At 40.9% G+C, this 1,095,826-nt stretch overlaps 7 protein-coding genes, 2 long non-coding RNA genes, 1 other non-coding gene and 5 pseudogenes across 38 annotated transcripts; 6 read left to right on the plus strand and 9 right to left on the minus strand.

The window, feature by feature from the left end:
• Nucleotides 1–963: 963 nt before the first annotated feature.
• MYLK3 (myosin light chain kinase 3) lies at nucleotides 964–61,772 on the minus strand. 6 transcript variants are annotated; one of them, XM_003315084.6, is made up of 13 exons: nucleotides 46,221–46,848; nucleotides 38,559–38,649; nucleotides 36,209–36,641; nucleotides 30,699–31,159; nucleotides 29,084–29,189; nucleotides 28,088–28,181; nucleotides 27,518–27,627; nucleotides 25,730–25,871; nucleotides 18,697–18,767; nucleotides 10,227–10,355; nucleotides 8,218–8,370; nucleotides 7,120–7,252; nucleotides 964–5,342 (listed from the first exon to the last, which is right to left on the minus strand). In XM_003315084.6, the coding sequence occupies exons 1-13, from the start codon at nucleotides 46,695–46,697 to the stop codon at nucleotides 5,283–5,285; spliced, it is 2,460 nt and encodes an 819-aa protein (XP_003315132.4). In that variant the 5' UTR covers nucleotides 46,698–46,848; the 3' UTR covers nucleotides 964–5,282. The 6 variants fall into 6 exon arrangements, with proteins under 6 accessions (XP_003315132.4, XP_016785272.1, XP_009429006.1 ...); XM_009430731.4 differs by lacking the exon at nucleotides 46,221–46,848 and adding an exon at nucleotides 61,562–61,715 and having other exon boundaries at nucleotides 3,869–5,342; XM_009430733.4 differs by lacking the exon at nucleotides 46,221–46,848 and adding an exon at nucleotides 55,940–56,088 and having other exon boundaries at nucleotides 3,869–5,342.
• Nucleotides 61,773–84,871: 23,099 nt separating this feature from the next.
• LOC100610594 (nuclear factor erythroid 2-related factor 3-like) lies at nucleotides 84,872–90,053 on the plus strand (annotated as a pseudogene).
• Nucleotides 90,054–100,469: 10,416 nt separating this feature from the next.
• C16H16orf87 (chromosome 16 C16orf87 homolog) lies at nucleotides 100,470–129,924 on the minus strand. 3 transcript variants are annotated; one of them, XM_016929787.4, is made up of 4 exons: nucleotides 129,485–129,924; nucleotides 122,812–122,908; nucleotides 108,043–108,225; nucleotides 100,470–101,497 (listed from the first exon to the last, which is right to left on the minus strand). In XM_016929787.4, the coding sequence occupies exons 1-4, from the start codon at nucleotides 129,548–129,550 to the stop codon at nucleotides 101,379–101,381; spliced, it is 465 nt and encodes a 154-aa protein (XP_016785276.1). In that variant the 5' UTR covers nucleotides 129,551–129,924; the 3' UTR covers nucleotides 100,470–101,378. The 3 variants fall into 3 exon arrangements, with proteins under 3 accessions (XP_016785276.1, XP_054524333.1, XP_024205591.1); XM_054668358.2 differs by lacking the exon at nucleotides 108,043–108,225 and adding an exon at nucleotides 102,753–102,863 and having other exon boundaries at nucleotides 129,485–129,879; XM_024349823.3 differs by lacking the exon at nucleotides 108,043–108,225 and having other exon boundaries at nucleotides 129,485–129,879.
• Nucleotides 129,925–140,724: 10,800 nt separating this feature from the next.
• LOC100610769 (creatine kinase B-type-like) lies at nucleotides 140,725–142,864 on the minus strand (annotated as a pseudogene).
• A 39,665-nt stretch (nucleotides 142,865–182,529) lies between these two features.
• Nucleotides 182,530–229,867, plus strand: GPT2 (glutamic--pyruvic transaminase 2). 3 transcript variants are annotated; one of them, XM_054668359.2, is made up of 12 exons: nucleotides 182,530–182,849; nucleotides 183,209–183,473; nucleotides 196,146–196,235; nucleotides 199,266–199,374; nucleotides 205,438–205,571; nucleotides 208,264–208,507; nucleotides 215,191–215,270; nucleotides 217,185–217,321; nucleotides 220,814–220,988; nucleotides 222,960–223,115; nucleotides 225,489–225,601; nucleotides 227,472–229,867. In XM_054668359.2, the coding sequence occupies exons 2-12, from the start codon at nucleotides 183,231–183,233 to the stop codon at nucleotides 227,560–227,562; spliced, it is 1,572 nt and encodes a 523-aa protein (XP_054524334.1). In that variant the 5' UTR covers nucleotides 182,530–182,849; nucleotides 183,209–183,230; the 3' UTR covers nucleotides 227,563–229,867. The 3 variants fall into 3 exon arrangements, with proteins under 3 accessions (XP_054524334.1, XP_003952890.2, XP_054524335.1); XM_003952841.5 differs by having other exon boundaries at nucleotides 182,843–182,982; XM_054668360.2 differs by lacking the exons at nucleotides 182,530–182,849; nucleotides 183,209–183,473 and adding an exon at nucleotides 194,875–195,578.
• Nucleotides 229,868–256,307: 26,440 nt separating this feature from the next.
• Nucleotides 256,308–274,054, minus strand: DNAJA2 (DnaJ heat shock protein family (Hsp40) member A2). Its single transcript, XM_528644.8, has 9 exons — nucleotides 273,399–274,054; nucleotides 271,797–271,856; nucleotides 271,253–271,476; nucleotides 267,985–268,065; nucleotides 267,414–267,547; nucleotides 264,500–264,696; nucleotides 259,153–259,297; nucleotides 258,892–259,019; nucleotides 256,308–257,144 (listed from the first exon to the last, which is right to left on the minus strand). Exons 1-9 carry the CDS (start codon nucleotides 273,474–273,476, stop codon nucleotides 256,953–256,955), a joined length of 1,239 nt encoding a protein of 412 aa, XP_528644.3. The 5' UTR covers nucleotides 273,477–274,054; the 3' UTR covers nucleotides 256,308–256,952.
• Nucleotides 274,055–379,141: 105,087 nt separating this feature from the next.
• NETO2 (neuropilin and tolloid like 2) lies at nucleotides 379,142–438,021 on the minus strand. 5 transcript variants are annotated; one of them, XM_016929793.3, is made up of 9 exons: nucleotides 437,655–438,021; nucleotides 426,070–426,126; nucleotides 423,318–423,458; nucleotides 422,415–422,663; nucleotides 416,969–416,992; nucleotides 416,737–416,864; nucleotides 403,607–403,835; nucleotides 383,738–383,851; nucleotides 379,142–381,306 (listed from the first exon to the last, which is right to left on the minus strand). In XM_016929793.3, the coding sequence occupies exons 1-9, from the start codon at nucleotides 437,686–437,688 to the stop codon at nucleotides 380,723–380,725; spliced, it is 1,560 nt and encodes a 519-aa protein (XP_016785282.1). In that variant the 5' UTR covers nucleotides 437,689–438,021; the 3' UTR covers nucleotides 379,142–380,722. The 5 variants fall into 5 exon arrangements, with proteins under 5 accessions (XP_016785282.1, XP_016785281.1, XP_063653179.1 ...); XM_016929792.3 differs by having other exon boundaries at nucleotides 416,948–416,992; XM_063797109.1 differs by lacking the exon at nucleotides 437,655–438,021 and adding an exon at nucleotides 428,158–428,179 and having other exon boundaries at nucleotides 416,948–416,992.
• LOC112205969 (small nucleolar RNA U13) lies at nucleotides 415,009–415,111 on the minus strand. The gene has a single exon (XR_002940101.1). It is a non-coding gene; the product is annotated as a small nucleolar RNA U13 (small nucleolar RNA).
• Nucleotides 438,022–438,133: 112 nt separating the features above from the next.
• On the plus strand, nucleotides 438,134–482,588 carry LOC134808753 (uncharacterized). The gene is made up of 5 exons (XR_010152344.1): nucleotides 438,134–438,560; nucleotides 453,002–453,051; nucleotides 457,003–457,044; nucleotides 476,156–476,253; nucleotides 482,531–482,588. It is a non-coding gene; the product is annotated as an uncharacterized LOC134808753 (long non-coding RNA).
• Nucleotides 450,824–706,205, minus strand: ITFG1 (integrin alpha FG-GAP repeat containing 1). Of its 2 annotated transcripts, XM_520622.6 has the most exons (18): nucleotides 705,797–706,205; nucleotides 704,059–704,131; nucleotides 698,956–699,101; nucleotides 697,679–697,736; nucleotides 696,342–696,416; nucleotides 673,809–673,903; nucleotides 643,643–643,707; nucleotides 633,551–633,632; nucleotides 606,176–606,270; nucleotides 603,718–603,890; nucleotides 553,270–553,420; nucleotides 551,349–551,457; nucleotides 530,687–530,730; nucleotides 512,299–512,377; nucleotides 458,000–458,124; nucleotides 457,204–457,286; nucleotides 454,332–454,449; nucleotides 450,824–451,226 (listed from the first exon to the last, which is right to left on the minus strand). In XM_520622.6, exons 1-18 carry the CDS (start codon nucleotides 706,002–706,004, stop codon nucleotides 451,167–451,169), a joined length of 1,839 nt encoding a protein of 612 aa, XP_520622.2. In that variant the 5' UTR covers nucleotides 706,005–706,205; the 3' UTR covers nucleotides 450,824–451,166. The 2 variants fall into 2 exon arrangements, with proteins under 2 accessions (XP_520622.2, XP_054525317.1); XM_054669342.2 differs by lacking the exons at nucleotides 450,824–451,226; nucleotides 454,332–454,449; nucleotides 457,204–457,286; nucleotides 458,000–458,124 and adding an exon at nucleotides 471,747–471,988 and having other exon boundaries at nucleotides 705,797–706,080.
• On the plus strand, nucleotides 555,592–556,237 carry LOC129137370 (proteasome subunit beta type-5-like; annotated as a pseudogene).
• PHKB (phosphorylase kinase regulatory subunit beta) lies at nucleotides 706,088–946,966 on the plus strand. 15 transcript variants are annotated; one of them, XM_063797099.1, is made up of 32 exons: nucleotides 706,088–706,386; nucleotides 708,843–708,937; nucleotides 742,236–742,325; nucleotides 744,598–744,736; nucleotides 747,844–747,943; nucleotides 756,498–756,605; nucleotides 760,357–760,437; nucleotides 792,149–792,264; nucleotides 824,962–825,025; nucleotides 833,564–833,659; nucleotides 834,800–834,997; nucleotides 839,352–839,409; nucleotides 839,989–840,066; nucleotides 842,205–842,363; nucleotides 857,073–857,167; nucleotides 887,708–887,763; nucleotides 889,641–889,734; nucleotides 895,037–895,120; nucleotides 895,604–895,708; nucleotides 897,050–897,132; nucleotides 897,337–897,427; nucleotides 907,025–907,086; nucleotides 907,176–907,338; nucleotides 908,238–908,319; nucleotides 910,187–910,244; nucleotides 912,454–912,544; nucleotides 915,727–915,929; nucleotides 935,543–935,677; nucleotides 939,886–940,015; nucleotides 942,891–942,998; nucleotides 944,965–945,105; nucleotides 945,742–946,966. In XM_063797099.1, exons 2-32 carry the CDS (start codon nucleotides 708,883–708,885, stop codon nucleotides 945,877–945,879), a joined length of 3,261 nt encoding a protein of 1,086 aa, XP_063653169.1. In that variant the 5' UTR covers nucleotides 706,088–706,386; nucleotides 708,843–708,882; the 3' UTR covers nucleotides 945,880–946,966. The 15 variants fall into 15 exon arrangements, with proteins under 15 accessions (XP_063653169.1, XP_009429015.2, XP_063653170.1 ...); XM_063797100.1 differs by having other exon boundaries at nucleotides 706,251–706,386; nucleotides 708,826–708,937; XM_063797104.1 differs by having other exon boundaries at nucleotides 706,268–706,386; nucleotides 744,598–744,744.
• Nucleotides 809,794–819,196, minus strand: LOC104002609 (eukaryotic translation initiation factor 4B-like; annotated as a pseudogene).
• Nucleotides 844,415–853,280, minus strand: LOC104002610 (NADH dehydrogenase [ubiquinone] 1 alpha subcomplex subunit 5-like; annotated as a pseudogene).
• Nucleotides 946,967–980,708: 33,742 nt separating the features above from the next.
• LOC129137462 (uncharacterized) lies at nucleotides 980,709–1,095,101 on the plus strand. The gene is made up of 3 exons (XR_008540037.1): nucleotides 980,709–980,829; nucleotides 1,070,510–1,070,623; nucleotides 1,094,925–1,095,101. It is a non-coding gene; the product is annotated as an uncharacterized LOC129137462 (long non-coding RNA).
• Nucleotides 1,095,102–1,095,826: the final 725 nt, after the last annotated feature.

The raw sequence follows: 1,095,826 nt of genomic DNA on the forward strand, positions 1-1,095,826 counted from the left end.
AGATGTTGCCATACTTGCTTAACTATACCTTCCTTTTTCTCTGAAGTCATCTAACCACATTGCCAATATCACACCTCACAAAATTAATAGTAACTATCATCAAATGTGAAATTCATAATCTAAATATCTCAAAAATATCTTTTTATTGCTTGCTCAAATCAGGGTCAACACAAGGTTCACACTTGACATTGAGTTGTGAATTTTTAATTATAAATCTAACACATGCAGGCCAGGCGCAGTGGCTCACACCTGTAATCCCAGCACTTTGGGAGGCCGAGGTGGGCAGATCACGAGGTCAAGAGATCGAGACCATCCTGGCCAGCATGGTGAAAGCCCATCTCTACTAAAAACACAAAAATTAGCTGGGCGTGGTGGCGCATGCCTGTAGTCCCAGCTACTTGGGAGGCTGAGGCAGGAGAAATCGCTTGAACTCGGGAGGTGGATGTTGCAGTAAGCCGAGATTGCGCCACTGCACTCCAGCCTGGCAACAGAGTGAGACTCCATCTTGGAAAGAAAAAAAAAAAAAAGGAATACATGCTCATTGTAAAAAAAAAAAAAAAAGATTCAAAAGGTTCAGAAAGATAAATGAAAAGTGGAATTCCCCCTCTCCCAATCACCCACTTTTCACACTCCACTGTTAAGTTTCTTGCATATCCTATGGTTTTTTAATGCACATATAAGCATATGTCTCTTCACAAATGGGATGATACCATATATACATTCTATAATTTGTTTTAAGAAAAAATGGCTTTCAGTATATCTAGATCTATCTATAACAGCTGTGAGGTATTCCACTACATGGATGTGGCAAAATTCATTTAACTAAAACCAAACTAATAGGCATGTGTTGGTTGTTTTTACTGGGCCATAAGCAACAGTGCTGTAGTAAACATCATTTTGAATAAATCTCTATACAATTGTTCAAGTACGGAGGGATAAATTTCTAGAAATAAAATTTCTGGATGAAAGAAAGCATGGGAATGACTTTTATTTGGATACATATCCATCAAAACTGGGAGAATGCCATTTTCCCCACAACCTCACCAATTCTTCACCAATCTGACAGGTGGAAAAAGTGTGCCCCAACATCCTTTTAGAGTTTCTCTGCCCAGCAGTTTCCAGTGACTGTACATGCAAATGGAAAAGTCCCATTAGAAATAGTTGACCCAACACAGTTGCAATCAAATATTTGAGCTAAGTACACACCAGCAAATTACTAAAAATATCCAGAAAAACTCAAGCTTCATAAAACCTCAAATTTCAAAAAAAGGATGCTAAAATCCACATAGGTCACTTGTGTTGGCCTGGCCTAAACAGACCCCTCAAAGGAACTTTGGAGGGAAATTGTTTCTCTAGGTAAGGAATAACAGCATAAAGGGAAAAAAATTAAAATTGTTAGATACAGGATTCTCTCTAGATCTGCCCTGTCCAATATAGATGCCACTAACCACGTGTGGCTATTAAACACTTAAAATGTGGCTAGTGCAACTGCAGAACTGAATTTCTAATTTTATTTAATTTTAATACATGTAAAAGTGGATACTTCAGTTATTGGAAAACTGTGAGTTATGTTTCAAATAACTTGAGTATGTAAATACATTTTCCACAGTAAGTTTTAAGAAATCTAAATACAGATTAAGTACATCTGATGAAAACCTAGCATCTGAATTGACAGGTTTTTTTTTGTTTGTTTGTTTGTTTGTTTTTTGTCAGGGGTGGGGACAAAGTTTTGCTCTGCCACCCAGGCTGGAGTGCAGTGGTGTGATCTCAGCTCACTGCAACCCCTGCCTCCTGTTTAAGTGATTCTTGTGCCTTAGCCTCCCAAGTAACTGGGATTACAGGTATGCGCCACCACGCCCAGCTAATTTTTGTATTTTTAGAGATGGGGTTTTACCATGTTGGCCAACAATCTGCCCACCTTGGCCTCCCAAAGTGCTGGGATTACAGATGTGAGCCACCATGCCTAGCCTTGACATGTGTTTTTAAGTGTAAAATATACCAGATTTTTGAGACTTAGTATGAGAAAAAGAATATAAAATATCTCTTTTTTTTTTGAGACAGAGTTTTGCTCTTGTTGCCCAGGCTGGAGTTCAATGGTGTGATCTTGGCTCACTGCAACCTCCACCCCCTGGGTTCAAGTGATTCTCTGGCCTCAGCCTCCCTAGTAGCTGGTAAAGTATCTCAATTTTATGTTGATTACATATTGAAATATTTTTGATACACTGTTATATAAATTATTAAAATTGACTTTCAATGGGTTTTGTTAGAGAAGCTACTAGAAATGTTTTAATTATGTGTATAGCCTGTACTATATTTTTGTTGGGCAGTGCTGCTCTAGATATGGTAATTAACTGTCTTTTTCTGGGGAGATGTTTCATAGCATTCTCCAGAATCCTAAGTCGAAAACAGGGTATGAACCACAATAGAACTATAAAATATACTCTCTAGCTCCTTCTGGAGGCTGCCCTCAAAAAACCTTTTAAAGAAAGATAACTGACATTTAAAAAATAAGACATTTTACCAAATCACTATCACTGTCTCATCAAAGGACAACTTCCAGCAGCTGTGTCTTCTGATGTTCATTCTTCAGCTGACCAACTTGGAGCAGGCCTAGACTTGCTGGTATTGAAACTGTTAGTTCCCAACAAGGGTTAGCCTTCCAGAGGAAACTTAACAACTTGAGAACTGCAGCAGCAGGATAACCTCTCCACCTGCCTACCTCTCTGTCAAAAAGCAAGAGCCTCTGTTATGGGACAAAAATCCTGAAAGGTAGTGAAACTGTTGCATGTCTAATTAAAATCTAAAATTCACAACATTGACTAAAGCTGCTCACCTGAGGCCAAGCACAGTGGCTCACGCCTATATTCCCAGCTCTTTGGGAGGCCAAGACAGGTGGATCATCTGAGGTCAGGAGTTCGAGACCAGCCTGGCCAACATGGCAAAACCCCATCTCTACCAAAAATACAAAAATTAGCTGGGCGTGGCAGCACACGCCTGTAATCCCAGCTACCTGGGAGGCTGAGGCACAAGATCACTTGAACCCGGGAGGCAGAGGTTGCAGTGAGCCAAGAACACACCAGTGCACTCCAGCCTGGGTGACAGAGGAAGACTCTCTCAAAAAAAATAAAAAACTAAAGCTGCTCACCTGAGAAAAAAAATGGGAATAGCACAAAAATCATGTAGAAGTAAGGAAATTTTAAAGATTGTATATTTTTTCATAATAAAGTACTCCTTTAACCATTTTACAAGTTGGTAAAGTATCTAAATATACATGTATACAAGTTCGTAAATGTGTTAGTTGAAGCTGGGTGTGGTGGCTCACACCTATAATCCCAGCACTTTGGGAGGCTGGGGCAGGTGGATCGCTTGAGCTCAAGACCAGGTTGGGCAACATGGCAAAACCCTATCTCCACTAAAAATACAAAAATTAGCTGGGTGTAGTAGCGGGCACCTATAGTCCCAGCTACTCATGATCGCCTGAGCCCAGGAGGCGGAGGCTACAGTGAGCCAAGATCACACCACTGCACTGCAGCCTGGGCAACAGAGTGAGACCCTGTCTCAAAAAAAAAAAAAGTGTTAGTTGCTTGCCATGTTGAGAACAGTATGATTTCAGTGAAGGGATGACAGGGCTACTCTAATGCATGTAGAAAAGTGTTTAAATGTACAGTGGACCCTTGAACAATGTGAGGGTTAGGAGTGCCTACCTCCTTGCAGTAGAAAATCTGAGTATAACTTTTGTCTCCCCAATAGCCTAATGTTGACTGGAAGCCCTATCAATAATATAAACAGTCAATTAACACCCATACACACATATGTGTTCGTGTGTGTGTGTGTGTGTTTGTGTGTGTGTATATATACATATACTGTATTCTTTTTTTTTTTTTTTTTTTGAGACGGAGTCTTGCTCTGTTGCCTAGGCTGGAGTGCAGTGGTGCAATCTTGGCTCACTGCAAACTCCACCTCCCAGGTTCAAGCAGTTCTCCTGCCTCAGCCTCCAGAGTAGCTGACATTACAGGCATCCGCCACCACGCCCCACTAATTTTTGTATTTTTAGTAGAGATGGGGTTTCACTGTGTTGGCCAGGCTGGTCTTGAACTCCCGACCTCAAGTGATCTGCCTGCCTCAGCCTCCCAAAGTGCTGGGATTATGGGCATGAGCCACCACACCCAGCTTATATACTGTATTCTTACAATAAAGTAAGCTAGAGAAAAGTTACTAAAATCATAAGGAGGAAAACATATGTTTACTATTCATTAAGTGAAAGTGGATCATCGTAAAGGTGTTCATCTTCATCATCTTCCTGTTGAGTAGGCTGCAGAGTGGGATGAAGAGGAGAGCATGGTGTTGCTGTCTCAGGGGTGACAAAGGTGAAAGAAAATCCACGTTTAAGTTGACTGCAATTCAAACCCTGTTCAAGGGTCAACTGTACATGTATATAGAAAGTGTATGTGTAGAGTGACAACATTGAGAGTGCTACAGCCTGAGGCAGCAGAAGAGCAGCTTTCCTTTATATCTCAGGATGTATCATTTCTGTGTTTCTCAGAAAGCTGAACCTCATTACATTCTTATCTCTTTCATAAATTGCCTATCAGCTTCCAGACTTACAAGACCAGAAATTTATAACTAAGACAGAGGGGTTAAGACAGGCAGAATTAGGAGAGAGGTGGAGGTGTGTGGAGATTTAAAAAGCACAGTCAAAATGATCACTTCTCTGATTTGGCTATGAGAGTTGACATATTTTGACATTTCAAGTGATGCTGATTCTCAAAAGGGAGCATAAGTTAAAGCAAGTTTGAAGATCACTGTCCTAAATCCACATGGCTTAACACAAGAATGGGGTAGTACAATAAAATGTCAGCTCACACCTGAGCAAATCAAAATTCTAGGAATTCTTTGTACTGGAGGAGATAATACTGAATAACATGGCCCCTGCAAAGTAGTCTACTGAGTTCCTTAATCAGTGTGAGTTTAGAATTTAAATTCGACAGATGCAAAGTACCTACCTAAAGCATCCCTACACTTACCACCAAAAGTAGGTATATTTGAAAGGTACTCAGAGCATTTCACACGTAGTGATCTTACAAGGCAGAAAAAAACGTTCTTAGGAAGCTTCTTTACAGCCACTTTTCATCCACAAGGAAGGCAGCAGCCATAACCATTTTTACAAAATAAGTGGAATCAATAATACCAAAAAGCCAAATTATTTAAATGTTTGAGTCATCTCTTCACTTCACCACTGGCCTCAGTAATTTCTGGACCCATTGGAGCAGCAGAGTTGAAGATTAGGGAGAAGTTGGAAATTTCCTTAACCTGTTGGCAGCAGTCACCACATAGAAATGTTTCTTGAGGCAAGGAGAGAATAAAAGAAAAGAAAAAGCATGTATTTTAGACCAGTTGCCTTATGAAGAAACAATAAAAGGATTTAAGTGAGTCCAGCCACTGGGGTTGGTTTAAATCTGATACCTAAAGGGAAACAAGTTTCTAAAATAATTATAGAATAGTCACATGACTTTCAGGGGCATGTTGGGAGTAAATATGAAGTGGGAAGATACATCATCCTTCCCTCTTTTTTTTCTTTTTTTGGGGAGGGGGTAGGGGGGGTCAGGATGGGGTCTGGCTCTGTTGTCCAGGCTGGAGTGCAGTGGCGTGATCTTGGCTCACTGCAACCTCTACCTCCTGGGCTCAAGCAATCCTCCCACCTCAGCCTCCCAAGTAGCTGGGACTACAGGCAACCACCACCACGACCGGCTAACTTTTGTCTTGCTTGTAAAGATACAGTCTCACTAGGTTACCCAGGTTTATCCTGCCCTTTTCACATGAAAAATGGAGCACCCTAGAACAGTGTCTTATTTTTATTTTTCATCAGCCTACATCATGCTTTGATAGAACAGTGTTTTTCAAATTGTGATTCACAACCGAGCAATGGGTCATGAAATCAAATTGGTGGGTTGTGAACAGCATTTAAAAAATAAAACCAAGTGGCACAGAATAGAAAATATCAGAATACATCATATTCTGTTAGAGAAAATGTTGTGATTTTTTTTTTAAACAGAGATGGGAGTCTCCCTCTGTCACCCAGGCTGGAGTACACTGGCGTGATCACGGCTCACTGCAGCCTCAAACTCCTGAACTCAAGTGATCCTCCCCATTCAGCCTCCCAAATAGCTGGAACTATAGGTGCAGGCCACCACGCCTGAGTCAAATTTTTGTTGTGTGTTTCCCGGTAAGTGTGTACATGTATAGGTATTCTTGTGTACTGGCTCCATACATAAAGGGTTTTGTTTGTGCTTTTGGATCACCAGTGAGGATCTAAGTCCATATTAAATTGTTGGAAGCCACTTCCCTGGATCACAATTGCTTTTAAGATAGGTTTTACGTCCATGGGACTAAAGAATTCTGTTGTAAACAAAATTACAAAGTTTTAAAAGTTTAACAGGCCTTTCTTATCTCCCATTTCTGAAATGTGGAAGAATCAGGCCTCAAGCTCTAAGCAGTTAGTTCAGGAGCTTCACGATGATTGCCACTGAGAACATATGCTTAAGCTTCATTCTGTCACTTCAAGTGTCCATATAAGCACAAACCAAATGTAAGTTTTATGCCAGTTATTTTTGCTCTGTGACATTTTTAAATCAAGCTAGCAGCTTTTGACATGAGAGAGATTTTTCCCCCTAAATAATCTTTCTGTTTAGAATCAAAATGTAAGTAAAACCTTGGCTACAGGCTGGGTGCAGTGGCTCATGCCTGTAATGCCAGCAATTTGGGAGGCTGAGGCAGGAGGAGTGCTTGAAGCCAGGAGTTCAAGACCATCCTAGGCAACTTAACAAGACCCTGTCTGTGCAAAAAATAGGAAAGTTAGCAAGGCATGGTGGTACATGCCTGTAGTCCCAACTACTTAGGAGGCTGAGGTGGGAGTATTGCTTGAACCCAGGAATTTAAGGTTACAGTGAACCATGATCATGCCACTATACTCCAGCCTGGGCAACAGAGCAAGACCCTGTCTATAAAAACAAACCCAAAAAGAAGAAAAAAAAAAAAAGAAAAGGAAACTTAGCTGCAGTTTTTTTCCAAGGACAGATTAGGATGACAAATTCCACCTTTACTAAGAGAAAAACCAAATACCTTCCATTTTCTTTGAGCTATGTATTTCTGCAGCAGTAGTTGGGATTTGAGACGAGTTTTGGATCTTGAAGCTTTGGCAGGCAAATTATTCAGCCACTCGTGTTTCAGGCACTGTGTGGCACTCATTCTGCAGCTGTGAAATCAAAGAGCAGTTAAGACTTTTAGTTGGAGTTGCCTTTTCTCATCCAAAAATCTGTTCACTTGAGTAGGAAGCCTGAGTCAGTGGAACAGATTAATCATTTAGGCAGATTCATGCCGTGTACCAAAAAGGGAACTCCTTGTGTCTAAAATTCCCTTCCTTCAAAGTGCCAGAAGGTTGTCAGCAAAATGTTCTCTGACCTCTATAGGGGGAACATATTCCAGTGATTCTGGGAGGAACCACTTCCCAGAGGGGGCTGAGAAGTTGAAGCAGGGCAGTAGGAAGGCTAGCTATGACTGGAATTGCTCTTAAAGAAGCAAAAGAACAGGAAATTTGAAGGAAGCTCATTTCTCCTTCCAGAGTATAAAGCCAACTTGTTCATCTGACTTAGAATTTTTTTTCCTCTCACATAAATTTTCACAGTCAGAAAGAAACAAAATTGTAAAAGTCAGGGAAATACAAGCTGTCTTAGAGCCCAGACTCCTGGGCCTTAGCCTTGGGTGGTTAATACCTTTGGTTATGTCCAGTTATTACCTTATTCTGAATATCAAAAAACTCAAATGGCTTGACCCATGACTTTGATATAGATGCTGAAGCCTAAATAGATCTTCTTCACCAAGAAACAAGGTATTCAGATCTTTATTCTGGAAATAACATCTGCATATCTCAGTTCTTTTCTTCAACCTTAGCCTATGACAACTGATAACTTGCAGATAGGACCAATCTACATATGCTTCTTTCTAAAACTATATTTTATGCCCCTACTTGTTTGTTGTTTCATTGATTTCCTTTGTCCCTTTCTCTGTTCCCTTTATTTTTCCAAAGAAGTAGCAAACTAAGAAATCTTGAATGGAATTTGTCCACAGGAAGAAGGACCTTCACGGTCAGCAGCCCTGCCCAGCTCCCAGACCTGGGGTCCCCATCAGAAGGGCCCATGAGTGACAAGCAATGAAAGGTACCTCTTCTCTTTGACCAGCAACCGGGAAACGAAGTCCTTGGCCTCCTCCGAGAGCCCTTCAAAGGTGTCAGCATCAAAATCCCAGCTACAGTTTACAATGAAATTCATGGTCTCTGCATCTGTTTCCCCTAGAAATGGGGACAAGCCACTGAGTCTATAGAAGAGAGAAAGGACCATCAGTAGGCGGAGGCCACATTTGCCAACATGCATTGGCAGAATAGAGAAGCTTACAGAGTTCAAGTGGACCTAGCCAGAACCAAGAGGGTTCAAAATAAAAGCACCTCCACTACTTCTCCACAGGATGGAGTCCAGTGTGTTCATTAAAGGGAGGAAGCGGAAGGATTTAAAATTTGGAGGCAAGAAGAATTTTTGGAATAAGTCCCCTCTTGTGCTCACCTCTTTCCACCTCATTCCTGAAGTAAAGAGTAAAATTAGGGCCCAACTTGGTATACCCAGTTATCAAGTACACATTGATTTAATTTTAGAAATAGCAATAGCCTTCCATGTCCTTGAGACAGCCAGGCTTATTTAGATGCTACCCAGGCCCCAAGCCAAAGGAAAATGGGCTTTATTAGGTTCCCGCCTGAGGGAGGGTAGAGAATCAGGACACCCTGACAGCCAGCCTCAGGGATCTGAACTTCCCCAGCCTGGCGCAGCTCCCATATCTGAGTGCAGGGACAGTGCGCAGCAGTTACACAATAATCAGGAGACCAGAAGTAAAACATGACTTTACCTCTGAGGAAGCAGCCACGGGAAGTCCACAGCCAGACAGAGAAGAAAACAGGGAGCACAGGGGTTCAATGATGCCACAAAGGGTATCCTGCCCTGCCCCCCACCCCCTTACCCCTTCGGTGCACTCCAGCCTCATTTGGGTTTTTATTTTGTTTTGTCTTTAAACAGTGCCTCATTCTGTCACCCAGGCTGGAGTGCTATGGTGCAATCATAGCTCACCGCAGCCTCAAACTCCTGGGCTCAGGCAATCCTCCCGCCACAGCTTCCCAAAGTGCTGGGATTATAGGCATGATCCAGCTCCATTTGTACCAAAGCACCTGCATGTCTTTGCTGGAGGGCTTTCTCTCCAGCTGAAGCTTGCTTTACCCACCCAGAAGTATCAGGAAATCAATTCCACCCCATCTCCATTAGTCCACAAGGAATAACTGGTAAGAATTAGTGTATAAATACCCCCTAGATGAAATAACTCTCAGGGGGTATTCCATGATGCATTCTGGAGTTCCCCAGTAGAATGAAACTCCAGTTGCCCACAATCGGGCCTTACTCTCGATGAATACCTTCGTTATTTCCAGTTATTACTTTTATGTCTCAGTACCAAAAAATTCAATGGCTCAAGCGATAATTTTTTTTTTTTTTTTTGAGACATGGTCTTGCTCTGTCACTCAGGCTGGAATGCAATGGCATGATCATGGCTCACTGCAGCCTCAACTTCCCAGGCTCAAGCAATCCTCCCACCTCAGTCTCCCTAGTAACTGGGACGATAGGCACGCACCACAATGCCCAACTAATTTTTTTTGGTTTTGGTAGAGACAGGGTCTCCCTATGTTGCCCAGGTTGGTCTTGAACTCTTTGGCTCAAGCAATCCTCCCACCTTGGCCTCCCAAAGTGCTGCGATTACAGGCATGAGCCACCATGCCCAGCTCCACCCATAACTTTGATACAGCTGCTGAAGCCCAAGTAGGCCTTCCTCACCGAGAAACAGGCCTTTAGACCTTTGTTCCAGGGAATAATATCGGCACATCTCAATTTTTTCAATATTAACCTACTAAAATTATAACTTGGAAATACGACTGCCTTGTAAATATGGTAACTGGCTTGATAACATACCCTTCCCTGGCTCCTTTCCTTCCCTATCTCACTACCCTATTCCTCTATTGGGGTTTCCTGGGGTTACCTCCCAAATAGACTACTTGTGCTCAAAATTTTCCTTCTAAGATTACCCAAAGGAAGACAAATGACCCCCGTCCCCACTTCAGAGCCAGGGTGCTAAGCACTCACAGCATGTAGGTGATGACTCCCACACTCCACATGTCTGTGGGGAATGAGACAAACTCATAATTGACGACTTCTGGGGCCAGGAACTCAGGAGTGCCGAAGTTCACCTTCAGCTTCTCTCGAGGCTTGTACCTGGGGAGAAGGGGAGGGTACAAAGAAGCATGGGGTGAGGCCTGGGAGATGTGGTGCTGGGGCTCATTTCTGGTGGGATGCAGACATTCCCCACTTCCCATCAGCCATATGGCCTGGACCCCACACCCACATTACACCTGTGAATTACTGGGGAATAATCAGATCCCAGGCCCCAAACTTCTGGCTTTTCTAAGTCAGCGATAGAATCAGAAAACCACAGTCTTCCTCCTCCAGGCATTTGCTTCTTTCAGTAGTCAAATTTATGAAACAGAAATTAGGAAGGGGTTAGGGGCAGGCAGAAAATGGGAAGTTATTATTTAATGGGTATAGAATTTCAGTTTTGCAAGATGAAAAAGTTCTGGAGATTGGTTGCACAACAACGTGAATGTACTAATTGTATATATTTATGGTATATATGATGCCTTTTTTTTTTCTTTTTTTGAGACAGGGTCTCACTCTGTCACCCAAGCTGGAGTGCAGTGATAAGATCTCGGCTCACTGCAACCTCTGCCTCCCAGGCTCAAGCAATTCTCTCACCTCAGCCTCCTGAGTATCTGGGGCTACAGGCACACGCCACTACATCTGACTAATTTTTTGTATTTTTTGTAGAGATGAGGTTTCACCATGTTGCCCAGGCTGGCCTCAAACTCCTGAGCTCAAACAATCTGCCTGTCTTAGCCTCGCAAAGTGCTGGATTACATGCATGAGCCACTACACCCAGCCGGTATATATGATGCTTTGATACATGTGTACATTGTAGGATGGCTAAGTCAAGCTAATTAACGTAAGTATTACCTCACATACTTATTTTTTGTGGTGAGAACACTTAAAATCTATTCTCTTGGCAATTCTGAAGTATACAATACATTAACTATAATCACCATGTTGTACAATGGCTCTCTTGAATTTATTCCTCCTTTCTAAGTGAAATATTGTATCCTTTGGCCGACGTCTCCCCAGTGCCACATGCCCTGTCTTCGGTAACCACCATCCAACTCTCTGCCTGTAAGAGTTTGTCTTTTTTAGATTCCACACCTAAGTGAGATCACGTGGTACTTGTCTTTCTGAGCCTGGCTTATTTCACCTAACATAATGCCCTACAGGGTCATCCATGTTGCTGCAAATGACAGGATTCCCTTATCTTTTGAAGCTGAACAGTATTCATCTGCATATATACACCCCAGATTTTTTATCCACTGATGGACACTAGGTGGTAACTTTTATGTTATGTATTTTTTTAACCACAATTCCAAAAATAAAAAATTAGAAAAAGTTCTGGACATGAAGTTTAAGGCTAGGAAGAGAGTCAACGGTTGAGTGGGAAAGGGGGGCAAACAGTGTGTTTTAGAATCACTCTTGAAGAAAAAGAGTCTCTAGCTAAAATTTCATGGGCACTTTATTTGCCAGATACTATGCTAAAAGTTTTATACATGTATAGCATCTCTTTCCCTCCTCCCAATAGCCCTATGAAATAGGTAGGATTATTGTCCCCATTTTATAGATGAGGCAAATGAGAATAACAATAATAAAATAAATAAAATGAACATTCTGCCAATATGCCCTGCTTCCTTTAAATCAGCTTTCAGAGAGCAGTCTCCTCTCCTCCAAATTTGCTGAGAGCCAGGCAGACAAAGACTCAGCGCCAACACAGCTGAGCCCATCCAGTGAAAGAGCAGCAAGGTGACGGGGGTTGAAGGACTGGGCCTAGGGGGGCAAGCGCTCCTCTGGCACCTGTCCCTCCCCTGCCCAGCAGCTGACCCAGGACTCAAGGATCAGGAGCCGAACTCCAACTAAGGGAACAGCCTTCCCCTCAAGGAGAAGCCCCCAAAGCCACTCTCCCCAGTTGCATTACTGTTCCCAGTGCCTCTTCGTGCCCCACAGCCACACCTCGTGTCATGTGACTTTGTAGTTCCCTCCACAAGAGGTGTAATATATCACCCCCACTGACAGTGGGCCCATGCCAACCTAGGCCATCAGAGCTTGTCCTCTTTCTCCTTCACCATCACCCTGAGAATGAGGGCACACGGAGCAGACCCACCCTCACTGACCTGCACCCTGGATTCAAGCCCAACTGTGCCCAGTCTAGATCAGCGACTCCCAGTCAGGGGTATGTGGGTAAATGCTTCACAATCATCTATTTGTTTTTGTTGTTGTTTTAAAGCCCTGATTTGTAGCATTTGCAATTTCTGTGGTGTAGATACCAATTTCACCATGGTCAATGTCAAGGTATTATCATGACGTCACTGAACGAAGGTGGGAAGAGCTGCACAGTGGCACCCCCCTCAAGTATTTCCACCATAGAGACACGATGGGCAGAAGCAACCTCAAGCACAGAGCACAGCAGCATAGTTAGGAAGCAATGGAGTCTGAATATTTAGTATCTTCTATTTTAATATAATTTCTTTATTTGTAAACTTACAGAATTTAATTCTTACTAATGGCTGTGTTTAACAACTGGATTACAAAACTCCTTATCATGAGCTAATACAGTAAGTACTAGTTAAAGTTGCATCCAGCATACCACTCCCCCAGCTAAATCACAAATGTGTGGATGGGAATAAATTACTGTCATGTTAAGCCTCTGGTTTTGGGGTGGTTTGTTACACAGCAGTATTGCAGCAATAGCTAACTGAGACATTCACCCCAAAGCTGTCAAAATATCCATCAAAACGCTCTCTTCATATTCTTAGCACAAGTCTGTCTATGGCCATAAGGTCAAATAGGAGACCGTATCCTCACAGGGCTCGGGGAAGGCATCCTCTTACTCTGCCAAAGGATCTGATGAAATGGGATCTTTTGTGCTCTGACTCTAGTCTGAGCACTGGACTGGGAGTCAGGGGACTCCCAAAATGTTTAAGATAATTTCCATTGTGTCTCCAGCCTTAACCCTGGACATGTCACTATTTAGATGCACTGATGGCTCTCACTGCCTGGCCTGGGATAACCCTGGTCCCTCTTGCTGGAGATCCTGATATCGGAGAATTGTACAAATATGTGCCTCCACTGCACCAGGAGCCATGTCCCTGCTGAAAACCAACTTTATTTTCTATAGTTTGTACTGGGGGGAAATTAGCATTCCCTTTGTCTTTACAAACATTTAGTTATTCTGCAGCATGGAATATGCTTCCTTAACCTGCAAAACCCCCACAGATCCTCTTGGAAAGACACCGTGCCCAGGAAGCAGGCCAGTTTGGCAAAAAACAATTTGCTAAATAAAACTGCTGAATGACCTGTGTGCCAGATGATGGAGGTTGTTTGTGACGTTTTCAGTCCACCTCACAGCCAGAACCCGTGTCTCTGCCAGCCCGGCCCCACGGAGTGCGGTTTCCTGCATTATCATGGGTTTTGGGTGCCTGCCCGTCACCAGAGCCCAGCTGTTTTCCATGAGTGGCCTGCTCTTACATGTGGCACCATGTTTATTTTCTGGAACTTGCCCTCTGCTTCTGGTCCCGCCAGCAAATTCTTGCCCTTGACCAGGTTAAGGAATTTGTCTGACACTTTTGAATGGATTGGGCACTGTAGTGTTATGGGATAGATAGATGGATAGATAGATAGACAGATAGATGTTATGAGAGATATATATAGCCCGCATATATATATATATGTATATGTATATATATATATAGCCCACATATATATGTATGTGTATATATATATAGCCCGCATATATATGTATGTATGTGTATATATATGTGTGTGTATATATGTGTGTGTGTGTATGTGTATATATATATGTGTGTGTGTGTGTGTGTGTGTATATATATGTTTATTCCTGGCTTCTAACTTGCATAGTCCTTGTTATAATGTTGGGACACTTTAGGCCTCAGGAGAGAATCTCTCTCTCTGTCCTTCTCCAGTCCTTCTTTCACCTGCCCAAGGCAGGACTCTAATCTGACTGTGGATCAAAAGACTCTCATTCTAGAGAGGGTCCTGCCCCTTACCCTAAAGGAAGGAATGCAACACAGAGAGGCTAAGAAAAAGACAGGCCTTGCTGGGTTTAGATCATGAGCTTTTTGTCCAATCACCTTTCTATGCCATTGTCAATCATGCCTATGTATTGATGCCTCCATAAAACCCCAAGAGGACAGGGTTGGAGAGCTTCCCGATGGCTGAACATGGGGAGATTCCTGGAGAGAGGGGGCACCCAGGGAAGGCATGGAAGCTCCATGCCCCTTCCCCCATACCTTGCCCGGTGCCCCTCTTCACCTGTATTCTTTGTAATATAAACAAGTAAATGTAAGTAAGTATTTCCTTGAGTTATTTGAGCCATTCCAGCAAATTAAGCAAACCCAAAGAGGGGGTCTTGGGAACCCCAATATGAAGACATTCCATCAGAAGCTCCAGAGGCCTGCACTTGTGACCAGTGTCTGGGGGAAGAGGGGGTATCCTTGAGGACTGAGCCCTCAACCTGTGGGATCTGACGCTATCTCCCAGTAGGGGATGTCGGAACTGAACTGCAGGACACCCAGCTGGCATCCACTGCTCACTGGTAGGGAACCCAGCTGCCCGCTTTTGATCACAGAAGTCTTCGGTGTTGTTTGCTGTGGTGTGAGAGCAGAGGAATTACAATTTGAGAGTTTTTCCCCAAACAGCCACTCAGCATGGAGGCTTTTGGCTTGACTAATTTTTGGTAAATTGACCTATAGCCCTTTTCACATCCCCACCAGGTAAGACTCTGTGGCCTATAGGATAATGTTCAGACGTGTGAGCCTCGCATTCAGGATTCCCCATTAGTGCCCTCATCTTCCACTGTATGTTCCCCCAACCGGCCCGCACATACACAGCATGCACCCTGTTCTCAGCCCATAACTCACAGGGCCCCCCCCACCTCCCCTCCAGGCAGTGCTGCACTAGAGCCGGCTCTCAGGTGCACGGGAGTCCTGAGTGCCTCTCCTTCCAACTCCACCTTCAGTGATATCATCTTGGTAGTGTGTAATTAGCAAACCCTGGCAAAGATTACAAATCAAACCCATCCCCTCTCACTCCCCACTCCCCCAGGCTGGTGCTGAAGCATTTGCCAGCATAGCAGCATTGCCTGCAGACAGCAAATCCTGTGCATCAGTCTCTGCCAACTGCTCAGAAAAGCCTTCCCAGATTTCAGGGGTGTCCAATGATTGCTTCTTTCTTGGTGTTCACAATGTGTCCCTGCAAATGCTCATTTGGCAGTGGGCCATCAGGTATTTGAGAGTGTACTGCATACACCAGCGTGTGCATTCTCAGTGAAGACAATATTGCCCCATGGGGGACAAACATAGGTTCTTGGGGGACAAAACAACCTTAGCTATTGCAATGGTTTGTGGCTCTCCAAAGGGCCACAGAACATAAACAGATACACAGTACTTAATACCACTGATAGTGGTATTAAATTTCATGGCATAGGGGGACTAGGCGATTGGGGAAATAAAGTCAAAAAGGGCTCACTACAGGGCAGGCAGCGATAATGAAATAGGTTGAGAAACACTGCCCTAGTGTATACAACGTGCAAGCATGTGAGAGGCATCTGAATTTTATAGCACATTACCAGGGAAAATACTAAGCAATTTGCTAACATGATAGATTGAATGTGATTTTTTTTCTGTTCATGAACTACAATACACTGTGTGATAGAGACCCTGAAAGTCTCGTGGGATGATGTGAAATTCCTCCTGCGGTTACACTAGCAGCACATGGGGCACTGAAAATGCATCATCACACTGCAAATGGGTAATGTTTACACTTCAACCAGTGGAGGAGTGACCAGGAAGACCAGCACTGAGGGTGTAGGTGCTGCTTGGGAGGCAGGTGCTGGAAGGCAGAGCTGAGCTCAGGCGCGCGGCTCTGCATCCAAGGGCGATGCTGTGTTTCCTTCCACTCGTGGATGTGATAGAGGGTACCGCGTGGCCATGAAATAACAAAACTACTTCTGCATGGAAAACAGCCATCAGGGCCAGGCGTGGTGGCTCACGCCTGTAATCCCAGCACTTTGGGAGGCTGAGGCGGGCAGATCACTTGAAGTCAGGAGTTCAAGACCAGCCTGGCCAACATGGTGAAACCCTGTCTCTACTAAAAATATAAAAATTAGCCAGGTGTGGTGGCGGACACCTGCAGTTCCAGCTACTCAGGAGGCTGAGGCAGGAAAATTGTTTGAACCCAGGAGGCAGAGGTTGCAGTGAGCCTGACAGAGCAAGACTCTGTCTGAAAAAAAAAGAGGAAGAAGAAAACAGCCAGCCATTAGGAGAGAGAAGGAGCTTCCAGAAGAGTTGAAAATTCAGCTGCAGCTCAAAGACCTACCTAGAAGATATGTGATTCGGCCTGCCGTGGTGGCTCATACCTATAATCCCAGCACTTTGGGAGGCCAGGCAGGCAGATCACGACGTCAAGAGATCAAGACCATCCTGGCCAACATGGTGAAACCCCGTCTCTACTAAAAATACAAAAATTAGCTGGGCGTGGTGGCAGCCACCTGTAATCCCAGCTACTTGGGAAGCGGAGGCAGGAGAATTGCTTGAATCCAGGAGACGGAGGTTGCAGTGAGCCGAGATCGTGCCACTGCACTCCAGCCTGGGTGACAGCATGAGACTCGGTCTCAAAAAAAAAAAAAAAGAAGATATGTGATTCCCAGAGAAATGTCATTCTCGGAGGAAACAGAATCCTGGAGGAATCCTAGAAGCTGGGCATACAACTACTGCCATGTTTACGAACTGAGGATGCCTGAAGGTTTAGGGGAAGCCTTCCCAAATGCCAAGGGTCTGCTACTACCACTGCCAAGAACCCACACCACTGGGCATGCATGCCGTGGGCAGGAGCTCTCCAGGCGCACAGTATTCAGCACACATGTGACTGGACTTCACAGCACCTATCTGTGAAGAGAGTAGGGTGATGGTGAAGGGGGCCACTGAGTGGGGTGCTGGGCTGCTCAGTTCTGTGGGTTCCGCAGGCCTCCTGGGGCTAGGACATGCTAGGCTATGCGATGCATCTGTCACCACCCCTGCCCTCCAGGAAATGACCAGTTTAAATACAAAAAGTGAGTATGTGACAGTGTTGGGTGGCGCCATGGGTAGTGTGGCACCCCTGGGCTACACAGCAACATTAGCCACACTGCACTAGGCTTCAGGCATTTTAAGAGACTATGAGATTTTTAACATCATATACAATGGGCCTAATGTGGTGGCTCACGCCTGTAATCCCAGTACTTTGGGAGTCTGAGGCAGGAGGATCACTTGAGGTCAGGAGTTTGAGACCAGTCTGACCCACTTAGTGAAACCCCATTTCTACCAAAAATATAAAAATTAGCCACGTGTGGTGGCAGGTGCCTGTAATCCCAGCTACTTGGGAGGCTAAGGCAGGTGAATTGCTAGAATCCGGGAGGCAGAGTTTGTAGTGAACAGAGATTGCACCACTGCACTCCAGTCTGGGCAACAGAGCAAGACTCCATCTCAAAATAATAATAATAAATAATATACAATGTTTATTTATTATTTATTTTTAGACAGGGTCTAGCTCTACTGCCCAGACTGGAGTGTAATGGTGTGATTTTGGCTCACTGCAGGCTCAAGTGATCCTCCCACCTCAGCCTCCCAAGTAGCTGAGACACCACCATGCTGGGCTAATTTTTGTATTTTTTGTAGAGATGAGGTCTTGCTATGTTGCCCAGGCTGGTCTCGAACTCCTGGGGTCAAGAGATCCTCCCTCCTTGGCCTTCCAAAAGTGTTGGGATTATAAGCATTAGCCACTGTGCTGGGCCTACAATGTTTACTTTATGCCCTGAAACTTGAGAACCTAACCTCCTGGATAGGATGGGTCCACACTGTCTGTGTATTTTCTCATTTAACCCTCATAACCACCCCATGCCAGCAGGTAATGTATTATATCACCATTTCACCAAGATGTAAACCAGTCCTGAGTGGTTACAGAAACACCTACCCATGGCGCCACCCAACACTGTCACATACTTTTTGTATTTAACCTGGTCATTTCCTGGAGGGCAGGGATGGTGACAGATGCATCACATAGCCCAGCACCTCCTGGCCCCAGGATGCCTGGGGAACCCATAGAACTAAGCAGCCCAGCACCTCGCTCAGCAGCCCCCTTCACCATTACTCTCCTCTCTTCTGACAGGTGGAGTGAAGTTCAGTTAATTCCATAGCCTTTTAGGAAGAAGCAGAGCCCACAGCACAAAGCCAGCCCATGCAAGAGCAACAAGGCCTGTCTGCAAGTCAAAGGCCACCAGCTTCTGCACACAAGAGCTTTCTTGCATCAGTTCCAAAACTCAAGCATTAGCTGGGTCAGGAGTAACCATACCCAGAGAGCCACAAAGAGTCCCAAGGAATTTTGTTAAGGTATCTAAATAAAACCCCCTTACCTTCTGGCCAGCCCAAAGTCAATGATCTTAATTTGATGTCCTGTCTGATTGACGCACAATATGTTCTCCGGCTGGGAAAGAAAGAAGTCTGCTTAGCCCAAGCAATAGCTGAGGAGGTCTGCAGCTGCCACACTTGTCTATAGGCCTCTGTTTTCCAGCCTTCAAGGGACATGAATGGCTCAGGGCAGCCCTGCAAGGGCTGGATAGATAATGGAAATACATGAAGGGGCTGGTGAGACAATAAGGATTGGTGTGGAGTGTGGGGAACTCGAGGCTCCCAGCCTGTGTAAAGGGACAGCACTACCCAGTACCAGACACTGGTCACCATGTAGGAGTGCAGACACAACGCCAGAGTTTTTCAGTCCTCAAGAGAAGCCGGGAATTCAGGGGTTTTTTGTTTGGTCAGTTTTGTTTTTAATTTAAAAAACAGAGATGGGGTCTCGCCATGTTGCCCAGGCCTGTCTCGAATTCCTGGGCTCAAGAGATCCTCCAGCCTCAGCCTCCCAAAATGCTGGGCTTACAGGCGTGAGCCACCATGTCCAGCTAGGAATTCAGGTTTTTATGTGAAAATTCCATGCTTTTAAATGTTAACAACTAAACGAAATCTAAACTCACGTCTCAGAACCCAACAGAATACCTCTGTGATATATAATTGGCCCATGAGCTGCTTGTATGGGGCTGGGTTCCCAACCCTGGCTGTACATTGGAATCATCAGGGGAGCTTTTAAAATCCCAATGTTATACTGGAATGCTAAGAGAATTTTAAAAAAAAGAAAAAGAAAAAGTCCCAGTGCCGAGGCCTCAATCCTGACCAATTACATCAGAACCTCTGGGGTGAGACCAAAGCATCACTGGTTGGTTAAGGAGAGCAGAGCTGCTGAATGTCCACCTGCCATTCTGCAGTGACAGCTGTGGCCCATGGCATGAGGGTGGCAGCCTTGGCACGCCTCTCCTCTTAGGGCATTTGGATCAGCTCTGAGGCCCTGAGGGAGTCTGGAAGGATTCTCGCTGCTCATGCATGACAAATTTGGGGGTATGTGTGTTGGGGGCTTGGGGAGAGAAGCTGAGTGAAGATGTAGGGCTTATCATAGACAGGACTTGCAGACCCAGGGTCCAGTGCCTGAGGCCCAGGGGCTCATTACCTGGTTCTGTAGCCCGAGATGAGTCCCTCCCCATTCCTGAAGACTCAATGTCTCCATATGTAAAACGGGAGTAATAACCTCTTCCTGTCTGTCCCCCCAGAGGGTGTGAGGATAAAATGACATAACATGCATGAAACACTTTACAGCTTCCAAAGCAAATGTCAGCTACTGTTTCTCCCAACAGAAGTTTTCATTGTTATTTATGTTACAATGGGGTCGTACAATTCCTCAGATAGGTGTGAGACAATGGTGTTTAAAAATCTCTGTCTTCTATATAAGATCTAGAATAACACTGTCCAATAAAAATATAATGTGAGCCACATATATAGTAATTTAAAGTTTTCTAGAATGTACATTTAAAAAGGTCAAAAGAGAGGTGGGGGGGTCAGCCCCCCGCCCGGCCAGCCGCCCCGTCCGGGAGGGAGGTGGGGGGGTCAGCCCCCTGCCCGGCCAGCCGCCCCGTCCGGGAGGTGAGGGGCGCCTCTGCCCGGCCGCCCCTACTGGGAAGTGAGGAGCCCCTCTGCCTGGCCAGCCGCCCGGTCCGGGAAGGAGGTGGGGGGGTCAGCCCCCCGCCCGGCCAGCCGCCCCGTCCGGGAGGGAGGTGGGGGGGTCAGCCCCCCGCCCGGCCAGCCTCCCCGTCCAGGAGGGAGGTGGGGGGGTCAGCCCCCCGCCCGGCCAGCCGCCCCGTCCGGGAGGTGAGGGGCGCCTCTGGCCGGCCGCCCCTACTGGGAAGTGAGGAGCCCCTCTGCCCAGCCACCACCCCGTCTGGGAGGTGTACCCAACAGCTCATTGAGAACGGGCCATGATGACAATGGCGGTTTTGTGGAATAGAAAGGGGGGAAAGGCGGGGAAAGGATTGAGAAATCGGATGGTTGCCATGTCTGTGTAGAAAGAGGTAGACACGGGAGACTTTTCATTTTGTTCTGTACTAAGAGAAATTCTTCTGCCTTGTGATCCTGTTGATCGGTGACCCTACCCCCAACCCTGTGCTCTCTGAAACATGTGCTGTGTCCACTCAGGGTTAAATGGATTAAGGGTGGTGCAAGATGTGCTTTGTTAAACAGATGCTTGAAGGCAGCATGCTCGTTAAGAGTCATCACCACTCCCTAATCTCAAGTACCCAGGGACACAAACACTGCGGAAGGCCGCAGGGTCCTCTGAACCAGAGACCTTTGTTCACTTGTTTATCTGCTGACCCTCCCTCCACTATTGTCCTATGACCCTGCCAAATCCCCCTCTGTGAGAAACACCCAAGAATGATCAATAAAAAAAAAAATAATAAAAAAATAAAAAATAAAAAGGTCAAAAGAAACAGGTGAACTTAAATTTTATAACATTATAAGTAATACAAATAATACTGATTTTTACCATAAAACTCACCTTTTTTGGGGTGGGGGTGGGGACAGCGTTTCACTCTTGTTGCCCAGGCTGGAGGGCAGTGACACGATCTCGGCTCACTGCAACCTCCGCCTCCCAGGTTCAAGTGATTCTCCTGCCTCAGCCTCCCGAGTAGCTGGGATTACAGGTGTGGGCCACCACACCCAGAAAATTTGTTTGTATTTTTAGTTGAGACGGGGTTTCACCATGTTGGCCAGGCTGGTCTCAAACTCCCGACCTCAGGTGATCCGCCTGCCTCAGCTTCCCAAAGTACTGGGATCACAGGCATGAGCCCCTCACCATTTTAAAGTGTGTGATTCAATTATTTTTAGTATATTCACAGAGTTGTGTAATGATATCACTATCTAATTTTGGAACATTTTCATCACCTCAAAAAAAAAAAAAAAAACATACCCATCATCAGTTCCTGTCCATTCTTTCCTCACTTCCCACCCCATGGCAATCATTAATGTATTCTCTTTCTCTGTGGATTTGCCTATTCTGGACATTTCATATAAATGGAATCATAAAACCTATGGCCTTTCATGTCTGATTTCTTTCACTTACCAGAATGTTTTCAAGGTTTATCCGTGTTGTGTAGCAGGTATCAGCACTTCATTCTTTTTCATGGCTAAATAATATTCCATTGTATGGATTAGACCATATTTTGTTTATCCGTTAACTAATAAAATTAATGAATATCTGGGTTGTTTACACTTTTGGCTATTATAAGTAATGCTGCTAAAAACATTTGTGTGCAAGTTTTTGTGTCAACTTATGTTTTAATTCTCTTAGGGGTATAGCTAGGAGTAAAATTGCTGGGTTATATGGTAATTCTATGTTTAGCATTTTTAGGAACTGCCAAACTTTTTAAAAAGCGAATGCACATTTTACAACCCCACCAGCAATGTATGAGGGTTCCAATTTTCCCATATCCTAGCTAATGCTTTTTTTTTTTTTTTTTTTTTTTGAGATGGGGTTTCGCTCTTGTCACCCAGGCTGGAGTGCAGTGCCCTGATTCCACTCACCGCAACCTCCACCTCCCAGGTTCAAGTGATTCTCCTGCCTCAGCCTCCCGAGTAGCTGGGATTACAGGCATGTGCCACGACACCCAGATAATTCTGTATTTTTAGTAGATATGAGGCTTCTCCATGTTGGTCAGGCTGGTCTCAAACTCCAGAGCTCAGGTGATCCACCTGCCTCGGCCTCCCAAAGTGCTGGGATTACAGGCGTGAGCCACCGTGCCCAGACTTTAACACTTTTTATTGTCTGTCATTTTTACTTTTTATTGTAGTCAGTCTAGTGGATATGAAATAGTATCTCATTCTGATTTTGATTTACAATTCCCTAGTGACTAATGATGCTGAGAATCACTTCATGTGCTTAGTGGCAATTGTATGTTTTCATTGGATAAATATCTATTCAAATCCTTTGACCATTTTTTAATTGGGTTATTTCTTTCTATTGTTGAGTTATAAGAGTTTGTTATATGTTGTAGATACAAATCCTTTATCTGATATATGATTTGGAAATATTTTCTCCCATTCTGTGAGCTATTATTTTACTTTTCTCATGGTATCCTTTGAAGTATGAGATTTTTTTCATTTTGATGAAGTCTAATTTATCTTTTTTTAATTATACTTTTAGTGTCATATCTAAGAAACCATTGCCTAATCCAAGGTCATAAGGATTTATTACTATGTTTTCTTCTAACAATTTTATAGTTTTAGCTCTTACATTTACGTCTACAATCCATTTTGAATTAATTTTTGTATATGGTATGAGGTAAGGGTCCAACTTCGTTCTTTTACATGTAGCTCCCTAGCATGGGGTCCCAGCACAATTGTTGAAAAGACTATAATTTTCTACTGAATTGTCATAGCACCATTGTCACAAATCAATTGACCATAAATGTAATGGTTTATGTCTAGACTCTCAAGTGTATTAATTTGATGCACATATCTAACCTTACATTAGTAATATGTTGTTTTGGTTTCTGTAGCATTGTAGAAAGTTTCAAAATTGGGAAAAGTTAGTCCTCCAAATTCGTTCTTTTTCAAGATTGTTTTTGTTTCTAGGTCCCTTGAATTCCCATCTGAATTTTAGGATTTCATTAATATCTGGAAAGAAGCCAGCTATGACTTTGATAAGAATTATGTTGAATCTATAGATCAATGGGGGAGTATTGTCACCTTAACAATATTAAATTTTCCAATCCATGACCATGGCATGCCTTTCCATTTATTTAGGTCTTTGAATTATCTTAACATTTTGTTGCAGTTTTCAGAGAATGTCTTGCACTTATTTTGTTAATTTTTTTCTAAGTATATTTCTAAGTGTATTTTTTCTTTTGATATTGTCACAAATGAAATTATTTTCTTGATTTTATTTACAGATTGTTCAGTCCCAGTATTTAGAAATACAATTGATTTTTGTATATTTGTCTTGTATACTGCAACCTTGATGAATTTATTAATCCTAATAGTCTCCTCTCTTTAAGATTTTTAATATACAAGAGCATGTCATTTGCAAATAGAGACAGTTTTACTTCCTTCCCAATCTGAATGCCTTTTATTTTCTTGCCTAATTGCCCTAGTGATAGCCTCCAGTAAAATGTTTAATACAAGTTGCAAGAACAGATATCCTTGTCTTATTCCTGATTTTAAGGAGAAAACATTCAGTCTCCTACTACAAACTATAGTGTCAGCTGTGGGTTTTTCACAAATGGCCTTTATCAGGTTGAGGAAGTTCTGTTCCTCATTTGTTTATTATTTTCATCATGAAAAGTTTTTGGATTTTGTCAATTATTTTTTCTCATCTATTAAAATGATTACATGATTTCATCCTTTATTCTATTAATATGGCACATTACGTTGGTTGATTTTCATATGTTAAACCAACCTTGCATTCTTGGGATAAATTCCACTTTGTCATGAATATAATCCTTTTTATATGTTTTTTTCAGTTTGCTAATACTTTATTGAGAATTTTTGCATCTATATCCATAAGGGATTTTGGTCTGTAGCCCTCTTTCCTTGTGATGTCTTTGATTTTGGTATCAGGATAAGATTAGCCTCATAAAATGAGAAGCAAGTGTTCCCTCCTCTTCTATTTTTGGAAGAATTTGTAAAGGTGTTAATTCTTCTTCAAACATTTGGTTTTTATTGCATTTGCTTTTGGGTTCTTGCTCATGAAATCCTTGCCTAAGCCAATGTCTAGAAGGATTTTTTCCAATGTTATCTTCTACAATTTTTAGTTTCAGGCCTTAGATTTAAGTCCTTGATCCATCTTGAGTTGATTTTTGTATAAGGTGAGAGATGAGGATCCAGTTTCATTCTCTTACATGTGGCTTGCCAATTATCCCAGCACCATTTGTTGAATAGGGTGTCATTTCTTCACTTGTTTTTGTTTGCTTTGTCAGTCAGTTGGCTGTAAGTATTAGGGTTTATTTCTGGGTTCTCGATTATGTTCCATTGGTCTATGTGCCTATTTTTATGCCAGTACCATATACCACTCAGCGCCTATTTTTATGCCAGTACCATATACTACTCAGCCATAAAAAGGAATGAATTAATGGCATTTGCAGCCATCTGGGCTAGATGTGGTGGCTCATGCCTGTAATCCCAGCACTTTGGGAGGCTGAGGCAGGATTGTTTGAGTCCAGGAGTTCAAGACCAGCCTGGGCAACATGGTGAATCCTTGTCTCTATACAAAATACAAAAATTAGCCAAGTGTGGTGGCACGTGCCTGTAGTCCTAGCTACTTGGGAGACTGAGGATCACTTAAGCCTGGGAGGTCCAGGCTGCAGTGAGATATGATGGCACCACTGCACTCCAGCCTGGGCAACAGAGAGAGGCCCTGTCTCCAAAAAAGAAAGAGAGGAGAGAGGAGAGAAGAGAGAGAGAGAGAGAAAAGAGAGAGAGAAAGAAAAAGAAAGTGAGAGAAAGAAAGAAAGAAGAAACAGAAAGAAAGAAAGAAAGAAAGAAAGAAAGAAAGAAAGAAAGAAAGAAAGAAAAGAAAGAGAGAGAGAAAGAAAGAAAAGAAAGAGAGAGAGGGGGAGGGAGGGAGGGAAGAATGCATCGTAGGATCTCCTTTTGTGTGTCTGTGAGTCATGCCAGCTTGCTCACAGAGAAGTCCCTTCAGCACGGAGGCCTGGCGGGAGGAACTTTCACTGTGTATTTTACACACTACTCTGTTGTCTATAGTTGTTACCAAAAGCCTATGTTCCCTTTTGAACTTTTAAAAAAAGTAATCTTAAAGATATTTTTAAAGAAGAAAAGCTCATTGTTTCACTTAATCTTCAAATAATACTTAAAGAGGTACCATTATCCAGATGGAAGAACTACAGCCCCAAGAGGCAGCAAGAGTGGCCTGTCCCAGACTCCAGAACTACAAAATGACAGAGAGCCAGGAATGGAAGCTGGGACTGTCTGTGGATAGAGCTCTCAATGGTGAGAGCACACCAGGGGCTAGGACACCAGGGGCCCCTACCGCATGCCCAGGGCAGAACCCACCTTGAGGTCCAGGTGCAGGATGTAGTGCTGGTGCAGGTAATGCACACCCTCACAGATCTGCCTGGTGAACAGGACCACATCCAGCTCAGTCAGGTGGTACTTCTCATCTGTGATCCGGTCGAAGAGCTCACCCCCGTCCACGCTGCCAGAGCAAAGGGAGAGGCAGGCACCAGCCTAAGCAAGGCTCTTCAGGGCTTGTCCACTGTCATTATAGGGCCAAAAGAGGCCAGCCCGGGTAGGCCCACCATCACACCCCATGGGTCACAGGGCTGCTGCCACTGCCCTTGGGTTTTTTGTGTGTTTTGTTTTTAGACAGAGTCTCACCCTGTCGCCCAGGCTGGAGTGCAGTGGCGCGATCTCTGCTCACTGCAACCTCCGTCTCCTGGGTTCAAGTGATTCTCCTGCCTCAGCTTTCCAAGTAGCTGGGATTATAGGTGCTCACCACCACACCCGGCTAATTTTTGTATTTTTAATAGAGACAGGGTTTCACCATGTCGGTCAGCCTTGTCTCGAACTCCTGACCTCATGTGATCCACCCACCTCGGCCTCCCAAAGTGCTGAGATTATAGGCGTGAGCCACCCCGCCGGGCCTGCCATTGGGGTTTTATTGGGACCTTTGCTCCAGTCCGCTCCCAGCAAAGATTAGGCGTGGTAAAAAGGAAGTGACAGGTCAAAGGGAAGAGGGGATGGCCATCAGTGTTGATGATCCAGGCACACTCTGGATGATTCTGACCAGGGCTGTGAACTCATTCACCTATGGAGGCCAACTCAGACCTTTGTGGCATAAGCCTAAATGGGCCAATAAGGCCATACATGAAGCAAACATGTTCTGAAGACACATAGTCTTTCGCTTATCTTTTCTTTTTCCACTTTCAATAAGGACATGACATGACAAATGTTTTACTCTCTTCAGCTCTGCCCATAAGGAAAACAGCAACACAAGCACAAATACGAACGGCCTCTGAGCCCTTGGCCCCAGCACTGGGGCGGTTGGGAGTGGTGGGGATTGTGGCAAAGGAAGCCTGGTCACCCTGTATACAAACAGCAACCCCTGGGAGCTCCCACACATCACTTCCACTTGGAAAGGCAGGCCCGGCATTTACTACATCTTTTACGTTTTCAAGAAAAGCCAGATATCTAGGTTTTAATGTGAAGCTTCCTAATTTCCAATGGTTAACAACAAATCCCACATTGCCAAAAATAGGCAGAGTGTGGTGGCTCACACCTGTAATCCCAGCACTTTGGGAAGCTGAGGCAGAAGTATCACTTGAGTTCAGGATTTCAAGACCAGCCTGGGCGACATAGCAAGACCTCATCTCTACAAAAAATTTAAAAATTAGCTGGGCATTGTGGCACACGCCTGTGGTCACAGCTTCATGGGAGGCTACAGTGGGAGGATCACTGGAGTCTGGGAGTTCAAGGCTGCAGTGAGCTGTGATCACACCACTGCACTCCAGCCTGGGTGACAGAGTAAGACCTTGTCTCTAAAAAAAGTTTCAATTTAATTTAATTTTCAAAAAATCACTGAAAGTAGTATAGGTCAATTGACATACATACACCGGCAGGTCAAATCAGGCTCACTGGCCACTGGTTTGTGACAAAGTTGCTTTGTCCTCCACATTCCGTATTGGAGGTCAAATAGCCAAGCCAGAGAAGACAGGATGACACGACCCTGGACGTGCCAGGAAGGGGAAAGGAGAGAGAGGGCTTTGCCTCGAATGAAGGCTCTAAGCCCCAGCACTGAGCCCTGGCTTGAGCCGAGGCGGCCGCCCCGCCTCTGATGCTCACTACTCCATGACGAGGGTGCAGCTGTGCTTGCTCTCGAAGGCGTCATAGAGCTGGATCAGGTTCACGTGGCTGAGCTGGTTCATGATGTTGATCTCGTTCTTCACGTCCTCCTTGGGGGAACCAGAGGACAGAGGGATTTCCAAGCGAATGAGTCAGGAAGAGGAGCCAGCTGACCTCCCAAGACAGACACATAACTCCTCATTCTTCCTTAGTTTCCTATTCTCACACCAGGTCTCCCTGACTCAACACCCAAACCAGATTCTACAACACAAAGGGCCTGAGTGTGACCCACTCATCTCACAGACAGGAAACCTAAGGCCCAACAAGGACAGGACCTTCTTGCCCCAGGCCCCACAGGCAGCCCTACAGAGCTGTGCCTGGACACCTGCGCATGGAGGGTGGGTCTGGACCCAGGGCTGTGAAGGGGACTGCCTGACTGGAGGGTGGGAATTCTGGAAAAGAGCAGGAATAAGTAGCATTTCCAGCTCAGCATGGGAGCCTGGGGGCCCTGAGGGAAGGAAAGGAATCCTGAGGGTGGCCACAGGGACCTGGCCCAGGCAGACGCCTCACCCGGTCCTTGGCGCTCTTCACTTTGATGATCTTGGCAGCCAGTGGGAGGCCTGTGGACTTCTCTGTGCACCTGTGGACCTGGCCAAACCGGCCCCTGCAGAGACATAGCCACACGGCAGGCTGAGAGCCCAGAGGCTCATCCCACACCCATCCCTGGACTTCTGGGTCCGACTCATCCACACACAGGCCATGTGGACCATCCTACATCCCAGAGTGCAGCCTGTCATCACCCCAAAACCCTGCTGGCTATCCCGAAACCTGCAAAGCAACTCTTCACCCCACACCACCCAGGCCATTCCACATCCCAGGGAACATCCCCTCATCCCTCACCACTGAGGCCATCCTGCACCCGAAGGAACATCTCCTTCACCCCACACCACCCAGGCCATCCTGCACCCCAGGGAACATCCCGTCACCCCACACCACTCAGGCCATCCTGCACCCCAGGGAACATCCCCTCACCCCACACCACCCAGGCCATCCTGCACCCCAGGGAACATCTCCTCACCCCACACCACTGAGGCCATCCTGCACCTGAAGGAACATCCCCCTCACCGCACACCACCTGGGCCATCCTGCACCCCAGGGAACATCCCCTCACCCCACACCACCTGGGCCATCTTGCATCCCAGGGAACATCCCCTCACCCCACACCACCTGGGCTATCCACCCTAAAGAAGCTTCTCCTCACCCCACCTCATGTCGGCTTTCCGGCCACCTCCAGGCTGTGCCTCCCATACCCACAGGGTGCCCGCCCTCCTGAGCCTCCCCTCCCAGATGCCACGTGGGCTCTCGTGTCCTCTCAAGCTATTCTCTTTCCCCTACTCTGTGGGCCACCATGCACCCCATGCTGTACAGGATGTCCCACCCCAGCCTTGGCTCCATCAGCTCGAGAGAGAGTCATCCTGCAGCACCCACCCCAGTTCTCCAGGTGGTCCCGACCCTGCCCCGTGACTCCTGCTCTAAGCCCCCCCACCAAGGCAGATGCCCACCTACCCTCCCAAGACTTCGTGCTGGCACACCTCGTAACCCGCAGAGATGGAGGTCTCCTTGACGCTCACTACCCGGTGTTCAAAAGGAGCTGGTGGGGCCGGACTGTCATCTGCTCAGGAGGCAATAAGGACCTGTGAGCCTCCTCTGTGCAGCCCACACCTCTCGGTCACCTGTGCCAGACCCACTTAGCTTCTCTTGGTCCACCAGGCCCTACGTACAGCCCTGGTATTTGAAACCTTTTCTCCAAACCATCTCAGTAGAGCCATCCATTCGGCAGAGAAGGGAGCCCGTGACAGACAGCACTCAAACCCAGGTCTCCCGGCACCCAGGACAGTGCCCTTGGCAAGGCCGAGAAGTTCTATCCAGTCTGTTCATGACGTCTAGAAGGTGATCCTAGTGGATCTGTGTGGCCCACAGGAAACAGAGGGCCCATGTGGACAAGGTGATGGGGCAGTTAGTGACACCACTATTTTTAAAGGGACTGTAAAGTCAGGGCTGTGGAAACTCGTGAGGGTGTTATGAGAGGGAGGCAGCTGGGGAAATAAACATCCACCCTCTCTCCTCTCACCCTCCATCTCCTGCCAGCTGAGCCCAACCAGAAGCTCAGCATGACAGCCCGTGATGGAGCCAGAGGGGCAGGCCCCGGGGCACAGGATTGGGGAGGGGGTGGACAGGGGATCTGTCGGCAAGGGAAATAGAGGACGGCCAGCACTTGGAAAGGTTTGCTTGTTTGTTTGTTTTTTAATGGTTTAGGGTTGTTTTATTTTAATCTTGTCCTTCAGAGGTGATATGAATACCTAGAAATGTTAAAGGAAATAGACTAAATGAATAAAACAGAATCTAGAACACACAGCAAGTGCAGTGGTATGAACCGGTTGTGCACCAAGGGCTGGAAGGAAGTTGGCTCGGGCTAGCGTTTGTTCAGTGCTCGCCATGGGAGCACTTTGCCTGCTCTCCAACTACCGGGAACACCGACAGTGGTCCATGGACAATTCTCAGACCAAGGAGGGTGTGACCCTAGGGCTGGAGGGGTTGAGGGCTTTTAGATCATAAGAACACACCCTGGGTCACTAGCCCGGGTGGGTGGGAATGGCTGACAGTGGTCACAGACACCAATTCATGTCTTCGCTTTTTAACAGAGCTTTCTCTCTCTCAATCCAAAATGAGACTCATGGTGGCAAGCTCAGGTGGGCAGGTGGCGGTAAGAAATCTCCCCAGTGGCCAGGCACAGCGGCTTATGCCTGCAATCCCAAAGCTCTGGGAGGCCAAGGCTGGAGGATCACTTGAACCTGGGTCAAGCCTGCAGGGGACTATGATCATGCCACTGGACTCCAGCCTGGGCAACAGAGCAAGACCCTGTCTCCAAAAAAGGAAATGTACCCAGGTGGGCCACACGTGTCCCCTCTCCCTTACCCCTGCAGCCAGCCCAAGTTCAGGCCCCACATCTCTGCGCCTTGGTCTCCAGCCCCAGGATGTACCTGGAGATGTTCCCGACTCTTGGACGCCCCCAGACTCATATGATCTACCCCTGGAAGCTACAGGAAGACTCCCCAGGAGTAGGGGCTCCAAACTCCCTCCCCTTAGGGCTCGTGTCTAGCCAGGCAACAGCCCCACTTACCCAGAACCACGCTGCCAGCCTCGGCGCCTGGGGGCGTCCTCCTTACTGCTTCGGCTCTCACCGGAGCCCTGGCTGCACAGTCCTGCTCAGGCTCAGGGTTTCCCGCCCCTGGGCTTTTGCCCTGCTGCAGGCCCAGGGCCCCAACCTCATGGTCATTGTCGTCGCTCCTGGCCAAGCTTGGTCTCGTGCCAGGCTCGGCCCCAGCCCTTTGCTCCTCCTCTGCCTTCACTCCCCCGGGGCTGCTGCTCTCCTGCAGCGGGGAGAGCTCTCTGGCTCCTTCAGGGGTCTGTTCTCCGGGCTCAGTCCCAGGGGCTTGGAGGCAGCGCCCGGTCCCAGGTGGGCCCTGCTTGCCTGGCTGGGCAGCTGCTGGAGCCTCTGTGGTGAGGGTGGGTCCAAGGCTGCCCCTGCCTGTCATCAGCATCTCCCCAGGAGTATCCATCTCTTGTATGTGGATGGAGATCCTGGGGTGGAGAGAAACATGGTGCTGAGGTTAGAGGCAAGGACTCTGGAGTCAGAACAGACGTGGGTTCCAATGCCCACTGCTGCCATCATTGACAATGGCCCTGGGGCCCTGCTAGACAGGACACCAGGGCAGGAGCTGACTTCAGTGACAGTTGGTGCCATCAGCTCCCAGGATCCCACCAGATGAGGGTCCTGGGAAGCTTGAGAATGGACAGGGGTGAGGACCATACACCCCTGAGAACCTGCTTCTGTCCCAGGAGAACTGAGGCTTGTAGGCGGGAGGCCCGGGTCCCTCTACCTTCCCCTGGGCCCAGTTTCCCTTTCACTTAAATGAAGATAAGGAGAAACCAACTCAAACGTCACACTGGAAGCCCCAGATCAGAAGTATTTGTTTAAAATCAGTCAATTCCAGCTGGGCACAGTGGCTCACACCTGTAATCCCAGTGCTTTGGGAGGCCAAGGTGGGAGGATCCCTTGAGGCCAGGAGTTTGAGACCAGCCTGGGCAACATAGCAAGACCCCACCTCTACAAAAAATAATTTTAAAAAACTTAGCCAGGAGTGGTGGTCCCAGATACTCAGGAGGCTGAGGCAAGAGGACTGCTTAAACCCAGGAGATGGAGGCTACAGTGAGCTATGATCATACCACCGCACTCCAGCCTGGGCGACAGAGTGAGAGACCCTGTCTCAAAAACTAAAATAAAATAAAATCAGGCAATTCTCATAAAAGACTAGACTTTCTGTTCATCTTGAACAAACAGAAGAGCTGGCTGTGCTGGGCCCACGTGCCCACATGGTTGAGGAACAGCTCTCCACCTCAGCACAGGCCCTGCGCACCCTGGCAATGCCCCAGCTCACTTCACTCATTTTCACTGTCCAGACTCTGCAATACTAGGGTTTGTGAGCCCAGATGGAAGTGGGAAAGGCCCTCTGAGCCCCGACCTCTACAAGGAAGGACCCTGATCCTGGCAGTCAAGTCACCCGGGAATCCAAACCCTCCCTCTCCGAGTCTCCCCACCTCTGGCTGCCTCTTGGTGGGGCTTCTTTTTGCTGGGCCACAATCCCACAGCACGGGGTCTATGTGTGTTAGGGGGTGAGGGTGACAGTGTCTGGCGGGGACTGAGTCTCAGCAGGGAGGCAGGTGGCCTCGATTCTGGGCTTAGCTCTGCCAGCAGGTTGCTGGACAGCTTTGGATAAGTCTGGCCTCAGTTCTCTCTTTTGTCTTCAGGAACGGTGATACCTTACAGATGCACCAAGAGTCAACCAAGAGAGGAAGGCACAAATGCAGGGGTTCAAAAGGGCTAAAATGGCACAACTGCTGTGGAAAACTGGAGGCTCTTCAGAAATTAAAAGTAGGATTACCGCATGTTTCAGCAACTCCACTTCTGGGTATATATCCCAGAGAATCCAAAGCAGGGTCTCCAAGAGACATCTGTACACTCATAACTGTAGCAGCATTACTCACAAAAGCCAAAAGGTGGAAGCAACCCAAATGCCCAGTGATGGATAATACATAGACAGAAGGTGGTGTCTACGCATTATATAGCACAGAATACTATTCAGCCTTAAAGAGGAGGGACGTTCTGACACACACTACAGCATCGATGGACCCTGAGGACACTGTGCTCAGTGAAATGAGCCAGGCACAAAAAGACAAATCCTGTGGCCAGGTGCAGTGGCTCACATCTGTAATCCCAGCGCTTTGGGAGGCCAAGGAGAATGGATCACCTGAGATCAGGAGTTTGACACCAGACTGGCCAACATGGAGAAAGTCCATCTCTACTAAAAATACAAAAATTAGCTGAGTGTGGTGGCACGTGCTTGTAGTCCCAGCTACTTGGGAGGCTGAGGCAGGAGAATAGCTAATCGCTTGAACCCAGGAGGTGGAGTTTGCAGTGAGTTGAGATCATGCCACTGCACTCCAGCCTGGATGACACAGTGAGACTCCATCACACACACACACACAAAAAGACAAATCCTGTATGATTCCACTGATATTAGGACCCTCAAATACTCAGATTCATGGAGACAGAAAGTACAATGGTGGCTGTCAAGGGCTGAGGGGCAGGAGGTGTTATTTAGTGGATGATGAATCTCAGTTTTGCTAGATGGAAACGTCCTGGAGATCTGTCTCACAACAACGTGAATATACTTAACACTACTGAGTGTACACTTTTAAAAGGTTAAGATGGGGCTGGGCACTGTGGCTCACACTTGTAATCCCAGCACTTTGGGAGGCTGAGGCAGGAGGATCACTTGAGGCCAGGAGTTCGAGACCAGCCTGAGCAACATAGTGGGACCTGTCTCTACAAAAACATAAAAAATTAACCAGGCATGGTGGCACATGCTTGTAATCCCAGCTACACTGCAGGCTGAGGCAGGAGGCTCACTTGAGCCCGAGAAGTGGAGGCTGAAGTGAGCCGAGATGGCACCACTGCACTCCAGCCTCGGTGACAGAGTGAGACCCTGTCTCAAAAAAAAAAAAAAAGGAGGGGGGCGCTAAGATGTTAAATTTTACATTATGTGGTTTTTACCCCTATTTATTTATTTATTTATTTATTTGCGACAAAGTCTCGGTCTTGTCCCCTAGGCTGGAGTGCAATGGCACAATCTTGGCTCACCGCAACCTCCGCCTCCCAGGTTCAAGCGATTCTCCTGCCTCAGTCTCCTGAGTAGCTGGGATTACAGGCACCCGCCACCATGCCCAGCTAATTTTTGTATTTTTAGTAGAGACAGGGTTTCACCATTTTGGCCAGGCTGGTCTTGAACTCTTGACCTCAGCTGATCCGCCCGCCTCGGCCTCCCAAAGTGCTGGGATTACAAGCATGAGCCACTGTGCCTGGACAGTTTTTATCCCAATTTTTTAAAAGAAAACAGTGACGCCTTTCTCCAGCAGCTGAAGGCCCCGTCCCCGTGTCTGAGCTGCTGGACCTCTCTGACACACCTGTCCCTAGGTGCGTGTGACTCACTGGGTGGGAGGTAGAAATCCTTCCAACACTGTGCCTTGGGACTGGGCATGGTTCGGTAATGACAGGTAGGAAGGGAAGTGTGGCATCCATGGCAAGGCACTCCAAATCTAACTCAGGCCTCCTGCCAGACCAAGGGACACAGGAAACTGCTGCCAGTCAATGGTCAGCTGAGAAGGCCAGCAGTCATGACTTCCCTTTGGGTCTTCACTTCCAGGGGCATGAAGTGAAGCCCCTAAAGGCACTTACAAGCAGCTCCTGCCACCTTCAGTACCCAAAGCTGTCTACCCGCCATGTGGCAGACTCACGGCAGGCAGTGCTGACCAGGTCCAGCTCAATGCCTCAGTAGTCATGGCCTCAGGATCCTCTGGGTTTGTTTGTTGTTGTTGTTGTTTGTTTCAAATAGGGTCTCACTTTGTCTCCCAGGCCGGAGTGCAATGGTGTGATCATAACTCACTACAGCCTCAACCTCCTGGGCTCAAGTGATCCTCCCACCTCAGCCTCCCCAGTAGCATGCATGGATTACAGGTGCACGCCACCATGCCCACGGTAGCCCAGCTAATTTTTGTAGAGATAGGGTCTTGCTTTGTTGCCCAGGCTGGCCTCAAGCTCCTAGGCTCAAGCGATCCTCCCGCCTCGGCCTCTCACAGTGCTGGGATCAAGGCATGAGCCACAGTGCCCGGCAGGATCCTCTGCACAGGCAGCCATGGCCCGTCAGAGCTGATACTTGACTTCCAACCTATTTTCCTCAAAATACACCCATGTCTGAGGTGAGGAAGGGCAGGTAGTGATCTCCTCTCTTCCTGAGGCCGCTGCAGGTCTGCTGGGCCTGAATTCAGCCAAGGGTTGAACCTGAGATAGAGAACTTTTCTTCTCTGTCAGAATCTTTTGAGGCCCCTAACAACTTCATAGACAGTTCACCCCCAGCCCCAGATTCCACATTTAGTGTCCTGGTTCCTATCCCGGGATGCCTGCCAGGAACCCCTTCCTCCAGCCTGCGAGGCCTCCTGGGAGGCTCCCATTTCCTCCTAGAACCAAGTCTGACAAATGATCTGGGCTTCTCTGCCTGTCACCACAGCAAACACAGACACCAGATCCACTCCCTGAGCCAGGCCTGGGTTCTCCATGACAGGTCAGGGCCACCCTAGGCAGGCGCAGAAGATGCTAGGAAACACCAGGTCCCTCCGAGAGAAGCCCGGGGCCACAGCGCCCTTCAGCAGGGCTGCCCTGGGGACCGGGACGTGCTGGGGAGGGCATGAGAGTCTGCAGGTTCTTTACTCTGCTACAGACGTCTGCCTGCCGAGAGCAGGTCCTCAGGCTGCGTTCTAGGGGCAGGGCAGCTGCCACGACTCCACCTCCAGGACTTCTGCGTGAGCCTGCTGAAAGCTCCCGGGGCTGACTCAGCCTGCACCCCTCTCACATTCCTGAGGGCCCTGTCCTTCTCTCCCCACCATATTATTTAGAACTTAATTAAATGCCGACTTGAGGAAGCAGGATGGTGCAGTGATTGGGGCACAGGTTCCGGAATCCGGTAACCCGGATTCAGATCCCAACTCTATGAATTCCTAGCTGTGGGGCCCTGGGCACTGGGAGCCTAAGTATTCTCATCAATGAAATGGGGATAACAACCACATTCACCTTCTGTGGATGGCTTGAGAATAAAAGGTGAACCCGGTGAAATGCCCAGCCAATGGCCAGCCCAGGGGCAGGTGCTCCGTGAGCCCCATCTTTTAGCTACTGTTAGTACTGATCTAAGAGCTAGTGATTCTCAACCCTGTTCCCCATTAGGACCACCTGGGGAGCATGTAAAAAAGAAAAATCTAATTCCTGAGACTCACTCCAGACCAATTCAATCAACATCTCCAGGCATCTTTATTTTCCAAACTCCTCCCAGTTATTTCTAGTGGGCAGCCGGTGAGCAGTGGTACTCTAAGCTCCCAGAGGCAGGGCCCAGGCCTCCTCCCCATTCCCCTCGCAAGAACAGCCCAGGAACATGTATGCAGTGGATGCTGCCCACGGCCAAGCTCCAGCAAGGGGCCACAGTCCATCCCCTCCCTCGCCCAGCCTGGAAGAGCTCCCCTTACCTTGGAGGTGTTTCTCCACCACTGTGGGCTGCCCTGGCCTGGGCTGGCAGCCCTGGAGGCCCTGGGCACTGGGGGCCAGGCCCTGGAGTCAGCCTCGTGCCTTCCTCTAAGGGCTCAGGGTCAGGCCTGCTGGACGATGCTCCTTGTCCTGCACCTGGTGCAACCTCCAGGCTCGGGGAGACCACATTGACCCTGCCGGGTGCTGGAGCCAATTCCAGGCCAGTCCTGAGGTTCTCGCTGGGTGTCTCAGGAGCCTTGGCTTCCACCTTTGTGGGCAGGGGCAGGTGGCCAGGGAATGCCTGGGCTGGGCCAGGAACACCATCTCCCTGGCCCGGTGAGACCACTGCCTGGGCGGGGTCAGCTCCCAGCCCTGACGCTCTGATGGGGGGCAGCCTCTCCACTGTCCCCTCCAGCACGTCCGCCTTCTGGCTCTCTACAGGAAAACAGGCAGGACAAAAATGCACTCCCATGTGGAGGAGTCTGCCACAAAGATACTGCAAGGAATCTGCACAAGGCCATTCAGTGCTCAGGTTTATAATAGCCAAAGACTGGAAGCAACCCAAATGAAAGGGGCTGGTTGACTAAACCATGATGCATCCAACAAGGAGTGCGGCACACTTGTTGTGAAAAAGGAGAAATTAATATCTCTATGGAAGCCTGGGCAACACAATGAAAGCTTGCCTCTACTAAAAATAAAAAATTTTTAATGAGTTGGGCATGGTCACATGTGCCTGCAATCCCAGCTACTTGGGAGGCTGAGGCAGGATGATTGAGCACAGTAGATAGAGGCTGCAGTGAGCCATATTCACGCCACTTGCACTCCAGCCTGGGCAACAGAGTGAGACCCCGTCTCAAAAAAACAATCTCTAAGCACAGCTATGGAGTGATCTCTGGATATACTGTAAGTGAAAGAAAGCAAGGTGGAGAATGGTGTGTCTGGCATCCTGTTTCTCTAAGAAGGGAGCATGTGTGAGTGTGCATGTGTGCACATGTGCACATAACCACTGATCATGTTTTCTAGTTAGACTGGACCTCAAGGGAAAGAAAAGACAAAAGTTTTTTAAATGGTTACTTACATATCAGGGGAGGAAGCAGGGTGCAGAGAACAAAGGTAGAAGATAGACTTCTCTTTTATTTATTTTTTATTTTTGAGACAGAGTCTTGCTCTTGTCACCCAGGCTGGAGTACAGTGGCGTGATCTCGGCTCACTGCAACCTCCACCTCCCTGGTTCAAGCGATTCTCCTGCCTCAGCCTCCTGAGTAGCTGGGATTACAGGCACATGCCATCATGCCCAGTTAATTTTTGTATTTTTAGTAGAGACAGTATTTCACCATGTTGGCCAGGCTGGTCTCGAACTCCTAACCTCAGCTGATCCGCCCACCTCAGCCTCCCAAAGTGCTGGGATTACAGGTGTGAGCCACCGTGCCCGGCCTCTTATTTTGAAGTAAAAAAAAATTTCATAGTGATGGAGTCTCACTATGTTGCCCAGGCTGGTCTCAAAACTCCTGGGCTCAAATGATACTCCTGCCTTGGCCTCCCAAATTGCTGGGATTACAGGAATGGACCATTGCACCTGGCCTCTAGACTTCTCTTAATACACATTGTTTTGTCTATTTGACTTTGGAACCACGTAAATATCATGCAAAATTATACAAGAAAATTAAAGGTTAAGAAAGTAATCCATAAACATTTAAAGCATTTGAGTAACAAGTTGGTGGCATAGCCTGCACAGAAAGGTACTACAGTTGGCCCTTGAGCAACACAGGTTTGAACTGCACGGGTTCACTTAGATGTAGATTTTCTTCCTCCTCTGCCACCAAGACAACAAGACCAACCCCTCACCTTCCTCGTCCTCCTCAGCCTACTCAATGTGAAAATGACAAGAATGAAGACCCACTTCCACTGAATGAATAGGGAATATATTTTATCTTCCTTGTGATCACCGTAATAACATTTTCTTTTCTTTAGCTTACTCTAAGAATACCATATTTAACAAGCATGTGTTAATTGCTTATTTATGTTATCAGCAAGACTTCCAGTCAACAGTAGGCTATTAGTAGTTAAATTTTGGAAGATTCAAAAATTATACTTGAATTTTCAACTGTGCAGGAAGTCAGTTCCCCAACCCCGAGTTGTTCAAGGGTCAACTGTATTCCAGGTGGTTTTGAAATGCAGCAATTGACTATGTGTCTCTGGTGGGATATATATGACAAAAAACCCTGCAAAAACAAGAAAAAAAGAAGCTTTGACAGTTGCCCAGGAATCATACTGTGGGCCGTGTTGTTGGGGCCTTTATTCTGAAGCTGTTGTGTCTGCAATGTTAGATAAAGCAAATGGGGTCCCACTCACCTTCCCCAGGCTCCCTGGCATCAGACTGCACCCCACTGGTGCTCAGCACATGCTTTGGTTTTCCTCCCTCTTCTTCCACTCGCTCTTTATTCTAAAATAACAACCATAAAAAATGTCATCATTATCATCAACATTGCCATTCAGGCCACAGACATTTGTTTAGCACCTCCCCCTTGTTTAAGATAAGGGCATTTAGGTTACTTCACACAGTCTCACAGTAACATTGGAGAGTAGATACTGCAATTATCACTTCAGAGAGAAGGACACTGAGGCCTTCCCAACGTCATAAAATTTAAAAGAGGAGGCGCCCAGCTTCACACCCAGAACCACCTCCTTTTCCAGGGCTTCACCATATTCCCCATAAGGGATGAACCCAGCCCCCGATACAGGGTTCAAAATAGGCTGGACCCCAAAGGACTTAGACTACAGATGCAAAATAATCATTTAAAAATATATACACAAATATATATATATACATACATATATATATATATATATATATATATATTTTTTTTTTTTTTTTTTGAGACAAGGTCTTGCTCTGTCATCCAGGCTGCAGTGCAGTGGCACAATCTCGGCTCACTGCAACCGCTGCCTCCCAGGTTCAAACGACCCTCCCAGTTCAGCCTCCCGAGTAGCTGGGACTACAGGCATGGGCCACCATGCCCGGCTAATTTTTGTATTTTTAGTAGAGACAGGGTTTCACCATGTTGGCCAGGCTGGTCTCAAGCTCCTGGACTCAAGCTACTCTCCCTCCTCAGCCTCCCAAAGTGCTGGGATTACAGATGTGAGCTACCACGCCCGGCCAGAGATGGAAAATAATCTTAATATGCCAACCCAGATCAACTGGTCATGGCTACTACAGCATTGGTTTCGGTTGAATTCTGAAGTCAAATCCATGCTTAGGGGGAAACAGTGCCAAGGTCAATTAGTAATGTGTGCCTGGGAGCTGGGTTGGGGGATCCCATGGTCACCTCTTTACAGTGTAGCAGTGTAGCCAGGGGCATGGACTCTGGAGCCAGCCATCCTGGGTTTGAACCCCACCTTCACCACTTGGCCAAGATCCTTAAATTCTCTGCATCTCACTTTCCTCATCTGTAAAATGGGGATAATCATGTTATCAGCCTTGTAGAGTCAGTGGGAGGATTTGGGAGTAATGTGCAAATGTCCTAGAAGTGTGCCCAGCACATAGTGGGTGCTCAATAGCTCTGCTGATTTTGTCCTGCCAGGAACCAAGAGCTATCAGTGTTAAATGAGCCCAGTGTAAGGAACTGGCCCAGAGAAGCTCTCAGAAGCTTTTCCTTAAATCCAAAGGGTCCACACCAGACCAGTGCCTGGCCTGCCCATGCTTTCACCCATAAAACAGCCCAGAGCCCTCAGTATGCTTAGCTAGTCCACACTCAAGCAAATATTTCCAGATGGTCTGACCTCTTGCTGGGTCCTCATGCAAGAGCATGGTGCTTCTGGGGTTTGGACCCTTCCGTGAAGTCCCTAAGATGAATCCTGGCACATGTTGCAGCAGCAGTGCCAGCCACAGCCCAGAGCCTTGCTGGGCCCCCAGGCATAAGGCACTCACCAGTCTCCGGGCTTCTGTGGCCAAGGCAAGAGAGGCCGCTGTATCAGTGAGTGCCTTATGCCTGGGGGCACAGCCAGGGCCTTCCCCTGCCTTGCCACAGAAGCCCTTAATTAGAAGCCCAGAGGCCAAAAACAGCTCAGGACATATTTTGTTGGGCTTGCAATTTTTTTTTTTTTTTTTGAGACAGAGTCTCGCTCTGTTGTCCAGCCTGGAGTGCAGTGGTTGGATCCCAGCTCACTGCAGCCTCGACCTTCCAGGATTAAGTGATCCTCTCACCTCAGCCTCACGAGTAGCTGGGACTACAGGCACGTGCCACCACCTCCAGCTAATTGTTGGTTGATGTTGTTTTATAGAGACAAGGTACTCACTTTGTTACCCAGGTTTAAATTTTTCAATTTATTCCCAACTTTTAAAATCTATGAGATTTTTACAGTCAGGATCCATTTTGGGGTGACAGAATTGTTTCCCATTTTTATTGTGGTGATGGTGATATGGATGGAAACATTTGTGGAGCTATATATTTGAAATGTGCATAGTTTGTGTGTATGTGCAGTTTATTATATGTAAATTATACCATCATAATTATTATGTAATTACTATACCTTAATAAACTCACTAGAAAAAAAAAAATCTAAGTTCCCAGCTTTTCTTAAAAAATCTGAGGATGGCGGGGCGTGGTAGCTCACGCCTGTAATCCCAGCACTTTGGGAGGCCGAGGAGGGTGTATCACATGAGGTCAGGAGTTCAAGACCAGCCTGGCCAACAGGGTGAAACCCCGTCTCTACAAAAATACAAAAATTAGCCAGGCATGGTGACAGGCACCTGTAATCCCAGCAAACACACACACACACACACACACACACACACACACAGAAAAAAACCTGAAGATCTGGCAACTCTAGGCCAAGATGGCAAAACTCGGCTAGGGCAGTCCCCTCTAAGCAGGGCACCACAGCTGTCCCAAATGTCTCCCCAACCCTAAGGTGGTGGTTCCACTGTTTGTCTACATCATGCCCACTCCTCTCAATTACTACCTGCTCATTATTTTGCGATTCCAGGACACCAAGCTTTGACCTCTGAACAGTAAGGACATAGCACATGGAGAACACACAGCCCAGCACCGGTGTGGGGGAGGCACTTCATCAAAACTGCTCACTGCCGCTGTCACCATGATCACCAGCGTCATCAATGTGGCCCAGATCCCCTGCTCGGCAGACAGCTCCCCATTATCCTTCTGCAGGCTCTGTCCTGCTGCCCCCGGAGCTGGGGGAACTGGAGGCATGAAACAGACCTCCTCCTCTTTTACCCACTGGCAGAAAGGGACTTGGACAGACTGTCCTTTGGCAGACCTTGTTGGGCTCAAACTGTCCTCTCCTTCCCTTATCTTTAGGGTAGGCAGGCGCATGCGTACGCACCCCCCACCCCCAGCTGGGTGCTGTCTTCAGGGCTCAGCCTTCTAGTCCCTGCCGTTTCTGTGCTTCCTCACACACCATTCTAGAAGACTGGTGCCTCTGAACACATATGCCTGGGGCTGTTTTCCAAGAGACCGCACCTGGCTTCCAGGGATCATCGAATTCACTGCTGGAACCAAATGAAGTGCCGCTGGGGACTTCTGAAGATCTCAGGAGGACCTTCACAAAGTCCTGGCACAATTTTCAAATTTAACCGCCAGTTGCTAGGATTTAATTCTATTCCACAGATGGTTGCCATGCCCCACTCTCCCAGGAAACACAGTCCCCAAGAAGCCTCCATAATGCACGGCGTTCAGCACTGACGATGTGTTTAGCAGCTGTGGCTGTGTCTCAGTTCACCGCTCATTCTCTGAGCCCTTCCTGCAAGACCTGCCCTGGCCTCAGAACACGGAGGGAAGCAGAGGCTTCCTGTCATGGGCCAATCAGCAGCCGACAGCCTGATGGGGAGACTGGACCAAACCTAAAGACATTCCTAACATGTTTATTAAACGCCAGGGCCAGAGGAGAGATCTAGCAAGTTCCAGTGGGGCAGGACAGACGGGAAATGGCACAAGAACTCAGAAAAGAGGAAGCTCTGTGACTTCCCTTACCCAGAAATGCCTTCATGCAACACGTATAACAGCTAATTTCATTAATACATGAAGTGCTCTTACAAATCAATAAGAAAAAGGCAAAAAAAACAAAATAGGAAAGAGGGGGAAAAGATATGAGCAGGCAGTTCACAGAAAATACAAAAGGTTTCAAACCTGTGAGTGATGTTCAGTCCTCTAGTAAAATAAATATAAATCAAAACTGTGAGACATAAACCAAAACTAGCTTTGGATATATTTGAAATTTTCCATAATAAAAACCTAAAATTTTTTCATAAGTTCAAAAGGTTAGCTTTAAGAGACATATAAATAATTGTCTTATCTGGGTCTGATACAAATAAACTGTAAATTTTATTTTATTTTATTTTATTTTTGTGAGATGGAGTCTCGCTGTCACCCAGGCTGGAGTGCAGTGGTGCAATCTTGGCTCACTGCAACCTCCGCCTCCTGGGTTCAAGTGATTCTTCTGCCTCAGCCTCCCGGGTAACTAGGACTACAAGCGCACGCCACCATGCCCGGCTAATTTTTGTATTTTTAGTAGAGACGGGGGTTTCACCATATTGGCCAGACTAGTCTCGAACTCCTGACCTCGTGATCTGCCCACCTTGGCCTCCCAAAATGCTGGAATTACAGGCATGAGCCACCACACCCAGCTTTTTTTTTTTTTTTTTTTTTTTTTTTTTTTTTAAGATGGAGTTTTTGCTCTTATTGCCCAGGCTGCAGTATGGTGGTGCAATCTTGGCTCACTGCAACTTCCAACCTCCTGGGTTCAAGCAATTCTCCTGCCTCAGCCTCCCGAGTAGCTGGCATTACAGGTATGCGCCACCATGCCCAGCTAATTTTTGTATTTCTATTAAAGACAGGGTTTCAGCATGTTGGCCAGGCTGGTCTCGAACTCCTGACCTCAGGTGATCCCCCCACCTCAGCCTCCCAAAGTGCTGGGATTACAGGCTTGAGCCACCTTACCCAGCCTAAAATATTTTTAAAGTATAAGATAATCAGGGAAATTTGAACACCGAACTTCAGTAATACTAAAAAGTTATCATTTGGCCCAGTGCAGTGGCTCGTGCCTATAATCCCAACACTTCGGGAGGCTGAGGCAGGAGGATTGCTTGAGCCCAGGAGTTCAAGACCAGCCTGGGCAATGTAGTAAGACCCTGTCTCTAAATAAAAATAAATAAACAAAGTTATTCACTTTTTTAGGTGTGATGATAGTATCAAGATTATGTTTTTTAAAAGAGCCCTTATCTTTTTGCTATAAATGCTAAAACATTTTTGAAAGAAATGATCCAACATCTCAGATTTCCTTAAAATAATCTGAAGGGGGAAGTGGGTGGGGAAAAGAGAAAAAAAAAAACATGCACAATAATTTCCCATTTTCATTCACCAGAAAGGCAAAGAATCAAAAGCATTCCCACACCTTGATGGTAGGAGACTGATTTGGAGTAACTTCTTTGAAGGCTGACTTGCCTTTATCTGTATAAATTTACCATTTGGCTTGGTATTTCCACTGCCAGGAGTGTATCATGCAGATAAACTCACACTTGTGTTCAGTGACATACATCTATGGATATTCACTGCATCTTTATTTATAGTTGCTAAAAATAAGAAACAATAGAAACAAACGAGGATCTGGGCTGGTTAACAACTGAAGACACAGCCCCCAAAGGGAGTACCCGGATATATTCATAACGATATGAACATCAATCAATGCCCAAAATATATTAAGTAAAAAATTAGAAATCGGGGCCAGGACAATGTGAATAACATTTGAATTAAAATAAAACAATTCTGCCAGGAGCGGTAACTCACACCTGTAATCCCAGCACTTTGGGAGGCCAAAGCAGGCAGATCACTTGAGGTCAGGAGCTCAAGACCAGCCTGGCCAACATGGTGAAACCCCATCTCTACTAAAAATACAAAAAAATTAGCCGGGCATGGTGGTGGGCGTCTGTAATCCCAGCTACTCAGGAGGCTGAGACAGGAGAATCGCTTGAACCCAGGAGGTGGAGATTGCAGTCAGTCGAGATCGCGCCATTGAACTCCAGGGGTGACAGAGTGAAGCTCCGTCTCAAAAACAAACAAAAACAACAAAGCAGTTCTGGTGCTACAGATTGTGGGAAAAACAAAACAAAACAAAAGGGTGCTGTGGATACCAAGGTGCTTGTAGACACAGCCTCTATCTGGAAGGATTCAAAGGAACTCAGAATCCACGCTTGCCTAGGGGGCCAGGGTATTGGTGTTCTGGGGCCTGGGGGATGGAATAGGAAGGAAATGTATGCTCTTTACTCTACATGATTTTTTTTACCATGTGCATATTAATTTTGTTAAAGCTATTGATTAGATCTATTTTATTATTTACAGTCGTGACTCTGTATGTGCCAGGGATTGGTTCCCGGGCCCCCTCCACAGCAAAATCTATGGCTGCTCAAGTCCCTGATATAAAATGTCATGGTATTTGCATGTAACCTACACACACCCTCCCATACACTTTAAATCACCTCTAGATTACTTATAATACCTAATAAAATGTAGATGCTATATGAGTAGTTGTTATACTATTGTATAACAACTGTATTATTATTTAGAGAATAATGACAAGAAAGAAAAACCTGTACATGCTCAGTACGGACACACCATCATAGGACTAAGTACATTTTGATCCGAGATTTGATTGAATCTGCAGATGTAGAACCCACAAATATGGAGGGCTGACTATAATTAAATTAAATTTCTTTATTTTTTTTTAAGAGACAGGGCCTCACTCTGTGGCCCAGGCTGGAGTGCACTGGCACAAACATAGCTCACCAAAGCCTCCATTTCCAGGACTCAAACAATTCTCCCACCTTAGCCTCCCGAGTAGCTGGGACTACAGGTTTGTGCCACAATGCCTGGTAAATTTATTTATTTTTTGTAGAGACGGGGTCTTCCTATGTTGCCTAGGCTGGTCTCAAACTCTTGGCCTCAAGCAATCCTCCCACCTCGGCCTCCCAAAGCACTAGGATTACAGGCATCAGCCACTGCACCCAGCATAATTTTAATTTTTAAAGCCGGGCTTTGTTAGGGTCACACTGCCCTGCAGGCCAAGCCCTCAGAAAAGGCACGGTGCAGACAGCGGGGGCTAGGGAGAGGGGCAGCTCTGAAGGAGCTGCAGGGCAGGGAGGGGAAGGGGCAGCAGGGGAGCTCTGACCTGGTGCGGGGAGGGGAGGCATGCTCCTGTCCTCGGCAGGCAGCCGACACAGAGTCAAGCACGGACCCCTCTGACCCCAGCTCATCTCTTGCCAGAGGCTGGTGAGTCACTGCAGGGGTCTGAAATGGTGGCTCCAGGTTGTCTGAGTGTTGCTAAGTGGCTGACCCCTAGCTGTCCCCAAACAGGGTGTTCCCTCTACAGACCTCACCCCCCATATCCTTCTCTCAGCAGCCAAGCTTCCATTAGCCTGCAGGATTGATTATGCAACTCTTAGGAACAGCCGCTCCCAGGAATGCCACCCTCCACCCCCAGGCTCCGGCTCCTGCCTGCTGTCCCCCTGGGTCACTGTCAACACTCGTCTCCCCACAGGCAGCTGCACTCTCCACCCCCTCTGGAGCTAAGCTCAAGGTTGGGGACAGGAGGTGGCGGGTGGGTTTCTGAGCAGGGCTCCATCAGGACAGACTGGCCACTCCTGCCTGTCCCACCCCATGTGTGAAGGAGCAGAAGGGGAGTCACGGGGGTGTCAGAGAAGTGTGGTGGTCCTCCCTCCCAAACCGCCAGCGTGTCCCCCACAGCTAGGTTCCCTGGAGCTGCCAAGACCCTGCAGTCCTGGCCAGAGCCCCGCTTCTTCCCTTCCCTGGGGAGAATGGCAGGCAGTGTCCGGACTGGAAATCCACCTATGACCTGTAAGTTTCCAGCTCTCCTTTTCCCCATCAACAGGTCACACAGGAAGGGGACACCATGCCTCCAGCTCTCCAAACACTGGCTGCCTGGACAGTCTCCCACCAGGGCCGGGGCCTCCCATCCAGCCAGGGCAGGGAAGCAGGAACCAACCTCCTCAGGGCTGTCACCTGGGCTGCCTCTCCTCCAGGGCACACGCCCCTGCATGAGGAAATCCGCCACCTTTGATTTCTGGAACGTGGCCCCCACCAAAGCGATGGCCCTGTCCACCGCAGCCACCATCCTGAAGAGGGCCTCCAGCCTGGCACCGTGCTGGGCCACATCCTGCTGCATGGCCCTCACCAGCTCCAGGACCTCGGGCCACCCAGCCTGGGTGTCAATGTGGGGAACCCCGTCAGCCCCGCCCGGGCCCGGTGCCCGGGAGGCCTCCAGCCTGTGCAGGCCCCGCTCCAGGTGGCCCATGTCTCGGCACATGCTCTGCAACTTCTCTGTGACATCTTCTTGGAAGTGCAGGAGCTGGTCCACCTTCTCGTTCAGCATGTTCAGCTTTTTGTCCATGGTTGTTAAGCAGGCCTTGCCCAACCCTGGCAGCCCCCTATGCCCCAGACTCTCCTTGGAGGTTCCTGACATGCTGGTGCAGGCTTGACAAGGGCAAGAGCGGGGAATGAGGAGAGGCACAGACCCCTGGTTCTCACTCAGGCGGTGGTGTCTGCAAGGTCATTGTCCTCCGTAGCTGACAGACTCCTGGCAGCACCAACCTCCACGATGGCCTGGGCTGTGTGAGGAGCGCAGAGGCCCAGGTTCTTCCTGTGCCTTTGCTTTGCTTATCTCCCACCCTACACGGGCCTGTGAGTGACAGGCCGAGGTCAGCCCAGGCCCTTCTCCTTGGGGCCCCTTTGACATCACGGCAGCATTTAACATTCCTCTCTGAGAGGCTGCTGATGGGCAAATATGTTAAGAATCTGCCCAGAGCCAGCAGGGTTCATGCAACTAATGGTTTGGAGGAAAGGAAAGGGTCCTTTGGAGAACAGCACCTGCCAGCTGGGCTCCAGGAGGGATCCCAGGGCGGAGGAAGGTCCTTAGAGGCCCAGAGCCCTGAGGCCACACACATCAGAGTCACAATAAAAAGCAAGACCAAGACAGAAAGGAATGTGAGACCACTCAGCAAAGTTGTGACTTCTGCCATGATGAAAATTTTGATGCTTCTGCAAATTTAAAACAAACTTCAGGTGCCCCTACTACACCAGCGTTCAGAACATGTGTTTAGACTGTCTGTGGGGTGGCCGGCAGGTCCCTCCCCACCGGAGCCCTCAGTGACTAGTCCCTTGTACCTAAAAATAGAACTGAGGGCAATGGCCCTGGCCACCTGCCAAGCGCTGTCCCGAGGGCCATGTTCTTCACAGGGCCCTCAGGGGGACACTCACCAGAGACACCTGCTCCCCCAATAACAACTATGCAGGTATCAGACATGCAATTTCCATACTGAAACAGACTAGCAGGGACCCAGAGCACAACAGGCCTGTGTTTCCTGTGGTTTACAAACATTTTTGCCTTATAAGCCCTTGGTTCAAATAAAACGTTTTACAGAAGTATCAGTCAATAAAGCAGACACAAGCAGAGATGCTAAGGTTACCCCCGAGGTGGGGCACAGGGAGCCCCTTAAAGTCCCAAGGACGCCACGGAGCAGTCTGACCTACGCCATTTCCATCCAGCTCCCCGTGGGCAGAGGGCAAAGCCCAGAGAGGGGCATTTGCCCAAGGTGGCCCAGGCAGGCACACGGCCTCCTGAGGATGGTCCAGCCATGGGCAGGGCTGCCCCCAAGGGAGGGGGCTTTAGTGTCCCCCTCAAGCTTCCCCCTTCTGAATAAAAGCAACTATGATAAAATCTGACCTGGACATTTGGAATCTAAAAGCACTATTAGGGCCGGATGCAGTGGCTCACATCTGTAATCCCAGCACTTTGGCAGGCGGATTGCTTGTGTCCAGGTGTTCGAAACCAGCCTGGGCAACATGGCGAGACCTGGTCTCTACAAAAAATAAGCCAGGCGTGGTGGCACGCACCTGTGGACCTAGCTACTCAGGAGGCTAAGGCGGGAGGATTGCTTGAGGCTGCAGCGAGCTCTGATCCTGCCACTACACTCCAGCCTGGCCAACAGAACGAGACCCTGTCTTCAAAATAAATAAATACACGAAAGCACCATTAGAGGTTTTGCTATGTTAAACCATTAACCTATCAATGCAGTGAGCTTGCTATGCAAATGCAGCTTGACCACAACCTTCTCTACCTACCCTTCTATCCCGATAGTTGCCCCTGGGCAGCCCACAGAGAAATCCAAACCCATTCCTGAGAGCACAGCCCTGGGTGTCATTGGTGGAATGACCCAGAACATGCTAGAAAGAGCAGGGTCTGTTATATTCACCGCCACTGAAAACAAACACACAAATAAACAAAGTCTCCCTGGAAAAGGAAATTTGAGGGGTAACCCTGTGTTCCAGTCCCTCTGGGGATTCACCGTGCACCTCAGGAGGACCTCATCTACCACAGAAGACTCCCCCACCCGACCAGGGCAGGGGGCTCTCCCGACACTTCACACTTAGCACTTCCCTGCAGATCGGGGCTCCCTGGGCCAACCTTTGGGAAATGACTACTTAGAGAAGTCTCAGAAGTCTAACACACCCAGCCCCTGTGCCTCTCCCCAGCTGGTGCCCATAATTTTTGTGGAATAAAATTCCCACCAGACAAGAGAGGCAGACCCTGGTCTCTGGAGGAGAGACTTTATTATTGCCACTGCTGTGGAGATCTCTGGAGAACCAGCATCCAGGCAAGTCCTGGGTTAATAAAGCCGGAAAGGGCCGGGTGCAGTGGCTCACGCCTATAATCCCAGCACTTTGGGAGGCCAAAGCAAATGGATCACGAGGTCAAGAGATTGAGACCATCCTGGCCAACATGGTGAAACACCGTCTCTACTGAAAATACAAAAATTTGCTGGGCATGGTGGCGTGCACCTATAATCCCAGCTACTTGGGAGGCTGAGGCAGGAGAATTGCTTGAACTGGTAAGGCAGAGGTTGCAGTGAGCCGAGATTGCGCCACTGCCCTCCAGCCTGGCGACAGAGCAAGACTGTGTCTCAAAAATAAATATATAGGCCGGTTGTGGTGGCTTATGCCTGTAATCCCAGCACTTTGGGAGGCTGAGGCAGATGGATCACCTGAGGTCAGGATTTCGAGACCAGCCTGGCTAACATGGTGAAACCCCATCTCTACTAAAAAAACACAAAAAATTAGCCGGGTATGGTAGTGCATGCCTGTAATCCCAGCTACTTGGGAGGCTGAGGCAGGAGAATCTCTTGAACCCGGGAGACGGAGGTTGCAGTGAGCTGAGATCACGCCATTGCACTCCAGCCTGGGCAACAAGAGTGAAACTCTGTCTCAAAAATAATAAAAATAATAATAAATAAAACAAATAAATAAATAAAGCCAGAAAGATAACTTCAAAGTCTAAATGAATCCAGAGGAAAACACCAAATACCCCAGCCATGTATCTATATCAAACATGAATTATCTGAGGCCGGGCGTGGTGGCTCATACCTGTAATCCCAGCACTTTGGGAGGCCAAGGCAGGCGAATCACTTGAGGCCAGGAGTTTGAGACCAGCCTGGTCAACATGATGAAACCCCATCTCTACTAAAAATACAAAAATTAGCAGGACATGATGGTGAGCACCTGTGATCCCAGTTACTCAGGAGGCTGAGGAGAAACGCTTGAACCTGGGAGACAGAGGTTGCAGTGAACTGAGATGGTGCCACTGCACTCCAGCCTGGGTGACAGAGCAAGGCTCTGTCTCAAAAAAGAAAAAAAAAAAGAATTAAATTACAAAAGGATTTGTCATGTCTTCATTAAGCAACAAGTTTACAAGGTAGCTCATTTGCTAAGAAGGTGGCTGCGGCTGGAAGCTCCCTGAGGGCAGACCAAGCCTCTTGGGCTTGGCCTGGATTCCCGGAGGCACCAGCCGCCTGGCACATGGCAGGTGTTCAACATGGAGGACTGAGCTAAGGAGGAGGCAGCAGGCGGCTGAGCAGACCGTCCTGAGACTTCTGTGGAAGGAGGAGGCCTCAAAGTGAGCACAGGGCAGGAAACCCTGACAATCCGGGAAGGGAGCTCCAGGGAGCTCCGGGGCCCTCTGGGAGAAAGCCTAGAACATATTGCAGGCAGTTCCTGGGGCCTCTGTGGTGGAAAGGAGTAGCCAGAAGGACCAGCTTTAACCTCTTTCATTCTCACTTTAGGAGAAATGAGTTTGGAGCACATGGATTTCCTGCGGGGATGCTTCTCTCTAACTCTCCCTGATGCACAGGACACAGCAGGGGCTTGGCCAGTTTTTGGGTGATGGTGCTTGCCCAGAGGATGGGGAGGCATTGACCCCCCAAGCCAAGAGAAAGAAGACCAGAGAAGAGGTAGCTGAACTGGATTGACAGAGCAGCAAGTACAATAACCCCTTGTCTTTCCTGGGTAAGGACAGGGCAGCAGATCCTCTCGCGGAAAAAGACAGGCTGACCTCTATTCACCCTAAGGTGGGGCCAGCACGCACTAAGCCCCAAGACCCTTCCCTGGCCTTCTGGTGACCTAACAGTCTCGGGGATCATGGGGTGAGAGAGATTTCAACACCCTCATTTTATTTTACTTTGTTTTTTTCTAAGATAGGGTCTCGATCTGTTGCCCAGGCTGGAGTGCAATGGCACAACCACAGCTCACTGCAACTGGAACTCCTAGGCTCAAGCGATCCTCCAGCCTCAGCCTCCTGCATAACTGGGATTACAGGTGCATGCCCCCACACCCAGCTAATTTTTAATTTTTTTAAATGTCGTCACCCAGGTATTAAGCCTAGTACCCACTAGTTAATCTATACAACAAGCCCCCATGACACAAGTTTACTTATGTAACAAACTTGCACATGTATCACTGAACTTAAAATAAAAGTTAAAAAAAAAACTTTCTTGTAGAGATGGGGTCTTTCAATAACTTTCCAGGCTTTATTAACCCAGGACAGTGGTGGCTCACACCTGTAACCCCACACTTTGGGAGGCTGAGGCAGGAGGATTGCTTGAGCCCAGGAGTTCAAGACCAGCCTGGGCAACATAGCAAGACCCTGTCTCTACAAAAGAACATATATGTATATATTAGCCAAGCATGGTGGCATGTGCCTGTCATCCCAGTTATCAGGAGGCTGAGGCAGAAGGATCTCTTGAGCCTGGGAGGTTGAGGCAGCAGTGAGCAGCAATGGAGACACTGTACTCCAACCTGGACAACAGAAAAAGACCCTGCCTCAAAAAATAAAATAAAATAAAATGATATCAAGGCTCTGACTCAAGTTGAAAGACTGACCTCTCATATTTCTCTCCTTCCCCTCCAGAGACTTCATGGTAAAGGAAGAAAATAAATACCCACCCGCAACGATGAACAGAATGGAAGGGGCCATTGGTGAATGAGTGTTATCAATGAATTTCTGGGAGATAGAAAACTGGTGGAGGAGAGGTAACTGGAGAAACAAGAAAAACTGCAGCCTCACTGGCCACAAAGGCGAATACAGATACAGGCGAATACAAAAGCTGGCATGGAGCCAGCTTTCCCTGTAGGACCCCAGAGAGGCTTCGGACCCCGATACCCCCGGTGGGGTAAATGGGGAGCAGGAATGCAAGACTGAAAAGTCCATCCCTCCTCCTGCCCCACACCTCAGCACAGAAGGGCCTGACCAGGCCCACCCTCCCTAGAGATCAGAACCTGCTTCTGGAGAAATGTAATGGTCCACACCACAATAGTTCCAGGGGCTGGCTTTTGGGGTTCCTCAGGAGCGTCCCACCTGATCATCCTCAACAAAACCACGCAGTTAACAAGCCTCAACCACCCACCCAGCTGTTAGTACCTTCTTCAGAAATATGCACAGACAAAAAGGATCACTGGATGTTCAAAGAAAGCCTTCAAGATGAAAAGAGAAGACTAAAGCAAATAAACAGAAACATGATCATAGAAGAAACAGAGAAAATGAGAAACAGAAAGTTTCAAAAAGGCTGTCATTTTGCGGGGTGAGGTGGCTCACGCCTGTAAACCTAGCACTTTGGGAGGCAAGGGTGGGGGGCTCAATTGAGCACAAGAATTCGAGACCAGCCTGGGCAATATAGGGAGACCCTGTCTCTACAAAAAAAAAAAATTTATTTAGCTGGGTGTGGTGGCATGCACCTGTACTCCCAGATATTTGGGAAGCTGAGGTGGCAGGATTGTTTAAGCCCAAGAGGCAGAGGTTGCAGCGAACTGTGTTCGTGCCACTGCACTCCAACCAGGGTGACAGGACGAGACCCTGTCTCAAAAAACAAACAGACAAAGCTGTCATTTGTGGCCACAGAAAAGCGTGAAAGGCGATTCCATTCTTTAAAAAAGGAGAGGATGCTATGGAAAAAGACAACTGTAGAATAAAAGAGAGGTCTTGGAATTTAAAAATATGAATAGTAAAATTTAAAAATTCAATATAGGGATTCGAAGATGAAGCTAAGATAATATCCCAGAAAATAAAACTAAAAGATAAAGACATGTGCAGGAGAGAAAGCTGTTTGACAATGAGTCCAGCTAGCCTTATATCTAATTAACTGGAGTTTCAGAAAGAGAAATGAAAGAAGGAAAGAATTTATAAAAGAAATACTACAGTCATTATGCAATTTTAGAACACAGGGATAAAGAGAAGATTTTAAAACTCCCTGAAATTTAAAAGAAAAAAAAAACACATACTTGTGAGAATTTGTCCCCTTCAAAATTCATGTCAAAATTTAATCCCAGTGTGGCAGTATTGAGAGGTAAGGCCTTTAAGAAGCAACTGGATCACGAGGTCCCTGACCTTATGGGTTAATGGATGAATAGGTTATCATGGGAGTGGGCCTGGTGATTTCATAAGAGGAGGAACAGAGACCTGAGGGAGCACACTCAGCCCCTTCGCCATGGGATACCCTGGGCCACCTCTGGACTCTACAGAGAGGGCCCACTAGCAAGAAGGTCCTCACCAGATGCAGCCCCTCAACCTTGGACTTCTCAGCCTCCATAACTAAAGAAACACATTTCTTTTCTTTATAAATTATCCAGTTTCAGTCATTTCTGAAAATAGACTACTACACATACCAAAGAACTAGAATCAGAATGACATGAATCTTCTCATCCTAAAAACAACTTGATGCTGGAAGACAGGCTGGCTGTCAAAGTCTAGATAGGAAAGCACTTCCCCTTAGAATTTTGAAGACATTACACCACCATCAGAGAACAAAATGAAGGGTTTTGTGATTTGCAAAAATGCAAACAATTCGTGCTTTTTTTTTTTTTTTTTGAGACATGGTCTCACTCTGTCACCCAGGCTGGAGTGCTGTGGCGTGATCTCGGCTCACTGCTGCCTCAACCTCCTGGACTCAAGCAGTCTTCCACCTCAGCCTCCCAAGTAGCCAGGACTATGGGCGTGTGCCACCACGCTTGGCTAATTTTTGTGGGGTTTTTTTTAGAGATGGGGTTTTGCCATGTTGCCCAGGCTGCTTTTGAACTCCTGGGCTCAAACAATCCACCTGCCTCAGCCTACCAAAGTGCTGGGATTATAGGCTTGAGCCACCGCACCTGACCCACGCACGCTTTCTAAGGAAGCTGCTTTGACGATATACTCCAGCAAAATGAGGGGGTAAACAGCCTGGCCAACATGGTGAAACCCCGTCTCTACTAAAAATACAAAAAAATTAACTGGGCATGGTGGTGGGTGCCTGTAATCCCAGCTACTCAGGAGGCTGAGGCAGGAGAATTGCTTGAACTTGGGAGGTGGAGGTTGGAGTGAGCCGAGATCGCGCCATTGCACTCCAGCCTGGGTGACAAGAGTGAAACTCTGTCTCAAAAAAAAAAAAGAGCTCCAAGAAACAATAGCTTCAACCTAGGCCCAAAGTTGAAGCAAGAAAATCAAGAGTGTTCAACAGGAACCCTCCCAGGGGAAAAAGAGTATACAATAGAATGCAATTAAACACATGCAGCAAAATGTGGAGAACATGGGACCTGGAGTCAGACTGCCTGGATTTAACTTCTGCCTCTGCCAGTTATTAGCCAGAGCCATGGGCCAGTGTTCACTTAACCTCTCTGAGTCTATACTTCCTTGTTTGTAACAGGAGAATAATAATAACACATACCCTCATGGAGTGGTCGGGAGGTGCCATGAGAATGCCTGAGAGGCACCCAGCAAGTGCTCAAACATTAGCCATCAGCATGATGATGGCAGATATGGCAAAAGGGGAACAAAAGGAATTAGAGACGCCAGGACAACTAGAGTTCTTTTTTCTTTTTTCTTTCTTTCTTTCTTTTTTTTTTTTTTTTTGAGATGGAGTCTTGCTCTGTTGCCCAGGCTGGAGTGCAGTGGCGCGATCTTGGCTCACTGCAACCTCCGCCTCCCGGGTTCAAGCAATTCTCCTGCCTCAGCCTCCTGAGAGTAGCTGGGACTACAGGTACATGCCGCCACACCCGGCTAATTTTTTGTATTTCAGTAGAGATGGGCTTTCACCGTGTTGCCGAGGCTGGTCTCGAACTCCTGAGCTCAGGCAATCCACCCGCCTTGGTCTCCCAAAGTGCTAGGATTACAAGTGTGAGCCACCTCGCCCAGCCCAGAGTTCTTACAAGAAAGAATGAGATTAAAATACAATCATTGATTTTGCATTGAAGAATATTTACAGTCATAGTAAAGTAAACCCTTTATTAAGTAAAAGCAGTGACATCTGTCTTGTGAGGGTGAGGGAGGGAAAGTGGGGAGTGTGAGAGAGCTAAGTCCTCATTTATCTTACCGGCAACTCCATATATCATGCACAAAACAAAGAATGAAGAAATATGGAGGCAAATATCAAAAGAAACAAAGAAACAGCTTCAACGTGTTTGCTTCTGGGGACCAGGACAGGAGACGGGTTATCCAGAACCTAAGGACAGCCTCTTAGGGGAGAAACACACAGTGCCCTTTGTTGATTTGTATATTTATTTATAACAGTCGTGTTGCAGCGTGTAGCAGTGAAAGGTCTTGTTCTAACAAAATCATATATGATGACGATTTTCCGAGGGAAGGAAGCCACATGTTGAGAGGAAAGTTTTCTAATTCACACAAAATGCCATAGGGGCTCACGGTGCACCTGGCACTTAGCCTCTGTGAACACGGGTTTCCTCATCTGCACTGGGGGCCCATTAACTGCAATAACCACAGGGCTGTTGGACATTAACGTAAGCAAAATGTCTAGCACAGCACCTGGCACGTGGTAAGTCCACGAAAATGGCAGCGATTGGAACGGCCATCCTTAAGACCAGCCACACCTTCTCCCTGTCTGACCGCAGACGGTCAGCCCAGCAAAGCAGCAATGTGGTTGCTCGGTCACTTCATTGTGGGGTGAGGGGCAGGAGGAGGAAGGGGGACAGCTTCCCAGTCCTAAGCCAGCGGACCTCCTCCCAGCCCAGGCCACCTCCCCGCCCGCACCACACCATTGCTGGAATGCACTGAGGAAGTACACACATCCCCTCCATGGCACCAAGCTCACTTAAGAAAGGAAAGCAGAGATGAAGAAGAACTCCAGAAAGCCACGCAGAGTTTAATGAGGACAACTTCAGGGGTAGCTGCCATCCACATTGTCTGTCCACCACACGATGCATTTGTTGCAGAAGGCCCAAGCTGACCATCCCCAAACTGTCCCCCTAAACCAAAGCTTTCTGCTGACTTTCTTGGCGCAAGAGAACCCAGGACCGGGGAACAACTGTCACCAGGTCTCCTTTAGTCCCGTGCCCTACCAATTGTTCCTCAGGCTCTTACTTCAAAGCACACTTGCCCGGAGCTGCCCTTACCGCAAATATCTGGGTGTAACCCGACGCCCGCTGCTGGCCTCTGGTGCTGGGACCGCGCAGTGCTGGAGTGGGGCACAGAGTCCTCATCCATCAGCCACTGTGACTGTGCCAACTCCGTGTTTACTCTGCCTAGAGATGGATGCTGCCCAACCGCCCGGAGCGCTGGGAATGAGGTGGGCTGGCTGGCCAGGATGATTTCTCTGGAAGAACTCAGGCAGGAGCGATAAGCCTGGCATTTCCGCTTATCTCTGACCCTGTCCAGGCCCCAGCGGCATCCAGAGGCTTCACTTGGTTATCTGCCTTGCTGGGCTCTATCTGCCTCCCCGGGGGCCTACTTCCTGCATCACTTAGCAAAGTGTCCAGCTGTGAAACAAACACCGTGTGGTCCAAGGAGGGAGGAATGAAGGGAGGGAGTCCTCGGGCAGAACTGACCTGAGTTCAAAACCCCGCATCTGGGTGCAGGGGCCCTGGGGATGTGCAGGGACTCCTTGCCTTCAGGGAGCCCTGAGGACAGAGGAGAGGCCGGGTCTGCAGCAGAGAGGTGGCGGCCCTGCAGGTCTTCAGTGGGGCTGCTTGTACCCTGGCCGGGCCTGGTCAGTCACTTCTGTGCTGGGAGGGTCCTGCTATTGGCCCTCCAAATAAAACTACTCAGGAGGCAGCAAAGAGGCACAGAGTCCCCAAAGCCTGGGGCTGCAGTGCAGGAGAAGACAAGGAGACAAGGACACATGGCTCTGTCAGGGACGTGCCAGGGAGGGCTCCCTGGCCAGATCTTCCCAAAGCACCTGGGAGAGACCAAGCTATACACACACACACTGCCATACACACACACACACTGCCTCTCTCTCTCCACACACACACACTCTCTCTCTCTCTCTCTCTCTCTCTCTCTCTCTCTCTCTCTCTCTCTCTCTCTCAACTTTGGGACCACAAATTAACTACCTTGGCTGACGGGAAGGAGAGACAGGGCTGCCGGCTTCTGTACGCACTCACAGCCCCTGCGCTGAGCGCTTTGGCTGCCTCTCCTTATTTGAGACACACTGCAGCCCTGTGGGGTGGGTCATTGTTTGTCATCCCCATTTCACAGAGGAGGAGCAACCTGGGGAACTTTAACAGCTGCCCAGGGCCAGTCCCCCAGAAAGGCATGGGGACAGCGTTCCAACACCATGCTCATCACTCACACCCTCTGCCACTTTCACAGACAGGAGGGATCTCAGACACGAGAAGGGTCATTTCCCTTATTTTGTAGATGGAGATTCTGAGGCCCAGAGATGGGAAGGGGCTTTCTGAAGGTCACACAGCACGTAAGTAGCAAAGACAGGGCCAGATGGTAAAACCATTGCCCTTGGAATGACCTGGAATGACCTGGAACTCCCTGGCTCTGTGGGTTGAGAGGTGTGTGCGGGGTGCGGGGTGAGACTGGCCTACGCCCCCAGGCTCGGCTCTGACGGTTGTCTGAGAAGATGGGGAGAGGGCCGAGGGGCAGGGACTCCGAGATATTCAATATTGGTTGCTTATTCTTTCATAGTAAAATGTCTATGACCTGTCTCATCCTGGCCATACAGAAAGATGATAAAGCAACAGCCACAGCCCTGCCAGGATGAATCAAGGAGCTGAGCTTGGGAGTAAAACCAAAGTGCAAGTCTGACTTTACAGAAGTGGAGAGGGAAATGGCAGCCTCAGGGAAACCTGGCCTGGTGAGGGGGTGTCCCCACTGGCTCTCCGGTGCCACTGGGTTTGCTCCCAGGATCTTACTGCCTTCTGTGTGCAGTCCTGCACCCCTGGGCGAAGACTTCTCATTTACTCTCTTCCTTCTCCACATGCGAGTCAAACTGTTCCCTGCCTAAGCAAAGTCAAATGGAATCAGCCTGAAAATGCTAGAGAATAACAAAAAAGCACCCCCTGAAGCTAAATCCAGACCAATGGCCATTCATCCATCCATCCATTCATTCACTGAGCAACAACAAACACTTATTAGGAAATAATAACACTAGTGTTGATTGAGCCAGGCACTGTGCTACATCCTTACATCAATTACTGTACTTGCCCCTCACAACAATTCTAGGAGGAAAAAACTGTTATCCCCATTTCACAGACAAGTAAACTGAGGCACAGGGTGATGAAGGCATGTTCCAAAGTCAGACTCGAGTTTGCCTACAACTGAGGGTGGTATCACTGCAGCTTTCTTTTCTTTCCTATTTTTTCTCCCCTTTTCTCCACTTTTTTTTTTTTTAATTTTTTTTATTTTTGCTCTGTCAACCAGGCTGGAGTGAAGAGGCGCGATCTCTGCTCACTGCAACCTCTGCCTCCCGGGCTCAAGCAGTTCTCCTGCCTCAGCCTCCCTAGTAGCTGGGATGACAGGCAGGCGGGCACCACCACACCTGGCTAATTTTTTGTATTTTTAGTAGAGATGGGGTTTCATCATCTTGGCCAGGCTGGTCTCGAATCCCTGACCTCAGGTGATCCACCCTCCTTGGCATCCCAAAGTGCGGGATTACAGGCGTTAGCCACCACCTCCAGCCCCTTTTCCACATGCTCTAATCTCACTGAAACTTTCTGCTTTCTGTCTAGAACCCAACTTTTTCTATGAGGGGCTACATCTTCCAGCTGCCAATTCAGAAGACTCAATTATGCTTAAGTTGGAACCAGGACAACCCGCCTCATGCAGGGTTCCATCTGCAAAGTCCTTGAGCACCAGTGCTCGTGATCTCTGCTCATCCAAGGGGGAGGGACCACTGCCCCATTTCACTCGTGGAGAGACTGAGGTCACAGGGAGAGTCCGCACGAAGCTGGGCCTCAGACCTGGCTCTGCTGCTCTGGGGCCTGTGTTCACTGTGGACGAGAGGGTTTCTGGACGTCCCTTCGACTCCTACAAACACACACGCAGCTTTGGGACCCCACCTCACCTCCCCGGCTGACAAGAATCAGAGAAGGGACTGCAGGGTCTTGAAGTTAACTCACTTCTCTCAGCCCGACCGTGGGCAGGCCCTGTGCTCAGCACCTTAGCTGCACTGTCTTATTTAATCCCCTTCACTGTGCCCATTCTTGTGGGCTCCGAGCTCTGCTTGTGCCATAGGAAACCCCAAAAGTCTGGACAGGAGTGAGGTTAACACATAGGAACAACAGAGAAAGTGGGACAGTCGCTAACTGCAAGGTGCAGGGGACATGAGTGAGATGGGATGACTATGTAACTCACCAGTGTTCCCAGCCCCACCCCACATCCCATCAAAAGAACTTTCTCTTCACCTGTGAACTCTCTCCCCTCAGTCTACCCCTACCCTCTGAGCTGAGCCCAGTCCCAAGATGTCTTGGTATCAAATCTGAAGAACTGGTAGCAGAGGCGGGACCTGAGGGTCCATAGGAGAGGACTTGGTTGATCTGGGTAGCAAAGTCCCAACACTGGGGCAGGAAAAAGGTGACACAGACACCGAGCAGGGTCTGAGGTCTGGGGAGGGACAGACCCTCAGGCAGCCGCAGGATGTGAGAGAGAATGGGTAAGGGCAGAGGAGGGTTTGGAAAAATGTCTGCTCCAAGATATAAATGGTTGTTGGGGATCAAAAGTTGGAATGACACAGTGGCCAGGGCAGGCTTCTGGGGCCCCACATCTGCAGAAACTCAGCCACATGGTGCCAGCGAACTCAGCATGTAAGAGGGAGGCAAAAAAATTAGGGAGGACTTCTTGGAGGAAATGGGACTTGAGCTTAGCCTTGAATGATGGGCAAGACTTGGAAGGCTAAGAAAAGACGGTTCTAGTGAGGTCACAGAGGGAGCAAAGCTCAGGTGGAGCCTGGCAGGTGGGGGTGAGGATGCAAGGACCACCCTCCAGCCACACGACATCAATGGAGGCCCAGCAGGTGGGACCCTTAAGACAGTGGACCAGGAAAATTAGGCCGAGACATACAGACCTGAAGCAGCAAGACAGAGGGACAGTGATGCTATGGAACATTTTGGGGTGGGCAGTAACATGATAAAGTTAGTATTTAGGAATGAATGGAAGTGATTACCTGGGGTGGGGGGATTGGTGCAGAGAGGATACAAAGTGAATTCTGGGATGCTGGAGGTAAGTGTTTTATGTCTTGGGTGGTGTCACAAGAGTGTATGTGTATGTTCAAATTCCATAGGCTGAGCAGGGCACAGTGGCTCATGCCTGTAATCCCAGCACTTTGGGAGGCTGAGGCGGGTGGATCACCTGAGGTCAGGAGTTCGAGACCAGCCTGGCCAACATGGCAAAACCCGGTCTCTACTAAAAAATACAAAAAATAGCCAGGTGTGGTAGCACACACCTGTAATCCCAGCTACTCAGGAGGCTGAGGCAGGAGAATCACTTGAACCTGGGGGGTGGGGGTTGCAGTGAGCTGAGATTGCACCACTGCACTCCAGCCTGGGCAACAGAGCGAGACTCCATTTCAAAACAAAACAAAACAAAAAACAAATTCCACAGGCTGTAATGTGTGTGTATTGCACTGCATGTAAGTCATGCCTTAATCAGTTCTGCTAGCATGAAAAAAAAAAAAAAGGAAGGAGGATAGAGGGGAGTGGTAGGGACCAGCATCCACATAGAAGCTCAAATCAGCAAGTGTTTACCGCTTCTGGGAAGCATGTTGTTGCCAAAACACAGGGGCGCTAAGTGGAGCAACATCTCAAGGAACGAGTCTTTGAAAGTTCTTCCAAGGCCTCTCATTCTGCCACCCCGCAGGCGGGCAACAGAAGCAGGACCCCTCCCTGCTGCAGGCAAAAAGGCAAAAATCTCTAAGGATATGCAATGCTCTTCCAGGTTTACTAGGTAAAGACTTCACCTCAAGCGTATACATAGAATCCCATTTTTGTTGAAAATATACATGTATGTATGCCAGTATGGTTCATTCCGCCTATGAGAATTACAGATAATCTCTATTTTCTATATTTCATTTATATTTTTCTAATAAAAAATTAAGTGTGTAGTTTATTACTCAACAATTTTTTTCTATAATAGTCATCATTCACCTAGAGCCAGAGGAATTATTCTAGACAGATGATACGCCTAAGAGACAGGTTTAACTAACCAAGAACACGGAGCAATAGACTCCCGCAGGACCCCAGCTGACGGAAAACATTTACAAACGTTATTGGGAGGTCTGAGGTCAATTGCTTAGGCTTAAATGAACAGAAACATGTCTATTTAGCAGCCGCAGGAAGACTCCTCAGAAATCACACATGTCACGGGGAAAGAACAATTATCCTCCTGTGTGCTTTGTTTTTAAATAGATTCCCCACCCACCTTGGGAAGAAATGTTCCAGACTCCATGTACAACTCATAAACCACACAGTAGAATTGGGAAGTTTTGTAAAGCAAAGTTGGCAAATATTTGGGAACAATCACTACAGCATTCTCAGATGATCTGAGCACCGGTATGACTCATCACAGCGACAGGTGGAAAACAATTCTGAAGTCTGAGTTACACATGCAATTCTCCCAGACCTGTACAAAACCAAAGCAAACCCATGCACTTGCAACCAAGAGCTGCTCATTTTTCTTGTCGTTTTTGATCAGACTCCAAAAGTGTTTTCTGGTGGGTCTACAAGTCCCTAATACACTGCTGAAAACACGCCCCCCCACACACACAGTAGGTTTATCACTGCACTTACATACCACTTTCCATCCATGGGTCCCAAGGGATCTGTCCAAAATCTTGTTTTCATAAGTCTCCAGTGAGATGTGTAAATATTGTTACCTCCATCTTATACACAAATAAACTTAAACCTGGAGGCAGTTAAGTGGCTTGTCAACAGTTATAACCCAAGACAAGATCTGTGCAAGCTGCCCTCTGGTCTCCCTTCCTCTGCTGGTCGGCCCTCTGAGCGTTCTCGTTGGCTCCAGTTTAAATCATGTCCGTAGACCATTGTTTCCCTGGCAATGGAGGTGGTATTCTATTTCCTGCCCTGAATCTGGCCCGGGGCCCTGACTGCACCGCATTTAGCCACAAGTGCATCAGCCGTGCGTGAGTGGGGACAGCTTGGCTCCCTGGAAACCTAAGTGGCGTGTGTCAGCTGGCCCAGGCCTGCTCAGAGCCGCTCCAGGCCATGCTGCTAATTCCTCCATCATTTGCCCAGAACAACCCACAATGAAGGCGATGACTTCTCTTGGAGCTGGGCGAACAAATGGGAACATCTCAAAGGCAAACTTATTGGCTCTGCTGCAGTCTGGCCCTTGGGGAGAAATAGCTCTCAGGCATCTGGGACCCGGGTGCCTAGATCAAAACAGCCCTCCCTCTGCTCATTTCCGTGGATGAAATGAGCATCCACGCTTTGCTGTAGCAAAGCGTGCAGGTCACTTGTTACATTCCTGATGGGCAACTGAATTTGCACTTATAATTCCCAGCTGCCATGTTTACTTTTATGTTTATTAATTAAGTGTCCTGGAATGACCACTCAGAATTAGATCCAGAAAATAAGAAGTTACTGGGGCATCCACCAGGTAACAAAAATTACTACCTGAAAAGTGTTTCTCTGATGGCTACAGTCACACTAGAAATTGGAAGGGGAGGCTGGGCTGGTCGCTCACACCTGTAATCCCAGCCTTCTGAAAGGCCAAGGTGAAAATAGTGCTTAAGGCCAGGAGTTTGAAACCAGCCTGGGTAACATAGTGGCCCCTATCTCTACATAGAGACCCCTGTCTCTACAAAAAATAAAGATAAAAAACATTAGCCAGGCATGGTGGCAGGCACCCATAGTCCCACCTACTTGAGAGGTCATGATGGGAGAATCACTTGAGGCCAGGAGTTGGATTCCAAGCTAGGGCAACATGGCAAGATCCTGTCTCTAAAAAAAAAAAAAAAGTACAATAATTAGCCAGGTGTGGTGGTGGGTGCCTGTAGTCCCAGCTACTTGGAAGGGTGAGGCAGGAGGATCATTTGAGCCCAGGAGTTGAGGCTGCAGTGCTCTATGATCATGCCACTGCACTCCAGCCTGGGTAATAGCATGAGACCCTGTCTCAAACAAAAAAAAAAAAAAAAGGAAATTGGAGGTGAAGATTTTTGGGTGAATTTCCTGCCAGTTGGTCAGTAAATACCATGTATTGTCACTTTTAACTAATTTCAACTTCTTTGCCTCTAAAGTGCCCTGTGGACCTTACTGGATAACCAAGCACATCACATGAACTAAAGTTGGGTTTGCTGAGTGGCCCATGTGCTCCCCAAAAACCCATGTGTGCTCCTATCAGAGCCAATTAGTGATCACAATACCTCATCTCGGTTGAGCATATATTCATGCCAGGCCTCCTGCCAAGCATTTTAAATTCCTTAGTTTTAAAAAATACTAGGCTGGATGTGGTGGCTCATGCCTGTAATCCCAGCACTTTGGGAGGCCGCAGTGGGCGGATCACTTAAAGTCAGGAGTTCGAGACCAGCCTGGCCAACATGGCAAAACCCTGTCTCTACTAAAAATACAAAAATTGGCCGGGCGTGGTGGCGCATGCCTGTAATCCTAGCTAGTCAGGAGGCTGAGGCAGGAGAATCGCTTGAACCCAGGAGGTAGAGGAAGCAGTGAACCAAGATTGTGCCATTGTACTCCAGCCTGGGTGACAGAGAGAGACCCTGAAAAAAAAAAAAAAAAACTAGGTATGTATCATTAATATCCTTGTTTTACAGATAAGGAAACTGAGGCCTAGAGAGACCACACAGTCACTGTATTAGTTTCCTATGCCTGCTCTAATTACCACAAACTTAGTGGCTCAAAAGAAATTTATTCCTTCATAGTTCAGGAACTATGCTGACTAATGCGTGCTCTAGAGGCCTCGGAGGAGAGCCCATTCCTTGTATCTTCCAGTTGCTGGCAGCCACTGGCTTTCGTGGTTTGTGGCTGCATCGTTCCGGTCTCTGCCTCCAGGACCACACATCCTCCTCTGTGTATGTCACACCTCCCTGTGCCTCCCTTTCATATTAATACACGTGATTGCATCGAGGCCCCTCTGGCTAATCCAGGACAGTCTCCCAATCTCAAGATCCTGAACTTAATCACATCTGCAAGGTCCTTTTTTTGATTTGTAAAGTGACATTCACAGGTTCCAGGGATTAACATAGGAACATCTTTTTTGGGGGGGGCATTATCTAGTCTACCACAGTCACCCATCCTGTTACTATCAGGTGGTGGCTGCAGGTCTCCCTTCTCTTGTGCTCAAGAGGGCTCATTAAGCCAGATGGGGTGGCTCATGCCTGTAATCCCAGCACTCTGGGAGGCTGAGGCAGGAGGATCGTTTGAGGCCAGGAGTTCAGAGCCAGTCTGGGCACCACAGGGAGACCCTGTCTCTACACAAAATTTTAAAATTAGCTGGGTATAGTGGTGCATGCCCGGAGTCCTAGTTACTCTGGAGGCTGAAGCAGGAGGATCACTTGGGCCCACGAGTTTGAGGATGCAATGAGCTATGATTGCACCACTGCACTCCAACCTGGGCAACAGAGTGAGACTCTGTTGAAAGAACGAAAGAACCAAAGAATGAAAGGAAGGAAGGAGAGAGAGAGAGAGAGGGAGGGAGGGAGGGAGGGAGGGAGGGAGAGAGAGAAAGAAAGAAAGAGAAAGAAAAAAAGAAAGAAGAAAAAAGAAAGAAAGAAGGAAGGAAAGAAAGAAAGAAGAAAGAAAGGAAGGAAGGAAGAAAGGAAGAAAGAGAGAGAGAGAGAGAGAGTTGGTTAGTGGTGAACGTGTAGCACAGAGGCTAAAAGCCCAGGCTTTGGCACCAGGCAGACTGGGTCTGAAGCCCAGCTCTCTCAGGAATCTGAAGCACTGTGTGACTTAAGCAAGTGACCCAACTGCTCTGGGCCTCAGTTTCCCCATCAAGGCCTACTGCATGGGAATATTTTGAGGATTAAGTGAGAAAATGAATGTGAAACTCATACAACAGTGCCTGCACATAGTCAGGTGCCCCCTTAGTGGTAGCTGCTCTTGTTAAGAGCAGGATATAAGCTGGAGTTCTGACCCAGCCTTGCAAAGGGACACCTGGTGAGTACCAAGTTTCTGCAGATTAAAAAAATGTGAAAATGGGAAGTAAAGTCATTCTGCCACACAGCCAGTGAAATTCAATGCTAATCTCAGCATAGCAGAACTCTGAAAATCTTTTGGTGTGGAATGGTAGAAAAGACCTGCCAGAACTGGCCATGTAAAGGATTTGTGCTCTTTCAAAAGTGAAGACCTCGGCCAGGCGCAGTGGCTCATGCCTGTAATACCAAGCACTTTGGAAGGCTGAGGCAGGAGGATTACTTCAGCCCAGGATTTCAAGACCAGTCTGGGAGACATGGTGAGACCCCATTGCTACAAAAAATAAAAAAAAAGTTAGGCAGGCATGGTGGCATGTCCCGTGCCTATGGTCCCAACTACTCAGGAGGCTGAGGTGACAGGATCACTTGAGCCCAGGAGGTCGAGGCTGCAATGACTTGTGATCACACCACTACACTCCAGCCTGGGCAACAGAGCAAGACCCTGCCTCAAAAAAAATAAATAAATAAAAAGAGAGAGGAGACTTCTCCCTTTCTCCAGGGAAGATGTGGATCTAGATCCTGAAAATGTGTGGTTTTGTCTATAGATGTTCTCTTCGGTTTGTTTTTTTGTTTTTGTTTTTGTTGTTTTCTGTTGTTGGTGGTGGTGGTTTTTTTGAGACAGGGTCTCACTCTGTTACCCAGGCTGGAGTGCAGTGGCACAACCACAGCTTACTGCAGCCTCAACTGCCCAAGCTCAAGGAATCCTCCCACCTTAGCCTCCTGGGTAGCTAGAACTACAGGTGTGTGCCACCATGCCCAGCTAATATTTTTATTTTTAAAATTTTTGTAGAGATGGGATCTCGCTTTGTTACCAGGGCTGGACTCAAACTCCTGGGCTCAAGGAATCCTCCCACCTCAGCCTCCCAAAATGCTGGCATTACAGGAATGAGCCATTGTGCCAGGCCCATGTTCTCATTGCTTTAAATGGGATTTGACTGGAAATTTACATTGTGATAGTCCCTTTGAGGTTAAACTGATTCCAGTTTCAAGACCTATAACAAAAAGAACAACTGATAAATCAAGAACTTAGAGTGTGGAGAATAAGAAACATAGGCATAAAATAGTAGGAAACAAACAGTAGGGGAGAAACAAGGACATTTTAAACTTGGGCACTTGTTATAAATATATTTGACAGAAGAAATGCAAACTGGCTTGTCTCCCTAACTCGGAGCAAAATAAATTCGATTTGATTCTGCTTCATTCACGAACTGGGATAGAATAACACGCTTTATTAAAGAAGTTTTAGTATTTTATTTGGCTGATGTTGAAACTGCACTTCTAAGTTTTACCATATTTATGTATGATCTGCTCGACTTGTTGTATTTCATCCAATTAGGTTTTTCCATTCAACACACCAGGCTTCTTTACAGATATGACCAGGATTTCTTAATTTCAGTGAGAAACATGCTAAGAGTCAATGAAACAAGAAAGCAACAGATTCTGCCTTTTTAGAAAAACTGTAAACTACTTAAATGTCAACCAGTAGGGGAAAGAATGATAGCTCTACATGTACCGACATGGAAAGCCACCCAAGGCATATGACCGAGTTAAAAAAAAATCACAAAATAACACATACAATTTAATCCTGTCTAAATTGAGAAGAGACTGATAATCAGACAGATGAACATGGATACGTAAATCCATTAATAATGGCTGGCAAAGATATACACCCAATTATTAACAGCAGCCACTTCCTGGGAAAAGAGCAGAACTGGGGTGGGGAAATAAAGGGAAAAGCCATCTTGTATCTGCATTTTTACAAGAAACATGTGTTTTTTAGTTTTTTTTTTTCTTCCCTTCTTTTTTTTTAGGACAGTGTCTCACTCTGTTGCCAGACTGGAGTGCAGTGGCGCGATCTCACCTCACTGCAACCTCCACCTCCCAGGTTCAAGCGATTCTCCTGCCTCAGCCTCCCAAATAGCTGGGACCACAGGTGCGCGCCACCATGCCCAGTAAATTTTTGTATTTTTAGTAGAGATGGGGTTTCACCATGCTGCAGGATGGTCTCGATCTCTTGACCTCGTGATCCCCCTGCCTCAGCCTCCCAAAGTGGGATTACAGGCGTGAGCCACTGTGCTCGGCCTAAGAAGCATGTTTTTGTATATTACATATATATCTTTTAAAGCAATACATTATTTACTTCAATGGAAATAATATGTTAATTTACAGTTCTTTTACTAGAGATACTACCCATGGGATAACAAATACTAAACGTGCATGTGGGATTTTTTTTTCATTTTTCATTAATAAACCAGACAGGATGTCTCTGCCTTGACTCTTCAGATTGATGGACAAGAAGTCCAATAAGGAATAAACTCATACCCTGAGGACAGGGTAAGTGGGTACCACACAGGGATGAGAGTCCCTACACCCTGGAAGCTGAGGTCAGTTGGGAGAGGGTTAACAGACAAACAGCAGGCGGCAGGGAAGTGCTGCCAGGAGGCCTGTGAGCCGGGAAAGCTCTAGGGTGGATCAACTGTACCCACCTGCTTCTCTCTCTCCTCCCCCACCTTCCCCGATCCCCAGGCCCTCAGTCCAAGCAGCTGGCATCTACCCTCAGGCAAAAGTAAACAAACAAGTCCTTGACAGCTCTTTAAAGCAATTAAGCATTGATCGGGCGGTGGCTCACGCCTGTAATCCCAGCACTTTGGGAGGCCGAGACGGGCGGATCACGAGGTCAAGAGGTGGAGACCATCCTGGCTAACATGGTGAAACCATGTTACTCTACTAAAAATACAAAAAAAAATTACCTGGGCGTGGTGTCGGGCGCCTGTAGTCCCAGCTACTTGGGAGGCTGAGGCAGGAGAATGGTGTGAACCTGGAGGTGGAGCTTGCAGTGAGCCGAGATCTCGCCACTGCACTCCAGCCTGGGCGACAGAGCAAGACTCGGTCTCAAAAAAAAAAAAAAAAAAAGAGAAAGAAAAAGAAAAAAGAAATTAAGCAATCCATATTGGAGAATCAAAGGCTTTTATTCATCACCTTGGTACACTAAAGTCCTCATTCTGGGCAATCAAGTGACCTCATCCTCCTCGACCCCACACCCAGAGCACCCAGTCAGAATTCTCACTGGGGAGAAGCCACCGAGTCACATAGACCTTCTTTTTAAGATATGACCAGACAACCAAAGATCACCAAGACATTCCCAGAACCAGCAGCCTGAAAAAGAAAGAGCAAGATATATAGGTGAAAAATGAACTCTGGTGGAAAGATCATCAGGGAATAGAAGAAAACTTGGCTCAAAGAGGTTTTTTGTTTTTTGTTTGTTTGTTTCGAGACAAGGTCTCGCTCTCTCACCCAGACTGGAGTGCAGTGGTGCAGTCATAGCTCACTGCAGCTGCAATCTCCCGGGCTCAAGCCAGCTTTGCAAAGTGCTAGGACTACAGACATGAGCCACTGTGCCCAGCCAACTAGAAGAGGTTTAAGAAAAAGTTTATAAAACCAGAACAGGTTGATCTGAAAAAAGAATAATCAGAAAACAAGAGAAAGCAATTAGATAGATTAAAAATATGATAGCTGGCCAGGCACAGTGACTCACACCTGTAATCCTAGCACTTTGGGAGGCCTAGGCAGGTGGATCACCTGAGGTCAGGAATTCGATACCAGCCTGACCAATATGGTGAAACCCCGTTTCTACAAAAAAAAAAAAAAAAAAAAAATTAGCTGGGCGTGGTGGCGGGCACCTGTAATCCCAGCTACCTGGGAGGCTGAGATAGGAGAATTTCTTGAACCAAGGAGGCAGAGGTTGCAGTGAGCCAAGATCACACCTCTGCACTCTGGCCTGGGCGACAGAGCGAGACTCCATCTTAGAAAAAAAAAAATGATAGCTGAAATAAAATGTTCAAGGAATCATAAAAGAGGAAATTTCCCAGAACCTAGGGGAAAAAATAAACTGTGAAAGAACAGATGAGAAACAAAAGGACAATTCAAAACTCCACAATTCACTAATGGAGTCCCAGGAAAAGAGAATAAAGACTGGGGTGAACTGCAGTCTGCCATTCACTGCAATCAAAGACTGCGCTCCAGCCATTTCCCCACCTTTGCATCTTTCACTCCCAGGGCATCTGATGGGAATCTGTTTGGCGGCCACTGTGGGAGCTTAGCTCCTGGATTTACTATCCCACAAAGACTGCGGGATGGTATTTTGAGGAAGGGGCATTGACAGAGGGTGGTCAAAAAAATGAGAAATGTGCACGACTTTTTTAACGTGGCCTGCTCGCACCAAGGAAGCCAGGGCCATAGCCTGTGTGTGGACGCTTGCTGTCTAGGGATAACTCATTTGAGTCATTAAAAGAAATGCTAAAATCAGAGCAGAGTGAGCAGAGCCCTTCAGCTCATCACTGACGACTTGTCTCCAGGGTGACATCAGTTCACCCTCTTTGGGTGTGGTTGTTCAATTGCTTACAATCGCACACAAGTCCCCAGCTCATGTTTCTCCATGTTTGGACAAGAACATCACAACTTTTGCAATCCCTTGGTCTACAGCATAGAGCAGGCATTGTCTTGCATGAGTGCCTGGCTAAACCCAGTCTACATTGATGGTAGATTTCTATCAATTTGAAACAACTGGATTTTCCATCCTAGGAAGTTAAAAATTGGTCTGGTAAGACACAGATTCTAGAGACAGTCTTTAGGTTTCAGCCTAGAGAGGCCATCAACGCCCATAAATCAGAAAGGACAGGGTGAAAAAAAAAACACAAATGAGGATGTACAAGACAAAAGGCTCAGATAACAAAGAAAGTATCTTTGTCAACAATGGGGGTTGTGGGGTAAGAGTAGGGCTGTGATGTAGATAGAAGTAGATTAACTAAGCAGGGATGGTGGATTACTCTGCCTGTAATCCCAGAACTTTGGGAGGCTGAGGTGGGTGGATTGCTTGAGCTCAGGAGTTCAAGACCAGCTTGGGCAACATGGCAAAACCCCCACCTTTACAAAAAATACAAAAATTAGCTGGGCATGGTGGCATGTGCCTGTGGTCCCAGCTACTTAGGGGGCTGAGGCGAGAGGATCGCTTGAGCCCCAGAGCCCAAGACTGCAGTGAGCCATGGTTGCACCACTGCACTCCAGCCTGGACAACAGAGCAAGACCCTGTCTCAAAAAAAAGAAGTAGCAGATTAACTGGAGACCTGGAGACTTTCAAACCTCAAATGAAGGAGCAGAATCCATTAAAGACAGGTTTAGGGAAGTCATTAAGGTTAGAGGCAGAAAGATGAGAACATGGTAAGAATTCTTAGGAAAGGAGACTTTTGAAATAATATTTTGTTCAGGAAGAAGTGGTGACACCAATGAAGAGAGAACACAGTAACTGAAATAAAAGCCAATCAAAATATGAACAAGGGCAGGCGTAGTGGCTCATGCCTGTAATCCCAGCACTTTGGGAGGCTCAGGCGGGTGGATTGCTTGAGTCCAGGAGTTCAAGATCAGCCTGGACAACACAGCGAGACCCCTGTCTCTACAAAAATACAAAAAGTAGCCGGGTGTGGTGGTGCACCTGTAGTCCTAGCTATTTAGGAGGCTGATGTGGGAGGACTGCTTAAGCTCAGGAGTTTGAGACTGCAGTAAGCCATGATCACACCACTGCAGTCAGCCTGGGCAACAGACTGAGACCCTATCTCAAAATCCAAAACAAAATATAAACAAAATACTTGAATCCACCATTTGAATCTGGGCCAGGTGCAGTGGCTCATGCCTGTGATCTCAGCATTTTGGGAAGCCAATGTGGGAGGATCGCTTGAGCTCAGGAGTCTGAGGCTGCAGCGGGCTGTGATCATACCACTGCACTTCAGCCTGGGTGACAGAGTGAGACCCTGTCTTAAAAAAATAAAAATAAAAATAGACCCCAAAATCCCCCAAAATTTGAATCTGAAAAGAAAACCTACAACATATGTAGCGAGAACACCTGCATCAACCAGAAAGGTTACAATGAGCACTTGGCCTTCTGCGCTTGGAAGTAACATTACCAACACAGCTTAAGGACAAAAAGGTCTTTATATCCACTGAAATCCTCTATTTTCTAAATAATACCTATGTTGCTTTCCTAGTCAGTTGCAATAATGCTAAGCTATTTGAAATGTGTTTTCCTGTTTCTCCTCCACCCAACAAGCTGTCAGTACTTCCGCTCCAAAAAAGGAGTCACACTGACCTAGGTTTGTATCCAGGCTCTGTCACGTATGAAGTATGTGACCTGGAGCAACTTTCTTAGCTCTTTGAGCTTTGTTTTCCTGATTTGTAGTGATCGAACACAATCATACATGGAAAGTATTTGGTACTGTGTCCATAGCAATGACTACTCCAGAAATGGTCACTCTTTTCTACTGTTTTTACTATTGTTTCTTGTAACCACACTCAAATGTTGGCACACCATAAAAGAATTCATAACTGCTCACATGTGTTCAAGTGATTTTTTTTTTTTTTTTGAGACAGAGTCTGGCTCTGTCGCCCAGGCTGGAGTGCAGTGGCACAATCTTGGCTCACTGCAACTTCTGCCTCCCAAGTTCAGTGCCTCAGCCTCAGCCTCCCCAGTAGCTGGGATTACAGGCGCATGCTATCATGCCTGGCTAGTTTTTTTTATTTTCAGTAGAGACAGGGTTTTGCCATGTTGGCCAGGCTGGTCTTGAACTCCTGACCTCAAGTGATCTGCCTGCCTTGGCCTCCCAAAGTACTGAGATTACAGGTGTGAGCCACCACGCCCAGCTTCAAATGATTCTTTTAACTTGTAACAAACATGAGTTCTACTTTTTTTTAGGTGTTTTATATTCTTACAATCTCAAAATCCCACTTAAAACTTTGGACCCCGGGTTTCCTGATGAAGAGCAGGGGTGATATTTATCCGTATCCCTAACGGCAAGGGCATGTGTCTCCCAACCGAAATGGGGCACCTGGCAAGCTTCTGGCAGAGCCATTGCTGTTGCTGGTGACGTGAAATGACAGCAACCAGAGGCCAATAAGTGAGCGGTTTGTTTTGTTGTATTCTTATTTTACTAAAGAGATAAAATTTTCCAAGCAAAAGAAAAGTGAAGCTTAACAGGTCTATCACGGGAGCCTTGGGAGTCTCATTCCCAGATCACATCCCTGGTCAGCCACTGGTTTGTTTTTTTTTTTGAGATGGAGCCTCGCTCTGTCTCCCAGGCTGGAGTGCAGTGGCATGATCTCTGCTCACTGCAAGCTCCGCCTCCCGGGTTCACGCAATCTCCCACCTCAGCCTCCCGAGTAGCTGGGACTACAGGTGCCCACTACCATGCCTGGCTAATTTTGTTTTTGTATTTTTAGTAGAGATGGAGTTTCACCGTGTTAGCCAGGATGGTCTTGGCCAGGATGGTCTTGATCTCCTGACCTCATGATCTGCCCACCTCGGCCTCCCAAAGTGCTGGGATTACAGGCGTGAGCCACCGCGCCCAGCCTTTTTTTTTTTTTTTTTTTTTTTTTTTTTTTATAGAGACAGTCTTGCTCTGTCGCTCAAGCTGGAGGGTGCACTCTCGGCTCACTGCAATCTCTGCCTCCTGGGTTCAAGAAATTCTCCTGCCTCAGCCTCCCACATATCTGGGATTACAGGCGTGTGCCACTACCACCTGGCTAATTTTTGTATTTCTAGTAAAGACAGGGTTTTACCATGTTGGCCAGGCTGGTCAGTTGAATTCCTGACTTCAAGTGATCCACTCGTCTCGGCCTCCCAAAGTTCTGGGATTACAGGTGTGGGCCTCCACTCCCGCCTCCTGGTCAGCCACTCTATAGCTGCATAGAAACAGAAAGGGCAGACTCTGGAAACAGCTCGGATACATGGGAAGCAACTTGAAATCACCATCTGCTTCATCTATTGCAAAGAAAAATCTGTCACATATGGGCAATTATCATGGAAACTGAAGCAATTTTCTATGGAGTACTTTCTAGATATGTTAGATATGAAACATCAGAAAGAATACCAAAACTCCAAAGATCACTTGGAGAGCAGATAGATTTGGGCATTAAGACATAACCCCTCCCAGGCCAAGTGTGGTGGCTCACACCTGTAATCCCAGCACTTTGGGCGTTCAAGGCAGGTGGATCACTTGAGGTCAGGAGTTTGAGACCAGACTGGCCAACATGGTGAAACCCCGTCTCTAATGAAAATACAAAAAACTAAATGGGCATGGTGGTGTGCACCTGTAGTCCCAGCTAATTGAGAGGCTGAGGCAGAAGAATCACTGGAATCTGGCAGGCGGAGGTTGCAGTGAGCCAAGATCGTACCATTGCACTCCAGCCTGAGTGACAGAGCAAGACCCTGTCTCAAAAAAAAAACAAAAAACAAAAAAACCACAATCCCCACTGAAACAACCCCATTCAACGGTTGTTCTCAAAAATGGTCAAGTGATTTAAATAGACATTTCTATAAAAAGGACACAGAAATAGCCAATAAGCACATGACAAGCTTCTCAGTATCACTAGTCATTAGGGAAATGTAAGTTAAAACCACAATGAAATACCACTTTACACCCATTAGAATGGCTATTACTTACAAAAATAGAAAATAACAAGTATTGGTAAGGAGGTGGAGAAACTGGGACACTGTGCATCGCTGATGGGAATGCAAAAATGATGCAACCACTATGGAAAACAGTTTGGTGATTTCTCAAAAAGTGAAACATAGGATTACCACATGATCCAGCAGTTCCACTCCTAGGTACATAACCGAAAGAATGGAAAACTGGAACTCAATCAAATACTGGTACACCTATGGTCACAGCAGTATTATTCACAGTAGCTCAGAGGTGGAAACAACCCAAATGTTCAACAGATGAATGGGTAAGCAAAATGTGGAATATATACACGACGGAAAATTATTCAGCCTTATTATTACTCATTCAGAAGGAATGAAATTCTGATACCTGATACAACATGGATGAAGCTTGAAACCATTATGCTAAGTGAAATAAGCCAGATACTGAAAGGCAAATGTTGTTATGATCCCACTTATATGAGGTACCTAGAATAGGCAAATTCATAGAGACGAACAGTAGAATAGAGGTTGCCAGGGGCTGGGGAAGGAGGGAATGAGGAGTTACTGTGTAAGGGGTACAGAGTTTTAGTACGGGATGATGAAAAAGTTCTAGAATTAGATAGTAGTAACTGATACACAGCATTGTGAATGCTCTTAATGTCACTGAAATGGACAGTTAAAAATGATTAAAGCCAGATACGGTGCTTCATGCTTTTAATCGCAGCACTTTGGGAGGCCGAGGCGGGCAGATGGCTTGAGCCCAGGAGTTTGAGACCAGCCTGGACAATATGGAAAAGCCCTGTCTGTACAAAAAACACAAAAATTAGCCAGGTGGGGTGGCAAGTGCCTGTTGTCCCAGCTACTTGGGAGGTTGAGGAAGGAGAATTGCCTGAGCCCAGGAAGTTGAGGCTGCAGTGAGCTGTGATCGTGCCACTGCACTCCAGCCTGGGTGACGAAGCAAAATCAGCTCCTGTAATGTGCCCACCACCAAGCCCAGCTAATTTTTTGTATTTTTAGTAGAGACAGCGTTTCCCCATGTTGGCCAAGTCTCCAGCTCCTGACCTCAAGTGATCCGCCCACCTTGGCCTCCCAAAGTGCTGGGATTACAGGCGGCATGAGCCACCATGCCTGGCCAGAAGTGACTTTTTTAATTGACAAAAAAGAAAGAGGCCAGGTGCTGTGGCTCACGCCTGTAATCCCTGTCTTGGAAAAAAAAAAAAGGAAAAGAAAAAATGGTAAATGTTGTTATATAGATTTTACCACAACTAAAAAAAATGTAACTCCACCTCAACCCACATTCTAAAGTTCTTGGGCCATATATAATGCATAAAAATGTTTGATAAGTACATCTGGGAAACAGCTCAGCCTAGGAATGTGATACCATAATAGATAATAAATAATAAAAGGATCTGAAGTAGATTTCTCTTACTGGTAAGGTCAGAAGTGACTTTTTTTTTTTTTTTTTGGAGACAGAGTCTCATTCTGTCACCCAGGCTGGAATGCAGTGGCCTGATCTCGGCTCACAGCAACTTCCACCTCCTGGGTTCAAGCGATTCTCATGCCTCAGCCTCCTGAGTAGCTGGGATTACAGGCGCCCACCACCACACCCAGCTAATTTTTTGTGTTTTTAGTAGAGACAGGGTTTCCCTGTGTTGGCCAAGTCTCCAGCTCCTGACCTCAAGTGATCCGCCCACCTCGGCCTCCCAAAGTGCTGGGATTACAGGCGGCGTGAGCCACCGTGCCTGGCCAGAAGTGCCTTTTTTAATTGACAAGAAAGAGGCCAGGTGCAGTGGCTCACGCCTGTAATCCCAACACTTTGGGAGGCTGAGGTGGGTGGATCGCTTGAGGCCAGGAGTTTGAGACCAGCCTGGCCAACATGGTGAAACCCCATCTCTACTAAAAATACAAAAATTAGCCGGGTATGTTTGCGCACACCTGTAATCCCAGCTACTCAGGAGACTGAGGCACGAGAATCACTTGAATCCGGGAGGTGGAGATTGCAGTGAGCCGAGATCGGGCCACTGCACTCCAGCCTGGGTGATGAAGCAAGACTGTCAACAAAAAAAAAAAAAAAAGAAAAAAAAGAAAGAGAAGAAGGAAAGGGAAAAGGAAGGAAAGGAAAGGAAAGGCAAAGCAAAGCCAGAGCTTTTTGAGAGCTATGTTGTTAATAAATACACAGTGAATGAAGATTAGTACGGAGATCAAAGTGAAGGCATGGGCTTTACCATGCAGCAGGAAAATTAGTTAGAATCTCAAGAGTTTTTTTATTAACAGCAACTCGTTAAAATCAATATGTAGCCTACTTGCACATTTTAAAACCTTACAGTAAATATAAATATGAGCTAAATAATAAAGGTGGGGTACTCCTACATTCAGCCAAGATAAAGCAGGACTAGATTTACCCTCCTAAGGTAACAACCAAGGATCTGGACAGGATATAGGAAAGATCACTGCTCAAGACACTGGACATGGGTGATGCGGACAGTGAGGCATGAGAAGTGACGAGAAAATGAGGTGAACCCTCTGATGGCCCCAGCATCCAGATAACTAGAGAAAAAGTAGATGTTAAGCAGAGACATGGAACACATTTTTATTTTTAAATTTTTTATTTATTTTTATTTTTTTGAGATACAGTCTCACTCTCTCACCCAGTCTGGAGTGTGGTGGTGCAATCTCGGCTCACTGCAACCTCCACCTCCCAGGTTCAAGCAATTTTCCTGCCTCAGTCTCCCGAGTGGCTGGGACTACAGGCCTGCACCGCTAAAGGTAGTGGCTGCTGTAATCACGCAGGCTGCAGCAGGGGCTACACACGCCATGGAGCCTGAGGGAGCCCCGCCCCTGCTAAGTTGGAGCCAGGAGCTCCCCGGGTGCAACTGCAGCCAGCCAAACCCCAGCTGCAGACCCAGACGTCCTGCCCTACGGAGCAGGCCAGGAGCCCTGCCCTCCCAAACTACAGCTGTGGATCCGAGCCTACCTGTGCTCTTGTGGGGGCGGGGTGTGGGGGGAGTGCAGGAACAGGCAAGATCTACCCTCCCAGGTGCAGCGGACCTGTGGCTGCAGACCTGGGCCTCCCACTCTACAGAGCAGGCAGGAGCTGGGGGACAAGCGTGAGCCTTCCGAGTTGGTGGGATGGGAGCTCCAGGGTGCAGCTGCGGCTGCCCTCCCAGGTGCAGGACCGGACATCTCTGCAGCCTGCACCCTCCAAGACCCCAGGAAGGACCCTCCACCCATCTCTGCAGGCTCAGAGGTGTCCGCTCCCACTGCCTGGCCTCTCTTGGCTCCTGGCGCCTGCTCTCATCTCAGAGTGGGGTTGGGGCCCAGCCCCAGGGCCATGAATGGCAGCAGGAGACAGACAGAGTCCTGGGCAGAAGCAGGTCCCCAGGAAGTCCCCATCTTCAGACCAGGGAGGGCCAGAAGGCTGGGGACTGGGCTGCCAGTCCAATGGACTGGAGTGGGGACTTTTGCTGCCTTTTCCTGCTGGCCTATGGCGGCCCATGACACCCATGGACCAATGGGCACACACTTCCTCCCCTCTGAGGTCCATAAAGGCCCTGGGCTCAGCCAGAGCAGGGCAGCAGACAGCCAGAGGATGAAGGGGGCAGAGAGACAACAGGATGACCAGCTGCAGAGAGGAGTACCCTGTCTGCTGAGAGCTGGAGAGGATGGGACAACCACCTGCAGAGAGGAGCTACCCTCTCTGCTGAGAGCTTTAGTGACTACCTGACCGCACAGAAGAGGCACCCTTTCCAGGGCCTCCTCTCCACTGAGAACTGCAGATATCTGGGACAACCAGTTGCACAGAGGAGCTACCCTCTCCAGGGCCTCCTCTCTGCTGAGAACTGAACACTTGGTGGATGACCTGCCTATAGAGAGGAGCTACCCCCTGCAGGTCTCCTCTGAGCTATTGTAACACTTAATAAAGCTCATTTGCATTTGCTGAGTTGTTGTAATACTTAATAAAGCTCATCTTCATGTTCACCCTTCACTTTGCTGAACGCTGGACAAGAACTCAGACAATTGGTCACCCTTCACTTGTCTGCTCTTCCTGGACACAGGACAAGAACTCAGGCAAAGGTGCCATGGCCTGCAGAGGTTTCTGGGAAGAAAACTGACATCCCAAAGATCCCGGCCATGCTTTAGTAGATGTTGACCAGGCTGTTCTCAAACTCCTGCCCTCAGGTGATCTGCCTACCTCTGCCTCCCAAAGTGCTAGATTACAGGTGTGAGCCGCCCACTGGGCCTGCCTGGAAAACATTTGTTGAAGTCCGAAGTTGAAATTCTAGAGATGAAACCTAAAACATTTTAGATGAAAAATACACTGGATGGGACTAAAGGCAGGTTAAACACTACAAAGGACAAAGATTAGTGAAGATTAAGACACAGTCATAACAATAGAACTATCCAAAAAAAAGAGGAAAAAAAGAGCAGTAAGCTGTAGGACTTTAAGTGGCCTAATATATGTGTAATTGGAATGTCCAAAGGAGAGGGGAGAAAATAATGGCCACGTCATTTCCAAATTTGATGAAAACTATAAACTCAGCCAGGTGCGTTGGCTCACATCTGTAATCCTAGCACTCTGGGAGGCTGAGGCTGGAGGATCACTTGAGCCCAGGAGTTCAAGACAAGCCTGAGCAACATAGTGAAACCTCATCTCTACAAAAAATTTAAAAAATTAGCTAGGCCTGGTGGCATGAACTTGTAGTCCCAGCTACTTGGGAGCCTGAAGCAGGAGAATCGCTTGAGCCCAGGAGGCAGCATGCAGTGAGCCAAGATCGCACCACTGCACTCCAGTCTGGACAACAGAGCCAGACCCTACAAAAACAAAGAAAATAAAATGAAAGAAGAAAGAAAGGAGAGAGAGACAGAGAGAGAGAGAGCCAACTATAAATCCACAGATAAAAAGAAGAAGCTCAATGAACCTCAAGCACAAGAAACATCACTCTGTCATCAGGCCTCAGTTAAATGTCATATTCCCAGAGAGACCTTCCCTTACCAGAAAACCCTAAGAATCATTATATCATTAACTTGTCTTTAAAGTGGTTTCCTTTTTTATTGCGTATCCTTACCCCCACCCTAAAGTAAGCTCCACAAGGACAGGGACCTTGTCTGCATCCTCACCACCGAGTTCCCAGGGCCTAGCAGAACACCTGACATTTAGCAGGTGCTCAATACGTACTTCATGAATGAAGAGTAAATGACCTCTTCCATTCGTAAGCTTTAGGAATCAATTCCTATTTCAAAATCCCTCTCAAATGATCAAAAACCATTCTTTTTGCAGTCCCAACCTTTCCTTCTGCTCCCAGACTAATATAATGTTATCATTCAACAATATTGGCCAGCTGCAGTGGCTCAAGCCTGTAATCCCAGCACTTTGGGAGGCCAAGATGGGTGGATCATCTGAGGTCAAGGGGTTTGAGACTACCCTGACCAACATGGTGAAAACCTGTCTCTACTAAAAATACAAAAATTAACCGGGTGTGGAGGTGCACACCTATAGTCCCAGCTACTCTGGAGGCTGAGGCAGAAGAATCACTTGAACCCAGGAGGCAAAGGTTGCAGTGAGCTGAGATTGTGCTACTGCACTCCAGCCTGGGCAACAGAGTGACTGTCCGTCTCAAAAAAAAAAAACCACAAAAACAAAACCCCAAAAAAGGCCAATATGGTGTTTATTAGCACTAATTCTATCTATCATCTATCTATCTATCTGAGTCAGGGCCACTTTTTAAAAATTTGACATAATTGTACATATTTAAGAGATACATAGTGATATTCTGATAATACAGTGTAGAGTGATCAAATCAGGGTAACTGGCATATCCATCATTTCAACCAGTTATCGTTTCTTCGTGTTGGGGACATTCAATATCCTCTTTCTAACTATTTGAAACTATATATTAGCCTGGGCAATATTATGAGACTCTGTCTCTACAAACTACTTTTTAAAAATTTAGCCAGTCATGGTGGCACCCACCTGTAGTCCCAGCTACTCGGGAGGCTAAGGTGGGAGGATTGCCTGAGCCCAAGAGTTTTAGGCTGCAGTGAGCCAGGATCGCTCCACTGCACTCCAGCCTGGCCAATACAGTAAGACCCTGTCTCAAAAAAAAAAAAAAAAAGAAAGAAACTATGTATTATTAACTATAGTCATCCTACGGTGCTATGGAACACTAGAATTTATTCCTTCTCTCTAGCAGCAATTTGTAGCACTAATTCTTTTTGACTAATAGTAAAGTCACTCCATTTCCTGAGGAATGACCTATTAAAAAACTATCCTTCCTCTCCAGACTGACTCCAGGTAAGGTTCCAGCAACCCCACTGCCTGGCGTGCCATCCAGCTCTACCAATTGTGTATTCCTAGCACTCCAATAGACCATCATTTTCATCGATACAGCAGTTTACTAAACAACTGCTCTGGTAAACACTTTATGCTTTATATACATTGTCTAATCTATGAGGAGTTTACAGAGGAGCAAACTGAGATCTAGGAAGGTGAAGTGACATACCGAGTCACATCATTAGTAAGTGGCAAAGCCAGAATATAAATCCAAGTCGGTCTGTTTGACTCCAAAATGTTGTTCTTTATGCCACACTAAGATGAAATTTAAAGTGTTATGAAATTGTAGCTAAGAATCAAACAGCATACATCTCTCTAGGAGGGTCATAAACTTTTAATCATCTTTTCTGTCTGATAAAATGAAAAAAACCAAATTCTTAATATGTATGTTTGACAACTCAGTCACAGAGCCTCTGCTATTGCCTGAAATAAGAATCAACAACAAATCATTGCCTCAGCCAAAATATTTTCTCTTAAAGCTAGAAACATTTTAAAATCTGAAGTCTTGGAACACAAAAATTATTTTACAGAAATTCATGTATCAAAGACATGTAATTGAATCAAGAAAAATAAAGTCTCTATATTCTAGGGATTGGCTGAAGCAAAACATATTTCATTGACTTTAAGATGCGCTTTTTAAAATGTTGTTGTTGTTGTTGTTGTTGTTGTTGTTTTGGAGATGGAGTCTTGTTCTGTCACCTAGGCTGGAGTGCAGTGGTGTGATCTCGGCTCACTGCAAGCTCCATCTCCCGGGTTCATGCCATTCTCCTGCCTCAGCCTCCCAAGTAGCTGGGACTACAGGCGACCGCCACGACCCCTGGCTAATTTTTTGTATTTTTAGTAGAGACGGGGTTTCACCGTGTTAGCCAGGATGGTCTCAATCTCCTGACCTCGTGATCCGCCTGCCTTGGCCTCCCAAAGTGCTAGGATTACAGGCGTGAGCCACCACGGCTGACCCTTTTTTTATTTTTTATCTTAGGTAAAGACAGGGTTTCACCATGTTGCCCAGGCTGGTCTTGAACTCCTGAGCTCAGGAGATCCACCCACCTCAGGCTCCTAAAGGGCTGGGATTACAGGCGTGAACCACCATGTCTGGCCAAGATGCACTTTCTTCCCCCACTTTTTAACATCTCTGAAATTCACGTGCATCATACAATCAATAGTATCTGACACCATCAGCCAGGTAGCAGTTGTGGTATGGTTATCATTGTCTGCACATGAGTGAACTTGGCCACAGCTGCTCATCATCATTAATTCTATGTCTAAATAAGTCTAAAATAAATTTTTTTTTTTTTTTTTTTTTTTTTTTAGAGACAGAGTCTTTCTCTGTCACCCAGGCTGGAGTGCAGTGGTGTGATCACAGCTCACTGCAATGTCAAACTTGTGGGCTGAATCCTCCTGCCTCAGTTTCTTAAGTAGCTGGGTCTATAGGTGTGCATCTTGCCTGGTTAATTTTTTTTTTTTTTTTTTTTTTTTTTTTGTAGAGAGGCTGTCTCCCTATGTGGCCCAGGCTGGTTTCAAACTTCTTGTCACAAGCAATCCTCCTACCTTGGCCTCCCAAGGTGCTGGGATTACAGGCATGAGCCATGATGCCCAGCCTAAAATAATTTTTAAGTACAAAATTAAAATGTTAAAGGTTAATTGGCTTCCTTATATGTGTTACATGACACAAAAGTGTATTTGACAGCTGACGGTGTCTTAGATCGAATGAGGTTCAATATTTTGTTCAGAAAGACTTTTTTTTTTTTTTTTTGAGACAGAGTCTCGCTGTGTCGCTCAGGCTGGAGTGCAGTGGCATGATCTCGGCTCACTGCAACCTCTGCCTCCTGGGTTCAAGCAATTCTCCTGCCTCAGCCTCCTGGGTAACTAGGATTACAGGCGCCCACCACCACGCCCAGCTAATTTTTTTGTATTTTTAGTAGAGACGGAGTTTCACTGTGTTGGCCAGGCTGGTCTCAAACTCCTGACCTCATGATCCACCCACCTAGGCCTCCCAAAGTGCTGGGATTACAAGCGTGAGTCACCGTGCCCAGCCGCAATAAATTTCTTAATGGTTATCTCCTACTGGTCCTCTTTCCTTGGTTGAACCCTGACTGACAATGCTTTACCCTCAACAGATAAAAGCAAAAAGGAAACCCTATAGTAAGATTAGGGCATAAAACATTACAATATTTCAAATGGCCATTTTGGGGGGCATCCTGGAGGTTTTTGCACTCCAGAAAATGCTCCACAGTAAGATTCAGATGAGTGAAGGTTTCAACTTTATTTTGCCAGGTTGGGGAAGGACTGGAGAGAAAGGGGTGGTAGAAAAGAACTTATATGATGCCATAGTAAATAATAAAATAGAAGTTGAGGTTCTGGAATTGAGTTCCTTAAAATTACCAGTTGGAGATAAATATAATAGAGAATAGAAAACCAATAGAGAGAATCAATGAAACCATAAATTGGTTCTTTGAAATGATCAACAAAATTAACAAACATTTAGCTAGACTAAGGAAAAAGAAGAGGCAAATGACTAAAGTCAGAAGTGAAAGTGAGGACATTACTACTGACCATACAGAAACACAAAGGATTATAAGAAAAGACTATGCACAATTGTATGCCAACAAATTAAATAACCTAGATGAAACAGACAAATTCCTAGAAACACACAAACTACCTAAATGACTCAAGAAGAAATAGAGAATCTAAACAGACACATAACGAGAGATTGACTCAGTAATCAAAAACCTTTCAACAAAGGAAAGTCCAGAACCAGATGGTTTCACTGATGAATTCCATAAAACATTTAAAGAATTTTTCTTTTTTTTTTGAGACAGAGTCTCGCTCTGTTGCCCACGCTGGAGTACAGTGGCATGATCTTGGCTCACTGCAACCTCTGCCTCCTGGGTTCAAGCAATTTTCCTGCCCCAGCCTCCCAAGTAGTTGGGATTACAAGTGAGCACCACCATGCCTGACTAATTTTTGTATTTTTAGTAGAGATGGGGTTTTGCCATGTTGGCCAGGCTGGTCTCAAACTCCTGACCTCAGGTGATCCCCCTCCCTCAGCTTCCCAAAGTGCTGGGAATAGAGGCGTGAGCCACTGCACCCAGCCTAAGGAATTTTAATATCAAATACTTCTACAAAACAGAATAGGAGGCAACACATGCTAACTCATTCTATGAGGCCAGCATTACCCTGATATAGACAGACAAAGACATCAAAAGAAAAGAAAATTAAGCTGGGCACAGTGGCTCACGCCTATAATCCCAGCACTCTGGGAGGCCAAGGCAGTAGGATCACTTGAGCTCAGGAGTTTGAGACCAGCCTGGGAAACATAGTGAAACCTCATCTCTACAAAAAAATTTTTTAAAATCCGCTGGGTGTGGTGGTGTGTGCCTGTAATCCCAGCTACTCAGGAAGCCTGAGGCCAGAGAATTGCTTGAGCCCAGGAAATTGAGGCTGCAGTGAGCTGTGATCATGCCACTGCATGCCAATCTGGGTGAGAGAGCAAGACCTTGTCTCAAAAAAAAAAAAGAAAAAGAAAAGAAAAAGAAAATTACAATAAACATTAGCAAGATGGCAGAAAAGGAGAATGCTGACTTCATCTCCTCTCACAGACACACCAAATAAACATCTACGCACAAATTAAATCCCTCTGAGAGAATGCCAAAAACTAGTTGAAAGACTCTAACACACTGAGCAACTGAGAAAATATTCACATCAAAACAGGTAGTAAAAGCTGAGACACCTTTGTGCACAAACCCCACCACAGGGACAGCACTTTACAAACAGGAAGCATCCCCCAACTCCCAGCTTCTCCCTCAGGAATGAAGTGTTTGTTTGTGAGCTCATCTAACTTGTAGAGTTAAAGGGCACTTCCAGTGGCTGTAGCCCACCCAGGATCAGTCCAGAGAGAATAAGCTAAGAGGCCCAGCTCCAAGTATCTCTCTGAAAGAGGTCTGTCTGCATACTTTTCCAGCTACTGCCTGAGGGTCGGGCTTCTGGCTAGCCTGTATCTGGGAGCAAACAGAGCAGATAAACAATAAACCTCTGAAAGGCTCTAGGGAAGAATGGGCACTTCCTGTACCTTCTCCACCAGCTGAACTAAGTGATAAATCCAGGTCTGCAGATTTCCTGGAAAAAGTATATGTATGCATCAAGTGCCCCAATTTTAACAGTTCCCATATGAGGAACTGATTCCTAAATCACCTAGCTCTGGGAGTTGACAGGGCTCTGTATTCTGGAGTCTCCCCAGAACACAGAAGACAAAAAAAGCTGGTTGCTAAATGGGTGCACATCCAGTGGATTCCTTTGAAACTCGGAATGTGCAGACTGCATAAAAGTGCAGGCATTTGCCCCAGATCCTCTTCCAGGCTTAGGACAGAGTAAGTGGGAGATAAACTCTAGCTCCCAGCTTCTCCCTGAGGTAGAAGGAATTGGAACATAAATCTAGCACTCCGACTTTTCAAGCTGCATCTCAAGGGACTGGCTTCTATCTCACATATCTTGGGGTGCTGACAGAACTTGGCACACCCTAGTATCCAAAGGGCCATGAAGAACAAAGCAATTTGGACAAGCAAAAAGATATGAGAGGCATCTAGAATTAGAATATCTGGTAGGGCTGGTTGGTGAGGTCCATCTCCCAGATGAGGCCAGTGTGACAAGACTAGAAGAGGTGGCTGTCTTACCTACTGTGCAAAAACCAACATAGAAAGTCAAGAAAAGTGAAGAAACAGGGAAATATGTTACAAATAGAACAAGATAAATCTCCAGAAACAGAACCTAGGGAAATAAAGATATGTGATTTACCTGATAGGGAATGTGAAATAGGTCATAAAGACGTTCACCAAGATTAAGAGAGCAATTCTTGAACTGAAAATTTCAACAGAGATAGGAAATATTTAAAATTATCAAGCAGAAATCGCAGAGCTGAAGAATAACTGAACTGAAAAATTCAATAGCATTCAACAGCAGACTAGATCAAGAAGACAGGATCAGTGAACTAGAAAAGAGGTCAATCACAATCACGCAATCTGAGAAGTAAAAATAGAATAAAAGAGTAAAGATAACTTAAAAGACTTATTGGAAAGCATTCAGGAGAACAATTTATACATTACTGGAGTACTAGGAGGAGAGAGAGAGAAAGAGATGGCTGAAAACTTCCCAAGACTGGGGAAGAAAAGAGAAATCTGGATCCAGGAAGCCCAAAGGATGCCAAAGAAGAAGAATCCAAAGAGATCTACACAGAGACATATTATAATCAAACTAACAAAAGGTAAAGACAAAGAATTTTGAAGCAGCAAGAGAAAGGCAGCTTGGTACATACAAGGAAATCCACATTAGACTAACCGTTTTCAGCAGAAACCTTGCAGGACAGAAGGGAGTGGAACAGTACATTCAAAGTACTCAAGGAAGAAAACTGCCAACCAAAAATATTATGCCCATCAAAACTATCCTTAAAAAACAAGGGGCTGGGCCAGGTGGGGTGGCTCATGCCTGTAATCCCAGCACTTTGGGAGGCTGAGGCAGGCGGGTCACCTGAGGTCAGGAGTTCGAGACCAGCCTAGCCAACATGGTGAAACCCCATCTCTATTAAAAATACAAAAATTAGCTGAGCGTGGTGGCAGGTGCCTGTAATCCCAGCTACTTGGGAGGCTGAGGCAGGAGAATCACTTGAACTCGGGAGGCAGAGGTTGCAGTGACCCGAGATCACACCATTACACTCCAGCAAGAGTGAGACTCCAAAAAAAAAAAAAAAGAGGGGCTATAAAGACTTACTCAGACAAACAAAAACTGAGGGAGTTTATCACCACTAGACCTGTCTGACAAGAAATAAGAAATGATATGGGGAGTCCTTCAAGCTGAAAGAATGCTGAACAACAACAGGAAAGCAAAACAAAGCATAAAACTCATTGGTAGATGTAAATATACAGGCAAAAAATCTTTTATTATTCCAACCGTGGTGAGTAAATAGACTGCAATCTTACTATGAAAGTTTAGGCCAGGCACGGTGGCTCACACCTATAATCCCAGCACTTTGGGAGGCTGAGGTGAGTGGATCACTTGAGGTCAGGAGTTCGAGACCAGCCTGGCCGACATGGCAAAACCCCATCTCTACTAAAAAGAATACAAAAATTAGCTGAGTGTGGTAGTGCACACCTGTAATCCCCCAGCTACTTGGGAAGCTGAGGCAGGAGAATCACTTGAATGTAGGAGGTGGAGGTTGCAGTGAGCCAAGATCAGGCCACTAGCCTGGGTGACAGAGCAAGACCCTGTCTCTTAAAAAGCAAAAAAAAAAAAAAAAAAAAAAAAAAAAAAAGTTTGAAGTATTAGGCCAGGCTCGGTGGCTCACACCTGTAATCCCAGCACTTTGGGAAGCTGAGGCGGGCGGATCACCTTAAGTCAACACAGCAAAACCCCGTCTTTACTAAAATTACAAAAAAAATTAGCCACGCATGGTGGCGGGCACTTCTAGTCCCAGCTACTTGGGAGGCTGAGGCAGGAGAATCTCCTGAACCGGGAGGCGGAGGTTGCAGTAAGCCAAAATTGCGACATTGCACTCCAGCCTGGGCAACAAGTAAAACTCTATCCCAGAAAAAAAAAAAAAAAAAAGGTTAAAGTATTAAAAACAACTAATACTAAAATATGTTAATGGATACATAATATAAATAGTAGACAATTGTGACATCAATAGCATAATGTGGGAAGAGAAGAGAGAAAAGCATTCTTGCATGCAAGGGAAGTTATCAGCTTAAAGTAGACTGTGAGAACTATATTCTGTGTAAGCCCCATGATAACCACAAAGAAAAAGGGAATCAAAACCTAGCAATGCAAAAAAAAAAAAAAAAAAGAAACAAAATGACAGCAAGAAAAAAAAAAGGAAATAAAATAACCACAAGACAAATAAAACAACAAAATGGCAAGAATAAATCCTTCCTTATCAAAAATTACTTTAAATTTGAATGGAATAAATGCATTAAAATCATGCTGAAGAGGTATCTGCACTCCCATGTTTATTGCAACATTATTTGCAATAGCTAGATATGAATTCAACCTAAATATTCATCAACAGATGAATGGATAAAGAAAATATGGTATATACAACAATAGAATATTATTCAGCCTTTAAAAAGAAGAAAATCCTCTCATTTGTGATACTGTGGGTGAACCTGGAGGACATCATGCTAAGTAAAATAAGGCAGGCACAGAAAGACAAATGCCACATGATCTTACTTATATGTGGAATCTAAAAAATGTCAAACTCATAGTACTAGAGTAGAAAGGTGGTTACCAGAGGCTGGGGGTTAGAAGAAGGAGAGAACAAGGAATCAGAGTGTCAAATAAATGATCTAAGAGTACAAAGTTTCCATTAGGATGAAAAATATATAAGATCTAACACACAGTAGGGTAACTATAGTCAATGATAATGCATTATGTATTTCAAAATAGCTAAGAATAAATTTTAAAGGTCTTACAACAAAAAAATGAGGTGATAGGTATGTTAATTAGCTTAATTATTCTACATTATATAATACATCAAACCATTACATTGTGCCCCATTCATGTATACAATTATAATTTGTCAAATAAAAATATTTTTTAAAACAAAAAAATGTAAATGGAATAAACACAAAAGAAAGATGTAGAGTACCTGAACAGATTTAAAATTTATATGTTGTCTACGAGAACCTCATCTAGACTCAAGGACACACAAAGGCTGAAAGTGAAGGGAAGAAAAAAGATATTGCATGCAAATGTTAACCCAAAAAAGGCAGAAGTGGCTATAACTCATATCCAACAAGGCAGACTTTAAGTCAAAAACTGTCACTAGACACAAAGAAGGTCATTTAACAAAAAATGGGTCAACAAGATATAACAATTAGAAATATATATACACCAAACTTAAAAGCACCTAACAAAGCAAATATTGACAGATCTAAAAGTACAAATTGACAGCAATAGTAGTAGGAGACTTCAACACTCCACTTTCAGTAACAGACAGAACGTCCAGACAGAATATCGGTAAGGAGTGAACTTGAACACTATAACAAATGGACTTAACAGACATAAATAGAACTTTTCACTCAACAGAATACACATTCTGCTTTTCTTCCTCCCCCTCCCCCTCCCCTCCTCCTCCCCCTCCCCCTCCTCCCCCCCCTCCCCCTCCCCCTCCTCCCCCTCCTCCCCCTCCTCCTTCCCCTCCCCCTCCTCCTTCTCTTCCTCCTCATTCTTATTCTTATTCTTCTTTTTTAAGATACAGGATTTCAATCTGCCACCCAGGCTAGACTGCAGTGGTGTGATCAGAGCTCAGTGTAATCTTGAACTGGCCTCAAGCGATCCTGTCCCTTCCGCCTCACAGTGCTGGGACTACAGGTGTGAGCCACCAAGCCTGGCCTACACATTCTTAAGCACACACAAAACATTCTCCCAGATATATTGATCACATTAGGCCACAACAGAAGTCTTAACAAATTTAAGGTCAAAATCATATCAAGTATGTTTTCCAACTACATGGAGTGAAATTAGAAATCCGTAACAGCACACACACAAAAAAGGAACATTCACAAATAGTGAAAACTAAATAACATACTCCTAAACAGCCACTGGACTAAAAAGGAAATAAGAAAATGGACCTCACCCTCTGCCTGCCACCGCCCACCCAGCTCCGCCCACCCCGCCAGCTCCGCCCACCCCGCCAGCTCCGCCCACCCCGCCAGCTCCGCCCACCCCGCCAGCTCCGCCCACCCCGCCAGCTCCGCCCACCCCGCTACTCTCCGCCTCCGCGCTCAGCCCCTTCCCCGCCTCGGGAGGGTGAGCGGGCCAGGTGCACACCAAGGGCCAGCCGCTCCGGGAGGTGCGCGCGCTCGGGGGTCCCCTGCATCCCCCGCAGCCAAGTGGATTCGTGGCTGGTGCACAGCGTGGCAGCTGGGGATGCAGACGTGGCTCACGGGCTGCTCGGCGCCACCGCCACGTTGGCCAGAGGAGTCGGCGCCAGCCAGGCTGCGCAGTGGGGGCGGCGGGGATCCCCAAGCAGCTCGGAGTAGCCCCTGGGCCGGCGGGGAAGAACGAGGAAAATGAGGCACTAAGAAAAGAGCATGAAGCTGGGGCTCCCAGTTCCCAGCACGAGGAAAATGTGTCAACCCAGAAGAACTCATTACAAAGCAGAACAATGAAGATGAAAACAAACAGCAGATAAAACTGACTGGGAGGCAGAAAAGACCACTGAACCTAGAAATGAGACATCTGAATGGGACAGATACTTCTTTCTCTCTGGAAGATTGTTGTTTTCATCATAGCCTGAAAATTCACTGGAGGGATCTCATCGGGAGATATTCCTCCTCTTCCAGGCAGTATCAATGATGGCATGAATTTCTTCAGCATATTATAATGGAGAGTTTACCCAGGCTGTAAGTCACGATGTCAATATTCATGAGGCCATGTTGCTGTGTCCCAACAATACATTTCGAGGAGATCCAGTAGGAAGCACTTCACAGGCACAAGAACCATTTCTACAGTTACATTCTCATACCACCAATCCTGGGCAAACCCTTCCTAGAACTAATTTGAGAGGATCTCTTCCACATGTTGACAATCAGATGACGAATCTAAAAAGCCAAGACCTACTATATGACCTTCCCGTAAATGTATTTGATAAACTTAATGTCATTAGCCACAGACAATGACTTTGGATGTTTCTCGGCTTTCTGAAGAACCAGATTCTGATTCTGGCCTTTCTTTAGACTCGTCACAATAGCACCTCTATCACCAGGTCTAATTCTTCTCACTCTGTGAAGCTGCTATAGGGTTTTAGTATAGTCTCGTTCCCATCATGACTTAGAAGGTGCTGTAGGAGGCTGCTACCCAGAACCCAGTATGTTTTATCACATGGATCATAGTAGTGATTATGGTTTCCATGGGGATCTTGCATTTCAAGACATATTTTATAACCACACTTATCACTTACAGCCAAATGCACCAGAATCTACTTCGGAATCTTTTTCAGGCCTGGAAAGTCACAGAAAATAAGGAGTAGGTACCTCAGTGACTGATAGAAACTTGAGCTGTGATGAATGGCATGCTAAAGCTTTGCATATCCCTTTTTCTGTAGATGAAATTGTCCACATGCCTGTTTTTTGTTTTTTTGAGACCGAGTCTTGCTCTCTTGCCCAGGCTGGAGTGCAGTGGTGTGATGTCATCTCACTGCAACCTTTACCTCCTGGGTTCAAGCAATTCTTCTGCCTCAGCCTCCCAAGTAGCTGAGAGTCCAGGCACCCGCCACCACCCCTGGCTAATTTTTGTATTTTTAGTAGAGACGGGTTTTCACCATGTTGGCCAGGCTGGTCTCGAACTCCTCACCTCAGGTGATCTGCTCAGCTCGGCCTCCCAAAGTGCTGGGATTATAGGCATGAGCCACTGTGCCCAGCCCACCTGTTGATTTTTTCAGTAGCACATTAAATAGGTACTATCTGACAGACCTACAAGTCTTGCTCATCTGTGATATCAGATGAAGAGGGAAAAGTAAAGTTGCTGCTCAGAACTGTTACAAATGCAAATTAGACATAATTTTGAATCTAGAGGATGATGTATGTAAATTGCAAGCAAAGAAGGAAACTCTTGAGAGTGAGCCCAATGTAATAAAGCTATTAACATAATGAAACAGAAACTGCATGACATTTGTGATGTTTTTAGATTAATAAGAGATGACCAAGGTAGGCCAGTCAACCCAAACCAGTATGCTCTTCAATATAGCTGTGATGGAAGAAGAGCAAACACTCAGGTAAGAAAGAAGCTGTAGCAGGAAAGAAAATAAAATTAAAAAAAGAGCAAACACTGGGGATCTAATTATTTTAAGATATATTTCAGTTTTTTATGATTTAAAATGCAAAATAGCCTTATTTTCATTTAGTTTGTTAGCATTGAAGTAGTGGGCTTTTCAAACACTATTTTAGTTTAATCTTTATATTTAGCTTATAAATTTTTCTATATGGAAATAAATTTTATATGCGAATTTTTAAAAAAGAAAATTTAAAAATATCTCAAGCTGGGAATGGTGGTACACACCTGTAGTCTCAGCCGCTTGGAAGGCTGAGATGGGAGGATTGTTAGTTTGAGCTCCGCCTGGGTAAAATAACAAGACCCTGTGTGTATATATACATACATATACATACATACATACATACACAGAAATGAAGACAAAAATACTACATATCAAAACTTACGGGATGTAGCAAAAGCACTACTAAAAGGGAATTTTATAGTGATAAATGCCTACATTATAAAAGAAGAAAGATCCCAAATAACCTAAGTTTACCCCTCAAGGTACTGGAAAAAGAACAAACTAAACCCAAAGTTAACAGAAGGAAGGAAATAATAAAGATCAGGACAGAAATAAATCAAAGAGAGAATAGAAAAACTGCAGAAAATCAACAAAATCAAGTTGGTTTTTCAAAAAATATAAAAGTTGAGAAACCTTTAGCTACACTAAGAAAAAAAAGAAGACGGCCGGGCGCAGTGGCTCACGCCTGTAATCCCAGCACTTTGGGAGGCCAAGGCGGGTGGATCACGAGGTCAGGAGATCGAGACCATCCTGGCTAACATGGTGAAACGCTGTCTCCACTAAAAATACAAAAAAAAATTCTCCGGGCGTGGTGGTGGGCGCCTGTAGTCCCAGCTACTCCGGAGGCTGAGGCAGGAGAATGGCGTGAGCCTGGGAGGCGGAGCTTGCAGTGAGCCGAGATCGCGCCACTGCACTCCAGCCTGAGCGACAGAGCAAGACTCCGTCTCAAAAAAAAAAAAAAAAAGAAAAAGAAAAAAAGACTCAAAACCAGAAATGAAAGCGGAGACATTACAACTGATGTCACAGAAATAAAAAGGACCATAAGGGACTATTATTAACAATTATATGCCAACAAATTGGATAACCTAGAGAAAATGGGTATTTCTAGAAACATAGAACCTACAAAGATTGAATCAAGACTAGAAAACCTGAACATACCAATCACAAATAAAAATATTAAAGTTGTAATAAAATACTTTTCATCAAAGAAAAGCCCAGGACCAGATGGCTTCATGGTTGAATTCTACCAAATATTCAAAGAATTAATACTGACCAGGTGCAGTGACTCATGCCTGTAATCCTAGCACTTTGGGAGGCTGAGGCAGGCAGATCACCTGAGGTCAGCAGTTTAAGACCAGCCTGCCCAACATGGTGAAACTCCATCTCTTCTAAAAATACAGAAATTAGCCAGGCTTGGTGGCAGACGCCTGTAATTACAGCTACTCAGGAGGCCAAGGCAGGAGAATCACTTGAACCCAAGAGGCGGAGGGTGCATGAGCCAAGATCACACCATTGCATTCCAGCCTGGGCAACAAGAGCAAAACTCTGCCTCAAAAAAAAAAAAAAAAAAAAGAATTTATACCAATCCTTCTTAAACTCTGCCAAAAAGTACAAGTTCTGAACTCATTTTCTGAGGGCAGCATCACCCTAATACTAAAGTCAGACATCGCAATGACATAACATCCTTTTATGATAAAAGAACTCTCAACAAAATAAATATAGAAGACAAACTCCTCAATGTAATAAAGGCAATTTATGAATAGCCTACATTCTCAGCTAATATTATTAATAGGGAAAAAACGGAAAGCTTTTCCTTTAAGATCTGTGTAAGGCAAGGATGCCCACTCAATACTTCCACTGAACATAGCACTAAAGATACTAGCAAGAGCAATCAGGCAAGAAAAATAAATAAAAGGCATCATATCAGAAAGAAAGAAGTACAATTATCCATTTGTAGATGACATGATCCTCAATATAAATAACCTAACAACTTCACAGAAAAATTATTAGAATAAATGAATTAATAAGTTGTAAGATACAAAATCAACATACAAATATCAGTTGCATTTCTTTACACCAATAACAATCTATCCAAAAAAAAAAATCAAGAAAAAAATCACATTTACAATACCATCAAAAGAATAAAATATTTAGACTTTTTTTTTTTTGAGATGGAGTTTCGCTCTGTTGCCCAGGCTGGAGTGCAGTGGCGCGATCTCGGCTCACTGCAACCTCCACCTGCCAGGTTCAAGCAATTCTCTGCCTCAGCCTCCCGAGTAGCTAGGATTACAGGCACCCGCCACCATACCCGGATAATTTTTGTATTTTTAGTAGAGATGGGGTTTCACCATCTTGGCCAGGCTGGTCTTGAATTCCTGACCTCGTGATCCACCTGCCTCGAACTCCCATAGTGCTGGGATTATAGGCGTGAGCCACCGCGCCCAGCCCAGAAATAATTTTAACTAATAAAGATCTGTACCCTGAAAACTATCAAACATTGATGAAAGAAACCAAAGACACAAAAAAAGGAAAGATATCCCATGTTCATAGATTTGAAGAATACTATTTAAACTACCCATACTATCCAAAATGATACAGATTCAACACAACCCCTATCAAAATTCCAATGACATTCTTCACAGAAAAAAAAAAACTCTTAAAAAAACACAAAAGACCCCAAATAGCAAAAACAATCTTGAGAAAGGAAAACAAAGTTGGAGGCATCACAATTCATGATTTCAAACTATATTACAAAGCTAATCAAAACAGTATGGTACTAGCATAAAAACAGACACATACACCAATGGAAAAGAACAGCAAGTCCAGAAACAAACCCAATCATATATGTTCAACTAATTTTCAACAAGGCCACCAAGAAGACACAATGGAAAAAGGATAGTATCATCAACAAATGGTGTTGGGAAAACAGGCTATCCATATGCAAAAGAACTAGACTGGACCCTTACCTTACACCATATACAAAAAATCAACTCAAAATGGATTAAAAAACCTAAACCTAAGACCAGAAATCATAAAATTACTAGAATAAAACAGGTAACAAGCTAGAAAAACTCCTTGATATTGGCCTTGGCTATGATTTTTGAATATTACACCAAAAGCACAGGCAACAAAAGCAGAAACAAACAAGTGAGACTACATCAAACTAAAAAGCTTCTACACAGCAAAGGAAACAATCAAGAGTGAAGAGATAATCTGTTGAATGGGAGGAAATATTTGCAAAACATACATCTAAGGGGTTAATATCCAAAATACATAAGTAATTCAAACAACTCAATAGCAAGAAAATAACCCAATTTAAAAATGGGCAAGGGATGTGAATAGACATTTCTTAAAAAGAAGACATACAAATGGTGTACACATATATGAAAAAGTGCTCAGCATCACTAATCATCAGGGAAATGTAAATCAAAACCATAATATCAGCTCACACCTGTCAGAATGGCTATTATTAAAAAGACAAAAAATAACAAGTGTTGGTCAGGATGTGGAGAAACAGAAAATCCTGTACACTGTTGGTGGAAATGTAAACTGGTACAGTCATTATGGAAAATGGTATGGAGGTTCATCAAAAAACTAAAAATAGAACTACCTTATGATCCAGCAATCCCATTTTTGGGTATATATCCAAGGAAATGATGTCAGTACGTTGTACGTTGAAGAGATATCTGCACTCCCATTTTCATTGTAGCATTATTCACAATAGTCAAGATATAAAATCAATGTAAGTGTTCAACAGATGAATGGATAAAGAAAATGTAGCATAGGCCGGGCGCAGTGGCTCACGCCTGTAATCCCAGCACTTTGGAAGGCCGAGGTGGGCGGATCACAAAGTCAGGAGATCAAGACCATACTGGCTAACACGGTGAAACCCCGTCTCAATTAAAAAATACAAAAAAATTAGCCGGGCATGGTGGCGGACGCCTGTAGTCCCAGCTACTCGGGAGGCTGAGGCAGGAGAATGGTGTGAACCCGGGAGGCAAACCTTGCAGTGAGCCGAGATCATACCACTGCATTCTAGCCTGGGCAACAGAGCGAGACTCCATCTCAAAAAAAAAAAAAAAAAGAAAATGTAGTACATACACACAGTAGAATACTCTTCAGCCATTAAAAAGGAAATCCTGCCATTTATGACAATATGGATGAACCTGGTGAATATTAAGTGAAATAAGCCAGGCACAAAAAAACAAGTATTGTATAACCTCACTTACATGTGGAATCTAAAAAAGTCAAACTCATAGAAACAGACAGTAGAATGGTGGTTACCAGTGGTGAGGGAGGGGAGCTAGGGAGATGCTGGTCAAATGAAACAAACTTTCAGTTAGGAGGCAAAAGTTCAAGAGATCAATTATACAGCATAACGACTATAGTTAATAACATATTGTATACTTGAAAATTGCCAAGAGAATTGTTCCAGCCACAAAAAAAATGGTAAGTATACATGATAATGCATATGTTCATTATCTTTACTTTAGACATCCTACAATGTGAACATACATATTGAAACATCATGCTGCATACAATATATGATTTTGTTAACTGAAATAATTTATTAAAATAAAATAAATGAACAGAGGTTCTGAGATCTGTGAGATAATACCAAAGAGTCTAACACTTGCATCACTGGAGCCTAAGAGGGAGGAGAAAGTAGAGCAGAAAATATCTGAATGGTTTAAAACTTTACATAATCTGATGAAAGGCATAAACTTACACATTTAAGCTCAACAAATCCCAAAGAGAATAAATTCAAACACCCGGGCACATCATAATCAAACCAATAAAAACCAAAGACAAAGATTCCTGAAAATACTCAGAGAAAAATAACATGTTTCATACAGGGGAAATATTTCTTTAATGGCTGCACATTTCTCATCAGAAACCATGGAGGCTGAAAGAACTGTCAACACAGTATTTTATATCCAGCAAAAATATCTTTCATGAATTAAGGCAAAATAAAGACATTCTCAGATGAAGAAAAAATAAGAGAATTAAATGTCAACAGACCTGCACTAAAAGAAATTTTCCATATGAAAAGGACTGATACCGATGTAAACTTGGAACATCAAGAATTAAGGAAGATTAATACAAATGATAAATATTGTGGTAAATGTGATAGACTGTTTTCCTCTTGGGTTCTTAAAAATATCTATGATAGTTGTAAGGAAAAAATACATTATCTGATGAGTCTTATTTTTTATTTTTATTTTTTGAGACACAGTGTCTAGCTCTGTCACCCAGGCTGGAGTGGAGTGGAGTGATCTTGGCTCACTGCAACCTCTGCCTCCTGGGCTCAAGTAATCCTCCCACTTCAGCCTCCTGAGTAGCTGGGACTACAGGAACATGCTAACACGCCTAGCTAATTTTGTGTATTTTTTGTAGAGTTGGGGTTTCACCACATTGTCCAGGCTGGTCTCGAACCCCTGGACTTAAGCAATCTGCTCGCCTCGGCCTCCCAGTCCTGGGATTACAGGTGAGCCACTGTGCCCAGCCAAGTCTTATGATTTATAAGAAAATTATAACATAAAGGGGAGAGGGTAAAGGAATGTAAACAGTGGTAAGATTTTTCTACATTCCACTTGAACTGGTAAAATACTGACTTGTAAGTGAACTGTAAAAAGTGAAGTATGTTTATAGTAATCCCTAGAGCAAATACTGCAAAACTATTCAAAGAACTATAATTTTAAAAAACAATAAATTACAATCAGTAACAGAAAGATAACTGAAAAAAACTCTAAATATTTGAAAATTATAGTAATACCAAGAAAAAGCAGAATATTCTAAATTGAACACAAAATTACAACACAATAAAATTTGTGAGATAAAGCAAATGGGAAATTTATAGCATTAAATGCTTTTGTTAGAAAAGCACAAAAAGCCTTCTGATCAGTGTTGAATTAAATAAATAAATAAATAAATAAGTAAATTTTAAAATCAATGATCTGAGCTTCCGCCACAATAAGCTAGAAAAGGGAGCAAATAAGCCCAAAGCAAAGAAAGGAGAAAATACTAAAGATCAGAAATTAATGAAACTTAAAACAGAAAAACAGCAAAATATCAATAAACCAGAGCAGGTTCTTACAAAAGAGAAATGCAGCCGGGCGCGGTGGCTCATGCCTGTAAAGGCGGGTGGATCACCGGAGCTCAGGAGTTCGAGACCAGCTTGGCCAACATGGTGAAACTCCATCTCTACTAAAAATACAAAAAGAAGCTGGGCGTAGTGGCGTGCGCCTGTAATTCCAGCTACTCAGGAGGCTAAGGCAAGAGAATCGCTTGAACTCGGGAGGCAGAGGTTGCAAGGTTGCATTGAGCCAAGATCGCACCACTGCCCTCCAGCCTGGGCAACAGAGCGAGACTGTAATCCCAACACTTTGGGAGGCTGAGTCAGGAGTTGAAGACCAGCCTGGCCAACATGGTAAAAACCTATCTCTACTAAAAATTCAAAAATTAGCCGGGCATGGTGATGCACACCTGTATACCCAGGTACTTGGGAGGCTGGTGAGGGAAGCTTGAACCCAAGAGGCAGAGGGTGCAGTGAGCCAAGATCGCACCATTGCACTCCAGCCTGGGTGACAGAGTGAGACTCCGTGTCAAAAAAAAAAGAAAAGAAAAGCTATCAGTATGTTTCACCATATGAACATTCTAAAGGGGAGAAAAAAGGTCCTATCAATTATGCAGAAAAAGCATCTGACAAAATTCAACATCTGTTCCTGACAAAAAACTTCCAACAAGCAGAAATAAAAGAGTCTACCCTCAATCTACTAAAGGGTATTTTTTCAAGCCCACAACAACAACAAAGTTATTTAATGCTTAATGACTGAATGTTTCCCCCCTACAACTGGATCAAGGCAAAAAGTCCCAACCAGTGCAATAAGGCAAAGAAAAAAATAAAGGAATTATCAATAAAAGAACAAAACAGATTCCTTAATAATGTAAAAGGCAAATACTTGACTGGGGTAAAAAGAATTATTCTATTCCAGACTCTGTTATATGTCTCATACTTTTAATCCTGGAGAGTCTGCTTTGTATGTTAGGATACTTATTAGTATAGTTGTAATCTTTGAGCAGTAAGTACTACTAATATTCAAACTATAATAAATGGGTTAAGGCAGCACAAAAGAATAATTTAAAAAAATAGTTCCCTAGAAAATAGATCCTGAGAATAAAAATATATAAACATATATACATGTACTTCCAAATGTAAAAATGAAGCTTGTCATGTAGTAAAAGAAAAAACCCAGCTGCACAGAAAAAACTTTAATTAACTTAAATACGAGATTTGTTAACAACAATATGCCTTAAAGGCTAGAAAGACAGAAAATACTAGGGAAAAAATGCTTTTAACTAGCAAGAATATAAGGCATCAAACCAAACTAGAAGGTAAAGTGGAAATAATTAAGAATGAGTTTCAAAGAATGACGGACAAAATGTTTTAGAGAAGAACACAATTTGGCAGAATGACTACCTGTATCTAGAGCATATTTTGAAAGTGGAATCAAACAAATTCAATACTTTTTTCAGACAGGGTGTTTCTTGCTCTGCCTCCCAGGCTGGAGTGCAGTGGCAAGATCATCACTCACTGCAGCCTCGAACTCCTGGGCTCAAGTGATCCTTTAGCCTCAGCTGCCTAGTAGCTGGAAGCACTACACTCAGCTAATTTTACTTTTTGTAGAGACGCGGTCTCATCATGTTGCCCAGGCTGGTCTCAAACTCCTGGCTTCAAACAACTCTCCTGCCTTGGCCTCCCAAAGTGTTGGGATTACAGGTGTAAGCCACCATGCCCGGCCAATTAATACTTTATATAAAAGTAAGTAAAGAGCTTAATTTTTCTAAATTTAAGACAAACATGCAGATTGAAAGGCAAGCCAAAATTAAATATTGCCAAGTCATTTTAATGATCAGAATTAGAGAATCAAGTGCAATTACTAGAGTTAAAGAAGTCAAATACTTTTCAATTTGAAATCTTATCTGAGGGAGAACACTATCTGATTACTTTTAGGAAGCAACTCAGAGGTCATACTGACCTTTTTTTTTTTTTCTTAAGTATTTCTGAAATTTAAAGAAATAAGAATGGACTGGCTAAATTTTCAGGTCATTTGCAATTTTAAATTTTCTCATCATAAACTGCTTCAAGCTGTTTGATCACTTCCACTGATTACTACACAAGAAATAATTTGCAGAATTTCCCTTACTTTTGTATCATTTACATTTAAATACAGCCAAAAAATACCCATGAAAATCTAAGAAATGTTCATTTCTAAAACTAACAAACAAAATCAAACTACAAGTATTAAAGTGCCCACAAAAACATTTTGGAATACCATGGAGTTGAGGCAGGGAGTAACAACTCTCAAACTACTTTTATTTAATCTTACTCATATTTAAGAATAAGTTATCTTCAACAGACCTAATCTAATTGTGGAATCATTTCAAGGTATTTTGAATAATCATATCATTTATAGATATCAGAGCAGAACAAATTTTGGATTAAGAACTATAATTATACTCTTAGGACATCTGCTGATGACAGAGGTTTCTCTGACACCAGTGACAAAGTAATATTTTCTGGGACCATTAAAACATGCCTAGACAAATTAAATTTTTTAGCTTTATAACAAGAAAGCTCATAGAGTACAATTTTTTGAAAAATTGGTTAAATAGGTTATGTCACAGAGGAAACCTAATTTGCCTCTCTGCCACGGAAATTTTTAAATAAGCCAATAATTTAACATTATGAGATCTGAACTAATTACTTTTCTATACGGCAAGCTCCAGCCCAGCCACCAGTACCTCCTTTACCATATCCAATGAATATTTTAACATGACTTTCCTGTAATGGTCTTCAGCTTTAAATGGATAGACTCTGACATCGATAATTCCTTAAAGACGTGCTTATTCCACAAGCTGTTCTTGCTTTTTCTGAGGACATATATATGTATACAAGCATTTTTAGATATTAATCATTTTTAAGCTTTTTTGCTTAAAATCAAAAGTTTCCTTACAGTATGTTTCAAAGATAAAATCACGTTACATTATTGGGGAAACTACTAGTTAAGACTCTAAAACGCACACAAGGCTGGGTGCAGTGGCTCATGCCTGTAATCCCAGCACTTTGGGAGGCCAAGGCGGGCAGATCACCTAAGGCCAGGAATTTGAGACCAGCCTGGCCAACATGCTGAGACCCCATCTGTACTAAAAAATACAAAAAAAAAAAAAAACCAGCCAGGCGTGGTGGCACACGCCTCTAGTCACAGCTACTCGGGAGGCTGAGGCATGAGAATCACTTGAACCCAGGAGGCAGAGGTTGCAGTGAGCTGAGATAGTGCCACTGCACTCCAGCCTGGGCGACCGAGCAAGACTCTGTCTCCTAAATAAATAAATAAAATGCATACAAAATAGTTGCAGTAGTACCTGCAGATAGATACAGGGATTAAAGGAAAAGGAATCCTTAGGAAAATTCTTTATCCTATCTAGAGTACCTCTTAAGCTCCCTCTGCTGGTTACCATTTAAATAAAGTAGGAAAAAATGTTGACCTTTTTTCTTTGAGGAGGTGATGGGAGATGCAGGATGAAGTCTGAAGTTGTTAATGTTACGGCTAAAATTGAAAGGGAGATTCTCTTAAAAGGGGGCTAAATCTAACTGATGACTGTCTTCTGTAAGATGGCTTTAAAAGGATTTCTAAACAGATTGGGGGAAGAGCGACTGAAAATAAGGGGAGTGATTACCAAGTTTGAATATGTTAATCATTAAACTGATATGCCAAAATGCAAAAGCATTTAATATAAATCAACTATAAATGATTATGACTTAACACTAGAAAAATTAAGAATTTAAATATATTTCACAAACTTCACCAGAACAAAAAACTTTTATCACACTATTTAATCTACTTAGTTTCAATATTAAGGTTTATTTTTTCTTCCAGATTGAAAGTAACAATTTAAATAATTATCAGGATATAGAAACAAATATCCATTCAGATAAAACATTACTGCTTAAAAGTGGCTAAGAAATATTTTGCATGTAATAAATATATTTCATGTTTAGGTTAACAGGCACCATCTTGAGAGCAGAAGTTTTTTTTTTTTTTAACTAATAAATAAATTACATTCAAGAAAACAAGGTGTTTATATCTGAGTATATCATTAAATGTTTTTCTTCATATAGCACCCAAACTTCAAACTGTCTAGAAAGTATCTCCTAAAATATAACTCATACCTTAAGTAATAAAAATAAAGGCTAAGAAAAAAAATCAATTTAAGACAAAATTTACAGTTTATATTCTTAATTCCCCATTCAATAAAATATCGATTGCCAATTTAATAAAAGTAAATGAACTGTATATATGCAATCTGTTAGCACTGAAAATCTGAAATATATATTTTTAAAAATCACTCTTTCTGACAGTATTTAAAATATTGCATCTCTGGTGGCAAACCTGAAAACAATCAAGCATCTTATTACCCTAGTTTTCATACCTACCCCATACCCCATCACTTTTTATCCTTTAACATCCATCCAGCATTTTTGTTGGTTTTTTGTTGTTGTTGGCAAATACACTTACTTATATCCCAAACACAAAACACTGACAATACTCCTTGGTAAACAAGGAAATCCCAGAACAGTCCAAGCCTACACAGCTTTGCTCCCAAAGTGTGGCACAGGCTAAACGACAGGCGAGAAAGAAACAATCGATGGCCCTTATTGATGCAGTCAGAATGCTCCTGAGAGTCCATAACTGTTTAAGAATTTGCTGATGTTATCCTGACAGAAGTTTCAGCAGATTTTGCAAACAAGTATCAGAGAATAAGTCTTTGATTGATAATTTTTCTATTTATTTCTGCCAAGGCGACTGAAAACACGAAAGCCTTTTCATCAGACAGGTTAGCATAGATGTCAATTTCCTTTTCCTGTTTCTCTGTTAAAAGAAAAAGGGAAAGTTTAATATAAAGGCAGTAGATGCAGTAAATTTAAATTTTTTAAAGCTTTCAAGTATTTCTTTAAATGACAGTATTATATATAATACTACAATATACATTAAATGTTACTATGCTACTGAACTAAAAAGTTTTTAAAATTATACAAAGGAGTTACTGAAATGAAGACAATATTTATTTCTATACACAGGCACTCTAACAGCTACATCATTTCTCTAAGAATCTCATACATTTCTATCTCCTCACTGTCTCAATCAAAATGAATTTTCTCTGCTAGACGAAATTCACTCTGAGAGATGGTCCCCTTCTGAACATCAATGGTGACTTTATGAATACATTAACATATTCATCTTCATCTTCTTATACAGGAAATGACATTTATTTTTATTTTTCCCCTCTCGATTACAAATGTAATCCAAGTTCACAGAAAATTTGAAAAAGAAAATAAAAATCACTCATAATCTCATGAGTCAGCAAAAATCACAATTAACATCTTGGTGTATATTCTTCCAAGTTACTTTTTCAGGATCCCCTGATTCTATTTTTGTTTATTTTGTTTTGACAGTCTAATCAAAGTTAAATGCATATAATTTACAATCAAATCATTTTTATAAAACTTGTTTAAAAAAAACAGAAGTCCTTTGCCCCATGCACATTTCCCACTCTCCAAATGCAACTACTTTTTTTGTGACTACTTTTTTTTTTCAGTCGTTCCTTTTTGCTTTTACAAAAACAAATCTCTAAGTAACATTTGTACAAGATGCTACTTCAGGGTTTTAGGCATTACTGATTCACTTTCCACCATGGAAAATAAGGGTTACACTGTTTTGCATCTCTTGCCCCAATAAACACTCTGCCCATCCCTCATCTTCTCACTATAATTAAATCACAACTTTAGTAACATCAGTTTTCAGTGATTACATTATTATGCCTATGGTAAGTGATTTTTCACTTTTCCTTTACATTGTTTTCCCTGAAGTGATTCTCTTTTTACTTGCTTAGTTTTCCTTTCTAACTCAACCCAAAGTCTTTCCTAGTTGTATAAATTGTTTTTCAGGATGTTTACATGTATCAGGTATTTTATCATTTTTATCTTCTTGAAGAAATCGCTCCAAGTCTTCCAACCTGCTCCAGTATGAAATGGTTGCTCTCTAGGCCTACTGCAAAATTATCATCTTGTGCTCTTTCATCAGCATCATGCTGGAGACTCTCATCTCTAGAGTTGGGTGGACCCACCTTTGTCTTGAATCCAAAGGTCCTTTCTTGGTTTATTTCTTCATTTTGGTAGCAGGTAACTTGTAGGGGCTTCCTGAGAAAGGCAGTATTGGTAGCAAATTTTTTGAGACCCTGAATGTCAGAAAATATCTTTAGTCTACCTTCACATTAATTCATAGTTTGATTGAGTATAGACTTGTAGGTTTCCGCTTAGAACTGTGAAGGCAGTAAACTGTCTTCTGACTACTGGTGCCATTGTTGAGAAAACCAATACCTTTTTTATAGTTATTTTTAAAATCAATGATAAATTTACATACAGTGAAATACACAGATCTTTTATGTGTTCAACTGGAGTTCTGACAAACATATACAAACATGTAACCCATGTCACAATCAACATATAACAAATTTCCTCCAGAAATTCCTCATGCTTCTTTCCAGCCAATCCCTCTCTACACCTACAAGCAACCACTGTTCTGATTTCTATTACCACAGAATCATTCTGTCTGTTCCTAAACTTCATATAAATGGCATCATATATAGTATGTACTCTTTTGTGCCTAGCTTATTTTGCTCAACATGTTTTTGAAATTCATTGATGCTAGTCATATATCAGTAGTTTGTTCTTTGCTGGGCAATATTTCATTGTATTAGTTCCAATATCATTTTGCTTTTCTTTTTTCTGAAAACCTGAAAAATTTTATTTAACCAAAGATATGAGATATGATGACAAACTCTGGTATAATTTCTCTTTTTAACCATCCATTAGACTGGGAATTTGTAGGCCCTTTTAACAAAGAAACTCAATGTCCTTCAGGTTGGAAAAATTTTCTTGAATAAATAATTGTCATTGTTAAAGTCGTTAATGACTTCCTTCTCCTCCATCTTCCATGTTCCTTATCTGAAACTTTAATTATTTACAGATGTCAGACCTCATACTGGTCCTCTAAATTTCTTAAGGTTTCCATTCTGTTTTTTCCATCTCTTTTCAATTGTTATACTTTCTGGAACCTTTCTTCAATTTTATCTTTAAGCCTTTTATTAAAGTTGTTCATTTCTGTGTATCATCTATGTTTTGGGGTTTTTTGGAATATTTTAAAGTTCATTTTCCAACTGGCTTTTTGACCTCTGCAATTTCCTTTTAAATATCATCTTGTTCATTTTACAATTACAATTGCTTCTTTTGCTAAAGATATTAATAGTAGTTTATAGTTTTTCTTTTCCCTGCAAAATCTTGCTTTTTTCCAAGTTATTTTTTCTCTCCTGTTGATTTGGTCTTAGCCTTTCATACTATAATAGATACTTTCTTCCAGATATCTGGGTAATTCTTGGCAATATGCTCATATTTAGGAGAGTGACCAAAGAAGCTGATTAGAAACATACACATACGTGGAGCTTGACTGTAGTCATCAGATTAGGATGATCCAATTAGGCCACTTCTCTGTGAATCTCTAATGAGAGTATCTTTATTTGGGGCCTTTTCTCTTGGGTCCTTCGGATTCTCTAGAGAAGATATGTTCAAACTTTTTTACTTTTTTTACCTGGACGCTAATAAGCCAAACTCAAGAACTCAGCATTTACTATGTCCAATTTTCACCTAGGCTTCCTGATCTTAACATGGTATCCTGGCCGTCAACAGACACCTGGTGTTCCTGAGACCAAAGACTGTATTATTTACCTTTTTCAAAGGATAAACTTGGGGGATAAGAGGGTAAACAGTCCTGGTGGGCTACTCATAAAAAGACTTGCAAACAATCCTCTCATTTTTAGCCTCAATTTCACTTCTATTTCCAGACATAACTGATACACAAATTCCTGACTTTTAGGTAACTGTGTAATAAAAATCAGTTTCTTTCTTAGATTTCCCCAAAGGAGTTTAGAGCTAGATGTGTTTCTTCAATCCACAATCTTCAGCTTGAAGTCTACATTCATTCTTTTTTTTTTTTTTGAGACGGAGTCTCGCTCTGTCTCCAGGCTGGAGCGCAGTGACGCGATCTCAGCTCACTGCAACCACCGCCTCCTGGGCTCAACTGATTCTCCTGCCTCAGCCTCCCAAGTAGCTGGGACTAGAGGCGCTCATCACCACGCCCGGCTAATTTTTTTTTGTATTTTTAGTAGAGACGGGGTTTCACCATGTTGGCCAGGATGGTCTTGATCTCTTGACCTCGTGATCCACCAGCCTCGGCCTCCCACAGTGCTGGGATTACAGGCGTGAGCCACCACCCCTGACCCATTCATTCTTAAGTTCATTAATATGATGTTCAGAACTGCCTAACATATTTTAATCAGTCAAAATGTCACTTCTATATTATAATATCCAGAATACCCTTATATATAAAACGAAGACTTACATTAGACTAACCAAAAATTGTTAATGATTTGTTTTTATGACTTTATAAAGATATATTATTATGATGATGTCTAACAAGCTTTCCTTTTCCATTCTTCCTTCTTATTCTGTTTCAAAATAGAAAAGTCATTTTTTCCCCCTTTGGATCTCTCATCTGACTAGATAGAAAAGTCCATTTTTAAGTTAGGTTTTTTAGACACATTGTCAGGTTTTCCTTAATTCATGGTTAAAATAAAGTTAAAGCTTGCTTCAAAATTTTCAAATGCTCTAAGAGCGAGGAATCAATAAAAACCAACTAAATAGCTATTTAGCACTAAGAAGCATATCCAAGAAATCTATCCTAAAACACAGACATTTCAAAAGTTCATGTTAGATTGGTATAAAAGTAAAACCGCAATTACTTCTGCACCAACCTAATAGTTCTTGTCCACATTATATTTAAGAGTACAATGGTTTACAACAAAGATTGGCAAACTAGGCCGAGTGCAGTGGCTCATGCATGCCTGCAATCCCAGCACTTTGGAAGGCCAAGCTGAAAGGATCCCTTGAGCCCAGGAGTTTGAGACCAGCCTGAGCAACATAGTGAGACCTCATTTATACTAAAAGTAAAAAAAGCAGCCTGGTGTGGTGGCATGCACCTCTAGTCCCAGCTACTAGGAAGGCTGAGGCAGGAGGATCGCTTGAGCCCAGGAGTTTGAGGCTGAAGTAAGCCATGATCACTCCACTGCACTCCAGCCTGGGTAACAGAGTGAGACGCTATCTCAGAAGGAAAAAAAAAAAAAAGCAAGGAAAGAAAAAGAAAGAAAGAGATTGGCAAACTATAGTACAAGTACCAAATGTGGCCCACCACCTGCTTTATAAAGTATTACTGGAACACAGGCATGCCCATTCATTTATGCATGATTTATGGCTGCTTTCCAGCTACAATGGCAGAGCTGAGTAGTTGTGACAGAGATAGTATGGCCCACAAAGCCTAAAACATTTACTATCTGGCTCTTTACAGAAAAAGTGTAATGACTTCATGGTCTACATAAGATTCCAGTTTGTGCTACAAAAATTAATTTAAGTAATTTCCTACAATTTGTATCAAAAACAAAAAATTAAAAGCATATCTTACTCTAGAAATAGCTTTCTTAAAATTTTTCTGTAATAAACAGAAAATGCCTAAAAAATATTTACAGCTAAACAAATGCTTCTTTTTTCACGTAATCATGAAATAAAAGCTGAAATCCTGCATATATACAGTTCTACCACAAGTATATAGACTTCATTTCCCCAGCTAAAGATGGTCATTATCTGCTTTCTCATCTTCTCTCACCCACCACCAGAAGCACTCTCTTCTTTCAGCTGCATTCCCTCTACTTCAACTGAAAAGAATGTTGTTTTCTGAGCCAGGCAGTATTTCTCTCTTTTCCTTTTTCTCTGCTGACTTTTCTTTACCTAGTTTCCCTTCTAAAATAGGAGTCCTCGGCATAGGTTTTCTGCACCCTATTGTTAAAGAAACATACAAATTTAACAAATAACTCAAACCCTCTGGAAGAGCATAATAGAAAGAGAAAAGCAGTAAAATTACCCAAGGAATATGGAGTACCTTAGTACAGCCTTCCTAGAATACAGTCAAAACCGATATAAACCTTACTCCTTTAGCCATACAATACTAAGACACCTTTAACTTTGATAAAAGCTAGGAATGGCTATACTGGTGAAGCTGTTTTCTAGCAATAGTAACTTTATTCAAATAAAAGCACATAAAGCAGAGAGAAATAGCAAACTGGTAGAATGGTCTTATTGTCTAAAATAAGTGAAATTTACATTTATACAAAAAGCACTTGAGTATCTAAGACAGAACGTCTGAAAAGCAAAGCATAACTCACAAATAGTGTAAGAAATTAAAAATGCATTTCAGTGAAGATGAAATCATTTTGACAGAGGTTTTTAAAGAACAATAAAGAGCAACTATCCCTTTTTTAAATTAACTACCAGCTTGAAAGTCTCAATTTTAAAAAGGTATTTGTGGACATAGAGAGGTTCATTATACTATTTTCTCTACTCTTGCATATGTTGAAATTTTCTGTAAGTTTTTAAAAAGATGCATAAATCAAAGAAAAACAGAAACTGAAGTTTTAATGTCTAAAAACAAGTTATTGGTAGATATTCGTCAGAAGAAAGAAGACCTGTAAGGAGAAAAAGAAATATACTCTGGACCAAGAAGAATTCATCTATGCAAAAGCTGCCTCAGAGTAGGAAGCACACAAATCTCCCAATGAGCAATTAAAAACTCCACCAACAACACTTTCAATAGTAAAATTTTAAAACTCACAGTAAAATAGTTTGAAGTAGTCTTAACAGAACTCAGACATGTCTTTAAAAGACAAAAAAAAAAAAAAAAAAAAAAAAGAGGTCCCAACACTTTGGGAGGCCAAGGAGGGCAGATTGCTTGAGCCCAGAAGTTCAAGACTAGCCTGGGCAACATGGTGAAACCCCCCTCTACAAAAAATTAGCTAGGCATGATGGTGCACACCTGTAGTCCCAGCTACTCAGGAGGCTCAGGGGAGAATCACCGGAGCCCTGGAGGTTAAGGCTGCAGTGAGCCATGACCGCGCCACTGCACTCCAGCCTGGGTGACAGAACAACACGCTGTCTCAAAAAAAAAAAAAAAAGTACAATCATTTTAACAGGCTTCTTCAGGATGTCATATACAAATTATCTTTGAACTCTATTATCATCAGTTTATAGCAAGGTAAATTTTACCTGACTAAGCCTTTAGGTTTCCAATAAGAATTAAATTCCTGTGATTAAAAAAATAATAAGCATCTACCACAGAGGAAATGCTTTCAAACTAAAATATGAGTTGTGATTTTAAGTCCAGGAGCTCAATGCCTCCACTTTCTTCACTACTACCTAATTAAGATCCCAGATCAATTTAATACTTGAAAAAAAAACTGCTTGATTTGTTCATACCTCTTTCTTCCTCATGTTTTTTGGCAGATGCACTTTTAGGTCTTCCTCTTCCTCGTCTGATATGATCTGAATGGCTGTTACTTCGAGACCTCTTTCTGTTTTCTAAATCTTTATTTACTGTAGAATTTATCTTCTCTCTCCTAACTCTCTCTGTTCGCCTCCTCTTGGCCTCATGCTTGTTTTCTGTATGGATGAATAAAAGTGATATATTTTAGGGCTTAGCAAGAACTGTTTGCCCAAGTTCTCATTGTCTTCCTTTTTCTTTCTAAATAGCACTAGAGTATGCTTCCTGGCATATTTCACAGAACTACAACCATAACATATATGTCTCCCCCACACCCTCATAAGAAAAAAAGAAATTCAATAGAATTCAGATCACAATAACACATGAAGTAGGAGGAATCTTGGAAGAGAAAACAAGTTTCTTCATTTGGCAGCTTAAATTTCAGCCTCTACAAGTTCACACAATTCCATAGCAACCTTTCTGCCTTTTTCTTCCTGTTTCCAAGCTAAAAATAGTGAAATATTAAGAAAGGAAAAAAATTGCATGCCCTTTTGCCCTCTACCTGAATTAAAGATTAAAATATGTGAAATATGCAAAAGCAAAACTGATCTTAGAGATAACGTATTAAGGTTACAATAAAAATCAAACAGAAAGCATCCATAACAAATATAAAAACCCTGGGCAAGTGAGTAATTTTCACTTTAGCCACAGATAAGGTAATTTCTGATATAAGAGCATGTTGTTCCATAAATGGAATAGCAATAGGGAAACTTTACTAAATATGGTGATTTAATTAGTGCAAGAAGCCACCCCTCCCACTCTAAACAAATCAAAATGTTGGATAAGACAAACAATAAACTTAAAGAAAAAAACAAAACAAAAACAAAAAAGATGATACCTTGCTTTAACACATACCTGCACTCAAAAGCAAGAAAGAGAATTCCCCAAATGCCAAAAATCACAGTGGTAAAGGGGCAAAACAAACAGAAAAGTTCATATCCAAAGAACTAAAGGGAACAATGTGAAAGACTATAAAATAAGTATGCTTAATAGACTGCTGTAAAAAAATTAAAAGTAAAATAGTAATATTATCCCCAAACACCATATCCTTGGAGAATTAATCTGAAGTTTCAAATTAGACATATACCAGATAATACAAGAACATTTAATTATCCCAGATTGCAAGAAAGTTATCAAAGACAAGCAGGGTGTTGTTAAGACTTGGGCTAACATGAAGAGGCTCCCACTATTACAGGACAATTTGAGCATCAATAAAAATAGTAACTGTAACAGATTGAAATATATCAAGCATATGAGTACATTAACATTAAAAACAAAAACTACTTGGCCACCATACAAAGATACTAAAGAACCAACTCATTACTTTGAAAACTTAAATATAGGGCAAGAACAAAGCATTTCTTCTGCTTTTTCTATTTAAACTGTGCTACTCATGGGGTAGGGTAACCAAAGGGCAAATGAAGAGGTTTCTCATATTAAAGCTAATAAATGAAGAAGGAATGACAGAATCAGAGTATCAACATTTTTCAACCTGCAATGAACTAAAGGTTCTAAGCACTAAACATCAGCAGGTACTAACATCACTAAAAGAGAGAAGCAGGCCAGGCGCGGTGGCTCACACCCGTAATCCTAGCACTTTGGGTAGCCAAGGCGGGTGGATCACCTGAGGTCAGGAGTTCGAGACTAGCCTGACCAACATGGCAAAACCCCGTCTCTACTAAAAATACAAAATTAGCTGGGTGTGGTGGCACGTGTCTGTAATCCCAGCTACTTGGGAGGCTGAGACAGGAGAATCGTTAGAACCTAGGAGGCAGAGGTTGCGGTGAGCTGAGATAGCACCATTGTATTCCAGCATGAGCAACAAAAATGAACTCCATCTCAAAAAAAAAAAAAAAGAGAGAGAGAAGCAGACTTTAAGCACCTCTGGATAGAGGTACACATCACTACCTATTAAGTAGTCTTGTAAAAAAAAAAAAATTCCAATCTCTCCAGCCCTTAGATCTAACTTACAACTAACAGGAAAAAGAGGTTATTCAAGGAATATGTTAAGTGACACCATGGGGATACAAACAGCACATACAAATGGACAGGTGATGCCATTTCTTCAACATCTAACTTGCAAGGAGAAAAAGAGAAAATAATAGATAATAAGAGGGTTAAAAAAGATATAATCTAGCCAGGCTCAGTAGCTCATGCCTGTAATCCAAAAGCACTTTAGGCATTTGGGAGGCCGAGGCAAGAGTATTGCTTGAGGCCAGGAGTTTGAGACCAGCCTGGGCCACATAGCAAGACCCTGTCTCAGCCTGGGTGACAAAGCGACACCCTGTTCTTAAACAAATGACGGGGTGTGGTGGCTCATGCCTGTAATCCCAGCACCTTGGGAGGCCAAAGGGGGCGGATCACCTGAGTTCAGGAGTTCGAGACCAGCCTAGCCAACATGATGAAACCCCATCTCTACTAAAAATATACAAATTAGCCAGGCATGGTGGTGTGCGCCTGTAGTCCCAGCTACTCAGGAGGCCAAGACATGAGAATTGCTTGAACCCAGGAGGAAGAGGCTGCAGTGAGCTGAGATCGTGCCACGCACTCCAGCCTGGGTGACAGAGCGAGACTCTGTCTCAATAAATAAATAAATAAATAAGATAGCACCCATATGCAATTTGTGGACCTTATTTAAAATCTGTTTTTAAAATTCTAAGACAATTTTTGAGAAAAGTGAAAATGTGAACACAAGTTGGATATTTATTAATAAGGAATTATTAGTTTTTTATGTTATAATGGCATTGTGCTTACATTTTTTAATGTTCATCTTTTGGAAACATAATGAAATATTTATAACTGAAATTATATGGGATTTGCTTCAAAATGATGCAAGGGAAGAGGTAGACAGGATTGTGGATGGGGCAGGGTTGGTCATTTTCTACTTTTGCATATGCTTAGAATTTCTCAAAAAAATAAAGGTTAAAAGAACTAGTGATAGATGAAGCTTTAAATAGTATGCCTATTAAAGTCTAACACTGAATTTGGGTTTGTTCCCCCAGCTACCCAGTCATCTCTGCAAACTTCTTCACAGCCAAACTTCTCAAAAGAGGTACCTGTACTTTCTGCCTTCAGTTTCTCATCTCCCATTCACTCATCAAATCTATTTCAGTATAGTTCCTATCCCACTGAAACTGACTGTCAAAAACAACAAAAACCTGTTACCAAATCTTAATAGACACCTCACTTACCATCTTACACCATCTCTCAAAAATTCAACAAAGATGACTACTACTTTCCTTGAAATTATTATGCTTCTCAGGCTCCCCCAGTATCTTCACCTCATCAGTCACTCCTCCTAATCGCCTTTGCTGTGTGCCCTTCCCCTAGGTGCTTTCCCAATCTAACGTCAAGGCCCCAGGATTCTGTCCAGAGCCCTCTTCTCTTACTTAGACTTTGCCTAGATCATCTCGTAAACCCACAGCATTAAACACTATTGTTATGATGGCTCCAAAGTTTTCACCTTCTGCTCTGATTTCTTCCCTAAACTCTAGACTGCCTACCTGACAACTTCACCTGAATGTCTCAAAGGCATTTCAAATTGTATCAAAAAATAACTCTTGATTCTCCCTCTCCCAAATCTGTTACTCCTACTACTTTCATCATATTAGTAAATAGCATCACCTGGTTGTACTAGTCAAATAACTTGTAGTCGTTTGTGACTCATCTTGCTTCCTGTACCATCGCAAAGGTCCACAGATACTCCTTGCAAAATATACCCATAATCTCTTCATTTCTCTCCACCTCCACAGGCAACATCCCAGTCAAACCTATTCTCTACGTACCAGCCAATATTATCTTTAAAAAAAAAAACAAAAATCAAACTGCATAGCTTCCCTTCTAAAGCCTTTCATAAGCTTTTTTCCATATTTAAACTAAAAATTCCTTACCAAAGACAAGTCCCCAACAGATCTGGCATTTGCCTCTTCCTCCAGTCTCATGATGCTCAAGCTCACCACTTTGTTCACTACACTCCAGACGTGCCTTTCTTTTAATAAAACGAGCTCCTTCCTCCGCTGAGTCTATGTGTACGCTAATCCTTCTGCCTAGAGCTCTCTTCCCAAGGCTCTTCATAAGATAAGCCTTTTTTTCTCTTCAGATATCCATATACAGGTCACTTGCTCTGATTCTCCCAGCCCAAGTTACTTCCTGTAATCTACTACAGCTATAATCTGTTATTTATTTACTTATATGCTCAATGCGTCTCCTCCATCAAAATATAGGCTTTATGAAAGTTGGGAACCCTTGGCCTACCTTATTTGCAGAACCCAGAACATTACTTACACAGACTGTTGAATAAATAAAATCGGATAGGACACACATTTACCTCACCACCTTCTCAAAATCCCATTGAATGAGAAGAAACATGGGAAGAAGGGAAGGAGAAAAAGGAAAATATATCTGTGGTGCTGGAAACAAGAAAAAGGTACTATTAATGACCCAAAATTACAGAATTTCAGCAAACTGGCAACCTGATGGTTCTGATAAGAGACAAGAATAAAATAAACTACAATCCAAATATAGGAGTAAGTGATAGCTGCTATAGAACGGAGAGCTGTTCCTCCCAAAGGAGGATTCTCAAGGATAATCCCAGGGCAGGACAAAAAGTACAGTAAGGGAGAGCAGGCCACCAAGGTGATCATCAAAATAACTAGAGACTATTGCAGTACAGTTGGGCCTATGTATACAGAGCAACTGACATAAGGAAGCTCTCAGGAACAGAGCAATGTGCAAGAGAACTTCAAACCTCCATAATATAGGAAAAAGCCAGCTCCTCACAGGAATGAAATACTGTAAGAGATTTCACATTCCACCCCAGAATGAAGCCTGCCTTATTTTGGCAATAAGGGAATTCACCAGTGTACTGCCTGCTCACCTCCTGCCACTAAACTCCCAATTATACACTGAAGAGACCTTTTGTCAAAACAGACGTTTAAAACAGTGTAGGATATTCATTAAACTTACCTACACTGATAAACCAAGTCCTTCATTTGTATCACACCAACAGTCAATTAAACATTACTAGCTATAAGAAGAAAATAATAGTCAAGAGAAGAGCCAAAATAAAACAGGAAGAACAAAGATAGTTCAACAAACAAGCAAACAAAAAATTAAAACATTCTAATGCATACCTTGAGAGATCTGAAAGGAGATTATCATTAAGAATAAGATTATTTTTGCAGAAACAGAAAAACCCATCCTAAAATTCACATGGAATCCCAAGGATTTCCAAGTAGCCAAAACAATCTTGAAAAAATTCAAAGTTAGAGGTCCCACACTTCTTGATTTCAAAACTTACTACAAAGCTATAATAATCAAAACAGTATGGTACCGACGACATAAAGACAAATATACAGACCAAAGGAATAAAAATAAACCTCAGACATAAACACACACATACAGTCAAAGGATTTTCAATAAAAGTCTGAGACAATTCAAGGTAAAGTACAGTATCTTCCACAAGTTGTAACAGGAAAACTGGGTATCTACACAATGTAGCATAATTCACACTAGCCAAAAAATGAAGTTAGACCCTTATCTTACTCCATACACAAAAATTAACTCAAAATGGATCAAATATCTAAATATAACCACTAAAACCATAAAACTGTTTAAAAAATCATGGAAAAGCTTCATGACATTGGATTTTAGCAATAATTTCTTGGATATGATACCAAAAGCAAAAGCAATGAAAGAAAAAAAAAAAAACAGACAAAATGGACTTCATCAAAATTAAACTTCTGTGTATCAAAGGACACTATCAACAGAATGAAAAGGCAATACATGGAATGGGAGAAAATATATGCAAATTATTATAAGAGATTAATATTCAGAATAATATAAAGAATTTACAAGTCAACAACAACAACAAAAAAATCCCCAATTCAAGAATGGGCAAAAGACTTGAATAGGTATTTCTCCAAAGAAGATATATAAATGGCCACTAAGCACATGCAAAGATGTTCAATATCACATCAATAAGAAAATGCAAATCAAAACCACAGCAAGATACCACTTCATACTCTTCAGATTATTATAAAAAGCAAAGCAAAACAAAACCAAAAAATAAAGTGTTGGTGAGGATGTAGAGAAACCAGAACATTTGTACACTGCTGGTAGAAATGTAAAATGGAGCTGCTACGGAAAACAGTAAATTCAGTCCTCAAAAAATTAAAATAGAATCAACATACGATCCAGCAATTCCTCTGGGCATATACCCAAAAGAAATGAAAGCAGAGATCAGGACAGATATTTGTATACCATGCAGCATTATTCACAATAGCAAAAAGGTTAAAGCAACCCAAGTGTCCACTGATGAATACATAAACAAAATATGGCATATACATACAATGGAATATTATTTAACCTTAAAAAGGAAATTGTCATGCATGTTACAACATGAATGAAACCTTGAGGACACTGTGTTAAGTAAAATAAGCCAGACATAAAAGTACAAATATTGTATGATTCCATTTATATGAGATGGCTAGAGCAGTGAAATTCACAGACAGAGAAAGCAGAATGGTGGTTGCCTGGGGTATGGGGGAGAAGGAAGTGGCTGTCATTGTTTAATGGGTACACGGTTTCAGTTTGGAAAAACAAGTTCTGGAATTGGATGGTAGTGATGGTTAAGAATACAATATGAATGCACTTAATGCCACTAAACTATACACTTATAAATGGTTAAAATAGAATATTTTGTTATATTTTCCCACAATAAAAGTATTTTCAAAATTCTATGAAAAAGAATAAATTAGAAAACAAGATACCCTGCTAAAGCGTAGGTGCTAATAAGCTAAATTTGACACGCTTGATGACAAAATTATAGATGTAGAAAGGAAAATCAACAAAATTTCCTGGAATAAAGCAAAAAGACAAAAAGAGAATGTGACAGAAAGTAAAGAAAAATAAAGGAAAGATCCAAGAAACCTAATAGATATCCCTATGACAGAACTGCTAATTATCTACCCATTATTCTTTCTCCCCATCTTCTTTAAGAACAGAATCTTGTTCTGTTAAAGAGGACAATATGCCTAAAATAGGTATACATTCTCAAGACTCTCCCTGCAGGTGAGGTGGCATCTAGCTCTAGCCAATGACAGGTAAGTGAAACTGGGTAAGGTTTCCAGAAAGATTTTTTTTCAAGGGAAGAAGCATAGCTGGCATGTCCCTTTGTCTCTCTGCTCTTCCCTCTTCTTCCTTCTTGAAATGTGTATAGGATGCTTAGATGTGCAATAAGAACTACCTCAGAACCATGAGGATAAGCCACGTCTTCTTAAGGTGGAAGAAAGAGAAGAGACTAAGTCTTTGATGACATCACTGAGCCAATATCCTTGTACTGCCTATCTTTATCCTTCTTCCAATACAGGGTCAGTTTCCAAGACAGTGTACAAGGCAATCCTAACATGATCCTATAGGCATGTCAGAATGAAAAGAAAAGGAAATGGAGGGAAAAGCAATAATGGATAGAAACCGCCTTGAGTTGAAGACCTGAGCTTTCAGATGGAAAGGACCCACTGAATGCCAAGGAAGAATGAGAACAAAATTAAAGTGTGAATGCAAAACAAAGGCACTCTCCACAATAGAAGATAGGAAATGTACATTATGTCTTTTCTGGAAAAGTTTTTCCAGAAATAAAACAATTTCTGGGAAATTTATTCCAAAAGTAAAAACATATGGGTAAAAAAGAACAAAGACATAGTATGTAAGAAAGAGTGGTACCAGGTGCAGTGGTTCACCCCTGTAATTCCAGCACTTTGGGAGGCCGAGGCGGGCAGCTCCACCTGAGGTCAGAAGTTCAAGACCAGCCTTACCAACATAGAGAAACCCTGTCTCTACTAAAAATAAAAAAATTAGCTGGGCATGGTGGCACACACCTGTAATCCCAACTACTAGGGAGGCTGAGGCAGAAGAATCATTTGAACCCGGGAGGTGGAGGTTGCAGTAAGCCGATATCAGGCCACTGCACTCCAGCCTGGGTGATGGAGCAAGACTCTGCCTCAAAAAAATAAAGAAAGAAAGAAAGAGTGGGATTATCCTGGGAGTACAATGGAAAGAAATCCTAGTACAATAGCTGTACGGCAGAACTAAAAACAATCAGTCTTAATTAGAAGTCAAAGAACTCTATGAAAAGTGTTTTAAAGATGAATATAGATATCATAGACTATATGATTAAGAACCTAAAAGTACAGGCTCAGAGGTAAAGGTATGCATTTTTTTCATCAAAAAGCAAAAAAAAAAAAAAAAAAAAAAAAACCACAAAAATCAACTATATAAAAGCCATGTTCCATACAGGAATGTACAGCACTTTTATGCAATTAGCATGTAAGGGAAGATGCTTCCTTTTCTTTTTTTCTAATTTTTGTATTTTTAGTAGAGATGGGTTTTTACCATGTTGGCCAGGTTGGTCTTGAACTCCTGACCTCAAGTGATCCATCTGCCTCAGCCTCTCAAAGTGCTGGGATTATAGGCATGAGTCACCGCCCCTGGCCAGCAAGTAAAGAACAATACTTTCTGAATAACAGAACCAAACCTCCACAGTCAAGTAATTCAGAGTTGAGGACCACTTATACTACTGAATTGATACTCAATCACTTTGGATTTATAAAAGGTACAGGTGATAATCATTTCTCCATTTTTTTCCCTTAACTAAAAGTGAACTTGTCACTTATGAACTTCTTTGCTTATCAGCCTTAGCCTATTAACTTATATTAAAGAATAATTTGAAAACTAAGTTGAGGGTTTTTTTCCCTTTTTTCTTTCTCCCAGTAAAAAAAATGAGGAGGTTATTTATTTGACTATGCTTACTCTAAACCTTTTACTCACTGAAAATTTCATAGTTAAAATACTAATAAGCAATTATAATTTCCTACTGTCTCAACTATTTTTTCTTTCCTTTACAGGAAATTCTAAATCTTAAATTTTATTAAATTTTAAATTCTAAATTTTATGAACTAGTGTCCATTTAGAAATTTACTTTTTCTTCTATAGTTTTTATAATTAAAATTTTCTTCTTTTTAAATTTGAGATAGAGTCTCACTCTGTCACTCAGGCTGGAGTGCAGTGGTGAGATCACCGCTCACTGCAACCTCTGCTTCCCAGGCTCAAGCAATCCTCCCACCTCAGCCTCCCAAGTAGCTGAGACAACAGGCACACACCACTGAGGCAGAAAAATAGGGTCTGGAGGCAGGGAACTAAGGCAATCTCACACTTCAGCTATAACAGGAAATACCCTCTTCATAGGGCATAGGCCAAGTAAATGACTTCGTAACTTTACTTCATCCTCTCCATAGGGCATAGGCCAAGTAAATGACTTTGTAACCTTACTTCATCCTCTCCTTTTACATAGGCTGTGCCCCAAATACAGGGTATTTAAACTCACAAAAACTCTGTAACTAACAGGGCCTTTGAGCCCCTATGCTCCAAGCCCACTCCCACGCTGTACTTTCATTTTCAATAAATCCCTTCATTCCTTCCTTGCTTTGTGTGTTTCGTCCAATTCTTTGTTCAAGACACCAAGAACCTGGACACCCTCCACAGTTAACATCACCATGCCTGGCTAATTTTTTGTATTTTTCTTTTTTACAGACAGCGTTTCGCCATGTTGCCCAGCCTGGTCTCGAACTCTTGAGCTCAAAGTGAACTGCTCGCCTTGGCCTCCCAAAGCACTGGGATTACAGGTGTGAGACCTTGTGCGCAGCCACAGAATCTGCCTCACTGGTTCAAGTGATTCTCCTGCCTCAGCCTCCCGAGTATTTGAGATTACAAGTGCACACCACCACGCCCAACTAATTTTTGTATTTTTAGCAGAGACGGGGTTTCACCATGTTGGCCAGGCTGGTCTCAAACTCCTGACCTCAGATGATCCGCCCGCCTCGTCCTCCTAAATTGCTGGGATTACAGGCGTGAGCCACCGTGCCGGCTGAGCATTTCTTAATACAGTGTTACTGCTAACACGCATCTCTTTCTCTCACCAAAATTAATTTTAAACTTTAAAAAACTCAATTCCACCGGGCGCAGTGGCTCATGCCTGTAATCCTAGCACTTTGGGAGGCCGAGGCGGGCAGATTACCTGAGGTCGGGAGTTTGAGACCAGCCTGACCAACATGGAGAAACCCCACCTCTACTAAAAATACAAAATTAGCCGGGTGTGGTGACACATTCTTGTAATCCTAGCTACTTGGGAGGCTGAGACAGGAGAATGGGTTGAATCCAGGAGGCAGAGGTTGCAGAGGTTGTGGTGAGCCAATATTGTGCCATTGCACTCCAGCCTGGGAAACAAGAGCGAGACTCCATCTCAAAAAAAAAAAATTTCATTAATTCCTGTAATAGATTTTATATATACATATTTTCAGCTACACTAAGTTCTATATAGTTTTACTCTACCACCTCCCTATTTCTCTGCATGTTATGAAGGTATAAATAATTGATTAGCATACATGAAAAACATGAGTTTTAAACAATTCATATCTAGCTAAATCTATTCAGCCTAACAGATTCTTTTCCTCCTGCACATCACAAACTGTGTACAATAATTAAATAAGAGCTTTCAACCTGGTGAAATTTTAAAAATATCTTTTACAGCTTTATTTTTAAAATCAATGAGCTTTAATTATAGTTTTTTTAAAAAGATGTTTACTTATGCAAACAAGTCTTCCTTGACTCTGTACTTGTTATATAGTTACCTATCTATCCATTTATGTATTTACTTATTAATACTACATGTAGAAATCATTTTGTGGGGTTTTAAAAACAAACAAGCTCATATCCAAGTATTGTTTTGCAGTTTTTCCTTAAATTAACAATGTTTTAGAGATCTTTCCATTTCAGTACATAAAATCTGTATCATTCTTTCAAACTAGCACATACTATTAACTAAAAGATAATTTAGCTACTTAATTTAACCATTCCCCTACTGATTACATCTGGCTTACTAACAACCTTCTGCTATTATAAAGTGTTGCCTTGAAAACCCTAGTAAATGCTTCATTGTGTATATAAACAATTAGGCTCTCTAGGCTACCTACCTACTGATTAAGAGCTCTGCATTCTAGGTTATGTGTATTTAAACCTTTTAACAACTACTGGTAAGACTGGTCTCCAAAATGGCTGTACCAACTAATGCTCCCACCAACAGTATGAGACTATCCATTTTGCCATACTCTTGAAAGTACTTAGAAATTCTTTACATTTATGTGAACTGTGGGCAAAAAGAATGGCATTTTGTTTCAACCACATTTCCCTGATAATTAGTGAAGTTGGTTATCTTTCAGATATATAGTGTATATTTTCATTTCTCCTATTAATTCTCCACTACTTTCCTTAAAACTGAAATGTTCTATATCTCACTGACGACATTAAGCACTTGATAAATTGTAGTGACCTTAAACTCTTCTCAATTCCCTACATACCATGGGATTATCCAAGGCAAATCTTACTTCTAAGAAATTTAATTGTAAAAACGAGAATTACTGAGTACCTAAAACTTACCATGCTTTGCAAATGTTAGACATTTTCATATGTACTTCAATCCTCTAACATTGGTACTATAAATCTATCTTATAAACAAACAACAGTTGCTCATGGAGGTTAACTAGGCTGCTTAGAAAGGGACAGAATCTGAATCTGAAGCCAGGTTTTCTGACCCCCACGTCTGTACTCTACCAAACTGTTTTTGAGGCTTTGAATACTCTTAATCCTCTCCCTAAAATCTTTTCCTCCTGTGGTTTCTATGGCACAGCCTATCCTTGATGTTTCTCCTTCCTTTCTGGTTTGGTTTTGTTGCTGGTTCTTCCTCCTCCTGCAGGGATTTCTGGGCTTCAATGTTTCATCTTCACTTCAAAGTCAAAAGACCACTCTTACTAAACAAGGAAATCTCAGGAAACTCCAAATACAAAATAATAATGAATTGCTTCTTAAAACTCATCGCCAAGACTTACATAACATTGTGCTGTTGGTTTTTCTCCTACAGCTGACATTTCTTCTTAGTAGATCTGACCTGTCTGTAAAATTGGTGTCTGTCACAGTTTAGTCCCTGAATGCCTTCCTCTTCCTAACTTACAAACTCTGCACCGCGAGCTCATCCATTTTCCATGATGACAAGTACCATCTAGTCACTGATGGCTCAAAAGTTTTACCTGCAGCTGAGGCTGCAGACTATATGTCCAACTGAAAAAAAAAAATCTACATGGATGATGTTTCTATACCCAAAATTAAATTCTTCATCTTTCCCCCACAGCTTGTTTTCCCTCTTATATTCTCTTTTAACTAGCAATCCAAGTCAGAGATCTGGGAATCTTCTAAATTCTTCCCTCTGGTTTAACTGGTTAAACTTAACAACTCATTAACACTTGTATCATCTGTTCCTTCTTTTTTTCATTTTGTTTTAGACAAGGTCTCACTCTGTCACCCAGGCTAGAATACAGTGGTACAATCACAGCTCACTGCAGCCTCAACTTCCCAGGCTGATGCGATCCTCCTGCCTCGGCCTCCCAAAATGCTGGAATTATGGGCATAAGCCATCATGCCTGGCCCTGTTCCTTCTTTTATCTTTGTTGACTTTCTTAACTCATTTCTCATCTGAATCACTGGTACATAAAAGGAGCTCAAAAATACTTGAATTAAAAAAATAAGCACTTTGTCTCCCTAAGAACAAGGACCATGTCTTATTCATTTTTAGAAACTCAGCACTGAGCTGACACGCCACCCCAAAATAGCTACCGAGTGAATCATCATCTCAGGGTTCCTTTATCTAAACCAAACTCTCAGAGAGTAAGATCCAGAAATGCATTTTTAACAAGTTCTCTGGATGAATCCTATACAGCCAACCCAGCAACCGCCTTTAAGAACCAGTGAATTATGTTCATTCTCATGATGAGAAGAGAACTGAAACAGTGACAGAAATGGAACTAAACAAGTTTCCTGCCACTTCTATATAGACCTAAGATAAATAAACCTCTCAGACATAAATAAAAATTATTATTGAATCATCTGCTACTATAATCAGTCTTTGTCTAACTCAGTATTCTTAGTTAGCCTACTGCAATAATCCACTTCCATATTTGTACCCCTACAAACTATTCTCTACACAGCAGCTAGAATGATCTTTCTAAAACTCAAATCAGAGGATGCCATCTTCTCCTCACTTCATCCCACCCCATCTCAGGGACAGTTTCTCCTCACAGTTTACAAACAAAATCCAAACTTCTTACTCTGGTTTACAAAGCCCTATATAATCTAGCCTCTGCCTAGCCCTGTGAACTCATCTTCCACTCTTCTAATCATACTGTCTACACTGCAATCGCAATGGTCTTTTTTGTTCCTAAAATATAAAAAATTTTTTCCAACCTTAGAACTTTTGCACTTGCTATTTCCATCTGTCAAGAATGTTCTTCTCCCTGATCTTATCATGGCTAGCCCCTTCTATCCACTGAGACTCCATTTAAATGTCACCTCCTCATAGGGGCCTTCTCTAACCACCCAATCAAAAGTAGCCTTCCAGTCACTTCATAGGACTATAAAGCATTTATCACAAGGTTACATTTTCTCTGTATATTTGTTCACTGTCTATCTCCCACCCACAAGAATATAAGCTCCATGACACCAGTAAATCTGCCTTAACAGTAGAATTCAGTGCTTTGTGCCCAAGGCTTGGAATAGTGTCTAGCATATAGCAGGTGCTCAGTATATATTTGTAATGAACCTACTCTTATTTCGAGGTCACCACCGTATGAAGGTCTGCTTTTAGCCAAGAATAAGTAACAAAATTGTATCTTTTAATATTAATAAATATGTCTATTGAATAAATCCAATTTGTCTACGTTAATGGAAAAGCAACAAGTTCAAACAAAATCATTATTTGGATATCCTCAGTCAGGAAACTGTAAAACATAGCCAACATGTCTAAAAACATTTTCATACCAAAACCAAGCTATATTTTTCAACGGTCACTAGTTTAAAAAAAAAAAAAAAAAACTTAAAAGTTGCTGCAAATTTTACCACCATTATGAGAGAAAAAATTCAAATGTCCATCAACAGGAGAATGGATAAACAAATCTCCATACAAAGACTCCTACTAAGCAATAAAAAGGAATGAACTCTTATTGGTACATACAACATGGCTGAATCCTAAATAATTACACTCAGTGAAAGAAGCCAGGCAAAAAAGAGTACATACTATATGATTCCATAAATACGAACAGTAACAGAAAGCAGATCTGTGGTTACCTGGGGTGGAGGTAGCAGGAAGGAGGGATTACAACGGGAACTAGGACACTTTTGAAATTGATGAATGTTCATAATATTGATTGTGGTGATTGATTGGTATATACATATGTCAAAACTTATCAAACTGTGCACTTCAAATACATCCAATTTACTCAATGCCAATTATTACTAAAGCTATTTTTTAAAAAAGTTTTTATATCAGATCAGGTCACTCCCTTGCTAAAACCTTTCAATGGTTCTCCACCTTCAAAAATAAAAAATTTGTTACAAGCGTTATCAGCACTGTAAGGGACTTAACATTTAAATGGAATGCACATGAAACCAACATCGTAAACTAATTCCAATAGTTAATAAAAGCCAAAAACACTTGAATAGATTTAAACTTTTAACTTCAACAAAAAATGTAAATAGTAACTTCACAAAAATTAACTTTACATTTCTACATCAAAAAGCTAAAAATGTATTAAACTCACAGTTACCTGTAGAAGGTGGTGATTTCTCTGAGTGTTTTGCATTTAAAAGTTTTCTGCTAATAAATATGTAACCACAAGGACATGATTTACATGCAACAGGAACCTGTAGGAAAAAAAGAAAAATATATATTATTACTATTTTTCTATTGTTAAATTTCTCAGTGTCTATGTGGTCTCCTCAAATGAATGATAAATTACTTGAAGGAGGAATCATGTATTTATTTAAACCTCAACTCCTTACAACAAATTATCTGAGATGAGTATCATATCACATAGATATTCACATTCTTTTTTTTTTTTTTTTGAGACGGAGTCTCACTCTGTCACCCAGGCTGGAGTGCAGTGGCATGATCTAGGCTCACTGCAACCTCCACCTCCTGAGTTCAAGTGATTCTTCTGCCTCAGCCTCCCAAGTAGCTGGGACTACAGGCACACGCTACCATGCCCAGCTAATTTTTGTATTTTTAGTAGAGATGGGGTTTTACTATATTGGCCAGGTTGGTCTTGAACTCCTCACCTCGTGATCCGCCCACCTCAGCCTCTCAAAGTGCTAGGATAACAGAAGTGAGCCACCACCCTGGGCCTGATACTCATATTCTTCTACTGCTTAACAAAACCATGAAGACTATACCATACCAATACCATAAAAAATAAATGTGTATTAAATATGCACTGATGTGAGTGACCAATAGAAAACTGTAATAGGGTCAGAGCAAGGGGAAGTATGTGGAAAAAAAGGTAGCATTTCCTAAAATGTTAGTTTGACAGCTTTTTACGGTATAGAACAAATTTGAAAAGGGTGAGTGGGTAGGAAGTCATTAAAGTAATCCTGGTAAAAGATTATGAAGGACCAAGTGGAATAGTGAGAACGGAAATGGAAAAAGGTAGATCTGCCAGAGTTTCCAAGGCAAGAAAAACAGACAAAGGCCCAAACTGATGACTGGTGATAAAGTGGGAAGAAGTGAAAATAACTCAGGATTCTAACATGAGAGAAGAAGATATCAACTACCACTGACAAAGAATAAAGAATAGTTTACAGCAACCAGATTTTTCTTAAATTGTTGTGGGTAGATAGTAGGTGTACATGTTTATGGGGTACACTAATATAGACATGCAATGCGTAACAATCACATCATGGAAAATTGGGTATTCAACCCCTCAAGCATTCTTCCTTTTTGTTACAAACAATCTATACTCTTTTAGTTATTTTTAAATGTACAATTAAATTATTGTTTACTATAGGACTGGGCGCAGTGGCTCACACCTGTAATCCCAGCACTTTGGGAGGCCGAAGCAGGTGGATCACTTGAGGTCAGGAGTTTGAGACCAGCCTGACCAACATGGTGAAACCCCATCCCTACTAAAAAAAATACAAAATTAGCCAGGCGTCATGGCACATGCCTGTAATCCCAGCTACTTGGGTGGCTGAGGCAGGAGAATCGCTTGAACCTGGAAGGCAGAGGTTGCAGTGAGCCAAGAGCGCACTATTGCACTCTAGCCTGGGCAACATGAGCAAGACTCTGTCTCAAAAAAAAAAAAAAAAAAAAAAAAAAAATTATTATTGACTATAGTCCCCCTGTTGTGCTATCAAATATTAGGTCTTATTCTTTCTAACAATAACCAGTTTGAGGGGCAAAAGTATGCTGACATAAAAAAAGAGAATGTAGGAGAAAGTAGGAATTTAGATCCAGAATCTTATATCTTAGTTCCAGGAATGACTCCGGACAAGATATTTAAGATCTTCAAGCTTCTGTTTCCAAATCTGCAAAATATGTAAATTTCCTTTCTCTACTCCAAACTTATAACTGTTTTTTAAGCCAAGTGCTACTGAAAATCATTGAAAAAACTTTTTAGTTTTCCCCATAATCATTTCACCCATATCAAAGTTAATGATCCTTGGAATCAAGACATGTTCACCAAAAGTCTGAAACTAATCTCAACGAAAAAGTATTTACAGAATAATTACAGTAAGAAAACTGCAATTCCCTTTGTAAGATAAATTCCCCCATTTGGCAGTTGTTCTGCTATGTAAAAACTGAGTTAAAATTATGAAGCTTTTTATCTATGTATGTACAGAATGCCTCATGTTATAGAATCTAAACACTTGATCTAATTGAGCTAAATTGAAATTTTGGCAGAATAATTCCTTTTCTTTGTATAAAAACATTGAACAAAGGATCTCCAATTTGTATTTAAGAAAAATAACAAAGAAATCAATAAAAATAATCAAACTCCAGATTTGTCTAACAGCTTGCTTTGTTAAGAATGTAATGAGATCCCTTCAAATCACGACAAAAAAATGCTACATTTTTTAAATAGTGTAAAATCTGTCTAAAATAGATGTCTGACATTTTTTCAAATTTCGTATCTTCATAGAAACCAAGCTCAAAGGAACTGACTCATTTCCTTTACACCTAAACATATTATTAAGGGCATCCACAGTAATGTAAATTGTTTTAAATTAATGCTATCCAAAATACGCAAATGCATGTTCTTACTCAACAGCTCCTTTCCTAATCAGCAAGCATTTTCTTCCAGCTACTGAAACTCAATAAATTTGAATTTGGGTTTCAGTCTTATACAAAAGAACTTCATATCAATCCATCTCCAGAATTAACAGTGTTGCAGTTAGATGAGAAGTATACATTTGGCTTTGGGACCCAGAATGCACAAACACTGACTAACTGAATTGACAGGTTGATTTTCATCCACAAATGAAAGTGTTTTATGCTCAATAAACCCTCATGTGCCTGAGTTAATTCATTCTATAGTTTGAGTTAATTCATTCTATAGTCTGAGTTAATTCATTCTATAGTCCTATTTAAAATAAAAAGTTCCTTCCCCACAACCTCTGCCCTGGAGAACAAAAAACAAAAAACACACCACCACCACCATCACCACCCTAGATCCTGTAAAAAGAATTATCAAATAGGTTGGACAACTTCAGTAATATTAACCTCATTTCATTAATTATAGTATAATTTAGATTTTAAACAAACACACTAAAGTTTCTTTAAATTTCAGTTGATAATACTAAACCTAACAGTAATGAAATTCTAATATTACACTTTCAGGATTTAAAAAAAAATAAAATATTCAAAGTATTGTTTACTGATAGTTTACTGGGCATTAATTCACTTTTTTAAAAAAAGATTTAGGTTGTTTGTATGTTTTATAAGTAAAACGGATTTTTTATTTATTTATTTATCTTTTTTTTTTGAGACGAAGTCTCACTCGTCCGCCAGGCTGGAGTGCAATGGCGCGATCTTGGCTCACTGCAACCTCTGCCTCCCAGATTCAAGTGATTCTCCTTCCTTAGCCTCCTGTGTAGCTGGGATTACAGGTGCCTGTCACCACGCCCGGATAATTTTTGTATTTTTAGTAGAGATGGGGTTTCACCATGTTGGCCAGGCTGGTCTCGAACTCCTGACCTCAGGTGATCCACCCACCTCGGCCTTCCAAAGTGCTGGGATTACAAGGTGTGAGCCACCATGCCCAGCCTGGATTTTTTAAATCTGAAAAAAAAAAAAAAATTCTGGTCCTATAGTGTTTCACTGATTTTTTTACTTTTTTTTTTTTTGAGACGGAGTCTCTGTCGCCCAGGCTGGAGTACAGTGGTGCGATCTCGGCTCACTGCAACCTCTGCCTCCCGGGTTCAATCAATTCTCCTGCCTCAGCCTCCCGAGTAGCTGGAACTACAGGTGCATGCCACCACACCCAGCTAATTTTTTAGTAGAGACAGGGTTTCACCGTGTTAGCCAGGATGGTCTGGAACTTCTGACCTCGTGATCCACCTGCCTCGGCCTCCCAAAGTACTGGGATTACAGGTGTGAGCCACTGCACACAGCCATTTAACTGATTTTTTAAAAGCTCCAAAATAATTACATTACAGAAAACTCATTTATATTCTTTACTACTGAAAGAACCAAAGGAACTTATACCAGACATATTTTATATACATCACATAAAATGTCCTTTAAATTTAAAAAAAGCTGCTCTATTTTTTTTAAAAATGAAGGCAAAAACAGAAGCATACACAAAAGATACCAGAAAACTGACAAGAATCTTGAGCACTGATGCACACAAAATGGCTCAGTAATTTTGAGTGATTGATGGATATGAAACCCCTTGAAAATGAAAAGCACTGTGGTTTAAGATGTTTTAGAATGATATGTTCAATAGAAGCCTGCAAAGGAGATGTTACAAAGCAGTTGAAAATCTAGCTTTTTCTTCTTTGCTGATCTCTGTACCCATTTTTCAAACTTACACACACACATAAGTAAATCTAATCAACTGGGAAATCTCAAATTTAAAGATTTTACATTTATGTTTATAAACTATACCTAAATTCGAATTTAATTTTTTTTAGGCAACTTAGAATCATAGCAGTATTCTAATGTTTAGAAAATGGCTTTCTGGATTATAATCATATTCTGGCTTATAACTAAAAGAAGCTAGTACTTTTAAATAATGAGAAAGCTAAAATTAATCCATTATTTTTTCACATCAGGTTCATATCACCAGAAGTTTTAATTAGTCCTTATGTATGTTATATTCACTTAAGTATTTGGAATAAAGGACAAAACAAACCAACTCATTAAATTATGTACTAGTTTGCTATGGGTGGAATTATGCACCCCTCGACATCCAGATTCATATATTGAAGCCTTAACCGCAATGTGATGGTATTTGGAGATGGGCCATTTGAGAGAGAATTAGGTTTAAATTAAGTCATGAGCGTGGTGCCCTCATGATGTGATTAGGGACCTTTTAAGAAAAGGGAGAGAGCTTGACCCTCTTTCTGCCATGTGAGGACACCAAGAAGACAGCCATCTGCAAGCCAAGAAGAGAGCCCTCACCAGAACATAATCATGCTTTTGTTATGGCAGCCAAAGCTGGGTAAGCTGATTTTATATGAAAGAATAAATATGGGGGAGGGGGTGTATAACAAAATGAATGTGATCTTTCCAAATAAAACGCTGATCTTGTTTTGTTGAACAGTTTTTCAGAAACTCCTATAAGTTTATTATCCTTTGCTCTTTTATATAAAAATAGCCATAAAAAGTGGCTATTTTTCCCAAAAGGTTGCTTTATGCCAATTAGAACAAAGTCAGGATTTGCAAATACTTGTGCCTTACAGAAATTGGAATGCATAACGCATACCATGTAAACCTTACACTTCTACACAATTAACTGCAATAATTGGAAATGATTTAAACACTGAAATAATCTCCCGCAAAGAGTCATATTGCAAAGTCCAGTTTTGTCAAAATTTAACAAATTTAGTTCAGTAGTAAGAATGAAAGTAACTCTTTGGAAAACATGACTAAACTGTTTTTATACTGCATACTGGTATAGCTCCTACACTGTATTTCTTGCACAACCTTTTTCTGATAAGCATTTTTACTACAGCCCATAAAGGATACTTAATAAAACATGTAACATGTTTTCTGTTAAAAGATTTGAAAAACCTACAAGAATTCTCCTTGAAAAATGCACTAAAATCAGCTTATTAAAAAGTCTCCAGCCATTTCAAATTACTCTTGATTAAAAAAAAAAAAAAAAGGCGGTGGGGGGAGGGGAGGAGAGAAAGGTAGTCATTTTTTAAAAATCCACTCAGTGGAAAAGGAAAAAACACACCCAGATCTACATGTTGGTAACAAACGAGGGCCTTACGAATGGTTTCAACTGAAGTAGTTTTAACTCATTAGATGTTAAGGCTTAAAGGAATGTCTATTATTCCAGTAAAGAATTGAGACACGCTTCAACACAGCGATCACTGAAATGAGATGTTTTAAATTACAACTATTACACCATGAACTCAATGTAGAAAGGAATCGTTTCAAATTCAAGAAACGAGATAGAGAGATAGAGACAGAGAGACAGAGAGAGAGAGAGAGAGAGAGAGAGAGAGACATTCAGACAGACAGGTATACAGATCTGGAAGCAGACAGGCCAAATTTGTTAACAGTGGATACTGCGAGGGGTGGGGAAGTAAGGAGCGCCCAAAAAGGAGGAAGGGCTTAAACAGGGGCTTTATTCAATCATGACCCATTAACAACGATGTAAAGGCAGGATTCGCGATTGCACAGCAAAAATATAATAAATACATGAGGAAGGGGAAAAAATCTCCAAATTCGCCGAAACTCAAAATCATTACACGCGGCCCCCTTTGTCCCACTCAGGCGCCCGCCCCGGTCGCGGAGGGGCCGTTTTGGGGAAGCCCCGCACCCGTCGGAACCGGGAACAAAGCCGCCCCGGCCGCAGGAGGGGCTCTCGGAGCCAGGGCCTGGCCTCGGAGGCGGGCGTGCGGCGCACTCTCGCCGGGGCTGCGGCCCGCAGGCTCCCACCGCTGTCACCGCCGCCGGCGAGGAGAGTCTGGGGCTCCAGACAGCCGCCCGGTGAGCCCACCAAAGGCGCGCTCCTCCAGTGGCCGGGACACATCAAGAAGGGGCTTGGCCGTCTGGCCGCCGCCAGGTGGACGCTGGCGGGCCACGGCCCCGGGCTTTTCCCGGGAAACCCCTCGGTGCAGCCCGACCGGCCCCGGACCCCCGCCGCCGCCGGCGGGCCCCAGGATCTGCCCACCGCTCGGCCTCCGGGAGCCCGGCGAGGCCCCCTCCACAGACAACGGCCGCCAAGCCACTGCCGCCCGCCCGCGCGCCCGGCCCCCGGCACCCACCTGTTGGTCGCACTCGGGGCATGATTTGGTGGCCATCTTCACTTTCTTGGCTCGAGTTGCAGACATGCTCCTCTCCCTTAGCGGCGGCAGCAGCGACGGCTCGAGCTCCTCCCCTCACACTTCGGCAGCCCGGCCTCCGCCCGCCCAGTCCCCGCGGGCCTCAAACAAGCCTCTGGCGGGTGCGCGCGCGCGCGTGCGCGAGCTCGCGCGGGACCTGCGCGCCAAGGGGGCGGGGCGGAGCGTCGGCCGGCGGCTCCTGGGGACCGCGACACGCGCTCCCACGGCGGCTCGCGACCCACAGCCCGCCCGCGAGCTCGCCCAGAGTATCACGAGACGAGGGGAGACCTTCCCCCGCCTCCGCCAGACCGCCCCGGCGCGGCAGTGGCCACGCCTCCTCTCGGCCTGGCCGACTGCGAGGGGGCAAGGCCTGGGCGGGACTCGGCAGTAACGGGCGTCGAGTTCGACCAACGAATGCATAGGTAGGGCGGGCCGTAGTGCTGGGCACGCCCCATCCCCACAGAGACCGTGGGAGCGAAGGCTGGGGAATGAATGGTGAAGGGCGTAGCGTGGATCCTGGCATTTAATAAACTTAAGTAGATGTTACCAAGGCTAATCATTGAGAAATTATGATAGACATTTTATGAGACCACTGGACCCAGCAGCGGAGTGAAAATTCATTTATTTATTCAATATATAATTGCCTAAGTCCCACTGTCAGGAAAATTTGAATAAAATGCAGTGTCAGCCTTCAAGGAGCAGCCTTGCTGTGTAAACCAGTGCTACTCACTATCAAGATGAGGGATCAGATGTTTTTCTTTTTCCAATCTGTCCGTGACTGATACTTACTAAATTAACATTAAAATTAAATTATTCGAGGCTGGGCGCAATGGCTCACGCCTGTAATCTCAGCACTTTGGGAAGCCGAGGAGGGCGGATCTCTTGAGCCCAGGTGTTCCAGACCACCCTGGGCAACATAGCGAGACCCCCATCTCTACAAAAAGTAAAAGATTTTTAAAAATTAGCTGAGCGTGGTGGCCCATGCCTGGAGTCCTAGCTAGTAGAGAGGCTGAGGTGGGAGGATCGCTTGAGCCTATGAGATTGAGGCTTCAATGAGCCGAGATTGTGGCCACTGCACTCCAGCCTGGGCGACAGAGCGAGACTCCGTCTCAAAAAAAAGAAAAAGAAAGAAAAAGTGAAATTTAAAAACAACTATGCAAAACGTAAGCTTACTTTTAAATATTTAATTTGACAGACCCAAAGTTATACTTAATAAACAATCAGAACAAACATAACAGAAAGAAAATTTACAAACTGTACACTTGGCTCAGAGAAAATTTACCAATATGCATTTATTACAGAGACTGGCTATTCCACTGATAACTTTTTATTCTACAATTGTTAACTAAAGGAAAGTTATGAGTTACAATTTTACATAGTAAATGCCTGTAAGCACACTTTGTATAAATAACAGGTATATAAATGTTTAAAGCTTTTAATATGAAACCCACGAGATTGCTTCCTGTTTGGTCCATTTACAGGCATACCTTGGAGGGACTGGGGGTTCAGTTCCAGGCCATTGCAAAAAAGAGAGCCACACTCAATTTTTTGTTGTTGTTTCCCAGTGTATATAATAAACATGTTTCCACTATACTGTAATATATTAAAAGTACAATAGCATTATGTCTAAAAAACAGTGTACACACGTTGATGTTAAAATTGGGCTAAAATTCCTGGGCAAAATGGTGAAACCCGTCTCCACAAAAAATTTAAAAATAGCCATGTGGTGACAGCGTATGCCTGTAGTCCCAGCTACTCAAGAGGTTGAGTTGGAGGATCCACTGAGCCCAGGAGGTCAAGGCTGCAGTGAACCATGATTGCGCCATTGCACTTCAGCCTGGGTGACAGAGAAAATCCCTGTCTCAAAAAAAAAAAAAAAAAGGAGTTAATCTTCTCAAACCCTGCCACTGCTTTATCAACTAATATTTATGTAATATTCTAAATCCTTTGTTGCCATTCCACTATGTTCACAGAATCTTCCCCAGGAGATTCCATCTCAAAAAACCACTTTCTTTGCTCCTTCGTAAGAAGTAACTCCTCATCTGTTCAAGTTTTATCATGAGATTGCAACATTAATCCCAGCACTTTGGGAGGCTGAGACAGGAGGATTGCTTGAGCTCAAGAGTTCGAGACCAACCTGGGCAACATAGTGAAACCTCATCTTCACAAAAAAATACAAATCTTAGCTGGGCATGATGTGCACCTGTAGTCCCAGCTACTTGGGAGGCTGAGGTGGGAGGAATGCTTGAGCCCAGGAGGTCGAGGCTGTAGTGAACCACAATCGTGCCACTGCACTCCAGCCTGGACAACAGAGTGAGACCCTGCTGTGTGTCCCGCATTTGCAATTACATCCTCCACTGAAGTCTTGAACCCCTCAAAGTCATCCATGAGGATTGTAATCAACTCCTCCCAAGCTCCTGTTAATGTTTATATTTTGACTTGCTTCCATGAGTCATGAATGTTCTTAGTACTATCTAAAATGGTAAATCATTTCCAGAAGGTTTTCAATTGACTTTGCCCAGATCCATCAGAGGAATTGCTATCTATGGCAGCAATAGCCTTACAAAATGTATTTCTGAAATAATAAGACTTGAAAGTCGAAATTACTCCTTAATCCATAGGTTACAGAATGGATTAGCAGGCATGAAAATAACATTAATTTCTTAAACCTCCATCAGAGCCCTTAGGTAACCAGGTGCATTGTCAATGAGTAATAATATTTTGAAAAGAATCTTTTTTTCCAAGCAGTAGGTCTCAACAGGGGGCTTGAAATATTTAGTAGACCATGACAGATTTGCTGTCATCCAGACTTTGTTATTCCATTTATAGAGTATAGGGAGAGTAGGTTTAATATGTTCCTTAAGGGCCCTAGGATTTGGGGAATGGTATATGAGCACTGACTTCAACTTAAAGTCATCAGCTGCACTTGCCCCTAACAAGACAGTGAGCCTCTCCATTGAAGGTTTGAAGCCAGGCCTTGATTGCCTTCTTCTCTCTAGCTATGAAAGTCTTAGGTAGCATATTCTTCCAGTAAAAGGCTGTTTTGCCTACAATGAAAATTTGTTCTTCAATGTAGCCACCTTTACTAATAAAATTAGCTAGATCTTTTGGATAACTTGCTGCAGCTTCTACATCAGCACTTGCTTCCCACCTTGTACTTTTACATTATGGAAATGGCTTCTTTCTTTTTTTTCTTTTTCTTTTTTTTCTTTATGACGGAGTCTCGCTCTTTCACCCAGGCTGGAGTGAAGTGGCATGATCTTCGCTCACTGCAACCTCCACCCACCTCCCGGACGAGTTCAAGCAATTCTCCTGCCTCAGCCTCCCCAGTAGCTGGGATTACAGGCACCCACCACCATGCCTGGCTAATTTTTGTGTTTTTAGTAGAGATGGGGTTTCACCATATTGGCCAGGCTGGTCTCAAACTCCTGACCTCAGGTGATCTGCCCTCCTTGGCCTCCCAAAGTGCTAGGATTACAGGTGTGAGCCACTGAACCTGGCCGAGTTGCCTTCTTTCTTTAAACCTCAAGAACCAACCTCTGCTAGCTTCAAACTTTTCTTCTGTAGTCTTCTGTAGAATTGAAGAGAGTTAAGGACTTGATCTGGATTAGGCTTTGACTTAAGGGATTGTTGTGGCTATTATGATCTTTTATCCAGACTACTAAAACTTTCTTCATATCAGTAGTACTGCTGTTTTTCATTCTCATCATTTGCATGTTCACTGGAGTGGCACATTTAATTTCCTTCAAGCCTTTTTCTTTGCATTCATAACTTGGTTAACTATTTAGCCCATAGTGTAATAGTTAAAATTTAAACTATCTTCAGTGGAAAAATGGATTTCAGATCTCTGATTTTTCTATGCAGGAATTTTCTTTTCAGGGAAAATAAACTTCCAACTGTTCTATCACATTTGTAAAATGTTTAATTATACCATTCACAGAGGTGCAATGTCAGGTTCATTGCCTTCTTAATAATTACTGTGAAAACATGGAACATATTATAATAATATGTAAAATCTCTGTTCTTTCAAGTTTCTAACTTAAATTTGCATCCCTCAATCATAATTACCAGGGAAAAATATGCTGCTTTCCTTACTTGCACTAAAATTTTAAGATCCAAAAATCCTGCACAGAATACTAGCAAACCATCTTCAGCACAGTTTAAAGGGATTATACATCATGATCAAGGAGGATTTATTTCTGTAATTCAGGAATGATTAAACATACAAAAATCGATCAATGTAATATACCACATTAATAGAATGAAAGGGAAAACGACATGACCTTTTTGAGACAGGGTCTCACTCTGTCACCCAAGCTGGAGTGCAGTGGCTCGATCTCGGTTCACTGCAACTTCTGCCTCTCGGGCTCAAGTGATCCTCCTTCCTCAGACTCCCAAGTAGCTGGGATTACAGCTGTGCACTACCACGACCAGCTAATGACATGACTATTTTAATTGATGCAGAAAAAGCATTTGACAAAATTCAACACCCTTTCATAATAAAAACACTCAATAGCAGAAAACAAGTGTTGATATGGATATGGATATGGAGAAAATGCAACCCTTGTGAGAATGTAAAATGGTGCAGTTGTTGTGGAAATGCAGCCTGGAGGTTCCTTAAAAAAGTAAACATAGAATTACTATTTGAGGCCTGGTGTGGTGGCTCATGCCTGTAATCCCAACACTTTGGGAGGCAGAGGCAGGCAGATCACTTGAGTTCAGGAGTTCAAGAAGCCTGGCCAACATGGTGAAACCCCGTCTCTACTAAAAATACAAAAATTAGCCAGGCATGGTGGCATATGCCTGTAATCCCAGCTACTTGGGAGGCTGAGGCATGAGAATCACTTTAACCAGGAGGCAGAGGTTGCAGTGAGCCAAGATCGTGCCACTGCACTCCAGCTTGGGTGACACAGCAAGACTCCATCTCAAAAAAAAAAAAAAAAAAAAAAAGAATTACCATTTGATCTAGCAATTCCACTTCTAGGCATATACACAAAAGAATTGAAAGCCAATACTCAAGCAAATATTCGTATGCCAATGTTTGCAGCAGCATTATTCACAATAGCCAAAAGGTAGAAACAACCCAAATGCCCATTCACAGATGAATGAATAAACAAAATATGTTACGTACAGTCATGCACCATATAACATCATTCCAGACTACACATTCGACAGTGGTCCCATGAGATTATAATACCATATTTTTACTGTGTTTAGATACACAAATACCATTGTGTTACAATCACCTACAATATTTAATATAGTAACATGCTATGCAGGTTTGTAGCCTAGGAGCAATAGGCTACACCACATAGCCTAGGTGTATAGTAGACCATACCATTCAGGCTTGTGTAAGTACACTCTACGATGCTCACACAATGATGAACTCACCTAATGACACCTTTCTCAGAACATTTCCCCATCGTTAAGTGACTCATGACTGTGCATACAACAAAATATTATTTAGCCATAAAAAGAAAGGAAATTCTGACACCACAACATGGATGAACCTCAAAGACAGGATGCTAAGTGAAATAATTCAGACACAAAATACCAAATATTGTATGATTCTACTTAGATGAGAGACCTAGCGTCATGAAATTCATAGAAACTGAAAGTAGAACAGTGGTTGTCAGGGCCTAGAGGAAGGAGGGAAGGGGGCATTATTGTTTAATGGGTATGGAGTTTCAGTAGGGGATGATGAAAATGTTCTGGCAATGGATGCTGGTGATGATTGCACAACAATGCCAACGTACTTAATGACACTAAACTATACATTTTTAAATGGCTAAAATGGTAAATTTTATGTTATGTATATTTTATCACAATCAAAAAGAAAAAATATTCAATCAACTAGGAATACAAGGAAACTTCCTCAACATGTTAAAGGCCATATATGAAAGACCCACAGCCAACATCATATTCAATAGTGAAAGGCTGAAAGCTTTTCCCTTAAGATCAGGAACAAGACAAGGTTGCCTGGTTTCACTTCTATTCCACATAGTATTAGAAGTTCTAGCCAGAGGAAATTAGGCAAGAAAAAGAAATCAGAGGCATCCAAATTAGAAAAGAAGTAAGCCGGGTGCAGTGGCTCACGCCTATAATCCTAACACTTTGGGAGGCCAAGGTGGGCAGATCACCTGAGGTCGGGAGTTCAAGAACAGCCTAGCCAACATGGTGAAACTCCGTCTCTACTAAAAATACGAAAATTAGCCAGGTGTGGTGGCACATGCCTGTAATCCCAGCTACTCAGGAGGCTGAGGCAGGATAATCACTTGAACCTGGGAAACAGAGGTTGCAGTGAGCCGAGATCACACCATTGCACTCTAGCCTGGGTGACAGAGCAATGCTCAGTCTCAGGAAAAAAAAAAAAAGTAAAATATTAGGATCATTAAAATACTGAAGATATTAGAAAAATTAGCACATCTGATTGACCAATCCTTGTCTTTAAAAGTTGGCACTTGGCCAGGCACGGTGGCTCACACCTGTAATCCCAGCCCTTTAGGAGGCTGAGGCAGGCGGATCATGAGGTCAAGAGATCAAGACCAGCCTGGCCAACATGGTGAAACCCTGTCTCTACTAAAAATACAAAAATTAGCTGGAAATGGTGGCACGTGCCTGTAGTCCCATCTACTTGGGAGACTGAGGCAGGAGAATCGCTTAAACCTGGGAGACGGAGGTTGCAGTGAGCCAAGATCACGCCCCTGCACCCCAGCCTGGCGACAGAGCGAGACTCCGTCTAAAAAAAAAAAAAAAAAGTTGGCACTAAGCTGGGTACATGCTCATAATTCCAGCTACTCAGGAGGCTGAGGCAGGAGGATCGCTTGAGCCCAGGAGTTTCCGACCAGCCTGCACAATGCAGCGAGACCCCATTTCAGAAAAAAAAAAAAAAAAAAAAAAAGTTGATATCTCAAAATTGTACTAGAAGTTCTGGCCAGGGCAGTTAGACAAGAAAATGAAATAAGGCATCTAGATTGAAAAGGAAGAAGCAAAACTATCTCTATTTGCAGATGACATTGTCTTATATGTAGAAAATCCTAAGAAGTCAACCTATTATTAGAATGAATAAATGAGTTCAGCAAAGTTGTAGGACACAATATATAAATATCAAATCTATTTCTATACACTTGGACTCAACAATATGATAATGAAATTAATTCCATTTATAATATCATCCAAAAGAATAAAATACTTAGGAGTAAAACAAAAACGTGTAAAACTTATACTCTGAAAACTACAAGACACTGTTGAAAGGAATTAAAGGTCTAAATACATGAAAAGATATCCTGGCTGGGTGTGGTGGCTCACGCCTGTAATCCCAGCACTTTGGGAGGCTAAGGTGGGCAGACTGCTTGAGCCCAGAAGGTTGAGACCAGCCTGGGCAACATAGCGAGACTCTGTCTCTAGTTTTGTTTTGTTTTGTTTTTTAATGTATTAAAAAAATAAGATATCCCATGTTCCTGGATTGGAGGTCTTAATATTAAAATGGCAATATTCCCCAAATTGATCTGCTGATGAACACAATCCCTATAAAAATCCAGCTGGTTTCTCTGCAGAAATTGACAAAACGATCCTAAAATTCATATAGAAATTACAGGGACTCTGAATTTTTTCCCCAAACAAGCTTGAAAAAGAATAATGAAACAATCTTGAAAAAGAAGAGCAAACCTGGAAGACTCACACTTCCAGATTTTAAACCTACAAACCTACATAACAAGCCAGTGCAATACTAGCAGAAGGATAGACATACAGATCAGTGGAATAGAGTTGAGTGTCCAGAAACAAACCGCATGCATGGAGGAAGGCAGCCTCTGATCTCTTGGCCAGACTGACTTCACTCACATACCCAATATCTTGGCAGACTGGAATCAACTGGGCTCCTCTCCCTCTCCACATAGACTTAGAGCCTTGCCGTATGGTCTCTCCTTTTACACAGTCAAACCTCTTATGTGGCAGTTTAGGGCTCTAATAACAAGTATTCCAGAGACCAAGGTGGAAGCTGCAAGGCTTTTATGGGCTCAGAAGTCATGGAGAATCGGCCAGGTGTGGTGGCTCACACCTGTAATCCCAGCACTTTGGGAGGCCGGGAGGCTGAGACCAGCCTGGCCAACATGGCAAAACCCCGTCTTTACTAAAAATACAAAAAATTAGCCAGGCATGGTGGTGCGTGCCTGTAATCCCAGCTACTTGGGAGGCTGAGGCAGGAGAATTGCTTGAACTCAGGAGGTGGAGGTTGCAGTGAGCCAAGATCACAACACTGCACTTCAGCCTGGGCAACAAGAGCAAAACTCCATCTCAAAAAAAAAAAAAAGAGTCATGGAGAATTGCTCCCACTGAGTTCTATTAGTAACACAGGGTTAGGCCATATTCACTGGCCTGGTGGAAGAGAGCTACACAAAGACATGCAGTTGATTATTGTTATTTGCAGTAGTTATGTTCTAGAAAGTCACTGTGAACACCGAATTAGCAAATTCTGACCATTGCTCCCAGGGAATATGCAGGATTCGTTTCCTGCAAGCCTCTGGTCACATTTTTCTCAAGAGATTAATCCAGAACCTTAGTCTATGTGTACTTCTGTTTAAAAACACGTTAGTTAATATATATTGTTCATTCATTAACATTGAACTCATGGCCAGCAGCACAACAATTTGTGCCTGAAGCTTCTCCAACACATGTATTTTTTCTGTAAAGCACATCAGACTTCTCGCACTTTGGAACACGAGGCAGCACTTCAGCATTGTGCTTGGAGGGGTTTTTTGTTTGTTTTTTTGTTTTTTTTTGAAATGGAGTCTTGCTCTTGTTCCCCAGGCTGGAGTGCAACGGTGCCATCTCTGCTCACTGCAACCTCCGCCTCTGGGGTTATCGCGATTCCTTGGAGGCCATTTTAAACAGCAAAATCACGAACAACACCCCGCCACCCAAAGTGTCACTAAATAGACCACAAAATGGGACGTTTGTTTACAGTATGAGAGCCAAAACAAGAAGCAAAGCGTCGACTTTGACCACTGCTGGGAATGGGAGTGTCAGTCAACTCAATTTTTTTACCACTCTGAACATGTCCACGAATGACTGCAAAAGCACTTCAAGTATTGATTTTGGGATTACAAATAAATTTTAGTGAGTAGGCTAATTTGCAAATACAGCATCCATGAATAACGATTCATAAATAATAAAGATATCAGGACTTGCTACAAGCTACTATGGCATGCAATAACAATTGTTTATGATCACCTTCCATATTATCACCTAACAAAAAGAATAATCTCAAATTTAATGCATTCACTTTTACATAATTCACAATTTTTACTATATGCCTAACTGCACTGTTTATTTCAGCTGACTTTTTTTTCATAGCATGACTTTCTTAAGGAAAGAATCATTGTTTTCACTCACATTTTGATCTTTGCTCCTTAAACTGGTTACCTACTCCAGGGTATTTTTTTGTTGCAGCTCTGCCATCCAACGTACTTCTCCACAGTTCTAAAGCTCCACACCACATTTGTTGACAATATCAGAGCTAGTTGTGTTTGTGACCAAAGAAGCAGGAAAACAATTTTTTTCTTTGTATCACCTTCATGTTCAAAATGCACACCTTAGCAATATCTCAGCATGTATTATGTTGCAATGAAAAATACTTTGCTAGCTTCCTTTTTTCTATTATTATTATTTTTTTTTTTTTTTTTTTTTTTTTTTTTGAGATGAAATCTTGCTCTGTCACCCAGGCTGGAGTGCAGCGGCACAATCTCGGCTCACTACAACCTCTGCCTCCTGGGTTCAAGCGATTCTCTTGCCTCAGCCTCCGGAGTAGCTGGGACTACAGGCGTGCACCACCAGGCCCGGCTAATTTTTTTGATTTTTTAGTAGAGATGGGATTTCACCATGTTGGCCAGGCTGGTTTCGAACTCCTGACTTTAAGTGATCCACCCGCCTCGGCCTCCCAAAGTTCTAGGATTACAGGCTTGAGCCACCACGACCAGCCCTTGTTCTATTATTCTTGCCATAGATTCACACAATATTGTGTGACCGGAGGATCACTTGAACCCAGGAGGTTGAGGCCGCAGTGAGCTGTGATTGTGCCACTGCACTCCAGCCTGGGTGACAGAGCGAGAGCCTGTCCCCCTCTCCCAGCCCCACTCCCCACCAAAAAAAGAGAGACTGAGGTTGCAATTACTTTCATGACCAAGTCTCAAAAGTCACAAACCATCATATGTGCTATATTCTATTTATTAGAAGTAACTCAAGTCTGGCCCACATTCCAAGTAAATATCTTTGTCATCTTATGGTTTTATTTATTTATTTTATTTTATTTTTTATTTTGAGATGAAGTTTCACTCTTATTGCCCAGGCTAGAGTGCAGTGGTGCAATCTCGGCTCACTGTAACCTCCTTCTCCGGGTTCAAGTGATTCTCCTGTCTCAACCTCCTGAGTAGCTGGGATTATAGGTGCCTGCCACCACGCCTGGCTAATTGTTGTATTTTTAGTAGAGACGGGGTTTCACCATGTTGGCCAGGCTGGTCTCGAACTTCTGACCTCAGGTGATCCACCCGCCTCGGCCTCCCAAAGTGTTGGGATTACAGGTGTGAGCCACCTCGCCCAGCCTATCTTATGGTTTTAGTGCACCCTTATAAGAAGCCAAAAAGCAGTAATGTTTATGTGGGAAGTATTGAATGTCTGCTTCTGCTGGCTTTAACAGTAGCTTTATAGAGATATAATTCACATACCACTTAAAGTGTGCAATTCAGTTTTTAGTATATTCACAGATGTTATGTAACTATCACCACAATTTAATTCCCAGATATTGTCATCCCTGCAAAATGAAACCTTATACCCAATAGCAGCCACTTCCCATTCTCTGTTCTCAGCCCCTGACAACCACTAATCTATTAATACTTTCTGTCTCTTTGGATCTGCCTATTTTGGTCATTTCCTATAAATGGAATTCTACAGTATATTCCTTTTGTGTTTGGTTTCTTTCATTTAGCATAATGTTTTCAAGGTTTACTATGTTATAGCATCTATCAGTACTTGATTCCTTTTTATGGCTGAATAATATTCCATTGTATGGATATACCACATTTTATTATCCATTCATCAGTTGATGTACATTTGGATTGTTTCTACGTTTTTTTTTTTTTTTTTAGGCCAAAATTCTAGTTTATTTCAGCGTCAGCAATATCTTACCATTAAAAAAAAAATGCTAGCAAGGTGATGGAAGTCTCTACAGCGAGGCTAAGGGCTCGCCAGGTGGCCAACATCAGGGGTGCATGGCAGGCACTGGCCGGGCGATAAGTTAGGAAGCAGCAAGGGCTGGTGGTGGGTGCGGGCTGGGCAAGCATTAGGCCATAGGTGGCCTGGCCCTGGTGATGCCACTGCTCCATCTCAATGAGCAGCTTTATGATGCCCACCCGCATCTGCACCAGCACCACCTCTGAGAAGCCCCGGAGGTCAGCGTTGGAGACGTCAAAGACCCCACCCACCGCGGCCACGTCCACACCGTCTGTCCCTCACTTCTGAAGTCACAGCCTCTTTTTTTTTTTCCTTTTCTTGAGACGGAGTCTCTCTCTGTCGCCAGGCTGGAGTGCAGTGGCACTATCTCGGCTCACTGCAACCTCCGCCTCCTGGGTTCAAGCTATTCTTCTGCCTCAGCCTCTGGTGTAGCTGGGAGTACAGGCGCGTGCCACCACGCCCAGCTAATTTTTGTGTTTTTAGTAGAGATGGAGTTTCACCATGTTGGCCAGGATCGTCTTGATCTCTTAACCTCGTGATCTGCCCGCCTCGGCCTCCCAAAGTTTTGAGATTACAGGCGTGAGCCACCACGCCTGACCGTTTTTTGTTTTTTGTTTTTGAGACGGAGTTACGCTCTTATCGCCCAGGATGGAGTACAATGGCGCGATCTCCGGTCACCACAACCTCCACCTCCCAGGTTCAAGCCATTCTTCTGCCTCAGCCTCCCGAGTAGCTGGGATTACAGGCATGCGCCACCATGCCCAGCTAATTTTTTGTATCTTTAGTAGAGATAGGGGTTTCTCCACGTTGGTCAGGTTGGTCTCGAACTCCCGACCTCAGGTGATCCACCTGCCTCGGCCTCCCAAAGTGCTGGGATTACAGGCGTGAGCCACCGCGCCCAGCCACAGCCTCTTTTTTTTTTTTTTTTTTTTTTTTTGAGACTGAATCTCGCACTATCGCCCAGGCTGGAGTGTAGTGGCGTGATCTTGGCTCACTGCAACCTCTGCCTCCCAGGTTCAAGCGATTCTCGTGTCTCACCCTCCCAAGTAGCTGGGATTACAGGCATCCACCACCACGCCCGGCTAATTTTTGTATTTTTAGTACAGACGGTGGTTTCACCATGTTGGCCAGGCTGGTCTCGAACTCCTTGACCTCAAGTGATCCGCCCGCCTTGGCCTCCCAAAGTGCTGGGATTACAGGCATGAGCCACCGCGCCCAGCCTGAAGCCACAGCCTCTTAAGCACCTCCGAGAACTCGTGCTTGCCCAGGTGGGGCAGCCTGATGTGCACACTTGCCCCCGCAGCCCTGTGCCCAGGTTGGGAGGGCAGGTGAGGATGGAGCCCAGGTGAGGATTCCACATGAACTCGTCGTTCCTAGACTTGAAGAGTTTCAAACCGGGAGAGGCCGAGGCAGAAGCAGTAAATGCCTCCTTCGTTTGCCCCCCTGTTGCACGGAGATGGCCCGCAGGTGGTCCTCGTCGCCGCCCCACACCAGGAAGGTCTATACTGTCCTTGTGCCAGATGCCGCGGGCGTTGGGCCATGCCCGAGGCCAGGAGCAGGGGCGGTACAGGCTCGTGGAAGAGGAAGTGGCTGTCGAGGAGCTGCTGTTGCTGTTCCGCGTCGGTCCTGCTCCTGCGCGCGTCGTCCGGGCCCGCCAGGTCGCCGACCAGTCTCTAGGGCGTCCACCGCGGGACCCACGGGAGGCAGAAATCGAGGCCGTGCGCACCGCGAGCTCAACACAGTTGGGGGCCAGGTGGCCGCCGCCCGGCAGGTTGTCGGGGTTGAGCTGGGTCTTGTGCTCATCGCTGGGCTTGTAGTGCGGTGCCGGTCCTCAAGGATGGGGCCGAAGAGATCCTTGAACACGTCGTAGGACTCCTCGTCGGCCGCCACGCGGCCCACGGCCCTGAGTACGGATGGCCCGGGCTGTCCACGCGGGTCTGGATGGCGCCTCCAGCGCGAAGCCACCCCTGGCGCGCAGCTCCGCGTTCAGCTGGGGCAGCGCCTCGGCCACTGGGTCTTGGTGGCCGCTCAGGTCGGGAAACTCGTCCTGCGCCGGGAAGCGAGCTTCAGCGCCCCGCGGCTGTCGGAGAAGGGCATGTGCGGGCGCTCGGTGGGTCCGCAGCTCTGAGCGTGGCCACTTTTTAACCGTTATAAATAATTCTGCTATCAACATTCATATGTACACTTTTCTTATGAGCATATTCTTAGTATTGAAATTGTGGGATCATATGGTAACACTATGTTTTGTTGTTTTTTTTTTTTCCCAGACTGGAGTGCAGTGGCCCTATCTCGGCTCACTGCAACCTACCCCTCCCGGGTTCAAGCGATTCTCCTGCCTCAGCCTCTCGAGTAGCTGGGATTACAGGAGCCCGCCACAACACCCGGCTAATGTTTGTGTTATTTTGGCAGAGACGAAGTTTTACCATGTTTGTCAGGCTAGTCACTGACCTCAAGTGATCCACCCGCCTCGGCCTAACAAAGTGCTGGGATTACAGGCGTGAGCCACCCAGGTTCTATGTTTAAATTTGTAAAGAACTGCCTGTTTTCCAAAGGAGCTGCCCTATGTTTCTGTTTTCTCTTTAGCAATCTTTGTTTTAAAATATTATTTTGGTTTTGAATTTATTTCTTTGGGTTTTTTTTTTTTTTTTCTTTTTGAGACGGAGTCTGGCTCTGTCACCCAGACTGGAGTGCAGTGGCGCAATCCCGGCTCACTGCAAGCTCCGCCTCCCAGGTTCAAGCCATTCTCCTGCCTCAGCCTCCCGAGTAGCTGGGACTACAGGCACCCGCCACCACGCCCGGCTAATTTCTGTATTTTTAGTAGAGACAGGGTTTCGCCATGTTAGCCAGGCTGGTCTCGAACTCCTGACCTTAGGTGATCCACCCGCCTTGGCCTCCCAAAGTGCTGGGATTACAGACATGAGCCACTGCGCCCGGCCCTGAGCTCTTGGCTGTACCTTTTGGCTTTCTTGAAAAAACAAAAATGTGGCCAGGCACGGTGGCTCATGCCTGTAATCCCAGCACTTTGGGAGACCGAGGTGGGCAGATTGAGCTCAGGAGCTCAAGACCAGCCTGAGCAACGTGAGGAAATCCCGTCTCAACAAAAATTAGCCAGGCATGATGGCACACACCTGTAGTCCCAGCTACTCAGGAGGCTGAAGTGGGAGAATCGCCTGAGTCAGGGAGGTCGAGGCTACAGTGAGCTGTGACTGTGCCACGGCACTCCAGCCTTGATGACAGAGTGAGACCCTGTCTTAATCAAAACAACACAACAACAAAATACTGAAAAAAAACCAAAAATGATAAAGTTTGTTTTGCCACACTTGGGTGAAAAATAAATGAAACAAATTTTAATTCCTTAATTTAGCTAATGAGATTAAACCATATACACATATTTTAAAGGCCTAATTTAAAAAATTAAATGATTATTAGGAGCATCTTAATTCGGTGGTTCTGGCCCAGAGTCTCTCAGAAGGGAGTTGTAATCGCGCTGTTGGCCAGGGCTGAGCATCTGAAGGCTTGACAGGAACTAGGGGATGTGCTTCCAAGATGGCGCCAGCCCCTGGCTATTGGCAAGTGGCCTCATCCCTTGCCTCATGGACCTATCTATAGGGATGCCATAATGTCCTTGTGACATGTCAGCTGACTTCCCTGCCAACTGAAGTGATTCAAGAGAGAGGCCCACTTTGGGAGGCCCAGGAAGGTGGATCGTTTCAGCCCAGGAGTTGAAGACCACCCTGGGCAACACAGTGAAACCCTTTCTCTGCAAAAAAAAAAAAAAAAAAGAAAGAAAAGACAAGACAAGAAAAATTAGCTGGGCATGGTAGGGCATGCCTGTAGCCCCAGCTACTTGCGAGGCTGAGACAGGAGGATCACTTGAACCTGGGAGGTTGAGGCTGCAGTGAGATGTGATCGTGCCACTCACTCCAGCCTGGGTGACAGAGCAAGAGCCTGTTCCAATCCGCAGGCCCCCCCAACCAAACAACAACAACAAAAAGGCTGAGAGTAAGGTTGCAACTACTTTCATAACCAAGTCTCAAAAGTCACAAACCATCATGTCTGCTATATTCTATTTATTAGAAGTGAGTCAACAAGTTCGGTCCACATTGAAGGAAAGGAGAAAATTAAACTCCACTTTTTTTTTTTTTTTTTTTTTTTTGAGACGGAGTCCTGCTCTTTCGCCCAGGCTGGAGTGCAATGGCACGGTCTCAGCTCACTGCAACCTCTGCCTCACAGGTTCAAGTGATTCTCCTGTCTCAACCTCCTGAGTAACTGGGATTGCAGGTGCCTGCCACCACACCTGGATAATTATTGTATTTTTAGTAGAGACGGGTTTCACCATGTTGGCCAGGCTGGTCTCGAACTCTTGACCTCAGGTGATCCACACACCACCACCCCCCCGCCCCCGCCCCACGGCCTCTGGGATTACAGGCGTGAGCCGCCATGCCAGGCTTTTTTTTTTTTTTTTGAGACGGGATCTCACTCTGTTGCCATGGCTGGAGTGCAGTGACATGATCTCAGCTCACTGCAGCCTTAATCTCCCAGGCTCAAGTGATCCTCCCACCTCAGCCCCCGCACCAACCCCATCCCTCCAGCTGAGACCACAGGCCCGAGACACCATGCCCAGCTGATTTTTGTTTTTTGTTTGGTTGGTTGGGTTTTGGTAGAGATGTGCTCTCGCCATGTTGCCCAGGCTGGTCTCGAACTCAAGCTCAAGCAATCCACATGCCTAAGCCAGTGCTGGGATTACAGGCGCGTGGTTTAAACTACACTTCTTAAAGGGAGACACGTCAAAGAATTTGTGGACATCTTTTAAAACCACTACACTGGCTGAGGTCAGGTGGCCTCAGTTACTTAGAGCGTGGGCTTCCCCATAGGACTGCTTAAGTATCCTTTTAACATAGCAACTGTTCTTCTACAGGGCACATTTTCCATCAGAGAACGGGAGGGAATCCACAACATCTTTTATAACTGAACTTCAAAACTCACACTCTGTCATTTTTGCAATATCCTATTAGTTACACAGGTCACCCCAGTCAGTGTGGGAGGAGACTAAATAAGGGCATGTATCCCAGGAAGTAGGGATTGTCTTGGATGCCGGCTTTCATAGGTACTCAAATGAAACAATAATTCCATCAGTGCATGCTGGGGAGAGGTCCACAGAGGAAGTGACAGAGAGATGGGCCTTTGGGGTCCCACTGACCTGGAGAAAAATGAGAAGGATCTGTGTAGGTCATCTGTCCTTGACCTGAAGACAGAAAGAAAGAACCAGGATGGGTGCCAAAAGAGTCCACTTTTCACTGGTTTTTGATCCTGTTTCTAACTTTGCTCAAGATCTTTCATGCTTGCTATTAAAGTGACTGCAGGTGCTTCTAATCTCACACTATGCAATTAGACCTAGCAGGAGGTTCTTTAATAATAAGTACTTGATGAATGAACCAAAATGGCTATTCAAAGCCACTCTTTGTTCTCTCTTGTAATTAGGACCTGAGCTTCCCCCGGAGATTGGGAGAAATAGGATGTAGCCTCCACCTCTACACCTGTCACTGTTAACATTCAGGACACAAAGCCCCTGTCAATGAGCCTTTTAAGGCTTTTACATTTTTAGTGGGAGGAGAGGAACAGTAGGAGCCTTAGCAATCTTAAAAATATAAACATAACCACTTATCTTACAAAATAGATCCTAGGCCGGGTGTGGTGGCTCACACCTGTAATCCCAGCACTTTGGGAGGCCGAGGCAGGTGGATCACCTGAGGTCAGGAGTTTGAGACCAGCCTGGCCAACATGGTGAAACCCCGTCTCTACTAAAAATACAAAAATTAGCCAGGCATGGTGGTGCATGCCTGTAATCCCAGCTACTCAGGAGGCTGAGGCAGGAGAATCACTTGAACCTGGGAGGCGGAGGTTGCAGTGAGCCGAGATTGCGCCACTGCATGCCAGCCTGGGCGACAGAGCAAGACTCCATCTCAAAAAAAAAAAGAAAAAGAAAATAGATCCTGAGTTATAAATTATATAAATTAGAGGGGTTTGTGTTCTTTCTTGTTTGTTTTTTCACCAGAAGCTTTGGGAATCATCACAATGCTACAAATGTGGTCATCGCTTGTTTATTCTTTTAATTTTTTTCTACAAATTTTATATATTTGCACAAAGGAATCATCTTTAAATAACAACAGTAACAAAAATGAATACAAATAATTGTCCAGCTGGCAGCAGTGGGCTCACATCTGTAATCCTAACAGTTTGTGAGGCCAAGGCAGGAGAATTGCTTGAGCCCAGGAATTTGAGACCAGCCTGGGAAACATAATGAGACTTTGTCTCTACAAAATATAATAAAATTAGTCGGGCATGCACATCGAGGCTGCAGTGAGCTATGATCATGCCACTGCACTCCATTCTGGGCAACAGAGCAAGACTTCATCTCGAAAAAAAATAAAATAAAATAAATAAATAAATAAATAAAACAAAACCCTCAAAACTGTCCAGATGAAGAGAAAGAGTATGAGAAGCCTCATTTTTGGCTAGAAAGAGTGCTTTTCTTCTCCTCCTACAGAGCTAATAACACACTGGGTGGGCACATTCATTGTTGAAAAGCCACAGGCTCAAAGCAGCTCAGGAAGCACCCTCCTTTGTAGCTGGGTAACTCTAGACAGCCCAAGCCAGCCACCACCCTCGCTGAGCACTGAACTCAGCCTGCTGCCTGCCCTAGGCACAGAGGAGTCTCCAGGAGTCCCACACCTTGCTTTGCCTCCTTTGCTTTTCCCTTTCATGCTATTTACTATTTATTGGGCATCTACTTTGCAGCTTGTCCTTTATATTACTTGTCGTTCTTTCTCTCAAACCCTGCAAAGTGGAATCATGAGCCCCATCTTACAGTTAAGGAACATGAAACTCAGAGAGTATATAAATCAGGAATCAGAAATTTTGTGAAATAAAAACTCAACTCAAAATGGCTTAAGCAAAAAGAGTATTTCCTGGCTCACATAACCAAAAGAGCCAAGAATCTGATGGGCTTCAGGCACAGCTGGATCTATGCACTCATGTGAGCCATCAGGGCCCCATTTCTTTCTCTGCCCCTTGTTTCTGTACCCCTTGCAGGTAGGGTCTTCCTTATTGGTGTTGGAGGGATGGCTGGAATAGCCAAATACACTACATTTCATTAAGTGTGGCAGCCATGAAAATGCTCCACTTGGATTTCTTTTCAAAAATAACTTGCAGGCTGGTATGGTGACTCACACCTTTCATCCCAGCACTTTGGGAGGCTGAGGAGGAAGAATCACTTTGTTACTGGAAGGGGGTCCTGATCAAGACCCCAATAGAAGGTTCTTGGATCTCACGCAAGAAAGAATTCAGAGCAAGTCTATAAGGTAAAAGCAAGTTTATTAGGAAAGTAAAGGAATAAAAGAATGGCTACTCCATAGGCAAAGCAGCCCCGAGGGCTGCTGGTTGCCCATTTTTATGGTTATTTATTGATTATATACTAAGCAAGGTGTGGATTATTCATGCCTCCCCCTTTTAGACCATATAGGGTGGCTTCCTGAGTTTGCCATGGCATTTGTAAACTGTCATGGCACTGGTGGGAGTGTAGCAGTGAAGATGACCAGAGGTCACTCTGGTGGCTATCTCAGTTTTAGTGGGTTTTAGCTGGCTTCTTTACTGCAACCTGTTTTATCAGCAAGGTCTTTATGACCTGTATCTTGTGCTGACCTCCTATTCCATCCTGTGACTTAGAATGCCTTACCATCTGGGAATGCAGCCCAGTAGGTTTCAGCCTTATTTTACTGAGCCCCTATTCAAGATGGAGTTGCTCCAGTTCAAACGCCTCTGACAACTTGATGCCAGGAGTTTGAGAAGAGCCTGAACAACGTAGCAAGATGCCATCCCTGTAAAAAAAAATAATAATAATAATGAGCAGGCATGATGTTGCACACCTATAATCCCACCTACTTGGGAGGCTGAGGCAGGAGGATCACTTGAGCCTGGGAGTTTGAGGCTGCAGTGAGCTGTTTGTGCCACTGCACCTGAGCCTATGCAACAGAGAAAGACCCTGTCTCAAAAAACAAAACAAAACAAAAAACACAAACACTTGCCATTCAGCTGCAAGAAGCGTAGTTAGTTACCAGCCTCCAGCTGTACCACCTTTAGGATTCATGCCTGGCTCAGTAAGCCACCAGCCAATGACCAGACATAGCAAAGTGTACCAGGGCCTGGTCATTTTTGCCTAATGCATGACTCTTGTAATAGGTAATCTTTGCTCCAGAGCTCGGCAGATAATGTAAGATCTGATTGTGTTCTGAGCCTCTCCCTGCCCGACCCTACTTCCTCCTCCTTTATCCTTCACAGCTCTTGCCCTTTCCCCCAAACACACCTCTGATACTTCAAACTCCATCTCTGCATCTTCCTCCCAGACACACTACACCTTACTGGTCCCCCATCCCCACTCACAGCAGCTTTCCTGGCTTTACCCATATTCCTTGGGATCTCTGTGTGCTTTTCAGTTGCTCTGTAGAGTATAGCAGGCTAGTCAACCTTGTGGGCTGGTCAGAGGCATCTGCAACAGTTGTGACAGCTGCGGAAAAAAATGGATGCAAATTCTACAGCCTCAGAAGAAATGAGTGAAATTTTCCATGCTTGGTTTATTAGAGCTATTTCTGAAGTAAGACTTTTAGGACTTATAAAACCTACCAAATAGAAGACTGACCATTTGGCAAGGCTAATATGGGGCGGCTGCTAGAAAGCAAATGAGTGAAGCCAGAATATCATGTTGAGTTTAAGAGAAAAAGGAGGCCCGTCATATTTACATACCACTTACAGGAGCCAGTTTTGGTGAGAAGAGAAATGTGTAATCCCTTGTGATGTTTAACCAGAAAGTATGTTGCTAACCCCAAACAGGTGTCTATCAAAACACCTGCGGAGTACTTTAGAATTCAACAAATAACATACTTACATTATAATTAAAACCTCTCACACATTATTGCTGTACTTCTCACAAAGTCATTACTAAATTATGAGTAAAAAAAAATTTTTTTTTTGAGATGGAGTCTCGCTCTGTCACCCAGGCCAGAGTGCAGTGGCATGATCGCAACTCACTGCAACCTCTGCCTCCCAGGTTCAAGTGATTCTCCTGCCTCAGCTTCCCCAGTAGCTGGGATTACAGGTGCCCGCCACCACACCCTGCTAATTTGTGTATTTTTAGTAGAGTTGGGGTTTCACCATGTTGGGCAGGCTGGTCTCGAACTCCTAGCCTCAACTGATCCGCCCATCTCAGCCTCCCAAAGTGCTGGGGTTACAGGCATGAGCCACCACGCCCAGCCTATAAGTAAATCATTCTTGAAGATACTTGGTTCAACCCAACATGCAAAAAGTCAAAGTGCCTGGGATGACTCCCCCACTTCTCCTCCTGCCCTCCCATTTGATCAATGACTGATAGGTCAGGAGTTCGATGCCAAGCTCTTGGCCTGCAGTCAGACCTCCTGAAACAACTTCCCCTTCAGAGTTGCCCTGCAGGTCAAGCTGGAGCTACCTCCACAGGTATGCCTGCGGTCACACCTGCTGCCTTCCTCTCCTCTGCCCTGCTCCCCGCTACTCCATTTTCCCTCTCCCCTGGGAGGACTCCTTAACGAGTCAGTCTCACCTGAATCCACATCTTAGGGAGTACTTCTCCAAACCCAACCAAGAACCAGCCCCTGGGGTTGGTGCCTGTGCAGGAGCTCTGGCCTACAGAGCCATCCTGCTGAGCTCCTGCCCTCTTCCTGTCCCATCAGTTCTGGAGGGTGGAAGCAGCTTCCTCCAGTCACTGACTCTGGCCTGCTTCCCTGGACTTTGATTGTTTCCTTTGGTCCCTTCTCACACCTTTGTTAGTAGCTTATCATTAAACTCTCCCCAGGCATCCCTTTGTAGTGTACTACTGAAACCGCCTTTGCAAAATTTATAACTGAGGAAATTATGACAGTGAAAGAGATCAGACTTAATCCGCTCTATCTTGCTTCTAACCTTTAAGCTCTCCTTTTTTTTTTTTTTTTTTTGAGATGGAGTCTCACTCTGTTGCCCAGGCTAGAGTGCAGTGGCACAATCTCAGCTCACTGCAACCTCTGCCTCCCAGGTTCAAGCAATTCTCCTGCCTCAGCCTCCCGAGTAGCTGGGATCACAGGTGCCCACCACCATGCCCGGTTAATTTTTGTATTTTTAGTAGAGACTGGGTTTCACCATGTTGCCCAGGCTGGTCTCGAACTCCTGACCTCAGGTGATCTGCCCATCTTGGCCTCCCAAAGTGCTAGGATTACAGGCGTGAGCCACCTCGCCCGGCCTAAGCCGTTCTTACTCATTCCTGGGTGTAGGCCGAACTAACCTTGGGAAGGAATTCAGTTTCATGGTTTGACTCTGAAACAAAATTGATAATAGCCCTTTCCTGAAAAGACCCCTTTTTGCCTGGGGCCCAGTCTGCCTTTGCCAGACTAACAAATTAGCTACAATATTAGAAATTGTGGTTTAGGGGTCATGCAGACTCTGGCTCCAAAGAGTCTGAACCTCTCCAAATTGCTCCTGGGGATAACATCACTATGTAAAACCTAAGATCAGTGCTTGAGATATTTTGCAGACCCTGCACTTGATGGATCAGCTGACACCACCAAGACCCGTCATCTGGCTCAACCAGTTCTGCCATCCCACCCAGGAACAGAAGACAGAAAGAAAACCTCACTTCGACCCCCTGCGATTCTATCTCCAACCTGAACCATCAGCACTCCCCACTTCCCAAGCCCCTATCTCCCAAATTATCTTCAAAAACTTCGATCCCTGAATGCTGTGATTTGAGTAATCATAAAACTTCAGTCCCCTGCACAGCCGGTTCTGCATGAATTACTCTTTCTCCATTGCAATTCCCCTGTCTAGGCAGGTCTAGGCAATGGGAAAGGTGAACCCACTGGGCAGTTACACTACCTGCCTATTTTCTGCCAGAAACCTGAATCATAAATAGGACCATTACAGGATTTATTTTTAAAATATCCATCTATCCATCTTTAAAAAAAATCCATCTTTTTTTTTTTAAAGAGACAGGTCTCACTCTGTGGCCCAGGCTGGAGTATGCAGTGGTGCTATCATAGCCCACTGCAGCCTCAAACTCCAGGGTTCAAGCAACTCAGCCTCACGAGTAGCTGGGACCACAGGGATGCACCACCATCTTTTGTAGAGACGAGCTTGCTATATTGCCCAGGCTGGCCTCGAACTCCTGGACTCAAGTGATCTCCGGGCCTCAGCCCCCAAGGTGCTGGGATTACAGACATGAGCCACCATGCCTGCCCTTAAATGTCTGTCTGTCTATCTATCTATCTAACCAATCTATCATAACACTCTAGAGATTTGGAATGAAACAGAAATTAATGTTGTGCAATGATTGCCCATTTTTGTCATCTAGTCAATTTGGCTCTGGGACTATATGTATAATAATCTGATTTAGAGATAATACTGAAAGTCTGATTTGAAGGTTCTTCCTGAATATGAAGGTAGAGGTACTGGCCTACCCATTTCCCCCCAAATTGGCCCTCAGAAAGGCCTTTCAGCTGGAAACAGCCAGTAAACAATTTGCAAAAGCCGGCATCCGGCGCTAGATGGCAGCTGTGACCCACTGGTATTGTTGCTCACTGAAGCCCATTAACAATTCCAGCTTGCCTGGCCCAGCAGGTTCACCATTTGCAGTCCAGCAAAAGCCAGCTCTCCTGCTGGCTCTCCACTCTCAAATCAGGGTTAGTCCACATTCCTCCAATGCAGAGGTAGTTCGTGATTTTCCAGCACTTTGGGTACCTGGAACTCCCTGCCCTGTCAGGGCCTGGGAAGGTTCCTATTGGTATCTCTCTCCAACCACCCTCCCTCAGTGCACCCGTTGCTAGACACTCAAACAAATGGAAACCCAAGGGTCAGGGTCTCTGAGGAGAAGACCAGAATACAGACACTTAGGGGGAACTCTCCTGGTGCAGGAAAGATTGCTGTGTTTGGGCTCTCCCTGGCTGGATGACCTCCATAATCGCTTTAGCTGGCCTCCCTTACCCTCTTTGGACTTAGCAAATGAGTGCCATTGGTCTTGCAAGTACCTGAAGCCCTGTGCAAACTAGCCTAAGCCATATAAAAAGATGGGATAGTTATTTAGTTAATAGCTTTTTTTTTTTTGAGACATCCAGGCTAGAGTGCAGTGGTACTATCACGGCTCACTGCAGCCTCAACTTCCTAGGCTCAAGTAATCCTCCCACCTCAGCCTCCTGAGTAGCTGGGACTACAGGTGCTCACCATGTTTTTGTTTTGTTTTGTTTTGTTTTGTTTTGTTTTTGTTTTTGTTTTTTGTTTTTTATTTTTGGTAGAGATGAGGTCTTCCTATGTTGCCTAGGCTGGAAACTCCTGGGCTCAAGCAATCCTCTGACCTCAGCCTCACAGAGTGCTGGGATTACAGGCATGAACTACTTCACCCAGCCTAGTTAATAGCTTTAAAAGCCATAGGTGTGTTAATTTAGACACAACTGTAGCCACACAAGTTTCAGGTATGGCTGGATCCAGGTGCTCAAAAAAAAATCAGAAATCAATTTGTCTCCATCTATCTCTACCCTTCTCTTTCAAGCACAATATCCAAAGTGCTGAAAGAAATGCAGGTCTTTCTTCCTAGTTATGCCAAGAATCCCAGACTTGACTTAAATTCAAACTCATTCCTAAATTAATCACATGGGAGGAGCCCTGGTAGATGACATACTCAATTTGGCTAGGTCAAGTGCCCATTATTAGAAAGAGGGGTAGGTCAGGATGAGAATGAGGGAGGCTTGGATCCTCCAAAAATCAGGGTCCTGCCACCTGGAGAAGACACAAGACAAACCAATTCATCGATGCCCACGATGACCAGAGAGCGAGTTTCCATCCCCCTCCCACTCACTTTCATCAGTTTACTCATTCGGTACACTTCAGGATGTCCTGAAAGCACTTCCAGCCCTCCTTCTCCCTTCTTCCCAGATAAAAGTCCTGCTTATCCAATCTCTGGGCGCTCCTATCAGACAGTCTCCTAACATTCTGTTTTTTTCCTTCAAAACATTCTGTTTTTTCCCTTTATCAGTTCAAGATAATATTGTGATATGTGTGATTATTAACCTAGTGTGTAACTTTCCGCTAGACCATAAACTTCAAAGGGACAAGGTCTTGGTGTCCCCAGACCCTCATACAGTAACTGGCACATAGAGGGTATTCAGGAAATGTACATTTGTTCATTCATTCGATAATTGTCTATTAGAAACTGAGGAAAATAAGTTCAATCTGACATAGTCCCTTTCTGGCCTCTACCTTAGTGATGGAGGCAGACTAGTAAATCAATGATCACTGTCCAGTTGCAATGCTTTCTCCAAGAATGGTGAACTCAAGGGAGCCTGGGGAAGGAATATCAAAATCAGAGGGCTCCAACAGCGTTTCCCAGCAGAGTCATGACATTGGCCTAACTTTAGAAAAACGAGAAGGCATTAGAGAGATGAAGGAGAGGAAGAAGATTCCCTCTGAAGCGTATTCGAAAACATGGAAATGTAACATAGCCTGATGTATTCTGGTGGGACTTGATGACCTTAGTCTCATTGTATTAACTCTCTAGAACAGGAAGTAACTATCTAGGAACTAGGTCCTTTAGATAAGCCAATGCCTTTTTTAAAACAGTAGAAAATAAAGGGGCAGACTGGGCGTGGTGGCTCACACCTGTAATCCCAGCACTTTGGGAGGCTGAGGTGTGAGCATTCCTTGAGGCCAGGAGATTGAGACCAGCCTGGGCAACACAGCAAGACCCCATCTCTTTAAATTGTTTTTTAATTAGCTGGACATGTTGGCATGTGCCTGTAGTCCCAGCTACTTCAAAGGCTGAAGCAGGAGGACTACTTGAGCCTAAGAGTTTGAGGCTGCAGTGAGCTATGATCACACGGCTGCACTTCAGCCTGGTGACAGAGTGAGGCCCTGCCTAAAGAAACAACAGTAACAACAACAGAAAGGAGATTTATCAAAAGTAGTTTTTTTTCTTCTTTTCTTTTCTTTTTTTTTTTTTTAAGATAGAGTCTCACTCTGTCACCCAGGCTGGGGCACAATGGCACGATCTTGGCTCACTGCAACCTCCACCTCCCAGGTTCAAGTGATTCTCCTGCCTCAGCTTCCTGAGTAGCTGGGACTACAGGCGCACGACACCACACCTGGCTAATTTTTGTATTTTTAGTAGAGACAGGGTTTCACTATGTTGGCCAGGCTGGTCTCGAACTCCTGACCTTGTGATCTGCCCACCTCGGCCTCCCAAAGTGCTGGGATTACAGACGTGAGCCACTGCGCCCGGCCAAAAGTAGAATGTTTCTGGAAAAAGACTGGATACATAGCTGGGCGCGGTGGCTCACGCCTGTAATCCCAGCACTTTGGGAGGCTGAAGCGGGTAGATAACCTGAAGTCGGGAGTTCGAGACCAGCCTGACCAATATGGTGAAACCCCGTCTCTATTAAAAATACAAAAATTAGCCGTGCATGGTGGCCGGCGCCTGTAGTCCCAGCTACTCTCAGGAGGCTGAGGCAGGAGAATTGCTTGAACCTGGGAGGCGGAGGTTGCAGTGAGCCGAGATCGCGCCACTGCGCTCCAGCCTGGGAGACAGAGCGAGACTCTGTCTCAAAAAAAAAAAAAAAAAAAGACTGGATACAAAGAATATGGAGACAGTCTCTGATGATATCAGTGCCTGGTAGTAGGACCTTAGTAAACATGCAAATGCCTGGATAAAAGTAATTGGCATCGATATGGTTTGCTTTAAGCAGAGAACAAGCCAGCCAGGGATCTAGCCCATTAAGAATTCAAGCAGACTCCTAAAGGCACACAAAAGAAATAAAGGGTAAAAGAAATCACTTTAAAACAGGAAGATTTATATAACCCTGTCTGTGTAGAAGAAAAATGTTCCCAGTTTCGCATGCCATTCGCTGCCAGGATCTGAGATTGTTACTAAGAAAGAGATGGGAGGAGAGTGTTGAGGGAAATAAGATGCCAGGCCAGGACACAGGCACAGAGAATTTGACATTTGGGGTTTGAAAAGACCTGGAACAGAAAAGCCTCTTTTGCTTTTAAGGCTTCTCTTAATTGCCACATTTGAGGCCTGGGATTTATGAAGAAAGCACTTTTCAAAAGGACAATTTACACTTCATTATAGAGAAAGTTCAAGTGCAGTCCCCAATTTCCCCTCTAGTTGCAATCCTGAGCCATTTGTGGAGCAGCTGTGTCAAGTGGGGAGGAGAGCTATAAATGGTTTATAAATCAGTGCACGACATCACAGATGGAAGCAGTTGCTGCTGCACCGGCTGGCAGCGAAATTGTGAATCAGTCTAAAGTTCTAGAACAATGTTTGTGAATCAAACCTCACAGTGAAATGCCCTTAATGGTATTCCACAGCTATGCCCTCACCCCCAGACCAGCCTCAAGGCAAACCACAACAGCCATGCCCTCGCCCCCAGACCAGCCTCAAAGCAAACTACACCCCAGTGTGTGTGGGGGCCAAGGAGACTTACTTCACCCTTGGAAGGTTCACTGAAAAATCAGCTCACAAAAGGTAGGTTAATTGGAGAAGAAGCATGACATGTATACACAGGAGACTTCCAAATGAAGACCCAAAGATGCAGGGGAAGTTGTCCATTTTTGCGCTTAGATTCGACAAAGTCTGGACAGCCATGTAGAAATAGGATTGGGCAAAAAGGGTCTGCGCTAACGCTCGCTAATAGACAGAGTGGGGAAACCCAGCAAGATCTGTCGGTCTGGATTCTTCTTGGCCTCCCCAAGCAGCATTCCTTCCCTCTAGGTATGGGGCAGGATCCTCTTTCCAATAGGGATCTTATGACCTACAGTCAAACAGGGTAGGCCAGTTTTTTCACAGAATATTTTTAGGTTTTATGGCTGGCTTGGGGGAAAAAGGGTTTTGGTGTCTATGATCTGCCTTGAGGAAGAGGGATTCTAGTTTCTATAACTAGTTCCTGGGGAGAATGGGCCTAAAAGACAGGAGGGCAGAAGGTCAGTGAAAACCTTTAGCCTCTGAGGCTGCTTCTGCAGCCTTCATCTTGGGGTATCATTTTCTGAGCTCCAACACTTGCAAAGGGGTGAGATCTGGAAGTTGCTCATTGCAGACTAAGATGGGTAAACTGATGAAAGGAGTCATTTCAAGCCACAGCATCACTGTCCTAGACCAAAGGAACACTGCCCTTTGTTGAAAACTTGCTGCATTAGGAATTTCCCCTATTCTCTCCTAAGGATCATGAAATCTCAATAATGGCAAAGATATCTAGATCTTGTTGCATGCCAGTCAGAGTTCTAAGTATTTTATACATATTAAATCAATTTTATGTCAATAATTTTATGAAGGTGAGGCCATTATCTCCCATTGTACAGGTGAGGAAACTGAGGCACAGAGATTGGTAACTTACCCAAGGTCACATACCCTAAATGGTAAAGCCATTGTTAGAACCAAGGTGGTTTGGCACCACAGTACACACCCTCAACCACTGTGACATGCTGCCTCTTGGCACCGCAGTACACACTTTCAACCACTGTGACATGCTGCCTCTTTTTGTTATTGTCGTTAATTCAATTTTTTAAAAAATTGAGGCGGGGGCTAGAAGCGGTGGCTTATGCCTGTAATCCCAGCACTTCGGGAGGCCAAGGTGGGCATATCACTTGAGGTCAGGAGTTCAAGACCAGCCTGGCCAACATGGCAAAACCCCATCTCTACTAAAAAATACAAAAATTAGCTGGGTGCGGTGGTGGGTGCCTGTAATCCCAGCTACTCAGGAGGCTGAGGCAGGAGAATCGCTTGAACTGGGAGATGGAGGTTGCAGTGAGCTGAGATCGTTCCACTGCACTCCAGCCTGGGCGAAAGAACAACACTCTCCCTTAAAAAAAAAATGAGATGGGGTCTTGCTACATTGCCTAGGCTGGTCTCAACTCCTGGGCTCAAGAAATCCTCCCACTTCTACCTTCCAAAGTGCTGGGATTACAGGTGTGAACCACCATGCCTGGCCCTGTGTGTGTGTGTGAGACAGAGTCTCACTGTCGCCCAGGCTGGAGTACAGTGGTGCAATCTCGGCTCACTGAAACCTCTCCCTCCTGGGTTCAAGTAATTCTTGTGCCTCAGCCTCCCGAGTAGCTGGGATTACAGGTTCCTGCCACCACGCCCAGCTAATTTTTGTATTTTTAGTACAGACGGGGTTTCACCATGTTGGCCAGGCTGGTCTTGAACTCCTGACCTCAGATGATCCACAAGCCTTGGCCTCCCAAAGTGCTGGGATTATAGGTGTGAGTCACTGTGCCCTGCCCTTTTTTTTTTTTTTTTTTTTTTTTTCAAATTGAGGCTGCTGCCTTTCAGAGGGGGTGCCATCTGAGCTATGCTGAGCTATCCCTTGTCACATCCCCCCTCCCTTCCTCTTCATTCAAGGAATTCTGATGAGGCTGCCTTCTTCATTGGTAACCAGCAGTGGACGCTTTGACTAGGTATGAGCCAGTCGGACATCAGCCTTGCCCTGACCTCAGTGATCTGGGCGGGACCCAGGCTGGGGCTGTGATGCAGTGAGAGCCAGTGAGTCACGATGAGACTTTTCCTGAGGCCTCTGAAGTTCTCTGTTCTCTGCTGATTTTGGATGGCAGGGAGTTCAGCAAGGATCTACTGGAGCCCTTTCACTACATGAGGGGAAGCTGCCTGAGGGGAAGTTGACAAAAACAGAGAAAATAGCAAAAAGGGGACCTGGGCTGCAGACCAGGAGCCACAGCAGTGACTGGGGCATCACCAAGAGCACATAGTGTTGGACTCATGTCACATAATATAAATGGGCCCTGAGACTGGGAAGGGCAATATTGCCATCACCTCATTTGAATCCTGAATCCAGCCACTCCTGAAGTGTCAAATACCTCCACACTCCATGAGCCAATGTATATGTTTTTAAAAGGCAATATGAGTGGGGTTTTCTGCCACTTGAATAATAATGCATCCTAATCAAAACAATCTCAATGAGCCTAGCAAAAACCGAGCCAGAAAGCCCATTAGTTACCAATGCTGGGACGGAACAGTAAGTCTGTCAGTCAAAAATGAAACTGTGAATCAAGGTCCTCACCATGCTAAACAACAGAGAAAGAGCCAGGAACATGTTCCTAAAATCCTCAACCATTCTCAAGCTTTACATTTTTGTACAAATGGAGAATGGCAACAGCACGGATAATCCCTCACAACTGCATTAAAGGATTCACTTTCATGATTGCATTTCACTCTGGTTAATGTTAAAATGACTTTGTCCCATCCTCAGCAGACTCCGGTGCATGGTCCTCAGCCCTGCTGAGATGGCATTTAAGTCAGCCAGGCATCCAAAGGGAACCCAGAGACAAGGGGACTTGAGCCTCATCTATGTGTTCATCTCTTATGAAGGAAGGTCATATAATTGAAAGTTATCTTTAAAAAGTTGAAGTCAGGGGCTGGGCATGGTGGCTCACGCTTGTAAATCCCAGCACTTTTGCGAGCCCGAGATGGGAAGATCACTTGAGCTCCGGAGTTCAAGACCAGAGGCTTGGCAAAATAATGAGACCCCATCTCTACAAAAATGAAAAATAAAAAAATTATCCAGGTGTGGTGGCGTGTGCCTGTAATCCCAGCTACTCAGGAGGCTGAGGCAGGAGGATCACTTGAACCCAGAGGTCAAGGCTGCAGTGAGTTGTGATCACACCACTGCACTCTAGCCTGGACAACACAATGAGACCCTGTCTCAAAATTAAAAATAAAAATAGGCCAGGCATGCTGGCTCACACCTGTAATCCCAGCACTTTGGGAGGCCAAGACAGGCGGATCATCCGAGGTCAGCAGTTCAAGACCAGCCTGACCAACATTGAGAAACCCCGTCTCTACTAAAAACAAAAAAAATTAGCCAGGCATGATGACATATGCCTATAATCCCAGCTACTCAAGAGGCTGAGGTAGGGGAATCACTTGAACCCAGGAGGCAGAGGTTGCGGTGAGCCAAGATCACACCATTGCACTCCAGCCTGGGCAACAAGAGCTAAACTCCATCTCAAAAATAAATAAATAAATAAATAAATAATAAAAATAAAAATAAAAAGTTTGAGTTAAAGAACAAGTCATATAATTACACTATCTTAGATGAATGTTTTTATACTTTTTTTTAAAGTAGTGGAACCCTCAAATAAAACCTGATATGAAACACTGTAATAAACATGCGTTATGTTTTGCCTTCTTTGGGTGTAGAATCTAACATAAGGTAGCTTGCTTCTTGGGAACCACATCCTATTCACATCTGAGTGTGGTTCCAGCACATGGTCCTGGCCTGGCCATGGGGGCAAATATAATAATTTGCTTCCTGAGCTCTCATGGTTCTTTTTCCCTTCATAATTCTGGAAAGACACAGCAGTGGTATAGTTTTTTGATCTCCTAGAATCCACCTTGCAGGAAAAAAAAGAAAAAAAAGGCAGAGCAACTAGATGGTAAAACCAAAAACCTATGAAGAGCATTTTCAACAAAGCCAGATTATAAGGTATCCCCATGAACTGTAAAAGGTAAGAGCATGACGACAACAATTCCCAACACTATAAGATCTATATGATATTTGCATTTATATAGAAGAATGCAGAGGGAAGAGATAGGGCACCTGAGGGGCCAGCAAACAGGTCTTCGCAGGAGGGCAGAGTGAGCCAAACTGAGAAAAGCAGCTAAAGTGGGAGGTGTTCTGCATGCTTCAATATGGGTGAGTACAAGGAGTCTCTGATAAGACTGGAGGGGTTGGAGCAATTGAGGCAACATCAACTTTTTTTTTTTTTTTTTTTTTTGAGACGGAGTCTTACTCTGTCACCCAGGCTGGAGTGCAGTGGCGCAGTCTCGGCTCACTGCAAGCTCCGCCTCCCTGGTTCACCATTCTCCTGCCTCAGCCTCCCGAGTAGCTGGGACTACAGGTGCCCACCAACATGCCCAGCTAATTTTTTTAATTATTATTATTTTTAGTAGAGATGGGGTTTCACCGTGTTAGCCAGGATGGTCTCAATCTCCTGACCTTGTGATCCGCCCTCCTCGGCCTCCCAAAGTACTGGGATTACAGGCATGAGCCACCGCGCCCGGCCGCAACATCAACTTTTAAAGCAATTGTCTTAGTCCTTTTGTGTCGTTATGAAGAAAGACCTGAGGCTGAGTAATTTATTAAGAAAAGAGGTTTATTTGGCTCACAGCTCTGCAGACTGTATAAGAAGCATGACGCCAGCATCTGCTTCTGGTGAGGCCTTAGGAAGCTTCCACTCATGGCTGAAGGGGAAGGGCAGCCAGCATGGGCAGAGATCACATGATGAGAGAGAGAAGCAAGAAGAGAGAGGAGGAGGCACCAGGCTCTTTATAACAACCTACTTTCTTGGGAACGAGTAGAGTAAGAACTTACTCATTACCACAAAGAGGTCACCAAGACATTCATGAGGGATCCACCCCCATAACCCAAACATCTCCTGTTAGGCCTTGCTGCCAACGCTGGGGATCAGATATCATTTTTTTTTTTTTTGAGACGGAGTCTCAGTCTTTTGCCCAGGCAGGAGTACACGGCACAATCTCGGCTCAAGTGATTCTCCTCCCTCGGCTTACTGAGCCACCACGCCCAGCTAACTTTTGTATTTTTAGTAGAGACAGGGTTTCACCATGTTGGCCAGGCTGGTCTCAAACTCCTGGCCTCAAGTGGCCTCCTAAAGTGTTAAGATTACAGGCGTGAGCCACTGCCCGGCTGGGGATCAAATTTCAACATGAAGTTTGGAGGTTTAAATATTCAAGCTACAGCACTAATCAACCAAGCTCCCTTCCACAAAACAGATAAACAGTATAAACTAGTATTTTGAAACTAGCTAAAAGACATTTTGAAAGATACAAAGAACAACATACATACGTAAATCAGAACTAGAAAAATATAGCAATTAGGTGATAAAACTCAGGGAAAAAATAGTAATAAATAAAAAATTTATTTCAGAAATGAAACTAAACCAGAAGGAAAACAAACGTAAATAAATAAGCTGGGCATAGTGGCTCACACCTGTAATCCCAGCACTTTGGGAGGCTGAGGCAGGAAGATTGCTTGAGCTCAGGAGTTTGAGCAACATAGTGAAACCCCATCTCTACCAAACATTAAAAAAAATTAGCCCGGTATGATGGTGTGTGCCAGTAATCCCAGCTATTCCGGTGGCTTAAGTGGGAGGATCACTTAAGCACAGACTTCAGTGAGCTGTGATTGTGCCACTGTACTACAGACACAGTGAGGCCCTGTCTCAACAACAACAAGAAAAAAGTAGATAAATGCTACAAATATTGCCTGATAAGAAATAGACGGTGAAAAAAATTAAAATTGAAAATAAGGAAAAAAGAAAACAAAAAGCATGTGCAAAAAAGTGACAAATATTGAAGCCATGCAAATAAGATCTCTGAAAATAATTAAAAATCTAAGCTATTGGAACTCTAAATTATTTTGAGCCTTAGAGGAATGTTACCTGACAGGCAACTGTAACTTAGGCAGCTGTAACCCTTTGCTTCTGATTATAGATTAGTCTTCTTACTTACCTACATTGTTTTGTAAAATGTTTCAAATGACTAAAGGGCATCAGGAAAGACTCTTCACTGTTGATCTTCATTATAGATTGACTTCCCTCTTACCTTTCTCACACAGACTTTTTGGCCATCACATTGTCATAAAATGGAATGCTAAATACCTTAAATTGGAAAGGAGGGCCAGGAGGTGGCTCACACCTGTAATTTCAGCACCTTGGGAAGCCTAGGTGAGAGGATTTTTTGAGGCCAGGAGTTTGAGACCAGCCTGCTCAACAGTGAGATCCTATTTCTTCTTATTATTTTTTTAAAAATTAACCAGACATGGCGGCAAGCACCTGTAGTCCCAGCTACTCAGGAAGCTCAGGTGGGAGGATCCCTTGAACCTGGGAGGTCAAGGCTGCAATGAGTCATGTTTGCACCATTGTACTCCACCCTGGACGACAGAGGAATATCCTGTCTCAAAAATAAATAACTATGTAGGAAAGGAAATGAAAACCAGTTGTAAAGAAAAGAAACCAAGCCATATAGAAAAGGAAAGAAGCTGTAACTAAATGGTTGTTAACTCATGAACCAGCCTCATATAGAAAATGATCCTACTTCTTTGTTTTCTGCCTACTTAAGCAAGAACTTAACTCTCAACTTCAGAACACTGACCCCATTTCCCTACACGCTGTGTCTCCCAGATAGTCATTCCCAACATTTTGCTTTAATAAACTCTTTAAAACTGGATTCTGGGCGGGGCGCGGTGGCTCACGCCTGTAATCCCAGCACTTTGGGAGGCCGAAGCAGGCAGATCACGAGGTCAGGAGATGGAGACCATCCTGGCTAACATGGTGAAACCCCATCTCTACTAAAAATACAAAAAAATTAGCCGGGCGTGGTGGTGGGCGCCTGTAGTTCCTGCTACTCGGGAGGCTAAGGCAGGAGAATGGCGTGATCCTGGGAGGCGGAGTTTGCAGTGAGCTGAGATCGTGCCACTGCACTCCGGCCTGGGTGATAGAGTGAGACCCGTCTCAAAAAAAAAAAAAAACAAAAAAAAACTGGATTCTGATCCTTTTGATTATTTCAGATTGGCAGTTCCAACATATTATAAATAGAAGTAACTGCAAAAGAAAACCAGATTAAAGGAACAATGTGGCAAATACTAAAAACTATAATTGGTTTTGTTTGTTTGTTTGTTTTTTGAGACACAGTCTCACTGTATTGCCCAGGCTGGAGTGCAGTGGTGTGATCTTGGCTCACTGCAACCTCCGCCTCCCAGGTTCAAGCGATTTTCCTGCCTCAGCCTCCCAAGTAGCTGAGATTACAGGTGTGTCCCACCACACCCAGCTAATTTTTATATTTTTAGTAGAGACAGGGTTTCACTATGTTGGCCAGGCTGGTCTTGAACTCCTGATTTAAGTGATCCCCCAGCCTCAGCCTCCCAAAGTGCCAAGATTACAGGCATGAGCCACCATACCCAGCTCAAAACCTATAATTCAAGACAATTTTCTTAAAGATTACATATTGGCTGGGCATGGTGGCTCATGCCTGTAATCCCAGCACTTTGGGAAGCCAAGGCAGGTGGATCACTTGAGCTCAGGAGTTGGAGACCAGCCTGGGCAACATGGTGAAAACCCATCTCTACAAAAAATACAAAAAGTAGGTGGGCGTTGGGGCACACACCTGTAGTCCCAGCTACTCAGGAGGCTGAGGCAGGAGGATTGCTTGAGCCTGGGAGGTCGAGGCTGCAGTGAGCTCATTGCACCATTGCCTCCAGCCTAGGTGACAGAGTAAGACCCTGTCTCCAAAGAAAGGAAAGTGTGAGCCAAGATTTTGTATCTGAGTATAAGGGACACAAACACTAACAACCTGTCAACGTGCAAAAACTCAGGCATCTTGCTTATAATCATGGTCACTTTGAGGGAGGGATGGTTATGATTGGGATGTGGTATGTGGATAGTTTCAGAGGTAGCTGGCAGTTCTATCTCTAGTCCTGAGTTGTAGCTGTAAGGGTGTTCATTTTTAATAATTCACCATATGTATGTTTGGTGTTTTTTAAATATCTGTGTTATGTTTTATAATAAAAAGTTTAAAAAATAATGATGAAATAAAATATATAATAATTACATTAGGGAAACTTGAATATGGACTGGGGTAGTATTATGAAACTATTGTTAAATGTGTACATATAATATAATGGTATTGTAGTTATGGAGTAGAATGTTCTTATTTTTGGAGATACATATTGAAGAATTTACTATAATCTACTTTAAAGGCTGGGCATGGTGACACATGCCTATAATCCCAACTACTCAGGATGCTGAGGCTAGAGGATGGCTGGAGCTCAGAAGGTTGAGGCTGCAGTGACCCCTGATTGCATCACTGCACTCCAGTCTGGGCAACAGAGCGAGACTCTGCCTCAAACAAACAAACCAAGAAACAAGCTTGGAGTGTTACCAGCAAGATGGTGGACTAGAAAGCTTTGGTCCTTGTTTCCACTATGGAAACATTAAATGAACAACTAGAAACTGGCTAAAATAACTTAATAGGGACTGTGGAAATCAATAAAAAGACCAGCAACTGAGTGAATGCACATCTAAGAAAAAGCCACATTAAAAATGGAAGGAGCCTGGCATGATGGCTCAGGTCTGTAATCCCAGCACTTTGGGAAGCCGAGGTGGGCGGCTGACTTGAGCCTATGAGTTTGAGACCAGCCTGGCCAATATAGTGAAACTCCATCTCTACCAAAAATACAAAAACTAGCCAGGCATGGTGGCACATGCCTGTAGTCCCAGTTACTCAGGAGGCTGAGGCAGGAGAATGCTCAAGCCTGGGAGGTAAGAGGTTGCAGTGAGCTGAGATCACACCACTGCGCTCCAGCCTGGGCAACACAGCTAGACTCTGTCTCAAAAAAAAAAAAAAAAAAAAGGAAGGAAGTTTCATGTTTTGTTTACTGTATTAGTTTGTTTACACATTGCTAATAGAGACATACCCAAGACTAGGTAATTTATAAAGAAAGGAGGTTTAATAGACTCATAGTTCAGCATGGCTGGGGAAGCCTCAGGAAATTTACAATCATGGCAGAAGGGGAAACAAACACATCCTTCTTCACATAGCAGCAGCAAGGAGAAGTGTAGAGCAAAGGGGGCAGAAAGCCCCCTGTAACACCATCAGATCTTGGCCGGGCACAGTGGCTCACACCTGTAATCCCAGCACTTTGGGAGGCCAAGGTGGGTGAATCATGAGGTCAGGAGCTCAAGACCAGCCTGGCCAACATGGTGAAACCCCATCTCTCCTAAAAATACAAAAAATTAGCTGGGCGTAGTGGCGGGCACCTGTAATCCCAGCTACTCAGGAGGCTGAGGCAGGAGAATCACTTGAACCCGGGAGGTGGAGGTTGCAGTGAGCCAAGATTGCGCCACTGCACTCCAGTCCAGGCAACAGGGTGAGACTCCATCTCAAAATAAATAGACAAGTAAATAAATAAATAAATAAATCCATTAGATCTTGTGATAACTCACTCACTATCATGAGAACAGCATGGAGGTAACCACCCCCATGATTCAATTACCTCCCACTGAGTTCCTCCTACGACACATGGGGATTATGGGAACTACAGTTCAAGATGAGATGTGGGTGGGGACAAAGTCAATCCATATCATTCTGCCCCTGGCCCCTCCCAAATTTCATGTCCTCACTTTCAAAATGCAATCATGCCTTCCCAACAGTCCCCCAAAGTCTTGACCCATTCCAGCATTAACTCAAAAGTCCAAGTCCAAAGCCTCATCTGAGACAAGGCAAGTCCTTTCTGCCTATGAGCCTGTAAAACCAAAAGCAAGTTAGTTACTTCCTAGATACAATGGAGGTAGAGGCATTGGGTAAATACACCCATTCCAAATGGGAGAAATTAGCCAAAACAAAGGGACTACAGGCCCCATGCAAGTCCAAAATCCAACAGGGCAGTCACTAAACCTTAAAGTTCCAAAAGATCTCCTTTAGCTCCATGTCTCACATCCAGGTTATGCTGATGCAAGGGGTGAGTTCCTACCACCTTGGGCAGCTCCACTTTTTTGGCTTTGCAGGGCACAGCCCCCTCCCGGCTGCTTTCATGGGCTGGTGTTGAGTGTCTGCAGCTTTTCCAGGTGCATGGTGCAAGCTGTCGGTGGATCTACCATTCTGGGGTCTGGAGGATGGTGGCCCTATTCTCACAGCTCCACTAGGCAGTGCCCCAGTGGAGACTCTGTGTGGGGGCTCCAACCCCACATTTCCCTTCCACAGTGCTCTAGCCGAGGGTCTCCATGAGGGCTCTGCCCCTGCAGCAAAATTCTGCCTGGACATTCAGGTGTTTCCATACATTCTCTGAAATCTAGGCAGAGGTTCCCAAACCTCAATTCTTGACTTCTGTACACCCACAGACTCAACACCATGCAGAAGCTGCCAAGGCTTTGGCTTGCACCCTCTGAAGCCATGGCCCAAGCTGTACCTTAACCCCTTTTAGCCATAGCTAGAGTGACTGGGATGCGGGGCACCGAGTCTTGAGGCTGCACGCAGCAGGGGGGCTCTGGACCCAGCCTAGGAAACCATTTTTTTCTCCTAGGCCTCCTTCCAGGCCTGTGATGGAAGGAGCTGCCATGAAGGTCTCCGACATGCCCTGGAGACATTTTCCCCATTGTCTTGCTCATTAACATTTGGCTCCTTGTTACTTATGCAAATTTCTGCAGCAGGCTTGAATTTCTCCTCAGAAAATGGGTTTTTCTTTTCTACTGCATCCTCAGGCTGGAAAATTTTCAAACTTTTATGCTCTGCTTCCTCTTGAACACTTTGCTGCTTAGAAATTTCTTCCACCAGATACACTAAATCATCTCTCTCAAGTTCAAAGTTCCACAGATCTCTAGGGCAGAGGCAAAATGCTGCCGGTCTCTTTGCATAGTAACAGTGACCTTTGCTCCAGTTCCCAACAAATTCCTCATCTCCATCTGATCACACCTCAGCCTGGACTTCATGGTCCATATCACTATCAGCATGTTGATCAAAGCCACTCAACAAGTCTCTAGGAAGTTCCAAACTTTCCTACATCTTCCTGTCTTCTGAGCCTTCCAAGTCTCTATGAAGTTCCAAACTTTCCCACATTTTTCTGTCTTCTTCTGAGCCCTCCAAACTGTTCCAACTTCTGCCTGTTACCCAGTTACAAAGTCGCTTCCACATTTTTGGGTATCTTTACAGCAGCGCCCCACTCTCTGTGGTACCAATTTATTGTATTAGTCTGCTCTCATGCTGCTAATAAAGACATACCTAAGACTGAGTAATTTATAAAGAAAAGAGGTTTAGAGGCTAGGTGCAGTGGCTTCATGCCTGTAATCCCAACACTTTGGGAGGCTGAGGCGGGTGTATCATGAGGTCAGGAGTTCAAGACCAACCTGACCAACATGGCAAAACCTTGTCTCTACTAAAAATACAAAATTAGCCAGGCGTAGTGGTGGACACCTGTAATCCCAGCTACTCAGGAGACTGAGGCAGGACAATCGCTTGAACCCAGGAGGTGGAGGTTGCAGTGAGCGGAGATCATGCCATTGCACTCCACCCTGGGCAACAAGAGCAAGACTCCATCGGCAAGGCAAGGCGTTTAGGTCAGGCACGGTGGCTCACGACTGTAATCTTAGCACTTTGGGAGGCTGAGGCAGGCAGATCACAAGGTCAGGAGATCGAGATCACACTGGCCAACATGGTGAAACCCCCGTCTCTACTAAAAATACAAAAAAAATTAGCTGGGTGTGGTGGTACATGGCTGTAGTCCCAGCTACTCAGGAGGCTGAGGCAGGAGAATTGCTTGAACCCGGGAGGCAGGAGAATTGCTTGAACCTGGGAGGCAGAAGTTGCAGTGAGCCTAGATCGCCCCATTGCACTCCAGCATGGCGATGGAGCAAGACTCTGTCTCAAAAAAAAAAAAAAAAAAAAAAAAAGAGGTTTAATTGACTCACTGTTCAGCATGTCTGGAGAAGCCCCTCAGGAAACATACAAGCATGGTGGAAGGGGAAGCAAACACGTCCTTCTTCACATGGTGGCAGCAAGGAGAACTACAGAGCAGAGCAGGGGAAAAGCCCCTTATAAAACCATCAAATCTCGTGAGAACTCACTTACTATCATTAGAACGGCATGGAGATAACCACCCCCATGATTCAATTACCTCCCACTGGGTCCCTCCCATAACATGTGGGGATTATGGGAGCTACAGTTCAAGATAAGATTTGGGTGGGGACACAGCCAAACCATATCACTTGCCCTACCTGTGTTTATGCCACCGAACTCCAGCTTGGGTGACAGAGTGAGACCCTGTCTCAAAAAAAAAAAAAACCAAGAGCAACAACAACAAACCCTCAAACAATGGAATTGGCTGGAGCATTTCTTCATCTCTGAGAGGCTCTGACCATAATAGGGTTCTGGATACTCTAGACTAGTACAAGATTGTCAGGTCTTTGTAAAATTTGTATTTTTCTCATATTTTTTGGTATACTCTGTTTCCCCAAACTGTTCAAAAGCTGAGATCCTCTGCTCTCTGTGTCCCGAGGCAACAAGAAAGGAGAGCTCTGCATTGGTGGCCAAACTGTCTAACCAAGTATCTAATCCAGCAAGCTGAGTACCTGAGTCTAAGGCAAAAAAGAAAAGCTAAGGCTGGGTGTGGTGGCTCACGCCTGTAATCCCAACACTTTGGGAGGGTGAGGCAGACAGATCACGTGAGGTCAGGAGTTTGCAACCAGCCTAGTCAACATGATGAAGCCTCATCTCTACTAAAACTACAAAAAATTAGCTGGGCATGGTGGCACGTACCTGTAGTCCCAGCTACTCGGGAAGCTGAGGTGGGAGAATGGCGTGAACCAGGGAGGCAGAGCTTGCAGTGAGCCGAGATCATGCCACTGCATTCCAGCCTGGGTGACACAGGGAGACTCCATCAAAAAAGAAAGAAAGAACGAAAGGAAGGAAGGAAGGAGAGAGAGAGAGAAGGAAGGAAGGAAGGAAGGAAGAAAGGAAGGAAGGAAGGAAGGAAGAAAGAAAGAAAGAAAGAAAGAAAGAAAGAAAGAAAGAAAGAAAGAAAGAAAGAAAAAGAAAGAAAAGCTGGGAGCTGGAACCAGAGCCTTGCAGCTAGATGAACACATCCAGCTCATCCCCAGCTTATGAGCTGGCACTTTTCTTTGCACTTGTAGGGAAGGAGCCTGTGGCCAGCAGCCCCTGGCCTCATCTGTCTGGGGCTTGCTTGCATCACTGCCGTATCATCTATCACAAACAGTCCTCAAAAGCCTATCCTTGGCTGGGCGTGGTGGCTCATGCCTGTAACCCCAGCACTTTGGGAGGGTGAGGCAGGCCAATTACCTAAGGTCGGGAGATCAAGACCAGTCTGACCAACATGGAGAAACCCCGTCTCTACTAAAAATACAAAATTAGCCAGGTGTGGTGGCTCATGCCTGTAATCCCAGTTACTCAGGAGGCTGAGGCAGGAGAATTGCTTGGACCAGGGAGGTAGAGGTTGCAGTGAGCCGAGAAAACACCATTGCACTCCAGCCTGGGCAACAAGAGCGAAACTCTGTCTCAAAAAAAAAAAAAGCCTATCCTCCTCTCCTGTCCTGGAATCTGGCTCTATGTTGGCCCCTTTCAGCCACGCTGGGACGCAGGGCACCAAGTCCCTAGGCCGCACACAGCACGGGGACCCTGGGCCTGGTCCACCAAACCATTTTCTCCTAGCCCTCCGGGCCTGTGATGGGAGGGGCTTCCATGAAGGCCTCCGACATGCCCTGGAGACATGTTACGCATTGTCTTGGGGGTTAACGTTTGGCTCCTAGTTACTTATGCAAATTTCTGCAGCCGGCTTGAATTTCTCCTTGGAAAATGGGTTTTTCTTTTCTATTACATGGTCACTGCAAATTTTCCAAACTTGAATGCTCTGCTTCCACTATAAAACTGAATGCCTTTAACAGAACCCATCTCACTTCTTGAATGCTTTGCTGCTTAGAAAATTCTTCTGCCAGATACCCTAAATCATCTCTCTTTGGAGTTCAAAGTTCCACAAATCTCTAGGGCAGGGGCAAAATGCCGCCAGTCTCTTTGCTAAAACATAAGGAGAGTCACCTTTGCTCCAGTTCCCAACAAGTTCCTCATCTCCATCTGAGACCACCTCAGCCTGGACCTTATTGTCCATATTGCTATCAGGCTTTTGGTCAAAGCCATTCAACAAGTTTCTAGGAAGCTCCAAACTTTCCCACATTTTCCTTTCTTCTTCTGAGCCCTCCAAACTGTTCCAACCTCTGCCTGTTACCCAGTTGCGAAGTTGCTTTCACATTTTCGGGTATCTTTTCAGCAACGCCCCACTCTACTGGTACCAATTTACTGTATTAGTCCATTTTCATGCTGCTGATAAAGACATACCTGAGACTGGGAAGAAAAGTAAGTTTTTTTTTTTTTTTGAGACGGAGTGTTTCTCTGTCGCCAGACTGGAGTGCAGTGGCGCGATCTTGGCTCACTGCCACCTCCGCCTCTCAGGTTCAACCGATTCTCCTGCCTCAGCCTCCTGAGTAGCTAGGACTACAGGCGCATGCCACGATGCCCAGCTAATTTTTGTATTTTTAGTAGAGACAGGGTTTCACCATGTTGGCCAGGATGGTCTACATCTTTTGACCTCAGGTGATCCGCCCACCTCAGCCTCCCAAAGTGCTGGGATTACAGGCGTGAGGCACTGCGCTCAGCCAGAAAAAGAAGTTTAATTGGACTTATAGTTCCACATGGCTGGGGAGGCCTCAGAATCATGGTGGGAGGCGAAAGGCACTTCTTACATGGTGGTAGCAAGAGAAAATGAGAAAGATGCAAAAGCTGAAACCCCTGATAAAACCATCAGACCTTGTGAGACTTATTCACTACCACGAGAACAGTGTGGGGAAGCCACTCCTATGATTGAAATTATCTCCTGCCAGGTCCCTCCCACAACACATGGGAATTATGAGAGTACAATTCAAGATAAGATTTGGGTGGGGAAACAGAGCCAAACCACATCACATTTCTAAACATAGAAAAGGCAAAGTAAAAATATGGTACTATAATCTTATGAGATCACCATTGTATACATGCTCTGTCATTGAAACATTGTTATATGGCACACAATTGTATGTAAGGTGCTGAAAGAGAAAACCTGTCACTGATAATTCTACATCCAGCAAAACTGTTCTTCAAAAACAAAGAAGAGACTGGGCACAGTAACTCACACGTGTAATCCCAGCATTTTGGGAGACTGAGGCAGGTGGATTACTTGAGCCCAGGAGTTCAAGACCAGCTTGGACAACATGGTGAGACACCGTCTCTAAATAATAATAATAATAATTGGCCGGATACAGTGGCTCACGCCTGTAATCCCAGCACTTTGGGAGGCCAAGGTGGGCAGATCACCTACGAGACCAGCCTGGACAACATGATGAAACCCTGTCTCTGCTGAAAATACAAAAAATTAGCCAGGCGTGGTAGCAGATGCCTGTAATCCCAGCTGATCGGGAGGCTGAAGCAGGAGAATCGCTTGAATTTGGGAGAGCCGAGATCGCACCACTGGGTGACAGAGTGAGACTTTGTCTCAAAAATAAATAAATAAATAAATAATAATAATATTAAAAATGAAAAACAAAGGAGAAAATAGACATTTCTAAATAAACAAAAGCTGAGGAAATTTGTTATCACTAGACTCACCCTACAAGAAATGCTAAAGGGAATCCTTCAAGTTGAAATGCGATGACACCAGACAGTAACTCAAAGCCACATGAAAATATAAATTTCCATAGCAAAGGTAAATAGACAAATATGAAAACCAGTATTACTGTAATTTCTGTTTGTAACTATACTTAGGGGATGCTGAATACATCAATGTAGTGGGAGGGTGGCATGCTCAAGAGAGGGCATGGAAGCTCTGTGCCCCTCCCAGCCTCCCACGCCTTGTTCTTTGGCTGTTCTTGTTTTATTCTTTAAAACAAAACTGTAATAATGATTATAGCACTTTCCTGAGTTGTGTGAGTAATTCTAGTGAATTACTGAATACAGGGGGTAAGTCATGGGAACTCCCGAATTTTTAACCAGCTGGGCAGAAGTGTGGGTGCCCTGGGGACCCCACTTGTGGCTGGTGTCTGAAGTGGGGGCAGTCTTGTGAGACTGAGCACTGAACCCATGGAGTCCTAAGTTCAAGTCTTAGCTTTGCCACCCTAGCTATGTGATTTTTTTTTTTTTTTTTTTTTTTTTTTTTTGCTCTGTTGCCCAGGCTGAAGTACAGTGGCATGATCACAGCTCACTGCAGCTCCGGCCTCCCAGGCTCAAGGGTATCCTCCCACCTCAGGCCCCTAAGAAGCTGGGACCACAAGTGTATGCCACCATGTCCGGCTAATTTTTTTATGTTTTGGTAGAGATGAGGTCTTGCTATGTTGCCCATGCTGGTCTCGAACTCCTGGGCTCAAGCCTCCCAAAGTGCTGGGATTACAGACATGAGCCACTGTGCCCAGTCTAGCTATGTAATCTTGATAAGTAGCCCAACCTCTCTGAGCATCAGTTTTCCTATCTGTATCATGGCGATAACGGTGGTATGTCATAGGGTTCTTCTAAGGCATCTATGAGATGATGCAGTAAAGCACTTGGGGCAGTATCCAGCACATTAAAAATATCCAATAAGGCTGGGTGTGGTGGCTCAATGCCTGTATATAATCCCAGCACTTTGGGAGGCCGAGGAGGGTGGACCACTTGAGGTCAGGAGTTTGAGACCAGCCTGGCCAACATGGCGAGACTCCATCTCTGCTAAAAATACCAAAATTAGCCAGGCATGGTGTCGGGGCACCTGTAATCCCAGCTACTTGGGAGGCTGAGACACAAGAATCGCTTCAGGCCGGGCGCGGTGGCTCACGCCTGTAATCCCAGCACTTTGGGAGGCTGAGACGGGCGGATCACGAGGTCAGGAGATGGAGACCATCCTGGCTAACAAGGTGAAACCCCATCTCTACTAAAAATACAAAAAAATTAGACAGGCGTCGTGGCAGGCGCCTGTAGTCCTAGCTACTCGGGAGGCTGAGGCAGGAGAATGGCGTGAACCCGGGAGGCGGAGCCTTCAGTGAGCCCAGATTGCGCCACTGCACTCCAGCCTGGGAGACAGAGCCAGACTCCATCTCAAACACAAACAAACAAAAAAAAGAATCGCTTCAACTGGGGGGGTGGAGGCTGCAGTGAACCAAGATCATGCCATTGCACTCCAGCCTGGGCAACAGAGCACGACTGTCTCAAAAAAAAAAAAAAAAAAAGTCCAAAATCCAGGTGCAGTGGCTCAATGCCTGTATGTAATCCCAGCACTTTGGGAGGCCAAGGCAGGAGGATGGCTTAAAGCTCAGGAGTTTGAGACCAGTCTGGGCAACATGGCAAAACCCCATTTCTATTAAGAAAATGTATTTTAAAAGTCTAATAAATATTACCTATAAATGTTATATAATATTATTAATAAAGCTGGGGGTGGGATGGAAAGAGAGCATAAGGAGGAATAGCTAATGGATGCTGGGCTTAACACCTAGGTGATGGGTTGATCTGTGCAGCAAAAAACCATGGCACATGTTTACCTATATAACAAACCTGCACGTCCTGCACATGTACCCCAGAACTTAAAATAAAAGTTGAAGGAAAAAAAAAAAAAAAGAAAGCTTTGTGCCAGGTCTACCTGGTGCTAAACCCAAATCATAGATAATACTCTAGGTAAATAGTTCTGCCCGTTTCTTCTGAAGAATGAATAAGAACTAGAATTCACACTTTAGGAGACTGAGGCGGGAGTATCACTTGAGCCTAGGAGTTTGAGACCAACCTGGGCAACATGGCAAGACCCTGTCTCTAAAAATTAAACATAAAAAATCAGCCAGGTATGGTGGCAAACTCCTATAGTGCCAGCTACTCAGGAGGCTGAGATAGGAGAATTGCTTGGGCCCAGGAGTTCGAGGCTGCAGGGAGCCAGGATCATGTCACTGCTCCAGCCTGGGCAACAGAGCAAGACCCTGCCTCTAAAAAAAACAAAAAATAGAGGTCGGGTGCAGTGGTTCACGCCTGTAATCCCAGCACTTTGGGCAGCCGAGGCGGGTGGATCACGAGGTCAGGAATTCAAGACCAGCCTGGCCAACATGGTGAAACCCCGTCTCTATTGAAAGAACACAAAAATTAGCTGGGCATGATGGTGGGCACCTGTAATCCCAACTACTCAGGAGGCTGAGGCAGGAGAATCACCTGACTCCAGGAGGCAGAGGTTGCAATGAGCCGAGATCGCACCATCGCATTCCAACCTGAGCGACACAGTGAGACTGTGTCTCAAAAATAACAAAAACAAAAACAAAAAGAATAAATGAGAACTACAAAGCATAGGGCTTATGGTATTGTATGATTATTTTTTTCTTCTGTTTCTAGGTCCCAAAATTATTTTGTGAGCTTCTCTAGTTGAAAAATTCTGTGGCTTTATGAAAATATCTAGGAAAACTAGATAAGTAAACCTTTTGGAAATACTGATTTGAGCCATTGCTTAATATTTTGTCTGTGTTTTAGCACATTCAACAGCTGAAATCACTGAGTTTGCAGATAAGGATTCTATTAGTCCCTTGGGGTGTTTCTGAAATTGTTTCCATATGTCTTCCATGGCGCAAATAAGAGTCCTCAGATCCCTAAAGATCAGGAAGCAAGAAATCAAGGAATATGGAACAACAAACACCCTCTGAATGAAAGGTTTTATTTGCTCATGAAGCTTATACAATTGTTCATTCGCTACAGCTCTTTCAGCCTCTCCTCATTCTCCGAAACCACCTGGATTTGGTTGAGTGCACTGCCAAGACCGAAACGTGCCTGCCAGTGCTTTGAAATGTTATCAATGCAGTACTGAATTGTAAACACCACTTTTGTAAAATGTCTTTACTCAGTTTTAACCTCTGTAAGTTACATAAGAATGTGTCCCTTGTTTGTGTATAGCTTAGCTTAGTATCATAAGTTTATCTTTAATCCACTTTGAACGTCATGGTGAGAGCGTTGGGATACATGTGTCCCGGCTATTAGCTCACCTAAACTAATATTTGCTTGTTAGAGGCAATGATTTGCTTCAAGGAGACTCAGAGCAAGTAGGATCTCAACGAAATTTCCCTGACCATCCCCTAAAAACTTGAGCCTGACTTAAATTAAAAAAAAAAAAAAAAGAAGGCCGGGCACAGTGGCTCACACCTGTAATCCCAGCACTTTGGGAGGCAAAGGCGGGCGGATCCCTTGAGTCCAGGAGTTCAAGACCAGCCTGGGCAACATGGCAAAAACTTGTCTCTATGTAAAAACAAACAAACAAACAAACAAAAATGAGGCCTTCATTTAGAAAGAAAAACATGGGCCAGGTGTGGTGGCTCATGCCTGTCATCCCAGCACTTTGGGAGGCTGAGGCGGGCAGATCATGAGGTCAGGAGATCAAGACCATCCTGGCTAACACGATGAAACCCCATCTCTACTAAAAATACAAAAAATTAGCTGGGCGTGTTGGCGGCACCTGTAGTCCCAGCTACTTGGGAGGCTAAGGCAGGAGAATGGCGTGAACCGGGGAGGCGGAGCTTGCAGTAAGCCAAGATCGGGCCACTGCACTCCAGCCTGGGCGACAGAGCGAGACTCCGTCTCAAAAAAAAGAAAAACACGAAGGGCAAGGATTAAAGCTGACTAAAATGTAGGAGTTGGAGGGAGATTCCAAGCAAATACCCAAATACCTTCTAACACCCCCAGAAACTGCTCAGTCGCCATCTCTGAAATAAGGCCACAAACACTCTAAGATTTACACTCTTTCTCTTTTTAAATTATCTTCCATCACACAGGAAATCCTTATTCATATTATAATATGGTAAGATGTACATAAAATTTTCTATTTTAACTATTTGGGGGTGTACAGTTCAGTGACATTATATACATCCACATTATGCAACCATAACCACTGTTCATCTCCAGAACGTTTTCATGTTGCAAACTGAAACTATGTACTCATTAAACAGTAACTCCCAGCAGGGTGCAGTGGCTCATGCCTGTGATACCAGCACTTTGGGAGGCTGAGGCAGGCGGATCACAAGGTCAGGAGATGGAGACCATCCTGACTAACATGGTGAAACCCCGTCTCCACTAAAAATACAAAAAATTACCCAGGCATGGTGGCATGCACCTGTAGTCCCATTTACTTCGGACGGAGGAGAATCACTTGAACCCAGGAGGCGGAGGTTGCAGTGAGCCCAGATTGTGCCACTGCACTCCAGCCTGGGCGACAGAGCGAGACTCTGTCTCAAAAAAAAACAAAAAAACAAAAAAAAACCACAAGAAACAGTAATTCCCCATTCCCCCTCCCCCCAGCCCTTGGTAACCTCTATTTTAATTTATTATTTATTTACTTTATTTTTGGTAGAGATAGGTTCTTACTATTTTGCCCAGGCTGATATCAAACTCCTGGGCTCAAGGGATCTGTCTGCTGTGGCCTCCCTAAGTGCTGGGATTACAGGTGTGAGTCACCACACCTGGCTGGTAACCTATATTTAAATTTCTGTCTCTATGTATTTGCCTATTCTGGGTACCTCAAATAAGTGGAATCATACATACTTATCCTTTTATATCTGGTGTATTTCACTTTACATAATGTCTTTAAGTTTCATCTGTGTTGTGGCATGTGTCACAATTTCCTTCCTTTTTAAGGCTGATTAATATTTCTTTTTTTTTTTTTTTTTTTTGAGACAGAGTCTCGCTGTGTCGCCCAGGCTGGAGTGCAGTGGCACAATCTCGGCTCACTGCAACCTCCACCTCCCGAGTTCAAGCAATTCTCCTGCCTCAGCCTCCCGAGTAGCTGGGATTACAGGCATGTGCTACCATGCCTGGCTAATTTTTGTATTTTTAGTAGAGACGAGGTTTCACCATGTTGGCCAGGCTGGTCTTGAACTTCTGACCTCGTGATCCGCCTGCCTCGGCCTCCCAAAGTACTGGTATTACAGGTGTGAGCCACCACATCAGGCCTGACTAATATTTCTTGTGTATATATACCACATTTTGTTCACCCATTCATCTGTCAATGGACATTTGGGTTGTTTCCACCTTTTAGCAGTTGCCATAATGCCATAATGAGCATTAGTTTATAATTATCTGTTCAAGTCTCAGCTTTCAATTCTTTCGTGATATACCCAGAAATGGAATTGCTAGATCATATGACCATTCTAGGTTTCTTTTTTAAAATTTATTTATTATTTTAAAAATTTCTTAAAACGTTGAAAGTACATTAAACAAAAAGAAAAATTAGTTACCAATAATCCCACCACTCAAAGATAACCACCATTAACAACAGTCAGGCATGGTGTCATGCAGCTGTAGACCCAGCTACTTGGGAGGCTGAGGAGGGTTAATGGCTTGAGTCCAGGAGTTTGAGGATCTAGTAAGATGATCATGCCACTGCACTTTAGCCTGGATGACAGAGGGAGACCCCATCTCAAAACACACACACAAACACACACACACAACAATAGAGTGTTGATGCTTTCAGACTTCCTAATCTACCCAAACATCCATAAGAAAAATAAAAATTTAAAATATCATCTCTAATTTTCTCAGCAACACTTTGAGGCAGGTACTGTGGTCACTCTCACTGGCAGGTGAGGAAACAGAGGCTCAATGAATAGAGGCAGGGGCTGTGACTCGAGGAGTCAGTTGAGTTGGAAGGGGAGGCTGTAACATCTTCAAGCTTCTCAGAAGAGCAAGTGACTAGAAGTTGGGCAGAAGTGTAGGCAGTGCTGCAGAAGAAGCAAAGGCTACAAGGTGAGGATAGAACTGGCTCCAGGTCATACCGGAGATTATTAACAAATTTGGAATCAGAATTCAGACCTCCCTGATCTGGATTTTTCCCAAAGAAACACACCCTGCACCTGGTCCTGCAACTGGATTTCTCAAACTTTAGTGCATATCAGAATCCTAATTACAGGAAAATTCCTGGGCCAACCCACCCCTGGAATTTCAGAATCAGCAAGTCTGGGGCAAGACTCTGGAATCCACATTTTAAGCAAATACTCAGGTGATCCTTGGACACTTTAGAATCACTACCCTGGACCATAAGCCAAGGCATTTGATTAATTACACACTAATTTTTTTTTTTTTTTTTTTGGAGACAAGTTCTTGCTCTGTTACTCAGGCTAAAGTGCAGTGGCACAATCATGCCCACTGCAGCCTAGAACTTCTGGATAGAAGCGATTCCCCTGCCTCAGCCTCCTGTATAGCTAGGACTATAGGTGCACACCACCACGCCCAGCTCATTTTTTAATTTGTAGAGATGGGTCTCGTTATGTTGCCCAGGCTGATCTCCAACTCCTGGCTTCAGTGATCCTCCTGCCTGGGCATCCCAAAGCACTGGGATTACAGGTGTGAGCCACCACAACTGGCTGAGAGCACTAACTTCCATCAGGCTCCCTCGAGAGCAAGAGACTAAGAGTTACCTTTGAAAGAGTTCCCAAGCCTCCAGACCAGGCATGATCTGGCATTCTGGGAGATTAACTGTCCCTCCTTGCAGCCCCACAGTGCCCACCTGATCTTCTCCAAAGATTCTCTCACTTTCTGTTCTGCTCTGTGGTTATTTATGAACAGCCCTCACTGCCTCCAAGGACGGGGTAGCCTGCATTCTTGGCAGCTGCCCTTAGCATACTTACCAACGCCACTCAGCTCCTGCTGGACTGCAGATATCTGGAGAGCATGGACCGTACAGAATCTACTTCAACATCCATTCAACATTTTACTGAAGACCTGTGTGTCAGGTAATACGCTGGGTGTTGGGGATACAGAAGAACCTAGCCACTTCCCATCCCCCACACCCTGGTCCAGGCCAACGTTGGACCTTGTTGGAGCCACAATTAATCCTCCTGCAACCTCCCTTGCACACCTCCAATCCATCCTCCATGCAACAGAATTTAAAATAGAAATCTGATCATGTCACTCCCCTGCTTTAAGCCTTCCAGAGGCTTCCATTTTTTCTTAGGATGAAGACCAAAATTCTTACATTCAGGACCTGGCCTGCCTGTCTTGACACAGCTCACCTCACTGATTCCCATTTTGCTTAATTGTTTGCCCTGCAGTCACTATGGCCTTCTTAGAGTTCCTCAGGGTCTTCAGTGGTCCCAGACCGGGAAGCTGTCCATCTCACCACTGACACTGAGATGGGGTGTAAGGAGCAAGATGGGTATTAGGGATCAACTCTTGCAAGAGGAAGTGGGAGAAAGTAGGAATGGGCAGGGAATGAAAAACAGGCCTGACAAAGCCTCAGGTAACCTGCTGGGGAAGCCCTGGAACTATGGAAACGGCTGGATTCTTATATGCTGAGTACCTGCCTCTTCACTTAGGGTGCCACAGCAATCCCAGGCTAGGCGCATCTCCACACTGGCCAGGAGTAATGTCTCTTATCAACCTTCCAGGGCTGGGGTGGGAGCAGCTCATGGGCCACCTCATTTGGGAAATCTTTGCGCAGACCTCTGAACTCTCAGAAAACTCCATCCTTTTTATCCCGAGGGGTTATCACAGTTTGTAATCACGTGTGATGACCTCCACCTTCCCTAAGAAACTGTATGTTCTACACAGGTAGGAACAGTCAGCTTGACTCTTTGTAGTCCCAGAACTCAGCCTCATGCCTGGCACAGGGTAAGTGCCCAAGAAGAATTTGTTAAATTATGGAATAAAGACGGGTATTATGTCTTGCAAACATATGACTCTCCAGCTATGTGGGTTGATAGGAGCTTGCTGTGTATTTGAAGCTCTCATTTAGCTTATAGGGAGGGCTTTAATGATCATTTCAATCAGGTTTTAGCTTTAATATTTAGGAGCCAGATCCTATCCATCACCACCTGGTCTAGAGGGCAAAATAAAAGCAAATCACTAGGCCGGGTGAGGTGACTCACCCCTGTAATCCCAGCATTTGGGGAGGCTAAGGTGGGTGGATCACTTGAGGTCAGGAGTTCGAGACCAGCCTGGCCAATATTGGGAAACCTTCTCTCTACTAAAAATACGCCCCCCTCTACCCTCAAAAAAAATTAGCTAGGCATGGTGATGCATGCCTGTAGTCTCAGCTACTCAGGAGACGGAGGCAGAAGAATCGCTTGAACCCAGGAGGCAGAGGTTGCAATGAGATGAGATCATGCCACTGCATTCCAGCCTTGGTGACAGAAACAAGACTCTGTCTCAAAAAATAAAAATAAAAATAAAATAAAAAAATCAGATGAGAACAACAAAACAAAATGAACACACACACACGCAAGCTTTTGGACTGGGTTAGCTGTGTACAAAAATAAAAAATAAAAGCAAAGTTCATGCTATTGCCACCATCGTCATCACAACCACCACCCAGAAATTTTTCAAAGGCTCTGTGCATTGTAACAGCAAGCTTGAATTTCCAAACCCAGCGAGCTACACATGACTGGTCCCTGCATGCATGGGCTGTAGCACTGGGTTAGAAATCACAATTCCTGCTCTCCTTTTAGCTGTACCACCTGAACAAGTCACCTAACCTCTCTGAGCCTCATCTATAAAGTGGGAATAATACTGCCTGTGCTTTTGGGTAAGAAAGTGCTTTGCAAATTGTACAGTGGTTCACAAGAAATCAATGAAGCTTTTTTCCTCATGCAATCTCAGAGAGACGGGTTGGCAGAGGGCATATTAGGCACTCGACTTGTTTTTCACAGTGATGACGTGGGAGCACACATAAGAAGGCTGTATGCTTGTTGTTCTCAGTTGTGGAAATAGATTTGTGATCACCTCTCTAAGCCCCTCCTCCCCTGTCCCTACTGATCAGAGACAGAGATAACAGAAGAGCATAGTACACTGACACGTGGGTGGACAGCAAGGGACTGCATGGACATCACATGCAAGTCAAGGTCAAGCGTGTTTTGGAGGTGGAGGGTTATGTTTGTGTCTCAACTGGGCAGTTGATAACGACGACACTGAAGGAGGAGCTAAGCTCACTGGGGAAGACTTTTACCTGGAGACTGAATACCTGGCCATCAAGACCTAGTGTAGACAAAGGTGCGGGGGTGGAACCAGTACATGAGAGCCCAAATAACTTTCCAGCGCCTTTGGTGGACCAAGCCAGTTTGCAGACATAGGAATACTCAAAGATATCTTCGGTTTCTGTTGTTCTCCCCACCTCCTTTCCTCTTTTATTGGCAACCAATGTATTTAATCACAGTATGAGGTAGGTGTTACCCTGACTTTACGCATGGGGAAACTAGGCTTTACGAAGACGAGGTAGTACAAACACAGTTAAGCAGTGCACGGCTGTATGCAACTGTGGATATTCCGACTCAGGTCTACCTTCTCCCCTACACTGCTGCCCCAACTTTCATAAACCTAATGTGAGTGTGTGTGTGTTGGGATGTGGGAGCTCTGGGCTGTTTTTCTGGTTGAAAACACCCAGACTCACAGAATTTCCAAGGGGAAGGACCTTAGAGGGTATTTAACTCATTTTGCACATGGAGAATCTGGGACCTAGACGGGATTTTGTAGATTCTGTATTTGTATTTTTGATTTTGTAGATTTTGGTGTCTCCATTAGACCCCGAGTCTTCCAGAACTCCCTTTGCGCCACCCTACGCCACCTCCTAGTCTTGCCCTGCTCTTGCTCTGGGCAAGCCAGGGAGCCTTTCGCCAGCAGACACCGTTACCAAACATAATAGCCCCCTTGTGCTGGGCATTCATTCTTCAACAAATATTTACTGAGTGGCTCCTCTGTGGCGGGAACTGTTAGAGGTGCTGCGAATGCCATGAACAAGAAAGACACTGCCCCTGCCCCTCTGGAGCTCGCACGGTTAGTCGGGGGAGGTAAACCATAAGCCAGTAAAAAGTAACCGAAGATAATTTCAGATGGTAGGCAGAAAATAAAACGGAAGTGATGGAGGTCGGGGGTCAGATGGAGTGGTCGGGAAAACCTGACCGCTTGGCAGATGGTCCTTGAAGTCTCACAACAACCCTCAGAGGCCGTGGGCAGATCCCCGTTTTGCTGAGAAGGAAGCTGGCGTTCGGGAGTCAGGGCGGCGTGGCCAAGTCCCAGACTCCTCACCCGCCTTCCTGCCAGCTCTGGTGGGCAGCCGCAGGCACCGTGTGCCCTTGGATGATGAAACTCGGGGCGATGACTGCACCATCCAGCAGCCTGCGTCCTCGCAGGTGCGGGCAGTGAGGGCGGTAGGGGGGCGGACGCGCCACTGGGGACAGGCTGCCAACAGCTCTAGCTTCGCAGACGCGACAGAGAGCACGGCCCCTGCCCCGCCCCTCCAGGCTCTCCAGCCCCTCAACTGGGACGAAGAGCCCGCCCAGCCCCGGCCACGTTCGGACGAACGCTCCCGCCTACTGTCCGGTCCCGGTCCGGCCCGGCGCGGGGCGCTGTGGGACTTGTAGTTCGCGTCGCTCTCCGCAGCCGCTCCGGAGCAGCCAGGGGAACTACAGGGCCCAGGAGGCAGCGCACAGGCCCGGGGCGGCCCCGACGGTGGTGGGTGTGCGAGCGCAGGGGCTGGGCGGCGCGGGCGCCGGGCGCGGGGATGCGGCTGTGGGCGCCGGGGCCGGGTAGCTGCTCCAGGCGCGCGAGCTAACCGAGTGCGGCGAGGGCCTACCAGGGGCGACAGGCACGTTGCATGCATGCCTTGGGCGCAGCCTTTGCGAAAGCCGGTTGGGTGTGCGTTGGTGCTTCAGCGGCGCCGTGGAGGGTCCGGGTCGCCGGGGGATGGGCACCAGCGCCGAAGCCAGGCTGGCACCGCTCGCTGAAAGAGCCCTTGGCTGGGCTTGTGTGGGGGAGTGCTGCACGCCTGGGCAGTGCGCGACGTGTTTGTTCTTTTTCTCTTTTTGTGCCAGGGTTTCCCTCCGCAAGCGCGCGATGCAGCGGGCGGCGGCGCTGGTCCGGCGGGGCTGTGGTCCCCGGACCCCCAGCTCCTGGGGCCGCAGCCAGAGCAGCGCGGCCGCCGAGGCCTCGGCGGTGCTCAAGGTGCGGCCCGAGCGCAGCCGGCGCGAGCGCATCCTCACGCTGGAGTCCATGAACCCGCAGGTGAAGGCGGTGGAGTACGCCGTGCGGGGACCCATCGTGCTCAAGGCCGGCGAGATCGAGCTCGAGCTGCAGCGGGTGAGCGCGCGCTGGGCCCCGGGGAGGCTGGGGCCGCTGAGCAAGGGAAAAACCGCAGCAGCCCCAGCTGGGGTCCTTCCCACGACGTCCACCCCCATGGCCAGCTCCTCAGTCAGCCAAGCCTGGCTAAAACGAGAGAATGCCCCCTCCCGCCCGTTCACTTACTGGTGCCCAGCACCCGGCACTCAGTGAGGCCTTGCAATACGGTTCACTTGTTGAATTGAATTCGTCAATTGTTGAGCGGGCCGTGCTGCCAGGCACCGCACGTTGTGTGTCTGCCCTACCCTCGTGGAACCAAGGTCCAGTGGAGGGAGGAACATAAGCGAATGAAGAAAGAAGCAATAGAGTCTCAGTGATAAGTTCTTGGAAAAAAGTAAAACGGAAGAGGGTTGGGATGGGGGCGGTGGGAGGGAAACCATTTTAGGTAGGAGGGGAGACCGGGTGGGGGGGGGCTCTGCGGAAAGCTGGGTCTGTTCCCCAGTCTCTTTCTCCGTGTCTTTGGCCTTTAGGGTCTTTGCCAATCCTGATTCCCGGAAGAGAGTCGGCAGAATTCCTTCCTTTAGGCCCCTCTGGAGCCTTGGCCGACCAGCCACTTCTGTGGTCTGGGGACAGTCACCGAGGTGGGGAACCAGAGAGTTGGGCCTGTCGGGCTTTGGTAAGGGGGCCCTGGAACTTTCTTCATCTTGGTGGTCGGCCGGCTGGCTAGGATCTTGGCTTGAGTTTATAGCTTCATGTAAGGTGAGCCCACAGCCAGGAAGGATTTCTGCCTCCCCACAACCAGGATGTCTGGGGTGGGTGATAGAGGGGTCCCTAGGACCTAGGAGAGAGTTATAGCCTGGGTGGAATTCAGGAGGCAGAGCCAGGAGGGGTTATCTTAAAAAGTAAATACTCCTAAGATTTGTAAGAAGCTAATAATCACCTAGTTGCTTGCTAGAGAGAGTCTGACTGAGAATAGAAGTGGGAAGGAGGGTTCCTTGATCTTGCCCTCACCCGGGTCACTAGTGTCCCATGAATGCATGGCAGTAAGCTTCAGGGGGATCATGACACTTGGTCCCATTCCAGTGGGGACTTGGGGGTTTTAATGAGCTCCTGGGCCTCCTGAGACCTTGTTGAGACACTCAGTTCTGCTGACTCAAAACAGTGAGCTGGACAAGTCAGAGTCCAGTCTCCTGCGGACTCCTTGCAGGGCTAAGTTTAAAGCTGGCCGGGAGGAGGCTGGCTTTGTTTCTGTGCCTCCCTGGCCCAGAGGTGGGCCGGGCAGAGAACACGGGCTGTTGCTGTCTGGCAGGCTGGAGCTGGCCCTCCTTGACGCAACAGCCTCCCTGCTAAAACACAGCTGGGATTAACGCGTTCCTGGTTTATCACGTTACAGCTGATTTCTCTGGTTCCTGAGCTGGCAGGGGTTCCAGGAATTACCTCTGCCTTTTGCTAAATAGCAACTCCTGTGCTGGCTCCATGAGGCTTGAGGATGATGAGGACAGAAGGGCACTGTCTTTGCCTTGAGGAATCTGACTGCCACGTTGTTCTCTGAGCCTGAGTCCCCTTCCCCCGATTCTTTAAGAATGTGTTGGGATTTTTTAGCAGGCAGAATACGTGAGAGCATTCCAAGTGGGAGCAGTGCTGTGAGCAACCGCAGGAAGTTGGGGAGTTCTGGGCATTTGGGGAAGGGGGCTGGTGCTGTAGTGGAACACTAACAGAGGGATGTGGGAGGTGAATGAGACAGAAAAGGTGGACTGGAGTCTTGTGTGCTGGGATTAGGACGTCATGGTGCGTTTTGGCTGGAGGTGGGAACCAGGAAGGGTTTCCAGCAGGGGTATGTATTGATGATTGCAGGTGGGCAAATTTCTTGGTCACTGGGCCAGGGACATCTCTGATTTCTGAGACAGAAGCTCCACACCCCCATATCCTACTCCTGAGTTAGTTGAGTTTTTTTGGCCACCTACATTCTGTGGTAGTTTCATTCAAGCGCATCCCTTCTCATTCTCTTCTCACTGTGAGTCTCAGTTCCCCGGCTGTGGGTGCTGGCCAGACCAGCTTAGATAGCCTCATTGAAACCCTTCCTTCTTGGGAGACAGCCTTGCTTCCCCTTGCCAGCTTAAACAGTGCCCTTCTTGCGAGAGCCACATTTCCCCAGTCCTTTCTTTTTATTTCTGGCTTGCCTTCTCCTTGTGCAGCTTTGGTTTTTCTGCTTCTGTTTTGAACTGTCGTGATCAAAACTGGTTGGTTAGAGGCCGGCCATGGTGGCTCATGCCTGTAATCTCAGCGCTTTGGGAAGCCAAAGTGGGTGGATCACCTGAGGCAGGAGTTCGAGACCAGCCTGGCCAACATGGGGAAACCCTGTCTCTACTAAAAGCACAAAAATTAGCCGGGCATGGTGGTACACGCTTGTAACCCCAGCTACTCGGCAGGCTGAGGCAGGAGAATCGCTTGAACCCGGAAGGTGGAGGTGGCAGTGAGCCGAGATGCACTCCAGCCTCGGCAACAGAGCTCAGAGCGAGACTCTGTCTCAAAAAACAAACAAAAACTGATTGGTTAGAGATGGGATGGGCTAGGATTTGTAGGGAGTAGGGTGACTTGGGGTGAATCCTGGGCCTCAGGTTCCCTAGAGTATAAACAGATGTGGCCTGGCTGGGCCTGGCTGGGCCAGGGTTCCCCCTGCCCTCAGTTTTATACCTCCTTGTCCATTCAAAACTGTCCTTGGGGACTCAGGGTGACTCGTGACTCTTGGTGGTACCAAGGCCTTCATGCTGTCTATGGAATTCTTTCACCAGGTGTTCTGCAAACAATGTGGGCCGTTTGGCTGGACATGTGGCTCTGGTGTTTGACTTTGGGTGGCTGGCCAAGCTGAGTCCCTATCCTTTTTGCTTCTCTGGTAGTGGAGCCTGAAGGAGGCGGGGAGGTCGGCTAAGGGCTGTGAAAGGGGCCATTCTCCTGCAGCCCCAGCTCTGTGCTCTTAGAGGGGCCCTGCTTCTCCCTGACAGCAGCTCCAAAGGGGAGAACCTATCTTAGCTTTTCAGATCCTGGTGTTCACTGTGAGCAGCACTTAAAAATAAGCTGCAATTAAAAGGAGTTTTGAAAAGATCTGACAGTTCTTCCTCAACCTACTTTTTCCCTTGCTTTATTGGGGGATGGGGGTTGGGGATTGGTACAAGTGGAGACAGGAATGGCTTTGCTTCTAGTTGTAAGGCAACAGTCAGGGCAGACATTCAGAACTGAGGGGAAGACTGACAATTACTGGTTACATCAGTGTGTGTTGCATCCAAACAAAGGTAAAAGCAGAGGGTGCTAAGGCACGTGGCTATAGTTAGCTAAGAACTAAGATTGGAAACCCTGTGTGTGCCAAGCACATGTGGTGAATCTCAGTCGTTGTTTTCTGTGGCATTTAGATGCTACTTTATTTATTTATTGAGACTGCGTCTAATTCTGTCACCCAGGCTGGAGTGCAGTGATGCGATCTCATCTCACTGCAACCTCCGCCTCCCGGGTTGAAGCGATCCTCCTTCCTCAGCCTCCCAAGTAGCTGGGATTACAGGTGCCCGCCGCCACACCCAGCTAAATTTTTTGTATTTTTAGTAGAGATTGGGTTTCACTGTGTTGGCCAGGCTGGTCTTGAACTCCTGACTTTGTGATCTGTCTGCCTCAGCCTCCCAAAGTGCTGGGATTACAAGCGTGAGCCACCGCGCCCGGCCAGATGCTACTTTATTTTTTTAAAGACAGGGTCTCGCTCTATTGCCTAGGCTGGAATGCAGTGGCACAATCATGACTCACTGCAGCCTTGAACTCCTGGGCTCAAGCCATCCTCCTACCTCAGTCTCCTGAGCAGCTTGGACTACAGGTGTGCACCACCATGCCCGGCTAATTTTTAAATTTTTTATAGAGACTAGGTCTTCTTATGTTGCCCAGGGTGGTCTCAGACTTCTGGCTTCAAGTAATCCTCCCACCTTGGCCTCCCAAAGTGCTGGGTGGGTAGGTATGAGCCACCACACCCAGCTACTTTTTCCTTTGTAATTATTATTAAATAATAATACTAATTGTTAATTATAGCTGTTCAGCCAAACAGCCCATACTGTTTGCAGAGCACCTGGCGAAAGGATTCCATAGCTCTGTCACCCAGGCAGGAGTGCAGTGGCGCAATCTCAGCTCACTGCAGCCTCAACTTCCTGGGCTCAAGCGATCCTTACACCTCAGCCTCTTGAGTAGCTGGGACCACAAGGCGTATGCCACCACATCTGGCTAATTTTTGCATTTTTTTTTGTAGAGACAGGGTTTGCCATGTTGCCCAGGCTGTTAATTTTTTTTTTTTTTTTTTTAAGAGACAGAGCCTTGTTCTTTCTCCTAGGCTGGAGTGCAGTGGTGCAGTTATAGCTCACTGTGGCCTCAAATTCCTGGGCTCAAGTGATCCTCCTGCCTCAGCCTCTTCAGAAGCTAGGACCACAGGTGTGTGCCACCATGCTGGCTAATTTCCTTTTTTGTAGAGATGGGATCTCGCTTATGTTGTCCAGGCTGGTCTCAGACTGCTAGCCTCGGGTGATCCTCCCACCTCAGCCTCCCAAAGCGCCAGGATTACCTGTGTGAGCCATTGTGCTTGGCCTAGATGCTACTTTAAAATTTGTAGTGCAGGCTTCCAATAGGATGAACCCTCCGCCTACCCAGCCTGCCCAAGTCAGTCACCACACATATGCTGGGCTCTGCCTTTGTGTGCTATGGGCCTTAGACAAGTCATTCAGCCTTGGTTTACTCTTCTGCAAAATGTGACCAGTTTATTTCTCTGAAAGACTAGTTTGAGATGTTAATGATAATGCTTTGAACAGCTGTGAAGCTAATTAGACCTGCCAAGTCTTCCTTCTCAAGCTAATGAGAGTGGTCTGGGGATAAGAAGTGCTGAAGGTCGCTTGTCTTTCCCACTTCCTGAGGCTCTGGGTCTGGGAAGTGTTCTGTGGGGCTTGCTCTTTCCTCCTGGACCTCTGCCTTGCTGTCTTGAGCAACTCGCACTATCCTGTCTGGAGTTTATTCAGCTTTCACCCCTGCTTCTGCCTTGGAATCTGGGCTTCTATAGTTGACCACCCCACGGATGCCCAGAGTTCAGGGGCCTACACCCTGTCTTCCCTGCCTCAGTGATCTGGCAGCTCAGCCCTGGAGGCTCTTGCCTGCACTCTCAGTCACAGATGTGTGTAGCTGCAGCTCTGGTTTCTTCTGGTTTCACTTGTCTTTCTGTTTTGGGACCAGATCTTGTGCTGAGCCTCAGCTATGAAATGGACCTGTTTTCTGGGACTGTGGGGTCTAGTTGGTGTTTGTCTTTGGGGCCTCTTGCTGGAGCTTTCTGCCCGCCCTAGCCCCAGTCAGTGCCCTTTTTGGGATCAGGAGCCCGGGAGCATTTTCACATTGTGCTCCTAGGCCTGGGACCTGCGGGTCCTCTCTCCCACACCCTGCCATTCTCCTTCCCTGCACCCCCTTCTTATTCTTCACCAGCCTGGGCTCAGGAGGGCAGCGGTCTCATCTGTGCTACTCATGGCTGTCACTGGGGCATGGGTGACCAGTATTTGTTGAATTGGAGGAAAGTTCTCTGCCATCCTTTCTGCCCACAGGCCATGTGAAGTGACCAGAGCCATCCCTTGCATAAGGAAACAGCCTTGTGCCTGTTTTTTTCTCCCCATTTTTATTGAGGGGGAGACAAATATAATTGACAAAGAAAAATTGTATATATTCAAGGGACACAGTGTGGTGGTTTAACATTTATATACATTCTATATGTAATATGACATGGAAATGATTATCACAGTCAATTATTAATACTCCATCCTTTACCACAGTCACCATCTGTGAATGTGCGCCTGAGACACTTAAGTCCTGTTCTCAGCAAATTTCAAGTAAAAAATACAGGTTTTTTGTTTTGGCTTTTTTTGTTGTTGTTTGTTTTGTTTTTTGAGATGGAGTTTCGCTCTTGTTGCCCAGGCTGGAGTGCAATGGTGTGATCTCGGCTCACCCCAACCTCTGCTTCCCGGGTTCAAGCAATTCTCCTGCCTCAGCCTCCTGAGTAGCTGGGATTACAGGCATGCGCCACCACACCCAGCTAATTTTGTATTTTTAGTAGAGATGGGGTTTCTCCATGTTGGTCAGGCGGGTCTCGACCTCCCAACCTCAGGTGATCCACCCGCCGTGGCCTCCTAAAGTGCTGGGATTACAGGCATGAGCCACTGTGCATGGCCGAAAAATACAGTATTATTAATTATAGTCACCATGCTGTACATTAGATCCCCATAACTTATTCGTATTTTTTAAAATTACTATTTTTTTGAGACGGAGTCTTGCTCTGTTGCCCAGGCTAGAGTGCAATGGTGCAATCTTGGCTCACTGCAACCTCCGTCTCCCGGGTTCAGGTGATTCTCTTGCCTCAGCTTCCTGAGTAGCTGGGATTACAGGCACCTGCCACCACACCAGGCTAATTTTTTTTTTTGAGATGGAGTTTCGCTCTTGTTGCCCAGGCTGGAGTGTAGTGGCGCAATCTCAGCTCACTGCAATCTCCGCCTCCTGACTTCAAGGGATTACTCTGCCTCAGCCTCCCGAGTAGCTGGGATGACAGGCACACACCACCATGCCTGGCTAATATCTCCTGACCTTGTGATCTGCCTGTCTCGGCCTCCCAAAGTGCTGGGATTACAGGCGTGAGCCACCGCGCCCGGGCAGTAGATGTATTATTTATGAGGTACATGAGATATTTTGGTACAGGCATGTAGTGTGTAATAATCACATCAGGGTAAATGAGGTATCCATCCCCTCCAGCATTTGTCCTTGTCTTACAAACAATCCAATTATATATACTCTTTTAGCTTTTTTTTTTTCAATGTACAATTATTATTGACTATAGTCACCCTGTTGTGGTGTCAAATACTAGATAATTCCTTCTACTTTTTGGTACCCATTAACCATCCCCACTTCTCCCCACCCACCCCTACTGCCCTTCCCAGACTCTGGGAACCATCCTTCTATGCTCCATCTTCACGAGTTCAGTTTTTAAAATTTTTTAGCTCCCACAAATAAGTTACAACTTGCAAAATGTGTCATCTTACAACTGAAAGTTTGTACCCTTTGACCAACATTGCCGCATACGCACTCCCCCAACCCCGCTGCTGGCAGCTATCACCTCTGCTTTTATTAGTTCAACTTTTTTAGACTAGTTTAACTTTTTTAGATTCCACATATGAGTGAGATCATACAGTGTTTGTCTTTCTGTGTCTGGCTTTTTTCACTTCACATAGTGTCCTCCAGGTTCATCCATATTTTTGCAAATGGCTGGATTTTCTTATTTTTTAAATGGCTGAATAATAGTCCATTGTGTATATGTACCATATCTTTATCCATTCATCTACTGATGGACACTTAGGTTGGTTCCATATCTTGGCTCTTAGGAATAGTGCTGCAGTGAACAAGGGAGTGCGGACATCTCTTCAAGACAATGATTTCATTTCCTTCAGATCTCTACCTAGCAGTGGGACTGCTGGATCCTAGGGTAGTTCTATTTTTAATTTTTCAAGGAACCTCCATACTGTTTTCCATAATGGCTATACCAATTTACATTCCCACCAGTGGTGTGCAGGGTTCCCTTTCCCCACACCCTCACCAACACTGATCTTTGAACTTTTTATAATAACCATGCTAACAAGTATGAGATGATATCTCATTGTGGCTTTGAATTGTGTTTGATTAGATGTTTTGCATCTTTTTCATGTATCTGTTGACGATTTGTGTGTCTTTTGTGGAAAGACTCTTCACATCCTTTGTTCATTTTTACATCAGGTTTAATCAGTTTTTTTTCTTGAGTTGTATGAATTCCTTATTTGCATATATTTGATATTTGGATATAAGGATCCCATTATCAGATATTTTGTTTACAAATACAGTTGTCTCTCAGTATCCAAGGAGGCCTTCCCTCGGATACCTAAATCCAAGGATGCTCATATAAATGGCGTAGTATTTGCATATGACCTATGCACATCCTCCCGTATAATTAAATCATCTTTACAGCCTCTATAGATTACATATAATACGTAGTACATATTGTGTAAATAATGGTTCAACTCTATTGTTTAGGGAACAATGACAAGAAAAGTCTGTATGTTTGTGTTTAGTACAGGTGCAGGGTTTTTCCTGAATTTTTTTTTTTTTTTTTTTTTGAGACGGAGTCTTGCTCTGTCACCCAGGCTGGAGTACAGTGGCGCAATCTCGGCTCACTGCAGGCCCCGCCTTCCAGGTTCACACCATTCTCCTACCTCAGCCTCCCAAATAGCTGGGACTACAGGCGCGTGCCACCACGCCTGGCAAATTTTTTTGTATTTTTAGTAGAGACGGGGTTTCACCGTGTTAGCCAGGATGGTCTCGATCTGCTTACCTCGTGATCTACCCGCCTCAGCCTCCCAAAGTGCTGGGAATACAGGCTTGAATCACCGTGCCCGGCCCTTTCCTGAATATTTTTGATCCACGTTTGGTTGAGTCCGCAGATGCTGGAGCCACGGATGCGGAGGCTGACGGTGTTCCCTTCCGTGGGCCGCCTTTTTGTTGATTGTTTCCTTTGCTGTGCCTTGTTAGAATATCCATCCGCCTCTGACCCTCATGCTGGTGTGAGGCCTGTGGGTTGGGGAGGACAGTTATTCTCCCTGCTAACACCCTATGAAATATGCCGTCCCTAGAGCTGGGGGGTTGGTGCCCTCCCCTGATCCCTGCTTGAGCCAAAGCGGCGGGAGGGGAGCCCTCCCTGGGAAGGACCTTCCGTGCATCTGTGCCGCACAGGGGAGGTGGCTCTGGGAGGGATATGTGCAGGTGGATTCGAAGGTAGCTCTAGAATGCCGTGAGAGGAATCAGGATGCTGCGGCTCCTTAGTCCCTCTGAGCTGGCAGGGCCCTGAGGGCAGGGCAGGGGCGAGGTTCCCATGGGTGCTGTGCCTGTGGGCTCTGGACCAGTCACTCTGGGAGTCTACCCCAGGGCTCTTGGTATTTCCCGTCCCATGTAGACCTTGAGTTCCCGGATGCAGGAGTGTGCTCAGAACAGTTTCTTCTGCATGGTGGCCCTTGGCTGGGTGGGCTGGTTTCTTCACCCATTCAGGGTAGCCAGTGTCCTGACCCCCAGCTCATCCATCATAGCAAAGTGTCCGGGATCTGCAGGCACCAAGACCCAAGAATGGAGGTGCTGTGTTCCCAGGCTTCGTGGCAGCGGCCCTGCATTGGTCGAGCAGTGCGGGGGAGGGCACGGGAAAGGAACATTCAGGGCTCTGTTCCAGGCGTTATTCTCTCCCTGTGTTGGGCTGGCCCAGGGCCCACAGCTATGTGTTGGTTCCTGGGCCTCACAACTGTGACAGATTTACTCCCTGTGAAGAATGGGCTGTATCCACACCCCAGAAATCACCCAGGTTCAGCGAGCTAGGCCGGGGGTCTGCAACAATTCAGTCAGGCTGAGCAAGGACCCCATGCCAGGAGCCCAGGCCAGTGCCAAGCAGTGGATCGGGCCCGTCCCTTTGCACACAGAGGCTTGGGTAACTGCCCACACCCTCAACCTTTTGGGATCCTGGCTGTGGGATGAGCGTGGGGGCTGCACACCCCTGCAGCCAGAGCCTCTCCAGAGTGCCTGTACCCCCATGCAGTGGGCAGTGCTGCCCTGGCTCTCCAGACACAGTGGCTGCGTCTGGATGCCACTGGGAATCTTTTTTTTTTTTTTTTTGAGACAGAGTCTCGCTCTGTCGCCCAGGCTGGAGTGCAGTGGCGCAATCTCGGCTCACTGCAAGCCCCGCCTCCCAGCTTCATGCCATTCTCCTGCCTCAGCCTCCCGAGTAGCTGGGACTACAGGCGCCCGCCCCCACGCCTGGCTAATTTTTTGTATTTTTAGTAGAGACGGGGTTTCACTGTGTTAGCCAGGATGGTCTCGATCTGCTGACCTCGTGATCCGCTCGCCTCAGCCTCCCAAAGTGCTGGGATTACAGGCATGAGCCACCGCACCTGGCCGCCACTGAGAATCCTTATCCATGTTGGCCAGACACTGAAGAACTCAGCAGATGGGCCACAAGGGGCTTAGAGGACCCCCTTCCCCGAGAAACATAGCTTGTAGGACTTACGCCCTGTTTATGATGGTCCAGAGCCACTTCCGGGGCATCTTCTTCAGTCCCCCATGCCTCCTCGCTTAGGGCTTAGGGGTGGCACACTAGGGCCAGAAAAACATGTTTAGCTGCTGCTTTTGTCTCTCAAGCCCGCTGGTTTGTTGTTGTTGTTTTTAGGAGACAGGGTCAGGCCAGGCGAGGTGGCTCACACTTGTAATCACAGCACTTTGGGAGGCTGAGGTGGGCCGATCATTTGTGCTCAGGAGTTCAAGACCAGCTTGGGAAACATGATGAAATCCAATCTCCATTAAAAATACAAAAATTAGCCGGGTGTGGTGACGCTTATCTGTAGTCCCAGCCACTTGGGAGGCTGAGGCATGAGAAATGCTTGAACCCGGGAGGTGGAGGTTGCAGTGAACCGAGATCACACCATTGCACTCCAGCCTGGGTGACAGAGGGAAACCCTGTCTCAAAAAAAAAAACAACAAAAAAAAGGGTCTCACTCTGATGCCCAGGCTGGAGAGTAGTGACATAATCATAGCTCACTGCAACCTTGAACTCCTGGGCTCAAGTGTGATACTCCCACTTCAGCCTCCCCAGTAGCTGGGGCTATAGGCATGTGCCACCATGCCTGACTAATTTTAATTTTTTGTAGAGACAAGGTCTTGGGCAACTTGAAAGTGTTGCCCAGGCTGTTGTTGAACTCCTGGCCTCAAGGGATCCTCCTGCCTTGGCCTCCCAAAGTGCTGGAATTACAGGTGTGAGCCACCACGTCCAGCCACTGGTTTTTACTTAAGGTGTACATTACTGATTTTGAAAAGGCCATGTCTTCTAAAGTTGCTTTTATTCACACATTGCATGAAAAGGAGAAAAGACAAGTGTCACAAGCACAGAGTTATATCTGTAAAATTTGTATTTGGGGTACCTTTGGGGAAGGGGCAGCTGGAGACAGGACAAAGGCCAGGCCCTCCCACCCGGGCTGTGGCCACCACCTTGCTGAGCCCGTTTTTCCTCCCACTGTGACCCTGGTGACCTTGTTCCTGGGCCGGCTTTTGTAAGATGATATTTGTGCTCTGCTAAGGGCTTTCACACTGTTTGTTTCAGGTAATCCTTTCAGCTGCCCCGGGAAGTCCTTGAACCTGTTGTTGACTGCATTTCTCCCAGTGGCTGATTGGGTTTATCAGGGAAATGTGCAGGATTCCCACGTTTCCAGGTCCCTGTAATTCTCTATGTCAAGCTCTGCTTTCGCCTTTGCAGCAGCCATGGTGTCCTTCTGTCACCTCCCCAGTGATGTCACAAGGGTCTTGGACTTCTCTCTGTGATCTCTCTTCTGTGCTACACACATTGCTCAGGCAGTGGCCTCGATTTGCTCTTCAGTCAGTCTTTTTAATCCCTGATGCTTTTTTTTTTTTAATGTGAAAATCAGCCCAGATTTTTCATTCTGCAAAGAATGGGTTGCAAGAAAATGACCCTGAGGATTCCCTGCTGATCCATGTCTTCCGATGGGGAGGGTGTCCTCAGTGTCCCTAGCTAGTCATTTAGACCATTGCGGTAGAGCTGCGCCTGGGGCAGGATGCAGAGGAGTCTGGGACCCTGTGTGCCTGACATTTGGCATGTTCTGCTGCTGACCCCTGCCTCCCTCCCACACATCTGGCCCGGAGCTGCCTTTTAGACTTCCCTGTGTGGTGGCAGTCAGGCAGCGGAGCAGCAGCTATTCGGGATGCTTGGGCAGCCAGAAAAGCTCTTCCAGCCCTTCTGGAAAGTGGGAGGCAGAGGAGGAGCATAGTGGTTAAGAAGAGTGACCTTGGAATCCGTCTTCCTGTACTTATATTCATTCCCAGCACTTACATTAATCAGTTATGTGGCTGGGCACAGTGGTTCACCCCTGTAACCCCAACACTTTGGGAGGCCAAGGCGGAGGATCGCCTGAGCCCAGAAGGTCGGGGATGCAGTGAACCATGATCACACCACTGCACTTCAGCCTGAGTGACAGAGTGAGAACCTGTCTCTACAAAATAGTAACAGTAAGTAATAAAATTATGTTGGTCGGGCGCAATGGCTCACGCCTGTAATCCTAGCACTTTGGGAGGCTGGGGTGGGTGGATCACATGAGTTGGAGACCAGCCTGGCCAACACGTTGAAATCCTGTCTCTACTAAATACAAAAATTAGCCGGGCGTGGTGGTGCACGTCTGTAATCCCAGCTACTCGGGAGGCTGAGGCACGAGAATTGCTTGAACCCAGGAGGTAGAGGTTGCAGTGAGCTGAGATGGCACTACTGTACTCCATCTTGGGCAAGAGAGCAAGCCTCTGTCTCAAAAAAATAAAATTATGTGACCTTGAGGAAGTTTCTACCCTTTAAGAGCCTTGATTTCCTCATCTGTCAAATGGGATTAATACTAGTTCTTCCTCATGGGGTGGCTGTGAAGGTTAAATGAGACCAGGCATGTCAAAGGCCTGGCACCAAGTCAGATACTTGGTAAGGCGCAAAATAGGGCTGTTTATTAATATCCTGCGGGAACCTTGCCTGGCCTCTGGAATCCAGGGTTTAAGAGTTTCTAAGTAACCACCTGTTGCTTTCTCTCTGCCCAGGGTATCAAAAAGCCATTCACAGAGGTCATCCGAGCCAACATCGGGGACGCCCAGGCTATGGGGCAGCAGCCAATCACCTTCCTCCGGCAGGTGAGCCGCCCCCAGGAGCAGAGGCTGCAGGAGGGCAGGGCCCTGGGCTGGGCGGGCCGTCATAGGGGCAGTCCTCTGCCCCCTCGATGTCCAGGCCCTCCCAGCCTGATACCCTCTGGCTGTCTCCCTTAGCCTCCTTCCTGCCTTTCTGAGGTTGTTGAAAATTCCCAGACCTGTTTTGGGGTTGCTCTGGTGTAGGAGCCTCCCAGGGAGACTCTTCCACATGGCGGGGTCCTGGGAGCTGAGTTAGGAACTTGGTGGGCAAAGGCAGTGGTGGGGTAGGCGGCAGCCCAGGGGACAGGGAAAGGCTGGCTGGGCTGGGAGGAGGCGTCGGGGGGCAGCAGGAGGTGTCATGGTGGGGGCAGGATGTGGCTTCCCACTTGAGACCCTCCTGGGTGTGAGTGTGGGCTCTGCTGCGTACCAGTTGGGTGGCTTTGGGCAGGTGGAAGTTGGCAGAGCGCCGCCTCGGGAGATTGCCGGGCCTTGGTGAGGCGATGAGTGCAGAGGCCTCCTGGGGCCCAGCACAGGAGCTCCAGATTGGGGACGGCCACTGTGAGCCGCTGCACCCCGGGCTGCCTCTGCACCCAGCTCCCTCCTCAGGCTCCAGGAGAAGGCGGCTTCCATGTTTCAGTCTGAGCACTAACCTCGAGAGTGCTGCCTGGGCCAGGATTGTGGGATTATGGGATTGGTGGGCTGGAGGCGGTGGGGTGGGAGATGCCCCAGGGCAGAACAGAGGCGGGAGACCCAGTGTGTGACAGCTTTTTCTAGAAGGACTGAGGCCTGTTTTGTTTTATTTAGGTTTCGTTTTTGTTTTTGTTTTGTCGCCCAGGTTTGTTTTTGTTTTGTTGCCCAGGTTGCAGTACAATGGTATGCTCTCGGCTCACAGCAACCTCCACCTCCTGGGTTCAAGCAACTTTCCTGCCTCAGCCTCCTGAGTAGCTGGGATTACAGGCATGCACCACCACGCCTGGCTAATTTTTGTATTTTTGGTAGAGATGGGGTTTCTCCATGTTGGCCAGGCTGGTTTCAAACTCCTAACTTCAAATGATCCGCCTGCCTCGGCCTCCCAAAGTGCTGCGATTACAGGCGTGAGCCACCATACCTGGCCTGTTTTATTTATATTTTTATATATATGTATATATATATATATATACACATATATATATATATACACACACACGTATATATATACACACATATATATACACATATATATACACACACATATATATGTATATATATACACATATACACACACATATATATGTATATATACACACATATATATGTATATATATACACATATATATACACATATATATACACATATATATATACACACACATATATATATACACACATATATATATATATATATATTTTTTTTTTTTTTTTTTAGAGACAGAGTCTTGCTCTGTTGCCCAGGCTGGAGTGCGATTGTCATGATCACTGCTCTCTGTAACCTCAAACTCCTGGGCTGAAGCAATCCTCCTGCCTCAGCCTGCTGAGTATCTGGGACTACAGGTGTATGCCACCACACCCAGCTAATTTTTAAAATTTTTGGTAGAGACAGGGTCTTGCTGTGTTGCCCAGGCTGGTCTCGAATTCCTGGACCCAAGTAATCCTTTCCTGCCTCAACCTCCTGAGCCACACTGGGATTGAGGCCCATTTTGGATCAAAATGCAGTGCTGTGTGTGGTTAAGGTTCATGGGCTAGGGCCATCAGGGAGGTTGAGCCCCGAGAACACCAGTTCCCTGTTCCCTGCCTTGTTCTCTGGGGCAGAGGGCTGGGGAGGGGCTGGGAGGGCTCAGCCCACAGCCCCTGAGGGAGTTGTCACAAGGCAGTGAGGGAGAGGAGCTGAGGCTGGCCCTGGTCTGAGGGGCGCTCACTGGGCCTCCCTCCCACGGCCACTGCTGCTGACCCTTGGAGCAGGCCAGCAGCCCTGGATGTTAGAGTCCCCATGCTGGGCCCAGGAAGGGGAAATGAATCAGACCACACAGAGTGGCTCTGCCAGGGAAATGAGGTGGGAGGAGGCCAGAGGGCCCTGACTTCCCTGGAGTGTGAGCTTTGAAGGGGAGGGCCAAGTGAGAGTGGCCTCTCAGGAGAGGTCCCCTCATGGGCCTGGGTTTAAGTTGCGGCAGGCTTCGGAACAGGCCTTACTCAGCCTTATTTGCTGGAGACGTGTTCCCAGGTCCAGCCCTGCCACTGTGCATGGCAGGCCCAGCCTCTCCAGCCTGGTGCCAGCTGCCTCCAGCCTTCACACATCTCCTCTGACCTGCGCAGGTGCCCCTGGGAGGCGGGCAGGCCAGCTCAGTGCCCATTGTGCAGATGAAGAGAAGCTGGGCTCCATGAAGCCAGGCGCTTGCTGAAGTCACCCCACTGGTGTCAGAGCCACAAGTCCTGACCCCCTCAGTGCACCTGGCTTGGCTCCTCAGTGCCAGCCTCAACTTGCCGGGCGAGCTGGGGTTACCAGCACTTTTGTACACATTTGCTTGCTTAATCCTCTTAATTTGTGGGGTTGGGGTGATGTTCTCTGTTACAGAGAAGAGAAAGCTGGTCCAGTTTTCATCTAGGGAGGAAAGGGGGTGATGAGGAATGCAGGGGGAGGGGGCCTAGGGCGTTGAGGGAGCTCAGGCTGGGAGTAGGGGGTTCTGCAGCCATGCTCCACCCAGCTGGGCATCGCCTGCCCCCTGCTCTGCAAACCCCTGATTGTGCCTTGGGTGTGTGAGCCCACTGTCCCTAGCGGAAGAGCTTGGGCCAGGGGCAAAGTAGCAGCCTCATTCTGATCGTTGGCTCCTCTTCCAGCAGCCCAGGTCATAGTGCATCCCAACTCTCAACTTCTCCCCTTCTGCTGCAGAGAGCCCAGCGTCTTCCCCTCCCACTCCCAAGCTCCCACAGGCTGAGTCCTCGCAGAGAGGCTTGCGTCAGCCCCATCCCTGGGAGCTGTCATCCTCCCAGTGGCCTCTGTGCTCCTCCTGGAGCTCTAGGAGTGGGGGTGCTGGGAGCTCAGCCTGTGTCTTGTTCCCCCAGGTGATGGCACTATGCACCTACCCAAACCTGCTGGACAGCCCCAGCTTCCCAGAAGATGCTAAGAAACGTGCCCGGCGGATCCTGCAGGCTTGTGGCGGGAACAGCCTGGGTGAGGCCCCAATTTGCCAGGCCCCTAGGCGTGAAATGAATGAGTGTTCCCAGGCGGCCCCAGCCTCAAGCGGAGGGTCCTGCATGCGAATGGGTGTGTGAACGTGTGTGGGTGGCTGACAGCACACAGAGTAAACAAAAAATAGCGTCCTCTTCCCACTCACACCTTGCTGGCCTCGTTTATTAAGCAGGCGGTGCCGGTGCCACCTTTAGGTGCAAGTGCCTGCATCATGCCGGGTGTGGGTGCTCCTCCTGGGAGCCAGCCTCATTGGACAGCAGCTGAGCCTGCCTTCGTCACAGCAGGTTTCACCCAGCAGCTGGAGGCCAGGTAGAAACGCAGTGCTCAGTTTTGTTCAGCATTCTTGCCTCTCTGTGGCCTCCAGCTCTGAACATGTCTCTGCACTGTCTTGGAGATGGCAGCCAATTGCTGGGGAAGGGAAGCACCTTGGGACCCCTCCGGCCCCTTTCTCTGGCTTTCTTCAGTCTGATGGTGCCAGTACCCCCTGGTACTTCATGGTGTTCCCCTCAAGCCGGCCCTCACTCATCCTTTCAGGGACCCATGCCCCAATGTCTGCATCCTGACGTGGCACCAGGCTCCACAGAGTGGACCTGGAACTTGGCCCCTGTAGATGTGAAGATGATTCTCTCCCTCCCCTGCGGTGATGGAGTTCCAGCCTCTGGGCCTCCAGCTTTTTGTTCTGTCATTTTCTTTCCTCTGTTTATTTCTGCTGGTTCCTTCATGCAGCACCCACGCTGGGAATCCGGCTTCCTTCGCCCTGAGGAAAACTGCTGTTGTTCTTAGAGTCTTCCTAGGATATGAGCCCTGATGTTCCCGAAAGTGGAGCTGAGGGTGGGGACAGATTCCGGTGGCTTGCTCAGCAGGGGAGTGGCCCCCCTTGTTGTCTCCATCTCCCGCCACCCCTGCCAACTTTTTCTGCTCCGTCCCTTATTGACGGCCCTGTGCTTACCCTCCTGGCTGTGGCCCCCCTGCCCTCCCTCTGAGTCTGGACACTGTCTCTCTCAGGAGGGGGCCAGCTGCCCCTTGCTTTCCCACCTGCCAGCCTGGATGGGGTGTGGGCTGGGGCCTTGTGTGCCAAGACCTAAACCACAGGCTGGCAGAAAGCAGCCCTGCAGCCCAGAGGCCCGGCTTCCGGGCTCCTTTCCCCCCTGCACCCTCTGCCTGGCCCCAAGAGCAAAGGTGTTTCCCAAAGACCCCATGGCCATGGGCCTAAAACTCCTGGAAGCCCCCAACTGAGAGGCAGGGGGAGGGGAATGTGCCTTTTGTGTGTCTGATGCGAGTGTCTGGGGACCAGGTACGGATTTTTGTTCCACGTGCTAAGCCTCATCAACAGGTTTTTGCAACTTCGTGTGAGCCAGAGCTGGGGTAGTGGGGCTGAGAGACTGTGTCCCTGTGAGTTCCCTCGTGGGGTATTACAGCAAAAGACCAGTTGGCCCTCATGGTTTTTGGGACCCACCCTGAGCCCTGTTCCAGGACCTCATAAACACAGGTGAGGTAGGAGTCCTTGGAGTCTCTCTCATCCTTCAGCCAGGAAGTACTTTGTACCCACCTCCTGGGCTTGCAAGGAAGGTTCATGTGTGCTAAAGCCCCTTGTTAGCTGTAGACAAGCCCTGCCCATTCCAGGGGGCAGGACAGTGTGGTCCTTCGCGTGACAGGGACATAGTGGTGTCGCTCTCTGTCACCTACGCTCTGGGCAGCCTGAGCACTTTTCTGCCCACAGGAGTAAAAAGAAATGGAGCATGTCACTATGCTCCATGGCCACCCTGACCCACAGGGAGATTATTAAATATGTATACAAAGTCTTGAAGTTCATCCAGAGATTTTATTTATTTATTTTTTTGAAACAGAGTGTCACTCTGTTGCCCAGGCTGGAAGTGCGGTGGCACGATCTTGGTTCACTGCAACCTCTGCCTCCCGGGTTCAAGCGATTCTTCTGCCTCAGCCTCCTGAGTAGCTGGTACTACAGGCACGCGCCACCACGCCTGGGTAATTTTTGTATTTTTAGTAGAGATGAGATTTCACCATATTGGCCAGGCTGGTCTTGAACTCCTAACCTCGTGATCTGCCCACCTTAGCCTCCCAAAGTGCTGGGATTACAGGCGTGAGCCACCGCGCCTGGCCACTCAGGATGTGTTTTTATCATACCCTTTAAAATTATTTCTTGGGCCGGGCGTGGTGGCTCACACCTGTAATCCCAGTACTTTGGGAGGCCAAGGCAGGTTGATCACCTGAGGTCAGGAGTTAGAGATCAGCCTGGCCAACTTGGTGAAACCCTGTCTCTACTAAAAATACAAAAATTAGCCAGGCATTATGGCGGGTGCCTGTAATCCCAGCTACTTGGGAGACTGAGACAGGAGAATTGCTTGAACCCAGGAGGTGGAGGTTGCAGTGAGCTGAGATCATGCCATTGCACTCCAGCCTGGGTGATGAGAGTGAAACTCTGTCCCCTCCAAAAGAAAAAAAAAAATTTTATTTCTTAGCAGGGCTTCATGTTTTTCTTTTTTCTTTTTTTCTTTTTTTCCTTTTTAAGAGATAGAGTCTTGCCCTGTCACCCAGGCTGGAGTGCAGTGGTGCAATCATAGCTCACTGTAACCTTGACCTCCTGGGCTCAAGCAATCTTCCTGTATCAGCCTCCCAAGTAGCTGGGACTACAGGCACACACCACCACACTCAGCCAACTTTTACATTTTTTGTAGACATAGGGTCTCACTGTTGTCCAGGCTACTCTTGAACTCCTGGGCTCAAGCAATCATCCTGCCTCAGCCTCCAGAGTAGTTGGGATTACAGGCATAAGCCACCACACCCAGCAACTTCATTTATGTTCTGTTTGACGAGCAATTTGGTTCTCAGGTTTGTCCTGGATCTCAATGGGGTTGAGGTAAAACCTAGCACCTGCCTGGGGTGGGGCAGGAGCTGTGTGCCCTTGTCTAGCCCCTCCCTGAGTACGTACCAGGCTGTGTTCTAGACACCAAAGACACTGGTGAGCAAGGTGGGTGGAGCTTCTGTGCTCACAAAGCTATCAGATTTGGGAGAAACAAACATGAAAAAGAATATATACGAATGTGTAATCACTAGTTCTCATGAGATCTTGGAGAGAGCTGCAGGATTATAACGAGGGGCTCTAATGGAGAGGAAGAGCTTAAGGGGAAACGTGGCATTCACGCTCATGGGGAGGATGAGTAAGAACCTGCAAATGCATGCCGGACCAGCGAACAGTGTGTGCAAAGGCCCTAAAGTTGGGACCTCCATGTGACTGAATGAAGGGGCCCTAGGGCAGTGGTGTTCGATGAGGTGGGAGTTTGGCAGTGGGTCCTCAGCAGGGTGTAGTGGAGCGCAGCCCGCAGTGGGCAAGGTGCTCTGAGAGAAATGCACAGAAGAAACGGGTAACAGCCCCTGCCCTGGAGGAACCAAGAGTCAAGAGTCAGCGTGGGGAGGGCAGGGCTGCTTCTGTACAAAATAACTGGAGGGGCCAGCACAGTGGCTTACACCTGTAATCCTAGCACTTTGGGAGGCTGAGGTGGGAGAATTGCTTGAGCCCAGGAGTTCAAGGCTGCAGTGAGCTATGATCGTGCCGCTGCACACCAGCCTGAGCAACAAAGTGAGACCCTGTCTCTTAAATAAACTAATAAATAATAAAGTAACTGGAGAAATTATAGGCTGAGAGATTGGCTGGAGGTGGAGCAGAATCTTTAGGGCAGGCCTCCTGGAGACAGACTAGAAATGAGCCTAGAAGGATCAGTGTGGTTTGGAGCATAACATGAGATCTGAAGAAAAAGAAACCCAGGAGCCTCCTTGGAAGGGTAGAAAGTCTGTGACCCGCAGAAGTAACATTCAGAGAAGCAGAGGGCTTGCTAATGGGCGAAGGCCTGGGTGTTCAGGGAAGTGGATGCTCTTAGAGGCAGGAAGAATGGGAGGCCTTGAGGAGGAGAAGGTGGGGCATTGAAAAGGGGTGAAGGGAAGCAAGGAGTCCTAGAAGGTCTCTCTTACAGAAGCTCAGAAATAGCAACTAAATCACCTATTGGGGGAGGGCTCTAACACCAGCATCTGCACCTACCCTTTTTTAAACTTACAAAATACTCCAAATGTATTAGAATACTCAAAATAACATGACAGAAGCCCATGCCCACCACCCAGAGTGACACAAGTTAACATTTGCCAGTTGGCACCTTAGAGCATTGGTTTGGCTGTTCCTTTTACAGCTGTGCAGAGCCCAGTGCTGTGCAGAGAGGCTGAGGCAGAGCTAGGGGATTCCAGTTCAGGGCTTTTTTTTTTTTTTTTTTAAAGACCGTCTCAATCTGTCGCCCAGGCTGGAGTACAGTGGCGCAATCTTGGCTCACTGCAACCTCCACCTCCCGGGTTCAAGTGATTCTCCTTTCTCAGTCTCCTGAGTAGCTGGGATTATAGGCACCTGCCACCATACCTGGCTGATTTTTTTTAGAGATGGGGTTTCACCATGTTGGCCAGGCTGGTCTCGAACTCCTGACCTCACGTGATCTGCCTGCCTCAACCTCCCAAAGTGCTGGGAGTAGAGGCGTGAACCACTGCGCCCGACCCCAGTTCAGAGCATTTGACTGTGTTCCTCCTCGATGCCAGGCCTGGACTGATGCATGCTGAGGCCCCAGAGGAGAATCTGCTACTTCCAGTCGCCATCCTGCCTCCTGGGGGTGGTTTTTGCAGTAACCACAGAAGGAATAGTCTGGTTTTCTTTAAATGCGGTGTAAAATTCAAAAGATCTAAAAGAATATACAATGAAACATCTGCCTTCCACATCTGACCCCCAGCCCCCATGCACTTCCACAGGGAATTCACCTCAGCAGTTTGAGTCTTCTTCCAGAGAGATCTTGCACCTGTACAAATACATCTTTCCATTTTATTTTCAAAAACCTAAATAGCGGCCTGACATTTAAAAAAATCTTTTTTATGGAGGTAAAAATGTTAACGTACAGCTGGAATACCTTTCACACATGCACACATCGATGTCTCCCCACCAGGCTCTGGATACGGAGCTGCCAACCCCCTGTACACTCTCTCGTGGGTCTTTCTAGTCAATACCCCCACCCCAGAGCAGTTAACCACTGCTCAGCTTCCAGGACCATTCGTTAGTTTTACCTGTTTTTGAACTTAGTATAAATGGCTTTCAACCCTAAATGGCAGCGGGAGGGTATGTTCACATGGGACTGGAGGCTGGAGGACACCTTGCAGTCCCAGGGATCTGTGGTTGATGCTGGTCAGAGCCCTGGGTGCCTGGGGCTGGCCAGTGGTGCTAATGTGGGGTTTTTGTTTTTATTTTTATTTATTTTTTTGAGATAGGGTTTCACTCCAGGCTGGAGTGCAGTGGTGTCATCATAGCTCACCGCAGCCTCTACCTCCTGAGCTCAAGCGATCCTCCCAGCGCAGCCTCCAAGTAGCTGGGACTATAGGCGCATGCCACCACACCTGGCTGATTTTGTATTTTTTGTAGAGCTGAGGTTTCACCACATTGACCAGGCTTGTCTCAAACTCCTGGGCTCAAGTCATCCTCCTGCCTGGCCTCCCAAAATGCTGGGATTACTGTGCCCAGCCCAGGGGGTGCTATTTTGGAGCCTAAGTGTTGGCCCACTCTCTCAAGTCCTATGGAACCATGTGTAGGCAACCATGGTAAAGGCATGGGAATCCCAGCTCTAGTGACTGACATTGTCACAGATCACATATAAATCCGAGGAGGGTGGGTGGAACAGTTGTGGACACCATTTGACTGAGTAGAAGCCAGGGCCTAGAATAATGTGTAACGCATAGTAGGTACTCAGTCAGTACTGGGTGAGTGAGTGGATGAGTGGATGGATGTGTGGGTGGATGAGTAGATGGGTGGATGGATAGAGGGGTGGGTGGATGAAGCCAAGACAGGTGGTTAAGCAGTTTGCCGCAGTTCCAAAGCAATGGGAGTTGGGCCCCACCCGAGACCCTCACCCCAAACAGGCATCCCTCTAATTATATGGATGTTAATTATATTGACCCTGTGGAGCCAGACATCCTGCCTCTGTTACTGTCTTGCCTGCTGTCTTACAGGGTCCTACAGTGCTAGCCAGGGTGTCAACTGCATCCGTGAAGACGTGGCTGCCTACATCACCAGGAGGGATGGCGGTGTGCCTGCGGACCCCGACAACATCTACCTGACCACGGGAGCTAGTGACGGCATTTCTGTACGTGTGAGGGTGGCTCGTTGTTATCCGGTGTTTACCCACATGAAGAGCAGCCTTGCCTGTTAGGGCCCAGCATTGGAATTGGCTAGCAGGGAGTCAGGCTAGCAGGGAGGGTGGCAGCACGGGTGGCCACCCTCTGGTCCCCCTGCCCTGGCAGCCTGCAGTCTTTGCCTCTTTTAGTCTTCATGAGCCTGGATGCTACTGCAGCCTCGATTTCTGTCCGGAGTGCACGCCAGCAGGTCCAGCTGCAGAGAAGCCGGGGGACACCCGAGGGTAGCCACTGGCCTTTCTGTGGTTCTGCACGTACTGGTGTTCCTCCTGTGCCAGGTGCTGGGGAGACAATGGGAAACCAAACACATCATTTGGCCTCTGCCTACACAGGCAGAGCAGACCAGCTGATATCACAAAAATAAATGCACATCACAAGCTTTTAGTTTCTCTTCTGCAGTAGAGAAGGGCAGGGTGTTATGGGAAGGAGCAGTGGGAACTCCGACCTGGTGGAGCGGGGGCAGGAAGTCTCCAAGGAAGGCCGAGTAGACACCGACCTGAGGGACACACAGGAGTGAACTGGGAGAGGGGGTGTGCTCTGAGCTGAAGGTCACTGTGTGCAGAGGCCTAGAGCTGGCAGGAGTCTGAGTGCTGGGAACTGGAGATGCTGGGGGATGAGTGCACAGCAAGGGTCGGAGTTACCAGGCGTGGGCTGGCAAGGCAGCTGGCACCAGTACAGGGCCTTAGAGGCCATGCTGAGGATTTGGGTCATTGCGCTAAGAACAACAGGGAGCCACTGAAGGGTTTGAAGGAGAAGGAGGTGGAGCAGTTAGATTTCTGTTCCTAAGTTTTAATTTTGGCTGGGAGGGGCACAGGAGGCAAAAGGAGGTGTCTCGGGCTGGGGTCAGCTACTGATGGGGTCGGGGAGGGCTGGGGCCAGTGGTTACTTGCAGTCTGGAGTGCAGTGGAGTTACTTGCAGTGGAGTCTACAGTCCTGGGCTTGGGGGACTGGTGGAGCCTGCAGTCCTGGGCTTGGGGGACCGGTGGAGGTTTCAGTCCTGGGCTTGGGGGACTGGTAGAGCCTGCAGTCCTGGGTTTGGGGGACCGGTAGAGGTTTCAGTCCTGGGTTTGGGAGACCGGTGGAGCCTGCAGTCCTGGGCTTGGGAGACCGGTGGAGCCTGCAGTCCTGTGTTTGGGGGACTGGTGGAGCCTGCAGTCCTGGGCTTGGGGAAGTGGTGGACTACAGTCCTGGAGGGGGACTGGTGGAGCCTGCAGTCCCAGTGGGGGACTGGTGGAGCCTGCAGTCCTGTGTTTGGGGGACTGGTGGAGCCTGCAGTCCTGTGTTTGGGGGACTGATGGAGCCTGCAGTCCTGGGCTTGGGGGACTGGTGGAGTCTGCAGTCCTGGGGTGGGGGACTGGTTGCCTGCCTGTCCCTTTCTGCACACGCCTCCCAGGGCCTGGAATGGTGCTGGGTGCTGTCAACTCATCTATTCTCAGGGAGCCATGTGCTGTCTGAACCCTTCCTTTAATGGGGCTTTGTTTCCTGACCTGTAAGGCTCTTGTTTGTTGAGTGCTTTTTTCCTTTCCCAAAGCTTTTCTTACACATTAAGCTCTTATTGGAGCCCATGGGAAATGGAGGCCCGGAGACATTAAGTGGTCTACCTGCCTAGAGTCAGTTCTTGTGACATTTGGGACTCTAACATTGGAGCTCCAGCTACCAATCACATCATCTTCCATTGCCTTCTGCTGTCAAGGCCTCTCTTGAATCCCAGAAATGCCCAGTGTGGGAAGAGGTCCTGGAGGAGGGAAGGGGGCGTGTCCACAAGATTCAGCGGAAAGAATCAAGTCATTGTACTTTAAAATCTCGTGGCATTTTTGTAGCAAGGAACTGAGTCTGAAAAAGGACCTATGCCCGTGTTTAAGGTGGAGACTCTCCCTGCAGAGGGTTTTGTCTAATTAATTCAATGAATTACTGGCACATCCACCAATACCCCAAAGGAATCCCATGGCCTGGTTTCTCAGAAATCTTCAACAAGCATCCTGCTCAGCTTGGAAAACAGGTCAAAGCGCCACCTGGTGGCAGTAGATGGGTATTTTATCCCATTTTAAGAGTCCCCTGTTGGGGTGGGTGTGGGGTGGGGTCTTTCCAACCTTGGGCACTAATACTGATAACACACATTCCTGGGCCCCACCCCTGACATAGGGAATCAGGATTACAGGAGCAGGGTCAGAATAATTCTGAGACAGGGCTAGTGTGGGAACTATTTTAGAAGTATTAAAAATACAAGTATTGAGTCTTTTTAAAATATATATATTTTTAAAAGAAAAATAATATTTTTAAATTTTTAAGTAGGGAGGTGGAGGTCTCACTGTGTTGCCCAGGCTGGTCTCGAACTCTTGGCCTCAAGCGATTTGGCTGCCTCAGTCTCCCAAAGTGCTAGGATTTTAGGCGTGAGCCACCGTGCCCAGCCTAAGTACTGAGTCATTAACTACACGTTCTGCACCGTGCTGAGAACTTTAGAATGTTGTATTTTGCTTACTCCTCGCAGCTGCCCTCATTTTACAGATGAGGAAACTGAGACTCGGGGAAGTAAAGCGACTTGCACAGAGTTGGACTGGAGGCATGCAGTGGGGCCACGGGTGAAAGGCTGGGTCAGGGATGGGAAGTAGTGCTGGCTTTCTAGATGTGAATTCTCTGTTGCAGACGATCCTGAAGATCCTCGTCTCCGGGGGTGGCAAGTCACGGACAGGTGTGATGATCCCCATCCCACAATATCCCCTCTATTCAGCTGTTATCTCTGAGCTCGACGCCATCCAGGTGAATTACTACCTGGACGAGGAGAACTGCTGGGCGCTGAATGTGAATGAGCTCCGGCGGGCGGTGCAGGAGGCCAAAGACCACTGTGACCCTAAGGTGCTCTGCATAATCAACCCTGGGAACCCCACAGGTCTGCACTTTACTTCCTCGCCAGTTTCGTAGAGGGTGGGGGTGGCTGATAGACTGGCTGTCTAGAAACCAGAGTTAAATAATTGGAGGGTCTCTCTGCCCCTAGTTTCCCTTCCAGATTTGCTAACCTAAAGCCATAAAATTTGCCACAGGCCACCTCAAGAGGTGAGTAGGCCAGGTGCGGTGGCCCATGCCTGTAATCCCAGCACTTTGGGAGGCCGAGGCAGATGGATCACTTGAGGTCAGAAATTGGAGACCAGCCTGGCCAACATGGCGAAACCCTGTCTCTACTAAAAACACAAAAATTAGCAGGGCATGGTGGTGTGCGCCTGTAGTCCCAGCTGCTCAGGAGGCTGAAGCATGAGATTTGCTTGAACTCCAGAGGCAGAGGTTGCAGTGAGCTGAGATCACGCCACTGCACTCCAGCCTGGGTGACAGAGCGAGACTCTGTCTCAAAAAAAAAAAACAAAAAAACTTAGGTGTGGTGGTACATGCGGTCCCAGCTACTAGGGAAGCTGAGGTGGAAGGATCGCTTGAACCCAGGAGGCAGAGGTTGCAGTGAGCCAAGATTATGCCACTGCACTCCAGCCTGGGCAATAGAATGAGACCTTGTCTAAAAAGTGAGTAAATGCAGACATTTTCTTGGGCAGTTTGAATAATAATTATTATTTTATAGAGATTGGGTCTTACTCTGTGGCTCCAGGCCTGGCTGAAGTGCAAGTGGTATGATCATAACTCACTGCAGCCTTGAACTCCTGGAGATCTTCCTGTCTCAGCCTCCTGAGTAGCTCAGACTACAGGCAGCACCACCACGCCCAGCTAATATTTTAATTTTTTATTTTTGTAGAGACAAGGTCTTGCTGTGTGTCCCAGGCTGGTCTTAACTCCTGGCCTCAAGTGATCCTCCCAAAGCACTGGGATTATAGGCATGAGCCACTGCACCCAGCCAGGGTTGTATTGTTATTTTTAAGACTGGTTTTTTGGGTGTTTTTTTCCCCTGTTCTTCATTTGCAAAGACTTGCCTCCTTGAGATTATTTACTCACAAACTTACCATTAATCATAGGCCTCATTTTACCGTCACTCTTCCTTATTTTTCTGAACCGGATTTGAGAATGCTGGTGTGTGTGTTGGTTTTTCTTTGATACAGCATTGCTGTGTACCTTTAAGGCCTGAGAGGAAAATGTCATATTCAAAACAAAAGCAACTAAACCAAAAAAACCACTAATTTCCAGAAGTTGAAAAGCACCCCCAATTTTGCATATTTTTCTTTAAAAAAAAGTCTGCAGTCCTGCCTGTTTTGATCTTTCTGGGCCGCTGCCTTCATATGCCCCCAGTGCTATTTGGACACAGGGAACAAGGGCTCCTCTCTCCTCCTTTGTTGAGATAAATTGGGTCAGGGCCAAAATGCATTGGAGTTGGTTGTGGAATCTGTTTCTCGGGAACATCAAATGATGCTTCAGTCAGCTGAAAACACCCCTTGAATTCCTGAGTGCAGAAAATGGGTGCAGCTGGCGATACCACTGGCTTGTTTACCCCAGCTCCTGGGAGTGTGGGGGATAAAGATTCAGTAGGAAAATAACATAGAGCTGGCTTCTCAATCCTGGTTGTACATTAGAATCACAAAGGGAACTTTGAAAAATGTCAAAATTGAGGCCACACCCTAGGATCTGTGAGATATCGGTAGCCTGTGCTGCCGAGGCTGAGACCCACTGCCTCAGAAGCATGGTGCCCAAGCTGCGGGGCCCCACTTCAGACACTTGGATGTAATTGGGCCGGGGTATGGTTTGAGAGTTTGCATCTCTAACAAATTCCCAGGTGATACTGATGCCGGGCCCAGGACCACACTTGGGGTAGCAAGTTCTGCAACATCTTGGGAAAGACACTGTACCTAGTCCACATCACAGAGTCAACACATTCTTGGCCAGGTGTTTACATAAATCTTTTCACCTGAGTGAGAAGAAGTCATTGTACCAGAGAAGTCTCCTGCTCTGAGTAAAGAGGTCATTTTCTATTAATCTGATATATTGACATAAGTAATTTTTATAAAGAATAACTTTATGAGTGGGCAGGACCTGGCCTTGCTCCCGGGGTCTTCACTGTGTGAGAGTCAGTCAGCTGTGAGAAGAGGGTCTCTGGAAAATAGAAACCCACCTGTGATGACCATATGTCTTGTCTGGACCACACACTGTGACCAGGGTGGCTTAAAGGTGTCAGAGTGGACTGGGTTCTTAAACCAGGACCCTTTTGGTTTCAAGACAGAAACCCAACTTGAGACTGAAGGGATTGGAGGGTGGAACTGTGGAGTGCAGGGTTGAAGCAGTGCGCCTGAGTCAGAGTCCGTGTCACAGGAGCCTCGGTACCCTCCTCAGCTGTACCTTCCTCTGGGTTGCAGTCCTCAGGAAGAATCCATCCTTGGAGTGGCTTCAGCACTTTCAGCCATTGCCATCAGCTGAGCTACCTTACAGCAGAGCCTCTTCCAGAGTTTCACCATTCCCAAATTGGGTCACCTGCCCATTCCTGAACCAGTCAAATCCCTGGGACTCTGATTGGCAGCTCTGTGTCCCAGGCCTCCCGCTGGAGTTCCCCATAGGACAGTGGTATTAGGCCATTCTTGCATTGCTATAAAGAAATACCTGAGACTGGGTAATTTTTAAGAAAAGAGGCTTGATTGGCTCACAGTTCTGCAGACTGTACAGGAAGCATGGTGGTATCAGCTTCTGGGGATGCCTCAGGAAGCTTCCAGTCAAAGCGGAAGGTGAAGGGGGAGCACGCACATCGCATGGCAAGAGCAGGAACAAGAGAGAGAATCAGGGCGGGGCAGGGGATGCCGCAGACTTTCAGGGTCTGCCCCCTTGACCCAAACACCTCCCACTAGACCCACCTCCAACATGGGGATTACATTTCAACGTGAGATTTGGGTGGGGACAAACATCCAAACTACGTGAACAGTTGTGATCTGTCACTCAAAGGAGGATGCTCAGTCACCAGCTACAGATGTTCCCATCAGCTTTTGGGGAATTAATTTGGCCCAGCCTCGAAAGGTACTTGGGAGACCCCTCTCCAGCCTTTGGGGCCTGTATCAAAGCCATGTCTCATGTCTCCCCCAGCTGTGCCCTGGCTTCTCTAATGCCATTTATGACATTCCCTTCTCCTGCACCACTGTTCATGCACTTATCTGTTCACTGGCTCAGCGGGCATGCTCTGAGGCGCTGGAGAGAAGTAAGTTCTGCCCTTATCCTCACGCTGTGTGTAACAGCAGTATTATTTGCACACACTGGGTCTCATTTCCTTTACTGGGCTGAAGTCTTTTTAAGGCTCTGGTTCTTGCTTAGTCACTTGTGTTTCCTTTAGCATTTAGTGAACACAGCTTTTCTGGTGCTCAAATCCTGGTTTGCATTCCAACAGGATAAAGTTTGTGGCATCACAAGCATGGAAGGGCAAGACCAGGAGGAATTACAGGCAGGTTTTGCTGTCCTCAGAAACCAGCCCTTCTCTGTCTGTGAGAATAGTGGCTGGTTTCTTGTAGAAACTGGGGCCTGCCACCCTCCTGGCATCCCAGAACCCTGAGCTTTTTAAATAGGAAGGCTAGTTGGTGCTTTCTTGGCAGAAGAAAAGTTGGTCCGTTAGTAAAGGAATTGGTTCATTGCTTAGCTAGTTCAAGATAGAAATTCTAATGGAATCATGCCACAGTCTTACAAGGTACGTGTGTATGTTTTTTCCAGGCATATTTTTTATATTTTTCCATAGACCAGAATATAGGTATTATTAACAAAAAGGTAAGATACTCTATATACTGTTTTGCATATATATATGTATGTATATATATATATGTACACACACATACAATAATAGGCTGGGTACAGAGGCTCATGCCTGTAATCCCAGCACTTTGGGAAGCTGAGGTTGGTGGATGGCCTGAGCCCAGGAGTTTGAGGCTGCAGTGAGCTAGGATCATGTAACTGCACTCCAGCAAGAGTGACAGAGCAAGACACTGTAAAGAATATACATACATGCATGTATAGACACATATGTACACACACTTAGATATATATGTAATATACACAGGCATATAGTAAACAAACATAGCCCTTGTTAAGAAGTTAGCAAGCCTGATTATAGTGGTGGTTTTCCAGAGGATATTGTGAGCACATCAGATATTCCCGGTGCCACACTCAAAGCAGGTCTCAGGAAATACCGAGGGAAGGTCCCATTTCTACCTCGTTGCGTTTACTCCTTCCCTCACCTGTACCCATGGCATTTCGTGTGAACGGATGGATCACTATCTTGCTGTTTGCACTCATTTCTCTAAAATGGGGGCTGGGTGCGGTGGCTCACGCCTGTAATCTCAGCACTTTGGGAGGCCGAGGCGGGTGGATCACTTGGGGTCAGGAGTTCAAGACCAGCCTGGGTACATGGTAAAACCTCTTCTCTACAAAAAAATTAAAAAGTTAGCTGGGCATGGTGGCTTACGCCTGTAGTCCCAGCTATTCGGGAGGCTGAGGCAAGAGAATCACTTGAACCCAGGAGGCAGAGGTTGCAGTGAGCTGAGATTGTGCCACTGCACTCCAGCCTGGGTGACAGAGTGAGACTCCATCTCAAAAATTAAAGAGAAATAATAAAATGTGTTGTAAGTGTTCTCTGTTAGCGTTAAGTCCTGCAGCGTGCTCATCTTTAGTGATGCATGGTAGCAGCTGACAGGAGACACCAAAGCTGGTGCCCAGGCCCATTCACTTAGCATTTATTCTGCAGTTATTTTTTGAGCATCTGTTGAGTGCTGTCTTCCAGGGCAGACGATGAGCGGGGAGAGGCCTTGTCCCTGCCTTGTGGAGCTCATGGGTGCCTCTCTGGGGAGAAAGGAGCTAACTCTTCACCCGGTGGCCACAGCCAATGCGAGTCTCTTCACCATCTGCTGCTGGTGTGCAGTAATGGGGGGAGGGCACAAGCTGATAGATTTAACTCCTGCAGTTGTATTTTCCTGCTCTTTGTTTTATTTTTGAGACAGGGTCTTGCTCTGTCACCCTGGCTGGAGTGCAGTGGCACAGTCATAGCTCACTGCAGCCTCAAACTCCTGAGCTCAAGTGATCCTCCAGCCTCAGCCTCCCAAGTAGCTGGGACTACAGCCATAAGCCACCACACCTGGATAATTTTTATTGTAGAGTTGAGGTGTTGCTGTGTTGCCCATGCTGGTCTGGAACTCCTGGGCTCAAGCGGTCCTCCCACCCTGGCCTCCCGAAGCCGCTGGGATTACAGGCGTGAGCCATTGTAGCAGGCCTTTTCTCCCTGCTCCTTATGATGCTTCCATGCCTTTCTGTTCTGCAGCACAGACATACCACACACACACCACATACACACACACCACAGAGACGCACACCACACATAGACACATACTACAAACACTGCACACAGACACCCACACTGCACATGTGTGCACACACACACACCACCACACCTACACAAATACCACATAGACACACACCCCACCACACCTACACACACACACCAAATACACACACACCCCACCACACCTGCACACACATTACACACCATACACAGACACCCCAACACACCTACACACACACCACAGACACACTCTTACACCCCACCACACCTACACACGCAACATATACAGACACACACCCCACCACACCTACACACACACCAAATACAGACACACATACCCCACCACACCTGCACACATTACACACCACACACAGACACACCTCAACACACCTATACACACACCACACACACACTCATACCCCCACCACACCCACACACACACTACAGACTCACACACACCTCACCACACCGATACCCACACACACCACATACACACACCCCACACACAGACTCATATACCCCACCACACCTACACACACACCCCCATCACACCTACACACACACATACACAGACACACACACCCCACACCACACTACAACTACACACACACACCACACAGACACACACACACACCACACCTACACACACACACACACCCCACCATGCCAACACACCACACACAGACACATGCACATGTGAGTGTATGCGTGCACACACCCCACCACACCTACAAATACCACACCACACCTACACACAAAGCCTTCATAAAAATAAGAGCCGGGCCGGGCGTGGTGGCTCACACCTGTAATTCCAGCACTTTGGGAGGCCGAGGCGGGCGGATCACCTGAGGTTGGGAGTTCAAGACCAGCCTGATCAACATGGAGAAACCCCGTCTCTACTAAAAATACAAAATTGACCAGGCATGGTGGCGCATGCCTGTAATCCCAGCTACTCGGGAGGCTGAGGCAGGAGAATGGCATGAACTCGGGAGGCGGAGCTTGCAGTGAGCCGAGATTGTGCCACTGCACTCCAGCCTGGGTGACAGAGCGAGACTCCGTCTCAAAAAAATTAAAAAAAAAAAATAAGAGAGCCAGGTGAGAACCCCTTCTCCCTCGCATAACTGGCTGAGGAGAGTCAGACACACAGGCTGCTCTTCTGGGCGTCCCTGGAGGCCGACTACACCATCATGCATGGCAGCTGGGGAGGGGGGCCTCTGGGGGGAGGGTGTTCTATGGGTCTCAAGGGAACACAGGGCACTGAGTGATTCTGGATGGGCTTCTGACCTGGGGACAATTTAAACAGCATTACAACCGACATTTTGGTTTTCTTGGGGATTTTATAGGCCAGGTACAAAGCAGAAAGTGCATAGAAGATGTGATCCACTTTGCCTGGGAAGAGAAGCTCTTTCTCCTGGCTGATGAGGTAAGAATGTCCCCACTCGGAGGGAGTGGGCACTAGCTTTCTCTTCTGGAGGGAGGGACCCAGCCCCCATTGTTCTGCAGCCAGAGAGAACTGTCTTGGTGTTGGAGGAATGATTCTGGCCTAGGGTGAGGATATTTAGTGTTACAACTTGTGGGACTGTGACTTAATTTACCCCTTTATTGGTTTGTACTCTTGGTTGTAAATTTCAGAAATTCAGCCCAAATCACTTAAGCTCCAAAAGAAAAAGGAAAAAGAAAAAAATGCCAGTGGGGTCACAGGTACGCAGCTGGATCCAGGGGCTTGGACCTTATCTTTCAGGTCCTCTTTCCCTTTTCTACCCCTCTGTGTTGGCCTCATACACAAGCCTGTTATCTTCTCAGCCTAGAGATTCCCAGCCTAGAAAGAGGGCTTTTTGCCCTGGTGGTTGCAGCAAGTCTCAGAATTGAGCTTCATTGGTTCAGCCTGAGTCACACGCCCATTGCTGAACCAATCACTGTGATGTAGGGGTTCCAGTATGCAGATTGGCCAGGCCCAGAGCATAGGGTGGGCCCTCTGCTTTCTTCTCCCAAACCTCCAGATAGAGAACCAAGGAGGGTTATTCCTTGAGGGCCAATTGAGGGGGCTCCTACCCAACAAAGGAGGGTGGGTTCCCAGTGGCAGAAATGACTGACGCCCACTCCTCATAAAGCTGCAGTTCTGTGCCTCCCAGCGCTTCTGTATCTACTGTCTCATTTAATTCGCTTACATCTCAGGAAGGGATCTTAACCCGGTACCTGTTGCTTCTTGAACTCCAGTTCTGGAACCAAGGTCTGCTCATTCTTTTTCTGTTTTGTAAGAAAGAAACTGAGGTTCCAGCAAATCCTCTTTTTATTTCCTCTTCATTTCTGCATGGTTTCCGGCGAGCTGCAGCTTCTAGCCCGCTGCCTTCATTTCTTTGCTCCTTGTCACCCCCCCACACATGCTACACACATAAATGCAGACACACACACACGCATACACACACAGACATACACACATACATATGTACATACAGACACACACAGACACACGTACATAGACACACACACATACATACACACACAGCTTACCCATCAAATTGTTGCCTTAATAGTAGATGGGCCTGATATCTTCATTTCTAAAGGAGAGAAAGGGCAGCAGAGAGACCCATGGTTTTCCTCACAACCTGGTATACAGAACTTCCTTCTGGGTCTGGGAAGAGGAGGACGAGGAGGACAGGGCCTGGCTTGGCAATGGAGCCAGCTTGACCCTCCGACTGATCCCCAGGGCCCCAGAAAGGCTCAGTTTCTCTGATCTCCAAAATAGATGGGGAATTAACCTCAAAGGCCAGGGTGGGTGTCTGCCAGCTGTGAGTGCTGGACTCTGAGGACTGGAAAGAACCAAACGGGTATAAGTGCTGCTCTGGCAGGGAAAAGTGGGTGGAAGAACACAATGATTCCACTCGGGTGGGAGGTTAAGTGTTGCAAAGGAAACCCAACAGGGTTAGCTCTTCAAATAGGAGGTCAGAGGAAAGGGGCACTAATGCCGTCGTCACCAGTGTTGGTAAAGCAAGGAAGCACCGTGCTTTAGGAGGAGAGTCTGCTTGGGAGGATGGGGGTCTCGGCACCATCACTGGTCAGATGGGGTGGAAGGGAAGTCTGGGGATTGGGTGGGGACGAGTGTGAGAGAAATCAAGTGAGCTCCTGAGCTGTCTCAGCATCCAGCCTGAGGCCTTGCCTCCTTGCTTATTCCAGAAAGTTCCTTCAGGCACACTTGGCTCATCCCTGGAATGGCACAGGAGGCTGGGCCGGCTGGGCCTCATGGCCCACAGCACCTGTGCCTTCCCTTGCCTTGGCCACACTGGGCAGCAGCCTCTTTGAGGGCCCTTTGGTGACCGTCCCTGCCGTGCCCCCGCAGGTGTACCAGGACAACGTGTACTCTCCAGATTGCAGATTCCACTCCTTCAAGAAGGTGCTGTACGAGATGGGGCCCGAGTACTCCAGCAACGTGGAGCTCGCCTCCTTCCACTCCACCTCCAAGGGCTACATGGGCGAGTACGTGGGCCTCCCTTCCCTCTGCCACTGCTGGGCCTGCCAGATCCTCACGCTGCCGGCTCCTCTGCCCTGCCCCGTGGTCCACCCACTTGGATGGAGAGAAGGCTGCCCTTATCTGTCGCTTCTGCTGCATCTCCCCAGTGGGAGAGCCGTGGTGTGAGAACAGCCCTGGTACAGGGGCTCAAATAAGGGCGTGCTCAGAGAAGCCTGACAACGGACAAATGGAGTGGAAACAGGACTACATGGCAGCTTGCGACACCTGGTGTTTTCTCTGTCACTGTTGTTCTGAGGTTGACTGATGTCTGAGAGGTCAGGGAGGGCAGATAGAGCAGACAAACAGATGCTGTTAGGCTGACTGGCTGTGCTCTGGGTGCAGGGCTGCCTTAGGCACTGTGTGACCTCAGAGGCTAAAGGGTCAGCTGTAATCCTGTGTCCGTTCATTCAGCTAATGTTTACTGAGCACTTACGATGAGTCCGGCACTGATCTCAGCACCGCGGATGCCGCAGCGAACACCCTCCTGCCGGCACAAAGTGTGGGTTCTAGTGAGGGGGGAGAGCTGCAGGCAAATGAGTAAATCGTGCGTCCCACGGAGAACAGTCATTAGGAGAGAGGTAGGGGTGGGGTCGAAGGCTGAAGTGGTGCAGCCTCACTGAGGAGTTGGCTTCTGAGTTAAACCCCGAAGGAGTGTGGTGGGGAACTGTGCAGATATCTGGGGGAAGAGCATTGCAGGCAGCGGGAGCAGCCTGGGCAAAGACCCGGTGGTAGCAGCACACCTGCTGTGCTGGCGGAACACACCTGCCATGTTGGCGGAACAGCCAGGAGCTGGAAAGGAGAGGGTACGGGGGCAGTGGCAGGAGTGGAGACCTGAGAATTATAGGAGGCCAGGTCACCTGGTCCACTTTGCTGATTGTATTTTTCACTTGTGTTCAGCATGAGATAGGAGCTGTTGGAGGGGGTGTGGCCTTGCTTAGCTGGTGTGTTGCTCCTTCTGGCTGCTGTGTGATGGGGGATGGGGACAGAGGCCAGGAGGCTGTTACAGTCTCACAGGTGAGAGATCGTGCACCAGACAGAGATGGGGAGAGGATCCTGGATGTATTTGAAGGTGGAGTTGATAGGAATTGTGGGTGGAAAAGACAGGTGTGGGAGAGAAGAGTCAAAGATGAATCCTGGCCAGGTGCAGTGGCTCACGCCTGTGATCCAAGAACTTTGGGAGGCCGAGGTGGGAGGATCACTCGAGGCCAGGAGTTTGAGATCAGCCTGGATAATATAGCAAGACCCCTTCTCTACAAAAAAATGTTTTAAAACTCAGCCAGGTTTGGTGGTGCACGCTTCCAGCTACTCAGGAGGCTGAGATGGGAGGATCGCTTAAGCCCAGGAGTTCCAGGCTGCGGTGAGCTGATGACGCCACTGCATGATGAATCCTTAGTTGTTTGTTCAAACAACAGGAAGGATGGTGTTGCAGTCAACAGATGAGGAAGGCTGAGGGTGAAGCAGGTTTAAGGGGAAAGAGCAGGAGTTTGGTTTTGGACCTGTTAAACTGAAACATGCCAGCTTGGCGTCCAGGTGGAGAGAGATGTGTAAGTCTCCAGGCAGGCTGACCTCTGGTGGGTGGTTTAAGTTTGGGAGATGTCCGGGTGTGAATTGTAAGATTGTTGGAGCTCTAAGCCTGGACACATCTCATACTTACATGGAGTGAGGCCTGGGCCTGGGCCCCCACTGCTGGGAGGTTAGGGGAAAGAGGAGGAAGCCACAGAGACTGAGGAGAGACCAGTGGGTTTGCAGCAAAGGGCATGTGTTCCCAACGTGGTGGGGTCCTATTCTGTGCCAGGTGTCGGCATGGGGAGGGCTCTTGGTTGTTAGGCTGGAACAGTGTAAGCGTGAAGCTCAAAGGAATACTTCCGCCAGGTCAAGGGAGCAGTCCCCTTGGGATGGCTGCCAAACTGTTCTTGGGCTTCTTTGATCTGGGCGCAGGCTAACAGGCTGGTCTTTCTGGTCTACCCTGTAGCAGTTCTGGCTCCTTGCTTGACTTCCTTTTGCTCTGTAGCTCCTCCTTTCCTAAACAAATCTGTTCTCGGTGAACTCAGTTTTCAAACTCAAGCATGTTTACCACACACTTATCCATTGCCCCATCTCAGTTATTGATTACACTACCAGTCAGTGCCCTGATGTTGGGATCCTGAGTCGTGCCCGGTGTTCTCAGATCTGGATGAATTAGGGTCTGACTGCTTTACTCATTTTGATTCTCTGCTCATCAGCAAAGGATTAAGCAGAAAGTTCTTTCTTTCCATTTTTGTTACCGGACACTTTTCTGAGATGTTAGAATTTATCTTCCCACCTTGAAACGTCCAGTCCAGGGATCAGATGGGAATCTTTGTCAGTTCCGTTCAGCAGTGTGATCCCAAAAGCATGGTTTTTTTGACTTTTGTTTTGTTTTTTTGAGATGTAATCTCGCTCTGGAGCCCAGGCTGGAGTGCAGTGGCGCGATCTTAGTTCACTGCAACCTCTGCCTCCCGGTCTTGGTTCAAGCAGTTCTCCTGCCTCAGCCTCCCAAGTAGCTAGGATTACAGGCATGCACCACCATGCCAAGCTAATTTTTGTGTTTTTAGTAGAGACGGGTTTCACCATGTTGGCCAGGCTAGTCTTGAACTCCTGACCTCAAGTGATCCGTCCACCTCGGCCTCCCAAAGTGCTGTGATTACAGGACTGAGCCACTTCACCCGGCTCCCCCAAAAGCATGTTACTAAGCATCTCATTGTGTCAGGTGCTCTGAGGCTGGGGGTGGGGGATGCATGGAGGAAGGTGACCAGGTTCCTGCCTCCAGGCACCTGCGTTCCTGTGGTCGTTAGTGTGAACGTTTGCAGCCACACACCAGAGAAGGAGATGTATGTTGCTGATTTGGTCTGGAAAGATTTTTTTAAAAAACTCATCATGTGTCCTCAGCTTATTTTCATATGATTTGATTTATAATTTGGCTATAAATTACAGAACTTGGCACGGTGACTCACGCCTGTAATCCCAGCACTTTGGGAAGCTGAGGTGGGAGGATCGCTTGAGGCCAGGAGTTCAAGACCAGACTGGGCAACATAGCAAAACCCTATCTCTACATACATAAAAAGTAAAAAAATTAGCCAGGTGTGGTGGCACACACCTAAAGGTCCACCTACACACAGGTGTGGCACACACCTACAGTCCCAGCTATTTGTGAGGCCGAGGTGGGACTATTGCTTGAGCCTAGGTGGTTGAGGCTGCAGTGAGCTATGATCATGCCACTGCACTCCAGCCTGGGTGACAGAAAAAGATCCTGTCTCTTAGAAAAAAATAGGAATTTGTACACAATCATCACTGTTGTTCACCTTCCATTGGCAAGAACTCAGCCACACCTGGCCATTTGGTGTTGGGTGTGGGAATGCTTTCGATTCTGGCTGTCCAAATGGCACTTTGTTGAGGTCTTTCTATAACTGGTGGTCCTCTCCCTCTCTTTGGCCCTCCAGGTGTGGTTACAGAGGAGGCTACATGGAGGTGATCAACCTGCACCCTGAGATCAAGGGCCAGCTGGTGAAGCTGCTGTCGGTGCGCCTGTGCCCCCCAGTGTCTGGGCAGGCCGCCATGGACATTGTCGTGAACCCCCCGGTGGCAGGAGAGGAGTCCTTTGAGCAATTCAGCCGAGTGAGTCCACTGTGATGCGTCTGCACCCCTGTGGCCGGGGTCACGAGAGTTCCTGCTGGGCCAGTGGCCAGCCTGTCTCCAGATGGCCAGACAGCAGCCTCCTGAGGGTGTGGCCTGCAGGTGCACTCATGGCTCTTCAGAGCCTGAACCACCCCTATGAGTTGAAGTCTGGAAGTGCAGCTGGGCATTGTTTGGAAGTAGGAGGACTGTGAGTGTGTGTGGGCAGGTGAACCCTTCCTCTTCCTCATGGCGAGTGTCGAAGAGGGAAGGGAGCTGTGTCCCGATAACACACTGGGGGGACTCATGAAACTGAAAAGAAGACGAGGAGGTGGAAGGGCGCAGCATCGATCCCAGGCCCCCACCTGCCTCTGCCAACCTGTGTCCTCACAGCTTGACAGGGTCCTCCAGCTCTGACAGCTTTGACCAGTTCAAACAAAGGAATTTATGGGTCAAGTAACCTAGAAGTCAGCTCCCAACTGGTCCAGGCTCACTTCTTTTTTTAAAAATTGTGGTAAAATACACATAAAGTCGACCTTTTTAACCTTTATAAAGTGCTCGGTTTTCTGGCATTCAGGACATTCACACTGTTGTGCGGCCATCACTGCCATCCATCTCCAGAGCCGTTCCATGATCCCACACTGAGCTCTACCTGTTACCCACTAACACCCTACCCTGCCCTCCCCTTAGCCCCAGCAGCCACCCTTCTACCCCCTTCTCTCTGCACTCACCTCCTCGAGGTTCCTTATATAAATGGAGTTATGTTGGCCGGGCGTAGTGGCTCATGCCTGTAATCCCAGCACTTTGGGAGGTTGTGGCAGGCGGATCACCTGAGGTCAGGAGTTTGAGACCAGCCCGGCCAACATGGTCAAACCTCATCTCTACTAAAAACACAAAAATCAGCCGGGATGATACATGCCTGTTATCCCAACTACTCGGGAGGCTGAGGCAGGAGAATCACTTGAACCCGGGAGGCGGAGGTTGCAGTGGGCTGAGATTGCGCCATGGCACTCCAGCCTTGGTGACAGAGCAAGACTCCATTTAAAAACAAAAAAAGCAGAGTCATGTCTTACTTGTCTTTTTGTGACTGGCTTATTTTCCTTATCATGATGTCCTCCAGGTCCATCTGTGTTGTGGCCCGTGTTGTGATTCCAGGCTGAACCATGCTCCCCACGTGGACAGGCCACATAGTGCTTATGCCTCCATCTTCAGCCCACACCTTCCACGCCACTTGGCCGGCGGCACCTGTGGAAGCCCTGGACGGTGACTGTGCTCCAGCCGTGGACATACGCCCAGCTCAGGCCCAGTCACTGACCTTGACTTGCTCTGCCTGGGTCCTGTGCTGCATGCACACCACACAGACAGAGGGTGGGGCGCGCTGGTCCCCCCAGATGCACTGGTGGGGCCCATCTGCAGAAGAATGGGCATGTGTCCTAGAAGCATGTTCTGAGGAATTCCGTCCAGAGCCAAGTCCATACAGACTGACAGGCAACAACTGGTTTTTCTCATTTTCTGGAAAGACATCCTGGTACGAGAATAGAACTCATGACACAGGCTGCTGGGCTCTACCCTTTGGCCTAGAACTCCCTGGTGTCTGTGTGCCCCACACCCCAGGGCACGTGGCAGCCTCCCAGGGTGAGCGCTGTGGAAGAATTTGTGCCGGGAGATGTGTTCCACCCACCTCCCTGTTTTGCTGTGCTCAGGCTCACACAAGCTCTTCTTTGGTCAGTCTGTCTGATACCCCAGTGTCGAAGGAACAGACCACCCCACCCACTCCGTCTGTATGGTGTGCATGGGGCATGTGACCCAGGCAGAGCAAATCCGAGTCAACGCCTGGGTCAGAGGGGACATGTGTTCAAAGCTGGAGCAAAGTCATCATCTGGGATTTCCGCAAGTGCTGCAGGAAAGATCAGTGGCTGGAGTGAATCTTTATCCAGAGATACTGACTGCTGTGCTGTTTCCATCTCTCATCAGGAGAAGGAGTCAGTCCTGGGTAATCTGGCCAGAAAAGCAAAGCTGACGGAAGACCTGTTTAACCAAGTCCCAGGAATTCACTGCAACCCCTTGCAGGGGGCCATGTACGCCTTCCCTCGGATCTTCATTCCTGCCAAAGCTGTGGAGGCTGCTCAGGTCTCGGGCATGGGCTGGGCTGGCTCTCTCTTACCAGGTTCACCTGAGATGTTGGGTTGGGGGCCCCTGCTTATCTTGGGGAGCAGAAGTGCTGGCCCTGGAGGCTCGGAACTGTATGCACCTCTCAGCCAGAGGGTGTTGACCGTGTAAAGATGACAGGTTCTTGGAGGCCCAGCCGTGTGCTGTGTTGATGGGCAAACATGAGGTGGGCCCCAGGGGAAAGGAGCTGATCTGGACTCTGTGAATGCTGCTGCTCCCAAGGGCGGTGCCCGGGTGAGATGCCTGCAGGGGAAGCAGCAGGAGCTACCACCTCCACCCAGCCACTGCATTCTGGAGCAGCGCTTCCCAAACTTCAGTGTGTGCACCGATCACCTAGGGCCTTTTTTTTTCTCCTTTTTGTGGAGAACGGGTCTCGCTAGATTGCCCAGGCAGGTCTCAAACTCCTGGGCTCAAGCCATCCTCCTGCCTCTGCCTCCCTAAGAGCTGGGATTACAGGCTTGAGCCACTGTGCCTGGCTTGTTTGTTTTGTTTTAATTACATTTTTATAGAGAGAGATGGGGTCTTTGTTTCCCGGGCTGGTTGCAAACTCCTGGGCCTCAAGGGAACCTCCCATTTCAGCCTCCCAAAGTGCTGGAATTGCAGGCGTGAGCCACTGCCTGGCTTGTTTTTTTGTTTTTTTTTTTTTTTTCTGAGACGGAGTCTTGCTCTGTCGCCCAGGCTGGAGTGCAGTGGTGCGATCGTGGCTCACTGCAAGCTCGGCCTCCCGGGTTCGCTCCATTCTCCTGCCTCAGCCTCCCAAGTAGCTGGGACTACAGGCGCCTGCCATAACACCCGGATAATTTTTTGTATTTTTAGTAGAGACGGGGTTTCACCGTGTTAGCCAGGATGGTGTCGATCTCCTGACCTCGTGATCTGCCCACCTCGGCCTCCTGAGTACCTTGTTAAACACCCAAGTCTAGGCCCCATCCTAGACCTACAGAATCAGAATTCCTAGTGTTAGGCTGGGTGCAGTGGCTCACACCTGTGGTCTCAGCACTTTGGGAGGCTGAAGTGGGAGGATCATTTGAGCCCAGGAGTTCGAGACCAGCCTAGGCAACATAGTGAAACCCTCTCTACAAAAAATTTAAAACTTAGCTGGGTGGTGCATGCCTGTGGTCCCAGCTCCTTGGGATGCTGAGGTGGGAGGATCGCCTGAGCCTGGGAGGTTGCGGCTACAGTGAACTGTGATCATGCTGCTGCACTCCAGCCTGGGCGAGAGCAAGATCTCTTCTCTTAAATAAATTAAAAAAAAAAAAGAATCCCTGGGCCAGGTGTGGTGGCTCATGCCTGTAATCACCTTTGGGAGCCCAAGGTAGGTGGATCACCTGAGATCAGGAGTTTAAGACCAGCTTGGCCAACACGGTGAAACCCCCATCTCTAAAAATATAAAAAAAAATTAGCTGGGCATGGTGGCCCGCAGTGTAATCCCAGCTACTCTGGAGGCTGAGGCAGGGAGAATCGCTTAAACCCGGGAGCTGGAGGTTGTACTGAGCCGAGATCACGCCATTGCACTCCATCCTGGGTGACAGAGACTGTCTCAAAAAAAAAAAAAAAAAAAAAATCCCTGGTGTAGTCCGAGCGTGGTGGCTCATGCCTGTAATCCCAGCATTTTGGGAAGCTGAGGCAGGCAGATCCCTTGAGGTCAGGAGTTCGAGACCAGCCTGGCCAACATGGTGAAACCCCATCTCTACTAAAAATACAAAAATTAGCCAGGTGTGGTGGCACGTGCCTGTAATTCCAGTTACTCAGGAGGCTGAGGCAGGAGAATGCTTGAACCCAGGAGGCGGAAGTAGTGGTGAGCCGAGATCATACCACTGCACTCCAGCCTGGGTGACAGAGGGAGACTCTGTTGCAAAAAAAAAAAAAAAAAAGAATCCCTGATGATAGAACCTGAGAATCTGTAGTTAAGAGGCTCCCCAGGTGGTCATGCAAACCAGTGTGTGGGAAGCAGTGTTGAGAGTGCCTCAGAGAAGCTCGTTCCATGAAAATTGTGTGCAGACCCCAGGGCCCCATTTTCAGAGGATTATGCAGCTTGACCTGCAGGAAGCCACTGCTGATGCCTGTTGAGTGGCTGCCTGGGGATGGGCACTGCCCGATGACGGGCAGGAGCACCACTATCTACACCTGGCTGTCCTGCAGTAGTTTTCAGGTGTCTGTGCCCGGCACCAGCCACCTGCAGTATCCCAGCGTCTGGCCCTGGTCCTCTAGGAGCGGAAGGGGAGAAGGGCACTGCCGTGGGAGAGAGACCTGCCATTTAGATTACATTTGGCTTTGAGGGTTGAATGGTGTGTTTGCAAAGCCAGGAATGATCATGAGCTCTGTCTGCTCCCATAGGCCCATCAAATGGCTCCAGACATGTTCTACTGCATGAAGCTCCTGGAGGAGACTGGCATCTGTGTCGTGCCCGGCAGTGGTTTTGGGCAGAGGGAAGGCACTTACCACTTCAGGTATGACTTCCTCTCCGCACTAGGGGCTGGTCCGGGTCTTGTCCAGGGAAATGTGGACTTCTTGACATGGAGCAGAGGACTACTTCGAAGAGAGAGGTGCGGAGACCCTGTCCTCCCTCGAGTCACCCCTACTCTGTCCTGCTGCAGAGCCAAGCTCAGACCCTGCCCAGGGATTAAGAAAATCTGGGTGGTTGTCTGCTCAGGGTTATATTCCCTGAAGGGTCTTCCTTGACTATTCTGTCTCTCCCCTCCGCCATCTGTCCCATCGCTGTCTGAAATGTTCCTAGTAGGGTGTTTTCTTATTTCGCTGTCCGTTTTCAACTCTGCGATGGCAGCACACAGCTGCCAGTGCCTGGAGTGGTGCTGGCATGTGCTTAGTAGCTCCTGGCAGCACCCTGGGCCATGGCGCTGCCTGTGATCCCGGAGCCTGCCGAGGAACTGCAGTGGAATTTGCTCCACTCACGCCCAGGGCATACCCCGTTCTGGCCCTGCATGGATGGGAATGCCGGTGCCCAGAGCTGAGCTGGCTGGAGCAGAGGTTTTCCACTGAGGCCAGTTCTCTTCAGGACAACATCTTCCCCGCACATGTTGTTGCTCTCAGAAGTCTCCTGCGGCAGATGCTAAAAAAAAGAAATGGCATGAGCTGTTAGCACCCGGAGCCAAGTCTTGACTTAGGCAAGGTCGTGGGTCGTGTCCCTTGATGGACAAACCTTGTCCGGTTGGCCTTCCCACCCCTGGTCAGGCTCATCTCAGTGGTTGATGGCTTGATGAGAAAGTGATTTAAGCAAGAGGGCTGCCGGGAAGGCCAGGGAGCATTTTGGTGCACCAGAGGGAGGTGTTAGTTACTGTGGCAACTTGGAAATTCCTTTGGAGCAGAGTTGTGACTGGAGGGTGTCTCACTGTCAGACTGACTAGAGATAAAAAAGGCCCCTCAGGTAGGAGTGAAATCTCTCTCTGAAACTCTAGGAAAGCCCGAGTCATACTCTAGAGAAAGTTCTGATCAGTGGTCAAAATGTTCCAGAGGGCTGAGTGCAGTGGCTCACACGCTTTGGGAGGCCAAATACAGGATGGCTTGAGTCCAGGAGTTTAAGACCAGCCTGGGCAACATAGCAAGACCCTGTCTCTACAAAAAATTGTTTAAAAACTAGCCAGGGATGTTGGCGCATGCCCGTAATCCTAGCTACTCGGGAGGCTGAGATGGGAGGATCGCCTGAGCCCAAGAGTTTGAGGCTGCAGTGAGCTATGATCACTGTACTGCATTCAAGCTGGGGCGGCAGAGTGAGACCCTGTCTCCAAAAAAAAAAAAATGTGGCCAGGTGCAGTGGCTCATGCCTGTAATCCCAGCACTTTGGTAGGCCAAGGTGAGCAGATCATGAGGTCAGGAGTTCGAGACCAGCCTGGTCAACATGGTGAATCCCCGTCTCTTCTAAAAATACAAAAATTAGCTGGGCGTGGTGGCAGGCATCTGTAATCCCAGCTACTCGGGAGGCTGAGGCAGGACAATTGTTTGAACCTGGGAGGTGGAGGTTGCAGTGATCGCGCAATTGCACTCCAGCCTGGGCAACAAGAGCAAAATTCCATCTCAAAAAAAAAAAAGTGATGCAGGCCTTCTGCAGTAATGGGTGGATATGTCTTAGCCTAAATGCTGCTCCAGTTTATTGCTTTTGTTCACGTGTATTACTTGGGTGAAAAAACCAACATGTGAATGAAGGGGAAAGTGGACCAAGTGCTGGGCGCTGTCCGGGCTGGAGCTGTCGAAGCAGACCAGGCAGACCTCCCTCTTCCATTCCTAGAAGCAGTTTAGCCGCTGGATTCGTTCCTCTCCCATCTTGCAGAGCAGCCAGGCTGACACTGTTATCTCTCCTGCCAGGATGACTATCCTCCCTCCAGTGGAGAAGCTGAAAACGGTGCTGCAGAAGGTGAAAGACTTCCACATCAACTTCCTGGAGAAGTACGCGTGAGGACGCCTGAGCCCCAGCGGGAGACTTGTCCTCGGCTCTTCCTCCCAATGCCCGCCAGGCTGAACTCGCCTCCCCCGTGACTCTGCCTCGGGCCTCGCAGAGGCCGCTGGTCACTTCGTCATCATTTTGCCCCCGGAGACGTCTTTCTTTGTGCCTTGATGTTGAGAGCGCCTCTCTTTTGAGCAAACAAGCATTCTATATGCAACCAGAGTAGAGGGGACCTGCTCAGCAGGTGTGACCAGGGTTCTCTGAATCTGTTATTGTTTTTGCTTCTGGAAAGTTCGTTTGGGGTTTACAACAACTAGGATGTGTTGGGTGAGATGTTTCAGATCTGGAGAAATGAGCAGGTGTCGGGAAATGTGTGACTTAACCGTGGTGAGGGCTGGAAATCCAAACTCACCACCATGATCTGTGAAATAAAGCCCTTAGCGGTGTGAAGCATCCGGTCCTTTGAACAGAAGGGCCTGGAAGGCCCCTGGGGCTGAGAAAGGGTCCGTCCGGTGGCCTGGAGGCAGGCGCGGGGAGCGCGCAGTAGCGCGTGGACTGGGCAGGATGTTGCACTAGCTTGGGGTAGATGCTGGGGGCTGCGGCCACGGTCAGAGGGCCCCACGGTGAGGCGTGGGTGCGAGCCAGGCTGCAGGAGGAACTGGGCCTCCGCTTCCCAGCAACGCAGCCAGGCCTGAGAATTCTGTGCGCCCGGCGGGCTTTGGGAATGAGGGGTTCCCTTGAACATGCGTAGGCTGGAACCCCGTCTGAGAGGTCTCCCTGAATTTCAGTGACACATGGTGCAGCCCAGCAGTGTCCCACTTCCGTGGAGAGTGCTGCTGGAATGGTGTGGACCCCATCCCGCGGGTGACCGGTGCCTGTTCTCCCCGGGGCCTGACCGAGCCTGTGAGCACACCGCCCCCTGCTGGCGACATCGGGGAAACGAGGGCTGAAAATATCCTCCCCACAAGGGCAATCCCCGGGACCTGCCGAGCAGCCAAGGCCCTGTCCTTTCTTGAATGGTGGCGAGCTGAATCTGGTCGGTTTCCTAGCTTTTAGGTGGTAAAAGTGCCTGGCAGCTTGGCTGCTGTGGAGGAGTCAGTGAGTCGTGGTTGGAGGTTCATTGCCGTGCTTTCAGGCAGAGTGTTTTGCCTTCATGTTAGCTTCCGGCTCCCCTCCCAGGCTGCAGACTCTGACCTGTGGCATCAGGCTTCTCCCAGGACAGGAGGGTGCCATCCCGCAGCATGCGGCTTCTCTGCCATTAGCAGCCCTGGGCGGGCCGACCACACTCGAGGCTGCGGTGCTACGGGCTTAGCCCTCGCCTCCCTCACTGGGAGCTTCCCCATCCTCCCTGCCTTCCCCAGTGGGAAGTTAGGGAAGCTCAGGAGCCTGGGACCCCGCATGTCCCAAAATGGGATTGGAGAAGCTGGAGAGAAAGCAGAAGAGGCCGAGGAGTGAGGCAGCAGCCTCTATGCTGTGATTTCCACACCGGGTCCGTGCAGAGGAAACAGAAACTCCCAACTGTCCTTACCCACCGACATCACAGCCCCTATGAAGAAAGTAGCCACAATCTCAAATAACAAAAGGGAATGTTCTAAAACTTTTCCTTCCTTAAAAAATGGAGAAAATTGCACTTGTGCTTGCTGTGTGGTATATAAACCAGGATTAGTCCCAGAGTCGTGAGGTTTCTGGTGAAAAGGTTAAATCGTAGAAGCTAGTATATTTTTTATATTTTTGTAACAATTGCTTTTTTCATGGGGGAGGTGGGGTTAGTATTTATAGTCCTAACAAGTCCAGTAATTTTTAATAAATCTTCAGATTATAAACAGCCCCTAAAAACTTTACAACGTTTACACAGTTTTTTAAAAAGAGACTGTATACACTTGATTTGCTTTCAAAATAAATAAGGTCAGCTAGTCTAGGAGGTTAACGTCGGGTAGGAATGCTGATCATGATAGGTTTGGTTTTCTACAGATTCTGTTCCGGTGCCTTTCCTGTCCAGGCACCACCTGAGAAAGTTGTCATTTGAGGTCGCACTTGGAAGTTACATCTATGAAGTTTCTGTCATTCGTCCAGATCTGTGTGTGTAGCATGTGCTGAGGAAGCACGTGCTGGGCTGTGCCTCAGACAGTGCATCACCGGGCACCCAGAGGCTTGCCTGGCTATTCCTGTTCTGGTGTGTGTGGAGTGTTGGGGAGGAACAGATGCAGATCAACCTGTGGCTGTTTTCCCATCTAGGTTCTCACAGGTATCTCCTGACAGAGGTACTTAACAATGGCTCTGCTGGAAATTTCTATAAATAAAATGTCCAAAATGGTGACTGCGTTTAACTTTCATTGTAGTTTGAATGTAAACATTGAGGACATTACTAACTTTACACCTTCACTCTTTGTAATTTATGTTCCCAGCACAATAATGGGCATTTCCCCCAAACATGACAGAACTCCAGGCACAGCTTCTCAGCTTCCATGTTCTTTTTTTTTTTTTTTTTTGGAGACCGAGTCTTACTCTGTCACCCAGGGCTCAGGCTGGAGTGCAGTGGCACGATCCCGGCTCACTGCAACCTCTCCCTCCCAGGTTCAGGCGATTCTCCTGCCTCAGCCTCCCAAGTAGCTGGGATTACAGGCGCGTGCCACCACACCCAGCTAATTTTATATATTTAGTAGAGACGTGGTTTCACCATGTTAGCCAGGCTGATCTCGAACTCTCAACCTCCGGTGATCCGCCTGCTTCAGCCTCCCAAAGTGCTGGGATTACAGGCGTGAGCCACATCGCCCGGCCTCCATGTCATCTTAGGGCTTGATCCTAAGACCCCTGCGCTGCTTTTTTGTTCACTTATGGTGGAGAAACTTCATGGATTCTTTGAAATAGAATGTGATTAAAATGAACACAGACTGTGGTTCCCTGGTGGAAGAGAAATAAGAACAAACAGCCTCTTCCCCGGGGCTGGGGAGGGTGGGCGAGGGAGCACTGGAGGCCCGTGGGCAAAGGGGGAATTGTCTATAAGAGGGAGTTCGTTCATTTCCCATATCGACGTTTGATTTTGATGTGTGATTTTGGAATTCAGGACTTTTTCTCAAAACTCAAATTTCTGTGTCTTCACTAAAGAAAATTTGGTGGCCAGGCGCAGTGGCTCATGCCTATAATCCCAGCACTTTAGGAGACCAAAGTGGGAGGATTGCTGGAGCCCAGGAGTTCGAGACTAGCCTGGGCAACCAAAAAAGATGCTATCTCTATAAAAATTCAAAAAACTAGCTGAGCATGGTGGTGTGCACCTGTGGCCCCGTCTGCATAGGAGGCTGAGGCAGAAGGATCACGGGCCCAGTAGTTCGAGACCAGCCTGGGCAACATAGACCCTGTCTCTACAAAAAAAAATTGAAAAAATGAGCCAGGTGTCGGGGCACACACCTATAGTCCCAGCTACTTGAGAGACTGAGGTGGGAGGATCACTTGAGCCCAGGAGGTTGAGGCTATAGTGAGCCTTGATCATGCCACTGCATGCTAGCCTGAGTGACACAGCGAGACCCAGTCTCTTCTTTATTTTTTTTGAGATGGAGTCTTGTTGCCCAGGCTGGAGTGCAGTGGTGTGTTATCGGCTCACCGCAACCTCTGCCTCCTGGGTTCAAGTGATTCTCCTGCCTCAGCCTCCCAAGTAGCTGGGATTACAGGCATGCTCCACCATGCCCAGCTAGTTTTGTATTTTTAGTAGAGACAGGGTTTCTCCATGTTGGTCAGGCTGGTCTCAAACTCCTGACCTCAGGCGATCCGCCCACCTCGGCCTCCCACAGTGTTGGGATTACAGACGTGAGCCACCGTGCCTGGCCGACTCAGTCTCTTAAAATTTGGAAAATATAGAAAGAAAAAATTACTTCAGTTGGAAGTGATAGAAATCCACTCAGAGTAGCGTCAGCAGAAAGAGGAAGTATGGCCTCGCGCACCTGGGAGGGAAGCCTGCTTCGGTTTTCAAGTTCACTCTGTTAAATGCAGTCTGTCTCGTCCAACTCCACTTGAAAAAATCCCAAGGGAGGATCCTGATTGGCTGCCTGGGCCCATGTGCCTTTCTCTGAGCCCGCCTCTGACCCATGAGAATAAGGAGCTTGGGTGGCCCTGTTCACACAGCAGGAGGAGGTGGAGCCCATTGGGGCCATAACATTGAAGAGGAGACGCTGCTCCCCATAGGAAAGGGAGTTGGATGTGGTGCTGCCCCAGCAAAACCTATGTACCACAGGGCCTTTTCAGAGGGATAGAGGAGGGAGGGGTGAGTTCAGGGTGGGTTGAGGGGCTGAGCGTGCTGGCTCACACCTGTAATCCCAGCACTTTGGGAGGCGGAGGCAGGAGGTTTGTTTGAGGCTGGGAGTTCAAAACCATCCTGGGCAACAGTGAGAACCCACCTCTACAAAAACTATTTTTAAAAATTACCCAGGCATGGTTACACATGTCCATGGTCCCAGCTACTCAGGAGGCCAAGGCCAGAGGATCGCTTGATGCCCAGGAGTTCAAGGCTGCAGGGAATCGTGACAGCACCACTGCACGTCAACCTGAGCCACAGAGCAGGACCCAGTCTCTTAAAAAAAAGTGGGGTGTTGGCGGAGGTGGAATTGAGCCAAGATTATGTCACTGCACTCCAACCTGGGTGACTGAGCCAAACCTTGTCTCAAAAAAAAAAAAAAAAAAAAGTGGGTGATGCGTAGAAGGGAGGGGATGATGCTGTTTTCCACTGGTGGGCACCTGACCACTTCTCAGTGCTGTCTGCTGATATCCTGTCACTCTGCCCCCCAAGTGGGGAGAACTCCAAGAAGAAGGAAGATGAACCTTACTGCCAGCCATCCATCAGCTCTCTTCCTTAGGAAGCACAGGTCAGCTGGAGAGTCAGAGAGAGATTTTATTTTCCACTTTAAAAAAAGACATACTGACCTTTTGGCTCTCTCCAATTTCATCTGCCTTTGCTCTGAATGCAAATATTGGGGGCATCCCTCAAAGTCCTTTTGAAGATACTAAATTTTAAAACTTTTTTTTTTTTTTGAGATGGAGTCTCACTCTGTTTCCCAGGCTGGAGTGCAGTGGCGCGATCTCAGCTCACTGCAAGCTCCGCCTCCCGGGTTCACGCTATTCTCAGCCTCCCCAGTAGCTGGGACTACAGGCGCCCGCCACCACGCCGGCTAATTATTTGGTATTTTTAGTAGAGACAGGGTTTCACCGTGTTAGCCAGGATGGTCTCGATCTCCTGACCTTGTGAACCGCCCGCCTCGGACTCCCAAAGTGCTGGGATTACAGGCATGAGCCACCACGCCCAGCCAAAACTTTAAAAATGGATTCATACGCAGCTTAATAAAAACATCGACTATCTCTCTTTTAAAAACTCAGGAGTTTGAGACCAGCCTGGCTAACATAGTGAAAACCCGGCTCTACTAAAAATACAAAAAATCAGCTGGGCGTGGTGGCAGGCACCTGTAATCCCAGCTACTCGGGAGGCTGAGGCAGGAGAATCACTTGAACCTGGGACGCAGAGGTTGTAGTGAGCCGAGATTGCACCATTGCACTCCAGCCTGGGCGACAAGAACAAAATTTCGTCTCAACAGCAACAAAAATAAAACCCAATCCACTTATGCCTGTAATCCCAGAACTTCAGGATGCTGAGGCTGGTGGATTGCTTGAGCCCAGAGTTCAAGACCAGTCTGGGCAATATGGCAAAACCCTGTCTCTACAAAAACACAAAAATTAGGTGTGGTGGCACATGTCTGTAGTCCCAGCTACTCTGAGACTCAGGTGGGAGTATCACTTGAGCCCGGGAGGTTGAGGCTGCAGTGAGTCGAGATCATGCTACTGCTTTTAAGAGAGACCCTATCTCTTAAAAGCAAAAACAAAAAGCAACCCAGAATCCCAGTAATGTTTAGAACAAAGTCAGACCATAAAACTGTATATTACATAAAAGTGTGAAATTCTCAAAAAATATTTTATCAAAGTAAACATGTTTATATGGAAAAACCAGAAAATAAGGAAAATGTGAAACCCACTGTGATCCTCTAACCAGAGTTAATCAAGTCTAACATTCTGGGAATATTTCTTTACTGTTCTTTTCCTGAGAATATTTTTATGTGGTTGACGGGGGTGCATAGTTCTGGGTCCTGTTTCCCCTTGAATGTTACAACATGTTAATAAAAATGCCTGATGAAAAACAAAAATTAGCTGGGTGTGGTGGCAGCCACCTGTAATCCCAGCTAGTTGGGAGGCTGAGGGAGAAGAATTGCTTTAACCCGGGAGGCAGAGGCTGCAATGAGCCGAGATCACGCCATTGCACTCCAGCCTGGGTGACAGAACAAAACTCCATCAAAAAAAAAAAAAAAAAAAAAGCCTGGTGGGCAGTTTCTATGGCTGCCTCAGCCATTCCATGGATGACTGTCATTCATGGCACCTCCAGCATTTAGGTTGTGTACAGTTCTTGGTTTCTAAAATAATACCGGCCGGGTGCGGTGGCTCATGTGCGTAATCCCAGCACTTTGGAAGGCTGAGGTGGGCGGATCACGAGGTCAGGAGATCGAGACCATCCTGACTAACACAGTGAAACCCCGTCTCTACTATTAACACAAAAAATCAGCCGGCTGTGGTGGCACGCGCCTGTAGTCCCAGCTACTCGGGACGCTGAGGCAGGAGAGTTGCTTGAACCCGGGAGGCAGAGGTTGCAGTGAGCCGAGATTGCACCATTGCACTCCAGCCTGGGTAACAGAGTGAGACTCCGTCTCAAAAAATAATAATAAAATAAAATAATGCCGTATAAGGAACATACTTACATAAAGAGGGTACTTCTCTCTCCCACCCTTGTATTTAGGATCATTGCAGGCCATTCTTAGCAGTTCCATTGTTAGTGGTGGAAGGTGCCAGCACGCCCAGCTAATTTTTGTATTTTTAGTAGAGACGGGGTCTTACTATGTTGGCCAGGATGGTCTCGATCTTTTGACCTCGTGATCCGTCTGCCTTGGCCTCCCAAAGTGCTGGGATTATAGACGTGAGCCACTGTGCCCCGCCCGCCACTTAATGCGGTGCATCTTAATGCATGTGCCCGGGAAGTTGCCTCTCCCTGGTGCCTGCATTCAATTAACACTTTAGGGCAACAGGTGTGGATCATCAGGAAATGGCCTCTCCCTGGCATGGGCTCCCAGTTTATCCCTTTTAGAGAGGCAATGTTATCACTCGACATTCCTAATGGGTGGGAGAGAGCCCTCCGCTGCGCCACTCAGCCCTAACTACCTGTAACACCATGAACTCTTCCAGGCCAGTGTTCCCTACCAGGGCATGACACCTCTTCTTCAATGTGGTCTGGGAGGCAGAACACCAAAGGGACTGTCCCGAGAGCAGCGTCCAGGGTAGGTGGACCATGGCATGCACCTTGGCTCTACCCCTTACCAGCTGTAGGATTACTCAGTGTTAACACTGTAAAACGGGGCTAATACCCACTCATTGGGTAATAGAATAAGTGTGAGTGGCTGGGCACGTGGCTCATGCCTGTAATCCCAGCACTTTAGGAAGCTAAGGCGGGAAGACTGTTTGAGTCCAGGAGTTTGAGACCAACCTGGGCAACATAGGGAGACCCTGTCTCTCCAAAAAATACAAAAATTATCCAGGCATGGTGGCACAGCCTATAGTCCCAGCTACTTGGGAGGCTGAGGTGGGAGGATCCTTTAAGCCGGGGAAGCAGAGGTTGCAGTGAGACAAGATGGTGCCACTGCATGCACTCCAGTCTGGGGGACAGAGCAAGACTCTGTCTCAACATAAAGAAACACAAATAGAATAAATATGAGAATTAAATGGGAGAAAAAAATGCGTGTGTGTGTGTGTGTGTGTGTGTGTGTGTGTAACTTAGCATAGTTCCTAGCAAGCAAATATGTTTGTTGAGCACTTTAGCTGATTATCTTTGGTTTAGAGCAGTGCTGATATAAGTGTTCAATATATGTTCGAATTGAAGGAAAAAATATGCCCTTAGTATGCCAAATACATTGTGAAAATGACATTTAGAGGCAGCTAGGGCCATTTCCCAACATTTCCAACACATGAACGTATTCTGCTAGCCAGAGTGTCAGAGGCATTTGAAGCAGAGTGACTCTATCTTGAATAGGGACTGGGTAGAAGAAGGCTGAGACCTACTGGGCTGAGTTCCCAGGAGGTGAGGCATTCTAAGTCACAGGATGAGATAGGAGGTCAGCACAAGGTACAGGACACAAAGACCCCGCTGATAAAACAGGATGCAATAAAGAAGTGGCTAAGGGCCAAGTGCGGTGACTTACACCTGTAATCCTAGCAGTTTGGGAGGCCAAGGCGGGCAGATCACTTGAGATCAGGAGTTCAAAACCAGCCTGGGCAACATGGTGAAACCCCATCTCTACTAAAAATACAAAAAAAAAAAAAAAAAAATTAGCCGGGTGTGGTGGCGGGCACCTGTAATCCCAGCTACTCAGGAGGCTGAGGCAGGAAAATCGCTTGAACCCAGGAGGCGGAGGATGCAATGAGCAGAGATCATGCCACTTCACTCTAGTCTGGGTGATAGAGCAAGACTCTGTCTGAAAAAAAAAGAAAAAAATGGCTAAAACCAACATGGCCATGAAAATGACTTCTGGTGGTCCTTGCTGCTCATTATATGCTAATTATAATGTATTAACATGCTAACACTCCCACCAGTGCCGTGACAGTTACAAATGCCATGGCAACATCAAGAAGTGACCCTATACAGTCTAAAATGGGGAACAACCCTCAGTTCTGGGAATTGTCACCCCTTTCCCAGAAAACTCTTGAATAATCCACCCTTTGTCTAGCATGTAATCAAGAAATATTCATAAAAATAGCCAACCAGCAGCCCTGGGGCTGCTCTGACTATGGAGTAGCCATTCTCTTATTTTTTACTTTCCTAATAAACTTGCTTTCACATTACTCTGTGGATTCACCTTTAATTCTTTCTTGCAGGAGATTCAAGAACCCTCTCTTGAGGCCTGGATCGGGAGGGACCCCTTTCCGGTAAGACAAGTACACAGGTTAGTTATTTTTTTTATTTAGTTATTTAGTTATTTTTTATTTTTTTTGGAGACAGGATCTTGCTGTGTCCCCCAGGCTGCAATCATAGCTCACTGCAGCCTTGACTTCCTGGGCTTAAGTAACTAACCCACCTCAGCCTTCCGAGTATCTGGGTCTACAGGCTCATGTCACCACGCTTGGCTAATTTTTAAATTTTCTGTAGAGACAGGGTGTCACCATGTTGCCCAGGCTAGTCTTGAACTCCTGGGCTCAAGCAATCCTCCTGCCTGTGTCTTCCAAAGTGCTAGGATTCAAGCATGAGCCATCTTGCCCGGTCTGCCTTTTTTTTTTTTTTTGGTCACAGTTCCTGAAATGAAAAGTGCATTGGATCCAGTTACACTATAATAGCAAAAATCGTGTTCTTAAATTGAACCTACTGGCCATACGCAGTGGCTCATGCCTGTAATCTCAATGCTTTGGGTGACTGAGGTGGGAGGATCACTCGAGGCCAGGAGTTTGAGACAAGACTGGGCAACATAGTGAGACCAAGTCTCTACAAAAATAAAATAATTAGCCGGGCATGGTGGTGCATACTTGTAGTCCTAGCTACCAGAGACTACTTCCTGAGGCAGGAAGATGGTTTGAGCCCAAGAGTTGAAGGCTGCAGTAAGCTATGATCACACCACTGTACTCTAGCCTGGGTAACAGAGCAAGACCACATCTTTAAACCAAATGAAAAAAGAAACCCAAAAATAAATTAATTGGGCCTACCTAATGAAGACTGGTGCCATGGACATTTGTTTTTGGTGCAGATCTATATTGACATGTTGGCTCCAGTTAGGAACTAGGACCATTTGGACTCCTTGGCATTTACACAAGGTAAAGTCCTCCCCCAAAAGACCTTTATGGGGCTTTGTCCTTTTATGGTTAAGTTAAGCTGCTGTTTGCCATTTCTAAACTAAAGCTTTAAAGCAAAATGCCCCCAGTCTTTCGGGCCAGCATCATGATATACATTGGGTGTCAAAACCCCACTCATTCGAGGAAATATGGTATATAAGTGTGAGCGGCTGGGCACGTGAACCACTGCACCTGGCTGCCTGGAGTTTAATTTAATGGCCTTATCTTTGTTACCTACCAGGGCATCTGAATGAGTGTTGGCATATTTATAGATATGCTAAAGCCCCATGTTATTCATTCATCAAACACTGGCTTAGCAGCTGTGCACCAGGCACAGGGTTAAGTGATGGGGACATAGCAGTGACTAAGACCTGGTCCCATGATTTATAAGGTTGATAATACCCCATGCTGGTAAGAGAGGGGAAGCCAACACTGATACACTGTTAGTAGTAGTGTGACTTTATACAACTTTTTTTTTTTTTTTTTTTTTTGAGACAGTTTCACTCTTGTTGGCCAGGCTGGAGTGTGATGGCGCAGTCTCGGCTCACTGCAACCTCCACCTCCCAGGTACTGCAGCCTCCACCTCCCAGGTTCAAGCGGTTCTCCTGCCTCATCCTCCCAAGTAACTGGGATTACAGGTGCCCACCACCACACCTGGCTAATTTACGGGGTTTCATCATGTTGGCAAGGCTGGTCACGAACTCCTGACCTCAGGTGATCCACACACCTTGGCCTCCCAAAGTGCTGGGATTACAGATGTGAGCCACCATGCCCGGCCAAATTTATACAACTTTTTGAGAGAGCATTTTGGTATCGTCAGCATTCAATATACATATGCCTGTTCTAGGCCAGGTGCGGTGGCTCATTGCTGTAATTCCAGCACTTTGGGAGGCCAAGGTGAGTTGATCACCTGAGGTCAGAAGTTTGAGACCAGTCTGGACAACATGGCGAAAGTCTGTCTCTACTAAAAGTATGAAAATTAGCCAGGCCTGGTGGTGGGTGCTTGTAATCTCAGCTACTTGGGAGGCTGAGGCGTGAGAATCACTTGAACCTAGGGGCGGAGGTTGCAGTGAGCTGAGATCATGCCACTGCACTCCAGCCTGGGTGACACAGCAAGACTCCGTCTCAAAAACAAAAACAAACAAACAAACAAAAAACCATATGCCTGTTCTAAAACTATAGTAATCATCAGCCAGGCTTGGTGGGTCATGCCTGTAACCCCAGCACTTTGGAACGCCAAGGCTGGTGAATCCTTTGAGCCCAGGAGTCTGAGACCAGCCTGGGCAACATAGCGAAACCCCCGTCTCTACAAAAGACAGAAAAATTAGCCAGGTGTGGTAGCATGCGCCTGTAGCCCCAGCTACTTGGGAGACTGAGGTGAGAGGATCACTTTAGTCTGGGAGGCAGAGGCTGCAATGAGCTGAGATCGTGCTACAGCACTCCAGCCTGGGTGACAGAGTGAGACCCTGTCTCAAAAATAAAATAAATAAAACCATAGTAATCAAGACAGTCTGGTACTGCTGAAAGGGCAGACAAATAATGGAACAGAATAGAGTCCAGAAATAGACTCCCATGCATTTATCACTTTGGCATAAAATAGACCACATACATGTGTTGCATGCAATCACACACACGCATATATCTTTCACACACTATATTGACGAGTATGCCAAAGTAAACACAATGGAGAAGGAAAGTCTCTTCAATAAATGGTGCTAAAACACTTGGATGCTAAAGCATCCATATGGGGAAAAAATAAGCCTCAATGCCTACCTCTATATATGCTATATTTTAGATGGATTGCAGACCTAAAATTTAAGAGCTAAAATTGTAAAGCTTCTAGAAGAAAACCTAAGAGAATATCTTTGCAACTTTGAGATCCACAAATATTTCTTTCTTTTTTTTTTGAGACAGAATCACTCTGTCGCCCAGGCTGGAGTGCAGTGGCACCATCTCAGCTCACTGCAACTTCTGCTGCCTGGGTTCAAGTGATTCTTCTGTTTCAGCCTCCCAAGTAGCTGGGATTACAGGTGTGAGCCACCATGTCTGGTTAATTTTTATATTTTTAGTAGAGATGGGGTTTCACCATGTTGGCCAGGCTGGTCTTGAACTCCTGACCTCGAGAGACCCACCTGCCTTGGCCTCCCAAAGTGCTGGGATTATAGGCGTGAGCCACCATGCCCAGCCAGAGACATGCAAATATTTTTTAGGATAAAAAGGCACAAATTTGCTGGGCTCGGTGACTCACGCCTGTCATACTAGCACTTTGGGAGGCCAAGGCGGGTGGATCGCGAGGTCAGGAGTTTGAGACCAGCCTGGCCGATATGATGAAACCCTGTTTCTACCAAAAATGCAAAAATTAGCCAGGCGTGGTAGCGTGCACCTGTAATCTCAGCTGAGGAAGGAGAATTGCTTGAACCTGGGAGGTGGAGGTTGCAGTGTGCTGAGATTGTGCCACTGCACTCCAGCCTGGGTGACAGAGTGAGACTCTGTCTCAAAAAAAAAAAAAGGCACAAATCATAAATGAAAACATCAATAAATTGGACTTAACCAAAACGACAAACAGAGAGAGGCTCTCTGAACAAAAAGATACTGGTCTGGGAATAGAGCATTGCCATAGGAATACACAGGCCACAGTAAACTATGTACATATGCAGGAAGGTAAAGAAAGTCAAAAGCTTTTAAAGGAAAAAATGTGGAGGATTACTTGTTTTGAAACAATTATCCCTGGCTACAAATATCAATAACAAGGGTGATGCCAGTCTGAGGTTGGACAGGCAGCTGCTAGGTAGACATCCTTGCAGAAGTATTTTTTGTGTAAAACGTGATGGCTTTTGTGCAAGGTTGTGGTTTTTGCTGTCTTCTGTGATAGTTTTTGTTATCAGGCATACCAACATAAAACCCTCTCTTTGTGACTTTCCCTAGCTCCATTTGTCAGGGTTTTTCTTTTTTACTTAAAAATATTTTTTAAATTTTTTTCAGAAACAAGGGTCTTGCTATCCTGCCCAGGCTGCTCTTGAATTACTAGCCTCAAATAATCCTCTACCTCAGCCTCCTGAGTAGCTGGAGTAATAGGCAGGAGCCACCATGCCCTGTTTCTCAGGGATTTTTTTTTTTCCCAAACATTAGTGACTCCATTTTGATTCTGACAGCATTCACAAGTTTATCAAAATTAAGAATTTCTGGCCAGGCACAGTGGCTTACGCCTGTAATCCCAGCACTTTGGGAGGTCAAGGAGGGCAGATCACTTGAGATCAGCAGTTCAAGAGACTAGCCTAGCCAATGTGGTGAAACCCCATCTCTACTAAAAATATAAAAATTAGCTGGGTGTGGTGGCAGATGCCTGTAATCCCAGCCACTCGGGAGGCTGAGGCAGGAGAATCACTTGAGCCTGGGAGGCGGAGGTTGCAGTGAGGCGAGATCAGGCCATCGCACTCCAGCCTGGGTGACGAGAGCGAAACTCCATCTTAAAAAAAAAAAAGGAATTTCTGATCTTTAAAAGACACCAAGAAAATGAAAAGACAAGCCACGGACTGGGAGAAAACATATTTAGAACATCAATTTGATAAAGAACTTGTATACAGAATACATAAAGAACTTCAACAACTCTGTAACAATAAGAAAAACAACTGTAGAGCCAGGCGCAGTGTTGCAAACCTGTAATCCCAGCACTTTCAGAGGCCAAGGCAGGAGGATTGCTTGAACCCAGGAGTTCAAGACCAGCCTGAGCAATATAGCAAGACCTCATCTCTAGAGAAAACTTTAAAGATTAACCAGGTGTGGTGGTGATCTTGCCAAATGGGTTCCAATGCAGACCCCGAGAGAGGGTTCTTAGATCTCATGCAAGAAAGAATTCAGGGCAAGTCCACAGAGTAAAGTGAAAGCAAGGTTATTAGAGAAGTAAGGAAACAAATGAATGGCTACTCCACAGGTAATGCAGCCCAGAGAGCTGCAGGTTGGCTATTTTTATGGTTATTTCTTGATTTTTTTTTTTTTTTTGAGTCAGTGTCTCGCTCCGTCTCCTAGGCTCTAGGGCAGTGGTGCAATATCAGCTCACTGGTAGCCTCCACCTCTCAGGTTAAAATGATTCTTGTGCCTCAGCCTCCTGAGTAGCTGGGATTACAGGTGCACACCACCATGCCAGGCTAATTTTTGTATTTTTAGTAAAGACGGGGTTCCACCATGTTGCCCAGTCTGGTCTTGAACTTCTGTCCTGAAGTGATCCACCTGCCTTGACCTCCCAAACTGCTGGGATTACAGGCATGAGCCACTGCGCCTGGCCTATTTCTTGATTACATGCTAGACAAGGGGTCGATTATTCATGAGTTTTCCAGGAAAGGAGTGGGGATTTCCCAGAGCTGGGGGTTCCTCCCCTTTTTATAGGGTAACTTCCTGTTAGTTACCATATAGGGTAACTTCCTGTTGTTGCTATGGCTTTTATAAACTGTCACGGCACTGGTGGAAGCGCCTCTTACATGCTAATGTATTATAATTAGGGTATAATGAGCAGTGAGGATGACCAGAGGCCACTTCTGTCACCATCTTGGTTTTGGTGGGTTTTGGCCGGCTTCTTCCCCGCATGCTGTCTTATCAGTAGAGCCCTTATGACCTATGTCTTGTGATACCAGTCTTGCCGACCTCCTGTCTCGTCCTGCAACTAAGAATGCCTAACCTCTTGGGAATGCAGCCAGCAAGTCTCAGCCTCCTGTTACCCAGCCCCCATTCAAGATGGAGTCGCTCTAGTTTGAACTCCCCTGACAGTGTTGTGCACCTACAGTCCCAGCTACTCGGGAGGCTGAGGCGGGAGAATCACTTGAGTCCAAGAGTTCGAGGCTGCAGTGAGCTGTGATCGTGCCACTAAACTCCAGCCTGGGCAACAGAGTGAAACCTTATCACTTAGAAAAACAAAACAAAACAGTTTAAAAAAAATAGGGGAAAGGTTTGAACAGACACTTTATAAGAGAAGATGTACACAAGGCCAGTAAGACCGTGGAAATATCTGAGCTTCAAGTCAGGGACATGTAAAAAAATTAAATAGAAGCATGGAAAGATGCTCAACATCAGCAGTCCTGAAAAGGAATGCAAATTCAGAGCACTAGGGACCAGCCAAAATGACCAAAATGAGAAAGCTTGACAATGTTTTTTTGTCCACAAGAATGTGGAGCAATTGAAATACTGGTGGTGGGAATGAAAAAATGATAAATTGGCCAGGTGCGGTGGCCCACACCTGTAATCCCAGCACTTTAGGAGGCCGAGACAGGTGGATCTCTTGAGGTCAGGAGCTTGAGACAAGCCTGGCCAACATGGTGAAACCCCATCTCTACAAAAAAATACAAAAATTAGCTGGGCATGGTGGCACATGCCTGTAGTCCCAGCTACTTGGGAGGCTGAGGCAGGAGAATCACTTGAACCCAGGAGGCAGAGTGCAGTGAGCCAAGATTGTGCCACTGCACTCCAGCCTGGGCGACAGAGTGAAATCCTGTCTCAAAAAAAAAAAAAAAAAGGAGGAGGAGGAAGAGGAGGAGGAAGAAGAGGAAGAAGAAGAGGAAGAGGAGGAGGAGGAGGAAAAAGAGGAGGAAGAGGAGGAGGAGGAAGAAGAAGGAGGAGGAGGAGAGAGAGAAGAAGGAAGGAAGGAGGGAGGGAGCGAGGGAAGGAAGGAAGGAAGGTTGTTAAATGGCTGGGCACGGTGGCTCACACCTGTAATCCCAGCACTTTGGGAGGCCAAGGTGGGTGGATCACTTGAGGTCAGGAGTTCAAGACCAACTTGACCAACATGGTGAAACCCTGTCTCTACTAAAAAAATACAAAATTAGCCAGACATGGTGGTGCACACCTGTAATCCCAGCTACTTGGGAGGCTGAGGCAGGAGAATCGCTTGAACCCAGGAGGCAGAGGTTGCAGTGAGCCAAGATCATGCCATTGCGCTCCAGCCTGGGCAACGAGAGCGAAACTCCATCTCAAATGGCTAAAAAGTTGCAACCCTTTATTTGTGTTTAGATCATTGCTAGATTAATCAGATTTGGTATTTAATTGCTTAATGTAACCTGTGTTACCAAGTATGTACATCAGGCCAGGCACGGTGGCTCACCCCTGTAATCCCAGCACTTTGGAAGGCTGAGGTAGGCGGATCACTTGAGGTCAGGAGTTCATGACCAGCCTGGCCAACATGGTGAAACGCCGTCTGTACTAAACATAGGAAAATTAGCCTGGTGTGGTGGCATGTGCCTGTACTCCCAGCTACTCGGGAGGCTGAGACAGGAGAATCACTTGAAGTGGGGAGGGGGAGGTTGCTGTGAGCCGAGGTTGTGCCACTGTACTCCAGCCTGGGCGACAGAGTGAGACCCTGTCTCAAAAAAAAAAAAAAAAAAAGAAAGAAAAGTACATCAAAGAATTTTAATGTCTTAATTGTTGCTTTTATTTTATTTATTTATATATTTATTTATTTGAGACAGGCTCTTGCTCTGTCACCCAGGTTGCAGTACAGTTGCACAATCTCAACTCACTGCAGCCTTGAACTCCCAGGCTCAAGGGATCTTCCCACCTCAGCCTCCTTAATAACTGTAACTACAGGTGCACGCTACCAGGTCGGGCTAATTTTTGTATAGTTGTTTTTAAATAATATATGTTATGTTTATTGTAAAAAATTAGGAAATGCAGATAAGAAAAAGAAAGGAGAATCACTCATGAAAATGTGAAATAATCCAAGTAGTGCGGAATACGAAGGGTTTATTGTTTATTTTGTTGTATTATAATGACATCAGAAACACATAGGAAATGTCCTTCAAAAAGATGCATGTTGACGTTATGTAGGAATAAAAATCAGTGAGGTGTAGCATTTATTTTAAAATACTTTCAAGCCAGGGCAGTGGCTCACTCCTGTAATCCCAGTGCTTTGGGAGGCCAACACAGGAGGATTGCTTGGACACAGGAGGATTGCTTGGACACAGGAGGATTGCTTGAACCCAGGAGTTTGAGACCATCCTGGGCAACATGGCGAAACCCCATCTCTACAAAAAAAATACAAAAATTAGCCAGTGCGGTGGCCCACACCTGTAATGTCAACTACGTGGGAGACTGAGGTGGGAGAATCCCTTGAGCCCAGGAGTTTGAGGCTGCAGTGAGCCAAGATTGTGCCACTGTACTGTAGCCTGGGCGACAGGTGAGACCTTGTCTCTAAATAAATAACATACTTCAGGAGAGAGGGATCAGTTTGCAAAAAATAATAATAATAATAATAATAAGTAAAACAAGAGTGGCAAAATAAAAAATAATTAATGAATCAGTTGGGGCAATGGCCGTATAGAGGTTCATTATATTATTCTCTCTACTTTTGTGTATAATTTTTTTTTTTTATGTTTGAGACTGAGTCTCACTCTGTAACCTGAGCTGGAGTACAGTGGCATGATCTCAGCTCACTGCAACCTCCACCTCCCGGTTCAAGCGATTCTCCTGCCTCAGCCTCTTGAGTAGCTGGGACCACAGGCACACTCCACCACACCCAGCTAATTTTTCTATTTTTAGTAGAGACAGGGTTTCACCATGTTGGCCAGGCTGGTCTCAAACTCCTGACTTCAAGTGATCTGCCTGCCTCAGCCTCCCAGGATGCTGGGATTGCAGGCGTGAGCCACCGTGCCCGGCCTGTGTATAATTTTATAATAAGTTTTTATAATAAAAATGTTTTTAAACACCCATAATCCTCGAACCCAGAGAAAATCATTACTTTCGACTTTGTGCGTATTCCATCAGAACAGTTATGAACGCATTTTTTTTTTTTTGAGACGGCATCTCGCTCTGTCGCCCAGGCTGGAGTGCAGTGGTGCGATCTCTGCTCACTGCAAGCTCCGCCTCCTGGGTTCACGCCATTCTCCTGCCTCAGCCTCCAGAGTAGCCGGGACTACAGGTGTGCACCACAACACCCAGCTAAGATTTTTTATTTTTTATAGAGACAGGATCTTGCCATGTTGCCCAGGCTGGTCTCAAACTCCTGGCCTCAAGTGATCCTCTTGCCTCAGCCTCACAAAGTGCTGGGATTACAGTCATGAGCCACCATTCTAGGCCACTGGTCTTTTCTTTCCACTAGAAAAGTTTGAATTAATAGGCTGGGTGTGATGGCTCATGCCTGTAATCCCAGCACTTTGGGAGGCCAAGGCAGATGGATTATGAGGTCAGAAGTTCAAGACTAGCCTGGCCAACATGGCAAAACCCCATCTTTACTAAAAATACAAAAATTACCTGGGCGTGGTGGCAGGCACCTGTAATTCCAGCTACTCAGGAGTCTGAGGCAGGATAATCACTTGAACCTGGGAGGTGGATGTTGCAGTGAGCCGAGATCGTGCCATTGCTCTCCAGCTTGGACGACAAGAGCAAGACTCTGTCTCAAAAAAAAAAAAAAAAGAAAAGTTTGAATTTTGAATTATTTTCTTTTAGCTGTCTTGAAATATATCTCCCGGGTTCAAGTGATTCTCCTGCCTCAGCCTCCTGAGTAGCTGGGATTACAGGCATGTGCCACCATGCCTGGCTAAATTTTTGTATCTTTAGTAGAGACAGGGTTTCACCGTGTTGGCCAGGCTGGTCTTGAACTCTTGACCTCAAGTGATCCCCCTGCCTCGGCCTCCCAAAGTGCTGGGATTACAGGCGTGAGCCACCGCGCCCGGCCCTCCTTGTGGTTTTGATTTGCATTTCCTTGATGACTAGTAATTAGCATTTTTTCATACAACTGTAGGCCATTTGTAGGTTTCTTTTGAGAAATGTCTATTCAGATCTTTCGCCCTTTTTAATAATTTTTTTTTGCAATTGAGTTATTTGTGTTCCTTATACACTCTGGTTATTAATTCTTTGTCAGATGGACAGTCTGCAATATTTTCTTCCATTCTGAGTTGTCTGTTCACTTACATCTTTATCCATTCAGGCACTCTATGCCTTTTTGTGTTTTTTTTCCACACAGGGTCTCAACATTGCTTTTTAATAACTACACATTATGCATTGAATGGACATAACAAAATTTAACGGGAGATGTTCAGGTTATTTCCAACTTCTCACCATTATTGACAATATTTCAATAACCATTCTTGTGTTCAATCTTGTTGCACAGCCATACTTCCCCATGATAAAAGTCTAAAAAGGAAACTTCTGGATGAAAAACTGTTTAAGCACCAGGGGGAGCTGGTCACCTATGTGATCCCCACCTGCAGTGCTGTGGGGTTTAAAAAAATTTTTTTTTGAGACAGGGTTCTCACTCTGCCCAGGCTGGAGTGCACTGGCACGATCTCTGCTCACTGCAACCTCTACCTCCTGGGTTCAAGCGAACCTCCCGCCTCAGCCTCTCAAGTAGCTGAAACTATAGGTGTGTGCCACCACATCTGGCTAATTTTTGTGTTTTTAATAGAGACAGAGTTTCACCATGTTGGCCAGGCTGATCTGGAACTCCTGGCCTCAAGTGATCTGCCTGCCTCAGCCTCCCAAAGTGCTGAGATTATAGGCATGAGCCACTGCGCCTAGCTTGTTTTGTTTTTAAGCAAACCCTAGTCCTCCACCTTAGCAGTTTCCGCTTCCTAAGATGAAAGTGCAAAATGTCTGGGGCACACAGCTCGTAAACAGTACCTGGCATCTAGGAATGTTCAACAGAGGCTTTCGTCTTTGAAACCCTACCCCTCCTTGCTGTATTCTTTAATGTGGACAATAGATGTTTCTCCAATGCATAAATTGCTGTGTCCTTCAAGTCCCAAGCCCCTTTTACATGGAAAGGCTGGCACTGCCACTGTCAGATCATTTAGAAGAGAATAGGCCCACCTCAGCCTCATGGTTGGGCATGTGACCCAGGCCCTGCTGTTCAATGCACGATGTGCACCTTAACCACAGTGATTGGTGCAAGGATGGCACAAAACCCACACCAGACCAATAAGACCCTACCCAGGACCTTTGCTGAAGTGTAGAGAAAAGAGTTGCTACTTCTTCAGGGTTTGTTGACTTGGTTGTAAAGCATCGTGTTGAAGCACATGAGCTTTGGAGTTTGGACTTGAATTGGAATCCCCTCTTGATCACTTCCTGGCCATGTGACCTTTCTGAAATTCCTCAATATCTCAGATATTTGGTGTTTGTTTTGAGACGGAGTCTCACTCTGTCTTGCCCAGGCTGGAGTACAGTGGCACGATCTCAATGCAGCCTCTGCCTCCCTGGCTCATCCTCCCAAGTAGCTGGGACTACAGACAGGCATGTGCCACCACACCCGGCTAATTTTCTATTTTTAGTAGAGATGGGGTTTCACCATGTTGGCCAGGCTGGTCTCAAACTCCTCACCTCAAGTGATCCACCCACCTCAGCCTCCCAAAGTGCTGGGATTACAGGCGTGAGCCACCGCCCGGCCAATATATCAGGTATTTGGCTTCCTCATCTATAAACTGGGGCAGTAATAATTTCTACCTTACAGGGTTGTTGTGGGTTTTGTGTGACATAACACGTGTAAAACACTAAGTGCTGAGCCTGCTACAGACAAATTATTCCATGATGCTGGTTGGCTGTTGCGACACAGCCCACACCCCGAGATGTGGAGGCAGCCAGTATCCATCTCTTGCTCTACCTGTTAGTCAATAGTGCTACTGCTCCCTCACCAGACACACACACTTGTCATTTTCCGCTGTCAGTACATAAATGAGGCACCACCGGATGGTGACCATAACCTGGCATTTTCTGGGAAACTCCCTATTTCAAGTATTTGATTGCATTAGCAGAAAACAAGTTGCAGCTTCTGGGGAAAGGAACATAATTCCTGCCTATGTATGATGCCATTTCTCTGGGCGGGTGTTTTTTTAAGCCAGGCCAGTAGAAAGAGTGATTTCTGCTCAGCCAACCTTGTATCAGGTAGGACTCAACTGGTTGCCAAGTGACAGAAAACCCTACTCAAACAGAAGAGGAAATTTATTAGTGGATAAATTACAGGTTAGTTCTGATTCACAAGGATTGAGAGTCAGTGAGGTTGTGGTCCCTGAGAGCAGAAGTGTTAAACCTTTCCTTATAAAGAGCCAGGTAGTAAATATTTTAGGCTTTGCAGAATATATGGTCTTTGTTGCAGCCGCTTGACCCTGCCATCGTAGTATGCAAGCATCATAGTAAATATGTAAAAGAATGAGCATGGCTGTATTCCAATACAATTTATTTACAGAAGCAGGGGGTAGGCTGCATTTGGCACCTGGACTGTGGTTTGCTGACCCCTGACTTTAGAGGAAAATCAGAATGCAATTACCCAAAGAAAGGGAATTGAATACAGCTGGCAAAAATACAAAAATAATGCCCATGTTAAGCTCCAAATTCTCCTGGCATAGTCTTTTCTGTCCTCTTAAAGCAAACAAAGGGAAATGAGGTGACCAGCCTGGTCTGGGGATCCAGTTTATTTGGGTGGAACAAAGTTCTTTCTCTCTGTGGATCTATTTAGTATATCAGGGGTTTAAGCCCAGGACCTTAAAGATAAGTATGGTACATGCTGGGGAGCTCATGTGCTGAGGTTTTACTTCTTCTGTGCCCACTCTAATTTCTTAGGCCAACCTCTGGATTTTTTTTTTTTTTTTTGAGATGGAATCTCTCTCTTATCACCCAGGCTGGAGTATGATGGTTCGATCTCGGCTCACTGCAACCCCTGCCTCCCGAGTTCAAGTGATTTTCTTGCCTCAGCCTCCTGAGTAGCTGGGATTACAGGTGTGCGCCACCATGCCCAGCTAATTTTTTATATTTTTAGTAGAGAAGGGGTTTCACCATGTTGGCCAGGCTGGTCTCGATCTCCTGTCCTTGTGATCCGACCACCTCGGCCTCCCAAAGTGCTGGGATTACAGGCGTGAGCCACCACGCCCGGCCCTAACTCTGGATTTATGATTGTCCATGAATCAAGATCCTTGGACTTTCAATGATACAACATAATGCATTACGGATTCCTCACCTTCCAGATGTGCCTCGCTGCTGTTATGATGGGCGTGCTTTTATTCACTGGATTCACAAGATGTCTTAGATGTAAGTATGTACTGATCAGTGTTAGCAGAATGTTAATGAGCCACTATATACTCATGCTTTAGAATGTCTTGGTCAGATAAAAACTTTGCCAATATAGCATTGGCAAAGGAATTCTAAAGATTTTATGCTGATCAAATATTAAATAGTTTGAGGGATCTTGTGTTGGGCAAATGTAGTCAGTGGTCCTCTGTGAGTCAATATAAGGAAGATAAGGAAACTCTGTGGAGAGTCTTTGAGATCTAAGCCACCCTAAAGGTGAGGAGTCAGAGGGTTTCATTTTATCTTTTTTTTTTTTTTGAGATGGAGTCTCACTCTGTTGCCCAGGCTGGAGTACAGTGGCGTGATCGCAGCTCACTGCAACCTCTGACTCCCTGGTTCAATGATTCTCCTGCCTCAGCCTCCCAAGTAGCTGGGATTACAGGCACATGACACCATGCCTGGCTAATTTTTTTTTTTTTTTTTAGTTGAGACGGGGTTTCACCATGTTGGCCCGGATGGTCTTGATCTCCTGACCTCGTGATCCACATGCCTCCCAAAGTGCTGGGATTACAGGCATCAGCCACCACGCCCAGCCGCCGCCTTCTTTTTTTTTTTTTTTGAGACAAAGTCCACTCTGTTGCCCAAGCTGGAGTGCAGTCGTGTGATCTTGGCTCACTGTAACCTCCACCTCCCGGGTTCAAGCAATTCTCCTGCCTCAGCCTCCCGAGTAGCTGGGATTACAGGCACGTGCCACCATGTCCAGCTAATTTTGTATTTTTAGTAGAGACAGGGTTTCATTATGTTGGCCAGGCTGGTTTTGAACTCCTGATCTTGTGATCCACCCGCTTTGGCCTCCCAAAGTGCTAGGATTCCAGGCGTGAGCCACCACGCCCGGCCGAGTCAGAGGGTTTCTAAAGGAGGCTGGGTGTGGTGGCTCATGCCTGGAATCCCAGCACTTTGGGAGGCTGAGGTAGGAGGATTGCTTGAGTCCAGAAGTTGAGACCAGCTTGGGTGACATACTGAAACCCCATCTTTATAAAAAAATACAAAAATTAGCCAGGTGTGGTGGTGTGCACCTGTGGTCCCAGCTACTTAGGAGGCTGAGGTGGTAGGATTGCTTAAGCCTGGGAAGCGGAGGCTGCAGTGAACCGAGATCAAGCCTCTGCACTCCACAGCAGAGGCTGCAGTGAGCCCAGGAGGTCGAGCCTCTGCATTTGGCCTGGGCAACAGAGCAAGAGTGGTAGTTCAAGCCTGTAATCCCAACATTTTGGGAGGCCAAGGCGGGCAGATCCCCTGAGGTCAGGAGTTTGAGACCAGCCTGGCAACATGGTGAAACCTCGTCTCTACTAAAAATACAAAAATTAGCTGGGCATGGTGGCGGGTGCCTGTAATCCCAGCTACTTGGGAGGCTGAGGCTGGAGAATCACTTGAACACAGGAGGCAGAGGTTGCAGTGACCGGAGATCGCGCCATTGCACTCCAGCTTGGGTTACAAGAGCAGAACTCCATCTCAATCAATCAATCATTAATAAAAATTTTTTAAAATGTTGAATCTCCTTTCTTTGATAGCCAGTAATGAAGCATTCAAAGCCTAAACTTCTGTAGTGAAGCCATTGTCATGAACATCTCTAAACTGTCAGGATACACATGGAAGATCCAACACTGTCTCTCTGTTATTCCTGGGAGGATGATTCTGGGTATCCAGCTACTGACTGATGTCCAGGATCATGCTAGACCTCTCTAGCTCAGAGGTCTCTGGTCCTAAGGTCAGATCTTAGGACCTAGAAGCTAGCGACTTTCAGCCATAAGACATGTCCCTGAGCCAATGAGGTGAGAAAAGAATTGGATGGAGTTTCACCATGTTGTTCTGTCATGCCACTGCTACCCACGTTAACAGGCTTGTTTGGAAAGCCTGGGAATCAGGAGGGCTTGGGGCTAGGGACAGGCTATACCTTCAGAGGGAACAGCTCAACTCTCCCAATGAGCTCTCTGGAATCGAGCTTTAGATGCCTGGGCAAGGCCAGAACATTGTAGATGAGTCCAGCTGGAATCAGTTGCCAACAGGGGAACCCAGCTTCCCAATGACATCAGGATTAGCACATAAAGCTTGGTACTGGGCTGTCTTCGGGTGGATGTTTCCCTACAAGAATACCTGTATTTTTTCAGGAGGTGTCTATACAGGCATTCTCCTTCACTGAATCTTGCGTTCTCTAAAATTAAGTAGATCCCCTTTTAAACATAGATCCCCATTTTATAGGCTTGATTTTGCTGTGAGTCACATCATAGCTTTCAGGACTTAAAATTGTGCCTAAATAGGTAAAAACATTAGCCGGGCATGGCGGCACGTACCTGTGGTCCCAGTGACACAGGAGGCTGAGGCAGGGGGATCACTGGAGCCCAGGAGGTCGAGGCTGCAGTAAGCTTTGTTTGTGTCACTGCACTCCAGTCCGGTGAGCATGAGACCCTGTCTCCATTAAAAGAAAAAAAAAAAAGTAAAAATGTAAGTAATCATTACTTGTTTGCCAAGCAAAATATTCCTGCATGAGGTCCTTGTGGTGAAGAAGTTAAGAAATCAGTGCCCAACCGTGTTGCACTATATTCTTGTAAAATATATTTTGGTTCTGTCCCCTAATCCTCATGTGCTAACAGGGATGTATTGTTTTTTCTAGAGCTCCTTTGCAGGGATTTAGATCATTATTTCAGATCTTCCAGATCTTAGATTTGGTTTAAGAGGTCAAGAAGCACTTCCTTCATTCATAAATATTTATTTAGGTTCTACTATATGCCAGCGTTCTATGCACTAGAAGCTTAACTTACTTTGTAATCTGGTTTGAAGCATTGTGTACAAATGCATAACGACATATGTATGAAGCTGTTATCCACAGCATTGTTTGTAATAACTGGAAACAATTCGAACATCTATCAATAGGTAGGAAATGGTTCATTCAAACAACAGAACTTTAAAATCATTAAAAATAGATATTTATGTATTAGTATGCAAATATGCCAAAGGAATAATAAGACCAAAAGTTGTAAAAATAAGTTATTTTATCCCATTTTTGCATACACACACGTGAGAAATTGGTAAAAGTGATTGCATCTGGGAACAGGTTGGAAAATTTAGTTCTATATGTATTAAAAAAAAAAAAAAAGACCAAGGCCGGGCATGGTGGCTCACACCTGTAATCCAGCACTTTGGGAGGCCAAGGCGGGAAGATCACTTGAGGTCAGGAATTAAAGACCAGCCTGGCCAACATAGTGAAAACCCGTCTCTACAAAAACACAAAAATCTAGCCAGCCGTGGTGGCGCATGCCTGTAATCCCAGCGACTCAGGAGGCTGAGGCAGGAGAATCGCTTGGACCCAGAAGGCAGAGGTTGCAGTGAGCCAAGATTGCACCACTGCACTCCAGCCTGGGCGACAGAGGGAGACTCCGTCTCAAGAAAAAAACAAAATGAAACAAAACAAAAACAAAAACAAAAAACCAACTTTGTGTTGATAGTCTCATGAGCACATGATTTGGATTGGGGGGAGATTAATTTTTTAAAGTCGATAGTTCTATGTTTTTTTAACGATCATGTATTGCTTTCCTAACAGAAAAAAATAATTTGTATACTATTTGTAGATTATGAAAGGGGATACCTATTCACACATAGAATGGTAAGCTTCATCACTGAAGATTCTCAACCCACCGCTGGTATAAGCTTTCTCAGGTTCTTTTCTTCCTATAGCTGGGAAGTCAGGTTTTCTTTCTTTTTTTGGGACAAAGTCTCGCTCTGTTGCCCAGGCTGGAGTTCAGGGGTGCAATCTCGGCTCACTGCAACCTCTGCCTCCTGGGTTCAAGCTTCTCCTGCCTCAGCCTCCCAAGTAGCTGGGACCACAGGCTTGTGCCACCATGCCCGGCTAATTTTTTTGTATATTTAGTAGAGATGGGGTTTCACCGTGTTAGCCAGGATGGTCTCGATCTCCTGTTCTCATGATCCGCCTGCCTGGTCCTCCCAAAGTGCTGGGATTACAGGCGTGAGCCACTGCGCCCAGCAGAAGTTAAGTTTTCTAACGTGTTTAGCTTGACTCACAGTGGCACTGGCTAATGGTTCACTTTGACCAGAGATTTAACTGAACTTTTGGAAATTAAAAATAACCAACCATACTTAAAATGTTCCCTAGAAGTCTGTGCCAGGTGATGTTGGCTTCCTAATTTTACCAAATCTTTTGCAACTGAAGATTAATTACAAGACTTTTGATGGCCAAGCACAGTGACTCATACCTGTAATCCCAGCATTTTGAGAGGCCAAGGCGGACGGATAACCTGAGGTCAGTAGATCGAGACCATGCTAGCTAACATGGTGAAACCCCGTCTCTCCTAAAAAATACAAAAATTAGCCAGGCGTAGTGGCACACGCCTGTAGTCCCAGCGACTTGGGAGGCTGAGGCAGGAGAATTGCTTGAACCCGGGAGGTGGAGGTTGCAGTGAGCTGAGATTGCGCCACTGCACTTCAGCCTGGGCAACAGAGCAAGACTCCGTCTCAAAAAAAAAAAAAAATTATGAGATGGGATCTCTGTTTCCCAGGCTGGTCTTGAACTCTTGGGCTCAAGCTGTCCTTCTGCCTGGGCCTCCCAAAGTACTAGGATTACAGGCACGAGCCACCATGCCCAGCCGCAATTATTATTTTAGAAAAAGGTTTTACAAATGTAGTGTATCCTAAGTGTACAGTGCTTACAATCTCTACAGTAATGGCCTAGGCCTTCACATCCACTCACTGACTCACCCGAATCAGGACTTCCAGTCCTGCCAACTGTATTCATGGTAAGAGCCCTATCCAAGTGTACCATTTTTTTTTTTTTTTCTTTTGAGACAGAGTCTCACTCTGTTGCCCAGGCTGGAGTGCAGTGGCGTGATCTCGGCTCACTGCAACCTCTGCCTCCAGGGTTCAAGTGATTCTCTGGCCTCAGCCTCCGAGTAGCTGGGATTACAGGCACATGCCACCACACCCGGCAAATTTTTGTATTTTTAGTAGAGCTAGGGCTTTGCCATGTTGGCCAGGCTGGTCTTGAACTCCTGACCTCAGGTGATCCACCCACCTCGGCTTCCCAAAATGTTGGGATTATAGGCGTGAGCCACCATGCCAGGCCCTTTTCTCATATAAGGTACTTATACTGTACCAAATGGTAAACAGAAAACTGTTTACTTACCATTGTGTTACAACTGCCTACGTTAACAAGCTGTACAGGTTTGTAGTCTAGGAACAATACACTACACCATATAGGTGTATAGTCGGCTACACCACCTAGGTTTGTGCAAGTACACTCTGCATGATGAAACCGCCTAACCATGCACTTCTCAGAATAGGTCCCTGCCGTTACTGTGCTGATCCATGCTGCCGACAAGGATAAACCCTGAAAACATTACGCTAAATGAATGCATCACTAAAGGCCACATATTTTGATCTCATTTATACAACATGTCCAAAATAGGCAAATATTTAGAAGCAGAATTAGCCATTAGTGATACACCAGGAGTTGAGGAGAGAATGGAACAGAAAGTGACTTAATGGATACAGGGTTTCTTCTTTGATGAAAATGTTCTGAAATTAGTGGAGATGGCTGAATATACTGAAATCAACTGAATTGTGGCAAATTTTTTAAAGTGGTAAATTTTATGGTATGTAAATCATATCTTGAATAAAGCTGTTACAAAAAATTATCTGTACTGGTGACACTGTATGGTTGGTTCTCTAGACAGGTGCTCTACAAACTAGAGCAAGGAGACCAAGTGAAATAACACACCTTAACAGAAACTCTCTTCCAATAGTTTTCTTGCCTACAGTCAAAACACCTGGGTAGAAATGAAAGACAGACTACACTGAACAACTGTTTTATAAACCTTTATTGGAAAGGCTACAAACTTTATATTGCCACCACATTTCTTATGTTTAAAGTGGTTGTGGGGAAGTAACCTTGGATACAAAACTACTATGCTGTTGAATCTTACCCAGGCTTGTTGTAAAATATTTTTTGTACAATGGAGGTAGAGTGGATAGGTCAATAATTTAAACCTCACAGGACTTGATTAGTGTCAGCACACCTTTTTTCAGGTTCTAGCAGACCTAGAAATAAACTACAAATACTAGATTTAGGCTCAGGGATGGCATTTAATACATTTAAAATTTTTAGTTTTCAGTTTTCCCCATTTGTTCCTTTATAAATGTAAAATTGTGCATCTGATGTCTCTTCCCTCAAATAAGTGTGTTCTAAAAATACCTACTGAGAGTGAAATGGTAAAAACCAGATGATGGAAAGAGAAACACAACATCCTTTTCATCAATTTTACCTGATTTTTCTCAAACCAGCCTTTTTTTTTTTTGCTTATTTTTAGTTTGAAATATAAATAACTACAACAATGCCTATTTCAGTTGCCTTCATTCTTAAATTCTGAATAAGCATCTTACTTTTCTATAAAACATTATAGAAACTCAAAATAATAATCAATGGCTTCTCCAATTCCAAATATTCAACTTAATGGAGACAGCATCTTTTACTTTTACATTTAATGAAAACAGAGGATTTGAACACGTTCTATGCAGACAAGGTTTTACTATAGATTTGCTGTTACCTTATTTTTTTAAGGGGGTGGTGGTAGGGAGATACAGAAGTCAGGCTAGCCCAGTGCTTGGGAGTTACAGCACTCAAGACACCCTGGCCTCTACAGAGCATCACTGAAGCCACTGAAGACTGTCTCTACCAGCCTTTTGTCTTCCAAGACTATAAGATGGCACAGGCCTGAGATATAAGCTTCAGGCCAATGGGTTTTTATGGGCTGTTTAAGAACCAGTACTAAGGATACATTCTTTTATGTTTTTTCTTCTAAAAATGTGACACAAAAGAATAATTTACACCAACCGCTTTTTATTATCGAGTTTCAGAAACCTTTCACAAGATGGTAAAAAAAAAAAAAGAAAAAGAAAAAAGAAAAAAAAACAAAACCAAAAACAAAAAAACTTTACAACCACAGCTAATGTAATTTTTTCCATTGTTCCCAGTCAGCTCCAAACCCATTGTGTGCAAAGCCCATTTTTTTCCATGCATCTAAATGATAGATACAGGCTATGAAATTCTTTATTCTATTTGTAGCAGCTTATGCAGGTGCAGCCAAACACAAAGCTTCAGGACAAATTGTACAAACTTTACAATGTGGGATTTAAATTTAAAATATGAAACATAAAAATCTACACAAAACTGATAAAAATCAAGCACAGATACCAGGATTGAAACTTATAATAATCCATGTGTGAAAGGGAGTCTTTTCCTTTCAAGTGCTTTATTCTGCTATGGAACAGTCGAAATGAAGATGTAAAGCTTTGTGGTTAGTTTAAATTATACACTCTGTAGATACTATACCAATTTTAAAAGTTATACATAGACCAACAGATGTCCCTCAGTTCATCTGGATTGATAAGACACTCCAGCTGGATTGCTGAGAACAAATCAGGCAAATGTGGAAAGAAAATCCACCTGTGCAATTTGTTTGCAGAGTTTACTGATGGGCACACTGCACTCCAGGTCCATGATGGCTGCTGCTTTCTTCATCAGAGCTATCATTATAGGCTTCACGCCTCTGACCACCTCCTGAGCCTCGAGTGCTATCAAATTCCTGAAGCTCTACCTCCTCTGTTTCTCCAATTATGTTAGGAACTTCCGGTCTAGATGGCAGAAGATCTTCTAGTTCCTTTATTAAAACAAACAAAAACCAGGTTGGTTGTAATATTTTCATCAACTTTCCTTTTGATACATAGAATCCAGTGTCTGTTTAAGAGTTTAAAAAGGGGCTGGGTGTGGTGGTTCATGCTTATAATCCCACCCAGCACTTTGGAAGGCTGAGGCGGGCGGATAATGAAGTCAGGAGATGAGACCAGCCTGGACAACATGGTGAAGCCTTGTCTCTACTAAAAATACAAAAAATTAGCCAGGCATGGTGGTGGGTCGGAAGGCTGAGGCAGGAGAATCGCTTGAACCCGGGAGGTGGAAGTTGCAGTAAGCTGAGATTGTGCCACTGCACTCCAGCCTGGGTGACAGACCAAGACTCCATCTCAAAAAAAAAAAGTTAAAAAAAGGAATGTGGACTGGACTTTGAACTCTAAGTAAAAGATCATAAACTCATCACTCACAGGCCAAATTCAGCAGACATCTTTTGTGCAACCCATCTATTGCTTTAAGAACCAAAAAAAAACGTCATTATCTGCCAATACTTAAACATTAGAAAGTTTCTACAGGAGACACACCTTCCTGCATCTGGCATGGACACCAGCTGACGAGAAAGGGGTAGTGGTCCTGCCCTCTGCAGATGAGGAATCTGTTCTCTCCAGGGAGTGCTACTCCTCGCCACCACCCACACCAGGTCTACTTTACTCCTCTACAATTCCCTGCTTGGCCCCATCAACATTTACACCAGCAATACCCCATTTCCTAACAACTAGGAAAGCCTACCAATCACACAAATATACTTTAAAATTGACAGTAACATGACTATTAAGAAACTTGAAGTCGGCTGGGTGCAGTGGCTCACGACTGCAATCCCAGAACTTCGGGAGGCAGGAGGATTGCTTGAGACCAGTCTGGACAACATAGCAAGACTCCATCTCTATAAAAAGTTTTAAAAAGCATTAGCCGGGTGTGGTGGTGCACACCCGTAGCAAGCCATGATCATGTCACTGCACGCCAGCCTGGGCAACAGAGCGAGACTCTCTTAAAAAGAAAGAAACTTGGCTGGGTGCAGTGGCTCATGCCTGTAATCCCAGCACTTTGGGAGGCCGAGGCAGGTGGATCACGAGGTCAGGAGATCGAGACCATCAATCTAACATGGCTAACATGGTGAAACCCTGTCTCTAACTAAAAATACAAAAACAAAATTAGCAGGGCGTGGTGGCGGGTGCCTGTAGTCCCAGCTACTTGGGAGGTTGAGGCAGGAGTATGGCATGAACCCAGGAGGTGGAGCTTGCAGTGAGCTGAGATCGTGCCACTGCACTCAAGCCTGGGTGACAGAGTAAGACTCCGTCTCAAAATAAAACAAAAAAAACCCACAAACAAACAAACAACAACAACAAACTTACCAGGCATCGTGGCTCATGCCTGTAATCCCAGCTACTTGGGTGGCTAAGGCATGAGAATCACTTGAACCTGGGAGGCGGGGGGTACAAAGCCGAGACTGCACCACTGCACTCCAGCTTGGGTGACACAGTGAGACTGTGTCTCAAAAAAATTTTTTTTAATTAGCCAGGCATGGCAACACACACCTGTAGTCCCAGCTCCTTGGGGGCTGAGGTGAGAGGATCGCTTGAGCCCAGGAGGTCAAGGCTGCAGTGAGCCACGATCACACCACTGCACCCCAGCCTGGGTGACAGAGACCCTGTCTAAAAAACCAAAAACCAAACTCCAAACTTGGAAGTCAACTGTTGTTTAATTTAAAGAACACTTACAGAAAGCTTGTCTGGGTTGATCCAGTTGTTTTCAGGAAACTGCACATCAAACTTTATGTAAAGATCACCTTTTTCAAAGGGATTACGATACTGCGGCATCCCTTCACCTCGAACTACACGAACACATCCTATTATTTAAAAGGAAATGATTAATAATTTTACCCAAAAGAGGTGTTCAATTTTTTTAGAGTTATGCAGTATAAAAAAATTACAAATTGTAAAAATACTTGAAAACCAGAATCAGACAAAATCAAGATTTACCTGGTTCAATTACTTTGCCAGGGGGGTATTTCACCACAATCTGACGTCCATCAAGGTGCTTAAATGTGAACTGAAATCCACATAGAGCTTCAACAAGTCCTATTTTATATGTCATGTGCAAATCATTCCCATCTCTCTGAAATACCTATAAATAAAGCACAAAATAAATACATTTTCTTAAAAATTATGGAGGTACACCCTGCAGCATTATGTTCCTTGACTTAATTTCAAAACCTTATTTCTACCACTCACTGCAAATCCAAAGTGCCACTGTCCCTAGTGCCCTAAACCGCATTAGGAAAGCTAGCTATTCCCAAGTAGTATGTGAGAAACTTCCATACTCACATGGTGTATTGGAACTGGTAAACAATGGCATATATAAGAGCAACAGAACTGAGGCCCTCAAAACAGTGCCAGGTATATTCTGCAATTATTGCCCACTTTCAGACTCTGCCTCTGGTGAAAAAGGTACAGAATGCCCAGAGGGCTCCTATAGAACAGGCTCATCCTGGAGTGCTCCCCAAACATGATCGTAACAGGGAAGGGGGGAGAGTCCAAGATCAACATAAAACCCAACATCAACCAGTAACACCCAGCCAGCAAAGTCAAGTGGCTCAATTCCGTGCTTCACACACATACCAACAAGTCTCACATCTCACTAAAATGCAAAACTGGCTCATTCAATATTACACTATAAGCCTATGGACTAGGTAATGCAAAAGGTATTGAGAATAAGCACAAAGAATGTTTCTGAGCCTTCAATGTGTTGGAAAAATACATCCAACTTCACACGCCCAACCTGCAATTTTTGCTTAGATTTTACAATGGTCACTCTTCTTGTAAAGAACAATCCTGGCCGGTTCACTTATAGAAAATCTGGTAGACAGGTTCTTTTCCTATGTTACTCTCCTAAATTTACCCATTAAACAAAGTTAAACCATTACCTTAACCAATGATTCTCTAAGTGTGGTTCTGAACCAGCAGCTTCAGGAAACTTGTTAGGAACACATATTCTTGGGCCCCACTTCCATTCCTGCCAGAAACAAGGCAGGCAAGATCCAGCATCTGTAGTCCTAACAAGCCTCCAGGCAATTCTTGTGTGTGTGCTAAAGTTTGAGATCCAAGAAGGTATGTTATCTATGCACATATATTCAAGTGTTCCTCACAACGGGACCAATAGTTTCTTTAATGCAGGATTTTTCAACGCATTAAAAATGCTAAGTAGGCCAGGTGCAGTGGCTCACACCTGTAATCCCAGCACTTTGGGAGGCCAAGGCAGGCGGATCACAAGGTCAGGAGTTCAAGACCAGCCTGGCCAATATGGTGAAACCCCATCTCTACTAAAAATACAAAAATTAGCCAGGTGTGGTGGCACGCGCCTGTAGTCCCAGCTACTTAGGAGGCTGCGGCAGGAGAATCACTTGAACCTGGGAGGCGGAGGCTGCAGTGAACCAAGATCACGCCACTGCACTCCAGCCTGGGCGACACAGCGAGACTCCATCTCAATAAGAAAAAAATAAAAAAATTTAAAAAAGCTGAATATGGGGTCAGAGCTTTGGGAGGCCAGTTCAAAACAGCAACATAGGGAGACAAAAAATTAAAACATAAAATAGGCTAGTTGAGGCAGGACGATCCCTTGAGCCCAGGATTTGGAGCCTGCAGGGGCAGTCCCTCCTCATTAATGATCCAGCCACTGCACTCCAGCCTGGGTGACAGAAAGACATCCTGTCTCTTAAACATAATAATAATAAATTTAAAATAAATGCTAAGTATACTGTAAAATGCCAGTGTTCTAAGAACCATCTTACCAAATATCCTTTGTTAAAGTCATACTATTTTAGGATGCATGCAGTGGCTCATGCCTATAATCCCAGCACTTTGGGAGGCTGAGGCAGGTGGATCACCTGAGATCCTGGTCAACATGGCGAAATTCTGTCTCTACTAAAAATACAAAAACTAGCTGGGTGTGGTGGCATGAGCCTGTAGTCCCAGCTACTTGGGAGGCTGAGGCAGGAGAATCACTTGAACCCGGGAGGTGGAGGCTGCAGTGAACAGAGATCGCGCCACTGCACTCCAGCCTGGGTGACAGAGTGAGACTCCATTTCAAAAAAAATAAAAATAAAAAGTGGGGCAGGGCACGGTGGCTCACACCTACAATCCTAGCACTTGGGAGGCCGAGGTAGCCAGATCACTTGAGGTCAGGAGTTTGAGACCAGCCTGGGCAACATGGTGAAACCCCATCTCTACTAAAAATACAATTGCGCCACTGCACTCCAGTCTGGGCGACAGGGCAAGACTGTCTCAAAAAAAAAAAAAAAAAAAAAGAAAAGGGAACAGGAAGAGATACACATCATGTTCTTGTACAGGAGAGTTCAACTGTAAGTGATTTCAATAAAAAATGATTATGATTATCAGGATGGTTGTTGCAGCGGAGGGGGGAAGCTAAACAATTTGATGTTAAAAGTTTAAACAGAACAAACAAGCAAGAATGCCAGAGAGTTTCTGAAAAACAAGATTAATGAGGAGGGACCACCAAGTACTAGACCAGAAAACACTTAAAAGTCATAATTTCTGAATAACAAAAGTACAGGTTATAGAGGCGTGACTAACATCACCAGGTTCTGTGGTTTGATGCTGTACAAGTGCACTATGGTAACCAGACCACTGAGACACACAAACAGGCACACTGACAAGTGACATGGCAAGATGATGACTATAGATGATACAGCACTCCCAAGAAGGAATGAGACAAACTTCCATTCTAACCTTTACCATCTTCTATTTTCTACTTTAGACAACTAGCTACATCTGCCTTCTGTTGAAAATTCCATGCCAATTCCACTGCTGCCAACAATTTTCAGAGATGAGTTACTTCCCAACACCTCCCCACAGGCCCCAAAAAAGAAGCTTATTCATAATCTCATTTGACTCTTTAATATCCAAAAAGTCCAGGGAAGCCAAAGCTAGTAAACGGGGCCCAGACCTTAAGTCCTTTGCCTCCAAATCCAATGATCTACTTTTAAAAACCCAATTTAATTATGCAGCAACATTAAAAACTAAACTTAGGGATAAAAAAGGTTTTACCATCAGTTTGACATGCCTCGAACCAAAAAAAAGTCATCCTTCCTCTGCAAATAAGCATTCCTTCTTCACTTCCTATCATGCTGCTGCACTGCCAGACATCATTTGACAATGAACCCCAAACGACTCCAAGGATTCTATCAATGAAAATGCCCAGGCACTGTCTGTACCATTTTACAACACAGTCTAACCTCCAAGCAGAATTTCCAATTATTTAGCTGTCTTGCTAGCTTTCTCCCTCATATTCCTGGTATGGTGGTGTGCACAGCAGCAAGACTGAATGAACAAGGAAGTAGCTAAAATGTTAACAAATAGCAAATCTTGTAAATATTTCATCCTACAAGACCCAAAGGCAGAATTCTAAAAACTACTCTTACTTTTTGACAACCGAGGAGACGTTTGCTATTTGTAGGGTTGGCAATTTCCACAAAAAGCCAAAATACATAATTTGTAGCTTTGCTGAGACATGAAAGCTGACTAACATGCCCTGATTGTCCAGGAGATCAAGTCTGACCTTGTGAGGGATTATAACCAAATTCCTAAAACCTGCATCTCAATATGGCTTTGTTGTTCTCTATTGGATTCTTAAAGTGATTTTTAAAATTTACTCTATTTGAAGAAATGACCACCACAGAAGGACGATCTCCTTCTTTATCAAATATAACCTTTAAATTATAAATGGATAATCAGCTTGCCCACCTTTTTAGAATTAAAAAGAATAACCTTTCACTGAACATAATACAAATTTACCATTTCTCCGTGTTCATTGGGCTTATGCATAGGAGAAAATTTTAGGGCAAACTAAAAAGGTGGTTAACCTGTGATGTAATGATTTTCAGAGGAACACATGAGTAAATGTGATCAAGTACAAAGCTAGAGTCCTATCAAGTGCTTCTAACATTCAAGAATTTAGGTGATTACTGGAGAGGTTTTTCATGAATAGTTCCAGATATATTCTTTGAGTAGGGTCTACAGTATACAATATGGACATTAAAAATATACAAGTGCAATGTTAAAATCAAAATAACATACACCAGGCTGGGCACTGTGGCTCACACCTGTAATCCCAGCACTTCGGGAGGTCGAGACAAGAGGATCGCTTGAGCTCAGAAGTTCAAGACCAGCCTGGGCAATATGGCAAGACCCTGTCTCTACTAAAAATACAAAAAAAAAAAAAAACCCCAAAAACCAAAAAACAAACAAAAAAATAGATGGGCATGATGGTGCACCAGTTGTCCCAGCTACTTGGGAGGCTGAGATGGGAGGATTGCTTGGGCCCAGGGGCAAAGGTTGCAGTGATCCCAGATCACACCACTGTACTCCAGCCAGGGCGACAGAGCAAGACCATCTCAAAAACAAAAACCCCCCAAAACATACACTAGTGACCACATTCTTCAGAAGCTTCTAAAAAAAATTTTTTTTTTAAAAAAAATCCCAGAACCCTTTCAAGGATAGCTCACTTGGGTACCCAATAAGTAAAAACCAAATCAACAGAGCAGCAGAGTTTCACAGTGAAAATACAGGCTGCCTTAGACCAACTGGTCCAACGCCCAGTGCCCTTATTTTCATAAACAAAGAAACTGAGACAGTAAGATTACCTATGGTTAAAGTGTTAGTCAATGACCAGGCCAGAGGAGAATCGCTTGAACCTGGGAGGTGGAGGCTACAGTGAGCCAAGATCGTGCCACTGCATTCCAGCCTGGGTAACAGAGCAACACTCTGTCACACACACACACAAAAGGCCAAGGCCAGGCGCAGTGGCTCCCGCTTTCAATCCCAGCACTTTGGGAGGCTGAGGCAGGCAGATCACCTGAGGTCGGGAGCTTGAGACCAGCCTGACCAACATGGAGAAAGCCTGTCTCTACTAAAAATAAAAATTAGCCAGGAGTGAAGAAGCATGCCTGTAGTCCCAACTACTCGGGAGGCTGAGGCAGGAGAATCACTTGAACCCGGGAGGCAGAGGTTGTAGTGAGCCGAGATCGCGCCATTGCACTCCAGCCTGGGCAACAAGAGTGAAACTCCAACTGAGGGCGGTGGGGGAAAAAACCAAGCCAGGACTAAAACTGACTCTTACAGTGCTTCTAACTGCACCTGCCTTGTTAGTCTTTCTTACACAAGCCCATCTTAGGAACTCGCCATGATGCCCTTAACTTCACCAGTGTTCAGTGTTGCTCCAGGGACTCTAAACAGATCTAACCTATTTCTCACAAGCAAGAAGTACTTCTGAATAAAACAAAATACAAAAAACTAAAAAAAGGAAAATCACCTCATGTTCTTTCTCCTGTAGCAAAAGAACAATGTCTCCGGGTTCCACTCCTGGGGCCTGGTCTGCTTCCCCAGTGAATGTAATTCTCTGTCCATGTTTCATGCCTTTGTCTACGTGGACTTCAAGAATCTTGACTTCTTTAATCACCTTCTTCCCTTCACATTTTTTACAGCGGTCTTTTTCATTAATTACCTCTCCTGGAAAGAGAAGTCATTGAAACTTTCAGCAAGAGTACTATACTGTACTCTTAATACCCTTACTCTTTAAATATGCTTTCTGAACTTCTTTTAATCGCTACCTAAATTTTTATTCAAAGCAGCATTCTAAGGCTAAGCACAGTGGCTCAAGCCTGCAATCCCAGCATTTTGCGAGGTCAGGGTGGTAGGATCACTTGAGCTCAGGATCTGAGACCAGCCTAGCAACACAGTGAGACCCTTGCCTCTACTACAAATAAAAAAAGTTAGCCGACGTGGTAGTGCACACCTGTAATCCTGGCTACTGGGGAGGCTGAGGAGGGAGGACTGCTGGAGTTCGAGGCTGCAGTTAGTTATAATCATGCCACTGCACCCCAGTCTGGGTGACAGTGTGAGGCCATGTCTCAAAACAAAACAAAAAAAAAGCACTATTCTGAATAACAAAAACTTACATCTTACTACTGCAGACTGCCTGAAGGACTCAGCTTCCCACTATTTCAGCATGTAATGTATCCATACCATGTTTAGGGCAACACAGCTTTTCTCTTATAATTATGGTATTAAAAAGCAAAACCGTGATTATACACATTATAGTGTGAAAAAACTGCGTCACTTTCTAATGGCTAATTACCAGCACATTTGAAGGCTTAGAAAGATGTGTATAACTGATTATTTAGGGACTGTTTCTGTAACAGTACTTTTGCAAAGTATGTTCTGCAAAACACGTTCTTCAAAATGGTAATGGTGGCCGGGCATGGTGGCTCACACCTGTAATCCCAGCCCTTTGGGAGGCGAAGGCGGGAGGATCACCTGAGGTCAGGAGTTTGAGACCAGCCTGGCCAACATGGCAAAACCCCGTCTCCACTGAAAATACAAAAATCAGCCGGGCGTGGTGGCAGGCGCCTGTAATCCCAGCTACTCAAGAGGCTGAGGCAGCAGAATCACTTGAACCAGGGAGGCAGAGGATTCGGTGAGCTGAGATCACACAACTGCACTCTAGCCTGGGCAACAGAGCAAGACTCCATCTCACAAAAAAAAAAAAAAAAAAAAGAAAAAAAGAAAAAAGAAAAATGTAATGGTACATGAGAAAGATTTCAGTTAACTTTGGTTTCTTGATAGTGGGAGTTAGCCATTATAATAAAATAAAAGCAGGCCAAGAGTGGTGGCTAACACCTGTAATCCCAGCACTTTGGGAGGCTGGGGCAGGAGAATTACTTGAACCCAGGAGTTCGAGACCAGCCTGGGCAACGTGGCAAAACCCCATCTCTACAAGAAATACAAAAATTAGCTGGGCGTGGTGGCAAGCACCTGTGGTCTCAGCTAATTGTGGGGCGAGGGGCTGAGGTGGAAGGATTGCTTCAGCGTGGGCGGTGGAGGCTGCGGTGAGCCAAGAGTGTGCCACTGCACTCCAGCCCAGGCGACAGCAAGACCCTATCTCCAAAAATAATAATAATTTTAAAAAATAAAGTAAAATGCCAAGACTCTCCAGGAAGGAAATATCATATGTAACTTCTCATAATTATCTCATCACTTCCAATAGCAATTTGGAAAAGGATGCTATTGAACTATACTGTCAAATATGGTAGCCACTATCAACCTGTAGCTACTTGTTTATGTTTAAATTAATTCAAATTTAAAACAGTTCCCCAGTCACACTAGCCACATGCGAAATATGCAGTAGTCACAGGTGATTAATGGCTACTGTACTGGACACTGCAGATACAGAACATTTCCATCATCACAGAAAAAAATTCTATTGGATAGCACTGCTCTAGAATGGCAGGGGTGGGAGGAGCTATGTGTTTTTATAATTAAAATTTTAATCAGAACACAGCCATATCCATGTGTCTGTGGCCATAAAAGCACTAAAAGGTCAGAGATGAGTAGTTGTGACAAAAACTATTTGGCCCACAAAGACTAAATTATTTACTTCTGTAAGGACAGCTTCAATCTCAAGATCAATTCTGAAAAGCTAACTAAAGGTTACAGTGAAATCTTCCACTTATCAGAATAACTAAACAATTACTTGTTTAGTTATTTATTATTTGATTATTTGTCCCTTTGTAGTTTAAAAGGTTCTATGTGATAAAGGAGATAGTCCTCCTATGGTGGTCATTCCTACAGAGAGAGTAAATAAAAGGTTATATTTGATAAAGAAGGAAATAGCAAAGGGACAAATAATCACCTTGCTCCTCTTTTCGGAATTAAAAAGAGTCACCTTTCACTAACACAATACAAATCTACTGTTTCTCTATGTTCACTGGGCTTAGGCATAATGGAGTAATTACTTTCACACTTTTTCTTTATTTTTTGCAACAGGGTCTTGTTCTGTCACCCTGGCTGGAGTGCACTGGTATGATCACGGCTCACTGCTCCCTCGAACTCCTGGGCTCAAGCAATCCTCCCGCCTCAGCCTCCCACGCAGCTGGGACCACAGACATGCCCTGAGCCCCTCATTACATATTTTTCCACACTTTTTTTCCCTATAGTAATGAGGTCTCCCTATATTGCCCAAGCTGGCCTCAAACTCCTGGGCTCGAGCAATCCACCTCTGTCTCCCAAAGTGCTGGAATGATAGGAATGAGCTAACGCATCCGGCCTCCTTTTTCTTTAATAAGATGTATACAAATACCCTTTGAAATAAAAAATTGTAAACCTCTCCAATATCTGCATTCTCAATCCATTCCAACATAAAAGCAGAGAAGTACTGGCACACATACCTTCTCCATTACAATCAGAGCACACAGACTGCATCTGTTGTACCATCCCTGGAGCCAGCTGTCTGATCATGATGCGCACACCGCGACCTCGACAAGCACTACACTTTTGGACAGCTCCAGACTTTCCGCCTTGGCTAAAGCAAGCACAAGTTATGCATTAGGTTTTTGTCCACAAACCACTCCAATAAGCTATGACACACAGAAATTGTGCTTTTACCTTCATCTTCAACCCCAATAACTTGTATTTAAATTGACTTCCAGAAGTATCAGAAAACGTTCTGCTAAGATTTATTTATTTATTTATTGAGATGGAGTCTCGCTCTGTCACCCAGGCTGGAGTGCAGTGGCGCAATCTTGGTTCACTGCAACCTTCACCTCTCGGGTTCAAGCGATTCTCCTACCTCAGGTGATCCACCCGCCTCGGCCTCCCAAAGTGCTGGGATTTCAGGTGTGAGCCACTGCACCCAGCCATAAGTTTTAACTTATAACAATTTTTACGTGGTATAGACATTCAGTGTGATACTTAAAAGAACAGACAAAATGTACCCAATAAACCAGAGGACACACTTACCCACTGCATGCACTACAGAGCACATTCTTGCTAAGTTGTAGTTTGGTTGTCTTGCCATTATACAGATCTTCTAAAGATACTCTGGAAAGAAAAGAATCGGCTTCAATCAAATTTTGCCACATTTTCTCAAATACAAGATATAAGTAACAGCTGATACAACAAATTCGTTATCAACTTTTAAAACAGAATTCAAAAACACCTCATCATCTCACATTAAATCAATTAAACTGAGGCTTATTTTATGGCTCAAATTAACAGAAATATTTTATGACTACAGACAGTATATATATGATACCCAAAGCCAGAGCCTATAGCATCAGGCCAACAATTTGCTGTGGTGGAATTTCTGATGAAGCTGATGACTTTGCAAACTCAAATATCACAACCTTCTGTTCTGAGGCATAAGCCCTCCACCTAACTCCTAATAAAAACCCTTCAGAAGAGGTACAATTATTATTCCCATTTTATGTGATAAAACTGAGGCACATAACAGTCAAGTAACTTGCCCAAGATCACATAGGTGTCTGGCTCCAGAGTCCCTGTTTCCTCCATGGACAATTTAGAAAGGCTACAAAGTTATATTTCGGCTTAAGGGAGTCACTTAGATGGCATATGTCTTAAAAAAAATAAAAGTGGCCCTACCTATAGTATGACAGAAAGGAGGGATAGAATAGTTTTTCATGCCAGGTGCAGTGGCTCATGCCTATAATCCCAGCACTTTGGGAGACTGAGGAGGGAGGATTGCTTGAGCCCAGAGTTCAAGACCAGCCTGAGCAACTTAGAGAGACCTCATCTTTACCAAAAAATAAAAAATAATTAGCCAGGTGTAGTGGCCATGTCTGAAGTCCCAGCTACCCAGGAGGCTGAGGCAGGGGAATTGCTTAAGCCCTGGAGATTGAGGCTGCAGTGAGCTGAGATAGTACCACTGCACTCCAGCCTGGGGGACAGAGTGAGACAAGTACTTATGTGTGGAGTTTTCTACTTGTGGCATCATGATGGTGCTCAAAAAGTTTCATATTTTGGAGCATTTCAGATTTCAGATTAGGAATGGTCATCCCGTAATGATCTGCTTTAAAATCCTGGGAGTTAGAGGAACAAAAAAATAGTTTAAAGTATTTTACAAAGCACCTATACTATTTTGTGATATTCAAACTTTCTTAAAATTGTTATTCTCAGAAACTTAAAACTGTTGTAGGCAGGATAAGAATACCACACGTATGGACAGAACATTACCAACAACACTGTCAAATAATGACCTATCAACAGCTGAGCTTTAGATCAAAACGCTTGTTGCATCTTGTATACTCTGCATAACAAATCATTTAAAGAAAATCGGCTTTCTTCCCCTACATATTAAATTACAATTGGTATGCACAACCAGTATCCTAAGCCAGAAAAAAATACACATCTCAACAAAGAAGGCCAAGGAAGGAAAAATGCAGGTAATGGTTTGGCAAGGCTGGCACTCTCCACTAGTGGGGCCTAAACTGGCACAATCCCTCTGCAAGGCAATTTAGTTGTATGTATCAGCCTCAAAACACTCATGCCTGCCTGGGAATCTCTGCCAAGGAGAAACAAAGCTCTACATAAAGATACTCATAGCAGCAGTATCTATTACAGAGAAAAAACCTGGGAATACCCTATATAAAAGGTAAATAAATCATAGAATGCAGTATTATAAACATAGTATTTGTAATAACAGGAAAACCTGAAATGTTAAAACAGCAGAAAACTTTCACTATATAGCATAACTTTTTTTTAAACATGAAGAACTATAAAGTACAGACAGCACTCTTTTGACCCTATTTTCTTTTTAGACCATTTCTAAATTAAAGAAAAATATAAACGAATTAACCTGCACTGCACAAATATTACCATTGGAATGGTATCCAAATGTTAATTTCTGAGGGTAAATTCTTTTAAAAAACAAATTTAAGGATTCAATGAGACTCAAGTTAACAGATAACATGACTTCCTCTAATTTATTCAAGTGTATAAACTAGGATATTATGAAATATTTTAAATAAGTACCTGAACTTCGGCCACTGACATTTGCTAATAAAATCATTTATTAGTCCATGAAAAAAAGAATGGGAAAAAAGACCTCCCAGATTTTGCAAAGTGAAACAGCTATTTTCATACTGGAGAGGGCTTGTGGATTCACAGTCTAAGACCAAGGTCAGGCACCATTCATGTGTTGGCAGGTTAAGGTCAGGCTGGAAGCCAGCAAGCTCCATGGAAACCAACTTGAGGATCAAGTAATGAGTGACTCTAACATGTACACAAAGTAGGCAGACAGTCACTCATTTTTAGTTTTTAAATAAAAGGTAACTTGGAAGATTCATATACTTCAAAGAAAATAGGCTGGGCGCAGTGGCTTATGCCTGTAATCCCAGCACTTTGGGAGGATGAGGCAGGAAGATCACTTGAGTTCAAGACCAGCTTGGCCAACATGGCGAAACCCTGTCTCTACTAAAAAATACAAAAATTAGCCGGGCATGGTGGCGGGTGCCTGTAATCCCAGCTACTTGGGAGGCTGAGGCAGGAGAATGTCTTGAACCTGAGAGGAGGCGGATGCAGTGAGCCTAGATGGTGCCACTGCACTCCAACCCGGGCGACAGAGTGAGACTCCATTTCAAAAATAAATAAATAAATAAATAAAAAGGTCGGGCACAGTGGCTCACGCCTATAATCCCAGCACTTTGGGAGGCCGAGGCAGGCAGATCACCTGAGGTTGGGAGTTCGAGACCAGCATGACCAACATGGAGAAACCCCATCTCTTCTAAAAATACAAAATTAGCCGGGCGTGGTGGCATATGCCTGTAATCCCAGCTACTCGGGAGGCTGAGGCAGGAGAATCGCTTGAACCCAGGAGGCAGAGGTTGTAGTGAGCTGAGATTGTGCCACTGCACTCCAACCTGGACAACAAGAGTGAAACTCGGTCTCAAAAAAAAAAAAAAAAAGAGAGAGAGAGAGAGAAAATGATCTTCACAGTTGAAATTTTAAGTCCTATAATAACAAGCTGCCTCAGAACCATATAAAATCACCTTCCTCTCATTACAAATATCGACTGTCCTTTTAAGAGCTACAGCGAAATAGAAACGTTCAGATAATCAAATTCAATTTAGTCACCAAAAGAAGACAAGGCAAATGGAAGTTTTTCTAATGAAGGACAGAACATTCTATGAGTTTTTTTTCATCTACTGAGTCATTATCCCACTTGACAAAAAGTACTTAATTTTTTAAAACAACAAAACAAGATATTCACTTGAGTGGATGCATCATGTCCTCTCCTCTTCTTCTGCCATTTCGACTTCTACTCTGATTGCCCATGAAGCCGAACAATCCCCCACCAAAAATGTGAGAGAAAATATCATCCATGCCACCACCTCCGCCGCTGCCTTCCCGAAGACCTTGCTCTCCGTATCTGTCATATAACTCACGCTTCTCAGGATTTGATAGTACTTCATATGCAAAACTTATTTCTTTAAACTATAAAGAAAAGGTAAAAATAAAAATAATTGCATTTTCAAGTAGAAGAGTGGGGAGAAGCTACAGGAATCCAGAATCCATTTAATTCTAAAAAAAAAAAAGGGACAAGTTACCTTTGACTTGATTCTGGTTCTATTTACCACCCACCACTCCTCAGAATGGTAGTACTCTTATTCTAAAACTAAAATACTCTTGACATTATGAAAATGTGGCTGTGTGGGCATAGCTGGATTTTTTTCCTGCAACATTCCTTTTTTTCAAGGAGGGCAATTTAAGTTAAAGCTAAAACCCCCGGAATAAAAAAGGTGCAAATAACTTACTTTGTCTCCTGCATTTGGATTCTTATCAGGATGATATTCCTTGGCTAACTTTCTGTATGCCTTTGAAAATGGATAAAAACAAAAAAGGTTATAACTAAACACCAGTTTAAAGTTTTGTAATAACTTAATATCCACTTTTCTGAGAAGTAATGTTCTAGAGTTATAACCTTTCAAAAATATTTTCTATTCGTAGGGATTCTTTGGCACTTTCTCGCGATACTGTTTACTAATGTAATATAACCAAATAGACAGCAGCTATACTTTAAAACAGGTTACAGTGACGTGAAAACCAGATAAAACAATGAAGCAATGCCACAGGGAAAAACAAAACGTTCAAACATTATCCATATTTCCCCTATTGTCAAGTGTCTTTGATGGCCAAGTAACCAGACCAAGACGACCCTAATAAATTCGAGATAAATGACTGTTAAGCTTTGCGGACTGCAAAACATTACTATAAATCAAGCTAAAGTCACAATTCCTGCTCCCGATGGCTCATGCCTTCCTTCTAACTGTAACATCATGAAAAAGTAAAGGTGATCCTAGTTAGCGTCTTTTGGTGTTTTATTTGCACGTGGTGGTTAACTGGGGTCGTGGTGGCAACTTCGGTGGTAGAGAAGTTGCACACACTCTCAACGAGGTGTTTGGGTCCTAAAGCACTTAAATCTTCATTCACGGAGGCTCGTGAATTATATAATACAGACTAGCATTTCCGGTAAGGTAACAGGAAGTCCACTGTACTCTTCTCACTGCCTAAGGAGCATTCTCATTTTTCTCGGCTTACAATTCTGGATGCTCTTAGCCTGGTGAGGATGCTGTGGGGCTTAAATGCCTCGTGTGCTTTGAAATCCTGAGATGAAAGATATCGCAGCATTGCAAACAGCAATAATAAGGCCTTCTATTTATGTTTACTGTACACTCAGGCGTTTGGCTGGGACCACGGCTTATTCCTAAGCAGGTACAGGACATTAGCATTACCTGCCCAAAGAACAATGCATCCAAACACAGACCCAGCTACCTCCGGGTCAATGGGCGAGGGAGGAAGAGAGGGAGGAGCTCCCGCAGCCGGCGGCCGCGGAACCCAGGAAACAACCCCATCCGCCCGAGGCGCTCTGTGGGGGCGGCCTCGACCTCCCCGCAGTTCCTCCCCGCGGAGCACCAGACCCAGGGCCGACGGCCGCGGGGCGGACAGCTTCTCTCCCGGGGCCGGGATGCGCTGAGCACCTCGGTCCAACCTGTTTTTCCACGGTGGTGACCTCGACGCGGAGGACCGGGCGAGCTGCTGCCTCCCGGGGGATACCAGCCCCCGGAGCTCGCCCAAGGAGGGAGGAAAGAAGGGCTCCCATCGTGTTTGCGCAGGAGTGAGTTTTATTTGCTGCATCTGCGGGCGGGCGGGGCCGGCGGCCCCAAGGTCAGCCGAGGCCGGAGTGCGCGGCTCGCGGCGAGGCCGGTCCCGCCGCCGCCGCCGCCGACTCCCAGCCCGGGCCAGTCACGGCCGGCGCCGGCTCGCGGGCAGCCCAGTAGCGCGGCCTGGCTGAAGAAGACATCCCTGGCCGCGCAGGCCCCGCGCCCCTCACACCCGCCCGGCCCGCTCCCGGATACCTTCTTCAGCTCGTTCTCGCTGGCGCCGGGCGGGACGCCCAGGATGTCGTACAGCTTCGTGTCAGCCACGTTAGCCATGGCGGCCGGCCGGGCAGTGCTCGGGGAGAAGGTGGCGAAGCAGACAGAGCGGAGTCGGGCCCACAAGCGGCGGCGGCGGCGGCACAGGCCGAGGGAGACAGCGAGGGGGAAGCGGGGGCGGGGCTGAACTTTGACCCAGCGCACGGTGCGCCGTGACGTCGCTGTGCGGAGCCCGCCCCCGAGCGCCCGAGGCGCGGCCACTGGGGTCGAAGAATTGAAGAGTGGGCCGGGTGCTCTGTTTTCCTCCAGGTCCGGGCGGCTGGGCAGGGCCAACGTAGGAAATGAACTCTGCACGGCGCACCCCAGGAATTCAGCTTCCTCTCAAAAGCCATGGTTGCGAGGTCGCGTGTTTAACCTCGCACTGGCTGCTGAGGGAATTAACAGGCCTGCGCAGCAGCGTCGTTAGCTTCGAAAGAAAATGGGCCCCGGCTCCCGCAGGAGGCCCGCCTGGCGCGCAGAGGTCGTTATTAGAATCCGGGACGTCGGTGGACCCTCTGGGTCTGGCTCCCTCGGTGCTTACGATGTAAAAAACTGGGGGGCGTGTGTGGGTGTATGTTGTGTTTTATATTATGAGAATTCTGAAACATTCAGCAAAAGCAGTATATTACTCCCCATAGTGCAGTTAGCTACATTTTACCTGTTTCATTCGCTCCACCATACATTTCTAGTGTTTTAAGGGAAACCGTTTCATTCATAAATACCCTAAGTGTATATATTTAATATCTAAGAGACAACTTTTAAAGGCATAACGATGTAATCTCATCTAATGAAATTAACAATTCCTTAATCTAATTCCCAGTCCATATTTAGGTTTTTCAGATGATCTCATGTCCTTTTACAATTGGTTTGTGGCATCCGGGTCCAAACCAAGGTCCACATGTTGCATCTGGACCACGTGTCTCTTACTTGATAGCTTTAAAATTAGCTAACACCAGAGGTTTAGATGGTGTAAGGCAAGTCTGGCCACCAGGTGACTTGATTTACATTCCTTTTAGTTTCGCTCAGAAAGTATGCTGTGCATCTACCAAGTGCTATGATGTACAGAGGCCTGGTCCGGGGAGAGGAGTGTTACAAAAGTGCCTGCCTTCAACCCATTTACGGTTTATGGAGACAGAAAAGTAAAGTTTTCTGATCCCTTGGAACCTGAACTGATAGCAAAGACTTCAGCATAAGCATCTCACTCAGGATAATGTTTCTTCCTTGGCGTTCCCTTTGACCTACTTGTGGAGGGCCTGAATGCCATGACAAGGACTCTGAAATTTAGCTTGAAAACCCTAAGAGTAATCAGTGATAAGTCATTAATAGTCCTTAAGCCCTTTTCCTCAAATCCCATCTGAAATCCTGCTCCCTCTGTGAAGTCTTACTTTACTGGACACTGGTGAACACTGCTATCTCATTCGAGTTCCCACCACCCTTCATTTGTACCTTTTGTGGTAGAAAAAATGTGGTAGGATCTCGAACTCTTTTTTTTTTTTCTTGAAACAGCGTCTCCTTCTGTCGCTCAGGCTGGAGTGCAGTGGCGCCATCTCAGCTCACTGCAACCTCCACCTGGCTTCAAGTGATTCTCCCACCTCAGCCTCTCGAGTAGCTGGGATTACAGGCGCCCACCACCATGCCCGGCTAATTTTTGTATTTTTAGTAGAGGTGGAGCTTCACCATGTTGACCAGGCTGGTCTCGAACTCCTGATCTCAAATCATCCACCCACCTTGGCCTCCCAAAGTGCTGGGATTGCAGGCCTGAGCCACTGCCACTGCCAACCGCCATTGCCGTGTAAATGCTGACGTCATCCTCATGCACGGCTGTAAAATCCAATTCTCTACTTTTCACATTTTGAGATGTTCATAAGAGACGGTGTAAAGTTATGGCGAGGTTAGACTGTGTGGGTTGGTAGTCTGACTCTGCCATTTAGGAACAATGTGACCTTCAGCAAGTTACTTAACTTTTCTGAGGTTGTTTCCTCAGGTGTAAGATGGAGCTTGTTATTTTTTATATCATTGGTTTAAAAGAGTTATACATTTCTATTACTTAGGGCTGGGCGCAGTGGCCTGTAATCCCAGAACTTTGGGAGGCTGAGGCGGGAGTCCTAATCACTTGAGGTCAGGAGTTCGAGACCAGCCTGGTCAACATGGCAAGACCCCGTCTCTATTAAAAACACAAAAATTAGCTGGGGGTGGTTGCGCACGCCTGTAGTCCCAGCTACTCGGGAGGCTGAGGTGGGAGAATCCCTTGAGCCCAGGAGGTGGGGGTTGCAGTGAGCCAAGATCACACCACTGCACTCCAGCCTGGGTGACAGAGTGAGACCCTGTCTCAAAATAATAATAAATAATTAAAATTTAAAAAATTACTTAGAAGCTAAAAGAAATTAAGTATTAACTATTGTTTTTGGCCCATATGCTTACGTTGTCTTTACTCATTTAAATTTCTGGCTTTTCTACTGGGATTCCCTGACTTCCTCCATTACCTATGGGGAATGCCCCTCCGTCCCTTTTCATGACCTCATCTTCCCAGATCTCCTTGCTTGTCAGTTATCATTTTCTCTCGTCTCATTTCTCTGTTAGTTCCTGCTCCACCTAAGAATATGAACTGAAAATCTGTCTTTATTGCAACCTTCATATTAATTTATCTTATTTCTTTCATATTGTTTTATCTTATTTTCCTTCTGCCCATGAACAGTTTAAAAGGGCTGGAGTTTCCTATTTGTTTCAGTTTTACTCAGTTTTTTTTTTGCAAGAGGAAAAAATTCTCTCTTGATGCCATTTTAGCTTCTGATATTGTAATGAAGAGTAGCTGGGTAAATTCCCTCTTTTGTTCTTGTTATTTTATTTTATTTTTTTACCTGACTAGACCAGTAACCACAGTAACTATTTTTGAATTTCATTTTCATTTCTTTGCAATATTTTCTCCATTTCTGAGTATTAATTGTAGTCAGCATAATTTGCTAATTTTATAGCTCGAGTTATTTCAGAAGAACTTTGTGTGCTTAAACTGACACAGGGTCTCCTCCCAAGGATCATAGACTGAGATAAACCTGTGTCAGTGTGAGCACTGTAATGTTCCAGCCACTAACTGTTTTGAGGTAGCATATTTATTTTGGCTTCATGTTTAGCCAATGCTATCAAGGGAAAAGGACCTTTATCTCATTTCATGTCTCAGGCACTGTAAAATGCTGAGTCACAGTACACCTGAGCGCTGCAGTGATCTAAAGTTTGAGGCGGCAGTGATTTCAGATTTCTGCCAGGCTTATATTGGTGTTCAATTCCTTTGCTTTGATTTAGTATGCTTGTGTAACTGTGAGGGGTTGGGGTGGAGAGGAGGTGGATATGGACTGGGACGGGGGGTATAGGAACTGTAGTATTTTTGAAGACCATTGATACTGTTCACAAGTAATTGGGAACTGTGTAATCCATTACTTAGACAACTCCAGATATATCATTCAGGCAGTTCAGAAAGTAGTTTTGCTTTCTGCTTTAACTAGGTTTGAATGTATAGAGTAAGTGATGCAGGTTAAAATATTTTGGGGGGATACAGAAGAAGGTACTGATGGTTCTTGTTATGAGGGTGTCAGGACCACATAATTTGATGATAGTTGGTACTCTGGAAAGAACAAATTGTGGGACTTGGATCACTGAATAATCTCTGAATTTCTTTCAGTGCTTAAAGTAGATTATTCAGTGATGGGGCAGCACAGTTCTATGTGGTAGGTATTTCTAGCCCCACTGCTGGCCTTTCAAACCCAGTCGTGTCAAACCCTGCCTTATTAATTAGCATTTTCCAAAGGTTCAGTTTGCTTATATAATTGCAGTGGTATAGTAAGCAGAGAAATTGACCCAATAAATTTAGCCATCTAACAATTAGTGTGGGAAAAATAGTGGAGAAGATATGTCTATTGTGATAATATGAGATATGAATATGAATATATATGTTCTCCACATATATGTGTATTATATACACACACCTCATTACCACTGTAATATATATATATAATATATACATAATATACATAAAGGCCAGGCGCGGTGGCTTATGTGTGTAATCCCAGCACTTTGGGAGGCCGAGGTGGGTGGATCACAAGGTCAGGAGATCGAGACCATCCTGGCTAACACGGTGAAACCCCGTCTCTACTAGAAATACAAAAAATTAGCCGGGCGTGGTGGTGGGCACCTGTAGTCCCAGCTACTTGGGAGGCTGGGGCAGGAGAATGGTGTGAACCTGGGAGGCCGAGCTTGCAGTGAGCGGAGATCGCACCACTGCACTCCAGCTTGGGCAACAGAGCGAGACTCCATCTCAAAAAAAAAAAAATTCAATTAGCCTGGACAACATAGCAAGACCCGTCTCTACAAAATTTTTTAAAAATTAGCTGGGGCTGGGGAGTGGTGGCTCATACCTGTAATCCCAGCACTTCAAGAGGCCGAGGTGGTAGGATAATTTGAGACCAGCCTGGGCAACATAGCGAGTTGTTTTTTTTTTTTTGAGACGGAATCTCACTCTGTCACCCAGGCTGGAGTGCAGTGGCACGATCTTGGCTCACTGCAATCTCTGCCTCCCAGGTTCAAGTGATTCTCCTGCCTCAGCCTCCTGAGTAGCTGGAACTACAGGTATTTGCCACCATGCTGGGCAAATTTTTTGTATTTCTAGTAGAGATGGGGTTTCACCATGTTGGCCAGGCTGGTCTTGAACTCCTGACCTCAAGTGATCTGCCCGCCTCGGCCTCCCAAAGTGCTGAGATTACAGGTGTGAGCCACTATGCCCGGCCCACAAGATCTTATCTCTAAAAAAAAGAAGAAAGAAAAAATTAGCTGGGTGTTGTGCACCTGTCATCCTAGCTATTTGAGAGGCTCCGGTGGGAGAATCGCTTGAGCCCGAGAGTTGAAAGTTACAGTGAAGTATGATTGTGCCACTGCCCTCCATCCTGGGTGACAGAGTGAGACCCTATCTTTAAAAATATATTTTTTTAATTATGAGAAGAGAAGGAGTTCTCTGACCTATCTTGTCTGATTGTAGGTCATGAGACTTCCATTTCTGAAGGGGTCCTGTTCCATATCCTCTAAGAAGGGAGTGCTGCACAGAGAGGCCATGAGGAATCTAAGCAGACAGGCCTTGCTGGGTTTCCCCACTCAGTCTGTTAATATTAGATCATACCTTTTTGTCCAGTCACATTTTTACATGGTTGTCAATTATGCCTGTCCAGTAAAGTCTCCATAAAAGGCCAAAGAAGACAGAGTTGGAGTTCTTGGATAGCTGAACATGTGGAGGTTCCTGGAGGGTGGGGCACCTGGGCATAAAAGCTCTGAGCCCCTTCCCTCATACCTTGCTCTGTGCATCCCTCCATCTGTAGCCCTTGTAACATTCCTTATAATAAACTGGTAAATGTGTTTCCCAGAGTCCTGTGAGCCACTGTAGCAAAATTAATCAAACCCGAGGAAGCGTTCATGGGAACCCTAATTTCTATTCAGCTGGTCAGAGTATCAGAATTGAGGGGACTGAGCCCTCGACCTATGGGATCTGATGCTACCAAGTAGATAGTGTCAGAATTGAGTTGGAGGTCACCTACCTGGCGTCTACTGTATAATTGATTGCTTGCTTGTTGGTGGGGAGAAATCCCCACATATTTGGTCACAGAAGTCTTCTGTGTCAATTGTTGAGTGCGAGAATCTGAATCTGAGTTTTTTTCACTTATCTATAGATTCATTCATTCAACAAATATGTGTTGTGGACCCTCCTATGTGGCAGGCATTGTTTGGTAGGATAGGGGACAGCCATAAATGAAACAAAATCGCTGCCTTTACAGAACGTACATCTAGTGGGGAAGGCAGGCAGTAAACAAGTAAATACATAGCGTATCAGATGGTATTATGTGCTGTAGAGAAAACGAGAGTATTGGGGTTGGGAACAATTTTTATTTAAGGTGTTTGAGGAAGGTGACATTTGAACAGTGATCTAGAGGAAGCAGGGCCTTGAGGATATGTGAGAAAACAATTGCCGAGGCAGTGGGCCTGCAAAGGCCCTAAGGCAGAGCATGCCTGGTTTGTTAGAGGAAGGAGGCCAGTATGACTGGGTAGCAGCAAGGTAGGGAGATCTTGGAAAGAGCTCACATCAGAGAGGTTGTCGGGGACTCAATCAGGTCCACTATAAAGACTTTGATGTTTACTCTGAGTGAGCTGGGAAGCTGTTAAAGGATTTTGGTTTTTTTTTGTTTTTTTTGTTTTTTTTTTGAGATAGAGTCTTGCTATGTCACCCAGATTGAAGTGCAATGGCGCCATCTCCACTCATTGCACCCTCCACTTCCTGGGCTCAAGTGATTCTCCAACCTCAGCCTCCTGAGTAGCTGGGACTATAGGCATGTACCACCAATGCCTGGCTAATTTTTATATTTTTTGTAGAGACAGGGTTTTGCCATGTTGCCCAGGCTGGTCTCGAAACTCCTAAGCTCAAAGTGATCCGCCTGCTTCAGCCCCACAAAATGCTGGGATTACGTGTGTTAGCCACCACTCCTGGCTATGCTATTAAAGGATTTTGATTAGAGGAGAGACATAAGTGCATTTTAAACACATCATTCTGTTAGCTGTGTTGAGAACCTATTGTAATAAAACCTAGGTGAGAGGTGACTTGGGCCAAGATAGAAGATGTTGAGTTGGTGAGGAATCGGCTTCTGGATATATTTTCACCTTTGAACTGATAGAATTAGATGTTGGGCAGAAATGAGGGCAGGGTGAAAATAAAAGTTCATGTTAATTTATTAACATTCAAGGAAATATTTTTTAAATTAAATTTATTTTTGAGACAAGGTCTCACTGTATCACTCAGGCTGGAGTACAGTGGCAAGATCAAAGCTCACTGCAGCCTCAAACTCCTTAGCTCAAGCAGTCCTCCCACCTCAACCTCCTGAGTTGTGTGCCAACACACATTTGGCTAATATTTTTGTTTTTTGTAGAGACAGGGTCTTGCTGTGTTGCCCAGGCTGGTCTCAAACTCGTACAGTTTTTTTGTTGTTTTTTTTTTATGAGACAGAGTTTCGCTCTTGTCGCCCAGGCTGGAGTGGAATGGTGTGGTCTTGGCTCACTGCAACCTCCACCTCCCGGGCTCAAGCGATTCTCCTGCCTCAGCCTCCCAAGTAGTGGGGATTACAGGCACCTGCCACCATGCCTGGCTGATTTTTGTAATTTTTTAGTAGAGATGGGGTTTCACCATGTTGGCCAGGCTGGTCTTGAACTCCTGACCTCAGGTGATTCACCCACTTCGGCCTCCCATAGTGCTGGGATACAGGTGTGAGCCACTGTGCCCGGTCCAATGTTTTAATATATGTATAATATACATTGTGGAATGATTATACCAAACTGCCATATCCATCACCTTACATACTTATTTTTTTTTGTAGTGAGAACATTTAAAATCTGTTCTTTTAGCAATTTTAAAATATACAATACATTATTGTTGACTACGGTTACCATGGTGTGCAACAGATCTTAAAACATTATCTTCCTGTCAAACTGAAAGTGTACACTTTGGTCAACATCTCCTCATTCCTCCTCTCCTCACAGCCTCTGATAACCACAACTATACTTCCATAAGATTTTTAGATCCCATATGTAAGCAAGATCATGTGGTATTTGTCTTTCTGTGCCTGGCTTATTTCACTTAGCATAATGTTCTCCAGGTTCAATTCTTTTGTTACAAATGACCGAATTTCCCTCTTTTTTGTCCGGGTGTGGTGGCTCACGCCTGTAATCCCAGCACTTTGGGAGGCCAAGGAGGTCGATCACCTGAGGTCAGGAGTTCAAGACCAGCCTGGCCAACACAGTGAAACCCCATCTCTATTAAAAATAAAAAAATTAGGCCAGGTGTAGTGGCTCAGGCTTCTAATCCCAGCACTTTGGGAGGCCGAGGCATGTGGATCACCTGAAGTCAGGAGTTTGTGTCCAGCCTGGCCAACACGGTGAAACCTTGTCTCTACTAAAAATACAAAAATTAGCTGGGCATGGTGGCACACTTCTGTAATCCCAGCTACTCGGGAGGCTGAGGCAGGAGAATCGCTTGAACCTGGCAGAGGTTGCAGTGAGCCGAGATTGCGCCACTGCACTCCAGTCTAGGTGACAGAGCAAGACTCCATCTCAGGAAAAACAAAACAAAACAAAAACATTATCCGGTTATGGTGGCACGTGCCTGTAAACCCAGCTACTTGGTAGGCTGAGGCAGGAGAATCGCTTGACCCTGGGAGGCAGAGGTTGCAGTGAGCTGTGATTGCATCACTGCGCTCCAGCCTGGGCAACAGAGCAAGACTCCATCTCAAAAACAAGGCAGAATTTCCCTCTTATTAATAACTGAATAGTATTCCATTGTGTGTGTGTGTGTGTGTGTGTGTGTGTGTGTATGTGTGTATCACATTTTCTTTTCCATTCATCCATTGATGGACACTTAGGTTGGTTCCATGTCTTGGCTATTCTGAATAATGCTTCAGTGAACATAGGAGTGCAGACATCTCATTGACATACTGATTTCAGTTCTTTTGGATATACACCCAGAAGTGGGATTGCTGGGTCTTATGGTAGTTCTGTTTTTAGTTTTTTGAGGAACATCCATGCTGTTCTCCATAGTGGCTGTACTAATTTACATTCCTACCAACAGTGTGCAAGGGTTTGCTTTTGTCCACATCCTTGCCAACACTTGTTATTGGATAAATATTAAGCAGTTTGATTTTTTTTTTCCATTGCCCTGGCTGGAGTACAATGGTGCAATCATAGCTCACCGCAGCCTCAAACTCCTGGGCTCAAGCAGTCCTCCTACCTCAGCCTCCCAAAGTGTTGGGATTACAGCCACTGCACCCAGCCAAGCAGCTGGGCTTGTAAGAATAGAGTTGAAAGGGGCAGGTGTTCAAACTGGAGATGTAAATTTGGGAATCCCCTCAACATATTGCCAGTGTATAAAGAAGTAAGACCTAGGACAGTTCACTGACTGCTCATCAGAACCCCTAGGGGAGCTTTTAAAAATGCTATTTTCTGGGTCTCTCCTCCCAGAAATCGTGACCGAATTGATCTGAGGTAAGGTGAGGGCATTGTATTTTCTTAAGTAGTCTAAGGTTATCCTATATTTGAACATTTTTGAAAAAAAATTTTGCACCTGAAGAACACATGATTTTGTTCTGACATACAGTCTTTAAAATATTTATTTTTTTTTTGAGACGGAGTTTCGCTCTTGTTGCTCAGGCTGGAGTGCAATGGCTCGATCTCGGCTCACTGCAACCTCTGCCTCCCGGGTTCAAGCAGTTCTCCTGCCTTAGTCTCCCGAGTAGCTGGGATTACAGGCATGTGCCACCACGCCCTACTAATTTTGTGTTTTTAGTAGAGACGGGGTTTCTCCATGTTGGTCATGCTGGTCTCAAACTCCTGACCTCAGGTGATCCACCCGCCTCGGCCTCCCAAAGTGCTGGGATTACAGGTGTGAGCCACCGTGCCCTGCCTAAAATATTTGTTTTAAAGTCAGAATAGGCTGGGCATGGTGACTCATGCCTGTAATCCTAGCACTTTGGGAGGCTGAGGCAGGCAGATCACTTGAGGCCAGGAGTTCAAGACCAATGTAGTCAACATGGAGAAACCCTGTCTCTACTAAAAATACAAAAATTAGCTGGGCATGGTGGTGTGCACCTGTAATCCCAGCTACTCAGGAGACTGAGGTATAAGAATCACTTGAACCTGAGAGGTGAAGGTTACATTGAGCCGAGATCGTGCCACTGTACTCCAGCCTGGGTGACAGAGCGAGACCCTGTCTCAAAAAAAAAAAAAAAAAAAAGTCAGAATAAACTTGCTTAATAAAATTTCCATGCCTTAAGCATTAGAACAATCATCTAAATCTGCAGTGACATTTTAAGTGCCAAATCTTTCTCCTAGCTATAACACTAAGAGGTCTCAATATCGCTTAATCAGAAAAAAAGGAAAGATATCATAGCTAAGAAAGAGAAAAAAATGAATGGAATACAGAAAGCTCCTTCACTTCTGAATTAGTCATGAAGGTAGTCACAATCTGGAGTTCAGTTTTTTTGTATCAGGCACTTTTTCCTTAGTGAATTTTATTGGGTTAAAACAAATCACAGTATCAAAGAGACACAAAATAAAATGTGGGTAAATCAACCATCAAGGAAACAATTAGGAAGCTCAATTGCAGGGGTCCAGATGAAGACAAGAGAGACAGATGAAGATAGACAGCTTAGACTAGGATAGCAAACGTGAAAATGAGGAGGAATAGATGGATTTGGACTATATTTTGGAAGTCTACTAAAGCCTGGAGATGAAATACCTGATCCTTATTGCTGTTTCCAGATATTTCACCCTCTCACATTCCTAAAAACCTATAGCTTTTACTCTCAGGTCACTAGAATATACCACCTACTATCTCTTGTTGCATTGTCAATTTATCAGCTCCCCCAAAGTCACTCCTGCTTTCTCAAAAATGCTGGTTTCTGGCTCTCTGTCTGTCCAACTCCATTCCTGTCTTAATTCTTGGCTTTTTCAGTGTATACGTAAATGGTCCTTCCAACACCCTCACCTCTCTGTTCCTTCAACTCATATCCAGTGATCTTGTCCTATACTCCTCAGCTATTCACTTCCATGATCATATAACTTTGTCATTGTGAAACCCTCCTTAATCTCATTCTCTGACCTCTACCTCTTATCTTTCCACTCCCTCTAATACTGTGACTCCAGCAATCCTTCAACTACATCAGGATTGGATTTAGCGAAGTGGAGGCCATTGGTGAGAATGAGAGCAAGTACTTTTGAGAGTGTGAAGGGAAGAGATGATAATGTTTGACAGTGGGATTTTAGTGAGAATGTGGTACTATGAATAGATATGGGTCTTGATCCTATAGGACTTGCTGATGGATTTGATGTGGGTGTTGGAAAGGAGAAAAATCAAGATGACTTCCAGATTTTTCACTTGAGGCACCAAGCCAGTGGTAGAGTCATTTATAGAGTTGAAAAAGATTGGAGGAGGAGCAGATTTGGTGGTTGTGTGAATCAAGAATTCTATTTTGGGGCCAGGTGTAGTGGTTGGTGCCTGTAATACCAACACTTTGGGAGGCTGAGGTGGGAGGATCACTTGAGACCAGGAGTTTGAGACCAGCCTGGCCAACATAGGGAGACCCCATATCAACAAAAAATAAAAAATTAGTGGGTGTAGTGGTACACGCCTATAGTCCCAGCTACTGGGGAGGCTGAGGTGGGAGGATTGCTTGAGCCCAGGAGGTTGAGGCTGCAGTGAGCCATGATGGCACCACTGCACTCCAGCCTGGGTAACAGCAAGACCCTGTCTCAAAAAAAAAAAAAAAAATCTATGTTGGCAGAGTTAAATTTGAAATTTAGATATCTAAGTAGAGATGTAGATTAAGGAATTGGACCTAATCACTTGGAGCTCAGGGAAGAGGTCAGGGCTGGAAGATAGGTTTTGCAGCACTTACTCTAGGGTGGCATTCAAGGTCTGGGGACTGGTTGAAATCACCCTGATTCTCTGAAGGGTGAATTAGGGTTACAATTTGAGAAGGCTGTAGGTTTCCACTTGAACAGAGAAATTAAGGCTATCAGGATTTTGATAGACAGTGAATTCCAGAGAGCGTGGAGCAAGATTTTCAGGCTTGTGATAATTTTGGACCCAGTCTATAAGGACTATAACTTGTGCTAGTACCAGCCAATATTGCTTTGAAACAGTTTCAAATCTAGTGTGATCTGGCTGCACAAACCCCAAGGATGACTTATTATAAAACTTTAATTATATTAAAATATATCAGATATTTTTCCAGTTCTAATCTAGTCTTGTCCCAGTGTTTTCTCTCTAAATTTCTGGATCTGAAGGATTTATCAGTTAAATGGAAAAGGAAAGCAAACAAAATACCTTGATTTAATCTACATTAGAAAAATGCCATTAAATGACTTTCAAGATCAACTTATTTTTCATAGTTTTATCTCACCTTGAATATTTCCTAGACCTATGAGCATATGAATCGAGACATCTTGCTTTCGAAGGAAATTAAGATTTTTAAAATTATTTAATTCATTTATGTGATTCAAAAGTCTAAACTATATAAAAATTATACAAAGAGAAATCTTGATCCCACCTCTGTCTTCTCCACCCCTGTTGACCTCACCCTAACCCTTATAGTTCTTGCATAGTTCTTACTTATCCTTCCATTGTTTCTTTTTTTGGGGAATGGGGCGGGGATGGAGTCTCGCTCTGTTGCCTAGGCTGGAGTGCAGTGGCACGATCTCAGCTCACTGTAACCTTCGCCTCCCGGGTTCAAGCGATTTTCCTGCCTTGGACTCCTGAGTAGCTGGGATTACAGGTGCCTGCTACCACGACCAGCTAATTTTTGTATTTTTAGTAGAGACGGGGTTTCACCATGTTGGCCAGGCTAGTTTCGAACTCCCGACCTCAGGTGATCTGCCTGCCTCGGCCTCCCAAAGTGCTGGGATTACCAGTGTGAGCCACAGTGCTCAGCCTTAACATTTATATTCTTATCCCTAATACAAAAGTAGCATATATACTGTTCTGTTCTGGATTTGTTCACTTAATGAATCTTGAAAATCTTTTCGTATCAGTACATATAAATTTTCCTCATTCTTTTTTTTTTGTTGTTATTCACTTTAAAAAAAATAGCAACATGCGTTGTGAAGATGTACCATGGTTTATTTAATCCGTTCTTTATTGCTAGGCACTTAGCTTGCTATCTGGTAATTAAGATATGTATCTATGCCAGAGATGAAAATCCCTTAGAAGTTAGTCTTTATCTCCCAGCTTTTAGAAACCAGGATCTAATGCATTGGGGCCTTCTACAAAGCTGAATCAAATTCTGAATTTATTTTTAATAATTTAATTTTTAAAGAAAGTTGCTTTAATAAAACAATTTTGAATTTTACTTAGAAAAGAAGGAATTAATTTCAAATTATTGCAGAACTAAAGAGCTCCCAGTGGACTATCTAGTCAGCAGCCATCAGCATCAGTACTTGCCATTTGAGCTCGAAGTCATTAGCTTTCTTCTATGATTCAGGGAAAGATACCTTGAAATCGTAAGAACAGTAGCATTGAATTACAGTTTCTAGGTCAAAGTAATGGAGACATTACTTTAGCTGTGGTTAGCTGTGAACTTGGCTGGCAGATTTTCCCTACTAAAGAAACAAGCTACTCAGGTCCAACTGGAAAAATACACAGAAATCCAGACTGTTGACCTTGGCAATGGAAGCCCTATTTTCTTCTGAAAGAAAGCACAGTAAAATTGTCCTTAGACAGATCTCAGCTGGGCATGGTGACCCACACCTGTAATCCCAGCACTTTGGGATGCTGAAGTGTGCAGATCACTTGAGTCCAGGAGTTCAAGACCAGCCTGGGCAACACAGTGAAACCCTGTCTCTTCAAAAAATACAAAAAATTAGCCAGGCATGATGGTGCACGCCTGTAGTCCCAGCTATTCGGGAGGCTGAGGTGGGAGGATCACATGAGCCCGGGAGGTCAAGGCTGCAGTGAGATGTAATCATGCCACTGCACTCCAGCCTAGTTGACAAAGTGAGACCCTGTCTAAAAAGAAAAAAAAAAGAAAGATCTCCATGAGGGATGAAGCACGGTGAAATGATTGTAGTGTAAATCTGTCTCTCCTTGGGAAAAAGATCGCATTCTGAAATTTTCTTTCAGCAAACTAAAGCTAAGCCATTTACGTACTCTTTTCCTGCCAGATTAGTGGACTGACTAAGAGGAATGAATAGCGCTCCTTATCTAGAAAACCATTATTTAATGGTGGCCTTAAGTGAAGCGGCATGCCTCAACTTCTGCAAGAATTCCTTATGAGTTTTTGTATCTCTCTTCTCAGCAGGACTAATGAAGTTCTAAATATTAGTTGTGACTACTCTTTTAAATGCCACTCTGGGGAAGGCCACATGTTGTGGCTCTTCTTCTTTGCTGAGCGAGTCAACAACTCACATTTATTATACAATAATAAATTCCCTTTTTGCCAGGCACTGCAGAATAGGCATGGTCTCTTTCCTCCAAGCCCCACGCACAGTGAAGGTAGCTTTCAACACTGCCAATGTTTTACAGCAATTGGATTCCAGATTTGGATAGACGTTATGAAGTGAGTGTGGTTTACCACTAATAAGATTTCATTGCTCTTTAGAGATGTGTGATAAACAATACTATAATTGTTAGGTTTTAAGACGGTCTGTAAGGGTATATAGATTTGTGCAGAATTTAGGTTTTTTTTTTTTTTTTTTTTTTAAGAGACAGTCTTGGCCGGGCGCAGTGGCTCACGCCTGTAATCCCAGCACTTTGGGAGGCCGAGGCGGGTGGATCATGAGGTCAGGAGATCGAGACCATCCTGGCTAACACAGTGAAACCCTGTCTCTACTAAAAATACAAAAATTAGCCGGGCGTGGTGGCGGGCGCCTGTAGTCCCAGCTACTCAGGAGGCTGAGGCAGGAGAATGGCTTGAACCTGGGAGGTGGAGCTTGCAGTGAGCTGAGATCGCGCCACTGCACTCCAGCCTGGGCGACAGAGCGAGACTCTGTCTCAAAAAAAAAAAAAAAAAAAGGCAGTCTTAGCTCCATCACCCAGGCTGGCATGCAGTGGCACAGTCATAACTCACTGCAACCTCGAACACCTGGACTCAAGTGATCCTCCTGCCTCAGCCCCCCGAGTAGCTAGGACTACAGGCATGTACCACCATGCCTGGCTAAAGAACTTAGGTTTTTATGTCCTGTTGTGCAGTAAATTTTTTGAGTGTGAAAATGGTTTAAAGATTCATTCTCACTTTTCTGTAAGTTTCATGGAAGTGCAAACTATGTCTCTCTTATTTCCTCTCCTTTAAAAAGTGCTTTGTACATAATAAGCAGTCAGTAAATATCTATGGATTGAATAAATGAATTCCTTGTATAAAGTATTTTTTTATTCATCCATTTGTTCATTCCACAAATTTATTTATTTATTTATTTTTAGACAGAGTCTCACTCTGTCGCCCAAGCTGGAGTGCAGTGGCACGATCTCGGCTCATTGCTACCTCCGTCTCCTGGGTTCAAGTGATTCTCCTGCCTCAGTCTCCCGAATAGCTGGGATTACAGGCACCTGCCACCATGCCCGGCTAATTTCTTGTATTTTAGTAGAGACGGGGTTTCATCATGTTGCCCGGGGTGGTCTTGAACTCCTGAGCTCAGGCAGTCCGCCCGCCTCGGCTTCCCAGAGTGCTGGGATTACAAGTGTGAGCCACCTCGCCCGGCCTAGGAAATTTATTAAGTTAAATATTTATATAGTTTTAGGCACTTGGTGGAAACATCAGTGAAACACATCTATATTTGATCTCTGCCCTCATGGAGTTTACCAGTAAACAATAAGTATATAATAAGTGAGATAGTGATCAATGCTAAGGGGAAAAATATCAGGAAAGAAGAATAGGAAATGTTGGGGGAGGGATATACAAGTTTATGCATGCTATTGAAATTTTAGATATGGTGGCCAGAGATCTCTCTAAGATGGTGACGTTTGAATAAAGTCCTGGAGGAAGTGAAGGAGGGAGCTTTAAAATATGTGGGGAAAGAGCATGCCAGTCTGAGTGGAAGGAACAACAGGTGAACAGACACTGAGGCAGAAGCAGCCTTCTTGTAAGTAGAGCAGGAGGCGAGGACAGAAAGGTAAGTTAAGGCAGGTCATGTAGAGCTTTCTTTTTATTTTACTTGAGACAGAGTCTCACTCTGTTACTCTGGCTGGAGTTCAGTGGCATGATCTGGGCTCCCTGCAACCTCCACCTCCATGGCTTAAGTGATTCTCCTGCCTCAGCCTCCCCAGTAGCTAGGACTCCAGGTGCGTGCCACCACACCCAACTAATTTTTTGTATTTTTAGTGGAAATGAGTTTTTGTTATGTTGGCCAGGCTGGTCTTGAACTCCTGACCTCAAGTGATCTGCCCACCTCGGCCTCCCAAAGTGCTAGGAAGTGTGAGCCATCGCGCCCGGACATGTAGAGCTTTCTGTGCATTGTACAGACTTTGTCTTTTACCCAGGGTGAGATGGGAAGACATTGGAGGATTTTGAGCAGTGAAGTAATGTGATGGGATAGACATTTTCAAAGGATTCTCTGACTGCTGCATTGAGAATAGATGGAAGAGCAGTAAGTGCAGAAGTTAGGAAGCTGCTACAATCATCCAGGCAAGAGATGTCCAGGGTGGTAGTGGTACAACATATTTAGCAGTGGCTGGATTCTGAATGTATTCTGAATGCAACACAGAACATAACAGCTTATAGATCTGTTGTGAAAGAAAGACAGGAGTTGAAGGGTGAGGACCAGTGTGGGCAAATGCAGGTACGGTTGATTTTGAGTTGTATCTGCAAACATACTCAGTGTGTTGTATTGAAACACTGTTCGTATATGTAAAGCAAAAATGTAAGACTCCCTGGGAAAAGGTAGTGCAAAGTAGCATGCCCTGTTCAATGTCTTGACTTTTGTACTTGTGCAGCTTAGCACTTCCCACACTGGAATATGTGCAACTTCAGGCTCCTTATGAGTAGGGTTGTGGCTTTAGTCTTTATTTCTCTATTTCCTAGCAAAGTACCTGACACAGAGTAGACACTGAATATATGTTTGCTGAATAAGTGAAGTTTTCTGAATATATTATGTTCCCAAGCATTTTCCATATATCAGTTTATTTAAAAATCCTTGTCTGCAAAACAGAAAGGTTTTTAATGTTTAAACACACACACACACACACACACACACTGCAAGTGATAATAGGGTTCTGCTCAGAAACGTATGCTTCTGTGCTTTTTATTTATTTTTTCTTTTATGCTTTTAAAATACATATTATAATTCAATAATGATTTCTATTTATTTATCTATTTGAGACAGTCTCTCTCTGTCACCCAGGCTGGAGTGTGGTGGCGCAGTCTCGGCTCACTGCAACCTCTGCCTCCTAGGTTCAACAATTCTCCTGTCTCAGCCTCCTGAGTAGCTGGGATTACAGGCGCACACCACGCCCGGTTAATTCTGTATTTTTGGTAAAGATGGGGTTTCACCATGTTGGCCAGGCTAGTTTTGAACTCCTGGCCTTAGGTAATCTGCCCACCTCGGCCTCCCAAAGTGCTGGGATTACAGGCGTGAGACACCGCACCTGGCCTGTATTTTCATTTTAAAAAATGTGGTCTTTTATTTGAAAGTCTTCAAGCATATATGTCAAAATAGAATGCACATTTGATCACTTAAGTTATAGTAAAAAGGTCATAATGGATCTTTCTATGCTTAGTATAGATTATACTGTAATGTACTGTATACAGTAGATAGTGTGTACTGGTAATTATACTGTAATCTACTGTATATGGTAATCTATACTGTATACGGTAATGCTGGAAGCTTACAGTTCAGATTTAATCATTGCTTTCTAATACCTGTGTTATAACAGGTTCTTTTGATCTATGATTATGGAGTCATAATTTTTTTAAGCCTCATCAGAAATAATGCAGATTTATTTTGAACTACCATCCCTTTCCCAAAGCTCTTGACTTTAGATTTCTTCCCATTTCAAAACGCAAAATCTCTGGAGAACTTGCATCGAAATATATAAAAACCTCTAATTAACAAATAAGAACACAAATAACCCAATTAAAAATGGGTAAGAAATTTGAACAGATCCTTAACCAGAGAGAGTATACGGATGTCCAAATAAGTGCATAAAAAGATGCTTACATCCTTTGTCATTAGAGAGATACAAGACTGGGCTTGATGGCTCATGCCTCATATCCAGTGTTTCAGGATCTTTGGGGTGTCAGTTTAGGGTGTTGATTTTGGCTTTGATGGTCAGGTTTCCAGAAAGAATGAGGTACACAGACAAGTGAAGAGTGAACAAGATGAACTTTATTAAGTATTATAACAGCTCAGAGGAGATCCGCAGTGTATACAGCTCCTCTCTGTAGGTAGATCATCTGTGGAGTGTTCAGTTCTCAGCAGGGAGGAGGCCCTGGAGAGGGTAGCTCCTCTCTGCAAGTGGTTGTCTCAATGCAGTTCTCAGCAGAGAGAGGACCCTGGAAAGAGTGGCTCCTCTCTGCTGGCAGGTCGTCTCTGCAGCTCTCAGCAGAGAAAGTAGCTCCTCTCTGCAGCAGGCCCTAGAGAGAGTGGCTACTCTCTGACAGCAGGTCTGCTCTACAGCTCTCAGCAGATAGGGTACTCCTCTCCTTTCTCTTCCTCTGCTGGCCCTTCTCTGCCCTGCTCTTGGCTGAGCCCAGGGCTTTTATGGACCTCAGAGGGTAGGAAGTGCATGCTGATTGGTCCATGGTTGGCCATGGGCGGGCCCAGAAGAGGCACGCAGAGTCCCCACTCTGGTCAGCTGGACTGGCAGCCCGGCCCCCAACCTTCAGGCCCTCCCTAGTCTGAAGATGGGGCCTTACCTGGGATCCACCCCCTTCCACCCAGGCCTGCCACTGCTATTCAGGGCTCCAACCCAACCCAACTCCCTGATCAGAGCAGGTGCCGAAAAGGAAAGGGACCAGGTAGTGGAAGCAGACAGCCCAAACCTGCAGAGAAGCGGATAGGGGGCCTTCCCAGCCCGAGGGTGCAGGCTGCAGAGACTCCCCGGTCCTGCAGCTGGGAGGGTGGCCGCAGCTACACCCTGGGAGCTCCCGCCCACCAACGTGGAAGTGGGGGGGATTCCTGCTTTTCCCCGGCTCCTGCCTGCTCTGTGGAGTGGGAGGCACAGGTCTGCAGCCAAGGGTCAGGCATTGCAGCTGCACAGAGGAGGGTAGACCCTGCATGTTCCTGGCCCCCCTCCGAGAGCACAGGGAGGCTCGGATCCACAGCCATAGTTTGGGTGGCTGTAGCCCCACCCAGGAGTGTGGGATTCCTGCCTGCTCAGTAGAGCAGGAGGCCTGGGTCTGCAGCCTCCATATGGGTGCCTGCAGCCGCACCCAGGGAGCTCCCACTACACCTTAGAAGGGGTGGGGCTCCCACACACTCCATGGAGTGTGCAGCCCCAGCTATGCCTTCCTGCTGCAGCCAGCGTGATGGCAGCAGCTACTGCCATCACTAGCACTTTGGGAGGCCAAAGCAAGTGAATCACTTGAGCCCAAGAGTTGGAGACCAGCCTGGGCAAAATGGCGAAACCCTGTCTGTACAAAGAAAAAAAAAAAAAAAGCCAAGTGTGGTGGTGTACCCCTGTAATCCCAGCTACTTGAGAGACTGAGGTGGGAGGATCACCTGAGGCTGAAGTCAAGGCTGCAATATGCCTTGATTACACCACTGCACTCCAGCCTGGGCAGCAGAGTGATATCCTGTCTCAAAAAAAAAAAAAAAAAAAAAGAAGAAAGAAAAAAATAGAAAAATACAAGTTAAAACCACAATGAGATACCAGTATACACCAAAACCAAAACCGTCTCCCAAGAAATCCCCCAAAACAAAAAAGGTAAAAGAATGACAACACCTTGGCCAGGCATGGTGGCTCACGCCTGTAATCCTAGCACTTTGAGAGGCTGAGGCAGGAGGATTGCTTGAGTCCAGGAGTTTGAGACCAGGCTGAGCAACACAGCGAGACCCTGTCTCTACTAAAAATACAAAAATTAGCCAGGCCTGGTGGATGTACCTGTAGTCCCAGCTGCTCGGGAAGCTGAGGTGGGAGGATCACTTGAGCCTAGGAGGTTGAGGCTGCAGTGAGCTGTGGTCATGCCACTGCACTCCGGCCTGGGTGACAGAGTAAGACCCAGTCTCAAAAATGAAATGAAATAAAATAAAAAGAGTGACAACACCAAGTGCTGGCAAGGATATGGTCCAACTAGAACTCTCATACATTGCTGGTGAAAGTGCAAAATGGTACAAACCCTTTGGATAATGGCTTCCTCTTCATTTAAATCCTCTTCATTTAAATAGGGCGGGCACAGAGTAAATGACTTTGTAACTTCATCTTCTTCATTTACATAGTAACCAATGGAAACCTGTAGAGGGTATTTAAACCTCAGAAAACTCTGTAACTGGGCCCTTGAGCCGCTTGCTCGGGCCGCTCCCACCCTGTGGAGTGTGCTTTTATTTTCAATAAGTCTCTGCTTTTGTTGCTTTATTATTTCCTTGCTTTGTTTATATGTTTTGTCCAATTCTTTCTTCAAAACGCCAAGAACCTGGACACCCTCAACTGGTAACACAGGTGCTTATAGAAATTGATATCTTATGGCTGGGTGCTGTGGCTCACACCTGGAATCCCAAAGCACTTCGGGAGGTCAAGGCAAGAGGATTGCTCAAGGTTAGGAGTTTGAGACTAGCTTGGGCAACATAGTGAGACTCCGATCTCTTTAAAAAAAGGTTATTGTTTAAACAGCAAATTTAAGTGTTTCTAACGTAACTGCTCGAAACTGGAAATAATCCACATGTCCTTTAACAGATGAATGAATAAGCAAACTGTGGCACAACCATAAAATAGAATACTGCTCAACAATAAAAACAACCTGCTGACACACACAGCGTGAGTGAATCGGAAATGCATTATGAAAGTAAAAACGTGCTGTTTTTCTTTACTGAAAGCCAGTCTCAAAGGGTTAAATACTGCATAATTCCATTTATATGTTATTCTGGAAAGGCAACAGTATAGGGATGAAGGGCGGATCAGTGTTTGGCAGTGGTTAGGTGGCGGGGAGGGTTTGGCTACAAAGGGGCAGCCTGAGGGAATTTGGGGGGTGATGGACCTTTCCACATCTCGATTGCTATTGTGCTGACATGAATCTGTGCCTGCTTTGGAATGTATAGAACTGTATACCAAAGGAGTCAATTATAGTACCTGTCAATTTTTTTTTTTTTTGAGACAGAGTCTCACTCTGTCACCCAGGCTGGAGTGCAATGGTGCGATCTCGGCTCACTGCAACCTCTGCCTCTGGGTTCAAGTGATTCTCCTGCCTCAGCCTCCTGAGTAGCTGGGATTACAGGCACCTGCTACCATGCCCAGCTAATTTTTGTAATTTTTTAGTAGAGACGGGGTTTCACCATGTTGGTCTTGAACTCCTGGTCTGGTCTTGAACTCCTGACCTCAGGTATCTTCCTGCCTTGGCCTCCCAAAGTGCTGGGATTACAGACATGAGCCACCGCACCTGGCCTATATGTCTTTTTTTAAAAAACCAGCAATTGGTGTGTGACATAATTAATAAGGAACAAATATTTGGTCTCTGCCCACCTTTCCTGGCACACTGCTCCTAAAACCCTTGGAATCTCTAAAGTGAGAAGGGCCTTTGTATGCTAATGAGATGACTGGTGGCCTGAAGTTCCTGGAGAGCCTCAACATTGGGGCTGGTGTTCAGGGAACCAACCATGTGATTAGGGTGTGGGAACTTTCAGCATCCCCATCTCTGTAGAGGGGAGGGGGATGAAAGTTGACCACCAATGGCCAGTGATTTAATCAATCATGCCTATGCAATGAAGCCTCCATAAATATCCCAAAGGACTTTAACAGATGAATGGTTAAACTGACTATAGCACAACCATACTATAGAATACTGCTCAACAATAAAACAACAACAACTACTGACACAGCATGAGTGAATCCAAAATGCATTATGAAAGTAAAAACATACTGTTTTTATGTATGGACAGAAGCCAGTCTCAAAGGGTAAAACAGGGTTTAGAGAGTTCCTTGTCAGTGAACACATCCAAGTTCTGGGAAGGTGGTGCATAGCAACTCCACTGGGACAGAAGCTCCTGCACCCCGGACCCTTCTGGACCTCGTCCCCTGTACCTCTTCAGCTGGCTGGTCCTCTGTGTCCTTTGTCATATCCTTTATAATAAACCAGTAAACATTACATACGTGTGTCAACTGGGGTTACTGGCTCCCACCTGTAATCCCAGCACTTTGGGAGGCATAGGTGGGTGCATCACTTGAGGCCAGGAGTTGGAGACCAGTCTGGGCAACAAAGTGAGATGCCATGTCTACAAAAAAATTAGCTGGGTATGGTAACAGGCACCTGTAGTCCCAGCTACTCGGGAGGCTGAGTTGGGAAGATCGCTTGAGCCCAGGAGGCTGCAGTGAGCTATGATCATGTCATCATAGCAAATGATAAAACTCGAGGAGGGGTTGTTGGGAATCTCTGATTTGTAGCCAAATTGGACAGAAGTATGGGTAACTGGGAACTGATGTTGTAAGTGAGGGAAGTCTTGTGGGACTGAGCCCTTACCCCATGGGATCTGCTAAGTGCAGGTAGTTGGGGTCATAATTGTATCCTCGGTCACCTGTGTCCAGAGAGTTGGGCAACTGGTTGGGATGGGAAAACCAGCACACAACTGGTATTGGAATTGAAATTCTGGAAGTGTTGAGAATGGTAGTAGAATAGAGAGGAAACACGAGTTTGTTTTTTCTTTTAGATGTATAGGAAATTGGCCTTAAAACATGTGGCAATTTCAAAAAGGCAGAACAGACCCCTACCCTAAATTTGTTTTGGATATCATGACTAATGACATCACGCGCACACACACACACACACACTCACACCCCAAGAGGGTATGAACATTTTATTGCTCACATAGTAAGTGTTTCTGGAGAGAGCAGGGCAGGCTTCCCAAGATGGTCTGCAAATGACCTGAGAGACCAGAGGCAGGAGGGGGGGCTTGGGGTTTTTCTAATGGTTATGGAGTGAGGCCAGGGTGTCTCCCTGTGGTGTTTGAACCAAGGGAGGGAGGACCTGCTTTCTTAGCTTGCTCAGATGTGGGATAGGAGGGGAAAACCTTAAAAGATAGCAGCAGCCAAACACAGAAAGTGAAGTCAGACTCTTTCTTACAAAATAAAACAAGCAACATAAAAATATCACAAATCTGCATGACCCTGGCTTCAATTCAGGACCTATGTGGAAGAAAGGAATGCATTTCCAGACTAGGAAATTAGAGTAGACATTAGAAGACTGTTTTGATTCAAAGGATTGTAAACGATGAACATTATTCATACTTTTTGCTTTTTAACAAATAATACACAAATATTGTAAATTATAGTATTGTTGTAAATAATTCAAATAGTACAAAATTTTTAGAGCTCTGGCTGGGTGCAGTGGCTCACACCTGTAATCCCAGCACTTTGGGAGGCTGAGGGAGGAGGATCACTTGAGTCCGGGAGTTCGAGACCAGCCTGGGCAACATGGTGAGATCTCGTCTCTATAAGAAATACAAAAAATTAGCTAGTTGTGGTGGTGCATGCCTGTAGTCCCAGCTACTTGGGAGGGGAGAATCACCTGAGTCTGGGAAGTCAAGGATGTGGTGAGCCGAGATTGCACAACTATACTCCAACCTCAATGACAGAACGAGACCTTGTCTCAAATAAATAAATAATCCTAAAAGTGGAAGTTCCCTTTTCCCCACTCCCTGGCCTCTGCCTCCAGCTTCTTATCATATTGTGACTAATTCCTGAGATAACTACTTTCAGCAGTTTGGTGTGTATCCTTCTGATCTTTCTCCATGTACACAAGAATGCTTGTGCACACAAATATAATTTAGTCTGTTAAAGGCATTATATTCTTTATATTATATCTATATTGTCTTAGTCTGTTTGGGTTGCTTTAACAAGATACTTTAGACTGGGTAATTTATTTTTTATTTTTATTTTTTTTGAGACGGAGTCTTGCTCTGCCACCCAGGCTGGAGTGCAGTGGCCTGATCTCGGCTCACTGCAACCCCACCTCCCGGGTTCAAGAGATTCTCCTGCCTCAGCCTCCCAAGTAGCTGGGACTACAGGTGTGCACTACCATGCCTGGCTAATTTTGTGTGTGTGTGTTTTTAGTAGAGATGGGGTTTCGCCACGTTGGCCAGGGTGGTCTTGAACTCCTGACCTCAGATGATCCACCTGCCTCGGCCTCCCAAAAAGCTGAGATTGCAGGCATGAGCCACCATGCCCAGTCATAGACTGGATAATTTATAAACAATAGAAATGTAATCTCAGCTCTAGAGGCTGGGAAGTCCAAGGTCAAGGTGCTGGCATATTTGGTGTCTAGTGAGGGCTAGTTTCTCCTAGATGGTGGCTTTTATGTGTTCTCACATAATGGAAGCAACAAACAGTTCTCAAACCTCTTTTATAAAAGGGCACGAATCCCATTAATGAGAGCAGAGCCTTTATGACCTCATCACCTCCCAAAGGCCCCACCTCCTAATACTATTGCATTGGTGATTAGGTTTCAACATATGAGTTTGGGTGGGACACAGACATTCAGGCGATTGCGTGTGTTTTGCCATATGCACCTCCACTATTAAAGTATTTTGAAAGGCTTTTAAAAGTTCACTAGCTGGGTTTGATGCATGTTGTTTGCATGAAACATCCTCTGGATTCCATAAGCTCCAGAATGTGACCCACATGAGTCTGGTGATTCTGGATGTTGGTTGCAAGTCTGAAGTTGAATTATTGTGGCAATATAGCCAACTCAGATACACTAAAGAGATTATTTAAAAATAGGCTTAGCATGTAATCCTAGCACTTTGGGAGGCTGAGGCAGGCAGGTCACTTGAGGTCAGCAGTTCAAAACCAGCCTGGCCAACATAGTGAAAATCGGTCTCTACTAAAATCTTAGCCGGCTGTAGTGGCAGGTGCCTGTAATCCCAGCTACTCGGGAGGCTGAGGCACAAGAATCACTTGAACCCAGGAGATGGAGGTTGCAGTGAGCCAAGATCATGCTACTGCACTCCAGCCTTGGGGGGCAGAGCAAGATTCTGTTTCAAAAACAAAAAATTTGGTTTAGCAATGTTTGTCAAAATGAAAGTCGGTCTATAAGAATGTGTCAGTTCAAGTGTGGTGGCTCATGCCTGTAATCCTATGTACTTGAGAGGCTGAGGTGGGAGGACTGCTTGAGCCCAGGAAACTGAAGTGAGCTATGATCATTGTACTGCACTCCAGCCTGGACGACAGAGCAAGACTCTGTCTCAAAAAAAAAAAAAAAAAAAAAATATATATATATATATATATATATATACACACACACACATATATAAACTATGGCCTGGGTACAGTGGCTCATGCCTGTAATCCTAGCATTTTGGTAGGCCGAGCTTGAGCTCAGGAGTTCAAGGCCAGCCTGACAACATAGTGAGACCTCATCTTTACTAAAAATCAGAAAAATTAGCAGGTGTGGTGGCACACACCCGTAGTCCCAGCTACTTGGGAGGCTGAAGAAGGAGGATCATTTGAGCCCAGGAGGTCTAGCCTGGATGACAGAGTCAGATCTTGTCTGAACCAACAACAAAAAACTGTATATAAAATTATAAAAGTAGGCCAGGCGCAGTGACTCACACCTGTAATCCCAGCACTTTAGGAGGCCAAGGCAGGGGGAGCACTTGAGGACAGGAGTTCAAGACCAGACTGGTCAACATGGCGAAACCCCATCTCTACTAAAAATACAAATATTAGCTGCTGGGCATGGTGGTGTGAGCCTATAGACCCAGCTACGCAGGAAGCTGAGGCCGGAGAATGGCTTGAATCCGGGAAGCAGAGGTTGCAATGAGCCGAGATCATACCACTGCACTCCAGACTGGGTGACAGAGTAAGACTCTGTCTCAGAAAAATAAAAAATAAATGCTTTGTTTTTTTTCTTTAAAAAAGTTTGCCCTGTCTTATGGTGCTGAAAACATAATGTTTTTAAGCAAGCACACCAGAACATAGACCCTGGATGAGTGCTGGCTTCCAGACTGGTCATCTGGCTGGTGTGGGAATGTGGGGGGTGGGGGAATGTGCATTTGTTTCAGTGGTGCTGATGCTGTTTTTACTTAAAAAGGTATTTGTGTACTGTTTCAAAATGTCCTCAAGAGGCAGTTATCCATGAAAATCAGACTTTAGACTCAGGTTTTTAAAAAAATCCAAAATAGTATTGATTGGCTCAATTATATTTATTTCAGATTGTAAACATAACCAAAATTCTCCATCCCTTCCTATCTTCATCCCTCTTTGCAATGTGACTTTGCAATTCCTCCCACCAAAATGTGGGTTCTGTTTTTTTATCCCTTGAATCTGGGCTGGTCTTCTGTGTTGCTTTGGCCAATAAGATATGGCAGAGTGATGTTCCAGTTCCATGTGTAGCCCTTAAGAAGCCCTTGCATGCTTCTACTTTCGTTTTCTTTCTTTTCTTTTTTTAATTTTGAGATGGAGTCTCACTTTGTTGCCCAGGCTGGAGTACAGTGGCATGATCTTGGCTCACTGCAACCTTCGCCTCCCAGGTTTAAGCAATTCTCCTGCCTCAGCCTCCCCAGTAGCTAGGATTCGAGGCACGTGCCAGCATGCCCAACTAATTTTTGTATTTTTAGTAAAGACGGTTTCACCATATTGGCCAGGCTGGTCTCGAACTCCTCACCTCAGGTGATCTGTACCCCTCGGCCTCCCAAAGTGCTGGGATTAAAGGCGTGAGCCACTGCACCCAGCCTACTTTCTTATTTGGAACCTGCTGAGCTGCCATATGAACAGGTCCAGGCTAACCTACTAAATAATAAGAGACATATGGCCTTGTCACCCATGTCATCTCAATCAAAAGTTGAGTCAATTGTTAGGCATGTCAATCAGACCTGCCCTCAGACTAACTGCTATGATTATTAGCTGCAGATTTATGGGCGACCCTGAACAAGACCAGAAGGACCACTCAGCTCAGCCCAGCCTGAATTGCCAGTCCACAGAATCATGCACTAGCTATGGCTGTTGTTTGGGGTAGCCACAATATATAACTGGTATACCACTGTATACCCCAGTCTTGTCCTGGAATACATTTTGTTTTCTTCAAAAAAATTAACTCTTGGCTGAGCATGGTGGCTCATGCCTGTAATCTCAGCACTTTGGGAGGCCAAGTTAGTGGGATCTCTTGAACCTAGGAGTTCAAGACCAGCTTGGGCAACATAGCAAGACCCCATCTTGAAAGAAAGAAGGAAAGAAGAAAGAAGAGAAAGAAAGAAAGAAAGAAGGAGAGAGAGAGAGAGGGAGGGAGGGAGGGAGGGAGGAAGAACCCTTTCAATTAACTCTCTCATCCAAGGATAAAGATTTATCAGCTGGAGGCTGGGTGCAATGGCTCACACCTGTAATCCCAGCACTTTGGGAGGCCAAGGTGGGCGGATCACGAGGTCAGGAGATCGAGATCATCCTGGCTAACACGGTGAAACCCCATCCCTACTTAAAAAAAACACACAAAAAATTAGCCGGGCGTGGTGGCGGGCACCTGTAGTCCTAGCTACTCGGGAGGCTGAGGCAGAAGAATGGCGTGAACCCGGGATGCGGAGCTTGCAGTGAGCTGAGATTGTGCCACTGCATTCCAGCCTGGGAGACAGAACAAGACTGCATCTCAAAAACAAAAAAACATTTATCAGCTGGATGAGATGGCTAATGCCTGTCATCTCAGCACCTTGGGAGGCCAAGTTGGGAAAATGGCTTGTGTCCAGGAGTTCAAGACTAGCCTAGGCAACACAGTGAGAACCCATCTCTACCAAAAAAAAAAAAAAAAAAAAAAATTAGCCAGGCCTGGGCACGGTGGCTCATGCCTGTAATCCCAGCACTTTGGGAGGCCAAGGAAGGTAGATCACTTGAGTCTAGGAGTTTGAGACCAGCCTGGACAATATGGGGAAACCTTGTCTCTACAAAAAACTACAAAAAAAAAAAAAAATTAGCCAGATGTGGTGGCACGTACCTGTAGTCCCAGATCCTTGGGAGGCTGAGGTGGGAGGATCACTTGAGCCCCAGGAGGTCAAGGCTTCAGTGAGCTGAGATTGCACCACTGCACTCCAGCCTGGGCAACAGAATGTGACTCTGTCTCAAAAAAAAAAAACAACAAAACATCGGGTGGGCACGGTGGCACACGCCTGCAATCCCAGCACTTTGGGAGGCTAAGGCAGGCGGATCACTTGAGGTCAGGAGTTCAAGACCAGCCTGGCCCACAAGGTGAAACTCCGTCTTTACTAAAAACACAAAACTTAGTCAGGCTTGGTTGTGCCTGCCTGTAGTCCCAGCTACTTGGGAGGCTGAGGCATGAGAAGCGCTTGACCTGGGAGGTGGAGGTTGCAGTGAGCCGAGATTGCATCACTGCACTCCAGCCTGGGCAACAGAGTAAGACTCTGCCTCAAAAAAAAAAAAGTAGTCCTAGCTACTTGGGAGGCTAAGGCAGGAAAATCACTTGAGCCTAGAAGGTTGAGGCTGCAGTGAACCATGATTGTGCCACTGTACTTCAGCCTGGGTGACAGAGAGAGACCCTGTCTCAAAAAAAGAGAGACTTGGCCGGGTAGGGTGGCTCAAGCCTGTAACCCAGGACTTTGGGAGGCCGAGGTAGGTGGGATCATCTGAGGTCAGGAGTTCAAGACCAGCTTGGCCAACATGGTGAAAACCTATCTCTATAAAAATACAAAAATTAGCCAGGCGTGGTGGTGGGCGCCTGTAACCTCAGCTACTGGGGAGGCTAAGGTGGGAGAATCACTTGAACCTGGGAGACAGAGGTTGTAGTAAGCTGAAATCGCACCATTGCACTCTATCCTTGGCAACAGAATGAGACTCCGTCTCAAAAAAAAAAAAGACTTATCACCACTAAAGATATTTAAAATAAAATTTAAATAAAGTGATAGGCTCTCAAGAATCTAAAATTGGCACTTTCAGATTGTTTTATAAAAGAACGTTGTTAGCATTAAGTGATTGTCCTAAAATGATTGCTGTGGTTAAGTAAGAGAGGAAGATAATTAGTAATTGGTATGTTTAAGTTCTTGTTTGTTGATGTGCATTTGTGTTGCATTGCTTTGTAGGCACACCTTGTGCTTCCATAGAATTGTCGGCCTCTGCAACAGGAAAGAGCAGCTCTGGGGAAGTCGCTGGTGCTGACAACCTTTGCTCACACCCCTACTGGGTCCCCCTCTGCATCCTCCAACACCCTCATCCTGCTTCCTTTACACAGAGTTCATTCTCAAGGACTCTTTTGGCCTGATAGTGAGGCCTCCTGCAAGGAGAAGGAAAGTCAGTGTCTGAATCCGTTTGGGCGGCTATAACAAACACCACAGACCAGGTAATGTATAAAGAACAGAAGTTTATTTCTTACAGTTCTGGAGGCTGGGAAGTCCAAGGCACTGGCATGTGGTGTCTGTTGAAGGCCTTCTTGCTGCATCCTCCCTCATGTGGTAAAAGAGATTGGAAGGCAAAGAAAACGGCACAGATGCTATGTTCTTACATAGTTTCAGGGCAGAAGAGAGTGAACACCTGCTCTCACCCTTTTATAGGAACCCTAATCCATCCCTGAGGGCTTCATCCTCATGACTTAGTCACCTCCTGAGGCCCCACCTCTCAATACCATCACATTGGCCAGTAAGTCTCAACACAGGAATTCTGGTGGACAAAAGTAATTGGCAAAAATCACAATTACTTTTGTACCAAACTAATATCTATCTATATTTAGCTATATATACATATACACACACGTATTTTTAAAGTTATTGTTTTATTATTTATTTTATTTTATTTTTTGAGACAGGGTCTCACTCTGTTGCCCCGGCTGGAGTGCAGTGATACAATCATGGCTCACTGCAGCCTCAAACTCCTGGGCTCAAGTGATCATCCCACCTCAGCTCCCAAAGTAGCTGGGACTACAGGCAGAAAGTTATTGTTTTATATAAGCCATACTGATTCATTATAGAAAAATTGGAAAGTACAGATAGGTTTTTTTTTTTTTTTTTTTGAGACAAAATCTCGCTCTTGTCCCCAGGCTGGAGTGCAATGGCATGATCTTGGCTCACTGCAACCTCTGTCTCCCAGGTTCGAGCGATTTTCCTGCCTCAACCTCCCGAGTAGCTGGGATTACAGTCACCTGCCACCACCATGCCCGGCTAATTTTTGTATTTTTAGTAGAGACAGGGTTTCACCATGTTGGCCAGGCTGGTCTCAAACTCGTGACCTCAGGTGATCTGCCCACCTCGGCCTCCCAAAGTGCTGTGATTACAGGCGTGAGCCACCACACCCGGCCCAGATAGGTTTTTTAAAAACAAAAATAAATTACGTTGTCATAGTCTTGCACTTGTACTTTATAACCTGAATTTTTACTTTATATATAATGAATTTTTTTGGTATTAATGTAATTCTATTTTGAATAATTAATACATTTACGTTCTTCAGAATGTAAAATATTTGTAAAGGTACACAGTGAGACATCACTTTCTCACTCTAGCTCCCTGCTCCACCCCACTTCCAATACACTGCATTCCTTCTGAGTTTCTTTATGGATATACCAGAAAATATAAACATACGTATTCTGATTTTTTTCTTTTTTTGCATGAAAGGTAAACACCACGTCTTGTTCTGCACTTAACAATATATTTTGAAGTGCTCCTTGTATCAGAACATAATGTGTTTCTTCTTCTTCTTCTTCTTTTTTTTTTTTTTTTTGAGACAGGTTCTCGCTCTGTTACCCAGGCTGGAGTGCAGATCACAACTCACTGCAACCTCCACCTCCCGGGCTCAAGTGATCCTCCCACCTCAGCCACCTGAGTAGCTGGAAACACAGGCATGCGCCACCTTTTTTTTTTTTTTTTTGTATTTTTGTATTTTTGTAGAGACAGGGTCTTGCCAAGTTGCCCAGGCTGATCTCAAAATCCTGGGCTCATGTGATCCGCCTGCCTCAGCTTCCCAAAGTGCTGGGATTACAGGCGTGAGCCACTGTGTCTGGCCAACACCTATTTTTTTTAAGTTAAAACATACCCCTAGGAAACCCCATCTCTACTAAAAATACCAAAATTAGCTGGGCATACTGGTATGTGCCTGTAGTCCCAGCTACTTGGGAGGCTGAGGCAGGAGAATTGCTTGAACCTGGGAGGCGGAGGTTGCAGTGAGCAGAGATCATGCCATGGAACTCCCGTCTGGGTGACAGAGTGAGACCCTGTCTCATAAATAAATAAATAAATAAATAAAATTAAATAAAAAACATAACCTGTCAGGCGCGGTGGCTCACGCCTGTAATCCTAGTACTTTGGGAGGCCATGACAGGCAGATCACTTGAGGTCAGGAGTTCAAAACCAGCCTGGCCAACATAGTGAAACCCCATCTCTACTAAAAATACAAAAAATTAGCGGGATGTAGTGGTGCATGCCTGTAATCCCAGCTACTTAGGAAGCTGAGGCAGGAGAATCGCTTGATCCCAGGAGGTAGAGGTTGCAGTGAGCCAAGATCCAGCCACCGCACTCCAGCCTGGGCAACAGAGTGAGACTCTGTCTCAAAAAAACAAAAAACAAAAAACATATCCCAGCACTTAGAGACATGGCTAGAAATGTATCCTGAGAAAATAACCATGTATGTGCACAAATATTTAAGTAAAATCATGTATACAGCAGCACTAATTATACTAGCAAAATAGACACAGATGCAACAGGGATGTGTTAAATAAGTAATGGGGTATCCATACAATGAAACATACCCACTATTTTTTAAAAATGAGGAAACAGGTGAGGCACGGTGGCTCACACCTCTAATCCCAGAATTTTGGGAGGCTGAGCAGGCAGGTCGCTTGAGCCCAGGAGTTCGAGACCAGCCTGGACAACATAGTGAGACCCTGTCTCTACAAAAAGTAAGAAAAAATTAGACAGACATGGTGGCACGTGTTTGTAGTCCCAGCTACTCATGAGGTTGAGGCAGGAAGATCTCTTGAGCCCAGGGGTTTGAGGCTGCAGTGAGCTGTGATCAAGCCACTGTACTCTAGCTTGGGTGACAGAGCGAGACCCTCTCTTAAAAAAAAAAAAGTTTATCAAGTCTATTAGCTATTTTTAAATTGCTTATCCATGTCTTTTGCCCACTTTTCTATTTGGTTGTTTATGTTTTCATACAGATTTATGAGTGTTTATATATAATTAAATATATTAATGCTTTGTCTTATATATCCAATTCTTTTCTCAGTTTATTGCTGGCCTTTTAGTTTTTTTTTTCATGTTCAGAAATTTTTTGCAGTCACATCTTTTTATCTGTCCCTTTAATGGTTTTTGACTTTGGTGTCTTGCTTACACAATTGTGAATTTCAGGGATGCTGGTAGAGTGAACCTGAGATCCCATGGTGCATTACAAGCCAATGAAAGTTGATTTAATTGGCCAAAGTAGAGAAGCTAGGCTGGGTGCAGTGACTCGCACCTGTAATCCCAGCACTTTGGGAGGCCGAAGTAGGAGAATTGCTTGAGCCCAGGGGTTCCAGACCAGCCTGGGCAACAGAGTGAGAACCCCTCTCACAAAAAAAAAAAAAAAAAAAAAAAGGTAGAGAAGCTGTCAAGACATGAGTTTTGCTTTCATTTGTGCTACCTTGGTGTACGTTTTAATTTGGAGGACTCTTAGGAAAATCCCAGCACTTTGGGAAGCTGAGGTGGGCAGATCACTTGAGGTCAAGAGTTCAAGACCAGCATGGCCAACATGGTGAAACCCTGTATCTACTAAAAATACAAAAAAATTAGCCAGGCATGGTGGCACACACCTGTAATATTCCCAGCTACTGGGGAGGCTGAGGCAGGAGAATCGCTTGAACCCAGGAGGCAGAGGTTGCAGTGAGCCGAGATTGCACCACTGTACTCCAGCCTGGTGACAGAGCGAGACCCTGTCTCAAAAATAAAAATAAAAATAAAATAAAAATAAAATATAAAAAATAAAATAATAAAAATAAAAATAAAAGAATGTCTGGAAATGTAAAGTGATAAGGCAGTCAGGGCAGGGAACTCCTGTCTGACTTAACACAAAGGCATTTCCTTGAAGCATTTTTTAATGTTTCTGGTTCAGTTTCACTTTCTTGTAATTAATTGATAAATATCTACTGTGTGTTTGATGGATAAAACAGAGTAAAGGAAAAAAAGCAGGGAGGCAACAGGGACAGTTCTAAGGGATCAAGTGATAACAAACTGATGCAGAGAAGAACCCAGTTGTATGCTGAGGGAGTGAATTCAGCAGGATTTTCTGGACCTACAACTGGTGCTCAACTGTGAAATCAGTCAGTGACATCTCTGTGTAGAAAGGTGTGTGTGGATTTCTCCAAGTTCAGCTGGGCATGTCTAGTCCCTTTTAAGGGCTCACCTGATTAGATTAGGCCCACCCAGGATAATTTCAAGCATGCGGTGAGGCCATAAAACCTATTCATGTTGTTTTGCAACTGTTGATCCTGGAACTAATAACTCTGCACCTCTGCATTTCTTAGCTATCCTCTTCTCCTTCTCCGTTTTTTTGTTTTTGTTTTGTTTTTGTTTTTGTTTTTGAGACAGAGCCTTGCTCTGTCACCTAGGCTGGAGTGCAGTGGCATGATCTCGGCTCACCGCAGCCTCCACTTCCTGGGTTCAAGCAATTCTCCTGCCTCAGCCTCCCGAGTAGCTGGGACTACAGGCACCCACCACCACACCTGGCTAATTTTTGTATGTTTTGTAGAGACAGAGTTTCATCATGTTGGCCAGGCTGGTCTTGAACTCCTAACCTCAAGTGATCCGCCAACCTTGGCCTCTTGAAGTGCTGGGATTACAGGAGTGAGCCACGGTGCCTGTCCCCCTTTTCTTTCCTGCTTCCTCCACTTCACAGGCGTTACTACCCACTAAGACCTTCAACTAACATATGGCTTTCTATGCCCATCCCCTAGTGACTTTCTAAAAAAAAAGTATGCATATTTCAGGATATCCCTTTTAAAATTTTTTTATTTAATATTTATTTATTTTTATTTTATTTATTTATTTATTTATTTTTGAGATGGAGTTTTGCTCTTGTCACCCAGGCTGGAGTGCAATGGCATGATCGCGGCTCACTGCAACTTCCGCCTCCCGGGTTCAAGTGATTCTGCTGCCTCAGCCTCCCAAGCAGCTGGGATTACAGGCGCCCACCACCATGCCTGGCCAATTTTTGTATTTTTAGTAGAGACGGAGTTTCACCATGTTGGTCAGGCTGGTTTCGAACTCATGTGATCCGTCTGTCTTGGCCTCCCAAAGTGCTGGGATTACAGGTGTGAGCCACCACACCTGGCCTATTTTTATTTTTTTGAGACTGAGTCTCACTCTGTCACTCAGACTGGAGTGCAGTGGCGCAATCTTTGCTCACTGCAATATTCACCTCCCCAGTTCAAGCAATTCTCCTGCCTCAGCCTACCGAGTAGCTGGGATTACAGGCACCCACCACCACGCCCAGCTAATTTTTGGTCAGGCTGTCTCAAACTCTTGATCTCAGGTGATCCACCCACCTTGGCTCCCGAAGTGCTGGGATTACAGGCATGAGCCACCGTGCCTGGCCATCAGCTAATTCTTATAGGTCTGAGGTTTGGGCACAGTGTAGCTGGGGTGTTTGCTCAGGGTCTCACCTTGCCATCAAGGTGTCAGCCAGCAGCCTTCATCTGGAGGCTCCACTAGGGGAAGATCCACTCCTGGTTTCCCTCAGGTTGTCAGAACTAATATCCTTGCAACTGTAGGACTAAGGCCCCAGTGGTTTTGATAGCTGTTGACTAGGGACCACTCCCAGCTCCTAGAGATCATTCTGTTATATTTGCAATGTGGCCTCTTCTCACACTTTAAATCTCTGACTTCCAAAAGGACTCAGGCCTTTTAAGGGCTCAACTGATTAGGTCAGATCCACCTAAGATAGTTTTTTAAAATTAACTCAAAGTCAACTGATCAGGGACCTTAATCATATCTGCAAAATCCCTCTTTCTGTATAAAGAAACATAATCATTATTGTGATATCTCATTATATTTGTAAGCCCACTCACACTTAGGCTGTGTACAACAGTGGGTGGGAATTTGGGGGCCATCTTACCATCTGCCTTCTGCAACATAGCATGGCACAGTGGAGTGGCTAATAGCAAGGGCCCTGGGGGAGGCTGCAGGAGTTCAGGGCTGAGCATGATTTACGAGCCATGTGACCTAACCTCTTCATGTCTTGGTTCCTCCATTTGTGAAATGAGGGAGTGATAGGTACCTACCTTGTAGAATTACTAAGTCGATGCAGGTAAATCCCTTGAAAAAATTTCTGATGCTTAATAAGTGTTGACTCTTATTAATACAGTTTACCTAAGCATTTGTAAGAGTTATATATTCTGAGATGTTATTACTTTATCAAAGACTTAACAGCAAGAAGTACAAACATAGTAGAATAAAGCTGGACACATTGGCTCACACCTGTAATCCCAGCATTCTGAGAGGCCAAGGCAAGAGGATAGCTTGAGCCCAGGAGTTCAAGACCAGCCTGGGCAATACAGTGAGACCTCACCTCTTTTATTTTTTTATTTTTTTATTTTATTTTATTTTTATTTTTTTACTTTTATTTTTTATTATTATTATACTTTAAGTTTTAGGGTACATGTGCACAATGTGCAGGTTAGTGACATGTGTATACATGTGCCATGCTGGTGTGCTGCACCCATTAACTTGTCATTTAGCATTAGGTATATCTCCTAAAGCTATCTCTCCCCCTCCCCCCACCCCACAACAGTCCCCAGAGTGTGATGTTCCCCTTCCTGTGTCCATGTGTTCTCATTGTTCAATTCCCACCTATGAGTGAGAATATGCAGTGTTTGGTTTTTTGTTCTTGCAATAGTTTACTGAGAATGATGATTTCCAATTTCATCCATGTCCCTACAAAGGACATGAACTCATCATTTTTTATGGCTGCATAGTATTCCATGGTGTATATGTGCCACCTTTTCTTAATCCAGTCTATCATTGTTGGACATTTGGGTTGGTTCCAAGTCTTTGCTATTGTGAATAGTGCCACAATAAACATATGTGTGCATGTGTCTTTATAGCAGCATGATTTATAGTCCTTTGGGTATATACCCAGTAATGGGATGGCTGGGTCAAATGGTATTTCTAGTTCTAGATCCCTGAGGAATCGCCACACTGACTTCCACAATGGTTGAACTAGTTTACAGTCCCACCAACAATGTAAAAGTGTTCCTATTTCTCCACATCCTCTCCAGCACCTGTTGTTTCCTGACTTTTTAATGATTGCCATTCTAACTGGTGTGAGATGGTATCTCATAATGGTTTTGATTTGCATTTCTCTGATAGTCAGTGATGGTGAGCATTTATTCATGTGTTTTTTGGCTGCATAAATGTCTTCTTTTGAGAAGTGTCTGTTCATGTCCTTCGCACACTTTTTGATGGGGTTTTTTTTTTCTTGTAAATTTGTTTGAGTTCATTGTAGATTCTGGATATTAGCCCTTTGTCAGATGAGTAGGTTGCAAAAATTTTCTCCCATTTTGTAGGTTGCCTGTTCACACTGATGGTAGTTTCTTTTGCTGTGCAGAAGCTCTTTAGTTACAAAAATTAATTCAAGATGGATTAAAGACTTAAATGTTAGACCTAAAACCATAAAAACCCTAGAAGACCTCATCGCTTTAAAACAAATTATTATTTAAGAAAATAGCAGAATGACATGTAACAACTCTGAGAAGCCATGGAAGAAATGCTAATTAGAGGAAATATCAAATAGTCTGTGAGACTCAAGTGGAACACCAAAATGACATAGAGTGAGAACATTGAAGGAGAAGAATGACTAGAAAAGGAGAGAGTAAAATGTTCTAGGACTAATCAGATGCAAATAATCCACCCACCATTGCTGACCTAGAAACAAGATACATACATCCCAAATTGTCTGTATAAATATGTTCTTCTTGTTCAAAAAAGAAATCTTTCTATATATTTGTTTCAATGATCATCTTAGTCTATTTTCTATTTTAGAATACCCAAAACTGGGAAATCTAGGAAGAAAAGGAATGTTTTTCTTATAGTTATGGAGGCTGAGAAGTCCAAGGCCAAGGGGCTGCATCTGGTGAGGGCCTTCTTGCTAGTGAGGACTCTCTGCAGAGTCCCAAGGTGGCGCAGGGCATCACAGGGTGCGGGATTGAGTGTGCTTGCTCAGTTCTGTCTTCCTCTTCTTATAACGACACCAGTTCCCATGATAACCCATTCATCCATTAATCCAGTAATGGGTTAATCCACTCACACAGGCAGGGCCCTCATGACCCAATCACCTCTTAAAGGCCCCCCCTCTCAGTACTGCCAAATTATTGGAGATTATATTTCAACATGAGTTTTGGAGGGAACAGATATTCAAACCATAGCAATGACTGGGAGAGTTTTCTTATTTCTTATTTATTTATTTACTGTTATTGTTGAGACAGGGTCTCACTCTATTGCCCAGGCTGGAGTGCAGTGGCACAATCATGGTTCATGGCAACCTCTATATTCCAGGCTCACATGATCCTCCCACCTCAGCCTCCTGAGCAGCTGGGACTACAGGCAAATGCCACCATGCTGGTCTAACTCTTTTGTGTTTTTTGTAGACATGGGGTTTCCCTATGTTTCCCAGGCTGGTCTCAAACTCCTGGGCTAAAGTGATCCTCCTGCCTTGGCCTCCCAAAGTGCTGGGGTTACAGATGTGAGCCATCATGCCCAGCTGGGACATAGGTTTGAGAAAACTTAATCTTCCAAAGCCTACATTTAGCCATTGACAATATACACTGTCCTCTTGGGAATTCGATTCTTGCTCTCCCTGTGGGTGCTTTTTATTTTGTTTACAATAAAATATATCAGAGATCAGCAAACTACAGTCTGTGGGCCAAATCCAGCTTTCTGCCTGTTTTTGTAAATAAAGTTTTATTGGAACACGGCCGTGCCTATTCATTTAGTATTGTCTGTGGTTGCTTACACAGCACAACAGCAGAGTTGAGTAGTTGTGACAGAGCCTAAAGGCTTGCAAAGCCTAAAATATTTACTAGCTGGCCCTTTACAGAAAACAAATTACCAGACCCTGAAATATATTAATAAGTAAAATGCACCCTCATATTAGCAACTATAAAGATCTGCCAGAACAGAGCGTATAAGCCACATGATACAGAATTCAGCCCGTCTGTTAGAATTGTGGCCAAGGGAAGGCAGGCGAGAGGCAGCTTTGCAGCCCAGCCATAAAGGGCGAAAAACACAGAGTAAAAAATGAATCCAATTCTTCCTATTGCTAATACGGAAAGCTGGAAGTGCTGGTTGAGACGTCTCGTTTTCAAATCAGACTTCCTTCTCAAAAGATCGAAGACTTTAGTTAGGGCTCTTTGGATGGTAAGGGATGGTAAGATCCCCTTGAGCCTACTCGTGTAAAGGTTTTGTTGGACCGCGGCTCACGGCGGTAAGCGGTGTGGAGAAGAAGCGTGGCCCTCTGGCTACCTCCCTTTCTCCAGGCCCCAGGACATCCTCCCTGGTTGGCACCCGCGGCCCCAGGCCTGGGTCCCGCCCGCGCGTCCCGCAGACCCCTGCTCTCTGCGCCCGGATCCTTCCAGGGTCTGTCTATGCTTAGGGCAGCCCACGTGCAGCGACGCCGCCTCCAGAGCGCACCCCCTGGGCGGGAGCCAGGAGAATAAGGAGAAAACCTGAACAGGGCCTCTGTGGCTAAAGGAGGCCAGAAGGCCCCAGAGAAACCCACGCCAGAGGAGGGTCCCCCAAGCGCTGAGGCCCACGCGCCGCCGCTGGCCCAGGAACTGGCCGAGTGCATGGAGCAGATGGTGCAGAAGCGCATCCTGAAACAGGGAGAGCAGGCTATTGCGGCATCCGAACCCTGGCAGCGAAGGAACTTCCTGCCCCGGAAGAGACAGGGTCTCCCAGGCTGGAGTGCAGTGGTGCCATCCGGGCTCACTGCAGCCTTCACCTCCCGGGTTCAAGCGATTCTCCCACCTAGCCCCCTGAGTAGCTGGGATTACGGGGGTCTGCCACCACGCCGGGCTAATTTTTGTGTTTTTAATAGAGATGGGGTTTCACCATGTGAAACCCAGGCTGGTCTTGAACTCCAGGGCTCAAGCGATCTGCCCACCTTGGCCTCCTAGAGTGCTGGGCTTACAGGTGTGAACCACCGACCCCAGCCATGTTCAATTTCTTTTTGTTTTTCCCTTATCCTGGAACGATCCCCCTCCCTCGGGGTGGCCTAGGGGCTTGTCTTGAGCACAGAGCCTTTCCAGGACTTCCCTTGGCAGAGAACCATGGAGTTGGCCTGTCCCTGGCCAGACCCAGGGTCTGGGATTGTTGGGCAGGTGTGAGACTGTCAGAAGGGCACAAGACCCCATTTATTTGCTAATGAAATGTCCCTGCTGCCAGAAGGAAGAGAGGTATATTTAGAAAAAATACAATAAATTGAAGTGAGTATTCAGTGTGTTGCAGAAAGAATATTGTACTCCATCTTCAGGATTAGATTAAGTAGCTGTTGGTAACAAGGATTAGTGGGGAAGCTATATAATCAAACACTGCTTTTCACTTTTGAAAGGATGCCCTGTCAAATGGTTTAGTGCTTTATGCCATTATGTCACATTGACATAATAAATCTCTATTTTTGATAAAAATGGGATAGGATTTACAAGGTTTGAACTCTGGGATCCAAAACTAGAAAACACCATACTGTGGTTGGAAACTTTGTGTCCTCCCCAAATTCACAGGTTGAATCTCTAACCCCCAAGATGATGTTGGGAGATGGGCCCTCTTGAGAGGTGATCAGTACTCTCATACAATTGGCCTGAGGGAGCTCATTCAAACACAGCAAAAAGTCATCATCAATGAATCAGAAACAGGCCCTTGCCAAACACCAGATCTGCTCATGCCTTATCTTGGACTACCCAGCCTCCAGAAATATGAACAATACATTTCTGTCATTTAGAAGACATCAGTTGATGGTATTTTGTTGTAGCAGCCAAAATGGACTAAGACACATCACCAGGAATCTGGAACCAAAACTGTAGGAGCTGCGTGCCCGCAGTTCTGGCATCCTCCTTTATCCTACTATTTGCTCATTTGCTTCCTCAGCCTACTTTCCTGATAGTTTTGACCTACAGATGACCTTGGCTTTTTCTTTGGCTAATTGCTGATGTTGCTTTTAAAATTAAAGTAATACATGCATAAGTAGAAAATGATTTCTTCCCCACTCTGATCCCTAGTCCCCTCCACCAGGAAGCAATTTCTGTTAATAATTGTCTCTTAGACATCATCGCAGGTATTTTCTATGCATATATATCCCCATTCTGTATACAAATAAGGGCATGCAACATACATCTTTCCATTTTCACCAAATTTTGATTAAAACTGTACCCCAAAACAGACGGGTTTATTATTTTACCTTCTTTGGCCAATGCAGAGTTCATATTAGAAAAAATCCAATAAAACCGTTTATATTTTTTCTGTAGTCTTATTCATTCTTTAGATTTTCTTTTTCTTTTTCCAAATCAGATGATCCCTTGGAAGGCATATTAAAGGGTTTAAAATTTAGATCATAAAATAAACCACTCATTTCCTATAAGTAATACAATACCATGCATTATTCAGACACATTGACCATGGTGTGTGTGGCAGGGAATGTTTTATGACTTAAAATTCACAGTGCTGTCATTCTTGCCCAAAACGAGACCAATTTCTACTTTGTGGTGGATATACAGCTGAGGTGTTCAAGAAATATAGCATTTTCTATTGTTCTGTAGCCTATTTATTTATTTATTTTTTGAGACGGAGTCTTGCTCTGTTGCCCAGGCTGGAGTGCAGTGGCGCAATCTCGGCTCACTGCAGCCTCCGCCTCCTGGGTTGCAGCAGTTCTGCAGCCTCCGCCTCTCAGGTCGCTAGGATTATAGGGACGGACCACCACACCCAGCTAAGTTTTGTATTTTTTTAGTAGAGACAAGGTTTCATCATGTTTGCGAAGTTGGTCTCAAACTCCTGACCTCAGGTGATTGGCCAGCCTCTGCCTCCCAAAGTGCTAGGATTACAGGTGTGAGCCACCACACCTGGCCTATAACCCAATTTAACTTCTACCCAGGACCCCCAGTTGACTAAGGTTGTGGAAATGTGGCATTCTTCCCTGCCCTGGGGTATTGTCTAAGCCCCAGGGCTTCTGTAATACCAGGAAGTTGGGGTTTGTCCTCTATGTTGCCTACCAGGTGTCCACACAGCCATCCATCCACGTCTGCCTGGTCAGGTCCGGTGGACTGGTCCATGCTGTCGTGAATAGGGTCAGGGCTATTCTTCTGTGGCCTCCATTGCTGTGCACAGGCTTAGGAAGTAACTGTCACCCTCTGTGACCACATCCCCCTAGACGCCTATGTGTTCCTTTCCTTTCTGGGGTTTTGCAACTTTCCCACACAGGGGAACACAGGCCTCCTATGCTCTCAGATCCTTTGCTTGCAACGTGTTTTCTTCCACACTGTCTATGGAAAAGCACTGGTTCCCATTATCCACATTCATCACTTTCCCTCTCTTCTCTTTTCTTGCCCCACCGAGTCTGCCAGCCCCTCAATCAAGGCCTCTTTTGCTTTTGTGTGGGATAAATGCAGGCAGGGGGTAGGGAAGGGCAAAGGTGAACCTTCTTCTACTACAGCGTTATTATTCTCTTCGCATTTCTTTTGGTCTTAGTTCTTTTGGTCTTAGTTCTGCCCGGCTGGTCTTCTCCTTCACCTGTATCTGGTCCCATAGCAATCAGCCCTTCCTGTGACATCATGTAAAGAATAATCTAGGCTGGGTGTAGTGGCTCACAGCTGTTATCCCAGCACTTTGGGAGGCTGAGGCAGGTGGATCACCTGAGGTCAGGAGTTGGAGACCAGCCTGGCCAACATGGTGAAATCCCATCTCTACTAAAAATACAAAAAAATTTGCTGGGTGTGGTGGCACGACCCGTAGTTCCAGCTACTCAGGAGGCTGAGGCACAAGAATCACTTGAAACCGGGAGGCAGAGGTTGCAGTGAGCCGAGATCACGCCACTGCACTCCAGCCTGGGAAACAGAGTGAGACTCCATTTTCAAAAACAAACAAACAAAACAAAACAAAAACAGTAAAGAATAATCTAGTAGAAATGCGCTACCTGGTGTGCATTTAATTTTCCTGAGGGCTCTATGTCCTAAAGTTTGATCTTCTTTCTGTCCCATGTCATAAGGTTAGAACACGCAGGGTTTTGGCAAGCCTGAAGCAGAGGGCATAGATTCTGTTCTTTGTCTGTCCTGAGAAGAGAAGCCCTAAGGAGGGCAGCTCAGATGGCCCAGGCGGGAGGCGGAGCCACGAGGTCCAGAAGGTGGCCTGGATCAAGCCTTTAGTCTCAGGAGATAGAGTAGTTTCAGGTGGGGCATGGGAGGTGCCTGTGTCTCGCAGGCTCACACTGGTCCTCTCTCCCTGCTAGACAACTGGCCTTTGTGATTTCCTGCCTCTGACCCCACTTTCCAGATACTTCTCTACCAACTCCCACTGACCATAGACAGATGGATATAAAAGATCATGAGTCCAAGACATAGTGTGTATGGCTCTTGATTTAGGGCTGTAAGATGTGGGGGATAGGGGATAATTTAGAAATACTTAAAACAAAAACAATTTTATTATAATAAATACGGACTAAAGTGGGATATACATTATATTAGGCTGAAAAAAATCAGGTCCTTTTTTTGCTGTCTAGTGTTATTACAGATGAAGTTTTTAGGAAAGAAGTGAAAACGTACAGTTTTGCTTAAGGCACAGACGTTAGAAAGTCAGTGTCCAACATAGCCTGAACAGTTGGGATGTGGACGACTACGACACGCTCAGGTGCCACCTGTGGTCAGAATGCAGGAGTGCGCTCTCAGTTGTGTTCGTGCCGCTCTGCCTGGAGCAGGCTCTGTCATTTTCGCAGCAAAGTTTCACATCTCTCTAGCTGTGCTGTCACTATGGTGAAGGAGGCAGTAAAGGTACTCATCTGTTTCCCTCTTTCAACACCATTGATCATGCTTCATCATCTGAGAACTGATGTTTTCTAGCCACCATTACACCTCAAATTTAGGAAAACACCAAGCATGTAATTTAAAGCTGCTAAGAGGCCGGGTGGGCGGATCACTTGAGGCCAGGAGTTTGAGACCAGCCTGATCGACATGGCCAGACCCCGTCTCTACTTAAAATACAAAAATTAGCTGGGCGTCTTGGCACACGCCTGTAGTCCCAGCTACTCAGGAGGCTGAGACAGGAGAATTGCTTGAGCATGGGAGGCGGAGGTTGCAGTGAGCCGAGATTGCATCACTGCACTCCAGGCTGGGTGACAGAGCAAGATTGTTAAAAAAAAAAAAAAAGTTGCTAAGACTTCATAAGACTGGGACCACAGGGACTGGTTGGAAAGTGACTTTGTTTCTTGCCCTGAGTAGTGTTGTATCAAGAACCCCAAATTTTGGCTGACAGCTTCGAGAGTATCATCATTTTAAAAGTAGAACACTTACAGTAAGATGGTGTTGGGCCAGGCATGGTGGCTCACACCTGTAATCCCAGCAGTTTGGGAGGCCGAGGGAGGTGGATTGCTTGAGGCCAGGAGTTCCAGAGCAGCCTGGGCAACATCGTGAGACTCCCATCTCTACAAAAAAATTTTAAAAATTATTATTTCATTGTAGAAATGTGTAAAGTAATGGCTTTAAGCTTGTTTTATATAAGGTTTGTACAAGGTTCATTTTGCTTCACGTCATTAGTGATTTTCTTTTTCTCTTTATGACATTTTGAAGGAAATCATTTAGACCAAGAAGGTATTTGATATTCTAGATCAGGACTGGGAAATTCGATGCACTGCAGAGAGGCACATGTGGGGCAAGCTGGATGTTGTACAATTTGGATGGAAGAGGACTGTGGTGTTCTGGAGAGCCCATAAGTCAGCTCGATGAGGAACGCTCTTTTCAGGTCCAGCTAGTTGTAGCCATATGGAAATGTGAGCCCCAGGTTGCCAGAACTGCTGTTTCAAGAGAATATAGAAATCCAGATTTTCATGTAAAATTGTTTGATTGTTTTTTTAAGTTATATGGGACTTACTAAAATAAACCTGTGTGCCCAATTTGGCCTGTGGGTTGCCAGGTTGTGACTTTTATTTTAGACTTTCTGGTTTATACTTCTTTTGTTATAAAAGTGAAAGCATGAGACCCCATAGGTAAGTTTTGGCAGCTTATATCAAATAAATACAGACAGTAGAGAGATTATTTTTAATCCAGTGAGAAATTAAAACTCCTTCCAAATGGTGGCACTGTTGGTATCTTTCTTCAGAGAATAAGCATAGAGCAAAAATTTGCGCTAAAAGAAATTTGCACATGGAGAAAATGACTTTTAGAAAAGGACATGAATGACAAGAGCTGCGGAAGGAGCCTTGGAAAATCAGAATGCATTCCAGGCACTAAATGCAGAGGAAATGCCTCCAAGGGTATTGGTGGGATATGATATTTTTTCTTTTTATTCTTTTTTTTTTTTTTTTGAGATAGAGTCTCACTCTGTTGCCCAGGCTGGAGGGCAGTGGTGCGATCTTGGCTCACTGCAAGCTCCACCTCCCAGGTTCACGCCATTCTCTTACCTCAGCCTCCTGAGTAGCTGGGACTACAGGCACCCGCTACCACACCCTGCTAATTTTTTGTATTTTTAGTAGAGATGGGGTTTCACCGTGTTAGCCAGGATGGTCTCGATCTCCTGACCTTGTGATCTGCCCGCCTTGGCCTCCCAAAGTGCTGGGATTATAGGCATGCGCCACTGCACTCGGCCAGGATATTTTTTCTTTATAATTTACACTTAATTTAAAACAAGCCTTGGCAAATTAGCAAATGTTCTATTGATTTATTATTAGTCATTTGTTTGTTTGTTTTTGAGACAAAATCTTGCTCTGTAGCCCAGGCTGGAGTGCAGTGGCACAATCTCAGCTCACTGTAACCTCTGCCTCCCAGGTTCTAGCGATTCTCCTGCCTCAGTCTCCGAGTAGCTGGGATTACAAGCATGCACCACCACACCTGGCTAATTTTGTATTTTCAGTAGAGATGGGGTTTCACCATGTTGGTCAGGCTAGTCTTGAACTCCTGACCTCAAGCAATCCATCCTCCTCAGCCTCCCAAAGTGCTGGGATTACAAGTGTGAGCCACCACGCCCGGCCTTTATTATTAGTCTTTTTTTTTTTTTTTTTTTTTTGAGATGGGAGTCTTGTTCTGTTGCCCAGGCTAGAGTGCAGTGGCACGATCTTGGCTTACTGCAACCTCTGCCTCCTGGGTTCAAGCAATTCTCCTGCCTCAGCCTCCCGAGTAGCCGGGATTACAGGCACCTGCCACTGCGCCTGGCTAATTTTTGTATTTTTAGTAGAGATGTGGTTTCTCTATGTTGGCCAGGCTGGTCTTGAACTCCTGACCTCGTGATCCATCGCCTTGGCTTCCCAAAGTGCTGGGATTATTATTAGTCTTTTTTAGCATACCTTAAACTTGCAGTTGCTTCACAATCATTTTTGTTGTGCTTCAAGAAATGATAAAAATAAGGGATTCTAGATTCCACGTTCTGCTTTTTAAAAATAAAATAATGAATAAAGCGCCAAAGCCTAGAAGACAATGGGATTGTAAATAACAAACATTAGGACCATGTGACCTTGAACCATTTGAGAGGAATAACATGGCTCTTCTCATTAAAATTACAAAATAAGCTGGATGCAGTCGCTCACGCCTGTAATCCTGGCTCTTTGGGAGGCCAAGGCAGGAGAATCACTTGAGACCAGGAGTTTGAGATCAGCCTGGGCAACATAGCAAGACCTTCTCTTTACAAAAATTAACAATAATAAAATTTAGAAGGCTGGACATGATGGCTCATGCCTGTAATCCCACACTTTGGGAGGCCAAGGCGGGTGGATCACTTGAGCCCAGGAATTCAAGACCAGCCTGGGCAAAATGGTTAAACCCCATCTCTATTTATTTATTTGAGATGCAGTTTTGCTGTTGTCACCCAGGCTGGAGTGCAATGGCATGATCTCGGCTTGCTGCAACCTCCGCCTCCCGGGTTCAAGTGATTCTCCTGCCTCAGCCTCCCGAGTAGCATGGAGTACAGGCGCCTGTCACCACGCTTGGCTAATTTCTGTATTTTTAGTAGAGACAGGATTTTACCATGTTGGCCAGGCTGGTCCTGAACTCCTGACTTCAGGAGATCCACTCGCCTTGGCCTCCCAAAGTGCTGGGATTACAGGCGTGAACCACCCTGCCCGGCTCTCTATTTATGTTAAAAAAAAAAAAAAAAAAAAAAAAACTCTTGTTTTACAATTTTTTTTTTTGAGACAGCATCTTGCTCTGTCTCCCAGGCTAGAATGCAATGGTGCCGTCTCAGCTCACTGCAACCTGTGCCTCCTGGGTTCAGGAGATTCTCCTGCCTCAGCCTCCTGAGTAGCTGGTACTACAGGTGCGTGCCACCACACCCAGCTAATTTTTGTACTTTTTGGGTACAGACGGGGTTTCACTATGTTGGCCAGGCTGGTCTTGAACTCCTGACCTTGTGATCCGCCCACCTCAGCCTCCCAAAGTGCTGGGATTACAGGCGTGAGCCACCATGTCCGGCCAATTTTTTTTTTTTTTGAGACAAGGTCTCAGTTTGTTGTCCAGGCTAGAGTACAGTGGTGTGATCATGGCTCACTGCAACCTCCACCTCCTGGTTCAAGCGATTCTCATGCCTCAGCCTCCGCCTCCTAAGTAGCTGGGATTACAGGCGCCCACCACCACACCCGACTAATTTTTGTATTTTTGTAGAGATGGGGTTTCACCATGTTGGCCAGGCTGGTCTTGAACTCCTGACCTCAAGTGATCTACCTGCCTTGTCCTCCCAAAGTGCTGGGATTACAGGTATGAGTTACTGTACCTGGCCTATTTTAAAATTATTTTTTTAAAAAAGAAGGAAAATACTAGGTGTGGCCCATATAGGGTGAGATGGAGGTTAAGCTCCACTTCCTGGCGGCGAGCATCAACATGCATTCTTCTTCGAGGAAGATTTGTCTCTTCTATTTATTAATCTTTTCCGTCATAAATAAATTATGATCTTCTGGGACGCAGTGTATTGACGCAAGTGTATTTATGTTATATTTTAGGTTATAGTCCAGTACTATTATTATTTTGTTGCTCAGATTATTCCAGCTTCGGCTGTTGGAGTTCTTTCCGGTTGGCCCTGGGGTCCCTGTGACCTGCCCACATGCCCCCATCTTTTTTGTTTTTTAAGCTCTTTTAAACTTTCTGGCATTGCAAGATGCTCCAGGCTTATCTTGTATTTGCCTTGCTCTACTTCTAGCATCAACCATTTCTCCAAGGAGCCCTGGTTCCTTTCATTGGAGAACACTGTTTAGCAAACAAGACTTGATATTGGCTGTGGTCATCGCTACTGAGGCCCGCTCAGTGGGCAGAGCTGGGAAAAATGTACATGCATATCAACCCATGCATGCACACAAATCTATGATTATTTCTGTATCTAGGTGTTTGTGTCTATATTAAGCTAAAAATGAGCTCAGACTCATGTTAACCATCCTGTCTACTGTGTTCCTGTACAACAAGGACGTGAGCTTCCTATTATCCAACATGGTCAAGGAAAGCAGTGTCCTGGTTCATCAACTCTTCTAGACAAATGAGTTACCAGATGTGACTTTTGTGTATGATCAATTTGCCAATAATTAAACTATAACATTAAAATAATTTCTTTTATTTATTTATTTTTTTGAGACAGAGTCTCACTCTGTCGCCCAGGCTAGAGTGTGGTGGCTCGATCTTGGCCCACTGCAACCTCCGCCTCCCAGATTCAAGGGATTCTCCTGCCTCAGCCTCCCAAGTAGCTGAGATTACAGGTGCACGCCACCATGCCCGGCCAATTTTTGTATTTTTAGTAGAGATGAGGTTTCACCATGTTGGCCAGGCCGGTCTCAAACTCCTGACCTCAGGTGATCCGTCAGCCTTGGCCTCCCAAAGTGCTGGGACTACAGGCGTGAACCGCCACACCTGGCCTAAAATGATTTCTATGAAAATAGCAAACCTTTATATAGCACCTATTATGTGCCCAGAATTTATATTTATTCACTCATATAATCTTTGCAATCTTTCAAGTAGGTAATGTTATTATTCCAGTTTTACAGCTGAGGAAACTGAGATACAGCGTGGTTAATGTGCCTGGTATAGTTATGCAGCAAGTGGCAGAGCAGCCTGATGTCGGAGTCCACTCACTCCGCCTCCTTGGCAAGCTTCGTCTTTCTTTGAGGATTCAGGAGACACCTCAGAGTCATGATTCTGCGTATCAATTCTAAGTATTCTGCAGATGCATGACCAAGGTTATGGTTTATTGAACATCAAGTAACCAAGAGTTTTACTTTCTTTTTTGTTATATGGAGTTGTCATATTTTCCACAACTGGCACCTATTAATTTTATATTAAGAAAAAATGTAAACATTATACACACATTTAGAATAACAGGAGCTGTCTACTCCTCCCCACCTAGAGGTTCTCCCTCTATTTCCAATGCTGGAAGATCAGGGTTTAATTTTATGAAGGTAGGGCAGGGCATGGGAGGTTCACTCGTGTAACTCCAGCACTTTGGGAGGTTGAGACAGGAGGATTGCATGAGCCCAGCAGTTCAGGACCAGCCCGAACAACATAGGGAGATCCTATCTCTACAAAAAAATGTGAAAAATTAGCTGGGTATGGTAGCAGGCGCCTGTGGTCCCAGCTACTTGGGATGCTGAGGCAGGAGGATTGTTGGAGCCGGGAGGTCAAGGCTGCACTGAGCTGTGATCGTACCACTGCACTCCTGGGCAACAGAGTGAGACCCTGTCTCAAAAAAAAAAAAAATTGTGCTAAGGTAAAAAGTAAGTTTTTCTTATACTTGATAATATTTTCTTCTTTCGTGTGTGTGTGTGTGTGTGTGTGAGAAAAAGAACCTTGTATATATCTCATTTCCCTTTGGCTGTCAGGAAGCTCCATGTAACAATTACACGGTTTTTTTTTTTGGACAGAGTCTTGCTCTGTTGCCCAGGCTGGAGTGCAGTGGTGCAATCTCAGCTCACTGCAACCTCCACTTCCCAGGTTCAAGCAATTCTCCTGCCTCAGCCTCCTGAGTAGCTGGGATTACAGGCGTGTGCCACCACACTCAGCCAATTTTTGTATGTTTAGTAGAGATGGGGTTTCACCATGTTGGCCAGGCTGATCTCGAACTCCTGACCTCTTGATCCACCCACCTTGGCCTCCCAAAGTGCTGAGATTACAGGTGTGAGCCACTGTGCCCAGCCAATTACACAGGTTTTTATGGCCTACTCTAAATTTTTTTTGGTCTTAATTTATACTACTTAAAAAAAATAATGACTCTATGGGTTTCAGAAGATGATACAATGAACTAATGTGGATCCCCCTCTTCCTGCCAATAATAAATTTAAAAATAGATTTTTTAGGCCAGGCATGGTGGCTCACGCCTGTAATCCCAGCACTTTGGGTGGCTGAGGTAGGCGGATCACTTGAGGTCAGAAATTAAGACTAGCCTGGCTAATATGGTGAAACCCTGTCTCTACTGAAAATACAAAAATTAGCCAGGTGTGGTGGCATGCACCTGTAATCCCAGCTACTTGGGAGGCTGAGGCAGAGGTTGCAGTGAGCCGAGATTGGGCTACTTGGGAGACAAAGCACTCTAGCTTGGGAGACAAAGCAAGACCCTGTCTTAAAAAAAATCATATATATTTAAAAGTTCAAATCCATGGCCAAGCCATAAAGAAGAGAATTTCGCAGGTACCAGCCATGAAGGGCAGCTTGCACCAGAGTGGTACCCATGCGAGCTGGTGCCATGATGGCTTAGGGAGATAGTGGCCTAGATATCGGCCCAAATGGCTTATTAGCCATGGTGGGATAGGAGACCCAGCCTCCAGCGTGCAAATGGTGGGGAGCTGTAACTGGCCTCTGCTAAAATCTGAGGCCTGGAATGGCGGGACCACTGTGTCCAGGGGACTGAAAAACATTGCCTTCCTACCCAAGCATAGGAGTTAATTTTGCCATGGCTCTGGGTGAGAAAAGAAAAAAAGCTTCCTTGAGACTCTGAACCCCCAAACCTGTACCACACAAGGATGTGGAATCCAAATGGACTCCTCCTGCTTGCTGTGGCCATAAGGAGCCAATAAATGAACATGAAAACGAATCATAGTGTGGTGAAATACTGGGGTCCTGAGCAGAAGCAAATCTAGAGCTGCTCTATGGGGCCATTTCCACATGCCAGAGCTCACGGGACACATGCTTGTGCACACACATGCACACACACACGCGCATGCACATGCATGCATGCACCCGCGCACACGTGCATACACACACGCGCACACACACGCACACATGCACACACACGTGCTTGCGAACACACACGCACACACATACACACACACATGCATATACACACTCACACATGAGAAAGATGCACTCGTATGAGAAATGGACCCACCATCAGAGGGGATCAGCAGACACAGCATCAAAAGGACGAGTGCCCTTGAGAATTTGAGATAATTGAACACTGTGAAGAATGACCCTATGGAAAAAGAATAGTCAGGTTTGCTGCAACACAGGAATCTCCGATTGAAGAAGCTCTCTGAATGCTGAGTAGAAGGCATAAAACTTGGTGCACCCTTGAGGTGTTTGTTTTGTCAATTCAGATTTTAATAAATTGAGTGTTCAAGTGGGGCCCACAGTACACAAATGGTGCTATCTGGAAGGCTTTGAGAACACCTTCGACCAGCCTTGACAAAACAGGTCACTGCTCTCCACAGGCCTGGATGAGGACTCAGGCCGCTGAAACTCCTTCTATCTTGGAGCATTCCCCACAGTCCCTGTTCCCAAGGGCTTGGTGGTCCACTGCACGTGTTCTCCTCCTGGTCTACACAGGACGCTGGATTGAAAGGTGGTGGGTTCACATGGGAGGAAGGAATGAAGGAGCTGAAAATGAGTACTCGGTGGAGTGACATATCCAAGCTCACACGACAGCTTCCTGCAAGGAGCTGTGGCTGACAATAGGTGGATCATCCTAATGAGGCGGGAGAGAGGCGCTCCCAGTCACCACTGCCACCAACAGGCTTCACGGACCGGTCCACCGGGTTAACAAAAGGAAACACTGAAACTGAGAATCAGAAAGTCGAGGGTGTGTGCCGGAGAACTCTTCTGCCAGAAACACTTTCCTCAAGAGGAGATGACTTTTGCAAGCAGACAGAACACCACACCACACAGGCCACACAGCATGTAGTGAAGGGCTGTGCAGCAATTAGCTGGTTGACTCAATACTTGGAGACAGTATGACCTGCCACTTGTTCTCCTGTTCATCCTACAACACACGGCTGCAAAGTCTCCTCCTGTGAAACCTTTCTGCCTGTCCCTGCCTCCAACTCAGTTGTGCCTCTTCCTCAGTGTGTGACTGGTTTATATCCATATAGTATCTGTATGGACTAAAAGGCCACAGTGGCTAAATGCTCTGACAGTGACCCTGAGCATCTTTGGCCCCTGGGGCCAGCAGAGGCCTGGGCCTGGAGTAGGGGCTCAGTAAAAGGTGTGGAGATGAGCAAGGCATCAATTCCACATCCCACATGTTACTCAACCAGGGACAGATGAGCAAGGATTAAGTCAATTGCACTAACCAAACTTGATACACGCATCATCTTGATGCCATTCAGGCAAACCACAATTCAGTGGAAAAGGGTCGAACAGCCTGCCTGCCTTCCCTCCCTCCCTCCCTCCCTCCCTCCCTTCCTTCCTTCCTTCTTTCCTTCCTTCCTTCCCTCCCTCCCTCCCTTCCTTTCCTTTCTTTTCTCTCTTTCTTTCTCTCTCTCTTCTCTCTCTGTTGACCAGCCTGGAGTGCAGTGGTGCCATCTGGGCTCAAGGCAACCTCTGCCTCCCATGTTCAAGCAATTTCTCCTGACTCAGCCTCCCGAGTAGCTGGGATTACAGGCACCTGCCACCACCCCTGGCTAATTTTTGTATTTTTAGTAGAGACGGGGTTTCACCATGTTGGCCAGGCGGGTCTTGAACTCCTGATCTCAAGTGATCTGCCCCCCTTGGCCTCCCAAAGTCCTGGGATTACAGGCATGAGCCACCGTGGCCAGCCTCTTTCTTTAAAAAAAAAAAAATTTTTTTTTTGAGATGGCATCTCGCTTTGTTGCCCAGGCTGGAGGACAGTGGCACAATCTTGGCTCACTGCAACCTCTACCTCCTGGGTTCAAGTGATTCTCCTGCCTCGGCCTCCCAAGTAGCTGGGACTACAAGCACGCCACCACACACAGCTAATTTTTTTTTTTTTTTTTTGGTATTTTTAGTAGAGATGGGGTTTCATCATGTTTACCAGGCTGGTCTCGAACTCCTGACCTCAAGTGATCCACCTGCCTTGGCCTCCCAAAGTGCTGGGATTACAGGCGTGAGCCACTGCACCCAGCCAGCCTTTTTCTTTTTTTAAGTTAAGGTCTTGCTCTCGTCACCCAGGCTGGAGTGCCGTGGTACGATCATAGCTCGCTGCAGCCTGGAACTCCTGGGCTCAAGGGATCCTCCCACCTCAGCCATGCCTGGCTGTTTTCAAATTTTTGTAGAGGAAGTGTTGCTAGGTTGCCCGGGGTGGTCTTGAACTCCTGGTCTCAAGCGATTCTCCCAGCTCAGCCTCCTAAAGTGCTGGGACTATAGGAATGAGCTATCATGCCCAACCCAGACAGGTTTCTTAACATGGTGTAGATGAGTTAATTCATGGAAAGTTCTACTCTTTATTCAATTGTTTTGGCATCATTTATACTGCTGATATTTTATCTGCCTTTTCCAGATTTAAAAATAAATTCTGGCCAGGCATAGTGGCTCACATCTGTAATCCCAGCACTTTGGGAGGCCAAGGAGGGTGGATTACCTGAGGTCAGGAGTTCGAGACCAGCCTGGCCAACAGGGTGAAACCCCATCTCTACTAAAAATACAAAAATTACCCAAGCGTGGTGGCGGGTGCCAGTAATTCCAGCTACTTGGGAGGCTGAGGCATGAGAATCGCTTGAATCCAGGAGGCAGAGATTGCAATGAGCCGAGATCATGCCATTGCATGCCAGCCTGGGTGACAGAGTGTGACTCTGCCTAAAAAAAAAAAAAAAAAAACCTGCAAGTCTTAAAAAAAATATCTTTTCTGGCCAACTGCAGGAAAGAGCCTCAACAGGAGAGCCAGCCATTTATTTTTAAATGTTTAAGTATGGCTATATAACTATATATATATTTTTTATAGAGTATTTAAACATTTACTTTTGCCACTAAGTTATTGCTCCTTAAGGCTTTCTGTGAGTGATAGTTGAACACAATAGGGTTATAGTGCTTTAATAGAAAGAAATACAGTCTTTATGAAATAAGCTACTGTTTAGATAGACTCTTTGGCTTAGTAAAAGTGGTTCTTATCTAAAGCTCAGTTTCTGAATCGGGAAAGGCATTTGTTAGAAGCGTCATCTAGCACACTTCAGTGCTGGAAACAGAAGCTGGGCAAGAAGTCCATAAAAAATCCATTTATAAACTAAATGAGTCTTCTTTTCATAAGTAGCAACTTGTCTCCTGAATTGGTTGAGACTCAGTTCTGACTGTAGAGATAGTTCTGCTCTAGAAAGCTCTGACATGATTCCAGTCTATTAGTGCCTTGGAGGGCACCGAACTGTACCTTTAATGCAGCTCTTGGTCTAATCTTCCTGCCAGAAAGGAACCTGCAGAACTCCAGGAACCAAAATTGCTGCTGTAAAATTGGAGGTTGACTAGGAAAATGCCTTTTCCTATCAAGTCACGTGTGCTGGGGTAAGAAACGTATTAAATGTCTTTCTGTGCAGGGTGAGATGATAGGGGCTCAATTTCTGCCTCTAGAAGGTTATAGTGTGAGAAGCGCACAGGGCTGAAGGGGTCTGCAGTGTTCGTAGTCATGGAATAAGTGCTCTTTTAGAATAGAGAGATTTCGTCAGTAAATAAAGGACGTTATATATTGAGGTGCCAAAAGGCTTGATTTGAAATAACATCAGGCATAATTTATGAGTTAGACACTGACTTGTTAGCCTATTGTATAAAGCCAGTGGTTAAACTGGGCCAAGGCCACAAACAGCCTCATAGGGCCATTTTGTTTGGATTTAGGGAAACAATGGCTTCCTATAAATGGTTCTTAAATGTAGCTGATCTTCAGAGTTGCCCAGGAAACTTTTAAAACACAAATTCTCAGGCCCATTCCCAGATGTACTGAATGAGGAGTGGGAGGATGAGGTCCAGGAACCCTGAGTTTGGGATTCAGGTCACTAGATGGGACCTTGGAGAAAGAATTTAGGCCAGGCAGATCTGGTTTTCAATCTTGCCTGTGTGACCTTGAGCAACTGTCTTGACTGTTCTGAGCTTCAGAACCTTTAAGAAGAGTAACTTTGGAGTGAGTTGATGAGACAGCACATGTCAAGTGTCTCAAAGGGTTGGCACCAAGGATGCTTTGCTCCAGCAAATGATGCCACTGACGCCACCGCCCTTTGGGATTTCTGTGGACATGATGCCCAAGTAAACCATAATCAGATTGCCACATAGCAGGTCAGGCCACTGGCTGAATCTCAGAGAGGAAGTGTTTGACATCCTGGTTCTTTCTGATAACCTCCAATTGAACCTAATTAAATGTGTGTCCACCCACTCAAAAGCCAACAGCAGGCCAGGCATGGTGGCTCAGGCCTGTAATCCCAGCACTTGGGGGGCCGAGGCAGGCAGATCACTTCAGGTCAGCAGTTCAAGACCAGCCTGGCCAGCATGGTGAAACCCTGTCTCTACTAAAAATATAAAAACTAGCTGGGTGAGGTGGTGGGCGCCTGTAATCCCAGCTACTCAGGAGGCTGAGGCAGGAGAATCGCTTGAACCAAGGAGGCAGAGGTTGCAGTGAGCCGAGATCGTGTCACTGCACTCTAGCCTCGGTGACAGAGCAAGACTTTGTCTCAAAAAAAAAAAAAAAAAAAAGGCCAACAGCAGGTGGATGGAACCAGTTGAGCAGCCTGGTGTAGGCCTTGGGGCTTCCAATTCACTTGAGGGACATCTCTTGCCCTGGGTGCCCTAAACATGCGATAATCATGCTTTGTGCTTGTAAGCCTCAATATCTCCAAGGCTCACTGGCTTCTCACTATAATTGGGTGAGGGGATTGCCTGTAGGCGATGTCCCCCAGACAGCTCCTGGCTGGCCTGGATCTTCTTCAGCGATCAGAAACTAAGGGAAATCAGGGGCATTTGGAGGCACAGGTTAAAATGGCTGAGCTTCCTGGATTGACAATTATACTGGACGCTTGGAAGGAACAGCATTATTCCCTCCATAATAGCTTTTATTTATTTAGTGTTTGCTTTGTGCCAGGCACTTTTTTTTTTTTTTTTTTGAGACAGAGTCACCTTGCTCTGTCACCTAGGCTGGAGTGCAGTGGTGCAATCTCAGCTCACTGCAACCTTCACCTCCCGGGCTCAGGTGATCCTCCCACCTCAGCCTGCTGAGTAGCTGGGACCAAGGCATGTGCCACCAGGCCCAGCTGATTTCTGTATGTTTTTGTAGAGACGGGGTTTCACTATGTGACCCAGGCTGATCTCAAACTCCTGGGCTCAAGCAATCCTCCCATCTCAGCCTCCCGAGTAGCTGGGACTACAGGCGTGTGCCACCAGGCCCAGCTAATTTTTGTATTTTTAGTAGAGATGGGGTTTCACCATGTTGGCCAGGATGGTCTCGATCTCTTGACCTCATGATCTGCCCGCCTTGGCCTCCCAAAGTGCTGGGATTACAGGTGTGAGCCACAGCGCCCAGCCCCATTTTTAATTTAACTTTTTATTTATTTATTTTTAATTTTCTTTTGAGACAGAGTCTCACTCTGTCACCCAGGCTGGAGTGCAGTCGTGCTATCTCGGCTCCCTGCCACCTCTGCCTCCCGGGTTCAAGGGATTCTCCTGCCTCAGCCTCCCAAGTAGCTGGGATTACAGGTGCGCACCACCATGCCCAGCGATTTTCTTGTACTTTTAGTAGAGATAGGGTTTCACCATGTTGGCTAGGCTGGTGTCGAACTCCTAAACTCAAGTGATCCACCTGCCTTGGCCTTCCAAAGTGCTAGGATTACAAGCATGAGCCACTGCACCCAGCCTAGTTTAAGTTTTTAAATGGAATTTTAAAAATATACACACAGGGAAATTCAGTGAAAGGAATGAAACATACACTTCAGACGGATGAGGGAGCCATCAGTCACTGGCCAAAGGCTGTTCCTGGAGAGTTCTAACTTCCTGGCATCTCCAGTCTGCCTTGCCTAGGAAGAATGTCTTTCCCTGTCTTCCTTGTACAGATCCTGGTGGTTAGGCGTGTGCCAATGCCATGGACAAGGTCAGTCCTGTGGCATGTGGGTCAGGCACCAGCAGCATCTGCTATAGAGGCTGAGGGCGAGGGAAGTGTCTCAAAACAGACACAGGTAGGTGATTGTAGGTTTCTGGGTTTTGCACTGTAAGGTTGGGGAATCCTTCCTTGAGACAGAGAGCACCGGAGGGGTAACCGGGAGGGGCAGGTGGGGGAAGCGCCTGAGTTTGGTTTGAACGTGTTGAGTTGGGCTCGTCCACGTGGAGATGTCAAGATGGCAGATGGAGTTTTGGGTCTCAGGCTCAGGGAAAAGGTCAGCAGTTCGAGACCAACCTGGCCAACATAGCAAAACCCTGTCTCTACTAAAAATACAAAAATTAGCTGGGCATGGTGTCGTGCACCTGTAGTCCCAGCTACCTGGGAGGCTGAGGCAGGAGAATCACTTGAACCAGGGAGTCAAAGGTTGCAGTGAGCCAAGATCATGCCACCATACTCCAGCCTGGGCAATAGAGTGAGACTACATTAAAAAAAAAGAAGAAGAAGAAGAAAAAGAAAAAGAAAAAAAGAAACCCTCTGACTCCTCACCTTTAGGGTGGCTTAGATCTCAAAGACTGTCCACAGAGTTTCCTTATCTTCCTTATATTGACTCACAGAGGACCACTGACTACATTTGCTCAACACAAGATCCCTCAAACTATTTAATATTTGGTCAGCATAAAATCTTTAGAATTCCTTTGCCAATGCTATATTGGCAAAGTTTTTATCTGACCAAGACATTCTAAAGCATGAGTATATAATGGCTCATTAACATTCTGCTAACACTGATCAGTACCTACTTACATCTAAGACATCTTGTGAATCCAGTGAATAAAAGCACGCCCATCATAACAGCAGCGAGGCACATCTGGAAGATGAGGAATCCGTAATGCATTATCTTGTATCATTGAAAGTCCAAGGATCTTGATCCATGGACAATCATAAATCCAGAGGCTGGGCCTGGCACGGTGGCTCACGCCTGTAATCTCAGCACTTTGGGAGGCCGAGGCAGGCAGATCACCTGAGGTCGGGAGTTTGAGACCAGCCTGACCAACATGGAGAAACCCTGTCTCTACTAAAAATACAAAAATTAGCCAGGCGTGGTGGCGCATGCCTGTAATCCCAGCTACTCAAGAGGCCGAGGCAGGAGAATGGCTTGAACCTGGGAGGCAGAGGTTGCAGTGAGCCGAGATCACGCCATTGCACTCCAGCCTGGGCAACAAGGGCGAAATTCTGTCTCAAAAATAAATAAACAAACAAACAAACAAAGCAGAAAGAGGCTACCAGCAGCCTGACAGGTGAGGTGGACACTTCGCCCCTTCAGGCCTCTGGGTTTGAACCATCAGGTAGAAGGGAGGCTGGAGCCATCCATTCCCCAGGCTTCTCCTATAAATGAACTCTGGTTCAGCGCTGCCCCCAGTCCTGTCCTGGCCTTGGTAGGAGCAGAGAACAGATGGTCTAAAACCCATCACGGTCAGGCTGACCTCCCACCGCCTCCCTCCACACACATGGCCCCCAGCTGGGGTAGAGGCAGAAGGAGTGGGAGAGAGAGGTTCCAAAATATGTGTACAAACATTGAAATTGTTTTTCCATCCTTATCTCCAGTTTCTGTTTCATGGGTCTTTCTGTGGAAATAAAACTCTAAGTTTACTGGTGGTGATTAAAACAATGAATTTCCTCCTCCAATGGAGACAAGTGCAATGGCTGGAGTTTTAGTGTCTAATTACCAGGAGCAGTTAAAGTAGCTTAGTAAGTGGGTGTCCAGATGACTTAGGTGTTCTTGCATATTTGAATATCTATTTAAAGAAAGGGTGCCCAGCCTCCATTAACATCCAGAGATGCTCCTAGAAGCCACCCTATTTCCCATCATTAAGGTCAATCTGAGTTTCCAAAGAGCAGGATAAATGAATTGGACCTGCCAGGCCCAGGAAGCCCTGGGCTCCTCAGCCTAGCAACAGCTCCCAGTGTTGTTCTTTTTCAGTAAAATGAAGGTCAAAGGAATCATGTGGCCTCTGGCTTTGAGAGAAAGAAATCTTCCCAGGGGACTCCTAAGACAGTGAAGGGAACTATGAGCCCACCACAGGGGAAGCAGGACAGACTCAGGCTGTGAGTCAATCTTGCACTTTCTTTTTCTTCTTTTCTTTTCTTTCTTTCTTTTTTTTTTTTTTTTTTTTTTTTAGACAAAGTCTTGCTCTGTCGCCCAGGCTGGAGTGCAGTGGCATGATCTCAGCTCACTGCAGCCTTGACTTCCTGGGTTCAAGCGATCCTCCTCCCTTAGCCTCTTGAGTAGCTGGGACTATAGGTACTCACCACCAGGCCCCGGTAAGTTTTTTGTATTTTTTGTAGAGATGGGGTTTTGCCATGTTGTCCAGGCTGGTCTCGAACTCCTGAGCTTAAGCTATCTGCCCGCCTCAACCTCCCAAAGTGCTGGGATTTCGGGCATAAGCTAACATGCCTGGCCTCTTGCACTTCATGGTTGTACTTCAGATCTTATTGGGCAGAATCTTTCCACTTTCTTTTCTTTCTCTCTCTCTCGTTCTTTTTCTTCTCCTTCTCCTTCTTCTTCTTCTTTTCTTTTTTGAAACAGTCTCTTGCTTTGCTGCCCAGGCTGCAGTACAGTGGTGTGATCATGGCTCCCTGTGGCCTCCAATGCCTAGGCTCAAGCAGTCCTCCTCTCTTCTGCCTCCCGAGTAGCTGGGACTACAGCCACATGCCACCAGGCCCGGCTTTTTAAAAGTTTTGTAGAGATGGGGTCTTGCTCTGTTGCCCAGGCTGGTCTTGAATTCCTGGCCTCAAGGAATCCTCCCACCTCAGCCTCCCAAAATGTTGAGATTACAGACATGAACCATGGCACACAGTCTTTCTACTTTCTTTTGTGCTTAAAAAGAATGCACACATATCAATTATCTCCTAAGCTTTGGTGTGGGCAGGTTGAAGTAATCTGAAAAAAAAATGGATTGTGTATCGATATTACTCTAAAGCATTTATATGGAAAGTGGAAAAAATGCAGATGAATATGTTCTCTTTGTCATTGTGGAAAATAACACACCTGGCTTGCTAAAAGCTTTTTTCTTTTATTACAGGCATGAGCCACTGCACCCAGCCTTTTAAAAAACTTTTTGGCCAGGTTGTTTTATAGGCTCATGCCTATAATCCCTGTTCTTTAGGAGGCTGATGCAGGTAGATCCTTTGAGCCCAGAAGTTCGAGACCAGCCTGTGCAACATAGTGAAACCCCGTCTCTACAAAAATATACAAAAATTAGTCGAGCATGGTGGCATGCACCTGTGATCCCAGCTACTGAGGAGGCTGAAGTGGGAGGAGCTCTTGAACCCGGGAGGTCGAAGCTGCAGCGTGCTGAGATCACGCCACTGCACTCCAGCCTGGGCAACAGAGCAAGACTCTATCTTGAAAACAAAAACAAAAACAACTTTCAAATCCAGCTCTTTTGGCATGGCAAGGCACAGACTGAGAGATTATTATTTATTATAATTTCATGGCTGTTTTGCTCAGGGGTGATTTTCAATTTGAACATCAAATTTGGCATGAACACCAACCAAAAGCAGCCAATACTATCTATGGTGTTTGGGTGCGCTGGCTGATGGCAGCCCCAGGACTTTCAGCGGGAATTTCCTTTTGTGCTAATGCCTTGCCGTCAACAGCAGGTGAAACGATGCTGGTGAAGAAGCCAAGTGTCAGGTGTGCCTGGCATGTCCTGAGAATCTGATTCCTGGGGGTGGTGCCTCCCTGGCTGCCAGGGCCCAGGGCAGGCCTGCTGCTGTTCTCTCACTCCTGGTGCAGGAGAACGCAGATGCCGAGAAGTTGGAATCTGAAGATGGATCATCCATAATATAAAAAATGACACTCCAAATCGGTTTCAAATAAAAGGATATTTCGTGATGGTGCTGGCACTGATTGTTTCACGTGGCTTCATGCTTCAAATGTTTTTCGGTCAAATTAAGAGGCCTAGTAGCCATCAAACTCTTGTCCAGTGCAATGACCAGAAGTCATTATAAATGAGTTCGAATATTGCTAGGGACATAGATGCACAGCAGTGGTCACAGGGAAGTGAGACCAAGAGATTGTTTCACCGAGGAAATGCCATTATCACATCACTCTCAGAGCCCGCGTCTTTGCTCAAGGAAGGGAAAGAAATCCCCCCAGGATGTCTTATAATTGTTACAGGTGCCACCAAATGTGGGAAATAACTAGAATGCAGGAATTCCAGGAGAAAAATTAGTGGAGATACCTATTGCAGTAAGCACTGTTTAAGCAATAATAATAAAGGTAAGGGCTCACATTTATGCAGCATTTACTATGAGCCAGCCATTGTTTCAGATACATCTATTAACCACCTTATAAGGTATGCTCAGTTATTATTCCCACTTTAGTGATGAGGAAACCGAAGCATGGAGAGGTGCAGCACAAGCAGGCTCCACCTGGGTCACAGCTTTTTCTCTCGAATCAATTCATTTCACACCAAGTATTGATGCCCTCTAGGTGTCATGGGGGAAAGTGTCCCAATTTCTGTGCTTAAGGGTGGGGTTGGGTGATTAATTTGGAGGAAATCTTCCACATGCCCGGTGTGTCCTGCAGATACAATTGTTGGAGAGGCTGGAGAAACCAATATTTTAGCAGAAGCTTGAGGAACAGGCAGTTTTCCTTGTTTTCACCATCCCTAGATGACGTGGCTGTGAGTTCCATGTAAAAACGTGAAGTTTGCATTACTGTTCTCTTCTCCCTGGCCTAAATTGGATTTAGACTCAGCCCTCCTGCCCTGTCCCAGTCTCTCTGAGGACTTCTACCTATTCCCTCATTCCCCTAGCCCCATTTTGCTCAGATGGGTTTTTTATGGCCATGACTCCACCCAGCTAGAGTTGTCAGATTTAGCAAATAAAAATAGAGGTCTGCCAGCGGTGGCTCATCCCTGTAATCCCAGCACTGTGGGAGGCCGAGGTGGGAGGATCACCCGAGCCCAGGAGTTTGAAGCCAGCCTGGGCAACATAACAAGACCTTGTTTCTACAAGAAATAAAAATATTAGCCAGTTTCGTGGTGGTGCATGCCTGTAGTCCCAGCTACTCAGGAGGCTGAGGTGGGAGGATCGTTTGAGCTCAGGACTTTGAGTCTGCAGTGAGCCAAGATAGTGCCACTGCACCACAGCCTGGTGACAGAGTGAGACCCTGTATGAAAAAAAAAAAGGAGGCTGTCAGTTAAAGTTAAATTCAAATTTCAGATAAACAATGGAAAAATTTTAGTGTAAGTATGTACCATGCAGTATTTGAGACATACTTCATTACTATTTAGAAATATATACATATGTAAAATTAAATTTCTATAGAGATGAGGTCTCACCATGTTGCCCAGGCTGGTCCTGAGACTCCTGGGCTCAAGCAATCCTCCCGCCTTGGCCTCCAAAGTGCTGGGACCACAGGTGTGCACCACCGCGCCCGGCCGGGACATACTTACACTAAAAAAAGTACTTGCTGTCTATCTGAAATTCAGATTTGGGTGGGTCGCCCTGTATTTCTCGAGGCAACCCCTCAGCAGCCCTCAGGGGGGACTCCCTCCGCACTCCAGGCCCTCGGGTGGCGCCTTCGCTGGTTTATCTGCGGTTCACTTGCACCTTCTTCAGAAGTGGCCGACAGCCCACAGTGAAGGCGGCCCCGTGCCAGACTCTTCTCTGGGGATGAGGCTCCGGGGATGCGCCTCTGGCGGGATCTCCCCTGGAAGAATCTGAGTCCAGTGGGGAGAGGAACACGTCCCGCAGCTGCCCCGTTCCACGGTGGGAGGCGCCACGCGGCCGGGAACACAGGCAGGCGGAAGGCTCCGGAGGCGGCGGCTGGGAGGACCCCGCGGGAGGGCACCGTGGAGGCCGCGAGGACCGCGCCGGGGGGCTGCGCCCAGGCAAGCTGTGTCCCTCCGAGGCGAAGATAGGAAGCTGCCCCGCGGCGCGCGGTCCCCAGGCAGGGTGCTCGCGGGCGGAGTCAACACAGCCTGGCCTCTGCACCGGCTCAGGCCGCCAGAGGGCGCGCGGGTTCGGGAAATGGCTTCCCCGCCGCAGGAGGACGGCCGAGCTCCCCGCGGGGCGGGAGGAGGAGGGAAAACCGAGGACAAGCCCCCGCCTTGGCGTCGAGGGTCTCCACCAAAGCCCCACGCGAGAACGGGCCGCGTGTTTCTGGTGAGAGGGGTCTCGATAGTGCCATCCACCGCGAGGCCCGACTCCCAGCGGCGTCCAGGAAGCAAGGGAGGGAGGGCGGGAGCGGGGACGCGGCCGTTCCCACCCGGCTCCTCTCACGAGACCCGTGACAAATCGCTGGTCGGAGAGAGAGTGCACGGCCCCGAGGAAGGGAGGCACTCCGAGCCCTGTCCTTCCAGACATTCAGACTATTAACTGATGGTTGGTCTAGAGGGGACAGGACGGCAGAGAGACAGAGAAAGCTGGCGAAGGACGCGCAGGATTTCAGATGTAATGCGTGACTCAGAGAGATTGCATAACTTCTTCCAGGCCTCAGTTTCGACGTCTGTCAAATGGGAGTACATTTTCCCTCAGCGGGAGGATCGTTTTGAGTCCAGGGGTTTGAGGCTGCTGTGAGCCCAGATCGTGCTACTGCACGACAGCTTGAGGACAGAGTGAGACTGTCCCCCCCGCCAAAAAAGAGGATGTCAAAGTGAAATTCAAATTTCAAATAGACAATGAATTTTTAAATTTATTTTATTTTATTTTTGAAACGGAGTCTTGCTCTGCCCCCCAGGCTGGAGTGCAGTGGCGCAGTCTTGGCTCACTGCAAACTCCACCTCCCGGGTTCAAGTCCTGCCTCAGCCTCCCGAGTAGCTGGGATTACAGGCGTGCACCACCACATCCAGTTAATTTTTGTATTTTTAGTAGAGACAGGGTTTCGCCATGTTGGCCAGGCTGGTCTTGAACTCCTGATATCAAGTGATCCATCTGCCTCAGCCTCCCAAAGTGCAGGGATTACAGGCGTGAGCCACTGTGCCCGGCCAAAAAAACTTTTGGTGTAAGTATGTACCATGAAGTATTTGGGACATACTTCATTACTATTTAAAAATATATACATATACAAAATTAAATTTATATAGGGACGAGGTCTCACTATGTTGCCCAGGCTGGTCCTGAACTCCTGGGCTAAAGCCATCCTCCCGCTTCAGCCTCCAAAGTGCTGGAACTACAGGCGAGTGTACCTCAGTGGTCCAATGAGAAAATCCACTCATCATGTGACTGTGTTTGTAAACTGTGAGGTGTGCAAAATGAGGAGCTGTTGCCCTCTCTTTCCTCCCCTTTCACCACTCTCTTTCCTCCCCTTAAAAAACAGGGGAGGTGGCTCACTCCTGTAATCCCAGCACTTCGGGAGGCCAAGATGGAGGGATTACTTGAGCTCAGGAGTTTGAGAACAGCCTGGGCAACATAGTGAGCACCCCCCTTCTCCACTAAAAATCAAAACAATTACCTGGGTGTGGTGGTGCCTGCTCATGGTCCCAACTACTCTTGAGGCTGAGGAGGGAGGATCGCATGACGCAGATCCAGAAGGCAGAGGTTGCACTAAGCCGAGATGGCTCCACTTCACTCCAGCCTGGGCAACAGAGTGAGACCCTGTCTCAAACAAAACAAAACAAAACAAAAAACCAGGGGAGAGAATATGTGTTGAATAAAAGAAAGGAAGGAAGGAAGAAGGGTGGGAGGAGAAAAGACAAGAGGAACACAGTCAGGGTGGGCTCTGCCTTTCCTCCTTCTCCTCTTCCCTTGTTAAACGTTCCAGAGACACCGGGCCTTTGATTTCCTTATTTTTCAGATGAGAAGATTCATTCATTATTCGGCAAGTATTACCGAGTCCCCAGTGTCTGCCCTCCCAAGAGGATAGAATCTAGCAGGGCCATAGTCCTGTCCACATAACATTCCCTCATGTGTCTACACTGCTTCAGATTTTGCAAAGCATTTTTACAGCCATTTTCTAATTTGTCCTCCAGGAAACCTTGGCCAGGTGCAGAGACAGGATTAATTGAATTTTCCTCCATTTTACAGACAGGAAGCAAGGTTCAGAGACACCAAGCGCTGCCCAAGGTGGCTTAGTAGCATGGGGGTCAATATGGCTTCTTTCCCAACAAATGCTTCACATGTAGTGAGTTGAAAAACATAGCAGGAGGAAGTGACCTTGTTTGTTGAATAAAAGAGCAAACGGTTAAAACTGGAAACAAGCTCCGTGTTCATCAGCAGGGTGAAAAGGCGGTGGCCCATGGAAGGCTATGCAGCTATGCTTGTGGCTGGCTCATTTTGGAGGTAACAGTCACAGTTTCCATCATTTAGGGCCCTCTCTGAGCTGGATGCTCTGCCAAGCCTCCCATACAGATTATTACTTCACCTTCACAATAGCACCCAAGGTAGGTACTCAGGCAGGAGGGTGACCTCCTCAAGATCACATGGCTGTGGAGCGTGGAGGTGGGCTCTGAGCCCAGGTCTCTCTGCCTCCAGAGCCTGCCCAGCATTGCAGGTGTTTGCAAATGTTGTGGAAAGGCCAAAACGTCTTAGGCTGACTTGGTTCTCCTCTCAGAGCAAACCTTCATATTGATGAGGCCGCTCTCTACGCACTGGCTTGGAAAAGGCCCATGAAGGCTTGTTGAGTGAGTGAGAAAAAGAAGTATCTGTGTGTGATTAAAAAAACCACAATTTCATATGGGCTCATATTTTTGTCTATGTCCAAGAATAACTCTAAGAGGATGCTAACCTATTTTCAGTGGTCACTTTTCTGTGGAGAGTGGAACTGAAGTCGGGGTGGGTTCAGGGAGAATTTCTGATGTAATTCTATGAACTTGGTTATTGTCTGAATTTCTTGTAACAAGTATGGTGCTTTAAACATCTTGGAGGCTGGGCACAGTGGCTCATGCCTGTAATCCCAGCACTTTGGGAGGCTGAGGCAGAAGGATCACTTGAGTCCAGAAGTTTGAGACCAGCCTGGGCAACACAGTTAGACCCCCGTCTCTACAATAAATTTAAAAAAATATTAGCCCGGCATGGTGGTGTGCACCTATAGTCCTAGATGTTCAAGAGGCTGAGGTGGGAGGTTGGCTTAAGCCCAATAGTTCAAGGCTGCAGTGAGCTATGATTGCACCACTGCACTCCAGCCTGGGTGACAGAGCAAGACCCTGTCTCTAAAAATAAAGTAAAGTAAAATAAAATAAAACAATGAAAACCTTGGAAGCGCATTATTTGTAATAGTGAAAATTTATAAACCACCTAAATGTTTCCCACCAAACCCGTGAATCCTTCCCAGCCCCTCCAGCCTCAGGCTGCCCTCTCAGCTCAACCTGGGGTGGGATTGAGGATTAAGGCACATCCAAGAATGGGAGTTGGGGTAGGTTTGAGTCCAAGGAAAGGGGGCTGGGCATGGGGGCTCACACCTGTAATCCCAGCACTTTGAGAGGCTGAGGCGGGCAGATCACTTGAGGACAGGAGTTCGAGACCAGCTTGGCCAACATGATGAAACCCCATGTCTACTAAAAATACAAAAATTAAGCCTGGGTGCGGTGGCACACGCCTGTAATCCCAGCACTTTGGGAGGCCGAGGTGAGTGGATCACTTGAGGTCAGGAGTTTGAGACTAGCCTGGCCAACATAGTGAAACCCCATCTCTATCAAAAAATACAAAAATTAGCTGGTGTGGTATATACCTGTAGTCCTAGCTACTCTGGAGGCTGAGGCATAAGAATTGCTTGAACTCGGGTGGGCGAGGTTGCAGTGAGCTGAGACTGTGCCACTGCACTCTAGCTTGGGCGACTGAGCAAGACTCTGTCTCAAAAAAAAAAAAAAAAGAAAAGTGGCTGTGCGGCTGTGGCAGGACCGCTCCCTCCCTCAGTGGTTGCTGGACTGAAGATGGAGGTCTGTGTGAGTGTGTGGTCACACTCATACAGACATGTATCCCTCCACCCCGCCCACACACTCTCGTCAGTCTTCTGCTCCACAATCCATGGAGACCCTGCCATGTGCACGGAGGTCTCACCTCCTCCTGGAAGCCTGCTCAAGGCTGAGGGGAGCAGATGTGGTCCTGCCTCCGTCGCTATCCCGAGGACCCTCACAGCTAAGCCTTCTCCCTGACTCGCTCCTACCCCTGACCCTGCTGGCAGGGATGAGCTGGGAGAGGGGACACAGGCTGGTTTGGTGTCCTGGAAGATCAAGGCTCCATGCAGCTAGCAGTGGTCCCAAGTTCTCTCTCATTTTCTTTCTCAAGGGGAAGAAAGTCTTCCCCGGCCCTGTGGCCTCCACAGGCCTCCTCTTCTCTGGAGTAGCTCAGGAAGCGTGAGCTCTGTCTACATGGGATCCCAGTTTTGTGGTGAGTATGTTGATATGTGTGGATATGTGACATATGTGGCTATGTCTATAGAGAAACCTTTGGGCTGGGCGCAGTGGCTCACGCCTGTAATCCCAGCACTTTGGCAGGCCGACGTGGGCGGATCACGAGGTCAGGAGATCGAGACCATCCTGACCAACACGATGAAACCCTGTCTCTACTAAAAATACAAAAAATTAGCCGGGCGTGGTGGTGGGTGCCTGTAGTCCCAGCTACTCAGGAAGCTGAGGCAGGAGAATGGCATGAACCTAGGAGGTGGAGCCTGCAGTGAGCCGAGATCGCGCCACAGCATTCCAGCCCTGGCAACAGCGAGACTCTGTCTCAAAAAAAAAAAAAAAAAAAAAAAAGAGAAACCTTTGGGGAGATGCTGACCAAAATGTTCACTGTGGTTATTTCTGGGTGGGGGGATTGTGGGTGATCCTCGCTTTCTTCTTTTCTCATATGCGTGGTGTGCATGTGTTTAGTTTGTTTTCTAAAGTTTGCATACAGCCCCAGAGATAAAATCATCAAGAGAGGAAGAGAGAGAGAGAGAGATCTGCAAAAAGCCAGCAGGAAAGGCAAAGCAATGAAGAGAGAATAAAGCGAGAAAGAGAAGGTCCAGAAGAGGCAGAGGATACCTAAGGGGGAGGCAGAGGGCAGAGGGGACAATGGCTATTTCCTGGAGGCCTGGGTGTGGCCCTGGATGGGAGCAGCTGGTGCCCTCAGAACCCACAGTCTTGTTTTTTTTGTTTTTTTTTGAGACAGAGTCTCGCTCTGTTGCCCAGGCTGGAGTGCAGTGGCGCGATCTCTATTCACTGCAACCTCCACCTGCTGGGTTCAAGCAATTCTTCTGCCTCAGCCTCCCAAGTAGCTGGGATTACAGGCATGTGCCACCACACCCAGCTAATTTTTGTATTTTTAGTAGAGATGGGGTTTCACCATGCTGGCGAAGCTGGTCTTGAACTTCTGACCTCAGGTGATCTGCCCTTGGCCTCCTAAAGTGCTGGGATTACAGGCATGAGCCACCGCGCCCTGCCAAAGCCCATAGTCTTTCCAGGGCCCACAGGCCTGGTGGCGACTGGCCCCATAGCTGCTCATGGGCTGCCTCCAGATGGCACAACAGTCTCCCTTCCCTCTGGCTCTGTGGGCAGCCGCGGCATCTCTGCTGGTGATGGAGGCAGCAGATGTTAGATGTGGCCGCAGCCCAAAGTCCAGGCTGGGGCAGCTGTTAGGAGACAATCCTCCATGGGCCTCACATGTCTGCACATCTCGTGAGCAGAGGGTGCCTTGGTTCTAGGTGATCTTTCTAGGATGTTTGTACAACAAACAACCTTAGAGGTGAGTGTTAGTGTTTCCTCCTGGAGCGAAAAGCAGATGTGCCCACTGCCCATTATAAAGTATTCTGCTCCCCGGCTGGGCACGGCGGCTCAGGCCTGTAATCCCAGCACTTTGGGAGGCCAAGGCAGATAGATTGCTCCAGGAGTTGAGACCAGCCTGGGCAACATGGTAAAACCCTGTCTCTACTAAAAATACTAAAATTAGCTGGGTGTGGTGGTACATGCCTGTAATCCCAGCTACTCAGGAGGCTGAGGCACGAGAATCACTTGAACCTGGGAGGCAGAGGTTGCAGTGAGCCCAGATGGCGCCACTGCACTTCAGCCCGCGTGACAGAGCGAGACACTCTCAAAAATAAATAAATAAATAAATAAAAATAAAATATTCCACACAACCCCTAAGGAGCCCTAAGCTCAGGGCTCCTTTTCAGGAGGTTTTCACTGCACACAACTTTATATGGTACATTAGACTCTTCTCAGAAACAGGGAGGCAGTGTAGCCTGGCAATTAATAGTACAGACTCTGAGAGGGAGCCTGCATAAGCTCAAATCTCAGCTCTACCACTGCTGGGCATGTGGCCTGGAACAAGCCACTTAACATCGCTTCCCTGCAGAAGGTGATCTGAAAGTAAACACTCGAAAGAAAGGGTAAAGCCGGGCCGGGCACGGTGGCTCACACCTATAATCCCAGCACTTTGGGAGGCTGAGGCCAGGAAGGATTGAGGCCAGGAGTTCGAGACTAGTCTGGACAACATAGTGAAACCCTGTTTCTACAAAAAAAAAAATACAAAAATTAGCCAGGCATGCTGATGTGCACTTGTAATCTCAGCTACTCGGGAGGCTGAGATGGGAGGATCAGTTGATCCTAGGAGGCCGAGGCTGCAGTGAGTCATGATTGCACCACTGCACTTCAGGCTGGGCAACAGAACAAGACCCTGTCTCAAAAATAAATAAATAAAACATGAAAGAAAGAAAAGATGGGATGAAAACCATTTGGCACTTGTTCTATTAAAGATTAACACAGCCAGGCTTAGTGGCTCACATCTGTAATCCTAGCACTTTGGGAGGCCAACACAGAAGGATTGCTTTAGCTCAGGAGTTTGAGACCAGCCTGGGCAACGTAGTGAGACCTCATCTCTACAAAAAAATAAAAATAAAAATAAAAAATTAGCCAGGCATGTTAGCACATGCCTGTGGTTCCAGCTACTTAGGAGGCTAAGAGGAGAGGATCACTGACACCCATGATTTCAAGGCCCATGATTTCAAGGCTGCGGTGAGCCTGGGTGACAGAGCAAGATTCTGTCTCAAAAAAAAAAAAAAAAAAAAAAAAAGAATACATGACTACCCTACGAACCAAAAATTGTACTCCTAGGCAGATACCCAACAGAAACGCAGCCCTATGTGTGCCAAAGAAACATAGACTAGAATGTCCAAGGCAGTGCTAGTCACGATAGCCAGACTGGAAACTACCCAAATGCTCAACAGTAGATGAAAAACAATTATTTCCACAGGAGAGACGTTGATGAAACAATGAGAATGATTATCTAAACTACATACAACCACGTGATTGAATCCTGCAGATGTCTTGTGGGGTGGGAGAAGCTGAGCGCAAAGCATCTATGGTAGGACTCCATTCACAGATACAGAAGCAGGCATGCATGTCGGCCATTAGAGGTCAGCTTTGGAGACAGTGAGTGACTGGAAGGGAAGTTTCTGGGAGCTGAGTGTGCTCTGTGTCTTGAACTGGGTGTGAATGTTAATGATGTACTTTTCTGTATGTAAATTATTTTCCAACAAAAATTTAAAAAGTGGAAGGCGATGGTTGGAATGGATTTAATTCAAGATAATGGGAGTGGGTTCTTTGGAGCCTGAAAGGATTGTTTCAGAAAATTCCACAGGCTCCTGTTCTCTTACAAGGCCAACAGTGCTGGAGCAGAGAGCATTTAGATGCCTTCCAGGAAGTGCTGTCCGTAATGGGACTAAGAGGAACGGGTTTAATAACCTTCCTATGCTGGCCGTACTTTGTGGTTTTCAAAGCACTTATCTGATCTGCATTTACTGAGTGTGAAAAAATTGTTATTTTAGTGGTTGGTACTTCTAAAGAAGGGTGCCCATTTAGGAAGTAAATTTCCCTTTCCTCTCCCCTCCCCTCCCCTCCCCTCCTCTCCTCTCCTCTCCTTCTTCTCTTATTTCTCTCTCTCTCTCTCCCCCACCTCTTTTATCTCTCTCTCTCTCTCTTTCTCCCTACCTCTTTCTTTCTCTCTCTCTCTTTCTTTTTTTTCCCTCAGGGCTTCACTCTGTCACCCACTCTGTCTGCTGGAGTGCAGTGGCATGATCACAGCTCACTGCAGCCTTGACCTCCCCAGGTTCTGGTGATCCTCCTACCTCAGCCTCCCTAGTAGCTGTGACTGCAGGTGCATGCCAACATGCCTAGGTAAGTTTTGTACTTTTTGTAGAGAAGGTGTTTCACCATGTTGCTCAGGCTGGTCTTGAACTCCTAGGCTCAAATGATTCACCTGCCTTGGCATCCCAAAGTGCTGGGATTACAGGCATGAACCACTGTGGTTGGCCTGGATCATCTAGTTGCTCAACAGAAATGCAAAAAAAAATTTGAGTGAGGCTGGATGTAATCTCCAAGGATTCGCAGAAATCTTGGGGCACAGGGATATCAGATTTCCATTGACAAGGGATCTGAGGTCCCTGCCAGTTTCATTTAAATTTCAAGAATAGGCCGGGAGCGGTGGCTCACGCATGTAATCCCAGGACTTTGGGAGGCCAAGGCAGGTGGATCGCGGATCACTTGAGGTCAGGTGTTAGAGACCAGCCTGGCCAGCATGGTGAAACCCCGTCTCTAATAAAAATACAAAAATTAGCGGGGCATGGTGGCACATGCCTGTGATCCCAGCTAGTCGGGAGGTTGAGGCATGAGTCTCACTTGAACCTGGGAGGCAGAGGTTGCAGTGAGCTGAGAGCACGCCACTGCACTCTAGCCTGGGTGACAGAGTGAGACTCTGTCTCAAAAAAAATTTTTTTTTTCAAAGAACAGCATGACTGCAGCAGGCTTACACCTGGGTATGGGGAGATGGGGAGGAAGGCTTTGTGATCCCGATTACACAGGATAAATCAATCCCAGAGAGGTTAAGAAACGTGTCAGAGATTACATAGTGAGTGTGGCCCTGTGGGATTTGAACCACTGGGCATAGAACACCTGGAGAGGATTTGGGCCCTGAAAGTCCTGCTCCTGCCGCCAGGTTTCCAGGCTGGCCTGACTCCTGCCCTCCTCCAGGCTGGGAAAGTCCACACAGCCCACTTTTTCATCTGTGAGCTGGTGGAGCCTTCTGATGAATCACCTTCTCTGGCCTTGATAAGTCAGGGCAGGTTTCTGAGCTTGTCCTTGAAGCACCCATCTCACAGATGTGATGAGGCCTGCCCTGTGTCCAGCCTCAGCCTGGTCCTGGACATGCGGAGCCAGCCCCTCTCCTAGAGGAGCTCACAGTCCGGAGTGGAAGCAGGGGGCAGCTGTCTTCAGAAGGGGATGTGCACAGGCTGCCTGTTGCACAGTGCTGATCCTGGGCTTGCCCAGTGACCACCGCCCTCAAGGAGCTGGGGCTGGAGTAGTAGAGGATGGGGGAGGAAGAAAATGTCCCTAATTTGCAATGACAGGCTTCTAATCTATAAATAGCTTTCGGAAATAGAGCAGAGAGAGAGAAAGAGAAGTCATTTGCAGGCTTACATTCAATTCAACAGCAGCCTTTTTCTTCCTTCTGAGACAAGCTATTTGAGTCTATTCAAACTGAAAAAAACAAAAACCACTTTGAATGACCAAATAATCTATTCAGCCATCTTGATGCCTCTCCCAGCTGGGAATTCACATTTTAGGCAGCCTTTGTCCCAGGGGTGGGTGAAGGCAGGTGGGTTCTGAGTGTGGAGGTGGAACAGTGAATACCCAGGCCCCTTTCCACCCCTCTCTCCAAGAAGTGTACCTGCAAACTCCTCAGCACCAGCCGCCATCATGGGAGAAATTCATTAGCAGATCTGGTTTTGCATAATTTAGTAGCTAGCATTCACAAATTAAGTCTGCTGGCTCCCCTCGTGGTAATGGCCTTTAGAGAGATGTGAGAAAACACAGGCTTGTAATCCCAGCAGTTTTCTGGAGATGATAATTAATAACAACAATAAGCTGCTAGTAAGACACATCAGTTTTTCCTTCCACTCATGTCTTCTTGCTTGTTCCTCGCCACTGCAGAAGAGGAAAGCAGATCTGATGTCCTCCATCTGATAGGCAAGGGAACTGAGATCTGGGGAGGTGTTCCCAGCTGGGGAGGAGGCTGTTCTGGAATCCGCCTTTTCAGCCGGCCTGGGGAGGGTCCTGGTGCCCTCTGAGCTCAGGGCCATGGCCCACTCAGGAGGCCACTGGGAGACCATGGGAGAAGCAGGGCTCGGGAGCACTAAGCCTCTACCCACAGTCTGCATAGCAGGAACCTCAGTCCTTGCTGGAGTCCTTGGCAGAGCAAGTCCTTTGATTAGCAACACCATCAACAGCTGCAATAATCCAAAGCTAATCTTTGTCAAGTCCTTTCAGCCACCAAACACTCTTTCTGCATGCACCATCTCGTCAATAACTCACAGTTGCCCATGAAGAAGGTATCTATCACCTTTTTGCTTTGTTTTGTTTTGTTTTGAGACAGTGTCTTGCTCTGTCACCCAGGCTGGAGCGCAGTGCTGCAATCAAGGCTCACTGCAGCCTCAAACTCCTGGGTTCAAGTGATTCTTGCACCGCAACCTCCTGAGTAGCTGGGACTACAAGCGGCACCACATGCCCAGCTAATTATTTTTTGTATTTTTGTGGAGATGGAATCTCACTATGTTGCCAGGCTTGTCTCAAACTCTTGGCCTCAAGCAATCCTCCTTCCTCTGCTCCCCAGAGCACTGGGATTATAGTCGTGAGCCACTGAGCTGGCCAAATATCACTTCAATTCACTGGTGAGGAAATGAAGGCTCAGAGAGGCTCCAACAGACCCCAGTTGGAGTGGCTTCCTGGTCCCCAGAGCGTCTCCTTCTCTGGGATTGATCTGGATGCAGGTAAGCCTGGCGGGTCTGCTTCTGACATATGGCCTTGTCCCCTTGCCAAAGCTGATTGGGCCAGGAATGGGCTACTGGTCTCTGTTTGGCCAACCACAGCCTCTGTCTGGGACGCGTTAGGCTGGTGCTAAGGCAAGGGAGGCAATATCCCTCTGGCGATGGCTGGAGCCATGGCAGCCCTGCTCTTCCCCTGCACAGGAGGCCAGGCAGCAGCAGGAAGGCAGCTTCAGAGATGGGGAGCGCAGGGACAGGCAGCTGTGGTGTTTGAGTCCTTTATTCCAGTTGTCCCTGAGGCACCCCAGTGGTGACCAGCCCCAGTATCCTCTGAATAAGCCCCCTTTACTTGAGTTGGTTGGATTCAGGTTTCTGTCTCTTGAAACCATGAGTTGTAACCTAGGACCTTGGCTGGGGTCCCTGGGAAGCATGACGTGGCAGGGACTGGAGTCTTGTCCCCTCTCCACCAAGGCTTCCAGGGCCTCCCGGGACTCTCCTCCTTGTGGGTCTCTGCAGGGATTGCGGCAGCCAGGGAAGGCCCCTGGTTCTCAATGCCCGCTGCAGAGGAGCCCCAGTGAAGGGCAAATAGTACTGAGACTACACCCTCTCTGAACCCCCAAATCACAGCACCAGTGTGGCACAGGGCTTATTCATGTCACCCCTGTGTTCTGGGCAGGACTGCCCGAGCCAGCCATGTGGGGCCTTGATTTTTTGAGGGAGAGGAGTCCATGGCCACCTTGTGGTTGGTGGGGTTCGAGAGGCAAAGGTGTCCATGAAGTGGCCCCTGGCCTTTGCCCTGGGCAGGACTTGGAATCCCTGGAGGCTCTCACTCCAGGAATCAGGGTGGAGACATCCCCTGCCTTCTCCCCACTCACCCCAAGGGCCTCCCTAAGTGATCAGGAATCCAAAGTGTGCTTTCCATGATTTGTGTCTCCTCTCCATCCCCCAAATCCCTTGCAGAAAGGTAACAGGCTCCCACTGCGCCAAAGAATCCCCCAGCCCAGTGCATGGGCAGCTGCGCATGCACGGCTGTGGTTGGAGACCACGGCTCTGCCCACTGCTGGCCTTAGGACCTTTAGGCGCGTTCTTCAACCTCTGCATGTTTGAGGCTTCTAAATCCATCACAAAAAAAGACCACAGTAATAGCGAGTAACTGCCTTATGGAATGATTGTTAGGACTCAAAGACATATTACAAGTCAATTGCAGCGCTCAGTGAGCTCAGTAAATGCTGGTTAGAGGCAGCAGGCCAACAGAGGGAAAGGGATTCGCCCAAGGTCCCACTGTAAGTCAGGACTCAGCTGGGACCAGAAGCCAGACCTCCTGGCCACTGGTTGATCTCCTCTAAAGACCCAGAAAGCACCGCACTCTCTCCCCCGCGCCCACCCCAGCACCCACTCGAGCTGCCAAAGACTCGCAGAGGCATGTGGGATGCCCAGAACCAGGGCTTTATGTTTGGCAGCTGCCTTAGGAAGGGAATGCACTGGGGAAGGGGCAATGGGTTTCTGTGGATTGGAATTTATAAAGTGACAGTTGGTTCTGGTGATTCAGGCAGTGATTTGTGATTTATTGACACATCAGAAAAAGCTGTCAACCCACCCCAGTCAGCTCCTTCTCTGGAAGGCACCACCAGCTGGGAGCCCCCACCCTCACTCCACCCCTAAACCAGCCCTTTGGAAGTGGGATGTGGGTGGCAGCCTCCCTCCCTCCCCCAGCAGGTGGGGGGATTGACCTTGCTGCCCACAGATGACCAAGGGACAGGGTGGATGTTATTTGCTGAGGGGTGTGCGCCGTGAACTCTTTCCTTCCCTATGAACATTTCAGTGAGGTTGACGTTACTTGCTTAAGGGTGTACGTGCAAGCTCATTTCCGTGAGTGGGGCAGTGGGGGCACTTGGGCAGGTCTGTGTGTCGAGTCCTGGGCTGTTCGGGAGAACAAGGAGCTGGCTTCTAGGATGCGGGGCTGAAGATGTAGGATGGAGAGGCCCCAGCTGCCATCTGGAGGATGTGGCTGATGGGAAGGGAAACCTCTCCTTTTCCTCTTCTGCCTCCAAGACCTCTTCAATTTTTGTTCAAATCAAGACCATTGGTTATCTTTACAATAATGGTTTTAAAAATCAATAAAGAAAATGTATCAGCAACTGAGAAGAAGTCTTGAAGGCAAAATAACTGGATGAAGGAGGAGCAGATGACAAAGGGGGAAAGAGTCCTAGAGGACGGCCAGGTCCCAGGAGAAGGCCAGGAGCGGGCTCTGACATGTGGAGAGCTTAGGCCGCAACTACGAGGACAGCCTGGGAGTTGTGCCTTCTGTCCACAGGCCAAGGTCTCTGTGGTTCACAAAGTCTTACATGTGGCTGAACCACATACACACCTGCAAGGAGGGTGGAACAAATATCACCATACTCCTAGGTCACAGGCGAGAAAACCAAGGCTTGAAGATGCCATGACTTTCCCAAACTCGCACAGGCGAGTCACGGCAGGGCCTTGATGGACCCCCAGTAGCCCATCTGGCAACTTCGGGGAAACCCAGCCCTGCAGGTGCACAGCTGGCAGGTGAACCCTGCGAGACAGACGTGGGGCACAAGGCACACAACTGCACCCAACAGCCCTGGCTTAGACTTGAACCGAGGTCTCTGAACTTCAAAGGCCCAGCTCCTTCTGCCCTGCTAGAGCAGTCCCATGAACGATGAAGGAGGATGAGGAAGGGCCCGGAACTCCATGATGGGCAGGCCCCTGGAGCATGCACTGCACTATTTGATTTTCTCCTGTCTGGTCCTGGGCCGGGCTTTTCTCTGGGTGGAGGTCATCGAGGCACATGCTGAGAACTGCCATGGGTAGGAGTGGCCCGCACTGTGTGCCTCTCCTCGACATGTGACCAGCTGATGCCCAGAGCTTGGTAGAGACTTCACACTGTTTCTAAAACAAACAACAAATCATCTTCTACAAAATGTCTATCTCCTGGTGTCATGAAGCCACGGACGACACCAGAAAAGGGTGGCCTGTGGAATGTGGCCTTCAGTTGGACACTGCCCTGGGAAATTTGTCCCCGACTCTATCCTTTTTTTTTTTTTTGAGATGGAGTCTCACTCTGTTGTCCGGGCTGGAGTGCAGTGGCGTGATCTCGGCTCACTGCAACCTCTGCCTCCTGGGTTCATGCCATTCTCCTGCCTCAGCCTCCTGAGTAGCTGGGACTACACGCACCTGCCACCACACCGGGCTAATTTTTTGTATTTTTAGTAGAGACGGGGTTTCACCACAGTAGCCAGGATGGTCTCGATCTCCTGACCTCGTGATCTGCCTGCCTTGGCCTCCCAAAGTGCTGGGATTATATGTGTGAGCCACCACTCCCCACCTTCTATCCCATTCTAAGTGGTAAGTACTACAGCTGGAAAGGGGTAAGGCCAGGACCCTCCCCAGTGAGGACAGGGACTCTTTCCCCACTGTATGAAGCTTACTGCATCTGTCCCTGCTGCTGGACTCCAGCTCAAATGGTTAGCAAGAGGCCGGGCATGGTGGCTTACACCTGTAATCCCAACATTTTGGGAGGCTGAGGTGGGAGAATCGCTTGAACCCAGGAGTCCAAGACCAGTCTGGGCAATGTAGCAAGAACCCATCTCCACAAAAAATTAAAATGTTGGCCAGGCGTGGTGGCTCACGCCTGTAACCTCAATACTTTGGGAGGCCTAGGCCGGCAGATCACAAGGTCAGGAGATTGAGACCATCCTGGCTAATGTGGTGAAACCCCTGTCTCTATTAAAAATACAAAAAATTAGCCGGGCGTGGTGTGGGTGCCTTTAGTTCCAGCTACTTGGGAGGCTGAGGCAGTAGAATGGCATGAACCTGGGAAGTGGAGCTTACAGTGAGCGGAGATCGCACCACTGCACTCCAGCCTGGGCAACAGAGTGAGACTCTGTCTCAAAAAAAAAAAAAAATGTTAGCCAGTTGTGGGACAGCACATGCCTGTCATCCCAGCTACTCTGGAGGGTGAGGTGGGAAGATCGCTTGAGCCCAGGAGTTGGAGGCTATGGTGAGCTGTGATTGTGCCATTGCACTCTGGGCGACATAGCAAGACACTGTCTCTAGAAAAAACAAAACAAAACAAAACAAAACAGCCAGCAAGAACTTTGTGAGCAGCCCCAGGTCCTGGCCTTGAGCCAGTCCTAGCAGGGAGAGAGGAAAAGGCTGAAGAGATGGCACACATGGTGGAAAAGGCTCAGCTTTAGGGGCCAGACAGGAGGCTTCAACTTGCAGTAACACTTCTGTTTGCCTGTGTGTCTGTCTGTCCACTTATCCATCCAATACCCAGCACCCGCTTTATGTAGAAGTTTCTGGTGGAAAGTACTCGCAGACACTGAGGGGAGAGGCTGAATCCAGATAGCAGTTTTTCCCCTGGTGGGTTCACCACAGTCCCTGGTCCAACCCTCAGCCCCAGGCTCACAGTCTCTACCTGGTCAGCATCTCAGACTCAGGAAGGCCAATGCACACCTCCAGAACCCTCAGAGACAGAGGCAGAATATCTACTCACCGAGAGATCACCCGTGAAAATGAATACTGCCAGGTAGACCAGAGATCTGTATGGCCTGACCAGCCCTCTTTCCTTGCTGGCCAATGACATGGCAGGCCTGGGTTCATGGTGGGCACACGTGACAGAGGTCGGTTAGGGATTCCAGTGACTTGTGCCCTGGGAAGTGGTGGTCTTCTCCCAGTGTGGTCCTGCCTTCCTCCGGAACCCATTAGGTCAAGCATTTCTTCTTTTAATGAACTGAGACAGGGCCACTTGCTCTGCTGGACACTGTTCTGGTCTGTCTCTGGCACTGGTTCCCCTCTCCTCTGCTTGCAGAGCTGGCCACCCCCTTCTCACAGACACATGCTGCCTTTATTTTTATTTATTTATTTTTTTGAGACAGAGTCTCGCTGCATCGCCCAGGCTGGAGTGCAGTGGCCACGATCTTGGCTCACTGCAACCTCCACCTCCTGGGTTCAAGCAATTTTCCTGCTTCAGCCTCCCGAGTAGCTTGGATCCCACCACGCACCACTAACTTTTTGGTATTTTTAGCAGTGACAGGGTTTCACCATGTTGGCCAGGCTGGTCTCAAACTCTTGACCTCAGGTGATCCACCTGCCTTGGCTTCCCAAAGTACTGGGATTACAGGCACGAGCCACCGTACCTGGCTGGAACACATGCCGTCTTTAGACACGTTTTTGGTGCTCATAATAGGTCATGGTTGGCCTTGCTGTTTCTCTAGTGTGACAGCGCATGGTTCTGCTTTGCCCTGAGCTGATTTTATAGTTTAACTCTCGGAAAGAGACCTTTCTCTCTGTTTTCTTTTTCTTTTCTTTAATTTTCTTGAGGCGGGGTTTTGCTCTGTCGCCCAGGCTAAAGTGCAATGGCATGATCATAGCCACATGGCCTTGACCTCTTGGGCTCAAGGAATCATCCCGCCTCAGCTTCCCAGGTAGCTGGGACTACAGGAATGAGCCTCCATGCCTAGCTAATTTATATATATATTTTTGTAGGCACGGGGTTTTACCATGTTGCCCAGGCTGGTCTCAAACTTCTGGGCTCAAGCAATCCTCCTGCCTTGGCCTCCCAAAACCTTAAGATTACAGGTGTGAGCCACTATGCCCATCCCTCCCTGTTTTCTAGTCTTCGAGGGCACCTTAATTCACTTAAAAACACACTCTCTTGGCACAAGGAACACGGAGGTGAACAGTACACGTCTCTCCTGGCCTTCCTTACCGGTTGGGAGGGAAGGAAAGCCATGCCCTCGCTCATCCGGGCTTCCTTTCTGTGCACTGCAGGCAGATCATTTGCTTGCAAGGATGCAGGCTACCAAGGAAGCCATGGCCAGGCCTGGTGGGGAGCAGACGCCAGTAATGCTGCTGGGACCACCGCTGTGGTATTCTGGGGTGCGAGGGCTTTGGCTCTCCTTCCCTTTGGGTGTCTTTCATTCTTGGGCTGTCCCTTCTGGGGAAAGGGAGTCCTAAGATTACTGATATTGTTAAGGGATCTTTGAGGAGGATGTTGATATTCTTCCTGGAAACTTCTGTGGCTCATGGGCCTTCACCTGAGTTCTAAATGAGGTACTCAGACAAGTGAAGGATGAAGAAGACAAAGAGAAGCTTTATTTAGTGTTAAAACAGCTCAGGAGATCCGCAGTGGGTAGCTCATCTCTGTAGGCAGGTTGCCCATCCAGTTCAGCTCTCATCAGAGAGGAGGCCCTGGAAAGGGTAGCTCCTCTCCAGGAGGCAGGTTGTTCCCACGTCTCTGCAGGTCTGTGAAGCTCTGAGCAGAAAGGATAGCCTCTCTCTCTAGCTGGTCTTCCTGTCCTCTCTCTGTCCTTCACCTTCTCTGCCCTGCTCTGGCCATCCTCTCTCTTGCTCTGGCTGAGCCCAGGGCTTTTATGTCGCTCAGAGGGGAGGAAGTGCATGCCCACAGGTCCATGGGTGGCCATGGGTGGGCCTGGAAGAGGCACCATGAGTCTGCATTCAGGTCCGCAGGACTGGCAGCCCAGCCCCCAGCCTTCAGGCCCTCTCTGGCCTGAAGGTGGGGCCTTACTGGGGTCCCCCGCTTCCACCCAGGAATCTGTCTGCCTCCTGCTGCCATTCATGACCCCTGGGGCTCGGCCCTAAGCCCTGCTCCAGTATCGGAGTGGGCGCCAGGACAGGAGAGAAGCCAGGCAGCAGGAGCAGGGACAGGAGGCTGGGCGGTCTTCCACAGCCGCCTTGAGGATGCAGGCTGCAGAGATGCACTGGGCCTGCGCCTGGGAGGGTGGCCGCAGCTGCATCCAGGAGCTCCTGTCCCACCAACCTGGAAGGGGCAGGACTCCCGCTTGTCCCCGGCTCCGGCCTGCTCTGTGAAGCGGGAGGCCCAGGTCTGCAGCCACAGTTTGGGGGACTGCAGCTGCACCCGCAAGGGCAGATCCTGCCTGCTCCCAGGCCCCCTTCAAGAGCACAGCGAGTCTTGGATCCACAGCCGCAGTTTGGGTGGCTGTAACCCTGCCCAGGAGGGCGGGGCTTTTGCCTGCTTCATAGAGCAGGAGGTCTGGGTCTGCAGCCACGGTTTGGGCAGCTGCAGCGGCACCCAGGGAGCTACTGCCCCAGCTCAGAAGGGGTGGGGCTCCCACCGGCTCCATGGAGTGTGCAGCCCACCGCTCCGCCTTCCTGCTGCCATCAGTATCTCCAGGTAAGGCAGGCTGCACTGGCTTTTGTGCCCTTCGTCCATCCTATCCTCAGCCTAGAGGTCTTAAGGGCTGAAAATGGAGTCAATAATTTGCCTTTTAGTGGAATTTTTGGCTAAGTTCCTAATGGTGCACTTCCAGCGAAGTGGGCATGCTTAAGTCTTTGTTAGAGCTTCCAAAATTCAGTACAGTAGAAGTTTCTCTCTCACTGGGGGACCTAGGGCAAGTAATTGAGCCCCATCTGAGCCTCAGTTCCTTTGTCTGTACAATGGGGATGGAAAATGCCAGAACCTATCCTACAGGGTCATTGTACGGGGCTTAGAACAGGCGCTGGCGTTGGCAGCCAGGAGCGGTGGCTCACGCCTGTAATTCCAGCACTTTGGGAGGCAGAGGCGGGCGGATCACAAGGTCAGGAGATCGGGACCATCCTGGCCAACATGGTGAAAGCCCGTCTCTACTAAAATACAAAAAATTAGCCAGGCGTGGTGGCACGCGTCTGTAATCCCAGCTATTCAGGAGGCTGAGGCAGGGGAATTGCTTGAAGCCGGGAGGCGGAGGTTGTAGTGAGCCGAGATCACGCCACTCCACTCCAGCCTGGCAACAGAGCAAGACTCCGTCTCAAAAAAAAAAAAAAAAAAAAAAACAGGGGTTGGGGCTTGGGGGCAATTGCCCCCTAAATGTCAGCTCTTCTTATTACTTGGCCTGTCCTGGAAGCTGACTTTTTAAGGAGCAGCTTTCTCTGCCTCTTTTCTTTTTATTGGTTTTTATTTTCACTCATTCTAGTTGGAGGAGTAACTGTCTTTCTTTCATTCTTCTCCCTCCTTAGCCTCTGCCACACTCCTTGGGAGCCCAGCTCACTTTCTTCAGGAAAGGAAGCATCTGCAGTGGGGTTTGGAAATCTCATTGCTTGGGGGCCACTGGGGGTGCTTTGGCAGTGATGCCCCAGCCCAGAGAAGACCTCGCTTTCTTCTTTGAATTAACTGAAATCTCTGCCTCCCATGAGTTCTTGTCAGGAAAATTGCTCTCAATCACTTACAGCTATTTCCCTTTCCAAGGATCTAATTTTCCTAATTCCCAGAATGCTGCCCTAATTGTATTGTAGTTTCTGAGAAGGTGACGATGGTAGGGGCTGGGTGTATATGTGTGTATCTGTGTGTGTCTGTGTGTGTATCTGTTTGTGTCTGTATGTGTGAGGGTGTGTCTGTGTGTGTGTCTGTGTGTGTATCTGTGTGTGTCTTTGTGTCTGTGTGTAAGGGTGTGTTGTGTGTGTTTGTGTGAGAGGGTGTGTGTGTCTATGTGTCTGTGTGTGTCTCTGTGTGAGGGTGTGTGTCTGTGTGAGAGGGGGTGTGTGTGTCTGTGTGTATCCATGTGTGTGTGTCTGTGTGTGTCTCTATGTGTGAGGGTGTGTGTGTGTCTGAGAGGGTGTGTGTGTGTCTGTTTGTGTCTGTTTTGTGTATCTGTGTGTGTGTGTCTGTGTGTCTCTGTGTGAGGGTGTGTGTGTGTCTGAGAGGGTGTGTGTGTGTGTCTGTGTCTGTGTGTGTATCCGTGTGTGTGTGTCTGTGTGTGTCTCTGTGTGAGAGTGTCTGTGTGTGTCTCTATGTGTGTCTGTGTGTGTATCTGTGTGTGTCTGTGTCTCTGTGTGTGTCTGTGTGCATGTGTGTGTCTGTGTGTATTTGCCAAATGGGGTTCCCAGCACAGGGAATGGGGATCTCTTGGTGACTTCCTTTTAAAGCCTGCATTTTCCTGGACACTGAAGGTGTCCCAAAGACCCTGGCCTCCTTCCCAAGTCTCATCCACTGACCTGAGACAGTGGCTGGGAAACAGTCCTGGGGGTGAGGATGAGGCCACCAGATTTGACCAGGAATGAGTCGGAAACGTTTTGGACTTGAAGAAGGCCAGCTGGAGGTCTTGTTTTCAGCAGCCCTGCAGAGGGCAGGAAGGTTGGCAGAGGAGATGGCGTGAGCTCATGCCCAGTAGGACTACTGTGGCCCAGTAGGTCCCACAGAGCAATGTCCTCTCCTGTCTCCTGGCGTTTACTCAGGCCTCGTATGGCCAACTATTGTGGCCTCATCTGAAGCAATGTCTGTGTGCAGGGAAAATTCCAATTCTCTTCCACAGCTCAAACAGAACTTCTGGCACCAAATATGTGGGTTTTTCCACACTAAGAAATTCTCCAATTCTCTGCAGATACCAACTGGGCATCCAGTAACTCAACCCAATTCCCACAGGTGGAGGGCTGCTGCATTATTCCATAAGACCATTTCCCATGTCAGACACCAACTGCAGGTGGTGGGTCCCCAGGTTACCCACGCTTCTGTCCCACTTGGCTATAGATAAGAGGTTCCCAAAACCCCCTCCTTAGATTCAATCATTTGTCAGAATGGTTCACAGAACTCAGAGAAGCATGATTACTAGCTTATTATAAAGGATATTACAATTGGCTGGGCATGGTGGCTCACGCCTGTAATCCCAGCGCTTTGGGAGGCTGAGGCGGGTGGATTGCTTGAGTCCAAGAGTTGGAGACCAGCCTGGGCAACATGGCGAAACCCCGTCTCTACAAAAAATACAAAAATTAGCCAGACGTGTTGGCATGCGCCTGTAGTCTCAGCTACTTGGGAGGCTTAGGTGGGAGGATCATCTGAGCCTGGGGAGGCTGAGGCTGCAGTGAGCCGTGATCATGCCACTGCACTGCAGCCTGGGTGAAAGAATGAGACCTTGTCTCAAGAAAAAAAAAAAAAGATATTACAACAGATACAGATGAACATCCAGATGAAGAGGCACATAGGGTGAGGTCTGGAAAGGTCCTGCGCTCGGGAATGTCTGTCCCCGTGGAGCTGGGGGGTGCCGTCCTCCCAGCATGTGGATGTGTTCACCGCCCGGGAAGCTCTCCAAACCCTGCAGCTCAGGGGTTTTCATGGAGGCTTCATCATGTAGGCATGATTGATTTTTAACTCACTCTCCAGCCTCTCCCCTACTCAGAGGATGAGGGTGAGGTTCAAGGTTCCAAGCCTCTAATCATGGCTCTGGTGATCAGCCCCATCCTGGCACCAATCCAGAGTCATCTTGTTAGAACAAAAGATGTTCCTACCAACCAGGAAGTTCCAAGAGATTAGAAGTTCTGTGTCAGGAACCAGAGTCAAAGACAAATACAGTTGTCCTTCTGTGTTCATGGGGAATTGGTTCCAGATGATCCCCCTCCACTATAACCAAAATCTATGGATGCTAAATTCCCTGATATAAAATGATGTAGAATTTGCATATAACCTATGTACATTCTCCCATATACTTTAAACAATCTTTAGATCAGTTACACCTAATATAAGCAAATAGTTGTTATACTGTGTTGTTTAGGGAATAATAACAAAGATCTACACAGTGTTCAGTACAGATGCAACCATCCTTTTTTTGTTGTTTGTTTGTTTTTGAGGCAGGGTCTTGCTCTGTCACCCAGGCTGGAGTGCCGTGGTATGATCTCAGCTCAGTACAGCCTTGACCTCCTGGGCTCAATGGATCCTCCCACCTCATCCTCCCAAGTAGCTGGGACTACAGGCATGTGCCAACACGCCTAGCCAATTTCTTTAGTTCTTATAGAGATGAGGTCTCCCTTTGTTGCCCAGGCTGGTCTCAAACTCCTGGGCTTAAGGAATCCTCCCACCTTGGCCTCCCAAAGTGCTGGCATTACAGGTGTGGGCCACCACACCCACACCTAGCCCATTTTGTATTCTGAATATTTTCAATCAGACATTGGTTGAATCCATGGATGCGGGACCCATGGATATGGAGGGCTAACTTTATAAGACCAAAAGATATATCTAGCATCCCTACCACTCAGGAAATTACACGGGTTTTAGGAGTTCTGGCTAGGTGCTGGAGACAAAACCCAAAATATATACTTCTTATTATATCACAATTATCACAGTCTGTGAAATCATGTATTTGATGAACTCGCTGTATTTTTTTTTTGAGACGGAGTTTTGCTCTTGTCGCCCAGGATGGAGTGCAATGGTGTGATCTTGGCTCACTGCAACCTCTGACTCCCTGTTTCAAGCAATCCTCCTGCCTCAGCCTCCCGAGTAGCTGGGATTACACCAGCTAATTACGCCAGCTATTACGCCAGGCACACGCAACCACGCTCAGCTAATTTCTGTATTTTAGTAAAGACAGGGTTTCACCATGTTGGCCAGGATGGTCTCGATCTCCTGACCTCGTGGTCTGCCTGCCTCGGCCTCCCAATTTTATATTAAATATATAACTATTGAAACAAAGTAATTCATGTTGCATTTCACCTAAAACCTCCCATCCCCCTAGTGGCAGCTGCCATTCTTTGGAAACTTGGCTTGAGCTTTGGGAGAGGGATGAGGGCGGAGTGCACATACGAAGTCCTTTTTGCCAGACTGGGAGCTGGGCAAGGACAGACTGTGCCCAGTCCTGTGCCTGGCACACAGAAGGTGCTTATGGCGACACAGTGTGGATAGAGGAAAAAGCAGTCTCACATTCAGATCCGGGTTCAAAAACTGGCTGTGCTCTACTGTCTGTGCAATTTAAGGGAAGCTAACCTTGGTTTTCCAATATATACAATGGGGATACCACCTGTCTTACAGTGGTGTTGGGAGGCTAAGTGGGATGGTATATCCAGGACTTAGCACGGAGTGAACTCTTAATAGATGCCAATTTCCTCTCTTTCTCTCTCCTGGTATTTTATTAACCAATTGGTGCTAAGCTGTTAGTGAGGTAATACGGCCATCTCCTTTCACAAAGGAATCTACATTTGGCCTCAAGGATCAATCTGAAGTCCTGGGATGGCAGGGATCAGCACTATGGTGGAGAGGCACTTAGGCTTGGAAGGTGGCCCCTATTGGGACCACAGTCTCGGTTTTCACAATGGCTGATCATGGCTGCTTCTGGCCAAAGAGGCAGGAGTTGCAACGGGGACCGCCTGCTTGTGAGCTCGCAACCTCAATTCTTCCAGGGGCAGGGTGGGTACTACAATCTGGCAGCAATAAAACTGATCACAGGACTGAACTGAGACAGTTAGGGAGCAGTGGTGCTTGTGGCAAACTGGAGAGTGCCTAACACATTCAAGCCCGTCTGAAAGCAACACCACCATTACACTGGCTGAATGAGGAAGTCTGACCAGGCCAGGTGCCTCTAGTTGGAAACCCTAGAAGGGCTATTCCAGGCAGGAGTAATATTCACAATATTTACCCCCCAGAAGGCCTGGTTAAGAGACGCCAGTAACTCCCCATTTCAAGCCTCTCCACCACCTAAAACTCTGGGTAGAAGCAGGAACAAACTTTTCCCTGGGCCCCGAGGCCTGAAGCTGCCATGTTCTGCAGCCATTTAACACCCAGTCCATAAACAGTCGCCGCCTGCTGTACCCTCCCTGGGCTACTCTCTGGGCCTCCTTCCCTGAGGTCCAGCAGCTGGGAAGTGACAGCTTCCAGGCTGTGTGGGATCCTTGGCACATGTGAGCTGCTCCCTCTACCCCTGGGAAGCCACATCCAACCCAAGCTGGCCTGGGCTGACCTCAAATCCTGGCCACCCTGCCAGAGGCGGCTTCCAGTCCTCGTTCCTGGAGCTCAATCAAGGGGTCTGAATCCTTTTACTTCCGCCTCTCGAGCTCATGCCCGTTCCTGAGGGGAGGTTGGGCTTAGCAGGTGTGGCAGTAGCAGGCTGGGTGCGACCTTCTCTGAGAGTTGGCCTCCTACACCCGGGGTCACTGGTAGGACTGAAGGAGATGCGGATCTGCTTGGCACAATTAAAGTCCCGAACGTCAGGAAGGGAATCGTGTGGCTTGTAAAGCCACACGATCCACCGAGCTCTAATCATGCCACGAGGATGATCTGGCCCCTGCCCTGACCTCCTGGTGGGAAGCGTCCCTTACCCCTGATGTGCTCTGGTTTGGAAAGTGCTTCCACGTCTACACTCTATGGGATCCTGTTCACTGCCTCCAATGTAGGCAGGGCAAGAAACGTTCTATTTGTGTTGTAGGGACAAGCGGTCAAGGGGCTTACTTAAGGTCACATAGAAAGGTGAGGACAGAGTTAGGATGAGAACGCAAATCTCCTGGCTCCCTGGCTTTCCTCACTGCCTCACACCCCTCATCCCACCTAAGCCTCCATCTCACCTCTCACACCCCCCTGCTGGGGAATGCGGCGATAGGAATAGGCGCACTCCTCCCTATGAAACTGGTAAATGGTGGAGCTAGGAGAGGGAGCAGTGAGCATTTGAAACCCAGTAAAAGACTCGTATTTCAAGGCTCACAGAGCACTTCGTGTGTGATTCTCAAAGTACACCACCTGTGATGCAGCCCAGCCAAAAATGTGTAACTTGAATTCATCAAGTAGGGGATCCAACTAAATGACACCACATGGAAGCAACCAGAACATGGGGTGCCCTGCAAGACAAGCGGCCCAGCCTCTCCATGTTTCATCTCATAAAAGGAACACCGTGCTGGACTAAAAGACAGAGAAGGAAGGTAGCCACCAGGTGCAGTCCGTGGTACTGGATTGGACAGTGGTGTGGATGAAGTGGCTGTAATCAGGAAAGTCTGACTGTCATCTAGGTATTACATGGCAGGAACGTGTATTAAAATGGAAGGGAGACTGTGGACTGAACAAAGTGAGTTAGGAAGCTCCATGTTATCAGACAAATCCAAAAGGAGGATGTTCTGCAAAACAACTGCCTGGGCCATTCAAACATGTTAATCTCATAAAGGATAAAAAGGCAGGGGAAATTGCCATAGACAGAGTGTTGCTGTACCCCAAATTAATATGTTGAAACCTAATCCCCACTGTAGGGTATTTGGAGGTGGGGACTTTGGTAGGTAATTAGGTCACAAGAGTGATGTCTTTATGAATGGGATTAGTGTCTGTATTAGTCTGTTTCCACACTGCTCTGAAGATAATACCTGAGACTGGGTAATTTATAAAGAAAAGAGGTTTGACTTACAGTTCCACATGGCTGGAGAGGCCTCAGGAAACTTACAATCATGGGGGAAAGCGAAGGGGAAGCAGGGCATGTCTTACATGGCAGCAGAGGAGAGAGAGCAAGCAATGGGGAAGTGCCACACTTTAAAACCATCGGCCCTCATGAGAACTCACCTGCACAGCATGGAGGAAACCGCCCTCATAATCCAATCACCTCCAACCAGGTCTCTCCCTTGACACATGGGATTACAATTTGAGATGAGATTTGGGTGGGGACACAGAGCCAAACCATATCAGTGCCCTTAAACAAGAGGCCCCAGAGAGATCCTCCACCCCTTACACCATGTGAAGACATAGTGAAAAGACAGCCATCTATGAACCAGGAAGAGGGCCTCACCAGGTACTGAATCTGCTGGTGCCTTGATCTTGGACTTCCTAGCCTCTAGAACTGGGAGACATACAGTTCTGTTGTTTATGAGCCACTCAGTTTATGGTATTTTTGTTATAGCAATCCAAATGGACTAAGACAGAAATGTTATAATTTAAAGGAGACTGAAGAGACGTGATGACTTAATGTAACATGTGACCCTCGATCGGATCCAGAAGATATGGAGGTGTGCCACCCAGATACCCCTGCAACGGGCTGCCTCCTGCCGAGAATGTGGCCAGCAGACGGCCCCTGCTATTTGCTCTTCGGGATCTGCTTTGGCTGGAGAGCTGCCTTGCCCAAGGTCAGCCCCATGCATACTGATTCAGGAGGGGCCATCAAGGCCCTTCTGGCTCCATATAAGACAATGTGATGGGCAATTCTCACTCCAGAGCTTCCCCATCGGGTGGACTGAGGCTGTGTCAGGCCCATGTGGCAGTTCTTCCTCTGCTCAGTCCTGCTTCCTTTCCCAGGCACAGATGCCTTATGAGGCGGAGCTTGCAGTGAGCTGAGATGGCGCCACTGCACTCCAGCCTGGGCAACAAAGCCAGACTCCGTCTCAAAAACAAACAAACAAACAAACAAACATTTTGTACCCCCAATCCATCTTGGTGTGAACTCCTGAATAACCCAACCTTTAGTGCCAACTGTAAGGGACAGGATTAGGAGGTAAGGATTAGGCAATTAAGGGACATTGAATATCAACTGTGTATTAGTTAATAATATTGTATCACTGTGAAATATGTTTTTTTTTTTGTTTGTTTTTTGTTTTGAGACTGAGTCTCGCTCTGTCACCTAGGCTGGAGTGCAGTGGTGTGATCATAGCTCACTGTTGCCTCAACCTCCTGGGCTCAAGGGATTCTCCTGCCTCAGCCTCCCAATTAGCTGGGACTGCAGGTGTGCACCACCACGCCCAGCTAATTAAAAAACTTTTTCATAGAGATGAAGTCTCATTATGTTGCCGAATTTGGTCTCAAACTCCTGGGATCAAGCAATCATCCTGCCTTGGCTTCCTGAAGTGCTGGGATTACAGGTGTGGGCCACATGCCCAGCCTAAATTTCTTGAATGTGATAATTGTGTGTGGTGTAGGTGGACATCCTTGTTCTCAGGAGATACATGCTGAGGTATTTACGGGGAAGGGTCATGATATATGCAACTTAGTCTCAAATGGTTAATCTCTCTCTCTATATATATGTATTACTCTATATGGGTCTCCCTATGTCTGGACATAGATATAGAGAAATCTATATAGACATTGGGGAGACAGACAAGACGAACGTGGCAAAATGGCACCAATTCATGAATGGGAGCCATTTTTTCAATTTATTGTAGGTTTGACGTTTTCCCAATGAAAGTTGAAAGGAAAAAAATCAATATGTATGGTGTGGCCTCATTTTAGTAAAAACAATACACATATATATTAATACACAGAAAAATCTGGAAGGATGTAGACGAGCTATAGTGGTAGTCTCTGAGTGGTTGGAAATGTGTTATTTTTATTTGGGGATCATCAGTATTTTCCTGTTTTCTAAAATTCACATATATTGCTTTGGTAGTGAAAGATTATTAAAATAATTAATAAAGGCCTATGGTGCAGGAAAAGGTGGCCTCCTTTTGATCCAGGAGGGCAGTCTCCTGGAGCAGGGGCCGACGTCTCTGCTTCTCCCAACGAGTGAGGTGAAAATCCCAATAAAGTCACTTTCTCCATTGGCTGTTCCAGCCTCAGACCAAATTGGCACTGGCTTGATGGGTAAATCCACAGTAGGGAACAGCTGAGGTTGGCCTCCTGGTGGAAGGTGCTGGGTTAGTCCAAGGCTCAGGGCGCCCAGAGCTTGTCTATGGCCACAGTCACATGCAATTTTCAATTTCCAGTTCTGCTGGTGTGGGGAAAGTGTATGGGTATTGCTTTGAGTTATAACTATAGTTGAATTTTTTGTTTTTCCTTTTTGAGACAGAGTCTTGCTCTGTTGCCCAGGCTGGAGTGCAGTGGCGTGATCTCGGCTCACTGCCACCTCCGCCTCCTGGGTTCAAGCAATTCTCTTGCCTCAGTCTCCTGAGTGGCTGGGATTACAGGCGTGTGCCACCATGCCTGGCTAATTTTTGTATTTTTAGTAGGGATGAGGTTTCACCATGCTGGCTAGGCTAGTCTTGAACTCCTGACCTCAAGCAATCCACCCACCTTGGCCTCCCAAATTGCTGGGATTACAGGTGTGAGCCACTATGACCAGCCTATAGTTGAAATTTTTTTAACCCTTTTTTAATGCCTCTAGAAGGAAGATTTTTTAAAAATCTTTTTTTTTTAAAATAGTTATGGTTTATGTTGCTTAGGCTGGCTTTGACCTCCTGGCTTAAGTGATCCTCCTGCCTCAGCCTCCCGAGTAGCTGGGATACAGGCATGCACCCCCCACGCCTGGCTTTTTCCATTCCTCTTGTGTGTTATTAGCCATAATCGGTTCTGATCTTTTTGTAAACTTGAAAAAAATCATTTCCCTCTTATCACATGTATTTCAGTCTGAGAAAGCTTTCTCTGCAATCCTTGGTTTACAGGGGATATTACATTCAAATACCGGTAGTGTGAACTCCAGAACTGTGGGAAACTTCAGCACTTTCTCAGTCCCCCACCCATGGCTGAGGCCCACCCTGAGGGCTCTGGTGAGCCTGGGGGTGGCACCACCCTTAAGGGAAGGGCTTAGGGAGGCCCAGAGCTGGGTCTGGGAGGGGCTCTTCCAGGGAGCCCAGAGAATCAGAACTGTCATTAAGAGCAGCAAAGGCTGGAGGAGGAGAGGGAGAAAGGAGGAGGAGTGAGACTGGTGGCAAGGAGGGGTAAAAGCCAGCCAGGGGAGGGGACAGAGGTGGGAAACTCGCTACGCTGAGCTCATGTGCCAGGCCCCCCCACCAGTGCCGCCCCCCTCGTCTCTGCTTCTCACCCCTTTCTTTGACCCCACGCTGCTTGTTATGCCTGCCTCAGTTAGAACTCTTGTTTTTGTGGCCCATCCCTGGGAACCATCATCAATCAATCAGCAAATATTTGCTGCCCCTTTCTTAATTGCTTGGTGTTTAGAAGAAAGCTTTTTTGACAACTCAGCATGATAAGCACAGCGTGTAATTATTGGCTTCCCGGGAGCAGCTCTTGTTTCACACAGAGCATCTTTTTAGCTCCCTTTCATCTCTTTTGCTGGCCTAGGACATTCTGATGACAAACCTGGATGTGTCAGCATCATGTTTAAGGTGAACTTGGAGAGCATGGGGTCTTTCAGGCCTGTGTTGGCTGGGTCCCTGGGCACTGGGTCGGGTCTGGGTGGGAGAGTGCTTGCCCAGAGCAGCAGCAGGCCACACAATCCAAAGCGCGAGACACTCACCCGGATGTCTCCAGGTCCTGCACATACAACACAGCCCACTTTGAACTCATCATTTGTTCTTCAAACTATCTGGCGTTCACAGAGCCCTTCCCTGAGCACTAGACTGGTTTAGGGTCTTGCCACGTGCTCTTGCAGGCCCTTCTAATTCCTATCACTCATCAGATTTTTATTTTATTTTATTTATTATTATTTATTTACTTATTTTTAGAGATGGAGTCTCACTCTGTTGCCCAGGTTGGAGTGCAGTGCTGCAATCATGGCTCACAGAAACCTCAAACTCCTGGGCTTAAGTGATCCTTCTACCTCAGCTTCCCGAGTAGCTGGGACTACAGGCATGCACCACTGCGCCCCGCTAAATTTTTAAATTTTTAGCAGAGATAGAGGTCTCCCTGTGTTGCCTAGGCTGGTCTCAAACACCTGGGCTCAAGCAATTTTCCCACCTCAGCCTCCCAAAGTGCTGGGATTACAGGCATGAGCCACCGCACCTGGTCTCTTAGTATTCTAATTGCTTAACAACCTTCTCTAAGGGCACCTAAGTTCACATGAACAGGGACCAGGTCTACCTTGTTCAACACGGACCCTTTATACTTGGCAGTTGGTAATGCCCCGGCAATATTTGTGGAATGAATAACAGAATAAAAGTTCAAGCCACAGTTGAAGAAGGAAGCCAGAAATCTGTTCAGAAGGGAAGCAGCCTCACGTACAGGCCCATGGCCAGAGAGAAAATGAGGGACAGCGAGCCACGGTCAGGTGCAGGCTGGGAGGTGACATCAGGCAACCATGGTTTGGGCCATAAACTATGGGCAGGGGAGAGCGCTGGGATGTGGTCACACAGAGAACAAACCTCATGGTGAGCTGGGCAGCCTAGAGACACACTCCCACCGATCACCAGCCAGGTGTGGCTGAGTCCAAGAGACTGAGGCTGTAGTGAGCTATAATCATGCCATGGCACTCCAGCCTGGATGACAGAGTGAGATCCACCTTTAAAAAATAAAAATAAGAAATAGAAATAAAACCCCAAAAAAGTGAGTTGTGTTAGGTTGTTATTTTTATTATTTTCAAGTCAATGAGTCTTGACTAACACAAAGGCTTTGTTCTAAAGGAGGGAAGGTGATTGTAGTTTTGTCCATTCTGTCTTGAATGAGAAGGAACATTATCCCCAAGGGCATACTGACCAAGATCAAGGGAGCCCCAATATTGTATGGCTCGGGCTCATTGATTTCTTTTCAGGGCTCTCTGCAGCTGCATTCCCACTGCTGACATGAGCTGTGGCATTTTTTCCATCAAGTGGAATCTGAGTCTCTCAAGTCTTTGGAGTTATTTGAAGAAACTGAGGTCCTTTCATCTCTTCTGGTTTCCTTGGAGCTTGTTCTATTCCCTTTCATCTCCAACTCATTAAGATGGAAAGGTGTAATGGCGTCAGATCCAGGAGTCTGGATGTGCATGAAAGTACACAGGCGATTCTGAGCAACCTCAATAGTCATCTATGTTCTACTTCCTTTAGCATCACAGGCTGCTTCTCTTTAAAAAAAAAAAAAAATACCTGGGTGAGTGGGACACCAGGTATGTGCTAGAGGTGCAGGAAAGGGGCTGGTTACATTTAGTCAGAGGCACAATGGGTTCCTTCTTCCTTTCTTTCAGCAAAACCTTCATTTTAGCCCACAGTTCCCAATTTGTTGTGCACCTGAGGAATGCCCCCTGCAATCTGAGTCTTACGGTTGTTAGGAAGTCTGCTCACCTCCTCCTCAGCTGGTCCCTCTCCTCCTTCAGAAAAGCGCTGGAAGCGCTGCAGGGCCTCCCTGCTTGATTCCTTCCTGGTCAGTCAATCCAGCATTTGTTGTTTCTCATGTGCTCTTTTATTTCTTTGAGTTCCCAGTGGACGATACATTAGTTGGGGGCAAGAACAGTGTATCCCTAGATTTCCTTTAGGAACATCACAGAAGGCCAGGCAGTGATTCAGGGTTTTAATCCCAGCTACTCGGGAGGCTGAGGTGGCGGGATCTCTGAAGCCCAGGAGTTGGAGGTTGCGGCGAGCTATGACCGCAACACTGCACTCCAGCCTGGGCGACAGAGTGGGACCCTGTCTCTTAAAAAAAAAAAGTATAGAAAAATAGGGAATGAGGGGCTCAGGGCAGTTTAATGGATGCTGGGGCATGTCAAGAGTTTTATCATCAATGTAAGGAAACTGAACTGGAAGAAACTTACGCTGCAGTATGTACTTCTAGGTTACAAAGACTGAGAGCTGTGACCCACTTTGGGTTTTCTCTTCATACAATGCATAAGAAGAAATAAAAGATGATGTTTCTCTAGTCTCTACTTAGTTTATCTTTGCTCTAATTTTTATTATTTATAATATTATTTGATAATATTTATATTTCCTTCCTTCTGCTAACTTTGGGGTTAGCTTGTTCTTCTCTTCCCAGTTTGTTTAGGTGTGAAGGTGAAGTTAGGTAGCTGGTTCAAGATCTTTTTTTTTTTTTTTTTTTTAAATCTTCTTAATTTTTGGAGAGGGTCTCGCTTTGTTGTCCAGGCTGGAGTACGGTGGTGTGATCTTGGCCCACGGCAACCTCTGCCTTCTGGGTTCAAGCAATTCATGTGCCTCAGCCTCCTGAGTAGCTGGGATTACAGGCATGCACCACCACGCCTGGCTAATTTTTCTATTTTTAGTAGAGACAGGGTTTCACCATGTTGGCCAGACTGGTCTTGAACTCCTGGTCTCAAGTGATCCAACTGCCTTGGCCTCCCAAAGTGGTGGGATTACAGGTGTGAGACACTGCACCCGGCCTAGAGAGCTTTATTTTAAAAATGTGTTTACTACTATAAACCTCCCTCTGAGCACTGCTTTTACTACTTCACATAAGTTTTGGGATGTTGTGTTTTCATTTTCAGTTTCTGTTTCAAGATACCTTCCAATGTCCCTTGTGATTTCTTCTTTGACCCACTGGTTAAGAGTGTTAATTTCCACATATCTGTGCATTTTCAGGTTTTCCTTCTGCTATTGATTTCTAGTTTCATTCCATTGTGGTTTAGAAAAGATATTTTGTATGATTTTAAACTTCTTAAATTTGTGAATACCTGTTCTGGGTCCTAATGTGTGTTCCAGCCTGGAGCACATCCTGTGTGCCCTTGAGAGGAACGCGTATCCTGCTGTTGGTGGTGACAAAGACTCCTTAACTAAACGTCAGATTCCTCCGGCCTTCTAGGCCTCAACCTTGGAGTCTGTCTTGTTCAGGCCTCCGTCACCCAGCTGTAGCAGAAATCTTCATAAGTCAATGTGGAGGACCCCCATCCCCAACCTCAGTATCTAATCACCCTCGATATTGGCTCAAATTCTTCTCCCACCCCTCACCCCCAGGTAATGCCTGCCCACTCTAACCTGCCTTTGGGGAGAATCCTGTTACATCTGATGAACCAGAATCCCTCTGCACCCCTCGCATACTCTCCTGTAATTTTCCACCTGCTGCCCCCACCCTGCTCCTGGCCACCGTCCCTACTTGTTCATGCTGTATTCGGAAGTGAGCCCAGTTCCACACTGAGGGCTCTTTCCCCAACAGCAACAGTTCCTGAATAAAATCTGTCTTTACTGCTTTAACTACTGTCAGGCGTGGTTTTTTTAAAATTGGGAAGAGGATGGTTTTGAATATTCACATAAATGTGCCAGTGCCCACACAGGCTCTTTTTGGGCTTATCTCTTAGCATTTGCAGATAAAAATTGTGCTACGTAACTTCACCACAAACTAGTCAACCCATCACATCTGAACAAAAAGTCAATGGCGACGTGCAGCCAATGGTCTTGGGGGTCTGTCTAGAGCTCCAGGGGGTTGGCAGGAGTTGTGGGCCCCAGGAGGATGTGAGATCAAACTGAAGCTCTTGATGGTATCTCTCTCACACTGTTGAAATGACCTTCTGGAAGAACAAGAGGCCCCTTGATTGCTTCTTGATTTGACAAAAATAAACCATATAAAAAAGATTTCAGGACAAATAATTTAAACAGACATCCCTCAAAGAAGACATACAAATGCAACAGGCATATGAAAAACTGCCCCAAATAACGAATCATCAGATAAATGCAAATTAAAAGCACAATGAGCTATAACTTCACACCTGTTAGAACGGCCATTAAAGGAAAACCCTGCACACTGCAGGTGGGCATGTAAATTAGTACAGCAATTATGGAAAACAGCACGGAGGTTTCTCCAAAAATTAAAAAAGTGGATCTACTATATGATCCAGCAGTCCCACTCTGGGTATTTTCCAGAGGAAATGAAATCAATATGTTGAAGAGGTATCTGCATTCCCATGTTTACTGCATAGCACTATTCACAATTGCCAAGATACAGAATTTACCTACGTGACCATCCATGGAAGGAAGGATAAAGAAAATGTGGTGTGTGCGTGTATATATGCATACCCACATGGGATAATAGTATCCCATTACATATAATAGGATACTACCGAGCATTTAAAAAGAAGGAAATCGGGCTGGGTGCAGTGGCTCACACCTGTAATCCCAGCACTAGGGGAGGCTGAGGTGGGCGGATCATGAGGTCAAGAGATTGAGACCATCTTGGCCAACATGGTGAAAACCCATCTCTACTGAAAATACAAAAATTAGCTGGGCGTGGTGGCATGTGCCTGTAGTCCCAGCTACTCAGGAGGCTGAGGCAGGAGAATCGCTTGAACCTGGGAGGCAGAGGTTGCAGTGGGCCGAGATCGCACCACTACACTCCAGCCTGGTGACAGAGCGAGACTCTGTCTCAAAAAAAAAAAAAAAAAAAGGAAATTTGCCGGGCACCCCAGTGGCTCATGCCGGTAATCCCAGCACTTTGAGAGGCTGGGGTGGGCAAGTCACCTGAGGTCAGGAGTTCGAGACTAGCCTGGGCAACATGATGAAACTTAGTCTCTACAAAAACTGCAAAAAATAGCTGGGCATGGTGGCATGTGCCTGTAATCCCAGCTACTTGGGAGGCTACGGTGGGAGGATCACTTGAGCCCAGGAGATCAAGGCTGTAGTGAGCTGTGATGGTGCCACTGCACTCCAGCCTGGGAAACACAGCAAGATCCTGTCTCAAAAAACAAACAAACAAACAAACAAAATGGTTAAATTCGTTAAAGAGAAAAAAAAAAGAGAAAGAAAAACGCAGGAAAAGAAACCATAGAAAAAGAGCAGGCAAATTTTTAAAAGAACTAGGCCAGGTGCAGTGGCTCACACCTGTAATCCTAATTTGGGAGGCCAAGGTGGGTGGATTGTTTGAGCTCAGGAGTTCGAGACCAGCCTGGGCAACATGGCAAAACTCCATCTCTTAAAAAAAAAAATTAAAGGGACTAAATAGGATTTCTGGAAATAAACAATATAATCATTCACATTGAGTACTCATTAAGTACTCATTGGGCAGTTACACAGAAGATGAGACGTGGCTAAGAGAAAATGTGTATCACAATGAAAATATGAAGACATGGAAATACTGAAAGTTAAGAAACATGAAAGAATTTTCCAGAATGATACTTATCTGTAGACTGAAGAAGCATATGGAATCACAAGAAAAATATAAAAATAAATACACATGTAGACATATTGTAGTGAAGTGGCTAAACAATATTGTGGAATCAGTTAAGTGGGAAAAGACAGATTAAAGATATGGGAACTTAGGTTTATAAAAGAAGTCATGATCATGATCATGAAATAAGCACTGTGGGAAAGGAACAGTCAATGCAGTCTTTCATACCCAGATAAAGTATCATACAAGAAGGAGGAAACAGGGATTTTCCGAAAAGCAAAAACTGAACAGATCACGCAGCAGTGTCAATAAATAATTTTTAAAGGAAGGCAGAAGGAAAGTGATCCCAGATGTAAGGTCGGAATGCAATAAAGTATGGAGAGAAAATGAGCAGATAAACATAGAGAAAAATCGAAGTATTTACCATAAAAACAAAAACATTGGGGTGGGATAATGGACTCAGCTCTGTCTGCTTAATGCCATTGTGCAGAGAAGTACCCTAATGCATAAGCTTTTTAATGCTGTAAAATATAATAGCTGAAATTAAATGCCACTTTTTTCAGAGGTGAATTAACGGACAGTCTGGTGAAATTCACAAACTTTTTGATGTATAAAACTTGATAAATGGAATGGGTCCATCAATAGGCAAAAGTGTAGCAATGTATCTAGATGAATAGTATGTAATTTCTGCACAGGTCTCTGTTTAGTAAATACATCACTGTATACCAATCAGGAATCTTGCCCCAATAAAGGAACATAAAGATTAAAAAAATTGGCCATTTTGGGGAAATATAAAAAACAAGTAACTAAAATACTAAATGAAAATAACATAAGATGGAAGAGGGGTGAATACGGCTCAGGCGTTGTATGGTTCTTGTTTTGTTCAGAAAGAGGGTAGAAATAGCAATTGTAGATTTGATATATGCATGAGAAACTCTGAAGATCAGCCACAAGTGTTAGAGAAACAGCAGTTAACTTCTAACTAATACCCGCAGGGGAACGATCACCACCATGGTCAGGATCTCTGGGGGAAAGTAAAGCCAGGAGAGGACCGCAGTGGGGTGTAATTGTGTTTACAGACATAACTTCTTTAGCAGGGTCCAGGTATGTTGGTACTCATTGTTCTCCAAACCCTTTCATAAGTTTGAAATATTTCTTTAAAGTAGAATTCAACAGTTTTTAGCGTAATTTTGTTTTCTATAGCAGTGGTTCTCAACTGGGCTTGACTTTGCCCCTCTCCTTCCCTGTATCACCTTCTCAGAGGAGACACTGGCCATGTCTGGGGACAGTTTTGCTCATCACTGCTGGGGGTGGTCTGCTGCCCCTTGCAGTGCACAGGCTGGCCCTCCCACCACGAGGAGTTACCCAGTCCAAAACATCAGCAGTGCTGAGCTTGAGAAACCCTATCCTTTAGGATCAGAATATGTGTTTTTTCAAAAGTTAGATTTTCTCCTCTGCTATTTAAAAATAAATGGTAAAGCAGAAATAACACATGGTGACTTTGTAGCACTTTTCATGTACATAATCACTTTCAGAAAGTAAAAATGCTTGATAAAGTCATCAGGAAAATCCCCAACTTCATAAATGGGCAGCATAATATTTTAAAGTGTTTAAAATTAATCTTTGGTTGATTGCTAAAGTGGCATGAACATAGCCACAACTATGGTGGGATGCTCTTGATTGGAGTTTCTTTATAAGATGAAGTTTCCAAGAAACAGTTAATTGCTTTCAGTTTCTCCATCTTCAAGAAAGGGACAAAAAGGTAACTGATGAAGCTGTTTCTGTTTTCTTGCTAGTGGAACATTAGTATTCGACAGTAGTACTGTACTAAATTCTGGGGCTGCTACTGAAATGTCATTAAATCCCAACTTTACACATCTGGCATGCTGCCTAAATGCAGCTCAGTGTGTTAAAGTGTAGATTACAGTCCAACAAATCAATGCTCTCGAATTGTGGGTTTATGTAAACCTGCAATTAAAAACAGTGTGCAATCACTTTCTTTGCCTACCTGATGAGGGGAAGAGAAGCAAGCTGTTTTTTTTCAGGGCAAAGAGGTGAGAATGCCAGCTTAAAATAGAAGCATTCCCTGGCACATGCTTTAAGACATGGCTTTGGATAAAGGCAGTTTCTGGCTGGGCATAGTGGCTCGCGCCTGTAATCCCAGCACTTTGGGAGGCTGAGGCGGGTAGTTCACCTGAGGTCAGGAGTTTGAGACCAGCCTGGGCAACATGGCAAAACCCTGTCTCTACTAAAAATGCAAAAATTAGCCGGGTGTTGTGGCACACGCCTGTAATCCCAGCTACTTGGAAGGCTGAAGCACAAGAATAGCTTGAACCCGGAAGGTGGAAGTTATAGTGAGCTGAGATTGCACCATTGCACTCCAGCCTGGGTGACAAAAGGAGACTCCATTAAAAAAAAAAAATCTGTGAGTTATTTGTGGGTAATGGGGAAAAGTCAAGAAATGAGGCAGTGGCCAGGCACGATGGCTCACTCCTGTGATCCCAGCACTTTGGGAGGCTGAGGCGGGTGGATTGCCTGAGGTCAGGAGTTCGAGACCAGCCTGGCCAACATGGCAAAACCCCGTCTCTAATAAAAATGAGCCGTGTGTAGTGGCGGGCACCTAAATATTCCAGCTACTTAGAGGCTGAGGCAGGAGAATTGCTTGAACCAGGAGGCGGAGTTTGCAGTGAACGAGATCATGTCACTGCACTCCAGGCTGGGTGATAGAGACTCTGCCTCAAAAAAAAAAAAAAAAAAAAAAAATGGAGGCAGTAACAGCAGGACAGGAACAGTGTATGGCATGTGGGGAGTGCTTATTTTTAAATGATGGAGAGAACACCCACAGGGCTCCTGCGGAAAGGCAGGCCCTTCTCCCACCCCTGCAGAAGAGCAGCTCAGTGAGGTCCTTCCAGAAGCAGAGACTGCCAGGTAGCAATTAAAAATGGCAGGATGGGGAACAACAGAGGCTCATTTGGTGCCTCTCTTGCAGAGTTTGGAGTACAAGGAGGTGCTTCCAAAGTAACAGGCACCATACTATTTCTAGTGGCAAAGAGCTGACAGATTCATATTAGAAAAGGACTTAGGCTAGGCCGGGCGTGGTGGCTCACGCCTGTAATCCCAGCACTTTGGGAGGCCGAGGCGGGCGGATCACGAGGTCAGGAGATTGAGACCATCCTGGCTAACACGGTGAAACCCCGTCTCTACTAAAAAAATACAAAAAAAATATAGCCGGGCGTGGTGGCAGGCACCTGTAGTCCCAGCTACTCGGGAGGCTGAGGCAGGAGAATGGCGTGAACCCGGGAGGCGGAGCTTGCAGTGAGCCGAGATCACACCACTGCACTCCAGCCTGGGCGACAGAGAGAATTCTCCTTCTCAAAAACAAAAAACAAAAAACAAAAAACAGAAAAGGACTTAGGCCATAAGTATACCCACAGGGCAAAACAATGTCAGCAATAGCAGCGTCCTTCAAATTCAAAGGAAAAATTTATGCACTGATACAGTTAAGGACATAATTTTATCTTTTATAGCAGGTAGCTGTGGCTGTCAGTCAGCTATCAAAAACAATTCAGAAAGAAAAACTTTCCTGACTTGGTCTTTTAATCATTTTGGCCAAAGCAAAGCAAAAAAGAGCATTCTCTTCCAGGAAATCTTATTTATGTATATATTTTTTATCATAATAGAAAAATCTCTGTATAGAACTGCTTTGGCTACACTTCTCATCTTGAGGGTAGAATGTGTTCTGGACACAAAAGGCTTTTCTTTCTCAGTGATACACCTGCCTTTTTGTTGTGTTTTTTTGTAAATCAGTTGTCCCAAGAATCTTCTCAATGATAGAGTTGCAAATTAGCCATGCCTTCTAGGAAACCCAATGTTAATATTACATAATTGGAAATATGAAAGAATATAGAATCAGAATAAAAATTTTATCCTTTATTCGTTTTTAGATAATTTCATCTTACTCAAAGGAGATTTGGTGACTTAAAAGGGACAGTATTCAAGAGTTAAATTGTAATCTGATTTACATTTCAAATACAGAATCATCAAATTTCAATATCTTTAGCTGTCCTTGAGAGAGATAATGTATTTGGTTAAGTGTTTTTATTTAAGGTAAGACTAAGATAGCTGACAGGTGCTCATGCGGGAGGAAGACCAGTTAGCCTTATTTCAGTTCTTCAGATGCTGGCAGACTCATTAAGATGCTGAAATTTGTATTATGCCTTTTTCTTTTTCTAGCTTTGTATTAGTTATCTGTAACTGCATAAAAATTATCCCCACGTTTAGCACTTAAACAAACATCTTGGTTTGTCTCTCACAAGGCTGCAATCAAGGTGTTGGCTGCAGTCATCTCAGGAGTTCCACTGGGGTGGATCCCCTTCCAAACTCATGTCTTGTTGGCAGGATTCAGTTGGAGGCCGTTGGAATGAGGGCCTCAGTTCCATGTTAGCTGTCGGCTGGAAAGTTCTGCTTCTTGTCACATGGGCCTTTCCAAAGAACACCTCACCTTCTGAGCAGGAAAGCATGAAAGTTAAGAGTGGGCGAGGAGACAGAAGCCAGAGCCTTTCTGCCACCAAACCTCAGGTGTGCTCTCTCCCTTCCCCCATGTTCTACTCCTTAGAAGCAGGTTACTAAGTGCAGCTCACACCCAAGGACAGGAGGTTATACAAGAGTGCACACCAGCGGGCAGGCTTCACTGGGAACCGTCTCAGAAGCTGCCTACCACTAGCTTTATTGTTTCAGATGAAAAGCTAATGACTGAGGAAGTGACTGCCTGCACACATGGATTTGAAGGGCGCAGGGCTACACATCAGCACCAGCTGCACATTTCCTATCTGTTCCTTGTGCTCATTCTCAGAGTGGAATTTTCTTATGAGGTGTACACACAACAGTGATAAAATAACTCAAGGGTACAGAAAGAATTCCCCTACTATTCACATAATGTTTTGGTTTGAAATTTGTGAATACTTCTTTACACCACCACTTAATAGGACCAATATTATCAATGGAAAAATAAAGCAAGATTTGGAAAGCATGGCTGAATACCTAGATTTCTGATGAAAATTCCTTTAGCAATCAACAACTACTCAAAATGTTTCAACATGCTTGTAATCCCAGCTCTCTGGGAGGCCAAGGCAGGATTGCTTGAGCCCAGGAGTTCGAGACCAGCCTGGGTAACATAGTGAGACTCCATTTCTTAAAAAAAAAAAAAAAAAAAAAAAAAAATTCAGCTGGGCCAGGAGCAGTGGCTCACTCCTGTAATCCCAACATTTTGGGAGGCCTAGGCGGGCAGACTGCTTGAGCTCAGGAGTTCCAGACCAGCCTGGCAACATGGCCAAACCCTGTCTCTACAAAAATAATTTTAAAAAATTAGCCAGGTGTGGTGGTGCGTGCCTGTAGTCTCAGCTACTAGGCAGGCTAAAGCGGGAAGATCTCCTGAGCCCAAGAGGTCGAGGCTGCAGTGAGCTGAGATTGTGCCACTGCACTCCAACCTGGGTTACAAAGCAAGACTCTGCCTCAAAAGAAAAAAAGTTTCAATAAAATGTGTACTGGCTCAGAGGCCTAAATGGCATCAGATATTGTGGAGTATGACAAAGGTTGGAGGGTAAGAGAACTTTTAAATAACACTTGTTTCTTGATCCTAAATAACACAAAGTAAAATTGCTCTGTAACAATTTACAGAGACAGACCAGTGGTAAACCTTCTTTCTTCTTCCTTTGTGCCCTGATCTGTGCCTGATGCTTGTGAAACTCAGAGGAGTTTCTGCCTTCTTTTGCTCCCCACTCCGTGTTCACCTGTCTTGAGGTATACTCATCCATGTTTCTAAGCTGTGTTATGGCTGGTGCTCTGTGCACCCCGAAAGGACAGCTTGGCTCTCCAGCCCACTCTGTGACAGTCCTCACTGCCTCTTCAGTGACCGGATGCAGCAGACTGGAACATGCAGGCAACCTGGGACAAAACGCATTTTTTTCTTTAGTTCATCTTCACTTGAAGATTAATGAATTTGAAAACATAAAATGGTTCTAAGTGTAATAAAATAAAGTTGCCCTTATCATAACTAGGATTATTGTATTTTGGAAGCTAGTGGATAGGAAATGCCAACTTTGCCCTGGAAGGAAATACAGATTCTGTTGGTATAAGTGATCTAAATTCTTTGCCACTCCTAGACTTTAGAAATTGAGGCAAGCAAGGAAATCAGAACAAGTTTTTAATTCTAGTTCAAGAGTCAAAATTCTTTTCTATAAAATGCCAAATCTAGGATTAAGCATATTCTCATATGGCCTGGAAGTTCATCTCTAATAAAAATCTACTGCTTTTAAAAAGCTTACACTAGACAGTGCATACTAAACATGCACCCTAGTCATTAGCTTTTTAGGTTTTGGTAGTCATTAAACCAATTGCAAAAATACATTTTTAAAAAGTTAAAGTAAAGCAAATTCAGAGTTTTGAATTATTAGCAGAGGTATATAAAACATAAGTGATTTTGCAGAAAACTAAAATATCCAAGATAATCTTGTTATTTACAGTAACTCAAACTCCAATCATTCTCCAAAACTCAAGAGATATGGCACACAAATATTTAATTTCTAGAATACACGTCTCCTTTAGATTTAAAAAAGATCAAAAAAGCAAGAACACAGGAGCTCTTCCTGCCTAGTATCGAGACTGTATACTGTTAACAAACATTGCTTAGTAAGAATTCACGGTGCCAAGGAATCATGGCAGCAAAACTGTACAACACAATGTTACATACATTTAAAGAAAAGGGGAAATATAATGCATCGAAGAAATTACAGAATAAATTACATTTCAATTCAGAATGATTGACAAGCTTACATGGGCTGCTAAACAGAAGTGCTTGACTTTTAAAACGTACAGCTGGGCTGGGCGCCTTGGCTCACTCCTGTAATCCCAGCACTTTGGGAGGCCGAGGCGGGCGGATCACGAGGTCAGGAGATCGAGACCATCCTGGCTAACATGGTGAAACCCCATCTCTACTAAAAATACAAAAAATTAGCCGGGCATGGTGGCGGGCGCCTGTAGTCCCAGCTACTCGAGAGGCTGAGACAGGAGAATGGCATGAACCTGGGAGGCGGAGCTTGCAGTGAGCCGAGATCACGCCACTGCACTCCAGCCTGGGTGACAGAGCGAGACTCTGTCTCAAAAAACAAAAAAACAGAAAAACAAAAACAAAAACAGAAGGCCGGGCGCGGTGGCTCACGCCTGTAATCCCAGCACTTTGGGAGGCCGAGGCGGGTGGATCACGAGGTCAGGAGATTGAGACCATCCTGGCTAACACGGTGAAACCCCATCTCTACTAAAAATACAAAAAATTAGCCGGGCGTGGTGTCGGGCGCCTGTAGTCCCAGCTACTTGGGAGGCTGATGCGGGAGAATGGCGTGAACCCGGGAGGCGGAGCTTGCAGTGAGCCGAGATCGCGCCACTGCACTCCAGCCTGGGCGACAGAGCGAGATTCCGTCTCAAAAAAGAAAAAAAACCAAAGAGTACTGGGGTTCTTGAGACACGGGTGCTGAGTTCACTTCTGTGGGCTTCAGTCTTCTCATTAATACACTTGGGCCAGATAGGTCTTTCTTGGATCTTTAAAACCACCAAAAACTCAATAATCCTTCTGGGTCTAATCAGTGTGATTCAAGGCATATTATTTTTAATACTTGCAATAAAGTGACATGAACAATATATAGCAGACCCCATTTTGCAATAAGAGTATAATCTCCTTTGAGAATTATTCCTGAAATCACAACCAGGCTTCTCCCGTCCCCTCTCATCAGTGAACACACTCCTCAAACAGGGAAGCATTCTTCTCATCAGACATTGGCAGAACCATACAAATGTTCAAAGGCAGACTTTCAGGAGGTTCTTTTAAAGTCTAGCAATTCTATGAAACATGACAAAGACACTGACATAAGCGCTGTCGGGTTAAAGGAGTCTTTGAAATCTCTTTTGTGATGTGAAATGTGAACATTCTTTGCCTTTTGTTAAATGTTTAGATTGAAATTCTCCCCACACACAAAAGGAATATCACACCTTATTCCTACATGCTTTAGATGTTGGGATTAGTAGGTTTCCTGCAATAGATCTGTGGGCATTTGGGGGATGATACGGTGAACTGCAGATGGAAGATAATGGTGACAGTATTATACAGGTGTACTTAATGCTGTTTCTGAATTGAAGATATTTACCCCCTCCAGATTTGCATTTTGTGTTCAACACTGGGACACTGTGTGGGGTACCCTGCCTGACAGTTAATACTGTGTAATGAATTCCACAAGATTGCTAAATTTCATGTCTTCTGTTATTAAATTTTATGGCTTTCATTTTAGTAAGCAATTTGTAAAGTTTTCTCACTGATCTCAAAGATTAAAGGCTGTATATACAGCAATTAGCATTATTCTGGCAATAATGCCTAAGATTTATTAGTTCCATTCTCACCTCTTCCAAAAGCATAGAGAAGTTTAATAAATAAATGAGATCTAATGCCCATCTATGATTCAATGAAGGTGTATAACATGTGACAGGCTAAGGCTGGCTTAGCTATTGATCATCTGGTTCTTTAGTTCTATCCCTGAAAATACAGACTGACCCCAAACCAATGTTCCTAGATAACATTAAGTTGTGCCTTCACTGGGTTAAGAAGCACCATTATAACCTCTGTCTGCATTTTGCATCTTTTTTACATTCTGAAGAAATGTTCCTATATACAGACCCTCATGCTGTAGTTCAAGAGGAAATTAGCCTCTGCACATAAGTTTTTCTACTGTGAAAAGCAAAAACTGTTTTAGCAGCCAGAAAATTCAGAACCAAACTTACTGTCTAAACGTTACTTGCTACATTGACTCGTATAAAACTGTGTACTTCTGTTCTATTTTACTGTTATGTCTTCTTTAAAGGCTCTGTATTTTGTAGGCCTCTTCAAGACCTTACAAATAGAAATCAAATTTCAAAAACAAAAATGTAGTTACAAGTGACTATATAGTTTAGCATACTGTATTATGTTATTATAATCTAAAGATTAAATATAGGTTTAACAGCTATTTTAAAAAATGAATAATTTTACATAGAAAATATGCTAACTTCCCTTTTATCATCATAAGATCATAGTTGTTGTTATATTAAGTATTTATTATGCTGTTCAAATGTTAGCTGGCGTAAGTTACCTACTAAAATGCTTATTCAGCATAACTACTGAAAAAACTTAGCTGTCTCTGGTATTAGTTCATTGAATATTATATGCATCAAGTCTTTTCATGTTTCCACGTTATATTTTTAAAACAAGAAACTATGCTGACTTAAAAAAATTTAAATCATGAATACATTATGTATAGGTTTTCCTGTCTCCTAAATATTATCTACTTTTTTAAAAAACAAAAATTTTGATACAAGAAAGCACTCTGAGGCAGTATATGTGTATTAAATTTAAGGTCACAATTTTCACTAATCTGAGAAAACACATATATGTAATATTTAAAAGTTAATGAAATCCAGTGAAACTTCAACTTATTTCATTGAGAATTTACTAACAAAATATAGAAAACAAGAATTTACCTCTTTTAAATGGCATGTCTGTATTACTTACAATTTGATAAATGAGTTCCTTTCCATACATACCTTAAGATCCACAACCTTGGTGGCATAAATAACATGATTAAAGGGTCAGGTACAATGTATATTTTAATATGGGATTTGTGTAGTGATTTAGAGCATAAATATCACACAGTGAAAAATTTATCACAAACTAAATACAGTAACAAAAGGAAAGAAAGAGCTTATGTCCACATTTCCAAGGTCTTTACAATAAGTTATAGCGTCCAGGTCCAACACGGCATATTTGCATACAAAGCCACTGATGTGAACACTGAATCTGTCCTGTAGGTCTTTCATCTTGATTTAATAAAGTTTGTACAGTATCAAATAATATCAAAAGTCTAAAAAACACAATGAGCTTTTATGTTTATAAATTATTGTTTTTATACCATAAAAAAAGTCAAAAGTGCAGTTTAAAAAAAAGTGGAAGTTGTTATTCTTGATAAGAGCTAGAAAAATGTCATGTCCCAGTTAAGAAGCAATCTCAAGGCTCATCCAATTTCTAAGGAATTTTAACTGGCATCTAACCTTGGTTACCATATGCGGTAAGCAAAACCAATAGAACGGGAGCTATGTAACAATCTAGTGAAGAGAAACATTGCAAATAAATGTAATTATAGGCCTCTCCCAAAGTGAATGAAATGACTCTTTACTGGAATGAATGGGCTGTCACTGAATGTGACTATACTTGGTAAACTTCAAAGGCTTGCTAGAAATTTTTATCTTTTTCAAATTTTTAGTCATAGCTGGCAATGGTACATATATCCCAGGATTATGAAATTTTCTAGTATAACTGAGAAAAATATAATTGAAAGGTAATAAATCATATCATCTATTATTTCTCACAGAAAATAAGGAATAAGGGCCCAGTAATTAAAAGGCAGAAGTACAGAGATTAGCCAAGAAGAAACAGATGGATGAAATACAACTGGGTCTTAATTGGCACAGTAACTAGCTGTATTTTGACACACTCAAGAACAAATGCCTATATTGAAGTATGTGGTACATTAACCACTTGTACTTATGTAAGAAAATGAAATGGTAAAACTATAGGCTTATAAAACAAATTAAATTTAGAGAAGGGAAAAATAAAAGGAATGTAAAGAAAAATCTTAAAGTTTATTGTGGCATCAAAATATTGACAGAGCTGTATCAGTCAAGAGCATTCTTCTTGTTGCTAAAACGAATAGGCAGCCTGAGCCTGGCTCTATCCAACCACCTCTTCTAATGCTCTTTAACTGGCGGTGCTTCCTATAAATGACACCAAGCAATAGAGATGATTATTGTTTCCACTGAATAGAGTAAGTTCCTTGATTGGTTTAACATATATAGACTGCCTGAGAGAATAAAAACATCACCATACAATAGGTTAACGGTAAATCATGGTCTTCATAGTTGTGATGGGAGAAAAGGGTTGGCTGCTGGAAACAGTATGGTGCCCTGGAGGCTGCGTACGTACACACCCTAAGAATTCACATCACCGTTAGCAGAAGATTAGAAGTCAATGGATATGGATGCTTGTGCAGAAGAATCTTCTCGCCCCCTGACATAAATTTCACAGGGAATCTCCTCCATTACTCGGTCTTCCAGGGCCTGCTCAGGGCACTCATGTCCCTGTTTGAAAGTGTAACTACTTTTCTTGAAGGTGCTATTAAATGTTTTCATTGGCTGTGGTTGTGCAAAGTCATTTCGGAAAGGAAGTTCCATGGAACTGAGGTTGGTCCTGCTTTGTTTGACGCTGGAGGCCTGCGACCCACAGTGGTGGTCGTGGATGCAGCGGGAGGCGGTGGAGGAGCGCCGCATCTTCTGGTAGTTGTCCAATTCTTCCGACAAGTCTGCCAGGTCTGCAGAAATCTCTTTGTCCCTTAGTGAAAACAGTTCATAATGAGGAGGATCAAACACTTCTTGGAACCCGGTTTTATTAAAAGCGGTTTTGCAAGCCATGACCTTTTTTCGAGGCTGTTTCACTTGTACTAAAATAGAAATAATGAGAAGGACCAAGACAATCCCTGAAGTAATGCCAATAATTGTTCCATGAGTCTTAGTGATTTGTTCAAATACTCCTGCTTTTTTCTTTTCTGCAGAAAGAAAATGAGAAACGTTAAGTTTTCAAAATACATTAATATGAATCCTGGTACAAATTAGTAAGGTATTTTTAGGTAAAAGAGAATACTTGGGCCAAATATACTACAGACAATGCAATTTACAATTAGGTTTTTAAACAAATAAAACAACCCTATTATAATTTCTGGTTAAAGTTACCAATCGCAGTACTGATAGATAGATTACAGAAGATAAAGTTCTTGGTCCATTTCTTCAGAAGACACATAAATGCATACATTCTGCAAATCAAATCAAATATACAAATATAGACTATGCCAAATAAATACTCTTGTTCTATCAAGTTTAGCTTTCTGCTTTATGGTAGATTTGACCAACTGCTGTGTTCAGGTATACCCACATCTACTGATGACCCCAGGGAGAGCAAACTAACATCATCAGACTAACCCATCCAGTATATTATCATGACCTACTGTTTTTGAATGATTAACTGAAAACACTTCATGTCGAGTATTTACGACAGCCATATCAGATTAGATCACCTTTCCACAGTAAGATATTTATTGAACTCTTACAGCAGGGGTCCTCAACCCCTGGGCCACAGACAGGAACTGGGTATCACTGCAGGAGGTGAGCTGCGAGTGAGCGAGTGAAGCTGCATCTGTATCTGCTGCCCCTCCCCATCACTCGCATTACCCGCAGCACTGCCTCCTGTCAGATCAGCAGTGGCATTAGATTCTCACAGGAGCAGGAGCCCTATTATGGATAATAATAATGGATTATTATTAGTGTGCTTACTTCTGTTAGGAAATAAACTCCTGGCTTGGAGGCAGAAGTCCAATAGAGTAGTATTAAGTATTTCAGTGTAAAGAAACAAACAAAACATATGAAAGTCAAGAAGTGAGGCAGCTTATTATTTTCCCATTCAATATGACAGAAGCCCAAGTGCATGTGAGGGATATAGGCTGTGAGCTCCTTAGGAGAATCTAATGCCTGATGATCTGTCACTGTCTCTCATCACCCCCAGATGGGACTGTCTAGTTGAAGGAAAACAAGCTCAGGGCTCCCACTGATTCTGCATTATGGTGAGTTGTATGATTATTTTATTATATATTACAATGTAATAATAATAAAGTGCCCAATAAATGTAACGCGCTTAAATCATCCTGAAACCAACCCCCCTGCCCCACCCCTGTTCTGTGAAAAAATTGTCTTCCACGAAACCAGTCCTTGGTGCCAAAAAGGTTGGGGACTGCTGTCTTAGAGGATAAAAAGGAAGATCACCTTTAGTTCTTACACAGTGATCTGACAACCAGCTTGCAGACATTCAACCATTACCACAAGCTGCATTTATCTTTCAGTGAGTACACACTGGGAATACAGCATAGGAAATGTTATGAAATAAAAAAAGGAGTTCATAGAATGTTTCTGCTTTTATGTTTTAAGACAGAATCTGCAAGTTGACTTTTATTAAATAGTGTTTCCACATACTTCAGGCTAACCTCTAAATTATTTTGACAACTAAATAAGGTATGTTTACAATACAAATGACAAACTTCAACAACAGTAACAAAATAAGGACAAGGCATACCACGATATACTTTTTTTTTTTTTTTGGATGAGACGGAGTTTTCACTTTTGTTGCCCAAGCTGGAGTGCAATGGCGCGATCTTAGCTCACTGCAACCTCTGCCTGCCGAGTTCAAGCAATTCTCCTGCCTCAGCCTCCCGAGTATCTGAGATTACAGGCGTGTGCCACCACGCCTAGCTAATTTTTTTGTGTTTTTGGTAGAAATGGGGTTTCACCATGTTAGCCAGGTTGGTCTCGAACTCCTGACCTCAGGTGATCCGCCTGCCTCAGCCTCCCAAAGTGCTGGGATTACAGGCGTAAGCCACCGCGCCTGGCCACAATACACTTTAGAACAACTTAACAGTTTGTAGACAAAAAATGCTTTTGTTTAGAGTATGCTTTTCACCACATCCCAGGTCTATGATCCATTTAAAAGAACATTTACATGTTTCCATTTTTGTCAAAGCAGCTATGCTAGGCTGGGCGCGGTGGCTCACGCCTGTAATCCCAGCACTTTGGGAGGCCGAGGTGGGCAGATCATGAGGTCAGGAGATCAAGACCATCCTGGCTAACACAGTGAAACCCCGTCTCTACTAAAAATACCAAAAAATTAGCCGGGCGTGGTGGCAGGCACCTGTAGTCCCAGCTACTTGGGAGGCTAAGGCAGGAGAATGGTGTGAACCCGGGAGGCGGAGCTTGCAGCGAGCCGAGATTGTGCCACTGCACTCCAGCCTGGGCGACAGAGCAGGACTCCGTCTCAAACAAACAAACAAAAAGCAGCTATGCTGAGCACTGTTGTAGAAAATAACATTTTAAGTTCTTAATGAAGGGCAATAGCCACTCTTTTCTCAAAAAGGTTGGCCTTTACATCAAACTCACCTTTACAATGATTTTCATCCCAAGGGTATGCACAATTTTGGACACCATTACAGACTAAAGAATTATTGATGCACATGTTGCTATGGCAAAAGAAAGTGCTGCTTGTGCAGGGAGCTGCAGGAAGAGAAAACAGTGTTGCAAAGAGCAGGCATACCACCTGATTTTATTTCATACATAACAAATCTGACTTTATAAGAGTACTTTCTTACCGCAAAGGCCTTTCCTTGAATAAACTCTGTACTATTCAAACAATAAGACAAACGTCAATATTCTCTGATGCTGGCTCATTCAAACTTTTTCTTATGCTAGGCCCCAAAAGGTCACTTTTAATGTAATGATAATGAATGTATTTTCAATGGTTCTTATGGAACCAGTATACAGTCTGGTAGATTTTTTTTCCCAAAACTTTGAAAGACAATGTTGGCAAGGATGTGGAGACACTGGAACCCTTCTGTACTGAGGGTGAGAATGTAAAATGGTGCAGTCATTGTGGAAAATTATCTGGAGGCTCCTCAAAAAGTTAAAGATAGAATTACCTTATGATCCAGCAATTTTACTTTTGGCTACCTACTCCAAAGAACTGAAACCAGGAACTCAGTTACTTGCATAACAATGTTCACAGCAGCATTATGCACAACAGCCAGAAAGTGGGAACAAACAAAATGCCCATTGATGGGTGGATGGATAAACAATGTAGCATCCACAAGACAATGGAATGTGATTTGGTCATAAAAAGAAATGAAATTATGATACATACAACATGGACAAAGCCACATATTTCACTTAGCATAATTATTTATAATTAAAATTTTTTTTTTTGAGATGGAGTCTCACTCTGTCACCAGGCTGGAGTGCAGTGGCATGATCTTGGCTCACTGCAACCTCCACCTCCTGGGTTCAAGTGATTCTCCTGCGTCAGCCTCCCAAGTAGCTGGGACTACAGGCACGAGCCGTGCCTGGCTAATTTTTGTATTTTTAGCAGAGACGGGTTTTCACTACGTTGGCCAGGCTGGTCTTGAACTCCTGACCTCGTGATCCACCTGCTTTGGCCTCCCAAAGTGCTGGGATTACAGGTGTGAGCCACCGTGCCCAGCCCTATAATTACATATTAATTATTGTATGAGAAATATTGTATGATTCAACTTATTGAGGTGCCTAGAAGAGGCAAACTCATAGATACAGAAAGTAGAATAGAGATTACCAGGGTCCAAAAAGAGGAAGGAATGGGGAGGTGATGTTTAATGGGTACAGAGTTTCAGTTTGGGAAGACAAAAACTTTCTGAATATGGATAGTGGTAATGGTTGCACAATAATGTGAATGTACTTAATGCTACTGAACTGTATACTTAAAATGGCTAAAATAATAAATTTTGTTATGTATATTTTACCCATAATAAAAAAAATCCACTCTTCTGGATTCAAAAAAATTGTTTTAAGGACACTAAAGGTATATGGAATATATACCATGTAATCTCCTACTTGTATAAGTTGTTCTTTCAGCTTGGAATGGCTCCTTCTTTCTCTTTGTGGCGGCCACCTACTCATCTTTCAGTATCATCTCAAATGTTACCGTCTGTGAAAATCCCCTTGCTTCTCTGGGGTAGCCAGTCGCTCCTGTGTGTTCCTATCATACTCCACATACTCCTCTATTTGGCACCTACCCTTGTGTATGTAAACCTTTGTTAGAATGGATTATTATTAGTCAGTGTGCTTACTTCTGTTAGGAAATAAACTCCTGGCTTGGAGGCAGAAGTCCAATAGAGTAGTATTAAGTATTTCAGTGTAAAGAAACAAACAAAACATATGAAAGTCAAGAAGCGAGGCAGCTTATTATTTTCCCATTCAGTACGACAGAAGCCCAAAAACCTTAGCAATTTTTTTTTCTTTTTTTTTGGAGATGGAGTCTCGCTCTGTTGCCCAGGCTGGAATGCAGTGGCATGATCGCAGCTCACTGCAACCTCTGCCTCCCAGGTTCAAGCAAATTCTCCTGCCTCAGCCTCCCCGAGTAGCTGGGACTACAGGCACGTGTCACCATGCCCAGCTAATTTGTGTATTTTTAGTGGAGACGGGGTTTAACCATGTTGGCCAGGCTGGTCTTGAACTCCTGACCTTAAGTGATCTGCCTGCCTCAGCCTCCCAAAGTGTTGGGATTACAGGGGTGAGCCACTGTGCCTGGTCCAAAAACCTTAACAATTTTGACTTCTAAAATTATAATTGGACAAAATGTATTTCCTGCCTAAAAGATTCTGTACTTTTGATTTTCAGAAAATATTTGCTGCACCAAGGAGGGAGAATCGAATATTGCTCTATGTTATACTGACATATCTCAAATATTTTTTATACTGTTTTCAGAAGGTTTTTCAAGATAGAGTATCTAAAATTTTACTTGACTAATGAGATTTTTTTCTAAATATTATCTTTCTCTTAATAAATATATAATAAACATAATTTTAAAAACAGCCACGAGCATTATTTTTCTCCCCTCCAAAGAGAAGACTCTTCAGTGTGCAGTCATAGGAAGTTGGGAATATCTGACCACATTCTCCAATTGCAGTACATTATCAGTAATAAAACTGACATTTTTTCATTCATCTGCCTTACCCACTTTGTCTATTTCTCAATGGGCTGTGAACATGGGCTGTAAAAACAGGCATTTATTAGGTACCTAGATAACTCCAAAACATAATCTGACAAATGTAGGTCCACGGTGAATATCCAAAATTGCTTTGCTATTAAGAGTGTGACCACAATCTCTCTTTAAGCAGAATGCCCTAAACGGTAGTATTCACCCAAGTTTCAGTACAACAGGTTAAAAATCTATAGTCATTATGAACTAGGGTTCATTTATCCCTTCCCCCTCCTCACTGTAAGCCAACCTGCAGTTGAGTTTAGACTTCTTTCTCTATATACAGTTCAACAGTCTTCACACTAAACTGTTAAGCTTGTTCACCTGCGGAGTACTCAGCCGCTGCAGTTCAAGTATGAGAACCCCTTGGTGGCTGACATGACTGAAGAGTCCACAATAGCTACGAACTGTGAAGGAACTTGGGAAATAGCACCATGCAGCAGAAAGCAGAAAAAACAATGGGCTAGTAATCAATAAAAATGGTTTCTATTATCAGTTAATCCACATTTTAAGGTATTTAACCTCCTTGGGCCTCGGCTTCCTCTTTTAAAATGAAGGGGATGGAATACAGTGTATCTCAGACTTCTGGTTCCAAAATTTGATGAGACTATGCAATCAGTGGTCTCAATCATGATACTTCTGTTTTAGATTTAAGTTCAAATGATGTATGTATCTAATAAGTAATTTATCCAGAGACTGTTAACCTGTCAAAATGGTATCACTAAAACCACTGAAATAATTACTTCATGGTTCTTAGATAACATTGATGGTTCCAAGGCTCATCGGAAAGACAACAGGTATCAGTTACACAAACATGCCATCATATTGAGGGCTGGGGAGTGTATGGTGGTATTTTATTCACTTTACAAAATTAGCTACAAAATTAGCTAGTGCACCTACTTGGGTTTGTCATAGATATCATAAAACTGTATCATACAAATGGGGGCACCGAAAAATATTAAAAAACGGCCAAGAGAAACATATAGCATTTTTGATTTCCTCATTTCTACAAACTGGAGTTTCTTTTTTTATTTATATATCACACTGTAATTCTATTACATACAATATAATTGTATATTATGTTCTAATTCTACTACCTATTTTATCTAGTTCACAAAAAGGGGATGCAGGAAAGATAAGCCATTTTCAAGACAGGCTGAATGAGGTAATAAACAGCACTGTGGGTCCTTGGCATTCGGATTTCATGAATAAAACTACCATTGGTTTTTAAGGTTTATCTACAGAACATCATGTGACCCCCCCCTTTGATGGCTCTTTATAACTTCAAAGGTGGCCTTAAAGACAGGTTTACCACTCCGTGTTCATCACTGATTGAGCAGTGAGAGGAAAATGTCTTCAGTTTTTATTATAAATTCTTTACAACTGCTCTCCATATTATTTAAAGTGATTAGAAAACAGCACGGATATTGTCAGCTTTTGTTTCATAGAAATGTGAGTTATATTAATAATTACACCTACATTAACCTTTATGGCTTTTCACTGGTTAAGCATGGCCGGTGGAAATGACAATCAAGCATCAGTTATTGATATGGGATTTTAATGGTATGCTTCAATTCAAATAATAAAATGATTGAACTACAAGTCTTTATATAAAAAAAGACAGCAAAAATAGTGCCAGTTATGAACTCCACTTATAGCCTGAGAACTCTCTACCTATTGCCGTTCCTCACTGCTGGGTCATGGTATGGAAAGGAAGGGGAGGGCTGGGATTTTGTGTCCCCCCCAATTTCAATGAGATGTGGCAATGATGCTGAAGGATGGCTGTCCTTCAGCAAAGCCTGCAGGGGGCCTGCAGGCAGTATGTCACCGAAAATCACATTACGGGTTTATTCTAACAAAAATATCTGCTGCTGCTTTCACAGTTCTAGTCCTAGAAATTATTTTCCTAAAACTGTTTCTTTCTTAAAGAGTGAGGTATATATTAGTATTCAGTGCCTGGGAAGAAGCCAAATATATCCTGATTGCTATTCTGTATCATTCATTTTAGCAAAATTATTCTATTTCAGTTATATCTGCAATCTACAATGGGTAGGCATGAACTGAATCTCTCATGCAGAATTAGCCCATTTATATAAATCTCTTCTGAAATACTAATTGTTTCCATGGGTGAAATTGTAACAATTACAAATCACAGCTTAGAGGAGAACAAAAGAAATAGTTCAATAATTTGAATTAATGATAAGCATGAAAAAATTTACTAATTGGAGCTCTGAAATTTGCTTTCCAAATGGAGGTTTTTCAAGCTGGCTCTTGTTTTTAAAAAACTCTGTTAAATCCCTTATTTTAATCACACACACTTTTTCTGAAGGGGCTGCTTTCTTCTTTTTCTTGGGTAATAAAGCTAAATTTGGGATATGAAGTTAAATCTATTGCAGCCTTACAATTTAAACTTATTCTTACATTTGGTGATTAGATATCACTTGAGGGAGGCTTTTCACCTGTTTAATTATCAGATTTGTATGAACAAGAAAAAATTAGTGTATACAGAGAAAATACCTTAACTAAAACACATTAGAGAAGAATTTCTCATCATGGATATAGACCAGTGCTGCCCAAAATAAATATGTGAGTAAAAAATGTGAGCAAGTAGCCACATTAAAAAGTAAAAAAGAAATTGGTGGAATTAATTTGACTTATATAGTTTATTTAACCCAACATATCTGTGCAGAAAGAGTTAACATTATAGCAGGCCTGAGGGTGCTACCTTTGAAAGGTTCTGCTTGCAAGACTGGCCCTTGGGTGCCATCCATTCCCTAACAGATAAGGGTACTTCATTGTACCTAGACTTTGCATAAAAGATGTCACTTATGCCAAATACTTGCTTTCCTGCTGAGAGTCTGAAATTTTGATATATGCAAAGCAGAGGGTGCCTATGTGACCAGACTCTGATAAGAACCTTGGGTGCTGAGTCTCTAATGGGCTTCTCTGGGCAGAAACACTGCATATGTGCTACTGCATTTTTATTTTATTTTTTTGGAGACAGAGTCTCACTCTGTTGCCCAGGCTGGAATGCAGTGGCATGATTCACAGCTCACTGCAGCCTCAACCTCCCTGGGCTCAAGTGATCCTCCTGTCTCAGCCTCCAGAGTAGCTGGAACCACAGGTTTGCACCACCATGCCCAACTCATTTAAAACTTTTTTTTTTTTTTTTTTTGTAGAGATGTTGTCCTATTATGTTGCCCAGGCTGGTCTCAGGCAATCTTCCCACCTTGGCCTCCCAAAAAGCTGGGATTACAGGCGTGAGCCACTGTGTCCAGCCCATGCCCATTTGCTGTTGTTGAAGAAACAGGCATACTCAGAATGTCCCTCATGGAAAGGACGCGGTATGTGGACCTGCGCAAGGATCGGTCCAGACCCTGGCAGCCTCTCCCTGGCGGCTCCCTTTTGTTGTCCTCCATCCCAGCTGTGAGTGCAGTACAAATAAATGCTGGGTTCTAGAGTCCTTCCAGCAAGGCACCTAACATGGGGATGCTGTTGGAAGCCCTGAAACAATTTCCAAAACATTCTCATTTTAACATATAGCATAAAATACTGTTAGTGGGATACTTTACATTCTTTATTTCATACCAAGCCTCTGACATCTGGGAGGCGTTTTTATAATGATAGCACACGTCGGTTTAGACGGGCCATGTTATAAGTGCTCAGAGGCTGCAGGTGGCTGGCGGACACTGGACTGGACAGCACAGGTGCACAGAAACCGAGGGAAAAATAAGAAGGCTAAAAGCCTTGTTAGCTACGTCTTTGTATAAAGCACTGATTAGTAGTTATTTGACACAGTGAAACAGCCTCTGTGTAGTTTTTTAAGTTTGAAAAGTTCTCAAACTACACACTCTTACACAACTTTTAAAGCTGTGATTTCAAAAAAGAAATCCACGGGAAATTATAAGATACCTTGAGACAAATGAAACCCAAAACATGCCAAAACTTATGGGGAGTAGTAAAAGCAGTAGTAAAAGGGAAATTTACACCTGTAAATGCCTACACTAAAAAAGAAGAAACAACTTAGATCAATAGCTTAACTTTATAACTTAAGGAACTAGAGAAAGAAGACAAACTAAATTCAAAGCTAGCAGAAGTAACAAAATAATAAAGATTTGAGTGACAATAAATAAAATAGAAAACAGAAAAAGAGCAAAAACCCAAAACTTGATTCTTTGGACAGATCAACAAGACGGACAAACCTTTGGCTAGAATTATTAAGAACAAAAAGACTCAAATTATTAAAATCAGAAATGCAACTGGAGACATTACTACAGATCTTACGTATATAAAAAGAATCATAAGTGAATACTAAGAACAACTGTATGCCAACAAACTGACAACCTAGAGGAAATGGACGAATTCCTAGAAACACACAATCAAAACTGCATAATGAAGCCAAAGAAAATCTGAATAGGCCTAAAACTAGCAAGGAGATTAAAAAAAGAATCCAGAACTTCTCAACAAAGAAAGGCTCTGGATCACATGGCTTCACTGGTGAATTCTACTAAACATGTAAAGAATTAACACCAATCAGTTGATTCCTGGGCAAGATGGCGGAATAAGACCAGTTCCAGTCTGCAGCTCCCCATGAGATCAAGGCAGAAGGCAGGTGATTTCTGCATTTCTAACTGAGGTACCCAGCTCATTTCACTGGGACTGGTTAGACAGTGGGTACAGTCCACGGAGGACGAGTAGGAGCAGGGTGGAGGGTCACCTGACTTGGGAAGCTCAAGGGGTCGGGGAACTCCCTCCCCTAGCCAAGGGAAGCCATGAGGGAACGGTGCATTCTGGCCCAGATACTAAACTTTTCCTATGGTCTTCACAACCCGCAGACCAGGAGATTCCCTCGGGTGCCTACACCACCAGGGACCTGGGTTTCAAGCATAAAACTGGCGGCCATTTGGGCAGACACCGAGCTACCTGCAGAAGTTTTTTTTCATACCCTAGTGGTGCCTGGAACGCCAGCGAGACAGAACTGTTCATTCCCCTGGAAAGGGGGCTGAAGCCAGGGAGCCAAGTGGTCTAGTTCAGCAGATCCCATCCCCACGGGGCCCTTCAGATGAAGATGCACTGGCTAGAAATTCTCACTGCCAGCACAGCTGTCTGAAGTTGACCTGGGACGCTCGAGCTTGGTAGGGGGAGGGGCATCTGCCATGACTGAGGCTTGAGTAGGTGGTTTTCCCCTCACAGTGTAAACAAAGCCACAGGGAAGTCTGAACTGGGCAGAGCCCACCGCAGCTCAGCAAAGCTGCTGTAGCCAGACTGCCTCTCTAGATTCCTCCTCTCTGGGCAGGGCATCCCTGAAAGAAAGGCAGCAGTCCCAGTCAGGGGCTTATAGATAAAACTCCCATCTCCGTGGGACAGAGCACCTGGGGGAAGGGGCCGCTGTGGGTGCAGCTTCACCTGCCTGCCGGCTCTGAAGAGAGCAGCAGACCTCCCAGCACAGCACTCGAGCTCTGCTAAGGGACATACTGCCTCCTCAAGTGGGTCCCTGATCCCCATGCCTCCTGACTGGGAGATACCTCACAGAAGGGGTCGACAGACACCTCACACAGGAGAGCTCCAGCTGGCATCTGGTGGGTGCCCTTCTGGGACGAAGCTTCCAGAGAAAGGAAAAGGTAGCAATCTTTGCTATTCTGCAGCCTCCACTGGTGATACACAGGCAAACAGGGTCTGGAGTGGACCTCCAGCAAACTCCAGCAGATCTGCCGCAGAGGGGCCTGACTGTTAGAAGGAAAACTAACAAACAGAAAGGAATAGCATCAACATTAATAAAATGGGTGTCCACACATAAACCACATCCAAAGGTCACCAACATCAAAGACCAAAGGTAGATAAATCCATGAAGATAAGGAAAAAACACTGCAAAAAGGCTGAAAATTCCAAAAACCAGAACTCCTCTTCTCCTCCAAAGGATCACAACCCCTTGCCAGCAAGGGAACAAAACTGGATGGAGAATGAGTTTGATGAATTGACAGAAGTAGGCTTCAGAATGTGGGTAATAACAAACTTCTCCGAGCTAAAGGAGCATGTTCTAACCCAGTGCAAGGAAGCTAAGAACCTTGAAAAAAGGTTAGAGGAATTGCTAACTAGAACGACCAGTTTAGAGAAGAACATAAATGACCTGATGGAGCTGAAAAACACAGCATGAGAACTTCGTGAAGCATATATAAGTATCAACAGCTGAATGGATCAAGCGGAAGAAAGGATATCAGAGATTGAAGATCAGTTTAATGAAATAAAGCGGGAAGACAAAATTAGAGAAAAAAGAATTAAAAGGAACGAACAAAGTCTCTAAGAAATATGGGACTACGTGAAAAGACCAAACCTACGTTTGACTGGTGTACCTGAAATTGACAGGGAGAATGGAACCAAGTTGGAAAACACTCTTCAGGATATTATCCAAGAGAACTTCCCCAACCTAGCAAGACAGGCCAACATTCAAATTCAGGAAATACAGAGAACACCACAAAGATACTCCTTGAGAAGAGCAACCCCAAGACACATAATCGTCAGATTCACCAAGGTTGAAATGAAGGAAAAAATGTTAAGGGCAGCCAGAGAGAAAGGTCGGGTTACCCACAAAGGGAAGCCCATCAGACTAACAGCGGATCTCTCTGCAGAAACCCTACAAGCCACAAGAGAGTGGGGGCCAATATTCAACATTCTTTTTTTTGTGTATGTGACGGAGTCTCGCTCTGTCACAATCTAGGCTCACTGCAACCTCTGCCTCCTGGGTTCAATGGGTTCAAGCAATTCTCTCAGCCTCACGAGTAGCTGGGATTACAGGCGCCCGCCACCACACCTGGGTAATTTTTGTATTTTTAGTAGAGATGGGATTTCAACATCTTGGCCAGGCTGGTCTTGAACTCCTGACCTCGTGATCCACCTGCCTCGGCCTCCCAAAGTGCTGGGATTACAGGCGTGTGAGCCACTGCGCCCAGCCTCAACATTCTTAAAAGAATTTTCAACCCAGAATTTCATATCCAGCCAAACTAAGCTTCGTAAGTGAAGGAGAAATAAAATCCTTTACAGACAAGCAAATGCTAAGAGACTCTGTCACCACCAGGCCTGCCTTACAAGAGCTCCTGAAGGAAGCACTAAATATGGAAAGGAAAAACTGGTACCAGCCACTGCAAAAACATACCAAATTTTAAAGACCATTGACACTATGAAGAAACTGCAACAACTAATGGGCAAAATAACCAGCTACCATCATAATGACAGGATCAAATTCACACATAACAATATTAACCTTAGATGTAAATGGGCTAAATGCCCCCAATTAAAAGACGCAGACTGGCAAATTGGATAGAGTCAAGACCCATCAGTGTGCTGTATTTAGGAGATCCATCTCATGTGCAAAGACATACATAGGCTCAAAATAAACAGATGGAGGAATATTTACCAAGCAAATGGCAAGAAAAAAAAAAGCAGAGGTTGCAATCCTAGTCTCTGATAAAACAGACTTTAAACTAACAATGATCAAAAAAGACAAAGAAGGGCATTACATAATGGTAAAGGGATCAACGCAACAAGAGCTAACTATCCTAAATATATATATGCACCCAATACAGGAGCACCCAGATTCATAAAGCAAGTTCTTAGAGACCTACAAAGAGACTTAGACTCCCACACAATAATAGTGAAAGACTTTAACAACTCATTGTCAATATTAGACAGATAACGAGACAGAAAATTAACAAGGATATTCAGGACTTGAACTCAGCTCTGTACCAAGCAGACCTAATAGACATCTACAGAACTCTTCAACCCAAATCAACAGAATGTACATTCTTCTCAGTACCACATAACACTTATTCTAAAATTGACCACATAATTGGAAGTAAAACACTCCTCAGCAAATGCAAAAGAACAGAAATCATAACAGTCTCTCAGACAACAGTGCAATCAAATTAGAACTCAGGATTAAGAAACTCACTCAAAACCACACGACTACATGGAAACTGAACAACCTGCTCCTGAATGACTATGGGGTAAATAACGAAATTAAGGCAGAAATAAATAAGTTCTTTGAAACCAATGAGAACAGATACAACATACCCGAATCTCTGGGACACAGCTAAAGCAGTGTTTAGAGGGAAATTTACAGCACTAAATGCCCACAGGAGAAGGTGGGAAAGATCTAAAATCGACACCCTAACATCACAATTAAAAGAACTAGAGAAGCAAGAGCAAACAAATTCAAAAGTTAGCAGAAGACAAAATAACTAAGATCAGAGCAGAACTGAAGGAGACAGAGACACAAAAAAAACAAAAGCAATGAGTCCAGGAGCTGGTTTTTTGAAAAGATTAACAAAATAGATAGACCGCTAGTCAGACTAATAAAGAAGAAAAGAGAGAAGAATCAAATAGACACAATAAAAAACGATAAAGGAGATATCATCACTGATCCCACAGAAATAGAAATTACCATCAGAGAATACTATAAACACCTCTACGCAAATAAACTAGAAAATATAGAAGAAATGGATAAATTCCTGGACACATACACCCTCCCAAGACTAAACCAGGAAGAAGTTGAATCCCTGAGTAGACCGATAACAAGTTCTGAAATTGAGGCAGTAATTAATAGCCTACCAACCAAAAAAAGCCCAGGACCAGATGGATTCACACCCGAATTCTACCAGAGGTACAAAGTGGAGCTGGTACCATTCGTTCTGAAAGTATTCCAAACAACAGAAAAGAAGGACTTCTCCATAACTCACTTTATGAGGCCAGCATCATCCTGGTAACAAAACCTGGCAGAGACACAACAAAAAAGAAAATTTCAGGCCAATATCCCTGCTGAACATCGATGTGAAAATCCTCAATAAAATACTGGCAAACTAAATCCAGCAGCACATCAAAAAGCATATTTACCACAATCAAGTCAGCTTCATCCCTCGGATGCAAGGCTGGTTCAACATAAGCAAATCACATAAACAGACCCAATGAGAAAAACCACATTATTATCTCAATAGATGCAGAAAAGGCCTTCTATAAAATTCAACACCCCTTCATGCTAAAAACTCTCAATAAACCAGGTATTGATGGAACATATCTCCAAATAATTAGAGGGATTTATGACAAACCCACAGCCAATATCATACTGAATGGGCAAAAGCTGGAAGCATTCCCTTTGAAAACTGGCACAAGACAAGGATGCCCTCTCTTACCACTCCTATTCAACATAGTATTGGAGGTTCTGGCCAGGGCAATTAGGCAAGATAAAGAAATAAAGCGTATTCAAACAGGAAGACCGGAAGTTAAATTGTCTCTGTTTGCAGATGACATGATTGTATATTTAGAAAACCCCATCGTTTCAGCCCAAAATCTCCTTAAAGCTGATAAGCAACTTCAGCAAAGTCTCAGGATACAAAATCAATGTGCAAAAATCACAAGCATTCCTATACACCAATAATAGACAGAGAGCCAAATCATGAGTGAACTCCCATTCACAATTGCTACAAAGAGAATAAAATACCTAGGAATACTACTTACAAGGGATGTGAAGGACCACTTCAAGGAGAACTACAAACCACTGCTCAAGGAAATAAGAGAGGACACAAACAAATGTAAAAACATTCCATGCTCATGGATAGGAAGAATCAATATCGTGAAAATGGCCATACTGCCCAAAGTAATTTATAGATTCAATGCTATCCCCATCAAGCTACCATTTGATTTTCTTCACAGAATTAGAAAAAACTAGTTTAAATTTCGTAGGAACCAAAAAGGAGCCTGTATAGCCAAGACAATCCTAAGCAAAAAGAACAAAGCTGGAGGCATCATGCTTCCTTACTTCAAACTATACTACAAGGCCACAGTAACCAAAACAGCAAGGTACTGGTATCAAAACAGATACATGGACCAATGGAACAGAACAGAGGCCTCAGAAACAACGTCACATATCTACAACCATCTGATCTTTGAGAAATCTGACGAAAACAAGCAATGGGGAAAGGATTTCCTATTTAATAAATGGTATTGGGAAATCTGGCTAGCCATATGCAGAAAACTGAAACTGGACCCCTTCCAGAAACTGGACCTTATATAAAAAGTAACTCAAGATGGACTAAAGCCTTAAACATAAGACCTAAAACCATAAAAACCCTAGAAGAAAACCTAGGCAATACCATTCAGGAGATAGGCATGGGCAAAGACTTCATGACTAAAACACCAAAAGCAATGGCAACAAAAGCCAAAATTGACAAATGGATCTAACTAAACTAAAGAGCTTCTGCACAGCAAAAGAAACTATTATCACAGTGAACAGGCAACCTACAGAATCGGAGAAAATTTTTGCAATCTATCCATCTGACAAAGGGCTAATATCCAGAATCTATAAGGAACTTAAACAAATTTACAAGAAAAAAAAAAAACCAACCCCATCAAAAAGTGGGTGAAGGATATGAACATACACTTCTCAAAAGAAGACATTTATGCAGCCAAGAAAGACATGAAAAAAAGCTCATCATCATGGTCATTAGAGAAATGCAAATCAAAACCACAATGAGCTACCATCTCACACCAGTTAGAATGGCTATCACTAAAAAGTCAGAAAACAACAGATGCTGGAGAGGATGTGGATAAACAGGAGCTCTTTTATACTGTTGGTGGGAGTGTAAATTAGTTCAACCATCGTAGAAGAGTATGGAGACTCCTCAAGGATCTAGAACCAGAAATACCATTTGACCCAGCAAGCTCATTACTGGATATATATCCAGAGGGATTACAAATCATGCTGCTATAAAGGCACATGCACACACGTTTATTGCAGCACTATTCATAATAGCAAAGACTTGGAACCAACCCAGATGCTCATCAATGATAGACTGGATAAAGAAAATGTGGCACATATAAACCATGGAATACTATGCAGCCATAAAAAAGGATGAGTTCATGTCCTTTGCACGGACATGGATGAAGCTGGAAATCATCATTCTCAGCAAACTAACATAGGAAAAGAAAACCAAACACTGCATGTTCTCACTCATAAGTGGGAGCTGAAATATAAGAACACGTGGGCACAGGGAGGGGAAGGAACGTCACACACCGGGGCCTGTTGGGGGATGGGGGCCTAGGGTAGTGATAATATTAGGAGAAATGTGGATGATGGGTTGATGGATGCAGCAAACCAGCATGGCAGGTGTATACCTATGTAACAAACCTGCATGTTCTGCACATGTATCCCAGAACTTCAAGTATTGTAATAATAAAAAAAAATTAACACTAATCCTCAAACTCTTTGAAAAAGTTGAAGAACAAACACTAGTTACTCATTCTATGAGGCCAGAACTAGTTACTCATTCTATGAGGCCAGAATTACTCTGATACCAAAGCTAGAAAAAGATACACAAAAAAACCTAAAGACCAATATCCCTTATGAATATTAATATAAAAATCCTCAAGAAAATTACTACTTCAGAATTCAGCAACATATAAAATGATTATACACCAAGAACAAGTGGGAATTATTCCCCGAATGCATGAGTGGTTCAATATACAAAAGTCCACCAATTTAATACATCACATTTACAGTAAGGGAAAAAAACTACATGATGAACTCAATGAATTTTTTAAAAAGCATTTGACAAAATTCAACAGGCTTTCATGATAAGAACATTCAATTAACTATGAATAGAAAAAAAATTTCCTTCACATGACAAAGGCCATATATGAAAAACCCAAAGCTAACATCATAATCAGTAGTGAAGGACAGAGCTCCACTAAGATCAAGAATAAGACAGATACCCAATTTCACTTCTATTGAATACATACTGGAAGTTCTGGTTAGAGCAATTAGGCAAGAAAAGGAAATAAAAGGTATCCAAATTGGAAAGGAAGATATAAGATTTTCTCTGTTCACAGACAACACAATCTTATATGCAGAAAACCCTAAAGATCACACCCACCCCCCCACCCACACCCCCGTTAGAGCTAATAAACTAAGTCAACAAAGTTGCAGGATGCAAAACCCGCATACACAAATCCGTTGCATTTCTAAACACTGCCAATTAACAATTAGAAAAAGGAAATTAAGAAAATAATTCCAGTATAATAGCATTAAAAAGAATAAAATATTAGGAATAAATTTAACTAAGGGGGCAAAACATTTGTATGCTGAAAACTACAAAACATTGCTGAATGAATTACAGATGAAAAATCAATGGGAATATACATCCTGTGTTCATGAATGGGAAGACTTCATACAGTTAAGATGACAATATTACTCAAAGTGACCCACAGATTTAAAATGATCCCTATCAAAATCCCAACAGTGTTTCTGCAGAAATAGAAAAAGTCATCCTAAAGTTCATGAAATCTCAATGAACCATGAATAGCCAATCCAGTTTTGAAAAACAAGAAAAAAGTTGGAGGACTCATACTTCCTGATTTCAAAACTTACTACAAATCTACAGTTATCAAAACAGTTGCTACTGGCATAACAACAGACATATAGACCAATGGAATTGAGAGGCCAGAAATAAATCTTCACATAATTTTTTTTTTTTTTGACAGAGTCTAGCTCTGTTGCCCAGGCTGGAGTGCAGTGGCACGATCTCGGCTTGCTGTGACCTCTGCCTCCCAGGTTCAAGTGACTGTCCTGCCTCAGCCTCCTGAGAAGCTAGGATTATAGGCGTGTGCCACCACGCCTGGCTAAATTTTGTATTTTTAGTAGAGATGGGGTTTTGTCATGTTGGCCAGGCTGGTCTCAAACTCCTGACCTCAGGTGTTCCACCCACCTTGGCCTCCCAAAGTGCTCGGATAACAGGCATGAGCCACTGTGCCTGGTCTTTTTTTTTCTTTTCTTTTTTCACTTTTTTAAAGAAAAATAGAGATGGGGTTTTGCTATGTTGACCAGGCTGGTCTTGAACTCCTGCCCAGGCTGGTCTCAAACTCCTGGACTCAAGCAATCCTCCTGCCTCAGCCTCCTGTATAGCTGGGACTACAGGTGTATGCCACTGTGCCCAGATCTAATTGATTTTTGACAGGGGTGCCAAGACCATTCAATGGGAAAGGACAGTGTTTTCAAAAAATGATCCTGGGAAAGCTGGATATCCACATGAAAAAGAATGAAGTTGGAGCCTTAACTTACACTATATACAAAAATTAACTCCAAATACATCAAAGACTTAAATGTATTACAAGAGCTAAAACTATAAAACTCTCAGAAGAAAACATATGAGAAAAGCTTCATGACATTGGTTTTGACAATGATTTCTTGGATATCACACCAAAAACAACAACAAAAAAAACCACATTAATTTGGGCTTCATCAAAATTAAAAACTTTTGTACCCAAAAGGACACTATATCAAGGGAGTGAAAAGACAACAAACAGAATGCAAAAAAGTCTGCTAATCACATACACAATAAGGGATTAATATCCAGAATACACAGAGAACATCTACAACTTAAAAAAAAATTCAAAAGCGGGCAAAGGATGTGAAGAGACCTTTCTGCAAAGAAGATGTACGAATAGCCAAGAAGCCCATGGAAGAATGCTCAACATTACTAATCATTAGGCAAATCAAAACCACAATGAGATGTTACTTTACACATATTAGGATGGCTATTATCCAAAAATATGAAACATAACAGGTATTGGTGAACATGTGGAGAAACTGGAAACCTCTGTGCACTGCTGGTCGGTGTGTAAAATGGTGCAGCCACTGTGGAAAAGTTTGCTGGTTCCTCAAAAACTTAAACACAGATTTCCCATATGATCCAGCAATTCTACACAGCAGCAGTACTCATCATAGCTCAAAGGTAGAAACAATCAAACATCCATCAACAGATAAATGAATGTATAAAGAAAATGTGGCATTTACTTATGGAATATTATTTAGCCTTAAAAAAGAATAAAATTCTGATACATATGACCACATGGATGAACCATGGAAAGATTTCATGGATGAACCTTGAAATCATTATGCTAAGTGAAATAAGCCAGACATAAAAGGACAAATATTATATGATTCTACTATGAGTTACCCAGAATATGGAAATTCACAGAGACAGAAAGAAGAATAGAGGTTACCAGGGTAGGGAGAGAGAAAAATGGGAAGGAACTGTTTCATGGGTATAGAGTTTCAGCTTGGGATGATAAAAATGCTCTAAAGACAGTGGTGATGGTTGCACAACAATGTGCATGTAGTTAATGCCACTGATTTGTACATTTAAAAGTGACTGAGGGTAAATTTTATGCCATGTATATTTTGCCACAGTTGAAAAAAAAAGCTACAACCCTTCCGGAAGGGTTTTTGGCAATATCTAACGAAATTACACAACTTTTTAAACCAAACAATCCCACTTCTAGGAATTTATCCTGAAGATATGTCTCTAACAATACAAAAAGACATACGCATAACATTATTCACTGTAGCTTGTTTATAACTGCAAATATTGGGAATAACCTATATGCCCACCATAAGCAGAAGATAAAATAAAGTTGGTGTATACAATGCTGTACTATGCAGCTATAAAAAAAATGTGCTCTATGAATTGATATGGAATGGTTTCCAGGATATAATTTTTTTTTTTTTTTTGAGACAGGGTCTCACTCTGTCACACAGGCTGGAGAGTGCAGTGGCCTGATCTCAGATCACTGCAACCTCCACCTCCCAGTTTCAAGCAATTTTCATGCCTCACCCTGCCCAGTAGATGGAATTATAGGCGCGTGCTACCATGCCCCACTAATTTTTGTATCTTTAGTAGAGATGGGGTTTTGCCACATTGCCCAGGCTGGTCTCAAACTCCTGACCTCAAGTGATCCGCCGACCTTGGCCTCCCAAAGTGCTGGGATTACAGGTGTGAGCCACTGCACCTAACCAGGATATACTTTTAAGTTAAAAACATAAAGCGTAAAAGAATAATGCTCTCCTTCACATAAGAAAAAATGGCACATAGAAAATACAGATGTATCTGCTCATTTGTGCAAAAAGAAATCCAGATAGAGGGAAGAAATGGAAGGCAGAGAATGAAGGAGGCAAGGACACCTCCAAGTGTCCCTCTTGGGATGTGGGCTCTCTAGGAACAACAATTATGTTTCCAGAACCCCCACATAAAAACAATGTACAGACACCATGATGTTGGGGGCGGGGGGGCACAAAATGAAATATAAACCACTAGCCTGAGTAACTGGAAAACAGTATCTTGACAGTAAAGTTAAACATAAAAAGAACTGTATGTAAGGTATTTTGTTAGGAAATTTCTCAAAGGGATATGGATTAGCAATTGTGAAGTTACTTTTTGTGTATATTAGGATTAAACAAATTAATCCATTTCAGATAATTAGTCAGGTTTCTCGCTGTTTAAGATGAAGAAAGGGCTCCTTGGAAATGCGGCTGGTCCAGCGTTGGGTCAGGGAAAACACTAGTTGAGCCTGGTTCATCCAGCATTGCCGTAAAGTAAGAAAATAATTTAAAAATTATTAATTCGGTATGTTGAGAGGACAGAGGAGGCAAACTGAAGGAGCTTCCAATGGCTGAAGCTCGGGCTTTGAGCAACAAAATAGTGTTAGTATCATAGAAAACAATAATTTTTTTTTGAGACAGTCTCACTCTGGTCACCCAGGCTGGAGTACAGTGGTGTGATCTTAGCTCACTGCAGCCTTGACCTCCTGGGCTCAGGTGGTTTTCCCACCTCAGCCTCCTGAGTAGCTGGGACTATAGGCACCTGCCACCATGCCCAGCTAATTTTTGTATTTTTAGTAGAGACGGGGGTTTCCCCATGTTGCCCAGGCTGGTCTCGAACTCCTGACCTCAAGTGATCTGCCGCCTCGGCCTCCCAAAGTGCTGGGATTACAGGCATGAGCCACGATGCCCGGTCATAATAATAATATTATTAATATTATAACAATAGAATAAAATAGCCATGAGCCCATACTGATGTAATTATTAATAACTGAATAAGTGAGGAAAAAGGGATAGTTTTTCTCACAGCAGAATGTTAATTAATGTATACAGAAAGTATGATGGAAATGGAAAATCATGATTAGGTAAACTCTACAGTACTAACTGTTACAGGCAGAAGCCAACAATGGATGCTAAAATTAGTGGGTAAGAAGATATTGGCATAGTCTCAAAGAGACTTATTAATTAGAAAGGAAAAAAATAGCAACTTTTTAGTGAAGAAAACTGGCAGACAGCACCTTAATGAAGTGATCAAAGTTAACATCACCAGCAATAAGACAAAATGGTACCATGTACCCCTGCTTCACTGACATGATGTAGTTAGAAGGGCACAACATAGTTTCTGTGGTATTCCTGACAGAAATACACAGCCTCAATGGAATCCCTAAGAAACACTAGACAAACCCAAACTGATGGACATTCTACTAAACTGGCTAGCTAGTACTCTTGACAATGTGTCAAGGAAAGATGCAGACAGAGTAACTGTCACAGATGGAGAAGGCTAAGGATACTTGACAACTAAAAGCAATGTGGGAAACTGGATCATAAAAGGACCTTCATGGCAAAACTAGAGATACCGGACCGGTCTATAGCTTAGTTAATAATACCGTATCTGTGTTAATTTTCAGTTTTACTCTGGCTTTGAGAGATGTTGGCATTAGGAGAATCTGCGTGAACGGCACATAGGGAATCTATCATTTTTACAATGTTCTGTAAGTTTAAAGTTATTTAAAAAGAAAAAGATCTATGGCATATCTAAATCTTTGATGACCATAGTTTCGTGGATTCATAACTATTCACCAAGCTAAATTAATACTACTAATAAGTTAGAAAATCTTGAGAGAAAGTATAAGTCTTCCCTGTCTGCAATCTCTACCATTTGTTTACACTTTTATAATTAGTGTTCCAATTGATATGTTAACATGGTTTTTTCACCCATACCAGTCCATTCCAAGAGAACAGGGACCAAGATATAGTTGCTTCTACCTTGTGACTTGCACATTTTCGTCAAAAGTAAATGCTGCCTGGTATAGTGCCGTGTGCCTGCAGTCTCAGCTACTTGGGAGGGTGAAGCAGAGGATCGCTTGAGCCCAGGAGTTTAAGGCCAGCCTGGGCAACAAATCAACACCCCACCTCTAAAAATTAAATAAAATTTAAAATATTTTAAATTTAAATAATATTCTTGCATTAAAAAGAGCTGTAGTAAAACAAAAAAAAATACATCCTAAAATAAATATTTTAAAAAAGTAAATGCTGAGTGTACTGTGAATGAGTGAAAAATATGTAAAAGATCTCAATACTATAGGAATTATTTACTTACGCTCCACAAAGGAAGTAAAGAGCATTCGAAACCTGCTAAGCCGACTACCTTCATCTGCCCACATTCGAATCACTCCAATTCCTGTTTTAAGCATTACATCATTGGCCACAGTGCTGCAAAACTTGGCCTTCAGGTTTTCAATAGAACTGCTTCCATCATAGACTGCAACGAAGTTTCTCTTGCATTCATTTGAGTGCTCCATTTGATAATCTAGGAACCTCAAATAAATCTGTAATATTAACACAAAAACACTGCTTTTAAAAAGATATATTAATTTGAATTTTTCTATTTCTATTTTCCACAGACAACATGGGATACCGAATGACAGCTGACAGAAAACCATAATAGATAAATGGCTGATGCCTAAATAGTGAGAGGAACTAAGATTAATGATCTGTTTCTTTGGTTGTCTTTATAATGGAACCAAGCATTAAGGAACTTACTTTGTGTTTTGTCTATAAAGAGTAGAAACTTTTTGTTCACAAGGCATAACTATCTAACATTTTTCTCATTATAAAAGCAATCTCATGGTACTGGACAGGGGAGAAAATAAAATAATCACTCATATTTCTATTATTCCAACAATGCATGTGATTAATTGGTGAGTTTCTTTTCACTTTTTCTGCACATTAAAAAAACCTGTGTTTAATTGTAAGATATACACATCCTACTTTAGCTGTAACATATAAAAATGTTTTTATCTATACTCTTAGCCATACCTATTCCCGGATGTCCTATTATTTATTTACACAATATCCTACTGTTCTACATGGTTGCTTTATTTCACCTCTTAACAATACCTGCATTTTCAGACAGGCAGACGTCAACTGTACTATCAATGGAAGCTCTATTAGCATCCCCCATTCAAATTTTATAGCTAAATGGTTCTAAGTTATTTCCTAAACACTCTTGATCCATTCTTGTTTGGCGATTTCTCTTACATTGTGAATTTAGATTTTAAGCATTAATCTCCAGAAGAGCCTAATGAAGTAGGTATCATGTTTTTTTGTGGGCAGAGATGAATCTGTTATTCGGTGGCAAGGATTAAACCCAGGTTGGTCTGACTCTAAATGTGCATCCTTTTCATTCCATGAAGCGCTTTACATACTCACACAGTGTTCCCTGTTTGGGCTCTAGTTTCTCATATGTGACTCTATCATTAAAATAAAATTTGAGTGAGTGAATAAAGATTACCTTTGAATTGCCATTCAAGACATCTAATGAGTATTCACTTCCTAGCTATTATTTCTGAGGGAGCAGTATGCCACACCTACCCTTTAATTCAAAGAGACTAATAAAAATGTCATGTCATATATTTCCCCCCCACCCCACCAAATACCTTGATGGCATAAAACTAAGAGAGAACAACTTACAAAATATAGCTTAAAGAATTATATTTTGACTAAATAATTTTGGTTTATTTGAAATGACTGGTTCACCACTTCCGTGAGAATGGTGGAAAATCGGTAATGAAATAGGATTTCCAGTTCAAAACTTTACAAAGTCTTCATGCATGTATTTTAACAAAGAAGCAATATATTTTCTTAAATATATCAACAGTTCTCATTAGTTTTTCATCACTTATATAACCCAAGCCCTCCGCTCACACTCTGGTAGCGAGCTCTAATGCTGTAATGACTTCCCTCTTCCACTGGACTGTGATGTCTTCCAATGGAAGGTCACTGGCTCAGTTTCATCCAGTATAATTCTTGCTCATGGCAGACAATGAGAAAGTGACTAGGCTTATAAAACTATGACTTGGTAGAAGTATCAGTAGAATAATCAAGCTGTCTGAAGTATTTATATTTACTCTCTGCTTTTCTTTTAATCCAAATAAATATGGTATTATATAAGGCTATAGTAAATGCTCTTCAAAGACATATTTTTAAAAAAAATCAAGAGTTAAAGATAAATAACAAGATCATAGCACTTTTCTACTGTAAATACAGCTAAATATTGAATTGTTTAGTTCAACAAATTTTTGGGAAATATTCATAACGTGAATCTGACAAATTGCAATGTTGGGAGAAGGGCATAAACTACTTTTCTTTTACTCCAGATTGCATGAGAAGGGATCTTTTACTTACATCTTTCATCAAGTAAGTGATCTCTTACCCTATCCCTATATCCTACCCAGGGAGGCAGGGCAAGTTACCTGGATGGTGGGAGTTTGGTTTCTTTTTCCCTCCCCTCATAGGAAGTGGGACTGGGTAGGCCGGTCTGCTCTGCAGATGCGAACTTTCCCTGGAGTGGAATGGGCTGTTCTAGACTTAGGTGAGACGTAGAACTGGTGGGCAAGGAGTTGCCAACACTAATTAGATCATCTCTCTGCGTTGCTCTATCCTAGCCTTCACTGTGGTAAAGAGGCTTTTCCAACTCCCTACACACTGACACTTTTATTTCTCAATTGGTTCAGCACTCCACCAGGGAAAAGGGATGCTATTTATTGGAGCCCCTGAAGACCCCAACAGAAATGAAATCCCCAGAAAGCTACTATCATGAAAAGGCCACTGATAAAAGTGGACTAAAACACTATTTGTATACTCTTAAACATCGATGCCTTCTTTTGTATATTTATTTTTAAAATATATTTTTAATTTTAGAAATAGAGACAGGGTCTTGCCATGTTGTCTAGGCTGGTCTTGAACTGCCAGGCTCAAGTGATCCTTCCGCCTCGGCCTCCCAAAGTGCTGGGACTGCAGGCATGGGCCACCGTGATTGGCTTCTTTTTTATATTTATAAATGGATATTTTTCTTAAACATCACCCATGAACTAGTTTCTCACATTTAGTATTCAAGGGTAATGGTGACTTTTAACATTTAATTTAGATTTCTTAAATAAAACCATCTATTTACACTTTTTTGTTTGTTTTCTTTTTAGACAGAATCTCACTCTGTCTCCTAGGTTGGAGTTCAGTCGCGTGATCGCGGCTCTCACTGCAGCCTCCACCCCCAATTCAAGAGATTCTTGTGCCTCAGCCTCCTGAGTAGTTGGGACTACCGGTGTGCACCACCACACCTGGCTAATTTTTTGTATTTTCAGTAGAGACGGGGTTTCACTATGTTGCCCAGGCTGGTCTCGAACTCTTGACCTCAAGTGATCCGCCTGCCTCAGACTCCCAAAGTGCTGGGTTTACAAGCGTGAGCCACTGCGCCTGGCCTATTTACACATTTAAACATTTAAATTTTAAAATTTGATCCAATTCCCATGTCAACTGTATAATTTTTTTAAGTTTAACTGATTTACTTTTATTAAAAGCAATACAACATTCATCTATAGTCAATATTCCAGGTAATGCTCCTAAAAATTTGTGAATATGGAATTATCTTTTCATGGAATATTTCAATGAAGAATGAGATCTAATAAATATTGTTTAATTTCACTTATTTAAAGCACACTTAATATTTTCATACTTACATATCTATAAAAATATGTTGTATTGTTCCACATATTTTAAAACCTCATACCAATTATAGAAATAAATCACTGTGTATCCATTCTCCTATTGGGCATTTAGCTTGCTTCTACTTTTATAATTAGCTAATACTGCTGTAAACATTGTTGTCTTCTCATTATGCACAGGTATGACAATTTCATTTGGGTATACATCTAGAAGTATACTTGTGTAGTAGCATGTGACCATTTTCAGCTTTACCAGAGCACATCCGAAATAGCTCTCCAAAGTGGTTGTACCAATTTATATACATTTTTCTCTTTACAGTTGAATTCTAACGAGACAATTTATACTTCCAAAGCAAATTCTTTGAGTCTGCTTGCTCTACTCAATCCACTACTCAGTCCTTGCTGACACTTCAAGAACAGTTCCACAACCCACTCAACTTCTCTTGTGCTGTCACTGTGCAGTCAAAATCCATCTCCAGTCTTCATCCCTGGTAAGCAATGATCTGTTCTTTGTCCTAGAGTTCACTTTTTCCAGAATTTCATATAAATGAAATCACACAGCATGTATCCTTTGAGTCTAGCTCATTTTATTTAGCATGATGCATTTGGGGTTACTGCATGTAGCTGTAGTTTATCCCTTTTTATTGTTGAATAGATGTTACTATATGGATGTACCACAGTTTATTCTTTCTTTCTTTTTTTTTTGAGATGGAGTTTTTGCTCGTCGCCCAGGCTGGAGTGCAGTAGTGCAATCTTGGCTCACTGCAACCTCCACCTCAAGGGTTCAAGCAATTCTCCTGCCTCAGCCGCCCAAGTAGCTGGGATTACAGGCACCTGCCACCAAGCCCGGCTAATTTTTTGTATTTTTAGTAGAGACGGGGTTTCACCATGTTGGTCAAGCTACTCTTGAACTCCTGACCTCAAGTGATCCCCCCGCCTCAGCCTCCCAAAGTGCTGGGATTATAGGCGTGAACCATCGCACCTGGCCTATTCTTTTAAAAGCTAAAGAACACTTGAAACATTTCTAGTTTTTGGTTATTACAGATAAAGTTGTTATGAACATTTACTTATAGGTTTTTTTCCATAAACATAAGCTTTCATTTCTCCCGGGTACCCATCCAGAAGAGACGGCTGAGTCACACAGTTACTTTATGGGAAACCACCAACCTGTTTCCCAGAGCGGCTCTATCATTTTGCACTCCTACCAGGACTGTATCAGAGTTTCAGCTGCTCTACATAGTTCCCAGCACTTAGTGATTTTTCTAAATTACAGTTATTCTAATGGAGAATAGTGCCATCTCATTGTGGTTTTAATTTGCATTTTTGTAATGATTAAATCTTCTGTGGTGAAGTATCTGTTGAAATCTGTTTTATAATTGGGTTTTGTTCTTATTGTTGAGTTTTGAGTTCTGGATGAAAGAAATCTTTTCATAGGTGATTTTTTTTCTCCCAGTCAGTGGCTTTTTTTTTTTTCCCACTCAACAGTGTCTTTCACAGAGAAAAGCTTTTTCATTAGTCCAATTTATAAATTTCTTTTTCTTTTGAGACGGAGTCTCGCTCTGTTGCCCAGGCTGGAGTGCAGTGGCATGATCTCGGCTCACTGCAAGCTCCGCCTCCCAGGTTCATGCCAGTCTCCTGCCTCAGCCTCCTGAGTAGCTGGGACTACAGGCCCCCGCCACCATGCCCAACTAATTTTTTGTATTTTTAGTAGAGATGGGGTTTTACTGTGTTAGCCAGGATGGCCTCGATTTCCCGACCTCGAGATCTGCCCGCCTCAGCCTCCCAAAGTGCTGGGATTACAGATGTGAGCCACCGCGCCCAGCCTGAATTTTTCTTTTATGGATACTCTTTCGGTGTTGCATCTAAGAACTCTTTGTCTAACCCAGTAAGATTTTCATATATTCTCCTCTAAATGTTTTATAATTTTACATCTATGTCCATGATTTATTTTGAGTTAATTTTTAAATACAGTGTTGGATGTAGGTGAGGCAACACCTACACCCAACAGGTAAGGGTTCATTTTTTTTTTCTTTGAATATGGAGGTTCAATTGTTCCAGCACCATCTGTTAGACTATCCTTTCTCCACTCAATTTCCTTTGAATGTCAAAAAAATCAACGAATCATATTTGCAGAAATCTAATCTCTGGACTATCTTGTTCCATTGATCTGTGTGTCTGTCCTTTGTCAGTACCACAGTCTTGGTTACTGAAGCTTCACATTAAGTCTTGAAATCAGGTCATGAGTCTTCCATGTTTGTTCTTTTTCAGAATAATTTTGGCTTCTGTAATCCCTTGCTTTTCCATTACGTTCTAGAATCAGTTTGTCAATCTTTACAAAAAATATAGCTGTGATTTTGATTGAAATTGTATTCATCTGTGTAGATCATTTTCATAAGAACTGACATTTTAGCACTACTGGGCCTATCAATACATTGACACAGTATATCTATTTACTTAGGTCATCTCTGAATATTTTCATTATGGTCTTTTAAGTTTTCAGTTAACAGATACTACACATTTTTTTTTGGTGGAGTAATATTTTAAATGGTACTGTTTTCTTAATTTTGAACTATAGTTTTCATTGCTAGTATATAAAAATTCAACTGATTTTTTTTTTTCTTGAGACAGGGTCCAGTTTGTTGTCCAGGCTGGAGTGCAGTGGTGTTTTCTTGAGACAGGGTCCAGTTTGTTGTCCAGGCTGGAGTGCAGTGGTGTGCTCTTGGCTCACTGCAGCCTCCGCCTCCTTGGCTTAAGTGATCCTCCTGCCTCAGCCTCCCGGGTAGCTGGGACTACAGGTGCAGCCACCATGCCCGGCTAATTTTTATGTATATATATATATTTTTTGTAGGGGCTGGGTTTCGTCAGGTTGCCCAGGCTGGTCTTGAACTCCAGACCACCTGCCTTGGTCTCCCAAAATGTTGGGATTACAGGCGGGAGCCACAGTGCCTGACCTGCAATTGAGTTTTGTATACTGGTCTTCCATCCTGCAACCTTGTTAACCTGATATATTTGTTCCAGGAGCTTTTCAGATGCTATGGAAATTTTTATATAGACAACGATATCTTCAAAAAGATTGATTCTTCTTTTTTCAATCTGTATGCTTTTTTGTACTGGCTACAACTTCTAGTATAACATTGAATAGGACTTAGCTTGCTACAGATTTTGAAGGGGAAATAATTCAGGTTTTCACCACTAAGTATGGTGTCAGGTGTAGGGTTTTCTGTTGTTGTTGTTTTTTTTTTTTTCTAAGAGACAGGCTCTTACTATGATGTCCAGGCTGGCCTTGAACTCCTGAGCTCAAGTGATTCTCAATCCTCTTGTTTCAGCCTCCTTAACAGCTGGAACTATGGATGCATGCCATTGTGCCTGGTTTAGCTGGTAGGTTTTTGTAGATACCTTTCTTCAGGTTATGGAAGTCTCATCTGTTCCTATGTTTCTGAGATTTTTATCATGAATGGGTGATGAATTTTAACAAATGGAGACAATCATAGTTTTCTTTAGTCTTTATGGTGAATTACATTGATTTTTCAAATGCTGAACCAGACTTGCATTCCTGAGATAAACCACGCTTTACTATTATGTATTTTTTTATATTGCTGAATTAGATTTGCTAATATTTTATTGAAATTTTTGCATCTATTTTCTTGATGAATACTGATCAATAGTCTCCTTATAATGTCTCTTTGTCCGTTGCTATCAGGGTAATGCTTATCTTACAAAGTAAGTTTAGAAATGTTCCCTGCTCTTTCATTTCCTGGATGATACTAAAGAATTGGCATTATACCTTCCTTGAATGTTTGGTACAATTTGCCAGCGAACCCATCTAGGCCTAGAGTTTTCTTTGTTAGAAGGTGTTTACAAATTCATTTTTTGAATAAGCACAGGATGATTTGGGTTGTGTATGTCTACTGGGACATGTTTGGGCAGCTGTGTAGCTTTTAAGAGATTTACCCATTTCATCGAAGTCATCTGATTTTCTGGCACAGAGCTGTTCCCTGTATTTTCTTACTCCTTTTAATATTGGTAGGGTCTGTAGTGATAGAATTCTCTCTTTCATTCCTGATACTGGTAAAATGGTTGAAATTTACCCAGATATTTACCATTCGTTTCCCTTTATTCATGAAGTTTCATGATTTTTTCTAGTATCATTTATTTTATCTAAATAACTTCCTTTATAGCAAGTGCATAGGTGATAAATTCTCTTAGTTTTATCATTCTTGAAAGAAGTCTTGCATCACAGTTCCCCTTACTGCCTATCCCAGCTTGTGAAGATTCTGATCCACTACCTTTGGCTTCCATCATTTCTAAAGAGAAAAAATAGTCATTCAAATCACTGCTCCCTTATACAAGATGCATCATTTTTCTCTGGTAGACCTCAAGATCTCAATCTTTGATTTCAAGTAATTTGATTTTGATGTGTGCAGGTATTGCTTTTTGTTTTTGTTTATCCTATTTGGTGTTCACTGAGCTCCTTAAATCTGCAGATATATGTCCTTCAAGTTTGGGACTTTTTAGCAATTTTTTCTTCAAATATTTATTCTGTGCCAATCTCTTCTCCCGCTAGGACTTAAATAACACAAATGTTAGGCCCTTTGAAACTGTCCCATAGACAGTTTTCAATTACTTTGTTTTCAATCTTTTCCCCTCTGTACTTCTGATTGGATAATTTCTACTGATTCAAGTTCAGTGACTCTATTTTCTCCATTTTCCTATTGAGCTCATACAGTGATTATTTGTTAAAAATTCAGATTTTTCTTTTAGTTCTAAATTTTTCACTTAAAAAATTAGTTTATTTCTCTGCTGAGTCCTATTTTCCTACTCTTTGAGAGTGTTTACTGCTATCTCATGAAGCATGGTTCTATCACTGCTTTAGAATTTTTGATAATTCTGGCTGGGCATGGTGGCTAACACCTGTAATCCTAGCACTTTGGAAGGTTGAGGCAGGAGGATCACTTGAGCTCAGGAGTTTGAGACCAGCCTAGGCAACATTGTGAGATCCCATTTCTATTAAAAACATTTTTTTAAATTAAAAAAAGATTTTTGGATAGTTCTTAATATTTGGGTTAGGGTTGGGATCTATTGGTTGCCTTTCATTAAAAATTAACCAGATTTTCCTAGTTCTCTGTACGTGATTTTTCATTGTATCTTGGACATTTTAAATATTATGCTGTGTGACTTGGATCCTGTTAAAAAATCCCTGGAGGATGTCGTTTTTTGTTATTTGTTTTGGTTCTGCAGACAATCAACTAAGTTGCGTTCGCACTGCAAATTCTGTCTCTCTTTGTTTGGGTGGTGGTCCCAATGTTCAAAGACTTTGCTGTGCTGGGTAGGCTTGCCCAGTGTGTGACACACTCAGGGACTTAGAGGTGGTTTATACTGTAACATGGTTCCCAACACTGCTGCCACGTTTCCCTGGATCTGTTCCACACACAGGCACCTCAGAAAGAAAGCCTGCATTAGTGCTTCCCTGCTCTAGTTCTCTCCTCTCCAAGACTTCTTCATATTCTCCAGATGACAACATGGTCTCCTCTATCTAGTTCCTCTGGCCAGAAAGACAAGTTTTCCTTAGAATTTTAGTCTCCCAACCTGTTGTGAGTTCTGATTAACAGAGAAAAAAGCTGGGATTCCCTCCATACTCTCCAAACATCACCATTTATATATACCCTTTACAAACCTACTGACAAATCATTATTTATAATATTCTCTTATGATAGTCTAAAACATTTATTAAAATTTCAAATATGCAAAAACAGACAAAAATATCTGTGTACCCAGCTCCCAACTTCAACAATTATAACCTAGCCAATCTTATTTTATTTGTCTCTCCTAACTTCTACCTCTTACATACTAGAGACAAATCTCAGACATTAAATCATTGCATCTGTAAACATTTCTGTATCACTAAAGCCACTTAAAAAATAACCTTTATCCTATTATCAAATCAAACAAATAAATAACTTAATATTAAATACCAGTGTTCAAACTTCTGTCATCAGTTCCCTCCATTTATAGTTTGTTTGAATCAGTAAGTTCACTTGACTTTTATATCTCTTTTAATCTATAGGTTCTTGTTTTTTCTTTTTCCCCCATTGTCATTTATTTATTAAAGAAACAGTTTCTTTCCTTTTTTGTTCGGCAGATGTACTTTCTACTTGGTTTGTTTCATAATAGTTTTAAATCCTTGCTGTAGTTGATTTATAACTTTTCCATTTCTAATATTATTTATGTCTTTTTTTCTTTTTCTTTTTTTTTTTTGAGATGGAGTCTTGCACTGTTGCCCAGGCTGGAGTGCAGTGGTGCGATCTCAGCTCACTGCAAGCTCCGCCTCCTGGGTTCACGCCATTCTCCTGCCTCAGCCTCCTGAGTAGCTGGGACTACAGGCGCCCACCACCACGCCCGGCTAATTTTTTGTACTTTTAGTAGAGACGGGGTTTCACCGTGTTAGCCAGGATGGTCTCGATCTCCTGACCTCGTGATCTGCCTGCCTCGGCCTCCCAAAGTGCTGGGATTACAGGCGTGAACCACCGCACCCGGCCTATTTATGTCTTTTTTTTTCTAGATCAATCTTGGCATAAGTCTGCCTGTTGTTACCTTTTACAAAGAGCCGACGTCAGGCCTCACTGATTTATTCTTTTTGTATCTTCGTTTTTTTTTTAAATTTGTTTTATGATTGCCCTTTCTTTGGATTTGTTTTTCTTTTAACTTCTTGAGTCTTAACTTATTAAATTTCAGTCTTTTTTCTCAAAGTACTGTTTTAGCTGTACCGCAGTTTTTTTAATGTAGTATTTTCATTAATGCATTTTAAATGTATTCAAATTTCCATACTGATTTCTTCTGTGACTTACAAATTACTAAGTAGTATATTATTATATTTCCAAACATATGGAGTTTTAAAGTAATCTTTGGTTGCTGATTTCTGGTTTAATTGCATTTCTGTCACATGATGCTCTGCATATATGTTCAGACTTCCTTTGTTAGCTGAGCACGTGTATCTGTTTTGATGAATGTTTTATGAATGCTGGTAGAGAATGCCTATTCTCTGGATGTTGGGAGCAAGATACTGTGTCCATTAAGCACATACTGTGTAATTTAAATCTTTTGAGCCGTATTAACTTTTTGTATGCTTGAACTGTTAATTACTAAGAAGTAAAAAAAAATTACCAATATGTTACGGATCTGTCAATTTTCCTTGACAATCAACAACCTGTTTTGTGCATTTTAAGGCTATATTAATACCTGAGATTTATCTAGTGAGATAGAGACATTCTTGATTTGTTTTAATACTTACATCAGCTCTTTTTTGACATTTGTCTGTTATTTCTTTCCTAGTTTTGTATTTTCAAATTTTCCTGTAATTATCCCGTAAACAAGATATATTTGGATTTTAACTGTAGCATTTAATTCATTTATTACTTTGCAGAGAAACATCTTAATTTTGCCCTCATTCTTTTATTTTTTACTTTTATGGGTATATAATAGATGTATGTATTTATAGGGTACATGAGCTATCATGATATAGGTATACAGTGCATAATAATTACATTAGGATAAATGGGGGATCCATCATCTCAAGCATTTATCATGTGTTACAAATAACCCAATTATGCTTATTTTAAACTGTACAATAAATTGTTGACTGTAGTCACTGTGTTGTGCTATCAAATACCAGATATTAATTCTATCTAATTATACTTTTGTACCCATTAATCATCCCCACATCCCCGCCACTGCCTTCATTCTTAAATGACAATGAACACTCTTTAACACTATGAAGACATTATTCTATTGTCTTCAGGCTTCTATTTTGCTATTGATAATTCTGGTGTCAATCTTAATAGCATCCTTTTGTAGACTATTTTCTCTATTGTTTAATAACTTTTCTCCTTGTCTGTGGGGTACAATGTCAGTGTCACTTAAATTTTTTTTTCCTGCTTGGGAGTCACCCTGTGTCATGCTTTTCATCAGTTCTTGAATTTTTTTTTCTTTTTTTTCCTTTTCACGTCAGATAGGCAATGTGCCAACATGGTAACAAGGCTGGAGGGAGGCGCACGTCACATGTGTGCGTGAACATCCGGGCATCAGACTTACACACTACAGACTATCAGTTATGGAAAATCCCAATAAACTGCCACCTCTTCCAGCGATACACTCTGGGTAATTTCCTCAGACACATCTTTTAATAGCCATACTTTTAACTTATAGACCTCCTATTTGGTTATTTTAAAAATGGACGTGGTCATTTTTCTTTCTCATCTCTGTTTCCTTCTTGTAGGATACGTGAAACACTCAAGTTCTTGGGGATCTAAGGAACTCCTTCCTGTTTGTTATGTCGGTGAACTCGTACCCATGGTGGGCTGTGAGCATAGGGGTTTTAGAATCTGCAGGCTGTGAGCTGACCTGCAGCAGTGTTTTATCCATGCCAACCCTGCAGCTTTCTTGGTGACTTTTAGATTTATTTTTGCCAGGTGACTCAAAGGTTTAATGCACCCAGGACCATTCTGTCAGTCTTTGGACTTCATGACTCCTGGGTTGAGCAGGGAATGTAAATTTATTTCTCAAACCCTAATAAAGGCAGGGTTTCTAAGTATAAAGCTAGGGGGGACCCCAGCCTCACCTCCAACCCCACCCTGAGACTAAACCCAGAAAAACAAGCTTCTTTGTCATCAGCATGTGGTAGTGAAACATTTTTTCTAATCTATGCTTCCATGTGAGTTGCCTCCCTTTGAGGGCTCCAGCTTCATGTGAGTCTCACAAAGGCCATGTGAACCCCAGGACTCTTCTTTTCTCAGTATGGGAATTAAAAGGAAGCTCCCAGTATGTCTACCCCAGTGCAGTAACAGGTTATAAAAGTCAGCCAGGGGCATCTGTAACATCAATTTCAGTTTATTAATTTATAGTTCTCTCTCTTCATTTCTCATCCGTAAGCATTACCCTCTTTTTCTCCTTCCTGGAGCTTACACATATGCTTTTAAAAGAATTATTTGTCATATTTTACCCAATGTTTCCACGTGTCTTCTAGCAGATGGGTTTTCAGGTTACCTTATCTATCATATTACCCAATCTTTAAATCTGATTTTCATGATTCTTGAGAGGTATGTTTTCCCACCCTCACTCTCTCCTCTTTTCCCTCTTTTTACATAATACGCATTAAATATAATTTTAACTCTGTTGATATTCCTAGAAGTATACATTAAATGCAAAAGTATCCAATCTCAATCTGTCAGAGTTATTTAAAAACATCCTTCCCTGCAGTTCTTTCCAATAAAAGCACCCCATGAGTAGCAGAGGATGGCAGGGTAAGAACAGACTCGACACATTTGGGTTTTCGCTTTTAGATTGCTACGACCAACTCTGTAACTTTTGAGAACACATTTTCACCTCTTGTAGCCTATTTTCTTCCTCATAAAGATGTTAATGAATCTATAATCATACTGATCAATATGCACACTCTGGGAACTGACAGGTCTTAAGAATCTTAATCTTTTATAATTGAGAATCTTAATATATATGTAATATTCCTGAAGAATTTCAGGAATTTCAGTTTAACTATAATAATGCTGGGATCTTAGTAGATGCCAATAAAGTAAGTGAAATAAAATACATTTTAAAAAGTTGCAGTATCAGTTTATGTAGTCAATAAATATTTACACAAACCAAAATTACACATTTTGCAAATCATGCCTTATCATGATGTTCTTCTCTGAAGTGACTCAATACATAATAATACCTTAGCTTTTGGAGTGGCTTTAATGGTCCAGATGCAATCAACGGCTTGGCCTGGTTTTGTTTTCTCCTCTTGTTCTACCTGACTAGAGCGCACTATTCCATCAGCTCCCGAGAGCTCGAACTGACAATCTGGAAGGAATACATGAAAGGTGTTCAAAGGAACATAAGACTGATCAAAAATGCCAAGAGGAACAAGTGGTAATATACTAAACCTGGAATGGGATTTAAAATACCTCCTAGGTAAGTAAAGTCTGGATCTGTAACAGAAAAAAGAAGAAAGTCATTGGTACTGAGACAGTTACTTTAACCCTCGATGTCTTACATTACATCTAACGTTCCATTTCATAGCAAGGTAAGAGAAGCTTTCATTGGTGAAAACTACATATCATTGGTCATTTAGGAGCTCACTTACAGGATTGACATTTATTTAATCACGTTTATATTTTTGATTCCATAGTGAATAATTTATTTATGCTACTTGCAAACTCACATCAACTGTCAGAGCTGAACAGGTAAACAGAACATTACATATACAATATACCAGAATATTATTTGGCCTTAAAAAGGAATGAAGTTCCTTTCTGCTGAATCATATTACAATTTGTCTTCTAAACTTCGGCTTAAATGGATGGTGGTAATAGTTGCATAATACTGTGAATGTACTTAACGCCACTGAATTACATACTTAAAAATGGTTAAAGAGAGCTGGGCATGGTGGCTCATGCCTGTAGTGCCAGCTACTTGGGAAGCTGACCTGGGAGGATCTTTTGAGCCCAGGAGGTTGAGGCTGCAGAGAGCAGAGATAGCACTATTGCCCTTCAGCCTAGGTGACAAAATGAGTCTTAAAAAAAAAAAAAAGGTTAAAGGGTAAATTTTGTTATGTATATTTTTTACCACAATAAAAATGAAGTTTTAGAAATTATAAACACAGGTATCTTTAAAAAATTATTTTAAAGTTCAGATAGAACCTGTGTATATACCTAAGAGCCAGAATAAAAAAAATTGCTGGGTTGTCTAAAATGTCTCAGATTTCTGGAAAATCTATTTCTTTATTTTTGTTTATTTTTGAGATGGAGTTTCACACTGTTGCCCAGGCAGGAGTACAGTGGCACAATCTCGGCTCACTGCAACCTCTGCTTCCCGGGTTCAAGCAATTCTCCTGCCTCAGCCTCCCGAGTAGCTGGGATTACAGGTGTCTGCCACCACGCTCAGCTAATTTTTTATATTTTTAGTAGAGGCAGGATTTCACTATGTTGGTCAGGCTGGTCTCAAACTCCCAACCTTGTGATCTGCCTGCCTCGGCCTTCCAAAGTGCTGGAATTACAGGCATAGGCCACTGCACCCGGACTGGAAAATCTATTTCAATACGCAATTTAATTGTGTACAACTAGAGACTCAATTCCTGTTAAAACTGTTTTTAATTCCAGATACTTTAGGAAGTTATCAAATTACATATTTTAAAAAGTGGAAAAAAATTATTAGCTTATGTAGAATATATCTCAGCAACTTTTCTTTTTAACTTTATAAACAAAACTCATCCTTGCTGAAAGAGGACAATAGACACTTCTGCTCTTTTGCAGAGAAATGTCAAAGAGAAATTTAAATCTTAAACGGCATGGCGGAGGGGAATCACAGGAACTGTCTGGCAGATTAATCAGAACTATTTTATATGTATTCCAGAAATCTAGGATATTGTCATTATTGCATTAAAATGTCCATAATTATCTCAGTTACATCCAGGAACTAACAACCCATTAAGAGCCTCTCCCTCAGTAGAGAATTTCATTAAAAAAATATGAACTTCTCACCATTGTTAATAGGTTTCTTCCAGATTTACCACCTCCTAGACAAAATTTATTTTATTAACATGACTTGAAATAACATCAGACAGACATATTTAGCTAATTATGCATTGCCTATTTATTTTGACATGTGTTGGTTTTCTCTTTTAGTGATAAAATTGTGGACTCCTCATCCACATTTTTTTAAATAAGGCTTTTCTCCAATGTGACCTCATCCACATTATAAAGGCAACATGATAAGAGTAGGAAGTATTGCCTAGTGAAATGCAATCTAGTCCTGGATTTGCCATCCTATGAACCAAGAAAATCACTTAACCTGACTCAGTTTCCTCATCTGTAAAATAAAATATTACATAATCCTCCTGACATTAGTCATTAGCACAAAATTAAATGTCTATCAAAACTGTGAAGCACTATAAAATGCAAATGAAAGGTGATAAACTCTAGAAATCCTAAGCATTTTATTATACTTTGTCTATATTTTAACTACAGGCCATTTAAAGTTGCTCTCATGATCTATAACATGAATAGAGGAAAAAGAGCTACTTGACTCCAAAGTAAGTATCTTTACATATGAAGTTGGCTGACTTTGTCTTTAAATATTTAAAAACATTATTCAAATAAGAGTATTCTTTGGATGTCTTTTTCTGTCAAGTAGTCTAAACTTATGTGCAGCCACCATCTATTCTAACAGTGTCTTCATGACACTAATGTTTCAATTACTTCAGTTAGTTGATTTAGTTAATAAAAATAAAATACCTGACCAATTTAATCCAATCAGTCATTTTGATATAAACTATTGGTTCTCAAACTCCTGTGGACTATTTTACAAGGCAGGATATCCTGTGTATCTTTCTTTTCCCTGCCACTGTGAAAAAACAGCTTACTAGCTACTAGTTTTTTTTTTTTTTTTTTTTTGACAGATTCTTGCTCTGTTGCCCAGGCTGGAGTACAGTGGTGTAATATTGGCTCTCTGCAACCTCCACCTCCCAGGTTCAAACGATTCTCCTGCCTCAGCCTCCTGAGTGGGTGGGATTACAGACGTGCACCACCACGCCCAGCTAACTGTCGTATTTTTAGTAGAGACGGGGTTTTGCCATGTTGGCCAGGCTGATCTCAAACTCCTGACCTCATGTGATCCACCCACCTCAGCCTCCCAAAGTGCTGGGATTACAGGTGTAAGCCACCACATCTGGCTGCTACTACTTTTTAATTGTGGTAAATTATACATAACATAAAATTCATAATGTTGATCTTTTTTAAGACAGGGTGTTGCTCTGTCATCCAGGCTGCAGTGCAGTGGTGTGATCATAGCTCACTATAACTTCGAACTTCTGGGCTCATGCAATCCTCCAGCCTCAGCCTCCCGAGTAGCTGGAATGACACGTGTGCACCACACGCCTGGCTCCACCATTTTTAAGTTTACAATTCAGTGGCATTAAGCACATTTACAATGTTGTACAACCATCACCATTTTTTTATTTTCAGAATTTTTAATCATCCCAAGCTGAAAGTCTACACCCATTAAACATTAACTCCCCTTCCCCCTTCCCCCACATACCCTGATAACCATTCCACTTTCTGTTTCTATGAATGTTACTACTTTAAATACCTTATATATATGGAGTCATATTTGTGCTTTTGCGTCTGGCTCATCTCACTTAGCATAATGTTTCAAGGTTCATCCATGTTGTGGCATGTATTAGAATTTACTCAAATGAATTAACTCACGTCCACACAAAAACCTGCACATGAATAGCAGCTTTACTCATAATTGCTACAATGTGGAAGCAATCAAGATGTCCTTCAGTAGAATGGATACACAAACCATGGTACATCTAGACAATGAAGTATTATTTGGTGTAAAAAATGAGCTATCAAGCCACAAAAAGACATGGAGGAAACTTATATGCATATTGCTAACTGGAAAAGGCTCCATACTGTATAATTCCAGTTACATGACATTCTGGAAATAGCAAGACTAGGGAGATACTGAAGAGATCAGCGATTGCCAGTGGTTTGGGGAAAGGGAGGGACCAACAGGCAGAGCACGGGGGACTGTTAGGGCAGTGGGACTGTTCTGTATGGTTCTGTAAGGGCGGATACATGTCATCATGCATTTGTCAAAACCCACAGAGCACACCCTACTGCGAGTGAACCCTAATGTCAACTACAGGCTTTGGGTGATAATGATGCATGGATGTTGGCTCATCATTAGTAACAAATGCACCACTCTTGTGCAAGATGCTGATGGAAAGGGAGGCAGGAGGCTATGGTAACTCTACTTCCTGTGTAATTTTGCTGTGAACCTAAAACTGTTCTAAAAAATAAAGTCTATTAGACAATTTTTACTTTTTGGAAATATCCTTTTGGCATTGTGCAAATAAATACTTGGTTGGCTATGGAGAATATAGAAAAAAATGTTTAAAAAGAGCAGATAAAATACTGAAGCAAAGCTTAAAATTTCCTACATAAGTACTAACAGGCAAACATCTGTTTTTCAGGCAAAAAAAACAGATAATAAAGTTATATGTGTACCACAATCCCAATCTTGTATAACAAACAAAAGAAACAGATATAGAAAAACACTGGAAGGGATATACACCAAATTGTTGACACTGATTTTATATACAGGGTGGAAGGATTATGGATATTTTCTTTTCATTTCAATGTTTTAATTTTTTCCAATTAAATTTCTTGCATGAAAAATAAAAGCAAAAAGATCATGCAGTTGTTTTACTGTTATTTTTTCATCTTGTTAGTGTGTAAGCTTGGTGAAGACAGGAACAATAACTTGCACATCTCTGTTTGTGCATTAGGGATATGTACACGCCATACTGGACAGGGCTTTACAGTTCTCAGAGTGTTCTCACCTACTGTGGGGCAGGTAACACGGGTGGAGCAGGCTGATGGTACAGTAGCCCCCCAGTATACACATATTGGAATCCCCATAACCTGTGAGTAGTAGGGTGCACTTATATATGTATCTATATATACACACACACACAGTTTTTTAAAAGAGTAAATATTACAAGACAAAAGATGCCATTAGGTTAAGGATCTTGAAAAGAGTAGAAAGAGCTGTGAAGAGGGAGGCTGAGACTGAGGTGATGCAGCCACAGTCCAGCAATGCTGGGGCACGCACTGGAGGCTGGAAGGAGCAAAGACCGGATTCTCCCCCAGGTTCCTAGAGGGAGTGAGGCCCTGCTCAATTTTGGACTTCTGGTCTCCCCAACGGCGAGAAAATCAGTTTCTGCTGTTTGAAGTGGCCAAATTTGAGGTAATTAGTTATGGCAGCATCAATAAACTAACACAGCAGGCATTCCCATTTTACTAATGGCCAATCTCAAACATAATTCTGTGCTTAATCGTCTTACAGCTATTAGGAGGCAGAGAAAGAATTCAAACCCAGATCTTTGACATCCGAGTGCAGAGCAGTATTCTTTCTATTGCTCAATATATTCTAGAGTATTCATTCAGTTGAGTGGTTAATTCTAACAGCTAAATGAGAAAAATCATACAAAACAATTTTTGTGGGAATTCTGAAAACAAGACAATTTGTTGAATTATTTTTAATATTATTTATTTTTAAATGTATTTTAAATGTTAGCCTGAGCATGTGCTATAAGACAGAAAAAAATCTAAGAAAATGTGGCACTATCTCTGATATGCTTCAAAATTCAAGTGATACGTTTCTACGTCCAATTTCTATTAACTTCTTATTTGTTCATGGACTAATTTCCCTTTGACTTTGCTAATTTGTTTAAAATCTTGATTCGATTAACTTGACCAAATTAATCTCTTTTCTAACCTTAAGATTCTAAAATCAGAGTTAGAGTGAGATGCCCAACCACTTAAAAGATAACTTATTCTTTACCTGGAATAAATGAATATTTTGCTCGAAATCCCAGTCCTTCAAGCTCTTCATCAGAACTAAACTTAATCCACATGAATCTCCCTGTTGATCTAATTAATGGAGGGCTTTTCACGCCACAGTAACGATCTATAAGAGGAGAGAAACCAAATGGCCCATCTCGAACTTCCAAGTGATCAAACCGACACTCAAATGATGGTTCTATATAATAATGTTCATCAAAGGTCAACTCTATTCTTTGACGTGGAGCAGCTAGAAAATAAGAGTAAGCAAATCAGGACAACACAAACAAGAAAGAATATAAATGTACTGACACAAATGAGAAAAGCAGAATAACTGTTCTGCTAACTGCTTCATAGACAAAGGTCTTAGTGAGAATTGCTATACAAGTCATGATAAATGTTGTATCTTACATTAAAAATAATGCTACTCTGTAGAACTGTAGTAATCTTTTCCATTGGCATATGCTATCTACTAAATTAAATATTTTTGAGTGATTCAAACTGAAGAGTCAAGAAGCTAATACTTAGTTCAAGATACAACGTACCACAATACACAGAAAAATAAACAGAAGAAATGAAAAGAACTCACTTATGTGGACATAAATTTGAATTAAGCCTTATAAGGGATGCCAGTAAGTTTAAGTTTCTTATCAGAGAAAGAAATTTTTCATACATACTAATGTACCTAGTTGAATTATACTTTGGGAGATTCAAACATCCCCTAACATTTCTGATAGTATCTTGTTAATGTATTCAATATGCAGAAATACTTATCATTACTATAGTTTAATTCAAATACATGTTTAAATTTCATTCAAACTGGTTTACATAGGTCATTTTTACCAACATATTTAGTTTTACAATAAAGTAAAAATTCATCCAATAAAAGAAATCGTTCAAATACCTTCCAAAATGTAGATACACTCCTTGTTTGGTGGATATGAGTCAGGATAATTTGGCGAAGCAAAATGACCTCCATTGCTGGTTCGAACCCAAATGCCACACTGGGTTGCAGGAATATGCTTGATTCCAATATTTTGTCCATCTTAGGGAAAAACGGCATTTAAAACACTCATTACAGCAAAAGAGAATCATTCTTCTCTTTCCCCCACCACTTTCCAAACGATTGCTCACTCTATGCTACACATATAAAATTTTCTAAGAACCACTGTCAAATTTAGCACAATAAATTGAGTACAGAAGTGAAAGAGAGGGAGGGAAAACTTGCTGGGAGAGGACAAGTTTGCCGTGTAAGAGAACAGGGAAATAAAGGGCTTATAGGCACTTAACAAAGGGCAAAACCATATGGGGGAATCTGCTAAGTCAGTAAGATGCAATACAATTCAGTTCTAACCTAAAAATAAAGGCATCCCAGGAGTTGATCTCTGATATGGGGCCCTCAAACTTAGTTTAACACAACAGTAAAAGATGATTCAAAGGTTACAGAGGGATTTTAGTTGAAGATTGTAGACTAAACACATGCACGTAGCTGAGCTCCTTCCTCAAACTCCACTTAAACAACAATAAAAGGATTTTTAAAAGGGTATAAACTCTTAAACAGAGAGGGGTAGATATAGCAGTAACAACTGGCAGTACCAGGAAGTGGGGTGGGGGGTGGTGAGTGAAATTGGGCTTTTTAAAAACACAAGGCTAGTTAAAAGTCTGTTTAGAATGAGTTGGATTTTCAGTACCCTTTCCTCCTCCACAAATCTAGCAGCTCTACAACCACCTCAGAATACTAAAGGTGATTTCTTTGGAGAAGGTAAAACAACAGGGTTACTGGACTAGGGGACACCAGGCACAGTTGAGAACGAAAACAGGGAGATGAGTGAATGTTAGCACATGTCCCAGCCTTCGTTTCCTGCTTAACTCCCACAAAGGCCTCCTGGTCAGATATTGAGACTTTAAGCAGGAAAAGAAAAGATTCTTCTCTGGGAATCGAAACAGCCCCTAGGAAAGGCTTGATGCAGATGCAGGAGTTCCCCAATGTCAGATCTATCAACAGTGAGAGCCAGTAACTGATCCTTGCCCACATCTGCAGACAGTTAACGATCAGTTTTTAGTGCCCCTCTTAAAATATGAGCCCTCAAGGATCACCAGACATTGGAGGAAAATCTCTAATATAAATAAACAAATAAATAATAATAATAAAAAAAAACTGGAGAAAAGCAACTCTGAGGAGATAAAGACTATGCAAGAAAAATATTTAAAAACCACCACCACCACCACAAAACAATCATTTAATATCCTGAGAAAGAAAAGCAAGTAAATCCATAAGACAAAAACAAAGATACTGTACAAACAATATTATATTCAGAAAACAGAACCAAAAAAGCTTCCAAAAACAGAAGAGATGAAAAAAATCAGCAGAACATTTAGAGCAGAGTTCAGCAAACTATGACTCTGGGCCAAACATGACCTGGAGCCTGCTGTAAATAAAGTTTTACTGGAATATACCCATCCCCATCATTTGTGTGCTTTTGTTCCAGGACAGAATAGTTGAGGAATTCAAAGAGTTGCTTCAGAGACTGTAGGACCTACAGCGCCTTAAACACTTACGATCTGACCCTTTACAGAAAAAGTGTTCTAACTCCCGGTTTAGAGGTAAAGTTGAGGAAGTCTCAGAGAATGTGGAGCAAAAAGATGGAAAACAGAAGAGCCAGAAACGAAAACCAAGAGGGCCATAACCAAGTAAAATAATAGAATTCCTGAAAAGGCAAAAGAGAGAAAATGGAGGAAAGGGAATTTTAAAAATTAAAACAGAAAAAAAAAAGAAGATTTCCTAAAGACAAAATTCAGCTGAATGAGTGACTTAATGTAAATCCTGAATACTGAGTTAACCAGAATTATGACAGAACTGTGTTGAGAAGGGTGCTACAAATGCAAGGTACGAGAACACTCAAATATGGATGGGGTGGACGGTAGGTGCGTGAAAGAGCTAAATTCTCATCTTCCACGGTGAAAAATCATTATCTAATTTATAAAACTGAAATAACCAAGAAGTAGCAATACAGCATGTTATTTAGAGAAAGGAAGGGAAATACCAAAAGAATCAGCTAAGAGTGATTATTTCCATGGAGCAGGAAGTTACGTAGGGCAAGATGGGGAACTCATTTTTCCTAATTAACTTTTTAGGAATGCTTTGATTTTTATCATGTGTATGTATTACTTAGATGAAAATAAAAAAACAAACAACGTTACCGTGGAAATGTACTAAATTCAGACATAAAAATCTGGTTAAAAAAATCACACTAGTTAATCATCAAACATAAATCAAGACAAAAGAACAGAACCAAAGGACTTTGAATAAGATATTAATTGAAGTGTTTCATTTGTTTAAATTAGAAAAAGGGACTTTTATTTTTGCTTAGTGATAAAATATAAATCTCCTTTAATTTTTGGACATAATCCACAGTATGCTAGGAGCTACTAGTGATGTCAATTTTAAAAATTTATCAGGGCAAGACTTTATGCTGACAATTTAGTTAACTGCAGCTAAACCCAGTTAAATTGAGGCTGATGGGTTAACAGAAAGCCTTAGGTCACTGGAACACCCCAAAGGGATTATGAAAATAGTACCCAAAAGTTGCAATCCTTTCAAATAAGCCAGTCCATTGTCTTAAACATGCAGTAAGTCACCAATGTAAGTACTTTACCTTGGGTTTTTTGGGCCACGGCAATCCCTTCCACTACCAGTACTGTTATTAACAACACTAGAGAAATAACAGAGAAGAAAAGTTATGAAATTGAATCTATACTACATTTTACTAAGTCAATAAAGAAAATTGGATGACAAAAAAAGATGGAACTAAAATCACTATTTATTACTCAAAATTCACTCTCAAGATCTTTAAGCATTAAATGTTATGTTCTGATTTGCTACCTAACCCTTAAGATAACCCAAGAAAAGACAAGTGGTTTTGTACTCATTTATAAGCATTTAATAATACATGGCATTGAAAGCATTTTTCAACTTAATAGGTTTTTTTGTTTAAAAAAAAAAACACTTGTTTTTTGCAACAGACCTTGCTCATCCTAACTATTCCTCTATTTACTGTAGTCCATCTCAAAGTTTACATGCAGTATAGCTGGCTCTGCAATGTGCTATGGCAGTGAAAGTTCAATTAGATTATATCTGCTTTCTGAGAACATTCATAATCAAGACAGAAGTAAGGGGGCAGCAGTCTCCTAGAAATCAATTCAAACTGTCTTATCATTGTGCAGTACTATGCTGTGCTCTGTGCTACAAAGGCTAGCCATATTTAACACTGAAGCTTTTTTCCATGTTGAACATTTCTGAGACCCAATCAACAACATATTGAATTGTTTTGTGTATGTGGTTAGAAGATTTAAAGAAACATTTTCATGGATGCTGCACTCTCCCTTTCAAAGGAAACCACACTGCCAGCCTGTCCCGAACTACTGCGTGAACTGGACTTATTCATTCAGTGAATAGGCACTTACAGAGTATCCACTGAAGAGCCGGCACCAAGGTTGCACAGGTGTGGAGAGAGAAATTGAGCAAAATGGTTAAGAGTGTGGACTTAAGGAGTTTCATGAATCTAGGCTAGGGTTCAAGTTTTGCCTTCTACCAGCTGTGAGGCCTTTTAAGCTCAGTTTACTTATTTGTAAAATGGAGATGACGTATAAATAGGTCAACCTCATTGGTGGTTGTGAAGATTAAATGAGATAATGTGTATAGTACTTTTATGTGCCAGGCATTCTGCTAAATAAATGATGGATATTAGGACAAACCAGCATCCACAAGGAATCAATGTATTGTTGAATCTACAATACAAGGTGAAACAGAGTTTAACAGGAGATATGCAGAAGGCATAATGGAAGCAGAAGGTCCATTCTGCTGGGGGTTAAGGCAAATAGAATGAGGAAAACTCCCAAAAAAGAAGGCATACTCTGGTTGGACCTTACAGTCCTTGAGCCCAGGAAAAGGAGAAAGAAACAGCTTAAATAAGAACATGGAGGGCAGGGCGCTGGTGGCTCATGCCTGCAAATCCCAACACCTTGGGAGGCCGAGGCGAGAGGATTGCTTGAGCCCAGGAGTTCCAGAGGCCCTGCCTCTACGGAAAAAAAAAAAAAAAAAAATTAGCCAGGGATGGTGGCATGTGCCTATAGTCCTAGCCACTTGGGAGGCTGAGGCAGGAGGATCACTAGTGCCCAGGAGTTAAGAGGCTGCAGTGAGCCATGATTGTGCCACTGCACTACTGCCTGGGCGAAAGAGTGAGACCATGCCTCAATAACATAAAATAACATAACATAAAATAACATAACATAAAATGACATAAAATGACATAAAATAAAATAAAATAAAATAAAATAAAAACATGGAGGCATGAGCTCTAACCTACAGCAGGTTTTAGGGAACTCTGAGTAATACAGTGTGGTTGGCAAGTGGAAGGCTACAGCGGTACAGTAGGTTAGAGAAAAGTTGGGTGAGATCTGATTGTAACAAGTTTTGAATGGCATGCTAAAAAGTGTGGACTTCTAACTATAATGAGAAGCCCTTGTAGGTTTTTAAACAAGTGTATGACATTATCACTTCTGTGTTTTAGACCAATAATCCTAATGGTTGTGTGGGGTCTATACTTTTAATGAGAAGAGAGAAGATTAGGAAGGAAAGGTGATCATGTTTGCATTACCATCTTTGAAGCAGAGTGGCGGCAGTGGAAAGGGAAAGGAGGAGAAACTAATGACATGGTTCAGGTGTAGAGTCAAGTGCAACTTACAGGACATGAGGGGTGAGGGAGGTGGAGGCACTGGAGTCTGCTAGTGCAAGTGGTTGGTAGACAGTTACCACTGTTCACTCAATAGCACGTACTGGGTGTCTACTACCAAAGTCACCAACGTAGAAATGGTTAAGAGGTAGCTCTTGTTATTCAGTTCGTATCTTAAAATCTAATTCTTTGACCTCTTCATCCTTGGTTTCTTGCATCCTTGCTGACCTCTGTGTCTCCTCTGTCTTTTCTCAATAACGTTAATTTCCCCCTTCCCTTTCTTTGGTTGATGGTAGTGTTGAAGATCTCACGTTATGCTGAGATCTTGAACTCTTCACATCTTTACACTGGATCTGATTAGAAGAATGGAGTTTTGAAACATTTTTTTAAAACAGAAGATTTATGATCAAAAAGAAAAGTCAGGTAATAGTAGGTATTTGATAATTCAGCAAATTTGTGTCAATTTATCTCATTAGAAGACACTATCTCCCCAGGCATATCATTCAGATCATATGCCACTGGTCAATATTTCATGCTCAGTATACCGTTCCTCCTTAATCACAGGTGTAACTATTTACCAGTTTGACATTTAAAAATCCATCTATAAGCAAATAACCACACAAAGCCAGCAGACAGGGCATGTAAGAGGCCAATAAACTGAAGGCAAGACAGCAACGGCAACTATGGCAAAGGGATGAACTGTGCCAGCACAATTACGGTATACAATGACCAATAAAAATGTGCCTGTATAAAATAACTGCTTTATGAAATTTGCACAGAATACACAAGTAAGGTAGAACAATCATACTGAAAATAAAGTTGCAAGGCCAAATAGCCTATTATATTCTTTTCAACTTTATTTAGAGGGCTGCACAGTTTTCTTTTTTTCTCAAGTAATTACTAGCTATTCACAACTCAATCGACCAAATGAGCTGTGCCACTAAATATAAAAACGACGTATAAAGAATAGGGCGAATCTGCACAGCAATTAGGGATAGAAAGATTTACTGATACAGTTTTTGGTAATACAGTTGTGACTATTAATCCATTCTAAATTCTGTATCATTATAAACACAGTTTCCTGAGTTGTATAACAAGGTCTTTGTACACTGCTTGAGTTATAATCAGGCTGAGATATTAAAACAAATTCCATTAATGCTAAACCCTGCAATTATTTAGCACATGAAGCAGTTCTGTGGTTCTTTGTTCTGTCTTTATTCCCAATCTAGGTGCCACTGTTTCCTCTTACCAAAAGGATCAATTATATCTCAAATACAGGAAGACCTTACACTTTGAATTCAATGATAATGTATATAGGAAGGCGCTAATTCTATAAGGCAGAAATCTACACAAAAATAATTCTAAACTCTTTAACCATGCAATTTGATTGTACAGAGAACTGCTTGTGATTTGATGCTTGAGAAAGGTAATGTCCACCATTTATGATGTTACTCCTGGTTCTAGAGTTGAATTTAGTCTTATAATAACCTGTGTACAGATCTGACCTAAAATGAAGTCACTCAGATGATAAAAGACAGGTGCTATTCAGGCTGTTAAACAATCCTCAAAGCCACTCCCTTTATTCCTCCTCTTTTTACCCTGAATCACTGTCATTTTAGCTCTAAGCAGACAATTCTGTTCCTAGGCCTTCCAGTTTTAAGGCCTACTTTCCACTGCAAAAAAAAAAAAAAAAAAAAGTCAAATTTATTCTTTTCACTATTACTTAATAGTGGCAATTCTAGTGAATGCAATAAATACTGGAAAGAAGACAAAATTATTATTTATAGATTTCAATGTTATTGAAAACCTAAAAACCTCAAGAGAATTATTTGAAAAATTATTACACCTATTAAGGGAAGAAAGTAAAACTAAAATAAATAAACAATAAATATACTGAATAAAACAGAGCAGTAACATGTTTCTGAGTAGTAAAATAATGCTGCAAAGATAATGAGTCTTTCCAACAGGCCATACATTTAATATTTTAATCAAACTCTTAGTGGGTCCTGTTTTTGGACTTAACAAAATGTTTCTGATGCTCATCTTGAAGACTTTGTTATACTGGCCAAAGAAAATTTAGAAATCACATAGAACAAATAAAAACAATATATGATATATTTATTGTAAAGCTACAGTAATTAAAAAATGTAGCAATGACATAGGAAGAAACAGATGATCTGTTAAATACATGCAGGAACCCACTGTCTAACAGGTAGTGAGTCACTTCCTGGTGGCAATGAACCAAACAGACAAGGTCCTTATTCTCCAGCACCTACCTTATAGACAACAAAATGGAAAAAAATTAAAAGCTCAGAAATAGATATATATATCCAAGAATTAATTTTTATTTATTGACTGATTGAGACAGAGTCTCACTCTGTCGCCTATGCTGGAGTGCAGTGGCGTGATTTTGGCTCACTTAACCTCTGCTTCTGGGTTCAAGCAATTCTCGTACCTCAGTTTCCTGAGTAGCTGGGACTACAGGCATGCGCCACCACGGCCAGCTCATTTTTTCTATTTTAGTAGAGACGGGGTTTCACTGTGTTGGCCAGGCTGGTCTCAAACTCCTGGCCTCAAGTGATCTGCCCGCCTCAGCCTCCCAAAGTGCTGAGATTACAGGCATGAGTCACCACACCCAGCCCCAAGAATTTATTATGATATACATGGTATTTGAAACCCTTGGTGAAAGGATGGATTTAATAAATGGTTCTGGGATAACATATTAATTCTTTGAAATAAAAATAGATCTCACCTTCAAGCTAAAAACAAAAAATGAATACTAGATTGGGAAAAAGAAGGTGAATTATGTATATATTTTGAGGTGAAGAGCACCTTCATTTACTAACGACAGACACATAAATAAAAACTAATAATAAATGGGGGAAAAAAGATTAGATCATCATAAAAATGTGCCAAAACCCAAAAATTCAGCCTTACAAACATACAAACATACATACATATATACATGTACAGATTCTAGTGTTGGTCAGGCTATAGGAAACTGACATACTCATATAATGCCATTGGATTACAAACTGGCACAACTTTTTGGAGGTTAATCTGGTAGAATATATTAAGGCTCAAAAATGTGCAAATCCCACCAGCATTTCTACTTCCAGGTGTGGGAACTGAATCACTGTGACCGTGGTCCTCAAACTTTAATGTGCATCATAATCACCTTGGGTTTATTAACTCACAGATGGGAGTACTTTCAGAGACTCTGATCCACTGGGTCTGAGGCAGGGCTTGAGAATCTGCCTTTTAACAAATTCTCTAGGGATGCAGAAGCTGCTGGAGCTGGGACCACACTGTGAGAACCACTGCAACAGGAGCATGGCAGATTACTGAAAGCAACAGCGAGAGGTGGCCTTTTCCCTCCTTTGGTGGTGGCAGGAGACATGTTTGGACCAATATGGATTGGGCAGGGCAGGGGTGGGCGAAAAGGAGTTGAGTCGATTTTGGAAACGGTGAACTTGAGGTGAAGGCTCTACTATCTATTCTTATAAGGGCTCCAACAAATACTTCTTGTTTCTGAACATCTGCACTTGCCAGGGACCTTGGACCTCTTTGCTTCCATGAAAGTACATTTTCTAAAACCTGCTTTCTCCAGGAACCCTTTCCAGATTAATTTTACTTGACTGCATTCAGACTTTTCACTTCTGATCATTCAACAGCTCTCCATCTGTTTTTTAATTTTTTTGTTCTTATACTGATTTTGCACACTTCTATGTTAGCATTAGGTTTGGCATGAGTAACAGAAATACCTAAACTAACAGTTTAAAACAAGATAGAAATACATTGCTCTGTCATGCGAACAAGCTGGACATAGGGAGTCAAGCGTCAGAGTGAAGGCTCTATAAATACCAGGACCTGGGTTCCTTCTGTCTCATTACCCAGCTGTGAGAGGCTCATTTCCAAGGTCACCCTATGGTCCAGTATGAGGCTGGAGTGCCAGCTATTCTATCTTCATTATAGCTCCCATGTCTGCATTCTAGTTATCAAGAATGATGACTTGATAAAGGGCATTCTCTCTTTCTTTAAAAACACTTGCCCAGGGCCAGGCGCGGTGACTCACGCCTGTAATCCCAGCACTTTGCGAGGCTGAGGTGGGCGGATCATGAGGTCAGGAGTTCAAGACCAGCCTGAACAATATGGTGAAACCCCGTCTCTAATAAAAATACAAAAATTAGCCGGGCATGGTGGCACGCGCCTGTAGTCCCAGCTACTGGGGAGGCTGAGGCAGGAGAATCGCTTGAACCTGGGAGGCAGAGGTTGTGGTGCGCCAAGATCGTGCCACTGCACTCCAGCCTGGATGACAGAGCAAGACTCCATCTCAAACAAAACAAAACAAAAACGCTTGCCCATAATCTACAATGATTTCAAAATAAAAGTTTAAACAACAAAAACAACAATTCCCCTAAGTTGCACACATCATTTTCTACTTATATCTAACTGGCTAGACTTAGTCACATGGTCACCTAAACCAACAGGAAACTGGTAAATAGTCTTCATTTTGGGGAACTGTGTGCTCAGTTAAATTCAGAGAATTACTGACAAATAGTTAAATGGACATTTCTAGACAAATGGAAGTTTCTGCCACAGTCCCTATAGTGTATTATGTACACAGCAGCCAGTGACCTTTTCAAAATACAAATCAGATCACATCACAGCCTTGCTTAAAATCTTCCAGTAGAGTCCCATTATAGTTAGAACAAATCTGTGCCCCTTACTCTGACTTCGGAGGTACTATGTGACCTGGAGCCTGCGTGTCTCTCTGGCCTTCCGAGTGCTCTCTACTAGAACACAGGCCGCCTTCCCATCACTCAAAACACATCAAGCTAATTCTTGCCTCAGGAACCAGCTGTGCCTTCGGCCTAGAATCTCTTTGGCTGATTCCTTCCTGTTGTTCAGGTCTTGTGAGGCTTTCCCAATTTCTAAATAAGTGCTACATTTTCTCCTTCATTTTGCTTTATTTCATTATTATATTACCTGGTATTTTGAGGCTTGTTGGTTGTCTGTCTCTTCTTACTAGAAAGAAGGGCCTTGTCTGTCTGATTCACTGATGCATCTCCACAACCTAAAAGACTGTCTGGCCTCAACAGTATTCAATACAGACATGATGAACACATGGGGGTGACTGAGCGCGACTCCAGTGCATCTTCTTTGTAATGGCAAACACATAGCACAGTAACTGACAGGCACACATCTTGGATGAACAAACAGTAGCCACACATGTGACCTCGCTTTTTTAAATGCGAGCACAAATCAGGGGATGGGAAAAGAACTGAGATTCCCCCCCACCCTCCTGAGATACCCTGCCACCACTGTTATTTTCCTCAAGCTGGCTCAATTTACCTTTGTTAGTAATTAAGTGTGTCTCTTTCTACGTCTTCCTGTGTTAAGCAACTCAGTGGTAAACATAAAGCTTTTAAAATCCAACACAGAGAACCACCTACCTGGTCTCTCTGCTCATTACCATTTCCTATAATGACAGCAGAACAGAGTTCAATTAGAGTCCACATACTATTTGACATGGCAGTCACTTGTTTTTGATAAACTATGTTCCAAAGAACAAAAAAAGTACCCAAATTTAATCAAACTCAATCATACTTTACTAGTTAAGAACAAAGATGGATGGTGAACTTTGGGATCACTCCAGCCTACATATGCTAATGACATGCCAATCACTTTAGTAAGAAAGAGTAACTCTATAGCACAAGTGCTTTCTCTTTCCTGCAGAATGTGACAAACTCCTCCTTAGTCGAGCTGATCTGAGATGGCGCTTTTGTAAGCTCTATTTTAATTACACATCAGTCCTCCTGACTGTACAGTGACTACCATCACCTTCTAATATGATCAGGTCATATTTGAAAGACTACTTGGTATCTTCTAGTGCTGTAATTTCCAATGTTACTCCAGGCATATTTAAACCAACATTTCTTAATGTCATTTTGATTAGAAAGGATTGAACTTTCAGATTAGTATACCCTGTAATTTTGGAAGCAATATAACAAACCCGTTGAAGTGTCAGTTCTTGGAGCCATCCTGGTGTTTGAGGTGACTGAGAGGGCAAGGCCTCCCACCAATCACAGCAACTCTGTTCTGTTGTCCTTTTTTCTTTTTTTTTCAAGTGCTTCCTCACAAAAGTTCCTCTGAAGTTTGGAAACCATTGGATTAGACCACCTCTTAAGATGCTCCTTTCCAACTCAAAGATCATAATAATTTCAATCTCCAGTGCCTCAGGGAGACGTATTTCTAAGTATAAATAATTATTCTACAGGAGCGTAAGTTGAAAAATGATAGGAGATTGTGCTGGATGGGTGGTACCCCAAGAGAAGGAGGTAGTCTATTGTTTTAAAATTTCAGATATGAACTTTATTTCTAGTCTATCATTTTTCTATCTTTTCTAAAAAGGACTGAAAATGGCTTTGATTTCAACTTGTTTTGTCATGCAGGGTTTTTCCTAAATAGTGATTTTAATTTCAAAATGAAAGATAAACCAGATTGCAGTTGAGGATTTACTACAACAAAACCATTATTTAATAAGACTTTTCAATTGACAGTGTTAAAACAGTTTTTCCCAACCCCTGAAAGGAAAAGCCAAAAAGTTGATTTTTAATAAGGCTTTAGTATTAAAGGACAAGTTTTTCAGTACCACACTTATTTCTGTATAACTAGTTTATAGTCCTGGGTGAAATGTAAGAATGAAAAACGAGTTAATACTTGCACCGTCTCAGACAAGATTTTTAAATACAGTGCCAAGGAATATTTTTGCTGTTACATTACAAATTTAACCAGTTTCTACAGCTTGAAATATTGCTGAGTTGGACAGATTCTCCTGAAGCAAGTGTGCAGAATAAGAACAAAAAATGGATTTATAATCCTCATGTAATATTTTCATGAGACTATAATGCTTAGTTAACCTTGACAGAAGATTAACTCAAATTCTGTGAGGCCTAGAGTGATCACAGTTAAAAGTGAATTTTTTAGTTTCAACAACATAAGAAAGGTTTAAAAGCCTAGTAAGGTTATTCTTTTGTCTTAATGGCTGAAAGTAAAACAAGAATAATCAGTGGCATCTTAAAGAACTAAAATTACTTTCTACTTAAAATCTCACATACTCATTATGGCTGATTTATTTTAGTAGAAACTGACCATAATATTTCAAACAAGGCTTCTGTGGGTAATATCCACAATTATGTAAACGTTAAATAGCTGCTTCAGATAAGAACCTCTTTGATGTTAAAGCAATTAACTTTATAGGAAAAAAGGAAAACTTCTTCATGCCTTGGGGCACACAATGAGTAGTTTGTAATGGGAAAGGCCAGTACCTTTTTAAAGGCAACTTTTTAAAATTAAAATATTGATTTTTAAATAAATTATACATGCATTTGGTAAAAAAAAAAAAAAAACAAAAAAATACAAAATCAAGTGATACAAATGGGTGTGCAGTGAAACCAGTCTTCCCTTCATTCCTGTCTTTCAATCCCCTAGATTTCCGTATTAGAATCAACTACTGTTAACAATTTCTTGAATCTTTGCAGACCAGTTCTTGGCATTTACAAGTTGATACCACAGAAGACTTTAAAAATAACTTGCTTTCTCTCTAGGAAGCCGCCACCAATAGCAGCAACAACAATAATAATTCAGCTTGAGCTTTAAAAATACTCCAGCATGTAAAAATAGTGTAGGCTAACACCGAAAAAAGAAAAGCCAGACACTATATTGTTTTCACCGTAGCTCTGCCATCACCAGAATCGTTTCCTGAAAGGTGCAAAACTCAACGCTTCACCACGATAGCCAGAGAGGGCAGTGTGCACCCACGGGAAAGGCAAAGGCAGAAACGCTGCAAATCCCTTCACCATTGGAGGAGGCTCTACCAGCCCCTACCCTATCCAGCTCGATTTTATCAAGTTCTGCAGGTAAAGCGGCGTGACAGATCTACGCGATTTCATCCGGGGGTGCTCTCGGATGCACGGTCAGTAGCATGCTGACAACCTTACCGTAGTGAGGGCGCAATCCGACAACGGCAGAAAATTCAGATAAGCAACACGATCAGAAATCCTAGTGTGCATACGGTTTATCACGAAAGAGTAAAAACATTCCTTTCCCAGGAATGACTGTAAAAATTAGGAGTTAGAGATATGAAAGCCACAGGATGAATTTCAGAGTTGTTTTCAATTGTAATAAAGGAATCACTATGGATTTACGGTTTGTGAAATATTCATCAGCTAGAAAGTCCTAGGTTACCTTAGTACAAGCTGTAGATACGTTTACAGTGGGGTAGTTAAACGTTTCGAATTACTGAAATCTCAATTCCGAATTTAGGAATATGTGGAGAGTAGACAATGTGTCCAATTAAAATAAGCAAAATTACACTGAACTTTCTAATAAAACAAATTTGAAAAAAGTGCTGTTAGGGAGCAGGAAAAAAGTCACTCTACAAATATTAAGATACAGTGCTGAGTTATACCTGACACCGTTAATAATGCCTCAGCCGTACCCTCGAAATTTTTTAAAAAAGAACATGTTACGACATTACAAACATGTCAGCTTTCAATTTAAATCAGCAGGGGGGAAAAGGGAAGTCCTTTACTGAGTGGTGGTGCTGTTTTCCCTTTGGAAATTGAAAAGACGATTTATTCAGCCCGAGTTTCAGGAGCAACTTTGTATCCCAATCCTAATTATCTATGTATATAAATTTTCATCTAAATTACCACCTCCTGGGAAATGCAAAGCGGGTGGAGTATGTTTTAGAGCTCTGTGCTCTGGGCAAGCCAACTGTTTTAATTCCCAGTACAACAAATTAGTAAGAACCGAACACCAGCGGCGGGGAATTCTGAGACCTCTGGCGGAGCGCGAGGAGCGCCGCGTCCCGGGAAGCACCCGAGCAGCAGCGCTCCCCGGGGGCCGGGACAAGCCGGGTCCGCGGCGCCCGCGCGCCGCCCCCGGAGCCCGCAGTGGTGCCGCAGCCTCCGTGGCCGCAGCAGGTGGGACCCGGCTGGCCCGGCAGGCCCCGTTCCCCGCCGCGAGGTGCAGGCGCCGCGGGGCTATTCGAAAACCGCTGCACGACGTCACGGCCGCGGTTTTTATTGTTCTCGTGGAATTACTTTTTGCCATCACATCTGGAGAAAGAGCGGCCTCCGCTCCACGACAGGAATCTCACAACTTTGCAAAGGGATGCGCGGAATTCTACGGAAGCGGCGCGAGGGCGCAGCCCGGAGGGCCCTGCTGGGCCCAGGGGCCTCCTGGCCGCCTTCCCGACCCGATCCCTCTTCCACACGCGCCCCGCGAACGTCGGCCGGACTCGCAGGGGTCAGAGGCGGCGCGCCCGGAGAGCCGGGCAGGGCGCGCGCCCCGCGGTCCGCTCCAAGTAGCCGCGAGCCCCGCCAGACAAAGAGGCGCGTCGGGTCCCGGGCGCGGGTAAGGGACGCAGAGGCGCGGGCAGGGCGGCGCGCCAGCCTCGGCCCGCAGGGGGCGCCGTCCGCGGCCCCAGCGCCGGTCCTTACCTTTGAGGACCGAGCAGAGCCGCTCCAGGGCCATGTTCCCGAGCTGCCCGGCGCTTCGCGAGGGGCTGAGGTAGCGGCGGCGGTGGCTCGGCGCTCACGGCTCGGCGCGGCGGCGACGGCCCCACTCCGTCCCCATCGCCGGCCAGCAGCTGCCTCCCCGCTCCCCTGAGGAGAGCTCAGGTCCTGCGGCCCGCCATGCCCGAGCCCCCCAGTGGGCTCCCGCGCGGCCCGAGCACCCCGACGGGCGCCGCCTCCTGCTCCGCGGCGCCCCGTCCCATCGACCGCCCGAGGGCCGAGGAGTGCGGACGCGCGGCGCGGGACCGGCGGGCAGCTCCGCCCGCGGCCCCGGCGCGGGATCCACTGAAGTGGCGGGCGCGGGGCGCCCAGGCTCATTTAAGCAGGGAGCGCGAGCGCCGCGTGCCGGCTGCGCCGCCTGTGCGCATGTGCCCGCCCCGCCCCGCGCCTCGCGCGCCCGCCGCGGCCTCGCGCCGTGGGACGGCGTCGCTCCCCGCCGGCTGCCGTTAGGGCTGGGAGCCGGCTGGGCGCGGGGGCCGTGAGGGCGCCTCTCGCCGTGGCTGCGCGGCGGCCTCGTCCGAGAGGCCGGCGCCGGGGCAGTGAATGGCCCGTGCCCAGCCGCCGCGCAGGGCGCCCGGGGCAGCTGGCCGAGCCCTCGATGCCTCCCGTCTGACGGAGGCGCCCGGGAAGCGCCGCCCACCTCGGCCCCGCACCCTCGCTGGCCTGCCGGGTCTCCGCCAGCCCTAGCAGACAGAGAGGGGCGCCGGTCCCTGGTCCCCCAGACCTCCATTCAAGGTCAAAACTTTGCCCAGCTCAGCCTTGCTCGACCCTGGGCAGGGAAGCGCGGACATCGGCAGAGGGAGCCCGAGGCTCTCCGTGCCCCTCGCGCCGGTGAGTTCCCGACCCGCGGCGCTGCCGGCGTTTCCCTAGCGCCCGCCAGGTTGACAGGCACTTTAGTACCAACTCCTCAGACTCCCCCTCATGAAGTAGGTTTTAGGGGATTGGAAAGTCGAGGCCAGAGAGGTGAAGCCCTTCGTCCAGAGCCGCGTAGCGAATGAGCGGCAGGGCTGTGCACCTCCCCCGGGGCTGCCCTCCTAGCAGCTAACCACTACGCTGGGCAGCTTCGCCAGCTGATGGGAGTCTCCAGGTCTGCCAACAACTGCATGGCTGTTGGTGGCATTCATGATCCTGCTTTATTTTCTCCATAGCGGTTATCACACTGATATGACCTTCCTCATTTATTTATTTGTTCATCCTTTATATCTCCCTCACCCTCACACCATTAAAATATCAGCTGCTTGCAGGCAGGCCGACTGCATTCATTTTTTTCACTCCACACATACGTATTGGGTGTTAATTATGTGCAGAAGACAATGATTGGTGCTGGAGATAACAACCGTGATCAAGGCCTTACCATAATAGAATATTTATGCCTGTCTCTGCGTGTAGTAGGAACTCTGTAAACGTTTGTCTAACCAATTGTAGCTAAAGACAATGTCAGGCAACTGAAAAATTTTTCAGGTGTTAAGCTCTTCTCTCTCACTTTGTATTCCTTCAAGAAAGGTACAAAAGCATAAATAATTCATGAGATTTACAAAGGAAAAACATACTTAACACCAATTAATATCGAGGTGTTTCACCCTTTGCCATGTGCTGTGAATGGGGGCATAAAAGATGGGTAAGTTTGGGTTCCTAAAGGTAACCACCTACTACAGTTAAGATCGCACACGAGAACCAATTAGGAAATAAAACATTTAAGAACTTTTTCCCACGGATATAAAAAGGTGGCTCACGCATGTAATCCCAGAACTTTGGGAGGCTGAGGCAGGCGGGTCACCCGAGGTCAGAGGTTTGAGACCAGCCTGGCCGACATGGTGAAACCCCATCTCTACTAAAAATACAAAAATTAGCTGGGCGTGGTGGCACGCGCCTGTAGTCCCAGCTACTAGGGAGGCTGAGGCAGGAGAATCGCTTGAACTGCACTCCAGCTTGGGCAACAGCGAGACTCCATCTCAAATAATAATGATGTAGCATATTAGTAGAATAGGAGAGTAAGAAGACAATATTAAGTATAGGTTACAGACAACAGTGAACCAAAAAAATTTGAGAGGAAGGGGCTCTCAAATTAAGAACATAATAGTTTCTTAATGTGAGGTTGTTGACTGAAGGAAAAATCTGCGTGTGATGTCATCAGAGAAGACTTCCTGAAGGAGGTGACACACAAACCATGGAAATGCTTGGGGTGGCGAGAGGAGAGGAGGCAGAAGAAGAGCTCAGCAGGCAGGGAGCAGGATGAGCCTGGAACGTGGGGCAAGTGTTGTGTTTGGTATTAAAGAAGAGGTTGGACATGGTGGGCTTTGATTATGGAGATAGGTGCTCAAATGCTAGTTAGGTAAATGATTACTTTTAATAGTGCAGTAATGGAGTTCTGGGAAGATTCATCTGGCAGTTGAGGTTGTAATAAAAGGGGAGAGATTAGAGCAACCACAAGAATTCCAAAAGTAGATCTGTAATACTTCTACGTTTACTTTAGAAGCTCTTACTTGTATTATTTTGATTAAACCTAAAAAGTCTTTTTTCCTCTAGAATGTTGGCTTGGGAGTAGATTCCAATTGGGAATGTTCATTTTGTGGCTCCCTTTTAAGACACCTATCTTTTTTAGATGTGCTGGTGGAATCGTCTGCAGTCGATTTTTCGAGGAATGTAGGAAAGCACAGATCGTAGCTGAGACTACTGTGTGGCCATATGTTAGCCAAATCAAAAGGGGAGCGTTTTCATATCTCTCACTTGGGCGTTCTGTATTTGAATTATTATTTTCCTGGAAGATCACCCAGTAGCACCCAGTCTGTTCCCAGATTACCTGGCAGTTTCCAGGTGACTGAGGGCTCGGCTTTCCTTCCATCCTGCCAGTCTCCCAGGCATCCATTCAGGCTCTCCAACTCCTCACAATCATTCCTATAGTTTGAACTGGGTTTTCTCTGACCAAGTCCCATGTAGTACTTGAATGGTATTGCATGGCATTTACTTGTTACTAGAATGAACCTTGTTTTTTGTTTTTTTTTTTTTTGAGACGGAGCCTCACTGTGTCACCCAGGCTGGAGTGCAATGGCTCACTGCAACCTCCGCCTCCCAGGTTCAAGCGATTCTCCTGCCTCAGCCTCCCGAGTAGCTGGGATTACAGGCGCCTGCCACTATGCCCGGCTAATTTTTTTTTTTTTGTATTTTTAGTAGAAACGGGGTTTCACCATGTTGGTCAGGTTGATCTCGAACTCCCGACCTCAGGTAATCTGCCTGCCTCGGCCTCCCAAAGTGCTGGGATTACAGGTGTGAGCCACCACGCCCGGCTGAATGAACCATTTTTTAAAAGGAAGCATTTTATTGTCAATGTTTATACACTTAACAGATTTTTGTTGTGTCTCTGTTTTGCTATTATTTGGGAGTGTTAACATTTTATTACATGACAGCCGAGGAAAGCAGGTTGTTGCATTTGGAGATTGTTACTTACTGTCTGTGTCCCCTCCTAGTTCATATGTTGAAGCTCTAATGTACAGTGTGGCTGTATTTGAAGAGGAGGGCCTTGAGGGAAGTAATTAAGGTTAAATGAGGCCGTATGGGTGGGTCCCTGATCTGAAAGAAATAGTGTCCTGATGGGAAGAGATATCAGAGAGCCTGCTGTCTCTTCATGCACAGGCACCAGGAAAGGCCATGTGAGGACACAGGAAGAAGGCAGTCATCTGCAAGCCAGGAAGAGCATCCTCATCAGAAACTGAATTGGCTCCTGCCTTGATCTGAGACTTTAGCCTCCAGAACTGTGAGGAAGTATGTCTGTTGTTTCAGCTACCCAGTCTATGGTATTTTGTTGTGGCAGGCTGAACCAGCTAATACAGAGATTATAACTAAGGAAGGTAGAGGAATTTAAAAAGAACCAAACTTTTATGTGCAGAAACTCTATTTGTAGTAAAATATAATATGGATCTTTACAGGGTGCAAATATGGCTACAGCAATGGTGACATTTAGTGAAAAACAATCAGGTGGGTTCTCTGTATATGAAGATTTCAGTGTTTATTACACAACTGTAGGTTTTTTTTTAGGGAAGGAAAAGAGGAAAATTGTAATTTTTAAAAAGTGCATTCTGTTAGTCTGCTCAGGCTGCCATGGCAGAATTACAGTGTAGCTATAGACTGGGTGGCTTATAGTGTAGAAATGTATTTTCTCACAGTTCTGGAGGCTGGTTTCTGCTGAGGCCTCTCTCCTGGTTTGCGGACCGTTACCTTCTCACTGTGTCTTCAGCGGCCTTTTACTCTTTCTGTGCGCACCCCTGGTCTCTTCCTCTTCTAATAAGGACACCAGTCCTATTGGATTAGGGTCCAACCCTTCTGACCTCATTTAACCTTAACTATTTCCTTAAAGGCCCTGTCTCCAAAAAGTTATATAGAGGGATAGGGCTTCGACATGTGAATTTGCGGGAAACACAATTCAGCCCATAAAATGCGAGAGCCACAATCATTCCTGTGTTATTGATATTGAAGAAGAGCTGTCAGGGGGTCAAAGAATTCTTTCAGTAACACTGTCCCCTAAACTTCTAAATTTCTGGTTAGCATAATTTTAAACACAGAACGCTTTTAAGAAATATTGCTTCCTATTAATATAAAATATTTCATCTTTACCAGGAAAATTTCAAATTGTCAAGAAAATTTCTGGTCATTAGTTACTTTCCTTTGATTGTGAAAAACTAAGAAATGCCCTAATTTTAGTCATGTGCTGCATAATGACCTTTTGGTGGATGATGGACCACATACACAACTGTATAAGCTTATAATACCATATTTTTACTGTGCCTTTTCTATGTTTAGATATCATTAGATATAGAAATACTTACCATTGTGTGTAGGAAGTAATTGCCTACACTATTCAGTACAGTCACTTGCTGTACAGGTTTGCAGCATAGGAATAATACGATAAACTGTAGAGCCTAGGTGTGTAATAGGCTACACCATCTAGGTTTGTGTAAGGACACTCTATGAAGTTTGCACAATGATGCATTTCTTAGAATGTATGTCTGTCGTTAAGTGACATATGACTGTATATTTCTTAGAATAAAGTTACTAACATATGTGGTATCTTTTTTTTTCTTTAAAACCAAAATCCCATGTTGAAAAGAGATATGTTTGCTTAAACCTATTTACTTTCTAACCTGGTGTTCTTTCATTAAAATCAACACCCCCTCCTCCAAAAAAAAACCTATTTACTAAAAGCTGAAACAAATGCTAGTTTATTGGTGCAGTATGAAACCATAAGTGTAAATTCTTGATGCAGTTATTTGGTAATGTTTGTTAAATAATAAAAATTTTTTATAAATTCAACTTAAGGGCTTAATGGACTGTGACTGTGCTGGCTTATATTCTTACACTATTTAAAACAAACATGACTGGAATGCATCTATTCAACTATATGTCAGTGTTATTTAATTCTTATATTTGTGAGAAAGGTATATCTAAATTACTGTACTATTAAATCTCAAACTATTTTGTGCTATAAAATATGTAATCTAAGACTTGTAATGAAACTTCTGTTTCTAGATATATGATCTACAAAGGGATCTTTGGGAAAGTTTTAGAAGATTTTTTTTTAATTGTGAAATATAATCCATATTTAGAAAAGCACCTTAAACAAATATGTATGTACAGTTTAATAAAGTGAAGGGCCATGAAAATACTACCCAAATCAAGAAATGAAACATCACTTACATACTAAAGTCCTCCATATGCCTTTGCCTGGTCATAATCTTCTCCCAATTCCCTAGAGCTTATCACTATTCTGACTTTTGTTATTTCCTACCTTTTCTTTGTAGTTTTTTAAATAAATATATCCTTAAACAATATAGTTTAATTTTTCTTGTTTTTGAACTTTATATGTATGAGTGCATCATGATGTGTGTATGCTTTTGTGTTTTGCTTTTTGGCTTAACTTTGTGAGATTAATCCATGTGGTGTGTGCAAGTGTAGTTCATGAAATGTCATGGCTGTATAGTATTTCATTGTATAAAAATCCATGTAGATGGATATTTAGGCAGTTTCTAGAATTTGGCCATTATGAACATAGTTGCTATGAATATTTTTATGCCTATAGCCTGGTGCACGTGTGAGAATTTCTTAAGAGTAGAAGTGATATGTAGATTTAGAGTATGCATATCTTCTACTCTAAATAAAACCAACCACTGCTTTTACTTTTTTTTTTTTAAACTTTGTCCCACTAAGAGTGTATCAGACTTTTGTTGCACCACATCCATACCAACATTTGGTTATTGTCAGTAGTTAATACTTTCTGTCAATCATTTTGCTCAATTTTTTATTGAGCTGTCTTTTTCTTTCTAAATAATTTTGTAGGATTTCTAGATTTTGAATACAGTCATTTTTATTTGTTGAAAATATCTTCTTTCATTTGGTGACTTATCTCTTCACACTTTCGAACTTCTTATAGTTCTTGTGGACAGAGTTACTAATTTTAATATACTTCAATATATCAGAAATTTCCTTTATAGTGTTTTTTTAATGACTTGAATAGGAAACCCACCCTTACTCTAGTATCATGAAGTTATTAAATTAAGTACTAGAAGCTTATAAATTTGCATTCATATTTCACCTTCAATCCACCTGGAATTGATTTTTCTGTGTGATGGGAGTGCAGTTATCTTTTAGTTAAAGAATTGTCTCAGCTTATTGTTAAAAGGCCGTTCATATTCCTCTGCTCTGTGGTGTTACCTCCTTCCTGAATCAGACTTCCATGTGTATGAGTCTTTCTCTGCACTCTCTAATATGTTCCATTGGTCTGTCTATCTCTTCACCAATACCGCACTCTGTTAATCACCCTAACTTTTTTTTTTTTGAGACAGAGTTTCGCTCTTGTTGTCCAGGCTGGAGTGCAATGGCATGATTGGGTCACTGCAACCTCTGCCTCTTGGGTTCAAGCAATTCTTCTGCCTCAAGCCTCCCGAGTAGGTGGGATTACAGGCTTGCGCCATGACGCCTGGCTGATTTTTGTACTGTTAGTGGAGACAGGGTTTCACCATGTTGGCCAGGCTGGTCTCGAACTCAGATGATCCACCCGCCTCGGCCTCCCAAAGTGCTGGGATTACAGGCGTGAGCCACCATGCCTGGCCTCATCACCCTAACTTTATTATTTTGTTACCTGGTAGAGCAGGTCCTTATTCTTTTTCAAGATTGTCTTGGCTGTTCTTGGTCTTTTATATTTCCGTGTACATTTTAGAAACCTCTCAGCAAGCTCAGCAACACAACACCCCGTTGGGATGAGTGGAGTTGGGAGGGCTTTGACATCTTTACAATTTTGAGTCTTCCTGTCCATTAACATGGTACAGATGTGCATTTATTGAAAATTTCCTTAGCGTTTCTCAGAAAAGTTTTATAATTTACCAGACAGAGATGTATGCTGCATCTTGTGTTATACTAATTCCCAGGTACTTGACTTTTTCGATGCTGTTATAAATGTTACCTGTTTTTAAATCCCATTTTCTAATTGTTCATGCTAGCGTATAAAAATGCGATTGATTTTAGAAAATGCCAAACTGTTCTCTAGAGTGGCTTTCCTATTTTGCATCCCCACCAGCAATATATGAAAATTCTAGTTTTTCCTCATCCACATTAGCACTTTGAATTGTCAGTATTCTTTGTTTTATCCACGAAAGCACTTTTTATTCATGATAGATGTGTATTGGTATCTCTTCATAGTTTTAGTATTCATTTCCCTAATGGCTTATCCGGTTGAACATCTTTTCATATGCTTGTTTGCTACCCATATATCCTCTTTAGTGAAGTATCCTGAAATTATTGCCCACTCAAATTGTTTTTTATTTTTACTGGTGAAAATATGTCTATTTAGAATTAGCCAGCTGGACTCAGTTTAGATGATTCCAATTTTGTTGGCAACATCCAAAGCATCATAAGCAGGAGCCAGTCAAACACACGCCTTCTCTCCATTGGGCCTGATTGATCAGGCCACATCAGTGTTGCAGAGCTTCCCCACATCCTGTTTGCTCTGGTGCTTGTTGGCTTTGCCATCCACGGTGACCTCAAGTGTGTTGTTATCTTCTGTCTTCTTCATGGCACACTCAATGCTCAGGGAATCAGGCAGAGTGATCAAGCTTGTTTCTCCTGGGGGCAATCTTCTGAGGATATCTGGGTTGTCTCTAGAGCTGTAGTGTTTTGGGGTGCTGGAAGGTGGGTGAAGTGCAGATAACTCCTTTTTGTGTGTGGCTGTGGATGCTTTCCAGCACTGCCTTCTTGGCCTTCAAAGCTTTTGCTTTGGTTTCAGCTTTGGGAGAGGCAGGAGCTTCCTTAAGTGTCATCTTGTCTGAGTTTTTGTATTGTTGAGTTTTGAGAGTTCTTTATAGATTCAGGATACAAGTCTGTTGTTGGATATGTGATTTGAAAATATTTTCTTGGCCGGGCATGGTGGCTTATGCCTATAATCCCAGCACTTTAGGAGGCTGAAGCGGGTGGATCACTTGAGGTCAGCAGTTCAAGACCAACCTGACCAACATGGTGAAACCCCATCTCTACTAAAAACACAAAAATTAGCCAGGCATGGTGTCACACACCTGTAGTCCCAGCTACTTGGGAGGCTGAGGCAGGACAATTGCTTGAACCTGGGAGGCGGAGGCTGCAGTGAGCCGAGATCACACCACTGCACTCCAGCCTGGGTGACAGAGCAAGACTCCATCTCAAAAAAAATTTTTTTTCTTTGCATATATAGCTTGTCCATTCTCTTGGAAGTGTCTTTGTCAAAGCAAACATTTTTGATTCAGATGAAGTCACATTTATCAGTTTTTAAAAAGAATCATAACTTTGGTGTCATTTCTAAGAACTCTGCTTACCCCTAGCCTATGAAGACATTCTATGTGTTCTTTTAAAGTTTTATAGTTTTACATTTTATATTTAAATTTATGACCCACTTTGAGTTAATTTTTGTGTAAGGTGTGAGGTTTAGATCAAGGTTCTTTTTTTCTCCTTTGCCCTTTGTATTTATGGCAAATACAGATGATCAATTGTTCTGACACTATTTGTTGAAAAGACTGTCTTCCACTTAGTAACTTTTACGTCTTTGTCAAACATCAAATGTCTATATTTGTGTGAGTTTATTCCTGGACTCAATTTTATTCCATTGGTCTATGTGTCTCTCTTTGCCAATACCACACTATCTTTATTACTCAAGCTTTATAGTAAGTTTTAAAGTCACATAGTTTGATTTCTTCAACTTTGTCTTCTTTTTCAACATTGTTTTAAACTAGTCTAGTTTATTTTCTCTTTCATATAAGTTGCACAAAATCCTGTCCATGTCCACAAAAAGATACTGCTGGGATTTTGATAGGGATGGTGTGAAATGTACAGATCACTTTGGGGAGTACTGGCATCTCCTAATCCATGAACACACTGTCTTTCCATTGAAGTCTTCCTTGGTTTCTTTCATCACCTTTCTTCTTTGTTAATATGTGCATTTAATGTTATAAATACCACCCCCAGCACTGCCTCCTACAAATTTTGTTACATTGTATTTTTCATTTGGCTCAAAATATTTTAAAATTTCCTTTGAGACTTCCTCTTTGACCCTATGGTTATTTAAAATATCTGGGTATTTTCCATGGATCTCCCTAGTTCAATTCTATTATAGTCTGATAATCTACTTTGTATGATTTCTATTCTTTTAGATTTGGTAGGACTTGTTTTATGGCCCAGAATATGGTCTATCTTGGTAAGTGTTCCATGTGCTCTGAAAAAGACTATTTTGCTGCTGTTGGTTAGAGTGTTATATAAATATCCACTAGGTTAGACTGACTGAGTGCTTTTCAGGTCAGCTCTAAGCTTTCTGATTTCCTGCCTACTTTTTCCTTCAGTTACTGTAGAAAAGTGTTGATGTCTCCCACTTAAATCGTGAGTTTGTCTGTTTCTCCTTACAGGTCTGGCGGTTTTTACTTTTTAGTTTATGAACACTTAGGATTTTTATGTTAAGAAGAGGGGCCTGATCTTGGGTGAGTCTGCTCTCCAGATGAGGCTGGCAGATGAACAGTGATGACACTCCCAGAAATTAGGATAAGTCCTTTATTCTTGATGCTGGATCTGGACACTACACCACAGCATCCACCAGAAGGAATATTTAGGGTTTTGTTTCTTTTTGAGTATGTTTTGGTGATATTTTCCTAGGAATTGGTCCATTTTGTATAAACTTTCAGATACATTGGTGTTGGGAACAGGCCCTCCAAAATCTGATCATCTACTGGCCCCCAAACTGGCCATAAACAATATCTCTGCAGCACTGTGACGTGTTCATGATGGCCATAACGCCCACACTGGAAGGTTGCGGGTTTACCAGAATGTGGGCAAGAAACAACTGGCCCACTCAGGGCGGAAAACCGCTTAAAGGCGTTCTTAAACCACAAACAATAGCATGAGCTATCTGTGCCTTAAGGACATGTTCCTGCTGCAGATAACTAGCCAAACCATCCCTTTGATTCCCATAAGGGATACTTTTAGTTAATCCCGTTTCCCATAAGGGATACTTTTAGTTAATCCAATATCTATAGAAACAATGCTAATGACTGGCTTGCTGTTAATAAATACGTGGGTAAATCTCTGTTGGGGCTCTCAGCTCTGAAGGCTGTGAGACCCGATTTCCCACTTCACACCTCTGTATTTCTGTGTGTCTTTAATTCCTCTAGTGCCGCTGGGTTAGGATCTCCCCGACTGAGCTGGTCTCGGCACGTTGGTATAAAGTTATTCTCAAAGTCTTCCTAGTTTTAATAAATAGATTATCTGTAGTTATACCCTTTTCATTTTTGATACTGGTTATTTGTACCAGTTTTCCTTTTCTTGTTAGAGGCCTTTGGGGCAGCCTGTGCCCTATAACTGATGAATGTGGGAATGTAAAGGCCCAGCCTTCATATTCTAACTTGGGACAGGTTAGGAGATAGGAAAGGTCATCCTATCTCAGAACTCGATGTAGGGTTGTATGAGGCATTTCACTGAGAATGCATCACAGTTCAATTTTTCTGCCTAATTTTGTTTCCTTCCTTTCCCTTGTATGGTTGTGGATCAAAAGCACTCCCTAATCTACTGTCTATTTAATTAGCCTTTTAAAATAACTGGTCAGGTGCAGGTAATCACAAGGGCTGGTTTTAATTCACCTTTATCCTGAGGAGTAAGCCCTTAAGTATCCTAGATCAATCCCAGGTATACCATTGAGGTCTGCTGGACATGATTTAAGTTTTTGTTTCTTTTTATGAGGTATTCTAGCTACTTGCAAGGATGGGGAAATGTAAAGGGCTAGTTCAAATAAATGGTGTATTAACATATTTACAGTATCTTCAAAATGATTATGAATTCTTAATTACTCTTCCTAGCTCCCCAAAGATGGATAACACTAACATATAGTCAGTGGGAAAGAAATCTCAGAAAATAACTGTTAGTTTGTCACTGTCATGGGAAATGGGAAGGAAGAAAAACAGCACTTATCAAGCATCTTCTGTGTACAAACTGCCATTTCAGACTCAGAGCAGTCCTTGAAGGTAGGTATCACTCATTACCTTTGTTTTACAGATGAAGAAACCAAAGTTCAAAGAAGTGACTGATTCAGAGTCATGAAATCGGGGAGTTGGGCCCTGAATCCAGACTGGTCTGACTTCAAAGCCTTGCTCTCTTTCCACTGCAATATTCAAAATCAAAACAAAGGTTTTTGTTAGTGATTCTCAATGTTGTGATACATTTTTTACCTGCTGTCCCTTAATAAATGATATTAAAGTTGCATTTGGAAATACAGAAGCAGTATTAATGTCACTGATTGTAGTTTTAATTGTCATTAACATTTTATTTGTCTTGTAAACTCTGATTCACATGAGTTTGAAGACTCAGGCTATATCAATAATGATCCCAATTATCTTTGAGAAAGTGTCACGTAGTGCCTGGGACAGTGCTGTGGGCTGATAACTAGTGAATTTAACTGAGTATTACAGTCAGGAGAATCCTATCTTGCCCCTGACCCACAGAGAGGCAGTGGCAAGTCACCTTACCCTGGTCTCCCAGTCCAGATAAATGCTTTCATAAGCTCTAAGGTCTCTTCATGCTCTAAAATAATTATTTAAAAACTCACTGAAATACTTTGTTTCAATAAGGAATATTTATTAAGAAGACATGTTAACATGCTTAGATACAAAGTAAAAACACATGCCAATCTCAGTGAACTATAAAGAAAAAAATAAGAACAAAATTGTTTTCAGAGAAATTTTTGTGTTTTATAGGCATCACATGTCCATTTGCATACTAGAAAATTATTAGCATTGATAAACTTTTTTTTCTCAGTCTTAAAGTCTTTTTAAAGTAACTTTTTGGAAATGTGAAGTTCACAATACAAAATTTGCATTGAAGTCTGAATGTAAATTATAGACTTCTCCAAGCGTTTGAGAATAGAAATGTGATTGAAGATTTGCATTCCCAGATGCTGCCTACAGCAGTTTCCTTTCAAGAAATCAAATGTTCTTCATTATCACATGATAAGGATAAGTTTTTGGAGGAAAATTTTTAGGGCACATTAATTCTTGGAGAGTACTATAATTTTTAGTTAATATGAGCAAGTAAATCTTTATGTCAATCACCAAAAATTTAGCTTTTCCAAAGAATATTTCTTCATGCCTGAAAATAAAATTCTATCAAGTCTATATATTTCTATAATTAGATGTATAAGTCTAATAAGATCATCTAAAATATTAATAATGACAACTACCACATATTGACCACTTACTCTGTGCTAGGCACCAAGCTAAGCACTTCACATACATCAGCCCATTTAATGTTTACAGTAACTCAAGTATTAGCCCCACTGAATAAACAAGAAAACTGAGGCTTACAGAGGTTAAACAAGAGCCAAGTTCAAACAATGACTTTGTAAGTGGTTGAATTAGGAGTTTAAGGCAAGTCTGTCTTACTGTGCTACCAAGTCAGAGTACCCGATCACTATATTGTATGCCATCAGTGAGACCCCTGACCTGCTGTGATGAAGCTGAATGCATAATGACTCCGTGATATATTCACAAAAGTATAATTTGCATCATTAGAATAAGAAGCAAGACCAAGTCAAGTGGACACAAAAATTCCTGCTCATTTAATTATTTTTATTTACACAACTTTTTCCATCATCATGATGCTAATAAGATTATAAATACACAAACACTGGAGTACATGCAACACATTCCACAAAGGAACAAAAATGTACAGCACTACAGAATAGAGAACCCAAATTTTTATATACAAAGTGCTTTAAAAAAAAAGACCTTGTGACATATTCAAACCATATTTATTTGAATACTTTCCAATAATTACCATGGGATACATCATTTATAAATAGTATTTAATCTCCCCTATTTTTTCAAGCCAGAATTTGTGTTTCAACTAATCAAGTGAACAGCCATTCCATTATGTAATATTAAAGGCAAGTCACATAGCATCAAAATGAAACCGGTGGGCTTCTTGTCGTTTTTCTCTATCATCTGCTTTCTGAAAAAGAATTTTAGACTCGTTTATAAATGGTAGAAAGAGGTTATGAAAAGACTCATTTCTGAAATACACAGTGATTCATTTTTAAAAGTCTCCAGCAATTAGCAGATAATAGATATGATTTCCTAATTCAATAGTCCTAGTATTTTTGTAGTTTATAGTAGCTGTTTTATAATTAATGATCTAATTGAATAAAAACAATAAATACTTGAATACTTAAGGCACATTAAATACTTAGGGTCCTTAAATACTTAGCTTCTTATCATTTATTATCTACTTGAAAATATATTAAGTATTAGATTCTATAAGGATGAATCAATGATTGCATTTTTCTGTCATTTTTAACACTGATGTTAATAAACAAATCTAATGGCTGGGTGTGGTGGTGGCTCATGCCTGTAATCCCAGCATTTTGGGAGGCCAAGGAGGGCAGATAACTTGAGGTGAGGAATTCGAGACCAGCCTGGCCAACATGGTGAAACCCCGTCTCTACCAAAAAAATACAAAAATTAGCTGGGTGTGGTGGTGGGCACCTGTAATCACAGCTTCTTGGGAGGCTAAGGCAGGAGAATCGCTTGAACCCAGGAGCGGAAGTTGCGGTGAGTCAAGATTGCACCACTGCACTCCAGCCTGGGTGACAGAGTACTAATGTACTAATTATTTTTTCATTAACTTGTCAATTTAGCAGATATTCATTGGCCCTTTGCTTCCAATACTCCCAATATCAATACTGTGTTTGCTATTTTAGTATTAAAAAAACCTCAGTTTTGTATCTTGTTCTCCAAAAAGACAAATGCAAAACATATTGTATAACTGTAGTTCAAGATAAAAAGTGAAAAATGTTACCAACTCTAAGAGACTACTTCTAGATCCGGGTGAGGAAAGGGAAAGCTTTGAAAAGACAGGGAAAGCATTTGAAAGCATGGAAATGGGGAGAGTGGTATTCACTCCAAGCTGGGGTTACAACATGATCAATCATGAGAAAGCTGGAAGGAGCACGGATATGCGAAAGCAACTGGTAAAAAATAAGACTATGGAGTCACATGGAAGTCATATGCAGGCCAGGCCAAGGATTTTATACATAAAAGGCAATGGATATTCACTAGAGCTTTTTCAGCAGGGGAGTGACATGATGAAGGCTAAACAGAATGAATCACTGGCAGCAGTGTGCTAAATGGAATGGAAAGGGGAGAGAATGGAAAGGGGAGAGAACGGAAAGAAAGAGACCAAGTAGGATGTAAGAAGGGGCAGTGCAGTAGGAATGTAGAAGTGGAGTCAGCTGTAGAACTTCTTACAGAGGCAGAGTCCATAGGCAAGTGATGAAATCTTGTAGGTTAAGTAAGAGAGATGAAGCTTTAGAATGCTGGTTTTGAGGTGCTGTAAGTCATCTAGGTTGAGCTATCATGGTGACAGTTGGAAATGGGGAAGGACCTTTAGAGATGAGAGCTGGGGATATCTGAAGCCATGATTTTAGATGAAATTGGCAGGGAAAGTGTTGAAAGAAGAGGGCCAGGGGCAGACACTGGGGAAAGCCTGCATTGAGAAAATGGTAGAAGGAGCCAGCCTGCTTAAGTAAAAAAGTGGTTAAAGAGGTTCTACCTCTTTTGAGATACCACAGTGCCACAGGAGATACAGTATATACATGGTCAAATATATACTTGTACTTAAAACTTTCATTTTTGGCCACTGCATAATTATTGTTATAAGCACACAATGTTTATGCTGTAATCAGATCTACTGAGGAATTAATGAAATTCATTTCCTTTGCTTCACAGGTCAAGAACTGTGGAATCTTTCAGATGATATTCTGATACTTCTGGACAAAGTATGTATGGTTGTCCTTGATCTTACTCTTAAGTTGCAATCTTAAGGTTAATTGAATATGTAACTTCATGTTACTGTTTTTGATATGTAAAGGAGTGATTTTTTAAAAGTGACAAGCCTATGAGCATTTATAGAACAACTAATATGTTCTCTTTTTCATATGTTAAAAGAACAAACACGGTAATTCTAGCAAAAAATGATTATGATGGCATGTCAATCCAGAGTGTAGGTGCAAAAAAAGAAAAACACCTTTCTTTGGGGCCACAAAGCAGCCCTTTTTTGAGGGCATTGATTGGAACCCATATATAAATAGAAACTAGCTTTTTCACATATATCTAAACTGCTAATTTACAGTGATAGCCTCTTTTTTCTTCACATAAACATTGCATAAAAATCTTTTACATATTTGGGAGTTTTGTTTTCAATTATTATTTAGAGTATTATACTAAAAAACAGAAATCAGTTTAATGCAAAGAATACTTGAGAGATGAAAAAGATGTTTATGGCTTTTTTCTTTTTTGAGACAGGGTCTCACTCCTTTTGCCCAGGCTGGAGTGAAGTGGTACAATCGCAGCTCACTGTACCCTCAACTTTCTGGGCTCAGGTGATTCTCCCACCTCAGCCTCCTGAGTAGCTGAGATTACAGGCTTGCATCATGGTGCCTGGATAATTTTTGTGTATTCTGTAGAGACGGGGTTTCATCATGTTGCCCAGGATGGTCTCAAACTCCTGAGCTCCAGCAATCTGTCCACCTTGGCCTCCCAAAGTGCTGGGATTACAGGCATGAGCCACCATGCCTGGCTGTTTATTGCTTCAGTTGTTACCTTCCACCTAAACCTCAAGAAAATAATTTAACCTCTTTTCACTCTAATTCTTTTCGAAGAGATAGCTGATAATCCTAGCCAAAGAATGTCCATGGCTTTATCAGTACATACTGAACACACGTTCGTTTTTTAAAATCATTATTATTTTTCAGGTCATTATGAAATTGTTTCTAAATGCCTTTTGATTTCCGGATGATCACTTTATTACTACCGTACTGCATCAAACTTTTAAAGTAGACATCTCTTGTGATTTGTATGAATTGATAGGAGACATTAGTAACTTCCAGGGATAAAAGAAATTATCATCAATAAAATGATGCTTTGAACAGAACTTGAAAAATGATGAAATTCTAGTCATATGAAAAAAGTTTAAAATAAATATAGTGTTTTTAAAGAGTAATGTATGTATTACTAGAATAAATTAACCAAAGTTAATGCTTCCTTTAAATGAACAAACCTTTTCCTGCCAATGTAAAATGCCAATTATTGCCAAGATGAAAACACAGACACCGATGAGAGCTATAGCAGTAAGCAGAACAATATTACTTGGTGTAAGATACAGTTTGGCACTCCAACTGTAGATAAAAACAGAACAAATTAAAATTACAAATTTTATTTAAAAATAACAAAGTTATATTGAGACCCCAAAGCAAAATAGCTTATTAATTAATTAAACAGTCAATGTATTCATTAAACCATTCATTCATCAGTCCATTCATTATAAATAAAACAAAAACAATTAAAAATCAGATAGTGCTGAGAATATTGATGATTCTGCAGTTTATATTTTACCTAGACAACTGAAATAGAATTTTTGATGAGATATTTCAATATTTTTCATTTTCCAAGTTTGATCCTCTGAGAATTATTTTTAGGTAAACATATCCAAGGGTACTTTGGATAATCATAGACATCTTTTTTACATCTTGATTTACCTGCTTAATTTGAAAACCTGAACTCTAAAGCAAGGTAGTCACATGATCCTAGAAGCCTTCTGTATCATCTTATTTTTGACCTGTGTCACATATATAATGTGACCAACTAAAACATAAATGTTGATGGCTTGTGCAAAACTTCTATAATTTTTATATCATGTTGGAGTGTTTACATTACAATGACTTTTAGGTTCAGATCACTTACAAAATCATCTTTAGTCCCTCACTGTTAATGGCAATATACAGACTAGAGGTCTTTAGTAAACAGAACTAGTTCTTTCCTTCTAAAACAGTCCATGTAATATAGCATTTGCACACCCTGAAAGCCTAAAACTAAGGACTGTATCACCAAGTCTGCAGGTTGTTATATACACATAACTTTTTGTTCTTCCTAGAAATAGGTAATGGCTATATTTTTATTTTAAAAGTTTAATAAAGGTAAGACTGTTCTGGTAAATAGCAAGTAGCTATTGATTTATTCTGGGATAATTAAAATTTATTGATCCATAAGTTAGCTTCTAGTCAATAACCTCAAAATACACCTCAAAAACTAAAATCAATTTGGTTTTTATTATGTACATAAATTTGAAAAGAACATTTCTTTGGAAAGAGTAAGAGAAACATGAAAAATGTTGAGATTATGGAAAAGCTACGGTATAATTTTCTGGAAATTCAGAAGAGTAAGTAAACCTTAAGAAAACAAATACCGTTAATTAGTTGAAAGCTACTCTTAGTGTTATACTCATACTTAAGAAAACAGTTCTTTTATGAGATGTTTTTGGTAGTTCTACTTTTAAAATAGATTTTTAACAAATCAGGAATGTAAGTGTTTTGGTAAAAAAAAAAAAAAAAGACAAAAGTTAATCCTCAGTTTTTTCCTCAGAGGCAGTCACTCTTACCAGTTTCCTGCATATCCTTTCAGAGATATTTTATACATGTATGAACATGTATGTATAGATGGCTTCTTTTTAAATCACAATGGCTGCTTATTATACATACTCTTCTACATTTTGCTGTTGCTTCTTTTGTTTGTTGTTGTTGTTATTGTTTTTTGCTTACCACTCCATCTTAAGAGACTGTTCTATGTCCGTGGCAGTGAAAAAAAGTCATGCTACTGAGCTGTATAGAAGTACCGTACTTTATATAGTTTCCTACTCATGGTCCAGATTTTCTAGTTTTACTGTAAATTTTATCTATAGAAAACTAACACAAACATACAATACAGGCTCATTAAAAAAAATCTGAACCAGGACTATAACTGTTTCAATGATGTCATCTTATTCCAAGCATAAGGCTGTGATAAAGTTTATTTTCTTAAGCAGTTTGGTTCTGAAGCCCATTAATTTACCATAAAATGCATCTGCTGGTATGCTGGTAAACTGGTTCTGAGGTAGAGAGGGGTTCAGGAAGCCTTGTTTATGGTACTTGCCAATTTTCATGGAGTAGATTCTCCTACCATAACTGATTTCAGTGTGACTTCACTGAATAGAGATGCAGAGTCAGCTCATGAGGTGGCATAAGCTGGTTTTGGCAATCAATACATTTGATCGAGATGTTTAATAAAGAATGATGAAGCTGGTATTTTCAGAGGGAATGTAACAAGCAGGGGACCCCACTGGTTACATATTCACAGATAAATTCACCATTTCTCTTTGGTTATTTTCTCATATTGATATTTGTCTAGCATATTTTTCCCTATGAAATTTAAATGTTAGTGAATACTTTTATCACCTAATTTAAAAGGAATAGAATCAATCTAGGAATTTAAATAAAAATGAATAAAATTTAAGGATTTAAAGTTAAATGCTGTATTATGAAATGAATGTATTCTGTTAATAAGGATAAAAATACCTACCATTCGCTTACCACATGCTTGGCACTGTGTTAAGTATATTTCACCCTCAGATGCAGAAAGTGAGTCTTGGAGAGGACAAAGGACTGGCTCCTACTCTTGCAGTCAGCCAGCAATGGAGCTGAATTGTTTTAGCCTACATCTATTTAACTCCAAAATTTTGTGCCCAACCACTGTGGGATATATACTACTTCTCAAATAATTTATTTAAAAGATTAGTGCTTTATACAAAGATTTAGTATCCTGAAAGTTTGAATTTATAACTAGTAAACTGAAGAGCAGTTTATTTAAGCAGAATATGTATAAATCCCTAATTAGTTAACCTACTGTTTTTCTAATAGGATTGAATTTGTTCTTCATGAAAAATGTCTGGGACCTTTTATGTAAGTATGTTTAGTCATTTAAAGTTTGCCGTAAGCAAATTAAGGGATGGGCACTCATGGGAACACAGCAGGAATATGAGAGAGTTTAAAAGACATCACTGTATCTATAATTCAGAGTTAGCAGTGTCTTTACCAAATCGGTTCAAGCAAGTACATTACCTTCGAGGGACATTGTGAGGGTATGGAATGACAATTAGCTGGGAATTTGGAATGATTGCAGTCCACTCTTGTTTTCGTATAGACTGGAAGAAGAATTTAAGAACATTTAACATTCAGCACATTTAAAAAACACAATTATTATTCTAAATAAATAATGAAAAATCTAGCTACTTTGAGAAATTCAAATTCTAGGTATGGATTAAGCTATGTTTACCAATATTAAGCCAAAAATAAGGCTTTTGTGCCATCTGTTGGAAAATTTTCTCATATTTTTGGGAAAGATTATATTTGTGTTTTATGAATTCATTCATTCAACAAATATTTATTAGACACTTATGTAGCAGGCACTGTTCAAAGGACTATGTACAAATGCTGCTTGGAGCTAAAATTCAAATTGAGACTGACAATAAACAAAGCAAGTAAAATAATATGATTTTACATATTATATAAATAATACACATATGTATAATAATATTATTTATGTTGCTAAAATATTTATGTACACGTTAGGTGGTGAAAAATGTTAGGATGAAAATGAAAAAGCAGGATAGAGGGATAGGTGACGTTTATGGGAGAGGAGAGGGAAAAACTACACGGTATCTTAAAATCATGATGTGCTCTAAGTAAGATAAGCTTAGGTCACTACCAATAAGTTTTTCTTTATTCTTTAAAGGGAATAAAAATATTTGGTTTATTTGAATTCAAATTCAATTAGGTTCAAATTATTTAATTTAAATACTTAAATAGTGAATATTAAAACATAGATTAATTGTAAACAAAATGAATTTTTACTCACTTTTTCTCCAGATGGACGGGGAATACCAACATAGAGATGGTCAAGAAAATTTGCGCTCCGACCTAAACCAAGCACGTTGTATGGTAGTTGGAGAGCTAAATGTGCGGATTGGCTGAGTTGGCCAGCTAGAGTTATTCAATTAAAAAAAAATTAAAAACATCTCTGGAAACATTGCTCCCATCAAATATTAAAATGATAAAATGTTAAAAATTTAGGTACTGGAATGTATCATGTTTCAAACTGTGAAATGAAACATACAGGTCATTAATATTCATGTTCACTTTTTTCTTTTTTTGAGACATGGTCTCACTCTGCCACCTAGGCTGCAGTGCAGTAGCACTGCACTGAGCCTTGACCTCTCAGGCCCAAGCTATCCTCCTTCCGAGCCTCCCAAGTAGCTGAGACCACAGGCATGTGCCACCAGGCTCGGCTAATTTTTAAGTATTTGTGGAGACGGGGTCTTACTATGTTGCCTGGCCTTGAACTTCTGGGCTCAAGTGATCCCCCTGCCTCGGGCTCTCAAAATGCTGGGATTACAGGCGTGACCCACCATGCTCAGCCAATGATTCACTTTTTAAAGAAAACAGCGTTACTGAGATATAATTCACATAGCATACACATCACCCGTTTAAAGTGTACAGTTAAGTGGTTTTGAGTATATTCAAAGAATTGTTCAGCCATCACCACAATCTAATCTTAGAACATTTTTATCACTTGAGAAAGAAACTCCATACACATTAGAAGCCATGTCTGTTTCCAACCTGCACACTTCCAGCTATATGTAATCACTAATCTGCTTTCTGACTCAATAGATTTGCCTATTCTGAAGATTTCATATAAATGCAATCATACAATGTGGTCTTTTGTGACTGGCTTCTTTCACTTAGCACGTTTTCAAGGTTCATCTATATGGTAGCATGTTTCCATACTTTATTACTGTTACTTGCTAAATAATACTCCACTCTGTTATATATACATTTTGTTTCATTAATTAATTTCATTAATTGATGGACATTTCAGTCATTTCCATTTTTGCTTACTATGAAAATACTGCTGTGAACATTCATATACAGGTTTATTTTTGTATTCACTCTTGTTTTCCTTTCTTTTGATTATGTAGCTAAGTGTTTAACATCATTAGGAACTATCGAACTGTTGCCAAAGTACCTGACCATTTTATGTTCCCACCAGCAATGGATAATGGTTCAAATTTTTCCACATCCTCAATAACACTTTTTGTTGTGTCTTTTTTATTATAGCCATGCTCATGGTTGTGAAGTGGTATCTCATTGTGGTTTTTACTTGCATTTCCCAAATGACTAATAGTTATTAGCCATGAAAATGGTCAATAAACACGTGAAAGAAGCTCAACTACACAGACACACACACACACACACACACACACACACACACACACCAATTAAGTAAAGGATCTGGCCCTGTAGGCACATTTTCTGTTGTCTTTTTATTTTTTTAAAGAAATGTGTATTAGCCTACTTTCCTGTTTCTTTGTATGTCTTATAATTTTTGTTGAAAACTGGACTTTTAAGATAATATTGATAACTCTGGTATCGCTTAACCCCACCCAAGGGTTTGTTGTTTTTGTTACTGTTTATTTGTTTAGTGATTTTTTTTTTTTCATGTAGTGAATTCTGTGGATTCTGTATTCCCTGCAGCGGTTGCCCCAGGGTCTTTTTAATTTTTATTTTTAAAGTTTTTATTCTACATCTGGCTTCCTACTTGGCATACCTGGGTCAGTATTACTTAGTGGTCAGCCAGTGATTTGTTGTAAGATTTCCCTAAATCTCTTGCCTGTACATCTCCCACCCTTTGTCAAAGTGATTTGTGTGTGAAGGCATGCCTTCAAAGTTCAGAAAAGGACAGCCTTAGTTTTCATTTCCTGCTTACGCAGAGCTTCATGGTGAAGCAGAAGGGAGCTGAGTATTTGAATGAGGTGTTTTCCTTTCTAGGAATTTGCAAAGTCTTCTAGATCCCCAAAAATATGTTGTAGCTTTTTAAAGCCGCGTATGTTTTCCAGTTTTCTAAGAATTCCTCTTATATTTTGACCAGGATCTTGTTTCCTCCACCTTTAATCACATGCTTAGGTAGCTGAGATGTTGCCAGCAGATTACTGTTGTTTTTGGTAATGCCCTAGTCAAATGAAATAGCCAAGATGCTGAGAATGAAGATTTTCCAGGGAGCTGCTAGTTCAGACAAAATGTTGATAGTAATAGGGATGGAGATTTTCATGCAGCTCCAAGGAGGTCAGTCATATCCATTGGCTGTGAAGCCGCTGGCTTTCCATGGCTACTGCACTACTCAGTTGAGAAGGCGGGCAGGATGGGAATTGCTCCAAGATAAAAATGCCATAGATTCGGTGTCTTATCAAGGATCAGTAGTTTTCCTTAGAATAGACAATACTCACTCCATTCTGTGGCTTTGGTTAATTTCCAGAGTTCTGAAATGGTGGATATTATATGGCTGGCCAGTATTTTTGTTGTTGTTCTTTTTGGGGGCTCTGGGAGAGCAAGTTCATGTGGTCCTCACACTGCCATTCCAATAGTCAATCTTTCCCTATTGTAATTCACTTTTATACAATATATGTATTTTCTAGGTATTTTTCTACATGCTTAAACTTAACATTTAAATGACAAAGTTAATTAATATATAAATATTTTAATATTCAAGGGGACTCTGCTAAACATCACTAATGTTATCCAAAAATATGCAATCACTGGAAAGTATATTTACCTGATTATTTATATAGTTCTTAAGTTGGAAACAGTAAGGTATAATGAAAAGGAACATGAATTTAAGGATAGGCATTAACAATGTGTATGAAACTGGAAAACAGTATAGTGAACAGCATGGGCTGCAGAATTAGTCCACCTTGTGGAATTGAGCTGATTGAAAGATAATGTTTAAAAGTAGAGTATCTCACATAGTAAATAATAATGTTAGCTATCTTTATTAAGATAAAATTTATTCTTACAGAGTTGAATTAAAAATTAAACACAGGCCATTTATGCCTGTAATCCCAGCACTCTGGGAGGCCAAGGCAGGTGGATTGCTTGAGCTCAGGACTTTTCAGACCAGCTTGGGCAATGTGGTGAAGCCCCACCTCTACAAAAAATACAAAAATTAGCCAGGCATGGTGGCATGTGCCTGTAGTCCCAGTTACCTGGGAGTTGACCTGGGAGAATCACCTGAGCCCAGGGAGGTTGAGGCTGTAGTGAGCTGTGATTGTACCACTGCACTCCAGCCTGGGAGATAGAGTGAGACCCTGTCTCAAAAACAAACAAACAAACAAACCCAAAATTAAACACAAGCTGATTTCATGACACTACTAGCAAAGACTGACTTAACAGAAGTAAACCAAAAATAAAACTCTAACTGATGGACCCTCCCCTCAGGCATTCAAAAGTTAACCTGAAAAAGTAGTTCAGGCCATGACCGGAAGTGAGGGTCAGATATGCCTCATTATACGCTCCTTTCTTTTGGAATTCAGGCACAGCTGACCAGCATTAACATCAATACAAAGCCCTTAAGACTGATAGAACAGACTCTTTAAGTCTGAGAAGAAGCATTTATAATCTACTGTCACTGAAGCCTGCTACCTGGAGACTTCATCTTCATGATAAAACCTTGGTCTCCACAACCCCTTATGTTTAAAGACTTATTTTGTCTACATGACATCAAACTAGGCTTCTGTTTTCCTGTTTATACTATTAAAATTGCCTATGCAATAAGCAAGCTTAAAAGTATAAGGAGAATAATCTAAGTAAAATTATCCAACAACTTAAAATGAAGAGATAATCATTATTACATTTTAGCATACTTTTAGTCACATACTTTTTTTATCCAAGGCAAGTGCGTGCATAAATAAACACATTTTAGCATAGTTTAGTATTATTTTCACTCAGTATTATTTATGAGTATTTAGTCATCATGAAAATTCTTGAAAAATAAATAAGCAGAGAGAAAAATGATGGAAACACCAAAATCCCATTAAGAGAAAGCCAAAGGAAACAGCGTAAAAGACATGTATTATTATGTATACTTCTAAAATTATTTTTTCTAAAGTGATATCTACAGACATTACAAAAATATAATTTTCCTGCCTATATAATATCTTATGTAAAAATTAATTCCATATTGTTGGAGGTAAAGGAATTTTCCTAATCCTTCACTATTAAAAAAAGAATGCTTTAGTGAACATCTCTGCAAATCAATATTTGTTTGCACCCAGATTAGTTTCTTTCATTCCTAGATACAGAATACTGGATCAAAGAGTAGTAAGTTTAGAACTTATTCTTGAATATAGAAACCTTGTTTCCTAAGGAGAGGGTTGCATCACTTTACATTTCCATTAGCTTTCAATGAAAGCATCCATTTCAGTCCATTCTTATTTTCTAATTGAGCTGAAATTCACATAGCATACAATTAACTACTTTAGAGTGTAGAATCAAATGGCCTTTAGTGTATTTGCAATGTTGTGCAACTATCAATTCTCTCTTGTTTGCAAACTTTTTCATCACCCTATAACAACACCCTGTACTCCCCCAGTAACCTCTAATCTGCTTTCATTCTCTATGGATTTGTCTACTCTAGATACCTCATATAGAAGGTACCATACATGTGACCAACTGTGTCTGGCTTCTTTCACTTAGCATAATGTTTTCAAGGGTCATATAAGTTATAGTAAGTATCAGTACTGTCAGGCCTCTGAGCCCAAGCCAAGCCACTGCATCCCCTGTAACTTGCAAATATACGCCCAGATGGCCTGAAGTAACTGAAGAACCACAAAAGTAGTGAATATGCCCTGCCCCGCCTTAACTGATGACATTCCACCACAAAAGAAGTGTAAATGGCCGGTCCTTGCCTTAACTGGTGATATTCCACCACAAAAGAAGTAAAAATGGCCGGTCCTTGCCTTAAGTGATGACATTACCTTGTGAAAGTCCTTTTCCTGGCTCAAAAAGCTCCCCCACTGAGCACCTTGCGACCCCTACTCCTGCCCGCCAGAGAACAAACCCCCTTTGACTGTAATTTTCCTTTACCTACCCAAATCTTATAAAACGGCCCCACCCTTATCTCCCTTTGCTGATTCTCTTTTCAGACTCAGCCTGCCTGCACCCAGGTGATTAAAAGCTTTATTGCTCACACAAAGCCTGTTTGGTGGTCTCTTTACACGGACGCGCACGAAAAGTACTTCATCTCTTTTTATGGAAAAATAATATTCCATTTTATGTATACACTTTGATTTGTGTATCAACATCCAGCTGTTGATGGCCATTTGGGTTGTTTCTACCTTTTGGCTATTATGAACTATTTGGCTATTATTGCTGCTATGAACATGGATGTACAAATACCTCTTTGAGACCCTGCTTTCAGTTCTTTTGAGTATATATTAGAAATTCTGGATCATATGGTGATTCTAGGTTTAATTTTTTGAGGAACTGCCATATTGTTTTTCACAGCAGCTGCACCATTTTACATTCCCACCAGCAATGTATGAGGGTTCCTATTTTTCACAGCCTTGCTGACATGTCATTTTCAGTCTTTTTAATTAAAACCATCTTAGTGGTTCTGAAGTGGTAACTCAGTCTGGTTTTGATTTGCATTTCCTTCATGACCAATTATGTAGGACATCTTTTTCTGTGCTTATTGGCTACTTTGGAATTCTTTGGAGAAATGTCTAGTCCTTTGTCAATTTTATAATTGGGCTGTTTTTTTGTTGTTGAATTGTAAACATTCTTTTTATAGTCTGGATACTAGAACTTTATCAGAGATAAGATTTGCAAATATTTTCTCCCTTTTCAGTTTGTTGAAAAGAAAAAAGACTTTTCTTTTGAGACAGGCTCTTGCTCTGTCACCCAGGCTGGAGTGCAGCGGCACAATCATGGCTCATTGCAGCCTCGATCTCCTGGGCTCCAGTGATCCCAGCTCTGCTTCCCAAGTAGCTTGGGAGCACAGGCCCACTGCCTCTGGCGAATTAAAAGTTTTTTTTTTTTTTTCTTTCCTAGAGACAAGGTCTCACTATATTGCCCATGCTGGTCTCAAATTCCTGGGCTCAAGCAAGCCTTATGCTGTGGCCTCCCAAAGTTCTGGGATTACAGGCATGAGCCACTGCACCTGGCTGAAAACGTTTTTTAATGCAAAAAAGCTTTACATTTTTGCAGAATCTAATCTATTTTTAAATTTTGTTACTAGTGCTTTTGGTGTCAAATCTAACAATCCATTGTCAAATCTGAGGAAATGCAGATCTACTTCTATGTTTGCTTCTAAGAATTTTGCAATCTTATCCCTTACATTGAGGTCCTTGATCCATGAGTTAATTATTATATATTAGTTAATTATTTTATATGGAGTCCCACTTCATTTTTTTTTGCATGTCATTATACAAATGTTCTAGTATGATTTGTTGAAGGTACTCTTCTTTCTCCATTGAATGGTCTTGGTACTCCTGTCAAAAATTAATTTGCCATAGATGTTTGGATTTATTTATGGTCTCTCAATTCTATTCCATTGGTTTATATGTCTATCTTTATGCCAGCACTATGCTTGTTGATTACTGTAGCTTTGTAGTAACTTTTGAATTTGGGAAGTGTAAGTCCTCTCAGCTTTGCTTTTGTTTTTCAATATTGTTTTGGCTTTTTGAGGCCCCTTACAGTTCCGTATCAATTTGAAGGTTGGCTTTTTATTTCTGCAAACAGACCACTTGAATCTGTAGATTGTTTTGGGGAATATTGCTATCTTAAAGTTTTCCAATCCATGAATATGGGATGTCTTTCCATTTATTAGATTTTCTTTAATTTCTCTCAGCAATGTTTTTTAGTTTTCAGTGCATAAATCTTTCAATTTTTTGGTTAAATATATTCCTAGGTGTTTTACTCTTCTAAATGTTGCAAACTGAACTTTTTTTTTTTCTTTTTTAAAAATTTCTTTGCTGGTATATGGAAACAACTGATTTTTGGGTGTTGATCTTGTTCCCTATAACTTTGCTGAATTTGTTAATTAGCTGCAGTATTTTTTTCTGTGAGTTATATGATATTTTCTGTATACAGAATCATGTCACCTGCAAATAGAAATCATTTTGCATCTTCCTAATTTAGAAGATTTTTATTTCTTTTTCTGGCCGAATTGCTAAGTGTAGGAATTCCAGTAAAAAGGTGAATAGCAGGAGTGAAAGTGGGCATCCTCATCTTCTTCCTGATCTTAGAAGAAATGCTTTCAGCTTTTCATCATACAGGATGATATTAGCTGTGATTTTTCTTATAAATGCCCTTTGTGATGTTAAGGAAGTTCCCTTCTATTCCTAGTTTGCTGAGTGTTTTAATTATAAAAGGATGTTGAGTTTTGTCAAATTTTTTTTAGTATCTATTGAAATGACCATGTATTATTTTTCCCTTAGTTCTATTAATGCCATGTATTACATTGATTGACTGTCTTAAGTTAAACAATCCTTGCATTCCTGGGACAAGTCCCATTTGGTCATAATGTATAAATACTTTTAATGTGCTGCTGGATTTGCTTGGTAGTATTTTGTTGAAGATTTTTGTATCAATATTCATATGGGATACTGGTCTGTAGCTTTCTTGTAGTATCTTCGTCTGAGTTTGGTATAAGAGTAATGCTGGTCTCACAGAATGTGTTAGGGAGTATTTGCTTTTCTAGTTTTTTTAAGAGTTTCAGTAAAAGTGATGAAATTCTCCTTTCATGAAATTGTTGGTAGAATTTCATCAGTGCAGCCATCTGGTCCCTGAGTTTTCTTTTTCAGGAGGTTTTCAATTACTGATTCAATCTCTTTACTTGTTACAGGTAGGTTGACATTGTCTATTTCCTCTTGGGTCAGTTTTGTATTGTGTGTGTTTCTAGGGAACACTTTTTTTTTTTTTTTTGAGACAAGAGTCTTGCTCTGTTGTCCAGGCTGGAGTGCAATGGTGTGATCTTGGCTCACTGCAACCTTTACCTCCTGTGTTCAAGTGATTCTCCTGTCTCAGTCTCCCAAGTAGCTGGGATTACAGGCATGCATCACCACACCCAGCTAATTTTTGTATTTTTAGTAGAGACAGGGTTTCACCATGTTGGCCAGGCTGATCTCAAACTCCTGACCTTAGGTGATCTGCGCCTGCCTCAGCCTCCCAAAGTGCTGGGATTACAGGCACATCTTTGATTCATCTAGATTATCTTTTTTTTTTTTTTTTTTTTTTGAGATGGAGACTCACTCTGTCACCCAGGCTGGAATGCAGTGGTATGAGGTTAGCTCACTGCAACCTCTGCCTCCTGGGTTCAAGTGGTTCTCCTCCTCAGCCTCCCAAGTAGCTGGGATTATAGGCATACACCACCACACCCAGCTAATTTTTGTATTTTTAGTAGACGTGGTGCTTCGTCATGTTGGCCAGGCTAGTCTCAAACTCCTGACCTCAGGTGATCTGCCTACCTCAGCCTCCCAAAGTGCTGGGATTACAAGCATGAGCCACTGTGCCTTTTTTTTTTTTTTTGAGACAGGGTCTTGCTCTACCACACAGGCTGGAGTGCAGTGGCACAATCATGGCTCACTGCAGCCTTGAACTCCTGGGCTTAAGCCTCCTGAGTAGCTAGGACTACGGGTGCATGCCACCACACATGGCTAATTTTTAAATTTTTTTGTAGAGACAAGGACTCACTGTGTTGCCTAGGCTGATCTCAAACTCCTGGCCTCAAGCATTCTTCACGCTTTGGCCTCTCAAAGTGTTGGGATTACAGGTGTGAGCCACTGTGCCTGGCCTAGATTGTCTAATTTGTTGATATGCAGTTGTTTATAGTATTATCAATCCTTTTAATTTCTATAAGGTCAGCAGCAAAGTCCCATTGTTCATTTCTGATTTTAGTTATTTGCCTTTTCCCTTTTTTTTAAACACTCAGTCTAGCTAATAGATTGTCAATTTTGTTGATCTTTTCAAAGAACCAACTTTTGATTTCTATGATGATTATTTTTCTCTATTTCATTTATCTCTGCTGAAATCTTTATTATTTCCATCCTCCTGCTGGCTTTGAGTTTAGTTTGGTCTTCAAGTTCCTTATGGTATAAAATTAGGTTGCTGATTTGAGATCTTTGTTTTTTTTAACATTGCATTTACAGCCATAAAGTCCCTCTGAGAACTGCTTTTGCTTCATCCAATATGTTTGGTTTTGTTTGTGTTTTGTTTTTAGTTATCTCAAGATATTGTTTAGTTTTGTGATATATGTCTTATCTTCCTTAAGTTAACCATTCATGCAAAGTAGTGGCTGGATTACCTAAATACTCAGAGAGTATATAAAACATATGAATAGTTTTGTATCTGCTTGCTAATGAATGTTTATTTCATTAATGTCTTTATTTGCACAGAATTTGGTTAGAGATTTTCTTTTATGTTTACTGGCAGTAAGGAAAGTAGTTACCAATGTTTGGTAACTACATTCTTTGATGGCTACAGTTATTGCCAAAAGAACCTAAGACTTATATATAACTTACTTGACTTAGGTTAGTCCCCAACACTCCCAAATGTATAATTCCAGCATAGACTGCCAATCTCTGAACTCTAGGCTCTCATATCAAACTAAATGCTAAACATCAATATTTTCATGTCTAACACATATTACCAAGTTAATATATTCAAAACATAATCCCCAGGCCTGGGTGTGGTGGCTCACACCTGTAATCCCAGCATTTTGGGAGGCTGAGGCGGGTGGATCACCTGAGGTCAGGAGTTTGAGACCAGCCTGGCCAACACGGCAAAACCCTGTCTCTACTAAAAGGTACAAAAAAAATTAGCCAGGCGTGGTGGCGCATGCCTGTAGTCCCAACTACTCGGGAGGCTGTGGCAGGAAAATCGCTTGAACCTGGGAGGCGCAGGTTGCAGTGAGCCATGATCGTGCCACTGCACTCTAGCCTGGCCAACAGAGTGAGACACCATTTCAAAACAAAACAACAACCAAAAAACCCCCCATAATCCCTGATTTTATTCCCCCTACCTGCTCCCCATCTCAGTTATGGCCATTCCAACTTTCCACTTAGTCATGCCAGTAACCCTATAGTTATAGTTACAGGCCTCTCTTTTTCTTATACCCTATATTCAATCTGCCAAGAGATTGAATAAATATCCACAATTTAAAATACATACAAACTCTAGACACTGATTTCTATTTCCACTGCTATCACCTTGGTCCAAGCCACCACCAACTTTTGCCTGAATTATTCTTATTATTTACCCCAAATAGGTATGTTCCTAAACTGAAGTATTTTAATAGCTTCTAGTTGGTCTCATTGCTTTAACTGTTGTTCCTTCTAGTCTGCAGTTTCACTCAGATTACAGTCTTGTCCTATGTCCTACTTAGTGTACACTCTCCACCTCCCATTTAACTGTGTCTTCATTTTCTACTCTGTAACCTCCCTCTTTCATTCTGCTGCAACTTACTGGCCTCTTCACTGTTCCTTGGAAATTCTAGGAGTGCTTATATATTAGGGCCTTTGCACTGGCTTTCTTCTTTGCCTGGAATAGCCTTCCAAACATAACTACATGTCTAACTCCCTTACCTCCTTCAAATCCTTGTTCAAATGATATGTTCTCAGAGAGGCTTGCTCTGATAATCCTACATACAATCAAAGACCCTCTTGCCCAGCAATCCCAATCCCTTTTACTCTGCTTTATTCCCTCTTCCTCCCACCCACAGTACATAACACTGCCTAACACTAGACAGTATTAAATAACTTACTTAGTATGCCTATTGTCTGTCTTCCCCCACTAGAATGCAGTCTCTATGAGGGCTGAGATTTGAGTCTGTTTTATTCACTTCTGTATTCTAAGACCCTAGAACAGGCCTAGCATATATTAGCCACTCAATATATTTTTGTTAAATTAATAAATAATTGAAAGAAAATTTAATCCTCCAAATGTGTCAGACCTAACACTTGTAACATATTTCAGTTGAAATATGGTATTAGACAACAAAAAATACTATATCAATTTATACCACATAAATGTTAGCACATCACGATTGTCTACCCAAAGGTAAGGTATCTGTGATATGTTTTTAATATTTTATAATAAATACATTAAAGGCATTTGTGATATCAGACACTCCAACCACCAGATTCAAATGCCTGTGTGCTTTTGTCCAGGCTTGCATTATAGTCTGATTTTCCAATATACTTCAAGTACATGTTATTTATGTAATTTTTAAAAAATAACAGTTTTCGCTGGGCGCAGTGGCTCACGCCTATAATCCCAGCACTTTGGGAGGCTGAGGTGGGTGGATCACTTGAGGTCAGGAGTTCGAGACCAGCCTGACCAACATGGTGAAACGCCACCTCTACTAAAAATACAAAATTAGCTGGGCATGGTGGCACGTGCCTGTAGTCCCAGCTACTTGGGAGGCTGAGGCAGGAGAATCACTTGAACCAGGGAGGTGGAGGTTGTAGTGAGCTGAGATTGTGCCACTGCATTCCAGCCTGGACAACAAGAGCAAAACTGTCTCAAAAAACAAAACAAAACAAAAAACAAAAACAAAAAAAGTTTTCAAGGTTGCTTTGTTCTTATTCTCCATGAGAATACTACACTGACATGCAACTTTGATTAATGTCATTCAGGTTATGTTGTAATTTAGGATCCTGAATTAATTAACAATGCAGTATAGGAGATAAATTACATTGTAATAATTCCCATGCATTCTATTTTTAGGCAAGATATTGAAGCCAACTTTGCTGTCTACAAATACTAGATATGAAGTATTAGATTCTAGCGCTAGAATACTCTAGCTCTGACATCTATTTGTCAAAAATAGAACTTAAATAATACATACACGCTGATATAACAGGTAGGAAGAGGAAGACCCACTAGCTGAAGAAAAAAGTCACTGAAAACTTACCTTTCTTGGTATATGAACATGAGTGTGTGTGCGTGTATGTGTTTTTCTCTGAGTCAACATAACACTGAATTCTATTTCTCTGAAAGGTTTTTATGTTTTTTTTAGATAGAGTCTTGCTCTGTCTTGCCCAGGCTGGAGTGCAGTGGTACGATCTCGGCTCACTGCAGCCTCCACCTCCCAGGTTCAAGCAATTCTCCTGCCTCAGCCTCCTGAGTAGCAGGGATTAGAGGCGTACACCACCATGTCTGGCTAATTTTGTATTTTTAGTAGAGACAGGGTTTCACCATGTTGGCCAGGCTGGTCTCGAATTCCTGACCTCAGGTGATCCACCCGCCTCTGCCTCCCAAAGTGCTGGGATTACAGGTATAAGCCACTGCGCCCGGCCTCTCTGAAAGGTTTTAAACCACAAGGAATTTTCATCTAACGGTAATACCTACAACTCTACTGGCACTGCCCTGAGTCAAGGAAAAATGGTATCTCGATGAAAAGAAGATATAAGATAAAAGGACACATTCAGATAATCAATATTTTGTGTAACTCGAAGAGAAAATTGTTCCAAGAAGTTGTTAATCTCAAACTGATAGTAACAATATCTGAAACAGTCTGTCATCTTATCTGATAATCATGGTATCTGAAACAATACTATATTGACATTAATTAAAATGGAGACAAAGAACACCAAAAGAGAATAAAGGATAAAAATTAGAATATTTTCTGTAAGAAATAATAAAAGATTTGACAGGTTTTGAATGATTATAATGTGCCAAAATCTGTGGCAAGTACTTCTTGTGTACTATTTCAACTATTCTTAACAATAATTGTATGAGGGTAGATAATATTATTATCTCTATCATGAGGAAATTTAAGAAAATTTAAAACTTTAATTTTAATTAATTATATTAATACATAAATTATTTCATAATTTAAATTTAAATTATTTTAATTTTAATTAAATAAACAAGAAAAGTGAAGCTAAGACTTTGAAAGAAAAATATATTCACAGATAACTTTAATATTATTTCATTACACAGAGCTGGGATTTAATTTCAGCAGCCTAATTCCAAATCCCATGCCCTTTAGCCTTTATCATCATCCAAGATTTTGTCTTCAGAAGAAAAGGAAGTGCAGTATTTGTCTTACTGCTCTATGAAAAGGACTTCTAATGACAAGGAGCAACCTCTCCAATGCCAGTTGCTCCTATTACTCCTTGCCTCTCTATCCTATTTGTGGGGTCTTATGATACATGTTCTGGGAATCGGGAACATTGTATACCCAGTCAAAGGTTCCAGCTACCATGGCATGTGTTGACTTTTGTGGCAATTTTTTGTGATGCAGTCTTGCTATGTGGCTCAGGTAGGAGTGCAGTGGTTAGTCACAGATGTGATTGTAGATCACCACAGCCTAGAACTCAAGGGATTCTTCTGCCTCAGCCTCCTGAGTAGCTGGAAGTACAGGTGTGTGCCACTGTGCCCGGCTAATGTTTACAAGTCCAGGGTGTGCTTCATTGGTGTGTCTAAGCTCACTGAGCACACCTTGAGCTTTGGGAGGTTCCTATTGTAGACCTAAAGTTGGGCTGTTGATGCAGTTCTCTGGGGAATGAGCCTGGTTACTCTTGTTGATCTTTAATGAGGGACGCCAATTTGCTCAGGAAGAGTTTAATCCAGTTATATCCCTGCAGGGTAAGAATATGAAAGACACTGTGGCTATGGACTAGCCTGTGACCTACACTACTAAGCTGAAGTTCTCTGGCTCATTCCAGATAGTTCAAAGGGTTACACTTGGCAGAGTAAAAATTTCAGGACTGTTCTCATTACTCACAGGGGAATTCTAAGAGAAACACCATGTTTTTGTTCCACCTGGTGTGACTGTTAAATTATATTTTTAAATAAGAAAATATGAGTAAGAGAATCAGATAAAAGACAATTTTTTTTTGTGAGGAAGATATGTAATTTGGAGAATGGCAAGCTGGATAATAACAGTAATGGCAGAAGTTAAGAAGAGTGAAGCGAAGACTCTGAAAGAAAAATATATTCACAGATAGCTTTAATATTAAACATATGTCACTACATAGGGACTCTAACCTACAAATGAGTTGGCCAGTGGCATTTCCTCTTACTAACTAGCATGTACATTTTAATGGCCTGTTTCTAATTTTCTAGCTGCCTAAGAGAATCATACATTTGTTATATTGTCACATCTGCCTTGAGTCTTTCAACTATAAGTGACAGCTATTTCCTAATCAATGTGTTCTTTGCCCATTAGGTGACTGATATGTTATTCTTCTTTCTGGTAGCAGGATGGGATGGAGAAAGTGACTGTGTTCCAAGTATTGATATGTTTGTTTTCTCATCCCAAAATTATCAGAGTAATCAGTATTCTATTAAAGTCAATGGTTCAAGCCTTTTTTGATAAGTGATAAAATTAACAATTAAAAAATACAATACCACTTGCTTTCCTTTGCTGCTAGTCTAATTGCATTGCTAATAGGGTTTCTCATACATCTTCTTTTTTTTTTTTTTTTTTTTTTTTAAACAGAGATGGGGTCTTGCTCTGTTACCCAGGCTGGAGTGCCTATGATCACACTATAGCTTACTGCAGCCTTGAACTCCTAGGCTCAAGTGATCCTCTGGCCTCATCCTCCAGAGTAGCTGGGAGTATAGGCACATGACATCATATCTGGCTAATTTATTTTTATTTTTTAAAATTTTTAAGGGAAGGGGTCTCACTGTCTTGCCCAAGCTGGTTTCGAGCTCTGGGCTACAAGTGATCCTCCCACCTCAGCCTCCTGAGTAGCTGGGATTACAGGTGTGAGCCACATCACCAGGCTGATATATCTATTAAAATCTTCCCGGCTATACAATTATCATACTCCCTTGTTTCTAAATGCCAACTTGGGGTAATAATTTGTGTTATTTAATGTGATGAGACTCATTATAAAGTGTATAGTATTTGATATAAAGTATATCAAATCAGATGGTCTAGCCAGAAAAAAGGCTAGCAATTAAATTGGAGTTTATGGTCTACTCTGATAATGTGATTATTTCCTTGATATGTTTAAATATGTACAAAAAAGGTGTTCCATGTATCAAACAACTGACATGTAAACTTTTAGAAAAGAATATGTATGTTAGATGCCGCATATACATATTATAATTCTATAAGACATCAATTAAAAAATATAAGGTGATTTTAATGACTTCTCATTTAAATATTTGTTTTGATCTGAGAACCCAATGCCCTGAATATTCTGGATAACAGAAGATCATGGTTGTTATACTAATTTCCAGTAAAATCCCAGGGACCACCTTTTAAATAAAAATTATCAACTAGGCTAGAATATTGGCCAAAGAAAGCAAGTGATGAAATGTATTACTGCAGTGATGATTTTTAACATTTAAATTAATTGCTGAAGTATTTAGCTAGCTATTTGGATAACTAATTCCTATATATAGAGTACAGTAATTGCTAAGGGACTATTTATTGTTAACAGGATAAACTTAATTGTACAATATCATATTATAATTTGACACTCAGAATTCAGAAGTGAAAACAAAAAAGGACAAAATAGATTTTGAATGTAAAAAGATGCCAAAAGATATTATGACTGAGAATAAAGATATTAACATTTAATTTTAAAATTTGGAGATGTTTTAGGCTATAGTCACTTGACACTTAAGACACTTGTTAAATTATACAGCTTATCCTCTTATTTTTCTGTTTTAAAATTCACTGACTTTAATTAAATGGATGGTTACCCACATAGAAAAAAGAACATAACAGCTGGGCCCTGCCTGATGGTAAAATCTTCTCCTGGCCTGTTCAACTAAGGCGCACCATTTTACTTGGACTTTGGGAAAATCTAGTTTCCAATGTGAGTGGATTTTGTGACAAAATTACAAATCCAAGACCTGTGTTATTTTAGTGTCACTGTATAAATGCTCCTGGTTTTTAAACAGTCCTACTTAGTGCTCAGCATAAAGACAAGAAATAATACCACACATCTACAACTATCTGATCTTTGACAAACCTGACAAAAACAAGAAATGGGGAAAGGATTCCCTATTTAATAAATGGTGCTGGGAAAACTGCCTAGACATATGTAGAAAGCTGAAACTGCATCCCTTCCTTACACCTTATACAAAAATTAATTCAAGATGGATTAAAGACTTAAATGTTAGACCTAAAACCATAAAAACCCTAGAAGAAAACCTAGGCAATACCATTCAGGACATAGCTATGGGCAAGGACTTCATGTCTAAAACACCAAAAGCAATGGCAACAAAAGCCAAAATTGACAAATGGGATCTAATTAAACCAAAGAGCTTCTGCACAGCAAAGGAAACTACCATCAGAGTGAACGGGCAACCTACAGAATGGGAGAAAATTTTTACAATCTACCCATCTGACAAAGGGCTAATATCCAGAATCTACAAAGAACTTAAACAAATTTACAAGAAAAAATCAAACAACCCCATCAAAAAGTGGGCAAAGGATATGAACAGACACTTCTCAAAAGAAGACATTTATACAGCCAACAGACACATGAAAAAATGCTCATCATCACTGGCCATCAGAGAAATGCAAATCAAAACCACAATGAGATACCATCTCACACCAGTTAGAATGACGATCATTAAAAAGTCAGGAAACAACAGGTGCTGGAGAGGATGTGGAGAAATAGGAACACTTTTACACTGTTGGTGGGACTGTAAACTAGTTCAACCACTGTGGAAGAGAGTGTGGCAATTCCTCAAGGATCTAGAACTAGAAATACCATTTGACCCAGCCATCCCATTACTGCGTATATACCCAAAGGATTATAAATCATGCTGCTATAAAGACACATGCGCACATATGTTTATTGCGGCATTATTCACAATAGCAAAGACTTGGAACCAACCCAAATGTCCATCAATGATAGACTGGATTAAGAAAATGTGGCACATATACACCATGGAATACTATGCAGCACACCAACATGGCACATGTATACATATGTAACAAACCTGCATGCTGTGCACTTGTACCCTAGAACTTAAAGTATATAAAAAAATTGATCAAGAGGGATTTTATTGTGAGGGGATTGAAATGTTCTAAAGCTGATTTACAGTAATGGTTGTACTGAGTAAAGTCACTAAAAGTCATTGAATTGTACACTTAAGATGAATAATTTTTTGATATGTAAAATATACCTGAATAAAGTTGTTTTTATTAAAAAATAAAGAAATAAGCTGTCTTCACTGAAAGCCATAATCCATGAGAGAAGTGGTTAATACCTTTTAAAAGTATGTGGTGGTACTAGGATCTCTAGAATGTGGCTCCAGAAAGAAAGATCTTAAATTACCCTAAGTGAATAGTATATGGGGAATTTGTGAGGCTCCATGCTCAAATGCTGAGTTCTTAGATTTTTGGAAGTTAGGATCATCACTGTTTATAGAAAACTTCTTAAAACGACGGTTGTCCTCTTTTCCTGAAAGTTGAGTTATGATTGTGAATAAAGGAATCCACTGACTGACTGTTACTCCTTTGGCATATTTTGAATTACATCTGAACTCAGTTTATAGATAGCTGATAGGATGAAGTGATGAAATATGTGGTAGACAGAAAGAAGTTTCATTAAAAGAGGTGCTTAGATACTTCCAGTCTAGGTAATTATTCATTTTCACGCTCTATTCCCGGGGAATACAGCATAGTGGCTGGCACACAGTAGGCACTCAGTAGATGTCTGCTATAATAAACTGAAAGTTTGGGAGTAAATAAATTTGTGCAGTTGTTTTAGTTTTCCTTGAAGTCTTATGATATGCCATGTCAATGATTACTATGGAAGACATCTATTTGGGCTTTGAATAACAACATGATATCAGCTTACCTAATGGGGCTTGAACAAACGTGTAGGGAACACAGTAGACTTGAAAATATGGTATTATGGGAAACACATGGGATTTGAATGCCAAAAGTATGTACTTTAACACTGATTTATTTGATCTTTAGTAATCCCTTGACCCCCTTGAGCCTTAGTTTGTGTATTCATTCACCTAAACATTTAGTGAATGTACACTGTATGCCTTTTACACAGATGAAAGAGAGACAAACCTTGACCTGGAGATGCTTAAAGGTACAAAAACGAAAATATAATGGAATGTTTCCTCATTTGTAGAATTAGAATAACTATAGCAAACAGTATCATCTACTGCATGGATTTGGTGAGGAAATTACCACATAATTAATAGTACTTAACTTCTAACGTTTTATAAAACTGCTTTGTAGGTGGGAGGAGCCAAGATGGCCGAATAGGAACAGCTCCGGTCTACAGCTCCCAGCGTGAGCCACGCAGAAGACGGGTGATTTCTGCATTTCCATCTGAGGTACCGGGTTCATCTCACTAGGGAGTGCCAGACAGTGGGCGCAGGTCAGTGGGTGCGCGCACCGTGCGTGAGCTGAAGCAGGGTGAGGCATTGCCTCACTTGGGAAGCGCAAGGGGTCAGGGAGTTCCGTTTCCTAGTCAAAGAAAGGGGTGACAGACGGCACCTGGAAAATCAGGTCACTCCCACCCGAATACTGCGCTTTTCCGACGGGCTTAAAAAACGGCGCACGAGATTATATCCCGCACCTGGCCCACACCTGGCTCGGAGGGTCCTACGCCCACGGAGTCTCGCTGATTGCCAGCACAGGAGTCTGAGATCAAACTGCAAGGCGGCAGCGAGGCTGGGGGAGGGGCGCCTGCCATTGCCCAGGCTTGCTTAGGTAAACAAAGCAGCCGGGAAGCTCGAACTGGGTGGAGCCCACCACAGCTCAAGGAGGCCTGCCTGCCTCTGTAGGCTCCACCTCTGGGGGCAGGGCACAGACAAACAAAAAGACAGCAGTAACCTCTGCAGACTTAAATGTCCCTGTCTGACAGCTTTGAAGAGAGCAGTGGTTCTCCCAGCACGCAGCTGGAGATCTGAGAACGGGCAGACTGCCTCCTCAAGTGGGTCCCTGACCCCTGACCAATGACCCCCGGGCAGCCTAACTGGGAGGCACCCCCCAGCAGGGGCAGACTGACACCTCGCACGGCCGGGTACTCCAACAGACCTGCAGCTGAGGGTCCTGTCTGTTAGAAGGAAAACTAACAAACAGAAAGGACATCCACACCAAAAACCCATCTGTACATCACCATCATCAAAGACCAAAAGTAGATAAAATCACAAAGATGGGGAAAAAACAGAGCAGAAAAACTGGAAACTCTAAAAAGCAGAGCACCTCTCCTCCTCCAAAGGAACGCAGTTCCTCACCAGCAACGGAACAAAGCTGGACGGAGAATGACTTTGACGAGCTGAGAGAAGAAGACTTCAGACGATCAAATTACTCTGAGCTACGGGAAGACATTCAAACCAAAGGCAAAGAAGTTGAAAACTTTGAAAAAAATTTAGAAGAATGTATAACTAGAATAACCAATACAGAGAAGTGCTTAAAGGAGCTGATGGAGCTGAAAACCAAGGCTCCAGAACTACGTGAAGAATGCAGAAGCCTCAGGAGCCGATGCGATCAACTGGAAGAAAGGGTATCAGCGATGAAAGATGAAATGAAGCCAGAAGGGAAGTTTAGAGAAAAAAGAATAAAGAGAAATGAGCAAAGCCTCCAAGAAATATGGGACTATGTGAAAAGACCAAATCTACGTCTGATTGGTGTACCTGAAAGTGACGGGGAGAATGGAACCAAGATGGAAAACATTCTGCAGGATATTATCCAGGAGAACTTCCCCAATCTAGCAAGGCAGGCCAACGTTCAGATTCAGGAAATACAGAGAACGCCACAAAGATACTCCTCGAGAAGAGCAACTCCAAGACACATAATGGTCAGATTCACCAAAGTTGAAATGAAGGAAAAAATGTTAAGGGCAGCCAGAGAGAAAGGTCGGGTTACCCACAAAGGGAAGCCCATCAGACTAACAGCAGATCTCTCGGCAGAAACGCTACAAGCCAGAAGAGAGTGGGGGCCAATATTCAACATTTTTAAAGAAAAGAAATTTCAACCCAGAATTTCATATCCAGCCAAACTAAGCTTCATAAGTGAAGGAGAAATAAAATACTTTACAGACACGCAAATGCTGAGAGATTTTGTCACCACCAGGCCTGCCCTAAAAGAGCTCCTGAAGGAAGCGCTAAACATGGAAAGGAACAACCGGTACCAGCCGCTGCAAAATCATGCCAAAATGTAAAGACCATCGAGACTAGGAAAAAACTGCATCAACTAATGAGCAAAATAACCAGCTAACATCATAATGACAGGACCAAATTCACACATAACAATATTAGCTTTAAATGTAATGGACTAAATGCTCCAGTTAAAAGACACAGACTGGCAAACTGGATAAAGAGTCAAGACCCATCAGTGTGCTGTATTCAGAAAACCCATCTCATGTGCAGAGACACACATAGGCTCAAAATAAAAGGATGGAGGAAGATCTACCAACCAAATGGAAAACAAAAAAAGGCAGGGGTTGCAATCCTAGTCTCTGATAAAACAGACTTTAAACCAACAAAGATCAAAAGAGACAAAGAAGGCCATTACATAATGGTAAAGGGATCAATTCAACAAGAAGAGCTAACTATCCTAAATATATATGCACCCAATACAGGAGCACCCAGATTCATAAAGTAAGTCCTGAGTGACCTACAAAGAGACTTAGACTCCCACACATTAATAATGGGAGACTTTAACACCCCACTGTCAACATTAGACAGATCAACGAGACAGAAAGTCAACAAGGATACCCAGGAATTGAACTCAGCTCTGCACCAAGCAGACCTAATAGACAGCTCCAGAACTCTCCACCCCAAATCAACAGAATATACATTTTTTTCAGCACCACACCACACCTATTCCAAAATTGACTACATACTTGGAAGTAAAGCTCTCCTCAGCAAATGTAAAAGAACAGAAATTATAACAAACTATCTCTCAGACACAGTGCAATCAAACTAGAACTCAGGATTAAGAATCTCACTCAAAACCACTCAACTACATGGAAACTGAACAACCTGCTCCTGAATGACTACTGGGTACATAACGAAATGAAGGCAGAAATAAAGATGTTCTTTGAAACCAATGAGAACAAAGACACAACATACCAGAATCTCTGGGACACATTCAAAGCAGTGTGTAGAGGGAAATTTATAGCACTAAATGCCCACGAGAGAGCAGGAAAGATCCAAAATTGACACCCTAACATCACAATTAAAAGAACTAGAAAAGCAAGAGCAAACACATTCAAAAGCTAGCAGAAGGCAAGAAATAACTAAAATCAGAGCAGAACTGAAGGAAATAGAGACACAAAAAACCCTTCAAAAAATTAATGAATTCAGAAGCTGGTTTTTTGAAAAGATCAACAAAACTGATAGACCGCTAGCAAGACTAATAAAGAAAAAAAGAGAGAAGAATCAAATAGACGCAATAAAAAATGATAAAGGGGATATCACCACCGATCCCACAGAAATATAAACTACCGTCAGAGAATACTACAAACATCTCTATGCAAATAAACTAGAAAATCTAGAAGAAATGGATAAATTCCTCGACACATACGCTCTCCCAAGACTAACCCAGGAAGAAGTTGAATCTCTGAATAGACCAATAACAGGAGCTGAAATTGTGGCAATAATCAATAGCTTACCAACCAAAAAGAGTCCAGGACCAGATGGATTCACAGCCGAATTCTACCACAGGTACAAGGAGGAACTGGTACCATTCCTTCTGAAAGTATTCCAATCAATAGAAAAAGAGGGAATCCTCCCTAACTCATTTTATGAGGCCAGCATCATCCTGACACCAAAGCCGGGCAGAGACACAACCAAAAAAGAGAATTTTAGACCAATATCCTTGATGAACATTGATGCAAAAATCCTCAATAAAATACTGGCAAAACGAATCCAGCAGCACATCAAAAAGCTTATCCACCATGATCAAGTGGGCTTCATCCCTGGGATGCAAGGCTGGTTCAATATACACAAATCAATAAATGTAATCCAGCATATAAACAGAACCAAAGACAAAAACCACAGGATTATCTCAATAGATGCAGAAAAGGCCTTTGACAAAATTCAACAGCCCTTCACGCTAAAAACTCTCAACAAATTAGGTATTGATGGGACATATTTCAAAATAATAAGAGCTATCTATGACAAACCCACAGCCAATATCATACTGAATGGACAAAAACTGGAAGCATTCCCTTTGAAAACTGGCACAAGACAGGGATGCCCTCTCTCACCACTCCTATTCAACATAGTGTTGGAAGTTCTGGCCAGGGCAATTAGGCAGGAGAAGGAAATAAAGGGTATTCAATTAGGAAAAGAGGAAGTCAAATTGTCCCTGTTTGCAGATGACATGATTGGATATCTAGAAAACCCCATTGTCTCAGCCCAAAATCTCCTTAAGCTGATAAGCAACTTCAGCAAAGTCTCAGGATACAAAATCAATGTACAAAAATCACAAGCATTCTCATACACCAACAACAGACAAACAGAGAGCCAAATCATGAGTGAACTCCCATTCACAATTGCTTCAAAGAGAATAAAATACCTAGGAATCCAACTTACAAGGGATGTGAAGGACCTCTTCAAGGACAACTACAAACCACTGCTCAAGGAAATAAAAGAGGATACAAACAAATGGAAGAACATTCCATGCTCATAGGTAGGAAGAATCAATATTGTGAAAATGGCCATGCTGCCCAAGGTAATTTACAGATTCAATGCCATCCCCATAAAGCTACCAATGACTTTCTTCACAGAATTGGAAAAAACTACTTTAAAGTTCATATGGAACCAAAAAAGAGCCCGCATTGCCAAAGCAATCCTAAGCCAAAAGAACAAAGCTGGAGGCATCATGCTACCTGACTTCAAACTATACTACAAGGCTACAGTAACCAAAACAGCATGGTACTGGTACCAAAACAGAGATATAGATCAATGGAACAGAACAGAGCCCTCAGAAATAACGCCGCATATCTACAACTATCTCATCTTTGACAAACCTGAGAAAAACAAGCAATGGGGAAAGGATTCCCTATTTAATAAATGGTGCTGGGATAACTGGCTAGCCATATTTAGAAAGCTGAAACTGGATCCCTTCCTTATACCTTATAAAAAAATCAGTTCAAGATGGATTAAAGACTTAAACATTAGACCTAAAACCATAAAAACCCTAGAAGAAAACCTAGGCATTACCATTCAGGACATAGGCATGGGCAAGGACTTCATGTCTAAAACACCAAAAGCAATGGCAACAAAAGCCAAAATTGACAAATGGGATCTAATTAAACCAAAGAGCTTCTGCACAGCAAAAGAAACTACCATCAGAGTGAACAGGCAACCTACAAAATGGGAGAAAATTTTCGCAACTTACTCATCTGACAAAGGGCTAATATCCGGAATCTACAATGAACTCAAACAAATTTACAAGAAAAAAACAAACAACCCCATCAAAAAGTGGGCGAAGGACATGAACAGACACTTCTCAAAAGAAGACATTTATGCAGCCAAAAAACATGAAAAAATGCTCACCATCACTGGCTATCAGAGAAATGCAAATCAAAACCACAATGAGATACCATCTCACACCAGTTAGAATGGCAATCATTAAAAAGTCAGGAAACAACAGGTGCTGGAGAGGATGTGGAGAAATAGGAACACTTTTACACTGTTGGTGGGACTGTAAACTAGTTCAACCATTGTGGAAGTCAGTGTGGCGATTCCTCAGGGATCTAGAACTAGAAATGCCATTTGACCCAGCCATCCCATTACTGGGTATATACCCAAAGGACTATAAATCATGCTGTTATAAAGACACATGCACACGTATGTTTATTGCGGCATTATTCACAATAGCAAAGACTTGGAACCAACCCAAATGTCCAACAATGATAGACTGGATTAAGAAAATGTGGCACATATACACCATGGAATACTATGCAGTCATAAAAAATGATGAGTTCATGTCCTTTGTAGGGACATGGATGAAATTGGAAATCATCATTCTCAGTAAACTATCGCAAGAACAAAAAACCAAACACCGCATATTCTCACTCATAGGTGGGAAATGAACAATGAGAACACACGGACACAGGAAGGGGAACATCATACTCTGGGGACTGTTGTCAGGTGGGGGGAGGGGGGAGGGGGGAGGGATAGCATTGCGAGATATACCTAATGCTAGATGACGAGTTAGTGGGTGCAGCGCATCAGCATGTCACATGTATACATATGTAACTAACCTGCACATTGTGCACATGTACCCTAAAAGTTAAAGTATAATAATAAAAAAAAAATACAAAAAAAGTGCTTTGTAAACTACAAAGCAGTGCAGTGGCGCTATCTTGGCTCACTGCACCCTGTACTTCCTGGGTTTAAGCGATGCTCCTGCCTTAGCCTCCCAAGTAGCTGGGATTACAAGTGTGTGCCACCATGCCCAGCTAATTTTTGTATTTTTAGTAGAGGCAGGGTTTTGCCATGTTGGCCAAGCTGGTCTTGAACTCCCGATCTCAGTGATCCACCTGCCTCAGCCTTCTAAAGTGCTGGGATTACAGGCTTTAGCCACCATACCCAGCCCCATCAACAGTTTTTAATGAAGGTTCTTCTAATTTCTTTTTTGGAATAAATGAAGAAATTGGAACCCTGGTTCAAGCTCTTGTCAGCCTACTTCCCAGTTATACATTCAGAATGTGAGTAGTTTTTATGTCTCTTCTTTTGTGTTAAATTGGTATATAATTCACATACCACAAAACCCAGCAGTTTACAGTGTACAATTCAGTGGTTTTTAGTATACTGACAAGGCTGTGCAACTGACACCAATTCCAGAATATTTTCATTACCACAAAAACAAACCCCACACCCAAGAGCACTTAGTTCCCATTTCTTCCTCCCTCCAGCCCCTGGTAACCACCACTGTCCTTTCTACCTCTATGAAATTGCCTATTCTGGACCTTTTATATAAATGAAGTTGGACAATATGTGGCCTTTTGTGTCTGGCTGTATTCGCTTAGAATAGTTTAGCATGGTTCATCATATTGTTGCACGTTTCATGTTTTTGTGACTGAATAATATTCCACTGTATGAATATACCATATCTGTGGCTTACCCATTCATCAGTTCATGGGCATTTCGTCTGTTTCCACTTTTTGGGGGATTATGAATAATGCTGCTATGGACATTCATGTACAAGTTTTATGTGGACATGTTTTCTGTTCTCTTGGGAATATACCTAGGAGTGGAATTTTGACTCATATGCTAACTCTGTGTTTAATTTTTTGAAGAACTGAGTAGTTTGATTTTGTTAACTGCTTTTCTAACCTTAATTCACAAAAGCCTCTAATGAAGGAATGGTAAAAAGCCATTGCAAATGCATGTGAAAAATAATGCAAAGGGATACAATAAAGGAAATCCACACAGCTCCCATAAAACCAAACTGCATTAGGTGTTATTGCTTGTGGAGTTCCAATTTAATGGTAGGTGTTCCTTTTGAGTTGCATTAGGGTGGTAAACTTTTCTGAGGTTATGTGCAATTATGTTTTAGCTGTCATCCTCTGGATTAAAAAAAAAAATCCCTCAGGTTCCAAAGTGAACAATGTTGTAAAAATGAGCTAAATGGGAAAGCTTGACTTATGACTTAGTGCACTTAATTTTCCTTGTTGGAGATCTGTACCTCTCTGAGAGGGAAAACAATGGTCATTTCACTTATAAGGGGCCTTTTTTTAGTAGGAAGAAAAAAAAAAGACAAGGGAGCAAAACTGTTTAGTTCTGGTACATGGATAAAAGATGCTTACCTACTTTAAAACAAAAGGTGAGAAGAGTTTTTTTAGTCCCAAATTGCAAGATAGGTTATTTTTACTGAAACATGTGATTTTAAAAGAAATGTTTATTAGACTAGGTAGCTATTATTACATACATGTTACTCAACTTGGAGAGACCTAGAGGCAATTACTAGCTATCAATAGACATAAAACACAAAAACACCTTTTAATTTTTCCTTTAGCAAAGTCAGTTCTTTCATGTGTACCTTCTTCCTAGAGGACATTATTAAAGTTGTGACTGTCAGTATGCATATTCTTTTAAACTCTTAAATTGTCACCTTCTGCTTCTCTATGTTTCTATCCCTTTCCTATCCACTCATGCCTGAGCTGCCCGAACATATGTCTTTATCCGTGTCAATACTTCCATCTTTGTAAATTTGCTTATATTTGGCTCATGAAGCAAAGCAGAATACTACATTCTTTCTTGCAATTATTGTTGTGTAACAAATTAACCTAAAATTTACTGGCTTAGAACTAGAATCATTTTATTTCTCATGATTCAGTGGGTTGACTGGGCAGTTTCTGCTGGTTTTGACTAAGTTATTCATGCAGCTACACTCAGCTGGTGTTACCTGGGGTTGGGGTTTGGTGGGATGACTGCACTGGCCTGCCTCTTCATGGTCTTTCATCCTGAAGGAGACTAGCCTGGCTTTTTTCACATGCTATCTCAGGGCCACACTCCAAGAGGGCAAGTCCCACAGTATAAGGGCTATCAGGGTTCTGCTTGGGTCATGTTCGCTGATGTCTCCTTGGCCAAAGTCAGTGTGGGTTGGGGCTAATAATGGTATGAATACTGGGGAGGCATGAATTATTGGGGGCCATTAGTGTAGCATTTTATACCTGAATGTTCATTAAGGTAAACTGTATTTTTCTTTTTTCTCCTCACTTTTCAGTTTGGGGAGTTTCAGTTGACATATCTTCAAGGTGACTAATTCTTTCCTCGGCCACGTCTAAGCCCATGAAAGGCATTCTTCATTCCTATTTACAGCAAGCCACTTGTCCAACCCACTGCCCGCAGGCCACATGTGGCCCAGGGTGGCTTTGAATGTAGCCCAACACAAATTCATAAACTTTCTTAAAACATCATGAGATTTTTTTTTTTTTAAATTTTTAGTTCATCAGCTATCATTAGTGTTAGTGTATTTTATGTGTGGCCCAAGACAATTCTTCTTCTTCCAGTTTGGCCCAGGGAAGCCAAAAGATTGGACATGCCTGTATTACAGTGTTTTTTATTTCTAGCATTTTTTCCATCAGAGCTCTTAGCATATTAATCACAGGCTCACTGCAACCTCCAACTCCTGGGTTCAAATGGTTCTCCTGCCTCAGCCTCCCAAGTAGCTGGGATTACAGGCACATACCACCATACCCAGCTAATTTTTTTGCGTTTTTAGTAGAGACAAGGTTTCACCATGTTGGCCAGGATGGTCTCAAACTTCTTACCTCAGGTGAGGCCAGAGGTCACTTTGGCCTCCCCAAGTGCTGGGATTACAGGCGTGAGCCACCACGCCTGCCCTTTATTTATTTATTTAACACAGGGTCTTGGTCTGTCATCCAGGCTGAACTGCAGTGATGCAATCTTGGCTCACTACAGCCTCGATATCCTGGGCTTTAGGCCCACCTCAGCCTCCTGTGTAGCTGAGAATACAGGCAAGTGCCATCATGTCTGGCTAATTTTTGTTATTTCTCGAGCCCAGTCTCGAACCCCTGGGCTCAAGCAATCCGCCTGCCTTGGCATCCCAAAGTGCTGGATTACAGGTGTGAGCCACCACACCTAGCCCACAGTTATTTTAAATTCCCTGTCTCTATAATTTGACAGTCTTTGCCATAACTGAGTCTAGTTCTTCTACTTGCTTTATCCACTCAGAGTGTGTGGCTTTTGTTTGTTTTGCCTTTTAGTGTGGCTTGTAATTTGTTGTTGAAAGCTGTACATGATGTATTGCATAAAAGGAACAAGGTAAGTAGGCATTTAGTGTGAGGTTATCTAGCTATGAGTTAGGCTGCCTTTGCTGGTAGTTGCAGCTGTGGATGTCAGAGACGAAAACATCATCTAATGCTTATTTTTGTTTCCTCTGTAGTATTTGGGTTTCCCTAGAGACTCCTTATTATTTATTGTTATTGACTTCTTCATCCTCTCATTATGAAACACTAGAGATTCCTTCTGAAATAGGGCCTGAGCTTTGCTCAACTATAATCCCTATTATTATATAGCAGACTGATTAATGTGATGGCAAGGCGTCAGGGGAGGGTAAGTGTTTAATGGTCCTTTAACTGTTAGTCTTGTCCCCCCAACCACCCACCTGCCCCTTAGGTGAGATAGGCTAAAGGGGGCTGGAGTTGGGTATTTCACTTCTCTCATGTCAGTTTGACTCTGGTAAAACCCAACTTGGTTAGGTGTTGGTAAAATAGTTTCCCTTGAGGACAGGCCTTTGTTAAGGAGAGCAGTAACTCTGGAAGTTTGTTTGTTTGTTTTTTAAAATGTTTACTCTCTTCCCTCTACACACACAGAAACATAAGGGCATTTTCCCCTCAGCTTTTGACCCTGAGAACTTGATAGGTACTCTAAGGCTGGGCCTCCAGGAGTTCTTAATGTTTTAAACGAGTCTCATTCTCAGTCTCTAGCAATTAGTCAATCACCCTTGAAGTGTTCCTACCAGTTGCTGGCTCTAGCTGCGGCTTCTACTCAGTAATCTGTGATTCTCTGTATTTGTCTGTTCTAGTTTTGGGGGCAGTGGTCTGTCCCGTGTCTTCATTCTTTGATGGATCTAAGAAGAGCTGTTGATTTTCAGTTTGTTCTTTTTTTTTTGGTGAGGATAAGAGTACAACTTCCAACCTCTTTACATGTTGGATGGGAAACCACAAGATCTCAAAACTATAGTGGTTAAAATATTTTGTAAAATTTTATTTTAATTTTATTTAAAAAAAATTTTTTTTCAGATCTAGGCCTGCAGAGGTTAAAAGATTTTTCACTCATTATTCATTCTTTTGTTCTTTCTTATCTATCCTTTACATTTAAGTATATTTCAAAAAATGGGCAACCAGGCCTATTTTATTTTATTAAATAATTTTCGTTTCTTCTGTTTCAACAAAACCTACATTCAAAAGGCCTATTTTAGATTTTTTATTGACATCTTTAAAATGTAAAATATAGCACTTTGGGAGGCCAAGGCTATATTTTGAGCCCAAGAGTTCAAGGCCAGCCTGGGCAACATGGTGAAACCTCACCTCTACAAAAAATAAAAAATAAGCTGGGTGTGTTGGTGCACACCTGTAGTCCCAGCTACTAGGGAGGCTGCAGTGGGAGGATCTCTTGAGCCCAGGAGGTTGAGGCTGCAGTCAGTTATAATCACAGCACTGCACTCTAGCCTTGGTGACAGAGTGAGACCTTGTCTCAAATAAATAAATACAAATAAAGTAAAATCTTGAAATAAAGGAGGATTAATCTTTTCAATTACTACTTTTGGTGAATATACATAATTAAGTTAAATGTATTATTATTATGGTTAGTAAACTGTTCACTAAACTGTAATGGAAAATACATGTTTTGTGTAAAGAACAATTAAAAAATAAAATTCCAGGCTATTTACCAAGTTATTCAGAAATTCTAGAGCAACTAAGTGAAACCAATGGGAATATCTGTCTAGAATATGAGTTTTTCCTCAATGAAGTTAAGAAATAAAGAGAAAACATTTAAAGATATTATAGTTTTTGTGTCTACTATAGCGTTAAAAAACCAGAACAAGATTTTTCTTTTTTGATTGTTAAATTATTTTTGTGTGTATTCTCCTAATAAAGTTACATTTCCCATTATGTTGACTTTGCTAATGCTACATCTGCATTTCTTCTTACTCACTTTTTCTGGTCCATGCATACCAATCCTTCAAATGAAGACTTCCTTGACAAAGTGTTACCTGATCAATTCAGTCAATAATGGTCTTTCTTTGAACTCTATTGCACTTATTGCTTTGTAATGACTATTTATGAGGGTATTTTCAAATGTATATGTCTGGCTCCTAATATATAAAGTTCTTGATAATGGTAACCTCATCTAAGTATATTTTCATATTCACAGCACCTGGCAAAGTATCATGCACAGTTATCCAGCAAACAAGGTCAAGGGTATCAGATTTCTAGGACGTCTTGTAGAATATGGAATCCTAGTTCTTTCATAAGACTCCATTCTGGACACCTAAGTTTATAGAAGAAAGGGCTAATGAATAGTGAAGTCAGTCACTTATAAACACCCTTCTGAGAAATCTTTCATTAGCAGCTCATCTTGTTCTCTAGTTTTTTTTTCTTATTTCTCGCTGCAAATAAATTATAGACTCTTTAGGACAATGAATATATTTCACACTTCTCCTCAATGTGCCTGGGATTACAGCTTGTATTTGGTAGATGTTCAAAAATACTTTTTCTACTTTATATATATATATATTTAAAACTTAATTTTAAGTTCCGGGATACACGTGCAGAATGTGCAGGTTTGTTACATAGGTATACATGTGCCATGGTGGTTTGCTGCACCTATCAACCCATCATCTAGGTTTCAACCCCACATACATTAGGTATTTGTTCTAATGCTCTCCCTCCCCTTGCCCCCGACTCCCCTCAATAAATTTTTGAATAATAATAAAAAAATCTTCAGAGTAACCCACTGTGGAGTTTGCTGTATATGTGCACCATCCCCCACACCTCCACAGCTAACACACACTTTACAAATGATTCTGATGCTCTTGAACTTTTCAATTGTCCATTCTCTGTGACTCTCAACAATTTCTATTTATTCTCTTGCTTTCATCTTTTTTTCACTTGCTCCTACTTATTTTATAGATTTGTCCTTATAAGTTTCTTTTTATTTTATTTTTCCTACCCCTTACCCTTATTTAACCTCATCTCTTCTTTAGTTCTTTGTAAATGTGTGGTTGTGTTTGTATGTTGAGGGCGGGGTGGTGGTGCTACAAAATCACTCAATTTTGAAGACATAGGTTATTAAAGTTTTATAGCCCATTATTGTTTCACTGGAAGAGTCATCACACAAAACTGGTAGAAAGGAGACCCTTGATTGTCATTTCCAGGAAAGAACCAGTTGAAGTAAATAACAGTACTCCCAATTTTCTCTTCCCATCTCTATGGCATTCCTGTCTCTCATGTCATTTATCCATATGCCACAATCACCTAGTACACTGCTACTATTATTACTTTAAACAAAGTTTTTTTTAGCTCAATTAAGAATAAGAAAAATAAAAGACCTTATTTTACATCCAGGTATTCCTTCTCTAATGTTCTTCCTTCCTTATGTAGATACAAGTTTCTGACTTATCATATTCCTTCTCCTTGAATAACTTATTTTAACATTTCTTGATCAATGTCCTCATTTCTTAATCAATTTCCTCAGTTTTTGTTTGTCTGATAGCCTTTATTTCTCCCTCACTTTCTTTTTGTTGCTGTTGTTGTTGTTGTTTTTATTTCTTCTAAAAAACAAAACAAAATGGGATACATGTGCAGAATGTGCAGGTTTGTTACATAGGTATACATGTGCCATGGTGGTCTGCTGGACCTATTGACCTGTCTTCTAAGTTCCCTCCCCTCACCCCGCACCCCCCAACAGGCCCTAGTGTATGCTGTTCCCCTCTCTGTGTCCATGTGTTCTCAATGTTCAACTCCCACTTATGAGTGTATTTCTCCCTCACTTTAAAAAGATAATTTTGCTGGATACAGAATTGTAGGTTGGTGTTTTTTTCTTTTGGCATTACGACACTTTAAATATTTCACTGCATTTTCTTTTTACTTGCATGCTTTCTGAGAAGAAGGTAGCTGTAATTCTAATCTTGTTCTGCTATAGGTATTTTTTCCTCTGGCTTATTTCAAGATTTTTCTTTGTCTTTGCTCTTCTGCAGTCTGACAATGATATGCATAAGTGTAGTTTTTTTTTTTTTTTTTTTTTTTTGGTATTTATCCTGCATGGTGTGGTCTAAGCATCCCGAACCTGTGGTTTGGTGTGTCATTACTTTTAGAAGATTCTTGGCTATTAATTACTTCACCTATTTCTTTTGCTCTGTTCTCTCTTCTCCTTCTGATACTCTAATTTTCCTTATCGTCTGCTCTTGCAGTTTGTTTACTTACAATGCTCCACTATTATATTGAGCCCTGGGGTGTGGTGGTAAAGTGCTGAGGTGGGGGGAAGCATTCTAAAATTTTATGATTTTAGAATAATCAGTCTTGAAAACCAAAAATAAAATCCCAAGCCCCGCAACCAACTGAACTGAGCCCTCCTGGGCCACAGGAAACCTGAAAACTGAATTCCCATTCAAGATTGGAAGGGAGGTTGCCCACGCTTTGCTGTACTCCCTCCCTTTTGGAGTTTAGGCACAACTGATCAGCATTAACATTAAAATAGGGATCCTGGCCAGGTGCCATGGCTCACGCCTGTAATACCAGCACTTTGGGAGGCTGAGGCAGGTGGATCACTTGAGGTCAGGAGTTCAAGAGCAGCCTGGCTAACTGGTGAAACCCCATCTCTACTAAAAAAACAAAAATTAATCCCAGCTACTCGGGAAGCTGAGGTAGGAGAATCGCTTTAACCGAGGAGGCAGAGGTTGCAGTGAGCCAAGATTGTGCCACTGTACTCCAGCCTAGGTGACAGAGCGAGACCCCGTCTCAAAAAAACAAAACAAAACAAAACAACAACAACAAAATTTAGAGATCCTAAGGCTGACAAAATACTCTCTGGCAAAAAGTTACCAGATTCCAGCCTGACTCTGGTATAGCATCACATGACAGATAGCAGGCCCTGAAGGAAATAAAAGTACTTTACTCCAAAATATTGATATATTTCTTTAACATATTTTGAAATGGCCATGCAAAGCTGTCTTTTGTGGAGGAAATGTTACATTTGCAGACAATCTCCATTTATGCAGCTAGGCTTTTCTCAGATCTAGGAGAGATTAAGAGTCTGACATATTTTAAGGTCTGAAAACAGTTAGTTACCTTCTAGTTTCGGAAACCTGCTACCTAGAGGTATATCCACATAACAAGAACCTTGGCCTCCACAATCCCCCTTCTCTTAACTCAAGCCTTTCTTTCTACTAAGTTTTTAGCTTAACTCTTTCAACCAACTGCCAATCACAAAGTCTTTGAATCCACCTGTGACCTGTAAGCCCCTACCCTTCGAGATGTCTTGCCTTTCCAGGCCAAATCAATGTATATCTTACATGTATTGCTTTATGTATTTACCTATAACTTCTGTCTCCCTAAAATGTATAAAATCTAACTGTAACCTGACCGCCTTGCCACACTTGCTCAGGACATCCTGAGAATGTTCCCCGGGCCATGGTCACTCAAATTGGCTCACAATAAACCTCTTTAAATAGTTGACAGAGTTTGGCTTTTTCATCAACAGTCTTTTGGTAGCTCTACAACCCTGGTCTGAGTTGCACAACACCCACTTGGGTGAGACAGGAAGGCTGAGGGCTTGGAGCCAGGCAAGTGCCTTGGCCTGAGTAAAGTCTGTTCCCTAGAGATGGAGAGAGCCTTGGCCACATTTCAAAATGGTTACTGTTTCTCACCCCTGCCAGAAATGTGAGGGGATCTTTTTTGTTTCTTCATCATGAGAACTACATGACAAAATAATTTTCTCTGACTTTATGTTTGCCCCACTGATTTTGTATTTCAAATTAGGGAATGCTGAGATATGATAAGCTCTGTAGTATAATTACTTTTTATAGGGCTCAGATTACATTGTGGTAGGTAGTGGAATCAGACTGTTATTACGGATTGAAGTTTAAGAAAACAAAATATTGGTTCTGTTGCAATCAAATCTTATAAAGAAAACAGCAAAATTATTCGGCCATCAACCACAAAACTGTCTAATCTTTTCTATATGTTTACTTGAAACAATTATAGGGTGAGTAACTTGAGCTCAAATATTAGTTCCCAGCTTTGCCAGTGTATTAGAATGCCACATCAAATTATCATCATGCACTGTATAACGACATTTCAGTCAACAATGGACCACATAAAAGATGGTGGTCCCATAAAATTATAATGGAACTGAAAAATTCCTATGGCCTAGTGCCATCTTAGCTGTCATGATGTCATAGTGTAAGGCATTACTCATATGTTTGTGGTGATGCAGGGGTAAACAAAACTACTGTGTTGCCAGGTGTATACAAGTATAACACATACAATTATGTACAGTACATAATAGTTGATAGTGATAAATGATATTACTGATTTATGTATTTAGTATACTGTACTTTTAATCATTCTTTTAGGGTGTACTCCATCTACTTTTAAAAACAAAAAGTTCACTGTAAAACAGCCTCAGGCAGGCCGTTCAGTAGGTATTCCAGAAGAAGGTATTGTCATCATAGGAGATGGACAGCTCCAAGGGTGTTATTGCCCCTGAAGACCTTCTAGTGGAACAAGATGTGGAGGTGGAAGACAGTGATGTTGGTGATCCTGACTCAGTGCAGGCCTAAGCTAATGTGGGTGTTTGTGTCTTCGTTTTTAACTAAAGGTTTAAAAAGTAAAAATTAAAAATTAAAAAAAATTTTTGTACAACTGAACAATGTCTTTGTGTTTTAAGCTAAGTTATTACAAAAGGGTCAAAAAACTAAAAAAATTAAAAGTTAACAAGGTAAAGAAGTTACAGTAAGCTAAGGCTAATTTATTATTGAAGAAAAATATTTTTTAAAACAAATTTATTGTAGGCTGGACACAATGGCTCACACCTGTAATCTCAGCACTTTGGGAGGCTGAGACAGGTGGATCACTTGAGGCCAGGAGTTCAAGACCAGTCTAGGCAACATGGTGAAACCCTATCTCTATTAAAAATACAAAAATTACCCAGGCATCATGGCCCATAATCCCAGTTACTTGGAAGCTGAGGCAGGAGAATTGCTTGAACCTGGGAGGCAGAGGTTGCAGTGAGCCGAGATCACGCCACTGCACTCCAGCCTGGGCAACAAAGCGAGACTCCAAAAAAACCCAAACCAAACCAAACCAAACCAAAACAAAACAAAAAAACCAAATTTAGTGTAGGTTAAGCATGCAGTGTGTATAAAATATACAATAGTGCACAGTAATGTCCTAGGACTTCATATTCACTCAAGACTCACCCCAGAGTTAACTTCTAGTTGTACAAGCTACATTCATGGTAAGTGTGGTAACATTTAAAAATCTTTTATACCCTATTTTCACTGTACCTTTTCTATGTTTAGGTATCTTTACATACACAAATACTTACCACTGTGTTACAACTGCCTACAGGATTCAGTACAGTAACATGCTGTACAGGTTTGTAGCCTAGGTGTAATAATAGGCTATAGCAGCAGTCCCCAACCTGTTTGGCACCAGGAACTGGTTTTGTGGAAGACAATTTTTCCATGGACCCCATGGACCGGGGGTGGGGGATGGTTTTGGGTTGATTCAAGCACATTATATTTATTTTGCATTTTATTTCTATTGTTATTACACTGTAATATATAATGAAATAATTATACAACTCACCATAATGTAGAATTGTGGGAGCCCTGAGCTTGTTTTCCTACAACTAGGTGGTCCCATCTGGGGGAGACAGTGACAGATCATCAGGCATTAGATTCTCATAAGGAGTGCACAACCTAGATCCCTGGCAGTGCTGCGCAGTTCACAATAGGGTTTGCACTCCTATCAGAATCTTATGCCGCCACTGATCTGACAGGAGGTGGAGCTCAGGCCATAATGTGAGTGATGGGGTGCGGCTGTAAATACAGATGAAGCTTTGCTTGTTTGCCTGCTGTTTACCTCCTGCTGTGTGGCCCCTTTCCTACCAGGCCAGGCACCCATACGGTCCAGGGGGTTGGGGACCCCTGGGCTATACCGTCTAGTCTAGGTGTGAAGTAGGCTATACCATCTAGGTTTGTGTAAGTACAATCTATGATGTTTGCAAATGAAATAGCTTAACAATGCATTTTGCAAAACTTACTCTCCCTATTAAGCTATGCATGACTATACTTGATAGTTTCACAAAATTTACCACACAAAAAATTAAAATGGCATTTCAAATTCAGAGGGGCCACTGCTAATTATTCATTTGTACATTTCTACATAGTAGGGATTAAAAATTAGAAATAATTTGATAGCTCTCTTTACCCCAGGAAAATGATATACCTTGAACAGATATTAACAAAAGTGATGATGACAATGATTAGTAACAACAACAGAAGTTTATTTCCTACATTATGTTTTTAGATATCATTACACTTGACGAAAACTTTCAATTATGGGGATATGGAGAAGCTGAATTACTTATAGGTCGTTTAGGTCAGTGGCTCCTAAATACCTATTAAGCTTTAAACCAGAGAAAAAAGAGAAAATATAATATGTATACTTCAAACTTTGTGTATAATTATAGTTGTAAAACATCCTTATCTAAGATTTCTCAGGCTCCTTGGACTCCTGAAGGAGCCCCTGGGACGTTATTAGAAATGAAAATTCTGTGGCCCCATAGCAGACCTACTCAGCTGAAACTTTGGTGGTGGGGCCCGGAAAGGTGTGTTTTAATTAACTCTCTAGGTGATTTGATGTATGCTGATGTCTGAGAATCATTATTCTAATCGAAGCTAAAAATGTACTAAACAAACGATATATGCATCAGAGGGAAAGCTGTAATACATCACCAATTTACTAAATTCCTGGCTCATTTTCCCAATAATATGTTTTAAAAGTCCTACTGGATAATAACAATGGACATCAGGATTTTTAAAAACAACAGAGTTTGATAACCACTGCCAATAAGGAGAATATTTGTTCTCTACAGATTTAATCACAGCTGTACTATATACCTGATAGTGGGACCCAAACACTTATTTTCAGAATAATTATATCATCTTTTCTAAAATTAATGAAACTTCATGAGAAGAAAGAATCTGAATTTATATTTAGGAGAATTTTTTTTTTTTTTTGAGATGGAGTCTCGCTCTGTTGCCCAGGCTGGAGTGCAGTGGTGAGATCTCGGCTCACTGCAAGCTCCACCTCCCGGGCTCACGCATTTCTCCTGCCTCAGCCTCCCAAGTAGCTGGGACTACAGGTGCCCGCCAACATGCCCGGCTAATTTTTTGTATTTTTATTACAGACAGGTTTCACCGTGTTAGCCAGGATGGTCTAGATCTCGTGACCTCGTGATCCTCCTGCCTCAGCCTCCCAAAGTGCTGGGATTACAGGTGTGAGCCACCGTGCCCGGCTAGAAGAAAATTTTTATTTTGCCCTTATTTAGAACTAAAAATATCTTACTGAATTTATATTTGTATCAAATCCTTATTCTCAGTTTCTTGATTTTAAGACAACATGAATAAGGAGCTAACCAGTGTGATGGGATGAATTGAGGACCCATGAATTCCTACTTCAATCAAGTTCTCAGCAAAAAAAGAAATTTATTTCACATGGGCACTCTATATATGTTATCTTACAATTAATCATGTTATAATCTTTTCTGACAGTGGTCTAAAGTTTTATATAAATCTTAGCAGTAATCTCACTAGCCCTTTAGCAAAAGGGCTGACCTTGTATTGTTTATCTTTGTATCCTCATCAAGGGGTCTGGCACAATACCATATATAAATAGATTTTCCTATTAAATTTATCATCTTGACTGTGTATCTGACATTTAGTATGTTTAAACCTTTTCCATGTAAGCAGAACTACTTTTAAAAGGTTTTCAGTAATACACAGTACTAACAGTTTTACCATACAAAGGAGACATAACAGTGTTACTTATAGTCCCAGATCAGAACATGCAGGGCTAACTCACAGGCTGAACGCTAAGAAGTAAATAGTACTCCCTGTCACATGTTTATATGAGGCTATTGTTATTCTTTTATGTTGAACTAGATAATAGTAGACATTCATTCTTTAATAAATACTTTATAATTTCTTTTAGTGATATCCGAATAAAAGTTGAGATGAGATGGCTATTTATCATTAAGGGGTAAATTATCTCTTTCACCTAGCAAGGTACCATTTAATACACTCAAGTAGTTTAGGAAAGGAGAAACTAGTGGTCTGAAGAATTTAACGTCGAAAGAAAATTATGCCACAACCTTGATAAACTCAGGATTGGTTTTCAGATTAGAAAACTAAATATTAGAAACAAAGATGGCATAGACAAAACATTAAAACCCCTTCTCATAATTTTTTAAATGTCTGCTGTTCCTTCACTGATACACACTAATCAGTATTCTTTAATGTTGTCCTAGCGTTAATTCTTTCCATATTCTACCTTGTGAATGTGTAATTATTTGAAAGGCTGCTGTGCAGGTGTAACTTAAAAAAAAAAAAAGAAACATAATGAGAAAACACTTAGATAACAGGTATTGCTTCAAGCAGAAATCTGAAAACATCTGGGGGTGCTCAACAACAACAAAACAGAAAAAAATGGGCCTAGGTCTTGAATAGGTATTTTTCCAAACAGACATACAAATAAATGGCCAATAAGCAAATACAATACGTGCAATATTGGGAAAATGCAAATCAAAACTACAATGGGATCCCACCTCACACCCAACAGAATGGCTGCCAAAAAGTAAAAATAACTAAATGTTGGCAAGAATGTAGAAAACTGCATCCTGTGTACTGTTGGTGGAATATAAAATGGTGTGTAGACCCACCATGGAAAATGGTATAGTGGTTCCTTCAAAAATTACACAGAAGTATCATATGATGCAGCAAGTCTGCTTTTGGGTATATACCCAAAAGAACTGAAAGCAGGGTGTCCAAGTGATATTTGTACACCCATGTTTATAGCAGGATTACAAGAGCCAAAAGGAGGAAGAAACCCAAGTGTCCATGAACTGGGGGAGTGAATAGAAAAAATGTGGAATATACCTAAAATGAAATATTATTCAGCCTTAAAGCAAGAAAATTCTGAAACATGCTACACTGATGCACCTCAAGGACTTTATGCTAAGTGAAATAAACCAGTCACAAAAAGACAAATACCGTGTGACTCCAATTACATTTGGTACCTAGAGCAGCAGTCCTCAAACTTTTTGGCACCAGGAACTGGTTTTGTGGAAGACAATTTTTCCACGGACCAGGGGATGGCTGGGATGGTTTTGGGATGATTCAAACACATTACATTTATTATGCACTTTATTTCTATTATTATTACATTGTAACATGTAATGAATTATACAACTCACCATAATGTAGAATCAGTGGGAGCCCTGAGCTTGTCTTCCTGCAACTAGACAGTCCCATCTAGGGGTGATGGGAGACAGTGACAGATCATCAGGCATAGATTCTCATAAGGAGCATGCAGCCCAGATCCCTTACACGAACAGTTCACAATAGGGTTCATGGTCCCGTGAAAATCTAATGCAGCGGCTGATCTGACAGGAGGCAGAGCTCAGGCTATAATGTGATTGATGGGGAGCAGCTGTAAATACAGATGAAGCTTTGCTTGCTCACCTGCTGCTCACCTCCTGCTATGTGGCCCGGTTCCTAACAGGCCATGGATTGGTACTGGTCTGTGGCCTGGGGGATGGGGACCCCTGACCTAGAGTACTCAGATTCACAGAGACTGAAGGTAGAATGGTACATGCCATGGACTGGAGCAGGAGGGAAATGGGGAGTTAGTGTTTAATGGGTACAGAGTTTCAAGTCTGCAAGGTGAAGTGCTCTGGAGAGTAATGATGGTGATGGTTGCACACAATGTGAATACACTTAGTACTACTGAACTGTATACTTAAAAATGGTTAAGATGATATATTTTATGTTTATATGTATTTCACCACAATTTAAAACAAAAATGAAAAGTCCCCACCCCTGCCAAATATGGTGGTGATGCTAAGTAAAACTGTCCATGGTCCCATATAAAAATGTAATTTTGTCCAATACATATATTATTAGTATTTTTATCCCCAGTAAAATCTTTCCATGGCATCTGACAGCCCACTTGTTATAGCTAAATCTTGTCAACCACACCTATACCAACCCTGCCGAAGATTCACCCTTGGTAACAAGCTTCCATAACAAAAATTTCAAAACAACTACTTTATGATTTCAAAGTTTGAATTTCTGTGAGTCATTCCTTCCCTCAGTGACTCCAACAGGTACCTTAAAACTAGCTGACTTTATAAGCTTAGAGTATTTCTAAGATACACATCATATTCCCTTTTCTTCCTAAACTGCTTCTAAAGATAATAAATTCAGCATTTTAGCTAATAGAAATGCTTTCGTATTTTGTTAGCTTTTGGTTTTTAAAACGTTTGTTTTTATTTCTATTACAGCTCTTTTAACTATTTCTTGTCTGACTGTTATGCTAAGGAGGTATGCATACACACATCATTTGTACCAGGTGGTATTAAAAGTAAAATAAGGTTTAATGAACCACTGACAGGCAGAGCAGTAGCTGAATGCCTGGGTCCCTTTCCCCCTACCATCCTGTATTATTAAGGTGCATGCATCAACTGCAGCAGGATGCACCATGGAAAATACTCAAGTGCCCCAGTCTTTGTGGCATTTTAAATTTTATATGGACATTGGAAGAAGACTGGGAATATCTAGAAGACATGAGAGCTTCCTGGCTGAGAAAACTGTCTTTGTTAGAAAGGAGGAGAGTCAGGAACTAAGCTTCAATTATTAGGCTGTTGTATTCTCTAAACTCATGTGCTGAGCCAGCACTTTGCTAAACTATCAAAAGACAGGTCCCAGGACCATCAGATGTACCTCTCCTGCCTCTCCAAATCTTTTCCTAATTCGTCTGTCTGTTTACAATGCCACATGATGCCTGGCAAATAATACTACTATTTACATAGGAAGGTGGGAAGGATTTCCAAATATCCGTAGAAGTTTGGAATCATAGCTGAATATTCATAAGTTTATAAAGTTTTATGATATTTGTGAGTTTTATAGTCTATATCAGGATTTCTCAAGTCAGCACTGTTGACATTTTGGGATGGATAATTTTTTGTTGAGGGAGCTGTTCTATCTGTTATAGTTTGCTTAGCAACCTCCTGGCCTCTATCCACTAGATGCCAGTAGCACCCTCCCAGTTGTGACAATCAAAAATGCCTGCAGACATTGTCAAATGTCTCCCATGAGTCAAAATCACCCCTGATTGAGAACCACTGGTCCAAAGACAATTCGTACAAATTTTCAGACTCAGATTCTTACTGCACTCAATGCAAGTCAGTGTATTTCTGAATCGGGATGAGAAAAAGTAAATTAGGGGGTAAAAACTCCTCATTTCCTGCATAATCAGCCTGGGAGAGGAGAAAAGGATTATTTTTATTGATCAAGGTTTTCTACGCTATGTGATTATTCTAATAAAGTTATGAGCTTCTAGCCTTCTGAAGAAATTTTCTGTGAAAGTTCTCTAACTACAGGAAGTAACCAGGCTTTCAGGATTGGAGCAACCAGTGAGAACTCCATACTTCAACAGACTTCATCCTAGGAACACACACAGAGATTGAACATCCACTCCTATCGTATCATCAACCAGTGTGCAATTCAGTTTAATTAATCAGAATCATAGTTGTTTGTTAATTTCCCCAGCTGGAATTAAATTATCTATTATCTATCTATCTATCTATCTATCTATCTATCTATCTATCTATCTATCTATCTATCTGAGTCTAACTTTGTTGCCCAGGCTGGAGCGCAGTGGCATGATCTTGGCTCACTGCAACCTCTGCCTCCTGGGTTCATGCTACTCTCCTGCCTCAGCCCCCTGAGTAGCTGCGACTACAGGCGCCTGCCACCACGCCTGGCTAATTTTTATATTTTTAGTGGAGACGGGGTTTCACCATGTTGGTCTGGCTAGTCTCAAACTCCTGACCTCAAGTGATCCACCCACCTCGGCTTCCCAAAGTGCTGGGAACACAGGCGTGATCCACCACGCCTGGCCAGGCATTAAATATTTGATAATAATAGTTAATATTTACTATCTAAGCTATAATACCAACTTGATCTCTCCAGTTGGATCCAAAGAACACATGATTACCTCCCCCATCCCCATCTAAACTGCTCCTCACCAGTCATCTTTCTCAGTAAGAGACAGCTACCCTGCTACCTATGGCTCAAGCCCTCATATCCTGTGATTTATTCTTATTGAGATATAATTCACATGCCATAAAACGTACCTTTAATGTATACAATTCAGCAGTTTGTTAGTATGTTCTCAGAGTTGGGCAAACCTGACCACTATCGAATTCCAGAACATTCTCATCGACCTCAATATGAAACTCCATACCTATCAGCAGTCATCCCATTACTCTCACCTACCAGCCTCTGGGAACCAGAATCTACTTTCTGTCTCTATGGATCTGCTTATTCTAGGCACTTCCTATAAATGGAGTAATACCACAAAAATGGCCTTTTGTTTGTGGCTTCTTTCATTTAGCAGGTATTCAAGGTTCTTCCTCAGATTTCACTCTTGATTTCCCTTTCTTCACCCATTCCATAGTAGTCCATGAAGAAGTGCAGTTGATGCCATCTCCCTAACACATCCCTAGCCTGCCCATTTCTCTCCATCACTGCTACCATGTTAGTGTGAGCTGCTGGCATCTTGTGCCTGAATGCTTCCTATACTTCACCTGACTGACATCCCAACAGCCACAACTCAACTAAGTTTTCTACCCAAGAGAGGCCCTCCCTGATCAACCAACTTAAAGTAGCACTCAAACCACTCTCCATTACATGGACCTCTTTTTGCTTTTATTCGTTCACTCAATTATTCAACAAATATTTATTCAGTATTATGATAGTATTTCTCTAGGTGCTGGGAATACAGAAGTGAACAAGACAAAGATCCTTGCTCTCTTATTGTTTTTTTTTTTTTGAGACGGAGTCTCACTCTATCGCCCAGGCTGGAGTGCAGTGGCGCCATCTCGGCTCACTGCAAGCTCTGCCTCCCAGGTTCATGCCATTCTCCCGCCTCAGCCTCCCGAGTAGCTGGGACTACAGGCGCCTGCCACCACGCCCATTTAATTTTTTTGTATTTTTAGTAGAGATGGAGTTTCACTGTGTTAGCCAGGATGGTCTCAATCTCCTGACCTCGTGATCCGCCCATCTCGGCCTCCCAAAGTGCTGGGATTACAGGCGTGAGCCACCGTGCCCGGCCTGCTCTCTTATATTCTAATGGAGGTACCACACAATAAAATAATTAGAAGGTGGCAAGTGCTTTGGCACAAGATGAAGTACAGAAGGGGAATAGTGAGGAGTGGGGAGTGTTGTGGTTTTCAAAAAAGTGATTAGGGAAGTGCTCAGTGAGTTGACAGCTGAACAAAGACATGAAGCAGGTAAGCCATGAGGATATCCAAAGACAGGTGTCCCAGGGAGAGGGGATGAGCTTGGTGAATGCAGGGCAGCAAAGGGGCCCGTATAACAGATGCAGAGTTAAGAAGGCGGGAGAGTAGAAGTAGATGCCGTCAGAGAGAGAACAGAGATCCAGAACTTGCAGGGCCCTGGGGGCCACAGGACGTTAACTCACTACCTGGTATTTTCCCATTTTCTCTCTCCCCACCCTCCCGCCCCTTCCACAGAATGTAACTGCCTTGAGAGCAACAACATTATCTGGTTTGTTCAACAATATATACTTACTCAGCCAAGAACTGTACCAGACAGAGAGAAATCATTCAATAAATGCTTACTAGATGAATTTATTGAATAATTACTATGTACCAGGCATTGTATAAGCCCTTAGTATGCATTATCTCATAATTATTGTCACCATTTTACAGTAAGAAAACTGTAGTTTGGGGAGGTTAAATAATTTGCCCAAGGTAACACAGCAGGAGACTGGAAAAGCCAAGACTCGAAATCAGGAGTGCTGACTCCAGAAACTTTATTCCACTACCTTTAAAATAATTTATAAATATGAGGTCATATTATCATTTATTATAAAAGATGGCTAAGACTAGAGAACCTGGAGCCAGGCTGCCTGGGTTCAAATCCAGGCTCTGCCTCATACTAGCTGTGTGACTCTGGGGAAGTCCTTAACTTCTGTATGAATCAGATTCTTCAGCTCTAAAGTGAGGATGACAATAATGAACTACATTATTGGCCTTTGTGAGACTTAAAAAAACTAATCCATGTATAAGAACTTTAAGGTGTTTGGCACACTAAAAGTACTCATTAAGTGTAAGCTATTATTTATTCCCAGAGTCTTTAAGCCTTATATATCTTTCCAGCTATGAGACTAGTATGAGGCACTGTATCTTCTACAACCTGGAGCTGTACTTCTAGAACAAACGAAAGGACCTGACATCAGGTGGTTAACATTGATGGGCACCAGTCCTTTACTTTAATTGTATCACTTTTATCTTAGAAGTCAAATATTAATATTTTCTGTTGGCAACCATAAGAAGTTTTGGTGGTAATCAATAAAACTTCTAGTGTGACTCCATGTTTCTCCTGTTTGAAAAATACTGGAGAACGTAATTTCAGAAAAAGCTGATCATCTTATCCGGAATCACTTCTCATCCTACATAAATGGGATACCGTTAGAGATAACCAACTTCTCTGTTTGTTATTAGGTTTCTAAAATCAGGGTTATCACATTTGTAAAAGTAAAACCTTTTGACTGAGGAAGTCAGATGGTCAACCCATCTTCCTTCCATGAGTACAATGCAGGGAGGGGAGAGGAGGGAAGTGAGGGTATCTGGGAATTGAGAGACAAGAGAGATTTAAAAAATATCCTTCCTCACAATTATTCAAATACTTTAAATGTTTATCATTGTCATCCAATTTAGAATAAGAAGGGGGAAAACATAAGGAAGATTGAAAAAATTGAGAATTAAAAATTGAGCCATGAGAAAAGTATTAAAAATCAAGATAGCCAAAGTTCAGTGAAATCTAACGAAGTGGTTCCCACCTACTTTATTACTAAAACTCTTTTACATATTTCTTTTATAGATTTGAAATTGGAATATATTTTGTCTACCAAACTATATTTACTAAAATGTTTCCTATTTTAATTCGTCACTGTAACTGTAAAATAAATCATATCCCACGTATTCATTTAATATTATCTATCTGATCAGAACTACTGATCATTATATAACCAATATTACCATAGTATTGATATAATTCCAATAAAAGCAAAGAAGCATAACATACTGTTACTCTATGGAACCTTATACAAATATACAATGGTATTTTCGGCTGCAAATAGTTACAGATACTATTTTTACCACCACAGATCTTACAGTGATTTTTAAACTAAACTTTTTATTTTGAGATAATTTTAGATTTCCATGCAGATATAGAAATAATGCAAAGATCCCATGTACCCTTTATTCAGTTTTCACCCCTGGTAACATCTTACAAAATGAGAGCATATTATCAAAGCCAGTAAAATACTGATTCTGAGACAGTGAAGTCCTGAACATTTCCATCACCACAAGGATCCCTCATACTGTCTTTTCATAGCCACAACCATTTCCCCGTCACCCACACCTACTCCTAAATCCCTGTCTAACTCTAATTTGTTCCTCATTTCTATAACTTTTTTTCACTTTAGAAATGTTATACAAATAGAATCATATAGTATATAAACTTCTGGGATAGGCTTTTTCTCAATGTAATCCTCTGGAGATTCATCTGGGTTGTTCTGTGAAAAATAGTTTGTTCCTTTTCATTGCTGAGTAGTGTTTCATGGCATGGATGTACCAAAGATTTTAATAAGCCACAGAAGGATGCCTGGGTTGCTTCTAGTTTAGGGCTATTATGAATACAGCTGGTATAAACACTCACGTGTAGATTTTTGAGTGAACATTTAACTTTTCATCTCTCTGGGATAAATGCCTGGGACTGCAATTGCTGGGTCATACAGTAGTTGCATGTCTAGTTTTTTAAGAACTACCAACATTTTCCAGAGTGACTAAAACATTTCACATTCACACAAGCAATATATAAGTGATCTACTGTCTCTGCATCCTCATTAGCATTTGATGTTGTCACTTTATATTTTTAGCCATTCCGATAGGTGTGTAGTATATCCCATTGTGGTTTTAATGTGCATTTCCCTAATTAAATACTGTTAACGTCTTTTCATGTGCTAATTGCTACCTATGTATCTTCTTCAGTGAAATGTCTCTTCATGTCTCTTGTCCATGTTTTAATTTGACAGTGTGAAGAGTTCTTTATATATTATAGATATTGAACCTTTGTCAGATATGTGATTTGCAAATATTTTTCTTTCAGGCTGTAGATTGTCTTTTCATCCTCTTATCAGGGTCTTTCACAGAGCAAAACTATTTAAGTTTTGATGAAGTCTTGTAAATATTTCCTTTAATGGATCTTGCTTTTGGTGTAAAGTCTAAGGACTCTTTGCCAAGCCTTAAATCCAGAAAATATCCTCATGATTCTTGTTAGAAGATCTATAGTTTCATATATTACATTTATGTCCATGATCCACTTTGAATTCCTTTTTGTAACTTTGTGAAAAACCTATCTTTCCTTTATTGCTTTTTGCACCTTTGTCAAAAATGAGGTAGGCATGTTTGTATGGGCTTATTTCTGGGTTCTGTCTTCCATTTCATAATCAATGTGTCTGTACTTCTGCCAATACCATACAGTCTTGATTACTGCAGCTATAAAATAAGTCTTGAAATTACATAGACGAATTCCACTTATTTTATTCTTCTTTTTCCAATTGTTTCAGTTCTATTAGGTTGGTGCAAAAGTAATTGTGGTTTTGCCATTAAAAAATGACAAAAAGCACAATTACTTTGGCAGTAACTTAATAGCTCCTTGGCCTTTCCATATATATTTTCTAATGAAATTGTCTATATCTACAAAATATCCTTCCGGGGACGTGGAAAGGAATTGTGTTAAACCTGCAAGGCAATTTATGGAAAACTGATATCTCTCTCTGTTAAATCTCCCAATCTATGAACCTTGCGTATCTCTTCATTTATTTAGACCACTGATTTCTCTCACTGGCATTGCGTAGTTTTCAACATATAAGTCCTCTATATGTTTTGTTAAATTTATACTTAAGTATTTCACATTTTTTGAGTGATTGTGAATAGAAATGTATTTTTAATTTTGGTGTCTATGTATCCGTTGATAATGTACAGACATACAACTGATTTTTGCGTTGTTGTATCCTGCAACCTTGCTGAATGTACTTCTTGGTTGCAGCAGTTTTTGCTGAGTGTGTGTTTTTTATTCCTGGAGGTCATCTATGTATACAATTATGTCATCTGGAAATAGTGATGGTTTTACTTCTTTCCTTTCAACTTGGTTGCCTTTTGTTTCCTTTTCTTGCCTTATTCCAGTGAATTTACAATTAGAGTGTTTAGAGGCGATATCCTTGCTTAGTTCCTAATCTTCGACGCAGACCATTCAGTCTTTTATCATTAAGCATAAATTCAGCTGAAGGTTTCTTGTAAACATTCTTTATCAAATTCAGGAAGTTATTCTCTATCCCTATTTTTATGACAGTTTTTATCATGAATAGTTTAAACTTCAGTGCTTTTTCGGCATCAGTTAATATGACCATGTGGTTTGTTTTCTTCTTTACTCTGTCAATGTGGTGTACTACACTAATAGATTTTTTAATCTTGAACTGGCATTGTGTCCCTGGCATAACCCCCACTTGATCATGGTGTATAATTCTTTCTATATAATGCTGTATGTGTTCTACTCACTAATTTTTTTTCTTTCTTTTTTTTTTGGTAGAGAAGGGGTCTTACTGTGTATCCCAGGCTGGTCTCAAATTCCTAGGCTCAAGTGATTCTCCCACATCGGCCTCCCAAAGTGCTGGGATTGCAGGCATGAGCTACCATGTTTGTCCCACTAATATGTTTTTCATGATTTTTGTATTTATACTCATGAGGACTCTGTCTACAGGGATTTTGTACTGTCTTTGTCTGGTTTTGGTATCAGGGTAAACCTACAAACCAGAAAATTTTCCTTTTTTTTCTAAAGGAGATTGTACAGAATTTGAAGTTAACTCTATTTTATTTTTTTGAGATGGGGTCTTGCTGTGTCACCCAGGTTAGAGTGCAGTGGTGCAATTGTGGCTCACTGTAACCTTGACCTCCAGGGCTCAAGTGATCCTCCCACTTCAGCCTCCTGAATTGCTGGGACTATGGGCACATGCCACTACATCTGGCTTATTTAAAAAATTTTTTTTGTAGACACAGGATCTCACTATATTGCCTGGGTTGGTCTCAAACTCCTGAACTCAAGTGATCCTCTCGCCTTGGCCTCCCAAAGTGCTGGGATTACAGGCATGAGCCATCCATCGCACTCTACCAGTTAACTGTATTTTAAATGTGTGGTATAATTCTTACCACTTGGGTCTACCTATTTCTTTTTTGCAAGTTTTAAAATTATGAACCCAATTTCCTTAGTAATTTTAAGATTATTCAAATGATATATTTTATATTGGATAATTTGTGATAGTTTGTGTTTTTCAAGCAGTTTGTCCATTTCTTCTAAGATGTCCAATGCATGTGCATATTATTCCCTTATTATCCTTTTGATATCTTCAGGGTCCACAGTGAGTTATCTGATTCATTCCTGACACTGGCAATTTATGTCTCCTCTCTCTTTTTTTTTGGTCAGTTCTGGTACAGATTTGTCAATTTTGTTTATTTCCTGTTTAACTGATTTTATCTTTTGTTTTTCTGTTTTGAATTTCAATAACTTCTGCTCTTATTTATTTCCTTCCTCTTGTTTACTTTAGGTTTGCTTTTCTATTCATAGGTTGTTGAGGTGGGTGCTTACGTTATTAATTTGAGACTTACTCTTCTATTATACACATGCATTGTTATAATTTTCCTCTCAGCACTGCTTTGGCTGTGTCCCCAAGTTTTTGATATGTTGTATTTTTCTTTTCATTCAGCTCAATATATTTTAAAAATTTCCCTTGAAAATTTCTCTTTGACCTCTGGATTATTTAGAAATAAGATGTTTAAGTTTCAAGTGTTTAGAGATTTTACAACAGGAATTTCTGTTGTTGATTTCTATTTTAAGTTCATTGTGGTTGGAGAATACTCTCTATGGTTTCACTTGTTTAGATTTTTTGAGGTTTTTAAATTAAAATTTTTTAATTGCCCAGAACTCAGTCTATTTTAGTATATGTTCCATGGGCATTTGAAAAGAATGTATTGCTGTTGTTGGGCAGATTATTCTATAAATGTCTACTAGATCCTGTTGGTTGATGATATTGCTGAGTTCTGTATCCTTGCTGATTTTCCAACTGTTTGCCAAATCTTGAGAGAGAGATATTGAGGTCTCCAACTATAAATGTAGATTTGTCTATTCGCCTTTCAGTTCAATTTTGGCTTCATACATTTTGCAGCTCTGTTTTTTGATGCAATTAGAATTGCTATGTCACGGGAGGGGAGGGGGCTGAAGGTTGAGCTGATTACTAATGGCCAGTAATTTAATCAATAATGCCTCCACAATGACGCCTCTATAAATCCCAAAAGGATAGGATTTGGAGAGCTTCTGGGTTACTGAATACATCCATGGGCTGGGAGTGTGGTGCACCCCAAGTTCCACAAGACTTGTGCTCAGGACCCTTCTGAACCTTACCTTATGTATTTCTTCATGTGGCTGTTGATCTGTATCCTTCATAATATCTTTATAATAAGCCAGTACATGTAAGTAAGTGTTTCCCTGAGTTCTGTGAGCCATTCCAGCAAATGACTGAACTTGATGAAGGAGTGAGTCATGGGAAATGCCAATTTATAGACTCTCCATCAGAAATACTGGATGCCTGGACTTGTGATTGGCATCCAAAGTGGGGAAAATCTTGTGAGACTGAGCCCTTAACTGTGGGATATGAGTCTGCCTCCAGCAAGTGTCAGAATTGAATTAAATTATGAGATACCTAGCTTGTGTTGGAGAACAGGTTGATGTGGGGTAAAACCCTACATATCTGGTCACAGATATGTAGACTGGTCACAGACACACATGTGTGTCGTAGAAGACATATTTTTTCCCCTACATCACAGCATGTGATTGCTTAACATCGCTTCTTGCATACACTAAGGGTACACAGAAGGCAAAGGTTACTTATGTTTTTCTCAGGTATATTAACAAATAGTAACCACAGAGGAAAAAGGAAAATGATTTTGCTCTGGATTTAAACAGTATGGCCAAATAAGTCGTTTATGGGGTAGAAAAGCAATTCTTGGTCTAATAATGTTATTATTCATAAATGACCAACAACTCACTAGTCTACAAAATTTTGCCAATGTACTCCATTCTATTAAGTTCTTATCAAATATTGTTTAGGCAATTTGGATGCCCACTGCAGATCCCTGGCTAATTTACAAGAGTAGTAAACAAAATCCTAGATTCAAAACCAGAGGAGTTTAAGCTCCTAAAAAGTTCATAATAAATGTACTTTATTTTTATTTTTTAAATCTGTTACAGGAACTATTATTTAGAAAATTAATGACTCCTCTGTAATGTAACTCTCTAATAATGTTTGGCCATTCAGGCTTTGCTAGGAAATGGACTAAGACTGCAGAGTAATGGGTAAGAATGATAATCTATCTGTAAGCAATAGGATAATTGGGCCAGGCCTTTACTGAATAATATTAACTTATGTTGTTGTTGTTATTTCTCTCTGGCAGTGGTTTTCAAACTTTTCTGGACACAACCCACAATAAAAACTACATCCTATGTTATTACCCAGTGTGAAAACACACACACACACACACACACACACACACGCACGAACTAAATAAAAATTTCATGAAACAATACTTTACCATCTGGGATGTACTCTGATCAATAGATTGTTTTCTACTGTTCTCTTTTACTCTATTAAGTAAAATACTCTAAAAGCTACTACATTAATTTTATGACCCGACAATGGGTAGTGAGTGACTCTCAGCTGCTCTAGGAGAAAACCAAGACTGTAGTTTCCGAAATACGTAAATGTAGTCATCCTCTTCCTACAGTGGAACATTCTCTGCTGATGGGGTAGGATGGGATGGAAGGTACGGTTTAGCCCAGTAATGTTTCTTTGGAGTTCAACATGCTTAACATTTAAACTGGGAATTCTCATCCTTTAAAATTTGGGGCAGGGTTTCATGATGGCACTCCCTCAGTCAATTAAATTAAGTGTTACTTCCTTGCTTAGAATACATTTTATGCATGAAATACAGCATATGTTTGAAATATTTTAAAAGCTTTTTCTTAAATTAAAAAGCAATATATATTTAGTAAATAAAAATGCAAAGAAATATATAAAATCCAAAAACCAAGAGATAATCATAGTAACACACATTAGTTTGTTTATATATTTGTCCTACACACAGACACACTTAAAAATCACACACATACAATTTGCATTCCCATGACCAAGAGATAATTGTGGTAACATTTTATGCGTCATTTTGTTTAGATATTTTTCCTACACACAGACACACTTAAAATAACGCACATACAATTTGGATTTTACATGCAGATATGTCTTCCTCCAACTATTATAAACATCAAAAGTTATCTGAAAATATTTTGCAGTCTGGAGAATATTATAAAATGGGATAATTTATTATATCTCTATTTATAGACATTTAGATTTTTTTCAAGTTTGTGAGGGCTTTTTATTTTTGTTTTCAGTGTTCTGCCATGAAAATGTATGCATTCATTTGATTTATGCACTCAACTGCATTTATTTTTACCTTAGATATTTTTTCATTTCCTTTTATGCCTACAAATTCCCTCCCAATTTCTACTCCAATCTAGAAACAGGTAAATATTAGATATAATAAGAATAAATCTAATGTTCCATTACTGTTTTGGGGTAGATTTTTAAAAATCATGCTAAGTAAATATTGTTCCATTCACTTAAAAAAATAGTAATGGGTAGTGAATATTACTGAATGGAGTTCAATACTAGGTGCCAATGTCTAGTTTGCAGTATAAGTTTGGTGAAAATTTTGTTGACTGAATCAAGAATCCCATTTTTTTTTTTTCTGAGACGGAGTTTTGTTCTTGTCACCCAGCTGGAGTGCAATGCCCTCAGCTCGCTGCAACTGCTACCTCCAGGTTCAATGAGTCTCCTGCCCCAGCCTCCCGCAGTAGCTGGGACTACAGGCATGTGCCACCACACCTGGCTAATTTCTTTTTTTTGCATTTTCAGTAGAGACAGCGTTTCACCATTTTGGCCAGGCTGGTCTCAAACTCCTGACCTCAGGTGATCCGCCCACCTTGGCCTCCGAAAGTGCTGGGATTACAGGCATGGGCCACTGCACCCAGCGCATCTTTTTTAAACAATGAAAAAGAACTGAAAACTAGTCAACAATTATAGAAATGTACAAAGTGGAAAGTGAATCTCTTGAAATTGTGTTCCTCAAGATAAATGTTAATTTTTTATTAACTTTTTTTCTATGAAGTGAGAATTATTTTATTATTTTATTATTTATTTATTTATTTATTTTAAGACAGTCTTACTCCTTCACCAAGGTTGGAGTGCAGTGGTGTGATCTCGGCTCACTGCAACATCTACCTCCCAGGTCCAAGTGATTCTCATGCCTCAGCCTCCTGAGTAGCTGGAATTACAGGCCACCGCCACCACGTGCAGCTTTTGTATTTTTAGTGGAAATGGGGCTGTGTCATGTTGGCCAGGCTGGTCTTGAACTCCTGACCTCAAGTGAACCACCCGCCTTGGTCTCCCAAAGTGGTGGGATTACAGGCATGAGCACCTGGCCTGAATTATTCATTTAACTGCATAAAAATATATGCAAATAGATGTTTACTGTTGTATTGTTGTATTATAGTAAAACAAAAAATAGAGGATTGGCTAGAGTAGCTATTGTATCTTTATACAAAATAGCCCCCAAAGAAATCAGGATTGTCTGTATGAACAGATATGGAGAGATGTACACAATGTATCATTATATGAAAAAAAGAGAAAAAGAAAGTATTTTAAAAACTGATGTATTGCTATAACAATTAAGAGATTTTCCCATTTTAAGCCATCAGTGCATTCCTTAGATAATCATCTACTTGATTACGTTAAGTAAGCAATTCTTTAAAAATACAGACAAATTTAAGTTGTTAGGTTTTAGATAGGATTTTCATTGATATCCCACCAGTGAACTTAGTTTTTGGTTTTGAGTATGCTGGCTCTGCCCGAGTTATACTAGGTTCATGAAATGCAATAAGTAACTTCATCTTGTCATCCTGTATTCTGGAACATCTTACCTAGCACTGAAATCATCTGCATCTTCAAAGTCTAAAAGAATTAACTGATAAAACCAGCTGGTCCCAGAGCCTTTTTTGTAAAGGTTTAATATGTACATGAATTAAAAACACAAAGAAGTAATTTGTTCAAATTATCTATATCCTTATTTATCTTGAACTGCTGTGACTGACAGTGGTATATTAAAGTATAATTGTGGCCAGGTGCAGTGTCTCACGCCTGCAATCCCAGCACTTTGGGAGGCCGAGGCAGACTGATCATGAGGTCAGGAGACGGAGATTATCCTGGCTAACACAGGTGAAACCCCATCTCTACTAAAAATATAAAAAATTAGCCAGGTGTAGTGGCGGGCGCCTGTGGTCCCAGCTGCTCGGGAGGCTGAGGCAGGAGAATGGCAGGAACCCGGGAGGCGGAGCTTGCAGTGAGCCGAGATCGCGCAACTGCAGTCCAGCCTGGGCAACACAGTGAGACTCCGTCTCAAATAAATAAATAAATAAAGTATAATTGTGTTTGTCAATTTCTCCTTGAATTTAAAAAAAAATTTTGTTATATGGAATGTTTCTGTGCTGAAGCAAGCAGTACAACTGAGACTCTTAAATGTGTGCAATTAGCTAAAAAAGTAAACTCACTCTGGGGTATATTTGATTTAGTAAGGCCATTACATAACATGGCAATGTCCATATAATGAGTTCTTCCTTTTTCTTTTTTGGCCAAAAAAATAGAGGAGTGACAGCAACTCTGCTTATACTTCTTCATGGTTAAAACTCTAGGCATCTTAAAAGAAGCATATTCAGATTCCTTTTCTTCTTTAGATAACTGGAATTATCACAGTTGTATTTACTGTAATTTGGATCTAACCTCAGTCAGTCAGCCATCTGTTAAAAGCAGAGATCCTTTGCTCAATCTTATTTCTTTTATTGTCTTAATTGCATTTTCCTTTATTATTTATTTAAATGTATAACCAGATTTTTTCTTTATAATAATATATCAAAAAACCCTCTCTATGTATTACAGCTTCTATTCTACATAATAAAAAAAAACTAGGAGTAGTTTATATTATACTATTAATTGGATTCTTAATTTATACATCTTCTAAGATGAACTTAATTAACTAATTTGCACTTCACTTTCTGACCAAGATAACACAAGTAATTTCACCCAATCTCTCTGCTACTTCAACTAAAAAATAAGGATAATGAGTTGGCTCCATCATAATAGGGATATATGAAGAATTGAAAGTGAACATTTTTTGTCGTAAGAACCTTTTATAATCTACCAATGTAAGTCTATGGAAAGACTAAGCATAATAAAAGTGAAGATGTTATTAAGGAGTGTGAAAACATAATTTTTTCCACCAGTTTACCTTGCTAATATATTGACTGAAGAAGCTTTTATACATTATGGACAATGTATCTGGTCTTACCTGATCCATTTTTCAGATACCCATTTGCATCTACAGTTGTATACATGATATAAGGTCCAGGTTGATTCACTCCAAAGGGCTGCAATAGAAAAAAAAAATAGTTAAGGCTTGGAAAATAAGTGAATTATTGGAAGTTTCAGGCAAATCTCTTTCAAAGCAAAAAATTCTTACACGGATAACAGTTACCTAGAGACCCCTCCCATTAACAGCACATCAAAAGAAAACCTGTTGTTTCCTAGGATCTTAGTGTTAAAAAATAATAAACAAACAAAAAGAAAACCTGATTAGTAGAAAATTCTTAAGACTTTAAATGATTTAATAGTTGCATTTATTTAGTTCGTTATTTTAACTGGGTATTTCTAAGACCAAATATTCTGTTGAATATAGCATTGCTTTTTCCCTTCAGGGAGGGATTGGACATGGTTTACATTTTCCCACTAAAATATCAACATAAATAAAATCCATCCACAATAATTACGATAGAATAAAAAATACTGATGATTAGTTCCACCACATTTAAACTCCTGCACATTTAGAGAATACATTATTTTTCATTTAAGAAAATTCTGATGGATTGACAGTGCCTCAGTTACAATGGTGAGGTCTATCTCTAACTTGTTTCCTATTTCTGGAACATTCCTCAAACCTTGAATAAAATGATATACTCCTTCTCTTTAGAAACCAAGGCTAATTAAATAGAACATAAAGAAACCGAAGATTGCAATGGACATCCTAAGATGACAAAATGTTTAAGAAATGCTTTACATTCTTTTGAATATTTTTCTCAGCCTCAAAATTCTACTGATCTTCCCAGAAAAGTATAGAAAAGTTAATAATGACATTTAGATAGGCTACTGATGCTTTAAAAATGATTTTTCTCCAGGATGATAAGAAGTAATATGATTTCATCAACATCACAATTGCCTGACTGATATTTTAAGATTTTTAGAAGTCCATATGCTTCCAACGGCTATGAGAAAATAGGTTGCTATAAGGATGGAATTACTCATAAGACATTACTAATTGATTAAATGATTCATGAAGAAATCACATAAATATGCAAAATAAACAAGAAACATTTTTATGTGGAAAGATGAATATTACGCTTTGTACTACACACTACTTTCATGAGAGAATTAGCAAAATGTTGTCTCTACATTCTTATCTTGCAGATGGGCAAGGAAAAGCATTGTTTTCTTTCCTATCTGTATTCAGTTAAAAAAAATCAGGTCAGCATGTGTCTGATATGAGTTGTAAAGCTGAAGCTCACCTATCATCACGGGCCAGTCATTTTGATATTTGAAGACAAGGTCTAGAAATCCTGATCCAGTTTCTCTACACAGTGGTTCTCAAAGAGTGTTACAAGAAACCCCTGGGGGTCCCAAAATACCTTCAGAAGGTCACATTAGGTAAAAACTATTTTCATAATAATACTAAGACATCATTTGCGTTTTACACTGAGTTAACATTTGTACTAATAGAGCAAAAACAAAGATGTGGGTAATTAGCAGTGGCACCAAACAACAGATATTCCGACTTGGGTATTTAGCTAACGTTTTCTTGAAAATGGACAAAGTGAGTCTGCCACTTTCAGAAAAACAAATGACAGTATTTGTCGCTAAGGATAAAATTTGAGCTTCTAAGTGAATATTTTAATTTTGAAAAACTTGCATCTGCCACTGTGAGCCTGATATCTTCCCAATACTTAAGAAACTGTTCTGAGGCAATCAGTGGTAATATTAACAAATGTTTTTTAAAAATATCATACAATAAAATGTGTTAACATGAGGAAGATCTGCATAACTCAGTAAACCAAAATTTCCAAAATGACCAATGCATGATAGTACAAAACCATTCACGGGTAAAAGATCCATCTAAAGTGCAAGGTAGACCAATATATTTTAGTGTAACAGAGTAGTGTAGAATCACTTCTGGAATGGTAAGGACCTCAAAAAAATCTGCTCCTCAATAAAAGCAATGAGAATACTGGCAGAAAGTTGTTGAAATCAACTTTTTCAGAACTTTGCAAGAATCCAAGGAGCACTCATTTAAGAAAAATAGCTGAATTTTGGTAAGAATAATTACCTCTGTTGTGTTTTAAATTGCTCTATTTCCATGTCTCTCTCCCCAGCTCTGAAGTAGCCTTGAAAACCAACAGCTTTGCAAGTAGGGTAGCTATGAAAATGAAGAGCCTACCAGGTACTGGAGGGGGCAGAACAGGTTTAGAGCTCCCCAAAGATCCATTCCCAGAGAAATGTCACTATATGACCTTTCTGGAAGCTCCCTGAAAAGCTCTCTTCTCAGGGTTTGTCTTTTTTTAATGGACTGAGAGCTTGCTCTGTGTGAACAAGCTCCACCACTGTAAAGTTTCTTGAAAATACGTCCCATCAATACCTAATTTATTGAGAGTTTTTAGCATGAAGGGTTGTTGAATTTTGTCCAAGGCCTTTTCTGCATCTATTGAGATAATCATGTGGTTTTTGTCTTTGGTTCTGTTTATATGCTGGATTACATTTATTGATTTGCGTATATTGAACCAGCCTTGCATCCCAGGGATGAAGCCCACTTGATCATGGTGGATAAGCTTTTTGATGTGCTGCTGGATTCGGTATGCCAGTATTTTATTGAGGATTTTTGCATCAATGTTCATCAAGGATATTGGTCTAAAATTCTCTTTTTTGGTTGTGTCTCTGCCCGGCTTTGGTATCAGGATGATGCTGGCCTCATAAAATGAGTTAGGGAGGATTCCCTCTTTTTCTATTGACTGGAATACTTTCAGAAGGAATGGTACCAGTTCCTCCCTGTACCTCTGGTAGAATTCGGCTGTGAATCCATCAGGTCCTGGACTCTTTTTGTTTGGTAAGCTATTGATTATTGCCACAACTTCAGCTCCTGTTATTGGTCTATTCAGAGATTCAAGTTCTTCCTGGTTTAGTCTTGGGAGAGCGAATGTGTCGAGGAATTTATCCATTTCTTCTAGATTTTCTAGTTTATTTGCGTAGAGGTGTTTGTAGTAATCTCTGATGGTAGTTTGTATTTCTGTGGGATCGGTAGTTATATCCCCTTTATCATTTTTTATTGCATCTATTTGATTCTTCTCTCTTTTTTTCTTTATTAGTCTTGCTAGCGGTCTATCAATTTTGTTGATCCTTTCAAAAAAACCAGCTCCTGGATTCACTAATTTTTTGAAGGGTTTTTTGTGTCTCTATTTCCTTCAGTTCTACTCTGATCTTAGTTATTTCTTGCCTTCTGCTAGCTTTTGAATGTGTTTGCTCTTGCTTCTCTAGTTCTTTTAATTGTGATGTTAGGGTGTCAATTTTGGATCTTTCCTGCTTTCTCTTGTGGGCATTTAGTGCTATAAATTTCCCTCTACACACTGCTTTGAATGTGTCCCAGAGATTCTGGTATGTTGTGTCTTTGTTCTCGTTGGTTTCAAAGAACATCTTTATTTCTGCCTTCATTTCGTTATGTACCCAGTAGTCATTCAGGAGCAGGTTGTTCAGTTTCCATGCAGTTGAGCGGTTTTGAGTGAGTTTCTTAATCCTGAGTTCTAGTTTGATTGCACTGTGGTCTGAGAGATAAGTTTGTTATAATTTCTGTTCCTTTACATTTGCTGAAGAGAGCTTTACTTCCAAGTATGTAGTCAATTTTGGAATAGGTGTGGTGTGGTGCTGAGAAAAATGTATATTCTGTTGATTTGGGGTGGAGAGTTCTGTAGATGTCTATTTAGGAAATAACGCCGTATATCTACAACTATCTGATCTTTGACAAACCTGAGAAAAACAAGCAATGGGGAAAGGATTCCCTATTTAATAAATGGTGCTGGGAAAACTGGCTAGCCATATGTAGAAAGCTGAAACTGGATCCCTTCCTTACACCTTATACAAAAATCAATTCAAGATGGATTAAAGACTTAAACGTTAGACCTAAAACCATAAAAAGCCTAGAAGAAAACCTACGCATTACCATTCAGGACATAGGCATGGGCAAGGACTTCATGTCTAAAACACCAAAAGCAAGAAAAGCCAAAATTGACAAATGGGATCTCATTAAACTAAAGAGCTTCTGCACAGCAAAAGAAACTACCATCAGAGTGAACAGGCAACCCACAAAATGGGAGTAAATCTTCGCAACCTACTCATCTGACAAAGGGCTAATATCCAGAATCTACAATGAACTCAAATTTACAAGAAAAAAACAAACAACCCCATGAACAGACACTTCTCAAAAGAAGACATTTATGCAGCCAGAAAACACATGAAAAAATGCTCACCATCACTGGCTATCAGAGAAATGCAAATCAAAACCACAATGAGATATCATCTCACACCAGTTAGAATGGCAATCATTAAAAAGTCAGGAAACAATAGGTGCTGGAGAGGATGTGGAGAAATAGGAACACTTTTACACTGTTGGTGGGACTGTAAACTAGTTCAACCATTGTGGAAGTCAGTGTGGCGATTCCTCAAGGATCTATAACTAGAAATACCATTTGATCCAGCCATCCCATTACTGGGTATATACCCAAAGGACTATAAATCATGCTGCTGTAAAGACACGTGCACACGTATGTTTATTGCAGCACTATTCGCAATAGCAAAGACTTGGAACCAACCCAAATGTCCAACGATGATAGACTGGATCAAGAAAATGTGGCACATATACACCATGGAATATATGCAGTCATAAAAAATGATGAGTTCATGTCCTTTGTAGGGACATGGATGAAATTGGAAATCATCATTCTCAGTAAACTATCGCAAGAACAAAAAACCAAACACCGCATATTCTCACTCATAGGTGGGAATTGAACAATGAGAACACATGGACACAGGAAGGGGAACATCACACTCTGGGGACTGTTGTGGGGTGGGGGGAGGGGAGGGATAGCATTGGGAGATATACCTAATGCTGGATGACGAGTTAGTGGGTGCAGCACACCTGCATGGCACATGTATACATATGTAACAAACCTGCACATTGTGCACATGTACCCTAAAACTTAAAGTATAATAATAAATAAATAAATAAATAAAAGAAAATAATCATCAGCAATTGTTTAACATTGCAGCTGCCTGAGGCAGTGATTATCAGCTGGGGTTAATGAGAGGTTGACCAAATCTTAAAAGGAAAAATGGAAATGAGATATTCACAGGGGACTCTGAAAAGCTCTCACTTATTTCTGGGAATCTAGAAGTCCATGAACATATGCAGCACTATGTTCATGCCCCAGAAAGACTGGAGAAGGGCCTAACCTCTCTTTTAAGGAAATCTCTGGCCATCACAGCTGGCCATTAAGCTGAGTGGCAACACACAACAAAAAATGAAGACTTGACAGTATTAGTCTGGGAAAGTTACTGAACAAACAGCAATAAGAGCAAAAATCACAAACCCAGGCAATGGGAGAAATCTGGGAAGATTTCTGGAGTCGACATATAGTTAAAAATGTCCAGTTTTCAATAAAAAAAATTATGACATGCAAAGAAACAGTACGGCTCATACATCGGGGAAAAAAAAAACAGTCAAAACTGAAATTCTACAATACAATAACTGAAATGAAAAATTAACTAGCAAAGCTCAATAGGAGATTTAACCTGGCAAGGAAATAATCAGCAAAATTGAAGATATGTCAATTCATATTATCTAGTGTGAAGGATAGAAAAAAGGGAATAAAAAAAAAAAATGAACAGAGCCTCTGAGACATATGGAGCACCATTAAGAATACCAACAATAATGGGAGTCCCAGAAGAGAGGAAAGAGGTAGAAATATGTGAAGCAATAATGGCTAAAACTATCTAAATTTAATGCAACATTAACCTGTACACCCAAAAAGCTCAATGAACGCCAAGTAGGGTAAACTCAAAGAGATCCACACCAAGATACATCACAGTCAAACCCTGCCTATCATATCATAGTTAACATTTTGAAAGCCAAAGATTGAATGTTGAAAGCAGCAAGAGACAAGCAATTCATCACGGACAAGGTATCCTCAGAAAGATTAACAGCTCAATTCTCATCAGAAACCCAGGAGGCTAGAAGGCAATAGGATGATAAATTCAAAGTGTTAAAAGAAAAAGACTGTCAGCCAAGAAGTCTAAAATCCAGCAAAAATATCCTTCAAAAATGGGGGGAAATTAACATATTGCCAGATAAAACCAGAAGGAACTTGTTATTAGCACACCTGACTTGTAGGAAATATTAAAGGGAATTCTGGCTGATCTGAAAGGACACTAGACAGTAATTTGAATCCACACAAATAAATAAAAAGTACTGTTAAAGGTAACTCTAAGTATTCTGCGAAGACGAAGTTGGAAAAAAAAAAAAGGAACTGTAGGTAAATATGGTATAAATATATTTTTGTTTGTAGCTCTTTTCTCTTACCTGATATAAAAGACTATTGTTTGAAACAATAATTATAAAACCATCTTGTTGGTCTCATAATGCTTGAAGATGTAATTTGTATTGACAATAATAGTACAAATTGAGGAGGAGTAAATAAACTGAGATACGTTAGAGCAAAGTTTTTACAAGCTACTAAAATTAAGCTGGATTAATATGAACTAGATTGTTTCTAAGTTACGATGTTAATTGTAATCCTGAGAGCAACTACTAACAAAATAACTTTTTTTTGTGTGTGTGAGACCCGAGTCTGGAGTGCAGCGGCACAATCTGGGCTCACTGCAACCTCCGCCTCCGGGGTTCAAGCAAGTCTTCTGCCTCAGCCTCCCGAGTAGCTGGGACTACAGGCATGCGCCACCACATCCGGTTAATTTTTGTATTTTTATATTAAGTTTTAGGGTACATGGGCACAACGTGCAGGTTTGTTACATATGTATACATGTGCCATGTTGGTGTGCTGCACCCATTAACTTGTCATTTAGCATTAGTTATATCACCTAATGCTATCCCTCCCCCCTCCCCCCACCCCACAACAGTCCCCGGTGTGTGATGTTCCTGTTCCTGTGTCCAAGTGCTCTCATTGTTCAATTCCCACCTACGAGTGAGAACATGTGGTGTTTGGTTTTTTGTCCTTGCGACAGTTCGCTGAGAATGATGGTTTCTATTAAAACACTCCCTTTTATATTACATAGTTATGTGAGGCTGAATTTTTTTCATCTATTTCAACCAAGGCAACATACCACAAAAATCTGAATGTAAAAGGAGATAAGGGAATATGCTATCTTCTATTACACTAAGCATTAAAGAGATTTGTAATAACATAAAGCAATGCCTCTCTTTCCCTAATATTTTAATATGAAAAATATAGTTTTAAAAAAAATAAAATTGGTTATGTTAATATAATGGGTTATCTTTTAAAAACAATATCATTTAAAATTATTTCAGTTTTAATTTCAAACAAAGTAATGTCAGTAGATATATCTAACTTAAAGAAAAGTTTGGGGTCCATAGACCAAGAAGTTTGAGAATTGCTCTTCTACACCATCTGTATAATGAACAATTCAATTCCCAATTTCCTTTCTCAACTGAAATGATACAACTGATACCTGGGCCTATAGGTCTTTTGGTTTCTTATCCCATACGTCATAGCATTAAACTTCATTTTTTTCTTCTAAAATACTGCCACTTACCTCCATATGAATGTTTACTACAAAATATACTAAAAATAGTTATGCTCACAGAAAATGCCAAGAGATCTGGAAAAATTTTTACTTTGTGTTTCTTCTATACAATAAAGGTACAAGGAGTATTGCTGTATCTTTCATACCTTTTACATACTTGGGTTATATTAGGGTGTCCTTTTAAATGTCACATCTGATGCTTGTTCGAAAGAATTCAGGGAAGTTAAATTTAGACATATTAGTGATGGTTCAATTTTTCATACTATCAGTAAAAAAAGACTATCATTGGCATCCTTTTTCTCATTCTAGGATGTGTCACACTGATGTAATGCAGTTTAGGTGTTGTATCATATAGATTCTTTCTAACTAACCTGATCTCTTGTGTGCCTATTGTCTTATAAAATTGGGGTTGGAATACCTCTGTTTTCTTTAGAGACTTTTTTAGTAAGCCAAATGGTGGTTTCTATGTTAGTGTCAATTATTTGATTACCTAGGGTTTGTTTCAAGGTCTTGGGCTCCTATAGTGGAGCGCAAATAATACTTCAAATCATTGGCTCTGGATGATGAAATAAAAATGGAAAAACATATAAAAGATACTGTATTAGGTATAATCAATAGCTATTATATGATATAAATTCATGATTCTAAAATATTAGAAAAATAGCTGACTTATAGAGTGGACTTAACTTTTCTCAAGGGTAATTTTTAAAAATCCTGTTTATTTTTTAAGTGAACTCTCACTGGCATTTGTCTTTATCTTCATTAACGTTAGCTGTAATGCCCAATTTAGTTTAATATTGAAATTTTTATATTGTTTCTTGCTCTTTAAGACATTAAATAAAACATTATTTCCTTTAATTTTGGTTATTTTCCAATGAAAACTGCAAGATATTTTCCCTCTGACTAAGGTAAGTAAAGGACTGTAAAAAGGCATATTAAATGCAGAAAATATCCATATCATCGTTTTTCTATCTTTGGTACAGGAAGCATGATATCACCACTGTCAGGTGTGATAAAAGAAAGGCAAACAGAATTAAGGAGTGAGTAATATTTTAAGGAATGTCAAATAAATCAGTTATAATCAATACATAGTGATTGAAGTAATGCCTGCTATATTTTAAAGCATGGTAAAACAGTACCTAGTAAGATCATTCACTTCACCAAAATAAAGATAAGAAGGTTTTTTTTTGTTTGTTTGTTTTTTAGACAAGGTCTCACCCTGTTGCCCAGGCTGGAGCCCAGTGGCGCGATCACAGCTCACTACGGCCTTGACTTGTACTCAGGCGATCCTCCCACCTCAGCCTCCTGAGTACCTGGGATTACAGGTGTGTGCCACCACATGCAGCTAATGTAAAACATTTTTATTCTGTAGAGACAGGATCTCACTATGTTGCCCAGGCTAGTCAGACAAGTCTCGAACTCCTGGGCTCAGGCAGTCTTCTGCCTCAGCCTCCCAAAGTGCTGGGATTACAGGTGTAAGCCATGGCGTCTGACCCAAAGATAAATGTACTTGTCCTGTACTTTGTCAGAATGTTCCTAAATAGAATAGGTAAAAGCCTGAGACTCCTTCTGATTGAAAAGATTAAAAAGTTAAAGTCACCTTGTTCTGTTGCATATATTAAAAATTAATTGTTGTAACAATGGAAACAATTGTGTTTCATTAGGAGGTATTTCTGCGAGCATAAATAGGGAATGTTTTTCCTTTGCATCAGAGCTTTTCCAGAATGCATTTCTCTTGTAAATAGCTCGTAATTTATTTTTCAAGTTTTCATACTTAACAGTGAATATGCTATTGGGGTGAGAGATGCTATGGTAAACTTATCAATGACGGCCCATTAAAAAGCAAACCAAATTCTAGAGAAAGCTCATTAATTCATACCTCAAGTATTTGTCATGTAACTATGTGTCAGGCACTGTGCTGGGGAGTAAAGACTGAATAATCAATAAGACACAATCCTGAAGGGACTTAACACAGATACTCACCCACTTTAAACTATAATAAGTGACAGTAGTAGGACTAGGCATAGGGTGCTAAGAAACAACAGAAGGTGCATCCAACTCTATGTCAAATGGAAGCCAGGGAATGCTTTCTCGGAGGAAATATTGTCTGAGTGCCAACCTGAAGGTCACACAGAGCAAACTAGGAGAAGGTGAAGAAGAGAAGGCTTTGTTACAGAGGCAGGTGCAGGAACAGGAGGTGACAGAGGTGACAGAAGATAGTGGTTCAGAGATCTGATTATAGAGTTGTGGGAGGGCCTGAGGAAAAACTGCAAGAGATAAGGCTGAAGGGGTAAACCAGGGCTCTATCTCAGGAAGCTAGATTTAGATCATCTCTCAAGGGTAAAGGGTAGCCACTGAAGGTCTGTGTTTTAGAAAGATCACTGTTGTAGTATGTTTTTGAAGGATAGCTTAGATAACTGCAGCAGTCAGGCAAAAAAAAAAAAAAAAAAAAAAAAGTCCTGAAATAAAGTAACAGGACAGAGAGAAGGGACAGTTGTGGGGAAAGAATGATAATCTAGTAGATTTGGGAGACAAAGGAAAGGAAAAAGTGAGCCAGAGAACATGGGAAGAGGACTGGGTTTTGGGGGGTGGGGAACATTACATTTCAGGGTCCTTCCTTGTAAGGGACTTAGATACAAAGGTCTGATGTTCAGGAAAGTGGTTGAGATCACTTAAAGAGTTTAGAGTAGTCGCCGCTCATGTGCGGTTTCATGTCCTGTGGTTTCAGTTACTCATTGTACAATACCATAATGTATTTTGAGAGATAAATATTCACATAACTTTTATTACAGTATGTTGTTATAACTGTTCTATTTTATTATCCGTTATTGTTGTTGTTAATCTCTTACTGTGCCTAATTTCTGAACTAAGCTTTATCATAGGTACGTACGTGTAGGAAAAACAAGGTGCATAGGGTTCAGTACTATCCGAGGTTGCAGGCATCCACTGGGGATCTTGGAATGCGTTTTTGTGGATAAGGGGGGACTATTGTATATATAGTGAGAAGAGAACCTAGGATGGAACCTGAAAATCACCAACATTTAAAAGATAGGCAGAAGAGAAGTTCATAAAGAAACCCGGAAGAATGGACAGAGAGGTAGGAGGAGAGCTGGGAAGAAAGAGCAGGAAGGCAGCCGAGAAAAGGGAGTGTTTCGGTAAGTGTTGGCAGTATCACATGCAGCTGCAGCGGCGTAAGCTCAAAGGCTAGACGATAACAGTGGGTTAAGGATACTGAGGTGAGGAATTTGAGAGATCCATATGCAGGCAACTCAAGGAGTTTGGCTGAGAAAAGAAAAGAGAGATGGGTAGTAGCTGCAGGGGATGTGGGTTTCAGAAGGTACATATGTATACATGTACAGATAAGAGACTTAGGCATCCTTAACTGCTGAAGGAAAGACACCAGCAGACTAGTGGAGGCCAGATACATAGGCCAAATAAACAGCGGAACAAGGCCCATAAGGTTCCTGGAGAGGAGGCAGGTGTGACCCACAGCACAGCTGGCACGCTGATTTTCAGTCAAGAGGAAAAGCAATGAGAATGGCTGTGGAGGAAGGGATTATGTTTAGTGCTGCAGAGGTCAACTGACAAATTGTTATTATTATTATTATTATTTTTGAGACGGAGTCTCGCTCTGTCGCCCAGGCTGGAGTGCAGTGGCACGATCTCGGCTCACTGTAAGCTCCGTCTCCCGGGTTCACGCCATTCTCCTGCCTCAGCCTCCCGAGTAGCTGGGACTACAGGCGCCCGACACCATGTCCGGCTAATTTTTTGTATTTTTAGTAGAGATGGGGTTTCACCGTGTTAGCCAGGATGGTCTTGATCTCCTGACCTCGTGATCTGCCCGCCTCAGCCTCCCAAAGTGTTGGGATTACAGGCGTGAGCCACCGCACCCAGCCCAGCTGACAAATTATTAAGCACCAGCCCCTCTGTTAGGTTCCAGGACATACTGTCAAGAAAAAAAGATACTGTTTTCTGCCTCCATGGAGCTCTTTGAAAGGAATGTGCACAGAGTCTTTTTGTATATGGGGAAGTCAAAGACTACTTTTAAACCGTCTGTTCTCCAAGGGGAAAAGTACTTATCTGCCTGCTTCTAGATTCATAATCCACGAAGTGGAAAAAGTCACTAGACTTTGGTGAAAAGAATTACCAAGTCACAGAGAAAAACGCCATTATCTCCACTGACATAGTGAAAGGTCAGAATATGCCTTATACTGAGAATAAAAGATTTCAAAAATTAGTTGGATATTTGAAGGAAAAAAAATCAGAAAACAGGAATATAAATACTCTTTTGATTCACAGATATTTATGGTAGCACTCACTAATAATACTGATATTTACCATATCCATATTTCATAAATTTGTGATGTTTAAAAAGATTTACACACTAAGAAAAAGTCAAGAAGTCTAGTATACCTCTAGTCGTACCTGAAACACAAATGGAACACCAACATTTCTCAAAATATTTGGAACTTACTATCCCTACCAATATAGGGATGTTATAGAGGCAGGGGTATAAACAATAACATTGACAAATAATAGCAGCTAAACTTTTTGAGTGTTTATTGTGTATTAGGGCCTACTATGGCCTACCTACATTAATTCCTCCAATTTTAACAATAACCTTAAGGTAATGTGATAGGCAGAATAATGGTACTCCAAAGATGTCCATGTCCTACTTTCCAGAGCCTGCTGAATATACTGCCAAAAAGGACTTGGCAGATGTCATTAAAGATCTCAAGATGAGTAGAGTATCTTGCAATATCCAGGTGGGGCTAACGTAATCACAAAGCTCCCCATAGGAGAAAGAGGAAGGCAGTATGCATTAGTGCCAGTGATTTGAAGATGCAACACTACTGGCTTTGGGTATGGAGGAAAGGGCCATGAGCCAAGGAAGATATGCAGCCTCAAGAAGCTGGAAAAGGTAAGGGGATGGATTCTCCCCAAAGCCTCCAAAAAGGAAGGTAGGCTTGCTGACAACTTGATTTTAGTTCAGTGAAACACAGTTCAGGCTTCCAACCTCTAGAACTGTAAGAGAATAAATCTGTGTTGTGTTAAGCCACTAAGTTTATGTTAATTTGTCACAGCAGTGATAGGAAACTTACACAGGTTAGTTTTACAGACATGGAGAATGAGGCTTAACAGAAGTGAAATAACTTCTCCAAAATTACTGTAGATAGTTGAAGAGATTTGCATTTTATGGATTATTTTCTTTTTTGAAGTAGGAGGGAAGGTTAACTACTGAGAACTGGAAACTGGGAAAGTAGAAAGGGTATTAAATAGTTCTTATGAAGAAAGAGAACTTCTGGTATAGTAAGTAAAATGTGTATTTACAACACACTGAAGTATTTAGAGATGATGGATTAGCCTTAAAATACTCTAGGGGGAGGATGGGTAGTAGGTGGTGGTATGGGTGAAATAAAATTGGGCATATAATGATATTTTTGAAGTTGGGTATGGGCACAAGAATTTTATGTTATTTGTTCTTTTTTTTTTTCTTTTTTCTTTTTTGACAGTCTCATTCTGTTGCCTAGGCTGCAGTGCAGTGGCGTGATCATGGCTCACTGCAGCCTCTACCTCCCCAGGCTCAGGTGATTCTCCACCTCAGCCTCCCGGGTAGCTCGGGTACAGGTGCACACCACCACACCCAGGTAATTTTTGTATTTTTTGTAGAGATGGGGTTTCAGCACGTTGCCCAGGCTGGTCTCAAACTCCTGGGCTCAAGAGATCCTCCTGCCTCGACCTCCCAAAGTGCTGGGATTACAAGCATAAACCACTGTGCCCATCCAAGGAGTTTTATTATACTGATTTATACTTTCATAGATGTTTGCAAATTTTTAAAAAGTTAAAAAAATCAAGATAAAGAGCAATAAATGACACACAAGATACACTGATAAAAGCCATGAAGTAAAATGGACAAAAACAAACTTCAAATAAAGCAAAACCAATAAAAATGCAAGGAGAGCTTCCAGTTTCTGGTCTGACATGTAAAGTTCCTTAATGTTGTCACTCTAGTTCTCATAATAAGAAAAAAGCAAAGAAACAGAAAATCAACAACTTTTCTTAGATCTTTCAGAGAACTAAGGTCACAGGACAAACTGCTACTTTGCAAACTGGAGAGACAGACAGGTGGAAACAGAGTCACAGCTTACAAGAAGCAGAAGCCCAAGAGCAGAAGATCAAAGATGGAGCCAATACAGGTAGGAAGACTTAACTGAAAAACTGCTGGAGGCTCAGTGTAGACTAGCTTCAGTGTTCAAAACTCCAAGGGTTCAGGGCAGGGGGGAACCCTCACACTTACACTTTTGTTGAGTTTTACCTCCAGGAATTCCACCAGATTCTCACTGTGAAGACTGGAGAAAAATACCTTTATGTTTCCAGCAGTAGCATGAGAAGGTAACCATTCTGAAATATGCCCAGAGCTCTCTGTTCTCCCTAACAGCCTGCCTTCAAAGAAAACTTTTACTACAGCTTAACTGACTTGGGTTTAACAAAAGCCTAACTGACCTGGGGAAAGGGAAATACTCAACTTCAGCTCCCTCTCATCCTCCTATCTCACCTAAGAAGACAGGGAAGCTGAGAAGCACTTGTGAAGGTCACAGCCCAGGGACAGAGGTTCACTAAAAGAGTGAGACCTAATGACAAGATGACAGAACACTTTTCCTATCCCAGTACTTCATCAACTGGGCTCCTGTATAACAGGGAATTACAGCCCAAAGCACTGTAATCATTATCTTTCATTTAAGAAGGAGTCTGTAGGGAAACCGACACACCAGAGGAGACAAAAACAAGGACACTAGAGGAAATAATTGCCTCCAACACAACAGCTACTGTGAACAGTATATACAGCCTAATTCCCAGTCAGATCAACCTTAAAACTTCCACAGTAAAGGTCTACCTTAGTTCCCTTTGCTTAATACATCATATCCAGCTTTCAATAAAAAATTACAGGGCATGCAGAAAGGCAAAAGACAAAACAAAACAAAACGTCCGAACAGACAAAGGAAGTATCAAAACAAGACTTATATATAGCAGGCATTTTGGAATGATCAGACCAGGAATTTAAAATAATTATGATTAACATGCTAAGGGTGCTAATGGAAAAAAGCAGACAACATACAAGAAGAGATGGTTAATGTAAGCAGAGAGATAGAAACTAAGAATCAAAACGAAATAGAAATAAAAAAACTGTAATAAATGAAGAATGCCTTGATGGACTCATTGGTAGATTGGACATGACCTAAGAAAGAATCAGTTAAGCTTGAAGATGCCAAAGGTGTAAATACACGTAGTAGGAATACAAGAAGAAGAAAGAGAGAAAGGCAAAAGAATAAATATTTGAAGTAATAATGATTGAGCAATTTCCAAAATTCATGACAGACCTCAAGCCACAGAACCAGGAAGCTCAGAGAACACCAAGCAGGATAAATATTGAAAAAATCTATACCCAAGCATATCATATTCGAACTGCAAAAAATCAAAAACAAAGAGAAAATCTTGAAACAAGCCAGAAAAAAGAAATGGAAGAAAATATGACTTGGATTCCATATAAAACTGTGATATAATTAAAAAAAGCTCATTTGAGGTTGAAACCATGAATTAGGGTGATATGGTTTGGCTGTGTCCCCACCCAAATCTCACCTTGAATTGTAATCCCCATAATCCCCACATGTCATGGGAGGGACCTGGTGGAAGGTAACTGAATCACAGGAGCGGTTTCCCCCATGGTGTTCTAGTGACAGTGAATTCTCAGGAGATCTGATGGTTTTATAAGCATCTGGCATTTCCCCTGCTGGCACTCATTCTCCTGCTGCCCTGTGAAGAGGTGCCTTCCACCATGATTGTAAGTTTCCTGAATCCTCCCCAGCCATGCAGAACTGTGAGCCTATTAAACCTCTTTTCTTTATAAATTACCCAGTCATGGGTATTTCTTCATAGCAGCATGAGAACGGACTAATACAGAGGGGGCAGTGCCAATATGCAGAGCTACAGGTTTTTCTTCAGAAATGCCCAGTATACTAGGCATAGGAGGGAATAAGAGATAGCTGGACTAACCCAGGGTTGAAATTTTCCCAGGCAGGTACACTGGAAAGTCAGTGATTTATAGGAGTTAAAGGTACTGGCAGAAGTAATGTTGGTGTGTGGTAACTAAATAAGGAGGTGGGCAAAGACAATACTGGGCTGATACAGGTCAAGAGACTAATGGTTTTAAAGTGGAACAGGTATAATTAGAGTAACAGAGTGGGAGGGCTGGAAAACAGGCTGTGGTCAGAGTTGGATAAATGAAATTGGGGTTTCAGAAGTGAAACCATTCTGGTAGATAAGGTCCGGGTTATGGCCATGGGAGTGAATAGCTAAAACTGAATATGAATAAAACACTCTGAAGTTTTCAAAATGGAGATGAAGGAATATGGGTGGGATCGGTTCATGAGCTCAGTAATTTTTTCCTCTTTCTATACACCTGATAGTCTGCCTATCAGGTGTGACAGAACACATAACCAGCAGAAGAGCTATTCAACTCATGAATTAACTCAAGTGGTAAAGAATACTATATGGGATGTATATTTTCTCTCTCAGTTTCACACTGGGTCACATCCAATATAACACTTTTTACTATGATCTGATGTCAAAGGAATATGAAGAAGAACTACTTTTTCAAGAAGTAAATAATTTCGCAAGTGGGCATACATTTGACATTTGTGATACTGGGTAAGTACACTGTGCATTTGTTTACATGCTGATAAAATTGTGATCTATGATATCAGTAAAATATCAGAGAGAAGGAAAATGATATGTGTGAAGGGCAGCTTAACAGGATCTTAATTTCAAAGAAAGTCATGAATGAATGGGAGGCAGATACATTATCTGCAGAAAAGCCCAAAGGTGCTGGGCGGTAACGGTAATCATTATAAAGGCAGCTCTGCATGTTGGACTTTACTTATGTGACTTTCCAAATGATTCTGTTCACTGTAAGATAGAAGTGGCTTAATATTTTAAGATAAGGAGACAGGAAGCCTTATGGATCTTAGAAGTGTCACCTGCCTGGCCAGGTGTGGTGGCTCATGCCTGTAATCCCAGCACTTTGGGAGGCTGAGGCAGGTGGATCACGAGGTCAGGAGATCGAGACCATCCTGGCTAACACGGTAAAACCCCGTCTCTACCAAAAATACAAAAAATTAGCCGGGCATGGTGGCAGGCACCTGTAGTCCCAGCTACTCGGGGGCTGAGGCAGGAGAATGGCGTGAACCCCGGAGGCGGAGCTTACAGTGAGCCGAGATCGCGCCACTGCACTCCAGCCTGGGGGACAGAGTGAGACTCCGTCTCAAAAAAAAAAAAAAAAAAAAGTGTCACCTGCCTTGGCTATGCAGCCCTTACTATCAAACTTTCACCTAGAACTTGTAAGTAAAATCAGTGGTTTCAAATATAACTTTTTAAAGTTATTACATGGCCACCATGTAATAATCAAAGAGCCACAGAATGGAGATATGGTTAGTTAGAGGGAGAAATGTAGGTCTGAATGTTTCACAAAGTGGGTAGATAATACCTGAATAACCAAGTTAATCTTTAGGCTGATGAATCCCATCCACAGTTTTACAGTGATATAAAAGTATATGGGTTGGACCAAACATTCACATGCATGCTGCAGTGACTGTGGTGACGCCTCATCCAGATCTTCTCTTCAGGACCTACACACTTATTCCCTGAGCTGGCCTGTGTTGGCTGCTAACAGCTCACAGCAGGGTTCCTACCTGGAGATTGTTCTTAGCCAAAGAGAGCTGCCTCATATAAACGTTAACACTTTCCTGGCGGCCTGTCTGGATGTGATGTGTGATTGATGTAAGAGTTCAAAAGCCGCGCCCCTCTGGCTCAGTTCGGGCCACATTTGAAGGATCATCCTAGCTCCAGAGCTCCCCATGCATCTTCTCCTTCTGCCACTGCTGCTTTCTTCACTACTTCAGAGGTGTTGCCCCCAGTTTGAGTCTAGATTATATCCCTGTGTCAGGGTCTGTTTCTACACTTCTTAAATATGGGAAGTTTCCCAACTATACATAAAATATTGTCAATGTAATGTTTAATGACACTGTTAAGAAAATGAGACAATAATGAGAACACCTAGTTTGTATTGCAGTTCCACTATTTAACAGCTCCATGACTTTGGATAATTTAACTTCTCTGAGTCTCAGTTTCCTTATCTTTAAATAGGGGCTAATTTCTTATGAAACAAGGATTACTACAAAGACCCCAAACAGTTCCCTGTACACACACACAAACACATGCATGCTTTCAAATACAATATTCTTATTACAGTTTACATGAATTGGTCTGTCAAAAACTAATTATTTTCACATTTGTTATTTCACTGAAACATTCTATTAGACAGCAAGTCAATATTAAGACTACACACAAAAAAGTCACTAATTGCCTACTATATGCTTGTCTCTGTGACCTATACCAGGTACACAAGATGACATGGTTCTTGACTTCAGGGGGTTACAGTCTCGTGTGGATAGGCATCTAATCTAAACAAGTGTAATGAAATATTATAAATGCCAAAATGTCTTAAAATAATTGGAGGGGTGGTCATTCTGCTAAGGATATCAGAAAAGGCTTCATAAAGACGACCGTTCAGGTAAGACATTTTTTTAGGAAAGGTACTTTACTTTCAGCACAGTTTTCTTGAGTAATGAAGGATTCTTTAATCACTGCCAGATAATAATGATATTTGATAATCTATAACAACTATTTTGTGTGTGTCTACTTATACATAGAATTTTCATAGACATATTTATAACAGATTTAAATTTACTTACTGTTATCTTACGAGGACAGTCATTAGAACACAGACCACTAAGAACTGTGGAAAAATAAACAACAGGCAATTATTACTATTATAAGTTTATATTTAAAGTGAGCTCTAATTTTCTCCCTAAGATCCATTAATATAACCTATTGATTCATAATCACAAGCAGAAACCAATTCAATTTCTTTAGATCTGAGCAAATTAAAGTTCTGTCGTTCACTTTATACCAATATTTCAAAAGCCTTTATTAAACTGTCAAGATGCTACTATTTTGTGAACTATATAGGTGAGATAAATTATGATTATATCATACCATACCTAAAATAGAACCTGTTGGTTCTATTTTCCAATTAGTTAGCTAAATTCCAAGGATGACTTAGATTCTGACAGAGGGGTGCCAAATGAGAACCAACTAAAATGTATACTAAGAAAAACATCTACATTCAGTACTTTATATCTCAAACTAGACTTTTTTCATTCATGTAATTCTGGGTCAAAGATTTTGGGTACCCTTGATAGCTAATATAGAGAGCATAACTATAAAATAATTGATGAGTCTACAACAAATATACAAAATAACTTAATGATACATTTATTGTATAACCAGCAAAAAGAGGTTAAAATATCTGAACAATCTTTATCTAAATAATATGAGTTCTGAAATAAAACCATATTTCTACCACTTTTGGTGAAGTGATACCTTTGATAAGAAAGCAGACATTATATGCTATCATTTTAAAATGCTATATGTTATAAGATAAAGAAAGAGAGCTGATAGTTCTCAGTAGGCACAAATTATTTTCTTAGTTATGAATATTTGTCTGTAGATTAAAATATATCCAGAAGAAAATGGTTTCTTTTGTTTGTTTATATTACATGACTATGGAATGACAATCATTCTAATATAAATGTCTGACTTAGGCAGGGTGTAATGATTTGAATGTTGCTATCCCCCCAAATTCATATCTTGGAACCTAATAACCAACGTGACAGTGTTAAGAGGTGGGGCCTTTGTGAAGACAGTAAGTCACGATGGCTCCATCCTCATGAATGGGATTAATGCCTTGACAAAAGAGGCTCCAGTAATTTCTTTTGACCCCTTCTGCCATGTGAGGACGTGGCAACAAGGTGCCATTTTTGAAGTAGAGGTGAGACCTTACCAGACACTGAATTTGCCAGTGCCTTGACCTTGGACTTCCCAGCCTCAAGAACTGCGAGCAATAAATTTCTGTTGTTTATAAATTACCCTAAGGTGTTTTTTTTCTTTTCTTTTTGAGACAGTCTCTTGCTCTGTCGCCAGGCTGGAGTGCAGTGGCACGATCTTGGCTCACTGCAACCTCCACCTCCTGGGTTCAAGCGATTCTCCTGCCTCAGCCTCCCTAGTAGCTGGGACTACAGGTGCACGCCACCACGCCCAGCTAATTTTTGTATTTTTAGTAGAGACGGGGTTTCACCATGCTGGCCAGGAAGGTCTGAATCTCTTGACCTTGTGATCCGCCTGCCTCGGCCTCCCAAAGTGCTGGGATTACAGGTGTGAGCCACTGGGTCTGGCCAGATATTTTTTTTATATTAATAGCAGCCTAAATGTACTAAGATACAGAGTATGTAAGGTAAAAGGCACCAAGAAATAAACATGATATATTTCATCACAAAAGAGAATACCTGTTCATTTACTATAGAATATTTACATTAAATACAACTTGAGGAAACAGTGAAATAAATATTTTACACTTGCAAGCAGTTTTCAATGTTTAAATTTCCTACCCCAGCAGAGTGCCTGGTTCTCACTCTTTTATTATGAAAACCCTAACTTCTCACTCTCCTTTTGTCTTCTTCCCTAAAGTTTAGGTAGATATTGGTACTTCTTTTCCAACTGTTCCAAAATGATTTGCATAAGCCTTCATTTACACCATTATCTTGCTGACCCACAGTTACTGATGCACACATATGTCTTTGCACGCAGATGTTACCTCTGCATCATTCTGTCCTTATTTTCTCAGGGTCTCACCCAACATATTTGCTCAATAAATACTTGTTAAAGGAGGAAAAAAGATGGCTTATTCAGGCTAGGCACAGTGGCTCATGCCTGTAATCCCAGCACTTTGGGAAGCTGAGGTGGGTGGATCGCTTGAGCTCAGGAGTTTGAGACCAGCCTGGACAACATGGAGAAACCCTGTCTACCAGAAAAAAAAAAAAAAATTAGCCAGATGTGGTGACACACGTCTGTGGTCTCAGCTACTCAGGAGGCTGAGGGAGAAGGATCACTTGAGCCGGGAAGCAGAGGCTGCAGTGATCTGAGATCACGCTACTGCACTCCAGCCTTGGTGACAGACGGAGATCCTGTCTCAAAAAAAAAAAAAAAAAAAAAAAAAAAAAAAAAAAAAAGATGGATTATTCAATAAGTGGTGCTGGATAATTGGTTACTTGGAAAAAAATAAAGTTAGAGTTTACCTCCCTACGTAAAATGTATATTTGACAAAGACATAATAATAAAAGAACTCTTAAACTTGAACAATAAAAAGACAACCCAGATGACAAATAGGAAAAGGATCTGAATAGGTATTTCTCCAAAGAAGATATACAGATGGCCACTGAGCTCATGAAAAGATGCGCAACATCATTAACCATCAGAAAAATATACAGAGGAATCATTATGAGATGCATGCCCATGTTCGTGGCAGCGTTAGTCACAACAGCCAAGAGGCGGAAGCAAGCCAAATGTCCACTGACAGACGAATGAATAAAATATGGTAAATACATAAAATGGAATATTATTCAGCCTTAAAAAGGAAGGAAATCTTGTCACATATTACAATATGGATGAACCCTGAAGACATTATGTTAGGATAAATAAGCAGTCATTTATTGTATAATTTCATTTAATGAGTTATCTAAAGTAGTCAAATTCACAGAGACAAAGTAGAATGGTGCTTAGTGGGGAGTAGGGGAAAGGGAAAAAAGGGAACTGTTTAATGGGTATAGAGTTTCAGCTTTGCAAGAAGAAAAAGTTCTGGAGATGTGTTTCACAACAATGCAAATATACATAACTCCACTGAACTATACCTTAAAAATGGTTAAGATGGCAAATTTTATGTGACACGTTTTTACCACAATTTAAAACATGGTTAAGATGGTAAAAAAAAAAAAAACTCACAATGAGTTAACATTTTATACACACTAAGATGGTTATAATAAAACAGTCCAAGAATAACAAATGTTGTTGAAGATGTGAAGAAATTGGAACTCTCATACATCTCTGATGGAAATGTGGAATGGTGCAGCTGCTTTGGAAAACAATCTGGCAATTCCTTAAAAGGCTGAACATAAAGTTCTCCTTTGACCCAGTAATTCATTTCCAGCTATATTCCAAGAAAAACAAAAAAACATATATCCAAACAGAAACGTGTACATCAGTGTTCATAGCAGTATTATTCATAATACCCAAAAGGTGGAAACCATCCAAATGTCCATCAAATGATGACTGGATAAACAAAATCTGGAATATACATGCAACAGAATATTATTTGGCAATGAAAAGGAATAAAGTACTGACGCATATTACAACATGGATGAATCTTGAAAACATTATGCTAAGTGTAAGAAGCCAGTCACACATAACCATATATTATATGACCCCATTTATATGAAATGTCCAGAATAGGCAAATCGATGGATACATAAAGTAGATGAGTGGTTGCCTGGAGCTGGGGGATGATGGGGGACTAAGAGTGACAGACAAGGCCGGGCGCGGTGGCTCATGCCTGTAATCCCAGCACTTTGGGAGGCCAAGGCAGGCGGATCACGAGGTCAGGAGATCGAGACCATCCTGGCTAACACAGTGAAACCCCGTCTCTACTAAAAATATAAAAATTAGCTGGGCGTGGAGGCGGGTGCCTGTAGTCCCAGCTACTTGGGAGGCTGAGGCAGGAGAATGGCGTGAACCTGGGAGGCGGAGCTTGCAGTGAGCTGAGATCGTGCCACTGCTCTCCAGCCTGGGTGACAGAGCAAGACTCCGTCTCAAAAAAAAAAAAAAAAAAAAAAAAAGAAAAGAAAAGAGTGACAGACAATAGGTACAGGGTTTCTTTCTGTGGTGATGACTATATTCTCAAATGATTGCAGTGATGGTTGCACCACGCTGAGAATATGCTAAAGCCATTAAATTGTATACTTCAAATGGGTCATGATATGGTATGTGAATTATATCTCAATAAAGCTATTACAAAATAAGAAAGATACCATAAAATTTTAAAAGACTAGTGACAAAGGGGGTGAACTTTTTGTAATATAACAGTATAAAGAGATACTATTGCTAATATAAAAAGAACTTCTAGATATCAGTTAGAAAATAATCCAACAGAAAACAAAGGATTTCAAGAAGCAATATCTGGAAGAGAAAATGCAAATAATCAAAAAAAAAAAAACACTGAGAAAGACACTCAACTGCACCAGTTAGGAAAAAACCAGTTTTATTCCCAAGAGATAGGTGAAAAAGAAAAGCATGATAAAATTGTCTGTAAGGAAAATAATAAATATATTATCACAAAGGGCTCTTTAACACATACTACAGTACATTTGATAAATCAATTAGAAAATAAGAAAGGACAAGGACTATAGATAGAAATAAAGATACAAATGCCTCTTAAATATATGAAAAAAATGCTGAACTTCATTCATTATAAGAACAATATGAAATAAAAATAGGACATATTTTTCACCTAACTGGCAAAGATCAAAAAGTTTAATAACCCCTTGGGTTGGTGAAGGTGTTAGGAAAAGAGCATTTTCATATATATACTGTAGGTCGAAGTAGAAAATTATACAATTTCTGTGAAGGGACATCTGTTAAAAAATACAATATAAAGTTCAAAACAAGGAAGAATTAATCTGTGGTATTGGAAATTACAATAGCAATTACTTTAGGTGAACTGGGTTAGTAACCAATAAGGGGGCTGGAGGGCACATTTTGGATGTTGGTAGCATGTTTCTTGATCTGGGTGTAATTGCATGGGTATGTTTACTGTGTTAAAATTTATAGAGCTGTGCACTTACGTATACTTTTCTATATGTTATATTTCAATAAAATGTTTATTTAAAAATATATATGTATTCTTTAACAATTCCATTTTTAATAATTTATCCTACAGGATATTCATTACAGCATTCATTCATTCATAATAAGAGATTGAAAACCACATGATATATGTGAATAAGGAACTCATTAAATTATGTTGTAACCATACTATATGATACTATTCAGTAGTTAAAGAAGTTTAAATTGCTTCTTTAACTACTGAATGTATTCTAGATTATACATATATATACGTATATGCATAAAATATCTTAGATACAAAGAGGTTGTCTCTGGGAAGAGAATTGTATCACTGGGAGATGAGTAAAAGGGAGAGCTACTTTTATCATATACTCTTGTAGTTTTTAATAGACCATCTGCATTACTTATTTTAAAAACAAATTCACTAGTGAAATAAAAATTAAGAACTCTCAGATGAGTATGTTGTAAACTAGATAGTGTCATATGCTGGTGAAAATATAAATCCCTACAACTTTCAGGGAAGATAATTTGTTATTATTGATTAACATTAAAAACACAGTCTCTTCAACTCATGTCTATGAAATACTGGAAACCAGATAAATATCCACTGAGAGATAAAAAGTGAAATAAATTGTGGAACATATATAACATTATGGAATGATATGGCGGTATCAGAAGAATGAGGGAGGCCTGTAAGTGCTGACTTGAAAGGGGGCTTATACTTTGTTAAGGTAAAAAAACCAAGATGCATGCAAATATGTTTCATAAAGTTCCATTTAAAAGTATGTGTTGGGCTAGGCATAGTGGCTCACTCCTGTAATCCAGCACTATGGGAGGCCAAGGTGGGTGGATTAGGAATTCGAGACCAGCCTGGCCAACATGGTGAAACTCCGTTTGTACTAAAAATACAAAAATCAGCCGGGAGTGGTGGCAGGTGCCTGTAATCCTAGCTACTCGGGAGGCTGGGGCAGGAGAATCGCTTGAACCTGGGAGGCGGAAGTTGCAGTGAGCTGAGATTGCACCACTGGACTCCAGCCTGGGCGATAAAGGGAGACTCGGTCTCTAAATAAATAAATGTGTTGGATGAATCTCAGACATAGTGTTGAGCAAAAGAAGCCAGGTGCCAAGAGCACATCCTGTATGATTTCATTTACATCATGTTCAAAAACAGGGCCTTATGCATCTCTTCCATCTGGATGTTTGCCTGTATCCTTAGTAATACCTTTTATAATAAGCAGGTAAACGTAAGTAAAGTGTTTCCTTGAGTTCTGTGAGCTGCTCTAGCAAATCAAACCCGAGGAGGGGGTCATGGGAACCCTGATTCATGGCCAGTTAGTCAGAAGTACAGGTCCTGACCTGGGACTTGTGATTGGCATCTGCAATGTGGGGCAATCTTGAGGGGCTGAGCCCTCAACCTATGGGATCTGACAGATTATCTCTAGGTAGATAGTGTCAGAATTGATTGATTGGTTGGTGTACGGAAGGGGAAGGCAGAATCCCTACATATTTTGGTGACCAGAGATAAAATATTCTGTGTTGTAGTGACTGTGTGAGAGTAGACGAAACAAAGTTTGGTTTTGTCCTGTCTCTTATGTTATGCATAATTGCATGGTATTCCATCTTGTGTGTGTGTGTGTGTGTATTTACCCCTCTGTATGTTATGGACTGAATGAGTACCCCCTCCCTCAAAGTCATATGTTGAAGCCCTAACCCCCAATGTGGCTGTTCTTGGAGACAGGGCCTCTAAGGAAGCAATTAAGGTTAAATGAGGTCACAGGGAGAGGATCAGTGTCTCCTAATAAGTGAGCTTGCTGTTTCTCTCTACATGCACATGAAAAGAACATGTGAGAGCACACTGAGATGGCAGCCACCTAGAAACCAGGAGATGAGGCTGCTCAGAGTGCATCTACCTTCCCAGCACTTTGATCTTTAACTTCCTAGCTTCTAAAACTGTGAGAAATAAATTTCTGTTAAGACACTCAGCCTGCGGTATTTTGTTATGGAAGCCTGAGCAGACTAATACACATACATACTTCCTTTTAAAAAACATTTTTAGGCCGGGTGCGGTGGCTCATGCCTGTAATCCCAGCACTTTGGGAGGCTGAGGCGGGTGGATCACCTAAGGTCAGGAGTTCAAGACCAGCCTCGCCAACATGGTGAAACCCCGTCTCTACTAAAAATACAAAAAAATTAACCAGGCATGGTGGTGTGTGCCTGTAATACCAGCTACCAGGGAGGCTGACACAGGAGAATCTCTTGAACCCAGGAGGTGGAGGTTGCAGTGAGCTGAGATCATGCCATTGCATTCCAGCATGGGCAACAAGAGCAAAACTCCGTCTCAAAAAAAAAAAAAAAATTACGGAGATGAAATCATACTACATACTATTGTGTAATTCCCCCACACTTATTACTTCAACCCATAATTGCATGGTATTCCATTTACGTGTGTGTGTATTTACCCCTTCTTTTTATTAGGATGTTTAGGTTCTTCCCCTCCTCATACCCCAATTTTTTTTCCTCCTAAAAACACCATTGGCAAGATCAGCTTTATGGACCTGGTACATTTATACATAGATCTTTGGCACATCTCTGACAATTTCCTTGGAATAAATGTATACAACAGAATTTCTGGGTTCAATCTGAAAGCTTTTGATATACACAATGAAACTATTCTCCAGAAAAGACTATCAAACATCTAAAAAGACCATTTATTTATCTTCTGGCAAGTGCCAAGCTGTGAACACATGAATTTTCTTTTACAAATGGTCTTCCTTAATCTTCATATCAAGACTGTGAAGTAATTCTAATTGTCCCCTGCCTCCTCCTTTTTTTTTTTTTAAATGAAGAGGAAACTGAAGAACTGAAGATTCGGACCATACTCACGGTCACAAGGTGAATGGAACTCTTTTGCAAGACTATGTGGCCACTGCTTTCAACAAGCAACAAGAAACTAACTCATTTAAGGAACACATTGTCCTACTATGATAGGAGATGAGAAATCGATGAACTATTGGGTTATTTTCTGTATAAGATAAAATGTCTGTGTCTTGGTTAGCATAGTCTAGAGTATTTACTAATATATCACATAATCACATTAGTATTAATCACATAATACAATTCAAAAATCATGTAATAGTTTCTTCCATTTTGTGTACAATAAGCTAAAAACTTGGTTCTTGCATCTGTTTTTGTTTTTTCACAAGACCTCCTGTCAAATTTGAAGTTTCACATTATAACATTAGGATCACATGATAAGACTTAAATGTAACCTTACCTTTGCCACATCTTTTCTCCACTAAGAAATTTTATACAATAAAGTCAAACTAGGTATTAAACATGAAAAAATATGATACATATTTGCCACAGATATGTGTTATAAAAAGGGGTGTCTACATAATACAAATAGAGTATGCATTTCCTTGGTTTTTGCAACCACAGATTCAAGGAGAAACAATACTAACCCTTGATTAATTATCATGCTGGTTCATAATATTGTTTAATTAGGAATTCTGAACTCTCTACATAATATTTTAAAGGTTAATCTGTGTCCACTCAGAAATTATTTTACCTACAGAACTTGACCGTTTCCCAGTGACATCTATACGGCTATGCAGCAGGTGAGGCTGACTCAGACTGCGTGGCTTCTGGGCTCTACTAGCTATGTATGTTTGACGTAAGGTAGGAAAATATGTCTTTAGCTACATTCAGTAATGATACTGCTTTTGTTAAGGAGTGCTACAGAAGGATGAAATTTTACTTTTAGCTTTGGTTTTACCACTCAAATTCTCTGTGACCCACCCTTTAGTTTTCTTTTTTGAGACAGTCTCACTCTGTTGCCCACGCTGAAATGCAGTGGCACCATCTTGGCACACTGCAACCTCTACCTCCTGTGATTTTCGTGCCTCAGCCTCCCAAGTAGCTGGGATTACAGGCGCCTGCCACCACACCTGTATTTTTAGTAGTGATGGGGTTTCACCATGTTGACCAGGCTGGTCTCGAACTTGGGGCCTCAAGCGATTCGCCTGCCTTGACCTCCCAAACTGCTGGGATTCCAGGTGTGAGCCACCACGCATGGCCTAGTTTTCTTATAAGAAATAAAGAGGACACCCACTCTCATACTATCTTCTTCCCCTCTTGAGTTAATGAAATTTGAAAATGTCTGAAAAACATTAGGTTTCTTGAAATTTACAGACCATATAAAGAAAATTTTTATTCTCATTTTTTCCCCTCTTATTGCTCAATATATTAAAGGGACAGACTCATCAGGAATATGGTTTCAATCACAGTTTATTACAATTAGATGTAAATTCTTCATAAAAGGCAGAACTGATTTAAATACTGCTGGAAAACACAACAGAGTGTAAGTTTTATATGTATGTTAGTAGTTCATCTTCTGTTATTAATAATCTGCTACTACAGAAACTAAGTCTTTAGGTCATGAGTGTTGATAAGGGTAAACCTCAAGGCAAATATCTGACACCAATGCTGGCTCAAAGCTGTAAGTGACACTCCTTTCAAGCTTCCTATTCATTTGGCACAGAAGATCTCAAGTAGGGCCACGTCTTGCTGTGTTAGCTAATGAAAGATGTGATCATGGGCAAATCACTTCACCTCTCTCTCTTTTATGGTTTTACAAAAACATTTAAAGTAAGAGAGTTGGATGAAATAATTTATAAGGTTTATAAAAACCTCTAAACTGGAGTTTTTATAAACCTTATAAATTATTTCATAATTATTTGATTCCAAACCGGGATCTATATTGTTATCTGGTAGTTTCAGGTGCTTAATACTCACCCTAGCTCAGAGGGAAGTAGCCTGGGTTTAAAGGGCTCTTTGTGTAAGTTTGCTCACATGTGACAAAATTATCTAGAGAACAGAGCCTTGAATAGTCTGGGTCTGAATGAACGAGGCTGGATCATGGATGATGCATCCTCTCAATGTCAGAAATGCAGAGCAGAACCAGAAATGGAACTTGCTATTATGTAAGCTAATTTTCTGCATTCTCTTTTTCCTTACAGCATATGTAACATTACATACATACTCACGTATTTTCATCTAAAACTTAAATATAGGATACTATTATAGGAAGCAATTGTGTAAAGCAGAAGGCACATGATAAACAATAAATGTTAGCTATTACTGTTTTGTTTATAAAACAAACTATAGATTCTATCATTCTGGATTTCAGGATTTAGAGGTATCAGCTTTCATTGCTGCAGCTTCTTTCAGTGTGCCTGAAACTTCAGAGACCAGCAGAAGCAGGCAGAGAATGCTCAGTGCTCATGGTGGTTATATCTACTAAGTGGCAAAGAGCACAGCTTTTCTAAAATACTTTTCCTGACTTTCCAAATGTTTTACAATAGGCTCTCTTATTTTTGTAATCAGAAAACAAAACTAAATAAATACTAAACCAAAACCTTACCAATAAAAAAAAGAAATAATGTGTTAAAGTTCTCTGGCATAATCAAAAAAGTAAAAGGATAGACTGATGGTGATTCTACTAATGTCACCCTGAAATTATAATTTAAAAACTCCACAATGTCAAGCTTATGAACAAGTAAAAATTATTTAGTCTATTAAATGAGTGCAAATATGTAATTTCCCCAGTGATATCAGAATAAAAATTTCATCACCTGTGCTTCAGTTAGGTTAAAAACAAACACTATTAAATGTGCCAAGGCTGAATTTACTATGATTACAGCACAAGCCCATTTTTTAAAAGTGAGACAGTTATATTACTGATATAAAAATATAGGTTTATGGGTGAAGTGCAACTTATTTTTTTAAGTAAGTATAATAAATGGGAAGGTATGCTAAAATACATAAAGGGCCCATTATGGAAAAGGGAAATTTAACAGGACAGACACCTGTATGCAATTCTAGCCTTCTACTATTTGTGTTCTTTGCCCCTGTGAGCTTCTTGAAGGCAAGAACTGTTTTTGTTTGATTTTTAAGTGTCTCTCTGTATTGCTTAGTTCAAGTGTAACTCTCTCTGTGTTGCTTAGTTCAAGTGTAACTGAATGTTTTTTCACTAGCTAATTTTGGCTAACTCTAGAAGTTTAAGAATTTTTAATAATTTCATAAGCTTTTGTAATTACATATTATTTGTAATCATACTATGGGCTGGGCACAGTGGCTTATGCCTGTAATCCCACCACTTTGGGAGGCCAAAGTGGGTGGATCACTTGAAGTCAGGAGTTTGAGACCAGCCTAGCCAACACAGTGAAACCCCATCTCTACTAAAAATACAAAAATTAGCTGAGTGTGGTGGTGTATTCCTGTAATCCCAGCTACTTGGGAGGCTGAGGCAGGAGAATTGGTTGAACACAGGAGGCAGAGGTTGTAGTGAGCCAAGATCATGCCACTGCACTCTAGCCTGGGTGACAAAGCGAGACTGTGTCTCAAAAAAGAAAAAGAAATTACAAAAATTCTACACAGGATTATTATAACATTGTGTAATATCCTTTTAAATGAGCTGTTCCAAAAAGTAATTTCTAATACTCCTAGGGACTTTTAAAACCAAATTTGTTTTTAAAGATTAAAAAAATATGAAAACAGCCTATTCACAAATAAAAAGCAGTAATTAAAACACTTGATGAGCTATGTGAAATACTGGTTATTAGGAGATTTAATTTGTAGTTTAAAACGTGGACAATGGGATGTGCAATTTGTAAGTTTCTTTTAACATGATAATGCTTAGGATTTTATCATTTCATGTTAAACCATACTGTATGTTACAGTCCATGTATTCTTAAAGATATTTAAAGTATAAAAATTTGGCTTCTAGCATTGTGATTCAGTTTATATTAGCTATTTCACACAAATGTCAAAACCAAAACCCAAATATGGCAATAATCGTGCATAAATACTGTAACACTAAGCCAACGTGCAGGTTGGGAGAAGGATGAGTTAAATAGCCAAAGCTGTAAAGGTCAATACTGTATAATGGTTTTAGTTGTGTTTAAAGTAAAAAATTCCTGCCTGGATTCTGAGTGACTATTCATATTCCTTCTCTGAAAATGTCTTTAAGCTTTGTTTCTTTAAGACATACGAACACAAAAACATTATCACCTCTTTAAAAATTACTCAAGCTTTGAGCACATGTGTAAAATCAAGTACCTGCTTCCAGACACTCTTGTCATTTAGACGACATTATTTTAGATATTCTATGGAAGATTTTTTGGTCTGTTATTGATTACCTAGCTTTCATTAATTATTTTATTAAATTGTAAAATCATATGCTCTTTGTAAAAAAAATACAGAAACATATATTTTTGAAGCAATTTTAATCTTGTTCTTTATGTGTACAAACATATTAAGTATCAAATATGGTAGTTATATAATATATAACTATATAAATATATATACATATATTTCATACACATATAAATTTGTTAAAATTTTTGCTAAAGTCAGGAGCAGTTTGATCTTTAAGAACATATCAAATAAAAAAATGGTAAGTATGTGACATGATGGATATGTTAATTTGTCTGATTTAATAATTTCACAAGGTATACATATACTAAAAGATGATATTGTACCCCTTAAATTAAAAAATGTTAAACAAGGAATTAAAAAACAGAAAACATATTGGTTCCAGGTCAGTATGTTTGAAATAACTTCTAGGAGACAATTTCAAAAACAAAACATATTATTTACCTTCCTTAATTCCCTAAATGTCACTGCAATATTCAAAAATAATAAATGACAGATATCTTGAGAAATTCTTAAAGGATACTGAATAGGTGAGTAAGATTGAGAAAGAGCTAATTAGTGTTGAGCAGGTCAGAGAGCTACTGGGGCAATGGGGGTGGACCCCCCAGCAGCTCATTGGGAAACCTTTCAGCTCAGAGCTGCGGCAGCTGAGAGGGGAAACATGCCAGGGCTGAGGAAAGAAGGGGAACGGAGGGTCTCTGGAAAACAGGCTCGAGGCTTGTGACAGGAAAAGCTGCATTTGTTACTTGGTAGTTCTTGGTAGCTAAGTAAAGTAGGGGATTTGCTGGTGCTTCTAGTCAGTGCCCTATATAACTGCACAGTGTTGCCCAAAACACAAACTTTTTAGCATAGAGGATGAAACAACACAAAAAAGCTCAGCAAAGCAGTGAGTTCCTCCCTGTAACATCCTCTCATTACTTCCCACTGGAATGCACAAATGTGTTCAGACTCAGAGAGTCTGTCGACGCCCTCGGTTGAGGCCACAGGAGTAAGTCAGGGCTCTTGTGTCTCTTGCTAGTGACTTTCACAGAGAAGGCAGTTGGAGTTCAACTCTAAGGCATCACTTCAGCTCTCCTGTCTGAGAGCCCTCAAGCCACCACTTTGCTCAAATATAGCTTCTACCCCTGGTGGGCTCCCAGCTTGTGAGCCCCAAAGGGGAAAGGAAAAAGGAAGCATTGGCAATTGTCTGATGGGCAGAAGTATACAGTGACCCACCCCGCCCGCACTACCCACCAACACTGATTCTTTTAAGAAATGTAAGCAGAGAAAACTCCTCATGCACAAGAAGCAAAGCAACAGCTTAAGAGAAGGAAGACTAACAGGAATAATCATATAAATGGCCCCCACCTAAACAGAACATGCACAAAGGAACAGGAGGGAATTTCAAAGATGAGCATATTACAGTAGCCCCCACTTATCCAAAGGGACATGTTCCAAGAGCACCAGTGGGTGCCTGAAACTGTGCAGAGCACTGAATCCTAAATATGCTGTTTTTTCCTATATGTACATACCTATGATAAAGTTTAATTTACAAATTAGGCATAGTAAGAGACTAACAACAATAAACTAATAATAAAATAGAACAATTGTAACAATAAACTGTAATAAAAGTTATGTGAATGTAGTTTTTCACTCTGAAAATATTTTCTTATACTGTACTCACATCTTTTCAGAATACAGTTGACTATGGGTAACTAAAACCACAGAAAGTGAAACTGTGGATAAGTGGGGACTACGCTATATGCAAGAAGAAAATAGAGCAATGTTTATAAAATTCTGTAATAGCGAACTTACTGTTAACAGTAAGAGCAAGAGAAAGATATTTTAAGACATACCAGTACTCAGAAAATATATTAACCTAAGTACAATTTTTCTGAAAATAACTTGAGAAAATACTTCACCAAAAGAAATAGGGGAAAGTGTGGTATATAAGAAAAAAGGTGGCAATAAGGCTGGCAAAATTTGTTTAATTACTGATAATATGGTTGTGAATTATTAAGAAAGGATTTATAAAATGGAAGGCACAAAAAGTAAAACAAAATTAATCATCCAGAAATTAAACTTCCATACTATTTCAACAAAACCCAGACGCAGGCAAGGGGAATAAAAGCTTTCCCATTAAGTATCTGCTTTTGGAGAAAAAAGAAAAAAGAAAGCTTTCCCAAAGGAAAGGTCTCATCTTGTTTGGTAAACAAAGGTGAAGATACTGTTACAATTTTAAAAGTCCTAGGGGAAACAGGGTTCATCCAGGTTTGTTAGAAATGAGTTAAGTTCTAGACTAGAATTAAGATTCAGAACCTCCAAGTGTATCTGACAGGAATAACAATAAAAGATGAGAGCTAGTAACTAGTCTTGATTCAGGGGAGAGGAGACCCCACAATTCTGTAATACGCAAGGTCCCCGTCTTCATGTAAGTGCTGTGGATCTGCTGTGCTGTGCATAAGAAGCAGAAGGGAAGTTTACATTGCCATGGCCACATATAAAAGCTTAAGTATCCCCAATTTCCTTAACTGAAAAACAGTGGCATTTAGTATAGGCTGGTTTGAGATTAGAGTAACAGAATAATTTAAGAGCAAAATCAGCTGTGGACATTGCCGATGGCTGTGAAGGGTAATTACGTGCTAGTAACTGACTTAAGGCAAACAACCGATAATCAAAGGAAAGAGTGGAAGGGCATCTTAAAACAACTAGAAGGTTATTTTTCTTCCAAATGATTGCTTTAAATTGGGATCTCATTTCCTGTGACCTTTCTGTAAATTACATTATTAATATTTATGTTAATATCTTTAATGCAAAGTTATCCTGTTTTCTAAAACTAAAACCTCCTGCACCAAATTGGCTATCTATGGGTCTCAGCTTGGAGATGTGTGGAGAATCCTCTCCTCAGGATAATGTTACTGAGACTGCAGGGTGACTTGTCCTGATTTAGGGTGGTAAGTTGAAGGCCAGGGATTCTTAAACTCCAGATTAGAGATTCTCAAGACTCTCTTCAGTTTTCTGTTTTAACTTTTTACTACAGAACATTTCAAACAAAAGTATAAACATATATAAAACTGAAAAGAATAGCAGAATGAACCTCACACACATTTCTCACAATTTCAAAAACTGTCAACAACACATGGCCAACCTTGTTTCATGTATACCTAGCTTCCACATCCCTGGATTACTTTAAAGAAGGGCTCAGACATGTCATTTCACTGTCAGGTAGTTTGCTGTCTCACTATTTAATGATGTAAAGGCTACATTTTCCTAAGCAGGACCATGATGTGTTCTGAGTATTCTGTTATTATGATTATAAGTTAGGGCAGTGGTCCCCAACCTTTCTGGCACCACAGATGGGTTTTGCAGAAGAAGGACAATTTTTTCACAGATGGGGGTTAGATGGATGATGGTTTCAGGATTGTTCCACCTCAGATCATCAGGCATTAGTTAGATTCTCATAAGGAGCACACGACCTAGATCCCTCACATGTGCAGTTCACAATAGGCGTCGTGCTCCTACGAGAATCTAATGCTACTGCTGCTCTGACAGGAGACAGAGCTCAGGTGGTAATGCCAGTGATGGGGTGTGGCTGTAAATACAGGGGAAGCTTTGCTCGCCCTCTGGCCGTTCACCTCCTGTTGTGCGGCCTGGTTCCTAATAGGTCTCAGACTAGTACTGGTCTGCAGCCTGGGGTTTGGGACCCCTGCGTTAGGGTGTGCTTTAACAATAAAAACTAGAGTAATTTTATTGGAACAATTTTTAAAAAATTCAACAGATACCTATAAAGGGCCTACTATACACCAGACATGAGTATCAATGGACAGAACTAACTAAATATGCACATTTTGACTTGAGTTTTCTAACAACTAAACTGACTCATAAAAGAAGTCTGTGTTGCATTATGAGGAGGTGAGGTCTCCTTTAGTACAAAGCATTCAAGCAGAAGCTAAGATGTTGCATTAGGTTAGACTTGGGCAAGATGCCTTTTGAGATTTTCCCCATCTCTAAGATCTTGTTTTTGTAATTTAAAAAAATGTAAATGAATAAATGCCAAGGAAGAACTTGGGACCCTAAATTATATGCATACATTTTCCCACGTGGATAATTTCTAAATGATCAATACAAAAAAAAGTCAGACCTTCTTTTGCCTCACCCTGAGAACTGCCTACTCTCTTCAGCATATTATTATTATTATTATTATTACAACTGGGAATTGGAATATCTTATCAATGTTACAAAAACCCTATGCTCTGATTCCCATCCGTTCTACCTGGCTGGGGACCTCTGTGCGAGGGAAGAACTTGCAGACTTGAGCATGGAAAGCAGTGGAGTCGCAGGCCCTCATGCTAGTCAGCAAAACTCACAAGTATAGACAGTTCAATCACATTCTATTTTAAGAGTATAAAACAGAACTTTTAGTATAAAAGTAGTTTCAAGGCTTGAATAAAAGAACTTGCTGAGCACAGGGAGAACTTGATTTGTTTTAACAATATACAGATTAATATCTCTTGCACTTGAAATTTTCCTTAGTACTTAATGCGTAACATCTGTCCTAGAAAGAATTAAACTTTAATCTGTCCAGGTATGCACAGGCACATACCACATTCAGATGAACTAAGTAATAAATCTGTTTTTTTTTTAAGCTTCAGACTTGAGAAAATAGTTCCTTTAAAGTACACTGGCTCCAGCCTGGCCAACATGGCAAAAACTCGTCTCTACTAAAAATACAAAAAATTAGCGAGGCATGGCAGCACATGTCTGTAATCCCAGCTACTTGGGAAGCTGAGGCATGAGAATCGCTTCAACCTGGGAGGCGGAGGGTGCAGTCAGCCAAGATCGCGCCACTGCACTCCAGTCTGGGCAACAGAGCGAGACTCTGTCTCAAAAAAGTTTATTGAAGTACACTGGCAAAATTCAAATGAAAGAAGGAAAAATCCCACAGTTATCTCATTAAACAGAAAGAAAACAATATTTTGAAAGAGAATTATTAATTTAAATTTAACGTATATTTTTGAAGCAAATCACACTTATGCTAGGTTGGAGCAAAATGGTTAGTTTTACAGGAGCCCATTAAAATAATGAGAGGAAAAACTCACTGTCACTCATCGTGTGTTACTCTTTCTGTGCATTTTTGGTGTAAGCCTGAGAAATTATGTAAATTAGAGTTTCTAGTCACACAGAATCTGCAAAAGATGGGTAGACTTGAGAAGTTAAACCAGGAAAGGCATTTCAATCTTTTCAAGAAATGAACGACTGACTTAGTTGTGTCCCTAATATCAGCAAACAGGTCAAGGTGGAAATCTGACTTTGAATTGGAGTTTCACCTATTTTGGTAGAATGCTTCTTAGAGACACAGATAAGTCAGAGGCATCAAGTGTTGCTTAAGTACTAGAGAAGAAGGGAACACTGTTAATCAAGATAGCCAATCCATGCCTCAAAAGATAGCTGGACATTTATTTGACATAAATTTATTGAATGTCTCCTATGTACCAGGCCCTGTGTTAGGCACCCAGCAATCAAAGACAAATAAGACAGAGGCTGCTCTTAAGTTGCTTAGATCATTAAAGCATACTAGGAGTAAGAGAGATGTTAATGTGAATGACACAAATAAATAAGCCTAGATTTCAGAGTGCTTGCCAAGCATTCTGAAATGGATGGAGGAAGGAGAGATTAAATGTGATATTAAAATAAATGAAGACTAAAAATACGCTGCTTTTCACCAAGAAGGATGATGCTCGTGAGCAAAGGTAAAATAACTGATTTTATTTTATTTTTTTATTTTTTTTTTCAGACAGAGCCTTGCTCTATAGCCCAGGCTGGAGTGCAGTGATGCCACCTTGACTTACTGCAACCTCCGCCTCCCAGGCTCCAGCCTCAGCCTCCTGAGTAGCTAGGACTACAGTCACACGTCACCACACCCAACTAAATTTCATATTTTTTATAGAGACAGGGATTTCACCATGTTGGCTGGTCTGGTCTTCAACTCCTGACTTCAAGTGCTCCGCCTGCCTCAGCCTCCCGAAGTGCTGGGAGGACTGATTTTTTTTTTGAGATGTTTTCATCCTAGAAATTGTGTGACTTCTGTTTGGTTCCCCTGGGAACTCAAATCTGCAGCAGTCAAATGACTGTCCTGGATTTAGTAGTTTATCCCTAAGGAATCAAATCCCAAACTCTTACTCCAATACTCATTGTTTCAATTAACTGAACTTGGTTATTCTTATTACATACACAATTAGGTTAGCAAAAGTTTTAAGAATTTCTTGCCTTCTTATCTAGAGGTGTCCAGTTGAAGGACAGAGATAAGGAATGTACTTCAACTCCAAAATTAACATCATACCAAATAAAGAGTATATTTAAATTTTTTTAGCTTTAAAATAGCCAAATAATACTTTCTTGAAAATGGCAAAAGCGAGGACATGGATAATAAAAAGTATAGAAATGATTAGACTCATGTATCAGTATTTTGTGGCTGCAGTAATAATGAAGATGGGTGAAACTCTTAGCTCAAATAAGACTGAATTTGCTGTTTAGAAAGGAAGGATGCATGTTATATCAGTTTCACCTCTCAAAATAAATCTCAACACTAATACGTTCTGTTGCTTTTCTGAGTTCAGCTATTTATGCTTGTTTCAAAACTGTAATAAATATTTCTACAAAGTACATGTGCCTTTTTTTGTCACACAAATCAATATGGGTCTCTTGGTGTTGGCTATCACAATAGTAATGCAAAAACAGTCACCTCTAACACCAGTTCAGGATAGAACTCTCAGCAAAGTAGGAATAGGGAGAACCTCTTTAATATGATACAAAGCATCTACCAAAAAACTCTATAGCTAATATAACACTTAATGGTGACAGCCAAAATGTTTTCCCCTTAACACTGGAAACAAGACAAGTATGTCCACTCTCACCACTTATTCAATATAGTAAATGAAAATTCTAGCCAGCACAAGAAAAATAAAAGACATAGGGATTAGAAAGAAAATTATCTCTCTTTGCAGAAGACAAAGTTGTCTACGTAGAAAATCCCAAGGAATCTTCAAAAAACCCTCCTAGAACCAGTTAGTGAGTCAAGCAAGGTCACTGTATACAAGATCAACATACAAAAATAAATTTCATTTCCATACACTAAAATATGTGGAAGCAAAACTTAAAAAACACAATATCCTCTACAGCCATCTTAAAGAAAATAAAATACTTAGGCATGCACTTAACAAAACATGTACAGGGTCTTTATGACAAACATGGGGGTCAGGTGGAGGATACTACTAGCATGGGTGGGAACTGGTTACAATGAAAAAATAAGTAACACAATGAGGAAAACAGAAGTCATGTTTCTCACTGCTGGAAGAGATATCTACAAAAACAGACGAAATTAGAAGGAACCCTGAAGTGCTCCATTTGGATGAAAAATGAAATTATTGCAACGAATTCATGGTTTTGTAGTTAGCTTATACAAATGTAAATAGATGTAAAAATAGTTACAAATGTGTACACTTGTATGTACATATGTGAATCCATACCTGTATTCTCCTAGCTGTGTCCATTGAGAGAACCTGGAAGAAATGACAACCCAGTAGCAACGAGCACACTGGGCAACCATTTCAGAATGTGGTTTTGAAATACTGTCCTCTACTAAAAGAGAGAAATGTCTGATTCCTTGGAGAAATGTCTGATTCCAGGCTTGGGACAATGGGGGTACAAGATGAACAGTAGAATGTCAATTGATGGAAATAGAGAATCACTATTTGACAAATGTAGAAGGTTGATTCAGGGAGTTGTCAATATACTCTAACGGTGCTAGGCAAAAGTTTCATAAAGAAAAGCCTATTAATGTAATATCAGAATATTGCCCCCCAAAACACTAATGAATTACAAAGGGGAAAACAGTGAGTTTAGGGCAGAGAAACTTGGTGATCATCAAGGTGACCAGGTGAAAAAGGTTAACGTCATGGTGGTAGGACAGGTCAACATCATGTGCTTCTTGATATGATGCACTGAGAAATGCACAGCATCAATTCTGCAACTCCTTGCAGTGGAATTTCTGCAAATAATTCATGACCTAAGTTGGGTAATGAGGAAACTGCTATCTCACAGAATGCAAAGCCTGGATTCTTTAAAACTGAAAAGGACATGAAAAATAAGAAAAGACTGAGGAACTGGTCCAGATTGAAGAAGTCTGAAAAGATGGGACAATTAAATGCAATAGATATTTCCGGACAGAATCCTGGGCCAGAAAGAAAAAAGAATATTGTTGGGACAGCTGGTGAAATCTGAATGGGGTCTATGTATATAGACAGGATGGTGCTGTACTGGTTGATCTGATCTAGAGGGGTGTACATCGGAGCACGTCCTTGCTCTTTGGAATATGTGGAGAGAGGGGAAGAGAAAGAGAACAAAATTAAATGTTAGTACTTTACTCACCAATAACTTTAACAAAATAAGCATCTGCTTCAAAGTTATTTTTTAGTGTATGGATGGCAAAATCATTCTTTGTATATCCTTTACTTAGCACTACAATGTCCAAGATTCCCTGGAAACAAACAAACAAAAACGGTAAGAACAAACTATTAGACCAACTAAAAAAAAAAAGACCATTAAAATGCATGGCATATTGTTTATAAAGTAAATGTAGCCTTATTTATTCATCCTCATGTTTAAAATAAAATCGCTATTAAAAATAGGTAGTATATACACACAAGTTTCAATAGTAAAATATAAATAAAATAAAAAACATCTGTAATTTTAGTCTCTGGAGATAATGATTAGCATTTTGGTATGTTTCTTTCCAGTCAAATTTGCATGAAGTTTCAAAGGCCCATGATGTGGACCTTCCAGACCCTTTCCAACCATCAGGGGGAGTACCTTTTCATCTGCCCTTGCCACCACAGCATTTTATCATTTGCTTTCAAAAAGGAGGGAGCTTTGCTAATTTTGTCGAAGGAAATAAATGTATGCTTATTTAAATTGATATTCCTCTGATTCTTTTCATGAAGTTGATCATTTATCATATTTTTAAATATGTCAGCAACTTGGCTTTTTGTAGTAAACTATGTTCTACTTTTGCAGAGTATTTTTGATGATATCAGTTTGTATAAGCCCTTTTATATTATGAATATTAACTATTTGACTCACAGAAAATTTATTTCCCAGTTTTAAAACAATTTTAAATTTCATTCATATTTTTGATGTACAGAAATTAAAAATGGATTTGTAGTCAATTCTCTTGCTTTGTCCCCTTGTGATATTTCTGTCAATTACTTTTATGGTTGGAATCTGCTAATGAAAAGTGAAATAACACAAGATTTGATTGCAGGAGAAACGGGAAAACAAGGACCTGAATAATTCATATAATTGAGAATAAGTCTCTTATAAAAAACAAAATAAAATAAAAAATGCGGTAAATGGGGACATAAATGTCCTATTGGGCACTTAACTTTTAAAAATAAATTATCTTACAAGGATATACTGTGATACATTAATTCTGGAATTTAACATTGCTTTTTTCAGAATTTATTATTTTTCAGAGTGGTAAACTGGCATTTCACCTTAGAAAGGGGAAAACTGGAACCTTAAAGCCTTTCACAAGGTCACTTGGCAATCAGTCAGAGTCACAAGAATCTGTGGAAATAGACGCTATTCTGCGTCACAAAGATAAAAGTGAGCACTACACTCATTCTTCTGTGATCTTGTGCAGATTCAAGGGTCTGTTATTTGTTGGCTGTAAATTTTTTTTTTTTTTTTTTTTTTTTTTTTTGAGACGGAGTCTTGCTCTGTCGCCCAGGCTGGAGTGCAGTGGCGCAATCTCGGCTCACTGCAAGCTCCGCCTCCCGGGTTCACGCCATTCTCCTGCCTCAGCCTCCCCAGCAGCTGGGACTACAGGCACACGCTGCCACGCCCGGCTAATTTTTGTATTTTTAGTAGAGACGGGGTTTCTCTGTGTTAGCCAGGATGGTATTGATCTCCTGACCTCATGATCCGCCTGCCTCGGCCTCCCAAAGTGCTGGGGTTACAGGTGTGAGCCACCGCGCCTGGCCTGTTGGCTGTAATTTTGTCTACTGTTGAACATTCAGGTCTGCCAGTCTTAGAGCATGATGCTTTAGTGGTTTAATCCAAATATGCCCAAAATGAAGTAAGAGAGTTTTAATATTTGACTGTACTGATCAGCCAATGTTGTCAATAGATTTGTTTCATCTGTCATTTAACATTAAAAGGGGCTTTCCTTAATTAACTCATTTACTTTTTGTTGTGTTGTCCACATTTTCCGGTCAAATGGAATGAAGCTAAAGTGTGACAAGGAGAATGGCAATTAAACTTCAAACACACAGCCCAGCTCTGAACTCACATCTTCGTAAATGTCAAAGAAGGTGGCAACCATGGCATCCTTAATTTGATTTAGGTCTGTCAGCTCCCAGTAGACTTTAAACATTCGACGCGCCTCTTCACAGCTTGCGTTATTACAAGGGACGTTCTCCAGTAAAAAGGCCTGCTGGTTGCTGTGCGCCAAAGGAAAGGCATTTGGTTAATATAAACATCAACACTGTGGCATCGGCTCTGTAGTATTTCCTAGATTAAAAGGAGACGGTAAACAGTACACAGTGAAATTACACGAAAAAATCTCCACATTTTTTGTTTATAGTACTGTCATTAAAAAATTGTTGGCTATCCCTTTTCAACCTTTGGCAAAAATCCTCTGATTTTGTAGGCTAGTTGGTTGCTGGCTTCTTTCCTTTTCTATGGAGTTTCCAAGTCCATCCCTTCTTCCTCATTTACTACTCTATAGTCATTGACCCTCAGTTCCTGCACACTGTCATTATCTGTTTAGATGTGTATTACTTTTCAATGAATATCTACATTTTAACTAGAATGTCTCATAAACTCAAAGCAATGAATCTATTACAACAGAATTTCAGCTGCTCTCATAGGTGGTAGGGCAGATATTGCCAAGCATCTCTCAGATAACAGAAGCATCATATGTTGCATAGCCATGAAGTCTTCCCTCTTGAATCCTACTCTAGAGGCAAGGTATTTATGAGCTTAGATTCTGGAGCTAGATTACCTAGATTCAAATCCTGGCTCTGTTATTTAGCAGCTCTGTGGCCTTGAGTGAGTTATTTAACCTCTAAGACTCAGATCCTCATTTGTAAGCTGTATAATAAGAGTACTTAGAGCATAGGTTGTTAACATGAAATCAAACACTGCAAGGAAAGCTACTTAGAACAACTCCTGGCATCCAGTTAGTACTCAATGAAAGTGTTTATATTATCTTCATTTTTACTATAGAATGCAATACAATGCCATGTAAAAATATTTTCTTTAGATATAGAAGTAACTTTGTAAAGTGTTATTTTATGTAATAGCTCCTAGGCATTTTCCCAAAATATGTATATTCTTTCACTTTTCTCTATGCATATAGAAAATAATAGATGATACGGCCTAAATTTTATTATTGTTTAATTTTTCTCTAATAATAATTACTTTTCATTTTTTCTTGAGACAGTCTCACTCTGTCACCCAGCTGGAGTGCAGTGGTGCAATCTCGCCTCACTGCAACCTCTCTGCCTCCTGGGCTCAAGTGACCCTGCCACCTTAGCCTCCGGAGTAGCTGGACTACAGGTGTGTGCCATCACGCCCAGTTAATTGTTGTATTTCTCGTAGAGACAGGGTTTTGCCATGTCGCCTAGGCTACTCTCAAACTCCTGAGCTCAAGTGATCTTCCTGCCTTGGCTTTCCAAAGTGCTGGGATAATAGGTGTGAGACACCATGTCTGCCCTCTAATAATTACTTTAAATCAATCAGTAAATAGAGATTTCTTTTGTTCATATAAAAATATTACTGTGGCTCTGGGTGAGTTTGATTATAAGAAAGCAAAATTTCTAAGCGTTTAACACAGAATAGAAACCAATGTACCAAATATTCAATTTGCATGATGTCTAGTAAATATATGATTGGCTTCAAACTATTTTTCCAGATGAAAAATTCCAAAACAAATAGTTTACCAGAACAATTCTTTAACAAATGAAAAAAATCTTTCGGACCATAACATTTACTTGGAAAACTCTCAGGTGACTTTGTTCACGACCTATTATAGAACAGTATTTGTCCACTAGAAAGAATAAATGATTTCTTCTTTGTCTCCTGTCTAACAATGAATTTTAAAATTCTAATTTATAAAAATTTTTCCTGGTAACTTACCCATCCTACCCTTTTAGCTAAAGAGTTTTTCTAGATATTTCACAGAGATGTAGCACACTCTGTTATTAGAAGATTGTATTAAAACATGAGAACATGTGATAAAAGCGGACTTTCTACAATATTCTATAATCTATGCATCATATGGTCAACATTTGAGTGAGCATGCATCCTTATTTTCCTTTGCAAAACTACTGCACATATTTCATTATTATAAGTCTGGTCACAATTTCAAATATACAACAACCTACAACAAAAACCCTTTTGCAGTCATGCAATTTAAAATGTTATTCCTTCTGTTGCCCACACTAGACATGGAACTGGTCAGCTAGTTGGAGAGGCTGCTGTGAACCAGTGCAGGTTTTCTGGACTCACAGTTTATGCAGATCTGCTGGATCTGGGTCCAGGGAGTCCCACTGATGGGCTGAGGCTGGCCATGCCCAGCTGGGGAGTCTCAGAGGAGCGGGGAATCAAAATGCTTCATGGAATCACCACCCTGGTCTTCAAGTTCTGGCATGGAGTCACAGTTGCAGCAGACTATAGGGCTGCAGTGGGTGCTTACATTGCCTCCAGATGGTAAAGAAGGTGACAGAGATCAACCCCTACCCGAAGCCATCATGGCTAGGGGCACAGGGAACTGTAGCTTCTGAGAATGGCTGTTGGCTCGGCAAAGTCAAATGTATGAGCTTTGAAATAAGGAATGCATCCCTGTAACAGCTGCCTCCAAGCTGCTTGCCAACATATTGTATCAGTACAAAGGCATGGGGCTGTCCATGGGCAACATGATCTGTGGCTGGGATAGGAGAGGCCCTGGCCTCTGCTACATGGACACTGAAGGGAATCAGATCTCAGGGGCCACCTTCTCTGTAGGTTCTGGCTCTGTGTATGCTTATGGGGTTATGAATCAGGGCTATTCCTGTAACCTGGAAATGGAGCAGGCCTATGATCTGGCCCATGAGGTAAGCTACCAAGCCATCTACCAAGCCACCTGCATAGTTGCCTACTCAGGAGGTGCTGCTAACCTCTACCACATGCAGGAGGATGGCTGGATCCAAGTCTCCAGTGACAATGCAGTTGATCTTCATGACAAGTATGATGGATCTACCCAGGAGGGAGGGTGATGTAGCTGTTTGCATTTCTTGGGTGACTGTCATTGGTAATATGGATACAGTGCTTCATCTTATCTCTAGTGGAGGGGTCTTCAACTGTATCAATACTTTTTTTTAAAGCTCTGGAACACTGACCTCTATGTGTTACCAGTACTTAATGAGCTGCTGCGGAGGTGGCTATTTTACTTTCTTGGATGTTAAGGTACTCTACTCACTACTTTACCTGAATGAATGAATGAATAAATAAATAAATACATACATAAATAAATGAATAAATAAAATGTCATTCTTAATTTTTGATATCAGTTGGTAAAGATTATAAGTGTCTTAGAGCTCCCTAGCTACTTTGGTCCTGTATTGTGAAACATGAGATTCGTAACAGTTCAGTTCTTTAAAATTCTACAGAGCTCTACAAGTAGAACCCAGCATCTTGCCTTTAAAAATAAAATTTGATTTAAGCCAAAGGAGGAAGAACCTTTACCCATTTGGTTTAGAAACCATTGGGGACAAAGAGTCTTGCTTCTTTTTAGTCAATTTCTCTATGTGTTCTTGGCAATTATAACTAATATATCTTAAAAAATTTTTTTATTAAAAATGATTACAAAAGCGATCATAACATTCAATAGAGAGATTTAAAAAGTCAAAATCCTTCCTTTCCAGGAATAATCAATGTTAATAATTTGGTATGCATCTTTCTAAGCTTTCTTCTAGGCACATATAAATATGTAAATACATATATCCTTAAAAAAAACCTAATTGGGTTCTGATACATATATTTTTCTATAATATTTTTCTTTCCACTACATTATATAGCATACACAAAGGGGAATGGGATATAGTCTGATTGAAGACTTTTGATCCCTATATTGAAAACATCCCCCATGAGAAGGTGTACCAATTTAAGTCTCCCATTAGTAGCCTATCAAATTGCCTGTTTCTACACAGTCTCATGTTTTTCCAATGGTTATTCCATTATATGGCCAAGCCATCATTCATTTTAACACTATGCTATTGATGGTCAGGTTATTGCCAACTGCTCTCTATTACACACACACACACACACACACACACACACACACACACACACACACACACAGAGTAGAGAGAAAATTTTTCTTTGGGAACTTGTACGAGAAATTCCAGATGACAGTCATCTGGTCAAAGGATATGGATATTTTAAATGTCAACAGTTAAAGCTAAATGGTCTCTGAAAAGCTATACCAATTTTTATTTCCAACAATGTATGAGTGTCTTTTCATATCTTGCCGGTATTAGTAACATTGCTTCTTACTCTTAACAGTTGAAGAGCTTAAAAATAACTTCATTCTTCTGATGATGACAGCAGCTGAGTATTACATTTATGTTTATAAGCCATTCACATTTTTCTGAAGAACTGCCAATTAAAATTATGTTCTCATTGATTTTTAGATCTTTTATTGTTAGAGACTTTAGCCACTTATCTGTTAGTCTCATATCCTTGTTTGTAAGATGGAAGTCATAATAGCACATTACCTTCAAACAGCTGTTCTAAGGATTGAATGAGAAAATACATCGTAAAGTGTTCAGTATAGTGCCTGGTATAGCACAGTACACATTTAATAACTGCTATTATTATTATTATGATGTACTGCTGTTATTATTACCTGATATGTTGTAAATACTTCCCAGCCTTTTATTTTTTTTTAAAAATTTTGTTTACGGTACCCTTCACTAAAAGGTTTTTAATATTTATGTAGTCATTTATGTCTATATTTTTCTTTATAGCAGTATAAGAAATGTTAAAGGAAGTCTATCAGGCAGATGGAAAATGACACCAGATGACACTCTAGATCTACACAAAACAAAGAACACTGAAAATGGCAAACATGTAGGCAAACAGAAAAGTCTTTTTCTTATTATTTAAATTTATTTAAGGAGAATCAACTGTCTAAACAAACAAAAACCAACATAGTATGGTGTTAATAAGGTAGTAGATGTAAAATGTGTGATAAAAATAACACTAAAACCAGAAGAGGAGAAATATAAATATACTATCATAAAGGTTCTGAAACTATACGTGAAGTGCTATAATACTGTTTGAAGATAGACTAGGATAAGTTAAAGATGTATAAACGCTACAGTATTCACTAAAATAAGATTTCTAATGAATAAATCAACAAAAAGATAAAATAGAATCATAAAAATACTCACTTAATTTAAATGAAAACCTTTAGAAAGAGGACAAAAACAAGAAAGTAGATTTTAACAATATCAATACTGACATGAAATATAAAGGGTCTAAACACACAAACTACAAGCCATACGTTGTGAGATTGGATTAAAAAATGAAGACTCAACTATATATTGCCTCCAATATAAAGATACAAATAGGTAAGATGTAAAAGCAATGATAAAAGATAGATCACCCCAAGGAAGGCAAAAAGACAACCCACAAAATGGGAGAACATGTTTGCAAATTATATCTGAAAAAGACTTGCATATGGAATATACAAGAAACTCTCACAATTTAATAACAAAAGACAACCTAATTTAAAAAATGAACTAAGTAGCTGAACAGACATTTTTTCAAGGAAAATATATACGAAAATATATACGAACAGCCAATATGCACATGAAAAGATGTTCAACAAAATTAGCCATCAGAGAACTCCAAATCAAAACCACAATGAGACAACACTTCACATCCAGTACAACAGGTAAAATTTTTCTGTTTGTTTTTGTTTTTTTGTGATGGAGTCTTGCTCTGTTGCCCAGCCTGGAGTACAGTGGCACAATCTCGGCTCACTGCAACCTCTGCCTCCCGGGTTCATGTCATTCTCCTACCTCAGCCTCTGGAGTAGCTGGAATTACAGACGCCTGCCATCATGCCCGGCTAATTTTTGTACTTTTAGTAGAGATGGAGTTTCACCATGTTGGCCAGGCTGGTCTTGAACTCCTGACTTCAAGTGATCTGCCCACCTGGGCCTCCCAAAGAACTGGAATTACAGGCGTGAGCCACTGCACCCAGCCAGACAGCTATAATTTTTAGAAAAAGATAGATAATAACTAGTGTTCAAGAAAATGTGGAGTAATTGGAAGCTCATACACTGTTGGGAGACATGTAAAATGGTACAGCAGCTTTGAAAAACAGTCTAGCAGTTACTCAAAAGATTAAACATAGAGTTAAAATTTGACCCAGGATTTTATTCCTAGATATATTCCAAGGAAAATGAAAACATGGCTACACAAAAACTTATATGGAAAAATGTTCATAGTAGTAGTATTTAAAGGGATCAAAAGGTTGAAACTGTCCAAATATCTATCAATTGATGAATGGATAAACAAAATGTGGTATATCTATATAACAAAATTCTATTTGGCCAAAAAAGGAATCTATTATACAAAGACATGGCTGAACCTTAAAAACATGCTAAGTGAAAGAAGCCAGTCACAAAGGACAACATATATTCCACTTATATGGAATGTTCAGAATAGGAAAATCTATAGCGATGGAAAGTAGACTAGTAATTAGCTGGGGCTGAGGGAATTGGAGGAAAGGGGGAATGACTGCTTAAGGGGTAAGAGTTTCATTCGGGGTTAATGAAAATGTTCTAAACTTGAAGGTGATGGTTATATAACTCTATGCATATTCTAAAAACCATTGAACTGTATACTTTAAATGGGTGAATTGTATGGCAAGTGATTATATCTCAACAAAACTATTTACATAGGTTAAAAACAGATATAGCAAGTTAAGGCAAATAAAAAGAAAGCTGGAGTGACAATATGAATAAGAGAGAAGGTAGACTTCAGAACAAAGAATATCACCAGAACAAAGAGAGTCATTTCATATAAAAGAGTCAGTTCTAGAGAACATAAGAATCCTAAATGTTTATAGGCCTAATAACATAACTTCAAATAACATGAAACAAAAACTGGAAGAACTGTGGAAGAAACAGACAAGTTCACAACTATAGTCACGGATTCCAATATGTCTCTTTTAATAATTGATAAACTAAAAGACATAAAATCAACGAGGATAAAGAAGACTCAAACAATAATAACCAATTTCACCTGATTGACGTTTATTGACCACAACCCAGCAACACCAGAATATACAATCTTTTGACGTAACATGAAATATTTATCAAGATAGAGCATATTCTGGATTCTGAAACAAGTCTCAATAAATATAAAACAATTTAAGTCATACAAAATATTTTCTCTGATCATAACAGAATTAAATGGGAAAGCAATAACAGTTATTTCAAAAATTTCCGAATTTTTTTAAAACTGAAAATAAAACACTACTAAATAAACCATGAGTACAAAGAAAAATTCGAAAGTACTTTGAGCTGCATAAAAATGAAGCCATCAAGATTTGTTGTATGTCACTATAGTAGTATTTAAAGGACTATTTATATCATTAAACACCTATAGTAGAAAAGAAGAAAAGTCTCAAACAAATGACCTCAGTTACTTTCTTAAAAGCCAAAAATAGAAGAGTAAATAAAATGTAAATTAAGGAGAAAAAAGTAAATAATAGTAGAGAAAATCAGTGACATAGAAAACAGGAAAAAAATAGAGAAAAATCAATGAAAACAAAAGCTGGTTTCTTGCAAAAAACAATAAAATTGATAAGCCTTCACTCAGAATGGCCATTAAAAAAATAAAAAGGAGAAAAGGTAAAAAGTACCAATATCAGAAATGACAGAGTTAACATCACTACAAATTTTAGGGATTTTAAAAGGATGATAAGGGAATGTTATAAAAAACTTTGTGCCAATACAATTGATAAGTTAGATGAAATGGACGAATTCCCTGGAAGTCACAAAACACCAAAGCTTACTCAAGAAGAGATAAATTGAAATTGCAGTGTAACAGTCTCCAAAAAAGAAAACTCCAGACCGAAATGGCTTCACTGATGAATTCTACTAAATATTGAGAGAAGAAATAATACACGTACTACACAAACTCTTTAGAAAATAGATGAGAAAGACATACTTCCCAACTCATCCTGTGAAACCAGTGTTAAACACCCAAATGAAAGACATCATAAGAAAACTACAGACCAATATTCTTCATGAGGATAGATGCAGTGTTTTAAAACAAAATTCTAGCCAATCAAATTCAATAATACAGTCAGATCTTGATTTGCACAGTTCAGTGTTCATTGAAACGTGTGCATTTTTTGAACCATGTCTCTGCTCTGTGATTACCAGCCAATCACACAGAGAGGACATATTTCTGATAAGAGCATGTTTCAGTGAACACAGCATCTTGCAAAGTGAACACTGTAGGAATATTATAAATACTAAAATCATGACCAAGTTGAATTTATTGCAGGAATGCAAAGTTCCTTTAATATTCAAAAACAAATTAGTGTAATTCATTAGTTTAACAAACAAAAAAAGGAAAATAATACAGTCATCTAATAAAAGGCAGAAAAAGGATCTGACAAAATCCAAAACCCATTTCTGATCTAAACTCTCAGCAAACTAGGAATAGAAAAAAAAATTCTCAACACTGTAAAGGGCATCCACAGAAGACCTACAGTGAACATCATACTAATGGTGGAAGACTGAATGCTGTCCTCCTAAGGTCCCTGTTCTTACAAGGCAAGAATGCGTGCTCTCACCACTTCCACTCAGCAATGAATATACAGGTTCTAGCCATTGTAAAACGAAAGAAAAACAAAAGACATCCGGATTGGAAAGAAAGAGGTAAAACTGTCTTTATTTGCAAGTTATATGGCCATGTACTTAGAAAAATCATATGAGATCTCCGAAAAAATTACTAGAACTAGTAAGTTTGGCTAGGTGGCAGATATAAATACAATAGTCAAGAACAATGGAAACTGAAATTTAAAATACTGGCTGGGTGCAGTGGGTCACACCTACATGTAATCCTAGCACTTTGAGGAGGCCAAGACAGGAGGATTGCTTGAGCCCAGGAGTCTGAGACCAGCCTGGGCAACATAGAAAGACCCTGTCTCTATTAAAAAAAAAAAAAAACTTGAAAAAAAAAAGTACCAGGCATAATAGCATCAAAAATATAAACTACTTAGGTATAAATCTGACAAAAGATGCATAAGACCTGTACATTGAAAACTAGAAACACTGTTAAAAAATTAAACATCTAAAATAAAAAAGCTATATATGCACTACATTCATAGTCAGAGGATGCAATATTGTTAAGATGTCATTTATCCCCAAATTGACCTATAGTTTCATTGTAATCCCAATAAAATTCTCAGCAGACTTTTTATTTGTATTTCTTTTGCAGAAACTGACAAACTGACCCTAAAATTTATAGGAAATACAAAGAAACTAGAACAGCCAAAATAACTCTGGAAAAGAAGGAGGGCATATACTATCTGAATTGACTACTCATTTTAAACAATAGTAATCAAGTGTGGTACTGCCACAAAGATGGACAATAGAGCATGGGAACAGAAAAGAGAATGAAGAAATATACCCAAACATATATTGTCAACTGATTTTCATCATGGATCAAAGGCAATTGAGTGGAAAAAGAAAGTATTTTCAATAAATGGTGTTGGAACAATTTACAAAAAAGGAACTCGGATATAATGGATCACAGACCTAAATTGTAAAATCCAGACCTCTTCAATTTCTAGGGCAAAACATTGTGTTAGGTAATGATTTCTTAGTTACGACACTAAAACCATATCTATAAAAAAAATTGAAATATGGTACTTTCCCAAAACTAGATACTTCTCCCCTTTGAAAGACATTGTTCAGAAAATGAAAAGATAAGCTAGAGATCTGCAAGAAAATATTTGCAAATGACATATCCAATAACAAAGGACTTGTACCCAGAATATATAAAAATCTTTCAATATTCAATAATAATAAAACAAATATCCTAATTTATTAAATAAACTAAAATTAAAACTACAAGAACATCTACTACAAACAGAACAGATAAAATTAAAAAGACCAACCATACCAATTTTGGAGAAAATGTGGAGAAACTGGCATGTCTGCCATTTTCTTAAAAAGTTAAACATGCATGTTTCAAAAGACATAGCTACTCCATTCCTTGGTATTTACAAAGGAAAGCATATGTTCAGACAATAACTTGCATATGAATGTTCACAGCTGACTATTTGTAGCAGTCAGACCTGATATAGATCTAATTGCTCATCAACATGTAAATGGATATAAGCAAATTGTGATGCATCCATACAATGGAATATTCCTCAGGAATAATAAGCAAAGAGCTAAAGATACATGTAAAACCATGGATAAATCTCAATATTATTATGCAGCGTAAGAAAACCCAGACATAAAGGAACAGATATTGTGTGATTCCATTAATATAAAATATTAGAAAATGCAATCTAATCTACAGTGACAGAAAGCAGATCAGTGGTTTCCTGTGGGATGGGGAAAGTGCTGATTACACAGGGTTAAGAGGAAACTTTTGTGAGTGATGGATATGTTCATTATCTTGATTGTGGTGATATTTTTATAGATGCATTTGTATACCAAAACATATCGACTTACAACCTTTAAAGATAAGTAATTTACTCTGCCAATTAAACCCCAATTAAGCTATTAAAAATATATGAAACTCTCATGATAAAAGCACAAATAACAATAACAAAAATAAACTTGACATCATCAAGTTTGTGCTTCAAATACTATCAAGAAAGTAAGATGACAACCCACAGAAAGGGAGAAAATTTTTGAAATCTCATATTTAATAGGGGACTTGTATCTAGAATGTATTAAAGAAATTTTACAACTCAATAGCAAAAAGACAAATAACCCAATTATTAAAAAAGCAAAGAATCTGAATAGTTTTCCAAGGAAGAGATACAAATGGCCAACAAGTACGTGAAGAAAGCTCAACATCATTAGCCATTAGACAACTGCAAATCAAAACCACAATTAAATAACACTTCACACCCACCAGGATGGCTAAAATAAAAAAGACAGGTAACAGAGGTTGGTGAGGATATAGAAAAACGAGAGCACTTGTATAATGTAGACGGGAATATAAAATGGCAAACCTGCTTTGAAATACAGTCTGGTGGTTCCTCAGTTAAAAACAGAGTTCTGGCCGGGGCAGTGGCTCACGCCTGTGATCCCAGCACTTTGGGAGGCCGAGGCGGGTGGATCACGAGGTCAGGAGATCGAGACCATCTGGCTAACATGGTGAAACCCCGTCTCTACTAAAAATACAAAACAATTAGCTGGGCGTGGTGGTGGGTGCCTGTAGTCCCAGCTACTCGGGAGGCTGAGGCAGGAGAATGGTGTGAACCCAGGAGGCAGAGCTTGCAGTGAACTGAGATCACACCACTGCACTCCAGCCTGGGCGACAGAGCGAGATTCCATCTCAAAAACAAACAAACAACAAAAACCAGAGTTCCACCTCTAAAGAACACTCTACTCCTAGGTATATCTCAAGAGAAATGAAAACATGTCTACATAAAAACTTGCATATGAATGTTCACAGCAGTATTCATAATAGCCAAAAAGTGCAAAAAACCCATGTGTCCATCAACTGAAGGATGAATAATGAAACGTAGTATAACCATATAATGGTCTGTTGACAACAGAAAGAAAGGAATACTGCTACACACTACGACATAGAAAAATCTTGAAAACATTATACCAAGTCAAATAAACCAGTCATAAAGTAACACATATTGTATAACTGCATATACAAGATGTTCAGAACAGGTCCAATTATAGAGACAGAAAGCTATAGAGACAGAAAGATTAGTGGTTTCTTAGGTCTGGTGGCAGTGGACGAAGTCATAGGGGAATTGGAGAGTAACAGCTAAGGTGAATGGGGCTTCTTTTTAGGGTAATAAAATGTCCTAAAATTGCTTGTGATGATGGATGCACAACAATATGAATACATTTTTTTTTTAATTGAAGTCCAGCTCTGTTGCCCAGGCTGGAGTACAGTGGTGTGATCTCGGTTCACTGCAATCTCTGCCTCCCAGGTAGAAGTGATTCTCCTGCCTCAGCCTCCTGAGTAGCTGGGATTACAGGCACGCGCCACCACGCCCAGCTAATTTTTGCATTTTTAGTAGAGATGGGGTTTCACCATGTTGGCCAGGCTGGTCTCGAACTCCTGACCTCAAGTGATCTGCCTGCCTCGGCCTCCCAAAGTGCTGGGATTACAGGTGTGAGCCATTGCGCCCAGCCTGAATACACTTTTAAAAGCCACTAAATTGTATAGAGTAAATGGGTGAATTGTATGGTGTGTGAATTACATCTCAACAAAGTGGTTAATACAAAAGTTAACTGCAGAACATTTCAACCTATTTTAAAAACCCATGGTAAATGTTTAAGTGACATAATATGTAAAATGTACATATTAAATGTTGCTTCTCTGAATATGCCAATATTTGTATATCTAGTATGCAATTTTTTTGAGGCTGGTTTTAATTTATCTTCAAAGGCTATAAAATTGGTGGTGTTACTCAATACACTACCACTTGATGAGGTTTGGGTTATTCTAGGTTGTTAATGTGCTGTAAGCAACTGTCTTACTTCTCATTAAGAGAGGTAGCTTATGGACCATTTAACTTAAAAGTCTGATTTTTCTCCTTGGCTGCCCTTAGAGCTCATGTCCATTTTAGTCATTTCTATATTCAGTGAGTTCTCCTCTTCCAGATTGTCTTTAACTCTCTTCCTTAATTCCCCAATTACATTATCAGCCTAGACTCAAATGGAAAGAGCTTCAATGTGGGGATACGTCTGTCTTACTGTATAAACCTTAGGAAAGCCAGTTCTACATGGAGAAGAAAAACAAATTAAGAAGAAACACAAATAAGTCCATTAGGAATCCTCTAAAAATTAAACATTAAAAAAATGATGCTCTGAAACCCATGCTGCCTACTATCGGTAAGTGCAGAATGCTTAGCTAAGCTGATATAAAACTTTCACTTTGAAATACTAAATATTATTGAAGTGTTTTGCAACATATGCTACTGACAACAAGAAATAGTCAAAGGCAATTAACTGATATTCACAATAAAGTTAACTTTATCTCTGGGCAAATGCAATCCATTTATCCCCAGTCAGTGTCTAGGATATGTGACTCAGTGGGGGAGACAGCACATGTTACCTGAATGAAAAAAGGAAGCGAACATCTTTTGTAGAGGGAGGCCAACTGAAAGGGAAACCTAATGGAATATAACACTGTGACTGCTGAAAAGTTTCTGTCAAATAGGTGAGTAGAAAATATTTTGTCATGTTTTAATTTATGTATATTCAACAGAATCTATTAGTTTGTTTGTTTATTTATTTATTTATTTAGAGATGGAGTCTCACTCTGTTGCCCAGGCTGGAGTGCAGTGGTGTGATCTTGGCTCACTGCAAACTCCTCTTCCAGGGTTTCTACGAAATATTCATTAGCTCATAAAAGGTAAGAAATCCATGTACTTTAATAACTATGAGACACAAGAATTAATCGGCTGGGCGTGGTGGCTCACGCCTGTAATTCCAGCACTTTGGGAGACCGAGGTAGGTGGACTGCTTGAGGTCAGGAGTTCAACACTAGCTTGACCAACATGGTGAAAACCCATCTCTACTAAAAATACAAAAATTAGCTGGGTGTGGTGGTGGGTGCCTGTAATCCCGACTACTCGGGAGGCTGAGGCAGGAGAATCGCTTGAACCTGGGAGGTGGAGGTTGTGGTCAGCCAAGATTACGCCATTGCACTCCAGCCTGGGGGACAGAGGGACTCCATCTCATAAAAAGAAAAAAAAAAAAAAAAAAAAAAGAACTAACCAAATGTAAGATTCAATCTTATCATCTTGAGAAGTTTGACAACATGCTGAGTTAACAGAATTGCCCACCTTAAGAAGGGGCATTTATCCTATCAATGAAAGTGTATTAAAGTAAGATTAAACCAGGAATGTATATAAAATCAGCTACTAAATCCTTTGCTAAGCAGAGAACAGAACATTTAGACAATTAACTAAAACTTGGGCTGAAAGAAAGAACAGATGTACCACAATTAGCCCTTCTAGTAAAAAAACTGAAAACTTTTTTCATTTTCAGGTTACTGTTGGCCTTGGGTGACCCCAAGTGACCCAATTGAAGATTTAAGCTTCACATGCTATGAGATGAAATTCTCTCTTCTTATTATAATGGTAGCTTTAAAACTGCCAAACAATAGAATACCTATGATAATGAAAATTTGTAGAAAATACCACTAATAAACTCTCACTTCTATATAAGGATACTCTGCTAACAAGCTGTTGAAGACGTAGAGAGATGAACTACAGTGGGAAAGGCCATGAGTCCAATAGATGTTTTGTGGAACAAAATCTGAGTAAGTCTGCTTAAATACCCTAGCCATAATGAAAAAGCCTTTCAGAAAGTCCATGATTGCTCCTTCACTCTTTAGAATTCTATTTCAAACTCTGTAGTATGTAAAGAATTGAAATATAATTCAAACTCTGTTCACTATGGGAAGAAGGGGAGGGAAGGAATTTCTAAGACTTATGAACAATAGAATTTTGAAAGTGTGGCTAACACAACCAGGGATTTTATCTGGTGAATTTTACATATCACATGTCTGTTATTTTTAATAGTTTCCTCTGCTTGGGTTCATGTTCATAAATCTTTTGCTAAATTTCCACATGTACCTGACATGTACGAATCTGTTATTCTACTCTGTTTAGCTGACATTGAATGTCTACTTCCTGAAAGGACCTGGAATAATATATTTTCTTTGGATTTGAGAATCCCAGTCCTCTCCTTTGTTATTATATTTCTTCAACTGCTGTTTTTGGATTATACAGGGCACTGTTTGTGAAATGTCACTTATGGGGCTAAATAATAATGCTATCAAGTAAATACACAATAATAGGTATTTATAAAATATAGCTATATAAAATACAGTACCTTTTATATGAGAGAGTTGCATCACACAAGCATAGCTTCTCAAGCTAGTAAGATAAAAATCACGTACATGCTGGAGTTAATCCACACAGATTTAATGTTCTGAATCCAACTGCATGCTTGGCATGCTGTAGGAGATCAATATATAATCTGTTTTTCACCAACTGTAGAGGTGTAGTAAAAAGGCTAGAGAATTGTGTTTTCATATGTAATCTTCTCCATTTTATCTTACAATATATATTACTGTATATGTATAGGGAAGATGACACAAATCCATATATGTATATTTTAACTTGTGAGTGATTTAATGGATTTTAAAGAGTAATTTTGCCATTTTTAGACTGACTTTAAAACCTAATTTGTGATTCTGCCACATATCAAAATGCAAACAGTGATCATCTCTGGGTGATTTTTAAGCTTTTAAAATTTGTACTTCCTAAATTGCGATAATCTGTGATTAGAAGAATAAATAAAATAAAAAATACTGTACTATATTTACATTCTATTAAGTCATACATGGTTCTGTTACATATTACAGAATAAACTCTTCTGAATAAAAAGAATGTATGGTCATGAACAAGTCAATGATACCAAATAACACCATGACTACTCAACACTGTAATGAAGGTCCTGGCCAATGCAATAAGACCAAAAAAGAAAGAAGAGATACAATACTTACATAGCAAGAGATCATTTTTATTTTCAAATGAAATAATTATCTATATAGGAAATCCAAGAGAATATGCCAATTATTAGAATAAGAGAATAAAGTCAGATTGATGAATATAAGATCCACATACCAAAATCAATAGCCTCCTTAAATTTCAATAATAGTCATTAGAAAAGTAATAGGAAAAAAAATCTCATTCAATAACAATGAAATCTCTAAGTTTTAAAAAATAATCTAGCAAAAGCTGTGTAGGAGTTTTATGAAGATAATGGCAAAACATTACCAGGGGAAATGTAAAGACAATGTGAATAAATGTTATGGAATGGAAGATTCAACATCACAAATAGTTTCTCAAAAATTAATCTTTAAATAAAATGTAATCAACTCAATCAAGAAGTCAACAGAATTTTTTTTGGTCAAGTAAGAAAAATTAATTCTAAATTCATGTGAAGGGACAAAGGGACAAGAATAGTCAAGACAATTCTGAAGACAAAATTACATGGGAAGGTATTTCCCTATCAGATATCAAACATTATTTTAGAGCTAGAATGATTAATACTATGTGGAATCAGTGCACAGACTGATAATTAAGGTAAGGCACCAAAATAGAAGGCACAGAAATAGGACCACACACACAGAGAAACTGGATACACACAAACGTGGCATTACAAGTCAGTGGGGAAAAACACACTACTCATTAAGCATGGGGACAACTGGTTATCCAAGAGAAATGAATTAAACTAGGTTCTTTTGATGCAATACACAAAAATAAAGTTTAGGTACATTAAAAGCCTACATATGAAAAGTAAAATTCTAAAACTTTTTTGATAAAATACAGGAAAATATCTTTATGACTACAAGATAGATCATTATTACCTAAATAAGATCGAGAAAAGCTGAGATTGCAAACAAAATAACCTGTATTCATTCTGTGCACATCTGTAACATTAAGCTAGCTATAATTATCCCTATTCTCTCCCATTTTGTTTTGTCACATGAGAAGAGCCTACTGAATACCACTGAGTTATCATTACTATTGTGGCAGCTTATACACAATTACATGTAAAAATGTACTAGATTATAATTTTAACTGAGCTATATAGCTCATCAAAAACATTATATTATCTTAAAATCAGTTTGCTTGTTTTATTGGAAATATAATCCATGCATTTTAATTTCCCAAATTGTAAAAATTAAATACAATTGTCCCTAGGTATACACATGAGATTGGTTCCAGGACCAGCCCCCAGTACCCATACCCAAATCCACACATACTGAAGTCCATAGTCAGCCCTTTGGGGTCCGATGCCATAGGAAATATGTACAAGGGTTTGCATCCCACGAATACTATATTTTCCATCTGCGTTTGGTAGTGGATGTGGAATCCACAGGTAAGGAGAGCTGACTGTATTTATTGAAAAAACTCCACATAAGTGCATCAGCAGAGTTCAAACTGGTACTTTTCAGTGGTCAACTGTATAAGAATATATTTACAATATGGCAGTGAACACAGTACCTTGAAACTTCAAAAGAAAATTAGATATGACCATTTCAACATGCAATATAGTAGGAACTATTCACGTTTGGCTACTAAGGAATTGAAATGTGGCTATTCTGAATTCAGATGTGCTTTAGTGTAAACTACAGAGTGGATTTTGAAGAAGTAGTATGTACACACAAAAAATACATACTACAACAACACAACTGTGTTTTGAAGAATATGCTACTAAATTTCTCATTCTGTAAGGAGATGGCTGTGTGTGATATGCTAGAACATACACTTATTTCAGCTATTATATTTGGGAGAGACAAGCTTATGTCCCAGTTCAAGCTCAGAATTGCCCATAATCAGAACAAATATCTTGGGCAAACAGATAACCTTTAAAGTATATCACAAAATTATATATAAAATATAAGGCAGAATAAATTTGTTTCAGCATTAAACCAATTATTTATTCACATATCTACCTGTGTTCCCTCATACTCCTATTGTCTAAAGGGGAGATTAAGTTTATATCTGTTCATTGGTCTTGAGGTCTGCTTCCAGTCTTTATTTAAAGCAGTCTTACTTAACGGAGATTACAAATGGAGATTTTGTGTATAGAAGTGTCAGTGTTTAACATGTTTTCATGTAAATAGAACAGACATAAAGAATAGTGGTGGGGTCGAAGAGAACACAAGTCACAGGGGTCTCAGTTGTATCGGAATAATCTGAACAAATATGACCAAAAGTGAAGATTTCTCAGAGTGGTGGTGATTTGAAAGGTGATTGGAAGAGGACATTTACAAATGGAGTTTCTTTCCAGGCACTGGGACTAGGGCTGAGTCAGTCTGGGGCAGGAACAGAAGGGGCGGCTGCTGCTACCTCGCTCCACATTTCAGATGGGAGAGCATTATGCACAAGTGTCCATGGTCCAGGCAGTATGCAAGAGAGATGAGAAAGCATGCGAGGCAGGCCGACTTGTTTCTGCTCTTTCTATTCCTGCCTGGACCAGCAATTTCACTGCTATTCTGTGACAGATCTGTCACATACAGGCTTAGATAAAAAATATTTCTGTATAGAAGAAAAAGTTGTGAAAGTGATATTTTTGAACTTCTAATGCTGTTACTCTAGGGAAAAGCCAGTAGTGGCAATGGGGAGGAAGGGAGAGACTTACCATATGTGAAGGGAAAATAACTCAGCAACTGGAGTGGAAATGATTATTATCAGCTAATAGGAATTATGTCAACCTAAATATTACTCACTGACAGCACAGCTATGTACAATTTATGATAAGGGAATAACTTAAGCAATGGTGAATACTTACGAAAGACTTGAAATTCTTACATTTCTTCTGCATTCAAAGTTTAACCTTCATAAAAAATTAGGAACCAAGTTACATTCTGAATCTTCCTATTTTTTTTTATTTTTGAGTTTAGAGTTTTTTATATATTGTGAATACAAATCCTTTGTGAATGAGATTTGCAATTATTATTTCTCCTAGTCTGTGGCTTGTTTTTTCATCCTCTTTGCAATGTCTTTTGTGAAGTAAATGTCTGAATTTTGATAAAGGTCAACTTATCAGCCTTTTTCTTTTGTTGACTGTGTTTCTGGTGTCATGGCTAAGAGCTCTTCAACTAACTCAATCTAGGTCACAAAGACTTTCTATGTCTTCTAAAGGTTTCATCGTTTTATGTTTTACATTTAAGCTTGTAATCTATTTTGAGTTAGTTTTTGTGTAAGATATGATGTTTAGTCAAGGTTTTTTTTTCCCTGCTAGGGATGCCCAGTTTTTCCAATACCATCTGTTACAAAGACTATCTTTTCTCCATTGAACCATGACTACACTTCTCTTAAACACCAGTTAGCTGTACCAGTAAGCTGTACTTGTTTGGCAGTCTAAGTTATTCCACTGATCTATGTGTCTACTGCATTGCCAATACCACACTGTCTTGATTATTGTAGCTATATAGTAAAATCCTTAACTTAGGGAGTGTGATTTCTCCAATTTTATCTTCTTTTTCAAAACTGATTTAGCTATTTTGGTTCCTTTGTCTTTTCATATAAATTATAGAATCAATTTGTCTGTATCCACAAAAAAACTCTACTGCGATTTTGATAGGAATGACGATAACTCTATATATTGAGAGAAATGATATTTTTGGATGTTGAGTCTTCCAGTGCCTGAATATGGTATGTCTCACCAATGGTCTTCTTTGATTTCTTTCATCAGCATTTTGGAGTTAATGACATATAGATACTTAATATGTTTCATTTATACTTAAGTATTTTGTTTCTTAATGCTGCTTTAAATTGGATTGTATTGATTTCTATTTCTAGTTGTTCATTGCTAATATATAGAAATGAGTGATTCTTGTGTATTGATCTTGTATCCTGCCACTATCTTAAATTCACTTAATAGTTACATGAGTTTTTTTTCCCTAATTCTTTCAAATTTTCTACACCAACAATCATGTCACCTCAATAGGGGAAGTCTGACTTTTACAATTTGTGTGTCTTTTATTTCATATTCTTGCTTTACTGCACTGGGTAAGACTTCCAGTACTAGGTTCAATGCGAGTAGAGAGAGAACACAAACTTGCCTTATTCTCACTATTAGAGAAAAGCATTACTTTTACTTTCACCATTAATTATAAGGTTGGCTGTAGATTTTTAATAATTCTTTATCAAGTTGATGAAGTTCCCTTGTATTCCCATATTTCTGAGAGGTTTTATCATGAATGCATTGAATTTTGTTAAATGATTTTTCTACATGAATTGATAGCTTTTTCCTTTATTTAAAATAGTAAATGGAGAAATAAAATGATTTTTAAATATTAAATAACTGTACATCCCTGGAATAAAGCCCACTTGGTTGTGGTGTATTATTTTTGATATATTGCTGGGATTCTTTGGTATAATGGGAAATATATATTTGGTCTTGGTCCCCAGTTCCTGGCATGGAGCTCCTAAATGGAATTTCCTGAGCAACAGGAGCATCTTTTGTTACTCAAAACAGGCCCTTCCAATTATCTGAGTTTATGCTAATGAGATGAGCTATCTCATCTATCTTGAGTTTATGCTAAGGCCCTTAGATAGCTTCAGGATGAGGCCTTTCACCAGAAACAACAATCTTTGATCAGAGGGTTGGAGCTTTCAGTCTCACCCCCTAATCGTCCCAGAAAAGAGAGGAGGAGCAGCTTGAGTCCAATGACCAGTGGCCAATGACTTAATCAATCATGCCTACGTAATGAAGCCTCCCTAAAAACCTCTAAACGACAGGATTTGGTGAATACATCCAGTTGTGAGGGTGGGACACTCTAACTCCATGGGGACAAAAAAGGCCATGCTTGTGACCCTTGTGACCTTACCCTAATGTACCTCTTCATTTCGCTGTTCACTTGCTTCTTTTAGAATAAACTACAATAGAATGTATAGCATTTTCCAGAGTTTGGTGAGTCTTACTAGAACATTATTGAACATGGGGAGGAATGAGGACTCCTGAATTTGTAGCCAAGTTGGAGAGAAATTTGGGTATCCTGGGGACTGGAGCTTGAGATCGGGATATGAAGTCAAGGCAGTCTTGTGGAACAGAATCCTTAACAAATGTAGAATTGCACACTTACTCTGGGAATTTGGTGTCAGCGGCTTGGATCACTGGGCACACAAGTGGTACTGGAGAATCAGAGATTCAATGTGCTAATTTATTGTTGGGTAATTTTTCATCTCTGTTCATGAAGTATTAGTCTGTAGTTTTCTTTTTTTGTACTGTTTTTGCCTGGTTTGGCATTAAGGTTAACATCAGCCTCCTAAATTTAGTTGAATTGAGAAGTGTCCCTTAGTCTTCTGTTTTCTGGAAGAGCTTATGTAGAATTGGAATTAAAGGTTTGGTAGAATTTGTTAGTGAAATTATCTGGGCCTGGAGATTTCTTTTTCAGAAGGGTTGTGGGAAAAGTTTTAATCTCTTTAATAGTTATACAATGGTTCCTATGATCTATTTCACTTTGAATGAATTTTGATAGTGTGTGGTTTTCAAGGAATTGTTAAATTAAGTCAAAGTTGTCAATTTATGCATGGAGGGTTGTTCATTGCAACAACACTAACCTTTAAGCATCTGAACATCTGTAGTAAAATCTTCTGTTTCATTTTTGTTATTGTTTAAAAACTAACAATCTTTTTTATGTCAGTCTTGTTAGAGGTTTAACGATTTTGTTGATATTTTTCAAAAACCAGCTTTTGATTTGCCTTTGTTATTTTTCTGTTTTTACTATTTATTTATTTTTATAGATTTAAGGGCTACAAGTGCTATTACATGGACATATTATGTAGTGATGAAGTCTGGGCTTTTAGCATACAGTAGTATATACTGTACCCATTAAGTAATTTCTCATCCCTCACATCCCCTCAGCTTCATGGGTACAATATATACTATTTGTATACATAGTTAATAGTTATACAATGTAATAATTTCTCATCCCTCACATCCCCTCAGCCTCATGGGTACAATATATCCTATTGTACCCATGTACAGTACAGTAGTATATATTGTACCCATGAGGCCGAGCGGGTATGAGGGATGAGAAATTATTACATTGGTACAATATATACTACTGTACCCATGAGTTGTACCCATTAAGTAATTTCTCATCCCTTACACCCCCTCAGCCTTGCGAGTCTTCACTATTACTCCATCCTCTATATCCATGTGTACATATTATTTAGCTTGTATTCACAAGTGAGAACATGCAGTATTTGACTTTGTTTCTGAGTTATTTCACTTAAGACAGTTCCAGCCATGTTGCTGCAAAAGACACGATTTCATTCTTTTTTATAGATGAGTCGTATTCCATGGTGTATATGTATACGATATATATATTTTTTTATCCAATCATCTGTTGATGGGGAACTTAGGTTGATTCCATAGCTTTGCTACTGTGAATAGTGCTGCAAAAAACATATGAGTACAGGTATCCTTTTGGTATAATTTCTTTGCCTTTGGTTAAGTACCCAGTAGTAGGATTGCTATGTCAAATGGTAATTCTATTTTTAGCTCTTTGAGGAATCTCCATACTGTTTTCCACAGAGGTTGTATTAATTTTCATTCCCAATGACAGCAAATAAGTGGCCCCTTTTCTCCACATCCTCGCCAACATGTTGTTTTTTGACTTCTTAACAGCTGTTCTGACTGGTGAAAGATGGTATATTTCATTGCGGTTTTAATTCTTATTTCTCTGATGACTAGTAATGTTGAATATTTTTTCATGCTTGTCAGTCACTTGTATGTCTTTGTCTGAAAAATGTTTGTTCATGTCCTTTGCCCAGTTTTTAACAGGGTTGCTTTTTTTTCTTGCTGAGTTGAATTCCTTGTAGATTCTGGATATTAACCCTTTGTCAGATGTTCAGTTTGCAAATATTTTCTCCCATTCTGTAGGCTGTCTGCTTACTCTGTTCATTATTTATTTTGCTATGTAGAGAAGCCTTTTAGTTTAATTGAGTTCCACGTATCTATTTTTGTTTTTATTGTGTTTGCTTTTGAGGACTTATTCATAAAGTCTCCCTAGGCCAGTGTCTAGAAGAGTTTTTCCTAGGTTTTCGTCCAGGATTTTTATAGTTTCAGGTCTTACATTTAAGATTTTAATCCACCTTGAGTTAATTTTTGTATATGGTGAGAGACAGGGGTCCAGTTTAATTTTTCTGCATATGGCTAGCCAATTTTCCCAGCATCATTCTTTGAAGAGACTGTCCTCTCCCCATTGTGTATTTTTGTCAACTTTGTTGAATATTAGTTGGTTGAAGGTATGTGGGTTTGTTTCTGGGTTCTCCATTCTGTTCCATTGATCTGTGTGTCTATTTTTATAGCAATACCATGCCAGCTCCTTATAATAAATCCTGTCTCTGTCCATTCTATTGGTTTTGTTTCTCTGCAGAACCCTGACTAAAACCAATATGCTACACTGTGAAATTTGAAGATAGAGGATGGGGCCATGAGCCAAGGAATGCTGGTATTCTTAAGAAGCTGGAAAAGGCAGGGAAACAAGTTCTCCCCTAAGCCTTCAGAAGAACAAGTGGTGCTAACACTTCGACTTTAGCCCAGTGAAACTTATTTCAGACTTCTGACTTCACAATATAATAAATCTGTGTTTTCCTAAAAGACACTATATTTGTGGCAATTTGTTACTATGGCAATAGGAAACTAATACACAAACCAGGTTCACTCTTGGTACCTTTCTACAATATTGTGTCAGTCAACATTTGAAGCTCACGAATGGATAAATAAAATGTGGTATATCCATGCTGTGGAAAATTACTTGGCAATAAAAAGACATGCAGAACTGATATATCTGATATTAAGGGTAAATCTTGAAAACACTATGCTAAGTGAAAGAAGCCAATTATGAAGGATCATGAATTATAATGATTCAATTTTAGTCAAATGACTACAATAGGCAAATCTGTAGAGACAGAAAATGGATTTGTGGCTGTCTATGGCTTGGGAGGTGATGGCTTAGAAGTGTGAGGTTTTCTTTTTGGGGTAACAGAAATGTTTTAAAACTGACTGTGGCAATGGTTGCACACCTCTGTGGATATACCAAAAGCCATTAGATTGTACACTTTCAACATGTGAATTTTATGGTATGTGTATTTACTTCCACAAAGGTGTTAAACAATTATACATTTATAAAAACATTAATGAAGCAGAATAAAAGTACACAAAAATTCTAGGAAAAAAAGAGCACCAATAAGATATAACATATTTCTCTAGTCAAGAATATATGCAACTTATTTAAATAGATATTGTGTTCATTATATAGTAGCCTTACAAAACGCGTTCCTCACACTCACAAGTGTTTTAATGTTCATAGATGAAACTCAGTTTAATTTATCCTGTTTTGCAGTTATAATACACAGTGTAGCCATCATCTAAACAGTGATAGATGTTTTAATACATCTATAAACACAATAAATACAATCCAAACAGCTATTTCATTACATTCTTTAGCTACCTGTCAGATTAATGCATAATGGGGCAAGTCAACTATGCTCACCTTCCCCACAACCACCCCCATTAAAATTGTTTTCTGTGCTCCTTAGAGAGTCAAGAGAAGAATGAATGTGCTATTTTTGAAATGTATCTTTAAGAAAATTCATGTGCTTGGAATAATTCATGGAAGAATAACTGTTTCTGAATCTTCAAAAAACAAATAGTCCTCAAATAAGTATTCTTAAGTTTGTAGGTGAAAACCCAAAGCTTGTATAATTTTCTTGAATCACACATATATTTAATTAGAATTTATGGTGTAATATTTATTCTGAAGGAATGAAAACATTTGAAAAATTGAAGCTATCATGTTATAGAAACTTACATAGAACAACATCAGAATTACTCTACACATGTCAAGTATTATTGTTATTATTGTGGTGTTATACATATTAGTTTTCTTCCACCGTTCCTGGCTCAAAACTCCCATAGCCCTCCTTACAGTCTTTTGTTGTAATGTTGGGTGTGTTAGGCCTCAGAGGCAGGCCTCTGACCTTCTCCTGCTCTCCGTTCACGCTAATGTTCCTTTCTGATCCTGGGTCTTAAGACACTCCCATGAGAGAGTCCCACCCTATACCCTGGGGGAAGAATGCTGATGCAATGAAGCTTCCATAAAAACCCAAAAGGAAAGGGTTCAGTAAACATCCGAGCTGAACAAGTGGAGATTGCTGGAGGGGGTTGTGCCCAGGGGGGGCTTAGAAGCTCTGAGCCCCTGCCCCGTACCTCACCCTATGCCTCTCTTCATCTATATCTTTTATAATAAACCTGTCAATATAAGTAAGTGTTTCTCTGAGTTCTGTGAGCCACTCCAGCAAATTAACTCATACCAAAGGAGGGGGTCATGGGAACCCCAACCTGACGCTGGTTGGACAGAAATTTCAGAGGCCTGGGCTTGCAACTAGTGTGTATGTGGCAGTGGTCTTGGGGATTGAGCCCTTAACCTGTTGGATCTGACACTATCTCCGGGAGTGTTGGAACTGAATTAGAGGACACCCAGCTGGTGTCTGCTGCTTTGTGTGTGGGGACAAAAACCCCACACAGAGTCACCCAAGTCTTCTATGTTAGTAACCATTGTGGTGTGAGAGTAGAGGAAAAACATAGGCAGAGAGAGTTTTTCCTACACAATTATATTACATAAGAGCTGTAGAAAAGAGTAGCAGTCAATTCAAGAATTTTGTAAACACGCGTTATAATAATATTGCTTATAATTCTTTCATGTACCCTCTGCCTCTGATCATCTGTGCCTTGGCAAGTGTTGCTCTCCCTGAAACTCACCCCCACACTTACCCACTGCTAAATTATTTGTAATTCCTTTGACACTCAGTGTAAGTACCACTTTCTCCCAAAAGCCTTTCCTGACACTCCTCCACATGGCAGACTACAGAGGGAAGGGGCTCAGTATAGGGAGATGGAAGTAACATCACTGCTTGGGGCAAGTTGGGTTCCCTGGGAAGGAGATCTGAGATGGAAACAGGACAGCAGTAAATTTATTACATTGAACTCTACATAGGTAGAGGGAGAATTTAGACTGTGATGCAGTCTTAACAAAGGCCTCAATCTATCCCACAGGAAGCTCTGAAGTTGGGATGGCCATTCCAAATTGTCCTCCATTATGGGTGCAGAGGCTGGGACTTTAACTGCCCCGTCAATTATATGATATGATAAAGGAGGCATATCACTAGAAAAAGTGGCCTTCTTTGTTAAAGATAATTGCCAGAGGCTGGGCGCGGTGGCTCACACCTGTAATCCCAACACTTTGGGAGGCCGAGGTGGGTGGATCACCTGAGGTCAGGAGTTCTAGACCAGCCTGGCCAACATGGTGAAACCCCATCTCTACTAAAAATACAAAAATTAGCTGGGCATGGTGGCGGGTGCCTGTAATCACACCTACTTGGGAGGCTGAGGCAGGAGAATCACTTGAACCCAGGAGGCAGAGGTTGTGTTGAGCCAAGATCATACCATTGCACTCCAGCCTGGGCGACAAGAGTGAAACCCTGCCTCAAAAAAAAAAAAAGATAATTGCCAGAGAGTGTTAATAGCAAATGGCTGTCAGATGGCAGCCTTCTCAGCAGCCCAGGAAATAGGTCCTTAAGTCCTAAAGAGAGATCTGGGTAGCACCACATTGCTTATATACTATGTGCTAGGTACTGAGCTTTGATACATTATACAGTTTAATTCCTCCACTCTTATGAGGTATGGATTACTATCCCTATTGTATTCATGAGAGAGGCAAGGCTGAGAGAGGTTAAAAAACTCACTGAACATCTCACATTTAATATGTGGTAAACTTACAAAATCTATATTCTTTCACTTAATCACAACTTCCTCTCAGGTAGTTCACATTCAAGGAACGTTAAGATAATAAATTTGTTCAAAAGTTTGGCTTTTTGAGGCAAGCAAGACCTACATCAATTGCTAGCTGCATTTGTAAGATAAAGCTGAAGATCAGACGTATCAGAGCTAATGCAAGGACACTTGGTTAAGAAATGATGCTGCAACTAGACCCGAAGACCATTCTAACTCTGTACACCATACAGAGAAATGCTGTCCAGAATAACGTTGTGTTAACAGAAATGTTCTCTATTTAAATATATATATATATATTTACATATAATTTTTTCTTAAATTAAAGGTGGGGATCTTGCTCTATTGCCCGGACTGGTCTTGAACTCTTGGCTTTAAGTGATTCTCACGTCCTGGCCTCCCAAAGGGGGATTACAAGCGTGAGCCACCAAGCCCAGCTGCTGCAAGACCAACTGCTCTATTTTTTTTTTTCTTTCTTTCTGAGGCAGGGGCTTGCTCTGTCACCCAGGCAGGAGTGCAGTGGCACAAACACAGCTCACTGCAGTCTTGACCTCCTGGGCTCAAGCGATCCTCCTGCCTTAACCTCCTGAGTAGCTGGGACCACAGGCACCTGCCACTATGTCTGGCTATTATAAAAAATTTTTTGTAGAGACAGGGCCTCACTATGTTATCCAGGCTGGTCTTGAACTCCTGGGCTCAAGCAATTCCCTCACCTCAGCCTCCCAAAGTGCTGTGACTACAGGTGTGTGCCACCATACCAGGGTTGTCTGTTTTTGATTCTGGCCATCCTAGTGAGTGTGAAGTGGTATCTAATTGTGGTTTTGTTTTGAATTTCACGAATGACTAATGATGTTAAGCAAATTTTTATGTGCCTTTTTATCCTATGCATATCTTCTATGGAAAAATGTCTATTCACAGTTTAAGGTGAAAAGTGAGCATTAACCTCTTCTGTTAGAAAGCATGGCAAGAATAAATATCTCAATTTACTCAATTATCTTCTGCCTTATACAGTGTTATCCACACATAAGAACTTCAACTGCTGACATTACTTTCTCCAGGAAGTCTTCCTAGCTGCATCCTGTAGACTAGAAGAAATGGTCCTGCTGTACATTTTTATTTTTATTTTTTTGAGAAAGAGTCTATTAACCAACCCTTGGCGTTCACCTATTCCACAATAACCTCTATCTTAAGTAACAACTATTCTACTCTCTACTTCTGAGATAAACTATTTTAGCTTCCACATGAATGAGAATGTGGTTATTCACCTTTCTATACTTGGATTATTTCACTTAATATAAAGTCCTCCAAGCTCATCATGCTGTTATGAATGACATTTCCACTCTTAATGGCGAAATATTTTCCATTGTGTTTATATACCACATTGCAAAAATCAATTCATCTCTTGATGAATAGTTAGGTTCATTTAATATCTTGGTTATTGTGAACAGAGCTGCAATAAACATGGGGGTACAGGTATCCTTTTGATTTCCTTTCCTTGGGATACTCAGTGGCAGGACTGCTGGAACGTATGGCAGGTATGATAGTTCTATTTTTTATATTTTTTGAGCAACCTCCACACTGTTTTCCGTAATGGCTGTACTAATTTACTTTCCCACCATTAATGTATAAGAGTTTCCCATTCTCTGCATCCTCAACAGCATTTACTTTTGGTTTTGTTTTCTTTTTTTTTTTTGAGACAAAGTCTCGCTCTGTCGCTTAGACCAAAGGCCAAGGTAGGAAGATCACTTGAGCTCAGGAGTTCGAGACTAGCCTGGTTAACATGGTGAAACCCCGTCTCCACCAGAAACACAAAAACTAGCCAGCGTGGTGGTGCACACCTGTAGTCCCAGCTACTTGGGGCTGAGGCACGAGAATCACTTGAACCCAAGAAGTGGAGGTTGCAGCGAGTCGAGATCGCACCACTGCACTCCAGCCTGGGTAACAGAGCGAGACTCTTAAAAAAGGTGAAGTAAAATGGGTATCCTTGTCTCCTTCCAAATCTTACAGGAAAAGCTTTCAACTTTTCCTCGTGTAGTATAATGTTGGCTGTAGGTTTGTCATATATATCCTTTACTATGTTGAGGTATATTCCTTCTGTACCTAAATTATTGAGAGTTTTCACGATGAAGGATGCTGAATTTTATCACATCCTCTTTCGATATTTATTGAGATGACCAAAGAGTTTTTGTCTTTCATTTTGTTAATGTGGTGTATCACATTTATTGAATTGTATAGTTTAGCCATCCTTATATTCTTGGGATAAATTCACTTTGAACATGGTAAATGCTCTTTCTAATGTGCTGCTGAATTCAGTTTGTGAGTATTTAGCTCAGGACTTCTGCATCTCAACTAACCTGACATATTAAACTGTACTATTCTTTTTCTGTTGCACCCTTGTCTTGTTTTGGTATCAGGGTAATGGTGACCTTGTATAATGAGTATGCAAGAATTTCCACCTCCTAAATTTTCTGAAATACCTTAAGAATTGATATTAGTTCTTTCTTTAATGTTTTATAGAATTCAGTACTGAAGCTACTGGGTCCTGGGGCTTTTCTTTAATGGGAGACATTTTATTCAGGATTAAATCTCATTACTTCTAATCGGTCTGTTCAGGTATTCTGTTTCTTCTTGGTTCAATCTTGGTGGATTGTATGTGTACATGAATTCATCCATTTACACTAGATTTTCTAATTTGTTGGCATATAGTTGTTTGTAATAGTCTCTAATGGTCCTTGTATTTCTGTGATATCAATTTTAATGTCTCCCTTTCCTTTTTGATTTTATTTATTGGGGCCTTTCCTCTTTTTTTTTATCTAGATGAGTCTAGCTATTGGTAAATTTATGTTAATCTTTTCAAAAATCAACTTTTGCTTCATTCATCCTGTTGTTTTGTAGTCTCAATTTGTAAAATTTCTGCTCTGATCTTTATTGTTTCATTCCTCCAACTAACTTGGGGTATGGTTTCTTCATGATTTTCTATTTTTGACATGCATTGTTAGGTGGTTTATTTAAAATCTTTCTAGTTTTTTGATGTTGGTGTTTATATTGGCTTTTGCTGTATCCCACAGGTTTCGGTATGCTGTTTTCCTATCTTCACTTGCTTCAAAACCCATTTAAGATACCTTCTTCATCTCTTCATTGACCCATTGGTCATTCAGAAGCATACTGTTTAATTTCCATATATTTGCACAATTTCAAAAGTTTCTTCGGTTACAGATTTCTAGTTTTGTTGCATTGTGGTCAGAAAAGATATTTAATATAATTTTAATTTAAAAAAATTTGTTGAGACTTGTTTTGTGGTCTGCCATGTGGTCTTACCCTGGAGAGTGCTGATGGAAAGAATGTGTCTTCTCTAGCTGTTGGATAAAATGTTCTGTAAATGTCTGTTAGGTCCATGTGGTCTAACGGACAATCTGAAAGCAATGTTTTTGTTGGTTTTATGTCCAGATGATCTATCTAATGCTGAGAGTGGTTACTGACGTCTCCATCTATTATTGTATTGAAGTCTACCTTTCCCTTTAGATCTAAGAATATTTGCTTTATATATCGGAGTGCTCTGGCATTGAGTGTATTTACATTTAGAATTATTATATCCTGTCGCTGGATCAGTTCCTCAATCATTATATAATAATTACTTTGTTTTTAGAGTTTTTAAAAAGTCTGTTTTTTATAAATAAATGTAGCGATATTAGCTCAATTGGCTTTTGTTTGTGTGGAACATCTTGTACCGTCTCTTCACTTGCAGTCTATATGTGTATTTACAGGTAAAGTGAGTATCCTGTAGTAGGTATAGATGGGCCATATTTGTTTTTAAATCCATTCAGTCAGTCTGTATCTTTTAAGTGGGAAATTTAATGCAGGTACATTCAAGGTTATTACTGATAGGTGAAGACTTACTCCTGTCACTTTGCTGAATGTTTTCTGTTTTTTCTCTATATACTTTGTTTCTTTATTCCAATCTTGTTTATGAATGTGGTTTCACAGTTTTTTGCAGCAACAAGGTTTAATTCTTGTCTCTGTTTTCTTTTAATATCTGTTCTATTATCTTTCTCATGTTTTCATGATGGTGAATATTGTCCTGTGGCTGCTAGATCTCGGACTACCTTGACTATTTCTTGTAAGGCTGATCTAGCAGTAATAAATTCTCTCAGATTTTTTTCTGGGAAAGACATTATTTCTCTCTCTCTCTGCTGAACTACAGCTTTGGTGGTTATAGGATTCTTTGGTTTTTACAGTTACAGTATTCTCGGTCGTATCATGTAAAACAATTATTTTTTCTTTCGGCACTTTGAATACATCATCCCACTCATTCATAGCCTGTAAGGTTTCTGCAAGAAATCTGTTATTCTAATTGGAATTCCTTTGTATGTGACTTGACTGTTTTGCTGTTCTTTTTTGCTTTTTCTCCTCATTCTCTTGCTGTTTTTAAATTTTTTTTCTGTCTCTGACATTTGACCATTTAATTGCAATATGCCTTGGGGAGGACCATTTGCAGTTGATTCTCTTTGGAGACCTTTGAGATTCCTGAATTGAAACGTCCATCTCTCTCCACCGACATGGAAAGTGTTCATCTACTATTTCATTAACCATATTTTCTATGTAATTTTCCTTCTCTTCACCTTCTGGAATTCCCATAAGATTACTATTTGTGTGCCTATTGATGTAACTTAAGTTTTGTAGGATTTCTCTCACTCTTTTGCATTCTTATTTCTTTTTATCTCTGACTGGGTAATTTGAAATGACAGATCTACATATTTAAAGGTTCTTTCTTAAGTTTGATGAAGTCTGCTACTGCAGCTATTTTATTTTTATTTCATTCATTGAGTAATTAAGCTGCAGGATTCCTGTGTGGTTTTTATTTTTTATTATGATTTATACCCCTTTGTGAATTTCTTATCTAAGTCTCGTATTGTTTTTATGAGACTGTTGAATTGTCTACATGTATTTTCTTTTGTCACACTGAGTTTCCGTAATATCATTATTTTGAATTCCTTTTCTGGTAACTGTTGATTTCTTTTACATTGGGATACATTATTAGAGATATGATATGGCATTCATGATGTCATTTTTCCTTGCTTTTTTTTTTTTGAGACAGAGTTTCACTCTTTCATCTAGACTGGAGTGCAGTGGTACGATCTCGGCTCACTGCAACCTCCACCTTCTGGTTTCAAGAGATTCTCCTGCCTCAGCCTCCCAAGTTGCTGGGATTACAGGCGCCCGCCACCACACCCAGCTAAGTTTTGTATTTTTAGTAGAGATTGGGTTTCACCATGTTGACCAGGCTGGTCTAGAACTCCTGACCTCGTGATCCACCTGCCTTAGCTTTCCAAAGTGCTGGGATTAGAGGCGTGAGCCACCGTGCCCAGCCTTTCTCCTTGCTTTCTAATGTGTTTTTCTGTGTCCCTATATTGATGTCTCTGTATTCGATGAAATAATCAGTGATTCCAAATTTCCTAGTGTGCCTGTTCTAGAAAAAGACTTTAGAGTTTCATTTTATTGTGCCAGTTGGGAATAGTGTGGTGATTTTGCTTATGGATGAGTGTAGTAATATAGGCTCTGTGCAGACTTTTCTCCCTTTTATTTACTCATGAATACTCAAGGCTACAAGTGCAGTTTTTTTTACATGGGTATGTTGCACAGTGGTAAAGTCTGGGACATTAGTGTAATGATCACTTGAATAGTGTACACTGAACCCATTAAGTAACTTCTTATCCCTCAACCCCCCTCACCCTCCTTCCCTTCCAAGTCTTTAGTGACTATTATTTTACAATCTATGTCCATTCTGCACATTAGAAACTTGACTTTGTTTCTGAATTGTTTAAATTAAGATAATGGCCTCCAATTCCATCCTTGTTGGTGAAAAAGACATGACTTCATTCTTTTTTATGGTTGAGTAGTATTCCATGCTCTCTCTCTCTATATATGATATATATATCATATATACAAATACACATATACATACATGTGTATGTGTATATATATACATATATATCATATACAAGCATGATATATTATATATCATATACAAGCATGATATATATTATATATCATATACAAATGATATATATTATATATCATAAATATGATATATAAATGTGATATATATCATATTTGCTGTATGCAGTCATCTGTTTATGAACTTAGGTTGATTACATATCTTTGCTAGTATGAATACTGCTGCAATAAATATACAAGTGCCGGTATCGTTTTGGTATAATGATTTATTTTCTATTGAGTAGATATCCAGTAGTGGGATTGCTGCATCGAATGGTAGTTCTATTTTTAGTTCTTTGTGAAGTCTCCAAACTGATTTCTATACAGGTGTACTAATAAACATTCATACCAACAGCATATAAGAGTTCCCTTAATTCTGTATCCTTGCCAAAATCTATTATTATAGAGTTTTTGGTAACAGCCATTCTGACTGGTGTAGGATGATACCTCACTGTGGTTTAGATTTGCGTATCTCTGAGGGTTAGTAATGTACATTTTTTTATGTGCTTCTTGGCCATCTATATGTCTTCTTCTGAAAAATGTCTACTTGAGTACTTTGCCCACTTTTAAATGGGGTTACTTGTATTTTTTTTTTTGGTTGTTGTTGGATTGAGTTATTTATAAATTCTGAATATAAGTCCTTAATCATTAATCAGATCTGTAGTTTAAAAATATTTTCTCCCATTTTGCCAGCTGGTCTGTTCACCCTGTTGATTATTTCTTTTGCTGTGCAGAAGCTTTTTAGTTCAATTAAATCCCATATGTCTATTTTTGTCATTGTTGATTATGCTTTTGAGGCCTTAGTCATGAATTAGCTGCCTGGTGGCCAGAAGAGTTTTCTCTCCAGGATTTCTTCCAGTATTTTTATTATTTCAGATCTTATATTTCAGTTCTTGATCCATGTTGAGGTAATTTTTATATATGGTGAGATATAGGGGTCTAGTTTTCATTATTCTGTATATGGCTGTCCCATTTTCCCAGCAGCATTTACTGAAAAGATTGTCCTTAGTGACTGTTGTTTTTGTCTTAACAAAGATCAGTTAACTGCAGACTTTTGGCTTTATTTCTGGTTTCCACATTCTGTTTCATTGATCTATGTGTCTATTTTACTTAATACCAGTACTATGTTTTGGTTACTATAGCCTTGTATTATAATTTGAGATAAGATAATATGATGACTCCAGGTTTGTTTTTGCTCAGGAGTGCTTTGGTCATTTGGGCTCTTCTTTTGTTCTATATAAATTTTAGGATGTTTTTTCTAATTCTGTGAAAACTGACATTGGCATTTTCATAGGAATTGCACTGAATCTGTATATTGCTTTGGGTGTTATGGTCATTTTAATGACATTGATTCTCCTGCTCCAGGACCACAGGATGTTTTTCCATCTTTTTGTGCCATCTACAATTTCTTTCATCAAAGTTTTGTAGTTTTCCTTGTAGAGATCTTTCAACTTATTAGTGAAATAATTCCTAAGTATTTTATTTTGTCTTTTGTAGTCAGTGTAAATGAAACTGCCTTCTTGATTTGTTTTTTAGCTTGATTTGTATTGGTGTATAGAAATGCAACAGAGTTTTGTATGTTGATTTTGCATCTTGTAACTATACTAGATTTGTTTATCAAAACTAAGAGTTTTCTGGGGAGGTCTTGACGATTTTTCTAGGTATTAGACCATATCTGTAGTGAATACAGATAGTTTGACTTTCTCTTTTCCAATTTGCATGGTTTTCATATCTTTCTATTGTCTGATTTCTCTGGTTAGGACTTCCAGTATTATTTAGAATAGGAGTGGTGAAAGTGGGTATACATGTCTTGTTCCAGTTCTTCGGGGAAGAGCTTTCAATGTTTCCACATTCAGTATGATGGTGATTGTGGGTTTGTTGTATATGGATTTTATTATTTTGTGGCATGCTCACTATGCCTAGGTTTTGATGATTTTTATCATGAAGAGATGAATTTCATCAAATGCTTTTTCTGCATTTACTGAGATGATCATACAGTTTTTAACACTGTTTATGTAGTGAATCACATTTATTAATTTGCATATGTTGAACCATCTTTGCATCTCTGGAATAAATCTTGCTGGGCTGTTGGATTCGATTTGCTAGTATTATGTTGAGGATTTTTGCATGTATGTTCACCAGATTTTCTCTTTTTGTTGTGTACTTGTCTAACTTTGGTATCAGGGTGATAACAGTTTCATATAATGAGTTAGGGAAGATTCCCTTCTCCTTGATTTTTTGGAACAGTTTCAGTAGAACTGGTACCAGTACTTCTTTGTACATTTGGGAGAATTTGATTGTCAATCCACACGGTCATGCAGCTCTTTTGTTGTTTTGGGGAGATGTTTTTATACTGATTTAATCTCACCACTCATTATTGATCTGTTCAACATTTATATTTCTTCCTATCTTGAGAGGTTACGTTTCCAGGAATTTATCCATTTCCCCTAGGTTTTCTAGTTTGTGAGCATAGAGTTGTTCATAGTATTCTCTGATGATCTTTCATATTTATGTTCTATCAGTTGTAATGTCTTCTTTTTCATTTCTGATTGTATTTATCTGAATCTTCTGTTTCTTGGTTATTAGAGGGAGTGGTTTATCAATTTTGTTTACATTTTCAACAACCAACTTTTTGTTGTCTTGATTCTTTGTATTTCTTTGGTCTCAATTTTATTTAGTTCTGCTTTAATTTTTATTATTTCTTTTCTTCTGCTAGCTTTGGGTTTGGTTCGTTCATGTGTTTCTAGTTCCTTCAGGTTTGATGTTAGTTTGTTAATTACCTTTGTTTTTGGAGGCAGGGCCTCACTCTGTTGCCCAGGCTGAAGTACAAGTGGCACAATCGTGACTTATTGCAGCCTAGACCTTCTGAGCTCAAGCGATCTTCCCACCTTAGCCTCCTAGGTAGCTGAGTCTACAGGCATGCATCACCATGTCCCGGCTAAGTTTTTTCTGTTTTTTATTTTATTTTATTTTATTTTTAAATTGTTTGTAGAGGTAGGTCTCACGATGTTGGCCAGGCTGGTCCTGAACTCCTGGGCTCAAGGGATCCTTCTGCCTCAGCTGCCCAAAGGTGCTGAGACTACAGAGATGAACCACCAAGTACAGCCTTTTTTTTTTTTTTTTAATGTAGGCATTTAACACTCTAAACTTCCCTCTTAGCACTGCTTTTGCTATATCCTAGAGGTTTTAACATATTGTTTCCACTTTCATTCTGTTCAAAAAAAGTTTAATTTCCTTTTTAATTTCATCGTTGATTCAAAGACTGTTCAGGAGTGTGTTGTCAATTCTGTCTATTTATACAGTTTCTTGTTTTGTTTTTTTGAGATGCAGTCTGGCTCTGTCGCCCAGGCTGGAGTGCAGTGGCACAATCTCGGCTCACTGAAACTTCCGCCTCCCGGATTCAAGCGATTCTCCTGCCTCAGCCTCCTGAGTAGCTGGGATTACAGGTACACGCCATCACGCCCAGTTAATTTTTGTATTTTTAGTAGAGATGGGGTTTCACCATGTTGGTCAGGCTGGTCTCAAACTCCTGACCTCAGGTGATCCAGTGGCCTCGGTCTCCCAAAGTGCTAGGATTATAGGCTTGGGCCACCACGCCTGGCTATTTATATAGTTTTGAGAATTTCCGTTGGTATTGATTTCTAGTTTTATTCTGCTGTGATCTGAAAAGATACTTGACATGAATTTGATTTTGAAAAATTTTTTGAGACTTGCTTTGTGGTAACATATGGTCTATTTTGGAGAATGTTCCATGTTCCGATGAGAAGAATTATATGGTTAGAATGTTCTACATGTGTCTATTAAATCCATTTGGTCTAGAGTCCAATTTAAGTCTAGTGTTTGTGGTTTTTCTGTCTCAATGTTCTTTCTGTCAGTTGCTGTGAGTGTCCTGTTGAAGTTCCCCACTATTATTGTATTATTGTCTATCTTTGTCTTTAGGTGTAGTAATATTTGTTTTATGAATCTGGGTGCTCTGGTGCTGAGTGTATATATATTAGGATTGTTATATTCTCTTGTTGACTTGATTCCTTTCTCATTATAAAATGACATTCTTTCTTTTTTACTGTTTTTGATTTAAAGTATGTTCTATCTGATATGAATATAGTTACTCCTGCTTGCTTTTGGTTTCCATTCATGTGAGGAAAATCTTTTTCCAACTCCTTTACCCACAGTCTGTAAGTGTCTTTACCAGCTGAGAGGATTTCTTATAAGCAGCATGTAGATGGCTGATTTTTAAAAACCCATTCCATCAATTTATATCTTTTAAGTGGAATATTTATGTCATTTACATTCAAGGTTAATATTTTATACTTTCCCGCACTTTTATGGTGGTAAGTACTAACCCTTTGTTTCCATGTTTAGAATTCCTTTGAGTATTCCTTGTAGGTCCAGTCTATTTGTGACCACTTCCCTTGATGTTTGCTTTTGTGGCAAAGACTTTATTTCTACTTCATTTATCAAGCTTATTCTACCAGGATATAAAATTCCTGATTGACAGTTTGCTTTTTTTTTTTTTTTTCTCTTTAAGAACTCAGAAAAAAGGCTCTCAATCCATTCTGGCTTGTTAAGTCTCACACTGAGAAGTCCACTGCTACTATGATAAGGTTTCTCCTATAGGCAACTAGACATCAGATTTTTTCCTACATGTTGACTTTATACAGTTTGATAACTATATTTCTTGGTGAACTATGTCTTGCAATGCACTTTTCTGGTATTTGCTGGGCCTCTTATATTTGAATGTGTAAATCTTTTGCAAGACTAGGGAAATTTTAACGTAGTATTTCCTTAAATAGGTTTTCCAGTCTTGTTACTTTTTCTTCTCTTTTGGAAATACCAAGGATTCATAAGTGTAATCATTACTATGTAGTACATATTGAAGTCTTTGTTCATTTTTTTCTTTTTTTCTGACTCTATTAATTTAAAAGATTTGTTTCAAGCAGTGAGATTCTCTCCTTTGCTTGCTCTAGTCTCTTGTTGAAGCTTTCAACTGTCTTGTTTAATTCCTTCAATAATTTTTTATTTTCTAGCAGTTCTGGCTTTTTTAGAAATAATGATATCCATCTCATTGGTACACTTGTCATTCATATTCAAAATTAATTTGTTGATTCATCAGTACTGGTTTTCAGATTTGTCTTTTTATTTCCATGAGATTCTTTACAATCAATAATTTAAATTGGTATTTTGATTATTTCTTTTTGGTTAGGATCTATTACCAGAGAATTACTGTTTCTTTGGGGATGCCATAACCCTTTGCTATTAAATACTTCAGCATTATTACACTGATTTCTTTGCAAATGAGAAAACAGTTGCTTCTTCTTGCTTTTGAATTTACTTTCTTTGGGGGGAAATTTTTTTTTTCTCTTCAGGATGTGACTATGATGTTATGTAGGGCTGTTTCTCTTTGCTTCTGGGTATGTTCAGTAGCAAAGACTCTGTACAATATAAGTTATAAATAGCTTTAATGTGGTGGCTTTATAAAATGGCAGTTGTAGTAGCGGTGTACTGGGTGGATGAAGAAGCCACTTCAGAATACTGAGAAGCCAGGGTGGCATGGGTGATGGTGGATGCAGAGGTCACATGAAGCCTGTCTCCTTCCTGAGTGCTGTGCATCTTTTTCAGCAGATTTGCCTTGTGTTTTGGAGGCTGACCTGGTCAGTAGGTGGTACATGCCAGTTAGAGCAGGCTGCCATGATAGCAGTAGGGTTTATATGTGATCTTTGTTAACACCTGTAGAAGCGCTTTCAGTGTTCCAGGTGGTGGGTTGGGCCCTGGAGTGCTCAAGGGCTTGAGTCACCTTCTCTCTAGGATGGGGTGGTAAAGCTGAGTAAAGCCGGATTGGGGAACCCTGCACTCAGGCCCCCCATGGCAGATGTACACACCAGCCCTGAGAGGGGTGGTGGGGGAGTCCTCAGGCCCCTGGTGAAATCTGCTGAGGTCTCCGCTTGGGGAGTGAAGGGCGGTACCAGCACCATGGCTTTGACAGGCAGGAATGAGATCTGCTACCTTTACTCGCCTTTGTCTGACATTCAGAATATTCGGTTAGGTTAGACAATGCTGTTTCCTTTTAGGCTGCAATGCTGTTTACTTCCAGGATGAAACTATCAGACTTTGTAGTGGCTGTGCATGTTGATATCCTGGCCAGTAGGCAGTGCGTGCAGGTGAGAGCCAGCTGCAGTGGTGGTATTACAGTTAAGGCTTGACCTTTGTTAACTTGGTGATGTACTTGGGTTTCCCAGGCAATGGGTTGGGCCACAGAATTCTCAGCGGTCTCAGTCCTGTACTTTGCTTCCAAGGTGGGAAATAGAGGGGAAAGCTGGTGGTGTTGGGTAGAGGAGAAAGCAGGGTGGGGCTGAGATGGGCAGGTCTATACCTGGTCCTCCTAATGGCCAGTACAAGTGCCAGCCCTGATGGGGGTTGGAGGACAGTTCTCAGGCCACTGGAGCAATAGTTAGAAGTGGAGCAACTCTTTCTGTTCCAACTAACCAGCATGGGGTAAGTGGGGTGGCTCGGGTTCCATAGCCTAGCAGGTGGTAGTGAGACCTGCCTTGCTGTCATGCTCTCAACCTAGCGGGATACCATCCTATGGCCTGCCACTGGCATCGAGCTGAGGCAGCCAGCCAAATCACAAGCAGTTTGTCTTTGGACTGCAATATAACCCCAGGCCATAAAACTGTGGCTCCCAGGTGAAACCCCTCCCAGCCCAATTCCAGGATGGGGAGGTCCCCGGATCCCATAACCTTGGCTGGAGCCAATGCCACACTTGCTTATCAGTTCTGGCCTCGTTCCTGGGACTGTGCATAGTCTGCTAAAAGGTAGGAGAAAGAGTGGTGTCTTACGGTTGCCACTTATGTTTCAGAAAGGGCATGGGATGTTCTTTCCCTGGAGTAGTTCCTTCTCATAGTCTCCTGGCTACTCCCTAAGTTAGATTCAGGAGTTGAGAGGGACATAGTACTCTCCTATGGTCTGGATTGTATGATTCCCCAGTGGGAAAGTGGACTGCAGAAAGAGTTTCATTCACCTTTTCCTGTAATGGGGAATCACTCCCAGTTCCTGGCCCACCCTGGTCAAATAGGCTTCCTGTTTTCCTTCTGCTTCCTATTTTTTTCTTGTTGCTTTTCTGTTGACTTCCTCATGTTCCTTCTTGGAAAATCTATTCTAACTGTAATAGTCTACATGCTATTTTGCTCTCTGAAGTATGAGGTGTGCTTGAAATGCTTCTAGTCAGCCATCCCTACCACTTGGTCACAATGGTGTGTTGGAGACCTCTGACATGAATGGCTGAAGGCTGAAGGAAGGTCCAGTTCTTCACACCCCTGAGGGCAGCAGGTAAGGGAAGAAGGATAAGGTCCCTGGGCAAAGAAAGACCTGGAGGAACTGGAGACTATTCCACCGTTCCTAGAGTGACAGTTCTGAATTCCAGTGACTGTTACTTGGTGGTAAAATGATGTGTTTGGATAGCCATGGAGGCAAAAACTCACAGCTGAAGGGCTGCTGTCTATGCATCTCCAAGATTTTAACAATAAATTTGGCTTTAATGATTCTTACAATATACATTAAAATAGAAGGCAGATGGCTTAAAGAATTTAATATAAACAAGACATCTTGAAACACTTGATGGAATTCTGAATACAGAATGTTAGTGCTGGTAGCGAGTACCGAATTTCAGTTATTTATTTTCAGATTCTAGCATAATGCTCCTTTGTAAGTATAGACAAATTATTGAATAAATACATAGCACAGTAAAAAAGATTATGCAATGAACTGGATCTACTTCTAATTGAGTGATCCACTCAATTCTACTACTAAGTGAGTGATCTTAGATAAATCACTTAAGTTCTCTGTGCCCTAATTAATTCATAAATAAGTAGACTATATGATTTTATATTTCCTTTCAGCCCTAAAAGCCCAGGAGTATAATTTTTAAAAAGTATTGCAACACAGAAATCTATGTGCCTTAATAAAAGTAAATAACATTCATGACTAGAGAGATTTCCTAAAAGACAAATGAGAATAAAACACACAGATCAGTGAACAAAACAAGCACCATTAGGCAATCCTCCTTCCCATAGGAACAAAGAGTTCAAGATGATTCTTGGTGCAGATTTTCACTGAGAGACAATGGAGTAAAAACTAGAGAAAATGTAAATTAATGTATTATAATATAAAAAGGTCAAACCTGCAAGTGCCTTACTGAGTCTGTGTTGATTTACAGTAAACATGAATTCTATTTCAAACTGGCAGTATTTCCAATTTTTCTCTTTCTTTTCTTCTTCTTCTTCTTTTTTTTTTTTTTTTGAGATGGCACTGTCGCCCAGGCTGGAGTGCAATGGCATGATTCAGCTCACTGCAACCTCCGTCTTCCAGGTTCCAGCAATTCTCCTGCCTCAGCCTCCCGAGTAGGTGGGACTACAGGCGCCCGCCACTATGCCGGCTAATTGTTGCATTTTTAGTAGAGACAAGGGTTCACTATGTTGGCCAGGCTGGTCTTGAACTCCTGACCTCAAGTGATCCGTCCACCTCAGCCTCCCAAAGTACTGGGATTACAGGCGTGAGCCATCGTGCCCAGCTATTTCCAATTTTTTCTAGCTAAATATTTCATGACTGACAAATGACAATAATATAGGGAATGCCTGATTTGACAGAGAATCAATTATAAAACGATTTCATCTATATCTGGTGCTTATTTCCAACAACCTATTCAAAAGTCCTACTTAAAATTTTGTTTAACAGGACTCATTTTATTGGTTGATCAAAATCAACCAGGTTTTTTATTGTTAGACTATAGCACTGGACAAACTCAAGACTTGGCCCACTAACTCACTTCATTAGGTATTTTCTCATGGATGCCAGATACTGAAGAGGCAGCCAACCATATAGATGTGACCTTGTCTAGTTTCCCCAATGAGTCTTCAAAAAAAAAAAAATCTTTATGTTTCTGAGGTTTCTGATTATAAAAGCAAGGCTATGGTGTGGTAAATTTGAAAAGAAGCACAAGAAAAAATAAGTACCTGCTACTAAAACAGAGAGGGAATTGTTCTGGTTCTTTAAGACTCCTGCTCTCGAGGAACTTGTATTTGCTTTTTTTCTATTAACGGAAGGGTTACCAGTCACTTTTAATAGTCAAAATTTGTATTCATATTTAAAAGACTAGAGAAATTTGTCTTTTAAAATAAGTCATAAGCACTGCTCCCAAACACTTCAGTTAAAAGAAGTCCTGCTGAGGAAAAGACCTCTTCTTTAGGTATGACATTTTTGGTATTTTTTTTTAGCAATGTTAATGACTAATACATAGTATATTTAAATGATTATACTATTGAGAGGTGACAGCGTGCTGGCAGTCCTCACAGCCCTCGCTCGCTCTCAGTGCCTCCTCTGCCTGGGCTCCCACTTTGGCGGTACTTGAGGAGCCCTTCAGCCCTATGTCCAAGATCTTAATGCTGCAATCACTAGACATAGACAATTTAAACGTTGTAAAAACTTACTTTGTGGGATTAAAAAGCTGTTACCAAGAAATTAAAGATAAATAAAGCCTAATTTAATGGAACACCCCATACTTTCCTCTCTCATTTACACTCTTATTTTGACAACTTCTCCGTAATGCACCAGAAGTATATGCTTCATTTCACAGATGCAGAAATTATGGCACTAAGCCAGGCCTTTAAAGCAAATCTTTTTATATCAAGTCTAATTCTCATGCCACTGTGCCACATCGCCTTGTTACCTGACTTACATTTGCTATGTTTGCACATTGGTACGAAGAAAACACTTAGATCAGTCTGAACTAAGCTTCTTCTCTACAAAAACAGAGACGAGGTCTTGATATTTAGATTTAGTGACAAATATGTGAAGAAAAATAGACGATAGGCTGGGCGCGGTAGCTCACGCCTGTAATCCCAGCACTTTGGGAGGCTGAGGCGGGTGGATCACGAGGTCAGGAGATGAAGACCATCCTGGCTAACAAGGTGAAACCCCGTCTCTACTAAAAATACAAAAAAATTAGCCAGGCATGGTGGCGGGCGCCTGTAGTCCCAGGTACTCTGGAGGCTGAGGCAGGAGAATGGCGTGAACCCAGGGGGCGGAGCTTGCAGTGAGCCGAGATCGCACAACTGCACTCCAGCCTGGATGACAGAGCGAGACTCCGTCTCAAAAAAAAAAAAAGACAATAATGCTGATTTATATTTTCCTTTTACATTCTTTCCGTATAGTATATATTCTTTATTTCTGTCTTTGCTTATGAAGAAAGTGAGAAAAGGTGATGGGCTTATGTAAAGAGATGTATCTTGCTACCAAAGACTTATTATGAGCTTTAAAAACTCACATACACAACATTGAAAACAGTTACCCAATATAGCACTTAATCTATCAGCCTTAGGGGGAAAAGGTTGCAAAGTGAGGATCCGGAAAGATTTGGACATTTTAAGTTACTTCCGGAAATCTACAGAAATACACTTCCTGCTGAAACCTTTTAATCCTCCCTTTTAGTGTTAGCCATTTTCTTTTTCCTTTTATTTCCTTAGAGACAAGGTCTGACTCTGTCACCCAGGCTGGAATGCAGTGGTGTAATTATAGCTCACTGCAGCCTTCAATTCCTAGGCTCAGGTGATCCTCCTACTCAGGCCTCCTGAGTCCCTAGGAACACAGGTGCCTGCCACCATGCCTGGCTAATTTATTTCATTTTATTTTTTGTAGAGATGGGGTCCCACTATGTTGCCCAGGCTGGTGTTGAACTTCTGGGCTCAAGCGATCCTCTCACCTTGGCCTCTGAAAGTGCTAGGATTACAGACTTGAGCCACCACACCTGGCCTGTTAATAATTTTCCGTTGCAAGTTTTCAACTGATTCTACCCTTACTTAAATTAGTCTGATCGGACTAAGTCACTGGGATTTGGAAAAAAAAAAAAATTCTTAGGTTGATACATTTTAACTTACATGTTTTAAATGTTCTGAAACATAAATAAACAACCCTTTGGGATTTATAGTTGTAGAAAAAGAATAGAAATGAAATAGCCATCAGTTCTTTCCGTATCAATAATCTGTGTAGTCTACAGTCAGTAGGAGGTTACCTAGCTGTCACAGATCTCTTGGAATTAAAGTCATCGCTCATGTTGTGCCAGTCTAGCTTAATTACAGGTTTCTTAGTTAAGCTTAAGAGGGAAAGGGAAAGGAATGGTATTTCAATCTTCACAAGGAATTTTCAGGGTAGGTATAACCACCTTCATTTTATAAATTTACAGATACATAGACAGGTCAAGTAAGTGACAAAAGGAAACAGAAGTATAAGTGGCAGCACTGGCATTTCAACTGAGATCCAAAGTACATGATCTTTATTTAATTCTCTTATCCAAAGGTGCATTTAACAATAAACTTTCGGTTAACTGTATGTGAGAGATGACGTAGTGCATGTGTTTCACAATGCACGCTGACCTGAATTCCTTTGAGCATAAATGTTGTCTGTACATTTGTTTCTCCATTTGTGTTTTATTTCTCCTTTTATTAATATATGTGACTGAAAGTATATATATAACAAGACAGGCCTGAATCTAAGTCTTGTCCTATTCACAGACTATTAGGAGAGGGATTTTCCATCTTGTCATCCTGGTGATTCCACACATGATAACCACTAGTCTGATTCATACAGATGGTTAAGATTTACCAAAAAAAAGTGCAAAATCTTCCATGTCACTCTTCTTTTGAAGAGGACTGCTACTATTCCTTAGGAGTCATAAAACTTTGTGGCCACTATTCTTGTAAAAAAGCTGATTGATATTAAATAAAATGGATTTAAGTATATTATCTCAGAATGGCATTCTCCTTTCCCAGCACTGCCTTATGAAATACAAAAGTTAACTGTATATGTTGATGATTCAACAGCTAAAAAGCTTACTTTACTTTATCACAGTATAATTTTATGTAAAAACAAACTTAGAAGTGTACTCAGTGCACTTCATGGACATATGGAAAATGATGAAATTTACCTTGGTACCACTAGTGTATAAGTAATGAAATTTACCAACATAATTTGTCTGGAAAGACAAGTATATACACTCATATATCATTTACTACTCTCTCTCTGTAATTAATGATGTGCTGTCTTATACATATAAACTGCTTGGAAAATGATACTTATGACCCACTGTTAGTAATATTTTCTGGGTTGCTTTCACAGTGGTGACTAGTACTTTGTAGTGAGTAAATTTCATTTCTGTCTTGTTCACTTCTATAATCAGGGTAGTTATTGAGCTGAACAAAGACATTTTTCAAGAACACAGCACAAAAGATACAAGTTAAAAAATGTGAGGGTATGGGCAGAGAGACAAGGAGGGCCGACCTACAACTTCCCTCATGTGTTCTAATATGAGCTTTAGAAACAAATTAACCAAGAAAAAAAACCTAAGAGAATGAAACAGAAGACAAAAATAACAAATAGAAATTTACAGGAGTCACAATTCAACTCCACATGGTAACATTTCAAACTACTATGGATAAAGTACAAATCCAGTATCTTAGAAAGAACATAAGAGGTTACCTGCAATGAACAACCAGATTATCACCAGATTTGACTAGCAAAAGTGAATATCAGAATTTAATGGTGAAGTGTTTTTAAGGATATGAAGTAAAATAATTTTGAATCTAGAATTCTATACTCAGCCAAGTTAGCAATTCAGGCTGGGGGAAAATAAAGAAAATTTCAGACATGTAAAGTTTCAGAAAGAGGCTGCAGACCCTCCCAGATAGAATTACTTGATAATGTGTCCAGAAAAATGGAAACTGAAGAAAGAACAAAAGATATAATATCCAATGGTGATCAGAGAAATCAGTAAACCCTGTAGCTAAGTGTAAATAACTGTAGCAACAAAACGTGAAAATCATTCCATCAATTGATAATACCACTGAACGAGAAGTAATCGGGGTGGGGAGAGAGAGAACTAGAAGTGTCCTAAAATACTTGCCTTACATATTAACTCCAGTAGTTCATTAAAGGTAAAATTTAAGTATAGGTATTAATATTTAATAACGACAATGACAAAAATAAACATTTTAATATGTTAACCACCTTAGGAACTATAAAAGGAAGAAAATGTTGAATAATCCAACAAAAGGCAGAAAAGAAAATAAAAATAAAGATTTAAATAACATAATTAACTGGAATGATATTTCAGATAACCATTGACTGAGCTATTAAACCACCAGAAACATTTCAACAAGTTTCTAAAAGTATTGCACAAGCCACATTTATATTTGCAATGCCATATTAAAAGCATAAAAAATGAAGAGATAGACTAAAATCCAAAAAACCACCATAAAAACAACTTTGGGCCCAAACATATTTATGTGAACCCTTTAAGATACCTTTCTAAATAATTCTGTCTATATGCAAGATTTTAAATAAAAAAGAACAATGAAACCACTTATCAAAATATATGACCTGAAGTCAAGCTCACAATATTTAGTCTTAAAAGCACTTAATAGAAAACAAGAGTAAACTTCTATTAGTTTAGTATTCAATGAAATAATGTAAAAAAATAAAAAAAAAAAACTTGAAGAAAGCAAAACAGGAAAAAATGTAAAAATAAACATAAAATATTCATAGAAGAAATTCATCTTACTGAAAATAAAGGTGATTCTTTGAACCTCTACAATACTAACAAAAACACAGACATGACTGAAATAATAAAATGGAGAAAGAGGCCGGGCGCGGTGGCTCACGCCTGTAATCCCAGCATTTTGGGAGGCCTAGGCGGTTGGATCACAAGGTCAGGAGATCGAGACCATCCTGGCTAACATGGTGAAATCCCATCTCTACTAAAAATACAAAAAATTAGCCGGGCGTGGTGGCAGGCGCCTCTAGTCCCAGCTACTCGGGAGGCTGAGGCAGGAGAATGGCGTGAACCCGGGAGGCGGAGCTTGCAGTATGTGGAGATCGCGCCACTGCACTCCAGACTGGGTGACAGAGCAAGACTCCGTCTCAAAAACAAAACAAAACAAAGAAAAAAAAACGGAGAAAGAAGCCTTTATCAAGTCTGATGAAAGAAATTAAAAAGGCAAATAATACTAAAAACATGAAGGAGTCGTATCTAAAGACTTAGAGAAAATTTAAAAATCATAAAGGAATGCAACTTTATACCTATAAATTTAGTGTGTAAGGGTATCTATTAAAACTTTAATTAAAAATTGATTGCTGATAAATAATGTGTAATATATCTTTTAATATATCTCCATTGGAATTAATGGTAGAATTAACTCTCACTGTCTACAGAGGTTTCTTCCCTCAGAACTAATTAGTGGAGTTTTTTTTCCATTTTATTATGGGACTAAGAATTTTAGTATGGGATTCATTATAGCAGATGAATATGCAATATTATTGAAAGAAAATTTTTTGATCTTTACAAATTCCAACTAATCAAGTTGGAGTTGGTTGAGTGAAGGCAAGCGAACATAGCAATATGAGGTCTTCTTCAATAATGACACAGAATGAGTTTACATCCAGGACAATATTTCTTTCTTCTTTTAACATTTATAATTTCAACTTTTAGATAATTTCAACATTTTAGATTCACAGGGTATATGTGCAAATTTATTACATGGGTATACTGCATGGTACTGAGTTTTGGGGTGTGACTGATCCCATCACCCAGGTACTGAGCACAGTACCCCATTGTTAGTTTTTCAACTGTTGATCTCCTTCCTCTCTTCCCTCTCTAGTAGTTCCCAGTGTCTACTGTTGGAATTTTTATGTCCATGATGAGTATGCACTGTTTAGCTCCCACTTATTAGTGAGAACATGCAGTGTTTGATTTTCTGTGCCTGTGTTAATTCGCCTAGGAAAATGGCCTCTAGCTGCATCCATGTTGCTGTAAAGTACATGATTTTGTTATTTTTCATGGCTGCATGGTATTCCACAATGTATTTATACCATATTTTAAAAAATCCAATCCACTATTGATGGGCACCTACATTGATTCCACGTCTCTGCTATTGTGAATAGTGCCGCAATGAACATACATGTGCATGTGTCTTTTCGGTAAAACAGTTTATTTTCCTTTGGGTATATACCCAGTAATGGGATTGCTGGGTCGAATGGCAGTTCTAAGTTATTGGAAAAATCTCCAAACTGCTTTCCACAGTGGCTCGACTAATCTAGATTCCCACTAACAGTGTATAAGTGTTCCCTTTTCTCTGCAGCCTCACCGGCATCTCTACTTCATAGAGAACGTGAAAAAGAACAGTGGCTAGAAATGTTTCCACAGATGTAGGCCTTTGTACTATCAGCCTCCATGCCTTTTGAAAAAGTAGAACATCTGCAACATAATGTAACCTTTCATTGATGAGTCAGGGTCAATAATGTGAAGCTAAATTATTGTATAAAGCTGAGGATGCTGATGAAAATGCAGATTATAACTGAATTAGGATGCATGATATTGGATAAGCTGTCTGATTTATCTCAGACTATTTTCATATTTATAAAGTAAAGATAATAACCAACCCATGAAAAACCATGGTAAAGTAATACAAACTAAAATTACTTTATAAACAAAAGCCATTTTCTTCCCAGCATTAACTAACAGGCAATATATTACATTTGGCCATTTACAGATTTACTTGCCATTTAATAGGCTTGGGATGTTCTCATGGCTGATACTCCGACTTCTGAGTGTGCTTCTTTGCTGCCAAAAACTTTTTTTATTTTTAGCTACTTCTAGGCTTGGAACTCCGATAAGAGCCCAGTGGAAGCTCAGGTTTTGCTATCCAGTTTCATTCGTGACTTGCAATATATTAGTAACAATAAAACTCTTCTTAAATATGTCAACATTTTGGCTGTATCATACAAAGGTGATAGGAATAGTCAGAATGAAGACTAGGAGTCACATTCTTAAACACAGTCACTAGATTAAATTCTCAAAAGAAGGAAGAAATATTCACTCTATGTGCTCGACATAATGATACATTATTAACATAACTTCTTTTTTTTTTTTTTTTTTTTTTTTTTGAGATGGCGTCTTGCTCTGTCGCCCAGGCTGGAGTGCAATGGTGTGATCTTGGCTCACTGCAACCTCTGCCTCCTGGGTTCAAGCGATTCTCCTGCTTCAGCCTCCCAAGTAGCTGGGACTACAGGCGCCTGCCACCACGCCCAGCTAATTTTTATATTTTTAATAGAGATGGGGTTTCACCATGTTGGCCAGGATGGCCTCCTCGATCTCTTGACCTCGTGATCCACATGCCTCGGCCTCCCAAAGTGCTGGGATTACAGGCGTGAGCCACCACGCCCGGCCTATTAACATAACTTCTATAGTACCAGTGTTAATCAAACATTTACTTATTACTAGGAAATCACAATCTGTTTTTGAATTTTAGAAAATGATCTAACAAGGTCTAGAACATTAATTTTCATATGATTTGTCAAATTTTCCTACAGAAATGTAACAGCAACTCTAAATAATATTTATATTTAATTTAAAGTTAGGGCTACTTCTCATCTGTGATGGAATGAACACTAAGATGAACTGAAATCTATCCTTCAATTCTCATCCATCTTAAAAGAACAGAAAAGAAATAACTGAGTTTTACACAACTGCTTTTATAATGGTATTAAGACTTTCATAAAAAAGTACAACTGCCTTTATTTTTCCTGCAGAGCTAAAATGTTCACTGCTGAGTTAGCAGTTGATACCATCTGTATTGCTGAATGGCAAAGGAATTGTTAACAAAAACACTGTTGATAAAGAACGTTTATAGTAAAATATAAATTATTTAGATATTCTAAGGATGAGTAATCACAGGATTAAATGAATTTAAAATGTAATTTCTTATTCTTCTGAATAGAGCCAATGTCTAAAATAAAGTAATTTTACAGTTCTTTGTTTTTATGTGCCACTATGCTTTTAAAAGGAACAACACTCACGTTCCATTCAGAAGTTTGTTTTGGCTATATCAGATCTGTTTCACACACATAGGTTACAAGTAAACTCTGCATAACAGAGCACCCTGATCATGTCCTTGGAAAACTCTACAAACACGATGCAGAGACATTATAATTTCAAACCAACGTGCTTAGGAAAGTTAACGTACAGACTCTCCATACTTTTCTATAAATAGTTTAGGGACACTCACTAATGATAAATATTTCTCTAAATATCAGATTTCAGGACAACACTGTTTGGAGTTAAAAGCAGTAACAGGTCTGACTTCTTCTGGAGAAGTTGTTTTGTATCATGAGCCTGGTTCTGAATATGGAGCTGAATCATTAGTAATTCCAGCGTCAACAAATAAATTAATGCTCAGAAAAATAATGTAAAAGGAAAGAAAGAATAAGGGCTAAGGAATATAATTAATTGTGAGATGAATAAAACGATAAGGTATTAAAATTTAGGAATACTCATATTTATGGCATCTGTCAGGATTCAAGCTAATTATGAGTTTAACTATATTGGTTTATCTACTGATACTTCTATTTCAAAAATTAAAGTAATTGCAGCATTAAAAGTCACTGCTAATGCAATAAATGTACTCACAGTTGACATATACAAAAAGTATCAATAGTCATGGTGGAATTTCCAATGTCATTACAAAACAAGCAACAATAATGTAACAACATTTACTAAATGTAAAATGAGTATGCCAAGAGTATCTTTCTAAGTGGTTCATTTACTTTTACCTTATTTAATCTTTACTATAACTCCATGACAGAGGTACAATTATTACACTTATTTCACACATGAAGAGTCTGGGTAATATGACCAAAGTCACACAGATGGTAAGTGGTTGGACTGAGATCAAAGCCTAGAGTCAGTTCTTAACCACCAGTGTCTTCGGTCTCAAAATATAATTGGGTCATTTGCCTATAACAACTTTTGAACTTTTAAAGATTAAGTTTTATTGAGTGAAATATAACTGTTTACTTTAGACTAAATGTTCATTTTTGTTTTACAGATAATGAATCTGTGAAAAAAAAAACAACTAAGCAGTTGTGAGAAGTGCAGGGATCAAATTTAAAAACAGGAACTGAGCTCATCATGTTCCTTATTTAAGAGATTATAACATATTTAGGTACTATTCAGTTGCAAAGTACCATGGTTTGCAAATATTTCTCACATAGTTTACAAATATTTCTCACTTGATTTAATTTCCTTACCTTCCAGATGTGTTCTTTAGTATGACCAGAGCGTCTGGATAGCCATCCATATTGTAGTCTCCAATATGAAGGGTAATTGGAATTGGTATTTCAGTTGGTTGCTGTTCATCCACAAATGGCACAAAGCCCCAGAGTGTGCCCTTATTGCTGAAATCTTGTAGGACTGGAACCCACTATGGATTAAGAGAAAAAGATCAGACTTTATAGTTATTTTATAAAAAAATTTATAATTTGCAAAACAAACGATCCATTAAGTTTTCAAGATAAGCATTATTTTACTTAACTTCTTTATCTCTACAATATGGTAGGGTATCATAATTTACTCTGATGAATAGGTGACACTCTGGGGAAAAAAAAAGTACTTTCCCTTATAATTTATCCTAGTTATTTTTGTCTGAACTGGCACAGAAAGCCTTAGAAAGTTTTTCACAATACCACATGAATCTTAGGATTGAACTGATATTAATACACATCTAGTCAGATTACATAATTTAAAACTGTGTCACACAGAAACACTCAAATGAACGTTTAAAAAAAACTAGAGCAAGCTGTAATATCATCTAATACTGATGTGCTTTCGGGAGGACCAACTTAGGAGGAAAGTTAGAACATCACAGAGACCCCGTTGTTCATTCTACTGCTGTGCCTCTTACACATGCAGATGACTTCAGTCATTGCCTTCCAGCCGAGCAGCTCCTGAGTCTTTCCAAACAACACCAGGCCTGACAGGCTTCATCAGTAACTGACAGGCACTTCTCAGCCAAGAAGACTGAGCTCTGTCACTAAAACGGCCGGAAGCTACATTTTTAGTAAATTCCTTTATTTCTATATTAATGGCCATGAAGAGAACAGAAAGCTCATTTGAAAATGAGCTTTGGAAATCCCTTTCTCTTCAGATTAACATAAATCTTCACTTTTTAATAACTAGAAATCTGAAGAGAGGAAATCATGCCATTAAAGTTATAGTTGTGCTGCCACATAACCTGAAGATGTCCGAGCAGAAGCAGGCACAGCTGACTTGAGATGGCAGGAGGCCAAACATGCCTAGAGATTCCCTTCCTTTCCTTCTAAGCAGGTGACTCATTTATATGGCTGCAAGTCAAATTATATTAAAGACGGTTTCTTGAAAAGGGGTTAATAAACAGGGTATCTCCAACAATTTATGTATTTTCCAAAGAAAGTATAATTTACCAGGGAAAAAGGAAACTTGGTAAAGACATATTTACAGAAAATGAGTTTTTTAAAAAAATTGGTATGCATCTTTAATAATTTTTCAATCCTTAAGCAAAACAGTATTATTTTATATATCATTAAAATGTTTCAATGGTTTCACTTGGTTTTTAAAAAATTGTTGGGTTTTATTTCAGCAGATAAGAATTTCACAAAATGCCACGTTATCACAAATTTCTGACGAGGCTGACAGGTTATTAATGAGGATAAACCACATTGAATAAAGTACTCCTGTTAAGGTAAATGTATTAAGGCCTAAAAAGTAAAAAGATTTTTCAGTATCAATATGACACTGGTAATAGTCACCAAAGAACTATGACATTTATCTTCCCAGACAGAGATGACTGTATAATTTGAAAATATTCTTACAGTAGTCTGTCGATAGGCAATAATTACTAGGATTACTAATAATTATGAACCAATGATAGTTACTTGACCTAAAGTTTTAAGTGATTCAAAACCTTAAAAAAAGTTCAAGATAAAACTTACAGGTATAACAGTTAAATGTTTTCATTTATTTTATTTTTAAGGCTAGTAAAGTGAAGCTTTGGGGGTTGAGAAGCAACAAGGAAATCTGTAACTGGCTGTGTTCAGTTAACACCACTGTACTCAGACTGGCCAGTTAAATGCTTTTAGAATGCTGACTGTGTGAAGATTTGCTTTCACATAAAATATGATGCTCCTTTTCCATAAGGGCTATAAAAGTCAATACGTTATTCTATCATTTATTACCCTCCAAAAGAAACATTAATTCTAATATGATTGTTATAACCTACCATTCCCATATTAATCCTCCACTGTGACTGTCAGATTCTAAATTGCTTACCTACAAGCTACAGGTAAAAGTCAGCATGAGATAATAAAATAGGTTTAAATAACACAAATAAAAACAAGATCAGTTTCGAAAATAGATACAACGTTCTTCTAAGTAACCTTTTATTGTAGTGTGTTTTGCCATATTCCTGGCATATAAAAAGCTAAAAGATCATTTAATTATAGTATCCAGAATGGGTTTTCTTCACTATAAATAATTATAACAATGCTTTTCCCTCAACAAATTAAAAAATAATATATTTAAATGCATTTCATTAAGTTAAAATGAGGAAGTCGGTAACTTAATTTTGGGGTTCCCTCTGTTCTGATTCTACAGGTATCTTTTCTAACCTTAGAAGATTTTTTTCCAAGCACATAAAAAAAAATGTTTACATTAAAAAACAACTTGATATACCTGCTTCGTCCCAGATCTCACTAAGTAGATGGTACTCTTTTGGCAATTTTTATCTTCACAGCCTGGCAGTAAATGATCCATGTGTCCATCTCCATCTGCCAAAAGAAACTTCAAGAGTCCATTAATAGTCACAAAATAAAGTGTTCTTGTATGGTATATTAAATTTACTATTTGTTCAAAGTCTACATCAATCTGGATAAAACAGAAGAATTTGACACATGGCTTCAAAATGAATATGATTTTATTTAAAAAATTACTCTGGCCCTTGCAACTGATTATCTGGACTGTCTTCTTCTAAATTGCACACTTCTGTGTGGTTAAGTATTTCTATAGGAGGGAGGGGGGCAAGGGCTGAAAAACTACTGGGTCCTATGCTATCTGGGTGATGGGATCAGTCATACCCCAACCCATGTAACAAACCTACACATGGACTCCTTGAATTTAAAATAAAAGTTGAAATTATAAAAAGGAAAATGTATAGTGTTGGTAAGAGACCCCATTTCAGCCTGTAATGTTAAAACCATCAATTTTTTAAAATGTAGCTTTGACTTATTTACATAATTATCACTGCTGCCATAGAAGAGAAAAATAAGCATATCAACAGTAGTCCATTATTATACCGAGTATTTTAAACGTGAGACTCTTAACTTTATACATACGTAAGAGACTTTATTCTGGATGAACTTCGATCCAAGAGTTATAAAGCTCTCAACACTCTGGCTTCTTAAAAGTACCAATAAATTTTTATCAATGAAAAAGCAAATGAAAGGAATATAGATATCCTTTCCAAGTGACTGTTTTTTACAAAGCACAGTATTCTGCTAAGGCCTACAGAGGTGAGGTTATGGAGGAAGTTAGTAAGTTACTGACATTACTGAGGTGTCAGCTCTCTAGTGCTCTCTCCCATCTAATGTCCCTGCTACCTGATGGGGTTTACAGATTTTGATGTCGCAGAGTTAAGTCTCTTTATGTAGACATTCACAATGCACAGTCACTTAGTTTTTTAATTTGGGGATTGATTTTGTATTGCTTTAATCACTGATTTATTGCTGTTGTTTATTGTATTATTTAACTCGTGCCTGAGGTAGTATATACACTTGGAAGAAAATAAAAGGATTATTAATACAGAAATATGCTTCATTGTATATTTAGTGAAGCATACTTACGTATTGAGAGCTATGTAGTTGTCAAAAGCCTATCAAGTCTCCAATAATGTATTCAAAAGGAAAAAAAAAGAATTTTAGGCTGAGTGGAATTAAAATCTAGCCAATGGAAACTGACTTCAGCATGGAAAATTAAAAATGCACAACAAAGTAAAAACTGAATTTCTTTTATTTAATTTCATGATTTGATTACTTAGGATCCTCATGATTAATAACATTATGATAAACCCTGCCTTAGAGGAGTGCAACATTAAATACAATAGTTGAATTAATAATAAAATATGTAGAGAACATCTGTAATTTGGCAACATATAGATTTGGACTACTGAGAATTAAATAGATTGAGAGACAAAGATGCAATTCTAGGCAGGAATACTTGAAAAGGAGGTTTTCCAAGGAGATAAACATATATCACAGCTTAAAAAAAAAAAAGTTTGAGAGCTAGCCAAGTAAGAAAGAACTAATACAAAAATGTGATTTACAAACTGGCTCAAGTGATAACATAGACTTCATTAAAACCAAATCATTCTACTGTAAATTAATGGGAGAACAATTTGAAGAGCATTACCACGGCTTTTCCCTTCATTTTTACCCCAATGACAAAATGCTCATATTAGAATCTTATTCATACTTTACTTCTCCCCTAGTTTCTCTTTCTTCCAAGTAGTTTCATATATCTCATGACTCTTTTCACAATGAATTGGCTGGTATTTTTTCAAGTGCTCTAACAACTACCTAGTAAACATATATCTAACTCGTGGAAACAGCATAATCATGCATTTTAGTATAAATTATCAGTAATATTTTATAGATATGGTCACAGAAAACTAAACTCAATCACAAAATGTGTTTCTTGTGCTATTCTAAATGCTATATATATATATACACATACATATATATAATTTATTATTTTTTTTGAGGCAGAGTCTTGCTCTGCCGCTCAGGCTGGAGTGCAGTGGCACGATCTCAGCTCATTGCAACCTCCTGCTCCTGGGTTCAAGCAATTCTCATGCCTCAGCCTACTGAGTAGCTGGGATTACGGGCATCTGCCACCATGCCAGGCTAATTTTTGTATATTCAGTAGAGTCCGAGTTTCGCCATGTTGGCCAGGCTGGTCTCGAACTCCTGGCCTCAAGAGATCTGCCTGCCTTGGCCTCCTAAAGTGCTGGGATTACAGGCATGAGCCACTGCCTCTGGCCTTATTTTTAAAAAATATTTAGGTGAAATGACAGAAATGCTTTTTGAGAGTACAATTTCAAGAGTATAATTTCAAAGGAAATTTGCTCTTTTAAAGGAGAGAAGCTTTTAAATTTACATTATTTCAGTTTTTTGTACTTTTTTAAAAGCTTTTTTATTTGGTAGTAATTTATACTTAAAGTTGCAATAAGACAAATAGTACAAGAAACATCTGTTAAGCCTTTAACCACATTTGCCTATTGTTAACATTTTACCCCTTTTACAAAATTATTTGTGTTCTTTCCCTCTTTGAAATAAATTTTTTTCTGAACCATGTATATAAGTAGATACATTAAGGTCCTTTGTCCCTAAATGTATCACTGTGCATTCCCTAGGAGTAGGGATATTCTCTTACATAACTACAATACAGTTAACAATTCACAGTTTACACACAAACAATGCATTTATCCAATGTGCTATCTATATTTCAATTTTGTCCACTGACCTCTTGTTCCGTACAGCATTTTTGTCCCTGCAGCACAGGATACAGTGTAGGACTAGAAATTGCATAAAGCTGTTACTTAATAGCCTCCTTTCATTTGGAATGTTTCCACAGTCTTTCTTTGCCTTTAATTTGCATATCTTTTAAATCTCACACTACGGGAATATTTTATGTTTTAATATATTATTATGCCTGGGGAAGAAAGTACTTTTAACATGGGAAAAATCAGAGGCAGAAGGCTAGGAGCTAGAATTACTTTAAGCAAATTCTCAGAGAAATAATGTCTCTTTGTGAGTAGATTACAAAGAAGGGCATGCTGATGGAGATGCTAGCCTGTGAACTTGGCACAGTACTTAAAGAAGAACCAGGAATTTATAACTTTGGATTGTCTTTTCTTTGGGACTTCAGTAAATACGTATCTCAGGTTTTCTTGAAGGCCAAAATTCTTTCTCAAAAACTCAAGAGAAACTGCAACAGATGGAATAGCATTTTGATTTACTTATATTTACAAAAACCAGTGTAAAAATCAGCCTTTTACAGGACTGATCATCCTAAACTAACAAACACATGCTAACTTCCCTTTGATGGTAACTTTAGCCAAATTACAAATGAAATTCTTCTCTAAAACATATAAATACTTTATTGAAATAGAATTAAGGGTTTAAAACTGATTTAGAGAAACTAAAACTGATTTAGAGAAAATTTTTAATTTTAAAAGCAAAACTAAAGTGTTATTGTTCTTGTCATAAAAATGGATTACAATGAATTTTTATATATAATTTTTGTTTTTAATTAAGCAGAGAACAATAAAAGATACACATAAAAAAGTTCACATATATCACTTATTCTCTTAAACATTCTTAATATTTTCATTCTAATGAAGTTAACTGACCTGTGGAATTGTTTAAGCAAATTAGAACTCATTGTTCTGGCCCCAGATTACCTTTCCAACTTTGTTAACCACAATTTCTCTAAAGCAGTGGTTCTGCAGCCTCTGAATCCGTTGGGAAGTTGTTGGACATGAGAATTCTTAGGCTCCTGCCCAGATCTAACAAATCACAATCTCAGGAGGTGGGGCCCAGCACCTTGTATGTTCGTAAGTTCTCCAGCTGACTGGATGGGGACACTTGCTCTCAGGAATCTACACTGGTCCCCCATTGATGCCAGGGGGTGCAATGGGCATCCTACTTCTAATGTCTTGATCATGTTTCTTCATTTAGAATAAACTTCTTTTCTTGCTAATCAAATTATATTACCCCTTTAGGACTCTCTGTATCCCTTCCTTTTGAACACTGCTCCAGCCTCTTGGGACTCCAGGACATCTTCTACATAATCTCATGTCTTTTAGACATGTCAGCTCACTACGGTAATAAAACACATACCACTACATAAAGAAACTGTTTTCTGCGAATGTCTTTACACTTGGTAACAGTATGTGGAGATTTTAACGTAATGGAAAGAAGATAAAATTAGGAACAGTTAGATTTGCATTTTTAACCTAGCTTAGCTGCTAATAATGAGTAATCAGGCACGCAATCTTAAGAAACCAAAAAAAAAAGTCATTTTACTCCATTCCCTGCTCCCCTCCAGTGGCAACCACCATAGCAGTTTCTTGTCTAACCTTCCAAGACAATCTATGCAAATACATATACTACATATAATTTTGCACAAATAGTAGTGTACTCCACACATTTTCTGGCATCCTAAATTTCTGACTTAATAATCTTTGAGATGGTTTCATAATGGTAAATCTGTATTTGTGTCATATAGATAATATAGTATTACATTGTATGAAGGTATCTCAGTAACTGATTCTCTATTGATATGCAAATGCTGGGTTGTTTCCAATCTTTTGATAATCCAAACAATCCAACAATGAATAATTTTGTATAATCTCACCTTTGTGAGATTATATCTGTAGTATAAATTCCTAAAATGAAAATTATGGTTTCAATTGTTACATTAAATTAAAATTTATATTTTACGCTCCATAGAAGAATAGTTCTCAAACTTTTAAATACTCTGAAAAACTGAAGACCCCAAAGAGCTTTGTTTATGTGACTTATATCTATGCTTATTTACTGTATTAAAAATTAAGACAGAAATAGTTCAATATTTTTATTAAGTTAAAATAACCATAAATATATTACATGTAAACACAAATAACAATTTCATGAAAAATAACTTTTACAAAACAAAAAGTTTTTGAAAAAAGAGTAGAATTGCCTGGCTTTAAAATAAAATTATATTTTAACACTGATTTTATATGCAATCTGTTGTAATATGTTGTTTTGGTTGACAAATACGAAAAAATGCAGTTGGTAGAAGTATTAAAATAGCCTTTTCAGACAACCCTGGGTATTATCGCATCTATCGTCAAACTCAACAAGTAATTTTTTTTAACGGTTATTTGCAATGAGGAATCTAAAGCCATATCAATGAATTTTCCCTACTCTGTTAATTAAAACCATTGGTCTATCTTGCACTTTGAATGAATGCTTCATATCCATCTATGCATTCATGTAAAATGCATGACTTTGTGAAATCACACATTGATCATTTGAAAAATATTGGTTATGTGGACCTTCTAAATGTTGATACACTTCATTATGCCATATCAAAAATTCACATTTGTTGCTATCACTACAATCTCATCACAAAAGTCTTTAGATGTTGGGAAGCTGTCAGCTCATTGCAGATAGAAGTTTTCCAAAATTCAAATTTTTGCTTGAAAGCTCAAATTTTATCACTGGTACCGAATCCTGTCAGTTGTTTTCTTGATGTGACAAGCTCACTTCGTTTATTTTAGAGAAAATGTCCATCAACTATCGAAGCTGGAATAACAGTAGTTTGTCTGTCAAGTTGTTCTTTCAAGTAAGAAATGGTATTTTAAGAAGTAGCTAGTTTAGCTTGCAACTTAATCTCACCACTGCTTTTCGTCAACACAACCAACATACTTGGTATGCAGATGTGTTTTACACATATTTTCCAACACAGACTATTATAAAGCTGTATACTCAAGGGTTGAGACTTACTAAAATTATTGTTTTTTTGCAGATTCATCGAAAGAATTACTAAGTGAAACTGACCACGTTTCTTGTTCCCTTCCTCCCCCTCCTTCATTTTAAAATTGTGAATATATGGTGATGAAGACCACAATGAATACTAGTGAAGTTTGGTGCTACTACTTTGATTTGTGCTACACTGAAAGCAGCTTTATCCACCATTGCTTTGCTTTGTCCTTGTAAATGTCAACATGTGAAAAAGTCAAATAATATCTTAGTATTAGTGTAAAAATAATTTTCACCTTGTGTAATCCTTGAAAGAGATTCAGGGAGCCACCCCTCCAGAGGCCCAAATATACATACATATCTTTTTTGAGACAGAGTCTCACTCTGTCACCCAGGCTGGAGTGCAGTGGCGCCATCTCCGCTCACTGCAACTTTCGCCTCCTGCGTTCAAGCCATTCTCCTGCCTTAGCTTCCCAAGTACCCAGGATTATGGGCGTGTGCCACCACGCCCGGCAGAGGCCTATATTTTGGATCACACATTCAGAATCACTACAACAGAGGTTACACCAATACCTCAATTATCAAATGTTTTAACTTTTTGCCAGTCTGATAAGTGAAAATGATATCTCACTGTGGTTTTAATTTTTGTTTTCTACTGAATAATGTTGTTGGTCTTTTACCTGCCAGTTTGTAGCAGCCCTTTCAAAATTAAGAAAATTATTCTTTTATCTGTGATTTACTAATATTTTGCTTTATGGCTTCCATGTTTTGCTTATATTTTATAAAGGCATTTCCAGTACACACATATAACTCTGTTTCCCCCACCCACACCCTGTTTTGTTCTAGTACTTTGGAGCATTAGTTTTACTTTTAAGTCTTAGATTAACCTGAAATTTATTTTGATATACAATTGGGAGTTGTACTGCACTTTTTACAGATGGATATCTGGTTAGCTGTTCCACACCAATTACTGAATGATATATACTTTTCAGAAAAGAAACTAAATCTCTTTCGCTTTGTCTTTTATCTGTAAAATGATTAAAAGGAACATAACTTAGCTACCATATGTGATCACTGTAAGGATTAAATGTGGAAGAAAGAATTTGGAAAAAAACCCTTAAAGCAGTAAACAAACATAAAGGAGTCCATTATCCCTATCTAGCCCTATCACTGTGGTATTCTGTGTATTTAATACAGTGGTATGCTCTGCCTGGGACATAGGCAAAAGACTAAAAAAAGGCATTAACTCCTGGAAGGACAGAAGTACTTTTTCTTCAGGGTTCTCACTTCAAAAACCCACTGCAAAGTTGTCAGTGGAAATACTAAAACACTTGGTCATGAAAAATGAAACTAACAATTTAGAATTTGACAAATGTTGCTCCATAGATGGCGAAAAAAAATTGTAAATGGAATGGCTAAATATTTCTATCTACAATCTGGAACTCTGAGTTCAAAAACAAAAATAAATCAGTGATTTCTGATTACAGAGTAGAACATGGCATGACAGCTAACACAGGGAATAAGTCAAAATGCCTCCTTCCACCATCTGGAAAATCTACTCATGGATGACTGTAGCATAGATGAGCTATAAATACCACAAATCACATGACTAATTAATGGTAGAAGGTTTTAAATAGAATTCAAGGCTTTTAATATGTGAGACCCAGGGCTGAAAGATTTCTATGCAGAATCTCTGAAACTGCACTTCTTGCTAAAATGGACTCAATATAGACAGAAATAATGGCTTTCTCATTATACTTGGCAAGAGATAAGGGATATATGACAGATAATGTATTTACATATAAAATGACATTTTCTTTTGTGATTCATGATTAATATAAAGCTGGAAATACAGGCTGAAATTTTTAAAAATCCATTTCCTTTTTACTTTTGAAAACAGTGAAGCATATAACTTTATATTTTTCAGAACACATCATTAACATAAGAGAAATTATTCTCAGAAAAGTATAGAGTGGGGCATGGTGGTACATGTTAGTTCCAGCTACTTGAGAGGCCAAAGCAGGAGGACTACTTGACCCCAGGAGTTGGAGGCTGCAGAGTACTATGACTGTGCCTGTAGATGGGCACTGCACTCCAGCCTGGACAACACAGCAAGACTCTATCTTTTACAAACACACACAATGCTACATTTTTGATATCACAGGAAACAACAATTATTATATAAACCAGGCTAGATACTTTAAGAGAATAAAATTAAGAATTTTAAAATAATTGAATAGTATAAAAATATATGGCATGCATGAACATATTTACAATTCTTTATTTTTAAAATGCTCATAAACCAAATTATGACAATGTGAAACAAGTGCTAATACAAATGGAAAAAAAGAAAAAAAAGAAGATCGTATCATCTACATTACAATGTGGAAGGGATAAACAATTTCTTCAAAATATTAATTTTTAAATGGCATAAAAGAAAGAACTATGAATATGTACATGGGTTTACTTATTCTGCTTCAGATGTTAAATAGCATACAGGTTGATTTTAAAGTTCCGCACATATACAGAATTAATGTACCTACGTTATTGAAGAGAAGTCTACAAAGTACTAGTGCCTTAGTGGAACTTTAAAAATAAGAAATATATACTATTAAAGAATCTGAACATGATCAGAAAAGAAAAGCTATACTTCTTTAAGATGCTGCCAGTCACTGTCAGACATAGTAACGCTGGAAAGTGTGACATGGTACCAAGGACACAGAAAGTTAACTAAATTAGCTTTAATATAAGTTTTTGTAAAAAAAATTATTAATTTTTAATTGACAAAAACTTTATAAATTTATGATCTACAACGTGATGTTTTGAAATATGAATACAGGCCAAGCATGGTGGCTCAAACCTGTAATCCCAGCACTTTGGGACACCAAGGCAGGTGGATCACCTGAGGTCAGGAGTTCGAGACCAGCCTGGCCAACATGGCAAAACCCCATCTCTACTAAAAATACAAAAAGTTAGCAAGGCATGGTGGCAGGAACCTGTAATCCCAGCTATTTGGGAGGCTGAGGCAGGAGAATTGCTTGAACCCAGGAGACGGAGGTTGCAGTGAGCTGAGATCATGCCACTGCACTCCAGCCTGGGCGATACAGTGAGACTCTGTCTCACACACACACACACAAAAGAAATACGAATACACTGTGGAAGAGCTAAATCTAGCTAATTAGCACATGCATTTACTTACATATATAACATTTTTTGTGTGTGTTCAGAGCACTTAAAATCTACTCTCTTATCAATTTCAAAGTATATATTGTTATTAACTATAGTCGTCACATTGTATTTAATATAAACTTAAGCTTTGTGAATACTTGGCCATCAGAAAGGACATTCAGGATGATTATTTTTCTCTTGCCAAGGTCTGAGATAAACCATTCTATTTATTGTTCTGATTGATATAAATATTTTTATTCGTTATTTAAATTCCCAAATAATTGCCAGGCTTCAATAATATCTCATGGATACTTATCTAATGATGCTTTTCTGTTTTGCTGAGTATACCAATTCTTTCACTACTGTTATGATTTGAATATTTGTCCCCTCCAAAACTCATGTTGAAATTTAATGCCTAATGAGGCACTATTGAGAGGTGTGGCCTTCAAGAAGTGACTGGGTCAGGAGGGTTCTCCCCACATGAATGGATTAACTCATTCATGAGTTAATTAGTTGATATGTTAATGAATTCATGGGTGATCATGGCAAAGAACATGGGTTATCATGGGAGAAGAACCATAGGATTTTATATTTGGGAAGAAGATGATAATCAAAGTGCCATAAGAAAAGGAAGAGAGGCCTGAGCTACCACATTAGCAGGCTCAGCCCCCTAGTAATTTGATTCTCTGTGCTGCCTTGGGATTCTGCAGAGTCTCCACCAGCAGGACTCTGGTATTATCAGATGTGGCTATTATCAGATGTGGCTGCTTGACTTTGGACTTCTCAGATTACATAACTGTAAGAAATAAATTTCTTTTCTTTATAAATGACCCAGTTTCAGAAATTCTTTTATAAGTAACAATGGAATAAGACAACTACTATACCTTGATGAATTTTTTTTCCTAACTCAGAATTTGATAAAGCAAAGTCATGACCTATTCTTTTTCCTGTTCTGAGATTCCCCTCTTCTCTCCAATATGTGAATCAAGGTAAAAGCCGACTATCTCAGTGAGTTGGGGTAGTAATGGGGTGGACTGAGATTGGGTCTCAGTATACCCAATTCCAGCCCAGTCACCATGATGATGGTGGAAATGTTTCCTAAACATTCTACATGGCAACAGCCTTGTTTATTTTACTTTCTGAAGTCTGGAAGAGAACAGGGAGAGGAAGACGGGACTAGATTATTCTCAAAATTCTTATGATTAAACGCTAAAACTCTTTGGCTATTGTTTTATATGAAGTATTAAATGTGCTATGAAATTATAATCATTTTAGCTTTTCTTACCAAAAATAAATATGTGCATATTTAACTATGCACAGATACAGTATAATTTTTCTATAATGTTCGTTCATATGTCATATAAAATGAAGAGAAATATTTCTATCAGTAGTACTTCAAAATTTTGGGATATATCTTTAAAAATCTATACGCCAGAAGAGAGTGGGGGCCAATATTCAACATTCTTAAAGAAAAGAATTTTCAACCCAGAATTTCATATCCAGCCAAACTAAGCTTCATAAGTGAAGGAGAAATAAAATACTTTACAGACAAGCAAATGCTGAGAGATTTTGTCACCACCAGGCCTGCCCTAAAACACCTCCTGAAGGAAGCACTAAACATGGAACGGAACAACTGGTACCAGCTACTGCAAAAACATGCCAAATTGTAAAGACCATCAAGGCTAGGAAGAAACTGCATCAACTAACGAGCAAAATAGCCAGCTAACATCATAATGACAGGATCAAATTCACACATAACAATATTAACCTTAAATGTAAACGGGTTAAATGCTCCAATTAAAAGGCACGGACTGGCAAATTGGATAAAGAGTCAAGACCCATCAGTGTGCTGTATTCAGGAAACTCATCTCATGTGCAGAGACACACATAGGCTCAAAATAAAGGGATGGAGGAAGATCTACCAAGAAAATGGAAAACAAAAAGGCAGGGGTTGCAATCAAGTCTCGGATAAAACAGACTTTAAACCAACAAAGATCAAAAGAGACAAAGAAGGCCACTACATAATGGTAAAGGGATCAATTCAACAAGAAGAGCTAACTATCCTAAATATATATGCACCCAATACAGGAGCACCCAGATTCATAAAACAAGTCCTTAGTGACCTACAAAGAGACTTAGACTCCTACACAATAATAATGGGAGACTTTAACACTCCACTGTCAACATTAGACAGATCAATGAGACAGAAAGTTAACAAGGATACCCAGGAATTGAACTCAGCTCTGCACCAAGCGGACCTAATAGACATCTACAGAACTCTCTACCCCAAATCAACAGAATATACATCCTTTTCAGCACCACACCACACCTATTCCAAAACTGACCACATAGTTGGAAGTAAAGCACTCCTCAGCAAATGTAGAACAACAGAAATTATAACAAACTGTCTCTCAGACCACATTGCAATCAAACTAGAACTCAGGATTGAGAAACTCACTCAAAACCGCTCAACTAGATGGAAACTGAACAACCTGCTCCTGAGTGACCACTGGGTACATAACGAAATGAAGGCAGAAATAAAGATGTTCTTTGAAACCAATGAGAACAAAGACACAACATACCAGAATCTCTGGGACACATTCAAAGCAGTGTGTAGAGGGAAATTTATAGTACTAAATGCCCACATGAGAAAGCAGGAAAGATCTAAAATTGACACCCTAACATCACAATTAAAAGAACTAGAGAAGCAAAGCAAACACATTCAAAAGCTAGCAGAAGGCAAGAAATAACTAAGATCAGACCAGAACTGAAGGAAATAGAGACACAAAAAACCCTTCAAAAAATCAATGAATCCAGGAGCTGGTTTTTTGAAAAGATCAACAAAATTGATAGACTGCTAGCAAGACTAATAAAGAAGAAAAGAGAGAAGAATCAAATAGATGCAATAAAAAATGATAAAGAGGATATCACCACCGATCCCACAGAAATACAAACTACCATCAGAGAATACTATAAACACCTCTACGCAAATAAACTAGAAAATTTAGAAGAAATGGATAAATTCCTCGACACATACATCCTCCCAAGACTAAACCAGGAAGAAGTTGATTCTCTGAATAGACCAATAACAGGCTCTGAAATTGAGGCAATAATAAATAGCTTACCAACCAAAAAAGGTCCAGGACCAGATGGATTCACAGCCAAATTCTACCTGAGGTACAAGGAGGAGCTGGTACCACTCCTTCTGAAACTACTCCAATCAACACAAAAAGAGGGAATCCTCCCTAACTCATTTTATGAGGCCAGCATCATCCTGACACCAAAGCCGGGCAGAGACACAACCAAAAAAGAGAATTTTAGACCAATATCCTTGATGAACATTGATGCACAAATTCTCAATAAAATACTGGCAAACCGAATCCAGCAACACATAAAAGCCTTATCCACCATGATCAAGTGGGCTTCATCCCTGGGATGGAAGGCTGGTTCAACATACGAAAATCAATACACTTAATCCAGCATATAAACAGAACCAAAGACAAAAACCACATGATTATCTCAATAGATGCAGAAAAGGCCCTTGACAAAATTCAACAACACTTCATGCTAAAAACTCTCAATAAATTAGGTATTGATGGGACATATCTCAAAATAATAAGAGCTATCTATGACAAACCCACAGCCAATATCATACTGAATGGGCAAAAACTGGAAGCATTCCCTTGGAAAACTGGCACAAGACAGGGATGCCCTCTCTCACCACTAATATTCAACATAGTGTTGGAAGTTCTGGCCAGGACAATTAGGCAGGAGAAGGAAATAAAGGGCATTCAATTAGGAAAAGAGGAAGTCAAATTGTCCCTGTTTGCAGATGACATGATTGTATATCTAGAAAACCCCATCGTCTCAGCCTAAAATCTCCTTAAGCTTATAAGCAACTTCAGCAACGTCTCAGGATACAAAATCAATGTACAAAAATCACAAGCATTCTTATACACCAAAAACAGACAAACGGAGAGCCAAATCATGAGTGAACTCCCATTCACAATGGCTTCAAAGCAAATAAAATACCTAGGAATCCAACTTACAAGGGATGTGAAGGACCTCTTCAAGGACAACTACAAACCACTGCTCAAGGAAATAAAAGAGGATACAAACAAATGGAAGAACATTCCATGCTCACGGGTAGGAAGAATCAATATCGTGAAAATGGCCATAGTGCCCAAGGTAATTTATAGATTCAATGCCATCCCCATCAAGCTACCAATGACTTTCTTCAGAGAATTGGAAAAAACTACTTTAAAGTGCATATGGAACCAAAAAAGAGCCCGCACTGCCAAGTCAATCCTAAGCCAAAAGAAGAAAGGTGGAGGCATCATGCTACCTGACTTCAAACTATACTATAAGGCTACAGTAACCAAAACAGCCATGTACTGGTACCAAACAGAGATAGAGACCAATGGAACAGAACAGACCCCTCAGAAATAATACCACACATCTACAACTATCTGATATTTGATAAACCTAACAAAAAAGAAATGGGGAAAGGATTACGTATTTAACAAATAATGCTGGGAAAACTGGCTAGCCATATGTAGAAAGCTGAAACTGGATCCCTTCCTTACACCTTATACAAAAATTAATTCAAGATGGACTAAAGACTTAAATGTTAGACCTAAAACCATAAAAACCCTAGAAAAAACCTAGACAATACCATTCAGGACATAGGCATGGGCAAGGATTTCATGTCCCAAATACCAAAAGCAATGGCAACAAAAGCCAAAATTGACAAATGGGATCTAATTAAACTAAGGAGCTTCTGCACAGCAAAAGAAACCACCATCAGAGTGAACAGGCAACCTACAGAACGGGAGAAAATTTTTGCAATCTACTCATCTGACAAAGGGGTAATATCCAGAATCTACAATGAACTCAAACAAATTTACAAGAAAAAAACAAACAACCCCATCAAAAAGTGGGCAAAGGATATGAACAGACACTTCTCAAAAGAAGACATTTATGCAGCCAACAGACACATGAAAAAATGCTCATCATCACTGGCCATCAGAGAAATGCAAATCAAAACCACATTGAGATACCATCTATACCAGTTAGAATGGCGATCATTAAAAAGTCAGGAAACAACAGGTGCTGGAGAGGATGTGGAGAAAGAGGAACACTTTTATACTGTTGGTGGGACTGTAAACTAGTTCAGCCATTGTGGGAGTCAGTGTGGCGATTCCTCAGGGATCTAGAACTAGAAATACCATTTGACCCAGCCGTCCCATTACTGGGTATATACCCAAAGGAATATAAATCATGCTGCTATAAAGACACATGCACACGTATGTTTATTGCGACACTATTCACAATAGCAAAGACTTGGAACCAACCCAAATGTCCAACAATGACAGACTGGATTACAAAAATGTGGCACATATACACCATGGAATACTATGCAGCCATAAAAAATGATGAGTTCATCTCCTTTGTGGCGACATGGATGAAGCTGGAAACCATGATTCTCAGCAAACTATCGCAAGGACAAAAAACCAAACACCGCATGTTCTCACTCATAGGTGGGAATTGAACAATGAGAACAGTTGGACACAGGAAGGGGAATATCACACACCGGGGCCTGTTGTGGGGTAGGGTGAGGGGGGAGGGATAGCATTAGTAGATATACCTAATGCTAAATGACGAGTTAATGGGTGCAGCACACCAAGATGGCACATGTAGACATATGTAACAAACCTGCACATTGTGCACATGTACCCTAGAACTTAAAGTATAATCAAAAAAAATATTGAAAAAAAGAATCACCACGATCAAGTGGGATTCATCCCAGAGGCATAAAAATGGTTCAATACACACAAATCAATAAATGAGACTGACAATAATAGATGAAGAAAAAACATTTGACAGAATTCAGTATCCCTTTGTGATAAAAACCTCTCAACAAATTAGGTATAGCAGGTATGTACCTCAACACAATAAAAACCATATATGACAAACCTACAGCTAACATCAATTGAAAAGGAAAAAGTTGCAAGAAAGCTGTTCCCCTAAGATATGGAAGAAGACAAGGATGCCCAGTTTCACCACTCCTATTAAAAAAAATTGGAAATCTTAGCCAGAGCAATTATGTGAAAGATATTAAAAGATATTCAAATTGGAAAGGAGGCAGTCAAACTGTTCTTGTTTGCAGATGACATTATCTTATATAACCCTAGACTCTATCAAAAAAAAAACCTTTTAGAATTAATAAATGAATTCAGTAAAGGTGCAGGATACAAATCAACATGCAAAAAGCAGCAGCATTTCTATACATAATAATAAACTATCTGAAAAAGAAATCAAGAAAAAAATCCCACTTACAATAGTTACAAAAAAAATAAGATACTGAGATTAAACCTAAGGAGATGAAAGATCTTTATAACAAAACTAGAAAATTGATGAAAGAAATTGAATCAGATACAAATAATGAAAAGATACCCTGTGTTCATGAATCGCAAGAATTCATAAATATAACCAAAGGAATATGGTTAAAATGACCACACTACCCAAAGCAATCTACAGATTCACTGCAATCCCTATCAAAATACCAATGACATTCTTGACAATAGTAGGGAAAAAAATCCTGAAGTTTGTGTGGAACCACAACAGACTTTGAATAGCCAAAGCAATCTTAAGCAAAAAGAACAAAGCTGGGGGGCACCATAATACCTCACTTTAAAACATACTACAAAGCTATGGTAATCAATACAGCATGATACTGTCATAAAAACAGAAACATAGACCAATAGAACAGAATATGAATACAGATATAAATCCATGCGTCTACAGCCAGCTGATCTTTGACAAAGGTACCAAGAACACACACTGGGGAAAGGACAGTCTCTTCAATAAATGGTGTTGGGAAAACTGGATTTCTACATGCAGAAGAATGAAAGTCAACCCCCATTTCTCATCATATTAAAAAAATCAATTCAAAATAGGTTAAAGCCTTAAAGGTAACACTCAGAACTCTGAAACTACTAAAAAAAATACATGGGGAAATACTTCATGACATTGGTCTCGTCAAGGATTTTTTTAGATAAGACCTCAAAAGCACAGGCAACAAAAGCAAAAGTAGGCAAATGAGATTACAGCTAACTAAAAAGCTTCTGCACATCAAAGGAAACAAGTAAGAGTGATGAGACAGCCTAAAAAATGGAAAAAGATATTTGCAATCTATACATCTGACAGTGTTAATATAAGAATTAATAAGGAACCCAAAGAATTCAAAACCAAAAAAAATTCTGATTAAAAATGGGCAAAAGACCTGAATGGACATTTCTCAAAAGACAACACAGAAATGGCCAATAAGTATATGAAAAAATGCTCAACATCATGAATCATCAGAAAATGCAAATCAAAATCACAACGAGATCTCACCTCACTCTAGTTAGAGTGGCTATTATGAAAAACGGTAGCAAGTGTTGGTGAAGAAGTGGAGAACAGGGAACTCTGACATATTGTTGGTGGGAATGTAAATTAGTACAGCCATTATGTAAAACAGTATGGAGTTTCCTAAAAAAATATTACGAATAGAACTATCATATGATTCAGCAATCCTACTACTGGGTATATAGCTAAAGGAAATGAAATCAGTATTTCAAGAGATATCTATATCCCTACGTTTATTATAGCACTATTCACAATAGCCAAGATAAGGAAACAACCCGAGTCCATCAAATGTATGAATGGATAAAAAAAAGTGGTATCTATATACAATGATATATCGTTCAGACACGAAAAGGAATGTAGTCCTGTCATTTACAACAACATGGATGAACCTGGAGGTCATTATGTCAAGTGAAATAAGCCAGACCCAGAAAATAAATACCATATGAATTCACTCATATGTGGAATCTAAAATAAGTAGATCTCATAGAAGTAGAGAGAATAGTGATTATCAGAGGCTGGGGAGAGGATATGGAGAGAGCTTGGTCAAAGGGCACAAAGTTACAGTTAAGACTGGCAGAATACTTTCTGGTGTTCTACTGCACAGTAGGGTGACTATAGGTAACTGTGATGTATTGTGTATTTCATAATAGCTAAAAGAGATTATTTTTAATGTTCTCACCACAAAGAAACGATGCTTGAGGTGATAGATTTGCTAATTACTGATTTGAACATTACACAATGTATACATGTATTGAAACATCACATTGTATCCCACAAATATGTATAATTATTACATGTTAACTAAAAATTTACAAAAACCTACAAAAAATTTATATTCTGAAAGCTTGTTTTATTCCAACAGAAATCAATTTTTAATAAATTTTATATCAAAATCACTATTGCTTGGGTTTATTTTTTCTGGAATCCATAAACATTATATTCTAGAATTATAGATATACATAATCATATTTTTGAGATGGATGACTTGGGAGAGTGGTCAAAGAGTATAAAAATTCTAAAAATAATATGTGAAAACCACAGGGAGCAGATGGAGAAGATTCACTATCAAAACACATGGTTCTAAAAGCAAACAGCATATACTAGTAGGTCACTGTTGGTGACCATTATTGAAGATGATAACATATTTTAAAATTTAAACTAATGCAGATGAAGAAGGAGTGTATAGTGTTTAAGGTAAGGATACAGCTTGTGAGACAGAGCCAAAGATCATGTCCCAGCTCTGCCACTCCCTCCCTAGCTATGTGCCCTTGGTCAAGTTTCTTAACTTCTGTGAACCCCTATTACCACATTCTATAATGTGGCTAAATAATATTGTTCACCTCAGAAAGGTTTGGAAAGATTACTTGAGATAAATGTAAAATATTTTCTATAAAATAGTTTCTGCCAAAAATAACTATTTTTGAGCATTATGAAAAAGAAGCAAAGAGACATTTGCAATATACAAAACTTGTAAATCCTTTCAATGTCACTGATTAACAAAAACTTGAAAGCTTTCTCTTGATTAAATTCAACATATATTAGTTACAGAGGGTGATGTGATGATAGGCAGGGGCAAGTTAAATACAGAGAATGTCCACTTGTCTGTGTGTAACAAGGACTAAAAGGGAACTAACTGTCTTGCTACTAGGGAACTGAACAGGAAAATAGGATTGCTTTGTGAGAGAGTCGGAGGGAATGGATTGCTGTGAATAAGTGATAAGTAGTAAAGGGCACTTTCATCCATTCAGTCACTATCCATCCATCACCCACCATTCATTCAACCCATCAATTCATTATTCAGCTCTTCATTGGGTTAAGGTTAAGCACAGAAAAGCTGTGTATATGCCTACATCCAAGAAGCACAACTATGACTTATCAATGAATGGGGCATTTACACAGAGTGAAAATGTGGAGTTACGGAGGGGAAAATATGGGGTTGAAATGGAAGTCAGACGTGTTTGAAAACAGGGCAGGATATTTTCTGCCTAGGAGTGGCATTAGGCTCTTCATAATGAGCTTCTATGCCACTCTGACTCATGGCAGGGAATTCCTCTCAGGTGTAATGTGCCATAGAGAAATAAATCTCACCATCTTTTGGTCCTTCCTAGCTATATGTATCTGTAAGGTCTAACAATAGCCAAGTTATCTGCAATAATCACTTTCATAGTACTGTTGCAATTAAAAAAAAAAAGAAAGAGCTATGCATAGTTAACAGAACAGTTTCATGGGGTGCTCCATTTATCATAGATCAATTATATTAACTAGCGTAGGCTTAGAGTGACAAATATTCCAATTAATTTGTGGGTTATATTAGAAAGTATTAAACATACCATCTATTAAATTACAAAATAGCAATATAATAATGTAAAATACAACATTATCCCGTAGCATTTTTAAGTATGCTAAATTTAATATTGAAAAGGCTGAGTATACATTCATAATACCATTCATCATTAAAAAAATTAAATGCGGCTGGGCGCAGTGGCTCACGCCTGTAATCCCACCACTTTGGGAGGAGGCTGAGGTGGGCGGATCGTGAGGTCAGGAGATCAAGACCAACCTGGCTAACATGGTGAAACCCCGTCTCTACTAAAAATACAAAACAATTAGCTGGGCGTGGTGGCGGGCACCTGTAGTCCCAGCGACCCGGGAGGCTGAGGCAGAAGAATGGCGTGAACCTGGGAGGCGGAGCTTTCAGTGAGCTGAGATCATGCCACCGCACTCCAGCTTAGGTGACAGAGCAAGACTTTGTCTCAAAAAAAAAAAATAAATAAATAATAAATAAATTAAATGCAATGCACAGTACAGTCTTGAGAATACAATATGTCAGAGGTATATTTAGGAAAAAAACACTCTTACCTAGAAAGGCATGAATTTACTATATGCAAACCTGTACAAAATGGCTCCAGGGATATAGAGTCCTAGTTTTTCCTCATATTTGTATACCTTAAAAGAAACTAATATAGCCTAGTCTGCTTTAGATGTTGAATATGCATAAAGTCAAGACTATGAAGCAGCCATTTTATAATTTTTATATAAATTATGATTTCCAATCAAAAAGCATTCAAAATATTTATCAGAATCACATCTGGCATCCATGACTCACCAAGATAGATGCCTCAGAGAAGTCTTTGCTACAAGGTAGAAACTCAGGAACTAATCACTTTTGCTGTGGTAACTATTGCACTGCAATCATCACAGACATGGAATGAAAAGGAAATACTAATGACCTGGGTTTATTATTTGTTTGAAAGAGTATTGCAAATATTAGAAGAGTACTCTAAGAACACCTCACCACTTTGGGTGCTTTGTGGCAATGAGTGCACATAAAATATTTGTTTTACCAAAAATTTCTAACAGCATTGTCCTTTTTTGATGGGATAGGAGCGGAGTAGGCTGAGGGAGACAAAGGTCCCGCAGGTTAGAGGGAGAACTGTTTTAACTGATTATGATGACTTCGAATACATGGAAACAGAATTGGCACTATAAAAAAACAAAAGGATATTAAGAAGCTGTACAAATACAGTTGTCTATTTAAATGCTAAATAACAGTAAATACTGTAGATAATGTATGTTGTTATCTACTGGTCAGAATTCATGAATTAGAAAATGTAAATAGGAAGACTAAGAATTAACAATTTATAAGGATCCAGGATGTCTCCTACTGAAATCAGCACCCATGCATTTTAGATTCAGAACAATTTTTAATCACTTAACTTTAATCAAAATAAGCAAAAGTAATGATATGTTTATCTTTATCATATGAATGAATCTCAGAAGTTCTGGTTTAGGATTATAGTTGAAGGTCTTAATATTTCCTAAACTTAATTCTTAAAAACCATTTATAATATTTTAAAATTTTCAATGTTAATACTGAATAGTTAATATCCAATTGAATAGAGTATTTTTCATTTAATTAAATAATTCATTTAATATTATTCATTAGTATTTATAATGTGACTGGCACTGCTATAGGCTTGAGAGATATAATGGTGGACAAAATACACCAATGGAGTTCTGGTGAGGGCAAATGAGTAGAATGAATACCATGTCAGCAATAGTCTGCAATGGAGAAAAATAAAGCAGGAAAGCAGGGCAGAAGTGCTGGGGGTGGGGTTTACAGTTTTGAATAGAGTGGTCAGGGAAGGCCTCCAGGAGAGGGTGATGTGGCAAAACCAGAAGGTGGTATGGGGGTGAGTCATGAGGAATATCATGCAGAGGGATAAGCAAGGGCAAAGGCCTCAGGAGGGACAATCTGCAGAACACCAAGGAGGCAATGTGACTGGAGCACAGGTGCATTTATAATGTTAGAAACAAAGGCAGGATGCTTTGCACATGCGCTCCTTCATTTATCCATTATCTGTCTTCTAAATGGCAGTTAAACAAGGACATGTGAATATCCAACTCTGTGTCTCTCCAGAGCTTTTATCTCCCATTTGTATTTCATTTTGTCTTCTAACAGACATCTCAAACTTAACATGTCCCAAACAGAACTATCAATTAACAGAACTCCAGAGCTCCTCTTCCTACTCCTTTCCTACCTCATCAAATGGCGCTGAGTTGTTCAAACCAAAAATCTAGAAATCAGTCTTCTTTTTCTCTTCCCCTCAACATCTAATCCATCAGCATTTCTTGTCAACTTTGTCTCCAATATGTCCTAAATAAGACTACTTCTATCCATTTCCTGGTGGTTTCCCTGGTCCAAGTCCCCATAGCTTTTCCCTCTTAACTAGTCTCCTTGAAGTTTCCAGTTACATTTAGAATAAAATCCAAACTCCTTGTTACCTTTGTCCACAAAGCACTACAAGACCTGGCCAAGTGCCAGCCTTCTTTTTGTTCCTTGAACATCAAGCTTACTTTTGCCTTAGAATCTTCACTTATGTGTTCCGTCTGCATGGAGCATTTTCCCCAAAAACCTTCTACAACTTCACTCAAGTCTCAGATCAGATGTAACCTCCAACGAGCTACTTAAAATAGCCCTTCTCATTTCCTATTAGAGCCCTTTGTTTAATTCCCTCAGAGCTCTTACAACTTTCTAATAATTCCTTATTAATTTAATTGTTTTTGTCTTTCTTCCCTCAATAGAATTTAAACTTCATGAGAATAGGGTTTTTGTATGCTTGACGCTTGGCTATATGCCAAGCATATAATACACAGCCAGTCCAAATAGTAGGAACTCTAAAACTATTTTTTGAATTCATTAACCAATGCCTTGTACACAATAAAAATATTTCATTATAAAACAGAAAGGCAACTAAATGGAAGGAAAACGAATTGCTCCACAATTTTAAAGAATAAACAGACTGAACTATTTGACTAAATCCTATGTATGTACCATACAATTCGAAGAATATCAAAGTATTATAATGCAGCACTTAAATCTAATTTGCCCATATTATACATATTAATGTACTCTATATTTGTATTTACTGGATAATTTCTGACTGGCAATGACAGTGATATGGTACAGTAGTACATTTGAGAGAGAATATCTGCAACTTCAAACATTTCTCTGTTTTATTGATTTTTTGACTAGTGTTCAATGTCCCTTTTTAATGAAAAGGGCTACTTAACAAAACAGCAGCCAATTTTCAACTATAAGATACAAATAAACAAACAAGAGTGCCATTAATGTAAGACTGTGGACCAAAAGCCAATCTTAAATGATTTACATAATAAGACCAAGTCAGAAAGCATAGCACCCAGAACTTTCTGCTTTCTAGCTTCTTTTATAATATAATCATCACCTGTTTATTTGAAGGCATTTGATTTTTAAAATTCTTTTGTGAGAGAGAATATGAACATTCAATTACCAATTAGCATTCAGACTAAATATAAAATTTACATTTCCACACACGGCGCATCTGATTTACTTTCCAGATCAAACATGAACAAGAAACAATTTTAATTTGTCAGATGGTTACTGAATACACCTAGCCATAAAACAATGGAAGCATAATTGCTATAAATGCTTTGAAATCAGCTCCACGATGGTTAATTTAGAATTAACATCTGAATCTTTACCAAATATTATAAGGCTTCACAAAACAACTTTAATGTGGGGTGTCCCTGCCTTTCTCCTTTACTTTACTAAATGTCATTGATTACTGTGCTAGGTACTGGGTGTACTCATTGAATCATATTTGGGGTTAACCATCAATGACACTATCTTTAAGTTGTTCAAGATTTTCTAGTATGTTCATAACTTTCACGAATGACAGTTTTCCATTTTCATTAGTTCCTTTATTTTTTATAGGATTATTTAGATCTGACTGAAAATTCCAAGGCCCAATTCATCATGCCCAGTATTCTCCCTTTACTTGAAGAAGAAAGTGTGATCTCCTTCTGAAGATGTGATACACAGCAGTTAGCATGAGATCTGTATAATTTATAAATAAATTTATATGACATTTACAATAATTCAATCTATAAAAAATGCTAACATTCTGTATAAGGTTTCTGTTTTCCCTTCAGTTTTATAGCTTTTATTGATTTCCACTACACCTAGTATTACATACAAAATTGATACCCATTTTCTCTAATTTCTATTGACTTTTTGTCCTATATAATTTAATAAGAGATAACACCTTATAGGAATTCTAGAATTTGATATTCAGAGCCTACGTAGAAAGAGACTCAAGATTAAAATACAGTTTAAAAGGAAGATATAGTAGGGCAAGACAGAAAACATGTCTTCTAGAAGATACACCTTCCTTGATTATTTCTTAGCTATGAGAGACATTTATGGGTTGCAGATGTTCCAAATATGAGACCAGGGCCCAGAACCTCATCTGACACTTACCAGTAGCAGCAAGTATTTATTGGGTAATTTCTATGACTCAGGGACTGCTCTAAGAATTCTGCAAATGATAACTTTTGGGCCACTAATAGCCTGCTAAAATGAAAATCTAAAGGTCTTTTCTTGGTCTTCTTTTGCGTTATATTTTAGTATCTGCCGATAGTTTCTGACCACCTTTTAGCACCCATTTTTCTCCCTCCTTAGCCCTCTGTCAATCTCCATTTTACACCTTCTTGTTTGGAGGGCTCAACTCAGTCCTGACCTCTTCCCTCTTAAAGGGCTCTCACACCTGCCTTGGCTTTTTCCCTCATCTTAGGTCTGCTAAATGTGATGGCTTTGTTGTCTTTACAGCACGATTAATGTGATAACATTAAAGCATCTCAGTACCCAATCCAGCTCCCTCTCCTGATTTACCTATCTTTGTGAATAGTATCGCCCTTTTTTAGGTAATTCAGAGTCAATTTTTTACTTTTTACTCTCTCTAGTGTCAAACTAATCAGCAAATTTACTGATTCCCTCCACATACTGATGTAGTCCAGCTCCGGCTCTCACCACCTCATGCCCTGACCTGTCTCCTGAGTGGTTTCCACCTTTAGAAAATACTGCATTTTAAGACTGTTTAAATCTGCCTCTCTTTTAACATCAAAATCTCAGGCACTTCAGAGGTTCTAATAATCTTCCTCTGAACTCCTACTGCATGCTCAAGAAGCATTACATTATGCATATCCCACCAGACCAGAAGATTTTGTTCAACTTTACTTTCTGAAGTTAATAAAAAAGGTATTAACAAAGAGATGTTCAAAATTGTTCTACTATTTCCCATCACTTCTACAGAATAAAATCAACATTTGTTCATCTGTTATTCATTTGGTAATCCAATGGATTCCCAGGCCATTTATTATGCTTCTATATTTTTACAGAAACTGTCGATTCAACCCAAAGTGGTTTATTCACTAGTCACTAACCAAACCATTTTTATGTCTCCACATATTTTTAGCCAAAGTCCAGTACAAAATCTCACCACTTCCATGAGGCTTTTGTACCCTTTCTCAGCTTAGGATAATCTATGTTTCCACAAGACTTATTAGCACTTTTTCCATGGCATTAATTTCATAATCAACAATGAAATGCAGTTTGGTTTCTCTTATATTGTGGCAGTTACTTGTTGCTTTACTCTTGTATTTTTTTTTAACATATTCATATTCTGTCCTCCCAACTGGACTATAAATTTCTTTCTTTCTTTTTTATTTATTTATTTATTTTTTGAGAGGGGGTCTCACTCTGTCCACCCAGGTTGGAGTGCAGTGGCACGATCACTGTTCACTGCAACGTCTGCCTCTCAGGCTCAAGTGATCCTCCCACATCAGTCTCCTGAGTAGCCTGGACCACAGGCTTGTGCCACCACGTCCAGCTAATTTTTTTGTATTTTTGGTAGAGATGGGGTTTCATCATGTTGCCCAGGCTGGTGTCAAACTCCTGAGCTCAAGTGATCCTCCCGCCTCAGCCTCCCAAAGTGTTGGCATTACAGGTGTGAACTATTGCACCAGGCCTGTAAAATTCCTAAAGACAAGGATGTTACCTTTAAAATCAGTTTTCTTACATAGTATTCAGCACAATATTTAAAGCATAATAGAAGTTTAATTTTTTTCAGAGGTCTAACTTTTACATTTTATTTGGTGTTAAAGACCCTGTGAAACTACACAACCTCTTCTTTCATTCTTTAAAAAAAATTTTTTTAGAGATGAGGTCTCACTTGTGTTGCCTAGGCTAGAGTGCAGTGGCTTGACCACAGCTCACTGCAGCCTTGACCCCCTGTGCTCAAGCAATTCTCCTGCCTCAGCCCCGAGAAGCTGAGACTACAGGTACAAACCACCACACCCAGCCATACATGACCTTTTCTAAATGAGTCGTTCATGCCACTCAGAAAATAGTATCAATTTTACATGAACTCAAAAGTTCTATGATAAAAATAACACTTTTTTTACTGGGCAGTAAGTATATACTTTGGTTTATTTCTTGCCATTGTTGACTACTACTTCTCTATAATTTACTTTTTTGCTATTAAATTAACATATTATTCTAGCCACATAACAAAATTTGGAAAATAGGGAATAAGATAATCTATTTTCCTACTTTAACAAAACCATTATTACCCTTTGGCTCTGTTCCTTTCTAGTCGTCTCTTTTTTTTTTAGACAAGTGAGCTGGGAGCCATTTAAACACTTCTCTTTGGTACAGACTTCTTGTCACTTACATCACTTATTTAAGCATGTGCACTCTTTATCAACTGAATGGTAAATTTCTTGAATCATGCTGACTTCCTGGCTGTCAGTCACTTCCCTTGTTTTGGTTCAAAGGAAGTAGGTGGAAAGGAAGATGGAGGGCTGGATGCAATTCACAAACATATTCAAATGTACACTTTTCACAGGAAAAATGCATATTTTTGATATGTTAATATTCATATTTTTGGACCCAGCAGTCTTTTTTGCCAATATTCAACTAAAAATACATGAACTTTTAAAAAGCCAATGTGTGATATTTATTAAAAGTGTACTATTAAAAAAGTTTACTGATGAACTACCCAAAGCTATTAAAAACACGGAGCAATAGATATGTTTCTTAATTTGACTGTGTCTTATAATCTGCACATCTTAAAAACACTAACATGCAAACGTTTATGTTTAGCAAAATTGTAAAAAATCCTCAAAGTAAAGCTACTAATAATTCTGTTAAAAGTAAGGCATTTTATGATATAAAACACACAATCATAAAAGATATAACTTTAATTTGGAGTTTTTAACCAGGGCTTAAGGGGGTCAGAGAGATCTCTGTACTCCCTGAAAATTATATAGTACATATACACTTTTTTCCTAAAGAGAGACTTGCAGATAGAGCTGTTATTAATCTAGCTAATCAAATTAGCCAGCAAATTCCAAAAAATAACGTCATGTGTTCTATCACTTGACTATTGGCATTAAAAACCGTAAAGGCAACAGAAATTTACTTAAAATTAACGTAATATTCAATATAACTAAAATACAGGACAACATAGAGATTCATGTTAAAATTTCCATGATATGACATTATCAAACCTCCTGGTTTAGCTGTGTTGGGATACATCCATATGACACTGAACAGTGACTTGATTTAGTTAGCTGCATACAGAGCAGCAGAGGCAACAAGAACAAAAAACATGTAAGTCCAATGAATAGACTCAAACTACAATTTGAGATGAGGTTCCACTATGTTGCCCAGGATGGACTTGAACTCCTGAGCTCAAACAGTCCTACCAAGTAGCTCGGGCTATAGGCGAGAGCCACTGTACCCAGCTCAAACTCTAACTTCTTGTGCTCTTGCTATAAGCCTGTCACTGTGCTTCATTTACATTGTGCTATTTATAATAGCCTTTAGAGGTGGATATTACTGTCATTCCCATTTTATATATGAAGAAGCTGAGGTATCTGAACATGGTGATGTCTCATCTACATTTTGAGGAAAGCCTACGGTGGTTTATTGGCATAATGAAGGATCAGTGGGATGGGAACAAGCACTGAACAGCTTTTAGGTGGGGCAGACCACTTTCCCATCTCATACAATTACTCTGACAAATGATAAAAAGAGCCACATATGCTTTGGAAGTTCCTGACCAATGTGAACTTGATTGTGCAGAATCTTACGGAAAGCAGAAATTCATATGTCCTCTTTTGGGTAATTCATAATAGACATTACTCTGCTTTAAAATTAAGTTGTAAATAAAAATGGCTTTTAGTATTGGTTTTAAGAGGTCAGATTAACTCCTTCACTTCTATTTGTTCCATATGTTGTATATATGTGAAGAATTTACGGTAATTAATACCTGGTATTCTCTAGAAAAAGTCTCAGATTTTCTTGTTTTGCATATTACTTCTGCAAACAGTATCAAACTATTTTTTAAACACATCATAAATTTCTCCTTATTTCATTAAGGAATTGACATGTCACGTACGATACTATTATGGAATAGGCATCTTTTGAAGCTATAATAGCTCTGAAGACCCTGGAGTTATTTCCTGCTATGGGGAATTAATATAAATAGAACAGAAAGAAGGAGAGAATTGGAAAGGCAAAAGCCTTTTTTTTTTTTTTTTTTTTTTTACCAAATCTTACCAAAGTCTGCAAATGCTGACTGTCCAACCACCATCATATTTTGAGGTTTTTCCAATATAGTACTGACAGAGAAGTTTCCATCCTGTTAAATGAAGAAAACTTTGAATTAGACCATCTTAATCCACTCATTTGTTAAGTGTAAAACAAAGCATTCTAACTGAACTGGGGAAATAAATAACTTCAGTATTTTGTTGTATTGCACAAAAATTATTCCAATCTCCTGTTTCACTTTTATTTTGAAGCTAAGGAAACTCCTGCGAGTTGAGGAAGAAAATATGAATCTGGCATGCTTTCCTTGCTGTCAATTCTAGTATCTTTTACCAAATCATCACCATAATTTCAGAGAGTAATAATTTCAAGTACTGTGGAAGGCTTTGGAAATATAAAGAATTATAAAACTAGTTCCTATCCTCAAAGAGCTTACAGTCCAGTTGGGAGATAGAATATAAGTCAGAAAAATAGGATTTCTGACGGTAACACATAATTAGTATAAGTACAAAGACATGTTTTGCAGATTTTAAGGGAAGAAGATTCTGTTGGGAACAATTAAGAAAAGATATTGAAATGAGAGGAGAATTTAATTGATCCTTAAAGGGCCAATCCATCAACTCAAGTTTACATATCAATGAGAAGAGAAGCAAAGGATTGCAACAGCAGCCATGTGCTGACTGAGAAGCAGAGGTGCCTAAGCTAAATAGAAAAGGAGAGCTTATCAGCGATCCTTTGTTTCACTCACTCTTTCCAAACAAAAACAGCACACATCTGATTACCAAAAATAATATGCATTTCTTTAAATCATTGCCTTTCCCTTCTTAATTTTAGATTATTACACAAGAAAAAGAAATCAAAACAATGAATTTGAAATTCTGAGCTCTCAGGTTTGTACAGAGTTCTTCTTATCACTGACCTCTCTATTTTCTGTTTGAGATACTGACTCTGATTCCTACATACTGTATACAGGGTATCTGTATACTTTAAAATGAGTTTTTCCTTCTTTGCTCCTCTAAGGATACTGTAGATCTGTCTGAGTGAAAAAACGAGCACTGGTTTTCTCCCTTATGCTCTCTCACAAGAATCAACAGACATAAGAGTTCTGTGACTAAATGTGGGGGACTTCTCCCCACCATAAACAAGCAATCATTTCTGCAGTGGATACGACCTGGCTGTCCTCTAATTCCACAGGTTGAGGGCTCAGTCCCTCAAATTACCCTAGACACCAGTCCAAAGTTTGGACCTCCAGTATTTCTGCCTGACCAGCTTCAAGTTGGGACTCACACCACCCCCTCTTTGGATTCACAGCTGGAGTGGCTCGCAGAACTCTGGGAAACATATTTACTGAGTTATTATAGAGGATATTACAAAGGATACAGATGAAGAGATGAGTAGGGCGAGGTACGGAAGGGTCACAGAGCTTCCATGCCCTCTCTGGGCACTCCAACCTCCAGGAACTTCCACCTGTTCAGCTATCAGGAAGCTCTCAGAACCTAGTTCTTTTAGGTTTTTATGATGGTTTCATTATGTAGGCATGACTGGTTAAACCGCTGGCCATTGGTGATTATTTTAACCTTCAGACTCTCCCCCATTCCTGGAGGTTGTGGGGAAGGGCTAAAAGTCCCAATCCTCTAATCATGTCTTGGTCATTCTGGTGACCAGTCACATTCTGAAGTTATTTTGGGGTTGCCATCCACCAATCAACTCATTAGAATACAAACAGACATCCCTTTGGAGATTCTAGGTCTTTCAGAAGTTCTATGTTAGGAAATGGGGACTAACGCCAAATTTGTATTTCATATTATCACAATCTGCAAGTTGGTTTCTTAAGAAATCACTGCTGATCTTTACAGAGAAATGCTATAACAAAAGCACAAAACCCAAATGCTTGAGGACCATGAGTAAGGAAATAAGATTTTTCATGTGACAAGCAATGTTCCAACCACTTTAACACTCCATTGTCCCTGTGCAGAAACATGTTTCCCCTCCCATTATTAAAGCATCTGATGTATTTTTCAATGATTTTCTATAGACATCTTATTTAGTAAGGGTATTAAGCCTTAGGCTTTCCCTCCAGTCTTACCTAGAACCTGAAACTGCACTAGAGATGTGTCATAGTTGCCAAATCCCTAGCTGAAGTGTCAAGTGCTTTTTCATTTTAGAAAGATCACACCATTGGCCCGGCACAGTGGCTCATGCCTGTAATCCCAGCACTTTGGGAGGTCGAGGCGGGCAGATCAGGTCAGGAGATGAAGACCATCCTGGCTAACACGGTGAAACCCCGTCTCTACTAAAAATACAAAAAATTAGCCGGGCATGTTGGCGGGTGCCTGTAGTCCCAGATACTCAGGAGGCTGAGGCAGAAGAATGGTGTGAACTCAGGAGGCGGAGCTTGCAGTAAGCCGAGATTGCACCACTGCACTCCAGCCTGGGTGACAGAGCGAGACTCCGTCTCAAAAAAAAAAAAAAAAAAAAAAAAAAAAATCACAGCATTGGCCGGGCATGGTGGCTCACACTTGCAATCCCAGCACTTTGGAAGGCCGAGGCACGCAGATCACTTGAGGTTAGGAGATCAAGACCAGCCTGGCCAACATGATGAAACCCCATCTCTACTAAAAATACAAAAAAAATTAGCTGGGTATAGTAGTGCACACCTGTAATCCCAGCTACTAGGGAGGCTGAGGCAGGAGAATCACGTGAACCTGGGAGGTGGAGCAAGCAAGTCAGCCAAGACTGAGTCACTGTACTCCAGCCTGGGTGACAGAGCAAGACTCCATCTCAAAAAAAAAAAAAAAAAAAAAGATCACAGCATTCAGCAGTGTGTAGAGTGGATAGAATGTTTCATGAATGAATGGAAAAATCTCTCTTAAAATATATCAGCCTTCTATGAGATAAAGCTGAATATCAACTCAATATACTAACTGAAGTGAACAAATTACCCCACTGAAGGTCTATGAATTTTGGTAAATATATCTAGAAATACATAGATATAACCTCATGATTTATCTCTATCAAGAAATATTGAAGTAACAGCCTTCCATGTCTTCTAAGATGCCACTTTCACACTGAGCATCAATAGAAGAGCGATGCCCACTTCCAATTGCTGGAGGAAAAGAATACATTCTGGCCATAGTGAGAGTAAGCAGAACACATTAGACATGTGACAGAGTTGGGGGAAAAGACAACACTTTATTAGACAACTTTTCCATTATTATCATCACTTGTTCTTTACTTTGCTTAGCAGTATAAACATATATAACTTCATTTCCATTCAGATTACTTACATATTTAATATGTAATGAAATGATTTAATAAACTGCATCATCAATATATTTTATCTCAATAGATAATACATTTTAAAGTGCAGCATAACTACGCTCATTTTCAAAGATGAAGCTGCTCGGTAGCTATTAATGAGGCAGGAGAAACATGATCAATACTGTTTTTCATTTTGAACATATTCTGGGAGAACAGTCTGGTGCAAAGAACACTAGAATTGGAGTAAGGTGAGGTGGGTTCCAGTCCTTTTTCATTAAAAAGTTATGTCACTTTGGGACAGCCACTCATCGTTCTAGGCTTCAGTTCCTCAGTTGTTAGAAGGGATTAAACATACTGTCTACTTGCAGGGTTCTGGAGAGGTCAAATGGAATGAAAGACAACAGTGTTCTGCAAAATGCAATGTATCAGGCACCTATATGGTACTGTCATAATGGCAGTCCTGTGCTTATGATCTGCAAGTACTTTTTTCACAGGATGCCATTTGGTACTCATTTACTCCATGGTCTGACTCTCTCTTTTACTTTTGGATTGGAATCTCCACCTATTTGTATATTTATGTTCTTTAGTATGAGAGTAATTTTGTTATGAAACAAACAATACTACTTTTTTTTATACTGTACTATTTTTTAAAAACTGATAAATAATAATTATACATACTCATGGGGCACACAGTGATGTTGTGATACTTGTATAGTGATTGGATCAGAGTTTTTAGCATATCGATCATCTCAAACATTTATCATTTCTTACTATTCAGAATATTCAATATCCTCCTTTTTTTTTTTTTTTTTTGAGATGGAGTCTTGCTGTGTTGCGCAGGCTGGAGGGCAGTGGCGCGATCTTGGCTCACTGCAACTCCGCTTCCTGGGTTCATGCCATTCTCCTGCTTCAGCCTCTCGAGTAGCTGGGACTACACACACCTGCCACCACTCCCGGCTAACTTCTTTTGTGTTTTTAGTATGGATGGGGTTTCACCGTGTTAACCAGGATGGTCTTAATCTCCTGACCTCGTGATCCACCCGCCTTGGCCTTCCAAAGTGTTGGGATTACAGGCATTAGCTACTGTGCCTGGCCTCAATATCCTCCTTCTAATAGCGGCAGGAGGCAGACAAATTCCTAGGCAAATAGGGATGGGTCCCCAGTGAAACCTGACCTTCAAACCAAAGAAAAACTAAAGCCTGAAACCAAGCAGCCAGTTCCGGGTAAAGTCCCCAACCAGAGTGAGAACTTCCTTGATGCCTCTTAGACAATAAAATGGTGCTTTTCCCAGGCCGCCATGGACCAATCCACATGCACTATCCCCATTCTGAGCCCATAAAAACCCCAGACCCAGCCACACATGGGGATTCCCTGCTTTTGGGCAGGGGCTTCCCACTTCAGGTCCCCTGTCCACTGAGAGCTATTCTGTTGCTAAATAAAACTCTTCTCCACCTTGCTCAATCTCTGGTTGTCCACTGTAACACCCCCTTTAGGGCTCTGCAGTTGCTGGTGTCTCCAAGTTTTTAGATGCCACTATGCTCCCATTGTCCAAACGCTGGCGCCTAAGTCAGAAGCTGCTTGTAGTATGCCTGGTTGAGCCTCAGCCTTGCATGGAGTTGGCGCCTGGGGCAGCTGCCCTGCACTTACTTGCTTATACACCCCTCATCACGCAGTGCCTGGCTTGCCCACAGTGGGTGTGAGATTAGGACTGGTAGTGCGAGCCAAACACAGCCTGCTGGGTCGAGATGGCAGAGCCAGCCCAGTGGTTGTAAGTGAAACTTGAGCAGAGGCCCCACCAGCGGTGGAGGTCTCTAGCTGGCGAAGTGGCACTGTAAGAATCCTGTGTCAATTCCAGGTATTTGAAACTATATATTATTGTTAATCGCAGTCATCCTGTCAACTGCAGTGCTATGAAACACTAGAAATTATTCCTAGTTAGCTGCAATTTTGGATCCTTTGACTGCAGCATTTCTTACTGTGATGTTCTTACCGATCTGCACTGTTTCCCTGCAATCCAAAATTCAACGAACTCACTAGGGGCTTCTGTTGCAGTCATCTCTTTACCTTTTCTTTTCTGAGTTGGTTTCTGGAATTACTGTGTACTAATTTCAACGACTTAAGGGTAGAAGGTTTAGAAACAGATTTCCTAGCTCAACTCTCAGCTCCACTGTTTGCTAGCCATGAGGCAGGAATAAGTTAGTCCTTCTTTAAGCATTCCTTGACTTATTAAAAAATGTATTTTTACAAGGATTTTGTGAGGATTAAGGAGATAATCCATATAAAATGCTCAGTATAGTGGCTAGCACACAGCATGCATTTAATGTTAGTAATAGTAGTAGTAACACTAGTAGTAATGCTGTTACTACTGCTACCACAACTACCAAAACCACTGAAGCAGTTAACCCACACCTGTTGACAAGAAGACTTTCTGCCATTTTCTACTTGAATTCCAACCAAATGTGTCATGTGGTAGCAAGTAGCCTTTCATGGATGACTACCAATGCTTTGGCTTTCATGTTTAATATTTAATGTTAAAACTGCCATATTTATAAAGGTAAAAACTGACCATGAAGCAGTATGTAATAACGACTGCATGCCCCTATCTTTATTTATGTAAAGCAGTGGTTCTCAACTGAGGCAATTTTAGTCCCCTGAGAACATCTGGCAATGTCTGCAGACATTTTTGATTGTCACAACTGGGAGGTGGTTACTATGAACTAGTGAGAAGAGGTCAGGGACACTGCTAAACATTGACAATGAACAAGACAGTTCTTCACAGAAAGAATTATCTGGCTCAAAATGGTGACGTGCCAAGGCTGAAAAATTCTGACATAAAGGGTGTCCAAGGATCTGGTTTTGCCACTCTTTTTTTTTTTTTTTTTTTTCCTGAGATGGAGTCTCGCTCTTTCACCCAGGCTGGAGTACAGTGGTGCGATCTTGGCTCACTGCAAGCTCCACCTCCCGGGTTCACGCCATTCTCCTACCTCAGCCCCTCAGTAGCTGGGACTACAGGCGCTCGCCACCGCACCCAGCTAATTTTTTGTATTTTTAGTAGAGAGGGGTTTCACCGTGTTAGCCAGGATGGTCTCTGGTTTTGCCATTCTTCACTCTTCCTCCACGACACTTACCTACTTTCTTCCTTGAGTTCTGTTCCTACACTTCTAACCACTTCCTTGACATGTCTCTGTTTTTTGCTTTTTAAAAAAAATTTTTAATATAGAGATGAGGTCTTGCGCTGTCGCTCAGGCTGGAGTGCAGTGGTGCAATCATAGCTCACTGCAGCCTCAAACTCTTGGGCTCAAGCAATCCTCCTGCCTCAGCCTCCTGAGTAGTTGGGGGACATATCTCTATTCTAAAATAATTTTTTTCCTGTCCAAAATTAGTTACTTCTTTTGTCTTTTCTATTTCTCTTTTTTTTATTTTTTGAGATGGAGTCTTGCTCTGTTTCCCAGGCTGGAGCGCAGTGGCATGATCTCACTGCAACCTCTGCCTCCCGGGTTCAAGCGATTCTTCTGCCTCAGCCTCCCAAGTAGCTTGGACTATAGGCATGTGCCACCACACCTAGCTAATTTTTGTATTTTTAGTAGAGATGGGGTTTCACCAGCTGGCCAGCCTGGTCTTAAACTCCCAAACTCCAATGATCTGCCTGCCTCAGCCTCCCAAAGTACTGGGATTACAGGTGTGAGCTACTGTGCCTGGCCTCTATTTCTCTTATTGCTCACCAGAAGAAAACACAAGTAAGCACTGTGTTAATGGTCATCCCATATTCTCATATCTAACCCTTTTTGTCTATTTCCAACATTTCCTTCTTTAATCATTCATCTCTTTCCCAGGTTATTATAAATTCCTCCTAAATTTACTATAAACTTTAATCTCCCTACGTCCAGATGTTGCATGCTAACCTATCTGATACACAGTGGCCAATTTAATTGCAATAATGAAGGCTCTGTTCATCTCACTCTCAGTCCTAAAACAATAGCTTCTCAGCAGATTTTTAAGAGATCATATTACTTAGTTTAGAGATCAAAGCTCTTGCTGATCTTGTATAAACCAATTTTTCTAGTCTTACATTTCAATATCTCTTTTATGTTCTGGCCTAAATCAGCCACTTTATACCATCTGGATGTGTCTTGTGTCTCCTGTGCAATTCCTTGCCTGCCTTTTCCTCTTTCTTTCTCACTTCCAAATCACTAACATCCTTTAATTCATACTAGCCATGGTGAATACTACATCTTTTTTTTTCTTTTTTTTTCCTTTTGAGATGGAGTTTTGCTCTTGTCGCCCAGGCTGGAGTGCAGTGGTGCAATCTCGGCTCACTGCAACCTCCACCTCCCGGGATCAAGTGATTCTCTTGCCTCAGCCTCCTAATAGCTGGGACTACAGGTGCGCACCACTATACCAAGCTAATTTTGTATTTTTAGTAGAGACGGGGTTTCACCATGTTGGCAAGGCTGGTCTTGAACTCCTGACCTCAGATGATCTGGCCGCCTCAGCCTCCCAAAGTGATGGGATTACAGGTGTGAGCCACCACACCTGGCCTAAATACCACATCTTTCTTGAGGCCTTCACTGATAATTCTGGAATCAGATAGAAGCAACTGCTCTTTGAATTCCTGTAGCATAATGTATATCTCATCATACCAGCCAGGGTCATCCACACTCACATCCCAGCTCCTAGCCTACAAGCCCTATTCACTTCCGTATCTGCCAGAGCACTACCATGGGGCTGTACATGCAACTGATACGTAAGAAGATTTGTTGAGCTTTCATTCTTCTACTGGCTAATGTGGTTTTATAGGTTTTGAGGTTTTTTTGGCAAATTAGTATGTGACTGCAAAGTCTCTGTCCAATCTCTAATTGAAAATGATCATTCATTTTATGAAAACCAAACTTTATCTATCCTAGTTAATTCTGAATCTACTAATGATTAACAATTGTTACTGTGGAAACTGAGAAAGATTATCTCCTTGACCAAACTTTGGTTAGGCTCCTCCGAGAACTCTGCTTAACTTATCCCAACCACTACCCTGCCCAACTAATTTCCCTTCCACTGACCCCCATCCTGCTCATTGGTTATAACATCCTGATTTTCCTTGTATTTGGAGGTGAGTCCAATCTCTTCCCCCTACTGCAAAACCCCACTGTAGGAGCACTCTTGAAGAAAATCTGCCTTACCATCTTTAACAAGAGTTTAAAAATACTTTTTTCTTTAAAAGTTACTTACTGATCCAGCCCTTTATAAGAAGAAAAACCCTTAGTCCCCATTTTCTAACAGTGAATTTATTAGTTTTCTTTAAAGAAAATAATAACAAAAGACCCAGTCAAAATCTATTTTATTCATCAAGAATCTTCTCCTATTGAGTTGCTTCATTCCATTAAGTTTAAATCAGCCTAGACTGAAAGAACCTCAGATACTTAAGGGTGCTTCATTATGTTCTATAGATATTCTACTTATTTATAATGAGGCTTCCCCCGACCCTCAGATACAAGTTAATCAAATACACCTCTCATTTTCTAATACTAGAAGATTCACTTGTGGTAGCAATGAAAGGCCACCTGCAAACAAACTTCCCCCAGCAGTGGGGACTTAATGTATGGCAGTCATAAAAATATAGCAACCATATTTCTATTATCAGAAAAACAAATATAACTGCATTTTTTAAAAAAGTAGTACATTAAATAAGTCTTTTTTGATTTAGATGTCTTACTTCCCCTTGCCCCATTTAAAAAAACAAAACAAAAAAAAGAATCAAATTGCTGAGCTTAGAAGTAGTCAGAAGCTCTGATTTCATCTAAACAAAGCAACCCCAAAGCAACCCCCCATCGTAGTTTCCTTCCATGAAGAGATCTGAGTCATGACCAGCATCACTTACCATATTATGAGGGATGGCTGATAATGAGTCTGAGTCTCCTTCCATAAGTTTGTGCTTTACATTTCAAAAATCTGCTTATTTTTTATCAGCATTTTAATAAAATTTATAAAAGGTTATGGGTTTAATTTGGATTGAATAAAATACAATCAGGAGTTGCAGATGGGAAATCAACAGACCTAAAATTAAAATTCGATAAATGCCTACTGCGTGTCAGGCATATTACACAAACTGTTTCATTTGATCTTCATAAAGATCCTGTGAAGCAGAGGCTCTTACGCCCATTTTCTGTGTGTGGAAAGTGGGGTTCGATACTTGGCCAATACTTCACGAATGTCACTGTGATGGCCAGTTTGGTCTGGTCTCAGATCCTGTCTTCTACTAGCCTGAAATTTAACTTTAAAATTTCAGGTTGTTTATTCTTCATTAATTAATCCATCATATAACTCATATCAAGCTAAAAGTAAAACAAAATCATGACATCGGTTTGGGAATCTTCTACTTACAATTAAAAAAAAAAAACCCTATTGGGAAAGATTTCTTAATCCTAGTCAACCTGGCAGTAAGTTTGGTGTTTGTTGTCTTATTTCTTTATATAAGCCTAAAGGCAAAGGGGGAAAATTGGTCTTTTTAAAATAGTTTTTTTCATAAACCATCATGCTGACAAATTAAATGACAGTAACTCTCTCAACAGCTGACAGCATAGCAGGGGTCCTGTTAACATGCACATTAGGGCAGCCTGATTGGTTTAATTGGCAGTCATGCCTAAAAACCTGCAGAGTAACTGATGCTGAATGAATCACTTCCTTCAGAAATATTCAGTAGTTTGAATGCAGCAATGCAACCAAAGGCTCTTAAAGTTTTCTATTTATTGTTGAAATCAACCAAGTGATTATTTTCATTTTATTTTCTAAAATTGTGTGCTTTTACTGAAAGCCATCATTTTAAAATGCTTCAAGGAAAAGATTTCTTACCAAATTTTCCCATATTTCAAACTGGAAGGTACTAGTGGTGGCATTCAATGTCGTCAGGAATAAATCTAGAAGGAAAAATAATAAAAACGTAAAGTTTTGTAGTCTTACTGATGTGTACATTTAAAAACAGAAAAAAATGCAATACATTAAAAGAATTAATACAATTCTACTTAAACATATTTTAAATTATATTTTAACAAGTTTCATCCCATTAAAAAAAAAGCAGATGACCCTGCATTAAAGAAAATGTATTTAACGAGGATATTTGGTATTAGTCCTTCAAGAATATTCCTTATGTCCAAGAATAGTTATGTGTCGCACTTTTTTAAAATCATGTGCCTTTTAATCTTTTTTATTCCAAAGTGTACTATATTTTTTAAAACAGATATTCTGATCGCAATCACATTTGCTTTCTCACCCTGAAAGCAAGCAACACTTACCTATATATCATAGTTTTCAGCATTATTTTAAATAACAGTATTTCACCACCCAAAAGTTTTTGCACTCATGTTAAATGAATAAATTATGTTTCAAATTTTCAGTAATAGAATTGTCTTCATAAATTCCAGCTAACGAATGGTTGTTTTATTGAAAAGTACAATAATTTTAATAAAATTTCTTTGAAAAAAATAGGTTCACAGTCAAATGAAACATCCTATTATTGTAAAGGCCTATTACTGCAAACAAATTTATTCTAGTAGCAGCATTTATTATGTTTGTATCATGGCAATTTTACTTAGTGAATATATAAGGTATTAAAACGATGAGGTGGCTTATAGGAATATTAAAATAACATTACTGTTTTATGCTTTAAAAAACAAATTACTGGCAGGGCGCTGCGGCTCACGCATATAATCGCAGCACTTTGGGAAGCCGAGGTGGGAGATCAAGACCATCCTGGCCAACATGGTGAAACCCCATCGCTACTAAAAATACAAAAATTAGCTGGGTGTGATGGTGCGCACCTGTAGTCCCAGCTACTTGGGAGGCTGAGGCAGAAGAATCACTTGAACCCAGGAGGCGGAGGTTGCAGTGAGCCGAGATTTGATCTCCAGCCTGGCGACAGAGGGAGACTCTGTCTCACCAAAAAAAAAAAAAAAAAAAAAAAAAAAGATTCAGAGTGATGTGAAGGCCATATCTACTGAAAAAAAGAGTTTTTTTTTTCCTTCCTACATTAGATATGCTCAGAAAACTATCATTCACATTTTAATGTGTTTTCTGTAAGGGTGTCATATGAATTTGATGAAGCTAATTTATCTAATAATTGTAATAATAAAGATTTTCATGGAATCACCCAAAAGCTAAGGAATTTATTTTTATAATTAGTTGAACTCAAAACTCCTCATTCCAAGTGGAACCATTCTTTTGTCCATGTATCAAATAGCTCCGTATTTATTTCCACAACAAGGAAAATGCTTTGCCTGTGGATATGCAAATGTAGTCCTCTATGAACGTCATTTGTTTACTGTTACTCATGCACTCCCAATGACGTGTTACTTCCGAAGTCATTTGATCCCATTCCTTTTCTTCCAAGATGAAGGGCAAATCCCTCAGCTGTTATGTGAAGGCTACCTTACCTACCTTTCCAGCCTCAATTCTGTGTTACTCCCTCACAAGAAGATTGTGTTCAGGCAGAGCAAAGTAGTCGCCAGATTTTATCATGTTTTTTGACCTCTGTTTGCCTCTGTACATGTCATTCCTTGTCTCTGTAGTACCTTTCCACCTCACAGCCACCTGGTGAATGGATTCTTCAAAATTGGCTGAAATTTCCTCTTCCTTCTAGAGTTCCTTCCTCTCCCTAGACATAGCTTTCCCTCTGCTGTTATTCTCCTTTGCTACCTCCGTCACGGCAGTGATTACAACCTACCATGGTATTCTGGCTTCACATCTGCCTGTCCAAAGCTCCCTGAGGGCAGGAATCATGCCTAACGGATTTTTCTATCCCTGCTGTTTCTATGAGCTAGGAAATATAACATATTCAAATGATTGTTGGATAATTATGGACAACATGCTATATGTATATTGTAGTTCTTGCAAATTTGCTTGGATGTCTAAAAATAATTGCTCTATTATGTCTTTAAATGGAAAGTCTTGGGGAAAGAAGGGTCTACGTTAAAGTGTTTCATTAAAAATAATCACAGTGACTACTGTACTAAGTATGTTTAAAAGGTGTTACATTTTTATAGCATCTGAAAATGGGAATAATCAGCATAAGAAAGTGATTAGGGATTACCAGCCAAAGAGAATTCTAAGAATCACTAAGGGAGGCATGAGTGCAAGTTCTGACCTGTTTGAAAGAACTAAAACCGAGAAAAGGGGCAAGAATGCTACTACATTACAGGTGAATTTGTTCAAACTGAAAATATCCAACTTTTGAAACTCTTAACCCATTTGAAAATATAATAAATGTGGAGACATGTTTTCAACAAGAAATCAAAGGTCTGGTGTCTTCATAAGGCAGTTAGCGTCATGGGATTAGAAGAATGACTCTGTGACCACATATGGTTAAGATATGGTTAAGGGGGATAGTTAGAGGGAGTGGTGTAACTACAAGCAATTTATCGCCATTCCTTGAAAACCAATTCAAAAATTTTTTCCCACTGGTGTTCTATTAGTCAGAATCTATATTTGCATAGAAGGTGAAAATTATGCCCTCTTCTTTCATGCATATTTAAATAATTTAGGAACTATAACACACAATGCTGATTCTATTTCCATGGCTTCGCTAGCTATTTATTAAAACTTTGAAAAGTAGTAAAGCTAGTTGAGGGACTGGAAGTATCTTGTAAAATAGATTTTTAAAAAAAATATCATTTTACTATTCAATTATGTAAAGGGGCATAGAAAAAATAAATGATTCATTACAAGGAGAAACAAAAATAGAGAAAATTAATTATTAGTAATTAAATATAAAGAATCATGCCTCAGACTTTGAATGAAATGGGAATGAAGAAACTCCTAAAGAAAATTTTTAATCAATGAAGCAATAAAGTTCTCACCCTCTCACATGGCTAAGAGTAATTCACAAAATAAAATTAAGGAAATGTACTCCAGAAACTGTCATGGATGTGACATGCCACCCAGATGCCCTTTTGGGAATTAAGGATTTATTCTCTCAGCTTCTAGAAATATTGCTGGCAGACAATCCTAAGTGGTTAGCCCTCTTTGGAACAACTTCGGCTGAAAAGGAGCTACCTTGCAGAAGGTTGCATCCCTTTCTGGACTAGTCTGCATCCAATCAATGGTCAATTTGGAGGTATAAAGGCTGGACCCACTCACCACAACTCAGGACAACTCTACAGGGCCATTCCACATTCAGAGCTCCCCAGGGGTCCCCTTGAGGCTTTTACTGACGCTGAATTGCAGCCCAACTCTGTTTCTGTCTCATGCCGTCCACTGGTTTTGACTCTAAAATGAAACTTCATGCCCGTGAATCTCAGTCTCAAAGTCTGCTTCCCAGGAAACCCAACCAACAATAGTTGATACCAAAAGTGATCTGAGAAAACAGACACTAAGATGAGATTCTGGACTGGGCACGGTGGCTCACACCAGTAATGCCTGCACTTTGAGAGGCCGAGGCGGGCAGATCACCTGAGGTAAGGAGTTTAAGACCAGCTTGGCCAACATGGTGAAACTCCGTCTCTACTAAAAAGACAAAAATTAGCCAGGCGTGGTGGTGTGCATCTGTAATCCCAGCTACTCAGCAGGCTGATGCAGAATTGCTTGAACCTGGGAGGTGGAGGTTGCAGTGAGCCAAGATGGCGCCACTGTACTCCAGCTTGGGTGACAAGGGTGAGATTCCATCTCAAAAAAAAAAAAAGAGATGAGATTCTGTAGTTGGATCACCTTTCATGGGGCAGGCAATATGGGTTCCTTCACTGGGGATAAGGCAGAGGCAGCCCCCAAATAAAACACCTTTTCCCCCACTTATCTTTTACTGCTGCTGTCTTGCAATAGTATTCTGGTGGGAGGAAATACACTAGTGGGGGTGTGATATTTTGTGTTTTCTTTTTTGAGAAATATGAGGCAAACACTAATGCTAAGGATAGGTAATTAGACAGCTATTGCTAAGCTCAATTGAGGCAGTACAAGACAGATACAAAGGCTGAACATGATTGATCAGAAATTAAAAGCTAAATGTGAAAGGAAGAGGGTCTCTTGGGTAGCCAAAAAAAAAAAAAAAAAAAAAAAAAAAAAAAAAAGAGGTTATCACATCCCACACCAAAAGGGCAAGGAGGACTTTGACCAGTAAGAGCAGAAGAAGAGAACCCAAGAAGGTTAAATTCTCAACCATAGCAGCTCTGCTATGCTAAGGTTAGAGCCCTAGGTTGGAAACAAAATACATGATTCATGGAAAGGGAACATCTAGGTTGATGAAGCAGAAACTTTGAGTCCTCAGATTCACGCAAAACTTCATAGTCTGTAGAAGTAGCCCACTCTTTGCTGTTAACAGCTAGTCTTCTTTCCTGTTTGATGATGACGACGGAGAAGTTCCTGCCCTCATTATGTGATTCACACACACCCCCATTCCTATGCTCTGCCCACCTTATCGCCTGGACACTACACCAAAAAGTAAGGTTAAATTACAGTGTAAACTTAGCCAGGAATGTGATGGACGGGTAGGAGAAAGGGACTGCACTCTGAATTAAGTCAAGGACCTAGTGGACACGTACTGGCAGGAGCCAGAAGAGTGTGCATGAGACTAAGTTCTGCATGTATTTGATCAAGGCAGGGTGGGAGTTGGAAGAACAGGGTTGGTATAGGGAGAGTGGGGTGAGTTGTGGCTTGGAATAAAGATTTGGTGGCTTAGCGACTACACTGGACCCCTTTCACCCTGGAAGTGGCAGCAATTCATTTACAGGAACCATATATATTTTGGATATGGTTTTGTCTTTCCTGTTTTAAAAACTAAGTTTAAAAATGCTAATAGAAACAACATAATGATAGCTGATATCACTGGTATTCACTTGAACAAATACTCCATAACAAAAGATCACATCATGATTTCATGAAAAATTCAGGATTTAAACTCCAAACTCAATTAAGTTCTTTTTCATTAGATTCATTTAACAAGTAAAATAGTGAAAATATTCAATGCACATGCAGTTTCTTCCTCAGAAACTACAGAGACATAGACAAGTGTGTACAAAAACATTAAATGGTTTATGCTTCAATTATCTCCATTCATAGCTTGAAAGGAGTAAGCTACTGCATTTTAATCTTTGTCAACTGCAGCTTAGCCTTCCTTTCAAATGAAGAGCTCTCTGGTTAAAGTTGGCATTAAAAGGAAGCCTCAGGAGTTTTAGAAACTTAAATTGGAAGTCTAAATGAACTAAATCATATTAGAAAAACTCAAAACAAAGCTTAATGATTAATCATGAGCATGTAATATCCTTTTGATACACTATGGTATAAAAGAAGATGTTGAAAATTGTGATTTCAGGCACTATATCCTTCAGTGTGATGTCTCAAGTTTTAAGAAAAATATTCCGATGGAAATTAAAAAAAAAACTATTCATAATATTATTTTGAGTTCCTGCATGAAGAAATTCTCCTTGGATAGTAATAGTTACTATTCACAAAGGAGTAATATTATGGGTTATTTTAGAAAAACATAGTTAATAAAACATTCGTAGTATTTTCTGTAAGCTGAAATGTCTGGAGACATTTCCACAAAGAATGGCTCAAAGCAGTATCATAACTTATACTGTTTCTATGCTCAAGCTAGGAGGCTATGCCAAGCTCATGTTTATATTTGTTCTATAGTAGTATCCAGTTTCTCTTAGGCCCAGTTATATTAGTGGAAGGGCAGCATAACAATGTAGAATAAAAATATCTTTAAAATAAAACACCTTTTCCTCCACTTATTCATTAAAAAGTATACTGAAGGCCATATGACTGCTGAAATCACTAAGACAAACCAGGTCATGCCAGCTCTCACTCTTTGCAGCAGCAGTTTAATTGCATTCTGTAGCTCAGAGGTCATCAATTGAAATGCTATAAGGCATAAGGCCCTTAACTTAAATAAGTTAAGAAGGCCTGGTACAAACAAGATGATCAAATAGTAAAAAGGCAAGGGCATACAAACTGAATAAGCATCTCAGGATAAGACAGACAGTAGTAAGTGCGGGAACTGGATGAAGCAAAAGAGATCATCACTGACCAGAGGGACAGAATTAATTAGCTCCAGACAATTGTTGTTGTTACAGAAATATGATTTTTAATATGAAAAATCATACTTTTGAAATACTGAAACTTAATTCAAAATATTTGAAACACAGCATGGGTCAAAAAAACTCAAATCAAAACATGTCTCCAGGCTGATTTTGCTCATGAGTATTGGTTTGAAACCACCTCTGATAGAGATGATTGCATTAGTTATATTTTTGTTTCCAGAAGATCAAACCTATTTCCTATATCAAATAATTCTGCCAGATCATATTTTATAAAGATGCACTACTTTAGTAAGATGATATGAGAAACGTGCTTGAATTGTTCCCCATTCACAAGTCTACATTTCCAAGAATCATTTTAAAATTTCAACTTTTAAGTTCATTATCTTCTATCTAGACTTTCTTTCTATTTCCTGAAACATGGGGTCCAAAATGAAGATTCACCATACTTAGCAGACAGCTCTGATGATCTCTAATTCAAGAAGGTACACAACAAGATACAGAGAGACGCAGACACCACACTCTGGAATCCAGGCACACAAGGCTGAAATCACTAATGGTAACAACGAACACATTCCTACCCTGTCTTCCGTCGTCAGTGAAATCATGATCAGAAGTCGGGGGGTGGGGGTGGGTGGCTTTATTTATTTCAGATTGTATATAAACTAAAAATTTTAGGCAAAACCAATAAATTCCAAGTAACAGGCTGCTGGCAGCAAATAATGATAGGAACCTGTTAACTGCACTGAAATGGAATGTCTAAGGGGATTATAATTTTCCCTTGATGAGGGTTATTAACAAATGAGGAGTAAAAATTTTCCAATTACTACACTTTTATCATAGGAATTTATTTTTCATAACTTGTATGTTGAATTGTTAGGAGAAATGTAATCAAGACAATTGTGGTAAGTTAATGGTCCCCAAAGACTTAGCAATATTTTGAATTCTGGTGTTAAATATATGTATCAAGTGAAGTCACATATTTCCTCTACCCCTGTGAGGTCAGGACCTTAAGCAATTTCAGGGAGATTTTGTAGATTTAATATTTTCAATATCAGAATGTTTATATGGGTTAACAGACATTAATACAAACTTCAAACATAAGACTCTCCCCTTTCTCAAAAAGTCCTCTATGTTCCAGAAGGTAAAGAAGTCAACAGAGATAATACTTAATGATGGAAATAACTGGAGAACAGGACCCTGGCATCAATAATTGCTAAGATTTTCTGACTTCCCATCAACTTTCATTTATGTAAATTAACTTAAATGAAGGTTTTAAAATATAAATTTTAGAATTATATTTGCCCTGACGCGTTTTCTTAGGGCAATGAAATCAGTCTGCAATAATTTGGTTTATGCACTAAGGTTACTTAACTTTCATTCATCACTTTCATTCCAAAATCCTGATGCTTTCTTATCTTGTCCACCTGTGCCTCATTATAGATTTACAAAGATGTTACACTTTCTAGTTGCTCAATAGCTGCCTACACAAGCGCTACTATCCAAAAATGGTTTTTTTAGCAGCTGAAACATGGCATGTTGGATTTCTGAGTATTTATTTCCTCCAAATGAAAAGACTGGGCCGGGCGTGGTGGCACACGCCTGTAATCCCAACACTTTGGGAGGCCAAGGTGGTTGGATCACCTGAGGTCAGGAGTTCGAGACCAGCTGACCAACATGGTGAAATCCCATCTCTACTAAATACAAAAAATTAGCTGGGCATGGTGGCGCATGTCTGTAATCCCAGCTACTCAGGAGGCTGAGGCAGGAGAATTGCTTGAATCCAGGAGGCGGAGGTTGCAGTGAGCCAAGATCGTGCCATTGCACTCCAACCTGGGCAACGAGAGCAAAACTCCATCTCAAAAGAAAAGAAAAGACTGTATGTCAGTTTATACTGATGTTAAAGGACTTCCAAAAATTACATTTTTTAATGCATTTCTCTGTCTCCTGAGAGAAACATTTTTGACAGAACTCTAAATTTTCACGACATGATGGACTCGTAGTCATGGGGTATGTGTTAGAAAAAAACTCTTAATTTTATTCACAAAAATTGTGGCCAGACATTTAAAATCAAATTCAACTTCAAAGTGATTTATTTCTTAAGTGGCACAATTCAATCAAGGTGATAATGCTCCAAGAGTTATGAGAAGTTGCTGGTCTCTCTAATAACTGCTACCTCAGACTGAACTGCAAAACATGATACAGGTGGTCAGCTAAGGTTAGCAGTTTATTTCTCTTGTAAATCCAAGGGAAGGATGGTTAAAAATACAAAATTAGTTATTTAAAATGATTTAAACTCATTGTAACTGAAAATCAAACCTCTAACAGTAGGCACTTACGCTCCATCTAGTCTGGAAACCTGATTTGTGTACTGTCTTCTTTTTTTAACTATTCTTAGTTCACTTTCTACACACCAGAGAGGCATTTTCTGCTAGAATAACCCTGGTCTTAATGAAATAACCTGTCTCTAAGGTTTCCACACATTATTTCTGGAACATACTGGAAGGGAATATTTTTCCTGAATCTAGAGCACTGTAGTGATAAAATGCCTGAAGTAATACAGTCTGATAACTTGGAAAAAGTAAAGCAAAATGTTACCTTTCTGGACTTCACTTACTTGCCTATAAAATGATGTGAAAGAATGATCATCAAATTTTTTTTCCACGTCATATCCACGAACTGATTCAAACATCTTTTAAATATCTCTGACTGCGTGGCACTCAACTAGGTATTGGAGAGATAAACACAAATGATGGCAGGGCATGATGGCTCACGCCTGTAATCCCAGCACTTTGGGAGGTCAAGGTGGGGAGATCACCTGAGGTCAGGAGTTCGAGACCAGCCTGGCCAACGTGGTGAGGTTACTGTCTCTACTACTTCTCTCTACTCCTTCCTTGAGGAGGCAGATGTGGAAATTGACAAATACTATGTGGTAATGGCTCTGCTAGAATTATGAATACATATTATTGGAACAGAGCTGGCAGAGGTACTCTCTTGTTGGACGAATTTGAGGAGGGCTTCACTGAGGAAGTGACATTTGCACTGGTCAGAAACTGTGCAATTCGTTTTAAGAAGTTATTATATTCACATTAGTGAAATGCTAACATTACCAACACGTGACATTGTGTTTATAAAAGTTTGTATGTTTGAAATAAGTTAAAATCAAATAATCAGATTATTAAGAAACTTCAGGTTAAAGTAATTTATTAAAATAATGAGGCATACTCATGGCCTCTAACAAAATTAGTTGAAAAAAATTAAACAAAGTTTATTAATGTAAAATACACACTAAATACACTTAACAATTATAAAAATTGCTCTTATATGCATTCCAGTTGTACACAATCTGAAGTTGGTAATTCTGAGAAGTAAATAATTTCCCCAGCATATGGCATTTGATTAAAGTAGTCCCTAAACTTAATATGTGAAACTATAAAAAATTTCTCTTGAAGCAGAAACAAGTATAATAGTGATTAAACATGAAAATGAAATGTATATTAAAAATATTAAGGCTTCCTTTCAAAAGCTACATGAAATAATTTTAAAAACAATGTTAACTCTGAAAGCCTATCTTCAATCATTCTAATGCAGCAAAGAGTAAACCTTACAGTGACTAAGAACTTCTAATGAACCTTCTTTTTCCTCAGTTTTCTCTGCCTGTTGTAATAGCAGAATGCTAGTTATAGGTCATGCTGAGTGCTCACTTCAATGAGAAGACTTCAACCTTTCTTTTTTAATGTCAAAGGGCCTTACAAGAGAACCAAAACTTTGAGCTTTTAAAACTGAAGACTTAAAACACTGCACTAAAAACAAGGAAAGGCTGTTAAGCTAGACAGGACAGTTCTAATGCTGTTTTGTAAATTGATCATATTTAACTTACAGACTAATCTATAACATGGCAGAATATTCCTTTGGAGCATACATGATAAAACCTTCATCCTAAAAAAAGCCACAGCCAAAACAGTGAGCAAAATTCAAGGCCACTGACTTAAACAAAAAAACATCTGTTATCCGGCATTAGGACTGATGAGTTTTAGGTCAGCAAATGCCTACCAATTGTAAAAATTCCCTTCTGGAATGACAGTGTGAGCCCTACAGACCTGCTCTCCAGTAAAACAAGCATAACTGGGGGAAATTATTAAAAAAAAATTTACAGTCTCTGGAAATTGTTCTGAGAGCATATAACAAATGAAGAAACATTTATTCAAGAAAATATACTGAAATCAGACAAGAAGAGCAAGAGCCTGTGACTTTTGAACCACTACCTGCCCTCTCTCTCCTCCTCCTAGCTCAGTGTGAAGGAAACTCTGCTTCAGGAAGCTGCAGCCAAAAACACAGGGCTCCCCCTCCACCCAGCTCCTAGTCAAGGACTGTGGTAACTTCTTGCGGGGCAGGCCACCATTTCTCATCTCCTCCTGCTATATGCTGTAGAGGCTAAATTCCAAGAGTGTGAGGTCAAGAGGCTGGGGACACCCCTTCTTCAATCCAGCCCCTACTCACAAAGGTGGAGGATCTATCTCTCGTGCAGCACACTAAGAATGGCAGGGGCCTAGCGACTCACACACCACCCCTTTTGTAGGCCTTTGGTTCAATGCCGGAAAGGGAAGCAAAGATCAGAAGCTACCCCTCCAATGCAGTGTTCTGATCCTAAAGCAGGGATGCCTCTCAGGGGGAAAGTGTGTCACTGTCCTCACTCTCACCTCTGGAGCCATGCTCAGGGATTCTGCCCAGGAGAAGCGTCAGGCTGTAACAGGCAGCTACAAAGCTGTTCCCTAATATTTAAAACAGAGTGTGGGGAAGTTCAAGCCTAAGGGTATATTCAAAACAAATGGAGGTTTGATGGAAAGCAATAGAGAGAAGGCAGTCAGCCTCATGAAAGAATCCAACTAAATCACAGACCAGGGCTTAACAGAGAGCACTAGGGAATGAAGAACTACAAATAACCTTCCTGAAGTCTGGACAAACCTACAACACCAACCTACAGAACAAACCTGCAAAGGAATCCAAACTTAATTATATCAGACCATGGAGCAATTTATGACCCAAGGTATTGTCAAAAATAGAGCAATCAGCTGGCAATTACTGAAGTCTAACAGCTGAGTGTGATCCAGAAAGAGACAAAGAGAGCCCTGCTAAAACCACTGTCATATCAGGATGACAAGGTACGTCTCCAAAGCTGTAGCCTCTGAGGAGCAACATCAAAGGCTTCATACTACAGGGAAAATAATCTTTATTGAAATAGTCTAGCCAGTCACTAAACAAATAAGCAAGCAAACAACAATAACAAGCTTTGGGGAGTGGAGGGCAGTATCCAAAGTTGCTACAGTATATTATTGTGGAAAAGAATCTGGCTCCATTTTTTAATATTTGTCTGTTGACAGCTTTTAAATCTTACCCCTCCCTTTTCCTCTTGTGCCCTATATCTGGGCAAGCTGGTAAAAAAGCCAGCCTCCTTTGGTGCTGGTGGGAGGTTCATGCCCCTCAAGCCCTACTCATGCATAGGAACCTCACCCAGGCCCCACCTCCAAACAGCACACAAATAACCTTCCAAGGCAGTCTCCTGTCCTTGATCTCTCAAACCATTTTCAGACCAGTTTGGAAGGCCTGCCTTGCGGTTCCTACAAAGCCTCTTTATGTGATTAATAAACCTTCTCATACCTTCTTGGCTTTTGAGCCAAATTTCGGAGGGAAGACTGTGCATACTTTTTCTGTGGAATGACCATAACAATTACCTAAATGTCCAATAAAAAATTATGAGACCCATAAAGAAACAGGAAAGTATAATCCATATACAAGAAAACAGAAAACCAAAAACCTGGCAACAGACAGTGCTGTGAGAGGGACCAGATGTAAATTTCACAGACAAAAACTTTAAAGCAGCCACTACAAATATGTTTAAAAAAACTAAAGGAAATTATGCTTAAAGAAGTGAAGTGTGCCTTATCAAATATAAAATACCCATAGACAGAAAAATGATAAAAAACCAAATGGAAATTATGGAACTGAAAGTAAATATACTGAAATAAAAAATTCACTTGAGGGGCTCAACGTTAGCTTTGAACTGCCAGAAGAATTAGCAAACTTCATGACAGATTAAGCAGCCTGAAAAACAGAGAGAAAAAAAGGATAAGGAAAAAATGAAAAGAATCTCAAAGAAATGTGGGGCACAATTAAGTACACCAAGATATACGTAATGGAAGTTCTCCAGTAGAAGTGAGAGAGAGAGAAGACAAAGAAAAATTTGAAGAAATAATGGCTAAAACCTTCCCAAATTTGATGAAAAACATTAATATTCACACCTAAGAAGCTCAATAAATGTGATGCAGAATAAATGCAAAGAGATCGAGGCACAGATAGATAAATCATAGCAAAAATGCTGAAAACCAAAGAAAAAGAAAATTTTTGAAAGAAGCAAGGGAAAAACTATTCATTACATAGAAGAGAATCCCAATAAGTTTAATGGGTGACTTGTCATCAGAAACAATGAAGGCCAGAAGGCAGTGGGATGACATACTCCAAATGATGGAAGAAAAAAGCTCCTGTCAACCAAAAGTCCTACATTCAGGAAAACTAATTTTAAAATTTAAGAGGAAATAAAGACATTTCTAGATAATGAAAAACTGAGATAATTCACTGCTAGCAGACTCACCTTGAAGAAGGAATTAATGAAATCAACTATAACCTAATATTAGTAGTAACAGAAATTTTAAAATCCTCTTAAAGTTGCTGCAAAGTGTGACCCCGTCTTACACTCAAGTTAAAAGAGAATATTAACAGCCTGTCCTCTCTCTGTGGACAGTGTACCTTATCTGTACTCTCCAACTCCATATTCCTCAAAGTTTATTACAGGCCCAGGAAGTTCCTGCACGGCTGCAGGGTCACAAGACTGGTAAGTTTAGGTTGCAAGACATGTTTCCCTCAAGATATAAGGAATGTTGTAATGCTGCCTTTGTTCCTTGCTTCTGTAACTCGCTAACCGCCTCATGTTAGCTCCCACCTTAAGATGTTTAAAAGTAGGAAAAGCCCTTTTTCAGGGCTCAGACTTTCTGGACATATGTCTGGCTGAGCCGGTGATCACCTTAATTTAATAAACTCTCCTGAACCTTTTTCGGTCTGACTGTCCCGCAACAACCTTATAAAAAATACTAAAGTTGCTCAGGATGAAAGCAAATGACCCCTGATAGTAATTCAAATCCATAGGAAAAAACGGTGCAATTAGTAAAGGAATTATGTAGTTATAAAGGACAGTTTAAATGTATATTCCTTCTCCTTTCTTAACTGATTTAAAAATGCAACTGTAATAAAACAATATGTATATAATTGTATCACTAGGCCCATAATATATAGAAATGTAATATATTTGCCAGCAACACCAAGAAGGTGAGTGGGAGCAAAACTGCAATGGACCAAGAAAATGACACCAGATGGTAACTTGAATTCCCAGGAATAAAGAAGAGAACCAGAAACAGTAACTAAGAAGGTTAATATAACAAACATTGTAAATAATATCTGCTCTACTGTCTTCTCTAAGCTTAAGAGACATAAAATTAAATAAAGTAATAATTATAACAAAGTATGATGGGTTTGTAACATATATAGATGTAATATGTATTACAATAAGGGGGAAAGAGAATAGAGCTATAAACAAGTGACATTTCCATGTCTCACTGCAATTAAGTTAGTACATATCTGAAGTAGATTCTGATGAGTTAAGATATATGTAGTAAGCCCTATAGCAACCACTAATCAAAATAAAAAGTTTAAAAAGTTACTAAAGGAATTAAGATGTTACAATAGAAAATATTCACTGAAAGCAAAAGAAAGCAGTAATGTAGGAACAGAGGACCAAAGGACTGAGGCATAGTAAACAGAAGGCAGATGTAAACTCAACTGTTGCAATAAGAACATTAATAACTTGTCAGTGGATTAAACAAGTTCACCAAAAGACAGAGCTTGTCAGACTGGACAAAAAATGCCTATCGAATGCAAAGATTTTAGTTTGGGTACAAAGCTTAAAATAAGCCATTTTCAGGTCCATGAACTTCCACGTGGAAAGAAAAGCAGCATGAGATGTGTATGGAGAAGCATTCTTTTTCAATCTGTTAAGACTGGAGCTCATTCATTCAGTTCACCAGATGGACAGTTATACACACTTAGATAAAGGTGGTAATCACTGAGGATCAGGACTGAATCTGACATAGGCATGGCATGGGCTGACATCACCAGTCATTGTGACAGAGAATTCCTAAGGAAGCATCATTAGCTGAAAGTTTGTTGTGAGGTTTTTAAGTCTTTGCTCTTTATTTGGTAATGAGTTCTGTATGTGAAATCAAGGGGAAAAAACAGATGAATGCTGCAAATAACCTTACATAAACTGACATAACTTCGGAATGAAATAAAACCAGATATAATAATTCTTGATTTTTATTATTTATTTATTTATTGAGATAAGAGTCTTGCTCTGTCGCCCAGGCTGGAGTGCAGTGGCGTGATCTCGGTTCACTGCAACCTCCATCTCCCAGGTTCAAGCGATTCTCTTGCCTCAGCCTCCCAAGTAGCTGGGATTACAGGGCACCCGCCACCACGCCCGGCTAATTTTTTTATTTTTAGTAGAGATGGGGTTTCACCATGTTGGCCAGGCTGGTCTCAAACTCCTCACCTCAGGTGATCCGCCCACCTCGGCCTCTCAAAGTGCTGGGATTACAGGAGTGAGTGACCGTGCCCGGCCAATAATGCTTATTAACAGAAATATTTTGCCTGAACTGTACAACATATTACTTTAAAAATCCAATACTGAAATAGGCTCATTTGCTCTCTTAACAAATATTTAATGAATATAACTGCATATAATACATTATACTTCAAAGAAAAATCTAGTTTGAGTGATTAGACAACTATTTCAAATACTTGTAATTCAATTTTACATAATTTTTATATGAAGTTGAAGTGAAAAATATCATTTAGGAAGAGACAAATAAAGTCCATGGCAATGCCGAGCCTGTAGAGAATCTTAGCAGCTGGGGGGCATTAAGAAAGTTTCATCAGGCTTTGAAGCACAGGGACTATCTGGACACATACAGGTGCACGGAGAACCCACAAGCAGAGGCACAAAGGTGGGAAAGGGACATGGCAGAGAACTTCAGATCAGGTTACTCAGGGAAATGTGTTGACTTAGTTATAATTTAATATTATGCCCTCAACTACTATACAAGGCACTTATACACAGTGTACATTTGAGCAAAGTTTCTGAATGTTTTATAATCCTACAGTTGAAGAGAGTCTATATAAAGACACCTATATTTTCACAGAATTGAAGTTCCAAGTAAACGTATCTCTGTAGATGAATGTGGGTACCTTCCTCTAGGAGACATTCAAACAACTTTCCTTTTTTGTCTTAGCTACCAATTTACTCAGAGTAAAATTTAATGCACAAATTTTTAATGTTGCTTAAATGTTTAGGTCGTATTTAATGCCCCAGGCCTAACAACTCTTGGGATCTTTCAGATCATCTCTGAGACGTTTTAAATTTTTTGTCCATATTTTGCAGCATATATAGTGTTTAAAGTTCTTTCAAATTCTTTCAGAAACAGTAATAAAAACACTAAGTATAATTCTGTTATACTTACGTGACCTATGTGAAAGGCTTCTGAAGATCCTTTTTGAAAGTCAGGATAAATATTAGAAATATATATGTGCATGCATCTTGTTAGATTACTGAAGGATTTGGTTATTAAATTATTTTCTGCCCACTCTGACACTCTCATATGGGAATCAGAATTCAGTTATATTACCTCTGATGCATTAATATCCTAGGAATTATTTCATTATTGGGACATATATGCATAGACATATACACCTATCCCTTCGTCCATTTTTCAAGGAATATTTATTGGGTGCTTAATATATGCCAAGTACTGTTCTAACTGGAAATACAAGAGTATTTCTTGGCGGAAACTTTTGCTCCTTTATTTTTATATATAAGTAAGTAAAATAGGTCACACTAAAGAGAAAAATAAAGATAAGAAGTGTCCATGTGGGAGGGGTGTTTGGAATTTAATGAAAGCAAACTTACAAAGTGATATTGAGTAAAGATCTGAAGGAGGCTGGGTGCAGTGGCTAATGCCTGTAATCCCAGTGCTTTGGGAAGCTGAGGAGGGAGGATCGTTCGAGCCCAGGAGTTTGAGATCAGCACCAGGCAACATAAACAGACTCTGTCTCTACAAAAAACCCCCAAAATGACAAACGCCCACAAAAACCACCAAACAAATAGATGTGAAGGAGATGAGGAAGTGAGCCCTGTGGATATCTGGGGGAAGAGCGTCCTGCTGGACCTCAGCCGTGTAAAGGCTGGAGGTGACAGTGTGTCTCAAGAACACAGGCCATGGAGGTCTGTGTGGCTGGGACAGGGAAATAGAACAGGAGAGGAGGAGATCAGATCTGAAATGTGAGGCATCAGGCTGTGCAGAACCCTGTGATCTATTGTAAGGACTTGAGTTTTACACATTATGGTATAGACTGCAAAGAACACAGGTTTGGGAATCAGAGTCAGCTGTGCCAGTCATTAGCTATGTGACTTATGGGCCTTTGTTTTCTCTACTTCTTAATTAATTTATCAATAAAGTGGGTATAATATCACCATTTATAGTAAGTTGATTTCACGCATGAATCGGAAAAGGGTGAAATGAAATAATGTATGGAGACTGTCTAACACAGTGCTCTGTTGTAAGGGGCTTAATAAATCTTAGCTTCTTCGAGGTGCTCTCATGTACAGTAAGGAACAATATCTGACACTGGTCTCACAAAATTTACAGAGCCCTCTGGGACAAAATATTTAACAACCTAAATGTAAGTAATAGAAAAATCACCCAGCCACAGGTTTTTGATCAGAAAAGTACTGACTAGCTCACAGGTGTCTTAATCCAAGGCCACCCCTCCACAACTGGCAGGTAACTAAAGAAGAGGCCAAGCATGAGAAGCTATGTCCAAAGATGGATAATAACTATTTGTTGGACCAGAATTCTAAATGGAGAAAGACAGATAAATTTGACCAGCTAGTAGAGGGAGGAGAAACAAATATTAAGAGATGCAGAGCTAGAAAAGAGGTAGCACTGCCATTTTAGGGCAACTAGAACTTAGATGCTTAGGAAGAGATAGGGAAGGTGACATGGTCCCCAGAGTTTCCTGGCCCTCTAACAAGAGCCAACAATACCCCTTAAGGTGTCTGCTCCTCTTCTGACTACACTGTACTCGAGGGTGCCTGAGCCTGTATTCCTTTAGCATAATTAGATAACTAGCAGTGTGATGCTATGAGGCAGTGCACCATACACTATCCAAGGGGCTATACTGGTATTGAACTCCTAGGTGTTAAGGAGAAGGTCCTTGGTAGATTGGAAAGATCCTTCAAGAATGAGCAGTGGCAGCCGAGTGTGGTGACTCATGCCTGTAATCCCAGCACTTTGGGAGGCCGAGGTGGGAGAATCACTTGAGGCCAGGAGTTTGAAACCAGACTGGCCAACTTGGCAAAACATCGTCTCTACTAAAAATATAAAAATTAGCTGGGCGTGGTGGCAAGGGCTTGTAGTTCCAGCTACTAGGGGGGCTGAGGCATGAGAATCACTTGAACTCAGGAGGCAGAGGTTGCAGTGAGCCATGATCGCCCCATTGCACTCCAGCCTGGGCAACAGAGCAAAACTCTGTCTAAAAAAAAAAAAGAAATTTTTTTTTGGTTTTTCTACAGTAACAAAGTTAAGTCACTAAATACAAGACCATGTAATTATAATAGACTTCATCAAACATTTGGCTGTTACATGTTTTGGAGATTAAGGGGTTGCCTATAGGTAAACATAACACACTAACATATCAGTGTCATTTAAAACGTATGTTTTAAGTCTCTTTATGTGAATTAAAATTTGGTCAACAGAATAGGTTACGACTCATCCTAAAGGATAACTCAACTTTTTAAAATACTTGGATCTGTATGCTGGAATTAGCATTAATTTCAGGATAATGCTAGAAATGCTTGTGAGCAATGGGAAAGATATACTCCAGAGCAGCAGGATTTAAGAACTTATTTAGTACAGATTCTACATGTTTTTGTAAAAGAACCCATTGCATCATATTTTTAATGTTCACAAAAGATTCACTGTGGCCCAAGAGGACAGAAGAATTTAAACCTAGATTTATCAAAGCCATCTGGAAGATATAGTCTGTGCTGCTTTTAAGAAAAAGTGTGTGTGTGTACATTTAGCATACTGATCAGAATTACTAAATCGATGAGAAAATATTATATACTTTTAAGTCAGCTGAGCAATTCTAAGGTGTCAAAAAGTACCCTCAACCTTAGCTCACTTTGCCTTCCTGGTAGATTTGTTTGAGAATCGCTCATGACTCATCGACATACACTATTTTCACTTTTTAAAGCTTTTTCAGAAACAAAATTCTATTTATCTTTAGGTAAAGGCCACAAAAACACAAACACACACTGTCTTTGAGAATTCTGACAAAAGTACTGTGTCATGTGGACTATGTTTTCCTAGAGCAGAAAGGCCAAGTTTTCATTACTCGCCAGAAGCACTATAATTAAGGTGCTTCCAAAAATCTAAATGGAAAAAAAAAAGACACATCTCTCTATAAATCTCTCAATTTGTAACAGGTCATCCTACATAATTTCAGCTCATTTTATCCCATATTTTATTAACTTGTATTTCTAAAAATGTATACCAAAAACATTCTCAAGTAATAAGCACCTGATTCCTACGAAAGATATCTGAGATCCTGAGTGCTAAGGGTGAAATGAGATCTCCAGTAATTAAAAACTAAAGTTTCATGTTACTCCATGACTTCAGCTAGTTTTCAAAAGACCATTTATGAAAAAAATTAGTTCTGTTGGTATTGGGAGATAGACAGGAGTGGTGCAGCTAAATAATACTTTTTAGATATTTTTTGTTTTTCATGCCAATATACAATATGAAGAGTCCATTATGATTATGGACAATTTCTACTAAGAGAAATGTGAACATCTTGGACAAAACATTTTTACATGGTTTATTGAAGTTGCATGCTAATTTTATTTCCTTCTTAACCACATCAGTGGTCTAGAACATTTAGTATTAATAGACTTTAGTTCACAGTAAACTAACTATATTGGATAGAAACAGACTTAGTTCATCTTCAACCTAACTAGATAAGAATTCAAACAATTTAAAGCTATTTACCACATATTCATTATATTGTATATTAAAATTATGATGACATTTTGCTCCACAATATATACAGCTCATTAAAGAGTCTAATTAGATAAAAATAAAAATAGAAAATGAAAATATCAATGAGACACCATGATCATTTATGTTCATTGGCATAATATATGCTGCTTAGGGATGCCATAAATTGTCATTCTGATTAAAAGATCTGGCAGGTCACACTGTTTAATCATGTTTCATGCCCAGGCAAAAAGCTTGATTCAAAAATCTGTATTACAGTCTAAACCCATGAAAAAAGTAACTAGTAAAAGTTAAAATGTCAGAACAAATCTGTCAATTATGATTGAAAGCAATCCCCTTAGGTGACTAAGGATCACTGTTGGGGATAAATTAATAGATGGGAAACACTGTATAATAAAAGCAAAACAGTAATTCTATTTTGTTATTTAAAAAATGTGCCCTCACTTTATAGTAAGAGCTGAGTATTTACCGGCACCATATACTGTTTTTAAATGGAGTTTCTCTTCTAGAGTTCTCTTAATAATGAAAATATACAATTTCAAAATGTCAAAAAAGTGAAGTTTCAAACACTTTCATGCATTTATGCAGAAAATACAATGTTATTGCCTCATGTCTATCATCAGCAGTATGCAATCCTAGATATCAAATTAAGAACACATCTATATTCAGAAAGCAGGTGTGAAGAAATATCAAACCATGTAACACAATCTGCTGCTAAATGTCATATCAGTCTCTTGGTAAAAGCCTGCCTAATGTTTTAGATATCTGAAGACCCAATTTACATCTAATCTGTTATCCAAAGGATATTCCTTTACTTTAGTCTACGTGATAGTAGCAGAAAACACTCACCTATCCCTTTCCATTTTCTTAAGTATAATGTGGTGGGTGGTCAGGAGAAGGAGAGATAAGTCTACATTTGCCTCTGAAGAAAAGTTAATCGGCTGCAACTCAGAGCAAATACATTGTTAAATGCCAAAATGGAGCAGGTACAGCTGTTAGCTGTTGGTAAAATGTATGCATTGCTTGCTTCTCCAATGGGAGCAAAAGGGAGGGAGGAAGTAGAGGGGGAAGGGAGGAGAAGAGCAGAAGAAAGGAGCAAGACAGAACACCGGCCATACATGAAGATGAGAAAGGGAACTTCAAATTCAAACTGTGATAGAAATGAAGAAATGAAGAAAAAGTTCAGGAACTATGAGAAAGAACACAATGAGGACTTGAATTTAGAATGTGAGACTGAGATCAAGGACAGTCTCCTAACCTAATAATTATTGTGTGTGTGTGTGTGTGTGTGTGTGTGTGTGTGTGTGTGTGTGTGAAAGAGAGAAAGAGAAAGAAGGAAGGTGGCTGGGTTTACCTAGAATTAGGGTGTCTGAATGTGAGAGAATGAGAGAAGCCAAGCATATTTGCAAGAGAGGGTTAGTAATAATTTACCATGGATAGGAGGGAAATGGAGGCTGGATGAGGGATGAGGGGATATAAAGTAGCAGGATCAGTGGACTGCAGGCCCCAGTGAGATCCAAAAAGCGTTGCAGGGAGGGCACTTAAGCATGTAACCTAGAGGGATAAGGGGTGGTAGTAGGAGAGTGGCTATGTGACTGGTGGTTTTGGAGATGGTATATTTTCTGGTACCTACAAGGTGCAGGGAACGAACTGAGCTGGCTGAGGTGGGGAGGTCCTGGTGCTGGGCTGACTCATCTCTGCAGACACTGAAATCACCTAAAATGATGACAAGAGTTAGATAACTGTCCAGAAGATGTTATGTCTCCAGTGAACTAGAAACTGATAGATGCTAGTAATAAAAAAAGGAAGATGACGTTTGGTGTAACTGGGTGGCAGAAACCTCATAGGAGGAGATTTGCAGATATTTCGGGGAGAAATAATTTGAAAGTGGTACTGGGGATTAAAGTTGCTGATCTCTAAACACCAAAATATGAGGCATGTGGCATATTCCATTAGAGGCAGCTATGGGAGATGCTTCCACAACCGTGAAAGGAACTCTGTGAAAAGAAGCAAGAATGCAGATGAGAGCTGATGGTGGAGCTGGTGTTCCAGAAGACAGAGTGGAAGTGCTGGGGAGGGAGCACAGGGGTCAGGGATGGGTAAGTTAGGAGACAGAGCTCAAGGGAATGGTCACTCTTACTGGGCATGGGAAACAGAGTGGCTAACAAGATAAGTAAGCAAAGAGAAAACAGTAAGAAGTCTTAGAGGAAATAGCATTTGAGATAAAGCTTGAAAGAAAGACAAGTATGATGTAGACAGGTTGACAGCTTACTAGGTAGAACAATGATTCTCAACCAGGGACTATTTTGCCTTTTAGGAGACACTGGACAATGTCTAAAGACATTTTTGGTTGCTACAGGTATTCAGATGGTAGAAGCCAGGTATGGTGCTAAACTAAACATCCTACAATGCATATGGCAGCTCCCCACAACAAACAAGGATCCTGCTCAAAGTGTCAACAGTGCCACGATTAAGAAACCCTGAGGTAGAGGAAGCAGCAAAGGCAAGGCAATGAGGAAAACTAGAGGAAACTGGGAAAAGGAGAGTTTGGCTTAAGCACAGGATGCCAGCAGGGGACCAGGAGAGAAAGCTAGAAAGGAAGAGAGGATCACACTGTAGGCAGCCAAGGGAACTAGCCTCTACCTTAGAGGATGAAGAGAAGCCACTGAAGGTCTTTGAGCAAATCAATGTTACAATATCACTGAGTTGGGAGGCTTTATATACACTTGGAGCCTTATCAGTAATTTATCTTTTCAGTTTACAAGCACTCTCAAGTATGTCTTTAATCATTCTTTAATGCTTTATTAATGGCTCATCTCCTTATTAGAGCAGTCAAGCCCTGGATGAGACGCATCATGTCCCACATTTGACCACACACACAGTAGGCTAGCTTGAAATTCAGACTTTAAGCTGCATGGCTTTTAACAGCCTGTCACACATCTCCTTCAACTACTAACAACAGAGAAAATATGAAAAACTTTAATTTCCTCTGTCTTCATCCCCAGTGTCTATTTACAGGCGCTGATGAAGAAAAGAAGTGGCAGGAAGCATGAGCCAGAAAAACAAAAAAAAAAGGCCTGAATCAAGAAGTATCTGGATTCCTCCTGAAAAAGTGAGCATAAACCATACTGCTAGATTTTGGAAATATTCACTAAAGCTAAAACATGGCTCGCTATTCTTCAATTATTTTAACCCTCCTCTTCAAGAAGGAAATCATTACTAACAACTTAAGCTTCTGGATTTGTACCAGTTTTTAGCTGCTCTGTAAGTTTGTTTGGATCACTTCAGTCAGCATTACTTTCAGTGATGATGGTAATTTATAAAAAGCAAGGCAATCTGTTTCTAAAAAGAAAATATTAAACTTGATTTAAGTTTCCTTTCCTGTTCTTCTCTCTAAAAATAAATTAGACACCAAACAAGGTCAGCAAGGCAATAATGTCCCAAAATGAATCAGATCTTTTCTGTCAGGTAAAGAATTTAATCTGCTGGCAGGTTTTCTGTTCAGAATGATATCACAATACCAAAAAGTCACTTATTCCTTCTCTAGTGTACCAAATGAAGCCCTAGTGACGTTAAAGAGCTAATACTATTTCAATGGCACTTTGTTTATACTTTGGGAAGGCTTATTCACCAGACAATATTTCAGGGAACATTTATTAGAGAGAGAAGCCCAATTCTTCAAACCACATGCATGGATCAAGCTAGATAAATCCTACAATGGGAAGAATCTTCTATTATCAGGAAGGAGACAAGAGTACATCCCTCCCTTTGCCCTTAATCAGCTCTGAGAAGTGCTTCCCTCTCTTTACAGACCAAAAAGAGGGCTAGAGGCACACAGAGAGATTGCAGAGTATAAGAAATGTTACCAAAGTGTAAATAAATTAACTGGTATCATCTACTAATAGATAATAAATTCAGCAAAAATGAGATAAAGGCAAATGGAGGGATTCTACTAAGCGAATTTTTACTGAGAGCTACATTTTATTTTCCTTCTTTAAAAAAGAACACTTTAGGAGACACACCTTTGTAGACAGTGGTTTCCATCACAGAAAGTTAAGAAAGTGGCCGGGCGCAGTGGCTTACGCCTGTAATCCCAGCACTTTGGGAGGCCAAGGCGGGCGGATCATAAGGTCAGGAGATCGAGACCATCCTGGCTAACACGGTGAAACCCCATCTCTACTAAAAACACAAACAATTAGCCGGGCGTGTTGGCGGGCATCTGTAGTCCCAGCTACTCAGGAGGCTGAGGCAGGAGAATGGCGTGAACCCGGAAGGCGGAGCTTGCAGTGAGCTGAGATCACGCTGCTGCACTCCAGCCTGGGCGCGACAGAGCGAGACTCCGTCTCAAAAAAAAAAAAAAAAGTTCAGAAAGCTCACATTCTTTCCCATCTGTTATTGGCTACAATAAATTCTCCCTTCCATTTCGTGCAGAATACACTTATAAAGCATATTTTTAATTTAATGTAGTCTGATGGTCCCCTACAATGAGTGAAGATTTTGTCTCATAAGATAATTGTATTTTTATCCAACTGGGAAGTCAGTTACCTTTTTCTAATATTTTCAGGGGTTGAAGGCCATATATAATAACATGCCTCATATCTTAGGCAATCTCTGTCAGTGGGGTCATTTATTTCTCTACATATGAACGCTTTTATTGTAAAAAATAATACAGTGATAACTGGAAGGCTTCTGCATTCTATTTGCTTATAGATCAGAATGGAAGGAAATCACAGCTAACCTTTATGATACACTGATTATGCTCCAGATACTGTACTGGATACTTTGCATGTGTTCTCTCATTCGATTCCTCACCTTGCAAGGCAGGAACTACTAACAGTCCCATTTCTACAGAAGAGGCTAAATTTGCCCAGCTAGTCAGTGGTAGAATCAGGATTGGCACCCAGATCCACCTGACCCCAGAGCCTGCATTCTTAACCATGAGGCTCCACTGTCTTTCTTTGCAATTGGCTTGCTTGTACTTTCCTTCCTTCACTCATTCAAATATGTACTACTAGAGACCAGGTGCAGTGGCTCAGGCCTGTAATTCCAGTGCTTTGGGAGGCCAAGGTGGGGGAACTGCTTGAGTTCAGGAGTTTGAGGCTATAGTGAGCTATGAACATACCACTGTACTCCAGCCTGGGTGACAGACACACACACACACACACACACCACTAGACACCAGCATTGTGTCAGGACTTGGAGCAAAACCAGTTAATAGGGAAGACAGAGTCACTTTACACACACACACACACACACACACACACACACACACACACACCACTAGACACCAGCATTGTGTCAGGAGTTGGAGCAAAACCAGTTAACAGGGAAGACAGAGTCACCTTCCCCAAGAGCTGACATTCTACTAGGGGACAAAGACAAGTAAATAACCAAGTACACAGAATAGTGGTCATTGTATTCTGGGGGCTTCCCAGAAAAAAGAGGTGTCAGTTGAGACCTGAAGGGTATGTAAAAGTCAGTTCAGCGAAAGGAGGTAGGGGAAGCAAAAAGGTAGGGGAAGCGAAGAGGCAGGGGAAGCAAAGAAGTAGGGGAAGACCTGGGGCAGAGGAAACAGCATGTAAGCTCCATGTGGCAGGAGCACAAAGGAAGAGATGGGGGTTCAAGAGTTACGGCTAGAGCACTTGGCGGGGACCAGACCAGAAAAGGCCTTGTGCACCATGACAAAAAGCATGCGATTCTTTCTGTTGGTTATAAGGTGCCACACAGAGATTTTAAGAAAGGGTGTGATAAGATCTCATATTTAATTTAGATGTTAGGATGTTGGCCATCTGGAGATTTAACAGGAAGGGAAGACACAACCAAAAAAAGAGAATTTTAGACCAATATCCTTGATGAACATTGATGCAAAGATCCTCAATAAAATACTGGCAAAACGAATCCAGCAGCACATCAAAAAGCTTATCCACCATGATCAAGTGGCCTGCCTTGCTAGATTGGGGAAGTTCTCCTGGATAATATCCTGCAGGGTGTTTTCCAACTTGGTTCCATTCTCCCCATTACTTTCAAGAACACCAGTTAGACATAGATTTGATCTTTTCACATAGTCCCATATTTCTTGGAGGCTTTGCTCGTTTCTTTTTACTCTTTTTTCTCTAACCTTGTCTTCTCACTTTATTTCATTAATTTGATCTTCAATCACTGATACTCTTTGTTCCACTTGATCGAATCAGCTATTGAAGCTTGTGCATGCGTCACAAAGTTCTCATGCCATGGTTTTGCAGCTCCATCAAGTCATTTAAGGTCTTTTTTACACTGTTTATTCTAGTTAGCCATTCGCCTAACCTTTTTTCAAGGGTTTTAGCTTCCTTGCGATGGGTTAGAACATGCTCCTTTAGCTTGGAGAAGTTTGCTATTAACGACCTTCTGAAGCCTACTTCTGTCAACTCATCAAACTCATTCTTCGTCCAATTTTGTTCTCTTGCTGGTGAGGAGCTGCAATCCTTTGGAGAAGAGGTGCTCTGGTTTTTTGAATTTTCAGCTTTTCTGCTCTGGTTTCTTCCCATCTTTGTGGTTTTATCTACCTTTGGTCTTTGATGTTGGTAACCTACAGATTGGGTTTTGGTGTGGATGTCCTTTTTGTTCATGTTGATGCTATTCCTTTCTGTTTGTTAGTTTTCCTTCTAACAGTCAGGCCCCTCAGCTGCAGGTCTGTTGGAGTTTGCTGGAGGTCCACTCCAGACCGTTTGCCTGGGTATCAACAGCGAAGGCTGCAGAACAGCAAATATTGCTGCCTGATCCTTCCTCTGGAAGCTTTGTCCTAGAGGGGCACCTGCCTGTTTGAGGTGTCTGTCGGCTCCTGCTGGGAGGCGTCTCCTAGTCAGGCTACACCGGGGTCAGGGACCCACTTGACGAGGCAGTGTGTCCGTTCTCGGAGTTCGAACGCCACACTGAGAGAACCACTGCTCTCTTCAGAGCTGTCAGACAGGGATGTTTAAGTCGCAGAAGCTGTCTGCCGCCTTTTGTTCTGCTATGCCCTGCCCCCAGTGGTGGAATCTAGTGGCAGTAGTCCTTGCTGAGCTGCAGTGAGCTCCTCCCAGTTCGAGCTTCCAGGCCGCTTTGTTTACACTGTAAGCTACTCAAGCCACAGCAATGGTGGATGCTCTTCTCCCTGTCAAGCTGCAGCATCGCAGGTTGATCTCAGACTGCTGCGCTAGCAGTGAGCAACACTCCGTGGGTGTGAAACCCACAGAGCCAGGCACGGGAAGGTATCTTCTGGTCTGCTGGTTGCTAAGACCGTGGGAAAAGCACAGTATTTGGTCAGGAGTGTACTGTTTCTCCAGGTACAGTCTGTCACGGCTTCCCTTTGGCTAGGAAAGGAAATCCCCTGACCCCCTGCAGTTCCTGGGTAAGGCGACACCCCACCCTGCTTCAGCTTGCCCTCCTTGGGCTGCACCCACTGTCCAACCAGTCCCAATGCAATGAACCAGGTACCTCAGTTGGAAATGCACAAATCACCCGTCTTCTGCGTTGATCTCACTGGGAGCTGCAGACCAGAGGTGTTCCTATTTGGCCATCTTGGAAGCAACTCTCCTTTTTGTTTTTTTTTTCCAGACAAGGTCTGCACTCTTGTTACCCAGGCTGAAGTGCAGTGGCATGATCTCAGCTCACTACAACCTCTGCCTCCCAGGATCATGTGATTCTCCTACCTCAGCTTCTTTAGTAGCTGGGATCACAGGCGTGTGCCACCACGCCTGGCTGATTTTTATTTTTGATAGCGACAAGGTTTCACCATGTTGCGTAGATTGGTCTCAAACTCCTAAGCTCAAGTAATCCGCTTGCCTCAATCTCCCAAAATGATGGGATTACAGGAGTGAGTCACTGCACCTGGCCTATTCCTTTCATTTTATGAATCGTTTTCTGGTTGTTTTGCATACGTATCCTTTGTCCTTTCTTCATCTCTTATTGTTTATCAATGAGATATGGTGGTTTTCTGTACTGGTAACATTTACTGGTAACATTTGAGTCCTTTCTCTTTTTTATTTGTGTGTCTGAGCTACCAGTGAGTTTTATACTTTGTGTGATCTCATGATGGTAGATACTGTCTTTATGCTTCCAAATGCAGGACTCGCTTAAGAATTTCATGTAGGGCCATTCCAGTGGTAATGAATTCCCTCAGCTTTTGCATGTCTAGGAAAGACTTATTTCTTCTTCATTCACTTTGCTTGTGCAGATGGGTAGCAGCAGCCCTGGTGGCGGCTTACTTAAATGCAAAGTCAGTATTGTTTAAGGAAGTCTCATACTATTGAACTAAAAGTACATTTCTAAAGCTTCATTAAGATAGATTTTTCCTAAAAAGGAATTGTAAGAAACAAAAGTTTGGATGTGTGTGTATAACAAAAATAAGATTAAAAAAATGAACCTATAAGTATAGAATGTTCTCATCTCGAAAAGCAAGTTTCTAAGACAACTTCCATTGCAATGTAGTCAACAACTTATTATTGAGGTTTTCATGTGATTTGGCATACCAGATAAACCACACTAAAAATAATATGTTTTCTTTTCTTAAATTCTCCCCTCTCCTCCCCACCAAAACATACCAAGCATATTGAAGTACCTAGAATCTTAGATTCATAAAAAATTTACTAGATAAAAGGTTAAATTTGTGGTTTTAAGTCAGTAAAATCCACAGTGTATTTGGGCACTAAATATTTTTAACTTTGAAAATCGTACATCAATAATGAAAATGTTGTAGCAAAAGTCATAAGCAATCCAGAATTAAGAGGTTTAAATTATGCAATATTATTTTCTACCTGTTTCTCAATGAAAATTAGGTTTTGCATTATGGAATACTTTTAAAGAAAATAAGTTTTATTACATCTCACAGCCACTAGGCCTGCTTTACTCATTTGCAATTAGTATATTATATAAAAATGTAACTGTAAAATCAGACTGTTAAGTGTTTGAATGCTCATAAAAACAGGTGGGAAGTGGGGGCGGGGGTGGGGAAATCAAGTATTTATCTTGCCTGTCTCAACTGTACTGCAAGTGACTAAAGAACTGAGGATGGCAGTTCTTTTTTACAGAAAATTTAGCTAATTATACCTGCAGTAGAGTGACAGATTTAGTGTGTCACAATTTTGCAACTTCTGTTGAAATAATGGGGCTGACAATAATCATTCATACCTACTAACCATTAGAGAATACTGTAATAGATGATCTATGCTGAGGAAAACTGAACCTACTGATCAATTTTAATATCACAGAAGAGAGAGAACTTAAACTGCATCACCTAATGAACTGAAACATACAGCAACACCTAGGAAATATTCTTGATATTCCCACTCCCACCACCCACAAAAGAATTCTGATTCTGTGGCTGGGCGCAGTGGTTCATGTCTGTAATCCCAGCCCTTTGGGAGTCCGAGGTGGGTGAATTGCCTGAGCTCTGGAGTTCGAGACCAGCCTGGCCAACATGGTGAAACCCTGTCTCTACTAAAATACAAAAAAATTAGCTGGGCATGGCAGCATGCGCTTGTAGTCCCAGCTACTTGGGAGGCGGAGGTTGCAGTGGGCAGAGATCGCACCACTGCACTACAGCCTGGGTGACAGAGCGAGACTCTGTCTCCAAAAAAAAGAATTCTGATTCTAGGAACATAGTAACATGTAACATGTTAACTTCATTGGGATACAATCTGAAAAATCCACACAACTGTACAGCACAGATGTGTACAGCACAGATGGTTTCTCTACTTCGGCATGAACCTTGTTTAACTTCCTGATTCGATAAAAACATGTTGGAGAAAATCTGGGCATTTTGAATAATGAGTAGATATTCAATGACATTAAGAAATTGTTGTTGATTGGGTGTGGTGGCTCATGCTGGTAATCCCACCATTTTGGGAAGCCAAGGTGGGTGGATTGCTTGAGCCAAGGAGTTCAAGACCAGTCTAGGCAACATGGGGAAACTCTGTCTCTACAAAAAATACAAAAAGTAGCCAGGCATAATGGCACATGCTTGTAGTCCTAGATGCTCTCGAGGCTGAGGTGGGAGGATAGCTTGAGCCTGGGAGGCAGAGGTTGCAGTGAGCTGTGATCGCATGTACCACTGTGCTCCAGCCTGCGGAACAGAGTGAGACCCTCTCAAAAAAGAAATTATTGTGTAATTTTTTTAGATTTCAAAATGATCTGGCAGTTTTAAATAAAAAAGTCCTTGCAATCTGAGATACAGATGGAAATATTTAAAAATGAAATTATATGTTTGGGATTTACTTTAAAATTATCTTGGATAGGAGGAACTTGTAGGTGCATTTACAGGGGAAACAGGATTGGGCCATATAATTGTTGAAGCTAGGTGACGGTTAAATGTGCATATATTATAATATTCTGTCCAATTTTATGTTTAAAATTTTCCATGATAACAAGTTTTAAAAGCCTGTGAAATTATTCTTATACATAAGCTAAAGATTTTTCTTATTGTTAAATTTGTAGCACATATTATTTTAAAAATTTTTAATAAAAAAGGTAAAAAAAACAGCAGGCAACATGTGCTGAAATTATCATGAATTCATAAAAACTAGAGAATTCAAATTCTGAGGCAGTTATTAACGAACAACAAAAACAACAATAGCTAAAGACTTATTTATTACAGTCAGTACTTTTTCCATGTTTCCAAATCACTGACTTTCTAACATCCTTTAAACATTAATTTCAACATTTACTTCATTAGTAATTAAATACAAAGTGTACAGTAAATAAAATCCCATACTTCTTTGGTAACTCAAAACAATTCCAGATTTATGTGCAACTCACCTGCTGTAAAATCTTCAGTCAGATCAATAAATGCATGAGAATGTGGAATTCGCATTTTACTTGTAGTGGTCAATGCTGGATGCCATGATAAATTCCTAAAAAATAAAATAAAAATACTTTTCTTAAGGTAAACATCAAATGAGCATTATTTTAAAATAAAAATCTCTGCATGCAAAACACTTAAATTTATTTATTTTTATTGATATATTCAACATACAATTCATTCTCTTAAAGTGCAGTGAGTGGTTTTTAGTATGTTCACAGTGTACAATCGTCACTACTATATAACTCCAAAGCATTTTCATCACACCAAAAAAGAAATTGTGTACTCTATTTCCCCTTATTGGCAACCACAAATCTGCATTCTGTCTCTATTCAGGACATTTCACATAAATGAAATCATACAATATGTGGTCTTCTGTGTTTGGCTTCATTCAGTTAGAACAATGTTTTCAAGTTCATCCATGTTGAAACATGTATCAGTGCCTCAGTTCTTTCTATAGCGGAATAATATTCCATTGTATGGGTTTACATTTTGCTTATCCATTCATCTGAAGATTTGGCTTGTTTCCACTTTTTGGCTGCTACAAACATTCATGTACAAGTTTTTATGTGGACATATGTCTTTAATTCTTTTTGGTATATACCTAGGAGTGGAATTGTTGGGTCATAGAGGAATATATGTTTAACTTTTTGAGGAATTGTTGAACTGTTTTCCACTTCACCATCTTACATTTGTACCCAGCAATGTAGGAGAATTCCAGTATCTCCAAATCCTGTCTTATTCTTGTCCATTTATTTTATTACAGCTATCCTAGAGGGTGTGATACAGTATTTCACGGTGGTTTGATTTGTATTTTCCTGATAGCTAATGATGCTGAACATGTTTGCTGTGGTTACTGGCCATCCGTATACATTCTCTGGAGAAATGTCTACTCAAATTATTTTTCCATTCTTAAATTGTGTTATGTATGTTACGTATTGCTTTACTGCTATCCATCCATCGATCCATCCATTCATCCATCTATCCATTTATTTTTAGATACAGGGGTCTTGCCTTTTTGCCCAGGCTAGTCTTGAACTCCTGGCTTAAAGGGATCTTCCTTCCTTGGCCTCTCAAAGGGCTGGGATTATAAGACCATTACCCTCAGTCCCTGTTGGTGCATTTTAAGAGTTCTTTACATAATCTGGGCATTAGGCCTTTATCTAGTATATGACTTGTCTCCTAGGCTGTGGGTTGTCTTTTTACTTTTCTTTCTTTCTTTTTTTTTTTTTGAGACAGAGTCGTGCTCTGTCACCCAGGTTGTAGTGCAGTGGTGCGATTTCCGCTCACTGCAACTTCCGCCTCCACGGTTCAAGCGATTCTCCTGCCTTAGCCACCCAAGTAGCTAGGATTATAGGCATGTACCACCATGTTTGGGTAATTTTTTGTATTTTTTTTTTGTAGTGGAGACAGGGTTTCACCATGTTGGCCAGACTGGTCTCGAACTCTGGAGCTCAGGCAGTTCACCCGCCTCGGCCTCCCAAAGTGTTGGGATTACAGGCGTGAGCCACTATGCCCGGACATCTTTTCACTTTCTTGATAGTACAAGTTTTTAATCTTGATTAAGTCCAATATATCAATTTTTCATTTCTTGCTTGTTCTTTTGGTACCATATCAAAGAATCCATTTCCTAATGCAAGGCCATGAAAATTTGCCTGTTTTCTTCTAAGAGTTTTATAGTTTTAGCAGTCATATTTATTATCTTTAATCTTTTTTAAATGAATCAGAAAATAAATGATTAATGTCACATAAGGTTTTCTAATATTGTGGAAAATAATAATGATTCTCTTTTACAAATATTAATTCTAAAGTTTTGGACCATGCAGAAGAATAAATTGAAGTCCCTACTTCACACTACATACAAAATTTAACTCAGAATGGATGAAAGAACTAAAAGTATCTCTGGAAAACAGTTTGGCAGTTCTTCAAAAAGTTAAACACAGAATTACCATATGATCCTGCATTTCTACGCTTAGCTATATATCCAAGATAATTAAAAATAAGTAAACAAACAAATACTTGAAAAATGAATGCTCCTAGTAGTGCTATTCACAATAGCCCACAAATGGAAATAACACGAATTCCCATCAGTGGATAAATGGATAAACAAAATGTCATATATCTATACAATGGACTATTATTAAGCCATAAAAATGACTAAATTACTAATACAATACAGACTAGTACAAAATGGATGATCCTTAAAAACATACTATGTGAAAAAAGGCAGAAACAAAAGGTTACGTACTGGAGAATTCCATTTATGTGAAATATTCATAATAGTTAAATCTATAAAGACAGAAAGCAGATTTGTGGTTGTCAGGTGCTGAGAGACAAAAGGGAGTGATTGCTTAATGCAGGGTTCCCTAACCCTTGGGCTGTGGACCACTACAGGTCCATGGCTTTTTAGGAACTGGGCCACACAGCAGGAGGTGAGCGGCAGGCAAGTGAGCATCACCTCATGAGCTCCGTCGCCTGTCAGATCAGCGGTGGCACTGGATTCTCAAAGGACTGCAAACCCTATTGTGAAATGCACATTCAAGGGATCTAGGTTGTGTGCTCCTTATGAGAATCTAATGCCTGATGATCTGAGGTGGAACAATTTTATCCTGAAACCACCCCCACCACCTGGCCTCTGACCCTGTCCATGGAATAACTGACTTCCATGACACCGGTCCCTGTTGCCAAAAAGGTTGGGGACTGCTGGCTTAGTGGGTACAGGGTTCCCTTTGCAGTTATAAAATGGTGTGGGATCCAGATAGAGCTGATGGTTGTGCAAAATTGTAAATGTACTAAATGATACTAAATTGTACACTTTATCAATTATACACCTAGGGATTCTATGATAAATTTAAAGTTTTATGTTATGTGAATTTTATCTTACTAAGGAAAGCCCATAGCACAAAGTTTCCATTTATTTCTCATTCAGTTTCCATTAATATTAACATCTTATATAACCACAGTATAAATATCAAAACCAGAAGGTAACACTGGTAGTACTTCTATCAACTATAGAAGAAAGAGCAAGTTTAAATAAAGTCATTCCCCTATAATTTCTCACTAGGTGAGAATACCCCCATTTACCAAGGCTCTACTCAAATCAGCTTTCTCCAAAAGATCTCTCTTCTCTGTTTTCCTGCCACACTTTTCCTTCCTAACAGCATTTTGGTTTGCATTAAAGTTACTTTAGGAACTTTCTCTTTGATGCTGTAAAGCTTCCCCAGAAACCTTGACTCATCAATATCTGTAGCCACAATGCCTAATCAGGACCTGGCTCCCATGAAATGTCAGTGAATGCCGGCTAGACTGAACCTCAGTCTCAAGCAGCATTTCCTATTCTTCTCTACTGCAGTTAGAAGTCACTACCGTTTTCATAGTAATATGTTCCAGTCCAATATGAAACCACAGATATGTCATCTCCATAGAGCAATTTAAGTCCAACTTAATTGTCAGCGCAGTATTCAACTGACTGGATAGCAAATTTAAAAGGTTTATAATTGTGAATTTGGTATTGATGTCTTTGGAAATCAGCAAGACACAATGGACTAATTTGTTCTTGGCAGGTGGAATCTGGGAAAAAGAATAAGCATTCATCAGGAGAAAATTTTCTCTACACAAAATGTGTTCTACCAACAGCAACCTCTTTCCAATAGCCTTCTACACATATTTTAGCACAAGCAGGGCCTAAACACACTTTAACCTAAATAAGACAGTAAAATCAAAACCAAGCAGTATTCATACAGACTAATTTCATTATTTTAACCTGAACTCTATAATATAACGTCATGGTAATAAGAAAATATTAAAATGAATTGAGAAATTGCATTTAGCATATGTTGTAAGGTAATTCACGCCAAGCAACTGATTTGATTATTCTTTCACCATATACAAGGTTAGAAATCTTTAAAATAGTTTCACTTATATTCAATTTAATAATGACTGATTAACTTATTTTTAAGATAGACCATTTATTCATCAGTTCAATAATTTCTAAGCATTAAAGTATTTTAAATTACTAACAAAATAATCACACTCAGGTTAAAGATTCTCTGACAAGTTTAACCCAAAGTAATTTCAGAAAACTTTCCTAATGTTGCCATCAAATTCATGTTATAGGCCAAGAATGATTAAAAACACAGACTTTTATAGAGTAAAGCTCAATGAGGTTGATCATGTGGCTCTGTCTCTAACCTGAGCAGTTACTGATCTCATTCCCTACAAATTTTTTAGTAGGCTAACTCTGAAATAAATTATGGCTAGAATTTTGGAAAAACTCAACTACCTTGTGACATTTTTTCCTAGGAGCTATTAAACCAAATGTTTATTTCAAAGGAAGACTCTAGAAAAGTGATAAATCAGAAGTCATAAAGGGACAGACCATCAGCCAAATTGAGCATAAAGATGTGTTTTATTGGGCCCATATACTCCTTTAAGAATCTTGAATTCATTGCTATAACTTAAAAAGAAAATCTGATTTCATATAAAAGTCTGGATTTCCAGCTTCTCTGGAAATATCAGAAATATCAGAAGGTCTGGCAACCAACCGGCTTTGTTCAGACAGAGCTAGCGTCTAAAGACAACCCAAGTGTTAATTTTCCCAAATTGCTTCACTCACTCTGGTTTCCTTCCTGGCTCCTAACAAATATGAATTTGCCACTCCTAACAATATATTAATTGCAATCTTGCCATTTTGAACATTTAAAATCAACACTTAAGTTCTTCACAGTATTTTAAGTTTTATACTTATTGCCTATGTTTTGCTATTTTACAGTTACACCTCTTAAAAGGCAGCAACTGATCCTTAAGAGTTTATTTTATACAGTGTCTATTTACTGTTCTGATGTTTACCAAAGGTGTACAGAAAATGAAAGAACAGTTGTTTCTTTTTGTGGTGCATTTTAAGATGAATAAAAACTGAATATATATATATATATATATATATACACACACACACACATACACACACGTATAGTTGTCAATAAGAACTAAAGTGAATAAATAAAAACTGAATATATATATATATATAGTTGTCAATAAGAACTAAAGTGTTAATAGGTTTATAGTTGAAAGTAATATTCATTAATCCTTCTACCGTTGAAGTTGCTCTTTGGAACTGGCTAGCCATATTCAGAAAATGGAAAGTAGACCCCTTCCTTACACCACATACAAAAATTAACTCAAGATGGATTAAAGACTTAAAATATAAAACCTAAACTATAAAAATCCTAGAAGAAAATCTAGGCAATACCACCCAGGACACAGGCATAGGCAAATATTTCATGATGAAAATGCCAACAGCATTACAAGAAAAGTAAAAATTGACAAAAGGGATCTAATTAAACTAAAGAGTTTCTGCACAGCGAAAGAAACTATCATCAGGGTGAACTGACAGCCTACAGAATGGGATAAAATGTTTGCAATCTATCCATCTGACAAAGTTCTAATATCCAGAGTCTATAGAACTTAAACAAATTTACAAGAAAAAAAAACCATTCAAAAGTGGGCAAAGAATGTGAACAGATACTTCTCAAAAGAAGACATTCCTGTGGCCAAAAAACACGAAAAAAAGCTCAACATCACTGATCATTAGAGAAATGCAAATCAAAACCACAATGAGATACCATCTCATGCCTGTCAGAACGGTGATTAATAAAAAGTCAAAAAACAACAGATTCTGGCAAGGTTGTGGAGAAAAAGGAACACTTTTACACTGTTGGTGGGAGTGTAAGTTAGTTCAATCATTGTAGAAGACAGTGTGGTGATTCCTCAAAGACCGAGAGGCAGAAATACCATTTGATCTACCAATCCCATTACTGGGTATACACACAAAGGAATATAAATCATTCTATTATACAGATCCATGCACATATATGTTCCTTGTAGCACTATGCACGATAGCAACGACACGGAATCAACCTAAACCCTTGTCAATGATAGACAGGATAAAGAAAATGTGGTACATGTATACACCATGGAATATGATGCAGCCATAAAAAGAATGAGATCATGTCCTTTGCAGGGACATGAATGTAGTTGGAAGCTATTATCCTCAGCAAACTGACACAGGAACAGAAAACCAAACACTACATGTTCTCACTTATAAGTCGGAGCTGAATGATGAGAACACATGGACACATAGGGTGCGGGGAACAGGACAAACTGGGGCCTTTGAGAGGCAGGGGCTTGGAGGGAGAGCATCAGGGAAGAATAGGTAAGGGATGCCGAGCTTAATACCTAGGTGATGAGATGATCCATGCAACAAACCACTATGGTACACATTTACCTGTGTAACAAACATGCACATCCTGCACATGTATCCCTGAACTTAAAAGCTAAAGAAAAAAAGTTGCTCTTTGTACAAATTATAGTTTTTCAGCAATAAAAAGCAGATACCATATTTTTCAAGCAACTGAACTCACATAAAGTATAATATTTTCATATATGTGCCCAACTCCATTTGAAGGCTAAGGTCACAAATAAAAACTGCTCTGATTACAAAAAAAGAGAAACAGAGGAAAAAGTGGGTCATTCTAAGCCACACTGAGTGTATTCATTGACATTTCTTGACCTCTGTAGAAAATTCCAATTACTAGCTTTTCCCACACAAGAAACAAAATTATATCAAAGTTTTCTAATTTGTGGGCATCATCACCCTTAATCTCAAAGGATGAATTTGTCAAAGAATGAATTTAAATGTAATTAATGTCAGCTGTAGCTTTTGGTTGCCTGTGGTAACTGTTCTTCATATGACTGCTAATCCACCCACTTTTGAATGATCAGCTTATATTGAATTATCATTATTTAAGATATCCAGGTAAAAGCAGTTACTAGGAGATGGTTCTGGCATGAAGAAGAATCTACTTCTCCAGGCTGCCTAGTTCTTTAGTCCTGTGGTCTTCAAACATCTTTGCCCAGATATGCTTCGAAAGAATTTTGAATGCTGAAAAACTATATACCAGCTAACACATTAAATAGTTTCTAAGAAAACAATCTAAACGTTTTCATCAGCACAAATAGCTGCAAAATAGGTAATATTTGAATCTATTATAATTATTAAAATTTTAAAATAAAATGATTACTTTAAAAATGCATCCAGTGGAATATAAATATAATTGAATTGTCATCCATCCCCCATCATCCACAAAAGAATTCCAAAACAAAACAAAAAAAACACATAAAGGTCTACTTGAATATTCAGAAATTGTACATCTTTCCTTTTTATCCTTGAACTTGTACTTCCATTCCATTTTTCTCAGAAAACTTTATCATGATGTAAAATGATTTTATATGTGGAGTCTTTTTAGTGATGGTTCTGGGATAATTCTCCAAAGAAAAAATACATCTATGAACTATCATATAAAATAAAGTTTGTATACATATGTAACAAACCTGCACATTGTGCACATGTACCCTAAAACTTAAAGTATAATAATAATAAAATTAAAAAAAAATCAGCTAAAAAAAATAAAGTTTGCATTTAATTGGTTTTGCTCATGGATCTCAGCGTTTAAAAAAACTCCCTTTGAAGTTGAATCATTTAAACTGTCAGCACACAATTGATGAAAATACATTTTATTAGTTTGATAATTAAGCCAAAGGTAAAATTTTATTGGAAACGCATTTTTAAGAGTGAACAAAGCTTTAAAATATATTAGTTTATTTATCCTTAAAATAATATGCGTTCTTCCTAGAATGAGACAGTATCCAGGCATACAGTCTACTCTTACTTTTCATTTTCATAGATGTAAATGCTAAGAAATCTTGCTCATGTGAAAAGGCAGATTAGAATGAAAAAAGGTTTATTACAGCAAGGATTCTCAGTTTTTTGAACCCCTCTGTAGTCAAATACAAAAAATCACAGTTACTTATCAACAAAAATAACTTTCAGTGCTCTATCCATTAGGTCTTCTTCCTTTAAGCTGTTCAAAGTAAGCAGCTGGAAAGCCCTTGAGTTGTAAAAGGATGCATAATCAATTCATTAGACCCATTTGCTTCTCAATTTTTGAGAAGTAAACCAAAGGCATTACAAACGTTTATCAAATAACTATAAGCACCACTAAAAAAATAACTATTAGCTATACCAATTACTCTTCATTTAGAGGCACCTCATTTAATCAAGTAAAAGTAGGCTAATAAAGGGTTTGAGAAATCTTTTTATTGTATCTTTGCCAATAATATACAGTTTAATAAAATATTTCTACATTTTTGTATGCCTTAATATATTTTGATCAAAATATTCCTGGAAATGTAATATTAAGAAACTATTCTTAGTTTTTTAGGTGTGATGAACATGTTGTGATTATGTATTTTTGAAAACAAATCTTTAGGTGGGTACAGTGGCTGGCACCTGTAATTCCAGCTACTCAGGAGGCTGAGGTGGGAGGATTACTTGAGCCTAGGGGTTCAAGACCAGCCAGAGCAATACAGTGAGATCCTATCTCCAACAACAATTTTAAAAAATTAGTCAGGCATGGTGGCATGCATCCATAGTCCCGGCTACTCAGGAGGCTGAGGCAGGAGGACTGCTTGCGGCCAGGAGCTCAAAGCTGCAGTGAGCTATGATTGTACCACTGCACTTCGGCCTGGGTGACAGAGTGAGACTCTATCTCCTGAAAAAAAAAAAAAAAGCCTTATCTCTTAAGGATATATGTTGAAATATTTATAGATTCAAAATGTCCAAGGTGTAAAAAAAGGAAAATGGAAGAAAAGTTGTGGATGAAAAAATAACTGGGTACGAGCTGGTAACTGCTGAAGCTGGGTGACAGGTACATTCTATTAGAAGCATATTCACTGTCTCATTCAGCTACCTTTCTATATGTTTGAAATGTTCCATAATAAAATGTAAGGAGTTGGGGGTGGAGCCAAGATGGCCCAATAGGAACAGCTCCAGCCTACAGCTCCCACTGTGAGTGACGTAGAAGACAGGTGATTTCTGCATTTCCAACTGAGGTACCGGGTACATCTCACTGGGGAGTGCCGGACAGTGGGTGCAGCGCACCGTGTGTGAGCCAAAGCAGGGTGAGGCATTGCCTCACCCGGGAAGCGCAAGGGGTCAGGGAATTCCCTTTCTTAGTCAAAGAAAGGAGTGACAGATGGCACCTGGAAAAACGGGTCACTCCCACCCTAATACTGTGCTTTTCCAATGGGCTTAACAAACCGCACACCAGGAGATTACATCCTGCACCTGGCTCGGAGGGTCCTATGCCCACGAAGCCTCACTCACTGCTAGCACAGCAGTCTGAGATCAAACGGTAAGGCCACAGCGAGGCTGGGGTAGGGGCGCCCGCCATTGCTCAGGCTTGAGTAGGTAAACAAAGCGGCCTGGAAGCTCAAACTGGGTGGAGGCCACCACAGCTCAAGGAGGCCTGCCTGCCTGCCTCTGTAGGCTCCACCGCTGGCGGCAGGGCACAGACTAACAAAAGACAGCAATAACCTCTGCAGACTTAAATATCTCTGTCTGACAGCTTTGAAGAGAGTAGTGGTTCTCCAGGCATGCAGCTTGAGATCTGAGAACAGGCAGACTGCCTCCTCAAGTGGGTCCCTGACTCCTGAGTAGCCTAACTGGGAGGCACCCCCCAGTAGGGGCGGACTGACACCTCACACGGCTGGGTACTCCTCTGAGACAAAACTTCAGAGGAATGATCAGGCAGCAGCATTTGCGGCTCACCAATATTCGCTGTTCTGCAGCCATTGCTGCTGATACCCAGGCAAACAGGGTCTGGGGTGGACGTCTAGTAAACTCCAACAGACCTGAAGTGAGGGTCCTGACTGTTAGAAGGGAAACTAACAAACAGAAAGGACATCCACACAAAAAACCCATCTGTACGTCACCATCATCAAAGACCAAAGGTAGAAAAACCACAAAGATGTGGGAAAAACAGAACAGAAAAACTAGAAACTCTAAAAATCAAAGCACCTCTCCTCCTCCAAAGGAATGCAGCTCCTCATCAGCAACGGAACAAAGCTGGATGGAGAATGACTTTGACGAGTTGAGAGAGGAAGGCTTCAGAAGATCAAACTACTCCAAGCTAAAGGAGGAAGTTTGAACCAATGGCAAAGAAGCTCAAAACTTTGAAAAAAAATTAGACGAATGGATAACTAGAATAACCAATGCAGAGAAGCCCTTAAAGGACCTGACGGAGCTGAAAACCACGGCACGAGAACTACATGACGAATGCACAAGCCTCAGTAACCGATGCGATGAACTGGAAGAAAGGGTATGAGCGACGGAAGACGAAATGAATGAAATGAAGCGTGAATAGAAGTTTAGAGAAAAAAGAATAAAAAGAAACGAGCAAAGCCTCCAAGAAATATGGGACTATGTGAAAAGATCAAATCTATGTCTAACTGGTGTTCTTGAAAGTAATGGGGAGAATGGAACCAAGTTGGAAAACACCCTGCAGGATATTATCCAGGAGAACTTCCCCAATCTAGCAAGGCAGGCCAACACTGAAATTCAGGAAATACAGAGAACACCACAAAGATACTCCTCGAGAAGAGCAACTCCAAGACACATAATTGTCAGATTCACCAAAGTTGAAATGAAAGAAAAAATGTTAAGGGCAGCCAGAGAGAAAGGTCGGGTTACCCTCAAAGGGAAGGCCATCAGACTAACAGCTGATCTCTCGGCAGAAACTCTACAAGCCAGAAAAGAGTGGGGGCCAATATTCAACATTCTTAAAGAAAAGAATTTTCAACCCAGAATTTCAAATCCAGCCAAACTAAGCTTCATAAGTGAAGGAGAAATAAAATACTTTATAGACAAGCAAATGCTGAGAGATTTTGTCACCACCAGGCCTGCCCTAAAAGACCTCCTGAAGGAAGCGCTAAACATGGAAAGGAACAACCGGTATCAGCCACTGCAAAAACAAGCCAAATTGTAAAGACCATGAAGGCTAGGAAGAAACTGCATCAACTAATGAGCAAAATAACCAGCTAACATCATAATGACAGGATCAAATTCACACATAACAATACTAACCTTAAATGTAAATGGGCTCAATGCTCCAATTAAAAGGCACAGACTGGCAAATTGGATAAAGATTCAAGACCCATCAGTGTGCTGTATTCAGGAAACTCATCTTACGTGCAGAGACACACATAGGCTCAAAATAAAGGGATGGAGGAAGATCTACCAAGAAAATGGAAAACAAAAAAAGGCAAGGGTTGCAATCCCAGTCTCTGATAAAACAGACTTTAAACCAACAAAGATCAAAAGAGACAAAGAAGGCCATTACATAATGGTAAAGGGATGAATTCAACAAGAAGAGCTAACTATCCTAAATATATATGCACCCAATACAGGAGCACCCAGATTCATAAAGCAAGTCCTTAGAGACCTACAAAGAGACTTAGACTCCCACACAATAATAATGGGAGACTTTAACACCCCACTGTCAACATTAGACAGATCAACGAAACAGAAAGTAAACAAGGATATCCAGGAACTGAACTCAGCTCTGCACCAAGCGGACCTAATAGACATCTACAGAACTCTCCACCCCAAATCAAGAGAATATACATTCTTTTCAGGACCACACCACACGTATTCCAAAATTGACCACATACGTGGAAGTAAAGCACTCCTCAGCAAATGTAAAAGAACAGACATTATAACAAACTGTCTCTCAGACCACATTGCAATCAAACTAGAACTCAGGATTAAGAAACTCACTCAAAACCACTCAACTACATAGAAACTGAACAACCTGCTCCTGAATGACTACTGGGTACATAACGAAATGAAAGGAGAAATAAAGATGTTCTTTGAAACCAACAAGAACAAAGACACAACATACCAGAATCTCTGGGACACATTCAAAGCAGTGTGTAGAGGGAAATTTATAGCACTAAATGCCCACAAGAGAAAGCAGGAAAGATCCAAAATTGACACCCTAACATCACAATTAAAAGAACTAGAGAAGCAAGAGCAAACACATTCAAAAGCTAGCAGACGGCAAGAAATAACTAAGATCAGAGCAGAACTGAAGGAAACAGAGACACAAAAAACCCTTCAAAAAATCAATGAATCCAGGAGCTGGTTTTTCGAAAAGATCAACAAAACTGATAGACCGCTAGCAAGACTAATAAAGAAGAAAAGAGAGAAGAATCAAATAGATGCAATAAAAAATGACAAAGGGGATATCACCACCGATCCCACAGAAATACAAACTACCATCAGAGAATACTATAAACACCTCTACGCAAATAAACTAGAAAATCTAGAAGAAATAGATAAATTCCTCGACACATATACTCTCCCAAGACTAAACCAGGAAGAAGTTGAATCTCTGAATAGACCAATAACAGGCTCTGAAATTGAGGCAATAATTAACAGCTTACTAACCAAAAAAAGTCCAGGACCAGATGGATTCACAGACAAATTCTACCTGAGGTACAAGGAGGAGCTGGTACCATTCCTTCTGAAACTATTCCAATCAATAGAAAAAGAGGGAATCCTCCCTAACTCATTTTATGAGGCCAGCATCAACCTGATACCAAAGCCTGGCAGAGACACAACCAAAAAAGAGAATTTTAGACCAATATCCTTGATGAACATTGATGCACAAATCCTCAATAAAATACTGGCAAACCGAGTCCAACAACACATCAAAAAGCTTATCCACCATGATCAAGTGGGCTTCATCCCTGGGATGCAAGGCTGGTTCAACATACGAAAATCAATGCACGTAATCCAGCATGTAGACAGAACCAAAGACAAAAACCACATGGTTATCTCAATAGATGTAGAAAAGGCCTTGGACAAAATTCAACAACCCTTCATGCTAAAAACTCTCAATAAATTAGGTATTGATGGGACATATCTCAAAATAATAAGAGCTATCTATGACAAACCCACAGCCAATATCATACTGAATGGACAAAAACTGGAAGCATTCCCTTTGAAAACTGGCACAAGACAGGGATGCCCTCTCACCACTCCTATTCAACATAGTGTTGGAAGTTCTGGCCAGGGCAATTAGGCAGGAGAAGGAAATAAAGGGCATTCAATTAGGAAAACAGGAAGTCAAATTGTCCCTGTTTGCAGATGACATGATTGTATATCAGAAAACCCCATCGTCTCAGCACAAAATCTCCTTAAGCTGATAAGCAACTTCAGCAAAGTCTCAGGATACAAAATCAATGTGCAAAAATCACAAGCATTCTTACATACCAAAAACAGACAAATGGAGAGCCAAATCATGAGTGAACTCCCATTCACAATGGTTTCAAAGAGAATAAAATACCTAGGAATCCAACTTACAAGGGATGTGAAGGACCTCTTCAAGGAGAACTACGAACCACTGCTCAATGAAATAAAAGAGGATACAAACAAATGGAAGAACATTCCATGCGCATGGGTAGGAACAATCAATATCGTGAAAATGGCCATACTGTCCAATGTAATTTATAGATTCAATGCCATCCCCATCAAACTACCAATGACTTTTTTCAGAGAACTGGAAAAAACTACTTTAAAGTTCATACGGAACCAAAAAAGAGCCCGCATTGCCAAGTCATACGGAACCAAAAAAGAGCCCGCATTGCCAAGTCATACAGAACCAAAAAAGAGCCCGCATTGCCAAGTCAATCCTACGCCAAAAGAACAAAGCTGGAGGCATCATGCTACCTGACTTCAAACTATACTACAAGGCTACAGTAACCAAAACAGCATGGTACTGGTACCAACACAGAGATATAGACCAATGGAACAGAACAGAGCCCTCAGAAATAATGTCGCATATCTACAACTATCTGATCTTTGACAAACCTGAGAAAAACAAGCAATGGGGAAAGGATTCCCCATTTAATAAATGGTGCTGGGAAAACTGGCTAGCCATATGTAGAAAGCTAAAACTGGATCCCTTCCTTACACCTTATACAAAAATTAATTCAAGATGGATTAAAGACTTACATGTTAGCCCTAAAACCATAAAAACCCTAGAAGAAAACCTAAGCATTACCATTCAGGACATAGGCATGGGTAAGGACTGCATATCTAAAACACCAAAAGCAATGGCAACAAAAGACAAAATTGACAAATGGGATCTAATTAAACTAAAGAGCTTCTGCACAGCAAAAGAAACCACCATCAGAGTGAACAGGCAACCTACAGAATGGGAGAAAATTTTTGCAACCTACTCATGTGACAAAGGGCTAATATCCAGAATCTACAATGAACTCAAACAAATTTACAAGAAAAAAACAAACAACCCCATCAAAAAGTGGGCAAAGGACATGAACAGACACTTCTCAAAAGAAGACATTTATGCAGCCAAAAAACACATGAAAAAATGCTCATCATCACTGGCCATCAGAGAAATGCAAATCAAAACCACAATGAGATACCATTTCACACCAGTTAGAATGGTGATCATTAAAAAGTCAGGAAACAACAGGTGCTGGAGAGGATGTGGAGAAGAGGAACACTTTTACACTGTTGGTGGGACTGTAAACTAGTTCAACCATTGTGGAAGTCAGTGTGGCGATTCCTCAGGGATCTAGAACTAGAAATAACATTTGACCCAGCCATCCCATTACTGGGTATATACCCAAAGGATTATAAATCATGCTGCTATAAAGATACATGCACACGTATGTTTATTGCGACACTATTCACAATAGCAAAGACTTGGAAACAACCCAAATGGCCAAAAATGATAGACTGGACTAAGAAAATGTGGCACATATACACCATGGAATACTATGCAGCCATAAAAAAGGATGAGTTCATGTCCTTTGTGGGGACATGGATGAAGCTGGAAACCATCATTCTCAGCAAACTATCGCAAGGACAAAAAACCAAACACCACACGTTCTCACTCATAAGTGAGAATTGAACAAAGAGAACACATGGACACAGGAAGGGGAACATCACATACCGGGGACAGCTGTGGGGTGGCGGGACGGGGGAGCAATAGCATTAGGAGATATACCTAATCTAAATGACGAGTTAATGGGTACAGCACACCAACATGGCACATGTATACATATGTAACAAACCTGCAGGTTGTGCACATGTACCCTAAAACTTAAAGTATAATAATAATAAAATAAATAAAATAAAATGTAAGGAAAAAACAAAAAGAAATTTAGAACTGCTGATCTAGTTCATTCAATTTACAGAAAATGTCTGCCATATAACCTAATTCGCAAAGCCAGTCCTTACTATAAAAGCTGTTTCCAAATGAAAGTCATTTTCTGTGAGAAAGAGTGTGACCTTGTTTTTTATTTTCAATTCAAATAAATGTGCTAATATGTGTTTCAAGGAATATTATAAAAACTGCTGAGAAATGACTCAATGTATATTGTAGGACACATTGTTAAAAGCAATCAAGAGTACAATAATGTAAATCAGATAAAACTGATTTATCTACTTTTATAAAATAGGTTATAAAAATAAGATTGTAAAGCAACATGCTATTTCTCATTAATTAACTTACAGCAATGCAATATAATGCAGCTAAAATAATTTATGTTACAAGAAATATGATAAAAGATGTAATAGTTCTTCAGTAAATTTATGTGCATAGTCAACTCTGGGGTCTGGCTTTTGGAGTACTTAGTGTATTAAAAAAAGAATAACACTATGTCTTTCTCATTTTCTTAAACATGACAAACTTTTCCTATGAATTTAATAAAAGAAAAAGGTATATACTGTAAAAAATTATTTGGCTCAGAAGCCAACATGTAAATTTATTTATTAGGCGATAGTATTATTACATTAACAGGATACAGAAAATAGTAAAAATAAAATTTCATAAGATAAAATAAGATGCTTCACTTTAAATGGAATTTTCTTGATATGATTTTATAAAATATGCTACATTATAGAAAAAGATACCAAATATACAACAAATTATGCAAAAGCTTTATCTACGAATTTGATGGTCCTAGAGAATATTCCAGTCACATCTGCAACAATCATTTTACCTTCCAAAATCACTTTGGCATGAAAGTTACCTTCTTTCCAATTAATGATCTGTCCTGGGATACAGTGCTAAGAACAGTTATAAGATCTGCTTTTTGGAATGTGGTTTTTCTTACAGATGCTCTCTTTTCTTTGATCTCCCAAGGGTCTCTCTCAACAATAATGGATTTTTTGACAATACTCATGTAATGAAATGGCAAAGTCATTAAAACAAAAACTGTCATGCTACCACAACCCCACTCCAGTGCATCCGAATTCAGAATACATCAACATGGACCATGATGTCTGCTTTTGTATGCAAGCTTCATGTTAAGAGAAATGTACATTAAAAAAAAAAAAAGAAAAGAAAAACTGGAAGTTCTATTAGTTTGAGATATCTTAGTTAATTATAAGAGATTCCTCAGGCCAGGCGCGGTGGCTCTTCCTGCAATCCCAGCACTTTGGGAGAGCGAGACTCCGTCTCGGGGGAAAAAAAAAAAAAAAATTCCCCCACGTTTGATATCTATGGGTTTTCACACCCCAGCACATCACCATTAGTAAGATTTAGGAAATGTAAGGAAGACAGCATTTTCATGTGAAGGAGAAAGTTATAGTGAAAACAGGTATACTCTCAGGCACATCAATTTTAGCTAAGAACACCTATGAAGCCTGAGATTCTAGAAGTTGACATGCTTAAAATGATCTGTATTTCCATATTCCTTTGCAAGTCTTTACTTATGATAAAGTAAACAAACACAGGCTAGTACATTGTGTTTTCAAAGATGGTCACATTATTTCCCATCTCACATGCTCTTTTGCATTCAATTTTGCCGTGCCTGTTATCAGGAGGTAGAGTCTATAATCTACTAACTCCACTTAATCTTAGCTAGTCCCATGACCTATTTTGACCAAGAGAATATAAAAGAAATGACACTTGTTTAACTTCCAGGATTGGGTCTTAAGAGACATGCAGTTTCTGCGTACGTTTCATGGAATGCTTTTGAAAAGCACCCATTATGCTACAATGAAGTCCAAGCTAGCCATGGAGAGAGAGGGGGAGGCCATATGAAGTAGCACCACCAAAGGCCCCCTGTGACTATAATAATGATAGTACAAGAACGAAGGCAAAAGCACAGCCTTTAGAACTTGGAAGATCCAGATTCAATTCCCAGATTTAGCATTTATTTACGTATTTGTGAGCCTGTGGTAGTCACTTAATCTTTGAATTAGACTCTTCAGTCACTGTTAGCCACACAAGCTATCTGTTGTAAGAAAGAAAAAAAAAGAGGTAACTGATGTTAAGTGCCAACCCCAGACTTACTTGATAAACATTTAATGAAACAACAACAAGCTTGTTTGAGATACTCTTTGTTCTCTTATTTCCCTATCCAACTCTGAGCCTCCAAAGGGACAGATAAGCTGTACAATTCCATGGTGTGCCTCCCCAGCAAGATACACAAAAGACTGGGAAAAGCATCACTAGAGAACAAAGTCACTCTGGTAAATTCCTCATGAATCACTCACTCTGGGCTTCAATGAGAACTCAAAGGTGCGGTTCTGGATAAATCTTAAGGACCTCTCAGCAATAATGTCTCAGGTACATAAGAGAAAATACGAAGATTTCTTACATAAGAGAAAATATGAAGATTTCTTTCAGTCATGTTTTATTATACTTTGTCCCAATGTTTCTACCTTCCTAGGGGGTGCAACAGTAAGACTACACCTAAGAGACAGCACTGACTACTAAGACAGGCAAATACAGTGGAAGAACAGGCAGTCTGAAAAGAAGCACGCGTCCCACAGTTGAACTCACACCTCCAGTCAGGACTACTGAGAAACTCACTCAGGAGCTGGAACTCAGAGGTTAGGCCTCCAGACTGATGAAAATCAAGTATTTGCAAGGCATTTTCAACAGTGTATACACTTTGAAAAAATGCAACTAGAATCTAATGAAAGAGGACTTAATCTATATTTTCAGAAATTATGATTCCGATTCATTTCACCCTAAATTGAAATGGTAATAGATACTAATCTTACTCAAAGCCTGCTATATACATGGATTTTTCAACTATACTAGTTTTTTTCTTTTTTTTTTTTTTTTGAGATAGCGTCTCACTCTGTTGCCCAGGCTACAGTGCAGTGGTGCAATCACGGCTCACTGCAGCCTGGACCTTCCTGGATCAACAATCTTCTCACCTTAGCCTCCCAAGCAGCTGGGACCAGAGGAGTGCACCATCATGCTCGATTAATTTTTTCTTTTTCTTTGTATGTAGAGATGGGGTCTCCCTGTGTTACCCAGGCTGGTCTTGAACTCCTGGGCTCAGGTGATCCTCTTGCCTCATCCTCCCAAAGTGTTGGGATTACTGGCATGAGTCACTGCCCCTAGCCTATACTAGTTTTAATACATACACAGGTATTAATAGTAATGAAATAAAGCAAAATGGTTTCTCCCCAAACAAGGAAACAAAGTTTTAATATATTCCAATAAAAGGAAATTGTTACTATCAATTTTTTTTGCACAGAAACTGTAACACTATACTTTTCTCAAAAGAAGATGATCTTTCTGAATTACAAATATACATCTAAAAATTATTAAGATTTAACTAAAAGGTGAGTAAATTTTGATAACATCTTAAAACCATTTACTTAGAAACAAACAATTTCACTTAAATATAATACTACCAATCAGAACATAAAATAAAGCAGTATAAGTCACCAAGAAATCTGAGGTAATTAACTTTTAAATTTTTATTTATTTATTTATTCTGAGACAGAGTTTCACTCTGCTGTCGCCCAGGCTGAAGTGCAGTGGTGTGATCTTGGCTCACTGCAACCTCTGCCTCCCAGGTTCAAGCAAAAATCTGAGGTAATTTAATTGACCCCTCCATCACATCTGGTGGGACTATAGGAAATAAAATTATAGACCCTTAAGAAATGAACATGCCACTTGAAATAACCACCATATAAGTCATGTGCTAAAAGTTTTTCACTATTTCTGCAGTTTAACTTTGAAAAGAAAAAGGTTAGGGTGAGAAACACTGGGAAAAGAAATTAATGTATCTCTAATAGCACAGCTCCTTTAGGAAAAGAGAAAAGTTAAAAAACTGATGTAACGTTTCCATGGAAATACTGATTAGAAAAAAATACCTGATCTCTCAGATTTTACTAGATTACTTTTAACAATAGTATTAAAAATATGAATGTTGTATGGGATGAGAGGGAGGGTGCTGCCAGGGGAATCTGAAGAAAATATAAATGATCTCAAAGTTATCTTTTTTTGTTATGGGTATTAACGCTGATTACAAAGTCAAAAGCTGCCTTGAGTATTATTTGGTTTTATTTTGTGTTATAAACCTCATCATAATTTTCATATTCTTACTAAACAATAGATTTAAGTGATACAATATCACACTTCATTAAAACAAATATTTATAATATTTTCTGTAATGTATCAGCAAACAAACAAAATCAACAGTAAAACTGAAGGGTGATTTAATAAATCAGTCATTGGTTATAATGTGAGAAAATATGAAAGGCTAAATGGAAAAATGGAGATTTATTTCTTCTGGATTGATAGTAGCTGACTACATTTAAATAGAGAATACAGTTTTTTTGATAATGGAGGGGCAAAATCTACCCACACAACAGTTAAAAATGATTGCTTTCAGTGCTACTTATACTATATTCAATATTTTCATGCGATCACTTGTGATGTAAACAGTGTACGGCAAAGTATATATCTGTCACATACCTACATTAATATCTCCAAGTATACAACTTGGGCCTGACCCAGAACGTATTTGAACTCAGTACGTGAGTCAGAAAATTTTAACAGACCAACATTATATTTGGTTTTGACTAAAATTACAGGTACAAGTGTTTTCACTTCAACATTAAAAACAATATTCTGAATGAGTATGCAACATCAGTTTCCAATGTCCTCTTATAGAAAATGCTCATTAACAATAACGTCACATCACTGCAGAAGCTGCTGTGACACTTAATAGCTAGGTGTTATTTCTAAGTGATATGGCACATTATTACATTATTTCAAGTCATTATAAGTGAAGTTGAAGCTCAAACTGAAGTCTCACCTTTGACCATTTAACACACTTCAATTATCTCCTGAACCTCATTAGATGCAGTGAGTGCCCTTCCTGTCCCTGTTAGATAACCCCACTGTACCAATTATAAGGAATTCTTCTGCTTATCACCACTGCTGTTTAGACTGATCATCTGTACCTTTAGTCCAGCCAAACTGGTTGTGCTCTCTCAGATTTGCATGTCTGCACTAAGCCAGGTTATAGCAAGGGCTTTCTGCTATAATTCTACAGAAGCATTTCACACTGAATTTAAAGATCATTGCATGCTTCCCAAACCAAAGCGCTGGTCAAATTCAATTAAAGATAATCTTGGGTTTGGCATATCCATAAAGCATAATATTTAAGTTGTAAAAGGTAGATTTCTTGATAAATAAGATTAGGCTGCCAATCAAGGTCACGTGAATAGCCCAAAATGTCAATGCTGATGACTTTTTCACTTATGCACCTATGTACATATCTTATCTGTTGTTTATAAAACTGACATTGCTTAAACGTATTTTTCACATTTTAGTAACATATTAATGTTTGCTGCCACAGAGGCATATTCAGCTTTCTGTTGTCTGAACCATGATATTGTTAGACTACAGTCATTCTAAACAATGCAAATTTCTGTCAGCTTATATATCTTCAAACTGGCATCAGGACAAATCTTAGATGCAAACTTATCACTTAGATATGGTTAGCTACTATTGTTTAATTTGTAACTGAGGTTCAAATGACAGATATCCTAAAATACCAGAGTATTATTACTCTAGTATATTGGACCAGAATATAACATATAAAAAATAAAGTTGGACATGTCTTCAGGCATAATGTTTTAAAATCTGAACTTGTTCATGAAGCAGAGAAAAAAATCTAATATAGAATTAAGAACAAATAAAGAAGCTATGGCACTATTCCATAATATTCTAAATAGTTTTCTCGCAGATTAAGTAAAAAATCTGTACAGGTAATAGAAGTTTTATTAAAACTTTGTGAATTATCAACAATAGCTTTTTCACTTTCAATTTCTAAAGGTCAAACTACATCAGATTAAAGATATTCCAATTATTTCCCTGACTAAAGTGAAGTTACCACAAAATAAAACAGGCCAGAAGTCACCATCACATCCTCAATCACATGTCTGCCTTTGAAGAGAGGAAAAGAAAGGACAGGGTTTTCTGAGCAGTCCCCATTTGCTGTGGAAGGAGCGGAGTGGTGGTGGGGAGTGGACTGTGTTTTCCCTGCACCCCACCTGCACTCAATTCCACTTGGATACGGCCACAAAAGCAAATCAGGATCTCCTTCCAATTTGTCTCTAAAGCAAGACTCTCTTCAAGATATTTTTCAAAGTTTGGAGAAAAAAACAGGTTTCTCATTCAGGATTCACAATAATTATTTCAAAGTTCACTATTACTAGCATCAAAGTGCCCATATTCTTTATTAAAAACCTACAGAAAAAGTAATAGGGGATCTCCCATCCAAGCACTAACCAGGTCTGACCTTGGTTAGCTTCCGAGATCAGAAGAGATGGGGCGCGTTCAGGGTGGTATGGCCGTAGACCAGAAAAAGTAATAGGAAATGTTAAAGTGTCTCTTCAGAATACCTTAAAAATTTTCACAATTTACTCCTCTGCATACCTACAAATCACATTTCAAAAGTGAATCATAAAAACAAACTATTTCTATAAAACACAAAGAGAAAAGTCACTAGAGTTCCAAGTAGCTGGGAAAGACAGATTGATAAGGGTGGTCCTTTGTGCTTTCAGAAAGACAAAAAAGTAAATAAATGTGTTCTGTACTCTTGAACTAAACTTTACCTTATCAGATACAGAAAAAAAATTAACTGGGTTGAAGGTATCTTATGAAAAGTATCTTGCTATCAGGAATTCTTGTGCTATGAGACCAGTTCTATTTAAATCCAGAGTAATTACAATGAATATCTTGGAATTCCAAGATTCCAGGCACTTTTCCCTAAGAATTGCATACTTAGATAGTAAGAGAGGCCTAGCACACATACTGGTGAAGGATAATGTATTCACTGACAAGTTTCCAGAGCTTAGAGGAGTGCTTATATTACTAGACCGTTATTGACTGCTCACTGAACAAATGACAGAAAGAAACAAATCTTACCAATTAAAGTCTAGCAGCTAACATGACTAAGGTACTAAGGTAGGGAGGATCCACTCAAGACTGCAGGTATCCTCCCTATTTACGTGAAATCTATCCATTTCAAAAACATTTAATGAAACAATATTTAAATGGGGACCTGTAAAGTTTCAATCTCTAATTTTTCAAAGAGATAAAAGGAGTAAGCTGGCCCTTGGAAAGCAGGTGCAGGCCAAATCCAAACTATTTGAGAAAGCTTATATATATTAACCAAATGCCCACTTAAAAATCTTTAAAAACAAGGATTTCCAATGAGCTATTTTTTCTCCAATGGTTAAAGTAGCAGCAATATATACGATTAATTACATGGTTATAATCATATTTACTCACCCTCCTAATAGTATCTGTGGCTGGTTGGATTCATTTGTGATACCAAAAATATCAGGAATTAGATCACCATTGAAACTGAAAAAAAATTAAAACAATAAGCAGCTATTTCTTTAAATTCTAACTTCTAATTTAGCTTTAAAAGAAACGGTAACTTTTGGGAAGTGTGGTAGACATTACAATGCTCGCCAGTATCTGGTGATAAGTAGTAAGTCAAATGTCAGCACAAGTGACATGTGTCACTTTTAGGCCAAAGTGTATAATTTCTGTTACCAGCCCCACCAGCTCTCTCCAGGCTTGCCATGGCAATGAGAAGGCATTGTGATTCAGATGGACTAGCTACAAAGACAGTGGGCTCTCTGATGGCCTGACTCTAAGCAACAGCACAGAGCAGAGCCTCTGGTTGACCCACACCGGACATATAGTAAGAGCAAGAAATAAATTCGTTTTGTGAGATTTTGGGTATGTCTGTAATCTTTGCATTATCTAGACTACCCTTGAATGATACGGATATGGCACTAATTCCTAGAAACTTACTTCAGAATCCTAAGCCAACTTGTTTACTTAGATGGGCTTAGGAGAAATAACCTAGAAAAATAATCCTAGTTGGTATAAAACTTCATACTGCCCATTGAATATTTTAACAACAATGAAAAAATACACAACTATGAAAGAAATCAAGCAGGGCACCGTTAAGAAGATTAATCCATGGATTTACAGTTCAGACTTCTAATGGCCACTGACACACTGCTGTATGGGTATGATTTTAATAACTGTAAGAAAGACAGTACTGGAAACAAGAATGTGGCCAAACTTTGCTCTAGTCCCGGGAATGATCTCGACCTCTACTAAAATACGCTGTCAGAAATTTGCAAATCCAAATTTACATCAATTATTTAAATCAATTATGCTGGTACATGAGTCTACAGTGAGAATATAAATGATAACACAAAGCAGGAGTTATATTATAAAAAGAACAAAAATTTCTCCTTAATATAGGAATCTTTCTAAATTTCTAGAGGAAACTGTATCCTAAATATCAAATATAACAGTTTTACTCAAAAACAGGTATCTTAATTCTTTCAGTAATGACAGCATAGATCCATAACGGACACATTTGAAGCGACTGAAACAAAAACACAAATCTCTTCTACTTTCCAAAATAATAAATTTCATTTTTCTTTGTCCTATCTGATGGCAAATAAATACAATATAATCAAAGGTACAGGCCTCTGAGTGAATTTAGTATTTTTATTACTAAGCAAAGTAGTTTCCTATGTGAAGATTTTATTTTATGTTTAAGTTTAAAATCGTTTCAAAGGAAGCAAGCCCATACTTACTCCATAATTAGTGGCTCATCTTGAAAAGTCCTATTGAGTATGGTCATATTGTTAGTATCTGCAAAAAAGATATATATTATGAATTAGCAGGCATTTTATATTACTTTTGATATCTACACTTAGGAAAAAATATTCTTCTACTCTTTTCTAGATTTATCTCTGATTTATTCCAACTATTATCATTAATGAGATACTATAAATCTAGTTCAAATGAACATCAAGCTTACAAAGACAAAATATTGGGAGAATACATTCTACAGTGAAGACTAGCATTACAATAACCTCCTTTTGAGGTATGCATCTAAATATTTGCTAGCTGAGTCTTTGTCTTTACACAATTTAGTGCTAGAGAGGTTGACAATTAACAAGGTTTTGGTGTAAAGAAGGCCACATATGCAAAACTTCCTGGTTCTAAAATGTACATGCTTATATACAAGCTTTGTGCATGGTACTCCCTCTGTAAATATTTATTGACTTAATGAATATAATGTATTGCGATTACTGTTTACATTCCCAAATGGTGCAGAAAACATGACTGAAATTTGGCTCCATGAACAAAGTTGCCTATTTAGGTATAACTAATTGGCTTTTCAGATAAGGCTTGATGATTTGTGACTAGGTATGGTAGACTGGCTCTCGAACCATACTTCAACTTTTTTGTGCTTTCCTGTGCTAAGGAGACTAGAAACCAAAAATAGCATTTTCCAGATATTGTTGCATCTGAGATGCTGAATAAAAGTTAAGCCTTGCCAATCAGATACACTGTGAGTCTTAAAGGCATGAATGAGGTAAAGGCTGTTTCTCTGCTATTTCTATCTGTGTCTGCTCACTGAATTTGGGAGTATCAAGAGACCAGGTGCAGCATTCATTTTGCTAGTGAGAATCACTGCAGGCACAGCATCATTCTGGCAGCAGTTGTGTAACTAGCCACTTCTGATAGGGGAAAGAGGCAGTAGCTTTTCTGATGATATTGGGATTGCTCCTGAAAGCTCAACCTAGAGTTTATTCTTTAGCCATCTCAATGATTCTGTGAGCCACTAAAACCCTTTAATAAATCTCTGTCCTCTTTAAGCTAGTAAGAATGAAGTTTGTCAGTAGAAGTGATCCCTGCCCAGTTCAGGGTTGAAAAAGAAAAATCAGGAAATAAACTTTGAAAAAAGGTTTTACAATTATTGACACCCAAGAACAGTATTTTTGAACTGATTTCAGAACAATATTTTGTTACATTTACCTTCATATTCAATGATAAATATTGAAAAATTTTAAAACAAATTCACCTAATGTTTGATTTTGTCCCCAGAAGATAACAGCTCCTAATTCACTCTTGGCATAATTTTTGGGAAGATATGTCAGAAGGACATCCATTTGAGAATCTCCATCATAATCCCCAGGGACTACACTTGTTATCAATGCACTGTGATTCCTAAAAGAAACAAGCATTTACAAATATCAGACATGTTGTAATGGAAAAGGACAATTCTGTATTTCTACCACACAAAAATATTTTCAATGAAAAACTTAAAACTTAACAGAACTGACTGATTGCCTTCTCTTTCCTATCTTTTCATCCGTCACGTATTTAGACCTCTTTGGTCTAAAAAAGAGTTCAGAATGAATGCAGAATAGTCTCAAGAAACAAGACAAATCTGAAATATGTCGAGAGAAAACGTGTTTATTATGTTCAAGCAATGGCTAGTATAGCCCTTCTATATAGTTCCTTTGTCAAGGACACCAAGACATTCGGATGGTGTTTCTAACAAATGGAGGCTCATAATTGCTAAAGCAGTAAGCATTATCACTGGGATTTTTCAATTAAAAGATATTACTTATAAAATATTTAGTTTGGATTTTAACATAAATTCAAAATTTACAGTAAAAATTTAAAAATCATTTTATTTCTGAAAGCTAGTAAATTAAGAATGGAATTTTTTTTAACCAAACGTGGCAATCAATATAGCATCCAAACATATATATCTAACTTTATATGTATATTGTTATTTTTTCCTTTTCATAGGTATTGATATATTTTTATTAACAAAATAATTCTAAAATTATTTATATGAATCTTGAAAGCTTAACGTCCTGCAGTCTTATTGTCTGAGCGACCCAAGCAAAAATTAGGCCTTAAATTCATTTTATATTTAATTCTACTCAGATCAAATAGCAAGACAGCAAATTTCCAATTAGACAGTAGTTAATTACTTTCTTAATGCATCAGTGGTAGTTCTTTCTCCCTCTCACTCAGCAAGGTAAGAACCAAGTGGTGTATTTCTGGAAAGTCTCAGGAATTGAGGATTTAAATTACAGTAATGGGTAAGGTTTTGGCCTTAAGCTAGATACAGGAGTTAACCAAAAGTCTACAAAAGGAACAATTTAACCCTTGCCCACAGCTCTACCCTATTTCTAGAATGTTAGTCTGTCAAGAACATACATGCAGGGCAAAAGATAGTAGACTAGTCCCACTAGGCAATGCATTTCCAATTATTTCTTTTGCACCTTACTTGAAAAGGTGAGTAGACACCTGCCTTCTGAAGAAAATTTTGACTATTAAAGAGAGCTAAAACAAATAGCAATAAGGAATCTGAAGAAAACAGAACTAATGCAACAAAAGAAAACTTCAAAATTACACTTGAGAAAAGAGAAAAAAGTCTGTCTATAAAAAAAAACAAACAAACCAACAACAGTATGCTAAAAGACAACATCAGTAAGAAAACAAAAGAAAAACCTCGGAAATTAAAAATGTGACACCTGGCTGGGCGCGGTGGTTCACGCCTGTAATCCCAGCACTTTGGGAGGTGGAGGTGGAGGTGGAGGTGGGTGGATCACTTGAGGTCAGGAATTTGAGACCAGGCTGGCCAACATTGTAAAACCCTGTCACTATTAAAAATACAAAAAGTAGCCAGGCGTGGTGGCGTGCATCTCTAATCCCAGCTACTTGGGAGGTTGAGGCAGGAGAATTGCTTGAACCCAAGAGGTGGAGATTGCAGTGAGCTGAGATTGGACCATTGCACTCTATCTAGCCTGGGCAACAGAGCAAGACTCCATCCCCCACCAAAAAAAAAAAAAAGGACTTAGAATTTAAAAGAGAAAGTTGAGAAAACCTCCTGCAAAGGAAAATAAAACAAAACTAAATGATAAAAATAAGAAACAGATAAGATAAAGGAATAAAGGATGAACCCAGGCAGACTAATAATCAACTGATAGAAATTCCTAAAAGAGACAACCAAAAAAATTTTTCAAAGAAATATTTAATAATGTAAGAGTATTTCAAAAAGCCCCCAAGGATAGAGGCCTCTAGCTTGAAAGGGCCCACATAATGCCTAGCATAATAAGTAAAGAATAATCATTCCTGTAATTGCAGCACTTTGGGAGGCGAAGGTGGGAGGACAGATTGAGCCCAGGATTATGTGCCTACAGTGAGCTATGATTGTGTGACTGCACTCCTTTTTCACCTGGGTGACAGAGAAAGACCCTGTCTTTATCAAAAAACAAATCTATACCAAGGCACATCATCATGAAATCAGAACAAAATAGAAAAAGAAGAGACTCCAATAGCTTCCAAAATTAAAACAATTTACATTTAAAAGATTAGGAGAAAGAAGAGGGTTGAATTTTAAAACTGCAACCCATGAAGCTAGAACACAATAAGCTAACCAAACTTTTAAGAGTGGGTAGATGCCAGGCGCGGTGGCTCATGCCCGCAATCCTAGCACTTTGGGAGGCCAAGGCAGGTGGATTGCCTGAGCTCAGGAGTTTTGACACCAGCCCGGGCAACACGGTGAAACCCTGTCTCTACTAAGATACTAAAAAATTCGCTGGTGTTGTGCATCTGTAGTCCCAGCTACTCAGGAGGCTGAGGCAGGAGAATTGCTAGAACCAGGGAGGTGGAAGTTCCAGTGAGCTGAGCTTGTGCCACTGCACTCCAGCCTGGGAAACAGAGTGAGACTGTCTCTAAAAAAAAAAAAAAAAAAAAAAAAAAAAGGTGGGTAGAAAAACTTTTTGGATGTGACAGGACTTATCAGGCATCCTTTCTCAGGAATTTCTGGAAAGACACACCCCCGTGAAGTAAATGAGGAAATTTCTTTTTTTACATGGGGAAATTCCCCACATAGTAAGTCTACAAAAGGCCTAGAGAATGAATCCAGACTGGATAGGAATGTAGAGGATCCAATGGGAAAAACAAAAATGCATGATAGGTATATGGCAGATATGATGGAATATCTGCAAAGAAATTAAGGGTATGTACATAGAAAACTATGCAATCTATTTTTTAAAAAGCAATCATTTATTCCAGTAGGGCAAGCTGCACAAAAAATGAAGTACTGTCCCAGCACTTTGGGAGGCCGAGGCAGGTGGATCACCTGAGGTCGGGAGCTCGAGACCAGCCTGGCCAACATGGTGAAATCCCATCTCTACTAAAAATACAAAAAATTAGCTAGGCATGGTGGCAGGCACCTGTAATCCCAGCTACTTGGGAGACTGAGGTGGGAGAATAGCTTGAACCCGGGAGGCAAAGGTTGCAGTGAGCTGAGATGATGCCAAGGCACTCCAGCCTGGGCAACAGAGTGAGACTCTGTCTCAAGAAAAAAAAAAGAAAAAAGAAAAAGAAAAGAAATACTGTACATTACTTGGTTCTGAAGTACATAGACACCACATGGTTAAAAGGTAAACAATGATTACTAATTTAACAAAAAATTATGATTTAATTACACTGGGACAATGTAGATAAATTATGTTAGTTAAAAAACAAGAAATGAATATTTAAAAATGATAATTCAAGAAATTAGTGTAAAATTTTATTTTAAAATATGGTAATAAACACTAGAAGAGTCAGCTACAGGTTTTAAAAGTGGTTGCATCTGAGAGAGAAACAGGGGTGTGGGGGAGAATAAGGGTGAAGAATAGTTATTTTTACTTTGAAAAATATTTTAAATTATAACACAAACAAGAGTTTCTAAATTTTGAAAGTACATTGCATTAATAAAAAAATTAATTGGGATATTTGTTTTAACTTATCAGAACACATGCCATTTACATCCTTTAAATTTCCTTGATTTCTAATAAAAAAAAATCACCTCTATGCAGTTAGTTCACTTCTCATATACACTCAACTTCAGTTTCTTCCCCACTCCAAGCATGCTGACATTCACTACCCAAAAACACTTCTCAAGGGAAATAAGTTCCTGTTTATCCATTTATAACTTTCCCCTCAAAGTTCTAGTTCAAGGCCATTTTTTTTTTTAACATGAGTTTGAGTTTACTCAAAATACTGTAGAGTCTGAGAACTAATCAGCCCACACAGGGACTTTTTAAATACAGTTTCCTAAGTAGTCTTTAATCTTCTACAAACCAATTCATTCTGCATATAGTTTACAAGTAAATCAATTTAAAATACTGTTTTCATCATCTCTCCTTTGCACAAGGACCTGATGATTCCCCTCTTCTAATGGGACTGCATTCAAACTCTTTTTTATATCTGAAGGCTCCCATTCTGCCCTTCTTATCTCATGTTCTTAGTCCTTAACTCCCCGAAGTGTACCTTCCACTTTTGTCAGGCAGATCTTTCTACCTCCTCTTCATAACATGCTGTTCTTACTTTTATCTCTTATAAATGCTCTGTCCCCAAAATTGAACTTCCAAGTTGAACGTCTTCACCTAACTTTTTATTTATACTAAGGTCAAGCTCAAGTTCCATGACTCTGGAAACTGCCCCTTTGGCCTGCACTGACCCATCTCTTCTTGCTTGAATTCAGACAGCCACGAATGCTTGCTTCAAATGTAGTTTGTAGTTTCAAATGAATGTAGTTTCAAAACTGTGTTGGGTCACTATCATGGAGGTAGAGGTGTGGGAGTGGTCATTGTTTCATGCAATGCCAACCACAGAAAAGAAAAATAACTATTACTTGAACATTTTAAAAATTCAGATAAACTTGAATTCCTTCCAAGTCAACCTTAAAAACTCACCATCAGTCAATTAAACAAAAAAATTAGAACACTGACTTTTTCCCCACTGCAAAATAGGCCCCTCTTCCACAAAACACAACACATGGCTAATACAATGAGACTACTGTGAGTGACTGCTCCCTCAAGATGAGGCACAGAATGAGACACATTCAAGAAGGGATATGAGATTGCAAGGAAATAAAGGGTGTTTATATAGAAACAAACCTGGATCCACTCAAATTTATTTCTTTAAAGTCATTTTTAAACTTTGGTATTTTCACTATTTTTCCAAAAAATCACTTGCTACTCATACCTCACAAATAGTGGTTTTGCATCCCAACACTAAGGCTGACTTTAAAGACAACCAATCAGCTACTGCATATCCATTATTACATTAATGACTAAAGTTTTATCAAAATAATCATATTTGTACTTACTTGAAAGATACCTTTACTTTGGGTTTAAAATAGGGTGCATTCTGGTCTGCCAAAAAGACGATTACGTCATTTCCTAAAGAAAACAAATATATGATATTAGAAAAATGTTTGTTGATAAGATATCTAATCAGTGGTTACAAGAAGGTTTCTGGGCACTGTTCTCAACAAGAAAACTTTTATTCTACTCCAGTTTATCTGCCCTCTCAAGCATAGTCCCACTAGTCCAATGGAGATGCCTAACATTATATCACAAGTTCAATGTTCAAAGTAGCAGAGAAATAGAAAGGATGAAAATGGGAAAAAGCAGCTGATCAAGAGAAACTGAAGCCAGTGGATTCTGCAAGGAGTCAGATTGGTTGACTTAAAAGAACCATATAAAGAAGATGCCTTATAACTATACTACATGTCCAGACTTGTCTTCCCCGAATCTAGCAATGCTGTCCCTTGTAAGGCTGTTTGGTTCATTACACAGATGCATCACACCAAGGATGCAGGGACACCCATTGTAGATATCTGACAAGGACATAATTAAGCATGTGAGCAGAAAATGCTGAATCCTCCAAGACCCTCCTCCTATGGGGCCATCCTCCAGAGGCTGACACATTCTTGGAGCTCAATTAGCACTCATTGAGACAGACTTTTGGAATTGTTTAATCAAACACAGGCCATCGTTAAAGTCAAGGCTACTCTCTGTATCCAGTTTGGACACAGCAGCAACAGGTTTGGCAGTACACTGCAAAATCAGGAGTCAAAAAGATTGGGAAAATATTCAGGGTCTGTAAGAGGCTCCTGCATCCCGGCAAGGGCTCCAAGAAGTCTGGTTCAGGATCCTGTCAGGCAAGCTCTGAGCAGCTCTTCCTTCCTTCCTTCACAGCATTGATCTTTAAGCAGCACCTGCTTCTGTAGGTACTCAAGAACGCTAAGACCCCCTAATGCCCACTGTCAGCATCAAGATTTACAAAAAAGTTAGTTTAACGATTGTCAAAGCAAAGAATTTCCAAGAACAAGTTAGCAAAGAAAGTAGACATTTGGAACACTAAGGTGAGGACCAAGATGAGGAAGGAGTACACGAAAGAACAGGCAGCTCAAGAGAGAAATTTCTGTAGTTTGAGACTGCTTTCCCAAGGAGGCATTAGGTTTATCAGTGGTCCCTGAAAAATGCTTGTGTGAGCTGTTTAGTGTTTAGGCCCTTGGAAGGGTACATTCGCTTCATAGAAAGCTGTGGCCTTGACAAAGAGAGGGGTGGGCGAATTAGGTAGGTGGGGAGGCAAGAAGAAGCCCCCTATGAGAAGAGATTGTCAAGTTGCACCTCTCCATGTTCATCAACGGGGAAGGAAGACTGAAGCAAAATAGAAAGGAATGAGTGGGCCTTGGGAGCGAACGTTGAGGCAAGCTACAAAGATTCCTAGGAATCAGGAAGCACTTTGGAAGACAGGTGATTCCATGGGGAGGAGGGGGTAAGGTGACTGGGTGAAGGCCGCAGACTTCTTAGGAACAAAACTGAGGTGCCGTCAGGGCTTTTGAGGGTAGGTCAAACTGTAGGGTAGCTGGGTCAGAACCTGGGGTTGGAAAGGGTGGTGCAAAAGGACAAGCTGTTAAGAATGCTAAAGGGAAGGCCACAGGGCTGGGAGAGAAGGACCAGGAAATGCAGAAGGACCGGCCATTCGGCAATGGGTTTGGGGAACACCGGGAGAGGCACACGGACAGCGAACAGAGGGAGGGCCCGGCAAGCACTGACTTTCCCGCAGCACGAAGAGATCCGTCTGCTTGTCGGAGTTGAGGTCCCCGAAAGCCGCAAGGGTGCCCCAGGCCTCGGCCCCAAAGAGCTCGGCCGTGACGTTGTGCAGCGCCCGCGCTGGGACCGGCCCGACTCCCAGTAGTGCAAGCCCTGCGAGGAGCGGCGAGAAGAGGGCCCAGGAGCTCGGCAGCCGGCCCGCCGCCGCCATGGCAGCCCCTCAGCCCCCGCCCGCCGGCCCAACGCCGCGCTTGACGACAGCCGCAAAGCACCGCGTTACCGGCCGAGAGAGTGGCGCGCAGCCCCGGGACGCGTAAGAGCCGCTGCCGGCTCCTTTTTCTCTCTCCCACTAGGGCTGCCCTTCCGACGCTAAAAAAGCAGTGGAGCTAGGGTGAAAGCCGCCCTCACGCTCACTTCCGGCAGGCGCGCCTCCCGACAGTGTCGTGCGGGGGGGCGTGGCCCGGCATTGCTGACAGGCGGCCCCGTGGGCGGTGGCCAAGGCGGCGGCCGGAGCGCGATGGCGGGGGCGGCGGGACTCACGGCAGAAGTGAGCTGGAAGGTCTTGGAGCGAAGAGCTCGGACCAAGCGCTCAGGTTTGGCTGGCTGGGGCGCCGCCCCCCACCCGAGTACCTTGGGTGGGCTTCCCCTCAAGCGCCTTGGCGGGAGGCAGGTGGGGGCCCTGGGAATGAACCTGTGCCCCGAGTTCCTCTTTAGAAAGCAGGTGGCGGCCCTGGCCTTGTTTCTAATATCTTCCTCCACCTCTAAAAATTAGGTGGCAGAGCCAGCTCCACTCTGTGTGTGCCCCCAACTGTATTCCGCTTGTGAGCCCCACTCGGAAAGTAGGCAGCGGTCCGGACTTCCCTTAGAGTCTTCTAACTTAAAAATCGGGCGGCGGCACATTCCTGGGAAAGGGAATGTGTCCTCCCTGTGAATGTTCTCTGCGAAAGTCAGATAGCTTAATCAGACCAAGTCAGATGTAACTACGATCTGGCTGCAGAAAGCCGGCGTCTGGGCTCCTTGCCTTACGTCTTATATCCCTTTTACATTCCCCACAGGTTCTAAGCAGTAGACCTGTCATCTGTCTAGCAGAAACTGAAGGAGACTAGGCCTCAGATCTTGAAGAGTATAGTTAGGGCTCAGAAAGAAAAGGGCTCCTTAAGTGGCCCCAGGTTGTGTGGTTTCCAAACCCGAAAGTATAGAGGTCAGAAGGTGCCTTGCAGGCAGTTTTAACAGTTCCAAGTGTCCCGAACTGACTTGTTCAAATTGCAACGTCATGACTTGTGGCGTTATTAAAACTTCCCGTATTCCTGGTTGGCTGGATATAATCTTGAACAAAAGGCATGCACTTAAACAGGAAAGGCGAAAGGCGGAATGCAGGTTTTCAGCTAAGGAGCTTCCCTTTTAAAGAATTGACGAACTATGTCATTATTGGGGGGCGGGTGTGAAAGGTGTTAGCTAGGAAAATTAACTTTGCACTTGCATTGATATTAAGAAATTATTTTCGGACGGGCGCGGTGGCTCACGCCTGTAATCCCAGCACTTTGGGAGGCCGAGGCGGGCGGATCACCTGAGGTCAGGAGTTCGAGACCAGCCTGGCCAACCTGGTAAAACCTCATCTCTACTAAAAATACAAAAATTACCTGGGCGTGGTGGCGGGCGCCTGTAACCCCAGCTACTCGGGAGTCTGAGGCAGGAGAATTGCTTGAACCTGGGAGGCGGAGGCTGCAGTGAGTGGAGGTCGCACCACTGCAATCCAGCGTGGGCGACAGAGTGAGACTCCGTCTCAAAAAAAAAAAAAAGAAATTATTTTCTCACCTAATATGTTCTCCTTACGTTTTGGGCTTTTCCTATTTATGAAGTTCTTAGTTGTCTGTTGTGCACACTGACTTCTTTTTTTTTTTTTGGAGAAAGTAAATCTAATTTCTGAAAATCTAATTTCAGAAATCATACACCCAACACTCTGTTTTTTTATACCTTACAAAAAGTTCAGCTTTATATACTTAGGGTTATAGTAAAATTACCATCTATGAAGTATGAGATAATTTTTTCAAAAAGTAGTCCTTAGTACTACTAAGAATCAATAAAGTGACTTGGAATAGTCACGTATTTGTTTCACACTTTTTCTTAAATTGTTTTTGTGTGATATAGAAATACTGAGTTGGCTACTAATGATGTGGCTATCTGGATATAAAAAGTGTTATTGGATTGGTTATGTCTGAACAAAGAGAGTAACTGGAGTTTTCTTACAGGGACCTGAGTACTGCCCCCAACATATATTTTTGCAACATTTCTCTTTAACTTTCATAAGCTCATAGAGTTGATTTTCTTCGTCAGTCTTTGTTTCCTCTGAAATGCATGTCATAACAGTAAGCTTTGAAAACCTTACTTCTCTTTTCTTAGCTGAGAAAAAAAATTCTAGTGTTAACTGTTGTTGAGTGCAGTTATTTAAATCCACTTTTATGTGCAAAGTGCATAGTATCAATGTTGAGTGTTCCTGTATGTTTACATCATAGTAGTAAAGAGATACCACTTGAAGTTATTCCTCCAAATTAATAGTTAAATTTGAGGTTTCAGATTCTTATAAGTATATGAAGTACAGAGGATAAAGTTAATAACTCGAGTTAATAACTTCCTGTATCATTAAAAGCAATCAACTTGATTCTGTTTGTTACTTTTAGAAGAATATATAAATGGAGCTTTGTTAGACACTTGACTAACCTGACTCCAGTATAGAGTCCTCCCCACAGAGTTCTGAGCATTGTTACATAGTAGCATAATTACTTCACTGCACAACAGAGGATACTACTTTCATGTAATGTTTAATAAGTGGATATTATATAGTTTCTGCCTCATCCATATGAGCAAGTGTAATTTATCAAAGCAAAGAAAATCACATTTTCAAGTCATAAAAGAGAAAATAAAATTATAATGATCCTCAGTTACTGCCTTTGTTGCATACTGCATCATGTTAATAACTGCTCACGCTGCTTTCAATTAATTTACACTGATTGCTTCTAACCTTTACTAAACAGTTTTAAAATTGCTATAGCTTAGCCTGCGACGCTTATGATTAGAGCCAACAATTTGAAATGGCCTGCTCACCTGATGCAGTCGTCTCTCCGTCTTCCGCTTTCTTAAGGTCTGGTAAGTGTTGTAGACCCCAAAAGGGTCACTTGGTAATTTTAAATACCTTTGTTTCTGAAGGTTGATTTCACTATAAGATATCATTATGTCTTTATTTCTTCTTTGGTGGGCCCAGGCCTGAGTACCCGGCTGGTGTTTTGTTTAACTTTGCATTGTGTTTTGAATGTGGCCTATTGTGTTCTTCTCATGTGGGATGTGAAAAGGAAAGAGAGTGGAGTGCCTGCCCCGATATTTGCAAGCAGAGGCAGTTCCTTAGTGTCTGGGAGCTCCCATTGTCAAATGTGCACATAGCATATTTCTTAAATGATTTTTTTCTTCTTGCCACAATGGAAGTAACTTCTACAAATTAGGAAATTTTGGTCAACATCCCACTTATCTGTTCTTCATCAGCTTACTGTGAAGCAGGTTATTAATATACACGTTTTCACAGACAGGAAGCGACTTGGCCCAGGGAATATTTTGAGGCCATGTGCTTTGGCCTTTATCCTGTGGCATCCTGGTGTAAGGGCTGGAACAGATGTTGGCACAATGGCTCTTTGACCGTTGTGTTGATGCACCCCTTAGAGAGCTGGATGAAAGCTATGGAATTGCTCTTCAGACGTGTGCACAGGATTTTGAAAACAATTTCTGGGTGATTCATGGACCCAGACATGATTACCTATGCATTCCCATTAGCAACCAGGCCTTTGGATGTATTCAGTGTCACTTTACAGAACAAGACACACATTTAGTTAGGTGGCCACATACCTGAAATGAAAACTGAAGCATTTACAGCCCTTTTCTGTAGTTGTGGCCTAACTTGGGCCATTTAAAACCTATTATGTACTAGAAAACTCGGAGAAGCCTGCTGGTAAGAGATTACCTTTTCTATAATGCCTCTTAAGCAGAATATTTCAAGCCTCAGGACTCATGAACAGGCAAATGTGAGATGAGCACCCCCAAACACAGTGAAAACTCCTTGGCTTCACCATAGCCTTTCAGAAGTGTTTCTCCCTCTTCATTCATTTTCATTTATATTTCAAGTCCTGTTCTGGCAAGATAGAGGAGGAAAATCTTAAAGAAAATAAATAAGAAATAGCTTAAGGAAGAATCAAACAGGAGAAAACAAAAACTCTTTAAGGAACTAAAATGATTTCTATTTCTAGGTGTCATCTGCTAAATGACAAAATATTACATGTAACAATGCCAGTTGATTTCTGATTTTATCTTTGAACTAAAAGAACAGGAGGACATATATCTCTAGACTCTGTTTTCTTTCCTTATAAGCACCAAGCTCTGTTTTGCATCTTGGCTTTTCTACTAAGAAGAAAGTGGTTTTAAGCACTAGCACAGTCATTCAGTAGTAATGGGGAAATAGAATGTTTAAAGATAGCTTTTATGCATCAACAGTCCTGAAAATTTCTAAACCCAAGAACTGTGCTTTAACATTACATAGAGTGTTTGAAGGCATATACAAGACGCTTTTCCTGTACTGTATCATCAAATTGAAATAGAATGCACCAAGAAACAGACTAGAAAAATATCAAACTTTAGTGTTATAATCCGTTTTGAAGAATGATTCTTTATACATTACTTTCAATATTGACACTTTTTTGGGAGTTCATCTAACCAAAACTTAGTAAAACTATAAAGACACACTTAAAATTTGTATCTGTTAAAATAATAAGTACCATACCTGCTGATGTTAGGCTTAACTTTGCATTGTGTTTTGAATGTGGCCTGTCGTGTTTGCATTTAAGTACTCTGAGTGGTTTGCATTTATAATTTCTTACTTATTTAGAAATACTCCATTTATATTGGAAATGATTTGCTTTCCCCTATTGTAGTTCTTTGGACATTATCTTTATAGGCATATGTTTTATTGTGCGATTTCATTTGACAATTATTTTAAAGCACATCCTTGCTTCACAGCTGAGCTTTTCATTGGTACTTTGGCCAGAAACTATCCAGTATTGCCAAAAGTGAAAGCCAGTAGTATCTTGATTTTGAAAAATTTATTTTCAATGTACCTGCATTGTTTTATGTATTTTAACCCTTCATATTCCTTCTGGATATGTTTCTGCTTTTTGTTTTTTCTTTGTTTCTCCTCTTTATGGAATTTAGTGTGAATCCTATATTTCTGTGTGTGCATACTTGAGTTGTGCTGTTACTACTAATGTACTAGTATTTGCTGTGGTTGAAAGAAATTTGTTTTGACTGCTTAAACTGAAAGAGGGATCTAGATATTCAGGTTTTTCTTTAAAGACCCTTGGAGTCAAATGTACAAAACCAAGAATTTATAAAGAAATTCAACAGCCAAAATAAATTAAATAATTATTAGAGAAGGAATGTAGCATTCAATACCTTAGATTGCTTCCGTTTCTCATGTGGCCACTACAGTTATATTAAGTTAGCATAGTTGGTCAGCTGTAGCAATCACCTTGGCAATACAGTTCAATTACTTGGAATAATGGTTATAGCATATTGTGATGAGGTAGGAAACGGCTTGGCATTTTTGCTTTTATTCTTAAATGACAAAGATAATTTAAGAGGTTATTCCTTTTTATAATGGCTCATGAGCTTATCTACCTTGGCTCCCTAAGTTTATCAGCCAGCTGGTAAGTGAGCTTCAACATAGGACTTGAGTCTTTTCATTTACTTGTTTCTCTTTATGTTCTTTGATTAACTTTCTTTTGTTAATTTAATTTGATGGGCAAATCAGTACCTGTTAAAATTTTATTGTATATTCTGGGCAAAACAAAACTTTCAATTGTATATGCCTGATATTTTTTTTTAAGGAATTTATATAGCAGTCTTGTTTTCAGTTAACTAATCTAACCATCAACTAATCAAAAAGATTCTTGTGATTGGAAGAGAACATAGGCCCGAGTCTCCTGAACTCTTGTGGGTTGTGGCCTCCTTTAAGAGCCTAATGAAAGGGTGTACATTTGGTGTTCACCTACACCTGGGTCTGATTCAGGCTCTGTTGTTTACTACCTATTTGATCCTGAGGAAGCTATATCTTTTTGAGATTCAGCTTCTTGCTTTGTAAAAATGATGTTAATAAAACCTACCAGGAGAGATTATTGTGAAGATCAAACAAGATGTTATATGCAAAACACCTGATATTTAGTAACTGCACAATAAATTTTAGTTATCTTTCCTAAAAATATGTGTCTTTTACAATATTGCTGATGTGTATTAAAGACTAATGACTTATATACAACAAATATGGTTTCTTATCTCTCTCATTTTGGTATCTACCCTCAAAATAGCCATTTTAAGAAAATCTGTCATGCTTAAATACAACTAGCTTGAATCAGATTACTCAGAATTTAATATTAATAGAGCTGTGCTATTTAATATGGTCCATTCCATTTTGTAAGTTGAGCTTTTATTTTACTCTACGTCCATCTTATTTTTGTCAGTAATCACTGTAACTCTAAAGAAATTGTTTCTGATAGTTTCCATGGAAACTCCTATTAGATTGCAGGTAGAGCAGTTGTTATTTTACGTATACTTAAAAGATATTTTTGTCTCAGATATGCACTGGGCTCACTTCATGTAGCATGGAATTCTCAGAAGCACTCCTTAATTGTATCCTATTTGGACCTCTGACCTCTTACTAGGACCTGCCCTGTAATCTTATAAGATTTAGGAAATAGAGGCCATATCATATGACTTAACCCCCTTGGCGTGAATCTCATTGACCCTCAGGCTGTGTCATTATGCTCAGCAAAAATGATGCTTCACATTTCATAAGTGAAGTGGTTTCATGAAGAGCACAACAGCTTGTCTCACTGCTTTAGATTATCACCAGTACTCACATTGTGCATTCTAAAAGCGATTTTCCTTGTGCTGTTTTATCTTCAGTCTTTTGTGAAATGAGAGAGTAAGAGGAACTCGCTAGAATTCCTGATTCTGATCCAGGTATCTATGCACATTTCCAAATGGGTATATGATGGGCATTTCAAATGTAACTGGAACAAAACAGAACTCTTATTTACTCTTATTCTTATCCCAATCATGTTTTTCCTTAAATATACTTCATTTCATTGAACTAAACCATTATTCTTCCAGGTACTCAAGCTAAAAAGGTTATTCCTCTCTTTCCTTCAACCTTTTTATTAAGTTAATCTGTAAAATCTTTCTACTCCACCTCTAAAACACATACCAAATCTGTTTTTCTCCAGCTGTACTCTACCTCCCTAGTCCAAGCCACTTTTATCTCTGGTCCACACTACAGAAATAGCCTGAATTCCTGTTTCCTCATTCTTATCTCACTACAGTCTGTTCTCTGCCAAGCAGTGAGATGGGTCTTTAAGAAATACAAGTCAGCTCATGTCACTTTCCTGCTTAAAGCCCTCCTATTGTATCTGTCATTACTTAGCATAAAATCTACATTCCCAGGCTCACGCCTATAATCCCAGCACTGTGGGAGGCAAGGTGGGTGGGTTACCTGAGGTCAGAAGTTCGAGATCAGCCTGGCCAACATGGTGAAACCCTGTCTCTACTAATAATACAAAAAATTAGCCAGGTATGGTGGCATGCGCCTGTAATCTCAGCTACTCGGGAAGCTGAGGCAGAAGAATCACTTGAACCCAGGAGGTGGAGGTTGCAGTGAGCTGAGATCGTGCCATTGCACTCCAGCCTGGGCAACAAGATCGAAACTGTGTCTCACAAAATAAAATAAATAAATAAATAAAAATAAATTCTACATTCCCCTCCTTTGAATGACAAAGTCCCAGGTGACATGGCTTTTGCCTGCCCCTCTGACCTCCTCACAGAATTCTCCTCTTCTTCTCCACTGCTATCTTTGGGTCCGTAAGATGCAATCTAATTTGCACTTTAGGCTCTGTAGTATAGCTTTTTAGGCTCTCTCTAATAGCTATTTTATCTGCCTGGAAAGCTCTCTATACTGCTGTTTGGGTAGCTTGTTCCTTCTGGTTGAGTTTTAGGTTCTCATCTTAAATGTAGCCTCTTTAGAAAGGCTTTTTCTGCCCACCCAATCTAAGTAGCCCCCAGACACATCACTCTTAATTTTAATTCTCTGTAGTGTCCTTATTATTAGGTAATTTTTTCCCCCTTCTTAGTTTTCCTGTTCATCTTCATCCACTAGAATATAAGCTATATAAAAGCAGAGACTTACTTGTTTTGTGCATAGCCGTATCCCTAGAGTCCAGAAGAGTGTCTGGAACATAAAAAATGTTCAGTAAATCATATAATATCTATCACACTGGAGACTGTCCTGCTTCTTTTGAGAGACAGTGTCATAATGTGGTTATTATATAAATGTTAGACTCATACAACTAGGTTCAAATACTAGTATTGATACTTACAAACTATGTGAACTCAATAGCAAAGACATGGAATCAACCTAGGTGCCCAATAACAGTGGGTTGGATAAAGAAAATGTGGTACATATACACCAGGGAATAATTCACAGCTGTGGAAAGAATGAAATCATGTCCTTTGCAGCAACATGAATACAGCTGGAGGCCATTATCCTAAGTGAATTAACACAAGAACAGAAAACCAAATACTACTGCATGTTCTAAGTGGGAGCTAAACATTGGGTACTCATGGACATAAACATGGCAACAGTAGAAACTGGGGACTGCTAGAGGGGAGAGTGAGGGAGAGGGGCAGGGCAGGGGTTGAAAAACTAACTGTTGGGTTCTTTATTCACTGCCTGAATGATGGGATCATTCACACCCCAAACCTCAGCATCACGTAATATACCCAGGTAACAAACTTGCACATGTACCCCTAAATCTAAAACAAAATTTGAAATTATTAGAAATAAATAAACAAAATGTTTTTCCCCCTAAAACCAAACAAATTGTGTCTAATGTTTTGCACTTAATTTTCCATACTATGGAATGGAGATAATAGTATATCCCTCATAAGTTCTTTTGTGAAGATGAAGTAATGTCTGGAAGTACCTAGTGGTGGTAGTAGTAGTACTAATGATAATAATGATTTTTCATGCTATGATGACAGCAGTGACAACTTTTTAAGCAGCTAATCTTTATTGAGTACTTAATGTGTTACAAGTAGTGCTTTACATTTAAATCTCACAGAAATCCTCTTGCCTAGACCAGTTTGGTTGGGGAGACCCTAACCCAGCGGCGCTAGAGGAATTAAAGACACACACACAGAAATACAGAGGTGTGAAGTGGGAAATCAGGGGTCTCACAGCCTTCAGAGCTGAGAGCCTCTAACAGAGATTTACCCACGTATTTATTCACAGCAAGCCAGTCTTTAGCATTGTTTCTGTAGATATTAAATTAACTAAAAGTATCCCTTATGGGAAATAAGGGATGGGCCGAATTAAAGGAATGGGTTGGGCAAGTTAACTGCAGCAGGAGCATGTCCTTAAGGCACAGATCCCTCATGCTATTGTTGTATGGCTTAAGAATGCCTTTAAGTGGTTTTCCACCCTGGGCGGGCCAGGTGTTCCTTGCCCTCATTCCTTAAACCCACAACTTTCCAGAGTGGGTGTTATGGCCATCATGAACATATCACAGTGCTGCAGAGATTTTGTTTATGGCCAGTTTTGGGGCTGGTTTATGGCCAGATTTTGGGGGCCTGTTCCCAACATCCTCTTTTGTAGGTGTTATTACTATTCCCTTTTGAAAAACTCAAAGCACAGGGAAGTAAAGTAACTTACTTGAAGTCACCCAAACTCTGGCAGACCCTATTCTCCTAGCCACTGCTGCCTTCCTTCTCTTCATCTATAGTGCCTAGTACTCCATAAATAAACAACAGTGGTTACTACTGATGTCTTCTTGATGTTTATTGTTCTTCTTTCATTCATTTCTAATTAACTGATGTTTATTGGACCTCTCCGATGTAGGAAGTTTGTAATAAATAATAGTGGTTGAGAGAGCTAATAGCCTGATGGAATTTATGCAGAACTCAAGGCCACCAATGCTTTTGTATACATTCACTCTGTCTCCTGGACTCCTCCAGTTGTTTCCTACTGAATTTTGCTACTAGAGCCATAACCTCTCCTTGTACTATCACCCTAGTCAATGCACACTATTGTTGCCTGGGTGATTTTTCTAAAATGAACTAAACCTTAAGTGGTTGCTTAACACCACTCATCAGCTCTCTATCTCCTGCAGGGTTGAAGTAGGGACTTCAAGGAAAGCCTCTCTGGAAGTGATATTTAACTCCTAGAAATAGGAGTCAGTGGAGAAGTTGGGGTAAGGAGGACTCTGGGCTGAGGATCCTGGGGCTAGATAGAGCTGGGTATTTAAAGCGTACTGAAAAGGCCATTATGGGTAAAGCATTGTGAATGACAGGAATGGGTGAGAGGAAGGCCTGAGATGGACAGGGTCTTGGGAGCCTTGAAGATGTTTGAATTTTATTATAAATGGAAGGGAATGTGAAAATTTGAAGCAGTGGAGTTGTAAGGCTGGATTAGTATTTTATGATGATTCTCTGTCTGTTATGTAAAAATAGACTGGAAGGTGACAAAAAGGCGGGGAGCAACCTCATGGCAGAAGCTGTGTGTCATATAGCTCTATGTTTAACACCTGGCACCATGCTGGGTGCATAGAGCCACTCAATCTATGTTTGATAGTGAATGGCTGTGAAGGCACAGATATTGAGTATATCATCATTCTGGATTCAGAAGATGTGGCCACCTTGATTATGCATTAGAATCTACATATCTCTGACTCAGTAAACTCACTTTTGGAAGAATATTCCTGTGGCCCATTTCCTGTTAAACGGAGAATAAACTAACTTTAGAAAGTGAGTTTATTGAATCAGAGGTATAAATGGTAGGTAGGTTCTAATGCATAATTAATTAAGGTGCATATATACAAATATAAAATGAATATGTGTCACGAGGTCAGGAGATCGAGACCACCCTGGCTAACACGGTGAAACCCCCTCTCTACTAAAAATACAAAAAATTAGCCGGGTGTGGTGGCGGGCGCCTGTAGTCCCAGCTACTCGCGAGGCTGAGGCAGGAGAATGGCGTGAACCCGGGAGGCGGAGGTTGCACTGAGCTGAGATTGCACCACTGCACTCCAGCCTGGGTGACAGAGAGAGACTCCGTCTCAAAAAATAAAAAGTATATGTGCGAAATACATGTGTGTGTATATATAGTAAAATCTTAGATACAGTTAGTTTTATATCATTATGCTATTCTGTTTCACATTTTAAAATGGCATATTGATCCTTCTATTCTGAGGAATAGTCTGCAAAGCTACACAAGGTCCTTGATTCTTTGCTTGATTCAGGCAGAAGGATGCATTTAGACATTTAATCTACCTCTGAAAAGATAATGGACTTTTAGAAAATATATGCAATTAAGACATATCTTTTATGGTTTCGGGACACATCTATTTTCAAATCCCTGATTAGAAAACAACTGCCCATTGTGGTGGCTCATGCCTGTAATCCTAGCACTTCAAAAGGCCAAGGCAGGCGGACTGCTTGAGCCCAATTTGAGACTAGCCTGTGCAACATGACGAAACCATCTCTACAAAAAATACAAAAATTAGGCTGGGTGCGGTGGCTCACGCCTGTAATCGCAGCACTTTGGGAGGCCGAGACGGGCAGATCACGAGATCAGGAGATCGAGACCATTCTGGCTAACACAGTGAAACCTCGTCTCTACTAAAAATACAAAAAAGTTAGCGAGGCGTGGTGGTGGGCGCCTGTAATCCCAACTACTCCGGAGGCCGGGCAGGAGAATGGCGTGAACCCAGGAGGCGGAGCTTGCAGTGAGCGGAGATCGTGCCACTGCACTCCAGCCTGGGCGACAGGGCGAGACTCCATCTCAAAAAAAAAAAAAACAAAAATTAGCCAGGTGTTGTGGTGCCTGGGATGGCTGGTTGGAGGTTGTGGCAGGAGGGACAGCTTGAGCCCGAAAGGTTGAGGCTACAATGAGGTCGCACCACTGCACTCCAGCCTGGGTGACAGAGTGAGACCCTGTCTCAAAAATAAATAAAAAGAAAACAAGTAATAGAAAATTGTAACTGCATATATTACATATTTAGTCTTGAAGATGCTTTCTGATGGTTCATTGTAGTTTCTAGGATCTGTGTTTTTTTGTTTGTTTGTTTGTTTGTTTTTGTTTTTGAGACAGGGTCTTGCTCTCTCACCCAGGTTGGAGTGGAGTACAGTGGCACTGTCACAGTTCACTGCAGCCTCGGTCTCCTGTGCTCAAGCATTCCCTTCTGCTGGGCCTATAGGTGTGCACTACCATGCCTGGCTAATTTTTTTTTTTTTTTTTATTGTAGAGACAAGTCCTCACTATTTTGCCCAGGCTGGTCTGGAACTCCCAGGCTCAAGCACTCCTCCCAACTCTGCCTCCCAAAGTGCTGGGATTATAGGCGTGAGCCACTGCACCTGGCCTCTATGATGTATTTTGAATACATTCATACTTGTTCTCATTTTCTTTTTCACATTAGGCCTTGGTTGCCTTGATTAGAAATGGTTTTTAAAAGATGAAACAATTGTTGCTGTTTTTTATTTTATTATTTGTTACCTTTTTCTTATAGACTTTATTAGTTTATTTTACCAACAATCACATGATTATTAGTCCATTAAAAACGAATTATTCTTTATATTTAACTTACTGGTTTTATAGCTTTCTTCTCTTTCAGTTCATATTTCACAAATTTTCTTGAGGATGTTGGTTTGTGTAGATGAACAGTTGTGGTACCTAAACATTAAGTGATTTCCAACAGCCTTAATGAGAATTTTTTTAAAGTTATTTTTAATTGACAAATAGTAATTGTATATATTTACAGGGTACAATATAATGTTTTGGTATATGCTTACAGTGTTGGGTAATTAAATCAGGCTAATTAACAAATCTGGCCCCTCACATACTTACTATTTTTTTGTAATGAAAACATTTAAAGTCTACTCTTCTAGCAATTTTGAAATATATAACGTTTTATGATTATAGCCACCATTCTGTGCAGTAGGTCACTGAAGCTTTTGCCTCCTATCTAACTGAAACTTTGTACCCTTTGGTCAACATTCGAGAATCTTGTGTAATAATTGAAATTTGTCATTTTTATAGGTTCTGATATATGTCATATATGCTCTTTTTTCAAAATATATATCATTGATTTTTCAGTTGTCATATAAAATCTTTTAAAGTTTATTGTTTTACTCCCTTTGTTATCAATAGCCTCACAGTGTTTACATGGCCCTCCTTTTTGGCAATTTAAGATTCAAGTCTTGTAGCTCAGGACTGAAATAGGCACCAGCCATAGAGATGAACACTTACGCTGTTATTTGGATTATAGATCAAGTCTTATTGCTAAAGCTGTGGATGGAGACTAGGAAGGACAGACACAGAGTCTGGGATTGGGCTACTGAGCTGTGGATAGTTCCTCTTCATACATATTTTAGCTACCTGGTATGTTTTGAAAATATACTCATCAGGTGCTTAACTTGTATTCTTTATTATATTTCTGTCTTCCTCCAATAGTTGAACCAGTAAATAATTTTCTATATACTAAAAAAAAATGTGGTACATTTACTTTGTATATTAACTTTGGTTGCATTAACTTTGTCGGCTCACTTGTAAATATCTGATGATTGATTAGTTATAAATCAACAATATGTCAAAAAGAATTAGCTTGTTGTGACTTCAGTCAGTGGACTATTTTCTTGTTTTTTTTTTTTTTTTTTTTTGAGATGGAGTTTTACTCTTGTTGCTCAGGCTAGAGTGCAATGACGCAATCTCAGCTCACTGCAACCTCCATCTCCCAGTTTCAAGCGATTCTCCTGCCTCAGCCTCCCACGTAGCTGGGATTACAGGCATGCGCCACCATGCCCAGCCAATTTTGTATTTTTAATACAGGCAGGGTTTCACCATTTTGGCCAGGCTGGTCTCGAACTCCTGATTTCAGGTGGTCCTCCCGCCTCAGCCTCCCAGAGTGCTGGGATTACAGGTGTGAGCCACTGTGCCTGGACTATTTCTTTCATGGGGTTTTCTGCTTACAGGACAGCTTATTGTTAACTTTTTATAATTCACATCTAAACTTTTAATGGCTTCTGATTTAGGATGATTTCAGTCTCATCTTTTTTTCACTGCCTGCTAAATAAGTTTTGTCATGAATTTCCATCTTTGTAGCTAAATGGGAGTCATGCAAGTCTAACTCTTCAAAAATTAAGGACGAGACTAAACCTTTAAATTTACTGTGATCTTTGATTTTAAATGTTTTGATATAAGTGTTTGCTGATACATTTTGAAGATGGAAGTTGGGACATCTCAAGTTCTAGCATGCTTTTTCTTTCTTTTTCTATCTTGGGAACTTGACCACAGATCTCGATGTCTTAATAGAGGCAGCCTTATTAGTTCTTCTGTCCTTAAGCAAAAACAATACATTTAATAAGTTTTGAGTAACGGAACATTCTATGGCTAAATGACTCCAAAGTGGGTATCACTCTTAGGCTTTGGCCAACTTGATGCTATAGATTTGATTAGGGGACTTCATCTGGAACTTTGTAGTGAGAAACCCAGATGGAACTCTAGAGAAAATACACTGTGCATCATAAGGCTTTGCTAAATGTAGGAAATAGAACCATGCCCCATTTGGTGACATTTCTCTTAGCAAATTCCCATGCTTCCAAATAACATTTAAAAATATGTCGTATTTTTAAAATAATTATTTAAAAAATAATCTTAATTAAGCAGCTTTATTTGGTATTACAGTAAGCATTGATAGAGAGTGTTAATCATTTCTATTGATGTTCTTCCTGCTTTGACAGTTTTCCTGTTCAAATTGAGCCCCTTTTAACTGTGGCTTATATAAACATGTTTATTTTATTTTTAGAGTCAGGATCTTCCTTGATTTCCCAGGCTGGAATGCAGTCGTGCAGTCATAGCTCATTGCAGCCTTGAACTTCTGGGCTCAAGTGATCTTCTTGCCTCAGCCTCATGAGTAACTGGGACTACAGGCATGTGCCACCATGCCCAGCTAATTTTTTTTTTCTTGTTTTAGAGACAGGATCTTGCTATGTTGCCCAAGCTGGTCTCAAGCTCCTGTCCTCAAGCAATCCTTTCTTCTCAGCCTCTCAAAGTGCTGGGATTATATGAGTGAGCCTTGATTTTTAAAGTGTAAGGCCTTAACTTTCATTTGTGTTAAGCAGATTTTATGTAGTCCACTGGTAGTTTTCATGATAAATATCTTTAATATAGAGGTTTTTAAAATAAAAGCGTGTTTTCTTAACTTACGTATTTCTGACAGAAATTATTTTAGTTTTGTGGAATCTTTTTATATAAATTTCTTTGTGTGCCCATTCAGAGATCCTCTTGTTTGGTTATCTTTTTTTCATGGAAATACACAGTAAAGCTCAATTAGTTTGTTATACCCACTTTATCCCAATTCTTAATAGGCTTGTAGCTTTGATAATAATCATTTGCTCAATGACCTCAAGGATAAAAAGATCTATCAGGATATAAGGTTTTAGTTGTTATAATTTGAAGAAATAAACTATTTGAGAGTTAGAATTTATCGGTGCACTCTTTCTTCTGCTGTATCTCATTCTCATTATATTGATACTTATACTTAAGACCTATACCAAATTTAAGTCCTTCTTAGTTTTTTAAATTCTACTATTTAAATATTTCTTGAATATTTCCTCGCTTGTGCATTACTGGTGTCACTGTCTTAATTCAAGGCCCTAGAATGATTGTTTTGACCCAAACTAGACTTTTACGCCTAGGGCTTACTCCCTGTCTAGCAGTCCTTTGCTCTGCCAACAGATATATCTTCTAGAGTTTGGATCATATGATGCCCCAGTGGCTCTTCAGTTTCTAAAGAATAAAATGCAAACCTGGAATCTGCTGTTCAGCATCCTCCCTGTTAGACTTCTGGATACCTATCCAGCCTCCTGTCTTCCTCACATTCTCTGCTGCAATGTTATTAATGTACCTGGCAGTTCCCAGGAGGGTCACTCTCTTTCTGGCTTCTGCACCTTTATCATGAAGTTCCGTCTGTATTAAATAGCCTTTCTCTGTAAGCTTGGTGCACTCCATAATCTTTTATTCTGCTCTAGTGATCTCTTGTTTTTACATATTTTCTGACAACTCCCTTCTCTGCATTTCAGGTTTCAGTTAATTGCTCTACTGGTTCCCATGACATTTTATACAGGCTTCTTTTGGCTCTGATGTCACTGCATTGCTATTAGATAATTATATATCTTTCTTCTTTACTAGGCTATGAAATCCTTCAGGTCACGGACAAGATTTGTTGCAGCTTTGTATAGCCCCTGATACAAGGCTTGGTGCTGGGGACTCAATGTTGAATAAGAATACAAGTTGAATGAATTAATTAATCATGTTAGAAGATTAGTACAATTTTGGTTCAGAATGAACTTTCCAGCACTATGTGTTGTCTAATAATTTAACCTTTTTACTTGGTGAATAAAATTCAGTTTATTTATTTTCCTGCAGGTTTTGAATAAGAACATATTTTCATAGTAAAAAAAAGTCTTCTACTGGTCAAGTCCAAAAGGTTTCAAAGTTCAGACTCATAAAATAAATGTAATAAATATAACAAAATACTGACCTAGGTTTATAATAGCTTTATGACATGGTGAGGGCACTTTTGATTTTTCTATTAAACTGTGGACAGCATCTCCAAGGCCAAACTACATGGCTCTGACTGCTTTTACCCCTTGTATACAAACTTTGAGCTATCTCTGTGTACTGATTTTTTCTTTCCCTGAAGAGAAAATGGAAGAAATCACATAGATTATTCATCTACATTGTAATCCAAATGTAAGTCACCAGTAGCATGTTTATTCCTTCATGCATAGGGTGAGTCAGTGCTATTTAATAGGCCTTGTGTGTCATAGTGTAAACTTTACCTAAGATACCGAGGAATTTGAACTTAACTATTTAAATTTCAGGAATATGGTAAAGAAAGAGAAAATTATATACTTTTAAATAAAATAGAGAAAAGCTTACTAAATCTTGCCATCTAGAGTAAGTTTCAGAATAAGAAGTGATATAACATCTATTTCTGGAAAAGTCTTGAACATAGTGCTAAATAATGCACTAGAGAAAAAATCTATGTTTTTACCTTAGACCTCTTTAAAGCAGAGTCTAGCAATTATCATGTATTTAATTTACAAGATGAGAGTTATTTTTATTCTTGTGAACTGCAGTTGTCTTCAACTAATATAGTATTGAAATGGAAATAGAAAGAAGTGAAATCTAGGTAAAGGACAGATGCGTCAAGTAACATGACAGCTGAAATGGTTCATTTACATGGCTGACAGGGACAGAGTGCGCGATCAATACCAGAATTGCTTAGAAACCCCTTCATATTTTGGGGAAAATTGTCATTAAAGCAGTATTTCTGATTTAAATGTTACCTTGGAAGCAGGTTATATATTGCTGTGAATTTTTTTTTTTTTTTTTTTGCTTTACCTGAAAAAAAGAAACAAAGCATATTTCAGTGTTTAAATCCTAGGTCTTCTACTTGCTACCAGTGTGACCTTGGTTAAGTTACTAAACCCCATTTAAAAAAAAAATCTTTGGAATGATAATGATAGTACCATTATTATTAGGAGAGTTATTGTGAGGATTAAATGAAATCATATGTAAATAGCTCTCAACAGTACTTTGCGTGTGATAAATGCTCTGATATTGTTAGTTCTTATTAGGATGCTGATAATCATACTATAATGATATTATTCTTAACCTTTTTGAGCTGTTTGGTTAAAATTAAATTTATGTGTTTGTATTCATTCTGGCATGTTGCATATTGACAGCACCCACTAAGCATGGTGTTCTGGGTACATTGGTGAATTACAGTAGCATAAAGAAATGACCTTGTCCAGAATAAACAGACCAAAATAATGAATGTATTTAAAAAATATCAGATCCCTGAATAGAGTCTGGAGATCTTGTTTTTGGTGTTGGTTTTATGCTTAACAAGCTCTGCATCCTTGAGCAAGTTGTGAGTTTCACAAAATAAGGGACTTAGACCAGATACTTGTTAATATTTTTTTCTGCTTCAAAATATTATGGCACTCAATCATTGACTGTCGGGGGAGTTAGGGGAAAGTACTTATACGATTTTAGGGCTGAGGCTGGATGATTTCAAGGTAGATCTTACAACGTGGAGAACTGATTGTGATTGTGAGAGTTGAGCTGATGAGATAATAGCTTTAGATTTGTCAGTACGGTGATGCAAAGATCTTAAAGCAAGCTTTGATGAACAAGATGTTAGTTTTGATATTTAAGCTGTTTTAGTTGGTTCATGATCTTACTTTCTAGGGATTGTAGAGCTAGATTTTCCTAAGACAACAAAGCTGCTGTCTTATTTTGATCTCTGGCATCTTCAACATCTCACACCCTCTCTTCTTCCCTCCCCTCTTCTCTCTCATTTTTTTTTTTTTTTCCGCAAGATAGTAGTACTATCACTGTAGAGTAGTACTATCACTTGGATCTAATTAAATGCAGATCCAGTTCAGCGGGTTTGGGATAGGGCCTGAGAAACTGCTATTCTAACAAGCTCCCAGGTGAGGCCCTTGCTGCCTGTGGATGGCCTGCACTTTGAAGAGCAGAAGTCTATCTACAGCATCATATTTGTTGAGCAGCAGTCCTTTGTGCCATCTTCATCTCTTCTTTGTCTTCTAATTCAGATTGCAGATCTTGGGCTCTGAATTAAGCATCCTCATATTCCAAACTTGAACTTAGTCTTTGAATAAATATGTCATTATCTGCATCCCTGATTCCCACTGGGCATAACCCCACACAGTTCCTGGGTGTGATCCATGGCTGTTTTTGCAGCTTCCTTTCACTGGTATGGCACTCTGCTTCTGTCAGTTTGCTGGTGTACTCCAGGTTCTGACTTCTGGCCTGGATTTACCTGGCCCAGATCCTTTTACTCATCTGAACCCACTTCAGGGTTCCATGTTGAGGCCATTGCTGTACATTGCTATAAACGTTAAAATTTCTAACTGTTGCTCTTGGAAATGAGTATATATATATACATCTCCTGTCTCATCTGTTTATCATTCATGACTACAGTAATTAGTGATCCCTTCTGTGTCCTGAGGATCATGTAGTTCTCCTTTCAGTAGGGAGCTCTGCTTCAGGATGTAATGACTGCCTCCATTTTCAGAGAGCTGCCTAACCAATTGAATGGAAATCAGAGGTATAACTGGTTAGCACTAGAAGTTAAGCTGATTTCCACCCGAGTCCAGTTTATTTTTCCACATGTGTATCTTTGAGAAACTGATGTGCTAATTGCTTAAAGGTCTTTGTGGAGGCTCTTGCTGATGCTGGTGGGATTGGGTTCCTTCCAGCCTCTTTCATATTTCATGCAGCTTATCATTTAAAAGAGAACAATAGTATTAAACACTGGCTTTAGAAGTTCTTTTTTTCCTAGGTATCCTTGTAAGACTCAACAATATTATGGAATGACCGTAAAAATAGTGGTAGGTGCTTCAAGATATATAATTTTCTTTGAAAAGTAGAGGAAACAGCAAACAGTCTTCAAACTAACTACAAAAAACTGACAAGTTCAAGGCTGATTTCTATTGTAGTTTCATGTTACAGAAGTAGTTTAGTTTCATTTGCTGTAGTATAAGCTGAGTACCTTCAATATCCATTGTCATAACTCCAGTTTTCATTTCAATTTTTTGCTACAATAAAATTCTTATAACTAAATTATAATGCAAATTAAAGTACTGCAAAATTTTAATAGACGTCATGTTCACCCATAGTCACATTCTTTCAGTTTCGTATTACATAAAAAACTAATAGTCCATAAAAATATGGTAAAGTTAAGCTACACTTAGAATAGACATGAAAAAAATTTTAAGCCAAACTAGATGGTCTGAATAGCATATTGAATGATGAATTAGAACTTAAAGAATGCCTATTATAGCTTTCCAGTTCTGTAATTTTAAATGTATTTATTAGAAAGTAGATTAATTTACATTTTGATGTCTTCATTATAGTGTGGGTGTGACAACTTCATACTCATTCTATACTTCTCTATGAGATATTTGATTCCTCTCCCAAGGGTCGTGGGTTTGCTTTGTCTCCCACAGAGACAGCATGGTTTTCTGGGATGTTTGACAACTAGCTTTAGTTAGGCATGACGGTTGTTAGTGACTTTTCGTGAAATTAAGGTTAGCTCTGAATAGTCATGCTTCAGAAATGATCATTCATTTTGGTTATAAAATTTTTCTTGAAGACTTATTAGCATCACTCCTGTGTAGCACAGGGTCATATTTTATTGGCGCTTTTATCCAACATCTGACATAATTAATGCTCTTCCCTCTGGCATGGTTAGAAAAAGTGGTAATCTTGGTTTTCTGCAGCTCCTGCTCATAATCACTAAACTACCCATTGCAGCCCAAGGCTGCTTTAACTTCACATTATTTCACTTAGTTGTCTTTTTCTGTTTTTAAAAATTACTGATTATTTAATTTGCTGATTTAAAAATCATTATGTGGGTCATCCATTCTTGCATTGATCAAGAGGATTCTGACATTAGCCTGACAAAGCCAATTAATCCAGAAATCGTTGGTTTCCCACATTGTGCCCCAGTCCTGTCTAAGTGCTGAAGTAGATGACAAAATTTAAGGCAAAGAAGAGAACACAATTCGTATTTAATATGCACTATGTGTTGCTTTATTTAAAATATTTCACTTAAGCCTCACAACATCCCTGTGAGGTTATATAATTTTCTCCACTTTTCAGATGAGAAGACCTAGCTCAGAGAGAGCCCAGGTCTTGAAAGTTACAAAGTGATACAGCTGTGATTGCAGCCCAGTTCTTCCTGTTTTCAAAACGCTTGTTGGTTCCATGACCTTTTAGCTATGAAGACCTTCCATGACCTTTTAGCTATGAAGACCTTCTATGACCTTTTAGCTATGAAGACGTTCTCCCCTCCAGCAGTTTGTTGATACTCTGAGGGCTGGGGTAGGGGAAGGCAGTTTCTCTCTTTTACTTGATTTAACATTGGGTTTAACCTTATTCACTAAAGAATGAAAGCTGGCTTGTGAAAAATGTGGCTTGGATTCCGTATGAGAAAGTTTGGTCAGTTAACGATTATACTATAGGTAGGTCTTTGCAAGGCACTTCCTTAGACGGATTCTCAGGACAGCATTGGAGCAAATCACTGAAGTCTAGGGGTTGTACGTAAGTATAGTGTGGGAAAGGCTAATGCCATCTCTTCCTTGTTTCACTTAGCCAATAAACAAAACTTCAGTGTGTTTCGATTGGAAGAAAATTAACTAGCATTCATTACCTACAAACTCTGTACTGTCCTTCAGAAGTATATCTAGTTTTATTCTGGTTTTTATTTACAGTCAGCTTACTTTGCTAATTTATAGTTTATTGTGTTTTTTCCTGCTAACATTCAAGACTTCCCATATTCATTTTAATTATACAGATTATAATTTCTATACAATTTCTAATTGTAGTAGTAACATTCATATTAAATGTACTGCTGAATTTTGCCAAGACAAGAATATAGAACAGGCTTCATCAAAGTGTAAATGAGAAGTGGAAATGGTTTGGGTCTATTTTTCAAAATGCTGAATGACTTGAAAGTATTATTTCTGTAGGACTTGTGTAGAATAATGTATGACACAATAAAATGCCTAATATAACATCTTTATCAGTATAATAACAAGACATAATACAATTAATTTTTTTTTTTGAGACAGGCTCTGACTTTATCACCCAGGCTAGAGTGCAGTGGCAGTGATCTCCGCTTACTGCAACCTCTGCCTCCTGGGCTCAAGCGATTCTCCCACCTCAGCCTCCCATGTAACTGGGATTGCAGGCACACACCACCATGCCTGACTAAATTTTGTATTTTTAGGAGAGATGGGGTTTTGCCATGTTGTCCAGGCTGGTCTCGAGTTCCTGGGTTTAAATGACCCACCCACCTTGGCCTCTGAAAGTACTGGGATTACAGGTGTGAACCACCATGCCTGGTCTATTAAATAATTTCTTTTCTTTTTTTTTTTTGGAGACAGAGTCTCATTCTGTCACCCTGGCTGGAGTGCAGTGGCGTGATCTCAGCTCACTGCAACCTCCACCTCCTGGGTTCAAGCGATTCTCATGCCTCAGCCTCCCCAGTAGCTGGGATTACAGGCGCCCACCACCACACCCAGCTAAGGTTTGTATTTTTTGTATTTTTAGTAGAGATGCGGTTTCACTATGTTGGCCAGGCTGGTCTCAAACTCCTGACCTCAGGTGATCCACCTGCCTCAGCCTCCCAAAGTACTGGTATTATGGGTGTGAGCCACCACACCTGGCTCTTTCTGTAAAGATTTAAAGTAGTATATAGTGAAGTTCTTTTCCCCTCCATATAATTCAGTTAATATGGTGAACTAAGACTCTGTCATTTAAGCCTTAGAAGTTTGGAATTTTAAATTTTTACTTGTAGTATAAGTATGAAATAATGACCCTGAGTTTCTCTTGAGAAATCTTATTATGTGTTCAGATTAGTATTATTCTCTATAAAGTGATCCACTTGTAAGGCTACATATGTTTATTCTAGTGGTGCTGCCATTGGTCAAATCGTTTTTTAATCATCTTTTTATATCATTCCCATCTCCGTTTATAAGCAATAGAATAACAGAACATAAGAGAATAGAATAGAACACACTCAATAGAAGAGAACAATGAATTACCTTATAGTTATAGTTAAGGTTATTGATGAGTGAGTCTTCACTTCATCTGCACTGATTCATCACCTTATTCATTGTGGCTGAGTCACAGTAACTTTTGGTAAGGTTTAGACATCAGAGTATAGTAATTTCATTTTGTTCAGTAAATACTTATTAAGCACTCACTATGTGCCAGGCACTGTTGGCACTGGGGTTGCTTCAGTGAATAAAACAATTGCCATTTATAACATTAAATAACCACTTCTAAATGCATTTGTTTCCTAAAAAGGAGTTCCAAAAACTTTATAGAAAGATTAGAATTGTCAGAATACAGCTCTGACCTCACAGAAATCATACAAAATCATAGTATATTATGGGAAGGTAGTATAAATAAGAAAGGAAAATGAAATATCTAGTTGAGTGATTGCTATTCATAAGGTCAACACATGAAACATCAACCAGGTTTAATATCCTGAAATAGATTTTATAGGCCATGTTCTTTCTCTAAAGGTCACTGGAAGAACTTAATACCTTTTTATTAAAAATAAAATGGGAATGGTGGAATGGGCTTTTCACATATTATTTGGATAAGTTGAATAGGCAAATTTTGCTTCCTTTTTATGAAGTTACATTATTTCATATTTGCCATTTCTTATTTTACATGTGAAATATGTTTCTTACCCACCTTGCTATCCATCATGGAGAAACGTAGACTCGAAATCTTGAGGGTTCAAATGAAGTATAATAATAAATAGGAGTTGTTAAATAAAAGTATGTATATATGTATGTATGCATATACAAATAATTTTGGAGCAATCTCCTGTTTAAAGCAGAAAGTGAAAGCAAGGATTAAAGGCTCAATGCTTCTCAGTGAAGCATTTTTTTGTGTGAGGTTTCATGGTATAAGGAAAAGTGCACATGTACAGTTTGTCTTCACAGAGCCCTGTTTTCAAATTCAGACTGCCATTTAATAACTTCTCTGTGCCTCCATGTGGTATGACAAAGCTGTGATACCAGTCTCACAGCTTTGTCAGGATGATGGGATGGAATAATGTATATAAACTATCTTGTGCAATGCATAAGTAGTTAGGCATTCAAATTTCCTTTTTCCATTTAAAAAATTGCACAAGTAGTAAATGCATATAATATTTTCATATAGTATTTTTACAATCAGAACTATAAAGAATAAAAATCACACTCCTTTCCCTAGTGGTAATCATTTTTAACAATGTGGTGTGTATCCTTCTAGGCATTTTAAAGTACTTAGTTATCTATATATGCATGTACGTTTCAAATGTTATACATATATAGTTATTGTTGCTTAGCTTTTCAACACCTAGGATCATGCTAAACATCTTTTCTTCTGTAACATTACTTTTCCACACTGTATTTAGTCTTTCATAATACATATAGAACTACCTTATTCCTTAAACTGTCTTAACATACTTCATTGAATGAAGGTGTCATTATTTATTTATTTATTCCTCCATTGAGAGCACATTTATTCCATAATATTTTAAATTTCGGTGTATGGTGGAACTGTGCAGAAAATAAATCATGGTTTAAGTTTTGTTTCTTTTGTTCTCAAAGAGATATCAGTCATCTTGAAGATGCTCACAGTGCTGAATCTATGTATAGTATATTCAAATCTTTTTAACTATAGAGGTTAAGATGCATCCATTCTAAAGTGAGGAAGACAAATTTTCCAACTTGTCTAATCATGGAAATCTTGCTCAGGAGGTGGAACTACATTATTAAATCAGAGAATGTGGATGTGACAGTAGCAGGAGATAGGGTAGTCTGTGAGAATAAATTTGTAAACTGGTTATCAAAAGTTTCCTGAACGCTGCTTCTGGGTCAGGACTTCATACATAGCAGAGCAACTTCACTGCTTTCTTTGGTTCATTCGTATTTATTTATCTAGAGATAAGGTCTCACTCTGTCGCCAGGCTGGAGTCCAGGTGCATGATCTTTGCTCACTGCAACCTCTGCCTCCTGGGCTCAAGCGATCCTCCCACCTCAGCCTCCTGAGTAGCTAGGACTACAGGTGTGTACCAGCACACCTGGCTGATTTTTAAATTTTTTTGTACAGATGGGGTTTCGCCATGTTGCCAAGGCCGATCTGGAACTCCTGGGCTCAAATGATCCTCCTGCCTTGGCCTCCCAAAGTGCTGGGATTATAGGCGTGAGCCACTGTGCCTGGTCCCTCACCGCTTTCTGTTGAAAGTCAGTGGTTGACAAAAGATTAAAAAAAAAAAAAAGTAGTAAAAAGAAAAAAAAAGTTTCCTGAAACATATTTTGTCAGCTTCTCTCCTTTTTCTTCCTTCCTACTAAACATTTACTGTCACCTACCATGTATTAGATATTGTTCCTGTAATTGATCGTCTTCCAATGTAGTACGGAAAATAACACATTAATCAAATGGTGAAAATAAAATGTATTGTGATCACTTTTGATAAACAAGCAGTGATTAAGGTTGCAGAAGATCGAACAATTAACTGCTGTGGGAATTAAAGAAGGCCTCCCCGATAATGTGGATCACTCAGTTCAGTTCATAAATATTTACCGAGAACCTCCTATGTGCCAGCATTAGAGATCCAAAGTTGAGAATGTATTGGATGACTTGTCCTTTCGCTAGTTTGTATCAGTGAAGGAGTAAATCGGAATTTTAAGAAGAGGAAATTATTGCCTGAAGATGATGTAATTTAACTTTCAAAACTGCTTGAAAATATATTGTATCTTGTATAGATGAGTCATAGGACAAACATATAGACTTTGTTCTATGGGAATGCTTGCTGTCTCAGCAGCTCAAATATTAATGCCTTAATAATTTACTTAATAAGCCAAAGATGTAGTTTGCTGATAGACTGTATGTTCATATACAAGCCTCTTTCCTCTGCTCTCCCATGCCTACCCCGTCTGCAACCTTTCTGCCCTCCTCACCCTCCTGTGTGCATGTATGAGTACCCGGAATATACAAACCTCATGGAACTATGGGACTCTTTGACCTCTATAATAAAAGATCTTCGGATTATGCTTACTTCTTGATTATCTTTTTGGGGAACATCTTGGCCTAGGGATTTGGATTATTCACTGCTTCTTTGTACATACTTCTTAGTTTGTTAACTTCTGCAACACAGTCTTCAAAAATTGTACACCTCAGGCTTTCAGAGATTTATTCCTGATTCTGAAAAATTACTATTCTTTACATGACCCATAACTGGAAGATTATCTAATCACAATTAGCTAAGGCAGGAGAAGAATCTGAAGTTGGAAATTAGAACTGGTGAACCTCAAGTTGCTCAGTTCCCAAAATTAGAGAATCATTAATGAAACACGGATGGTAAACACTGACTGATTCCTTCCCTAGGGTAAGATTCTATTTTCACAGATTTGGTGTATTTTTCTGCTAGAACCCAAAACCCAAAGAAATCTGAAAGTATGTTGTTTGTATAATATTTTTAACTTCCAGTATCAGTATCCAGTAGGGAGTGCTATGTAAAATGTTTTTTAAATCAATATATTGCTTCAGGCAATGAGGATTTTTGCAGACATTAATGCAACTATCCATAAAGCCCTATTATCTAAGCTATTTGTAAACATCATATGCCTGTGATAGGTTTGAAATCGTGCCTTAAAATATTATGTCTGTGAGAAAACATACCTAGGCCAAATGTTATATTATTAGGTACAAGAGTTTATATATATATATATATATTTTTTCTTTCCACCTTTTATTTTAGGTTGAGGGAGTACATGTGCAGATTTGTTACATGGGAAAATTGTGTGTTGCAGGGGTTTGGTGTACAGATTATTTCATCACTCAGGTAATGAGCATAGTACCCAATAGGTAGTTTTTCAGTCTTCACCCTCCTCCTACCCTTCCACCCTCAAAGAGGCCTCCGTGTCTATTGTTCCCTTCTTTGTGTCCACAGGTATGCAGTGTTTAACTTCCACTTATAAACAAGCATATGTGGTATTTAGTTATCTGTCTTTGCATTAATTTGCTTAGAATAACAGCCTCCAGCTCCATCCATGTTGCTACAAAGGACGTCATTCCATTTTTTTATGGCTGCATGGTATTTCATGGTATATAGGTACCACCTTTTGAATGAATCCAATGTTGATGGGCTCCTGGGTTGAGTCCATGACCCTGCTATTGTGAATAGTGCTGCAGTGAACATACACATACATGTGTCTTTATGGTAAAATGATTTATATTCCTTTGAGTATATACTCAGTGATGGGATTGCTGGATCGAGTGATAGTTCTAAGTTCTTTGAGACATCTCCGAACTGTTTTCGACAGTGACTGAAATAATTTATATATTCCCACCAGCAGTGTATAAACGTTCCCTTTTTTTCCGCAGCTTTGCCAGCATCTGTTATTTTTTTGACTTTTTAATAATAGCCCCTCTCACTGGTGTGAGATGGTATCTCATTGTGGTTCTGAATTGCATTTCTCTAATAATTTGTAAGGTTCAGCATTTATTCATATGCTTGTTGGCTGCATGTATCTCTTCTTTGGAGAAGTGTCTGTTCATGTCCTTTGCCCATTTTTTAATAGGGTTGTTTAGTTTTTGCTTATTAATTTGTTTAAATTGCTTACAGATTCTGGATATTAGACCTTTGTTGGATGCAGAGTTTGCAAATTTTTTTCCCATTCTCTAGATTGTCTGTTTGCTCTATCGGTAGTTTCTTTTGCTGTGAAGAAGCTCTTTAGTTTAATTAGGTTCCAATTGTCAATGTTTGTTTTTGTTTTTGTTGCAATTGCATTTGGATTCTTTGTTATAAATCTTTGCCATGGCCTATGTCCAGAATGATATTTCCTAGCTTTTCTTCTAGGGTTTTTATGGTTTTAAGTTTTACATTTAAGTCTTTAATCCACTGTGAGCTGATTTTTATACATGGTAAAAGAAAGGGATCCAGTTTCAATCTTCTGCATATGACTAGCCAGTTATCCCAGTACCATTTATTGAATAGGGAGTCATTTCCCCAATGCTTGTTTTCTTCAATGTTGTCAAAGATCTGGTGGTTGTAGGTGTGCAGCTTTATTTCTGGTTTCTGTAGCCTGTTCCATTGGTCTATGTGTCTGTTTTTATACTAGTACCATGCTGTTTTGGTTACCGTAGCTGCCTTGTGGTGTGTTTGAAATCAGGTAGTGTGATGCCTCCAGCTTTGTTCTTTTCTTAGGATTGCTTTGGCTATTGCCTCTCTTTTGGTTCCATATGAATTAAAAAAAATTTTTTTTCTATTTCTGTGTAAAATGTCATTGGTAGTTTGATAGGAGTATCATTGAATTTGTAAATTGCTTTGAGTAGTATGGCTGTTTTTTTATTTGTATTTGTATTTTTTTGAGACAGAGTCTCGCTCTGCCGCCCAGGCTGGAGCGCAGTGGTGCAATCTTCGCTCACTGTGACCACCTCCCAGGTTCAAGTGATTCTCCCTGCCTCAGCCTCCCGAGTATCTGGGACTACAGGTGCATGCCACCATGGCTGGCTAATTTTTTGTATTTTTAGTAGAGATGGGGTTTCACCATGTTAGCCAGGATGGTCTCGATCTCCTGACCTCGTGAGGAGAACTCCAATGAGTTTAGAATTTAATGACAAATGTATGATATGTTTTGAAACATAATTTCTCTTCCTCCAGTACTCATTTTTGCTAAAAAACAAAACGAAACAAATCATGATAGGACTGAGTTGTTTGCAACATAGACTTTAGTCTTATACTTATCCTGACTATTTGCATAAAGTACAGCAAGAATAACTATTTCTACATAGGCTTTTTAGATTGGTTTCGATGGAACTCTGTTCCACAAGGAATCTCAGATAAGACCTTTTAAAGCTGAGCCCAGCCATGGGTTTGTATCCTCAAATACCCTGTGAGTTGGGTAACTCTTTCCTCTTAAGGTCCCAAGATAAACTTAGAGTTCGTAGGCCTGTTAGAAAGTGGCATTCTTTACTGACCATGGGTTAGGAGCACTGTACAAGAACTGCGTAGGCAATGGTATGAGGCCAGTTTTTACCATGGGGCTTTTATTAGCTATGCAAGTTGAGCTTGACTCTTTAACGGGAAGCATACCGTTCCAGTGAAATCTTGGTAAAACAACCAGTTTCTCCAATTGTGTCCTGCTGCAAAAGAAAAATGGATTCTTATTGCACTGATGCAAACATCTATATTGCCATAAGTTAAGAATACTCACAGGTAGTTTCCAGGTTCGTGAGGAATCAGGCAGAGAGAAACAAACATGCTCCAAATTTTGTTCACAGGAATATACCTTACTCAGTTATTAAAGGCTATAAATAGTTTAAAATAAGTTTCCTTCACACTGAAAAACAAAACCAGGATCAGCAATATTTCAAGCAGAAGTCAAAAATAATTGCTTCAGCTTTCTGAGTTCAGTCCATTTAGTTCTTGATTTCTTGATATTCATGAACATTTCAGCTCTTCATGAGTCCTGTACATTTTTTCTTTATTCCAATATTACAATCTACAAAGTTATCAGAAACCTGTATTTGAGAGCACCTGTCAAAGTTCTATCACTTACTATAAACCATCTTTTGAAAAGAATTAGAAGAAGACAACAATTATCTGTGAATAGAAATGTCCAGGGTAGTTACAGTTAGAAACATAATTGACAAAGAAGTTTGGTGAGCTCTGTGGTTTATAATAGCTTAACCTTATGTTTGCTAACGTATACTTAGACATTAAATTTTAGAAATTCCATACAGTTTTGGAGCAAATATTAGTATTCACCAAAATATAACCTAAAGAAGATTGAACATCATTCTGGCAATCCCATGTAGCTAAACATGTCAGATGATCCTGTTCACCTCTTTTCTGGAGGCTCCAGGGGCCCTCTAAAGCTTCCCAAAAGCCAGGTATCAGGAAAGGCAATTTTGAGGCTCAAGTTTGATTTTGGGAAGCCTGTTAAATATGTTAGAGGATTAACACACTTGATGTTATGAAATTGATTTCCAGATTACCATAAATTATTTGACTGAGAAATTTTAATGAAGCAAAAACCTTTTATAACCCTTTCCAAATTTTGCCAAAGGGCAGATCAGTGCCCCAAGAGTACCCTGTTGTGCTTTCATTCCAATGCTCAACCCACAGAGAAACCACATAATAACCCCCGGAACCTAGTCAACATGTTCACACAGAAAGCCTCTTCTGCAAGAATCATTTCCACGATCCTTCTGCCACTTGTTTGAACCTTCAACTTTACCTTATCTAATTCAAAACAATTCTTTAACCCTAGCCAATACTTTACATTTTCCTATCTTCTAATAATCTTTCATTAAAAACACATTTTACTGTTTTTATACACTTAGCATGTAAATCTATTTCCAGTAGTTTCAATTATGTGTTTTAATGGTACCTGCTAGCAATTTGAACTTTAATGTAAATCCTGGGAAGTTGTTTTAATTGTGTGCCAGATACAGCCAGCATAATTGACTCCTTCCAGCATAATTAAGGGTGTGGTTAATTCTATATGTCTATAAGGGGACAGACATATAGTTCTATATGTCTGTAAGGAAGTATATGTCCCTTACAGACATATAGAACTATGTCTATATGTCAATTGCCTTACCAGTTGTGGAGCAAGCAAGTCAAATAGTTCTTAAAACCCAAAAGGCACTTTGTAACCTTAAAACATTTAGTGAGCCTAGTATCTAACCTGCATAATTTAGTCCTCCTATTTACATTTTGGTGACATCTGCATTTTACTAATAATCTTTAAGGCTGTTGTTATTTCCCAAAGACTAAAGTCACGTGAACTAAAAGGTACCATAGCTTTTATCTTCCCTTTAAAAAATATTTAATCCAAGCACTTTTCTTCCTTTAGGCCAATTACTTAGAGGTCTTTTTATAGACATCACACTCAACACATATATAGCTACACTGACAGGCAGACAGAAGAAGATTCAGTAGTTGCAAGACCTTTCATTTGCCAGTCTTTACGTATCTCTCATAACGTGAAGTAATTTCTGATACTCTCAAAAGTCAAAAATGCCAGATAACACAATGCAAAACAGAACAGAACCCTAAATTCTGAGAGGGATTTATCCACTTCCAGTTCCTGGGGTTTCATGAGGAAAACAGAGGTTTTTTGCAAAATGGGATATCTGGCGCCCCGTGTTTTTCCCAAGGAGTCCCAGGCTGTTGGAGCTTGAATATCTGCTTTTAATTAAACTGACTTTTAGCCATAGCACTCTTTAATAAGGTCCTTTTAAAATTTCTTAATACCTGACTTTAGCCAGGCCAAACAGCTGATATTTCTGGCTTTGAAACTTTACTAAAGGCTCAGAGAAAGAAAATCCAAGTCAGTTTGTGGAGGGGCAGGGAATCAAACAATGGCAAAGGTCCTGCAGATATCAAATGAGAAAGAACTCATTTCCTAAGGCAGGATTGAACTCCTGGCTGCCATTGTAAAATGGTGAGGCTAGAACAAAACATTGCCACGTGGTTGCAGGCCTTGCTCCCAAGGATGTAAAACAGGATGGAGGCCTGCCACAAAGTTTGCTATGGAAAGATGGACAAAGTACACTAGATTGGCTACAGATTAAGACCAGCCTCACAAATCCTTTTTCACAATTAAAACTCTACTGAGAATATAAACAGTGATCCTTATCATTCCTAGCCTAGTTAAAACGTCTTCTAAAAGGAAAAAAAAGCTAATTTAAAAGTCAACTCCTGATGTGGTGGAGAAAAGGAAAGAAAAAACCAGTTTAAAATGCCTAAAGAGGAACCTCTTATTTTTATGCAAATGGATTCCTCCACCAGTGAGAAAGACTTCATTACTGTTCAAGGGAGTGGGACCTTCTGGCTGGGGGAGCGGAAGGCTCTATGGATGCATGGCAGGGAGAGCTGCCTGCTGTTGGGCACCCTTGGTTCACACACCCCAGCCTTGGCAGGGAGGGGAAGGTGGCGGGAGCCGCTGCTCGCCCTTCCGTCACAAAAAAGAAAGGAAAATGCCATGGAGACTGAGGCTGACCTTCTCAACACCTGGGAGTGACGGGGGTTGGGGCATGGTTTCCCCTGCCCTCAGAAGTCTGAGGATGAAAAGGCTTAAAAATGAGATAAAAATAGATTTGGTTTGCATCTCACTCACCCTTTCTTAAGCCCCACATTGGGTGCTAAACTGTTGTAGGACTTTCTCCTTAGTTCACCTAAAAATGGGGTCCTTGTCACACAACCATGAGAGATTAGGCTTGCAGGCACTTTAAAGGGCAAGAAAAATTTATCGGGCAAAAAGGAAAACAAAGGTAAACAGAGAGTCTCAGCAAAGCGAGAGTCTTGCTAGCTGGCTTCCGCCTCATAGATTGAATCCTAGGTACCACCCTGGAGGGGAGATCAGGCTCCTCCCTCTGGCAAACAGTGCGCACTTCCCGAGGCTCCACCCCGTTGCACACTCTTCCCAGTGTGCAGGCCAGTTGGAAGTTCTCTGGGGACCTCTTTATACTTGCTGTCTCATTTCTGAAATGAGGCCAGTACACCAGGAGCAGGAGGAGGGAAGGGAAGAGCAGTTAGAATAAACAGAAAGAGGAAGAGGAACAATTTCAGCAGCATTTTTCATTTTAAAAGTCACTTTATAAAATTTTACATTTTCCTTTTGCAAAGAAATAACTTTGTCAGAACCTCTTTTAGAAACTTCTAAGTATCATTGAAAATAGCTCGCGTAGTTATTTTATTTTAGAGCTAGCTTTTTAAAATTGAGAGTACAGATAAACTAGTTGAGGTATTTTAAAAGTACACTATTTCGACCGTTGTAATTTGGGGTCATCTTTAGTTACGTGTGACCAGTTTTCTAAATGTTAGCATGAAGAGGCACCATAAGCATTAAATATAAATCCAGCTGGTGTTTCTAAAGGTGGGTCACCCTTTAAGGACAAAGTCTAGGTTTTAGAGATAGTTGTCCATAATTTTCGTTTTCCTTCCTGAATGACCAGAAACCTAGTGGGACTCATGAGAGCCTTGTATTATTTTGGTCACTCAAGAACATTTTAGATTTATCAATTGAACCAAGCTTCAGAATTTAACCGGTTTTTAAAATTACATGTTTTTCACTTAAGCCTCAAAGATTCACTTCCTCTTTTCAAAGACCAAAGTTTAAACTATAGAAAAGGTTGAAAAACTCCAACTAGTAGTTCAAAATAAAACCTTAACTTCAGAGAAAAATGAAAGTCACAAATCCGAGGTCAACAGATCTCTAGAGAATAACAAATGAAACTCTTGCCTTTTATAGAACTTCACTTCCAACCTCAACTAGTTAAGAATATGTACAAATTGAATAAAGTCTTAATCCTTAATCAAGCCAGGAGGATTCAGATCCCAACAGGGGCCTTAGCAGAGATTCCTGCTGACTTTGGCAAGGTTGGGTGAAGAAGGACTTATCGTATTGGTACCAAGGTGCCGATTGCTGGTAAAGTGGTGGGGCTCTCTGGAGGTCCACTTCCGATCTCATCTAGGGTACCAAAATGTTAACCTTAAATAACTAGATTCCGAAAATGTGATTCATTATAGAGTATTCAAGCCTAAATCTATGTGGAAGCATAGATAGAAGCTGTCCTGAATATATCTTCTGATTAGCATCAGTTACAGGTGGATTTTAAAGGAAGGAGGCAGCTTCTAAGTTGTGTTTCCAGTAACTTATATTAATATAACAAAAGTTATTGATTAGCTCTATATTGTTCTTTGTATCACAAATTCCAGGAACTGGAAGATAATGGGTAAGGCAGCTAGTCAGGAACAAAAATGCCTGTAAACATGGCCCTTGGGTGTGGGTGCATAGGAAGGAAAGTGTGATTGAAGTCCCCTACTCTTGTCTTCCTGAGCCTGGTAAGTTTTGCATACCTCACCTAGCTCAGTCTGCTCTGAGCTATTTTTCTCCTATCACTGATAAGTTTTATTTTACTTTGTGATGTTTGCGTATAGACATAATGCGAATGGGAAAAGCATGGAAAAGAAAAATTAACATTTTACAATTTCATTTCAATTAGAACATTTAGTAGAATTTTCTGTTATTTTGTAGCTCTTTAATTTGCTTTGGGAGTTCATGCTCTGTTAATTGCTGTCTCCATTTTTACTGGCATTGATGCTTTCCAGATGTCCTATTTTTGTTTAAAATGTTAACATTGATTACTTTTCCTTTGACTTAGATTTGTGGTATTGTTTACCATAAATCGTGTAGAACATCCTTGTTAATTGTGTAGAACATCCTTGTTTAATTTTATGTAGTTACTTTAGAAACAATACAATGGTAATCACTAAAATAATAACATTTATCTAACCAAGCTGTTCTTGACTTATCATGGGCGTTCTTTGAATGTATAATTTAGATGATTTTACTTTTACCCTTTTCTGCTATGCTTTGAACATCTTCTATTTTTCCTCTTACTGAATAGATACTTATTTTCTTGAGAGGTCTGATTTTCCTTTTGTTTATTTATTGTCGCCTCTAACAGAACTCCTGTTTTTTTTTTTTAAGAAAAATTAGATGACAGAATCACTATAGTCCCTTAGTTCTTAAATATCCTAGCACTTTTAAAAATAAATATTTTAAAATCTAAAATCTTGGTATAAATATCATTAAAACAATCTCTCAAAATCAATTCACCTACCATTGTAATGCAGGTTGATTTAAGTTTGCATATTCTATATCCATATGCTCATGTATCATTTAATTTTAATGGAATTTTATACTCAGCTCTTGGTGATTTATGTTTTGTATGTAAAGCAAAATACTACCTCTACTAATAGAGATCTAAATAAAAACAGAAATGTTACCCGCAATTCTTCCACCTCAGCAAAGGTGTCCCCTTTAATTTTTATATATACATATGCACAATTTATAAATTATGATTATTTGTACCTAATTTATTTTCTTTCATAGTGAATGAGCTTCACTGGGAGTGTATAGACTCCTAGAGCTTATTACCTTATGCTCTAGCAGTGGCATATTACTCCTTTCTGATTGCCAGGCTACCCATATACTTATACCTGCCTGGAGCTAGTTGAATACAGGAAGGCAAGGGCATGACTGGAGGGGTGGCTGGGTCCTTTCCTTTCAAGCAGGAAAGGAGTACTGATGTTCTGTATGTTGATAGGTCTCTCCGTTCCTCACTATGGACCCATTCCTGTTGGTGCCATTGTGAATACTCTTGTAAGAAAATCTTCTTTTCGCTCAGAGCAAGTCTTATCTACAAATTACCTATCTTTTCAGCAGAAGATAATGAGACTGTTGCCTGAATGTATAGGCCCTTTCTTTAGGTTCTTCTTATTGTTACTATCTGCCTAAACATAAAGGCTTCCCAAAACCTTGGCTTTAAACTAGGATGTTGGACACAGCAATTTTATGAGCATAAAGGCTTTAATTTTCTTTAAAAACAGAATCTTAATCTGTGCCAATGTGATTTCTGCCACTAGGTAAATTATAGGTTCATTTTTATGCTATGTTCTTAGACTATATGGTATACATTACCTGAATCCAGAGATGGATTAATTGTGACCTTGAGTTGTTTTTAATTTCTGAGTGCTTTTAACAAGAATGAGAGACAGTACTTAGTCTATCTTTTCAACAAACGATAATGAGACTGTTGCCTGAATGTATACACTCTTTCTTTACTTTCTTCTTAATGTTACTATCTGCCTAAACATAAAGGCTTCCCAAAACCTTGGCTTTAAACTAGCGTGTTGGACATAGCAATTTTATGAGTATAAAGGCTTTAATTTTCTTTAAAAACAGAATCTTAATCTGTGCCAATGTGATTTCCCCAACTAGGTAAATTATAGGTTCATTTTTGTGCTATGTTCTTAGGCTATATGGTATACATTACCTGAATCCAGAGGTGGATTAATTGTGACCTTGAGATGTTTGTAATTTCTGAGTGCTTATAACAAGAATGAGAGACAGTACATAGTCTGATGGCTGAAGGTTCAGCTGTCTGTCTTTCAGTTAGCAGTTGAGAAAGTGCACTAGTCAAGTGAACAATTTTCTATATCCATTTTATGGCAAATTATCATGATTATTGTGTATTTTGTAGCTTTTGAGCAGCTGACTCTGCTAACACCTTTGAGTAGTTTTCAAGGCTGAGAAGTAGAAATGATCTGCTTATAGTACAGATAATAAGGCAAGAATATCATCTCCCTGGGAGAAAGTAGAGGATTAGGAATTTCAGCATGAAACCTAGCTGAATATTCGTGGAGTGGATGGCTTTGGAGTATGTGAACATTATCTTCTTTCCTTGAGGGTTTGGGGGTATGATTATTTGAGAAAAATTTGTGTAATGAAACATTAGCATAAGGAATGAAGTTTGGATTTATGGTCCCATAATTAGACATATTTCTTAATAACTAGAATCTATTGACAAATGACTACCACATGAGTATTAGTGACACTTAGTTGTTTGGACCATGTACACATCAGTTAGTTGGATTGAGTGCTGGAGGTAAGGGTGGGAATATCCCATGACATTTCAAGTTCTTCTGTATTTATTTTCAAAGGTACTTTATTCCCCCTCTTGTTCCCCCAGCAAGAAGGTTTACAAGTAGTAAAGTATGGTACTTCACATAAAATAATGGAAGTTAGATTAAGCACACTGCTTCTTCATTTGTTTAGAGTTTTTCTTTGTTTATCTTTGTGAAAATGACTGAATTTGATGGGTTTTTATTTTTTCTTTTAGGCTCAGTTTATGAACCTCTTAAAAGCATTAATCTTCCAAGACCTGATAATGAAACTTTCTGGGATAAGTTGGACCATTATTACAGAATTGGTGAGCAAAACCTGAGGAAAACGTGTCCTTAGGTATCTGCGATTAGTATTCCCCTTGCCCTAGTTAAATCATGTACATTATGTGGATGATATTGTTCTGTCATTGGGATGTTGGGGTACTTTCAGTGCTTAAGTAGCTGTGTATTCCAATTGTATGTCGATATCAGGACTATAAAAGGACTCTGGCAGATCATATCTGGCCCTTGAAGAATTTTAAAACTGTCACCAATATCTTCTGTGTTTTTTTAATCTTCCTAAACATTACCAGATTTGAGACCTTGAGGATGTTTCTTGATTAATACACAAATATTTCATATAAGTATTAATTTGCTCATTTACCTAAACATTGTTCCCAGATAGTCCTAAACTTTTTATATCCGTTTCTAATTCATTGAGATACAAGAGATAATCACAAGTTAGTATTATTAATATCAGGGCGCTGGTGTTTTGTTTGTTTTATTTTGTTTTTCCAGGACCAGCCTTGCAAATTTTGTTTTTCAATGTGAGTAAGCAACTTTCAGATATGTGTATAAGGGCCTCTTCTTTGTTTGTCAGACCATCTATTAGAATGCATATTAATCTTTTTGTCAGTTTACATTTTATGCCATTTACTTGTACTAGGATGGCAGAAAACATAAAATTTGATTTCTCTCCCCCTAAGATGATGGATTTTTTTGTCTATTTCAACTTCATATAAAACTTCAATCTTACTTCTTTTGGTCAAGATTCTTGCTTGCATTAAGTTGCCCATTTTATTATCTTTTTGGCAATAACTAGCTAAAGAGAACTAACTATATTTTTTTATGTCAATTGTGTATTTTGGACTCTTAGGACTAATTTTTTACACTGGGAAAAATAATAAATACCCTGGTTTTCTGAAAGAAATGATTATGATAAGATCAATTTAGAGGCCGGGCATGGTGGCTCACGCCTGTAATCCCAGCACTTTGGGAGGCTGAGGCGGGTGGATCACAAGGTCAGGAGTTTGAGACCAGCCTGACCAACATGGAGAAACCCCATCTCTACTAAAAATACAAAAATCAGCCATGTGTGATGGTGCACTCCTGTGATCCCAGCTCCAGAACAGAATGTTTTCGACCTTTGGAAAACTATCCTAAAAAGTAGATAACATGGCTAGGTGTGATCTCTCATGCCTGTAATCCTAGCCCTTTGGGAGACCAGGATGGGAGGACTGCTTGAACCCAAGAGTTCGAGACCAGCCTGGGCAACATAACAAGCCCTCCATCTCTACAAAAAGTTTAAAAATTAGCCTGGCATGGTGGCGATTGCCTGTAGACCCAGCTACTTGGGAGTCTAAGTTGGGAGGATCACTGAAGCCCAGGGGTTAGAGGCTGCAGTGAGCTTATGATCATGCAACTGCATTCCAGCCTGGGTTATAGAGTGAGACCCTGTCTCAAAACAAAAGGGTAGTTGCCAATCTAGATAAGGTTAATGTAATGCATTTTAGGAAAAGCATTACCCATCCATTTATAGTTAGATAGCAATAAAATAGTTTTTAGTAAATGTAATTTTAGTGTGTGTGTTTTCCTATTTTAGAGCTCATTTATAAAAGATAATAAAACATTAATTTCAGACTTATTTAAGTAAAATGTTCATAAAAAATTATTTACTTGCTGCTGTGTTCATGTTATATATGGATGGAATTCAGTTTTAAAATGTTAAACATTTTCCTAACCTGTACAATAAAGTAAAATGAATACTGTACACTCCCTCTGAAGACCAGGCACAATTTAGTCATCAGTGAAACACAGGATTCCAGCCTGTTCTGTGATCTTCCCCTCGCGCTTCCTACATTGTTGATCATTTACTGTAGCAGTTGAGGTGGCTTTGTGATTTACTAAATGTATGCTACTCTTTCTTGTGCATTTGCTTTAAGTTTACCTATTGAACTGATTTTTAAAAAATATTATACTTAGTCTTTTGCTTGATCTCTTTTTCCCTCTGTACCTGATGTTGTCCTAATAAGATTTCTAACACACATTGACATTACCGGAGATGTGTTAAAGGCTTTTTAAGTCCTAATTAGCTGAGTCCTTTCCTAAAACTGGAAAGATTTCTTTATGTAGGGTGGATTCCCACTAAGGCTGGAGTGACATGAAGTTGTTTCCACATCTTCAGAAGTATTGTACTATAGCAGGTTTAGAAACAAAATCGTCAGAAGTGGGATGAGGAAACCAAAGAAGATTAAAACATTTAGCCCAAGGAAAGTCGCTGGCTGTACAGTTCATTCTTTGTCTTGTCCTCAATTGCAGTCAAGTCAACATTGCTGCTGTATCAAAGTCCAACTACCGGTCTCTTTCCCACTAAAACATGTGGTGGTGACCAGAAGGCCAAGATCCAGGACAGCCTATACTGCGCTGCTGGGGCCTGGGCTTTGGCTCTTGCATACAGGTGAGCTGGTATGTGTTCTCCTCGTAACTTTGAGAGTGGATAATAGGGTTTTGTAGGACCAAGACTAATTGAGCCGCTATCTTTTGGCTCTGCTGCTGACTCACTGTGCAACCTATGACTGCTCACATCCCTTTTTAGGCCTCTAAACCTTTTCATTTTCTTTTTTTTTTTTGAGATGAGGTTACCCAGGCTGCAATGCAGTGGCATGACCTTGGCTCACTGCAACCTCTGCCCCCTGGGTTCAAGCAATTCTGCTGCCTCAGCCTCCCTACTAGCTGGGATTACAGGCATGCACTACCACGCCTGGCTAATTTTTGTATTTTTGATAGAGATGGGGTTTCTGTTGGTCAGGCTGGTCTCGAAATCTTGACCTCAAGTGATCTGCCAGCCTTGGCCCCCCAAAGTGCTGGGATTACAGGTGTGAACCACCATGCCCAGCCTAAACCGTTTCATTTTTCTAAGAGCTTATATCAGACCAGTTCTAAGATTTTATGACTTTGTGACCAAAACTTCTTGTCTCTAGGTTTGTAAATCACCATTTTTAGTCATTGGTAGAATGAACTACCTACCCACTCTCATTGTGTTGATTGGTTTCAATAATGGAGAGAACTGATGATGACTAAATGTTGCAGATAATAAAATTAGAACCCCAAGTACTTAACAAATTTGTTCAAAATGATGCAACTCATTAATGATAGAGCCAGGGTCAGAATTCTTTTCCCCTACCCAATTTCTGGTTTTATCACTGCACTTCAGCATAGTATCTCTTATTAAGTTTGGTCATAAGTGAAATAGTTGTATAAAGTTAAAAAAAAAAAAAAGAAATAGTTTGACAATACAAAATTTCTCCTTTATTTATTTCATTATATGTAGAAAGCACTGAATGTGGATGCTAACACATAGTTGTAATACATTTTAACCATAATTAAGATCAGTAAGATTAACTTTCTGAATACTAATTTTCTGAAAGTGATCCATAGTTATGTTTCTGATTTAAAAATTGTATCTTCCACATGAACATGATTTATCTGTTTGAAATTACTGATGTGTTGGATTTTAAAAAGAAAATCAAACACTGAGATAAGATGCAGTAGTCTTCTTTAGCACACTTAAATGCTGACATCACTAAAAGCATTTCCTTACATATTCTAGGTAAGGACAATATGGCTTTATTAAATGTAAAACTGGTACTGATCTTAGGAGTACAGGGAGCATCAGTAGCACCTTCACCAAATGGTGAAGCCAATAATGAGACAGACTGATGTTAATTGCCATTCCTGATTTGACACAATGGGAAATACACCTTGTGCTGACATCTTACCAAGTTATCTAACATGAGTCTACATATGAACAAAAAATCAGACAAAGCTGAATTGTGGCTGTTTATAAGACAACTTGCCTGGACTCTTTAAACATGTCAGTATTACAGATGACTAGGAAATAAGTATGAGGATGGCTAGATTAAAAGAGACTAAAGAAATACAACAGCCAAATGCAATACATGATCCTTAATTGGGTCATGCATTTAAAAATACTGTAAAGTATGTTTTTGGGACACTTCAGTATTTGAGCCAAGACTATGTATTAGATCATATAGTATCAGTATTAAATTTCTTAGGTATAATAATGGTATTATGGTTATGTAGGCAAATCTCCTTGTTTTCTAGAGATACTTCTGAAGTGTGTAGGAGTGAAGGGTCATGATGTTCGTAGCTTACTTTCAAACAATGAAGAAAATATTATAGAGAATGCAAGCTAATGTTAAAATGGTGAATCTAAGTGACGACCAAAAGGCTTATTCATTATAGCATCCTTTTAACTTTTTTGTAGATTTGAAATTTTTCTAAATAAAATGTTTACAAGAAAATTGCTTTAACAAATACAAGAGAATAGGCAGCATATGGACAAAAGTCAGATATTAACCTTTTCCCAGAATGCTTCTAACATCAGATAGAGACTTTAAAGTCCTCATTTTGCAGGCACACTATCTATGTAGAATATGCCTCTATTAAAACACTTGTGTCTGACCTCAAGGGGAAAAGTACTGTATAGAGCAAATTCATGCTAATTTTTGTGCAATGCCAGCATGAAAAAGAAGGTGTGATGTGCTAATGATGAATAACTTACTTTTTACTGACATTTACCATACTATGTCAAAATAATAATCATTCTTCCCAATAGTGAATGGTATATGCAATCTATGATTTAACTGGGAGGTAATTATAATATACTTTTTAAGGAGAGAAGTGATACTTTTTAATCATGTGAGAATGATTGCCAGATATTTTTAGTTAAGATTAAGTGACACAATGAATAAATCACTTTTATTTTTTAGTAGTGGGTGATTCTCATCCACCTTTGGAAAGTTACTGATTTATAATAAAAAGCAACTTGTGGACAGAAGAAACATCTTAACCAAACTAGGTTTGGTTAAGGTATTTAGGTTAATCTAACTATTAAACTAAATAGTTAGATTTTAGGTGTTCTTTATTTTTAAAAGCAAGAGATGTAAAATATGCTCAATTGATTTTAAATTAAAACCAAAGAATATAAAGCTTTATGCCAAAATACATCATGTATCATCCTGGATGTGTGTTTAGTTGAAGGAAGGCATCCTTGACTATGACTAAATGCCTGCTCTGACGGTATTGAACACACTGCAGAGCAAAGAAAGGCAGCACCTACCTTAACTTGTGGCTACTAATTAAATCCAAGCGGCCATTGCATAACCTACAGGGATAGGTAATAAAAATCGGCTTTAGTTCATAACAGTGAATTTAAAACAATCTGTTGGTGGATTTTTTTCCAATAGAAATATTCTTTCAAGTTTCAGCCAAATCGCTGTAGAGATATTGTATACTATTTTTAAAAGAAGTTGGCTTACTTCCTTGAAAGAAGGAAAAATCTGCCTAAGTTTCATCATAGGATTTTTTTTTCATTGCAGCATTTCTACTTTTGCTGGGAAAATGAAATTTCACTGTGACAGAATTGGTAGATGTCACCAGAACACAGGATTAGCCAGATAGTTAAATACTTAATTATCAAAAGCTCTGCTTCGTTTTCAAATGCATTTCCAATTTGTTTCATGAGTTATCTCTCTCACCCAGGCGAATTGATGATGACAAGGGAAGGACCCATGAGCTGGAGCACTCAGCTATAAAATGCATGAGAGGAATTCTCTACTGCTATATGCGTCAGGCCGATAAGGTAAAACACTGTGGTGTGGACGGGAATTCTCCCATCATTCTGAAGGTTTAATTTAACTAGTATCGCAATGGTTTCTTCTGAGGAAGAATGTACTTTTCAAAGGGAAAGCCACATCCTAGGGCGGCTTAGATAGGTTAACAGCCTTTGCCATTCTAGCCCAGGGTTTGAAATCCTGAGATTGAAGGAACACCTTAAGCAAGAGGTGATTGAGAATTGTTATTTAGACTTGGATTTGTTTGTGTTTTGCATCTGGTGTTGCTTGATAAAGACCCAGTTTCTCAGGAACCTCACAATATCGATAATTCTAACCAATATTTTATTAAAGAATATCCTTGTCAGAATTACTTTTGGACATGTGAATTGCTCTGGCTTAAGTGAACTTTAGTTTAAAAATGTAACACTTCATTCATTTACATACAAAAAGGCTAGGAATTATGGGCTTAGAAAACAGCTTTACAGGCCAGGCACGGTGGCTCACGCCTGTAATCCCAGCACTTTGGGAGGCCGAAGTGGGCGGATCACGAGGTCAAGAGATCGAGACCATCCTGGCCAACATGGTGAAACCCTGTCTCTACTAAAAATACAAAAATTAGCCGGGCATGGTGGTGTGCACCTGTAGTCTCAGCTACTCGGGAGGCTGAGGCAGGAGAATCGCTTGAACCTGGGAGGCGGAGGTTGCAGTGAGCCAAGATCATGCCAATGCACTCCAGCCTGGCGACAGAGCAAGTCTCTGTCTCAAAAAACAAAAAGAAAAAAAAGACAACAGCTTTACAGCGTTATGTGGAAATTAAAGAAAATAATATACATAACAACATTTAAAAAACTATAAAGCTCTGTACAAACATAATGGCTATTCCCTTACTTACCTACATCTCTGTGATCCCAGGTCCTAATATAGTAAGTGCCCATATGTGTACATCAATGCATATGGGTCCCTAAGACCATCCACAGGTTTGATGCTTCATTAGGAGGACTCACATGACTCATCAGATAGTCATAGTTGTGGCTATGGTTTATTACATGAGAGGAGACAAAGCATAATCAGCAAAGGGTCAAGGTGCATGGAACACAGTCTGGAGGAAGCCAGATGCCAGCACCTAGGAGTCCTCCCCAGTGGGGTCACACAGATGCACTTCATTCCCGCAGCAACTGATTGTGACTAATTGTAACATATGTAAAATGTCTGTCAGGGAAGTTCAATAGAAGCTTGAGATTTTTATTGCTCAGGGTTTTTGTTAGTGGTTGGTCACGTGGGTATCCTCTGTCTAGCACTCACCAAAGTTCCAGACATCCAGAAGGAAACCAGGTGTGTAGTATCAACCACATTGTTAATGTAAACACTTTAGGTTTACATTTAGGTTTAGCCCCTCTTGTGAGGGAATAGTGGAAACCCTTTCATGATCTGAGTGTCCACATATCAGCCAAGGGGCAACCTTACAAACAATTCTTTCTGTGGTTAGCAGTCTCAGGCCTACTATATTAACTCTTTTCAGGACAATCTGCATAAATGAATGTACTGGTTTCCAGTCTGTTTCCAGCTGTGTGATGTTGGACAAATTATTTAATTTACATGTGCCCCGTTTTTTTCATCTGTTAAATATGGATACCAGTAATACTGCCCTTATTAGGTTTTGTAAGAATTAAGAAATAACTCATGTGGGTGAGTCAGTGTTTTGCAAGAAAGCCGCCTTGGCGCAGTGAAGGTGAAGGCCAGTGCACTCACTGGCTGAGGTGGGATCCCGAGGCCTCTCCAGTCCCCTGAGGGTGCACCACTGGCCCATCTCACCCAGGGCGGTGCCCCAGAGGTGGAGCACCAGGGCACGTGTTAGGACCTGAAAGATGATGAACTGTGCCTGGTCAGGGCAAAGCTGGAGGAAACTAGTGGAAGTCCCTAGCAGTCCTGATGTGTAAATCAATTGGTCATCCAACCTGGGTATAGGGGTGAAAGACTGATGGAACCATCTAGTGGCTGGTTCCCTCCGAGGTTTCTCTCAGGATGGCTGGCACTCTTCCAAAACCCACCCCACATGGTTTCATCTGTAAAGTGAATGATTGGAGGTTTTACGACCCAAAGGATCTCCACCTACTCTCACACTTTAGTTGGGTAAGAAGCCCGGCTTGCTGGTGTATGGAGCCGGGTATGGAATGTGAGTGCCTAGTGGGCCGCCTCTGGTAAGCAGACCTGGCTCTGCGGGATGAACCGAATGCCGGATTAAGGTGCCCAATGCCCACACACTCATCAGACCCCAGAAAAGGTGTTGGTTGATACAGGAGGAGGGCGGCCACGGAAGTCAGAATGGGTGGGGGTGGGGAAGGGCAGAGAATGTATAGAGAACATGGTGTCTGCCCCCATACCACCCTGAACGCCCTATCTCGTCTGATCCCAGAAGCTAAGTAGGGTCAGGCCTGGTCAGTACTTGGATGAGAGAGAGCACATAGCACAAGGGCTGGTACCGGGTGAACATACAGTAAATATTTGTGTCGTTATCATTAGTAGTATTCCCTTTCCCTTCTAGACCCTGTGTTTCAGATGTGTTTCCAACTTCTGTATTTTAGCAGAGATGCACACAAGTAACTTTGCAGGCAGTTTTGATCACTTAATATTTTGTATATTTTTTATCATACAAACATATTGTTTTAATTTGCACTTGAAAATAATAGGCCAGGCATGGTGGCTCACGCCTAAAATCACAGCACTTTGAGAGGCAGAGTCGGGTGGATCGCTTGAGGCCAGGAGTTTGAGAGCAGCCTGGCCAACATGGTGAAACTCCGTCTCTACCAAAAATACAAAAATTAGCCAGATTTGGTGGTGCGCACCCATAGTCCCACCTGCTCAGGAGGCTGAGGCACAAAATCACTTGAACCTGGGAGGGAGAGGTTGCAGTGAGCTGAGATCTCATTGCTTCCCAGCATGGGCAACAGAGAGGAAACTGTCTCAAAAAAAAAAAAAAAAGAAAAAAGAGAAAATAATAAGCTGGGCATGGTGGCTCACGCCTGTAATCCCAGCACTTTGGGAGGCTGAGGCAGACAGGTAATGAGGTCAGGAGTTCGAGACCAGCCTGGGCAACAGAGTGAGACTCCGCCTCAAAAAAAAAAAAAAAAAAAGAAAAAAATAATAAAAAGAGTGATAACAAGTCTTCTTCTTCAGGCCTGTAATTCAAGTCAAAATAAAAAAAAATCATTAATATTCTGCTACCAGAATATGGCCACAAGAAAATGTTATAGAGAAAAAGTATATTTATTCATAAGCTGATAATAGAGACATATGAAAAACCTTTAATTTGTCTATTGAGATTTGTACAAATCAATATTGCAAAGGTTTTTCAGATGCTTGAAATAAAGTAGTATGTCACAGATTGACATACTGGAATTAAACTAGTATGTCATATGTTATGTTGAAATAATTGTGATTAAAGTTAATTTTTTCCTAAGTGTGAGATGTTATTGTTTATTTCATTTGTATCATTTCATGAATGCATAATGTCTTTATGAATTCAACTTTTCTGTCTAGGACACATTGTGAAAATCAAAATCATGACTTTCATGGGTTTGCCAAACAAGCTGACAAAGTAGAATTATCAGAAGGAAGTCTAATAATGTATTAGTTTAAGGCAGGGGTTTCCAATCTTTTGGCTTCCCTGGGCCATATGGGAAGGAGAAGAATTGTCTTGGGCCACACATAAAATACACTAACACAAACCGTAGCTGATGAGCTAAAAAAAGAACAAAATTGCAAAACAAATCTCATAATGTTTTAAGAAAGTTTACGAATCTGTGCTTGACTGCATTCAAAGCTGTCATGCTCTGCGGGTTGACAAGCTTGGATTAAGGTTTTTTCCTTGTGGCACGGTTAGCCAGTTGGTTTTTTTATTGTTGTTTGGCTGGTTTTTTGAGACAAGGTCTCTCTGGGTCACCCAGGCTTGAATGCAGTGGTGTAATCACAGCTCACTGCAGCCTTGACCTCCCAGGCTCAATCAACCCTCCCACCTCAGCCTCCCAAGTAGCTGGGGCTACAGGCATGCACCAACACACCCAGCTAATTTTTGTATTTTTTGTAGAGACAGGGTTTCTCCATGTTTCCCCAAGCTGGTCTTGAACTCCTGGGTTCAAGCAATCCTTCCACCTAAGCCTCCCAAAGTGCAAGGGTTGCAGGCGTGAGCCACCATGCCTGGCCAACTTAAGCTACTTTAAATTCCTTAAATTATAAAGGATTATCATTTTTTTTCCTATGTAGCTATGATGTAGACCATTAGCACCTGGCCATTAGCCAATTGTTAGTGGCCTTTTCTACTGAGATTTGACTTTACAAAGGTGTTTTGACTTTATAATGGCATTTCTTACTCAACCTTATTAACCAGTCATCACAATTGTAATATGTTTTCTTTTGATACAGTTTGAGTGTGACCTAAGGTTGTTTTTGTTTTTTAATTTTAAAAATAGAGACAGGGTCTCACTAGGTTGCCCAAGCTGGTCTCGAACTCCTGGGCTCAAGCAATCCTTCCACCTCGACCTCCCAAAGTGCTAGGATTACAGGCATGAGCCACCATGTCTGGCCCAGTTAAGCTATCTTACATTCTTTAAATTACAAGGGATTATCATTTCTTTCCTATGTAGCTATGATATAGACCATTAATGTAAATATGAAATGTAAGGAGTATATTATTCTAGTGCATATGAGTGTGAGGGACTGACTCAGGGAGATTGAAGCATGCACCCAGCTCAAAGCCTCTCACCATACCTTCACATCTTGTTGCTGCTTGCCGTTCTTTTCCTCCAGTCTTGGCCATTTCCTTTACAATACTGTTGCAAGAGGAAATATAAACATATCTTAAAATGTGAAATATTTCTGTGTTGGTCTTCCCTTGAAACTGAAGCAAAGCACATTTGTAGTGTTCATTCACTGTTTGACCTCTAGCCTCATGTTGTCTTTTGAAGTAAAATCATGACCTAGAAAGTCTCCCTTCTCCACTTCTATTGATTTCTCATCATAAAACATGCTTCCTGAGGTATTTTCTAAAAATACTAGCTAAAAGAGATATTTTAAGTTGATTACGAATTTGAGTGAATACAAAGACTTATTCTTGATTTATTTAAAGAATTTAGAGCAGTCTGTTTTCTGGGTTTTATTGTCTTGACACTTATCTTAATGCCTGCTTATTAATGTCAGCTATGTTTTACCTCTCAGTGTGCAGATACCTATTCTCTTATTTACTGTCTTTTATAATTCTGCTTACGGAGAGGCATTCAGAGTTTTTCAGAGTTGATTCAATCTGCAATTAGTTTGGAGGGCAGACATTTGCTTTATAATAGGCTATAAATGTTGCTGTATCTATCTACTGAAAATTTTTTTTAAATGCTAGTTTCTAATTAATGAGAAATCATTAACTTTTATAAAATTTATTTTTCCAGGATTCCCTTATGAGAAGATTTTTTTCTCCAAATGAATGTTTTAAGGCTACAAGTTAAAAATGAATGACAAAATATTCAATTACCTCTTCCCAAATGATAAACTGTTTATTCACAATAATAAAAGTTTTCAGGAAAAATCTAAGCAAAATATGAGTGGAAGAGGCATTATTCTAGATTTATTTTAGTCTAGAAACTTTTGCTTTAATTATTATCTTTATTTTTACTTGCCAGATGCCAGAATCATACAAAATACTAATTAGCATCCTCTTGTTTTTGACTGCTTTCAAGAGAACTTTTTGTTTGTAATTGACATACAGCATGCCCCGTTAATCTTCAAAGCTTATACTTTGGACCTTATTTTTTTCTGAAATTTTAAATTACTTGTCTTTTAATGGCTTTAAAACTCAAAATGTACTTATGTAATCCCCCATTTGAGCAACTTTAATCATTTAGTAGTTGCTTTTCCCCTGACATAGTGATTGAATATAAATTGTCCTGCTGGGTTCTTGCATGTCTTGAAGACAAATGACAAACACCACCTTGTCAACTGCAGGAGTCACTTTATTAAACTGATAAAACCTTATCCTTTTAGATCTGTATCAAGTGGTTAAAATGTGTTTTGCTTCAATTTTACCTATTTTTTATATAGGAGCTCAGCATAATATTCAGGACTTCGAGATAATAGTGCAAAAAGAGTGACCACATTGATTTCTATTTGTGTAGGTTCAGATTACTGCCAGCAGTTTCAGATATTGAGAAGGGATAGTCATCTTCTCTGAATTAACACCAGATGGCTTTGTCACTTTATCAGTAGAGAACTTACATCCCTAACTGTACCCATTCTCTAGGTCCTGATTACATACTGATAGGTTCAGACTTTTATTTTGCTGATTAGGTTCTTTAATCATAAGGAGGGCTGTATTTGTTTGTGTAGGGCACTTGGAGATGGTAAAGATGTAACCTCCCTCTAGAACAATATTGCCCAATAGAACTTTTTATGAGCATACAAATGTTCCATATTACTCTTGAGCAATACAGTACCCACTAGTGACATGTGGCTATTGATTTCATGAAATGTGGCCATTGTGACTGAAGAGCTTAATTTTTTATTTAATTTAATATAATTAATTGTAATTTAATTTAATTAGTCACATGTAGCTAGTGGCTACCATGTTGGACAGCATAGCTTCTAGAAGCTTACAAGATACTGGGACTCTACAGCAATACTGTTTCTCTACTAACGACACTTCTGACACCAAATGTGTGGATTTTCCATACCAAGCAGTTCTCGAATTTGAGACACCAACTGGGTATATACAGTTTGTTGCAATTCTTCCAGTAATGACCTGGAGTTAAAACAGATCCTATAGGTTCAGACTCAGTCCCACAAGACTACCCCCAGCTTCCGACACCAATTGTAAGTAGTAGATCCCCAGGCTACCCACAATTCTCTCTGACTTGGCTATAATAATTCCTTGGTGTCAATACTTTGTTATAACAGCTCACAGAACTTGGGAGACACTTTACTTACTATTACCAGTTTGTTTTAAAGGATATAAGCAAACACCAGATGAAGTGGTAGAAGGTGCAGAAGGTCCTGAGCACAGGATCATCTGTCCCCGTGGTATCTGGGGTACATTACCCTCTTGGCATGCAGATGTGTTCACTGACCCAGAAGCCCTCCAGACATCATCATCTAGGGTTTTATAGCAACCATGTTATGTAGGCATGATTGATTAAATCACTGGCTATTGGTGATTGACTCAATCACCAGCTTTTCCTTTCTGCACGTCCCCTGAAGTAAGGAGTGGAGGTGAGGAGCTGAAAGTTCCAACCCTCTGATCCCTTGGTTGGTTCCTCTGTCAATCAGTCCCCCATCTTGAAGCTATCTAGGGACCTATCAAGAGTCACATTATTAGCAAAAACTCAGGTATGGTTGATAGGGACTTATATGAACAAATGACATTCTTTTTGCCCCTGTTGCTCAGGAAATTCGAAGGGTTCTTGGAGCCGTGTGCCCAGAACTAGGAAGGTAGACCAAATGTGTATTATATGATTTCACAGGGAGATACACACAGCTAGTAAAAGTATAAAACAGGAAAAATAATTGAGTGACAACTGCATTGATGTGGGAGTCCAGAGGAAGGAATTTTGGTGAGGGTTCAAAAAGTATAAAAGAAGATTTTTTTTAAGATAGTATTTTAAGGAGAAGAAGAATTTTTAAAGATGGAGAAGAAAAGATGGTTCTATATAGTTTCATAGTGAATTGAAACAAGGCAAGATTGCAACCACTTAGGTATTATCATCACTTATTTCTCTTTAAAAGAGAAGTAAATTATTGCATTTACCTGGAGGTATATATCTTTGAATTCATTTTTTTGTTCTTATTTATCTCAGACTTCCAGGAATTAGCACAGTACTTGTCACATCATTGGCATCAGTAAATGTTTGCCATGTTGAATTGAACAGGCCGTAAAGAAATGGGTGGATTTTTTGGTCCCCAGAGTTTTTCTGTTGGATTATTTAGGTATTTACTTATTCTAAAATGGTAAAATTTTATGTCTAGCTAATAAATAATGGCATGGCCTATATTCTCTTAGAGTTGGTGCCTTAGTAATGAGAGTACAATATATATGGAAGGGGAAATGAAAGCATGTTAACAGTAGCATACATTAAAATTTGCGACCCTTAGAGAAAGAAATTGTATTTGAAATTTGAACACTTACTGAACTAGAATTGGCCTGTGGTCCTTTTTCATTATGAGTGTCATGTAGGCATTTCCAAATAACAGTTCAGTGGAATACAATCACTGAAATCCTGTCTCACAACATAAAGCAGAATTTTACTCTAAAACAAAATAAGATGCAAAACATTGCAAAAGCCATTGCTACTACATTAACCTGCTCCATACTATACCTGAGTTGCTGTGCGTGTGAAATATCAATTGAGAATCATGTTAACTCTATCAAGTTAGTAGTTATGAACTTTTTGTATTTTTTCTTGAGAAAAGGTAACGTTTCTGCTTTGTTCGGTCCTCTGCCTTAGCTTTGTTCATTAAAAAGTTTCATGAAAAATAGCTTTTAATCTATAGTCTTGGATAAGTTTATGAATTACTAATGTTGTTTAATTTTATATTTCATTCTAGGTCCAGCAGTTTAAGCAGGATCCACGCCCAACAACATGTCTTCACTCTGTTTTCAATGTGCATACAGGAGATGAGTTGCTCTCCTATGAGGAATATGGTCATCTTCAGGTAAAAAGAGATTATACATTTTATTCTCCTTATATTATATAGCATAGAACAGTGATCCCCAACCTTTTTGGCCCCAGGGACTAGTTTTGTGGAAAACAAGTTTTCCACGGATGGGGTAGGGGCTGGATGGTTTTGGGATGAAACCGTTCCATCTCGGATCATCAGGCATTAGATTCTCATAAGAAGAGCACAACCTGGATCCCTGGCATGTGCAGCTCACAATAGGGTTTGCACTCCTCTGAGAATCTAATGCCACTGCTGATCTGAGAGGAGGCAGAGCTCAGGCTGTAATGCTTGCTCACTGCTGCTCACCTCCTGCTGTGCGGCCCCATTCCAAACAGGACGTGGACCCATAGCAGTCTGTGGCCCAGGGGTGGGGGAGCCCTGTCATAGAAGATTTGAGGCTGTTAAAAAATAATTTTCAAATTAGATTCTATGAATTGTTCAAAATAGAAGTATAGAATCAACCCTGAAACAGAGAAGAAGGTGAAATGGCAGCCACCAGGGCTGAGTTAGTTGTGGCAATTGAACATGAAATCCGAGTGAATTCTTGGTCTTCAAGCAAAAAGGGTAAATGGATAGATTATAAAATTATTTATGTGCAAAAGAAGGAAGCCTACAGTTCTTTCAGTGACGAAAGTTTTTACATGTTATCAAATTTAGAAGAATTTCAACATTTAGGAACTAGGGGAAAAAAGACAGTTCACAGTGGTGTAATAGCAAATCAGTTTTGTTACACAGCAGTTCATTTCTTAATGTATCATCCTTCAGTAAAGCTAAAAACATGCCACTGAAATGTAATTCCAAAAGGTATTTCTGAAGTCCATAAATCTTGTCTTATATAATATATTAAATTTTATACCTATGCTTAGAACACACTGGAGGTTTTAGATATATTTTTTTCATTTTATTCCCCTCTCACATCAGTGTATTGTTTTTTAGCTGGACAGTCTGTTGTTTCTGGGATACAAATATATTCTATTTATGTTTAATTGATTTTCTGCTCATCATTTGGTTCTCTGTCTTTGGGACAGAGTACTTAACTATTCATCTATTCCTTACTAAATTAAGAGTATCTCCTTTTTATAGTCCCTCTCACTTTAGATACCTGAAATGTCTTACTTTAGTATGTCTTCTCTAAACACAGAAAGTGCGGTGCTCTCATTTATATGCAGGAAAAACTCTTGTACTTATTTGTAAACAGCTCCTTGGAGAGTTAGTGTTACATGAATATGTAGTTTCTCAACCTTAACCTTTAATCAGATTTTATGTGCCGTTTCCTTTGATAAATATGTTTGCTATCAGAAGTAGGGTTTTCAGAAGATAATAGCTTATTTATCTTTGTATCCCAGATTCAGCTCAGTGCTTGGCACATAGTTGGCCTTAAATAAATTTTGGTCAACCTGTTATGTGGCAGTCCCTTTACAACTTGCCATGTACTGACATTTTCTTACAGAAGCATCCCACAAGTCAGAGCAGAGAGCTCTTAGAGGTCCCTGTAAAAGGCTGCCCATAGGAGTGAAATTTCTTTGAAGTCATTTTTGACAGGCTTGTGTCAATGCTGTAAGAGAACATCTAGGGGAGCCTGGCAGTGGGATAAAACCCTTCTCACCATGCAATCATGTTTTAAGAAGAGTCACAAAAATGTTAGTGTAAGTCTAAAAAACCTAAAACCAGACTACTGCATCTTCCTGTGTGGCCCACTTGGACCTTGACAAGACCCTGATATCCAATGGACTCTTGACTGCCAGGAAGTCAGGAGACACCCAGAATCAGCCTGGTTCCTCAGAGGGCCACCAGCAGTGCCAAGCCCTGGGCTCCTCTGCCCAAAGCCTCCAGGGCACCAATAATTTTCTGCCCCAATTTTCCATCTGTTACTCAGTTGGGCTGGAGGAGAGTCATGGGAGACATAGCCACTGGGGCTGTCAGAGGGAAATAATCTGTGTTAGAATTCTATGGAAACAAAATTACATCTTGCTTTCTCTTTGTTTTTAACTCAGGCTTACAGTTTCCTGGCTGAAAGTTTTTCACTGCCTTTTTAAAAATTTACTTATTTAATAACAGTTTTATTGAGATACAATTCACGTAACATGTAATTCACCTATTTAAAGTATATAATTTCATGGTTTTTAGTATATTCAGAGTTTCTCAACCATTATCACTATAAATTTTAGAACATTGTCATCACCCCAGAAAGAAACATTGTACCCATTAGGCTGCAAAAAGAAACTTTGTATTCCCTATATTCTCCAAAGCCCCCCAGCTCTAGGCAGCAACCAGTCTTTCTGTCCCTGTGGATTTGCCTACTCTTGGCGTTTCATATACAATAAATGATCTTTTTGTGACTGGCTTTTTAAATTTAGCATTGTGTTTTCAAGGTGTATTGGTCAGGATTCTCCAAAGGGACAGAACTAATAGGATGAGGAGAGGAGAGAGGGACAGAGAGAGAGAGGGAGGGAGGGAAGGAGAGGTTAGAGGAATTGACCTACACAATTATGGAGGCTGAGAAGTCCCACGAGAGGCCATCTGCAAGCTGCAAAAGCAAGGATGCCACTAATGTGGCTTAGTCCACATCTGAAAGCCTCAGAACCATACAAGCCAGTGGTGTAACTCTCTGTTGGAGGATGAAGGCCCAAAAGCCCAGCGAGCCACTGATGGAAGCCCTGGAGCCAAAAGCTGGATAACCTGGAGTTCTGATGTCCAAAGGCAGGAGAAGAAGGGTGTATGAGAGCAAGAATTCACCCTTCCTCTGCCTTTTTGTTCCATCTGGGTGGCCCCCAGTCAATTGGGTGGCACCTGCCGACCTTGAGAATAGGTCTTCCCCACTCAGACAGCCAACTCACGTGCCAGCTTCCTCCAGAAACATCCTCACAGATGTACCCAGAAATAATGCTTTGCCAGCTGTCTAGGTATCCCTTTATCCAGTCAAATTGACACCTTAAATGAACCACACAAGGGTTGTGCCTGTTGTGGCACGTACGTTTCCTGCTTCTTTACCTGAGACAATTCACACATCCCATTCAGGATTCTGTGAGTATCCTTTTTTGTTAAAGTGATAGTAGTATTTTTTTGTTTAGATCATAAAATATCTATTTTTAATACACTAAAATAATACCTCCTTTGTTCATAAAACTAATTTGTTCATAAACATGTTTTAAATTATGTTATACCATTAACATTAATATGTTCCTGCAGTTGTTTACAGAAATTCTGTATTCATTGAATATAAGACTGTTTTCAAGATGCACTTCCTATTGTTTATGGGGTACTGGCATCATCATAGTGTCTTGCTTACCAAATATCTTTTTCCATTTCCATGTATTTGAGATGGATTGGCATTTCATACTGCCCGTGGGGCAAAACTATTCCAAAGTAGAGTAGAAGTACTTTAGACCCAAAGCTTGAAAATAAATCTTAAAAAACAAATGATATATTCCTATTTTTTTCAAAGTTCTTTTTGCCGTGTAAAGAAAACAAATGATGTAGAAACAGTTGTTAACAGTTTTATTTGAAGCCGTTTCCCTAATCCAGTATTATCCATTACAATGAATTTGAGAATTTAGAATTTTACATACAAAGCTGGGATTTTTATTATGAACTAAATTCACAACACCTTTATTTCACAGTAGGAAAGGAAATAGTTTTATGACACTATTAGAGCAAATGACTTGTAATTTTAGCCTTAATTAATTAATTTTATAACTTGTTTTGGTTGTTTCCTTTAACCTTTTAATGTTTCTGTTTGTTGCAGATAAATGCAGTGTCACTCTATCTCCTTTACCTTGTGGAAATGATTTCCTCGGGACTTCAGATTATCTACAACACTGATGAGGTATGATTTCCCCAAATTTTCTACTACTAAATTTCACCTCTGAAAATATCTATTTTTTTTTTTTTAGTTTTCACAACTTATTTTTAGTTTATGTAAAATGTATTCCTGTTACATTTATATAATCAGATAGTAGATGTTGGTTGTTGAATGAAAAAGTCTTTATATCTTCAATGCATTGCACTTTTAAAATGAACACAATGTGTAACAGGTTGTAAAACTTTACTCCCGTGAAGACTCTATTTCAGGTGATCTAAAATAAAACATATAACTTTTAAAAAATTTTAGTAACAATGAAAGCAAAATAACATTTGCAGATTTTCTCAATTATTGTCTTTTTTTTTTTTTTTTTTTTTGAGACGGAGTCTTGCTCTGTCACGGGGCTGGAGTGCAGTGGTATGATCTCAGCTCACTGCAACCTCTGCCTCCCAGGTTCAAGCGATTCCCCTGCCTCAGCCTCCAAAGTATCTGGGATTATAGGCACGCGCCACCATGCCTGGCTAATTTTTTGTATTTTAGTAGAGACGGGGTTTCACCACGTTAGCCAAGGCAGTCTCGATCTCCTGACCTTGTGATCCGCCCACCTCGGCCTCCCAAAATGCTGGGATTACAGGCGTGAGCCACCGTGCCCGGCCTCTTTTTTTTGTTTTACATCGTTGCATTTCATAACTCACCCTTTGAAAAGTAAAGAGAAACTTTTATCCTGTTATATTATTTTTATTTGTAGGATCTCGGTAGGGTTCTTCATGTTTTTCAAAAGACAAATACCATGTTCTTATTCTTATTAGGAAAATTGTAAAGAATTCATATCCCAAAGATGAGAAGCATTTCTTTCACAGGCATTAATGCTTGAACAAACACACAAGCACATGCGCTGATGTACTTTGAAATGTGCCACAGTGGGAGCAAAAAAGCTTTTATTATTTGGTACATGCAGTGAGAACTCTGTGAAAGGGTAGATGTACTATACATGTTTGTTACTATTCCTCTTCTGTGATCCATGCAAGGGAGAACAATTACATCAGACACTCAACACCAAAATTGTCATTGGACCGTACTGAGGGTACTACAAAATAGGTGCATGTAGCCCTGCCCTCTAGTAGTTTATATTCTCATACACACTTACAGTGTATGAGTTTATAGTCTCATACAATAAATAAATTCTATTTAGAAGTGAAGATAAATAATGAAGAAGAAATTATGGTCGTAAGAAATTAATAATACCCAGTATGGTTTCTTCTATTTGATTTGTCAAAGAATTCTATGGTTTCATTTCATCCAAATAATTGTTAGTGTTTATAATATTGTGAAGTGGGATTATTCAAGCATTTGGGGTCAGGGAGGAGCTGGGAAACTCCTGTTTTAGTCCAATTTTAAGGAGCATGCTAAAATATAAAACAAATAAGGGAGAGGAGCTGGGAAACTCCTGTTTTAGATCAATCTTAAAGAGCATGCCAATATATAAAACAAATAAAAGAGGCATGACTCTGACTGAGGAGAGGAGGCCTTCCAGAACCAGCCCACTTAGCTTCTCAATTTTTCCACCCATAACATCTCCAAAGCACTGGGAGAAATATCCTAGATCCCTGTGGAACATCTTATGATAACCGTTTACAATTAGTGGCAGCTAATATTGCTTACAAGTGGCTTTGTTTTGTTCAGTAATTTTTTTTTTTTTTTTTTTTTGAGACAGTGTATCACTCTGTCTGCCCAGGCTGGAGTGCAGTAACACCGTTTCAGCTCATTGCAGCCTCAGCTTCCTGGGCTCAGGTGATTCTCCCACCTCAGCCTCCTCAGTAGCTGGGACTGCCGATGCACACCACCATGCCCGGCTAATTTCTTTTGTATTTTTTGTAGAGATGGGTTTACCATGTTGCCCAGGCTGTTCTTGATCTCCTGGGCTCAAGCAATCAGCCCACCTCAGTCTCCTAAAGTACTGGGATTACATCTGGGAGCCACTGCACCTGGCCTTGTTTAGTAATTTATTTTTAATTGTAAAAATTTTACTTTTTGCTTTCTCAATATATGTCATAATTCATTTTGTATTTTTATTTGTCAACTGCCATTTTTCATGAATATTATATCACTTTAGCCATTCCATTTGGTTTTATATGGCTTATGTAAGCTTTAAAATTTTTGGATATTTCCTTACCTTCTTAAACTGCTTTTTTAAACAAAATTTCTTATTTGTGGTTTTTCTTGGCCTTATGGTTTTTATTTACTATATGTGAAGTTTTTATGCAGCTAATTATCAATAGCCTTCAATATGTACACTTAAAAATCCTAGAGTAATAAAACATGTCATTTCCGCTCACCATCTTTTTCCTTGAGATTCTATATAATGTGTTGGATCATATGGAGAGGCAGTAAATGGACCTGCATAGAATCAGTTAATGAAATTCTTTTTATCTAAAGATCTCAGAGGATTCAATTCTTTGAAAAGTGGTATGACTTGGAAGCCTTTTCTTTTTTAACTGTATCTTAGGCTCTGGTTTGGCTAGTTCATAACCCTACCACATCTTCAGTTCCTAGTTATACTCACATTTTAAGACAATCTAAGGACCCAGGGTGTCAGTGGGATTACCGTTTATCTCCTTCTCTATTTACTATAAAATTTAAAATTTGCCCTAATGCTTCTTTTTCTTAGGATTGAAGAATTCAGAGTTTGGAGATATACATATGTGCACACACACACATACACACACACACACACATACACATACATACACATGTAATGAAATATAGGTACTGCATTGTCTGGACTTTGGGGTTTTTCATAAGCCTTTCTTTTGCAGCTCATCATACCTTTACTGGTTCTGTTGTTCTTATAAAATTTGTATCTATACTGTAGTTCCTTTGGGAGAGGGCGATGGTCTTAAGGGTCATGTGCACCTTTACAAAGGGGCAGTGAACCTACTGAGTGGCCATGTTTGTGGTGATGAACTTTGCTGCAGAATGTATTTCCTAAGGGCAGGCACAGTAATGTGTGCTAATTTTCTAACATCTTTCGTTGCCTACACAGGCGTACCATGTTTCCTTGGTATCAGTATTTCCTGGTGTCTGTAATAGTCTTGCTGTGTATATTGGTCATACTCATTTTTTTATTAAAAATAAAAACTTTGAAAAAGACAAAGTTCTGTAGTTCTGCCCTTGTACTGCCGTTTGCTTTCTTCATCTAGAGAGAAACTCATCATATATGTTAAACTTAGACCTAAATATAAATTTACCTAAGTCAATCCTTTTGATAGAGATAACTTATTTACATCTGTTGGAGGGGGGGCAAAGTAATGAACTGCTACGTGGCGTTCCATGTCTCGTTTCATGACATTCTCCATTAATAAATATTCTAAAAGTAGATTCATAGAAATAAGAAAGAAATCATTTAGAAGTGGGTCCAGAGAAACTTACTTCATTTAAAGTCAAAGTACCCCCTCAAATTTGTATAACAATGAAATTTTGTTTTGTGTTTGAGATACTTTTTTATGTCTCTTATGAAAGTTGTTAAGAGCACATTTAGGTTGCAAGCCTTATAATAAAAATTGTGCACAAAACTGTAGGTGCTTGTTCAACATAAGACCTGTGGAAGTCCCCTTTATGAACTCATGTGTCATTTACTTTTTTTTGCAAAGATGTTTTCTACCATATGACCTAGCAGCTCTTTTCAAGTATGTCATGTTTCAGATTGGATGACACATGGAATTTCTCTCTTATTATATTAGTCATCTTTGCTATGTAACAAACTACCTCAGAACTTAGTTTAAAAGATTAAACATTTATTATTTCACAGCCCATGGGTCTGGAAATATGGGAGCAGCTAAGTTGGGTGGTGCTGGCTTGGGGTCTCTCATGAAGCTGCACTTAAGATGTCAGCTGGCTCTGCACTCATCTGAAGGGTTTACTGAGACTGGAAGACCCTCTTCTGAGATGGCTCAGTCATATGGCTGTTGGCAGGAAGCCTCAGTTTCTCCCCAGCTGTTATTAGCAAGAGACCTTTCCAACTGAGCTGCTTTGAGTGTCCTCATGACATAGCAGATGGTTTCCTCCAGAGCAAGTGATCCAAGAAAACAAGATAAAAAATACAGTGCTTTTTATGACCTAGCCTCAGAAGTCACATTTATACGGTATCCTATTTATTACACAAGTTATCCCTATTCAGTGTAGGCAGGATTTACACAAGGGCTTAGATACTAGGAGTTACGTATGATCGGGAGCCAGCCTGCTATTTTTAACAGTAGTTTTTAGTTGAACTTCATTAGAGAGATTTTTTAAGGTGGGATTTTTTTTCCTTGTATACTAAGACTTTTATTTTAAAGATAGGTATTTTATTCTATTATTTTCTATTACTATTTACTAAGTTGTTGTGTACATGTTTTTGTGTACATGTTTTGTGTACATGTTTTCTCTTTAAAATATTAAATTTTTTTTCTGGCTTTTATTTGTTGTATGGAAGCTTTGTGTCCTAGATTCTACCTTTTGCTATGAGATGGTTATCAGGCTGAACTTCAGGGGTTTCTATCTCAAAAGTTGGAACAAATCTTTTCTATAAGTAATCTTAGAGGCATTATAAGGTATTCTTAGCTCCTGCTTGTCATCAGTTTACACAGAGAAATAAGTAAGTTGTTCAAAACTATTTATGGATGGTTTTTCCTCTAAAAATAGAAAGATAACACTGTCCTTGTTTCTAAAATTATATGTAGCAATAGTAATAATGACTAACATTATATAGAACTTATGTGCTGTCACTGTTCAAAGTGCTTTGCATATAGAAAAACTTATTTAATCCTTACAGCAACTCTGTCAGGTAGGTACAGTTACTATCTTCATTTTACAAATGACCAAAATAATGCAGAGAGCCACTAAGTGGCTTATCAAGGTCGCACATGTAGTACGTGGCAGGGCTTGGATTTAAACCAAGTAGTCTGACTCAAGAGTTCATTTTCTATGCTGACAGTGAGTGTTAGATCTCTGTTTAACCTGTACAGATATGAGTGACATATATGTCATGTGGCAACATCATATTCAAGCTTCAAAGGCAGCCAAGGAGACCTAAGGCTTACAGGTTTATTCATGTATAGTTGTTTCTATTTGTTCATGCATCCTTGCATGGATTATACAACTATCTGATAAACATTTATTGAGTTTCCATAATGGGCCAAACAGTGAGAATATAAAAATGAAAAAAGAGTTTAGTCTGTAACATCATGCAGTCCATATTATTGTGGGGAAAACAGAGAATGGGTTGTGTTTTCATTTTCTTGATAATATCATTTGAAGCTCAAAGCTTTTTATTAATTTTGATTAAGTCCCATTTATCTAATTTTTTGTTGTTGTTGCTTGTGCTTTAGGTGTCATAAGTCTTTTAAAATTTCTTCTAATGTGGTTTTTTAGTTTTTAATACATTATTCTTTCATTCTTTTAAGTTCTTCCTGCATATTTTATTTTGTATACTAGGTTAAATGGAGCTTCTTAATTTTATTATCAGAATGTTCATTGCTATCATATAGAAATTCATTTGATTTTTATAAATTGATCTTGTGTTCTGCAATCTTGAACTCGTGTTTAAGCTTTAATCGTTTTTATGAATTCTTTAGGTTTTCTATGTAGAATATTATGTCGTTTGCATATAGTAATAGTTTACTTCTTCATATCCAATATGGATGGCTTTTAAATCTTTTTCTTACCTAATTTCCCTGGATAGATGCTCCAATACAATCTTGAAAATAAGGGCTGCGAGTGGACATCCTTGTCTTGTTCCTGATTTTAGGGCAAAACCTTTTAATCTTTCACCATTAAATGTTACCTGTGGGCTGGGTGCGGTGGCTCACCCCTGTAATCCCAGCACTTTGGGAAGCTGAGGCAGGTGGATCACATGAGGTCAGGAGTTCAAGACCAGCCTGACCAATGTGATGAAACCCTGTCTCTACTAAAAAATACAAAGATTAGCTTGGCGTGGTGGCGTACACCTGTAATCCCAGCTACTGGAGAGGCTGAAACAGGAGAATTGCTTGAACCCGGGAGGCGGAGGTTGTGGTAAGCTGAGATTGTGCCATTGCCCTCCAGCCTGGGAAACAAGAGCGAAACTACGTCTCAAAAAAAAAAGGAAAGAAAAGAAAAATGTTATCTGTGGGTTTTTTTGGAGATGCCCTTCATCAGATTGAGAAAGTTTCCTTCTAGTACTCGTTTCTTGTGTGCTTTCATCATGAAAAGTTGTTAGATTTTTAATATTTTTTCTATATCTGTTGAGATGATTATGTGATTTTTGTTTTTTATTTAATTGATATATACTACTTCATCGATTGATTTTCTTATTTTGAACCCATCTAAAATATCTGGAATAAATCTTACTTGGTCATGATGTATAATCCTTTTTAAATGTCACTGCATTCATTTGCTGATACTTTGTTGAGTATTTTTACATTAATAGTCATAATGGATATTGGTATATATCCATTCTGTGTTTTGTTGGTTTATATATGTGGATGAGATACCTTTGTCTGGTGTTGGTACCGGGGCCAATAATGGACTCCTAGGATGGGTTAGGAAATGTTTCCTCTTCTATTTTTTGAAGGATTGGTATTAATTCTTTAAATGTTTGATAGATTTTATCAGTAAAGCTTGCTGGGTCTGGGATTTTCTTTATGGAAATGTTTTTGATTACCATTTCTCTTCAGATTTTCTATTTCTTCTTCAGTCAGTTTTAGTAGTTTGTGTTTCTCCAGGAATTTGTCCATTTAATCTAGATTATCTAATTTGTTGGCACATATTAGTTCATAGTATCCTATTTAAGTCCTCTTTATTTCTCTAAGCTTGATGTTAATGTCCCTTATTTCATCCTTCCTTTAATAGTTTGAGTCTTATCCTTTTTTTTCTTGGTCAGCCTAGCTAAAGGTTTATTGATTTTTGTTAGCCTTTTCAAAAAATCAATTTTTGGTTTTATTTATTTTTAAAATTATTTTTCTCTTCTCCATTTTATTTATTTATTTTTTTAGTCTTTATTATTTTTTTCCTTCTGGTTGGTTTAGGTTCATTTTTCTCTTATTTTTTCTAGTTTCTTGTGCTAAAAGATTAAATTATTGACTTGAGATCATTCTTCTTTTTAAAATACAGGCATTTTCAATTATAAATTTCCCTCTACTTATCTGCATGCCATTAGTTTTGATATTCTGTGGTTTTTTTATTCATTCATCTCAATGTGTTTTTCGATTTCTCTTGTGAGTTTTTCTTTGACCCATTGTTTATTTAGTAGTACAGTTTTTAATTTTCACATATTTGTGAATTTTTAAATTTCTTTCTGTTACTGATTTATAATTTCATTCCATGATGGTGGGAAAACATCCTTGGTATGATCTCTGTACATTATTGAACATGGTTATTCACATTATTGCCTTTTCAACTCAATTTTTTTTTTTTTTTTTTTAGTAATTTCTGTCTCTATTGATTTTGTCTATTTGGTGTGACATCTTTCTCAGGAGTTCCTTTTGTTCTTTGTACATGATTTCCTTCAGCCCTTTGAACATATTTAGAATATTTGATTTAAAGTCTTTGTCTAGTAAGTCCAGTGTTTGGACTTTATCAGGGACAGTGTCTATTAATTTCATTTTTCAGATATACAGACCACAATTTCTTGTTTCTTTGCATGTCTCATCTTTCTTTGTTAAAACTGGACATTTAGAATAATATATTAACTCCAGAAATCAGGTCTCCCTACTTCAAAGTGTGGTGGTGTTGATGTTTATATTTGTGGAGTTGCCTGTTTGTTTAGCATCTTTCCTGAAAATTTTCTGTGATTATGTATTCTTTGTCATAGGTGGCCATTGAGGTCTTTGCTGAGTTAGCTTACTGGTCAGTTAATGATTGAACAGGAATTTACTTAAATGCTTTGAACGAATCAGTCTCCTAGCCTTTGCAGAGGTTCTCACTGTATGTGTTAGGCATAACTTGAAAGCTCTCATAGGAAGTGCCCAATTCTACTTGAGCTTTCACTTCCTGCTTTTGTAGAGCATCCAGTTCAGCCAGAGGTGTGGGAGTATTAGCTCAGGTCTTTACTTACCATAGGCCCACACCTATGTGTGTGCATAGCTTTCTGACTTTCCAGGAATATGTTGGAGATTTTCAGTGGCCCCCGTGGACACTTCATCCCCCAGGTTTAAGAAAATTTGTTTTAGGCAGCTGCAGTGTTAAATGGTTGCAACTGATTATTTCCTTTATATGCCTAGAAAAAAGGCCATTTGCATCTATGTGAGCTCTGAGATCATTTAAAGAAAAGCTCTTAATGCCTGTGTTCAAGGAGCTGTCAGACATTCAAATAGTAACAGTTTACTAAGATGGTGATTTGGGGGAGTTCTAAAGCTGTTCTGCTCCTCCTTCATGTTGTTGCTAGTCTGCTGGTTCTTCATGTGTACTATGATTTTGTGGCTGTTGATATATAAACCTACTACAGAGTCGGGGAGAAGGGTTGAGAATAGGGCAATTTCACATACCCCAAAGCTCACTCTACTTAGTGAGATTTCAGCCATTTTTCTTGATTTAATGCTCGGATCGTTGTATGCTCTTGTTGAATTTCCGGAGTTCTGAAAAAGTTTGATGAGTTTTGTCAATATTCTTACTGCTTGTGTGAACAATTGGATTTCCTGAGGCCTTTCCTCTGCTATTCCGTGATTTGGATTCCGTTTGTTTTTTAGTAATTATTGTTTATGTAACTTTATATTTGTACCTTCCCCTACTGCCAAAGAAAACCCTTTTATCCTGCAGTTCAGTCATTTTATAAGATCAATTAACCCTGGAGTCCTAATGTGTTTTTTAACTGCCTTAAAAAAATACTTTAATATGCTGCATACATTTTGCTACGTTTAAACATCTATATACAACCCTTTTAATGGCTGCCTGACATTCTGTAACATGTGTCAGAAATATACAACCAGGCTGGGTGGGGTGGCTCACGCCTGTAATCCCAGCACTTTGAGAGGCTGAGGCTGGTGGATCACCTGAGGTCACGAGTTCGAGACCAGCCTGGCCAACATAGTGAAACCCTGTATCTACTAAAAATACAAAAATTACCTGAGAGTGGTGGTGCGTGCCTTTTTCTTTGCAGTATCTGTGTATTTTGAATCAGTTACTATTGACCACATATTCTCAGCCACCATGGGAATGAAGCTACTGATGATAAGATTAGGGGCTAACGTTAGTATTCATTTGTGTTTGATCTGCTAATAACATTCTTTGAGGATATTTTTTCCAGTTCTGAAATTCCTTCATTCAGTATCCCCATGTTGCCTGACTGGGAAGTCTTAAAAGGGAACACTTTAATATTTTTCTTTTTACTATATCATGAAAATTCTACTTGACTCACTTACAATTTTTAAAAATCTTTTAAAATTTTTTAAAAAATTCTTTTATGGGAATTTTTAAATCAAGTTATATTATTTGTTATCTAGTGGTATTGAAAAGTGGCTATTACTTTTTAGTTGGCTTTAGTATTCTGAATCAGGCAAAGTTTGTGAATTTTCAGTAGAATTTTTATTATAATTACATAAATTATCCATTTTTTCCCTAAAATCTTGAAATCCTTGGATGAAAGTTCTTTAGTATTGCATACGGTTCACTTGTCACCTGCAGGAGAGGGAGAATTCCCCAAGGACAAACTATTTTAATATTTTGAGCAGGAGGCAGATACAGTTTAGTTGAGAAAAGATTTATTCTTTGATTTTAATATGTCTGGAGTTTTTACCCACAAATGATCACTATTTTAGGAAAGGGGTGGCTTTTTCTTCAATAAGGCAGAGCATTAAAAATATAACTACTTTCTATCAGTGTTAAGAGATGTATAAATAGGAAAAAATATATGAAATAAGGTAAATCTATTTCAAAATGGAGAGAATTGGGGAAAAGCACTATTTGAAGAGATGATGACTGTCAATCTGAATTGAACAAAACACATCTTGTACAAAATACATAAAAATAACTCTTTTCTCCCCTGCCTTAGAAAACTCCTAGGGAACAAGAGATGGAAGGAACTTGGGTCCCTAAATGACCTTACGGCGTTAATCCATTAATCTGCCCCACTGTGTGTTTTATGAGCTTTAAGGATTTTTTTTGCTAGCCGAAAACAACGCAACGATGAAAAGCACAAATCTTTGTTCATCTTAAGTGAAATGCCTAACTCTTCATTATTCATCTTTAGATGAAGTGCACTCTGTTTGTCTTTTATAGCTGTGAATGAAAGCCCCCATGTAGGGCCACACAGGGAGTTGTACCAGAGGACAGGTGAACAGCAAGCTTCAACAGTAGGGAACAGTTTATGAAAGCATAATGAGGAAGGGAGGGTTAGCTAGGTTTCTTGGGCTCCCTATGGATTAGCTAATTTGAGTACTTTCTGTGGCTCCTGTATATGGGTTTTCTCACTTTGTAGGATAGCTGGCCCTGGGGCAGTTAGGGTAGATACATAATGGTACAGTGTGAGAGCTAATCCGGGAAGTGGTTGGGGTATAGATGGGCTACTCAAGAAGAACTAACCAGCCTCTAACCAGGGCCTCAAAATTGGGTTAAAAAAAATGACTAGGCCGTCTGGGTGAGGTGGCTCACGCCCGTAATCCCAGCACTTTGGGAGGCCAAGGCGGATGGATATCTGAGGTCAGGAGTTCGAGACCAGCCTGGCCAACATGGTGAAACCCTGTCTGTACTAAAAATGCAAAAATTATCTGGGCTTGGTGGCGGGCACCTGTAATCCCAGCTGCTCACGAGGCTGAGGCAGGGAGAATTGCTTGAATCCGAGAGGCAGAGTTTGCAATGAGCCGAGATCGTGCCATTGCACTCCAGCCTGGGCGACAGAGTGAGATTCTTCTAAAAAAAAAAAAAAAAAATTATTCACCGTTGCTGATAAGCTCAACCTTCAGTTCCTGTCCCCTTCCTGGAGGTTGAGAGTTGGGACTGAAAGTTTCAATCCTCTAATCATATAGCTGGTTTCCCTCCCAACCAGCCCCCATCGTCAAGAGTTCAAGGCTGTAGTGAACTGTCAGGACACCACTGAACTCTAGCCCGAGTGACAGAGCAAGATTCCATCTCTTAAACAAAAAAGCAAAAAGAAAAAAAAATAGCTTTTATTTTATGGTTTTTCAAGAAAAAATGAAAATGGAAATTGAGAAATACCATGGAACAAAAATGCAAACACATCATATCAATACTTGTAGCATATAGCGGAAGTGTTATTGGTGAGCAGTTTTTAGCCTTGAATGTTGTATTAGGCTGTTCTTGCATTGCTTTACAAATTGGGTAATTTGTAAAGAAAAAAGGTTTAATTGGCTCACAGGTCTGCAGGCTCTATAAGCATAGCACTGGCATCAGCTCAGCTTCTGGAGAGGCCTCAGGGAGCTTTTCCTCAAGGCAGAAGACAAAACAGGAGAAGGCAAGTCACATGGCCAGAGCAGGAGCAAGAGAGAGTGGGGAGGGAGGTGCCACAGTCTTAAACCACCAGATCTCATGAGAACTCACCCACTATCTCGAGGAAAGCACTAAGGGAATGGTGCTAAACCATTTATAAGAAATCTGCCTCCGTGAGTTACTCGCCTCTAACCAGGTCCCACCTCCAACACTGGGAATTACAATTCAGCATGAGATTAGAGGGGACACACATCCAAACTATATCACATGAAGATAGTAGAAAAGAGTTATGATGGAAAATTGATAAGTTAAATATTAGATTTTAAATGTTAGGAAAAGTATGCCTTAGTAAACACAAAGCAAGTAGAAGGAAGAAAGTAATAAAGATAAATATAGGAATAATGGTATCAAATATAAAGGTAGGATAGAGACTCTCAAAACCAACAGCTTTATTTTTTAAAAAAGATTAACAATATAAACTGACCTCTTAAAAAATTTACCAAGCAGATAAGGAAGAGTTAAACAGAGAAACAATATTCACAATGAAAAGGAGAACATAACTGTAAATAAGTAGAGATTAAAAGAGAAAAAAGGAATCTGCTATAAGAAAGTGTACGGCAATAAATTTTAAAACTTTCCAAATGGAATGTGTTCTAGAAACACCATAATTTACTCTTTTGGGTTGAATTATGTCCCATCAAAATTCATATGTTGGAGCTGTAGCCCCTGCTACCTCAGAATGTGACTATTTGGAGATATAAACATAATGTTTTAAAGGTAGGGTCTTTAAAGAGGTAAATTAAAATGAGGCCCTTGGGTGAAATCTAATCCATTCTGACTGGTGTCCTCATAAGGGAAGTAAATTTTGATGTAGAAAGGAATACCGGGGGGTGTGTGCACAAAGGAAAGGCCACATGAGGACAAAGCAGCAGGAGGATGGCCTTCTGCTAGCCAAAGAGCAAGGTCTCAGGAGAAACCAGACCTGCCAACACCTTGGTCTTAGACTTCCCACTGTCAGAACTGTGGAAAGAGAAATTTCTGTTACTTAAGCCACCCGGACTATGGTATTTTATATGGCAGCCTTAGCAAAGAAATAGTTACTGTAAGTGACTTAGAAAGAAATAGAATAATGAAATAGACTTATAACAGTTCTTAAGCTTTTTATTGTTGTTGTTATTTTTGTTGCCTCCAAGGAAGGGAAAACTATTTAATTTAAATTCTCCCTAATGTGAGAAATTAAATACTAAAGAGTAACATTTTATTGGGTAGAATTGAGCTTTGAAGGGTCAGACCTTATTATAATAGCTAAGATTTTTTTTGCCCCTTGCTCTCTTGAGAATCAATTTCACCTCCCTAGGAATGCATAATCAGTAGCCTTTGAAGAAAGTAAATCATTTTTCAGAAATCTTCCTTTTTCTCTTCATCTTCTCCAAAAAGAGAATAGCTCTCTAGCTAGTTAATAGGCACATTTTATCAAAGCTTAAAGGAAGATAAAACTCCTGCCTTATAAAATAGGAAAAGCTCCTCGATAAATTTTATGAGATTGGTATAATTTTATAAAAGGTGATGAGGTTAGTATGAAAAAATCAAATTTTAAACCAGGCTCAATATTTTTTTTTTTCGTGTATTCTTTTGGAAACATGGAGAATGAGAATGTTAATGAGTCATGGATAAGGTATCATGTAAAGTTTCACTTGGCTACAAATAAAAGAAAACCCATCGAACAGTGGTTTCAATAAATAAAGGACTTTTTCTTTTTTTTTTTTTCTTTTTATTTTGACGGAGTCTCACTGTTTCCCAGGCTGGAGTGCAGTGGCGTGATCTCAGTTCACTGCAACCTCTGCCACCCAGATTCAAGCGATTCTTCTGCCTCAGCCTCCCAAGTAACTGAGATTACAGGCACCTGCCACTGCACCGGGTAATTTTTGTGTTTTTAGTGGAGATGGGGTTTCACCATCTTGGCCAGGGTGATCTTGAACTCCTGACCTCATGATCCACCCACCTCAACCTCCCAAAATGCTGGGATTACAGGCGTGAGCAACCATGCCTGGCCAGGATTTATTTTATACACCAAAAATGCTGGGGATTGGAAGTGTTTTCCTAGGCTTTAACAGTCATCAAGGATATGGATTCCTTTTCTATCCCTCTGCTGTATTTGGCATGAGACATTTGTCCAAATAATCATAATATAGGTGGTATTCCTCTAGGTATCATGTCTACACTTGTATGTAAGAATCAAAAAAGAAGAGGCTTTAAAGAAGTTTCTAGGCCAGGTGCAGTGGCTCACATCTCTAATCCCAAGTCTTTGGGAGGCTGATTTGGGAGGATCACTTGAAGCCAAAAATTTGAGACCAGCCTTGGCAATAAAGCAAGAACTCATCGCTACAAAAATCTTTAAAAAATAATTTTTTTTTTTTTTTTTTTTTTTGGAGACAGAGTCTTGCTCTGTTGCCAGGCTAGAGTACAATGGTGTGATATTGGCTCACTGCAATCTCCGCCTTCTGGGTTCAAGCAATTCCCCTGCCTCGGCCTCCCGAGTAGCTGGGACTACAGGCACGCGCTACCACATCTGGCTAACTTTTTGTATTTTAGTAGAGACAGGGTTTCACCTTGTTGGCCAGGATGGTCTCGATCTCCTGACCTCATGATCTGCCCACCTTGCCTCCCAAAGTGCTGGGATTACAGGCGTGAGCCACCGCACCCAGCCTAAAAAACATACATATTTTTTAAGTTTCTAGAAGCTTGGTCCCATGACATCTGTGTAATCTCATTGGCCAGAACTTGGTCACACAACCATTCCTGCTGCTGTGGAGCCTTATGAAGTTAAAAATCAGGGTTTTATTATCAAGAAAGGAAGAGAGACTAGACATTGGTGGTCAGTTAGCATCATGTGCCAGGACCAGGTAGTGTTTAATCTTAGAAATGCAAGGATGATGTAAAATGAGAACATCCATTCATGTAACTCGTTACATTAGCAAATTAAGGAAGAAAGAAAAACCATATAACCATTTCAATAGGTGCATAAAACATATTTGGCAAAGAATTCATCACCTATTCATGAAAAGCATTCTAATAAAATGGAATTTTCTTAATCTAATAAAATATATCTACCAAAAATCTACAGCAGATATCACATTAGAATCAGATCCTTTAGTTTGAGGGACAAGAAAAGGAGATACTGATTATATAAACTCCTTTTTTTTTTTTTTCCCCCAGACAGAGTCTTGCTCTGTCACCCAAGCTAGATTGCAGTGGCATGATCTCGGCTTACTGCAACCTCTGCCTCCTAAGTTCATGTAATTTTCATGTCTCAGCCACCTAAGTAGCTGGGATTACAGGCGTGTGCCACCATGCGCAACTAATTTTTGTATTTTTAGTAGAGATGGGGTTTGCCCAGACTGTTTTTGAACTCCTGGCCTCAAGTGATCCGCCTGCCTCAGCCTCCCAAAGTACTGGGATTACAGGGGAAAGCCACTGCGCCTGGCCGCTAAACTCCTATTTAACATTGTACAGGTGACCTAGCCAAAGCAATAAGGCAAGAAGTAATAGGTGTGGATGGCAATGGCAGAAATGAAAAAGTTTGCATTTCTAGTGAATTAAAATGAATTTCCAGTAAATTGAAATGAATTCTTAGATAAACTACTAAAAGTCATTAAAAATATAGTTGTAAAGCTGGATACATGATCAACATATGGAGAGCAATTATTTTATCTATAGAGCAGCAATAACTAGTCAGAAAATTGGTCTAATGTAAAGTAAATATTATACTCTAAAGTACCTGGGAAAGAACCTAATAGCAGATGGACAAAATTATAAAACTTGGATCATAAAATGAAGATCTAAATAAATATTAGCATAAATAATGTCAATACACAAGAATGCTTAATAATGTAAAGATATTGATTCTTGCTATATTATTAATCTCTAAACTCAACAAAATTTCCGTAGACGTCTCAACAGAATTTTAATGGAATTTGAGAAACTCATCCTAAAATTTATTTAGAAGAATAAACTGTAAAATGCACAAGGCGATTTTGGAGAAGGAAAAATATGAAGGGAGACTTACTTTACCTGATATAAACCCCATACATCCATGGAAATTCAACAATGTGATATTGGTATGGTGCTAGACATATTGTCAGTGGAACAGAATTGAGGGCCCAGAAATGACTTATATACACCCCCTCCCGACACACACATACATATATGGAGTTAGATTTATGAAAGTGTAGGCTTTCCAGAGCCATAGGGTGACCTCATGAATAAATGGATTTTCATTATTTTTATAAAAGATATTGGAAGCCACTTTTTATGTGATAATCAGTTCCCAGGTGTGAATTGTGAAAGGCACAAAGGTTATACTTTTAGAGCAAGGGTGTTCAAACTTTTTGATCTCAAGGTCCTTTATATTCTTAAAATTTTGAGAACCCCGTAGAGTTTTTGTTTGACCTTATATGCTTACATTTGTTTTGTGTGTGTTTACATCTCTTGATAGTTACTATATTAGAAAGTAAAAGATACATTGAGTGTATTTATTTTATTAATTTTAAAATAATCCATTACAGGCTAACATAAATACTATATTTTTAATAAAAATAACTTTTCCAAAATAAAAATAATTGAGTGAAAATAATAGCATTGCTCTACATTTTTGGAAATCTCTAAATTTTCGCTTAATAGAAGACACTTGGATTCTCTACCCACTTTTGCCATCAATGTATTGCAATATTACATATATAATGTAGCCACTAGAAAACTCATGTTACGTTTGTGAGACAATGAGAGGCAAAATAGTTTTAACTTCATGGTCTCTTAATTTTCCTATATCACAATCTGAGAACTACTATTGGAGAGGAAATTTTAGGAGAGTATATGTTTCTGATTTCAGGGAAGGGAGGCTTTCTTCAGTAAGACTTAAAAGTATAAAATGCATACACACATAAAATCAATTTGATCCATTAAAGTAACAATCTGCTCATCAAAAAACAACAATAAACAAGGTGAAAAGAAAAGCCAAGACTTGAGAGAAGACATTTGTAACACAGGTATCTGACACAAGATATGTATCTAGAATAAAGAACTATTACTTATCAATTTAAAAAACCCTCAACTTAAAAAACAGGAAATTAGGGCCCCTAATTAGGGAAATTCAAATTTAAACCCCGATTATATGCCACTTCACATGCATCAGACTTGTGTAACAAGAGTTAGATAACCCTACTTATCAGTGAAGGATACAAAGCATTGATAATTCTCTGCCCTCTTGAGGTGGGCATAAGTTCTTGTAACTAATTTGGAGAGCAATTTGACAATATCTAGTAAAATTGAAGGTGCACTTGGTGTACAATTCACCAGTTCAGCTTTTAGATGATACCCTAGTGTTATGGGATCCTTGGGGTGTTGCTTTTCTGGCCAGAAACCTCTGTGGCCAGTGGCACCTTTGCCCAAGTTTTGCTCCAGTCCACTGGGCTCATTCCACTTGGCTCATGCTACCAGGCTGGATCCCATGCCTGCCAAGGATGAGCCAGATGTGGAGTGGTGAGGGGTGTACGAGCAAGTGTAGGGTCTGGACACTGCACAGTCAGATATGCTAGCTGCTGCAATGGGGTGGGCAGCTCTAGGTGTTGGCATGGGTGCCAGCTCTCTGTGAGGCTGCAGCTGGACCAGGTGCACTGTAAGCAGCTTCCACAGCTGGCACTGGGGAACGCAGTGGCACCTGGAAGCTTGGAGATGTCAGGAACCACAGGACCCCAAAGAGGGAGTCAGCCCTGGCTCAGGGAGCTCCCACGTCTGGGCTCCCCAAAGGGCCACAATGTGGCAGGCAAGGGGCATGTTTCAGCCCTATTTGTGTTACAGCTCTTTTAGCCCCACCATTTTATGGGTCCCATGTTCTTGTCCTGTGATTGGGAAGAGTGAGGTATGCAGTCAAGTGGAGGGTGAGCAAAATGAAGAAGAGCTTTATTGAGCAGTGGAACAACTTAGAGGAGACCTGCAGTGGGTAGCTTCTTTCTGCAGCCAGGTTATCCTGATAAGTGTTCAACTCCTAGCAGGGAGGAGACCGTGGAGTGGGAAGCTCCCCTCTGCAAGCAGGTCATCCCATCATCTCTGCAGCTCTCAGCAGAGAGGAGTTTCTGGAGTGGGTTGCTCCTCTCTGCACCTGGTTGTCCTGACATCTGCAGTTTTTAGCAGAGAGGAAGCCTTGGAGTAGGTAGCTCCTCTCTGCAGCTAGTCATCCCGATGCCTGCTCAGCTCTGGCTGAGCCTGGGGCTTTTATGGGCCTCAGGGGTGAGGAAGTGCATGCCCATTGGTCCATAGGCAGGCTCAAAAAAGGCACCACACGTTCTCACCCCAGTCCACAGGACTGGCAGTCCAGCCGCCAGCCTTCAGGCCCTCCCTGGCCTGAAAGTGGTTCCTCACCAGGAACCTGCCCCCTTCTGCCCAGGAACCAGTCTGCCTCCTCCTGCCTGTTCATGGCACCTAGGCTGTAGGTGCCAAGAGGGCCTGCAGGCCAGTGCCAGGCCGCCCTCAACCCTGCCTTGGCTTCCCTTAGGTGCTCATCAATGCCCAGAGTCTGGAGGGGGCCGAGGCTGCAGGGGGCTGGCATGTTTGCACCGCCCTGAGCATGTGCACACTTGGCTGGGCTGTTATAGCATCCGGGCTCAACCCTGACTTTGCTCCAAGATCATAGTGGGTACTGACAGCAGGGAGAAGCCAAGCATCAGTAGCAGGTACTTCCAAGCCTGCCAGGGCAGGGAGGGGGTTTCTTGGGCCCCCAAGAGTATAGAGATGCCTGGGTCTGCAGCCACAGTTTGGGCAGCCGCAGCTGTGCCAGAGGTGCAGGGCTCCTGCCTGCTCTTGGCCCCCCAAGAGCACAGAGAGACCTGGGTCCACAGCCACAACTTGGGCAGCTGCAGCTGCACCAGGGAGGGCGGGGCTCCTGCCTGCTCTGTGGAGCAGGAGGCCAGGGTCCACAGCCACAACTTGGGCGGCTGCAGCTGCACCCAGGATGGTGGGGCTCTCCCCTCCTCCCGGGCCCCAAGAGTACAGAGATACCCTGGTCTTCAGCTGTGGCTTGGGCGGCTGCAGTGGCATCTGGGGAGCTCCCACCCAAGCTTGGAAGGGGTGGGACTCCCTCTTGTTCCTGGCTCCCGCCAACCCCGCAGAGCATGCAGCCCGGGTGTACCTACCTGCTGCAGCTGGCGTGATAACAGCAGCCACTCCAGATGGCCCACTGCTGCCATCACTAGATTAGAGCTTTCTTACTAGGGTACCACAGACAGGTTACAGATTTGCCATGGTAATGAGTCTTCATCCTAAAGGTGTTGGTGGGGCCTGGACTTAGCCATACCTCACTGGCCGATAACCTCTGGCTGCCAGGAGTCTTGTCCAGTTACTTCAACGTATGTATAGAAATAATATTTCTATATGTACCATGATGTCAAAATGATTGGGAAGCTCTTTCCTAGAGACATACTAAAATTTCATTGCAGCACTGTTGCATTAAAAAACTGTTATGGTAGGATTTTAATTCATAAATGTAGAAATAAAGAGGGAAATAGAAAATAACCTTTAGGCAAGAACTAGTGATAATTACTGTAAACAAGATCCACTGATAAATGCTGAAATTAGTACATAAAATTATGAGGAGAAACAGGATTTATACATAGTTTCAAAGCATTTCCCTCAAGACATTTATTAACTACCAAGGGAAAGGTGATAACATTATAAAGTAGGAGCTACTGTAACTAAGTGATCATGGTTGTTACCACCAGCAAGAAGATACATTGACATCATGAATCCTGTGCTATGGTGCTTTAAGAAAGTCACAACATTATTTCTATGATATTCTTGCCAAAAATGCATTACTTTTGTCCATTCATGGGAAAGTATTAGACAAATCGAAATTGAGGGACATGTGGCAGAATAACATAAAATTTATTGAGATCATAAGAAATGAGGAATGAGTGAGGAAGAAATAAGCTAAGGAGAAATGACAGCGAAATACAAGGAGGACTAAAATTACTTCACTTTGGGTATCAGGGAGAGAGTTTTTGAAGTAAATCAAGGTTACGCAAAGCTTTGTTGTTCCTGAGCAGTTACTCACTGCAGGTAGGGCTCAGTTACACTAAAGAGTGTGTGAAATCATAAAAACCTTAAGCATTTAGCTGTACAAGACACAGGGGAGAAGACCTTTTAATCAGCACTTATCTTCATTAAGACAAATTAACTGACAAATATCTTTTTGAAACTTGGGGAAGAGAAATCATGAAATGTTTCTAGTGGTAAAGGAACAGTAAATGGAAATCATTTGTATAGTACCCAGTATTACTAATTTAACGTGTATAACAAAAACTTCCTTTAAACTTAGCATTTGTGCTTGGTCTGAATTGTTTTACTTTAGTGAACATTCAGTGGTCATTTATAAACTCAGTATCTCCTTATCTAATTTCTCCATAATAAATTTCTTGTTAACAAATTATATTACCATAGATGTTTTTAGGAGCCTATCCCTCAGAATTGAGGAGTTACTATACAGTTTGGTTATACTGATTTATTATACTGATTGTTTTTAGTAACATATGGAGAGAGAGTTAAATAATTGTTTGCTTTTGGAGTTGCGGTGAACTAAAACTGTATTTTATACAATATAAGTCCCGCTCAATCTCTAACTTGTTTCTTAGCACACACACCTTAAATTTTATAAAGTCCATTAAGATTTTGATTTTTAGTACAATACTTACTCTAATTCAATCTCAAACATTATTGTTGTATTTCATTTAACTCTGTTTTGAAAGTATTTCAGATATTTGCATTATTGTTTTAATGATACTCTTAAAACATACTGAAAATACCACAGATGACATTTGGATCTGACTGTTCTAGCTCTTTCCAATTAGAAATATTTCTCTACATACTTTTTGCAGAAGTGGATATCAAAGGTACATGCTTTCAAAGCAAGGTAACAGAAATTAGAAATTGGTATGAAGATGCAACAATGGGCTAACAACATTGAGTACATAAACTAGAGTCAGGATTGAAAATAATACACAGAATACCCTGACCATGGAAATGGTTATGATATTTATTTATTTATTTGGAGATGGAGTTTCACTCTTGTTGCCCAGGCTGGAGTGCAGTGGCACGATCTCGGCTCACAGCAACCTCCGGCTCCCGTGTTCAAGCGATTCTCCTGTCTCAGCCTCCCAAGTAGCTGGGATTACAGTCATGTGCCATCACACCCAGCTAATTTTGTATTTTTAGTAGAGACAGAGTTTCTCCATGTTGGTCAGGCTGGTCTCGAACTTCTGACCTCAGGTGATCCGCCCACCTCAGCCTCCCAAAGTGCTGGGATTACAGGCGTGAGCCACCGCACCCGGCCGATCTTTATTTTTATATTCTAGCAATGTTATACTTCCTCAAGAGGCCAGTTCTTACTAAATAATAGTATTATTTGTGTGAGAACTACAAGAAGTTTACATTTCTGAGCTCAGAGAAGTTATACAGGACCACAGTTTCTTATGTGAAAAAAACATTTAGAACCAAATATGTTTTAGATTTCAAAACTTGCTGGATTTAAATAAAAGTAATACTGTTTTGATACCTTTTATTATATAGTAACCCCAGCATGGCTTAGGGCAGAATCTGCACATTAATATTTTTGCAGTAAGACATATACATATTCACACAAAGTGAGGAACATAAGGCAGCTAATCTCATCTCAATTCTGGGTTTTGCTGACAAATGAGTTAAGAAAAAACAATTGGATTTCAGAACTTGTGGCATTTTAGAATTGCAAATAAGAGATGGTAGACCTGTGTACTAGTTAGAGGTGAGAAAAAAAACACACTTGGAACAAAAATTAAGAGCCATGGTCTTGGCTCTAAGTATAGTGAGAGTTAGGAGAAATTAGAGACTTCACTAAGAAAAGTTTTGAACGGGGGCTGAAGGAAGATTCATAGAAAAGTGTTTTCATTTGGAAATGAGCAAGACTAATGGCCATCCAGCCCAATTAGAATCCAGGTTCCTGTCGGAGGATTGTGGAATAAATAGAGTTCTGTGGGGACAGGGTGGGAAGATTATATAGAGGGTTTGAATGTCAAATATGAGAATTGTAATACTCTGTCAGAATTCACGAAACTTTTTTGATTAAAGAAGCAATGTGAAAAATAGCAGGCTTCCTGTCGAATGAATATGGGGTTAAAAGGAAACATAGTAGTGTCAAAAGACAAAATTGCAACAATTCAAAAGATCTAGTTGACTTTTATTAGTGACTCATGAATTAGTGGCGTTTCTTCCAAAGATCTAGCAAAGGCTCTCCAATGAATTATGCTTAAGAGGTTGGCTTCATAGGCAGAAAAGGGCTGAAGAAAGCAGAAACAGGGAACAAAAAGCTGATTGGTTGTTTCAAAGTTACTGTCCTTATAGGATTAAAGTAGAAAGGACTTCTTTATCATGCCAGCTCAGGGAAACTGGGCACCTTCTGATTGGCTGCTGTGAATCTCCTGCTTTTGTTTGTTTGTTTTTCTTCAGAAAACTGGCCCCTTTCAATGTTCAGTTTGACTGTGTGTCACCTAGCATAAGTGACTCCATTCTGGTTTGGTCTGGTTTCTTGGGCCTACTGCAGGAGCTCAGTCCAAATCAATGTCCTCATATAAATTTTATTGAACAGTAGTCAAAGTTGATCTCAAGATTTCTAGGCTGAGAGCCCGGAAAAGAGTGGTCTGATGGGGAAAAAAGCAGAATTGAAAAGTGCTTCTTGGTGGAAGAGTTTAGAACATATTGCTTAATGGGAAATTCAAGTGGAAATATTTCAAAGCAAAGGTACAGGTTATATGTATTCAGGATTAGAATGGAAAAATCACTGAATTGTAAGCAGGTATTGTAAACATACATGGAAAATCTCTCTCTCTCTCTCTTTTTTTAAGTTGAGGCAAGGTCTCTCTCTGTCATCCAGGCTGGAGTGCAGTGGCGTGATCACAGCTCGCTGACCTCAGCCTCCCAGGCTCAAGCAATCTTCCCACCTCAGCCTCCCGAGCAGCTGGGACCACAAGCATATGTTACCATGCCCAGCTAATTTTTTAATTTTTTTGTACAGACAGTGTCTTGCTATGTTGCCTAGGCTGGTCTTGAACTTCTGGGCTCAAGTGAACTGGCTGCCTCAGCCTCCCGAAGTGCTAGGATTGTAGGCATGAGACACTGCACCTAGCCACAAAGCTTTAAACTTAGAGACCTGAAAAACTATCAAGTATTTTCTGTTGTGTTATAAAATCTAAATAACTTTGAAGACCATGAAATAGCTAACATCATGAAAGTGAGCAGGTTGTTTACACAGGAAGGTTTCCCTTAAGGTATATAGGCAAGGTAGCCCGAGTTGGGTAAGCTGAGGGGACCCTGATCAATATTCAAAATTTAAAAAAGTTTACTGTGGGATGTACTGTTCTACCCTTGGGTGAAGAGGTTCTGGAATAGGTGCATGTTTTGGAGAAATCTAGAAATAACTCACACTCTCTTCTATTTCTGTGAGGCCTTAACACCCTGGTTGCTCTTTCCTTCACTGAAATGAGGGAGGTATGCTTGCCCCTGAGGGCAAATGTCTCTGTTGGGGAGGAGAATGTAAACATCATGGATTCAGGTGTCCCAGCCATTCATCCTTCATGAGATAACCTGGGTAGACTTATCCCTGATCAACTCTTTATCTCTGTGTTTGTTGACTCTGAGCATAGAGATTTCCTGGAGGCCCTAGAAAACAAGGAAGCACCACTTTGAGAGGCTGTGGTTTCCTCTGCTTTGATTTCTTCACCAGTTCCCTCCCATGTGCTTTCTCGCTTCCTGTAGTTTCTGAAAGTTTCTGGTCTACTGATGGAATCTCACCTTGGCTTTCTGTGTTATTGTTTCCTTCTTAAAAGTATATAGATTATATTAATTATGTGTGTGTAGGATGAAGGTGGGACATGTGTATTACCACTTCAGAAGGGTTTTGTGTTGAAGGGTAGGCAGATGCATGTATTCAGTTTGCCATATTGAACCTAACACGATGACTAAATTTCAAACCCTGTAATCAGAACCTGTAGCCCACATAAGAAATTGTCCTTATTAAAATAAAGGAACGTTATTAACTAAGAATTCACCATAATCTTGGTTTTCCATAGTTTCTTTTGAGAGTATAAATTTTGTCACATGTCTGAAATCTTTACACGGAAGCTCTGACTCCTGGCCCTTTGGTTGGAGCCCACTTCCACCTGTGAGCTTTGAGTTTATAACAACGTACCTGTAGCTATACAAAAGGCAGGAGGAAGATTGGATTTCAGGATAATGAATAGACTCAGAACTTAAGGTTGACCCGACATGGAACTAGCACTTTACAGAACAGATAAGTACTTTTTTTTTTAATATCTAAAGTTTTAGACTTATTTAACATTTCATAGGGACATTTCAGATTACACATATCTAGTATAAAAACAATGTTTTATACTTGTCTTAGTGCTTAAGATGTATAGTCCTTATAAACAATAATAGATACATTGTTGAAGAATGTATCTATTGGATACATTCCATTGGAGCATTGAGAAGATTTAAATTTTATTTCTATACTGTATATTAGACTCTAAGCTTAAGTGAGCTTAATATTAGAAAAAATATATGATAGTATTCATAGCAATATAATAATTGTTGCAGGAAGTCAGGGACCCCGAATGGAGGGACTGGCTGGAGCCACGGCAGAGGAACATAAATTGTGAAGATTTCATGGGCATTTATCACTTCCCAAATAATACTTCCATAATTTCTTACATCAGTCTTTATTTTAATCTCTTAATCCTGTTGTCTTTGTAAGCTGAGGACGTATGTCACGTCAGGACCACTGTGATGATTATGTTAACTGTACAAATTGATTGTAAAATGTGTGTTTGAACAATGTGAGATCAGTGCACCTTGAAAAAGAACAGAATAACAGCGATTTTTAGGGAACAAGGGAAGACACCCATAAGGTCTGACTGCCTGCAGGGTCGGGCAAAAAAACCATATTTTTTTTCTTGCAGAGAGCCTATAAACGGACGTGCAAGTAGGAGAGATATCACTAAATTCTTTTCCTAGCAAATAATATTAATATTAAGACCCTAGGAAAAGAATTGCATTCCTTGGCGAAGGTCTATAAACGGCCACTGTGGGAGTGTCTGTCTTATGTGGTTGAGATAAGGACTGAAATATGCCCTGGTCTCCTGCAGTACCCTCAGGTTTATTAGGGTGGGGAAAAAACCCCCCCTGGTAAATTTGAGGTCAGACCAGTTCTCTGTTCTCGAACCCTGTTTTCTGTGGTTTAAAATGTTTATCAAGACAATACGTGCACAGCTGAACATAGACCCTTATCAGTAGTTCTGTTTTGCCTTTTGTCCTGTTTCCTCAGAAGCATGTGATCTTTGTTCTCCTTTTTGCCCTTTGAAGCATGTGATCTTGTGACCTACTCCCTGTTCTTGCACCGCCTCCCCTTTTGAAATCCTTAATAAAACTTGCTGGTTTTGCAGCTCAAGTGGGCATCATGGTCCTACCGATATGTGATGTCACCCCTGGTGGCCCAGCTGTAAAATTCCTCTCTTTGTACTCTTTCTCTTTATTTCTCAGACTGGCCAACACTTAGGGAAAATAAAAGAACCTACATTGAAATATTGGGGATGGGTTCCCCCAATAAAATACTGGGGACGGGTTCCCCTGAGAAATAATCACACATATTTCAGCATATTAAAAATGTGTTGGGAGACAAGTATGTATTTGGATTTCAAATGGTATCTAATTATTCTCTTTAGTATCTAATCTAAATGTCCTGTTTTTTTTTTTTTTGGAGATAGAGTTTCACTCCTGTTGCCCAGGCTGGAGTGGCAATGGGGCGATCTTGGCTCACCACAACCTCTGCCTCCTGTGTTCAAGTGATTCTCCTGCCTCAGCCTCCCAAGTAGCTGGGATTACAGGCATACATCACCACGCCTGGCTAATTTTTATTTTTTTTATTATACTTTAAGTTCTAGGGTACATGTGCACAACATGCAAGTTTGTCACATATGTATACATGTACCGTGTTGGTTTGCTGTACCCATTAACTCGTCATTTACATGAGGTATTTCTCCTAATGCTACCCCTCCCCCATCACACCACCACATGACAGGCCCCGGTGTGTGATGTTCCCCACCCTGTGTCCAAGTGTTCTCATTGTTCAATTCGCACCTATGAGTGAGAACATGTGGTGTTTGGTTTTCTGTCCTTGCAATAGTTTGCTGAGAATGATGGTTTCCAGCTTCATCCATGTCCCTGCAAAGGACATGAACTCATCCTTTTTTATGGCTGCATAGTATTCCATGGTGTATATGTGCCACATTTTCTTAATCCAGTCTATCGTTGATGGACATTTGGGTTGGTTCCAAGTCTTTGCTATTGTGAATAGTGCTGCAATAAACATGTATCTGCATGTGTCTTTATAGTAGCATGATTTATAATCCTTTGGGAATATACCCAGTAATGGGATGGCTGGGTCAAATGGTATTTCTAGTTCTAGATCCTTGAGGAATCACCACACTTTCTTCCACAATGGTTGAACTAGTTTATACTCCCATCAACAGTGTAAAAGTGTTCCTATTTCTGCACATCCTCTCCTGCATCTATTGTTTCCTGACTTTTTAATGATCGCCATTCTAACTGGTGTGAGGTGATATCTCATTGTGGTTTTGATTTGCATTTCTCTGACGACCAGTGATGATGAGCATTTTTTTTCATGTGTCTGTTGGCTGCATAAATGTCTTCTTTTGAAAAGTGTCTGTTCATATCCTTTGCCCACTTTTTGATGGGGTTGTTTAATTTTTTTCTGTCAATTTAAGTTCTTTGTAGATTCTGGATATTAGCCCTTTGTCAGATGGGTAGATTGCAAAATTTTTCTCCCATTCTGTAGGTTGCCTGCTTACTCTGATGGTAGTTTCTTTTGCTGTGGAGAAGCTCTTTAGTTTAATTAGATACCATTTGTCTATTTTGTCTTTTGTTACCATTGCTTTTGATGTTTTAGTCATTAAGTCCTTGCCCATGCCTATGTCCTGAATGGTATTGCCTAGGTTTTCCTCTGGGGTTTTTATGGTTTTAGGTCTTATATTTAAGTCTTTAATTCATCTTGAATTAATTTTCATATAAGGTATAAGGTATAAGGAAGGGATCTAGTTTCAGCTTTCTGCATATGGCTAGCCAGTTTTCCCAGTACCATTAAATAGGGAATCCTTTCCCCATTTCTTCTTTTTGTAAGGTTTGTCAAAGATCAGATGGTTGTAGATGTGTGGTATTATTTCTGAGGCCTCTGTTCTGTTCCACTGGTGTATATCTCTGTTTTGGTACCAGTACCATGCTGTTTTGGTTATTGTAGCCTTGTAGTATAGTTTGAAGTCAGGTAGCGTGATGACTCCAGCTTCATTTTTTTTGCTTAGGATTCTCTTGGCAATGCGGGATCTTTTTTTGGTTCCATATGAACTTTAAAGTACTTTTTTCCAATTCTGTGAAGAAAGTCCTTGGCAGCTTGATGGGGATGGCATTGAATCTATGAATTACCTTGGGCAGTATGGCCGTTTTCACAATATTGATTCTTCCTATCCATGAGCATGGAATGTTCCTCCATTTATTTGTGTCCTCTTTTATTTCATTGAGCAGTGGTTTGTAGTTTTCCTTAAAGAGGTCCTTCAGATCCCTGGTAAGTTGGATTCCTGGGTATTTTATTCTCTTTGTAGAAATTGTGAATGGGAGTTTGCTCATGATTTGGCTCTCTGTTTGTCTGTTATTGGTGTATAAGAATGCTTGTGATTTTTGCACATTGATTTTGTATCCTGAGACTTTGCTAAAGTTGTTTATCAGCTTAAGGAGATTTTGGGCTGAGACAGTGGGGTTTTCTAAATATACAATCATGTCATCTGCAAACAGAGAGAATTTGACTTCCTCTTTTCCTAATTGAATATCCTTTATTTCTTTCTCTTGCCTATTTGCCCTGGCCAGAACTTCCAACATTATGTTGAAAATTAGTGGTGAGAGAGGGCATCCCTGTCTTGTGCCAGTTTTCAAAGGGAATGCTTCCAGTTTTTGCCCATTCAGTGTGATATTGGCTGTGGGTTTGTCATAGATAGCTCTTATTATTTTGAGATACATTCCATCAGTACCTAATTTATTGAGAGTTTTTAGCATGAAGGGCTGTTGGAATTTTGTCAAAGGCCTTTTCTGCATCTATTGAGATAATCGTGTCGTTTTTGTCTTTGGTTCTGTTTATGTGATGGATACATTTAATGATTCGCGTATATTGAACCAGCCTTGCATCCCAGGGATGACGCCAACTTGATCGTGTTGGATAAGCTTTTTGATGTGCTGCTGGATTCAGTTTGGCAGTATTTCATTGAGGATTTGTGCATCGATGTTCTTCAGGGATATTGGTCTAAAATTCTCTTTTTTCTCTTGTGTCTGCCAGCCTTTAGTATCAGGATGATGCTGGCCTCATAAAATGAGTTAGAGAGGATTCCCTCTTTCTCTATTGATTGGAATAGTTTCAGAAGGAATGGTACCAGCTGCTTCTTGTACCTCTGGTACAATTTGGCCGTGAATCCATCTGGTCCTGGACTTTTTTTGGTTGGTAGGCTATTAATTATTGCCTCAATTTCTGAGCCTATTATTGATCTATTCAGCTATTCAACTTCTTCCTGGTTTAGTCATGGGAGGCTGTAGGTCTCCAGGAATGTATCAATTTCTTCTAGATTTTCTACTTTATTTGCATAGAGGTGTTTGTAGTATTCTCTGATGGTAGTTTGTATTTTTGTGGGATCAGTGGTGATATCCCCTTTATCATTTTTATTACATCTATTTGATTCTTCTGTCTTTTCTTCTTTATTAGTCTTGCTAGTCGTCTATCAATTTTGTTGATCTTTTCAAAAAACCAGCTCCTGGATTCATTGATTTTTTGAAGGGTTTTTTGTTTCTCTATCTCCTTCAGTTCTGCTCTGATCTTAGTTATTTATTGCCTTCTCCTAGCTTTTGAATGTGTTTGCTCTTGCTTCTCTAGTTCTTTTAATTGTGATGTTAGGGTGTCGATTTTGGATCTTTCCCAGTTTCTCCAATAGGCATTTAGTGCTATAAATTTCCCTCTACATATGGCTTTAAGTGTATCCCAGAGATTCTGTTACGTTGTGTCTTTGTTCTCGTTGGTTTCAAAGAACATCTTTATTTCTGCCTTCATTTCGTTATGTACCCAGTAGTCATTCAGGAGCAGGTTCTTCAGTTTCCATGTAGTTTTGTGGTTTTGAGTGAGTTTGTTGATCCTGAGTTGTAAGTTGATGGCACTGTGGTCTCAGAGACAGTTTGTTGTGATTGTTGTTCTTTTACATTTGCTGAGGAGTACTTTACTTCCATATATGTGGTCAATTTTGTAATAAGTGTGATGTGTTGCTGAGAAGAATGTATATTCTGTTGATTTGGGGTGTAGAGTTCTGTAGATGTCTATTACATGCAATTGTTCCAGAGCTGAGTTCACATCCTGGATATCCTTGTTACCCTTCTGTCTTGTTGATCTGTCTAATATTGACCGTGGGGTGTTAAAGTCTCCCATTATTATTGTGTGGGAGTCTAAGTCTCTTTGTAAGTCTCTAAGGACTTGCTTTATGAATCTGGGTGCTCCTGTATTGGGTGCACATATCATATATTTTGGATAGTTAGGTGTTCTTGTTGAACTGATCCCTTTACCATTATGTAATGGCCGCCTTTGTCTCTTTTGATCTTTGTTGGTTTAAAGTCTGTTTTATCAGAGACTAGGATTGCAACCCCTGCTTTTTTTTGTTTTCCATTTGCTTGGTAGATCTTCCTCCATCCCTTTATTTTGAGCCTATGTGCGTCTCTGCATGTGAGATGGGTCTCCTGAGTACAGCATACTGATGGGTCTTGACTCTTTATCCAGTTTGCCAGTCTGTGTCTTTTAATTGCGGCATTTAGCCCATTTACATTTAAGGTTAATATTGTTATGTGTGAATTTGATCCTGTCATTATGATGCTCTCTGGTTATTTTGCCTGTTAATTGATGCAGTTTCTTCCTAGCATCGATGGTCTTTCCATCTGGCATGTTTTTGGAGTGGCTTGTACTGGTTGTTCCTTTCCATGTTTAGTGCTTCCTTCAGGAGCTCTTGTAAGGCAGGCCTGGTGGTGATAAAATCTCTCAGCATTTGCTTGTCAGTAAAGGATTTTATTTCTCCTTCACTTATGAAGCTTAGTTTGGCTGGATATGTAATTCTGGGTTGAAAATTCTTTTCTTTATGAATGGCGAATATTGGCCCCCACTCTCTTCTGGCTTGTATGGTTTCTGCCGAGAGGTCTGCTGTTAGTCTGATGGGCTTCCCTTTGTGGGTAACCCGACCTTTCTCTCTGGCTGCTGTTAATATTTTTTCCTTCATTTCAACCTTGGTGAATTTGACAGTTATGTGTCTTGAGGTTGCTCTTTTCGAGGAGTATGTTTGTGGTGTTCTCTGTATTTCCTGAATTTGAACGTTGGCCTGCCTTGCTAGGTTGGGGAAGTTCTCCTGGATAATATCCTGAAGCGTGTTTTCCACTTGGTTCCATTCTCTATCCCTTTCAGGTACACGAATCAAACGTAGATTTCGTCTGTTCACATAGTCCCATATTTCTTGGAGGCCTTGTTCGTTTCTTTTTACTCTTTTTTCTCTAAATATCTCTTCTCACTTCATTTCATTCATTTGATCTTCAATCACTGATACCCTTTCTTCCACTTGATCGAATTGGCTACTGAAGCTTGTGCATGTGTCACGTAGTTCTTGTGCCATGGTTTTCAGCTCCATCAGATCAGTTGAGGTCTTCTCTACACTGTTTATTCTAGTTAGCCATTCATATAATCTTTTTTCAAAGTTTTTAGCTTCCTTGCAATGGGTTCTAACATCCTCCTTTAGCTCGGATAATTTTGTTATTACCAACTTTCTGAAGCCTACTTCTTTGAACTCGTCAAAGTCATTCTCCATCCAGCTTTTTTCTGTTGCTGGTGAGGAGCTGCGGTTCTTTGGAGAAGGGGCATTCCTGTTTTTAGAACTTTCAGCTTTTCTGCTCTGGTTTCTCCCCGTCTTTGTGGCTTTACCTACCTTTGGTCTTGATGATGGTGACCTACAGATGGGGTTTTGGTGTGGATGTCCTTTTCGTTGATGTCGATGCTATTCCTTTCTGTTTGTTAGTTTTCCTTCTAACAGTCAGGCCCCTCAGCTGCAGCTCTGTTGGAGTTTGCTGCAGGTCCACTCCAGACCCTGTTTCCCTGGGTATCACCAGTGGAGACTGCAGAACAGCAAATATTGCAGAACAACAAATACTGCTGCCTGAACCTTCCTCTGGAAGCTTTGACTCAGAGGGGCACCCAGCTGTATGAGGTGTCAGTCAGCCCCTACTCGGACGTGTCTCCAAGTTAGGCTACATGGGGGTCAGGGACCCACTTGAGGAGGCAGTTTGTCTGTTCTTAGAGGGCAAACACTGTGCTGGCAGAACCACTGCCCTCTTCAGAGCTGTTGGACTGGGATGTTTAACTCTGCAGAAGTTTCAGCTGCATTTTTTTCACCTATGCCATGCCCCCACAAGTGGAGTCTACAGAAGCAGGGGTCCTCCTTGAGCTGTGGTGGGCTCCACCTATAGCTTCCTGGCTGCTTTGTTTACCTACTCAAGCCTCCACAATGGTGGACCCCCTTCGCCCAGCCAGGCTTGCTGCCGTGCAGTTCGATCTCGGACTGCTGTTCTAACAGTGAGCAAGGCTCCATGGCCATGGGACCCGCTGAGCAAGGTGCAGGATATAATCTCCTGGTGTGCCGTTTGCCAAGACCAGTGGAAAAGCACAGTATTTAGGTGACAGTGTCCCAATTTTTCTGGTACAGTCTGTCATGGCTTCCCTTGGCTAGGAAAGGGAAATCCCCTGACCCCTTGCACTTCTTGGGTGAAGCGATGCCCCACCCTGCTTCAGCTCGCTTTCCGTGGGCTGCATCCACTGTCCGACCATTCCCAATGAGGTGAACCGATTATCTCAGTTGGAAATGCAGAAATCACCCGTCTTCTGCGTTGATCATGCTGGGAGCTGAAGACCGGAGCTGTTCGTATTCGGCTGTCTTGGAATGGACCCCTAATTTTTGTATTTTTTAGTAGAGACGGGTTTCTGCATGTTGGTCATGCTGGTCTCAAACTCCAAACCTCACGGAATCCCTCCCCTCAGCCTCCCAAATTGCTGGGATTACAGGCATGAGCCACTGCACCCGGCCTATGTCCTGTTATTGAGTATGTCCTTATGTTTCATTTCTTTTTCTTTTAGGTCTCTTTTATTCAAAACCTTGTATTTTGTGTGGAAAGAGTTTACCGTGTGCCTGACTTTGGTGTCTGGGAAAGAGGAAGCAAATATAATAATGGCAGCACAGAGCTACATTCGAGGTAATTTGCTGATTTCTGAGGTTTTTTTTTAAATTAAATGTATGGAATTTGAATATGAAGAAATACTGAAGCATTAGATTGGAACTGTGATTCATATGTTAATTTGTAGCAATTTTTTTCTACCTATGATGCAGATGGAAGTCACTTAAAATTAACACAAAAGAGCCCATCCTCAGTACCCATAAACAGATGCAAGAAAGAAGTAGGTGTCTTTCCCAACCTCCCAAGGTGTCAGTACATGCATGTCAGCCTTCATCATTAATCCACAGCTTGGCCTTTCTGCTCAACCAAGTCATTTTCTTTTTCCTCTTTGAAATTACCTCATTTGAAATGTCAAGTACATTAAAATTTTCAAACACCAGTTGTATATGCACTGAATATAAAATTTCCTTCCATGTTATAGAGCTGATTTTTATCCTGACCACGGATGCTTACACTGTTCACATAAAACTTAACATTCATTGTTATCAGTAAGGTGTGTGATCAACATCTTGAGCTGTGGTTTAGTGCGTTTGAATAAGCAACAATAGCTGATAACTGATGTTAGTAGTTTATGAATTTCTTTTAATCCTTAGGGTTAAGGAAGTAGCTTTAGTGACTGATTGTACCTTTCCTAAATCCTAGTTTTATGCCTAGGAGATCATATTTTAATAACAAAATAATATAGTTCAATAAGTCCTATCCATGTTGCACTAAAAGATGTAAGAATTTAAGCTAAAAGTTATCACTGTCAGTTTGGATTATTGGGACTTAAATTAAGTAAAGAAACAGTCTAGAGGCTGGGCACGGTGGCTCACGCCTGTAATCCCGGCACTTTGGGAGGCCAAGGTGGGCAGATCACGAGGCCAGGAGTTTAAGACAAGCGTGGCCAACATGGTGAAACTCCGTCTTTACCAAAAATACAAAAAGTAGCTGGGCATGGTGGTGCGTGCCTGTAATCCCAGCAGCTGGGGAGGCTGAGGCAGGAGAATGGCTTGAACCCAGGAGGCGGAGGTTGCAGTGAACCAAGATTGTGCCACTGCACTCCAGCCTGGGTGACAGAGCAAGACTCCGTCTCAAAAAAAAAAAAAAAAAGAAACACTGTAGAAAACACTGGTTGAGAGGAACCCAAAGTGTTCTCTATTTTGTGATAGACTAATCACACACACAAAAATAAGATGACATAAGATATTTAGTAAACCAAAAACCAGCTCCAGATCACTAGCTGTGTAACCCTCAACAAGTTATGTGACCTTTTTATGATTCAGTTTTCTCATCTGTAAAATAAAGATAATAATTTCTACTATATGTCCTTGTTATAATAATTGTTGTCATTGTTGTAATAGTATATATAAAGCATTTGAATGCCTAGCATAAGAACTAGAATGCTAGTGTACTTACACATTTAGGAACATTTTAATAAAAAATAAAAAATATTTAAATTAAAAGGACTTTCGGATTAATCCTTAACTAACATGGAAACCTTTTTCTTTAGGTTTTGTGATTCATATGAGGAATTTTTACAGTATAGACCAGAATAGTATCAATCAATGAAAAAGTCAGTGAAGTAGAGGAATAATTTGTGGTAAAGCTCATTTCAGACATTAAACAGATTCTGGCAAATACTAAAATTAAATAGATGATGTTATAATTCAGCCCTCATCCAAATTAAGTTCTCAACATTCCAGATTATCACTCAAATTATAAGAAATTTGATCTGATAAGATGATTTTTAAAATTTACCTTTTCAGTACATATGATTATCAGATATCTTCCTTGTTTCTTAATAAGCATTTAATATATGTCAGTCTGACCCCGTTGCCATATTTTCAGCATGAAATATTTGGAATAGAAGTTTTTCTGTTTATAAAAACTGTAGTAGGCCAGGTGCAGTGGCTCACAGCTGTAATCCAACACTTTGGGAGGCTGAGGCGGGCAGATCACCTGACACCGGGGGTTTGAGATCAGTCTGACCAACATGGTGACACCCTGTCTCTACTTAAAAAAAAATACAAAAATTAGCCTGGCATGGTGGCATGCGCCTGTAATCCTAGCTACTTGGGAGGCTGGGGCAGGAGAATCTCTTGAACCTGGGAGGTGGAGGTTGCAGTGAGCCGAGATCGTGCCGCTGCACTCCAGCCTGGGTGACAGAATGAGACTCCATCACAAAAAGAAAGAAAAAAAAACGCTAACCTGTAGTAAACTCAGAAAGAACCTTAAATAAAAGTTACTACTGACCCTAGAAAGTGAGGATGTCAGAAGGTCCCTGGTGACAAAACAGGCTCCAACTTGTATTCCTATAATTGAGGTGGCAGTCTTTAAATTGATTCATTAAGGTTTTTATTTGAAGGCTTGAAAAATCATTATGTGATTTTTTTTTTGCCATCGTTTGCGTGCAAAATTAATCTTAATTGTAGTAGGCCGATTTTGTTCAAATGGATGAGAGATGAAGTTTGTCGTTTAAGTTTGGATGATGGGTTTTATACTTTATTTGACATTGATGTTCTACTTGTCCATGGTATAACACTTTAAAATTCCCCAAAAGAACTTTAACCTTAATTTTTTATTTGAAAGTTTCCAAGGTCAGGTCTTCACAAGCCTGTTTTGAATCTATCACCTCTGATGTCCAAAGGATACATTTTGAAACTGCGAGAGAATTGAACTCCATGTGCTCACGGAGGTAGTGATGGCTGTGGTAGTGGGCGGCCAGTATCTTTCTGTGCTTAGGCCTGTGTAGTGGAATGTAGAGCTGCTACTAGCCTGGGATCAAGTCACACCTCTTAGTCTGTCTCTGCTGTAGGATACCCCAGAACTATTTGGGATTAATTGGATCTATTCTTTACTGTTTAGTGCAGTATCCTTGTTATATCCTGAAACTGTTCTCATAATTTCAGACAGCTTGAATTAATACATAGTAATACTTGCCATAAGTACTTACCCTTCCCTTTGTAGTCTGACACTTTCTCTGCCACTCTCCTTTCTCAGTGCTATACAGTCATCTGTACCAGGAGTCAGAGAGAGAACAGAGCATAATCTGAGTGTTGCCTTGGTGCTCACTAGGGCCTCAGCTGAAGTGACTGGCTCTTCCTTTCCTTGCCACACTGAGTACATCCCTTCTAAGCTGTGAATCCATTTTGTCCTGGGCTTTTGTTGGTTGGTAGGCTTTTATTGGTTATTGGCTGTTACGAGGATGATCCTGGCCTCATAAAGTGAGTTAGGGAGGAGTCCCTCTTTTCTGTTGTTTGGAATACTTTCAGAAGGAGTGGTACCAGCTCCACTTTGTACCTCTGGTAGAATTCAGGTGTGAATCCGTCTGGTCCTGGGCTTTTTTTGGTTGGTAGGCTATTAATTACTGCCTCAATTTCAGAACTTGTTATCAGTCTATTCAGGGATTCGACTTCTTCCTGGTTTAGTCTTGGGAGGGTGTATGTGTCCAGCAATTTATCCATTTCTTCTAGATTTTCTAGTTTATTTGCGTAGAGGTGTTTATGGTATTCTCTGATGGTAATTTCTATTTCTGTGGGATCAGTGATGATATCTCCTTTATCATTTTTTATTGTGTCTATTTGATTCTTCTCTCTTTTCTTCTTTATTAGTCTTGGTAGTGGTCTATTTCATTAATCTTTTCAAAAAACCAGCTCTTGGATTCCTTGATTTTTTTGAAGGGTTTTTTGTGTCTCTATCTCCTTCAGTTCTGCTCTGATCTTAGTTATTTCTTGTCTTCTGCTAGCTTTTGAATTTGTTTGCTCCTGCTTCTCTAGTTCTTTTAATTGTGAAGTTAGGGCGTCGATTTTAGATCTTTCCCACTTTCTCCTGTGGGCATTTAGTGCTATAAATTTTCCTCTAAACACGGCTTTAGCTGTGTCCCAGAGATTCTGGTACATTGTGTCTTTGTTCTCATTGGTTTCAAAGAACTTATTTATTTCTGCCTTCATTGCGTAATTTACCCAGTAGTCATTCAGGAGCAGGTTCTTCAGTTTCCATGTAGTTTTGTGGTTTTGAGTGAGTTTCTTAATCCTGAGTTCTAATTTGATTGCACTGTGGTTTGAGAGACAGTTTGTTATGATTGCCATTGTTTTGCATTTGCTGAGGAGTATTTTACTTCCAATTATGTGGTCAATTTTAGAATAAGTGTGATGTGGTGCTGAGAAGAATGTATATTCTGTTGATTTGGTGGGGAGAGTTTTGTAGATGTCTGTTAGGTCCACTTGGTCCAGAGCTAAGTTCAAGTCCTGAATATCCTTGTTAATTTTCTGTCTCGTTATCTGTCTAATACTGACAGTCAGGTGTTAAAGTCTTCCACTATTATTGTGTGGGAGTGTAAGTCTCTTTGTAGGTCTCTAAGGACTTGCTTTATGAATCTGGGTGCTCCTGTATTGGCTGCACATATATATAGGATAGTTAGCTCTTCTTGTTGCATTGATCACTTTACCATTATGTAATGGCCTTCTTTGTCTTTCTTGATCTTTGTTGATTTAAAGTCTGTTTTATCAGAGACTAGGATTGCCACCCTGCTTTCTTTTTTTTCTTTCCATTTGCTTGGTAAATACTCCTCCATCCGTTTATTTTGAGCCTATGTTTCTTTGCACATGAGATGGATCTCCTGAATACAGCACACTGATGGGTCTTTACTCTTTATCCAGTTTTCCAGTCTCTGTTTTTTAACTGGGGCATTTAGCCCATTTACATTTAAGTTTAATATTGGTATGTGAGAATTGGATCCTGTCATTATGATGCTAGCTGGTTGTTTTGCCCGTTACTTCATGCAGTTTCTTCATAGTGTCGATGGTCTTTACCATTTGGCATGTTTTTGCAGTGGCTGGTATTGGTTTTTCCTTTCCATATGTAGTGCTTCCTTCAGGAGCTCTTGTAAGGCAGGCCTGGTGGTGACAAAATCTCTCAGAATTTGCTCATCTGTAAAGGATTTTATTTCTCCTTCGCTTATGAAGCTTAGTTTGGCTGGATATGAAATTCTGGGTTTAAAATTCTTTTCTTTAAGAATATTGAGGCCGTGGTGGCTCACACCTGTAATCCCAGCACTTTGGGAAGTCAAGGCAGGTGGATCACAAGGTCAGGAGTTCGAGACCGGCCTGGCCAAGATGGTGATACCTTGTCTCTACTAAAAATACAAAAATTAGCCGGGTGTGGTGGCGGGTGCCTGTAATCCCAGCAATTCGGGAGGCTGAGGCAGAGAATTGCTTGAACCCATTGAAATCAAGAGGCAGAGTTTGCGGTGAGCCGAGATTGTGTCACTGCGACAAAGACCCCGTCTCAAACACACACACACACACACACACACACACACACACACACCAAAAAACAAAGAATGTTGAATATTGATCCCCACTCTCTTCTGGCGTGTAGGGTTTCTGCAGAGAGATCTGCCGTTAGTCTGATGGGCTTCCCTTTGTGGGTAACCCAACCTTTCTCTCTGGCTGCCCTTAACATTTTTTCCTTCATTTCAACCTTGGTGAGTCTGACAATTATGTGTCTTGGGGTTGTTCTTCTCAAGGAGTATCTTTGTGGTGTTCTCTGTATTTCCTGAATTTGAATTTGGTCAGTCTTGCTAGGTTGGGGAAGTTCTCCTGCACAATATCTTGAAGAGTGTTTTCCTGCCTGGTTCCATTCTCCCCATCACTTTCAGGTACACCAACCAAACATAGGTTTGGTCTTTCCACATAGTCCCATATTTTTTGGAAGCTTTGTTCATTCCTTTTCATTATTTTTTCTCTAATCTTGTCTTCTCGCTTTATTTCATTAAGTTGATCTTCAATCTCTGATATCCTTTCTTCTGCTTGATCGATTCGGCTCTTGATAACTTGTGTACGTGTCATGAAGTTCTCGTACTGTGTTTTTCAGTTTCGTCAGGTCATTTATGTTCTTCTCTAAGCTGGTTATTCTAGTTAGCAATTCATCTAACCTGTTTTCAAAGTTGTTAGCTTCCTTGCATTTGGTTAGAACATACTCCTTTAGCTCATTACCCACCTTCTGAAGCCTACTTCTGTCAGTTCATCAAACATTCTCCATCCAGTTTTGTTCCCTTGCTGGCAAGGAGTTGTGATCCTTTGGAGGAGAAGAGGCTAATGGTTTTTGGAAGTTTCAGCCTTTTTGCACTGGTTCCTCCCCCTGTTCATCGATTTATCTGCCTTTAGTCTTTGATGTTGGTGACCTTCAGATGGGGTCTCTGAGTGGACATCCTTTTTGTTAAGATATTGATGCTATTCCTTTCTGTTTATTAGTTTTGCTTCTAACAGTTAGGGCCCTCTGCCACAGGTCTGCTGGACTTTGCTGGAGGTCCACTCCAGACCCTGTTTGCCTGGGTATCACCAGCGGAGGCTGCAGAACGTCAAAGATTGCTACCTGTTTCTTCCTCTGGAAGCTTTGTCTCAGAGGGGCACCCGCCAGATGCCAGCTGGATCTCTCCTGTATGAGATATCTATCAGCTCCCAGTCAGGAGACACAGGTGTCAGAACCCACCTGAGGAGGCAGTCTGACCCTTAGCAGACTTGAGGTCCACTGCTCTCTTCACAGCTGGCAAGAAGGGACGTTTAAGTCTGCTGAAGCTGCGCCCACAGCTTCCCCTTCCCTCTGTCCCAGGGAGATGGAAGTTTTATGTATAAGCCCCTGACTGTGGCTGCTGCCTTTTTTTCAGAGATGCCCTACTCAGAGAGGAGGAATCTAGAGAGGCAGTCTGGCTACAGCAGCTTTGCTGAGCTGCAGTGGGCTCTGCCCAGTTGGAACTTCCCCATGACTTTGTTTACACTGTGAGGGGAAAACCACCTACTCAAGCCTCAGTAATGGTGAACGCCCCTTTCCCCACCAAGCTGGAGTGTCCCAGGTCAACTTCAGACTGCTGTGCTGGGAACGAGAATTTCGAGCCAGTGGATCTTAGCTTGCTGGGCTCTATGGGGGTGGGATCTGCTGAGCTAGACCACTTGGTGCCCTGGCTTCAGTCCCCTTTCCAGGGGAGTGAACGGTTCTGTCTCCCTGGCGTTCCAGGTGCCACTGGGGTATGAAAAAAATCTCCTGCAGCTAGCTCGGTGTCTTCCCAAATGGCCACCCAGTTTTGTGCTTGAAACCCAGGGCCCTGGTGGTGTAGGCACCTAAGGGAATCTCCTGGTCTGTGTGTTGCAAAGACTATGGGAAAAGTGTAGTATCTGGGCCAGATTGTATCGTTCCACGCAGCATAGTCCCTCACCGCTTCCTTTGGCTAGGGGAGGGAGTTCCCTGAAGCCTTGCATTTCCTGGGAGAGGCGACGCCCCAGCCTGCTTCAGCTCGCTCTCTGTGGGCCGCACCCACTATCTAACCAGTCCCACTGAGATGAGCTGGATACCTCAGTTGGAAATGCAGAAATCACCCGCCTTCTGCATTGGTCTTGCTGGGAGCTGCAGACCACAGCTGTTCCTGTTTGGCCATCTTGCCAGACTCCTGACTTTTAGCTTTTTAAAGTGGTTTTATGTTCTATTCTCTTCGCTTTTCTAATGAAGAAAGCCATCACTAAAATATCAGATAAATAACAATCATAGCACCACTTTACTCAGTTTAAGAGGCTTTCAGTGACCCTTTTATTCCATATGGTGCTTATTACTTAAAGTAACTACTTAGTCTTCTAAAGTCATTTTTGATATTTCCTTCATCGAACTATGATAGAAGCTACTGTCCAACCATTCTGCTTCATTTTATATATCTTTGCCATACTGAACAATTCACTTATATTTTTTGAAACCATAGTACTGTGAAGTCCTTGTTCTTCTAGGAAATATGATTGGTAGCTCAGGGATTTAAAACAGTGTTAATGAACAGAAGATTGTGAATTTAATTCTCATGCCTGCCAGTTACTTTTGTGAATTCCATGGTAGGTGTGAAATTAAATAGACAGACCTATCTTTTCCATAAAAGCTTTGATGTATGCAACAAATCACTATCTCCCAAACAAATGTTGCTTTATTTTCGCTCTCTTCAGTGAATATTAGAATAAAGATGTTAAGGTACCATCTTGCAATAATCAAATCAGTCAATGTTCTATTGGTATTAGTCATCTGCTATTAATATGTTCAATAGCTTATAATAGAATAATTTAGTTTCCTGAGAGTGTCTTGTACCATTAAAATATTTTGAATTTCTTACAACAATATATATTGCCAACAATAGAAATTGCCATTAAAATGTAAGATCATGTTGGCTTAGGATTGACTTGGCGATGTGGGCTCTTTTTTGGTTCCATATGAACTTTAAAGTAGTTTTTTCCAATTCTGTGAAGAAAGTCATTGGTAGCTTGATGGGGATGGCATTGAATCTATAAATTACCATGGGCAATATGGCCATTTTCATGATATTGATTCTTCCTACCCATGAGCATGGAATGTTCTTCCATTTCTTTGTATCCTCTTTTATTTCATTGAGCAGTGGTTTGTAATTCTCCTTGAAGAGGTCCTTCATGTCCCTTGTAAGTTGGATTCCTAGGTATTTTATTCTCTTTGAAGCCATTGTGAATGGGAGTTCACTCATGATTTGGCTCTCTGTTTGTCTGTTTTTGGTGTATAAGAATGCTTGTGATTTTTGCACATTGATTTTCTATCCTGAGAATTTACTGAAGTTGCTTATCAGCTTAAGGAGATTTTAGGCTGAGACGATGGGATTTTCTAGATATACAATCATGTCATCTGCAAACAGGGACAGTTTGATTTCCTCTTTTCCTAATTGAATGCCCTTTATTTCCTTCTCCTGCCTAATTGCCCTGGCCAGAACTTCCAACACTATGTTGAATAGGAGTGGTGAGAGAGGGCATCCCTGTCTTGTGCCCATTTTCAAAGGGAATGCTTCCAGTTTTTGCCCATTCAGCATGATATTGGCTGTGGGTTTGTCATAGATAGCTCTTATTATTTTGAGATACGTCCCATCAATACCTAATTTATTGAGAGTTTTTAGCATGAAGTGTTGTTGAATTTTGTCCAAGGCCTTTTCTGCATCTATTGAGATAATCATGTGGTTTTTGTCGTTGGTTCTGTTTATATGCTGGATTACATTTATTGATTTGCGTATATTGAACCAGCCTTGCATCCCAGGGATGAAGCCCACTTGATCATGGTGGATAAGCTTTTTGATGTGCTGCTGGATTCGGTATGCCAGTATTTCATTGAGGATTTGTGCGTCAATGTTCATCAAGGATATTGGTCTAAAATTCTCTTTTTTGGTTGTGTCTCTGCCAGCCTTTGGTATCAGGATGATGCTGGCCTCATAAAGTGAGTTAGGGAGGATTCCCTCTTTTTCTATTGATTGGAATAGTTTCAGAAGGAATGGTACCAGTTCCTCCTTGTACCTCTGGTAGAATTCAGCTGTGAATCCATCTGGTCCTGGACTCTTTTTGGTTGGTAAGCTACTGATTATTGCCACAATTTCAGAGCCCGTTATTGGTCTATTCAGAGATTCAACTTCTTCCTGGTTTAGTCTTGGGAGGGTGTATGTGTCGAGGAATTTATCCATTTCAGAAATATAGATCAATGGAACAGAACAGAGCCCTCAGAAATAACGCCGCATATCTACAACTACCTGATCTTTGACAAACCTGAGAAAAACAAGCAATGGGGAAAGGATTCCCTATTTAATAAATGGTGCTGGGAAAACTGGCTAGCCATATGTAGAAATCTGAAACTGGATCCCTTCCTTACACCTTATACAAAAATTAATTCAAGATGGATTAAAGACTTACACGTTAGACCTAAAGCCATAAAAACCCTAGAAAAAAACCTGGGCATTACCATTCAGGACATAGGCATGGGCAAGGACTTCATGTCTAAAACACCAAAAGCAATGGCAACAAAAGCCAAAATTGACAAATGGGACCTAATTAAACTAAAGAGCTTCTGCACAGCAAAAGAAACTACCAACAGAGTGAACAGGCAGCCTACAAAATGGGAGAAAATTTTCGCAACCTACTCATCTGACAAAGGGCTCATATCCAGAATCTACAATGAACTCAAACAAATTTACAAGAAAAAAACAAACAACCCCATCAAAAAGTGGGCAAAGGACATGAACAGACACTTCTGAAAAGAAGACATTTATGCAGCCAAAAAACACATGGAAAAATGCTCACCATCACTGGCCATCAGAGAAATGCAAATCAAAACCACAGTGAGATACCATTTCGCACCAGTTAGAATGGCCATCGTTAAAAAGTCAGGAAACAACAGGTGCTGGAGAGGATATGGAGAAATAGGAACACTTTTACACTGTTGGTGAGACTGTAAACTAGTTCAACCATTGTGGAAGTCAGTGTGGTGATTCCTCAGGGATCTAGAACTAGAAATACCATTTGACCCAGCCATCCCATTACTGGGTATATTCCCAAAGGATTATAAATCATGCTGCTATAAAGACACATGCACACATGTTTATTGCGGCACTATTCACAATAGCAAAGACTTGGAACCAACCCAAATGTCCAACAATGATAGACTGGATTAAGAAAATGTGGCCATATACACCATGGAATACTATGCAGCCATAAAAAAGGATGAGTTCATGTCCTTTGTAGGGACATGGATGAAATTGGATATCATCATTCTCAGTAAACTATCAAAAGGACAAAAAACCAAACACTGCATGTTCTCACTCATAGGTGGGAATTGAACAATGAGAACACATGGCCACAGGAAGGGGAACATCACACTCTGGGGACTGTGGTGGGGTGGGGGGAGGGGGGAGGGATAGCATTAGGAGATATACCTAATGCTAAGTGACGAGTTAATGGGTGCAGCACACCAGCATGGCACAGGTATACATATGTAACTAACCTGCACATTGTGCACATGTACTCTAAAACTTAAAGTATAATAATAATAAAATAAAAATAAATTTAAAAAATGTGAGGTCATGTTATGATTGTGTTTGGGTTTCTAAATAGCTTGCTGTTGCCAGAGATTTGAATAACTAGTGGATAATAAGTTAACATATTTGTGCATTTTATTCTAGTTCAGATACAGTATTTGTTTCTGTCTTTTGTTTGTTTTTGTTTTTTTGAGACATAGTCTCACTCTGTTGCTCTGGCTGGAGTGCAGTGGTGTGATCTTGGCTCACTGCAACCTCTGCTTCTGGGTTCAAGCAAGTCTCCTGCCTCAGCCTCTCTAGTAGCTGGGATTACAGGCATGTGCTACCAAGCCTGGAGAATTTTTGTATTTGTAGTAGAGACAGGGTTTTGCCATGTTGGCCAGGCTGGTCTTGAGCCCCTGACCTCAAGTGATCTTGCCCACCTTGGCCTCCCAAAGTGCTGGGATTACAGGCATGAGCCACCGTGCCCAGCCTTGTTTCTTTTAAAATGCCACATTTAGATGACAGTTTCCAAATTCATCCCGTAGCTGTTTTTTTGTACCATTAAAGACAGCCTTGGACTGGCTACATTGTGTTTCTAAGTACTGAATTTCATATGTGTTCGCCTTTTGAATAAGATATTTTCTTTTTACCTTTCAAAATACTGTAAATATTTAATAAAATATGTACCTCACACTGTAGGAGGAAGTTTTATGGTATTACTGGGTTGAGTGAATGTAAGTTTTTGTGCATTGGGGCCTAAGGGAGCTCCTGGGTCATCGGGAACACATTCTTAAGGAAGAAAGCAAGTTAACAATGAATGTTTTTACACAAACAGTCCAAATATACAACCCCAAGGGGCTTTTCTAACCCTTAGGGTCTAAGGGTCTAAAATTCTTGTTCCAATACTACCGTAATTTTGTTACTATTTTACAGTATTCAAAATTGTAATTGGCCTAATTGTTCTGGGTACATGGTAGAGTTTGCAAACTGACTTAAGCTTTTTTCCAGTTACCTATTGTTGCAAATAAACCCAAACTTAGAGGCATAAAAACAACAACAATCTTTTATTATTATTGTCTTACATTATTATTTATTATTAGATGGTAGACTGGGTTAAGCTAGGCAGTTTTTGCTCAGGGTCTCTAATGTGTTTGTCATCATTGTGACTGGGGCTGGGCTTATCTTGAAGGCTTTGTCACTCAGGTATCTGAGTGTTGACTAAGACCTTGGCAGGACCTGTCCACTGGAAGGCCTATGTGAAGTTTTTCCATATAGGCTTCCTAACAGCATGGTGGCTGGGTTCCAAGGCCCAGAATCCCAGGCAGAGAGTTAGGTGGGAGCTGTTTTCCTGTCTTATGACCTAGACTCAGAAGTCATGCAGTGTAAATTCCACCACATCCTATTTGTTAGAGTCACTAAGGCCAGCCCATAGTCTAGCAGGGGATATTAGACTCCATCTCTTGATGGGGAGAAGTGTCAAAGAATATCAGATGTGCTTTAAACCACCACGGGTCCTTCACTTGGATTTTACTCCTTTAGGTTCCAGCCCTTGTTATTTCTCTCCAAAAAAAACTTTGGACCTGCAAAGAGCCTGCTGCCATTAGTGTGCTAACAGTACCATATGAATTGTCATGAAATTTGTTTAACCTGTGGAAGCAAGTACTTCCTTCACTGGCAGGGAACCTTCACTAGCAGTGATATGCTAGGCTGCAGATTAGATTCATTAGGATAGTATCTTAAATCCAGATTATTGGCTCAGTTATTCTTGAAAAATCAGGGTAAATTGGTCAGCATAGATTCTAGTAGGGTACAAAGTTTTCACCAAAGAGCAGAAGTAAGAATGGATTTTAAAGCCGCTCTGGGCTTGTTCCCTCATCTTAAAAGTAGAGGGGATTAACAAAAGAAGTGTAAGACTTGTATAGGTTCTTGTACTTGTATATTGAAAACTGCAAAGAAATGTTGAGAGATATTAAAGGAGACCTAAATAAATGGAAAGACATCCTATGTTTATGTAATCTATGTAAAAAATCCAACTATCTTTGTTGCAGAAATTGACGAGCTGATTCTAAAACGCACACGGAAAGGTTAGGGAACCAGGCTAGCCAAAACAACCTCGAAAAAGAACAAAATTGGACTCACACTTTTCAATTTCAAAACTTACTGCAAAGCTACAATAATTAAAATAGTGTGGTTCTGGCATAAGGACAAGGAGATAGGTGAAACAGAATTAAGAGTACAGAAATAAACCCACACATCTGTAATCAATCGATTTTCATGAATGTGCAAAGACAATTCAGGGGGAAAGGATAGTTGTCAACAAATAGTGCTGGGACAGCTGGATGTCCACATGCAGAGGAATGAATCTGGACCCCTATTTCACACCATATACAAAAATTAATATGAAAGAGATCAAAGACCTATACCTATATGTAAGAGTTAAAAGTATAGAATTCTTTTTTACTCCAAAAATTTATATATTCATTTTATATCAATTGAAAAGTAATAATACGATATGATAGGGATGGAAAGATAGAAGATATATTTTGTGGGAAGATTTTTGCAAATATGTATATATGGTATAAGGAAGAGGAAAATGGGATGAACTGGGATGTTGGAAGCTGCTCATTCGGTGTTCAACTAAAAACAAGTGATTTAAAAACATGATCCATGGTGGTTGTCTTAATTTAAGGTGCCACATGTTCATTCTTTTGCCAAGAAATTTACTTATTTTTGGAAAGAACCTGAGGATTTAATCCAAATTCAGCAAAATTCTGCAAACATTTTGGGAAAATTGTTCTCAGTGGAATACTTTAGGAAATGAAAGAAAAGGAAGAGTCAAATGTGACTATGGAGATTTGAATCTTCAGTAACTTAAAAAACAGTGGGCAGGTAGCTGGGTGGACCCATTCCAGATGGTCCTGGGCATCATTCTACAGTTGTGATTTTCTTGTAAACTACCATGACTCTCACTGGCTTGGATTAAAGAGGTCGCTCTGTTTTCACTAACGCCTTCTGGCTATTATCACAACTCTGAGTTCTTCCCAAAGAGGGAAGTGATGTCTTTTCCAAATATGATGAGGCAGTTTTCAATGAGAAATTGTACAAGAGAAACCTTTTTTGTGAATTCTGTTTTTTAAAGTCAGAGTCATCACACTGGACTTTTTGTGAATGCATTTTCTAGTTTTGAGCTGCAGGAAGTGGACAGCTGAAGAATGCTTGGGGCTATACATGTTGATAAATTATAAGCTTTTATCTGATTGGATGAGGAATATTCAGTGTGTACACTCCAAAAAGGTATCTCAAGAGAACAACATTGGCAGCTGGTCTAAAAGCCTCTGGATAGCAATTATTTTCTCCTCTTCATTCCCTTGATGAATACACCAAGCCATTCATCATAGAGACTGGATGAAAATATACTTCCTTGGATATTCTTTCATTTAAGAATGATGTTTCCAGAAGAATGGACTCAAATTGTCCAAGTTCACTTTATCTCCAGAATTTAGTTTCTCCTTTAGGGCTCAATATGATTTTATATTTGCCAATTTTCTGAAGATACCTTCTGTTGAGTGGCCCTTTTTGGTTGCTTTTTAAAAAGGCGTATCCAGAGAGGGGTGGGTATGTTGTCATTCTCACAAACATCTGTGAGAGAAGCTCCAAAGAGCTGGCCTAGCTTTAAGGCTGGTAGAGTCATGCATAGGTTGTCCTGGCAAGTGTTAGACCCCTGCCAAAAGAAGGGCTCCTGAAAGATCGAAGGAGAGATGGAGTTCCCTGTCCCTGTGGCAGGAGCGTAATGGCTTGAGGATGGCTCATTTTAATTCTGTAAGGATGCTTGTGCCCCATGAGTGGACATGGGGCCTTTTTCATGCCAGAAGTGACCCACAGCTGGTAATCTTCAGAGCCCAAAATGTGGCCACGAAGTTCGCCATGGGCCAGCCCAAGAGAAGGGACCTCCCAGTAGAGATGTGGCCATTCCCCACTTTGTCCACATAGCTAGCTGTCCACAGGTTGTTCAGCACTATTTTATTTTTTATCTTAAAGGATTTCCTGCACTTGGTAGACAAAAGCAACAAATTGCTGAACAAAAAGAGATGCAGCTTCTGCCTCCTCCAGCCTCTGTTGAGTTGAGAATCAGCAGGGTAAGATCAGCACCCTCCAGTGATGTGGTTTTGTCATTGTGGGTGTCCATCTTGGAAAAAGGACTTTGCCTTAGTTAAAAATACATTATTGCTTAAACATGCTAACAGTCATCTGAACCTTCAGTGAGTTGTAAACTTCTTGCTGATGGAAGGTCTTGCCTCAGTCTTGATGGCTGCTGACTGATCAGGCTGGTGGTTGCTGAAGATTGGAATGGCTGTGACACTTTCTCAAAATAAGACAACAATGAAGTTTGCCACATTGAAGGACTCTTCCTTTCACAATAGATTTCTCTGTAACACATGATGCTGTTTGATAGCATTATACCCACATTAGAACTTTTCTCAAAATCAGAGTCAGTCCTCCCAAACCCTGCCACTGCTTTATCAGCTAAGTATGTGAAGCATTCTAAATCCTTTGTTGTCAACTCAATAATATTCACAGCTCTTTACCAGGAGTAAATTTCATCTCAAGAACCACTTTCTTTGCTCATCCATAAGAATCAATTCCTCATCCATTCAAGTTTTATCTTGAGTTTACAGGAATTTAGTCTCTTGTTATGGTCCACTTCTAATTCTAGTTCTTTTGCTATTTCCACCACATCTGCTCACTCTTCTTCCATTGAAGTCTTGAACTCCTCACACTTATCCATGACATTTGGAATCAGCTTCTTCCAAACTCCTGTTAATATTGACATTTTGACTTCCTCTCATGAATCTTGAATGTTCTTAGTGGCATCTAGAATGGCGAGTCCTTCCCTGATTTTCAGTTTACTTTGCTCAAATCCATCAGAGGAATCACTATCTATGGCAGCTGTTGCCTTGCAAGACATTTCTTAAATAATAAAACTTGAAAGTAAAATTAATCATTGATCCATGGAACTGCAGAATGAATGTTGTGTTAGTAGAAATGAAAACATTTATCTCCTTGTGCATCTCCATTAGAGCTCTTGGATAACCAGGTATATTGTCAATAAGTAGTAATATTTTCAAGGGAATCATTTATTTCTGAGCATCAGGTCTTACCAGAGGGCTTAAAATATTCAGGAAACCATGCTGTAAAAAGATGTGCTGTCATTCAGACTTTGTTGTTCCATTTCTAGAGCATAGAGTAGGTTTAACATTCTTTCTTAGTATTTGAACCCTACTTTCTTTTTTTCTTTTTCTTTTTAAAATTGTATTTCTATTTAGGGATACAAATGGTTTTTGGTTACATGGATGAATTTTATACTGAGGAAGTCTGGGCGTTAAGTGTACCCATCACCCAAATAATGTACATTGTACTCAGTATGTAATTATTTATCCCTCAGCCCCCTCTCACCCTCCAGTCTTCTGAACCTCCAGTGTCCCCTATACCATTCTGTATGCCTTTGTGTACCCTTCACTTAGCTCCCACTTGCAAGGGAGAAGATGTGGCATTTGGTTTTTCATTCCTGAGATACTTCACCTAGGATAAGGCCCCCAATTGCATCCACATTGCTGCAAAAGACATTATTTCATTCTTTTTTTCTTTTTTTTGGCTGAGTAGCAATCCATGGTGTGTGTGTGTGTGTGTGTGTGTGTGTGTGTATGTCACATTTTTTTTTAATCCACTTATGGGTTGATAGGCACTTAAGTTGATTCTATGTCTTTATAATTTTGAATTATGCTGTGATAAATATACACATGCAGGTATCTTTTTTATATAATGACTTTTTTTCCTTTGGTAGATACCCAGTAGTGGGATTGCTGGATTGAATGGTAGATCTACTTTTAGTTCTTGGAGAAATTTCCATACTGTCTTTCATAAATATCGTACTAACTTTCATTCCCATCAATAGTGTATAAGTGTTCCCTTTTCACTGCATCCACACCAACATCTGTTGTTTTTTGACTTTTTAATAATGGTAATTCTGGCTGGAGTAAGGAGGTATCTCACTGTGGTTTTAATATGCATTTCCCTGATGATTACTGACATTAGTGGCATTTTTTTCATGTTGGTTGGCCATTTGTGTATCTTTTGAGAAATGTCTGCTCTTGTCATTTGCCCACTTTTTAATGGGATTTTTTCCTTTCTTGCTGATTTGCTTGAGTTCCTTATGGACTCTGTAGATACCCTGTAGTGGGATTGCTGGATCCATTGGTGGTTTAGTTACATGTCATTTACAAGTTTTTGTTACATTTGCTTTTGGGGTCTTAGTCATAAGTTCTTTGCCTAGGCCAGTGTCCAGAAGAGTTTTTCCAGGTTTTCTTCTAGAATTTTTATGATTTCGGGTTTTAGACTTATGTCTTTAATCCATCTTGAGTTAATTTTTGTATATAGTGAAAGATAGGAATCCATTTTCATTCTTTGCATGTTGTTGTTCAATTTTCCCAGCACCATTTATTGAATGGAGTATTCTTTCCCCAGTGTGTGTTTTTATGTGCTTTGCTAAAGATGAGTTGGTTTTAGGTATTTGGCTTATTTCTGGGCTGTTTATTCTGTTCCATTGGTCTGTGTGTCTTTTTTTTTTTTTTTCCCAGGAGATGGTGAGTTTTATTTTGTCTTGTCTGGATAGAGGTTTGATTTGCTCTCGAATGTTCCAGGGTGCAGAGAAAGTAGGAGAAAGCACAGGATGTTGAGGTCTATTTGGTGTAATCTCCCTCGTTTTCATTTTCACCATCAACGGAGACAGCAGCATACTTGCTTGCAGAACTGAACTTGGAAGCTAGATTATCCTTGGGTTTATATGGCTCAGGTGCAGATCTGGACTCTTGATCCTTTTTGCCATCTTTCCTATCTGACTCCGTCCAGTGGTCTTTGTTCCCTCTGTCTCCTGGACCATGGCTAGAGTTCCCAGTTTGGCCTTTGGGGACATTCATCCCATCTACTTTATTTTCATCTTTTCTTGCTGTTCCTTCCTCAGATGGTTGAGCTGGAGCTACTTTTCCCCCACCACTTGTAGGGATTGCTGCTCTGTATCTGAGCTCTGTGATAGAGCAGGAGGGTTAGAACTTCACTTCACCCAAGCATTCTCCTTTGGTGGAGGGGCTGGCATTACCTTTAGGGGCTGATCAGGTTTGGGAGTTTTAGAAGTTGGAGAGTGACAGTCTTCCTCCTTATTGAGTGTTTCATTTTCTAAAGACTTCTCACTCTCCCTCGTGCATTTCTGCTGGATGTGGCAGAGGTCCCGGTCTGTGATGACTCACTTCCTGTCCTCGACCGTTCCTGTTCCTGAGTTTCTTCACTTTGCCAGCTTGGATGTCTCTCCCGAGGCCATCGTTCTAGTTTTGGCTCATCCAGCTGATGCTGCAACTTCTCTTGTTCCTTCTGTAGCTGTTCTACTTCTCTTTCTCTAGCAGATGTGTCAATGGGCTTTGTCCCTCCAAAGATAGAAGCAGCTTGACTGGACTGGGAGGTAGTAGCAGAGGAATCATCTTCCTTAGGAGTACTCTGAGGCTTTAGATTCAGTTTGGGTCTTTGTGGGGGACCTCTATCATCATGCCTATAATCATCCCAAGAGTAATCATCTCTGGAGCTCTATGACCGATCATCCCGTCTGTTGGATCAGTCTTCATCACAGTCCCCACCTCCTCTGTAGTCATCATCCCTGTGGTACCCACTGCCAAATGCTTTTCTGCCATTGCCTATCTGGGAATCATAGCCTCTATCATAGTCTCTGCTGCCTTGGTCATCATAGCGATCCCAGTCGCCATATCAATCCATATCCCTGCGTGGGCCATCCCAATACTCATCACAATACCAATCTGAATCATAACGATCTTGATACTTGTCTCCAAAGCTATCATCACCTCTTCTAGGTGAGTAGTCATCAAAGCTGTCTGTGGCAGGACGAGCCCTTCAGTCTGTATCTGTTTTGTCATAATCCCAATTTCTATCACAGCCAGAAGAACGATCATTCCTGTCTTTATCCTGTGCTTGATCAGCAACGTCCACTCAGATTCTCCTGTTACCTAGAGACTCTTCATTGAGACTCAGGGCACTGAGCAGGGAATCCAGGTCCTCAAATTCAGCATAACCAAAACCTTTCAACTTCTCTGGATTGCTGGGTTCACGTGGTAAAAGCACTGCACTGATATTTAGTCCTCTAAAGAATTCCTTAATGCACTCTTCTGTCACATCATAGGATAGGTTCCCTAGAAAAGCAATGTAGGGTGACAATTTGGGAAGATGGCTCCAGTCGATATTGGGTTCTCAAGCAGCCCCTGGAGCAGTGGGAAGGATGGAACGGTCAATTGGAGGTGCCCTATACACATCTTCATCATTACTGTTCCAAGTTGTTGAAATATCTCCTTCCAGGTCATCTGTTTCATGAGCCCAGCTGACTGGTTTGGAAACATAGGTGCTTCCTCCACCAGTCCCCCGCATCCTCAGCCAGAGAGTCTGTTAGGGAGAGAGTCTTCCCCTTCTTATTCTTCTTTTTTGCTTAGTTCTTGAAGGTCAATAATGGGTCACACTGGAAACTGGTATTGTTGAGGCTGCCATGTTGGGAGAGGCTTTGTATGTCTATTTTTGTACTGTTTTAGTTACTATAGCCTTGTAGTATAATTTTAAGTCAGGTAATGTGATGTCTCCAGATTTCTTCTTTTTGCTTTGGATTACTTTGACTATTCAGGATGGTTTTTTGGTTGCATATGAACCTTAGGATTGTTTTTTTCTAAATCTGTGAAAAAATGACCTTAGTATTTTGATAGGAGTTGCATTGAATCTATAGATTGCTTTGGGCAGTATTGTCAGTTTCACAATATTGATTCTTCCAATCCCTGAGCATGGCATGTTTTTCCATTTGTGTCATCTTTGATTTCTTTCGTCACTGTTTTGTAGTTCTTTTTTTTTTCTTTGCAACTATTGTAAATGGGATTGAGTTATTGATTTGATTCTCAGCTTGTTCGTTATTGATACATGGCAGTGCTATGGATTTGTGTACTTTGATTTTGTAACCTGAGACATTACTGAATTTATAAAATCTGGGAGTCTTTTAGAGGAGTCTTTAGAGTTTTCTAGGTGTAAAATCAGAGATATAAAAAGAGATAGTTTGACTTCCTCTTTTTCCATTTACATGCCCTTTATTTCTTTCTTTTGCCTGATTGCTCTGGCTAGGACTTCCAGTGCTATGTTGAATGGAAGTGATGAAAGCAGGCATTCTTGTCTTTTTCTAGTTCTTAGGGGGAAAGGCTTTCACCTTCTCCCTATTCAATATGATGTTGGCTGTGGATTTGTCTTATTTTGGCTTTTGTAATTTTAAGGTATATTTCTTCTATGCCTAGTTTGTTCAAGGTTTTTATCATGAAGGGATGCTGGATTTTATCGAATGCTTTTTCTGCATCTTTTAAAATAATCGTATGGTTTCTGTTTTTTATTCTGTTTATGTGATGAATCAATTTATTGACTTGCATTTGTTGAACCATCCTTGTATCCTTGGGATGAAGCCCAGTTGATCAGGTTGAATTATCTTTTCAACACGCTGTTGGATTCAGTTTGCTAGTATTTTATTGAGGCTTTTTGCATCTGTATTTATTAGGAATGTTGGTCTGTATTTCTTTTTTGTTGTTGTTATGTCCTTTCCTTGCTTTGGTATCAGGGTGATACCGACTTTGTAGAATGAGTGAGGGAATCCTGCTCTGTCTTTTGGAATAGTTTTACTAGGATTGGTACCAGTTCTTTGAAATGTCTGGTAGAATTCAGCTGTGAATATGTCTGATCCTAGTCTTTATCTTGTTGGGAAATGTTTTGTTACCGATTCAATCTCACTCCTTGTTACTGATCAGCTCAAGATTTCTTTATCTTTTTGATTCAAGCTTAGGAGGTTGTGTGTTTCTAGGAATCTATCCATTTCCTGTAGATTTTCTAGCTTGTGCACATAGAAGTGTTCATAGTAGTCTTGCATGATCTTTTGTATTTCTGCAGTATCAGTTATAATGTCTGCATTTTCATTTCTGATTCAGCTTGTTTGAATCTTCTCTCTTCTTTTCTTGATTAGCTAGTGGTCTGTCATTTTTGTTTATGTTTTCAAAGAACCAACCTGTTGTTTCATTGATCTTTTGTATTGTCTTTTGGTTTCAATTTCATTTAGTTCTACTCTGATCTCTCTTGTTTTTCTTCTGCTAGCTTTGGATTTGGTTTGTTGTTTCTCTGGTTTCTTGAGGTGTGACATTATGTTGCCAGTCTTTTATCTTTCTGTCTTTTTGATGTAGGCATTTAGCATTATAAACTTTTCTCATAGCGCTGCTTTTGCTGTATCCCAGGAATTTGGGTAACTTGTGTCACTGTTATTATTCATTTCAAAATTTTTTAAAATTTCATCTTGATTATATTGTTGACTCAAAAATCATTCAGGAGCATATGGTTTAATTTTCATGTATTTGTATAGTTTTGAGAGTTCCCCTTAGAATTAATTTCTAGTTTTGTTCTGCTGTAGTCTAAGAAGATACTTGGTATGATTTTGATTTTTTAAATTTATTGCGATTTGTGTTGTGTCCTGTTATATGGTCTATCTTGGAAAATGTTCCATGTGCTGATGAGAATGTATACCCTGCAGTTTTCAGGTAGACTGTTCTGTGAATGTCTGTTAGGTCCATTTGTTTTAGAGTCCAGTTTATGTCCAGTGTTTCTTTGTTGACATTCTACCTCAGTGATCTATGTAGTGCTGTCAATGAAGTGTTGAAGTCTCTTACTATTATTGTCTTGCTGTCTACCTCTCTTCTTAGGTCTAGCAGAATTTGTTTGATGACTATGGGTGCTCCAGTGTTAGCTGCATATGTATTTAGAATTATTATATCTTCTTGTTGAATTGTTCTGTTATAATATAATGACTTTCTTTGTCTTTTTATTTAAAGTCTGTTTTTTCTCATATAAAATAGCTACTCCTGCTCTCTTTTGGTGTCCATTCATGTGTAATATATTTTTTTCCATATCTTTCCTTGACTCTACAAGAATCTTTATATGGGTTAGATGGGTCTCTTGAAGGCAGCAGATGTTTGGTCTGTGTTTTTTAAAATCCATTCTGCCAATCTGTATCTTTTAAGTGGGGCATTACACCATTTACATTCGAAAATAGTATTGATATGGAGCTACTCTTGCAGTCATCATATTGATTGTTACCTAGTTGCTTTGTTTTCTTTACTGTGTTATTGTTATAAGCCCTTTCATTTATGTATGTGTCTATAAATGTATTTATTTGTTGGGATGGAGTCACTCTGTCACCCAGGCTGGAGTGCAGTGGCATGATCTTGGCTCACTACAACCTCTGCCTCCCAGGCTTAAGCGATCCTCCTACCTCAGCCTCCCCAGTAGCTGGGACTTACAGGTGCACGCCACCACGCCTGGCTAATTTTTGTATTTTTAGTAAAGACGATGTTTCACCCATGTTGACCAGGCTGGTCTTGAACTTCTGACCTCAAGTGATCCACCTGCCTCGGCCTCCCAAAGTGCTGATATTACAGGCATGAGCCACCATGCCTGGCCTAGCCCTTTCATTTAGATGTTTAGAACTCCATTGAGCATTTCTTATAGAGCTGGCCTACTGGTGACGGATTCCCTCAGCATGTGCTTTTCTTTGAAAGCTTTATTTTGCCTTCATTTCTTAAACTTAGTTTTGCTCTGTGCAGAATTCTTGTCTGACAGCTCTTCTGTTTGAGGAGACTAAAGATAGGACCTGAATCCCTTCTGCCTTACAAGATTTCAGCTGAGAAGTTAGTCTGATAGTTTTTCCTTTATCATTTATTTGATGCTTTTATCTCACTGCCCTTAGAATTCTTGCCTTTGCATTGGCTTTAGATAGCCTGATGACCATATGCCTTGGTGATCTCCTTTTTTCAATGAATCTCCCAGGAGTTTTTTGAGCTTCTGGTATTTGGATGTCTAAATCTCTAGCAAGATTAGGAAAGTTTTTGTCAATTATTCCTTGAAGTAGGTTTTCTGAACTTTTTGCTTTTTCTTCTCCCTGAGGAACAACTTTGATTCTTAGATTTGGATGCTTTACATGGTCCTGTATTTCTTGGAGATTTTGTTTGTTTCTTTGTATTCTTTTTCCTTAATTTTTGTCTGACTGGTTTAATTTGAAAGCGTTGCCTTCAGACTCTGAAATTCTTTCTTCTACTTGATCTAGTCTGTTGTTAAAAATTTCCACTGCATTTTGTAACTCCCTAAATGAGTCCTTCATTTCCAGAAGTTCTGTTTGTTTTTTTTAATATCGACCTCTCTAGAAAATTTCATTCATATCCTGTATTTCTTTTTATTTCTTTATATTGGTTTTCAACTTTCTCTTGGATCTCATTGAGTAACTTTATAATGAATATTTTGACTTCTTTATCTGGTATTTCAAAGATTTAATTTTGTTTTGGATCCATTGCTGGAGAGTTAGTATGTATTGGGGAGGGGGTGGTATTGTAAATAAAACTGTTTTTTCATATTGCCAGAATTATTTTTCTGGTTTCTTCCCATCTGGATAAACTATTTCTTCTTATTATTATTGAATTTACTTTTGATTTGACTGGGTTCTTTTTTTTCCCCCTGTTAAGGATGTGACTTTAATGTGTATCATTTGTAATCACCTAGCTTCAGCTCTGGGTGCTTTCAGTGGCAAAGTCTCTGTTGAGTTTCTTGGTTATAGAGAATCTGTGTGTGATGGCTTTCTCAGGTGCTGGTTTTAGTAACAGTGTACTTAGTATGTGGGAAGGTTCACTGTCTCCTGTGGGTCCAGAGTGGCAGAGGTCTCAGGAAGCTTATCTTGTTCCCCAGTAGTGTGCACTGCTCTCCTCCCCAAGTCTTTTTTTCACTAGGGTAGAATAGTTCAGCCTTTAGGCCAGTAGGAGGCGCCCATGGGTGAAAACCAGCTGCAGCTGAAGCAGGTGGTGGGTATATGCAGTACCCCAGTGGTGGACAAAAGTCTCAACCTTGACAGAGGCAGCTGGGGGCGGGGGGCTCCCAGTGAAATGCACTGAGGTCTTCACTGTGGGAGGGGAGGGAGCCACCTCAGCTTCACTACCAGGCCAGCAGGAAAGCAACCTCCCTGTCGTCCCCCCTCATCCCTATATTCTGGATATTTAGATCAGACAAGCACCTCTGTCCATCTGCAGGAACACTGACATTCCATATCCAGAGACAGTGGGACTCTATCTCTCATGAAAGCCTGAGCCCAGAGGGCACTCCTCCCAAGGTGATGCAGTCACCCCAAAGTGCTTGAGAAAGGTCCTCCATAGGTCTACTCTCACTGAGCTCCTGTGGGAGAAGCCCCAGCTGTATCTGCATTGTTGAACAAGAGGGAGAGAAGCCCCTTCACAAGTACCGGGGCTCCTCCACTGCTAGAGTAGAACCTTAGTCTTTCCCCACGGAGCCCAGTCCTGCACCTGTTCCTCTGCTGAAAGAAACTTCCCATAGGCAGGAAGTTGTGGTACTCAAGGTTCATACTTTGGTTTCTTTTGTCCCAAGGAGTGTTCCCTTTGTGTGGTGCACTCCCCGTTCCCATGGGAATGGTGATCTGTGCGGGCCAGACTACTGTGAATCTGGCTGCTTATCTGGGTATAGCCGCCTCAGGGACTGCCACAATCCAGGCCTGTGCTGGAGAATCTTGGCAAGGGATATAGTCGTGGGGAAGACACAAGGGCTGAAGGTCCTCAAGCAAAACAAATGATCACAGTGGGTGCACACCCAGTATGTTGCCTGCTACTACAGCTCAGGACCAGAGGGAAAGGGAGGGGACTTTGTGTGAGCAAGGACCCAAGAAGTCCCCAGATTGCAGCCCACTCCAGCATTTGGACTCATGAGGGCAGCGAAGCTCTCCTTGAGTTTGGATACCAGCAGTCAAAGGTTAGAGAATACCCTTTCCACAGAATACTTGAGTCTCTCAGGGTTTGATACTCTTCCAGCTTCTTGTTACTTTCTCTTGTGTGCGTGTTGTGGATTCTTCCAGTGAATTCTCCAATGGACTCCAGCCCTCTCCCTGTAACACTCTATTTGGGATGTGACTATTTATTTATGATTTTGTTTCTTTCTTCTGAGGTGAATTGGTTACTAGCATCTATAGTCAACCATCTGGAGAAGCTCTGGAGAAGCTCTTTAGTGCTTCAGGCTATGGACAGGTCTGAGGGATGTGTAATGGTTTGGTCCCCACTCTTAGCTCCAGAGATGGGTGATGTTGGGTGGAGCTGGGCAAGGCTGACCTGTCCTCTCATCTCATAAGGGCAGGTTCAAGCACCAACTCTGATGGTGGCAGTAGGGGAGTGGCATAGACTCTGTAAGATTTCCTTGGTTATAAGTAGCCTTAGTGCAGTGACTTTCTCAATTGTCAGATGTAGTAGTAATGTACTGGGTACATGAACAGGCCCAAGGCCTCCTGAGCAGCCTGATTGGTGTGAGTAATAGTGTTAGCTGAGGTCATGCAAAAGTTTTCTCCTTCCTGAGCACCGTGTTATGATGTTAGCAGACATTGTAGAGGGCTGTGTCAGTTGACCTCCAACTACAATTTAGGGACTTGTTGAGGCCATTATCTTGCTCATACAAGGTCCTTTCCCTTTCTGCCTGATCCTAAGCTGTAGGAGTGGGCACCATACTGGATGCGTACCCATTGCAGAAGTTTGTTCTGCTCAAGTACCTTCAACCCTTGTGTCTTCTCATCACTAGATCCCTTGTAAACAGCCCCCAATACCAGACTGGCTTGAGACAGCTGCACAGGATAGACAAATTCAGAGGAGCAGTAGGATTCACAGTGAAGTGGCACTAGCAGGAGAGAGCCAGCTGCAGTGGTGGCCTTGGGAAACACTCATATCCCAGGCAATGGGCAGGGTCATGGAACTCCCTAAAGTCCCTGTCTGTGGTGTTAGGCTAGGGGCATAGCCTGTGGGGCCGGGATCAGGCAAGTCCTCACTCTGGCTCACCAGGTGTGGACTCAGGCTGTGACCCCAGTGGCGATCCGAGGGCAGTTCCCTGGCCACTGGGGTAATGCTCCACGGAGGAGCGGAACTACCTCTGTTGCATAAAAGAATCCTCAGGGAGGGGAGAGGGGTAACAGGCAGCAGTGAGACCCACCCAGCTCTCACTTTCTTAACACATTGGGTCTCACACTCACAGACTTCTGGCAACAGCTGGGTCCCAGGCAGTCTGCCCTCAGCATGCAAAACTGCCCCCGGTTGTAAGTCCTCCTGCCCAAGACAAAGACCAAGGCTTCCAGGCCACACCCCTCCCAGTTTGCCTGCAAAGCAGGGGCTCCCAGCACCTGCCTCTGTGGCAAAAGCCTGCTTCCTGCTCACCTCTCATTTCTGATCAATGGGGTTTATACCCACAGTAGATTAGATTGCTTATTTTAGTTGGCAGCTTCTTCCAACCTGTGACCACTGTCTGAGTTAGCTGGCAGAATTCTGTGAGGTCCCTTATGAAGTAGGATCAGCAATGGCTTCCCTCCATCCCTTCTAGGGTGTGGGAGTGCACGCAAAACAATTTTTTTTTTCTTTTATATGTGAAGTCTTGCTCTGTTGCCCAAGCTGGATTGCAGTGGCGTGATCTTGGCTCACTGCAACCTCCACCTCCCGGGTCCAAGCGATTCTTCTGCCTCAGCCTCCTGAGTAGCTGAGATTACAGGCATGCACCGCCACACCCAGCTAATTTTTGTATTTTTAGTAGAGACAGGGTTTCGCCATGTTGACCAGGCTGGTCTTGAACTCTTGACCTCAGGTGACCCACCCGTTTCAGCCTCCCAAAGTTCTGGGATTACAGGCATGAGCCATCACTTCTCATATGCTCCTTGTGGCTCACCAAATCAGCACCAGTGCTTGGTAGGGTTGAGACATTCCCCTGTGGCCTGGATTGCCCAGCTCCCCAGTGTCAATGTGTAATCACGGAGGCAGTCTCTCCTCTTTCACACCCTGGAGACAGATTTTCACCTGACTCACCATGTAGGTTGCCACCCACAGCTTTCAAAGTGTCTGAAGTTTCTTTCATTTTTTCTGTTGAGTTACTGTGTTTCTTCTTGGATAAAAGTTTACAGCATAAATCTCTGCACGTTATTTTGCTCTTTGCAAGTGGGTGAGGCATGCTAACAATGCCTCCAATCTGGAGCCTGGGTAGTTTATAAAGAAAAGAGGTTTATTTGGCTCACAGTTTTGCAGGCTGTATGTACAAGAAGCTCAGGACAGAAGGCTAAGTGGAGCTGGAGTATAGAAATCACATGACAAGAGAGGGAATAATAGGTGCCAGGTTCTTTTCAACAACCAGTTCTCACGGGAACTCAGACTAAGAACTCACTCAATCCCATGGGAATGACACCAAGCCATTCATGAGGATCCTGACACCTCCCACCTTGCCCCACCTCCAACATTGGGGATCAGATTTCAACATGAGACTTGGCAGGATCAAACAAACCACATTCAAATCATAGCATATGTCATCTGCAAAGAGACAGTTTCATTTCTACCTTTCTCAGCTATATTCTTTTTATTTCCTTTTCTTGCCCTATTTTACCACATAGAACTTCCAGTACTATGTTAGCCATGGTGAGAGCAGACATTTTTGTTTTGAGAGGGAGCATTCAGTTTTTCTTTCACCATCAAGTAGAGTTAGCTGTAGAAGTTTTGTAAATCAAATTGCAGAATTTATACAAATGGCCAACAAGCATGTGAAAAAATGCTCAGCATCACTAATCATCAGAGAAATGCAAATTAAAACCACAGTGATATATTGTTACACCAGTCAGAATAGCTGTTATTAAAAAGTCCAAAACTAACATATTGGAAGGGTTTGGAGAAAAGGGAACACTGATACATTGTTGGTGGGAATGTAAATTAACACAACCTCTATGGAAAACAGTATGGAGGTTTCTCGAATAACTTAAAATAGCACTACCTTTCAATCCAGTAATCCCACTACTGGATATCTACCCAAAAGAAAGGAAATTATTATATCAAAAAGATACCTGTACTCATATGTTTATCGCAGCATAATTCACAATTGCAAAGATATGAATCAACCTACGTATTCATCAACAGATGATTGGATAAAGAAAATGTATATATGTACACAAAAAAATACTGTTCAGCCATAAAATGAATGAAATCACATCTTTTATAGCAACATGGATGACACTGGAGGCTATTATCTTTAGTAAAACTAAACTAACTCAGAAAGAGAAAGTCAAATACTATATATTCTCACTTAAAAGTGGGAGCTAAATAATGTGTACACATGGACATAGAGTGTGGAATGATAGACATTGGAGCCTGGAGAGGGTGGAAGGGTGGGAAGAGTTTGAAGGATAAGAAATTACTTAATAGATACAATGAACATTATTCAGGCAATGGTTACACTAAAAGCCCAGGCCTGATGTGGTGGCTAATGCCTGTAATCCCAGCACTTTGGGAGGCCGAGACAGGCGGATCACCTGAGGTTGGGAGTTCAAGACCAGCCTGATCAACATGAAGAAACCCTGTCTCTACTAAAAATACAAAATCAGCCGGGTGTGGTGTTGCATGCCTGTAATCCCAGCTACTCAGGAGGCTGAGGCAGGAGAATCACTTGAACCCGGGAGGCAGGGGTTGTGGTGAGCCGAGATCGCGCCATTGCACTCCAGCTTGGGCAACAAGAGCGAAACTCTGTCTCAAAAAACAAAACAAAACAACAACAACAACAAAAAACCCAGACTTCATCACTATGCACTATTTCCATGTAACAAAACTGCACTTGTGCCCCTTAAATTTTTATAGATTAAAAGAAAGACACATCATTAAAAAAATTGTGGAATTTCCCTCTATTCCTAGTTTTCTGAGAGTTTTGTCATAAATGGATGTTGAATTTTGTTTGATGCATTTTCTGCATCAATTGATATGACCATGTTATTTTGTTTTGCTTTAGCCAGTTAACATGGTAATTATATTAATTGGGTTTTTATTATTGAACCGGCCTTGTTTCCCTGGAGTAAACCCTACTTAGTCATGGTGATAATTCAGCTTACATATTGCTGAATATTGTTTGCAAATGTGTTTTTAAGGATTTTGAATGTCAATGCTCATTTAGTTCCTCTGTATCCTTGCTGGTTTTCTGTCTAGTTGTTCTACCAATTGTTGAGAGAAAAGGAGAAAAGTGTGCAAGTATCCGACCGTAACTGTGGGTTTGTCTATTCTTTCAGTTCTATCAGTTTTATTTCACACATTTTGCAACTCTGTTTGGCGCATACACATTTAGGATTGCTATGTCTCCTTGGTGGATTGATCTTTTTTATTATGTATTATAATATCCTTCTCTGTCTCTGATAATTTTCTTTGCTCTAAAGTCTCCTTTATCTATTATTAATATAGTCACTCCTGCATTATTTTGATTGTGTGATATATCTTTTTCCATCCTTTAACTTTCAGCATGTCTATATTGTTATATTTGAGGGGACTTTTTTATAGACAATACATAGGTGAGCCATATTTTAACTCTGCAAATCTCTTTCTTTCAATTGGTGTATTTCATGCTTTTAAATTTAATTAATTTCTCATATGTTTGGGATTCAGTCTGCCATTTTCTTTTTTATTTGTCTTTTTTAATGTTATTTTTAACTGTTTTCCACCTTTTCTTAACTTAGCTGATGCCATTTTATTGATTTTTTTGTTTCTTTATTCTATTTTTCATCTTTCTGTTTTATTTTTCCTACCTTCCTGTGGGTACTTAAAGATTTTTTTAAAATCTCTTTTTGATTTATCAATAGTGGTTTTGATTGTATCATTTTGTATAGCTTTTTAGTGCTTGCTGTAGGTAACACTTCAGTGTAGTGATGTCATCATTTTATTAGTTCAAATGAAGTATAGAAAACTTACTTTCATTTATGTCTTATTACCATTCTGAATTTGTAATAGTTATCTTAAATATTTCCTCCATACACATTTAGAATCATATCAGTGTTATAATTTTTGCTTCAACTGTCAAAATTCAAGAGGAGAAGAAACATGTACTGTATTTACCCATATTTATGCTTACCATGTTTTTTGTTTCTTTTTGGTGTTCTGATATATGTTTTTTCCTCTTTTTAAAAAATTACCTTTCTGTTTAGAGAATGGAGTTTAGCCATTCTTTCAGGGTAGGTCTGCTGGTGATAGAATCTCTTATTTTCCTTCATCTGAGATTGTCTTGGTTTCTTCCTGATTGCTAAGTGATGTATTTACTGGTATAACTTTCTGAGTGGGTAGTTTTTTTCTTTCAATCACTGGAAACTCTTGTGCCACATCCTAGCCTTCATGGTTTCTAATAAACAATCCGTTGTCATTCTAATTATTTTTCCCCTATAGGTAATGTGTTATCTCTGGCTACTGTCAAGATTTTTTTCTTTGTCTTTAATTTTCAGAAGTTACGATGTGTCTTAGCATGGACATTTTAAAATTTATTCTGTTTGTGTTTCACTCAGCTTCTTGAATCTGTAGGTTTATGGCTCTTGCTAAGTGGGAATTTTCTGCTTTGCCCTCTGTCTCTCTCCTTTAGGAACTCAGGTGACATGAATGTTAGATACTTTGTTATGATCCCACAAATCCCTGAGGCCCTGATCATTTTTTTCCATTCTATTTTCTTTGTTTTGATCAAATTGGATAATTTCTGTTGTTCTGTCTTCCAGTTTGGTTATTCTTTCCTCTGTCCTCATCATTCTGCTGTTGAGCCTATCTACTGAACTTTTTATTTACACTATTATATTTCTCAATTTTAAAAACTTTGCTGATACTTTCTGTTTCTTACTTAAGGATTTCTGGTTTTTTGATTTGTTTCAAGCATGTTCATAATTGCTTATTGAAGCACTTTTATCATGGCTGCTTTAAAATCTTTGTCAGATAATTCTAACAACTCTTTCTTCTCAATGTTAGCATCCATTGATTGTATTTTTTTCATTTGGTTTGAGATCTTTCAGTTTCCAGGTATGAGGAGTGTTTTTTGATTGACATATAGGTATTTTGGGCATAATAGTATAAGACCCTAGATCTTATTTTAACTTTCTGTTTTAGCTGTATTTTCTTATACCACTCTGGTAGAAGAAGGGGTGAGGGCACATCACCTCATTACTGCCAGGTAGGAATATAAGGCCATTATTTTTGTTGACATCCAGGTCCCCAGTAGGCCTCCACTAATACCTCCTTGGCTGGGAAATATAGAAGTGCTTCATTACTGGTTCTCATTTGGCCTCCATTTATAGGGCAGGAGAAAAGTTGTGACCTCTTGATTGGTGATGAAATGGTTTCTTATCACCTATTGGAAATGAAAGTGTTGACTTCCTTGTAGTTTTCTGACACCACCATGACTAAGAGAGTTGGGAGTTGAGCATTGTGCCTCATGATAGACTCAGGAATGTAGAAGTCTCGGTTTCTACTCAGCCTTTGCTGGAATGGATGGGGGTAGGGTAAAGTTTTTTCTGAGTGGTTATTGTCTAAAAGTTTTATTTTTGCTAGGCTGCTCTTTTCCTGTCCTTTGGCTAGAGAGACAGGCTTTTGTTGGGGATTTTTTGTATGCATGTGCTGGCATTTCTCAGTGGTTGGCTCCTTTGACTTTAAGACTGGTATAAATAAGGCAAAAAGGAAACCCAGGGCAGTTACCATAGTGTCGTTCATAGAGTCCTGAAGTTCATAGCTAGACTGCCTTCTACCCATGTTTCTAAGTCTTTTTATGTTTGTTTTATATGTAATGTCCAAGCTTCTTGGTTGTACTTAGTGAGAAGACTAGGGAAAATTATGTCTACTCCATCTTCCCATCCATGTATCTTTAAAATAAGTGTCTGACCTATTTATTGTCCTGCAATAAAAGTGATGATTTCTTAAAAACAGGTTATGAAACAACTTATAGGATGTAGATGATGATGACATGAATAGCTTAGAACAGTAGCTCTCAAACTTAAAGTGCATTCAAACACCTGGAAGGCTTTTTAACACTGATTATGGAGCCCTACTCCCAAGAAGAAATGGGAACTAGCATTTCTAACAAGTCCCCAGGTAATACTGAAGGTGCTGCTCTGGGGACCATAGTTTGATAATCTGTTTCACAGAAATGCTGAATAGATGACAGATCATTAGCTTTAAATGATATTAATGGCAAATACACTTGCTTTGAGTAAAACAAATAAAAATTTGTAATAATTAAACTGGGTATTAGATAAAAAATATTTAAAGGTAGATACTTAAAAGATGATATCATATTTTTAATGAAATGGGTCTTCCCATTTTCCAGCACTATAGTATAAGGCATTTGAGAGGCCAAAAGAGTAGGACACTAAGGGAAATAGTATTCATTTTATTATAAAGGGAAGAATATAGCAAAAAATAAGGTGATCAGTTGTTCTGTGAGCATAAAATAATCCCTATTTTTTGGATGTTAGGCAAGAGTGTTTGAAGGATACCTTAAGCCACACTCTGATAGTTGTATGATATGCAAGATCTTTCTTAAGACTCAGATTTGATGTCAGAAAAGCTCCGTTACATTGATCTGAACTAATGATTTCCTGCTAATTACTGCACTTATCATCATAATATACCTTCCTCTAAAGTTCGTCTTTTTTTCTTGAGTTAGTGAATAAAAATGATTCTGGAATTAAAACTACTCCCATCAATAGTATGACCATTAGTTTAGATCAAGGTGAACCTAGAAATATTTTTCCCAGGTGATCACTAACTATAAAAACGAAAAATTAAAATAGTGAAATGTCAGAATGAGGTCTCTTAGACATTATTCTTCTTACAGAAGTTGTTATAAATGTTAATAAAGAAATTTGCTCGTCAATATTCATCAGATAATGGTTCTGATTTTGTAGCCACATACATTAGAGTAATAAAGCATTTCCTTTTCTCTTTTAGCTCGGTTGGTTTAGCAAAAGCAGCTCTAGAAGCAATTAATGGATTCAACCTTTTTGGCAACCAGGTAAAAAATAAGACCCCCAGAATCTTTGATTATTTGAATTGCACATTTAATTCATTTGGCTATTCATTAACAAAGTCATTTCCTTATAATCAGAGAATGTCCAAAATTTATGTAGAAGCTCATGCTTGAACTTTTCCTTTGAAAATGACTTGCCAGTTAAATTTTAGTTTTCTAACTAAACACCATTGCTTAATTTCTTTTAAAAAAAAAAAAAGAAAAAATTTTTTTGATAAAGAATTCTGATTTCCTTGGTTCAGTGACTTTTCCCTCAAATCTGTTACTCATTTTGTAGAGGGTTTCACATTTTTTAATGTATTTGGCATTGTATATATATATATTTATGTCAGTTTTCATGTTGGTTTCAATGTAATTATTTCAATGTATATCTCATGTAGAAGAGAATTTATGTGATGTGTTTAGCCAGATAATTGGGAGTTTTGATCCTAGCTTCACCTTCAACTGGCTATAATCAAATGTCTAAAATCTCATTTTCTCTGGGGATGAAAAAAAAACCCTGAAGGTCGTCTTAAATTTTCATTAGATCTTTAACCAGTTTTTGTACTGAAAGAATCTAATCAAGTGACCATGGATTGAGTTGTCAGTAGAAAGGAATAAAATGTAGGAATAGAGGTTACTACTCTGGATCAAGAAGTAGGCCTCCCATCCAAGTACTAACCAGGCCCGACCCTGCTTAGCTTCCGAGATCAGACGAGATCAATTCAAGATGGATTAAAGATTTAAACGTTAGACCTAAAACCATAAGAACCCTAGAAGAAAACCTAGGCATTACCATTCAGGACATAGGCGTGGGCAAGGACTTCATGTCCAAAACACCAAAAGCAATGGCAACAAAAGCCAAAATTGACAAATGGGATCTAATTAAACTAAAGAGCTTCTGCACAGCAAAAGAAACTACCATCAGAGTGAACAGGCAACCTACAACATGGGAGAAAATTTTCCCAACCTACTCATCTGACAAAGGGCTAATATCCAGAATCTACAATGAACTCAAACAAATTTACAAGAAAAAAACAAACAACCCCATCAAAAAGTGGGCGAAGGACATGAACAGACACTTCTCAAAAGAAGACATTTATGCAGCCAAAAAACACATGAAAAAATGCTCATCATCACTGGCCATCAGAGAAATGCAAATCAAAACCACTATGAGATATCATCTCACACCAGTTAGAATGGCAATCATTAAAAAGTCAGGAAACAACAGGTGCTGGAGAGGATGTGGAGAAATAGGAACACTTTTACACTGTTGGTGGGACTGTAAACTAGTTCAACCATTGTGGAAGTCAGTGTGGCGATTCCTCAGGGATCTAGAACTAGAAATACCATTTGACCCAGCCATCCCATTACTGGGTATATACCCAAATGACTATAAATCATGCTGCTATAAAGACACATGCACACGTATGTTTATTGCGGCATTATTCACAATAGCAAAGACTTGGAACCAACCCAAATGTCCAACAATGATAGACTGGATTAAGAAAATGTGGCACATATACACCATGGAATACTATGCAGCCATAAAAAATGATGAGTTCATGTCCTTTGTAGGGACATGGATGAAATTGGAAACCATCATTCTCAGTAAACTATCGCAAGAACAAAAAACCAAACACCGCATATTCTCACTCATAGGTGGGAATTGAACAATGAGATCACATGGACACAGGAAGGGGAATATCATACTCTGGGGACTGTGGTGGGGAGGGGGGAGGGGGGAGGGATAGCATTGGGAGATATACCTAATGCTAGATGACGAGTTAGTGGGTGCAGCGCACCAGCATGGCACATGTATACATATGTAACTAACCTGCACAATGTGCACATGTACCCTAAAACTTAAAGTATAATTAAAAAAAAAAAAAAGAAGTAGGCCAATTTTCTTTAGCAGTTTTTATAAAGATTCCTAAGATGGTGAGGTAAAGTGAAGTTTCTAACTGATAATTTAATTAATCCTAAGCTACTGAAATGCTAAATCAGTAAAGAAACATTTTAGGAGGTTACACAGTTGTGCAAAAAAAAACGACATGGTTTTTGTTATGGCAATTATAATACTATTTACTCAAGTCTTGAATTTAAGAATGTTTTTAATTGTAGTATATTAATGCAGCCACCTCTCTTCTCCTTCTTACGTACACAAGCACTCTTCTCATCCCAACTCCCTCTAGAGGATGGATGGGCTCTGTCTATATGAAGGTCATGAGGAATTACCGCACACTCTGGATCACCCATTTTCATATTCCTGGATGGATGGATGGATGGATGGATGGATGGATGGATAGACAGACAGGAGTAGGAGGATAAAATGACTTTAAAGAATGGCATTATATTAGGGGTCAGGAGACAGGATCAGGAGACAGGATCACTGCATGCTCTGTACTCAATTCCACCAGTGAGTATGGCTATTTAACTAAGCCTCAGCTTCCTCGTCTAAAAAAATAAAGATAATGATAATAGGACCTAACTCAGGAGGTTTTCATGCAAATAAAAGTTAGTTAGCATAGTGCTTTGCAGAGATTAAACTTTTAATAAATGCCATCTCTTGTTGCTATTGTTTTTTTATTTTTGTTTTTTTGAGACAAAGTCTTGCTCTTGTCTCCCAGGCTGGAGTGCGATGGCGCGATCTCGGCTCACTGCGACCTCCGCTTCCCGGGTTCAAGCAGTTCTTCTGCCTCGGACCCCCGAGTAGCTGGGATTACAGGCGCCTGCCACCACGCCCGGCTAATTTTTGTATTTTTAGTTGAGACGGGGTTTCACCATGTTGGCCAGGCTGGTCTCAAACTCCTGACCTCAGGTGATCCACCCATCTCGGCCTCCCAAAGTGCTGGGATTACAGGCATGAGCCACTATGCGCGGCCGACTCTTGTTGCTATTATTTATGAAGTAATAGTAATACAAAGGAAGGGAAATGAGAAAGAACTGAAAGCTTTCTAGAGCATATATCAAGGAGACTGAGAGGAGGCATGGATTAAACCAGAGCTGATGTTATCAGCAGTCTGGAAAGGTACAGGTCTTGCTAACCTGGCTTCTGTGACATACCAAATACTGAGCTGAATGGAGCTGAGTGTCTCTTGGTTGGCTGTTACATGGTAGTAGCCAGCTCTTTTTTGCAATAGTGTCATCTCCTTTGAAGTACCTGAGTCTTAGTGTATGTTGCTTACATACCTGTATGCACCCCTTCCAATTGTGTGTATACTCACACACATACATACAAGCTACATTTCCTAACTCTACCCATCTTTCAGTGCTCTACTTTTCCCAGGAAGCTTTCATAAATTACTCAGCTATAATTCTAAAATCACTAAATTACTTTACTCTGCATTTGGATTCTGAGTTATAACTGTATTGCTGATATTGTTCCTCAGCCAGTTTCTCAATCTTGACTATGCATTGGAATCATTTGAGGAATTAAAAAAAATACTCATATATGAGCTCTACTTCCAGGGATTCTGATTTAATTGGTGTAGGGGGAGGCCTTGGCATTGAGATTTTTTGGAACTTCTCAGGAATTCTAATATACAATCAAGGGTGAGAACAACTGCTCTAAGCCGAGTTAATTTTTGGCCTTGTTCAGGTCACGTCTATTTCCAATGGAGCTATGCACCAAATATTTGCTGAATTGACTACTACTTGATTGTTTCAGATAGAAATATGGACAGATAATGTCTTCTTTCTTTCTTTTTTTTTTTTGAGACAGCTTCTTGCTCTTGTCACCCAGGCTGGAGTGCAGTGGCACGATCTCGGCTCACTGCAATCTCCACCTCCTGGGTTCAAGCGATTCTCCTGCCTCAGCCTCCCGAGTAGCTGGGAGTACAGGCATGTGCCACCACACCCGGCTAATTTTTGGATTTTTAATAGAGGTGGGGTTTCACCACGTTGGCCAGGCTGGTCTTGAACTCCTTACCTCAGGTGATCCACCCGCCTTGGCCTCCCAAAGTGCTGGGATTACAGCCGTGAGCCACCACACCGGGCCATGTCTTATTTCTTTAGCCACAAGAATATCACATGTTGCCAGTAAAGTCCCTTCATCTTCCATTTTTACAAGGTAGTGTCAGTGTCCTAGTTTTACAAATTCCCTTTCGTCTCTTTTTTCTGATGTGGAGAATTGCAGAAATATGACTTTGAAAATGTTACTATTACCACCTCTACAGCAGTTAAATTAATAATGTGCCTGCTAAACAGTGGCACATTTAAAAGTGCATGTGATCTTTTTAGTGTTCAATCATTTTATAATGTCATTGTATATACTTAAAAGAGCTGTGATCTAATTAAAAGTCAGTTGCTGGGAAAAGAATTGACATAAAGAAATGCTTTTATTCAAATGAAAATCCATGGAAACCACCTCAAGACTTGAGGGATTTCAGATCATATTGATATTCACGGTTATTTCTAAAGGCCATTGGTATAAGGTTTTGGAAGACCTGATCGTGTGTCTTTAACTAAATTAATTTAGAACTTTCAAAAAGTACATTCCTTCTTGGTGGCAACTCAAGAGAGATGGTAGAGCCCCTCTCTCAAAATGAATGATCGGAAGATTGAGGTAGTGTTTCTCAGATCACACCACACAGGGGCAAAACCAGGAATTAAACCAGTGCCACTCCATAATGAATCTATTAATAGAAGATCAACTTGTTGGTATGGGAAATTTCAGCTGTTGGACACTTTCTACTTTTAGAATTGGGAGCTGTGCATTTTCTTTGAAAACTCTTAAGCTGTTTTTTGCTTAATAATTATTGAGCTTCTGAAAGAGGTATCCATTTCACAAATAGTGTGAAAGGCTTGCCTTTTGCCCCTGGCTTCAGCATATGAGATAAAACAAATGTTAATTTTATTTTTACGGGCAGTTGTTGGGTGGTAAAGTTTTTTGCTTTGGTTATGATTATTATGCATTCCTATACTTCCTCCTTTTTTTCCAATAATAACTTATTATTCAAGGAAAAAAAAAACACTTTAAATCTTTTTCTGAAACTATTTTCCAAATTTATTTTTCTTTGGGACACTGAGAATAAGATGTGATAAAAAGGCCTAGTTTCCGTAATGATTTGTTTACAATAAAAGCCAATTTGGGGCAGAGCTACATTTAGAAACATATATAATCCTCAATATGGGAATCACATATTTCATCATGATCTCAAATATATTCTGTATAAATTTCATGACAAATATATTTAAATATTATTTAAATAATGTTTGATAATATTTAAACAGTAATATTTTAGTCTATCAGTATTTATTTTCATCAAATGTCATAGTCATAGTAAGCAACAGTTTTGTGATTCCTGGGTTCGAGTCTCAGCTCTGCTCTTTTGAGACCCTGAAAATTCATGTTCAAATTTATCTTTCTCTGTAGTTTGAGAATTCCTTTCACAGTATGTGCATGAGGACGAAGAAGCTTGGGTTGTGAGAGGGGCTGCTGGAAAGAGCTGTTGGGTCAGTAAGCAAAAGTTGGCTATTTACACATCTATTGCCACCACAGCCTTGGTGCAGAAGGGAAATTCCTATCAGTAAATACCCTTTCCGGAAGAATACATTTCTCCAGGCTCTGCTACAGAGCTCAGTGACAGCCTCATAACTGAACTAGGGGAGAAAATCTCCTGACCATAGTTTTGCGGTGTGGTTTTGTTCCAGAATAAGAATGTGAAGATCATGTACGATAGGTAGATCCAATGACCAGTTGTACCTTGTTTTATTTTTTGAGTCTAGATGAGGGCAGCAAGTCCCTTAGCTCAGGCTCTGAGAAGTGATTAATGAAGAAAAGAAAGATCAGTCTTCAAATTGTTTTCTTTTTAATTGAGACCAGTGAGATCAGCAAAGTCTTATGTTTACATTTGGTACCCTTGGCCTTAGGGACTGTCTCAAAAGTGGTTGTTCTGGTCATGGGATTAAGGGAAGTGCAGTGCAGCCCTTCCCCACCACTGGAACTCAAGTCCCCATGACAGTGGTCAGGTTTCAGAATCATCTTCCAGTCCCAGTGCATTTACTAGACTAAAACAATTACAGAAACTTGGTTAGGGAGTAAAGTTTGAGCTGTCAGTCTTAAAATAAGCTCTTTAGGTGGAGTCAGGATATTATGGCAGAATTATAATGTTTTCAGGAAATGGAAGATGAAAATAAAATATCCAAAGTTAATCTGATACTCTGAAGTGACATATACATATAAAACATCCTTTCATATTCCTATCCTTAATTGGGGAAATCAAGATACTGACAAATGAGCCGAGACCAGAATCTAAAAGGTAATGACTAGAGAGATTGCTCATGTTATGCAAAGTGTTCAAAGCAGTGCAGACATCTAGCTTCCTTTGAAATTTGCAGGCCTTAAATTAATGTGTCTGATGATTTAAAGTAGGTGATAATTAATTCCATTTGTGGGTTCTCCTTGATGACTCTTAAAAAGACTTGCTTCTGGATTGGGAATAGCTGCCCATGACCTGGGGAGATTTTACCCTCCTGGAAATCTGGACCATAATGCCTAAAGCATGGGATATTTTTGTAAGAAGACAGCCAAACAATATAGTTAATCACCCTTTGGTCTTGGTGTTAAAATATGGTAACATTATAAGATTATTTTTCCCTTTGGGCATATATCTTAGGTTGGCAGAGAAAAATTGAGAGCTGAATAAATACTTTGATGAATTTAGACAAATAAGCCATTTATTTACGGCCAGAAAATAGAAGTTGGCTGTTTACATTAATCAAGTAACATAGAGAATTGCCAAATTTGCCATTTCACTTCATTATTTATAAATTATCCTACTTAGGTTGTATCTTTTGAAAATTTAATTGCAGGCAGATAGTTTGGTATGCAATTAACTTTATTAATTCTTGGCCTAAAGATAAATTATAGCTCCTATTTTTTGTGTATTCATAGGCTCCTAACATATTATATCCATTTATTTCTCTGCTGTTTTGTTCTAACTACCCTACTTGCTCCCATTTCACCAAAATTCAGAGCCTAGCTATGGTCCTCACCTTCTCTATGAAGTGCCCCAACTTCCCTGGGGACTTGTTTTATAATTTTCTTCTCCCCCTTAAACCACTAACTTTGGTGAAACTAAGTCATGTGTTGTGGTATGCTGCCTTTTTGTTTTCTTAATAATCTTGTTCAGGACTGTTGCCTGGGTCAGCTCCTTGAGAGCACAGGTCAAATTTGATCTTGTTTGTTTTCCTGAAAGCAGAGTGCACAGTACCTTGCCAGCGGCAGCTGCTGCTGAACCAGTAGAGATGGGAGGTTGGAACTCCGGAGTGACAGAAAGGATAGTTTACCATTCATCTGGTGGTTGAGAGACAGCCTCACCGAATCACTGTTCATTTATTAATTTACTTGTCAGATTTTAAAAAGATTTTAAAATGATATTCTGAATGAGAAATCATTCTATTTTATGAGCTAATTTTCATGTACAAACATGGGCTACTAGGAAAAAAACACCTCTAGTGAATCTGACATCTGGATATGGGGTCTGGTGCTGCTAGATTTTGAAGTTCAGTCTAGGTGATTGGTTGGAGATATTTTTGTTTCAGTTTGAATGCATCTGTGAAGTTGGTGAGAATTGGGATGAGCTTCAGAAAATAGTATTAAAGTAACATGAAATTTATAATTCTCTTCTCCCTTTCCCCATGTATTTTTCTGAGTATTCTCCTTATTCCCATCCAGTTCTATGTGATTTCAAATATTTAGCTCCCCAGTAAAGCTGTTGAATATGGAATGCACTAGTTTTAAACTGGTTAGCAGATAGGTTAAGATTTTCTGTTACACCTATTTGTTTTATTCAAGCTTTTTTTTTTAACTTGAAATATATATATATGTGTGTGTGCATATATACGTATATGGGGGAATTGTATAATCTAGTGTTTAAAGAATGGGCCTCTGTGTCAGAGACTTGATTTTGAAACTTTACTCTGTTAAAGTAAGTCTTAATGTCCTTTTCAGTAAAATAGGGAAAACAATATCTACATACGGATATTAAATGAGACAATCCATGTGACACATAAAGCATAGTGCCTGATGTGGTGAATATTTGTTCAGATTAGTTGCTTTGTTGTTATTTGAGATTCTCCTGTCTTCATATTTTAATCCAGTATTCTTTTACATTCATCTAGATTGTATCTAAATTTGTTTAGTTTGATCATATAGTCTTTATTTATGAGGAATGTACAACTCGTATTTTATGAATCTGCATTCTCATTCTTTGTCATGTTAGCTAAACTAATTGTATTTTCATTAAAATAAATGTCACTAATATATTGGCTATCTTGTAATCAGTACATTTTGATTTATAAGAAAGTCAAGGAAAACTAGGGAAAACAAAAATAACATTTTTATGATTATAAAATTAATGTTTATTGCAGGATATTTGAGAAATATTGAAAGTACAAACAAAATTTAAATCTTCTGGAACTCCACACTCAAGATGCAGACAATGTCAGTATTTTTGTGAAGTTTTCGCAGTCAAAATGCCAAAGGTCTACAAGTCTTTTTTCTTAATTTAGGAAATGTTTTTCTTTTTCTCTCTCCAGGGCTGTTCGTGGTCAGTTATATTTGTGGATCTCGATGCTCACAATCGCAACAGGCAAACTTTGTGCTCGCTGTTACCCAGAGAATCAAGATCACATGTGAGACATTTAATAATGATAAATTTAACATGAACTATTATTTATGATTTCTATGTAGTTTTATCTTAATTTCCAATAAAGTACTCTAAAATGTTAGTGGTCATCCAGAAGGGATAAGAGGACATGATAGATATTGCCCCTTACTCCTCTGGCCTGGGGAGGTCTTAGGAAGTGGACAAGAGTTGTGGACACGGCTGCTTTGGCCTTTGAATCTTTTGCAGGAGAATAGAAAAATAGACTTTTCTTTTGGGGGAGTAGCAACATTAGGCCAACGTGAATTATTTTTTTGCCATGGTATATTAGAAAAATATTTTTCATAGTGTATATATCTTTTGGATAAAATAACCTTCCATTCCTTATTTCTGTTCTCTCATTCAATTCACTTTTTCCCCTTGCCTGATGGACTTCTGTATGCTTATCCTACCTGATTGCAGAATTTTCTAGGGACTATTTGTGGTTCTGTTATTTAGAAAACACCCAAAGTGGAATAATTTAGTTATTCAAAACAACTCTTTTGTGTAAGTAATGTAAGATTATCATTAAAAAAAAAAAGCTCCCCAAATAAGCAAATAATATAATACCCACTCATGCCACTACTCTAATACAATCTTGACAACATTTGGGTATATATGTTTTCACTTATTTTTAGACATATATAATATTTTTATTTTACAAAGCTATAAGAGTACTTTTTATATTGATTGATAACCTAGCTCTGTGAATGGATATTGGATACTGCCCCATACCAGTAAACAGATTTCTACAATATAAATTTTAATAGTTGCTAATTTACTCAACTAATTGTTGGACATTTAGGTTGTTTCCTCTTTTTCATTATTATAAGCAAATTGTTGTGAAAAACTAAGTTGTGACAACTATTAAATTTTTGTGCACCATTTTAATTAATATTTTGACATTTGAGCCCATTGAATCTTGAAAATACTATCAACAAATAAAGTTTTATCTCCTCTGTAAGGTTTCCTGGAACATGCCATAGAAACATCTGTCTGATCCTGGGAGCAGAGCTTGCTCACTTTTGACTGCATAACCTCACTGGCTTTTCATCTCTATCATTCTCCTTGGGCTGTGTTGATCACATCGGTGTGGACACTCACAGTCTCTCTTTCTCATTGCCTCCAGAATACAGATGCTGCCCTGCTCCCCTGCATCAGTTATCCTGCATTTGCCCTGGATGATGAAGTTCTTTTTAGCCAGACACTTGATAAAGTGGTTAGAAAATTAAAAGGAAAATATGGATTTAAACGTTTCTTGAGAGACGGGTATAGAACATCATTGGAAGATCCCAACAGATGCTACTACAAGCCAGCTGAAATTAAGGTATTAAAAAATATTCCATGGTAATCGCATATCAGAGCAATCAAAAGCACAGATTCAGGAGACTGACCATTGGGTTTGAATTCTGGCTCTGCTACTTACTAGCTATGTGGCCCTGGGCCAGTTAATTAATCTCTCTCTGTGTTTAATTTTTTCATTTGTAAAATAATAATAGTACCTATATCATGAGGTTCTTATGACAATTAAATAACTTACATAAAAGTGCTTAGAATAGTGCTTGGCACATAGTGAATGCTCAGTAAGTGTTAGCTCTTATTACCAGTGAGGTATTTACCGATAATGGGCCATGTTCATTTATTGGGTGAATAATTTTTCTATTGCATTTTCAGTCCTATGTTTGCCTGATCCATACTATTTGTCTTATATAATATTAAATATCTGTTTGTAATATTCCTTTCAATCTATTAAGCAAATTATTTTATTAAAACTGATAGGCCATTCCATCTTCCCTTATCTGTTTCATTTAGACACTTTCTTTTAAAATATAGTCCTCTAAATGTTTAGTTTTAAAATATTTTGTATTTCAAAACACATATACCACTATATGTAGTTTTATACTAGCTGCTTTTAAGCCATCTAGAAAACAGCACCCCAAAAAAGTAAGAAGTCATGCACATTGCTGAGGACTTTGCTTTAATGTAGTGTATTGAAAGGTATTTTGGTTTTTTGTTTCTTTCCTTTTGAGATGGAGTCTTGCTCTGTTGCCCAGGCTGGAGAGCAGTGGCATGATCTCAGCTCACTGTAACCTCCACCTCCTGGGTTCAAGCAATTCTCCTGCCTCAGCTTCCTGAGTAGCTGGGATTACAGGCACATGCCACAATGCCCAGCCCAGCTAATTTTTTTGTGTTTTTAGTAGAGATGGGGTTTCACCATGTTGGCCAGGCTGGTCTTGAACTCCTGACCAAGTGATCTGCCCTCCTAGGCCTCCCAAAGTGCTGGGATTACAAGCGTGAGCCACTGTGCCCGGCTGAAAGGTATTTTGTATTCATGGGCATAATTGGCTCACTCACTGAAGGTAGGTAAGGTCCCTAGGAATCTGTATGTAGAAAATATGTAGGCAACATTATACCTTTTAAGTTGTTTGGCAATTAACATACTATTTTAAAATTTATCATACACTTTTGCAGAAAAACTAGACAAACTATTTATCATTTTATTTAACTTCTTTTTTTTTTTTTTTAAATAGAGACCAGATCCCCCTATGTTGCCCAGGCTGGACTGGAACTCCAGGGCTCAAGTGATTCTCCTGCCTCAGCCTCCCAAGTAGCTCAGACTACAGGCATACACCACCACATCCAGCTTTATTTAATTTCACAGTTGACTATCACTTGGAAACCATTTTATTGTGTGCACTTTTGAAATTTTAGCAGTGTTGGCAGTGTTACAATCTGTTAGGTTGGGCCAAAAGATCCATTTATCTCTTAAACACCTTCAAATGTTTCTTTCCTATTTAATACATTTTCTGTGCCAATATTTACAGCACTTACATTTGAATTGGACCACCTGCAACTAACTACCACCTCGCACGCTTCCAACTTTGGATCTGTCCAGCAAGCTTTCTTGCTTTGGATCTGCCAGCAAGCTTTCTGCACCTTCTGCTGAGCACCACCAAGGAAAGCCACAGCACTGTGGGTAGGAGCTGCCCCACAGTCAGGAGATCTTTCTTGGTTCAGCCTCATCATTGCTGTCGGTTCTTGTCAGTCCTGCTATCTGACTCTGCCAGGAACTCCCCATGAAAGCTTTTCCAGCTTTTTCCTGTTTGTACTCAAGTTTGCAGACTTTCCTTTTTATTTTCTACTTGATAGCCTTTCATTTCTGCATGGTCTCCTCCACTGTGTCTTTCCTTCATCCATGCTTACCTCCATCTCTCTTGCCTCACAGAAGGAGCTCTCTGTTCTAAGGCTAACCCATCCTGTGTATACCCCATCTTATTCTCTTTTACTTTCTTGACACCTTCACTTGTTTTCTTCTGTGATAAAAGGATATCTATTTCTCTTTCTTTTTTCTCCTCATCTCCATTTCTACTTCTCTGTCTTGTTTCCCCAACTTAAATTAGCTTTTTTCGTCATTAAGCACATTGATGTTTATCATTAAGAAACCAAACGAAACCCTTCCTCAGCCCTTTCCCTGTCCACTTCCATCCTCTTTCTCTTGGTGCCACACATCTGAAAAGCATGACCTCTACTTGGTGTCTCCTTGTTTACATCCCGCTTACTCTTTCCCCTTACAAACTGCCTTACTTCTGAGCACTCCCCAGTAGCTGTGCTGGCTTCAATCCATTTACATTACTGAGTCGGAGTGGATGCTTTTCTGATCTCGTTTCACAGAACTTGGCATTTGAGTGTCTTTGCTGAGTCTTGTTTGTTGGAACATTCTCCATTGGCTGTGACCCCTTTCTTTATTCTCCACTTCTCTCACTTACTTCTTAGTCTCCTTTGCAGGTTCCTCCTCTTCTGCCCCCTCTTAAACCTTGCTGTTCTCCTAGGGTCCATCCACAGCCCTAGCTCTCTTCATTCTGGCTGTGAACTCTTAGCTTCAGCTATAGCTATTAACCACAGATCTCCATCCCTAACTCATACCTCTCCTCAAGTGCCCACCCCCTGTATGCAGCTGCCTTGTGAACATCCTCGCTTAGATGTCTTACAGTTTGCCTGTATTCAGCTTCCACTCCTGTGCCCAAGCCCTATACCTGAGAGTCATTCTAGGCACTTCCTTCTCACCCATCTACTTTTGTCAATCACCAAGGCTGGCAGATTTAGCCTCCTAAAAATCCTAAAATTCTGTTTTTTCCTCTCTATTACTCCCTGGTTTAGGCTAGTGGATCTGGGGCGATTTTGCCCTCCAGGAGACATTTGACAATGTCTGCAGACATTTTGGGTTATCACAATATAGTAGGTACTACTGACATCTGGAAGGTGGATACTAGGGATGCTACTAAACATTCCTGCACCACACAGGACAGCCCAACAACAAAGAATTATTTGGCCACAATGTCAGTAGTGCTGAAGTTGAGAAAGCTCAGTTTAGGTTGTCATCTTTTCTCTTTGGATTTTGCTCCAGCAGAATTCCAGCTGGTCCTGTTTTTTGCCCTACAACTCTCTTCAGTATTACCAGCTGCTCAGTCTAGCAAGTAAATATAATGAGTAAATCTGATCCTGCTGAGTATTCACCTGTGGTTCTCTTTTATTTCCAGACCAAAGTCTTAGCTACTTAGCATGACCTGCAAGGCCCTTCCCGATCTGGCTGTCCTGGCCCATCTGTTGGGTTTCAGTTTTCACTACTTCGTCCTTGCTTATTCCAGAAATACTGAATTGCTGGTAGATTCTTTAACATACTTTGTGATTCTGTGAATCTGTGGTTTGTAACTGTTACTTCCTTTGCCTTGAGTTACCTTAGCTCATCTCCCCAGTGAAGTCCATCCAGCGTTAGCTGAAACATCTCCTTTCCTGTAAACATTCCCTGATTCCAAGGCAGACTCAGGTGTTCCACTCCCTATGAGCCTGACATACCATGTGTAGATATTTCCTACTGCATAGTAGTTGTTTATTTACATGCTGGCCTCCCTATTAGGCTGTGAGCCTCTGAGGCAAGTTCTCTGTCTTTTGTCTTAGTAGCTCTCTGTCTAGTTGGTTCCAGGCATTAGTAAGTATTCAGTAAATATTTATTGAAGGACTGCAGTTTGATGGACTGAATGAGTGAGCTTTTGAATAATAAGACCTGAGGAAAAATTTTTTTAAAAAAAGGACAAGGAAACTGCTTACAAAATCAGTTCAACTTTATTGCTATAAACAAATCTTTGACATATCGCCTAACTATAGTTCTTCTAATTTAATTGTTAGTGGCTGGGCACAGTGGTTCATGCCTGTAATTCCTGTAATCCCAGCACTTTGGGAGGCCAAGATAAGAGGATCTCTTGAGGCCAGGGGTTTGACCAGCCTGGGCAACACAGGGAGGAGACCACATCTCTGAGAAGAAAGAAAGAGAGAAAGAGAGAAAGAGAGAGAGAGAGGAGAGAGAAAGAGAGAGAGAGAGAGAGAAAGAGAGAGAGGGAGAGAGAGGGAGGGAGGGAGGGAAAGAAAGAAAAGAAAGAAGAAAGAAAGAAAGAAAGAGAGACAGAGATAGCCAGATATAGTGGTTTGTGTCTATAGTCCCAGCCCTCCCACTTGGGAGGCTGAGGCAGGAAAAAGGATCCCTTGAGCCCAGGAGGGCAAGGCTGCAGAGAGCCGTGATTGTGCCACTGCACTCCAGCCTGGGCCACAGAGTGAGATCTTGTCTCAAAATAATAATAATAATTTAATTGTTAGTGTAAAATTTAATGTTTTATTTTCTGTTTTAGCTATTTGATGGCATTGAATGTGAATTTCCCATATTTTTCCTTTATATGATGATTGATGGTAAGTAAGCTTTTTCCTGAAATTTAAGCAAGCTTTTTCCTGAAATTTAAGCTGTAGGATTTAAGTGGTTTAAAGAAGAGCAGAAATAAATTATGACTCTTTTCAGCTAGAAAAATAGACTGCGCTTCAGTGATGTTAATTGCCCTGCATTTGTATATACTACTCTTTTGCTTTCTGAGTGAATGCTAAATCATTTAAAGAATTAAAAAAACACTTGGAAGCATTTAAAAAATGATAGCATATATATTTTGTTCATATTTACAAAGAAAAATTTTTATTAGTAGAAATCATTAATACTGTAATCCATGATAATGTGAATGTCTGTAACATTTATACTTAGGAATAGGGAAAATTCAATTAAAATTCAGTTTTCAATTCTAAATGCTAACATGACTTTCTAAAACCAATTTCTTGGAAAAATATCACACAGATTTGCATTTTTTTTCCACTTTAATTTTACCATTGGCATAGAAAATTACCAAAATAATTGTAACTGGGCTAATATATTTTTTCTAAGGTAAAATTTTTGAGATCCTTATTAAGCTCAGCTGCTATTGGATTTTATATTTTATATTTTAGGAGTTTTTAGAGGCAATCCTAAGCAAGTACAGGAATATCAGGATCTTTTGACTCCAGTACTTCATCATACCACAGAAGGTATAGTTGTTTTTTTAAGAAATTCTTCCTACCAACATTTCCTGAATGTTTATTTGAAATGTATAAGTGAGTCCTTTGTAAAAAACAATAATTTGTATTAAATTGAAAAAAAATGAATGATCCCTGATATGAAATCAGAAAGAAGATTAAGCAAGACAAAGATGGAGTTGAATCTAGGTGGACATGGCAATAGTCATTCCAAAATAGTTTGTCAGGTGGACTGAGTTCCTCCATCTGTTATTTACTATGTAACTCCATTACTCTGTATAGAAAGTGACTAGTTTTTATCCAGGTCACCAAAAATGCTATAGTCAGGTGAGTGCCCCTCCTGCGGAGGGCTACCTGGAGAGGTTCTGCTCTTGTCTAAAGGCACTAGAATTGCCGAGAATATTCTGGCCCCCTCTTTGGAGTTTTTTCTAGGGTCCTTAGCATTGTATTTTGAACATCTGCCATGGTGCTAAAGGATGGATTTAATATTTTAGAAATGGTCAGAAGGCCCAGTCTTAGGAGTAAGGGTATATTGTTTCAGTCAAACACCAGCAGGGACCCTCAAAAAACATAGCTGAATTTTCTGTATAACTGGAAAACCAATTTTCAAAGGAATTCCAAATGAGATGTTCTAGATGTCTTTGGGGCTTTAAAGTATTGACAATCACAGCACTGAGCCCCATTCCTATCTCACATGAAATTTATGATATTCTTTGGGGTTTTCCACAGATATCTCAGAGTAAATACTTAATATTATATGCTCACTAACATGCTTGTAATGTTAAAAGTTGTGAAATGTTTATGGATAAACATTGATTTCAAAGTGAATATTAATTTTTAAAAGTTATCTTTGTCTTTATGCTACAAATAATCACTTGTCCAATGTGAGAAATAATGTATTAAGTTTTGTAATGCATGTAATATTTGAAATCCTTTGAAGCAGATCTTTTAATATTTAGTATTAGATCTTTGATGCATTGAGATGTAGTAGTTTAATGTACCTCACTTCAGGCTTCATCATGTTCAGAGAGTGATGTTTGAAGTATTATCTGTATATCATAGACCTTCTTACTGATTTTAGACACAAATATTGTTGATTGATATGTAAGGAAGCAAAATTTTAGGGAAATCTGTGCAATTTCATTAGAAAAATTAAGTTTACTGTGGGCTAATATTGCAAAAAGTCTCCTGTAGCATCCTACATAGATTGTTGATTATTTTCCCATTATATCATCCACAAAGATTCTACTATTAAATAATAATTTTAGTTCCTACCAACCCATTTTTAAATGGTCACGGGGGAGATGGCTTTTTCTCTTCGGTGATATTGAATGGTAGATAATGGGCTTAATGTTTAAATGGGGATTTCTTTGCTCTAGCAATGGCTCAGAGTTATAATTCTTCATTTAAGATTACACAGTATCTCATTTGTGAAGCTTCTACAGAATAATCCTATTAAAAATAGCTTCCTCTGTGGCTCTCAATATTTGCATACTGTGTATTTGTTGATTCATTTAAAGGTATTAAATGTTGTTGAGGGAGATTATGTACTCATTGTTAGCCAAAGCATAACAATCTGCTGTTGAATTAGTGTTTTAAGTCATTTTTTTTCTCCATGATTTTCACTGGCAATATCTGAAAGGAACCAGAATATCCAGCTTTCTATAGCTTATCAAATCTGTTGCCTCCTGTATAAGAATTCTCTCTCCCTGCTTTCTAATCATTACAGTGTCTTGAAGGGAAATTTTGGGAAAGACAGTAATTTTGATATGGTTCGGCTGTATCCCCACCCAAAGCTCAGCTTGAATTATAGTAATTCCCATGTGTCAAGGGTGGGGCCAGGTGGAGATAATTGAATCATGGGGGGCAGTTTCCCCCATACTGTTCTCATAGTAGTGAATAAGTCTCAGGAGATCTGATGGTTTTGTAAATGCATAAGCCCTCTTGCCTGCCACCATATAAAACGTACCTTTGCTCTTCCTTCGCCTTCCACCATGATTGTGAGGCCTCCCCAGCCATGTGGAACTGTGAGGCCATTAAAACTCTTTCCTTTATAAATTACGCAGTCTTGGGTATATCTTTATTAGTAGCATGAGAATGGACTAATACAGATTTGTTATATTTTAAATACTTATTTTTAAACTCCATAGGATATCCTGTTGTACCAAAGTACTATTATGTGCCAGCTGACTTTGTAGAATATGAAAAAAATAACCCTGGTAGTCAAAAACGATTTCCTAGCAACTGTGGCCGTGATGGAAAACTGTTTCTTTGGGGACAAGCACTTTATATCATCGCAAAACTCCTGGGTAAGTGGAGAAGATTGGGAATGGTATTTTTTTCCTTGTTATAAGCTATTAGAAATAAATATGCCTTTGCTGGTGTTTATGTTGGATTTGGGTGGTGTTTCATGGTCTTAAGAGGTCTTTAGGGAGTTTCCTAGTATCTAGTGGTATATTAATATATCTATTTCACTGAATGATGATGGACAGTTTCTGGAAAGAAAGCGAAATAGGTATGGGTACCATTTGTGATCATTTAGGGGGCTGCATTTGGCTTACTATATAGGTTTTCTGCAGAAGATTATAGAAACTTTGAGTTACTTTTATATGATATATTAAAAATTCTGACTTAAGAAAACAGTAACAGTCATGCTTGGTCATACCTTTAGTAGACCGACCACTTGCCAAAATGTATTGGTCATCTCAAAGTTCTTTTCTTTCCAATAAATATATATTGGCAATTTTAGTTGGAGGTTTAATAGGACCATTATTCATTATTCTTTGAAGAATTATATTTCATCTTCTCCTACAACTTGAACTGAATCATAGCACTCTTGGACACTTTGAAATGAAGACAAATTTGATAAACACAGAAAAAGCATTATGCATTCTTCCTGCAAATTTCCTTGTTCAAATTTTAAATGTTGTTAGCATTTACATCAAAAAGGCTATCACTTTAGAGTCAGAATTCCTTTATGACAAAATATTTTGAAATAGGCTAACTGTAAATACTGTACCTGCACTAAAAGAACTGCCTACTGTATAAAATACTGTTATGATTTTTGTTGTTTCTAGCATTACTGCATAAATGCTAATAAATTTGTGCCATAAGAGTAATCATCTTCGGTTTTTAAAAAAATATTCCATTAGGGAAGAATATTTCACAGGACAGATTTCCAATTTGAGCTTTACATAAAATGATATGTAAGAACAGGCAGAAGCTAACCAAATAAGTGAAAACTAAGTTAACGCTGTTTTCAGTTTGCTCCTTTCCTAACTATATTTTCTGGGTCTCCATATATACCTAATGCTAATTTAAGAACATGAAGAAACATTTTCTTCCTCCTTTAAAGGGACAGCTTTTTGACAAGGTGTTGATATTATTTATAGGCTTTGCTTTTAGAATTTCCAAAGCGGGGGGGGGGAAAGACACATGAAATAGTTTTCTTTTTTCTTTTTTCTTTTTTTTTTTTTTTTTAGTGGCTCTGCTTTTAATTTATAGTCGTATGACTAAGATGTTTTGAATATAAGCCTATCCGTATGCCAGATATAAATTTCAGGAACTCTTAATGTCTCTTTTACAGAAACTCTACCTCTATCCTGATGTAATTAGGTTGATTAAGAAAATTAAAGGCCACGGGCCAGAAAACTAACTTCCACAAATGCAACAAAAGGAAAAGTTTCTCCAATAACCTCTGTGCAATGGGAAATCTTTCTTTTAAGTACCAAGTCAGTTTCTTCAACTGTACAATATATTCTAATTTGAAGGTTTTCAAATATAATATAGTAACAACAAAATATAATAAAATTAAAACTATCAGAAAACAGAGTAAATGGTATAATTCAAATAATGACTAAAATAAAATGACATTATGGATTTTGTAATCAACCTATAATTATATATTTAAATTTTGCTTTACATACATAAGATCACAGCTGAGGTTAACCATAATTTCAAATTTTATCACCAGCCACTTGTGCTATTTTATCACATTTGAAAATATTCACTCTTATTATTTACCTCAAACAGTGATCTATAAATTTGTTTAGACTATAATAGTTAAGGACCTTTTCTTCTTCAGGATAACTTGAAAAATTAAATGATGTATTGAACATACTACTAAAGAAACTTTACTTTTTGATTATGGTCTCTGCATTGAAGATCTGTAGGAATTTTTCTTTAATAATTTTCAAATCTTCCCATGACCTCTCTGTTCATAGAAATATCATCTTTGAAATAACCTGTGTGAATACTTTATAAATCAAAAATGGATTCACATGACCATATTACCATAATCACCAATTTTAACACTCTCCTACATATTTTCTATGTCACTTTTCTTGATTATAAAATGTCAGTAATATGAACACGCCCTTAATATAGCAGAATATTTAATTACATCAGTTTCCCATCAACACACCAAAGTCACTTAATAATTATATTGGCCATTTCCACTGATCGGCAGGAGGCTCTTCCACTAATGGCTCCCATGGTTTCCACTCCCTCATTTTTCTTGCCAGATTTAGTTCATGTTCAGCCTAAAGAATCACCTCTTCTAATTGACTGCCTTGAAGTTGGTCTTCTAATTTTTTAACATCTGGTTCCGCTTTAACCATAGCCAGCTTCTCATTTGTAATCTGTTCTGTATACTTTCTATATGCTGCATTTTTAGGGATTTCCTCAAGAACATCAAGAATCTTTGTGTACAATATTCTTAGCCTCTCATGTGGAGTATTACACACAGCCAATCCCACAAGGCCAGTGGTCTTCTTCAGCACCCGCCCTGACAGCGCCGACGATTCGATCAACACATGAAATCGTTTTCTTAGAATCAACCCAAGTTGGGAAGGTTATCTCTGGTTAGAATGTTATTTCCGTCTTACTGGCATAATTACAAAGAAGCTTTGTTGTTACAGTTAAGTAAAACATATTTTAGTAGAGTACTAGTTAACTTATGTAAGGATAAGAATTTTAACATTAGAATTATAGGTTTTTATGTTCTATATTTGGAAATTACAAATGAGCATGAGGAATTTTTTTCTGTGATTCTGAGGCTAAAAACTGGCACCTGGGATCTGGGATATGAAATTAAAACCTTCTTTATCCTGCTTTTTGCCATGTATCAAGCCTGGGTTTAGTACAACTAGAAAGAATGTTGTTTGAGCAAAGCCTCTAGATAAAATTGACAAGGCTAGTGAATTGAGAAGGTGGAATTGACTACACCCTACATAAGCAAATTGAGCTTTAAAAAAAGAAAAAGATTGACAATAGTATCAGTAAAAAAGCATTGAACTTTCTGTAATAAATGTGTTGAATGTAGACAGGTCTTGAGTGAAGATAGTATTTTCTCATATTAAGACCAGAGTGAACAGAAGTAGTACAGGTCATGCCTCCATTTCTGTTTCACGACCAAAAAGAAGAAGAAATACTGCAGAGCTGCCGTTAAAGAAAGTCAGTTTCTCTTTTCCCTGCTGATCTTCTGAAAAGGCAGTGAGAACATGAAGAAGGTATTTTGCATACTATGAAACCACATACATATCTCCAGCTGAAAAAAAGAAATATTGCATATTCATTAGTAGTCTAGCCTAGCTTTGTGTTATCTGGTTAACAACCCACTGGTTAAGACGAATAACATCTCAGAAGATTGAATCATTTAGTTGCTCTTAACTGTTGTATACTAGCCCTAAGAACCATCAGACTTCTATGGATTTTCATTAAGATTCCAGATACAAATTTACTTAAAAAGTCTTTATTCATTAAAGGAGCCTCAGTTGGATCTCTGCTTGACAACATTTTGTGGGCAGCTAATTGTGGTTACTATTTTTACATGAAAATAATATAACAGTGAATCTTTAAAAATATAGTATATGACTTTCACTAATTCAGGCCAGTTTGTATCTCAGTGAAGTCTAATAATATTTTGCTTTATGTATGCCTAAGTAAATAATTATATAACAAAACTCTGTGACTTCTATTCAATTGTTAAAGAAAAGACACAGTATGCTATTTCCTGAACCAAGTCCTGAAGTCCCCACTGTGCTCTTAAAAAATAAGTTAATTATTCACAGTATTTCCTTTTCTCTTATAAAATTTATACTTTTAGAAAATCAATATTTTCTATATAGCTGGTAAATATATTATAAACATGTACACTTTAAACCCCATAAGACATATCTTAAGATATATTTGACGTGTCTTAGAATAAAATGGTCATTAGTTATACCTTCAACTGTTATTCAAATTTGAAAGTTTAGAAACCATTCGTGTAAGACCAGTCTAAAGAAAGCAGAGTACCTTTTTGAGCTATTTGCAAAAGTAAATAACCTTTAAAGTACAGTCATTCATTGCTTAATGGTAGGGCTACATTCTGAGAATTGTGTCATTAGGTGATTTTTAGCCTACGACCTACCTAGCCTATATGATATAGCCTATTGCTCCTAGACTATAAACTTGTAGAACATGTTACTATACTGAGTACTGTGGACAATTGTAACACAATGGTAAGTATCTGTGTACCTAACATATTTAAACATAGAAAATGTTTATACGTGAAGATGTCTATACGTGAAGATACAGTATTGTAATCTTATGGGACATCTTTATGCATCATCACATGATTGTATTTATTGCATTAAAAATCACTTGAGGCTGGGTGCAGTGGCTCACGCCTGTGTCCCAGCATTTGGGGAGGCTGAGGCAGGCAGATGGCTTGAGCCCAGGAGTTCGCGACTAGCCTCGCTAGTAGATGGGACTACAGGTGCATGCCGCCACGCCCGGCTAATTTTTTGTATTTTTAGTAGAGATGGGGTTTCACCATGTTACCCAGGCTAGTCTCGAACTCCTGAGCTCTGCCCGCCAGCCATGATGGTGCATGGCTGTAGTCCCAGCTACTCAGGAGGCTGAGGCCAGAGGATCACCTGAGCCCTGGAGGTCAAGGTTGTGGTGAGCCATGATTGCACCACTGCACTGTAGCCTGGGCAATAGAGTGAGACCCTGTCTCAAAAAATTGCTTGAAAATCTTGATGTTTGAATTGAATTTTTTTTTGAGATTCAGAAAACTAAAGAAATATAAAGTTAATGATAACATTACTCTAAAACCATTAGATAACCATTATAAAGGCCATTATATAACTTTAATATATGTTCTTATTCACTATGTCCTAAAAAGAGATACTAACATATCAGCTTTTAAAAATCTGACTTCTAGGGCCAAGTGTGGTGGCTCATGCCTGTAATCCCAACACTTTGGAAGGCTGAGGCAGGCGGATCATGAGGTCAGGAGATCAAGACTATCCTGGCTAACACAGTGAAACCCCATCTCTACTAAAAATACAAAAAATTAGCCAGCCATGATGGCACACACCTGTAGTCCCAATTACTCAGGAGGCTGAGGCAGGAGAATCGCTTGAACCTGGGAGGCGGAGGTTGCAGTGAGCCAAGATCATGCCACTGCACTCCAGCCTGGGTGACAGAGCAAGACTCCATCTCAAAAAAAAAAAAAAAAAAAAACTGACTTCTAGACTTCAGCTTGTCTTTTCCATATATGCAACTAACTTTTCTTATCCTGTACATCAGACATTCATAGCGATGATCTTCATTCAGGTACTACTACATTATCCCAGCTCATTAAAGATTAGAACTTTACGTATTGTATAATTTAAGGCAGGTGAATACAATAATTTTTTAGGGTGGATATTTTGAAAACATTAATAAACATTAATGGTTAAAACAAGATATATTCTCTTGGTAAACTTAAATATTAAGCAATTTTAGTTAACTACAAGTTTCTCTCCAACATACACAAACTCCCAGAATACTCAGGTTAAAGAAAATTTGCTTGAATCTCACAACAGAATTTTTTTTAAGAGACAAGAGAGTTTCACTCTGTCACCTAGGCTGGAGTGCAGTGGTACCATCATAGCTCAATGGAGTCCCAAACTCCTGGGCTCAAGTGATCCTCCTACCTCAGCCTCCTGAGTAGCTGGGACTATGGCCACAGATTACCATGCCTGGCAGGATCTTTTTCTTTTGGGGAGGGGTATTATTTAATTTCCTTGGAACACTAACAAGCTACTTTTGTGTGTGTGTGTGTGTGTGTGTGTGAAATGCACGGTTTTATTTTACACATACCCTTTTATATATACAATAAAAGATGTGGCATGTATTAACGTTACCCAATGGAGAACTAATTGATGGAATTCACTAATGAATAAATGAAATTTGTCCCTTTCATTCTTACTGATAGTTGTCATTTGAGGGGGTTGGAGGGTCTCTTTCACTCTCTCCTTTCTATTTTATTTTCCAAGCTACTTTTAAAGTGATAAAATAGATATAGAAGTACTTTAAAATATCCAAAGTGTTATGTATATACGAAGTTCCCAAGTTAATTTCTTGGGTTCCCAAAGTTCTTTGGTAAGTGACTGTTTGGAAGCCAATTTATTTTTCCTGTAGAAATTATATTTTAAATGATTATTAACACCCAGCAAACTTGTAACCATGGGGTTACGGATATTTCTCTGACTTTATCATCTTTTTCTTCTACTTTCTCCCTCCCTAGCTTCTCTTCCTTTTTTTTTTTTTTTTTTCTTTTCTTACATTTTTCCTGTGCTGTAGTGAAAGGTCAAGAGTTTGTGGATCATGAGCTTAGGAATCAGACAGTCCAGTATTTGAATGTAAAATCTGCCACTTACTACCTGTGTGATCTGAGTTTTCTTAACTTCCGTGAGCATTAACTTTTTATTTTTATGTTATAAGGATTAGCTGGTAAGGAAATACACATAAAGCATTTACTATGGGACAAATACATGTTTAAATGGTTCTTCCACTTTCTGTTCATACTTTACCATTCATCTACTTGTTGATCTCTGCTTCTATTTATAAAGGCCTACTCTTTGATAGTGACTATGGATATCCAGTAGCTCACTAACAAGAGTTATAGGAAATACTTCTCTCTGTCTCTCTCTCTCTCTTTCTAAGGGCAACCTAATTATTCTGACACACCACTTCCTAATTCCAGTGTATGTAACAAAAAAAGTCCTTTTGCATTTGATTTTATTCATGACATTTCTTGCCCAATTGATCTCAAATATAAAAGCTACTGAGTAAACCTGGAAATCTAATGCTTTTTAAACTTAAAATAATTCATCAAGTGTCCCCTAGTGTATATAAGGACATAAGAAACTGAGGTCTTGATTTTCTTTGATCTGTTGTCTTCAAATGCAGTTGACTCTTCAGGATAGTACATGGTTTTCTTACTGCTCCGTTCAAGATAAAAATGAATAGATAAGAGTGTACAGGTATATTTTTACATGTTGGTTGCTAAGAGATTTCCCAGTTGTTGCACTTCAGGAAACTTCAAGAATATTTTCATTATCTTTCTCATGTTACCCATGTGATGGCTAGTGACCTAAAGTGGGATTTCTGTGCAGCAGGCATTATAAACATCGGGAAGCACATGTAGTATTACTTTAAAGGCTTCACCTGGGAAGACTTTCTTTAGCTTTATGTATAAATAACTGACTTTCTTTTTTTTTTTTTTTGGAGATGGAGTCTCGCTGTGTCGCCCAGGCTGAAGTGCAGTGGCACTATCTCGGCTCACTGCAACCTCTGCCTCCAGGGTTCAAGCAATCCTCCTGCCGCCTCCCAAGTAGCTGGGGCTACAGGTGCTCACCACCACGCCCAGCTAATTTTTTGTATTTTTATTGGAGGCGGGGTTTCACCATGTTGCCCAGGCTGGTCTCGAACTCCTGAGCTCAGGCAATCTGCCCGCCTTGGCCTCCCAAAGTGCTGGGATTACATGCATGAGCCACCACGCTTGGCCAATAACTGACTTTCTTAAAGCTAAAATGTTTTTATTGAGTTAGTACAAGTGCTAGAAAATTTGCATAGAAATTATTCTCATCCTTACATATATTAGTAAAGTTGAATATGAAAGTAGTAATAGAGTCTGAGAGGGCTTTTCATACATGTTGTCACACTGATTTTCAGAAACACTAATATAATGCCTGCCTTAAAATATGTCACATTCTGTGCTCTGCCTCTTAGAAACATCATCCTAAGTAATCCTCCTAACATCTCTCTGAGATGGGTACTATGTGGCATAGGTGAGGAAACTAAGGCCCATAGGAGTTTAACAACTCACCCAAGGTTACAGAGCTCATGACTAGCAGAGTTTATTGATTTATTCAGGAGTCTACAGGGTGCTTGTGTCACCTGTAACCTCTGTGGCATTAAATATTCCTATTAAAAACAAAAACATTGCTAACCTAATAAGATAATAAATTGAGTCTTGTTTTCATTTATATTCTGACTATTAGAAACATATTTCTTAGTCACTCTTCTGTGAATTGTCTAGTAATTTTTTTTGCCCATTTAATCTTGGTTTTATGGTTTTTCTTATCAGCCTACATGAATGTTTTATATATTAAGTGTATAAAACCTCTCTGATATTTTCCTAGTTTGTTTGCCTTTAAATTTTGCTTTTGCTATATTTTCATGAGCAGAAGTTAAAATCTTTACACACTCAGATCTACCAGTGTTTTCCTATTTAGTTTTTGCTGTGGAATTTACCATTTAATTTTAGAAAGTCCATCCTTGTTAATCAGTTGACTAAAATGCATACACACACACACACACACACACACACACACACACACACATATATTTGGAATTTTCTGGTATAATATGAGGTTAAGGATCTGCATTTTCTTTTTCTCCAAATAGCTCATTTCATAATACATGTGTTACTAATATGTGTCACCACAGCTGAGAATCAGCTAGGCTTTGAAGTACATAATTTTACCCTGTAAGTATCTGCTGAGCCTATTTTAGTATGTCCTATGTAATTTTTGTGTTATGATAAAAAATACTTGCTCTGTTAAGTTTTCTTTAAATTATTATTTCATTAAAGAAACAGAGATTTTTCTTAATATTTTCTTTTTACACTGGACAGTTTTTGCTTGGGGTGAGCCCAGGGTGTATTTTATAAACCTTCTGTGAAAAAAAAATTAATTAACTTAATTCCTATTTTCTAAGGATTTAAAGACAGATATCTCCATTTTATAGAAATTCTTGATTATCTTGGAGGTGTGGTGCTGTACTGTAAATGTAGAAAGCCATTATCTCTTACCCTCGTTCTTTTATTTTCATTTGAAGTATTCTGTAGTTTGTTGGATATAAGTTCTTTCAGGATTGTCACTCTTCACCAGAAAATCAGTTTCATTGAATTGGCACAGTAAAGACCTCTATTTTTGCCTCCTGAATGATAAAAATCAATGCAGTGGGGAAAAAAATGTGCCCATAAACTTGACCTTTTAATGATATTTCTCACATTTACCATTATGGAAATTAAAGTAATGATTATGGCAATTAGTGTTTCTGTATTTGCTAACCCACTAATTTATTATTCTGCTTAGTAAGTGTATTGAGTGCCTATTAGGTGCTGGTGGCTCTGCTAGGTACTGGGCATCATGTATAAGAAGCATACAGTCTATGAGGTTATACCTGAGCACGTGGTGTAAGTGGGAACATCAGGCTAGATGAAGTGTGGCACAAAGAGAGAAATACGAAGGAAATGCAAAGAAATAAGCTTTTGGAAGACTTGGTTAACCATTCGATTCTTACCAATTTTAATAGATTAGCATTTATGCTTTACAAGGATATAAGGTTTCTTAATTTATCTGTCACTATTTATAAATAACAAAATACTGTAATAAAGATAGAATTTAGTTTCTATAGCATGACAGTGAAAACTTGTTGGTTTTAGAAATTTTTTCACATCTCAGTGATCATACAATTGAGATACGGAAATAATTTACTGCCTATCTAGAATATCAGTGTACTAATCAACCCTGTATCATGAGCTAAACTGAAATTAGTACATTAAAGTTATATGTCGATATCTGCTTTTATTGGTTTGGTTTAAATTTTGAAAAAGTGTATTTTTTTTTTCAGAGAGAAAGGAGAACATTTGTAATATGCAACCTGATTTCGATAGGAAAAATGTAACATGTCTAAATAGTTTTTTTTATTTCATCCTCCTTCTGGTATTATTTTCACCTATGTTATGTAGAATGTCAGTGTTCTTAAAGGGCAGGATTAGTATGTGATTAAGAGCCCAGACTCTGGGAGTCGACTGACTGTGTCTCAGCTTTGCTCTATACCAACCACCAGGAAGTTGCCTAAACACTCAGGTGCCTCTGGTTCATCATCTGTAAAGTGATAAGGTTGTTGTGAGGATTAATGAATGAATATATGTGAAATACTTAAAACAATGCCTGGAGCTTAATAACTGTGTAGGTATTGCTGCTGCTGCAGAGGCAGCGGTGGCTCTGGCAGACTCTGCTGCTGCTCTTCCTCCTTCTTCTTGTTATTCTACTGTTAATACTACTTTAATTATTATTGAAAAGATCTTCCAAGAGTTACTAAAATCCTTTGGTGATTTTGTCTCAAATAACAATGCAGATGTGCCTGGAAGATACCCCAGGATAGAAATCTAGTATAGAAATATTCCTAAAACTGCAAAGAAATTTATAACCATTGGTTCCTTGCTCTGTCATATTCACTACCTAAAAGCAATTTATAAAAAGCTATGGAAAATGAACTGTAATCTTTTTAGTAAATATTATACATGGGTACATTTATACAAAACTCAGCATAGTATTGTTTTTAAAGTGATCAGTGTAGAGCCAAAGATCAAGAATGAAATAAACATGTTTTATAGCTTACATGCAGTAAAAATGAAGAAGTGTGCCGACTCACTTTAGAAGTTGGATTTTTGTTTTTGTTTTTGTTCAATTAACTTGCACATGTGTGAGCATAACTAAGATAACTTTACAGATGCGGACTTGCTGGGTTGGAAAATACGCTCACTGTAAATTTGTGTAGGTAACTGACAACTTGCACTCCAAGGAGGTTTTGCAGAATTGCATTTCAGGGGCTTTTCCTACCACTACCACCCCTCCCCTGCATGTTCTTTTCCAGGCCCATGGAGAAATCCTGCTGTAGTGAGTGAGCCTCCGGTGCTGATGGGTATCCTTCAAGTGTGTTACAGCAGAAGACAGCAGAGAACCACAGACTTAGTGCCTTCCTCCCCACTGCCTCTCACTCTAAATTTCCATCCTCGTTATACCCTAGGATTTTATCAAAAGTTGCCATAAGGAACTACCATGTTAAAAGGGCTTCCATTTTTACAGTGCAACAGCAATTGAGGACGTTGCCTTCATGTTGGTCAGTGCCCCATAAAAAAACGCCCCTTCTCAGAAATCTCTTTTAGAATTTTGTATCAGGAAACATTATTTCTTAACCAACTGATTTCCTTCCTATTATTTTTCTGATTTTTCTGAAAGAAATCTGACTTCTTTCCTATTATTTTTAAAATAGCTTTATTGAGATGTGATTTACATACCATGTATTTTACCTATTTAAAGTTTACAATTCAGTGATTTTTGGTATATTTATAGAGTTGTGCAACCATCACTGCCATCAGTTTTACAATGTTTTCATCATCTCCCTGCCAAAAAACCTCATGCCCAGTAGTAGTCACTCCTCATTTCCTTCTCATCACTTCACCCTCTCCCCCAGCACTAGGCAATGGCTAGTCTACTCTCTAATTCTATAGATTTGCCTATTTGGGACCTTTCATGTAACTCGAAACTGATAATGGACCTTTGTGTCTGGCTTCTTTTGCTTAACATAATATTTTCAAGGTTCATCCATGTTGTAGCATGTTTCAGCGATTCATTCCTTTTTTATGGCAGAACAATATTCCATTGTATATATACATTACATTTTATTTACCCATTCATCAGGAGATGAACATTTGGGTTGTTTGCACTTCTTAGCTATTATGAATAATGCTGCTATAAACTTTATATAAAATTATTGTTTAACATATTTTTCATTTCTCTTGGGTGTATACCTAGGCATGTAATTGCTGGGTCTATGCTAAGTCTTACGTTTAACATTTTGAGCAACTTCCAGACTGTTTTCCAAAGCTGCTGTATCATTTTGCTTTCCCATCAACACTATTTGAGGGTTTCTGTTTCTCTACATCTTTGCCAACACTTGTTCTTACTTATTTTCTTTTTTTAATTGTAGCCTTCCTAATGGACATGAAGTGATACCTCATTGTGGTTTTGATTAGCATTTCCCAAATGACTAATGTTGTGCATTTTTTCATGCGCTTATTGGTAATTTGTATATCTCCTTTGGAGAAAAGCCCATATAGACACTGTGGCTATTTTTTAATTGGGTTTTTTCTTTTTATTATTATGTTGTTATGAATTCTTTATATCTTCTAGGTTTAAATCCCTTACAAGATATCTGATTTGTGAATGTTTTCTCACCATTCTTTGGGCTGTTATTTCACTTTCTTGATGGATCTTTTGCGGCACAAAAAAGTTATAATTTTGATGAAATCCAATTTATCTCTTTACTTCTTTTATCACTTTTGTTATGATGCCATAGTTTTGTCTAAATCAGTCACAAAGACTTACTTCTATATTGTCTTCTAGCAGTTTTATAGTTTTAACTCTTACATTTAACTCTTTGATCTATTTTGAGTTGATTTTATATATGGTGTGAGGAAAAGGTCCAGCTTCATTCTTTTGCATTTGAATATCCAATTGTCTCAGCACTATTTGTCAATAAAAAAACTTTTTGGCTGGGCATGGTGGCTCACACCTGTAATCCCAACACTTTTGGAGGCTGAGGTTTGAGGCCAAGAGTTTGAGACCAGCCTGGCCAACATGGCAAAACCTTGTCTCTACAAAAAACACAAAAATTAACCAGGCATGGTGGTAAATGCCTGTAATCCCAGCTACTCAGGAGACTGAGGCACCAGAATTGCTTGAACTTGGGAGGTGAAAGTTGCGATTGTGCCACTGCACTGCACCTGAGCAACAGAGCAAGACTCAGTCTCAAAACAAAACAAAGAAAAATCCTTTCTCTCCCTACTGAATTGTTTTGGCACCCTGTCAAAAATCAGTTGACTATACGTGCAAGGGTTTATTTTTGGACTCTGTATTCTATTTCTGTCTCTATGCTTATGCTAATGCCACACTGTTAATTACCATAGCCTTTGTCCTTTCCAATCTGATACTTTTTATTACTTTTTCTTTCCCAATTTCCCTGGCTGGAACCTCCAGTTCAATGTTGAATAGAAGTGGTGAGAGTGGATATCCTTGTCTTATTCCTGATCTTTGGGGGAAAAGCATTCAGTCTTTTACCATTGAGTGTGATATTAGCTGTAGCTTTTTCATAGATTCCCTTTATTAGGTTGAATACATTTTCTTCTGTTCCTACTTTGTTGAATGCTTTTTATTCAAGGATGTTGAATTTTGTCAAATGCTTTTTCTCAGTCTGTTGAAGTGATCACATAGTGTTTTCCCCTTTATTTTGTTGATATGGTCTATTAGTAATTAAGTTTGTGATGTTAAGCCATCCTTGCATTTGTGGGATAGATTCTACTTGGTTATGATGTGTAATCCCTTCTTTATGTTACTGGATTTGGTTTGCTAGTATTTTGTTGAGGATTTTTGTGTCTATATTCATACAGATTTTGCTTTGTAATTTTCTTGTGATACTTTGATTTTGGTATTAGAACAATACTGACCTCTTAGAATGAGTTGGGAGGTGTTCCCTCTTTTTTTGTGGGTGGGGGGGGGCACAGTTTGTGAAAGGTTGGTTGTAATTTTTCTTTAACTGCTTGGTAGAATTCACCAGTGACGCCATCTAGTCCTGAACTATGTGTGGATGCATGTGTGTGTGTGTGTGTGTGTGTGTGTGTAAAGTTTCAATCACTTTATGCACTTTTTACCAAGCTGTTTAGATTTTCTATTCCTTCTTGAGTCAGTTTTGGTAGTTTGTGTCTTTCCGGGAATAATTCATCCATTTCATCTAGGTTATCTAATTTGATGGCATGTATTTGTTGATATTATTCTCTTATAATCCTTTAGTTCTGTAGTAATGTTTCTTTCTTGAATTCTTGATTTAGTAATTTGAGTCTTCTTTCTTTTCTTGGTCAATCTAGCTAAAGGTTTGCAAGTTTTATTGAGCTTTTTAAGAAACTACTTTTAATTTCCTTGATTCTGTATTGTTTTTCTATACTGTTTCATTAATTTCCACTCTAATCTTTATTATTTCCTTCCTTCTGTTGCTTTTGATTTAGTTTGCTCTTTTTCATCCACTGTCTTTTTTTTTAATTTTTTTTTGAGATGGAGTCTCTCTCTGTTGCCCAGGCTGGAGTACAGTGGCACAATCTTGGCTCACTGCACCTTCCGCCTCCTGGGTTCAAGCAATTCTCCTGCCTCAGCCTCCTGAGTAGCTGGGATTACAGGCACACACAACCATGCCCAGCTAATTTTTTTTTTTTGTATTTTTAGTAGAGATGGAGTTTCACCATGTTGGCCAGGCTGGTCTCAAACTCCTGACCTTGTGATCCGCCCACCTTGGCCTCCCAAAGTGCTGGGATTACAGGCATGACCCACTGTGCCCAGCCGTCTCATCCATTGTCTTAAGGTGGAAAAATAGGTTATTGATTTGAGATTTTTCTTCTGTTTAATATAGGAATTTATAGTTATAATTTTTTCTCTGAGCATTGTTTTACCCACATCCCATTGATTTTGGTGTTTGTCTTTATTTTCATTCATCTCATCAGAAAGTATATTAGAATATATTTTCTCATTTCCCTTTTGATTTATTATTTGACCCATTAGTTATTTAGTAGTATGTTTTCATTTCTACATATGTGTGAATTTATAAGATTTCTTTCTGTTATTGATGCCTAATTCCATTCCCTTGTGGTCAGACAATATACTTTTTATGATTCAGTCCTCTTCTATATATTGAGGCTTATTTTATGGCCTAGTATGTGGTATATCCTGGTGGAGGATGTTTCATGTACACTGAGAAAAATGTATATTCTTCTCTTGTTGGAGTATTTTCTAAAAGTCTAGTTGGTTTATAGTGTTATGCAAATGCATTTTCGATAATGTCATTCCCCTTCTTTTTTTCAGCTGATGAACTAATTAGTCCTAAAGACATTGATCCTGTCCAGCGCTATGTCCCACTAAAGGATCAACGTAACGTGAGCATGAGGTTTTCCAATCAGGTAAAGAATTATTGTATTTCTTGATTTAGACTCGTCCAGAGACATTTAAGCTTAATTGAAGAGGAAATTTTTGTTCTGAATAGGTTTTTGTTGTTCCTTCTGACGGAAAGGTTTCTCCCTCTTCTGGTTAGTTAAGATTTACTTGTGGTAAAGGGCTATTTGTTAATGAGGAAGTAGATTTCAGATGGGTCCAACAAAGTGCCTTGCAGGTAAACATTTCCATCTTCAGAATGTTGAGTTTAAGGTGTCAAGTATCTTTGAGAAGAAGCAGTGCATCTGGGTGGCAGGAGGACCAATGACTGAAGGGAGTGGGATCCCCCAAAAGGCCTGTGCTTGATGTCTCTCCTGTGCTGTGGCTCATGACAGGGCTGCGTGACTGACAGTTGTTACAGCAACAGTGACTTGGTGACGTGTTGGGCAAGGAATAGTGTTAAAATTTTTACATTTAGTAGCTATGGATTCAGACTGTGTTGTGTCAACAAAATAAGTGTTTGTAGGATCAGCAAGATTGATATTGACTTGAGCAAACCCTCAAGTATTAAATGATACCAGTAATGAGGACTGTTAAAATGAGAATGTTGTGGATTGTGGAAACTGCCTGAAGAGAAAGGGAATGAACCTGCATGTGTGCCTGGGATTCTAAGCAGTTAACATGCATTTAATAAGATTGGTATCAACGCTTACAGAAGATAGGCTTACAAATGGAAATGTTCCTTATATTAAAAAAAAAATGTGTATTATACATACACACACACACACACACACACAGAGCAATAAGTGCTTGTTTTAATAAGAGAAAGGGAGAGCCAACGGCCCCGTTAGATTCTATTGCACTGTTTCTCTGACTCTTTTGCTGGTCTTCAACAAAACATGTAATGACTCTGAGTTGTTTATGGATGAGAAGCTATTTGAGAGACTTGTAAATAAATGCTATGGTTTTCTCAAGAACATAAAATTCCTGTGTTAATATGTGATGAAAATTTCTCACTGGCCTGTTAGCTCTTTATGTAAGGGGGTATTTGGCCTTTATCTTAGTTACCGCTCGTGTTGGTACAATTGGCAGAGTTGTTCTCAGCACTTGGCGATGTGTTGGGGAAGGAATAGTTTTTAAATTTTTGCATTTAGTAGCTATGGATTCAGAATGTGTTGTGTCAACAAAACAAGTGTTTGTAGGTACAGTGCAAGTGTACAGTCTGTACTGATTTGAAATACACCATTTTACTTGAAGACATGGCAAAATAGAGAATTCATCCAACTTCTTATTACCAGTGCTATGACTGAGCCATTTTAAGACTAATGTGTATCACTTAAATAGTATTTCACATGTGTGACCCACTTCTCTAGAGTGATGAAACCTCAAAGCCTTTTCTTAGAAAATAAATTAATAGGTCACAGATTTGAGGTGTGCAGACAGGAGCCAGAGAACATCAAAGCATTTCATAGACATGTGGCTAACAAAATCATCAGTTTAAACAGTTGTTTCATGCTTGACACATATAATGATGGCTGTGGGTTATGTGTAAATTTTGGTGTACAATATACTACTTGTAACTCTTTCTCTCCTGCTCAAGAAAGCTTATCAGGAGATGAGTAACTGAGAGTGAATTTTAAAGAGAATTCACTCTACAGGTATGTTTTATGTCAAAATTACTTTGTACTGCTGCTACTGAATTATCTGTGTCATGCCTCCCAAGTGGAGCCACATCCTAGCTAAGAGAAATGCTCCTCTCCTGTAGCCACGTGGCAGATTACCTCTGTGCAGTGTTGTATACAGTTTCTGAGAGGGAGGTGATGGGGAGATTTGCAGCAAAAAACTACTGGGAGTGGATATGTCCCCATGTGGTTGGCAGCTTGGTTGTGGTGGTATATAAAATACTGAAGCTGCCTTGCCACTTTCTCAGCCATTTTAAGCAGTAGGCAAGACCTGGCATGCCCATGTCTGTTCCCGGGGCTGGGTGAAGTGGACTGATGAAATAGAGGGGTCAGACATATCCCCAGATGTGCAGCCCTCTGTTTGAAATGTTGGTGTCAGTAGCCACTTAGTCATGATTGACCAGGTCAGATTTTGTAACTAACTGATCTTTGGGAATTCACTAGGTGCTTTAAACCCTACCACAAATTAGGAAAGTAAATAGGGAATAGTAAAGTCCAAGCAGTTTCTGAAAATGGTAGAAGTGCTTGTTCCCGAAAGAAGGTATGTCAGGGATCCCATGACTGCCCTCAGCCACTGTAATTCACTAGAGGACTCACAGAACTCAGAAGCTGTTACACTTAGACTTAGAGTTGATTACTGTGAAAGGATACAGATAAAATCAGCAAAAGGAAAAGGCATGGGGCAAGTCCTGAGGAACCTCAGCACAGGCTTCCAAGTGTCTTCTTCCAGTGGAGTCAAATGAGATGCTCTTAATTACCGTAGTGAGGATATGTCAACACATGCATAGTGTTGCCAACCAGGGAAGCTTGCTCAAGCTTCATTGTGTATAGTTTTTACTAAAGGTCGGTTATGTAGGCATGCAGCATCTCAACTGTTTTAGCACCAGCCCCACGGGGAAAAACCAGATGTTCACCATAAATCACATTGTTAGTGCCAACTCTCTGGACAAACTGGTACACTGTGGCCCAAGGCCTCAGGCATGCAAAACACTCTTACCATCTTGTGAGTCTTTTACTTTTTCTCAAATGTTTTCTGTTTCTTTATTTTTGGCTATATTTTACATTAATTACATTTTATTAAAATTTTGTGTAATTTTGTGTAACCACCATCACGGTCAAAATACTTAATTGTACCATCCCATATCACCATAAGGCTTCCTTGTGTTATTCCTTTATAATCATACCCACTTCCTTCACCCCAGTTCTTAACCCGTTGCAACTACTAATCCGTTCTTTATTTTATAATTTTGTCATTTTAGGAATGTTATAAAAATTGAACTGTACCTAACCTTTTGGGATTGGCTTTTTTCACTCAACATAATTTCCATGAGATTCATCCAAGTTTTTGCATATATCAACAGTGTATTAGTCCATTCTCAACTGCTATAAAGAAATACCTGAGACTGGGTAATTTGTAAAGAAAAGAGGTTTAATTGGCTCATGGTAATTTGTAAAGAAAAGAGGTTTAATTGTAAAAGAAAAGAGGTTCCACAGGCTGTACAGGAAGCATAGCAGCTTCCAGGCTTCTGGGGAGGCCTCAGGGAGGTTTTCCTCATGGAGGAAGGCAAAGCAGGAGCAGGAGAGTGAGGGGGAGGGCCTACACATTTTTAAACAACCAGATCTTATGAGAACTCACTGTGCAGTACCAAAGGGGGATGGTGCTAAACCGTTCATGAGAACTTCACCTCCATGATCCAATCACATCCCACCAGTGCCTACCTTCAACACTGGAGATTACAACTAGACATGAAATTTGGGTGGGGACATAGATCCAAACTATATCACATAGTTTGTTTCTTTTTATTGCTGAGTTGTACGCCATGGTATGGTGGTACCTTTGTTTAACCATTCACACATTGAAGAATATCTTACAGGTTATTAGAACATTTCTTAGAATTCCACTTTAATTATTCATAACGTTCATTTATAATGTTTTTTCATATATCACTTTTTAAGTTTTCATTAGTTGGTTGTTCTAGGAATTACTGTATACATACGTAAGTTATCAAAAGTGCAGTGGTATCATTTTGCCACTTTAAGTGAATTATAGAAACCTTACTTCTTCCATTAGTTTCCCTTACCTTCTTCATTTCTTAAACATAATTTTTAAAAATATTTCCTCTGTCTTCATTGAGCAGCACATCAAATTGTGTGAAAATTTTTGCTTCAACCATAAACTTTGATTAAAGAAGTTCATGGGATGACGGATAGTCTATTGTACTGACCTCAGTTTTTACCATTTATGTTCTTTCCTTTCTGAATGTCCCAGCCTTCTTCTGTTATCATTTTCTTTCTGTTTGGAGACCTTCCTTTAGACATTATTTATGGGTAGGTCTGCTAGCAACAAATTTCTTAGTTTTCCTTTGTCTGAGAATATCTTTATTTCACCTTCATTCCTGAAGGGTAGTTACGTTGGATATAGGATTCCTAGTTAACAATTGTTTTACTTCAGCACTAAGAAATATTGTGCCACTTCCTCTGGCTTCCGTAGTTCCAAATGAGAAATTCCCTGTCAGTTCAAATTTGTTTCCTCTTTGTTGATGCTGCAAATATGTTGGCCCATCAGCGCTGTGGTTGTGAAGCAGAGGTTGGGTTGGCTCACCAGGACTTTGAAGTTGCTGCTAAAGACAGATTGGCCAACTGGTACCTCAGTTGAAGAGCTGAGATTAGAGCTCCCCACTTGGTCTCTGTTGTGCTTTGCATTTCCCTGTCCTCTGGTGAGAGAAAACAGATTTTTCTTTTTTTCTATGCCTATTGATTATTTCAGGCTGCAGACTCCTGCACTGCCCAGCCTAGCATATGTGTAGTCTCAAGAGTCTCACTGCATTGCCATTCTTCAAGTGCTGAGGCCTCTGGCCAGTCCAGTGTGCTTTCTTTCCAGCTTTCAGAATCCTTTAATAGTTATCTGTCTAGGCCATCTTGTTCCTACTTCCAATTTTTATAGTGGATAATGTATGTTCGTAAGTCTTTCTACAAGTAAAAAAGATTTATTCTGTTCCTTTACTCATCTTTTTTCTTCAGAGTAATTTTTTAAACAATAATGGCTATCATTTATTGAGCATTTATTTTTAATAGCAGCTTTATTGAAGTATAATTTGCATCCCATACAATTCACTAATTTAAAGCATGCAATGAAATGGTTTTTAGTATATTTACCAGAACCAATTTTAGAACATTTGGAACTATTCAGATACTGTGGCCATTTTTTAATTGTTTCTTTTTATTATTGTATTGTAACAGTTCTTTATGTATTTTGAGACCTTTATATGATTGCAAATATTTTCTCCCATTCTGTAGATTATCATTCCAGTTTCTTCTTGGTGTCATTTGAAGCACGGAAGTTTCTAATTTTGAAGAAGCCTCATTTATCTATTTTTTTCCTTTAGTTGCTTGTGCTTATGGTGTCATGTCTAAGAAAGTATTGCCTAATCCAAGGTCATGAAGATTTGTGTCTGTGTTTTCTTCTAAGAATTTTATAGTTTTAGCTCGTATACTTAGACCTGTGATCCATTCTGAGTTAATTTTATATACGGTGTGAGGCATAGAGCCAGCTTCATTCTTTGTATGTGGTTATCCAGTTGTCACCATTTGTTGATTCTCCACAGTAAATTTTTTCTTTTTTTAAATAAAGTAAAATATATATGATATATATCAATTAATATATATTTTATATATTTATATGTAAATATATATTTATAATATATAAATATAAATATATATTTATAATATATAAATATAAATATATATTTATAATATATAAATATAAATATATATTTATAATATATAAATATAAATATATATTTATAATATGTAAATATAAATATATATTTATAATATGTAAATATAAATATATATTTATAATATGTAAATATAAATATATATTTATAATATGTAAATATAAATATATATTTATAATATGTAAATATAAATATATATTTATAATATGTAAATATAAATATATATTTATAATATGTAAATATAAATATATATTTATAATATGTAAATATAAATATATATTTATAATATGTAAATATAAATATATATTTATAATATGTAAATATAAATATTTATAATATGTAAATATATATTTATAATATGTAAATATATATTTATAATATGTAAATATATATTTATAATATGTAAATATATATATTTATAATATGTAAATATATATATTTATAATATGTAAATAATATATATTTATAATATGTAAATAATATATATTTGTAATATATAAATATAAATATAAAACATATGTTAATATATAATATTTTACATATAAATATCATATATTAATATATAATATTTTACATATAAATATCATATATTAATATATAATATTTTACATATAAATATCATATATTAATATATAATATTTTACATATAAATATCATATATTAATATATAATATTTTACATATAAATATCATATATTAATATATAATATTTTACATATAAATATCATATATTAATATATAATATTTTACATATAAATATCATATATTAATATATAATATTTTACATATAAATATTATATATTGCCCAGACCAGCTCGGCTGTGGAGAACCTAACCCAGCGGCGCTAGAGGAATTAAAGACACACACACAGAAATATAGAGTGTGGAGTGGGAAATCAGGGATCTCACTGCCTTCAGAGCTGAGAGCCTTGAACAGAGATTTACCCACATATTTATTGAGAGCAAGCCAGTCATAAGATTTAAAGGGATGGGCCGAAATAAAGGGATGGGTCTGGCTAGTTATCTGCAGCATGAACATGTCCTTAAGGCACAGATCACTTGTGCTATTGTTTGTGGTTTAAGAACACCTTAAGCAGTTTTCTGCCTTGGGTGGGCCAGGTGTTCCTTGCCCTCATTCCCGTAAACCAACAACCTTCCAGTGTGGGCGTCAAGGCCATCACGAGCATGTCACAGTCCTGCAGAGATTTTGTTTATGTCCAGTTTGGGGGCCAGTTTATGGCCAGATTTGGGGGCCTATTCCCAAGAATATATAATGTATAAATATACATTATATATAAGTATATATTAAGTAATATAACTATTTTATATAATATAATGTATATAAAATATATAATATTTATATATAATATAAATTTTTTTATATATTTACATATAAAACGATATATATCATTTCAGTCATTCATAAGTGTACAAGTCAGTGGCAATAAGTACATTTACAATGTATCATTGTAGCTATTGCCTCTATGTATATGAAAATCTTTTTTATCATCCTCAACAAAACTTCTGTACCCATTAAGCAGTGACCCTCTTTCTTTCCTCCCTCCAGCCCCTGGTAATCTCTATTCTACTTTTTGTGTGTATGAATTTGCCTATTCTAGTTACCTCATATAAGTGGAATCATGCCATATTTGTCTTTCTGTGTGTGGCTTATTTCACTAAGCATAATTTCCATACTAATGTTTGTGTGTTTCATTAATATGGTGTTTTTCTTTCTTCCCACTGGTTATTTTGTCACATACCTGGTATTTCTCATCATTCAATCATATATTAGTGTGATAAGTGGGCTGATTATTCTCAGTGTATTAAGTAGTAGTCTGCTACTCCCACCATCCCATCCAGAGGTGAGGGAGATGTGATGGGGGTTTTGTCTCCTGGCTAACCTTATTGATGAGTCAGGGATCTGGTTGGGAACAAAGAAGACTCTTAACACCCTTGCTAAATGCCAGAACATGAAAGGCTTTAAGAATCTGTTGTTTGCAGTGGAAGCCTTAACTCATCCCAGCCAGCTTGTTCTGTATATTTGGAGAAAAGCCCTGCTTTATTGCTGACCGTGATTCCCTGTGTGGTACATGGGGCTGGCCACTGTGGCCTTTAATCAGTCCTTTTATTCACTTCCGCTTCTCCCACCTTTACTCCATTGTGCTTGCAAATCCAGTGCCCCTCTGGGGCCCTTCTAGTTGGTGAGTCAGCTCCCATACCTGCTGCAGCACTTTGGTGATACTCTAAGTGGTATCGTTTGTTTTATGCAGGTTTTCTCTGCTCTGCTTTATTCGTTAATGCATTTTTATTTGCCATCTTTTACACTAGAAATGTGTTTAAATACCTTGTTGTCTCATGACCTTCTTTCTTTTTTTCATTGCTCTGGCTTAGTCTTTTTTGTTTATTTTAAATCTGTAGCTGGTCTTTTCTCTGGGGTCTGAAGAGAGATGAGAACTGAGAGCATATGTGCACTCTGCTCTCTGGAACTAGGAGCCCAGGCCTCACCTGCTGTGCTTGAGTCTTTCCTCGTTATTTCTGTTGAGTGTCTTTTTCTCCTTCTATACTCAATGTTTCTTCAGATCTTAGGGAATAAACCGAACACTGTGATGTATATGAATAGAGTAGATATTTACTAAATAATTGTGATGTCCCCAAATAGATACAAACCAAGTAAATTAAACACCAGACTTATTTATGTTGTCTGAGAAAGTCATATTTGAAAGAAAATTTACCCCAAACTTTTCGTTGGACCGTCCTTTATTCTTATAAACAGGTCTTTATTCTTATAAACTTTATTCTTAGAAAAACAGTGTCTGCTTTTCTACCCCCACTTTTCTATGTCACATTTGATTTGGGGAAAATAAATTATACAAAATACCATATTATCCCATCCTATAAATTACTCCCGGAAAACAAGTCATGTGTTTAGAAGCTGTGCCATTAAGACTGATTTCTTTTGCATACTTTGTGTTACAACACTTGTCACTATTGCAGTTGTTGGTTTACATGCCTGACTTCCTCAAAGAGGTCCTGAGTGTAGAGAATGTGTCTTACTCTTGCCTTCTCTTAGCCTAGTTTGGTATTTGACAGGACCAGAGAATAGAAGTGATAGATACAATGATAACTACTATTGATTGTGTTTCTTTTGTTTATAGGCACTGTACATGCCACTTTTACCCACATTATATCTGATTTTAACATTTTTTTCTGAGACAAATATTATATCCATTTTACAGGTAGACAGTGTGAGTCTCAGAGAGGTTTAGTAATCTCTCCAAGGTCACACAGTTGTCAAGTGACAGAACCGATATGAAGGTGTTAACTGAAGAATGAAAGGAAGGAGGGAATGTCAAGCATTTGGAAGCAGTGATTTTTGTAATGGTGTGAAGGAGTTAACAGGAGAAATAGCTTGTTCTTGAACAGCCTGGCTGAATATCACATCATAGGAACACAGTTGCACCTGTGCCTTAGGATGCTGAGAGTTCTGTGAAAGTGATCTGAAAAATTAAACACAAAGATGCCCCATCAGTACAAAATGTATGCTGGGATTCATTATATCATCAAGTTAATTATTTCCTTCTTTCTTCTTCCCTGTTATGCTAGGATGAAACCAAGTCCACAAATCTATAACAGTAATTTTAGTAGGGATTTTCTTCTTCCTTATCCAAAGGAAAACGCTTTCAGGAGGTGTTTACTCCCTCTCCCCATTCACCCTAACTTGTTCCTGTTAAAGGGCCCATCATCTTCTGTTGCTTAGGTAATTCTAGTGCCCACTGATTATCTACGAATGATACCTTCGTTGTTCATACTGCAGCGCCTCTGCCATGCTAATGTGAGATAATGGTTTCTTGAAGAGTGTTTGTTTCCAGCCTTTGCAGCTCATTCAAACTTGGGAGAGCTCTGGTTGCAGCAGAAACTGCAAGCAGCTGTCTATATGCATTTTATTGATTTATTGTATTTTGCATTACAGTTGTCCACTAGGTATAAGGTGACCCTTAGAGAACATCTATTTATAGTAACTAGGGGTTGGGTTTCTGGAGTTCTATAGCAAATGGACTTATTTTTACATGTGTATTATACTAATTAGAATACAGAAGATTCCTGGTTAAATAGGAAAATACACCTAATACCTTTTTAAATGTTTTTGGAATATTGTCTGAAACTATTATATTTAACAGGCAGTAGCCAGCCAGGAATTGCTTTTTTCTCCCTTCATTTTGTTTTTAAACCAATTTAAGAAAAATTGATGTTTTTTCTCAAAATAGATGTTGTTGGATGCAGCAGAATTTTTACATAAATAAGCCATTCTAGTGTCAAAGGAAGAATTATAGAAAAAAATATTCTGATATGAAAATGCTATTTCAATATTCAAGAGTACAAATAGGAAAGGTTTCATATTGTTGGATGTTCTGCCTAGCAAAATGGTTAAGAACACAGGAGGCACACTGCATGCTTCTGAATCCAACCTTGGGCTTAGCAGTTGTTGTTACTTGTATTTTGATAGTTCCAATGCAGACATGACAATTAATTGAGGTGCCCAGTAGTTAATATAAATAAAAGATGCAAGATTGTATTCTATTGAACATGGTTCATGGTGGAAATTAACCTATGGGAGCAGACAATTCTTGGAAGTCCAGGCTCCAGGCTTCATTCTTTCCCACAGTATAGGTAATGCAGATGGTGGAGTAAAGAGATGTTCTGGCCGGGCACGGTGGCTCACGCCTGTAATCCCAGCACTTGGGGAGGCCGAGGCGAGTGGATCACGAGGTCAGGAGTTCAAGACCAGCCTGGCCAACATGGTGAAACCCCGTCTCTACTAAAAATACAAAAATTAGCCAGGTGTGGTGGTGTGCACTTGTAGTCCCAGCTACTCGGGAGGCTGAAGCAGGAGAATTGCTTGAACCTAGGAAGCAGAGGTTGCAGTGAGCCAAGATTGTGCCACTGCAGTCCAGCCTGGGCAACAGAGTGAGACTCTGTCTCAAAAAAATAAAAAATAAAAAAAAAAAGAGATGTTCTAGGAAGGGCAGGACAGTGTAATCTAGCAAGAAGGTTAAAACAGTATAAAGTGTAAAGAATTTTGATTTCTTGGTTCAGGAAGGCTGACTACCTCATTGGCTGGGAGGAGCAGCAAAGCACTGGCAGAAATTCAGGTACTAGTTCTTTAGACCTTGTGTGATTCACTGCATTATAATCTGGGGAAGGACTCCTAGCATCTCTGGAGTGTAGTTCTCTAATCTGTAAAATTATTTGGCTGGGTTTAATTCATAAATCCCCTTCCAGCGCTTCTGTTGCTGGCTTCCATAATCTAGGTTATTGGTAACCTTTAAGTGACTTTAGTGGAGTAGTGTGCCCAGACGCCAGACTGTAGGGAGTTAAAGAGGAATTATATGGTGGAAGACCATCTGCTCAGGAAGTTGAGTTTACTGCAATCCAAGAAAGGTTATAAACCCCTCCTAATTTGGTAGATACATTATATAGCACTCCTACAGTATGGACTTGTAGCGATTTCCCTTTTTAAAGTTTTGTTCTAAATCTATTCAGTTTTTAAAGATTTATTAGTCTTTAAAAAGATTTAAGGATATTTAAGGTGGTTTAAGGAAATTATGCATGTGGCTCAGTTTTATCTGGCTCAGTGTGTTCTAATGCTCTCAAATAGTTTAACCAGTTTGAGACATAATTTCTACTTAAAAGATTAAAAAATAACAACAACAACTTCACTAGCTTGGCAAAGAAATAAAGCGTTTGTGTGGGACCAAAAACCCAAGCATGGGAGTGAATTTGAGTACTGAATAGAAGTTCTTATGATTATCTTAGTAAAACAGAATAAAATAGTCAAGGCATCAAAGATGCTTCTGAGAGAGCCTAGCCTGAATATGCCACAGCCGCACAGAGTTTCTCCTCAGGTAATTCTGTCTGCCGTCTTGAAGGGTAATGAAGAGTCTCTTATCAATTGGTATTTATACCTGAGCCAATTAAAATTCAATGCCTTGGTAAAAAAAATCCAGAACTGAGAAAACTTGAATTGGAAGTCAAAAAAATGAGCTTAAACACATTTAATAACATCATTCTAATTAACCCACTTAACCTATTAAAATTAAAAGTTTCAATAATAGGCATGATGTATAATGAAATATTTCATCTACAGGATGGAAACTTCTTATACTCATGGCTAAAATGTAAAAGAAGGAAAAATAGAAGTAAGAAAGCAAGATTTATGGTCCAGAATAAAGATATACAAGGATTATTATGATCTAGTATTGTTTTAATGAATCTATATTTCTGACATTTTTCTCTAAGGAAAGAAATCTCAGTTATTCATAAATATGAATAAATTTGTGAACTTAACCTGAAATTTACCTACTTCACGTTTTTTCCTGTTTTGAATCTATTCACAGTTTTAAAGGTCTAGTGATCTTTGGAGAAAATCTATCAATTAACGCCTTCTAGCTCCACCTTGTTTAATAATCTATATCCTGACAAGTTGCCCCCTTCTAAAACAAAGGATTGGGCTTTGGGAGCGTCTACTTTCTTGAGGAATGATTTTTCTCTCACGAGGTCCTTGGAGAGTTCCATGTATTTTTGCTGTCATGCAGGTGAATAAAATACAAGTATTTTTGGTCAGCTACTTGAGGCAATATTTTACGTTAATGGCAGAATTATTATGGTAGAGCAGATCATGTGTATTGACACACCCTTGAGAGAATTCAGTTTCTCATTCAGTGACACCCAAGCTTTGAATCTGTGAAGTAGACTAGCCCATTTAATATGCCAATTAAAATGGATTGATCTGCTTTGACAGTCTTTGGAGAAAAGGCCAATATGAAAGGAATGCTTTTTAGTCATAAGAGCTTATTTTCTGTGCTGCAAGTTTCCAAATTGAGGATGAAAGTCAGTACTTGTTTGCTAAATCATGTACATATTTATATAGATCTCAGCTAAAAACATATAGTACACTTGGTCTCTCATTTTTCAAATTAATGAGGAAGTGGGAGTTTCATGCTTTCTCCTCTAAATATACAAATGCATAGAATTTTGCATGAATTACTTCCTTAAAGATCAAAGAACACTGCATATATGTGTAATAAATTTTTGTTTTTAAGGAAGTGATATAGTATAGTGGCTTTGCATCTCATACAGGCCTAGCTATAAAACCTGTCTCTTCCACTTATTAAATGTGTGACCTTGGACAATTGAATTAATCTCTCTAAGCCCCACTTTTGTCATATTTTAAATGGGAATAATGATCCCTAACTCAGGGTTGTGTTTATGATTAAATGACAGTTTATGTAAACCTCTTAACCAAATGTCTGACACATTATGCAAGCTAAATAAATATTATTGCTGTTTTTTATTTCAATAATTTATTATATAAGTAATATTTCTTTCTCATTAAAGAGATGAGAAAAAATCCTAAAAAGTCTGGAGGAAAACATTATATTTTCAACATTTTGGATATATTTTTTAGGCTGTATTCAACTTAGAAAGAAATTGAATGTTTAGCATTTAACCTGTTAGATTTCTTTTATCCCTTTGTGTGATTAAGACTATCACTGTATAGACAGAAGCCATTGTTTTAATGGCTTTTGAACTTGGTTTTTTTTCTTTTTGGTTCCATTTTTTAATGGAGCTAATTTTTTAATTAGCTCCATATATTGAGAGTTTTGATTTTTTTTTTTTTTTTTTTTCTTGAGACAGAGTCTTGCTCTTGTTGCCCAGGCTGGAGTGCAATGGCGCAATCTTGGCTCACTGGAATCTCTGCCTCCCGGGTTCATGTGATTCTCCTGCCTCAGCTTCCTGAGTAGCGGGGATTACAGGGACCTGCCACCATGCCTGGTTAATTTGTTTTTGTATTTTTAATAGAGATGGAGTTTCACCAGGTTGACCAGGGTGGTCTCGAACTCCTGATCTCAGGTGATCCACCCGCCTCGGCCTTCCAAAATACTGGGATTACAGGCGTGAGCCACCTCGCCCAGCCTGACAGTTTTGATTTGTTATAGATACAGCTTAATTGCTTATTTCTTCTTCTCAGATTACATTATTCTGTTGTGTCCTATACTTCTTAAGAATGGTATTGAATTAGAAATATCAGAATATAATGCCTAAGAAACCTGCCTTTTGAAAATGTTTTGTAGAAGCTCAATGAAGGCTACATATTCATATAATTCCTATAATTTTTGTATATTTTCATGAATAATTTTCATAAACTTTACGAATCTCCATGAGTTTTGAGCAAATATTTATATTTTAATGTTCTCCTCATTTATTTCTGTGAGCATCTTTATTGTTTCCCCAACCTTATTAAAAACATCTTTTATGGGAGCCTGTGGTTTATAGAACCAACTGGTTTATGAAGATGAATTGAAAGGGACACTGTAACATGGTCAGGTATCTGGACACTGATTATGGCTCCTAATCATATCATTAATCAGAAGAAACTATAAATTCAGCCCAAGAAGATGAATTTAATATGGCAAAGAAGAATGAATAACCCTATGTAGCAGAACATGAGCCCTTCCTTGTACTTAAGTCAAAATTGTGCAAAGTGGGAGATGGAGCTTTAATTTCTCAGAAGGGTTTATAAAAGTAAAATTAAAACTAGACTAATGGGTTCTAGTACATGCCAAGATCATTGCTTCTAATTACAATTGGAACTCTTCCTCTGAATCCCAGAAGACTAAGAAAAACCTCTATCCCCAGGCATTAACTCACCCAGCTTTTTTCCCTCTACCTTTGGCTGTTCCAATTGATATTCAGTCTTTCCTCTATATTTTGTACCTTTCTCTCTACTTACTTCTTTCCCTGACTGTATTTAAGTGCTGCGCAGCTATTCACCTCTCTCAAGGGCCTGTCTTACTTCCCTTCTTTCCTTCCCTTTCAGACAGCTTAGAAAAATGCTTGCACCATCTTCATGTCCTCAGTTCTCAGTCACTCCTTGTAATGCACAGTCTGGCTTCTTACACTGTCACTCTACAAAAACCACATGCAACGGGTTATTAATCTCCTCCTAATTGATAACTCCAATGATCTCTTTTCAGATGCCAGTCTATTTGACTTCAAAGACATTCAACACAATTGAACACTCCTTCCTCCTTTAAACTCTGTAAAAGCATAGAAGTAATCTTTGATTCCTGTCTGCCTGCCTCACCTCTTCTCTTCTAAATCCAGTCCTATCAGAATTCTGTTTTCTAAATAGTCCCCAAATATTTTCACTAGCTCCCTCTTCCCGCCTCTTCACTTCACTATAGTCCAGGTCACCATTATCTCTCAACTGCAGGCTCCATCTAATCTCCATATGTCTACTCTGCCCCGTGCAAGTCATCTCTATATGGCAGCAAGAGAGCCACCATCATGTGAGTTAATATGTATGTAAAGTGTTTAGGCAGGGCCTGGCCCATATAAGTACCATATATGTGTTTATTACTATTGTTGTAGAAATGTAGATTATATTGAGTCTTTTCCTTGTTTGAAACCCTTTTAAGTAGCTTTTCATTCCACTTAGATGAAAGCCAAATGCCTTGTTGCCTGTAGGGCCCTGTGGGGCCTTAGCTGTCTCCACCCTTATCTCTTGTCACTCTTTTGCTTGCCTGTTATGCTCCAGACACACTGGTCTCCTCTTACTTTCTCCAGCACTTCAGGCTCTCTCCTCCTCAGGGCCTTTGCACACTCTTCCATCTGCCTGAAGTGCCTATTACCAGACCTTAGCACACTCCTTTTTGTCTCTAAGTCTCAGATTTAATGACACCCTCTAAGAGTTACTTTCTGACCATCAATCTAAAGTAGCCTCTGTCTTCAGTTACTCTAATATATTACCCTTTACTTTTATTATGTTTATTTATATAAATTTAATCATCTTTCTCACTGAAATGTAAGTTTAATTAGAGGACTTTATTGTCTTAATGACACATAGTAAATGATAACTATTAACTGAATCAATTCATTAATGGCAAGTTTTTATCTTCGAGAACAGCTCAGGTACCTTTTCTATAAAGTCCTTGTCAATTCCCTGAGGCTAAGTTGGATGCTCCCTGTCTTGCCCTCAAAGTACCCATTAAGAGCATCGTATTTAATATCCTATTGAAGTCCTTATTTAGTTGTCTTCTCTCTTATATGGTGAGTTCATAAAGAGTAGAGAAAATGTTTCATTCATCTTTCTGCCATCCTAGTGCTTACTAAGTCTGGATGCATGAAAAACTCAGCAAACTCTCAAGGGTTTCTCACTAGCAGAAACCTTTCTAGTGTACAAAACTGTTAAATTCTCTCATTGATATAGAAAACCCTTAGGTTTACTTGCAAAGAGTGATGGTGGAGTATCTCCTCTGCAGTTGGGTCCCCTGTGTGAATCCGCACTAGAAACAGTTTGGCCTCAACTCAGTGAAGATGGCTCTGTGGTGCTAAAGGCTTGTTGGATTCTAGAGCCTGCTGGGTGCCTCTGTAGTTGTTGGGTTTGACCCAGTGATGATAAATCTTGCCTCAAGTTGGCCCTTGCATTGTCTTTCCAGCCCAGTCTTTTTGTCATTTAGATGAGCATCAAGTGCCAAAGAAGAAAGTAGAGCAGGTTTTCATGCCCTTCCCCTCCAAGGCCTCTCTTCTTAGGTGTCTTTCACACTGTAATAACTGCACATATAGCCTTTGCATTCATTTCCACTCCTAAGTGGAATGGTGCACTTGGCAATTCTCTAGGAAACTGAAAAGTTTATGGTACAGCCAGTAAGATGCAGCAGTCTGACTTAGCGAAGAGAACTCTAGAACAAGTCAGTCCAGAAACAGAGATTCTGCTTCTGGGACTGCCACTAACTTGTAAAGGGACCTGGGCTATTTCCCCTCTCTGGGCCTCAGTCTTCTCATCCATCAAGTGGATTACTGATTTTATCAAGGAAAGCCAATTTTCAGACAAAATCTTAAGTAGAATTTCAGCATATAAAATAGTTGTGCTGCTCTGGCTGAAATGGAGTCCTGCCACTAGTCTCTCTCGTAGACCCCTCCTACAGCCAAATGATAGAAATGGCCCCCTCCCATCTCTGACATTTTCAACTCAAATCCCAGGGAACAGATCCCGTTGGTACAAGCATCCGAAGGAGAAAAATTAAAAACACATCAGGTTACTGGACTTGCTTCTTTTTCTCCCATGATTCTAAAACCTGGTTTCTTATGGTTTACCACTAGGGACCTTTCTTTGCTTGTAACCCACGACCTGAGGTGTTTCTAAATGACCAAAAAACCTGAGAGTTAAATGACTGGATTCTTGGAATCTGTTCTCCCCTTTCTGCCTCTTCCTGCTCTGTTTCACCCTCATCTTACTTATCTTTCCTGATATTGATCTTTCCTGTTGTGTTTCTATGGCGTTCTCGTCATTCGTTCTTCCCCTTTGTCATGATTAAAGCTATGAGAACACCATAGGTCAGAGTTTCTCCACCTGGGTTCATGTGGCCATTTTGGCATTGTTTCTACGCAGTATGCAAGACTGTTAGCACTGTCATTTCCTTAAGATAAAAATTTAGAAACACCAGTTACAGCAAGTACTTAGAAAGGGGTGAAACAGTTTTACAAATCAATTCATTGTGACAAAGCGTTCGTTATTCTCTTCCACTATAATCGCAGTCATTGAAAGAACTGCTGTCAAAAAGCATTGCCTGATTTATTCATTTGGGCATTTGAAACAATGTGTTTGAGGTCTGGGAATACTTTTAAAAATTCATTTGTTTTCCTCTTAAATAGAAAGCTTATATAATCACTAATCCAATATATAAATACACAGAGCCTAAAGGACCATTTTCTCCCAGGCCAAGTTGACTCTTGAGCCAAGTTTAGCTTTTTAACCATGCTTGATATTGTTATTCCTCTGATATTTCTACTTAACTTTCCTCTGCTTTCCTATTAATTTTCACATGTTGCTGCTTTGGCTTGGTTGGAAATGTCAGAACAAGATGCCAGTGTGTCTCAGTCAGGACATGGCTGTGTTCAAACTACTGTAGCCTGTTACTTGGCTTCTATGGGAAAAATACTGGGGGTGCAGTGTTTCCAGTTGGAATTGAGATGTATAAAGCATCTGCCTGATTTCTTCAGCTAATGAGGTTTTGCTGAAAAATGAGTGTAATGAAAAAATGCTGGATGTTGGCAGGACCTACTGATGAAGTCTAATGAGCATAAATGAGTGTTCTGTAAGGCCCCCAAAGCAGAGGCATAGAATGTTTCAAATACACTGCCCTTGAGCAAGACCAGCCTGGAGGATGCATTTATTTGTTGGCTCCTTTTTCTTTCCTTCTCTCCCTCCTCCCTTGCCTTTCTTTCAATAAAAGACCTATGTAAGCCAGACACAGTAGATTATTTTATGCAATATAGGGCATATTAAAAATAAAACTACTGGCCGGGCACGGTGGCTCACGCCTGTAATCCCAGCACTTTGGGAGGCCGAGGCGGGTGGATCATAAGGTCAGGAGATCGAGACCATCCTGGCTAACACGGTGAAACCCCGTCTCTACTAAAAATACAAAAAAATTAGCCGGGTGTGGTGGCAGGCACCTGTAGTCCCAGCTACTTGGGAGGCTGAGGCAGGAGAGTGGCGTGAACCCAGCAGGCAGAGCTTGCAATGAGCCTAGATCACCCCACTGCGCTCCAGCCTGGGCGACAGGGCGAGACTCTGTCTCAAAAAAATAAATAAAAATAAATAAAACTACTTAGACCAGGGCTCAATACAATTGCAAAAGTTAGAATTATGAGCTTTACATGCTATATGATTTAACAGAAAAGGCAGTCATTTTTATATTTGCTTATCAAGAACTAAAGAATTTAAAGTTCATATGGAACCAAAAAGGAGCTCGCATCGCCAAGTCTCTCCTAAGCCAAAAGAACAAAGCTGGAGGCATCACGCTACCTGACTTCAAACTATACTGCAAGGCTACAGTAACCAAAACAGCATGGTACTGGTACCAAAACAGAGATATAGATCAATGGAACAGAACAGAGCCCTCAGAAATAACGCCACATATCTACAACTACCTGATCTTTGACAAACCTGACAAAAACAAGCAATGGGGAAAGGATTCCCTATTTAATAAATGGTGCTGGGAAAACTGGCTAGCCATATGTAGAAATCTGAAACTGGATCCCTACCTTACACCTTATACAAAAATCAATTCAAGATGGATTAAAGACTTAAACGTTAGACCTAAAACCATAAAAACCCTAGAAGAAAACCTAGGCATTACCATTCAGGACATAGGCCTGGGCAAGGACTTCATGTCTAAAACACCAAAAGCAATGGCAACAAAAGACAAAATTGACAAATGGGATCTAATTAAACTAAAGAGCTTCTGCACAGCAAAAGAAACCACCATCAGAGTGAACACGCAACCTACAAAATGGGAGAAAATTTTCGCAACCTACTCATCTGACAAAGGGCTAATATCCAGAATCTACAATGAACTCAAACAAGTTTACAAGAAAAAAACAACCCCATCAAAAAGTGGGCAAAGGATATGAACAGACACTTCTCAAAAGAAGACATTTATGCAGACAAAAAACACATGAAAAAATGCTCACCATCACTGGCCATCAGAGAAATGCAAATCAAAACCACAATAAGATACCATCTCACACCAGTTAGAATGGCGATCATTAAAAAGTCAGGAAACAACAGGTGCTGGAGAGGATGTGGAGAAATAGGAACACTTTTACACTGTTGGTGGGACTGTAAACTAGTTCAACCATTGTGGAAGTCAGTGTGGCGATTCCTCAGGGATCTAGAACTAGAAATACCATTTGACCCAGCTATCCCATTACTGGGTATATACCCAAAGGATTATAAATCATGCTGCTCTAAAGACATATGCACACGTATGTTTATTGAGGCATCATTCACAATAGCAAAGACTTGGAACCAACCCAAATGTCCAACAATGACAGACTGGATTAAGAAAATGTGGCACATATACACCATGGAATACTATGCAGCCATAGAAAAGGATGAGTTCATGTCCTTTGTAGGGACATGGATGAAATTGGAAATCATCATTCTCAGTAAACTATCGCAAGAACAAAAAACCAAACACCGCATATTCTCACTCATAGGTGGGAACTGAACAATGAGAACACATGGACACAGGAAGGGGAACATCACACTCTGGGGACTGTTGTGGGGTGGGGGGAGGGGGGAGGGATGGCAATGGGAGATATACCTAATGCTAGATGACGAGTTAGTGGGTGCAGCGCACCAGCAAGGCACATGTATACATATGTAAGTAACCTGCACATTGTGCACATGTACCCTAAAACTTAAAGTATAATAATAATAATAAAAAGAAAGAATTATATTCTATCAAAAAGCAAATAAGGCCTGTAATCGTAGCACTTTGGGAGGCCGAGGTGGGCAGATCAGCTGAGGTCAGGAATTCAAGACCTGCCTGGCCAACCATGGTGAAACCTTGTCTCTACTAAAAATACAAAAATTAGCCGGGCATGGTGGCACATGCCTGTAACCCCAGCTACTCGGGAGGCTGAGGCATGAGAATCACTTGAACCTGGGAGGCAGAGGTTGCAGTGAGCTGAGATTTCGCTGCTGCACTCCAGCCTGGGTGACAGAAGGGAAACTGTCGGAAAAAAAAAAAAAAAAAAGAAAAAGCAGATAAGAAAATAGGTGTTTTGTAAACAATGCTTAGAATTGAGTTTTCTTAAAACGTGATCTCAGGTGTCTGAAGAAGAGACTGTTGGTGAGATTTGGCAGACTCTACTCCCCATGAATGTAGCATGTTCCTGCACCCATGTGATTGTTAATTTTACGTGTCAACTTGTCTGGACCACAGGCTGCCCAGCTATTTGGTCAAACACTATTCTGAGTGTTTCTGTGACAGTGTTTCTGGATGAAATTAAAATTTAAATCAGTAGACTGAGTAAAGCTTATTTTCCTCCTTAATGGGAATGGGCCTCATCCAATCAGCTAAAAGTCTGAAAAGAGCAAGGCTGACCCCCGCTGAGGAAGAGGAGGATTCTGCCTGTGAGACTGCCTTCCAGCTGGGACATGGGCTTTTTTCCTGTCTTTGGAGTTGAACTGAAACATCGGCTACTCCTGGGTCTGAGCCTGCCAGTCTTCAGACTGGAATGACACTGTCTGCCTTCCTGGGTTTAGGCCTTCGGACTCAGACTGGAACTAAACTGTCAGCTCTCCTGGGTCTCCAGCTTGCCAGCTCACCTGCATATCCTGAGACTTGCCTGCCTCCGTAATTGTGTGAGCCAATCCATATGATAAATCTCTTTCTTCTTCTTCCTTCCTCTCTCTCTTTCCTGTTTCTCTAGAGATCTCTGCCTGCTATAGCAAGCAGCACATAATCTGTGAAATACATACTGTGACATATGCCATATTGACTTCAGACCTGGACATACGTGCAGTCAGGTTAAACTCTATCACTGACTAGATGTGTAACCTTTGACAAATTATTAAACCGCTCTTCACCTCAGTTTCCTCATCTTTAAAATGGGAGTTCTTGTGAGAATACTCAAAAAAGCTCTTGAATAACACGTGGCACATAGCAAGCTGTCAAGATGTATTAATTCCTTAACATTCCAAACCAGACTACAAAACAAATGTAAGCAAGAACATAATGAGATAACTCTTTTTTTATTGTACTTTAAGTTCTGGGGTACATGTGCAGAATATGCAGGTTTGTTACATTGGTATGCATGTGCCATGGTGGTTTGCTGCACCTATCAACCCGTCATCTACATTAGGTATTTCTCCCAATGCTGTCCCCCCGCTAGCCTCCCACCCTCCGACAGGCCCCAGTGTGTGATGTTCCCCTCTCTGTGTCCATTTGTTCTCATTGTTCAACTCCCGCTTATGAATGAAAACATGCAGTGTTTGGTTTTCTGTTCTTCTGTTAGTTTGCTGAGAATGATGGTTTCCAGCTTTATCCATGTCCCTGCAAGGGACATGAACTCATCCTTTTTTGTGGCTGTATGGTATTCCGTGGTGTATATGTGCCACATTTTCTTTATCCACTCCATCATTGATGGGCATTTGGGTTGGTTGCTATTGTGAACAGTGCCACAATTAGTTCAACCATTGAGGAAGTCAGTGTGGTGATTCCTCAAGGATCTAGAGTCAGCAACACCATTTGACCCAGCAATCCCATGAGATAACTCTTATCAACAAGCTGTCGTGTATTTCCATATGTTGTAAATGGACGTCTATGCTTCTTTCTGTGTCACCCTCCTAGAAAAGACTCAGACACTTCTCACTGCCCCCTCCCCAAACCCAAACCTACTGATCTTTTCTTATAATAGTCCTCCAGTTACCCACATAATCCAGTGGTAGCAATGCCTCTGAATGATTTAGTTTGAGTGCTTATTCTACTTTTATAAGCAGAATTAAAACCTGATGTTTAATGGTGCCACTGTGTAACCATAACCATTTCCAGAGATTTCAGTGTAAAAGGTTGACTAGCCTTAATTGATTATCAAAAGGTGTAAAGATGACATTAATACATATGGTACATCTACAAAATGGAATACCAAGCAGTTAGAGTGAAAATGAGGACGTGTTCTATGTGTTAATATATGAAAAGAGTTCCATGATATACAATTATTAACTAGAAAAAGGTGCTGAGAGTAACTTTTGTGTACAAATGTAAGAAAATAATATATATTTGCATTTGCTGTTGTAGGCATGAGGAAATGCTAGAGCAAGGCATAAATAATCATAGCAGTGATTGGTTGTTAGATGGAGGGGAACTGTGGGGATGAAGGCCCCAAATGGGAATGACATGTCACCAAAAACTTTTTCATAATTTTAAAATTTTTGAAACTTATGAATGAATTATCTATTGAAAAAATTAAATTAGAAAAAAAGAGCAAGGAAAAGAAACACTATTAGGGCACATTCACATTAAGTTTTCTCTGTGTGCCCTTTGAAAGTTGTATTACACTGTTTTATTTATAGCCCCCAGCTGCAAATATCCTGGCTTTACTACTTTGACCTGATTTGAGTAATTTAAAAACTAGAATCTAGACAGATAGACATGCAGTGTCTTAATTACCGTAGTTTTAAATTTTGAGCATGATGAGTTGCAATATTAATATAGTTAGTGCCCAGCTTATAGAGAAGTTATGCTATAAAAGTTCCTCTTCCACCGTACACTTAAAAATGGTTAAGATGTTAAATTTAGGTTATGTGGGGTTTTCATTACAACGAAAAAATCTTAGAAAAATACAATCTGACTTTATAGAAATGAAAATTTTGAATGAGAATATTTCTAACTACAGGGTTTTGGTCCTAAACCATATTGTTACTCTGACATGTACACTCTTTTATAGTGTATATAAATGTGTACATTTTACTGATTATTTTCTTTTGTTAAAAGTATCCTTGTTTATATTTGCAAACATTTGTTGGGTATGCTCAAGGGAAGATTTGTGTATTGCTAATAAATGTAACCAGCAATACTAAAAAAAAAAGTTCCTCCTCCAAACCATCAAATGAATAACAATTGCTTTTCTTTTAGTACAAGGTAGTTCCTACATCCTAAGTGAGAAAAATAAGCATGAGGGGCCCCTGTAGTTTCACAGACCACTCATACACATTCTAAAAGCTAAATAACCCTTCCAAAGGCATGGCATGAGGTGGTCCAAGACTCGTGCCAAGTGTCTCATACAGGCAGTGCCAGCTATTCCTAGTAGGGACAAAAGATATTTGGATACCCTGATGTTTGGGGGAGTTTGGGAGGAGACTAGGTTAAAAGAGCGAGTCAGGATCTGGATAGATAAAGGAATGGAGAGAGCAGTCCAAACTTAAAGGGACAGTGGACAGAAACATAAGATGGACATGAGTGAACTGTTTTTTAGTGGAGTACTCTAAAACAGATGGGAGACCAACAGGGAACAGTAGGTAGTCCCTGAGCTGTAAAAGTCCTCGAGAAGTTTGGGCTTTATTTGGGAAACATTAGTTTTGGGGTAGAGAGGTAATATCCTAAATATTGCATAACTATATCTGTTTACTAACTCTTTTCTGTCTCCTTTCTTCATGCATTCAAGAAATATTTTTTGACCACCTCCTTTGTGCAAATCATTGATACAAGAAAATGAACCTGACCATAAAGCACAGACAATGGGCAAAGGCAAGTGTGGAGCAGAAAGCTGAAGAAGCCTATTGCAGTGACCCAGGGTTGTGGTTGTGTTGCTGGCATTGATAGATGGCTAATTTTTTTTGGACACTTACTATAGGCCAGTGTTAAATGCTTATATATTATGTATTATTCTCATAACCCTAGGAAATAGATATTTTTATTATTCTCAATTTATAGATGAGGAAACTGCGGCTTATTGAGGTTAAGTGACATAGTGAGTCACACAGCAAATAATAGTATAAATATCATTGTGTAACAGATCAAAGTTTGCAAATATTTTACATGCCCTCTTTTGTTTGATCCTCTCCTTTTGTGGTAGGCACTGTAAATATATTTCCCATTTTACAGATAAGCAAAGAATTGAGAAACTTGCGTGGGCAGTCATTCATCAAATAGTAAGGATGCCTACTATGTTCCATGTGTGGGGAGGTGGCAGTAGACCAGCTAGATCAAGTTCTCTGCCCTCAGGGAGTTACTTTCTGAAGGGAATGAATAACAATAAATGATATAATTTCTGTATCGGACAGGTACTATGAGGCAGACAAAATAAGGTAAAGTGGTAGACTGGGGTTGGAGATGCCTGAGGAGAACAACTTTGGCCATGGTGGAGAGAGGAGGCCTATGTGGCAGGGATGATGGTTGAGACCTGTATGACCAGAGAGCATTCATTCTGCAACCTGGAGGAGAAAACACACCAGACAGCTGTAACCAGTGCACTTGATGGGAATATAGTTGGTATGTTCAAGGGACAGAGAGGACCCAGGGTGGCTAAAACATGGTGAAGAAGAGAAGGGAGAATAAGAAAGCAGAGGTAAGCATGCCAGAGCTAGATCATGGAGGGCCTCTTGGGCCTGATAAGCAGTTTTGTTATCATTTTACAGGAAGTTACTGGAGAGTTTTAGGCAGGGTGTTCATAAGCATGTGCATGTGTGGGTGGGGTGGAGTAGTAGTGAGATGATCTGATTTACACTTTTTAATTACTGTTTTCAGGATGGACTGCTGTGAATGGGTGGGATGGGGTTTAAGAATGAGGTAAGTAGACCAGTTACTTAACCAAGTAAAAGATCATGGTTACTTTAAGTAGAGTAGTATTAGCAGTGGAGAAGGAGAGAAGTGGTGTGTTTGAGACATATTTTGGAGGTAGAGCCAATACGAGTTCTTGGTGAATTAGCAGCACGTCACAGAGGCATACAGTATACTATAATGGATAAGTAGATTGGATTGCGCATGTTTGAATCTCCATGTTGCCACTTAATAGCTTTATGTATTAGCTGTATGATGTTGGATAATTTTTTTAACCACTCTTTGCCTCAGTTTTCTCATCAGTAGATGAGAATAATTATAGTAACCTACCTAATAGGGGTGTTTAAGAGTATATAATTTAATATAGCCACCTGATTCTCAATAAGTGTTCTCAGTTTTTGTCATTGTTTTGTTTTGGTTTTTTAGCTGTTATTGGTTATGGGGTTTGAAGGAAAAAGGAATTTAGGATGACTTACACATTTTTTGGCCAGAGCAAATGAGCTCATAATATGGGGTCTTATAGAGATAAGGAATGCTTTGGGAGTCGGTAGATTTAAGGATGGAGATCAGGTCAGTTTTGTCCACAGTAATCTAAGGCACCTATCAGATGAGCAGGATCATTGCTGGAGGAAGTGACAAGATAGGACTTGTAGGTAGATCTTTCAATCTAAAGTCTGCCTGCTTTCTGCTCTTTGAGAGGCAGGATAAGTGAGTGACTATGAGCACAGAATCTGCAGTCAGACTGCCTGGGTCTGAATTCTAGCTCCGCTAGGTCTGTGTCCTTGGATAAATTGCTTAAACTTTCTGTGCCTCATTTTTAAACCTGTAAAATGGGATAATAGTTTGATAAAGCACTTAAGCAGTTCCTGGCATGTGGAGTATAGTTATATAAAGTGTTCGCTGTTGTTGCTACTTTTAAATCCTGAATATTGCTATAGAAATGCAAAGAAAACAACATTCAAGATACTGTGTGAAGGAAGGACTAACAGGATTCTGGTGACTAATTGCATATGGAGGTTATGTAAAAGGCATCAAAGATGATTCTGAGGTTCTGAGCTAGAGTGACCCATTAATTGAGGGTTAAAGAATAAGAACCTGTTTGGGATGGAGGTGGGGTTGATGATGAGGAGTTGAGTTTTCAATCTATTAACTTTGGAAATAGCCAAGAGAAAATGTCCAGAAAACAGCTTAAAATGTGGGAACTAGAACTTAAGAGAAAGGTCAAGACTAGAAATATAAACATGGAAGCATCTGCTTATAATAGCAGTGGCAACCTGTCTAGAGCAGCCACTGTGGGGACACCAGCTGCAGCAGGGGAAGTGTGGCCAGGGCTGCACACTTCATGGAGCCAGAGGGGGCCAGGAGGAGGCAGGAGCCCCACTTGCTACTGAGTTGGTGGGGCAGGAGCCCCATGCTCTCAGGTGCAGCTGCAGCTGCCCAGCCGCAGCTCCAGACCCAGGCATCACTGCACTCTTGGGGGCCTGGGAAGCCCCCGGTCCCCACAGGTTCAGAAGTGCCTGCTCCCATTCCCCACTCCCAGCACCTGCAGCAGTACGGAACAAAGTTGTGACTGAGCCTGGGTGCTGATGCAACACAGCTGGGTGTGCACACGCTCAGGGCAGTGTTGACATGCCATCCCCCTGCTGCCTCAGCCCCCTCTGGGCTTTGAGCGCCGACGAGCACAGGAGGGAGGCCGGTGGGGCTAAGGGCAGCTTGTTGTGGGCCTGCAGGTATCCCTTGGCACAAACGGCCTGGGCACCATGGACAGCATGTTGATGATGGCAGGAGGAAAACAGGCTCCTGGGCGGGTCCCTGGTGAAACCCTGCCTTCAAACCAGGGATGACCTGAAGCCTGGGGGCCGGGCTGCCACCCCTGGGTGGAGTCTGCAGCCCAGAGTGAGAACCTGTGCTTTTTCCGGGCCCACCCATGGCCACCCATGGACCGATCAGCATGCGCTTCCTCCCTTCTGAGCCCATAAAAACTGCCAGACTCAGCCAGACTTGGACAGATGTAGGGACTACCAGCTGCAGGAAAGAGTTACCCACTTCAGGTCTTCAGGTCTCCTTGACTCATTGGGATGAGCTGCCTGCAGAAAGGAGCTCCCACTGCGGGTCTCCTCTCAGCTGAGAGCTGGACGCTCATCGGAATGACCTGCCTGCAAAAAGTAGCTACCCATTTTGGGTCTCCTGGGAGCTATTCTGTCACTCAATAAAGCTCCTCTCCACCTTGCTCACCCTCCAGTTGTCTGTGTACCTCACTCTTCTGGACATGGGACAAGAACTTGGGACTCACCAAATGGCAGGACTGAAAGAGCTGTAACACAAACAAGGCTGAAACACGCGCCCCCCCAGCCAACACCTGGCTCACCCTCGGCAAGTGTGGGATCCAGGCTGGTAGTGCAAGCTGAGCACAGCCTACCAGGCCAAGTGGGTGGAACGAGCCCAGTAGGTGTGGGCAATATTCAGGTAAAAGGCTCCACCGGCCACAGAGGTTTCTGGCTGGCAAAGCAACACCCCAAGGATCCCATGACACTTAGAGATAATAGCTTAAAGCTACTAGAGTGGATGAGATTTGAGAAAGAGAGAATGAATAGAATGAATATGTGACCATAGACTTGTGTTAGGATTATGTATCTCCAAAGACAGGGCAGGATAGATTGTAGAGGGCAGAAGTACAGAGGCGAGAAAGGTAAGGACATAGTTATAGTCTTATATTTGAGAAATGAAAGGAAAAAAATGGGTAGTAGCTAAGTGTCTTAGTTTGTTCAGGTTGCTATAACAAAATACCATAAACTGGGTGGCATATCAACATCAGAAATTTATTTCTCGCAGTTCTAAAAGCTGGGTGATCCAAGATCAAGGTGCTGGTAGATTGAGTGTCTGGTGTGGGCCTTCTCTCTGGTTCATAAATGGTGCCTTCTCCCTGTGTCCTCACATGATGGAAAGGGTGCAGGGCCTCTTTTATAAGGATACCAATCCTGCTCATGAGGGTTCCGCCCTCATGACCTAATTACCTCCCAAAGCACCCCTCCCCATTCCCCAGCCCCTTATCCCCTGCCAATACCATCACCTTGGGGGCTAAAATTTCAACCTGAATTTCAGGAGGAACATGCACATTCAGACCATAGCATTAAAGAAGGTGTTAAGTCACCTGAGGATGTCTTTAAAAAGATGTTCAGAATCATTTGGGGAAGAACTAGCCATATAAAAAAATAGGATGACAGATAATCCAAATGTCTTAGAATGGTGGAAGCCAATGGGATCTAGGGCAACATAGGCATTATAGCAAATCTAGACAAGGAAGAGGGGAGCAGCTGTCCAAGGATAGGTGTGAAGATAACAATAAGCAAATGTGCAACTACAGCAAAAATTAACATCCTTTATTGAGTGTTTTTGTGTGAAATACTGTGCTTAGCACTTTGTTCTCTCCCTAAATCTTCAGTAGTTCTCTGAGATAGGGACAATTATTATATTCTCTGCAGAAATGAAAAATTGGAAACCATTTAAATATCCATCAACATAAACATTTTAAAAATAAAGTATGGTATATCCACAGAATATCATGTCCTTCAGTAACTTTTTTTTAATGAGGTAGATCTGCCAAAGAAAGGTACCAGTAAAATACTTTTATGTGATAATAAACACACATGTGAAAACTTATCTGTTATCCATCTCTCCTAGTAGACTGAACTTCTCTAGGAGGGACATTGGGTCATATTCATATTCTAACATGGAGTCTTGTGGATTAGTGTCCGCTTGATCAGATGAATGAGTCAACAAATGCCTGTAAAATAGAGATTACTAGTACCACACAGGGCTTGAGTATGTGTATATACGTGTGTGTGTGTGTTTGTCTGTAACCTATAAGCAGAAATTATTACAATATTGTTAGGAAAAATGCCATTCAGAAAAGAAGGTATTAGTTACTATTAGGAAATTAACAGAGAGACTTAATGGGTTTTGGACAACAATGGTGGTGGTTTGCTGGATGCAGTGGCTCACACCTGTAATCTCAACACTTTGGGAGGCCAGTGTGGGCAGATCGCTTGAGCCCAGGAGTTCAAGACCAGTCTTGGCAACATGGTGAAACCTGTCTCTACAAAAAAATATAAAAATTAGCCAGGTGTGGTGGTGCGCACCTGTAGTCCCAGCTGCTTGGGAGGCTGAGGTGGGAGGATCACCTGAGCCCAGGAGGTCTAGGCTGCAGTGAGCCGTGATCACTCCACTACACTCCAGCCTGGGCAATAGAGTGAAAACCTGTCTGAAACAAACAAACAAACAAACAAATCAATGGTGGTGGTTTGAAGAAAATGGTAAAAACAGAACAGATAGTTTCAACTTTGGCAGTGAAAGGAAGAGAGTTTTACGAGTGGGGCTGCCCGTGCTGAATTCTTTCTCTCAATGGTGAATGGGGCAAAAGGTCCCACTTGGGCTGGAGTTGTAAGTCCAAGCTCGTTGTGGTAGATGGTTTGTGAACCAGACTATTTGAAATGCTTAGTTTTTACAACAAAAGAGCTCTTCAGCCATCTAATAGTCCCCTAACTAGATGCTCAGTATGATTCAACATGTATAGAGGCCATTTTAGATCTGAGTACTCTGTCATACAAGTGGAAACAATATCCTAAACAGGCCTATGATTCAAAAAGAAGATTCCAGTTTGCCAATTACAATCTATAAACTGCCTTATTTATTGTTACTGAAATATCATCTGTATTCTGTATGTTTTCATTTGCTTTTTATTTAAGAATCCCACAACTGTCCTGAAGATTGTACATAATGGCCTATTCTAAGGTTACTCATCCTTTTAAAGCAGTAAATACTAGATCTCATCCAAGAGAAATAGGGCTTAATTTTTTCATTTGTTAGAAATCTTGATGAGGCTTTGAAAACAAGTTTTTTCTCACCCTTTTGGAAAACATTTAATTGTGAGGTCTTTATCAAGTAAAAACAGAATTTATAACATTTTAAATGGGTATTTGTTTTTGTTGGATTGTTAAATCACATTTTCTCTTACACATTCATTTAAATCACATGAAAGTCTGCGTGAAATGGCACTTTGACGATGATTCTGGGAACCATCCCTTTGATTGTATGGTGTTTACTGCTGATATATGTATGCTGGTGTTTCTTGCCTTCCATCATACATAAATTTCGGTGGCATATTGAATACCATAGAGAGGAACTGACTGATGATAAATCAAATATTTTACAGCATATTATTGGGACTGTTGGATCCATTACTATAAAAGTGTTATGTTTGATCAGTATTTTCAGAGCTCCCTAATACTGTAATTTATTGGTGCTTCTTAATGTTCTCTGTTAATTATATACAGGTTTCAAAATTGGGTTCAATTTAACAATGTATAATACATGTTATAGTGAATCTTTATCACACAAAAAATGAGTAGCAAATATCCAACACTGTCTTTGATTAGAACTATTAAGTCCAACAGCTTGCATTTAATGAATATAATGTTAATTACATAGTCAACTGGGTAGTTCATGCTCTATTATAAGAATTATATATTAGAATAAAGTTATTTTGATGTATAAGGTGCCAAAGGAAAACTGGTTAACAAGAAAGGGAATAACCTTATATGTGGTTAAGATGTCAAATGAACAATTTTAACTATCATTTTTTTTACAGAGAACACATAAATTGGGTTTTTATTTTTAGTTCCTCCTCTTCCCTTTAGAGTTAAATGATGGAAAATGACTCTCGGTCCCCAAACTGCTCTTATGCATCATTCAAAATAGCCCTGACAGGCTAGCCCCTGTGGTAGTGATGAGGTTTATGGCTTTCCATTCCTTTGTGTTCCATTACTCTGTCTATATCATCAAATTGATTAGTAGGCAGTGGCGAGCAAGGAAAGAAAGGTGGCCGCTGAGAGCCAGCTGGTGTCCATCATTTTAATGAACTGCTTAGAGATGGTTAATATTGTCCTTGCTTCTCATTGTAGCTGATGATGAACAGATCTTTTAAAATGTTTTCCCCCTCCCTTATTCTGCATTACAGGGCCCACTGGAAAATGACTTGGTAGTTCATGTGGCACTTATAGCAGAAAGCCAAAGGTATGAAATCCAAGTGGGTGGTGTGTTTTTTTGTGGGGAGGGGAGGGGAAATGATTGCTTTATGTTTACAATATCGATTATGGTAGAAGAGATTAACTTCAGAAACTCCTTTACAGGCTTTCAAGGATATCATTAATATCACTTTGAATGACCAGCATATTCTTTTTGTGTTTAAAAATAATTTTGTTTGAGAAGTGTCTGTTCATGTCCTTCGCCCACTTTTTGATGGGGTTGTTTGTTTTTTTCTTGTAAATTTGTTTGAGTTCACTGTAGATTCTGGATATTAGCCCTTTGTCAGATGAGTAGGTTGCGAAAATTTTCTCCCATGTTGTAGGTTGCCTATTCACTCTGATGGTAGTTTCTTTTGCTGTGCAGAAGCTCTTTAGTTTAATTAGATCCCATTTGTCAATTTTGTCTTTTGTTGCCATTGCTTTTGGTGTTTTGGACATGAAGTCCTTGCCCACGCCTATGTCCTGAATGGTAATGCCTAGGTTTTCTTCTAGGGTTTTTATGGTTTTAGGTCTAACGTTTAAATCTTTAATCCATCTTGAATTGATTTTTGTATAAGGTGTAAGGAAGGGATCCAGTTTCAGCTTTCTACATATGGCTAGCCAGTTTTCCCAGCACCATTTATTAAATAGGGAATCCTTTCCCCATTGCTTGCTTTTCTCAGGTTTGTCAAAGATCAGATAGTTGTAGGTAAGCGGCGTTATTTCTGAGGGCTCTGTTCTGTTCCATTGATCTATATTTCTGTTTTGGTACCAGTACATGAAAAAATGCTCATCATCACTGGCCATCAGAGAAATGCAAATCAAAACCACTATGAGATATCATCTCACACCAGTTAGAATGGCAATCATTAAAAAGTCAGGAAACAACAGGTGCTGGAGAGGATGTGGAGAAATAGGAACACTTTTACACTGTTGGTGGGACTGTAAACTAGTTCAACCATTGTGGAAGTCAGTGTGGCGATTCCTCAGGGATCTAGAACTAGAAATACCATTTGACCCAGCCATCCCATTACTGGGTATATACCCAAATGACTATAAATCATGCTGCTATAAAGACACATGCACACGTATGTTTATTGCGGCATTATTCACAATAGCAAAGACTTGGAACCAACCCAAATGTCCAACAATGATAGACTGGATTAAGAAAATGTGGCACATATACACCATGGAATACTATGCAGCCATAAAAATGATGAGTTCATGTCCTTTGTAGGGACATGGATGAAATTGGAAACCATCATTCTCAGTAAACTATCGCAAGAACAAAAAACCAAACACCGCATATTCTCACTCATAGGTGGGAATTGAACAATGAGATCACATGGACACAGGAAGGGGAATATCACACTCTGGGGACTGTGGTGGGGAGGGGGGAGGGATAGCATTGGGAGATATACCTAATGCTAGATGACGAGTTAGTGGGTGCAGCACACCAGCATGGCACATGTATACATATGTAACTAACCTGCACAATGTGCACATGTACCCTAAAACTTAAAGTATAATTTAAAAAAAAAAAATTAAAAAAAAAATAATAATAATTTTGTTTTAGTTGAGGTGAATATTAAAGACTGACCAGTGCCAGTGTTGCCTGGGTTGTAGTTTTGAGAAATTCATGCAAACACATGGGGATTACCAAAATCAGTGCTTACCCTCCCTGTCAGCCCCTAATGTTTCCATGTGATGCTTCATGGAGGATCAATATGGGCCTCTGAAATCTAGTGCAGATGGCAAATTGCTAATACTAACAAATTAATAATGCCCTCCAAGTTAACATGTTCCCTTTTATCCTCCTCCTTCACTGCTTCCTAAACTGTAAATGCGTTGTCTTAAAACGTCTCTTTTTATCCCTATGATCTTTAGACTTCAAGTTTTTCTGAACACATATGGTATTCAAACTCAAACTCCTCAACAAGTAGAACCCATTCAGATATGGCCTCAGCAGGAGCTTGTGAAAGTAAGTGATTCTGCCTTTTACTTTCCTTACTTTGTAGAGGTACTAGAGCTTGATGGTTGGACTTAGTTTACAGACAAGTCACACAGTTAAAATCTGATTCTGATATAGGACCAGTAATCCAAAAGCTTCTAATTAAATTGAGAAGTCCACTTTAATGGACATTGTTACTAAAAAAAAACTTTGCACTGTGTATGTGTGTGTGTGCATGTGTGTGTACGTTATGTTTATAGGTCTTGTTGATTCCTACTTCTTTCTAAACTCTATTACTAACCTAGGCTGAGCAGTTAAATAACAAGTTAGTCTTAATTTTAATAGGAGTAAAATTATTCTTATATTTTGATTTGATTTTTTTCCTCTTATCAAAATGTATTCTTACATTTTGATTTGGTTTTTTCATCCTTTTATCTTTGATTTTTTCATCTTTGATTATCAAAAAATATTTAGGTGTGAGAAGGTTTGTTTAAAAAAAAATGTACTCATACCTAAATATTTTTGATATTCACTACTTTCCTTTTTTTCTCTTGCCTTACTGTTTGGTGTCTGAAGTAATTTCAACCCCTTTGATTTGCTGGGTCTCAAAGCAATTATAAAGTAAAAGTAACATCTGTATTTATCATTGATGTAGTTCCATACCTATTTGGGATGGAATTAAAAGGTGACATTTGAGGCCTTTTGCACACACTGCTCTACAGATGGATCCATTATTGCCTATGCTTGTGAATGTTCTTGCTCGTTAGAGACAGGACATTGTTGACTCCTACCCACTACTTATTTATACACTGCCATTTTTATTTAGTAATTGTGAAAAACAACATAAGAACAAACTGCTCAGTGTTTAGTAGAAGTCTTTATAACAGTGTATCTCAAGTGGACATGATTAAGTTTATTAGGTTAAATATAAATGGTTGTAGTCAAAGTCTTGTTGCTATAACAGAAAAATGAAGGCTTAGAGAAGAGAGGTACATGTTACATGGGAAAATGCAGGACTCCAGTATCAGGCCTGGATCTTGACATTAGGCAACACAAACCAGAACCTGGGTGTCAGGTCACCAAGAGCACCAGCTCTTGGAGAGTCCTTATACCTTCTCCAATAAATTTAACCACCACTACCCTGCCAAGAGATAAAGCTGAAAATACAAGGATCCCTAGAGTAGGTAACAATTTAAACTCACGCCCAGATGTACATAATGGTACAAGGCAAGGAGCGGAGGCAACGTGGAGGGAGAGAGAAGGATGCCAAAATCTAAGGCTCTTATGCTGTGCTCTTAGTATTCAGCTGCAGGCTGTCGGCTGCTAATACACTTTTATGCTCTCCTGCTGAAAGCTCTAGAGAACGCCAGCAAAGCTTATTCTTTGATAAACATACTCTTAAAACAAATTAACCCAAATCTGTTTTTTCTAGTTTAATTAATATTAGCAACTTATTTTAATAGTAGGTGAGTTTATATCCTACCAGACAACATGCAGTCAAGATTTAAAAGGCTAACATGGTGAGCAAATGACTTGAATGTGGTATTCATTCATTCAGCAACAAACACATGCTATATGCAGAGCACTGTGTAGGACACTCATATGAAATGACTTTGTCCCTGTTCTCAGTGACCTCTGAGTTTATTGGTTTGACAGGAAAAAAACAGTGAATTACAGTTCACTTTGATAACTGTTATAATAGATGTTCATACAAAGTGCTTGTGAATCAGAGGCAGTAGAAGGCATTCTGTTACAGAGCAAGTAAAGACTTACAACAGTTCCTGGCTTATTTTACATCTTGTTTTAAAAATGGTGTTAACAAATGACTTGCAATTTTGGTGTAGTGTGGCTGAAAAGACAGACTTGTGAGCAAGAACCAACCTTCCTGTGCATGTGTTGAGATGGAAGATTGTTTTTTGGTTGTAGCTGTAGCCTCTGTGTTCCTAAGTAGCTGCTCTTTGGATATATACTAAGATATATTGCCTAGTATTCTGCTCCTTATAAGTCTGCCTTTTAAAAGTAAAGATGTTCCCTCAAATCTTAGCTGATGCACATATTCTTATGCCAGCGGTTGCTCCCTTTCTTCTGAGAAGCCACTCCCTCCCTCAGCCCACTGAAGAGGATGTGAGGGCAGACAGCTGAGAGCAGGGCTTTTACACAGCATGTGGTTAATATTCATGATGTGATGACTGTAGTGTGATTTGCTTCATGGGGATCTGAATACAGAATTCTGCTCTATGTATTTGCAGGTAGTTTCTGCTCTATGTATTTCCGGGTAGTTTGGTCACTACTGTGTCTTTCAGTACACTAAATGGTATGAATGTGTACAACATGGGGGCAGTGTTATATGCACCCTGGAATGTGGGAAGCACTAAATAAATTGTCACAGACCTGCCATACCATGGTTCAGAAAGTTGAGAATCCTTTTACTGTAATAAAGAGTAGTATTTAAAGGACCCCCACCTAGATCAACACATTTTACCATACATTTATTTCTGAAAATTTGAAACTATTAATATATGAGGGAAAGGGGGCTGCATCTAGTGTTATGTGCTATGGTTTCAGTGCAGCTATGCAAAATAATGCTTATAAAGCACTGTTTCTGGCCAGTTGACTTTGTCTAAAACCACTGCTATTCCAGAATCAATATTCACAGCATGTGTGGCTCAGGAGAACATTCAGTTGCTCCCTCATTCAACTATCAAGTATTTCCTGAGCACCAGCTACATACTAGGCACAGTGCCAACTTGGGCTGCTGTTCTACAGGAATGTACAATTCGAAAGGAGAAAGAGATACAAACCCAACTCTCACATAGATGGGTGCACTATGTCAGTGAACAGAGAGCTCTGGCAACACCACTAATTTTGTATACAATGAAGTTATTATTTGAAATCAGTCCAAATCACAATCAGTAGATTGTGTAGAGATAGTTGGTTTGATTTTCCATTTAGGAAAATATAGGTTAGATGTATTTCTGTCATTAAATGTAAAAATAAATTGCAGACAGATCAAAAATTGAAAACTTTTAAAATTATTTAAATATAAAAGCACTAGAATAAAAAAATAAGGGAATATGTTTTAGCTGTTGGGAAGGGAAGTCCATTTTTAGAATGATACCAGTGCCAAAAAGCCATTGAGGAAATGATTGACAAATACTGTATAACTAAATATAGCAAACAGCCTGGCATATCAAAGGTGCTTGTGAAATTTTCTAGTAGAAAAATGTTTATATTGAAATACCACATGTTGAAATGAGATTCCACCTACTGTGCAGTCATTCTCACATTTCATAACAACACTGAAGAGGAGCAAACTGGGCAAAGTATTTGATTTAAGGGGCAATACTCAATATACCAAGATTTCTTGAAATAAAAAAGAATGCCAAATTCCCCATAGAAAAGGGAACAAATGAAAAAAGTTACAGAACATACAAAGAGTCATTAAATATATTAGAAAATGCTGAACCACAAAATATTTTAATATAGTAGTTTAAAAATAAAATGAAATATTATTTTGACCCAAGAAGGTGGCAAGGCCTATACACAGTTAATACCAATGTAAATTGGTACATTATTTCTAGAGGGTGACCAATCTCACATTATATTTCAAAGAGAATGTATTCTCTTTGATCCAGCAAGTCTAGGAAATTATCCTGCAGATATAATAACACACTGTCCAAAGATGTTTATTGAATTATTTTTAAAATAACAAAAAATTGGGAGCTATCTTTATCAGGAGATAGGAGTTTAAAAAGGTAAAGGGGCTTCTTGATTAGATTAAGTGCTCAGCTCTGACATTGATTAACTCATAATTCATTCCAAGACTATCTGTTTTTAACCTTATAGACATTCTAGAAGTTTCTGCTCCACTGTGGCACCCTTCCCTATTTTGTAATACTTCTGCAGACTTTCCCCCTCATTTTTTATGTATTTATTTATGTATTTATTTTTGAAATGTAGTTTCTCTCTTGTTGCCCAGACTGGAGTGCAATGGCACCATCGTGGTTCACTGCAACCTCTGCTTCCTGGGTTCAAGCAATTCTTCTGCCTCAGCCTCCTGAGTAGCTAGGATTACAGCCATGTGTCACCACGCCCGGCTAATTTTTGTATTATTAGTAGAGACCGGGTTTCACCATGTCGGCCAGGCTGGTCTTGAACTCCTGATCTCAGGTGATCCACCCACCTCAGCCTCCCAAAGTTTTGGGATTACAGGCGTGAGCCACTGCGCCCAGCTTTCCTCTTCAGTTTTAATATTTCTTCAATCATTTCAACATTGAAATGTACAGAAAATGCATAGACTCATTTTAATCTCTTTTTATTTTTTGAGACGGAGTCTCGCTCTGTTGCCCAGGCTGGAGTGCAGTGGCACGATCATGGCTCACTGCAAGTTCTGCCTCCTGGGTTCATGCCATTTTCCTTTCTCAGCCTCCCTAGTAGCTGGGACTACAGGCACCCGCCACCACGCCTGGCTAATTTTTTGTATTTTTGGTAGAGACGGGGTTTCACCATGTTAGCCAGGGTGGTCTCGATCTCCTGACCTTGTGATCTGCCCGCCTCGGCTTCCCAAAGTGCTGGGATTACAGGCGTGAGCCACCACGCCCAGCCCATTTTAACATCTTGAAACTGGAATACCACAATATTAAGTTCAAAAAATGGGACACAGAATATATATGAACCCATTTATGTAAATATACACACATATTGACCTGTGTATAATATGAGTATATATTTATTGATGTACTTTTAAGAGTCTTTAACCCTACCTTGGTGCCCCTTAGGGATCATACAATGAACTATATATACCCCTTTCAGCGTATACCAAAGAAATAGTTGTTGCAAAAGGGATTGTGAAAATAAACAGGAACATTCACTTTGAGTACGTGGTTTGAACATTTCATAAAATGTATATAATCAGAAAAAATCAATGAAGCCATTTTCATTTTGGTGGGAAATACTTAAAGGTGGAAATTTAGTAGGAGATTATGGCCCTAGTTTTTAAAATGTTAAACAACTGGATTTTTTTAATAATACAGGAAGCATTAGCCTCTCTGTGTTCTTTTACGATCAGAGCCATGCAAGTTGTACATTTATAGCAGTATCAAATTTAAGAATGTTGCTAAGTAGATCTGCAAAAGTTTTGCTCTCAAATCTCTCAGTAATCCAAAATCTAAGTTGACATCTTTGGCTAGCTTGTCTTCCTACAAATTTTTGGATTAGGGTTCCCTAGCTTCTTTCTCTCTGGAAAGATCAAAAATTAACAGGACAATACTCAGGGGTGAGAAAGTGACATGGATTCTTACCTGACTCTAATTTACAAACTTGTGTCTTACAGGCTTATTTGCAGCTGGGTATCAATGAAAAGTTAGGACTCTCTGGAAGGCCAGACAGGCCCATTGGCTGCCTCGGTACATCAAAGGTACTCATGAAATGTCCTCAAAAAGTAGTTTTTGGATTCTAATACCGCATACTGAAATGGTGCTTGACCTGCTATGCATCCTTTTTCATTTTCATTATGTACTGAGACTACTTATCTGAAGTATTATTTTCTGCTAGTAAACATTACTTATTTAGCATCATATCATGGAAGTCTTATAAATATGAAGGAGCACCTCACTGCTAAATATATTTTTTCTAAGCTTTGTAAAATATCTAATTATAACAATATTTACTCACAGACTTTTCCATCATATTAGAGGTAGGCTGCTTTAAGTTTATTGGTATACTGATTCCATCAAGAAACTTAAAAAATTTTAAATATTATCTGGATGTCGCAAGCTATTAATTTATGTGCTTATTCAGAATTAGACATCAATTTTTATTTTTATTGAGACTTACAGCACTGCACCTTTGCCTTTGGTATGTTCTTTAGTTATTTGTTTTAAAACTTTTTCCCTTACAGATTTATCGCATTCTAGGAAAGACTGTGGTTTGTTACCCGATTATTTTCGACCTAAGTGATTTCTACATGTCTCAGGATGTTTTCCTGCTGATAGATGACATAAAGGTAGCTTTGGAACACCTTTCTTAAAAATGGAATGACTTTGTTTCCACTGATTTTATCGTATGTTACTATATTGAGTACTCCCAGGTATCTGTGACACTGGGTTAACACAGTGTAAAGCATGACAGTAAAACCACCCGCATAGCTTTGGAGAGTGTAAATTACTTGCAGCATTGGCATAATAGATGACCTCGTCTTATATACAGTTGTATGACTGCCCCTTGTGCCTTTATACAAATGAAATGAAAAGGTACAATTCAGAAAAACAGGGGGACCTATTTTGAAAAATATGTTCATATGACAGTTTATGTCTTTTTGAACAAAAGGTAAATTAGCAAAATAATTTTATTTATGAAAAATATCCAGTAAAACCTCAACTAACTCATAACTCCATGAGTTAAAATCTTCACTCCCTTTTCTACTGACAGAGCAGAGAAGGTTAGAATCATGATTTACAGCATGAAATCTGGAGCCAGACTGCATTCGTTAAAATCTTGGCTCTGCCACTTGCCAGCTGTGTGTTCTTGGGCAAGTTACTTAACTCCTCTGTGCCTTGTTTTCCCATCTGTAAAACTGAATAATAATTAAGGGGTGTTCTGAAGATTAAAAGAATTAATATATGTAAAGTACTAAGAATAGTGCCTGGCATATGGTGAAGTATTATGTAAGTTTTTGATGTGATGATGATGATTTTATGTAAGTCTTTCAGATGACTGATTGATTGACAGATAGATAGATAGATAGATATTTAATCAAATAAAGAGCTCCCTCTACATTGCTAATGGTCTGTATAAATTCAGTCCAGTCTCTTCCACCTGCTGTAATATAAATCCCTAGTAATATGAAGTGAGTTAATCTTCTGGACGGCTGGCATGATTGTTCCCCCTGAGGCCATTCTTGAACTGTATTTTGTAGGCTTTTTTAAAAAAGGAGGCCAAGCGCATTGGCTCATACCTGTAATCCCAGCACTTTGGGAGGCTGAGGCAGGTGGATCACTTGAGCCCAGGAGTTCTAGACCAGTCTTGGCAGTCTCTAAATAAATAAACAAATAAATAGATTAAAATTTTTAAAAAGGGGGGAAAGAACATTAAAACAAATGTAGCGTGATTACTTTTAAGAATAAAGTTTGAAATCATTGAACTCAAAGTGGTGTTCAGCATAACTTGCGTGTACCCAGAGAACCTGCTAGAGTACTTCTACCCCTAAGTAGTCTAAGTTATTCAGGGTTGGATTGTGAACTGTCTTGCTACATAAGAATTTTATTGGCTCTTTGGCACTCATGGTTGAGCATCCTGTTCATCTTAGATACTGTGCCATTACATCCTACCTCATTCTGTTTGACAGAATGCGCTGCAGTTCATTAAACAATATTGGAAAATGCATGGACGTCCACTTTTCCTTGTTCTCATCCGGGAAGACAATATAAGGTAGGTTGATAAAAGAAGTAAGGTACGTGTGTCTCACTGACATGAACGCAGTGAGCCCTTGGGAAGGAAGGCCTCCTTGGATGTTTTTGTATCCTTCTTAGTATGTGGTGGAATACTTTGTATATATAAGGGGCACTTAGTATTAGATTATTAATTTACCATTCTGTTGTTAATCTGTACATTTTGTTTATTTATATTTTTTAGAGGTAGCCGGTTCAACCCCATATTAGATATGCTGGCAGCCCTTAAAAAAGGAATAATTGGAGGAGTCAAAGTTCATGTGGATCGTCTACAGGTAGCCTTCTGATTTTCAGTATGCATCTATTTTCAGGACAGTTAATCTACAATACGGCTATGTTTCTTAATGTATGGTCTATTTAAGGTTTTTGACTTAAGGTTTTAGTCTCTACCTATCTTCCTATTCCTATTGTCACTTTTCCAGTTTATCTGATCCCACCAAGTCAGATGCTTGAACACTTGTAGCAATTTCCTGTGCAGAATTTTAGACTTCAGTAGCTCATCTCTAAAAGCTGGGTCCATAGTGGTGTAGTGACCTGCTTTATAACCTTGGGCTTTTAGGGGCAAGTTGGCTGACTATTGGTCCAGTACTCTTTTCCCTCTCTATACTAACATCCAACCTGGGAATAAACCTTGTTCCATTCAGAACTTCACAGCATTATCTTCACAGCTCCTGAATTACAGAAACATTCTTTGGTTCACTGTTGGTCATAACAGCCTCTCTGTCCACAGTTCTCTCCTACTAAACACTCTTTGTGCTTCAGCCAATACAATAATTACTGTGTCTTGAATTTTGTGGGGTTCTGTCCCTCTGCTCACACCATTTTCTCTGCCTGGCCTATCCTTCCTTCTTTCAAGGTCACTGGGCTTTGAGGTCTTACCAGACTTTAAGGGCAGCTCTACAAAATCATGCAGACCACAAATATACTTCTATTCTTCACCATGCTTTCATAACCTTTAACTTAAACTACTAAGACTGCGGTCTATTATATAGGCTTATATACTTTATTTCTGTAAAATAATAATGATTATTCCATGGGGTCTTTCACATAGTAGGTTCTCAGTATTAAATAAGAAAGAGGAAAGTTTATAAAGAAAGACCTACGTAGTAGTATAAATGGCATGTTTATATACTCATTCCCTGGTGATTGTATTTTGCATACTTGATTTTTACCTAAGCATTTATCTTTTTTCCTTTATTTTCTGTTGCTTTGTCTTTTTGTAATGCCTCCTGGGGCAATTTCTTTGATTTTTATCTTGCAGTTCTTCTATTGAGTTTTGCATGTTGGCTATCATGTTTTAAATTTTCGTTTTTCATACTATTCTGTCCTATGGATGTTTCATGGATGTCATATTTTATCTTTTCTGAGGATACCAACTAGAGGTTTTCTTTTTTTTCTTCAATTTTCCTTTCCTCTGTATTATCTCTTTCGGGGTTTTTTCCCTCAGTCTTTCATGTTGGAGGCATTTGTCAGATGTCTGGTATTCTTTAGCTATTTATTCATTTTTAAAAGTAAAGGAGTAAAAAGTTCATAGGAAGCTGTGTGCTTGGGTACAAAGATTCTTTTTTTCTTTTCTTACTATTTCAGCTTTTATTTTTGATTCAGGGGGATACATATACCTGGGTATATGCATGATGCTGATATTTGGGGTGTGAGCGGTCCCATCATCTAGGTTCTAAGCACAGTTCGCAATAGTTTTTCAATCCTTGCGCTCCTTCCTGCTCTAGTGGTCTTTTTTTTTTTTTTTTAAATACATACCCAGTAATAGGATTGCTGGGTTGAATGGTAGTTCTGTTTTAAGTTCTCTGAGAAATCTCCAAACTGTTTTCCACAGTGGCTAAACTAATTGACATTCCCACCAAACAGTGTATAAACATTCCCTTTTCTCTACAGCTTCACCAGCATCTATTGTTTTTTGACTTTTAGTACTAGCCATTCTGACTGGTGTGGGATGGTATCTCGTTGTGGGTTGTTTTTGTTGTTGTTGTTGTTGTTTATTTCTTTTGTTTGTTTGAGAGACAGGGTCTCGCTCTGTCCCCCAGGCTGGAGTGCAGTAGAGTACACAGCTCACTGCTCTCTCAACCACCCAAGCTCAAGGGATCCTCCCACCTCAGCCTCCCAAGTAGCTGGGACTACAGATACATGCCACTATGCCCAACTAATTTTTTAGTTTTTTGTAGAGACAGCATCTTGCTATGTTGCCCAGGCTGGTCTCAAACTCCTGGGCTCAAGTGATCCTCCTGCCTCGGCCTCCCGAAGTGCTAGGATTACAGGCATAAGCCACTGCACCCAACCTCATTGTGGCTTTGATTCGCATTTCTCTGATGCTTAGTGATATTGGGCTTTTTTTTTTTTTAATGTTTCTTCCTTTGTGTAGGAGAAAGATTCTTCATGAATTCACTTATAAGATGATCTGATGGCAAAAGCTCCTTTTTGTTGTAGAAAGCTTCAGATGCCAATATTTAGAATTCTTTTCTCTAAGGCTTTTCAGGCTGCCCAGAAAGTACATCTCTAACCTCATGACCAAAGGACATAAACTTTGTTTCCATGTCCTGAAAGCAGGGTGGAGGAAGGGAACCAGGGATCCCACTGTGAAGTATGCAGTCTCCAGCAAATCCACTGTTTAATCCTTGTATCTCCTGCTCTCCACTGTGCCTTATACTCTTGAGTGCAGTGTCTTTAACCAGAGAAAAAGCCTTTTGTCTCTCAAAAATCAGGGAGCTGGAAGAAGATAGTAACTCCCTAAGTGTTTAGAGAATGGAAAGGAACTTTTGGACCCAGTCTTCCTATGTGGAGTGTCCGTGAATCCCAGCAGTGTCTGGATCTTAGGGTCCTGAGGCTCTTTCCTGTTCTCTTTGTCCTAATGGATTTATACCTTAGTGGGTTTATACCTTAAACATTTTTTTCCACTATCATTTTTGGGATTTTAGGAAAAACAGGAGTTAAAGATATGTCCTGCTCATATTAACCAGAAATCTACTTTTGATTTTATGCTTAAGTGTCCCTCCCATTCCAGGATGTACCTAGGCATTTTTCTATTCCTTTTAAGAAATATGTGGGCCTATATGGAAAAAAAAGACCTAGATAATTTTGAAGAGAAATATAAGATTTGAATAAATAATGGGCTATACCATATTCTTGGATGAAAAGACTATTACAAAAATGTGAGTACCTCCTAAATTAGTCTACTAGTTTATTATAATCATGGTAATTTCAGTGGAGTAGAGCTTTTGGCAATTTCATATGGTTAAGGACAAAAATTAGAGTTCAGGGCCCACCAGGGAAGAGGGATTTCAATAAATACTTCAGACTTCCAGATGACCCTCTTGAAAAGCTATACCTTTGACTAAAAGGGAATCAGAAATAGTTCACTCCTCACAAAGAGTAGTAGATAACATTATCCAGAACCTCAAAGTATTTCTACAAATATGTACAGTGTCTGTCTTTCATTCAAAATTATCAGGCATGCCACGAGTGATCAAACAACAGAGAGCCACCTACATTGGTTCAGATATTAGAGTTATCAGACATAGACGTCAGAATAACTACAATCAATATGCTTAACTGGCCATCAGAGAAATGCAAATCAAAACCACAAAGAGATACCATCTCACACCAGTTAAAATGGCGATCATTAAAAAGTCAGGAAACAACAGGTGCTGGAGAGAATGTGGAGAAATAGGAACACTTTTACACTGTTGGTGGGACTGTAAACTAGTTCAACCATTGTGGAAGTCGGTGTGGCGATTCCTCAGGGATCTAGAACTAGAAATACCATTTGACCCAGCCATCCCATTACTGGGTATATACCCAAAGGATTATAAATCATGCTGCTATAAAGACACATGCATACGTATGTTTATTGAGGCATCATTCACAATAGCAAAGACTTGGAACCAACCCAAATGTCCAACAATGATAGACTGGATTAAGAGAATGTGGCACATATACACCATGGAATACTATGTAGCCATAAAAAAGGATGAGTTCATGTCCTTTGTAGGGACATGGATGAAGCTGGAAACCATCATTCTCAGCAAACTATCTCAAGGATGGAAAACCAAACACCACATGTTCTCACTCATAGGTGCGAATTGAACAATGAGAACACTTGGACACAGGATGGGGAACATCACACACCAGGGCCTGTCGTGTGGTGGGGGGAGGGGGGAGGGATAGCATTAGGAGATATACCTAATGCTAAATGACAAGTTAATGGGTGCAGCACACCAACATGGCACATGTATACATATGTAACAAACCTGCACGTTGTGCACATGTACCCCAAAAACTTAAAATATAATAAAATAAATAAATAAAAGAAAAAAAATTAGATAACAAGTTGGAGAATTTTATTAGAAACTTTGATAGTACATTTAAAAAGAATCAAATAGAAATTCTAAATGAAAAATTCAGTCACCAAAATTGAGAAGTCAGTGAAACAATGTAGTACTTATTCACTATAATTGATGGCAGAGGATAGGTAAACTCAGAAAAACACCCCAATATACACACAGGAACTTAAAATAATATGTAATCAAGGAAACAATGAATTAATGGTGGATGTATAGATTATTTAATATATACTTTGGGAAAAATTAAGGCAGTTAGAGTATCACCTCACATCGTACACCAAAATACATTTCAGGTGGATTAAATGACTTAATTTTAAAAGATGTTTATTTTAAGAAGAAATCAAAATACTTTCAAGCTTTTACTTTGGGCATATCATAAGCTATCAGTTTTAGCCTCTGATGTTGACAAATTCTTAGTTTTGTGATGACTTTGAGTTGAAAATAATTTTACTTTAAAGTTTAATATTCTGCCATGTTGTGGAGAGTTTTCATTTTATTTGAAGAGTCATAGACAAATTACAAAGACAGTGCAAAGTGTGGTGATTTTCTCTCAAGTCAAATTGAAGGTTTCTCCTTTTCTTTTTGTTTTATTTTAATGTCAAGCACAGCATAGAGTTTTAAAGTTAGAATGATATCCTTTTTAATCCTGCGTCATCTGAAATTGGGAAACTTTTTGCTTATATATCCTTATACACAAAGCTCAAGTTGGTCAAGACCTTAAGATATTTCATCTAATCTTCTCATTTTACAAACAGAACTAGAGCTCTTTGTAGGACAGTAACTGTCTGTAGTCCTAAGACTAGTTACTGCAGAAGGGAATAGAATTCATGGTTTCCCATTCCTTGTTCACTACTTTTTATACTCAAGCACCTGAACTTTCATCACTTTCTTTTCAGCAGCAGAGTTTAATGTCTACTTCACTACCTATCTCATTTTCCCATTTTTAGTTGTGTTTCAGAAATTATAGGAGAAAGAGGTCAGTAGTTTTGTCATGATTCAAAGAGTTTTACCTTTTTTTTTTTTTTAATTGAGGCTGAGTCTCACTCTGTCACCCAGGCTGGAGTGCAGTGGCGCGATCTTGGCTCACTGTAACCTCCACCTCCCAGGTTCAAGCGATTCTCCTGCCTCAGCCTACCGAGGCAGCTGGGACTACAGGCATGTGCCACAACGCCAGGGTAATTTTTTGTATTTTTAGTAGAGATGGGGTTTCACCGTGTTAGCCAGCATGGTCTCGATCTCCTGACCTCATGATCCACCCGCCTCAGCCTCGGCAAGTGCGGGGATTGCAGGCGTGAGCCACCGCGCCTGGCCAAGTTTTACATTTTTTAAAAAATGTAAATGGAAGTTCACCATTTGTGTTTTTACTTTTTCCTTCTTTTATTTAAATTAAAAATATTTATCAAAAGCAAAATGTAAGTACATAACTGTTCTAGACTTACAGTCATCGGTAACCCAAAATGTCAACAATATTTTTGAAGATCTTCTGAATTTAAATATGTACTTTGCCATCTCTAAAAATTGTGGTAAAACATACATAACATAAAATTTGCCATGTTAATCATTTTTAAGTGTCCAGTTTAATGGTGTTAACTACATTCACTTTGTTGTGCAAACAATCTCTAGAACTGTTTTCATCTTGCAAAACTCAAACTCTATGCTCATAAACAACAGTTCCTCATTCCCCCCACACTCCAGCCTCCATTTTTTTTTTTACTAATATAATAAATGAAAATGGCATCTATATGCTCCTCTTGGGTTTTATTTCAGATCCTTTCAAATTTTCTTATCCCCTGATCCACAGTTTCATTCATTACTAGGATCCCAGCCTTCTCTCCCAGCCCCATTACCCAGGACATCTCTCCTTGCAGTTTGTTGCTAGCCATGCTTTCCATGCCCCAAATATGCTTGGTTTCCAAATCTCTAAATGTAATTGGAGTTTTTTCCCCTCATGCTATGATGGTATTTTAGAGTTGCCTTTTTCTTTTTTTGTTTCTATGTCATACTTTAATTTTACAGCTTAGGTGAATGTTTCCTCTTTAGTGAAGCCTTGGGGACTGGAATTAATTTCTCCTTTCATTGTCCTTCTATGACATTTTGCTTGAATGTTTGCTATGGCTCTTCTTTCATTTTATGTTTAGCTAGTTTCTTCTGCCTGCCTCGCTCTGTGGTTTGTAATCTTTTTCAGCTCAAGGTTCACTCATCTCTGCATCCCCAGAGTATTCTCCTCACTACTGTTATCTGTGGGAAATATTTAAATATTGGCTCATTGATTCAACAAATATTTATTGTGCTCCAACTGTAGGCACTAGGGATGTAGTGGTGAATATGATACACAAGGTTTTTGACCATATGGGATTTAAATTCTAAAGGGAGAGCCCAACAGAAAACAAAGGTAGGTTGGGAGAGTGATGGGACGGAATGCAATCTTAGGTAGGATGGTCTGTTGGAAAGGACCCCGTGGGATATAATTGAGTGTTTTAAATATTATATTGCATTTGACACATACAGTATTATTTAATTACCATCAGAAATAGAATACTAATGCCTAGCAAATTTGTTGTTAAGTATGCTTTTTCCGATACTAATATAGGAGCTTCTACAACCAACTGAATTTTTTTTAATCAAAAGCCCTATAGATTATTAATGGAATTTAGCATTTGTCTATTAACTCAGAATAAACATTTATTTTATGGGCTGAATTAGAATATAAGGGTGAGTAGGCTAATAAAATGGAAATTATTAAATAGAATTTTTTTCTGTTTCAGCATTAGCTATCAGCTTTAAGAATTAAGTAATTCTTGACTCTCTCTTTCTCTCATACCCTGTGTTACAATTTATTATTAAATCCTGTTGTCTCTATCCTCAGATTGTATCCAGAATCTAACCACTTCCCATCACCTTCAGTGCTATTATCATGGTCCAAGCTACCATTGTCCCTCACCTAGGTTTCCAGTCATCTCCTAAATTCCAACTAATAAGACAGTCTGTTCATGCTCTACCTGGTCATAAGCAGATTAGGTCATATATCATAAGCCTCCAATGACTTCCTCTCTCACACAAAGTGGAAACCAGAGTTCTTCAAATGGTCTATGTGCTCTCCATGATCTGGACCTGCATCTCTGATTTAATCTCCTACCAGCTGCCCCATCTATTCTGTTTCAACCACACTTTCCTCCTCACTGCTCTCAAAGACACTAAGCATGCTCCTGCCTCAGGACCTTTGCACTTGCCACTCCCAGCCCTGTACACTCTTCCTTCAGATCCATATCATTGACTATAGTCCTTTCTTCAGTTTCTGATTGCATGTTACTTTATTAGAGAAATCCTTTCTGATCAGCTATATGAAATGGCTAACAACCCTCATCCTACTCCCCTGCCCTGGTACTCCCCATCCCCTAACTTTCTTATTTATACTTTGCACTTATCACCATCTGACATAATAAATACATATATGTAGCATTAATATATATTATAATAATTATTGTATACACAGAGAGGGTCATATGTGTTTTAGTCAATGATGGACCACATATACAATGGAGGTCTCATAAGATTTTAATACTGTATTTTTACTGTACCTTTTCTATCTTTAGATACACAAATATCATCGTATTACAGTTGCCTACAGTATTCAGTACATGTTTGTAGCCTAAGAGCAATAGGCTGTGCCATATAGCTTAGTGCTTAGTAGGCTATGCCACCTACGTTTGTGTAAGTACACTCTATGGGTGTTCACACAACAACGAGATTGCCTAATGATGCGTTTCTCAGAATGTATCTTGGTCATTAAGCAATGCATGACAGTGTGTGTGTGTGTGTGTGTGTGTGTGTGTGTGTGTGTGTAGCTTTTTTATTGTCTATCCCCTACACATACCTATAAGAACAGTTTCAAGAAGGCAAGAATGTTATGTATTTTGTTCATGCTGTATCCTCAATACCTAACATAGTACCTGGTAGGCCTTCAATAAATATTTGTCTAACAAATCATTTAACTAAAGAGCAAGATGTATACATGCTAGCGTACATATTAGGAAATATCATTCAATGAACCTGCCTAGGCACAGACCCTGCTCTTAGGGAACTTACTGTTCAAGAGTGACCTGACTATAGCCAGGCTAGTAAAAATGTGTAGATCAAATGCATATTCGGCCTTTCTCACTCAAACTCAAGGAAGCTTTATTATGATTGCTATTAATACATCCATCCTACCATCTGTAAATGGGCATTTGTTGATCTACTTTGTTTATGAGTTTCCACTAGAGGAGAAGGCACTACTACTCTGGGTAGTTAGCCAACAAAAGCAACATTCCCTGTGTCCTGTTTCTTCACATTTGAGATGAACAGTGAGAAAATAGAGAAAATAATATATGTTATAAATATTTTATAAATATGTAATAAATATTGCCTTATTTTTAAGTAATAATTTATGGCTTGCTTTTTATGAGTACATTTCTCAATTTTCTCTGACAATTCATCAGATAATTAGAAGTGACACATAATGCTAAAAATCATTGTAGGTTTATCATTCATTTATACTGTTCATACTGTTCACCATGAACCACTGACAAACACAAACAGTGTTTAAGGTCATTTAGTTTGTTCAACCTATAATCAGAAACTAATGGAAAATAAAATGGCCAAATATGGGTAGCCATATGCCAGAATGCAGAGAAACAGTAGCCTGGATAACCAATACCTTCATGTTCCTGAAAAAAATGGAGACTTGTCGGTATCCTATCATTGGATGGCCCAGAAATACATTACAGTAGCAGAATCCACAGTGCAGTTTCACATCTTTTCCCAAAGCAATTTTAGTATTTTATGTTTTTCCTAATTTGAATATTTTATTTTATTTTATTTTATTTTATTTATTTATTTATTTATTTATTTGTTTTTTGAGACGGAGTCTCACTCTATTGCCAGGCCAGAGTACAGTGGTGCAATCTTGGCTCACTGCAGCCTCCACCTTCTAGGTTCAAGTGATTCTTCTGCCTCAGCCTCCCGAGTAGCTGGGACTACAGGCACATGCCACCACGCCCAGCTAATTTTTGTATTTTTAGTAGAGATGGGGTTTCACCAGGACAGCCAAGATAGTCTTGATCTCTTGACCTCATGATCCACCCGCCTTGACACCCCAAAGTGCTGGGATTACAGGCATGAGCCACTGCACCCCGTCAGAAATGTTATTTTTTTAAACATTTTAATGGTTACTGAATTATTTTAATTCCAGATTAAAAGTAAATGCCTGAAATTCTAAGAACAGAGAGTCCATCTCATGTTGACCTATTTATAATGACTCATAAACTTGTAACGATGTGTATATTCTATTTTAGGGGTTTTTTGTGTGTAGAAACCTGTGTGATTTTAGAATGTTCATTTAAGAATTGCTTCAGAATTGTATATATTTTTAAGCAATTTTTTGAAGTATTACTTAATTACAGAAAGGTATGCACACAGGCCATTAGAGTATGGCTTGATGTATCTAAGAGTTTCTAATCTTTTTCGATCACGTTTCAGACACTAATATCTGGAGCTGTAGTAGAACAACTTGATTTCCTACGAATCAGTGACACAGAAGAGTAAGTCCCTTTGGGTTATTTCATTTTTGGGTTTTTTGAAATTACATTAGAAAAGCAGAAAATATGAAACCTTTTCTTTTAATTTTTAGGCTTCCAGAATTTAAGAGTTTTGAGGAACTAGAACCTCCCAAACATTCAAAAGTCAAACGGCAAAGCAGCACCCCTAGTGCTCCTGAACTGGGACAGCAGCCGGATGTCAACATTAGTGAATGGAAGGACAAACCCACCCACGAAATTCTTCAAAAACTGAATGTGAGACAGATGCACTTCCCACATGGCCCTAAGTGAGGTTGCTGGAGCAGAAGCTCCCAGAATCAGACCATATGTCTTTTTGTCCTGTCAGTGAAGGTAGCAATTAATCTGGAGGTGGATGACTTGTCTACTCCCAGGGCAATCATGAGAAGTTGTTCTCTTGGTCTGACATCTGCATGGATATCTTTAAAAATGCTTAAGAAGTGCAGGTGAATATGTTTGTCTTGGATATGCAAGTATGGTATGAGCCATTAAAGAAGTCAATGATAGTTGCCTTTGGGTTCTCCAGATTTCCCTTTCAGTGCCCTCTTTCTCCCTTTCTGCCCCCATCTTGTCCCCTGCCCCAGTGTTTAGGTCTAATGCTTGCTTTAGGTCAGTCCTGTCACTGAGTAAAGCAATCCTTTCACTGTGTTTATAGCACAGTGCCCTAATATGTAATAAACACTCTAAACAAGTCCCCTCCTATCATCCATCTCTTCACAACAGTTTGCTAGCAACATGGTCTCCCATTTACCAATAAGAAGAATCAAGAAGGGAGTGGTTAAATGACCTGGCCAAGTCTCTCAGAGAGTGGCAAAATCAATATTAATGCTTGTAGATAAAATATTTTCTGTTCATTATTTATCTTGTTTTCTGGCAAATTTAATTATTAAATTCTACCACCCCAGGAAGCCAGCTTGTCACTTGTCTACCCTCTATCTCTAAGATATCTAAGATAAATATGAATCATTGTATAATGTCATCTTATGCTTGATATTATATCAATGACATTTTATCTTTCCTCAGTTACATAGTAAAGTGTTTCTTCTCTGCATCATGTGGTTTTGTGATTAGTTACCCTCTGTGGTAACTGCTGTACCCATTTCATTCCAGTTCCTCACCGTGATTTATATTTTCAGGATTGCAGTTGTCTGGCTAGCCAAGCCATCCTGCTGGGTATACTGCTCAAAAGAGAAGGCCCCAACTTCATCACAAAGGAAGGTAAGCATGCATGTCTAGGAGAACATTTTAAGAGGACCTCTCTAGCCTTGAACATATATCAAATATGCATAAGCTATCCACTAAAATGTTACAAGTTATTTCCCCTTTCATTAAACCTTCTTTTTCACTTTTGAATGGAAAATGTTCATTCATACCCCCTAGAGTGGAGGAGACTGATGTATGAACCCCTAACTGGCTTTCATGCAGTGATGCTTGATTGTTTCTCTGTCTGAAAAGTATTGGAGCTTGGATTGTGCCTGTGACTGTTAACCTCTGATGAATTCCATAGTGTTTATTGACAGTTTCTGTTTCCAGTTTTATCTTCTCTAATTTTTCAAGAATAACATTGAATTGTTATGTCCATAAAAATTAGCTCTCTCATGGTCTGCAGCAGCCATTTGAAATGGAACATGGCATTTAATAGAATTGTGCTCTGAAGATGGTTAATAAAAATAAATCATTTGTAATCATGTCTATGTCCACTCTGCATTAAGGATGAAAACCAGTTATCCCCCAGATTCACACTTGCATGTGGAGTCACCACTGTAAGGAATCTTTAAGTTCTCCACCATGGTCCGCTTCTGACATTTTATAATACAGAATAATACAGAATACAGTTCAAGTACTTAATGTCTAGCTTTTCAAAAATGTTTGGCTTATTTGAAAATACTCTGTTAAGAGGTGTGTGTTGATATGGTTAGAACTGAAAAACAGCAGTGGAATTAATAATACATATAGTTCTGGTAATTAACTGAGCATAGTTATTTATTCAAATGAGATCTACTTAGTTTTTGCCTTATTATAGCTAAGAGATAACCTTCTTCAGTATTATAGATGTGAATTGAATAGTTTTCAATTTCTTAGCTTGTTAAAGGCAGAGGAACTTTTAGCAAATTTCAAACAGAATCTTGCATGTTTCTAATTAGTCTTAAAACTATAAGTATAAGCAGAATCTCAGTTATATTTAGGACATTCATTGAAATTTGCACTTTATCTAAAACAGTAGGATTTTTAAAAATCAAACATTTCATTAGAAACCTAGAATTCAGAATGGCTGTTTTTTTAATTTAAAAGTTTTAGTGCTTTTAAATAAAAGAAAATTTATATAAAATAGTTTATAATGAAAATGCTAAGGGAATGATTTTTTAAACCATTTTTATAAATTTGAGAATAATATTCATTAAATGTTTTAAATCTATAAAACCTTATGTGAAACTTTGAAAATCATATGCATCTACAGAATCTGAATATAATTTTATGCAATTTGTTAAAAGGCTGTAAAAAGTTTAGAGTAAAATGTTAAAGATCTTGTTTTTTATCTTTGTTTTCTTTTTGGCTCTCTTTCCTGTCACATTGTGATTTTACGGGCAAAATCAGTGGCCAAATAATGAAACCCATTGGTGTCTTTTGAGCAGTAGCATATGTTGGAATGATCATAGCCCCATGTACATAACAAGGCCTCAGTAAAGTTTTATTGAACAAATAAATGAAAACTCATATATATTAGAGTCTACAGTATTTGTTCAATTGCTAATTATTTTACTATATTCTCTTTTCTTCTTTTCTGCAGTAAATTAAAATAGCATTTGTATTTGTTAAAAGTTTAGATTGCATATTAGGAAAACAGTTGAATTTCGAGAAATAAAATACCAATATTACATACTCAGACTAAATAGTATCAAGTGCTGGGGATAGTCACACTCTATATATTTGAGTTACATATTTAAATATGTCAGTTCAGAACATTAATGGATCGATGTATCAACTCTAGTGAAGCACAGTGAAAATGAGTACTTTTAAGAGGAATAAATGTTGTGCATTTAATTAAAAGCTTTGTTCAACAAAGACTCTATTATCCAATGTCTAGGTACCGTTTCTGATCACATTGAGAGAGTCTATAGAAGAGCTGGCAGCCAAAAACTTTGGTTTGTATTAGTGTCCTTGTTGTTATGTTTTATTTTTGTGTTGTTACATTCGATAGCCTAAAGAAAATGGACCAATATTAAAGATAATTATTCATCCTAATTTTTACTTTTAACCTCCAAGGTTACAGCACTTTCTAAGAATGTGCCTATGTAGCATGTCTCTCCCCCCACTGCCTCCACCAAAATTCTGAGAACAAAGACACTGTAGGGATTGAACCTGAAGAGTATTCGCTGGAATGGTATGCTAAGGTTTCTTTCCTGCTGTACACCTCCTCTGCCCCAACAAGGTGCTTTAAGTTCTGTTTTTTAATTTAGGAAACCTGTTCTGCTATTATAGAAGGCCATGAAAAGAGACCAGTGATTTATCTAATCATAAGCAAAAATAATATACTTAGAAGGCTATTGTCTTGTCACTTAAGTTGAATGAATCCCAGTGATTGTAGTTGCTTCACGAAAAATAACCAATTTGTTCTACAGAGGTAGTCTGTTCCCAGAGATTGAAAAAAAAAACAAGTAGGAAAGTTTAAATAAATAAAATTGTTTAAATTCACAATGGAGGGCCAATTCACATGGCCCTCTGCATTTTGATGTAATTCTAACAGTTTTACTAGCAGAATCTAACAAATTTTGAAAGTCAGAGTGTATGTATAGATATATATACACATGCACACTTTTTTTAATGATACGTCATCCACTTAAAAAAAAAAAGTCTCAAGAATGTCATAAGAAACTCCCTTAACCTCAATGAGCCTCAGGTTTCTAATCCCTAAAATAAGGGGATTAAACGAAACAATCTCTTAGAATATTTCAATTCTATTTTTATAATAAATATGCCGTTCCTCCTCAGAAGAAATAATGTAATAATCCTATAGTTAAATCTTTCAAATTTTCACTGTAAATTCTCAGTACAGTAAGACATCAAGCCAATAAGTGATAGTTCTGGTAAACTTTCTTAGCCAGTAAGTTTCAAGTGTGGTCTGTAGTCTTATTTTTGATTAAGCACATCTGTTCTTGCTTTATGTATTACACTTTATGCATTTCAGATAAATCATTAACTAGCAAACATTTAGAATGCTGACTGTTATGTTTGGAAGAACTCCTGGAAGTTTTATTTACTGTATTTTCCCTTTTATGGCTTTCCACTGACACACCCAGGTTGGCGGTGCGCTACGGGGCTGCATTTACCCAGAAATTTTCTTCCTCTATAGCCCCACACATTACTACTTTTCTGGTACATGGGAAACAGGTAACATGCACAGAATTTGAAAACCCAAGCTGCTTGAAATGTGTGGGCTTATTTGCACTCTGAAGGTTAAATATGTCTTTTGGTCTTATAGTGTGTGGGTGAAAGCTTCTCTAGAAGTCGGAAGTGTTTGTTTCACTAACTTTATTAGTTATTGACTTAATTTTCTTTTAGTCATCTATGTTAAAATTAAGGAATATAAATGCTTTTTATAAGTCAGCTTCTGTGGATATCCTGAAATACATGAAGATTACAGCCAGTTTCAAACCTACATTTTTATTTCTCTATCTAAAAGTTCCACGTGAATTTTTACTTTTGAGGGAAAAAAATTGTCTTATGTATTGCATGTGCTGTACTTTAAAAAAAAATCTGTTCTCCCTAGGTTCTAAGACTTTTTCAGTAATATAAAAATAGCAGTGTGAATTCCTTCCCCCAACATTATGGCTTTATCAGTAAAAAGAAATACTGGTATTTCATTGTAGCACTTTCTAAAATTCAGTACTAAGTGAATCCTCTAATCCAGAGATTTGGTTATCTAGGCACCAAAAGAAACATGATTTAAAGGGGTTATAGAAATAGGTCACATGTACTAGTGACAGATTTAGTAATGAACTTGTTAATGCAAAATCAGAATACCCTCTTAATCCCTCCTATACACCCTCCCTCCCTAATCAAAATAATAATTAGGTTTTCTTTTTTTGCTTTTTATATCAATAGTGTCATCAATAATATTTTTGTCACAGCTTGGTGGCAGGGATGAGGTGGAGGGATCCCTCCCTAATTCTGAATGGTCCTGCAGTCTGGGAAATTTCAGCTGTTAGGTTCAATGTCCTGGGCAGTGTTTCCTCCAAATGATGATGTGAGGATTCCACTGTGTATATTTTAAAGACTACCCAATCAGGGCCCCATGCATTCCTCATCTTTTAGATTTGTGAACATCTGGCCTGCTCTCTTCTTTGCCCCCAGGTCGGTTGTACGCCGTGCAGCAAGTCTTTTAAGTAAAGTAGTGGACAGCCTGGCCCCATCCATTACTAATGTTTTAGTGCAGGGCAAACAGGTAAGTATTTGCTTTTCAGACACTTATTTGGTCCCAGTTGCAAAGATTTCTGGCTAGGACCCTTAATTTTAAGTCTGGCAAACCTCAATGTCATAGGCCTCTTACAATCAGATTTATAAGGGCTCAGGCACTTTCTATCAAAGTCTCCTTCCCCAAGCAAAATCTAGTCGGAAAGTTATTAAATGGGCCTTCCCCTTTCCTGCTGCACCTTAGAGCTATAATCTTCAACTCCTGTGTTGAGATCAATGCAGATGCTAATGTAGAAAATGGACCAATAACTACTGAAGTACTCCAGACAGGTTTCGGATAGGCAGAGCAGAGGTAGGTGAACAGCGAAGGGCGCATCTTCCCTTCTGCTCCACATGAGATCTCCCCACTTAGAAAGCATGGTGTTCATGCCCAGCCAGGGTCTTTGCGTGCCAGTGCTGCTCCCCAGATCCCCTGCCCCAGGCCATCTCTAACCCCAGCTCCTCCCCATTCACCAGGGCCAACTCTGTCACCTCCTCCTCACGGAGCCATCTCCAGTTAGCAGTGGTCTCTCTCTCTGGATTCTCACAATAGGTCTGTGACAATTCCCACAATCTGCCCTGGGTCCCAGTTCATTTGAATGTGTGTCTCTTACCTCATGGTAAGCTGTGAACCCCCAGGGGTCAGAGTCTGGGTCTTGTCCAGTACACGTCCCAGTGTGCCCAGCATGGGGCCTTGCTTGGAAAAAGCACTTGGTGAATGTTGGTTGAATTGAGCCTTGCATGTGGGGTGTGGCTGCTCATTTTCTGTTTTGTTTTCTATAAGCTCTAATTTACCTGGCTGAATCATCCTTTGATTAGAATGAAAACCTGTCCACTTACTCTCTGTCTCTTCTCTGGGAATATATGTGCTTTATTGTGTTTTCCTGAGAGTTAATCTGGGGATATAATAATCTTTAGTAATATGAAGTATTTTAACGCTCTTCAGTGGAATCAACCCATTGGTCATATTTCAGGGCTCTTAATTCATTAAGATTAAAATTATTCATCCTTACATTTAGCTTTTGAAATGTTAGAATAATAAGCTATTTATTGTTTCCTGTAATATTTAATAATTAAAAATAATTGTACTAATAAAAGATAAAAGATTCCTGCTGGGCATGGTGGCTCACACCTGTAATCCAAACACTTTGGGGGCCAAGGTGGGAGGATCACTTGAGGCCAGGAATTCGAGACCAGCCTGAGCACATAGCAAGACCCTATCTCTGCAAAAAAAAGAAAAAAAAAATAGCTGGGCCTGGTGGCACATGCCTTTGGTTTCAGTGCCTTGGGAAGCTGAGGTAGGAGGATTGCTTGAGCCCAAGAGTTTGAGGCTGTAGTGAGCTGTGATCATACACTCCAGCCTGGGCAACACAGCAATACCCTGTCATTTAAAGAAATTAAAAAGAAAAAATATAAAACTCCTAAGAAAAAGTTAAATCACTTCATATATGTTATTTTCTCCAAATTATTGAGAGGTAGAATTTTTATCCCTGTTTGTTGGCTAAAACAGACCAAAATACAGGAAGTAACTTATCTAGTGCCTTTTCTCACCAGAATTCTCACCTCCAGCCAGAGTCTTGTGTTTTTACCCTGAACCAAGCCACCTCTGAAAGAAAGTTAAACAGGCTTTGAGAAGATATTTTTCCTTGGATTTTAGATCCTTGTAGCATTTCTGAAAAGAGAGTTAACTCTGCATATGAACATTCAGAAGCTTTTGGAGACCTTCAAGGTCATCAGCACCTGACACTGGGAGAAAGGGTGGGTTAGGGTTGGTTCTGTCCAATCTACACAATATCTAAAGGGGGCTTGCAGCCTGTGGTCCTGAGATCCTGCTCCTACATCCTGGAAGCCTCAGAGCCTGCCCTAAGGTTGTGCCTGGACCATTGCTCATCCCACTAGCGTGTCTCCCAGGGTAACAGTCACTTACAGAGCTGGGCAAGACTCGGAGGCCAGTAGCTCAGCTTCATTACCAGAGGCATGGAGTCCATTCTCTGACCGCATCTTACCTCTTTACAAAAAAGAAATGAGAATGGAGCATTCAGAATTTTTACTCGTGCGTTATTCAAATGCCACCCTAAGCACTGAAGTAATATTGTTTCTACCAAGCACATTCGGATCACCTCAAACTCTGTGGAATGAAATCATGGCTTAGTCATCATTGCTTCTAGAGGCAATGATGTGCCTTCTGTTTGTTTTCTTTACACACTGACATTTTAATAAAAGTATTCACACGCAGACTAACTGGTTCATGCCACTTGTGATATAATAAACCAGCAGTTCACAGTTTTCACTCCATTACAAAATTGAGGCAATAGACTCCATGTTCTGCTCTCTCCCCTCATCTCTGTGGCCTTTGATATGCTATTCTTTTTTCTTGCCTTTTATAATTGTACACTGTACATGGAAAAGAGATGGAAAGGGGTATTCAGGGAGAAGGGCGGCCTGCAGAGTCCCCTGGGAGAAGAATGCCAGGTATAGAGGAGAGAGAGAGACCAGCTTATTCCCCTTGCCAGCTTCAGCAGCATTCTGCCTGGAGTTTTTTTGGCCATTTCACTCTATGCTGTCTCCTGTCCCAGGCTGTGGGCAGCCTGTTCCTTCCCCTCCACAGGTGAGAGATCTGTCACCACATATTTTAACCTTCACCAGGCACCTTGCATTATGCCCAGAAAAATGAGGGCTACACAGGAACTGGGTGGCCTCACACCTGCCTTTGAAAGGTTATAGTGTTGCTGAGGCAAAAGAATCTGCCTGAGAAACTATGAAAGAATCAAAAAGTTTCTCTCTCAAATACCAAATTGTGTAGACTGCAGTAAAGTGAAACTCTTCAACCTGTTCTGGTTTCTCTGGGGAGTTTTAGTACTAAAGTCATTCAGAATAATTTTAACTTAATAGTTATTTATATTCCTTCCCTGCTTTTATCCACTCACCTCCACTCCCCTAACTGGAACCCTCACCTGCCCTTATATTTTAGACTAGACTGTGAACCATCATGAATTCCAGTGGGAGTCACGCTTTGAAAGCCATTTTAATAAATACCAGGAACAGTTATTCTACCTAATTCCCTAGCTTATATAGAGTAATTTCAGCCTGCCAGTCATTCTGAGCCTTGATTTTTTTTAATTTTTATCTTTTAGTAGCTAGGAGAATTTTACAATAAAATTCTGCTACTCGTAGGTAACTCTGGGTGCCTTTGGGCATGAAGAAGAAGTTATATCTAATCCTTTGTCTCCAAGAGTGATTCAAAACATCATCTATTATAAGTGTAACACCCATGATGAGAGGGAAGCGGTCATTCAGCAAGAACTGGTCATCCATATTGGCTGGATCATCTCCAATAACCCTGAGTTATTCAGTGGCATGCTGAAAATAAGAATCGGGTGAGTGAAGTCCTTTGCATTTGCATAAAGAGAATTGTTCAAGTTGTCCTCTAACAGACCCGGCCTCTCCAAGTGAAGCAATGTTCCTGGTGTCTGGTGAGTATTCAGCAAAGAGCACCTGTCCTCTAAGCCATGCAGGCAATATCTGGGGGTATGAAAAATAAATGCCACTAGCCTGAAAGAATCCTTAATGTTTATTTCACACCCGAGTTAGACATAGTGAAGTAACTCCTTTGTCTGGTAAAATCAAACCCCAGAAATTTCAACAACTGTGTCGTGTAAAACGCTAAGCACAGTACTTGCAAAAATTCCTAGAAATAAAATGGATAGGCCTTAAGAGAAGAATGATTTTCAGTAAAACTGTCAGGAGGACACATCCAGATAAAAATTTGGTCCTTTTAAGAATATTCTATACCCATTTTCTACCAAAATCTATTTATTGATTTTTAATATTGTTGTTCTTGGAGAAGAAATCAAAATAAGGCTCTGATGATCCTGAATATTTGTAATCAAGAATTTTATGAGGCAGCATGGTGTAGGAAAAATTAACCAGGCTCTGGAATTCAGCAGAACTGAGTTCAAGTTCCAACTGCCATTGTTGTCTCAGTAACCTTGGATAAATGACTGAACCTCTCTAGCCTCACTTTAATACCAGTTTCTTTGTTTTATATGAAAATGAAATGAGATATGTTTTAAAAGTCTATGACAAGCTAAGGAAGTATAAATGTTTCTTTTTGTACAAGTATCATGTGAGTATGTCCTGATTGTAAAAGAGCCCAATGATATCTGAGCTTATAGTGTAATCTAACAGGTGGCCAAATTTAGAGGGTGTTTCTCAAGTGTTTGAAAAGAATATACATTCTCTGTTGGGTGCAAACATACATGTATGTGTGTGAGTGTGAAATAAGTATATGTAGCTTGCTAACTGTAAAACTGGAATTTTAATATCTTTACTATCTCTATTTGGTCATTGCTGATAAAACTCTTAATTTCTCATTATAATTGTGGTTGTATCAATTTCTCCTTGCATTTTTATTTGTATCAGTTTTGCTTTATGTAGTTGTTTTTTGTTTTTTGAGATGGAGTCTCATTCCTATCACACAGGCTAGAGTGCAGTGGTGCGATCTCAGCTCACTGCAACTGCTGCCTCCCAGGTTCAAGCAATCTTTCCACCTCAGACTCCCAAGTGGCTGGGATTACAAGCGTGCACCACCACACCCAGCTAATTTTTGTATTTTTAGTAGAGACAGGGTTTCACCATGTTGGCCAAGCTGGTCTTGAACTCTTTACCTTTAGTGATCTGCCTGCCTCAGCCTCCCAAAGTACTGGGATTACAGGTGTGAGCCACCTCACCTGGCTGCTTTATGTAGTTTAAAACTTTGATTTTGTCCATGTCTCTTCATAACTTTTACCAATATATCTTCATGTCATTGATTACTTTTCAACTTTTTTTTTAAACTTCAAACATTTACAAAAATACAGAGACTAGTATAATACAGACTTATGTGCCCAAACTATCAGCCAGCCTCAACAATATTATCATCTGGTCCGTCTTACTTCACCCATACCCCCATCTACTACCCACCTGCTCCCACAGTACCCTGTCAGTTTTGAAAGGCAAATCCATGTCTTCTAATCTGTAAATACTTAAATTTGTATCTCAAAAACATAAGAACTTTTTCAAAGCATAAACACAGTACTGTTACCATGCATAAAAAACAATTGAATTATGTTTGTCAAATATTATTGCCATACCTTTCTCCATCTGTCATTATTAGCTTGCTATATTGTCTTCCATCCTTTTTGCATTCAATGTTCTTTTATAATTTTGTATGTATTATGTATGTTTTTATATTCAGCACTATGCTGTATTTATTAATATACTCTGAGAGCATCTTATAAGAAGCATGTAACATAAAATTTACCATCTTAACCATTTTTAAATATACAGTACAGTAGTATTAACTATATACATAATGTTGTCTTTTAATAGAAATATATATTTCATATTTGTTTTCTTTCTTTTACATTTTGACCTATTTCTACATTTTATACTTTATATTTACCATGCTTTCTTATAACTTTTTTCGTTTTCTGTTTATTGTTGGGTTGAGCTCCTTTTCATTCCACTAGTTTTACACATAAATGTGACGTACTTTTTTAAACATTATTACCCATTTTTTCCTTCAAAATCACATGTGAAAAATGCATTGCCTATTTGGCAATATCTGCATACATCGTAATTCATCAGTTCTCATCCAAGGAGTTCACAGTATTCACACAAGTACCATAAAGATATATTTTGCAGCAGTCTTCCTTTCAGCATTATCCGAAATAGTGAAACATTGCGAACAACCTAGATGTTCATTAGTAGGAAATAGTTTGAATAAATTGGTTTTTAGCCATATAAAAAATGCTGTGCTACCTACAGTGAACAACATAAAGTCCTATATACTGACATTTATGAATGTCCTAGATAAATGTAAAAAAAGATGCAGTGTATTGTTCCACTTTTTATAAAAGAACAATAATAATACCATACATATATCTGTGTAATGTATGTGTGCAAAAGTATCTGAAAAATATATATCAAATTGGTGTCAGTTACTTTCTCTAGGAGATTTCTACTTTCTAAGTTACATTTTTCAGTATTATTTTAAAAATTACTTTAGCTTATTATTTTTAAGTGATTTGCCTGATTTCAACTACAGTATATTTCAGTCAAATTTCCTTATCTTTGTCTCTTCTTTCTTTTGACTGAAAGTAAATTACCTGCATAGAATTTGACCTTCACTCTTATCCCTTAAAATAGTTTCTTTCAAAGATTCGGAGCTATTTTGAATCAGTTATAAGAACTTTGAGTTATATCCTGATTTGTTCAGTCTGTTTGCCCTGATATTTTCAACTCCAACCTCTTGACTCCACATGAGGATAGAGAAATGGTTCTTTCATGTGAGTTAACTCCAAATGAAAAGAAATGTGATTCTCCATCTCCGTACATGGTATAAAAGTACTCTATTGTCACAGACTCAGGCATTGATCTGAGACAGACTGAGAAGTATAGGTTATAAGTCTTCCAAAGCACATTCTTTGAAATAAGTGTAGTAAGTGTTCAGGGAGCCTTTTCAAATGACAGCCATCCTTGCAGAGGTTTCAACAAAGCCTTAGAGTGAAGGTAAACAGTTTCCCAAGATTTTACACTGCTGTGTTTTTCAGTCTATAGTAGTTTTTCCTTTACTGCTTATTCAGCATTTTAAGCTAATTTAGGTCCTCTACAAATCTCATGTAATTCCCTTTCTTGAATTCAACTCTAACCTGATGCTTCTTTCTATTCATGGGAATGGATATTTATTCTAAAAATAGCATTCTTTCTGTTTTTATATCTGTTACTCTGTATGTTCGGTGCTTTCCATGAGAAATGACATACCATTTTTCCTTATACTGTGTTACCCAAAGTAAAAATGTCAGGTGGCAACATGTGACTTAGTATTTAACAGTCAACTGACTCATAAAGAAATTTGCTATGAAACCTTAATTATTCACCGTCCTGAAACTCATTCTGGAATTGTGGCATTATATTCTCATTGCGAGTATTAATAGTGTCCCTGCCTGACTTATGATGTACATTTCACTCTTATGTGGGTCTCACGAGATCAGTTCTAACCACTGGGACTATTTCAGTTGGGGAGCAATCTGGTATTTTTTTTTTTATTAAGGAGTGATTTATTTAAGAAATTTCCTTCTGCTAAGGGTAGGAACTAGATCTCGTATTACTTCCCGTCTGTCTTACAGTCTCTTTCATCAGAGATACTCAATAAATATTGGATTGTTTAACATACGGTATATAAGCAGAGTCAGGTGGTTTGCTTTGAGCTAGTAATGTGGAATTTAGTAATAGCAAAAAGAAAGCATGTCTCTGTACTCTTAGAGAAGTAAATGGCTCTTAATTTTGATAAACATACTTGATTTTGTGCCACATGATATTGGAATTAAGTATAAAAGAAGATTTAATTAAATCACCAAGTTAAACAGGGCCTTGTTTTTATGAAAGTCCATTCATATTTACAGAAGATATCAGGATGTAGCACTTTTCTCCACGGAGTTATTAATGGAATGGTGTAATTAATCATATCAGAGTATAGGACAGGTTGCCTTACAATCATACATCTCTTAGCAGTGTTTCCAGTAACGATCTAAGAGGAGACAAGTTTAAATAACGTGATCATTGAACTCAAAAGATCACTCTAGTAAACCATCCTCCTCCTCTTCCTCCATCACTATAGCCACAAATATTATTCATTGAATATCCGTTATATGCTAAGCAATGAATAATAGAAGAAGAATAAAAATTCTTCACATATATTATCTGTTTTAATCCCTACAACAACTTTGAAGTAGGCACTAGAACCACCATTTTACAACAAAGAAATTGAGATTTGGAGAGTGTACATGGGCTGTCTTTGTCAGTAAGTGGAAGAACTGGGATTTACACTCAGGTCTGCCTGACTCCAGTGTTCTTATTCTTCAGTCTTGAGTACTTTCTGCATGTTTTTGCTTCTGTATACTATTGCCATTATCTCACAGAAACAGGCTTTAGTGTTTATTTCTAAAACTTTCTGGCCTTTATGATCTCTCATACATGATTTCAATTTATGATCCCTATTGTATTCAAGTTCATGTAGTAACTATGATGTGCCAGATGCCAGATTTTTATTTTTTTTGGTCTTTTGTCTGCCAGGCCTCCAATCTAGGATCAGTACTGTTGAGCATTTTACAGTGTAAGGAACTTGAGTAGGTACAAGTTAACAGACCGAATAAATGAGATTTTGCACCTTTATTCATCACAAGACAGAGAAAATGGGATGATTCTAAGTTGGCCGCTTGTATACTACAGTAGATATATTGTGTTCGTGCAAAAGTAATCATGGTTTTTGCCATTGAAAGTAGTGGCTGAAACCACAAATGCTTTGCACTAACCTAATATTAAGATGCTATGAAAAGTTCAGAGAAGTCTAGAGCAGACTTTTCACTTCCTTGTAATATTCTAGGATACCTCTGGCAAATACAGAGCCTCATGTTAACCACACAAAAAAAGCTTTCTGAAATGTAAACCTGCCTGCCTGTTGCTGCATTAACATTGGTTTAGGAGGCAAAGCATAAGAATAATTTGAAATTATATTTTGTCATACTTTCAAGGTCAGTATTTGCAGAGGAAATAATATTTTCCTGAAGACTAACCCGTCTTTGTAGGTCCAGGGCAGATGTCATTGTTCGAAGTTAACAGCCAGTCCAAAATGTGTGAGCTAGTGAATATGCACTGAGCCCTTGGTACTGTTTACTGGAACCAGCAAAGATAGAGACACAGGGATAAGGACAAATGGTAGACAGTTGCCGCGTAACTCCTCTACGGAAAATCTTCCACCTCCCCTAAGGCAAAACCACCCCTGCCACTGAATTCAGCTCTCTGGATAACACCAATTTGAGAGTTACAAGTGGAAAGCCTTGAATTTTATTCCCATTTCTGCCAGTAACTTAAGTGACTATCTCAGGCAAATGAGTTCCCCTTTCTTATGTTCAGAGGAAGAGATCTAATGTTTGCTGAGGGCCCATTTTCTAGGTGCTTGCCCTTTGGGTTATCTCAGATAATCCTCAACAAAAACTCTGTAAGTTTACACACAAGCTGCTTGAAATTCTGCAAAATTAGATAACTTTCCCAAGGTCACAGGCCAAGAACCAGGATTTGGAACTAGTGTGAGTGATGCAGAGTTCATGCTCCCCAACCCCTCTTCCACCCCTGTTACCCTGGTCAGTAACAGCGGGGCTATCCCTGCTTTGGTGTCCTCGTTGGATGTGGTGATTCTGGGTAAAAAATGTGAAGATGTTTTGCAAGGGCAGAGCTTCAACATTATCACTGTGGTATTTGATAATTTGAGGTCTTCTCCCCATGACATTTGGAGAACAGCTCCATCTGAGGATTGCTTTTTACACACCACAAATCTCAAGGTGCCGTAGGAGGAACCTCCCTCTTCTCCCAACACACACACACACACACACACACACACACACACACACACACTCACACTCTCTCTCTCTCTCTCTCTCTCTGTCTCCATCTCACTCATTCTTGTCTTCTGGTCCTAGGTTTGCAAAGGCCGTGTGCTCTCACAAGAGAAGTTCACCTTGGAGGAGGGGGCCCTTTCAGCCATGGTTGAGGCCCCTGTAGGCCCAGTGGAATGATCCCAAAGCATCTCATATGGAAACTCCATCTCAGAATCCCATTGGGATGATCTCTTGCCATCTAACATGATGTCACCTCTCCGTCACCTGGTAGACACTCACGACACCTGTGGCAAACACCCTAAAATCCCTTCAGACCTACGCCCACAGCACTCTTCCACCACAGTAATAAAGGCTTGGGAATGCTGTTTCTGCCCTAGGGATATCAGACAACTTCAGATAACTGTCATCCTGTCTGTGGGGCTTGTGATAGTGCCCCTCTGAAGAGTAAAAAGATACTTTTGTGTCTTCTATGTTTTTATTAGACTTCATCCTCAATAAATTATACTAAGGCCTCAACCCCTTTAAGTGAATGGGCCCCTTGCATATTTGTTTATTAGCAGCAGCAAATATATACTCAGTATGTTTCTTTACAGATTTTACCTTGAATTAGTCCCTGGAAGGTTTTTAGTTTGCTTAAAATTGGTGAGCAAATTATTCACTTATAAAGTCTTTGAATGTCAAATTTCCTATAAATTGTTGAACATGTAACTGTTTCTGAGTTAGTCCTTTGTGTATTGTAGTGGTTGTAGCACAATTTTAAAAGAAAGGGAGGGGATTTATAGAATGTATTCTTTTTTTACTGCCTTATGGTACAATAAGCACATCAGACTCATTCTTACTTGGCTTTTTGCTATTGTTTCTCTCTTTTAAATGTTAATTATGATTAAAGAGATTGATTGATTGGTCATGTTTTGATACCATATTCTTCTTGGATGCCAGCATTCACTAGACTGAATGGCCGTAAGAAATAAGAACATTTGCCTTAATCATGGTACATCTTAACCAGAATTCCCTTGCATTGAGTATACTTTTATCTCAGGTTTAACTACTCTCTCTTAGTGTTTTTTTAAATTTTATTTATTTGCATTACCCACTACTTCAATTGCTTTTAAGCCAATAGCACCATGTCTCTTTTCTCTTTTTTCCAAGGTTAATCTTGCCAATGCAATTTCTTCAACTTTACTGCTATCAGGCACTCCAGTGAACAAAATTAACCTGCTCACAGGAATGGTATTCTGGTCTGATAATGATTTGATTTGCTGTCTCATTATTGATTTGTACTTCAGCTTTCCTGTTGAAATAGATCAAGTTCCTGACAGGCCCATTACTGTAAAGACCTCCAATCAACTGCTTTCTGCTGCAGGTCTGTCAGTCAAGCTTTACTTAGAGATAACCCCAGAGGATATGTGTTATCAAGTCTTTTTCATCTCTGCTTTTCATACTGCCAGAGCATCCTCTGTAAGCAATTATGATCCAGACGTACCTTGTCCTCTGATGCCCGAAACTATATCTGTGGATCACACATCCGAAGCTTAGAGAGAGCCATTGTTGTCATAGATAGCAGACTATAACATTGCTTATGCACTAAAGGAAAGAGAAAATAATTACAGCACCAAGTTCATTAGCACGCTTCTGATACTCATTCTGAGGTCTTTGCTTTTGACATTTGATATGAGGTAAGGAGGTGAGACGATGAAGCTCCCCAACCTCTATTCTATTGTGATTGGATCAGTGATAGAGGGAATCCACATCCTTCAGTCACCAAACAGATAGCTCAGTTTGCCTCATCAAATTGTATTCCTCTCCATATTAATATGAATCAAGCAAAAAAAGTCCCTTCTTGCAACTTTCCCATCGTCTGTCATTTGGTGTGTCAGCTCTGGCTTCCGTAACAAAATGCCATAGATGGAATGGCTTAAACACAGAAATTTATTTTCTCACAATCTGCAGGCTGGAAAGGCCAAGGTCAGGGTCCCTCCCGATTTGGTTTCTGGTGAGGGCTCTCCTCCTGGCTTGCAGATGGCTGCCTTCTGTGTCCTGTGTCCTCTGATGGAGAGAGAGAGCTCTGTGATGTATCTTCTTATAAGGGTACTAATCCCAGCATAAGGGCCCCAACCTCATGACCTCATCTAAACCTGATTACCTCCCAAAGACCCCATCTCCAGATACCATTACACTGGAGTTAGGGCTTCAACATATGAATTTGGAGGGGGAGAAAGAATTCAGTCCATAGAATATGGCTTAGTTAAATGCACAAAATCATCTAATCTTTTTTTTATATATACTTTAAGTTTTAGGTTACATGTGCACAATGTGCAGCTTTGTTACATATGTATACATCTGCCATGTTGGTGTGCTGCACCCATTAACTCCTAATGCTATCCCTCCCCCCTCCCCCGACCCCACAACAGTCCCCGGAGTGTGATATTCCCCTTCCTGTGTCCATGTGTTCTCATTGTTTAGTTCCCACCTATGAGTGAGAACATACGGTGTTTGGTTTTTTGTCCTCGCGATAGTTTGCTGAGAATGATGGTTTCCAGTTTCATCCATGTCCCTACAAAGGACCTGAACTCTTCATTTTTTATGGCTGCATAGTATTCCATGGTGTATATGTGCCACATTTTCTTAATCCAGTCTATCGTTGTTGGACATTTGGGTTGATTCCAAGTCTTTGCTATTGTGAATAGTGCCACAATAAACATACGTATGCATGTGTCTTTATAGCAGCATGATTTATAATCCTTTGGGTATATACCCAGTAATGGGATGGCTGGGTCAAATGGTATTTCTAGTTCTAGATCCCTGAGGAATCGCCACACTGACTTCCACAGTGGTTGAACTAGTTCAGAGTCCCACCAACAGTGTAAAAGTGTTCCTCTTTCTCCACATCCTCTCCAGCACCTGTTGTTTCCTGACTTTTTAATGATCACCACTCTAACTGGTGTGAGATGATATCTCTTTGTGGTTTTGATTTGCATTTCTCTGATGGCCAGTGATGATGAGCATTTTTTCATGTGTTTTTTGGCTGCATAAATGTCTTCTTTTGAGAAGTGTCTGTTCATGTCCTTCGCCCACTTTTTGATGGGGTTGTTTGTTTTTTTCTTGTAAACTTGTTTGAGTTCATTGTAGATTCTGGATATTAGCCCTTTGTCAGATGAGTAGGTTGCAAAAATTTTCTCCCATTCTGTAGGTTGCCTGTTCACTCTGATGGTAGTTTCTTTTGCTGTGCAGAAGCTCTTTAGTTTAATTAGATCCCATTTGTCAATTTTGTCTTTTGTTGCCATTGCTTTTGGTGTTTTAGACATGCAGTCCTTACCCATGCCTGTGTCCTGAATGGTATTGCCTAGGTTTTCTTCTAGGGTTTTTATGGTTTTAGGTCTAACATGTAAGTCTTTAATCCATCTTGAATTGATTTTTGTATAAGGTGTAAGGAAGGCATCAAATTTCAGCTTTCTACATATGGCTAGCCAGTTTTCCCAGCCCCATTTATTAAATAGGGAATACTTTCCCCATTGCTTGTTTTTCTCAGGTTTGTCAAAGATCAGATGGTTGTAGATATGCAGCATTATTTCTGAGGGCTCTGTTCTGTTCCATTGGTCTATATCTCTGTTTTGGTACCAGTACCATGCTGTTTTGATTACTGTGGCCTTGTAATATAGTTTGAAGCAGGTAGTGTGATGCCTCCAGCTTTGTTCTTTTGGCTTAGGATTGACTTGGCAATGCGGGCTCTTTTTCGGTTCCATATGTACTTTAAAGAAGTTTTTTCCAATTCTGTGAAAAAAGTCATTGGTAGCTTGATGGGGATGGCATTGAATCTATAAATTACCTTGGGCAGTATGGCCATTTTCATGATATTGATTCTTCCTACCCATGAGCATGGAATGTTCTTCCATTTGTTTGTGGCCTCTTTTATTTCATTGAGCAGTGGTTTGTAGTTCTCCTTGAAGAGGTCCTTCACATTCCTTGTAAGTTGAATTCCTAGGTATTTTATTCTCTTTGAAGCAATTGTGAATGGGAGTTCACTCATGATTTGGCTCTCTGTTTGTCTGTTATTGGTGTCTAAGAATGCTTGTGATTTTTGCACATTGATTTTGTATCCTCAGACTTTGCTGAATTTGCTTATCAGCTTAAGGAGATTTTGGGCTAAGACAATGGGGTTTTCTAGATATCCAATCATGTCATCTGCAAACAGGGACAATTTGACTTCCTCTTTTCCTAATTGAATATCCTTTATTTCCTTCTCCTGCCTAATTGCCCTGGCCAGAACTTCCAACACTATGTTGAATAGGAGTGGTGAGAGAGGGGATCCCTGTCTTGTGCCCATTTTCAAAGGGAATGCTTCCAGTTTTTGCCCATTCAGTATGATATTGGCTGTGGGTTTGCATAGATAGCTCTTATTATTTTGAGATACGTCTCATCAATACCTAATTTATTGGGAGTTTTTAGCATGAAGTGTTGTTGAATTTTGTCCAAGGCCTTTTCTGCATCTATTGAGATAATCATGTGGTTTTTGTCTTTGGTTCTGTTTATATGCTGGATTACATTTATTGATTTTCGTATGTTGAACCAGCCTTGCATCCCAGGGATGAAGCCCACTTGATCATGGTTGATAAGCTTTTTGATGTGCTGCTGGATTCAGTTTGCCAGTATTTTATTGAGGATTCGTGCGTCAATGTTCATCAAGGATATTGGTCTAAAATTCTCTTTTTTGGTTGTGTCTCTGCCAGGCTTTGGTATCAGGATGATGCTGGCCTCATAAAATGAGTTAGGGAGGATTCCCTCTTTTTCTATTGATTGGAATAGTTTCAGAAGGAATGGTACCAGCTCCTCTTTGTACCTCTGGTAGAATTTGTCTGTGAATCCATCTGGTCCTGGACTATTTTTGGTTGGTAAGCTATTAATTTTTGCCACAATTTCAGAGCCTGTTATTAGTCTATTCAGAGATTCAGGTTCTTCCTGGTTTAGTCTTGGGAGGGTGTATGTGTCGAGGAATTTATCCATTTCTTCTAGATTTTCTAGTTTATTTGCGTAGAGATGTTTGTAGTATTCTCTGACGGTAGTTTATATTTCTGTGGGATTGGTGGTGATATCCCCTTTGTCCTTTTTTATTGCGTCTATTTGATTCTTCTCTCTTTTCTTCTTTATTAGTCTTGCTAGCGGTCTATCAGTTTTGTTGATCTTTTCAAAAAACCAGCTCCTGGATTCATTAATTTTTTTGAAGGGTTTTTTGTGTCTCTATTTCCTTCAGTTCTGCTCTGATTTTAGTTATTTCTTGCCTTCTGCTAGCTTTTGAATGTGTTTGCTCTTGCTTTTCTAGTTCTTTTAATTGTGATGTTAGGATGTCAATTTTGGGTCTTTCCTGCTTCCTCTTGTGGGCATTTAATGCTATAAATTTCCCTGTACACACTGCTTTGAATGTGTCCCAGAGATTCTGGTATGTTGTGTCTTTGTTCTCATTGGTTTCAAAGAACATCCGTATTTCTGCCTTTATTTTGTTATTTACCGAGTAGTCATTCAGGAGCAGGTTGTTCAGTTTCCATGTAGTTGAGCGGGTTTGAGTGAGTTTCTTAATCCTGAGTTCTAGTTTGATTGCACTGTGGTCTGAGAAACAGTTTGTTATAATTTCTGTTCTTTTACATTTGCTGAGGAGTGCTTTACTTCCAACTATGTGGTCAATTTTGGAATAGGTGTGGTGTGGTGCTGAAAAAAATGTATATTCTGTTGATTTGGGGTGGAGAGTTCTGTAGATGTCTATTAGGTCCACTTGGTGCAGAGCTGAGTTCAATTCCTGGGTATCCTTGTTAACTTTCTGTCTTGTTGATCTGTCTAATGTTGACAGTGGGGTGTTAAAGTCTCCCATTTTTACTGTGTGGGAGTCTAAGTCTCTTTGTAGGTCACTAAGGACTTGCTTTATGAATCCGGGTGCTTCTATGTTGGGTGCATATATATTTAGGATAGTTAGCTCTTCTTGTTGAATTGATCCCTTTACCATTATGTAATGGCGTTCTTTGTCTCTTTTGATCTTTGTTGGTTTAAAGTCTGTTTTATCAGAGACTAGGATTGCAACCCCTGCCTTTTTTTGTTTTCCATTTGCTTGATAGATCTTCCTCCATCCCTTTATTTTGAGCCTATGTGTGTCTCTGCACATGAGATGGGTTTCCTGAATACAGCACACTGATGGGTCTTGACCCTTTATCCAGTTTGCCAGTCTGTGTCTTTTAATTGGAGCATTTAGCCCATTTACATTTAAAGTTATTATTGTTATTTGTGTATTTGGTTCCATCATTATGATGTTAGCTGGTTATTTTGCTCATTAGTTGATGCAGTTTCTTCCTAGCCTTGATGGTCTTTACATTTTGGCATGTTTTTGCAGTGTCTGGTACCAGTTGTTCCATTCCATGTTTAGTGCTTCCTTCAGGAGCTCTTTTAGGGCAGGCCTGGTGGTGACAAAATCTCTCAGCATTTGCTTGTCTGTAAAGTATTTTATCTCTCCTTCACTTATGAAGCTTAGTTTGGCTGGATATGAAATTCTGGGTTGAAAATTCTTTTCTTTAAGAATGTTCAATATTGGCCCCCACTCTCTTTTGGCTTGTATTCTGCTTAGAGATCCGCTGTTAGTCTGATGGCCTTCCCTTTGTGGGTTACCCAACCTTTCTCTCTGGCTGCCCTTAACATTTTTTCTTTCATTTCAACTTTGGTGAATCTGACAATTATGTGTCTTGGAGTTGCTCTTCTCAAGGAGTATCTTTGTGACGTTCTCTGTATTTCCTGGATCTGAATGTTCGTCTGCGTTGCTAGATTGGGGAAGTATTGTCCTGGATAATATCCCTCAGAGTGTTTTCCAACTTGGTTCCATTCTCCCCGTCACTTTCAGGTACACCAATCAGATGTAGATTTGCTCTTTTCACATAGTCCCATATTTCTTGGAGGCTTTCTTTGTTTCTTTTTATTCTATTTTCTCTAAACTTCTCGCTTCATTTCATTCATTTCGTCTTCCATCACTGATACCCTTTCTTGCAGTTGATCGCATCGGCTCCTGAGGCTTCTGCATTCTTCACATAGTTCTCGAGCCTTGGCTTTCAGCTCCATCAGCTCCTTTAAGGACTTCTCTGCGTTGGTTATTCTAGTTATCCATTCGTCTAATCTTTTTTCACAGTTTTTAACTTCTTTGCCATTGGTTTGAATTTCCTCCTGTAGCTCGGAGTAGTTTGATCGTCTGAAGCCTTCTTCTCTCAGCTCATCAAAGTCATTCTCTGTCCAGCTTTGTTCCGTTGCTGGTGAGGAGCTGCATTCCTTTGGAGGAGGAGAGGTGCTCTGCTTTTTAGAGTTTCCAGTTTTTCTGCTCCATTTTTTTCCCCATCTTTGTGGTTTTATCTACTTTTGATCTTTGATGATGGTGATGTACAGAAGGGTTTTTGGTGTGGATGTCCTTTCTGTTTGTTAGTTTTCCTTCTAACAGACAGGACCCTCAGCTGCAGGTCTGTTGGAGTTTGCTAGAGGTCCACTCCAGACCCTGTTTGCCTGGGTATCAGCAGCAGTGGCTGTAGAACAGCGGATCTTGGTGAACCGCAAATGCTGCTGCCTGATCATTCCTCTGGAAGTTTTGTCTCAGAGGAGTACCCGGCCGTGTAAGGTGTCATTCTGCCCCTACTGGGGGGTGCCTCCCAGTTAGGCTGCTCGGGGGTCAAGGACCTACTTGAGGAGGCAGTCTGCCTGTTCTCAGATCTCCAGCTGTGTGCTGGGAGAACCACTGCTCTCTTCAAAGCTGTCAGACAGGGACATTTAAGTCTTCAGAGGTTACTGCCGTCTTTTTGTTTGTCTGTGCCCTGCCCCCAGAGGTGGAGCCTACAGAGGCAGGCAGGCCTCCTTGAGCTGTGGTGGGCTCCACCCAGTTGGAGCTTCCTGGCTGCTTTGTTTACCTAATCAAGCCTTGGCAATGGCAGGCACCCCTCTCCCACCCTCGCTGCCACCTTGCAGTTTGATCTCAGACTGCTGTGCTAGCAATCAGCGAGACTCCGTGGGCATAGGACCCTCCGAGCCAGGTGTGGGATATAATTTCCTGGTGTGCCGTTTTTTAAGCACGTTGGAAAAGCGCAGTATTAGGGTGGGAGTGACCCGATTTTCCAGGTGCTGTCTGTCACCCCTTTCTTTGACTAGGAAAGGGAACTCCCTGACCCCTTGTGCTTCTCGAGTGAGGCAATGCCTCGCCCTGCTTCGGCTCGCGCACGGTGCGCTTCACCCACTGTCCTGCACCCACTGTCTGGCACTCCCTAGGGAGATGAACCTGGTACCTCAGATGGAAATGCAGAAATCCCCCGTCTTCTGCATCGCTCACGCTGGGAACTGTAGACTGGAGCTGTTCCTATTCGGCCATCTTGGCTCCACCTCCAATCATTTGTTTAACAGCAAACTTAGCAGATCCTTGTATTATCTTGAAATCTTAAAATGATTATTTTAAAAAAAATTATTTTTTCCAAGGATCAGTTCTATTCTGTATGCCTTTTTTTTTTTTCCAGAAAATTCAGCTGGTCAGGTGCAGTGTCTTATACTTGTAATCCCAGCACTTTGAGGGGCCAAGGTGGATGAATCACTTGAGCCCAGGAGTTTGAGACCAGTTGGAACATGGCAAAACCCCTTCTCTACAAAAAAATTAAAAATTAGCTGGGTGTAGCAGTGCCTGCCTGTAGACCCAGTTACTCGGGAGGGTGAGATGGGAGGATTGCTTGAGGTGGACATTGCAGTAAGCCAAGATCACACAGCTGCACTCCACCCTGGGCGACAAGTAAAACCATGTCTCAAAAAAAAATAAAATAAAATTTCAGGTGTTCTGGTTTACCACTGCTGTCAGATTTCCATGTACTTTATTTCATATTGTACTCCTTAATTGTGGTATATCGGAAAGAAACATGCCAATACACACACTGTATCCTTACTAGCCTCCAAACAAGAGTGTTTTTAGGCCGGGCGCGGTGGCCCACCCCTGTAATCCCAGCACTCTGGGAGGCCAAGGTAGGCGGATCACGAGGTCAGGAAATCAAGCCCATCCTGGCTAACACAGTGAAACCCCATCTCTACTAAAAAATACAAAAAATTAGCTGGGTGTAGTAGCGGGCGCCTGTAGTCCCAGCTACTCAGGAAGCTGAGGCAGGAGAATGGCGTGAGCCCGGGAGGCAGAGCTTGCAGTGAGCCGAGATCGTGCCACTATACTCCAGCGCTCCAGCCTGGGCGACAGAGCAAGACTCCGTCTCAAAAAAAAAAAAAAAAAAAAAAAAAAAAAGAGTGTTTTTAAAAGGATAAGCTTATTCCCAGAACTGTCTGAAGAATACTAACATTCCCTTTTGCGCTTTTCCAGCAGTCCCAAAGAATTCATTGTCCTCAAGTCAAACCTGGTTATATATGAAGGTTGATTTGGTCAGTCGTGTGTATCTACCACTTTCTCATTTGCTTGTTGGCGAGTAGAGCATCTCTGGCTCTTACACAGACTGAATGTATAAGACTCTGGGCCATCCATAACCTTCATTATTTTGACCTTCCACATTTTCTTTCTTTTGCCCTTTGTTCCTTCCTTCCTTCCTTCCTTCCTCCTTCTTCCTTCCTTCCTTCCATCCATCCATCTTTTCCTTTCCCTATTTTGTATTTAAATGCTTTTGTACTGGCGAGGCACAGTGGCTTATGCCTGTAATCCCAGCACTTTGGGAGGCCGAGGTGGGTGGATCACGAGGTTAGGAGTTCAAGACCAGCCTGTCCAACATGGTGAAACTTCGTCTATACTAAAAATACAAAAATTAGCTGGGTGTGGTGGCGCACGCCTGTAATCCCAGCTACTCAGGAGACTTAGGCAGGAGAATCACTTTAACCTGGGAGCCAGAGGTTGCGGTGAGCCAAGATCACGCCATTGCACTCCAGCCTGGGTGACAGGGCAAGACTCCTCCTCAAAAAGAAAAAAAAAAAATGCTTTTGTACTAAAATTATCAAATCAGATTTTATGGCCTTGTCATTGGGAACGAGGGATAATTAGCCTGATTTTCCTATGTCCTTCTTTATTAGTAGTCCTACAAATGGATAAAATGTCTTTGATATTCTTAACTGTGTTACTCCTTGGTAATTTACTTTCTGTAGATTTCTGACTGCTATTAATAGTTTTATAGTTTATGTCTAAGGCTGTTTTGCTGTTTTTGTTTGAAGAATTCCAAGGTATAAAAAGATTAGTTTGACCAACAATTTTAATGAATAAATGTGGTTTTTTTTCTTTTTCTTTTTTTTTTTTGAGACAGAGTCTCACTCTGTTGCCCAGGCTGGAGTGCAGTGGCGTGATCTCGGCTCACTGCAAGCTCCGCCTCCTGGGTTCACACCATTCTCCTGCCTCAGCCTCCTGAGTAGCTGGGACTACAGGCGCCTGCCACCACACCTGGCTGATTTTTTGTATTTTTAGTGGAGACAGGGTTTCACTGTGTTAGCCAGGATGGTCTCAATCTCCTGACCTCATGATCCGCCGCCTCAGCCTCCCAGAGTGCTGGGATTACCGGCACGAGCCACTGTACCCAGCCAATAAATGTATTTTAATAATATGACAGATTGTATTTATTTGTGCTTGAATGAGTGAAAAACCTTTCTTTGATGATTTTTGAGAACAGTGTTGTCAATAATTTGCCCATAAAACTGCTGAGATTTTGTAAATGGAAGTCTAAGGGAAAACATTAAGGTCTCCAGCTATCTTCATGCGTGATACTAAGGATTTTAAAAGATAAATGTGATAAACTATGTTTAGTTTTAATAACTCAAGTTAGTGGCAGAGTTTAAAAAGTAAGCCTTTTAAAAATAAAAATGTTATTTATTTTAGAAGATACCTCCTGAAGTTAATTGACTGTGACACTTGCTTAAGTAACTCCAAGACTTGAATTAAAAATTTGCGTTACCTTCCTCTAAATTGAGTTTAAGAAATCACATAACAATAATTTACTAACATTTTTATGAGTCTTTAACATTTCAGAGCCTTTTTATAGACATTATTTGTTCCTCAAAATAATTTCATAAAGTAAGTTCAATGAGCAATAGTAGTATTCCCATTTGAAAAATAATCTGCCAGTGGGGCACAGTTGGTAAGTGACAGAATTGGTATTTAAGTCTGTCTTTGCTTTTCATTATGAAGAATTTTAAGTGTATAATTATAGACTTATTTGGTACATTCCCATGTACTCATTATTTAGTGGGTATAAGCAGTGCTTAGCTATTTGTATTTGCTATATTTGCTTTATCTTTTATTTTGCTATAGTATATTATGAAGCAAATCCCAGACATTTAACTTTTACCTGTGAGTATTTTAGTGAGTATATAGCTCTAAAAAAGGACATTATCTCAATAATCCCAATACCATTATCATACCCACCAAAATTAGCAGTAATTTTTTAAATATCACCAGATACTCAATTCTTACTTAAATTTCTCTGGGTTATCCCCGAAATGACTTTTTACAGTTGGTCTGTTTTTGAATCATGACATAAAACAAGACTCATGGTATTAGTGGTTATGTCTCTTAAATCACTTCATCTATAACAGGAAATCCCACTTTCCTTTTCATTCCATTGACTTATTGAGGAGACCAACAGGCAGGTCTTTCGATGTTTAATTCGGTGTTCCTTCTGTTATTCTAAGCTGCCTCAAATGTAAGTTTTAAATCTAAGTAAAGAAATGAATAAAATAAATAAATAAAATAAGTAGAAGACAATTCTATGCCTGGTCTATAAAATAAAAATATAACTTTTCGTTTTAAAGAAGAGGCCCACTGAGTAGTTTATTGTAACTAAAATGTTGCTGTAATAGCTAATTTCATAAGCAGCTTTAACGTCAAAGCATCCAAAAGAACTATGTTCTTGTTACTTTTATGCTTGTGTAACATTTTTGCTAAATACAGTCAATAAGAATGAGGACGATGTAAAGAAAGCCTAGTCTTTGCCAGTAACATAGGTGTAGTCCAGTTTTTCTTTTCGACTGACAAGAGAAATATAAATGGTAAATCTTAATTCTGTTACATGTTCTGTTGTTGTATATAACAGGAAGCTTTCAGGCATTTGTTGTTTGTAAATACTTCATCTTTATTGCTCTTACCAATGAGCAGCTATTAAATATTCATTCCATAGTATCAACAATAATAGTATTGATTTCTAAAAATTAGTATGTTTCATCCTTGTGTATCTCTCATGCCCTTATAATCCGTCTCAGTGTTACCCTAGACTAAACTCCCAACTTCCAGAAATGGCAACAACAAACAATAGGGGAGAAGGTAGGAAGAGCTGAGAGTTGTCTGAGCTCAGGGCAGTGGAGGTTAGAACTGTCATAGAGCTTGATACATGTTACCCTGTGGCTTATGGCCTGGCCCATCAGGCCTGGTTGACACCCTCTCGGATCACCCGGTAAGGCTTAGCATTTTTTCTTACGGTTCTCTACATTGAGAGACATTAGTCATCCCATGAGGATGCATCACTGTTGTTTTGCAAACCAGCATTGGCAGAAAGAAGGACTTCAATCTTTTGAATACATCTACCCTAACATTTTCATCTCTGTACCTGCAATATCCTTGTAGGTTGCCTTTCAAGGAAGTGTATGAAGAGAAAGAGAAGGCATGGGGGAGAAAGGCAGCATGGGTGAATAAAGATGCATTCTTTCCAGATGCTCAGTTGCACTGCCTCTCTTTGTGCAGTGTTCACTGAAGGATTTAAGGATGAAGCATAGAAATCTGCTGTGTGAACTAATTCCCTGGCTTTTCCTAATGGTGTGTAAATTTCTCATTCCCTAAGGCACAGTATTATTTCCAGAGTTTTCTTTGGTTTTCATAACTAGTTTATCTGAGTTCTGTCCTCAGAATATAGTAAATGGAAGAAATGAGATGAATCTACAAAAATGCTTTTTAAAACCTCCTCAAAAAATTATTTACACATAAAATAATTAAATATTTTGGCTCTTCTGCAACCTATTGGTTAAAGTACACCTTTAATATACAACTATAACTAAGTTATAACTAATTGTGTCCTTATATTTCAAAGACAGGTACTTGTCTGTCTCCTCTCACCCCAAAGGAATGACTACAAAGTAAAGGAAATTGGTTTAAAACAAAAAGCTTGAGATTTCAGAGAAAGGAACATTTACATAATAGCATATCTCAGCCTATTTCTTGAAATGCATTGTTTCTCTCTAGCTCTCTTTCCTTTTTTTTTGGCATGTATCTAGTGTTAAGAAAATACAGTGTGGCAGCTGTTTATGTACAGAATAATACCACAATGGATGGGTAAAATCTCACTTGCTAAGAACCTAAGTACTTACCTATTTTAATGTTGTACAACCTCACCACCTGTGCAAGGGCAGGCCTCATTTTTAAGAGTCTGATCATGTCACATAATCTTGATGGAAGTAATTGTATCAACGGTTCAGGAAACTCAAATGGCCTCTTCTTCATTCTCCTTTGAATGGGTCAGTGCTATTAAGGGCATTACTGAGAGAAGCAGAAGGTGATTTTATTTCAAGAGTTATTGATTCATGCTTCCCCTGTTTTGTTTCAGGTGGATCATCCATGCCATGGAGTATGAACTTCAGATCCGTGGCGGAGACAAGCCAGCCTTGGACTTGTATCAGCTGTCACCTAGTGAAGTTAAACAGCTTCTGCTGGATATTCTGCAGCCTCAACAGAGTGGAAGGTAATAAGGGCCCCTTGTTACCTACATGATACTCTGGATTTACAATAACATCATAATTTTTAGCTTGATATATCTATGAAATTGATAAGATATTAATAAGTAAAGTTCAACAGAGTGTCAGAGGCCACCCCACTAGATGGAAAGTGTAAACAGAAAGACCAATCAAAATGTCTGTCTTCAATTATTATTTTGCATTGATTTGAATTTTATGCTTTTTTTCCAGTATAGTTTATAAGCATTTCTTCATTTTTATTATTCTGTGCAAAATATAACACCTCATACCACTTTCTGAAGTCAGTTTCCTTTCTGAACCTTTGTGGCACTCACCATCTCCTCCCAGCATTTTGGCAGATAGGATTGGGTTTGGTAACATTATTTAAATATGTTGCCTGTGACTTTGTCTCCCTAAATAGACTTCAATGCTAAACCCTTTCCTAGACTTGTGCTAAGCTTACACTAAGAACAAAACAAATACTTGTGGATTGTGTTGACTTGAAGAACTTTTTTATTACAGAAATAGCTTTAATGTAAGTATTTAGGAAAGTATTTATTGAGTACATTTGTGCCTGGCATTTACCAAAGTGGTATAGTTATATGCCTAGAAAAATCTGCCTAGGCCTTTTACAAAAGCTGTCTTCCACAAAAGTAAATTTGAATAAATGGAAAGGCATCCTCGTTCTTAAATAGGAACATTCATGTTATAAAGATGTCAGTTGTAAATATAATTCAATTCCAATAACATTTCAACTAGCTGTTTTTATGAGGTTAAGACAAGTTAATAAAAACTTCATATGGAAAAACAAACATAAGAATAATCAGAAAAACATAAAAGAAGGACTTGCCCTGCTAGACATTAAAACATACTATAAAGCCTCTGTAATTAAAACAGTGTGATATTGGTGCACAACAGACAAATAGAAGAGTTGAACAGTATAGAAAGTCCAGAAATAGACCCCCAAGTATATATGGAAATTTAATGTGTGACAAAGGCCAAGGATGGACTTTTTAAATAGTGATGAGACAACTGGATAGCCATTTGCAAAAAGATATAATCACACCTGTAGTTTATACCACACATAAGAATACACTCCAAATAGATTAGAAATCTAAATGTAAAAATGAAATAATAGAAAACAAGAAGACATGGTTAAATTCCTTTTTACTCTTAGTATGGGAAAGACCTTCTAATAATGACTCAACCCAAGGACAACAAAAGAAAAAGTTAATAAGACTATATGAAAATTAAAAACAACACTTTGTATGGCAAAAAGTAGACAACCAATGTCAAAAGATAACTGAGAAACTGGAACAAAACATATGCCACAAAGAGCTTATAACCAAGAATTCTTAAAAATTGAGGGACAGACAACCAAAATCCCAAAGGAAAATGGGAAGAAACATTCTTACATACCCATGAGTCTATGCTAATATAAATAGACAAATGGGAGTGAAGAGACCTTTCTTATAATAGAATTCCAATTATAAGTGTAGATAGGATGACAAAAATAGACAAATACAATAGTTATCATCGTTGCCGGCAAAAACCATCATTGCATGGAAGTATGATGAAAAATGGAGAGTTTCATCATTCCAATGTGTTTCCATTCAAGATGCTTAAATTGTAAAGGAAAAAATAGTGATTTTACAGTGGAGAAACCCAGCTGACTCTACCTTAACCAAAAGATTAAGGTGAACATCGCCAGTAATAAGACACATCAAAATCATATATCCCCTGATATGATGCATTGAAAAGGGCATGATGGGCCGGGCATGGTGGCTCAAGCTTGTGATCCTAGCACTTTGGGAGGCTGGAGCAGGAGCGTCCTTTGAGCCCACGAGTTTGAGACTAGCCTGGGCAACATTCTGAGACCCCATCTCTATAAAAATAAGTAAATAAATAAGAAAAGTGCACAACATCACTTCTAGATACTCTTGCCAAAAATGCATAATCTCAGTCTATTCATCAGGAAACATCAGACCAACCTAAATTGAGGTACATCTTACAAAATAACTGACATTTCTAAAGTGTGAAGGTTATGAAAGATAAAGCACAACCAAGAAACTGCTAGAGGAGCCTCAGGAGACACGGAAACTAAACACCAATTCTGGATTGGATTCTGGATCAAAACAAGAATATTAGTGGTAAAATTGACAAAATTTGAATTAGATCCATAGATTAATTAATAGTATTGTATCATTGTTTACTTCCTGGTTTTATACTATAGTTATGTAAGATAACAAGAGTAGAGGAAGGCCAGGCACGATGGCTCACACCTGTGATCCCAACAATTTGGGAGGCTGAAGCAGGCAGATTGCTTGAGCCCAGGAGTTTGAGACCAGGCTGGGCAACATGGCAAGACCCCATCTCTACAAAAAACACAAAAATTAGCTGGATGTGGCGGCACATGCCTGTAGTTCCAGCTACTCAGGAGGCCGACGTGGGAGGATCACCTGAACCCAGTAAGTTGAGGCTGCAGAGTCGAGATTGCACCACCACACTCCAGCCTCAGTGATAGAGTCAGACCCTGTCTCAAAAAAAAAAAAAAAAAGGAAAAGAGAAGTTAAGTAAAGAGTATACAGGAACTTTATGGTTTATATTCATGACTTTTCTGTAAGTCTGAAATTTTTCAAAATGAAAAGACAAAAAATAAAGGATCTTTCAAAATAATTTTCTACCTCCATTATGAGTATTCTCATGTTTCTACTTTTTCTGTTGTCCTACGAAGTATCTCCTTTTTAAAGTATTAATCATAACTTCATATAACTCCAAAAACATATTTTTTAATTGACAAACAAAGGGAATGAGGGGAAAATAAAATGCAGGCAGTGGGGTATCCAGTTATCTAAAGTAAAACATCACCAAGGAACCCTTAGACGTTTGAGCTTTGTCACTTTGGTGAAACACTAAACCCAGCAATGCAAGCCTGTGCCTATTAAAAGAAATTTTATGTATCCAAAAATAGATGCCCCTCTTACCTATGTAGTGATAAATTTTCATTGGTCCTCTTTCTCCAGCGCAAACATGTCTTTTTCTGTTTACTGTATCCTGCATAGCTATTGTCATACCTAGAAATAGTGTTGGTCATGACATATTTCCCTTGTAATTGAGTATACATTTCACTCTGCTGTCTTTTAAAATACTAAGTGTAAAAAACGTGTATCTGGGCTGTGTGCCGTGGTTCATGCCTATAATCCCAGCACTTTGGGAGGCCAAGGCAGGAGGATTACTTGAGGCCAGGAGCTCAAGACCAGCCTGGACAACATAGCCAGACCCCATCTCAACAAAAAATTTAAAAATTAACCAGACATGGTAGTGCATGTCTGTAATCTTAGCCACTGGAAAGGCTGATGTGGGAGGATCGCTTGAGCCCAGGAGTTAGAGGTTGCAGTGAGCTATGATCGAGCCATTGCACTCCAGCCTGGGTGACACAGCAAGACCCTGTCAAATAAATAAATAAATAAATAAATAAATAAATAAATGTATCTGTCCTTTCTTCAACTTTTGCAAGAATATTTTTAGCAGTTTGTGAATGATGTATTGTATCTTTAAGATTTAATACTTAAATGCTTAATCCATGAAAATAAAAGATCTAAAATTTTGGTATATCACTACATTCTGTTATTATAATGTAAGATTTTATATCTTTTTTCAGCAAGAGAACTTTAGCTATGTCTAAATAGCAAACTTCTATAAGGTTTAAAATAAGGTAATTTTATTCTATATAAAATGCTTTTTCGAACATCATTTATTCATTCACTTTTTAAGTGTTTACTAAGCACCTTTCTGGGAGAGGTGTATAGGAGTGATCAAATTATATGATTTCCATGCCTTCATGGAGCTTACATTTTATTGTATGTGAAAACAACATCAAGTTATTATGAAATTCACAGCTGCTGCATTTTTAAAGGGAGCTGCTCTGTATACTTGAAAATCATTTGAGCATGTAGTAAGCAATTCATAGCTTACTTACAGGATAACATTTTGTCTGTTAAATTTTTTAGAATCCTGGAGACTTCCTCCTGTCCTGCCAGCCCTGTTTTCATTATGAAATATTTACTAGCCTCTGTAACACACGGAGATATGCATCATTGATGGGCTTTGGCTTTTATTTCTTACCCTATCAGAACAATTAGTTCATATTGAAAGCCCTGCTGTCTACCAGAACAAGCTTGTTCTTCAACTCTGAGACATTTGCCTTTTGTTACAGATGTTGGCTGAACAGGCGTCAGATCGATGGGTCTTTGAATAGAACTCCCACCGGGTTCTATGACCGAGTGTGGCAGATTCTGGAGCGCACGCCCAATGGGATCATTGTTGCTGGGAAGCATTTGCCTCAGGTAAAGCCTCACCACGTTCACATAAAGAAAGGAGACTTCGCAAAGGGTACTGAATCCTTTCCTCTTGCACTGCAAATAACTTTTCTCCTTTTCAGCGTTCTAAGAGTATTTTCAAAGAAGGAATGAAATACTAGAAAATAAGACGTCCAATCAATTGGATTGAAAAATTTTTTCCCCAATCTGAGTTACTTTTATTTTTCAAATTTAGTGTCCCTGTAGGCAGAAAAGGCTCACTTTACCAAATGGCTATATTGCTGGAAGTCATATTTAATAAAAAAAAATTGTTGGTATTGTCATATTTTAGATATTTTGAGGATATTCCTTTTTTAAAAATCACATAGCCAAACCTCTTGTTGAGCAAGCTGTCCTTCCTTTGTTTACTTACCAGCTTAGAGTTTCCTATATTGGCTTTACTTTAAGCGTGGGTACCCCTTCACTACCCCCAAGTGGTGGTGGGTCAGTGCTGGGGGGCCTCACAAACAGTAAAGCATGCATTGGAAAGACAGAACCAGAGCAGACCTAAGAAACAATGGGGCCTAGTAGTGCTGTGGATGAGGAAATCACCACTTAGGAATTGTGTTGAATGTGAAAAATGCAGTAACTTTTTAGGTCATTGGACAGACAATCACTTACTTCACTCCAGGTGTACCTTACCTGTGGTCCAAGTGAGTTAGTGCCCTCTCCTTCTGATGGTTTCCCATGTGATATACACTGGCCTGCTTCTTTGATGTGATTATTTAATCCTGGCATCTAAGTCATTCTACTTATACACAAAAGAGAAGGATTAGCCTTTTGGAAATAGAGTACTGTAATTGTTTTTAGTGTTGAAATCTCAACCAAATAAATTTTGATGTAGTTCTTTATACAAATAAAGTATTCTCAAAGGCACAGACCCACACTCATTTTGCTTGTATCTACCTAAGAGTGTCTCTGTAAGGACCCATAGGAAATTGGTAGTATTCTTTTCTTAGTCTTTGGTAAAAGGAACTGTGTGACTGGGAGGATGGTGTGGGCTCTTCCCTGGAACCCTTTTAAACCTTTCAAAGTCTGAATGCTGTGAATATATTACTTATTCAAAAAAATGCATAAAAACTTTTAAAAAGTATTTATACTGTTCACAGACTGCAAGTAGTTTCATTTGACTGTCAGTGCAGGGCCCAGCCCTCTCCTGGGTGCCCTATGATTACTGTTCAGGAGCAGCACCATCTCTTGAGAGCAGAGAGCAGCGCCTCGTTGCTGGAGTTCAAACCCTCTGGCAAGGCCTCCTGTCTGCCTACCTGGGCAGTGCATGCTCACAACCACTTGTTAGCTTCTTTCTCAGCCCCCACTAATACTTACCAGATTTTCATTTAATTGTCTGGCAGTCTGGGCCACTTAACATGTAGTATCCTTGCTTTGCTAATATCCTCTCTTTGCTAAAAATAACAATAAGACAATAAATACATGTTAAGTATTTTTATGCACCAAGCACTTTTCTAAGTGCTCATTTAATCCATTAGACAATTTTTTGAGGCAGATGCTTTGTTATTAGTATTCCAGTTTGACAGAAGAGGACACAAACACAGATAAATGATTTCCTCAAGGTCACACATCTAGTAAGTAGCTGCCCCAGGGTGTGACCCCTGGCAGTGTAGCTGCTGAGCCTTTTCTCTTAACTTCTCTGCTACACTACTTACCCTAAGTCCTTTCAGAAGAGTAGGAAATAAGACAAGCTTGGTATCTCTTCTGTAGTTGCACAGTAGCTAGGTTGACTTTTTTAATGAGATATATTAAGAAAAAATTAATGTGAAACCAAGAAAGGGTCTTCCTTTCCTTCTGTAACCCCATTAAGCCCATTGCTAGACATCTAGCCAATTATAACTGTGTTTAGCAATGGGGCTTTATTTTCCCCAAATTAGGTACTACCTGTAAACATTAATAATATGTTGTATTATATTGACTATGAAATACAATAGTTAGTTGTATTGAATATCTATTGAATATAGACTAAGGCATTATTATACCAGGCTGAACAACTTTGCTGTCACTTGATTGAAAGAGGACATTGGGTCCCATTTTGAGTGGTAAGTAGATAGACATGGTTCTGAACCTGATTGAGTTCACTGTAAACTATCATTGAGGTGAAAACAAGTATGTCTCATCATTTCTGCCTCTCTGGTAATGATCTAGTCACCCCATCTGCCTTCCACCATACAAGCCTAATGTTCAGAGCCTTCCCTTCCATCCTCTGAGGAATATTCACCATGCCCAGATTTGGATTTGAATTTTAGTTTATTTTCTGCTTTCATTTGGATTGTGAAGAAATGAATGGAAAACTACACAGTATTCTTGTTTTAAATGAAAGATAAAAGGCAGAGTAGAGGAAATTCTTTTAGCGTCGCTTTTTTCCTGTTTCCTTCCCAGTTCTGCACATAATATTGTTTTTGCTTGTTTGTATGCATTTTAATGCTGCCAGCTCAGAAAGGAGCTGCCACAGAAATGATGTAAATTCAATAGCAGGTGACTTCTGTGCGGGAGCCTGACAGCAAGCATAACTTCTCGTGTAAATTCTGAAAGCAATATGTACACTATTTGTTGTCTCAGTGTTTGGCTATTCCTTTTGTGTATTAAAGTGGCCTTCTAACGTAGTCCTTTTTCTCAAAAACATTAATATAGTGAAGGTAACTACTAAAAATGGGAGGTTTAATTTATCACAATAGTCAGCTGGTTGGCTTTAGTAGTTTGACATATATAAAATCCAGTTGTGTAGCCGAAAATGTTCTCCAAGGTTTTATAAAAACTGAAAACTATTAATGATTAGAAAATGAAATTCTTCTATTAAATGAGAACCAGAGCATAACGGTTCAGCATGTTAATGTGGAGTTATTTTTTTCAGCAACCAACCCTGTCAGATATGACCATGTATGAGATGAATTTCTCTCTCCTTGTTGAAGACACGTTGGGAAATATTGACCAGCCACAGTACAGACAGATCGTTGTAGAGGTGAGTAGTAAGAAATGAAGATTGCTGAATAAATGCCTTCTCTCTGCTCCATGAAAACTAGTATAAGGGAAACTGCCTATGAGACCCAGAATCCTATTCTTTCCAGTACCCCGATCTCTCCTGTGAGACCCAGAACCCTATTCTTTCCGGAACCTTGATCTCTCCCAGCCGAGTCCTCAAGAAGATGGCCACCCCTGACCCAAGGCAAGGCACACGAGCAATTCAGACACCTCAGGCTCCTCCAGGAAGGGAGAACCGACCCCTGCTTTTCAGCCACACAATCACCCCTCAGCATCAAGTGTATCAGCCACATCATAAAAGTACAGGAAGTGACCTTTTTCTATTCACTTTCTTTTCTTTTTTTTTCCTATTCACAGAAATAAGCACAACTATTGTAGAAAGTTTCAGCAGTTTAGAAAATTATAGAAAAGAATATGTTTCCCCCACACTCACTAGGAAGAGATCATTGCTGTTAATATTTTGAGGGACATCTTTCTAGACATCTCTATGTGCAGAGAAGACATGTCATTGCATGGTGTATCACTGCCCTGTATAAAGTTACATGTAAAATTAACAGAACACATGTGCCCTTTTGTCATGTTAAACATCACCCCAAATACATAGAGAAGCCACCAATTGATGAGTTTAATATTTAGCTTATCCGCACTTTGTCTCTTTCCCTGGGAATGTATCCATCCGACTTTTGTGTTTCTCAAGGGTAGATAATATGTCTTATTGCTACAGAAGCTCTGTGTGACTGCCAACCTGGACATGGCACCTCCTCAAATCTAGGATGTCTGGAGCTGCAGTCAGAGCTGAGTAGATTTAGCCTCCTCTTTGATGTCCCAGGATGTGGAATAGTATCAGCCAATCATTTTCACAGCATGAGGCAGACTGGGTCGCGAAAAGACGGGGTTATTAGGCAGGTGAATGCCTTGCATGTCTAGTACCCAGCATCTGGGACATATAGTAGACATAGAGATCCTTCTTGTTGACCACAATGAGGTCATTCCCTTTGCAGAAGACACTTTCCTTTAGACCTACAGCAAAACTTCATATTCTCATGGCTAAAGGCCTGCCCTAAGGTTTCCCACATTGTGACCCCTGGATTTTACTGTGTTTCCTTTGGTTCTTTCAGGTTCTGTTTTTGAAGCATCGAGATAAAATACAGTCAATAAGAATCCAAAATTGGGAACTATGAGGCGTGTTTCCTGTTCAGTGTACAAATTAGGAGCCATAAACATCATCAGAGAGCCTTTACCAATTATTGCATATGCAGATATTATTTTTGCTTATAGGAATTTAGCATCTAAAATGAACATTACCACTTAGGATAGGTGTATGAGATGGCCAAGCAATAGGGTGATTCGTTAAACTAAGATAGTTTATACAGACCAAATAGGACTTTTGTCACAGGGGTCAGAGTTAAACATATTTTTTTAAAACATGGCCATCCCTTGAGAAACTACTGTGGCATCACAGACTTATACTCATTTGGGTCCTGGGCTCCAGGTCGTTTGATCCTGAACCTGGGTCCAGAGTCTCCATTGAACCTACCTGGCTTCTCTGGGTTTGGTCCCTGACCCCTCTCTCCACAGACAGTGTTTTGGTGTCTTGCCAACAAGGATTGACACCCAAAGGCCTAGAAAGAGTTCAGACACTTTGGGTGAATAGGGTATCATGTATTATGTACATGATGGGTTAGGAAAGTCATTTTTCTAAGTTAATGGTTTTATTTAACTGATGAAAAAACATTTCTAGGGATACACACAATGAAAAAAAAGGTGCACTTTCCAAACAGAATTTATGCAAATAACTTGCAAAATTAGGAAGATTCCTTCCATAGGTGATCCTTGAGCCCCTCATCATATAGAATATCCTTTGGATCACCCATCCATCTGATCAAAGGGTGAAAACATGTCACTTATGGTTCATATAGTTGGCTTTCAATGTCTGTCTCTTCTAGTTACTTATGGTTGTATCCATTGTACTGGAAAGAAACCCCGAGCTAGAATTTCAAGACAAAGTAGATCTAGACAGACTGGTCAAAGAAGCATTTAATGAATTTCAAAAAGATCAGAGTCGGCTAAAGGAAATTGAAAAACAAGTAAGTACACAGCTTTTTTTTTTTTTTTTTGAGAATTTTTTCATTGTCTCAATTCTTTAAAATATCCCTAATCTCTTTTCATTTACTTTATAAAACAGATTCACAGGTGCAAAATAGGATACTTGAGGGGCAGTCTGCCTTTTTCGAGGAATTAATGTTACTTTTTAGTTAATTACTAGTCAGTTGAGCTGTGAAGTTCTGACAAAAAAGAGATCTAGAAAGAGATAAATTTCCTTTATATGGTTAGCATAAAAATGTTTTATCAGAGAGGAGGCATAGACTCCAGAAGGCTATAAAATTAAATTCTGGGGACAATAGAATGCAGTGGCAGGCTACATTGGTGCTGTGTACTGCCTAATATAGGCCCTTCCAGGTTCTCTGTTTAATATTTTATGTTCAACTGTAAAGAGGTTCTCTAAGTAAATAAAAATTATCAACAAAGGAGAGAATACTAAAAATATCTGTCTTTGTTTTATATACACCTCAGGAAAATGAAAGAAAAGCTCAGGAATCTCATATTTTCCATAAGGAAATCTTTATGTGAATTTATTTTTCCCCCTAAGCTGACACGGATTTTACCTGTCAACTCTTTACAAACAGAAGATTGAATGCCTTGCTTACTGTTTTCCTTTGTAGGATGACATGACTTCCTTTTACAACACTCCTCCCCTGGGAAAAAGAGGAACATGCAGCTATTTGACAAAGGCGGTGATGAATCTGCTGCTGGAAGGAGAAGTCAAGCCAAACAATGATGACCCGTGTCTGATTAGCTAGTGGGGAAGGTGTAGGAAGCTCTGTTGAGACACATGTTCTGAAGTGTGTTGTGTTTCATGTTCAAGCTTAATCAAGGCAGCCATTAATATACGAACTGAGCATGCTGGGGAGGTGAATGCCACATCCTTGGCGGGGTTATGGACCTCTTGCATGTCATAGCCAATCTAATAGTAATGGTAAATGTTTTTAATCAAGCAGAAAAAAGTTCTCATGATTATGCCAACTACAATAGTAATCCTCACTGAGTGATAAAAATAGTTTATGAATTGAAAATTTGCCACTGCATGTTTTATGATCAAATAGTTCATCAAAATGAATCTTTGCTCTTTGGACTGAATTCTTACCATACTGCCATTAAAATAAATTTGCCAACTAGTAATGCATACTGGAAATCAAAAGATATTGAAAGAATGGTGAACTTCTCTTAGTGGTATTGTCATGCTAAAAGATGTTAATATACATCATAAAAGCAAAGTCAGCCAGCTGATATTTTGGTTCTCAAAAACTGCATTATTAATAATATTTTAGTATACAGAGCTATTCTACAGTTTTTACACTGTAAACATGACTATGGTTTTGTATTTGCTAAATATAGGGGTTGGACTAAAATATAATAAATCTGTACCTTATCAAACATTTTCTTTGAGCTCCTGCTAAAAATAGGACATGTCTATGATTGTTCAAAAATATGTTAAATTTAGGCTCAGCACAGTAGCTCACACCTGATATCTTAGCACTTCGGGAGGCTGAGGCAGGTGGATCACTTGAGGTCAGGAGTTCAAGACCAGCCCAGCCAACATGGTGAAAACCCTGTCTCTACTAAAAATACAAAAATTAGCCAGGCATGATGGTGCATGCCTTTAAACCCAGCTACTGAGGAGGCTGAGGCATGAGAATTGCTTGAACCAGGAGACGGAGGTTGCAGTGAGCTGAAATCCTGCCACTGCACACCAGCCTGGGTGACAGAGCGAGACTCCATCTCAAAAAAAAAGAAAGAAAAAGAAATATGTTAAATTTAAGGACTGTTAACCTACTTTCTACTAGTAAAAACAACATTAAGGGTCATTAAATTTTATTTCTGAATTAATGAACATATCTGGACATTCTTTGTTCCTAGGTTCACAAGATTGAGCTTCAAACTCCGGAGTGTTTTCATTTAATTGATTTAGAGGTAGAATGGAAGAGAATCTATGGATCTATGGTAGCTACCATTATACACATTTAGTTGCCCAGTTTACTTAAACTTTAATAAAAGTAGAAAGTAGATTAAACATTTAAATTTTATTTCTTTCCTATATAGAAAAAAAAAAAAGGCCCATGAGTTTGAGCCCTTGCCCCAAAGAGAGTTGTTTTTCTGATCAATCTTACTGGAGTTTCACCTGAGAAGATAGATTTGTCACATAAAAAATGCAGCTTATTTGTAGTGTTTTGAAAGGATGTAAGAAAGGATGAGTGGCTTCAGTATTGAGTCAATTGATATCAAATGGATGGATGTGTGAGCAAATGGAAAAATCTGCTGTCAGTCACATTTCTCATAACATTGAGGTACAGTGCCGAGATCTTGCATAAGAAATTGTATGGATATTAGTTGGCAAAATTGAAATGAATGAGACACAGTTGGACCCTAAAGAACTAAGGAGGGGGATTGACAAAGAATAGAATTAAACTACTTGACTCAATATGTTAAGAGAGTTTATGAAAAGATAGTCGTGAAGGGTGAAGCTAATTTGTAAAACTTATGCCTGAAAAAAACATAAGCATGAAGTCCATGGAGAGGGAATTGAGAACTGACACTTCATTACTGGAGAAACTGGAAATTAAAGAAAGGGAAACAAAAGACTTAAAATTTTTGTTTGCCGAAATTTTTAGGAAAGTAAACTGTGTTGTAGTGTTAAGAATTTTTTTTAAAAATCTGATTAGCTGAGCAAAGTTACCAGAAAACTGCTATCCTAGTTGAAATCAAACATTACTCGCAAATGTGTTTTCTGAGTGTTAGCTTCCTGCTTAAATGTTACATATGCAAAATTCTGAAGTTTTCCTGTGCTACTCCTGAAAGCATTCAGAATCTGTGACACGTATTGACTTCGTGCTTTGAGATTCAAAATTTATTGTTCTGAAAGTTATATTTAGAATCGGTAAATCTTGATATTCACCTTTACAAAAGCCAATGCCTGTTTTCTTATTAGAAAAGCAAAAAATAATAAGAATTAGAACACAGAACTCATATGAAATTTAGAAGTCTCATTTGGTCTACAGAGCCCAAATGTTTTAACAGCTGCACTAGAGACCGACTGGAAATATTAGCACATTTATTTAGGCATGACAAGATTTAAATCTGATTTAAAGCCTCCTTTATCACAATGGCAGATTCACTGCGTAAATTTATTGTACAAGCAACGTCTGTTGGAAACTCCTGACTGAATATCAAGTTCAACTACATTTTCAGAGCATCATTTTAAGAAACAGGATGTTTTCCAGATTTTCTGCTGTTACTTAAGCCTGAAAACATCATATTTCAATTTTTAAAAATTAAAATGGGGAAACAATCAATGACGAAAACCACGATTATCTCAATAGATGCAGAAAAGGCCTTCGATAAAATTCAACACCCCTTCATGCTAAAAACTCTTGATAAACTAGGTATTGATGGAATATATTCAAAAAAATAAGAGCCATTTATGACAAACCCACAGCCAATATCATACTGAATGGGCAAAAACTGGAAGCATTCCCGTTGAAAACTGGCACTAGACAAGGATGCCGTCTCTCACCACTCCTATTCAACATAATATTGGAAGTTCTGGCCAGGGCAATCAGGCAAGAGAAAGAAATAAAGGGTATTCATATAGGAAGAGAGGAAGTCAGACTGTGTTTGCAGGTGACATGAGCCTATATCTAGAAAACCTCATCGTCATCTCAGCCCAAAAGCTTCTTAAGCTGATAAGCAACTTCAACAAAGTCTCAGGATACAAAATCAATGTGCAGAAATCACAGGCATTCCTATACACCAACAATAGACAAGCAGAGGGCCAAATCATGAATGAACTCCCATTCACAATTGCTACAAAGAGAATAAAATACCTAGGAATACAGCTAACAAGGGGAGTGAAGGACCTCTTCAAGGAGAACTACAAACCACTGCTCAAGGAAATAAGAGAGGACACAAACAAATGGAAAAACATTCCATGCTCATGGATAGGAAGAATCAATATTGTGAAAATGGCCATACTTTCCAAAGTAATTAATAGATTCAATGCTATTCCCATTAAACTATCATTGACATTCTTCATAGAATCAGAAAAAACCTACTTTAAAATTCATATGGAACCAAAAAAGAGCACATATAGCCAAGACAATCCTAAGCAAAAAGAACAAAACTGGAGGCATCACACTACTTGACTTCAAACCATACTACGAGTCTACAGTAACCAAAACAGTATGATCGTGGTACAAAAACAGACACATAGACCAATGGAACAGAATAGAGATCTCAGAAATAAGACTGCACATCTACAACCATCTGATCTTCAACAAACCTGATAAAAACAAGCAATGGGGAAAGGATTCCCTATTTAATAAATGGTGCTGGGGAAAGTGGCTAGCCATATACAGAAAACTGAAATTGGTCCTCTTCCTTGTATCTTACACAAAAATTAAATCAAGATGGATTAAATACTTAAATGTAAAACCCAAAACTATAACAACTCTAGAAGAAAATCTAGGCAATGCCATACAGGACATAAGCATGGGCAAAGATTTCATGATGAAAACATCAGAAGGAATTGCAGCAAAAGCAGAAATTGACAAATGGGATATAATTAAACTAAAGAGCTGCTGCACAGCAAAAGAAACTATCATCATAATGGAGAGCCAGAATAGGAGAAAACTTTTGCAATCTATCCATCTGACAAAGGTCTAATATCCAGAAGCTACAAGGAATTTAAACAAATTTACAAGAAAAAACAACCCCATTAAAACGGGGGCAAAGGGGCCGGGTGCGGTGGCTCACGCCTGTAATCCCAGCACTTTGGGAAGCCGAGGCGGGCGGATCATGAGGTCAGGAAATCGAGACCATCCTGGCTAACACAGTGAAACCCCGTCTCTACTAAAAAATACAAAAAATTAGCCAGGCGTGGTGGCGGGCGCCTGTAGTCCCAGCTACTCGGGAGGCTGAGGCAGGAGAATGGCATGAACCCAGGAGGCAGAGCTTGCAGTGAGCCGAGATTGTGCCACTGCATTCCAGCCTGGGCGACAGAGCGAGACTCTGTCTCAAAAAAAAAAAGGTGGGGGGGTGCGAAGGACATGAACAGATACTTCTCAAAAGAAGACATTTGTGTGGCCAATAAACATAAAAAAAAGCTCAACATCACTGATCATTAGAGAAATGCAAATCAAAACCACAATGAGATAACTATCTCACACCAGTCAGAATGACGATTATTAAAAAGAAAAAACAGATGCTGGCAAGATTATCAAGAAAAAGGAACCCTTATGCACTGTTGGTGGGGGTGTAAATTAGTTCAGCCATTGTGGAAGACAATGTGATTCCTCAAAGACCTAGAACCAGAAATACCATTTGACCCAGCAATCCCATTACTGGGTATATACCCAAAGAAATATAAATCATTCTATTATAAAGATACCTGCACACCTATATTCATGGCAGTACTATTTGCAATAGCAAAGACATGGAATCAACCAAATGCCCATCAATGAGAGACTGGATAAAGAAAATGTGGTACATATACACTACAGAATACTGTGCAGCCATAAAAAGGAACAAGATCATGTCCTTTGAAGGGACATGGATGGAGCTGGAAGCCATTATCCTCAGCAAACTAACGCAGGAACAGAAAACCAAATACCGCATGTTCTCACTTATAAGTGGGAGCTGAACAATGAGAACACATGGACACAGGGAGGGGAACAACACATACTGGGGCCTGTCAGAGGGATGGGGAGGAGGGAGAGCATCAGGATAAATAGCTAATGCATGTGGTGCTTAATACCTAGGTGATGGGTTGATAAGTGCAGCAAATCACCATGGCACATGTTTACCTATGTAACAAGCCTGCACATCCTGCACTTGTATCCCAGAATTTAAATTATTTAAAAAATCAGAATGTGGGATCAACTTGATGTCATCTTCAATATGTTATAAGCCTGTGGTGCCTTATTCACACCAAATAACATTTATTGGACACCTGAATACATTTAGCTTTTCACCAAAACTCTTAAACTGTAAATTCAGGGCCAGGTGTGGTGGCTCACTCCTGTAGTTCCAGCCACTCAGAAGGCTGAGGCAGGAGGATTGCTTGAGTCCAGGAGTTGGAGGCTGTAGTGAGCTAGGGTCACACTATTGCACTCTAACCTCGGTGAAAGAGCAAGACTCTTGCCTCTTAAAAAAAAAAAAAAAAGTAGATGCAGATGCTTTAAGCCTTTATGAGCATGTATATTAAATAGATGGCATATGAAAGTGCATATTCACACTTCACAATGTGGCAACAGTTATAGCAGCACAGAAAGACCACATTTAAATCAAGGACAGGTTGGAAGTAGCATATAGCAGTATGCAGCCATATAATAAAAGTACTCCATCTCAGAAACTAAAAACATGAATGAAAACTGAGGCAGAATGGACCAGCAAAACCATACTGGCAGCATTCAAACAAAGGAAGCGGGTAGTACAGCCTCACACCATAAACTCAAAAGCAGCAGCAGACAAAAGACCTACTAGAATTAGAATTTGGCTCCTATACTCTGGCTTCCTAGAAGCTGTGCATGGGCGAGGACAAGGTCAGTTAATTTGTGAAAAATCAAATGCATTTGGAGGGAATCAGATGCCTGTTGAGTCGGCACTTAGGGGAAAATTCAGAAAGTGTTTCTCCAAGGTGGAAGCTCCTCCCCCACCACACATAACATCATCCGGCATCATATAGCAGGGCTACTGCCAGCCCACGCTCAGTCCTGTGTGTGAGTGAGTGGTACCTTTGTACAAAGAAAGGTCCTTTCTCTGAGCAGATGCAACCCCACACCAGGACACACGGCTCAGAGTAAACTGGATTTCAGCCCCCAGCTGCATTCTCATTGGCTCCCTTGTGCAGTGCACTGACCTCATGACTGTCTCAGTCCTGCTCCCCAAGGAAGGGAAAGCTGTTGGGAGTAGCATTCTGACTCTGTCTGGGAGGGAGGCAGATGAGGAGCAAGGTTCCCCAGAACTCACTGTCTCCAATGGCAGGTGGTCTGGGAGCTGGTCCTGACCTGGTTCTTGTTACCTGAGAGGGCGAGGCTTATGAGGAGTGGCGATTGGAGTTGACTGTCCCCTCTTCTTATTATTTCTGTAATGTTGTTTAAAACTGGACAAAATTCACTCTGCCTAGTCCAGGGCATATCCTGTTTCCAAGGACAGCATCTTCCAATGTGGGTGGTTCTGCCAAACAGGGTAAACTTTTTCACTTGTGACAGAAATGCTTAGCCTCAGGGATAAATCCCACCTCCTTCACTCCCATCTCTCCAGAAGTTGCTCCTCCTCTTCTCCTAGCCAGGGAGGAAAAGTGGGGGAAACAGATGGCTTTGGGGCTTTCCTCCTCACGGGAGTGGGGAACTTAGGGCAGGGCTGTCCGTCAGTCCCTTTCCCCTCTGCTCGGTTGGTTCTTGTGCTGGTACTTTTTGAGTTCTCTGTCCTCTGAGGACTGCATATTCCTGACTTGTGTCTTATTGTCTAAGAGGAAGGGACTCGGCTGGAAGCAGCTTGGAGAAGACCAAAGAGTTCAGGTTGGGTGGGAGAGTTTCAAAGACCACCCACACTGTAACTGGGGACCCACAAGGCTGCTGTGCAGCCATGAGAAAGATGCAGAGAAACTGCCCATCAACTATTTTTTGTAGAGACAGGGTCTCACTATGTTGCCCAGGCTGGTCTCTTACTCCTGGCCTCAGACGGTCTGCCCACCTTGGCTTCCCAAAGTGCTGGGATTAGGTGTGAACCACCATACCCAGCCTTATGCCTGTAAACAATGTAAATAATGCTACAGGAAAAAAAAGATAGATATAGAACCCATTCTGAAAGAAAATTTACTCTAGGAAATAGAACATCCTCCACATCAAATGCCCTATAGTCTAAAAGAAATTAAAGAGAAAAAGGATCAATGAAAAAACAAGTCAAAGACAAAATAAGAGACTACAATAAAATAGAAAGGAAACTTAGAGCTAAGGAAATGAGTTTCATAAATTAGAAACAGCAAAGAACAAAATACACACAGCTAAAAATTGAGTTGCCAACACACAGAACCCTTGAGATAATTCAGTCAAGTGCTTATTGAGCATCATCTATATGCACCTGACGCTGTTCTGGCACAGGGTTAAAAAAAAAAAAAAAGACAATCCCCTGTCCTTGTGGAGCTATGTTCTAATTGGGGTGAGGACATAGGTGGTATGTACTGATGATAAATGCTGTGGAAGAAAATAAGGCAGGATGAGGAGGAAAGAGTGACAAAGGTTATTAGATTTCCTGGGGTTGTGGGAAGGCCTCTGATCAGGGAATATTTGATCAGATGGACAAAAAATAGAGATGGGGGTAAACAAGGTTGATCCAACATAAAGAAAACTGGTAGGTAGAGAAGGATACGAGACTGGCACAGAAAAAATTCAAGTAAATGATGTTTTCCCTAAATAAATAAATCTGCAGATCAGGAGAACACATCATGTTTCAGAAAAATTTAATACAGAATGAGCAACATTGAAACATACATTGGGAGAATTTACTTGAGGAGAAGTTTATGCCAAAAAAAGTCATCTATCACTCAATTTCTCCACATCAGTTCAATGTTGTACAATGTGACCTGAGATTTTTTTCCCCCAAATACTTATAAAGGCAAATGAAGAATTCTTAAAATATGCAAGGACTCAGGAATCATAACACCTGCAAGCCTCTCTTGAAAATAATATTTGACGAAATCCAGTCAACCAAGAGAATTGATGTGAAGAGTATAGTAACCAAGAAGACACAAAACATAAGAAGTAATTATGGGCTGGGCGCAGTGGCTCATACCTGTAATCTCAGCGCTTTGGGAGTGCGAGGCAGACAGACCACTTGAGTCCACGAGTTCAAGACCAGCCTGGGAAACATGGCGAAACTCTGTCTCTACAAAATAAACATTTCAAAATTAGCTAGGTGTGGTGGTAGGTGCCTGTACTCCCAGCTACCAGGGAGGCTGAGGCAGGATTGCCTAAGCCCAGGAGTTCAAGGCTGCAGGGGGCTGTGACAGCACCACTACACTCCAGCCTGGGCCACAGAGTGAGACCCTGTCTCAAAAACAAAACAAAACTATGAACTATGACTCCATTAAAATTTAAAATTAATAATGAGATTTACAGTTACAGCAAAGAATGTAAAAATGAAAAACAAGCTTCACAATTTAAAATAATATAACTAATGGGCTGGGACAAAAATCCTAGAGCTTGTTGACAACTTAGTAGGGGCTGAGCGGCCAGTGTAAGTGAGCTAATTTCATTGTCTTTCACAGCAAGAAGTCAATATTCACTTTGTTTTTAAAAGTTAATCAAAATATTAAAAGTTTTTAAAGTTTATTCTTTAAAATACAAAAGTGGCCAGGTGGAGTGGTATGTGCCTGTAGTCCTAACTACTTAGGAGGCAGAGGTGGGAGGATCACTTGAGCCCAGGAGGAGTTCAAGGCCAGCCTGGGCAACATAGCAAGACTCTGCCTCTAAAAAAAAAAAAAATTAAATTTTTAAGTAATTTTAAATTACCAGAAGGGTGGCAGGGGTGAGAATGCATCACAAAATTGACCATATAGCTCAAGATAAAAAAATAGAGAAATGACAGTCATATCAGACGGCATTGAATTAAAGGTTAAAAAAAAAAAAGTGTGCATCTGTAACAAGAATGTAAATGGCCTACATCTCTATACAACACAAAACAGCATTCTGGCAGAAACTGCTAGCTGTCCACCAAAACCTATTCTCCCCTTGCATGACCCAAAATTATAGGTAAGTATATAGCCGTTCAGATACACCCTGCATTTGCTTGGGATTTCAATGGAATGTGAGCAGAGGTGAGTGCCACCCCAGGCCTGGCCCATAAACCTTCCTGCCTGCCCTCTGTGCTTGTCCCTTTCCCCGTAGGTTGGAATGACAATGACCAAGGTGATGGCATTGAAGATGGCCACACGGCTTCAGCCCAGCTTCCTGTGAGGCTGTCTCTCTTTTCTCCACCCCCACTCTGCCTACAAGATCAGCTCTCATTGACAATTGATCCAGGGTTCTAGCAGAAGGCAGAAACTGTATCCCAGTTATCTGGATGGAAAGAATTCAAAGATTTGTTTAATTCGATCTAAAATAGGAAATGGAAAGCGTAAACTATTATATTTATTTGGGTCAGGGAGGCAAGGGTCTACTTGTTCTAGCAGTTTACACAGTATAAGTATCAAAATATATAAAGTGGGCAGGTGCAGTGGCTTGAGCTTGTAGTCTCAGCAACTAGGGAAGTTAAGGCAAGAGGATCACCTGAGCCTAGGAGTTTGAGGCTGCAGTGAGCCATGATCGCACAGCTGCACTCTAGCTTGAGTGGCAGAGAGAGACCCTGTCTCTCAAATAAATAAATACATTAATTAAATATATACACACACACACATACAAGTACCTGCAAATCCAAAGAGAAACAAAAACATAATCAGAGGGAATTTAACACCTATGACAAATAAAATCCATGAATATAAATAGTGATATAGAGGATGGGAATAATATGTAATTATTGTTACATATTAATATATAAATATTTAATTCCATATCCAAACAAAGATTCCATTTAATTCCATATTCAAACAGATTGTATCTTCTATTGCCCCTGAGACATTTCCTGAAACTGATCATATTTTGGGTGCCAAAGAAAGCCTCCATGCATTGCAAAATTAGAAATAGTACAGATTGCATTCTCTTATGTCAAACAAAAGGAAAAAAATCTACAGTTTAATATCCAAAATAGAAAAAAACAAAACCCAACCTTTTGGAAATTTTGAAATTCCTTTCTAAATTGAAACCAAAACTAAAATTTCAGAATATCTGGACTATGATCGAATTTCTATATATAAGATGGCTAAAACCATATTCAGAGAAAAAATCCACAGCTTTAAATGTCGTACTAAATAAGACAGAATGGAAATAAATTGACTAAATGTTAATTTCAAAAAAAAACCTTAAAATTATGACAAAGTAAACATAAGCACAAGAATGAAAATGATAAAGTGAAACAAATTTAATAACAGGAAAACAGAATAAATCCAAGATCTGGGTTCCCCCCAGTTTTATTAAGGTGTAATTAACAAAAGTTATATCCATTTATGATGTACAATGTGAAATGAATCGAGCTAATTAACATATCTATCACCTCACATTTTTTAATGGTGAGAACATTTAAGGTCTATTCCTTTAGTAATTTTCAAGTAGACATTATTATTAACTATTTAGTCCCCAAAACCTGTTTTTTGAAGAAACTGTTAGATAGCTATACCCCCAGTCAGCCTAATTGAGTAATGATGGAGACTAATAATAGCTTTGAACACCTAGCATACTACGTGCTGGGCTTAGTGCCCTATGTATATCAGCTCTACTTTATAAGGTAAGAACTATTATTCTCATTTTGCATATGAGGAAACTGAGGCACGGGGTTTAAGCATTTTGCCCAAGGTCTCACAAGTAGTAAATGACTCAACAGTCAGATTCCAAGTCACCAAATTAGAGCTCAAAAGAGGAAGTCATCACAGATGTAGAAGACATTTTAAATTTTAAATTTAAATGATACATAGCAACATTAGAAAATTCTCAAACTTGTGACATGACTGCCTCAAAGGTGCTTCATGAAGAAACAGGCTCATCTGTTTTCCAAGAGCTGAGAATCCCGGGGTAGGGCTGGAGCGACCCGCTGTCACCCGGCCTGTGCCCCCGTTTACAGTAGCCTTGGCTCCTCTGTGACAGGTACGGTATCTTGTGGAAAACAGAATGGGGGCAACGGGGAGCAGCTTCCCTAAATGAGGAAGCTGGCAACCTTGCGGCTCTGAGAGAAGTGTATTTATTCTGAAACCTGGCTTAATCCTTTCTTGCTAAAAGATTACCTGAGGCATATCTGACAGAAAAAGCAGACCCCAATTCCATCTTGTGGAAAGCACTAGGAGCTACTAAATAAGCCCGGACATTCCCAGCATGAGTGTATTTCATTCCCTTTGAGATCCCACCATAAAATGAAAGTGAAGAAACTCGGTAACATCAGTCACCCACTGTCAAGTGCCCACCCTACCATGGTGGAGGAGAAACAGAATGTGAGGTAGATAATTAACGGTCCCATCTTATGCAATCAGTACAGTGAACTAAATGGGGCAGGTTTAAGTGGCAATTGCGGCTCAAATGCCAGCTGAGCCACCAGTAAAGATGATGGCTTCAGAAGGGTTGGGATCATTTAGAGAAGTGTTTGTTTTCTGAGGCTGAAAGTGGGAGCTGTAATCTGGAACCTTTCATGCAACACGTGTTTCTGGTTCTTCAGATTCAATTGTTTTTTGATAGAGACATTGCAAATTATGAAAGCACAGCTCATGACCTAGAAGTTTTGCAGCACGATCGTTTCCCTTCTGGACAACTTCCTACAAGACTCTGGGTTGAAAACAGCAGGATGAATCCAGGCAGAAAGGAGATGCTTTGAATCTGATTTTTTCCTGCAACTTCCTTTTCCAAAATAAATAAATAAATAAATAAATAAATAAATAAATAAATAAAGCGGAATTATTCTCCAGCCGTTGAAATCATTAATCTGCCCTCAATTAACAAGATTCTGTTTCGTTTTAAGATTTCTGGCCGGGTGCCGTGGCTCACGCCTGTAATCCCAGCACTTTGGGAGGCCAAGGCTGGTGGATCACGAGGTCAGGAGATTGAGACCATCCTGGCTAACATGGTGAAACCCCGTCTCTACTAAAAATACAAAAATTAGACAGGCATGGTGGTGGGCGCCTGTAGTCCCAGCTACTCGGGAGGCTGAGGCAGGAGAATTGCATGAACCTGGGAGGCGGAGCTTGCAGTGAGCCAAGATTGCGCCACTGAACTCCAGCCTGGGCGACAGACCGAGACTCCGTCTCAAAAAAAAAAAAAATTTCTTTCTTGTTTTGCTTTTATGTGTGTGTGTTTGTTTATTGACCTATGTGAAAGGAAAAGGTGTATTCACATTTTTAGTATTCACAATTTCTTGACCCATAAGTTTATTTTATGCCAATTTAGACCTTCATGATCACCAATTTCATCCTGGTGATCAACATTAATTAACTTTCACTTGCAAGTAGCCATGTCCAGGTCTCCAGTGGGAAAGGACAGAGTCTGAGAATTCTCTGAGAGTCTGAGAATATGGGTTCAGGCCCCATATCTCCCTTTTTCTGGACATGGTCGACTGTTCGGCAAATCACTGATGCTCTTTGAACCGCAGTCTCCTTGTCCTTTAAGTGAGTGAATTGGGCTGGATTTTTGCAATGCTCCCCTCCACCTCTACCTTTTTATCCGTTCATCTTCCTTTTCTGTAACTGCATCCCCTTTCCTTTAAGTGTTTCACTCCCTTGTGTCTGTCTTTCGAAGAGCTTCTCATTCCCTTGTCTTAAATTTCACTTCTATGCTGATAACTCCTACACACACACATCTTGATGTATAGACACATGTATATAGATGTGAATAGATATGGATCCTGTATTGCTATTTAACCACCAGAAACTTCCACTTATCTGTCCTACTATCTTTCATCAAACCCCTTATCCAAATTTTGTAGAACTTGCTATTTCCTCCCAATACAGATGTTCTCCATTCTGGATTTAAGGTCTCTTCTCTATGGCCTCCCCATTATCCCAGAACCTGCACTCATACTTAATATCCTTCTTTATCAATTGCCAAGTCCTATTGTTGTCTTCTGTCTTTGGAATCTGACATCTCCTTTCTGCTCCCACTCCCAGGACCCAGGGGCTTCGTTTCTCAGTAACCACCCACTTGATATCTGGCTCAAACCAGGAGAAAGTTCCCCAACAGGGAGTGGGGACTGCTCACTTGCCTGTCTCACTGTCTGTCATCGAAAACCACAAATGAGACAAAGAGATAATGTGGTTTAGGACTCAGCTTTCAATCCAGAGGATGGATGGCTGCAGCCCCAGGAAGAAATTGAAAAGCCAGGGAGCCAGATGCATCCCATGGGACCCTGCCCAGAGCTCGGCCACCGATTGCCCGGGACACCCACCCCAGTGTCCGTCAGACCCTGCCCATAGCCTGGCCACCCACTGCCTGGGACACCAGCCCCAGAGTACATGAGACCCTGCCCAGAGCCTGGCCACCCACTGCTCAGGACACTAACCCCAGTGTCTGTCAGACCCTGCACGGGGCCCGGCCACCCACTCCCTGGGACACCTGGCCCAGTGTCCGTCAGGAGTTTTGGCTCCATCTTTGCTAAACGCTTTTTGTGATTGATTTCATTTAGCCCTGACACCGTTTCTGTGAGGAAGAGACTGTTGCTGCTTCTGTTTGAGAAATGACAAAGCTGAGTAGCTAAGAAGTTAAACAGGCCCGTGCCAGGCCAGTGGCAGGGCGGGGGTTAGAGCCAAGGTCTGCAGGATTCCAGATCTGGGCTCTCAACTCCCTGCACTAATCTGCCTTACCTTTTAAACCAGCTCCTTTTGGTTTATTTTTTAACTTCTGTATTCTATTTTTAAATGACAATTGTGAGACAAGATAGCAAACATAAAAAGCCATGTTTGCTCATTTCTGCTTGAACCCCTCACTGTGATGAAATGCAGTCCCCTGGAACAATGCCTTGAGGACAAGGCAGGACAGAGCCCGCGGCCACCCACATCCTCCCTGAGTCACTACATCCTTGAAAAGATAAATAACCTGAACCTTTGCCTTTGCCTGCACATAAGATAACGTCTGAAAGGGTAGTCATCTAGAACCAGATGTACTCTCACATCCAAACTTTGACGTGATTTTGCACATACTCAACCCCCGCCACTTACATATAAGCTGTTGCTGAAACTGCTTTGGAGCAATCTGTCCCATCTGCTCTGGGCCCTAGGTCTCAGCCTATTGTCCTCATTAAGACTTCTGAATAAAACTAACTTTAATTCTTTAAAAGCTTAATTTTTGTCTTTAGTCGACAACAACAATGGCTAAGAAAAAGCAAGTCTAAAGTGGTGTCCTCAGTGGAGGAAGAGTCAGTCCGCCCGTTCTTCTTTTTTTTTTTTCTTTTTTTCGAGACAGAGTCTTGCTCTGTCTCCCAGGCTGGAGTGCAGTGGTGTGATCTCAGCTCACTGCCACCTCTGCCTCCTGGGTTCAAGTGATTCTCGTGCCTCAGCCTCCCAAGTAGCTGGGACTACAGGCGTGCGCCACCATGCCAGGGTAATTTTTGTATTTTTAGTAGAGACGGGGTCACCATGTTGGTCAGGCTGGTCCCAAACACCTGAGCTCAGGTGATCCGCCCACCTCAGCCTCCCAAAGTGCTGGGATTACAGGCGTGAGCCACCGTGCCCTGCCTGACAGCCCCCCTGTTCTAAGAATGGAAACTTTCTTCTATTTCTGTTGCCTCTGCCTCTGCTCCATTGCATCTTCCCTCCGCATCCTTAATGGAGCTCCTGAGCCCAGTTCAGGATGGCTGTCCTTAGAATTCCAGAGATTTGGTTGGGGGAGTCGTCTCTTGGGTCATTGCTTCCCATGGGCATGGCACCTTTGATTGACAAACACAGAAGGGCTTGTAAACATCTCTTCCTGTCCAGGACTCAACACCTTTTAAGATCCATGGTTTCTAAAGAAAAACCTGGATTTGGTTGAAACCATGCATTTTGTATGCCATGATTAGGAGGAGAGACAGGGGCTTCTTCCCAAGCTGTGCCCTGCCCTGATCCTGGTGAGGACCCACATGGAGTGAAACCCCTGAGGGGCACCGCAGAGGGGTCGGGGAGGTGGGCGGCAGAGACTGCATGCAGGCCCTGGCATTTCCAGGGTTGTACTCATGCGGGATGGTTCTTTTGAATCCAGAGGTTTAGTCCCTAACAACTCAGACCTGCACCTGGAGGAGCACATCTTCTATAGGGGATGGCACCTTTTATTTTCACCTTAGAGTCCACCTCCCAGTCCCCATCCTCCGCGGGCCCCACTAAAAAGAACAGTGACCTAGACTGGGTTGTCCTGATATTTTTCTTGCTACATTAGAAAAGAATGATGCTATCCTGGCGAGTTTAGAATCCTTTAAGGAACACGTGATCAAATGGTGGGACTGCTCACATCGATACTGTCGGGAATGAATGTGCCCCTTCCCTTTTTCTCCCATACCCCAAATATCCTTGTGGGTTCCTTTGTTCCTGGGTTCTTCCACTGACAGGATGAGCAGGTGACTTCCTGTTGCTAAGGGGATCTATCCCACCAATAAGTACTATGCCCTCTGCCCATCCATTTGTAGGACTCGAGTCTCACTATCTGTTCCCTACATGAGGGAGCTGCCTACTAGAACAGCTCTCATTGACAATTGAGTCAGGGTTCTGTCAGGAAAACCTTCTATCCACTGCAGCAGAATTGAACATCTATAATCACCTCACTCATAAACCTTCACTGGCTCCCTATTTTCTGCCTCTATGAGTCAGTCCCAGCTATTCACAGCCTTCAAAACAAACACACTTTGGGGGGTCCCCTTGTCTGAAATGCACTTCTCCTTCTGTCTTATTCAGTCCTTCCTTTCTTGTTTCCTCTTGCCTTCCAGAACTCTAGAGTTTCTACTGGGTTTTATGTTTGAATTCAGGGATTCCATGTAACTCCATACAATTATAGACCACAGATGATTCCCTGGCGAATTAATGATTCAGAAGGTCAGCACTTTCTTTAGCTGAAGTAGAAGCTTCAGCTTCTACTTTATTGGATTCAGCTCAGTATCCAATAAAGGCTAAATAAGTTGGGTGTCTTCACCCGGTGCCCACTACAGAGCTGAACATGTCGTAGAGGCTAAATAAATGCTTGCTAATTGATTTTAAAAAAAAGAGAGACTGGACAATAAATATCTATTATGAATGGGATTTGCCTAAAGGGAGATAGAATTATCTATTGACTGAAAATAGGAAAGGGACTAAAGGCTGTTTTGGTAGTTTTATGTGAGTGTGCAATCAGAATTAGAGCAATTCAGTAAACCTGTGCATGTTGATCTTATCTGAAAAATGGAAGGTTAAAAAAAATTCTAAGCCCGGCGTTTATGTGAACAGCTGATGAATGACTTTAGTAATTTGTAAGCAAAAAGCTTAGAATTCCAACTTTGCTTTGTAAAAATAGCTTGAGTCACATTCTGAAGCTGGAAGGTTTTAGGCAAATTAATAATACAGGTGATTTTTCAACTTCTGTTGAGTGGGTAAGTAAATAACCTGAACTAGCAGAATCAGCAGTTAGCTAAGTGGTTCTCTCAAATGCATCAGGGACTGTGCCATTAATTTTCTCTGCTGTGGAGGTGGAGGATGATCCCACCACAATTCCTTCTTCCTTTGGCTTGGCCCCTTGTATCCTTGATAGAGCTTAGTCACAGCTCTTTGATTAAATACATTGTACTGTGAAAGCTTCCTGGGATTTGTCAACTAAAACTAAAATCCTAAGCCCTTTAATGATGGAACAAACCCTCCCTAGGCCAAGAGAACCCCAGAAAAAAACTTAAAAATGGAGTTCCTGGGCCAGGCGTGGTGGTTCATGCCTGTAATCCCAGTGCTTTGGGAGGCCAAGGCAGGCAGATCACCTGAGGTCAGGAGTTCGAGACCAGCCTGGCCAACATGGTGAAACCCCCATCTCTACTAAAAATACAAAAATTAGCTGGGCGTGGTGGCGCACATCTGTAATCCCAGCTACTCGGGAGGCTGAGGCAGGAGAATCACTTGAACCAGGGAGGCCAAGGTTGCAGTGAGCCGAGATTGCACCACTGCACTCCAGCCTGGGCGACAGAGCAAGACTCCGTTGCAAAAAAAAAAAAAAAAAGAAAAAGAAGTTCCCGGCAATGACGGGGAGGGAGGCTGGACATACCTCATTATCCCCTCTCCCTTTTAATACCCAGCTGACCAGCATTAGTGTTAAAATAGAGAACATAAGACTAGCAAAATGGACTCTTTGTGACAATAAGATACCAAATTATAGACAAGATCTAAGGCCATGCAAGGCAAGGGTTAAGTCATACCTGCAGGCCCTCAATATTGCTACACAGCATCCTTATCTTAATTTAAAACATTCCTTTCTGCTGACTCCAAGTTTTAGAAAGAGCCTTACGCTTTTAATCAAGTAATCTCTGAATCCACTTATAACCGCTAAGCCCCTGCTTCAAGATATTCCACCTTTTTGGGCCAAACCAATGTATTGGTTCCCAGTGCTGAAGTATGTCTCTGCCTGTAACTCCTGCCTCCCTCATTATAAAACCGAACTGTAATCCAATCGCATGGGGTTCACTTCCTCAGGACTCCTTGAGACTATATTTCCTTGAGCCGTGGTCACTCCTATTGGTCAGAATCAACCTCTTTAAAACATCGTATAGAGTTTGGTTTTTCTGTTAACTGAGAAGAGGCCCAGAGCAGGAGTGCGGAGTGTGAGGTGAAGCAAACGGCCGGCTTCCCTCTCCGTGCTTTCCCATTAACTGGAGGACAGGTGGTCTTCCTTAGATCTCTCAGCTCCCTCTCCTCATCAGAAGCAGAGGAACCAGGAGTGACCCTAATCAGAGTCTAAAATTAGGATCATAAATGAGAAAGGACCCTGAAAAGTATTATAACACTTTAATATATGGTATATAATTATCGAAGTTTACTTGCCATAAGACAGCAGGTCTTCAGGGTGGTTATCCTATCACACACTGCAGAAGAATAAAGCTTGACCATTTTTGAATCTTTTAACAGACATTGCATTGTTGTACATGTGGGAGCCTGACTTTAATATGTCCATGTTGGCATGAAGGAGAGTGATCGCATGGGCCTTGGGCTGACCTCAGCCCTCCCACACAGGAATCTCTGCCAAATCCTCCCAATGTTAATACTTCACTTGATGGGTACAAAAATATAGTTAGAGAGAATGAATAAGACCTATTGTTGTTGTTGTTATTATTAATATTATTATTATTATTATTTTGAGACCGAGTTTCGCTCTTGTCACACAGGCTGGAGTACAAGGATGCAATCTCGGGTCACTGCAACCTCTGCCTCCTGGGTTCAAGCAATTCTCCTGCCTCAGCCTCCCAAGTAGCTGGGATTACAGGTGCCCACCACCACGCCCGGCTAATTTTTGTATTTTTAGTAGAGACGGGGTTTCACCATGTTGGCCAGGCTGGTTTTGAATTCCTGAGTTCAGGTGATCCGCCTGCCTTGGCCTCCCAAAGTGCTGGGATTACAGGTGTGAGTCATGGCACCCAGCCTATTATTATTGTTATTATTATTATTTTGAGACAAGGTCTCACTCTGTCACCCAGGCTGGAGTGCAGTGGCATTATCATGCAGCCTTGACTTCCTGGGCTCACTGCAGCCTTGACTTCGGCTCACTGCAGCCTTGACTTCCTGGGCTCAAGCCATTCTCCTGCCTCAGCCACCCAAGTAGCTGGGTCTACAGGCACACACCACTATCTCATGTACCCCATAAATATATATATGCCTACTCTGTACCCACAATAACTTTTTTAAAAAAGGAGAATGCAGAAAAAATTCCAAAATAACAATTACAATAATTCACCACATTAGTTCCCCGTTCAAGGACACTTCACGGGCATCATTCCCTATGTCCTCACAACTGCTGGGTTCCTGCCTTGGGGCCCAGGTAGTTCCCTTCCTCCTAAACCTGTGGCCCAATGTCCAGCTCAGTTCTTGCCCCTGCCTGACCATGGTGCAGCTGCATGGAAGGCCAATGCACTTGACCTCTGTGGCCAGGGCCGGGCCAAAGTGTGCCCAGTGGTGGGTGCAGGTGGAAGTGATGGGGAGTGTCCCGCCGCACAGCTCAGGCTTGAGGCTTCATGAGCCCCATGAACCAGAAGTGGGGTACGGAGTCAGGCAGCAGCCGCTTTCTTCTGTTGCCACAATCCCTTTCAAGGCCGGTCTTGCTGCGTTTGGGGAAATGATGTCTTGGGGTGATATTGCCTCTCTGGAGGGATATGATACTTCTGACACACCATGCGGTGTCACCATTTATTTCTATCCCGAGGAGGTGAAGGATAGAAGATCTGAACTCTGAGGAGCAGGGGGCATCGAGAAAGGGTATTTTGATATGTGAGGCATAAATTGAAGTCTCAGCTGTGCAAGGAGGCAGGAGGTAGATATAGGTTCTCCATCCATGAGGTTCCTGGATACCTCTGATGTCCTGTTGTCAAAACATGTGTTTAATGCAAGAGAGAAAGAGGGAGTTGTGTTTGGTGAGGGGCAAAAAGAAGACCTTTCATCCCACCCCCAGTGGCATGGCGAGTAGGTGAGTAGCAGATGATGTCCAGTGAGGCTTCTGGAGAACATCTCTGCCTCCAGTGTGGCTCGGGTTCAGTGCTGGCTGTAGTGAAACCAAGGTTTGTTGCTCTAGGACCCACCAGGCAAAAGCAAGTTTCCCTTCCAACTAACGCCAGTTCCTGTGGATGTGCTGGGGTCTCAGCCCCACTCCCCCATCTCAAGCACCTTATCCAGCAGTCATCTCTCTTACCCGCTTTTTCACTGGATCCTTTCTATTAGCATTACAGTTTGCTTATATCACCCCCATGTTAAAATAACCCTTCCTCCCTCACTCCACATGGCCCTCCATCCAGGCCATTTTCCTCCTCCCATGTGCAGCCACAGTTCTCAGAAGAGTTGTCTGCACATGTTCTCTCCATTCTTCCACCAACTGCTCTGTCACTGAAATGACTCTTGCTAAGGGCACCAATAATTTTCGTGTCGTCAAGTTCAAAGGACATTCTCTTAGCCTTCATCTCTCAGCAGCTTTTAAACAAATAGCCTCTCACCATTTAAAATACCATCTTCCCTTGGCTCCAGGTCATCGCATGCTCCTGGTTGACCTCCTCCTTCTCGGCAGCTCTCCCTCAGCCTCTTTACCAGCACATCCTCTTGCATTTACCATTGACATGTTGGAGCTTCCCTTGACCTGGCCTGAGGCCCCTTCTCTGCTTTATCATCTCTCCCTGGGTGGCCTCACCTACTTGCAGGACATCAATGGCCAATGTGCAACAATGACTCTTATATTTATTTCTTCAGCCCAGATCTTACCTCTGATATCAGAGTCATATTCAACTACCTACCTGACAGCTCAGTCAATATATCCAATGTTGAGCCTGTAACCACACCAGACCAGTCTGGCTTGGCTTTTTGTGACAAAGCTGTGAGTTGTTTTTCATTTGCCATGGATCTCCGGGTTGAGGTCATATAACCTGAGCATGCCCAGATGAACCAAATGTGCAGCCAAAGGGGGAACGTAAGTGCTTGGGTGAAGGAGTGGGGACGGAATTAAGAAGCGGACACCACATGGCAGGATCTAGGATCCAATCAGATCGAGCTCTAGAGTCACCCCATGGCAGAATCCAGTCAGATCATTCTTCCCAACATCACCTCATTGCGAGATCTAATCAGATCACACCTCATTAACCTACACTTATAAAACCCAACCAAAACCCCAGGCTGGGGAGACAGATTTGAGCATTTCCTCCTGTCTCCTTGCTGGTTGACTCACAATAAAACTTTTCTTTTCTCAAAAGCCAGTGCCATGGTATTGGCCTCTGTGCATTGGACAGTGAACCCATTAATTGCTTGGTCACAAACCCTACTGATCTTTCTACCAACTTCAAAAATCTTACTTTTCTTCCAGTTTTCCTTCTGTAACCCATATACCCAGCAGTGGAGGCATCAAATTTAGAAGTCCTCACTCCTCCCAGTGAATCAATTGCCAAGGTCTTTCAGTTCTGTTCCTAATAAATCTTGAATGAACTCACTGCCCCCATTTCCACTGTCCTGATCCAGGCCACTCTCATCTCCTCGCTGGACTTCTGTGATGGGCTCCTGACTGATCTTCCTGCCTTCATGCTTGCCTCCCTCCAATCCGTTCTCTCACCATCAGCAGGAGATACTTTTTTGAAATGAAAATCTGGACATGGAGGATGGGAGTAGCCAGGAAAACTTAAAACTCTTTAAACAATAGAAAACCCATTGCTCTAAAATAAAATTCAATGTCCTTTTCTCAGTTCCATAGATCCACCACAAAGCCTAATTTACGCCTGTGTTTTTGCTACCTCCTCCTGTTCACTTCACTCCTTTTGCCTGGCTTTCTCCTACTCTGCCATCGGCTCTCAGTGCAAATGTCACTTTGCTGAGAGCCTTATCGAAACCCCAAGACCAGAGGCCTCCTCATGATACATGCTTTATTCTTTCAGGGAAGTAGAAGGAATAATCATGATTACAACTCAATAATTAAGTGATTAGTTTCTTAAAACCTTGTGTTACCTTTTAGGATAATGAAAATATTCTAGAACTGATTATGGTGATGGTTGAACAACTCTGTGAAAATACTGAAAGCCTTGAATGGTATACTTTCAGTGGGTGAGTTGTGTGATATGTGAATTATATCTCCATAAAACTGTCTTAAAAAAAAAAGACAGGCCTACATTTGAACAAAAGCTCTAGAAGAGGCAGGGAACTTGTCTATATTGCCTAGCATTGATTACCTAGCATACAACGTGGTGACTTGTATGAGGTATGTGCTTAAATATTGGTTGAGTGGTGGTGAAGGTGAGTAAATGACAAGTCTGCCCTTCTGAGTGGGTGTGGCTTTGTCAGTGTTTTGTGTTTCTTAGATTTGAGAAAGATTGGCTTTAAATATGTTACACCCTACTATTTTAATGCTTTTTATGGAAATGCCCTGAGACCTCTGTCATGCTGAAAGCAGTGACCTGAATCTAGAGGCCCCAAGCCTATCAGAGCCCTGGAGCTGTTGCCTGGTTTCCCCTCCCAAAGCCTTCCTCTTCCAGCACATGGCCAGCTCCAAACCTGCAGATACAGCCAAATGCTTCCACGTGTCACAGTCCTCATACTGAGGGAACATTCAAAGCTCTGTGCACAACTCACTCCTCAGAGTTATTACCTACAATTTCTAGGGAAAGTAAATGCTATAGGGGAGAGTTCAGCCTGTCCGTATCTTCTTCTTTCTACAAAGCACTCACCTTTATTTATTTTAGAATGGCTCTAAAGGGAACCAAACTCGATCGATGTGTTTGGCCCCATTTAGTTTCATCTCATTCTACTTTCCTTTCCAGATTGATGACTCAAGATGAAGCAAAATATGCTCCAGTGAGCATGGTAACTGGAAAAATTGCCTTATTTTTGTGTTCCCTGGGTGTGCGTGTGGACAACATTTAAACAGATGTGTAAGAAGCTTTGGACAACATTTAACTAGATGTGTAAGAAGAAAGGGTAGGTAAGTGGACTTCAGAAGGAGGGTTCAATTCCAGCCTCTTTTTTATGGCAGGCCCCTCTTCCCAAGTAGAGGCATCACTCTGGCTTTAAGATTACTGCCTGTGCACAGACTGCTTGAGACATTATTTTAAAGACTTTCAACTGATGCTCCTTGCTGCTTGTTTATGTAAGATATTAATGGGCCAGCTGCGGGATGCATCTCTGGGTAAAAATACCCATAAGTGCATGTCAATGGCTCTGGGGAGCAAAAACTAGAACTCCTGATTTTGGCTATAAAGTGAGTTCCTACAAATTACTTCTGTCAAGTGCCAGCCAGGAGCACAGGGCTGGCTGGAGCTTCAGTGGTGGCTCCCATCCAAACGCATGCGGAATTCTCTCTACAGTATAACCAGACTGGAATCACATGGACTTGCTTGATTGCTGCAAGATTTTTAAAGAATTGCTTCTGAATTTTCAATTATTTGTGGCAGTGATTCTCCTAACAGATTGAGTGATTCATTCATTCATTCATTCATTCAAAAATATCGATTGAGCACTTGTTAGGGATTTAGTAGTGGCCAAGACATGCAAGGTCTCTGTTCTCAAGGAGCTTATATTCTAGTGTGGAGAAACAGAATAATAAACAGTAAAGATACATAGTAATGTTGGAGACGGATGACAAAGAAAAATAGCAGAGTAGTGGTTAGAAAGTTACAGAAGGAGCGAGGGATATTGATACAGGGTGTGTCAGAAAAATTTCATGAACAGGTAACATCTGAGCTGAATTACAGCAAGGAATCAGCCTTGCTCTGAGCGAAGAGCCATCCAGGAAGAGAAAGCTATAATTGCATGGGTCCCAGGCAGGAGCAAGTCCATTGTGTTCATAGAAAGAAGTCCAGAGTTGCTGAACTGGAGTGAACAGAAGCGACTGGGTATATGTGAGTTTCGAGGGTGGGGCAGGAGCTAGCTGGGAACCCTGCAGGACTTGGCTAGAAGTTTGGGTTTTGATCTAAGTGCAGTGGGAAAACACTGGAGGTTTTTAAGTGTGCAAGGGGTGGAAGGGTCGACATGAATGCCTTGGTATGGGGAATAAGAGTTTAAGGGACTCTGAAGGGTTGGGAACAAAGAGGGACAGCTCCTGGTAAAAAGCTCATGGGGGTTTGTGCAGTATCTAAGCCAAGTCCCAGAGTCACTAGTTCTCAGCAGACCACCACCCCTGGCCCCAGTTAGCCACTTGGCCTTTGATCTAAGACTAGCTTTAAGAAAAGGCAACTAGGCTGGATGTGGTGGCTCATGCCTGTAATCCCAGCACTTTGTGAGGCTGAGGCAGGCGGATCACTTGAGGTCAGGAGTTCAAGACCAGCTTGGCCAACATGGCAAAACCCAGTCTCTACTAAAAATACAAAAAATAGCCAGGTGTGGGAGTGTAGCCTGTAATCCCAGCTGCTTGGGAGTCTGAAGTAGGAGAATCGCTTGAGCCCAGGAGTGCAGTCAGCTGAGATCGCACCACTGCACTCCAGCCTAGGCAACAGAATGAGACTCTATCTCAAAAATGGAAGAAAAAAAAAAAAAGCAACTGAAAATCCCACGTGCCTTTTGCTGCATCATCAGCCAGTGCTCTCCATCCTTTTCAATTCGTGGTGGCAACTTAGATTGGATTTCCGAACTCAAATGCCATTTCTTTTTAATAAAGTGATTCTGGCTTTAATTAAGATGACTTGGCCACATTAGTAGAGTTAGCTCTCTACCTTTAAAATTGCTGTCATCCAATCGCTAGGTGCCTGAAGCCAGCAGCCTACTCCAAAAGCTGTTTTCCCCATCTCCCAATCAGGGCGCAGGCAGGCACCTGAGGGCTTCCAAAGGACTTCTTGCCGAAGCGTTGGCCAAGCCCTTCTGCAATATTTGTGATGGTCCTCAGTGGCAGAGAATTGCCAATTACCCACGTCATCTGCTTTTGGAATCCAGTCCAAACATCGTCTGCTGAAAGTTAGCTAAATTATACATTTTTTCCCCCTGCTGATTGTGGATAAGAGATCAGAGCATTTCTAAAATATATGGCTCTTTTCCAGGTCAGGAGTGAGAATCCTGACACTTAAGAAAAATAACAGGGGCTAACCATCACAATGTTCTTCCTAAGATACACAGGAGCAAATCTTTATGCTCCTCACAAACAAGGGTTATTGTCTTGGTTAGAGTGGAGAGTGGGAGGTGAAAATGGCTTCATGATGAATTTTGATTCTACTTTATTCTCTGCCTGCTTGTGATTTCAACTCCCACCAGTGTTTTCTGGTAAGCTAATGCTGAATTATAGCATTCTTTTCTGTAGCAAGGTCTCTTGACAGCTAGAATGAAGGTTATAATAATGGGGGGTGCAGGAGGAGGTAATGGATCTTTAAAGAGTTTTTATGTTTGTGATAGATGAAGAAAGCAGAGCACGGGGTCAGCTCTGCAGGAAGCCCAGGGATAGGGCTGGGTAATAGAACTGACGATTTAAAAATCTGTTCTGCACATTAACAAAAGGTAATCATCAAAGTGCTTTTCTAATAGTCTCTCAGGAGCAAGACAGGATTTTGCCTGCTTTTCAGGGAACCAGCAAGGTGGCTTTGGTGGAACAACACTTCTGGGTTAGAACATGGGCACAAGGGGAAGAGACAAGGACACCAATGATGGAACAGAACAAAAAAAAATCCCTGTCTTTTCATTTCTTATCTGGTTGATGTGGTTGAGAAAGGTGCTCTCTGGTGATGGGAAGCTAAGGAAAGCAGGAGTCGCTTTGCCAGGATTTGAGAGGCTCCAGTGTCTTCCCTCCCAGAAAGACGCCATTCCCCAACTACCTACTGGGATACACTTCCCACCATAATAGCCCTTTGGCTTGAAGCCATCATCTCTAGAAGAGTCTTGCTAAATGCATGCATTGGCCTAATGGTACCATACCACATGATCACATCTACGTGGATTCACCCTGTAGGCTGTCTAAAGGTAGGGCCCTGTTTCTCTTTCCACTTTCAGCACCTCTCTTTGCTACCTCTCGTCTTGACTGCTCCACATCTTCCCACCAGCTTTTCAAACCTGAGTTTTGTCTTCCCAGTCCAGCTCCCCTATAAGCATCATATCCAATCAGATTCTTCTTCTGTTCAGAAACCTTTTGTGACTTCTCCACTGTTTACAGAAGAATGTCCACCTGTCTTAACCTGTGCCTCAGGGAAGCCTCACAGTGGTGCTCTGCCTCGCTCCCTGTGGTGGAGAGGGTCAGGCAGCCTCTGGTTCAGCTGCAGAGCAAGGGCGCTTTCGAGGAGACGCATCCTTGTGCGTGAGGAGATGGCGAGGCTGCAGACACCAGAGAGCTTCCTTCATTTTCCCATGTTACTGTCTCTAGATTTGTTGAAACATCAGTTTTCATGAACACATCCTAGTTTCTCTATGTATTTACCTATTTCTGCCTAAATTCTTACATAGAGAGACAGGAAGAGAATGCGCAAATACATCACACTGACTCTTTTTCTGTCACGGTTTGATGTTTCTTTCTGTAAAATAGAGAAAACAATACTTAGCTCAGGGGCTCACTACGAGGAAATGTACATGAAAGTGACTCTGTCAGATCTGTGTCTGACACTGCGGCATTATTCCTCTCCCTGCCCTCTGGCGGGTGCTTCTTCATCTCTGTGTGCTCAGCAGCAACCAGAAGGGCGCCTTATGTATTGGAAGCTCTCATTTCTCTGCTTGAGGCCAAACTGTGGTAAAATTTCAGCCCCGTGGTCTTCCTCTATGATCTGCCTGCCTTGCATCCTCCAGTATCTCCTGCCCACGTGCCACCCAACTCCTGGCTTTTCCTCTTCGTTGTTGTTGTTTTCATGGTTTGTAGCCTCTTAGGCCTGGGAAGGATTTTGAAAGATTCTTGTGAGCTTTCACAATGGTAAGAAAATCAATCCTGTTTTTCATTTCCCATCCATTCAGTCACACTCCTGGGTTTAACTTCCTAATGATGAAGAGTTTTGTTCTTCTCAATCTGTGTAGATTCTAGTCCTAGTTCTATTTCTGACTTTCGCTGTGAAACCTTACAGAAATTGGTTAACTCTCCCAAGCCATGGTGGTCTCACTCATAAAGGGATGGAGAAAGAGGGTGAGACCATAACCAACCCCCACTTTGCAAGCCTGGGTTTATTTATTCTTCTGTCTGTGCCTCAGTGGAGATGAACAGCACTCTGACAACATTCTTCCTGTAAAATGTCTCTACTCTGCAACATTTCGTAGAGGTGGAATTGGCAGCAGCCCCACTACCGGGTGATGAAATACATCGCTGAGTTGCAAGCATAATTACGACAGAGGTCCCTGGCCCACTGTTTAGGGAATGGGCTGCAGCAAGCACAGGTCACCTCCGGGCTGTTTCTCTGCATTTCTTGTGAAAAGAATGCTGTATCTGTGGTCTTGCTTTCACACTCAGGCTCTTTGATGTCTTTCACCTATGTCAACATAGAACATAGAATGCGGAACAACGACAAGAAACACTGGGGAAGCATCACTTTGGGAGAAAGAGCATCCTCAGCCTCTTCTCCCTCCCCTCCCCATGGTGCCTCTGGATGGGACTGGATGCTTCCTTTGCTTCTGGTCCACCTAGGTCTTTCATGACGGCTCTCAGATCCAATCCAACCCCTTTCATCTCCATGCTGTGGGTGAACTGTGCTGCTTTGAAGTTTGGGCAGTGGGCTCATATATAATTCTTTTATCTTATTTTTGGTTACTCTTCTAACTCTTTGAAAAGTTTTTCATGCCCCTTCTGGTTTGGGAAACTTTGAACAGATAGAGATGTCACTGTACTAACAAGATACTGATTCCTTTCATGCACTTTGCTGTAGGATATTGTCTTTCCCCGAGGTCCCTCTACAAGAACGCAGAAAAGATGCATCTTTCCTGGCTTTGCAGTCTGGCTGGTTTCTGCCTCATTAACACAGAATGGTCTGCTTTCTAAATGGCCATAGCCAGCCAGTCTGCCATCCTTCACTGGTTTCTCAGGAGTGGGGGAGAGATGCTGCAGCAATTTAATTTCATCTCTGCTTCCCAATTGGATAAGGCAGATGGCTGGCCCAGGGAGCCAGTGGATTGAAATGGAGTCTCTTGCAGCACTCTGTGTTCAAGATTCATCTTGGTCAAGGGTGAAGTGCAAAGAATGTAGTCTTAGGCCGGACGCGGTGGCTCACGCCTGTAATCCTAGCACTTTGGGAGGCTGAGGCGGGTGGATCACTTGAGGTCAGGAGTTTGAGACCAGCCTGGCCAACACAGCAAAACCCCATCTCTACTAAAAATACCAAAAATATTAGCCGGGCATTGGGGCACGTGCCCACAGGTAGTCTCAGGAGAGGCTGAGGCAGGAGAATCGCTTGAATCTGGCAGGCGTTGGTTGCAGTGAGCCTAGATTGCGCCACTGCACTCTAGCCTGGGCAACAAGAGTGAAACTCCATCTCAAAAAAAAAAGAACGCAGTCTTAACCAAAGTGAAAGCCATAGGTGATAAGGGCTCCCCACCTCCACTCAACTCCACATCCCTCTGCCTCCAGCTCTAGTCTTACCATAAGCAGAGCTCTTCTTCTGCTGAGAAACCAATAGACTGGATTTCCTCCTGGATCTCTCCTGCTTGGTTGAGTTTGGGTGGTAATTCCAACTTAATTAATGCTTCATCACCATCATGGCAAATGATCTCCAGTTGCTTCTTAGATCCATCTGTTGGAAGTTGTTTTACCTAAAGCTCTCAAGCTACTTCAGTAAGAGACTGAAAGGAGATGAAACCAAGGACAATTGTTCCATAAATAATAATAGCCAGCATCAACTGAATATGCTCATCACGTCAGATACCGCACATGCATTCTTACTGCATCTCATCCTCATTGCAATCCTTTAAGATAGAGGGGAGTTTTTCCATCTTAGAGATGAAGAAGCTGAGGCTCAGGGGAGGTTCAATAGCTTTGTCAAGGCCATGGAGCTAGAAAGCAATAAACACAGAATTCAAACCCAAGTTGATCTGCTTCTGGAGTCCATACTCCCAACCATGTCTCACAGTCCTCTGAGAAGAAGTGGATGGAATCTGGCCTTGTTTTCTCAAATTGTCCAACAACATTGTCTTATTCTGCCACTTACCTCCTGTCTGTCTGTAAGCACATTATTTACTCACTCTGAATGTCAAGGTCCCCATGTAGGACGATTGAGATTAAATGAGATCATGGGTACTGAGTAATTTGTGTTGTGTCAGAAAGTCTTGGTTACATTTATCAAGAGAAGTCTATGCATGGACGCTTGGCTTTTATTTGTAAAGAGACATTTTGTTGCACTCATTCTGCAAAAGATCCCTTTTGTAGGTCACTTTATCAAATGTAAAGAATGACCTTGCTAGTAGACGATATAGTCAGTTAAGTGAACTGTTTCCTTGCAAAGATTTATGTGTTAGCAGTCAAGGTGAGGCCATCCAGCTTGGTCAGCCTAGAGGGAGAGAAACAACTGGAGAGGCCAGACGTAGCGTAGCACAAAGCTGGGTGAGCAGCTTCATGTTTACCTCCTTCAGCTGAGCTGTGTTTCCTTCCTGTTGAAGGCCACGTAGGAGATTAAGAATCTTGTTTCATTTCTGCTTATTATACACCTAGGAACAAATTGAAGACTTTGTGGTTAGAACCTATTCAAATCCTGGGGCTTCCTTCTTCAGTTGGATTTTTCCTCCTGGGTTTCATGGGGCTTGTTTTAAGAGAGGCTTGAGAAATCACACAGTGTAATTGGATGATTGGTGTACTTTAATTAAGGCAGCAAGATGCAATGTGTGCAGCACATTTCAGGTTGATTGTAGCATGGCTAGGCAGTGTCTGCTGGATAAAGCTAGAAGGAGAGGCTCGTTTTAATGACCCACAAGGTAAAATTGCCATCTATAGGTTGGTCTGCGCTGCTAGGACTATGGGGTCAAATTTGTATAGAAAAACTAGTGAGGTCCCCAAATGATCATCCCTTAATCTAACTGCATGTGGGTTGTGTCTTAATGAATAATGATGACCAGTTCCCTCACAGTGCAGGAAATGCTCATTGTGTGGAATTAAATCATCTCTTGATAAATTTTAAATCAGGCTGGTTTCCTTCCAGCTCTCACAGCTATCCTCTCTAATCATGCAGTTTGTGCCTAGTTGAATACTTAACTAATTTTACTACTAGATTCGTCAGAGCACAATTTAGGAAGTAGGAAGAGAAATATCTTGAAAACCTGACATATTCCTAGCTCAGATGTAAATTACTTTGAGATTACTTGGCATTTTGGAAAATGTGCTACGATTGTATTGAAAACCAACTGTGTAAAGATAAAGTTTTTCTTAATTTTTAAAAATAAAGGCTCGGCTGGGTGTGGTGGCTCACGTCTGTAATCCCAGCACTTTGGGAGGCTGAGGCGGGCAGATCATGAGGTCAGAAGATTGAGACTGTCCTGGCCAACATGGTGAAACCCTGTCTCTACTAAAATACAAAAAAATTAGCCGGGTGTGGTGGCGGGCACCTGTAGTCCCAGCCACTCAGGAGGCTGAGGCAGGGGAATTGCTTGAACATGGGAAGTGGAGATTGCAGTGAGCCGAGATCGCGCCACTGCACTCCAGCCTGGCGACAGAGTGAGACTCCGTCTAAAAAAAAAATAAATGAAATAAATAAAGGCTCATAAAACTCCCAAGTTTTATGAGCCAATGATATAAGATATAAGCATGGCTGGAGTGGAAGCAAGTGCTATTTTGTCATAATGGTAGTTATGCATCCAGATGGTGCCCGATGGAAAAGCTTTCTAAGAATTGCTATTCACAAGGATGTATCAAAAGATGCTTTGTTGTGTGCTCCTGATTCACATGCCTGGGTTGCTCTCATCTCACTGGTAACACCTGGGACCATTTCCTTCTCTAGGAGCTTACCTGTCCTAGGTGGTGTCTAGCTCAAGATAATGTGAAGAAATGACAATAGCGACCTACTACACAGCTGTCTCTCCTGAGACTCTCAGTAGATGGGTGGTTTGATGGGACAAATACAGCATTATCATTGCGCGCGCGCGCACGTGTGTGTGTGTGTGTATGAACGAGTCAGCCAGCCAGGACATACTTCTAGAGGAGTAGTTAATAAACAGCATGCTCAATCTTGCCATTGATTTCTTGATTTTTTTCCCATGGCCTTCCATGACTTATCCAGCTCACAGCATAGTCTTGTGTCCTCTAACTCTGGTCACTCAGGTACCATTTACCATCTGAACTATACCTCTTGGAAGTATTGATCTACATGCCTCATTCTTGGATACGAACATCATGTCTCCTTAACCAGATTGTGAGCTCCTTGAGAGCAGTCACTGCATGGGAGATGGCTTCTTTATTCTTCATAATGCCTGGGACAGAGATCCATAAATATGCCATGTGCTTGGCTTGCCAACCTCACTATTAAGAGAAAAATGCGATTTCCTTCATTAGTCTTGTATTTACCTGGAAGTGAGTCTTCTATTTACCTCCTGAAAGTAGATCTGGCTTCTCAATACAAATATTGTTCATCTTTGGGCTATCCCATGATCTGGGGCAGCCACCGGCCTTCTTCAGAAACTATGAATGGCCTTAGAATAGGATTATGTGGTTGATTCTGTTCACTTCTTGGCAAATCAAGTCAGCTATGAAGGCGAGGAGAAGTTTGCAGAAATCCAGCCTTAATCCTGTGTCATAGGGAGCTACAAGCAGAATAATTCTCTTGTCTACAAAGCTGCCTACTGCCCAAGGATCGAACACTACTTCTAATTTGTTAGAGGAGAGAGAAGACTGAGTCTGTGATGCATATGGTATCTTATAAATGCTGACTTTTTTTTCTTTTGCCATTTGAGCTAAATTTTAAACTGATTTTCTAACAAGAATATTGAAAGCAGTTTCTTATGAAACAGCTCCATTTTCTTAGGAAGTTTGCAGAAAGCCCTAGGACATGTGATGTTTTTATCTTTTTGGAAATCGTACTCAGTCATAAGAATTATCTAAGGAATCCATAAACGTGACGTTATTCAGAACATGAACATTGTTCATATTTAAATTTGGTCTTCAAATTACAATGCTCAATAATGTAGATGAAAATATAAAAGGAGCAGTAGTGGAGGTGGAATTAGGAAGTGGATAGGAAGTCATTGTCAGATGCTGGTGCCCAGGGACATCCTCTCAATATGCACCACCTCCAACCAGCTGGCCTCAATTTTGCTCAGCTCCTTGACTTAGCAAAGTAACACAGCAGTCCCTAAATGACTCAACGGAGGAACAAAATTGACAAAAGAAGCTTATTCTTTCCTTAGTGTTCCCGAGTTTTGCTTAACTATTTTCCAGTTATTTCTTTGAACTCCATTTCTTTAGAATATTAATGTTTAAATTGAAATTCTCTAAGCTGGATATGTCCGTTAGCTATTGCTGTGTAACCAGTGAAGTATTTACTTAACTCACTATGCTGTAGGCCAGCTGGGTGATTCCTCTGGCCTTGACTGGGCTTGCTCATGCATTTTTGGTCAGCTGTGGGTTAGGCAGGTGACTGCTGATATTGGCGGGGCTTTCTCAACTGCTGGGGTTTGGCTGGCTGTTGAGAGGTCTAGGAGGGCCTTGGGTCTTCTCCAAATCCAGTGAATCCAGCTTGCTCACTTTGCAGTACTGGTGCTCCAGGAGAGAGAGCAGCAGCATGCAAGCCCTCTTAAAGCTTTAGGCTCAGGACTGGGAGCACAGTTTCCACACACTCTATTGCCTACAGGAAGCCCAGATTCAAAGGATGGGGTGAAAGACTCTACCTCATGAGGGGAGGAGCCACAGATCACATTGCACAGGGCATTGATAGAGGGGGGATAAAAAACTGGGGGTTTGGTTTTTGTTTGCAGTTTATCACACTGGAAGAATTTTATACAGACACTTAGATACAAACAAAAAGCTGTTTTAGCTGCTGGAATGTATTATAGAAGCAATGATCAGAGTGGTCAGAATGTAAAAGAAGGGGTCAGAATGTAAAAGAAGATGTTTTTCCTGCACTCTAATTTTAAGCATCCTTTCTCCCAGGGTTCAACCTTGGCTATTTTGCTGTTGTTATTCTCTCCCTTCTTATTTGGCCACATTTTCAAAGAACTGGGATTTTCAGAAGCCTAAGATCATTTAAGATACAGGTTTAAATCCTGTGTGTTTGGAGTCTTTGTACTGTGCAATTGAGTACTTTTGACTATAATAGTTATTTTTCTAAGATGTTCATACTCACTATTTCTTTGTGGCATTTGAGAAAGTCCTGTCTTCTAATTTAGGATCATCAAATTAAAAAAAATTGGAACGCTCTTCCCCACTCCTCTCCCAAAATTATCTTCTGGCAATATTTGTGGAGCTACAATTTGCACCTCCTGTGAAAGTCTTGAGACTCCAGACCTGGAGCTGCCAATTCAGGAGCCAAGGCGGATGAGGTCTGAGTGAGCTGTTGGACAGTACCTGGGAGGCAGTAGAAAGTGGTGTTGGGTCCTGTGGTAGACCAGCAGTTCTTTACATTTACATTTGCTACCTGTTAACATCACCCAGGGAGTTTTTTATTTTTTTATTTTTTTATGCCCAAGCTGCATTCCAGACTAATTAAAACAAAATCCTTGGGAGTGGAATTCAGGTATTACTATTTTTTTTTAAGTTCCTTGGGCAGTTTTAATATGCAGCCAAATTTAGGAACTAGTGAACTAAGCCAGGATTTCTCAATCTTTAATGTGCAGACAAATGACCTGGGGACCTTGTTAAAATACAGATTCTGACTCATCCTGTCTGGGGTAGGCCTGAGATTCTGCATTTTTGGTAAGTTCCTGAGTGCTGCTGATGCTGTGGGTCCTCAGACCACAGTATGACTAACAGGATGTAAAGTAGAGAGCTCAAGCAGCCTGCAAACTTTTTTTGCAGGGGGCAGGGGGCTGGTCTCCTGCATGAACATAATTTGTGTCGACAATTCAAAATTAAGAGATTTCTCATAAAAATGGTTATTTCTGGTTTCTCTTGAAAAAAAAAAAAATGAAAGTGCCTACAATCCCCAGCTCTGCCTTTCCACACAGACTTGTGCTAAAGAGTGACTGCCCCACAGGAGGGGGTGCAGGTGACTCACCAGGGCAGGCTCTGAAATGCCTTTCCCTGCATTTGTTTATGAATAGGATGAATCTGTCTTTCATTTTTTCCATATGGACTGGCAAGTCGTCTTAGAACACACAAGCGTACATGTGCGTCCACAGCAAAACCACGAAGGCAAAACACCAGATGATAAAGTGGAAGAGGCAAAAGGAAAAGAGAAAGAATAACAATTCTTTAAAAGTTACATGTGTTTATCAGTAAGGAAGGTTTTGGTTATATCAGAAGCTTACTTGAGCTGTTTTAAGGGAAAAAATAAATGAGGGAGAGGCTGGGTGCGGTGGCTCACACCTTAATCCCAGCACTTTGGGAGGCCAAGGCAGGCGGATCACTTGAGGTCAGGAGTTTGAGACCAGCCTGACCAACACGGTGAAGCCCTGTCTCTACTAAAACTACAAAAAATTAGCTGGGTGTGGTGGCGCACGCCTGTAGTCCCAGCTACTCTGGATGCTGAGGCAGGAGAATCGCTTGAATCTGGCAGGTGGAGATTGCCGTGAGCTGAGATCGCACCATTGCACTCCAGCCTGGATGACAGAGTGAGACCCTGCCTCAAAAAAACAAAAACAAAATAAGTGAGGGAGAATTGTAAGCATAGAACAGTACTCACGGACCCGTGATGCAGCAAGGCTTTCAGGGAAGAATGGAACCAGGGAGGGGCCTGGCTGTCAGCAAGGGGGACCCTTTCCTTGCTTTCATCTCACTCCTCTCTGGACATTCTCCTCCTCCTGTGTCTTTGCTTCCTCATTCTCCAGTCCACACAGTAGAAAACACAGCCACCAGCAGTACCTGCGTTTACATACCAGGGGCCTTGCTATACATTCCCAATCCATATTCCTGAGGAAGAGATTATAATGGCTCAGCCTGGTAGAGGAGGAGGGACATCGCTGTTAACTGGGAGAACTGGAGGATGTCCAGCGAAGCTTCTGTTATGCTAAGGAAACTTGTTGCAATTAAGCATAAACATTGAGCCATCCTATGTGGAGAGAATGAATGCGCTGAAATTCTAGAATGGCCCCAGCCCATCCCAGAGGCAGGGGATAGACAACGAGGTGTCTCGACTCCTTTGCTCCTATGGCATCTTTGCCTTTTGAAGGAGAATCTGTCCAGTTGCAGAGTCAACTATTTCTCAATAATGATAATAATAATAATAATCCTGAAGATGCAGCAAGACCAGCAGTGCTTCACTGATTTTTTTTCCTTTCCAAAAGGCATGCAGAGCATGATAATCACATGAAGGCAGCAGCTCCTGACAGCCGGCTACAGGCTGGCTTTCATGTTGTGGGTGGCACTAGGTAGATAACCCACAGGAATCGTCTCTGGATCTGAGGTCAGGAGAACACAGCCAAGGCTACACAAGACAGAGAAGATTCTGCTGAATTTCAAAAGGTAGGAAACTGGGTTAAATGTGAAAATGGGAAGAGAGCAGAGGAAGATATTCATAAGCCAGGTTATTGAGAAAGAATGGTTTATAAGAGTGTGCACTTACTCCCCTATAATGAGGTCTGGGATTATCTGTAAAAACATTTAGCTCTGATTGTTTTAAAAGAAAAGATAAAATGCTTAATATGTGGCACCCTGGAGTGTGCCTTTGTGTGTGTGTATTTTAAATGATCATCCTAACGAAACACCTTTAATGTACAACGGATCGAATTATACAGCTTCCCATCAGAGAGTGCGAGGGAGAACAAAGCCTCAGATGTTGTACATTCAGACGATGAGGTGAGAGCAGATTTGAGGATAAGAGGAACTGAAGTGCCTCGTATAAGCCTGTATGAATGCTCCCATCTGGTCCTAGGACTCAACTATCTGACATTGGCAAAGATGTTTCATAATACATAGGGCCAAATGCTAATTTATATTTAATTTTATAATTAAAAATATCCCCTAGGGCTCTTCCTTGAGGTCTGAGAAAATGTGATTATACTAAAAATTATATCATATATAGGAGGAAATAGCAAAGTAACTCACCCCACTTGTCCTGGGGTGGAATCTTCAGTTAACCTTGTCAGAGATCCTAAATGTTATGTTTATTCTTTCTCTGGATCTATTAAAGCTATAGGTGCTGGCCATTCTCTCTGGAAAATGAAAAATGGCCCGTTCTTCCAGATACTCTCAAGTTAAGTGTGATTGTTACAAAGGCCTGGCGGATTCACATAGAGACAGACAAGGAAACTTCTGGGCTCCTTTCTCTCACCCCGCCCTTCCTCTCTTTTACTGTGGAATCAGTCTGTTGGAACAATGCTTTAAAATACATCTGAGTGGTATCAGAGCAAGAATTCATTTGTACTGAGGCATGGCTTTTATCTGTAAGGAAGGCTATTTGAAAAACCAGGCCTTGCGTGGTGAGGGCTCTGAGGTGAGAGCAAAAAAGGACCGTCTACCTCTTATCACCTGGGCTGGCTTGGCTGGCTCCTTTCCCAGAGCCTCTGCTCTATTTACCTTCAACTCCCTTTCCAATGGGCTGAGCTGGCCTCTACTTAGGCTGACTGTATTGACATTTGCATTAAATACTTTCTGGCTGCTCCTTCAGTTTCTGTCTTCACTCCTGGAGATTTCTTTCTCTTTTATTTTTGAGACTGAGTCTCACTCTGTTGCCCAGGCTGGAGTGCAGTGGTGCAATCTCTGGTCACTGCAACCTCTGCCTCCCAGGTTCAAGCAATTCTCCTACCTCAGCCTCCCAAGTAGCTGGGATGACAGGTGTGTGCCATCACACCCAGCTAATTTTTGTATTTTTAGTAGAGACAGGGTTTTGTCATGTTAGCCAGGCTGGTCTCAAACTCCTGACCTCAGGTGATCTGCCCACCTCAGCCTCCCAAAGTGCTGGGATTACAGGTGTGAGCCACTGCACTCAGACCACTCCTGGAGATTTCTGAGTCTCTCAAGGAAGAGAAAAACCTCCACCTTTCCCAGACTGGAAACAGATCTTCCCACCCTTCTGCAGACATCAAGGGATAGAGAGACAGTTTGAATTGCGATCTCTCTTCATTAACGCCTTCTTCAATTGTTCATAAACTTCAGGATTCCTTTGATTTCTGAAGTAGTGAAGGGTTTAAAAATGGATATAAAATGTTAAAAAAGGATCTAAAAATATTCTCTTTATGCAAACGTTGGTTTATATCACCCACATGCTCCATCTGAAGAAAATAGTTAAGAAATCACTAACTGCCCCCCGCAACTCAAGTTGCAGGAAACCAGAAAAATGAGGCAAATAACAAAGCACTATGGATGGATGTGGAGAGGTTGCTGTCATGAAACACGAGCGAGCAAAGGCAAAAATCCTTGAAATAGAAGGGATGTGGGGGATTCTAATAAGTATTCAGCAAATTTATGAACTGGGAGGTGGGGACATAGGTGAAGCAAAAAAGTTCCCGAAGTCTTAAAGTGGTGGAGACTCCGAAGTAGTCTATGATGAGGACAGAAGGTGAGTAAGAGTACCAAAGATGCCACTTCACTGTGGCCACGCAGAAACCATGTGTGCCATGGGGCTGCTAAAATAGCCTTATTAAAATTAACATGGGATTTAGGGGAAAGAGCACTGAACAACATAAAAAGCTACTGATAAAAGCTATGATGTGTGAATAAGTCAAATCTGTGTGCAACAAAAACAATAGCAACTAAATATGTAAAGCAAGGGAGAATTGATACAAATGTAATTAAATGGACTTCTCAAGCACCTCTTTCAAAATTGCAAAGATGTCTTTTTAAAAGTAAACTTGGCCGGGCGTGGTGGCTCACACCTGTAATCCCAGCACTTTGGGAGGCCAAGGCAGGTGGATCACTTGATGTCAGGAGCTCGAGACCAGCCTGGCCCTGTCTCTACGAAAAGTACAAAAATTAGCTGAGTGTGGTGGCGCACACCTGGAGTCCCAGCAATTCGGGAAGCTGAGGCAGGAGAATCACTTGAACCTGGGAGGCAGAGGTTGCAATGAGCCGAGATTGTGCCACTACTATACAGCCTGGGCGACAGACAGAGTGAGACTCTGTCTCTAAAGAAATAAATAAACTCTAATTTTAGCATAGTGTTAGATGAAAGAAAAATTGCAAAGATAGTACATAGACCCCATAGGCAGTTTCTGCTATTGTTAACATCTTAACAATAGGATGGTACATTTATTGTGATTAATGAGCCAATGTTGATAGATTATTATTAAGTAAATATGTACTTTATTTGCATTTCCTTAATTTTTCTATTTCATGATCCCATCAGGATCCCACATTATAGTAAGTCATCAAGTGTCCTCAGTCTCCTCTTAGCTGTGACAGTTTCTCAGACTTTCCTTGTTTTTGATGACCGTGACAGTTGTTTATTTTTTGGTAACGTCTTTATTGAGATATAATTCACATGCCATACAATTCATCCATTTGAAGTGTACAGTTCAATGTTTTTTAGTATTCACAGAGTTGTGAAATAATCATCACAATCAATTTAAAAACATTTAAATCACCCTAGAAAGAAACCCTGTACCCTTTATCACCCTCCAGTCACCTCATCCCCTCAGCCTTAGGCGACAACTAATTTACTTTCCATCTCTATAGAGTTGCCTAATCTGGATATTTTAAATACATAAGAATAATATGATACGTGGCCTTTTGTAACTGCATTTTTTCACTTAGCATAATGGTTTCAAGACGCATTCATAGTATAGCAGGTATCATACTTCAATCCTTTTTATGGCTGAATAACATTCTAATGTGTATATGTATATATACTATATTTTGTTTATCCATTCATCAGTTGATAGACATTTGAGTGATTTTCACTTTTTGATTATTAGGAATAATTAGGCTAATTTCTTTCATCATGTTTTATAGTTTTCAGTGTGCAAATCTTGCATTTCTTTTGTTTGATTTATTTCTAAGTATTTTATTCTTTTTCATGCTATTGTAAATGGAATTGCTCTTCTTAATTTCATTTTTGAATTTCTCATTGGAAGAGTATAGGCCAGGCATGGTATTTCACGCCTGTAATCCCAACAGTTTGGGAGGCTGATGTGTGTGGATCACCTGAGGTCAGGAGTTCGAGACCAGCCTGGCCAACATGGTGAAACCCCATCTCCACTATAAAAAAAAAAAAAAATTAGCCGGGTGTGGTAGTGCACACCTGTAATCTCAGCTGCTTGGGAGGCTGAGGCAGGGCAATCGCTTGAAGCCAGAAGGTGGTGGTTGCAGTGAGCTAAGATTGCACCACTGCACTCTGGCCTGGGCAATAGAGCGAGACTCTCTGTCAAAAAAAAAAAAAAAAAAAAAAAAAAAAAAAAAAAAGAAAGAAAGAAAAGAAAAGAAAATTAAAGAAAAAGAAAGAAAGAGTAGAGAAACACAATTATTTTTGCATTTTGATCTTGTATCCTGCACCCCTGCTGAACTCGTTTATTAGTGCTAATAGTTTTTTGTGGATGCTTTAGAGTTTTCTCTAAGATCATATCATCCATGAATAGAAATCATTTTACTTCTTCCTTTCCAGTCTTGATGTCCTTCGTTTCTTTTTCTTGACCAATCACCTGGTTTGAACCTCCACTATGATATTGAATAGAAGTGGTGAGAGTGGGCATCCATGTCTTATTTCTGATTTGGGGAAAGGACTCAGTCTTTTGCCTTTAAGTATTATGTAAGCCGTGGGTTTCCAGATGCCCTTCATCAGGTTAAATAAGAGCCCTTGTATTCCTTGTCTAGGGGCAAAAAGATTATCCCTTTCCCCTGACATCATAAAGGTCACAGCCAACACTCATAACAAAAGACAGGTTAAAAAGAGAAAAGCATAACAGACTTATTTAATTATAGTTTTATATAACACTGGAGGGTTTAGAATAAAGACCCAAAGATACAGGGAAAACTATCCATTTTTATGCTTAGATTTGGTAAAGAAAGAACAGCAGTATAGAAATATGATTGAACATCAAGGCTCTGATTTAATGCTAGTAGATTGAGGTGGGGAAACCCAGCAAGGCCTGACTATTCAGATTCTTCTTGGACTCTCTCTATACAGCATTAATTCTTCTCAGGTATGAGGCATCCCTTTCTGGAATGGGGGTCTTATGATTTACTATCAAACAAGGTAGGTTATATAATTTCTTTATGGCCAGCTTTTACACAGAAAGGTGGGGGGAAGATTAGAGTAATGTTTTCATGTTTTATAACTAGCTTCTGGGAAAAAGCATTCTATGATCCACCTTGGGAAAGAGGAATTCTAATTTCTATGGCTTGCTGGAGAGAAAGAGGGGTGAGAGACAGGAGGGCAGAAGGTCAGAGAGAAACCTTACTTCTGAGGCTTGCTCTGAGGCCTTCACTTTGGGGTATCATTTTCTGAGCCCTAAAACTAGTTTGTTGTGAAAGGGTGCTGGATTTTGTCAAATGGTTTTCAGCATTTATTGAGGTAATCATTTGGTTTTTGTTTATTATTCTATTGATGAAATGTATTACGTTGATTAATTTTCAGATATTGAGCCGACCTTGGATTCCTGGGATAAATTCTAGTTGGTCAGGATTTATAATCCTTTTTATATGCTGCTGGATTTGGTTTCCTAGTACTTTTTTGAGGACCTCTGCACCCATTTCCATGTAATTTCCTTTTCTTGTGATGTCTTTGTCTTGTTTTGGTATTAGGATAATGAATCTTCCTTCCTTTTTTTTTTCCTTTTTTTCTTTCTTTTTCTTTTTTTTTTTTTTTAGAGAGACAGGATCTTGCCCTGTCATGCAGACTGTAGTGCAGTGGCACAATCATAGCTCACTGCAGGCTCAAACTCTTGGGCTCCAGTGGTCTTCCTGCCTCAGCCAACTGAGTAGCTGGGACTACAGGTGCTTGCTACCACATCTGGCTAATTTTTAAATTTTTTATAGAGACAGGGTCTCATGATGTTGTCCAGGCTGGTCTTGAACTCCTGACCTCAAGCAGTTCTCCTTCCTTGGCTTCCCAAAGCACTAGATTACAGGTGTGAGCCACTGTGCCTGGCCTTCCTCTTCTATTTTTTTGAAAGACTTTGTGAAGAATTGGTGTGAATTCATGTATTTAAATGTTTTGTAGAATTAATCAAGGAAGCCACCTGGTTTCTACCAAGAGACAAGCTTCCCCTAAGTTATATAGTTTGTTGATATACATTTGTTGATAGTATCCCCTTATAATTATTTTGGTTTCGTAAGGTTGATAGTAATGTCCTCTCTTTCATTCCTGATTTAGTAATTTTACTCTGTTTTTCTTTGTCAGTCTAGATCAAAGTTTTCAATTTTGTTGATTTTTCCATATAACTAGCTTCTGGTTTCATTGATTTTTCCATATAACTAGCTTTTGGTTTCATTGATTTTTATTTTTTCCACTCTTAATTTAGTTTCACTTTAATGTTTATTATTTCCTTCCTTCTGCTATTTCTCCCATCAGTGGCAGAATTGTTGGAGATTTCAATACTCCATTTTCAATAATGGATAGAACAACTAAGTAAAAGATAAAAAAGGAAATATAAAACTTGAACACCATTATAGACCAACCAGACCTAACATACATACATACATACATACATATTTATACAGCCCTCCACTCAATGACAGCAGAATACATATACTTTGCAAGTGCGTATAGAGCATTTATCAGGATAGAATACACGTTAGGCCATAAAATAAGTCTCAGCGGACTTAAAAGAATTGAGATCATACAAAGTATGTTTTCTGACCACAGTGGAGTGAAATTAGAAATCAATAACAGAAGGAAATTTGAAAAATTCACACATATTTGGAAAGTAAATAATACACTCCTAAATAAGTTGTTACAATTTGTCTATAGTAATATTATTGTCTTAAAGAATATTTTGTCTCATATTAGTATAGCAACTCCAGCTCTCTTTTTGTTGCTGTTTTCATGGTCTAGCTTTCTTTATGTTTTACTTTCAACCTATTCGTCTTTGAATGTAAAATGAGTCTCTTGTAGGTAGCATATAGTTGAATCATAGTTTAAAAATCCATTCAGCCAATCCGTATGTTTAATTGGATCATTTAATCCATGTACAGTTAATGTAGTTACTGATAAGGTAGGATTTATGTCTGCCATTTTACTACTTGTATTCTATATTCCGTGTATTTTTTGGTTCTCATTTCCTTCATTACCTCCTTCTTTTGTGCTAGACATTTTCAGTGAATCATTTAAATTCCATGATCACTTCTTTTACTATAGATTTTTGAGTTTTGTCTTGGTGGTTGCCCTGAAAATTACCATTAAAATCTTAATTTATAACAAGAGAATTCAGCTTAATATCAACTTATTTTCAATAACGTATACAGACCTTGCTCCTATATATCTCTTTTCCCCTTTTCTTTATGTTTTTGTCCAAAATTACATCTTTATACACTTTGTGCCCATCAACTCAGGTTTATAATTGTTGCCTTATGCAGTTGTCTTTTAAATCAGACAGGAAAAAAATGGAGTTACAAACAAAAAATACATTTAAAATGTCATTTATATTTAACTGTGTGGTTAACTTTACTGATATGCTTTATTTCTTCATGTGGATTTGAGTTACTGTCCTATATCCTTTCATTCCAGCCTGAAGGACTTTCTTCAGTATTTCTTGTAGAGCAGATCTACTAGTAATGAACTCTCTCAGTTTTTGTTTAACTGGAAATGTCTAGAATTCCCCTTCATTTTTCAAAAGAGTTTTTCTGGATATAGAATTTTTGATTAACAGTTTTTGTCTTTAGCATTTTCAATATGTCATAGCATTGCCTGCTAATATCCAAGGTTTCTGATGAGAAATCAGCTGTTAATCTTATTGAGGATTCCTCATTTGTTAAGAGTCACTTTCCTCTTGCTGCTTTCAATATTCCCTCTTTGTCTTTTGACCATTTAAGGTGTGTCCAGATGTGTATCTCTGAGTTTATACTATGTAGAGTTCATTGAGCTTCTTAGGTGTGTAGATTCAATGTCTTTCATTAAATTTGGGAAGTTTTCACTCATAATTTATTCAAATATTTTTCTGCCCTTGCCCGTCCTCTCTTCTCCTTCTTCCTCTCCCCCCTCTCTGTCTGAGACTCTCATTATGCTTGTGTTGGTGTGCTTGACAGGGTTCCATAGGTCTTTGAGGCTCTGTTCATTTTTCTACATTCTTTTTTCTTTCTATTCCTCAGAAAGAATAATATTAATTGAGCTATTTTTCACATTTACTGATTCTTTCTTCTGCCTGCTTACATCTGCATTACATCCTATATTGAGCCCATCTAATGACTTTTTCATTTCAGTTACGCTTTTAACTCCAGCTTTTTTACTTGGTTCCTTTTTATAATTACTATCCCTTTATTGATATTTTCTCTTTGGGGACACATTGCTCTTCTGATTCCTTTTGGTCTTTAGACATGGTGTTTTGTTTGTTTGTTTTACTTTTTGAACATATTTAAAATAGCTGGTGTAGTAAGTCCAAAGTCTGGATTTCCTCAGAGACAATTTTCATTTGATTCCTATGTATGGATCATAGCTTCTTTTGTGCATATCATAATTTTTTGTTGAAAATTGGACATTTCAAATAATAAATATGGTAACTCTGGAAATCAGATTCTCTCCATTACACAGGGTTTGCTGGTGCTGCTTGTTGTAGTTTATATTATCTATTTAGTGACTTCTGAACGAATCCTCTAAAGTCTGTCTTTTTCATATGTGAACACTGAAGTCTCTACTTGATTAGCTTAGTGGTCAGCTGATTAGACAGACATTACCTTAAATGCCTGGAGCCAATAAGTCTCTGTGTATTTGCCAGTGGGTTCTGAGTGCACGTTGAAGCACAGCTTCAAAACTCAGCAAAGCAATTTACAACTCTGCCTCAGCTTTCACTTTCTGCTTTCACAAAGCCTCAAAATCATTCTGCTTTGAGAGCTTAGAGCCTCAAGTCTCAGGTCTTTCCTGAGCATGTGCACAGCTCCATGTCTAGTCCGTGGTCTTTTGGCATCTATGGAAATCTCATTCCTCAGCATTTCCTTTTAAGCTGTGGATTAGTCTATTGTTTGCCCCAACTGTTATCCATTGCCTGAAGTAGCCAAGATTTTAAAACATTTGACAAATGTCTTCCAGAGAGAAATTTCTAGCACTGGGATAATTCTAGTGAAGTCAAATAAAGACAAACCTTTGAGTGGGGTCTTCCAAGAAACAACTACAATGGTCAAATAATGACTTCTTTTTGGTACTGAGGCTTTGAGAAAGAGTTCCAGCCCCATTCTTCTCCTTCTTTCTTTTTCTCTTCAACTTTTATTTTAAGTTCAGGGTTACATGTGTAGGATATGCAGGTTGTTACATAGGTAAATATGTACCATTGTGGTTTGCTGCACAGATCATCCCATCACTCAGGTATTAAGCGCAACATCCATTAGCTATTCTTCCTGATGCTCTCCCTACCCCCATCCCCTCCCCTCAGACAGGCTCCAGTGTGTGTTGTGCCCCTAATGTATCCATGTGTCCTCATCACTCAGCTCCCACTGTAAGTGCATTCTGCCCCTTCTTATACCAGGAGTGCAGGCTGTTATTTTTCAAGGCTTCCCCAGTGCTGTGGAATGGGGAATGGAAATAAGAAGCTAAAATGCCACAAGGCTTGCTGTTCTTACTGAAATTCAGAGTTTTTGTTTGTTTGAAAGCATTTTTGGCTAAATGCTTTCAAAGTTGCTGCAAGCCTGATATTAATTTCCAGGGTTTTGAAAGAGTTGACTGATGATGATTTTTGCCAGTTTTAAACATTGCATTTATGGAGAGAGAGCTTTGGCAGGTCCTTATTCTGACATTTTTGCTGATGTGTCAACCTTGACAGTTTTGAGTACTAGTCAAATAGTTTGCAGGGCCCCTCCAGTGATATTTGTCTGATATTTTTCTCACGATTAGACTGGAGTTTTTGGGAGAGTACTGCAGAGGTAAAGTGCCACTCCCAGTACATTATATCAAGGGGACATACTATTGGCATGAGTTATCATGCAGATGCTAACCCTGATCACATGGATGAAGTAGCACCTGTCATGTTTCTCCACTGTAAGGTTGCTCTCCATCCTTCCCCCGTCTGTTCTATACTTTGTGGAAGGAAGTCACTAGGCACAGCCCACACTGAAGAGGTGGGTAGTTAGTTTCCATATATACTCAAGGCTAGAGCTGCTATGTAGATTATTTGGAATTCTCCAGGGAGATTTATCTATTTTCCCCCAATCATTTATTTATTCAATCATTTATTTATATCAGAATGAATTCATGGTTATTTAGTTTACACATTAGGCTATCACTCTATACTACTTTATTTATTTTGTTGCTCAAAATGTTCCAGCTTTGACAATTTAGTGCTCTTCCAGTTGGTTCCAGTGTACCTTTGAGCAAAATTAAGAAAAAAATCATTTGAAAAGGAATTTGGCCACACTCAAACTTGATATGATAATTGTATATAGAACTTTGCATCATTTGAATACAAAAGGAGTTTTTTTCTATGTCTGAATACATGTTTAAAAAATGGTCTTGACCATGAAGAAAACCTTAAAATTTTCTGACCATTCTCTGATTATAATGTTGTAGAAAAAACTGGGTTCTTGTCACACAACCAGGAAAGATTAGGCTCATGGACACACAGAAGGGTGAGGAGTGGAATTTATTGGGTGAAAAAGAACAAGGAAAAACAACTTAGCAAAGTGCGATGGAGTCCTCCTAACAGGCTCTCCACCTCAGCAAATGAATGTCAGGTCACCACCCAGGAACAGGAGAAGCCAGGATCTTCCCTCCTGCAAAGCACAAACTTCCTGAGGCTCCACCCCAACCTCTTAGTGCTCAGGCGGGTGGGAAATTCTCAAGGGACCCCTTTTTACTTGGCAGTTCAAATAATGCAATAAAATTAGCAGTAAATAATAAAACAATAATAAGGAAAAATTTTATTTGGAAAGTAAAAGCATATTTTTAGAAAACCCTTGAATTAGAGAAGAATTTTTTAAAAAATCACAGACAAAATAAAAGAACCCATCAAAAGCTGAACTCCAAAATCTAGAGCTTTAAATGCCTTCATTTTTAAAAAAAGAAAGACAAAAATATGAAAGGAGCAAAATATTCATTACATAAAGTTAGAAGAAGGAATGGAATAAACTAAGTTAAGAAGAGGGAATTAATAGAGATAAAAGTTGAAATAATGAAACAGAAGAAGGAAAAGATAAATCCAAAAAATAGTTTCCTTGAAAAAAACCAATAAAGCAGAAACATTTGCAAGCTTAATTAAGGCAAGAAAAAGAGGACAAAAATAGGCAAGATTTGGAAGGCACAAGGGACTATAACCATTTTAAAAATTACAAAATAATACTGTGTGCAACTCTATGTTATCCAGATTTAACACCCAAAGGAAATAGTTCCTAGCAAAATAAAAATCACTAAATTTTACTCAGAAATTAGAAAACTTGAATAAACTAATGGCCATAGGAAAGCCTCAAAGTTGATTCAAGTTCTATGATTGGTACCATTCTCAAGATGAATTTATTCTTTAAAGAATAGATCATTCCCATGTTATTTAGGTATTTCAGGCCATGGAAAATGCAAACCTCATGCATTCACCTTATGAAACCAGCATAATTTGAACACCAATTCCTGATAATTCTTGTATAAAATTTATTTAAACCAATGTTCCTTATGAATATAGAAGCATTGCTAAACTCTATTTGCCAATACTTTCAGAATTTATGTATAAAAATAATAACTAAATATGATTTATTCAAGGAACGCAAGGTCAATATTGTAATCTATCAGTGTAATCCATTATAATAATGCAGTAAGGGAGAAAGTCATATTATATTAACAGATACAGAAATATTTAATAAAACTCAGTAGCTATGCAATAAAAAGAAACTACTTGAATTATGAAAATAAATCATAATCTAAAAATTCCAACAGCAAAAATGAACAGCAAATAAACTCATTTTGATTAATCTGACAATTGATAAGGGATGCATAGTGTGGTCAGTATTTAGTACTAAGTCTGTAAAAATGCAACAATGCAAAGCATGAAATAAGTGGTATAAATATTGGAAAAACAAAGAGTTATAGCTGTTTTGCTAATGGTTATCTATAAACTCAGAAAATTCAAAGGTTGGCTTATGAGGATTTTTTAATTGTTTTTAAAAAAGCTATGAAATTTTAGAAAGATGGCTGGATATGAATAATATAAAAAATGAAATACATTGCCCTAAAAATCAGTACATAAAAATGTGAAAGCATTATTTATAAAAGACAGGTTATATAGTGTTTAGAATAAAATTTACATTATTTTAAAGGCACAGGACCATTTGAAGATAATTAGAAAATCATATTGACAATAGGAAGGTCTCCCCAAGAAACTTGTTCTTGAAGGGGATGATTTATTTTAAGTATTAGTTTTTTCTAAGTAAATATGTAAACCTTATGTAATTCCAATTACTACTAGAAATATTTTAAAAATCTGGATGAATAATCCTAGAATATGTATTTAAAAAAGTACCTAGGAATAAGCCAGAAAGCTATGAAGAATAACCATGATGGAAAATTCACCTTTTAAGATTATACCAGGAAGTCACTGTTTTAAAATCAATGTTATAGTTGTGTTGGAATAAACAGATCAGGAAAATAGAAGAATTCAAAATAAGTACCAGTACTTGAGAATTTAACATATGACAAAACTGGTTAACTCCATGGGGAAAAAAGAAGTTATGTAATAAATGTGTTAGAACATTTTGCCATCCAGCTTACTGACTCTCATCTAATACTCTTTCCAAAAATACATTTCTCCCTGGTCCAGGTTCCAGTTATGATGGACCAAGGCCATACTGAGTAACCCACCCAACCTCCCTCTTATGAGGAAGCAGATATTAAACCTGGACATAATACAAAAGTAATTGCCTTAAAGTGTGGGAGAGGAAGAGAAGCAGACAGACACCAATGTGAAGTGTCCACCTACTTGGACAGGGGAGATGAGAAGTTGCCCAGGAAAGGTCCCATCCCTGTGGCTCCATATAGTGCACACAGCAGCTGTTGGGGTGCATGTGGACAAACAAGCATCCCTTCTTTCTGGCCTGGGGAACCAGAAAATTGAAGCTGGACTACTATGAACACTGAAGAGAATTGCGGTGGTGGGGGCCGTTCTGTGTACCCAGTCTGACCGACTCTCAAACCACACCTATGCAGAAGACTCAAAGCAACTCAGTTAAAGATGAAAGATCTGAACTGAGATTACAGCCACTGACACTGTTCAAGAAGCAGAGTCTGAAGGGTAAGCCCAGGCAACAAAATTATCTGCTAAAACAAAGGAAAAAACACTTATAAGAGAACAAATAATAGAATCAAAAATTTTCACTTAACATTCATAATATCTAGGATATAATCCAATATTAACATACATAGAACTAAGAAAATAGAACATATTCTCAAGAGACTGTGACTCTTCTAAGTATTCTCAATGAAGTAAAACAAAACATATTGTCAATGAAAATCTCAGCATAGAAAAAGAACCCTCAGCAGATAAACAGAAATAAAAATTCTAGAATTTTAAAATTCTAGAAAAATACAGTCTCTGAAATAAAAATAAATTCACTGAATGAAATGAAAATCCAAATGGCTATGACAGAGGAAGGATAAATGGATTTGAAGACAGAATGAGAAATAAAATGACAACAAAGATGAACAAAAGAAGATGGGAAAAAATAGTTCAATTTGAGTGTTTTCTTACCTTCCATGTCTCTACTTATCATGTTCAAGTTTCTCAAACATATGGAACGCAGTTATAATGACTGTTTTAAAGGCCTTGTCTACTAACTCCATCATCAGTGTCATTACTGGGTCTGTTTGATTGGCTTTTCTCTGTATTATGGTTGCATTTGTCCTACTTCTTTGCATGCCTCGTTATTCTTGAATGTGTGCCAAGCTTCGTGAAATTTCTCTTGTTGAGGGCTGTACATTATTGTATTCCTATAAATATACTTGAGTTCATTCTAGGATGCAGTTAAGTGACTTGGAAACAATTTTATCCTGTTGGGTCTTCCTTTAAGCTTTGTAAGGAGAGAGCAGAGCAACATTTAGTCTAGGGTAAAATTTTCTCCACTGTGAGGCAAGACTCTTGAATATTCTACCAATCCCTGTAATTATGAAGATTTTCCACTCCAGATGGTATGAACAGGCACTATTCCCACCCCGTGTAGGGATTTTTCCCTCTAATCCTTTTGATAGTTTTCTCACATGCACACGCTGAAGAGTATTGAAACTTTTGTAGATCTCTGGAGTTCTATTTCTTTGCAGCTCTCTTCTCTTCAGTATCTTGCCTTGTGAATTCTAGCAGCCTCAGCCCCAGGGTCCCCCATGCCCCATCCTAGTTCAGCTAAGGGAGACTCTTGTGCTCCTCCTGGGTTGCCTGTCCGTGTGCTGTGTCTGGAAATGCTCTCCAGGCCATAGCTAGGAGAGCACCTCAAAGGTAGGGCTCGTCTAATTTGTATCCCATCTCTCAGGGATCCCTATTCATCTTTACCTGATGTCCAGTGTCTTGAGACACTTTCTTTAATATACTTTGTCAGATTCGTTAGATGCTTCAAGCAGGAAGGCAAATCCCTTCCTTGTTATTCCATCCGCTCTGGGCTCCCTCAGTACCACATCCTCCCAGTTCTGGACTCTGCATCTGGGATGCTCCTGGCTCTGAGAAGCGTAAAAACCAATAGGCTTTTGGAAGAAATTGACAAGTAGATTTAAAAATTTACATAAAAAGAACTTAGATAGCTAATATAATCTGAAAAAGAAGAATTAATTTAGAAGACCTAAACTATCTGATTTTATGACTTACTATAAATCTATAGCAATCAAGATTGGCATAAAGATATTCATAGACCAGGCACCGTGGCTCATGCCTGTAATCCCAGCACTTTGGGAGGCCGAAGCGGGTGGTTCACCTGAGGTCAGGAGTTCGAGACTGGCCTGGCCAACATGGTGAAACCCTGTCTCTACTAAAAATACAAAAATTAGCCAGGTGTGGTGGTGCACGCCTGTAATCCCAGCTACTCAGGAGGCTGAGGCACAAGAATCGCTTGAACCCAGAAGACAGAAGTTGCAGTGAGCTGAGATTATGCCACTGCACTCCAGCCTGGGTGATAGAGTAAGACTTTGTCCCCACCCCCCAAGAAAAAGGAGGGAGAAGAAGGTTTTGTAAAACAAGGACCAAATTTGTGAACAGACATTTTACAAATGAAGATATGTGCATGGCCGATAAGCATATGAAAAGATTCAACATCACTAGTCATCAGAGCTTATTAAAAACTACCATGACTTGCCTACTAGAATGGCTCAACTGAAAAATACTGACAATACCAAGTGTTGATGAGGATGTAGAACAATTGTAAGTCTCACTCATTGCTGGTTAAAATGCAAAATAGTGCAGTCACTTTGGAAAACAAGATATGGTAGTATCTTGAACTTCATGACACACCCTTACCGTATGACCCAGAAGTTCCATTCCTAGGTAGTTGCCCAAGAGAAATAAATACATGTTCACAGAGACATGTACATAAATATTTATAGCTGATAATTTATAGTAGACAAAAACTGGTGAATAAACAAATTGTGATTTCTCTATACTACGTTTAGTTGGTATGTAATAAGAAGTAACAAAAGATTAATGTACTCAAAATCATGGATGAATTTCAAAAACATCATTATGCTAAGTGAAAAAAATCAAACATAAGTCTATACTGAGTGATTCCATTTATACAAAATTCTAGAAAAAGACAAAGCTGTCATAATGGAAAGCAGGCCAGTGATTTCCTGGAAGGGGGTGGAGGTGCAGGGGGCAGAGGAAAACATGGTGGGGGAACTGTTTTAACTCTTGACTGTGATTACTCGATCTCATACAGTTACCACAGTCATCAAATTGTACACTTAAAATAGGTGCATTTTATTTTATATAAATAATATCTTAATTTTAAAATAGGTTTCTTAGGATTGAAATGCTCAAGTGTAAAAAACAAAACTGACCAAACAAACAGAAACTCTTTTAAGAAAATCTTGCAAATCTTGTAACATAGGCATTGTGAGTTTCTTAAAAAGGGGAAGAAACTTAGATGCTATAAGAGAAATGATAATGGCTGGTGTGATGGCATGTGCCTGTGATCCCAGTTACTTGGGAGGACTGTTTGAGCCCAAAAGTTTGAGGCTGCAGTGAGCTATGATTGTGCCACCGCACTCCAGCCTGGGCAACAGAGCGAGGTTCCTATCTCTTAAAAAAAAAAAAAAAAAAGAAAAAAGAAAAAGAAAAAAAGTAGATAATGACCTTTGTGTGGCTAAGGAAACAATTAAAATCAATAGATACATAGATCAAGAAAAAATAGTGTAATGCAAATGTCAGATAGGAGTAAGTTGTCTATATTATTCAAACTGCTTCTCCAAACTGACAAGAAAAGCAGAATATTGTTAAAAAAACAGGCTAACAAAAAGTCACAGAAGAGCAAGTTTAAATGGCCGCGGATGTAGAAAAAGATGCTTAAATTCACTGGTAGCCAAGAGAATGGAAATTTAAAGAGCAGTGAGATTTCAGTTTAAATTCATTGGAAAGAGCTACAAAACTTAATGCTCTTAGGGATATAAGAATATAATACTCTCATATTCCTAGTGGAAATGTGCAGTGTCATAGCCTTTGGCTAAAGTAATTTTGTGGCATGTATGAAAAACAAAAACACATGTATCCTTTAACCTTACCAGGCCTCTCCTGAGAGTGCCAATAGAAATAAAAGCAGATGGCCGGGCATGGTGGCTCATGCCTATAATCCCACCACTTTGGGAGGTTGAGGAGGGCAGATCACTTGAGCCTAGGCGTTCGAGACCAGCCTGGGCAACAGAGGGAGACTCCATCTCTACAAAAAATACAAAAACTAGCCAGGCATGGTGGCACGTGCCCAGAGTCCCAGCTACTTGGGAGGCTGAGATGGGAGGTGGAGGTTGCAGAGGGCCATGATCATGCCACTGCACTCCAGCTTGGCTGACAGTGCCAGACTCTGCCAAAAATACAAAACAAAACAAAAAACACAGTGACGTAAAAGTAGATGTATTAATGCACTAAAATGTTTATTGCAGCATTGTTTTTAATGCCACAAAGCTAGATCAAAGTGGATGTCCATAGTGGGGGAATACTGGTTGAATAAAGTCTACTGCATCATGCATACTGCATTCTGCTTGGCAATCAGTAAAATGAGTGAATTAGAGCTGTAAGACGGCTACCACTTACTAAGAAATACAGAGAGATACAGAGACAGGTGTAAAATAGTCTACTGTCTTTTCATAAAACGAAGACTAGGATCTCACTTTACATGCACACATTCCTATGAATATTTGTATAGTATTATGAGTATAAAGGAAAAATATAGAAAGATACATATCAGATTTTGAAACCCTTCTACTAAGATGACCTATGTCATGTGTGTTGATACATGTGTAGATAAGGGTAGAGTCAAGCAACTTATAAACCAACCAACCAACCAAGTCTGCATTTGAAATGTGTATCTAGGATCATACGTGTATATATCAGTCAGGGTAGGTTAGATTATTCTTATTCTTAAACAATCCAATATCACAGTGCATTAATGTAACAAGCATTTATTTCTTGCTTATGTGAAGTCTCAGCCTCTGGAAGACTCTCCAAGTAATTTTCTCAATGGTTTGACTTCACCTTCCAGGACATTTAGGTCTTATGGACTCTTTCTGTCCACACATGGTTTTAGGATGACTGCAGCCAGGGAAGAGAGAACATAAAGAATTATGTGCCAGCAATTAAAGATTTTCATCTGGAATTGATGCATATTAACTTGTTCTCCCCACCCCCCAACCCCCAAATCAAAGCACGTGGTCATAGATAAGCTCAAGGAGTCAGGGAAATCTGTTCCTCTTGTGCTCCTCTAGAGGAGAAGAAGGAATGGAAATACTGGTGGGTAGCAATAATATATACAATATATACTATATACTATCTATATGCTGCACATACATTTATAAAATTATTTATTTATATAAGAAACTAAGCTTTAAAATGATTTTAAAATGGTTTATACTTGATAAGTAAGCAACTTACCAAATATAAGAAGTGAACAATAAAAATGAAACTATGTATATGTCAGCAGATTGGCTAAAATTATAAAGATTGATAAAATCCAGTGATGATGAAAGTGTGGGAGAGAGAAACTCTTACACGCTCTTGGTGTGAGAATAAATTCGTACATTTCTGAAATATAATCAGGCTGAAGATATCAAAATGTAATATTTGAATTCCCATATGGCCCGGTAATATGACTTAGAAGAATTTATTTTTGAAAACAATCAGATAGATACAGATAAATGTAAACAAATATTTGCTACAGCATAATAAAAATGGAAAATAGTCTAAAAGTACATCTATTGAAGCTGAGTTAACATAGGGTAAATGCCTATGATAGAATACTATGAGAGCTACTAAAATAGGTGAGATGGATTTAATTTGTTTTAAAATAAAAAATGCTCCAACCATGTGTTTTGGTTATTTAAATGTTAATGGTACAAACAATGCCAGAACTTAAGGGCTTAAAGTAACTCTTTTTTTCTGCTTCTGGTTTAATAGATCAGCACTCAAGAAGGGCTTGGTTGGGTGGTTTGTGTTATAGTCAGCCAGGTCAGCTGGGAGAGAAGGATCTACTTCCAAGATGGCTTCTTCACTTACAAGTCTTACATGTTGTATGTGTTGATATGTATGTAGGTAAGAGTAGAGTCAAGCAACAAACCAACCAAACAACAAACAAATCTGCGTTTGAAAAGCATGTCTAGTGCCTTGGTGCGCTTTGATTTCTTTACTTCTCAACAAGGTATCTCATCTTCCAGTTCTTAGCATGGTGGTCTAAGGGTAGTCCTACTTCTTAACATGTCTACCTTCCGAAAAGCAGGAAGTGGAAGTTGCCAGGCCAGTCAAAGGCTATACACAGAATTAGTATAACGTTGTATCAGCTCTATTCTATTGATTGAAGCAATCCAAAGTCCTGCTGAGATTCAGGGAGGTGGCGAAATAACATTTCTTGATGGGAGAGTGGCAAGGAACTTGCAGAAAAGCATGCAGGATGAGGGATATTGTTGTGACCATCTTTGGAAACTTGTCTGCCACAGAATCATATGATTCAATTTGTGTAAATAGTCATGATTTTAATATTTCAACATTTAGAAAAATATAGAGATAACACAATGTTTCTGTGGGTTATAGCAATTTTGGGTAGAATTTTGGGTAGCTACTTTCTACTTCAAATTCTTCAGTGTTTGATTTTCTTTTTCACAGTAAATATGAATTACTTTGGTAATCAGCAAAATTTTTTAAAATCTCAATTTTGATATTAAATAGAAATAGGTTGTTTAAAATCGCCTTCGTACAGAATGTGCAGTGCCTGAAGCATGCATTTAAATGGATGACATGTTTTTTTCCTGTGGAAAATATGAAGAGGGACCTTTACATTTAAGTTTTCATATTTGCAGATGGAATAGGAGTGATAGCTTCTTAGAAAAATGGAATTTGAATAATGGATTTAAATAATAGAGGCCATTATTCAGGATGAGCTTAATGCAGTCCCCATACAGATGAAAGATTTAGGCAATGAGCAGATAAAAGCCTTACAGATGCCTAATGCAAATTATGTCATATTAAAAACTAAAACAAAACATTTAAAATAAAGCAGACCAAAGATTTCAAGAAGGAAGGACTTAGGGGTTAAACATCCTTTTTAGCCATCAGAAAAAAATGACCTCAGCCTTTAGTGGACATCTGTCTGATTCCTAGTCTCTATTTTCAGCAGTATCATTCCTGTGAGTTATCAGGATCACAATAGATGTGTACACTTGAAAATTTTTCGTTGCTTTCACCCATCTTCTCAAATGTACCCAGAAGTCATAATGCTGGAATTACATTGATACAATCATCCCCATGGAAACAGAGGCTGGTGTCATAAACATGGCATTATGACTTCTCAGCAGGAGGAGGCAGATGGAAGTTTGGCACTGAATGTGCAAGATTTATTCAAAAACACAAATGTCTTGGAGAATAACACCAAGCAAAATAAATAAATAAATAAATAAATAAAAGGGCATGGAGTTGCCCTGACTACATGCATTTCAAAAGATGTTTTCTGAGGATTTATTCGCCTTTGGCAGGACTTGCTTGTGCCTATAGTGTGCCTATACTTTCTTTTTCATTGTTATGTTTGGCATGGCATGTTCTCATCTTAGTCTTGGCTGTTCAGGCTGTCAGGGGCTGCATTTACCAATGGGGGAGTTGAGATCCAGAGAATGGAATGGACTTGCCCAACTCACCTAGCAAGTAAGCGGCCCTGGGGAAGCCAGAGCCCTTCTCCTGACACCTAATCCGCACATTTGAGTGTTCCTTTCAACATCTCCGTTTTATGCTGAGAACACATGTGTATCAATTAGGACATTGGTTCTAATGAGACCACCCCACTGCCACCCCAAAAAGTGTTTTAAATAAGATAGAAGTTTTTCTTGCTCATAGCAGTCCATGGTGTCAGGCTGTGTGTGTATATGTGTATATAATATATATATACATATTTTTTGCTGTCTCTGCTGTGCCACCCTGATACACTAGCACAGCACATCACATACTGTATTTATTTTCCAGACAGAGTAAGGAGAGGATGTTCTCCTGTCTTTTAAGAGCACATTTGGAAAGCTGCACAAATCACTTCTGCTTATATTCCATTGGCCAGGACTTAGTCATATACCTTGTTTCAAGGAATGCTGAACAGCCATGTATTCCGCAAATGTGGGGGATCTATTATTACAAGAGAAGGAGAAAACAGATTTGGCAACAACCAGTAATCTCTGCCACACTTGCATCCCCTATGACAGAGCATTGTTTTCAGAGGACTGTCACTAATTTCCTTTCAGCTAATGCAATGGCTGAAGACTGATTGTGGTATTCATTTACCCAAGGGTAATTACAATGATAATTACCACATTTGTTATAGAAATCACTGAATTGGCACAAAGATTGGACACCAGGTCTAAGATCAAGATAGAAGTTAATTGACCATTAGAGTATGTATTAGGATTGTGAGAGAAACCCTCCAAGTTAGTGGCTGTAAGAACAAATAAGTCTATTTCTTTTTCTCCTAATTATCTGAGATGCATTGTCCAATGTTGATGAAGGTTTGCTTACTATGGGAGATGGGAGCATGGATATTAGTGGGCAGCTAGTGGTTTTCTCTGCAGCGTAGCCAGCTAGAATGTCTGAGTTCCAACCATTTCTTTCATCCTATCACCTTTAACTAAAAGATGAGAGAGACAGAGAGAGAAAGAGAGAAAGAAAAAGAAGAAAGAAAAAAGAGAGAGAAAGAAAGAAAGAGAAAGAAAGAAGAAAGAAAGAGAAAGAAAGAAAGAGAGAGAAGGAAAGAAAGAGAGAAAGAAAGAGAGAAAGAAAGAAAGAAAGAAAGAAGAAAGAAAGAAAGAAAGAAAGAAAAGAAAGAAGGAGGAGATTTTCCAATCAGTTAGGCTTAGGCCATGTACTCACTCCTTAATAGCTTTTGGGGAAGTAGGAAAAGGATCATGAAACCTCTTTCTACATCTGGATTTACATTCCCACTAAGACTGTTCCCAGTGCAATATTGGCCAGGAGTTTCTCTCAAGGACCTTCTGGTTCCAGAAATATTCCTTCTTGTTCTTGTTATTGTAACAACACCCCTATTTCCTCTTGAACGTTAGAATCAATTACCTCAACCAACGCAATAATTTTTTGGTTGTTTTCCAGCAGCATGAAGAGGTCAAAATGATCAGCTGGAATTTTCTATTTTCCGCTTAATGGAAGTGTTGCTGCAACCCCCTGCTAGAAGTATTTTCCTCTTGAATTCTAAAACCTCTAAATTAACGAATTCTGAAGTTACAGAGATGGGAAGAAAATTTTCTAAGTGCACACTTTGACAAGTGGATCATAGTGCACTCTAGAATTTCCCAGGAACTAGTGCTTACTCACAGCCAGAGTCTAATTATTTCTGAATGGTTCTGGTATTTTCATTTTCTTAATCATCAGTTACTCTGGTCTCTAGTCCTCTTGGCCATGGCAAGGAAGAAGATTCTCGGTATACATTTGTGTTATCTTACTATTCTTACTCAGTGTTTACCTGGTTTTCCCTTTGTTCCAGGGGCTCTGGGTCTATGAATTGACTCAGGCCTTGGAATTGAGTAAGGGACTGTGATTTTTTTTAAATAATGACTCAAATGAGTCCTATTTGCTAGACCCACAGCATGATCAATCACACAGAGCAGGTAGGACCATAGAGTTACTCATTGTTTTGATCTTAGAGACCCCAATGATTAAATAACTTCCATCAAATGTTATTTCACATATTTCTAATTACCACTTGTGCTCTGCTGCCAATTACAGAAACTGTGCCCTACTTGCTTCAGGTCTTTAAATGCTGCCACTTCTCTTCTGTGACTCCTGGATGGCATCATTCTAATTGAAAAAGGAAGATCTCATTTTATGAGTGGCCTTTATCTTAATCCTCTGCCCACAAAGGATAACTTCTAAGTCTCTTTTCAAAAATAAATGTATTCTGAAATAACATCTTTTGAAGCAACAAAGATGGAACTGGAGGCCATTATCTTTTTCTTTTTTTTTGAGATGGAGTCTCATTCTGTCACCCAGGCTGGAGTGTAGTAGTGCAATCTTGGCTCACTGCAACCTCCGCCTCCCAGGTTCAAGTGATTCTCCTGCCTCAGCCTCCTAGCTGGGATTACAGGTGCCCACCACCACACCCAGCTAATTTTTGTACTTTTAGTAGAGACGGGGTTTTGCCATGTTGGTCAGGATGGTCTCGAACTCCCAAACTCAGGTGATTTGCCTGCCTTGGCCTGGAGACTATTATCTTAAGTGAAACAACTCGGACACACAAATACCACGTGTTCTCACTCCTAACTGGGGGCTAAGTAACATGTACACATGGAAGTTGAGTGTGGAATGATGAGCAGTGGGGACTTGGAGGGATGGGAGTGAGTGGGAGGCAGGCAATGATGGAGTTGCTTGGTGGGCACGATGTGCATTGCTCCAGTGATGGATGCCCTGAAGGCGCTGACCTCACCACAATGCAATATATGAATGTAACAAAATGGCACTAGTACCCCATGAATATATACAAATTTAAAAAAGAAAATCAATGCAATTCACTATATTAAAAAATTAGAAGTGAAAAAAATCTCAATAGATACAGAAAAAAATTCTTATGTAAGAAATGAAAAGCTCATTAAATATTTGAAAATCAAACTGTAATTCACCTTATTAACATCTTATTAACAGAAAAAAGAAAACATATGACATGATCATTTCAGCAAATGTATAAAAAGCATTTGACAAAATCTGATATCTAGTTATAATAAAAATAATAACCTCTCAGCAAACTTGCAAAGGACAACTACAAAAAAAACCCCACATACAACTAATAACATATTTAATGGTGAAAAACTGAATACTTTCTCCATGCAATACAGAACAAAGCAAGAATGTCTATCCTCACCACTTCAGTTGAACATTTTGTTGGAGGTCTAAGCCAGCACAAGAAGAAAGAAAAAGAAATAAAAGATTGAAAAGGAATAAGTAAACTGTCTTTATTGGCATATGATATAATAATCTATGCAGATAATCCTAAAAATCTACAAAAACCTATTAGAACAAATAAATGAGTTTAGCAAAGTTGCAGAGTACAAGATCAATATGGAAAAAATAAACTTTGTTTTTATATGCTTACAATAAACTATCACAATTTAAATTTAAAAACAAATACTGGCTGGACGTGGTGGTTCACGCAGCTAATCCTAGCATTTTGGGAGGCCGAGGTGGGCAGATCACTTGAGTTCAGGAGTTCGAGGCCAGCCTGGTCAACAGGGGTTTCCTTGAGGCAGGAGAATCGCTTGAACCCGGGAGGTGGAGGTTGCAGTGAACCAAGATCGTGCCACTGCACTCCAGCCTGGGTGACAGAGCAAGACTCCATCTCAAAAAAAAAAGATACCACTTACCATAACCTCAAAATATATGAAAACACTTAGGGACAAAATTGACAAAGGATATGAAGACCTGTGCTCTGAAAACTACAAAACATTGCCAACAGAAAGAAATGGGGTCCACACCCATGCACTGGAAGACTCAGTATTATTAGGGCATTATTTCTTCCCAAATTGGTGTATATAGTCAATGCAATCAAAATCTACAGGCATTTTTTGTTGAAACTGACAAACTGATTTTAAATTTATGTTAAAATATAAAGGACCTAAAATAACCAAAATTATTTCGAAGAGAAAGAACAAAGTGAGAAGACTTTCCTACCTATTTCCAGACTTATTATAAAGCTGCAAGAATCAAATAATGTGACACTTGTCTAAAGACAGATGTATAGAATAGTGGAACAGAATAGAGTCCAGAAATAGATCCACAGACATATGGCCATTTAATATTTGACAAATTGTGCTTGAAGAATGGAATATCTTCATGGGTGGGGGAGACCCTTGACCCTCACTTCATGGCATATACAAATACACAACAATGGTTTATAATACAAGAAAGATGATAGATCTACATGTAAAACCTACAATGTTAAAACCTTGAAAACATTGACACAAATTTTAGTTACCTTGGATTTGGGGAGATTTCTTAAATATGACACAAAAAGCACACCAAATTATAAATTGTACTTCATCACAATTAAACCCATTCATTTACTTTTCAAATGACACTCTTTAGGTCTAACATTTAAGTCTTTAATCCATCTTGAATTAATTTTTGTACAAGGTATAAGGAAGGGAACCAGTTTCAGCTTTCTACATATGGCTAGCCAGTTTTCCCAGCACCACTTATTAAATAGGGAATCCTTTCCCCATTTCTTGTTTTTGGTCAGGTTTGTCAAAGATCAGATGGTTGTAGATGTGTGGTATTATTTCTGAGGGCTCTGTTCTGTTCCATTGGTCTATATCTCTGTTTTGGTACCAGTACCATGCTGTTCTGGTTACTGTAACCTTGTAGTATAGTTCAAAGTCAGGTAGTGTGATGCCTCCAGCTTTGTTCTTTTGGCTTAGCATTATTTTGGAAACGTGGGCTCTTTTTTGGTTCCATATGAACTTTAAAGTAGTTTTTTCCAATTCTGTGAAGAAAGTCATTGGTAGCTTGATGGGGATGGCATTGAATCTATAAATTACCTTGGGCAGTATGGTCATTTTCACAATAGTGATTCTTCCTATCCATGAGGATGGAATGTTCTTCCATTTGTTTGTATCCTCTTTTATTTCATTGAGCAGTGGTTTGTAGTTCTCCTTGAAGAGGTCCTTCACATCCCTTGTAAATTGGATTCCTAGGTATTTGATTCTCTTTGAAGCAATTGTGAATGGGAGTTCACTCATGATTTGGCTCTCTGTTTGTCTGTTATTGGTGTATAATTATGCTTGTGATTTTTGCAGATTGATTTTGTATCCTGAGACTTTGCTGAAGTTGCTTATCAGCTTAAGGAGATTTTGGGCTGAGACAATGGGGTTTTCTAAATATACAATCATGTCATCTGCAAAGAGGGACAATTTGACTTCCTGTTTTCACTAATTGAATACCCTTTATTTCTTTCTCCTGCCTGATTGCCCTGGCCAGAACTTCCTAAAACCATAAAAACCCTAGAAGAAAACATAGGCAATACCATTCAGGACATAGTCATGGGCAAGGACTTCATGTCTAAAACACCAAAAGCAATGGCAACAAAAGCCAAAATTGATAAGTGGGATCTAATTAAACTAAAGAGCTTCTGCACAGCAAAATAAACTACCACCAGAGTGAACAGGCAACCTACAGAATGGGAGAAAATTTTTGCAATCTAGTTATCTGACAAAGGGCTAATATCCAGAATCTACAATGAACTCAAACAAATTTACAAGAAAAAAACAAACAACCCCATCAAAAAGTGGGCAAAGGATATGAACAGACACTTCTCAAAAGAAGACATTTATGCAGCCAACAGACACATGAAAAAATACTCATCATCAGTGGCCATCAGAGAAATGCAAATCAAAACCACAATGAGATACCATCTCACACCAGTTAGAATGGCGATCATTAAAAAGTCAGGAAACAACAGGTGCTGGAGAGGATGTGGAGAAATAAGAACACTTTTACACTGTTGGTGGGACTGTAAACTAGTTCAACCATTGTGGAAGACAGTGTGGTGATTCCTCAAGGATCTGGAACTAGAAATACCATTTGACCCAGCCATCCCATTACTGGGTATATACCCAAAGGACTATAAATCATGCTGCTATAAAGGCACATGCACAGGTATGTTTACTGCGGCACTATTCACAATAGCAAAGACTCGGAACCAACCCAAAAGTCCATCAGTAATTGACTAGATTAAGAAAATGTGGCACATATACACCATGGAATACTATGCAGCCATAAAAAAGGATGAGTTCATTTCCTTTGTAGGGACATGGATGAAGCTGGAAACCATCATTCTCAGCAAACTATCGCAAGAACAAAAAACCAAACACTGCATGTTCTCAGTCATAGGCGGTAATTGAACAATGAGAACACTTGGACACAGGAAGGGGAACATTGCACACTGGCGTCTGTTGAGGGGTGGGGGGAGGGGGAGGGAAAACATTAGGAGATATACCTAATGTAAATGACGAGTTAATGGGTGCAGGACACCAACATGGCACATGTATACATATGTAACAAACCTGTACGTTGTGCATATGTACTCTAGAACATAAAGTATAATAATAAAAAAAATAAAAACTGAAAAAAATCTAGCCATCATTCTTATCACCACTGTTATTGTTAATAACAGCATTCTCAAATCATTCTGTCATCTTTACATTTTGTTACCTGGAAATTTGTTTGTCCTTTCCAAAGGCAAAATATATACAAGTTTTTCTTGACTTTGTGCTGTCAGTTTGGCATCAGAGATGTGCTGCTTAACCAGTGATGTTATACTCTCTGGATCACACCTTTCATTCAGATGCAAACTAACATTTAAAAAGAATAAAAGTTATTTTTATCCAAAAAAAAATACATTCTCAAAAAAAGACCACAGACTGAAAGAAAAAAACTGTAAAAAATATATTAAAAAAGGACTTGTAGTCATAAAAGTCATAAAACAGCTAGTTAAATATAACTAGATGTTAGATTTGGTCAAAAGCTTTTTATACATACAATTCAATAAGACAAATGCAAAAGTGGTTCTTCCATATCTGAGAAGATGGAGTAAGTGTACTTTTCTGTATTCCTCTTTCTTTCTTTCTTTCTTTTTTTTTTTTTTTTTTTGAGACAGAGTTTCACTCTTTCTGCCCAGGCTGGAGTACAATGGCACTATCTTGTCTCACTGCAACGTCTGCCTCCTAGGTTCAAGCGATTCTCCTGCCTCAGCCTGCTGAGTAGCTGGGGTTACGGGCATGTGCCACCATGGCTGGCTAATTTTGTATTTTTTTTTTAGTAGAGATGGGATTTCTCCATGTTGGTCAGGCTGGTCTCCAACTCCTGATCTCAGGTGATCCACCTGCCTCAGCCTCCCAAAGTGCTGGGATTACAGGCATGAGCCACTGCTCCTGGCCCTCTATTCCTCTTTCTAAGTACAATTAAAATCCCTGGACATTAATATAAAATAAGTACAAGAAGATAAAGAAACATGAAGAGAATCAGGGAGGCCTGCTAGGGAACTCTGGGCCTGATGAACATTATGATGATGAGCACTTTGGGCATTCTTTTGGCCAGATACATCCTAGACTTGGAGCTGAAGAAGCTGGCAACCTATAAATAATAACAAGTGCAAACAAACAAACAAACCAACAAAAGCCTCAATAAAGGTCTAGGAAAGGGGTAGCCTATGAAGATAGAAAATATGTAGACAACCAAGCAAAGAATTTATAACTCAGTCCTCAAAAGCAAATGCAACAAAAACAAATATTGACAGTTGGGACCTAATTAAACTAAAGAGCTTCTGTATAGCATTGGTGCCGTGCGCCTGTAGTCCCCAGCTACTTGGGAGGCGGAGGCAGGAGAATCGCTTGAACCTGGGAGGCGGAGGTTGCAGTGAGCTGAGATTGTGCCACTGCACTCCAGCCTGGTGACAGAGTAAGACTCTGTCTCAAAAAAAAAAAAAAAAGAAAAAAGAAAAGAAAAGAAAAGAAAAAACAGACAACTTACAAAATGGGAGAAAATGTTTGCACACTATGCATCTGACAAGGGAAAAATCCAGAATCTATAAGGAATTTAAACAAATTGATAAGAAAAAACAAACAACCCCATTAAAAAGAGGGCAAAGGACATGAATAGACACTTCTCAAAAGAAGATGTACAAGTGACCAACAAACGTATAAAAAACTGCTCAATATCACAAATCATCAGAGAAATGCAAATCAAAACCACATTGAGATACCATCTCACACCAGTCAGAATGGCTATTATTAAAAAGTCAAAAAAGAACAGATGTTGGCAAAGTTGTGGAGAAAAGGGAACACTCAGACATTTTTGGTAGGACTGTAAATTAGTTCAGCTCCTGTGGAAAGCAATTTGGAGATTTCTCAAAGAACTAAAAATAGAATTACTATTAGACTCAGCAATCTCATTACTGGGTGTATATCCTAAATAAAATACATTGTTCTATCAAAAAGACACCTGAACTTGTATGTTCATCGCAGCACTATTCACAATAGTAAAGACATAGAATCAACTTAGATGCCCCAAAACAAGTGGTATTTGGTTTTTTGTTTATGTGTTAATTCACTTAAGATAACGGCCTCCAGCTGCATCCATGTTGCTGCAAAGGGCATGATTTCATTCCTTTTTATGGCTGCATAGTATTCCATGGTTTGCGTGTACCACATTTTCTTTATCCAAGATTGGATAAAGAAACAAACAAAACACAGAAACAAAAAACCAGGTATCACGTGTTTTCACTTATAAGTAGGAGGTAAACATTGGGTATACACAGACACAAAGATGGGAACAATAGACACTGGGGACTCCAAAAGAGGGAGGAAATAGGGCAAGGGGTGAAAAACTACCTATTTGGTACTGTGGCCACTATATGCATAATGGGTTCAATTGAAGCCCAAACCTTAGCATTATGCAGTATATGTATGTAACAAACCTACTCTTGAATATGAAAAGAAAAACAAATTTAAAACATTTAATTGGTTTATTAAATTATCAGAACAAACAAGTCTTTCAAAAGAAAAAAAATATTCAGGCAATGATCTCTTCACTTCAGCCAAACACCATGAAAAACATCTGTGGTCTCTGTCCTTCCCTGCACTACCCCTGCCCTGCCCCACCATGCCATCACGGGGCAAATGGAATCTTAGACTTTCACCCTTGCGTGGCTGTAGAAAGAAACCCAATACCACCCCAAAAAGGTGGTGTCAGAGGAAGACAAGCAGGGAGCTGGGACAGTATGCTTTGTGTATCAGCAAAGATTATGTGGAGTACCTGAGCTTACATCACATTCAGCAGTTATGAGGTAGTCATCCTCTCCCCATTGGTTAGGTGTTAAATCAAAACCAGAGGAGTCAAGACCTTTACTATAGCTTAGTGATAATGAGGCCACCCCCACTAGTGTCAGTGGAGACCATGTGGGGAGCTGAAAATCACAGTCCTGCTGAGCAATAACAAAGAGCCCTCAACACGCAGGTGTCAGTTGAGGCTGAGTGAGAAACCTGAACTTCTACTCCCATCCAGTAGTAATCCAGGATGGCAGCCCCCCTACTTCCCCTTCCAGAGTAGTGTCAGAAGAATACAGCTTAAAGAAATTTAAAATGATATCTTGAGTTTCATTACATAATATGAAAATGTCAAATTTTCAATTGAAAATTACTAATCAAAATAAAAAGAACCAGAAAGAGCTCAAACTGAATAAAAAAGATAATTAATACATATTAATACCAGATAACAGACATTTTAGAATTATCTGACAAAGATTTTAAAGCAGCCATGATAAAAATACTTCCATGGGCAATTATGAACATGCTTGTGATAAGTGAAAAAAATAAAAGTCTCAGCAAATAAATAGAAAACACAAAAACCAACCAAATGCAATTTTAGAACTGAAAAACACAATGACTAGAAAAACCCCCAGTGGATGAGATCAACATCAGATGAAGAGAACAGAGGAGAGAATAAGTGAAAAGAGTACAATAGAAATTAATCTAAACAACAGAGAGAAAACAGAATTAAAAAACTGAACAGGATTTCAGGACTTATAAGACTATCACAAAAGATCTAATATTTGTGGCATTGGAGTCTCAGAACGAGGAAAAAAAAGAGTATAGCTGAAAAAATACTTGAAGAATAATGACTGAAAATGTCCCCAAATTTGTCAAGAGATATAAACCTACAGATCCCAAATAAGATAGACCTTCACAATTCATTCCAAGATGCACCATGATTAAACTTCTGAGAACTAAAGAAAAAAAATCTTGAAATCCAAAGGAAAAATGACACTTTCGCTATTAGGAAAAAATTAGAACAACAGCATTTTTCTGAAAGAAATAATGAATGTCAGGAGGAAGTGGCACAATATTTTTCAGGTGTTGAGAGAAAAGAAAACTGTCAACCAATAATCCTATACCCAGGGAAAATATTTTTCAAAAATTAAGGGGAAATCATGATATTCTCAGACAAGGTAAACCTAAGTAAATTTGTTGCCTGTAGACATATCCTCAAAGAATGGCTAAAGGATATTCTCTAAACAGAAAGGAAATGATAAAAGTAGAAATCTAGAAACATCAGGAAAGAAGAAGGGACATGATAAGGAAAAATATGGCTAGGACAATACACTTTGCTATCCTCTTGAATTCTAAATATATATACAGAAAATATTTAAGACAATTATAAATAGGGGTGGGTGAAAGAAAGTAAAGGAAGGTAAGATTTCTGTACGCCACACAAGCTAGAAAACAATGACTCTCTATATATACACACATACATATATATATGTGTGCATGTGTACACACGCACACACACACACAACATAATACCTAGAATAACCATTAAAGAAGCTATAGTAAGAGATACACTGAAGATCGCCATAGATAAATCAAAATGGAATTCTAAAAACAATTCCTGTAACCCATAGGAAAGAATGCAAAAGAAAACACAATGGAGAGAACAAACAAAAAAGCAAATGAAAGGTAAATACACAGACTTAAGCCCTAACATATAAACAATTATGTAGAATGTAAATAGTGTATATCTACTCCAAGTAAAAGATAAATCTGCAGAGTGAATAAAAAACATGACCTGAGTATACAAAATCTATTAGAAACTCATTTCAAATGTAACAACATAGGCAAATTAAAAGTAAAATGATGGAAAATATATACCATGTAAGCATTAATCAAAAGAAAGCCAATGTGGCTGTATTTTTTTTTTTTTTTTTGAGACAGCATCTAGCTCTGTCACCCAGGCTGGAGTGCAGTGGCACAATCTCGGCTCACTGCAAGCTCTGCCTCCCGGGTTCAGGTCATTCTCCTGCCTCAGCCTCCCAAGTAGCTGGGACTACAGGCTCCCGCTACCACACCCGGCTAACTTTTTGTATTTTTAGTAGAGATGAAGTTTCACCATGTTAGCCAGGATGGTCTTGATCTCCTGACCTCGTGATCCGCCTGCTTCGGCCTCCCAAAGTGCTGGGATTACAGTCGTGAGCCACCGCGCCCAGCCTGATGTGGCTGTATTAATATCATACAAGTAGAATTCAGAGCAAATAAAATTATCAGTGACAGAGAGAGGCATTATATAATGATAAAAGGGCCAATCCACCAACAAAACAGCAATTCTAAAGCCATATGCATAAAACAACATAGCTGAAAAAGATGTGTAGCAGAAACTGTTAGAACTGAAAGGAGAAATACACACATCCACAATAGGACAACTAGACAGAAAAGCAGCAAGTTATAAAAGAACTGAACAAAACCGTCAACCAACAGGATCTAATTTATAGCAGATTCTACCCATAACAGCAGAATACACATTCTTTTCAAGTGCCTGTGGAGCATATTCCAAGATAGTCCATGTCCTGAGCCACAGAACAAATGCCAACAAAAATCATAAAATTAAAATCATACAGAATGTGTATTTTTTAATTTTTATTTTAGGTTTTGGGGTACCTGTGAAGGCTTGTTACATAGATAAACATGTGTTACAGGGGTATGGTGTACATATTATTACATCACCCAGGTATTAAGCTCAGTACCTAATAGTTATCTTTTCTGTTCTTCTCCCTCTTTCCATCCCCACTCAAGTAGACCCCAGTGTATATTGTTGCCTTCTTTGTGTTTATAAGTTTTTATCATTTAGCTCCCACATATTAGTGAGAATATGTGGTATTTGGTTTGTTTGTTTGCTTAGGATGATAGCCTGTAGCTCCATCCATTTTCCTGCAAAAAACATGATCTCATCTTTTTATGGCTGCATAATTATGGTGTATATGTACCACATTTTCTTTATCCAGTCTGTCATTGATAGGCATTTAGGTTGATTCCATGTCTTTGCTATTGTGAACAGTGCTGCAGTGAACATTTCTGTGCATGTGTCTTATGGTGGAATGCTTTATATTCCTCTGGATATATACCCAGTAATAGGATTGCTGGGTTGAATGGCAGTTCTGCTTTTAGGTCTTCAAGGAATTGCCGTACTTCTTTCCACAGTGGTTGAACTAACTTACACTCCCACCAACAGTGTATAAGGGTTCCCTTTTCTCCACAACTTTTCCAGCATCTATTATTTTTTATTTTTATATAATAGCCAAAGAACATATTTTCTAACCACAATAGAATCAAACTAGAAATCAATAAGATAAATATAACAGAAAAATTGCCAGGCATTTGACAACTAAACAATATATTTCTAAATAACTCACACATCAAAGATGAAGTTCTTAGATAAATAAAAACCACACCGAACTAAATGGAAATGAAAATATAACATATAAAACTTTGTCTAACAAAGCTAAAAAAGTGCTGAAAGTTAAATTTACAGTACAAAATGCCATTAGAAAAGAGGAAAAGTCTAAAACAAATAATCTAAGCTCTCACTTCAGAAGCCTAAATTTAAAAAAGAGCAAAATAAATCCAAAACAAGCAGAAGTAAGGGAAAAAAGATACATCACTAGAGAACTCCTCAAACTGAAATACAAAGAAAATAAAGAATAAAAAAATGAAGCAGAATATCTAAGAACCATGGGGCAATAACAAAAGGCATAATATATATGTAATGTGAATTCCAGAATGAAGAGAAAACAACAGAACTATTTGAAGCAATAATGGTTAGAATTTTCAAAAATTAATGACAGATATGCCAAACCACAGGTCCAGGAAGCTTAGGTAGGGCCTATATCAAAAGTGTCTACATGTAGGGATATCATATTTAAACTGGAAAAACAACCAGATTACATTCCAAGATGGCTGAATATGAACAGCTCTGGTCTGCAGCTCCCAGCGTGATTGATGCAGAAGATCAGTGATTTCTGCATTTCCAACTGAGCCTCTGCTGGTGATACCCAGGCAAACAGGGTCTGGAGTAGACCTCCAGCAAACTCCAACAGACCTGCAGCTGAGGGACCTGATTGTTAGAAGGAAAACTAACAAACAGAAAGGAATAGTATAAACATCAACAATAAGGACATCCATACCAAAACCCCATCTATAGGTCACCAAAGAACAAAGGTAGATAAAACCACAAAGATAAGGAGAAACCAGAGCAGAAAAGCTGAAAATTCTGAAAACCAGAGTGCCTCTTCTCCTCCAAAGGATCAGAGCTCTTCATCAGCAATGGAACAAAGCTTGACGGAGAATGATTTTCATGAGTTGACAGAAGTAGGCTTCAGAAGGTCGGTAATAACAAACTTCTCCGAGCTAAAGGAGGATATTTGAACCCATCGCAATGAAGCTAAAAACCTTGAAATAAGGTTAGACGAATGGCAAACTAGAATAAACAGTGTAGAGAAGACCTTAAACGACATGATGGAGCTGAAAACCATGGCATGAGAACTTCGTGACGCATGCACAACCTTCAATAGCTGATTCGATCAAGTGAAACAAAGGGTATCAGTAATTGAAGATCAAATTATGAAATAAAGTGAGAAGACTAGGTTAGAGATAAAAGAATAAAAAGAAACCAACAAAGCCTCCAAGAAATATGGGACTATGTGAAAAGACCAAATCTATGTTTGATTGCTGTACCTGAAAGTGACCGGGAGAATGGAACCAAGTTGGAAAACACCCTTCAGGGTATTATCCAGGAGAACTTCCTCAACCTACAAAGGCAGGCCAACATTCAAATTCATGAAATACAGAGAACACCACAAAGATATTCCTCGAGTAGAGCAACCCCAAGACACATACTTGTCAGATTCACCAAGGTTGAAATGAAGGAAAAAATGTTAAGGGCAGCCAGAGAGAAAGGTCGGGTTACCCACAAAGGGAAGCCCATCAGACTAACAGCAGATCTCTTGGCAGAAACCATACAAGCCAGAAGAGAGCGGGGGCTAATATTCAACATTCTTAAAGAAAAGAATTTGCAACTCAGAATTTCATATCCAGCTAAACTCAGCTTCATGAGTGAAGGAGGAATAAAATCCTTTACAGACAAGCAAATGCTGAGAGATTTTGTCACTACCAGACCGGCCTTACAAGAGCTCCTGAAGTAAGCACTAAACATGGAAAGGAACAACTGGTACCAGCCACTGCAAAAACATGCCAAATGGTAAAGAACATCGATGCTATGAAGAAACTGCATCAACTAATGGGCAAAATAACCAGCTAACATCATAATGATGAGATCAAATTCACACATAATAATATTAACCTTATATGTAAATGGGCTAAATGCTCCAATTAAAAGACACAGACTGGCAAATTGGATAAAGAGTCAAGACCCATCAGTGTGCTATATTCAGGAGAACCATCTCATGTACAGAGACACACATAGGCTCAAAATAAAGGGATGGAGGAAGATTTACCAAGCAAATGGAGAGAGAAAAAAAAAAAAAGCAGGGGTTGCAATCCTAGTCTCCAAAAAAACAGACCTCAAACCAACAAAGATCAAAAGAGACAAAGAAAGCCATTACATAATGGTAAAGGGATCAGTTCAACAAGAAGAGCTAACTATACTAAATATGTATACACCCAATACAGGAGGACCCAGATTCATAAAGCAAGTCCTTAGAGACCTAAAAAGAGACTTAGACTCCCACACAATAATCATGGGAGATTTTAACACCCCACTGTCAATATTAGACAGATCAATGAGACAGAAAGTTAACAAGGATATCCAGGACTTGAACTCAGCTCTGCACCAAGCAGGCCTAATAGACATCTACAGGACTCTCCACCCCAAATCAACAGAATATATATTCTTCTCGGCACCACATCACACTTATTCCAAAATTGACCACATAGTTGAAAGTAAAGCACTCCTCAGCAAATGTAAAAGAACAGAAGTCAGAACAAACTGTCTCTCAGACCACAGCACAATCAAATTAGAACTCAGGATTAAGAAACTCAATAGAAACCGCACAACAACATGGAAACTGAAGAACCTGCTCATGAATGACTACTGGGTACATAACGAAATGAAGGCAGAAATAAAGATGTTCTTTGAAACCAATGAGAACAAAGACACAATGTACAAGAATCTCTGGGACACATTTAAAGCAGTGTGTAGAGGAAAATTTATAGCACTAAATGCCCGCAAGAGCAAACAGATTCAAAAGCTAGCAGAAGGGAAGAAATAACTAAGATCAGAGCAGAACTGAAGGAGATAGAGACACAAAAAACCCTTCAAAAAAATCAAAGAATCCAGGAGGCTGGTTTTTTGAAATGATCAACATAATCCTTTGGGTATACACCCAGTAATGGGATCGCTGGGTCAAATGGTATTTCTAGTTCTAGATCCTTGAGGAATCACCACACTGTCTTCCACAATGGTTGAACTAGTTTACTCTCCCACCAACAGTGTAAAAGTGTTCCTATTTCTCCACATCCTCTCCAACATCTGTTGTTTCCTGACTTTTTAATGATCGCCATTCTCACTGGCGTGGGATGGTATCTCATTGTGGTTTCGATTTGCATTTCTCTGATGACCAGTGATGATGAACATTTTTTCACATGTCTGTTGGCTGCATAAATGTCTTCTTTTGAGAAGTGTCTATTCATACCCTTTGCCCACTTTTTGATGGTTTTTGTTAATTGTAAATTTGTTTAAGTTATTTGTAGATTCTGGATATTAGCCCTCTGTCAGATGGGTAGATTGCAAAAATTTTCTCCCATTCTGTAAGTTGCCTCTTCACTTGGAAGACAGTTTATTTGCTGTGGAGAAGCTCTTTAGTTTAGTTAGATTCCATTTGTCTATTTTGGTTTTTGCTGCCATTGCTTTTGATGTTTTAGTCATGAAGTCTTTGCCCATGCCTATGTCCTGAATGGTATTGCCTAGGTTTTTTTCTAGGGTTTTTATGGTGTTAGGACTTACTTTTAAGTCTTTAATCCATCTTGAGTTAATTTTTGTATACGGTGTAAGGAAGCGATCCAGTTTCAGCTTTCTACATATGGCTAGCCAGTTTTCCCAGCACCATTTATTAAATAGGGAATCCTTTCCCCATTTCTTGTTCTTGTCAGTTTTGTCAAAGATCAGACGGTTGTAGATGTGTTATTTCTGTTATTCCTGTTCTGTTCCATTGGTCTATATCTCTGTTTTGGTGCCAGTATCATGCTGTTTTGGTTACTGTAGCCTTGTAGTATAGTTTGAAGTCAGGTACCATGATGCCTCCAGCTTTGTTCTTTTTGCTTAGGATTGTCTTGCCTATGCGGGCTCTTTTTTGGTTTCATATGAACTTTAAAGTAGTTTTTTCCAATTCTGTGAAGAAAGTCAGTGGTAGCTTGAATAGCATTCAATCTATAAAATACTTTGGGCAGTATGGCCATTTTCATGACATTGACTCTTCCTATCCATGAGGATGGCATGTTCTTCCGTTTGTTTGTGTGCTCTTTTATTTTGTTGAGCAGTGGTTTGTAATTCTCCTTGAAGAGGTCCTTCACATCCCTTGTAAGTTGGATTCCTAGGTATTTTCTCTCTTTGTAGTGATTGTGAATGAGAGTCCACTCATGATTTGGCTCTCTGTGTGTCTATTATTGGTGTATAGGAATGCTTGTGATTTTTGCATATTGATTTTGTATCCTGAGACTTTGCTGGAATTGCTTATCCGCTTAAGGAGATTTTGGGCTGAGACGATGGGGTTTTCTAAATATACAATCATGTCATCTGCAAACAGGGACAATTTGACTTCCTCTTTCCCTAATTGAATATGCTTTATTTCTTTCTCTTGCCTGATTGCCCTGGCCAGAACTTGCAACACTATGTTGAATAGGAGTGGTGACAGAGGGCATCCTTGTCTTGTGCTGGTTTTCAAAGGGAATGCTTCCAGGTTTTGTGCATTCAGTATGATACTGGCTGTGGGTTTGTCATAAATAGCTCTTATTATTTTGGGATACGTTCCATCAATACCTAGTTTATTGAGAGTTTTTAGCATGAAGAGCTGTTGAATTTTGTCAAAGGCCTTTTCTGCATCTATTGAGATAATCATGTGTTTTTTGTCGTTGGTTCTGTTTATGTGACGGATTACTTTTATTGATTTGCATATATTGAACCAGTCTTGCATCCCAAGGATGAAAGTGACTTGATTGTGGTGGATAAGGTTTTTGATGTGCTGCTGGATTCAGTTTGCCAGTATTTTATTGAGGATTTTCGCATTGATATTCATCAGGGATATTGGTCTAAAATTCCCTTTTTTTGTTGTGTATCCTCCAGGCTTTGGTATCAGGATGATGCTAGCCTCATAAAAAGAGTTAGGGAGGATTCCCTCTTTTTCTATTGATTGAAATAGTTTCAGAAGGAATGGTACCAGCTCCTCTTTGTACCTCTGGTAGAATTTGGCTGTGAATCCATCTGATCCTGGACTTTTTTTGGTTGGTAGGCTATTAATTATTGCCTCAATTTCAGAGCCTGTTATTGGTGTATTCAGAGATTCAACTTCTTCCTGGTTTAGTCTTGGGAGGGTGTATGTGTCCAGGAATTTATCCATTTCTTCTAGATTTTCTAGTGTATTTGTGCAGAGGTGTTTATAGTATTCTCTGATGGTAGTTTGTGTTTCTGTGGGATCGATGGTGATATCCCCTTTATCATTTTTTGTTGCATCTATTTGATTCTCCTCTCTTTTCTTCTTTGTTAGTCTTGCTAGCAGTCTATCAATTTTGTTGATCTTTTCAAAAAACCAGCTCCTGGATTCAATGATTTTTTGAAGGGTTTTTTGTGTCTCTGTCTCCTTCAGTTCTGCTCTGATCTTAGTTATTTCTTGCCTTCTGCTAGCTTTTGAATGTGTTTGCTCTTGCTTCTCTAGTTCTTTTAATTGTGATGTTAGGGTGTCAATTTTAGATCTTTCCCGCTTTCTCTTGTGGGCATTTAGTGCTATAAGTTTCCCTCTACACACTGCCTTAAATGTGTCCCAGAGATTCTTGTACACTGTGTCTTTGTTCTCATTGGTTTCAAAGAACATCTTTATTTCTGCCTTCATTTCATTACGTACCCAGTAGTCATTCATGAGCAGGTTCTTCAGTTTCCATGCAGTTGGGTGGTTTTCAGTGAATTTCTTAATCCTGAGTTCTAATTTGATTGTGCTGTGGTCTGAGAGACAGTTTGTTGCGACTTCTGTTCTTTCACATTTGCTGAGGAGTGCTTTACTTCCAACTATGTGGTCAATTTTAGAATAAGTGTGATGTGGTGCTGAGAATGTATCTTCTGTTGATTTGGGGTGTAGAATTCTGTAGATATCTATTAGGCCTTCTTGGTCCAGAGCTGAGTTCAAGTCCTAGATATCCTTGTTAATCTTCTGTCTCATTGATCCGTCTAATATTGACAGTGGGGTGTTAAAATCTCTCATTATTACTGTCTGGGAGTCTAAGTCTCTTTTTAGGTCTCTAAGGACTTGCTTTATGAATCTGGGTCCTCCTGTATTGGGTGCATATATATGTAGGATAGTTAATTCTTCTTGTTGAATTGATCCCTTTACCATTATGTAGTGGTCTTCCTTGTCTCTTTTGATCTTCGTTGGTTTAAAGTCTGTTTTATCAGAGACTAGAATCGCAACCCCTGGTTTGTTGTTGTTGTTGTTTTTGTTGTTGTTTTTGCTTTCTATTTGCTTGGTAAATCTTCCTCCATTCCTTTATTTTGAGCCTATGCGTGTGTTTGCATGTGAGATGGGTCTCCTCAATATAGCATACTGATGAGTCTTGACTCTTTATCCAATTTGCCAGTCTGTGTCTTTTAATTGGGGCATTTAGCCCATTTACATTTAAGGTTAATGTTGTTATGTGTGAATTTGATCCTGTCGTTATGATGTTAGCTGGTTATTTTGCCCATTAGTTGATGCAGTTTCTTCATAGCTTGGATATTCTTTACCATTTGGCATGTTTTTGCAGTGACTGGTACCAGTTGTTCCTTTCCATGTTTAGCACTTCCTTCAGGAGTTCTTGTAAGGCCGGTCTGGTAGTGACAAAATCTCTCAGCATTTGCTTGTCTGTAAAGGATTTTATTTCTCCTTCATTTATGAAGCTTAGTTTGGCTGGATATGAAATTCTGAGTTGCAAATTCTTTTCTTTAAGAATGTTGAATATTAGCCCCCACTCTCCTCTGGCTTGTATGGTTTCTGCCAAGAGATCTGCTGTTAGTCTGATGGGCTTCCCTTTGTGGGTAACCCGACCTTTCTCTCTGGCTGCCCTTAACGTTTTTTCCTTCATTTCAACTTTAGTGAATCTGACAATTATGTGTCTTGGGGTTGCTCTACTCGAGGAATATCTTTGTGGTGTTCTCTGTATTTCCTGAATTTGAATGTTGGCTTGCCTTGGTATGTTGGGGAAGTTCTCCTGGATAATGTCCTGAATAACATTTTCTACACTGTGTTCCGTTCTCCCTGTCACTGTCCAGTATACCAATCAAACGTAGATTTGGTCTTTTCACATAGTCCCATATTTCTTGGAGGCTTTGTTCATTTCTTTTCACTCTTTTTTCTCTAATCTTGTCCACTTGCTTTATTTCATTAATATGATCTTCAATCACTGATATCCTTTCTTCCACTTGATTGAATCAGCTATTGAAGCTTGTGCTTGCATCAAGAAGTTCTCATGCCATGGTTTTCAGCTCCATCATGTCGTTTAAGGTCTTCTCTACAGTGTTTATTCTAGTTACCCATTCGTCTAACATTTTTTCGAAGTTTTTCTCTTCATTGCAATGGGTTAAAACATCCTCCTTTAGTTTGGAGAAGTTTGTTATTACCGACCTTCTGAAGCCTACTTCTCTCAACTCATCAAAGTCATTCTCCATCCTGTCTTGTTCTCTTGTTGGCGAGGAGCTGCAATCCTTTGAAGGAGAAGTGACGCTCTGGTTTTTGGAATTTTCAGCTTTTCTGCTCTGGTTTCTTCCCATCTTTGTGGTTTTTATCTACTTTTGTTCTTTGATGTTGCTGACCTACAGATGGGGTTTTGGTGTGGGTGTCCTTTTTGTTGATGTTGATGCTATTCCTTTCTGTTTGTTAGTTTTCTTTCTAACAGTCAGGTCGCTCAGCTGCAGGTCTGTTGGAGTTTGCTGGAGGTCCACTCCAGACGCTGTTTGCCTAAGTATCACCAGCGAAGGCTGCAGAACAGCTAGTATTGCTGTCTGATCCTTCCTCTGGAAGCTTCATCCCGGAGGGTCACCCACCTGTTTCAGTTGTCCGTCGGCCCATACTGGGAGGTGTTTCCCAGTCAGGCTACACAGGGTTCAGGGGCCCACTTGAGGAGGCAGTCTGTCCATTCTTCGAGCTGGAATGCTGTGCTGAGAGAACCACTGCTCTCTTTAGTGCTGTCAGACAGGGAAGTTTAAGTCTGCAGAAGCTGTCTGCTGCCTTTTGTTCTACTATGCCCTGCCCCCCAGAGGTGGAATCTATAGTGGCAGTAGGCCTTGCTGAGCTGGGATGGGCTCCACCCAGTTCTTGCTTCCAGGCCTCTTTGTTTACACTGTGAGCTACCCAAGCCTCAGCAATGGAGGACGCACTTCCCCCTATTTCAATAGATATTTAAAAAGCATTCAAGAAAATTGAACATCACTTAATGAAAAAAACTCTCAAAAAATTGGTGAAGAAACATACTTCAACTTGATAAGGACCATGTATGACAAATCCACAGTTAATATCATACTGAATGGGGAAAAATTGAAAGCCTTTCCACTAAGATCTGGAACAAGACAAAAATGCCTACTTTCATCACTTTTATTCAACATTGTACTGAAAGTCCTAGCTAGAGTAATTAAACAAGATAAAAAAAAAGTAAAGGGCATCCAAACTGGAATGAAGTCAAATTGTACTTGTTTACAGATGAAACAAACTTATATTTAGAAAAACCTAAACACTCCACTCAGAAACTACTAGAACTGATTAAGGAATTCTACAAGCTATAGGATACAAAATAAAGCTGGAGGTATCACACTATCTGACTTAAAATTATACTATAAATCTATAGTAACCATAACAGCATGTACTGGTACAAAAACAGACCCATAGACCATTGGAACAGAATAAAGAACCCAGAAATAAATCCACACACTTAGGGCAACTTATTTTTGACAAAGACATCAAGAACATACATTGGGAGAAAGGATAATCTCTAATAAATAGTGCTGAGAAAACTGGATATCTGTATGTAGAAGAATGAAACTGGATCTCCATCTTTTACCACAAAGAAGAATCAACTCAAAATGGATTAAAGACTTAAATGTAAGACATGAAACTATGAAACCACTAAAAGAAAACACTGGGGAAACACTTCAGGACATTGATCTGGGCAAAGAAATTTTGAGTAAGACCTCAAAAGCACAGGCAACAAAGGCAAAAATATACAAATGGGATTACATCAAGCCAAAAAGCTTCTGCACAGCAAAGGAAATGGTAAAAGAAGTAAAGGGATAACCTGAAGAATGGGAGAAAATATTTGCAAACTCTCCATCCAACAAGGGATTAATATCTAGAATATAAAGGAAACTCAAATGACTCGATAGCAAAAAACAAACAATCTGGTTTTAAAAATGGATTAAATACCTGAATCGACATTTCTCAAAACAGGAAATACAAATGGCCAGTAGATATATGAAAAATGGCCAACATCACTAATCATCAGGAAAAGCAAATCAAAACCACAATGAGATACCATCTCACTCAGTTAGAATGACTATTATCAAAAAGACAAAAAATAACAAATGCTGGTGGGGATGTGGATAAAAGGGAACATGCATACACTGTTGGGGAGGAAAGTAGTACACAGTTATGGGAAAAGTATGGAGGTTCCTAAAAAAACTAAAATAAAACTACTATATGATCCAGCAATTCCACTGCTGAGTATATAACCAAAAGAAAGGCAATCAGTATCTGAAAGCAGTATCTTCACTCCCATATTTATTGCCTCATTATTCACAATACCCAAGATAAGGAACCAATCTAAGTGTCCCTTAATGAATAAATTGATAAAGAAAATGTACCTATACAGAATGGAATATTATTTGACCATAAAAAATGAAACCTTATCATTTAAAGCAACATAGATGGAACTGGAGGTCATTATGGTAAGAGAAACAAGCCAGGCACAGAAAGACAAACATCATGTGTTTTACTCATATGGGAGAGCTTAGAAGGTGGATGTCATGGAAGGAAAGGATAGAATGGTGGTCACCAAAGGCTGGGAAGGGAAAAGGAAAGGGAGGTACGAAGATAAATGGATTAAGGGGTAAAAATATACAGTTAGATAAAAGAAATAAGTTCTAGTATTCACTAGTATAGTAGGGAAATTATAGTTAACAATAATTCATTGAGAAGAATTCTAACATTTCCAACACAAAGAAAAGGTAAATGTTTGAGGTGATGTATATTCCAATGATACTAATTTGATTATTACACATTGTATAAAGGTATCAAAATATCACACATACCCCTAAAATATGTACTACTATAATATAGCAACAAAACATTAAAAAAAAAGAATACAAGAAGAAGAAGACCCATTTTCGTGGAGGGAATCAGATAATAAAACAGGACACATAGTAGGCAAGTTGGTGATATGTGATTTGGAGGAAAATAAAACAATGGAGTCTTAGAAGAGAGTCACAATTTAAATAGGGAGGTCAGATAAGGCCTTACAACTCAGTTGATCTCTGAGAAAGGGAGAGAGGGAAGGAGCCATCTTGGTTTCTGGGGGCAGAGTACCTGGTTAGAGGAAATAGCAACTGTGCAGAGCCTGTAGTGGGAACCTGCCTAGATTATTTGAGGCCTTTGTGGCTGGAAGGGAGTTAGTTAGGGGAAGGGCAGGGGGACCAGAATGTATTGTTTTATGGGCCATTGTGGGAACCTTGGCTTTTACTCTTAAGGAAATGAGGATTTTGAACAGAGTTGTGACATACTATGGCTTGTGGTTTAGCAGAAGGTGATATAAAAAATACATGTGGTCTTCATCTCCAGTTTCTGGCACAGAATTCCTAAAACCTTTGGAATTTGCTGAGTGATGGGAGTGTTTTTTGTGTGTAAACAAGATGATTCAAGGGGTGGGAAAGCCCTAGAGAGTTTCAGGGTGGGGCTGGTCACCAGAATAACAAACCCTTGCTTAGAGGGTTAGAACTTCCAGACTTACCTCCTAGCTCTAGGGAGAGGAATGGGACTGCAGATGGAGTTCATTCTCCAGTGGCCAATGATTTAATCAAACCTGCCTATGGAATAAAAGCTCCATTAAAACTCTGAAACTACTAGAGTAGGGGAGCTTCCAGGTGGATGAACATATTGATGTGCTGGGAAGTTCAACTGCCTGGAGAAGGCACAGAAATTCTGCACACCCCACCCTCAATCTTCCAATGCCTTCACCTGTGCATCTCTTCCCTTTGGCTGTTCCTGAGTTGTAGCCTTTGTAACAAAACTGTAATGGTAAGAATAGCACTTTCCTTAGTTCTGTGAATCACCCTAGTGAATTATCAAACTGAAGGAGAGAGAGCAGTCGTGGGAACTCTTGAATTAGTAGTTGGCCAGGAAGAAGTGCAGGTATCCTGGGGACTCCATTTGTGGCTGGGCCCTGAAGTACAGGCAGTCTTGTGGGACTTGTAGAACCCTTAACTTGTGGAGGTCTGTGCTAACTCTGGGTAGTTAGTGTCAGAAATGAATTGAATTATAGGAAACTCAGTTGGTATCAGAGAACTAGAGAATTGGTTATTGGAAAAGAGACAAAACACTGAATCACTCTGACTCTTGTGTGGAGGGTAGTAGGAAGGGGACCAACAGCAGAAGAGTCAGGGAGACAAACCAGCCACCTAATGTAAGTAACTGGGAGAGACAGCAGCAGTCATGATAAGACATACTTGTGATGCAGTGTGGGCAAGCCCCAAATTTGGGGCTTAGCCAGGGAGAGTTCTTGGCTTCACCCAGGAAATAATTCAAGGGTGAGGTGGTGGTGGTAGCAGCTGTTATTGAAGTGGCAGTGTATGGCCGCAGCAGAGGTCCTGCTCCTTGCAGAGCAGGGCTACCCCATAAGGCAGTGTGCCCAGAGCAGCGGCTCAGGGGCAGTTCTGCAGTCACATTTATAACCACTTTTAATTATATGCAAATTAAGGGATGGAGTATTCAGAAATTTCTAGTAAGGGGCAGTAACTTCTCGTGTTGCCATGGAAAGGGGTGGTAAATCTTAGGCATTGCCATGGCAATGGTAAACTGACATGGAACACTGGTGGGGTGTCTTATGGAAAGCTGCTTTCCATAAGACCCTGTCTTAACTAGTCCTCAATTTGGTCCAGTGTCTGAGCCTTCCTCCTACCTCACTTGGATTATGGATGTATTTTGAAGAGAAAATCACTGTGATTTGCTTATGGGTTCCATCTGGGATGGGAGAGAAAGAGGAATTGAGACTGATTCAAGGAATTGGGCATGTGGAAATACAATGTAACTCTCAATGCCCCAGTGAAGGAAGTGTCTCTGGAGCCCTCTGGAAACATATTGTTAAGGGCTGGGTGAGCAGGTCACACAAGATTGTCAAAAGACAAAATTACAACAAATTCAGTTTAAAGATCTTAATTGGTTTTTATCTGCAATTCTAGAATAAGGCAACAACTCATAAAACAAAATGAGTGTTCCGTTGAGCCAAGCAAAGGAGGTTGGTTTTATAGACAGTCAAGGGCTGAGGAAAGCAGAAACAGAACAAAAAATGGGTTGGTTGTTTCAAAGTTACTTTTCTTGTAAAGCAGAAAGAACTTTTTAAAATCATGCTGGCTTAAACTGGCCTGTTTGGAGATTTGGTTATTCTCTCTCTCTCCTGATTTCTTGGAAAGTTAGATTAACAGCTTAATTTCAGCTTGGTGGTATGGAACTTCAGCAAGAGTGACTTCAGTTTGATTTGGTTTGTTGGGCCTGGTGCAAAAGTTCAGTTCAAACAAATAAATAGCCTCCTCTAAATCTTATTTAGCATAATAAATCCCTTCCAACACTCCCATCCTCCTATGTCTGTGAATTTCTTCTCCTATATTGTATCAAGGAATTTCTGGCATTTACACTACATTCAGTGTAACTCACCATTTAGTCCACTCTCACTCAACCAAATAAACCACAGTTAGAACCATAGCTGTCTCCAGCACACTGAATCCAGAGAGTCTAGTAAGTGCATTCACATTGATGGATGCAGATGGAACTACAACTGCTTCTGCCTCCTGTGCACAGTGCTTTCAGAATCCGTTTAATACATTTCCCCAGATTTACTGATGAATCTGCAAATTTTGCAATTATTTTTAGTGTTATGCCCTTCCCCTTATGGGTTTGACTTTGAGTTTGATCTGACTCTAGAGTCTGGAGTGCAGCCTAAAGGCAATGGGAGACGTTGAGTATGGGATATGAGGAGAATTAATGTTCCTTTGCAATGTAACCACCTCAGGTGAGGTCATTGTGGGCTCTTCAACAGAGGCAGCACCACACTCTTCAGACAGAGTAGGAATGGCCATTTCCACTGCAAGAGGGTCATCAGTGGGATTTGGGGGTTTAGAATACTCAGAGTCAACTAACTCCTCCCAAATATTATCAATTTAATTCTCAAGGTACCATTTTTTACCAATCTAATGACTTAATTTGTACTCAAAGCATCATAAATGGTTTTAAGAATTAAGCAGCTATAAGCTGATCCTTTAAGGATCAGATTTTGATTCTCATTTTTGCTTATATCTACCCTGTGGATATAAAAAATAAGACTCATTTGTAGCAGTTATAAAAACTCCCTAGTTCTCCTATTGTGCCTTGAGCCAAAGATGTATAACTCAGAGCCTATAACTTTTTTCCTTTAAATTTTTTAATACAGTGAGAAATACCTTGCATTCTGCATTCTTCATAAGCCCATAATGATGCATCTCATCAGCCATTCTGTCCACCTAACAGTTGATTTCAGTAGGCCTTTGATTCCAAGTGACCACGTGACTTCTACACTCTTAAAAACCAATGCACACTCTCCAGTCTCTTCCTAAAGTCACTGACATATTACACATAGATAAAATTTTGTAAGTAATTTCGGGATTTTAGAAATGCTCTGGGTCCACCCATAGATGAGCCCCTGTCAAAAGGTATATGAACCCCTTCATCTAAATGATCTCTAATCCCCCTTAGCAGGCTGGAAGTGGGGGATTCTCTTCAATGCTCTACTTCTCTGGAGTGGAGCCCACTCAGTTATGTCTGTCCATGAATAACACCTTGTAGCTGTCATACCCAAGGCCCTGTGCCCCTATGCTTAAAAGGAGGGGCTGACACAGCCCACATAGAGCAGTCAAGAGGCAAGCTGAGTTGAATATTGGGGGCAGCAGCCCTATAGTCTTTGACACATTTTTCCCAAGGACCTGGAAAGAGATTGACTTCTGCAAAAACAAAACAAAACAGAACAAAAAAACAAAAACATTCCTAAGAGACAAGGCTCTTCCCAACCACATTCAGTGTCAGTAGGGCAAGGGGTTCTTCCAAGAGGCCAGGATCAAGTGACTTTGCTCAGCACATGCCTACGTAACTTCTCAAACTGTTGAAGATTCTCATTAAAAATCACCCTTGTGACCAGGAGGAAAAAGTTCTTTGAGTTGCTTCCTCTCAAAGGAGCAGGGTGGTGAGCTTCCATTAGGAAACATCGTGAGGTCAGGGAAAGCAGTGAGCCCAGCCACTGGGTGATCTGAGTTCTAGTCCCTTGCAATCACAACCATAGCTGGAGTCTGTTGGCTGCTTATCTCAGGTAAAACTGACACAATCCTATGAGACAGGTCCTATTACTCCTGTTGGCAGATACAAACACTGGGGCTCCGAGAGGTAAGGTGGTGTGCCCCAGGTCATATAGCTTTGAGGCAGTGGGTCAGGTCAATACGACTCTGTCAGGACGTTCTCATCTGTTGTACTGAGAGACACTGAATGTTTGAATGGGCGAGTGACTCAGGCTCCACCTCCTCAGGAGAGTCATCCTTAGTTGTGAAGCAGGGAACAGGACAGGGCAAGCTGCCAGCCAACTCCTACAGTGTCTCTGCTGCTGCCCTTAACCCAGCACCACACAACAGGAACCAGTGCCGGCAGGAGGAAGGGGTCCGTCTCCTCACTGCTGCCCTCACCCTCCCAGACACCCCCTTCTCCCCTTCCCAACTCCCACTTGCTTGGACCAGTGCTGTAGCTCAGCTCTGAGCCCCCACTGTGGCCTAGCCAGGAAGCTACAGGAGTCCCCTGACTTTGAGTCCCCAGAAGGCACTCAGTTCAGAACGGGAGCAGATACTCAGCCTAGACCTCCTCTGAAGGTGGGAAGACCAGGGGCTCCGACTCGATGACCAGTTAGGTTAACTCAGCACCATTAACTCCCATGGTCCCTTCTCTGACATTATTTTATTCTCCTCAAACAGCCCTGGGACATTGTACATCGTTTCCTCCACTTTTCTGTTTGTATGATATATTTCACAATAAAAAAGTAAAAGAATACATATATGCAATTCAAGCTGGGCAGCTGGTATTAGTCCCTATTTTTGCAGATGGGGAAACAGAGGCACAGAGGTTATGTAATTTGAACAGAACTCCCACAGGAAGTTGTACAGGTTTTTCACTGTATGAGGAACCTAGGAGGGGCATGAGTTGAGCTGAAATACAGCTTGTGCAAGGTTTTCCAAGCCGTCCACAGCTTGCATCTTCCTGGAGGAAGGGGTAGCTTTTTCTGTTTTGCCCAAAGGCGCCTTTAGGGCTAGAGGTAGCCGGGTGCCCAGGGTTGGGAGGTGGAGAGGTGGTATGGCTGGGAAGGGAGGCCAGGTCTCCAGACTCTGGCAGCTCTTCTATCCCACCCACTGTCCATGGCCTCTGTCCCTGTCCACCTCCAATCACCCTCAGTGTCTGACTGTCCAGAGCCATCTTCCCCCTCCTTCTAAATCCAACAGGCTTGGAGAGAGAAAGAAAACCTAAGGCAAAGGGCAGTCAAATGGAAGTGAAAACAGCCATGCAACAAGCTTTAGAAAAGCATCAGCAGCTTCTCCAGGTGGGACAGAAAGATGTGCAAATAGAGGAAGCGGGGAGGGACTCTCCCTGTGGCTCCTGGGGGAGTGCTGCTTCTGCTCTCTGCTGATGCCTTCCCATGCCTGGCACCTGCCTGGTGCAACTGAATGGTTTCTCTTTAATGGGTGGTTTACTTGTTTCTTTTTACCTCCCTGTTCCCCAGGAGTAGGTGCATTCACTTCACCATGGTGAACCTTCCTTGGGTCCTTTCTTTTTTTTTAAAATTTTTTATATTATGTTTTAAGTTCTAGGGTACATGAACACAACATGCAGGTTTGATACATAGGTATACATGCGCCATGTTTGTTTGCTGCACCCATCAGCTCGTCATTTACATTAGGTATTTCTCCTTATGCTATTCCTCCCCCAGCCCCCTATCCCTTGACAGGCCCCAGTGTGTGATGTTCCCTGCCCTGTGTCCAAGTGATCTCACTGTTCAATTCCCACCTATGAGTGAGAACATGCAGTGCTTGGTTTTCTGTCCTTGCGATAGTTTGCTGAGAATGATGGTTTCCAGCTTCATCCATGTCCCTGCAAAGGACATGAATTCATCCTTTTTTATGGCTGCATGGTATTCCATGGTGTATATATGCCACATTTTCTTAATCCAGTCTATCACTGTTGGACATTTGGGTTGGTTCCAAATCTTTGCTATTGTGAATAGCACCACAATAAACATACATGTGCCTGTGTCTTTATAGCAGCATGATTTATAATCCTTTGGGTATATGCCCAGTAATGGGATTGCTGGGTCAAATGGTATTTGTAGTTCTAGATCCTTGAGGAATCACCACACTGTCTTCCACAATGGTTGAATTAATTTACACTCCCACCAACAGTGTAAAAGCATTCCTATTTCTCCACATCCTCTCCAACATCTGTTGTTTCCTGACTTTTAAATGATTGCCATTCTCACTGGCGTGGGATGGTATCTCATTGTGGTTTTGATTTGCATTTGTCTGATGGCCGGTGACGATGAGCATTTTTTTGTGTGTCTGTTGGCTGCATAGATGTCTTCTTTTGAGAAGTGTCTGTTCATATCCTTTGCCCACTTTTTGATGGGGTTGTTTTTTGTTTTCTTGTAAATTTGTTTGAGTTATTTGTAGATTCTGGATATTAGCCTTTTGACAGATGCATAGATTGCAAAAATTTTCTCCCATTCTGTAGGTTGCCTGTTCACTCTGATGGTAGTTTCTTTTGCTGTGCAGAAGCTCTTTAGTTTAATTAGATTCCATTTATCTATTTTGGCTTTTGTTGCCATTGCTTTTGATGTTTTAGTCATGAAGTCCTTGCCCATGCCTATGTCCTGAATGGTATTGCCCAGGTTTTCCTCTAGGGTTTTTATGGTTTTAGTCTAACATTTAAGTCTTTAATCCATCTTGAATTAATTTTTGTATAAGGCATAAAGAAGGGATCCAGTTTCAGCTTTCTGCATATGGCTAGCCAGTTTTCCCAGCACCATTTATTAAATAAGGAATCCTTTCCCCATTGCTTGTTTTAGGTTTGTCAAAGATCGGATGGCTGTAGAGGTGTGGTGTTATTTCCGAGGCTTCTGTTCCATTGGTCTATATATCTGTTTTGGTAACAATACCATGCTGTTTGGGTTACTGTAGCCTTGTAGTATAGTTTGAAGTCAGGTAATGTGATGCCTCCAGCTTTGTTCTTTTTGCTTAGGATTGTCTTGGCAATGCAGACTCTTTTTTGGTTCCATATGAACTTTAAAGTAGTTTTTTCCAATTCTGTGAAGAAAGTCATTGTTAGTTTGATGGGGATGGCATTGAATCTATAAATTACCTTGGGCAATGTGACCATTTTCATGATATTGATTCTTCCTATCCATGAACATGGAATGTTCTTCCATTTGTTTGTGTCCTCTTTTATTTCATTGAGCAGTGGTTTGTAATTCTCCTTGAAGAGATCCTCACATCCCTTGTAAGTTGGATTCCTAGGTATTTTATTCTCTTTGTAGCATTTGTGAATGGGAGTTCATTCATGATTTGGTTCTCTGTCTGTTATTGGTGTATAGGAATGCTTGTGATTTTTGCACATTGATTTTTTATCCTGAGACTTTGCTGAAGTTGTTTATCAGCTTAAGGAGATTTTGGGCTGAGACAATGGGGTTTTCTAAATATACAATCATGTCATCTGCAAACAGGGACAATTTGACCTCGTCTTTTCCTAATCGAATACCCTTCATTTCTTTCTCTTGTCTGATTGCCCTGGCCAGAACTTCCAACACTATGTTGAAAAGGAGTGGTGACAGAGGGCAACCTTGACTTGTGCTGGTTTTCAAGGGGAATGCTTCCAGTTTTTGTCCATTCAGTATGATATTGGCTGTGGGTTTGTCATAAATATCTCTTATTATTTTGAGATACATTCCATCAAGACCTAGTTCATTGAGAGTTTTTAGCACGAAGTTCTGTTAAATTTTATTGAAGGTCTTTTCTGCATCTATTGAGATAATCATGTGGTTTTTGTCATTGGTTCCGTTTATGTGATGTATTACGTTTATTGATTTGCATATGAAGAACCAGCCTTGCATCCCAAGTATGAAAGTGACTTGATCGTGGTGGATAAGCTGTTTGATTTGCTGCTGGATTCAGTTTGCCAGCATTTTATTGAGGATTTTTGCATCGATGTTAATCAGGGATATTGGTCTAAAATTCTTTTTTTTGTTGTGTCTCCTCCAGGCTTTGGTATCATGATGATGTTGGCCTCATAAAATGAGTTATGGAGATTTCCCTCTTTTTCTATTGATTGGAATAGTTTCAGAAGGAATGGTACCAGCTCCTCCTTGTACCACTGGTAGAATTCAGCTCTGAATCCATCTGGTCCTGAACTTTTTTTGGTTGGCAGGCTATTAATTATTACCTCAATTTCAGAGCCTGTTATTGGTCTATTCAGAGATTCAACTTCTTCCTGGTTTAGTCTTGGGAGGATGTATGTGTCGAGGAATTTATCCATTTCTTCTAGATTTTCTAGTGTATTTGCATAGAAGTTTTTATAGTATTATCTGATGGTAGTTTGTATTTCTGTAGGATCAGTGGTGATATCCTCTTTATCATTTTTTATTGTGTCTATTTGATTCTTCTCTCTTTTCTTCTTTATTAGACTTGCTAGTGGTCTATCAATTTTGTTGATCTTTTCAAAAAACCAGCTCCTGGATTCTGTGATTTTTTGATGGGTTTTTTGTGTCTCTGTCTCCTTCAGTCCTGTTCTGATCATAGTTATTTCTTGCCTTCTGCTAGCTTTTGAATGTGTTTGCTCTTGCTTCTCTAGTTCTTTTAATTGTGATGTTAGGGTGTCAATTTTAGATCTTTCCTTCTTCTCTTGTGGGCATTTAGTGCTATAAATTTCCTCTACACACTGCCTTAAATGTGTCCCAGAGATTCTTGTACATTGTGTCTTTGTTCTCGTTGGTTTCAAAGAACATCTTTATTTCTGCCTTCATTTCATTATGTACCCAGTAGTCATTCAGGAGCAGGTTCTTCAGTTTCCATGCAGTTGGGTGGTTTTGAGTGAATTTCTTAATCCTGAGTTCTAATTTGATTGTACTGTGGTCTGAGAGACAGTTTGTTGTGATTTCTGTTCTTTTACCTTTGCTAAGGAGTGTTTTACTTCTAATTATCTGGTCAATTTTAGAATAAGTGTAATGAGGTGCTGAGAAGAATGTATATTCTGTTTATTTGGAGTGGAGAGTTCTGTAGATGTCTATTAGGTCTGCTTGGTGCTGAGTTCACGTCCTGGATATCCTTGTTAACCTTCTGTCTCATTGATCTCTCTAATATTGGCAGTGGTTTGTTAAAATCTTCCATTATTATTGTGTGGGAGTCTAAGTCTCTTTGTAAGTCTCTAATGTCTTACTTTATGAATCTGGGTGCTCCTGTATTGGGTGCATATATATTTAGGATAGTTAGCTCTTCTAGTTGAATTGATCCTTTTACTATTATGTAATGGCCTTCTTTGTCTCTTTTGATCTTTGTTGGTTTAAAGTCTGTTTTATCAGAGACTAGGATTGCAACCCCTGCTTTTTTTTTGCTTGCCATTTGCTTGGTAGATCCTCCATCCCTTTATTTTGAGCCTACGTGCATCTTTGCATGTGAGATAGGTCTCCTGAGTACAGCACACTGATGTATCTTGACTCTTTATCCAATTTGCCAGTCTGTCTTTTAATTGCGGCATTTAGCCCATTAACATTTAAGGTTAATATTGTTATGTGTGAATTTGATCCTGTCATTATGATGTTAGCTGGTTATTTTGCCCATTAATTAATGCAGTTTTTTCATAGCCTCAATGTTCTTTACCATTTGGTATGTTTTTGCAGTGGCTGGTACCAGTTATTTCTTTCCATATTTAGTGCTTCCTTCAGGAGCTCTTGTAAGGCCAGCCTGGTGGTGACAAAATCTCTCAGCATTTGCTTGTCTGTAAAGGATTTTATTTCTCCTTCACTTATGAAGCTTAGTTTGGCTGGATATGAGATTCTGGGTTGAAAATTATTTTCCTTAAGAATGTTCAATATTGGTCTCCACTCTCTTCTGGCTTGTATGGTTTCTGCCAAGAGATCTGCTTTTAGTCTGATGGACTTCCCTTTGTGAGTAACCCAACCTTTCTCTCTGGCTGCCCTTAACGTTTTTTCCTTCATTTCAACCTTGGCGAATCTGACAATTATGTGTCCTGGGGTTGCTCTACTTGAGGAGTATCTTTGTGGTGTTCTCTGTATTTCATGAATTTGAATGTTGGCCTGCCTTGGTAGGTTGGGGAAGTTCTCCTGGATAATACCCTGCAGAGTGTTTTCCAACTTGGTTCCATTCTCCCCATCACTTTCAGGTACACCAATCAAACGTAGATTTCGTCTTTTCACAGAGTTTCATATTCCTTGGAGGCTTTGTTCATTTCTTTTCACTCTTTTTTCTCTAACTTTGTCTTCTCACTTTATTTCATTAATTAGATCTTCAATCACTGATACCCTTTGTTCCACTTGATCCAATCGGCATTGAAGCTTGTGCATGGGTCACGAAGTTCTCATGCCGTGGTTTTGAGCTCCATCAGGTCATTTAAGGTCTTCTCTACACTGTTTCTTCTAGTTAGCCATTCATCTAACCTTTTTTCAAGGTTTTTAGCTTCCTTATGATGGGTTTGAACATGCTCCTTTAGCTCAGAGTTTGTTATTACCTACCTTCTGAAGCCTACTTCTGTCAACTTGTCAAAGTCATTCTCCATCCAGCTCTGTTCCATTGCTGGTGAGGAGTTGCAATCCTCTGGAGGAGAAGATGCGCTCTGATTTTTGGAATTTTCAGATTTTCGGCTCTGGTTTCTCCCCATCTTTGTGGTTTTTATCTACCTTTGGTCTTTGATGTTGGTGACCTGTAGATGGGGTTTTGGTGTAGATGTCTTTTTTGTCGATGTTGATGCTATTCCTTTCTGTTTGTTATTTTTCGTTCTAACAGTCAGGTCCCTCAGCTGCAGGTCTGTTGGAGTTTGCTGGAGGTCCACTCCAGACCCTTGGGTCCTTTCTGATCTGCCAGCCACTTCCTCAGACTAGAGTCTCACTGGTTGTTGCCTCCCTTCCCTCCAACCTTTTGCATCTGGACCCACAACAGTGCCCTGGGTGGAGGGACTTGCTGCCGCCTCAGAGGCTCTGAGCACCAGCAGGACGGTCTGGGCACTTGGAGGTGGGATTCCTCCGCAGAGGGAGCCAGGGAGGATGGGCTTCTCTTCCTCAGACTTTCCTGTCTCAGGCTCATTTGCACCAACACCCAAGTGTGCACCTCTCACATTTGCCTGCCCAAAATTCATCTCCCTGCCCAGCGGCACCCAGATTCCTTCAGGGAATTTTCTCTCTCCCAGCGTTTGCCACCTTAGGTAAGAGAGGCCTGTTCCAGTCCTGCTCCCAATGCAGGAACTGTGGTGGAGAGAGCCCTCTTTCCTGTCCCCACCTCTGGTTTGCTGGGAACCGGCGGTGGAACAGGATATCTTGGAGGTTAAGCTCTGAGTGGGGGCTGCACGCACAGAGGGGACACTTGGAGGCCCCTGCTCAGACGTCCCGAGTGGCTGCTCAAGTGCGCGGAGGGGCAGCGCTTCCCCGAGCCTTGCTCAACATCCAGATGTCATGGTTTCCTACCTTTTCCCCAGATTCCAGGGTGCTGATGCATTCAACAGACTCCCTGTGTTTTTGTTGGTCGCCGCCAAGAACTTGGGCTGATCCAATCCCCAAATTCCCAAGCAATGTTTCCTGCTATTTTATGGAAGGTTAGGAGGTGTTGTGGCGAGGCTACTCAGCGGACCCCCTTCCTCCTGGTCGGTGTCCCGCTTCTCTCCAGCACTTCCCCACCCTCACTGTGCCCTCAGGGGTTCCTCTCTCCCCCCCACCTGCCTGGGGGTAGCACCGCCCTAGCTCCCTCCTTCTGGTTTCCCAGGACGGACCCCCCAAACACTTATTCAGGAGGGCTCAGGCAGGAGGTACCAACAGCAAGAAGCTCCACGCATTTCCAAAAGCCTGAAAACTCAAGTTCTCTCTGATCCTGTAGGAACAGCTCCCTGTCGGGAAATTTCCTAGCTGTATTGTCTTGGGCAAATTATTTAATTCTTCTGTGCCTCTGGGTTCTCATCTGGAATACGGTGTAATCTTATCTACATCCTGGAAATCAGGTGAAGATTATTGAGATAAATGTGAGCTGCTGACTTTGTTGCTTGACATATTAAGTGCTTAAGAAACACTAGTTGTTATCTCAGTGTTACCATTATTAGGGTAGTGTTTGTACTTAGGGGGTCTTTTCAGTCCCTGATCTTTGAGGATTCAGGAAGGTCTCTTTCCAGCCCTCTCCCACCCACCCTGCAGTCCTCGGGGAGATGCCTAGGACTTCGCCCTTTTGTTGGGAACAGTCTCCTGGTGTGGTTCTCAGTGCACAGGTACCCCCTGTGTGCCCAGCTAGCCACACACATGCAGTTGAATGTGCCCCTCGGGGTGCCCTGCACTTGGCAGAGGCTACAATGACCTCGTGGGCTCCATCTGCACCTGGCCTCTATCTCCTTGGCCTTCCTCGTTTCCAGGGACAAAGTCTTCTCTCCTTAGGCCCTGAGAGCTTGGGGCTCCTTGGCTTTCTTCATTCATTCTTCTGGCAAGTTATCTGGTGGCTTCTTGCTCCTGCAACCCACCTCCTCCAGGAAATGTTCCCTGAGTCATTGCCAGCACAGTGACAAGCTCCCCAGAGAGGCAGCCCACTCGTGAGCCCAGCTCACTTATCTCATCTGCCTGCGTTGGGGAGGAAACTGCCTCCAGAGACCGGAATTCCTGGGGCCTGCAGGGATACCCCCGATGCTGCAGGGGGAGGGACGGAGCTCCCAGGCCCCTTCCTACCAGAACGTTCTACAACCCCCATATAAATTCTTAGAACCCGGAGTTCCACGGAGCATGAAACGGTCATCTGCTTTCACTTTCATGTTATTGAAATCATGTGACATCACAAGGTCACAGGGCTGGACCAAGAAGGGAACAAGACTTGGATCTCCTTTCAAGGTGTGCAAGAGGGCCATGTTGTAACATATTAACAGACTCTTTCATAAAAGAGGGGAGAAAGCCAGTGGTGATGAAGAGAGATTTTTTTTTAAGTTTTCAATTAAGGAACTTGAAATTCTGAACATTTACATGTGAAATTCAGCTGCAGCATATCTGGATATAAATAATACATTGAAATTTATGTAGTTAAGCTTTACAGGAGTCGGACAAGCTCTGAAAGGATTTGCATTTCATTCCGTTTTTTAAAAAATGTGTTAACTAAAAATAAAATAATTTCAGGCATATAAAGTAACTAAGTCAGTAAGGAGAATTTGCAATAGAAAATAAGCCACATTTAATTCAGTGCCTGTGTCTTAAACCATTCATGGGATTAATTTACAGGATAAAGTCACCCTGGGGGTGGGAGAGGGAGGAGGCTGCTCTGAATTATAAGCCAGGACATTGGTTCTGGCCTCCAGATTGGTTCCATCTTATTCTTCCCTGCTCTTCCTAGAACCAGCTCTCCTTTTTGTTTAAACAATGCCTGGTAAATATTTCTGCAGCTGGAGAGGTCGCAGGTGTGGCAAAGAAGGACAGGAAGTGAGAGGAGAGGAATAGATGGGGAGACCCATAGGCTGGGCTCTCTCCGCATTCATCTTTTCCTTGATCCATCGCTTAGGGCTGCTTTTCTCCTGAGTGTTCAGTTCCGAGCAGGCGTTCAACAGTCTTTTGGTGATTGTATGAGTCTCCTGAGAGGCTATAACAAAGCATGACAAATGGGGGGCTTCAACGAAGGAAAATTTATTTGTTACAGTTCTGGAGGCCGAATTCCAAGAGCAAGGTGCAAGCTGATTCAGTGCCTGGTGAGGGTCTGTTTCCTGGTTCATAGATGGCCCCTTCTTACTGTGTCTTCCCATGACAGAAGGGGCTAGGTAGGCTCTCTAGGGTCTCTTTTTAAAGAGCACTAATCCCAGTCATGACCTGATCACTTCCCAAAGGCCGCTAATACAATCACTTTGGGGGTATTAGACCCCCAAATTAGTGGGGGGCACAGACGTTCAGACCATGGCAGTAGGTTTTCAGTTCTCCTGAGACTGTGCTGAAGAGTGGAATTTCTGGGTTGTATGGTAACTCTGTGGTTCATGTTTTGAGGAACCACTCCTTTTTTTTTTTTTTCTCATTTAACATGTAAGGAAATGGAGGCTTGGATAGTTTAGGTCAACTGGCAAACGCAGCTAGTAAGCCAAAGACCTGGGAGTCCAGGCCAGCAGTTCTCACCCGGACCCCGTGCACGGAACTCCTCCATCACACTGACTTGCCGTGCATCCGGAAGGACTGGAAATTATTTTGGTGAATGGGGGCAGGAAGGACTCCTGGGAAGATGTGTTACATCCTAGAAGTATCGGAGGACTTTTTGCATTTATGTGGGAGGAGAACAACTAGACCATGCATTTTGTGGGATGAACTGACAGAACAGAGGTTGAAGGAGCTGTTCCTTGAAGGGCCTTGCATACCATGCTCAGGAATTGAATGCAGAAAGATTTTAAGCAGAAGCGTAAGTATGAAAAATATATGCATGTAAAAGAAAAATGAAACCCAACCTCATATGAAAAGGCAAACACAGAGGAAAAAATATTTGCAGCCGCATGACATTGGGTTAATAGCTTTGTTATATAAAGGACTCTTAAAACTGATGATGAAAACATTTAAACCTAACTAGATAATGGGCAAAGGACATGAACAGATGATTCACAAAATAAGAAATGCAAAGCAGTAAACAAACATATGGAAACATGTTCAACTTCCAGTATAATCAAAGACATGCAAATTTAAACAACAGTAAGGGAAGCAATTCTTTGCCTATCAGATTAGCAAATGTTTGTCAAAATGATAATAGTCGATTCTGGCAAGAGGGAGCTATAAGAGAGGAATTCCCGCGCATCCTTGGTATGTTCAAATCCCGGATGCCAAATGCTCCCTTCCTCGTAGCTCTGTAATTCTGATCTGGCAATCAGTTCCCTCAGAAGCTCCATCTATATACTGTTTACAATAAAGACAAAAATTAGAAACAAGAAGGCAGAGGGTGTAGGAGACCAAAGTTCAGCGCATCATCTACATGTGAACGTCAGGGGGGTCACTCTAGCCCTGACATCTCAAGGAGCTCCAGAACTATGCAAGTCAAACTTTATTGTTTTATCCAAACTTGCTTTGCCACACTGATTTTTTCTTTCTTTCCAACTTTTAGTTTAGGTTCAAGGGGTACAAGTGCAGGTTTGTTATGTGGATAAATTGCATGGAGTGGGGATTTGGTATACAGATCGTTTTATTACCCCGATACTCAGCATAATACCCGATAGGTAGTTTTTCTATCCTCACCCTCCTCCCACCCTCCACCCCCAAATAGGCCCTGGAGTCTGTTTCTCCTTCTTTGTGTCCATGGATACTCAGTGTTTAGCTCCACTTATAAGTGAGAGCATGTGGTATTTGGATTTCTCTTCCTGCATTAATTCACTTAAGATAATGGCCTCCAGCTCCATCCATGTTGCTGCAAAGGACATGATTTTATTCTCTTTTTTTTTGTGGCTGTGTAGTATTCCGAAGACCACACCCATTCTTAAGTTTCCTTAACAGTATCACTGGCTGAATTGTAATCCATTTCTCTCCTCCTCTTTTCCTTCATTTAAGCTATTCCCCTCAAATTTTATAGTTATACCCCAGAAAGCCCCTTGAATCTGTTCTCTCACCTTCTTTCTAATTGCCATTGCTTTAAACCATCCCTTATTTTCTCACTCCTCAATTATTTCCAGAGCCTCCTCTCACAGGCTGTATCTCCTGTCTCCTGTCCCAGGGGGTATGGAGTGAGAAGGAAGGGGAAGTATCAATGAAGAGACACAATAAGGCCTTCAACAGTGTCTGTATGCTTTTATTTCTTATTTTTAGAATATCTGAAGCAAATATCCCAAAAGGGTAGGATTTATTGAATCTATTGTATGAACCAGATATTCAGTACATTCTCTAAATTTGGAGTATTTAATAACAAAATGTTTCGCATCTCTTGTCTGATCTCCTATTTGGAAATTCCCCTTCATTCTCTTTCTTCTTTCACAATTCCTTTAAATATTTTAATAATAAGTAAATCTGATTATGTCACCCTTGACTTGAAAATTTCCATTAGCTTAGCTTTCTGTTTCTTACAGAATAAAATCCAAACTCATTAGCTTGACACAACGGGCTCTTCATACCCTATACCCAAGCCATGCTACACTTTATAGTTCCCCAAACCCTAACCTAAATGACTCTAGCCCCTACCCCGCACCTCTGCACATACCCTGCCTAGCACATCCACTCTCCAGCTCCCCATCCGGCAGCTCTCAACCCACTTTTCAAAGTCAAGGTCAAGCATCTCTTCCAGAAGAAAGCTTTCTCTGATGTTCTCAAAGCAGAGTTTGGTCATTCCTTTCTTTAGCTTCTCAAAAATATTTTGTTCATGACATTTATCATTGCTTTTACCACATTGCTTTGAAATTTGTCTTCACTGTTTCCTGTAATAACAGATTGTGAGTTCTGCAGGGACAGGGCTGGTGTCCTATTCATCTTGCAAATCCCAGGCTGAGTGCAGTGCCAAGAACATCGGGAGCCCTGTGAGTGCCATTAGAATGGAGGAAAGAGGAGAAGCAGAGAGTCCGTGTGCACCAGAACAGGTTTTTCCCTCCTCAATGGAAATAAGAGTGCAGACCAAAGTTTGTGTAGACTCAGTTTGGATGGCAGGTAGAGCCAAGCCAGTGAACAGAGAGTACGGTTGGAAGAGAACCTATTCCAATGGCAGAAGGCAGGATGGAAATGTTGAAAGTTTGAGGGCATTCTGTGAGGGCAGACGTGCATCCTGGACCAATCAGGCATACCCCTGGCCTTCAGTGATATAGAAAATGTGGTGGCTTGATGCTCAGATCTGCTTTAGGTTTGAGGCATCTGTTCCCTTAGCTGCAGGGAGTGTGGCAACCAACCACTCTTGGTTGAGTAGCTTTGTAGGACTTGCCCTCAGCCCAAGAAAGCCACCTCATCTAAGTTCGTGCCCCTTCCTGAGGTCAGTGACTGGGCTGGCCAATGAGGGATGCAAAGATCCAGCCTGCTTGCCTCTAGGCTGGGCAACTAAGGGTAACTCTAGCACCAGAGCTCCACATGGGATCAGTTGAGGCTTTTTTGTTTCTGCAACAAAGTTCACCTTTTCCCCTTACCCATTTCTGCTTTCTTCACTGTCAAACAGGTGCTAATTCCTAAGTCACTCTTTAATAAACTTCTGGCATGAAAATCTCCATCTCAGTCTGTTTTTCCAGAGAACTGACCTAAGACAAGTGATGTTGCAAGCGTTTATGTTTCTATTCCAATCTTTTTACTACATTGGAAAATGCTTCCTTATACACAGCTACCAACATTCGCTCCCCAAGTTTTTGAAGTTTTTTTTTTTAAATCATTTTGTTATTGGTCCGAAGGTTACTGACCAATGATCCCACCTCCTCTTCTTAAGACCTGAGTAAATGTTTTCTTGTTTTTGTTTTTGTAAAGATTGCTAAAGTGTCACTTATTTACTTACTTGAGTTGCATTATATTTCATCATATAGAGGTTTGAAATGAAAACAAATTGGCATTGAACTAGGAAGGTATAGACAACTTCGATATTTGGTTCCCCTCTCTATTAGCTAAATTGTTAGGGAAAAAGCCTTTTAAAACTTCTTAGAATACTCCAATTTTAAAGGAAAAATAACTTTGACCAGACATATTTTTATTCCCAGTGAGTTGACTTTGAGGGATGAAGGCCTGTCTATATGAGCTGAGTGATAGGCTGTGGTTTGAGGGAGCTGGCTATAAAGTATGTTTGAGATTTTTAATTCGTGGGTTGGAATGCCAATTGTTTATTTGGAACAGCAAAGGCTGAGATGGTCAAACATCCAAACATGGTGGTATGTGCCCTTGAATGGCCCGTTTCAACAACGGGCTTTGCTTTGAGGATGTGTGTGGCTATGGTGTTGCATTGGAAAGAAGATAGAATTTGTGGGAGGAAACTTTGGAAAGCTGTCAGAAAATGAGACCCTCCTTCCTCCCTTTTCTCTTTAGAATGAACTTTAGTCCATTTTTCTCAATCCTGCCTGGGACTTTGTCCTCATTTTTGAGCCCCAATCCAACAGGGTCCCTTCTCTCCAGCAGTCTCTACAGTTCTGCTCCTTCACCCATATCCTATTCATGTCATGGCAGATTTTCTGTGTTCCGCAACTGATTGTTTCATAGAATTGTTTTTTAGTATTTGTGAATTCATTTGGCATGCAGACATTGCAATCATGGGTAAGATTGACTATTAGGAGAAATACTCTCTCCTCCCCTCCCTTGGAGCAATTGAATAGCATGCCACACATCAGATCAAACGAACAGGCTTTAGCTTCATTGGTAAACAGTTTACACTGCAGAGCTACTGCCATCTTGCCAAATCGCCTAAGAATTAGATATGGATTCCAGCTCACCTTGCTAATTAATTCAGAATGAGAAGATATTCCAAAAAGCAACATTCTTTTATACCGGTGGAGAGTCACACAGACATTTAAAAATGCTTGAAAACTGGGGTGGGTGGAATATCTATCCTGCCTGTTATTTTTAGCTTAAGAAGATTTCTTTGCCAAAGTCTGTTTCCAAAATTTTATCACTTTCTGAGAAAAATAGTGTGCATAAAAGCATTTGGGTATTATGGCTGACTGATTCATCTTTGAAACACCAGCACCTAGCATAGTTCTGGGCATATTGTAAACATTTGGTTGTTATGATATTGAATTAAATCCTAATGTGCTTCAATAGTGTGGTAGCCAATTCAGGAATTCACGGGGATAACTGAGATGAATTTCAGTACATTTCCAAGTAATGCTTATTCCATGTGCTTTTGTAACCAACTCTCTAGGAATGGAACTTACCTAAAGCCCCATTGTTAGTAGGCAGGGGACCTAGGGGATCAGATTTTGAATTTAGCACTGGTTGATTCCACAGTTTGCAATGTCTCCTTCTCGTCCTGCTGGAGAATCTGTTTTCAAGATCTCTTGTCAGTTTTGTTTGGTCTTAGGTATATGTATGTTCTTGCTGTTTGAAACACTTATGCCTGTATTCAGAGCCCCTAGTCAGACATCCAGTGATTTCACCCTTCCTGGACTGTAATGAGAATGGGAAAAGAGGGTATGATCAATAGACTTTTATTAAAATGCTACCTTCATGAGGGTGTTTGCATTTTAAATGGGAACCTGGAAAAGTAGAGTTTTAAGTTACTAAAAAATGTACAATCAACAGCCTGAGGGATCTTTTAGAAATATACATAAAGTCATGTCATTTCCTGTCTTAAAATCTCCCAGTTGGCCTCTTACTGTACACAGAAGCATGTACCAAGTTCTGTACCATGGCCTGCAAGGCCCCACATGATCTGGCCTCTGCCCACCTCCCTGGTCCTATATCATCCCACTTGCACCTTGATTCTAAACTTTCTGGTTCCCTGAAAACACTGAGCTCATTCACAACTCAAACCCTCTACAACTCACTGATCTCTCTGCCTGGAATACTCCTCCCTCAGATATTTTTCATGTCTGCCTTCTAATTTTTCAGGTCTCCTTAGATAAGCTTTCCTTTTTTGCCCAATCCAAAGGTGCCCGCCTCCACCCAATACCCAGTCACTGTTTCTCCTTATGGTCCTCTTCTAATTTCTTTATGGTACTTACCGCTGTCTCATTTGTTTGTGTGTTGTCTGTCTCTTCCATCAGGATGTAAATTCCCTGATTGCAGGGACCTCATCTGCCTTGTTCACTGCCTGTATCCTGCATGCCCAGAATAGTGCCAGGCACTATTTTCCTTATTATATTTCTGAAAAATGAACGAATGTCTTCAAAGGTGAAATTCAGGCTTTTGTAGGAGTAGAATGGAGGAGAAAGGGGCTTTAGAGGTCAGAAAACATCTCTGGAGGCATCCAGTTCCCTCGCCCCATCTCTAGATGGGCTTGCCTCTGGTTCTGAACCTTATTGCTGACCTGGAGCTGTGATTGGAGTCTGGGAGCTGATCTATGTGGGTGGCTGTTGCCTGCAAAGTGCTTGGCAGGGAGCAGAGGGAGAGGTTCAGTCGGTGGGAGGTTGTACAATGCCAGTGGCTGCATTGTGCTTTAGAGCCCTTTATTATGTCAGGTACATGTGAAGCAAGGAACTACATTTTGGTGAGGATTTAGAGTTTGAGGATGCAGGAAGGGTAGTTCTGCTGCTGTTGAGAGGTTAAAGTTCCTTTCATGTGTCTTCTCCTCTCTTCTCCTCTCTGATTATGAAGCTTCCAGTGAACCATGTGCGTGGAGAGCACTGGGCAATAGCAGAAAAGTACCGGCTGTCCCCTATTTTCACCAGAGGTAAAAGAAGCGATATTTATGGAGGGAAGAAAGGAGAATTTTAGTAATTAATTGGATTGACTAATCACTCTGCAGCCATTTTAACGAAATAAGTTCTTGAGTTAACTGACACACTTAAAAGCTGGTTTAAAACGTTGTTTGCCTTTCTTCCTTTAAAAATTTTTTAAATTTCTATGGATCATAGTAGGTGTATATATTTATGGGGTACATGAGCTATTCTGATACAGGCATACAATGCATAATAATCATGTCAGGGTAAGTGGGGTATCTATCTTAAACATTTATCCTTTGTGTTATAGACAATCCAATTATACTATTTTAGTTATTTTAAACTATGTAATTACTAATGACTATAGTCACATTGTTGTACTATCAAATAATAGGTCTTATTCATTCTTTCTATTTTTTGTACCCATTAACCATTCCTCACTCCCATGACAACCCACCTCCCACCCCCACTACCTTTCCCAGCCCCTGGTCATAGCAACGGGGCTGTCTTGCTGTCCGTGGTGCTGAAACAAATTTTCTTTCCACGAGTGCCTGAATGGAAATAACATTTCTGTGGTTTTCCACTTCTTTCACACTACAGGGAAATTTATGGGTTTCAAACTCTTTTCACACATATCTTATGCCTTTTTCCTGAGAGTTCTCTAGACTATGTAGGGAAGGCAGTTCCCTTTCCCCTCACATTATGGATTAAAAATCTTTGGCTTGAATCTAAAAATCTCTACTCTTATCGGAATTTCTCTCATTTCCATGGATGTCTTGTAAAACAAATATTTTTAATATATGCAAGCAAGGTTAATTATGGGAATTTTTCAGAAATGCAGATAAACAAAAAATAAAATGAAAATATGGCCCCACACCCATAGAGAACTACTAACATTTTGGTAAACATCCCTTGATATAGATAGATAGATAGATTAATAGAAGACATATGATATAATCCTGCATATATTGTCTTTACAGTTGTTATATCAGCCTTTTATTTTTTCTAAATACAGTACAATTTTATAAACCATAGTCTTCATGTTGTACATTAGCTCTCTAGACGTGTTCATCCTACATGTCTGCTACTTTGTATCCTTCAACTTACATTTTCCCATTTCCTCCCTGCTACCAGCTCTTGGAAACCACAGTTTTATTCTCAATCTTTATATATTTGACTTTTAAAAAGATTCCTCACATAAGTGAGATCATGCAATATTTTTCTTCTGTGCCTGGTTTATTTTACTTAGCATGATATCTTCCAGGTCCATTCATGTTGTGGCAAATGGCAGGATCTCTTTTTATGAGGCTGAATAATATTGTATTGTTTGTCTGTATGCACTGTGTGTATATGTGTGAGTGTTTATTTTTACTTATATCTCACATTTTCTTTATCCATTCATTCATTGATGAACATTTAGGTTTTTTAATATCGTGGCTACTGTGAATAACACTTTAATGAACATGAGACTGCAGATATCTTAATGAGGTGGCGATTTCATCTCATTTGGGTATATGGCCAGAAGATAAATTGCTGAGCCATATGGTAGTTCTAATTTTAATTTCCTTAGGAACTTCCATACTTTTTTCCATAATGGCTGTGCAAATCTGCATTTCTGTCAACAGTGTACTAGGGTCCCCTTTTACTCCACTCTCACCAATATTTGTTGTTTCTTGCCTTTTTGAGAATAACCATCCTAATGGGTGTGAGGTAATATCTCATGGTGTTTTTAATTTGCATTTACCTGATGATTAGTGATGCTGAGCACCTTTTCATATACCTGTTGGTCATTTTTATGTCTTCTTTGGAGAAATGTCTGTTTAGGTCCTTTGCTTATTTTTCAATTTGGTTATTTCTTTTACTGCTATTGAGTTGTAAGAATTCTTACTAAATTTTGGATATTAACCCCTTATCAGATATGTGGGTGGCAAATTTTTTTTCCAGTTCATAGGTTGCATTTTCATTTTGTTGATTGCTTCCTTCACTGTGGAGAATCTTTTTCGTTTGATGTAGTCTCATTTATTTATTTTTCCTTTTGTAGCCTGAGCTTTGGTGTGATACCCCAAAAATCATTTCCAAGAACAACATCAAAGAGCTTTCCCTTTATGCTCTCTTTCAGGAGTTTTATAGATTCAGGTGTTGCATTTAGGTCTTTTATTCACTTTTTGTTAATTTTTGTTAGTGGTATATGATAAGGGTCCAATTTTGTTATTTTGCATGTGGAAATCAAGTTTTCCCAGCACCATTTATTGAAGAGACTATCCTTTCCCCATTGTGTCCTTTTGGTGCCCTTGTCAAAAATTAGTGGACCATATATGTTTGGATTTATTTCTGGGTTCTCTATTCTGTTCCATTAGTCTATGTTTCTGTTTTTGTGCCGGTACCATACTGTTTAAGTTGCTATAGCTTTGTAATATAATTTTAAGTCAGGAAGTGTGTTGTCTCCAAGTTTGTTTTTCTTTCTCAGAATTGCTTTGGCTATTCATGGTTTTCTGTTATTCTATTTGAATTTTAGAATGTTTTTGTCTATTTCTATAAAGAATGCCATTGGAATTTTAATAAGGTTTGCATTAAATCTGTATATTGCTTTGGGTAGCATGGACACTTTAACAACATTAATTCTTTCAATCCATGAGCATGGGATACCCTTCATTTTAATCAAGGTTTTAAAGTTTTCAGTGTACATATCTTTCACCTCCTTGATTAAATTTATTCTTATCTTTTTTGATGCTATCATAAATGGGATTATTTTCTTGATTTCTTTTTAGCTAGGTTATTATTTGTGTATAGAAATGTTACTGATGTATGCAGTTTGATTTTTATACCCTGCAACTTTACTGAATTAACTTATTAGTTCTAACAGTTGTTTTGTAAAATATCTGGGGCTTTCTACATATAAGACCATGTCATCTGCAAATAGACATAATTTTACTTCTTCTGTTCTGATTTGGGTGTCTTTTTTTTTTCTTTTCTGATTGCTCTTGCTAGTACTTCCAGTTCTATGCTGAATAGAAATGGTGAGAGTGGGCATCTCTGCCTTGTACTGAATCTCAGCGAGAATGCTTTCAGTTGTTCCCTGTTGATTATGATGTTAGCTGTAGGTTTTTAATAAAACACCTCTATTCCGTTGAAGGACTTTCCTTCTATACCTAAACTGTTAAGAGTTTTTATCAAGAAAGGATGCTGGACTTTGTCAAATGCTTTTCCTGCATCAGTTGAGATGATCAAAATTTTTATTTTTCATTCTGTTAATGTGATGTATTACATTGATTGATTTGAATATGTTAAACCAGCCTTGCATGCTAGAGATTTATCCCACTTGGTTGTGATGTAAAATATTATTGACATGTTGTTGAATTCAGTTTGCTAATATTTTACTGAGGATTTTGGCATCAATATTCATCAGAGATATTGGCCTGTAGTTATCTCAGAGATATTGATCTGTAGTTTTATTTTCTTGTAATACCTTTGTCCAGCTTAGGTATCAAGATGACACTTGCCTTGTAAAATGTGTTTGGAAGTATTCTCTAGCTCTATTTCTTTTTTGCAAGACTTTAATTAGTATTGATAATAATTCTTCTTTAGATGTTTGGTAGATTCAGCTGTGAAGCTGTATCAGTTCATTCTCACACTGCTATAAAGAACTACCTAAAACTGTGTAATTTTTTTTTAAAAAGGAGATTTAATCAGCTTATGGTTCTGTGGGCTATACAGGCTTCTGCTACTGGTGAGGCCTCAGGAAACATACAATCATGGTGGAAGGTGAAGGGGAAGCAAACACATCTTCATATGGCAGCAGGAGAGAGAAGGGGAGGTGTGACACACTTTTAAACAAAGAGATTTCAAGAGAATTCTATCACAAGAGCAGCAAGGGGAAAGTCTCCCCCCATGATTCAGTCACCTCCCACCAAGCCCCTCCTCTAACGTTGAGGATTACAATTAGACATGAGATTTGGGTGGGGACACAGAGGCAAACCATATCATTCTGCCCCGGGCATTTCCCAAATCTCATGTCCTTCTCACATGTCAAAACACAATCATGCCTTCCAAACAGTTTCCCAAAGTCTTGACTCATTCCAACATTAACTCAAAAGTCGAAGGTCCAAAGTCTCATCTGAGACAAGGCAAGTTCCTTCTTCCTATGAGCCTGTAAAATAAAAAGCAAGTTAGTTACTTCCAAGATACAATGGGGCTACAGACATTGGGTGAATGCTCCCATTCCAAAAGGGAGAAATAGGCCAAAACACAGGGGCTATAGGCTCCATGCAAGTCCAAAACCCAGCAGTCATTACATCTTAAAGCCATAAAATATTCTTCTTTTGACTCCATGTCTTACATCCAGGCCACACTGACACAAGAGGTGGGCTCCCAAGGCCTTGGGAAGCTCTGCCTCCATGGCTCTACAGGGTATAGCCCCTGTGGCTGCTTTTACAGGTTGGTGATGAGTGCCTGTGGCTTTTCCAGGAAGATGGTACAGGTTTACAGGCATGAGCCACTGCGCCTGGCCAGTAAAAGCATTCTAAGTGGGAAGTTTAGAAAAATAAATGCCTCCACTAAAAAGAAAGATTCCAAATGAATAGCCTAACACTGTATCTCAAGGAAATAAAAAAAAAGACAAAATAAACTAGCTAGTAGAAGGAAGGAAATAATAAAGATCAGAAGAGAATAAATCAAATAGAGAACAGAAAACCCATAGGAAAAAAATAATGAAACCAGAAGTTGGTTTTTTGAAAAAATAAACTAAATTCAACCAGGCATGGTGGCTCTTGCCTGTAATCCCAGCATTTTGGGAGGCCGAGGTGGGTGGACCATGGCATCAGGAGATCGAGACCAGCCTGGCTAACACAGTGAAACCCCATCTCTACTTTAAATACAAAAAATTAGCCAGGTGTGGTGGCATGCACCTGTAATACTAGCTACTCAGGAGGCTGAGGAAGGAGAATCACTTGAACCTGGGAGGCGGAGGTTGCAGTGAGCCAAGATTGCACCACTGCACTCCAGCCTGGGTGACAGAGTGAGACTCTGTCTCTAAATAAATAAATGGAAAACTTCTAGAAGCTAGACTAACTAAAAGAGAGAGAGAGAAGACTCAAGAAATGAAAGTGGAGACATTACAACACTCACTTAATAAATAAAATGGATCATAAATGACTATTATGAACAATTATATGCCAATAAATTGGATAAACTTGAGAAATGGATAAATTCCTGGGAAATTATAACTTACTGAGATTGAGTCAGGAAGAAACAGAAAACCAGAACAGACTAGTAACAATAAAGAAAAGCCCAGGACCAGATGGCTTCTGATATTGTTTGGCTCTGTGTCCCCACCCAAATCTCATGTTGAATTGTAATCCTCAGTGTTGGAGGAGAAACCCGGTGGGAGGTGATTTAATGATGGGAGAGAACCTCCCCCTTGGTGTTCTTCTGATAGAGTTCTCCCCAGATCTGCTTGTTTAAAAGTGTGTAGCACCACCCCTGCCCTCCTGTCATCATGTGAAGATGTGCTTGCTTTCCTTTCACCTTCTGCCATGACTTTATGTTTCCTGAGGCTTTCCCAGAAGTGGAAACCTGTACAGCCCACAGAACCATGAGCCAATTAAACCTCTTTTTTAAAAAAAATAAATTACCCAGTTTCAGGTAGTTCTTTATAGCAGTGTGAGAATAAACTCACACAAAAAAACTGGTACCAAGAGTGGGGTATTGCTATAAAGATACCTAAAAATGTGGAAACAACTTTGGAACTGGGTAATGGGCAGAGGTTGTAACAGTTTGGAGGGCTCAAAAGAAGACAGGAAGATGAGGGAAAGTTTGGAACTTCCTAGAGACTTGTTAAATAGTTGTGTCCAAAATGCTGATAATGATATGGACACATTGAGGTCTCAGATGGAGATGAGAAGCTTTTTGGGAACTGGGGTAAAGGTCACTCTTGCTATGCCTTAGTGAAGAGACAAGCAGCTTTAGGCCCCTGCTCTAGAGATCTGTGGAACTTTGAACATGAAAGTGATGATTTAGGGTATCCGGCAGAAGAAATCTCTAAGCAGAAAAGAATTCAAGATGTGACCTGGCTGCTTCTAAAAGCCTACACTCATCTGCATAAACAAAGAAATGACCTGAAATTGGAATTTATATTTAAAAGGGAAGAAGAGCATAAAAGTTTGGAAAATTTACAGCCTGATCATGTGGTAGAAAAGAAAAACTCATTTTCTAAGGAGGAAATCCAGAAGGTTGCAGAAATTTGCATAACAGGAGCTGAAAGTTAATAGACAAGACAATGGGGAAAGTGCCTTCAGAGACCTTAGCTGTAGCCCCTCCCACCACAGGCCTGAAGACCTAGGAGGGAGAAATGGTTTTGTGGGTAAGGCCCAGGGTCCTGCTGCTCTGTGAAGCCTCAGGACATGACATCCTGAATCCCAGCCACTCCAGCTGCAGCCATGGCTAAGAGGGCCCAGATACACCTCAGGCCACTGCTCCAAAAGGTGCAATCAGCAAGCCTTGGTGACTTCCACGTAGTGTTAAGCCTGTGGGTGCACAGAGGGCAGGAGTTGAGGCTTGGGAGCCTCCACCTACATTTCAGAGGATGTATAGAAATGCTTGGATGTCCAGGCAGAAGTCTGCTGTAGGGGCAGAGCCCTCCTGGAAAACCTCTACTAGGGCAGTGCAGAGGGGAAATGTGGGGTTGGAGCCCCCACTCAGAGGTCCCACTGGAGCACTGCCTAGTGGAGCTGTGAGAAGAGGACCACCGGCCTCCAGACCCCAGAATGGTAGATCCACTGACAGTGCAGTTCAAGTCCAGTATTTTCTCATTAATTTTCTGTTTGTTGATCTATTCATTGTTGAAAGTGGGATATTAAAGTTTCCTACTATTATTGCATTCTATTTATTCCTTCATGTCATTAATTTTGCTTTATTTATTTGGGTACTTTCATATTGGGTGCATACATATTTCTAATTTTTCTGTGCTCCTGAATAATTGACTCCTCTATCATTAAATAATGACTTTCTTTATTTCTAGTAGTAGTTTTGACTTGCAATCTATTTTACTTGATATTAAGTATAGCTACCTTTGCTCTCTTTTGGTTATTATTTGCATGGAATATCTGCATCCCTTCATTTTTAGCCTATGTTTGTCCTTGAAGCTAAAATAGGTCTCTTGTGTGCAGCATATGATTGGATCTTTAAAAAAATCTATGCAGCCACTTTATGTCTTCAGAGTTTAAACAATTTACATTTAAGGTTATTATTGATAGGTAAGGACTTATACCTGCTATTTTGTTGTCTTATGGTTGTTTTGTAGCTCCTTTGTTCCTTTCTTCCTCTCTTGTTGTCTACCTTTGTGATTTGGTGATTTTCTTATAGTGCTAAGTTTTAATTCCTTTCTCTTTCTTGTTTGTGTATCTGCTGTAGTTTATGCTTTGTGGTGACCATGGGGCTTACATAAAACTTCTTACAGTTGTAATAGACTATTTAAGCTGAAAACAACTTAACTTCAGTCACATAAAAATACTCTAGACTTTTACCTCTGCCCCAAAATTTATATTTTTATTGTTACAGTTTACATCTTTTTATATCATGTATTCCTCAGCAACTTATTGTAGCCATATTTATTCTTTTGCCATTTTGATTTTTAACTTTTATACTACAAATTTGAAAGATTTACACACCACCATTGAAGTAATGAAGTATTCTGAATTTGACAATGAATTTACCTCTACCAATGAGTTTTATAGTTTTATATATTTTAATGATAGTATTGTCCTTTCATTTCTAGTTGAAGAATTCCTTCCCTTAAGAATTTCTTATAGGGCAGGTTTAGTGGTAATAAATTTTCTCTCTTTTTGCTTGTCTGGTAAAGACTTTAGTTCTCTTTCATTTCTGAAGAACAGCTTTGCTGGGTAGAGTATTCTCGGCTGACAGTCTTTTTTATTTTCAGGATTTCACTATGCCATCCCATTCTCTCCTGGCCTACAAGGTTTCTGCTAAGAAAGCCATTGATAGTCTAACTGGGATTATCTTGTGTCACTTGACACTTTTCTCTTGTTGCTTTTAAAATTCTCTTTGTCTTTGGCTTTTGACATTTTGATTATAATGTACCTCAGTGAGGACCTCTTTGGGTTGAATCTGTTCCCAACCTTTGAGTTTTATGCATACGAATGTCCATATCTCTCCCAAGACTTTGTAGTTTTCAGTAACTATTTCATTAAATAAGCTTTCTGTGCCTTTCTCTATCTCTTCTCTCTTCCATAATATCACTATTTGTTTGCTTTATGCTGTTGCATAGATCCTGTAGGTTTTCTTCACTCTTTTTCATTCTTTTTTTTTTTTTCCTCTGACTGGGTTATTTCAAAAGACGTGTCTTCAAGTTCAGAGATTGTTTCTTGTTCTTAACCTATCTGTTGTTGAAGCTGCCAATTGTATTTTTATTTCATTCATTGAATTCTTCTGCTCCAAGATTTATATTTGGTTCTTTTTATGATGTCAATCTCTTTGTTGAATTTCTTGCTTAGGTCATGAATTGTTTTTCTGATTTTATTGAATTGCCTACTGTATTCTTTTGTATCTCAGTGTATTTCCTTAAGATCATTATGATGAGTTCCTTTTCAAGCAATTCGTAAATTTTCATTTTTTGGAGGGTGGGTCAATTATTGGATAATTATTGTGTTCCTTTTGTGGTATCATATGTCCCTGCTTTTTCATGTTTTCTATGTCCCTGCATTAATGTCTGCACATCTAGTGGAGCTGTTACATCTTCTAGACTTTACAGAGAAAACTCTCATGAGGAAATAATTTCACCTGCTGATGGGTCTAGGGTGACAATTGGGAAGGATGTAGTGGATCTGTTTCTAAGCGAATGCAGTGGCTTAGCTTCTGTACAGGTTCTTCAGCTGAGATCAATTTTGGTGATGACTGTGGGTATCTCAGTGGCCTAGATTGCAGGAGTTTATGGCTGAAGGGATCCCCTATGGTTTCAGTTCAGTTATGGCTCATAGGCATCCACAGTGGTTCTGGGGTCCAGGGTGCAGGTGCCCAGAGCAGCTATAGAGTGGAGGTTCCAGACTCAGGATCTCACCACTCTACTATGGTGTCTGGTACTTCAGGTGCAAGGTCACTGTCTCAGGCATGAGTAGATGCAGGCTGATCACAGAACTAGAGTCTGTGACTCTGAGGCACACTCCAGCCACTTGGACTTAAGGAGCTAGGTTGTAGCTGTGACTCTAACCCAGCTCTGGGGAAGAAGAGGCACTCTACAGTTTCAGGCTCCAGGGAGCAAGGCACAGCAGCAATTCAGGAATCAGAGTCAGTAGGGCACAGTGGAAACTCAGGCCTTGGGGGATGAGGCACCACATAGTGGTGGCTCTGGACCCTGGGATGGTGGGACACAGCAGTATCTCAGGCCCTGTAAGGCTAAGTGCAGTGGCAGTAAGAATCCAGGAATGCTGTGGCACAGCTGTAGCCTGGGTCCTGAGGGGCAGGGAACAGTACAGCAATGACTCCACCACCCAGGGAGGTGGGATGCCTCAACAGCTCAGACCCTGGGGGCTAGTCCAGTTCCAGGGAATCAGGGTACTATCATTGCTTGGCCTGGAGGGTGAGGTGTCCCAGCTCAGTTGGTGCTCTGTTTCCCTGGGACACAGAGTGCCACATTGGCCCAGCTCTAAGAGGTGCAGCTACTCACCTCAGCCAAGACACTGATAAACTCATGAAGCAGGGCACTATTTCAGCTCTGATGCCAAGGGGTGTGACTGCTGTGGGAGGCAAAGGCACTGTTTCCCTAGGGGGTGGGCACTGTTTCAGCACAGGTGTCAAAAGGGCAGGGTGCAGCAGTGACTGGGAGGGGAAGGGCACAGCTGTCTGGCTTGGCTTGTATATGGTGAGCCACCAGGCAGGGGTGTTCAGTGGTGACAAACCCTCCGAAATGGAAGGGTGTAATAGCTACTTGCCCCTGGAGCAGAGCACACTCCAGCAATGGTTCTGGTTCCAGGATGGTGCAGAGCAGTAGCCACGCGGGCCAGGAGGGGAGGAGAACACCATTAGTTACTTCTCTGGGAGAAGCACAGCTATGTGGACTCCAGACAGCTCCTTTAGCTGGGCACCTGTGAGGACTACAGGAGTCATCAATGGTGAAGACTGTGATCAGGGTGGTGACGGGGGATGCTGGGTTCCTTTTGCTTACCTTTTCCCCTCAGGTTCCAACTGGTCCTGACTGGGGAATAGGATGGCAGAGGTAAGTGTTTGCTTCACTTTGCTATACTGCCTTCCTGGGTGTGCATCTGCTACAAGATTTCTGCTACTCCTTTGCTGTACTTTGGTACTCTTCTTTAGTTATTTTCATCAAAATAAAGTTGTTTATTCATTGCTTTGGATGTCTTGTGGGGGAATGAGTGCAAAGGGCTATCTTGCTGACATCACTCTTCATTTATATTATTTACAACAAGTTTTTCACTGAGAAAGTTATTAGGTACTTTTCCCTGTGTTAATAAACATAGTTCTTCAACACTTCAACATAGGAAGAGTATATAATTGTGGGTTTATACCATGATTTATGGCCATTATTTTTTGTTGGACATTTAGATCATTTCTATTGTCTTTGCAATAAGTGATACTGTAATGAAAACTCTTGTAGCTAAATGTTTATGCATGTTCTTATTTATTTCTTCAAGATAACTCTTAGAATTAGAACTGCTGGGTCACACAATTTAAGGCCTTTGATCCAAGTTGCTAAATAGCCCAATTTGCACTCCCACCAGCAGCCCATTTTTCTCTACACTCATACACACTGAGTATTATTATTTAAAAACATACTTTTCTTCATTTTATGGGTGAAAAGGCATCTTGCTGATTTAATTTGCCTTTCTTATATTACTAGTGAGATTGGATTTTTTCAAGCATTTTTTTGTCATTTAAATATTTTGTAACTTCCTTCTAATCTCCTATTTTCCTGTTTGAGAGTTTTAAAATCCAGATCTTCTAACTCTAAAGTCAATGCTGTTTCCTTGAACTCCCAAGGGACATCTGATATGAAAATAAATAGGTGTCCAAGACTGGTCCTTAGGGTGTAACATGGTTCTCACCTTTCAGGATCCTTCTCCTTCAGATGCCGCCATAATGTCTGTGTTTCTTTGTTACCAACATATCACCTCATTCAATTCTTACAAGTGTTTTGAGAGGCAGATGGGGTAAACCATGGTGTCTGTACAACAGGGAACGGAGGCACATTGAGGCTAATGGATTTGGCCAAGATCACAAACTATTGCATAAGCCAAGGTGAGCCTTGAAAAAGGTTCTCTCAGGGGTCTAGTGGGAAAATTATCTGATAAGCTAATCACACTTCTGTTTAATGACTCTCATAATGTATTATCTTTTCCAGAGTTATTTGCATTTAAATAGAGGAACCTGAGGCAATCTCTATTTAATGTGCTCCATCAAGCCGGGGAGGAGCTATATTAGGATCTGGAGCCCGCCCACCCCTTAAATCACAGTGTGGGTGCCCACCTACTTCATCTATGCGTGGTCCTCACACTTCTCAACATGAGTTGCTTGAAACACTGACTTTGATGATCTGAATATACACAATGTGAGGCCAAAAACTGAAAGAAAATAGAGGCACCTCTCTCTCTCTCATTTTTTTCTCTCTCTCTCCTTATCTCTATCTCTCCATTTTTAAACAGTCTTCTATGCTCTGAAAACTGTTTATCCATGTTCTTCACAAATTATTCAGAACCACTCTTCTCTTTTCTCTGAGGTTAGCAAGTTAGTAAGTAGCTCTCAGAAATGATCTCTATGCACCTGGAACAATAAGCAGCTGGCTTAAAAGTCGTAGGACTCTGAGCAGGGATAGCTCCTCTCACCGACTCACTGTCTGATGAATTCAGGCTTCTGTTTGTCACAGCTCCCCAGTGACCTTTTGTGGCAGATCTACTATAGACTCACAGTGGACACCAGGCCTCCTCATCATAGCAGGTGAGGATGACCTGATCACCACTTCTCTGGTGCTCTTTCTGCATGGTGACGTTTCACATAGTACAAAATCACAAAGATGCATCAAGACATTATCAGGGCATGTTTCTCCCTCACCTTAGATGCTGGCCTTCCACTGACACCACTGCCTTAGGTTTCTCCTTGGTAAGATTCACCTGCAATGACTTCAAATGTTTTATGAAAGAGGCATCTTTGCAATTTTTTGGTGATATTTTTATAGAATTTTTTTGTAATATTTTACTCATGTTCTTTTAATAATGATTGAAGAAAATTGCTTATTTCAATGACCATCTAGTGCCCTGCCCATATTCCCTCTATCTCTGTACCACTTTTTTGAGGGATTTTCTAAAGGTCTTTGTTGGTACTTTAATTTTTTGTCAATTGACACACTCATGTTAAGAATCCTGAGGCTTGGATACAAAATCAATATGCAAAAATCACTAGCATTCCTATACATCAACAACAGGCAAGCCAAAAGCCAAATCACAAATGAACTCCCATTCGCAATTGCCACAAAAAGAATAAAATACCTAGGAATACAGCTAACAAGGGAAGTGAAGGACCTCTTCAAGGAGAACTACAAACCACTGCTCAAGGAAATGAGAGAGGACACAAACAAATGGAAAAACATTCCATGCTCATGGATAGGAAGAATCAATATCATGAAAATGGACATACTGCCCAATGCATTTTATAGATTCCATGCTATTCCCATTAAACTACCATTGACGTTCTTCATAGAATTAGAAAAAACTATTTAAAAATTCATATGGAACAAAAAAGCCCGAATGGCCAAAGGCAATTCTTTATTTTTATTTATTTATTTATTTTTGAGATAGAGTCTCCCTCTATCACCCCAGCTGGAGTGGAGAGGCCTGATCTTGGCTCACTGCAACATCTGCCTCCTGGGTTCAAGTGATTCTCCTGCCTCAGCCTCCCCAGGTAGCTGGGGCTACAAGCATGCACCACCACATGCCTGCCCAGCCAAAGGCAATTCTAAGAGAAAACACACACACACACACATGCACACACACACACACACACACATAACCAAAGCAAAGCTGGAAGCATCATGCTACCCAACTTCAAATTATATTACAGGGCTACAGTAACCAAAACAACATGGTACTGGTACAAGAACAGGCATAAAGACCCATGGAACAAAATAGAGAATGCAGAAATAAGATTTCACACCTACAGCCATCTGATCTTTGACAAACCTTACAAAAACAAGCAATGTGGGAAAGGATTCCCTATTTAATAAATGGTGCTGGGAAACTGCCTAGCCACATGCAGAAAATTGAAACTGGACTCCTTCCTTACACCTTGTACAAAAATCAACTCAAGATGACTTAAAGACTTAAATGTAAAACCCAAAACTATAAAAACCCTAGAAGAAAACCTAAGCAATACCATTCAGGACATAGGCACAGGCAAAGATTTTGTGACAAAGATGCCAAAAGCAATTGCAACAAGAGCAAAAATAGACAAATAGGATCTAATTAAGCTAAAGAGCTTCTGGACAGCAAAAGAAACTATCAACAGAATAAACAGACGACCTACAGAATGGGAGAAAATTTCTGCAATCTATGCATCTGACAAAGGTCTAATATCCAGCATCTATAAGAAACTTAAACAAATTTACAAGAAACAAACAACCCCATTACAAAGTGGGCAAAGGACATGAACAGACACTTCTCAAAAGAAGACATTCATGTGGCCAAGAAACATATGAAAAAGGGTTCAACATTACTGATCATTAGAAAAATGCAAATCCAAACTACAGTGAGATACCATCTCACACAAGTCAGAATGGCTGTTATTAAAAAGTCAAAAAAACAACAGATGCTGGTGAGGTTGTGGAGAAAAAGGAATGCTTTTACGCTGTTGGTGGGAATGTAAATTAGTTCAACCACTGTAAAAGACAGTGTGGCAATTCCTGAAAGACCTAGAGGCAGAAATGCCATTAGACCCAGCAATCCTATCACTGTGTATATACCCAAAGGAATATAAAGCTTTCTATTATAAAGACATATGCATGTGTATGTTTATTGCAGCACTATTCACAATAGCAAAGATATGGAATCAACCTAAATGCCCATCAATGATAGGCTGGATAAAGAAAATGTACATATACACCGTGGAATGCTATGCAGCCATGGAAAGGAATGAGATCATGTCCTTTTCAGGGACATGGATGGAGCTGGAGGTCATTATCCTCAGCAAACTAAAGCAAGAGTAGAAAACTATATACTGCATGTTCTCACTTCTAAGTGGAGGCTAAATGATGAGAACACATGGACAAATTGTGGGGGTGGGTGTGGAACAACACACAATGGGGCCTGTCGGAGGCTGGGGGAAGGTAAGAGGAGGGAGAGGATCAGGAAGAATAATTAGTGGACACTGGGCTTAATACCTAGGTGATGGGATGATCTGTGCAGCAAACCACCATAGCACACATTTACTTATGTAACAAACCTGCACATCCTGCACATGTACCCCTGAACTTAAAATAAAAGTTAGAAATAAATTAAAACAAAAAGAATCCTGAGCCTTGAGGTAGACTGATAACATTATGAGTTTTTTCTTCTTGTGAAGTTGTGAGGATTGACACACAGTTACTCAAAATTGGCTGATGATTGCAGGAAGGAAGGGGGTCACTGATCCATACTTTGATTATTAATACAGTTAACTTTTTAAATCCAGTGATGGAGTAACCATGGTCAAGGTAAGGAAGGGCTAGGAGCGGTCTCACATCTCCAGGGCAAATAATCAGGTGGCAGATAATCACTACTAATTGACACCTCTCGTGTGTGTGTGTGTGTGTGTGTGTGTAACAGGAGGTCATACTATCTGTATAAGTTTGCTGACTCATCTTGCAGCTTTTCATGATCCACAGTTTTTTTCTTCTCCATCAAATGGTGATGATAATCCCTGCCATATAAACCTAATAGGTGAAAGTCAAGTTTAACATGGAAGGACTTTGAGAAGCAGATAATGCTACACAAATGCAAAGAGATTTTATTTCCTGCTGTTTATTGGAGTTGATGGGCTCCTACAGGGATCCAGAGCACATGGCTAGCAGGTCTGCTGGAGCTGGATAACTGACACATCAGGTGTAGAGCTGTGAGGCCCCATCCTGAAGCATCTACACCTTTGAAGAAGACATTTCAAAAGCTAGAATGACAGATGCCTGAGAATTGATTTTTAAAACACAGCTCTTTTCAAGCAAGAAAGGGGCCCACATAATTTGTTTCAGAGAAAGACATGTCCTAGCTACAAGAGTCAGCTCCTCCGGGTATCTTGGGATATTTCACATTCATGGGCACAGGGGTTAGATCTGCCCAGGTGAGTGGGCAGGGCATGGTAGGCAGATGTTCCTGCTGGAGCCAGAACCATACTTTCTTCTTATTTTGTCAGAAACAATGTGTTATTTTGGTAACTCTTTATTTTCCACACTGTAGCTTCCCATGTAATTATTGATTGCAATTAGGTATTCCATACTGCATAATTAACTATCTGTGCCTCTGACATATATTAAAATAAATGATCACAAAAGTCCATGCTGAAAAGCCTCCATCCAAAGAATAAACCCAGGCTTTCTACCTACCTGACAGTGTGTCTGAATCAGGCAAAAAACAAATTTAAACATCTTGGTTCCTTCTCCATCTGCTATACACATGAATGAAATTTAACATTAGCAAGCAGAGCAAACTGGCTTTGTTGACTTTTCTTTGTCATTTTAAGCTACGGTTTTTTTATTCTGGTTTACGCAGATATCTAAATAAAACCTCTCTATAGCATGAAAAAAGAAGTGATGGATGGATCAGTGTCCAAGGATGATCCATAAATCCAACTTAACTAACCAGTGCACAAGGTAGCTGCAAGGTCTTGCTTTCTCTCTACATCAAATTTATTCTTGTGCCCAGAGGGAAAAAACTAGCAAGGCATACTCGAGTGAGAGCTTTGCATTTTATACACATCTATATTAACCAGGATACTTTTGATTGCAAGTGACAGAAACCCAATTCCAGGCAGCTTAAGCAAAGATGGGAATTTATTGGTAAGTTACTGGGGTATCTCAGAGAACAAAAATGAGCTGCAGGATTGTGTGAAGCTCAGAGACCAGAACTGGCAACTTGATGACACCAAGGATCTATATGTCTCTATTCATCTCTCGTCCTTGGTTTTCTCCCTGTCTTGGCTTCATTCTCTTGTACAGCAGACACGTCTTCTCTATGTGGCTGTGATCACTGCTGCCGGAAACTCTGGGATCTCATTTCTGTAGCTTTTGTCAAAGGAAAAGGAGTGTCTTTCATGTTAGTTCTGTTAAGAAAAACAACAGTGAAATTCTATGAGTGACCTAGATCGGGTCAAGTACCCCTATCACCCCAGAACTGTTGCTGGCTTGAGGAGTAGGGAAAGGTACTTGATTGGTCCAGCCTGGGTCATATACTCTGCCCTGTGCAGGGAAAAAGGTTTGTGACCAGAAGAAGGTGACAGTAGGGACAGGGGAAGCATGCTGCGTAGATGGCAGCGGTAGCTCTGGAGAAACCATACACGATAGGATGCACATTTGAGGAGCATCTCCAGGGCCTGAGAGAATAACCCAAAGTATAGAGAAGCGAGACTATTCTGTATAAAACCTTAGAATTTTGTTTTCCATTCTTGGAACTTGTATTTTCTCTCATGACCAGGACCCTTTATTCTCCAGTGAGGCTATGTAGAAATGCATAAAAATTTCTTGTCAAATTATTTTCTGAAGAAACTCAGTATCAAAATCCCAGATATGGTGGCAAGGAGTGGTGATAGTGAGGATAGTCAAAGCCTTTGGGAGATGGGGGTGAGTGCTGATGCCTTCTTGGCTTCAAGTCAAGCAAGGCAGCCATGGAAGAAAGAACGTTGGTTATCTTAGATATCTCAGTCATAGGAAGGTCCATGCCTTATCTTCCTCTTGTTTCACTTAAAGATTGAAGATTGTTTGTTTTGTTTTTAGAGACAGAGTCTTGCCCTGTCATCCAGAGTGGAGTGCAGTGGCAGGATGAAAGCTCACTGCAGCCTTAAACTCCTGGGCTCAAGTGATCCTCCCACCTCAGTGTCCTGAGTAGTTAGGATTACAGGTGCACACAAATGTACTCATCTAATTTATTAAAAAAAATTGCAGAGACAGGGGTTTTGCTGTGTTGCCCAGGCTAGTCTTGAACTCCTGGCTTCAAGTGATCCTACCCCCTTGGCCTCCCAAAGGATTGGGATTACAGGTGTGACTCACTGTGCCTGGCCACTAAGATCATTTTTGAAAAGGAATTTTATCTCTTTCTGTAGATAGATAGATAGATAGATAGATAGATAGATAGATAGATAGATGATAGATAGATAGACAGACAGACAGACAGACAGACAAAAGTGAATGCTCAATGATAATGCCCCAAATAAATGCCCAACAGTCATCACAAACCCAACATAGCAACACAGGACTCTGGGCGTTTCTATTGGACTATAAATTAATTGTCACATTGTCTGATCTGATTCATGGGTCTTCCCAATGTCTTAGCTTAGTATCCACAGAAAGCAAGGCCTGAGGCGAAGCTCATGTGTTACCTCTTTATTAGGGAGTAAAATCGCAGGGACAAGGGGAGTGAGCCAGAGAAGGAGGGAGAGCTGTGATAAGTTGGCAACTACTTGGTAAGGGTAACTGGTTGCTCTATTGCATGGGGCCATCTTCTTCAAGACCAAATAAAAAGATAATCCTTAGCTTAGTCCATCTGATTGAGTAAGGGAAGAGAGTTTCTGCCAGATACCCATCTCTCATTGGCCTAACCTTTGACCTACAGGGCATGAATGGCCTAGTACTTTGTAGCCTGGGTGTTCATGCCTCAGTGTCAAATGAGGGTGTCCCAGGATAAGAAGCTAGTGGTGGGTGCTGCAGGCCCAAGGCAAACCAGTGTCGGGTCATGTGCCTGTGAGGCTGAGGTTGAGTTGGGCTGAGCTGCTCATCACAGTGCTGGCTGGAGCTGAACAAGTGACTCAAGGCCCCGAGACAGGTGAGAGCAAGAGGACAGAAGGGACGTGTGGAAAACACCTGTTTCCTTCAGAATCAGAATTTCAAACCTAAGAGAGACCTTTGAGATACTTTTCAGATAAGCAAATTAAAACCCAGAAAGTGTAAGAAACTTGCTAAGAAACTCACAGCCAACCACTGCAGTTAGTGATAGAGCTTAGAAAGTGCCCAACTCCCAAGTCTTTCATTTCGTTGCTTCTTCATGGCTCCTCCAACATCAGACCCCCTACTTGTGAACATTTACGGCAAAATTTCCCAAATGCCTGATGAGATGAGAAGCAAGTCAACACCTCCTAAATATGCATGAGCTGTTCAACGGTTCAATCTCGGTGGGTAGCAATATGTCTATCAGGATCTATTTATTCTCATGACTTCAGTGCTGCTCTGGAGCGATGCATTATGAACAATTTATGGTGTGTTGACAGGACAGATGAATGCTAGGAGAATAGGCTGACGGGGAGAAAATCTCACTCTGGCAAACGGAATGCAGAGGTGTGACTCTGAGCAGGCGGAAGGAAGAGAATGTGATGGTTCACGTGTTTAGCCGATTGTGTGCCAGCCTGCAGCCCTGTAGTTTTGTGCCACAGCCTCTGCTTGCACTGCCTGTCTTCACAACAGGACCTGCAGAATCTCCCCTTCCCCAAAGGGCAGCCCTACGGCTGGGGAGGTGCAGTTGTCAGCAGCCTGTAAGCATGAACACCCTTGTATTCCTGATGCCTTGGTGACTTTTGGATGGAGAAGTCACTTTGTTCACTAAGCCCTAAAATCATCTCACTCAAGTTTTTGGTGAAGATTAAGTTTCTGAACGTCAAGACTAAAAGCTGTGGCTACTTTGTTTGATCATTTAGAGCTGCTGCTTTGGAAAGTGTGTCTGAGGTGAGAGCCAGTAAATGGAGGGCATTCTCTCCAGCAATGGGCATCTATCCTTCTCTGCCATTTGGAATGATCATCTACGTTTAATACTTACCCAGAGTCAGGGCAGGACACTGCTTCTCTTAACCCTACATACCTCGCTTATAAAAGCCCCAAACAAGTTTTTTGTTTGTTTGTTTTTCAATGTACCTGTATTTTCTTTTTTTGTAAATTGACATCTTGAGTTTTTCAATTCGTGAACATGGTATATTTCCCCATTTATGTTGGTTTTCTGGAGTATCTTTAAGTAGTTATATAGTTTTCTTCTTCTATGCCTTGCACATATTTTCTTTTTTAAAAAATTTTATTATTATTTTACTTTAAGTTTTAGGGTACATGTGCACAATTTGCAGGTTTGTTACATATGTATACATGTGTCATGTTGGTGTGCTGCACCCATTAACTCATCATTTAGCATTAGGTATATCTCCTAATGCTATCCCTCCCCTCTTCCCCCACCCCACAACAGTCCCCAGAGTGTGATGTTCCCCTTCCTGTGTCCATGTGTTCTCATTGTTCAATTCCCATGTATGAGTGAGAACATGTGGTGTTTGGTTTTTTGTCCTTGCGATAGTTTGCTGAGAATGATGGTTTCCAGCTTCATCCATGTCCCTACAAAGGACATGAACTCATCATTTTTTTATGGCTGCATAGTATTCCATGGTGTATATGTGCCACATTTTCTTAATCCAGTCTATCATTGTTGGACATTTGGGTTGGTTCCAAGTCTTTGCTATTGTGAATAGTGCCACAATAAACATACGTATGCATGTGTCTTTATAGCAGCATGATTTATAATCCTTTGGGTATATACCCAGTAATGGGATGGCTGGGTCAAATGGTATTTCTAGTTCTAGATCCTTGAGGAATCACCACACTGTCTTCCACAATGGTTGAACTAGTTTACAGTCCCACCAACAGTGTAAAAGTGTTCCTATTTCTCCATATCCTATCCAGCACCTGTTGTTTCCTGACTTTTTTTTTTATTATACTTTAAGTTTTAGGGTACATGCACACACTGTGCAGGTTAGTTACATATGTATACATGTGCCATGCTGGTGCGCTGCACCCACTAACTCGTCATCTAGCATTAGGTATATCTCCCAATGCTATCCCTCCCCACTCCCCCAACCCCACCACAGACCCCAGAGTGTGATATTCCCCTTCCTGTGTCCATGTGATCTCATTGTTCAATTCCCACCTATGAGTGAGAATATGCGGTGTTTGGTTTTTTGTTCTTGCAATAGTTTACTGAGAATGATGATTTCCAATTTCATCCATGTCCCTACAAAGGACATGAACTCATCATTTTTTATGGCTGCATAGTATTCCATGGTGTATATGTGCCACATTTTCTTAATCCAGTCTATCATTGTTGGACATTTGGGTTGGTTCCAAGTCTTTGCTATTGTGAATAATGCTGCAAAAACATACATGTGCATGTGTCTTTATAGCAGCATGATTTATAATCCTTTGGGTATATACCCAGTAAAGGGATGGCTGGGTCAAATGGTATTTCTAGTTCTAGATCCTTGAGGAATCACCACACTGTCTTCCACAATGGTTGAACTAGTTTACTCTCCCACCAACAGTGTAAAAGTGTTCCTATTTCTCCACATCCTCTCCAGCACCTGTTGTTTCCTGACTTTTTAATGATCGCCATTCTAACTGGTGTGAGATGGTATCTCATTGTGTTTTGATTTGCATTTCTCCAATGGCCAGTGATGATGAGCATTTTTTCATGTGTTTTTTGTCTGCATAAATGTCTTCTTTTGAGAAGTGTCTGTTTATATCCTTTGCCCACTTTTTGATGGGATTGTTTATTTCTTGTAAATATGTTTGAGTTCATTGTAGATTCTGGATATTAGCCCTTTGTCAGATGAGTAGGTTGCAAAAATTTTCTCCCATTCTGTATGTTGCCTGTTCACTCTGATGGTGGTTTCTTTTGCTCTGCAGAAGCTCTTTAGTTTAATTAGATCCCATTTGTCAATTTTGTCTTTTGTTGCCATTGCTTTTGGTGTTCTAGACATGAAGTCCTTGCCCATGCCTATGTCCTGAATGGTATTGCCTAGGTTTTCTTCTAGGGTTTTTATGGTGTTAGGTCTAACATGTAAGTCTTTAATCAATCTTGAATTAATTTTTGTATAAGGTGTAAGGAAGAGATCAGTTTCAGCTTTCTACATATGGTGAGCCAGTTTTCCCAGCACCATTTATTAAATAGGGAATGCTTTCCCCATTGCTTGTTTTTGTAAGGTTTGTCAAAGATCAGATAGTTGTAGATATGCGGCATTATTTCTGAGGGCTCTGTTCTGTTCCATTGGTCTATATCTCTGTTTTGGTACCAGTACCATGCTGTTTTGGTTACTGTAGCCTTGTAGTATAGTTTGAAGTCAGGTAGTGTGATGCCTCCAGCTTTGTTCTTTTGGCTTAGGATTGACTTGGTGATGCGGGCTCTTTTTTGGTTCCATATGAACCTTAAAGTGTTTTTTTCCAATTCTGTGAAGAAAGTCATTGGTAGTTTGATGGGGATGGCACTGAATCTATAAATTACCTTGGGCAGTATGGCCATTTTCACGATATTGATTCTTCCTACCCATGAGCATGGAATGTTCTTCCATTTGTTTTTATCCTCTTTTATTTCATTGAGCAGTGGTTTGTAGTTCTCCTTGAAGAGGTCCTTCACATCCCTTGTAAGTTGGATTCCTAGGTATTTTATTCTCTTTGAAACCATTGTGAATGGGAGTTCACTCATGATTTGGCTCTCTGTTTGTCTGTTATTGGTGTATAAGAATGCTTGTGATTTTTGTACATTGATTTTGTATCCTGAGACGTTGCTGAAGTTGCTTATCAGCTTAAGGAGATTTTGGGCTGAGACAATGGGGTTTTCTAGATATCCAATCATGTCATCTGCAAACAGGGACAATTTGACTTCCTCTTTTCCTAATTGAATGCCCTTTATTTCCTTCTCCTGCCTAAATGCCCTGGCCAGAACTTCCAACACTATGTTGAATAGGAGTGGTGAGAGAGGGCATCCCTGTCTTGTGCCAGTTTTCAAAGGGAATGCTTCCAGTTTTTGTCCATTCAGTATGATATTGGCTGTGGGTTTGTCATAGATAGCTCTTATTATTTTGAGATATGTCCCATCAATACCTAATTTATTGAGAGTTTTTAGCATGAAGGATTGTTGGATTTTGTCCAAGGCCTTTTCTGCAACTATGGAGATAATCATGTGGTTTTTGTCTTTGGTTCTGTTTATATGCTGGATTACGTTTATTGATTTTCGTATGTTGAACCAGCCTTGCATCCCAGGGATGAAGCCCACTTGATCATGGTGGATAGGCTTTTTGATGTGTTGCTGGATTCGGTTTGCCAGTATTTTATTGAGGATTTGTGTATCAATGTTCATCAAAGATATTGGTCTAAAATTCTCTTTTTTTGCTGTGTCTCTACCAGGCTTTGGTATCAGGATTATGCTGGCCTCATAAAATGAGTTAGGGAGGATTGTCTCTTTTTCTATTGATTGGAATAGTTTCAGAAGGAATGGTACCAGCTCCTCCTTATACCTCTGGTAGAATTCAGCTGTGAATCCATCTGGTCCTGGACTTTTTTTTTTTGTTGGTAAGCTATTAATTATTGCCTCAATTTCAGATCCTGTTATTGGTCTATTCAGAGATTCAATTTCTTCCTGGTTTAGTCTTGGGAGGGTGTATGTGTCAAGGAATTTATCCATTTCTTCTAGATTTTCTAGTGTATTTGTGTAGAGGTGTTTATAGTATTCTCTGATGGTAGTTTGTATTTCTGTGGGATCGGTGGTGATATCCCCTTTATCATTTTTTATTGCGTGTATTTGATTCTTCTCTCTTTTCTTCTTTATTAGTCTTGCTAGCGGTCTATCAGTTTTGTTGATCTTTTCAAAAAACCAGCTCCTGGATTCACTGATTTGTTTTGAAGGGTTTTTTGTGTCTCTATTTCCTTCAGTTCTGCTCTGATCTTAGTTATTTCTTGCCGTCTGCTAGCTTTTGAATGTGTTTGCTCTTGCTTCTCTAGTTCTTTTAATTGTGATGTTAGGGTGTCAATTTTAGATCTTTCCTGCTTTCTCTTGTGGGCATTTAGTGCTATAAATTTCCCTCTACACACTGCTTTAAATGTGTCCCAGAGATTCTGGTATGTTGTGTCTTTGTTCTCATTGGTTTCAAAGAACATCTTTATTTCTGCCTTCATTTTGTTATGTACCCAGCAGTCATTCAGGAGCAGGTTGTTCAGTTTCTATGTAGTTGAGCGGTTTTGAGTGAGTTTCTTAATCCTGAGTTCTAGTTTGATTGCACTGTGGTCTGAGAGATAGTTTGTTATAATTTCTTTTATTTTACATTTGCTGAGGAGTGCTTTACTTCCACCTATGTGGTCAATTTTGGAATAGGTGTGGTGTGGTGCTGAAAAGTATGTATATTCTGTTGATTTGGGGTGGAGAGTTCTGTAGATGTCTATTAGGTCTGCTTGGTGCAGAGCTGAGTTCAATTCCTGGATATCCTTGTTAACTTTCTGTCTCGTTGATCTGTCTAATGTTGACAGTGGGGTGTTAAAGTCTCCCTTTATTATTGTGTGGGAGTCTAAGTCTCTTTGAAGGTCACTAAGGACTTGCTTTATGAATCTGGGTGCTCCTGTATTGGGTGCATATATATTTAGGATAGTTAGCTCTTCTTGTTGAATTGATCCCTTTACCATTATATAATGGCCTTCTTTGTCTCTTTTGATCTTTTTTGGTTTAAAGTCTGTTTTATCAGAGACTAGGATTGCAACCCCTGCCTTTTTTTGTTTTCCATTTTCTTGGTAGATCTTCCTCCATCCCTTTATTTTGAGCCTATGTATGTCTCTCTGCACATGAGATGGGTTTCCTGAATACAGCACACTGATGGGTCTTGTCTCTTTATCCAATTTGCTAGTCTGTGTCTTTTAATTGGCGCATTTAGCCCATTTACATTTAATGTTAATATTGTTACGTGTGAATTTGATCCTGTCATTATGATGTTAGCTGGTTATTTTGCTCGTTAGTTGATGCAGTTTCTTCCTAGCCTTGATGGTCTTTACAATTTGGCATGTTTTTGCAGTGGCTGATACCGGTTGTTCCTTTCCATGTTTAGTGCTTCCTTCAGGAGCTCTTTTAAGGCAGGCCTGGTGGTGACAAAATCTCTCAGCATTTGCTTGTCTGTAAAGTATCTTATTTCTCCTTCACTTATGAAGCTTAATTTGGCTGGATATGAAATTCTGGGTTGAAAATTCTTTTCTTTAAGAATGTTGAATATTGGCCCCCACTCTCTTCTGGCTTGTAGAGTTTCTGCCAAGAGATCCACTCTTAGTCTGATGGGCTTCCCTTTGTGGGTAACCCGACCTTTCTCCCTGGCTGCCCTTAACATTTTTTCCTTCATTTCAACTTTGGTGAATCTGACAATTATGTGTCTTGGAGTTGCTCTTCTCCAGAAGTATCTCTGTGGTGTTCTCTGTATTTCCTGAATTTGAATGTTGGCCTGCCTTGCTAGATTGGGGAAATTCTCCTGGATAATATCCTGCAGAATGTTTTCCAACTTGGTTCCATTCTCCCCGTCACTTTCAGGCACACCAATCAGATGTAGATTTGGTCTTTTCACATAGTCCCATATTTCTTGGAGGCTTTGTTCATTTATTTTTATTCTTTTTTCTCTAAACTTATCTTCTCGCTTCATTTCATTTGTTTCATCTTCCATTGCTGATACCCTTTCTTCCAGTTGATTGCATCGGCTACTGAGGCTTGTGCATTCGTCACGTAGTTCTCATGCCATGGATTTCAGCTCCATCAGGTCCTTTAAGGACTTCTCTTCATTGGTTATTCTAGTTAGCCATTAGTCTAATTTTTTTCAAGGTTTTTAACTTCTTTGCCATTGGTTCGAACTTCCTCCTTTAGCTTGGAGTAGTTTGATCTTCTGAAGCCTTCTTCTCTCAACTTGTTAAAGTCATTCTCCATCCGGCTTTGTTCCATTGCTGGTGAGGAGCTGTGTTCCTTTGGAGAAGGAGAGGCACTCTGATTTTTAGAGTTTCTGGTTTTTCTGTTCTGTTTTTTCCCCATCTTTGTGGTTTTATCTACCTTTGGTCTTTGATGATGGTGATGTACAGATGGGTTTTTGGTGTGGATGTCCTTTCTGTTTGTTCGTTTTCCTTCTAACAGTCAGGACCCTCAGCTGCAGGTCTGTTGGAGTTTGCTGGAGGTCCACTCCAACAAACTCCTGGGTATCAGCAGCAGTGGCTGCAGAACAGCAGATATTGGTGAACCGCAAATGCTGCTGCCTGATTGTTCCTCTGGAAGTTTTGTCTCAGAGGAGTACCTGGCTGTGTGAGATGTCAGTCCACCCCTACTGGGGGGTGCCTTCCAGTTAGGCTACTCGGGGTTCAGGGACCCACTTGAGGAGGCAGTCTGCCTGTTCTCAGATCTCAAGCTGCATGCTGGGAGAAACACTACTCTCTTCAAAGCTGTCAGACAGGGATATTTAAGTCTGCAGAGGTTACTGCTGCCTTTTGTTTGTCTGTGCCCTGCCCCCAGAGGTGGAGCCTACAGAGGCAGGCAGGCCTCCTTGAGCTGTGGTGGGCTCCACCCAGTTTGAGCTTCCCAGCCACTTTGTTTACTACTCAAGCCTCTGCAATGGTGGGCGCCCCTCCCCTAGCCTCACTGCTGCCTTGCAGTTTGATTTCAGACTGCTGTGCTAGCAATGAGTGAGGCTCCGTGGGCGTAGGACTCTCCGAGCCATGTGCGGGATATAATCTCCTGGTGTGCCTTTTGTTAAGCCCATTGGAAAAGCACAGTATTAGTGTGGGAGTGACCCAATTTTCCAGGTGCTGTCTGTCACCCCTTTCTTTGACTAGGAAAGGGAATTCCCTGACCCCTTGCACTTCCCAGGTGAGGCGATGCCTCTCCCTGCTCACTGCTCATGCACAGTGCGCTGCACCCACTGTCCTGCACTCCCCAGTGAGATGAACCTGGTACCTCAGTTGGAAATGCAGAAATCACCCATCTTCTGTGTCGCTCACGCTGGGAGCTGTAGACTGGAGCTGTTCCTATTTGGCCATCTTGGCTCCACCCCACAGGGCACTCCAGACAAGTTTTAAAAGATCATGTTGAGCTTCTTTTTTTCTCTCTAGGATACTACATTATGGAAAAAATTTGTTAAATACCTGTTAGGTGTTATCCACTTTTTACAAAGGAGAAAAAAGACATAAAATGGGGTTAAGAAATTTGCTTAAGGAGACAGAGGTGGCATGCATTAGAATCTGAAGTCGAAGTCAGATTGCTTGGATTCCCCATCTGGCTTTCAGGACTATCCTGCCCCTACATGACCTTTAGAAATGGTGTTTCACTCTCGGTGCTTTGAACTCCTCATCTATAAAAGGCAGATTCAGGTAAATTGCCTACATACCTCAAAGGCGGGTTCTGAGGATAAAATAAATAGGTAAATCTGAAAGCACATTAAAAAATGTTACAAGACATGGGGAAGACAAAGGAAGAACTTCTCCCCTTTGCTGTTATTGTTGTTGATTTGTTTTTCTCCAAATTCATTTTTTTCAATGTCATTTATTTAATTATTATTATTATTTCTTTTTGGACAGAGTCTCTCTTGCCCAGCCTGGAGTGCAATGGCATGATCTCGGTTCACTGCAACCTCTGCCTCACTGGTTCAAGCAATTCTCCTGCTTCAGCCTCCCGAGTAGCTGGTGCTATAGGTAAGTGCCACTACGCCTGGCTAATTTTTTGTATTTTTAGAAGAGACAGGGTTTCACCATGTTGGTCAGGTTGATCTTGAACTCCGGACCTCAAGTGATCTGCCCACCTCAGCCTCCCATAGTGCTGGGATTACAAGCATGGGCCACTGTGCCAGGCTAATTTTTGTGTGTGTGTTTTTGTTTTGTTTTGTTTTTTGTTTTTTGTTTTTGTTTTTAGCATAGACGGGGTTTTGCCATGTTGGCCAGGCTGGTCTTGAACTCCTGACTTCAAATGATCCACCCACCTCAGCTTCTCAAAGTGCTGGGATTACAGACATAAACCACAGTGCCTGGAGTATTTTTAATTTTAGATCCAGAGGGTCCGTGTGCAGATGTGTTGCACAGGTGTATGGTATAATGCTGGGGTTTGGGCTTCTATTGAACCCACCACTCAGACTGTGAATATAGTACCCAATAGGTAGTTTTTCAAACCTTGACTCCTTCTCTCTGTCCCTCATTTCAGAGTCCTCAGTGTCTATTGTTTCCATCTTTACATCCATGTGTACCCATTGTTGAGCTCCCACTTATGAGTGAGAACATGTGGTACTTGATTTTCTGTTTCCACATTAATTCACTCAGGATAATGACCTCCAGCTGCATCCATGTTGCTGTAGAGGACATGATTTTGTTCTTTTTTATGGCTGCATACTATTCCATGGTGTAGCTGGACCACATTTTCTTTATCCAATACACTGTTGTTGGGTACTTAGGTTGATTCCATGACTTTTCTATTGTCAACAGTGTGATGATAAACATGAATGTGGATGTCTTTTTGATAGAGTGATTTCCTTTCCTTTAGGTAGATACCAAGTAGTTTGATTGCTGAGTTTAATGATAGTTCCATTTTTTGTTCTTTGAGAAATCCTCCATACTGTTTTCCATGGGGTTGAATTAATTTACATTCTCACCAAAAGTGTATAAACATTCCTTTTTCTCCATGGCCTTGCCAACATTTGTTATTTTTCACTTTTTAATAATAGCCACCCTGACTGGTGTGAGATGGCATCTCATTGTGGTTTTAACTTGCATTTTTGTGATGATAGTGATGTCATCACTCCAACTTCTTAATTGGATGGTCCCACCACATGATTTCTCAGATCTACCACACTATGAACTACAGTGTGAACTACAAATCTACTATGAGTGTGAACTACAGTGTTCTGAAGAAACACATGTATGCATATATGCATTTGATCTGAAGAATCCTGTGGTAAGACAAGGATCATGCCCTTGTATTTCGGGCAAACTTGAGTCTTCTGTGGACTTATTGGCCAGAGCCGGTGAATGAGCTGCTCTATACAGCAGAGCAAGCGAGGGGCTGAGCTTAAGAAAATCTTGGAATCAGTGCCGGGGGTGTATGCTGGGCAGGTTCCTGGGGCTTGGGGTTAAGGGGAGAGGATTCTGTAGATTTCCTTGTCGGCTCTTCCTTCACTCCTACACTGCCACCCACCTCTCTGAAGCACCTTTTCACTTTCTCAGCCTTGGATTTTGTGCTACTCTCTTTTTCTACAGTACCCAACTCCAGAGTGACATACATCAAGAGAGGGAAGAAGAAATCACAGCAATCCCATGTTGTTATCTAAACATTTTCTTGATTTGGTTATTGTACCTGTACTTGCAACAATTTTTAACTGTTGATATTTATGTTGCATAAATAATTGAATGGCTTATAAGGGGCACTAAGAAAGACTTCGAACAGTCAAGTTCACCTGCAAATGCATGCTTCTAATGAGCTGAAGCTGACTGATGGGTCTATAGGTGTTCATTAGATCAGTGGTCAGTATACTATTTTTTAAAGGGCCAGATAGTAAATATTTTAGGCTTTGCAGGCCATATGGTCTCCATCACAACTATTCAGCTCTACCATTGCAGCGTGAAAGCAGCCATAGACAATATGTAAATGGATAAATGTGGCTGCATTCCACTAAAACTTTATTTACAAAAACAGGTGGCAGGCCAGATTTAGCCCATGGGACAAAATTTTCCGACTCTGCCTTATTCTATCTAGTTTAGTAGATGTTTCAAAATTTCCATGATAAACTTTAAACTATTTGTGCTTGAAGTTATATGTGACAATTTCTTAAGGAGTGAGATTGTAATTATAAAATTATTACCCTATATTGCTATGCACAGAGTGAATAGTCACTCAATGACAGTAATTACTTTTTGGTAAAAACAAGCTTTTTCCTTGTGAATGAGATAGAATATTTGGCAATTATCTAAAAAATGTTGGAGATAACTAGACAGAGTTTCTGCAAACTCTGGGTTAAAAAAAAGTACCCTAATTTTGCCTGAATTATTTAGACTGACTAGTGAGACTTAGCTGAGGAGTTAAGCATCAAATTTGGCAGAACTCTCTTTTTTAATTTCCAAAGCCAATAATCTACAAACTCCAGCCATGTCCCTTATGTCTCAGGCTGGGCAGGTGTGATTTAGGAAACGACAGTCCTGCTTTCGGGCAGCAATTGTTTCTGACGCTCACCAAAGCCAATTTTCACTCCTCTGCTGCTACATCTGTTTCCATAGAAATGGACACCAGCTCAGCTAAAACAAGGTAACTGAAGTTTTAAAACAGAGATTATTTGGACTCTCAGTTTCTATGAAAATCTCAGTTAGCAATCAGGGATCACTGTTTAGATCGTGATTTCTTTTTTCATCCCTGAGATAAGATACCAGACTTCGTGCAACAGTTTCGTCTGTCAAATGGGGATGATAATAGAACCTGCCTTATAAGAACATTACGTGGGTTAAATGAGGTTAGCACAGGGCCTGACATTTGATAACTCTCCAGGCGACTAAAGACAAGTGGTAAATTTTGGTTTATTCCACAGCTATTAAAAATAGTATTATGGAGGGTGATGAATAGCAGGTAAACTTCTTACATTAAAGAGTTAAGTGAAAAATCAGGCCAGGCATAGAGGCTCACACCTGTCATCCTAGTCCTTTGGGAGACTGAGGCAGAAAGATTGCTTGAGGCCAGGAGTTAGAAACCAGCCTGGGCCTCGAACCCAAGACCACATCTCTACAAAAAAGATAAAAATTAGCCAAGTGTGGACCAGGTGCGGTGGCTCATGCCTGTAATCCCAGCACCTTGTGAGGCCGAGGCAGGCAGATCACATGAAGTCAGGAGTTCGAGACCAACCCGACCAACATGGAGAAACCCCGTCTCTACTAAAAATACAAAATTAGCTGGGCGTGGTGGTGCATGCCTGTAATGCCAGCTACTTGGGAGGCTGAGGCAGGAGAATCGCTTGAACCTGGAAGGCGGAGGTTGCGGTGAGCCGAGATTGTGCCATTGCACTCCTGCCTGGGCAACAAGAGCTCTGTTGTCTCAAAAAAAAAAAAAAAAAATTAGCCAAGTGTAGTATGCACCTGTAGTTCCAGTTACTCTGGAGGCTGAAGTGGGAGGGATGCTGAGCCCAGGAGTTTGAGGCTGCAGTGAAGTATAATCATGCCACTGCACTACAGCCTGGGTGACAGAGCAAGATCCTATCTCTTAAAAAAGTTAAGTAAAAAAAAAATGATAAAAATAATCCTATGCTCTTTTCTCAATAACAAAATATGCATAGAGAAAAATTAGAAATAATGCTGTAGTAAACTCAAATTATTTTCATCTTTGCAAAGTAAGTCTATGTTCAATGTTTAATACTAGCTTCTAGCATTATGAATTGGTTTATGTGACTACATTTTGTGTGCGTTTGATTTTTGTATGATTTGAATGTTGCAAAGCGAACCTGTAAGTGTGTTTACTGTGGGCAAAAAGCTGTTTTTTGTATATACAGTATAAAATGCTGTTTTGAATTCAATCACTTAATAGCATTTCCCACGGGATCTAAAATGCCTCAAAGTATAATGAAATGAGCATTCTGTGTTGTTTTGGGCAGGGATGAATTCTGCTGGGCAAGACTGGGGTTCCCAGTTTCCTCCACCTGCAGGATGGAGCAAGTGGACTAAGTCCCAGTGGAATTACCAGTGGAATTTTTTGTCTTACCTGCTTGTGGCTTGGCTTAGAAGGTGGTCCTAAAAGTAAGAGAAGTGACATGACTGCTGCTACAAAAAATAGTTGGAAAACAGAGTTTTCTGTTAAGGAGGAAATTAATTTTGTTCTCTTTGTCTTTCCTGAAATCTGATTCACTCAGTGATTGCCCACTGTGATATTTTAGTTGGGAGTACAATGCGTTCTCTTTTTCTTCCCCTCCCCCCTACCGTACTCTCTCTCTCTCTCTCTCTGTAGTGTGCTATATTTTAGACAAATTAAATGACATTTTTTAGAGTTCCTCTCTGAGCAATGTGAAATAGAAATTAGAGAATTGTTAAAATACAAAACTTCCAAATACTGACAAAGTGCTCTCATGTATTATTGGTTGAAATGACCTAATACCTCTTCTTTTTTTTTTTAAATATACATTCAACTTTTAGATTCAGGGGGTACATGTGCAAGTTTTTTACATGGGTAAATTGCTTAATATTGAGGTTAGAAGTACGATTGATCCCATCACCCAGGTATTGAGCCTAGTAGCCAATAGATGGTTATTCAACCCTTGCCCCCACTCTCTCCTCCCTTTACCAGTCTTCAGTGTCTGTTTTTGCCATTTTTATGTCCATGAGTATCAAATGTTTAGTTTCCACTGATAAGTGAGAACATGTGGTATTTGATTTTCTGTTGCTGCATTAAATCGCTTGGGATAATGGCCTCCAGCTCCATCTGTGTTGCTGCAAAGGACATGATTTCTTTCTTTTTATGGCTGCGTAGTATTCCATGGGGTATGTGTACCACATTTTCTTTGTCCAGTCCACCATTGATGGGCACCTAGGTCGATTCCGTGACTTTGCTATTGTGAATAGTGTTGTGGTGAACACATGAGCGCAAGTGTCTTTTTTGGTCGAACGATTTTTTTTTCTTTTGAATATATACTTAATAATGGAATTGCTAGAAATGACCCAATATTTCTGAAGAACAATAAGGTAGAACATATCAAGAGTCTTAACAATATTTGTATCCTTCAATTCGCTGATTACTCTTCCAGGAATTTATCCTGAAAAAACAATCCAGAATGTTGGCACGGATGTTCCTTGAAGTGTTATTTTTCCAACCAAAGAGGAAAAACTGAAACTAACTCCAATGCCCATAAGGGGCGAACAATTTAGTGAATTATAGTAGATGGGACTTTGTGCAATCATTAAAGATGCGTACAAATTTTTCTTCTATAAAGAAATCTTTATGTCATAATTAATTTAAAAATCAAGATTTTAAGTTGCAAATATAGTCTACTCATATCTATGTAATAATATAACATATAAATATACAATGTATACAATGGAAAGACATAGCCCAACAAGAGGCTCATTTATTTTAAAGTTAATGTTTAATTATATAAAATGTATGAATACATTTTTATATAAAAAATTAAAATATTACACTAACGCTCAATCCCCTTCAACAACCATGCCCAGTTCTAACTACCTGTCTTCCTATTCTAAGATAATACCTGGAGTTTTTTTTGTTATTGGATTTTTAAAACAATCTTCTTTATACTTTTCTATTTTCCCCAATTTTTCTATATTTCTGTAATAGCATATGTTACTTTTAGAGTGTATATGTATTTATGAGGTCAGAAGATAATTTCAAAGAGAAGTGAAAAATAAAACAATCATACGATGCCATTTCACACCCATCAAAGTGAAACATTTGTTTTTAAAAATCTGATAACACTATTTGCTTGCAAGGATGTAGGAAAGGAGTGAGGAATGCTAAACCATTTCCAGAAGAAGTGTTAATTGATACAACTACTTTAGAAAGCAATTTGGTAAAACACAGGATATATCTTTCTACTCAACAATCACACCTCTAGGTATATGTCCTGGAGAAACTCTCACACGTGGACAAGGAAACACGTACAAGGATGCTCTTTACAACATTGCTTGCAACAGTAAAAATCTGGAAGCAAACTAAATATTTATCAATAGGGGACCAGATACAGCAGTTTCTATGTTTGTATTGTTCAGATCTATGTGATAGTACAGAATTAGGTGAAATATTATGTTGCGAATAATACAGTCTGATACAATTTCTATAAAATTTAGAAATACACAAACCACTTTCAATTCCAATTAAGGTGGACTAAGCACATTCTATTCTGTTTTTCCCACTGAATGCAACTAAAAGTCTGGAACGGAATATGTGGGGCAACTATCTGAGGACTGAAAAGTAAATGGGGATCAGGCAGACTGGGGAGAAAATCTGAACTTGAAATATGGCTGATGTGGCAGTGAAGTCCCTGCCATTTCCTCCTATATATATTCTGGTGTTAGCTCAAAGGCAAGAGAATCCTGGAACAGCTCACTAAATGTGAAAAAAAATAAAAAGTCTTAGGCTGGGTGCAGTAGCTCATGTCTGTAATCCCAGCAATTTGAAAGGCCGAGGTGGGCAGATCACTTTAGTTCAGGAGTTCAAGACCCGCCCGGGTAACATAGTGGGACCCCCGTCTCTACCAAATAAAATTTTAAAAACAGCCAGGCATGGTGGTACACACCTGTAGTCCCAGCTACTCGAGAGGCTGAGGTAGGAGGATTGCTTGAGCCCAGAAGGTGGAGGTTGCAGTGAGCCAAGCTCATGCTACTGCACTCCAGCCTGGGTGGACAGAGCAGGATCCTATCCCCAAAGCAAGCAGGCAAGCTAGCTAGCTTCAAGGGAACCTCTTTCTAGTCAGAAAAGTAGGCAGAGGAGCTCTTAGCAGACAGAGAGAGCAGAGAAGGTGTGGGAAATTTGTTTGTATTTTTTATTTCTCTCATCATTCCTGAAAGTTCCCTGTGGCAATGATGGCAGCAGTGGCCAGGCCAGCACCTAAAATTCTAAGGAACATAAATCCTTCTCTCTGGCTATAACTGCTGTCTGAAGAAGTGGGGAGATCCTTATTGCTTTTTTCTCTCTGTAGACTCAAACCACTTGGCCTCTGAGGTGGCCCCAATGGTGGGAAGTGCACAGCACTTTAGGGAGACTAAAGCCCAGGGTTTCTAGCCAGAGGACAGGAAAGGAGCCCCCAGGAGAGAGTGTAGAGATCAGATTGTGGAGAGGGGAAAGCTTGAGAAAAGGATTCCATGAGGTTATGGATGAACCCATGGGTTCAATCCCTAAGCAGCACATGCTGATTGTAAACAGCATGCTAATGATTTTGAGAACTGAACTATAGGGGTAGACCACCAGCCTAGTCTCCAGCGGGCCTACGTGTGGGTGACACACACAGCATATGTCTGAATAGTATTGCAAATAATTTAAAAACAGAACTGACATTGAAACTACAGTTGATCAAAACTTGTGGCTGATCCTAACTGAGTCTATTGCCTCCTAAACATAAATAAACAAACAAATAAGTATTCTCCACAGGATTTAAATAGGACTGGGAGTCTCAACACAATATTCAAAATGTTCAGTATACAACCTGAAATTATTCAACATACAAAATACCAGAAAAAATAAAACACCATGCAAGAAGAAAGACAACAGATGCCCTCTCCAAGATGATTCCAATGTCAGAATTATTAGACATCATAGTCTGTAAAGTGGCCATTAAAACCATGCTCCAAGAAGTAAGCTTGAATGATCTTGACACAAATAAAAAGTTTCAGCAAAGATACACAGATATAAAACAAAAAAGAGCCAAATGGAAGTTTTAGAACTATTTAGAATATAAATGTACATACTGAAATAAAACATTAACTTAATATCCTCGGTAGCAGAATGGAGATTACAAAGGAAAGAGTAAGTGAACTTGAAGATAGATAAATAGAGAACACCCAATCTGAAAGACAGAGGAGAAAAAGATTAAAAAATAAAATTACCCATGAGATAATATCAAAAGATCTAACACTTACATGACTGAAGTTTCTAAAAAACAGAAGAAGAAATGTGAATAAAATATGTTTGAAGAAACATATTTTATGTTGACAACTTCCCAAATTTGGTAAAAGATATAAAGTTACAGATTCAAGAACCTCAGCAAACCTCAGACAGGTCAAACTCAAAGAAATATACACACAAACACATCATAATTAGACTGCTAAAATCCAAAGATGAAAAAATTGTGAAAGCAGCCAGAGAAAGACAGACATAAGTAAGCTGAATAACTTCAGATTTCTCATTGGAAACCATGGAGGCCATGAAGCAGTGGAACAATATTTTTTAAGTGCTCAAAGATCCAGAATTCTGTATCCAGTGAAAACATCTTTCCTGAATAAAGATTTAAAAAGGACACCCTTGGGTGAAGGAAAATTAAGATAATTCACTGCCAGCATACCTGCTCTAAAAGATATGTAAAAATAAGTTTATGTTTGTCAAGTGGAAGAAAAATAATACTAGAAAGAAATTCAAGGTAAAGGAAGAACAACAGAAATGCTTTGTTGGCAAATGTAATAGACTGTTTTCTCCCTTCAAGTTTTTAAGTCAAGATATGAATGATGGTTGAAAGTAAAAACTGCAAGGCCAGGCACGGTGGCTCATGCCTATAATCCCAGCACTTTGAGAGGCCAAGGCGGGCAGATCATCTGAGGTCAGGAGTTTGAGACCAGCCTGGCCAATATGGTGAAACCTCATCTCTACTAAAAATACAAAAATTAGCCAGATGTGGTGGTGGGTGCCTGTAATCTCAGCCACTTGGGAGGCTGAGACAGGAGAATCACTTGAACTCAGGAGGTGGAGGCTGCAGTGAGCTGAGACCGGCCCATTGCACTCCAGCCTGGGCAACAAGAGTGAAACTCTGTCTCAAAAAACAAAAACAAACAAAAAAATTAACATTGTCCCGCAGTAGAATTTTCAATATACATTTATATACTACATATGATAATTGCAGGATAAAGAGGGAAGGGTAAAGGGATCTGTATGGTGATAAAGTTTTGACATTCCAAATGAAGTGATAAATACTAATTCTAAGTAGACTGTGAAAATTTAAGTTCAGTTGATTCTTGTTACTTATAGTAGTTTTGTTCTATAAAATCTCCATGAGCATTGAATTAGCAAATATTAAACTATTGCTTCCAGGGTTAGGTTCCTGTAAGCCTTTGGTCACAAAATTTTTAGCAACTGATCAATACATAAACTTGCTTTATGTATGTTTCTGTTTAAAGGTGCCTTATTTAATATATTTTGTTGATTCATTGACATTGAACTCACAGCCAAGAGCACTTCAACTTGTTCTTGAGCAAAGCTGATCTAACACACATCTTTTCTTTGTAAGGCACAGCACAATATTCTTGTGCTTAAGGACACAAGACAGCACTTCAGGATTGGAGGCCATTTTAAACATTGAATTTACAAAAAAGAAAGCATAAAAGTGTAAAAAATGTGGCACTAAGTAGACCATGAAAAGGACAGTTGGCTACATTATGAAAGCTGAAACAAGGAAGTGACTGTCACCTGGTTCAACTTCAGCTGAGAATGTGCACATTGAGTGACTCAAACTTGTCACCATTCTGTGCATGTCTGCAAAGGACTGCAAAAGTGCCTGCCACAAATATTGACTCTGTGGTTAACAAATTTTAGTTAGTAGGGGAATTCACAAATACAAAATTCATAAATAATGAGGATCAGATGTATGTTTATTATAATCCCTAGAGCAGACACTTAAAAAAAAGTATACAATAAGACATAGTAAAAGCAGTAGAGTTATATCTCAACGTAATAATATTTTCAAATCACCAGAAAAATACTACAGTTCCAAATTTGTATGCTCCTAAAAACATAGCCTCAAAATGTATAAAGGAACTTATGACAAAGCTAGAATAATAAAGGAAAATCTGTAATCATAACGGGGATTTAAAAGTATCTTTTCTTCTGCAACTGCTTGAAAAGGCAGGCAAAAAATCAGTAAGAATATACAATATTTGAATAACCTGTGTTTTATAAAGATTAAAAGACTACAAAAACTGCAAAATATTTATTCTTTTCAATCATACAGAAATCATTTGTAATAATTTACCATTTTCAGTCATTCACTTGCATTAATGACCCTTTAAAAAGTGTGGTGGCTCATGCCTGTTATTCCAGCACTCTGGGAGGCCAAGGTGGGCAGATCATTTGAGGCCAGGAGTTTGAGACCAGCCTGGCGAACACGGCAAAACCCCGTCTCTACTAAAAATAGAAAATTAGCCAGGCATAGTGGCACATGCCTGTAACCCCAGCTACTGAGGCACAAGAATTGCTTGAACCTGGGACATGGAGGCGGCAGTGAACAGAGATTGTACTACTGCACTCCAGCCTGGGTGACACAGTGAGACTGTCTCAGAAAAAAAAAAAAATTATACATTCAAAACTTTCTTGTGGAATGTAACTAAAGCTATGCCTAGAGGAAAAATTATAATTTTAAATGCATATTTAAAAAGAAGGGCTGTTATCAATGAACTAAGCATCTATTTTATGAAGCTGGAACAAGAATGTGAAGTCAAACGTGAAGAAATTAGAAGACAGGAAATACTAACTCCAAGAGAAGAATTGATGAAATATTAAATTATTAAGGAGATTAATAATATTTGATATCTCTCTTGAGGCTGATTAAAAAAAAGAGGGAATACTCAAATAACCAATGTCAGATATGAACAAAGCAGGCATCACTTCAAATCCTACAGACATAAAACATTAATAGATAAGATAGGAAATTTTCTTTAAAATGCAACTTACTAAAAATGACACAAGAAGAATTAGAAAATCTGAATAGTGTACTGTTCTGTATATGTGATATACGTCACACTAATAAAGTTTACAAGTTTGAAAATAAAGTTAAGAATCACAGGGCTGGAGGGTCATCTAGTAAGTCAGTTGCTTTATTAACTGCTTTTAAGCAGATGAATATGTGGATTCAAATTTTATGAAACCCTAAATATGCAACATAATTTAAAAGGATAGGGGTTACTTACCTTTAATTTCAATTTAGATAAATGAAAAGTCAATTTATAGCCTTTCATATGATAGTGCTTGAAAAACTGGATAACATGATGTTAGAACTTGATAAAACCCCTGAAAGGTTAATAATCAAAAGAAAGGTAGACCCATCTATGGTCTTCTTGACACAGCTTTCATTCGGCTTTCATTCCTCTTAATTTCCTTGACACTCAAACAATTCTTCCTATTTTGATGTCAGTACATTTCATTCTTATGTGAATTAAGAAAAAAAACTGGTCTGTATCTGCCTTGTAACACCTTCTGATGGAAGAAACCAGCTCACCCATTTTTCCTATTTTCCCTAAATGAATATTATACTTTTCACTTGTCCTGGGATGACATGCTGGTACACGATGAATGTATTTTTGGGGGGCCTACACTGAGTTTTAAAAAGAGTTTTGATTCCTTATAAATCCAGCTGGATTTAGGCTTCATCACAATGCAAGCACTTACTGCCTGTTGTACTTACGTTAGCTGCTCCTTTTAGAACAATGACTCCATTATTTCACCAAACCCTGTCTCTACAGAGTTCCAGCCATACAGCTGGGGTTTTGGGATTGATTCTGACCTCTAAGAGGGGAAAGCCAGTTTGCTCAGCACTCAGGCTACTGAGATGCTACTGGTGTGACTCTGCCTCTTTTCTACTTTGATTCTGTGATTCTGTGACTGGTTCCTCCCTCTACTCTGTTTATGGTATTATGTTTTCATATGTGAATCTCAGTCATTATAGCTTTGCCATATGCTTCAGTTTCTCACAAAAACCTTCCCCTCTCCTCCCCTGTCCTCTCCCCTCTCCTACCACTGAAAGACTGCTCCCTAGTCTTGGCTGAGTGACTGTGTTCCCATCTCTTGTTCAGAGGCTTCCCATCCTGACCAGGGTGCTGAGACATTGCCAGTCCCCCTTACAGGGAAGGACAGCATGAAATGTTGCAAGGGGCTTAAAATCAAATAGATGTGGGTTAAGAATCTTGACTCTGACATGTACAGGCTTTTTCCTATTACTCAACCTCTTTGGGTTTCATTTTTCTCATCTGTAAAGAGAAAGTGATGATGACTATCATAAATTTGTAGGAGAATTAAATGAAAACTTATAACAAGCACTCCTTTTGGCACGTATTCCCACCCTTTCCTAAATTTCCAACACCAGACCTACTTGTGCTGCCTGTGGAGTAAAGAACTTACATGCTCCCCAGTGTCCTCCACTGGCCCAGTTTCTTCCCATCTGGTTCCTTATGTTACCTCCTAAGACTTACGTTCTTAGTCTGTAACCCTGGTTTCCCCTCATCCTTGTCAATATTTTGTGGTCGAAACTTTCATAGAAGGGAAAGCCAAGACATAACCTATCCAGTGTAGTAACTTTCTGTTATGGCATCCATTCTATTTCAACCACAACTTGGTATCCTACAATTTACTTCTGACTCTAGCCACCCAGAATTAATGTTCAACTCTAGAGATTTAAGGGCTCAGTCCTCCACAAGACTGTGCTGACTTCAGATACCAAACACACCCTGGGGGTTTTTGGGCTGCACTTCTGATGAACTGGCTATAAGTTTAGGGGTCCCTATGACCCTCTCAGTTTTGATAGTTCACTAGAATGACTCACAGAACTTAGGAAAGCAATACACTTATGAATACAACTTTATTTTAAAGGATGCACATAGGGAAGGGAAGGTCTTGAACATAGAGCTTCCATGCCCTATTTCCAGGGAGTAAGGCTTGTGACTTTCCTGACACATCAGTGTGTTTAGCAACCAAGAAGCTACACTGAGCTTTGTTATCCAGAGTTTTTATTGGAGTCTCATTACACAGGCACACTTGATTAAATCAGTGGCCATGTGATTGAACTCAATTTCCAGGCCCTGTTCTCTTCCTGGAGGTTGATCTGGCCAAAATCCCAACACTTTAATCACGTTGTTGGTCTTTCTGGTGATCAGTCCCCATCCTCAAGCTATTTAAGGGCCCACTATGAGTAATCTTATTAGCATAACAATGACACCTATGGCTCAAGAAATTCCAAGGGTGTTAGAATCTCCCATGACAAAAACTAAATTCTGTATTATACTTATGACATCTAATAAGTACTCTTTGATTAGGATGAGAGATTTTATTCTTCCCAGAAGATAAAGGACATAATTCAATGCCAGAAAGTGTAACAGATTAAAACCTAGAAGGCAGATATATTTTGATACATTTTGTTCCTGAACTCAACTCAATTCAAGGTGCACATAGCTAAGCAATTCAGTGAATGCCTTTTTAAAATAATAGCTTACCAAGTAGAGCTTTCTTTGACTTCTCAAGTATGAGTTTTGTAGGGGTTGGTAGCATGTGTACTAGAAATTCTTTTCCACTATTCAAAAAACATAGTTTCAGGATCTTTGCTTTGCAAATGCCATGCTCCACAAAGCAGACTTCCAGCTGTAGTAGCTGTTTTGGCTAATTTTTGATGTTATCAAATTATTTTTCTGTAAGGAAAGGCTAGGAATAAAAAAAGAAAAGATAACTATAGTATTGAATTCTATGGTTGGTCAAGTCCTCAAGTTCTTCTAGTTCAATCCCTGGATATGATATCTGGGTTATTTCACAATATTTCCAACAAGGCTTTGTCCAGTTTTTACCTAGATATCTCCTATGCTTGGGTATTCACTACCTCCAGGGCAGCCTATTTCATGATTGGACAGCCCTGTCTGTGAGAAAGTTCTGTTACATTGAGTTGACACCAGTATCCTCATATTTTCCAGCTGGTGGTTCTAGCTGTTATTCTTGCAGATTGAGAAAAGGATGAGGTACATTCTATCAAAGATGCATGAAAACAGATATTTCTGCAGGTAGAAGAGGGGTCTTGATATCTTGAGAGTTTTAGCTCCAGGAAAGAGGATGGTCAAGAGTCTGTTTTATGGCTCCCTTTAGATGTTTACCTGGGAATTTTGTCACTAGAAATTCTGCTAATAATGATATTGAAGTCAATAAAATATTAGCTAGCATTTTTAGTGCTATTATATGCCAGGAGCTTTCTTTGCATGGTAACTTAATTTTCAAAACAATCCTATTGATAGACACGATTGCTTTCATTGCTTTGCAGATAAATTGATGGAGACTCAGAGAGGTCAAATGACTTGCTCAAGATCTCTCAATGAAAGGAGCCGGTTCCAAACCTTGTATCTTAACTCCAGAACCCATATTCTTAGTGGAAGATTCACTGTCACCTTGCACAGGGGTAGGGCAGTTTGGGTAGCTGGAGTCTCAGCATAAGATGGTAGTGGCAGCACAGTGGGAAAAAAATCCAAAATAAAAATAAAATGGTCGTTGGTACCAGAATCTAATTCTGTGACTGGTGGCCTAAGAGTCTATTTTTGTAATCTAGACAACTTTCCTGGAAACATCCCACCCCAGGGCATGTTACTAGCTGGATGTCACCTCACAAATGGTTTTACAGATAATTGGTACCATCAAGAATATTGGTCTGAAATTGCTTCATGGGTTAGTAACTGCCCAGGGTCATGGTAACTCAATGAGTGAAGGTTCCTCTGGGCTGAGGATGACAAGTAGCTCCACAGTGAAAGACTTAGGACTGAGGCAATGAAAGGCAGGTTTCAGGGAGTCTCATCAGAGAATGAACCCAGGGGCTCTCCCCATTTCCTTGCCCTCAAAACCTCCATAAGATATCTGACCACACTTGCTCAAGATGCCACCATTGTCAAAATACACACAGTTCCTGCCCTATGCATTTTCTTTGATAAATCCAGCTAAGCTAGGACTGAAGACATAAATCACCTGTGGCATCTGCCTTGGAAATCCAGAGATCCATGTGAAAGATAAGATGAATGCACAAATCTTGGCAATACAAGGCATGCAATGAATGGTCTAAGGGGGAAATAAGCAAAATGATGCGGTGTCTAAAGGAGAGAGCAGTCATTTTTTTCTTGTTGAGAATCAAAGAAGGGTTAACCAAGAAGGCGGTATTTTAATCTGGCAGTCAAAACTGGAGGCCACCATCTGAGTCTAGCCTATAGATGTGTGGTAAAGCAAAGGATGCTACTTGTGTAAGGTAACACATCAAACAAGCATGGGGGTTATATGGGAAAACTCTTTGCTAGATGTTTGTTGTGATGGGAACTGTACAGGGCACATGAGAGGTTGAATTTGGAAGATAGGCCAGGACTAGATTATGGAGCAAGTTGCCAAGAAATGTGAATTTTCTTTCTTATTAAATATATGCCACAATGGGATCCTTGTGGGATAGAACTGTCCTGTGTCTCTCTAGCCCTTCTCTCCAGGAGAACACTGAAGAAGGATGGAGGTGAAATCATCAAAATACTCATGAGTCATTCCTGCTTATTTGGTGACAGTATTATGTGCCAAGGGGTGGTTATCGTTACAGGACTAGGAGGACTCTAAGAGGATTAGCAGATGATATATTTTTGTGTGGTTAAACTAAGAAACAAGCACATCTTAAATGATACATTATTGGGAATAGAGTGTATTGTGTGTGAGCTTCATTTTATACACAACACACAGATAAGAATTCCTGAAAAAGGCAGCTCTAAACTATGGCTGCCTCAGAATCACTAACAGCGGCCATCCTTCTTCTTGCTGTACTCCAACCAGCCAGACTCTGTTTGCCTTGCTCTGAGTACTGTAGGTTGGAAGGATTCCATCTTTAGTCTTCACTTTATTTTCATCTAATATGCCAATTATGGGTCTTGCTGATCTGTTCATGGGCAGTTTTCCAGAAGGCCTGTCTCACTTTGTATAGATTAAATCAATTATGCCGATTCTATTCCATTGACAAAACATGGAGGACAATTATTATTCAGGTTCTCCACTTCTAATTCCTGATTTGGATCTACAGCTTGTTCCAGGAATCATCCCTCTTCTTCTTGTACCGTCTCTATCTGGACACAGATCCTGGAGTTATTTTTCTCTCCCTGCCTGAGGAAAGATGAATTTAGCATTCCCACTTTGGAGTCATCACAGAATTGTTTGAATGCAAAGCTCTATTGGCTACATCTTGCTATGACAGAGCCTTAGCTGTCACTGAACTTTTCCAAGAATGTGATGAAACCATTGACCTAGAGCCTAGAGACCTGACCTTCAGCCCTGACTTTGCCAGTAACTTTCTCGGGTGGACTTCTGTGGATTGTATCCTTAGCACTGATTCTCTTCTCCCTTTCACAATGGCATCCAACATTTCTCAGCCATTAGATTTTGGTGAACTGATCCTACCTCCTGTTCTAAGGCAAAGTCCTGTTTTGCTTAAGCCAATCTGCACATCCCATTCCAACGGCTACAGTGTTGGGTTCAGAGATGTACTATGTCCCAGGGCAGGTGAATCAAGCCAATGAAGCTAACTTCTGGAGCTTCAATTGAGTTGCTGAGGAAAATGGAGTCCTAGCAAGGAAGCATGTAAGATGCCTTAATGCCCATTTTGGTTCTACAATGGGAGATCCAGAGGGAGAGAAAGAGAGACAGAGGGAGAAAGAGAGACAGACAGACAGAGAGAGAGAGAGAGGAAGAAGAAAGAGGAGGAAGTGAGGAGAAGAGAAGAGAAGAGAGGTTGGCGGGAGAGAGAGACTGACTTAATCCAAATCTTAGTATTGGGGTCCCAGATCAAGTCTGATCTAAAGCTAGATATACCTCTAGACTGTTCAATTATATGAACTAACAGATTCCTTTTGGTGTAAGCCTGTTTGGATTGAGATTTTAATTCTTGCAACCCAAAGCATATGAACTGTGTGGTGTTTGGTGAGCTACTTTCCCTGTCTGAACCTCAGTTTCCTCATCTGCTGCACAAGAGGCTGGGCTGGCTAAGGTCATTTCCAGGTCTGAGATTCTGAAACTCTTTGGTTTTTGCCCCCATTTCTTTATAGTGTACCTGGTGTTTTACCTGATAAGAACAAAAAAAGGAAGTATGAGTTTAGACTTTCTCACCATATTGTAGACTGTGGTAGGAATGCATCAGGAAAGGCCACTCTGAGGAAAAGATTTTTTATTTAGGCCTGAAGAATGAGAGACAATAAGCATGGCAAAACATGATGGGTACATTCCAGGAAGTGGGAGAAGCCATTTGTAAATGGATGATTTGGGGACAGGTTGGCTTCACTGCAAGTCATAATTGGAAAAGCAAGCATCTATCCAATCTAGAGGTGCACACACCCATTCCTCTCCCGCGTCTAACTTTATAAAGATTTTCATTTCCCTCATGTAAGCACCTTGTATTTCTATTGTGAATGCAAATTCCTTGAGCATGGAAGTTGTGTCTTAATCAGCTCAGTGCCTCCACAGTGCCTAGCATGATGCTCTGCCAGCACACAGTGGGGATTCCAAGTGGCAGAACAGGGTGAGTAAGGTCTCAAAAGTGGTAGACAGCAAGACAAGCTTTGACAATGAAAAGGAGACCGAGCTGGCTGGAGTGAGGACTTAGTTGGGAGACAAGAGGAAAGGGGTCTACAAAATTATGTTTGGAGAGCACCTCAAATGCCAAGATAAGGTATTTAGGCCATAAGATACTTTTATAGAGGGCATCAAATAATAAGATAATCAGAGGACACATCTGTGCAACCAAAATGCATTCAGTCTCTTTAACAATCCAGGCCATTGACAGACCATTTGGCAATGGAGATTTGTGTGCGCTGAAAATACATTATGCTCTGGAAACAGCTTGGGAGGTTTCTGGCTTCTGTTTTTGGCAATCTTCCAAGAATAATCAATTATATATTTAGGCCCATTCCCCTCACTGGTGTGGACAACCACGGTACTGGTAAGAGGGCTAATTCGTGGTAGGGATGTGGCACATTCAGACAGTTACTGGGGTGGACCCAGAGCAAGCCAAGCCAAACATTGCTTGGCTCCCCCGACCAAAGACACACACATACATGCATACATGTACACACATACACAAACACACATATACACACAAACACACACTGCATCTAGCATCTCTTATTATCCAAATGCTCATGGGGACCTGGAATCTGAACATACTGTGAACTACTCTATCAACTCAATGTTTCCACAATAACAAACTCATTCTTTTTCTTCCTCAACCCTGATCTTCTTCCTGACTTATGCATTTCTATTTCCCTTCTTTTTCTAATAAGACACCAACATCTTCTCAATCTTCCAGGCCTCAAAATTTAGTGTCATCTTAGATGCCACCTGCTGTCACTGCTCCCTCATCCAAACAGTCTCCAAGTCTTGCCAATTTCATGCTCATCATCTTGTGTTTACTCTGATAAGGGCTCTGATAATTTCACATTTGTAATTTCATTGAAACTTACCTGAATAAGTATTAAAATTGTTAGAGTAGCCTTCATTTTTGAAACAACTTGAAACTTACGCAAAGCTGTAAAAACAATACAAAGACTTATTTCCTCTTGAACCATTTAAGAGTAAGTTACTAATATTATGCTCCATTACCTTCAAATAATTTAGTAACCACAGTAACCACAATACAACAATAAATTCAGGAAATTAAAATTGATACATTACTCCAGTCTAATCTATACTCTCCCAGTCCATGTCTTGACTTTTTCTGTTTCCCCAATTTTTCTTTTAAGTTAAAATACATACAACATAAAATTTACCATCTTAGATGTCTTTTCCTTTTAATAGAATTATTTAAAGAGCAGAAGTTTTAAATTTGATAAAGCCCAGTGTATCGAAACAATTTTTATGGATCATGCTTTTGGTATCACATGTAAAAAAATCTTTGTATAACCAAGGTCACAAAAATTTTCTTCTAGAATTTCTTGTAAAAGTTTCATAATTTTAGGTTTTACAATTTGGCCTATAATTCAATCAAAGAACTATGATTTATTCATTGAATTACATTTTTACCTCTGTCAAAAATCAACTGATAGGGGTGAGATCAGCAAGATGGTGGACTAAGAAGCTCAACATCCTTATTCCCTTACAGAGATCCTGAAATAATAGCAATATTGGATGAAAATACATTTCTGAGTATTCTGGAAACCATTTGGGAAGCTACAGGACCCAGGGAAATGCACAACCAAGAAAAAAAAAGCTGAAAAGTGAAGGAAAGTTGAAGGCATTTTGCTCACTCTAGCTTCTCTTCCCACTTGGTGCAGTGTAGCACCACTGGGAGGAAACCTCCCAATTACTGGCTCCTCCCTTGGGACAGGAAGAAAAGAGTAGAACTTGAATTCAACATTCTGGCTTATTGGGGGCCCCTTGAGGGACTGGTTCTGTTTCTCCTAACTTGGAGTGCTAATGGCAGCAGTTTAGATACCAAGGATAGATTAGATAACAGGTTGGAGGCCACAGTGAAAATAGAGGCAAACACTGCAGCATGTTAGCAGCAGGGAGTCTGCAGTTCCACTGACAGGCATTAGGGAAGCAAGAGATTATGGTCACAGGAATATAATAGAAATGGAAACCAAAAGCTCCTGAGAAGAAGCAGGGGCAAGCTTGTAAGGGAAAATAAGACAGCTAAAAGCAGCCATATATACTGGAATAAAAAACACACTCACAAGTACAAAGAAGACATATGACCGGAAAATGTTTGAGAGGTCTCAGAGCCTCTAGCCAGACTCATTGGCGAAGGTCTTTTTCTGCACAAAGCCAGCCTATAAAGACTGGGAGAGGTAGGTGTTTATTCAAATCCCCAAATATCAACAAAAGATCACAAGACTTACAAAGAAACAGGGAAACATGACTCAATCAAAGGAATGAAATAAATCTTTGGAAATGAACACTAAAGACATTCAGATATCTGAATTATCTGACAAAGCATTTAAAATAACTGTCAGTGGTTTTAGAGGTGTTCAGCCATATAAAAGAGAACATAGACAACGAGAAGAAATCAGGAAAAGGATGTATGATAGACTAGGAATATCAACAAAGAGGTAGAAACTATGAAGAAGAACTAAAGAGAAATTCTGAAGTGGAAAAATACAATAACTGAGTTGAAAAGTTCACTAGAAGAGCTCAATAGCAGACTTAGTCAAGCAGAAGAAAGAATCAGTGAACTTCAGCACAGGTCATTTGACATTTTCAAGTCATAAGATCAAAAAAAAAAATCACAAAAACCACAAAAGAATGGAGAAAAGTGAAGAGAACCTAAGGGAGTTAAGGGATGCCACCAAGTGGACCAATACAGGCATTATGAGAGTTCCAGAATGAGAAGAGAGAAAAAGGGGAGAAACTTATTTGAAAAAAAGATGGCTGAAAACTTCCCAAATTTGAGGAAATAAATGGATATGCAATTCCTTGTTATCCCAGCACTTTGGCAGGCTGAGGTTGGTGGATTGCTTGAGCCCAGGAGTTCAAGACCAGCCTGGGGAGGATTGTGAGACTCCATCTCTACAAAAAAACACAAAAATTAGCCAGGCATAGTGGTGTATGCCTGTGGTCCCAGCTACTTAGGAGGCTGAGTTGGGAAGATCACTTGAGCCCAGGGGGTTGAAGCTGCAGTGAGCTATGATTTCATCCCTGCACTCCACCTAGGTAACAGAGTGAGACCCTACCTCAAAAAAGAAAAAAAAAAGAACAAATTCAGGAAGCTCAACAAATTCCAACTAGGATAAGTTGAGAGAGACCCACACTGAGACACATTCTAATCAAATTGCCACAGGTGAATCATAAAGAGAGAATCTTGAAAGCAGTAGCAAGAGAAAAGTGGCTTACAATGTACAAGGGAGCCTCTATAGGATTATCAAGTTATTTCTCAGCAGAAACCTTACAGACCAGAAGGCAGTGGGATTCAAACTGCTGGGGGAAATAACTTGTTGACTAAGAATAATTGATATGGCAAAACTGTCCTTCAAAAATGAAGGAGAAATTAAGATTTCCCCCAATAAACAAAAGCTGAGGAAGTGTATTACCACTAAACCTGCCCTACAAGAAATGCTAATGAGTCTTCTAAGGTGAAATGAAAGGACACTAGACAGCAAGGTGAAGACAAGTGAAAATATAAAGTTATCTAGTAGAGGTAAATATATGGACAAATATAGAAACCTGTATCATTGTAATTTTGGTGCATAAATCTACCTTAAATTCTTGCAGAGAAAGTAAATTATTGTATAGAATTTTAAAAACAAAAGCATAAAATAGCTATAAAATACATGAAATAAAATAAGATTAGAAGAAAACTACCTCAACATAATAAAAGCCATTTATGAAAAATTCACAGTGAACATGATACTCAATGGTAAAAGAGTGAAAGCTTTTCCTCTAAGTTCAGGAACAAGGCCAGGATACCCACTTTTGCCACTTCTGTTCAATGTAGTTCTGGAAGTTCTATCCAGAGCAATGGGCAAGAAAAAGAAACAAAAGTTATCCAAACTGGAAAAGAAGAAGTAAAATTATTTCTGTTGACAGATGATATCTTATATGTAGAAAACTTTAAAGATTCCACAAAAAACCTGTTAGAACTAATAAACAAATTCAGTAAAGTAGTAGGATACAAAGTCAATACACAAAAATCATTGCATTTCTATGTGTGAACAATGAACAATATGAAAAGGAAATTACAAGAATAATTCTATTTACAATAGCATAAAAACAATTGGGAATTAACCAGGGAGGTGAAAGATTTGCACATTATAAACTATAAAACATGGTTGAAAGAAATGGAAGAAGACATAAAGGGAAATATATCATATGTTCAAGGATTGGACAACAATATTTTTAAGATGTTACTCTACTTCAGATAATCTACAGATTGAATGAAATCTCTATCAAAATCTCAATGACTTTTTTTCAGAAATAGAAAAGTATATTCCAAAATTTTCATGAAACTTCAAGGGATTCTGGACAGCCATAACAATCCTAAGAAAAAAAATACAGCTAGAGGATTCATATTTCCTAGCTTCCAAACTTACTAAAAAATTATAGTAATTGGCCAGGTGTGGTGCCTCATACCTATAATCCCAGCAGGGAGGCTGAGGTGTGAAGATCACTTGAGCTCAAGAGTTCCAGATTAGCCTGAGCAACATGGCAAAACCCTGTCTCTACAAAAAAAAAAAAGAAAAAAGAAAAAAATACAAGAATTAGCTGGGCATGGTGGTGTGTGCCTGTGTCCCTGCTACTCAGGAGGCTGAGGTAGGAGTATCACCTGAGCCCAGGGATGTAGAGGATGCAGTGAGCCATGATTGTACCACCTCACTCCAGCCTAGGTGACAAAGTGAGACTCTGTTTCAAAAAAAAATAATAATCAAAACAGTGTGGTACTGGCATAATGACAGACATATAAGCCAATATAATAAAACAGAAAGCCCAGAAATAAACTGGCCAGATGATGATCAGGGTGCTGAGACCATTCAATGGGGAATAGTCTTTTCAACAAATTGTGCTGAGAAAACTGGTTATCTACACACAAAAGGATCAAGTTGGACCTTTACCTAACACCATACACAAACATTAACTCAAAATGGATGAAAGATCTAAATATAAGACCTACAACCATAAGACTCTTAGGAGAAAACATAGGGCAAAATCTTTACTACATTTGATCTGGTCATGATTTCTTGGAAATGACCTCAAAGACACAGGTAATGAAAGAAAAAAATAGACAAATTAGGCTTCATGAAAGTTTTTAAAGATTGTGCATCAACAATGGTTGAACTAGTTTACAGTCCCACCAACAGTGTAAAAGTGTTCCTATTTCTCCACATCCTCTCCAGCACCTGTTGCTTCCTGACTTTTTAATGATTGCCATTCTAACTGGTGTGAGATGGTATCTCATAGTGGTTTTGATTTGCATTTCTCTGATGGCCAGTGCTGGTGTGCATTTTTTCATGTGTTTTTTGTCTGCATAAATGTCTTCTTTTCAGAAGTGTCTGTTCATGTCCTTCGCCCACTTTTTGATGGGGTTGTTTGTTTTTTTCTTGTAAATTTGTTTGAGTTCATTGTAGATTCTGGATATTAGCCCTTTGTCAGATGAGTAGGTTGTGAAAATTTTCTCCCATTTTGTAGGTTACCTGTTCACTCTGATGGTAGTTTCTTTTGCTGTGCAGAAGCTCTTTAGTTTAATTAGATCCCATTGGTCAATTTTGGCTTTTGTTGCCATTGCTTTTGGTGTTTTAGACATGCAGTCCTTGCCCATGCCTATGTCCTGAATGGTAATGCCTAGGTTTTCTTCTAGGGTTTTTATGGTGTTAGGTCTAACGTTTAAGTCTTTAATCCATCTTGAATTGATTTTTGTATAAGGTGTAAGGAAGGGATCCAGTTTCAGCTTTCTCCATATGGCTAGCCAGTTTTCCCAGCACCATTTACTAAATAGGGAATCCTTTCCCCATTGCTTGTTTTTCTCAGGTTTGTCAAAGATGAGATAGTTGTAGATATGCAGCGTTATTTCTGAGGGTTCTGTTCTGTTCCATTTATCTATAAGAAGTCAGTGTGGTGATTCCTCAGGGATCTAGAACTAGAAATACCATTTGACCCAGCCATCCCATTACTGGGTATATACCCAAAGGACTATAAATTGTGCTGCTATAAAGACACATGCACACGTATGTTTATTGTGGCACTATTCACAGTAGCAAAGACTTAGAACCAACCCAAATGTCCCACAATGATAGACTGGATTAAGAAAATGTGGCACATATACACCATGGAATACTATGCAGCCATAAAAAATGATGAGTTCATGTCCTTTGTAGGGACATGGATGAAATTGAAAATCATCATTCTCAGTAAACTATCGCAAGGACAAAAAACCAAACATCTCATGTTCTCACTCATAGGTGGGAATTGAACAATGAGAACACATGGACACAGGAAGGGGAACATCACACTCTGCGTACTGTTGTGGGGTGGGGAGAGGGGGGAGGGATAGCATTAGGAGATATATCTAATGCTAAATGATGAATTAATGGGTGCAGCACACCAACATGGCACATGTATACATATGTAACTAACCTGCACATTGTGCACATGTACCCTAAAACTTAAAGTAGAATAAAAAAAATTGTGCATCAAAATACAATATAAACAGAGTAAAAAATCAACCAATAGACTGGGAGAAAATATTTGCAAATCATATATCTGATTGTCAGGCCTCGGAGCCCAAGCTAAGCCATCATATCCCCTGTGACCTGCACCTACACATCCAGATGGCCAGTTCCTGCCTTAACTGATGACATTCCATGACAAAAGAAGTGAAAATAGCCTGTCCCTGCCTTAACTGATGACATCATCTTGTGAAATTCCTTCTCCTGGCTCATCCTAGCTCAAAAGCTCCCCTACTGAACACCTTGTGACCCCCATCCCTGCCAGGCAGAGAAAAACCCCCTTTGACTGTAATTTTCCTTTACCTACCCAAATCTTATAAAACGACCCCACCCCATCTCCCTTCACTGACTCTCTTTTCAGACTCAGCCCGCCTGCACCCAGGTGAAATAAACAGCCTTGTTGCTCACATAAAGCCTGTTTGGTGGTCTCTTCACATGGACGTGAGTGAAATCAAGTGAAATTTGGGCCGTGACTCAGATCGGGGGACCTCCCTTGGGAGATCAACCCCCTGTCCTCCTGCTCTTTACTCCATGAGAAAGATCCACCTACGACCTTGGGTCCTCAGAACAACCAGCCCAAGGAACATCTCACCAATTTTAAATCTGGTAAGTGGCCTCTCTTTACTCTCTTCTCCAACCTCTCTCACTATCCCTCAACCTCTTTCTCCTTTCAATCTTGGTGCCATACTTCAATCTTTCCCTTTTCTTAATTTCAGTTCCTTTCCTTTTCTGAGACAAAGGAGACGCATTTTATCCGCGGACCCAAAACTCTGGTGCTGGTCACGGACTCAGAAAGACAGTTTTGCTTTGGTGTTTAATGCCTGCCTGATTATTCACCCACGTTTCAGAGGTGTCTGACCATGCGAGGACACCTGCCTTGGTCCTTCACCCTTAGCAGCAAGCAGCACTTTTCTGGGGGGCAAGCACCCCCCGACCCCTTCTCTCCATGTCTCTACTCTCTCTTTTCTCTGGGCTTGCCTCCTTCACTATGGGCAACCTTCCACCCTCCATTCCTCCTTCTTCTCCCTTAGCTTGTGTTCTCAAGAACTTAAAACCTCTTCAACTCTTGTGTGACCTAAAATCTAAGCATCTTATTTTTTTCTGCAATACTGCTTGACCCCAATACAAACTTGACAGTGGTTCCAAATAGCCAGAAAATGGCACTTTGGATTTTTCCATCCTACAAGATCTAAATAATTCTTGTCTTAAAATGGGCAAATGGTCTGAGGTGCCTGATGTCCAGGCATTCTTTTACACATCAGT

This window comes from Pan troglodytes, chromosome 18 (genome assembly GCF_028858775.2).
Source record: "Pan troglodytes isolate AG18354 chromosome 18, NHGRI_mPanTro3-v2.0_pri, whole genome shotgun sequence".
In the NCBI taxonomy this organism is placed as follows: Eukaryota; Metazoa; Chordata; class Mammalia; order Primates; family Hominidae; genus Pan; species Pan troglodytes.

Excerpts from the sequence above, each read along its gene's own strand:
- DNAJA2 (XM_528644.8), bottom strand. The coding sequence starts at position 273,476 with ATGGCTAACGTGGCTGACACGAAGCTGTACGACATCCTGGGCGTCCCG. Across the intron at positions 271,477-271,796 it reads ATCCAAATGCAGGAGACAAA|TTTAAAGAAATAAGTTTTGC; the intron begins GTAAGTTATTTG and ends TTTTCTTTATAG. Across the intron at positions 259,298-264,499 it reads TACAGGAGAAAGAACATGAG|GTATTTCAGAGAGATGGGAA; the intron begins GTGATTTTCCTT and ends CTTTATTTATAG.
- NETO2 (XM_016929792.3), bottom strand. The coding sequence starts at position 437,688 with ATGGCCCTGGAGCGGCTCTGCTCGGTCCTCAAAG. Across the intron at positions 416,993-422,414 it reads AAAATATTCATTTATTCCAG|ATCCAGACTTTACTTACCTA; the intron begins GTAAAGAATAAG and ends TTTCTGTTACAG. Across the intron at positions 383,852-403,606 it reads CTTTACTTCCTTTGTGGAGC|CTCCCTGCACAAGCAGCACT; the intron begins GTAAGTAAATAA and ends CTCTTCCTGCAG.
- MYLK3 (XM_003315084.6), bottom strand. The coding sequence starts at position 46,697 with ATGTCAGGAACCTCCAAGGAGAGTCTGGGGCATAGGGGGCTGCCAGGG. Across the intron at positions 29,190-30,698 it reads GGCTGGCAGCGTGGTTCTGG|ATGACAGTCCGGCCCCACCA; the intron begins GTAAGTGGGGCT and ends CCTCCTGAGCAG. Across the intron at positions 18,768-25,729 it reads TCCTGCACCTGGACCTCAAG|CCGGAGAACATATTGTGCGT; the intron begins GTGGGTTCTGCC and ends TTTCTTTCCCAG.
- ITFG1 (XM_520622.6), bottom strand. The coding sequence starts at position 706,004 with ATGGCGGCGGCGGGCCGGCTGCCGAGCTCCTGGGCCCTCTTCTCGCCG. Across the intron at positions 696,417-697,678 it reads GATGAGCCACTAATTATGGA|TTTCAATGGTGATCTAATTC; the intron begins GTAAGTATGGGC and ends ATTTTTTTTCAG. Across the intron at positions 673,904-696,341 it reads CCACAGATACTATTAGGAGG|GAATTTATCATGGCATCCAG; the intron begins GTGAGTAAATAT and ends TTTATTTTTTAG.
- PHKB (XM_009430740.5), top strand. The coding sequence starts at position 706,311 with ATGGCGGGGGCGGCGGGACTCACGGCAGAAGTGAGCTGGAAGGTCTTG. Across the intron at positions 747,944-756,497 it reads ATATGCGTCAGGCCGATAAG|GTCCAGCAGTTTAAGCAGGA; the intron begins GTAAAACACTGT and ends ATTTCATTCTAG. Across the intron at positions 908,320-910,186 it reads CAACTTCATCACAAAGGAAG|GTACCGTTTCTGATCACATT; the intron begins GTAAGCATGCAT and ends TCCAATGTCTAG.
- GPT2 (XM_054668359.2), top strand. The coding sequence starts at position 183,231 with ATGCAGCGGGCGGCGGCGCTGGTCCGGCGGGGCTGTGGTCCCCGGACC. Across the intron at positions 196,236-199,265 it reads CAATCACCTTCCTCCGGCAG|GTGATGGCACTATGCACCTA; the intron begins GTGAGCCGCCCC and ends TTGTTCCCCCAG. Across the intron at positions 223,116-225,488 it reads AAGCTGTGGAGGCTGCTCAG|GCCCATCAAATGGCTCCAGA; the intron begins GTCTCGGGCATG and ends CTGCTCCCATAG.
- C16H16orf87 (XM_016929787.4), bottom strand. The coding sequence starts at position 129,550 with ATGTCTGCAACTCGAGCCAAGAAAGTGAAGATGGCCACCAAATCATGC. Across the intron at positions 108,226-122,811 it reads GAAATCACCACCTTCTACAG|AAAACAAGCATGAGGCCAAG; the intron begins GTAACTGTGAGT and ends TCATCCATACAG. Across the intron at positions 101,498-108,042 it reads AAAACATGAGGAAGAAAGAG|AGAAACAGGAAAAGGAAATT; the intron begins GTATGAACAAAT and ends TTCTTTTAACAG.